The sequence below is a fragment of the Anabrus simplex genome, chromosome 1 (assembly GCF_040414725.1).
Source record: "Anabrus simplex isolate iqAnaSimp1 chromosome 1, ASM4041472v1, whole genome shotgun sequence".
Classification (NCBI taxonomy): Eukaryota; Metazoa; Arthropoda; class Insecta; order Orthoptera; family Tettigoniidae; genus Anabrus; species Anabrus simplex.
Genome location: NC_090265.1, coordinates 624,530,051 through 625,593,625, shown reverse-complemented (window position 1 = coordinate 625,593,625; position 1,063,575 = coordinate 624,530,051). Strand labels below are relative to the sequence as shown.

The 1,063,575-nt window shown below is 40.1% G+C and overlaps 3 protein-coding genes across 5 annotated transcripts; 1 reads left to right on the top strand and 2 right to left on the bottom strand.

Moving 5' to 3' along the window:
• Positions 1–90,938: 90,938 nt before the first annotated feature.
• On the bottom strand, positions 90,939–242,533 carry LOC136871180 (X-linked retinitis pigmentosa GTPase regulator). 2 transcript variants are annotated; one of them, XM_067144963.2, is made up of 16 exons: positions 242,503–242,533; positions 241,973–242,098; positions 216,413–216,505; positions 216,252–216,314; positions 197,568–197,723; positions 195,110–195,262; positions 194,874–195,026; positions 181,811–181,969; positions 181,420–181,544; positions 180,044–180,145; positions 175,417–175,626; positions 144,786–144,936; positions 143,774–143,875; positions 126,205–126,347; positions 108,150–108,184; positions 90,939–94,965 (listed from the first exon to the last, which is right to left on the bottom strand). In XM_067144963.2, the coding sequence occupies exons 1-15, from the start codon at positions 242,531–242,533 to the stop codon at positions 108,161–108,163; spliced, it is 1,791 nt and encodes a 596-aa protein (XP_067001064.1). In that variant the 3' UTR covers positions 90,939–94,965; positions 108,150–108,160. The 2 variants fall into 2 exon arrangements, with proteins under 2 accessions (XP_067001064.1, XP_067001065.1); XM_067144964.2 differs by having other exon boundaries at positions 126,205–126,326.
• Positions 242,534–242,836: 303 nt separating this feature from the next.
• barc (RRM1_TatSF1_like and RRM2_TatSF1_like domain-containing protein barc) lies at positions 242,837–639,422 on the top strand. Of its 2 annotated transcripts, none has more exons than XM_067135679.2 (9): positions 242,837–242,974; positions 249,990–250,498; positions 265,453–265,679; positions 292,512–292,656; positions 299,519–299,724; positions 554,243–554,412; positions 566,059–566,245; positions 582,183–582,319; positions 639,363–639,422. In XM_067135679.2, exons 2-9 carry the CDS (start codon positions 250,021–250,023, stop codon positions 639,391–639,393), a joined length of 1,581 nt encoding a protein of 526 aa, XP_066991780.2. In that variant the 5' UTR covers positions 242,837–242,974; positions 249,990–250,020; the 3' UTR covers positions 639,394–639,422. The 2 variants fall into 2 exon arrangements, with proteins under 2 accessions (XP_066991780.2, XP_066991779.2); XM_067135678.2 differs by lacking the exon at positions 639,363–639,422 and adding an exon at positions 603,883–604,745.
• Positions 334,987–430,489, bottom strand: LOC136857212 (snaclec botrocetin subunit beta). Its single transcript, XM_067135680.2, has 3 exons — positions 429,989–430,489; positions 351,445–351,648; positions 334,987–337,644 (listed from the first exon to the last, which is right to left on the bottom strand). The coding sequence occupies exons 1-3, from the start codon at positions 430,032–430,034 to the stop codon at positions 337,337–337,339; spliced, it is 558 nt and encodes a 185-aa protein (XP_066991781.2). The 5' UTR covers positions 430,035–430,489; the 3' UTR covers positions 334,987–337,336.
• Positions 639,423–1,063,575: the final 424,153 nt, after the last annotated feature.

The window sequence follows — 1,063,575 nt, the reverse complement described above, 5'->3', positions numbered from 1 at the left end:
TTGATTGGTAGTCTTATGAACTGAGGCTTTTGAAATGAACTTCCTGTATTTTACGTTGTAAATATTTATTTGGAGAGTGTGCAAATGGTGCACCAGTATCTTCAGTTTTTCCCTCTGATAGAACTCTGTTAAGAATATTAGTGTTTTGTTATCTTGTTCTTAGTGTATTAACAAGGAGCTTAACAGTTTCCTTCCTAGAACTGGAGCCCCTGGGAATTTCAGTGAAATTTTCTATACACCTCTCTACAAGACTAAATTTTTGTGTACAGTATGTATCGTATGTAAGAACTCTTTGTTCGAGCGTGAACTTTTCAGTTGGCATTACAATAGATTTGGATACTCACCACGCTAATTAACTGATAATTCACATATATGCTGAATTTTAAGACACTTGTGAAAGACTTGTACTGCCCGATGGAAGTGTATCGCCCAGAGAGACTAAATTTTAAGAATGTTATGCTGCACGATCAAGCAAATAACTGAAAGAGATATGTACGCAAGATTGCATCCTTCATGGGTGAGCTTCAATATGTTACAAAATACTTTGTTATTTAAGGTCAAATCAATATTTGTTTTACTCTTGATGAGTTACAGTTGGTCAGTACATGTTTCAGCTTGTATCACGCCATCATCTGTTGACAATTAATGGTAAAGAATAATCATTTATCTCTATTATACTAAAAGACATACATTAAAAAATTTACAATAGGAATTGTCATGTTAAAAACAATGCACATTAAAATAATTTACCCTTCTTAACAGTTCTTAAAATGAATCAACCCACCGTAGGTTGAGCCTCCTGGACGGACACAGATGGTCGAGGATGAGCGCGGCGCTCACCTATCTTACATGGCGAGGTTTTCTCAACTTGTGCAAACTATTTTTGGTTTATTGTTTATTGTTTTTTTATTTTTCAGTCACAGATCATTTTTCAGACTGTTATATGAGGCTCTTGTTGTCATGTGTGTTCCTTTGTGAGATCTAGGCCCAAGGTTTTGGGGAATTTTCTTCTGGAAAGCTTTCCTCCAGTGTTGTAATTCAGAAGGAGTTGTGACTTTATTTAACCAGTGTTAAGAAGAGAATTTTCTAAGAGCCCACTGAAATGAAATTCTTCCAACTGACTACTCAGACTTTGTGCCAGCGACGACATCTACTCCGTCTTTGATAAGGTTACAGAAGGTTAAAAAAAGGACTTTTTTGGGTCTCCAGAAGCTTCATCAGTCTTATCAGAATCACGCATAGTCGATAAAAGCATGATGTTCCGATATTTCTTAGGAGCTTAAGACACGTCTAGTGTTCACAGTTTCTAAAGGTACCCTTTTGTTTTTTTATCAAGTCACTACGGTTGTAAAATTCTTTTGAATAGCCAGTTCATTTGCATTGGGCATGGAGGAGAACCAATTGTCCACTGCCACATTCCGACCAGAGCCTTGAATTGTTGAAGTCATTCTCTTCACACTTGGTGTATTATCCAAATGAAAAGGTCCCTCTGGTTGATTTCCAAAATAAACTTCAGTACTTTGTGTATAAAATATTTTCGCATCTACTACAGCAAACATCTTCAAACCGTACTTTGCTGGTGTTTGTTTGGTGTTTTTTGGCATATATTACCAGAAAGAACACCTTCCTCGAAATAACTAATATTTCGTCATATGGTGGGTTATTTCTTCAAGAACGGACACTTAAGAAAAGAGATTCCATACTTCAGTACTTGTCTCGGAATTCCTGGCCTTCCTTGTCACTCCTGAAAAGTGAATTAGGATATTCCTTCTTGGGTTTTGCGCTAATTTGGTGTGTGAATTCTCCATTGCGTTGTCCTACTAGGGCGTGTGTAATGAGGCTCAAAACTAATGGCACCATTTTCATCTTTAGCCGCTTGTTCACTTTCGCTGTTGTGGTCACAATGTACAACCTCATCTACCTCAGAATCATTAGAAGAACTGTTACCGTCCTGAAATATATTCCCTGCATGGTCCCATTCCTCTTCAAGCCAATTAGCCTTTTCATTTTCAACATTCATAATGTAAACAATGTAAACAATAATTAAAACTGGGTAATTAATCGTAAGAATTCTATTTGGCAAACCAAACACAAAATATGAAAATCGAGAATTGAACAAAATCAGAAATATATATAGCCTGGATGCTCTAGGGTGAGCGCTCTGCTCACTGGTACGTAGTAGTGTACATTTCAGTAGCACTAAACTCGCTGAAGGTGACGCAGTTGCGTTCTGACTAATACCCCTTCCTCCTGATATTCCATTGAACAGTTACTCATAGTTGCACGCTACTATCTACAGTTTCCGGGCTTTCACAGCAAAATTATTTTTATAGTGAGCGCCGCGCTCACCCCTTGGGTGGACGTGTTTTGAAAGCAGATGAATGAAAGATGTAAAAGATCTGAGAATGAGAATAAATATAGATGCTAGAGAACTTTACTTTAAAATGTAGATTGGAAACTCTCTCAGAAGTTGGCCCACTGGATTACGAGCCACCCCTCGGGTTAAAAAGAGAATGTCTTGTTAAAAACACTACACATGAATTTGGTGTTGTGTGTGAATCATCTGTTTCATCATAAGCACTTGTTTCATTAATTACCACAAAGGGAGGTGTGCATTTTCTTGCGGTGTGATGTTAAAGAATGTGTTCAGTGTAGGGACTAAAACATCTTAAAACCACTGCACATCTTAGGAAATCTTTAAAAATTAGTGCCTCTTGATCAGGAGCACGTCCTATTTGAAAACACTGCTTTGGTGGATGTGAAAGGCATATTAACTTTTAAAAGAACATAGGCCTTAGCTTGATTAAATCTTTCAAACAGAAGTGAAAATGTAGTTTTAACCATAATGTGATCAACATGTTGTTTGACTTGACAAATTCTTGACTTGGATGATAATGTTCTTGGAAAACGAACTGGATACTTTCCTATCTTCTGATGTTCTGTCACTACTGTCCAAATTGTTTAATGGACATGTTTTGAAAGCAGATGAACGTCTGAAAAATGTAAAAGATCTGAGAATGAGAATAAATATAGATGCTAGAGAACTTTAAAATGTAGATTGGAAACTCGCTCAGAAGTTGGTCCCCGCTGGATTACGAGCCACTGCTCACAGCTTGTGAATGTGTGACAGTTTGAGTGCTATTTTTGTCAGGTTTTGAATTACCATTATTGGAAGGGGAGGGTGTAGAGGAAGGTGTCCAGTGGGTTGCATTAGGAATGGTTAATACTGCAACTCACCTGACAATTCAAATGAAATCAATGACACTACTAGTAACAATATTATCACTTCAATTTCTGATAATTATTTCAAGAAGAGTAGAATCGATATTTCACAAGTCAGCCCAAAGCGATCGGGTTGACCTTAAATAACAAAGTATTTTGTAACTGATAACTGTTAGTACAGATCACAATGAAGTTTGTAACATTTTGTAACAACCTTCAAAATGCTTCGTTGCCGCAGGTAACTCCAGCAGCTACTGCTTGACATATATGCTCTCTTCCAGCCCAAGGTGGTGTTGCAATTAAACAGGATAAATGGAACCTCAAACCATGGGAAGTCTCAGACTATGATACAGATGATACTTTTTCCTCTCCAGCATTTTATTATATTACAAACTTGGAAGGCATGTAGGCCTAGGTGCTGACCAGTGCTTTCAGTAAACTGGCTTCCTCTTCTTCATCATAGATATTGTTCTGAGCAGGGTTGTTAGGTACTAGCTTTAGCCATTTTTCAGAATTTGTCTAGGTTGTTAACCTACTTCAGAGGTTTGTATATGGAGGGCATGATTGATATACCACCTTGACTGCAGGCAGACATCACTGTGTATTAAATTGTGTGTTTATTGCCTGTTCCACCTTTGCTAATTCTTGGGTTCTAAAGACATTTCTCTTGTATGCTTAGATAACCCCTTAAAATTATAAATTTGTCTATTACACAAGTGAGATAATTGAGATATGATTATCAGTGCATAAAGACATTGAGAACTGGATCATAGTTATATTAAAGTGCTGATTAATAGTATGTTAAAATTTCAGGTAATACTTACTTGTATTACTTGTGAAGCTAACCTTTAAAACTTATTACACTCGGCTTTATCATGAATTTATACAAAAGCTTTCCTGAAAAGAATGAAATGTTTGAAAAAGGTGAAACTGTTTATGTGGTGACATCAATCTGCACCTATGTTACAGGAGCTGAATAATTGAATAATAATAGTGTAACCGCAGTCCGTAAAAAAAGAATAAAGATAACAAAAGAAAATCGTTCTTATATTCTTCAGGATAGTCGATAGCACTTTATGATGTGTGCACTATAAGGATGCTGTATAAGAGGACAGAGTAGGATAGGTAAACGTGATGATAGGCTTGTTTCCCTTAGTTGGTACTTAACTCTTCTGTGTTTGGTGTAGATTGATCTCTTGTTTCGTTGTCCCTGTCATATGGAAAGGGATATGAAATCTGAAGTAAAAATTGTTTAAGGAAATTATAAATCACGAACAACAATGTACAACACTTCTTTGGCTTTATGGTTGTTATGAGATAGTACAGTAAAATCTTGATATAACGATACCTTGCGGGTGCAAAAAAAATATTGTTGTAGAGGAGTTATGGTTATAAAGAGAATTTGGAGTAACACCTTCTCGTGTCAATTGGTGAACAGATTAAAACCTGGAAATTGAATTACATTAATTACCTACCACATGGTACCATTTAATTTAATTGCTACAAATACAGTGTATACAATTTGTGAGAACAGAAACACAGAAAGAAATATGAAATTACAGTACTGTATCTTACCTACATTCAGCAGAGTACAGTCATGTTGACAATGTGCAGTAATTACAAGCACCTGTTATTCACACTATGCAGCACTTCACTATTGTAAACTACTTCACTTAAAGAAATCTGAATTGGTAGTCTGTTTGACAGTTTTCTTTACAGAAAGTGAAACACAAAGACCTGATCGCATCGAGGTTCACTCAGTGACTTTCCGGAACATACGGAACACTCGATAGAAAATTCTGCAGGGCTTCACAAGATGCAATAGCTTGTGGAAGAGTAAGCAATGGTTCATTACATCGTTCTTCTCCTTCATGTACCGCCTGGATTCCCTGAATTTCCTCCACAATTGTTTCATCCGCGAGTTCGGAGAACACAAGGATTTCGTCATCAACCGAAAGGTATTCTTCCGCTGCTGGAACATTCTCATTCTCACCAAGCTGTTAGCCGTAGTAAGAAAGAACACTACCCAGTACTTTCACACTCGCGTCATACTCAAAATCGTCGCTGTCAATCTTGAAAATCCTACCTTTCTCCAACAATTCCTCACGGTCTCCGGTTTCACTCATTGCCAGCTTGCAGCTATCATGTCACATGCTTGTTTTATATTAACCTGTTGCGCATTTGACAGATTTATTTCTAAGTTTGTGATAATCCTCTCGACCAAGTTGGTTCTGTAGTACCCTTTAAGACACTTTATTATTCCCATATCTAAAGGTTGCAGGACCAGTAGTTGCTTGTGAGCTGCACAATTATCCACGATGAGTGCGATGTTCCTTTTCTTCTTCATTTCAGCATCCAGTTTCAGAAGCCACTCTGAGAACATAGTAGCGGTCATCCACGCCCTCTTGTTTGCATTGCAGTCAACTAAAATTTGAAATGAGAAAACTTGTATTCAGGTACACTGTACAGTACAGTACACATTTTTTTTAAAATTAGAAAATTTTACAGATGTAATTTTGCAAAGAGTGATTTTAAAATGACTTACCTGGCAAACTTTTAACATTTTTGAAGCATCTAGGCGTAAGACTTCTTCCTATTACGAATGGCCAGAGCTTGTGCATTCCTGTGTGGTTCACACACAGGAGAACAGTTAAACGTTGCTTGGATTTTTTTGCCTCCTGCATTTCTCTCCTTTCAAAGACATGGTTTTCTCAGGGAGAAGTTGATAAAAAATCCCAGTCTTGTCAGCGTTATAGGTATTTTCTGTGCTATTTCTTTCATTGAATTACTTTGCTAATAATCAGCGTCACCTGTTGCAGAAGACTCCTCTTCTCCTTGAATTGATTTAAAAGTTATACCATGACGATGTCTAAACCTAATAAGCCACCCATTGCTGGCTCTAAAGTCGTCTACACCCAGCAGGTTAGCAAACTTTCTAGCTTGGGCACAAAGTAGTTGTCCGTTAATTGGAATATTGAGGGCTCTTTTCTCATTGAACCACTTCAACATTGCAGCATCAACATCGCTGTACATCGCAGTTTTTATGTGCTTTCTTCCAGGATTTACAGCATTTGATTTTAACGTTTCCTCGATTTCTTTTCTTCCAAAATGTATCCACTGTTGAATGTGAAAGGCTACATCTGTTTGTTTCATTCCCCCATCTATTTTATTAATTATCGTTAATTTCTTCTGTAGACTTAGTTGTTTCCGGGAATGTGAAGCCATGCTGTAAAGAATGCATATAGTAATTTACGTACAATACAGAAAAGAGCACTTCAAAACACCTGCGCTACCTCTCCAGGGCGAAACACGACTGCGGCAATGACAACAGTCGCTGGAATGTACGACAATGTGTCAAAACAATATACAGTACAGTACACTAATGAGAGCGCTACGGTTTTTAACAGCTATTCTACAGCTACTGTATTATTGTTTAAATCCTAAAGGTATACATTCCTTCTAGACCTTCTTGGAATTCTATACCTGGTGAATTCCTAGAGTTGCACAATAAACCTACCCTCAGATAAGCAGCTACCGTACAGTATACAGTAATCATTTGCTTCCTTTGCTTATGCAGTTGAAAAGTTTGTTTTTCATTACGCAGTTTCATATGGTCCTGATAATTTTTGTGCTTAAATCATCGTAGTACAGAGGGGATGTTAGGGAACTGAAAAATGGATTGAAGTAGAGAGATTTTTCGTTATAGAGAGTATTGTTGCATCGAGAAAAAAAAACATTGTATCAATGAGTTTTATGCTGGGACCACAATATTTTATCGTTATAGAGGGGATAATTGTATCGATAATCATTCTTTGGAGATTTCACTGTATTTATTTGTGAGTGCTATTTTGGCAGATATACAAGTGTGCCATTGATAGAACGACACATGAATACTGATCAATCTTATGGTGTATTTTATCACATTGTGTACAGGTTTGTTTGGATGTACACTCAGTGTTACTGTGAACTCAGAAAATACACAGAAAAGCCATATAGCCACATAGTTGCGACTAGAAACTACGTGTACCTGCACTGTGCATGATCACTTACTTGTCAGGGATAGCACAAATCCTGTTGGTTTAGACCAACAGTGTAATGGATTGGTGGAGGTTCCTTTCTTTTTTGAGATCTGTGTTTTTTGAATTATAAAAAGGAAATGAGTCCAGGTTATGGGAGACTGATAAGTGAGGTAGTCTTCGAAACTTCTTTATTGTACCTTAATTACACTTGGGAAGTAAAGAGAGTGTTTTGTCAAGGAAAAGCTGCAATAAAACTGCATTTTGGTTTGTGATGTAACAAAAATGTTTTAAAATATTTCAAAATGATTTCATCAGTGGGAGTAGTACTGATTTAGAAAGTCAAAACACAATTTTTTTGTGAATCCATTCTACAAAGTATTTGTGTAAATTATCCATGTTTATTACATTTTCTTCAAATGCCTCTTGGTAAACTGCTCTTCCATGATTATATTCTCTTCAAGTATAGCAGTATTGTCTATATCCTGCTTTTTAATGATTATATTTTATTACCTCTGAATACCGTAAAGAAGGGTTCTTAGCAAAACTGAGGGTGATTAGTTAGAGGTGCATGTCTATATATAAATCTAGATGAAGGAAGGGGTAATGTTTTTTGAAGTATGCCAGTTTTTTCCCTAAGCTGATGTATGGTTACATAGTTACGTTCTTCATACTATTTTGTCGCTGTATTGCTGAGCGTGAAAATTTAATGTGCCAGAAGTGTTACAGTAAGAAAAAGTAATTGTTTGGTCAGATTAAGGAAATTTGTTCTGAATCTTGTTTTAATCCTTTTCCTTATTTCTTCCATTTACCATCTCAGAGTGTGAAGTGATAGGTTGATGTTGCACTACAGTATTTTATATTGATTGAAATGCTCATTTCTTTCAGCGGATATTTAAAGTACTGTGGAGAGATTAATCTCTTTGTACTTGCATTAGAGTTCTAATGTTTAAAATTTCTATATTAAATACTATGGAACATTGTCTGATTAGAAGAGGGAAAAGAAAAGGGCTGTAATAATAAATTTGTTGTAATGATATGTTTTTTAGTATTGAAACTTCATCGGTATGAGCAGATGAAGAACACTGCATAATATACATTGAGCCTTCCTTGCCCTTAAAAAATACTCGTACGATATTTAAACAGTTAGCTCAAAAAACACGTACATATTTCATCACAATAAATCTTGATTGTAATAAATGCAAATGTTCAACCAGTTTTTCTGCTCTTGTTTGTTTAATGGATGTTTCTGTTGGAGAACTGTAAATATATCCTTGCAGTATGATGTAACCATTTCATTAGATTAAATTCCAAACTATCTTCTTTTATCTGTGCTCTTTGAATATTTTCTTATAAATTTGAAAGGATCCATGTAGATTTCCAGGTTTTTAAATGTACATAAATATAATGGTCTCCTTTTCAATGTGCTTGCTGTATTTTTATTGTTCACTAAATGGCTAAATGGCAGTTCCCCTACTCCAATATTTATGCTCGTGTGGTATTTTTTGTGTGGACAGTACACTTCAAGGAGAGAAAATATACTGGCTTACTTCTAACAGTATCCTAGACAAGCAAAACGCTTACAATTGTGTGCTTTCAAGTATTGTTGTTTCTTTTTTTTTTTTTTTTTTTGTATGAGTGACAGTTTAGAAGCCTAATAAATGAAATTCTTTCCATTTTTCCCCACATTAGTAATGTTACCTCTTGTAAAGGCAGCTGTGAATGATGTGAAATAATGCAAGAGAGTAGATATCTAGATATCTAGCTTCACATCCAATGCTAAAGAGTGACAAAAGTCTGGGAATGTGTGTGTGAAAAATAGTTATTATAATACTGAATAATTCACTTATTTTAAAGAAATATATGTTTTTGAATTTGAATGTTTTTTTTAAAAAAAAATGGGATATTTAAACACAGATCTGAAGACAGATTAAAGTGAGATGGACTGGTGAATCAATTTAAATTGTTAAACAGGATCAAGATATGTGTATATTAAGTTTTGATGCCCTGTGTTATTATAATTATTATTTTTTAAATGAAAAATATCTTACTTTTATTTTCTCCCATTAAATTTGGTGTATACATTTTTTTTTTCTTTCTTTAAGAACCATCACATTCCAAAAATTGTATAATGGGACTAAATTTATTTTAGTATAACAAACTTAAGTTATTATTAAGATTACTATTATTTGGAATATAAAAAACAAATGTAAAAAATGTTTGTACTGATCTATTACTATAGAAATAATGATGTATTTGCATGTAAATATTGTATTTTGAATTCTTTTCTAGCAAATCATTTTTATGCCATTGAGTCTTAAGTCTGATTTTCTCAGCATATTTTTTAAAGATTTCCAGCAATTTTTCCTTCCCATATGAATGTAACTTGCATTAATTTTTGTAACTTGCTGTGAAATTGTGTGCTCTGGGAGAAAATATTGTTGGGGACACAGTTGAAGAACATTTTGGTAGATGGCTAATTTTGTGATCAACGAGTTGTAAAGCATCTTTCAGATGGTTTCATTAATAATAAGCTAATGGGATTCAGTCAATGAGCATGTGATTTCTTAATTGTTATATGTATATATATGCACCAGTTTTCTTTATTACCAGAATATATATGAGCACTGTTAATTTTTCTTCCTCTCCCACCACATACTCAATGAAAATGTTAACTTAAAATGCTGTTGGTAATGTCTTGTTTATGAACATTTCACTCATTTGGAAGCCAATAAACCGAAGTTGCTTTAAATTCAATTGTTTGAGTTCTACTTCTTTTCGCATAATGCCTTAGCAGTAAGTGTTCACAGCTGTGTTCTTGAAATCTTTTCAATACTCTCCCTAGAACCTTTTTAATGGGTTCAATGCCCTGCCGTTTTTACAGACCGCCCAGCTAGCAATCCAGATATATGCTAGTTCACAATATTAATACATATTTTAGTCATTAGATATTTCAAATTAAAATATAAATACTGTACAACTGTTCATTTAAATGATAAATCATTATTGTCAGCATAAATGCATCATTTACATTGGAGTTTAAATATTTAGCTTATCGTGTTAGTGTCGTGCGAGAGCAGTTTCTGGATTAGCATGGAATCGCATGTGAGCACTCGGTTCCGCCTGATGTCATAAACCTGTATGGCTACAGCATGGGAAGCCCTGGTGTAACAGGATTGTGATCGTTAATGAGCAGTAGAACACTATGTTCAAAATACTCTCTTATGTCTTATCATGATAAAACTAAAATAGTTCAATTTTGCAGTTAATGTTTAACTGTCTGATATTATTATTAATGACCTGAGGGGAATAAATTGAAATTTTATCATATCCACCTTTTATGTATTATTGCCCGCCCGGCTACTCATTCCTGCCACCCGGTTGACGAAAATTTCTTTGGAGAACACTGCTTTTATTAGTACTAGTATTGGGGGTGCATATAATATTATTAATAGTGTTATGCAGATATCTTTTGGAAAAATATGTACACAGGAAAGACCTGGTAATATTAATTTTAAAAACAGATTTAACCTGTTTTTCCACTTTTGCATAGATGCCCTAATTATATAATCTGAAACAAGAAGATATGATCTAATAAATACTGTTTGTAGTATTGAGACTGATTAACACTTACCAAAAATTTAATTTGTAGTGTTTTTGTTTAGCTGAAAAGGGAAGAAAAATAATGAAGAGGGAAATTTCATGAGGCATGGATATGATAAGACACTCATGAAATAGAACAGCTCTGATGGTGGTGGTTATTTTTGTTTTGAGAGGTATTACAACTAGGTAATTATCCTCTCTGAACAAATTAAGTGGAAAAAATTAAAATAAAACAAAACAATTAATTCAACAGAGCAATTTAAAAATAAATTTAAAATAAAACAAAAGTTACTGTATTAAGCTGAAAAGGTCACAAACACATTAAAAGGGATCTTTCTGAGTTACAGAACACTCAAAATTTACATACCCTTAATTAATTCATACTCTCACATAAAGCGAATGACAAGATAAGCAGTATTTGCGTCATCGGCTAGGATGAGTTTGAGTGTCTCCTGCAGGCCGAGGTTCCGTCTTAGGCAAGAGATCGGAGCACTCTTTTGAGGATGTGGGCCATGGTGAAGTTGGTACCACAAGAACACATAGTGGGGGTCTTCCCTCTTTAGGAGGTAAGAATGCATAGATCTTCTATGACCTATCCTCAGCCTACACAAAATTACAGCCTCCCTCTGTGAAGGCCGGAAAGGGGACTGCCATAAATGGTAGTTGTCTTCTTAATTGCTCTCAGTTTTTTGGGAGTACAGATAGCTAGCCACTCTGATTCCCAGGACACCAAGATGGTTTGTTGTAGCTAAGAACAAATATCCCTAGCAGGTTCATTCACAGGTCTAGGAGGAGGTGGTGGTGGTGATTATTGTTTTAAGTGAAAGTACAACTAGGCAACTATCCTCTATATAACACTAATCAGAGAGAGAAAATGGAAAGGACCCAACGCTTCGAAAAATGAAGGTATCGGGCAAAGGAAGACATGGGCCATGAAGGGCATGAAAATTAAAGACCCCTAAGCCTTGAGTACTCTAATACCTTCATGGTCGGAAAAGAACAAGTGTTGACCAAGGGAGGTCGGGTGGACAGGTCTAGGAGGTAAAAGTATCACTTCCTTTGCAGCTTCATCCATAAGTTCATTTCTAGTAATCCCAACGTGGCTTGGAAGCCACACAAAAGTGATTCTGGTGCCAGCATCACACAATCTGGCTAGGTCATAAATTTGTTGCATCAGTAGGTGTTGCTGGAAGCAGGTGTCAATAGACTGAGGAGAACTTAATGAGTCGGTAAACACGAGAAAGTGGTTTCTTTTGACACACAGTGCAAACTGCAGAGCTTCTAAGATAGTGAAAAGCTCAGCAGTATACACACATATATACATATATTATCGGATATTAAAGAGCATCCCACATTTTCTCCGATATTAGAACCGTCCGTGAAGATATGTCTCGCAGCTGGTTACTGGTGAATGAAGTCCTGGAAATACCTCCGATGAACAGAGTTGTCCGTGTCGACCTTAGGTCCATGGAGTAGATCTGGCCGTATATCTGATCGTTGAACTAACCACGGAGGTACCTCCCTAGAAGTCTACTCAAGACAACCACCGATAGCCACATCTAAGTGGCTAAGTGACACAAGCTAGCAATTCAAATCCCAATCAGCCGTGTGGCCTTTGGCCTGTTTTGGTATTGCGTGGAATTGGGTACTGAAGATACATTGATAACTAGGGTGTAGCGGCATTTCACAAATTTTAGCAGCGTATGTGAGGAGTATAACTGCTGCCTCCTTATTTGCAAAGGTGGAACTCTCACTTCAGCGATTAGGCTGCGAATGGGGCTAGTATGGAAAGCTCCCATTGCTAGCCTAACTCCAGTATGGTGAACACTGTCTGAAAGATTCAGCGTGGATCTTAGCGTACGCCCTCAGCGTGGGGAATGCAGTCGAAGAGTACACCCACAGTATCCCTTGTCTGTAGTAAGAGGCAACTAAAAGGGGTAACCTAGGGATGATGGAGTTAGAACCATAAGACTACTCATGATTAGTACCATCACCATGGGTTGATGTTACTTCCGATTAGTACCATCATGTGAGGAACACCCTGGGTCTACGTTACCTAGGAGCAGTATCATTTTGTGAGGAACACCACAGGTCTGGGCGTTGCCTGTGATTAGTACCATCATGTGCATTCCACTGAGGCGGGGAGCGGGTGCTCATCTGCAGAGACTAACGTCTAGCAGGAATAGGTGCCAAGCGCTGCACTCGAATGGGTTGGTTCCTCTGTGTTTAGAATGGCTCTGCGTTATCTACGAGTAGTACCACTATATGAGGAGCACCATGGATCTAGGTTACCTGTGATTATTACCACTATATGAAAAGCACCATGGGTCTTTTCTTCATATTTAATTTCAAACTTATGTATGATTCTGACACGATATAAATAAATAAAATAACCCTGGGTCCAGGTTACCTGTGATTGTTACAATTATATGAGGAGCACCATGGGTCCAGGTTACCTGTGATTATTACCACTACGTGAGGAACACCACGGGAATGTGCAAATATTCATTTATAGGAAGGGGAGTTAGGGATTGGAATAACTTACCAAGGGAGATGTTCAATAAATTTCCAATTTCTTTGAAATCATTTCGGAAAAGGCTAGGAAAGCAACAGATAGGGAATCTGCCACCTGGGCGACTGCCCTAAATGCAGATCAGTATTGATTGATTGACATGATTGACATTGCTGTGATTAGTACCACTGTGAGTAACACCATGGGTCTGCATTGCTTTTGAGTTATACTCTTATGTGAGGAACACCAAGGGTCTGTGTTACTTGTAATGGCATTATGCGTGATATACCATGGGTCTACGTTACCTGTAATGAGGAACACCATGAGTCTACTTTACCTGTGATTAATACCACTATAAGAGGAACTCTATGGTTCTGCCTTACCAGTGATTAGTACTATTAAAAGGGGCCGGTGTCCTGGATTTGGAATAAAAGCTTCCCAGAAAATAAGTCATTGTGAATTGGATCTGGAGATTGTTTTGGATTCATGGTCATTTTTCATCATCATTCTTTTTAGATTCTAGTCAGTGGATAGATTTTGAAATTTTAATTATCTTTTCATTGTGTTGCACTCCGGACCATTAATGGCTGATGACCTAGCTGTTAGGTCCCTTTAAACAGCAAACATCATCATAAGTCATCAGATCTTTATGCTAAACCATACGCCTGGTCTGTTTGGGAGAGGACTGTTGCCGTGTAAAAATGTAGCAACACCGCACGGTCAGCACCCCACAAGGTGCCGCTGAGAATCTTAAGCAAGTTCAGTCTCTTCGTGCAGGCAACCTTCAGCTGACGGATGTAGTGCTGCCATGTTAGTCTCTTATCAAAATGGAGATCCCGGAACCTGCAGATGTCCACCACTGGTAAGACATTATTCTGCAAGCGGAGCTCTGGTTCAGGATTCAGAAGCCGACGTTGACAGAAGTATACAACTGAGGTTTTTCACTGCTGAAAATTGAAAAATATGCTTCAGGGCCCATCTGTCAACTCGGTTAATAGCTTGTTGTAGCTGTCTCTCAGCAAACACCAACCTTTCAGTGATGTAATGTTGACCTAATCGTCTACATGCAGCGATGGAACAACTAAGGGCCAGCAGTGGCAACTATGTTGTTGAAATCAATTGCAAACAGTGTGACACTTAGCACAGATCCCTGTGGTACTCCATTTTTTTAAATGTAATATTGAGAAAATGCATTCCCTACTTGGATTTGAAGGAGGCAGAGGGATGGGAAGTTCTCAATAAACGTTGGCAAATTTCCCCCAAATCCCCACTGGTGTAGTGTGGAGATAATCCCGTATCGACATGTAGTGTCGTAAGCTTTCTCCAGTGAAAGGTCTCTTGAATGCCGCTCTCCAGTGTGACCAGATGGTGGGTGGCAGACCGATCAGAGCGAAAACCACACTGGTAGATAGTCAAGAGACCTCTCTCTTTCATGGCCCACACAAGTTGTTGGTTCACCATCTTTTCAGATAGCTAACACAGGCATTTTGGCTTATAATTATCTAAAAGTTTTGGATCTTTACCTGGCTTGGGAGTTGGTATTACAATTCCATCACACCAATTAGATGGAAACATTCCCTCACTCCATATTCTGTTGAATAGGGTGAGGATATCATCGAGACATCATTCACTCAAATGTTTAAGCCTTTGATTGTGGATTTGATCCGGTCCAGGAGACTTGTCCCTGCACAGCGCAAGTGCTCTCCGTAATTCCCATTCAGTGAAAGGCACGTTTATAGGAATGCGAAGCGTTAGAGGCAAAGGAGAGGTGGTGTGCCTCTGCTTCACGCTTAACAGGCAGAAATGTAGTCATATCTCCCAGAGCTGGACGTATCTGCAAACTGTGACGCAATGTGATCTGCAGTGGCTGAATATCAATCAGTCACTTCTGATCTGCATTTAGGGCAGTCGCCCAGGTGGCAGATTCCCTATCTGTTGTTTTCCTAGCCTTTTCTTAAATGAAGGAATTGTAACTATCTCCAATCATGGAGATTCTGGGGACTGATGGCAAGTTCTGCACTGTGACAATACGGGAGAGTTTTGTCCACACTAGTGATGATGGAGTATGTGCCATCATGGAATAGACATACTTTTCCCATGTAGCTTTCTTACTTTCTTGAATGAAAAAACTGGCTTTAGCATGCAGATGCTTAAATGCGATATGATGAGCCATCGCAGGATTCCGACGATAATGCTTAAAAGCCCATTGGCGATTATGTATAGCTGCTGCAATTTCATTTGTCCACCATGGGACCTGTTTCCAGTTAGGGATACTGGATGAGGAAATAATTGTTTCCTCTGCAGCAGCCAGAATTCCAGTTGTAATGGAAGAAACATGGTTACAGCTTATAAATCTCATGTTTATTCCGTATTGGCTCAACACAACTAAGGTTAAGTTAAGAGTAAGTTCCCACCTTCCAATACTTAACAATTTCTATATAATAGACTTATTAATTACATAATATAATCCATATAACCTCTAGTACATGTTTCGTTCCGATATGGAACATCTTCAGCTAAAATTGGTAAAATGGCAAGACAATTAAAATACATTGATGTTAAGATGATACATAAGCTAAAAGATATGATAAAATGGCTCGAAAATTAAAACATATGATAAAGATGATGAGATAAAGTTCATTCATGTTGGTTAAAAACACAACAAGTCAGTTTTCAAGTGGCGAATTAAAAACAGCGATAAGGTTCTTCATGTTGGAGGCGTGTACATTTTGTCGATCTTGAAAATAAATTGAAGAATACAGGATTTTCTTATATGTGATTTATCGGGGAAATCTTGATAAAATAACCGTAGTTGAAGTTGAGTTTGGTAGGATTATTAAAATGTGTCTGAAACGAGAAAAGGAGAAGTGAAATAGAAAATATTTTGAGGAGAAAACCTTGTTAAAAATGTATGTTCGCGAGAAAGAAGGATAATAGAGTTGATTACCTTAAAGACAATCTTGTCGTATTTAAGGTAATCAACTCTATTATCCTTCTTTCTCGCGAACATACATTTTTAACAAGGTTTTCTCCTCAAAATATTTTCTATTTCACTTCTCCTTTTCTCGTTTCAGACACATTTTAATAATCCTACCAAACTCAACTTCAACTACGGTTATTTTATCAAGATTTCCCCGATAAATCACATATAAGAAAATCCTGTATTCTTCAATTTATTTTCAAGATCGACAAAATGTACACGCCTCCAACATGAAGAACCTTATCGCTGTTTTTAATTCGCCACTTGAAAACTGACTTGTTGTGTTTTTAACCAACATGAATGAACTTTATCTCATCATCTTTATCATATGTTTTAATTTTCGAGCCATTTTATCATATCTTTTAGCTTATGTATCATCTTAACATCAATGTATTTTAATTGTCTTGCCATTTTACCAATTTTAGCTGAAGATGTTCCATATCGGAACGAAACATGTACTAGAGGTTATATGGATTATATTATGTAATTAATAAGTCTATTATATAGAAATTGTTAAGTATTGGAAGGTGGGAACTTACTCTTAACTTAACCTTAGAAACATGGTTGTCAACAGACTCCAGCATATCATTGGCCTTCACTGCACGTTTGGAAAATTCTGGCAAATTTGCCCGCCGAAGTAACCAACGCTTACATACTTTGGACTGTCTGTGATTCAAGAGCATTAAGTATTGGGAAGTGGTCAGTATCACAGAATGTTGTTGTGCAAGCTTTACCACATAGTAAAGGACTATCTTTTCACAAAGTTCATGGAGACACACTTACAAATGGAAAATTCTAAGTTCCATGGAGGGAATTAGATACTTTTCACCCATAGAGCATGTCAAAAACAGATCAGATGTAAGGCTTTTCAGGCGTTTGGCAGCCGCAGGTTTTTTGTTGGGTTCCAAGGAAGAAATAGTAGATGGCGAGACCAAAAGAATGGCCTTCCTCAGGTAGTGTTCTGTCACCTGTCCTCTTTAACCCTCTTAGTCGCTGTGGACTATTCTCAGAAACTTAATGAAACTTGCCAGCGTCACTCTGAGACGCTTCGTTTTGTTATTTTTTGATAAGCTTCAAGACCAAAAATGGCCGTCTAATCTTGGCATGACCATTAAAGAGAGTTCAAGCTACCATGTTCTGACAACATTCTTTTGTTTTCTATCACCGGGCGAGTTGGCCGTGCGGTTAGGGGCGCGCGGCTGTGAGCTTGCATCCGGGAGATAGTGGTTTCAAATCCCATTGTTGGCAGCCCTGAAGATGGTTTTCTGTGGTTTCCCATTTTCACACCAGGCAAATGATGGGGCTGTACCTTAATTAAGGCCACGGCCGCTTCCTTCCCACTCCTAGCCCTTTCCTGTCCAATCGTCGCCGTAAGACCTATCTGTGTCGGTGAGATGTAAAGCCACTAACAAAAAAAAAAAAAAAAATCTGTCGATAATCTCAAGCAATATTTATAATTCCTTGACTTGTTTACATGCGACTCGTAAAAGCATGGCGTCAAAGTGTGGGAAGAGAGGAGGAAATTAAAGAACCTATGAGTCCAGGAACTATTGTGGAGCCTATGCAGGATTGTCCACGTCAGTATTCCTTTCTTTAGTATCAACATCATCACTATCACTTGCTTGATTACATACAGTCACATCCTGTGCAGGTAAGTTCATTGTCCGAGGCGAAATCGGCACTTGAAGCATCACAAAGATCGGAATCAGTCCACGTAATCTGAGAGGTTACCACTTGACTCACAAAATCATTAGCTATATGGCTGTTTATTTTCACTGTCATCATTTAATTGTGTTTACTAGTGTAATTACAATTGTTGGTGTACTTTTTCAATATCCTAGATTTTAGAATTTTGGATTTTTGACACCTCTGCAGATATTTTTTGCCATCCTGTGGGTGAGGGACATAGACGAAGAATACATCCACGTATCCCCTGCCTGTCACAAGAGGCAACTAGAAGAGTTGACCATGGGATGATAGAATTAGAACCATGAAACTACTTGTGATTAGTACCATCACGGGGAGGAACACCATGGGTTGCATTTACTTGCAAGTAGAACCACTATGTTAGTTACATAATACTGTAGGTTTATGATTAGTAGCAGCAGAGTGTGGTTGACTGTGGGTTTACACTACCTGTGATTAGTACCACTATATGCGGAACACCACGGGCTTACGTTGCCTGTGATTAGTACCATTATGTGAGAAACACCACAGGTCTGGGCGTTGCCTGTGATTCTTCTTCTTCATCATCCATTCCCTTTTCCAGATTCTCTCTGGGTAGGGTAGTGTACCAAAGCCCTCCTCCTTACTCGTTCTTTTTACCATTCTTCTTCTAGTACTTTATTGCTATCGACTCCTCTGTTTGCAATACAGTCCACAACAGAGCTCCTCCATCTCACTCTAGGCTGTCCCCTAGGCCTCATTGCAGTCTCTGTATCCATGAATGTTCTCTCTGGTATTCTCTCTCCTGGCATTCTCATCATGTGTCCAGACCATTTTAGCTTTGCTATATCAATCTCTTCTTGAAGTTTACACACTCCCACACTTCTCCTTATTTCCTCATTTCATATTCTATTTCGTCTTTCCCTGAATGTTCCTCAAGAACCTCATTTCAGCTGCTTGTATCTTACTTTGGTTCCACTTAGTCAACGTCCAGGCTGCTGAAGCATAGGTCGGTATAGGTTTATAATAGGACGAACCTTCTGCACTTTATTGGCACATCTTTGTTCCATACAAAGTCTCTCACATACTAGTAGAAACTTGCAGATGCTGTATTCTTAAATTAATTTCTCCATCCAAATTTTCATCTTGTGACATCATGCTGCCCAAATATTTAAAATTTTCACTACTTCAAAAGGTTCATTTCCTATTTTTATCACTCCCCTGGATTTTCTGTTACCTCTCGTCGTGATCAAAGTCTTGCTTTTCGCAGTACTAATCTTCATTCCAAAATTTCTTATCTCCTCATTCCATAAATCAACTTGTGTTTGTACTTCCTCTTCATTATCTCCCCAAACTACTATGTCATCAGCAAAGAGCATAGACTTTACTTGCTCGCCCATCATCTTCTTCTTGATATCATGTAGAATTCTGTCTTGTGGTTAGTACCACTATTTGAGCGACACCGTGGGGTCTGCATTGCCTGTGATTAGTACGCACTATCTGTGGAACACCACGGGAATTCCGGCGCCTGTGATTTGTATATCTGTGGGGAACACCACGGGTTTGCATTGCGTATGATTGGCACCATTATATGAGAAACACCATAGGTCTTGAGTTACCTGTGCGACGTAAATACATGTGAGTAGTAACATAATGTGTGGAACACCGTGAGTCTATGCTACTTTTGATTAGTACCGCAACATGAGAAATACCATGGTTGTACTTTACTAGCGATAAATGCCATTATGAAGGGCAGTTGACCTGGATTATGGACACCTTTAGACAACAATCATCATCGATTCAGGATTGTGCTTTGGAAGCAGTCCCTTGGTCAGTAAAACTATTGTTTTAAGATAGTTTCTGGGTAGGTGAGGCATTGCGGGTTGGATCCACTGAGTGTTTTAAGTTCATAAACATTTGTCATCGTCTTTTTGAATTCTAGTCAGAGGATCGATTTTGGAATTATTTTTAACTTTCGGTATTGTGAGTTGGATCTGCTGATTATTTTAAATTCATATTCATCCATTCATTCTTCTTCATCACGTTTTGAATTCTGGTCAGTGGATGAATTTTTGACTTTTAAATTGTCATTGCATTTCTTCTCATTTCGTACCATTAGGGGCCGATGATGTTAGGCCCCTTCAAACAAATATCATCATCATTAGATGTTTTTTGAACAAACAAAATGCATTTCTTGGTTCTTGTATTTCGTATGTGTGCCCTCCAGTGTTCATTTTTACTCCATTTGTAAGTCTATGGTAAAACGAATAATCAAATTTTCCCACTTTTTTGGTGAATAAATTATTTTAATTAATAAATAACCTGAGGAATAAATTTCATAATGATCTGAAATATATCCTGAATTTAGGTGACTATGTTTTGCACTCCCTGATTTTCACTTTCATATCTTTAAAAACAGAGGAGTTACGTTCTTTTTTTTTTTTTTTCTGAAAGGCTATTTTTTCCATTTAAACAGCCTGGCACTTTGAGATCTTATCTTTACATTTTCCCATGGCACTAAAAGTGTTAACATATATACAAATGACCAGCCACGACTCCCTCTCACTGGGAGCTTCATTTATGCCGATGATCTGGCTTTGGTTGTCCAAGGTGACGAGTTCCAGACTGTTGAAGGGATAATGGTTTCCTCACTTGAAGAACTATCGACTTATTGTAAGAAAAACCGGTTAGTTAAAAACCCTGCTTAAGACCCAGGTGTGTGCATTTCATCTTAGGAATCTGGAAGCTGACAGGCATTTGATTGTGGAGTGGGAGGGGAGGTGATGTTTTTTTTTACCAAAGTACCTTGGAGTCGCCCTAACATGCATGAATACTGGACAGTATCCTTCGTAAACTTTGCTCAACCAAGTACGGTCCTCATCCAACATTACTGAGGGCATCTGCTTTGACTCTCAGTTTCTCTGTAGCAGAATACGCAAGCCCTGTTTGGTTTAATTCGGCTCATATAAAGCGGGTGGATGTAGCTTTGAATGAAATCTGCAGAGTAGTTACAGGATGATGGAAAGCAACCCCTACTGAGAAACTTTACTGTCTGGCTGGGATCCCCCCCCCCCCGATATTTGGGGGAAGTGGCGCAAGATATGGGAGGACAAAGGTGGAGAACAATAGGAGACTCATGCCATTTGGTCTTTGACAGCCTCCTAAAAGATTAAAATCAAGAAAGAGCTTCCTCTATGTCTCTGCCACTTTAAACAAATCACCAGCAACAGTGGGCCGAAACATGTAGCGAAGTAGGACACAGCATCTTTCGGAGTGGATGGTACCTCATGAATCTTCACCTCCTGGACATCAACTCAGCTGGGCTACTTGGAGGCTGCTTAATCGTTTGAAGAGTGATGTTGGAAGATCTAGGGACAACCTAAAGAGTTTAGAAAAAAACAGACAGAACTTTGTGATTGCAGGGAAATACAAACTACCCACACATGTATAACTATCAAATAAGCCCTGTCCAGTGTACGCTTCAAGACCTTGTTAAAGCGACGAAAGAGGGAAGTGCTGTTTCTGATTATTGGATGGGCTCAGTGTGACTGCACAAAATATATATCTGTTAAGGGCCATATGTTTTGTATAATTGTAACATGTAGTTTATGTATATTTGTATTGTGTCAGTGCTCTTGACTCAAAATAATAAGGAGAATAGGAGAGGAATTATCCACCTTTCAATACAAAATTAAATAGAATAACTAAAAATTACACCGTTTCATTTGTATCGTTGTCAAGGAGAAGCGGCGTGAAGGAAAGGAAATACTAGTGCGTGATATATCTGTCTATAAAAAGAACTAAGTTTCTTTTGTGGGTTCTGGGGAGTATTTCTGTCCTTATTTTGTGAGCTAAGTTGTGACAGTGTTATCTAGTGTATCTGTGGTCGTTTAATGGTGTTTTAGGACCATATTTATCTTTATTTTTGTGCCCTAAGTGTCATCCATCTTGTTTATTACTACAATCAATCCACAGATATTACTATTTAGAGGGTAACTCGTTTATATTTGATCATTAGCTTTGCCCTAACTGGCACCCATTTTGTTTCGTTTGTCGTCGTAGACACTGTCACTTAGAGAATTTTCAACATGCCAGAAATAGCTACACAGAGTGATCTAAAGGGTTTTTGCAGAACCTGCAAAAACAATTTTGATAGTGATTGCTATTCGGTGGAATGCTAAGGATGCAAAACTTGGCATCATAAGAAATGTGCTGGTTTAACGCAGGGGGAATTCAACACTTTAAAGCTAACTAACTGCAAATTGACATAGGTATGTGATGAATATAAAGCAAAGATGAAAAGCTTGGGAAATTATGAGAGCACTCTGTTCAGAATGATGAAAGATATGGAAGATATGAAGCAATATATGAAGTTGATATTCATAGAGAACAACTCCTCAAGAAACCACGGAAGGGAGGCAGATGTAGATATAGGGAAGAACATAAGTGAAAAGGAGACCAGGCCAGAGGACGAAGTAGCGCACCCCCCGCAAGATTGCAGAAACAGCGTGAATAATGAAAAATGATCATATATCTCCCCAGCTGAGCAGATAATTATAAACACGTCCGCTGTAGCTACTAAGATCAACACAAATGAAAAGAAAGGGAAGGGCGATCATGATAAGTCATGGAAAAGTGGAAATCAAGACGGAGCGCAGATGAAGGAGGAAGTTTACCAGGTGGTGGAAGAAGATAACAGTAGTTTTAAGCCTGACGCAAGCAAAGGTAGAAATAGGATTGTCTCTCAGATGACGAGACAACTTAGACCAACACCCAGACAAGATGCTAACAAAGTTCAGAAGGGAGTCATCAGATGATGGGCAAGGAAAGATACAGACGACTATACAGATGCAGTCCCGCATGAAGTTACCACTTTACAAAGGTGAATATCTTGTAATGAAGTTACCGTGCGAAGAGAGGGCGACACTACCCCCTGGAGAAGCGATGGGAGGGAACCTGCAAAAGCTGAAAATACCAGACTCAAAATGACACAAAGAACACAAAGAGGGACAGCTATAACATCCAAAGGCAACTTAAAACTAAAGGCAGCAGACAGGATGGCTTGGATTTATATAGGACGAGTACACCAGGACATAATCCAAATGATGTAATCGACTACTTGGTGGACAAGGGGATCAAAGATGGAGTTAAATATGAAGAACTCCGAACCAAAGGAGAAAATAAAGCCTTCAAGGTCGGAATTCCTCTAAAAGCAAAGATAAAGTGTACGAGCCAGCTTTCTGGCCAACGGACGTAATTTTTCGGCCCTTTCGTTTCAGCTCAAATAGGCAGTAAAACTTCATGGCAAATGAGTGACTCAGAAGTGAAGCTATTACTATGGAACGTTGAAGGCCTGTTAAATGTAGCCAACTTAGAGCCAGAGGATATTTTTGATCGCTATGATGCAGTGATAATGTTAGAAACCTTCCTGGCCTCAGAGTGGACAGCAAACAAGCATTACACAGTTAACGTACTAGCAAAACAAGGACTCACAGGAAGACCAAAAGGAGGAATCACATGCCTCCTCACGCTGAAATTCATGCCGCTTAAAGCTATACATAGAACTAATAATGTCTTAGTAGTAAAAACTAAACTGTGTATTTTCATTTGTGCGTACTTCCAACCGGACTTCAACTCTCTCCAAATGATAGATGAAATAGACATAGCCTTGAGTACAACAAACAGAAATGATGGCATCATCCTTGCGGTGACTTCAACTGCAGAGTAGATGTTCCTTCGCAAAAATCAAGAGAAGTCTTAGAATACTTGGAAGAGGGAGGATTATCCATGGTTAATAGAAGCGAAGACAAAACATATATGTCATAATGGCACCAGCACCATAGACCTGATCTTTACAAACCTGGTTAAACTAAAACAAATAGGACAGAACATTATCCTAAACCCAATAAGGAAACATCAGATGGTAGAAACCATGCTTCTGATTAAAGGTGATTATGATCGAGAGGAGATTGAAACCCGTAGGATATCGAGGAAATTCCTCCAGCACGAAGTATGTGAGACAGATAACCAGGCAATTGTGAAGATGGTGGTGGAAGGCAACCTGGAGGAAGCGGCCAACAAGCTAGAGGATTTACTACAAGGCACAGATATTTCAGAGCCTACATTTAAAAGGAAAGCAAAGCCTTGGTTTAAGAGAAATTGCTACATGGCAAGAGAGACTGCACTGAAAGTGCTGCACGCTGCCCTTAAAGCCCCAAGCACCAATCTACTGGAAGATTACACCAAGAGACGGACCTATAAGGCACTTATAAAGCAGGAGAAAAAGCTACTTCAGAAACAGGAAGAACAAAGATTGATAGAAAAAGCAGAGCAATGGCCGTATAAAGCTCTTAACCCAAGACGCCCAAAATATCCGCGAAATATTGCTATTGAGGTTTGGGAGAATCATGTGGGCCATGTATTAAGTACAAGAGACAGACGTCCTTGCAGTATTCTAGCTCAAACATCCACGGGAGAAGACGACCTAGACACTGAACGGTTTACATTCAAGGAAGTAGAAGATGCTATAAACAGCTCCAAGAATAATAAGGCTTGCAGTCCGGATAATATCTACAATGAACATATCAAAATTGCTTTCCCGACACTAAAAGAAGCAATAACATATGTCTTGAACGAATGCCTTAAGCAAGGAACGATTCCAAGCAGCTGGAGAAAGTCCACAGTCAAAATGATATATAAAGGAAAGAGAAGCACTGAAGATCCAATTGCTTATAGAGGCGTCGCTCTCGAATGTACGATGCTAAATATCCTAACAAAACTCTTATGTCAGCGCCTGACTAGAGAAGTCGATTCCAAACTACCAGAAGAACAATTTGGTTTTAGAAGAGGGAGGAACACGATTCAGGCCATCAAGTGTCTACTGGATATTGAAGCAGGTACAACTAGAGCGGGAGGCAAGCTGTACACCATTTTCGTCGACTTCTCCAAAGCCTTCGACTCTTATCAGCCAAAAAATCATAATGGAGAAACTAGACAGATTAATGAGAAGTAATACAAGTCTCAAACGCCTAATTCAGAACATACTGGCCTCAAACTGCATAGAAATTAGTGACGAAATAGTGAAGTCCAACCCAATTCAACAAACCACCGGTGTATTACAAGGGGATCCACTAAGCCCAATACTATTTATAAGCATATATATATATATATATGTATGCAGACGATATCGTGATTGCCTCGAGGTCCAGCGAGAAACTGCAAGAGTCACTTTATGCGTTGGTGAAGTGGACAGAAGAGAATAAACTTCAGTTAAATGAGGAAAAGACAGTATCAATGACATTTAGGAAAGGAGGTAAAGCATCAGAGTTTCATATACATGGGAGACCTCTAAAGAATATATCAAACTTAAAAGTATTTGGGAGTCACACTACAAACTAGAGGTAATGTTTTCTCTACCCACATCAATGGGAGGACAAATGCAGCAATCAGAGTCATCAACGACATACAGAGTTTGAATGAGTTGTCTATCAAAACAGCCCTGAAATTATTTGACCTCAAAGTGTCATCAGTGATCACCTATGGATTAGAAATTGTATGGCCGCATCTAAAAATGAAACAGTCCGAACAACTAGAAAAAGTGAAAGCTATGTTTCTGAAAAAGGCACTATGTGTCTCGAAGTATACGCCTTCAAGGTTTATATACGAGTTAACTCGCGAACCTTTCTACGTACCGGTAGAGGATCTCCGTTGTCACCTACCGCTACCAACTACACCAACATATCTACAGTCATAAAGAAATTAAGAGCAAAGAAGAGAGACATACGGAGCGAATTTTATTCGACGGACGCAATGATTTACAAAGACTGGCAAGGAGGAGGATATGAGCTCAGACACTTGATTACACGATTTGCAATACACGGATTTCATTGTAAGCTGTGTAAAACAAAGAAATTCCATCAACCAGACACGGACTGTGTATGTGAACGTTGTGGTAAGAGCTGTGAACGTTGTGCCCGTTCGCGTGTTTAAATGTGCCCATTCACACGTCCACGACAGATTACAAAATGGCGCCGACCTAAGGTATGGGCCTTGTAATCTAAAGCGAGCAAGGAATAGTCGCCTGCTACGATGTCTCAGAGGGCCATATACTTCATAGAATGATCGTGTATTCGGGTAAGACGGACAGTGGACGGTGCACAGTATTGTTTCCAAAAAAAAAAATAGAAAAACATCTTTATTGAAAATCTTCATCTTGAAATCTGCACGGCCTCGAGAGCGGACGATATCACCGTAATCGTAATATTTCATTTGGAGAAGCAAAGGATTGCGTATTAAGGAAAAGAAGGAATACAACTATTGAATGAGAATAAAGTATCAGTCTTCACCAAAATTCAAAAAAATCGGTTAAGACGAAAATATAAGTATTGAAGTCGTTACGCAGAAATTACGAATACGACGAAGAGCTACAAAGGAAATTATATTAAAAATTAAGGATAAACGTCGTCAAAGAAGAATAGAATAATGGCAGAATATCGTAATATTATTAGCTTCAATTTTGAATCTGTCAAGAAGATGATCAAGATGATGCACTGAACTCACATGATGGACCGACCTGGGAACAATTCATCTTGCCAGACGACCAGGAAATGACCAGGAGATGTCAAGGAAGGCGACGGGTAACCTGATAGAACTACCAGAGCATTGGAGCGGAGGACGTTCCAGATGACATACTCGTGATCAAACCGAAGACCCATCTACATCCAATGGGAATGGAACAGCTGGACCAGGGACAACTTAGAGCGAGCTAAGTCATTCATAACATTTTATTGCATAATTTTTGGTTTGCTTACACATGTACCTTAGGTATGTACTGATGGCAAATTGTAGACCGATAATTTGGCAATGCAAGTGTTGATTATCAACTAAGTGTGAGATAATTAAGTCTTAGTTACGAGTGAATAACATAGCAGAAGTTTTTGCTATATCGACGGAAATACTTGTAGGAAGCGTGAGGTTTGAAGAGAAATATGAAACAATTGATTGAATTGACATAATAAGAGATTATAGAGTTTTCATTGATGTAATGCAAAAAGTTCACGTCACGAATGGTTGTGCGCAGTGTTGTAAGATACATGGAATTACGCATTTGTTTGGTCCATAATTAGGGCAATGAACTCGTCTGTAGGTTAAGTTGATCTGCGACTTGTATATTTTATTAAGAAGCAGTGTGGTATTTTTAACGTAATCGTCAAGTTGGGAAACGCGATATATAATTATGGAGGCTACGGTGTTTATATCAGATTGATATTGTAATGAGAATATGAATATGAGATTGGAGGAAAGTTACGAGTTGTACATTGTGAATTGGGAAGGTTTGTACGCAATGCAGGACCATCGTGTATCTGCACGTTAAGTTTGTGCCACACTACAAGTGAATTTTATGTTTTATTTGCGTAAGAATGCCCACACCGCAGGAGCTGCACAAGCCAAGGTACGAACTGGATTTATTTGTATAGAAGTAAGCTCGTGACGTAATTACATTTCAGTGTAGATGTTTTATAATGTATATTAGAATTCTTCGACTTTTAACAGCTGTAGTTAACCAGAAACAGTACGACACCGATATATATATATATGAGATTATGCTTTTCCAAACCTCGCAGCAAAGCGCTTCCATGTTAATTGCAAGAGAGTAATGTAGCTTGCATTGGGGTTGAATGTTATTGAAATATAACTACTTAATAGGACATTGAACCGATAAGGGCATGTGTGGGACAGCCAAAGATTATGCTGAAGTTAGATAGATAGTTAGATCAGTTAATATTCTCCGTTTAAAAGTACATTTTTTTTAACGAATTTCAGCTAGGTAAAGGCTAGAGTAGGAGCCGTATTTAACAGGCACTAGGAAAGAATGCCTTAGTTCATAAGTAGTTTTCAAAGCACAACGAGATCCTTACAACAAAGTCATGACTTCGGATTTTATTAAAATTTAACTTGAAACATTCAGATTTATTTTCGAATACCGATAACTCAAATTAGATTTACTTAGACGAATTCCAATTTATTCACACTAGACTTATTGGTGTTTTTGTGATGCATTGCGGATGGATATTATATCCATGTGAGATTGCTTAAATAAGACTAAAGAAAGTGGACTTTCGAAATGAGTTTATTGTGTCGATGTGTTTACTTACATTTCAAATGCGAGGTGGAACTCGAATAGGACCAGTGATCTGTTGTAAATATGTAATTTTAGAATTTCAATTTCACAAAGGAACTGATCATTTATTAATTTAAATACTGAATTCTATTTTCTTGTTTATCATACGAGCCAGCGCTGACTCATCTTCTCAATCATATTACTAGTTAATTTAAATACTGCGTTACATAATGTGGAAATTGGTAATTTAGTATTTATTAATAAATATTTTGGTATTTTTCTACAATTGCTGGAGTCAAGAGTTCTTTAATTATTTCCTAGATTGTAAGTTAATGTATAGCGATGTAAGATATGGTGCAATTAAGTAATCATTTAACCATGGCAAATTTCTTGAGGTCGAAACTTAAAAAGGTAGTCGGCGATGATTATTATAATGTCGTGAGTAACGTTGGGTGACATCCGTGGGTCGGATTTCTCTTGGACTCACGTTAAGCGTACTCTACAGTAGGATTACATGTCCTACTAGCCATAATTAAACCCTGAGGTATCCGCTGAGCAACTCCATTGCGTCAATTTAGGCTGTCTATCGACAAGTTAGAAAATGGAGGTATCGGGCAAAGAATGTTTAACCCGTTGGTTGCATTTAATCGGTCGCCCTATGTGGTGCCACAACATCTGATAGAGGCAACAGCAAAGGTTCCACCTACCTGTGGGTTACATTTAATTGGCTGCCCAATCGTGGGGCCTAACTGAAGAGAAATACTTCGCGGCCACATTTAATTGATGCACAACCGTGAGGCTATTTAAGAGAAAAACACCGCGGGATAGCACATTAAGTTGTCGCACCAACGTGAGTAGTAGAGAAAGACACCGTGCGAGTATAATGCATTGAATTGGAGCACCAACGTTGACAAGAAGTGAAAGACACCGCGGGACCGGCGAGAAAGAGATTGAATATTAGAATAATTTAGCTAGCTCCTATACTGTGACCGTGAAGAGAAGTCGCCGTGGGAATGTATTGTCATGGAATACAATAAGTTCAGATAATATTGATCAACATAAATAATAATATGTAGAGGTATTGTATGGAAAGGATTTATTAGGTTTGTAATATTTGCAAGATATATGACGAGGATCTGTGAAGGAGAAGGAGGTATAATATATATGAGTATAAAGTTATATTAAGCGAAATGGTCAATGTTGAGGAGTGATTGAGGTTTGTTAAATATTTATTTTCTTCTGGTCATGTTAATAATATGAGTTAATTTTAAGTGTTTTTGTTTTAAATATATTGCATATGTTAAATACTATGTAGGCTTGTGAATACTGTAGGTTGGTTGGATGCCACATAGTAACAATTTGTTTTCTTCTTTGAGATCAGTTCCGGAGTGAATTCAAAATGATAAAATCCGAACTCATGGTCTAGTTGTTCATGGTCTACCTGGTAGGATGATGTTGTTTCCAGCAAGGTCCATCCATATCATATGTGATTGAAACCAAGAAACTTTAAGCTAGTGCACGATAGTGACATAAGAGACTATTTTAGTATAAGTAGTTTAAGGAGTTGTGAATTGTGTTATATATATGTATGTGTATTTATACCCTGTGAACTTGGAGTATTGCTAGGAAACTTAGAGTACCTTAGGAAAATTGAAAAATTTTTAGGAATTTAAAGAAAGCATAATAGCATAAATAGAATTACTTAACGGAATTATGGCGATGCAAGGAAGAGTACAGACCAGAAGGGGACAGGAAGAAGAGATGAGAGAAATACAGGAGAGACACGACGGAACCCCGATATGGTTCTTAGAGTATTTGAAAAAGCAGGAAGAAGAAAAACAGAAGGAGAAAAAGGAACGCGAAGAGAAGGAGAAAAAGCAGGAAGAAGAAAAACAGAGGGAGAAAAAAGAACGCGAAGAAGAAAAACAGAGAGAGAAACATGAACGTGAGAATGAGAAAATAAGACAGGAAGAGGAGAAGGAAAGAAGACGAGCAGAAAAGGAACGAAGATTAATAAAATGGCAACAAAAACAAGTTGAGGATAGAGGAAAGGAAATACAGGAATTATATAAGAAACAGGAAGAGTGGCAACTGAAGCAGAAGGAGATTATGGAGGAAATCGTTAGCAGAATAGAAAGCGAACATAAAGGGATGATTCAAGAATTAAAAGGGAAACAAGAAAAGATGACTGAAGAATTTTTTGGAGTTAGGAATGAAATACAAGGTTTGCGTGCCGAGTTGACCGAAACCATGGAAAATAAAAACCAAGAGATGCGAGAGGAGATAAACAGAATGAGGACAGAAGTGGCACAGAATCCGAATATCATCACAGCACTGGTGGATGAAGAAATTGCCAAACTGAATGACAAGCTAGAAGAAATCAAAGGCACTAATGAGAAGAAATGGGAAGAGGTAAACGAAATAAAGAAGAAGATAACAGAAGGACAGGAAACTATCAAGAGATTAGAAGATGAGAAGATAAGTGAAATAGCGAAAGGCATGGAAGGTCTAAGCCTGAAACAACAAGACTTAGTAGGAAAATTTAACCGAGCTTCAGATCAGGTGGCCGACAAAATAAATGAACTGAAGGAGAAAATGGAAACTGATAAGGCTGATTCAGAGCGGAAGATGGAGAAGACCGATGAGGAAATGAAACAAATAAGGAAAGAACTTCAGGAGATGAGGGTAGAAAACCAATCGGCGAAATCCGTGTTTTCGAACTCAAGTGAACGGCAAAGAGTTATGGAAACACAAGTACAGGAAAGAGAAAACACACCTTCAGTAATGATCGATTCGAACAGGCGAGACATAGAAATGATGAACGGAAGTAACCAGAGTGATAGCACTCCCATTATTAATATTATTAAAAATTATGATGATCGGCCCAAGCATTTCGACGGGTCAGCGAAGATCTCTCCCAAACAATTCCTTAGAGATATCGAGGAATACTTTAGGGAAGGGAGAATACAGGAGGATAAGAAATTACGAATAATTGAGAAACACCTAGATGGGAACCCGAATATATGGTTTCGAGCTTTTAAATACACTTTTCACACTTACGATGAATTTAAAGCTGCTTTCCTGAGAAAATTCTGGGACTCAGAAATACAACAGCAGTTGAGATTGGAGCTCTACTCTAGGAAATTTTCTAATGCAGGGCAAACACGTTATTCCGATTTCTTTTCCTACCAGTTTCACCGTTTCCAAGACTTAGATTGCGCACCAAGTGAGTTAGAGGCGATAATGACTATACAGAGACAACTACCGTTAGAGGTGCAGAGGTTGTTAGCTGCCACGGATATACAGACCGCTGTAGACATGGAGAAACGGCTGAGGCAGATTGACATGACATCATCATGCCTGGTAGAAAGAAATTCCAGAAATATTAGGCAAGTAGAAGCGATTAATACTATTAAGCATGAAAGCACGAGCGGAAGAGTGAGCGGATCTGAACAAGACAGGACGGAGAATCAGTTCAACACTCAAGATAACGCACGAAAAAGACATTGTTGTAGATGCAGCGGAGAACAACCTGCGAGATGGGAACCAAGAGAGCACAGAAGTAACCCACAATACAGGAACAACATTCGATATAATAGAAATAGGAGCCAACCCTATCCAAGAAATAGAAAATGGTATAATGAAAAACGACGGCCTAATGAGTATAATAGAAATGAAGAAAATAGAAGATATATACAAGAGCTTAGAGAGCAAAGGCAAAATAAGACCCGATGGGAGGATGCTATTAGAGACAAAGATATTAATGGAGACCTCGAAGGAGCCGAGAGTCTCGAGCTCCAAGAATTTAAGAGGAAAAGAGAAGAGGAGAGATATAGAGAAAACAATACCCAGAGAGGTACGCCTGATTCCGAACCATCGGTTAGAAAAAAAAAACGCCAATGGAACAATAACTCAGCTGGAAGATGTAAATGATCGGGAAAATAGGAACATTGTCAAAATTCGTAGTTGGATAATAACACAATTTGATCACTGGGACATCCGACCAGAAGACTTGGTTCGAGATGAGACATGCGACACAAAGGAACCTGTATTTAAATTGCCAGTAATATTAGTAAGGGTTGCAGATATCAAAATATACTGTTTGGTTGATTCCGGGGCCAGCATTAGTGTCATGTCTAACACGTTATTTCAAGAATTGACAAAGAGAATGGAAATACCGATAATACCCGTATCTGGAGTTAAGATCAGGGGTGTCATTCCAGATAAATCGGTAGAATGCAAGACTCAAGCATATTTAACAATAAGAATAGGTAGACACGAGTTCGAACACCCATTTCTGGTAATGAAGAAGATAAAATACAGTATAATTTTCGGAATAGACTTCATGATGGCTTCCCAAATGACGATAGATATGGAACGTTATGAAATCAGATTCCCTATTAGGGAGAATGATGGGAATAAAACTATTGAAACAATCCAACTTAAAGACATGTTACATCCTGAAGAATACTTGAAGATTGAGGGAAAGGAAGTCGACTTATTGAGTAAAGAGAATCCAGCTTTGGTAGAGAAAGATGAAGAGCTGCAAGAAGACATCGAAATGACAAAAAGAATCGAAGAAATCATAACCATGGAGGAAGAAAATAATGAAAAAACAGAGATATGGGAGGCACTTGCTCAAGCCAATGTACCATCTGAAGGAAAAAGAATCCTGTATGGAATTATCAATAAATACATTGACGTTTTCGATGATAAACCAGGGCAAATTCCGAACTTCAAGTATAAGATAATAGTGAATGACTGGACTCCGTACATGGGCAAAATATATGACGTGCCAGAGAAGTACTTCAGTGAAGTGAAGACGATTATCCAGCAAATGTTAGACGATGGAATAATCATAAAAACCACCACTCCCTACCTGAATCCAATTGTAATCGTAAGGAAAAGCAACGGGAAACTGAGGCTGTGTTTAGACGCGAGATGTATAAATGGGAAGCTGATTCCTGAGTATAATAGGGCTCCTAAGATCAAGGAGATAGTAAAGAAATTTCGTGGTCAGCGGTACTTTACGACCATGGATTGCACGGCTTCTTTCCATCACATTGTCCTCGAGGAAAGGTCACGGTTGTTAACTGGATTTATGTTCAACAACCAAACATATGCCTACTGTCGTCTTCCATTCGGATTGAAGAATAGTTCTGCCGTGTTGGTGAGAGCATTGGATAGAAGCCTTACTAGTGAGGTGAAAGAATTTGTTAATTGTTATATCGATGACATAGTTTTCGGAAGTTCCTCGTTTGAAGAGCATTGTATTAACCTGGAAAAGTTGCTCAAGAATCTGCAGAAAACTGGTTTCAAAATAAATATCTCGAAGTCGAGATTTTGTCAAAGCCAAATACTCTTTGTCGGACACTTAATCGATGGTGAAGGAATAAGACCTAATCCTGCCAAGATTAAAGCTATTTGCGAGTTTCCTCGGCCGTCAAAGGTCAAGCACGTCAGACAATTCCTAGGAATGACGGGATTTTTCTCAGACCACTGTGAGGGATATACTGAGACAGCCGCACCACTATATAATTTGTTAAGAGCTAATAACAAGTGGAAGTGGAATGACGAGGTTGAGCACGCCTTCAATAAGATGAAAGAATTGATGAAACAAAGCATAAAACTGGGATATCCAGACTATGAGAAAAGATTTATAATACAGGCAGATGCATCGAGTATCGGTGTAGGCGCATGCTTGTATCAAGAAAACGAAGAAGAACAGAAAAGAACTTATCTGGCATTCACCAGCCGGAAATTAAGGAAACATGAAATGCACTACACTACCACCGAACTTGAACTTCTAGCGATAATCCACGCGTTACAACAGTGGAGAAGGATCATTTTTGGATACCCAGTGACCATAAGAACTGACCATAAAGCATTAACTTTTGGATTAAAGGCAGTCATGATAAGCGAGAGGATAACGCGCTGGATGTTGTATACACAGCAATTTGATTTGAAGATAGAGCATTGCAGTGGTAAACAAAATATTTTAGCTGATGCTTTGAGTAGGAACCCTCCAGAACAAGATGAACATATTTTAGAAATTGAGTTAGACAATCGAGAGCAAGAACTACTGAGAAAGCTAGAAAACCTAAAGGAATACCAGGAGTCTGACAAAGAATTAAAATATATTATCAACAGGTTAACAGAGAAGGAACCGGATTCTGAATGGCAGAATAATTTTGAGATAGTAGATGGAATACTGATCAAAATTATGGATACAGTTGACCGAAAAAGAAGGATTATAATACCAAAAGTATTACAAAAAGAACTGATATGGCACACCCATAATATCACGGGACATGCAGGCATAGACAAAGTGATTAGTACGTTAAAGGAAAAATTCACTTGGAAGGGTCTACGAAAATCTGTCAGGAACCTAGTTAAAACTTGTGACATATGCCAGCGTGTTAAACACAACAACTATGTATGTGGACATAAACCAGTGCCAATCATTCCAACAAGGTCGCACGAGATATATGCGGTAGATATTTTTGGCAAGCTACCGACCGCACAAAGAGGAAAAAGATACATACTAGTGGTTGTTGACATATTTTCCAAGTACATTTCACTTCAAGCTATACAAAGAGCCAATGCTAAACAAGTCATACGAGCCCTAGTGGAAAAGGTTTTTCCCGAGATGGGTAAGCCGAAAAAAATACTCACAGATAGAGGTACACAGTTTACGTCTGAAATATTCCGTGAACGAATGAAAAATGAAGGCATCAAACATACGATGTGTTCAGTACGACACCCAGAAGCGAACCCTGTAGAAAGATACATGAGGGAAATCGCCAAGTTCGGCAGAATATACTGTAACCAACAGCATTGGAAATGGGTGGAGATATTGAGTATTATTGAAAGGAGCTTGAATAACACCATTAATCAATCTATCGGACAGATTCCCAGCGTAGCTCACAAGAATATACATCCTGAAAGGAGTTGGGACAGAATATTTAATATGCCATTGGAAAGGAAGCCAGATCCACAGCAAATAGAGACTATGATAAAGGAAAAACTACTGGAACAGTCACGAAAAAGATTAAAGAGGATGCAAAATAAGAAATTCCATGCACCTTATAAACGAGGTGATCTTGTATTAATTAAAACGGTACCAATATCGAATGCACCGAACAGAGTATGTGCGAAGTTCCTACCATTATACAACGGCCCATATAAAGTAGAGCATGTGCTAGGAAATAATGCATACGAATTAACGAGCATGAATGGAAAGTACAGAAATGTATACAATGCCTCTAACATCAAGCCTTATTACCAAGAGAATGAGACTAATGGAACCACAGAACTAGAAAAATAAAGGGACAAGAATGTAAAAGCTACATACCAATATCAAGTTATCGTCTACAAGTCATTAGAAATTACGATTTATTAAGCTTATTGTAGAAAAGAATCAGCTGATTACATAAGCACAGTCGAATGTAGCAAAGAACATCTCTAAATCAGGAGCGATAATAAACGGTCGATATATTAAAATCGATTTGCCAGTCGCAATAGGACAAGGAATATGTATAAGAAGCGAAGGCACATTTATGATTTGAGTTTAAGTAAGGAAAATATATTGTGACCAATATATTTTGTTCGTGACGGGGGATAATAAATGTGCCCGTTCGCGTGTTTAAATGTGCCCATTCACACGTCCACGACAGATTACAAAATGGCGCCGACCTAAGGTATGGGCCTTGTAATCTAAAGCGAGCAAGGAATAGTCGCCTGCTACGATGTCTCAGAGGGCCATATACTTCATAGAATGATCGTGTATTCGGGTAAGACGGACAGTGGACGGTGCACAGTATTGTTTCCAAAAAAAAAAATAGAAAAACATCTTTATTGAAAATCTTCATCTTGAAATCTGCACGGCCTCGAGAGCGGACGATATCACCGTAATCGTAATATTTCATTTGGAGAAGCAAAGGATTGCGTATTAAGGAAAAGAAGGAATACAACTATTGAATGAGAATAAAGTATCAGTCTTCACCAAAATTCAAAAAAATCGGTTAAGACGAAAATATAAGTATTGAAGTCGTTACGCAGAAATTACGAATACGACGAAGAGCTACAAAGGAAATTATATTAAAAATTAAGGATAAACGTCGTCAAAGAAGAATAGAATAATGGCAGAATATCGTAATATTATTAGCTTCAATTTTGAATCTGTCAAGAAGATGATCAAGATGATGCACTGAACTCACATGATGGACCGACCTGGGAACAATTCATCTTGCCAGACGACCAGGAAATGACCAGGAGATGTCAAGGAAGGCGACGGGTAACCTGATAGAACTACCAGAGCATTGGAGCGGAGGACGTTCCAGATGACATACTCGTGATCAAACCGAAGACCCATCTACATCCAATGGGAATGGAACAGCTGGACCAGGGACAACTTAGAGCGAGCTAAGTCATTCATAACATTTTATTGCATAATTTTTGGTTTGCTTACACATGTACCTTAGGTATGTACTGATGGCAAATTGTAGACCGATAATTTGGCAATGCAAGTGTTGATTATCAACTAAGTGTGAGATAATTAAGTCTTAGTTACGAGTGAATAACATAGCAGAAGTTTTTGCTATATCGACGGAAATACTTGTAGGAAGCGTGAGGTTTGAAGAGAAATATGAAACAATTGATTGAATTGACATAATAAGAGATTATAGAGTTTTCATTGATGTAATGCAAAAAGTTCACGTCACGAATGGTTGTGCGCAGTGTTGTAAGATACATGGAATTACGCATTTGTTTGGTCCATAATTAGGGCAATGAACTCGTCTGTAGGTTAAGTTGATCTGCGACTTGTATATTTTATTAAGAAGCAGTGTGGTATTTTTAACGTAATCGTCAAGTTGGGAAACGCGATATATAATTATGGAGGCTACGGTGTTTATATCAGATTGATATTGTAATGAGAATATGAATATGAGATTGGAGGAAAGTTACGAGTTGTACATTGTGAATTGGGAAGGTTTGTACGCAATGCAGGACCATCGTGTATCTGCACGTTAAGTTTGTGCCACACTACAAGTGAATTTTATGTTTTATTTGCGTAAGAATGCCCACACCGCAGGAGCTGCACAAGCCAAGGTACGAACTGGATTTATTTGTATAGAAGTAAGCTCGTGACGTAATTACATTTCAGTGTAGATGTTTTATAATGTATATTAGAATTCTTCGACTTTTAACAGCTGTAGTTAACCAGAAACAGTACGACACCGATATATATATATATGAGATTATGCTTTTCCAAACCTCGCAGCAAAGCGCTTCCATGTTAATTGCAAGAGAGTAATGTAGCTTGCATTGGGGTTGAATGTTATTGAAATATAACTACTTAATAGGACATTGAACCGATAAGGGCATGTGTGGGACAGCCAAAGATTATGCTGAAGTTAGATAGATAGTTAGATCAGTTAATATTCTCCGTTTAAAAGTACATTTTTTTTAACGAATTTCAGCTAGGTAAAGGCTAGAGTAGGAGCCGTATTTAACAGGCACTAGGAAAGAATGCCTTAGTTCATAAGTAGTTTTCAAAGCACAACGAGATCCTTACAACAAAGTCATGACTTCGGATTTTATTAAAATTTAACTTGAAACATTCAGATTTATTTTCGAATACCGATAACTCAAATTAGATTTACTTAGACGAATTCCAATTTATTCACACTAGACTTATTGGTGTTTTTGTGATGCATTGCGGATGGATATTATATCCATGTGAGATTGCTTAAATAAGACTAAAGAAAGTGGACTTTCGAAATGAGTTTATTGTGTCGATGTGTTTACTTACATTTCAAATGCGAGGTGGAACTCGAATAGGACCAGTGATCTGTTGTAAATATGTAATTTTAGAATTTCAATTTCACAAAGGAACTGATCATTTATTAATTTAAATACTGAATTCTATTTTCTTGTTTATCATACGAGCCAGCGCTGACTCATCTTCTCAATCATATTACTAGTTAATTTAAATACTGCGTTACATAATGTGGAAATTGGTAATTTAGTATTTATTAATAAATATTTTGGTATTTTTCTACAATTGCTGGAGTCAAGAGTTCTTTAATTATTTCCTAGATTGTAAGTTAATGTATAGCGATGTAAGATATGGTGCAATTAAGTAATCATTTAACCATGGCAAATTTCTTGAGGTCGAAACTTAAAAAGGTAGTCGGCGATGATTATTATAATGTCGTGAGTAACGTTGGGTGACATCCGTGGGTCGGATTTCTCTTGGACTCACGTTAAGCGTACTCTACAGTAGGATTACATGTCCTACTAGCCATAATTAAACCCTGAGGTATCCGCTGAGCAACTCCATTGCGTCAATTTAGGCTGTCTATCGACAAGTTAGAAAATGGAGGTATCGGGCAAAGAATGTTTAACCCGTTGGTTGCATTTAATCGGTCGCCCTATGTGGTGCCACAACATCTGATAGAGGCAACAGCAAAGGTTCCACCTACCTGTGGGTTACAACGTTATCATGCCATGATTTGTACTTGTCAGCACGAATCGATGATAGCCTTCTGCAGGGATGACTAATGCTGTGTATTAATGTAAATATCTTTTGGCCATTGGCTGCAATAAAATATTATTACTAATATTATTATATATATAATATATATATAATTCGCTGGGGCCATCAAGGACCACGTTAAGTCTTGTTGCATTTGACACTGAACTTGGCCTTCTTTAGAGCCCAAATTTCCCTCATTCTTTGTGAGTGGGCCTGCTTATGCTCCTCTGTCCAAGGGGCACCATGTCTTCTCTTCGGTTGCTCGTCTCGGTTTAGCCCGTTCGTCAATATTTTATTGGGGAACAGATTTCTGTTAAGGGCGTCTTCAGCTGAGATATGTAGCATTTGCAGGTCTTCTTTGGTATTTCTAAACCAGGGAATTGTGGTTTTGGGGTTTGAATCAAAAAAGTGAAAGATTTCTTTAGTTAACTTTCTTCCGTCCATTCTTTTCAGATGACCTTAAAATCGTGCCCGTCTTTTTCTGATTGTGTCGGTAATTTTCTCTATTTTGCTGTAGACTTCCTTGTTGGATCTCTTTTGATGGATTCCATTTCTGTACTTTGATCCCAAGATTCCTCTCACAATTTTGCGTTCTCTTTGTACCCCTGCGTAGGTTTACAAACATCCCCACAGGGGAAGGAATGAAGGAAAAAGCGCATGGGCCTGGGCCTGTTTCAAGCTAACATTCCTTTTAGCAAATAACCACATTTATTTTCAATACAAATCCCCTTAGTGGGTTTTCCTTTTAGCGTGTTAACACGTACAATACAGTTTAAATCTCAAGACAGCCTCAGGCTGTGAACTAAGTACATTCATACTGGGCATTGAGCCAGAACATTAAAAACAAAATTCAACCATTCAGACTGCCCTCCGTTCAAAAGCACTCAGTACATACAATAGCAGAGAATCTATTATCCTTAACCAATGACGATGGAGGTTGGCAGCTAATTTTCAAGGTGCCTGCCCGTATACAATAACATTAAAAGGCACTGGGTTACACTCATGTCGTAGGACTGAATATTTCGGAATCCCAATAGTGAGATCCTCCCTTCGTTCTACCCCGCGCTAGTACATCAGTTTTATCTAGTAGAAGAGCGTACCTCCATACCATGGACAAGACAGGGTTCGAAACCCAAACGGACTACCCGCCGCAACTCAAGGCACCGAGTACATCTGCCGCTGCTGGCTATCAGGTAAGTCCAGTCCCTCACCTCCGTCCGTAGCTCGACAAGCGAGCGGTGGACGGGAGGGAGGGGAGGAAGGCCAGCCCAATTGGCTGGAAAAGCGGGGAGGCACGTTGCCATAGTAGCGCGGCGGCAGGACGAAGGGAGAAAATCAACGTCGAAAGAAGGTGCTAGTTAGTGACACATTTATAAATCATAACCCGTAAAAGGCCGAACATAGCTAATAATAATAATAAATAAGGGGAATTGCCTAAAACACATGGCACAGATCTCCCCTCCCAAGACCTTTACCAGGGGGGGGGGGTTAGTTTGGGAATCCCTTCACAAGAAGGGGCATCTTTTTCTTTCTTTTTTTCTTTTGAAGCAACATACAAGAGTTTTACACAAATATACATCTTGATATACAATTTTTATCATTTGTTTTCGACGAGCTCTTCCTTGTGGAGATGAGAGATGAAATATGAAGAGATATGTCTTCCCGGGATGACACGATGGCAAATGACAGAGCTGATGAGTCCCAAAACACACAATTGGACCAGACTGGCCAGCATTGGCAACAACTCCGCAAGATGGTAAGGCCTAGGAGTAGGCGGCTCAGCACATCACCCAACAATGGTGAAGGTTGAGAAAGTTCGAACCCCGTAACTTAGGGCGAGGTGACACATGCTGCAGTTTGCAAGATTTTGCGGCTGACACACGGCCTCAGGAGAGTAAGATGCCCAGGGACCAGCTCCAGCGGGGGGCCCTCCCTCGAAGCATGGGGGCACAGGCGACGATCTTCCTGACACTGCAAACACAAAGCAGAAAGCCAGCAGCACGTCGAAGCAAGTAGATAGTCAGGTGATGAGGCGGAAAGTCAGTCGAGGCGCCGCGGCGGCACAACTAACGGTGTGGAGGTCAGGAAAAGGACGCGGGGGGAACTCCAGGAGGATTTACAAGCATGCTCAGATAAAACAACAATTAAGAAGGCAAAATTGCCAAGATAATTAAATTACCCATTAAGAATAGGAAAACCCACCGATGTGGAAGAAAATCAAAAGTAATAAACAAAGGAAACATGAAAAGCGCGAAGGCCAACTCTCAAGCGGGCTTAACCTGAGACAGGTGCACTCTCAAAACTCTCGGTCTCCGGGTCACTGACCAGCAAGGTGACGGGGGTGAGGAAATCGAGAATAGTACAGGGGCCTCTGAAACGTGGACCTAATTTCCCAGATGGCACAAAGTTTTTAATAAACACCTTGTCACCGACAACCAAATCGGTAGGTCGGCGGCCTTGATCGTAGCCGGCACGCTTCTGCTCGTACGACACCTTAAGGTTATGTTTCACTTTCTTCCAAATTTCCCTAATGTTAGGAGGATCAATCTTCTCGGGAAGCAACTCATTAATATTCCATAAGTTGGAAATAGGAGAATTTGGCACGAAAGAAAACATCAGGGAAATTGGAGAAAATTTGTGAGCTTCATGGACAGCTGAGTTAAAGGCGAAGGCGAGCCAAGGAAGGGAGGTATCCCATCTCGACACGTTCTGATGGTGGAAAGCAATGAGGGCTGAACGAAGGTTGCGATTGACCCTTTCAGCATACGAAGGCTTAGGGTAATATGGGAAAGTCGTGACATGAGAAATCGAAAGATTGAAACAAAATCTTCTAAACAAATTGGAAGTAAATGCCCTAGCATTGTCGGACACCAAAAATTGACACGGCCCAAAGGATGAAAAGATGGACTTAAGGCATTTAATAGTAGTTTCAGCACCGGGCGAGTTGGCCATGCGCGTAGAGGCGTGCGGCTGTGAGCTTGCATCCGGGAGATAGTAGGTTCGAATCCCACTATCGGCAGCCCTGAAAATGGTTTTCCGTGGTTTCCCATTTTCACAGCAGGCAAATGCTGGGGCTGTACCTTAATTAAGGCCACGGCCGATTCCTTCCAACTCCTAGGCCTTTCCTATCCCATCGTCGCCATAACCCTTTCAGACCTGAAAGAAAACTGGAGGTGTGAATTTTTGTTTGTACGTCAAGAACTGACTAAAATGCTCCTCAATACACATATTAATAGTTTATTTTACAAAATAAAAACTAACATCCGAAAAACAGGAACCACACAATTGTGCGTATCAAAATTCAAAACCTCGTTGTATCACGTACGATGGTGTAGCTTCAAAATTTACGTTCACTAACCAATGTACACACTTCATTGAATATATTCCGGTATTCAGTAAAGCTTCTAGATTAATATAAACGCAGTAAATAAATACTTACTTTCGGCACTACTGCTTCCTGCCATCTCGCCGATCAACTGTGCTTTTTAAACTCTTCTTCCTTCGCCCTGGCGGTCAAGCGCATACTAAAATCAATTGAAATACACGCCACGTATCCTGCACAATCACTGCAGTCCGGTGTAGCGCCGAAAAAACATCAAATACGGTCAGGGATAAATAAAATACGAACCCGCACAATTGTGCGTACTCGGTCTGAAAGGGATAAGACCTATCTGTGTTGGTACGACGTAAAGCCCCTAGCAAAAAAAGTAGTTTCAGCGGTAGCAAGTCTGGTCAAAAAAACAAGAAAAACGGGTAAACCCGTCCACACAAACCAAAATAAACCTATTCCCATCGCCCTTTGACCGGGGTCCCACGTAATCAATATACATCCGCTCCATGGGGCGAGTAGCTTGGTGGGACGACAAGAGACCCATTCTCGAATTCACCATAGGCTTGATAAGGCCACAGACCTTACAGGCCTTAACCATCTCGCGAACTTCCCCATCTAGGCCTTTCCAGATGAAGTTCTCCCTAGTCTTGAACACTCCTAGATGACCACCTAAAGGAGTTTCGTGATAATATTTAAAAATCACCGGAACCAAGACCGAGAGGATAACCACTTTCATTTTCTTATCGGCCCGGGAAGGACAGCACAAAACATTGTTTCTCAGAACGTAGGGGGCAATATTCTGCCCGGTTTTAAGATCCTGAATAATAGGGCACAACACCGGATCCTCACCCTGAATTTTAGCAATCTGGTGGAACAGCAAGGGGGTATCCAATAGGATACCACCGAAAAGAGGTAACGAGAGCACGGGTTCCGACCCTGTTGAATCAGAAGAACCAACGTAGTGGTCAGAGAACATTCGAATTAAGGAATCGGCGACGACATTTTCCGTCCCTCGGATATGGTGGACATCGAACTGGAAAGCGGAAATGCGAATAGCCCATCTGGCTCAGCGACCAGTCCTTCTAGGCTTACCAAGGACCCAGCTAAGCGCCTGATTATCGGTTTCGAGCAGAAACTTAACATGCTCCAAATACATCCTAAACTTCTCTAGGGCGAACAAAACCGCTAAACCCTCAAGCTCATAAACCGAATACTTCGACTCGAGCGGGGATAGCGTCCTAGAGGCGTACACGATGGGGCGTCTACCCAATTCCGAATCCTGTAACAAAACCGCCGCGACAGCGGACGAGGAGGCGTCGGTTTGAACTAGAAAGGTCTTGCTAAAATCTGGCATAGCCAGCACCGGGGCATTAGCTATAGCCATTTTCAAATCCTCAAAGGCTGCCTGCTGCGAAGACCCCCATTCAAACTTAACCCCCTTACGACGAAGCGAGTTAAGCGGGGCAGCACGATTAGCGAAGTTTGGGATGAAATTGCGAAAGAAATTTATCATCCCCACAAACTGAGCGACGCCTTTAACATCCGTCGGGGGCCGGAACTGGTGAATAGCCTGGGTGCGAGATTGGTCAACCGAGACCCCGCTAGGGGAAACGATATGACCAAGAAAGGACATCTGAGGCCTAGCAAAAGAGACCTTAGAGAGCTTAACCGTCAACCCGGCTTGACGCAAGCGTGTCAAGACTTCCTTGGGATGCTGAAAATGATCTTCAAAAGTTTCGGAGTACACGACTACGTCATCCAAATAATGGTACAAATAGCTGAATTTGATGTCCGAAAACAAGTGATCAAGGAGCCTAGTCAACACGGCAGCCCCCGTAGAAATCAAGGAGCCTAGTCAACACGGCAGCCCCCGTAGAAATACCAAAAGGTACCCGGCAAAATTCGTATAGGTTCCAGTCAGTCGCGAATGCAGTTAAGTGACGAGATTCTTCGGCCAAGGGAATTTGATAGTAAGCTTGGTTCAAATCCAAGACAGTAAAATACTTAGCCCGTTTGAACCACGAAAAACACGAGTGCAGATCTGGGAGAGGAACCGATTGCAATACGATCTTCTTATTTAACACCCTGTAGTCAAGAACCGGGCGAAAGCCACCTTGCGGTTTGGGAACAAGAAAAATGGGAGGGGAATATGAAGAAGTAGAAGGCCGTATGATCCCGTCATCCAGCATTTTGTTAATAATTTGCTTCAACGCCTGCATTTTGGGAGGCGAAAGGCGATAAGGAGGAATCCTCACAGGGACGGAATCAGTGACTTCGATTTTATACTCAAGTATGTTAGTAACTCCCAATTTTTCTGTAAAAACATCAGGAAATGCACTACATATCTCCCTAATGCACTGCGCCTTATCCTCCGACAAATGGGTAAGGTCGGAGACCATTTCGTTTTGAGGGGGCGCGACACATGAAGCTAAAGCAGAATTATGCAAAGACAAACGTAGTTTTTCCCGTTCAGCAAACTTAAACCAGCAATGGCTATTTTGCATGTCTAACACGAGTCCAGCATAAGCAAAAAAATTAGCCCCAAGAACCACAGGACACGCTAAATCCTTGGCCACATAAAAGCAATACTTCCACATAAAATTGGAGATGCGAATCTTACATTTGATTAAACCAATTACTTCAAGTTTAGACAGGTTAGCCGAAATAGACGAAAAGGATACAGGGTGAATATTAGCAATTTTACAAATGGCCTTGTGTGAAATAACCCAAGATTCACTCACAAGGGAAAGGACACTTCCCGAGTCCAAGAGTGCTTGAGCAGGTTCATATTTAACTCGATCGAAATAAAGGGAGCGAAACCCTTAACATCACCCGATATTTTCAAGCAGTCCGGTGGGCAATCAACCCCTGACTGAAAAGGAAGATGGGAATCACGTCTCTCAACAACAAGGGAAGAAGGGTTGGCTGGAATGGAAACCGACTCCTGGCCTAGTCAGAGCTCTGCGGAACGATTAGGGCACCGCCTCGCCATGTGTCCCCCTATTCCACATCGAAAGCAGACGACTCCCGATAACCCCGTGTTATTCCTCTCACTACCACCGGCACTAGGCGAGGAATTGGTGGAAGTACGAGAAGGACATCGATTACGCAAATGATCTATTGCCCCACAGGCGTAATACTTCCTAACAAGAGCAGGTTTCCCAGACGAGGGCGGCTGAGTACGTTGGTCTGACAAAGGTACATTCGACTCGCGGAGTGAGTCGGCGTGCCGAACTCCCTCGGCAGATACCACCACAGCCTCGAGTTCGCTAAATGTACGAGGGCGAGTAGCAAAACACACATAAGACCAATAATTAGGGGAGATGCCCTCCACAATCGTGGACACCATTTGCTCTTCAGAGTAACCAAGTGCGAACACCCAAGCATAAAATTTAATATCCGAAATAAAATCAGACAAGCTCTCCTCTAAACGCTGCACTCTAAAATAATGTTTCTGAATTAAGCAATTAAGCGCACATGCAGGAATAAAATAGGTCAACAAGTTCGCATGGAACTCGTGCAAGGAAGTTTGGGCCGCTATGGCATGAACGATTTTATCAGCTAACACACCAGTGGCATAGGGGTAAATAATTTGGAGGACCTGTACATTCGACATTCCAAAGACCAAGGCATGGTCCTGGAATTTGACCAAAAATCGAAGGAACGACACAACCTCACTCGCCGAACTGACCGAATAACAAGAAGCCTTTTTTAACACCAGACTCAAGGGGTGAGGAAGACTAGAAAACCCTGCGTTATAGAGCACCGAATTAGACTGCTGATCCTTACCTGAAAGGCCGTCACGATCTCTTAATGGAGGCATAGACAAAGGGGCCGACTGCGTGGTGGTGGTGGTGATTTTTGTTTTAAGAGGAAGTACAACGAGGTATCATCCTCTCTGAACAAATAAGTGGAAAAGAAATTTAAAATATAAAACAAAATTATTTATTCAACAAAGGAATTTGGAAACGCAGTACAAAATAAAACAAAAAATAATTATAAAACTAGGCCGAAAGGATTACTAATGTATCAAAAGGGAACGTACGTTCCCTGAGTAACAGTACACTTGTAATTTACATACCCTTGATAAGTCCACTGTCGCACATAAAGCGGATGACGAGATCAGTAGTAGTCGCGTCATCGGCTAGTATGCGTTCGAGTGTTTCCTGCAGGCCGAGGCTCCGTCTTAGGCCAGAGAGATCGGCGCACTCTGTGAGGATTTAAACCTAGGAATTTCATTTTTGTCCGTATTGAACTGAGAAAAGGATGATAGGAAAAGTTAAAATGGTCCACCTTTTCAATACAAAAATGTTATACTTTATTTATAACATGTATTTGTACTTGGAACTAGTTTCAACGCTGATTTGCGTCATCATCAGCCAAAATGTGGGAATAGGCAAGCATTTAGGCATTTAGGCATTACACAAGGCGTTACATTAAACAATACACATCTTACAAGGAGATAAAAACAGGGACAAGTATAGAAACAAATGAATCATTGAGAAAACAAAAGTTATACATATTAAAAAAATAACCTTAACCACACATCTTGCAGTGCGAAAGTGTTCTTCTTGAATGATTCCTGAATATAAAACACACGTGCACACATTTCTGAAGAGCCAGCAGGCAGGACAAAGTAAAGTGAAACCTTAAGAGTTCTCATTTTTCTATGTTCTGACTAACTAATGAAGTCTCCCTTGAGTTCCTGATAAACATACAAAACAGGAAATTCTCCTTCACTCTCAACAATAGCTATAAAGGCCAACGGTAAAATTTCATTTTAAATATTGTGCAGAGACGTGAAAGCATGATTTTGAACATGATATAACTCCTTCATATAACCCAGTTTTTTACACAAGGTGTTACATTAAATAATACACATCTTACGAGGAGATAAAAACAGGGACGAATGTAGAAACACATGCATCGTTGAGAAGGCAAAGTTATACATATTAAAAATAAGCTTAACCACACAACTTGCAGTGCGAAAATATTTGCCTTGAATGATTCCTGAATACAAAACGCACGCGCACACACTTCTAAAGAGCCAGCAGGCGGGGAAAAAATAAGGTGAAACCTTAAGAGTTCTTCTGAGAAGAGTTCATCATTCTTTCTATGATCTGACTAACTAATGAAGTCTCCCTTGAGTTCCTGATAAACATACACAACAGGAAATTAAACAATACACATCTTACAAGGAGATGAAAACAGGGAAAGTTATACATATTAAAAATAACCTTAACCACACATCTTGTAGTGCGAAAATATTCGTCTTGAATGATTCCTGAATACAAAACACACGCGCACACATTTCTGAAGAGCCAGCAGGCAGGACAAAGTAAAGTGAAACCTTAAGAGTTCTCATTTTTCTATGTTCTGACTAACTAATGAAGTCTCCCTTGAGTTCCTGATAAACATACAAAACAGGAAATTCTCCTTCACTCTCAACAATAGCTATAAAGACCAACGGTAAATTTCATTTTAAATATTGTGCAGAGACGTGAAAGCATGATTTTGAACATGATATAACTCCTTCATATAACCCAGTTTTTTACACAAGGTGTTACATTAAATAATACACATCTTACGAGGAGATAAAAACAGGGACGAATGTAGAAACACATGCATCGTTGAGAAGGCAAAGTTATACATATTAAAAATAAGCTTAACCACACAACTTGCAGTGCGAAAATATTTGCCTGGAATGATTCCTGAATACAAAACGCACGCGCACACACTTCTAAAGAGCCAGCAGGCGGGGAAAAAATAAGGTGAAACCTTAAGAGTTCTTCTGAGAAGAGTTCATCATTCTTTCTATGATCTGACTAACTAATGAAGTCTCCCTTGAGTTCCTGATAAACATACACAACAGGAAATTAAACAATACACATCTTACAAGGAGATGAAAACAGGGAAAGTTATACATATTAAAAATAACCTTAACCACACATCTTGTAGTGCGAAAATATTCGTCTTGAATGATTCCTGAATACAAAACACACGCGCATACATTTCTGAAGAGCACGCAGGCAGGAAAAAGTAAAGTGAAACCTTAAGAGTTCTTCTGAGAAGAGTTCATCATTTTTTCTATGTTCCGACTAACTAATAAAGTCTCCCTTGAGTTCCTGATAAACATACACAACAGGAAATTCTCCTTCACTCTCAACAATAGCTATAAAGACCAATGGTAAATTTCATTTTAAATACTGTGCAGAGACGTGAAAGCATGATCTTGAATATAATATAACTCCTTCATTTAACCCAATTTTTTTACATAAGGTGTTACATTAAACAATACACATCTTACGGGGAGATAAAAACAGGGACGAATGTAGAAACAAATGCATCGTTGAGAAAGCAAAAATTATACATATTAAAAATAAGCTTAACCACACAACTTGCAGTGCGAAAATATCTGCCTTGAGTGATTCCTGAATACAAGAGGCATGCGCACACATTTCTAAAGAGCCAGCAGGCAGGAAAAAGGTGAAACCTTGAAAGTTCTTCTGAGAAGAGTTCATCATTCTTTCTATGTTCCGACTAACTAGTGAAGTCTCCCTTGAGTTCCTGATAAACATACACAACAGGAAATTCTCCTTAACTCTCAACAATAGCTATAAAAGACCAACGGTAAATTGTATTTTAAATACTGTGCAGAGATGTGAAAGCTTGATCTTGAACATGATATAACTTCTTCATTTAACCACATTTGAAAGTCTCTCTCTATATTACATAGCTTCATTAACACACCATTCTGTAGATGCACAAAATAATCTTGTAATCTTCACAGGTCCGGTATTCAGCTCGACAAGAATATAAAATAGGTATTAAGGAATACGTTGTTGAGAGTTTGGAGGATGACTGTGCCAGTATTTGTGGTGTATTGTTGCAGCGTTACGTGTAGGGTGGGGGCAGGTTTCTATGATGTTTATTGCGGGACATGAGGCGGTAAAGCTATGGCGCGAGATGAAGAGGAACAGAGCGTGTTGGATAGTTTAGGTCTGGGGAGCGGCCGTTGTTGGATTAGGAGGGGAGAGGGGAGGAGCGGTAGGGGAGGAGGAGTGGAGGATGTGGGCCACGGTGAATTCGGCACCACAAGAACACACTGGGGGGTCTTCCCTCTTTAGGAGATAAGAGTGCATGGATCGTAAATGACCTATCCTCAGCCTGCACAGTACTATGGCCTCTCTCCGTGAAGGTCGGAAAGAGGACCGCCACACGGTAGTTGTCTTCTTAATTGCTCTCAGCTTGTTGGGAGTTCGGATATCTAGCCACTCCGATTCCCAGAACGCTAAGATGGTTCGACGTAGCTGAGAACAAATATCCTTAGCAGGTACATTGACGGGTTTTGGAGGTAAAAGTGCAGCTTCCTTTGCTGCTTCATCCGCAAGTTCGTTTCCCGCAATCCCAACGTGGCTTGGAAGCCACGCGAAAGTAATTCTGGTGCTAGCATCGCTTAACCTGGCTAGAAGGTCATGTATCTGCTGCACCAGTGGGTGTTGCGAGAAACAGGTTTCAATAGACTGCAGAGAGCTTAACGAATCGGTACACAACAGAAAGTGGCTTCTTTCGTCACGCAGTGCAAACTGCAGAGCCTCTAAGATGGCGTAAAGCTCTGCAGTATACACGCTACATACTTTAGGGAGCGAGATCTTTGTACTCATATCATCAATGACAAAAGAGCAACCAACATTATCTCCGATTTTAGAACCATCCGTGAAGATAAGTCTCGCGGCCAGATATTGGTGAACAAAGTCCTGGAAATACCTCCGATGAACGGAGGAATCCGTGTTCACCTTTCACCTTGGGTCCGCGGAGCAGATCTAGATGTATATCCGGTCGCGGAACCAACCACGGAGGTACCTCGCTAAGAGTTCGTTCAAGACAACCACCGATATCAATATTCAAATCATGACACAAGCTATCAATCCGAAACCCAACCGGCCGTGTGGCATTCGGCCGGTCTTGGCACCGCTGGTGGTATTGGGTGCGATAGATGCATTGATAGCTTGGATGTAGCGGCATTTCACGAATTTTGGCAGCGTACGTTAGGAGTAACTGCTGCCTCCTTATCCGTAAAGGTGGAACTCCCGCTTCAGCGAGCAGGCTGGGAATGGGGCTAGTACGGAAAGCACCCGTTGTCAGCCTTACTGCACTATGGTGAATACTGTCTAAAAGGCTCAGCGTAGATTTTGATGCTGAGCCATAAGCCGCACTTCCATAGTCAATTCGGGAGAGGACCGTCGCCGTGTAAAATCGTAGCAGTACCGCACGGTCAGCCCCCCACGAAGTGCCGCTGAGAAACTTAAGCATGTTAAGTCTCTTCATGCAGGCAACCTTTAACTGACGGATGTGGGGCTGCTACGTAAGTCTTTTATCAAAATGGAGACCCAGGAATTTGCAGGTGTCAACCACTGGTAAGACACTGTTTCGCAAGCAGAGCTCTGGTTCGGGATGCACAGGCCGACGTCGACAGAAGTGTACAACTGAGGTTTTCGCTGCTGAAAATCGAAAACCATGTTGCAGGGCCCATCTGTCGACTCGGTTAATAGCTTGCTGTAGCTGTCTCTCTGCAAACGCCACCCTTCCGGAGCTGTAATGTAGAGCTAAGTCGTCTACATACAGCGATGGAACGACTGGGGGCCCAGCAGCGGCAACTATGCCGTTGATGGCGATTGCGAACAGGTACTCCATTTTCCTGAACGACTGCCCATTTAACTCAACTCCGTCAACTGCCTTATTCGACTCGCAGTAACGGAAAGGCAAGTGTTCTTAGGTTTAGCTGACAACCTCATCAACCATGAATCAACCTTCTCTAATAATGTGGAGGTTTCCGATTGCAATACCTCAACCTGAACCTTAAGGTCATCTTTAAGTTCTAAGGAGAGCAAATCTTCGATCCTATGTAAATAGTGGCTCAGACGACCTTGAACCCTCTTTAACTGATGAACCGAAGCAATATCAGTTTCCAAAAAAACCATGACTGAGATGATCTCTGTTAAGTTTGCCCGGATCAAGGAAGTTGCCCCACCGACCTTGCTATCAGTATAAACAGGCACAGTAATAGGTTTATCAAGGTTCGACCTTAATAAATTCTCATCGCTTTTCACCGTTCCTTTTGACTCCAAATTCCTAATGAGCAGTTCATACAATAACTCTTCCTTTCGCAAGGCCCCCGGATAAGAGACATCTCGAGCCGCCATAATGCTCTAACACTGTTAGACCCACAGGTCGAAAGAATTCCAAGAGTACACTAAAAAATAAATGGAATAATACTCGAATTGAAACCAGGCCCATTCAACCACGCTCCGGGCTACCACTCTGTACCCCTGCGTAGGTTTACAAACATCCCCACAGGGGAAGGAATGAAGGAAAAAGCGCATGGGCCTGGGCCTGTTTCAAGCTAACATTCCTTTTAGCAAATAACCACATTTATTTTCAATACAAATCCCCTTAGTGGGTTTTCCTTTTAGCGTGTTAACACGTACAATACAGTTTAAATCTCAAGACAGCCTCAGGCTGTGAACTAAGTACATTCATACTGGGCATTGAGCCAGAACATTAAAAACAAAATTCAACCATTCAAACTGCCCTCCATTCAAAAGCACTCAGTACATACAATAGCAGAGAATCTATTATCCTTAACCAATGACGATGGAGGTGGCAGCTAATTTTCAAGGTGCCTGCCCGTATACAATAACATTAAAAGGCACTGGGTTACACTCATGTCGTAGGACTGAATATTTCGGAATCCCAATAGTGAGATCCTCCCTTCGTTCTACCCCGCGCTAGTACATCAGTTTTATCTAGTAGAAGAGCTTACCTCCACACCATGGACAAGACAGGGTTCGAAACCCAAACGGACTACCCGCCGCAACTCAAGGCACCAAGTACATCTGCCGCTGCTGGCTATCAGGCAAGTCCAGTCCCTCACCTCCGTTCGTAGCTCGACAAGCGAGCGGTGGACGGGAGGGAGGGGAGGAAGGCCAGCCCAATTGGCTGGAAAAGCGGGGAGGCACGTTGCCATAGTAGCGCGGCGGCAGGACGAAGGGAGGAAATCAACATCGAAAGAAGGTGCTAGTTAGTGACACATTTATAAATCATAACCCATAAAAGGCCGAACATAGCTAATAATAAATAAGGGGAATTGCCTAAAACACATGGCACACTCCTTTCTCCAGTTCTTCAAGGAGTCCTTTGTTGGCATTTAGAGACAGGGTTTCAGCTGCATATAGAACTACTGGCTTCAGAACTGTTTCATAGTGACGTATCTTGGTGTTTTGGGAAAGGCATTTTTTGTTGTAGATTGTGCGGGATGTTTGGTAGGCTATTTCCAGTTTGCGTACTCGCTCCTGAAGTGCTTCTTTGTCCAGTCCATTTTTCATGATGATCTCACCCAGGTATTTGAATTTGTCTACTCGGGTGATGTCCCCGTATTTTGTATGGAGTTTTGGTGGAGCCTCTTTGATGTTAGTCATTACTTCTGTTTTCTCAAACGATATCTGCAAACCAGTTTGTTCGGCAATTTCCATTAAAATTTCAACTTGAGCTCTAACGGTTTCTATGTCATTTGAGAGAACAGCAATATCATCGGCAAATCTCACCCGCCAGGTTCTAATGATCTTCTCAAGAACAAAGTTGAAGAGTATCGGGGATAGCCCATCAACTTGTCGGACTCCTGTTTTGATGTCAAAGGAATGCGAGAGACATCCGTGGAACTTCACCTTGGATTTTGTATCGGTCAGGGTGGCTCTAATTAATGCCGGCAGTTTCAAATCAACTCCAAATTCATTTAAGATGTTTAGCAGGACTTCCCGGTCAATGGAGTCGTACGCTTTCTTAAAGTCCACAAAGACAGACATATACTGCTTGGACCTTAGTGTACAATATCTGATGATCTTTTTGAGATTTTGGATCTGTTCAGCTGTTGAGCGACCTTTTCTGAACCCTCCTTGGTATTCACCTATTTGATGTTTGACTTGTGCTTCCAAACACTCCAGGATGGCAAGTGATAGAATTTTGCAAGTCACGGGTAGCAAAGATATTCCTCTGTAGTTGTTGATGTTCTTCATGCTGCCTTTTTTGTGTAATGGATGGATCAAGGCGATTTTCCAATCTTCGGGTAGGGTCTCCTTGTTAAAAATTAAATAATTGAAAAAGAGGTTCAACCTATTCAATACATAAGAGAAAGGAATGTAGTGATTACATTCTTATTTAATAGTAATTAGAGATGGGACTGGTTTCGACCCTAGTCCAGGTCATCGTCAGCCGTTCAAAAAATAAAAAAAACATGAAAAACAATGCATATGAAAAAGAAAAAGATTAAGTGAATTCTGGATCGGTATAAGATGAAATATAAATTGATGATGGGGGTAGAAATTGTGAGTCACTTAAAAGAAAAACAGTACGTAATATTATGAATGGTAGGAACCATTTGACCTTGCCGCGGTGGGGAGGCTTGCGTGTCCCAATGATGCAGATAGCCGAGCCGCAGGTGCAACCATATCGGATGGGTATCTGTTGAGAGACCAGACTAACGAAAGGTTCATCGAAAGGGGGGTAGCAGCCTTTCGGTAGTTGCAAGGGCGGCAGTCTAGATGATTGACTGATACGGCCTTGTAATAATACTCAACATGGCTTAGCTGTGTTGATACTGCTACACGGCTGAAAGCAACGGGAAACTACAGCCGTAACCACCTCCCGAGGACATGCAGCTCTCTCTGTATGAAAGATGTACTGATGATGGCTTCCTCCCGGGTAAAATATTCCGGAGGTAAACTAGTCCCCCATTCGGATCTCCGGGTGGGGACTACACGAGAGGGGGCGATCATCAGGAAGATGGATACTGACATTCTGCGAGTCGGAGCGTGGAATGTTAGGAGTTTGAATCGTTGTGGTAGGTTAGAGAATCTGAAAAGGGAGATGGATAGGCTAAAGTTAGATGTAGTTGGTATAAGTGAAGTACGTTGGCAGGAAGAACAGGATTTTTGGTCAGGCGACTACCGAATTATCAACACGAAATCAAACAGGGGTAATGCAGGAGTTGGTTTAATAATGAATAAGAAAATAGGGGAGCGGATAAGCTACTACGACCAGCATAGTGAAAGAATTATTGTCGCCAAGATAGACACCAAACCAACGCCCACCACAATAGTGCAGGTCTATATGCCTACTAGTACAGCGGATGATGAAGAAATTGAAAGAATATATGAGGAGATAGAAGATTTAATACAATATGTCAAAGGTGACGAGAATCTAATTGTGATAGGAGACTGGAACGCAGTGGTAGGCCAAGGAAGAGAAGGTAGCACAGTAGGAGAATTTGGATTGGGACAAAGGAACGAAAGAGGAAGTCGGCTGGTTGAATTCTGCACTGACCATAATTTAGTCCTCGCCAATACTTGGTTCAAACACCACAAACGACGGTTGTATACGTGGACGAGACCTGGAGACACTGGAAGGTATCAAATAGACTTCATTATGATTAGGCAGAGATTCAGAAACCAGGTGTTGGATTGCAAAACTTTCCCAGGAGCAGACGTGGACTCTGACCACAACTTGTTGGTCATGAAATGCCATCTGAAGTTGAAGAAATTGAAGAAAGGAAAGAATGCAAGAAGATGGGATCTAGAAAAGTTGAAAGAAAAGAGTGTGATGGATCGTTTCAAGGAACATGTTGCACAAGGACTAAATGAAAAGGCCGAAAGAAACACAGTAGAGGAAGAATGGAGAGTCATGAAAAATGAAGTCAGTAGGGCTGCTGAAGAAATGTTAGGAAGGAAGAAAAGATCAACTAAGAATCAGTGGATAACTCAGGAGATACTAGACCTGATTGATGAACGACGAAAATACAAGAATGCTAGAAATGAAGAGGGCAGAAAAGAATACAGGCGATTAAAGAATCAAGTGGATAGAAAGTGCAAGGTAGCTAAGGAAGAATGGCTGAAGGAGAAGTGCAAGGATGTCGAAGGCTGTATGGTCCTGGGAAAGGTAGATGCTGCATACAGGAAAATCAAGGAAACCTTTGGAGAAAGGAAATCTAGGTGCATGAATATTAAGAGCTCAGATGGAAAGCCACTTCTAGGGAAAGAAGACAAAGCAGAAAGATGGCAGGAGCATATCCAACAGTTGTATCAAGGTAACGATGTAGATAATTTCGTTCTGGAACATGAAGAGGCTGTTGATGCTGATGAAATGGGAGACCCAATTTTGAGGTCAGAGTTTGACAGAGCTGTGAGTGACCTAAATAGGAACAAGGCACCTGAAATTGACGATATTCCCTCTGAATTACTGACTGCCTTAGGAGAAACCAGCATGGTAAGGTTATTTCATTTAGTGTGCAAGATGTATGAGACAGGAGAAGTCCCATCCGATTTTCGGCAGAATGTTGTTATACCTATTCCCAAGAAAGCCGGTGCTGACAGGTGTGAAAACTACCGCATTATTAGTTTAGTATCTCATGCCTGCAAAATTTTAACACGTATTATTTACAGAAGAATGGAAAAACAAGTTGAAGCTGAGTTGGGGGAAGATCAGTTTGGCTTCAGAGGAAATGTAGGAACACGTGAAGCAATCCTGACTTTACGTCTGATCTTAGAGGATCGAATCAAGAAGGACAAGCCCACGTACATGGCATTCGTAGATCTAGAAAAGGCATTCGATAATGTTGATTGGACCAGGCTGTTTATGATTCTGAAGATGATAGGGATCAGATACCGAGAACGAAGAATTATCTACAACCTGTATAAAAATCAGTCTGCAGTGATAAGAATCGAGGGCTTTGAAAAAGAAGCAGCAATCCAGAAAGGAGTGAGGCAAGGCTGCAGTTTGTCCCCTCTCCTTTTCAATGTTTACCTAGAACAGGCAGTAAAGGAATCAAAGAGAAATTTGGAAAGGGAATCACAGTCCAAGGAGAGGAAATCAAAACCTTGAGATTTGCCGATGATATTGTTATTTATTCTGAGACTGCAGAAGATCTCGAGAAGTTGCTGAATGGTATGGATGAAGTCTTAGGTAAGGAGTACAAGATGAAAATAAATAAGTCCAAAACAAAAGTAATGGGGTGCAGTCGAACGAAGGCAGGTGATGTAGGAAATATTAGATTAGGAAACGAAGTCTTAAAGGAAGTAGATGAATATTGTTACTTGGGTAGTAAAATAACCAACGATGGCAGAAGTAAGGAGGACATAAAATGCAGACTAGCACAAGCAAGGAAGAGCTTTCTTAAGAAAAGAAATTTGCTCACTTCAAACATTGATATCGGAAGTAGAAAGATGTTTTTGAAGACTTTTGTGTGGAGCGTGGCATTGTATGGAAGTGAAACATGGACGATAACTAGCTCAGAAAGAAAGAGAATAGAAGCTTTTGAAATGTGGTGTTATAGAAGAATGCTGAAGGTGAGATGGATAGATCGAATCACGAATGAAGAGATACTGAATCGAATTGGTGAGAGGAGATCGATTTGGCTAAATTTGACGAGAAGAAGAGATAGAATGATAGGACACATCTTAAGACACCCAGGACTTGTTCGGTTGGTTTTTGAAGGAAGTGTAGGTGGCAAGAACGGTAAGGGTAGACCAAGGTATGAATATGACAAACAGATTAGAGCAGATGTAGGATGCAATAGTTACGTAGAAATGAAAAGGTTAGCACATGATAGGGTGGCATGGAGGGCTGCATCAAACCAGTCTATGGACTGATGACTCAAACAACAACAACAACAACAGTATGGCACACGCAATGATAGGTAAAGTCTCACAATGTTTATGAATAGTGGAGAACGGTCCAATGGGTCAGTTTTTACACTCTGTCAGGTACAAAGTCACAACACTATCGAACAACATATGAAGATCCATAAATATGTTGAAGTCGCAGACGAATAGATTTATAGAAGCAAACTGCCAGCTCCCGGTGATCAGCGCAGCACTTTCAAGGTCTTGCGCTGTGGTCTCGAATGCCAAAGTAGAATGGAGAATATCCTGAAGATCCAGTATTTGCCTCGGTTGTGGGAAGTTAAGTACGTTTATATAGAAATATACAATGCAATTCAGTATAATTAAATGAATTACTCATTTAATCTTTTTCTTTTTCATATGCATTGTTTTTCATGTTTTTTATTTTTTGAACGGCTGACGATGACCTGGACTAGAGTCGAAACCGGTCCCATCTCTAATTACTATTAAATAAGAATGTAATCACTACATTCCTTTCTCTTATGTATTGAATAGGTTGAACCTCTTTTTCAATTATTTAATTTTTAACATTAATACTTTCAATACGGAACAATGAAATTTTTATCTTTAAATATAGGGTCTCCTTGTTGCAAATTTCTTCTATTTGCTTTTGCAAGATATCAAGTGATTCCTCTGGGGCATATTTCCATAGTTCTGCTACTACTGAGTCTTCCCCCGGCGCTTTGTTGTTTTTGAGACGGGCAGTGTGGCGCTTGATTTCATCTCTGTCGGGTGGTCTGGAATCTGGGTACCTGAGTAAGGGTTCCTTGGTCTCAATGGCGCTTTGCGGTTTCAAGCAATTAAGTAAATTCTTGAAGTAATCTGCCAGAATGCTGCAATTTTCTTCATTTGACGTCGCCAGTGTGCCGTCCTTTCGCTCAAAGCATAGAGATGGTGGTTTATAGCCAGTGAGTTTGAATTTGAAGGCTCTGTAGTTCTCTCTGCTTTCATTCTTCCTTAAGTTTTGTTCTATCTTTTCAATGAGAGATTTTTCGTATTTACGTTTCTCAGTTCTGAACACCCTAGCTGCTTGGGCACGTTGGGTTTTGTAGGTTTCCCAATCATTTTCTGATTTCGTAGAGTAGTACTGTTTCCATGCATTGAGTCTTTCTTGGAGGACTGATTCGCAGGTACTATTCCACCAGGCATGCTTTTTGCGGCCTCAACAAGGAGACTTTTGGCGTTGTTAAAGTCACAGTCATTTGGTCTAGCCTTCTCCTGGAACTCCTCGACACTTTGCCGAAGTTTATCATTGTCGAAGCGTGTGATCTGTTTGGTTGTCTTCCTTGTGTTTGCGGGAATTGGTTTGAACTTGTTAAGAGACATATAATGATCTGAGGCCACATTGATGCCTTTCTTTACCTTGACATTCATAATCTCAGGGCTGTTTCTCCTGGAGATTGCAACATGATCAATTTGGAACTCTCCAAGAGCTTGGACGGGAGAATGCCAAGTAATTTGCTTTCTGGGTAGATGGCGAAAGTGGGTCGACATGACCTGCAGGTTGTGATTTTCGCAAATGGACACCAGTCTTTTGCCGTTGGGATTGGTTCTTTTGTGAGCAGGGTAATTTCCTATAACTTTCTTGTACTTCTGTTCACGACCTAGTTGGGCATTGAAGTCACCCAAAAGAAGCTTGACATGGTGTTTGGGGATTGTGTTTAATTTTTCATCCAGTAGGTCCCAGAAATTATCAACTTCGTCTGGATCAGACTTGTTCTTATCGTTTGTAGGAGCATGTGCTTTAACTAGGGCGTAGGTTTTGTTCGCGCATTTAATTGTGAGTATAGACAATCTGTCATTCACAGGTTCGAAATTTGCAACCGATTTAAAGATCTTGGTTCTAACAGCAAACGTGGTTCCAAGCATCACAGCTCCATTGAGGATTCCTCTTTGCACTTTGCTCTTGAAAAATCGGTAGCCTTTGGATTCAAAAATCTTTTCATCTGGGTACCTTGTTTCCTGTAGGGCCATTATGGATATCTGATTTTTGTGAAGAGCTTTGGTGAGGGTTTTCAGCTTGCCAGTTTGTGTAAGTGAATTTATATTGAAAGTTGCTAGAAAGGTTTTAGATTTTGGCCTGAGTTTTTGACTCTTCGGGGTAAACCAAGACGCTCCGACTCGTCTCTTGCATGATGTCGAGTCTCCCCCAGAATCCGAACAAGACTCGTGCGCCACGGCATTCACGACGAGGGATTTATCCGAAGATTTACCCCCTGGGGTATGTTTCTTGAAATGTTGTGCCATCATGGTTTTTGACTTGACTTTGCTTTGGATGGGTACCCATCCTTTTACAACTAGGGTTGTTAGCCCTAGAGGTTGCCTGCCTCAAGATGTTTTCTGGCTTCTGGTCAATTATTATTATTATTATTATTATTATTATTATTATTATTATTATTATTATTATAAAAAAGACTAGTATAGGAAAAACAAAATGGTTTAAAGTTGAAAATGGTCTCCGATAGGGAAGTGTACTATCCCCCATACTATTCATCATAGTCATGGATGAAATTCATAAGAACATTCAACAGAGATTGGGAAGACAGGCAACAAAAACCATGTTGTTTGCAGATGATATAGGATGAAATGGAAGTGCAAGAACAAATAGATGTATGGAATCAAGAGGTAGAAAAATTTGGGATGAAAGTAAGCACAGAAAAAAGTAAAACAATATGATGACAAGGGGAAGGAAGGAAGGAAGGAAGGAAGGAAGGAAGGAAGGAAGGAAGGAAGGAAGATGAAATATAAAAAAACTGAGTGGTAAAATTCTGGAAGTGGTTAAAAGTTTCAAGTACTTGGGAAGTGTGATCACAGAAGATGGAAAGATAACCAAGGAAAGTGGGAAAGGAATACAATAAGCAAACAGCTTCTACCAGAGTGTAAGGGGTATTTTGTGGAACCAAGATGTCCTGAAGAAATGTAAGAAAGTATTATATTCAACCTATTATGAACCCATACCTACTTATGCAGCTGGATCGTGGACTACAACAAAACGAGAGGAGAGTAGAACACAGGCAACGGAGATGAAATTCCTAAGAGGTATCGAGGGCAAGACCAGAAAGGATAGAATTAGAAATGAAGGTGATAAGGAAAAGGACAGGAATCTTGAAACTTCAAGACAGGATAGAAACAACAAAGCTAAAGTGGTATGGGCATACGATGAGAATGGGGGAAGAGAGAGTGCCAAAAAAAAAAAAGCTTATTCAGAGAAGTTAACAGGAAAGTGACCACGAGGAAGGCCCCAAAAGAGGTGGACAGGTTCAGTGTGGGAGTGCATAGAGAAGAGGAGGAAAACCAGAAGATGTACTTAAAAAAGAAGAAGAGTGGTGGAGAGACAGGCAGCGATGGAGGTCCTTGATTCACAACCTGACCCGGGAAGCTGGAAACGAGAAATGAAGATGATGATGACACAGTATTCAGGAGAATAGGAGGGGAATTATCCACCTTTCAATACATAATTAATATTAATAACATTAATTAATTAAAATTAACAATCATATACTTGACACCTTAACAGGGGACCTAGCGCATAGTTGAACAAGGTGACATCCAGGTGTCAGAATATGTCATGGGCACTATTGAAATGTGTTGGTTCCCCTGTATTAAGCATGCTAAGATTGAACCGGTTGATCAATGCTCGAGAATCCTCTCCCATCACAGAAAGACGGAGAACCCCAGAGGGTGTTACGAGCGTTCATGTCACCCAGTATGAGAAAAGTAAGAGGTAACTGAGCATTACCTGACTTGGGAGTTGGTATTACAATTCCATCACGCCATTGAGATAGAAACACTCCCTCACTCCATATTCATTTGCGTTTGAAGGTTGTAGTCTGGTGGAATGTAGATGTTGCACACCATTATCATTACTGGCAATGGAGCGTGAATTGCAACTGCATCTAGCTGAGTACAGAGCAGTATTTCGTTGCTGAAGAAATGTATAAACGACCCCAGTTTTCCCATCATCGACAGCTATTCTACCTTGAGTAAGTCGTGTCGTGTCCAGGTCTTAAAACAGACTATAAACAGACTATGGAGAGACAGATATCAGTTGAAACAATTCAGCTAGGTGGCGAGTGTAACTGTTGCAGTTCCACTGCAATAGTGCCATTGTGTGGATTGGTAGCGCAACAAAATTAGGATCATTTTTTGTCCTTTCGGTCCACTACATGCCAGTTTCCACTGTCCTTGTCAGTATTGTCATCACCATCCATAATAACGAATGGTACAATCTCCATGGTCCCCCCAGAAGAGGAAGGAACAGCGACAGAGCACTCCGCAAACAGTAATCTCCCAGAGCGGGAACAGTGACTCTAATGTGCTGTGTACCAGATCACTGTATCAATTGAGTAACGTGAACATAATCAAATGAATCAAATATACCATCACTAATCACTATGTAAAATCGGGCAATAATGCGCTGAACTTTAGGCTATAAATAGTTTTATTCACGCGGAGTAAAATGGTAGTTTAGGGGAAGGCTGAAGATTTAATTCTTAAAAATCTGTGTTATTAGTTGTCCTATTGATAAATGATTAGCCCATATCAATGCTGAGATGAGAAAATGACTGATCAGAATTTAATAAAAATCGATTTGTGAAGTCCGAGAATAAGACACAACAGTCTGGGCCTAAAATTTAATTCTCAAATATCAATATTGTTAGTGATCCTATCTGGTAAATACTACACAACAAAAGTTATAGAGACTGAAATTTCTGATCATTTATGCCTTGCACAATTTTATCGTACCAACTATGATAACAGAATTCATGAATTTATACTGTTTTGCCTAGTCTATATCAACGCTGTGTTAACTGGTGATTTTGTCATGATTGTCTTATGGTGAAAAACCGCATGGTCATCAGGCCATATCGGCAAGGGAAATTGTGAAGATGATTACTGAAATGAGAAACAAATCGTAAAGGAACGATTGTTTGAAGAATAAAACAGGAGTCATGAAAGGAGGTAGAAAGACTCACTGTACATTAAATGCCCTAATATCTCAGAGTTGGAAGAAAACTAAATGTGAAGGCCTTCAGTTTTGAATGCCCATAAAATTGATCAACAATAACATTACATTGACTAGTGTTTTGTTGTGATGGGCTTTTGTCTCTTCTGCTGCCACCCATCTCTGATAGATGGGATTACTGCTGCATCCTGAGTAGAACAGCCTGTCTGAATATTGGCAGGAAGTAGCTGGGGAGTTAGATAACTGCCCTTTTTTTTAGCATGCCACTCATATGGTTCATACATGTTCTGATAACTACTGGTATGTGATGTACTGCTTCATCATGGTATTTCAGTATTCAGTCCCTATGCTTATAGGAAGAGGAGTGTGCACACTTAGCAGAAAACGGCAGAGCAATGTTCCCCACTATCTGTGGCCATGTCATTCCAGCTCTGGAATTTGGCATTGTTAGAACACCAGCATAGTACTGTTCATGAAAAGTGAGAAACTGTGCCCTTTTTATTATTATTGTTTCATATGACAGCATTGCTTTTAACTGTGGCATTCCAGCTGGTTAATGTTGTAGTCTGTCAAGAATACTTACCTGTAACTGTGTCTGAGTTCAATTTAATATTTGTCTGTATCTATTACCCTGTCTAGAAAGCCAAGAATAACGGCCGAGAGGATTCGTCGTGCTGACCACACGACACCTCGTAATCTGCAGGCCTTAGGGCTCAGCAGCGGTCGCTTGGTAGTCCAAGGCCCTTCAAGGGCTGTAATGCCATGGGGTTTGGTTTGGTTTGGTTCTGTATCTATTACAGCATCATCAGAAAATGTATGGGTGAGTTTTACTGAAACTTGGTTTCAGTTTAGAATAAGGTGAGTAGGATCTTGGCTATAAGTTGTCCAAAACATTTCAGTAGAAGGGTGCTTCAGAAGGGGCCTAAAACTTGATGTATCACTCTCATGGTTGGTTTTGCATGAAAATAGCTCATGGAGAATTTTTTTTTTCATTTATTTTTCCAATATAGTGAAAAATAAGAGAATATCTATGGAAGTCATGTGAAAATTTGAAGTCTAAGATCCAGTAACTAGCTCTATAGACTGAGTTGCTATGGAGATTGATCTGGCAAAATTTTAAAGGCTTTGTACAGCTATCAGTATTTTTTTTAAATATTAAGCTGCTACTACGCCCTTTTATACCAGAAGGAAGAGATAGAATCAAGATCAGCAATAATGCAAAAAATGAAACTGTAAAGAGCCATTGAGAGCAAGGAAGTAGGTACGTCACAACAAGCTGCTGACAGGCAGAGGCATTCTCACTAATGTGCCTCACAATCTGGGGAACAATGTGAAGGATGGACAAAAATATCGTGACATGTTAAGTGATTGTCCTGTCAAAGACACGTACTTCCTTCTCAATGACCACATAGTAGATGTGCAGATTACACTGTAGCTCCAGGTTTTTCTTTTGTTACTGGCAGGAAGAACACTGCATCAGCAGTACCACAGTTCTTACAAAAGCCATACTGAGGATCAGGAGTACCATTTCAGCAAGTATTTCCAGCCGGTTGAACAGTACTCGCACATACTTTCCCAAGCACTCCGAACAAAGATATTCCATGAGGGCATTACAGTCAGATGCATCACCCTTTTTCTTGTAAATTGGGCATATAGTCAATTGGTAATGTCCCTTTCCTCATCTGACTTGCCTTGGTCAACTCTTGTTCTTTTCTGACCCCAACAGTATTAGGTGTTAACGAGGCCTAGGGAGTCGTTCATTTTCACACCCTTAGTGGCCCTTGTCTTACTTTGGCCGATACCTTCATTTTTTCAATGTGTCTGACCCCTTCAGTTTTTTCCTCTCTGATTAGTGTTAATAGAAGATGGTTGTCCAGTTGTACTTCCTCTTAAAACAATAATCACCACCACCACATATCCTGGAAAACTTGCCAAATGCTGATATGGGGTGCTTGGTCAACCTATTTCAGGATTTCTCCAGGTATACCATTTTCTCAGGGCATCTTCTTTGCTACAATTTGTGCTATTCCAGTCGTTATTTCCTGCATCGTTGGGGGACCATCCATACCATGGTCAACTTTGTGGTTAGGCAAAGTTTTGCAGTGTAGCTGAGATCTGCACTACTATCCATGTTAAGGAGGACTGAGGAGTGTTCTGCCCATCTACCAAGCATTTCTTCAGGTTCAGTCACCTGCAGTGTTCCATCTTGTGATGTAAGCGATACTGTTTTGAGCCACTGCGAGCCATAGATTTTTCGAGTTGCTTCATAGAATGGACCATTGTGATGCTGGTCTGCAGGAGTCTGGATCAGATTTGCCTTATGTAGCTATCATTGGTTTTTCAGGGTCCGGATCAGTATAGCAGCTCTGTGTTACTCCATAATAACCTGGCTCCTCAACTGTTGGGAAGTACGGTTTCACTCTCAAGACTTCCGAAGTCATAGATATTCAACTTACTGCAGGACATCATTGTTTCTGTCAAACTAGTCTTGATGCATCCGCTTGTCCTTTCAAAAAAATGGATTCTGCAGCAGAGGACATCACACTGGTAAATTTGGTCCAGTTTTCTTCTGGATCATTTCTGCAACATATTACTCCTAAAACAACCTTGGAAATCTGTTCTTAAGAGATTTTTGCCTTAATATTTGGGCAGGTAAGTTTTTGTAGATCCAGCCTATTAGGTTTCTTTAGAAGCATTTGCTTCTCTGTGTTTATCTGAATATTCATGTTAACTACAATCAGTTTGTGGACATAGTCTATGAGATGCCAGTGTTTTGAACATAGGTGCTGCTATGTTGTTTTGTATTTGTCAGCTTCCTAAACTAGGTGTTGGTGATACAGAGTCCAAACTGAGTACACATTGTGAGTTGTCTCAGTTCATTGTCATATTCACTGCCTACACCATGCCTTTCCAATCGCACTTGGCTAAGCTTCAATGTCTCTCCCAACTCCAGCATTGATGTGTCTCAAAACTAGGATTTGTCATTGCTAGGAACTCTGCTTAAGGTAGTATCCAGCTCATTATAGAAGCAGTCCCTTTCCTCATCTGTGTTGGTTACTGTGTGTACATAAATGCTAAGGAGAGTCATGAAGCTATTACCTCTCAACTTAAGGTGGAGGGTCATAATGCAGTCAAATATCTCTAATGGTATCAAAGTCAGTTTCTTGCAAGTACAGATTTAATTGCAAAGTCCACTCCACACTGTCAGTCTTCTGTGTGATAGGTGTAGCCCTATCCATCAGCAGTAAGCTTTAAAGTGAATGTCCACTATGTCCAATTCATATTGAGCTAATTCCCAGGCTAGGAGTGCAGTCTTTCTCTCTGGACTCTGAGATGCATATCGATCTTATAACGTTTCAACATTCCATGCTCCTATTTTAATTTTCTTAGAAAATATTCATTCCTTTAAGCTAAGTATTTTGGTGATGTGATGGCCAAGCACCTGTGATTACTACTACACTTAGTGAAGATTTTGAGGCAAACACCTTTTGTAGTTTCCTCCCTCACTGAGCTGCTATGCCACAAGGGGTGTGCTGAATCCGTACCATTGCTTCAGTTTAATACAATAGCAGCCACTCTCCCCCAACTGTCCACGTACAAACATTTTCCAGAGTACCAAATGTGCTTTCACAGACATAAGATAACACAATTCTTACATACATTAACAAAAAGCATATACATAAATACATAAATTGCCACATAGGTTTGGTTCGCCTGTCTATTTCTGTACTAATGTAGCCTGCAGGATATACAATGACACAAAAGTTTATTTTTCTTGCATATTTACATAGTAACATGGCTATGTTGTTATACCTGAATAACTAATCACATGCAATAAATTATTTTAAAAACACTACATTTGCAACACTTTGGAGCCTGTACACATACACAATATCATCATGCTTCTGCATTCTGGGAACCCTTCTATGATCGGATGCCAAAGGAAAGTGGAAGGTTTCTGAAATACGGGTATGAAGAAGTAGTGTGGTCATATCCTCCTTTCAAGCCTCAGTAATTGGGTAATGACTGTACTAGTCTCCTAATTCTGTGTCAGATCACTGAAGGTTTCTTTGGACTTACAAGTGGATCCTAATTCAAAACCTAGCCAGCAGACTTGCAGACAGTTCAAATTGGCCAATTTCCTGTTAAAAAACCTTCGTTCTAAAGCCTTAGTATTATAATAATACCAATATAGATGGTCCGTTGTTGGACATTATAGTAGTCGGACATTCCATTCTTTGTATTGTTATTACTTTAGATTGGGGTTTCTTGCATTTTACATTTGCTATAATTTGGATCCAATCTGCTGGTGAAAAAATTAGTTGTTTCTGCCTAGCTTGTTCAATGATACCAAATTCTGCATTGTTAGAGAGGAAGGAGTACTGTAGCTAAAAGTTTCAGATCAATGACATTGGCATTTATGTCAGGTTGTTGAGCAGTTCTTACATTTCATGATTTGTCACATAGACAATGAGTATCTTTCAAGGGGACACACACACAAGAATAATGAAACAATCTCATCAGAATGGTGGCAGTGATGGTGATTATCATTTTAAGGAGAAGTAAAATCAGGTAACACTTACTCACTCCGTACGCTTCTGAGAGACGTGAAGTTACCGTGCAGATCTCACAACCCTCTTTGAAATATGTTTTAAATGTACCTCTTTCCATACGTTAAGTTTTATGGTGCATTTGATTGTATATTGCATGTGATTGCATATTCAATGATTTTGGCATGTTTCTTGCATACATAACATGTTTTTAAAGCATAAAATATATAATACCTGGCATGAATTCATATTTGATGAATTTTGGCATTTATCATCCACATACTAAAAGTTTTAAAACATAATACTGTAATGTTATCAATTATTTTCAATTTCTATACAACATAGAGTTCTTCTTACTAGTGACTAGCGTAGTAATTTGTAATAGGCCACCTATTCTTTTGACCAAAGTTGCTTCTTGCAAGGTAGTTACGATGAATCCCGTGTGCATGTTGTAATGCTAAAATACAATGCTCTTTTAAGACAGTGAGTACAGGACTGTGGATCATTGGATTACACTATAGATGGCAAAGCTTTTTTTGTGTTTTCTTAAATATGCAACAAACAAATTATGTGTGAGAAAAAGTTTCGGTTTAGCCAACATTCAACTACGAATCAACATCCTGCATCTAAAAAGAAACAAAGCTCCTCAAAGCAAAGATTATTGACTCTTCATCCAATTTGAAAAATGATTTTTTCAGTGATCTATGCTATGCAATAATCACAGCAAATATACTGTGGAATTCACTTAGTAATCACTCATTCCTGAATTTCCTAGATAAATATTTTAATCATACCATTCCAGATGAATCAACCCCAAGAAAAAACTATCTGGAGGACTGTTACTGTACAATCTTTAAAGAAATAAAATAATGTGAAAAACTGTCACATGTAGAGTGTGATAGATGAAACTACAGACTCACGTAGCAAATTTTTTTGTTGGCAAACTCAGTGAAGACCAGCGAGTATAATAGCCAGGCTGTAATGAACAAAAATTTCAGATTCTAATTTCAAATGCTGCAGCCTATTTGACTGAGCTGCTGCATCTCAGAAAATATGAAGGGTGTTCAATACATAATGCAACACATTTATTTTTTCTGAAAGCAGGTTGGTTGTATTGAGGATTCAAATACACCATGTTATTCCCCAATCCTTTTGCTACAATACCCTATTTTTCAACATAATCTCCATTCAATGCTACGGCCTTACGCCACCGTAATGTGGCCTTTACGCCTGCATGGTACCACTCGACTGGTTGATGTCGGAGCCAATGTCATGCTGCATCGATAACTTCCCCATCATCCATGTAGTGCTTCCCGTGAAGTGCATCCTTCATTGGGCCAAACCGATGGAAGTCGGAAACCGCGAGATCTGGGCTGTAGAGTGGATGAGGAAGAACATTCCAAATCAGGTTTGCTCGACCTTGTTGTGATGATTAAACATGCCTCGCCCAACGACTCACTGTGCTTTTGTCCACTGCCAGGTCTCCGTAGACATTCTGCAAGCGCCTATGAATGTCTGTGATGCTCTGATTTTCCAGCAAAAGAAACTCAATAACTGCTCTCTGTTTGATACGCACCTCCGTACAGACGCCAGTTTGAAGGCTAGTTATAGCGCTGCCACCTATTGGAAATTAATGAAACTCTACGAGACACAGCAAAAATATTCAAAGATATTCCAAACAAAATTCCATTTAAAAAAAAACAAAATTGGCCGAGAAATAAAATGTGTTGCACTAAATATATAATGCCCCTCGTATTTTATCCCCATTTATTTCATGCTACTTGTATTGTGAATGGGATTCAAAGGGTAGCATAATTATTTCATATGGGGACAGTTTTCTGAAGTAAATACCTTAATTTCTATACCAAGAACGTGCTTGGTAAAGCCCCTGTTAGACTAGATGGATATAGGGAAAAACACACGGAACTTCCTTTACCCGCGGACCAATTCATACCCGCTGGGGTACATGGATAAATGCTGCTCTCTTTTATGCTGATAATTTCAATGAAGTTGTTTGCAGTCTAATTCTAAGTAATGCTTTATCAATTAATTACACTATCCAGCATGATTTTTGCAGCAAAGCATCTGATACGTGATTTTAACTAAATAAGGTCTCCTGATTTCAGAAATGTCGTTGGTTCTATTGTATCACATCTAGTTTTCATGTTATTTGCCATTTACTGTCTGAAAATGTGTCATTGCGGCACAGTGCTACTTTGTGATAACAGCGAATCGGCTGTTGTTAGAGTGGCCGTGGTTTGCTTTGTTAATGTTGCGTATGTTTGTCAATCCAAACCTCCTCCACCCACTATGTCCCCTCCATTGAATTAGTCAGATAACAAAGTCCATTTTTATCTCGTGGTAGCGGCAATGCGGTGAAGCCAGTCAGTTGCGTCATGAGTGTGGAGGAAGTCTGACATTTTTATACTGTGTTATGTTGCAAAAATGGTGTGTCAGGAATTAGAAGATCATGTGTGAATAAGCCACATTCATTCTGTTACGTGTGTGGGTGTTATATTATGAAGGGACAGAGTAGGCCAATAACTGCACCGGTGAAACATTTATATTATGCATTATTTTAAGGTAAAATTAGGAGACTTGGACACAGGACCATAAAAGGGACTGTTATCATGAGCACCGGCAGGATGTGTGTAGTGACTTGAAGGTGTGTGGTATTCTATTAGGACAACAAGCAGGCTACAATAAATTCCCTTGTTATTTATGTGAATGGGACAGCAGAGCTAGGGACAAACGGGATCTCCAGTGTATAGGTTTAACCCATTGCCTTACGGAAAAACAGGGCTGCAAAATTCAGATTCAACAAATTTGACCAATTTTTGGTCCCTTAGTTCATATTGACTAGTTTCATATAATATACAACGGGTGACTGTTTGGTCCGCCCTGTCAACATATTATCAATATCTAATTTTATACAATGTTTCACACGTAAATGTTTCGGGAGCCCCAACTCCGTTCATGAGCGATTTCTACATCCATATCAACATTCCCCATATCTCAAGATGTAACATCTTCCTTCTAACATCGTCTAACTGTCCATTTTTTGATAATGTTTGTTATAATGGAACACATTAAAACATAATAGAACACTTTAAAGAAGCAGGAAGGACTGTGGACCTCCTCAGAACCACCCATAAGGAAGCATATCCCAATTATAACGCTGTTTCAAATGGAAACTAAACAAACAAAGACAAGTGTATTGGAGGGAATCAAATACTTGAGGAAACTGGATCTCGAAATCTTGAAGAATAGTACGGGAGAAATAGAGAAGGCAAGGGACCTTATCAAAAAGGGAAAATTAGATGAGGCTTTAGAAATATCCACAAAAACAATGCAAACAGCCACCATGGAAAGGAAGACAAGGTGAGCGCAAAGATGGTTCGACCAGGAGTGCTACAGAAAGAGAAAGGAAACACTAAGAGCACTATTCAGAGCCAAAACATCTAAACAGCAAGCGGACCTAACATTCTACGCTGAGAGAAGAAGACCAGAAAAGAGCTGACCATATAGAGAGAGAAGCAAGGAAACAGGCAGAGGACGCAAGGGCTGACCCTTTCATAGCTCTAAGGAAGAGGAACCCACCCACTACAGGAGAAATACCAATAGAGAAATAGGAAAACCACTTCAGCAAAATTCTAAACCAGCAAGAGAAAGGTCACACATATGATCCAATAACGAAGGAGGAAGTAAGGCGGGCGATAAAGGAAGGAAAAAATAAAAAGGCAGCGGGACCAGACAATATCTACATCGAGCACCTGAAGGAATCTATGGATATTGTGCAAGATCTCTGGGTAGATCTAATGAACAAATACATTGAATTAGGACAGATACCCAAAAGCTGGAGAACAGCAACAATGAAGGTTCTCTATAAAGGGAAAGGAAGTACTACAAGCCTGGACTCATACAGGGGAGTGGTAATGGAAAGTTTTTTGCTAGTTGTTTTACGTCGCACCGACACAGATAGGTCTTACGGCGACGATGGGACAGGAAAGGACTAGGAGTGGGAAGGAAGCGGCTGTGGCCTTAATTAAGGTACAGTCCCAGCATTTGCCTGGTGTGAAAATAGGAAACCACGGAAAACTATTTTCAGGGCTGCCGACAGTGGGGTTCGAACCTACTATCTCCCGAATACTGGATACTGGCCGCACTTAAGCAACTGCAGCTATCGAGCTCGGTGGTATTGGAAAGTGCTACGTTCAAGATGTTCACGAAAGTTCTAAACAAAAGACTACTGGAAATTATCGACAATCAAATACCTGAATGTCAATTTGGATTCAGGAAAGGCAGGAGTACATTACAAGCAATTTCCTACCTATTAGAGCAAATAGAAGACTCCCTTAGACACCCTGGCGGGAAGTATTATGCTGTATTTGTAGACTACAGGAAAGCGTTCGACCTGGTAAACAGGAAGAAGCTTATCGAGAAACTTAAAGGAATGACTGGAAAGGACACCCAATTGCAAGGATAACAGAAGATCTCTTAAAGTATAACTACATATGTATAAATAACAACGTTGAAACATCGAAATGGATTATTCAAACAAATGGAGTATTACAGGGGGACCCTATCAGTCCTACACTATTTAACATCTATACAGCAGACATATTGAAAATCATTAAGGAGAACTCGAATACAACTATAATTCTATATGCAGATGACACGGTGATCAGATCTCCTATAAGGACAGAAGTACAAGAAGCAATTAACAAGCTGGAGAATTGGGCCAGGGAAAACGATATCACTATAAACCAAGAGAAAACTCTACAGCTGACTTTTAGGAAGGGTGGAAAAGCAGCAGGGACTGACAAAATTGTGTTTTCAGGCAATCCACTAGAGAGAGTTAACAAATTCAAATACCTAGGGGTTACACTGCAAATAACAGCATCATCATACAGTCTTCACATAGAAGAAAGGACAGCAGCAGCAATCAGGGCAATATACTACATAAAGAATATCAAGAACCTGTCTATCAGCACGGCGATGGCACTGTTTAGAAGTGCAATAGCCCCGATCATCACCTACAACATACAGATCATCTGGGAAAAGTTAAAATTAGGTGAATTAACCAAAATTGAAAAGGTGAAGGCGATGTACATGAAAAGAGCAATGGGAGTAGGGAAGACAGCCCCCTCACGACTTCTATACGAGATGATGGGAGAAACATACTTCATAGAGGACATCAGGATTCAACACCACCTATCATCAACAGGACTATATCAAGAGCTACTAAGGAACCAAAATAAGAAGAGAGAAGAAATACAGCTGGAATTCTACAGCTCGCCTGCTATGGTGGACAAGTCCTGGATCAGAGAAAACCAGAAGCAAAGACATGTGATAGCTAGACTTTCAGTACACGGCTTTCACTACAAGCTGTGTATTAACAAGCGATTTCACAAACCAGACGTAGATTGCGTGTGTGCTGTGCGGCAAAAATTGTGACACATACCACATATTAAAGTGCACGAAAAGAACGAAATCAATCACAGACTACAGTAAGGACTAAGATGCTCAATTGAGCGCACCTTCTTCTTATTATATCTGCAGTACAGAACTTCTTTGAGCATTTCCACGGAATCTCAAAGCATGACGATTATATCGCGTTCATTTGTGAGATTGGTGAAGTACACACGGCACCAAAACATATATATACGGGTTTGGAGGACATGGCACGGCATTCAAAAACGTATATATACGGGTTTGGCAGTGATTGGGTTAAAACACTTATAAAAAGTTTAACTGGTTTTTCTTATGTTGTCCAACACTTTAAAATGCATATTAAAACTTCAGATGGATTTCTTAGAAGAGTTGGCCAAAGATAAAATGTTTGTTGTTATTGTTTGTTCTGTTGTATTCCACTTAAGCGTAGGCGCATTAAAAAATCAACTATCATACTACCAGATTTAAAATCTTCGTCTTGTTATTGTTAAAACCCTTTCTAGGATAAACTGATTTATCATTAAATTATATAACACCTTAGGATTTAATTGTGTAATTGATTATATCAGGCCAGATGAAGTCGTGCTTTGCTGTTGTTGGACTGGATTTTAAACAGAGCGGATCAAACCTCCCGTCGTGTCCTTGGCTGGCGAGCGAGTAGGCTTCCTCCGCTTCAATAATTTATGTAAGGTCAATTGCTTTCATACTTAAATAATAGTTTCACACTTGTTTTAGTCCGTGTAACATAGTCTTTTCTTATTTTAGAATAAGAACAAATTCAAGGACATGACAGGAGGTTTGATCCGCTCTGGTTAAAATCCAGTCCAACAACAGCAAAGCACGACTTCATCTGGCCTGATATAATCAATTACACAATTAAATCCTAAGGTGTTATCTAATTTAATGATAAATCAGTTTATCCTAGAAAGGGTTTTAACAATAAGAAGAAGAAGATTTTAAATCTGGTAGTATGATAGTTGATTTTTTAATGGGTCTACGCTTATAGTTAGTGGAATACAACAGAACAAACAGTAAAAAGAAACATTTTATCTTTGGCTGACTTTTCTAAGAAATCCATCTGAAGTTTTAATACGTATTTTAAAGTGTTGTACAGCATAAGAAAAACCAGTTATAGTTTTTATAAGTGTTTTAAAGTGTTCCAGTATGTTTTAATGTGTTCCATTATAACATCAAGAAATGGACAGTGTGTGTATATGGGTTAAAGATAGTGTTATATATGACAATGTTTTATGTAAAACAGAATAATGTTAGATCTTGAGATTTGGGGAATGTTGATGTTGATGTAGAAATCGCTCATGAAGGGAGTTGGGGCTCCTGAAACAAGTACGTGTGAAACATTGTATAAAATTAGATATTGATAACATATTGACAGGGCGGACCAAACAATCACCCGTTGTGAGACATTCAGCTGATGAAACAGCATGTTGAAAACATGAGGATGGTATTTTTGTCGCCCAGTATGAGTCCATTCAGTGGTTGCTGAATTAATAAAGTGAGTTCCTGAAAATATTTTTTTCCAACTAATCACTGACTGCATAGTGTGATGTGGTTGTAATACATTATTTATTTAGTTTGTATTAAAATTACTGTAGCAATGCTTTTGACTATTTTAACCTCCAACTATTCTGTATGTCGTCATTGCCAGGAAGAAACCTATGTGTAAAACAACATTTTACAGGAGAAACAAAAATCTCTTTAGTATTTAAGAGATGTAGTTAAAAACCAAGATTACAACGTGCGTTCCATAAGTAATGCGACCAATATTTTTTTCTGACGCAACCGTACACCGCAGTGTGTTCTAACCTGCTGGGCTAGGTGGAGAGGGGTGTTAGCTTCAAATGCTCTTTGTCTCATTCGGCAGCGAGCTGCTGGAGAGTCAGGACGTGCATTTCCGTCAAGCCCGTTTTGAGTTCATGTAACACGGCACAATGGATCGTTATGTAGAGCAACGGTTCGCTATAAAATTTTGCATTAAACTTGGGAAGTCTGCCACCGAAACGTTTCCATTACTTCAGCAGGCCTTTGGGACTGATTGCTTGTCCAAATCACAAGTTTTCCGATGGCACAAGTTGTTCATGGAGGGCCGAGAGGAGATCACCGACGAACCTCGCAGTGATATAGATGTTGATTCCCATAGGGAATCTGAAATATTTGTCCTGAATGAGTAAATTTATAATACCAATATAAATGGTCCGTTATTGGACATTATAAATTTTCCAGCTAACTCATTCTTGGTTGCCAGCGTTTCGCCCTGATGTGCTAGGGTGGGCTCATCAGTTGGTACCTAGCACACCTACCAATATGCTGGCTAGTGCATACCGTGGAGGCCACTGCGTAGGCTAACTGGAGCCACCGGCAGTGCCAATGCACTAAGAGACTTTGTCTCATCACTAAAAATTGATGCCTGCTTGGCCATCAGATGATATAGATGTTGATTCCCATAGGGAATCTGAAATATTTGTCCTGAATGAGTAAATTTATAATACCAATATAAATGGTCCGTTATTGGACATTATAAATTTTCCAGCTAACTCATTCTTGGTTGCCAGCGTTTCGCCCTGATGTGCTAGGGTGGGCTCATCAGTTGGTACCTAGCACACCTACCAATACGCTGGCTAGTGCATACCGTGGAGGCCACTGCGTAGGCTAACTGGAGCCACCGGCAGTGCCAATGCACTAAGAGACTTTGTCTCATCACTAAAAATTGATGCCTGCTTGGCCATCAGATGATATAGATGTTGATTCCCATAGGGAATCTGAAATATTTGTCCTGAATGAGTAAATTTATAATACCAATATAAATGGTCCGTTATTGGACATTATAAATTTTCCAGCTAACTCATTCTTGGTTGCCAGCGTTTCGCCCTGATGTGCTAGGGTGGGCTCATCAGTTGGTACCTAGCACACCTACCAATACGCTGGCTAGTGCATACCGTGGAGGCCACTGCGTAGGCTAACTGGAGCCACCGGCAGTGCCAATGCACTAAGAGACTTTGTCTCATCACTAAAAATTGATGCCTGCTTGGCCATCAGATGATATAGATGTTGATTCCCATAGGGAATCTGAAATATTTGTCCTGAATGAGTAAATTTATAATACCAATATAAATGGTCCGTTATTGGACATTATAAATTTTCCAGCTAACTCATTCTTGGTTGCCAGCGTTTCGCCCTGATGTGCTAGGGTGGGCTCATCAGTTGGTACCTAGCACACCTACCAATACGCTGGCTAGTGCATACCGTGGAGGCCACTGCGTAGGCTAACTGGAGCCACCGGCAATGCCAATGCACTAAGAGACTTTGTCTCATCACTAAAAATTGATGCCTGCTTGGCCATCAGATGATATAGATGTTGATTCCCATAGGGAATCTGAAATATTTGTCCTGAATGAGTAAATTTATAATACCAATATAAATGGTCCGTTATTGGACATTATAAATTTTCCAGCTAACTCATTCTTGGTTGCCAGCGTTTCGCCCTGATGTGCTAGGGTGGGCTCATCAGTTGGTACCTAGCACACCTACCAATACGCTGGCTAGTGCATACCGTGGAGGCCACTGCGTAGGCTAACTGGAGCCACCGGCAGTGCCAATGCACTAAGAGACTTTGTCTCATCACTAAAAATTGATGCCTGCTTGGCCATCAGATGATATAGATGTTGATTCCCATAGGGAATCTGAAATATTTGTCCTGAATGAGTAAATTTATAATACCAATATAAATGGTCCGTTATTGGACATTATAAATTTTCCAGCTAACTCATTCTTGGTTGCCAGCGTTTCGCCCTGATGTGCTAGGGTGGACGGCCATCAACCTCACGAGTCGATGAAAATGTGACGCATGTGCGCGATTGAACTCTGACAGACGGCTGAATTGATAGCACAAACTCTAAACATGGGAAAAACAACCATTTTCCGCATTGTGACTGAAAAGGAGGGTCTCGCGCTGCCGAAGCGACATCAAGGACACGTGGAAAATTCATCACGACAACGTGCCGAGTCACAGCGCCTTCATTGTCAACAACTTCCTGGCCAGGACCAACACCCCATTGGTTCCCCAGCCTCCCTACAGTCCTGACCTGGCTCCCGCTGCCTTTTTTTTTTGTTTCCTCGGTTAAAAGGAGTCATGAAAGGAAAACATTGGGACACGATTGAAAGAATCCAGGCGCATGTTACATCGGCTCTAAAGGACATTCCGGAAAAGGCCTTCCAGGCATGGAAACACCGCCTCCAGAAGTGTATCAACGCAAGAGGGTGCTATTTTGAAGATTTTTTATTATTTGTACGAATATATTCAATAAATGATTTTTTATGAATTTGGTCGCATTATTTATGGAACGCACCTTGTATAAACAATTCTTATCATTACCCCTTAGCTTCTATTTGATGAAGGAGGTAGATTATATTTACAGAATAGCAGCTATAACTTTGAAATATCACATAGGATGTTTTGGTCAGAAAAGCCTGGGCTTTCCAGTAGTACCAAAATCTCAATTTCACATAGGAGGTTTTTTTCCCGGCCATGACGATGTGTTTTCAAAATATTTGTATTAATTATTTACAAGTTCTTAAAATGAAGGGGCTTATTAATGAATCTTCAAATAATAATGCACAACTCAATGTATTATTAGGCAAGTACAAATAAATTAAACTAGAAAATACTTTTATTTCTCTTTCCTCTATCCAAAGCTTTTATATTATACAGCTTTTATTTAAAAATGATAGGAAACATTTGCTAACTGCTGATATAAGGCTTACAAAAACTTTTTCTTTTGCTGTAACAACACAATATCAAACATGCAGGCCTATCTATACACTCTACAATTTAAAACTGTTATCAAACATCTAATATGTTACACAATATTAAACTAATTACTCTGCAAACATTAGATTCATAATATTTCCCATAGAATATATGCTATGAGGAGGCTAGAAGTCCACAAGTAATTTGTTGCATCCACAACAGCACCAGAGCAATAAAGAGGAAAGCTCTAAAATTCACTGTTTAATTTGTCAGTCAATTATATGGTCCCAAAATCAGAAACTTAGCACACCTGATTTTTCAAGCATTTTAAATTCTTTGTTCAATTTTAGCCTATATACAGCACCCAAAGAGAAGATAACAGACTGGTGAAATTAAAATGTAACTAATTTTATTTAACAAATTGGAATGGTATTTAAATATAAAAACTACACAACTAATACCATCATAATTCATTGGAAGGAAATAAGTCAATCTTTTAAGCAGCAAATATTAACATATTTTTAAAAATTTATTCTTCAGAGTGGATTAAATAAATATTCATAAAACATTAATAAAACAGTATATCAAAATTATGCTATTAGATGAAAACTACTCACATTTTCCTACCTAGGAGTACGACTGTTCTATCCAACTTCTATGTAAGTTCTTTTGATTTTATTAGCCACATAACTTTGATGAAAGATAGATCAGGTCAAGAATGACAAAATATTTCAGAAATACATTTTTATAAAGAGTGCTCATCAAATAGATTATAAATCATCAGTAAATATAATAAATGACTTACATGTAAATAAAGAGCAAAACCATGATTTTTATGTTTTTTTTACAATATGACGGAATGATTTTTAAATTAGGGTTTTGTTAAGCATTTTTGAACATTTTAACTTCTCTCATACAGGCTAGATATCAGGCTAAAATTTAAATAAGCATCAATCAAATCTGCTTCAGTATTCTATTCTAGTTATTAAAATATATAGGACTATCACAATAGAACATAAATCTCGTATAAATATATGGCCAAATATTAAGGTACATATATATACTTATTTCTTGCAAGTGTACTGTTCCACATAAGTCATGGCTGTTGGAATAAATAAAAATTATACAAGCTAATTTGTGTATGGTAATAGTAATTTATATCGCTTTGTTATTAATGGTATATAAAAAATTACATCAAGAATATAGATATGCGGATCATCTTCTAACAGCAAGCAGCAGATTCTAAATTTTTAATAATCACCCATTTTTCATTTAATATCTTTATATGAATTTATGGAAGAAGCAGACGTGGCCAACAGCTGGAAACTGCAGATGATTATGATGATATGAATTTATGGAAGAGAAGGTAATGCAGTAGGAGAATTCAGACTGGGACAAAGGAATGAAAGATGTAGTCAGCTGCTTGAATTCTGCACCGATCATAATTTAGCCCTTACCAATGATTGGTTCAAACACCTCAAACAATGACTGTATACATGGACAACACCTGGAGACACTGAAAGGTATCAAATAGACTTCATTATGATTGGGCAGGGATTCAGAAACCAGGTGTTGGATTGCAAGACCTTTGGTGTGGTCTCTGACCACAACTTGGTAGTCATGAAATGTCACCTAAAGTTTAAGAAATTGAAGGAAGAAAGGAATGCAAGAAGATGGGATCTAGGTAAGTTGAAAGAAAAGAGTGTGAGGGATAGTTTTGAGGAACATGTTGCACAAGGACTGAATGAAAAGGGTGAAAAACACAATAGGTGAAGAATGGGCAGTCATGAAGAATGTGTTTAGTAGGGCTGATGAAGAAAGATTAGGAAGAAAAGTGAGATCAAGTAAGAATCAGTAGATAACTTGGCAGATGTTAGACCTGACTGACAAACAATGAAAATACAAGAATGCAATAAAAATTTAAAAATGAGAGGGCAGGAAGGAATGCAGGCGATTAAGGAAAGAAAGAAGACAGAAGGTGCACGACAGCTGAGGAAGAATGGCCGAATGAGAAGTGCAAAGATGTTGAAGGTTGTATGGTTGTAGGAAAGGCAGATGCTGCATACTGGAAAATCAAGGAAATCTTTGGAGAAAGGAAAACCAGGTGTATGGATATAGAGCTCGTATGGAAGACCACTTCTAGGGAAAGAAGACAAGGCAGAAAGATGGTAGAAACATATCCAACAGTTGTATCAAGGAAAAGACGTAGATGATATGGTTCTGGAACAAGAACAGGCTGTTAATGCCGATGAAATGTGGGACCCAGTTTTGAGGTCAGAATTCAACAGAGCTTTGAGAGACTTCAATAGGAACAAGGCACCTGGAATTGATGACATACCCTCAGATTACTGACTGCATTAGGAGAAACCAGCATAGCGAGGTCATTCTATTTAGTGTGTAAGATGAATGATAGGAGAAGTGCCATCCAATTTTAGACAGAATATTGTTATACCTAGGTGCTGACAAATGTGAAAACTACCACACTGTAGGTTTAGTATCTTAGTATCTTGTAAAATTTTAACACACATTGTTTACAGAAAAATGGAAAGAAGGGTTGAGTTGGGAGAATAACGGTTTGATTTCATAAGAAATGTCAGAACAAGTGAAGCAATTCTGACTTTTAAGTCTGATCCTAGAGTATCGAATTGAACCACAAGGGGTCGCGTCAAAAGAGTTGCGTGTTGGATCACACATGGTTTTTAACTGAGGAGTATAAAATACCAGTTTTTGTAGCAAACCCTATTGTGTTTTTAAGTAAATACATGTCCATGAAATGAAATTTCAGTTTTTCTTTCAAAACACATTGTATTGTGTAAGAAAAGTACACCATGAAACAAAATTCCAGCTTTTATAGCAAAATAACCTGTGTTATTAAAGGAAAGCATATCCATGAAACAAAATACCAGTTGTTATGGCAAAACACATTGTATTATTGATGGAAAATATATCCATGAAACAAAATATAAATTTTCTTGCAAAATGCATTATATTGTTAAGTAAAAATATAACCCTGAAACAAAATACCAGTGTTTACTGCAATACACATTGTATTATTAAAGAAAATAATATCCGTGAAACAAAATAGTAGTTTTAGTAACAAAACTCATCGTATTATTAAATAAAAGCATATCCATGAAACCAAATACCAGATTTTTAGCAAAACACATTGTTATTGAAGAAAAATATATCCATGAAACTTACAAAACACTTCTATACCGACAACAAAGACCGCAGACAGCAAACATCAGGAATCACACATGGTGTAAAGGACTACATAATAAGGCAAAGCCAGAAGTTGCGCACGGTGGAAACGACCAGGCTTACAGAAAAAACTTTCCACTGACTGTCTGGTGATGAAAGGGGGAATAACGAACATAAATACATGTAGTGAACGAGTCCGTTGAAAGGTACAGAAAAGGAGGAAGCTTTATACTGTGAAACTATTCTGAAAGAATAAAATATGTATGCACCCGGTCTAAAAGACAGTGATGCGACCCCTCATGGGTTAAGAAGGACAAGCCCATGTACATGGCATTCCTAGATCTAGAAAAGGCATTTGATAATGTTGATTAGACGAAGCCGCTTCAGATTCTGAAAGTGATCGGGATCAGATACTGAGAAAGACGAATGATCTACAATCTGTACAAAAATCAGTCTACCAGGCGCGTTGGCCGTACGGTTAGGAGCATGCAGCTATGAGCTTGCGTCCGGGAGATAGTGGGTTCGAACCTCACTCTCAGCAGCCTTGAAAATGGTTTTCTGTGGTTTCCCATTTTTGCACCAGGCAAATGCTGGGGCTGTATCTTAATTAAGGTATCTGTATCGGTGCAACATAAAGCAAATTGTAAATTAAAAAATCACCTGCAGTAATAACGATCTATGGCTCTGAAAAAGAAGCAGCAATCCAGAAACGAGTGGGGAAAGGCTGTTATTTGTTCTCTCTCCCTTTCAATGTTTATATAGAATAATCAGTAAAGAACATCAAAGAGGAATTTGGAAAGGAAAGCACAATACAAGGAGAGGAAATCAAAATTCTGAAATTTGCCAATGATATTGTTCTTTAATCTGAGTCTGCAGAAGATCAATATCAATCAATACTGATCTGCATTTAGGGCAGTCGCCCAGGTGGCAGATTCCCTATCTGTTGCTTTCCTAGCCTTTTCCTAAATGATTTCAAAGAAACTGGAAATTTATGTTCAAAGTGAGCAAATTTCTTTTAAAAGGCCTTTCTTGCTTGTGCTAGCCTGCATTTTATGTCCTCCTTACTTCTATCATTATTAGTTATTCTACTACCCAAGTAACAATATTCATCTACTCCTTTAAGACTTGATTTCCTAATCTAATATTTTCTGCATCACCGACTTGGTTTGACTGTGCTCCATTACTTTTGTTTTGAATTTATTTATTTTCATCTTGTATTCCTTCTCCATGAAGAACTGCATGAGAGATCTGGAGTAATTGCTGAATGGTATGGGCTAGAGCAATTTTGTTACTTTCATTGATCTGTCTCTGTCTTATCCTTGGCTTTGGTAATATGAAAGTGACTGAGGTATGAGCGATGCTAGTAATGCCATTCCTTATGCAGCCAGTCCCTGCTATGAATGGTATGAAAATGTTGCTCATAGGGTCGGTTGGTGCATGTATTTCAGTGGGCTTGGCAGACTGATATGTAATAGCAACTTCTGGCTCGGTGAGGAAAGCAACGGGAAACTACCTCATTCCTCATTTCCCTAGTACGCCTCTTCAGTGATGCCTAGGCCATCTATGACAGCTGATGTCAGAGCTGTTGAGGATCCAACCAGCCTTAGGGCTGAAGACTGAACATACATACATGGACACAGTCTTGGAGAAGGAATACAAGATGAAAATAAATAAATTCAAAACAAAAGTAATGGAGCACAGTCAAACAAAGTCGGTGATGCAGAAAATATTAGATTAGGAAATCAAGTCTTAAAGGAGTAGATGAATATTGTTACTTGGGTAGTAGAATAACTAATAATGATAGAAGTAAGGAGGACATAAAATGCAGGCTAGCACAAGTAAGAAAGGCCTTTTAAAAGAAATTTGCTCACTTTGAACATTGATATATGAATTAGAAAGACATTTTTGAAGACTTTCATCTGGAGTGTGGCATTGCATGGAAGTGAAACATGGACGATAACCAGCCCAGAAAGAAAATGAGAGGAGAACGATTTGGCAAATTACACCAAAAGAAGAAAGAGAACAATAAGACACATCTTAAGACACCCAGAACTTATTCAGTTGATTTTTGAGGGAAATTTAGTCGGTAAGAACAGCAGGTGTAGACCAAGGTATGAATATGGCAAACCATTCAGAGGAGATGTAGGGTGTAGTACTTACATAGAAATGAAAAGGTCAACATAGGATAGGGTGGCATGAAGAACTGCATGAAAACCAGTCTATAGATTGATGACCTAAAAATCCTAAATCCTGATCTGGCTGGAGTTGAGAAAGTGTTATGATGAAATGTATTTATTTAAACTACTCTTACTTATAGATGATAGAGGGGATTCAAAATGAAGTGGTTTGGACAAAGGACCATGAAACACTACAGACATTTAGCAAACACTGCTTCTTTACGATTTTCAATTTCACATTTGCTATTGTTGAAGTAGAATTTGAAGAGCATTTTGGAAACCACTGTCTTGTTTTGTTTGTTTGTTTTACACCTAGACTTCTGTAATGCATATACTAACATGCCTTGCAGGACAGTGGAACTGAACTGATAATAGATAGCTGAATGTAGTTTTATTATAAAGATAATGTAATGCAAATTTTCTGTAGGCCTACTATTTTCAATTATAATTTTGTGTCAGAAGTAAAGAGCAGAATAAACTTGCTGAGTTATTTCATGATTTCATAAATAATTAATAACAAAAGCTCAACATAAATGATTGTTATCACACTGTTTAATTAAAAAAAAACAAGCTTGTATAATTTTCTTTATTGACAAAGTAATGGCCCAGGTGGGACAGTTCCCCTGTTAGACAACAGAGAAAACTGGTTTGTCCTATTACAATCATACATCTATTATATCAATACAGTGACATTCCAGCTTAATATAACGTAGGCCTATGGTGTGACAGGAATTTCAGAGCAACTTCATACAAATATGACATTAACTAATTAAAGATAAATAAATAAATAAATAAATAAAACAAGCTCATAGTTTTATGTGACTAGTATCATGACCATAAATACTGAAACCTCCGTTATATGTGGAATCCAAAACATGAGGACCGCAGCCATTAAATGAATGAAAAAAAAGAAGTCAAGTATATATTAACTAATAAATAATAATAAAAATATTTATTACAAACTAAATGTTTTGTTCAACAAAACTTTTTTGTGAAATTCCTCACAATTCTCAACATAGTTCAACTCAAACTATTATTTTTTTATACTAAATCTACACAACTTCTATTTCTCTCAATCCTCCATTTTATCCCCATTACTGAAAATTTCTTGTGTATGCATTAGGTGGAAATATGCTTTAAAATCTTTAGGATTAACAAATGTTCTTCAGTTTTATTGAGCCAATTAAATCTATAATTGTTTTATTGTGAAGAGGTACTTTTAGATTTTCACCATGCTCTTCAGAATATGTTGTCCTCTTAGATCAAAACTGCTCACTTTTTACCATTGGTACTGTGGTCTAAAGTATGATATTTAAAAAGGAAGAATTTGTTTTCTGAACAATGGAAACTTCAGTGTATATAGTATAAGCGGCAAATGACATGAAAACCATACATCTGGTAGTCCTGCTGGTGAGAAGCCACTGATGATTACAGTGTACATAAATACTTTAATTTATTAATAAGTAAGGGGCAGATTCTTATGACATGTCTTATTTTTTCTTTAAGCCATAATTTGTCCTATTTTTACTTTTTTGGTCATATTTATGCTTAAATCTGTGATAAAGTAATACTTTGGTCATATTTAGGGGATTTTTTTATAGCTATAATCATCAGTCAAGCTGAAATAACCAATGTACAAGTGCACAAATAATTGCTTACTCAAATAACGCTGGCCTGTGACAATTCTGCTGTTTTGGTGAAAATGAATTATTTACATGGAAAATAATGTGCTGATTTAAAAAATGTCAGCAGTTTTGTCCGAGTGCAAACAAATTTTACCTAATTTGATATTGCATTTATATATGTTTGCTGATTTAAAAAATGTCAGCAGTTTTGTCCCAGTGTGAACAGATTTTATCTAATTTGACATTGCATGAATTTTACTGGATACTATTCATAGCTCGTCGTTATTGTGGTAAAAGTGATAATTTTTTTATGCAAATGGGGCAGTAGAAGAAGGATGAACATTGGACACTGAACGAATTACCTCAGAGAAGAAGTTTAACCACAGGAGGAAAATAAGTAATTCATGCCAGTCTAGTTGATTGAACAGAAAAACTTAGGATCATGAAACAATTGGTGAAATCTCTAAAGGGTGGCTTGTGCTTCAAGTATTTAAGCTGTAAACTCCCAGTTTTAATCCAAAACTAAGACAAAAAGGAGAGTTCAATGGATCTCAAATTAGACAGCTTATGAAGGACACTGCATCCTTATATTGAGAACAAAGAACCAGAGAAACAAGGAAATGCCATTTGGTCCTTGTTTTAATGATGGTGAAATCCTGACATTCACCTCCCCGTGGTAGAGAGGGGGCAAAGACTACATATAAAAATAATATTTTATATGCAGGCGGCTAATGAATGAAGGGACTGATTATCTCCCGGTATAAGGAGATCTCCTATACCAAGTGCCAACAGTCTCTTTGAGAGTGGATGAGCGGGTATGGGTAAGGGCACTCTATTGTTCTGGGGACAAGAAATTGTTCCCAAAGGCGGAAGAACCAGTTTGGTCAACAGCATTAGGATGCAGAAGGCAACGGGAAACCACTGCGTTAAAGATCCTGAGAGATATTCCAATAAATCCACATGGCATGGCTGCAACGTCAAGATCGGAGCTGGCCGTGTGGATCGTCTGCCTCCGTTTGGAGATGATGTCTTAAGAAGAAGAAGATGTGCTTTCAGAGATGTGGTCTGTAAATTTCTTAGAAATGTAAAAGATGTGCAGGTATGAAGAAACTGTGAGAAATATGTTACGAAGACCGCAAGTACTTGGATGCATTACGAGTGTAAACTCCACTGTTTTTACTCTCATCTTCACCACTTTCCTGATGATTACAGAACCCAGAGTGATGAACAGGATGACAGGAGGGAAGGTACCAGTTAACACTTCATGGCCGATGACACATGTGCGTCATAACTCCACTTTCATGTTGTGCCGATGCCGACACATGTGCGTCACACTCCACACCAAATATTAAAGCTTGTATTTCCACTAGTACCTATGTAAACAAGTGGACCCCTTATCTGTGCATTGTTAAGCTATTGTTAAACATACGCTCCAACTGGGCATCAGGTTAATTGTAGTTACTGTCTCTGTAGACGTTACAATTGGGCATAATTTTCTGCAATGTCAACAGAAAATATTGAGGTTACAGGGCCTTCTCACTGGAAGAAACACTGCCTTGTAGGTTCCCAAAATCCATCATACCCCCCTACAGCAACACATTTTTGCCTTTTGCTAGTAAATGTGTGCCTAAGGAGAATGGGCGATCGTGGAAGCCGTGCAGACAGTGTAAGAAGGAGGCGGCGTGTAGGACTGCATGCTCTACTGCAGTGTGTGTCCGGGACAGCCAATCTTGTGTCTTGAGCAATATTTCTTGAAATTCCGCAAAAGACAGAAGTAACTGACTCCAAACAATGCCATATCTACCTGCGTTTATTGCAGCGTACTATTAATGGCTACTGCATTGACAAGGTCCATTGTACAGAGATTGTTCACACATCAATAACAGGGATTTTACCATGCAGCATTTTTGGCAGAAATGTTCAAAAACATGTTCATCTGTTGTAGGAAAGTTATTGAATACCTACGACCGAACAAAACATTCTTTCTCCGACTCCCCTTCATACCTATCATGACACTTACACTGTGTCAAACGACACTGCAGACGGAAAGCTCTCATCGGTAGTACCATGGCTCCCACACACAGAAATTTTATTGAAATAATTCAAATGATAATCTAAAATGGGCAGGGACACAGAAATAAACTCTGTTAAGCAAAACAAGTACTACAGTACCGAGGCAACGGTTACCCATATCCGAGCGGCCATGAACGTATTAATGTAGCAATGTTGGTGGACTATTGTTGGTGCTTGAAAAGAGAAAACTAACAAGGACATAAACGTAAATCAATGCAATCCTCCGTCGAGGTAAAGAAAAAATTCTTATCTTCAACAACTGATCTTTTATAAGGTATATAGTCTGTAGTCAGTTTTTAGTAGAAAAAGTGTCCGCCTCCGTAGCGTAACGGTTAGTATTATTAGCTGCCGTCCTCGGAGGCCCGGGTTCGATTCCCGGTACTGCCAGAAATTTAAGAATGGCAGGAGGGCTGGTGTATGGTTCAAATGGTACAAGCAGCTCACCTCCAATGGGGGTGTGCCTGAAAAGAGCTGCACCACCTCGGGATGAGGACATGAGTTTGGTCCGACTCGTTGGCTGAATGGTCAGCGTACTGGCCTTCGGTTCAGAGGGTCCCGGGTTCGATTCCCGGCCGGGTCGGGGATTTTAACCTTCATTGGTTAATTCCATAGGCTCGGGGGCTGGGCGTTTGTGCTGTCCCCAACATCCCTGCTACTCACACACCACACATAACACTATCCTCCACCACAATAACACGCAGTTACCTACAAATGGCAGATGCCGCCCACCCTCATCGGAGGGTCTGCCTTACAAGGGCTGCACCCGGCTAGAAATAGCCACACGAAACTATACTAGTAGAAAAAGTTCTGAATTTTGTATTCAATTTTTAATGTTCTTTATTAGAAAAAATCCACATTTTAGCATAATTTTTTTGGTTTGTAAGAAAACCTTACTGATTGAGAAAAATGGACTTCACAATTCAATTGAGTGGTCGAAATTAGATTTTATTTCGCAGCTTAGTGTAATTCCTTCAGTTGCCAGCTGCATAGCCTGTTATGCTGTGCTATGAAGGGTTTTCTTTGTAAACAGGTAGCTTTACTTCAGGTATAATAGGAAACAAGCTGGAATGTCTTAATCCCGTTTCCTACTAATCATCTTCTCAATGTCAAAATGGGAAGATGACTGATTCATCCTGTTTGCTGCTTTCTTGAAGACACCAAATACCAATCTAACCCCACCCTGCCTTCATTCTTAAAGTTTCATGGTCATTCAGTTGATACCTTATGTACAACATGTCTAAAACCAAGAGTGTAAAATTTTTAAAGATTGTTTGAGAGTTTGAGGAAAATGCTTTTAGTACTGATGGTATTGTTTTATATTATAAAATGTGTGAAATTAGAGTATCAGCTCAAAAGCATGTGACTCTGCTAAGAATAAGAAGTGATTAACAACACATAGAAAGCAGGTAGCATTTGATATTAGAGAGCTCTTCTTCAAGTGCAGCTCCAGCCGAAACCTCTTCAGAATTTTTTTTACGATCTCTGTAAAATTACGGTGACTTCAAACATTACCTAAAAAAATTAAATAGTGCCAGAATTGACATTTCTAACAGAAATATATCACTTATCAAATTCTATTGAATTGACTGTGAGGAAAAATTGTACGAGGGCCATCCGGAAAGCAGTACCCGTTAGTGCCGCATGAAGCGCTGACGACTCGGGTAGCCGCTGGGCAAGGTCATACCGTATCAGTGGCTTGTCTGCCTGCTCTGTGCGAGGTTGCATGATGCCAGCATTGCCTGTGTTCTGTCTGTGATTGTTTAAAAAGTTTAAACAAATTGAGAATCCCGCCAGTTGTGAAGTGAGGGCCGTGATTAAATTTCTTAATGCATGAAACGTTCGACTTTGTGATATTCATCGCCAATTAACGGAGGTGTATGGAGACAATGTGATGGACAAGTCGTCTGTTCGGCGCTGGTGTCGCAAATTCAACCTGGGGAGGGGGAATACACACGATGAGGAGCGTTCAGGGAGACCATCTGCCATTACAGACCAACTGCTGAACGCAGTAGACGAATGCGTGAGGAACGATCGGCACGTCACAATTGATGAACTCTGTGAACATTTTCCTAATGTGTCTCGAACAATTGTTCATGAAAGTGTCAAAGACCATCTGCGTTATTAAAAAATCTGTGCAAGGTGGGTCCCTCGCATGCTTACAGGGGAGCACAAAACCAAGTGTATGGCTGCAGCACTGACGTTTCTGGGACGTTATTCCGATGAAGGAGACTCTTTCCTGACTCGCATCATTACTGGGGACGAAACATGGATTTGTTATGCATCACCTGAGAGTAAACGACAGTCAATGGAGTGGCATCATGCTCATTCACAAACCAAACCAAACCAAAAAAATTTAAGATAGTTCTGTCCACCAGGAAACTCATAGCAACCGTTTTCTGGGATCGGCGAGGTGTACTGCTCATTAATTTAATGGCCCGTGGAGACACAATTAATGCTAATGCGTATTGTGAAACATTAAAGAAATTACGGCGGGCAATACAAAATCGACGGCGAGGTCTATTGTCTACAGGGGTCATTCTCCTTCATGACAATGCCAGGCCTTCTGCAGCTGCGATAACACCACAACTTTTGCAGCAATTCAAGTGAGAAACCTTCGACCATCCCCCGCATAGCCCAGACTTGGCCCCTTCGGATTTTCATCTCTTTATGAAGCTTAAAGACTTTCTGGCAGGAAAAAGATTTGACAGCGATGAAGAACTTAAACGAGCCATGACTACGTATCTCAATACGCTGGCAGAGGAGGACTATGACGCTGGAATAAAAAAACTTGTCCCACGTTATGACAAATGCCTAAATTTGCTTGGAGATTATGTGGAGAAGTAGTGTAAAGTATGCTCTTTCCAATAAAAATGTGTATATTTGTTAATATTTACTCCTGTGTCTTTATTGCGCAAACGGGTACCACTTTCCGGATGGCCTTCGTATTTCTATCTCCTATGAAGATGTGTTACAAAAGATAAGATGAAACAAGTGATGTAGATGGAAGATAGGTAGCACTCAATATAAAAGACTAAATTATAAGGGCATATTTAAACATGTTTTAGGCCATAAATACATGCAATTTGTAATATTTTTAGGTAATAGTAGGAATCTGCCCCTATTAAAAAGAGTAATGTGTGATTTTATGTTTATAATATTATATTTGTGAATGATCCAATTGAGGAGCCTATCATACGTATTTATCCTTTAGTTTTAAACCCATGCTCTGAAATGCAAAATGCTATATTTGCTCTGAAATGCACAATTACATCACTGAGTAAAATTCACTTAAATGTGGCTTATAACTGTATAATTTCATTTTTATTTCAGTGATTTTCAAGGTAGATGTCTGAGTTTGGAGAATTAATCGAGAGTTGAGCATTTGCATACATATAATTAGACTGCTGCAATATATCACCTGAAAATAATATAGCTATCGCTATCTAAGATTTATTTTCAGGGAAAAGTATGATAAATGCCCAGCGCAAGTGAGTACAAGAAGTAGGACTGTCAGAGCAGTAGCATAACACAATGAGCAGAGTATGAACCTTTTGTTCCTCAGTTCTTCGCAATCTCATTTTGCAATGTATAGCAGATTAGATATATATTTATGTGTTTATGAATGTTGAGTCCTAGTCTGTAGGCTCATTCAATCTCTAACAGATACACTATGACAGCGATGACCAGGGGAATTCACGACCTTCGAACTGTGACATGAAGCAGCCATCATGTAGCATGCCAAGTACATGTCAGTATTTCATTGTGTGTTTTGGTGTCAACAACACATACACTTTATTGTTAGATATCACCCAGATCCTTTTCAAGAACGGGACATAAATGAAAGTACTGAAATAAAGTCACGTCAGAATCTATCTTCTCTTGATATAACTATTGGTTATGGTCATTAAAAAATGAAGCAATACTTGTAGTCATCAAATGGTGCACCACTATAATTATAATTCTTTAAAATGCAACCATATTTATCGACAGTTTTCGACACTGACATTACAACCTCAGTTAATAATAATGCCGACTGAGTTGGCCGTGTAGTTATGGGTGCAGAACTGTGAGCTTGCATTCGGGAGATAGTGGGTTCGAACCCCACTGTTGGCAGCCCTGAAGTTGGTTTTCTGTAATTTCTCATATTCACACCAGGCAAATGCTATGACTGTACCTTAATTAAGGCCACAGCTGCTTTCTTTCTACTCCTAAGCCATTTCCTATCACATCGTCACCATAATACCTATCTGTGTTGGTGCAACATAAAGCAACTTGTAAAAAACAAAAAAAAAAAAAAAAAAACAAAAAAAAAAAAAAAAAAAAATTGTATAATCTCAGCTACCATGTGCAGGCATTTTGGCTTGTGCCATTTATGCTGACTTCATGTGTCTTTTGATATCCCACTTTGCTCTATCGCAGGGGTTTCCAAATTTTAGGGCTCGAGCGATACATTGGAAACCTTTGGCATGATTGTGGGCCGCACTTGATAACAGGCCAATTTTCATACAATTCTGCAAATAGAACAGAAGTACCATTATGAAATAATAAGCACAGTTGATTTCAATAAAAAAGGTTTAATAATTTTAATTGCTTAAAACCCTATTCTACAATTGCAACAAAGAGTGAAATTAAAAATAAACAAAAAATTTTACCTCGAAGAACTGAATTTTGAATAAGATCACTCAATAATGTCAGTTTATTTAAATTAATGTTTGACAAATGGGAAAAAAGGAAAGATAAAGACAATCTGAAATTAATAAAATACCAGTAGTCAAAACAAAACTTCAAAAAGGAGAATTTGGTGGTAGTACTGTGGTCAATCAACTGCATCTACCAATGAACAAATGTCTACCTCCAGCTCTGTTGTTGCTGATCTCATAAGGTGGAGCAAGGAAGAATCTGCAAGTCAACTTCAGTACTGTTTTTTTAATGAATTTTATAGCAAAAAAAAAAAAAAAATCCCACATGTGCGTGTTCCCAAACATTGAAGTCATTTAAATCTCAGCTGTCTTAAGTTCGGATATTTTTCACTGGATAACGGATTTAAAGAAATGTTCTTTTTCTTGTCTGGTCCAAATCCAAAGATCTTCCTTGTGGGGAGAATACTGATAGTTGCAAGTACCTAAAATCTCAGCAATGTACTTTTCTGAACATTTCTTTGAAAGTGCAGCACTGTGCACCAGCCAGTACTACCAACAAGAGAAGAATGAAGAACTGAAACTGCCTCTTACACCAAGGAAAATTAAATAATTTTTTGGTATTGCATACAATTTGAACAACCCATGAGGTATTTTTCATAAATTTTCTTCAAAATTCCTACCAGGCCTATCTCTGCCAGGTTTGAACCTGCGATTGTGGCTTATTTCCACTAAAATAACTTGTAGTTTCTTGTTCTATTGCACTTACTCTACTAATTGTGTTACACCATCACTTCTACAATCCAGTCACTTGCATTCATTTATGAAGTTATCATCCCTGAGATGCAGACTACAATATACATAGAGATAATACGCTATTGCACTCCGAAGTTCAACTCTGAGAGCTTCTCTAAATAAAACTCTTTCATACATGTGCCTCTTTTTAAATTTCTTTTGACAGATTCTCCAAAATATATTTCAGTTCCATACTTTTCATACAGGTTTGAAACCAAGAAAATCTTCCAAGTCTTATACATTCCTTTTTCCACTAAAATCAGATCAAGACAAATTCCTAGTAACCAACAAAACAGGGTATCAATCTCTCATACAATGAGGTGAAGTATATAGCATCTGCAATCAGAGAAGTTGAAAAGCATTTCATCTGCTGGAAAGGTGATGACATCAGTTTTTACGCCTTGAAAGGAATTCTCCTGATTTACTACTGTGAGAATGGGAAAACTATTACTGGCAAATATTATGTACCACTCCTATGTAAAATGAAGGCAACAGTAATGAAAAACTACTTGAAATGCCACCCCCCACTGGTGCTTTCAAACAATACTACAGCAAAAATTGGCTGAACTTGAGTCAGAAATTCTTTTGCATCCATCATATTCACCTGATCTCAAATTACCACTTTTTTTTTAACCTTAAAAGTTCTCTGGATGGACAAACAGTTTGGTCAAACAAAGAGGGAATACAGGGCATCAACTAGTAGTTTTTGGGATTCAAATAAACCCCACTTCCAGAAAGGAATTGGGAACCTCGAGAAACATAGGGAGAAGTGAATTGAACTTCAAGGGGGAATATGTCAAAAAATTACTTTGTAAAACAAAAATTGTCTCAACAGTCATACTGAGTACTCTTCAAACTACCCTCCTATCTTCTGCTCTAATTTATGCAATTCTATCACAATCTTGCCTTAGTAATTTGTTGTTATATTTTCAAGACTACTTCCTGCTATATATTTAAAAGTAATTAAAAATATATTTTGAGTCAATATCTTTGAGTCAGTCCACATAAGCCTTTCACCACAATAATATGTAATTTGTAACAATGAAAAGAACTATGTTCGCTAGTTGCTTTACGTCGCACCGACACAGATAGGTCTTATGGCGACAATGGGACAAGGAAGGGCTAGGAGTGGGAAGGAAGCGGCTGTGGCCTTAATGAAGGTACAACCCCAGCATTTGCCTGGTGTGAAAATGGGAAACCACGAAAAACCATTTTCAGGGCTGCCGACAGTGGGGTTCGAACCTACTATCTCCCGAATACTGGATACTGGCCACACTTAAGCGACTGCAGCTATCGAGCTCGATGAAGAACTATTTTAATTACAATATAATTTATCTTGGATTTACAGAATCAGGGACACTGAGAAAGAAGAATTATATTCTTAGCTACTGTAAGTGGAAACTTAAGAGAGTATCCATTCTAAATCTGTTCACATTCATAATTTTTGTTAAAATCTATGCACTACAGCAAAACATATGTTTATATTCTCAATGTAAGAATATAAATGAAATACAGAACTTAAGTATCTGATGAAAATATAATTTCATATAGTCACAGGTGCATACAAAAATGTTACAAAAAATATGTTTGAAAAATAAAAGAACTAATAGAGCTTAATGAATTCAATGTCTACAGAATATAGTAAGAACAAGGCAATAGCTGAAATTCTACTTAGAATAGAAAAATAACTGCTGTTGCTTCAAAATGAAGCATACTCAAGGCACAACAGGAAAGGCAATAACTAATCTATAAATAAAGTCTTTCTCAATAAATAAAATATTCTACAAAATTACAGTATATCACAAAGTTACATTTTTCTATAAATTGATAACTTTTTACTAATAATTCATCAATGTCAAAATTTCTAAAAATTTAAATGAGTTGCCAAACATGGCATATATTAGGAATATCCACATAGAATATCATATAAATAAACACAAAATAATACTTTTTATCCAACACACTGAGGTATTCTCTTCATTGTTAACAAAAATGTCAACAAGATATTAAATCTGACTATTGAAAGGTCATACTTACTAATTACAGAAATATAATAAAAAAAATTAGAACATGATACTGAACAGTAAAATACTGTACAATGATACTCAATATAAATATTGCACTGAAGACTAGAAAGTTACACTGTGTTCCAAATTTCAAAAATGGTTAGTTTAATAAATTATCACTAGGATGAAACTGTATTAACATTTCAACAGACATTATATTCACACAACTTTTCAAGGATGGAATTGACATACAATTTTTCATTTACTTATAAAACTATAAATTAGGTATATGCAAACACACACTCTAATATATTATTTGAATATTTCTTGCTGTCTATGAAAGAAAAGCTTTCAGGAATCTTGATTATATAATTTTGAAAGAAAACATGTACTTTCTTACATGCAATCTATTAAAATGCATCTGCATTTTTGGGTTCAAATATATATTTCAATATAAAATGTGCGCTATTTAACCACACAGTGATAATTTGATGATAAATACAGAAAATTAATGGCGTATTTGCCTCCCCTGAAAACTGGCCCTATGTAACAATATTCACTTTTAATTTTTCAAAAGAAGCTCATTACTGATAGCAATTATCACTCATTTATAAAAACTGATAATCAGAAGACATTCTCATATAATAAAAATATTTTAAAATGCAGCTCCAAAAATCATCAATACAAGAAGCAAATGAAAAGGACGACATATTTTTATAATCTGCCATCAGAAGTATCAAAAAATGGTCCCATGTCACACTATCAATATGGAAAGAAGTACAGATGACAAAGGAAACATAGGAACAGACAAGAGTGAAACAGATGCTTTTACTATGAGGCATATTCTAAAAATGTCTCTCCTTACCATTCAACTATTTAAAAAACACAGGAAAAGAATGTTGTACCAAATCAATGTTCCAAAAACATTGGCAGAATGGTCATGCCAATTACGTTCTATTAGATCATCATACTTTGCTATGCCTTTCTTTTCAGTTATAAGCCTGAGATAAATGTAACAGCAGTAAAATTATTTTATTGAGTTGATATAACAATCTGCAATCCAATTTACTTCTTGCGACAACAAAATACAGGAGGAAAACAAACACAAAGAGAGCAGGAGAGGAAAGGAGATGTCATTTTATAGCACCTGCTTACATGTGTGCATTATATTTTTCATCTACATTAAGATTTCTAGAATCTCATTTTACAACAGAGCCCTTTGCAAACAATACTGGTACTTTAATATCTAAAGGTTGTATAATTCATAGGATGCTCATATCATACTACATATTACCCTAATAAAAAGCAATAAATTACACTTTTGTAATTCCCATAAGCAATGAACAGATCTTCTTCCTCTCCTACTTCTTTTGCTACTCTAGCTGATATTTTTCATATCACAATTATGCTCTTTCAATATGACATGACAAATTAAGACTTTGTACTCAGCAGTGGACACAGACAAGTGTGGTACTAATATGTCTATTGAACTGTTATCAGATTCTGTATGGACACATTCTCCTGTCATCTGCCTCTCCTTTTTCCTTTCCTGATTTGCTTCTTGAATATTTTGTCTTCTTTCAGCATACTGCACTCAATCAGATAAGACTATTTTCTGTTGTAACTGAATAACACATAGTTTCAACCAAAATAAACTTAGAGAGGGAACTAGAAAACTCTTTCTCCATAAAACGTAAGAGGAAATGTTGGAGAGGCAAATCACATAGATATTGTAAAATCTTGAAATTATATATCCCCCTGAGCATTGAGGAATCTAACAACTCTACAAACTTTTCTTACTGGCTATTCACCAACAACTGAAGCTTTCCAAAGTGATACGACCAAGGTCTTCTGCAAATACAGTATATCATTCTTCAGACCATCTTGATGTAACATTGTATTTCCAATAGCTGCTATCATTGCACAGTGACAATTTAGAAATTTTCAGCCACCATTCTGTGCTATGAGATCTCTTCTAGGTTGCAAGAACCAATCCTGTATGCAGAACAACAAATTATCATCAGGAACTATTTCTCAACAAATGCTAATTAGTATACAGTCAAATTACACTAGTATGACCACGAGCTAATATCCATGAGTAACAGCTGTGTACAGCAAGGACAGCAGCTAGACGGGATGATAACTACAGTGCTGGTGCTGGTAAGTTGTCACAGGTATCTGTCTTGAGGTATGTTACCTGCAGTGCATCCCACAGCTGCTGGAGGTTGCATGATAGACAAACCACAGAGAGAACACAATGATCAAGGTGGCCCCACAGATTTTCAATTGGGTTCAAGTCTAGAGAATTAGGAGCCCAGAGAAGTACCATAATTCTCTGAAACCAAGACAACCTCCAGTTTTTCCTTTAAAATAATTTAAATCAGGCTTAAAAAGTGCTTTGTAAAATCATATGAATACCTTTCTTGTACAGTATATGCATTTTTAGACTATCTTTGTCTTCACGCCAATGCCGAACATCGGCTTTAGTTATGCTGTATTCTTTTGCAGCTGAAAATTACTCTTCATTTCCACAGGTTTAATAACCATTAAATTATAATTGGCATCATAATATTGAAGAGAACCAATTGAAAAAAAGCCGGCAATACCTGTTCCCCATGTTTCTACAATACGACGATCCATCAGGAAAAAATCCCTACTATCTGTAAAACTGTTACTTTTACTCGGTATCAGGTACAAATGGCTGCCGCTAGATGCACGTCTCGCTTGCCCAGCCTACTTCAGAGGCTATCAATGTATAATAAAGACAAAGATGTTAAAGGTCAACGAACGAGGTTATTGATATTGCACTGTCGAATGGCCATTTCACCCTTGTGTTTTTCGCGCACATACCTCACAATTTCATCTTCGACTTCTTTAAAGTGTCCTTGTTGCGGGCCACTGAATGCATTTTTTGTACAGTATGCATTTTTTAAGCAATCTCTGTCTTCACACTAACACCAAATACTGGCTTTAGTTAAGCCTATGCCATATTTTCTTGTGGCTGCAGAACTATTCTTCATTTCCACGTATTTAATAACCATTAGCTTAAAGTTGGCATCATAATATTGACAAGAACCCGTTGAAAATTTGCTGGCAATACCTATTCCATGTATTTTTACAATTTGATGATCCATCATGAAAATATTCCTGCTGTCTATAAAACTTAACTTTACCAAGCATCAGGTACAGTAGACGTGTTATAATTTGAGTAGCTGTGGCCTTTCTAAGAATTTGAAGGCTCGCATGTTTTGATGCCATTCTGCGGATTTGGGAAATGTTTTTGTAGAGGCTAATAGAATGTCATTCTATCTTCACTATTTCCCAAGCTCCAGTGACGTTACACAGACGCACTCTACAACTGGTTGTCGCAGCTAGTGATGTTAATCAAGATGCATACGTTGACTGTCAACGAGTTTTATGTGTGCACATGCGGTGATAAGAAGCAGCGTGGTTACCATGGTAGCTAACACTGGGGTTTCCCATTTTCACACCAGGCAAATGCTGGGGCTGTACCTTAATTAAGGCCATGGCCGCTTCCTTCCCAGTCCTAGCCCTTTCCTGTCCCATCGTCGCCATAAGACACATCTGTGTCAGTGCGACGTAAAGCCAATAGCAAAAAAAAAATAGCTAACAGTGGTGATCATTAACGTAAGGTTGTGAACGCAAGATGACCCTTGATTTTTCACGTGAGATTCTGAGGGGAAAAAAAAAAAAATTGTCTTGGATTCGGAAAAATACGGTACTTGGAAGTCTTGGTCATGCTCTTCCAACTACTGTTAGATACTTCTAGCTCTGTGACCTATCTCATTGTCTTGCTGGAAGAAATGACGTGCCCCAGGGAAGACTATCAGCATGTATGGGTGTACATGATCTGCAAGGATAAATTCATACCCAAATCCATTAAGAATGCCTTCCACAAAGATGAGTAATCCTGAAGAATGCCACAGCTTGTGTTCTATCAGCAATGGTTGCTGGGTGTTTGTTCTCCACCATTTCTTGCCCAAGACACCAATATCCATCCATTCAATAGAGCAGAAAGAAAGGAACTCATCAAAGAAGGCAACCCAAGGAGAAAAGGTCCAATTGTAACACTGCTGTGAAAACTGAAGCCTTTTCTGCCAATGCAACATCATTAGCATGGGTCCAGTGACCATCTGTTAGCTTTCGATCCCCAAGTGCAGCATGGTTTAAGTGAATAGTCATTTTAGACACATTTATTATTATTATTATTATTATTATTATTATTATTATTAATCATATAGTCGTATCAGCACATTAATTTTAATTCAAAACTGATTTTCAGACTCTAAGGTCCATCATCAGTGTTAAAATTTAAAAAATTTAATTTCACATGAGTGTGTCATCAAAATGGGTTAAAATAAGTTTTAAATTTTTTTTAAATGGAGCCCTGTTGAGATCAACTGTAAAATAAGAAACAGAAAAAAACAAGTGTAAAAGTATGCAAATAATACATACAGTATATACTTACAGTAACGCCAACCCTAGGTGGAGGGATGTATTCACTATTGTGTGTTTCCGTGGTGATTGGTAGAGTAAATGTGTGTATTAAGATTATCACAAACTGTGCTGCTTCAGAAATACAGCCACTTTTGACGTGAATGCTGTTATCATCCCTTTTTTGCTACCTGATAAATCGCCCCCTTTTACCTGTGGCAGCAACAAGTGATAAGTTTGCAAATAGCCTCTTGTACACCCTATGTACCCACCACGCCAGCTCAGAACATGTGAAGTATAGTACTTCATGGGCTATTCACTACTAATGTCGAATGTACAAGGTGATCATAATAATGAGACTAGACTGTGTATACAGAGTGTAACAATAAGGTATGGCTGAATTTTCATGAAACATTCCTCACATGTAGAAGAAAAATGAAATGTCATATGGCTTTAGAGTGTCCGCGGACAAGTTCGGCTCGCCAAATGCAGGTCTTTCAATTTGACGCCGTAGACGACCTGCCCATCATAATGAGGATGAAACGATGATGGAGATGGCACATACACCCAGCCCTCATGCCAGGAAAATTAACCAATAATGGTTAAAATTCCCAAACCTGCCAGGAATCGAACCCGGGTCCCCTGTGACCAACGGCCGGCATGCTAACCACTTAGCCATGGAGCCGGACATGTAGAAGTAGAAAATATATCATTATCTACAACTGTACATAGTACATTATTCATGGGAAACAACACAGGATCAGAAGACACCAGCATACAACATGAAACTCTTTCTTACCCGAAATGTTCAAAATGGCCTCTATTAGCGTTGATACATGTATTAACCCACCATCAGATCATCTGGGATTCAATGTGACGGCGGGCTGATGCATGTATCAATGCTAACGGATGGTGTGCTTTCAGGAACAAAACATGTCATTCTGTTATTAAATTTTTTCTGTTTTGCGTATTTTCTACCTTTATTAATCTTAAATTAATTTTGACAGACTGGAAAACCTGAAAGATGTTTATATTAACTAAGTTGAAACAGAAAAGAAAATGGCTTCAACTTTAATGAACTGAGATTGATGATGAAATAATAATAATAATAATAATAATAATAATAATAATAATAATAATAATAATAATAATAATAATAATAATAATAATAATGGTTCATGTTTGTGGGTTACTGTAGTCACGTCCTAGTTCATGAACCATGGGCAACGGCTGAGTGGCCTAGTAAGTGGTCCTGAGAGGAGGGATACCAGTTGCTATGGAATGGGAGTGGGCATCTCGGACATATTCTGAGTCCTGGCCCTCCTTGTGCTCAGGCGGCTAGGATTATACAATCCACCGGTGGTCCATAACCCGTTAGAGGAGAGATCCTCACTTGGACTATGTGCAAGTAGGGTAGCATCCTGCTTCATGAATCTACCGAGCTCAGAACATTTTAAGCAAGCCTCGGACCTATGGGAGTAACGGAGTCCCACTCCCATTTGACAGGCGAGGGACTCCTTGGAAACAACTTGGCGAACGAAATGGAATTCGATGGGGAGCTATCAATATTAATAGGACTTATGGAAGAAAGAAAGTAGAACTGGCTGAGTCAGCAAAGAGGATGCATCTGGATGTGCTAGAAGTAAGTGATATTCGGGTAAGGGGAGATTATGAGGAAGAGATAGGAGATTATAAAGTGTACTTGACGGGTGTTAGAAAGGGAAGGGCAGAGTCTGGGGTAGGGCTCTTTATCAGGAATACCATTGCATGCAACATAGTTTCTGTTAGGCACGTAAATGAGCAAATGATGTGGGTAGATTTGTCAGTTGGAGGAATTAGGATAAGAATTGTGTCCGTGTATTCACCATGTGAGGGTGCACATGAGGATGAAGTTGACAAGTTTTATGAAGCATTGAGTGACATCGTGATCAGGGTCAACAGCAAGGATAGAATAGTGCTAATGGGTGATTTCAATGCGAGAGTTGGGAATAGAACTGAAGGATACGAAAGGGTGATTGGTAAATGTGGGGAAAATATGGAAGCTAATGGGAATGGGAAGCGTTTGCTGGACTTCTGTGCTAGTATGGGTTTAGCTGTTACGAATACATTCTTCAAGCATAAAGCTATTCACCGCTACACATGGGAGGCTAGGGGTACCAGATCCATAATAGACTATATCTTAACAGACTTTGAATTCAGGAAATCTGTTAGGAATGTACGAGTTTTCCGGGGATTTTTCGATGATACAGACCACTATCTGATCTGTAGTGAACTAAGTATCTCTAGGCCTAGGGTAGAGAAAGTGAAATCTGTCTGCAAACGAATAAGGGTAGAAAATCTCCAGGACGAGGAAATTAGACAGAAGTACATGGATATGATTAGTGAGAAGTTTCGAACAGTAGACAGTAAGCAGGTTCAGGATATAGAAAGTGAATGGGTGGCATACAGGGATGCTGTATTAGAAACAGCAAGGGAATGCCTAGGAAAAAACTGTGTGTAAAGATGGGAAAAGGCGAACATCTTGGTGGAATGATGAAGTGAGAGCAGCTTGTAAACGTAAAAAGAAGGCTTATCAGAAATGGCTCCAAACAAGGGCCGAGGCAGACAGGGAGTTGTATGTAGATGAAAGAAACAGAGTGAAACAAATAATTGTTGAATCCAAAAAGAAGTCATGGGAAGATTTTGGTAACAACCTGGAAAGGCGAGGTCAAGCAGCAGGGAAACCTTTCTGGACAGTAATAAAGAATCTTAGGAAGGGAGGTAAAAAGGAAATGAACAGTGTTTTGAGTAATTCAGGTGGACTCATAATAGATCCCACGGAATCACTGGAGAGGTGCAGGGAATATTTTGAACATCTTCTCAATGTAAAAGGAAATCATCCTGGTGGTGTTGTGAACAGCCAAGCTCATGGGGAGGAGGAAAATGATGTTGGTGAAATTATGCTTGAGGAAGTGGAAAGGATGGTAAATAAACTCCATTGTCATAAGGCAGCAGGAATAGATGAAATTAGACCTGAAATGGTGAAGTATAGTGGGAAGGCAGGGATGAAATGGCTTCATAGAGTAGTAAAATTAGCGTGGAGTGTTGGTAAGGTACCTTCAGATTGGACAAAAGCAGTAATTGCACCTATCTATAAGCAAGGGAACAGGAAGGATTGCCACAACTATCGAGGTATCTCGTTGATTAGTATACCAGGCAAAGTATTCACTGGCATCTTGGAAGGGAGGGTGCGATCAGTCGTTGAGAGGAAGCTGGATGAAAACCAATGTGGTTTCAGACCACAGAGAGGCTGTCAGGATCAGATTTTCAGTATGCGCCAGGTAATTGAAAAATACTACGAGAGGAATAGGCAGTTGTGTTTATGTTTCGTAGATCTAGAGAAAGCATATGACAGGGTACCGAGGGAAAAGATGTTCGCCATACTGGGATACTATGGAATTAAAGGCAGATTATTAAAAGCAATCAAAGGCATTTATGTTGACAATTGGGCTTCAATGAGAATTGATGGTAGAATGAGTTCTTGGTTCAGGGTCCTTACAGGGGTTAGACAAGGCTGTAATCTTTCACCTTTGCTGTTCGTAGTGTACATGGATCATCTGCTGAAAGGTATAAAATTGGCAGGGAGGGATTCAGTTAGATGGAAATGTAGTAAGCAGTCTGGCCTATGCTGACGACTTGGTCTTAATGGCAGATTGTGCCGAAAGCCTACAGTCTAATATCTTGGAACTGGAAAATAGGTGCAATGAGTATGGTATGAAAATTAGCCTCTCAAAGACTAAATTGTTGTCAGTAGGTAAGAAATTCAACAGAATTGAATGTCAGATTGGTGATACAAAGCTAGAACAGGTCGATAATTTCAAGTATTTAGGTTGTGTGTTCTCCCAGGATGGTAACATAGTGAGATTTAAGCAAGGTGTCGTAAAGCTAATGCAGTGAGCTCGCAGCTGCGATCAACAGTATTCTGTAAGAAGGAAGTGAGCTCCCAGACGAAACTATCTTTACATCGGTCTGTTTTCAGACCAACTTTGCTTTACGGGAGCGAAAGGTGGGTGGACTCAAGATATCTTATTCATAAGTTAGAAGTAACAGACATGAAAGTAGCAAGAATGATTGCTGGTACAAACAGGTGGGAACAATGGCAGGAGGGTACTCGGAATGAGGAGATAAAGGCTAATCTAGGAATGAACTCGATGGATGAAGCTGTACGCATAAACCGGCTTCGGTGGTGGGGTCATGTGAGGCGAATGGAGGAGGATAGGTTACCTAGGAGAATAATGGACTCTGCTATGGAGGGTAAGAGAAGTAGAGGTAGACCAAGACGACGATGGTTAGACTCGGTTTCTAATGATTTAAAGATAAGAGGTATAGAACTAAATGAGGCCACAACACTAGTTGCAAATCGAGGATTGTGGCGACGTTTAGTAAATTCACAGAGGCTTGCAGACTGAACGCTGAAAGGCATAACAGTCTATAATGATAATGTATGTATGTATAATAATAATATTGTAGGTTTTTGCCCCATTCAATAAAGCATTGACCCACTCCAGTCTGGGCTGGCATTTTTAAAGATTAAAAAAAATATATATATCTCTGTACCTACAGAAGGTGCATAATTCTTTTTTCTATGTGCTTGTCTGAGCATCTAGTTTTTAAAAATGTTGTTTGTTTCATGTCAGCTATCAACTGCGATTTAAAAATTGTTTATTATATCATGTTTTGCAAGTGAAAAAAGTCTGATGGATTACTAAGTATACTTACCCTACTCTGAGCATTACAATTACAAAACAATGCTAATGAAAATTGTATAAAATAATAATTGTTTAAGAATAATAATAATAACAACAACAACAAAATAGGAGCTCTTATGAAATTACATATATATATATATGGGATGATAGTGACCGATGACCTTAGATGTTAGGCCCCTTTAAACAACAAGCATCATCATCATCATCATCATCATCATCATCATAGTGGCTCAGAAGGTGATGTTAGCAAAGATGCTCAAGAGTGAAGATGACATTGAAGGTATGTAATTATAATTTTATGCACAAATGGAAATATTATTGACATCCGAATTTGAATTCGATACATCTTGCAATTCATTATGATTGGAACTCGTTATACAGCCTACCACATGTTCACACATGTTTCATATTTGCATGTATACATAAGAATATCTACATACTAGTAAAGTTTTCTGTTTTTTTTTTTTTTCCTTCTAGATATGAGGGATTACGATTACATAAAGATTGAAAATATAACTTTCATCAAGTACCTGTTTGCCACGAGAAGGCATATTTAGAGCACATTCAGTGTCATCTACTAATGCACACTCATCGATAATATCATAAATTCTCTGACTTAGACAGATAATATTGCCATCTGTTGAAATACTCTCGTAACTAATACATGAAGAAAGACGATGTAACCACCAGAATACATGCATAGCTCGTTCTTGAATTTTAGTGAATTGTTGAACCTTACTATGGGCTATGCTTGCAGTGTGGCGTTAATGTAATTTTACACAAGGAAGAGTTAACTACTTATATGGTTTTTGGAGATGCTGAAGTGCCAGTATTTTGTAGAGCAGGAGTTTTAATACATGCTGGTAAATGTATTTCAGGACCTTCAAATTCCAATCTAATAGGACAGCAATGTGTGAAGACGTGAAGTTTGTCCTTGTTCACTTGTGCTTTTATGTTTAAATAATATGGCAGCTGCCATTTGAAATCTTAGTTAAACTTAAAATAGTCAAATCACGGTATAATGAAATGCTGGAATCCATGAAATTATTTTCGCTGTACTGAAATTTCGTTCAACTAAACATACCATTCTAGACATGAAATTACACAAGTACACAAGCATAAACAACAATAAATTATTCTAGATATGAAATTATACAAGAAGAAGTATACTTTATACTTAGGTCTACCTCATCAGAAATCTTGAATATTGATTGTATTGTAACTCCTGTTTCATTTGGAGAAAAAATCTCTGGCTCTAATTCTCTTTCATTGTGGACTAAAGGCATCAGATTCAACATTCTCCTCTATTTTACTTCGGTTCTTACTGAATGTTGAAAGTGTAAATGCACTGATGGAATATTTTTTTGCAACATTAGATTTCTTGTGATCTTTGTCTTCTTCTGATAAAATTCTTAATTTCTCCTTTAAAGAGAACTGTTTACATTTTTTCTTTCTCTGATGGGTTAGGTGACGTACTTGACCTAACGATACAAATTGTACTGTATGTACAGAACATACTCTCTGCACACTGAAATTAGCAATGAAGGGAATACAATTCAGATGTTCATGGTATACGAGCACTTCAATCCTTGTTAACTGTACATGTCAACAACCCAGTTTTACATTATACGATTGGTTATTGTATTGTTGTCCTTGAATATGTAACGACAAAACAATTTTGCTAATAATGCGAGATGAGAAATATCCCCGTCAGTAATAAAAGATTGACAGTATCGGAAATAAAAGGATATTTTGAAACTGGTGTAACTGCTGAGACTTTCGATCCTTAAGCAAGGCGAAGGATATTTCCACCTTCCTTTTAAGAATGCTGTAATGATGCTTTCAGACAATGGTTCTGTTTCACTATACACAGCAAGTGGAGATATGTGTACAAAATAAATTCATTCAACTGGTCATATGTTGATGAAGGGTCATTTATTTCTTTAAGTTCTAATGAAATCATAATACTGGCATTCGCTCAAATGAAGTTAATATACATCATGCCTCATCGAACCAAAGACATGGATTACAAATTTTTTTGTTCAACTGAAAAGTTCAACTGGTATTTGTTGTTTTAATTTTTCACTGAATCATGCAGAAAACACTTCAATTTATTTTTTAAAATTATTGTTATTATTATTATTATTATTATTATTATTATTATTATTATTATTATTATTATTATTATTTCTTACCCTTCTCAAACTAAGTTTGGGTTGGGTTGTGGATCAATGACTTCCATCACTTCTGTTCAAACATCTCTTGCACATCTCTCACTCTTCTTCCCAGATATGCCTTAACTTGCTCCAACCATATTCTTCTGGGTCTCCCCCTGGGTCTTGTGCCTTTTACTTTTAAATACTTACCTTGGTGCTCTCTTTTCCTCCATTCTCTCTCTGCAAGTATCCAAAACATCTCACAACATGAATGTTCTACTATTTCCCAGAGACTGTTTACTCTGAGCATCTCTCTTATTATTCTTGTTTTTCCCAGCATATTTCATAGGAACTTCATTTTGCTTGCCTGTATTTTGCTTTCCTGGACCTGGATGGACACCCTTGTTTCTGGCCCACATATCAGGATAGTACAAAGTAGCTTTTGTAAAGGGTTTCTTTGCATTCCAACGGCATATCATTTTTCCATAACAGTGTTCAGAACCCCCTCGCTAATTGCACTCTGTTAGTGATCTTGTGGCTTATCTTCCCATCAGGTACAGACTTTCTTCTTAAGGGAGCTCAAGTCCAGAGTGTGGTGACCCTGCCTACACAAGTTCCAGAGCACACTGTAGCATCTGAATTCCAGTTAAGGGTTACAAGTGAAGAACTTAAAGGCATCTGTGGTGGAGAAGGTGGGCTTTGGTCTGGCACAGATGTCTGTACTCCAGCAGAGTGGTTACACAGGTGTCTATTCCATGTGAGGAGTGGCCTTGATATCTACTGGCAGTAACAGTAGACCCCAATCAGAGTATGATTCTCACCAGGATAACTTGATTAGAGAATTGAAAAAAAAAAATACAAAGGAAAGTAGCATGATTTGTTCTAGGTGATTTCAGACAAATGAGTAGTGTTACAAAAATGGTTCAAACTTCCGGCTGGGAAGAAATCGGAATAAGGAGATGAACTGCTTGACTAAGTGGAATGTTCCAAAACTATTGGTGGAGAGAGAGCTTGGAATGACATTAGTAGACAAAGAAGTTTGCGTAGAGTCTTTAAATACCATAATAAGAAGATAAAGTTAAAATTCAAGAGAAGAAGTTGGGGAAAATACTCATTTATAGGAAGAGGAGGATAATTTACCAAGGGAGATGTTTGATAAATTTACAACTTATTTGATATAATTTAAGAAAAGGATAGGCAAACAAACGATAGGGAATCTGCCATGTGGGTGGCAGCCCTAAATGCAAATCAGTGGTGAATGACTGATTTATTGACATTGATTGATTGATTGATTGACTGATTGATTGATTGATTGATTGATTGATTGATTGATTGATTGATATACCTATTAGAGTAGTAACTTCATCAGTATTACTTTTTTTTTTGCTAGTTGCTTTACGTCGCACAGACACAGATAGGTCTTATGGCGACGATGGGACAGGGAAGGGCTAGGAGTGGGAAGGAAGCGGCCGTGGCCTTAATTAAGGTACAGCCCCAGCATTTGCCTGGTGTGAAAATGGGAAACCACGGAAAACCATTTCAGGGCTGCCGACAGTGGGGTTCGAACCTACTATCTCCCGAATACCGGATACTGGCCGCACTTAAGTGACTGCAGCCATCGAGCTCGGTCATCAGTATTACTAGCCTAAAATGAAGTCTAAATGTGCATAAAGATAAAACACTCCTTTCAATACCCAAATTAATAATTCCATAACTGTAGGTTTGAAATAATATCTTGATATTTTTGAATGGCTAACACATAAAATTTACTGCCAAGTAACAGTTTTGACAAACAATGGCATTTAGGTTTACTTATGCCTTCAACCTCTAACTGGCAGATCTGGGTAATACACAAGTGTCTTAAATTGTTGTTTGTTCTGAAAAAACATTTTGTGCACTACAAGTAACATTGTAATTTTTCACGACTGTTAAATCCGGGTTATCAAGCCACAGAACCTACAGTTTATATGTGAAATCCAAATCACAGGGATAAGACTTCTCATTTCAATTATCCTATTTGTGCTGGCTGGAATTTGAGGCCACCTTGATGAGAAGCCACTGACTACATCACTCAGCTATCAAGTCCCAAACATACATCTAAAAAGCATTCCACAAAACAGAACTTAATCCATAAGGCAGTTTGAGGAGGTATCTGACACCCAGCAACACAATGCTCATGTGAATGAAAAAAAAAGTTGAGATCAGGAAAATGAGCAGTCAATTTGGAGAAGTGATATCATTGCTTTCTCGGTAGTTGTCTATCAATGCAGTCTGGTGTGCATCTGTAAGCAGGAAACATGTACCCTGGGGTACTGTTCAAAGATGACTTCTGGGCACACTTGGCCTGTGTACACAGAACTACAACCAAACACAAGGAGGAATGTTTGTGAGCCCAACATGATCTAATCCAATAAAATATTCTGCTACCTACATAAGGGTTCCCTTCAATGACCTCTCTCTTTATTACCACATGCACAATTATTATGAAGAATGAACTAGGACTCATCTGTAAAATGTTCACTGTCTACTCCCACTTTGGTCTGGTAGATATTCTCTGCACCACATTGATCAGGAAGTTTTGCTGGCAGTGGTCAATATGATGCATCTCACAAGCATTTACAAACAATAAATCTCTGGCTACTCTCAATTCTCTAGTGAGGTTGTTTGCTATAGGCTACTACAACACGGAGAATCAAATGTACTTTTATCTGCCCTTGAAAAACCTCTGCCAGGTTTGAACCCACAATCTTCAGATCTGGAGACCAATACTCTACCACCTCACATAGTATAGTCAATACAGGTTCCATGAGCTATTGTGGTATACTGAACAGCAGTTTAATGTCAAGAATACACACATCAAATGGTTGTTTCTATTCTGGCTATGATGTGTTACCCACTATCTGCCTTTGCGATTTTGCAGTTCGTGGAGACTCTTCTTCAACTGACAACATGAGAACATAACATGGTGGTGGTTGTGGTGATTATTCCTTTAAGGGGAAGTACAACTGGACAACCATCCTCCCTTAACACTAATCAGAGAGAAAAGTTTCAATTCTTTGAAAAATGAAGGTATCAGCAAAAAAAATTTTAAAAAAATGAAAAGGCTACAAAGGGCATGGAAATGAAAGAATCCCTAAGGCTTTGCAAATCTAATACAATTGGGTTCAGAAAAGAACAAAAGTTGACCAAGGGAGGTCTGATAGGAAAGATAAGATGAACGTAAGGAGCCTAACATAAGTACTGTAAGTGGAAACAATGAGAGACTCAGTTAAGGGGACTGTGGTTGCGAACCCATGCTCCCAAGTAGAAAGCCCCTGGTCTCTCTTACAACAGGCAGAGGATACTGCAGATGTATTTTACCACCATCACCGAAAGGGGGGTGAACATAATATGATACTGTTTTAATCCTGGTACAAACAGCATAGACGGCCATTGCATAACATTTCACTATTGTCCTTAAATTTCACACCTTTGTAGACATATGATATTCTCTCTTCTTTGACAATGCAGCAAACAAATTAAAACAGTCTATGTTCCAAGTAAGCTTGTAGTTAACTGTGACTGCTGATATTTTGATCATAGCCAAAGGGCTTCCAGGTTTTTGTGAATTTCAAACCACAATGATGTCAATTTTTGTTTCAAAAATCCTACTTGTATAGGCTGGGATTTTGAAATGTTGCCATCTTTGTGAGAAGCCAGTGACAAGACCGCTTGGTTATCATGCCTTTTACACTTCTTTTCTACAAACATCTTATTAGAAGAAATTCATTACATACTCTGCTCATATACCAGTGATTATCTTTAAAAAAATTTAACTTACCTACTCTATCCTTAAAGAACTGTGCAAGCTCTAGACTGAAAAGAAAAAGGCAATATTATTTTAAGAAATCCTCAAAATTAAAGGAAAAATACAGTTTTTGGAAATGACACATGTGCATGAACATTCTCTCTCTTACTCTCTCAGCAGTACAACATAGTGCAACATATTACACACTCACCATGCATGAATGACTAGACAAAATATATATACACACACCTACAAAGAAAAGCCATGAACAGTTGTACGCAAGAAGGCGGGAAACTTGGTGAAAAAGTTGAATACTGGAGCTTATAGTTCAGAGATGTGCAGGCCTGTACCTAACAAAACTATTGATAATGAATATCCTAAAGTAAACAGCGTAGGCTCAGCAAAGCCATTTCTAGGCAAGAAAGACAAAAACAGGACATGTGGAGGAAAAGTAACATTTTTAACGAGTCAACAATAGAATCCCTTGTCTGAGCTATGTCTGCTATGATAACTTTCCAACAAAATTGCTCAAATTATCAATGTCCCACTCCAGTTGCCCAGGTGTGGTTAACAAGCCTCCTCCACTCCTTTCTGTCCTTCCAATTTTCCTGCTCCATTACTTCCACCACATCCAATCCAGCTTCTCTAATGTCCTTCCAAATCTGGTCCATCTACCTTCTCGGTCTTCCAACTGGTCTCTTTCCCTTAACTTCTCTTTCCAGTTCCCTTCTTGCTACCCATTCTTTTTACATGCCCGAACCATCTCAGTCTTGCTTTCTGTATCTTCTGTACTAACAGTTCTATATTTAGCACTCCTCTGATTGTAATATTTTGAATTCTATCTCTTCTTGTCTTTTAAACCAATGTTCTCAAAAAATTCATTTCTACTACTTGGAACTTACTATCTTGTCTCGTATTAGTTACCAGCATTTCTAGTCCATATGTAACAAATGGTATGAAATAGTTTCTTCTTCTTTTTCTTTTATGACCACATAGGATCACTTTAGTCAGTCCATCGTTCAGGTCTCTTTAAAGGGATTGTTCGGGCTTTGCGGTCCTCCCAGTACTTCTTTAGATGCTCCGATCTTCGTGCCCTTTCCTCAGTTGAAAATATGCGTGTTGTTGGTTTGTTTCATGTAAGGGGGAGGTTTGTATTCTTGAGTTTTGTATTCAATTTTATCTTATTTGTGGTGTCTTCTGCTGTAAGGCCTATTTCCTTCAGATCCTCTCTTATTCTCTGATCCATTTACATCCTGTTGTGATATTTTTTGAGACAATATTGTGTTGTACTAGTTGTTTCAGAAGTCTCGAATCCTGCATTCTCATGATATGTCCAAAGAATCCCAGTCTCCTCTTACGCATAGTATCTGTAATGGGATCTAGCTCTTTGTACACGACTTTGCTAGGTATTATCCGCCACTGTCCATCTTTCTGGTATTTTTTGTTGATGCAGGTTCTTCCAATCCTCCTTTCAATTTTCTGAAGTCTGTCAGTCTTTGATTGTTTATTCAGCTGAAAAAATGTTTCTGCTGCATATGTAGCTTCCGATTTTATAACTGTGTTGTAGTGTTTTATTTTTGCATTTATTGACAGATTTTTGTAGATATCCCATGTTAATTCTTGTGCTTTAGCTAATCTATCTGTTTTTGTTTGGATTGAGATTTTTTCATTTAGGTTATGTGTTATTACTTCTCCAAGATATTTAAATTGAGTTACCATATTATTTTGATTTTATTACCATTTATGGTAACTTCTTTTAGTTGTGTTGGTTTTTGGGGCATAATTTCTGTTTTTTCAAATGATATTTTGAGGCCAATTTTATTTGCAATGTTTTGAAGTTCTCATATCTGGGTTTTTGCTTCTTTTATGTCAACTGCTAGTAATGCTAAATCGTCAGCGAAACCCAGGCAATTTGTTTGGATTTTTCGGCCAATCTTTATTTTTGAGTGATATTTCCTAAACCATTCCCTCATTACCATTTCTAGAGCACAATTAAATAATAGTGGTGAGAGCTCATCTCCCTGCCGTAGTCCAGTTTTAATTTCAAATGTCTCTGATGTTTCAACCCTAAACTTCACTTTTGATTTGGTGTTAGTGAGAGTCAATTTTATCATGTTTATTAATTTGGGGTGTAGTTTAAGGTGTCTTAAAATTTTAAACAGAGATTCTCTATGGATGCAATCATAAGCTTTTTTGAAATCTATAAATGTCATCACCATATCTCTATTTCTTCTCCTGTTATAGTCCATTATCAACTTAAGACTCATGATCTGATCAGGACAGCTCCTCCAGGGTCTGAAACCTCCTTGATATTCTCCTACTTCTTTCTCAAGTTGTAAACTTATCCTATTAAGGATGATTATTGAAAATATTTTGTATGTTATGTCTAGGAGCGAGATTCTCCTGTAGTTATTAGGGTCGGTTTTGTCTCCTTTTTCGTGTACTGGGTGAATGAGGGCTGTTGTCCAGTGTTCTGGTAGTTCTTCTTAAATCCAGATAGAGGCAAGTTGTTGATGGAGGGAAACTTTTGCTGATCTTCCTGCATATTTCCAGATTTCCGCAAAGGTCTGATCTTCTTCTGGCGCTTTGTAGTTTTTAATTTTTTTTTTTTTTTTTGCAAGTTGCTTTACGTCGCACCGACACAGATAGGTCTTATGGCGACGATGGGTCAGGAAATGGCTAGGACTGGGAAGGAAGCGGCCGTGGCCTTAATTAAGGTACAGCCCCAGTATTTGCCTGGTATGAAAATGGGAAACCACGGAAAACCATTTTCAGGGCTGCCGACAGTGGGGTTCGAACCTACTATCTCCCGAATACTGGATACTGACTGCACTTAAGCGACTGCAGCTATCGAGCTCGGTTTTAAATTTATTCAGTGCTTGGTAGACTTCCTTTATTGTGGGGGGTTTGATGTTCTCTGGTGGTGTTTTTTGTCACCGGTTGGTGGGACGGAGAACTGAAACTACTGTGTGTTTGGAAATGTAAATTTTAATTTTTTTTATTTGTCTGAAGGATTTAATTTTTTTGCAACTCTGAACTCTACTGGAATTTTGTGTAACTGAAATATGTTTGTAAAATTTTTTTTAAATTATGGAAACATCAAGAAACATTGAACTGTATGAACATTTCAACATGCAAAAGTGTTTTGAAGTGATTTTTTTAAATGTAGTTTTTATGTAATCTGATGTAAAATTTGTAAGGTGATTTATTTTGGAGCATCCTGTACCTGTACCACACGTGCGGTTTCCTATGATGAAATTTTGGTGTTGTAATCGTAATGTTCCAGAACTTGTGCAATTGCTAACGATGTTAAAATTACCATATATGGTAACGAGATTTTCTATTGGCAAAAGGTCCAGGAATCTAGGGTAAGTTTGATCTTATTGGTTGATTGTAATCGGGCCATTTCCGGTCTTCTGGCCGGCTTCGAAAAATGATGCGTGAGCTCGGCGTCTTTTCCATCCGACCGCCCAAGCGAGCGTTTGCGCTCGAGGGCTGCTGCCCTCGGGAACTCCTGCCTTTCCGAAGTAAGTGTTATTTCAGTGTTTTTGCAATGTTATTCTCAATGCTTTCTGGTTTTCGTTTCATTTAGTTTAATTCCTTTGGTGATTCATTATTTCTTTGCTTAATGTCATTTCAAAAGTTTAATTTGATGAGTCCGAGTTTACCCTAGGTTCCAATTGCCGTACTTTCAATTCTTTCATCCATTAAACACTTTCGCTTTAAACTACCTTTAATGTAGCATCACCTTCATTGTTAAATCAAGTTTTATGTTAAGTTACTTAAGTATGTCTTGTTTCCGTGTCGTGGAACTGTATTTTGTAAAACTTTCTTGTCATTTTTAATATAGTTGAGCTAGAGGGTGTTTCTTATAAGTCTTTTCTCCCCCATAACGTCATACGTTTCCATGGACCTCAGTAGGGCTTCCCAGCACGTTCCACTTCCTGTCTTAGTTGTCATTTTTAGACCTGTAAGTGTTCCCTGTATTTGGTTTATATGAATTTTTCGCCACTGCGTCATATTTGTACCTCCTTATTCCGATTAATTATTATTATTATTATTATTTATGGTAACCGTAATTGTCCCGAACTGCGGTAACATTTGTTATTATTTTTATTTATGTACGCGCTCCAAGTCGCGCGGTTACATTTGATATCAGAGCGTGTGTTATGGAAAGGAGCGAAGGCTTACAATGATCATCCTCGGCTAACTTTTCTAAAATTAATTTTAAATTTTTTATGTTTGAATATAGGTTGTATGTGTTCCGTGTGTGTTCTTAATTCCCGCTTTTGTTTTCGTGATTCTTGCGCGAGTTCATCTCGCCACGTGTTTTCGTTCCGCGATGTGCAGTCTTGTGTTACGGTACTGTGTTTCTCTTGTAATTAACGGTTGGAGGAAATAGTGCGTCACTATTTGTAACAAGTTTTTGGTTTCGTTAGTTTCAATAAATTTTTCTGTGTGGCAAGATTTCACTTGACCACGTGTTTTTTTAGTAAAGTGATATCTTCACATTTCGTGTGCTGTGTTCGCTTTCCGAAAGTCTTCTTTGATAAATTTCAATATGTTTGATTATGTCAAGTTTTTTTTTTTTTTCCGATTCGTGTGTTTTCATCGTAACACCCGTGGGATTACTTGTGGCTTTAGGCTATGTCATTAAATTATGCTAAGTGCTGTACTTAAGTTATCTCCCAAACAGCTGAGTTGCGTATTGTGTTGAAAACAGATGATTGCTTGACTAACTTCCGAGATTATGAGCGCTCAATTCAATCTTATAAAAGTTTCTCGTGTCGTAATCATCATCTTTTTCTTCTTCCAAATACGTAAATTGTGGTGTGAATTGTCAGAGTGATCATTGTGTTCTGATTGAATTTTAGCACGGAGTTTCCTTAAGTTTTTCTGTAATTTCTCTTTTGGTAAATTTTCGGCAACAATTTTAAGGTTATGTTGTGAATTTTTGTCTATTTCTTCGAGTGTTTTCCTGTTTGTAAATCTCGTGTTTCGGCAAATTATTTTCAAAATTTTGTTTCTTGTCGCCTGGTATGTTATATTTGGCAGTATTCCACGTGTGTGATCTTTAAAGGTAATTTTTACGTCATGTTGTAGCTCTGTATGTACTTAAATTTCCGGTCATGTGTTGTTTTTGGTCTTTTGCTGGATCTGGGTTCGTTTCCAAGTAGGTATGGGACTATTTTGGTGACTGTTTCCCAACTAGCTGCTAAATTACGAAAGTTTCCTAGTTTGTCTTGTGCTTTTCCATTGTGTAAGTGTCGGTTTCCTTGTCACGTATATTTATTTACCCGTGTATTCCTATATTTGCTAGGGAGGGTTCTATGAGGACTTGGATAGGCTCATAGGGTGACACGTGTTCACCATATTTTTAGACCAGGTAATGCTGAGGCTCATTTTGGGCAAATTTGACAGGTTACGGATCTGCACTTGTGCTCGTGACATGTTGGAAATCTAGTGTATCTGGTATGAGATTCCTCGTAATCTTTTTTTTGGTATTAGGTGCCTAGATGGAAAATGATGTCCCTTGTTATTGTAGAATGAATACTAGGAAGATTTTCTGCAAATGTTCATTTTGGTGTCCTTACGCTGAGCTATAAATTAGTTAATTCTTAGTAGGTCTGCAGGTTGTCGAGATTTTATTTCTGTTATTTTAAATTTGTCACTAGCAAAATTTTGAAGGTATCGTGATTTAGCTAAGCCTTTTAGTTAATTTTCTGCTTGTTTTGTCTTGTTCGAGTTTATCGATAGTAAGAATGTCTTGCATTACGGGTTCGTGTCTTCCAAATTTATGTACTCAGTTTGTAGAAGTATGGGATTCTGTAAACTGAGTACGGTTCTAAATTTCTAGCTGTGCTGTATCTGTCCTACGATTGTTGTATATAATTGTGCTTTTGGTAGGTATATGTGTGTGTGTACTGAGAGTTAGGGTTAAGGTGCTGAGAGGCAGTTCCTCTTCTAGGAGTACAATATTGGCCCTAAGAGTCTCATTGTCGTGTGATTAAGTTCAAGGGTACTTGAGGTCATGTTCTGATGTTCTGTCCTTTTATTTTGTGGGTACTTCTTGATGTGTCATCGCACGGGTGTTTGTGTGTGTGTGTGTGTATATATGTATGTGTACTGTGTTTGTATGTCATGTGATGAGAGTCAGTATTGAGGTCGTCCGTGCCTTTTACCATTCGTTGGTTATGCTGATTCAGGGATCGTCGCACTTGTTTTGGTGGTTTGATGTCTGTGTGTATGTCGAAGGACAGATAAGCTTGGTAGTCTTGTGTGTCGTGCGGTTATCTGGTAATCTCTGGTATGAAGGTTGTACTTGTACCTTTTTTATTTCTTATATCAGTGAGTTGGATGTCTGCATGTGCACTCTTGCATCGACTTTGTTTTTCATTTGAGTTCCTGTTGTTAAAGTAATATGATTTTCATTTGATATTCCTGGCTTTTTTGCGCCTTCATTTGACTGGTGTGACACGTAATACGTAATGTGAGTTTATCTATGTAAAAATTTCATGAGTACATGACATGGTAAATAAATAGTGACTTACTATCCTCAATTCATTGAAGGTGGTTGCAAGCTAACGTAATTAATTATTTTTCGGTTTTGAGTTCCCTTGTAACATTCTAAATCTTCCGTTTATTTGTTTTGTTCTGTTCCTTAATGTTGGGTGATTAAGAATGCACACGGTAACTTAATTTGGTAGTTATAAGGAATTAGTTGTAAGCAAATTTTAATTGATTGGCGCGCACTATTTTTCGGGTTTTGTAGTTAATATAGTTAAGTCACTTTAGTTGTAATGGGAAGGGTTATTTATAATCATGTTAGATATAATTTTATGTAATGTCTGTTGGGGTAAGTTTAGAAGTTTATTGATGATTAGTTAGGGATTTTATAATGTTTTGGCACTAGGGTAAACTCTGGCAAATTTTCTTTTAGTTTTTTAATTTTCCTAAATTTTGAAATTCTGAAATAGTACTTGCCAGGAGGGCTGGGGTTTCCCAGAAACATGAGAGGGAATCTCCCTAAGGAGGCTTGTAATTGTTAATAAAAAAAAAAAAAAAAAAACCCACCCTCGAAACTCAAGGCTCCTCGTAACGTCATCAATAGTTCAGGCCAGTGGCCTAAGTTCTTCAGTTCCAAATTTCTGCTGCGTATGTTTATGTTCCAGTTACTGCGATGCCACTGACATTTCAACCTGGGATATCTATTTGGAGTCTGCAACGCACCTATTGGCCACTAATGTCTGATGGTGGAAGAGAAAGGTATTTAATGGTAGCAGTAGTCTGTGCTGTGCCAGCTACCTTCGCCAGTTATGGACCTGTTCACTAAGTTGGGAGGGCTGTGCTGAGGCTGTATGTGAGCAATGGTTGGACTGCAATAGGGATGGAGACGTTGGCAACGGCCGCGGTCAACGACTTCGTTTGACAGCGATACCAACGCTCTACTGGTTTTTGCCTGTATGGACGTTCCTGAAGAGAACGATGATAAGAAATTGTGGTGTGGTGCAATTTGTGGCGTTGTGAAAATATTCTGATCTCCATTAAGCCTCCCATTTTAAGTTCATTTAGATTTTGTTATTTTTGGTAAATTTTTTTTGTCGAGCAGAGCTCGACTTTGGGAGGAGGAGAATGTCACCGGTTGGTGGGACGGAGAACTGAAACTACTGTGTGTTTGGAAATGTAAATTTTAATTTTTTTTTATTTGTCTGAAGGATTTAATTTTTTTGCAACTCTGAACTCTACTGGAATTTTGTGTAACTGAAATATGTTTGTAAATTTTTTTTTAAATTATGGAAACATCAAGAAACATTGAACTGTATGAACATTTCAACATGCAAAAGTGTTTTGAAGTGATTTTTTTAAATGTAGTTTTTATGTAATCTGATGTAAAATTTGTAAGGTGATTTATTTTGGAGCATCCTGTACCTGTACCACACGTGCGGTTTCCTATGATGAAATTTTGGTGTTGTAATCGTAATGTTCCAGAACTTGTGCAATTGCTAACGATGTTAAAATTACCATATATGGTAACGAGATTTTCTATTGGCAAAAGGTCCAGGAATCTAGGGTAAGTTTGATCTTATTGGTTGATTGTAATCGGGCCATTTCCGGTCTTCTGGCCGGCTTCGAAAAATGATGCGTGAGCTCGGCGTCTTTTCCATCCGACCGCCCAAGCGAGCGTTTGCGCTCGAGGGCTGCTGCCCTCGGGAACTCCTGCCTTTCCGAAGTAAGTGTTATTTCAGTGTTTTTGCAATGTTATTCTCAATGCTTTCTGGTTTTCGTTTCATTTAGTTTAATTCCTTTGGTGTTTCATTATTTCTTTGCTTAATGTCATTTTAAAAGTTTAATTTGATGAGTCCGAGTTTACCCTAGGTTCCAATTGCCGTACTTTCAATTCTTTCATCCATTAAACACTTTCGCTTTAAACTATACCTTTAATGTAGCATCACCTTCATTGTTAAATCAAGTTTTATGTTAAGTTACTTAAGTATGTCTTGTTTCCGTGTCGTGGAACTGTATTTTGTAAAACTTTCTTGTCATTTTTAATATAGTTGAGCTAGAGGGTGTTTCTTATAAGTCTTTTCTCCCCCATAACGTCATACGTTTCCATGGACCTCAGTAGGGCTTCCCAGCACGTTCCACTTCCTGTCTTAGTTGTCATTTTTAGACCTGTAAGTGTTCCCTGTATTTGGTTTATATGAATTTTCCGCCACTGCGTCATATTTGTACCTCCTTATTCCGATTAATTATTATTATTATTATTATTATTTATGGTAACCGTAATTGTCCCGAACTGCGGTAACATTTGTTATTATTTTTATTTATGTACGCGCTCCAAGTCGCGCGGTTACATTTTTATTGGGGTGTTGGTGTCCAAATGAAGGCGTTCTGTAGGTTCCTCACAATTTAAAAGCTTGTTGAAATATTTAGCCAGAATTTCTGCAATGTCTTTATTGTTATGAGTCAGCTTACCATTTTCATCCTTCATCAGTAGGGTCGGAGGTTCATATTTTTGGAGCTATTTTCTGAAGGTTTTTGTAGTAGTCTTTTGATTGAGTTTTAATGAATTGTTCTTCAATTAACTGCAGCGTGTCCTTATGATGTCTTTTTATTCTTCTTAAGACTTGGGTAGTTTCTTTTCTCTGTTTTACTAGATTTTGATAGGATAATTCTGTTTTTAGGGACTGATGTAATAGCCATGCCTGCTGTTTTTTCTCCACTGTTTCATCACATTCTCTGTTCCACCACTGGTGTTATTTACGTGGTTTAATTGGAGCCAAGTCTTCTGCAATTTGTTTATGTATACTAAGTCTTCAAGTTTATCTGTGATTTTTATTTTTTCAGTTGCTTTCTGGTAATTTTTGTTGTTGATTAGCTGGGTAGGATCTATTTTTCTTTTAGTTTTAGGGGCTTGCTTTTGTTGTCTCCTCTTGGGAGTGAGTTTAATTTTAATTATGTAGTGATCTGAACCTGTGTCTATTCCTTGGAGGATGTTGATGTTATAGATCTCTTTGTGGTGGTATTTGTCCATGCAGATGTGATCCAGTGGCCATTCTCCTTTAGTGTAGTCAGGGTGTTTCCGTGTTTTGAGTTTTTGAGGTTTCCTCTTAAAACATGTAGATTTTGAGATTAAGTTATGGTTTCTACACAGATCAACTAGTCGCTCTCCATTTTTATTTGTCTTCTTCTGTGCTGGCCATTTTCCGATGATGTCATGGTATTTTCTTTCTCTGCCTAGTTGAGCGTTGAAGTCGCCTATTAATAATTTTACATGGTGTTTGAGGATGTTATCTATGGTCTGGTCAAAGAGGTCCCAAAATTCTTCTGTTTCCTCATGGTCTTTTGAGGATTGTTCTTAATCATTAGTGGGAGCATGGGCATTTATTATAGTACAGATTTTATTAGATGCCTTTAAGGTGAGCGCTGAGAGTCGTGGAGACTGTGATTTGAATTCTTGAACTGAGTTTATTATTTTTAAGGCTGACCAAAAATCCTGTTCCAAATCGGGACATTCTTCATCACTCTCTTCCTGGGTATACCTTTATAAAGTCTGTACCCTTCAGATTCCAAGGCATCCAGGTCAGTGTTTCTAATTTCCTGTAATCCCATGATAAGAATTTTGTGTTGTTCCACATTATGTCGGTGATCACTTTTAGTTAACTGGTTTGCATGAGTGAGTTTATATGTGTGTAGAGAAGTATATTATCTGCTTTGGTTTGATTCTTGATTTTGTCCCGTTCATGTATGTGGTACTGGAGAATTTCCGTGCCTCAGACTTCACGGTATCTTTTAGGTCGCAGCCCACCGTATCCAAATGCTGCCTTCTCTGAACTCTTGGTTCAGCCAGTGGAGTATTCCTTAAAAGACCTTCCATGGTTGACTGTCAAGGTGTCATCTGTGTGGGACTAGGTTTATATAATGTTTATATAATGTTAAATTCATTCTCTTAGGTACTTTGTCATCCCATAAAAGCTCTCTGACTTGATGATGAAATGTTGTACCTTTACTTAGTCTGTTATTAATTTCAGGGTTGATTTCATTACTTCCATTAATAATGCTACCCAGATAATTTACTGGTCGGTGTATTGTGCAGTATTCCACTGAGAAAGGCAATACAGTACATCATTCACATCAGAATAAAGCAAACACTGAATTTTCTTTGCAATTTTATTTCTCTCCAGTCACAATGAGGTAGATGCCTAGGACAAAATGTACTGGGGAATTGTAGATGAATAGGGCTGGGATATTTATCTAAAAATCGTCTAAATATGGAAGCAAATATTACCTTAAAAATTACAAAATATGACTTAAGGGTTTTTCAGTTTCCTGCCAGCCCAGTACTTCTTCATTCTGTTAGATCTTAACTTTCTTTCTTTCTTCATCTGAAATCATTTGTCCCATTGTCTGTCTGTTGATCTTGGTTTTTAGTTTGTTTGCAAGTTTCCTGATTTTGTCTGTTTTGTTTTTTAAATCTTCTATTGCAATTTGTAGTTCCCTCACATCTTCCTTGAGTTCTGTAATCTAGCTAATATTACTCTTACTGTTCCATAACTTTTCTATAATTCTCCTGATGATCCTGTTTTCTGGGGTCCTGAGTAGATGTCCAAAGAATGAGATTTATTTCTTCTTGATTGTGGTCATTACTGGTTCCATTTCTTTGTACACTGTTTCATTAGACGCTAGTCTCCAGAGTCCATATGCTTGGTAGTTTTTGTTATGCATGTTCTGATTCTTCTTCTTTCAATGTTGAGTATTCTATCTATTTCTGCAGTGTTAGTTATTTTGAAAATGGTTTCACTTGCTTATGTTATTTCTGGTTGTGTAACTGTTTAATAGTGCTTTAATTTTGTGGCTATTGAGAGGCCTTTTTTATTGTATTTGTTCTTGATGATATATTGTGCTCTGATCAGTTTATTTATTCTATTATGTAACGTCAGCTATTCATCAAGGTTATATGTTATTATTTCTAAATATTTAAATATGCCAACAACTGTGAATTCCTGTTGTTCTGTTGTGATTTTATTTAAGTGGTGGGTCAGTTAACAAGATTTCTGTCTTTTCGAAGAATATTCTAAAGCTAATTTTGTGTGCTATTTCTTGTAGTGATTTAACTTGTTGTCAGGCTTCCTTAATGTTGTTGGACAGGAGAGCAAAGTCATCAGTGAATGCCAGGGAATTTAAAATTGTCTTTGGATTTCTCAATTTCTTGTTTTGGTCCCTTAATTTTGCTATGCCACTGTATATGATGATATAGATATAGATTTCCTTAGGGAATCTCAATTATTTGTCCCAGGTGAGTAAATTTATAATACTAATATAATGGGTCCGTTATTGGACATTATAAATTTTCAGGCTAACACATTCCTGTTGCTAGCGTTTTGCCCCAGTGTGCTAATTTGGGGTCGTCAGTTGGTAAATAGCACACCTACCAAGACACATGGCTAGTGCATATCGCGGAGGCCACTGCGTAGGCTATTTGAAGCTACTGGCAGTGTCAATGCACTACAAGAGACTTTGTCTCTTTCGCCCAAATTAGCACAATGGGGCGAAATACTGGCAACAGGAATGAGTTAGCCTGAAAATTTATGTCCAATAACAGACCCATTATACTGGTATTATGCCACTGTATACTCATTAAATAATATATAGCCTAGTGCACATCCCCACTAACCATGAATTTAAGTACCAATGTTTGAGAAATTCTATTAAGCAGTTTTCCCATGATACTGACATAAACAAACAAACAAACATAGAAACTGAGCTGAGCCCATTTTCAACCTTTGTACACCAAATCTAATCAAAGATTCGAAGTATGAGGAAAAAATTTAAAGTGTACAGACTATTTAATTTATATACAGCAGAAGTCCGCTATAGCGAGTATGTCATATAACGATAACCCCGTTATACCGACAATGTTGTACTGTCCCTTCAAAATTCCTATATTAAACTGTGTGTTATCCTTTGGTTACAGCGAGAGCCCTATGACTGACATGCATCTGTTATTACAAGCGATTAAGCGCGCGCGATTTTTTCCGTTACCGATATTTATGCATCCCAGCGATTATGTTGCATTCGATCGATTATCTTCGGTATAGTTTCCTCACTGTCCACTAGCGAGTTCAGTCGTCGACACTGAAAGGCGATTTCGAGTCTATTAGTAATACCCGCCGACTCTGTTCCGTAAAGAAAATTCGAAATGAAAGAACATATTTTCGTAATAAATGCGTAAATAACATGTCCAATAACAGTTCTTAACTCGTTAACAAAAAAGGCTGACTAAACGATTGCTTAATTTTAATGCTGAATACTGCAATTAAGTAAAAATAGGATACACCTCTAGATATAGCAGAGTGCATAATTGATTTCACACATTAGTTTACATTTTCTCATGTCTGGTTAAATTACGGAAAGGTTATTATCATGTAAATTTATAGCGAGAAGGTTATCATTTCTCTACTGGCGCTTGAAGTATGTTTTCATCCTATGTATAGCACAGTTAAGTTAGGATAGGTGACACTGTTTAAATATGGAAACTGAAACGTTTGCCACAAAATGCAATTGATCATCTTTGATACGGTATAGTTTTCTCATTATGTGTCTTTGTGAGCTCTCTCGTCGACATTCGAAGGCGATGTTGGAGTCGATTAGTAATACCCAACAACTGCTGTTCTCTAAAGAAAATTCAAAATGAAAGAGGATAACAAGTTTTCGTAATAAATGTGTAAATAACATGGCCGATAGCAGTTGTTAACTCATTAAAAATAACGGCTGAAGTAAACGATCTCTTAATTTTAATGTTATAATGTATACTGAAATTAAGTAAGAATGTGATACGCCTCAAGATATGGTAGAGTACATCAGTGATTTCAGAGGATAGTTCATATTTTCTCGCGTCTAGTTAAATTTCGGAAAGGCTATTCACGTGTAATTTTTAGCAAGGATCACTCATTTCTCTACATGCGTTTCAAATATGTTTTCATGACACATACACGGTTAGGTTAGGTGACACCATTTGAAGAAGAAAACTCTGGAGTGATACTGTATTTCTCCGAATCCAAGACAACGTTTTTTTCCTCAGAATCTCATGCGAAAAATCAAGGGTCGTCTTGCATTCGCGGCCTAACAGTAATGAATACCACTGGCAACTCTTGCGGTAACCATGCTGCTTCTTTTTCACACACACACACACACACACACACACACACACACACACACACACAAAATATTCGTTGACAAATAAACAACCGTCTCTTTATTATACATCGCCAGCCGTGACAATTGATTGTACAGTGCCTGTGTGTAACATCACTGGATCTTGGGAAATAGTGAAGGGAGAATGACATTCTATTAGCCTCTACAAAAAAGTTTCTCAAATCTGCAGAATGGCATCAAAACATGCAAGCCTTTGAATTCTTAGAAAGGCCACGCCTACTCGGTGGCAGAGTTATAACGTGTCAACTGTACCTGTCTCTTAGTAAAATTAAGTTTTATACACAGCAGGAATATTTTTGTGATGGTTAGTCGTAAAGATACGTGGAACAGGTATTGCCAGCAAATTTTCAACAGGTTCTCGTCGATATTATGATGCCAATTTTAAGTTAATGGTTATTAAACACTCGGAAATGTAGAATAACTGTGCAGCCGCAAGAAAACATGGCATAGGCCTAACTAAAGCCAATATTTGGTGTCAGCGTGAAGACAAAGATAGCTAAAAAATGTGTACTCTACAAAAAATGCATTCAGTGGTCCGCAACAAGGACGCTTTAAAGAAGTCAAAAATAAAATTGTGAGGTATGTGCACGAAAAACACAAGGGCGCAATGGCCATACTGTGGCGCAATAAACTCGTTCGTTGACCTTCAATGTCCGCGATTAGGCCTATACATCGCTAGCCGCTGAAGTTGGCCGAACTCAGTAAGCGAGACGTGAGTGTAGCGGTAGCTGGTTATATCTGACGCTGAGTAAAAGTACCATAACAGTTTTATAGACAGCAAGAATATTTTCCTGATGGATCGCCGTATTGTAGAGACGCATGGAATACGTATTGCCAGCAAATTTTCAATGGGTTCTCTTCGGTATTATGAAGCCAATCTTAAGTTAATGGTCATTAAACCCGTGGAAATAAAGAATAATTGTGCAGCTGCAAAAAAATGCGAGATAACAAGAGCCAATGTTCGGCGTCTAAAAATACAGTAGTCTAAAATTGCATACTGTACAACAAAGGCATTCATATGATTTTACAAAGCACTTTTTGAGCCTGATTTAAATTTTTTGAAGGAAAAAGTGGGGTTTGTCTTGGATTCGGAGAAATACGGTACTGTAATTTTTCAGAATGAAATTAAACGTACACTTTTATGTAGTATCAGATTTAGAAAAATAACAAACAAGTAAGCCGTAGTGTGGATATCATCCGTGGAAACGCAAGTTTGGAACAAACTGATTGCCGTTTCATACCCATTTTAATGTATATGGGGGGTTTTCCTGACTTTTATACAACAAAATTGGATATAACGACAATCCGCTATAGCGAGTAAATTTTCCGCTGTTGTGAATTCTCGCTACAACAGACTTCTACTACTGTACAATTTTACAGTGTCTGTGCTATGTTTTGCATTTCCCAGCAAACAGTCTGTATAATATAGCAACTGTACATGTGAGTGATTTTTGAGACAGAACCTAGAATATACCGGGTGGCCCACCCACCCTTGCTATCCAGTTTTATACAGTTTTTTGCAATTTTGAAAAAACATTGGTTGCTCCAACTAAAACGGGGTAATATAATGAGATGTATGGTTAAGGGCTAGATGACAGCAGAAATTGTGAACACCACTATTAATTCATTGTGGGTACCGCAAATGAACCTGTAAAACGAGAATATGAAGAACACATACGTTACAATATAATGTGCACACACAGACCAGGAATGGGTATTGTATAGGCTGGGAAATTCCAGCTGCATGCAAAGCCTTGCAGTAGTTTACTTGGAAGGGGTGCAGTTGGAGTATGATAGTGGACAGGGCTTGAAGGTACAGAGGTTCAAATCCAATGCAAGTAATGTTTTATTTACTGCCAATTGCCTGGGATGTGGCAAGGTTGCATTACATAATAGTTTCTACAAACAGATTTGTTTTTGTGGCCCTAAAAGGGCCGTTGGTATTGTGGCATAGGGCATGGAGCTAGGCTGAATGAGACTAGGAAACATGCAACAGGATTTCAGTAACCTACGTGGTTTCACATAGCACTTGCTTGAAGTGGCCACTTTCGTGGTCAGTACAGAGCTGTGTGTGATGTTGTAAGGGCCGTCTGATATGCTGCAACATTTCTGGTGCGTACATACACAAGTTGTTTTACATGGTCCCACAGGAAAACATCCAAGGGTATACAATCAGGTGATATAGCACGCTGGGGAAGAGGAAGATGGTTCCGAATGACTACCGCCATGGGCGATGGAGCTCCGTCATGTTGAAACCACATCCTGCAGCAGTCGAGGAGTGGCATATGTTCCAACAACAGTGGGAGTTCTTTGTGGAGAAACTGCAGATAGTGTGCTCCCATCAGATTCCCCTGAAAGGAAATTGAACCAACCCACAAAGCCACATCATACGTTCATACCCCACTGTACCTGAGAAGATGCCTGTCGTACCCAATTGGGATTATCCATACTCCAGTAGTTTGTATTGTGGTGTTTAATAGTTGCATTGTTGTGAAATCAGGATTCGTTTGTAAATAAGATGATCACTAAAAAGGCAGCATCAGTGTTCACATGCTTTATGGTCCATTGATGGAACGTCACCCGGGCTTCGAAATCATAACCATGGAGCTCCTGCTGTAGATGCAGATCGTATGGGTGAAATAGATGGTTATGCAATATCTGCATAACAGACGTCCAACTGAAATTCGTCTCCTGTGCAATGGCCTGTGTCCAAGAGTGGGGGGATAGCATCCAACACATCATCTTCATTGTGAGCAGACGTCACGGGATGATCTTGAACAGGCCATGCCCTTCCCACGGATGCAGATGCGCACAGACATCTTGCCACACTCCAAAATGTCATGCCTGTCAGTTGTTGTCTTTCCAGATAGCATTCTTGATTCAGGCGTTGTGCCTGGTATGTATTCTGTCTAGCTCCTCCATAGATGAGAAACATATCCACATAATCATCAATGGAATACATCAAAAGGGAGTGAATAAGCTTTGTGTTGTGACCTGCCTCGAAGGAGGGGAGTTTGTGTAACTAAATATCTGCCACTGCATGTTGTTATCATTTCAATGATGCACACTTTTCCCCAATTATGTACTACGAAGCTTGGAACATATACAATGTAGCTAACTCGAATGTTGGTTGCCTGTGTCTTAGCCAGAGACCATCACTCCTCATCCTCATCCACCCAGCTCCACACCCTATGCCACGATACCAATGGCCCTTTTCAAGGCCACATAAACAAATCAGTGTGCGGAAACTATTAAGTTTGCAACCTTGCCACATGGCATGAGATTTGAACCTCCATATCACTGAGGACTGTCAACTATCATATCTGTGACCACACCCCTGCGAGGTTTTGCATGCAGTGGGCAGTTCCCAGCCCACATTACACAGTACTTATTCTGTATGTGCACCTCCAATTGTAACGTACGTGGTCTTCATATCTGTGCTCGTATTACAAATTTATTCACGGTACCCAAATCATCATCATCATCATCATCATCATCATCCAGCTGTAGCCGGGTAGGGGCAAATAGCGTTCCTCTCCACTTTCTTTGGTCTTTCCACCACTCCTTCTCCAACACTGTGTTCCAGTCCAGGTTTCTTTCTCTAATACTGTGTTGGACTGTGTCCTTCCATCTCAATCATAGTCTTCCACGGCCTCTTCTTCCTTGCATTTGCATTTTCATAACTTTTTTTGGCATTCTTTCATCACTCATTCGCTTTAAGTGCCCAAACCATCTTAATCGGCTCTTCTTTATTCTAGCATTCATTTTTCCACTCCAATTTCTTCCAGGATTTTCTCATTCCTTATTTTGCCTCTTCTGCTCTTCCCATAGTAGTTGTACTTCAGAGGAGCAGCTACAAAAGACATCTGTCTCCATGTTAGGGGCGGCCTAAGTTTGAACCTGGCAGTAAGTATAAAATGCCTTTGGGTGTGGCGAGCCCATCGTAACAATAGCCTATATGGATAAAGCAGATATGGTGCCTCGGAACACGGTACCCATAAAGATTTCATAATGGTGCTCATGATTCCTGCTGTCTTCTAGACAGTAACCATACATTTCTTTATATTACCCTGGACTAGGGAGGGGGACTGATGTATTTCAGAATTATAGTAAACGTGGCGGGTTGCATAAAAATAGATCGCAAGGGGCAGCAGGGCACCTACTGATACTAATGAGTCCTCCCGCACAGTAGTTTTCTTTCATCTGTGAAGTTCAACCAGAACTAGAATTCAGGGAAGGTGGGTTAGAAGTGTTGACCTGAAACTTCACAGAATATGGTAAATCTGGGAGGCTTAGTACAAATCATAAATACAACTAGTTCAAGACAATTCTGGATTCTATTCAATGATTAACGGTCACTATGTTCTCTAACCTTCTTTTGAGCCCCAGATAAACTCTTATTTGACTTTCCACTATTCCCTCTGGTGGCTCTTGTACATGCATCTCCACTGCCAATTTCATTTCGTAACTGAGCCTGTCCTATACTTGGAGATCCTGGAACACATCCACAACATTCTGTACACAGTAAATATCATCACTTATTCACACATTTTATCCATAGAAATATATTTATAAGTGTAAAGATTAAGAAATCTAAGAAGTAGAGCTGACAACCATCTAGCATGGAAGTACAGAATGCAATACACTGACATGCCAAAAGTCACAGAACAGCAGTACTTAAAGATAATTCTGGGTTCTATTCACTGATTAACAGTTATATGTTCTCTAACCTTCTTTTGGGTCCCAGATAAATTCTTGCTTGACTTTGCATTATTCCCACCACTGCACCGTGATGTCTTGAATGTGTCCAGATCTGTTTCAGGTGTGATCTGACATCTCGAGAGTGAGAGTAAAACCTGTCTTTGCTGGTCGCGGCAAGGCAACGAGAATTATTGTCTTTCGAACGGGGCACGATACCCAGGGCCAGTAGGATGGAACATTCCATTTTCAAAGTTGTGTGGACATTTAACATTCTCTGACTGACGATGTCACGTGTGTATTGGAAATACCTCATGGAAGACATTACCACCCACATTGAACAGCAAAGGCGCCAGCTACGGATGCTTAATGATTGCGATTAGCAGTGTCTGGAAACAGACAAGCCACACTGGCTGAAATCATCCACATTCAATGCAAGAGGTACCAGACTCACATCCATCAGGTTATTGCAGCGTTCTTTAATGTCAGTGGGATATGGGAACAGAAGACCTGTCAGCGTGTCCTTGTTAACACCAAGACCCTGAGCACAGTGTCTCACCTGGGTGCATGATGTTGCTAATTGGACCCTGGAGGACTGGCAACATGTAGTTTGGTTTGATGAATCACTGTTTTTTGAGTTGATGGTAGGGTTTGGAGATGGCACAGGCTCCAAAAAGCCACAGACCCCAGTTGTCAAAAGGCACCATACAGGCTGATGGGGCTTCATATTGGGGTTGGGTTATGTTTATGTGGTATGGGCTGGATCTGCTGATCCATCTAAACAGATCGTTGACCAGTGACTGCTACGCTGAACTGATTGGTGACCACTTGCAGCCCTTCATGAAATTCACATACCCCTACAACGATGATTCTAGCAGGGTAATGCACCTTGTTGTTGAGCCCAAGTTGTCTAGAATTGGTTTGAGGAGTGTTCTGAAGAGTTTCAATGACTGCTGTAGCCACCTTGTTCGCCAGATATGAACCCTGTTGAGCATTTATGGTACGTGGTTGTGAGGTCCATTCATACCCAAGACCTTCTACCTACAAATAGCAGGAAACTATCCAAAGATCACAGATCAGAATCTCTCCACAGGTGTTTCTTCGACTTATGGAATTGATGCTATAATGATTTGCTGCACTTGGCTGAGCTAGAGGAGGCCCCAGATGATACGCGACCCCTATCCCATGACTTTTAACATGTTAGTGTATGTGCCTACCTCTCTAAGTATGGCTTGATTTGCACTTGCTTGTTCCTTTCCATTATATATTTAATGCAACTGATTTTTTTAAGGTTCAAAATATGAAATAAAATATTCCTACATATATTTTGTACTCATTTCCTGAAAGTATTGAATTGATACTGAGATATTTAAATTACTGTGTTAACAACAATTATGCTTGGATTATTGATGAGAAATGTATTTACTACATCAGAAGCAGCCCTCATATTCCAAAATTCTTACAATTCAAATGCACACACTTAATTTATTCCTATGTTATGAAGCACGAGTTTAGAATGATCGCTGGGTGCTTCATACAGGTCTGTTTCAAACACTGGTAATCTGAGCTTTACACAACAAGTCACTTGCATACTTGCTAAGACAGTGCTCAATTAATACAGCACACAAAGTGAGTTGGCAATGTGGTTTGGTTCACATAGTTGTGAACTTTCACTCGGGAGATGGTGGGTTTGAACCCTACTGTCAGCAGCCCTGAAGATAGGTTTCCTTAGTTTCCCAATTTTACATCAGGCAAATGCTGGGGCTGTATCTTAATTAAGGCCACAAGCGTTTATTTCGTAGTCCTTCCCGTGTCACTGTGACGTTAAACACATAGAAAAGAAGTAAAATAAATTAATACGACATCTTTTAATTTTTAGCTAATTAATAATATAGAAGTACCTGGAATTAGAATAGTGCAGTTTTCAGTATCTACACTAACTGTTATCTGAGTACTGGAAGATACAAAACAACACCCTACAGAAACTGGGCAAGCCACAAAGTATTTTGTGGCCATACTACTTTCAGTTTCAGGAAGTCGAAGAACATATACAATAGACATGCGGTATCCCATAAAATATTGAACTGGTGGTGGTGGTAATTATTGTTTCAAGAGGAAGTATAACTGGACAACAATCCTCTCTTAACACTAATCAAGGGGGAAAATGAAGGCGTTCCAACCCTTCACAGAATGAAGATATCAGCCAAAGAAAGACAAGGGCCATGAAGGGCGTGAAAATGAAACACCTAACATCTTGCAAACCTAATACCCTCAGGGTTGGAAGAGAACAAAACTTGATCAAGGGAGGTTGGATAGGCAAGGTGAAAGTGAGGAGCCTAAGTGGAAGCAATGCTAGACTCAATAATGGGCTTCACAGTCGTCAATCCATGCTCCCAAGGTAGGAGCATCTGGGGATCCCCTTTTTAGTTGCCTCTTACATCAGGCAGGAGATACTATGGAGGTTTCTTACCACCTACACCTACAGGGATAAAAATGTTGAATTTTTACAAAATACACTGACTGACAGTGACAATGCAACACCAAGGAGGAGTGGTTCGAAAGGGATGAAAGTTGGGGAAAAAACAGAGACAGCACGGACGAATAATTGATGTTTATTTCTAACCGATATGCAGGTTACACAATGCGCACGGCATCGACTCAGTAGGATGTAGGATCACCGCGAGCGGCGATGCACGCAGAAACACGTCGAGGTACAGAGTCAATAAGAGTGCGGATGGTGTCCTGAGGGATGGTTCTCCATTCTCTGTCAACCATTTGCCACAGTTGGTCGTCCGTACGAGGCTGGGACAGAGTTTGCAAACGGCGTCCAATGAGATCCCACACGTGTTCAATTGGTGAGAGATCCGGAGAGTACGCTGGCCACAGAAGCATCTGTACACCTCGTAGAGCCTGTTGGGAGATGCGAGCAGTGTGTGGGCGGGCATTATCCTGCTGAAACAGAGCATTGGGCAGCCCCTGAAGGTACGGGAGTGCCACCGGCCGCAGCACATGCTGCATGTAGCGGTGGGCATTTAACCTGCCTTGAATACGCACTAGAGGTGACGTGGAATCATACGCAATAGCGCCCCAAACCATGATGCCGCGTTGTCTAGCGGTAGGGCGCTCCACAGTTACTGCCGGATTTGACCTTTCTCCACGCCGACGCCACACTCGTCTGCGGTGACTATCACTGACAGAACAGAAGCGTGACTCATCGGAGAACACGACGTTCCGCCATTCCCTCATCCAACTCGCTCTAGCCCGGCACCATGCCAGGCGTGCACGTCTATGCTGTGGAGTCAATGGTAGTCTTCTGAGCGGACGCCGGGAGTGCAGGCCTCCTTCAACCAATCGACGGGAAATTGTTCTGGTCGATATTGGAACAGCCAGGGTGTCTTGCACATGCTGAAGAATGGCGGTTGACGTGGCGTGCGGGGCTGCCATCGCTTGGTGGCGGATGCGCCGATCCTCGCGTACTGACGTCACTCAGGCTGCGCCTGGACCCCTCACACGTGCCACATGTCCCTGCGCCAACCATCTTCGCCACAGGCGCTGCACCGTGGACACATCCCTATGGGTATCGGCTGCGATTTGACGAAGCGACCAACCTGCCCTTCTCAGCCCGATCACCATACCCCTCGTAAAGTCGTCTGTCTGCTGGAAATGCCTCCGTTGACGGCGGCCTGGCATTCTTAGCTATACACGTGTCCTGTGGCACACGACAACACGTTCTACAATGACTGTCGGCTGAGAAATCACGGTACGAAGTGGGCCATTCGCCAACGCCGTGTCCCATTTATCGTTCGCATTTCACATCATGAGCATACCTCAGTGACGTCAGTCTACCCTGCAATTGGCATAAAGTTCTGACCACTCCTTCTTGGTGTTGCATTTGCTCTGTCAGTAAGTGTACGATGCTTGGGGCATAAGTCATTGCAACTATTTTTATTGGCATAGATGCAGGATCTAGCAGGAAATTGAAAATATACAGGTGTAGGATACAAAGCAACGATTTCAGCCATAAAAACATTGTGCTACATTATGTTCCTTCTCAGAGAGTACAGTAACATTTATGGTAAACACTCAAAGTATTCCCCTAGATTATCCACAACTCGTTTCCAATGATGTGGGAGACAATGGATAGCAGTCACCTCGCCACGTGTGAATGTTGCAATCTCATGTTTCACAGCATGATATTCACAATGATATTTACAATAAGATACAAAAGTTGAAAGCTGGAAAAGCGGCTGGAATTGATGAGATTTCTGGAGATATACTGGGGACAATGGGTTGGGATGTGATGCCGTATCTGAAGTACTTGTTTGATTACTGTTTGGTCGAAGGAGCTATAGCAAATGAATTGAGAGTTGCTATAGTGGCCCCTGTGTGTAAGGGAAGGGGTGATAGACATAAAGCTGAAAATTACAGGCCAGTATGTTTGATGTGCATTGTATGTAAGCTTTGGGAAGGCATTCTTTCTGATTACATTAGACATGTTTGCAAAATTAATAACTGGTTCGATAGACGGCAGTTCAGTTTTAGGAAATGTTATTCCACTGAAGCTCAACTTGTAGGATTCCAGCAAGATATAACAGATATTTTGGATTCTGGAGGTCAAATGGACTGTATCGCGATTCACCTGTCTAAAGCATTTGATAGGATGGATCATGGGAGACTACTGGCAAAAATGAGTGCAATTGGACTAGTGACTGAATGGGTTGCTATATTTCTAGAAAATAGATCTCAGAGAATTAGAGTAGGCGAAGCTTTATCTGACCCTGTAGTAATTAAGAGGGGAATTCCTCAAGGCCTTTATGTTTTCTTATATATATATAAATGATTTGAGTAAAGGAATGGAATCAAAGGTAAGGCTTTTTGCGGATGATGTTATTCTGTATAGAGTAATAAATAAGTTACAAGATTGTGAGCAACTGCAAAATTAATTAATTAATTAATTAATTAATTAATTAATTTATTTATGTCTTTCTGTACATGGTGGGGCTCAGGCTATGAAGCCTGCTATTATGCCAAACCATATAATTATGTACCTGCATAAACATAATATACTGAACGTTATACTACTTAAAATTAAAAATAAGTTTATTATAATTTAAAGTTAATGTGAAATGTAATTTGAATGAAATGTAAAGCATCATAAAAATCATTTTAACATTTTAAAATTAATTTATAATATTTACTATTATTAAAACTATATCTGGAAAAATATAAACTATAATGTTTCTAACCTTACATTGACATTTTATTCATTTAACAATAATCTAACATTTAAGGGTACTTGTAAGAGTAAATTCATCTGAGTGTAGGTAAAATTTCCAGCATATTCTTCCGAATAGCTTTAGGTTGCTTATGTCTCTAATTTCAGCCGGGAGACAATTCCAGGAACGTATGGTCCCCGGTACAAACGACTTGTTATACGTACTACTGTGATGAGTGGGGATGGACAGCAGGGACTGTACTGATGACCTTGAGGGTGTTCTACCTGAAGGAGAGAGGTAGTTGAAATCTATTCTCAGATAATGTGGTTTACCTGTTCACAGTATTTTGTGAAGAAGAGAAACAGCATGGTACTTACGTCTATCACATAATCTTAACCAGGACAAGCTGATGGAGGAATGGGCTGATGTGGGAATGGAGCGGAATTTTAGAATGAATCTAATGCAGGCATTATGCACCCGTTGAAGTTTAGAACCAAGTGAACAACTTATGTTATTATAGACTACATCACCATAATCAAATATTGGTAGTATTAGTCCTTGAACGAGCAGTTTCCTGGTTTTGACAGGTAGAAAATCCCTCAGTTTGTATAGTGAGTGTGATGAATTGAATACACGTTGACAAATTTTTGTTACGTGCTCTGACCAACTTAAATATTAAAAATTATTCCAAGGTTCTTAACGGAATCTTTCAATGCTATAGGTGTTTCATTGATCTTGACAACTGGTATGTTGATGCTTTCTAACTTGGCATGCACTTTTTTAGATCCTATTACGATGGCTTGCGATTTTAATGGGTTTACCTTCAGGCAGTGGCTACTAGTCCATTCGTTAATGTTAAATAAGTCTTCGTTTAATTGCATGGTTGCTTCTTGTATGTCATTCGGCTGGGTATGAATATACAATTGGATGTCGTCTGCGTATAAGTGATATTTACAGTTCATCAGTTGTTCTGATAGGTCATTCATGTACAGGGAGAACAGAAGTGGTGATAACACCCCACCCTGCGCTACCCCCATTTCAGTATTTTGCCACCTTGACATATTGTCTCCCAATGACACACACTGTTTACGTCCACTGAGATAGGAACGTACCCAGCATAATACATTATTAGAAAATTTCATAATTTCTAATTTGGCTAGTAAAATGTCTGTATCTACTCAATCAAATGCCTTTGTAAGGTCGAGAAGAATAAGAATTGTCATTTTTCCGTTATCCATTGCTAGCTGAATGTCGTTAGTTACTTTTACTAATGCTGTGTTGGTACTGTAGTTCAATCTAAACCCTGATTGATATCTGTCGAGTAAGTTATGATGTAAGAGATAGTCTGTCATTTGTTTGTGTACTAGTTTCTCCAGTACTTTTCCTAGTACAGGGAGGATACTAATAGGGCAGTAGTCGTCAAGGGTTGTAGGGGTACTGTTTTTCGGCAAGGGTCTGATGATGGCATTTTTCCAGTACTCAGGAAAGATTACCGTCATAAGAGAGGTGTTAATAATATGCGTTATTGTAGGAAGAATGATGTCTAGAATTCTTCTTAAAAGGGACAGGTTTATTCCATCGTGTCCAGTAGACTTTGATTTTATGTCATTGAGGGCACTCTTCACATCACCTGGAGTCACGTGAGAGAAGTAGAATGTTTCACCACCATGCTTTCCCTTTGAAGATATTCTGTCAATAGTGGCTCTCTTAGTATTTCCGTTTGCCAGGACGTTTCTTGAGCTACAATATTCAGATCATCCAAAGTTACATTACAGTTACTGTCCTTTGTCTTCGTTTTACTTAGACCCATATCGCGGAGAGTCTTCCATGCAACAGCAGAGTCATGTGTATTTAAAATTTCGTACGAGTAGCATATTTTAGCGTTTCTTATCATCTGCGTGGTTTTATTTTGGAGTCTTTTATAATTCTCAAAATTTTCCTGTGCTGGATGTTTCACATACCTAGTAACTATAGGCTGAGTCCCTGTCTTTCATTTGATCACGAATTTCTTGATTGAGCCAAGGGTCAGAGGGTCGCTTTACTTGAGCAGATTCACAATTAAGTATTTATTTTCCACCTAGTCGATACAATGATTGCTTAAGGCAATTTTTAATGGTCAAAAGTGCCTTAAGCAATCATTGTATCGACTAGGTGGAAAATAAATACTTAATTGTGAATCTATTGAAGTGCGATACGGACCATGAAGCTGATTTTATGTAATTACTTGAGCAGTACGTAATGGGGCATGTCTGTCGTATAAAGTTAAGAGAAGTTCGTTAAAATGACATACTTTGTCATCGATGTCCTTTATATACTGAATTGTGTGCCGTGGTGTGCTCAGAGCATCCTAAATAAGAGCTTCTTCGTTCAAATTTTTGAAATCCCTGTATTTGATTACCTTAGACCTGTATTTTGGACATTTTAAAATGTATGCAGCGTAAATCATATCATGGCGGGAAATGCCTGGCACAGGCATCTGTCCATGTGTCAATATACGGTCATTATTGTTTGCAATGATTAGGTTGAGGAGTGTGTGTGAGGTTGCAATATGGTGTGTGGGTTGTAAGGGCAGAATTGTCATATTAATGGATTCAAACATGCATGTTAGTTGCCTAGTCTCAGTGGTTTCATTTGTCAGGTCAGTGTTGAAGTCTCCCATTAAAATCATATGTTCATACGTGGATATTAAATCCTGTAGCGCTTCTTCTAGATCTGTGATGTTTCCAGTCTTCGGTGGGCGGTACACAACACTGAGTAAACACTTTGTACCACAAACTTCAATTTCTACGAACAAGAACTCCGGTCTGTGAGAGTATTCACTTGGTGATATAGATATTACCTTGTATTTCAAATCATCACGTACAAATATTCCGACTCCGTCTCCAGGCTTTCCCTCTCTGTTGTTCCTAATTAAACTGTATCCACTCATTTTAACCAGTGCTGAAGGGATAGACTGACGCAGCCATGACTCTGAAATCATTATAGCATGTAGATTACAGGTTGTCTGAGAAATGTGGGACAATGCTCTGTGTATTGGCATGTGCTATTTGTAGGGAAGTAGGGTACGGCGCAAGAGTGTCTTTGAGACGGTTAGCGGTATTCTGTGAGGGGGCTGGCACGACGGGGTAATGACCTGCCTGGGACAGTGGTGAAAGGAGGCTGAAATTGAGACATTTGTTTCCTGGTTGCTAAATGCTGCCAACTTGAAAGTTAATTGATGACAACTGATAGTAAGAAGTACCTACTACAACTATAAGATTAGCACCTAATCAAAACTACAACTATGTGGAAAATTGGTTATGCGGGTGTTTAGGGGTTGTAGCAAGGATGTAAAGGAGAGGGCTTATAAGTCTCTGGTAAGACCCCAACTAGAGTATGGTTCCAGTGTATGGGACCCTCACCAGGATTACTTGATTCAAGAACTGGAAAAAATCCTAAGAAAAGCAGTTAGATTTCTTCTGGGTGATTTCCGACAAAAGAGTAGCGTTACAAAAATGTTGCAAAGTTTGGGTTGTGAAGAACTGGGAGAAAGAAGACGAGATGCTCGACTGAGTGGTATGTTCTGAGCTGTCAGCGGGGAAATGGCATGGAATGACATTAGTAGACAAATAATTTTGAGTGGCGTCTTTAAAAGTAGGAAAGATCACAATATGAAGATAAAGTTGGAATACAAGAGGACAAATTGGGGCAAATATTCATTTATAGGAAGGGGAGTTAGGGATTGGAATAACTTACCAAGGGAGATGTTAAATAAATTTCCAATGTCATTGAAATCATTTAAGAAAAGGCTAGGAAAACAACAGATAGGGAATCTGCCACCTGGGCGACTGCCCTAAATGCAGATCAGTATTGATTGATTGAGCATTGTTAATGTCCTTTTGTGTCCCAAACTGTCTCCCACACAATGGTTCTTTCACTTTGGGGATGAGACCAAAATCGCACGCAGACAAGTCCGGTAAGCATGGCAGGTGTTCCAGTACTTCCCATGCTGTTCTTCCCCTCGTCACATCCATTCTGCACAGAGCCTGATTTACTACTGCTGTCCCATCGCCCTGTGCGTGGGACCTGTCCAATACACTACCATCTCGTGTTGTGTCCCTGTACTATGAGTGTGAGTGTCATGCTTTCCAGGACATATGACCATTGTATGCTATGACTTATGCCTCAAACCTCGTAGCTTTAGCACACTGACTACGTGATAGTTTGACCTAATGTCTATTTACACTGGAAGCAACAGTGCTGCTGCCATGTGGCATTGCACTGCACTGTTTAATACTTGGTGTTATGTACAGTACTCTGTTGGTTTGGATAAAGAGCAAAAATGCATTACAATTATATCAGTCCTTTCAAGTGTAAAAATGGAAGAACATAATAGGATAGCAACTTGAATGTTTAATGGTATTAGTTTAATAATCTGAAATATTTAGATAGAAATATAGCAGTAGGTTGATATTTTGATATTTGTTAAATTTTACTCACTTCACAGGTTACTTTAGCACAAGGAATGATTTTTCAACTACTTTTCAGTGCAGTTATGAAATGCACATACGTGGCACTGAAAATGAGCGTGCATATTCGGACTCTCTGACTGAAAGAGTTTTCATCTAAAATCAGAAACTGTTCCAACAGTTAGGCTGCTTTCCAATCATTTGAAAACACTGTATGAACAATAAATTAAAATTAGCATTTCTGATGATCAAGAACACAAAAATTTATGTGTGCATGTGTCTGATAGTTGACAACAACTACTGATTGTATGATGAACAAATCTTAACTATCATTGTTTAATTTTGTGTACAGCATATACAGGGTGAACTTTAATAAAACCGACAAACTGCAGAGACTTATTTCCGACTGGAAATGGAGGAAAAAATGTCCTATGAACATGTGTCGAGAAATGCATCGTTGCGACGGTAGTGGCACTGATGGAATGAAATTTTCTCTGACTACTTGCAGTGTGTTTCTTCTGCTGCAGATAGTGTGATTGAAGCAGCATACTGTCGGAAGCAGAATGGTCCAGTATTCATGTCGGGAACAAGCCGAGATGGTGTTTGTGTACGGCCAAGCCAATGGAAATGGTCGAGAGGCAGCACGGCTATACCAAAACAAATACCCTCACAGACACCAACCACATCACACAACGTTTCAAGCCCTTTTTGGGCATTTGTATGATCATGGGTTCTTTCAGACAAACGAACGTGCAGGGAGGCGGCAGCCTGTGCGTACACCAGATCTGGAGGAATAGGTTCTACAGGACATTGAGACGAACCCTAGTACAAGCTCCAGGCAAGTGGCCCGCCAACATGGTGTAAGCCAGACTACGATTAAGTGTATCCTGTGTCACAACCGCTATTATCCCTATCACTTGCAATGAGTGCAAGGATTATCAGCAGCGGATTTCCCTCTACGGGAAGGATTTTGTCGATGGTTTTTGCACCAGGCCATCACAGTTATGGGATTTCTGTCGTCAGTCCTCTTTACCGATGAAGCAAACTTTACCAGAAATGGCATTGTCAATCTGCATAATCTTCATCAGTGGGCTACAGAAAATCCCCGTGGAATGATTGAAGCGTCTCACCAGCATCGGTTCAGCACCAATGTTTGGGCAGGGATTCTTGGCGACCACATACTTGGACCAGTTATTATTCCACAACACCTCAACAGAGTCACGTACATGGACTTCCTGCAGAATATTCTGCCTGGATTGCTTGAGAATGTGCCTTTAGCAATAAGACAGGTTATGTGGTTTCTGCATGATGGAGCACCACCCCACTTCCGCATTACAGTCCACCAACACCTCAACAACATCTTCTCTAGGTGCTGGGTAGGACGTAGAGGCCCTGTTGCATGGCCTCCTAGATCACCAGACTTAAACCCCCTGGATTTTTATCTCTGGGGACATCTGAAAAGCGTTGTGTATGCTGAACCAGTTCCTGATGTGCAGACCCTTCAACAGCGTGTTCATGACGCGTGTGATGCTATTCGTCGAGAGGCCGGAACGTGTGAAAGAGTGAGGCAATCCATGATACGATGTCTGAACGCGTGCACTTTGAACATCTGCTGTGACGTTGATGCGATTCAGTTATGTACTGTGTTCCGGGACTATTTGTTGTCGTTGCACACACACCATCTATTTCCAGACACATGTTCATAGGACATTTTTTCATCCATTTCCAGTCAGGAATCAGTCTCTGCAGTTTGTCGGTTTTATTAAAGTTCACCCTGTATAATATGTTAGATACTTTTATACCAAATATATTTTTCAAAATCAGAAATCTTTGCTTAATTTATACCGTAGTTAACCACATAACTCCCCTTCCCTTACTTCGAATTAGAAATTTGGGGGAAAATAAAAATTTGCATAATTTTCCCACTGTGATTATGTAAAATTTTTCCATCATCATAGTGTTTTCTATTATTTTTCTTTGCAAAATATGTGGTCGTGAAAACATTAAGGTTACAGAAAGACAGGCACTTTTAGACGTAAAACGCATCCATTGAATAATGCAAGAAATATGCATACAGTACTGTGCAATGATATGTGCCTATATCCTTCAGAAATTATCATGCAATATTGAAGTATAAAGCCATCTGCAAGGTCAAAAGGATCGTGTCCCATAACATCCTATGTTCTATTTATTTTTTTGAAAAATGTGTGATCATGAAAGTTTCTATTGTTTCAAAGGCAAGTCTTCAACACAGCAATAATGGGATCGCTGGGCAAGCTATGCTATGCTCATATTGCTAGTACTGGGTATTTGCAGTAACTATACGAGAGATGTGCACATGATCTATAACATATTCTGGTCTCTGTGATAATTATTTTTATGTATGAAAATGAATAGTCATTAACGATGAGAAAGAAAGCCAGGTGTTTCAATGCATAGTTTACATAATAAACAGCAACTGCATTTACAAAAGATAATGGTGATAGTTCTGCAGCTTGTGAGTTTTTGTAGAGCCATTTCAAGTATGCTATTGGCATAAATAAAAAGAATGGTTGCATTGTGCTTATCACTTCTGGGATCAAAATCAGACCAGAATCCAGAAATAGAAAAGAACCCATTAAAATATGTTAAATGGGTTAAATAACGATGGTTATTCAGTTTCACACAAAATTAAGTTGCGGGTGCCAGAGATCACAAAGAAAAGAAATATACTGTAGGTATCTCACAGTTTATAGCAAGCAAGTGGCTGTATAGTGTATTTCAAGAAGTGGGACAACCTTTTTCTTCGAAGGAGGATATCTCTAAGCCAGCGTTTACTAAAGGACTATACTTAAAAAGCAGTCCAATTCCATTGGTATATCATATGAGAATGGTGCGAACACAACCATCTGCTTTTGCAAATTGGGAACACAGATCAAACATCGATTTTCTCTGATATACCGAGGAACACCACAATCAATAAGAAAGGTGCATCTAGTGTCATAACATGAACTACAGGTGTAAAGAAATTTTGCTGCACAGTTATATTAGCCGTCAGAGCAGACGGGTGAAAACTCCCCTCCGTTTGTGATATTTAAAAGGAAAACTATTCCAAAAGAGAAGTTACCTCCTGGGCGACATGGTTACGCACAAGAGAAAGGATGGATGGCATCTGATCTAATGAAAGATTAGATGTCTGTTGTATTGGGGAGATGTCCAGGACATCTGTTAAATCATAGCAAGGCTTTCCTGGTTTTGGACAGTTTCCATGGCCATCTTGTTAACAACGTTTGATAAGAAATGTTGAAGATGAAGTAAGAACTGGCCCTGGTAGTTTAACGTCGATACTGCAGCCACTTGATCTGAACATCATGTGTGGGAACATGTGCGGCAGATTTATGTGGAATGGACGGCTGCAGGATCTCATGTGCTGACACCAGTCAGAAATATCGAGAGGCCTTCATCAAATTGATCCGTGAATGGATTTTTCCAAGCATGGGAGCTCATTTCACAAGATCATTGTGAAGAGTTTCAAGAAAATAGCAATTGTGAACAAGATGGACGGCATGGAATACAACTGTATCTGGGATGAATCACCGCAAGCAACATCCAATGAAAGCAAAGAGTGATAAATTCTGTTTCTCCAAAATTAATAATCTGTTGATGGTCAGATCCTAATATGGATTTCATAGTTTACCAATTTTTTATATCCCCTTTCTGGTTTGTACTTTTCAACGGATTTGCACACCTGTTTAGTGAGCAGCACTCAGTGACGCTCCAGCCCATTTTATTTCTATGCTCCAGCCCAATTTGTTTTTAAGTTCTAGTTTTGAATTTTTATTTTAGATTCAAAATTATATTCACATAATTTTCCCTCCTTCCATTTTAGAAGCTAAAAAAATTATTTTTAAAAATCAGGAAAGTTATGTGAGTAAATACGTTATACCTGAATTTTACATTGTTTGCCATCGTTATAGAGTTAAAGCGTGTGTTTTATGCTTGTTAATACAGTACTTTGATTTCTATTGTACTGGGCTGTTGACAAAGCCACACCACATCCTTGTCATTCAAGATGTCCGCTATGTTTACAAGCAACAAGGTAAAATAGGGTCCACCTATTCAATACATTAACATTAATGCCACATACAACTGAATTTTATAAAAACATGTTATACTGCCATTAAAAGTTATTTTCATGGTACTAGTTTCAACCCTTTGGGTCATCCTCAACCAATATAATCAAATTGGTACACTAAAAGCCTTTTTAACTTGTTTCTTGTAACAACTGCCAATATGGACCATAATGAAGTTCATAACATATGAAGTTTACATGCTATGTTCTTTCAAGGACTTGCAGATTACTGTAAGATTTAAGAAAAGTTCCTTTCTGAGATGTAAACATTTTGTTTACATTTTGTAAAATTTTGAAGTTTTATATTCTCTATTCCATATAATCAACTCAAGTTTCGTTCTGGTAATCACCGTATTTTAAATAAGTTATTTAGGTCCCTTTGGCTTCTGTTATTTCTTGATGAATACAGTACTTTTGCATCCATCTCATGGCGCAAGCAAAAGCAAGATGTAGCTTCCACCGAAGTCCCAGCCTCATCCATGGCTGTGACAATATGGAAGCTGCTGGGGTATGGGTGGTGCTGAGTAATAACATTCAGAGCATGACTGTGTGTTATGAAAAATGTTGCTCATAGGGTTAGTTGTGCTGCAATAGCACTTTCTGGCCCATTGAGGAAAGCTATGGCAAACTACCTTACCCCTCATCTTGTCTAGTACGCCTCATTTTGGTGCTGCTATTGGTTTTTGTGGTTTTCCTATAGGATCCAACCAGTCTCTGGGCTGATAACCTAACAGACAGATTTAGGTCCATTTTTTTAAAGGCAATAATTACCTTTGTATTATCCTTACATATTCTAACTAACTTAGGTTGGGCATTGTCATTGTAATTATTTATCCTGTGCATTTTCTCATTTTAATAATACAGTAATAATATTACTTAAGTATGTGATGAGATCTTAAGAAATATAACTCATTATGGAGCATCGGCAAGAGAGAAGATACGGGAATGCCTGAGAAGAAGGAATGTGCCGGAGGGACTGGTGAGGAAAGTTCAGATGCTGTATCAGCACTGTACCAGCTGTGTGCGATTGGGTGACGGACATTCATCCTGATTCCAGACCAAAAGTGGAGTCCAGCAAGACAGTGCACTATCCCATTATTGCTAATCACCATCATGGGTAACATAATGAAGAACTAAATGCAATGGCTTTCACTGATAATGTGATGAGAAAATGAGGAACAAGTACAGTTGAAACTCAATGAATGAAAGGTTAAGTTCCAGGAATTCAATCTCAAGATATGCAAACTCAAAATAATAGCGATGGCACTAAACAGAGAGGAATGACCAGCGAAGATCATGCGAGGAAACCATCCACTAAAAAGTGTGGAAAATTTTACATACCTCGGCAGTGTAATATCTCGAGATACACTAGTCACAAAGGAGGTGGCAAACAGAGTACAGAAGAGCTCTCACTATTACCAGCAAGTACGAACACTCCTCTGAGATCCCAACATACCAGCAAAATCTATGCTGGTGATGTTCAATCAGTACTTCATACCAATCTTAACCAATGGTATCGAAACCTGTACCCTCACTAAGAAGGACTCATCAAAGTTGCAGGCATCTGAGATGAAGTTCCATAGGTCCACAATTCAGAACACAAAACTGGACAAGTTAAGGAATTATGTGGTTAGAAAGGAAGCTGGAATTGAGATATCACTGTTAGATCATGTCAGCATATCCAGACTGAGGTGGTTTGGGCATGTAATGAGGATGGAGCCAACAATGACAGCTTATGTTAACTTGGAGAGACATGTGGCAAGAAAATGGACGGTGGGAAGACCAAGAACCCATTGGATGGACATCGCAAAGACGGACACTGTAGATCAGGGAAGGACACTGGAGGACGTCATTTTTTATTTTATTTTTTTGCTAGTTCCTTTACGTCGCACAGATATGGATAGGTTTTATGGCGACGATCGGAAAGAAAAGGCCTAGGAGTGGGAAGGAAGCGGCCGTGGCCTTAATTATGGTAACACCCCAGCATTTGCCTAGTGTGAAAATGGGACACCACGGAAAACCATCTTCAGGGCTGCCGACAGTGGGGTTCGAACCCACTATCTCCCGGATGCAAGCTCACAGCTGTGCGCTCCTGACCGCACGGCCAACTCACCCGGTTAGGGGGTTCATTAACAACAGAAAGTATAGGCAAATTATCACAAAATAATTTATTCTAATGTACCACCTATTCAATACAAAACACGTGCTACGTGGGTGAAATTTACATAATACTATGTACACTTCTTAGGAACATGTTTCGCCCCTTGTTAAGGGCATCATCAGCCTGTAGGTAACCTTAAGGTCAAAAAGGGGTGAAACATGTTCCTAAGAAGTGCACATAATATTATGTAAATTTCACCCACGTAGCACATGTCTTGTATTGAATAGGTGGTACATTAGAATAAATTATTTTGTGATCATTTGCTTACAGTCAGCTTCAATACGGACCAACCATGAGAATTGTCTCTTGCAACAGAAGGTATCTCACTAAGACAGAATGGAAGAGGCTCGCCAACAGTCCCCAGAAAACTGGAACTGTAAAATGATGACAATGATGGCAGAGCATTTACCCACTGTTACATAAGCTTTGTCATTTGTTTGTGCTTGGCTTGCCTTGTGGAATGTAATTGTTACCTCCTGGCTTTGGAGCATCTCTTGTTAGTGTCTTTTGTGATATTATTTAATATCAACCTGGTATATTGGGGATAATTACGAGTGTTTAATGCTTTTCGTTGATCATTTATAAGTCTCTTCTGGATTTTCTTTTCCAACTGATACTATTGTGTGGCATTTTGTCATCAAGCGAGTAGTTTGGAAAGGTTCTCTGTTGGCGTTTTAAGTCAACTTCAGATTGTAATGTATATCTATCTGAAATTAGGTACTGATTAGCACTGATTCCTACAGAAAAAAATTAATTACCTTAAGATCTTATTACTTTCAGAAATGCTAGAAACATTGTATATATTCATGCTTTTGCCACTCAGATGAAGTCAACTTATGGCAACTCAACATGCTGATCACAAAATGACCAACAAATCATTTCTGATGGAGTATCTATCATCTTGACAGAAAACATTTTACTGCTTAGCAATATATTGTGAGTAGATTATGGTTATCCTCTAAACTTAAAATAATTTTCTTTAACCCACAAAGTCATAAAGTAAGACTTTATTTCTATCTGATTAACGTAATGTGATGTATGGAAAGTGGTTTCTCAGAGTCTTAGTTTCTAAAATTGTGAAGAGGTGCAAGCATCTAATTGAAATATTAATCCACTACAATATTTAACAATCATTTCAAAATCTCAAAAAATGAAAATGAACCCACATGTATTTTCCCTTCAAAAAATAACCACTGGTACCACCAAAGATTGAGTATGCCATTATCTATCTACATTCTATTCCCCAACCAATTTCTTCCAGTGAATGGTCTATAAATTCATTGATAGTAACTTACTTGTCAACTTACTTTGTTGTTGTTCTTCAGTTTTGCTATTTATACTTCCAGCAGACTGTGCAGAATTTGGTTTCTTTCGTCGGAATGTACTGAAGAATCGAGCTACCCGGCTTTCTGTTACAGGAGAAAAATACCATAATTAGATATGAATGATTTTATTTCATACAGGAACTTGGAAACTCATAATTCCACCACAGATACTACAAAAAACTTTCTAAATAGACTACAGATAGGCCTATGGATATCATGGCCACCCCAACAGCCTTTCCACTACAAGTTTATAATGGTATCGTGAATATGAAAGTGAGATCAATTCTTGGAATTGCAGAAGCGTGGATATGAACATGCAATGGGATAATTAGACAGGTCAGTATTGATAGAAGCTCCCTCTGTGAGTCATTGGTAGAGTGTCGGCCTTCAGATCCCAAGATAGCAGGTTCAAAGCTGGCAGAGGTAGTTGGATTTTTGAAGGGCAGAAAAAAGTCCTGACACTCAATGTCGTACGATGTTGGCATGTAAAAGATCTCTGGTAACACATTTGGCATTTACCTGACAAAATTCATTAAAACTCAGCCATAAATACCCAAGAGAGATTCGGTTTACTCTGCCATCTAGTAGGCCTATAGTAAAATGAATCATTGAAATTGTCGAGCAAGCAGCAAGGATCATTTCTACATCTTCAATACACTGCTGTCTTCAAACAAATAAGCTCTCCCCTCATGAATCTCAGTCCTTCTACATTCATTTCTTCTTGGTCCCCAACAAGATCGTTTCCGCTTCCCAGCTTCATCAGGAGGGTGGGCTTCAACACTGATTGAAAAGCTATTATGACAGATCTTCCTTTTTAACGTAGGAAGAGTTAGGATGAGAAGAAAGCCAGGTAATAACAGTGAAAGGAAGAGAAACAAAAGGATAAAGATGAATACAGATGGTAAAAAGCCAAGAACGCAGGACCTGTTAGTCTGACAGCTCATGCTGAAACAATATACAGTATATTATAATGCTATTAAAGAATCTGCAGTACCTTTCTTTTCCTCAGGTTCAACCGTAACATCATCATTATCTCCTTCTTCATCCACTAGAGAATCATCCTTTTCTATAACATCCTCCAAGTGTAAACTACTCTGTTGCTTTTCAGGAATATCTTCAATCTCCTTTGTAACAGCTGAGTCTCCCTGGAAGTACAGCATGTCACCATATTATGAAGAACAAGGCACAACATCCATTAAGAGAAACAACAGAAGAGATTTTCAGATACAAGTTTTCAACAATTTATACAAAAATAATATGTGCTCATAATAGAGGAAGGATTTTTATACAAAATGCATGTTCCTTTCCACAAATATGAGACACTAAAAAAAAAAAAATTTAAGAATTCGTTAGTGCATATTTCAGGGAAAATTACTCGACATACATATTTTTCTGTGTTTCAATCTATACATTATATATCAGAGATTTTTTTATTGGACTTTAAAATATGGATACAAACAAAATAATTGTTTGAATCGTTTATTTTATTACAATTATTGTTTACTAACGCATGAAATCTCAAAAAAAATATTTTCATGCTTTGAATCTGATGGTTCATATTTGTGAGTTACTGTAGTCACGTCCTAGTTCGTGAACCATGGGCAACGTCTGAGTGGCCTAGTAAGTGGTCCTGAGAGGCGGGATACCAGTTGCTATGGAATCTTGTTGTTAAAATTTACGTGAATAAGAGACTCACCTCTGGGAGCGTATATATTATGTGTTATTAGACGTTAGGGAAGACACTGAGAGCCGTAAGACACCGTGACCAATCCACCCGCATTGGAGGGGAAGAGAGGGGGGAAGCAGAACAAGGGAGGCACTGAGAAGGAGTAGGAGGGGCCCGGAGCCAATGGCAATGAAGGAAGGAGGGAAGAGGGAGGGGAATTATGCAGGGCAGTGCGGCGAGAGGGCGTAGCGTGAGAACGTTTTTTGTATGCTATGAAAAACTAATTTGCTATTGGAAGCTTTTCTAATTCTGAAAAACGCTATCAAAAAATTGAACAATACTCTTGGTTTCTCAGAAATATCATTAAGATTCAAACCAGCATTAAAGTATTGATCCAGGTGAATAAAACTGCTCTCAGTGATGTCAAGCAAAGTACCTTTATTAATAACCTGTAAAACTGTGAGATCCTGATCAATGCTAGTAAAATTATGTTGAAAATCTTTTATATGCTGCCCCATTGCTGCAAACCTATTGTACCTAACGGCATTAACGTGTTCCGCGTATCTAATTTTAAAGTTATGCCCTGTTTGTCCAAGATAAGAACTGCTGCAGTCATGGCAGCATAATCTGTATACTCCAGAACTGTGAAAAACATTATTTCTATTTAATGAAGTGGAGTTATGCAGGATGTCAATACTTCTATTATTAGTTCTGTAAGAAATCTTAGTGTTATGTTTTTTGAAGATGTTGGCGATGCTGTGTATTTTATTTGTAAAGGTAAAAGTCGAAAAATTATTAACTTTGGGTTTTTCTCTCAAAAGGGTGGTATTAGGATGGTACTTAAACTTGTTAACAATTCTATCAATGAAAGCATTCTTAAAACCATTGTTTCTAGCTATCGCTCGGATTAAATTTAATTCTTTATTCAGATTCTTTTTCGACATAGGAACTCTAAAGGCTCTGTCAACCAGACTATTATATGTGGCATTTTTATGGGCCTGAGGATGGAAAGAATTGTTCCTGATGATGATAGCAGTCTGAGTAGGCTTTCTTTACATATTATATGAAAAGGAAGAAAGTGAACGAGTAACCGTTAGGTCCACAAAATTTAAACAATTATTATTCTCGGATTCTAAGGTAAACTTTATATTCTGATCTAAACTGTTAAGACTGTCAAGAGTAGCTTTTGCATCTGTGGACCGCTCATCTAGAATTACGAAGGTATCGTCCACAAATCTGGCCCAGAAATAAATATTACTGAAGGTTAAATTTTTGCTTATAGCATTATTTTCTAAGTGGTCTAAGTAAATCTCTGCCAAAATCCCGGAGGCTGGTGACCCCATTGCCAGACCATTCTGCTTATAAATGGTATTATCAAAAGTAAAGTAATTATTATTAATTAGCAAGTTAAGAAGACTCATAAAAATTAAAACTTCCAGTTTACTTAGTTGACTATTGACAAGAAGATTCTTCTTGATGATAGGAAGAAGCTCCTTGGTACTTATACCGGGAAACATGTAAACTATATCGAAAGAATGCATAGTGTGATAAGGATGAAGAACAAAACTATCCAATTTATTAATTAATTCTGTGGTGTTCTTAATCGAGTTGTTCGAAGAAAACTTGTCATTTTTAGCAAGAAACGTTTGAATAAACTGCGCTAGCTTGTAAAGAGGACTGGGCCTGTAATTTATAATAGGTCGAATGGGGACACCGGCCTTGTGAATCATGGGAAGTGATCTTGCTGTCGGCAAACTCGGGTTCATGGTTATTAACTTTTGTTTTTCTTGTTCCATAAAAAGGAAGGAAGAATCCTTCAGGATTTGTTTCAGCTGTCTTTGAATGATTTGTGCAGGGTCCTTCTTTATAATTGAAAAAGAATCATTATTAAAAAAGGCTTTGGTTTTCTGTGTATACTCCGTTTTATCCATAACTATAGTAGTATTGCCCTTATCAGCCTTTGTGATGATAAGGTTATTAGCAGATACCTTCCTCTTTAGGTCCTGAATTTTCTTATTTACTTTATAAGGATCCGTATTATTATTATTATTATTATTATTATTATTATTATTATTATTATTATTATTATTATATAATTCGCTGGGGCCATCAAGGACCACGTTAAGTCTTGTTGCATTTGACACTGAACTTGGCCTTCTTTAGAGCCCAAATTTCCCTCATTCTTTGTGAGTGGGCCTGCTTACGCTCCTCTGTCCAAGGGGCACCGTGTCTTCTCTTCGGTTGCTCGTCTCGGTTTAGCCTGTTCGTCAATATTTTCTTGCGGAAGAGATCTCTGTTAAGGGCGTCTTCAGCTGAGATACGTAGCATTTGCAGGTCTTCTTTGGTATTTCTAAACCAGGTAATTGTGGTTTTAGGGTTTGAATCAAAAAAGTGAAAGATTTCTTTAGTTCTTTCTTCCGTCCATTCTTTTCAGTTGACCGTAAAATCGTGCCCGTCTTTCTGACTGTGTCGGTAATTTTCTCTATTTCGCTGTAGACTTCCTTGTTGGATCTCTTTTGATGGATTCCATTTCTGTACTTTGATCCCAAGATTCCTCTCACAATTTTGCGTTCTCTTTTCTCCAGTTCTTCAAGGAGTCCTTTGTTGGCATTTAGAGACAGGGTTTCGGCTGCATATAGAACTACTGGCTTCAGAACTGTTTCACAGTGACGTATCTTGGTGTTTTGGGAAAGGCATTTTTTGTTGTAGATTGTGCGGGATGTTTGGTAGGCTATTTCCAGTTTGCGTACTCGCTCCTGAAGTGCTTCTTTGTCCAGTCCATTTTTCATGATGATCTCACCCAGGTATTTGAATTTGTCTACTCGGGTGATGTCCCCGTATTTTGTATGGAGTTTTGGTGGAGCCTCTTTGATGTTAGTCATTACTTCTGTTTTCTCAAACGCTATCTGGAAACCAGTTTGTTCGGCAATTTCCTTTAAAATTTCAACTTCAGCTCTAGCGGTTTCTATGTCGTTTGAGAGAACAGCAATATCATCGGCAAATGCTAAGCAGTCTGTTGCGATCCCCTTGGAATTGGTTCCTATTCTCAATGGACTGTAGTTCGTTTCCTGTAATCTCACCCGCCAGGTTCTGATGATCTTCTCGGACTCCTGTTTTGATGTCAAAGGAATGCGAGAGACATCCGTGGAACTTCACCTTGGATTTTGTATCGGTCAGGGTGGCTCTAATTAATGCTAGCAGTTTCAAATCAACTCCAAATTCATTTAAGATGTTTAGCAGGACTTCCCGGTCAATGGAGTCGTATGGTTTCTTAAAGTCCACAAAGACAGACACATACTGCTTGGACCTTAGTGTACAATATTTGATGATCGTTTTGAGATATTGGATCTGTTCAGCTGTTGAGCGACCTTTTCTGAACCCTCCTTGGTATTCACCTATTTGATGTTTGACTTGTGCTTCCAAACGCTCCAGGATGGCAAGTGATAGAATTTTGTAAGTCATGGGTGGCAAAGATATTCCTCTGTAGTTGTTGATGTTCTTCATGCTGCCTTTTTTGTGTAATGGATGGATCAAAGCTATTTTTCAATCTTCGGGTAGGATCTCCTTGTTCCAAATTTCTTCTATTTGCTTTTGCAAGATATCAAGTGATTCCTCTGGGGCATATTTCCATAGTTCTGCTACTACTGAGTCTTCCCCTGGTACTTTGTTATTTTTGAGACGGGCAATGTGGCGCTTGATTTCATCTCTGTCGGGTGGTCTGGAATCTGGGTACCTGAGTAAGGGTTCCTTGGTCTCAATGGCGCTTTGCGGTTTAGAGCAATTAAGTAAATTCTTGAAGTAATCTGCAAGAATGCTGCAATTTTCTTCATTTGACGTCGCCAGTGTGCCATCCTTTCGCTCAAAGCATAGAGATGGTGGTTTATAGCCAGTGAGTTTGCGTTTGAAGGCTCTGTAGTACTCTCTGCTTTCATTCTTCCTAAGGTTTTGTTCTATCTTTTCAATGAGAGATTTTTCATATTTACGTTTCTCAGTTCTGAACACCCTAGCTGCTTGGGCATGTTGGGTTTTGTAGGTTTCTCAATCATTTTCTGATTTCGTAGAGTAGTACTGTTTCCACGCATTGAGTCTTTCTTGGAGGACTGATTTGCAGGTAACATTCCACCAGGCATGCTTTTTGCTTCTCTTGATTTCTGCAACGTCTTTGGCGGCCTCAACAACGAGACTTTTGGCGTTGTTAAAGTCACATTGGTTTGAACTTGTTAAGAGACATATAATGACCTGAGGCCACATTGATGCCTTTCTTTACCTTGACATTCATAATCTCAGGGCTGTTTCTCCTGGAGATTGCAACATGATCAATTTGGAACTCTCCAAGAGCTTGGACGGGAGAACGCCAAGTCATTTGCTTTCTGGGTAGATAGCGAAAGTGGGTCGACATGACCTGCAGGTTGTGATTTTCGCAAATGGACACCAGTCTTTTGCCGTTGGGATTGGTTCTTTTGTGAGCAGGGTAATTTCCTATAACTTCCTTGTACTTCTGTTCACGACCTAGTTGGGCATTGAAGTCACCCAAAAGAAGCTTGACGTGGTGTTTGGGGATTTTGTTTAATTTTTCATCCAGTAGGTCCCAGAAATTATCAACTTCGTCTGGATCAGATTTGTTCTTATCGTTTGTAGGAACATGTGCGTTAACTAGGGCGTAGGTTTTGTTCGCGCATTTAATTGTGAGTATAGACAATCTGTCATTCACAGGTTCGAAATTTGCAACTGATTTAAGGATCTTGGTTCTAACAGCAAACGCGGTTCCAAGCATCACAGCTCCATTGAGGATTCCTCTTTGCGCTTTGCTCTTGAAAAATCGGTAGCCTTCGGATTAAAAAATCTCTTCATCTGGGTACCTTGTTTCCTGTAGGGCCATTATGGATATCTGATTTTCGTGAAGAGCTTTGGTGAGGGTTGTCAGCTTGCCAGTTTGTGTAAGTGAATTTATGTTGAAAGTTGCTAGAAAAGTTTTAGATTTTGGCCTGAGTTTTTGACTCTTCGGGGTACACCGAGATGCTCCGACTCGTCTCTTGAATGATGTCGAGTCTCCCCCAGAATCCGAATGAGACTCGTGCACCATGGCATTCACTACGAGGGATTTATCCGAAGATTTACCCCCTGGGGTATGTTTCTTGAAATGCTGTGCCATCATGCTTTTTGACTTGACTTTGCTTTGGACGGGTACCCATCCTTTTACAACTAGGGTTGTTAGCCCTAGAGGTTTCCTCAAGATGTTTTCTGGCTTCTGGTCATTTACCAGTCTTCGCCGTAACCCTGGCAAGGGACCAGTTTTTTTTTCACTGTGGTATTTTATTTCCCTACTACCCTCTGACTCTGCTGATGGCAGAGCCAGCGAGCTTCCCCAATTCCAATGGGACACGCCCAATGGAGGTAACCGGTAAGTCCCCACACGGGGATTATTATTAACATCATCATCATCATCATCATCATCATCAACATTATTATTATTATTATTATTATTATTATTATTATTATTATTATTATTATTATTATTATTATTATTTGTTATTATTATTAGGGGCTAATGCACGTTTATCACAAAGAAAAGTTTTTTTTCAAGTTGCTTTTTAACATCAAATCTGACTTCCCCTTGGAGGTCATGTGGCATTTTACTAATAGCCATCTCTGACACAATGACAAGTTTTGTAACTGTATTGTCGGGATTTGGACATGGCCAGTTGTGCTTAGGACCTTTTTTGAGAATAGCCCTTTCATCCTCATCCAAGGTTATGTTGGAGAGATTGATCAAAGGAGGATGGAACTGAGCCAAAAGACCATTTTCAGGTTCTTGATTTCCAGTCTGTTTGACTGAATTAGCTTTGTCTAAAAGTACTTCAAGTTTTTTGTCCAGTGTGGACTGTTTTGTGGCTAGTATATCTGATAACTTAGCAAAGACTTGTTCTTGAAATAAGTTCCACTGGGCTTCAGTAAGTAAAACAGTAGCTCTGAGGTGAGACTCATATAAACGGTAATTGAGGAAAGATGTCTTCCGATACAAAAATTTTAGTTCATTTCTTAACCAAAGTTTATTAGTCCTAAAGTAAAGATTACGCCGATGAAAGGATAGAATAGTGCTAATGGGCGATTTCAATGCAATAGCTGGGAATAGAACTGTAGGATACGAAAGGGTGATTGGTAAATGTGGGAAAGATATGGAAGCTAATGGGAATGGCAAGCGTTTGCTGGACTTCTGTGGTAGTATGGGTTTAGCTGTTACGAATACATTCTTCAAGCATAAGGCTATTCACCGCTACACATGGGAGGCTAGGGGTACCAGATCCATAACAGACTATATCTTAACAGACTTTGAATTCAGGAAATCTGTTAGGAATGTACGAGTTTTTCGCTGATTTTTCGATGATACAGACCACTATCTCATCTGCAGTGAACTAAGTAACTCTAAGCCTAGGGTAGAGAAAGTGAAATCTGTCTGCCAACGAATAAGGGTAGAAAATCTCCAGGATGAGGAAATTAGACAGAAGTACATGGATATGATTAGTGAGAAGTTTCGAACAGTAGACAGTAAGCAGGTTCAGGATATAGAAAGTGAATGGGTGCCATGCTGGGATGCTGTAGTAGAAACAGCAAGGGAATGCCTAGGAACAACTATGTGTAAAGATGGGAAAAGGCGAACATCTTGGTGGAATGATGAAGTGAGAGCAGCCTGTAAACGTAAAAAGAAGGCTTATCAGAAGTGGCTCCCAACAAGGGCCGAAACAGACAGGGATTTGTACACAGATGAAAGAAACAGAGTGAAACAAATAGTTGTTGAATCCAAAAGGAAGCCATGGGAAGATTTTGGTAATAACCTGGAAAGGCTAGGTCAAGCAGCAGGGAAACCTTTCTGGACAGTAATAAAGAATCTTAGGAAGGGAGGGAAAAAGGAAATGAACAGTGTTTTGAGTAATTCTGGTGAACATATAATAGATCCCAGGGAATCACTCGAGAGGTGGAGGGAATATTTTGAACATCTTCTCAATGTAAAAGGAAATCATCCTGGTGGTGTTGCAAACAGCCAAGCCTCATGGGAAGGAGGAAAATGATGTTGGTGAAAATATGCTTGAGGAAGTGGAAAGGATGGTAAATAAACTCCATTGTCATAAGGCAGCAGGAATAGATGAAATTAGACCTGAAATGGTGAAGTATAGTGGGAAGGCAGGGATGAAATGGCTTCATAGAGTAGTAAAATTAGCGTGGAGTGTTGGTAAGGTACCTTCAGATTGGACAAAAGCAATAATTGCACCTATCTATAAGCAAGGGAACAGGAAGGATTGCAACAACTATCGAGGTATCTCGTTGATTAGTATACCAGGCAAAGTATTCACTGGAATCTTGGAAGGGAGGGTGCGATCAGTTGTTGAGAGGAAGTTGGATGAAAACCAGTGTGGTTTCAGACCACAGAGAGGCTGTCAGGATCAGATTTTCAGTATGCGCCAGGTAATTGAAAAATGCTACAAGAGGAATAGGCAGTTATGTTTATGTTTCGTAGATCTAGAGAAAGCATATGACAGGGTACCAAGGGAAAAGATGTTCACTATACTGGGGGACTATGGAATTACAGGTAGAAAATTGAAATCAATCAAAGGCATTTATGTTGACAATTGGGCTTCAGTGAGAATTGATGGTAGAATGAGTTCTTGGTTCAGGATACTTACAGGGGTTAGACAAGGCTGTAATCATTCACCTTTTCTGTTCATAGTTTACATGGATCATCTGCTGAAAGGTATAAAATGGCAGGGAGGGATTCAGTTAGGTAGAAATGTAGTAAGCAGTTTGGCCTATGCTGACGACTTGGTCTTAATGGCAGACTGTGCCGAAAGCCTGCAGTCTAATATCTTGGAACTTGAAGATAGGTGCAATGAGTATGGTATGAAAATTAGCCTCTCGAAGACTAAACTGATGTCAGTAGGTAAGAAATTCAACAGAAGTGAATGTCAGATTGGTGATACAAAGCTAGAACAGGTCGATAATTTCAAGTATTTAGGTTGTGTGTTCTCCCAGGATGGTAATATAGTAAGTGAGATTGAATCAAGGTGTAGTAAAGCTAATGCAGTGAGCTCGCAGTTGCGATCAGCAGTATTCTGTAAGAAGGAAGTCAGTTCCCAGACGAAACTATCTTTACATCGGTCTGTTTTCAGACCAACTTTGCTTTACGGGAGCGAAAGCTGGGTGGACTCAGGATATCTTATTCATAAGTTAGAAGTAACAGACATGAAAGTAGCGAGAATGATTGCTGGTACAAACAGATGGGAACAAAGGCAGGAGGGTACTCGGATTGAGGAGATAAAGGCTAATTTAGGAATGAACTCGATGGATGAAGCTGTACGCATAAACTGGCTTCGGTGGTGGGGTCATGTGAGGCGAATGGAGGAGGATAGGTTACCTAGGAGAATAATAGACTTTGCTATGGAGGGTAAGAGAAGTAGAGGGAGACTAAGACGACGATAGTTAGACTCGGTTTCTAACAATTTAAAGATAAGAGGTACAGAACTAAATGAAGCCACAACACTAGTTGCAACTCGAGGATTGTGGCGATGTTTAGTAAATTCACAGAGGCTTGCAGACTGAACGTTGAAAGGCATAACAGTCTCTAATGATAATGAATGAATGAATGTATGTATGTATGTATGTATGTACACTGACTGACAGAGCAAATACAACACCAAGAAGGAGTGGGCAGAACTTTATGCCAATTGCAGGGTAGACTGACGTCACTGAGGTATGCTCATGATGTGAAATGCGCCGCTGTGCTGCGCACGTAGCGAACGATAAATGGGACACGGCGTTGGCGAATGGCCCACTTCGTGCCGTGATTTCTCAGCCGACAGTCATTGTAGAACGTGTTGTCGTGTGCCACAGGACACGTCTATAGCTAAGAATGCCGGGCCGCCGTCAACGGAGGCATTTCCAGCAGACAGACGACTTTACGAGGGGTATGGTGATCGGGCTGAGAAGGGCAGGTTGGTCGCTTCGTCAAATCGCAGCCGATACCCATAGGGATGTGTCCACGGTGCAGCGCCTGTGGCGAAGCTGGTTGGCGCAGGGACATGTGGCACGTGCGAGGGGTCCAGGCGCAGCCTGAGTGACGTCAGCACGCGAGGATCGGCGCATCCGCCGCCAAGCGGTGGCAGCCCCGCACGCCACGTCAACCGCCATTCTTCAGCATGTGCAAGACACCCTGGCTGTTCCAATATCGACCAAAACAATTTCCCGTCGATTGGTTGAAGGAGGCCTGCACTTCCGGCGTCCGCTCAGAAGACTACCATTGACTCCACAGCATAGACGTGCACGCCTGGCATGGTGCCGGGCTAGAGCGACTTGGATGAGGGAATGGCGGAACGTCGTGTTCTCCGATGAGTCACGCTTCTGTTCTGTCAGTGATAGTCACCGCAGACGAGTGTGGCGTCGGCGTGGAGAAAGGTCAAATCCGGCAGTAACTGTGGAGCGCCCTACCGCTAGACAACGCGGCATCATGGTTTGGGGCGCTATTGCGTATGATTCCACGTCACCTCTAGTGCGTATTCAAGGCATGTTAAATGCCCACCGCTACGTGCAGCATGTGCTGCGGCCGGTGGCACTCCCGTACCTTCAGGGGCTGCCCAATGCTCTGTTTCAGCAGGATAATGCCCGCCCACACACTGCTCGCATCTCCAAACAGGCTCTACGAGGTGTACAGATGCTTCCGTGGCCAGCGTACTCTCCAGATCTCTCACCAATCGAACACGTGTGGGATCTCATTGGACGCCGTTTGCAAACTCTGCCCCAGCCTCGTACGGATGACCAACTGTGGCAAATGGTTGACAGAGAATGGAGAACCATCCCTCAGGACACCATCCGCACTCTTATTGACTCTGTACCTCGACGTGTTTCTGTGTGCATCGCCGCTCGCGGTGGTTGTACATCCTACTGAGTCAATGCCGTGCGCATTGTGTAACCTGCATATCGGTTTGAAACAAACATCAATTATTCGTCCGTGCCGTCTCTGTTTTTTCCCCAACTTTCATCCCTTTCGAACCACTCCTTCTTGGTGTTGCATTTGCTCTGTCAGTCAATGTATGTATGTATGTATGTATGTATGTATGTATGTATGTATGTATGTATGTATGTATGTATGTATGTATTTATGTATGTATGTATGAGTCTGATAAAATACAAACAGATAAATATGACATACACCCCTGACTCATTTGCTCAAGATTCCTTTTGATTGCCTATCTAGCTCAGTTGCAAAATTTGTGAAGTCACAGAGACCTGCATGGTTAGGATCTGTATGACAGTTAGGTAATGAACAGACCCAAAAGAAATATGAAAATCTGGAAGGAATGAGAATATGTAAAATGCCACGAAAAACATGGATCGAAAATGTGAGGGATGATCCGAGGACTTTGTGGGTCAGGTGACGGCAGGAATTAACCAAAAGAAGAGAAGGAATGTGGATATTATTCTGAGGGATGCCAAAGTCTATCCCACTATGGCATCGAGGAAGAGAAAGGGAACTGGAATTGATAAGATTTCTGGGGATGTATTAAAGGCTATGTGTTAGAATATTGTACCATATATGAAGTACATATTTGATTACTGTAGGATTCCAACAAGATATAGCAAACATTTTAGATTCAGGAGGTCAAATGGCCTGTATTGCTATTGACCTATCCAAGGCCTTTGACAAGGTAGATCATACAAGATTACTGATGAAAATGAGGGCTATTGGAATAGACAAAAAAACTGAATGAATGGGTGGCTAAATTTATAGAAACAGAACACAGAGAATTAGAGTAGGAGAAGCACTGTCTGATCCTGTAGTGATTAAGAGGGGGTTCCTGCAAGGCTGTGTTATTGGATTCTGTGTTTTCTTATATATATGTACTAGCAGTTACCCGTGGCTTTGCTCGCGTGGATTTCGTCATAAAAGTAATCGTTCCTCAGTACTGTACTAAGACATTATCTGAAAATCCCTAAAGTATAAAAACTCAGTGAAGAATTGCGTTTCATTTACCCTAGAAAGTCTTTTTAAACCACGTTTGTTCTATTGCCTTTTGGAGTTAAGATGCGACTTAGAACTGTAGGTGTGAGAAATAGTCTTCTCTCAAGTCGAAAAACAAAGTTTATTATTAAAGGAGATTCCAAATACCTATTTCCACGTCAGTAACATCTTCAGTTTTTGAGATATAAGTATCCCCATAAAAATCATTCAACCCTTATCAGTCCTACCTCCAAACCACCTAAGTCGATTTTACAAAAACTAAAAAAAATACATCTTTCTTTATTTTTAAAGGAGATTCCAAATACCAATTTTCACATTTATAACATCTTCTTCCTTGTAAAAAATAATTTAACTAATGTCTCAATTATTCCCTCCATGTGGATTTTCCGAAAGCAAAAGAATCCTGTTTCTTTATTTTTAAAGGAGATTCCAAATACCAATTTTCACGTCTGCAATAGCTTTAATTTTTGAAATAAAAGTATCCTCATACAAAGAATTCAACTAATTTTTCAATTCTTTCACCCCCTTAAGTGGATTTTCCGAAAAAAAATAATAATACATATTTCTTTAGTTTTAAAGGAGACTCCAAATACCAATTTTCATGCCTGTAAAAATCAATTTTTGAGATAACAGCATCCTAATAAAACGAATTCCACTCCCTTTTCAGTCCTTTTTACCCCCTCTCTTAAGTGTTTATTTCCAGAAACAAAAAATATGTGGTCCTTTGCTTTTTAAAATAGATTTAAAACACCAATTTTTCACGTCTGTAACATGTTAAATTTCTGAGTTGTGCTGTTGCTATGCTCATTTTAAAAATTCATACCCTTTTTCAGTTCCCCTTAAGCGGACTTTCTGAAAACAAATCACCTGTGTTTCTTTACTTTCACAGGACATTCCAAATACCAATTTTCACGTGTGTAAAATGTTACCTTTCTGAGAAATACTGTAGATATATATAGTCTTTTAAAAAACTCACCCCCTTTCTCAATGCCATTCACCCCCATTAAACTGGATTTTCCAAAAATAAAAAATGTGTTTATTTTTAAAGAAGATTCCAAATACCAATTTTCATGTCTGTAACATAAGTATCCTCGTAAAAAGTATTCAACCTCTTTTTAACCTCTTTTCACCGCATCCCCCTTAAAAGGAATTTCCGAAAACAAAAATATACGTGTTTCCTTATTTTTAAAGGAGATACCAAATACTAATATTCACGCCTTTAAACTGTTAAGTTTTTGAGATCTAGATACTCATTCTAAAAATTTGCTCCCCTGTTCACCCGCTTAGCCGCGGAATATCCAAAAATCCTTGTAACATAAATTTAACATCCAAAATTTCATTTCTTTATGTCCAGTAGTTTTGGCTCGGCGATGATGAATCAGTCAGTCAGTCAGTCATGACAGTCATTTTATATACTGTACGATCCCGCCGTATGTGTGTCATACCTTATAGTTTTCTTTCCCAAACAGTAAGTCATAATATGTTTACCATACCTATTGGGAACGAACTTTGACTTAAACGGCATTCAGAGTGTCGCAGTTCATCTCAGCTACCCCAAAGACTATTAATTTGTCACTAATATAGTCATTTTCGGATTTTTAAGTTTCACCCCCTTCCTTTAGGGGTGCTAGGGGTTTCTTGCCCCTACAGTAATTTTTCCAGATAGTAAGTTATATGAGTATCAAATTTGGTTGAGAGCTATGATGGAACATACACACATTCACCCATAATCTCTGTAATTTGTAACATTTTCTCACCTTCTCGCCCCCTGTGCTATGGGGACAGAACTTGGACTTTTCATTTTTATATAATTATATAGAAGATAAAAGCAAAAATAAGTTTTAAGAAACACGTCATAATCTTCACATACTGTTGGGTAGACAACCCGTTGATCAGACTTGTCTTGAGGTTTGCTTATCTTCCCCTATTTCCTTTTTCACCCCTTAGTGCTGAACTACCAATCAGATTTCATTCAAACCACTTCATAATCCCCCTCAGATGTAATAAGAACAAACTGTGAAAATTTCAGCAAAATTGGTCCATTAGTTTTTGAGTCTATTCACGTCAAATATACCAACATCCAATTTTATATATAAGAAGATAAATGACGTATGTAAGGAAGTGGAATCATAAATAAGGCTTTTTTCGGATAATGTTATACTGTATTGAGTAAAAAATGAGCTACAGGATTGTGAGCAACGGCAAAAGACATCGACAAAGTTGTGAGACGGACAGCAGACAATGGTATGATGGTAAATGGGATGAAAAGTCAGGCTCTAAGTTTCACAAAGAAGAGAAGTCCTCTCAGTTTTAATTACTGTGGTCATGGGATGACAGTAATTCATGGGGATAGTTGCCTCTATGGATCAGTGGTAGAGTGTTGGCCTCCGGGTCCCAAGGTAGCAGGTTCAAACCCGGCAGAGGTAGTCAGATCTTTGAAGGGCGGAAAAAAAGTTCATTCGACATTCCATGTCGTACGTTGTCGGCATGCAACAGATCTCTTGTGACACATTTGGTGTTTATCCAACAAAATTAATTAAAACTCAGCCATAGACGCCCAAGAGAGAATCAGTTTACTCTGTCTGTCTAGAATAAAACAGAACATCAAAATTGACTAACAGACAGCTAGAAGGCATCAGATTAAAATGTCTGCACATGGTAGCTGAGGCTATACGATTATTATTATTGTACCGGGCGGTACACCTCTACACCGTTTATTTAAAAGTTGCGCCAGTTGAAACTCCTCTTCTGGAGGAAGGTTGAACTTTATCTATTCTATTAATTCTCTACCTTCTCAGAAGATGTCACCACGTGGAAAATTTTGAGTTTTTGAACTGTGTCACTTTTGATGTGTTTTTGTTTCGCTTGAAGTAAGAAGTGTGAACTTTCTCTTCTAGAGGACACTACTGAAGATCAACAATAGCGCACCCTAGTGCGGAGTCAAAGAACTATTTTGTTGGAGAAATTTTTATTTCAAAAGTTTGTTTCTTGTTAAATTTCTTTCTGTTATTGTTTAAGTTGGCTGTATACCCCTCTTTTTCCCCTTGTTTTAGATTTATCCAATCCCGAATTTCTTTTAGTAATTTCTGACCAATCTGGTGTATCTTCCCCCAACTTGTATCTGTTGCGGGGTCCTATCCAATAAAAACATTGTGGGCGGGTGTTTTCATTCCCCTAACGCCTAGAAACTTCCGCGAGAGTATATAAACTGCTGATTTTGGGGTCTCCGGGCCACTTCTGTTCCATCGTTCAGTGTATTAAGTACATAGCAGGAGGCGGGAAGCGCCTCTTTCTTCTTCAGCCGTTCAACACCAGGTAATGGCCTATTAATGACTTCTTTTCTTGCTAGGTCGGCAGTTTAACACTCGCGGCGGGTTCGAAGCATTTCCATCATGTAACCTTTTCCTAAAATGTAATTACTCTTTTCATCTTTTTCTTGTAAAGCTACATATTGGGATAGAGAGTGCTAACCCTCTCGAGCTCCCACTCACATTTGTTTTGAGGTGAACTTATTTTCTCAAACTATTCTTCGTTTATGTAATGTAAAGTGTTCTTCTCTAAGTCACCTCTGTAGTATGGGATTAGCCCTTGCGTTAGCGGCCCAGAGCCAGATTAGGTTTTAAAAACAAAGTGTATTAGGAGTGCAAGATCGCCTCCTCTCAAATTGTTATTTTAGAGGTCATGTAATCAACCTTCTTTTCATGTAATAGACCTCCGTAGGTTGGGTATTTTACCCCTGTGAATACGTCCTTAGAGGACAGCTTGAAGGTAGAGTTTGGTGTGGCCTTGTGATAGGCTTACAATTTTGAGAGCGGATCGCTCTTTGAAATTTGTTTCTGTATGCCTCGTGCAGGCTTTATGTGTAATGTTTGGAGCCAGTGCTCCTGGGCATGAATGGGGTTTTCTGCCCCTTGGTTAAAATTTTTTTTTTGGAGTAAGGCGGGGCTGATTGCCCAAGAGTTATGAAGTAAGGGCACTGAGCCCGAATCCAGTAATATTGTACCTACTTTTTTGCTACTCTGTACCTGTTATGATTGTTATCTCTTGTTTTTGAAAAGAAAATATAACCTAGTTAAATTTTAAATTAATTTTACATTGCACGTTAATTTCGTAGCTTGAAACCCATTCACACCCGCACCTTCTTTCACCTCTACCTACCACGGATATCTCCGTAACAAGTGGTAGCAGAGCGTGGTTGAATGGGTCTCAATTTAGCCCCTTTTGACGGCTAAACATTGCTTTGATTCGAACTCTAACAATTTTCTCAGTTGCTGGAATTTTTTGAGTTTTTCAAAATTGTTCTGTCATCATGCCCGGCCCTCGCGATGTTCTCCTCCTTAACTACTTGCGCAAAGAGGAGTTGATATACTAGTTAACTATCAGAAATGTGCAATCTGGAGGCACGGTTGCAATCGACACCAACAAGCTTAGAGAGTCCCTTGATTTGCCCATTTCCATCCCCAATTTGGGAGAGAAAGAAATTGATGACTCTCTTTCCACGATCGTCGAGAATATTACTGGGCTAGCATCTGTAGTCAGCTTTTTTGATGAAAACGATCCGTCTCCTAATCAAATTAAGCGTGTGCAAGGCAGGCTGTATCACTTTGCAAATAGAGTTAATGATCTGTTGTCTCTAAAGGTGAATGACGTTCAGAGGAAGGACGCTAATACGCTCCTTGAAACTATTTCTGAATTGTCTAATAAGGTCACTCAATTGCTAACCGGCGAAGTTCCTCCCAAAACTGATCAACCCGCCACGGTGAATGTAGGTAACGAGGAAGAGCCTCCTCAGGGAGAAGTCAATAGGATAACCGTTGCTGCTCAAACTATCTCTGCCCCATCGAACAACGAATCTGAACGCCGTGCGTCATTGGGTAACATCCGCTCTGAATTAACTTCTTTGCCATTGAAACCTTTAACGACTATGTCACCTGGGTTCAGTAGCTTGCCTCATCCATTGGCAATGTTGCTTAGAGGTATCTCTAAGTTTTCCGTCAACACCACCAGTGATGTAATTTCATTTTTAAGATTTCTAGTGGAATTTCAGGATCATGCTCTTGTTTTTTCTCTTTCGCCATGTCAAATTTTGCAAATTATCTATCCGTATGCTATTGGTATTCTCTCTGATAAAATCATAAGAGCCATTGCCGAGCAATCATCTATTGAGGATTTCCATGCCCATTTGCTAGCTAACTTCATCCCGGCTAGGGCCAGGTCCTCCCTGATTCAGAAGTACTATTACCGTGTACAGCGCTTGGATGAAAACTTGGCTGATTTCATTCAAGATATCAAATTCTACACTAGGGTGTTTGCTCTGCACTTTCCTGAAGATCAGATTGTGCAGGCTATTGTAGAAGGTATTTCGCCATCCTACAGGTCATATTTGTGTTTCGCGGCGTGTCCGCAAACCTTCTCTGAACTTGAAGCATTGGCCGTCTCAGCGGAAGGAGTTAGATACGCCGATTCTTTGCGTGTCGCGAAAGAACCCCCGCCTTCCTTTAGTAACACTCGGCCTCCACCTCGCCGACCAGTCAATCCCCGTAAATGTTATGCTTGCGGGTCGCCTGACCATCTGCGGAATAAGTGTCCTCTGATCAAGTCAAGTGGGACAAGGAATGGAGCAGGGTCATCACAAGGCTGTTTTAAGTGTGGGGCCTTCTCACATATCGCCAAGAATTGCCCAAACTCAAATAGCACCCCCTCCTGCTCAACTTCTGGTGCAAATTCCAGCTATGCCAATAATAAAAAGTGACTAGTGGCGTCGGCTGAGCCGACTAATCCATCTTCCCGAGACTTAGCCCCTAGTAAACAGGTTGTAAATGCAGAGAACGACCAGCCTTCAAATTCATCTTTTGAATGCCCTAAAGAGTGTCTTAGGATTGCGGCGGATACCCCCGCACCTGTTCCTTTTCTTAAGATTGAGTTAAATAACGAGCCTATAACAGCTCTCTTAGATTCAGGCAGTGTTTGTTCCATTATTTCGGCTGATTGGTATTCTAAATTGAAATCTGTTTGTAAACTCCCTGACTATGACTCATCTCCTGTTAAATATGTTTCGGCTAATTCATCTCCATTAGAAATTCTAGGTTCCTTACATGTCAAAATTCGGGTTTTTAAATTTACATGGAAGATCAAATTGTTTGTGGCCAAGCGTTTGTCTTGCCCCATCATATTGGGAGCGGACTTCATTTCTCACACTGGTCTTGTGCTCGATCTCCAGAGTAGGTCGTGCACATTCAAATTTGCGTCCAATTGTAGAATTCCCTTGTTAAAGTGTAATTCTGTATCATGTTCATCTATTTCGCCTACCCAGGATGAGATGTTGTTAGACCTTAGACATCTACCTGAGGAGCAGGCTGATAGTATTCGGAAACTGTGTCAGTCGTTTCCCGAGGTGTTCTCTGATACTCTTGGTGTTACTGACCTTATTGAATACAAAATTGAGGTCACGGATTCGATTCCTGTCCGTTTTCCACCGTATAGGCTATCTCCACCTAAAATGAAGGCTCTGAAAGAAATCATCGATCAGATGTTGAAGGATGGTATTATTAGGCCCTCTAAGTCAGCGTATTCTTCGCCTATTTTTCTAGTCCCGAAACCCCAAGGAGGCTTCAGGCCTGTCATTGATTACAGGGCTCTCAATCGGAAGGTGGTGTTGCAATCTGTGCCCCTTCCCGACCTTCATTCTTGTTTTTCATGGTTTCGTAAGGCCAAGTTCTTCACGATCTTGGATTTGAACCAGGCCTACAACCAAATTCCCCTTGCCGAAGAGTCTAAACATCTTACAGCGTTTGCCACGGACTGGAATTTATATGAATACAACCGCGTGCCTTTCGGGCTCCCCACGGGGGCAGCTGTGCTCACTAGGCTACTAGATAGGGTCTTTTCCGACATCAAATTTGAGTACTTATATCACTACTTGGATGATGTCGTCGTATTTTCCGAAACCTTTGAAGAACATCTAGATCATCTGCGAGAAGTTCTCAATCGCCTTCGTAAGGCTGGGTTAACTGTTAAGTTGTCCAAGGTTGCCTTTGCTAAGCCCTCTATGTCATTCCTAGGGCATATTGTGTCACCTGATGGTGTAGCAGTCGATCATTCTAGAACACAGGCCATCCGTGATTTTAAACCTCCCAAGGACATTAAAGGTATCGCCAGGTTCATTGGCATGGTGAATTTCTTCAGGAAGTTCATTCCTAATTTTGCTAATAGAGCGGCGCCCTTAAATCTTCTCCGTAGGAAAGGCATCAAATTCGAGTGGGGACCGTCTCAACAAGCCGCTTTTGAAGACCTTAAATTAGCTCTCTGTAATGCCCCTGTACTTGCTATGCCTGATTTCTCGAAGAAATTCATCGTCCAAACCGACGCGTCGTCGTCGGCGGTAGCTGCAGTCCTTCTTCAAGAGACTGAACTAGGGAGGCGCCCCATCGCCTATGCATCTAGGACTCTCTCGGCTCAAGAAGCAAAGTACTCCATATATGAGCTTGAAGGTTTGGCAGTTTTATTTGCCCTAGAAAAGTTCCGTCTCTATCTGGAACATGTCAAATTCGACTTGGAGACAGATAATCAAGCCTTAAGCTGGGTCTTAGGTAGGCCGCGTCGTACTGGTCGTATAGCCCGTTGGGCCATCCGTATTTCTGCCTTCCAATTCGATGTACGACATATCAGAGGTACTGAAAATGTTGTTGCTGATGGACTCAGCCGTATGTTTTCTAACGACGTCGAGACCCATGAACCTGTCGACAGTTCATCACCTTCCGAGTCCATACTATCTGAGGTTAATGCCATCCTAACAGATGCTCCCATGCTCTTTAGGGATATCGAGAAATACCAACGTGAAGATCCGACGCTGGGTCCGATAATGGAAACCCTTTCTTCTGGGGAACAGGTCGTCCCTTATGTTCTGAGGAATGGTGTTTTATGTTGCCCATCGAGGCATGATAAGATGATGAAGGTTGTCGTGCCAGCGGTTCTTGTGCCTATGATCTTCAAGTATTATCATGAGACCCCATTAGGAGGGCATCTTGGAATCTTTAAAACCCGTGAAAAAATTCGTGAAATGTTCATTTGGAAAGGTATGGACCGTGAAATCCGTGAACTTGTAAAAGCTTGTAAATCTTGTTTGCTTAGTAAACCCACCATGTCCACCAAGGTAGGCCTTTTGTCTTCGCATCAAGCGTCGCGCCCCATGGAACGCCTGTATATCGATTATGTAGGACCCTTCCCCCAGTCAAAGGGTAATGCTAACAAGTTCATCTTTGTGTGCGTAGATGGCTTTACTAGATTTTCTTGGTTATTTCCGACTAAGCTGGCTACCGCTCAGTCCACCATTACTTGCCTAAATTCTATTTTTGCTTCTTTTGGTCCGTGCCAATACATTGTATCTGATAATGCTAAAGCTTTTACATCAAATCTGTTTCGTAAATTCTGTTTTGACTTGTCCATCTCGCATGTAACTACATCTGCTTATTACCCTCAACCATCTCTGGCTGAACGGGTTAACCGTAATCTCAGGTCCGCACTTATTGCCTATCATCATGAAGATCATTCTAGGTGGGACACGTCCCTGCATTGGTTAGCTTTTGCTTTGAATTCGGCGGTTCATGAATCACACAAATTTACTCCAGCTTCTTTGATGTTTAAGTTCGTTCCCAACACGCCGCTCTCTAACCTCTGGTCTCTGAATGACATTCTGCCCGAGACAATAGATCCGGACAACATTAAAGATCTTTGGAAGAAGGCTAAAGCCAATCTTAAAGTGTCTCATGAAAAGGTTAGGGAAAGGTATGATCGTGGACGGAGACCCACCACTTTGAAGGTAGGTGACCAGGTTATGGTCAAGAATTTTGTTCCCGCGGGCAAGCTTGCCCCCAGATTTCATGGGCCTTGTATCATTCTCGATTTTCTTACGCCGGTTACCTTATTGCTAAGTAATCCAGCCACCGAGAGGATATTTAGAGTTCACCTGTCCCAGGTGAAACCGGTGTAATTTCTGTGTTAACTTGCTTCATATTATTTTGAAAGGATATGAAGGTTATATTTTTTTTTTGAGTTTCACTTTTAAGGCATTCTGCCCCTTCTGTAATATTTTGGTTTTAGATGTAAGCCTTGTGTAAAACCTGCCCCGACCCGTTAAACTGCCATCCTGTTCTTGCCACGGCCATTACCACGCTCCCGTCTCCTGCTCCACCTTACACTGTGGCTTCATAATAGTAAATGCCATGGATATCTACACGCCGCTGGCCCCTCAACCTCTCCACAAGCCTGTACCCTCAAAGAAGATGATAGTCCAACACAATTCTGCCGCCTAGCTTTAATGTTTCAGCGCCCCCGCAGCCGCGCAGCGCCGTGCAGCGACTGGGGAGGGGGATGGGCCCCCTCCTCTCCAGCGAGGACGACATGTGCACGGCGAGCCGGAGCTCTCCTCCCGGCCAAGGCTGATGTGCGGCGCACGACCTGCTACATGCCCGCAGCCTGTATCTGTTCACCGCGGGCGCGGCGTACTTCAACACCTCTGCTCCCCTCATAGTGCGGGCGAGCGGTATCTCAGGGTACTTGAGGGGTCCGAGCGGCCTCCGTTGGACGCAAGCTGCAACGGCCGGTCTGGCCATCCGACTCAATCTACATCAACTACATGGACAGTCACCATAAGCAATAACTACACTTGGGAATTCAACAACAATATTTGGTGGACATTGCAAAATTTTTCTTCACCTTTAAGTATTAAAAGTTTATCTTCAGAAATTCAAATTCTACAAACATAAAGACTTTCATTCACCTGCAACAACAACATTTTGAAACTGAATTAAGAAATCTTGTAAATGCTTCTGCTATCTATCTTCGTATCAACATCATTACTTGGACTTTGTTTCAAACTGATTTCATGTGTCACCCCTGGAGGAACTTTTGGGGGGGGAGGTCTGTACCGGGCGGTACACCTCTACACCGTTTATTTAAAAGTTGCGCCAGTTGAAACTCCTCTTCTGGAGGAAGGTTGAACTTTATCTATTCTATTAATTCTCTACCTTCTCAGAAGACGTCACCACGTGGAAAATTTTGAGTTTTTGAACTGTGTCACTTTTGATGTGTTTTTGTTTCGCTTGAAGTAAGAAGTGTGAACTTTCTCTTCTAGAGGACACTACTGAAGATCAACAATAGCGCACCCTAGTGCGGAGTCAAAGAACTATTTTGTTGGAGAAATTTTTATTTCAAAAGTTTGTTTCTTGTTAAATTTCTTTCTGTTATTGTTTAAGTTGGCTGTATACCCCTCTTTTTCCCCTTGTTTTAGATTTATCCAATCCCGAATTTCTTTTAGTAATTTCTGACCAATCTGGTGTATCTTCCCCCAACTTGTATCTGTTGCGGGGTCCTATCCAATAAAAACATTGTGGGCGGGTGTTTTCATTCCCCTAACGCCTAGAAACTTCCGCGAGAGTATATAAACTGCTGATTTTGGGGTCTCCGGGCCACTTCTGTTCCATCGTTCAGTGTATTAAGTACATAGCAGGAGGCGGGAAGCGCCTCTTTCTTCTTCAGCCGTTCAACACCAGGTAATGGCCTATTAATGACTTCTTTTCTTGCTAGGTCGGCAGTTTAACACTCGCGGCGGGTTCGAAGCATTTCCATCATGTAACCTTTTCCTAAAATGTAATTACTCTTTTCATCTTTTTCTTGTAAAGCTACATATTGGGATAGAGAGTGCTAACCCTCTCGAGCTCCCACTCACATTTGTTTTGAGGTGAACTTATTTTCTCAAACTATTCTTCGTTTATGTAATGTAAAGTGTTCTTCTCTAAGTCACCTCTGTAGTATGGGATTAGCCCTTGCGTTAGCGGCCCAGAGCCAGATTAGGTTTTAAAAACAAAGTGTATTAGGAGTGCAAGATCGCCTCCTCTCAAATTGTTATTTTAGAGGTCATGTAATCAACCTTCTTTTCATGTAATAGACCTCCGTAGGTTGGGTATTTTACCCCTGTGAATACGTCCTTAGAGGACAGCTTGAAGGTAGAGTTTGGTGTGGCCTTGTGATAGGCTTACAATTTTGAGAGCGGATCGCTCTTTGAAATTTGTTTCTGTATGCCTCGTGCAGGCTTTATGTGTAATGTTTGGAGCCAGTGCTCCTGGGCATGAATGGGGTTTTCTGCCCCTTGGTTAAAATTTTTTTTTTGGAGTAAGGCGGGGCTGATTGCCCAAGAGTTATGAAGTAAGGGCACTGAGCCCGAATCCAGTAATATTGTACCTACTTTTTTGCTACTCTGTACCTGTTATGATTGTTATCTCTTGTTTTTGAAAAGAAAATATAACCTAGTTAAATTTTAAATTAATTTTACATTGCACGTTAATTTCGTAGCTTGAAACCCATTCACACCCGCACCTTCTTTCACCTCTACCTACCACGGATATCTCCGTAACAATTATTATTATTATTATTATTATTATTATTATTATTATTATTCATGGGGGTCAATGTAAGAACCTAGATATTAATATAAGAAAAGATCTTCATTGGGGTAATCACATAAACAGGAGTGTAAATAAAGGTTACAGATCTCTTCATATGGTTATGAGAGTATTTACGGGTTGTAGAAAGGATGTAAAGGTGAAGGTGTGTAAGGTGATGAAGACAAAAAATACTTGACAGTCATAAAACTATTATTTTTTGGCTCATACTCTATAAATTATCTCTCCATTTTGCATGATTTGTGCCTGCTTTCAGTAAAAATATTTTGTGTGAGTTCTTTTAGCAGAAGTTTGTGAGCCTCCGTGACTCAGGCGGGACCATGCTGGCCTCTCACTGCTGGGTTCCGTGGTTCAAATTCCAGTCACTCCATGTGTGATTTGTGCTGGACAAAGAGGAGGCGGGACAGATTTTCCTCTGGGTACTCCGGTTTTCTCTGTCATCTTTCATTCCAGCAACACTCTCCAATATTATATCATTTCATATGTCAGTCATTAATCATTGCCCCAGAGGAGTGCGTCAGGATACAAAGTACTTCTGGAATGTGGCATGTGCTAAATTCTTTCAATTTTGGAAGGGGCCTTCTGCCGAGGACCCCACTCTATTACTATTGTTATGTGCCAGCCCAGTGGTAGCTCTTTTCGGTACTTCCAGGAAGGGGCTGGTAACTCAGACAACCTGGAATTTCCCAGCCGGCCTGTGGGGTGGGGCTGGCCTTTCCGTGTATTGTTCTCGGCGGCTGGCTTACCTGTGAGTTCCTTGGAGAATGTACTGTGTGTAATTCTGTGGACTGAGGATCGCCGTGAGCCAGCGAGGAAGTGTGCTATCGCGAGTACGAGGATAAATGGACCTGGGTTAATGTTCGCTGTTGTACAATCCTGCTGTTGAATACCGTTGAGCTGTTTAATCGTTCTTTGCATGGGACCGTGTGAAGTACATCTGTGGAGCTGAACCAATGAACAGTCGTCGTGTGTTGTATAGCCAGTGGCACTGTGTTCAAATCCAGCTGTCTACGCACAGCAGCTGTATGAGTTGATTGACTGGACTTGGGGAAGTGAAAGTGAGGCTTAAGCGTCTGCAGGTAGACGAGCGGGCTGGACCTCCTACTGTGTGTACAGAAGAGAGATTTTTTTTTTGCTAGGGGCTTTACGTCGCTCCGACACAGATAGGTCTTATGGCGACGAAAGAGAGATTTGTAAAGAGACCTGTAATTAGTAAGTGTGGTCATTTACAGCTGGTTAGAATTGTGTGTGTTTAACACATTGAACATGATGCCAGAGCATTGCTCGAGCTCCGTCATTTACTGCCGTATACGGTGCCAGAGTGGCGGTCGGGCTTGGTTTCTTAACTAATAAATAATCGATTGCTAGAAATACGTCCATGTCTCTTCCCATAAACATGAATGACAACATTACAGTACCGCATACTGCTGCTAAATGGGAGCACTGACCTTCGCTGAGTAGAATACGAATGCTCGTTTTGAAGAGTAGCAAGAATGTATTCCGCACGCTTTGCTTTCCCGCTCATTGCTACAATGGCATCACGTTGTGTTGACTCGCTCAGCGATAGTGCTATAGAAACCCTAATAAACTGTAATTCAGGATCCGAACTGGATGACAGTGATGATGATTAAGGATCCATCAGTTATTCAGGTAAAGATACATACACAATTATAACGACAATATCAAAATATAAACAGAAATCCGCCAGTGGCATATATTCTGTTCATCAGCTAGCTTGTAACTGAATTCCGACTTACGGTTTTGATATATTTTGGTATACGGTACTTGTTATTTTTCAGGTAATGAATATAATGATTATGAGGTTCTGGATTTCGCTGAGCAGTTCGTCAGGCAATTTCAACCTTCAAGGCGACAGTCTGCATCTGCTTACAACTGGACAGAGGAAGATAGCAAACAATCTCTTCCCGATTTTCACGGACGTAATGGTGTGAACACTAATATAAATAGTGAGAATTCTGTGTTTGATTGGTTTTCTGTGTTTTTCGGTGCAGACATAATAAAATCTATAAAAACTGAAACTAACAGATATGCTGCTGTGAGTATTGCAGAAATGCGGCGAGCTGAAACACTGAAGCCGAGTTTTACCTGGAATAAGTGGACCACAGTGAAATTATTTGAACTGTATTATTTTATCGGCATAGTGCTTCATATGTGTATTGTGAAATTGCCAAAACTAAGTGATTACTGGAGTAATCATCCTGTAATTCAAACCTCTTTCTCTAGGAAGTTACTGAGCAGGGATCGATTCTTTCAAATTCTAAATATGCTGCACGTAAACAATAATGACACCTTTATACCCAGAAATAAGCCTGGTTATGATCCATTGTATAAAATACGCCCATTTTATGATATTTTAGTTGCAAAATGCCGAACTTAATTCTACCCAGAATGTATCTTGACAATTTATGAAGGCCTGTGTCCATTTCGAGGCAGAATTTAGCTTTGTGTGTATATGAAAAACAAACCGCATAAATACAGGATCAAATTTTACATGATTGCTGATGTCAAATCCGGCTATGTAGTAAACATGAAAATGTACTTGGGAAGCGCCGGAAACAAGGACAATTCCATGACAACATTGGTTCGTGAACTTTGCAGCAATCTATTAGGGCAACGTCATGTCATCTATATGGACAGATTTTACACAAGCCCGGCGTTATTTTATGAGCTATGGAAGGACGAAAACCCTTGCGGTGGGTACCGTAATGAAAAATAGAAGGGGCTTCCAAAAGATCTCATGAATTTCCAACTGAAGAAAGGAGAATTTTCATTCCGTAGAAGTGATCATTCATTTGTTTTGTTTGAAGTGGAGGGATACGCATGATGTGTATATGTTATCGATAGCACATAGTGTTTCGGCTTCGACAGTCAAGGTAAAATCTAGATTTGGTACAATGGAAAAAGTGAAACCAGACGTTGTCTTAGATTACAATGAAAACAATCCTGGTGTGGACCACAACGACCAGCTACTAGCTTACTATCCATTTGGTAGAAAAACTTTGAAGTGGTAGAAGAATGTATTTTTTCATCTCTTCACTATGGAACTGGTCAATTCCTTCATTCTGTACAAGAAATCGAGAGATAACAATAAGATTTGTCATCTGAATGACTACATGAAGGCTCTTTCAGCTGCATTTGCGGAGAAAGGAGGAGAGGAATTTCAGAATGATTCTGTACAAAAAATCGAGAGATAACAATAAGATTTGTCATCTGAATGACTACATGAAAGCTCTTTCAGCTGCATTTGCGGAGAAAGGAGAAGAGGAATTTCAGAATGATCTGCCGTCGCCACCATCATCTATCAACCGTCTCGAAGCTTGCTATTTACTAACGAAAATACCATCAACAGAACATAAGGCAAGACCTACAAGAGTGTGTGAAGTGTGCTCAGAAACATCACTAAAAGAGAATGGAAAACGATCTAGGAAAGAGACGTGATGGTATTGTGAAAGCTGCAATACGCCTCTCTGTTTACCTAAATGTTTTGAACTTTATCACACAAAGTCAAAATTTTGTTAACTGGGACTGTAAGAAAAGATTATATTGTCAAATAAACATCCTTTTTTCTCTCATTTAATGTACTAAAGTAAAAATAATAAATGTTAAATGTAAATATGAAAAAAATATTACAAACATGAACTGAAATTTAAAAAGAAAAAGTTAAAAAAACGTCAGAAATATTTTGGCCCCTTTTCATATTCCGGTGCAAAAAATTAAAAAATTAAATAAGATCAGTGCTGAGACAGATAATTATAGTTTCAAATACAACAAGAACAATTCATTTATCTCATTTATAAAGCCTCAAAGTATGGCTAAAATGCTCAGTATAAAGTAGTTAACAGGTTACAAATATACCAGTGTTCAATGTGTTAAGTATGTGTGTGTGCATTTATTGGGTCATACTGAAATAAATTAGAGTAAGGAAACAGATGGGATTTTATTTGTATAGTACAATTAGAGTATGGTTCTAGTGTATGGGACCCTCACCAGGAATACTTCATACAAAAACTCAAAAAGATTCAAAAGAAAGCAGCATGATTTTTTTCTGGGTGACTTCTGACAAAAGAGTAGTGTTAAAAAACTACTGCAAATTTTGGGCTGGGAAGACGTGGAAGTAAGGACATGAACAGCTCAACTAAGCGGAATGTTGATACATTTGACCATAATAGGTAGGCCTACTATGTACTGTCTTGTATAATGGAATATTTCAAGCTGTCAGCAGAGACATGGATAGGACTGATATTAGTTATATGATGTTATACTGTATGGAGTAATAAATGAGCTACGGGATTGTGAGCAACTGCAAAAGCACCTCAACAAAGTTGTGAGAAAGACAGCAGGCAACGGTATGATGGTAAATGGAGTGAAAAGTCAGATTATAAGCTTCAGTGAAGTTTTTAAAAGTAGGGAAGATCATAAAATGAAGTTGGAATTCAGAAGATCAAATTGGGGCAAATATGTGTTTATAGGAAGATGAATTAGGGATTGGAATAATTTATCAAAGGAGATGTTTGATACGTTTTCAAATACTTCAAAATCATTTAACTAAAGACTAGGAAAACAACTGTAGGGAATCTGCCACCTGGATGACAGCCCTAAATGCAGTTCAACAGTGTCTGACTGAAGAAGCAGAAGATGAAGATTACAGGTATCCCGAGACAAAAAATGAAGGGCTACTCCATATTTTCTTGTAGTGTACGTAGAATATGTGGAGAAAATCATATTCACGATAGTTTTAAAAAATTACTATGCAGTTGCAACTGCACTCTTGTTACGCTCAGAAATTTGGAAGAAATATCTCAAGTTTCAGTTTCATAATTAAGTCATCCCATTCACAATTTACAGCATAGCAGTTTTGTACAACTAAAAGAAAATGAAAAAAAAAAAAAAATTCCATAGCCTGCTTCCAGTCATTCGATCAGGTCAGAAATGGAATGAATGAAGCCCCATCTAGTGGCAAGGATAGGAATTGTGACGGCTGCCAAACCCTGATGCACTCCTCTGGGGCAATGATTAATGACTGACAGATGAAATGATATGATACTGGAGTGTGTTGCTGGAATGAAAGATGAAAGAGAAAGCCGGAGTACCCAGAGAAAAACCTGTCCTGCCTCCGCTTTGTCCAGCATACATCACACATGGAGTGACTGGAATTTGAACCATGGAACCCAGCAGGGGCTGGCGTGGTACCGCCTGAGTCACGAAGGCTCAAAAACTTCTGCTAAAAGAACTCACACAAAATATTTTTACTGAAAGCAGACACAAATCATGCAAAATGGAGAGATAATTTATAGAGTATGTGCCAAAAAGATAAAAGTTTTGTGATTGTCAAGTATTCTTTGTCTTCATCACCTTAAAATTTCATTGTGCCTACCTCCAATTGGAGGTTATTCTGATGCAAAGTACTTATGGAATGTGGCATGTGCTAAATTCTTTCAATTCTGGGAGGAGCCTTCCTGGTATTAATCTTTTCAGCAAAATTATGGTTGTAGACTGCTTTTTTGAACTGGAGTAGATCTTGAATAATTTCCTGTAGGATGCCAATTTCCTGAAGGTCTTTTTCTATTTCACTAAGCCAGTTGTACTTGACTTTCACTGAGGGAGTAAGTTTGAGAATCCTGCCATTGTTCATTCTGAGAATGTGGCCACAGAACTTTAATCGCCTTTTCCTGATGGTGTCTGTGACCTTTTCAGAATACTGATATTAAAGCTCCCAAGACTTCCGTTTCATCCAGATTCCATTATTATTATTATTATTATTATTATTATTATTATTAAACATAAACTTATACATGATTAATCTATTAATTAATCACCACTAAGGGATTTCAAAATCGTTCTCATATATACAATTTTCCAAGATGCACAAAACCACATTCCACTTGCAACAAAACCTGTTTACGTTAGTTACAAGCTACAGGTGAGATCTGGCTTAGTCCGAAAGAAGAAGGGGCATACAGAAGCCGTGACAATACTATGACAAGTTCAGTGAAAATTTTCGCATTTATTAAGGTGCCAAACACATATATTTTAACATTCAAATGGTGTCCTGCACTTGTTCATAATATCAGCCATTCAGTCAATAACCCAAGTTTATGCAATGTACACAGTTTTGTACATATACCTATAAAATACATGATATAAAAGTGATTGATAGAATCTAAGGCTGTTCTTATAGAATGAAATATGTCACACTGTTATTAATTGTTTTCTTTTTTTAGATATATTCTAGTGTATTCCTAAATTTTTAACTTGTGTTCAAAACATGGAAAAACTTAAATGTTATATTAACTAATACTGAAAAGAATGGCTTCCATTTTAATAAATTATTTTGAAAACCTTTTTAAAATAGCAATTATTCTGACAAATAAAGTACTAGTTATGGGAAATGTCTTTTCAACTCATCTAGCACTTTCAACGTCTCTCAACAGTGGTCTCTTCAATGAGGGTGGACGCTCACCCCTCTGATGAAATTGGAACATAAATGAAACTGTTGGGAACTGCACAGGAACAGATCTGGAAGAACTGGGATTAAGAGTCCATAACTGAAAATAGTGATTGATTATGTAAAGTTTGGTCTTGTGTTTGTACTTTTCTGTGTGTTCTAATCTCATTTCCTGTCTTTGACGTATATGTCTTTATCTAAATAAATGTGGTGAAGTCGTGTAACATAGACCAGTGTTAGACGAGGTCACCTATGAGCGCCAATCAGATTACGTGACCTGGTGGTTATGAAAATTTTAGTTGTCCCTGTCATATGACATGGCAGCACCTGTCAATCTGTACATAGCAGTTGACTGTCTGCAACTCAGTGCACTAGTTACAGTTAGCATCATCTATTCGACTTAATGTCTTTCAATCAACCTGTGAAGTGGTCACCTGATAATAGAGTTTGACAATGATACCCACGTTTATGAAATTCAATAGCATCCAACGATATGGGATGTTGCCTCAGATGATTAGTTACATAGGGAAAAGAAGAACTCATTTGGTTAATATATTTATCAATGAAGAAGAAGCATCAGGTGATGCACCATCAACTTTCATTGGCACTTGGCCTCATGACTTGGATGGTACGATTGGATAATTCCAGCAGAAGTATGAGCACCAAAGAGATAGCATGATGAAAAAATATGAAACTTTTGGGTCCATCAGTTTTTAAATGTGGACACACTGGATAAAATAAAATTGACACAATTTTTTGTGTTAGAATAGGATGTACCCAGAATTGCTAATTATTCCTTCTCTTCCTAACCAGAAACAGAAGGGAGTGTTTGTACTTCAACTGGACCCCTCTCCTATCTCGTGTCGCACCATCCAAGTGGTGAGGCCAAGTGGGTGGCACCTCCATGCAGCCCCATCCATCACCAGCTTAAGTATGTATCATTATCATCAGCACATAAGGGACAGAAAGCTAAGTGGTTTTCCACTTACTTAAAATACAGTGATGATTTGAAGAAAGATACATTACCGTATCATCCACATCCTCCTCACTCTCCTCATTTCCATTCATATCAACACTATCTATACTGTCCATCAGGTCTTCTTTGGAATGTACACTGTTGTGCTCCACTATAGTTGACATCCTGTCCTCATCTTCTGTTAGATTTGTGCTGTTGTTGTTGTTGAGGCTTGTAGGGGACACTATGGGAGGAAGTTGTGAATGACCAGCGAAGCCACTCTGTTGATTTAACACAACTAAATTAGATTAAAATAATGACAAAGTGAATCACCGTACTTGACTTAAAGTATGGAACATTCATTCAAAAAAGTGTTCTGAGAATTCTCAAACTATACATACTGTATATCAATATTTACATTTATAATCCTTTCTATTGACAACACATGGTTAATAAACTCTTTTACAAATGGTACAAAACTTTTGGAGGAATTACAAGACTGTACTCTACCATAAATTTTGAAACTCTTATATTCACGATTTTTTCCAACTGAGCTAATGAAGATAATGGTGGCAGCAGTGGTGGTGGCAGCAGCAATTATAATTATTATTTTCCAGAGGTTTAATGTCACATTAACTTATACAAATTTTTGACAACAGTAGGATGGAAAGGGCTAGAACCAGGAATGTAATGGCTGTGGTGTCAATTAAGATACAGCCCAAGCATTAGCCTGCTGTGAAAATGCTTAACCACAGAAAGCTATCTTTAGGGTTGCCCAAATGCATGGTTCAAACCAGCCATACCCATACGTGAAGTCAACTCAATATTATTAATATTATTTATTTCTTCTGGATTGTATCTACTAGGATGTACATGCAAGTTGTTGCCAAATAGATGTTTCTTTTTGTTTATGGTTAAGGTGGTGGCAGCACCAGTGGTGATTATTGTTTTCAAGGAAGGTATAAGATGAAATCATCCTCTACTACCTCTAATGAAAATGAAAAATTAAAAAAAAAAAGTAGCATTACATAATAATGTTATTTGCATTACATCCACAAATTACTTTTACGGTTTTCGGAGAGTAGCATTACATTTTCAAGAACGAAGGATTCAAGACAAGAAAGAAGGATGACTACAAAGTGCAGGAAAATCATTCTCTAGTCATTGCAAATCTAATACTGACAGGGTTGAATACAGTAGAAATCCGTTATAGCAAGAATTCATAACAGCAAAAAATTTACTCGCTATAACGGATTGTCGTTATATCCGATTTGTGTATAAAAGACGGAAAACCCTTCATGCACTTTAAAATTGGTATGAAACGGCAATCAGTTTGTTCAAAACTTGCGTTTTCGCAGATGATATCCACACTACGGCTTACTTGTTTGTTATTTTTCGTAATCCGATACTACGTGAAAGTGTATGTTTAATTTCATTCTGAAAAAAATATAGTTCCGTATTTCTCCGAATCCAAGATGAACCTCACTTTTTCCTTCAAAAAATTTAAATCTGGCTCAAAAGGAAGTTTGTAAAATCGTACAGGCCTACGCACTTTTAGACGCTGAACATTGACTTTCGTCACGCCGTATTTCATTCCTTTTTGCGGCTGCATAATTATTCTTTATTTCCGCGGGTTTAAGGGCCATTAACTTAACATTGGCATCATAATACCGAAGAGAACTCGTTGAAAATTTTCCGGCAATACCTATTCCATACGTCTCTACATTACAACGATCCATCAGGAAATTATTCTTGCTGTCTATAAAACTGTTACTTTTACGCAGCGTCAGCTACACGCACGTCTCGTTTGTCGGGTGCGGCCAAATTCAACGGCTAGCGATGTATAGGCCTAATCGCGAATGTTGAAAGTCAACGAACGAGTTTATTGCGCCACGGTATGGCCAACCGCCCTTGCGGGTTTGTGCACATACCTCACAATTTCATCATTGACTTCTTTAAAGTGTCCTTGTTGTGGACCACTGAATGCATTTTTTGTACAGTACGCATTTTTTTTAGCTCTTTGTCTTCACGCTAACGCCAAATATTGGCTTTAGTTAGGCCTATGCCGTATTTTCTTGCGGCTGCACAATTATTCTACATTTCCGAGTGTTTAATAAACATTAACTTAAAATTGGCATTATAATATCGACTGGAACCCGTTGAAAATTTGCCGGCAATACCTTTTCCACGTATCTTTACAATACGACTATCCATCACGAAAATATTCCTGCTGTCTTTAAACCTTAATTTTACTAAACGTCAAGTACAATAGACGCGTTATGACTCTGCCACTGAGTAGCCTTGGCTTTTCTAAGAATTCGAAGGGTCGCATGTTTTGATGCCATTCTGCAGATTTGAGAAACACACAGGCACTGTACACTGTACAACCGGTAGCGACGTGTAGTAAAGAAGCGGTCGTCAAAGAGTTCTGTGCGCGTGTGAAAAGAAGCAGCGTGGTTACCACAGTAGTTGCCAGTTGTATCCATTATCTTACTGTAAGGCCGCGAATGCAACAACTCTAGAGTTTTCGCATGAAATTCTGAGGGGAAAAAAAAAAGTCTTGGATTCGGAGAAATACGGCATCACTCCAGAGATTTCTGTGGCAAACACCTCAGCTTTCTTCTTCAAACAGCGTCACCTAACCTAACCGTATATGTAGCCTATCATGAAAACATATTTGAAACGCATGTAGAGAAATAACCTGCTCGCGAAAAATTTACATGTAAATAGCAGTAACTAGACGCGAGAAGATATGAAATATCCTCTGAAATCAGTGATGCACTCTGCCATATCTTGAGGTGTATGACATTCTTACGCAATTTCCGTATGTAACATTAAAATTAAGATATCGTTTATTCCGTCTTTATTTTTGCGAGTTAACAACTGCTATCGGCCACGTTATTTACGCATTTATTACGAAAACATGTTATCTTCCTTCATTTCGAATTTTCTTTAGAGAACAGCAGTCGATAGGTATTACTAATCAACTCCAATATCGCCTTTGAATGTCAACGAGAAAGCTCGCAAATGCACAAGTGAGAAAACTATACCGTACCGAAGATGATCGATCGCATTTTGTTGCAAACGTTTCAGTTTTCTTATTCAAACAGCGTCACGTATCCTATCTTAACCGTACTATACGTATGATGAAAACACACTTCAAGCGCCGGTAGATAAATTATACCTTTCTCGCTATAAATTTTCATAATAGCCTTTCCGTAATTTAACCAGACGCGACAAAATACAAACTAACCTATGAAATCAATTAAGCACTCTGCCATATCTCGAGGTGTATCCCATTCTTACTTAATTGCAGTATTTAGCCTCAAAATTAAGCGGTCGTTTAGTCAGCCTTAATTTTTAACGAGTTAACCGTTATTGGACATATTTACGCATTTATTACAAAAATATGTTCTCTTTCATTTCGAATTTTCTTTACGGAACAGCTGTCGACGGATATTACTAATCGACTCCGACATCGCCTTCGAATGTCGACGAGAGAAATCTCTAGTGCATGTAGCGAGGAAACGATGCCGAAGGTAATCGATCGCATGCAGTATCGCCGGGGTGCATAAATGTCGGTAGCGGGAAAAATCGCCGCGCTTAATCGCTCGTAATAACGGATGCGCCAGTGATATGGCTCTCGCTGTAACCGAAGGACGATACACAGGTTAATATAGGAATTTTGAAGGGACAGAAAAAAGTCGTCGCTATAACGGAGTTCTCGTTATAAGCCGTACTCGCTATACCGGACTTCTACTGTATTTATTAATTCGACCCTATCCCAAAAGAAGAACATCACTGTCAGCTGACACTGACCATGAAAGGCTACACCCATATACATCTAATTGGTTGATTAATTTTGTTGTATTATGAACAATAATCTAGATATTATAGTTCTTTTTATTTATTTATTTATTTATTTGTTTATTTACAAGTTGCTTTATGTCGTACTTACACAGATACGTCTTATGGCGATGATGGAATAGGAAAGGCCTAGGAGTGGGAAGGAAGCGGGCATGGCCTTAAGCAAGGTACAGCCCCAGCATTTGCCTGGTGTGAAAATGGAAAACCACAGAAAACCATCTTCAGGGCTGCAGACAGTGGGGTCCGAACCCATTATCTCCCGAATGCAAGCTCACAGTTGTACACCTTTAACCGCATGGCCAACTCGCCTGGTAAAAATAAATCACATAGAATGATATGTTATATATAAACATTAATTGTTTCACTTAGTCTTAAAAATCATAACTCCTGGAGGAGAAACCAAGTGCCTATAAAAGGCTAATGTACTGCTATTGTCATAAATGCATTTATACAACTAACTGTACATTAAAACCTTTTTTGTCCGCAAGACGTGTTGATAAGTTGTGTTGACATATTTAAATGTTGCGGAAAATAACGCTGATGGTCAGATGAGGTATTGCATTTGAATGTTAAGCTACTTAGATGGGGAGAACTCCTCTCAAATTAAGTGAAGAAAGTTCTTGAAGAAAAATCTAACTGGTAGAAAGGTGAGGAAAAACTTGGGGAAAATACATAATGTTGAATGGATTATTACATTAACAAGGAGGATTTCCCAGCTGGCAAGCAAGTGACTTCTAGTCCTTCATAAGCTTTTGCAATAGATAGGTTTTCTCCAAATAGTCCAAAAATCTCATGAAGGTTGATAACCTTAATACTTTCACAATGACTTACCACAGGATCTCCTTCGTATGCTAGGCTAACAGGCTCTAATTCTCCTTCATTTTCCATCATAAAATTAGCTAACACCATGGTATGACATCCACCACAGGCAACCTGAAACAGTTAATAAATATAATGTACAAAAACAACAATAAGTAACATCCAAAAACATTTTCAACAATATAAATAGTAATGAATACGAACACTACTTTTAAAGCCCGAGACAAATGCAGTCCAACAGATTAAGCATATAAGACATTAAAAAAATCATTTCACAAGCAAGAACATGTACACATTTGTTTCAACTCAGGCAGCAAACAAGGATGAAATCCTCCTCCGATATTGTACATTCTTTCTATTCAAATTAACAACAGTTAATACACTCTGATGACTTATCAATCCAACAGTATCCTGTTGAATAAGCAAATGCCTTAACTTTATAAATCTCACCCTAAAATATTCTAATATATCAAGCTGTTTTCCATTATAAGAGCGCAGACAAACAGACATTAAAAATAGTAATTCCAACTGAATGATAAGAACAAGGAAATGTTTCAAAATAACCTACATATAGAACCACATTCTTAATCACTGTAGATTACAAACATACAGTAATGTGCCATGGGAAAATCTATTTCTTTATGACGCAATGACGCAGGTAGCTCTTGTGGCAACAATGGGATAGGAAAGGGAAAGAAGCGATCATAGCCTTGGTTAGTTAAGATACAGCTTCAGCATTTGTATGGTATGAAAATTGGAAACCATCTTCAGGACTGTCAACAATGGGGTTTGAACCCATTAATTTCTGAACGCAAGCGGACAGCTACGTGACCCAAACAGCGTAGCTACTCGCTCAGTGGCAAAAATATTTCCCTGGTGTTCTCATTGTAAGTGGTGTGTCATGCATAGTTATAGAGGTAAGATATTTCTTCACTGGATGTTATTTTACTTCTCTTATTTTACAAAAAAGAAAATTTGGAATGATCTATTATCCCTAATGGACCTGAAGCGTAACAGTTACAGTGATAAGAAATAAACACATTTGCTACTTGTTTTCCTCCTGAAAAAGGATGAGATGTCAAACTTAACTGTAAATCTACAAATTCAACAATAAGATTATACGTCCATAAAATTCCTCCTTTAAGTCACATCTTTAGTTGCCTTCAACTTTAAAAATAAATATACCGGTATTAATAATCATTATAAATTGTATGAAAGCAGAAACAAGAGCAATTTTCCCAAAAATCATCCTCTCATATAACACTTGCAGGCACACACAAATGAAATACTCAGCAATGCTTACCAAAACAGGCAGAATACAGGCAGAAAATTATAACACAGAAGTGACGACACAAAACAACAATTATTTTGGTATAAATTGCTCTTACTCTCTTTACGATGAAATTTCTGAACTTTGGTACTTTGACTGGAAGGCTTTGTTTTGTAGCATCAATATCTTCATTGCACAGCTTCCCATATCTCCCTTCACCACACATGTACAGTTGGCCTTTATCTGTTAAATACAGTACACAAGACAGTTAGGGGAAAAAAGGAGAGCAAAGATCTTAAAATTCCTTTTAACATTATCTGGTTTAAGTTTTATTTTATTTACTAATTCAATTCATTTCATTATTTATATATGTTTTAAATTCTAAAATTAAGAGAGTTTACCAAGATGAAGACGGGAGGGAATGCTTAGGTATATAAAAGGAATGAAAGGAATATATAACACTTAATAATAAATAAATTTACTCCTCCAGACATATCTGGAAAATTTACCTGTTACGAAGGCTGAATGGTTCTCTCCACATATTACATCCATGATCACATGTCCAATAAGTTCAGTAACAACTGTAGGTAGAATGCTTTGTGGTATGTCTGCTCCAAGTCCCAACTGTCCACTGAAGTTATTACCAAATGCATACACTTTCCCACCCTCTGGAAAATCATACACTACTTAGTTACAGACACCGGATAGGACTGGGAATAAAAAGCACATGATGAAAAATTTCCCATTCACATCATATACCCAAAGAAGAATGCACAAAGATTTAACTGTGGTAGACCCTCTCATATCCAACCATTATTGATGTCACCAAAAAAGCACTTCATGATGAAGATAAGAACATCGGTAGATGCAGAGTAGGTCTCGGCTTGCAAGTGGCCATAGCTGGTCTGTGGTCCAACAGCTCTGTACTCTGACCGGCCAACCGAGCAGAGAAGGGGTGGCCACAGCTCTACCATGGCTCTACACCTCTGTATTTGGGAGATGGCAAAGGGCTGGATCTCATGCCTGGTCCCCACCATCGGGCGTCCTGAGAATGGTTTTCCATGGTTTTCCATTCTCCTGCAATGAGGTGAATGCCGGGACAGTTCCTAGTATAGACCACAGCTATCAACCCCCTCACCTTATCGAGCATCTCCTTCATTGTAACAAATCTCCCACCTGAGAGATAGCATTACCTTCTAAGAAGAGGCCCGCCTCTGTGAAAAAAGGAAGCATTCGAGGTCATGTAAAAATTCGCTGAACAACATCCAGCGGCAACATTTACGGACATGTTGTGGGTAAAGATATGGTCGCAAAATCAAGGATGTCTAATTTGAACAAAAGAAGTGAACTCACGTCTGCAAAGTAATTTTTATACAATAGGTACTGTACATTTTAATATTTTATCAGACATATTTTAAAGACCAATAGGTCTACAGCACTCCTTTTTCATGTTCATTACATTAAACATATGAAAATATTCTTTTAGCATGTATACTTGGGGACAAAACATGATGACCTTGCCTCATACCACTACATTACAGTGGCAGCCCTGTGTCTATTAGCGGCTTATAGGGTTTACTACGTTTAATGTAGCCAGAGTTGCCAAATCGTCTACTGCACTCGATATGAAGAAAGGGCAAAGACTGAAGAGAGTGTGGAAGAAAGTTGTTTGGCAACATCTCCACACCAAACAAGAATCACTTAGAACTCGTTAACTCAGCGTTAACTCAGCAGGGTGCAGGGTCTGATTGACTGCCAACTTCCAGCTTGCTTCCAAGAAGTGAGGCCGTCATGTTTTGTCTCCAAGTATAATTCTAATGTTATTAAGGTCGCAGAGTTATGAGTGGTGGATTGGAGAGGTTCTACGTACTATACAAATATAACAACAACTAGAATGAAAAATTGGGAACATTACCACAATGGTTCAACATGTAAAGCACTAGCTCCCCAACTACAAAACTATTTAATCTTTGATAATAATGAAGATTTAAGAGACAACTTTTAAGACAAGCTCTTAGTATACGCATCCGGCTATCCTAATAAATAAAAGGAATTACTCCATTAGTAGGTCTCTCTGAGGGTAAAAGGTAACCGATGAGCAGTGGTAATTAGTGTGGATTGATGATGTATAAATGAATTACACAACTTCCATTTGTAAAAAAAAAAAAAAAAAAAAAAAAAACTTTGCTTTTCATTTTCAGAACAAATAACAACTATGCTAATAATGCTGTGAACACAGGGACTCTGTTGGGCTATACAACTGACCGAGTCCTTTATTTTTCACCAATATATCTAAGTTTTATAATGCTCCCTTTCATCTTCCCTGACCAATTTCCATTTGTCAACTCTTGCTGTCTTCTGCCCTATAACTGTATAAGACTTATCAGGGAAAAAACAAGAAACAAAACACAAGTTGCTTTTGAAGGATGGAATGCTAAGTTGGAAAAGAGATGTACAATGAAGGATAGTTCCATATAGCCTCATGTGCACCATGAATGTGAAAACTAATACTTAAATTTCAGCATTTTTATATATAATTTCCAAAACAACAGTACACGATTTGTGAATGACAATAAGGTCCCTGAATTCTATATGGAAGCCTAATATAATTAGAATGGTACACACTATTATATAGAATAACATGAATCATATCATCATCATCATCATCGTCCGACTCGTTGACTGAATGGTCAGCATACTGGCCTTCGGTTCAGAGGGTCCCGGGTTCGATTCCCGGCCGGATCGGGGATTTTAACCTGAACTGGTTAATTCCAATGGCCCGGGAGCTGGGTATTTGTGCTGTCCCCAACATCCCTGCAACTCACACACCACACATAATACTATCCTCCACCACAATAACATGCAGTTACCTACAAATGGCAGATGCTGCCCACCCTCACCGGAGGGTCTACCTTATAAGGGCTGCACTCGGCTAGAAATAGCCACACGAAATTATCATCGTCATCATCATCATCATTTCCTAACGGCTACGCCTTGTTGCTGCAACCAATGATCTCTTCTCTCTGCAGTTTGATTCACATGCGTGTAACCTTGGCTCCCCATGATCTCTGCTACCTCTTCTAGGAACTTCTTGCATGGTTTTCCTCTGCCCTTCTTACCTAGTACTTTGCCTTCAAATATATTCTGCAGGAAATTGTTTGCTGGAGAAGTTGACCAAATACCAATGTTTTCCTCTTCTTTACTGTTACCGGGAAAAGCCTCAGAGTGTTTATTTCTTTAAACACTTCATCATTGGTTTTCGTATCAGCCCAGTTGATTCTTGTCATCTTTCTCCATAGCCACATTTCTGCCGTCCATAGCCGTTTCTCACCTTCCTTCAAGAAAGTCCAGCTTTCACAGCCGTAAAGTAGTACACTCCAAATTAATGTCTTCATGAACTTTTTCTTTCTTCAATGCTCACTGATTTATTCACTAAGAACTGTTTCCTGTCTTAGAAGGCCTTTTTACATAATACTACTCTTCTTTTAATTTCGGCTGTCACGACCGCATGCCATGACGCGCCCTTTTCACGTCTCAATGCCGAGCGAACGGACTCGAGCAAGTCTCGAATCCGCGACCTCCGAGAATGAAGAGATTGGGAGTAATGGTTTAGAACCAAAGCAAATGTATAACAACGACAATAAGTTACAGTGCTTTGAATATTTAAGAGTTATAATTTTATTTGAATGAAAATCTGAAATATTCAAAGCAAATAATTCAATGCAATTTAACATAAAGCGAAGTTTAGTGGAAGCAAGCCCAGTGTGTGTGTGTAACATTGTGAAATATCTGACAGAACGGCACCAATGTAGACACAGAAACGCAATAGGGAAACCCTAAGGATATTTTGAGAAGCCAGTGGAAAGAAATGTCACGTAGGCCGCACAGTGATTTTGACGCTTCAGAAAAATACCTTGTTCTAGTGTTCCATAACACTCCCAGTTAGTTAGTGGGAGGAACACGTGAGCCAGTCAGACTGAGAGATAACAGAACCTTGTGGGAGAAGGGGATGATATTCATGAAGGCACTGGAAAAGTTCGAGAAAGCGAATAAAAGATATAAGCTGAAGTTTGGGAGGCGGACAGGGAGAACCTGACCAGTGACTTTGAGTTATGTTGATAAACTTAACCATAATACATTAATATGGTTGTTTGATCCTGTACTGACTTGTCTAAATCTATTACAGAACTATTTAAAATAGTTTCACTTGAGTCCGCCTTGTCAATACACCTTATAATGATAGAAAGCTATGCCATAGTGCACAAACTCCCTAAAATCAAACTCAAGTCCCCAGCATGTCCAGTCCTCAGGATCACGACACTACAGTACGTCCGTTGTCATCCATTATAACTGACCCAAGGTAGCAGAACTTATGCACTTGCTGTATTGTGCTTCTTCGAATTTAGAGATGCGTTGTTGTCTTTTTTTTCTTTTGATTTCCTTACAACCAATAACATTCGTTTTTTCACATTAATATTCAGTTTAACAAGAGGCTTATCAGTTTATTCAGCATAATCAGCACATTCTTTTGCTTGTCAGCCAAAAGTGCAATATCATCAGCAAATCTAATACAATGTAATACAAAGTATAGTTGCTTCATTTATTCCAGGTGTTTGTGATTTAAAGATTTTAATGGCAGCTTCAATGTATAGATTAAACAGCCCTGCTGTTCTCCTTTCCTGATTTTTTTGACCTTGCAAATTGTTTCATTATTCTCAATATTTATCCTCCCATTAATATGGAGGTTTAGTCGTCAGGAAGGGCATCTGGTCATAAAAACCCACCACGACAGATTCATCTCACCTCATACCCGACCCAATAGGAAAATGGGACAAGGGTTGGGCAAACAAACAAACAATGAAGAGGTTTAGTATTGCTCTTCTGTCTTTCCAGTCCAAGTTGACAAGTTTCATATTTCCAAACAGTTGTTTACATTGAACATTGTCAAAAGCTTTTTCCAAGTCAACAAAAGCTATGTAGATATTTATGTTCAGCTCTAATCTCCTCTCCAAGATAGTTTTCTCTGTTCCTACACCTGTCCTGTATCCAAACTGGTCAGCCTCCAAGTTTTGCTCGAATTTCTTCTTGATTCTGTTGTTTATTATAAATGTAAATATTTTTGCAATGTGTGAAATAAAACTTAATATTCTATAATTAAAACATTCTATTGCGTCTCCTTGTGTGTGTGTGTGTGTGTGTGTGTGCGTGTGTGTGTAACAGCACTGCTTTTGTTTCTACAAAATCTTTTGGAAAGTTCCCAGTTTCATAGGACTGCTCTTTGATCCTGTACAGTTCATCCTTCAGTTTTATTCCCGAGATTTTCCATAGTTCAACTGGTATTTCCTTAGGTCCTGGTGCTTTTTTTCTACTCAGCTGTTTCAATGCTGCTTCAAATTCACTTCTCATGATAGGAGGACCTAACACATCTACTGGGACTAGTTCATGTTTTTCTTTGTACTCATCCACATTAGTAATCGCCATGCCTTTATACAGTTCCTTGAAGTATTCTTTCCATCTCTTAACTACCTCCTTTTCTTATATCTTCCAATAACAGATTTTCTTCTTTATGTTTTATCAGACTGGAATATGGTCTTTTGACTTAACTATAAACTCTTTCAGCATTCCCAATTTACATATTATTCTCTATGCTTTGGTGTACATCATTCATTTATTTTTCTTTTGCATCTCTACATTTCTGTGTGACTAGATTTTTTAGTTTTTCATAGTGTGTCCTTCTGGAGTATTTGTACTGTGCTGTTTATTTTTTTCCCTACATGAGTTTTAATATATCTTCTGTCATCCACTGTTTTCAGGGCACCAGCGTCTTCTTTCCGAGTGCTTTATCCACTGCTGCTGTAACAGAAGATTTAATGGTGTCCCAGTTTGATTGGTTGACACTGTAGAAAATTTTGTCTTCAAATGTTTGTTGTGTAGTTGGACTGTTTGACATTCCTAAATTCCACTTATTTTCTCTTGACTTTTTTAATCTCTTCAGCCTGATTCAATATTTTTATAAGACTGGAATGTGATCACTATCAATGTTCAAACCAGGGTAGCTATGACAAGATATCACCTGGTTCCAGTACCTTCTCCTTACAAGGATATATCTATTTGGTATCTGTTACTATCATCAAAATTCTTCCATATGTACATGTCTTCTATGAGGCATCTCAAATACGGAGTTCATTACTACCAAATCCTGTTTTCACAAAAGTCCATCAATTATATTTTCATTTTCAGAACAAATAACAGCTATGGTAATGCAGTAGAACCTTGATTATACGATCCCTGAAACTACGTTTTCCAGTATTATTCGTTCAAATTACGTGGTCCCGCAAGCATCCTAATTAAATCATGTTGTAAAAATCCCGCATTATCCGTTCCTCGAAGAAACTATTTCCTGGATCAACCGTCCAGAAATTTCAGTCCCATCAACGCTAAATCCTCGATCACATGTTTTTCAAGAAACTGTCTCTTACGAAAGGACGGCTGCGGCATACTTACGGATCATGATGTTAACATCCCGTCATTGCAGTAATTTGAGGAAGTAGCCTACTGTACTGGAAAAGCAATTGGCGGTGAAATTGCATAAGGGACCAGCTCACCATCGCATTCAGATGGTATTGTTTAGAGAATCCTCGGAAATCATAAAACAGAGAGTGTCCACAACAATTGGAAGGAGACAGAGGGCACTTTGACAGTTCTACTTGAAGACGGAACGAGTTTCTTCAAATATTCACACTTGCAAAACGTCTACTTATGCCCAGGGTTACTGTAGATGTTTATTTTTTTTTTTACTTTTTTCGAGTGTATCGCCAAACAGGTTTTTGGCACTTCCACAGGGCACTGTATAGTCACTGGGCTTTCAGGCAGGAATTGAAACTGCTCCTTCTTAAGCAACAAAAAATTTAGTATTTCAATATTATCGTACGGTATATGATTATGTTATTGAGACCAGAACAGATGTTGCACCTTACATAAAGCCATGGAAGGTTTTGGGATTGCCTATTGCTGGTTTGGTCCTAATATAAGACTGGGAATTTCACGTTTTTGTGTTAAAATGTCATGAAAACAGCACTTGTTTTATTTCCGCACGTTAAATTTTAAAAACTTTGTATCATTTTGCACTCGTACCGACTTGCACAGCGCGCGCGCTTTCCAGCAAGGTCGCAAATAACCGTATTTTCGGAAGTGTTAATGATATTTTTTCTCTTTCCAATTTGATTTGATTAGTGACAGGCAGAATTGAATATAATGCATTCAAGACCTTGAGAATCGATACTTACATTCGAAACCATATTCTCGAGTTTAACATAACCTTTAAAAGTCGATGTAGGCCTCATTTACGTGGTACAAGATTTTCATAAACTGACTTACGAACAGTATACCGATGATAAAATTACAATGGAAGATAAGTAAAAGGGGATTTCGCCATCATGTTGGGCGCTTTGGGATCTAATGTGCTTTATTTTTTCTGCCGATTAGAGAATTTAAAACTACTTGTGGTCGATTGTTGTTTGGCTTGGTGTTACGGGTATTAGATTTTTCGAAGAGTTTGGCTGATCAAAGTTGCTGAACTGAAAGAAGTTTTCAGAGGAAAATGACGAAGTTTCCCCGGTAAAACTGAATGTAAAGTTTCGAGATTTTTAAGTCGCATACCGGCCCAGCGGTCTAACTTGCCTGCCTCTCACCCGGAAGGCCTGGGTTCGATTCCCAGCCAGGTCAGACATTTTTACCTGGATATGAGGGCTGGTTCTAGGTTCACTCATTCTACGATTACCTTTAATTGAGGAGCTATTTAACGGTGAGATGGCGACCCCAGTCTTGAGAGCCAGGAATAACGGTCGAGAGGATTCGTTTCACTGACCATGCGTCACCTCATAATCTGCAGGCCTTCAGACCGAGCAGCAGTCGCTTGGTAGGCGGAAGGCCCATTGGAGCTGTAGTTTGGCTTGGTTTAGGGTTTTTGTAAGATTATAAGCATACATATTTCATTTTTGTGATGTTTAGCCAAATTGTTGATGGTTCATTCGTTCCCAGATTTTCCGTTTTCCCGTGTTGTACGTTTTTTTTTTCCGTGGTCCCTCCAAAAATGGAGAATCGAGGTTCCACTGTAATGCTGTGACTGCAATTTACAATATATTGAAAATTATACAGATAAGAATCTCTATGCATGGTAGAGATGGTGATGTAAAACGCTGACTGCATCTATGACATCCTCTAAGGTAGGGCGATGAATACACAACTCCTTCATGAGAATCCATGTATAGTTGTTTTCCTTGGCTCTGCAACCGAACAACAAGCCTATTACAGATCATCTATCAGGATGGATGTTATAGCGCTCACTGAGGTATGAGATGCACGATTTGTAGATACTCTTCTTCTCACTGTCGACCTGGATGGCTTGTTCAATGCCCACCTCAAAGTGAATAATTGGATCTACCACCATGGCTCGATGCGACTGATCATGAATTGCAACAATATCTGTTCTTCTTACAGATCCAGTAGAAGACAGTGAACTTCTTCATGGCCTTGCCAACCCGATTCCTGCACTACAGAGAGCAAAGCTGTGCTCACTCTGTGGTGGCGAACATTCCTTTCCAATTCTCCTTTATAATATATTCCAAGCACGGTTAGAGTTTTAATCTTACCACAGTATGATGACAGTGGGCTGCGCTTGGGCATCTGCTGGGGATCACTTGAACTGCAGAAACATCACAGTTCAATTACTCATGAGGATATATCGATCTGGGCCATATGAACTGGTTGATAATCGACTGGTTTTAATCAGGCTCCAATAGTGGTGAGCTGCATAGCTGAGTAATTTTTTACTGAGGCCTTTCATTATAACTGCCTCGTCGAAGACTATTTCATCAGTAAAATTAATGCCGAGGTATCTAATGCGCTCACCTTAGTTGCCAATGTCTGCATGGGAGAGCCACTTGCGGTGGCAACTTTGGTGAATACAAAGCATCCATTTCTCACAGATTAATATTCTCTTCTAAGAATCGATTCTGAGTTTGAGTGAAGTGAGGCCATCTTCTGCGGGGGGTAATACTGCTTACATTTCCCTCATCTTTTCCTATCAAAGCTAGGTTGTCAACAAACCCCAGGTAAGACAGTTTACGCAGTCCATCTATGACTGAATATCCACGTGCTTAGGTGACCTCATGATCAGAGAGCTGTTTTATTTTATCAATAATAGATTAAAGAGAGATGGTGACAAAAGGCTGCCTTGAGGGACATTTCCTTTTAGTTGAATGGTCCCTGTCTTGTTGATAACAGTCTTGATTTGGATATGATTGTCAACTAGAAGTTTCACATTCAGCTCTCTCAGATATCAAGGCAATTCACATGAAGCCAGAGTTTTGCAAATGTGCTCATAGCCAGTAAATCAACCACTTTGGTTACATCCAAAAAATGCAACACAACACTGCAACTTGTTTGATTTTGCAGTTTGGAGGCAACCATTAATCAATGTTGAATTAATATGCATTCCAGGTGATGAAACAAAGCCTCACTGATGGCAAAAGAAGATGAGATAGCTGTAAAGTGCAACTATGACTCGTTCAATTATATCTGTCTAATAATAGAGAAAACTGTTGTGGGCCAACAGTTCTTTACATATATGGGTCACCACCTTTTAAAATTAGAACTGTTCTTCCGTTTTCCAAATTCTGATGGCACAACACTAAATCTGATCATTGCAGTTCCCAGCAATATAATAAACTTTCCTATTTTCAGGTGATTCAAAATCTGTGCTGTAACTCAATCTGATCCAGGAACTGTGTCAAGATGGTGTTATGTGCCACCCCTGTGGTAGCCCCTTTCGATACTTCCTGGAAGGGGCTAGTGAGTCAGACGACCAAGGATGTCCCAGCCGGCCTGTAGGGCGGGGCCCGCCTTTCCATGCATTGTTCTCATTGGCTGGTTTACCTGTCAATTTCTGGGAGATGCAACGAGAATATTCTGTCTCTAGCCTAGTCGTGAATATTCTGTTACACATCACTCGAGCTGTAAAAAGGGAGGCTCCATGATGGAGTTAATGTTGGGCTCGGAGTCAGTGTTGGAGCTAGACTTGGAGTCGATGTTGGACATTCTATGGTGGAATTTTTACAAGTTTCGGCAAATCAGCATTGTATATAACAGTGAATTTTTTCAGTCTATCGAAACTAATGCAGGGTTAATAAAACTGGAAAATACCTGCAAAAAGAAAAAGTTTAATAACAGATTATACAAAAAAAGGATATCATTTAAGTCTTTGCAGGCGGAAACATATATACATGGTCGACTTCTCTTACGCTCCAGGCTGAAACACATATATCTATTCTGTTCGATAAACTGCGGGTTTATTAGCCGAGGAGGTATCCAAATATGCTCAGAGATGGCAGGAGCTGTTCTCTCAACTCTTCCGGTGAGGGAAATCCCCTCAGTATCTTGCTGAGTTTGTTCTCCTGTTTGTGGGAGTTACGTAATACATATGTTGCGTGACGCAGTTTTCTCGTGTGCATACTTCTTACGTATTTTCGCGGTTTTCCGGTAAAATGGCATTGCGAAAACGGATCAGTGATACAGACATAGTGTCAATATTGGATGATACGGTCGAGGAAGTGTCTGATTTTAGTGAATGTGAGTTTGAAGATGAAAATTCTTTCTCCAGCTCGTCTGAGTGAACAACGACACAAGTAATGCTGACACGGATAGCAACAGAGCGGACGACTGGATGGACGTAAGTAATAGCGACCTTGGGCCAACAAATATTATTCCCGTTCGTGATACTGATCAAGGGCCAATATAACCATCACACTTTGATACTGATATGCCCCCTGTAGAATAATAGAATATTTTCATCTATTGTTTTAGAACGAAACATTTGATGATATTCTCAGTGAAAATAAATTACATGGGGACAAAAGGAAAATACAGGCTACACCGACCACAAAAAAAAGCAGAATGAGTAATTGGCTGCACCCAACATTGCGTGACACTTATGGCATTTATTGGTGTCATCATCAACATGGGGCTCCGAAGACTATTCTTCAACTATTTTCTGACAGATTTTTTCACTTTTTGATGGACAAAGACAAAAAATTAAAACCAAAATATCATTGAAGTTTTTGTACATATATTTTCTTTTTCAGGTATTTTCCAATTTTATTGATCTCGCACTAGTTTCAACAAATTGATAAACTTGACAGTTACAGATTAACTACCATTAGTAGAAACTGAAAAGGAATGGCTTTCACTATATCAGCATTGTATTACATGAACACATTCTCTTAAGTTCTGCATAACATTTAAATGAAAATGCCATTCATGCATAACATATTTTTCATCTCAAGGTTGAGCTGTACGCATTGATATTCGATTCTTGCTCTCACGGCACAGCATGTGTCTTACCGCATGGCAAAATGGAACTAGCTCAAAAGGAAGATAGAAATCATACTACTGCACTAGTGGTAATGGTTTACAAAGAGAGAGACAAGAGGTGACATTTTATTACAGTAGGCCTACATGGTACATACAGTATGCTACATAATGCAGGAGTAAAAGTTTATTAATCTTCATGTCAATACAAATGATATATCAGTATGTCTACAGCAGCATTAGTATAGGAGTGGAGGAAAACCAGCAAAAATCAAAAGCAGATATTGTAACTGGTCTTGGAATCAGGTACATTATTAAAATACAGTAAAACCTCGTTAATTCAAAGTCGTTGGGACGCAAAAATCAGACTTCCAATTACGTGATTTTGAATTAACCGCCAATACGTACATCGGAAACGCCAACCCTTGCGGCGTCACAATATATTCTAAGACCCGTTACTGCATGCAATTAACCCTGATTCACAGTTTGAAACTCTCAAATGCCATGGAAAAAAACTATTTCCAAAATGTATCCAACAAGGTGCATTTACAGTATTCAAATGCACTTGGATAACTCACCGGCAAACATAACCTCATGCAATGAAATCAAAAGAAAGAAAACATGATTCAAAGACGAGGAGAAATCTATACTGGCTCCCCTGTGCAAGTGCTTTATCCATTGGATTTCTGTACTGTATGCATTTTAGATGCCTTGCGCTTGCACAGAAAGCACCCGATGCCCTTAAAACATCGTGACTTATCGAACTTTCCTATGACGAGGGAAGAAAGTCTCTCGTTTCCGTACACATTATTAATACAACAGTACAGTGACTATACTTGTACGATTTCCCACCATGGCACTTCTAAGACCCATTAATGCATGCGATCACCTCGATTCTCAGTTTAAACTTTTCAAATGCCATGGAAAACACTATTTCAGAAATTTATCCAACAAGGTGCATTTACATTATTCAAATAATGCACTTGTATAAAACAATGACAAACATAACCTCACGCAACGAAAGGAAGAAAAGCACGATTCAAAGATGAGGAAAATTTATGCTGGCTCCCCTGTGCAAATGCTTTATTTTTGGATACTGTACTGTCTCTGCATTTTTAGATGCCTTGTACTGGCATGGAAAGTGCCCGACGCCCTTAAAACATCGTGACTTTTCGAACTTTCCAATGACAGGGGAAGGAAGTCTCTCGCTTCCATGTGCACTGCACAGCAACACAGTACATTTCCCAGCTGGCAATTCTCTCCTTTAAAACGATAAGCCCGTTTGGCCTCATCATTTATAAGAATAAAACAAACAAAGAAACAATGCAGTTTCATTGGCATTAACAATATTGTTTAGTGCGTACAAATTGATTATCAGCTATAAACCACGCTTTTTCGCCAACTGTTGGCATCGCCACATTGCCAGTGTTCGCGGATTCTACCTCTCCGCACACTGCCTGCTACGTGATATTGTGGCGTTCCTTAAAGCGCTGAATACAAAATAATTACGATTCTGCTCAAACATAGCAGATATGAAGCACAATGTAGACATGCCGAAGTAGGTGAAAGTGCGCAAAGTTACCCCTTCATGCTCCGGAAGATGCATTCGTTCATGACGCCGAGAAATTTTGAATTTAAATTACTCTGTAAAATACTATTTTTTCAAAATGTAAAGGCAGTTTCGAATTAAAAGTCTGAATTTCGGTAACGGGACCGACATTGTTCTTCGAATTATGAATTATCCGTATTTCGAATTAAACGATTTAAATAACATGCAAAACCGTACCTCATGTTTCCAGGAATGAGAGCTGCTTCGAATTATGTGAGATTTTGAATTAACCGATTTCAAATTATCAAGGTTCTACTGTATTATCTGAGTGAAAAAATAAAGGTCAATTATAGTGTCAGAGTTATGAACATATATTTAAAATTTTAATTTCTGTAAAATTTTATTTTTCACTTTGAAGAATTAATAAAACCACACAAACTTAAGTAGTTTTGATTTATAAGTACCAGTAGTGCAAATATTTTCCCCCTTAAATTATGTAGAACCCTGTTTCTCCTGTAAAACTATACAGTATTACAGGATAGTATAGTGAGTTCTTACGACTACCTCCACAGAGAGTAATACAATAAATATTATAATGTATTTATAACACCTAATTTTCTCCATCAATCTAAAATGTAGAATATATTATTTCTTACCTGTAACTGCAAGAGTGTGATTTCCTCCACATGATACAGAAATCACTGGAGATTCCGTGATAACTCGTGTGGGTGATGTGCAGTTGGATACACTATTAGGTAGACCAAGTTTCCCACTCTCCCCTTCACCACAAACATAGAGGTCACCATCGACTGGAATATACAATTAATAATTAAACTACAGCTTGAGATTAAATCAATCCAGTTTAAGGATTTATACTAAATTATTTGGTTACCTGTGACAAACGCAGTATGATAATATCCGCAACTTATATGAATGATTGGTTTGTTGAAAGGTAGCTCCTTAGGAATTAGCACATTATCAGCGCCATCATTTAGTCCCAGCTGACCATCAGAATTTGCACCCCATACATATACGCAGCCATTTTCTGAAACAAAATTAAAGAAATCTGAGAATGGAATTATGTACTTCTATATTTTAAAAACATATATAAACAGATCAAAACAACACAATTGAATTTCTTTGTGTCAAAGAAAAGACGTAGAGCAAGTTCATATAAATTATAATGAGCAAGAAATGTATAATAGAATGGGATGTAGCTAGTGACGTATGATATATGGACATACTCCTATTGTTAAAGGTGAGATCAAAATATTACGGTTTTCAATTGATCTACCTTTTATATACAGTCTATTCTCACTAATGGCATCAAGAGTGGCCTGTATGAGTAATTCATCTGTACATTTGTATATAATGTAAATAGTTCCTTAACCCCTCATCTACGGGGAACATTTGACTGCCGCTTTACCCAGTGGATGGAGGTGATTCAGATGTGAGCACTGAGAGAATACAGCGATCTCTTTAAAAATTCACTGTTACAACAGTTTAGCTCAAATTATTTTCAAATGTTTACAGTAGAGGGTCAAAATAATGTAGTGTACATTCATTAACTTCATACTTACATTTGATAGTGTAGTAATGGAGAAGAGACCTTTCACGTTTTGTACGGAATGAAAGCTCTGTTCTTGTATTTGCCTGGGTTGATTCACAATGGAAAGAAAACTAGGGTAATCGTTGTCTCAGTAACTTTGAGTAGGAGAACCAGGAACAATAGTTCAAAGATTCATTTAGCACAAATCCCAAGTTAATGGGATGATTAGTTCATGAGAAAGAGGTCATATATTTTGGCGTGTTTTGTCGTCCACTTCTTGGCCGGGTGAAACATGCCCTTCCACCACTCTCGCTTTGCTCAGTTCAGTCTAGTGTAGTGCTGTTATCATCTGTTTTAATAACACTGAATTACTTCTCTTTCACTCCAACTGCACCATGCCATCCTTCTACGCCACGCAATATCGTATTTCAAAGTGACAAAGAGTCAAGTAATTACGAGTTGTAAGAGGTTTCAAGGCATTGAAAGAATTATAAGAATTCTCACCAGATTATGACAACATTCATATCAGTGAAGAGATGGCTATTTATACTATCAATCTACATAAGGAAACATCTTGTAATAAAATATACACCCGCTAGAATGAAGCAGAAATTTAAGTCTACATGCTCTCAATCGCAAAGAGGTCAGACTAAATCAAACAGTTTAGAAAGGAAAAAAGAAACACTGATTTTGGCTGATTCATACATACAAGGAAGGCAAAGAACTTCATCTTCAAAGATATACCATTTCCATTTCAAACTCTTTAAAAATTTTCAAGCTAGAGCAAAATGAAACTAGGCCTACAGGGTTCTATGCCATACATGGAGGTCAGCAGCGTGTGAAGAACAGTAGGGCTATATGATGTATTGAGGTTGGCGTCAAGGGGTTAATAGTATAACTGTGATATGTTTTCTTCTTCTTCTTCTTCCTTTTCTGCCATATACTAAATAATTAAATAATTTAAAAAAATGAATAAAATAAATCCTTATACAATACACTAGTTTAAAAGATATGATTGTAAATTCAGTTTAAAAAAAGTAATTAGTAGAACAAAAAGTAGAATAACTAATATGAAAGATGACAATTAAGAAGAGAAATATTTATGGAAGGATACTGTCCAATCTGTACGTTGTTGCCTTTAAATAATTTCAACAGAACAATCATGTAAAAGTTCAATGAATTGTAGGATTTAGCACCAAAAAAGTAGTATGCAAATGTGAAAGTGATCTCATGTCCTCATCCAGAGGTGGTGCAGCTCTTTCCAGACACACCCCCAATGGAGGTGAGCTGCATGAACCATTTCAACCACATACCAGCCCTCCTGCCATTTTCAAATTTCTGGCAGTACCAGGAATCAAACCCAAGCCTCCGAGAACGGCAGCTAATAAAACTAGCCATTATGCTAAGGAGGCGGACTGCAAATGTGACTTTAAAAATGTACATGTAATTACTACGCTTTCTACAAAATCTAAACATTATTTTGTGAATTGTAACGAATGTATGCTAAGCAAGCAAAAGTTTCTTTAAGTAGCATTAGTAGTTATTGAGCTAAAACAATCTGAAATTGAAAACATTTAAGCTAGTTAAAGATGTACCTCCTCCCTGAATGAATTTTGAGTTTGTCAAAATTCCAATACATAGTAAAATCATACAAGTTTGATTATGTAATTATGGTATTACTGGAATAAAGGACACAGATCAAATTTTATACTGAACTTTATGAATATGTTTTACTTTCTTTCTCTCAAAATACAAACATCTTTTACTGCAGATGGAAGTAATAAGTCACTGTGAATATTACCTGTTAGTGTGGCAGAATGGAGACAACCCGCTGAAAGCTGTCGAATATTACCTCCCTCATAATCCAGCACATGAGTAGGTAGAGCACGATCTTGCACGTCACCAACACCTAACTGCCCATCACTATTGCTTCCCCAAGTAAACAGCTTTCCAGACTCTGAAGGAATGATTAACATACATATTTTATTTCTCATGTACACAAAATATCCAAATATATGTCTCACTGTTAATAGATAGGTCTGACTACTTCTACAGAAAAAAACAAAAGAGAGGAAATATGTCTACTTATAACCCTTCACATATTAACGGATCTCTAGTTCTCGCATATTTGCTGCAACACCTTAAATCTCACTTCCTTGTAAGATTTTCTTAAGTTTTCTTAACATGCAGCAGATATGATGATGACAATGATGACAGTTGTTTTAAGGCAGTGGTTCCTAAACTGGGAAGAGGGGCATAAACGATTTATAAGAAGGGGGCACCGACAACTTACTGAGAAGAAAAAAAAAATTTGACCTGATAAATAGACATATTAAAAACAAACTAAGATTTATATGTAATAAAACAATGGCTGCCCCTACCTGGTGATTGGTGGTGATTATTGTTTTAAGAGAAAGTACAACTAGGCAACCATCCTCCCCTTACCTGGCTACAGCTGGATAAAGGGAAATGATGATGATGATGATGATGATGATGATGATGAAAACAATGGCTAAATATGTACATACATATGGGCTAAAAATGTTCAAAATATAGAGTAAAATATGGGCTAAAATTCCTCAAAATATGGAGTAAAATATGGACTACATACATGATAAACAACAATTTAAAGGAAAGTCACAAAACAAAAGATTAACCTTCTTACATAGTATATAATTGGGATTTTATTTTGAGCTGTTGCTACAATTAATTGGAGGGGAGGGAGGGGGCATATCTTAATCTTTTAATGAGAACTGCCTATTTGCAAAGCAGTGGGGTTAAAAACATTTTAAATATTCAAAAGTGTAACTGTATCTATTGTCTCTTAAAATTGCTTTGTACTCACTGAAACTCTGCTCAACATCACAAGAAATTATGGGGATCATTCTAAACCTTGCAACATCTTCAAGATATAAATTCATATCTAATTCCACACTTGATTTACCACTTAAAATTGCAATGATTTTACACATATCACTATATCCTGAATTCTTGGCTAGCACTTCACTTTTGCAACTTCTCCAACTTTTCCACTACAACAGTTGAGATGTTCAATTACTTGCTTTACAATGGTAAGGCTTTTGGGCAGAGTGGTTTTTTGCTTTTGGAGAACATTTAATGCTGTTGTGATGCATGGTAAGTTTGCTTAGATGTAAGCTATGCCATTTTAACGTTTTGTCACCAACAACTGACTTTGCAGATTCAATTGAAGCAGCACTATCAGAGTCCAAAACGCTTAACACGTTCTTGATGACTTCAATGTTAGCTGCATAGTATGCTACTGCCTCTAACTACGTTCCCCATCAAGTTATGATTGGTTTGGGTGGCAGTGGCATATAGGGTACATGTGTCTCATAACCTGAATCCTATTAGGAGCCTTCAAAAAAACTTTTTTTCATTGAATACATTAAGAGGTCCACTTTAGGGTAGCTAACTCAAATAAGTTCTGCACAACAATGAAGGGCATAGGCTGCACAAGTGGAAGTGAATCATCTTGGGATATATTACTTTCAATGCTTTACCAGCTTTGACCATATACAGAACTGCATCACTCAGAAACATTAGCACATTTTCATATCTAATACCATTCGGCCATAGAATTGCTGTGGCATCGTTGAACATTTTGGCTGTGCCTTGTCATAACATGTATGCAAGACCTTGCATGCCTTGCATGTTAATAGAACAGGTTTACAGGGTTCACCATTCAATAACCCGATGACAACATTCCCTGTCATTATCCCTGCACTGTCTTTCGTCTCATCAAGTGATATGCATACTGGGAGTGTCTTGCATAGATTTCCTTACTTCTAGTGTTTCTTCGTAGATCAACAACGCATAGTTCTTAATGCTGACTGGTCTGGTAAACTCCGCACCGCATATTTTTCCACAAACTTCTTGAAGCATGGGTTGTTTAACATGTAGAGTGGTATATCTGTGCCAATAAGGGCTCGACAAACGTCCTTACTAATTTCATTCTTCACATTCGGTTGCATATCTGATAGATATATCTGTTTTTGTATATATGTTCAGTCCGTCAGCGATGTCGCTGGTGGGATCCTCTACAGCTCTACCATCAGCTGCCATAGATGGCCTAGGCATCACTGAAGAGGCGTACTAGGGAAATGAGGAGTGAGGTAGTTTCCCGTTGCTTTCCTCACCAAGCCAGAGTTGCTATTACATATCAGTCTGCCAAGCCCACTGAAATGCATACACCAACTGACCCTATGAGCAACATTTTCATACCATTCATAGCAGGGACTGGCTGCATAAGGATTGGCATTACTAGCATTGCTCATACCTCAGTCACTTTCATATTGTCAAAGCCAAGGATAAGACAGAGACAGATCTATGAAAGTAACAAAATTGCTCTAACCTATACCGGAAGACATAGTGCACTGTAAACACTAGGTCCTGCCAGCAAAGGCATAATCCGTTGTTACCCGTTTTTAAACTTATTATTGGTTTTGTGTTTTTCCGTCAAAATGCGTTGCTGCATTAGACATCACTGAGTACTTGACACCATTTTCTGGCAGGCATTACAAAAAATTACTTTAGCATTTGTTGATAGTCCTTAATTTGGAAAATTACTTGCATATAATCTCAATTTTACAGATGAGGAATTAAGAACTAGTGGCATTTTAGCTATTTAATACACCAAATGAACAAGTATAATATTTGTGATTTATAATAAATTATATGATTATTATGATTATGATTATTATGATTTATAATAAATCACACTAAAGATGCACTCGAAGCTCATACATGGCTGTTGATGGTTCATGAAGTTCTGAATAGAACAAAGTTAATGTACTTGGCTAATTGGCACTAGTGTTCTGCTAATTGCCTGGGCTAGACCTGCTCAGGTCAGTTATAAGGAATTCTATTGTCATGGTGGTTGACTGTTCAAGCCAAAGCCGAGACCGAGCAATAAACAAATGAATGTGCACACCACAGAACTTGTTTTCAATATTCCATAGAAGTATAAGAATCCAGTTTTGAAACACAGATGCTAATACATTGTAAATGATTATCTGACAAGAATAAGTTTGAAACCATAAAATATGGAACATATTTAAAATAAAACATTCCACTATGTAAAGATCCATGTGTTTTTCTAAAATGTATGAAAATATGTGCTATATATGGACAAATATGGAAAATACAAATGTGTCTTAAAACACTTTGAATATCCCAATTTGTAACTAATGTAAAAACAAACACTTATTTAATAGAAATCCTAGTCCTGATCATCGTCGTCATCATCAAGCCAAGTATCAGAACATGTGGTCCGTTACAGTCTCAGTCTTTCATCGGATGTCTAATAGATATTTCTCCAATGAGCACATATGGTAGAGTTTGTTTCGGCATCCTCCTCCAGTCCATTCTCCCAGCATGTCTCTCCCAGTTTCGTGTCCGAGTGTCTATGTACTGAAGCACAGGTTCACTTCCTAAAGACAAATTGTTGTTTTTAAACATTTTCAGGGAAATTAATGTGAGTGGAATTAATTTGGTAAAATATTTATTTAAACTTCTATTCAGGAGAACACTTTAGATTTGAAACAGCAAACTGATACTGATACTTTGGTGATGTATGATTCGTCATCACCTTACCAGCATTATTCCTGCACAGTGGCAAGATCCACTTGGTGATGTATGATTACTTTATATATTTCTATTTTCATTCTTGTTTCAGCCACACCCTCACACCTTACTGTTTGTTAAAATAGTTATCATATTATTCTCAAATATAAGCGTTTCTGAGAAAAAATATTTGTAATAACAGTATGGTGGCAATGGATTTGCAGAGCTTACCAAAGAAGGCACCAGCTGGAAAATTTTTAGTACCACTATTTTAACAGGAAAAACAAAATCATAGGCCTCTTGCAACATTAACGGAAGAAGGAAGTATTCCAACCTCTCCTAGAATGAGATATTAGCTTCAGAAAAGAAAGGCTAATGAAAGATGGGAATATTATGCTCCCTGGGTCCTGTAACCAAATATCATGTGGGTTATAAGAGAACAAGAGTTGACCAAGGGAGATTGGACAGGAAAGATGAAAGTGAGAAATAAAGTAAAGCGAAACTTACACACAAACTTTTTGAGTTGTGAACTACTGGGGAGAGATTCTGAATATGCTGACATGCTGAAGAAATTATCCAAAATGTCTTGTATAGATGTGAGACCCAATGATGACTTCAGAATGCAATATTACAATAAAAGAGAAATACCATGCACTAAACTTATTTTTTGTATACAAGTGGTTAAAACCAATAATTCTGAAAAGAAAATGAATATCCTGGTTACTGCTTTGTTCATGTAATAGGCAGGAGCATTTACTGTCTCCAGGTTGTCTGTTAGGTCAACAGTCCAGAGGCTTGTTGGATCCTCAAATAGCACCACCAAAGGTTATGCGGTTATAAGGAAACCCCAAAAACCAATGGCAGCACCAAAACGAGGCGTACTAGGCAAGATGAGGAGTGAGGTAGTTTGCCATTGCTTTCCTCACTGGGTCAGAAAGTACTATTGCAGCATGACTGACCCTGCGAGCAGCACCTTTCATAACACTCAGATGCACTAGTCATGCTCTGAATGTCATTACTCAGCACTACCCATACCCCAGCAGCTTCCATATTGTCACAGCCATGGATGTTGACTGGGACTTCGGTGGAAGCTACACTTTACTCTGGCCTGTGCCAAGAGATGGATGCAAAAGTACTATATCCATCAAGAAATGACAGCAGGCAGGTCTCCAGGTTACGACTGTACAAATATTGATGATCGTGTGGACCAAGGTCTTCAGTCGCTATGGACCTCTGACAATTCTCAGATCACATCTTGGCAATAACATCAGATACTACAATGGGTGTAAAATATTGGACAACATCTATATATATAAAATAAGAGTTTTGTCTGTACATTTGCTCAGAATTTGAAAAGAATGGTATTTCTGTATCGGTCATGTCCACAGTAACAAGAAAATGCATTTTTAACTTTTCCGTAATTTCTGTCTGTCTGTATGTATGTATGTACACGCATCACGAGAAAACGGCTGAAGAGAATTTCATGAAAATCAGAATGTAAAGTCAGGTGATAAACTGCTACAATCTAGGCTATAAATTATTTTAATCACGCTGAGTGAAATGGTAGTTTAGGGGAAGGCTGAAATTTAATTCTCAAATATTTATGTTATTAGTGGTCGTATCTTAATGAAAATCGCTAGACAAAGATGGAAAATAAGTCGCTACAATATAGGCTATACACGCTCAGAAAAATGGTAGTTTAGGGGATGGCCTAAATTTTAATTGTCAAATATTCACGAAAATTGATATGCAAAGTCGGGAATTAGGTCGCTATAATCTAGGCTATCAATAATGTTATTTGCACTAAGTGAAATGGTAGTTTAGGGGAAGGCCTGAAATGTAATCTATATATCTATATAATTATATAAAATAAGAGTTTTGTCTGTACATTGCTCAGAATTTGAAAAGAATGGTATTTCTGTATCGGTCATGTCCACAGTAACAAGAAAATGCATTTTTTACTTTTCCGTAATGTCTGTCTGTCTGTATGTATGTATGTATGTATGTACACGCATCATGAGAAAACGGCTGAAGATAATTTTATGAAAAACGGAATGTAAAGTCGGGTGATGATCTGCTACAATCTAGGGTATAAATTATTTTAATCACGCTGAGTGAAATGGTAGTTTAGGGGAATGCCTGAAATTTAATTTTCAAATATTTATGTTATTAGTGGTCGTGTCTTAATGAAAATCGCTAGGCAAAGATGGAAAATAAGTCGCTACAATATAGGCTATACACGCTGAGAAAAATGGTAGTTTAGGGGAAGGCCTAAAATTTAATTGTGAAATCTTTATTTTATTAGTGGTCGTATCTTCACGAAAATTGGTATGCAAAGTCGGGGAATAGGTCGCTATAATATAGGCTATCAACAATGTTATTCGCACTGAGTGAAATGGTAGTTTAGGGGAAGGCCTGAAATGTAATCTATATATAAAATAAGTGTTTTGCCTGTACATTGCTCAGAATTTGAAATGAATGGTATTTCTGTATCTGTCATGTCCACAGTAACAAAGAAATGCATTTTTTACTTTTCCGTAATTTCTGTCTGTCTGTATGTATGTATGTATGTATGTATGATTGCACACGCATCAATAGAAAACAGCTGAAGAGAATTTAATGAAAATCTGTATGTAATGTTGGGTGATGAACCACTACAAGCTCGGCTATAAATTATTTTATTCACGCTGAGTGAAATGGTAGGTTAGGGGAAGGCCTGAAATGTAATTCTCAAACAAGTTATTTATGTTATTAGTGGTCATATCTATAAATCTATATATATATAAAATAAGAGTTTTGTCTGTACATTACTCAGAATTTGAAAAGAATGGTATTTCTGTGTCGGTTATGTTCACAGTGACAACGAAATGCATTTTTTACTTTTCCGTAATTTCTGTCTGTATGTATGTATGTATGTATGTACACGCGTCACGATAAAACGGCTGAAGAGAATTTAATGAAAATCGGTATGTAATGATGGGTGATGAACCACTGCAATCTAGGCTACAAATTATTTTATTTACGCTGAGTGAAATGGTAGTTTAGGGGAAGGTCTGAAATGTAATTCTCAAATAAGTTATTTATGTTATTAGTGGTCGTATCGACAAATACTACATAACTAACCTAACTTTAGTTATGTCGTAAGTTAGTAGTAGTTATGTAAGAAGTTATGAAATTTCCGATCACTTATGTCTTATACATTGTTACCGTACCACATATAATTGGAGATATTCTTGACTTTGGATTTTTGTTACTAAGTCCATATCAGCGCCGAGTCACGAGAAAATGGGTAAGCAGAATTTAGTGAAAATCGGTATGTAAAATCTGAGAATAAGGAACTACATTCTACGATATAAATAATTTTGTAAGACACCCTAATATCACAGAGTCGAAAGAAAACTAATGTGAAGGCCTGCAATATAGAAAGCTCATAAACTTTATCAACAATAACACTACATTGACCATTGTTTGTTGTGATGTGCTTTTTGTCTTCTCTTTCCTCTCATCCCCGATAGATAGGATTACTGCAGCGTACCGAGGTTTTTAAAAATTTGCTTGACGTCGCACCGACACAGGTAGGTCTTATGGCGACGATGGGATAGGAAATGAATAGTGGTGTGAAGGAAGCGGCCTTGGCCTTAAGGTACAGCCTGGTGTGACTGGTGTGAAAATGGGAAACCACATAATACCAATTTTTTTTTTTTTTGCTTAACGTCGCACCGACACAGATATGTCTTATGCGACGATGGGATAGGAAAGGTCTAGGAAGTGGAAGGAAGCGGCCGTGGCTTTAATTAAGGTACAGTCCCGGCATTTGCCTGGTGTGAAAATGGGAAACCACGGAGAACCATCATCAGGGATGCCGACAGTAGGGCTTGAACCCACCATCTCCCGAATACCACCTTCAGGGTTGCCGGCAGTGGGGTTCGAATCCACTATCTCCCGGATGCAATCTCACAGCTGCGCACCCCTAACCACACGGCCAACTCGCCTGGTCGTACCGTCTGTATATTGGTGGGAAGTAGCTGGGGTGTAAGATAACTTTCTTCTTTACCATGCCATTCCTCTGGTTCATACATTTTCTGATATATCTGGTATGTAACACACTGGTTCATCATAGTATTCGAGCTATTCAATCCCTACTCTGAGGCACTGATTGGAATGAGTAGTGTGCATATTTAACGGAATAATGACAGAGGAGTGTTCACGGTAGTCTGCGACCTGATTATTCCAGCTCTGGAACTTTGGACTCTTAGATCGGCACAGTAGTACTGTTCGTTAAAAGTGAGAAAGTGCGCGGTTTTTCATTTGATCGAGTATTATATATCTTAGAAGTGAAGCTTCCACGGTGTGAAGAATTATTTAATTTATTTTCCGGGTTGAACCGTGTTGTACTTGTACGCATATCACGTACAGTTTGCCGACGTTTCGAATACATTGCAGTATTCATTGTCAAGGCGACTGAAATACCCCTACTCGATCCGAGGTAATCAGTCTCCCAGGCAGAGTTATACTACTAGAGTGGCCTTGATCTTGGCCTTTTATATCCTGGCCTATCTGGCTGGCGTAAGCCCTGGCTGTCTCGCGAGGCTTCTGGAAAGTTTATGTCACAGCCAGGTAGTGGGGGCTTGCCCGCGCTGTTATGTAATGGGGTTGCGGCCCGTGTGTTTATGTTGTGGTCTGTATGTCTTGTCTTATGCCCATCATTCATAGCTTAAGACATACAGACCACAACATAAACACACGGGCCGCAACCCCATTACATAACAGCGCGGGCAAGCCCCCACTACCTGGCTGTGACATAAACTTTCCAGAAGCCTCGCGAGACAGCCAGGGCTTACGCCAGCCAGATAGGCCAGGATATAAAAGGCCAAGATCAAGGCCACTCTAGTAGTATAACTCTGCCTGGGAGACTGATTACCTCGGATCGAGTAGGGGTATTTCAGTCGCCTTGACAATGAATACTGCAATGTATTCGAAACGTCGGCAAACTGTACGTGATATGCGTACAAGTACAACACGGTTCAACCCGGAAAATAAATTAAATGAGTATTATATATGATAACATTGCTTTCAATCGCTACATTCCTACTGATGTTTTTGTAATGACCTATGTTGAATTCAATTAGGAAAACCACCAAGTCGGTCTTTCTGAGAATCCCGTAGCGAAGCACAGGTACATCAGCTAATCCATCTATAAAAACAAGGCAAAACCTGTTAAACTAAGGAATTATGTTGCTGAAGCAGATGTTGAGTAAGTAATCTAGTAATCAAGAAATGTTAAACATAGTATCACAGGCACTCTAGTTTTCTCAACACCAGTCAGTCAATTGCATCACGGGAGTATTCACTGGCTGAACTACTGAAAAAATAATTCTACACTAGACGATTATCCCTCAAGTACTATGGACAATATTTGTCATGTAACTACAATGGAGGGGTCTGTTAGACCTCTTGATTTTTTAAAATATAATACAATGGTTTATTGTACAAAATATCTTTTGTATTCCGAAAACTCTGTACGTTTTACACATTAGTATAATATGGAAATTTAAAATGTTCAAAATAAAATCAAGTGTTGAAAACAATGTGAAAATCAAATCAGCAAAAAAAAAAAAAAACCTACTTTGCCTTGGTTTTTTCTTGAAGATTCACTTATGATCATTATTAAATAAACAATATATTTTTATATTGAGGAAAGGGTGGGAATTCAAAATATAATGTCCATTACTTCATTTAAAATCGTTATTATGAATTTTCTGGTTTAAAAATTTAAGCAGAAAAACCAGAAAATCAATCTTACCAATATTTAGTTACTTTTGCCATAGACATGTGTTAATAAGTGAATCAATAAGAAAGCAATGAAAAATAATAACTAGATTCCCCTTATAACAACACAGGCAGTTAATTTACCATAATGCTGTTCCACTCACTATTCAGATATATACTTAATACACACTTTCTTCGAGCACTCCAAACAAAGTAGGACTCCACACTGATGATATTTTTATTTATTTATTTATTTATTTCTTGCTGAACATAACAGGCTTCTGCCCAATACATGTTCTTATTCACACCAGGTTATAAATTAAAATTAATTAAAATAAAATAAGTAAAATAAATTAAATTCTATATCTGTATGGGCCTTGAACAACTCCTTCTCGGAGGTCCAGTGGCCATGGCATTTCGGCAAACAGCATATGAACTAACAATGGCAATTGGCAAATTAAAATGGCATGATAGAATAAAATAGTTAACATAAAGTTAAGGCAGATGATAGTAAAGAGCAAGATATCGCAACCATGTGAACCTACTTCTATCTCTTACCCTGTCAGCATGTCTGATGGAATTATTACTACATGCTGACATTGTCTTAGCCTCTAAAGTACTGAGTGCCAATCTCTTAGGACCTATTTATGCTAGCTACTTCACTATTTACATTCCATGCCATTACATCATATACTACCTTGTATTTCACTGAGACATTTTTTTCTCACTGCGCATAAAAACTTATTCAAGTCACTGTCATTCCTCCACTAATTTGCTATCCATACAATAATATTTTGTTCTCTTTGTCTACACATTTTTTGCTGCTTAGCATTTAAGAATTTTGCCCTTAATTTCTCTGTTTCTATACAATCACAAAGAAAATGTAAATCATCATGTTCAGCCTCACATAGTATACACTGAGAGCTCTTCCCACTCCTATTTCACCCTTTATTTCTATGCAGCTCCATCAGCCACCATAGTAACCCACCCTTTAATCTTCTGTTCCCAAATCTTATACTTAATTTGGAGAACTGGTATACCTTGTAGAATAGGCTAAGTGAAGGCCTTTCCCTACATTCTTCGAAACATTTCTGGATCTGTATGTCCTTAATTCACATTGTTAGGGCCCGCTGCATTCTGCTATTGCACCCCTTCCATCCCTCTCGCCAAATATATCCCTTACCCAGTTCCTCAACATAACTTTTGAGTTTTGCTAGCCAACCCTCATCATACATTCCTTCCAGTTCATATCTATATATTTCCTGCAGTAGAATGCCGCCACTTCCTTGTCTTAGTCTAGTCCAATAATTTAATACCCTTCTGGCACAGTCCAACTCAATAAACTCTCCACATAAGATTAGCGCCCCCACATTAGCTGTACATTGCGGTAGCCTCATAACAGCCTTGCTGAACTTATATATTATTTGATTCAGGCTATCCCTTTTCTTTTCTAATCCCCACAATTCAACCCCGTATAGAGCTCTACTTGCGACCAGAGATTTTTGTAATAGCCTAAGTATTTTATAGCTTGCTCCTGGGTATTTGGCGACTAGAATTCTTATTGCTGCAAGGGCTGTAACCCCTCTCATCTTGCATATCTTTATGTGGTCGTCCCAACCACCTTTTCTATTCAGTATCATTCCTAAATATTCTAATCTATCCACTTCCTTTATTTTTGCCCCTTGTATCCACCATTCCCTTACTTTTTTTATCCTCCTTCTTCTACTAACAATCATCACCTTTGTTTTATTAGCATATAGTTAATTTTCAGCGACCACTTATTCGCATAATCTACTAATTTATTCAGACTTTTCTTCAGTCCACCCCTAGTCAGCGTCGTTAACAGAATATCATCAGCGAAGATTAGTCCTGGGATCTCTATATTACCCACTGCTGGTACAGTCCACCTAACCCCTCCATGCTCATCCAATATATCATTTATAAATAGTATAAATAATATGGGTGATAATTTACACCCTTGTTTGAGGCCCTGCTTGCACTCTATCAGTTTGCTTATTAAATTGTTCTCTAGTTTGACGCTACTATATACTCTTTGATACAGCACTTCAACCGCACGTATCATTTTCCTAGAGACTCCCAGCCTCCCTAGTTTGTCTATTAACTCCTTTCTGCTCACCGTGTCGAACGCTTTCTCAAAATCTACTGCTGCTAGAAATAAGCTTCCTTTTTCCCGCACAATGTATTTTTCCGCTGGCATTTTCACAATCATGATATTATCTATCGTTTGCCTCCCCCTCCTGAAATCTCCATGGTATTTAGAGATTATGCCGTTGTTTTCATCCCAGTCTCTTAGTCTGTTGGCTAAGACACCTGCCACACTGATGGAATGGATACCTCGTTTTCCTCTTCAAAAATGGAGGGCAGAAAGCACACTTTTGGTTGAGAATGTCTACTCCACCTTTAGTCAGGTTGTACAATTTATTTAATTCAGATTTTCCTGTTTACATTGTTACTTGCTGAGTGATGCATAGAAGATATTAATATTACAGCCCTGGATTTGTTTGGAACGGAGGATACCAGAATCATATTTTCAGTATATCCATGAATGATTGACTGCACTTCATGTGGTTTTTTTTAGCAAGAAACTTATATGGGACTAGCTGATGTACCCGTGCTTCGCTATGGAATTCTACATTGAATACAGAATTCTACGTTAGGTAGTGTACATATTGTGAGCAAGATTGTATTAAATTACATAGCACTTAACGTTACCCTAGAAACGCGACGGATCAGTCACCAAACATCTATTCTCATATGAAAACTGGGTTATGGAATTTTCATTGTAATGGTAGGCCCTCTTGCCTACCATCAGTCACAATCAGGTTGGGGAGTTTTCATTATAACGGCAGACATTCATTCTCCACCTGCCTTTTTACATCCTCAGAAAGACCGTCTTAGTAGTTTGCCAATTGAAATGAACATAGGTCATTACAATGACGTCAGTAGGAATGGCGCGATTAAAAGCAATGCTTTCATATGAAATACGCGATCAATTGAAAAACCACACATGTTCTCACTTTTAATGAACCGTACTACGCTGCCGATCTAACAGTCCAAAGTTCCAGAGCTGGAATGACCAGCCCAGACAGCCGTGATCAGTGAACACACTTCGTCTTATTGTGGCCGGGTGGGGGTGTCGAATAGTGGAGACTCCCAGGGCAAAAACTATACCCTTTTACTAATCTGTTTCCTAGGAGTACCCGATGAGTCGGAAAATCTCAGTTCACTACACTATGATGAACCAGTTTGTTACGTACCGGCAGTATCAGAAAATGTATGAACCAGAGGAATGGCATGCTAAAGAGGAAAGTTTTGCAACTTCCCAGCTATTTCCCGCCAATATTCAGTCAGGCTGTTATACTCGGTAAAAAGCAGTAATCCCATCTGAATTGAGCTGCAGCATAAGAGACAAAGAACAACACAACAAAGAATGGTCAATGTAATGTTATTGTTGATAACAATGTTATGCACTTTCAATATTGTAGGCCTGCATATTTAGTTTTCTTCCGACTCTGAAATACCACTCTTATCATCGTTGCTACGGTAGAACTGAATAAAAAACATAAATGGTAGGAAATTGTATTCTCTATAACTTTTGTTATGTAGTACTTTTCGATAGGACAAATAACATAGGTATTTAAAAATTAAATTTTAGCCGCCTTCCCCTAAAGTACAATTTCATCCAGGGTGAATAAAATTGTTTACAACTTAGACTGTATTTTCTTATTCTCCGACTCTATATACCGACTTTCATTAAATTCTGTTAACCCGTTTTCTCGTGGCTCGGCATTGATATGGACTTAGCAACAAAAATACAAATTCATGAATATCTATGTTATCAAAACCGGTACGGTAACGATGTATGACATAAATGATCAGAAATTGAATTCTATATAACTTTCGTTATGCAGTATTTATCGATAGGACCACTAATAATATAAATATTTGAGAATAAAATTTTAGGCCTTCCCCTAAACTACCATTTCACTCAGCGTGAATAAAATTATTTATAGCCTAGATTGTAGAGGCTCATCCCCCGACTTCACATACCGATTTTCATTAAATACTCTTCAGCCGGTTTCTCGTGATGCGTGTACATACATACATACATACAGACAGACAGAAATTACGGAAAAGTAAAAATTGCATTTCCTTGTTACTATGGACATGACCGATACAGAAATACCATTCTTTTCAAATTCTGAGCAATGTACAGACAAAACTCTTATTTTATATATATAGATTTCTTTCTTGTTGTGCTTCAATGTTCCAATATACAACAGATCTCTTTTTGAAAGCTTGGTCACTACTTTTATTGATGAATATCAGTTATCACTAGTAACATTCCTTTTATTGTTCTCAATGGGTAGATAGGTATGCAATGAATGTTACATCCTAATAGTTTAGTTGAGAGCTGCTACTTTTAAAATACAGTGAAACCTCATAACATGTTTCCTCAGGGAACAATCTTGTCTACTGGAAGTATTTTAATTTTGTCTTCATTAGTTAACGATATAACAATTTCTCTTCTACATCTCAACTTTCTTGTCAGAACAATGAATACACAAGCCCATAGGAACAAGGTGTTATAGTATTCACAAACTCGACGAGCTTCAAGGTCAAGCTACCTGCTTGTTATCTCGCAAACTTCGTCTGTCCTGTGGCTCAGACAAGAGATCAAGGGAGGTTCACATTCCACAAGGGATGGACAAAGAATGCTTTCAGGGCTGCGTAAAATGTTATCACACTAAGCAATAAAACGTATGAGGAAGGAACGAGGTTTCACTGTAATGAGAAGTAGCATATTGTTGTATTATGAAATCTTAAACATCAGCAATTTTGCGATATACAGTACCTTGACAAGAAATTATTCATATTCATTGCAGGCATGGGCCTACTAGTCCTCCAGACTACCCACAATGTAGTCACAAGGGTCCAACCTTCAAATGTCATAAATTGCGGATGATTGACATTCAGAAGTTTCATGGAAACTTTTATGAATGTAACAATAAGATTCAACAAGATACATTCATTTTAAAGCATCTGAGTATAGAGCAGCCCAAAAGGGAAAGAACTGTCAAGGAGGGAAGTTCAAGAAAAGGGGTCAGTGTTCAGTACTATATAAAACTTGCTAATACAGAACAATTTCACATTCAGGTCTGCCAAAGGACATTCTTGAATGTATTGCATGTCAGCAAAGATCGAGTTCAGAGGATTGCCAGAAATCACTTCATGACAGGGAAACTTCCAACAGAACAGAGGGGAGGAGCTAGGATCAAACCAGAGTACACTGAAAAGAGACACTCCGTGAAACGTTTCATTGAAAGATTGCAGTGTTGTGAAAGTCACATATCAGACAGTATCTACCCGGAAATTTAAGCATCGCTAAGCTTTATAAAATGTATAACAACAAACCGCCTGAAGAACTCAGGGTGAAGCGGTGGTTCTTCTGTGAAATTTTTACGCGTTGCTACAACATAGGATTCGGAACAGCAGTTACTGACGCTTGCTCAAAGTGCATAGAGCTCAAGGAGAAAATTAAACTTGAAAGTTTGAACGTAGCACTGAAGAATGATTTAATCTTGGAACTTAGAATACACAAACTAAGGGCTGCAGCTTTCTTCAAAAAGCTCCAAGAAGAAAGGGACAGCATGGCAATATTTTCATTTGACTGCCAAAAGAATCTTGTGAATCCAAAAGTTCCCGATCAAATTGCCTATTACAGTCGTCAATTGTACACCTATAATTTTACCATTGTGAGGGGTACGACTTTGTGCGGATGGCTGCGGAGGACAGAACCGCAATTCTACGATGATTGCAATGTGGTCATATTGTTTGACACACACAGCTCCGCCTAATATAGAAAGTGCTGAATTGGTCTTTCCTATGACAGGCCACTCATTTCTGCCCTCTGACAGGGTATTCGCTCTCAAGTCGAGAGAGAGATACGGAAATGCCCTATAATCTGTAATCCAGCAGAATATGAAGACATCTTTAGCAAACATGCTGAAGTCTTCAAGTTTGGCAGAGACTGCTCGGTGAACAATTGGAGAATGGTTGCTGAAGATATGATGAAAAAACCTGCATCTTGGCACTTTAAATTTTCTTCAGTGAAACGATTTGTTATTAGCAAAGACTCACTGGGAAATGTCACCCTTAGAGGAGAACCTCATTACAACTCAGACATCGGTTTAGAAAAATCGGTAATGAAAAAGGGAAAACGCCTGCGAGATATGCTAATGCCACCTGAATTATTGCCAGGAGTAAACTTGAATCCCGCCAACGTAAAGGACGTAAAAAGATTGCTTGAAAAGCATTTTGGAATGGATTGGGAAAGGAATGAGCTGCTTTCTTTTTATAAGAATCTGTTCACCTCAATTTCTGTAGACAAAAACAATCTTGTTGAAGAAACAGAAGTTCTTTGTGATGGATCTCAAGAGGAGGGAACAGATTTGAGAGTTTGATTAACAACAAAGTGATGTTTTATTGTTCAAGTTATTTCTATTGTGAGTACAGTGTAGCCTACAAGGGAAGAATTCTCTCCAAATACTATGGATAGGATGTAAATATGATAAATCACACTGCTGTGTTTAATTTATTAGTGAATATCATTATACTGGTAGCAAAAAAAAAAAAAGTGTATGTGTACTGGTGAGTTTTATTACAACATTATATTCCCAATTCTTTCATTGCTGGGTTGAGTGGCTCAGACGGTTAAGGTGCTGGCCTTCTAACCCCAACTTGGCAGGTTCGATCCTGACTCAGTCCGATGGTATTTGAAGGTGCTCAAATACGACAGCCCCGCGTCGGTAGATTTACTGGCACGTAAAAGAACTCCTGCGGGACTAAATTCTGGTACCTCGGCGTCTCCGAAGACCGTAAATGTAGTTAGTGTGATGTAAAGCAAATAGCATTATTATTTATTAATTCTTTCATTTTCCTTGTTTTAAAATAAATTGTACGAGGTAACATATTTTGATTTTTTTTGGATGCTCCAAAACTCGTCTTATCCAAAATACAAATGTAATTTATTGACATTCTGCTAATTCTATTTATAATTCTTCAGTAAAGCGACCCTATGACATTGGACTTGAACGTGTTGTAATACATTTAAACAAGTGAGACTTATATTACAAAAATTACAGGTTTTTCGCTTTTACTGAAAAATCACTTATGGTGGATAAGACGAGTTTTGGAACGGACCGCCTCATATATAAGTACAAGAACTGGAAAAAATCCAAAGAAAAGCAGCTCGATTTGTTCTGGGTGATTTCCGACAAAAGAGTAGAGTTACAAAAATGTTGCAAAGTTTGGGTTGGGAAGAATTGAGAGAAAGAAGAGCTGCTCGACTAAGTGGTATGTAGGATTCTAAAAGGTTTGTTTTGTCACCTATTCAATACATATAAATTTTACAATTTAGGAATTTATTATTGATTCCACTTGAGACATGTTTCGCCCTTCATTGAGGGCATCATCAGTCAAAATTAACTCCTCAAGGCAAAAATCAGGTACCTGGTTAGTAGTTGACATGCACAAATTAATACATATTATTAATACACATTACAAAAATTAAGTAAGAGAAACAGTTGTACAATAGTGATGGTTGAACATATAGGTTTATAGAATAAGAAGTCAGCACCAATGTGTAAAATTAAAATAGTAGAGTTCGGCAGTGGTGCTCTGGAGAACAGTTGATGCAATCATAGGAAAATATAAAGTTTTAAAAATATTTACATTATAACAATCAAGGGAGAAAGGGTGTGCTCGGCGTCAATGTTTGTAACCAAAATTAATGTCAATGGTTGGTAACTATACAGTATTTACATTGTCCAATTGAACAGTTGAGAATAGAGTTTTAAAAATATTTACATTATAACAATCAGGGGAGAAAGGGTGTAGTGCTCGGCGTCAATGTTTGTAACCAAAAATTAATGTCAATGGTTGGTAACTATACAGTATTTACATTGTCCAATTGAACAGTTGAGAATTTAACAATTTATATACATATTTACACAAGAGCAGCTTGGTGAGCAAGGATATAAAAAAATCTAGTACCAAGTGCGTCCTGTTGTTTTAAAGGTTGGAAGAAGAATGTAGCATTGACATTTCAGAAATTTGCAGAGTGGTTTATCTTAGTTAAAATCACCGGGGGTAGGGAAATATTCCATAGCCAAATGAGGTTTATAGGCATCAAGCTGAAAGTTGTCTGGTTGCAGCACCAAGATCGGTACGGAGACTGGTCAGTGTGGATGGAGACTCATGGGTATTCAGTGCGTTTGAATGGCAACAATGATGACAGTTATTTGTAGGTAATTGCTTATTAGGAATATGTTGCGGGTTGAAACTTTTGCTTATTCTTTTAGTTGACTTCTGTAGCTTCGAATGTTATGTGAAGACATCGGTGTGAGATGCCGGTGAGACTAAACTGGTATGTTCCGAGCTGTCAGTGGAGAGATGGCGTGGAATGACATTAGTAGACGAATAAGTTTGAGTGGCGTTTATAAAAGTAGGAAAGATCACAATATGAAGATAAAGTTGGAATTCAAGAGGACAAACTGGGGAAAATATTCATTTATAGGAAGGGGGATTAGGGATTGGAATAACTTACCAAGGGAGACGTTCAATAAATTTCCAATTTCTTTGAAATCATTTAGGAAAAGGCTAGGAAAGCAACAGATAGGGAATCTGCCACCTGGGCGACTGCCCTAAATGCAGATCAGTATTAACTGATTGATTGATTGATGTTTTGAGAATTCATTAAGATTCTCTTCTTCAACTTACAGATTAAAATCACATGCATGTAACAGACCTTATTTTAAAATATATGCTCTAACATAAAACTGTTTAAAAACAATACAATACATATTAAAACTTCAAACATGAATATTATTCCTATTATGTCCAGTCTTGTCCTGTAAAAATCGTGTGAGAGTTCATTTATGGTATTAATATTAAGCTGACTAACACTTATCAAATATTGTGGCGGTGGTGGTGGTATAAATGATTTTAAGAAGCTAAACATTAAGCTCGTATCCCTTAGAGGACAGCAAAAATCAGAGTTTAAATAATTAATTTTAAATACCCTATATAAAAGTGACTAATGTAAATTTACCTGTAGCAGCCAATGTATGAGCCTTTCCACAAGCTATATGTATGATTTTCTCTGGCTTCAGGGCTAAAAAGGAGAAAGAATAAAACAACAGTAAATCATCATTTTAAAAATATATTTGTCCACAAAATCATAATTTATGAAAAAAAAAAAGAAATACTTACTTTTAACACAACTAGGTCTTGTCATGATATTTCTATGACCCAATCCCAGCTGTCCATAGTCATTGTTCCCAAATACAAACACACGCCCTTTTTCTGAAAATAAACAAAGGAAATGTGGGTAATAAATATTATTCCATTTTAGAGCAATAAGTTATTTTGCAAGATTTGTTAAATGAATGAAAATTACAAATTTATTTTGAACTTTACCTATGTAGAAAACAAACTCTTAAATAAGTGACAATGCTGTGTGAAAAAACTGGAAATGTATCTCTCTCATCAGTAAATGTTGTAAATTTACCATGTATATACCACGTATATTCCTGAGAAGGCAGCTAAGAAACAGGATCTGCTTGATATAAGTCATTACAGTCCACCTCAAATGGAGTTCAGTGAGAAATTGATAAGCGAGTGAGTTCAGAAATGGAAGTGAATATATTTCCATTCTAGTTTGATTCATTAAAAAGTGTTTAGTGAATAGTAAGATGCCAAATTTCTTCTATTTTACATTTGTGTTTGTTTCTGTTTTTGTGCAATTAGTTCCTTGCTATATACAAAACAAAAAAGAAGAATAAAAAAATAAGTGACCACTAAAACCACAATGCCTAAATTCACTGTGTTAATTTAATGAACCTACTTGGATTTTGAACTTCTTTTAATATCAATCATGTTTTAATAAAATATTAATGAATAAAATTTTGAGAAGCTTCCTTTAGCTTGTTTGCTGTTATCAAGACTAACGTTGTAACTCATGCTCTGAAAGGTAGTTACGTTATTCCCACAGTAAATATCAGCTTTCATAATAGTGTTACTGATTTTACATTCCACTTACTGCTTTTATGTTTTTTGGAGATACTGAGGTGCCAGAAGTTTGTCCTGCAGAAGTTCTTTTACATGCTAGTAAATCTACTGACAAGAGGCTGGCATATTTCAGCACCTACAAATATCTCTGGGATCGGACCACCAACTTGAACTCAGAAGGCCAGCACTCAACCATCTGAGCTACTCAGCCTGACAATATCAGCTTTCAGTTCTAGTTTCTGAATTACCAACTTGATTACACAGAAAACTGCTTTGGTAAGTGTAAAATGGTAAAACTAACAGGTAAGTAAAGTATTATTAAATATGCATTGGACATTTATATTTTGTCTTCAGTAAAATTTTATTTTTGTTAGTTACAACATTATTCATGCTACTCATTCAAATGTTCTCAGACTATAAGAATTATAATATACCAATCATTAATAAATTTTCTAAATAACATATAATAGCTACTGAGAAAGAAATGTACATTGTGTACGGGTCTTAATGAAAGTTGTTGTTGTTGCTTCGTGTAATGGCTAAGAAAAATACAAGGATCTACACCTGGCAGAATGAGAGAGCTTAGGAATTTGACAATCTTCTGAATTCTGATAAAGAGCTGCAAAATCACGTTTGTAATGGTGACTGTTCAATTTCAGTAATAGTTACAAAATAAGCCTATAAGGAGTTCAGTTCTATATTCAGTTACTTTAAACATTTGTATGAGAAACCAATCCAGCCTTTCCCATCAAGGGACATTCCTCTCTGGACTCTACAATGTTTAATATCTTGTCATTATAAGTAACTTTATTATCTACCTCAATTGACTGAAGTAAATCTTTTGGGATTATAGGTCATGACAGGTGGTCACTACCATTCAGAAGTGTGTGTTTTCTCACAGTTACATCAAATATTAATGACAACATGGTGAGCAAGAGAATTTATTGATTCTTACAAATGGATCAATATGCATACACTAACATGCTGTTTCCATACACAGTAGGTGGGAACATTCCTACGTTCAGAGAAAGCCTCATTAAGAAAGAAACAATGCTGTGAGGGAATAGGAATCTACACAGTGATATTCTATGCCTTTTTTTAAAGGAATTTCTATTTTAAAAAGGGAAAATCATAAAGGTTATAAAAGTAACAACACAATGGAAGTCCACATATGTTACAGAAATCATGAAGAAGAATGTGGGAAACATTCTATATTTAGCTACCACTTAAATCATCAATATACAGGGTGATGGCCAAACTTTCAGGACACATTCCTTACATGTAGGCCTAGAAGAAAATATGATATATGGACATGGATCTGAAAATGTTTTATTGCCATGTTAGAACTCATTTTCTATCACCCTGCATAGTACATTAATCATGGGAAACACACAGGAATAGAACATACCAACATACCACATGAAATTATTTTTTAGATGAAATATTCAAAACGTTCCCTGTTAATATTGATATATGCATCAACCTGCTGTTGCACAGAGCACAGTGAAGAAAGAAAGTAGTGAAAATCTGGTTGATGTCATTGCTTCCATTATTGTCTGAAGAAGATGAAACAAGGGATTTTGTATTAGCATCCTTTCCTGGACAGAAATCAACAACATGTCACTTTGTATTGTTCTGGAAATCTTGGATAATCAAGAACTGAAGTGATGGGATTGAAAAAGTGTGAAGAAAATTACACTATTTTTGAGACAAATGAGAAAAACATAAGTGTAGGGAGCTAAAAAAAAATGGTAAGTGTATTACCAATGCCTTCTGTAAGAACTAGCAAAGCAGAAAACAGATTATACTTTCAGTACAATGGATGAGAAAGATATCAGTATAGGGAGTAAAAAACAAATTGCGAGTGTTACAATTGCCTTCTATAAGAGGTAGGAAGACAGGTCATAGATTATGCTATTAGTAAGACAAATGAGAAAGACAAGAGCTAACAAGGCAGGAGACAGATTACACTATCAGTAGGGCCGATGACCTTAGATGTTAGGCCCCTTTTAACAACAAGCAAACAATACTATCAGTAAGGCAGATGAGAAAGACATCAGTGTAGGGAACAAAACAAAAAAAGATATATGTAAATTTCTCTGGTACACGAAAAAACTTAGAATCATGAATATGTTATGGCACTTAGAAGATGAGAGAGCGAGTACAGATTCTTTGGTTGATTTCCTCTTAGTAGCCTCTTACGACATGCAGTGGGTACAGATAATGAATGCACCCTGTCACTCCACCCACAGGGGAGAAAAAGAATTCCGATAAATCAAAATAATAAATAATTTTCTCTCCCTTCTGCAGTGTTCAGAATTTTAATTATGTTTTCACATTAAACTTATTTGCTATTGCTTTGTTTACATCCTCTCTTTATAGGTCTATTACGTCCAACATCAACATCTTCCAAAAACATGCCTTTCCGCCTACCAAAAGGGCGTCATTCTTCCATCCATATGACGTACACTGGGTTTTTTACAGTATCTTTTTTTGTTGATGCTAAACTGCTTGTGCTAATTCCAGATAGACCCCCAGCCAAAAACACACAGGAATAGAACATACCAACAAACCACATGAAATTATTTTTTAGATGAAATGTTCAAAACGTTCCCTGTTAATATTGATATATGCATCAACCTGCTGTTGCACAGAGCACAGTGAAGAAAGAAAGTAGTGAAAATGTGGTTGATGTCATTGCTATCTGAAATAAATAAATAAATAAATAAATAAATAAATAAATAAATAAATAAATAAATAAATAAATAAATAAATAAATGAATAAATGAATGAATAAATAAATAAATAAATAAATAAATAAATAATAACTATTATTATTATTATTATTATTATTATTATTATTATTATTATTATTATTATTATTATGGGCTATAAACCTCCATCACTATGCTTTCAAATTTCAAACCAGTAAATGAGAGATTATCCATATTAACAATCAAATTCACCAAGACATACAGCCTAGTTAACATACATGCCCCACAAATGATAAGAACAGATCTGATACAGAGGAAGTGAAAAACTTCTGGGACCTACTGAATGAAAAGCTCAACAAAATTCCCAAACATCATGTGAAACTTCTTATGGGATATTTCAATGCCCAACTTGGCTGAGAACAAAAGTACAAGAAAATCATTGGAAACTCTCCTCCCCACAAAAGAACCAATCAAAACAGCAAGAGATTGGTCTCCATTTGTGAAAACCATAATTTGCATGTCAACCCACTTTCGCCATCTTCTCAGAAAGCAGACAACATGGCGATCTCCTATCCCAACCATCGCAGAGTTTCAAATAGATCATGTGGCAATCTCTCGATAAAACAGTCCTGAGATTATGAATGTAGGGGTTAAAAAAGGCGTAAACGTGGCCTCAGACTACTATATGTGTATAATTAAATTTAAATCAGTCCCTGCAAACTCCAACAAGACCTCCAAAAATATAATTCAGTTTGACAATAATAAACTCCGACAAAAAGTCACAGAGTTCCAGGAAAAGGCTCGACCGATCGACTGTGACTTTAACACCACCAAAAAACGCCTGACTGAGGCTGCAAAAGAAGTTGCTGAAAACAAAAGAAGCAAGAAACATGCCTGGTGGAATGATACCTGTGTTTCAGTTCTCAAGTAAAGGCTTCATGCATGGAAACAATATTATTCAACAAAATCGCAAACTGACTGGGAAACGTACAAAGCCCAATGGGTCCAGACAGCTAAAGTGATCCGAGCTGAGAAACGTAAATATGAAAAGTAACTTATTGAGAAGATTGACCAAGACTTTAAGAGAAATGAAACCAGAGAGTACTATAGCAGGAAACTTACGGGCTATGAGATAAGATGAAGTCTCTCATACTGCATTGGCACTGTAGGTGGCTCCAAGTAGCCTACGCAGTGGCCTTCATGGTATGCACTAGCCATGCGTCTTGGTGGGTGTGCTATTTACCAACTTTTTTTTGCAAGTTGCTTTGCGTCGCACCGACACAGATAGGTCTTATGGCGACGATGGGACAGGAAAGACCCGGGAGTGGAAAGGAAGCGGCCGTAGCCTTAATTAAGGTACAGCCTCAGCATTTGTCTGGTGTGAAAATGGGAAACCACGGAAAACCATCTTCAGGGCTGCCAACAGTGGGGTTCGAACCTACTATCTCCCGAATACTGGATACTGGCTGGAAAATTTATTTCCAATAACGGACAATTTATATTGGTATTATAAATTTACTCATTCGGGACAAATATTTCAGGTTCCCTATTGGAATCAACATCTATATCATCTGATGGCCAGGCAGGCATCAATTTCTGGTAATGAGATGAAGTCTCTCATAGTACATTGGCACTGCCGGTGGCTCCAAGTAGCCTACGCAATGGCCTACACGGTATGCACTAGCCGTGCGTCTTAGTGGGTGTGCTATTTACTAACTGATGAGCCTAACTTAGCAAACTGAGGCGAAACGCTGGCAACCAGGAATGAGTTAGCTCGAAAATTTATAATGTCCAATAACGGATCATTTATATTGGTATTACAGTATAAATTTACTCATTCGGGACAAATATTTCAGGTTCCCTATGGGAATCAACATCTATATCATCTGATGGCCAGGCAAGCATCAATTTCTGGTAATGAGATGAAGTCTCTCATAGTACATTGGCAGTGCCGGTGGCTCCAAGTAGCCTACGCAGTGGCCTCCATGGGCCATTAAACCCACAACCCCGCCGAATCTCCTGGCCAGAGAGAAGGCGTTACCTTCTACGTGGTTCACCCCTCCCCCTCAGGAAGGGGAATGAAAACTTTTCATGATGATGATGATGCCTCCACGGTATGCACTAGCTGTGCGTCTTGGTGGGTGTGCTATTTACCAACTGATGAGCCCAACTTAGCACACTGAGGCAAAATGCTGGCAACCAGGAATGGATTAGCTGGAAAATTTATTAATGTCCAATACTGGACCATTTATATTGGTATTATAAATTTACTCATTCGGGACAAATATTTCAGGTTCCCTATGGGAATCAACATCTATATAATTTGATGGCCAGGCAGGCATCTATTTCTGGGAATGAGATGAAGTCTCTCATAGTGCATTGGCACTGCCAGTGGCTCCAAGTAGCCTACATGGTGGCCTCCACAGTATGCACTAGCTGTGCGTCTTGGTGGGTGTGCTATTTACCAACTGATGAGCACAACTTAGCACACTTAGGCGAAACGCTGGCAACCAGGAATGAGTTAGCTGGAAAATTTATAATGTTCAATAACGGACCATTTATATTGGTACTATAAACCTCCGTCGCTATGTTTTCAGCAAAAGGAAGGTATGTTGGCAACCTCAAACGAAGAAAACTGTACCATCCTTGCCGACTACTTTAAGAACTCACTAAATTACGATCAAACCAAAAATCCCATCAAGACAGAAAAACCCATACTCAGATGTCCAGAATTGAGACCACCTGACAAAGATGAAATCAAGTGCCACAATGCCCAACTCAAAAACAACAAAGCGCCTGGGGAAGACTCTGTGATTGTAGAACTTTGGAAATATGCCCCTGAAGAAGCAGTTCAAATGTTGCAGAAACAAACAGAACAAATTTGGAAAGAAGAAATTCTGCCCAAAAACTTGAAAACGGCATTCATCCATCCGTTGCACAAAAAAGGCAGCACGAAAAAGTCAACAACTACAGAGGAATATCCCTGATACCGGTAACGTACAAAATTCTCTCACTTGCTATCCTGGAGCGTTTAGAAGCCCAAGTCAAGCGTCAAATAGTCGAATACCAAGGGGGCTTCAGGAAGGATCGTTCAACTGCTGAACAGATCCACAACCTCAAAACGATCATCAGGCATTGTAATCTCAGGTCCAAACAGTACGTGTCAGTCTTTGTGGACTTTAAGAAGGCCTACGATTTGATAGACCGCGAGGGTCTGCTGAACTTCTTCAACGAATTTGGTGTTGACCGGAAACTGCTGGCAATAATTAGAGCCACCCTGACTGACACAAAATCCAAAGTAAAGTTCCTAGGATGCCTATCAGATTCCTTTGAGGTCAAAACAGGAGTCAAACAAGATGATGGGCTCTCTCCGATGCTTTTCAACTGCGTGCTCGAAAAGATCATTAGGACCTGGTGAACAAAATTATGAGAAGCTGATTATAGTCTCCTGAGAATGGGAACAAAATCTAAGGGGATCATGATCGACTGTCTAGCATTTGCTGATGACCGCCATTCTGTCAAACGATGTAGAAACTGCTAGGATGCAAAGCGACCTTCTAAAAGAAATCGCTGAACAAACTGGCTTACAGATATCTTTTGAAAAAACTGAAGTAATGACCAACATCAAAGGTGCCCCAGCAAAACTCCAGACAAAATACGGGAAGATCAACTGAGTAGAAAAATTTAAGTATCTGGGTGAGATCATAATGAACAATGCACTGGACAAAGAAGCACTTAAGGAATGAGTACACAAGCTTGAAATAGCCTATCAAACATAGCGCTCAATATACAGCAAAACATGCCTGTCCAAAAATACTTAACTGCATCATTAAAATACTGATCTGAAGCCAGTAGTTATGTATGCAGCCGAAACCCTATCCGTAAATGCTAATAAAGGACTCCCCGAAGAACTGGAGAAAAAAAGAGCCCAAAATCATTATTAAAAGTTCAACAAAGGAGTGTACAGTAAAGTAGAGAAAATTACAGAAACAATCCATAAGAGATGGTAACGATATTACGGTCATCTCAAACGAATGGACGGAAACAGGCTGACTAAACAGATCTTTCACTTTTTTGATTCCAAACCCAAAACCACAATGCCCTGGTTTATGAACACCAAGGAAGACCTCCAAATGCTGCATATAAAACCCGAAGATGCCTTCAATACAGATCTCTTCAACAAAAAGACACTGATGAATGGGATAAACCGAGACAAGCAACCAAAAAGAAGACAAGGTGCCACCTGGACAGAGGAACGCAAGCTGGCCTACTCACAGAGAATGAGGGAATTCTGGGCTCAAAAGAAAGCGAAGCAAACTGCCAAATGTAACAAGACTTAACATGGTCCTAGATGGCCCCAACGAATAATAATAATAATAATAATAATAATAATAATAATAATAATAATAATAATAATAATAATAATCTCAAGGCAGACCAATCACTGCCACAATCAATCAATCAATCAATCAATCAATCAATCAATCAATCAATCAATCAATCAATCAATCAATCAATCAATCAATCAATCAATCAATCAATCAATCAATCAATCAATCAATCAATCAATCACCACTGATCTGCATTTAGGGCTGTTGTCCAGGTGGCAGAATACCTATCAGTAATTTACCTAGTCTTTGGTATAGCCTGAAGCCTTATATGCCACCAAGTGCTTGGCCCTCATTCACCAAGGTGAGATGGAGATCTAAATTAAAGAGGGGAAATTTCTACAAAATAGCCTTGGTCCACTTAAAAATTCTGAGAGTGAATATAATTTGAAGTCGAATACAGAGCAGCACTCTACATGTGAAGCTCTCTTTCTATGAGGAAAACAAAAGTCTCATTTTTTCCTTTCTATTTGCTTTACGTCACACCGACACAGATAGGTCTTATGGCGACGATGGGATACGAAAGGCCTAGGAGTGGGAAGGAAGCGACCATGGCCTTAATTAAGGTACAGCCCCAGCATTTGCCTGGTGTGAAAACGGGAAACCACGGAAAACCATCTTCAAGGCTGCCGACAGTGGGGTTCGAACCCACTATCTCCTGGATACAAGCTCACAGCTGCACGACCCTAACCGCAAGGCCAACTCGCCTGGTAGTCTCGTATATTACAGTCATCATATGAATGTCTAACACCAAAATAAAACATACAATTTTTAATCTCCTCATGAATTTTAAATCCATCACATCATTCGCAACAGCGGTAAAGGAGGATCTGACTGGCACTTCTGATGCACTGGTTTAAGAAGTAAGTTCAGGACCTGGTTATTTGAGACATGAAATAATTGTTCTGGAAAGAGTGAGGAAAAGAACTGGCGCAAAGTGGTCTGAAGAGTGAAGTGCATTCACCGCCAAGATGAAGGAGTAGTGGAAATACAGAAAGGCTAACTAGTGTTGAATGTTGTCCTAAGTGAATGAAATGATGTGTTTAAAAAAAGAACAATTCTTCAGTTGTGATACTGAGAAATAACGTAGTCAACCTAGTAACTTACTACAACTCTGATCTGCAATAGAGAAGAACAAGGACTAGAATGGAGACAAGCTGTTATTGTCCTTGAAATTCTAGTTACACAACTCATTTATAATAAATACAACAAGATGAAATAGCCAAGCAGAGTGGCAGAGATGGGACAGCATTGACCTTCCGAGCTCAAATTGACAGGCTGGATCCCAACTCAGTCCACTTGTATATGGAGGTCAACAAATACATCAGCCTAGTTTCAACACATAGAAATCCTGTGGGACAAAATTCTAGCTCTACTTCATCTCCAAATACTTAGTTAGGGGGATGTATTATTATTATTATTATTATTATTATTATTATTATTATTATTATTATTATTATTATTATTATTATTTACATTTTATGGCCTTCATTAGGCCACTTTAGTCAATTTTACAAAAAAGGTTCTTTCAACAGTTTCCCATCAGCCCAATACTTTGTCATTCTCTCGGACCATAGCTTTCTTTCTTCAACTGTCTTTTGATCTTGGTTTGTACTCTGGTTTCTTTGCCTATTAGTCTTTTGATTTTGTCTATTTTGCTTTCTAATCTTCTACTGTAATTTGCAGTTCTCTCATTCACTTTTCCTTTGCTTCTCTGGCTTTCTTCTCATCCTACACAGCCGATATGACGATTGAAGATCCGTCCAGATGACCCCCCGATGAGTGTTAAAGCTCTCCCTCCTGATGAAGCTGGAAAGCAGGAATGAGCTTGTTGGAGCTGAGAAGAAATGATTGTAGAACTGGAATTGATGAGAGAGACAATCTATTTGAAGATGTGGAGACTGTCCTTGTTCTTCTGAGTTTTCTTTCTATTTTGGCCTCTTCTCATATTGACCTGTCATTGTGTTTTTCCTATTATGTGTTCCTTTTGATGTTCTTATCTTTCTATATTTGACTTGGGGGACATGAGAGAAACCTCCCAGAAGGGTGTATTTACATGTGATATTGTCATACATCCGGGTGTCTCTTGGGCAACAGATAGGACTATTCCTAGACGGCTAATTCTCTTACTCCAGTAGCACTATTGCAACCTCAGTATGGTGAACAAATATTTCAAAGGGTCCTTTTCAGGACCAAAGCTAACAATCCTCTCAGTAAACACAGAGGGCATGACATTGAATAAAGAGGCTATATTATAGCAAATGTGCCACATACACACACGTGACGTTCTTTGTGTTCAGGAAACTCACAGAAGTAGTACACAAAACCAACCAAAAGTACCAGGAATGCGACTTGTCGCCGAGAAACCTCATGGAAAATATGGCAGTGCCATTTTTGCAAGCCCTGAACTCAATATACACTGACTGACAGAGCAAATGCAACACCAAGAAGGAGTGGTTCGAAAGGGATGAAAGTTGGGGAAAAAACAGAGACGGCACGGACGAATAATTGATGTTTATTTCAAACCGATATGCAGGTTACACAATGCACACGGCATCGACTCAGTAGGATGTAGGACCACCGCGAGCGGCGATGCACGCAGAAACACGTCGAGGTACAGAGTCAATAAGAGTGTGGATGGTGTCCTGAGGGATGGTTCTCCATTCTCTGTCAACCATTTGCCACAGTTGGTCGTCCGTACGAGGCTGGGGCAGAGTTTGCAAACGGCGTCCAATGAGATCCCACACGTGTTCGATTGGTGAGAGATCCGGAGAGTACGCTGGCCACGGAAGCATCTGTACACCTCGTAGAGCCTGTTGGGAGATGCGAGCAGTGTGTGGGCGGGCATTATCCTGCTGAAACAGAGCAATGGGCAACCCCTGAAGGTACGGGAGTGCCACCGGCCGCAGCACATGCTGCACGTAGCGGTGGGCATTTAACGTGCCTTGAATACGCACTAGAGGTGACGTGGAATCATACGCAATAGCGCCCCAAACCATGATGCCGCGTTGTCTAGCGGTAGGGCGCTCCACAGTTACTGCCGGATTTGACCTTTCTCCACGCCGATGCCACACTCGTCTGCGGTGACTATCACCGACAGAACAGAAGCGTGACTCATCGGAGAACACGACGTTCCGCCATTCCCTCATCCAAGTCGCTCTAGCCCGGCACCATGCCAGGCGTGCACGTCTATGCTGTGAAGTCAATGGTAGTCTTCTGAGCGGACGCTGGGAGTGCAAAGCCTCCTTCAACCAATCGACGGGAAATTGTTCTGGTCGATATTGGAACAGCCAGGGTGTCTTGCACATGCTGAAGAATGGCGGTTGACGTGGCGTGCGGGGTTGCCACCGCTTGGCGGCGGATGCGCCGATCCTCGCGTGCTGACGTCACTCGGGCTGCGCCTGGACCCCTCGCACGTGCCACATGTCCATGCGCCAACCATCTTCGCCACAGGCGCTGCACCGTGGACACATCCCTATGGGTATCGGCTGCGATTTGACGAAGCGACCAACCTGCCCTTCTCAGCCCGATCACCATACCCCTCGTAAAGTCGTCTGTCTGCTGGAAATGCCTCCGTTGATGGCGGCCTGGCATTCTTAGCTATACACGTGTCCTGTGGCACACGACAACACGTTCTACAATGACTGTCGGCTGAGAAATCACGGTACGAAGTGGGCCATTCGCCAACGCCGTGTCCCATTTATCGTTCGCTACGTGCGCAGCACAGCGGCGCATTTCACATCATGAGCATACCTCAGTGACGTCAGTCTACCCTGCAATTGGCATAAAGTTCTGACCACTCCTTCTTGGTGTTGCATTTGCTCTGTCAGTCAGTGTACTTTCAACCTCCATTTCTGACGATGATGATAAAGAACTGATATCAACAGAATTATCAAACTGTATGATAACGTCAATTTATAAACCACCAAATGTTCCATTTCACTTCTCCCAGTCTGTTAATCTTCAAGGAGGGGCCGACGACCTCAGATGTTAGGCCCCTTTAAACCACAATCATCATCATCATCAATCTTCAAAGAAGTAAGATCCATTTTGTTATGGGTGACTTCAATAGCCATAGCTACATTTGGGGATATAGAGATGACAATGAAGATGGACTAGCTGTTACAAATTGGGCTGAAATGAATCACTTGTCTTAAATTCATGACAGCAAGCTTCCACACTCCTTCAACTGGGGCAGATGGAGACGTGGATACAATCCTGATCTCATATTTGTTACTGATACCATATCCCATCAATGTGTAAAGGAAGTCTGTGAACCTATTCCTCATACTCAGCAGAGACCAATTAAGTGTCAGGTGTTCTCAGCGGTTCAACGTCAAATAATATCTTTTCGAAGAAGATACAATTTTCAGAAAGCTGACTGGGATAACTTCACCAAGAGTTTAGATGAAATGATCTTGAACATTGATCCAAGTCCAGAATCATACGATAAGTTCACTGATGCTATCAAGAAATGTTCACGCAAGTCAATCCCACGTGGTTGCAGAACACAGTACATACAAGGTTTAGATCGCTGTGTAGTAAAAGATCTTGAAATGTACATCTCACTTTTTGAAGTAGATCCTTTTAGTGAAGAAACAATACAGGCTGGCAATAAACTGATAGAAACTGTTGGTAAATTGAAAAGGGGACATTGGATTAATTTGATGGAAGAATTGGATATATAATGTATATAAGAAAATATTTATTATTTTGCACCTATTCAATACAATACAGAATGTTAACATATGAGTTAAAACATTGTTAAAATATAATGAGACATGTTTCGCCTCTTCTTATGAGGCATCTTCAGTCAATATCAAAACCTTAACTTTTTTTTTTTTACCAGGTACCTGGTTAAAGATTATTCTAAACTATGTTGGAAGATGATGTGTATGGGATAAAATTTACAGTCCATCATAAAAAATGTTTCTGAAATAATTAAAACTCTAATACAATGATAAATTGTACGTAAATCTTTTAAGGAAGTAGACGTCATTTGATTGTAAGTAACGTAATTGATGGCTTGAAGCTGTAGTCAATGCTTGATGTAGAAGGAAATTGACAAGCTAATACATAGTAGAAAGAATATAAAATAGGTTCAGTGTTGAATATAAAATGGGAAGGAAAAGCATTCCAATTACTGGGCCAATGTTGTTATTTGACGTTGGCGTGTATTTTCATTACTTGTAAGAATTGGATATGTCGCAGAGCAGCATCAAAGCCTGGAGACTACTAAAACATTTGGACAATGACCCCACCAAGGCATTTGTTCATTATAATGTATCCCCAAATGAAATAGCCCATCAGCTCTTGTTCAATGGCAAAGTTAAATGCAGAGCTAGACCATCAACATTTCTAAGGAACACTGAAGATGAAACCTTTGAAATATCCAAACAGAAAAGCACCTGGTCTAGATGACATTCTTATAGAGCAAAATAAACATTTTGGAAATAATGTTACCAAAGAATGGATACTCCAACTCTTCAATAACTGCTTGGAGCGCTGTCACATTCCAAAAATCTGGAGGAAGGCCAGAGTAGTTGCTATCCTTAAACCCAACAAGGACCCTAATGACCCAAAGAACTTTCGACCGATCTCCCTTTTGTGTCACCTCCTCATGATCTTTGAAAGAATGCTTCTTAACTGTCTTGCACCATCTGTGGAGCCTTTGTTAATCCCAGAGCAAGCTGGTTTTAGGCCAGGCATGAACTGTACTGCACAAGTAGTAAACCTAACACAGTATACAGAATATGGTTTTTAATCCCGAAAAATCACAAGAGTAGCGTTTGTAGACCTTTCTTGTGCCTATGACACCGTACAACATCAAATGATGTTACAAAAACTGTACAGCCTGACAAAGGATTTCAAGCTACCAGAATTGTTGCTGCCCTTTCACAGAATCGACGATTCTTTGTTGACTTTCAGGGTCAGCGAAGTCGATAGAGAACGCAAAAGAATGGTCTTCTCAAGGAAGTGTGCTAGCTCCCTTACTTTTCAATATATATACCAATGACCAGCCACATCCACCTCATACTAAAAGCTTCCTATATGCTGATGATCTGGCCTGGCTACTCAAAGTGAATGCTTTGAAAGAGTAGAAAACAATCTCACTTCAGCATTGGATATTTTGTCTCAGTACTATGAGACCAATAATCTCAAACCAAACCCATCAAAAACTTAAGTATGTGCTTTACATCTGAAGAACAAACAAGCCTCAAGGAAGCTGCAAGTGAAGTGGAAGGACAAACTTCTAGAACATAATTACACACCAAAATACTTGGGTGTCACTTTGGATTGTTCTCTAACTTACAGGGAGCACTGTTCAAACATCAAGGCCAAGTTCTCCTCTCAGAACTCCCTGCTCCGTAAAGTGACAGGTTCAAAGTGGGGTGCCCACCCTCATACAGTAAGGACAACAGCCTTAGCACTTTGTTACTCAGCAAGGGAGTATGCTAGTCCCATTTGGTATAAATCTACACATGCCAGAAAGGTCGATGTTGCCCTGAATGAAACATGCAACATATTACAGGATGTCTGAAAATAACAACAGACAAACTATTCCCTTGCAGGAATAGCCCCTTCTGAGATTAGACATGAAGTAGCTGCAAATGTGGAGAGGTTAAGGGCTCCTACCAGCTCACCCCTACATGGACACAAACTACCACCAACTCGATTGAAGTCCAGGAACAGTTTTATGCACCCCTCATTCCCTGCTACTGCAGATACAAGACCAGACTTCTACTCTGGAATCAGAAGATCCTTTTTTATCCAGAAAATCATCCCCCTGGTCATGAAGAAATCTGGACTACATGGAAGGCACTGAACAGACTAAGAGCAGGCCTTGGAAGATCAAAGGACAATCTGAAGAAATGGGGCCTCCTGAAGGGGGATCAGACGCTATGTGAATGCAGCGTGGTACAAATTACAAGACACCTTATTAATTGCCCTCTATGCCCTGTTAAATGCACAGAACTTGATCTGGCACAGGCCAGTATCAGTGCTGTTAACGTGGCCAAATTCTGGGCCAATATTTTGTAAATAACTGTTTAATGATTTGTAAATACTGTAATTTCATATACCATATAATCTCAAATACCAACCAGCACCAAATAAGACCCGTACCCTAAATTTGAGATGGCAAACTACGGAAAAAGAAATTCAAATAACTTACATACCTATTTCATTTTCTTCAAATATACCACAAATATAAATTCAAACAGCTTACAATTAATAAAATCATCACAAAAATTGTAAATAAAATTGGCCCAATTCTCACATCATTCACAATTCACCGTCATCTGAAGTTTCACCATAGGAACTTTTGTCGCTGGCATCTTTCCACAAATAGTCGTCCTCACTACAGCCCACTGAATCAGAAATTCCACATTTCTTAAAGCTTTTGGACACTAAATCTTTGGGAATGCGCGCCCATGTGGTCTTGATCTAGCTGTATATTAGTCCCACTTCAGGCCTCTTCACTCGTCCGGTTGGTGTTAACGAGTGATCACCTTCAGACATCTATTCAGTGTACAACTGTTTCATTGAAGTTTTGAAAGGCCGGTTCATGTACACATCCAATGGCTGTAGAATAGAAGTGAGTCCTCCGGGAATTATCACAAGATCAGTTTTTCCTTTCCTCATCATATCTTTTATGGCGTCATTTGTATGTCCTCGGTAACTGTCCAACACAAGCATGTTTCGTTTTTGTAACAAAGCTCCCGGGCGACGTTGCCAAACGCACTTCACCCAGTCCTTAACTAACGCACTGTCCATCCAGTCGAACTCATGTGTTCTAACATGAACACCGGACGGCAAGTTTCCTTTAGGAAGTATTTTCCTTTTCAGAATCACATATGGAGGGAGTTTGGTTCCATCCGCTAATACGCACGCCGTTACCATGCATCATTGCTTTTCGTTACCACCTGTTCTGATGGTTACACTTACTTACTTGTGCCAGGCTCCTCACTTTCATCTATCCTGTCCGACCTCTCTTGATCAACTCTTGTTCTTTTCCGACCCCGATGCTATTAGGTTTGCGAGGGCTAGGGAGTCTTTCATTTTCACGCCCTTCGTGGCCCTTGTCTTCCTTTAACCGATATCTTCATTTTTCGAAGTGTCGGTTCTCTTCCTCTTTTTTCCTCGAATTAGTGTTATACAAAGGATTGTTGCCCAATTGTATTTCCTCTAATAACAATAACCACCATCACCACCCTCTAATAAACGTTCCCCACCCCCTTTCTCTATTTATCATTTCTTTATCAATTACTACGGCAAGTTGTTTCGAGTTGAACCTCGTATTTCTTTCATTATTTCTTCCCATTTTTTAATAGATTTTTATTTGGCTTTATTCTTTTTTAACGTTTTTAATTATTTTAAAACCTATATATCCACTTTGATTTTGACGAAATTAAATCCTACACTGTTTTCCTAAGACTTCATTCACGTCATCTTTTACTCTTCGGCCGGAGAAACAAATGCCTACAAGACCTGCCTAGCAATGACTTTACATAAGTGCATACTTGATCTGCTTATGAACTTCAAATATATTTGTTTTCGGCGCAAGATAGTGATGTTCTGTTTACTCTCTTGACTGTGATTATTGTGTTTTGAACATTAACTGAATTGCTACGATATGATACAATGTTAATATTTTGCCTGTGTTCAATATATTAGTTGTTTTAAGATCTTCGCTAATTGGCTGATGATGACACTTGAAATGTGTTGAAACCGGTCCCAATAAACAGGTTGTAACTACTTTTTACTACGGAGTATTGAAAGGTGGATCCTTCCCTATAATATTGTACATCTTCTTATCACGTTTTTCTATCACAAATTTGTGGAGTCGTTCTGCAATTTCTGGAAACACTGCATTCTGCCTGCAGTACGCTCTGCGATCATCGTTACTTTTTAGAAGTTTTTCCTTCTTCTTCCGCCAATCACGAATACATGATTCATCGATATCGTAATTTCTGCCAGTGGCACGATTTCCGTATATTTCAGCTTTGCTTACAACTTTAAGTTTCTCACGCACAGTAAATGACCACAGACGTCGTTTTGAATCCATCGCTTACTACCGAGACAGCACTTTCACGGGACAGATATGGAACTCTTCTTCTTCCTGAGTGTGGTTGGACTCAGTGCATTATCGTCCAGTCACTAAACAGCTGATTGGAACCGACATGTGTACATCTATCACTCGCAAGAAGCACGGAGGGCGAATCAGTCATAATACTCCCCCCCCACAAAAAAAAAAAAAAAAACCCACACACACACAACAAGTCACCTTAGCACACAGAACAAAGGCGATTTACATATAACAAGGGTCAGATGACCTATATCCCACCAAAAATTATGAAATACGTTTTGCAATGGAAACTCTCACACAACAACAGTAGGGGTGTTTATAACACAATGTGAGGTTCATCAAGAAACCGAGTTAGGCTGTCGATAAGGACAGGAGTAAGGGAGGATAACAGACACGCTATACTGGTAAGCAAAGGGATAGCCAACCGAACTAAGGAAGATAAAAAATGATGTCGGGTACATCATAGGCCGGACATTGAAAGAAAAGGTGGTTACTATCACCGTCAGGCAAACCGCAGACACAGGGAGTGGGGGGAGAGAGGTGAACGGGTTTTGTATTCAGGTGTGAGAGCAAGATTAAAACGTAAGCGGATGATAGTTGTGATGTGTTGTTGGGAATACATGCCATAAAATTACCAAGGTTTATGAGGAATGATGGGTTGTAGCTGATAATAGAAGTTACCCTTAATACGTGACGAAACAATCCAGTCAGATTGCCATTGCTGATACGCTGTAAGCTGCACTTCAGCCAATAGTTCGGAAGGAGGGAACGCAATGGAGATAGGGGAAGAATGCTGGGAGGCGCGTTTGGTGGCAGAATCAGCTGTATCATTGCCCGTAATCCCAGCGTGGCCAGGAATCCAGACTAATGTAATATAAACACCGGATTGGTCTAGGGTATATAATAAATCTTTTACATTATATAAATACCAATTAGTAGAAGATAAAGGAGAGCATAAGGCGTGAAGCACATTTTGCGCATCAGTGTAAATAGTAGATTTGATATAAGACTGAGACTTAATAAGAAGATGAGCCTGCCGAATCGCAAATAATTCGGCTGTGAAGTCCGAACAAGCAGGGGGAAGGGGAAATTCGAGCAGTGTATAAGGTTGAGGGATAAAGATAGCAGCTCCAGTGCCATGAACAGATTTCGTCTGTATTGATAATGACCTCACGATTCAAGGGTGAGAGCCGTATACGTTTAAATATAGGAATGACTGGAGAATAAGTGGTAGATAGACAGGGAAAGGAAGCAGGCGAAGAAATAATGATGGAAGGCTGAAAACATAAACTTTTATAAGAGATAGAGTACATGGGCAGCTTAGGCAGATGGAGAAAGTTAACTTTCTGCGGAGAAAAAGACTTATAAACAGTGTACAAAGCAGGTTCGCGATTCCCACGAGGAGGACAGGTAGAGTAATATATATGTAAAAGACATAACTTAGGAATGAGAGGCGACGTTGAGACTGCAATAAGTACTTAGAGGCAAGGGACTGACGACAAAGCCATAAGGCATTAGTTGAGGTAGTTTTAAGAGCTCCTAGACATACTCGTAATGCATGATATTGAATAACATTTAAGTGAGCCAGGGTAGAAGCAGAGGCGATGTCAATAAAGAATGCACAGTAATCCAGGAGTGATCGTATAGTGGCACGATATAAAAGCAGAGCTGTAATGGCATCAGCTCCCCAACTACGATGTGTGATCATTCGTAAGATTTGAATAAAGCTGTCAGTTTTGTGTTCTAGCATCAAAACATGAGGAGTCCACATTAATTTATTATCTAAGATCACACCAAGATAAGTATGTGGAGCAACAAAGGCATGGAAAAGCTGTCAATGATTAAAGGAGATCTATCATGTTGGCGGGTATGAGTAAATAGCATAGCGGCACAATTAAAGGTAGATAGAGTGAAACCATGACCGTGCAACCAAATAACACCGTCCCTTACTACGTGCACCATTATCCTCCTACATTCATCCACATTTTTGTGGGAAACATGTACAGAATAATCATCAGCATAAGCTAATACCCGTGCTCGCATAGTGATAATACGTTCTAAGTCACGCATAAAAAGAGCAAATAGAACTCCCCTTAATATATTGCCCTGAGGAACACCTTGGGAACATTAGCGTTCCGGAATCTGTGAATGGGTGGATTTTATCATACAGGTACGGTAGGTATATAATTTTTATAGTAATGTTATAAAGAGCAGAGGAAAGCCAAGGGAATCAAGACATGTCCATAATAAGCTTAAAGGGACAGAATCGTAGGCACCTTTAATGTTGAAAAATAAACAACGTAATAGTGCTATGCTTTCGATGTCGCGGTAAGAGCAGATCAATTAATAGAATATTAAGAGGATCTTGCGTACTACGCCCTTTAAAAATGCATATTGGTTTTTTGGGAGAAGATTATGTTTCTCCAGGATTCACACCAATCTTTTAAGAGAATTTTCAGAAACATTTTTCGTATACAAGAACTTAAAACAATGCCACGATAGTTCATTGGAGAAGTTGGATCCTTTCCGGGTTTAAGTATAGGCACTAAATGAAAGATGTTTCACTGCGCCAGGACATTCGCAGTGAGTAAGATGGTATTGAAAAATGAAAGTAACACAAGATGCACGGAAGTGGGTAATAGATGGATCATCGTATAAGTAATACTATCTGGCCCAGGAGAAGAGCTATTGATGGATTCTAGGACGGACGTTAGCTCCGGAAGTTGGAGTGGCTGTAATGAATATTGAGAGAATATAGGCCGAAAGGAGTAAAAGGGACGAGGAACCATAAAATCTGGTGTTAAGGAGTGAAGAAATGAAATAAGAACGTCAGGCATAATAACTGAGAGGACAGGATGAGAAGTATTAGCACACGTGAGGATACGAATAGCATTCCAGAGTGGATGAAGATATAGGGGAGTTAAGGAGGAGATAAAAGATTTCCAATAATCACGTCTTTTAGTATGAAATACTCGTCTGATACAAGCATTATGCCGTTTCAGTGCTAAATAATTTGCCAATGTCATATCCTTGCAAAACTGTTTAAATAAAAAATTTCGCCGCATTATCAGGCTATGACATTCAGCATCCCACCAGTGTATTCGCTGGTAAGGACGGGGGCATAGAGGAGAGATTAATTTGTAGGGGTGAAAATTATGTACATACTCGGCGAGTATGCGGAGGAGATTAGAATAATCGAGTGTGGGTGGCGGGTACTTAAGGAGCTAGTAATGAATAAACATACAATACGCTTGCTTGTCAAAGTTACGGAATGACCTAATATTGCTGAGCTGGGAAGGTGTACGAGATGTCACGGAGATTTACATGTGCCATAGGTAACGAGAATGGGATAGTGATCACTGGAATGAATAACACCAAGAGTTTGCTAGACAATATTAGGAGTCATATGATATCGGCAGAGGAATAGGTCGAATACACTAGGTGGGGTACCAGGAGGGGAAAGGTGTGTCAGGGACCCGTCGTTTAAAATGATAAAGTGATGCGATTGGGACTCCTATAGCAAGTTGGTGCCCTTAGCAGTATCTTTATCACTACCCCATACGCTATGGTGGCAACTGACGTCACCAAGTATAAGAGCATAGTTCAACGAAGCAAATTGTGCAAAAAATTGAGAACATGGACAGGCTCTGATACACATATCAGGTGGGCAATAAAGGTTAATTAAATGTAGATTGCGAAAAACAATACCGAGAGCTAAGGTGTTAGGAATATGATACTGCAAAGGAAAAAGGTGATAAGGAATATGCATGTGAATAAAGAGTGCAGTTCCTTCACTACCATTTGTATCACGGCGTTCCGCATTAAAACCGGTTAAGTGAGAAGACATATCAGCTGAAAATCAGGTTTCTTGGATGGCAAGGATGTTAGCACGAGTTTCTTGTATGAGAAATTGTAATTCATATTTTTTATACAGGAGACTCCTAGCATTCCATTGCAAAACGTATCATCAAGCATAAGGATATGTGTGATTCTGCCCTGCAATTGATGAATCACTGGGGAGATGGGAGATTCCCCTCCCACATTCTGCAATAGCCAAAAAAGAATTTGTTGTATTTCATGCTGTAAGTGATTCAGTTGCATCTGAAGTTGCTGATCATGTTGAAGAGCCGGGTGACTAGGACCCGGAGTAATTATGGTATAGGTTTTGTTTGTTAATAAAGATCCAACAAACAAAATACAGCACAACTTAAAGAACCTTCTTAAAAATTCTACTTTCATTTTAAATGATCAAGATTATCATAAATTGACTATAATGAACCCAAAATTACCTACACTAAGATCATTACCCAAAATTCATAAAAAGGGGGTCCCCATTCGACCTATAATTAATAGTATGAATAGTCCTACCTATAAAACTTCCCAATTCCTACACAAATTTCTAAAAAAACACTTCAAATTAACCCCATAAACTTTGCAATTCCCTAAATAAATTCAGTCTGCAACTAAACCATGTTTTATGTTCTTTCAACATCACCAACTTGTATACAAATATCCCTATCAATAATACTATTAACATTATAAAGAACAAACTGTCGAAACATAGCAAATTAAGTAAGATCGAAATTGATGAATGGTTAAAATTACTTAGTTTCATTTTAAACAATTACTTCACCTTCAATAAGAAAATTTACAAGCAGTAAGGTTTGACAATGGGAGACCCGTTATCAGGAATATTAGCTGATATATACTTAGATTATCTTGAACACAGCAAGATTATCAATACCACCAACGGACTCTGTCTTTGGCATCGTTATGTCGATGATACCATAGCAATCATAGATAAACAAATCAACAACAGTGATAACATATTATCATTCCTTAACAATTTGGATAATAACATTAAATTCACTAAAGAAGATGAGATCAATAGCTCTTTAAATTTCCTAGACATCAAAATCACACGAGTATCAAATAAGTTCGACTTACAAATATACAGAAAATCCACCTTTTCTTCAACAACCATAAAAAATGATTCATTACATCCCAACTCACATAAAAAAGCCACTTATCACAGTCTAATATATAGGCCATCAAAAATCCCTATGTCCTCTAGTAATTTAAAGAAAGAATTACAATTCATTAAAGAAATAGCTAAATTCAACGGATTTAATACAGATATAATTGATAAAATCATCAACAAAACCAAATTAAAACTAGCTACAAATTTAACTCCATTGAAACCCGTCAACCAAAATACGCTAAATTCACGCTCACTAACCATAGTATTTATCCGATAACCAATTCATTAATGAAGCACGATGTAAAAATAGCCTAGACAACAAAGAACACTAATCGTAATTTATTCTTTAATCATAATGCTATTAACATCACAGACAATAGTTACTCTGGATCAGGGATATACAGATTAAAATGCTCTACATGTAATTTTTCTTATGTTGGCCAAACTGGCCACAGCTTCTCCACCAGATACGCCGAGCATTACAATGCACAAAGACACAATAAATTCTCCGCAATGGCCAACCACATCAGGGACACAGGACATAAATTCACTACAACAGAACAAGACCTTTATATCCTCAAGAGAGTCGAAAAAAGTAAACTCATGACAGAATACGAAAATTTATTCATTTTCCTCGACCAGTAGGTCAGTGTTGGAAAAGGGATCAACAGGAATAGGAGACAAGGACAAACATGAAAACATAAAACGCCAAGGACATCTCCACATCTTCAAATAGACAGGCTATCCCTTCATCAATCCCAGTACTTCTATATCCTTTTCAGCCCCTGATGGGCTCATTTATGCATCCCTGCCCCATCAGGAGGGCAGACATCAACGTTCATTGAGGGACCATCTTGGTGGAGAAGTTACAAACGTTATTAGCAAATGAAAAATGTGTAACAAATTCTTTGTCCTCGAGTGACTGTGAATGGCCAATATGAACCAGCCATACTTAGGTTGGAAGATAAATACCATGGGATTGTATGAACCTAGATTCTCACATAATAGCTTAACCTTCACTATGATTGGAAATCTAGACATAAGCAGTGCTCAGTAAGTATTCCTTATTTTGCTAGCTGTTTTTTTGTTTTTTACAAGTTGATTTTCGTCGCACCGAGGCAGAAAGGTCTTATGGTGACAATGGAACAGGAAAGGGCTAAGAGTGGAAAGCAAGTGGCCATGGCCTTAATTAAGGCCCCAGCATTTGTCTGGTCTGAAAATGGGAAACCATGGAAAACCATCTTCAGGGCTGCCAACAGTGGGGTTCGAACCCACTATCTCCCGAATACTGGATACTGGCCACACTTAAGCGACTCAGCTATCGAGCTCGGTTGCCAGCTGTTTAACATTGCACATATATAGCAAGGTTTTCCTTTTCTTTCAGGGCTAGGATAGGACTGAGACATGGTGGCAGAGGCTTTAATTAAGATGCAATCCTGGAATTTGCCTGGCATGAAAATGGGAAACCATAGAAACCATCTTCATGACTGTGATGGTGGGGTTCAAATCCACCCTCTTCCAAATACAAGTTTCCAAGTACAAGATGTGTTCCAAATAACCAACTCACTCAGTTCTCAATATGTAGTAAGTGTAAACACAACAATAATATTTAGGTGTAATCCAATGTTACAACATATCTCTTCATGAAAATATTTTAACTCTTAGAAGTGAGAATTTAATATATTAAATGGTCAGATATCCAATGTCACCAGCGGACGTAGTAATAAAAAATTCAACAGATGGCAGTAAATGACTCTTATAGGTCTGGCTGAGAGGGGAATCCTCAAACAGTGTTGCATTATCTTCCTGCTAGCTTTTTACAAGCTGTGAGAAGTTATTGTGTTCAGTCATGCGTGCGTCGTGAGTTTTGAGACTGGCTTTTTGCGGCTTATATAGCTATTTTGCGACATGGTTAGTAAGAAGAGAGTCAGTGAGCAATAGATTGCTTTAATTTTGGACTCTACAGATGTAGATGAAAGTGATTTTTCAATTGAAGAGTCCAAAGACGGAAATACAAGTACAGTAGTGCATCTTCTCAGTGCAAGAGCGACTCAAGTGCCCCAGAGAATGAAACAGCTGACAAAAGGACTGACATGAGTAACCTGGACCCAGGACATTTAAGTACTATTCTGATATATCAAGGACCAATTTTACATTCATATTTTGATGCTCATATTTGACATGCACATTTTGGTATGGAAAACATTGACAGAGGCACAGATTGGGAATGAAACAATGCAGATGGCAATAGCATTGTATCACAATTACCAAAGCTGTGTTATAACCAAAGTGGGTCAAACTAAATGGTTCAGAGTTGAGACAGGATAAGACAGTGAAGTGTATTGTCTCCCTTACTCTTCAGTATCATCATGGATAGAATTCTACATAATATCAAGGAGAAAATGATGGGCAAGCAAGTAAAGTCTATGCTCTTTGCTGATGAAATTGTAGTTTGGGGAGATAATGAAGAGGAAGTACAGACACAAGTTATGGAATGAAGATTAGTAGGGCCTACTGCAAAAAGTTAGACTTTGATCATGACAAAAGGTAACAGAAAATCCAGGGGAGTAATAAAAATAGGAAATGAACCTCTTGAAGTAGAGAAAATTATTAAATATTTGGGCAGTGTGATATCACAAGATGGAAATTTGGATGGAGAAATTGATTTGTTATGCATGAAACAACACAGGCATGAACTGACCTTTCTTTCTGTTAAATGGCAATGCAAGATATTTGGGTTGAAGACATTGTTAACTCGCAGTCTATTTGACAAGTTCTCCACATCTAGCTTATAAGGAGAAGAGGGAAGGAATGACAGAGAGATTGGTTCTAAGCAAGAAGGCAAAAGTATAAGGAATGCAGGCACCATGAGATTTTACAATGCTGGGTTGAATAGCCCAACTTGACAGGTTTGATCCTGACTCAGTTTGGTGGTATTTGAAGGTGCTCAGGTATGTCAGCCTTGTGTCAGTAGATTTATTGGCATGTTACAGAACTCCTGAGGGACAAAATTTCAGCACTTCAGTGTCTCAAAAAACCCGTAAAAGTGGTTACTGGGACGTAAAACCAGCCTGCCCCCCCCCCCCCCCCCCCCCCTGCCTCACTCTCCTCATAAACCTTCCTGGGCTCCAGGTCCAGTAAGGTCCTTTCCAATGACCTATCTTGGGTGTCTGCTCAATGTTGTAATGAATGCTAAGTACCGGTAATGCATGTTATCAAAAGTACTGTACAGAGATTAATTTGTGTGGAAAGTCTTAACTATTGGTTAGCTTTCAGTGTATATGTCAAACAAAACAAGATGTACAGAGATAGACTTCAATTAACTGCATGCATGTATCTTGATCACCACTGGCCTCTTTATGGTTAGGTTCTCATGAGTAACAGATTATTGGTCTGCTTAGGGCTTAGACTTTGTTCAGGTGTATGCGTACATTAAAATAGTATAACTGGTCGTAACCGGTTGCTTCTGGTGAACTGCAGAGCCACCCACCGTCCTAGAGTTTTACTTGATATAGTTAAGTTTTTGCAATGCTTATGATGTCAAACTATTATCATTATAATATTCTCAAAACAAACAGCAAGTTCACTCACCACAGACAAGGGCCGTATGTTCATCTCCACATGCTAATTCCACTATGGGGTCATTTCGAATAAAGAAATGGCTGGGCACATTTTCAGCAAAACGACTGCGACCAAATGTAAAAACGGCCCCTGTTCCTAAAAAGAAAAGAAAAATTAATAGATATATGCTATGACCATACCAAATGTCAAAACTTATGAATATTGCAAGACAATACGAAATGTAAAAATAGCTCATTCCTAATGAAATTTAACTACTCAAAAAGTTCAAATTCACTGCAAACTATTAGTCCAACGTTCTTTAGAGCAACAATTCATAAAAATAAAATAAAAAACTCCCGAGGGTACACATCGGTTAACATGTGCTTTCCAGCGTTTGACAGATGAACATAAGCATACTTTTAAAACAATACCTCTATAATATATGTGAATTTAACTTTTGAGAGATTTCATTTGTAAATAATTCATAACTGTAAGTGATGCAAAAATAAAGGAAAATGAACACACGTCATTAGCAATTTTGCATACATTAATATCCTTACCTGGAATGTCAATTTCTTCGTCACCCGCCATATTGTTTATTGTTGATTCTCACTGATTTGTTTTGGTTGTTGCAGACTGGGTTCACCATACTCTTGGCACTAAACTGTACAAAAGAACAAGTTCAATTCTCGAAGCCACACATACTTCCTCATGACCTAGTAGAATATAACATGCTTGCTTTGAAGATCTAAAAGTAAACTGCTATAAAGTTTGGTTCTGCAAACACCTCCTTGACTATTCCGTACACCTCCTTAGCACTGCAGAAATTATTCAAAGTTGGCGACCATGCATTTATAAACAAGAAGAGAAGACAGTTATGCGTTGATTTTACATTGATTGCGTGCAGCAGTATTTACTGACTGAAAAAATGCGTGAGTTTTGTTGACATTTGGTGCCGCTGCATCCTTTTTTAGTATAATTGTGCATATAACAGAATTCTATAACTTCACTGACATTTAAAGTTGATAGAAGGTAAAATATTACGATTATTTTGGGTGGTAATGAAGGAAGGTGTTTCTAATGTTTATAGACGTTTCAGGACAATTGTGTATAATCAAATTATTAAGATGCTCAGACCTGTATAATATCAGTAATGTCACCTCAAAAATAGCGCACGAATTCGTCTATTTTCAATAAAGTAAACAAGTTTTATCCCAAATTTGAATCATTAAATGTTAGGTTATGTTCCATTGCATAACTCTACTTAGCCCCAACATGTTGAGGAGTCATATTTATATAAATCGTTATTAGGTTGTATACTAAACCTATAAGAAATCGTCTTCCTCATTTTAAGTAAGTACCGGGAAATTTGCTTCAATTCTTGTATAGTTAAGTTTAAAATTGCTGTGGAATGTGACTGTGCACATGGATTATTTCTTTTTTAATGTTGTAATCAGGTGAGAGCATTAATTATATTAACAAACAGTGTACTTGCCCTGGCAGTGACTGTTAGTGTGTATATCTATAATATTGCTGTGTAGAATCTCCCTGAAAATTAGACCAGTGTTTGAAAATGCATATTTTTTCTTTGGAGGTGATAATACTCTTGGTTCCATGGTACTAGATATTACATATGTCTCATTATTGATTGTTATGCCTTTCAGCATTTCAAAGTCAAATCAAAATCTCTTTATTTGCAAATGAGGTGTCTACCTCGGTGGCAAATGGTAGACTAAAATACATTATTGTCAAGCACTAAATATTAAATTAACAAGAGAAGAAAATGTTCCTATAATACAATATTATACAATTTACGCTAACAAATTTTTCTATTGAACACACAGCTCATCCTGCAAGTCTTAGTGAATTAACTTCAGTGCCTCCACAACCCTTTTGTTTGCAACTAGCTCCATGGCCTTGGTTTTTCCCACACTTCTTATCTTTAAATTATTAGAAATTGAGTGTAACCATATTTGCATTGATCTCTGTCTGCTGCTCATACCCTCCATGGATGTGTCCATTATTCTCCCAGGTCGTCATCATCATCGGTGGCGTCTGAAACTCGTATCCGAGTAAACATATTTTTCAGCAGTTTACATTTTCACACTCACAATGCTTTGTGAATATGTTTCATCTGACTTAGTAGCTCAATCTTTGCATGAAACGTACGTTCACACATGTCACAGGGAATGGCTGGGGAAGGGCAGGGCTGAGCTTGACGGAGCCTCCGTGCTTGTCATTTATCCTCTTCATGTCATTGTCGTGTGGCGCCAAAGTTTAAGATTCTCAGCAAAAGTTTCCCAAGATTGATCTCAGGTAGGCGTAATATATCCTCCTCCATTCACTTCACATAACCCCACCACTTAACTGGTTTATAAGCACAGCTTCAGCCATTGAATTTATCGCTGTTGGTTGCCTGTAATAATCTTTTCAAAGTATCTTAGTACAGCTAACATCTTTTTCCTTGGTACTCGTGTTGTATCCCTTCTCTAGATCGAGGTGACATAATCATACCAGTAACTGTCTATTCAGTTGCTCTCCACTGATATCTATTTAGGACTGTTGCCCAGGGCCAGATTCCCGATTAGTTGTTTACCTATTATTTATCAAATATCTCCCTTGGTAAACTGTTCCAATTCTGAATTCCACTTCCTATATTGGACCAGTTAGTTCTCTTGAATTCCAACTTAATATTGTGATCATTCCTACTTCTAACACCTCCATTCAAGCTTATTAGTCACTTCACGCCAGAACATAACGCTTAGTCGAGCGACATTAAGGACATTGCTGCTTTCTACCCACTGCTAGCCTTGTCCTATCCCATTGTCACCATAAGACCTATCTGTGTCGGTGCGACGTAAAGTCAATTGTAAAAAAGTATCACACTTATTCATGTCCTAAATAAATTTGGCGTGGATAATAAAACGAGGGCAATCATCGAACGGCCCCTAGCTGACACATCCTCCAGAGTGAAGTTCAAAGTAGACATTTCAGGTGTTTCCAAGATAAAGACAGGAGTTAGGCAGGGAGCTGGGCCCTCACCCCTACTATTCAATTGCCTCCTTGAGAAAGTCATCCGTGAGTAGCGCAAAGAAATTAACAACGTTGGGCTCCAAAATGGTGTGAGATTGGGTTACAAGAACATGAATCTTTCAATTGATTGCCTAGCTTTTGCAGATGATCTAGCAATTTTCTCTGATTCCTTATACATGGCTACAAAGGAAATTAACCGCCTCAAGACACAGGCAGAAAAAGTAGGCCTCCAGAACTCTTTGGAGAAAATGCAATTCATAACTAACATCAAGGCAGCTAAAAGTAAACCAGGAGGCAATGAAACGGGCAGATACGTTTAAATATCTTGGTGAGTGGATAGAACCAAACCATTGTGAAATTCTACTTCAGTTTTAATAATGTTATTTACCAACATAATGGTTTGGCCATGGGATCGCCAACCTCGGAGATATTGGCATAAATTTAGATAATTTAGAATACACAAAAATCTTAAACAAACCCGTATTCAGTAATATCTGCTACTGGGTTCACTATGTGGATGATGACATATAAATTATGCACAGTAAGTTTTCCACCTATTCAATACTAAGATGTACTGTATTTACATTACATGGAACAGCTGCCTCTGTGGATCCGTGGTAGAGTGTCGGCCTCCGGATCCCAAGATAGCGGGTTCAAACCCGGCAGAGGTAGTCGGATTTTTGAAGGGCGGAAAAAGTCCAATCGACACTCCATGTCGTACGATGTCGGCATGTAAAAGATCTCTGGTGATACATTTGGTATTTACCCGACAAAATTAATTAAAATCTCAGCCATAGACGCCCAAGAGAGATCCGGTTTACTCTAGGTCCGCTAGATGGCAGACAGAGTAAACCGGAACGTCGAAATTGACGAGCAGACAGCCAGATGGCGTCAAATCGAAATGTCTGCAAACGGTAGCTGAGGCCATACGATTATTATTATTATTATTATTATTATTATTATTACTACATGGAACTAGTTTCAGCTCTCCTTGGGGTCATCATCAGCCATATTAAAACATACACAATATTAGGCAAAATCCTAAAACATGTTTTTCAACAGTAAGAATCTTATGAATATCTTATGAAGTTATTTTGAATTCTTGTTAAGAAGAAAGTGGACACTGCACGGACACTTAACATTCAGCACAACTCCAATAATCAACAATGCAGCCCATCAACACGGCTTGGTTACTTATTACTCCAACTGCCAAATTCTCCGCTTAAGCTGATACAGTCTAAAGTCGACTCTTCATCCAGAGAGTATCAAATACACATTTTGCTACTCAGACATTGTACATACTTGTGTATTTTTATATATGTGTCTTTTTAGACATTGTTCATTATTACCAGGATCTACTGAATTCCATGAGTGTATACATTTTTACAACACAGAGCACCTTATTTGTACTTTTATTCCAGACTTCTTAGTATGTATAATTTACTTGTATTTATTATTACTCACCTGCATCACACGTAACATCTCATTTTCATTTGCAACATTTCAATCACACTTCATATTTCATAAGATTCTTACTGTTAAAAAACATGTTTTAGGATTTCGCCTAATATTGTGTATGTTTTAATAGGGCTGATGATGACCCCAAAGAGGGTTAAAACTAGTCGCATATAATGTAAATATTGTAAATGCATCTTAGTATTGAATAGGTGGAAAACTTACTGTGCATAATTTATATGTTATTCTCAGTTCAATATGGACCAACAACATGAAATTCATAACCCTTGATGTGGATGATGTTCTGGCTATATTTAATCAAGACCTTGGAAACACTGGAATCTAAATCCCAACAGAATCTAAATTATTTATTTAAGTATTACTAGACACCCCAACCAGTTATCTTATTGTATCTTAAAAAAAAAAAAACAAAAAAAAAACACCTCAAACGTTTAGTAAAATCCAAAATGGTTCTCTTCATCCCCCGTCCCATAAAATAGTGGCATACTATAGTATAGTAAATAGAGCATTCACCATCCCTTAATCCAAAAGAGATCAAAATGAAGACGTCAAATTTCTACTTTAACCAGAGAATCAGTCGTTTGTCTGCCATGGCACAACACGACAGACTTAAAATAAAATTTTATATCAATTGACCAAGATTTAAGCATATTGAAAGTGGATAAGAAGGGTACCATGCTCAACATATTGGAGAACTGTTACATTCATTTAGAATAGTACTTTAACCCTAATATATATAATATTAATGAAATTGAAAAACCTAATATTCTATTTGATATAATCCTTCCTATATACGTAAAGTATAAACGTAAAAAAGACACATTTTGTCCACCAATCAGTTCATCCCTACCTACCTGCCCTCCACCCGCCCCTCCCCACACATCCCTTCTCAAACCCCTACCATCGTAAGCTATATTCCTTCCCCGCACTTTGTGGAGAAAACATTACATTTGTATTCCATTTTAGCTAGCTGAAACAAGGAATTATAGGAGTTATTAAAACAAACAATTTGTACAAGCCCTGGTGTCTCATCAGGTAATTATTTCCCTTATTTTCTCTAGTTATTAACGAAATTATTAGCGGAAATACGCAAAAAAAAAAGTTTGCGCGGCTAACCGATTTGTATAGCGCCACAGCAAGTAGTGGAGACTTTGCATGTGCTGTGAGGAAGTATAGCAGGGGTATATTTTTTGCCAAAGTCATGGACACTGAGGTATGATCCTGTGATGGTTCTATCCTCTTTGGGTATGATTCACCTGCTTGCTGCACGCATTCGTTACTCTGGCAGTCTCTTTAGTGTCTGTCAGTTTCTTTTAGTTTCTAAGTGTTTAGTCAAATACTAAATGTTTTTTAATTGTATAATCACGCCGTACTTCTATTTAATTTTAATACATGTGTAATTATTGTTCCTTTGGTGAAATTTTTATTGTATAGTATTGAATCAAAATCTCAAATATTATCACCACAGTTAAGTTGGTGGGCTGTCAACCTTTACCTCTCTGCCAAAATTCCATTTTGTAGCTATTTTTTTTTCTTTCTTTCAGTTTTTATGTATATACACCCCTTCCCCGCTATATCCCCAAAAACCTGGGTACTTTGTTGTGTTTACATTTTTTTGTCCCCCTACTTCTAATTCCCAATCACCGCTACTGCCTCTTGACAGTCAGTCTGGTGTTGGTGTCTCTGCCAAGTGCACCCAATTTACGAGGAACATAGGGAGCAAGTCTCATACAGTTGTATAGCCTATTAATCTTGATCTTCTAGCTCCCCTTCTTTTCTCAATAATTCACTTCAAATAATTTATTTTTCAGATATTCATTTCAGACCAAATTAAACGATAGATCACTACATCTGATGAAAAGGAACACTTATTCAAGTTGTGCATGTCCCCTTCAAGCTACATATAAACCATTACTCATGTTACTATTCAACAAGACATAATTTATAAATCAGGTGGGTCAGTTATACATATGATGTATACCAACTCCAAGATCAACTCAAGAACACTTGGTTACTATAAGGGCATTGACATAGTTCAACACCAACCACAACTTTTTTAACGTGTCATTTTAGTTTCAATTTTAAATGTGTAGTCTGACTTTATCAATGTTTTAGACTTAGATTTTAAATTAAGGGATAACAAATTGTATTCTTTGTTGTTGGTTGTATGTAAACATATGTTTCCTTTTAGATCATGGCTGAAGATGACCCATTGTATATGCAGGGTCGAAACTAGTCCCAATTATATAGGACACTATATTAAGCAAATGGTATTGAATAGGTGGACCTTTCCTACCCTTTGATAGTCAGTTTGCAAGGTGAAATTTCTACTGCCATCAGGGCATGTTAATAATATTTATATATCGGAGGATATCGCATCAATACACTGAGCCACTGTGTCTTCTGACAGCAGTATCATCTTCAGACTTTTGCCATACTTTTCTCTATGCAGGATTGTGGACATCTTTAGTGCTGCAGGAAGTATCGTCTTCAGACTTTTGCCGTATTTTTCTCCATGCATGCTTGTGCACATCTTTACTGCTGCAGGGGGAAGTAATTTCTCATCACTAGTTACGGTTTCATAGATTTTTCATCGAAGTAAGATGCCTCTAAGGATGCTCTTAGTGCTTTCTTAGGAACTGTAGCATGTTTTTCTAGGAATTTGACATTTCATTTGTTGCACGTGAGACTTTAAATTGTCATTAGGTTAACTCACACGCTCTGGATGTTTTGTCTGGAAATGTCTTGCAAGTTTTTCACGTTTCAAACTATCGTTGCTTAAAATATCCAAGCAAAGAACATGCTGTGGCTGTTCTTGGTTATTCACAACAATGTTAGTGAAACCCAGTGTTAGATAATTATCTTGATATTTGCATACGTTTGTGTCAAATAATTAACCTTACTGGCAAGAGCTGACGCAGATCCGCATCCTGTTCTTTATTCAGTATTTGTGGGAGAATAGGCACTCGACGAAACAATTTCACAGGGCCACTTTTTACCACTGTGAAACAGTTATTATTATTATTATTATTATTATTATTATTATTATTATTATTATTATTATTATTATTATTCTTTCGAATGGGCCACCAGAGGACCACGTGCCAATTTCAATTCCTTCTTCTTTGTTCTTTCCTTTTCTTCCAGTACGCTTTCATCTGTTCACTATGTTTCTTCTTTCTGTTTTCAGACCACTTTGAATCAGTCTTTTTTACTTTCCTACCTTAGAATCCTTCTATTTTCAATACTTTTTCCCGAAAGCCTTCTCTATTATTTATTTCTTCTGTTATATTGTTTTTTTCTAAATCCTTTCTTACTTCATTGACCCAGCTTGTCGTTGATTTCTTACCCCACAAATATCTGAAAATCTTACTGGTTAATCTACTATCTTGCATTCGATATAAATGTCCAAAAAACATAAGTCTCCTTTTCCTCATTACATCTGATATATTTTCTATTTTTTGATATATTTCAGCATTACTTCGTAATTTCCAACCTTCTGCTTTTTTTTTTATTGATGAGATTTTCTCATTTCCAGTTATGTGAGACTCATTGTCCCCAATGAGATTATGGCTGACGATTCATCAGAAAAAAGAGAAAATGAAGTAACTGCTGATTTGTCAGCAGTTGAAGTTGGTGTTTCAGCTAATGTGTGTAAAGGAAACAGCACTTCGGAATGTTCGCCCACAACAGAAAAGGGACCAGAAAAATCTTCATTATCGGATGATTCTTCGGCTAAACCAGTTTCATCTGAAAGTGATATAGACCAAGCCAATCTTCATTATGAAGGTGACGTATGTATTTATACTGATCCAGTTTCTAAATTCCAGTACAGATGGGACGGAACTAAGAATGAATGGATTCCAAAGGTAGAAAGTGTAAATAGTGAGGACACTAGTGACAGTGCAAAAAGTGAGGCAGATTCTAGTGTTGTTGAAAATGGAAGTAAGTCAGCTATTACCAAAGACTCGGGAAATAATTCTACGATATCGGAGAAAGATTATGTGTTTGATGGCGAATCATATATTTACAAGGATTCTAAAACAGGTTAGTCAAATTCACTTTTTGTTTTGGTATAACTTGTGATCACTTTATACAGCTGTTGTGTGTTTTGTCCACTGAAGCCAATATTCCTCTCCATGCAATTTCTACCCAGAAATTTATGTGAATGTTAAAAAGATCATCTACACAGTGCATATTCATTCCTTTGAGCTCACTGTAAGGTTTAAAGGCAAACCTAGAATATTTTAATGATTGCTTTGACCATATTAACTTTTTTGTAGGTGTAAAGTTAGTAGGTTTTTTGCCTGGTGGGATCGTACTTAGCAGTACAATGGTGAGTTTAATCTCCAAATTTTCCTGTGCTGCATGTGTCAGTTAAGGACTTCATAGACTTAAGTCTCCTTCACAATCAGCCTCTAGTTCTCTCAGTCTATTGCATCTCTCCTCCACTTTTCAATTTTCCTGAGCCATAAATTTCCAACACTGTCATCTATCTATCCATTCATTTAAGCTTTGGTTTACTCTTCCATTGTGTTGCATTCCTCCCAACATTTTTCTGTGTGCCCGGTCTTCTGCTATCTTTTTCATGTGACCTCAACCCTGTATTCTCTCAGTGTTCACAAATTGGACTTATATCCTGACCTTCAGAAAAATTGATTGAGTTCTATAGTACATCTTAGTATCATTTGTCACCTACCTGAAGGCTCGATAGATCTTCTTGATATGCTCCATTCAAAAGCATTTTTGGCAATCTTATCTGACAGCTTCAGGATCTAATTCTCTGATCCATATATGGTTACTGGTCAATCCAAGATTTAGTATATTTTGAATTCAGTTCCTGTGATTAGATTTGCGAATAGCTGCTTATTTGCAAAATATCATATTCGTCTACTTACGTGATTGTCATTACATACCAGTGCATCAGTCTCCTCTCACTGAGCGAGTTTGTTTTGTGGTTTGGGTAACATAGCTGTGTGCTTGCATTTGAGAGAGAGTGGGTTTGAATCCCACTATTGGCAGCAGAGGAGGTGGTTTTCCAGGGTTTCCCACTTTCAAAACAGGCAAATGCCAGGGCTGTACCTTAATTAAGGCCATGGACACTTCCTTCCATATTCTATTCCATCATCGCCATAAGACATACCTGAGTTGGTGCGACGTAAAACTGATAGGAAAAAAATCTCTTCTCCCCAAACTCGATTCTTAAGGTGCTCTTACTCCTTTAGTGGCTGATACAGACATATTCACATAATTATGTTTCATTGACAAGGAAGTCCTATTGTTAGTGCTTCAGTTTCCAACTGGCAATAAATTTCCTTTAGGGTGTTCAACAGTCATAGTGCTATTATTTGGTCTCTCCAGCTCATCTGAGGTCTTCCAGTACACCTCCATTTTGCTATTGTTTTCTCAAAATAATCTTACTTTCCTTCCCTCTTCAATCTTAGCTCGTATGACCGGAAAACGTGAGCCACACCTACGTTCACGGCAGCATCAGCTCAATTCACCTCATTCGGTGTGTTATTTTTCCTTGTCCTCTGGAGCATGGTGTGTATGAACTTCATTTCAAAATCTTGGAATTTTGCTGCTTTCTCGTTTGGAGAAAGTACCAGGGTTTCGAGTGCATATGTCAGTACGTGAACATTGCAACTTTTAAACAGAGTTATGTTTGCACTGTCTTGGTATTTTATCATCCCAAAGTAATGTTCTTGTGTTATAGGAAAAAAACTGCTGCACTGTTGTATTTATTAATAATTTTTCATTTACTGCTGTTATCTTTGCTCAATACACTGCCGAGATACTTAAATAGGTCCACATTTTATTTTTCAATTAAATGGTCGTATTGGAGTTGCCTGTGTTTATAACTACAAATTTTCTTTAGCTAATTTTGAGCCCATACTTCCTGAACAACTCATTCCAAGCATTCCGTTTTTCTTGCACCTCTATTTCTGTCTGTCCCCAAATCATGACATCATCAGTAAATACAAGAGTGGGGCGATTCCATGGTATATGACATAATGTTTGGAGAAAATTTTTCTCTTTCTTTCTTTCTTTCTGTTGGGAGCTTAATACTGTAAAATCCATCCAAAATTGAAATTGATACTTTCATAAAGAAAAAATGCAAGTAACAAATTATGTGTAATTTACAACAAATTTTTTTAAAATTTTTAATTTGAGTAACTCACCTAACATCTAAAGGACAAGAATGTATGGATGGTGAAGAATATGTGCAAATATTTTCTGAAGTTATAAATGTCTTGCATCCAGGAGATAGTAGGTTCGAATCCCGCTATCGGCAGCCCTGAAAATGGTTTTCCGTGGTTTCCCATTTTCACACCGGGCAAATGCTGGGGCTGTACCTTAATTAAGGCCACGGCTGCTTCCTTCCAACTCCTAGGCCTTTCCTATCCCATCATCGCCATAAGACCTATCTGTGTCGGTGCGACGTAAAGCCCATGGCAAAAAAATATCTCATAACAGCACAAATTTTTATTTTGACTTTATAGACTTGTAGGATAAGATATTTTTATAACAAATGACATTCACCCTTAGAGAAATTTTTTAACTGACATAACAGTTCTGAACCTGATAGTTATGATTCACTTGGTCATACAGTTGCAAAAGTGTAAACAAATCCCTTCAAAGAATACAGTCCTCTATTATTCACTGGGAAAGGTGGATTGAAGTGATCCAGGACTTGCTCTTAGTTGTACCAAATCTTATCCCACTTATACACTTATGCATTACATTCAATTTGACTTCCTTTGGTCCTTGCTCCATGATTGTTAATTTCTGTGATGATGCCTAGATATTTTTGTCCTTCGTATTGAACAAGTATGTAATTCCCCATACCAAACTAGCATCTTTGTTGTAGTTGTGGGTTCTTCATTGTGAAGATTTTTTTCTGCACTTGTGAATATGGTTGATGAGGGTCTGATGTTATTCATAAACGAGCTGATTGGACTAACAGCAACTGCCTGGTGATCAGATGCCTTAACATAATTTATCTCCTGGAGATTTGGAATGGGCTTTGGTTGTGCTGCATTTCATTTCTCTTGACAAGATTGTTCTGTATCACATGACATATCTTACTTAGGCAAGCATCTTTTGTACACTCATAAAACTCCTTAGCGTTATTGATGACTAGGGTTCGGAAGTGTAAGACCTAAAGAAGTACAAAATATGCAAGCAAATATGCCCTAAAAACTAGTTAAATATGACCTAAAAATGATAGAATATGACCAAAAAACTATAAAATATGACATGAATTTTTGGGATAGGTAGAGTATCACTAACATACAGTAAACGTCTTAAGTGCCAAAACGTGATCAGCGATAATACACCAAACACATTTAATCATACAAACTGACAAAGAGGTACAGTACATTAAAATTTTCAACATTCATTCAGTATCATAGCCTTGAGATGCAGTTCTTGCTCGGGTTTCCTAAAGGAAAACAAAAGAAAACCGAAGTAAGTTAGAAGACACTGCCTAACAGGAAGTTTATTTAGTTCATAATCATACATACCTCTTAATCTTCTTCTTTGCCAGCATTGCACATTACGACGATGTGCATTCTCAGGCTGTCAAAAAGAAATCTCCTTCGATGGTCGCTCAGTAATTTTTGTACTGGGAGAAGCTCTTTTCTATGTCACATGATGCCACAGGAGCGTATTTAAACATAGTTCTCTACTGCTTATCTGCAGGTCGTTTTCTCCTAAACCAGATCCAGTACCCTCTAAAATGGCACCAATTCTGCACATTGTTGCGTATCCTTCATTTGCACTTAGCACCTTACTAAGTTTGTTCTTCACTGCAACTCACACTGTACCTCTTGCTTGTTCTACTTTGGATACCATGTCCTTTACTGTTCCTAAACTCTCACATAATTCTAAACCAGCAGTTTCTAGGTGAGGTATAGTTTTCAATAGATCTCTCTAATTTGAAGAAATATATACTAATTGTCCTGACAAATCATTGGAAAACAGTTCCCGTGCAATTTTCATTGACGATGTCTCGCTACTGTCAAAAGTAGAAAAAATTTCTTGCACAGTTTTGTTGTGTTCACAGTAGTACTCTACTGCGTTAAGCCACGTTCCCCATCGGGTGAGCACTGGCTGAGGAGGAAGAGGAAGCGAAGGCGCGTGACCTTTGAATTTTGCCACCCTCAGTGGAACCTTCACAAATATTTCCTTGATGTTTGATATTAACTGGTCAACATTGGGAAAATTCTGCCGTATTTCTTCAGCAACTCTGTGCAATCCGTGAGCAAGACACGTTAAATGGATCATTTTTGGGTAAAGTACCTCATGTCCCCTTGCTGCTTTCACCATGTATGGTGCAGCATCAGTTAGTAACAGCAAGATTCGTTCTCGCTTAACTTCACCATCCCACAAAAGCTTCATGGCATTGTCAAAAAGTATTGCAATTGTAGAATGGTTAGTTGCATCTAGAACCTCCGAATGAAGTAAATATACATCGCCCGGACGATCCACGAGAAGCGTGCCAATCATAACATTCGCAACATACCTACCACAAACATCCGTAGTTTCATCAACGGATACCCAGATGTTATTGTTGCTTATACTAATTCTAATTTTTCGAAGTGCGTCTTCATAACAGGAGGGCAAATAACTTTTTCGCAATGTTGCCTCATCCGGGATCGACTGTGTTGTGCATTTAATTAAGAATTTTTGGAAGTGTTCGTTGTTCACTTTGTTAAGCGGAATATTGGTAGATACCAACATTTCGAACAGGTCTTTTGAGAAATCGGAAATTTTGGTTGACGAAGATTTTGCCGTATCAAACAAAAGAGCCTGCCTGCTCTTTTCAGAAGACTTTCGATTCGTGCAGCTTTTATGTTTAGCCGTAGAGCAGTGCTGTTGGACATTAAATCGCTTTATCTCCGCTACCTTAACTTCACATACTTTACAAGAAAGAATTGTTCCGTCAGTACTGAACGTCTCTTCACCGAACTCTTTCACATACTTTCTTAACTTTACAGATTCACTACACTTCACTTTCGGCATGATGGGGTTCACAAGTGTGACCAATCTGTTGAAATCCGTTGGTAGTAAAAGAGCAAGGGAGCTTTAATTCGACCCTGCAGGGAAGAACTGGGCGAGATATAACATAGCATTTCCTTGTTTGCTAATTGCTTCTGAGCTAAATATATCTACTGGAGTGACATCCTATTGAAAAAGAAGTAAGTATAAATAACTTTTATTTGTGCTTATTGTCATAATGTTTTTCTTTTCAGTTCTTTATTTATACAGCTGAAGAGGACCACTAAGTGGTCAAAACATGTCCTGTAAGTTTTAATTTTATTCAATTTTGCCTGAGGCATTAATAAAGTATCGATTAGGTGGTTATTTATACTTACTTCTTGATTAAACATCGATATGGTCATGAAATGGACAACTTGTAATCCTATTGAAAGGCGGAAACACACTATCGTCATGTTCCATGACCTCACATACAGTGTCGCAATCTAACTTGTCCAGAAAGTTGTGCTAAAAGACGTCTGTACAGGAGCGCCTTCTTGGAATCAGGTCTTCTAAACCTGCTACCTGCCTGTTCCGGAAAAAGAAAGAAAAATATATCTACTACACTATTCAGAAATCTTGTGTTTGAAACTCGACGCAGATAACGCGTCCTTGTTAACGATGCCTCCATTTAAACAAAAATGCTGAAATCATAACTAAATATGACTTTATATCACTAAAATGAGCAAAATATGACCAAAACAATAAAAATGGCCGAAATATGCATTTATAGGCAACATCAAATTGCTTTAAACGTGGTCAGGGACCTGTCATTCAAACTTATTTTTCAGATTTCGGGTAAAATGAGCTCAGGAAAAAATATGACTTTTCCTTATTGATGACTATGTTTCCTTGCAAAGTTCAACTCTATACTGATAGTTTTAACAGTCCCATGTGACCTTATCCAGGTACTGTCACAGAGAATCTCCAGTCCAAGTATGTCAAATCTTTGTGGAGTTTTTGAGGTGTTAAACACATTGAGACAATGTATGCCTCTTCTTGAATTGTCCACCAGCACCATCCGAGAAAACATTTAGCACATATATGACATTTCCATCACTACCAGCGTGATCTAATAAGGAAATTACTGAATACGTATCATGACAAAGCTCGTTGCTTATGAGAGCATAGGGAATAGTGGTTCTGTTTTGTGAAATAATAGCAGTGAATATTGTCACACATTTGGAAATCCAGTGTACCGACTTTATTCCATTTTGTTGATGAATAGCAACATTTTTGCTAAAATCTTTTTGGTAATACAACCTCATTTTTGGAACAAGGTTGCTTCAGGTGCCAGATTTTCCAGAATTGAGTGTTTGCTGTAAAACAGTGTTGACTTAGTTCTTTTTCTTTAAGAACTGTTGTCTTATTAACTTCTTTATGGTTTTTACCATTCCACTGATATGAGCAGATGTATGTGTCCTTCAGATTGTCAGTTTCACTGTCTGTATAATGCTTAATAGTTCAACTAATATCACTAGTATCATATTCACTATAGTAGCATATAATGTCTTCACTGCTAGTTACAGCGTAAACCAAGCCGTTCCATGCTTTTCAAATACCTCCAATTAGTAAATTATTATTTTCATGATATATACAACATTAGGCACTCACATCCTTGTCTGAAACTGGTATGATATGTTGAGGCCTCAATGCTGCAATTCAGATTTTTCAAGTTACGTCTTGCTTGAAGAATTTGTAAGCCTCCATGTCAGTCATAATAAGTATTTTCTTCTGAATTTTATGTTTGGTACCCAGATTCAAGGTGTTTTACTGATCACTTTCATAAAATGAAAACTGGGAGGTGGATTGCCATCTGTTAACTAGTCCTATGAATAGCCTTCCCAGGAGAAGTGGTGACAGGATCAGTGATCTGCTCTCACACAGCTTCCTTATCCTTTCCTTGGTGCTGTTCATTTTCAAAGCTTTTTGTTGGTCTGTCCACTATTTATGACATTTCTTCTGTTGTTATATATTCTTCTTCTTAACTTCAGCTTTCTTCTCTTCAGTCGTACGCTTCATTTAATCTTTCACCTTCTCAGCTGCTGATTTTGGAGGCATTATGGAGTCACTCTACAAGAACATAGTAAAATGATTAAATTCAGGGGATTGGGATTAGAATATGCCTCTCTATATTATACTTCTGGTTCCGTATAGGCCAGCTAAGGACCACGACATTCAACTATTGTGTTTTGGAATGGGCTTTGATGTTTGCCCAGTAGTTGCGCATCCTCAGGCTGTGTTGCTCCTTCCTCTCCTTTGTCCAAAGGGCGCCAGTCTTCTTTGTTGGTAGTCTGTCCTGGAACTTCTTATGTTTAAGCATCTTCCTGAGTGCTGTCCGATCCTTTAAGATTCCTTCTGTTATTCCCAGTTCCTGTAGATCTTTATCCACTTTGATCAACCATGGTGACTTGGTCTTCCTATTTTGCCAGTAGCTGAGAATCCGGTTGGTCAACCTGGTAGGATGCATCCTGTAGACGTGCCCATAGAATGCTAGGCGTCTCTTCCTTGCTACATTCTTTATTCTTTCACAGTACTTGTAGCGCTCTTGGTTAGGCTGTCTTTTATAACTGTCCCCTTCCTTGACTGGCCCCAGTATCTTCCTCATTATCTTTCTTTCCCGGATTTCAAGTTTTTCCATGAGTCCCTTCCTGTTGAATATTAATCATTCTGAAGCATATAAGGCTTCAGGATGGATGACTGTCTGGTAGTGCTTCACCTTAGTATTATGAGAGAGACACTTTTTATTATAGGTATTCTTGGTCAGTTGGTAGGCCATTTCAAGCCTGTTAACTCGAGTTGACAAAGCTGTTGTATTATATTATATTATAGTCACAGTTTTAGATTAATTTATACAAATTATACTGTATAAACCATTCTCCCAAGTACTTAAACCTGTTGGTTTTCCTGATCTCTCCCTGTTCCAGATGCAACGTACAAGGAGATTCACCGATGTTCGTGATGAATTGTGTTTTTTCGAGAGAGACATGTAGCCCAACCTTTGCTGCTTGTTGTCTGAGAACATTTGATTGTTTCACTGAAGTTTCTATTGAATTAGATATAAGGGCCAGGTCATCGGCATATGCCAGACAGTCAACATTGAGCTCATTGCGCTTATGGCCCAAATAAATGCCACTTGGAATGTCCATTCTAGCTAACTCCTTTCACCACTCTCTTATTACTTTTTCCAAGGCACAGTTAAAGAGGAGAGGGGACAGACCATCTCCCTGTCTCACTCCTGATTTAATTTCAAAACTTTCTGATATGGTTCCTCTGAACTTTACTCGTGACCTGGTGTTGCTTAAAGTCTGTTTGATTAGGTTATGGGTCTTCTCATCAAGTCCTAGTTCCTGCAAAATCTTCATAAGGGTAGGTCTGTCTACCGAGTCATACACCTTTGTAAAGTCGACGAAAATGACAACGTTTTTTTTTTACCGGCCATTTTTGCTTGATGTAATACTGATTGCAGATTGAGTATCTGTTCTGTACAAGAGCGTCCTTTTCTAAACTCTGCCTAATTGTGGGTCTATCTCTATATTATATTATATTATATTGTATTATATTATATTATAGTCACAGTTTTAGATTAATTTATACAAATAATACTGTATAAAGTTACAAGCACTGTCATCAAGCAAGTTAACCAGAAGTTGATGTTTTGTGATTTCCTTACATTACTAACTAAGCATGTGAAATTGAGCATTAAAAATCAATCATGTGCGCTTGCTGTCAGCCATATTTGATTTAAGCCTTTCCGTGCCAACAAGTGGCAGCACAAAATTTAAATTCATATTTTCATAAACTAGAATGTTCATTTGAAACATATCAGCATCCACCTGTTGTAATCCTTGTTATATGTTCTTTTTTTTTTTTCTCAACTTGTGTCCTGTTTTACATGGAATTTCCCAGCATTGGTGTCATTAGCATATGTTTCTCTTATGTGCTTTTGTGTGTCATCTTTTACAATGATGAAGGGTAATGGTAACAGGACACTGCCTTGCTGAACGTACTCTCTTTTTTCTAGTGAGCCAATAATTCTCTCCATTTTCTATTCAGACATACGATCTTGTATCCTTATAAAACATTTTAATTCTGTTGATTAATGATGTTGGTATATTTTGCCTCTCTAAACATTCCCATAATTTAGCTCATATGATACTGCTAGGCCTATAGGCTTTTTAATATCTAAAAATTAGAAAGGTGATAATTTTTAAAAGGTATTTCTTAATGAGAATCCTTGCTGCAAATACCAAATCAATAGTACTCCTTCCTGTTCTAAAACTATGCTTTTCTTCCTCTAATTTTGTCTCTACAAGCTTTTGCAGTCTTTACTCGTGACCTGGTGTTGCTTAAAGTCTGTTTGATTAGGTTATGGGTCTTCTCATCAAGTCCTAGTTCCTGCAAAATCTTCATAAGGGTAGGTCTGTCTACCGAGTCATACACCTTTGTAAAGTCGACGAAAATGACAACTTTTTTTTACCGGCTTATTACATCAAATATGAATCTCTAAGTGACATTAGTATTTCTGATAGTAGTGATAATGATTCTATTGATTCTTCAGATGATGACTTTCTTAGTATTTCTAGTGAAAGTGAAGTAGATATTACGTCAGAAGCTAAGGTCTTGGTAGGAGATGTTGAATATACATTCGTGTGGAAAAAATGTAAGGCTGGGGATAGTGTGCAACCTAAAACAATTCCATTCATGGGAAATCCTGGTGTGAGGAGAGTTTGTTTCTTTCCAAAACTGTGCCCGGGCATGAGGAGATTTATTTACAATTTCATCAATGCACTTTTACCATACACATTTTTTTCAGTCACTGTCAAATTGACACCTTGATCCATTAGAAACAGTTCAAAACAGTCAATCGCACTCACCTCTGGTAATAATCCAGTAAAATAGGCTATGGGAGAGATGTGTGATTATCCAGTTATTCTCACATATTTTTCCTGTTTCCTTTTTTGAGTAGACACATTATCACACCATTGAAATGAAATGGCGTATGGCTTTTAGTGCCGGGAGTGTCCGAGGACATGTTCGGCTCGCCAGATGCAGGTCTTTTGATTTGACACCCGTAGGTGACCTGCGCGTCGTGATGAGGATGAAATGATGATGAAGACGACACATACACCCAGGCCCTGTGCCAGCGAAATTAACCATTTAAGGTTAAAATTCCCGACCCTGTCGGGAATCGAACCCGGGACCCCTGTGACCAAAGGCCAGCACGCTAACCATTAGACCAGTCATATGGGATCGCACTGTCTTTCCATATGGCATTCAGTACTTTGTATAGCCATTGCATTCTATTCATCCCAGCAGCTTTTATCATGTCTGCATTCACTTCATCATATACATTGGATTTATTTTTTTGCCATACTGTTTAGGCCATCTTCTACCTTAGGCCTTGTTAGATATGATTCTGCTGACATCTTTCATTCTCTTCTGGAGTTTCAACAGTTCCTCCATTTAATAGTACAGTAGTTCAGAGTGTTGTTTAATTTCTTCCCTAAAGTTTTCTACTTGTCTTATAACAAAACTATTTCTATCTTCTAATGCTGTTATTGATCCCTGATGTCCAAATCCTGTTCAAGCTTAGCTAAAGGGTTGTTCCAAACTTTACTTTTCTCTTCATTAATTATACCTTTGATGCAAAGTTTATGTTTTCGATATTACTGAGCCAGTTCTCTAATTTTTCCTCATATCTCCTGTTATCAGTCACCTGTTTTTCCACATCAAGTATTCTTTTTACGTCATTCCTTTGCTGTACAGCCATCTTCACTTCATTATTCCACCAATCTGTTTCATTATTTTGGACCTTCCTGCTCATCATACCACATATTACTTTTGCTTCTCCACCGGGCGAGTTGGCCATGCGGTTAAGGGCGCGCGGCTGTGAGCTTGCATTCAGAAGATAGTGGGTTTGAACCCCACTGTCGGCAGCCCTGAATATGGCTTTCTGTCATTTCCCATTTTCACACCAGTGGTGGGTTCTGGCTGACCTATGCCAGAAAAGTGAGGGTTTTTCGGAGTAAATTATTGATATTTACAAAGCAAGGAATGAGTAACAATTATTAAGGGGAAATATTCATATGTTATTCAAGGTTAATAAAAACTTACTTTACACTCTATTTACACTTTTTTTTACAGTAGGTCTGTGATATGGTTTCATAAAATATTGGTGTTTTGAGAATACTGTCCTGTGAGCAATACATTTTATTTCAGGCTTTTGTATTATTCCCATCAACAACAGTAACACAATAAACTGTCAAATTTCATAAGAGTTTGTTTCTTTCCAAAACCGTGCCCTGGCATGAGGAGATTTATTTACAATTTCTTCAATGCACTTTTACCATACACATTTTTTTCAGTCACTGTCAAATTGACAACTTGATCCATTAGAAACGGTTCAAAACAGTCAATCGCACTCACCTCTGGTAATAATCCAACCCTCACACCAGGATTTCCCGTGAATGGAATTGTTTTAGGTTGCACACTATCCCCAGCCTTACATTTTTTCCACACGAATGTATATTCAACATCTCCTACCAAGACCTTAGCTTCTGACGTAATATCTACTTCACTTTCACTAGAAATACTAAGAAAGTCATCATCCGAAGAATCAATAGAATCATTATCACTACTATCAGAAATACTAATGTCACTTAGAGATTCATATTTGATGTAATTCCTTATTGCCTTCAAACAAACATCTCTTCCGTTTCGCGCGTATATATAAAGTAGAGAAGATAAGGCATGTTTTAGGCCAGAGACTTCACAAATACAGTTGGAAACCCTCCCACCATCTTTTGAGAATGCTGGAAAACATTTTCCAAAGAGATTACAGTACCCGAGAACTTATTGGACGATCATGTTGGTCGATCGTGAAATGAACACTGCAGCTAAACAAGAATTTCTCAGGCGGTGACGTTATGGGCAAGCGTGCGCCGCCCGAGAATTTCTCAGGTGTGCCACTGAAGAGGTTAATTAAGGCCATGGCCGCTTTCTTCTCACTCCTACGCCTTTCCTATCCCATCGTCACCATAAGACCTATCTGTGTCAGTGCGATATAAAGCTGATTGCAAAAAAACGCCAATAAACCAGCAACTTTTGCTTCTCCAACAACAGCATCTCAGAATTCCATCCGTTCTTCATTACCACTCCTGATTTCATTTTTAGGGACTCTCTTTTGAACTCGTCTTTGATATTATTCAAGCTTCTCAGGTTTTTTCCAGTTCACTTAGTTTGATCTTTGGTTTTTTCTCCCATCTTGTTATTGTGCAGCTTTGTACCTGTTATAGTGGCTACAACCTATCTATGGTCACTGTCCAGATTCTCACTAGGAATGACTTTGACATCAGGGATGTTATTAATATACTCAGTTATTATTATAAAGTCGATCATTGTTTTATATTTTTCATCCCAGCTGTAATGGATTAATTTATGGCTGTCTCTGTTTTTGAACCAAGTGTTTTGAATCTTAAGATAATTTTGACAACAGACGTCAAGGAGGTCTTCTCCTTCTGGATTCTTATTATCATACCCAAATGGGCCGATTACCCTCTTGACTCCCTTTTCTATTAGATTGTATCTCAATTTTAATTATTCTATCATTGATGAATATGACATCTGCAACACCTGCCTCTTTGCTATTCAATATTAGGCTAACTTTGTTACTTGACTCCTTTTGTTGTCCACTCCAGTATAGGATGTAACTATCTCTCCAGATACTTTACCCGGCCTTTTCCGCTTGGTTTCTCTTAGACCTAGCATGTCTAATTTTCTTCTCACCATCAGATCAACAAGTTCTCCACATTTTCCAGTTAAGGATGTTACATACAACATTCCTATTCACATCATAGGTGATTTACTTGTTCACTTTTTCTTTTTGTCATATTCTTGTATTGTTTATCTTCAAGCTGAAAGCCATCTTAACAGCAAGAGGTGTGGCCTGTATAATTTGGATATTAACATTATTTCTGAGGCTGATTTTACTTTTGAAGGCAGTCCCACATTACTCCTCCACTGCTTAGCTAGGCTGTGTTAGGGGACTTCTTTCAGAGTTTACTTACCCTTTCATAGTCTCTTACCAACCTACAAGGCAGCAGGTTGTCATCACATTTAACCCCATTCCAAAAGCCATCTTCTCCACCTTCAATGCCTTTGATGTCTTATGTGTGGATTTTAGTGACATTTCTTCCGCTGAAGATACACCACCGTCTGGCCGAAGCCATATGCTGACATTGTATGTTATAGTTTGCTGAATAAAATTAAAAACCCTACGATCTAGTGGGTTTTTGAACCCTCATGGTCAATTCTGATACCTTCTTTAAGATGATTCTCATTTATATAGGCTATAGAAGTTCTGCTTTGTCTATTGAAAGCAAAAGATCACTAATGAGATCATTTTATTTAGGTTATATAAATCCCTGCAATTCCGACTGTATAACATAGCTGATGAGGTATTTATCTTTCCTGTTCAAGGTTGCAGGATCAAATCTGATTTTGTCAGTTGACATTTAAGAGTGATTAAATTGTCAGTAGATTTACTGGCAAAATAAAAATAACATCTTCAGGGAAGAGTTCAAACACTCTGGTGTCACTTAAAATCTATGAAAAAATATTCATATGGCCTCAGCTACTGGGCTCTGGGTTTGAACTTACGATCTTGAGATCTGGATCCGCAGTGGTAACTATAGCAAAATATGGTGTTCATATGCCCTCAGCTACCGACTGCAGATGGTTTAATTTGATGCCGTTTAGACTGCCTGTATGCCAGTTTTTACATTCTATTTGACACCAGTTGGCAGAGAAACCAGAACTCTTTGAGGTCACTTGTTGAGACTTCCAAATGAAATTTAAAAATCTGACTACTTCTGCTGGATTTGAACCCACAATCTTGGGATCCGGAAGCCAGCAAACGTCTGATGTATAGTGGGAGCTATGATTTCATGGTGAACATCATGAGTGAAGCATAAGTTAAGGTTGTTGGATAATTTAACACATTTTTGAGCTATGATAACTTAATCTGCAACAGTACTGATACATCCTACAGTTTCTGTAGTAAATAGAGTTTACATCCAAAAACATAGGGCTTGTAGGTTCTGTTTGATGTGTTGATACCTCCCAACAATTTATAGGATTGTGATAGGAATGTTTCCTAATGAGAAGAACGGAGTTATTGCATAAACATGTCATATACTTAAACAAGGAGTCTGGAGCAAGTTATATCCACCAGTTATGTAAAATGAACTTGTAGGCTATGTCAGACGGGAAGCTATTTCCTTTGTTTATTATTTTTTTTATGAAGGAGAAATATTTTGACCTGGTACAAGTGATACTTAATGCAGTAAAATTTCCTGTGGAGCACAGCTTGTTACGTGGTCAGCATAGCGCAACAGCATAGCAACCGCTTGGTTAGACAATTCTAAATAGCCTCTCAAAGTCAAAAAGCTTTCTGTTCAACACAGACTACTATAATTCTTTCTCAGTTATGATATGCACATAAGTTACTGTATATGCCATAGGCCTATACCTTTTAAAACAGTTGGTGACAAATAAAATTTTGAATTAAAATATTATGATTGTCTTCCATTAAAAAAGATTATTATAATGTCCAAATTTCAAAATGTCATTGTTTAAGAAGCCTTTCTTGTGGACAGTCAGATTTTCTTCTGATGACGCAGAGCACAGTTCTCTGCGAAACGTAAAGAATTTCACCTTATTTTCTTGACATGGCATAAGCCCAAAAGCGTATACAGTATCATGTCTATAAGTACGGGCCGTGAAAGCATCAATGGCAAAGATTATTGTAGTTTGATGACCCCCAATTTATATTTTTTTATATGTTGTGTGATGAAATATTCTGTTTAATCTTTTTGTATGTTTGCATTTCACTCTGTGTTCATTATCCACATGTATTTTATATAAATATTATTAATGTTACTGGAATTTATTTTTAGGTGTTACATATAAATTTGATAATGCCAAAAACTCCTGGGTTGTAAAAACTGAGCTGAAGAAAGCAGTTAGTCAAAGTGACAGTGATGAAGAGGAAGAAGATAATGTTGTCAGACAAGACATGACTGCTGGCCATTACAGTTATGAGGGGGACACCCATCTTTACACAGATCCATCCGATGGCTCTGTGTACATCTGGGATAGGGAAAAGAATGCTTGGTTCCCAAAGGTAATTATCATCATCACTCATGTATTTTGAAGAATGTGTTTAGTGATTCAAGAGTTTTGTTTCCTAAAAACATGTGGTTTGTATCTTGGGGTAGACATACTGGAAGAGAGGTTGGTCTGTGTTGTTCATCTAGAAATTAATCCTTATTTTTCATGAAATATTAGGTTGTCCAGGAAGTTTCGAGCATTTTTGTATGTAGTTGTACTGTATTTGCAAGACAATATTTAGCTGCATTTCTGAGAAAACAGAAGAGTTCAATTGCAGTTAGTTGAAGATTTGTGTTCTTGTTTGGATGAAGATTAAGTAGAAGTTACTTCTTGACATGTGATATTCTTCTGTAAAAAGAGGGAAATCAATGTTTTGAAGTATATGGATGGAGATGACAAAATGACAAAGGACATTCTTATAGTAATGCCTGTACACTTAAACATTGGATAATCCTGGAAACTTTATCGTTAGTGCAAGAGTGGAAAATTATAAAACAAAAGGGATTGCATCCTATGTAAGAAACCAAGATAGCATACTAAAAGCTATTCAAATAGATTAAGGGAAAATGTTGCTGAGATAAAAATAATAATGTTAAGAAAACCTGTGGGGAGACAGAAGAGCATCTAATGAAATGCGTGAATTCTGTAAGGAAATTCAAACTGTCACACAGAAATTCAAAGCGAAGTGCCTATCAGTTGGGGGCAAACATGTAAATATAGTTTGGAAGATAGAGTCAGTGTGGAAAGAGTACTGTCTGAACTTTACAGTGAAGAGCACAGAGATATAAAACACAGAGACATAACTAGGAGGTGGCAGATGAGGTATGTGCCCCAGGTGCCAGTTTGTGCAGGGTGGGGGGGCACTATACTGGACAAGTATTTATTTTACTATTTATGTATGATTTAAAAAAATGAGAAACACATTAGTAAACTACAAAAACTAATCATCATCATCATCATTTCTCGGCTCCAGCAAGCTGGGTGCGGTTGTGTACAAGCCTCCTCCAGTTTGTCCTGTCCATCCACAGATGTTGATCATATATGAGACGCCAGTTTACATCTCTAATTTCAAGTCCTTGAAAATCTGCTTCTCCCAAACATCACGAGGTCTTCCTCTAGGTCTCTTCCCAGAAACACTGCAGTCAAAGTATGCCCAAGTAAGGGTAGGGTATTAAACTGTTCATGAATGTATTTTAGAGGACTAATGCTATAGTGCAGCAAGTCCATGTGTAGCCCCAGAAAATATACAAACTGAGGCCATTGAAAACATGAATTTTGTTTTCTCAGTGGACTTCAGTGTGAAACATTGGTGATGATGGAGTGGACATCATTCTTGACATTTGCTACAAAACTTGGCACACAGGCTCTTGACTGGATGACTAGACACAATCCGTTTTCATCCTGCTCCTCAAAAAGGGATCCACAGTGAAATGTCTGAACTATCGCACAATCTCGTTCACATCATATGCAAGCGAAGTTCTTCTACAGATGCTGCACCAGAGGCTGCAAAACTATCTACACTATCAGATACCAACTGAACTGGCAGAATTTGTAAAAGGCAGAAGGATAAAGAAACCAGATATTCAGTCTGTGACAACTTAAAGAGAATCCTCTAGAATTTTGTTGATTTATTGATATTTTAAAGAATTCATTCAGTTGTGTCCAGTGGAGTAAACTTTGGGAATGCTGATTGAGATAGGAGTCCCCAGGCTTCTTGTATACCTGGTGCAGAAACTTTGTATTTCACAAAGTGGAATTGTCCCGGTAGAAAAGAGAAAGTCAAAACCCTCAACAAGACTGAATTCTGTTGCTAAGATTGTTTAATATCTAACTTATAGCAAATTTGTCTGTACTGTTAATAAAAATGAGATCTTATTTGTTTGTTTGTTCATTCCGGATAGGCTCTACTGGACTCATAGAGCTGAAATTTGGTGAGGATATAGCTTGAAATCCAGAGTCATATAAGGATTACTTTTGATATTGATATATTTCACAGTCTTGAACTGGTGGAGTACTTTACAGGGGTATGTACCAAATTTGGGCCATTTTATACCCATATCTACTAAAATAACATGTAAGCGATTGGTCCTATCAAAAAATAAAGTGCACCTGCTGGCCTTTAAATTAAATTTTCTATAAGAAACATCACTTGCATTTTCTTCATAACTCTAATGGTTTTTGAGAAAATTCAGCTTTCTTGTGTTTTTGGTTGTGGCCCATGGCGAAATAACTAAAACCACGGGTAAACGGTTGACTTTTTCGAAAACTGAAGTGCACCATGTGGCTTTGAAATTAAATTTTCTACAAGAAACATTATCATCATCAGTGTCCCACTCCAGTCATCCGGGTGTGGTTAACAAACCTCCTTCACTCCTTTCTGTCTTTCCACTTTTCCTGCTCCATTACTTCCGCCACATCCAATCCAGCTTCTCTAATGTCCTTCCATATCTGATCCATCCACCTTCTTCTCGGTCTTCCAACTGGTCTCTTTCCCTTAACTTCTCTTTCTAATTCCCTTCTTGCTACCTGTTCCTTTCCCATTCTTTTTACATGTCCGAACCATCTCAGTCTTGCTTTCTGTATGTTCTTTACTGACGGTTCTCTTTTTAGCTCTTCTCTGATTTTAATATTTTGGATTCTATCTCTTCTTGTCATCCCATAAAAGCACTCTCGACTTGATGATAAAATGTTGTACCTTTACTTAGTCTGTTATTAATTTCAGGGTTGATTTCATTAATTCCATTAATAATGCTACCCAGATATGTAAACTGTTCTATATTCTCTAACCGTTCTCTGTGTATGTTCACTCGGCTTCTCTTTTTGTCTTTTCCACAGTGCATGACTACAGTTTTCTTTTTACTAATTACCATTCCAAACTCCTTCAGATTTTCTGCAAGAAACATTATCATCATCATCATCATCAGTGTCCCACTCCAGTCGCCCGGGTGTGGTTAACAAACCTCCTTCACTCCTTTCTGTCTTTCCACTTTTCCTGCTCCTGTCCAGTCTTCTTTGTACTTCCTTTTCTCCCTTTCCTCAAATCACCACATCATCTGCAAATACCAAAACATTCACTTCATCACTACTGATACTCTGTTTTACACGTTTTATGATTTTATCTATCAATATAATGAACAGTACTGACGACAGTGCACTTCCTTGCTCAAGACCTTTCTTTGTATAAAATGTTTCAGAGTCACCACTTCCCACTTGTACACTGCTTTTACTTTCATGATACAACATTTTTATCTTGTTAATTAAGGATTTTGGTACATTCCTTTTCTGTAGGCATTCCCATACATGTTTTCTCTTAACTGTATCATAAGCACATTCATTTTCTTCGTAACTCTAATGGTTTTCAGAAAAATTCAGCTTTCTTGTGTTTTTTGCTGTAGTCGCCTTCACTAATAAATAGACTACTCACTTCTCGCATAAGTAGGGGTGACGTAAAGCTATATTCTTCATCATTTATGTGAAGTCTTCATTAGTTTGGTAACAGGCCAGCTGAAGAATGAGCGTGCCATTCTGCAGAAAGCATTTGTAGGCTTCAGTTGTATTGTTAAGAGAGCTAAGCGTGCTTATCCATATTTGAAAACTGCTGTGGGCTGTTGTTTATTTATTAGCCATTCGCCAGTGAGTTTATAATTCACATTTCACTTTGCGTCATTAACCAATTTAATGCTTGCTTATAAATCCGTATGAAGATTATGTACTTCAGCTAGTTTATAATAGGATGAACTTTGGAAAATCTCAAAGGGGAGCTGTTAATAGGCGGTCAGAAGTTTAATAATCTGTGATAAAATGATGATACGACTATACTGACCAAGGATGTCATTGAACTTCGGTATATGCTCCAGCTGATTACTATTGAAATTGGTAATTTTGGAAGGAAATAATTTTTTTAAACAAAGATAGATGATTGGTGATAGGGCTAATACAATCCACTTGCCACCTCAAATTGAAGTAGTTCATGAAACCTTGGATCATTAGTTTCTAGCCAGGGCAGCTGTGAGGCAGGGACAAAATGGCATATCAGCTTTGTGAAGATACAGTCTGATAAATAGATTACAAAATCCACAAAGATACAGCTGATTGAATGTTGGTGTTCAGCATTGTTCTGTATGGTGTTGAATCATGGACAGTGAAAGCATTGGATATAAATCATATAGATGCCTTTGAAATGCGGTGCTAACAGTGAATACTATGTATTCCTTGGACAGCCGGAAGAGCTAAGGTCTCAATTTTAAATGAACTACAGTAAAAGCTTGATTAACCAAACTTCGCTAAACCAAAACCCAAAACTGTGATGAAAAAAAATGAATTATTGCAGGACTCTGATGCACTCTCTCTCTTTCTCTCTGCTTTTTTTTTTTTTTTTTTTTTTCCCAGTTTGATTTACGTCACACCAAAACAGATTGGTCTTATGGTGACGATGGGATAGAAAAGGTCTAGGAGTTGGAAGGGAGCGGCCGTGGCCTTATTTAAGGTACAGCCCCAGCATTTGCCTGGTGTGAAAATGGGAAACCACGGAAAACCATCTTCAGGGCTGCTGACGGTGGGGTTTGAACCCACTATCTCCCAGATGCAAGCTCACAGTTGCGTGCCCCTAACCGCATGGTCAACTCGCCCAGTGGACTGGTGCTCAAAGTCAAGCTTGCAATGTTGCTTGCAGCAAGTGACATAATTCTCTTACCCTCACTCCACATTCCAGTACCCTGTATACTGTTAACTTCCCCCTTCTGATGCACATTCCACTCATCATTTGCGGTCACAAGAAGTGTTACAGTACATGCTTCAGCGAAAAGGAAACATGTTATGATAACAATTGAACAGAAAATTGAAGCAGTTAGATGGATAATGGGAGGCTGTTACAAAACGTAGCAGCAGATTATGCTGTTGGTATCTCGACAGTACCCAACTGGGTAAGTGAAGTCAGAAATTCAGGAACAATTGTCGAAAATTTCAAAACACAAAACTATGAAGGAAAAAAAACTGAGCAACGTGCTAAAGAAATGGCATTATCTGGACCTATGCCTATGGTTTGTGGAACAAAGTAGCAAATCCACATCATCTGATACAATGTTCATCAAGTGGGGGAGTGATATAGCTGCTTGCATGCATTATGAGAAGAATGTTCAAAAGAAAATTCCTGATTTTATTAATTTTATAAAATAAAATGTGTCTAAATATTGCACTTTATATTTAAATAACATCTAGTTTGAATTTAAACAATATTGTACGCACATGAAAGCAGAATATATGTCTTTTTTGCTCTACGAATAGTTCCCATGCCCATGGTTTATCCCAAATAAATGTGTTATCTGAAATGGCTCTGCCCCCTTTAGTTTGGTTAAGTGGAATTTTACTGTAGGTATTCAGCTCAGGATATCCACAATTTGCCGATGCTGCATTTTACAGTACTTTAGGCACGTGATTTGCCATTATGGTACTAGTCTTGAGAAGTCAAGTTGGCCAAGGAAAGGTAGATGGAAAACAGACTAGAGGAAGAACAGCAGTTAGATGGTTGGACCTGATTAAATACTTCAACAGAAAATCTCTACAGATTTCTATCAGGGAAGCTGAAGATTGACTGAAATGGAGAGGCGTAGTCAGGAGATGCAGCTAGGATAATGAGTCAGAAGAGAGAGGATAGACAGTGCAGTTGGTAAATTAACAGTCCAGAGTTAATTTATGTAAGCAATAAATTTCATGTTTGGTTCAGTATTGATGGATATGACTTAATTTTTACAAAAACTTTATATTCGTCTAACAGGGGATCTTTCAAAACTTGGTATTTGGAGCATGTAAACGCTGTCAAACATAATAGATTCTCGGCTTTGGGATTACACATTCATGAGGCTAATGATCATTTCTCCACCATCCAATAAGATTTGGACATACTCTGTTTCAGTCAGAAAGGCCTCTTTCTTAATATCCTAGAAGTGTACTTTATATCTTTAGACCAGTTTTCTAATCCTACTTTTAATTTGAACGAAATTTCAAAAAAAAATTAATCTCCTATTTGAGTCAGTTATTCCCTTAGCATCCAAGTATTACACTAAAAAGTTAGATACAAGTCACAGTCATACGAATGATCCTCGTAACAGTTCCCATCCTTCTCCTCTTGTGCCTTCCTCATTCCAACTTTCCCCTCTCTCTTCCCTCCCTAACTCAGCTCTCCCTCCCCTTCTTTTTGCTTCCTCCTCTGCTATGTCACAACAAATTCAAAGCTGTACTCGACACTGACAGCTGTGCTGGGTGCACCACTGCAACCTCGAACCTTTTTCCCGTGATTTTCTTTTCAATTCGTCAAGTAATTTTCTTTCTTTTCTCTTTTAGATAACTTATTCCCCTATTGGACACCGGGACATTCTTCATATTATTGTAACAAAAGATTGTTCCTTCAATGATACGGCATTGACAGGGACATCAACAATTAATCTATTTTATTTCCATCAGTACTGTGATATTTTCTTGTAAGGCATATTTTACTATGATCCATGATGGGACTACTAATAGACAATTACTTCTTATGTCATTTTTTCATCGACACAAGTGCAGTTTTGAAATCATTTTAAGCGTCATTAATCTTGTGACCTGCTCTTTTAATTCAATTCCACTTGATAATTTATCAAATGTCTAATGTGTGAATTTTAATGTGTTCACTGATGTATTTTATGTGTTCGTATTTGTAGCCTTAACTTAGGGGGTTTAACCCCCACCTCATTACGTGACATCACTATGTCCTAATGCTTATTTTATGATTAATAGCTGAGGATGACCACTATGTACAGTTGAAACTAGTATTGTTTGAGAGTAAACTGTATTGATTAGGGGGATAATAAACTGAAGTTTTCGTAAAAAGTAAGTCAGAGTTGATTTGTCAACTGAGCAAGTACTTCATGCAGTACACGCCATGTAGCTGTAAACTTATTTGAACTAAAATGTCAGTAGCCCTGAAGATGGCATTCTATGGTGTCCTCTTTTTCACACTATATATGTTGGACTGTAGCTTAAGACCTCAGCTGCTACCTTTCTACTCCAAGTCCTTTCCTATCCTAGTGTCACTGAAAACCTTTGTAGTCATATATAGAAACATTGAAACGAACACAATTGGATACATACTATGACAAGTCTGTGCAAGAAAAGGTAGAAATATGAATTTAATACGAAAGGAGAAGGACAATCCCCAGATCTTCAAATAGATTTACTCTCTCCTTATCAATCCTTGTTCTTCTTCATGCATTTCTTCTCAGCCCATGGTGAGCTTGTTTCTGCTTGCCAGCTTCATCATGAGGGCAGGCTTCAATCTTCATTGAGGAGCCATTGTGACAGATCGTCAGTCCTAATGTGGGAAATGTAGGAGAAGAAGAAAGTCGGATAAAAACAGGAAAAGAGGAAAAAAGATAAATACAGGTGGTAAAAACTGGGGACACATGACAAATGCAAAAGGAGAAAAGGAACCCAATGAGAGCATAACAATATTCACTCCAAACCAGCCAGTTGTATCAAGCTTGACATGCAAGTGCAATGTAGAAAGGAAATGTGATTTTAAAATTCAAATTTAACTTTTTATTTTTATTTTTTATTTTTAATTTTTTGATTTTTATGTAGCACTGACACAGATAGGTCTTATGGCAAAGATGGGAAAGGAAAGGCCTGTGAGTGTGAAGGAAGCGGCCATGGCCTTAATTAAGGTACAGCCCCGGCATTTTCCTGGTGTGAAAATGGGAAACCACGGAAAACCATCTTCAGGACTGCTGACAGTGGGGTTCAAACCCACTATCTCGCGGATGCAAGCTCACGGCTGCGTGCCCCTAACTACACGGCCAACTCGCCCGGTCAATTTTAACTTAAAAAGGCACAGATCACTTAAGAAGTCTTGCAAGTGTAAGTTGTATTGTGCTTGAGTCATCACTACTTGGACTGGTTTGATGCAGATCTCTGTGCCACCCTATTATGTGCTAACCTTTTCATTTCTACATAACTGCTGCATCCTAACTCTACTCTAATCTGCTTATGATATTCATACCTTAGTCTACCCCTGTAGTTCTTATCACCTACACTTCCCTCAGAAACCAGCTACACAAGTCCTGGGTGTCTTAAGATGTGTCCTATCATTCTATCTCTTCTTCTGGTCAAATTTAGCCAAATCAATCTCCTCTCACCAATTCGATTCAGTATCTCCTCATTCGTGATTCGATCTATTCATCTCGCCTTTAGCATTCTTCTGTAACACCCCATTTCAAAAGCTTCTATCCTCTTTCTTTCTGAGCTAGTTATCGTCCATGTTTCATTTCCATACAATGCCACACTCCAGATGAAAGTCTTCAAAAACATCTCTCTGATTCCTAAGTCATTGTTCGAAGTGAGCAAATTTCTTCTCCTAAGGAGGGCCTTCCTTGCTTGTGCTAGTCTGCATTTTATTTCCTCCTTACTTCTGCCATTGCTAGTTATTTTACTACCCAAGTAAAAATACTCATCTACTTCCTTTAAGACTTCATTTCCTAATCTAAAGTTTCCTGCATCACCTGACTTTGTTCGACTGCACTCCGTTACTTTCATTTTGGACTTATTTATTTTCTTCTTGTACTCCTTACCCAAGACTCTGTCCATACCATTCAGCAATTTCTCCAGATCTTCTGTAGTTTCGGATAAAATAACAATATTATCACTAAATCTCAAGGTTTTGATTCCTCTCCTTGGATCGTGTTTCCCTTCCCGCATTCGTCTTAGATTTCCTTTACTGCCTGTTCTATATAAACATTGAAAAGGAGGTCGGACAAACTGCAACCTTGCCTCACTCCTTTCTGGATTGCTGCTTTCTTTTCAAAGCCCTTGAGTCTTATCACTGCAGACTGAGTTTTATACAGTTTGTCATAATTCTTTGTTCTGTGTATCTGATCCTGATCTCCTTCAGAATCTCAAATAGCTTGGTCCAATCAACATTATCAAATGCCTTTTCTAGATCTACAAACGCAATGTATGTGGGCTTGTCCTCCTTTATTTGATCCTCTAAGATCAGACGTAAAGTCAGGATTGCTTCACGTGTTCCTACATTTCTTCTGAATCCAAACTGATCTTCTCTTAGCTCAGTTTCAACTTGTCTTTCCATTCTTATGTAACTAATACATGTTAAAATTTTGCAGGCATGAGATAGTATGGTGCGGTAGTTTTCACACTTGTTAACACCGGCTTTCTTGGGAATAGGTATAATGACATTCTGCCGAAAATCGGATGGCACTTCTCCTGTCTCATAACATCTTACACACTAAATGGAATAACCTCGCCATGCTTGTTTCTCCCAAGGCAGTAGTAATTCAGAGGGATTGTTATCAATTCCAGGTGCCTCGTTCCGATTTATGTCTCTTAAAGCTCTGTTGAATTCTGACCTCAAAATTGGGTCTCCCATTTCATCAGCATCAACAGCCTCTTCTTGTTCCAGAGCCATATCATCTACGTCATTACCTTGATTCAACTGTTGGATATGTTCCTGCCATCTTTCTGCCTTGTCTTCTTTCCCTAGAAGTGGTTTCCCATCTTCGCTCTTAATATTCATACACCTAGATTTCCTTTCTCCAAAGGTTTCCTTGATTTTCCTGTATGTAGCATCTACCTTTCCTATGACCATACAACCTTCAACATCCTTGCACTTCTCCTTCAGCCATTCTACCTTAGCTGTTCTGCATTTTCTATTCACTTCATTCTTTAATCGCCTGTATTCTTTTCTGCTGTCTTCATTAAAAAAAATTTTTTTTTGCATTCTTGTACTTTTGTCGTTCATCAATCAGGTCCAGTATATCCTGAGTTATCCATTAATTCTTACTTAATCTTTCCTTTCTTCCTAGCATTTCTTCAGCACCCCCAGAGACCTTATTCTTCACGACTGTCCATTCTTCTTCTATTGTGTTTCCTTCAGCCTTTTTACTTAGTCCTTGTGCAACATGTTCCTTGAAACAGTCTCTTACACTCTTTTCTTTTAACTTGTCTAGATCCCATCTTCTTGCATTCCTTCCTTTCTTCAATTTCTTCAAGTTCAGATGGCATTTCATGACTAACAAGTTGTGGTCGGAGTCCACGTCCGCTCCTGGGAAAGTTTTGCAATCCAACACCTGGTTTCTGAATCTCGGCCTAATCTTACTGAAGTCTATTTGATACCTTCCAGTGTCTCCAGGTCTCATTCACATATACAGACGTTGTTTGTGGTGTTTGAACCAAGTATTAGCAAGGACTAAATTATGATCGGTGCAGAATTCAACCAGCCGACTTCCTCTTTCATTCCTTTGTCCCAATCTGAATTCTCCTACTGTATTACCTTCTCTTCCTTGGCCTACCACTGCATTCCAGTCTCCCATTACAATTAAATTCTCATCACTTTTTACATATTGTACTAATTCTTCTATCTCTTCATATATTCTTTGGATTTTTTCAGCTGCTGAACTAGTGGGCATATAGACCTGCACTACTGTGTAAGGTATATCTACATTTAAAAATAAAACCTTTTCACGGACATTAAGTTATGAGGTTTAGACCTCACTTAACCACTCACAGAAATTTGGGTTTAATGAATCAGAATTGTTTTCAAAATAACTTTTTTATTGTAGACAGCTCCTTTCGCTCTGCCCACATTGAAATCAGACTTGAATAGAAATCGGATTTGAACACAGTTTGTAATAACTTTGAACAGTCCAGTAATAACGTATCTCTGATCAATCTCTCTGTTCTGTTTTATCTGTCCTCGGTCTTAACACTGATCAGCATAAATAAGGCTGTAGCTGGGGAACATTACTTGTTCCAGAATATCCTTTTAACAGATTAGGCAGTGTATTCTCTTTTAAGGGTGCCAAACGTACAGATCTTTTAGCTTCCTCCACAATATCTTTCATTGCCCCCACCTTCTGCCTTAACATACTTTGTTGCAGAGTGTAGAAGTATAATTATTGTTAGACTTGCATGTCTAATGGATACAAGTAATGGTATTCGCACTAAACCATCTAGCTGTACTCTGCTGGACGTGGAAGAACTTCAAACTGCATTTTTAAAATGCTCCTTGAACATGTAAAGGCATAATTTTCTGGCATTTCCTTTAGAGATACGAAGAAAATAGATAAGAACTTTGTTATTGGAAATTTTATTCTAAATCCTGAAGCTCTTTTTTTTGATAAGTCTAATATTTTACCTGTCATTTAAGTTTTTCTATAACTGTTCGGTTCATTAGTTTGTCAAATCTAATTCAGGTTAAAATTTTTTAAATCAGACAAAACTGTATCACAGAAAAGAATTTTTCCTGGAAAACTTTTATTTAGGACTAGTAAGATACCTGTGCTTTGCCATGGTTTTAAACTGAAAATTATTAAGTTCATGCCTGAAATGGTTTAGGAAAAATGGATATTATGTTTTAGAGAGTCAACCACCATCTAAAATCCTTATGGGAGAAATATTTTGAAATATAGGATATTTTACACCTAGGATATAAAAGAAGAAACTTCCTGTAAAATTACAACTTTGTACGTCAAACAGTTTTGGAGGGATGAATAAATGTGTTCACGGAGCTAACCTCATTTAACACTTTAGGGGTGAAACATTTAAAAGTATTTCCTATTTCACACCTAGGATTTAAAACATATACCGCTATTTGTAATTTTGTCTTCGTACATTAGACCATTTCAGAGGAAGGAATGAATATACAGTATGTGTTTTCGGTGTTTTCAGATGTTAATCCCCATTTAACTATCTTAGGGGTTAAATATATTTCAAACCTTATGTTACTGAACACCTAGGATATCATATGAAATTTTAACTTCATAAATAAAACGGTTTCATATAAATGCATATTTTTGTCATCATTCCTCACCCCCCAGTCAAAACCCCTTAGGGTGTATTGTTATAAGTCCACTTCTTATTTGTATCCTCAAAAAAGAATTCAACTTCTTTTACACCCTCTCCCCCCCCTCTTAAGTTGATCTCCTCCCAAATACGTGTTTCCTTATTTTTTAAAGGGGATTCCAAATACCAGTTTTCACATCCAAAACTTCCTTGGGATATTAGTATCCTCATAAAAAGATTTTGACTCATTTTTCAATTCATTTACCCCTCCTGCCCCCCTTAATTGGATTTTCCAAAAACAAAAGAATACGTGTTTCTTTTTAAAGAAGATTCCAGATACCAGTTTTAACGTCTGTAACATCTTTTGTTTTTGAGATATCAGTATCCTAATAAAAATAATTCAAACCCTTTCAGTCCTTTTAACCCCCCTCCCCTCCTCAAACAAAAATATATGTGTTACTTTATTTTTAAAAGAGATTAAAAATAGCAATTTTGGACATCTGTAACATGTTAAGTTTTTGAGATATTCTGTAGATATGCTCAAGTTAAAAATTCACCCCGTTTATAGCTTCCCCTTAAAGTGGATTTTCAGAAAACAAATTATGTGTTTTCTTTTACATTTACAGGAGATTCCAAATGCCAATTCTCACATCTGTAACATGTTATGTTTCTGAGATATACTGTAGATATGCACATTTTAAAAAATCACTGTCTTTGTCACTCCTATTCACCCCCCCTTAAGTAGACTTTCCAAAAACAAAAAATATATGTTTCTTTATTTTTAAAGGAAATTCCAAATATCAATTTTCATGACTGTAACATCTTCAGTTTTTGAGTTAAAAGCATCCTCATAAAAGGTCTTCAATACCCTTTTCACATTTTTTGCCCCCCTTAAGAGGATTTTCCATAAATGAAAAAATACACGTATCTTTATTTTTAAAGGAGATTAAAATACCAATTTTCTTGTCTTTAAACGGTTAAGTTTTTGAGATATAGGTACACTCATTTTAAAAATTCATCCCTCTTTTCACCCCTTTAGCGACAGAATATCCAAATCCTCCCTTATTGAGCACCTACACTGTAATATAAATGTATCCCCAAAATTTCATTTCTTTATGTCGAGTAGTTTTGGCTTGGTGTTGATTACAGTCAATCAGAGTTAGCCTTTTACAGAGAGAGACGACACACACAAGAACTTTTGTGTTGTTGTAGGAAGTTGAATTCTAAGTACGCTCAGTGGGCTTCATTTTCTTGGGCAGTGTATTCATGTCTAAGGGTTCCTGACATACGAAGGTCGATGAAATATAAACGGGATTTTTGTTCCTGAACATCAGCAGTTGGTAGGACTGGCCCCGCACTTCTGCTATGCGTGGGCGGGATCATTAGAAATAGGGAGAGTGTGCTGTTAGATATTTCCCGCCGTTTCGTCTGTAATGCTCACGATTTCTTAGCAACAGGTGAACCCCTCCACTGCGCAATGCATAATTATAAAATTTCTTGCTCGCGAAGGAGTTAAAGCGGCGGAAATTTGCCAGGGATTGACTGCACAGTTCATTGATCAAATATTGTCAAGGACGTGTGTGTTTGCCTGGCATAAAAAGTTCAAGAAAGAACGAGAATGTGTGGAAAATCAGCTACACGATCGCCGTCCTCGGACCAGCATTACAGACAAAAACATTTGTGCGGTTAAAGACATTATTGACGACGATCGACGGGTGACAGTATCATAAACTACAGAACAAGTCGGAATCAGTTATGGGAGCTGTCAAGCAATCGTCACAATGCGACAATGCGCCTCCCCATACTGCAGCTCTAACTGTCTCCAGGCTACAGGAAATGCACTGGACTAAACTTGATTATCCTCCTTACAACCCGGACTTATCGCCCTGCGATTTCCATTTGTTCGGACTGGTTAGAGAAGTTCTAGGAGGGCAACGATTTGAAGATGACGAGAGTGTGGAAGACCTCCTGCACAATGGGTTGGTGGTACGACCCTGTTCTTTTTACGATGAGGACATCAAAAAGCTGTCCATAGGCTGGGATAAATGCATTTCCAAAGCAGGAAAAAATTGTGGCTACTCTTAAAAAAAAAATCTACCTGCTCTCCTGATAAGCTAGCATAATTACCGTATATACACTGAGTGACCAAATGTCATGGGAAGAGGTAGAGGTGTCCCGTTAGAAAATGTGCCGTGTTCGATCCCTGAGCATTGCCACTAGCTGTGGCATAGCTGAGCAGTCTGTCACAGACACCAGTGTCGTGAAGATGGCAACACATCACAAGTTAACTGACTTTGAACGTGGAATGGTCATCGGTGCATGGCGCATGAGTCATAGCATTGCGGGGATTACACGCGAATTCAGGTTTCCGAGGTCAACAGTGTCGAGAATGGATCTTCAAGATCGCAGAGAGAATGTTACCACCCGTGTAAACCACCGCATGGGAAGACCACAGATGTGTAATGAGCAGACATCACGTTGCCTCAATAGGCTACTGTGAGTCCGATCACCACCCAGTTGAATGCTGGGAGTCAGGAACCCATTTCTATCAGGACCATAAGGAGGCAACTACACCGCATAGGCTTCACCAGCCGACAACCAACTCGTGTCCATTTGCTGATGCCTATATATATCTATATCATAGAGCTCAACGACGTGCATGGGCCCACGAACATCGGCAATGGACCATGGATCAGTGACGGAATGTGGTATGATATGATGAAATCTGGTTCCAGCTATATTGAGCTGACGGGCGTGTGAGAGTGTGGCGTATGTCCCACGAAGCTATGGTTCTTGCGTGTTAACAAGGTTGTGTCCAGGTGGGAGGTGGCTCAGTTCTGGTCTAGGCGGCGTTCTCATGATTGCGATTAGGCCCCATTATCCGGCTGCAGGGAGCGCTGACAGGTGCACGTTATGTGGAGTTCTTTCAGACCATTACATTTCTCACCCTAGAGTACCCTGGAGATGCCGTGTTTCAACAGGACAGTGCGTCATGTCACTGCTCTGTTGTGGCACGCAGGTGGTTGGAGGAGCACTCCAGTGAAATTATGACTATGGATTGGCCCTCCAGATCCCCCTATCTTAATACAATTGAATATTTATGGGATGCTGTCGATGCTGGTGTACTTACCATGAACTCTGCACCAACTACACAAGACCAATTTTGGGTATCAGTGCAAGATACGTGGGTCCAGATTCCTCCAGAACAATTCCAACACCTTGTAGAATCATTGCCTTGCTATATTGCTGCCGTTTTGAGGGCTTGCAGAGGAGCAACTCATTATTAATATCACATTCAGTGTCTTCCCATGATGTTTGGCCATTCACTATATATGGCCTATAATAATCTGTAAGAAATAAACTGCTGGGCTGAGTGGCTCAGATGGTTGAGGAGGCACTGGCCTTCTGACCCCAACTTGGCAGGTTCAATCCTGGCTCAATCCAGTGGTATTTGAAGGTGCTCAAATACGTCAGTCTCATGTTGATAGATTTACTGGCATGTAAAATAACTCCTGCGAGACAAAATTCCAGCACCTCGGCATCTCCAAAATCTGTCAAAAAGTAGTTTGTGGGATGTAAAAGTTATATTATTATTATTAGTATTATTATTATTATTAAGAAATATACTTTCTAATGGTGAATGAATTACTAAAATTGGTTGAGTGGTTCTCGGGATTACCTTCCATGTATAACTCACAAACTTTGCACAACAGTTAAACAAATAGAAAGAAAAAAAAAAGTTGAAGCGAACCTTCAGATCTTTGTTTGACCTGTGTACAGATAAATTTTGTTTTTTACTGAAGGGAAAAAATGGCATATATCAATATTTTACTTTCTTTTGTATCATTCTTACTATCCATTTGTACCTGGTGAACTAAAAAATGCCAATATAAACACAATCTTCAAGAAAGGTGAGCTCATTGTTTGTGGTAACTGTACCGGGCGGTACACCTCCACTCCGCTAATTTAAAATGTGCGCCTGTGGAAACTCCTCTGCTGGAGGAAGTCTGAACTTTATTTACCCTATTAATTTCCTAGTTTCTCAGAAGATGTCACCACCTGGAAATTTTTGAGTTTGTGAACTGTGTCATTTTCGACGTACTTTTGTTTTGCTTGAAGTAAGAAGTGTGAACTTTCTCTTCTAGAGGACACCACTGAAAAACTACAATAGTGCACCCTAGTGGGAAGAAAAATAACTGTTCTTTGGAGAAAATTTTATTTCAAAAGTTTGTTCTTTGTTAAATTTCTTTCTGTTATTGTTTAAGTTGGCTGTATACCCCTCTCTTTCCCCTTGTTTTGTATTTGACCAATCCCGAATTTCTGTTATTAATTTCTGACCAATCATTGGTATCTTCCCCCAACTTGAATATGTTTCTATACCCTAGCCAATAAATAGTTTGTGGGAGGGTGTTTTCTTTCCCCTAACACCTAGAACCTTCCGCGAGAGGATATAAACTGCTGATTTTTGGGTCTCCGGGCCACTTCTGTTCCATCTTTCAGTGTATTAAGTACATAGCAGAAGGCGGGAAGCGCCTCTTTCTCCGGCAGCGGTCAACTATAAGGTAATGGCCGATTAATATATTCTTTCTTTGCTAGCTCAGCAGTTTAACTCTCGGGGCGGGTGCGAAGCGTTCCACCATGTAACCTTTTCCTAAAATGTAAATGTAACTAATCTTTTCATCTATTCTCTTGGAAAGCTACATTCTGGGATAGAGAGTGCTAACTCTCTCGAGCTCCCACTCATATTGTTTTGAGGTGAACTTATTTTTCTCAACCTATTCTTCGTTAATGTAAAACAAATTGTTCTCTTCTTAAGTCACCTCTTTAGTATGGGATTAGCCCTTGTATTAACGGCCTAGCGCCAAGTAGGTCTTAATCTAGTGTATTAGGAGTGCAAGTTCGCCTCCTCTCAAATTGTTATTTTAGAGGTCATTTAATTAACATTCTTTTCGTTTAATAGACCTCCGTAGATTGGGTATTTTACCCCTGTGTTTATGTCCGTTGAGGACAGCTTGAAGGTGGAGTTTGGTGTGGCCTGGGAGAGGCTTAAATTTGAGAGCGAGTGGCTCTTTTGAAAATTGTATGTTGTATGCCTCGAGGAGGCTTTTTCAGTGTAATTTGGAGCAAGGGCTCCTAGGTATGAATGGGGTTTTCTGCCCCTCTGTTAAAACTTGTGTTTGGGGTAAAACTGAGCTGATTGCCCAAGCATTGTGAAATCGGGGCGCGAAGCCCAAATTCTGTAAATATTGTAACTACCTTATTTTGACTTGCTATTCTGTACCTGCCATGCTTGTTTCTTATTTATTTTGAAAAGAAAATATAACCGTATTAAATTTTAAATTTACTTTACTGGCACTATAATTTCGTAGCTTGAGATCCATTCACACCCGCACCTTCTTTCACCTCTACCTACCGCTAAAACACGGTAACAAGTGGTAGCAGAGCGTGGTTGAATGGGTCTCAATTTAGCCCCTTTTGACGGCTAAACATTGTTTGTTCCGAACTCTAACTATTTTCCCAGTTGCTGGAATTTTTTGAGTTTTTCAAAATTGTTCTGTCACCATGCCCGGCCCTCGCGATGTTCTCCATCTTAACTATTTGCGCAAGGAGGAGTTGATCTATGAATTAACTATCAGAAATGTGCAATCTGGAGGCACGCTTGCAGTAGACACTAACAAGCTTAGAGAGTCCCTTGATTTGCCCATTTCCATCCCCAATTTGGGAGAGAAAGAAATTGATGACTCTCTTTCCACGATCGTCGAGAATATTACTGGGCTAGCTTCTGTAGTTAGTTTTTTTGATGAAAATGATCCGTCTCCTAATCAAATTAAGCGTGTGCAAGGCAGGCTATATCATTTTTCGAATAGGGTTAACGATCTGTTGTCTCTAAAACTGAATGACGTTCAGAGGAAGGAAGCTAGTACGCTCCTGGAAAATATTTCCGAATTATCTAGTAAGGTCACTCAATTGTTAACTGGGGAAGTTCCTCCCAAATCTGATCAACCCACCATAGTGAATGCAGGTAGTGAGGAAGCGCCTCCCAAGGGAGAAGTTAATAGGATAACCGTTGCTGCTCAAACTATCCCTGCCCCATTGGACAACGAATCTGAACGTCGTGCATCTTTGAGTAACATCCGTTCTGAATTAACTTCCTTGCCATTGAAACCTTTACCTACTATGTCACCCGGGTTTAGCAGCTTGCCTCATCCATTGGCAATGTTGCTCAGAGGTATCTCTAAGTTTTCCGTTAATACCACCAGTGATGTAATTTCTTTTTTAAGATTTCTAGTTGAATTTCAGGATCATGCCCTTGTGTTTTCTCTTTCTCCATGTCAAATTTTGCAAATTATCTATCCGTATGCTATTGGTATTCTCTCAGATAAAATCGTAAGAGCCATTGCCGAGCAATCATCTATTGAGGATTTCCATGCCCATTTGCTAGCTAACTTCATCCCGGCTAGGGCCAGGTCCTCCCTTATTCAGAAGTACTATTACCGTGTACAACGCTTGGATGAAAACTTGGCTGATTTCATACAGGACATTAAGTTTTATACTAGGGTGTTTGCTCTTCATTTCCCTGAGGATCAGATTGTACAAGCTATTGTGGAAGGGATTTCACCACCCTACAGGTCATATTTGTGTTTCGCGGCGTGCCCGCAAACTTTCTCTGAACTTGAAGCGTTGGCCGTCTCAGCGGAAGGAGTTAGATACGCCGATTCTTTGCGTGTCGCGAAAGAACCCCCGCCTTCCTTTAGTAATACTCGGCCTCCACCTCGCCGACCAGTCAATCCCCGTAAATGTTATGCTTGCGGGTCGCCTGACCATCTGCGCAACAAGTGTCCACTGATCAAGTCAAGTGGGACAAGGAATGGAGCCGGGTCATCACAAGGCTGTTTTAAGTGTGGGGCCTTCTCACATATCGCCAAGAATTGCCCAAACTCAAATAGCACCCCCTCCTGCTCAACTTCTGGTGCAAATTCCACCTATGCCAATACTAAAAAGTGACTAGTGGCTTCGGCTGAGTCAACTAATCCATCTTCCCGAGACTCAGCCCCTAGTAAACAGGTTGTAAATGCAGAGAACGATCAGCCTTCAAATTCATCTTTTGAATGCCCTAAAGAATGTCTTAGGATTGCGGCGGATACCCCCGCACCTGTTCCCTTTCTTAAGATTGAGTTAAATAACGAGCCTATAACAGCTCTCTTAGATTCAGGCAGTGTTTGTTCGATTATTTCGGCTGAATGGTATTCTAAATTGAAAACGGTTTGTAAACTTCCTGACTATGTCTCTTCTCCTGTTCAATACATATCGGCTAATTCATCTCCATTAGAAATTCTAGGTTCCTTACTGGTCAAAATTCGTATTTTTAAGTTTACATGGAAAGTTAAATTGTTTGTGGCCAAGCAATTGTCTTGCCCCATTATATTGGGAGCTGACTTTATTTCTCACACTGGTCTTGTGCTCGATCTCCAGTCTAGGTCGTGCACATTCAAATTTGCTTCTAATTGTAAAATCCCACTATTAAAGTGTAATTCTGTGTCATGTACTTCTATTTCGCCTACCCAGGATGAGATGTTGTTAGACCTTAGACATCTACCTGAGGAGCAGGCTGATAGTATTCGCAAACTGTGTCTGTCGTTTCCCGAGGTGTTCTCTGATACTCTTGGTGTTACTGACCTTATTGAATACAAAATTGAGGTCACGGATTCGATTCCTGTCCGTTTTCCACCTTATAGGCTATCTCCACCTAAAATGAAGGCTCTGAAAGAAATTATCGATCAGATGTTGAAGGATGGTATTATTAGGCCCTCTAAGTCGGCGTATTCATCGCCTATTTTTCTAGTCCCGAAACCCCAAGGAGGCTTCAGGCCTGTCATTGATTACAGGGCTCTCAATCGGAAGGTGGTGTTGCAATCTGTGCCCCTTCCTGACCTACATTCTTGTTTTTCATGGTTTCGTAAGGCCAAGTTCTTCACCATCTTGGACTTGAATCAGGCCTATAATCAAATTCCCCTTGCCGAAGAGTCTAAACACCTTACAGCGTTTGCCACGGACTGGAATTTATATGAATACAACCGCGTACCTTTCGGGCTCCCCACGGGGGCAGCTGTGCTCACTAGGCTACTAGATAGGGTCTTCTCCGACATCAAATTCGAGTACTTATATCACTACTTAGATGATGTCGTCGTATTTTCAGAGACTTTTGAAGAACATCTAGATCATCTGCGAGAAGTTCTCGATCGCCTTCGTAAGGCTGGGTTAACTGTTAAGTTGTCCAAGGTTGCCTTTGCTAAGCCCTCTATGTCATTCCTAGGGCATATTGTGTCACCCGATGGTGTAGCAGTCGATCATTCTAGAACACAGGCCATCCGTGATTTTAAACCTCCCAAGGACATTAAAGGTATCGCCAGGTTCATTGGTATGGTGAATTTCTTCAGGAAGTTTATTCCTAACTTCGCTAATAGAGCGGCGCCCTTAAACCTTCTTCGTAGGAAAGGCATCAAATTCGAGTGGGGACCTTCTCAACAAGCCGCTTTTAAAGACCTTAAATTAGCACTTTGTAATGCCCCTGTACTTGCTATGCCTGATTTCTCGAAGAAATTCATTGTCCAAACCGACGCATCGTCGTCGGCGGTAGCTGCAGTCCTTCTCCAAGAGACTGAACTAGGGAGGCGCCCCATCGCCTATGCATCTAGGACTCTCTCGGCTCAAGAAGCAAAGTACTCCATATATGAGCTTGAAGGTTTGGCAGTCTTATTCGCCTTAGAAAAGTTCCGTCTCTATCTGGAACACGTCAAATTCGACCTGGAGACAGATAATCAAGCCTTAAGCTGGGTCTTAGGTAGACCGCGTCGTACTGGTCGTATAGCCCGTTGGGCCATCCGTATTTCTGCCTTCCAATTTGATGTTAGACATATCAGAGGTATCGAAAATGTTGTTGCTGATGGACTCAGCCGTATGTTTTCTAACGACGTCGAGACCCACGAACCGGTCGACAGTTCATCACCTTCCGAGTCCATACTATCTGAGGTTAATGCCATCCTAACAGATGCTCCCATGCTTTTTAGGGATATCGAGAAATACCAACGTGAAGATCCGACGCTGGCTCCGATAATGGAAACCCTTTCTTCTGGGGAACATGTTGTCCCTTATGTTCTGAGGAATGGGGTTCTATGTTGCCCTTCGAGGCATGATAAGATGATGAAAGTTGTTGTTCCAGCTGTTCTTGTACCTATGATCTTCAAGTATTATCATGAGACCCCATTAGGAGGGCATCTTGGTATCTTTAAAACTCGTGAAAAAATTCGTGATATGTTCATCTGGAAAGGTATGGACGGTGAAATCCGTGAACTAGTAAAGGCTTGTAAATCCTGTTTGCTTAGTAAACCGACCATGTCCACCAAGGTAGGCCTCTTGTCTTCTCAGCAAGCGTCGCGCCCCATGGAACGCCTGTATATTGATTATGTAGGACCCTTCCCCCAGTCAAAGGGTAATGCCAACAAGTTCATCTTTGTGTGTGTAGATGGTTTTACCAGATTTTCTTGGTTATTTCCGACTAAGCTGGCTACCGCTCAGTCCACCATTACTTGCTTAAATTCTATTTTTGCTTCTTTTGGTCCGTGCCAATATATGGTATCTGATAATGCTAAGGCTTTTACATCTAATTTATTTCGTAAATTCTGTTTTGACTTGTCCATCTCTCATGTAACTACTTCGGCTTATTACCCTCAACCATCTCTGGCTGAACGGGTTAACCGTAATCTCAGGTCCGCACTTATTGCCTATCATCATGAAGATCCTTCCAGGTGGGACACGTCCCTGCATTGGATAGCTTTTGCTTTGAATTCGGCGGTTCATGAATCTCACAAGTTTACTCCAGCTTCTTTGATGTTCAAGTTTGTTCCTAACACGCCGCTCTCTAACCTCTGGTCTCTGAGTGACATTCTACCCGAGACAATAGATCCGGACAACATTAAAGATCTTTGGAAGAAGGCTAAAGCCAATCTTAAAGTGTCTCATGAAAAGGTTAGGGAAAGGTATGATCGTGGACGGAGACCCACCCCTTTGAAGGTAGGTGACCAGGTTATGGTCAAGAATTTTGTTCCCGCGGGCAAGCTTGCCCCCAGATTTTATGGGCCATGCATCATTCTCGATTTTCTTACTCCGGTTACATTGTTAGTAAGCAATCCAGCCACCGAGAGGATATCTAGGGTTCACCTGTCCCAGGTGAAACCGGTGTAAATTTGTTTCAACTTGCTTCATATAATTTGATAGGAATATGATGGTTATATTTTTTTTTTGAGTTCCACTCTTAAGGCATTCTGCTCCTTCTATTTTATTTTATATGTAAGCATTTCTTGTAAACCTCCCCCGATTGTTAAACTGCCATCCTGTCCTTGTCACGGCCATTACCACGCTCCCGTCTCCTGCTCCACTACACACAGTGGCTGGCTTAGATGAAATGCCATGGATATCTGCACGCCGCTGGCCCCTCAATCTCTCTACATGCCTGTGCCCTCAAAAGAAAAATGATGGTCCAACACAATTCTGCCGCCTAGCTTTAATGTTTCAGTGCCCCCGCAGCCGCGCGGCGCTGTGCCGCGGCTGGGTTCGAGGACGGGCCCCCTCGGCCCCAGCGAGGACGACATGTGCACGGCGAGCCGGAGCTCTCCTCCCGGCCAAGGCTGATGTGCGGCGCACGACCTGCTACTTGCCCGCAGCCTGTATATGTTCACCGCGGGTGCGGCGTGCTTCAACACCTCTGCTCCCCTCATAGTGCGGGCGAGCGGTATCTCAGGGTACTTGAGGGGTCCGAGCGGCTTCCTTTGGACGCAAGCTGTAACGGCCGGTCTGGCCATCCAACTTAGCCTACATCAACTACATAGACATTCCTGTTCAACCTTAATACCGTTTCATGGGAATTCAACAGCAATATTTGGTGGACATTGCAAAATTTTTCTTCACTTTTAAGTATTAAAAGTTTATCCTCAGAATTCAACTACTACAAACAGAAAGACTTTACTTCACTTGCAACAACAAAATTTTGAAACTGAAACAAACCAAATTAAGAAAATCTCATAAATGCTTCTGCAATCTATCTTCATATTCACATCATAACTTGGAACTTGTTTCAAACTGACTTCATGTGTCATCCCTCGAGGAACTTTTGGGGGGGGAGGTCTGTACCGGGCGGTACACCTCCACTCCGCTAATTTAAAATGTGCGCCTGTGGAAACTCCTCTGCTGGAGGAAGTCTGAACTTTATTTACCCTATTAATTTTCTAGTTTCTCAGAAGATGTCACCACCTGGAAATTTTTGAGTTTGTGAACTGTGTCATTTTCGACGTACTTTTGTTTTGCTTGAAGTAAGAAGTGTGAACTTTCTCTTCTAGAGGACACCACTGAAAAACTACAATAGTGCACCCTAGTGGGAAGAAAAATAACTGTTCTTTGGAGAAAATTTTATTTCAAAAGTTTGTTCTTTGTTAAATTTCTTTCTGTTATTGTTTAAGTTGGCTGTATACCCCTCTCTTTCCCCTTGTTTTGTATTTGACCAATCCCGAATTTCTGTTATTAATTTCTGACCAATCATTGGTATCTTCCCCCAACTTGAATATGTTTCTATACCCTAGCCAATAAATAGTTTGTGGGAGGGTGTTTTCTTTCCCCTAACACCTAGAACCTTCCGCGAGAGGATATAAACTGCTGATTTTTGGGTCTCCGGGCCACTTCTGTTCCATCTTTCAGTGTATTAAGTACATAGCAGGAGGCGGGAAGCGCCTCTTTCTCCGGCAGCGGTCAACTATAAGGTAATGGCCGATTAATATATTCTTTCTTTGCTAGCTCAGCAGTTTAACTCTCGGGGCGGGTGCGAAGCGTTCCACCATGTAACCTTTTCCTAAAATGTAAATGTAACTAATCTTTTCATCTATTCTCTTGGAAAGCTACATTCTGGGATAGAGAGTGCTAACCCTCTCGAGCTCCCACTCATATTGTTTTGAGGTGAACTTATTTTTCTCAACCTATTCTTCGTTAATGTAAAACAAATTGTTCTCTTCTTAAGTCACCTCTTTAGTATGGGATTAGCCCTTGTATTAACGGCCTAGCGCCAAGTAGGTCTTAATCTAGTGTATTAGGAGTGCAAGTTCGCCTCCTCTCAAATTGTTATTTTAGAGGTCATTTAATTAACATTCTTTTCGTTTAATAGACCTCCGTAGATTGGGTATTTTACCCCTGTGTTTATGTCCGTTGAGGACAGCTTGAAGGTGGAGTTTGGTGTGGCCTGGGAGAGGCTTAAATTTGAGAGCGAGTGGCTCTTTTGAAAATTGTATGTTGTATGCCTCGAGGAGGCTTTTTCAGTGTAATTTGGAGCAAGGGCTCCTAGGTATGAATGGGGTTTTCTGCCCCTCTGTTAAAACTTGTGTTTGGGGTAAAACTGAGCTGATTGCCCAAGCATTGTGAACTCGGGGCGCGAAGCCCAAATTCTGTAAATATTGTAACTACCTTATTTTGACTTGCTATTCTGTACCTGCCATGCTTGTTTCTTATTTATTTTGAAAAGAAAATATAACCGTATTAAATTTTAAATTTACTTTACTGGCACTATAATTTCGTAGCTTGAGATCCATTCACACCCGTACCTTCTTTCACCTCTACCTACCGCTAAAACACGGTAACAGTAACTATCGCGATATATCACCATTATCTATTGTAGGTAAAATTCTTGCAATAATTCTGCTCAACCGCCTCCAGGTTATCTCTGAGAGAGTCCTCCCAGAGTCCCAGTGTGGATTTCGAACTTCCAGAGGCACAACTGATCTGATTTTCTGTGCAGGGCAACTTCAGGAAAAATGCAGAGAGCAACAGAATCCTCTCTTCATAGTCTTTTATGAGCTGAAAAAGGCATTTGACTCTGTTCCAAGACCTGCTATGTGGGCGGTACTGAAACACTTCGGCTGTTCTCAGCAGTTTGTTGATATGATTCAGGCCCTCTATGACGGCATGACCAGACAGGTTTGCCATCAGAATAGGATCTCACATGAATTTCCTATTACTCATGGACTGAAACAGGGGTGTGTGCTTGCTCCAAAATTATTTACATTATATTTGGCTCCCATGCTACATGAATCTTCTACAAACCCAGATGTGGAGGTTAGGTATCGTTTCGATGGAGGGCTTTTCAATGCAGCAAGACTTTGCTCCTGGAAGCTCATCCAGGTTACAAAGGTAACCAAAATGCTGTATGCAGATGATGCTGCATCACCTATACTCACACCAGAGGAATTGCAACAGTCAGGTAACTGCTACAAGAGTGCATGTGATCATTTTGGTCTTACCATTAACGTTCAAAAGACCAAGGTCCTGGCACAACCTTCACCAGGCACACCCCTTCTGCATTTCAACATCTCCATCTCGGATACTCCACTGAAGCAGGTAGACCACTTTTCGTACTTGGGTAGTATCCTGTCTGTGTGCTGTAACTGTGAGCAAAATGTGGAGAAAAGTGTTGGTGCTGCCCATGCAGCATTTGGACGACTATCACCGGGTGTTCATGATCAAAGACCTTACCATGAAGAGAGGAATCTCATGATGTACCATGCTGTTGTCATCACAACATTGCTGTAGGGTTGTGAAACTTGGACCCTTTACCGACGTGGCTTTAAAAAGCTTGAGTGCTTCCACCGACGAAAACTTCGATCCATCCTTAGGATCAAAAGGGAAGACCATGTCACCATCATTGCTGTTCTTGAGAAAGCACATGCCAAAAGCATAGAATCGTTCATCATTGGTCATCAGCTTAGATGGATTGGGCATGTCTGTCGGATGAGTTATACCAGATTTCCACACCAAATCCTATACGGTGAACTTTGTTCCGGCCCCAGATTTCATGGAGCACCCATGAGGCCCTACAAGGACCAGCTTAAGTACACTGTGAAGATGACAGGTCTCAATCCACAAACCTGGGATATGCTTGCTCAAGACCGTACAATTTGGCACCGGACCATCCCTGCTGCTGTCAGTCTGTTTGAAGGGGAATGACGCAGATGTGAAGAGGCCAAGAGAGAAGCACGAAAAATCCGTGCAGCACAGCCATGCCCTCCTCCACCAATTCTGTGCACTCTGAGTGGACCCTTATTCCATGCTAGAATTGCTCTGTTCAACCATCAAAAGTACATTCACAGACAGAAGTGAATTTATTGGAATAAGTTAATTACTCGGGAAAGGAATCGCTAGGCGGGCATTAATTCCATTGTGGAGTTTTATCTCTCGTATACAGTTATCAGACTGTGCCTCTTAAATAGGCTTCTGATAAGTTCACCTGCATACACCCCAGCGTCACTGGGTAGGGTCTGACACATCCCACTCTGACGAGTCTAGTGTCAGACCTAAGACAAAACGCTGGTTAATAGAGCAAACGCCTGAAAAGCCATACATCTAATTTTTGATCTGATAAATGAATTAAAGCCACCACCGCTGACAACTGTCCATTTGTCCAGTATTGATAGCTCTAAGTCTTGTTCAGCTCGCCTGATGGATTACAGAGGAACCGTGTCTCCATGTATATTACTACCACAAAGACCGGGCGAGTTGGCCGTGCGCGTAGAGGCGCGTGGCTGTGAGCTTGCATCCGGGAGATAGTAGGTTCGAATCCCACTATCGGCAGCCCTGAAAATGGTTTTCCGTGGTTTCCCATTTTCACACCAGGCAAATGCTGGGGCTGTACCTTAATTAAGGCCACGGCCGCTTCCTTCCAACTCCTAGGCCTTTCCTATCCCATCGTCGCCATAAGACCTATCTGTGTCGGTGCGACGTAAAGCCCCTAGCAAAAAACTACCACAAAGTTTTTGTGATGTCCCCTTCTTTTCCAGTTGCTTTTGGACTATTTGTAGGAGTGATCTTTTCTTCCCAATGTACAGTAATCTAGTTGTGTTTTATTAAAACATTCTGATCCTTTTTTAACCCACTTTTTCAACTGTACAAATTATTTATATTGTTACACTTGCTTTCTTATTTACAGGTTGATGATGATTTCTTAGCTCATTACCAAATGAATTACGGATTTACTGATCCAAAGCCAACAACTCCAGAAGTTGAAGAAAAGAAAGAAGAGACAGCTGAAGAAACTCTTGCTTTAAAGAGGAAATTGCCACCAAAAGAACCAAGTAGGTTTATTGCGAAGAGTGTTAAGAGTGTTGAATGAAATTTTCTCTTCTTGTTCTAGGCTAATAAGAATAGGGTTAAAATAGTTCAATTTGCAGCTATGATTTATATTATGCCAAATTATCCCATCGGCTGGCTTCATATCAGATTGAAAATAATATGTAAACTTGTCTGCCTGAAGCTTTATATGAACAGAACTTAATAATTATTATTTCAGTTATTTCAGTTTCAGTCAAGTCAGATCTCTTCAGAACCTGCCTCTGTGGATTACGAGAATCTTAGAATTATCATACAACAATGACCTCTCTGTGTATTGTTGCCCTGTCGGTGAGGACAGTAGAATACATCCACGTTATACTTTGGGACAAAACATGATGGCCTCAGTTCCTGGAAGTAAGTTGGAAGCCAGCTGTCAATCACACCCTGTACTCTGCTGAGTTAACGAGTTCTAAGTGATCCTTGTTTGGTGTGGAGAGGTTGCAGAACCACTTTCTTCCACACTCTCTTCATGTCGAGTGCAGCTGACGATCTGGAAACTCCGACTACAGTAGATGTAGTAAATTCTGTAAGCCACTAATAGACACCGGTTGCCACTGAAGAGTAGTGGTGTGAAGCAAGGTCGTCATGTTTTTTCCCCAAGTATATCCCCTACCTGTTGTAAGAGGTGATTAAAAGGTGAACCAGGGGCTTTCAACTTGGGAGTGTAGATTGGTGGCAGCATTTCCTCTCACAGAGTTTGATATTGCTTCTGCTTACCAGTACTTATGCCAGGCACTTCATTTTTTTCTTTAATGTGTGACCACTCTTGGCCAAATCTTGGTTCTCTTCTGACCGCAATGGTGTTAGGTTTGCATGGCCCTTCCCTGTTATTGATACCTTCATTCTTTGAAGTGTTGGGTCTGTTCCAGTGTCCTTCTAATTAGTGTTTAGAGAGGATAGTTGCCCAGTTGTACTTCCTGTTAAAACAGTCACCACCATGCATGTGGTATGGACATAGCTTCATTCAGTTTGCTTAGAAGTGAAGCTTCCACGGTCTGTAGAATTATTTAGTACTTGATTATTGAAATTTCACGACCGCATTGTAATCTAAACCGACTTTCAACTTATTAGGTCATGTTACAAACATTTAGTACATGTTGAAGAGATGTTGAGTACAGAACAAAAATGGCCAACCGGACACTGATGCAAAATTATTTTGTTCTTTTCTGGGTTGAACCGTGTTGTTGTTGTTTTCTGTACATTCCATACAGTTCGCCGACATTTCGAATACATTGCAGTATTCTTTGTCAAGGCGACTGAAATACCCCTACTCGATCTGAGGTAATCAGTCTCCCAGGCAGCAATCACACTACGAGAGTGGTTCCTGACCTTGGCCTTACATATCCTACCCTTTCTGGCTGATGTAAGCCCCCTGGCTGTCTCGTGAGAATTCTGGAATGCATGCGTCACAGCCAGATAGTGGGACTTGCCCATGCTGTTATGTAATTAGAGGCTCATCCTGCATGTTTATAATAATGTTCAGTGGGTGATTGTTTAGTCCGCCCTGTCAGTATATTAACAATATTTGATTTTTTACAATGTTTTACGCATACATGTTTCAGGAGTCTTAACTTCCTTCATTAGCGCTTTCTACATCAATATCAATCTTCCCCGAAATCCCAAAATCTAACACCACTCTGTTTTACATTATACATTGCCATTTAAAATGTTAACTCTTACCCATATATATATATATATATACACTGTTCATTTCTTGTTAATGTCTGTTGTAATGTAACACATACACACATACTAGAACCCTTTAAAACACTCATGAAAAATTCAAATATTCCTCTTATATTATACAATTCTTACAAATATGTATCATAACGTTAGATGGATTTACTAGCCGAGTCGGCCACAGATAACTGCTTCTCATCACTATTTTAATTGTTGCGTTGCCATTTGAACATAAGCCCATTACAAATCAACTGTCTTTTCGTCAAATTTAAATCTTGTTGATGTTAAAATCCTGTCTAGGAAGCACTGATTTATTGTTAAATTATAAAACACATTAGGATTTAGTTGTGTTTTATTGCTATCAGGCCAGATGAAGTCGTGCTTTACTGTTGTTGGACTGAATTTTTTAAACAGAGAGGAACAAATCTCCCGTTATGTCCTTGAATTTGTTCTTCTAGTACTACAACATACGGACTAGAAACGCTGGTAACTAATAAGAGACAAGATAGTAAGATCCAAGCAGTAGAAATGAAATTTTTAAGAGCATCGGTTAAAAAGACAAGAAGAGAGAGAATTCAAAATATTAAAATCAGAGAAGAGTTGAATATAGAACCATTAGTACAGAAGATACAGAAAGCAAGACTGAGATGGTTTGGATATGTAAAAAGAATGGGTAGCAAGAAGGGAATTGGAAAGAGAAGTTAAGAGAAAGAGATCAATTGGAAGACCGAGAAGAAGGTGGATAGATCAGATTTGGAAGGACATTAGAGAAGCTGGATTGGATGTGGCGGAAGTAATGGAGCAGGAAAAGTGGAAGGAGAGAAAGGAGTGGAGGAGGCTTGTAAGCCACACCCAGGCGACTGGAGTGGGACATTGATGATGATGATGATGATGATGATGATGATGATTATGATGAGTACTACAAAAAGAAAAAGCTATGTTAACACAGATAAAACATATTCTAAAAATTTTGAATAAGTATATATTAATAGAACTTACTGAAATGTTGAAGCGCTAGATTGCGTGCCAAAAGCCTGGATTAAATTCCAAACCTCTCCACAGTGCTCATATGGAGTGAGGGCATATGGCACTGTTGATGGTGATTCGTCCGTCGGATGGGGACGTAAAGCCTTGAGCAGACCCCTTGTTGCTATTCGACAGGAGTAGGCTCTGTGCTGGCACCAGGTTTCACCCCTCCCTACTATCATAATATATCACGTCATTCATTTCATCTCATTAACTCCTCTGATGAGGTTGACGTCAGGAAGGGCATCCGGTCATTAAAAAAACTGCCACGATAGATTCATCTCACCTCATACCCGACCCCGTAGGGAAACAGGACAAGGGTTGGACAAACAACACTGAAATGTTGAAGCGGAGGAAGCCTACCCGCTCAGCAGCCAGACACTTACTAGTGTGTATACTGCTATTGTTACTTGCAACCGTGACTGCCTAAGAGGAGGGAAGGGGAAGGGCTTGGGCTGAACTGTTATAAATGATGTTATCTATTATCCTTTTTCTTTCTTTTCACATATTGTTTAGCTAATTTAAATAATGGATTTTTTTCGTTGATGTGTTCATTTAAATTATTGTCAATATTTTGTTTCTGTTGTAAGTAAATTTCTAATTTTTTTCAGGATATCCATGTATTTCCCTTTATTTGGCAAATGTATTAATTTCATGTCTTGTTCTATGCTGGTAAATGAATGATTATTTTCCTGCATATGTTCGCACATAGCCAGATATCTCACATACTTTTTGGCGTTTATATATTCTAGAACATACAAGCAACAATAACAGTATACACACTAGTAAGTGTCTGGCTGGCGAGCGGGTTTCTTCTGTATTTTGGCTTGAACACTGGAATATTTTACCAGTCTGTAGAGTTTGTTCTTAATGTGGTTGGGGGGTAATTGTTTTATTTTCAGTGTGTAGTCGGTCATTCTCACCATAGCGTTGCCTTTATCTGCGAGTAGGATTATTGTTTCCGTATCTTGATGTAGTGTTTTGAGGGCATGAATTTCTTCTTTGGTCAAATTGGATGGCAGCGGCTTTGCGGTTCTCAGTAGACATGATATGTCCTGTCTGATCTCTTCTGCAGATTCGGTAGAGAGATGTCGGATTGCAATTTCAACTTTGTTAATTATTTCTTCCACCGGTATCCTATTAGGAGCTACTGCGTAGTTGAGTCCTTTTTTCCAAGGCCAAAGTAGTAGGCTTATCTGTGAGATTAATTATTAACATTCTTCTGTAGTGAATCAGATAGTTTCGGTTTCTGTTTTAATAGGAGGCGGTCGAATTTTGTATTTTGTTCGGTAGTGGGTAGTTCCAGTGTACGCTGAGATTGTGTGTTGCTAATGCTGTCTAACTTGGTCCAGTCATTGAGAGACAAAGTGCTGGCAAGTTCCAAGTGAAGGTGAAATAATTTATTGATGAGGTGGTCCAGAGTCTGTCTGGTGTCACTAATCCATTCCCTGAGAAGTTTGATGCTGGTTTTGTGAAGAATGCGGTCTGTCCGTCGGTTCTTGGTGTGATATTCCAGTTTCACACATGCTGGAATAATGCTGTTGTCCCTGCAGAATTTCAGAAAGGTGAGTCGAGACAGGTAGTTACTCATCTTCTTTCGAAGGTTGTTGAACTGCCTAGTAGCTCGTACGGAATGTACAGAAAACAACAACACGGTTCAACCTGGAAAAAGAACTAAATCATTCAGTTTGCTTTTGTAGTATTAAGTTCATAGGTGACAAGTTTGTTTATATGTCCTTGTAGCAGTTTTAACTATCAGGATGTATGTAGGACATATTTAATTTTGTACCATTCATTATGCTTATTATACTCTCATGACCAATTAAATTATAGATACCTTACAAGATACCTGGCTAATAGCGTGTACCGCACCCTTTCGCCTTGATGATGACAGCAATCCATCATGGCATGGAGTCCACTTGACACCAGAATTGTTGGGAAGCCATACTGATGCATGATTGTTACACAGCCTCTCCTAATCCACGAAGATTGGTTGGAGTGTTCCATATGAATGTTTGCTATTATTGGAGAGAGTGGAGAACCCATCGCAGCCCTTCTGTCTGTTCGTAGAACTCTCAGTTACAATAGAAATAAGTGGTATTAAGGCATTGTTTAGCTAGTGCATATCCCCTTCGACAGAATCCCTGATGTGCTCAGTTAGATCAGGGCCCCTCGGGATCCAGGCAAACATCGTCACACCTGTGGAGTGCTCATTGAACCAGTCAGCCATAGTTTGGAAACGATGTTTCTGTAACGTTTGCCTGTGAAGGATGTTGTCAGATGTACCATTTCATCCCATGTGAACAGTCCCTATATGAGGATACCACCACCACTGGCCTGAACTGTACCCTGGTGGCAAGAGGAATCCAATGCCTCATGTGCTTGATGACACACTCATACCCAGCCATTGGCGCGTACCGACTGGTACCTTGATTCATTTGTACAGGCGACGTTTTCCCATGCTCTGAATGTTCAATAGCAGTGTTCCTTTTTTCCATGTCATTCGTTGAGTCTTGTGGCATGTGTTAAATAGAAGTACCCTCATGGGATGCTTACTTCTATACCCCATGGAGAGAAGATGATTCTGGGTGGTATGGATGCTTGCACATCATTGTTATCCAGCATTGATTTGATGAGTGATCTGCTACACTGTGGCCTGTCTATCTGCTCTTACAATCTGAACTAGCCAACGGCGACCCCTATCATCGTATCATGCACCACGTCACTTGACGTTGGCTGTAGTGTTTTTTTTCCAAATCCACATACTTACGTTAGTCTCTTGATACGGTGGCCCTTGGTGAGCCCAGTGCCTACACAACTTCAGAGATGGAGTGGCCCATAGATCTGGTGCTGATATCTGACTGCAATCAAATGTGCTGAAGTCTCATGTTTGACCCATCCTGTAGTCAACTGTTACTCATACAGCCTGTACGAGATCTTACATCCTCGCTGGTACTTGCCACGCCCTCCTATTACATTCACCAGGCCAAACACAGTATTATTTCCACATTACGGCAGCTATCCGTAATTCAATGGCTTATGAGTGCAGTTCTTTAAAGGTTGTTATAATATCATAACTGAAAATTATGGAAGGTGTTGGTTGAATGTTTCTTGATGTATATAAAAACTAAGCAGGAATGAGTCCAGAAAAGTATAATATATTTATTTTTTATGATTATAATTATGAATGCCTGTGAATTCACATGGTTCTACTGCTTGTCTTCAAAACTGTGCCTTTTTTACTGTTTACAATCACTGTAATGGCTTATGAGTGCAGTTCTTTAAAGGTTGTTATAATATCATAACTGAAAATTATGGAAGGTGTTGGTTGAATGTTTCTTGATGTATATAAAAACTAAGCAGGAATGAGTCCAGAAAAGTATAATATATTTATTTTTTATGATTATAATTATGAATGCCTGTGAACTCACGTGGTTCTACTGCTTGTCTTCAAAACTGTGCCTTTTTTACTGTTTACAATCACTGTGCATTACTTGTTTTATGCTACCTTCTGAAACTAACAAACTACCATAGTTGCAGTACTTCTAACAAATTGTACAAAATTGTGTTGATTATCCTACTAGTCAATACTCAATATTACATCCAATTAAGATGGAATTTTAGATTTTAATAATACAATTTGTATTATTTTAGAAATTTTCAGTTTTCAAATGGAACAGTGCCTATTGACAAACAACTATAGTAAATTAGAATGTCATTAGTGTTTTTTCTACAGGATTCTAGTATAAGTAGTTTACAAACTATTATAGTTTGAAAATTGTAAATACCAGCAGTTGTCTGCTCAAGTGCCAGCATTAACTTAAGAAAAAAGGGTGAAAAAACAGGTCATTCTTGTAAATGTCAGTTTGACCTTTTTGCCAGTTGTAGCATAACACAGACAGGATTATTGTCATTCTAAAATCAAAGTACCAAGAACCTGTCAGCCTTATGTGTTGTAGGCATATTATTTATCTTCTAGCTAAGAGAATAGTCATAGTAGGTACTTGTTTGCCCCTTTTTATTTTTTTCCGCTGCTGTTTTTAAGGAGTGCAGAACTTTGTTTAGGTCTATGGTTAGTCTAGTAATACAGTTTCAAGCCGATATCTCTGTTCAATGCAGGTTGGTTTGAGGTGGATGAAGTGCACAATACCAAGGTTTATGTGAACAATTTGCCTCTGGATATCACAGAGCAAGAGTTTGTGGACTTAATGCAGAAGTGTGGCTTGGTGATGCGAGATGTGGACACAGGAAGGATGAAAGTGAAGATCTATATGGACCCAGCTACAAATCAACCAAAGGGAGATGCACTTTGCTCTTACATCAAGGTAGGATTAGCATAATTTATTTTATTAGCTGTAGCAAAAGTACTATGGGTAGATGTGAGTAAGAAAATCTTTCATGGATACGGTGATTAGTAATGAATGAAATGGGAATGGCCTTGATTCAAGTATATAGATACAGTCCCCTTTGTCTTAAGAACTCGATCTTTTTCACCTTACTAGGCAGTAAATTAAAGGTCTTCCATTTGGGATGATTGCAACTTCTCAAATTCCAAACTTGAAAAATCTTCACTCCCTAAACCATCTCAGACTTCTGTACCCAACATGAATGATTGAGAATAATTTCCTTGCATAGCTACTGAATTGATCCATCAACTTTTATTGTTTCTTCATCTGTAGTTTCTGGTCTGGTATTATATATAAATTGTTAGCATAGTGATATTTGAATGACTGAATACCAAATTGGCTCGATTATAAGACAGTCCTCACATATAAGACGACCCTAAATTTTTGGATGGTATTTTCAAGAAAAATTAAATAATGAATTTAATTACAACATATTCAAGCTCTCCTATAACAAAGATAATATAATAAGCCAAAAAGTAAATCTAAGACCAAAAGTTTTTAAAATATAAAATATTGTGGACTTTCCTTGGTGTTTTGAAAAGTCATTACAGAATTCCACTGGTGTCCGGTTGGCGACCAAATTTATCAGTGTAATCTGTTGGTAGGCATTGTGCAGCATTGTAAATAGAGTCTTTTTAATCAAAATCGACTTTCAACCTTTAGGTCGTCTTACATACATGTAGTATGTGCTGAAGGGATGTTAAGTACAGAACAAAATTGGCCAACCGGATACCAGTGGGATTCGAACCCACAACCTCCGGATTTTGCAACCGACACCAACTACCCAATGTACTTTTAACATACTTTTGCTGTAGGGCCTTAGTGTAGACCGTTGTGCATTTTCAAAGAAATGAAGTGTTTTGAAAAGTCATTACAGAATTCCACTGGTGTCTGGTTGGCCATTTTTGTTCTGTACTTAACATCTCTTCAACACGTACTACATGTACTTAACACGACCTAATAGGTTGAAAATTGATTTTGATTACAATGCGATCATGACGATTCAATATTAATTTGCTGCATCATTTGTTTGCATCAGCCCAGGCTTGCCTTAAATTCAGTTAGGGTATGATTAGATGGGAATTTTTAAATGTAAAAATTTTTACGGAAATGAACGTAACATATTATTTCATTCACCTTGGCTAGAGCTTGTATTAAGTGACGCAGTTATATATACATTATCTGATACAGGTTTCAGAAAGCGCCAACTACCCAATGTACTTTTAACATACTTTTGCTGTAGGGCCTTGGTGCAGACCGTTGTGAATTTTCAAAGAAATTAAGTGTTTTGAAAAGTCATTACAGAATTAAGCCTAACATCAAACACAATTGCTATATTATTAGTTGTTGAACGATGTCATAAACAGCAGTGACAGAGAAGGTGGTGAATACATCCATTGATTGAACTGATCGCTCATAAATAATATTACTTGTACTTCTTGCTATATTAGTTGTGTGCTTTACCGGAAGATTATGGACTGCGATCCATTGTGATCTTGAAGGTGGCTTTGTATTTTAGTACTGTATGATAATTTCCATAGTCTTATTCCCCACCACTATAATGCATATTTCTTGCATTATTCAACGGAAAAATATTACATTACCATCAAGCTGTAGCCTTACTGGGACTTTTAACTTGCATGTCATCTCCGTTGCCTGTCTAATAACTTTTTCGTCTAATTGGATAACCCTGCTTTTCTTTCCTGAGTATGAATTCAATCCATTTCTTTAAAATGTAGCTGTTTTTAATCCTCTGAATGCTTCTCTTGATGTGCTGGCATTATTAAACGTTCGTCAATACATACGTTATACTCGGAAACACAGAAGTTCTTTTGCAGTTATTAGTTCTCTTTGCCTTGCGTAAAACCCTCAATTTGAGGTTCATGTCATAACTTCATCTTCTTTATTTAACAGAAGTGACAAATGCTTTTAAAGTCTTACGATGCGAAGAACAAATCTTGGTAGGTCCCTACAGGTCCTAAAACCAACCGTCCTCAAGATATTTCCACCACATTACACCGCTCTACAGTCAGAAGTGCTGGAAAGCACATGTTGACAGACTCATGAACAAGGTGATGAGAATGACAACTTCTGCTTGGGCAGATTGCATAAGAAAGATTGCAGGAAGAAAATATTATTCTGTGAGAGAAATTCGTGGTTTCACTGTCAGCTGTCTCATTTACAGTAATACAATCAGACGTGCTTCTGCGTTCTATCAGACTGCTTTATACTGTTCATTGAACTAATTTTTATTCGTCATACACATCTTATTTTCTTTCATATGTATCTCCTGTTTTTTATTCTTTATACTTTATTTTCCTTTTCTTTTCTCGAGATGTTGTGTTGGCTATTTATGTCATGGTTTAGTACAGGGTTTAGTCTGTTAATTAGGGCCAATCTACAGTATTACCACAATATTATTATATCGAGTGACTTTGCATATTGATGCATTTCTATATGGCTCTTTGGATCCGTAAGATCTCCGATTTTATAAGTTTGTTGTGTGGTTGAGTGAAATAGGTCGTATTTTGGTACACAATGAAGGAGAAAGATTTATTTCACCTTTAGTTTTTATTTTACTCTGTATGAATGTTTTATTTTACTCACCCGTCTTTACATCCCATTTATGTCTTGCTATAGTGCGACCTAGCGGTAACCTTATCCTTTACTTTTGGGCTCTTTTGGGGGTAGCCGTTTTATTTTTCTGCGCGAATCCTTGCGCTTTTTCCTTTCATTTAACACCCATCCACATGTGATGCAGTTTTGCCCTATTTTAGTTTCTTCTTTGCCCTAAGTCATAATTGAGGAGCTTTTTTTCTTCGAGGTCTATACCTTCTCTGTGGTGCATTATATATTATTTTGAAGTAAGTTATTAATTTCGAAATATATCATCTCCGAGGTAAACAGGATGTTATGCGAAGAGTTTTCTCCTGCTGAAAGAATGAGCGGGGGCCCTAGCCCTTCTGTGGTACTGAAGTACACAAATTGTATTATCTTATGAAGGTCACTAGGAAGGCGGTATGTTGACAATCTTCACATGCAATCATTTGTAAATACTCTCTAAAAGAATTTATGATCTGTGGTTTTTTCCTTGTTATGAATTTGTTTATCTTCCATTTGAACCTTTTTAATAAACTTGTGTTTAAGACTCTTTCTTTCCTTTGCCGTACTAAGGTTGGTTTAGTTGGATATATATATTACATAGGACAGAAGGAGTCCAACTTCGAACAGTTTTTTTGTTTGCTCCGATCGACGATTTACCGGACCTGAATACTTTTCCACCACATTTCCCCTCTCATACTAGATACTGCTGTCTTATAATTTATCGCCTTGTATTATTGCGTCTCTTCATTTGCGTTTTTCGCTGTGTTATCTCTGAAGTTTGATAATGTTGTGTTTGGAGTAACAAAAGGGGAGATATCACACACCGCAGCACGCATCAATGATTCCTCATTGAACAAAATTCCTACCAAGATGGTGAGATGTAAACTTATGGTGGGGATAGAGGATGTGGTCCACTATCCTGTGGAGTTCCTCCACACTTTAAATTCACCTCACAATCTCAGTCTAAAAGTTGGGGCACCTATAATGCTGCTACAGAATCTGATATCTCCTAAGCTTTGAATTACCGAGCTCGATAGCTGCAGTCGCTTAAGTGTGGCCAGTATCCAGTATTCGGGAGACAGTAGGTTCGAACCCCACTGTCGGCAGTCCTGAAGATGGTTTTTCCGTGGTTTCCCATTTTCACACCAGGCAAATGCTGGGGCTGTACCTTAAATAAGGCCACGGACGCTTCCTTCCCATTCCTAGGCCTTTCCTGTCCCATCGTCGCCATAAGACCTATCTGTGTCGGCGCGACGTAAAGCAACTAGCAAAAAAAAAAAACTTTGAATTGGCACTAGGTGAAGTGAAGTCTTTACATAGTTAACGTAGTCGAATCACAGGATGTAGTGCGGGAGAAACAGTTTTTATCCCCCACATTCCTTTGATTCTCTCCAAATACCACTTCCTATTCAAAAGACTGCAATTTTCCTGTAACGTATGCTTTGCAATGACAATAACCAAAGCTCACGGGCAGTCTTATAAAAATTACTAGTGTGGATTTAAGGAATAATTGTTTTTCTCATAGCCGATTATATGTAGCCTGTTCACATGTAAGCTCTCCTGGTGGTCTTGTGATTCTGCAGCCACAGGAATGAACGAAAAATGTAGTTAACAAGGAAGTTTTATAAAACAACCTGACTTTAACAATCACCCTGGAAAACATAATTTGAATGGCAGTAGAATTCAATTGTGACTGACTGTTGGCAAGGGAACCTCCCATTATAATGAAAACTCCCCAACTTGAATGTGACTGGAAGTAGGAAATGGTGCCTTTTATAATGAAAACTCCCAAAATCAATTGTGAATGGCAGTAGACATGGGGGCCTGCCATTATAATCTGAACTCCCAAACTCTACTGTGGCTGGCAGAAGGAAATGGAGCCTGCCATTATAATGAAAACTCTCCAACGCGGACTTTACATGAGAAACAAAGTATGGCGACCTCCCTGTGGTGTTGCTCGGCTAACACTAAGAGCCATGCAGTGTAATAAAATCTTACGTGTATAGTATTTTACTTAGAATTCTGTATATGATGTAGAACTTCGTAGCAAAACATGGGTTCATGAGCTAGTATATTCACAAAATAATCTTCATTTTTCATGTTTATTTTATAAACAAAACTTCATGCTTCAAAAAAACTTTCAAAACAATCAATATGACAACTATTTATAAAAAATAATTTAAAAATTCAAGTGTAAGTTTCATTTGAGATTTACATGTGTTACATGGTTTGAATCCAAGAACATAGGTGAAATCTATACTCACTTCCTAACAAAATGAGAGTAGTATATATTTTTTAAAATTAACTACTACTACTACTACTACTACTACTACTACTACTACTACTACTACTACTACTCCAAAAAGTTATATGACAAATCTGCGTTTATTTCTTTCCTTTCTGTATACCGTACTGGTATCATGTTCTTCTGTCTGTGATTTCATACCTGGTATTAAACATAATGTTATTGTACATCCTTTTCATAGTACTACGTACTAATTATTAAAACTGCGACAACAAACAAATTTCAACAATATACACTGTTAAATCTTCTTCTATAAAGGGTGAAAGGAAAAAAATAGTTACTGCCACCAGACCATCTCCATCTACATTTTGGAGCCACATATCTCTACATTCAAATTATTATTTAAAACTCCAAAATAACAATGTGTACAACTGTGTAGCATGCATCTGTAAGTTTCCTGACACTGTTGAAGAGAAAAACCGACACTGGATCATTTTGCTTACACTTCCCACCAGTGATGGACATCGTAATAAAAATACAAATTCATTAATTTCTCCATTATTAGATCCTGTATGGTGAAATATGTGGAATATAAATGATTAAAACTTAGATTTTTTTTAAAGATATTTTAATAATTATTGTTATATACACATTTTATATAGAAGTGATATTTATGGAGATATTCGGAAGTTTATGAACACCCGACATACTGAAATAGAATAACACTTCCTCTATGGTATTGGTGATAATGGTAGTGTTCCTGGTATCATGTCTCTATCACAATCACTTTTGAAATATGGTTCATCTGCTATTATATCATTTTCCTCTAAATAGGCCATCCCCTTTACAGTATGTATATGCGTGTATGGTTATCATTATTTTAGTGAAAAACGCAGGAAAGGTTTAAATATTGCTTGGGGAGAAAGGAGCGAACTAAGAGGCAGGCAGTTGGAAGGGCTTTTGAAAAACGCAGCACTGAACTATGAACCTACATCAGGAGGTAAAACAACTAATGTTGTCTGCAAGGAAATCTTTGACTTTGGAAAAATTATTGAGGTGAATAAATAATTCATATTCAAAAGGATTGCACAGTTAATCTCAAAATATAGTTTCTAATTTTATGGTTGAATTTCTTTTTGTTGCAAATTGTTACGTAAATACACTTATTGAGGGATACGTTTCAGATGTATTCCATTGCAGACTTTCTGTACAGAACTGCCAAACAGATTTTGATACAGTTTTCACTTCTATAAAGATTTATCGAGGAAGGTTTAGATATTTGAAATATTAATCGCTGCCATAAGGGAGCTGTGTGGTAATGATTTTAGTGAAGGAAATCAAAGAAAAGAAACAACCATCCGAGCACCTTTGTGGCTAACGTTGCCTAAATCATTAACGAAAGACCGTCAAGAATGTGTGGAAGAATTATTGTGCATAAGAAGCTATAAAGTATCCCTAGTCCCACTGGACAAAATCCATGTATATGGCAGTTCCTGAGAAGAAATACACTTCCGGAGTAATACGCCCACATTCAGATCTCTGGGTGGGCACTGTATCAGGAGAACCATGCGATGTGAAGATTGAGCTGAATGGGAAGAAGAAGACATCTGAACTGTTGAGGATTGGTACATGGAATGTTAGAACGATGTATGAGGAAGCTAAACTCAAGAATGTGAAGAGGGAAATGGAGAAATACGACATCAGTATTTTAGAATTATGTGAGTGCAATGGGAAGGAGAAGGAGAGCTTGTATCTGGAGATTACAAGATGGTTTATAAGGGAGGAGAACACAGGCAAGGAGGAGTAGGACTATTGTATAGAAAAGTTCTAGATAGTAGTATAACTAAGGTGATGCCTGTAAGTGATAGGGTACTGGCAATCAAGATACAGAGTGGCCCTGTTGATACGCTGATCATTCAAGTATATATGCCTACAACGGATGCAGACGAGGAAGAGGTAGACCAGATTTATGAGCAGATAGAGGAGGTGTTTGAGGAGAATGGAAAAGGTCCAGTAAGAACTGTGATGATGGGAGATTGGAATAGTGTAGTGGGAAGTGGAAGTCAGAAGATTACAGATTAGAGAGAAGAAATGAAAGAGGAGAAAAACTAATTGATATCTGCAAGAGCCTTGACCTTTGGATTGCTAACACCTGGTTTAAGAACCATAAACGGAGGCTGTATACATGGAATAGTCATGGTTATACAGCCATATATCGTATAGATTTTATTATACTCAAAAACAGCATCAAAATGGCTAAAACATTCCCTGGGGCAGATGCAAATACAGACCACAACTTGCTAGTGGCATATATAAGAACATGACAGAAACATATCAGAAATAAACACCCTGGAAGGAAGTGGGACGTAACAAAAATGAAGAATGAAAATGTCGAGTCTTATATAAGAAAGACTAAAGAAAAGTTGGAAAACTCGAGAAATGAGTACAGTATTGATGAATCACAGGAATGGCTTACCATCAGGACTGCAATAGTAAAACCTTAGACGAAGAAGTAGGTAAAGTCAGAAGGAAAAGAAATAATAAGGAATGGATAACGAAGGAGGTGTTAGATAAAATGTATGAACGCGGGAAATGGAAAAATAACTCCTCAGATGAAGGAAGAATACAATACAGAAAACTAAACAATGAGCTGAGATGGACAGCTGATAAGGCCAGTGAAGAATGGATGAAAAACCAATGTGAAGAAATAGAAAAGTTGGAAAAGGAGGGAAAAATAGAAGGGATGTATCGAACAGCAAGGAGATTGATGAGGAGAAATCCAAGGAAGATAAGCCAGTAAGGAATAATGAACAAACACGGAAAGATGACATCAAGTAAGGAGGTGTGGATGGAATATATAAAAGATGTATGTGATCATCAGGCTGATCGTGGAACAATGATACTGGAGGATGAGCGGGATTGTGACGAAGAATCCAGAGGACCAAGGATAGAAAAATGGGAAGTGGAGAAGGCAATCCAGGACCTAAAAGAAGGAAAGATGTGCTGTGACCAGATACCATCTGAAGCATTAAATGCTTTAGGGAATGGAGGAATAGACTGACCATCTAGTGAACACAATATACCATACAGACATTTGATCAGAAGATCTTCTTAGGACCATTATGGTTCCTTTACCAAAGAAATGTAATGCTAAACAATGTAAAGACTATAGAACGGGTTAGTTTTACATGTCATGTTATTAAGGCAGTGACCAAGATAGTGCTGAGAAGAATAGAAAAGAAAATAGAGGAGAATATGGGAGATGAACGGTTTGGTTTTAGAAAGGGAAGAGGAACCAGAGATGCAATTGGATGCCTAAGGATGATTGCAGAAAGGATGTTAGAAGTGAATGGGGAAATGTATATATGTTTCATTGATTGGGAAAAAGTGTTTGACAGAGTGAACTGGTGCGTTCTGATGAAGATTCTGAAAGATATTGGTGTAGACTGAAAAGACAGAAAACTGATTAGAGAGTTGTATAAGAATCAGAAGGTGATGATTAGAGTAGATGAATATGAAACAGAAGAAGTGGGTATCGGAAGAGGAGTGAGGCAGGGATTTTGCATGTCACCGGCTCTGTTCAATATATATGCCAAAAAACTGTCACAGAAGGCCCTGGAAAAAGCAAGAGCCATTGTAGTGAGAGGAGAACCAATAAAGACTATAAAATACACAGATGATGTGGTGGTATTAGCGGAATCAGAGAAAGATATGCAAGTCATGTTGGAAAATATTGAGAGAGTATGCAATGAGTTCAGAATGAAGATAAACATTGGGAAGACTAAGGTGATGAGAATAGGAAAGGAGGAGATTGTTGTTAATATAACATTTAGAGGGAAAGAAATTGGAACAAGTAAAGTCATTCAGATACTGGGGAAGTTTATTGACATGGAATGGAAGCTGTGTAGAAGAAATAAGAAGCAGAATGTCTGTCTGTTAGGTCATCAGCCCAGAGGCAGGTTGGATCCTCAAATAGCACCACCAAAGGTTATGCGGTTATAAGGAAACCGCAAAAACCAATGGCAGCACCAAAATGAGGCGTACTAGGCAAGACGAAGAGTGAGGTAGTTTGCCATTGCTTTCCTCACTGGGTCAGAAAGTGCTATTGCAGCAGGACTGACCCTATGAGCAACACCTTTCATAACACTCAGATGCACTAGTCGTGCTCTGAATGCCATTACTCAGCACCACCCATACTCCAGCAGCTTCCATATTGTCACAGCCATGGATGAGACTGGGACTTCGGTGAAAGCTACACTTTACTCTGGCCTGTGCCAAGAAGCAGAATATCTATGGGAAAAGAAACCTTCAGAAAGGTGAGAGGACTTTTGACACCTAAGGCAATCCCTATTGATTTAAGAAAGAGGTTCACAAAGTGTTTTGAGTGGAGTGTAGTGTCGTATGGAGCTGAAACATGGGCATAAAGAGAAAGAAAGTATTTGGAAAGTTTTGAAATATGGTTGTGGGGAAGAATGGAAAAAGTGAAGTGGACAGATAAAGTGAGGAATGATGAAGTGCTAAGAAAAGTAGAAGAGAATAGAGACTTGATGAAAATGATAAGGGAAAGGAAAATATCCTGGTTGGGTCACATACTATGTAGAAACTGTCTTCAACAGAGGGTGATGGAGGGAAAAATAGGTGGAAGAAAAGGAAGAGGAAGAAGAAGGTTTGGAATGTTAACAGATGTCAAACAAGGGACAAGCTATGAACAACTGACGCAAGATGCTCAGGACAGAATCATGGAGGCTGTCCAGTTGATACCTGTCTCAAGATACATTTGCAGAAGAAGAAGGAGAAGGAAGAAAGAAAGAAAGAAAGAAAGAAAGTCTACCATGTGGTGGCATTTTAATTTGATGCTATCTGTGTTGCCTGCATTTCAATTTTGACATTCCGTTTTATTTTACCAGAAGGCAGAGTAAACCGGATATCTCTTGGACAATCTGTGGCTGAGTTTCGAATGTAAATACAAAAGTGTCCCCAAAGATCTTTTACATGGTGACATCATATGACGTGGAGTGGCGAATGAACTTTCTTCCACCCTTCAAAAATCTGACTGCTGTACCTCTTGTGGGGTCTGAACCTGGGATATTGGGATCTGGAGGCCAACACTCTACCACTGATCCTCAGAAGAAGCTTATTATTGCTGGTGATTGTAAAGTTTGATTAGCAGATATTTCCAGAGTATTTTAGTCTGGAAATGTTTCCTTTTTCTCATACCAGTTTCTGCCTTGAAAATGTCCTCCTTTCTTTTCCTGTTGTAACAAAATTTATTATGACCATAGTAGTAATCCTGTCTCAGTTTTTCTTCCTGCTTCACTTGCTCTTGGTGAATGCTGAGATTGTACTAGTGCATCACAAGGTTATTAAGGAAGAAATTCCTATTTCATAAATAGACCTTCAACAGCAAGAGAGGGGTTGATAATCATATTAGTTTGCCCTTTAAAACACCAGCAGAAGGACAATAACAACAAATATCAATATTGTTCAATTTGCCATGCTTTGGGATAATTCTTTGAACGATATATACTGTGTTTTATGATGAAAGTATCTACAGCAAATAAGACTTTCCTACCTATGGAATATTTACTATTGCTCATTGACTGTACATGACCCAAATTAAACTAAATACTGCTTAGATCTTCCAGTGGAACCTTCCTTAGATGTACAAGTAGGGTTCTGATCAATTTGTTTCTTTATTTCCTCCTTGACTTCATAATGATGAAGTCCAGGAATATTCCACACATTTTACCATTTGCTTTCCTCTTGGGATTGATACTGCTTATACCTTAAATATTTGTCTTAACAATTAGAAATATCTGTTAGAAATCTTTGTAAAAGTCTATGTAATGTTCTTCATCCATAATGGCAAAGAACAGTGTTTGCTGTGCATATCTTCTAGTATGGGCTAGAACAAATGTTAATTTCATTGATCTTTCTTGGGTCAATATTTAGCTTTGACAGTATGAGGTGTGAGCAATGCTAGTAAGGGCAGCCACTAAATGAGATGTATGGCCATGAGGTGACACATGGTGACTCAAGGTAAGTTTCTGCGAACCACAGAGCTGACTAGACCCGCACATGTTAGGACGCAGGGTGATGGGACGCACTTGCTGCCCATGATGACCCTTCAGACTACAATCTCTATTCCACAGTTTCCTGGAAGGCTCACAGTGATTTTGGTTGTTCATACAGTGTTTTGTAGTTCAAAATGAAAAAAAAAAAAAACTAATTGAAGCTGTTCGTGTTTGCAAAGTCAATTTTGTTCTTCTTTGAACTGATCACAGTTTAATATAAAATAGTGTGTGTGAATTTTTCATAATCAAATTCTTTAGTTAAAGCAAATTACCCATGGCTTAGACCTTTTCTATTTCTTTTCTTTCTTTCTTCATGAATGCAGTTATTCCTGCTTTTTGTTTCATGAGAGCAATGTAGCATGCCCTTTTGAACACAAACTTGGTTTCAGAATCCAATTCTGAACTGAACATAGCAGAAGTATTTGCCATCTTTGCCATAGCTGAAGCTTTGCAGTAAACTGTATATTAGAACTGTGATCCAACTTGCAACGATTATTGCCATAGACTCTGCTGTGAAGAATTCGGTATGAATCACCCTGCATCATCCCATGGACTTGTGTCTCATTGTGTGGCCAGTGTAACACTCAATTATGGCTTGTAGAATCAGTTGGTGTATATTTTTAAATGGGCTTGGCAAATTGATATGTAATAGTGTTTTCTAGCTCAGTGAGGAAGAGTAGAAATCTAAATCACTCCTCATTTTGCCAGGATACCCAAGTTTTCTGTGACAGCTGATGGTGGAATTATTGGGGGTCAGATAAGCCTTTTTGACTGAGGCCTCAGTAATACATATAGATTTTTTTTTAAAGGAAACATGTTTTACTGAGAGAAATCAATTTTTTCAGGAAAGGAAAGACATAAAAGTACTTGGCATGTATGGAAAAGGGGATGAACATTCTGATATAATTTTCTTGTAATGTATTCACTTAAACAAGCAAAAGAAAGAAATGGTGTTATAGCCCTGGTAGGCCTTTTGTTCTCATGAAGGCTGAATGTGTACGCTAGCTCATTTATTTTTACAGTGTTTGATTATCTCATAGAATACTGAAGTTTTTAAATCACATGTTATTTTATGTGGTAGTAATTTTTGTTTATGCTGTGTGAAACAAATCAAACTCCCAGGATAACCTAATTTTGCTTCCTCAGAAGATATACTAAGGCCTTCACAAAACAAAAAAATTAATATTATTGTCTCATTTCACACATTGTAAAACCAGAGGATTACCGTGTCTTATATTTTGGGCCATGAAGATTTAAATCAAAGCATACTTTTATCATAATCATCACTTTTGGACGTTTGCAAAAGAGAACCATCTTCTTGTTAATATGCTGTTTGAATTATACAACTTCTGGGATACTCACCTGATGTAGTGATACCATATCCCATTGTACCTTGCCTATTCTAGCCAGATGCTACTAGTCATAATCATTAAGCACTCAACATTGGCCTTTACTCTATCCATGTATGTTTCTCCCTGTGTGCTCAACGCCTCTTCAGCAATTCTCAGTCTCAAAAAGATGCCGGTGTACAGGAAGTTTGTCGTGGATTTTATTTTAAAAAATTGTGCCAGTATATCTTAATGACATGAATTTCTTTCACTGAATCACTCTTAAATGCCAGCCAACTCTACCAAAATCTAATCCTCCAATTGTGAGCTTACTAGAGGGGTCTTACTTAGAGACTTCTGTACCGTCTATTCACATTTATGTGATTTCCCCAATGAAGATCTTTCCTTATATTAAACCTAGGTATTTACAGTGATCCCCATAAGGAACTTTCACCTCATCAACACAGTAATTAAAACTGAGAGGATTTTTCCTGTTAGTGAAACTCACAACCTGCCATTAACCCCATTTATCATCATACCTGTAAAGGCTTTCTGTCTATGGTGGGTGTTAAATAACTTTGAAGAGGTCTTTCTGGATCATACCTGTAAAGGCTTACTGTCTATGGTGGATTTTAAATAACTTGAAGAGGTATTTCTGGATCATACACCAGTGTGAAACTGAGGCTTAATGAATGTTGAATGTCTGTACAACTTCAGACATTTCATGTCCCATCATTTCAGCACCTATTTTGTTCCATTCAATTTGAATCATAAGTAAATCTTCATATCTGGCAGAAGTCCAAATATTCTTTTAATCATCATGGGGTTGGGGCGTAACTTAACAGTTTACACTGCTGTTTTATGACTTTAGGCACTGGATTATATTTCATTCTTTTAAGATCCTAGTGCAGTTAGATTATTGTTTCCTTTAGAAAGTACCTATTCTATTCATTCTGAAACAAGAGTACATTTCCATCCAACAAATGCAAAAGTTAGAGAACAGTGAACTTTGTACAGAAATTTTAATAAAGATTGCTTCTTACCTGAAACCATTTAGTTTTAATGATGATGATAATAATGGCGTGTGGCCTCCTAAGAGGCCTGGTACAGATCTTTTGAGTTGATGCCGTATAGGCGACCTGCGGGTCTATGAGGATGGAGCCCTACCTATAATGAATTCTAATGCTGAAGACATCACACGCACCCAGCTCCGGAGCCTTCATAATTAACCAATGAAGGTTAAAATTCCTGATCCGGCCGGGAGTCGAACCCGGGACCCTCTGGACCAAAGGCTAGTATGCTAACCATTTAGCATTGGAGCCAAAGAGTTTTAATGATGAAAACCTTTTTATGTTAATCTTTCTGTTAAAATGAAACTAACCAACAGCAACTACTCTTTAAGTTCTGTTTAATCTTATTAAAATCATTTTGTAGTAACTTATGCTTTGCTGAGAAATTGTGGGTGGGAGCGGTAGAATACATCCACAGTATCCCATGCCTGTCGTAAGAGACGACTAAAAGGGTACACGAGACACTCAAATTGCAAGTGTTGGCTAGCGACCACAGGGGACCAGGGGCTCTCAAATTACGAGTGTTGGCTAGCGACCACAATTCCCCTAGCTGAGTCTGACATTGCTTCCACTTACTTGTATCAGACTCCTCACTTTCGTCTTTCCTATCCAGCCTCTTATGATCAACTCCTGCTCTCTTCCAACCATGGGAGTTTTAAGTTTGCGAGATCTAGGGAGTCTTTCATTTTCACATCTTATGAGCCCCTTCATTCTTTTTGCCAGTAGTGGTACCTTCATTCTTTGAAGTGCTGGATCCTTCCATTTTCCTTCTCATTGGGGTTGAGAGGATGGTTGCCCAGTTGTACTTCTTAAAATAATCATCACCACCACCAACCATGCATAGGAATTGTGTTACATAAGAATAAGGAATCATCGCAGTCCATTACACACTATTTAAGGCATTATAGTCACATTTGCTATAAATAGCAAATCCCCCTGATGGTTTTAAAACTTGATTACATTTTGTTGTTGTTGTTGTTGGTATATCTTCTTCTTCTTCTTCTTCTTCTTCTTCTTCTTCTTCTTCTTCTTCTTTTTCTTCTTCTTCTTCTTCTTCTTCTTATTCTCCCTTCTTATTATTATTATTATATTAACATACTTGTTCCTAATGCTATGACGTATCCTAATGCTATGACGTAGTTCAGCACTGTTATTGTGTCAAGTTAATCAAATTGCTGTCAGAGAATTGAAATGATAGTATAACTTGTGCTTCATTGGAAGGACCCATTGTTGAAGCAGGAAATGAAGTCATGTTCCAAACCCATATGAGTAATCTCTCTGGATTTTTATGTCTCCTATTGTCTTACAGACAGCAATTTTCTTATTATAGTGTTATATTTTATTCTGATGAATGGCAGTATTGCTGTATGCTAAAACTGCATAAGCTATATGGATATTATTGAAGGTCAGGAATATAAGATACTAACTCACCTTACTGGTTCAGCAAGCACTGGCTAGATCAGTATCATTGAATAAATGGTTAGCACGCTAACCTTTGGCCCAGGGTTTCCCTGATTTGATTCCCAGTCTGGTCAGGGATTCTTAACCTTCATTGGTTAATTCCAGTGGCTCGGGGACTGTGTGTTTGTGCCTTCTTCAGTATTAGAATTCAGCATAGATAGTGCCCCATCCTTACAGACACACAAGTCGCCTATACGGCGTCAACTCAAAAGACCAGCGCCAGGTCTCTTCGGAAGTCGATATGCCATTATTATAATTAGCTAGATCAGTGGTTTGAATTTTGACCTCATATTTTATACAGGAAACTTTCTTCTTCATTTTTTCTTTTAGGCAAATGCTGAAAAGTAACCTTTTTGTAAGCTTTAGTCTCTTGATTGATTTGTGGTAAAAATAAACAGTTCTATTATATTCAGATTTACAGACACCACCTTAGATGTTCCACAAATAACGTATATTTCTCATAAAAATATCTGAGAAATAACGACGTGAGACTTAAACTGAAGACCTATACACACAAACAGTACAACATAACTGATGAAGAACAGGCAGCCAGGTCAGAGAGAATGAAACATTTCTGGGAACAAAAGAAGAAACATCAACCAAATTTGTAACCAATATTCATAAGACTTGACTGTATATAGATTGATTTCAGTGCTCTAATGTGGGCGTAAAATAAATTTAAAAAAATAAAACATAACTATAGTAGCACTGAAAATCAATGAATGAAGAAAGGAGAACAAGTAGAAAGAAAGGAAGGTTTAAACAATGGTTCATCATATTTATGATCGGACTCATTGAATTTGTTATACTGAATTCAAATCAATGAAAGGTGTGCCTCATTTCAAAATTTTCAAAAATCTCTCATACTTTGACTGGTATTAAATCATGGCCTCTTTGACGAGAAACTAGTGATGACATCGTGGCCTCTTCCCAGTTATTTTGGCTCAGCGCTATCGTGGATTTGGCCCAGTTTTTACGATTAGATGCTCTTGCTGGTGCCAACCCTATGTGGTGGGATGTATTCACTACTGGGTGTCTGCCAGGCTGAGTGGCTCAGATGGTTAAGGCATTGGCTTCCTGAGCCCAAGTTGGCAGCTTCGGTCCTGACTCAGTCTAGTGGTATTTGAAGGTTCTGAAATTTGTCAGCCCTGGATTGTTAGATTTACCAGCACATAAAAGAACTTCAGCAGGACAAAATTCCAGCACCTCGGCGTCTCCAAAAATTGTAAAAGTAATTAGTGGGATGTAAAACCAATATTATTATTATTATTATTTGTTTCTGTTGTGGTTAGTAGTATGATGTGTTGTGTGTACTGTGTATGAATAGGTATTTGTCAAGATAGACACAAAAACCTAGTCCCTGAGCATATGTAATATTAATCAAATGCAGCTAAAATCTCCAGCCCAACCAGCAATCGAACCTGGGACCCACTGAACTGAAGGCTGTTACACTAACCATTCCTTTAAGGAATCAGATGATTGCTCTTATTCATTAAGAGGAGCAAATTCATTTCTTTCTGCCATAACAATTGCAACTTTAATTTAGTATTAATACTGATGTTTTATAGAATAATATAATTTGTTCCTCATAGATCACATAATGTATCAAACAAATCTGTTTCGTGTAGCTGTTGGTTGATTATTTATTTTTAGAATAGACTCATGGGACATCAATGCAAACTTATAAAAAGTAGTGTGTTGACAATTAAAATGCTCCTAGGACTCAAATTTGACATTGTTGTTGAGGGTAGCTAATTATTTATTTATCATATGGCTTCTAGTGCTAGGAGTGTACGAGGACATGTTTGGCTCACCTGGTGCAGGTTTTTCTGTTTGACGCTCGTGGGTGACCTGTACATCTGTGTGTGAGGTGATGGTAATGAGGTAGAGAATAACACGAAAGGATCTGCTCAAGGCTTAACGTCCTCATCTGACAGATGAATCATTACCAGCAGCATCATATGCCCTCACTCCATATGAACACTGTGGAGAGATTTGGAGTTGAATTCAGGCTTGTGGCACGCAAACTAGTGATTAGAAATGGTATACCCCATCTCTCCTACCCTGCCGGCCAACATTCTGATGGTGCAAATTCTTTCCCAATGGGACTCAAACTGGCTAACCATGGGGCCTTGATTGGAATTCACATGATAGGTATGCTGGTGACAAGCTTTTAACAGTTTGTCATAGTTGTCACTCTTCAAAGAATTATAACATTCAACCCTTTTCCTATTCATTTATCAGTCTTCAAACTCTAATTAGTAGTAAATGAACCATCTGAGTAGTGCTGTCTTAGAAAGTATCTTCTTTATCACTTAAATTCTATATTCCTATTTTAATATTAGCTTTTAGACAGTTAATAATATATTTTAAAGACTAAACACCATAACTTATAATCCTTTCTGAAGTGGCCTTTAATTGCCTGTAAAAATGAATAATTATTTCTTGTAGCATTATCTGGTTACTTCAAGCGTAATGGAAGTGGCAGTCTCCACTTTACTTTTATTCCACCATATTCCATAGCAATAACAATACTGTACTTTCCTTTCTGCTAGTGTTTAAAGACTGCCCAATAAGCAGAGAAGTACTTTCAATGTTTTGTTGCTCATAAATTGGTTTAATTTCTAGTTTGTCATTGAAATGGTATTTTATCCTAATCCTGTCATAATTCAACATTATATGGACCCATTTCATACTGCATGTTCTATACAACTTTACCTGACCATCTTGTATGTTCCACTGAAGCTTTACAGTTCTGAAGTTTCTTAGCACACTCTTACTCCTTAAACTATGAATCTAATTTCTGTCTTCATTCTCTTTGCGTTGAGTCCCTGAATGGGAAATATTACCAGAGGGGATTCCATTTTCCTTGAGCAGATGTTACAAATATTTCCTCATCAGTTCAGGGCTTGCTTAGCATCCTTATGAACTCTGAAATTGTATGGGTGACTTTCATTCATTTATGTAAAGCTCCCTATCTGCAGGATTTCTTGTTTGGAATAATATTAAAATATATTTTGGAAGATAATATTATTAAAGAATATAGTGAATGGACAATAAGAAAATTATATTGGTGCAGTCTGTTATTGGTCCTCATATAGATGAAGTGAGTAAAATGTGACAAGTTAGGGATAAGCAAGGAAAGATCAAACATACTAAAGATATATATGTATTTATAAAATAAAATTTGATCTCTGGAGTCTACAGCAGTCAGCTTGACGGGGAGAATTTTTTTGGCTCGTAACAACATTTTAAATTTTTTTCATGTTACTTGCATTTTGCTTAATGAAATGACAAACGGTATTTGTCATAACATTGTCAAATATATAACATCTGAACTACTATATTTAAATCCTTTGGTATCATAGAAGCTTACGGCATTCACAGAAAGCAGTTGGAATTAACTGATCATAAATTTCTTAAGGTCCTACTGTAGGTCAAACTGATAAGAATGATAAATGTTCTTTGGGTTTTATGACAGCGAAATTAATCTTTGATCTCTCTTTTTAACTCCTTTCATGTTTGTAGTACGCCAAATATTTTGGGTAGCTCACATTCCAAATCTACTACTACTACTACTACTACTACTACTACTACTACTACTACTACTACTACTACTACTACTACTACTACTACTACTACTACTACTACTACTACTACTACTACTACTACTACTACTACTACTACTACTACTACTACTACTACTACTACTACTACTACTACTACTACTACTACTACTACTACTACTACTACTACTACTACTACTACTACTACTACTACTACTACTACTACTACTACTACTACTACTACTACTACTACTACTACTACTACTACTACTACTACTACTACTACTACTACTACTACTACTACTACTACTACTACTACTACTACTACTACTACTACTACTACTACTACTACTACTACTACTACTACTACTACTACTACTACTACTACTACTACTACTACTACTACTACTACTACTACTACTACTACTACTACTACTACTACTACTACTACTACTACTACTACTACTACTACTACTACTACTACTACTACTACTACTACTACTACTACTACTACTACTACTACTACTACTACTACTACTACTACTACTACTACTACTACTACTACTACTACTACTACTACTACTACTACTACTACTACTACTACTACTGAACAAATACTGATACTTTGCAACACAGCTTGGCTGTCTTTCAGTTATGAATCGTGCAGGATGCTTTCTATCCTTACGTTTACAACAACGAGGAATTATTACAATATTTCATTCCTTGAAGCCTTTTCTTTAATTTCAATTTAATTTTTATACCTTTTGAAGTTGAACAGTTGTAGTTAAAAGATTTTCACAGTAATGTGGTAGCAAATCTTCCTGTTGTTTCACCAACCATTCTGTTCTCTATACATGATCCAAGGTCAACTTTGCACTCATGGTAGAGGTACATATGTAAATTAGCCAGGAGATCTGAAGGATTGTCTGGCCATCAGAAAGTTATTGCTCGCTTGGCCCCAGCCAGGGAACACATGTAGGGTAGATATCCTAGGACATCACCACTGCCGTGCCGTACAACAACAACAACAACCACTGCTGTAACTAGTAGACTGTAATCATGAAACCTGCCTGGAAAAATGGCAGGACATCGGACAGACAATAATTTCAACCTATTCCAGACCTGGAAACAAGAATGAGTTGAAAAATCTCCATCCCAATACTATTACATAACATGCATTACACTAAAACCAATTGGTGTTGATCTGCTTCAGAGAATATGGTCTGCCATGAATGGGATCAGTTCAAATTGAAGTAGATGTACTGATTTCCTGTACAAGTAGGGACAGATTTCTTCCCCAGAGTTCAGTTGTGGTGCTTCCAAAAAGACTATTCACCATATAGTAGAAGAATGCCTCTAAGTTACTATAATGGAGAGAATTCAAATTGTAAATAGTAATGAAATGAAAATCCACAGCCTGTTTCCAGTTATTTTACTGGGTCAAGAATGGAAAGAATGAAGCCCCCATCAAGCGGCGAGGATAGGAATTGTGTCGGCTGCCAAAGCGTGTCGCACTCCTCTGGGGGAATGATTAATGAATGTAAATAGTTATAAAATTTTTATATAATCTCTTGCCAACTGTGATATGTAATTGCCAAACTTTTAATAAGTAAAGCTTTGCATTCAGCTTAAATGATAAAATATTTATTCATTCTATCATCATCTGTATTGCAGAGTCTGATATATAAAATTGAGAACCATGATTTCTGAGAAAGAAAGCTTATTTGAGATGAATTGTTTTAACAGGTCCATAATAATTACTCAGTATTGCTAGAATTATAAAATGTTTTTTCTGTTGGGGGAGGGGGTGGGGGTGAAGACTTGCGAGGGTTTTCTGTCAAACAAAATTGTATAAGGCAACCAGGAAGGTGAACTGATGGTTATCAGAATGGTTCCCTAAACTTCCCAGGGATACAGTAGATACAGTAGAGTATGTATCAGAACTCTTTAATGATGTGTTCATGAATAATTGCACCCCTATGAACACTAGTGGCCTGCAGTTGAAAGCAAGCATTGTTTGATTCATTTTATTTTTGGAACCGCTTACATTTTTCTATCCCTGTACTTAAGAAAATAGGTGCTGACAAGTATAAAACTACTGTACCATTAGTTTAGTAAATCTCATGCATGTAAAATTTTAACATAATTTACTTACAGAAGGGTGAATTGACAAGTTGAAGCTAAGTTAGGTGAAAATCAGTTTGGCTTGCAAAAAATGTTAGAAACCTGCAGAGCAATACTGACTCTGTGTCTGATGTTGGAGGATTGCATTAGGAAGGACAAGCCTACATATATATGACATTTGCATAACACTGATAACACTGATTGGTCCAAACCGTTTAACATTCCAAAGGTGCTCAGGAGCTAATATCGAGGGAAGAGGGTTATCTCAGTCTGTAAAAAATTAAACCTGTGAATAAGAGTCAGGAGATGTAGAAGGGAAGAAACTATCCAGAAAGGAGTAGACAGGGTTGCAATTTTTCTTTTGTCCTCTTTAATGTTTATATAAAACAAATGGTTAAGGAAATCAAGGAGGAATTTGGAAAAGGAGTCACAGTTCAAGGAGAGGAAATCAAAACTCTGAAATTTGCTAATGATATTATTTTATCTCAGTATGCAGAAAATCTGGAGAAACTGTTGAATAGTTTGGATGCAATTTTGGAGAAGAAATATATGATCAGAATGAATAAACTCGAAAGGACAAAATCAGAAATGAATTAAACAGGAAGGTAGCTGGCATTGAGGTACCTATTACCAGTGTAATAAAGAAGTGTAGACTTGTGGTATGGGGACATTATGAGAATGAAGAGCGAGAAACCTGCCAGACAATACTTCCACCTTACTGTCCAAGGAAAGAGACTAACGGTTAGGCCAAGGAAATGCTGGGTAGACACAGTGAAATCAGATATGGAGAAGAGAGGTCTCAAATGGGAAGATGTCCTGGAACAGAAGATGTATGCAGACAAGAAGAGGTGGCGATTGCTTGTTCACCACTCCCAGGAAACTGGAGTTAGATGATGATGATGATGATGATGATGATGATGATGATGAATGAATAAACTAAAGCAAAAGTAGTAGAATGAAGTCCAGTGAAATCAGGTGATGTTGGCAATATCTGAGTAGGAAGTGAAAATGTAGGTGAATATTGTTTCTTGGGTTATAGATTAATTAATCACTGATGGCAGAAACAAGGATTACATAAAATGTAGACTAGCCCAAGCAAAGAAAATCTTTTAGAAAAGAAATTTGCTCATATTAAACATATATATGCATATTAGAAAGAAATTTCTGAATACTTCTGTATGGAGCATGGCACTTTGTAAGGAGCATGGCTCTTTGTAAAAGAGAGATAGTAACATGCCCATAAAGAAAGACAATAGAAGCATCTGAAGTGTGGTGTTACAGAATAATGCTGAAAGTAAGATCGGTAGATTGAATCAAAGTGAATAGATGCAGAATCAAGTTGGTGAGAGGAGAATGGTGTGGGAAAATTTGACCTGAGAAGAGATCGATGGAACACATTTTGAGACACCCAAAAGTCGATGTTGGGGAACGTATAGAGGGATAAGAGTGTTAGAGAGAGGGGTCAAGATAGAAAGATATCAAACAGATTAGAGTAGATGTCGGATGTGATTATGTAAAATGAAGAGATTAGCACAGGATGGAGAGGGCATCAAACTAGCTAATTGACTGATGATGATGGAAGGAAAAAATAAAAAAAAGAAATACAACAGACAACAACTTATTCTATGAGTGTTGCCTTAGAATTCTGTATTAATAATAATAATAATAATAATTTACCAAACTCAATAGCTGCAGCCGCTTAAGTGTATTCCAGTATTCGGGAGATAGTGGGTTCAGATCTCATTGTCGGCAGCCCTGAAGATGGTTTTCTGTGGTTTCCCATTTTCTCACCAGGAAAATGCTGGGGTTGTACCTTAATTAAGGCCACGGCCACTTCCTTCCCACTCCTAGCCCCTTCCTGTCCCACCATCACCATAAAACCTATCATTGTCAGTGCGACGTAAAGCAACTTGTAAAAATATATGTATGTATATATCTTCACTTACTGTGTGCAGAGAATGCAAGGTCCCCATTGATAGAGGCTGACTCTCTTATCCCTGATTCACTGAGTAAAAAGTAAAGTTATGTCCTTGTATTCCTCATGGTGGTGCAGGTATTTACAGGCATACACCCAATGGAGGTGTACTGCATGTACCTTTTTAAAAATTTCTGGCAGTACCATGAATCGTTCCTGGCCCTCTGAGGACAACAGCTAATAGCACTAACCATTATATTACAGAAGTGGACGGTCCAGTGAGTACTGTTAATATTATGATAACAATGGAAATTACTTGTGGGATAAGCTTAGGAAAAGAGCCGTAGAAACTGTTAAATATGGTAACTTCCTTGTATTTAGCTGGACTGAGGATCAAAAAAGTTTGTTTGGAGAAGAAATTGGGGCATAATTTTGTATGCATTTGTGTGGGATGTGTCCATTTACAAAATGGTCTTTGTTTCACTCTTTCTGGTTAGTTCTGACTTTCAAGAGAGGGAACCAAGTGAGTGTAATGTTGGATGTGGGAGTCAATCCTTTCAGGTTTGAGTGGCCGTTGGATAGCTCCTCAATTGTTCTCACATGGCCTAACTGACCTCAAACCAGCCGCAAGATTCATATAAAAATCCCTGATCTGGCCGGGAATCAAAACCAGGACCTTTAGGTTGGAGACAGCTCATTATATCTAGACTGCAGGGTCTGCATCATCTTTGATCGGACTGAGATAAATTATATTTGATAGCTAATCAAGACCTTTCCTATAATCAGACCTTTGGAAAACATTAAACTACATCAAATTCATACACAATGGGTATAGGAAAATTGAAAATATCCAATGGAATTTCAAAACTTCAAACATATTTCTATAGTAGTATTTATTTGGCGGTTGAGGGGAGACACTTGGTAAATTCTCATTAAGAATGACTGTCATTTGTTATTGAGTATTTAAATCATAGCTCCTCAGTTTAATTTGCTGTTTTTATGCAGATAAGTTTTGTTAGTGGGGTTATGTAAGAGGAGCTGACTTTCTAGTTTGTTTGTCAGTGAAAATTATGCTCTGTACAAAGATTTGGAGTATAGGTTACCATCAGCTTTAGTGATAGGGTCATTTGAGATGAATGAAGGAGGATAGGCTACCTAGGAGAATGATGGACTGAGCTATAGAGGGTAAGAGAACCATAGGGAGACATTGATGATGATGATGGTTAGACTCAATTTTTAATATTTTTAAGATAGGAGGTGTGTAACTAAACGACTCCACAGAGCTAGTTGCAGATGGAGGGTTGTGGAAGTGCATATTTAATTTACTGAGGCTTGCAGACTGAACACTGAAGGGCATAACAATCTATAATGAAGATGATATATGTATGTCATGAAGCTAATAGAAATTGTTGATCATCTGGCCCTATATTTTATTGAAATATATGATTTAAGAGTGATTTGATTGAATCTTAAAGTAGTGATTAGTCACAAGCCTATTCTGTCATACTGCTCTCGTTATTCATTCTTTCCTGCTGAGCAGATGTGGTTGATTGATTTTCTTGGTACTATGATGTAACAGGAGTTCTCTAGAAGAAGTTGTTACATGATTACATGTTTGGGGAAGTTTAGTTTGGTATGGTTCCTGCTTATGTCAAGTTTCTATGAGAGTGAATCACACCTTCTCACTTGACATTGTAGAGCACAGCTTTCTCATTCACCAAGTATTGATAATTGTCAGAAGACATCCAGCTTAAATCCTTCTTTTCATCACTGTATTTATTTATTTATTTATTTATTTATTTATTTATTTATTTATTTATTTATTTATTTATTTATTTATTTATTTTTTTATTTATTTATAAACAAACTCATCAACTTTCCAGACATTCTGGATTGCCACAAGGGCAGAGTTCAACTACATGGAAAAAAAAAATTAATATTAAACTCATCTGATAAATTACTGATTTATGAATATGCTAATTACTTGCAGCTTCACTTTTTAAAATTCTGTTCACTTATCTGGAATTACTTGAAGCTCACATGTATTTAAGAACTCCATTTCTTATTACAAGTTATTACCAATAAAGTTAATACTTTTGTAGTTACAAATTATATTTATATGTATTTGTAGCCTGAGGCAGCAAATACTGCAGTTAATACTTTTGAGGCTACTATATAATTATATGAACTCAGGTACCTTTATTTAATACCATTGAGTTGCCTGCATGTCAGTTTTATTGTTCCATTTTACTCTACCGGTTGCCAGAGAAAGTAGACTCTTTTTAGCAGTCTATTTAATTAGTTTTGTCAGGTAAACGCCAAATATGTCGCCATGGTCGTTTACATCTCAACCTCCTATGACATGAATTGCCAAATGGACTAGTTTTCCACCCTTCAAAATTCTAACTACCTCTGCTGAGTTTGAACCTATAATCTAGGGGTGTGAAGACTGACACTGTGCCACTGATCCACAGAGGAAACTAATAATAAAATTAATAATAGCCTGGTGCAGTCCTTGTAAGGCAGACCCTCCGACAAGGGTGGGCGCCATCTGCCATGGATAGAAAACTCTGTGTTATTGTGGTGGAGTATAGTGTTGTGTCTGGTATGTGAGTTGCAGGGATGTTGGGGACAGTACAAACACTTAGTCCCTGAGCCAAGGGAATTAACCACGTAAGGTTAATATCTCAGACCCAGCTGGGAATCAAACCCGGGGCACTATGCTGGCCATTCGGCCAAGGAGCTAACATAATGATGATGATAATGATGATAATAATAATAAAAAATTGTGTTCCATTGAGGGTTGACGCTGGGTTGTGAAAATTGTTACAAAATTATGCTTTCATAATCATCATAAAATATTATAGTCATTGTATTAAAACAGTGCTGATGGTTGTATTATTGTTATTAAAATTAAACAGTGGTATCAGCACACAAATGGTTTTTGTTCAGAACCAGTTTTCAGCTGCTAGGGTCAATTGTCACTGATTTAAAATTATTTAAAGCATGCTAATCCAGATAAGTGTGTTGTCAAGATAAATGGAAACATTAAAGAGCTAGCCAGACATGTTGTTACAGCCCAAAAGCATTAACAACATGTCCAGCCAGCCCTTCTGTTTATTTTATCTCAGTTGAATTTTGTCTTAATCCAGATAAGTGTGTTGTCAATATAAATGGAAACATTAAAGAGCTGGCCAGACATGTTGTTACAGCCCAAAAGCATTAACAACATGTCCAGCCAGCCCTTCTGTTTATTTTATCTCAGCTGAATTTTGTCTTAACGACACATCTATGAGGATTAGCATGTTTTAAATAATTTGCACCCTAGTGTCTGAAAACTGGTTAAAGTAATATATACATTAAAATGCCTTTTATTTTCTACTTAATGGAAACAGTAATAATTTAAAAATATTACTGCCATACTGTCATTTTGAACTGGTTGAATAGAATCCTTAAACATTTGGAAAAGAAAATTTTAGGCATTTTGTTATTTATGATTTTTTTAAAATGTTGTTGATTTTGATCTCAATATTTTATGGTATTCTGAGAGTATGATTTATCAGCCTTTCAATATGGTTATTATTCACAGATGATTTTTAAGGGCCCATTAATCATATTATTTTTCCCTGAATGTGAGTGTAGTAGAGGATAGGTGTAACTATCTACTCATGTTTTCTTGAGTGCTGGGCTCCCTAGTCTTCGCATGAACTATGTACCTCAGGTGCTCCGAACTCCTGTAACTGCTCAGCGAAGGTAGAAAAATAATAGCCAACCATGGCACTAAGTGGGATAGGGTTGTTAGCTCTATGCCCGGTCACCTCTGCATTCAGGAATTAATTTAGTATTAATTTTTGGTGTAGGCTGAGTGAACTGCAGGACCATGTGCCTCTTCAAAGTAGAAATATTGTTTTTAAAATTTTCAATTTTCTTACAGGGAATCAAACTCATGACCTTGAGGGTGGACCTAGTCTAGCACGCCTTTTCTGTTTCAGCTAGGGAGTCCTTACCTGGGAAATTTGACAGTGGTTGAGCAATACTGTCATGTGTTAATTACTATTTGACTTATTTTCCAGTATTAACTACTTTTTTTTTTTTTTTTGCTAGGGGCTTTACGTCGCGCCGACACAGATAGGTCTTATGGCGACGATGGGATAGGAAAGGCCTAGGAGTTGGAAGGAAGCGGCCGTGGCCTTAATTAAGGTACAGCCCCAGCATTTGCCTGGTGTGAAAATGGGAAACCACGGAAAACCATTTTCAGGGCTGCCAATAGTGGGATTCGAACCAACTATCTCCCGGATGCAAGCCCACAGTCGTGCGCCTCTACGCGCACGGCCAACTCGCCTGGTCCAGTATTAACTAATAAAAGTGTTTTCAACATTTTAGATAGGTATGAAATAAATATTGTTATGACTGAGCCTGATTTATTACTTTTCCATATTTGCTTCACACTCATTATTTGTCAGTACTGTGAACATGAACACTGATGCAGGACTCTTCTCCCTCTGCTGCCCCTACTTTCCCCGTAAAGCCAGCATTCAACAAAGCTCGTGCTACAGTAGCCTATTTATTGTATGTGACAAGTGTGAAAGGAATGACATTAACATCCAGCCCCCAAACCATAGGAATGAATCATTTGCCGGGTTGGAATTTGAATCCAAGACCCTTGGAACAAAGAGTAATGCTTTACCATTCTGCCATTGAGCCGGACATCTCTGGTTTAAGATGTAGTTCTGTTAGGAAGAGATTGAAATTATGTTTATTTTTCTTCTAATGACTTCTAGTCTTATATATATTCGAAGTATTTAGAAACTTCATTATTTTATGATAAAAATCGAAGGCAGCTGTTATAATGCTGAGTGAAAGCAGGATGAATTTGTTCTGTATAATATTAGATTTCAGTATACTATGTCTATTTTAACATGTATTTTGCCGTGTATTTATTATGTGCATAATCTGAAGAGAATATTCAAGTCAAGCTGCTTGTTGTGTATTTTATAATCTGTTATTTATAATGGCAGCAATTTGTGTGAACTTTAGGAATTCCTGTTTGACATGCTACATGCTTGATTGAGATTGTTCATGAAACAAGATGACAGGATGAAGTTGGCACAGGGATCCTGAGATGTGTGTTTTGTCTTCCACTCTCAGCCATGATTTAAATTTAGGTAGCAGTTGGACTGGGAAAGCCATTACAATGGACAGCTTTATTTTTTGCTTTCACTAATTTATAACAGTTAAAAATACTACTCATGAAGATTCATGTAAGTGAATCCTGCAGGTTAACAAAGACAACAACAAATATAATCTTGTTCTTAAAATGGAATGTGATACTCTTGTTGATAATCTTAATATTTTGATTTCATATTTGTTTGCATATTGAATGGAATTATTATTATTATTATTATTATTATTATTATTATTATTATTATTATTATTATTATTATTATTATTATTATTATTATTATTATTATTATTGGTGAAGTTAGGACTCAGGTCCTCTCTTACACTTAACCGCTCTTCTTTTATTTAAATATTCAGGAATAATTGGCAAGTTTGTGATAACCTCTACAATTGAAGCCAGTGTGATTTACATCTCTGCACAAGATAAACTTGACTGAGCAAAAAAGCCAGACTTGTTAGCAAAGAATTAATATTTTATGATTTCTTATTAGGCTTCAAGTTCGTCATCATTATGTTCAACATATGAACATGCTTATGTTTCTTTTCGTATGGCGGTCCAATTAACATTCTTCATATTCGGTAGATTGTTATGATACTAGTCAGTGTTTTAAGTTTTTGAGCATGTCTGTGATTATTTTATTCATTGCTCTTATACCTGTGCATCCCTCACTTGGAAGTATTTAATACTAGATCTATGTATTATCTTCTGAATCAGATCCTACTTCTCACATTCTTCATAAACGTGACCTACATTAGCCTCAAACATATTCCTCTTGTTATTCATTTGTCCATTTCAAGCTGATTTTTTGTTTTTATTCGGCAAGTACCTGCAACTTAATACCCTGTAACTCCTATAAAGGAGGTATGGTTTGAAATTCCCAACTCATATGTTACGATGGTATATTCAATTTTGTTTGTTTGTTTGTTTGTTTGTTTGTTTGTTTGTTTGTTTGTTTGTTTGTTTGTTTGTTGACCTAGAGGCTGGTTGGATGCTCAAAAGATTGTATTGTTTTAGAAACCCCAAAATATTTCAGAATTGCTATAAATAGACATACTAAACAAGATGAAATAGTTTAGCATCACTTTTCTCACTCATACTGCATTCAGCATCACTGCCCTCATGAGATACACCTTTCATATTGTTTGCAAGCAGCAGCTTTACCCTAAATGCCATTCCTAAACACCACCCATATCTTAGTCCGGCTCGTTGACGGAATGGTCAGCATAGTGGACTTCGGTTCAGAGGGCACTGGGTTCGATTCCCAACTGGGTTAAGTATTTTAAACTCAAACGAATAATTCCCATGGCTTGGGGACTGGGTGTTTGTATTGTCCCCAACATTCTTGCAACTTATATACCACATTCAACACTATCCACCACAGTTAAGACACATTTTCCCATACACGGTAGATGCTGCCCTTTCTTGTCGGAGGGTCTGCCTCGCAAAAGCTGCATCCTGCTGTAATAGTCACACAGAATGATGAAGATGATGATTATTATTATTGCCCGGCTCCATGGCTAAATGGTTAGCGGGCTGGCCTTTGGTCCCGGGGTCCAGGGTTCGATTCCCAGCAGGGTCGGGAATTTTAACCATAATTGGTTAATTCCACTGGCACGGGGGCTGGGTGTATTTGTCATCTTCATCATCATTTCATCATCATTTCATCCTCATCATGACGCGCGGGTCGCCCACGGGTGTCAAATCAAAAGACCTGCATCTGGCAAACCGAACTTATCCTCGGACACTCCCGGCGCTAAAAGCCATACGCCATTTCATTTTCATTATTATTATTATTAAGTAGCTCAATAAAAGTGTGGGAGTTCCAGTTTCCTTTTATTTGATTTTAGAAGATATAATTTGTAGGCTCTACTGTTCAAATTTTATAATGAAAGATGATTTTATATATTGATTTATTTGTTGTTTGTCCATTGTATATTTGTACTATTGTTTGATGAATGGATAAGTAGTACTGATTGTAGTGATGGTTGATAACAATTTATGTATAGCAACTAATAATAGCTTTTTTTCATCCAGCTTGATGGGATGCAGAAATGAACTGTAATTGTGGGGCCACATATTGTATTGATATTGTTTCCACTTACTTGTCTTCATTTTCTCCCTCTGATTTCCTTTTATCAGTTCTTTCTAGCTTTGAAACCTGATGTGAAATTTCTTGAATGCTGAAGTGTTTTCTATTTTCATGGCTTTCATGCCCTTTCTTACAACTAAAACTGCAGTCACTATTTTTAAAGTTTATTCTTACAAAGTTGAAATTAATACACTTACTGAATACTGTAGTACACATACCAGTAAAGATACACAGCCATACAGGTTACAAACATTTTTCATATTTTTTAAGTACCAGCTTCTACTCTGGCAAGTAGATGAAGGGATGTTTTCAAGTCAGTGACATAATCATGACCAAGGAAAATAAATTGACAAAGAAACTAAATTATTTCAGCCTTTATTATTATTATCATCATCATCATCAGCAGCAGCAGCAGCAGTAGCAGCAACCTGACAGCACCTAATACCACATATGTCAATTATTGTATCCAAGACTGCTCAACTCAGTTGACATCACAAGACAGAATGAATGCTCTTCCAAGCCAATATGCCTAAGAAATATTCACTAACTTTGCCAAAATCACCGGGCTGAGTAGTTTATGTGGTAGAGTGCTGGCCTTTTGAGCTCAACTTGGCAGGTTTGATCTTGGCTCAGTCAGGTGCTATTTGAAGGGGCTCAAATACGTCAGCCTCATGTTGGTAGATTTACTGGCACATAAAAGAACTCTTGCAGGACAAAATTCTGGTACCTTGGCATTTCCAAAAATCACAAAATGTAGTTAGTTGGATTTGAAAACAAATACTATTGTTATTATATGCCAGAATCAAACTTCAGACCACCTTTAACTGTAAACAAAATCTCATAGATTACAGCCATGATCCAACGAGCAAGTACACTTCTTCTATTATGATTAAACAGCCAAATAATCAGTCAGATTGTACAACATGCAAAACTCACCTGTTAATACACTAAATCCTTGAGTGCAGCAGACTCATTTGTGATCTCCATCTGGAAAATGGATTGTCTTCCAAAACACACACTATATTGTTAACTGGATTGATAAGATTCTATCTCATACCATGTACATATTCCGTGCAGCACATTGCAATTATAGCTCACTACAATTAGTCTCTCAAGTACACCCAATCCAAAAAAGAAATCCCCTGGCACTACAGGTCCTGAGGACCTTTGGCCTACCAAGTGACTGCTGCTCAGCTCAAAGACCACAAACCAGACCTCAGTTCAAGGCAAAAATCCCTGGCCTGGCAATGAATTGAACCCAGGGCCTCTGAATAAAAGGCAGACATGCTTACCCCTACACTATGGTGCTGGTTTACGAACACGTACTGAACACAGAAAGTTCAATGGAACTGGCCAACAATTGACCTGAGAATAAGAAAGGAAAGTCATAGAAGGAGAGGGTGGCCTTTGCCTAGAGGATTTTACCAGGCTTACTGGAAAAGGAACAGTGGGTGGCTTGTGAATATTGTCTCTTCATTTCAGTTTTACAATTTTTCAAGGACAACATACTTGAGGAAATATAACGTCATGGTGGCCATAGCAATTAATTATTTGAAGTAATCATTGGAGATGCACTCATAGAGACTAAGTTGTCCCCTCCCATCCTCAGTCCAGGCAAATCCAGGTATAGAGAAAAAAAGAAAAAGAAAGCTTGGCTCCTCTACCCAAAAAGCCAAACATCAGTCTAACAGTGTGTTGAGAGTCATTGTAATCTTTTACAGAAAGAATGGGTATCTTTGAAATGGAAGATTGAAATTACATACTGGAGTTTTATTTTTATTTTTGTTTAGGGCCATTAAAGACCATGTTAAGTAACTGTTACACATTTCTGATTGTTGTATTTTTGCAGCCCAGAATCGCTGCATTCTTCCCTTGGCAGCCTGCTGCCTTTCCCGTTGTCCAACCACTGTTCTGCTTTTCTTCCCCTTGAAGTTGTTGATTTGTAACCAGTAAGTTGTGCTCGATCTGAGATGCCCTCTTGCCTTAGTCTACCCTTGTTAAAGTCCTTACCTACCTCCTGGAATCACTTGTCAGAAACTTTGGATCTGCTATCAAATAGCTTAAAAATTTGTTTTGTCAGTTGCTTCCCATCCATTTTGAAGAGGTGTCCATAAAATTTCAGTCTTATTTTCCTAATAGACTCCTTCATTCGTTCATTTTCCCGATACAGTTCTTCATGTCCCCTTAACCTATATTGTCCATTTACAACTTTTGGACTCATTATCTTGCAAAGCATTTTTCTCTCAACTTTCTCAACATCTCTTAGACCAGCCCTTGGAGGCACTTACTAGTATATAGACATTCTGTTATAATCACAGTGTTGTTCGCCTGTAATGAGATTGCTTTCTTCTTATAAAGGTTGTGAATTCTACAAAAAGCAGTGACTATCTTTTCTTGCCTGCTGTTGTTGCCTTCCTTTCACATGTTTTCATTTAGACAATCTCAGAGTTATCTGAAGCTGTCAACTCTCTAAATCCTACCAAACCTTGTCTTTAGGTGATGGGATGCAGTTTTAATGTATGCCATGAACTTTGTTTTTTTTCAAAGGAAATCTGGAGCCTGGTTTCCTGCTTGTTCCTTGAATAGATATATCTGTTCTATAGCTGTGTCTATGTGTCTGGACAAGATTGCTAGGTTATCAGCAAATGGTAGGCAGTTGATCTTGATACTGCTAATATGTCAAGTAGTACTCCCCAGTCAACTGAATCATATGCTTTTTATGAAATCTGCAAAGATTACTACTAGACCTTTGACATGTAACTTTCCACTATTTTCAGACTCCATATCTGTTCAACACATCATCTTCCATTCCTAAATTCCTGTTGGTATTCATCAAGTTGGTGATCTGTCTGCTTATTACTAGTAACTTAATTTTTAGATTTTAGAGGAGGGTGAAGAGGAACATGAAGTTATTGAGCGCAGTGTCTCAAAACCATGTAATGAATTAAAACAGCAGAGCATTCTCATTGGGTGGTGTGAATAAAAATGAGTCTAAGCGAGTGAGCGTGTGCTTGCTGAGTGCCTGAGTGTCTCCCTGCCGATGAGCTTCCACTCCGCATTTGCGGTGAATAAAAATATAGAGCGGAAGCACAGCATACACTCAAGTGTCTGGAGCAGCCACTCAGTGTCACTGATCAAGGTCGTGTACGTGCCATGTATATAACACCTTAGACTATGATAACACTTCGATGACTTCCAGGTAGTTTAATGCTTAACATGGCAGACGACAGTGTGGAATTCCAGTCCGCTTTTATCTCCATTTTAAAGGAACATACAATTATGTTTTCAAAGTCACAGTTGCCGGATAAGAAGCACAAGAAAACAAGTGCAATAAATGCACTTCAGTGTGAGCTACTCGCTAAATTTAACTTAAACATTTCCGTCCAACAACTGTCTGATTCGCTGAATGGTCAGCATTGAGGCGTTCGGTTCAGAGCGTCCCGGCTGGGTCAGGGATTTTAATCGCCTCTGATTCATTCTTCTGGTCCGGTGACTGGGTGTTTGTGTTTGTCCCAACACTTTCCTCTTCATATTCGCACAACACACTATGCTACCAACCATCACAGAAACACGCAATAGTAATTACATCCCTCCATCTAAGTTGGCGTCAGGAAGAACATCCGGCCGTAAAACTGGGCCAAATCCCCATGTGCAAAACATGAAAACAAGACTGAAATATAAAGTAGAATTAAAACGCACGGGAAACAAATGCATATCATTAAAATAATGGGAGAAGCGGGTGATGAATCTAATGCAGGGGGAGAATAACCCTACCATCGGTCGTCTGAAAGGTAGGAAATCATAGCCTGAATATTACAACATTAATAAATTGAGGACAATGGTAGGCCTATAACATAAATAACAAACATTATGATGAAAATAATATATTGACAATTGAATGAAATTTTTAAGGAGCCAGATCTACAGGACCGGATGAGTTGGCCGTGCGATGAAGGGCGCGCAGATGTGAGTTTGCACCTGGGAGATAGTGGGTTCGATCCCCACTGTCAGCAGCCTTGAAGATGGTTTTCCGTGGTTTTCCATTTTCTCACCAGGCAAATGCTGGGGTTGTATCTTAATAAAGGCTACGGCCGCTTCCTTCCTACTCCTACGCCATTCCTATCCCATCGTTGCCATATGACCTATCTGTGTCGGCGTGACATAAGCAAGTTGTAAGATCTGCAGAATTTGTCATCCCTTCGACTTCCTACAGAGGCGTCATAACTGCAAACATCGGAGTTTCTCCAAATTCGGGAGTCATAGACAGAGCCAGGCCGTGATACATCCACACTGGATGAATTCTTCCTTTCCATTGCAAGTGGCCTGTACATTAATGCTAGGGACACCTTTTCTCCAAATGTAATCATTCCCATGAACATGTGGCTTCTGAATTTGTACCTGAGTACAGTCTACAGTTCCGACAGCATAAGGTAAGCTCACACGTTCATGCCACTTAGCCCGTGCTTCCTGCATCTAAGCAACATTTGTTGGAATTTTATCTAATAATCTGCTTTCATTTCTGTTCATGTTAAAACCTGCGAAAAAAATGTTTTTGACACAGTTCTCCGAGATGTCTTCACCAACTCCACTCTGAAACCCAGGGTCATCAACATAACTCAAGAAGATTTACATTTTGTCTTCATTTGTTAGTACCCAAGGAAATGCTCCACTAACCATTCAGCATGCTCCTTGAAAATCCACAGCCTGTTTCCAGTCATCTGACCAGGTCAGGAATGGAATGAGTGAAGCGGTGAGGATAGGAATCGTGCCGGCTGCCGAAGCCTGTCGCACTCCTCTGGGGCAATGATTAATCACTGACAGATGAAATGTAATGATATTGGAGAGTGCTGCTGGAATGAAAAATGACAGGAAAAACTGGAGTACCCGGAGGAAAACCTGTCCCGTCTCTGCTTTGTCCAGCACAAATCCCACATGAAGTTGCCGAGATTTGAACCATGGAACCCAAAGGTGAAAGGCCGGCGCGCTGCCTTCTGACCCACGGAGGCTCTTCAGCATGCTCCTTACTGGACCTTTATAACACTCTGTAATCGAGTTGAGATGATTCTCTGCGAAGTTTATACAATTTTCTTTTCCGATTAACCACCACCAATACCTCTGCCATGCTATTGATCTTGACACTATCATTTGAAGTCACCTACTGAGTTAGCTCAAGGGAACATGAGTAGGCGCTTACCGGAAAGAGTGCCTGCTTTATCTTTATTCACCAGAAATCTGGAGCGCCCACTCTGCTACTCGAGCGACTGGAGTGTGTGGTCAAGGTCACAGGTCTGCTGTGAGTGATTGCTTCCGACAGGCGGTTTTTATTCACCTCATTGCGAGTGCCTGCTCTAAATTCGCGAGTAAAGAGTGTGTGCTCATTTTTATTCACACCACCCATTGTCTCTTCTTCAAGGTGCTTGTTCAAGATAAGTTTTTGGACTTTTTTTTGTGGGTAAGGAACTAATTTTTATATGATCAATTCAGGAGTGGGGGAGCAGGTCACATTCAAATATACGAAAAAGGTACATTCAGTTTAGGTATACTGTATTTTATTTTTTAAATGAATAAATTATTAACAAATCTAACTCCTATTTTTCATATGGAGAGGAAATATTTCTGCTAATTTTTATTTTATTTTTGCTGCTCTGTCTTGCTACCTGATCCATTTCATTCACAGTGTTTTCATCCTTTTATCTAGTTACAGTAATTCAGATATTTAATTAGTAAAGTGGTAAAAATAATTTATTTATTCTTTCATCAAACCTCCTTTCTTATTTAGTTATTCCATGTAAAGTGAATTTTAAGTTTAGTTGTATCATTTCCGTAACTCCTATAGCCTAGTGCTTATTTTCATAATTTGTACAATAATCTCTGAGAACATTAGATCCAGAGAGGTTTTGAAAACCATGAAATTATGTAGATTTTTAATTTCCAAGCAGTCTGCAAGTACCATTGTTTAAAGTTTGTTTTTGTTTTATATGTATTGGAATATCTACCTTTATCTGTAATCAATGGTAAAAGGAAATTTGTAAACAGTGAGATATTTTATTTTAAATTATTTATTAATATGGAGAAATTTGTAATTAGTAAGAGGCCCAAATTAAATTTGAAGAAATATAACTTGGCTTCATTTCTACTTGATTAAAAACCTAATATAAATCACATTGCTCCAAGGTGAGAGATTTGCACATTCAAAGATCTTGTATATGATGTAAAGTCACACTTTTGGCTAACCTAGTACATATGTATTTTAAACTATTTGTTTACATCATCATCTGCCTGTCAATTATTTTAGACGTCCATTTTCGCTCCCCTGTATTTTTAAAACAATAATGAAAGAATCTTCTACTATGAAAAGAACTGCCAACTTTCATATTTTTTGTGCATTAAATTCTTGGACAGGGTAACTTCACTACCTTTTTCTTTTCTCTCCTATTTATAACCCTGTTTGCTAATTTACAGTATATTATATTATGCATTCTTTATTCCATACATTTTGTGGATGATAATGGCTCAAGCAGCAAGAAGTTTTATTATAAAAGGAATTTAATAGTTGCTTACCAACATTTTCCATCCTACTACATAATTTACAGTAGAGTATATTTTAGATTTTCTCAGAATTTTTTCTTTCAAGTAAAAAAAAAAAAGATAAATGTTTTGTTTTTTTCAGTTTGTTGATATACTGAGTACTTGGATAATCTGATTGAATTGCAATGAAGCATTTGTTTAGCTGTATACAATTAGGGAATCTTTCCTCTCTGATATATCAAAAAAAAAAAGAATGACATAAGTTTTAAACAGCATTGCTTAAATAAGTACAATGTTGGGAAATAAGCAACATATAAGTTTAGATTCTTGTACATTTATTTGATACACTTTTTATATTTTTTTTATCCTATGTAGTTTCTCCTTTTCAGTACACCCAGGCTTTCTTTGAGAATTGAGAGCGTGACTGCTGGGGATCCAACAAGCCTTTGGGCTGAGGATTCAACAAACATACATATTTTTATTTTTCTATTCTATGATAGTTTCTGGTTTGAAACTTGACACTATTTACAAAGTACAGGTACACTACTATAATAAAGAAGAATGTTCATATATTTAGCACCAATATCTTGTTAATGAGATTTGATATTATTTTGTCAGAAATCTTATTTTGTAGATATTTTTGCAGCATTTGTAGTAATCCTATGCATGTAGATTCGTATTTTCAAATTAATATTGATCTGCACATTTTGCGCCGTTGTAAGGTGTTATGTGAATTTTTAATCTAATTTTGTTGCATATCACTCAGTACACATCTTTTTTTAAGATTATGAAAAACTTTTATAATTTCAGTTGATAGATTTAATAACGACATGTTGTGTTATTTTCCTGCTGACATGAATATTTAGACTAGTCTTTGAGAATTGTTGATTTTAATTTTTCTTTGGTAAATTGTTCTGTTACGTATGATGTGTATGCTCTTTCTATAGAGCCAATTCAGTAAGGCCTCAGTTTGTCCATAATGAGGGCCATCCATGTTATAATGCTAGTGGATCTATTTAAAGTTACATCTGTTTCATGAGCAGTGGTTTTATTGTTATTTTATTGTACTGTAGATATGGAAAAAGTGTCTTGCTAAAATCTACTCTCAGAAAATGGTGTTGTTTTGAATTTTAACTGGAATGAGGAAAAAAATGTGTCAGTGATTACCATTTTAAGAAAATAGTAGGTGCTTATAAAATAGGGAATTAATGCACGTATAAATAGTTTGATAGACTAATTTATTTTTTTTAGATAGAGAGGAAGAAACACTTAATTCTGACTGGATATTCACCAGAATATATTAGTGATAGTTACCACTGCAACTAAGCGTAATTTCTGAAGTAACTTAGATAGCATTTGTATTCTTGGGTGGACGTCGCCTTCTTGGTTTCTTGGGTTTGGTTGCATGTGGCCTTGGCGGTTTAAGCCTCTTCAAGGGTGTCTCACAAATAAAATGTTTGCTTTCTATGCAGTATCGATTGCTCCATTTGTAGTTCTTTACTGGATCCATGATAATGCATTCCCATCTATGATCATCACCTTTCTTTAGCATAGAAAACCCTTGATACTTAAGTGGGTTGCCACCATTTGCTCCCCATACCCATCGCTTGAGTTCCCAGTTGTAAATTCCTCCCAGCCACCTTTCCAAGCGAGCTATGTAACACAGAGAAATGTATTAGTATTATCCATGAACATTTAGATCAGTAAAACACATATACCAAAACATTATCATAATGAAAAGTATCACTTAACTAGTCTAGTTGAGTTGATTATAGTTGTAATGGAAAGGAATAAACAAGTGGCAAAGGAAGTTATATATAGAGTGATAGAAACATTATTTGGAGCAAATAATGGGATAAGCACAATGACAGCCCAGTTGTGATGGAGCGCAACAAAAAGAGGGGACGAAGACAAACAGGAAACAAACGCAAAAGGATGAGGACAATCTCCCGCTTCACACACTGACATGTCATTGTGTTCATGCTATTGTGTGTTCCTGTTGATGATCCTATCTTTCTATACATGACTTGGTTATAGTGGTAGGTTTGTTATCATAAAAAAATGCCACATGAGAATGATAATGTGCCATTGCACCTTATAAAGAGAAGCCAATTAACAGGGTATAAATTTTAGCAGTTGTAATCTCTCTAGGGGATTGATATAAGCAGACCAAGAAAGAGCTGTGCCCCCGTGAAATAAATAAATAAATATATAAATAAATAAAAATAATAAAGAAATAAGATAACATTCAGTTAATCATCATATCACTCACAAAGAAATGATAAGTTGCCTGATAATGTATTTTCACAATATTGGTGTACTTTGTCTTTGTATCAGCCTATTTATGAGGGAAATTTGTAATAATTAAGTAAATAAATGACTAGCCATTTCTATTAAAAGAATGATTGCAACTCTACAGAGGTTGAAAAGATTTGGGTTTCAATCCCATTTCAACTTATTCCTAGTGTTTGTCCCTCCTTGTGGTGGGGTCTCCTACATGGATTCGTTATCTCCATTTAGTTCTATCGTGGGCTATGTCAGGTTAGTGACTGGCATTCTTTAGATCTTTGTGAAGACTATCATCCTATTGCTGTTTAGGTAGTACCTTTGGTCTCCTACCGAAAACTTCTACTGTGTAACCCATCTTGACAGTAGTATCAGCCCCTGTCCTTAGTACATGTCCAAACCATCGTAGATGCCTCTTGTGCATTTTATCTTGAGTCAGTGCAACACCAAATAGATATCTGTAATTGTTTAGCTGTTGGAGAGATTCATTTATTGTTGTTGTTGTTGTTGTTGTTGTTGTTGTTGTTGATGTTGTTGTTGTTGTTGTTGTTGTTGTTGTTGTTGTTGTTGTTGTTGTTGTTAACAAATACTTTGTCAATGGGAGATATCATTTTGGCAGTGCTTACAGTAGCATAGCAATGAAATTAAATGGAAACATATAACAACATAAGATAAAGCACAAAGTTAGAAAGCACAATATGACAAGAAATGATATCAAAACAAGAAGTGGGCTAAGTGAAAACAAATAGGAAAGCAAGAAACAAGAAAACAAGAAAAAGAATACATACAAATTCACAAATACTTATTAGTAATGTTGTATAGTTTAATTACAATTCATATAGGAATTCATACAAATTTGACAAAGTATAGGTAAAAGTATTCCATTACAAATAGCATAACATAATAATTGTAATGAGGTTATGCAGGAATTCACACAAGATTTACAGAAGATAACTAAGAAGATTCCATTAAGATACAAATAGTGTAACATAATAATTATCAGGACTAGAATTTCTGTGTAAATATATTTTTAATCATAGGCTACAGTTAAAATTTTGTCTCTCTCTCTTTTAAAAATTTGGTAATGGTTTAACGTCGTACTAACGCATTGAAGGTTTTCGGCAATGCAAGAATGGGAAAGGGCTAAAATTGGGAAGGAAGCGGCCATGGTCTTAATTAAGGTACAGCCCCAGCATTTTCCTGGCGTGGAAATAGGAAATCACGGAATTCCATCTTCAGGGCTGCCTGCGGTAGGATTCGAACCCACCAGTTATATTTTTATGAATTAGGATATTTGGAGTGATTTAAAACATATTTCATTTTCGATATATCTGTCTAATATTTTACTTGTTTTTACACATTTAAGAGAAATCTCACATATATTTACAAAGTTTTACATTCTATTTTAAATGAGTTCCGTATTTTATGATTTTAAAATTATTCTTATCAGATAATAATAACAATAATAATAATAATAATAATAATAATAATAATAATAATAATAATTGTATGGCCGCAGCTACCACGTGCAGACGTTTTAATTTGACGCCATCTGGCTGTCTGCTCATCAATTTCGATGTTCCGTTTTACTCTAGGCCTACTAAATGGCAGAGTAAGTTGAATCTTTCTTGGGCGCCTGTGGCTGTTTTAAATAATTTTGACGGGTAAACACCAAATGTGTCACCAGAGATCTTTTACTTGCCGATATCGCTGACTTGGGGTGTCGATTAGATTTTTTTCATCCCCTTCAGAAATCCGACTACCTCTGCCAGGTTTGAACCTGCTTACTTGGGATCCGGAGGCCGACACTCTACTCCTGATCCATAGAGGCAGTTTAGAAAATAACTAAGAATGTATTTTACTAGCATCATTATTTCAAAGCTAGATTCTGGTATTTGTATTAAATCAGAAAGCAAGTTATGTTCTATGCACATTCTTTACTTTCTTGTTGGCTTTGGCCTTGTGACCCATATGAAAAAGTTAAGCTCTTTTTCTCTGGCTTTTTAAAAATTCTTATTTTGTGTAAATATTTACTCTATCATTCCATAGAAATTTATACAAAATTATCAGGATGTTGAAGTATTTTGTTGAAGGATCTAATATTTTTGAGAAAAGTTCTAAGACTGCTGAAGGCATGAATTCCAGATGTCAATTCTCTGGAAATGCTTAATGTTGTAGGTAACAAATTAGGTAGTTCATATCCTTGAAGTAGAAATATTTGAAAATCTGCAGGTAAGAAATACAAATTCAAATAAATTCTGCGTGTTCAATATGAGCCTAATTTTTGACACTGTTCAGATTTACATATTGTGATTTATATGTATGTCCTCTGAATGTTGTGATTTTCAGAGATCAAGGGAGAAAGTAGGTCTATTTCTTTCAATCAATCAATCAATCCTGATCTGCATTTAGGGCAGTCGCCCAGGTGGCAGATTCCCTATCTGTTGCTTTCCTAGCCTTTTCCTAAATGATTTCAAAGAAACTGGAAATTTATTGAACATCTCCCTTGGTAAGTTATTCCAATCCCTAACTCCCCTTCCTATAAATGAATATTTGCCCCAGTTTGTCCTCTTGAATTCCAACTTTATCTTCATATTGTGATCTTTCCTACTTTTATAAATGCCATTCAAACTTATTTGTCTACTAATGTCATTCCACGCCAACTCTCCGCTGACAGCTCGGAACATACCACTTAGTCGAGCAGCTCTTCTTCTTTCTCTCAATTCTTCCCAACCCAAACATTGCAACATTTTTGTAATGCTACTCTTTTGTCGGAAATCACCAAGAACAAATCGAGCTGCTTTTCTTTGGATTTTTTCCAGTTCTTGAATCAGGTAATCCTGGTGAGGGTCCCATACACTGGAACCATACTCTAGTTGGGGTCTTACCAGAGACTTATATGCCCTCTCCTTTACATCCTTACTACAACCCCTAAACACCCTCATAACCATGTGCAGAGATCTGTACCCTTTATTTACAATCATATTTATGTGATTACCCCAATGAAGATCTTTCCTTATATTAACACCTAGATACTTACAATGATCCCCAAAAGGAACTTTCTCCCCATCAACGCAGTAATTAAGACTGAGAGGACTTTTCCTATTTGTGAAACTCACAACCTGACTTTGTGAGTGATGTGATATCCTGCCACCAATTGATTCATTCTTTTCTTGTTTGCACTGTAGCATGGTTCCCTCTGGATCTGCTTATATCAAGATAGTACTAAAGTTTATTCTCTGTTGTTGGTTTCTCTGTGTGAGGTGACAAATGGCATACAGTAGATGTTATCCAGCTCCTGCCATGGATTGTAGAGCAGTATAATATGTTACGTCCTGTATAATGTAGTTTCACTTCTCTACCACCTATTGACTTTTCAAGCATTTCTTGAATGCCATCTTCTGTTAGAGGTTGACAGTCCACACTGCTATTCAGGTTTTTAAAATGATTGCACGGAAAGGCAGATCGGTTGATGTGATGTATTATATCAAGCATTAATTCCCCTGCCTTAATGTGCTTTAATAGCAGCTTCACACTGCATTTGTTTTCACTGATCAGTTGAATGAGATAATTTTCTTTGTTGTACTTGGATTGACCAAACTATTCCATTTTTCCATCTTATTGGACATTTTCTTATTTAGAGCCCATCCTCTTTGTCTTGAATTGCATCAGTGTTAGCTCATAACATTTTTAAGCATGCCTGTATGTCATTTGTAGGGCCGGCTATTCCTGTGTACTATCTGGACACATTCCTCTCATTCTTTCAACACCATTACTTGGCAGTGTATTTGCTCTTGTGATTTGCTGTGGTGGAATGTTTCTTCTTCCATTAATGCCTGTTGACTTGCTAACCTGAGCAGAGTTCAAGTGGGCAAGTAATTGATGAAATGGCTTCTGGTGGAGGAACAAAGAAATCATGGATGTTACTTCTACAGAGACTGTAGATCATTTGTAAAGGTCATGTACAAATAAAAAGAAGACAAAAACAAACGAACTAGAGTAATGTTTATATCTCAGATTGGGGCAAAGGCCAGCAACAATAATGATTATATTTTTAATGGCAGTGAGGCTATATTTAGAGTGACGTGACTTGTGCTTAACTTGACCTGAATTGGTACTTCTTATACTTCTGGTTACCTGCAAAATAGAAGTAACCTAGCCCCATTGGCCCATTGTGTAGTAGACGTATGTATGTCTGCCTCATCTGGAGGCTTAGGTTTAGGTTTTAATTCCGATTTGAAGGTTGGAATAGAGGTTCATTGAACTTCATTAGGTCAGTTAAGGAGCTGCCTGATAAGAAAAGTAGTGAAGCTGGTCATGATAGCCATCAATGAGGCTGAGGAACCTAGCACTGACTATGTGTCTCCAATATCTGCACGCCGAGTAGCAGTCACTTTGAAAACTCAAGCCCATAACTGACTATATGGCCACGGTTTTTGTTTTTGTATTGTTTTGCAAAACTATAGTTAGTAGTACCATTCACCCGAACATGGGAGTGAATCCTTTTTTTCATTTTCTTGATATATCATCCTTCTTGTCTCTACATTTTTACTTAAGTTATTGAACGAAAAATGAACAAAATATTTATGTAGTTATTTCTCTGAATGTTATACGTCGTTACTATACTTAAATAATAATAATAATAATAATAATAATAATAATAATAATAATAATAATAATGCCCTGAAGATGGTTTTCCATGGATTCCCATTTTCACACCAGGCCACGGCCGCTTCCTTCCCACTCCTAGCCCTTTCCTATCCTGTCGTCGCCGTAAGACCTATCTGTGTTGGTGCGACGTAAAGCAAATTGTAAAGAAAAAATTAATCACCACCACCATCACCGTATGGCCTTGGCTACTATGTGCAAACATTTTGATTTGATGCCCGCATGCCAGTTTTGACGTTCCGTCTCATGCTACCAGATAGCAGAGAAACTCTTTTTGGGCACACTGTTACTGATTTTTAATTAATTTTGTTGGGTAAACACCAAATGTTTCATCTTTTCATGCCAAAATCGTAGGACATGGTATTTCGAATTGACTTTTTTTTTCCCTGCTCTTAAAAAATCTGACTACCTCTGTCGGGTTGGAACATATAATCAAGGGCTAACAAGTGAAGACATTGCATTTTTTGTCGAATTGACTGCTGCTTATGATACGATGTAGGAAGAAGGACTCCTGTACATATTGATCAGTCTTCCCCTGTCGAACTGCTTGAGACTGATCAGTAACATCCTCTCAAAGAGGCACTTCCGAGTACCTCAGAGTAATCCCATTAGCAAACAAAGGAGACTGATAATTATGATATAATCAAAACGAATGCAAAAGAAACCGGATATGCCGACGAATTGGCCCTGGCATTTAAACACAAGAAGTTCAGAAATGTTGGAAATGCTGAAAATTGCTGAAAAATCACTGCAAACTACCTTAATATTTCACCAAGTGGAGACTCGAACAAAATCTTTCCAAAACCGAAGTCAGTAGTAGACTATGAACTGGAGGTCCGTTTGAACAACACAGTACTTCTTCACCAGAGTCACCCAAAATATTTCGGAGTGACTCCGGATAGGACACTGCTTTTCAAGAAACATCGTGAAATTACACCTAAAAAAATAAGCACATGAAATAATCTCATCCAGAAACTCTGCAACTGGGGAGCATCACCAGATACGCTTCGAACTTCCGTGCTCCATTTAGTGTCCTTTACAGCCGAATATTATGCTCTGGTGAAAGACAGTAGGCACTCAGCTCAATACAAGTTTGAGAACCATCTGGGTGCACAAGTACTATTCCACTGTACTTGCTCCCAGTACTCAGGAACATAGCCCCATCTGCGCTAAGAGGACAGGATACACTGGTGGAGGTGTACCGTATTCTAATATAATGAATAATCTCCTACTTCCTATCCATGACGACATTCCCTCTTTGACAATAAACCGGCTTCGTTCCAGAAATCCTCCCCTGCATCTAGCCCAACAGCTTGTTGATAGTAACTTCAGCATTTATGCCAATGGCATGTCGTTTGGACTAAGATGCTGAAGTACGTAACCTTATCGACCCTGTAGAAAAAAACCAAGGTCTATAAACTCCCACGACATGTGTGGAAGAGTCTCAATCGCATCCGACCAGGACACGGAGTATGTACATGCTACCTGTGCAAATGGGGTAAGCAGTGGGGCTTCGAACCAAACCATCAGACACATCGTTGTGGAGTGCAAACTGAGAGCCTACCTGGGTGATCTGGGCTACTTTTTCAGTGCTACACCATAGAGCTTTGATTGTTCTTTGGTTTGATTGGACTGGACGTTAGGTTATTGAGAATTTGTTTTTAAAAATCGATTGTTTGTGTTTTATGTTCTGTATTTATAACAAATTTAATTTCATGTGGGAAATCATACGCTAAATAAATGAATCATTGGGACCGAACTTTATGTAGGATCAGCAAAGTGCTCTGGCTTTGTTTAAGACTTGTCCGGGGTTTTAAACAGAGACATCTTTTCTTTTCACCTCGCATTGCTCCTATTGACCCCCTAAAGTTGCCAGGATTCAAACCTGGGACACGTGAGTTAGACCGCCTGCACCAGCATGATCCCTCCCCAGCGATCTTCCTTCAGCTTATCTCGTTATAACTGGGGTAGCTGGAGACACGTCACTCATTTTGGTTTTTCTTTTACGTCGCACCGACACAGACATGTTTTATGGTGACGATGGGATAGAACTGAGAAGGAAGCTACTGTGGCCTAGAGTAAGGTACAGCCCCACCATTTTGCTGGTGTGAAAGTGGGAAACCACGGAAAACTATCTGCGGGTTTCGAACACGCTATCTCTCAGTGCAAGTTGACAGCTATGTGACCCAAATGGCGTAGCCACTCGCTCGTTCATTTTGGGTTTTGACCAGGGTTTTAAGGCCACACCCCCTTACTGAAATCGCATAACATTTTAGGTGGAAATTTCAGCACAGGATCCATCAGTACTTGAATCTCGGTTGTGTGGGTGCAAAGCTATCAACTTAGCCACTGCACTAATCACACCCTCCTACACCAGTTTGTACAGCTAAACATTAGTCTGATTTCAGACAGACCTAACATTTGTATGGAGTGATTAAGGAGTAAGCCTTTAGGTAGCATGACTTGGTGCATGTACTGTGCACATGGATTTGTGTTCTAATTAGTAATACCCGTGCGCTTCGCTGCACGTACATCAATGACAGTGAATTTCAGGGAAAGTTTAACAATTAATGGTCATTACTGAAAGAATTTTGTTACATAATAATATTTTGCAGTTTTCAGGTTAAAGGGCCAAAATGCATTCATTAAGATAGATTGTTTCTTCCCTCTAGATGTATTTCACTTAATATGTCTTACTCTGTCAAGACACACATATTCTATTACTAAGATGGTTTCTGTGTACTTTACACCACGTACCTATGTTATTTTACTTAATCCAGACATTTATTGATCTGGATAGCAACGGCGCCGGATTAATCTGGAATGTTTTACTGTATATTCTATGTAGCAGGCACCCTCCCCTAGTGCCAAACAGTGGGATCACTTCAGGGAACTCTCTTTATTGATCACTTATCTATCATTAATTTCTTAATACCTCAAAAATGTTTCTCAGTACTCTCAGGGCTTGATCGTAAAATATCATGTGATCTTTCAGGAAACTTTTAAGCCCGCAAAAACTGGAGATCGTCGCTTTGGAGGAAAATTTTCCTATTGGGTGAAAAATTGCTTACTCTTGTGTACTTATACTGTTTTGCTTCTGAGCCTCAATTTCAGGGGTATCAAGTTCTCTGGCCCCAAGATTTTAAGTTTCTAGGGTGCCTGGAATCACATCATTAATCAGTGCCTATTTTTATACCTACCTTTATATATCGCTACACTTCGGCTTTCACCTAGCAGTATAGATTAAATAAAGTACTTGCATTTTCTGTTTCATTTTAGAGATTTCAGACATAGACAACGATGCCATGTTCTTAGTGACTTCTCTTAGATAACCCGTGTTATCACATTGTTTGATCTGGTGCATTTCTAATTATTTGCGACTATAATTTAGAATGAAATGGTTGTGGACTTGTTAGAGGCACTATACCAACAGTTTCCTGTTCAGCTCTGTACAAGATGCAACTATTTATGTTTGGTCACTCCTGCCACATTGGCAGATTTGACAGGAAGTTGCGAGCCTAGCCAAAATAAATTGTTGGGATCTTTTCCAGGTGAGTGTTAATGGAGCATAGTAGGACTCTTGTTATAAACTTGGATGGTGAGAGAAAAGAGAGAATTTAGTGAATAATTGTATTCATATAGTTACAAGAAGGGAAGGGTGAGTTTGAACTCAACCACCAACAGCCCTGAATATGGTTTTCTCTGGCTCCCAGACATATGCCTGGGCTGTATCTTAATTGAACCTATCACATTGTCGCTGAAAACCTATTTGTGACAGAATGACGTGAACACATTAAAAAAGAGGAAGAGAGAAAATTGAGGTGATTTAATGATTTCTTGAATTCAGTACATATACTACTGTACATCTGACAAATAGACTGAATTTTGGCTTTTGTAAATAGAATGCAGAAATGTACTATTGTTTATGGTGATTTTCAGAACTACTTATTCACTGAGGGACTGCCTGGCATGTGCGATAAAGGCGTACTCGGTTCACCCGGAAGGACGTAGGTTCGATTCTCCGTCAAGAAGTCGAAAAAATTAAGAAACGAGATTTCCACTCCCGGAGGCGCACATGGCCCTGAGGTTCACTCAGCATACACCAAAAATGACTGTAGTACTAGGTTAATTTCTGGGAGCAAAGGCGGCCGGGCGCAGAGCTAACCACTCTACCTCATCAAGTGCCGAAGTTGCGGATAGTGGAAGCCTTTACCTCCCACCCCTCCAAGGGCCTTCATGGCCTGTACAGAGATGACTTTGTTTTGATTTGCTTATTTATTCACTGATGGAAATATAGCCAAGTAAAACTAACTTCATTTTATTGGATGCCATAAACACTGTACGCTCTTCTTCTTCTTCTTCTTCTTCTTCTTCTTCTTGGTTCGATTTCGAATATCGCGACCTTCATGCAATTCCGTGAACAATACTCCGCCATGTTCCGCTGCCTTCTGCTTTGTGCATTATTCTTTCAAGTGGCAGATTCGTATTTTACCGTCAATGTACCGGTTCGGCGCACTCAGCCGTTTTCCATCAACTTTACTCCGGAAGATATGCTTCTTAATGCCTTTTCTCGCCGAAAAATTCCAGTATTTGCCTTTGGATGTTGGGGAGTAAGCGTGCATTAGAAGCAATCCTTAACTCCTTCTGAATTGATTCATTCGTTCTTCTTACTACCCATGATACTCGTACCATTCTTCGATAGCACGTCGTCTTGAAGGCTTCGAATCTCCTACGGCATGCAACACTTACTGGACTCGGCACCATTTCCATATTTTTGTTAGGCTAGACAGTCCATTTTTAGCCATATCTATTCTTCTGTTCAATTTAACGCACCCTGTCTGTCCCCACTACCATCAAATAACACTTGGTTCGATTTAATGTAAGTCCTGCTTCTTCACAGAAACCTCTCAGTGCATCGTAGAAGTTCTGCCAGCTCTTCCTCCGAAAGCCAGAAGCGTAGTATCGTCTGCATAGCGGAGATTGTAGATTGTTCTCTAGCCTCCTGTTTCAGCCCACATCTCCAGTCCTCTGTGGCTTTTCTGATGATCCATTCTCCATACACGTCCGACGCCTTTTCCGATCTTAAAGGACTCTGATAACTTCCCATCATTTCTAACGTATTCCGTGTTGTTCGTATATAATGAGTTCATCAGTCGTATACGATTGCTGCCGGTTTCATGGCTAAATGATTAGCATGCTGGCCTTTGGTCCATGGAGGCCCCGGTTCGATTCCCGACCGGGACTGGGATTTTAACCTTCATTGGTTAATTCCAATGGCTTGGAGCTGGGTGTGTGCGCCATCTTCAACATTAGAATTCATCATAGGTAGGGTCCCATCCTCAGTGACGCGCAGGTCGCCTATATGGCGTCAACTCGAAAGACGTGCGCCAGGCCTCTTCGGAGGCCACATGCCGTTATTATTAGTTGTATAAGATGACTTGGTACTGCCGTTCCCTCAAGCACTTGCCAAAGGTGGTTCCAATTAACATTATCGAAGGCTTTAGAGTAATCCATGAAACAGAATATCTGCGCGTTTATTATCTGTTCTCTCGCCCTGTTACAAAGCCTGCTTGCTCTGGGGGTATCTGAAGAATGAGAAAGTACTTCAAGCGTTCTTGTATAATATTTAATATAACCTTGCTGGCGTGGTTTATTAGCAATATGGTTCTGTAATTCGCACAATGTTGTGTTGATCCCTTTTTGTGTAATGACATGTATATGGATTCCTTCCACTCATTTGGCCAGTTGAAAGTGACCCATATTTTGTTGCAGATCTGTAGCAGTATGTCATTCGCGGGTTCCCCTGCTCCTTGTATCATTTCCGCTACTATTCCGTCTGACCCAGCCGATTTGTTATTAGCAAAGCTCCGTAAAGCCGCTTCTGCTTCACGTTTTTAAGACCACTGGTCTCTGTTGTTTGGCCCTCTCTGAACCTTCGGCTGCTTCCTTCAGTTTGGTTTTCATGGTCTTCCAGAGCTCCTTCGCGTTTGCATAATTTACAGAGTAAATGCTTAAGGTGAAAGTGAAATAGTGAAACATGCAGTTTAAGGATAATTACTTATTAAGTATAGGCTATAATAATTGCTATACATTAAACTGATTCCCTTACATATGAAGCTTAAGTTTGTTATAATTGTGTATGTACTGTTTGTTTGGGTTGAGTTTTAAACAATATATGTTTTCTAGCCACGGAAGATGAGAAAACAACCTTCCTTGAAACCCTACACTTCATATCCAGGACAATAAAATTGGATTTATTGTGTCTGTTTTACAAAAAGAAGGTACCGTATATTAGGCCTATTTAATTAGCGCATTAGTAGAAAGGTAAACAATGCACTATGGGCTGGGAACTAAATGTAGCTGGAGTAAGTTTTCTTAGTGTGTAGAGAACATTCTTAACCCCGTACAATTTGTCTGACGTTATCTCCGGCTCACTAATGCGTGTTTTTATGGCTTACAGTTGAACATGGCATCAGAAAACATCTTCGCAGTTATGATTGTGGCAGCTGCGTTCTAGTACAAACTCGCTAATTTGTTAGGTTCGTGTTAACATGGTGGAGAAGAAATCAGTAAGCTTTGGAAGTAGTTCAGTTCTAGTATTTCAGTCTTAACCTTCAACCGGTATCATATATTTTTGTAAAGTAACTGATATCGTGGGGGCTATGAGACCCCAGATATTTACTAGGATATTTAGCATTTTCTTAATTTTCTTGTTGTTTATTGAAATATATTTCTTTAAAAATATGTTTTCAGTTATGTCACAGCAAACTTAAAATAATTACATACCCAAAAGAGAATATTAAAATAAAGCTCTGAGAAAAGGAACTTCCCTATTTTTCTAAACATTAAAAAAAATATTAACATAATTTATTTGCTTTTATAAACAACCTTTAATCGGCAGAAGAAACAAAATAACTGGGGGTTTTAATTCTTGGGTTCCACATGTGATATAATCTTGATATTGACTACTTGAGAGCACTCTTGAAATACAGTACACGGAGAAACCTGATTTTGACCATTTCTGATTAATGAATGGCATTGTTTGTTGTCTATCGAATGAAATCACTACACATACATTAGCACACAGTCATTGCCACACCCTAGTGACTTCACTGTATCGTAAAACAGGTTCTTTGAATAGGCAGAGAGGTGACTTACTCATTCCTGGAATGTCATTTGAATGAGAAGTAAGTCGATTTAATTATGGGCGTGTGATTGCTGTGACATCATAGACTCCCGCTCCTCATCTCTCTCGCTCTCTCTCTTCATTTTTATAATGGGAAACATCTGTCAGATAGGGAATCACAGTTTTAATGACGTATGCATTTTTATTAATTGAAGCTGTCTTTCACTATTTGGCATTTTGTTTGTACTTAATACTTGAGTTTTTACTATCTATGATATTATATAAAGGTCAGTCGTATGTGTGGCTACTCATTCCTTGCAGTAATCTTTGGAACAGTTGTTTTGCACATGTTGTTTGTAGTTTACAGTAAAGCTGAGCTATACTACAAAGGTTTTCTCATTAACATCTCTGAGCAGTTCACTTTTAATTACGTAATTTTATTTCATTAACTATGCTGTATTGCAGATGGCAAAAAGACCTCGATATTCCTCAAGTAAAAAATTTTCTTGTATTTAATATTCCTGAAAGTCCTTGTCCCCGTGATAGTTGCTCAGAATCAGAATGAATACATAACATTTTATGTTCCGCGCATTTTTTTTTATTTTTTTTTTAATTTTTTTTTTTTTTTGCTAGTGGTTTTAACGTCTTCCGGATGCAGGTGGTGGGTTCAAATCCCACCGTGGGCAACCCTGAAAGTGGTTGTCCATACTTTCCCATTTTCACACCAGGCAAATGTTAGGGCTGTACTTTAATTAAGGCTACGGCCGCTACCTTCCCAATCCTAGCCCTTTCCCATCCTTCCGTCGCCGAAAACCTTCAAAAGAATCTCTCTCTCATTCATCGATTGATGCTAATTTTAAAATATATTGTTTTTGATTCTAAACATTCGGCTAATGTTCTGTACTGGAATAGCCACATATTTTACATGTAACATTAATGATCATCTTGTTAGCTGACATTTTTGTTAGAGATTTGCCTGTTTTGAAAATGGGAAGCCACGGGAAAACATCTTCTGGGCTGCGGACGGCGGGATTCGAACCCACCATCTTCCGAATGCAAGCTCACATGTGCGCAACCGTAACCGCGCGGCCAACTTGCTCGGTGTGTGCATAAATTCATTTTGTTTGTATATTTTTCTTTGTTTCAACTCTTCCATCCCTGTTGGAAAGATCACACAAGCGATCTGTCGATGCTGACTTCCAGTGAAGGATATGAGTTATACGGTTTTTCTTCCTAATCATTCGCTACGTTCGGACAATAGGGGCTGTACTGTAGCTCTGTTGACGAATGTGATACTGAACCGAAGAGTGGCGATTACAATTGAATATATTTTGCTTTTAATCATCTGTAACATAGAATCAGAGTAAACTTACCTAATTCAACTTTGTTGAGGTAGCTTCTCATATTTCGATCCTCCCAGCCTTTTTCCATCACTGCTAGCTCACTATTTCGGTCTTTGCATTGGAAATGCGCTTCAAACCAAGTTGCCATGTGTTTACTGAAGTAGTAACAGCTTCCTCCATAGCGTACGAACTCTGGTGGACAGAGATATTTCCGCCGTGGTGCACTGTTAACTCCTGTAAAATAACATTAAAAAAGAATGAATATATATGAGGAAACAAGTTTGAGACCATATTTTGTTTCTTAATGTACAGTAAACAACTCATCAAATTACCTTGTTATACCACTCTCACTTTAGCAAAAAAAAAAAAAAAAACCATTAAATACACTTTCACTATTGAAGGTTTAGTTGACATTTTCCCCCACCGGGCGAGTTGGCCGCGAGGTTAGGGGCGCGCAGCTGTGAGCTTGCATCCGGGAGATAGTGGGTTCGAGCCCCACTGTCGGCAGCCCTGACGATGTTTTTCGATGGTTTCCCATTTTCACACCATGCAAATGCTGTACCTTAATTAAGGCCACGGCCGATTCGTTCCCACTCCTAGGTCTTTCCTAGCGCATCGTCGCCATTAGACCTATCTGTGTCAGTGCGACGTAAAGCAAGTTGAAAAAAGTTTTCCCCCTGTCTCAGTAGTTAGCGTTATATGCTAGTTTTTCATTTATTTTTATGTTTGGGATATCATCCATGCCCCTGTATTAAAATAGTTACAAGTTGCTAAAAACGTGTGTAGTGTTTTAAGACGTACTTTAGTTGATCTCTGGCGTAGTATGTAGTCTAGAAGCCATTCTTGGTCGCTATAAGCATTTGACGTAGCATTTAATCCACCTGTTCAAAGAAGGCTGCGTTCAGCGCAAACTTCTCCCACGCATGGAGTGCGTTTATCTCATTGAGAAAGAGTCTTCTGTCTACGGGGGGAACTTCATGGCATACACCATTTTATCATTCTTTTCACCTCGGGTCACCACCATTCACACTGGTGGAGTTAAAGACTGATCTGTCGAGGGCATCGATGTCAGACAGTGATGTGGGTCGAATCTGTAAAACAGGATCATAGTACGAGGAAACGTTTGTTCACACTGGAGGTTATACTATTTTCCATAACATGGAGATAATGCCTTGAAGTTCTCTTCGGCTAAATGTTGATTATGAAAACAGTAATTGCAACGCTCATAACGATGTTAACCACAGCTTTGTCCATCTTCGCAGAAATGAGAAACCCATTACAACTCGAATTGATAACTTTTTAATTCTTAACGATAAACTCTTTAAGTTTTAAATCTTGTTTCGGACACTTAAGGCCATGGCATTAACATTTTATCACGTTCGGATGACGCATTTTGCTGCTACGTAGTTAAAGTCTAGGTTTGTCCGTAGGATGAAAAAAAATTCTTGTTTTTGTTCCGATTACAATAACTCCAGAAGCAAACACGGCAACCGAATTTGTATATCGCTGTTAAACCCAGAAAGATTGGATTTGTAATTTGGTGCATTTGAGTTTGAGATTGGTGCACCCATTCATTGTTTATAGAAGTTTAAACTCGAGTATCCGCACTTTTGAATCCGACTGTAGTGCTCACTCTAATAATATGGAGGAGGAGAAGAAGAAAGCAAGCTTCATATTTGACGTGACATTTATATGATCACAGCCCAAGACGCGTAGTTTTACGTAAAATCCGAACTAGACTGACTCGACTTTTCATTCGAAGAGCTTTTCGTACATTGGTAGGAATTTGTATCATAACCACCTTGGTGTAAAACCAGTGACTATGCTACTTGGCTGTCATGCTCCTGAAGAATAAGAAGAAGAAGAAGAAGAAGAAGAAGAAGAAGAAGCGTTATTAATTTGAATGATTACATGTAGGACTGGTCGCAAGTGGGATACAAGCTTCTGACCTCACTTAGAGTAGCATCAAACATGAATCACGGACGAGGAGGGAAGTGCTCCTTGATTAGTACTCGGGAGCGAGGTGAAGGTGAATGTGAATGTTAATAGATACTTCCAGTGGCAAGGAGCGGCCTTGCTTCATCACTGTCACAGAGGGAATAAATAATGAATTAATTATATGGTTCTGCTCAGTTTTTCGTATCCCACTGTCATGGCTTAGATGAAATAGAAAATGTAATTGTAGAGCTACTCACTTTGAAGTTGTATGTTGGGTATTCAGCCCGAAGGCTGGTTTGATCCTCTGCAGCTCCGCCAACAGCTGTCATAAATAGCCTAGGCGTCACTGAAGAGGCGTACTAGGGAAACGAGGAGTGAGGTAGTTTCCCGTTGCTTTCCTCACCGAGTCAGCCGTTACTGTTACATATCAGTCTGCCAAGCCCACTGAAATGCATGCACCAGCCGACCCTATGAGCGATATTTTCACACCATTCATAACAGGGACTCGCTGCATAAGCTATGGTATTACTAGCATCACTCATAGGGTATACCTCAGTCACTTTCATATTGTCAAAGCCAAGGATGAGACTGAGACAGACAGGTCAATCAAAGTAACATATTTGATATATCCCATACCAGAAGACATAGTGCACTGTAAACACTACATCTCGCCAGCAAAGGCACAACGAGATTCGAATCCTGACGCTGGTAGCGGCCGTTGTTACTCTGGTTTTCCTTACCTCATTCCTGGAGAGTAGTGGGATAGTATCCTCGCTTCCACGAACGCCATTAGGCCTACAGCTCAGATCAGGTTGGTTTCACACACAAGTGTACAGGTTGTCTAGAGTGACCTTAGCGATATATATGTACTATTGGCCTTACGTTGCACGGACACAAATAGGTCTTATGGCAACAAGGGGATAGAAAAGGGCCAGGAGTTGGAAGGAAGCGGCCGTGGTCTTAATTAAGGTGTAAAATTAAGGTACCTGGTGTAAAAATGGAAACTACGGAAAACTCTCTTCAGCGCCGCCTACGGTGGGGTTCGAACCCACTATCTCCCGAATGTAAGCTCAAGAGCTGCGCGCCGCTAACCAACTGACTCCGTAGAAGCAATGTAAAATTGTCTTCCTATGATAGATATCGTGACGGCGACAAATACATTCAGTATACGAGTAGGAAAGGTAACCGTTTGAGACGAAAGGAACCACTAATCACAGAGGGCAAGATAGAAGGGAAACATGGACGTCGACGGATAAGATTAACCTGGCGCGGAACTTCGAACAGTGAGTTGTTCGACACTCATGATAACGGCAGCCCTGATGTGGAGGCGCAGAATAGGAAAAACGGGTTGCCAGTCTTCTGTGAGGAGACGGCATGAGAAGAAGAAGAAGAAGAAGAAGAAGAAGAAGAAGAAGAAGAAGAAGATGATGATGATGATGATGATGATGATGATGATGATAAAGCCCCTTTGAATTCGACAATCTGTAGACCGTGATACATCATGTTATAAAAGTATAGTATACGTCACATTCTCTAAAGATATCGAGAAACTAGAAGCATTCTTCGTTGCATGTACGAGCCTATGACAAGTTATTGGAATTTTTGCAACTGTAGCGATATAGGAGGACAGATAACCTCTTTGTATTCGACTATCTATAGACCTTGATTCAGCAGGTTGTGTGTTGTGCACCACATCTTCCCAAAGATAAAGCAAGCAAGCCAAGCCCACCAGCTAGCCAGCTTGTAGTTTTACAGTATATGACTGTATGTGATCATAGTCACGAGACCTCCATTTTACGTGAAATCCGAACTACGAGGACGTAACTTTTTTTATTTTAAAAATCCCACGTGCATGTGCCGGGTTTCGGAATACATCTGCGTTTGTGATAAACCAGTTACATTGGCACTCCGCTATCACGGCCCTTAATTTTATGTCCTCAAGGATATCTATCGAGAAAATAAAATCACTCCTTGTTTTACGCACGAGTCTCCGATGTCACTGAAGATTTTCGTAAACGATACAGCGAGTATCACGGAACTAGATTATCTTAAGCAGACCCTACACGATCAATAAAACTGTCAGTACCGAAAAATATTGACAGTAATACTGATCGTGTGTGGACTGGAATGATGGAATGAAGGCCAGTACTGAAGCAGATCCGGATTTCCTGATCTGCGAGCGTCAGTACTGTAGAGTGGTGGGGATACTGACAGTTATACTGACCGTGTGAGTGCGCTTGTCATTATTTCTGTCAGTATCAACGGAGCAGCGGTGGACGACAAATGCGTTTCTCACCAAGGCCAAGTAGAGGTGCTTGTGGAACCGTCAAGTAGGCCTATTGCAAAAGTTTATCGAGGTATATGAAACGCTGCCAGAATAAACGTACTTAACAAAATACTTTTCCACAACTGCTGTATTGATGGAAACTGGTGACATTATAGCGGAAAACTTTAAATCTTCAAAATATATACCAGTGTTGTAAGATACCTCACTGTCACCGCTAATCTCTCTGCCACCGATAAACAGCACCGCATGTTTGTATTTTGCCTTATTATTTATTTTTTTTTGCTAGGGGCTTTACGTCGCACCGACACAGATAGGTCTTATGGCGACGATGGGATAGGAAAGGCCTAGGAGTTGGAAGGAAGCGGCCGTGGCCTTAATTAAGATACAGCCCCAGCATTTGCCTGGTGTGAAAATGGGCAACCACGGAAAACCATCTTCTTTTGCCTTATTACAAAAGGCTCTACCAATCTTCAAAATTTATACCAGTTGTAAGATACCTCACTGTCACCGCTAATCTCTCTGCCACCGATAAACAGCACCGCATGTTTGTATTTTGCCTTATTACAAAAGGCTCTACCATTCGTAGTAATTTCGCAAAAGTACCCTCACGCATTCGGAGATGGTTCTGATAATCTTCTGCTTCGGTATATTGTGTTTCCCTCAACACTTCATGTGAGAATACTCTTCTCTTTTCCTAACCCATCGTTTACGTTTAAAACTGCGTTTCGTGCAGTACTAATATGACAGCTGCAAACTGCCCGTCTTTTACGATCCATTTTGATAGAATACCGCAATTGCATGTTATAAATCGCATTCCGTAGTGACGGTTATTGACTTTATTTGTAAAGTGAGAATGCCGCAATGGTAAGCTAGTCACTGGTACTGACCAAAATATTGACAGTAATAATGATCGTGTAAGGTCGCTACAATATTGATGCGTACTGTCAGTATTATTGACTCAGTATTACTGATCAGTATTACTGACCGTGTAGGGTCTGCTTTACAGTGGAACGGAACTCGTAACTAAATCTTCAGAAAGGTAGTAAACTATTTGTATAAGGAACATTCCTTGAAAGTACTGTATTCTGCGCAACAATATGAAATTCTTCTTCCGATCGCTCGTATATTATTTTGAAAATGAATTTTAATGCATGCGTTGACATGCAGGAATCAACTGTAGTTGTGGAAAAAAAAATAGCATTTACTTAATAAAGGTTGCGATATTATCTTTATTTTTCAAACATGGTGGTTGGCAGGTTCGATCCTAGCTCAGTCCGGTGGTATTTGAAGGTGCTCAAATACGCCAGCCTCGTGTCGGTAGATTTACTGGCACGTAAAAGAACTCCTGCGGGACTAAATTCCGGCACCTCGGCGTCTCCGAAAGCCGTAAAAGAGTAGTTAGTGGGACGTAAAACAATTAACATTATTAACATTATTATTAAGATGGTGGTGATTATTGTTTTAAGAGGAAGTACAACTGGGCAACCATCCTGTATCAACACTAATCAGAGAGAAAAATGGAAGGGTTCCGACACTTCGAAAAATGAAGGTATCAGCCAAAGAAAGGCAAGGGCCACAAAGGGCATGAAAATCAAAGACTCGCTAGGCCTCAAGTGCTCTAATACCTTCGGGGTCGGAAAAGAACAAGAGTTGACCAAGGGAGGTTGGATACGATAGATGCAAGTGAGGAGCCTGGCACAAGTAAGTGGAGGCAATGCCAGGACTCAGCGAAGGGCCCCGTGGTCGGCACCCCAAAATATTCGATCTGATCTGTGGAATGGGTGTTAATCTATTCAGTAATAACAGTGTAAAGGGAAACAATGACGCCCATGGTTAATTAAACTACGGAAATGTTCATTTATTTCATGATTAATTTAATAAACTTCAAAACCGTAAGTCCCAATAGAGAAGACTCGTAGCTCCCCAACGAATAAGGACCTCCAGTGATGAACTTGGAGAGTCATTAAAAGAGAAGAGGGAGAGATCTTCGGAATGCAAACAACGATGAGTTGGGAAGAGAACAAACGGTGATAACGCAAGATTGGGCAGGAAATAAGATATAAGTCCGGGCCATGCACGAGGAAACAATAACGTATTTACAAATTTGAATGCTTTAACGTCCTTTTAAAATACGATACTAGAACTCCGTTGCTCCCAGATAGCAGTTCTTGAAATCGAGATGGTCCATTCAATGATGTGTTGTTTGACTCTGTTTCCCAGTGTTACTTTTATATTCAAGTTACATTGGCCACACGATTTTTAAATACTATTTTTTGTATACTAATTGATCTCAGTCGTCCAATCTTCAGTTAAAGAAGGTAATTGAAAAATTATCTCGCAATTGAAACAAGAAGAAAAGGACAGGTATAAATGAACTCATGCACATGAATTGTTATTCGAGTAAAGCCTATTTCGACTTTTGTAAGTACCATTTATGGAAGGCTCCAATCCTTTCCAATGCATCCATAAATCATAAGTTCTATTACCGTCCTTGATGTTGATGTGACTGCTGATCTGATGTCTCAGGATCCTTATATGACGTTCTTAACTCAGTTTTAGCAAAATCGCACGTAGGAGGAACTTCTATTCCTAGGTTCAGGTTCATTGTTGTGTCGTTCTGGTATCTCAGTTGTCGAGCTGGGCTGAGTGGCTCACACGGTAGAGCCTTCTGAGCCAAAGTTGGCAGGTTTGATCCCGGCTCAATCCAGTGGAATTTGAAGGTGCTTAAATACGCCAGCTTCATGTCGGGAGATTTAAAGAATTCCTGCAGGACAACACTCCGGCACTTCGGCGTCTGTGAAAATCGTAAAAGTAGTTAGTTACTTTATCACTCCATGGCGATATACCATTCGAAGGGCTTTGGCCTCCTTGACAACTTCTGCCCAGTCTTCTCTATTCCTTGCTTTATTTCTCCATCGTTTAACTCCCCATCCTCCTCTGGTCTTCTTCCACATTTCCCAGCCACCTAGTTCGTCGTTGTCCAGGTCTCTGAGAACCATCTATCACTACAGGTGTCACCACAGTTTAGGCTTCTGCTAATACTTCTTGCACCCCCTGTGGGTGAGGGACGCAGACGAAGAATTCACCCTCGGTATCCCCTGCCTGTCGTAAGGGGTGACTAAAAGGGTCGACCAAGGGATGATCAAATTAGAACCATGAAACTACTTGTGATTAGTACCACCACGCGGGGAATACCATGGGTCACTTTTACTTGCGTGTAGTACCACTATGTTGGGTACCAAATAGGTTTGTGATTAGTAGCAAACGAGAGCGCGACGGCTTTTACAGTACTTGTGATAAGTAGCACTATATGGCCGACACCATGGGATGAGAGAACTCATGGTTCTGGCTTGCCTATGATTAGTACCCACTATATGAGGAACACCGCGGTATAGTACGAGTCCCTGTGGTTAGTACACTTATGTGACGAACAGCCTAGGTTTGCGTTGCCTGTAAATGGCGCCGCAATGTGCGAAACACCGTAGGTCTGTAATACATGTGTGAAATACCGCGAGTCTACGCTACTCGTGAATAGTACCGCAACATGACAAATACCATGGTTCTACTTTCCTAGTGGTAAGTACCTTTGTAAGGGGCCGCTGACTTGGATTTTGGGACCCTTTCGACTACAAGTATCATCGTTTCAGTATTGTGCTATAGAAGCAGTCCCTTGGTCAGTAATACTATTGTTCTACGCCAGCTTATGTGCATGTGAGGCACTGTGGGTCGGTTCCACTTATCGTTTTAAATTCATGTCCGTCCATTCATTCTTCGTCCTCATGTTTTAAATTGTGGTCAGTGAATGTTTTTGGGCTTTTAATTTGTCATTTCATTTCGTCTCATTCCGCACCATTAGGGGCCGATGTCCTGGATGTTAGGCCCCCTTTAAACAACAAGCATCATCATCAGCATCACCAAGACTTCTTACTTTTAGTACTTTGCCCAGAGACCAACTACAGTACTTTTAGTAGTTAGTGGAACGTAAGACTATTATTATTATTATTATTATTATTATTATTATTATTATTATTATTATTATTATTATTATTATTATTATTATTTATTATTATTATTGCTGTTGTTGTTGTCGTCGTCGGAAGATTTTTCTAGAAGCGCAAGCCTGGGGCCTAAATACTGACTCAGATCTATAACATTTAAAGGGGCTGTTGAGTAACTATGGCGTGGAGAAACTTGAAATCTTAAATGATTTACTGTACACATTGAATTTGTGCATCTGAAAACAGTAGAATGTTGAATGAGAAATCAAATTAGTATTGGGGATTTTAAAATTATTTTTCTGATCCTCATATTACCATATAAGGAGCAGATAACAGCGCTCAGCTCATCTGGCCAATGAATCAGCCCGGCAGATAGGACACGCAGGCCAGAACGTGAGAGTGTTCGACTAAGGGTGTATTGTTAGAATGAGGAAGGGCAGTTATCTGATCTGTGCCTATTTCTGGTGCACATACGAAAATGAGAAGTATGGCTCATACTTTTCGTGCTCAGTACAATCACTCTGAGATCCGCGAATTTTCGTACTCTATGCAATCAATCACATTGAGATCCGTGTTGGTCGAATTTGAAGCAGGTCAGGTACTACTGCTAAAGTAAAAGAGATTGTTGCCAAAAAGGGCAGCTGGCAGATCTGTGTCATATTCTGCTGCACATACGAAAATTAGAATTATACACATACAGTCATACTATACCTTTACAATCACTGTGTTTTGCATTGGTTGAGTATGAAGTATGTCAGGTACTACCACTGAAGCCGCCAAATCGCATTCAGTGCTCTTAAAACTCAGTAATAATTGTGTATAATAAATAAATAAATAAATAAATACAAAATAAATAAACAAATAAATACACTTTCCTTGTTTTTAAAAATCCCAGATCCATAATTTATCTTTCGATGATCACTGCAGGGTCGATAAGAAAGGTCACGTGACATATCTTTGGCTACTGTCTATGTCAAAAGTAAATTTATTCGAGTGAACAGGAGGAGGGAAAGGTTAGCCGTCTGGCCACGCCTTGCCAACCTACTATCAGTTGGTCTGTTTTCGAAGAGGTTTCAAGACTTCGAAGGGCTCAAAATTGAACTTGTGTATCCAACCTTCCTCGTTTTCGGCTGATAATGTTCCCCTTTACTTCGAGTTTGAGCTGGTAGACTTGGAATGCAACACTCAGCCCAGGGACATATTTCTGCAGTTCTGAAATGTGCACGATTTTTATGAAATACTTCCCAAGTAGCAATATCCTTGACTGCACAGGCAAGCTGCCAAAGTTCTTTCAGTGCTCGGTTCCCCCTGCAGTATATGTGCGAGCCGTTTTTCTTTCTGTTATGAAACTGGTCAAGTCATGGCAATGTGCCGGTTTAGCGGTCTTAACCTGCACAACTCCGTGCTGTTGACTGTATTGAGAACACGTGTTTGCATAAAACGACGCGTTCCTAACGAAATGCGACTACCAGTGCACAATGCAACTGTTTGCATAACAGAATAACAGATCGCGGTGGTGATACTGATTTAAGAGGAAGTACAACTAGTCAACCATCCTGTATTAACACTAGTCAGAGGGGAAACAATGGAAGAGGTCGGACACTTCGAAAAATGAGGGTATTGCCAAAAGAAAGGCAAGGACCTCGAAAACCTAATGGCGTTGGGGTCGGTAAAGAACAAGAGGTCGGATAACAATGATGAAAATGAGGAGCCTTAACAAATAAGTGAAATCTATGCCAGACTCAGCTAGGTGAACCAAGATCGCAACCCACGTTTCCAAGTTGAGAGCACCTGGTCCCAATCAGAATAACATAAAACAATACAATGAAATACAGGAAACTGCCATTGTTATGTGAAGTGAAGGACACGACTGGCAAGTGAAGTTCGATGTGAAACACTTAACGGCGTGTCAGTGCAGGGGAAAGGTCCTTGGTTATCAGCCAGGAGATCGAGGATTCGAATAGTGGTATTGGCATTAAAAAAATACACGGGCCTCTATTACTCTGTTGTGCAACTGCTCCATTTGAACAGCATTTGCATTTCCACTCCGAATGCTCGCAATAGGTGCGTAGTTTATCATCACTGGTCCCTCGAAGGACTGTTATAGAGGTGTAAATATGCTGCGTGCCATGCACAGCGGGGAATAGCTTTTCATACGGATGCCAGTTAGTTCCAAAAAAGCGTATCCGCCTTTCAAGTTGAGAACTAGGTTTCGAGTTCTACTCTATGCATTATTTCTTTTTTAGGGTGTTGCGTTAACCAAATACGTGTGTATTTCTACTCATTGCGAAATCTGGCATTGTGCTTTTAATTGTTGTTAGTCCTGAAAAGGACTGATTTGGACATGACTAACCTCGTCCAGTATCCATCGGCTTGAACAACTTGTCGGAGCAGACGTGGCATTGATTCGACAAGCTTCCTAAAGTATTCCTCGCCGAAGGCGATCTACTCTCATGCGTCCAAAATAACGACCCACAAAGCATCATGCGAACGTGGGATAGGGTGAGGCCACGCATGTTCAATGGAGTTCAAATCTAGAGCTTGAGGGACCCATTTGAGCAGTTCAGTCGAGCCCTGGTCAGAAAACCAGCACTGAACACGACCGCTCCTGTGGATTGGGGAATTTTCTTGCATTGACTGTGTTACCTCATCTTGATAGCGCTCTCTCACATTCGGAACCATAATTTATTCAGAATGTCCAAATATTGGTCCGATGCGAGATGATCATCTATCCGATAATGTACTCCAGCCCCATCAGACGATATCCACCCCTAACACGACACAGATACGCAGCAACTGCGTGAACACTCGGCTATACATCTTTTGTCGTATCGGGCTCCCCGTGGTCTGTAAACATGAATCGGTCTGACTTCTGACGAACTGAAAGAAGTCTCGTCAGAGATCACATGATCCCAATTACGATTTAACTCAGTCTGGGCAAAGGCTCACCGATTGATCAATTGCTCATCGGAGAGAGAATCTTTGGTGGCAGCTTTTCCGCAGTGGGAGTCCGGCTTCTTGTAATCGATTACGAACCGGGGCATCCAGGAAGATTGGTCGCCTGCATGAGTTCCGCCGAGTTTAAGAACGGGTTCTCCTCTGAAGTTTCAACTAACCTGTTGTCTTCTTCCTTAGTAGAAACCCGCTTTAAACCAGTGCCCGGTAGACGTCCGATGTCCCCTGATATCCGCCACTGCTGTATCAATCTCTGAGTAGCCGTAGACGAAACGCCACACAGAATCGCTGCCTCACGAATGCTGACATTGTCGTCTTGGACGAGAGCCAGCAGTTGCTCTCTTGGCGCGTGTGAATAATGTGCCATGTTAGGCAAGAATTTTGTAGCATGCAGCTGACCCATTGGGCTGTTTGGAGCGTGCGATGTGCTTATAATTTCATAGTGCTGTATGCAAGTTAATTGCACGATAAAGTGAGAGAAGGAAGAGTGGAAGTGAGAGCGACTGACACAATGAGTGAAAACTACGGGCCGTGTTGCAAAACGCATCCAGATGAATGTACAAGGCCGAACATAACCGAAGTGGACTTTTGTTATATTTCACGTCTCCAGAGATGCGACATTTTTTTAATGTTCATCTGTACATTCCAGTACAGTAAATAAACGAACACACGTCTCATCTTAGGCCATAGTGTTCTTTGTTCTGCTGGAAAGGATGAGTACATGTACTTGTATGAACATTGTTGTTATTGTCAAATACATGTTTTTGTCATTATACCATTATTTTTTATTATGAAGGCCATGGACGCTGTGGTTGCTTCATCAGTCCGATTTCACTACAAACACACCTTCCACTTACCCCTGCCTTCCGAGACTAATTGCATGCATCTGCCTCTCTCACATACTTCCACCGAATATCGCGGCTGTGGGGAATAGCCGGTGCGCTCGCCAGACGTTGTCGCGCTCAATGAGGCGTTCAAGTCTTGGCCACCACTGCTCTAGGATATGCTTTCTGAATATGATACAGTGCTGAATATGATACAAGTGCTCAAAAAGTTTCGCCTATTACTGTCCTACATGGTGTTTGTCACGGAACCTCAAACCTGTTAAGACTATCCATGCTTGTTGTTTGTTTTTTTTTTTTTTTTTTTTTTTTTTTTGCTATTTGCTTTACGTCGCACCGACACAGATATGTCTTATGGCGACGATGGGATAGGAAATTCCTAGGAATTGGAAGGAAGCGGCCGTGGGTTTAATTAAGGTACAGCCCAGGCATCTGCCTGGTGTGAAAATGGGAAACCACGGAAAACCATCTTCAGGGCTGTCGACAGTGGGGCTCGAACCCACTTTCTCCCTATTACTGGATACTGGCTGCACTTAAGCGACTGCAGCTATCGAGCTCGGTGCTTGTTGTTTAAAGGGGCGTAACATTTAGGACATAGGCCCCTTAAGACTATTTATTGTAGGCCAAAGTCCGAGACACATTGTGACACGAATCCCATATCAGGATCGATATTTTTCCGATAGGAAGCATTTGTCATGTCGGTCAGTTTAACATCACTTGTAAGGTCGGTGGTGTATAGAAAACACGTGTAAAATTTAGGTAAACATGACAAAAGTACCCTTTTCTGCTACCGATCGGAATCGAATTATGGTATTGCTGCGAGAAGGATGGCGACAAATGGATGTCGCCATTCGTCTGGGAATGAGTCAGAGTGATATTTCCAGAGTTTGGAAAAAGTTTAGGGGGACAAAAGCCGTTGCTGATCGATAACGGATGGGACCCCGACGTAAAACAACTCGCAGGTAGCATTGATATTTGTTCCTTTCACTACGTCTTAGGCCCACTGCTACTACCACGTCATTCTGTCAGGATCTTTGGAGGCCACCGGACGAATGTATCAGATCAGATTGTGCAAAAACGGCTCCACGACGGAGGAATATCAAGGATGCTTGTGCTAAAAGCTTCTCATAAACCACATCATAGGGCATCTCGTGTGAAATGGACTACAAGTAGCCCAAGGCATCAGTAGTGGAAGCGTACGCGGTGTTCTGATGAGGTCACCATAAACTTGCACGTGTACAGTAGCAGCATAAGAGTCTGGAGATACCAAATGCAGCAAGATGTTTTTTATTTATTTTATGGATTTCATGTGTGGTCGACGTACTGTACGCCTTTAATTCGTATCCAGGGTAACGTGACTGGTGTAGTATACAGAGACATCATCATCCAATCTGTAGTTACAGGATTAGTTGCCTCTGTGGGTGAGCGCTTTACTCTAGTGGATGATAATGCTCGTGCCCATCGAGCCAGGGTGGTCAGTCAGATCCTTGAGACGCGTGGCGTACAGTGTGAATGATATGATCGGCATATTCTTCGGATATGAAATATGTTGAACTTGCATAGCGTGAATTGAAGAAAGCAATTTCCCACCGTCCCAATCCTCCTGCTACCATTCAGTAACTGACTGAAGCTGCCATACAAGAGTGGAATAATATGTCGCAGAACAAGTTGGATTATTTAGTGCTGATTGTGCCTTGTGTAGAAGCACGCCTCAGGACCCGAGAGGTGGCTATACACGGTATTGATATGCCACACACTAAACGATAATAATTTTATGTTCAAAATCCCGCATTACCAACTTTGTGCTTTTGTTACATTTTTGTTGCTTGTGTATAGCTGACTCCATGTTGTTTTTCTTGGTAATGTATAATGTACGTTCGTACACATAGCAAAACAAACAGTGCACTAAACCAGAATATGTAAAACCTGTTTTCAGCACTGTATATTATATTGTAATATGGACCGTGGAAGAAATTTATATGGAACGGGATCGAGTTTAGCAAATGGAGTAAGGAGTTCGTTTCATTTTGATATTAAGGACCTAGTGATGCTCATCCCCGTTCATGTTGTGTAAATTGTATGGAGATGTATTTTATGATGTCTGTAGAATAGTAGTTGTAACTGCTATTGTTTGAATTTAGGATAGGATTTGCTGTCCTGCTCTTTAGGTGCTAAGAATTACATTCAAGGTAGCTGCTGAAAATCGTAATTTGTGATCGTACCATTCAGCATTAGTTTTCAGGTTCTAAGCAGCTATACTGGTAGATAGGTTATGGAAATAAGAGTTTTTACATATGTTAATTTTGTCTCTGTTGCCCTTGTTTGAGCAGGGGATATTTTGTTACAGTTCTAACAAGTCATCGTGTTTTTTAGTCCCATTTAAGTCGTTTTAGCTTTTTTTATATGATCGTCCGTAGTATGTAAGAGGTTTTCGGTCATCTTATAAAATCCCTCAAGATGCAACTTTGATTAGAGAGGAATTCAGCTGTGAACTTGATTGAAGAAGTAGGAAGTATGCTCGTCTCCGTTAGGGTGACCTCGCTGGTATTGTGGTTTTTTTTACTACAAAATAGGTGCCAAATCGCACGCCTGCGAGTATGCTTGAAGTTGTGGACAGCGCCGAAGATGATCACCACCCAAGGAGAAGAGATGCAACACTTCGCTACGCTCCATTCCACGGCCTTGGCCCAGCAGTGAAGGTCACAAGCAGCTCTTCCAGTTCGATGCCGGGTTCTGTAGTTACGCTTCCCCTCCACATCTCAACACCAAGCAGCATGATGTGATACCAGTGAATGGCGCGATTGTATGTAAGCCGCACTGCCATCTGTTCAGATGCATCTTGCTGCTATCATCTTACAAGAAACCCTTCCCAATCGACACCCCAGATATTGATACGTGCCTCGGTGGATGAGAATTACAGTCTGTTCGAATGCTTCATGCGAAATGTCAGCTGCGTATAACGAGTGGTTTCGGAGCACCAAGAGGAAGGACAACTTGACTTTTGTTTTGCGACTCTTTGTGCGTATTGAATAAGTGTGGACTAGCAAAACGTCGACCTCATTTTGATAACAACAACATACAATGACCGAGCAAGTGACTGTGCGGTTTGGGTCACGCAGCTATCAGCTTGCATTCGGGAGATAGTGGGTTCGAACCTCACTGTTGGCAGCCCTGAATATGGTTTTCCGTGGTTTTCCATTTTCACACCAGGCAAATGCAAAGGCCACGGTAGTTTCCTCCCCTCTCTTAGCCCTTTCCCATCCCATCGTCGCCGTAAGACATTCCTGTGTCAGTGCGACGTAAAGCAAATTATTAAAAAAAAAAAGAAAATACTGTCCCATTTTCGCCGAAGTACAATTTCGCAACATCAGAAGTACGAATTAAAATGATTAGGTATGAAGATACCAGTCAACAAGGTACCATCCCAGGTAAACATTTTATTCAATCAGTATAGATATTGCATTTAGTAAAATAACAGTTTGGTGGTGAATTTAGCAAATGATCAAAACAAATTTGTCCTTCCTCGTGGTGTTCCGAAACCGTCGTCATACGCAGCTGAAATTTTGCATATGATTAAACCGTACTGAGGTGACGTTTAGGAAGTTTCCTGGTCGAATCCTAAAACCAAATATTATTTTGCCGATAACGGTAAAGTGAGGGGAAATTGTTCATGAACGTTCCTTCTTGCTTGCATTCTTTAGCAAGTTTGACGTCTTCTCCACTACTACAGGGCTTTTAATAGACCTTGGGATGCCGAATATTTTCTTCCTAGAAAGGGATTATCTTAAGTCCCAGTGATTCTCTCTGAAGTTGACCTTTTGTATTTAAGTGCTCTTAATCTGAGAAGCCAACCAGCTGCATTGGGATTTATCTCCCTATCGTGAACAGTGAAGGCTAACTCCTTCCGAACTGTGCTGGACAACATGTGAAGGATGTGTATGTATGTATGTATGTATGTATGTATGTATGTATGTATGTATGTATGTATGTATGAGGTGCATGTCCGACTCGTTGGCTGAACGGTCAGCGTACTGGCCTTCGGTTCAGAGGGTTCCGGGTTCGATTCCCGGCCGGGTCGGGGATTTTAATCTTAATTGGTTAATTCCAATGGCACGGGGGCTGGGTGTACTGTACGTGTTGTCTTCATCATCATTCATCCTCATCACGACGCGCAGGTCACCTTCGGGTGTCAAATAGAAAGACCTGCACCTGGCGAGCCGAACCCGTCCTGGGATATCCCGGCATTAAAAGCCATACGACATCATTATGAGGTGCATGGTAGCCGAATGGCATATTCACTATAATAGCGTCTCACGAAGGCCGCCGCTGTTCGAATCCTCACCAATCCATGTGGGATTTTTGAAATAAAATGAAAAGTCACGTCCAATGAGTTGGATTCCACTCTATAAATTGAAAATGATAAATAACCTCTTCTCAATTTTTGACCCTACATCTAGTATTATACATTTATCACTCAATTGATTAAGAACATTCCTTGGACTTGTAATACTTCCCCTCCTTTACTGATTAATCCCGTCACGTGTTACTGTTACTGCTTATAATCAAGTAAGAGATGGATTACAATAAACAAAATTTAAATGGATCTTGCATTGAAAATGGTGCATTTAAAGATGGATTTGAAAGTAATATTGTTATATTATGATAATATGATTTTAGCTCTAAAACATGGCTATGTTCACGATATTATTAGTCACATTAACTTGCTTGCTTCTTTTGTATGTACTACTGGTGCTTCTAGTTACATTATAGGTTCGTTAGTTTTCGTGCTCATTTTCTTTTGGCTTAATGTTTCGTATTTTTCGTAATTTGGTGAAATTGGCTTGCTTTTACTCTGCCTGTGAGAGGGTATGCAGTCAGTAGCAACATTTCGCCTGATCGTTTTTCAATCGAGAAAAGAATAAATCAAACGTGGAAGGCTGTGTCCCACAACGTTTCCCTGTACCTTGGCCTAGGAGAGCTTAGATATAATGTAAGAATCAAATTAGACAGCCTTTCAGTACATTAAGCCTTTTGCCTAATTTGAATAAGCCTATAAGCGGTCCACCTTGAACTTAAACCCTTTGTTGCCTGTAGATAGAGTGATAGTCATTAAGAGACATGGTGTACGCGGCAACATTATGGGCAGTACTTGAATCTAGCTGGGTGTTCCTCTTACCTCTCGTTGGACAAGTAAGAGAATACAGTCTACGAACGAACTTGCTGAAAGTGAATTGCGACAATTTGGTTATTTTACAAAGGGTACATAAGATCGAATTTATACATCCGTAAAGTTTAGATTACCGACCCTGCGGTCTAGCCGTAGTGAGCCTGCCTTTTGCTTGGAAGCCCTGGGTTCGATCCCCGGACTAGTGTGGGATTTTTACCTGAATCTCAGGGCTGGTTTGAAACCTTCCTCAACCTACTTGAGAACGCGGTGAGATAGTGCCTCTGATCTAGTAAGCCAAGAATAACGGCGTTGACTTATAATATACAGGCCTTCGAGTTGAGCAGCAGTCGTTTGGCTGGCTAAGGCACTATGAGATTTGTTTTGCTTGATCTGTTTGTAAACGTTTAGATTGGACGGTCGCATAAACAGGCTTTGTCAATAAGAACGTCCGCCTCAAATACCTTTTAACATTGTTTTCAAATTCTTTAAAAAATGTAGGCTATTTAGAGGCTCGCAAAATAAATAATAAATAAATAATATGCTCCCCTTTCCCGTGGAATTGTATTAAATGACGGAGATATTGATACTAACTTTTTGTGTGTATGTGAATGGTGCTATACTTTCAGGGTTCATCCACCAGTACAGCAGTGTTAAATTAGCCAAATTGAGAGCAAATCAGTATTCCAAATTATACTCTCTCAAACGTGGAGCGTATGTTGGATTTTACTCAGACTCGATACCTCTTTCAACCTGCCATGTATAGTTTACATACAGTTACTCGCAAAAGTATTCGTACACATGAGATATTAATCATCGTCCATTGTTAATAGCAGTATTATGGCCATCAGATATTTTAATATTGGTAAAATATGAATGCGAAATATACAGTCAATAATCCATGTTGGATACCTCGTGTATAGAAAACAGTTTTGTCCTGCAAAACGTGAAGTAATGTAACTGAAACAATAACGTCACGTCACAAAAGTATTCGTACGCACCACAAAAGTATTCATACATAGCTTTAAAACATCGGTTTGATTTTGTCCTAAATGGAAACGAAGCCCCGAGGATGCACTCAAGATATCAGTTGTGATACAGACACAGACCGCAACAAATACAAATAGTACAATGGCGCGTAAAAGTAAAAACACATCCTTTGAATTACGTCAGCTAGTAGTTAATCATTTCAAGAAAGGTAAAACATACCGACAGATTAAAGAAATAACGGGGAAATCTTTTTCGACAATCCAGTCAGTCATCAAGAAATTCAAGAAAGAAAACGGGCTTCAAGATGAACCAAAATCAGGAAGTCCTAGAATACTGACTTCAAGAGGTGAGCAATTTATTGTAAATAAAATGAAATAAAATCCAAAAAACGAGTGCTCCCGTGATTACTTCTAGCTGTGAAAACACCGGGCGAGTTGGCCGTGCGGTTAGGAGCGCGAAGTTGCGAGCTCGCATCCGGGAGATAGTGGGTTCGAACCCCACTGTCGGCAGCTCTGAAGATAGTTTTCCATGATTTCCCATTTTCACACCAGGCGAATGCTGGGGCTGTACCTTAATTAAGGTCACGGCCGCTTCCTTCCCATTCGTAGACCTTTCCTGTCCCATCGTCGTCATAAGACATATCTGTGTCGGTGCGACGTAAAGCAACTGACAAAGAAAAATAAAGCTCTGAAAACAATATCGGTGTAAGAGTAAGTGCAGAAAATATAAGGCGAGTGTTAAAGAGGAACAATTATAATGGGAGAGTAGCTAGGAAAAAAAAACCGTGTATCTGTCAAGTAAATCGAAAAAAAAAAAAAAAAAAAAAGAGATTGGCTTTTGCTGTGGAACATGCAGTGAAAAAAAAAGGACTTTTAGATGTACGTTATATTTACTGATGAAAGTGAATTTAACATTTTTGGATCAGATGGTAGGCAAATAGCTTGAAGAAAGCCAAATGATGAACTAATTATCGAAAATCTTAGTTCCACTGTTATGTACGGGGGTGGTTGAGTACTAGTATGGGGTTGCATATCTTACAGTGGTGTTGGAAATCTAACATTCATTGAAGGCACGATGGGGCAATACAAGTACGTAGACATACTGAAGAATAATATAAAAGAGAGTGCTGTAAAAATGGGCATAGAGAATAGTTTCAAATTTTACCCGAAGCACAAGTCATTACTTGCACGTTCTTCGTTGTTGTATAATTGCCCTAAAATACTGGAAACACCGACCCAATGGCCGGCTATTTCACCATCAATAACAGGCAAATTAGTAAAATCAATGCCTAAACGGCTACGAAGTGTAATAACAGAAAGGTTATCCTACCAAATACTAATTTGTAGAACATTCGTGTTGTATGCGTACTTTTGTGCTACGTACGAATACCTTTGTGATGCGCACGAATACTTTTGTGATAGGTACGAATACGTTTGTGATACTGTATTTTTATGATTTTGTGATATTCCTTACCATTGTCCTATGTAAAGGTCAGACATGATTTAAGTTCATGTGTACAATCTTTATTCCTGTTCATTTTCATAAATAATATCACAATTCAAACATTAAATCTCTTTCATTTATAAATACCTCTAGTGTACGAATACTTTTGTGAGTAACTATATTCTAGTTCTTCAGCAGGACTTGTCGAACGTTTTACAGTAAATGTTTGCGCGCTAGCTCGTATAGTTCTCTCCCGTTTTCAGTTAGTCGTCGTTAAATGAAAGTGTCCTGAATTTATTTATGAAGAATGGCATGGTGCATCTAACTGTAATCGTCTCCAATTGGATGGAACACACCACAAACTGCTTGTCGAACGTTGTGATTCACACCTACCGGGAACGGGGAATTGCATGAAAATTAGTAGGAAAGTTCAAGTGTGGTTACTGAAAATGGCTGTAGGGTTCTTTACCGTGTAAAATTATACAATTAATCAAACGAGTAACTTCGAATAGTTGAGGTCAGCAACAATATGCTATGTCGTTTGGTCGCAACGTTGAAAATGGTATGTACAGTTTTGTGGCTATTGTCAAAAGTACCTTAATGTGATCATTGTATGTCTAACACTTCAATGAAAATCCCAATCTTCATTTTAACATTGCCCGAAGCTTTACGGAGACAAGTCTCCTCCAAATGAGCATTTGAGTGTACACTAGGCAGGTATTCGTCTTTTATGTATTGCACTCTTCTTCTTCCTCTTTTTCTTCTTTCTGGCCTTACTCCCAGTTTATTCGGGTCGGCACTTTATAATATATTGGTCCAGTTTTCCTGATGCCAACGTTAATTGTAGGATGTATTCACTATTGTTTGTTTCTGTGGTGATTAGTAGTTTAGTATGTTGTGTGTGTGTGTACGAAGAAAACGCTCAGCCGGGAATCGAACCCAGGGCCCTCTGAACCGAAGACCATTCAGCCAAGCAACCGGACTACACTTCCATTGATAATACCCATAATTAATGTTTATAGGGTGCTTTCTCGTTATATTCAACTTTACGTCCAAACATTGTAGCATAATTTTCCCAACCGCAACTACTTGGAAGTTATTCGTTTGATCAGGTGCTAATATTACACAAAAAGGAGCCCTACAGTCGTTTTCAGCGACGATACTCGACCCTTCCTACCAACTCTCATGTAATTCGGAGCGTTCAAACACAAATACTCCCCTCGTGTGTAACGTCCAACATACGCGCCGCGTTTGAAAGAGCATGGTTTGGAATACTGATCTGCTCCAAAAGGAATAGCCGTGCGCTAAAAACAAGTACAGTACACCACTAAAGTTGCCTAATTTAACACTGCTGTAGTGGCGGTTAAAATCTCTATAGTTTCATTTACAAATACGAAGTTTGTATGGATATCTCCTGCATTAATTGTCCATGGGAAAAGGGAAGATTATTGTTTACGAGCCCCTTAGTATCACTTAAGAACATGAAAACAGAATGCTTATATTTTCAACGGATCTGTGATGAGCGTTCTTATTGACTCGCTTTGTATAGTTTGCGAAAAACGAGTGTAGGGAAACGTTCTCTTGGGTTGTGTGATGAGAAAATGATCTATGATTCTCAGCTGGAGTTGGGATAGGGAGAAGTCGTAGAGAACCATACATTAATCTCAATATATGCCTGGAAATGTATTCATTTATAATCGAAATCTATTAAGAAAGTGTATTTATGAACGTATTTAATTACTATTCATTCAGTCCCTGTTCGAGAGCTAATTACGAACAAGACATTCTACTGCGTTTCTAGTCGCGTTCTGAAATCAGTTATTTTAATTTTAGTTATCATCCTGCTAAGAAGTATACATTTCAACAATTAAGTAAAATGCATACCTTACGGATTTCATTTTAAGTTTACGATCAGATTATTCAAAGAAATATATTGGATAAAGAACTAAACCACGTCTGTACATTTAGAAAAGTAAAAACCAGTATTGATTTATTTGACACTGGACTAAAGGCCATAAAATAATAGAAATCTACGATCATAAGATTTCTGTTACCATATAAAAATGTCACATTTCATAGTGAAAAAGAAAACTACATCTTGCCTAAATGTATTGCCACAAGATGACTAGTAATCCAAAGTTAAGTCATTCGACTCAAGTCACATGTAATGTGATACCTCCCGAACATGTTTCTCACTCACTCGAGGCAATTGTTGAGACAGTTCGGGATCACATTTTCCATTTCTTACCCACATTAACTACTGTTCAGACTCAAATTAACGAGCGGCGCATAAATAAAAGAAACTATCACAGAGTCTACTGCTTCTTTATATTTCCAGACGTACTGTAGATTGGAACAAAGTGGAGAAAACTGTTCCCATTCCGAACATTTCTGTATGCCTACATTGAGGTTTAAATTTAGCCTGTTTATGTATATTAATGTTGACCGTGAACATTCGACAGCAGTAAGATATACGAGCAGATCCTTTCAAACCGGGCGAGTTGGCCGTGCGGTTAGGAGCGCGCAGCTGTGAGCTTGCATCCGGGAGATAGTGGTTTCGAATTCCACAGTCGGCAGCCCTGAAGATGGTTTTCCATGGTTTCCCATTTTCACACCAGGCAAATGCTGGGGCTGTACCTTAATTAAGGCCACGGCCGCTTCCTTCCCACTCCTAGCCCTTTCCTATCCCATCGTCGCCATAAGACCTGCCTCTGTCGGTGCCACGTAAAGCCACTAACAAGATCCTCTCAAATTGACATACGGCACCACCAACACTAAAGTAATATAGGTATGGACATATGATAGAAATGCCTTGTTAATTGATATATTTTAATAACACGATTTAGAAACCACCGCTAGCATTTAGTACAGCATGGGTTCGTCTGATAGTCTGCCGCCGTAGTCAAGCGCAGTCATTTTCCATATGGGTGGCCCGGCTACGATTCTTGGCTATGTCACGATTAGGTATGACCATTGAGTATATTCTCAACCATCCTGAGAAGGGGTCTCCGCGATTTTTCACTTCAACTTGAGGTGAAACGCAGGATATTATATAAAGTGGACTCCGTGGCTACCTTCTTTTCTGTCGCAGCATGATTAATTGCTGCACAGATACACACATCTGGTGATGCATACAGACAACTCCATGGAAAAGACACGAATCTGCAATAACTTTATGAAAGTGATTGATCAGAAAGTAGAAAGAATATATGTTTTTTAACTGTTTTGATTGAACCAATAATGACATGTAATTGGCTGATACAAATACATGAAATTGTTGTGGCCTCCTAGTAAGATCCGTAATTGTGATCATTTACATAATGCCATCGGCTTCATAACTGCATATAAATCAGGGATTCCCTAGCCGATGTGATATAAACATGCTCGGTTTACCTGGAAGTGCGTAAGTTCTATACCTGTTAGGAAATCGAAAATTTTAGGAATGCGATTTCTACTTTGCAACTGAGATTCCCTCAGCCTATACACCCACGTTGCTCTCACCGGTTAATATTAGCCTGTTAGCTTAATATTAATATATATTATATTAATTCTGTAAAACATAAATCTTTTGTTTCTCAGTTTTCTGTTCAAAATAGAATATTGAATGATGCACATACATTTTAGTCGGTAACTTTCGTAAATTGCATATACAGCATGGAGATTTTGAAACCTAAATATAGTCTTATTCAAATGCAGTATTTCTCATTGCCTCGATGTTGAACTGGTATTCATATCACCCTATCCTAAACGCATGAGCTTTCTAATATCTTAGCTTGAAGTGTAAAATTACCTGCCGAGTAAAAAAAAATCGATCTTGCATAATCCTGTTAAATGCTCTCCTTGTTGCCTGATTTTCAATATATAACACGTGCATACTATGAAATTCTTCCTCAGTTTATTAAACCATGCGTGTATGACCTTTTTTCTTTGCTTTTGATCCTCTGCTTTCTCTAAATCTACAAAACAAAAACGTTGATATAATAACTACTTAATGTGAATCAGTGATGGCATGATTGATCTAATTGGTCTAAGTGCAAGTTCATGCAGTGACCTTCCGTTTGTAACCAACCTAACCTATAAATAAGCGGTTGAAGGCAGCGAGGTTCCTAGAAGTAGGGGAAAGGGGGCTTTAAACGATGCATAGCTTCTGTTAGGAGGGATTCACTAGTACTGTTTTGGCACGAGGGATGTGCTCAAGTCTCCTTCCTCTGAGTGTTATTTGAGTGTGCATAATTAAACTACTGCAAGTGTTGGCGTGAACGAAGCTGTGTTCATAAATATTCATGCCGTGAAATATTAGCTTCACTACTGTGCATTGGGACAAGAAGCAACAACTGTAAACGCACAGCATATCTTGTGCTTTGATGAAATCTTTCAACTGTTCTTTCGTGAAATGAAGAACTTTTTTGTGTTACGGGAACTTTTCATTTTGTTTTCAGCTGGAAAGGGATAATTCACTTCTAATAAACGCAAGGAAAAGCAGTTCTGCGTTGTAAGTATTTAGTCAAGACTGTCTTTTTTCAACAGAGGAATAGATTGTGGGACATAGAGATGGCATTTAAATCTCGTCGTACGATTTTTGTTTTCTTAAGAGAAAGCAATAAAGCAGACACATCCACTCGTCAGTGCTATGAAAACTATCCTGCTTTTAACTTTGAGACAGGTTTCCATTGCTCAATCCTGAGATACATTGATGCATAAGAAGTTGCGTGGTTTATATCGAGATTCTTCTTAACATACTTTTCTGTTTACAGTTTATGTCTATTCTTAACGTGCCGTAGAGTAGTCGGTATTTTTGGACAAAACCATTTTGAGTCAGCCATTGGGCCTTCATTGCTAGATTTAAATAGCAAATGAACGGGTTAATAAAAATAACATTTTAAGATGAATGTTTTAACGACCGTTACGAATAAATTAAAAAGTATTAATTCGCCAGGTCGTTTTTCAGGCTTTGCCTGATGACTGTTAGAGCGGAGGAAAGGGGGAGTGGTGCAACATTCCTAGTTTGAGTTCATGTACCGTGAGAACTGCCTCACATAGAATGGTGGATTCTAACCCAGAGAGCCTTCGTCGAAAGATGGTTTTGAAGGAGACTTATTCTGGATGCTAAGCAGCTATAAGGAATCGCATCTTATGAAGTACATGTAGACCAGTTTTTCTTTTTTTCCTATAATGTCGCCGCTTTGAGAAGCTTGTGACTGTGTTTTTGTTTCTTCCTTTTTGTCTGACATTGTCTTCCTTTCTTCTGTCTTTTGTCATCTTGCTTCGAATGCGTAAAGCACGCATTGCCTTGCAGTATTCATACTGCACACTTTTATTCCTCCGAGGAATCTTCTCCCTTTCTTTAATAGTCTAGCCTATGGTTTAAATTTAAAGCATACGCCAGTGGTCATTGATTTTATGTCATAATATGTATTTCTCGGTCATTTGATGATATATGAGCTTATTGTATAAGCCAGTTCATGACTCAATACAAATGCACAGTCTAGTGGAACATCATGTGTCCTTTCAGAATCTCTTGCACAAATGTGTTCTGAGATGATTATAAGGCCTCCTATTGTTTATTTGTAACAGACGAATGAAAAAATTATCTTCCCTTCAAGGATGTGCTCATCCGAGGGATCATTGTTCATAACTCCGCCCATAGTAATGATAAACAAAATTGGAAATTACATAAATTACAATCCTCTCTTTGCATCTACTTCTATGGCCCCGTTTAGTTCCTTAACTCTAAACCATTAACAACTGAGTTTAACAACCTTGGTCTAACTCTGCTTCTCTTTCCATCATTAACTCGATGTAATTATTATATGATACTACCACCGAAGCCGGGTCATACACAGCTCATCCATCGAGTTTATTTCTAATTTAGCCTTTATCTTTTAATTACGAGTGCCCTCCTGCCATCTTACGCACCTGTTTGTACCAACAGTCCGGCTCCATGGCTATATGGTTAGCGTGCTGGCCTTTGGTCAGAGGGGTCCCGGGTTCGATTCCCGGTAGGGTCGGGAATTTTAACCATCATTGGTTAATTTCGCCGGCTCGAGGGCTGGGTGTATGTGTCGTCTTCATCATCATTTCATCCTCATCACGACGCGCAGGTCACCTACGGGTGTCAAATCAAAAGACCTGCACCTGGCGAGCCGAACATGTCCTTGGACACTCCCGGCACTAAAAGCCATACGCCATTTCATTTTGTACCAACAACCATTGTCGCAACTTTCATGACTGTTACTTTCAGCTTATAAATAATATGCACTGAATCCACCCAGCTTTCGCTCCCATATAGGAAAGTTTATCTGAAAACATAGATGTAAATATAATTTTTAAATAGTAATGTTATTGGCTTTACGTTCCACTAACTACGTTTACGGTTTTCGTAGAAAATATAATTTTGTCTGAGAGGTTACTATATCTGTTACAGAATAACATTGTTCACTACTGCAAGTTCACTGCATTAACTTTGCTTCATCTTGAGTCGATTTCACTTACTATATTGCTATCCTGGGAGAATACGCATCCTGATACTGTATTTAAAATAATCCACCTGTTCCAGTTTTGTATTCCCTACCTGACATTGAGTCCTCTTAGGTTTCTTCCCAACTGATATCATTTGTGGCCGTGGAAATGCTAATATTAATATCTTACTCGCTGGATTTCTTTTCAAGCTTTATGGTATTAGATTGTACGCTTTCAGTCTATCATTAAGACCAAGTAGTCAGCGTAGAGAAAACTGCTTACTGTATTTCTACCCTTCTGAATCCCTTTCTGCCGTATTATACCTTTCAAATTGTATGTGAGCTGTAAACAACAAGAGCGAATTATTACAGCCTTCTCTAACACCGGTAACTAGTTTGAACTAAGAACTAGTTCCGCCTGTTAGTTCCCACTACGTCTTGTTGTCAGCACACAGCATTTGATTGCCTGTAATAACCTATCACTGATCCCATAATCTTTCAGTATGGCATATGTATTTTCCCTGGGCTATGATAAATCCTGTCTAGATCTACAAGACATACGCATAGCTGTCTATTGCTCCTATATCCATTTTTAGTTACTGACATTACTTAATTAGTACTGAAAATCTGATCCCGACAGCCACCCTTTGGCCTGAAACCGCACTAGTTTTCGTCCAACGTACTTTCCACTATTGATCATTTCCTCTTTTCTAAAATACCTGTGAAAACCTTGCCCGATATACTGATCAAAAAATGCCTCGATAGTTGTTTCAGTTAGCCTATTCCCATTCCCTTCCCCATAGATAGGTATAGTTACTGCTTTTGTCCAATCAAAATGTACCTCACTCAAATTTTATGCTAATCTTGTATTACTGTGTGAAGCCATTTGTTCCCTGCTTTCCCAATACATTTCACCATTTCACGTATAATTTCATTGATTCCTACATTCCAATTTATTAATCATCCTTTCCACTTTCTCGTCCGGCTCCATGGCTAAATAGTTAGCGTGCTGGCCTTTGGTCACAAGGGTCCCGGGTTCGATTCCCGGCATGGTCGGGAATTTTAACCATGATTGGTTAATTTCGCTGACATGGGGGCTGGGTGTAGGTGTCGTCTTCGTCATCATTTCATTCTCATCATGACGCGCAGGTCGCCGACAGGCGTCAAATCAAAAGACCTGCAATCTGACAAGTCGAACTTGTCCTCGGACGCTCCCGGCACTAAAAGCCATACGCCATTTCATGTTCCACTTTCTCGATCATAATTTCAATGTCATCATTCCTCTTTCAGTGAACTTTATTGTTCTGACTTCAACAAAAAAAAATATAGTGTTTTAACAACTATAAAAATGGCTGTGGTATAACACTCTTAAATGCTGATCTATTGATGGTAATAACAACCTCATCCAAATCGTTTTAAACAGCAAGCGGGTGGCTACACCGCATGGCTCTGGAGGCAATAGGTTCGAAACCTACAGGCACCGGCAGCTGTGAAGATGATTTTCTGTAGTTCCCCATTTTCACATAAGACTACCGGGAATGTACCTAATTTAAAGCCACGGGCGTTATCTCCTTATCCCGGTGTCGCCGAAAAAACTGCGACATTTAAGAAACAATATTATTCGCTCCAAGATGGAACTATTTCCCTTTGATGCCGTTGTTTATATCCCTCGTATCAAACCACTCATTCCTTATATGCATATTCTTACCGAGGTTTAAACTGGCATTCTCATTTTTATGCATACTTTTATTATTATTATTATTATTATTATTATTATTATTATTATTATTATTATCGGCTGGCCTTTTTACCCAGTTATTTGGGGTCGGCACTAATGAGGATTAAGCCCACCTTTACGGTCGGATGCCAACCCTATGTGGAGTTCTGTATTCCCTATTGCGTGTTTCTGTGGCGGTTAGTAGAGTGATATGTTGTATGTATTATGTGTAAATGTATGTGTGTATTAAGACGATCAGAGACACTCAGCCCACGAGCTAGCGGAATTAACCAGACGTGGCTAAAATCCTCGGCCCGGCCGGGAATCGAACCCGAGGCCTTCTGAACCGAAGGATACTATGCTGACATTTCAGCCAAGAAGCCGGACAATTTTATGCATAAATATAGGTCCAGTGCGCATTATTGCGTGTTTTCATCTACTCTAGAAATTCATTGATGGAAAATAAACAATGGATGGTTGGAACAGAAGTACTTGAACACGACTACTCAGTGCGATTTAAAAGAATGTTGTATGTGACGTAACGTCGTACTAAGAGAGAAGTGGATTAAATATCCTCTGTCACGTCAAACTTCATATTTTCACTCTTTTGCTGCTTTCCCTCCAAAAGATCTGTCATTGATCACAAATAATATTTAAATCTCTCTTGATTTAAGTAGTTTATCTTCTTAACGTGCTGTGCATGTTCTCCCAGGCGTTGGTGCTTACAATGGCATACGCACTTCGATCTTATGCCGGTGGAACAGCTGTTGGGCATTGTGGATGGCTGCCCTTTCCTCGATGTCATTGAGCCTTCTGTGTCCGTCTCCACAACGAGCCCCGATTTTCCCTTGTAATGTCGGCTGTATAAAAGATGGTGATTGTTTCCTCGCTTAATGTGACCGCTATACCAGTGACATTTTATCAAATTTAATAACTCGCCCAGTTTTTGCTCGTCGTAATATTTAATTTGTTTGGCTCAGTGAGATACGGAGCATTCGTTTTTGGATCTACATTTCGCAAGTGTCAAGTCGTTTTATCAGTGGCGTGCGGTGAACACATTCGTTACCCAGCGGCAAAAATTATTTTTAAATATAAGCAATCGTAGCCACACTACACTCTCTAAAGTCAACATTACCACTTTATAAGGCTGCATTTTTCGGGGAAAGGTCTACCTCAGAAAGGTCTTTAAAGAATATTTTCAACCACAAACTCGCACATATTTCCAAATTGATATTCACGACAGTGACGACACCATCATAACTTAATCTGTAGCAGATTTTAAACAATGTACCTACAGCTTCACCCGGTGACACTTCGTGATAGTACAGTACAGTCATGGTTTTCACAAAAATACATTGGGACTATTTGTTTTTAACTTAAAAAGCCTAACCTAAACTGAATCAGCAAAATTTATCTGGTATTTTACTGTTGCCGAAGTTTTATAGTTTTACTCACTTACTGAGTGTACATGTATCAAAGACAAACGAGGGAAAATATTTGTCACGTCGTATAATACACGTTATATTCATGAAGAATGGCACGGAACTCGCGGAAACTTCATCTATAATCCAAGAGGAACACTGCAAAATTTCACTATATACCACCATCACAGACAACCAACTACAAAATCTTTTATTCGCGTTATTTCTGTGTTCATTCTGGGTAATCTAAATATTTTTCTGCGGCTATCGGAAAACATACTCTACACGTGCCATCAATGAAGTGCTCGAAATAACTTCATAAATGCCGAAATCCAAGAATAAAATATATTCTATATTACAGTTGATTTCATAAACTGGTTCTGTTTTTATTAACAAGACGATGTGCAAGTGGCTATACTGTTAACATGTTGATATTCATCTTGTAGTCTCCAGTGTGTGGCGCTGAACACTTCGAGTGTCAAGTATTAAAACTAATATACCTTTCCCAAGCTAGCTGGCCTGTCGCCGTAAATTGCTGCCGAGGGAGGAGCCACAGCCCCGCCCCGCTTCCAGGACAAGGAATCTTCAAGTGCATGCGTCATCCAGGCGACTTAAATTTCGCTAGGGTAGCTCTCTTTCGCGCCGGCAAGGAAACCCAGCTCGCTGGAGAGCCTGAGCTGTGGTAGTGCTTAGATGTTCGCGGTTTTTAAACTTTTTAAAAAGCGTTCTAAGGAATAATAAAACGTAAATACAGAGTTATTTACCCCAGCGCTGCTGGGGTAGAAGAGTACTGGCCAACTGTAACACCTAACCCTACTTTGATGTATCTTGAGTCTGAGCTCATCGTTGCAAAACAATGATTTCATCGTGTGAAAAGTTGTATTAGTTTTTGTTATATTGGTGTTTAGCCCCAGTTAATACAGACGAGATTGATCTTCTTTTGTAAGGTTTGAATATTATCGTTTTCGCTTACAAGTACCGTGTCATCTGCATGTCTAAACGAATTTATGTCCATTTTTACATCCAGTTCTGCATCCTAAATTTATAGTTTTCATTTTTTGTCCTCTGTCGTATTGTCTTGAGTTAATTTTTCAGTCGGAACATTGACTTACTTCAGTGGAGTAAAGGTTTTACTCGCATATGAATTAGTTCATCATCAGTCGAGAATAAACACAAAATTAGTAGTTGCTTAGAAAGTCAGCTTGGAGAAAACGTCATTAAATGTTGCCACAAACCCTCGCGTACAGTGCTACGCATACCACCGCAGTCACTTAGTAGCATTAACCAAGACACTCTGCTTTAATCAAAGTTACCAGTCTGTTGCGAAAACAGGTCATGACGCTTACTTGACTGTGACGGCGCTCCGATTTGATGAACCAGAGATCATGTCACATTGTAACATTATTAAAGAGTTTCGTCACAGCTTAGTTGATGCATGCGTTAGATGCATTTGCAACAACAAAGGTCAGTGCAGCAATATCCCGGAATTGGTTGGGAAGTAAGCCGACTCCGGCGCCTGTCTCTTTCAAACATGGTAAATTCAAGTCATTCGAGGCTTAGATTTTATTTGCTGATAATTATTAAAAGTTACGAACCTAATAAACGTCTTTTGACGATGGCATATAATAATAATAATAATAATAATAATAATAATAATAATAATAATAATAATAATAATAATACTTTCCTTTTCAGTTGCATCGTCGTCCCCCAACGTTAAAATCTCTGACGCCAGGTTTAGTAGCTTAGACGATAGAACGCTGCTGACATTCTCGGCACAAGTTGGCAGATTCGGCCCTGGCTTAGTCCAGTGTTATTTAAAGGTGTTAAAATATGCTATGCTCATGGAGGTAGATATACCGACACGTAAAAGAACTCTTGCTGACAAAATTCTGGCGCTTCGGTGTCTCCGAAAACCATAAAGGTAGTTAGCGTGATGTATAATAATAATAATAATAATAATAATAATAATAATAATAATAATAATAATAATATAGCCTATTTATTTTACATCCTTCAAGCTTTGGCCCTGTTTTAAGAGATAGAGCATTCTGGAATTAATAAAGCAAATACTGTAATGAAATCTTCTCATTCGTTTCACTCACGAAAAGAAAAAAAAAAAACGGAAAAGTAACGCAGTGTTATCCATTTCGTAATTAACAGGATCAGCGTTTGTTTCCGATCTACCGGGCGAGGTGGCCGCGCGGTTAGGAGCGCGCAGCTGTAAGCTTGCATCCGGGAGATAGTGGATTCGACTCCTACTGTCGGTAGCCCTGGATATGGTTTTCCGTGGTTTCCCATTTTCACACCAGGCTGTACCTTAATTAAGGCCACGGCCGCTTCCTTCCAACTCGTACCCCTTTCCTCTCCCATCGTCGCCATAAGACCTATGTGTCGGTGCGACGTAAAGCCAGTAGCAAAAAAAAAAAAAATTACGATCTAAAATAAAAGAGTGGAGTGAGGAAATGGGAGTATATGGAGAAATCTGTTGGATACGTTTATTTGCAACACCTTTGCTACCACAAATATTGAATGGTAGTAACATTGAAGAGCCGGCTCCGTGGTCTAGGGGTAACGTGCTTGTCCCTCACCTGGAGGCCCCGGGTTCTATTTCCGGCCAGGTCAGGGATTTTTACCTGCATCTTAAGGCTGGTTCGAGGTCCATTCGGTCTACGCAGTTATAATTGAGGAGTATCGTCTGGCGGTGAATTGGAGACCCCGGTCTAGAAAGCCAAGAATAACGGCCAAAAGATTTCGTCGCACTGACTATGTGTCACCTCGTAATCTGCAGGTCGTCAGGCTGAGCAACGGTCGCTTGGTAGGCCAAGGCCCATTAGGGCTGTAGTGCCATGGGATTTGCTTTTTAGTTATGTTGAAGCTGATCTGAGTTAGTTAATACTCCAGACATACACTCACCTGAGGTGATAATGATGATGAGGATTGATAGCATGAAGGATGTCACTTAAGATGATTTCCTACAAAATATTGTAGTTATTATATCAGATGTTTGGAATACCTGGGTGCCATGGCATTTTATGGAGAAATCCATTCAGCATCCTCAGTAAATTGAAGGGGTGGATGCTAAAAGGGGATAATCATCTTCGTGACGATAAATAAGTTTGCTACGTTTTATTTAACCTGGCATTATCTCTCCATCATTTTGTTGAACTGTCTCGGTAAAGGATAGCCTCTTTTCCAGGTAACAGAATGATATATAACAGGTGATTAGATGTTATTTCAAAATCCCAGACGGAAAAGGGGCAGACTAGCAGTTCTCTGAAACCTTAACTGATTGCCCAGCCGTTTCGGTAACTGACTAGTACGGGAGCAGCTTTCTGAGCAGACTAATAGTAGCAAATAACATGGCTGATGAAAAAACAAATATTGGCGAACCCTGAATAATGCAAGGACAGCAGAAAGAAGGCACATAATAGTGGGCAGGAATAGACGTCATCTTCTACTGCTCTTCCCACACCTGTCGGGCTCCGGGTGCGACCTGTGTCGTACAGATGGATTTAACCCTGTTTTATGGCGGTATGCCCTTTCTGACACCAACCCTATGTGGAGGGATGTAATCCCTATTGCATTTCTATGTGATGGTTGGTAGCGTGGTGTAAATAAGAAGAGGAGAATGTTGGTAGAAACACAGACAGCCAGTCCCAAAGCCAGAAGAATTAGTCAAACGCGATTATTAAAGTCCCCGACCCGGCCGGGAATCGAAGCCGGGACCCTCTGAACCGAAGGCCTCAGCACTGACCATTCAGCCAAGGAGTCGGACAAGCAGAAATATACGCATGATATGTTCCAGTTTGTATTTTCAAGTGAATATTATATACTGTGTATATATAAATGTCTCTCACAAAATTGCAAGAAGTTATTTCAGTGTAGGCCTATAACGAATAGCATGCCTCGAGATAAAAGTTAACTGATATAGAAACTTACAGAATTATACGAATTTTAATAAAATTTGAAATATCTCGGAATCATGTTTTTGTGGGATACTCCTTTATTCCATTACCCAATCAGTTGTTAGTTACCGTGTACTTAGCACAGATTTGACGCACTATCAATCCAGCTTCCCTCGTGATATTAATTTGATCACATTTAGTATGCATTAAATGCATGGAATCTGGCACTCATGAACCCGAGGTCAGCCACATCTCTGGACAAACGAGAATATCCTGTGCTGAGATTAACGTGAGGTCATCTGCTGACCCGTTCCTTTCTTCTCCACCACCCTGATTTGAGTCACGCGGTTACTCTCGCTTAATCGTTTTTGTTTTCAGCATGTAACACTGGAGACAATACGCCTGTCTGGTTGGTTCACGTTAATGCACATGGATCACGTTTTTTTTAAGTTCCACTTCACGATGTCGTGCTCTAGGAACGTTAGTTTCATATTCTCCCACGACTGACGAGAGGTGGTCAGTCAAAACTAGGGTTGCCAATTCTCAATACTATAATTATCATTTGATGTCCGTGGATCAACGCCATCCTCATAATTCTAACTGATATTTAAAAAAAATGCAAGTATATTATGCATTTAATTTTAAAATTTACTACGTAAAGTTTACTTATGAATGAGATTAATTTAGAAATAATGATAATACTTTATATTAATTCATTTTAATTATAATTTATAGATTTGTTCATTCTTTTGTTATTGCAAAAAAGATGGACCACGTCTTAGCTATGTTGATACATGTTCTGTAGTTATGTTTACCTTTAAGTGATTTTGTTTCTGAGCCCATAGATTGATCAGTGGTCGTCTTAGACAATTATGCATGGATTTAGTCCAGTTTTACGGCTGGATGCCTTCCTGTCGCCAACCCTTTGTGGAGGGATGTATTTACTATTGCGTGTTTTAATGATGGCTTGTTATCTGTTGTACATAAATGAGGATGTAGGCCTTTATCAAGACCACAAACACCGTGCCCCAAGCTAGAAGAATTAATCTGACGCTGTTAAAATCTCCGGTCCCGGCCCTCTGAACAGACCATTCAGCCAAGAACCTGGGCCATATATTGCTAAGTAAACCGAATGTATATTTCAGAATAGCAAATCTGCTGATTACTAATCTTAAATTGGCGAGTTTTGCTGTTATCGTGCTAGTTTCATCCACAACACTGTAGATGTTCTCCTTTAGGTCTACTGTCGGTTCAATTACTATATTCTTTACAATCTATACCTTCGTCGGTATTTCTGTTCCGATATTCTGTTAAAATTCCCGATCGCAGTAGGACTAGGGAGGATCACTTCGAAGGAAACCCACGAAAAATTCCTATCAGACTGGCGAGATATCGACTGATTGATAATATTGATAACATACTGCCAAACGCCATAGCAATTATCGACTTAATTCGATCAAGAACGTTTAAGGCCGAATCATTTAACAGTTTGATTAACTTGAATACATCTACATTTTTGTTTCTATTTGCAATCGCCGGACTGGGTGGTTCAGACGGTTGAGGCGCTGGCCTTCTGACCCCAACTTCGCAGGTTCGATCCTGGCTCAGTCCGGTGGTATTTGAGGGTGCTCAAATACGTCGGCCTCGTGTCGGTAGATTTACTGGCACGTAAAAGAACTCCTGCGGGACTAAATTCAGGCACCTTGGCGTCTCCGAAAACCGTAAAAGTAGTTAGTGGGACGTAAAGCAAAATAACATTATTATTATTATTATTATTATTATTATTATTATTATTATTATTATTATTATTATTATCATCCATTTGCAATCCACTGTTATACATTAAATTTCTCTGTGTCTCTCGTGATCTCTGAGGAGGCTATTGTTCACTTTTCTCCATCTCTTGAGGTCCTCGTCAAGACGTGCTGAATCAAAGAGGTTCAACCCATTTAACTTACATTCTTGATGTTCGACCATACTCGCCCTCGATTTCTCTTCCCGGGAACATTTCCAAGGTTTAACAGTTTTTCTGTGCTGTCAGTCCCTCGTCGCATAGTATGACCAAACAGTTGTAAAACTCTTTGTTTACATATTGATGATAATCTGATTCTAAGGCTGGACTGGTTAATAATGAAATAATTGGTGCGGGTCAGGGATCGAATAAATGAAGCCCCCATCTATCGCTGAGGATGAGAATTGTGCCGGCTGCCGAAGCTTGTCGTACTCCTCTGGGACAATGAAGTTCAATATACTCCTCAAAATATACTGTATATACAGACATGGCAAGATTGGATATCAAGAAAATGGACATTTGGAATCTCACGTAAGAAAGTGACAAACGATAACAACTACTAATAAATTACATACCGGGTGGCCGTAACTTAACTTGCAGCATTTTAAGGGCACATTTCTTGTTGAATAATCCAAATTCTAGTCCGCCTGGTGACCATGATCGTTAAGGCGTTGAGTGTCTATGGTCTAACAATGTTATTGGCTTTACGTCCCACTAACTACATTTTCGGTTTTCGGAGACGCCGAAATGCCGGACTTTTGTCCCGCAGGAGTTCTTTTATATACCACTAAATCTACCAACACGAGGCTGACGTATTTGAGCACCTTCAAATACCACCGGACTGAGCCAGGATCGAACCTGCCAAGTTGGGGTCAGAAGGCCAGCCCGTCAACCATCTGAGCCACTTAGCCCGGCGGCCTGTGGCCTGACACCGTGATTAACCATCAGTGTGTTGGGTCGGCGGGGTAGGAGAGATGGTGGTATACAATGTCTAATCACTAGATTGCGTGCTGAAAGCCTGGGTTCAGTTCCAAACCTCTCCGCAGTATTCATATGGAGTGAGGGTATTCGTTCGTCGGATGGAGGCGTTAAGCCTTGAGAAGACCTTTTGGTACTATTCAACAGTAAGCTATGTTTCGGCACGGGGTTTCACCCTCTCCCTTACTGATAGGCCCTATCATATATCACGTCGTTCATTTCATCTCCTTAACTCTTCTTATGAGGTTGACGTCAGAAAGGGCACCCAGTCGTAAAAACTCACTACAGAGATTCATCTCACTTCAAACTAAACTCCGTAGAGAAACGGTACATGGGTTGGACACACACCTTAGCACAAATTCTAATAGTTTATCGAATGGAATAATAATAATTTCGTGTGGTTATTTCTAACCGAGTGCAGCCCTTGTAAGGCAGACCCTCCGATGAGGGTGGGCGGCATCTGCCATGTGTAGAACTGCGTATTATTGTGGTGGAGGATAGTGTAATGTGTGATGTGTGAGTTGCAGGAATGTTGGGAACAGCACACCCAGCCCCTGGAGCATTGGAATTAACCAATGAAGGTTAAAATCCCCGACCCGGCCGGGAATCGAACCCGGGACCCTCTGCACCGAAGGCCAGTACGCTGACCATTCAGCCAACGAGTCGGACATCGAATGGAATAATAGTAATGCTATTGGTGCTACGTCCCTGTAACAACTTTTACCGGTTTTTGAAGACGCCAAGGTGCCGGGATTACGTCCCGCAAGCGTTCTTTTACGTGCTGGGAAACCTACCGATACGAGGTTGTCATATTTTAACGTCTTCAAATACCACCGGATAGAGCGGGGATCGTTCCCATCATCTTGGACTCTGAGAGCCAGCGCATCTACTGTCTGAGCTACTCAGCCCAGCTTTTGAGATAGACTAAGCCAAAATTAGCAAGGTCGCTGGCTTCTAACCGTAGTGGCTGCGGTTCGAATCCCAGGAAAAACGATAGGTCCCGTGATTAATAATCATAAGACTAACAGTCACGTAAAATTCCGTTTTACTTGCTGAAAGATGCTCATTGAAACCCCGACAGCTTTTTAAGGTTTATTTATTGAAATATAATTAGCGTTATTTCTTATTAGGCTATGATCTTTCCAATGGACTGACTCTGAGTTATGTATTTTAGCTTCTCTTCCCGTTACAATGTTATCGGTAAAATAAGTTCTCCAAGGAGTCCTCGATAACCTGCATTAAAAAAATAAGTTTATATTCCCCATGACTACATTAAGTGGCGTACGCAGAATTTCGCCAAACAGAAGCGTGTTTGTTCATTTTTAAGAATGCTTATTCAAATTAAATTTTCCTTCAGTTTAATTGTGTTTCCTCCTATCATCATCATCATCATCATCATCATCATCATCATCGCTAAGCTATTGTATTTCTGGTCGCAAGTGCTACTTTGTATGTTAGTAACTGACGAAGCGATTCAAATTAATAATATTTATTACAACACCTAGAGCTTACAAAAATGTGGGGAGACACACCTAAAAATCTATACTAACCACCGGAACAAAACAGTAGTGAATTCGGCATGTTTAGGAGTACATCAGTTGCTCATTTAGTTGTTGCAGATTTCAGGGAACCATGCCAAACATTTGACTAAGAAAAATTGCTACTAGAGTTGGGAATCGATATTTTCTATAGAAAAGGCAGTTCCCTTCTGAGAAAAAAAGGGGGGATAGGAGGGAGGCCGTCCAGACGCGTTCCTGTTACACTAATATCTTTTTTATTACGGTATTTATTGTTTTATGTTTCATAAAAAAATAGAAGTTGTTGTGCAAGGAGGGATTAAACCCCGTTACCCTTCCTCCCCATCTTGCGTACGTCACTGTCTACAGTATACATATTATATTGATCAGTCTTCGTCAGAAATTCGGCTTCTTTCTTCATCCATTGTCCCATATTACTAAAGTTTTGTAAAGCAAGACTGTGGATTTATAAATCACTTTGAAATTCTGTACACCTTGTAATCTGATCATTTAGTCGTGCGGAAAACCTTCATACGAATGCAATCTACTGAATGATTCATTTCGTAGTGAACAGAGCACTATGAAAGCAGCCCGGTCCCTTCATTTTCTTTTTGTGGCCAGTGTGCTTAGGTGGAATGCACAGAACCGTGAGTCATAAAAAGTCGCGCGCAAAATGCACGTTCCGGCTGGGAACCCTCTGGCGAACATTTACGGATACTATTAATTTTGTATTTTCGTCGACCATTCTTTGGGACTTTTTATTTTATGGTGATTAAGATGCTGTCACCTAAATGCAGTTGTCTCAAAAGTATTCCTCCACGTGCTCAATAATAATACAACGCGTAAATCGGACACTACATCACGGGTGTTACGCCATAAGGACCTATAGTTCAGAGTGCTTAATACTGAACATGATCGGGGAAATGGAGGAGCTAGATAAGAAAGAAAAAGAAAGGAAGAAAAAAAAGCGTTAAGGAAGATTCTCCAACCAAAGAAAAGAACAGATGTGCGTGAAGGAAGAGGAAAAATGAAGATCTTGACAAAAAGTGGTGAAGATTACAAATAATACAACACGCAAGAGGAGACAGAAATGTTATGGACACCTCTTCAGAATGAGGGAATTTACTGTACATTGAAAAAGGAAACCTTCAGTTATATCACCAAACTTAACGTGACTACAAATTGGGTTGAGAAAACAAAAAACAAAAAGATATGGAGGAAATTAGGGTCAAACAAAAAGAAATCTGGAATGAATGTGGACGCAATTAGGGGGTTCCGGGAAAAACAAAAGCACAAGGGCCTAGAACATTTTGTCAGAGGAAAGGAGGAGAAGTATTAGCGAAAGAACGAAGGAATTTTGGGAGAAAGAAGAAAACTAACCAGCAAACCAATTGTTTCTCGTCACTCGAATAATAATAATAATAATAATAATAATAATAATAATAATAATAATAATAATAATAATAATAATAATGTATGTATGTATGTTCGATATTCAGCCCGAAGGCTGGTTTGAACCTCTACAGCTCCACCAACAGCTGTCATATATAGACTAGGTGTCACTGAGGAGGCATACTAGGGAAATGAGGAGTGAGGTAGTTTCTCATTGCTTTCCTCACTGAGCCAGAAGATGCTATTACATATCAGTCTGCCAAGCCCACTGAAATGCATGCACCAATCGATCCTATGAGCGATATTTTCACACCATTCATAACAGGGACTGGCTGCATAAGGAACGGTATTACTAGAATAGCCCATACCTCGGTCACTTTCATATTGTCAAAGCCAAGGGTAAGACTGCGACAGATCAATGAAAGTAACAAATTTATTTTAGCCCATACCAGAAGACATAGTGCACAGTAAACACTACATCCTGCCAGCAAAGGCACAGTAATAATAATAATGAAAAAAAAAAACCTACAACCTGTTTTCCAGTCATTGACCGGATCAGGGATGGAATGAATGAAGCAGATATAGGCTATTAGTACGATGGGGTCGCCACTCCCAAAGTGATTTATTAATGACTGATAGATGCTACGAAATGAGAATGGAGGGTGTTGCTGGAATGAAAGGTGACAGGGAAAACCGGAGTACCCGGAGAAAAACCTGTCCCGCCTCCGCTTTGTCCAGCACAAATCTCACATGGAGTGACCGGGATTTCATCCACGGTATCCAGCGGTGAGAGGCCGACGCGCTGCCGTCTGAGCCACGGAGGCTCAATAATAATAATAATAATAATAATAATAATAATAATAATAATGGGCTGAGTATCTCAGATGGTAGACCGCTAACCTTCTGAGGTCAAGTTGATGTATTCGATTCCGGCTCTGTCCGGCGGTATTTGAAGGTCCTCATATACCGTACCTCATTCTCATGTCGGACGATTTACTGACACTCAATCTACAACAAAAATGCCTTTCCCAAAACTCAAGATACGTCACTATGAAACAGTTCTGAAGCCAGCAGTTCTATATGCAGCCGAAACCCTGTCTCTAAACGCCAACAAAGGACTCCTTGAAGAACTGGAGAAAAAAGAAAGCAAAATTGTGAGAGGAATCTTGGGATCAAAGTACAGGAATGGAATCCATCAAAAGAGATCCAACGAGTAAGTCTACAGCAAAATAGAGAAAATTACCGACACAATCAGAAAAAGAGGGGCACGATTTTACGGTCATCTGAAAAGAATGGACGGAAGAAAGTTAACTAAAGAAATCTTTCACTTTTTTTTATTCAAACCGCAAAACCACAATTCCCTGGTTTAGAAATACCATTTTAATTTGATGCCATCTGGGCGCTGCTTGTCAGTTTTTACAGTCCGTTTCTCTAGGCCTACCGGATGGCATAGTAGGCTAAACCCAATCTCTCTTGGGGGTCTATGCGTGAGTTTTAATTATTTTTGTCAGCTAAACATGAAATGTTTCAGCAGATATGTTTTACATGCCGACTTCGTACAGCATGGAGAATATCGAATTGACTTTTTTCCGCCCTTTAAAAATCCGAGTACCTCTGCCGGTTTTGAATCGATCTTTCTTGGGATCCGGAGGCTGGCAGTCTGCCATTGATCCACAGTGGTACCTGTTTTACCCCTTACAACAACAATAATCCTGCATCGTCACTGGCTTCTCACTAAGGTGACCGCGCTTCACTTCCCGGACATTGCATGTGGGATTTTTGAAATAAAAAATCGTATGGTTCGGATTACACGTAAAAATTTGCTTGTGGTTTGACGTCGCTCTAACAAATCAAAGCTTTTCGGTGATGAAATCATGGGAAAGGCCTAGGAATGGGAAGATAGCGGCCGTCGCCTTAATTAAGGTGGGATTGGAACCCACCATCTCCCGAGTGCAAGCTCACAGATAGGAGACCGTAACCGCACGGCCAACTCGCTCGTTTCCTCGTAAAACTAGAGGTCCCGTGAGCATGACCATGTCAAACTACAAACTTGCTTTCTTGCGGAAACGTAACAAGTGATCGAAATCATCAGGACGTTCCTTTTTTATTGTTTCAGTGTGATGAATACGGGCACCGACAGATTTCCTGTACATTCTTCTTGTGGCTGCTGTTCGACTTAGTGAATCAGATTATGTTGGAACATAAGAAAAGAGGGGAGCTGGTTCTTCGTCCTAGTCTCTACCCGGGGCATGGCTCTGCGATGTACTATATTTATATAATGCTCTTGTCTTTAATATACCACTCCTGGGGCAAGAATAGTTTTTTACGCCTTTTAGAAGTTTCCTTATTACTTCCTAATATTATTAAATATCTCACGCCGTTTTTTTAATGAATTGATGCAGCGTGTAGTTGGCGTTTTAGATACTGCACATTACATTCGATTATTGCCCGTGTTGTACGCATCGTTTCGTGCATCCACGCGTCTTTCTTTATCCCGAGAAATACGATATTTACTTTTTTTAAGATAGTTCCTTCTGTGCTATGTCTTATTAATTTACCATCATAGCAGGAACTGTAATGACAGTTTGCTTGAGGATATTCAGCTTTAGTTCTAGACCAGCGTTTTCAATTGGTGGTAGTTGGAGGTGCTGTCCGGTGGTACGCAGCGAGGTGGCTAGGTAAAATTGTACAGTCTTAAAAGTATGTTAGAAAAGGTTCTTTTTGGAATGAATAACTGTTGTATGGTCTCTAATATCTGATGGGAAATTCTTCAGTCTACCATCCATTGGCAAGTGAGCAAACAGAGATTTCTTTCCTCTGCTCCCGTCACGACTTCGTTGGAACGTTTACACTCCAAACCAAACCAAACCCCATGGCACTACAGCCCTTGAAGGGCCTTGTCCTACCAAGCGACCGCTGCTCAGCTCGAAGGCCTGCAGATCACGAGGTGTCGTGTGGTCAACACGACGAATCCTCTCGGCCGTTATTCTTGGCTTTCCAGACCGGGGCCGCTACCTCACCGTCAGATAGCTCCTCAGTTCTAATCACGCAGGCTGAGTGGACCTCGAATCAGCCCTGAGGTCCAGGTAAAAATCCCTGACCTGGCTGGGAATCGAACCCGGGGCCTCCGGGTAAGAGGCAGGCACGCTACCCCTACACCACGGGGGCCAGCCGTTTACACTCCTGCCGTGTTAAATACTTCTTGCTTCTCTGAAAACATAGACTCTCAAGATTGGATCGGGAATTCGTTATCTGATGAGGACGCTTTGCCAGCAGTTTTGACAGATCATTGAACTTGCATGTGATACTGCACAGAAAAATGCCTTTTCTGAAGATCTTCTTTCTCACCTTTGGATTAAGGAACAATGTGATTACCCAGAGCTCGCCAAGAGAGGCGAATGTATAATATAGGCTCACTAGACACGTGCCCGGTGTGGGGGGGGGGGGGTATTTTGGCTGATACCTTTTTTGTTCATGCCTACAATAATACTTTTGTACGCTTTAACTAATTGTAATTTAGAAAGTATTACTTTATTTTATTTTATCGCCAGTTATTCTTAGAATAACACCTGTGATATCCTAACTTGTCCAGCACCTAAGAGATATGCATGTAATAGACTACCTGTTATTCTCAACCTTTGCCATTATGCCAGTTTTGTTTCTCAAGACATACCTACTAGCTAACGATATATCGGTGTCCCCCTCTCTAAAGAGGAGCGGCTTGTCCGATTTATACTTTTTTTTTAAAAAATAAACGAGAACTATGAATATTTAATCGACGATGAAATTCTAAATGACTTGTACGGTGCACCATATTCAGTAGCTATTTCAAGTGCTTGCTTTTGTATCTACGGGGGTGCGGGGCAGGAACGCACTGCTATAATAATAATAATAATAATAATAATAATAATAATAATAATAATAATAATAATAATAATCGTATGGCCTCAGCTACCGTGTGCAGACATTTCAATTTGACGCTATCTGGCTGTCTGCTCGTCAATTTCGACGTTCCGTTTTACTCTAGGCCGACTAGATGGCAGACAGAGTAAACCGGACCTCTCTTGGGCGTCTGTGGCTGAGATTTTAATGAATTTTGTCAGGTAAACACCAAATGTGTCACCAGAGATCTTTTACATGCCGACATCGTACGACATGGAGTGTCGAATGGACTTTTTTTTTTCCGTCCTTCAAAAATCCGACTACCTCTGCCGGGTTTGAACCCGCTATCTTGGGATCCGGAGGCCGACACTCTACCTCTGATAGACTACGTGCAGACACTGATCTGAGACTAATACTGAGCAAAATTCAGCCTGATATAAAGTGGATTTAGTGATGCAAGCTCAAATATCGCATTAGTAGTATTTTTCTCATTTCTTTGATATAGCAGTACATTTTACATATTACTTACCTGGCCATTAACAAACAATATATTACTTTTCAGAATACCATTCAGGGTTTAAAACTCTGGTTTTGCTAATTAGAATTTAGATATTGGTGGTACTTAAAAAAAGTACAGGATAGGCAGTACTTCAGACAAAAGTTTTCGGAAACGCTGTTCCAGACCATTGTGCTCGTTATATTAGAAATAATTGGCCTAATTTCAGGAACCTTCCTCCTACATACAGATACAGTAAAACATGGGTTCCAGAATACATGATTCCTTAGTTATTAAGACTTGTTCTTATTCTAAACACGTATCCTACAGCTTTATTCACAACAGTTTGTTCTTATTCTAAACACGTATCCTACAGCTTTATTCACAACAGTTTAAAGATTAAGTGCTTAAAATGTCCACCTTCGGCCGGAATTTAGGCTTCAGTGCGTCGCCTCATTGATTCTGGAAGACGTGCTGAAACTCTCGGCATGTTGCGTATCGTCTCGCGATCGACCACAACACGTTGCCAGGGAATTTCGACATCTACTACCTCAGATAAATACACCGGTTAACTAAAGAGTCTCGTCAAGAAACCGCAGACATTGAAAGGAAGTAGGTGCAGAAATTGAATAAATTTTTAATTCATATAACAAGTTCCCAGATACTTGCATTGAAAAGTGTTGATACTGTATACAGCTAATAAGTATAATTTGTATAATATGTGTATCGAGTAACCCGCGAATTTCATGAGCAATTTTGACTTCTTGTGTTGTCAGGAAAGTACGAAAACCTTGCCACATAATAACGGAACTTCCTCAGCATCTTACTATAATTTAAATTTAGTAGTATATATCGAGCAGATGGTAACGTTAATAATTTGATTTTAGATTCATATATCTTGAGAATCGCACAGCTACAAATGGCTAATGAAAATAGGATGGCTTAAATAGCCTACAATCTCATTTCTGAGAGAATCACTGGATATTTTTAAGACCTATGTTATGTTTTGGTTATATGAATAACATTTTGGTCTCTGTTATTTGTCTATTGAAATGGATTGCATCTAATTTGCAGGGGCAATTTTTCCGCGTTGCTAGGCTTGCTGCGCAATGTTTTACTTGAGACAGGAATAATATGTATTTGTTAAATCACACATTATTTTTGTAATAATTCCATTTAGGCCTTTATTTTTCCCAGCAGAAGATGTCTGAGCGAACGCGGCAATACTAAATTTAGCATTATTTATATCGAAGGCCCATGCGCGCACGTAGCTATTCCCGCTTCCTCTACCTTGTCTTACGCTGCACCTTACACAGTTACACACAGTCGTGTTATTGACAGTTTAAGAAATCTCGTTTAATCAAGGAGTGTTCAGGAAAAAAGTGATTTTGTAAAGTACGCTCGGCCGTCCCCGTTTCTCAGATTTAGAAACTCATCACAAGAAAGAGTATCGAGTAACCCGCGTGTGTCAGTTCAAGAATTGATCGATAAAATTAAGTTGTTTTGATGGCTTTGTACTGCAGACTTGGTTTAACAACTTCCAACACCTTGAACACTCATTTTCGATGCTAAGGCACATAAATACGCATTGCAGGACAACTCAAGAGAAGAAAGATTATCATTGTTAACTCCCTTGTCTATGGAAAAAATGTTGCTTAAAACAAAGTTACAACTCAGGTTTTTACTTTATTAACTATTTCATTAAAAAGAACCATTGTGTAGAATGTGTACTGTATTCAAGTAGGTCAGCGTAGAATATCGTTTGTAAATTAAATGCTGTATTTATATGGGATGTCTGGCTCTATGGCTAAATGGTAGGCATGTTGGTCTTTGGTCCGAGGGGTCCCAGGTTCAGTTCCCAGTCCGGTCGGGGATTTTAACTTTAATTAGTTAATTCCTCTGGCTCGTATGCTGGGTGCTTGTTCCCTCTTCATTATCAGAATTCATCTTTAGATAGAGCTCCATCCTCACAGACGTGCAGGTCACCTATAGAGCGTCAGCTCGAAACACCTGTACCAGACCTCTCGGGAGGTCACACGACATTATTATTATTATTATTATTATTATTATTATTATTATTATTATTATTATTATTTCCGACTTGTTGGCTGAATGGTCAGCGTACTGGCCTTCGGTTCAGAGGATCCCGGGTTCGATTCCCGGCCGGGTCGGGGATTTTAACCCTCATTGGTTAATTCCAGTGGCTCGGGGGCTGGGTGTTTGTGCTGTCCCTAACATCCCTGAAACTCACAAACCACACGTAACACTACCCTCCACCACAATAACACGCAGTTACCTACATATGGCAGATGCCGCCCACCCTCATCGGAGGGTCTGCCATACAAGGGCTGCACTCGGCTAGAAATAGCCACACGAAATTATAATATTATTATTATTATTATTATTATTATTATTATTATTATTATTATTATTTAAATAAGATAAATGTACATAAACGTTTTAAATCAGCTTCTTCTTCGTCTACTTCTTCTTCTTGGTCATAATACCAATCAATTGGGGTCGGCACGTGATATGGATTTGGCCCAGTTTTACAGCCGGATATCCTTACTGACGCCAGCCATATGTGGAGGGGTGTATTCACTCTGACCGACCTCGATAGCTGCAGTCGCTTAAGTGCGGCCAGTATCCAGTATTCGGGAGATAGTAGGTTCGAATCCCACTGTCGGCAGCTCTGAAGGTGGTTTTCCGTGGTTTCCCATTTTCACGCCAGGTAAATGCTGGGGCTGTACCTTAATTAAGGCCACGGCCGCCTCCTTCCCACTCCTAGCCCTTTCCTGTCCCATCGTCGCCATAAGACCTATCTGTGTCAGTGCGATGTAAAGCAACTAGCAAAAAAAAAAAAAAGTATTCACTCTGCGGGTTTCTGTGGTTTCTGTGTAATGTTGTGTGTGCATATAAGATGAGTGTGTTAAAATGAACATAAATACGTCGACCCCGAACCTGAGAAATTAATATTACGCAGTTAAAATCCTCGATCCGGCCGGAAATCGAACCCAGGGCCCTTTGAATCGAAGACCAGTACGCTGACCATTCAGCCAAGGGGCCGGACACCAAAAATTCTAAATATATAGTTTTGAGTAACTGTCAATCATTATTACGCTATTCAGAATTGAATCGCGCATCTCATTCTCTCAATAACAACAAGAGCATTCCGACTTTCAAGATCAGCATTCGCCCCTGCTAATTTCAGTTGCCATAGTTTAGTGACGTATGTTTTAGCCCGTATCGCAACAGCCCTTGAATGCTATGTTAGCATCTCGGAAACAAGTGCATTCCTATTTCTAACGTAGCCTGCACGACCGGCGTAGGCCTATAAGTTGCTCATGACGAAACCTAATTGACGACAATGAAAGTAAATTAGTTCTTGTTTGACTGGCAGTCAGTTTAAGTGACTGGTTGTCTTATTGATTGTTGGGAAAATTGCCTTTTACCTATAAGAGGATAGTAAAAAAAAAAAAAAAAAAAAAAAAAAAAACTGCCGGCATAATTATGGGTTCAGGCTATATGGAGACCTTTAAAGCCAAGAGAAGATGATACAAGTGGACCGTTGCAAATCATGGAAGAATGTTGAAGTTATATCTTGAAAACATTTCGGTTTTAACGATTTCTCTATTCCTATGTTGAGGTATCCTGAAAATTTTACTCTCTTTCTTTCTAATACTGTGCCCACGTTTGTACCACGGTGAGAAATATATGCGAATCTATCGGATTAGGTAGACGCACTTCTCAAATATCCGAGCTTCGTATCCCAACACCGACGGCGACTACCCTGCTTGTGATCCTCTGATTTTCCACACTAGTCTGATTAGTGCCAAATCCCAGGGCCCTATAGATGGGGCTTCGAGATACTCTCATTCTTCGAAGGGTCGGATCTCTTCCATTTCTCCTCAGATTTCTGTTAAGAGAGGATGGTTCCCAGTTGCACTGCCTCTTAAAACAATAATCGCTACCCCCTTTGAGTAGATCTATGTTATTCTGTGCCTGTCATAAGAGGCGACTAAAAGAGTGATCCTGCTGGAGTTCTCAATTTGAGCCCAGTTATACTTCGTAAAACAATAATCTCCACCACCACCGCCCGACTCCGTGGCTAAATGGTTAGCGTGCTAGCCTTTGGTCTCAGGGGTCCCGGGTTCGATTCCCGGCAGGGTCGGGAATTTTAACCATCATTGGTTAATTTCGCTGGCACGGGAGCTGGGTGTATGTGTCGTCTTCATCATTTCATCCTCATCACGACGCGCAGGTCGCCTACGGGTGTCAAATCGAAAGACCTGCACCTGACGAGCCGAACATGTCCTCGGACACTCCCGGCACTAAAAGCCATACGCCATTTCATTTCATTTCCACCACCACCACCACCACTACCACCACCACCACCACCACCACCACCACCTTCAACTTGAGAGCATGAAGTGGCAACGAGAGGTCCCCTGCTTGAGTGTGACATTGCTTTCACTTATTTGTGGCCGCCTTCTCACTGTCATCTTTCCTACCCGCCCTTTCTTGGCCAACTGTTGTTTTGTTCCGATCCTGACGGTATTATGTTTGCGAAGCCTAGGGAGTCTTTCGTTTTGCGCTGTTCGTAGATATCCCTTTTCTTTTGTCGATACCTGCCTTCTTCGAAAAGTCGAACATATTTTTATCACAATTCAGAATATTTAGTTGTACTTCCCCTTAAAACAATAGCCACCACCACCACTACTTCTCCTGAGGATCTTCTCTCATTCGTAGTCCTAAAATAAGTTCTCCTGTGATGAATGTTAAAAGAGGATGGTTCTGGACCTCACAATAAAGTAAGGTATCTCTAACGCACGTGCACAAAGGGATGATGCCACATGTGTCCCTGTCACTTAAAAAAATCAATCGGCAACAAACATGCTGCATTTTTGCCTTATGGTTTGTAGAGTGAGATAAGTAGGCCTATCACCAGGTATCCGGTAATAATTCCTCGACCAAAATCGAAAACGAGCCAGGTGGCTTCAGCGACCCCAGAAATTCTTGGAACAAGCTGAAGAAAGTTAACGAGATAATAATCACATGCCTTACATTAATATCTAAACACACTGGAATATTTAAAGATGGCTTTGATGTGTACTTTATCTGAGGCGAAAGAGTGCTTCGGATGGGTGCCTTGAACATTTCACGTGATAATCACATTAAGCTCTTTGACGTTGAGTTGCTTGTATGTGAAGACATCTGCAGATCGTGGTCTGTATTACTTTAAATCCAGATGTAAATGTGCTAGCACACGTAAACACTATTGCTGTTTCAGAGTTCCAAAAGTATATTCGATTATTGACACGAGACAAAAATCACTATCATATGGAATAAGTTTTCGAAACATTTTGCGTGTCATGTGCATCTGTAGAATTTACTGGAAGCTCTCACGACTGTTCAAAATAGGGTCGCACATGTGGACTTGGCCGTGTTTTACGGCCGAGTGCCTTACTTGATGCTAACCCTACGGGAAGGTATATATTCACATATATTCACTATAGCATGTTTGCGTGCTACTATGGTGTTTGGTAGTATGTATATGAAGAGGTGAATATTGGAGACAGACAAAAATGCTCAGTATCCGAGTTAGAGGAATCAATCAGACGCGGTTAAAATCACCAACCCGGCCGGGAATCGAATCCGCAACCCCTGAACAGAAGTCGCGACGCTTACCATTCGGCAAAGGAGCTGGACATTCACCTCCTGCACCTATTCTCACTTCGAAACATCATCTATTATTAGCTTTTTTTTTTTTTTTTTTTTTTTTTTTTGCTAGTTGCTTTACGTCACACCGACACAGATAGGTCTTATGGCGACGATGGGACAGGAAAGGGCTAGGAGTGGGAAGGAAGCGGCCGTGGCCTTAATTAAGGTACAGCTCCAGCATTTGTCTGGTGTGAAAATGGGAAACCACAGAAAACCATTTTCAGGGCTGCCGACAGTGGGGTTCAAACCTACTATCTCCCGAATACTGGATACTGGCCGCACTTAAGCGACTACAGTTATCGAGCTCGGTAGCCTATTTGTTGATGTAGACTATATACGTAGGTCGAGTCATAAGTAATGGTAACTATTTTTTTTCTCGCGAACAGGAGACAACACGGAAAATCTAAGATATGCATTTGGAAACGTACGGTATGTACTTTTTTTTTTTTTTTTGCTAGGGGCTTTACGTCGCGCCGACACATATGTCTTATGGCGACGATGGATAGGAAAGGCCTAGGAGTTGGAAGGAAGCGGCCGTGGCCTTAATTAAGGTACAGCCCCAGCATTTGCCTGGTGTGAAAATGGGAATCCACGGATAACCATCTTCAGGGCTGCCGATAGTGGGATTCGAACCTACTATCTCCCGGATGCAAGCTCACAGCCGCGCGCCTCTACGCGCACGGCCAACTCGCCCGGTGCGGTATGTACTTGCGTACGATGCCACTAGATGGGGGTATGTAAACAACAGTGTGGGTCTAAGCATGCCCCCATTTTCAGTGTGTGAGTGAGAGCGTCACAAAATGGAAGTCAACAAGCAGGAGCAACGATCGTATATTAAAATAGGAGTTCTCCGCCGCAGAAATGCACGCCAATGCCATGCAAAGCTGCGGGAAGCATTAGGTGTGCATACCATGTCAAACGGGGTAGAGTATCAACTGCCGATTTGCCTCGCCCAGGCCGTCCAGTGTCCATGGACAAAGATGTATGGATAATGTTGATCGATCAGTGTTTACATGAGGACAGGCGTTAGACTCTAGCGGAATCGCGAGAACATACAGCAATAACAGCGGCAACAATTACGGCGCATTTTACACAAGGACCTACAGATGCATAAACTTTGTGCAAAGTGGGTGCCATGTCACTTAACTGAGGTACAGAAGTGGACTCGTTACGAAATATGTCGCATCAATTTGGAGAGGTTTCAGCAAGAAGTCCAAGCCATGTTGAATCGCATTATTGCAGTCGATGAAACATGGGCACGTGCTTATGAACCTGAACTGAAGAGACAGTCAAGTGAATGGCGTCGTCAGGGGTCACCACGGAGACGCAATGTTCGACAAAGTCAGTCGCCCAATAAGGTTATGGTAATTCTGGCATACGATGTTCAAGGTGTTATTGTGTGTCATCCAGTGCGTGAGGGGCATCAGTGTCGTTTATTACAATTCATTTTTGTTGTACCAGTTGCACCGTGCATTGCGAACCAAACGTCCAGATCTTTTGGACAACGTCATAATCCGACGCGACAGCTCACACAGCAGCCATCGTTCAGCGTCGCTTACAACGGTGGGGATGGGAGGTTCTTCCACACCCACCTTATTCGTCTGATCTGAGCCCATGTGATTATGATCTAATCCCCAAAGTCAGGAAGCCATTACGTGGACAACGGTTTGCTAACAAAAAAGATATCGTAACAGCATTTCGGGAAGAGGTGTCACACGTTAGTGATACACATGCAGCGAATGGTATTCTGCGCTTGCCCCACTGTTGGCATCGCACAGTGGAAGCCTTGGGTGATTATTTCGAAGGTCTGTAACCAGTGGAGACCTGTCCTTTGTACATAGTCTTGAGTATTTGCTGCCTATACCATAATAAAACAATGTTTTCCAATGGCCTGTGTTCTGTCACTTTCTTACGAGAATCAGAATTTGTCTTTAGGCACTATGCATTAGTACATGCCGTATATTTCCAAATGCATAACTTAGATTTTCCGTGTTGTCTCCTGTTCGCAAAAAAAAAAAAAAAAAAAAAAAAAAAAAAAAGTTGCCATGACTTATGACTCGACCCTCGTATGTATTTCTAGCATGGTGTGATCTTCGATCATTAACCTCGTAAATCTATGTGAAGAAAGTGTTGGATAATCTGTATAATTGTAGCATGAGATTGGGTCGACTACTAGCAGGCGAGCCGAACATGCCCTCGTACACTCCAAACACTACAGGCCATTCACTAAATAAATAAAAATAAATAAATAGTCGTCATCTCGGAACTGACAGGTCTCGCCAGCCGCCACGTTCCTATAAGCTTCCTTGACGCCAGTTTGGGCTCGAACCAAACTTGCACTTGACTCGAATCAGGTTAAGTATATTCCCTTTGGGATTGGAGGAAGTGCCCTAACATTAGAAGGACGATGGTACCACATTTTTTCGTTGAGTGAACAGGGAAAAAACCGAAGAAAATCACACTCAGGATTTCCCCTATCATCACGAAGATTCGATTATCAGGTCTCCGAACGTTGGAGCGGATTTTTTAAAATATTTGCTTTACGTCGCACCGTCACAAATAAGTCTTACGGCGACGATGGGATAGGAAAGGGCTAGGAGTGGGAAGGAAGCGGCCGTGGCGTTAATTAAGGTACGGCCCCAACATTTGCCTGGTGTGAAAATGGGAAACCACGGAAAACCATCTTCAGGGCTGCCGTCAGTGGGGTTCGAACGCACTATCTTCCGAATGCAAGCTCACAGCTGCGCGCCCCTAACCGCACGGCCAACTAGCCCGGTGGAGCGGACTTAATCGCTTATGTACAGATGTAGTTATTTCAAGATATGCCTGGTTACTTCAGGATTGCATATATGCATATAATCATTCCATTTTCAATTTTGAACTGAAATATTTTGCACTGCCTCTGTGAAATTCAGAAGCTTAAAATAAAAATAAAAAAATGGAAAAGTGGAATCTTGCTCTCTCATGGTAATTTGCCGATGTGTTACATTTAGATTTTCTTCCTGTAGGAATCTTCATGAAACCTGTTTGACTTTACAAATTGCACTAAGATTCCGTGGAACACTGGTTTAATAACTCTGCCTTGTAATCAGGTGTGCTTTGCATTTAAGTGCGATTTGTTCGAAAAATGAGTGATCCAAGATCCCTCGTCCATCATGTTCCACTTCACTTACTTAGCCTTAGCTTACTCGTTTTTTGTTGATGGGCCTCTTTCACGTTCGAAGTGCGCCGCTAATTTCCAGGATAACATTTTTTCTCTTTCGTCGCGCCCAACATTTCGGGGGTAATGGACCTGTCGCTATGTGACTCATTTCATACACTTGCTGTGGGTTAGATATAACGGATATACGACTAGTCAGTGAATGTTATCGGCAAGAACGCCTAGGCCTAAGACCCGCAGCAGTATTTATTTTGTATTGATTGGTTGATTGATGCTCTGGATTATTTTTCTCGCGGTGCGAATGCTGCTTATTGAATCAGTGAAAATCTATCACCTTTGCAGAGAATTGATAAAAAAGTTCATAGTAAAGTCCGTAATATACTCAACTCCGTGCCCCTTTCGTTACTCATTTTGTCAAAGGAAAGCTATGTAAAGATGCTTTCCTACCACGATTGCATGTATGATTTTAAAGGTTGATTGAGGATTTAGGGTTTATCACATTCCTCCGCTTTATTCTGATTGATTGGTCAGGGGTGATATACTATAGGAGAGATCTAAATTGAAGTCCGTAGAGTGGAATAGCAGATTATGTACTCGTCTTCTATGCCCAAAGCGGCGGGAATGAGTCCTAGCACAGGCGATCGGCATTTAAAGCCAAGAGAGCGGGCTCTGAAGATTTCTTGGCTCATCCATATAACCCTTCAGAACAGAAATTCCAACGCCTTCAGGTTTCTTACGCCTAATATTTATTTTTGATTGCTTCAAGCTCTGGATTATGTTTCTTGCCGTACAAATGCTGCTGATTGGACCTGGCTAAAGACTGCAAGCGTTCCTGGGATGGACAATCGCTAGACCTCGAAATCTGTTGTTTTGTAGGTCTGGAATATGAATCTTGGAACCAGTTATGAAATCCTGATTTCATTGTTCTATTTTTCTTGTATTCCATTCCACCCCTCCAGCAACATGTCACGATAGCACATTTTACAATGCTAGTCTCATGGTCTGTTCTTTAATTACCATAGTCCGGCTCCATGGCTAAATGGTTAGTGTGCTGTCCTTTCGTCACAGGGGTCCCGCGTTCGATTCCCGGCAGGGCCGGGAATTTTAACCATAATGGGTTAATTTCGCTGGCATGGGGGCTGGTTGTATGTGACGTCTTCATCATCATTTCATCCTCATAACGACGCGCAGGTCGCCTACGGCCGTCAGATCAAAAGACCTGCATCTTACGAGCCGAACTTGTCCTCGGACACTCCCGGCACTAAAAGCCATACGCCATTTCATAGCATTCGCTAGAAGAAACCTTTCTTTCGATGACCGAGAATGTGATTCACACCCACTTCTCTTCTCAGCTGACCTAAGAAGGCTGATTGAACCAAGTTCCGAAACCTCTGATAAGAATATAAATTCCTCTAAGATACAGTCGGGAATCTAAGCTAGCCCATGTGGGCACGATCGATCATTTCGTCACCTTGCGCTACCCTACAGTTGATAGGGTTTGATAACGTTTTCCAAATGTATACCAGATGTGATGAAAATTCCTCGGCATACACCCTCTAGGAGCACTTCCTTTCCTTCGTTGCGTTTGCTTTTAAAGCACATGTTCACTTCTCTATGGCAGTCCAATGACCATAATTGCTTATTTGCATCGATATTAGTTCCGGCATTGCTACCAAGGAAACCAGACCAGGTCAGCTGCCCGAGGGTGCATGAATTGCCATCTTGAAGCTCTTAAAAAGCGGAACGTTTCAATCGTGCTTGCTATGTTCATAAGGATATCCTCCAGATAAGTGGAAATGTTACCATCCGTTTCATGTAAAGCTATTTCTGATTGCAAGTGATGTTAAGTTTCTATGGCTTAAAAAAGCTCATACGTGTATGTTTTAGTTATACTTGTACACGTAATTTGCAAACATAAATTTACGCCCGTCGGCTTGACACTGTTTTGCATTGTGTCGGCTTCACTGCGCCGTAGGAATTCGGGCCATGGTCACTTATGTGTGTAAGCGAATTATTTATTGTTCAAATATTAAACCTCATAACATTCAGTTTGTCATATATCGTAACCTAATTCGAATAATAAACTTGTATCGCATAAATATAACTTGTGTGGGAACAGAATGTTTTTTTCTCTTATTTTATGAGACCGGCTGCGTAGATTAATTTATTAGGCTTTCAGCTCTTACACCTTTGGTTGCTGAATCGAATTCAGACACAGTCGGTTAACATTTAAGCATGCGAGAGACCCGTTTCGGTAAATATTTTAGCACATTAAAGGAACTCTTTTCAAGAGAAAATTCTAGTATTCTTGGATAGTAGCATAGCATTCTTATTGTTGATAATCATAGTTTACTTACAGGAGGGGTAGTCGGATTGTTGAATGGAAAGAAGTCTTATTCCATGCCGTACGATATCAGTATGTAAAAAATCTCTGGTCACACATTTGGTGTTTATCCAACGAAACAAATTAAAATTCAGCCATAGATCCCTCAAGAGGGTTCCAGTTTGTCTTCCATGTAGTAGAGTAAGAAACGGAATGTCTAAATTGACACTCAGGCAGCCTAAATGGTGTGAAATCAAAATGTCTACAACACGGTAGCTGAGGCCATACGATTATTATTATTATTATTATTATTATTATTATTATTATTATTATTATTATTAGTAGTAGTAGTAGTAGTAGTATTGTTATTATTGCAGTATCATTTAAGGATACAGTATGTGATGTCCGACTCGTTGGCTGAATGGTCAGCGTACTGGCCTTCGGTTCAGAGGGTCCCGGGTTCGATTCCCGGCCGGGTCGGGGATTTTAACCTTCATTGGTTAATTCCAATGGCCCGGGGGCTGGGTGTTTGTACTGTCCCCAACATCCCTGCAACTCACACACCACACATAATACTACCCTCCACCACAATAACACGCAGTTACCTACACATGGCAGATGCTGCCCACCCTCATTGGAGGGTCTGCCTTACAAGGGCTGCACTCGGCTAGAAATAGCCACACGAAATTACAGTATGTGATATCAAGGTGTACTTGTGACCATATAACGTACTATGTTCATTCCGTTTGTTTGTTTGTTTGTTTGTTTGTTTGTTTGTTTGTTTGTTTGTTTGTTTGTTTGACAACTGCGTGACATTTAATAAATTAAATATCCCTAGAATCATATGGAGAGATTAAAACCATACTAAACTACAGCCCAAGCTCAGAGGTTGTGAGTTCTAAGCAGAAATTAAAAACCTCCAGCACGATCTCCTTCCTTATCCGACTCCAACATTGTTAATTTTGCGAGAATAAGACAGGTGTTTTATATCCTGCTTTGTCATCGCCCTCTACCATATTAACCCACACTCTATTCTTTAAGGGATCTGACGCCGTCTTCCTTCGTCTATTATAATGAGGAGCTGATAATCTCATTTTCTTCAGAAATGCTATTTTAATACCTATGGAAGTTAGTCTAATAAAACGGACGTGGCGCATACAGCCCTTTAGGAATTTGTCTTGCCAAGAAGATTACTGCCCAATCCGATGACCTGTATATATTGGAGTAGAATGCGTTCAGCGTTACGACATCCTCCAGCCGTATTGCTTGGCTTTCGTGACCGGATCTGCTGTCTCTTACATTAACAGCTCTTTAATTGTCTCACGAGGGTGAGTGAATCCCGTTCCAGCCCTCAGTCCAAAACTAAAACCCACGGTCTGTCGGAGAATCACCCGGCAAGTTTGCTACGCGGTTTGAATCGCGTAGCTGGGAGCTTGCATTTGGATTCGAGCCCCATCATCGGCAGATCTGAATATGGTTTTCTCTAGTTTTCTAGTCGATAGTCGCTTCCTTTCCAGACCTAGTACTTTCCTATCCCCTTCAGCACCAAAAAAACCTGCCTGAGTGCGAGTTTAAAAAGACTAACAAACTGGCCGAGAATCGAACCCGAGGCCACCGTTTAATAGGCAGGCATCCCTACACCACGGGGGATAGATGTGCTGGGACTTGAAGTATGGTACTAGCTCAACAAATCTGCGGAAAATCCCTCTTCAGGATAGCAGCGCAATAGTTGTGCAAATAACACTGTTCTTTGAATTCTCAGTTTTGTCGTGGAACATGTTTAAGCGCGTTCCCCTACGAAGATGCGTAGGCCTATCTAGACGGAATAAACTGTGTAGCTTTTAAGGATGGTATTCTTAATCGCGGATACAACGCAGTGTAGATAATAATGTCGTCTGTTTTAACACTTTGTAGTGACATTGTACTAACTACACAAATATTTAAAATTATGTTGCACCGTGAGGGAAGTAGAAACTTACGAGGTTCAGCTCTGTTGACATAATTATACGCGTTTATATTTGATGAGAAGTGCATCCTCGTGATCCGATAAATGCGTTATGTCACTTCTGAAGAAACTAGTCTCTCTCCTGAGAAGGTTGCGCATGTGTGTCGTTTGAATTGCTGATCATGAGAAAGTGCGCAGTACATTGAAATGAAAAGGGTCAATGAGTACGTATACGGGTTAGAAGAAAATTAAAAAAAATATTAGACGGTTGTAAATTGTTGCTCATTTTATCTCTAACGTCTTTCTAGAGGCAATTAGGTTACCAACCCCTTAGGCCACGTTTACACAATCTGTCTGTCCTTCTATCCCTTGGACACGCATCTTACTTTTTGCATTCGCGCCAAAGGTCCATAAGTGTGTGACTTCTCCTTTCTCACTCGTCCGCCGAGATATTTAGTGGTTTAGCAAGTTGTTTTTCGAATTCCGTCCCTCAGTCCTGCAGTTTTCTTCCTAAATATCGATATTTCCTGTATATGTCTCTCTCTTCGACACCAACTTCTTCTCTTTCTACACCATCCTACCGGGCGAGTTGGCCGTGCAGTTAGGGGCGCACAGCTAGTCTAGTAACCGTGAACTATGCTGTGTGTGCTATTTATCTGTAAGAGGAGAAACTAGTGTGTGCCCATAGAAACTTCGCAAATTGCTGCTTTCCTGCCTAAGTGAAATTAGACCTCGAACATGTTGGTTTGATTTTTACGAATCTCATCAGATTCGATTCGAGGCCGGAAGTGTCTTTTTAGCTAGTAGGCGAACCAGCAGATGGAAGTATTGCGCATTATTATTATTATTATTATTATTATTATTATTATTATTATTATTATTATTATTATTATTATTATTATTATTATTATTATTATTTCTGACACTGTTGATACTTGGCTTCTTGTAAGATTGAATTGTTTTCTTATGATGTAGAAGTCCTGCGAATCAAATTGTTTTCTGGATGTTTAATTCAGAAGGCTGAGAGCGAGTTCTGACCGACGGGATATGATTGAACTATAATTGTGCCGTATAGTGAACATCAGGAGATTTGTTTTGTAAAATAGCCTATGCACTATTGTATTATTACTGATAAAAGTGAGCTCCGTAGTAGCCATGTAGGCTCTTCGAATAACAAAAGTAAAGGATTCGACTATTCGTAACCTCGGTACTAAGTGGGATAGAGATTTTCGCAGAAAACATGATGATGATGATGATGATGATGACGACTCAGTAAGGGCATTTTAGGTATGAGGCCCCAATTTATATAACTACTGCATAAAAAACTACAAATGGGAACAATTTAGATAAAATGTCTCATTTTCTTTCGTTCTGCACTCAGCGATTCATGAGGATCGTGTAATTTAACGCTTACGAACTTTCTCGCACTTACCCCGCCGGCTGATTACAATAGGTCTGGTTGTTGCAACCGACTGAGATAACGTTGGAAAAAAAAAAAAAAATACTGTGCAGTTGAGTTTTGCGTGGTGTAGCATGTTAACCGCGCTCTTTGTGATCCTCACCATGGGTTCTGTTCCTGACACACAATTATCTCTCTGCTGCGCCGGTGGTCCATGGTTCCGTATCCTGTTCTCATCTGGCATTCTTCAACTGGACGTGATCGCGACCGCTGTCCGACCCAAATCGTGTCGTGGATAGCATTGGTCATGAGACATTTCAATATAAATTTGCTGTCTCTTGTCACAATGCGGTATTCCCTTATTATTCATTTCTTCATGTACCCTTCGGCCACGGAGAGAATGTAAAATTCAGTATCTTGCACCAACGGCGAAAAAGAATGATCGACACTGGAGATTATTTGATTGGAGGCTTGTCTTGGTGCATTTTTGACTGTTCGTTCAGAATGAATTCCGGCCTAGAAAACCAAGAATAACGGCCGAGAGGATTTGTTGAACTGACCATGCGTCACCTCATAATCTGCAGCCCTTCGGGCTGAGCAGCGGTCGTGTGATAGGCCAAGATCCGTCAGGGCTTTAGTGCCATGGGGTTTGGTTTGTTTGGTTCAGAATCAGTTGCAAATTATTTTCTTGATGGCATTATGTTTCGTAGACCTAGATGGGGCAAATGACAGAGTACTAAGAGAAGAGTGTTAGCCGCACTGAGGGATTATGGGTCTCGGGTTAGATTATTACAAGGAAAGACATTATGTTGACAGTTTGCCCGCAGTGAGAATGGTAGAATGAGTTTTTGGTTTAAAATTGTAACAGGGGTTGGACATCTTTGTTGTTCATAGTTTGCATGGATCATTGCTGAAAAATGGAAGGAGGGGTTCATTTCGGTGGAAATGTTGTAAGCAATTTGGTCTATGCCGATGGTTTTATGTTCATGGCAGACTGTATTGAAAGTCTGCAGTCTAATATCTTGGAGAGTGACAAGAGGTGCAGTGAGTATGATATGAAAATTAGCATTCCAAGACTAAAATGGTGTTAGTAGGGTAAAAACCTAGGAGGATTCTCTGCCAGGCAGGGAATATAAATCTGGAACAGGTGGACCATTTCATGTACTTGGGATGTGAATTGAATTAAGGTGCAGCAAAGCTAATGCAGTAAACTCGCAGTTGCGGCGAACGGTATTCGATAAGAAAGAAATGAAGTCTTAGATGAAACAACGTTTATATAGGTCTGTTTTCAGACCAACTTGGCGGTACGGGAGTGAAAGCTGGGTACACTTAGGTTGTCTTATTCTTAAGTTGGAAGTAACGGACACGGAAGTAGCAAGAATGACTGCGGATATTAGCAGGTGTACAGTATTATTAAAGTATACAATATGTATGTATGTATGTATGTATGTATGTATGTATGTGTTCAGGATTCTTATTCAGTGTGACAAAATAATCGTGCTATTTAAAAGAAAAAGTGTGGAAGCTGTGTCAAACCCACGGCTGCAGGTCTTTTGGACGTAGAATATGACGCGTGGGTGTTACAAATAACTTAACGGGCAAAGTTTAGGTTTTTACATCTGGGTGTTTTCTTCGCGCTTATCTGTCTCCATAGTCTATACGGTAGCAGTCTATACTACTCTCATGTGGCTCGCGACGCTAGGGCGTTTCGGCTTTCTTACATTCTCTGTAGGCTCTCTTATACCCAGACTTGGACATCTTAGGCTTGCTGATTCCCTATGACTTGTTTGTGCTAGTTTTCATTCGCGGCAGGTTTGGGCCTTCTTTAAAGGCTGTAGCCGGGTAAGATGGTGAAAATTGCCCTTGAATCAGATCGCTGAAGTCATATAAGAGTCGTTAGCTGTTCATTAGGGAACTTTCGTACCAATTGGCAAACCACTAGATCGTACGAGGAGGTAGCAGCTTGTACCCGAGGTAGAAAATTCCGCAAAAAAAAAAAAAAAAAATATATATAAACTTTGTAAAGCTTAAAATCACCGGGCGAGTTGGCCGTGCGGTTACGGGCGAGCAGCTGTGAGCTTGCATCCGGGATATAGTGGGTTCGAATCCCACTGTCGGCAGCCCTGAAGATGGTTTTCCGTGGTTTCGCATTTTCCCACCAGGCAAATTCACGGCCGCTTCCGCTTTCTTCCCATTCCTAGGCCTTTCCTGTCCTATCGTCGCCATAAGACCTGTCTGTGTCGGTGCGACGTAAAGCCACTAGCAAAGAAAAAAGCTTAAAATTAATTAGAGCAGTTTTCATGACATTTTTATTGTTTAAAATGTGACCACTTAGGTTTATAAAATTAAATAGCCCGGGCGAGTTGGCCGTGCGGTTAGGAGCGCGCAGCTGTGAGCTCGCATCCGGGAGATAGTCGGTTCGAACTCCACTGTCGGCAGCCCTGAAAATGGTTTTCCGTGGTTTCCCATTTTCACACCAGGCAAATGCTGGGGCTGTACCTTAATTAAGGCCACGGCCGCTTCCTTCCCATTCGTAGACCTTTCCTGTCCCATCGTCGCCATAAGACCTATCTGTGTCGGTGCGACGTAAAGCAAATAGCGCGCAAAATTAAGTAAAAATATTCAAGTGACTAATGTCCTTTGTATCGGTAGGCACCTCATGAACCCTATTCGCCTACAGGATTTTCAGTGAAGGACACAACTGTCCAGTTTTCAGTGATGACAGCGATGAGGATTGAAAACATTGCCCTTTTTTCATTTGCTGTGTCTATTGATGATACGGTTTAGATAATTATAGCAGATATATACGAGTCACTCTACAAAAATGCAAATGTGTAGTTTGACGACTATGTACAAAGTAAAGGTCTTGTGCAGTTTAGAAATATTACATTATGTATACAGTACCTATCCCGCAAACGAACATAGTAGGCTATACGTCTTTACTGTAGGGTAGGCAGTCCATGCTGCAGGTAGGGTTTCTAATTATTGTTTTCGCTACAACGCAACCCCGGAGAGGATTTTTTTAAACCATATATACTAAAATCTATGTAGTACCTACCATATGCAAACTATGTGAATAACTTTGTTTGTTCTTGCCAAAATTGAATGAAAATCTACAACCTGTTTTCCAGCCAGTGACCGGATCAGGGATGGAGTGAATAAAGCCCCATCTTGCGGCGAGGATAGGAATTGTGCCGGCTGCTGAAGCCTATCGCACTCCACTGGGGCAATGATTAATGACTGACATGAAATGCTAGGATATTGGAGTGTGTTGCTGGAATGAAAGATGACAGGAAAACCGGAGTACCCGGAGAAAAACCTGTCCCGCCTCCGCTTTGTCCAGCACAAAATCACATGGAGTGACCGGGATTTGAACCATGGAACCCAGCTGTGAGAGGCCGACGCGCTGCCACCTGAGCCACGGGGGCTCTTTTGCCAAAATTATTACATTATAAACTAGTAGAAATGCTATGAAAATATCCTTATTTAATTGTAAACTTCGTAAACATTATACGATAAATGTAAGTTATTGATGTCCCACATAACTCTTATATTTTGTGGATTTTTTCTACCTTGGGTTTTGCAGAAATAATTACACTAAGACCCTCTGCGCACGTTCAAGCTCATATCATGTCTTAGAGCGGCTTGAAAATGGGCCCGAATATTTCGGCTAACTACTGGTATAGGCTTGTCCAATTTGACTCAAGGACACTTGTCATTACCTTACCCGATTACAGCCTTCGAAATTGTTCACAAAATTCTTCAATATTTCAAATTTTTCACGTTCCTTGTCACGTCTTATCTCAAATATTATTACATCAATAGACCTCGCGCAAATGAAACAGACGACACCTCGCGGAATGTGCTATCACGTTGCGGTTTTGAGTTATACTCATTTTACCGCACGCTCCGAGCTCCGATTTTACCACAAAATGACAGTTGCGGGCGTCGCACGCTGTTGCGCCATCTGACTTTGGAAGCTATTTGGGTAGACACTTTGGACCTTCCTCTTTTCAAGTCGGTTCCGTTATTATATTTTTGCTAACTTTTATAATTTTGGAAGTATTTAAGAAAATCTAAGGCACGCATTTATGGGTCACAGGGATTTTTTTTTTTTTTTTTACCCGAGGGACTTTGTATTGGAACGTCGACGTATTCTACGCCAAAAAAGAAATCGTCAATGTTGGTCAGTCAGCGTTAGGAGTTGGAAGGTCGCGCCCCAAACACATATACTGTAGAGTACATTTGTGCGATGATTATAAAGCCGTCGGTTTTGTAAAAATCAGAGACATACGTTTCGGGATTGTGGTAGTTTAGAATGTTTATGTAAGCATCTTCAATTGTTCGTAATTTTTTCTTTGCTCCTCCTCAGTAAATATCACTTTGATTATAACAGGTGCTTCCCACTGTAACTGAAAGTTGTAGCGATGAGTGTGATGATACAAAGCAGGTTAGAATTATATTTTTAGGTGTGTGTGTGTGTGTGAGAGAGAGAGAGAGAGAGAGAGAGAGAGAGAGAGAGAGAGAGAGAGAGAGAGAGAGGCGGGGGCGGGGTACAGGACTAGGGGATACTCTCCAAGTAAAATAAAAACTCTTACATGCATCTCATACTGCACAGTGTGATGAGCTATTTCTTTTATTCGCATACTAGCAAGATACCCGTGCTTCGCTACGGTATTATACTGAAATTTATAATTGAATGCTTATTGTTTTAGATATATAATCCGCCGAAATTCGCGATCTGACTCGTTTTCTGCGAGAATCCACCAAAATTCCCGATCTGACTCGTTTTCTATTAGATTCCGGCACGTTTCCTCCCATTTTTCAATCTTCCTTTCCAGCAATCGATTTCGTACTTCCCGGGCTAGGCTCAGGTATTCCTCCCGGTCAGTTGGGTCCGTAAATCTTTGCCATCTTTTCCTATAATCATTTTAATATGTATAAAATCCTTCAGGAGATCCGGCTTGGTGTCATATTGGGTGCTTTGGCGGCACTGAACCCGCAGCCGGACTGCATTCTTAGTCATTACCCATCCAGGAGCCGTTTCCAGCGCGGTCCGCACATTTGACGACGGTCCGGAACATTATTATTATTATTATTACTATTATGTGTTGCTGGAATGGCTGATGACAGGGAAAACCGGAGTATCGGGAGAAAAACCTGTCCCGCCTCCGTTTTTACCAGCACGAATGTCACATGGAGTGACGGGGATTTGAACCACGGAACCCAGCTGTGAGAGGCCGGCACGCTGCCGCCTGAGCAACGGAGGATACTTATAAGTACATTAAGAAGAGTAAAATCAATTGGTCTCACCTCCTTCTACACCCCACCGCCGTTAAGTTTATTTACCGCCATCCCCGCCCCCCCCCCCCCACAAAAAAAATTAAAAGAAGGCTCGATTCTTTAGGTTTAAAGGAGATTCCAAACACCAATGTTCACGTCTATTGCCTTCAGTTTTGAGATATAAGTATCCCCATAAAAATAATTTACTTTTTTCACTTCATTTCACACTACTCTCCCCCCCCCCCCTAAGTGAATTTTCCCGCAAAAAATACTTGTTTCTTTAATAGTAAAAGATCTTCTAAATACCAATTATCACGACTCTAACTTCTTCAGTTTTTGATTTATGTGTCCCCATGAAAGGAATTCAACTCCTTTACACTCCACCCTCCAAGATGGTTTCCCCACCAAAACGCGTTTTTCTTTGTTTTTAAAGGAGATCTAAATACGAATTTTCACGTCTGTAACAACTTTAGTTTTTATTAGATGTATGCATTCTCATACAATTAAGTCAATTAAATTTTCAATTCTTTCGCCCCCCCCCCCCCTTCATTGGATTTTCCGATAATACGTCTTTCTTTACTTTTAATGCAGATTGCAAATATCAAATTTCACGTCTGTAACATCTTCATTTTTGAGATATCAGTAGCCTAATTAAAAGAATAACACATCATTTTCAGTCACTTTTACCCACCCCCCACCACCCAAGTGGTATTTCCGAAAACTAAAAATACACGATTCGTTATGTTTAATAGAGATAAAAAAATACCATTTTTCACTTCTGTAACATGTTAAGTTTTTTAGATATACTGTAAAAATTCTCATTTTAAAATTTCACCCCTTTTGAGTTCCCCTTAAGTAGAGTTTCCAAAAACAAATCACCTATGTTCCTTTACATTTACAGGAGATTCCAAACACCCACTTTTTACGTCTGTAACATTTTACGTTTCCAAGATATTCTGTAGATATAGCCTTCCAAAAAATTCACCCCAATTTGTCGCTCCTGTTTAACCGCCATTAATTGGATTTTCCAAAAACTAAAAAATACATGTTTCTTTATTTTTAAAGGAGGTCCCATATACAAATTTTCAGTTCTGTAATATCTTCAGGTTCTGAAATATAAGTATCCTCATTAAAGGCATTCAACCCATTTTTCACCCTTTTACACCCCTTCTATTGGGATTTACAGGAAACAAAAAATTATGTGTTCCTTTATTTTTAGAGGAGATTCCAACTACCAATTTTTACATCTGTAAATTTTAAAGTTTTAAGATGTAGACACATTCATTTTAAAAAATTCACACCCCCCTTTTCACCCCCCAATATTTGAATTTTCCAAAAACGAAAAAATACGTGTGTTTCTTTACTTTTAAAGTAGATCCCAAATACCAATGTTCAGGTCTGTAATATCTTCAGGTTCTGAAATATAAGTAGCCTCATTAAAGGCATTCAACCCATTATTCACCCTTTTACACCCTTCCTATTGGGATTTTCCGAAAACAAATAATACGTGTTTCTTTATTTTTAAAGGAGATTCTAAATATCAATTTTTATATCCATACACTTTAAAAATTTTGAGATATAGATACACTCATTTTAAAAAATCACCCCTTTTCACCCCCCCATTAATTGGATTTTCCAAAAACAAAAAAATACGTGTTTCTTTATTTTTAAAAGAGATCAAAAGTACCAATTTTCAGGTCTGTAATGTCTTCAGTTTCTGAGATATAAGCACCGGTATCCTGATTAGGCATTCAACCCCTTTTTCACCCTTTTCCCCCCCTCCTATTGGGATTGTCTGAAAACAAAAAAATACGTGTTTCCTTATTTTTAAAGAAGATTCTAAATACCAATTTTCACATCTCTAAACTTTTAAAGTTTTGAGATATAAACACAGTCATTTTAAAATTTTACCCCCCTTTTCACCCCCTTAGCGACGGAATATCCTAAAATCCTCTCTTAGCGAGCACCTACATCTTAATATGAATATATCCCCAAAATTTCATTTCTTTATGTCCAGTAGTTTTGGCTCGGCGATGATGAATCAGTCAGTCAGTCAGGACAAGCTACTTTATATATATATAGATTATGAGTTGTCCGGCTCCTTGGCTGAATAATCAGCGTAGTGTCTACAAAGGACTCCGGGTTCGATTCCCGGCCGGGCTGGGGATTTTAACTGCATCTGGTTAATTCCTCTAGCTCTGTGGGTGATTATTATTGTTGTTCGTTTTTATATATACATCTTCATTTACGGTACAAACCACCAGAGATACACGCTTTAGGGAATGCATCTCTCCACATAGGGTTGGCGTCAGAGAAGGCCTTTCGGCCTTACTGGGCTACATCCGTACAAAGTGCCGACCCCAGGTAATGAGAGAAGACCAGGAAGATTCGCGTATTAGGAGGTAGCATATTAGTTTACTGCCCGGTTGATCGGAGTTCGATTAATGGCTCTGGTATGAATTTCAGAATGGTTTACTGGACTGGAAAGGGATCTATTCAGTCTGCAGTATCATAATTGGAAGACAAGTGGATTTTCATCGTACTCTCGAATATACCGAACCGAGCTCGATAGCTGTAGTCGCTGAAGTGCGGCCAGTATCCAGTATTCGGGAGATAGTGGGTTCGAATCCCACTGTCGGTAGCCCTGAAGATAGTTTTCTGTAGTTTCCCATTTTCTCACGAGGCAAATGCTGGGTTTTACCTTAAGGCCATGGTCTCTTCCTTCCCATTCCTGTTCCATCGTCGCCATAAGACCTACCTGTGTCGGCGAGGCGTAAAGCAAATTGAAAATTTAAAAAAAGAGATTATTCCGAAAATGGACCTCCGTGGTTTCTTCCCCTTTGAAACACAGGAGAGAGCACCGGAATAGGATCCCACATATAGGTCACGGTCGATCTTACCTCCGATTAATTTCAAGTGCTCACTAGAGTACAGACATCACACTGACACAGATTATCGGACAGACTTCACACATAGCGTTAAACGAAGCTGTTGATCAACATATCCGACGATGAACCCAAAACGTCAACATTTTCACTGTAGACTGTTGCGCCTTTCAGCATGTAGGTCTATAATGTAAAACAAGAGCTAAAAGGTTTCCACCTATTCAATACTCATTTACTGTAACCTAAAAAAAAAAAAAAAAAAAACAAAAAAACAAAAAAAAACAACAACATATATTTGAAACAAGTTTCGGTCTTGCCAGAGACCAACATCAGCCAGAGTCATATTTACATTATCTTGCTCTTCAACGTCTGATGTTAGAGGATCGAATAAAGAAAGACCAGCCCACGTACATGGCTTTCGTAGATCTAGAAAAGGCATTTTATAATGTTGATTGGAACAAGCTATTTGAGATTCTGAAGTTGATTTGGATCAGATACAGAGAACGAAGAATTATCTACAATCTGTATAAAAATCTGCCCGCAGTGATAAGAATCGAGGGCTTTGAAATAGAAGCAGCAATCCAGAAGGGAGTGGGGCAAGGTTGCAGTTTGTCTCTCTCCCCCCCCCCCCCCTCCTTTTCAGTGTTTATATAGAACAAGCAGTAAAGGAAATCAAAGACGAATGTGGAAAGGGAATCACGATCCAAGGAGAGGAAATCAAAACCCTGAGATTTGCTGATATTATTTTATCCGAGACTGCAGAAGATCTGGAGAAATTGCTGAATGGTATGGACAGAGTCTTCGGTAAGGAGTACAAGATGAAAATGAAGAAGTCCAGAACGAAAGTAATGGAATGCAGTCTAACAAAGCCAGGTGATGCAGGAAACATTAGGTTCGGAAATTAAAGGGAGTAGATGGGTATTGTTACTTGGGTAGTACAATAACTAGCGATGACAGAAGTAAGGAGGACATAAAATGCAGACTAGCACAAGCAAGGAAGGCCGTTCTTAAAAAAAGAAATTTGCTGGAGTTCGAACCCACTATCTTCCGGATGCAAGCTCACAGCTGCGCGCTCGTAAGCGCACGGCCAACTCGCCCGGTGCGGGATTTTGAGGGAAGTGTAGACGGTAAGAACGGTAGGGGTAGACCAAGGTATGAATATGACAGGCAGATTAGAACAGATGTAGGATACAGCAGTTATGTAGACATGAAAAGGTTAGCACAGGATAAGGTGGCATGGAGAGCTGCATCAAACCAGTCTAAGGATTGATGACTGAAACAACAACAATAATACGGAATCATATGAAAGTTATTACCTATGTAGGCCTATAGTCGCTCAAGAAAGAATAGGCGCATGGTAGGTAAACTTGTCTCAGAAACAATTGAACCTACAAAAATAATATAATGTTTGTTGTGGGTATCCACGGCGTTTTTATCTGCAAGGGAGGTGAATTATATTTTGATAACAATTGCCTGATAAAATTAGCGAGGAACTTACAATACTATTCATTCATATTAAAAAAATATATAGGCCTACAACTGGCACTAATTTAACCTGCTACTTTCACATAACCGAATAGGTAGAATGAAATAAGTTACCTTTGTAACTAGCCGAGGCGGTAAACGCGTGCTTGGTTCACGTGGGTTCGTTTCTCTGTCAGGAAGTAAAATAATAATAATAATAATAATAATAATAATAATAATAATAATAATAATAATAATAAACGAAATTTCTACTTTTGGAGAGACACTTGGTCCTGAGGTTCACTCAAAATACTTCAAAAATGAGTACCAGGTTAATTCCTGGGAGCAAGGGTGCCCGACCGCACAGCTAACAATTATTTTACTTAGTGCCGAGGTTGTGGATAGTGCATGTTTTTACCTTCCACTCCCCTTAGCGCCTTCATGGCCTGTACGGATATGCCTTTGCTTTTGTAACGTCTCATTAATTGCTGTCGATTTAAAATTTTTTGGAGGGGCAGGAATTTGGTCCCGTGCCGGAAGCCTAAGACACGGAGTTGTCACTATTTTAAACACACTCAGTTGCCACCGCTCTGACCTGGTATCGAACTCGCTTTCTTGGGAACTGAAGGTAAAGAATAACCGACCACACCACTGAGTTCGACTTATACTGAAGAGGTTATGAGCCCTACGTGCATACTATATTCTGTGAAATAAAAAAGCGTGATGTCCTCAGACGAAGTCTTTAACATTGTTGGATCAGGTTTACGAGTTGGAATGTCGCGCCGAGTGAGCGTGAACACGTGCCGTATACAATGCGGTCTATCTTGTGCCAAAACCAAAAGCGTCGGCGTCGGAAGAAAACAGAAGACCTGACTGGGAAGTTGGACAAGAAAGATGAAATATGCGAGTCTGCTACAGGTAAAGTAGTATCAGATTCAGTTTGGAGGTCATCATCTATGTTTGACATACTGGGAGCTAAATATTTTATAGGGTCATTATTTATTAGCTGACCGTGTGGGTCAGTAGATTAGGTGCTAACCTCCTGCATCAAGAATTAGTCGAATCGAATAGTAGCACAGTTGATTGGAATTTGAGGGTATTTAAATGCCAGTAGCTTTACTGAACGTGATAAAGGGCTTTTGTTGTTTGTTTGTTGTTTTAAGGGGCCTAACATCGAAGGTCATCGGCCGAAATGGCTTTTCAGAATTAATTTCCGGCATCCAAAGTCTCATTATGACCGTTACCAATTAGTGAGGAATTTAAACGCATTGCAGGTTATTTATTTATTTATTTATTTATTTATTTATTTATTTATTTATTTATTTATTTATTTATTTATTTATTTATTTATAACTAAGCCTTTTATTTTAAGAGATTTTGCTACTTTAGGAGCTTATTGTTAGAAAATTTCTTGTTATTTCAGTTTAGGTGAATGAGATATACTTGACTCCTCCTTGGATTAAAGGAATCTGGTTTAGAGGAACAGGAGGAATTTTAATGTCTTGCTGCAGGAGATTGTGTACGTCGACTGGACATTATTGCAATTGACAGAAAGAAAGGGATGTGCTGTTGTAATTGATCCGACAGTTAGGTGCGAGGACACCCCTGAGTAGCCACATAGAGGTATATGCGACCCCCCTCGGCGATTGGGGGGCAAGTGCCTCCCCCCCACACACACACTCTTTCTGGAGAAAAATATGTTTTTAGTGGGAACATCGAGCTTGTACGTAGAATTAATGATGGGTGGCCCGAGGAGCTACTCCGACATTTTTAATGGATATTTCTGATTGGATATAGTTATAACTACACTGATATTTTCAAAATCATTAATCCGAAATTACCTGTACCAGCATGAGCGAGGATTTACGATATCTAAATGTATACTTATAAATGATGTAAGTTGATAATCCTACTTTGTAAACTGGCGACCTCTGCGTGAGAGGTTGAATAAAATTCCATGCCCTTACCCTTTACTGTGTGTGCAAAAATGTGGAAGAGCGTGTTTTACTCTAGTCTGTTGTGTGTTTTTAATTGTTGGGGATACGATTGCAAAAGACGCAGGTGTCTGAGAAAAGAAACCATACAATATTTTTCCGGAATTTAAGTGGTAAAAAAAATCACGTAAAGAATAGTCCAGAGTGCGTGAGTGGGACTTAACATTTTCTCTGGAGGCCGTCGGTACTCTACTCTAACCTGCCTGAATACTGGATACTAGTGATGTGCTTGAGCCCGGCTCGAGCTGCTCGAACAGATGACGTCAGAGCTCGAGCCTGTTCGAGCTTTGCTCGAGCTTTTGCGCGCGCCGCAACCTAGCGCCTTGCTGTTACTAACACCCAGCAAACTTGAGAAGGATATGTAAGAGTATTTATGCTGGACAGTACCGGTTGGTCCTCTCTACTGTTACTTCCGTGTATTTTGTACATAATATAATTTCGACCCATATCTATATATTGGAGACAGTCAAAATTTGTGCTTGTGCGATGATTCGTTACACATGCCTCCATCCGAATAAACCAATTCTCTACTAAAATGTGTTGTTGGGGCCGTATAAAGACAGAAAAAGGAAACCATTCACGTGTCGTAAGTTACATATTTAAATGGTTACAAGACTAAAAATGTATATTTTACCTGAAGTTGTTGTTGACACGTTTCTCGCTCGGGTGCATGGCTCAATGGTAAGCGTGTTGGCCTTTGGTTACAGGGGTCCCGGGTTCGATACCCGGTAGGATCAGGATTTTTAAAACCATAAGATGATGTCTTGTTTTATTTGTTCCAGATGGGCTCGAAAACTACTGAACCGATTGACCTGAATTATTGTAAATGATACAGCTTGAAATCGCGAGTCACGTTTGAGTTTCATATAGCCTATATTTCACGCAATCAGACAGTAACATTGTTGCATCATAATATTTATACATGTATTTATGTTTACGATTGATGAGATGTCAATCCTTTCTTACTCAAGGCTTCTATACGAGCAACAAGGGTAATACTCTCCCAAGGAGTGGATTCAAACCCCCCCAACATTGAGGACAGAAGGAGAACCAAGCCTGAGGCGCTGCCAGCTGTCTTAGCCGCCCAAAGCATCGCATTGTAAGAATAATATTACCGTATTCATAATTTTGCACGGTCTAGAAAGCCAAGATTAACAGACGAGAGGATCTGTCGTGCTGACCACACGACACCTCGTAATCTGCAGACCTTCGGGCTGAGCAGCGGTCGCTTGGTAGGCCATGGTCCGTCGGGGCTGTTGCGCCATGGGGTCTGGTTTGGTTTTTTATTCATAATATTGCGCCCAACGTGCAGTTGTTACACGGCACACAAGTACTGCCATGGGAGGAAATAATTCTGTTAATGCGCGGGGAATAATACGGGTACATCCTTCGTCATTTTCATTGCATATTATCATAATCTAAGCCTTCCAATTTTATGGCCAACCTTTATTCCTCATAAGATATACCGGTACGTCAATGACTGAATGTAGTAATATGTGAAAGCACGCACCTCCGTTATAAATATTATACACACACATGTGTGAAAGGTGCTTCACTTCATATGCAGTTTGCTAATCTGCACGTTCTATCTGTAGCCCGAGACAGACACCGCCTTCGATCACGTGACTGCTCGAGCTTGCTTCGAACCTCGGCGCGTATCGGGTCGGCTCGATCCCGCTCTCTACGCGTGTGATGGGCAAACGATACCCGTGTTCAAGCGGGATCGAGCCGACCCGTTACGGGCCGAGGTTCGAAGCAAGCTCGAGCAGTCACGTGATCGAAGGCGGGTTCTGACTCGAGCTACAGCTAGTGATAAGCAAACGTTACCTGTGTTCTAGCGGGATCAAGCCGACCCGATACGCGCCGAGGTTCGAGCCTGTTCGAAGCAAGCTCAAGCAGTCACGTGACCGAAGGCGGGTTCTGACTCGGGCTACAGCTAGTGATGGACAAACAATACCTGTGTTCTAGCGGGATCGAGCCGACCCGATACGCGCCGATGTTCGAGCCTGTTCGAAGCAAGCTAGAGCAGTCACATGACCGAAGGCGGATTCTGACTCGGGCTACAGCTAGTGATGGACAAATGATACCTGTGTTCTAGCGGGATCGAGCCGACCCGATACGCGCCGAGGTTCGAGCCTGTTCGAAGCCAGCTCGAGCAGTCACATGACCGAAGGCGGATTCTGACTCGGGATACAGCTAGTGATGGACAAACGATACCTGTGTAAAAGCGGGATCGAGCCGACCCGATACGAGCCGAGATTCGAGCCTGTTCGAAGCAACCTCGAGCTGTTACAAGACCGAAGGCGGATTCTGACTCGGGCTACAACTAGTGATGGACAAACGATACCTGTGTACTAGCGAGATCGAGCCGACCCGATACGAGCCGAGGTTCGAGCCTGTTCGAAGCAAGCTCGAGCTGTCACAAGGCCGAAGGCGGATTCTGACTCGGGCTACAACTAGTGATGGACAAACGATACCTGTGTTCTAGCGGGATCGAGCCGACCCGATACGCGCCGAGGTTCGAGCCTGTTCGAAGCAAGCTCGAGCTGTCACATGACCGAAGGAGGATTCTGACTCAGCTACAGCTAGTGATGGACAAACAATACCTGTGTTCTAGCGGGATCGAGCCGACCCGATACGCGCCGAGGTTCGAGCCTGTTCGAAGCAAGCTAGAGCAGTCACATGACCGAAGGCGGATTCTGACTCGGGCTACAGCTAGTGATGGACAAATGATACCTGTGTTCTAGCGGGATCGAGCCGACCCCATACGCGCCGAGGTTCGAGCCTGTTCGAAGCAAGCTCGAGCAGTCACATGACCGAAGGCGGATTCTGTCTCGGTGTACAGCTAGTGATAGGCAAACGATACCCGTGTTGTAGCGGGATCGAGCCGACCCGATACGAGCCTGTTCGAAGCAAGCTCGAGCTGACACATGACCGAAGGGTGAGTCTGCCTCGGGCTACAGCTAGTGATAGGCAAACGATACCCGTGTTTTAGCGGGATCGAGCCGACCCGATACGAGCAGAGGTTCGAGCCTGTTCGAAGCAAGCTCAAGCTGTCACATGACCGAAGGGTGAGTCTGACTCGGGCTACAGCTAGTGATAGGCAAACGATACCTGTGTTCTAGGGGGATCGAGCCGACCCGATACGGGCCGAGGTTCGAGTCTGTTCGAAGCAAGCTCGAGCAGTCATCACGTGACCGAAGGCGCAGTTGCATCGTGCTACAGCTAGTGATGGGCAAACGATGCCCATTTTCGAGCAGGATCGAGCCGACCAGATACGCGCCGAGGTTCGAGTCTGTTCGAAGCAAGCCCGAGCAGTCATCACGTGACCGAAGGCGCAGTTGACTCGGGCTATAGCTAGTGATGGGCGAACGATACCCGTGTTCGAGCAGGATCGAGCCGACCCGATACGCGCCGAGGTTCGAGCAGTCACGTGACCGAATGCGCAGTTGACTCGGGCTACAGCTAGCGATGGGCGAACAATACCTGTGTTCTAGCGGGATCTAGCCGACCCGATACGCGCCGAGGTTCGAGCCTGTTCGAAGCAAGCTCGAGCTGTCACATGACTGAAGGTGGATTCTGACTCGGGCTACAGCTAGTGATAAGCAAACGATACCTGTGTTCTAGCGGGATCGAGCCGACCCGATACGCGCCGAGGTTCGAGCCTGTTCGAAGCAAGCTCGAGCAGTCACATGACCGAAGGCGGATTCTGACTCGGGCTACAGCTAGTGATGGACAAATGATACTTGTGTTCTAGCGGGATCGAGCCGACCCGATACGCGCCGAGGTTCGAGGCTGTTCGAAGCAAGCTAGAGCAGTCACATGACCGAAGGCGGATTCTGACTCGGGGTACAGCTAGTGATGGACAAACGATACCTGTGTAAAAGCGGGATCGAGCCGACCCGATACGAGCCGAGGTTCGAGCCTGTTCGAAGCAAGCTCGAGCTGTCACAAGACCGAAGGCGGATTCTGACTCGGGCTACAGCTAGTGATGGACAAACGATACCTGTGTTCTAGCGGGATCGAGCCGACCCGATACGAGCCGAGGTTCGAGCCTGTTCGAAGCAAGCTCGAGCTGTCACAAGACCGAAGGCGGATTCTGACTCGGGCTACAACTAGTGATGGACAAACGATACCTGTGTTCGAGCAGGATCGAGCCGACCCGATACGCGCCGAGGTTCAAGCCTGTTCGTAGCAAGTTCGAGCACATACGTGACCGAAGGCGGAGTCTAACTCGGGCTACAGCTAATGATGGGCAAACGATACCCGTGTTCGAACCGGATCGAGCCGACCCGATACGCGCCGAGGTTCGAGCTCAAATACGTCAACCTCTTGTCGGTAGATTTAATGGCACGCAAAGAACTCCTGCGGAACTAACTTCCGGCACCTTGGCGTGTCCGAAAACGGTAAAAGTTGTTAGTGGGACGTAAAGCCAATAAACTTATTATTCTTTCTTGGCCCTTATATTTTTCTAGCCCGATTTCCCCAGCGCTTTAAAACGAGGATGTAAGGGGTGTTTATTTCCTGTTTGGGGCCATAACCATTGAAGTAAAGAACTCCATTGTTCGTTATTGGCTTTACGACCCACTAGCTACTTTTTCGGTTTTCGGCATCGTTTTCTTTAATTGCCCATCTTCTTTGTCTTAATCTGCTTACCCTCCAGGGTCGGTTTTTCCCTCGGACTCAGCGAGGGATCCTACCTCCACCGCCTCAAGGGCAGTATCCTGGAGTTTCAGGCTCTGGGTCGGGGATACAACTGGGGAGGATGACCAGTACCTTGCCCACGCGGCCTTTCCTGTTATGCTGAACAGGGGCCCTGCGGGAGGATGGGAAGTTTGGAAGGGATAGACAAGGAAGAGGGAAGGAAGCGGCCCTGCCCGTAAGTTAGGTACCATCACGGCAATAGCCTGGAGGAGAAGTGGGCAACCACGGAAAACCACTTCGAGGATGACTGAGGTGGGAATCCAACCCACCTCTACTCAGTTGACATCCAGAGGCTGCGTGAACCCCGTTCCAGCCCTCGCACCACTTTTCAAATTTCATGGCAGAGCCGGGAATCGAACCCGGACATCCGGAGGTGGCAGCTAATCACACTAACCACTACACAACAGAGGCGGACTAATTGCCAATCAATTAATAAATTGATGGTTTCATAACGTAATGCTTACGCACGTAAAATCGGTATAAACTGTATACCTTAACAGTAAACTATGTAGACCCTGTCTGGGCGGACATTCTGAGCCTTTCGCCAGTCAAATGCGAGCGGCCGTCCACTGTGCTATTCATGAAAAACAAAACGGAACCTATTAAGAATATTTTACCTGCATATATCGACGTCGTTTATGTGGAGGTGTCTCCCTCTCATTTGGAATGGTGTCATTCGACGAAGGACGAATATTATGAATTTTTAAGTATCTTATCATCGTCGATGTATTTTTACTATCGTTTTAATATTTTATCACATCGAGTGCATTTTACTTGTTTGTCTGGAAGCTCTTCAAAGTAGTCCCAAGTCCATGACCTTTTTCTACCGGCCACTGTCTGCTCTGTCTGAAGTAATAACAAATTCGTCTATTATAATAATGTATTTTCTTTCTTTCTTAATCTGCATACCCTCCAGGGTTGGTTTTTCCCTCGAACTCAGCTAGGGATCCCACCTCTACTGCCTCAAGGGCAGTGTCCGGGAGCTTTAGACTCTGGGTCGGGGGATACAACTGGGGAGGATGAGCAGTACCTCGCCCAGGCGGCCTCACCTGCGTAGCCTTAAGTTACAGTAGGTACCATCCCGGCATTTACCTGGAGAAGAAGTGGGAAACCACGGAAAACCACTTCCAGGATGGCTGAGGTGGGAATGGAACCCACCTCTACTCAGTTGACCTCCCGAGACTGAGTGGACCCTGTTCCAGCCCTCGTGCCACTTTTCAAATTTCGTGGCAGAGCCTGGAATCGAACCCGGGCCTCCGGGGGTGGCAGCTAAACACACTAACCACTACACCACCGAGGCGGACATAATAATGTATTATTGGGAGATAGTGGGTTCGAGCCCCACCGTCGGCAGCCCTGAAGATGGTTTTCCATGGTTTCCCATTTTCACACCAGGCAAATGCTGGGGCTGTACCTTAATGCTACGGCAGCTTCCTTCCCAGTCCTAGCCCTTTCCTGTCCCATCGTCGCCATAAGACCTATCTGTGTCTGTGCGACGTAAAGCCAATAGCAAATAAAATAATAATGTATTACTAATTATTATTGAAAAAATAATAGCTCGTAGCATACGAAAAACATGTTAATTATCGGTACTTGAAAGTAATGATTAACAACATTAAGCCTGCAAAACACGACAAAGTTATACAGAAACGTATTTCTGAAGAGCGGACAAAATGTAAAATGCAAAGGTACATATTAACGAAATAAATATTACCAATCTGTTGTTCGTACTGCCAGAAAGACTTAAACAAATGCTCTTTCCGTTCACTGAGAACGTTGTGTTCACCACCCCCCGACACATAAATATACTGAGTGTACCTAGTAGTAATCTAATAGGACGAATTGTCCGTCCGCGCTCCGCTTAGTCGATGTGTGGTGTCGCCTGACAGTTCGAACAGGTTCGATACGGCATCGAGCCTACGTAGCGTATCGGGCCGACTCGAGCCTGCTCGAACCTCCGTATCATTCGCCCATCACTACTGGATACAGGGCGTGGCAGCCGAATGGTGTAGTTAGTGGCTTCTCATTAAAGTACCCACGATGTGAACCCCAACCAGTGCAATTCGAACTTCTGAAAAGAAAGATTTTACGTAAAACTGAAGGTGCAGTGGCTATAATCACGATATAGTGTCAATAATCAGGTAAAACTTCAAGCTTGATTGCTTATTCTGAATACCGTATTCAGTTGAATAGTGTAGTTACATACATTCACTGTGATTTTATGCGTCTAAGAGGAGAAAATTTCTCTCTTACCAGTGCTTTCTTTTTCAGCATAGAACGTCTTTCCACGAAAGAGGATATTTCTATCTCCCGCTGACACTAATACTAAAATGACTCTGTACTTCTACAGCACAGGGTTTTTGTTTCCTAAATCCATTACAGTTTAGTAACCTGTACTCTTCAGAGTACCTCAACCATTGCATCACACAAGACGGCTGTCATAGATTTAAAAGTGGGCGTGACCTATCATCAAGGCCATCGCAAACGCTGCGAGAAGGAGAGCATTCGTGTTTTAAAACATTTTAACCTGTGATTACATATGGACGAAATGCATTTGGAGACTCGTAGATGGGGAGCATGAACGGCCTTTCAAGGAAAATGTTCACTAGGTCTGTGTTTCCTTTGCTTAGAAATCAATACAAGGTAATGTAGTATTATGAAAAGCTTTGATGATGCAAAAGGCTAATTTCTATAACAGTCATTTGTAGTTGTACACAACTGAGTTATTAATTATTATAAGAGAACTTTGTAGCCAAACTTGAGTCGTTCGGATCTTGGCTGCAACGATTTTCGGAAATCTTGCCAACTATGATCCCCTCCCACAGTCGCTTTCTAGAAACTTTCTGGGCTAGTTACTTATTTCTTCAGTCCAGGGCATATTTTTCAACACGACCTAAATTATTACCATTTCACAGAAAACAACAGACAATAAATAATTAAATAAATAAATAAATACCTACACACATAAGTAAACATTAGTACACTAATTCTTTAGCCTTAAAATATTGTAAAAAAAACTTCATTTTCGCAGCGACTGAGCTGAAGTTATACAATATGTATGCTCCAATAACCTATGGTAGGAAAGCTCCGAACAATATAATAATGTCATTGTTTTAACGTCCCACTAACTACTTCTGAAGGTTTTCGAAGCCGCCGAGCTGCCAGAATTTTGTCCCACAGAAGGTATTTTAAGTGCCAGTAAATCTACAGGCACGAGGCTGGCGTAGTTGATCACCTTCAAGTACCACCGACTGAGCCAGAATCGAACCTAGTAGGTTGGGGTCGGAAAGCCAGCGCCTCAACCGTCTGAGCCACTCAGCCCGGCAAAAGCTCCAAACATTTTCCGTCCCTTGGTCTTCATCTGAAATTTCTCCACAAAACAAGGAAGTGTTTGTACGCCTCAATACCACCTACGGGGACACGTGGTCGTTGTTACCAGTTCAGAAGGAAATTGACTTATGAGGTAACAAAAGCTTTATATTTTCGTATCATCTGGAGGGATATATTCTTCGATATTTCTAGCTAAGAATAAAACGGAAGAATGAAGTGCATTTTTCTTGTTGTCACTTCCTTTCTAGGCCGGCGAAGCCGTACTTGACATTCTTGTGCATCTATTTGGGGTCAGTCCTACTGATAAAATGTAATGTCAGCAGTAGCGTGCTGGGCGGAGTGCCTTGGACGGTAGAAGCGCCAATCCTTCTCAACCCAAGTTGGAGAGTTCGATCCTGGCTCAATGAAGGAGCAATTTAAGATGCTCATATATGCCAGCCTCATGTCGGTAGACTCTGGCACGTAAAAGAATTCCAGCGCGACAACATTTCGTCGCTTCAGAAAACCATAAAAAGTAGTGGGTGTAAAACCAATAGCATTATTATCAACAGTAGAGTACTTGTAGGTTACAAGGATTCTGATCAGAAAAAGTTCTCTACGAGTCTTTAAAACCTATTCCATCGTTTTTCTCGAAGTTTTATTGTGTTAAACTCAGAAAATTATTTTCAATACGGCTGTCAGAGGAATCGAATCATTTAACTTCGGCTTTCACATCTCTCCATGAAATCTAAATTAATACTTACGGCTATGAAGCTAGGCGTAGAATGAATGGTCAGAAAAAGAGGGAACTTCAGGGAGAGAAAACTTCGTCAAAAATTTCCAAGAGTATTGCACAGTCTAGCTCGTGGAGTTCGTAATACTCGGTATAACTGAAGACAACGAAAAAAAAAAAAAAAAAAAAGGCCTACGTACCGTCAAGCATAAACCATCGGAAGATGTATGTATATTTTTGTAAAATGGAATGTGATAATGTCGTTACACGTGAACAGTTGTAAGTTTGAGCAAGTGTTAGTTAGTTACGCTTTGAACTGGTGATCGACCTGTCACATTAATAAGGTTGTGTCTGCGTTTCATTTCCTTAATTCCTTTGCGAGGGCAGTTGAACGCCAATGAATACTGGCTAGCCATGTGCTACATACCGCTACGATCGTGAATGAAGGATGGAGAGAGTATTGTAAGCACACTTACCGGTAGAGAAACAGCTGCCAACTATGAGCAGTATCCACAGCCACATGTCTGTTGCACACTCAACTTCTACACACTCTAAACAATGCTCTCTCTTTGGCTGTCTTGCATTCCACAACCACCTTTTTGTTTTGTTTTTCCTAACACCGCCACTGATACTCTACTGAGGCAAATTATCTTCTGTATATTTATTATTATTACAAACACGAGAAAAGTTTCCGGTTTCACTCACTCGTATGGCCAAAAACTGAGCTTTCACAGCTATGTCATTCATTTAAACCGGTGCGTCGTCTTCTTGCTTGTTTCTATGAAGCAATATTTACGTAACTTGTTTCTTACCAAGGTTATCGGAAAGAGGAATTAGGATGTGTTAACACTAATGATTAGAACTGCCTAGACTACTGCCTCACCACACCGCATAACCGTCAGCACGTTTCGTTCGTGTGTATAGCATTGAATAAGCTCCGTGTGCCGGCTCGGGTCGGGAGAGCGGGAGTTGCCTTCCTTGCTTTCCCTGCTGTAACTACGAGAGGAGAAAATGGTAGGGGAAGTGTATGTTTGTCGTGGTGGGGGAACGGGAGAAATTGGAAGAATGCCAAGATTGCCTCCAGACTGCCAGACTGCTATTTTCAGAGAAGTGAATCAGAGAAATGGTTCCGCATTGGAAGTGGCTCAGAGGAAAGAAAGCATAAAATACGAATGAAATAGAAGAAATGGAAGTAATAAATATATGCGTCTTGGAATCCACCCGCATGTCGCCGTAGTATATTTTTTGCGAACTCTTGGCTTGGCGGCTTGGCGGGAAGAGTCCAAGAGTATTGCACAGTCTAGCTCGTGGAGTTCGTAATACTCGGTATAACTGAAGACAACGAACAAAAATATAAAAAAATAAAAATAAAAATGAAAATGACTTCGAAATTCCAATTTCATGGTTACCAACTCGCGAACAGTATATGAATACTTACACTGAAAGGAAGCAGGACCAAATTGGCGAGTTCGATTCCAACTCAATCCAGTGATATATGAAGGTGCTCAGATTCGCCAGTCTCGTGTGTAGATTTACCGGCACGTAAGAGAATCCTGCGGGACATTCGGCACTTCGGCGTCTTCGAAAACCGCAAAAGTAGTCAGTGGGAAATGCACTTTTTAATTTTCCGTAATGTCTGTCTGTACGTACGTACGTATGTATGTATGTATGTATGTATACGCATCACGAGAAAACGGCTGAAGAGAATTTAATGAAAATCGGTATGCGAAGTCGGGGAATAAGCCTCTACAATCTAGGCCTTATAATTGTATTCGCGTTGAGTGAAATGGTAGTTTAGGCGAAGGCCTAAAATTTAATTATCAAATATTTATGTTATTAGTGGTCCCAACTTATGAAAATCGGTATGCAAAGGCGGAGATTAAGTTGCTATAATCTAGGCCATAAATAATTTAATTCCGGGCGAGTTGGCCGTACGTTTAGGTGCGCGCGACTGTGAGCTTGCATCCGGGAAATAGTGGGTTCGAATCCCACTGTTGGCAGCCCTGAAGATGGTTTTCCGTGGTTTCCCGTTTTCACACCAGGCAAATGCTAGGGCTGTACCTTAATTAAGGCCACGGCCGCTTCCTTCCCATTCCTAGGCCTTTCCTATCCCATCGTCGCCATAAGACCTATCTGTATCGTAAAGCAAATAGCAAAAAAAAAAAAAAAAAAAAAAAAAAAGGTAAAAGGGCATAGTTTTTGCCCTGGGACTCTCCCCTATTCGATGCCCCCCCTCCTCCTCCGCCGCCGATAAAAGACGAAGAAATTTCACGGATCATGGCTGTCTGCGGCTTACTCGTTGGCTGAATGGTCAGCGTACTGGCCTTCGGTTCAGAGGGTCCCGGGTTCGATTCCCGGCCGGGTCGGGGATTTTAATCGCTTCTGATTAATTCTTCTGGCTCGGGGACTGGGTGTATATGTCCGTCCCAACACTCTCCTCATCATATTCAGACAACATACTACACTACCACCCACCACAGAAACACGCAATAGTACTTACATCCCTCCATAGAGGGTTGGCGTCAGGAAGGGCATCCGGCCGTAAAACAGGGCCAAATCCACATGTGCGACGCAGTTCGCACCCGCGACCCCACAGGTGTGGGAAAAAGCGGCAGGAAAAGAAGAAGAAGAAGAAGAAGATGGCTGTCTGCGGCTTGGTCATTCCAGCTGTGGACTGTTAGATTGGCAGTGTAGTACTGTTCGCTGAAAGTGAGAAAATGTGTGGTTTTTCATTTGATCGAGTATTTCATATGAAAACATTGTTTTTAATCGCGCCATTCCTACTGGCGTCATTGTAATGACCTATGTTCATTTCAGTTGTGAAAGCCACTAAGAAAGTCTTTCTGAGGATGTAAAATGGCAGGTGGAGAGTGAGAGTCTACCATTATAATGAAAACTTCCCAATCTGATTGTGGCCGACGGTAGGCAATCGGGCCTACCATTACAATGAAAATTCTCTAACCCAGTCTTTATATGAGAAAAGACTTGGTGACTTCCCCGTCGCGTTTCTAGGGTAACGTTAAGAGCTATGCAATTTAATACAGTCTTGCTCACAACGTGCACGCTACCTAACCTAGAATTCTGTATACTACCCTATGTAGAATTCCGTAGCGGAACACGAGTACACCAGCTATTATTATTATTATTATTATTATTATTATTATTATTATTATTATTATTATTATTATTATTATTATTATTATTATTATTATTATTATTAACTTTATTGGCCACATTGGACTACTTGAGTCTTCCATGTACACTTTTTCTTTGAAGGTTGCACAGTTTGATTCTTCTTATCTGCCCAGGACCCCTTCATTCGTTCTGATCGCAGTGTTCATAATTCGTCTGAAATTTCTCCAAGCCTTCTGTGCATCATTTCAGTTGAAAATGTGTGATTCTTAAGAAGGGTGGTGATGTTATTCTTGTTCTCTGCATTTGTGATTTCGAGTCCAGCTGTTTTTAGATCCTCTTGAATTTCTTTGATCCAATGCCCTCCTGTCTTCTTTCCCAGATTTCTCATCACTAGTTGTCGTAAAATCCTTTTTTCTGGTAATCGTAAGATGTGAAAGAAATAAGAGATTCTTTTCTTCTTCATCGTGCTGGTAACTGAGTCAATCTCTCGATAGACAGTTTCATTGGGGAGGATTCTCCAGACTCCTTCAACCTGGTACTTTTTATTTATGTATGTTGTACAGTATATAATAAATTATTATTATTATTATTATTATTATTATTATTATTATTATTATTAAATGAGGAACGATGTTCAGACTTGAAATTATCAGGCCCAGTATTCACAACGCCCTCTCTCACTAATTGTAAGACAGGAACAAGTATCCCTAAATGTACCAGGTAAAATAAATTATATATCTATCTATCTACCTCACCTTTAAAGTTGGCAGGATATAAGAACTCGTGCACTTTGTGTCGTGTATTTTTTTCTTATGCATCCATGGTAGTTGCATGACTAGCGAGGCAGTGCATAGTGCTCGATGGTGCAGTTGCTGCTTTTTTATAATATGATGGTTTCAATTATTATTAATAGGTGACTGAATTTAAGGGACTGCATTTTGATTGTGAAGTCTCATGGTTATCACTCATACGTACGTGTCTGGTGATTTGGCTTTCATTGTTATTGTGGTGTCTGTCATTGTGTTGAGTACTCAGCCCGAAGGCTGGTTGAATCCTCAACAGCTCTGCCATCGGACGTCATAGATGGTCTAGGCGTACAAGGCTCAGAGTGTAATTATAATTTCATTATTATTGGAGACAGCCATGTACTAACGAGTGAGTATAGAAAGAATCCGGATAGGGACTACTCTGAAAATTATAGTCGAAGCTAAGTGTATCCTCTATTTGCTGGGATATCCGTTAAGAAGAGCTTAAGGTCCAGCAGCCAATTTCGTTGCTTACTTAGCACCACCCGGGAGACACGTGATAATGTGCCTCAGACCATCCAGCACGTTATTATGGAGTGCCCAAAAATAAGATTCAATGGATCCATTAAAGAATTACATAGTGCCTCTACAGAAGCAGTGGACTGGCTGAAAAGTCTGGACATTAAGTTTTGAATGCTGACTTGTAAATCACATACTTATTTAAGAAATATGTATTTATATGTACTTATAATGTATCCTTGTTTTGCCATACGAAATAATAATAATAATAATCATTGAAAATCGCCGATGACTCACAGCAGAGTAGTTTTTTGTTTGTTTGTTTGTTTGTTTGTTTGTTTGTTTGTTTGTTTGTTTGTTTGTTTGTTTGTTTGAACATCTACTGTACTGAAGGGGCTACCTAGCCAAGTTGACGAAGGCCAGCTCGGTTCAACCGAAAGGATGCAGATTCGATTCCCCGTCAGGAAGTCGAAAAATGTGGGAACGAGATTTCCAATATTGAAGTTCGCTCATTTTGCACCAAAAATATAATTTTTTATGTTATTGGTTTTACATATCACTAACTACTTATTACGGTTTTCGGAGGCGCCGGTGTCGGAATTTTGTTTCGCATGTGTTCTTCTACATGTCAGTAAATATATACAGACACGAGGATGACGTATTTGAACACCTTCAAATACTACCGAACTGAGCCAGTTTCGAATCTGCCATATTGGCATCAGAAGGTCAGCGCTCTATCTTCTTTCTCAGCTCGGCTACACCGAAAGTGAGAACCAGTTTAATTCCTGAGGACAACGACTATCCCATTTTTTTGCTAGTGGCTTTACGTCGCGCCGACACAGATAGGTCTTATGGCGACGATGGGATAGGAAAGGCCTAGGAGTCGGAAGGAAGCGACCGTGGCCTTAATTAAGGTACAGCCCCAGCATTTGCTTGGTGTGAAAATAGGGAAACCACGGAAAACCATTTTCAGGGCTGCCGACAGTGGGATTCGAACCCACTGTCTCCCGGATGCAAGCTCGCAGCCGCGCGCCTCTGTCCGCACGGCCAACTTGCCCGGTCATACAAAGGTTAAAAGGACAGGATGTTCTTATAAACAAGAAAAGAAGTGACGTCCGAAAAAACTGACCGCACGAGAAAAAAAAGGTTCATAGTAACCACAGTTAAAAAACAACCACACACTACATCTTCGGCAATAGCATCGCAGTTGGCAGAATATTTCCATCATGTAGTGTCAAACAAAACAGTAAGGAGGGTCCTTCATCGTGCTGGGTATCGATCTAGGGTCCCAAGAAAGAAACCACACAACGAAAGTGAATCGACGGAAGAGACTACAATTTGCAAAAGAATATGTGACGAAAGATAATGCGTTTTTGTCGACAGTGATGTTTACAGATGAGAGTAAATTTAATACTTTCCGAAGTGATGGACCCATTTTAGTGTGGAGACGCCCTAACACACAGCTCCATGAGCAGAACCTCATTGCCACTGTGAAGCACGGCGGGGATGGGGTTATGGTGTGGGGCTCAATCGCCGCTTCAGGTGTCTTGGTATTTATGGACAGATTTCATTATTTGAACATCCTGAAAGAAAACGTTCGCAAAAGCGCCGAAGAGCTTGGGATTGCTAATGAGTTTTACTTCCAACACGACAAAGACCCCAAATATACGGCGGAAATTGTTCGCTTGTGCGTACTCTACAACACGCCGCACACATTAAAAGCACCTCCCCAATCGCTGGATACAAACCACATCGAACATTGGAGTGAATTGAAGTCCAAACTAAGAAAACACCAATTAATATTGAATTTTCACGACCGCATTGTAATCGAAACAGACTTATTTATTTATTTCCAGTTTATTTTGTGCTTTCTAATGTACACTGCTGTACATGGTATGCGTTTGGGTTTGTAATTTTGATCTGTACTCCGTATTGGTCCAGCAATAAAGCATTTTGTTTTGGATGGGTTGGGGGTATGAATACTTTTGTCCATGTTTGTACCTCGCTTCGAACATTCATCAGTATCAGCACCTTTCAAAGGCTTATATTCTCTCTCATTCTGCACCAGTTAGACCCTGTTGTATACACGGTGCCATGCTTTATACAATCATCTTTCTTTGAGGTGGCGATTTTCTTTCCTTAAGAAATACCTCCTTTACTTGTACTAGGTCATATTTTGTGTGTTTGCTGGACTTAGACAGCTGAGCGAAGTTGGCGGGTTCGATACTGGCTCAATCCAATGTTTTTTTAAATTTTATTTTTTAAATTCTTCATATTCGAGAGCGTCGTGCCGGTACATTTATCGGCATGTAAAATTAATCCTGCTGGACATAATCCCCGCACCTTGGAGTCTCCAATCCCGCGAAGATAGGTAGTTAGCAATCGTAAAACCAATTAGGCCTACGCTTTATATCGTCCTTACGTGTGCCTTCATTGACAACTGTACTATCCAAATAGCAATATTCGCGTACGTCCGTTAAGACTTTTTTCCTAATTAATATTTCATGTATCACTTCGGTGAAGAAAGCAGCAAGAAACTTCCTCACATCCCATTTCCTCTTCAGTGGCGCATTCTATTAATTTGGTTTTTTGTCATGCTATCTTCTTCTCAGAGCCCAGATCCATTTCTGGTGGGATACTGTTTAATAATAATAATGTTATTGTTTTTACGTCCCACTAACTACTTTTTCGGTTTTCCGAGACGCCGAGGTGCCGGAATTTTATCCCGCAGGAGTTCTTTAACGTTTCAGTATATCTACCGAGACTGTCGTATTTGAGCACCTTCAAATACCACTGGACTGAGCCAGGATCGAACCTGCCATGTTGCGCTCTACGTCTGAGGACATCGGTGTTTACAGAGCATCATTGCCATCTGAACAAATTTATTACTTTCATTGATCGGCAGCCCGTGGTTTTCCATTTTCACACCAGACAAATGCTGGGGCTTTACCTTAACTAAGACCACGGCCGCTTCCTTCCCAATCCGAGCCCTTTCCAATCCTTGCGTCGCTGAAAACCTTCTATGTGTTAGTGTGGCGTTAAACCGCTAAATAAGTAAGTACATGAGTATACTAGTAATGCCATTCCTTATGCAGCCAAGTCTCTCTATTGAATGGTGTGAAAGTATCGCTCAATGATTCCGTTAGTGTGCGATTTTCAGTGGGCTTGGGTTGTAATAGCGCCCTTTGGCTCGGTGAAGAAAGCAGCAAGAAACTTCCTCATATTCCATTTCCTCTTCAGTGGCCTCTCTGTGGCAGCTGATAGCGGAGCTGTTGGAGATCCAACCAGCCTTCGGGCTGAAAATCAACTTACATGCTCATTCACCAGGACTGAAACCATATAATTCAGCAGTTTCTCCTGATCCCCTGCCAACGAAGGGATTAAATATTAATAGTAATATAGTAATATTACGTGTGGAAATAATAAAAATATTCGGCGCTCGAGCTCCGAGTAGCTCACGACTAATGGGACTTGGTTGTTCGCTACAAGGGCGTGTGTCTGTTATTGCTTCCATTTACTTTTACCAGTTTCCATTTTCATATTTTCTGTACTGCCTTTCCTAACCACCTCTTGTGCCCTTTGCAACCTTTGCACCTTCCGAAGCCTAAGGTTTCTTTCACTTTGACCATTGCATATCATGGCCGTTCTTCATGACTAAATGGTTAGTATGCTGGTCTGCGGTCCAAGGGATCCCGGGTCCGATTCCCTGCCGGGTCGGGGATTTTAACCTTCATTGGTTAATTCCGATGGCTTGGAGGCTGGGTGTGTTTGCCGCCTTCAGCATTAGAATTCATCGTAGGTAGGGCTCGATCCTCATAGACGCGCAGGTCGCCTGCATTAGGCCTCTGAGGAGGCCACACGCCATTGTTATATTATGTCCCTGCCTCTTGTGTATCCCTCCTTTGAGAGGTTCGGGCCGTTTGGTTATTCTTATTCTCCCTTGCGGTAGACAACCAGGTGCTCATGTCTCCTTAACCTCTTATAATCAGTCAGTGAAGTAGCTTCGTATCACCTACTGAACCAGACTAATACCTCTTTCGTTGAAAATTGAATTCTCTAACTACCTACCACGTGAGTGGAATAATCCGCTACCATATTAGTTAGCCTGCGGTTGTAGGCATAATAATAATAATAATAATAAGAAGAAGAAGAAGAAGGTTCATTGATGTTATGTCTTTCTGCGTTTGTTCTGCATGCCTCTGCAAAGGAAATAATCGCCTCCAAAACCTGTTGTTTACAACTAGAATTAAGATCTTTTCTGTTTAAACCTTTCTTACTGTGAAATAATAATTAGACGCCGAGTCTATCATTTCTTAGGTCTCACTGTTACTTACTCTTTATATTTTTCCAGATAACCTACTTTCCTCGGGTGCGGTTCGCGTCCCACTACCAGAGTCGATTTTTACGCAGTTCCTTTTCATTGATGGCCAGTCCTAACAAACCTTTTGGGTTTGAACCCGAACTCTACCGTCGGCAGCCCTGTTGGTGCTGTACCTTAATTAAGGCCATGGCCGCTTCCTTCTTAATCCCATCCCATCCCATCCCATCCCATCCCATCCCATCCCATCCTATCCTGTTGTCACCGAAAACGCTATATAAAAATAAAATAAAAACTCAGTTGACAGTTGTTATGTCTCCGAGTGCAAGCACAACCGAAAGGAAAGAGCTCATTATTATGGACGTTTCTTGCCTAGTTAATACACGGAGAATTTATCTACATTTTGCCAGTAAAAGGATGCACTTGTATGCTTTTATATCAAATGTTTATTTTTGTTTACCATGTAGCATTCGCTATAAATTTTCCTAAATGCTGCTTGTCACTTTCGTAAGATAATAGAACTACACACATTTGTTCGCGAAGTATTAATCGGACAAATGTGTATTAAAGAGTATGACAAGAAATATTTAATTACGAAAGACCATTGTACGAGACGAGGTATGCAATGGCTTGATGATGATTGTTCCATACCGTCCGGCCCGCCGAACTGTAAAAATAAGTTTGGTAATACATTACTTTTTGTATTCTATCCGCCTATTGCCATTTCTTGATGGATGCAATATTTTTGTATCCGTCTCTTGGCACAGGCCAGAGTAAAGGGTAGCTTTCACCGAAGTCCCAGTCTCATCCATGGCTGTGGCAATATGGAAGCTGCTGGGGTATGTGTGGTGCTGAGTAATGATATTTGGAGCACAACCAGTGTGTCTGAGTGTTATGAAAGGTGTTGCTCATAGGATCAGTCGTACTGCAGTGGCACCTTCTGGTCCAACGAGGAAAGCAATGGCAAACTACCTCACTCCTCATCCTGCCTAGTACGCTTCATTTAGGCTCTGCCATTGGTTTTTGTGGTTTTCCTATAACTGCACAGCCTTTGGTAGTGCTATTTGAGGATCCAATCAGCCTCTGGGCTGATGACCTAACAGACAGACATGTATTCTATATGGTGAGAAAGTTAATTACTGTGATGTGATATGAAAGGGCGAAAACTGTTAGGTTACGAACTTATTACCTAAATAAAATACACAGCACTGGAAAATAGTAAACTACTTTTGGCCTCAAAATTGATTTTTAGACATAATAGTTCCAGTTTCATTAAGGAAATTGTTAAAATACTTTTTTTGTGTCTTTTTGAAAATTGCAATTTTGAAACGTGTAAAGTAAGACGAATGTAGAGAAATTTTTAAAAACTTGTATTTGTATATTTGGTCTACGTCCAAGACAGTAGATGAGAAGTATGAAAATGAAGTTTTAAGAACAAGTCCCCATTCATCACATTGACAGGCCGTAAACGCCCGACTACGGGATCTTTACAGACACGCCCGACTTTGAATTTATCAGTAGCCCTTGTTCTCATGGCCATACTCTGACTGAAGTCGGTACTTTTGCACATTTTAACGGAAAATTCTTGATGCTGTGATGTCTACAGTATACCATTTCCACAAAGTAGCATTCATACCTCCACAATCAATAGCAATAGGTTGCGTGACTCAATTAAAAACCACCTTTACAAGTCCAGAGCATCTGCGAGTGTTGAAGGGCGACAAAGTCTTTACTAGCGTATCCCAACGAAATTCGAACGCCCCCAGTGCCAAATATATCTTCTTCTTCTTCTTCTTCTTCTTCTTCTGTCGCTTTTCCAAAACTATGGAGGGGTCGAGGTGCGAACAGTGTCGCACATGTGGACTTCAACGTGTTTTACGGCCCAGTGTCCTGACGTCAACGCTTTGTGGAGGAATGTAGGCCTATTCACCATTGTGTTTTTCTGTTGAGGTTGGTAGCGTATATGAGGAGATGTGTATTGAGACAAACACGAACACCCAGTCTCCGAGTCAGAGGAATTAATCAAACGCGGCTCTGTCTGGAATACATGGGCCAAGAAATGTGCAAACTACAAGGAACTGAAAAGAAAGGCCTAAAGAAGACTGCGACGCTAACCATTCAGTCAAAGATCCGAACCAAGAAATAATGAAAACAATGGTAACAGACCAGTAACTTGGCATAGTTGGTTAGACGGATGCCGACTCCTGTGCTTATGGTTGCGTAATTGAATCCGGGTATAGTTGGTTGACATTTAAGCGTCCTTAAATATGAGAGGTCCTTACCGAGCGCAATGGCCGCGCGTGTTAACGCACTACTGCTATGGAGTCGAACTTTGCATTCGAGAGACGTGTCGGTTCGAACCCTATCGTCGGCTGTGCTGAGAATGTGATTTTCCATTTTCACTTCCAGGCAAATGCCGGGACAGTTCCTATTCATAGGCCGCAGTCGATTCCTTACCCACTTTCATTCACCATATTAATTTAATCTTCATTAGCTCCTCAACTTAGATGCTGGAAGCTCGTCCGGCCGTAAAAACACGCCATATAAATTCACCTCACCTCATCCCCGACCCCGTATCAGGAAACAGGACTAAGGGGCAGACATACAAATAGGAGAGATTCGTGTCAGTACTCAGTAGTTTTTGTGAACAATTCTGAATAATTGCAAAATTGATTGGCATTTGAACACAAAGCAATAATAATAATAATAATAATAATAATAATAATAATAATAATAATAATAACAAGACCCGCTCCTCTAGTGTTCTCGCGTTGGCTGATTGGTCATCGAACCAGTCATCAGATCCAGATAAAATACCCTAATATGGCCGGGAATCGAGCCTCCGGTGAGGATGGTTGCCTTGTTGGACTTCATCTTAACATCTTAAAGTAATGATCACCACTACCGCGGCCTCATACTTGTATACTTCAGAAAGGCATATAACTCCATTGCCCGCGATTCATTGCTTCAAATTAATCATTGAAATTAAAACGGATGTTAGGCAGGGAAATGAACCCTCACCACTCTTCTTCAACTGCGTAATGGAGAAAGTAATACAGGAGTGGCTTCAGATGCTACAAGGTAGAAACTTGTTCAGACCTTTAATGATTCAGACAGCTTAGCTTTTGCGGATGATATAGCTGCAGTGACAGAAAATTTGAAACTGCGATAGAAGAAATGAATGTGCTGAAAGAGGTAGCAGAACTAACAGGCTTGCGGATTCTTCTTTTCCTACCGCTTTTTCCCACACCTGTGAGGTCGCGGTTGCGAACTGTGTCGCACATGTGGATTTGGCCCTGTTTTACGGCCGGATCCCCTTCCTGACGCTAACCCTATATGGAGGGATGTGATCACTATTGCGTGTTGCTGTAGTGGTTGGTAGTGTAGTGTGTTGTGTGAATATGAAGAGGAGAGTGTTGGGACGGACACAAACACCCAGTCCCCGGGTCAGAAGAATTAATCAGAAGCGGTTAAAATTCCCTACCCGGCCGGGAATCGAACCCGGGACCCCCTGAACCGAAGGCCAGTACGCTGATCATTCAGCCAACGAGTCGGATAACAAACAGGCTTGTTTACATTCTTTGAAAAGACGGAACCGTTTGCATAAGTTGAAATACCTTGGTGAGCGGATCTAATCAAACGGACTAGATACGGAGGCCTTAGCGGCAAGAAAAAAAAGAAGAAAAAAAGAGAAAAAAGGAAAGGAGGTTTCTTTCCAATCCACCCGGGACAAAAGGCGATTTTCCATAAATACCTAAATTCATCATTACAACACTGTCGTCAAGCCGGTATCTCTTTATGAGTCAGAATGCCTTATCCTCTTTCAGAAATGTGCGCTCGCTAAGTTAGAGCAAAACGAGAGAACGGTTCTTTACAACATACTTGGACCAAAGTACAAAAAACTGGATGTGCATAAGAAAATCCGGACCAGAAATTTAATCTTAATATAGAGAAGGTCACGGACACAATGCGCCAACGGAAGGGTCGCTTCTACGGTCACTTCCAACGCGACGGATGGACGAGTCTCGATGGACAAAACGCATTTTTAACAATTTCGACTCAAAACCAAAAACAACAATTCCCTGGTACGTTAACGTCAAGAAAGGCCTCGAAGAAACTGACCTACGACCAAACGATGTGCACAGAGGAGACCTCTAAAGAACAAGCATCGTGACTTACGGGACATTCAGATGACAAGTGGACAGCTGGCGCAAAGTGGTCGAGTGAACGCCGTGCTCGACACAGCGAGCTAATGAAAATCTACTGGATCAATCGAACATCGAATAAACGCGAGAATTTATAATGAAACTTATCGTGGTCCCTGGTTGGCCGATTAGCGTATAATAAATAAATAAATAAATAAATAAATAAGTAAATAAATAAATAAATAATGTTGTTGGGTTTACGTCCCACTAACTGCTTTTTTACGGTTTTCGGAGAATAAATAAATAAATCATTTAATAATAATAATAAATAAACTTCCTAGGTAAATATTTAGTCACTATATTGTTGTAACGAAAGTATACAGCTCGTCGCACCTTACACACCCACCAGCCGATGGTCGCACTGACAGGTGGCGTACAGCGGTACGAGTGAATGGAAATGCCGAACACCTGGCGTTGGTTACGTGTTCTCCTCCCACTGTCCAGGTCAGATTCCGATCTGTTTCGGGAACTGAATCATAAGCGGTGTAGACAATATCTGGTGTCAGTTCTGTCGTTGACGATATGGTGAAATTAATCAAGAAGCTGGACGCTAGTTTCTATTCCTCGTCATCATTGGCTTGGCTGCAATTTGTGAGCCTTGACCATCCTCTAAAAGTTTCTGCCAGTCTTTCCTATTCAGTGCCATGTCCCTCCAGTTCTTAATTCCCAGAGTTCTGACATACACTACCAATTTTCCAGGATCCTTCCGGCAACGAATTAAATATTCTCTTCATAATCCGATTATCATTGGTATATAGTCCATGTCCAGTCCACTCTAGCCTCTTGATGTTAATGATTTTAACAATATCAGATTCATTAAGTACTTCGATAAATCGAGAAATTCGTGTAACTGAATTTCGAGTAATAGAGAAATACAGTAAGTACACGTGAAGAATGGGACAAATGGCCGGGAAATTTAAGTTACTTCGAGATACTGGAAATTCGCGTAATGGAGGTTCGACTTTATTAGCATTTTCTTGAGTAAATGTCGTTGATGTCTTGTCGACATGACCTGTCCCATATTGCCATTTCAAAAAGCTGGGGACCATACTCATAGGGTCCATCATGCCGCAATAGCACTTTCTGGGCCAGTGAGGAAAGCAATAGTCATTTATCTTATGGCCTTATACGTCTCATTATGGTTCCGCCATCGGTTTTTGCCATTTCCTTGGCTGGTGCTATTTGAGGATCCCACCAGCCTCCGCGATGAAGACTTCATTGACAGTTGAATTACTGGCACAGATCCCTGGAATTTACGCTTCATTAAACAGTAACCGACTCTCTCGGGAGTTTATCGTGCTACCTTGAGGTTAGAAGTAACCTACTGCTCTGCCAACCGAAATTCCTTTAGCTATTAAGAGTCTGTTTCCTAACCTGGAATTATTTACTTCTGATTATTTTATTCAATCCCCCTGTGTGGATTAGTGGTAGTGTGTCGGCCTCCGGATCCCAAGATAGCAGGTTCAGACCCGACAGGGATAGCCGGATTTGTGAAGGGCAGAAAAAAATCATTTCGACGCTCCATGCCGTACAATGTCGCCATGTAAAATATATATCTGCGACACATTTGATGTTCACCCGACAAATTTAATTAGAAACTAACCCTTAGAGGCTCAAGAGAGATTTAATTTCTTCTGCCATCTAGTAGGCCTAAAGTAAAATGGAACTTCGAAATTGTCGAGCAGACAGACAGATGGAATAACATTAGCTGAGGCCGTGGTATTATTATTATTATTATTATTATTATTATTATTATTATTATTATTATTATTATTATTATTATACAATAACACACATTTCTGTTCGTTGAATTTCGCTCTAAAGGAATGGTTGGAAACGGATTTCGACAGGTGACAACTGTTACGGACTTAGCAGCTTCATGATTTCATTCTTCTAATTGTTTGTCATTACAGTCAGCTGTCTTTTTTCTCTCTCGGTGTTATCATCGAGTGAAATTATTGCTGATATGGCCTAATCGACGTAAAAAGGCGTAGAATTTCCATTAGTAGGTTTTGTTACAGACATTACACTGAATTACGTATTTTTCGATCTACGTAAGAGTAGAAAATTGCATACTTCTACCTTCTAATTGGTTTTTATTTCAGGGATAATACTGTCACAAATACATAACGCAGTGGATCATACGATGTGAGGAATGGTTTGGATCTGAATTTATGTTGAGTTTCTGGACACGGACTGAATATTCTGAGCTAAATAGGAAGAAATCGCTGTTCGCTTGTTGTGACTTGACATACTCGTACAATTATGACGTCAAATTGGGCGCGTGTCGTGCATATTGATATTGGCCTTTTTTGTCCCAAGAAATCCTTGGCCGAAATGGTGCCCCTCCTTAAGAATTGTTATGCGGCCAAGCCTGGGAAGAACTTGTTGAATGAGCTTATGTGACGGGGCGGAGAATCATTGGTACAGCATGGCCTTTAGGAATGTCTAACATCAGTCCACTATTGCATTTTTTTTTTTAAGGAATGGTTTTGTATAAAATAATCTCCTGTAGAATTTATTCTAATTGCAATAACCAATTAATGTACCAGGAGATGCCGCCCTTCTAGAATAGTGTGTGACGGGAATGTATACATTCCAAGATTATCATATTAGGAATCTCTGTCTTAGTATTACTGTATCGAAACAGCGTGACATTAATATTGTATCCCCAAACCCCCCGGCACTTAACGCGACCGCTGCTCAGCCCGAAGGCCTGCAGATTACGAGGGGCCGTGTGGTCAGCACGACGCACCCTCTCGGCCGTTATTCTGGGCTTTCGAGACCGGATTAATATTGTATAGATTACTGTAATATTCAGGGTATTAACTCAAAAATACACACTTCAGTTAGAAACACCAATCGCTGGAATAAACATGATGTATATAGAACACTGTATTTTGGGAAAGGAATGTAGCCAACCCATTGTTATTTTCAGAAAGAAAGCTGTCCATTGTAGGTTGTTCTTTCATGTGAAGAGAGAATAAATTTGAAGGCTTTTTATTGTTGTAATCTCTTCAAAAACAAGACATGATTTTTTTTTTGCTAGGGGCTTTACGTCGCACCGACACAGATAGGTCTTATGGCGACGATGGGATAGGAAAGGCCTAGGAGTTGGAAGGAAGCGGCCGTGGCCTTAATTAAGGTACAACCCCAGCATTTGCCTGGTGTGAAAATGGGAAACCACGGAAAACCATTTTCAGGGCTGCCGTTAGTGGGATTCGAACCTACTATCTCCCGGATGCAAGCTCCCAGCCGCGCGCCTCTACACGCACGGCCAACTCGCCCGGTAAGACATGATTCAAATCCAGATGTTTCCACATAGTACGCTAGGCGGAACAAAGGTCGAATTATGGATATTGTACTGTATTGGATTCGTGCAAAAAGTGGACTGGCGGTTTATGATGGATCTTGAAGCTTCATGACCTCCAGAAAGAGAAAAATTGGGTTTTACAGCTTAACCGTGGTGTAAGACGCCGAGGGAGCTCCTTTCGAAGCATTTCATAGGATGTTTGGTTCACAATCTCGTCTAAAACGACAATTGAATCTAGATGAAAATTGCGAGTTTTGGTTCCGGTATTAATTGTCCTGCTCCCCTTGATCACTGCCTGTGCTGATTGGATGGTATTTTTCATACTTTCTGTATACAGTGATATACCGTAGACTAGTACGTATATTCAAAAATGTTTCGTTTCACAGATGCATCCAGAGAGAGCACGAACTAAATAAATACAATAAAACACTGCTTCGAAAACAAAAATACTGTAGATGGCAACAGACGGAAAAAACTCATCTTATTCTCTAGAATGCGGGATACTGGATTAGGTCAGTGCTTCAAGGAAGATTTTGAGATAGTACACTGACTGACAGAGCAAATGCAACACCAAGAAGGAGTGGTCAGAACTTTTTGCCAATTGCAGGGTAGACTGACGTCACTGAGGTATGCTCATGATGTGAAATGCGTCGCTGTGCTGCGCACGTAGCGAACGATAAATGGGACACGGCGTTGGCGAATGGCCCACTTCGTACCGTGATTTCTCAGCCGACAGTCATTGTAGAACGTGTTGTCGTGTGCCACAGGACACGTGTATAGCTAAGAATGCCAGGCTGCCGTCAACGGAGGCATTTCCAGCAGACAGACGACTTTACGAGGGGTATGGTGATCGGGCTGAGAAGGGCAGGTTGGTCGCTTCGTCAAATCGCAGCCGATACCCATAGGGATGTGTCCACGGTGCAGCGCCTGTGGCGAAGATGGTTGGCGCAGGGACGTGTGGCACGTGCGAGGGGTCCAGGCGCAGCCCGAGTGACGTCAGCACGCGAGGATCGGCGCATCCGCCGCCAAGCGGTGGCAGCCCCGCACGCCACGTCAGCCGCCATTCTTCAGCATGTGCAAGACACCCTGGCTGTTCCAATATCGACCAGAACAATTTCCCGTCGATTGGTTGAAGGAGGCCTGCACTTCCGGCGCCCGCTCAGAAGACTACCATTGACTCCACAGCATAGACGTGCACGCCTGGCATGGTGCCGGGCTAGAGCGACTTGGATGAGGGAATGGCGGAACGTCGTGTTCTCCGATGAGTCACGCTTCTGTTCTGTCAGTGATAGTCACCACAGACGAGTGTGGCGTCGGCGTGGAGAAAAGTCAAATCCGGCAGTAACTGTGGAGCGCCCTACCGCTAGACAACGCGGCATCATGGTTTGGGGCGCTATTGCGTATGATTCCACGTCACCTCTAGTGCGTATTCAAGGCACGTTAAATGCCCACCGCTACGTGCAGCATGTGCTGCGGCCGGTGGCACTCCCGTACCCTCAGGGGCTGCCCAATGCTCTGTTTCAGCAGGATAATGCCCGCCCACACACTGCTCGCATCTCCCAACAGGCTCTACGAGGTGTACAGATGCTTCCGTGGCCAGCATACTTTCCGGATCTCTCACCAATCGAACACGTGTGGGATCTCATTTGACGCCGTTTGCAAACTCTGCCCCAGCCTCGTACGGACGACCAACTGTGGCAAATGGTTGATAGAGAATGGAGAACCATCCCTCAGGACACCATCCGCACTCTTATTGACTCTGTACCTCGACGTGTTTCTGCGTGCATCGCCGCTCGCGTTGGTCCTACATCCTACTGAGTCGATGCCGTGCGCATTGTGTAACCTGCATATCGGTTTGAAATAAACATCAATTATTCGTCCGTGCCGTCTCTGTTTCTTCCCCAACTTTCATCCCTTTCGAACCACTCCTTCTTGGTGTTGCATTTGCTCTGTCAGTCGGTGTATATACAAATTTTTGTGAGGAGAGGTTGGACGACAGAGTTTTGTTGCGAGATCATACATTGTAGGTAGCAGTGGTGTAATAATAATAATAATAATAATAATAATAATAATAATAATAATAATAATAATAATACAAACCCCATGACACTACAGCCCTTGGAGGGCCTTGGCCTACCAAGCGAACGCTGCTCAGCCCGAAGGCCTGCAGATTACGAGGTGTCGTGTGGTCAGCACAATGAATCCTCTCTGCCGTTATTCTTGGCTTTTTACACCGGGACTGCTATCTCATCGTCAGATAGCTCCTCAGTTCTAATCACGTAGGCTGAGTGGACCTCGAACCAGCCCTCGGGTCCAGGTAAAAATCCCTGACCTGGCCGGGAATCGAACCCGAGGCCTCCGGGTAAGAGGCAGGCACACTACCCCTACACCATGTGAATAATAATAATAATAATAATAATAATAATAATAATAATAATAATAATCGTATGGCTTCAGCTACCGTGTGCAGACATTTTAATTCGACGCCATCTGGCTGCCTGCTCGTCAGTTTCGACGTTCCGTTTTAAACTAAGCCTACTAGATGGCAGACAGAGTAAACTGAATCTCTCTTGGGCGTCTGTGGCTGAGATTTAATGAATTTTACCGAGTAAACACCAAATGTGTCACCAGAGACCTTTTACATGCCGACATCGTACGACATGGAGTGTCGAATGGACTTTTTCCGTCCTTCAAAAATACGACTACCTCTGCCGGGTTTGAATCCGCTATCTTGGGATGCGGAGGCCGACACTCTACCACTGATCCACAGAGGCAGCTAGCGCTGGTGTAGGAGATTATGGTAGGCGGAGAGCTTGAGGAGAGGAAGAATGTTGCATTGCCCGGCTGAGAGGTATCAAAGACTGAAGCGAAGGTCAAGCTGCAAATTATTACAAATTTAATGATCTGCAGTAGAGGTTTGTAGAAATAATGAAAGAGCTATTTTTAGTTTTACTCGCTCAGGGAAAGGAACGCTTTTAACTAACTTTAATCGAAATTCAGTGTAATTATTTTTCTTGTGTACATCTGTTCGATATAGCTAATGAATAATACAGGGGGACGTTAAAGCAGTTATTTCTCGCGCACTATCCTCGTTGATGAGCGGCGCATCAAAGCGATTCAAGCCCGCGTCTCGTACCGAATTGCCACTTTCCCGTAAATGCTCGTGTAATCATGCGGTTGTTTACCAGAAATCGAAATGGATACGAGATGGACAACAAGCAACAGTGTTGTGAACGCCGCTGTAAGCTCCTTAGTGATCGGGAAGTATTGCAACGGTCATTCAGCGTGCAACAAACACGCAAATGTCAGTATGCTGCAGCATCAGTGCTCACCGAGCTCGATAGCTGCAGTCGCTTAAGTGCGGCCAGTATCCAGTATTCGGGAGATAGTAGGTTCGAACCCCACTGTCGGCAGCCCTGAAAATGCTTTTCCGTGGTTTCCCACACACCAGGCAAATGCTGGGGCTGTACCTTAAGGCCACGGCCGCTTCCTTCCCACTCCTAGCCCTTCCTTGGCCCATCGTCGCCATAAGACCTATCTGTGTCGGTGCGACGTAAAGCAAAAAAAAAAAAAAAACCATCAGTGCTTTTGGAGAATGAGACAAGTGAACGCAGCTTATTGGTGGAATGAGGAGAAAGAGTTGGGGAGGCCTATGATACCATGAAATTATCCGTCCGATTGGCAAATCACCAAAAGAGAACATGGGGAGTTGGTCAGTCGAAGTTGTAACTATTTATTAAAACGTGGCAAGCTCAAACAAGTCTTTTACTTCAATAATCATTTCTTACATAACTAGGCCGACAGTGTGGACAGAGTCTAGATGCTATCCTCGTCCGCGACCACCAGTTCAAACGTGTTCTTAACATTATTTACAAAACGACACGCCCAGTCATTTAGCACCGGGGAACTTTGAGGAAACTATATAATGAGCTACTGTACCACATCACGGGGTTGTCGCATGTTTCATGATGATAGTAATAATTTCGTATAGCTAACCTGTAATAATTTCGTCTAGCCTGATGTAACCCTTGTAAAGCAAACTCTCCGGCGACAGTCGGCGGCGTCTGCAGTGTACAGGAAACTTCGTGTTATTGTGGCGGAGAATAGTGTAGTGTGTGGTGGTATGAGTTACGGCAATTTTGGGAACAGCACAAACACCCAGTCCCCGAGTCGAGGGAATTAACCGTTTACGATTAAAATTCCTCGACGCGATGGGGAATTGAACCGAGGAGCCGAAGGGTAAGACGCTGACATCTCATCCATGGGGTCGAACATGCATATGATGAACTGTTGTTTGAAGGGACCAAACAGTTGGAAGTTAAAATGGAACTAGAGTCTGTACTGTAAATATGGTTGAGTATTAGGGGGTTGAACAAACTTATCTTTTTTCCAATTTCTTGGGGTCGGCACTACATGTGCAATTGATTCAGTTTTGTGTTCAGATGCCCTTCGTGACGCCAACGTATTCAGGGACGTATTCACTACAGAGTGTCTCTGTGGTGATTAGTGGTAATAATAATAATAATAATAATAATAATGTTTTTATGTCCCACTAACTACTTTTGGCGGTTTTCGGAAACGCCGACGTGCCGGAATGTTGTCCCGGAGGAGTTCTTTTACGTGCCAGTAAATATACCGGCACGAGGCTGGCATATTTGAGCACCTTCAAATACCCCCGGGGTCAGAAGGCCAGTGTCTCAACCGTCTGAGCCACTCTTCCCGGCAATATGATGCAATGTGTACATATGTAGAGAAGACGAACAAAAACACCCAGTCTCAACCAGGGGAATTTATCAAAAGGCTAAATGCTAATATTGACGACACGACCGGAAATCGAACCCAGGGCACTTTCTCAGAATGCCGCTTCGCTTGACCATTCAGCCAAGGAGCTAGGCATTTCTCACCTACTCATTGTATTAAAATACCAAACCTGCCAAGAATGGGGACGATGATGTCGTCTAGACCAGGCTCAAGCAACCAGTACCAGTACAACGTTGTAAAATAACGTCCCCCTTGTTATCAACACTCGATGTCAAAATTATATAGCAGAGAGGCAGTAGGAGGGAGGAAATATATCCAGAAATGGGTAGTGCATTTGTACATATTGTATCTAGAACCTGTTTGAATTTAACACGGCGTTTTTGTTTTAATGACATGCACACGCACTGAAACTACTTTACTGTGTAAAGAAAACATACAAGTGAAGTACTCCTTACCTCAAGAGACGTCTACTGTTATTGCAGAAATTTTAGCTATCCACTCAGCCATTAGCTATGGAATTCATCACTTCCGCATAATGCTAATACTTCCTGACTCACAATGTGCCCTTCAAAAGCTACAAAATTCTCGTCGGGACCTGTCTACACATCAGTATATATTAGACATTTTGAACTTTATCCATACCGCACAGAAAGCAACTCAGGAAGTGCATATCCTATGGATTAAAGGCCACGCTGGTATAATGATGGACGAGATAGTAGACCAGCTAGCGAAAGAAGCTACAACTTGTGAACTCCGCCTTTACAAACAGTTACCGTATTCTGATTTCCTGCCCATAATCAAACAACAGGTCTATAGGGAATGATCTGAGTACTGGAAAATATCACAGCTTACAGGAGGAAAGCACTATGCTAAAATTCAGCCCGCCATACCAACGCAAATATGGTTCAAGAAATTGAAACTAACTCGCAGACACATTTCATCTTTAATTAGAATGCGTCTGGGGCATTGATGCTATCCAAGTCATCTTCACAGGATCAAGGTCTTCGACAATCCTCACTGCCCAGAAGACCCTGGAGAAATAGCCGACTTGAACCACATCATACTGTCCTGCAAGAAGTACTCCCAACAACAGAATTCTTCTTTGGTGAAGTTAAATACTCCACTGCAAACTTCAGTTGTCATCCTGTTATCAAACCTTACTCCACAATTATGCGCTGTAATTTGCCAATATTTATCAGACTGTAACATTACATACGAAATGCATGTACCATAAATGTATGCTCACTCTGTAAATGCTGGCCGATTGGTCTTCCGAGACCTAACGCCCATTATGAAAATCCACAGCCTGTTTCCAGTCATTCGACCGGGTCAGGAATGGAGGGTAGGAAATGTGCCGGCTGCCGAAGCCTGTCGCACTCCTCTGGGGCAATTATTAATGAATGATTAATGAAATGAAATGATATTAGAGAGTGTTGCTGGAACGAAAGATGACAGGGAAAACCGGAGTACGCGGAGAAAAACCTGCCCTGCCTCCGCCTTGTCCGGCACAAATCTCACATGGAGTGACTGGGATTTGAACCACGGTATCCAGCGGTGAGAGGCCGGCGCGCTGCCCCCTGAGACACGGACGCCCATTATGTCAAATAAAAATTTATAAAAACACGTGTAAATGCGCAACGGAATGTATTATTTCATTATTGATCTAAATATAACACGGGCATTATACAGTAAATGTCAGTTTTAACACATTTTACATTCTGTAAGTAAACGGAAAACAGAATAACAGTTCGCCCAATTAAGTACTGTAAATCTAGATATAAAGGAAGATACTCTACACTATACTCGTAAAACAGCGTATGCAGTAAACCATTAGTCTTGCGCTTCAGTGGCTGCTCGTGTTTGTTTTTCGAAGTCTTTCCTCCAGTTTTTCAATGCGTTGAGTCACGGTTTGAGAAACACTGAAGGACACTAAGTCTGACTTGTCTGTTTTGGTTTGCCCGTTTTCAAAATTGAGAATAGTTGCTCGCAGACATATTGAAGCAGCAGATAGTTAATCCCCTCCTCGCCCCCTTTTAGTCCGTTCTTCAACTGCTCTGTTGCTTGCACGTGTTTTGTTTCTCGAGAGCCGTAAAAGTCCTCTCTCAGTCTCGTATCACAAGTTAGGGAGTTGGTTGAGCCTGGTCTAGACTCTACTTCCTATTATTATTATTATTATTATTATTATTATTATTATTATTATTATTATTATTATTATTATTATTATTATTATTATTGTTGTTGTTGTTGTTGTACGCAGTACTGGTATGTGAAACATAGCACAGTAGATACTGTTTATGGTTGCGTAATTTTCTTGGCATAAATGTGGCAAAATATTGGGACAACCCTCATTAATAATAATTAATAATGGCCTTAGACTTGATATCTAATTACTCGAGTCTGGCACTGGTAATTTCTGAAGAAATGGCGAGCATAATGTGGTGGGAGGAGAGACTGCAGTAATTAGGAAAGTCTTGTTTGATCATCTAGTAGAAGTAGACGGATGGAAACCTGCTTGGTGTCAGGAGACTCGCGCCCGTAGGCGTCAGTTGTTTACCTGACGGATAGAGAGCCATGCCAAGATTAAGCAAAGAATACCGTTGAATTCTGAACGGAGAGGTTAGTTCTGAGACACATTACATTGTAACTACCTCTTTGGTTCTGTTCGAGAATGCTGCGAAAAGAACACGCACTTCCATTGAATGATTCGAATCAATGATTTAATTCCATCGTATAATATTACGTGCTAAGATATCTTGTGTTATATGTTTTACCGTGCTATGCAGATTTTTCTTCCAGGGAATCACAGTTTCCGTTTCGTTACGATTGACGTTTAAGAGAGGCCTATTACGAGAGTTGAATATCACTGATGGAGCGGTAAGCTTGCTGGTTCTGTGGGAGACAGTGGGTTCGAACTACACTTTCCGTAGCCCTGAAGATGATTTTCTGTATTCTCCTATTTTCACCGCAGGTAAATGTCGTGGCTGTACCTTAATACAGGTTACGCCCGCTACCTTTCCACTCCAAGACCTCTGTCAGCATCGCCACAAATGAATATAACAATAATAATAATAATAATAATAATAATAATAATAATAATAATAATAATAATAATAATTGTACCGGGAGGTACACCCCAAAGCCGCGCATTCAAATTCAGCGCCTAAACGAACCCCTCTATTGGTAAAACAGTGAAACTGAAACTACACCAATTTAGAACTTTACTCAGAAGATGTCACCACCGAAATGTCCGACTCGCTGGCTGAACGGTCAGCGTACTGGCCTTCTGTTCAGAGGGTTCCGGGTTCGATTCCCGGCCGGGTCGGGGATTTTAACCTTAATTGGTTAATTCCAATGGCACGGGGGCTGGGTGTATGTGTTGTCTTCATCATCATTTCATCCTCATCACGACGCGCAGGTCGCCTACGGGAGTCAAGTAGAAAGACCTGCACCTGGCAAACCGAACCCGTCCTGGGATATCCCGGCACTGAAAGCCATACGACATTTCATACCACCGAAATATGATGTAATTTTGTTATTGTGCAGTTGCCTAAACTGAGTGATTTTATCCTTGTTTTGTTTGCCATTCATCAAGAAGTTTAGACATTCTTCCAGAGATGACACTACTAAAAACTATGATCATGCACCCTGGTGCGAGGTGTAAGAAGTTATAATTTAAAGAAGTTTTGTATTTCTAGGTTTTTGTAATTGAATGATGTTCATTTGTTTCTGGGTTGACAATATTTCCTTTTTCTTTCCGCCAGTTTTGAATCTAGCCAATCCCTAATTTCTGTAATTAATTTTCCACTTATCACAGGCTTCTTGTTCGATTCTTAGTGTTACTTTTGAATTTAACCAATAAAATTGAGAGGGTGTGGCTGGTTTAGTCTTGAATGATCTCGAACCTTCCCTGAGGGTTTATAAACTGCGGCTTTTCACGTTTCTTGGCCAATTGATCGTCATCTTACTGAGTGCGTGTGTCAAAGCAGGCGGCGGGCGGCCTCTTTCATCGGTCAACAGAACATCTACAAGGTAATGGCTACATAACCTTATTCTATCTTGCTACCTCCGCAGTTTAACCCGAGAGAAAGGTCCGACACTTTAGTATGTAACAACCTTTTTTTTAAATGTAACTTCTTCCGGCTGATATAAAAATTTCATAAATCTTTAACTGTAAATCGGGGATAGAGAGTGATGCATCCTCTCGAGCTCCCCTTCATCTTGGTTTGAGGTGACTACGTTTTGTAACGGTTTTCTGCCTGTAATGTATTAAAGTAAATTCTATACGAGTCACCTCAGTAGTTTCGGAATTGCCCCTGTTTCGTCGGCCTAGAGCCCGTTACGATTTTAAGTTCTCATTATATTGGAGCGCTCTACGCCTCCTTTCAGTTTGTGTTTCGGGCCATTTATTTAACCTGTTCTTTCCGCAAAGGCCCTATAGGTGGGTACGAGATACCCCTGTTTCAAATTGTAAGGAAGGCCATATAGTGTAAGATTTTTGAGGTTGCTTCGAGGAGGCTGGAAAACGAAGAGCCGGTTAGCTCTTTCTCAAGTTTTGTTATTGTAAAGAGTGCCTCTAGAAGGCTAGAAATTGTATTTTGGGGAGCAAGTGCTTCGTGAATTAGGGGATTGTCATAAAAAAAATTGGTAAGTTTGAAGTTCTGAAAATATAACCTTCAGTTTAAGTAAATTAATTTTGATATTGTAGTTAGACCCATTCAAGCCCGCACCTTCGTTCACATCTTTCTGCTCCACGGGTATCCCCGTAATAATAATAATAATAATAATAATAATAATAATAATAATAATCATTCATGCATTCATGTCGTATAGGCCAACTCTTGATCTGTGCCCAGTACTTCCGCATGCGTTCTCGGTGTCGTTCTTTCCTCTCCTGTGTCCATGCCTTTCCTGTTTTTAATTTTGGTTTGTCTCGGAAACCCTGCATCGCTTGAAGTTTCGTCTTAAGTGGTTCACGCTCCTGGGTGTCATTGCGTGTGGTTCCCATTTCTTCAAGTTCTCTATCAACCTCAATGAACCAAGCCCCTTTGGTTTTCTTCTGTTGAAAGAAAGTAATGATGCGGTTGGTCAGTCTTGTTTCGTGCATTCGTGTCACATGCCCATAAAATATTCTTCTTCTTTCCCGGATGGTATGGGTAATCTTCTCTACGTGGGTGTATAGTTCACCGTTATGCCATCTTCGGTATTCCCCATTTTTGGTCATGAGATGGGGTGTCTCATAGTGCATTGGCACTGCTGGTGGCTCGAGATAGCCTACGCAGTGGCCTCCACGGTATGCACTAGCCATGCGTCTTGGTGGGTGTGGTACTTACCAACTGATGAGCCCGACTTAGCACACTGGGGCGAAACGCTGGCAAGCAGGAATGAGTAAGCTGGAAAATTTATAATGTCCAATAACGGACCATTTATATTGAGACCAAAGATCTTTCTCAAGATCTTTATTTTGCCTCCAGTTTCTCGATCAGGCCCTCTTTGTTCATTGCAAGTCTTTCTGAAGCGTATAAGACCTCTGGAGGGATGACACTGCAGTAATGCCTCGTCTTTGCTTTGAAAGATATGGTCCCTGGTTAAATGGTACGTCATTTCCATTTTGTTCATCCGTAATGTAAAGGCTTCTTTCTCTGACAAGTTTGGTGTTATCAATTCTCCCAGATAATAATAATAATAATAATAATCATCATCATCATCATCATCATCATCATCATAATCATGGTTCATGGTGTGGGTTACTGTACTCATGTCCTAATTCGTGAACAGTAGGCCACGACTGAGTGGCCTAGTAAGTTGTCCTGAGAGTTACTATGGAATAGGAATGAGCATCTTGGACATATTCTGAGTCATGGCCCTCCTTGTGTTCAGGCGGCTAGGACTGTACAATCCACCGATGGTCCCTAACCCGTTAGAGGAGAGATGCTGGGACTGTGTGTAAGTAAGGTAGCATCCTGCTTCACATAATTTTTACCGAGCATTCTCAGAACGTTTTAAGTAAGCCTCGGACCTATGGGAGTAACGGAGTCCCACTGCCATATGACCGGCGAAGGACTCCCTGGAAACAAATTAGCGAACGAAATGAAATTCGATGGGGAGCCGGGCTGAGTGGCTCCGATGGTAGAAAAGCTGGCCTTTTGAGCTCAAGTTGGCGGGATCGGCCCCAGCTCAGTCCAATGGTATTTGAAGGTGTTCAAATGCGCTAGCCTCATGTCGGTAGATTTACCGACAAGTAGAAGAAATTCTACGGGCATCTCGGCTCCTCTGAAAACCGTAATAGTGGTACATAAGGCCGTTATTATTATTATTATTATTATTATTATTATTATTATTATTATTATTATTATTTATACGCTTTTCTTAGTCCCAGTGAATTGCGTGAATGCACACTGCTGAAGACGCCGCAGTAATACTGGATGTCACATACAGAAAGAATGCAGTGCTAATAGTCTAATAGTTATAATTGCGTGTTTCGGGTATGACATTATACAGCATCTTCCATACTCTTTCTATGGTTACTATTTCTTTGGTCGTATGAGAAAAAATACTGTGAAAATGTCTGCAAATTTAGTTAAATAGCCCTGCAATACTCATCGGAATCAAGTTTGTTTGGAATCATGTAAGAATTTCTAGGTAATTGCGAGATGAAATTAAACTGTGGTATCGAGTACTAGGAATGTTAATGAGTATTTATACCTGCTTGGAACATTTCATGTTTTCCTCCCAAGCGCTTTTCATTCCAGTTGCAAATATTGTGATAAAATGTATTTTCTGATCGAAAAGGAAAGTTTTATCCATTTTAGTCTAATTATCCTGTGATATATTCTCTGGAAACCTGCACACTAACATCAAAAGATTGCAGTAGGATTCAAGCCTGTGAAATGAAATTTCTTAGAACTGCCCTCCAAAAGACACGACTTGATCACGTGAAAACTGATGAGATCCGATCTAACCTAGGTTTAAATGAATCGATGGAGGAAAGACTTAGGTCATCCAGCCTTAAATGGTTTGGGCATGTTAAGCGAATGAATAGCACAAGGTTATCATGTGCTTATTCGGAAAAGAGAATAACAGGTAGAAGACCAGCTGGAAGACCAAGAAGAAGGTGGATGGACCAACTGAGTAAAGACGACGTGAATAGAAGAGGATGGAATTTGGAATCTGTCATGGACAATAACATCTTTTTGAATAGGCAACTTTGGAAGACGCTCGTTTTCAAACACTTTACCCGGCTTGCTGGAAGGGCAAACCGATGATGATGATGATGATGATGATGATGATGATGATGATGATGATGATGATCTTGTGATACGGATCTCGGAATACATTTGCTGGCGAGACCTGGTGTTTACAGTGCACTGTGTCTTCTGGAGTAAATTTGTTACTTTTATTGACCTGTCTGTCTGAGGCTTACCCTTGGCTTTGGCAACGTGATAGTAATGCCATTCCGTAAGCTGCTAGTCCCTTTTATGAATGGTGTAAAATTGTCGTTCGTAGGGTCGTTTGGTGCATGCATTTCAGTGGGCTTGGCAGACTGATATATAGTAGCAATTTTCGGCTCGACGAGGAAAACAACGAAAAACTACCCCACTCCTCCATTTCCCTAATATGCCTCTTCAGTGACGCCTAGGCTGTTACACCTGGTGGTGAAGCTTTAGAGGATCAAACCAGCCTTCGGGCTTAATACTCGACAAATATAACAGATTTCGTGGGGGTTTTTTTACTGCTGACTTTTATGAAAGTGAAGTTATAAGAAACATGGTCACTGCCTGAGCAAGTTGTAGGCTCAACGCCCAACGCTCACCTTCATGTCTGCGCATTTAAGAAACTGAACGAGTAAAGATCTTGTTTCTGTTTAAAATGTGTTGTAGAACGAATGTTACTATTTGGTTGAATGTTAGTCAAGGACAAGGTCCGGTTAAGGGAAGGAAGTAAAGCCTAGACTGTTCGGGAACTCATAGAGCTTGACGTCATTCTTGACGATCTTATGCAAGTCTCCATATGTGGTACCGTGGACGTTGCAGATCATTATCATTCTTCTTCAGCTTTCTCTCTTCTTCCACCTTCTGTTCTCCATTTTTTTTGTTTTGCTTTGCTTTGATTGTTTCTCTGCTTCCAGTTTATGAGAGGAATAAGTTGATAAATTTAATGGAATAATCGAAGTAGAAATCGACCAATATTGTATACCTGAGTGGCTTGGTCACTGACTATTATCGAGTGATTAACATGACATACTTGTTGGAATATCATCTTACAGTTCTTCATGGTATCTCCTGCTGGTGAGGCCTTCGGGGCTCTTCCGTTTTCTCTGTTCGACTTAGGTGGTCTAAGTGATTTTTGTTTTAACAGAAAGTAAAGCACAGCTAAACAACCATTCGCTCTTTAACTAAACATCGACAAAAAAGTATACGAAAGACGTGAAAGTGAAAGACTCCCTATGCATCGCAAGCAAAATATCGTGGGGGTCGGAAGAGAACAAGAGTTGGCCAAGGGAGGTCGGTGAGGAAAGATGAAAGAGGAGGTTGGCATAAATAAGTGTAATCAATGCCATACTTAGGTAGGGAACTCAGGTAGAGAGCCCTTAGAAGTGACAGTCTCTTACGACAGTCAGGGGTTACCGTGGAATGATTTTCCCGATTCCATCTTAAGGAAGTTCTGGGACTGTACTTCTGTTACAGATAGTGACGGCATTCCTAATGTTTTCTAAATTGTAAGACATTATGAGAAATCCAGCCACAAATCTCTCGCTCCATATAAATTGAAAAAATCCATATCAAAATGTGATTTTATGAATTTCGATCAATTGGTTACCGAGCGAAGACTGATGAGTTGAGTTGTTGGCGCTCTGTTTTTTAAATCGCAACTATATTTACAGAAACTTATGAAGCTCTTCCGAAAACCCTTTGTGATATTTACTGTGCGCATAGTATTGGCGTAGATATTCTGCGACTAGAAATAACGTACAGGTAATATTCCATAAATATGTAGAGGTGAATCTGTCGAAAATCTCTGTCCTTCTACACTGTGATAGCCCTTGAAAATCGGCCAACATTAATCTTGGGTTCATTGGTGCTGCCGTAGCACGTGTCTTATCGTGTTTGGATATCCATGGATTTGAATACTAAGTCTGTAGAGGACCGTGCCAAATACGACTTGTGTTAAAGTAGTACAGTTAACACTAGAACGGCCGAACATTCCTCATACCTATAAAGGCCGCAGGCGGTCATTTTGACCGCTGCCGCTTACTGACATATACCTAGGATCCAGGATCTGAGAAACATGCGAATGTTCAATTATTTATTTTAAAACAACATAGTTAACCATTAGGATGTATTGTATACAGGTCAATCCTTTGTTAAATATTAATAATTGTTCATATTATCTCACTTCTGATAGGTAACAATGAAATATTTCGGCGGACTTGCTATTGAATGCCTTTGTGAAAAATTATGATAAAAATAACGGTCTCTATTTGTTTACAATCCTATTTAGGCACTTGACAAGCAATTCATGCAAGTTATTACCTTACACGAACATTTTTCACAGACTACTTTGTTGCACGAAGAACATGTGTCAGAGGTTTTGTTCTGTTTACAATTGGAGTTCACTTGACATTGTCGTCGCTTTCGACTGGCATATTGAACCTGAATCTGAGGCTCAGGCTGAAGTGTAGGGAGTTCAATCAACCGGGATCTTGTCTTCACAAAATCAGATCTTAGTTCTTGTATTACTTCAAGAATATAATCATGTCGAGAGATTCTCTGTCCCGTAACTTCCTTGCAGACTATCCATGAATTTATTGCTGCTAGATCAAGTACGTTGTAAAATACATGTACAGGCCACCTTCGGCATCCAGATCTAGTGGAGTATTTACGCGCCATTTGATCAACTACATCCACACCATACTTAGTTTCGTTATAAAATTCAGTAGTACTAGGGAGCTTCTTGTTATCTTCACTGACTTGAACACTTGGATGTAGAGTGCTTAGCAGAAGCACATTCTTGTTCACTTTTCCTTGATATACTGTGAGAGTGGTGTGATCTTCCTTCTGAAGTACGACAGTCTCGTACAGATTCATACGTAGTGCTTTGATTGACACCTGGATTTCCTTCCTCACTCGATTGATTGTTCCAACAATACTAGTTTTCTTCTCTTTCAGTCTCTCAGCCAATTTTACCGATGTAAAGAAGTTATCAGTGGTCACGTTACGTCCTTTCATGAGGTATGGGTCCATAAGTTTCATGACAACATTTTCAGGCAGTGACTCATTGGCGGGTCGCATTTCGTCTTTCCCAAGATAAGGAAACCCATTGCACACATACTTAGAATCAACGTCTACCAGTAGCCAGAATTTTATGCCAAATTTATCTGGCTTGTTGGCCATGTACTGCGTGAACCTGCACCGAGCTTTGCTGGGGAAGAGTTGTTCATCAGCTGTGACATTCGCTCCTGGTTTATAGCACGCATAACAATTCTCAATAAATCTATTCCAAATAGCCGAAGCCAAAGCAAATTTATCTGTCTGCAAACGAGTGGATCTAGTTTTACGGAGATCAAAGCGCAAATACCTTAGACTTTCTTTGAACCTGTTTCTTGCCATAGTGTTAGTGAAAACAGGGGGACCCCATAAAGAAGACCACATATGATCTACAGCTAAGCTAGTAAGTTTATAAGCTCCACGGGCGTATAACAAAGCAATGAAAGCATCTAATTCTTCCAAAGAAATAGACCAATTATTATCCGTTGTCTGTCTACGATCTTCGGTCTCTGTACACATCTTTATATGCTTCAACATGGATGCGTCAATGAATAAACGCCAGGCACTAACCTTGCTGTTAGTCTCTACGTTACGCTTAGCGTGAGAAGTAGGCCCTGCTGCCTCTTTCAGTACATTCTGAGCAGCCATCCTTCCAGGGGGGTTCCCACTACTGTCGACAACAGTCCAAATAGTTGTTCCATCATTACCACATAACTGATCCCCTGGTGCAAATGAAGAAGACTTTACCAGTTCATGACCTCTCCCACCTCGTTCCCTTCCTCTTCGAACAGGTTGCCTGCTGCTAAGAGATCGTCCTCTGCTGCAAGATTGATCACGGCTGGTTGAAGGAGTAACTGCGTCTATCGTAGGTGCGAAGTCCACTGTGTGCATATTTTCATCAGGCGAATCACCATCACTGTCCGACATATTATCACACTGTTGAGTTATAAAATCCTCATCGTCACTCATTGCGTCTATATCTGATAATGTATCTTCGTCACCTGATTCGTCTTCTCCTAGCTTTTCAAGTTCTGCTAATAATTGAACAGGAGTAAGTTTTTGCCGCCGAGCCATTATTACGTACTATACGACACAAAGGACAGGCACTAACTCGTCCACTCGCAACCACTGCTAGAGGCATACTATTTAGTTACATCATACGCCCCTATAGCGCCACTTGTAAATATATCACAGGAAGCAATCAGTGAGCAGAATAGAGCTTTCCGTATCAAGGAAGTGAAGCGGTCAAAATGACCGCTTATGGCCTTCCTAGGTATAAGGGACAATATCGGCGTTCCCTTATTATCTACGGATATAATTTTTGGCGTGAATGTACATAACCCTAAAATATTAAAAGTCACAAAAGAACAACCTCGTGCGTAAAAAATTACGAGCGTGGAAATACCATGAAATTCGCTAACGGTCAAAATGACCGCTCTGGCCGTTCTAGTGTTAACCGTGCAGTTATCTTGATATTTAACCATTTCCTCATTTTAAAGAATAGAGAAGTAGATCTATAGAATCAATATAAAAGACGATGTGTGTCAATTCCCTCGCGGATGTTTTCTTAACTTTCGAATGGAGCACCTATTTCTGTTAAATTTGTACTACCAAGCTCTGAATAAGGCGTATGATAGTTGTAGTTTTCAGTATTATCAATGCTACAGGATAAATTTAAATCACCAGTGACAATTTTAGAGAAAACTCCGTATCTCCCAAATCACCCTAAGGAATGATATACAGCTTGGCTTACGGTTTGCGGTGTAAGTTTAGTAAACGTATATAGCCACTTATAATATGCTTTTTTTTAAAACCAATAGTAAGGAACATTGAAGTGACCGAGGTATGAGCGATGCTAGTAATACAATTCCTTATGCAGCCAGTCCTTGTTATGAATGGTGTGAAATTATCGCTCATAGGGTCGGTCAGTGCATGCATTTCAGTGGGCTAGGCAGACTGATATGTAATAGCCACTTCTGGTCCAGTGAGGAAAGCAACAGGAAACTACCTCACTCCTCATTTCCTTAGTACGCCTCTTCAGTGACACCTAGACTATCTATGACAGCTGTTGGTGGAGCTGTGGAGGATCAAAAAGCCTTTGGGCTGAATACCCAACAACAACAACAACAACAACAACAATAACAACAAGCATTGAATAGATTTTCGTCAACTTAGCATAGGAAACGGCGACTTACATGGACCAGTTCCTAAACTCAAGTATTTGAAAAACATGTAAGTTAGCTCTCTACTAGACAGAGTATCATAGTTGCCAGTTACGCCAAACTTAAGTCAAAATTACATATTTACTTAAACCTTCAAAACAGATGTAGGCATACTTGTTAATGCTGGCGACTTATTAACTATATATGTTAGCATTAAGCATAAACATCGGGAAAATCTGTGTACTCACGCCTTATAAATTAATAAAAATTATGGCTAAAGTACAATACACAATATGGCATTGAACTGAAACAGAAGCAAATTGATTCTTCCCTTTTCTTGTAAATTCATAAAAGTATTACTAATTGTATACATATGTTTAGAGCACATTTAGCCATATCCTCAAATATATTACCCTTTCATACCTGAATTATTTCAACTGGTAGAAACATCTCTTATAATGAAATATGTTCTCCCATTAGGACACAGAATGAGCACCATCCTTCAAGAAAATATATATTTTTTTCATTTTGAATTATATATATGTCGCACCGACACAGATAGGTCTTATGACGACGATGGGATAGGAAAGGCCTAGGAATGGGAAGGAAGCGGCCGTGGCCTTAATTAAGGTACAGCCCCAGCATTTACCTGGTATGGAAATGGGAAACCACGGAAAACCATCTTCAGGGCTGCCGACAGTGGGGTTCGAACCCACAATCTCCCGGATGCAAGCCCACAGCTGCGCGCCCCTAACCGCACGGCCAAATCGCCCGGTGAATTTTATTTATATGTCTATGGTCATGTAAAAGATCCGGTAAAATATTTAAGTGCCAGTTTTTAACAGTTTATGAAGTAACACCAATATCGGTACAGGCCATGAATGCCAACACCGTATGCAGCAACCAACACGTGCTGTAGCTTCTCGATGTACCCCGCAGCGGTAAGATTACCACGGACGACGACAAGATCCGTACGGCCATCAGTACCGATGCCACACCACACATCACAGAACCTTGTCCGAATCGGTCGCCTTCCTGAACAACATTGGCATGTACTGCTCACCACGGCGTCTTCATACACGTTGACGTCCATCACGCTGTGTCAGGGGAAATCTGGACTCGTCTGTGAACTACGCAGGTCTCCATTGGCGAAGTTGCCAGTTGACGTGGGTACGGGCAAACAGAAGGTGAGATGCGCGATGTTGCTACGTTAAACGGGGCACTCGAGCAGGACGTCTGGGTCGTAAGGACACTTCTCTTAACCTGTTCCTTACTGTCTGGTCAGACACCGTGACTCCAGTGACCCTCCTGAGGTCTTGTTGCAGTTCTCTGGCAGTTGCTGAACGACGCGGCAACGCACAGATGGTCAGAAATCGGTCATCCTGTGGGGTTGTCATGCGTCCACGACCTTGTACAAACCTCCTTGTGAACTAGCCTGTCTCGTTGTAGCGATTCCACAAGCGGTGAATAACTGACGGAGAGACATTGAGATCCACACCAACACGACGAAAAGTCCATCCTTCCTGGATCAAAGTGACGGCCCTTGCGACTTGAACCTCGTTAAGATGTCTCATGGGTGTGCTGCTTTACGTACAACGTGCTCAGATGACCGCAGTAGCCTGTGTACCTCACAACGGCACATGGAGGTACCGCTATTCCCTTTGTTTTGAGGGGTCACCTGACAGTTTAATGCATGGCTGCGCCTACAGATGGAGAATAACTTCGATTTGGTATACCCTGAGTAGCTAAGTTCTCAAGGTATGCTGTACGACCATTGGAACCCCATCTGCCATATTAACGTTGACACACCAGACGTTACAAAACACGTTCCTCTAATTTTTTTGAACTGTGTACATAGTACTGTTGTGGGCTAAGGAAACACAGGTGCTTCTGTGGAAGGGGAAGTCTAAATTTCTCGACTTCCTGACAGGGAAGAAGGGGATGGTTGTACTTTCCCTTAAAACGAACAATCACCAGCATCAGCGTTCTTTTCGAGTAAGCCATGTTTGCCTCGGCTAACCAGAGTTTAGGTAAATGCCTATTACAAATACATTTTCAGAAGGATCAGCGCGACTGCAACACTTCTCAAAAATAAGAACAATGTTTAAGAAAAGAAAGTAGGCGTAGCCATTATCTAAGCGATCACTTCTCTTAGATTTGAAGGAATGCACTTCGTAACAAACAAGGCTTAGATTTGCTTACTAGTAGGTATGCACGTGACAAAATGTTTGTAGAGCAGATAAGGCACACCAGCCATTTTTTCCCCACATCATTGCATTTTTCACCTATGCTCATCTTACATCTTGAACTGAACTTTGGAATCTGTAATATGAAGAATTTAATTTTGCAAACGCATGCAGTACTGTTAGTGTGCTGACTCCTTTTTTTTTTCACGAGAAGCGAATATGGAATAAAATTGATCACCTTTCCAGTAGCATCTATCCATACTGTCAACAGTTTATAATACAGTATACATTTTACATCACCTATGCACAAGACAATTCATGACCTTTAACATGAAAGTGTACATGACATTTTACAACAACAACAACAACAACAACAACAACAATAATAATAATAATAATAATAATAATAATAATAATAATAATAATAATAATCTTCGTCATAAGCACTGCTGAATCGTTTAGAACAATAACTTGGCTGTCAAATTGAGTATTACCAATCAGAGTTTACAAGAGGAAGGTCTTGTGCATAACAGATTCTACATCTTAAATTAATAATCAGAAATCACTGCCTCAGAAACTTTTTTTTTTGCTACTTGCTTTACGTCGCACCGACACAGATAGGTCTTATGGCGACGATGGGACAGGGAAGGGCTAGGAGTGGAAAGGAAGCGGCCGTGGCCTTAGTTAAGGTACAGCCCCAGCATTTGCCTGGTGTGAAAATGGGAAACCACGGAAAACCATTTTCAGGGCTGCCGACAGTGGGGTTCGAACCTACAATCTCCCGAATACTGGACAGTGCCTTAGAAACAAAAGTCTGGTAATAACAGTTGTACACTTCAAGAAAGCACATGGCTCTGTTGGTACAGAAAGACGACCTTAGCATTAATAAAGCAGACATTAGTAAACACACAATCCAGTATAAAGTTTCTCGGGGAGATCTCAAAACCTTTTAAAATCAAAACTGGGATTAGACAAGGTTTTCTCCAGTATATTTCAACAGTGTTTTCGAGAAAGTGATCAGAGAATGGAAAACTAAGCTCCAACAACAAAACAAATAAATAAATAAATAAATACATAAATAAATACACAGAAAATTGAAATTGGATACAAAAACTCGTACATTATCCTTTGCAGATGATTTAGCTGTTATGTCAAACATTACGTAATTGCAACGGAATAAATCAACCTTTTGAAAGAAACAGCAGAAAAATCAGGGCTATACAAATCCTTTGATAAGATACACATTAAGGATGCTCCAACATATCTTAACACAAACTATTTTTAAAAAATTAGAAAGTAAACAAATTTCAGTATCTCGGAGAAATAATTCAGCCTTATGGTCTTGATAAAAAAAACGGACAAAAGGAGGTCACAAAGATGGAACTAGCTTATCAAATTAACTAAGGATATTTACAGCAAAAAAAAAAAATCAATGCCAGTAAAAGCGAAGGTTCATCATTACAACGCCGTCATAAAGCCGGAGTGCCTTTATGCAGGTGAATTTTTGGTCTTAAACAAAAACAGGACAAATTTATAAATTAGAGAAGAAAGAAAGGAAAATAATAAAAAATCTTGTGCCAAAGAAAAATGAAAAAGAATGAAGGAAAAGGAACAATAAAGATCTGTACCTTAATTAAGGCCACGGCCGCTTCCTTCCCACTCCTAGCTCTTCCCTGTCCCATCGTCGCCATAAGACCTATCTGTGTCGGTGCGACGTAAAGCAAAAAAGAAAAAAAAATTGAAAAATGAAAAGCTTTCGGGTAATATCAGAGAAAGAGGATTTCCTTTTCTGGTATCATTTCGATAGAAATCACAAAACACAAATCCGATAATTTCTCTTAGATGTCTGATAATTTCATGTTGATGGTCTTCCCTGGCGTGAAGTGGCAATGTAGACATTCCTTTATTAGCGTCCCCTTACAACCGGAGTTGGTAAACTCCTAGAAATTTTGTAACCTCATACAAAATGACTACCGTATGTAAACTTCTAGAAAGTTTTACTTGACAGTCGTAATGGGGTAATGTAAACTCTTAAGAGCTGATCTGCTTTTACCACAACATAGTCTCTGAGAAGTACTGTGAACTGCAGTACTACACTACTATATGAACTTTCACCGTAGTCTACCAGCGCAAGATTTTCCTTCCGAACTATATCATACTAAGAAGAGTCAGTGACATACACTAGATAAAATGGAAATTACAGCACTAAGGACCGGTGTGTGATAAACTCCCCAACTGTGTAATCTTCTAGTTTTTACAATCGCCTCACGGTTGGGCGTTAATTTGTACTTTGCTGATTCTAGTTGAAATAATAAAATAAATCAAAATATCCGTAAATGGGTGCCAGAGTTCACCAAAGTTGATCCCTCGAATGTAAATAAGTAATAGATCATGATGAATTCCTCTTCTCTCGTGGCGTGTACATGGTGCTGTGTTTTGGTAATCTGCTTTGGGCCTTACCTAACCCCGTCTGAAAGCAACTAGGAGGATAGGAATTGCACGTAGGTTAACTACGTGAAAAAACTTCTCCACACTGACTGTGAAATAACTAGATATATTCTGTAACAATTCACGCAAGCGCGTTTCATCATTACACGCATAAACTGGGCCCTAATACAAAACAAACTGGGACGTTCTCCTTAATATTAATACAAGAAATATAGCATAGGTATATTCAGTAACAATTCACGCAGAAGCGTTTCATCCATACACGCATAAACTGGGCCCTAATACAAAACAAACCGGGACGTTCGCCTTAATATTAATGCAGGAAATATAGCCTGAAATCAAGTGAATGAGAAAATAATTTGCTGATAAACTACAATTTATAGTTATCGTTTAGAACAACAGCTAACAATAAAATTACGACACCTTTAACTTTGTTTGTGTTGATACACAAAAATGCATCATCATTTATAAGTGATTTTGTTTTCACAGTACATTACCGTAGTACATTTTCACTGATTTCAACACTTGTTGAAAATATACCGTTCACTTTATTCAAACACACACAAAACTTTGAAACTAGGTCATAGACGAACAGTACACTAAAAGTTGTCAACTGTTAACAACTAGTGTACAGTAGTACCACAGCCAGCCAAATAGAGCAGACTGTCGTTCCAAACAGACACGCCGTCGTACCGACAACTGTTAAGAATTGTTTTCATAGTCAGATACACTGCTTTATTGACAACTGTCGTAAAAGAAAGAAAAAAATATTTCTCTAGCCAGCCTGAGCTCAGTGCATATAGCCTTTACTTCTTCTTAATCTCAGTCTTCATTTATCATCCCGAGCTCTTCCGAGATCTTCCGAATAATGGACACACCCAACTACAGTTATAGAAAATAGATAACTTCTCAGTTTCTACATCTAACTAATAAAATAATTAATATTGAATAACCGTTTTATGCGTGAGGCTGTGAGGCGATGGTAACACGTTCAGAAACCTCTGTTCGCAGATGTTGACTCAGATCTTTAGAAAAGGACACCTCCATGGCACACACGCGGGGACCAGGCACACATAGACTTCTCTAATCTAGAGCCAGTGGAAGTTGAAGCCGAAAAAGGGGTCGATATAACGTCGATTTCACGCGTAGTGTTTCCAGCGTTCCATTGCTACTTAACAAAAGCTAGTAGTTTTCGTACCACTGGCGATGTACATTTCTAGGAATGTAGATGAACTCTTTATTTCACAAGTTATCAACCTCCCACAATTTCTAAGAGTTTGCATACACCCTCTTACAACACGGTATACTGCAGTCCAGAAGTATTTTTGTATTATTTGATAATCGCCCTCAGGTATTTCGAAACTGTTGGAAGTTCATGTTTGATCAAGGTGCTGCAGTTCGAAGACGTCTGAAGCTTGAGTCACGATGGCAATAGTGGCCATGTTCATTGTAGCTTTCCAAGCGATTTTTTGTTCTCCCTCTGGGCACTAGCATTTATAGATTATTAAAATGGCTAAGGCGTACTTATATGCGAAATAGTATATTAATTAGTTAACTTGCATAATAATGCGTTTGTATAGATTCCGTTTATTTTTAGGTGAATTTCAGATACGTACTTTTACTTAAAACATTGCGTTGTAGAAGGAATTGAACTAATAGAACAACCAGTTTTCTATAAACATCGAATAGTCTACATTTCACACGTATGTTCCTACAGCAAGCATCGTTCATCAAACTAGACGCTATTTTTATCGGCCCTTTATACATCCGGTCTTCATTAGCACGGAGTGTTTTAGCCGTTATCGTTTTGCCTTAGTCTAGAAGAGAAGAACTTGAGATGATATTCGCTATCGAAGCCAAACTATGACATGTATTTTCAAAGAACCTCTCTCACAGTCATGCGGATTTAGGTTTCGCTGCTGCTTTGGACCTGTCTTACCATTCTTCACTAGTCTTTCTCATCAACACTACAAGTATTTCATGTACAGCATGATTTTCCTTTTTTCCTTGCCTTCCTTTGAGCACTCTAGGCACTTATTTCGCAAGAACACGTAAGAAGAGCAGCCGTGCGTGAAATAATGGTTTCTGCACTCTTGGCACCAGGGACTATTCTGCTTTCAGCCTCTCAGGATTTGTCCAGTTTTTCTGAAGGTAGCAACTAAATGTTTTAATGCTGATCTGGATGCTTTTCTTGTTATGTATGTATTATTTAACTAGGACCCGAGTTTACAAAGCGTCGTTTGTTTCCAGATGCGGCCGTCATCTATTCATCTGTGCTTGGATCATTCTCGTTATGATTGTGTTCATTTTACTTATTGTTACTCATATGTGCGTTTCCGATATTGGAATTTTTTGGATTTTTTTTTTTTGCTAGGGGCTTTACGTCGCGCCGACACAGATAGGTCTTATGGCGACGATGGGATAGGAAAGGCCTAGGAGTTGGAAGGAAGCGGCCGTGGCCTTAATTAAGGTACAGCCCCAGCATTTGCCTGGTGTGAAAATGGGAAACCATGGAAAACCATTTTCAGGGCTGCCGATAGTGGGATTCGAACCTACTATCTCCCGGATGCAAGCTCACAGCCGCGCGCCTCTACGCGCACGGCCAACTCGCCCGGTATTTTTTGGATTAAGACGGTTTTTAATGCTCGGGTTTAACTTGTGGTAATTACGAAATTTTGCACATAATACGAGCCAAATAGGAGGAACAAATAAAAGTTATCGAACTGTAGCTTTATCGTTTGACTTCAACACAAGTATTCCGACGTAGTTTTAGTTTTCATCTTCTAATCACAGGAAGCAGCATCTTCGTGCAAAATTATAACAACTTCTTAATGTAATAGACAATGGCGAAGTTATTTAAGGGATAAGATACATCATAGCTTCTAGGAGGGCTCTCGTGCAGGATACGATGGTCATTATCACGAAGCAAGGTACAGTACTAGCATGTCGTCATCAGTGCTGTGGGGTGTGTTATATGGCAAGCATTTTACATAATCATTCCGATATTATGTCATCCTATAGATCAGGGATGGCAAACTTTACTTTACATTCCCATAATTTCTCTTTTTCCTATAACTCCCATAACGATAATGTTGCGTGTTCGCTCGCGCGCGCGCGTGTGTGGGAGGGGGATTGTGGGTTCCCATTTTCACATTAGGCAAATGGTGGAGCTGTACCTTAATTAAGGCCACGGTCGCTTCCTTCCCACGCCTAGCCTTTTCCTATCGCATCGTCGCCATAAGACCCATCTGTGTCGATGCGATATAAAACATATTGTAATACAGTAATAATACTTCCTGTTACAGCCTGATAAAATGCCCTCACATTGCCCTATAACGTTGTGGCTTGAACTCGGAATATGACTGGGTGAACATGCAATAGTAGTTTTCTGCCCATTTGTCTCTGAATTTGACTGGTTTGAGTGTGGAACAGAATACATTCATTTTTTTTTGAAATCTCGGTCTGGGGTATCTTAGGCTTTTTTTTTTTTTTTTTTTTTTTGTGAGTTTCCGCTACACCATCAAGCGAATGCCTGGATTGCATGAAACAGAATAGACTACTCTTTCACAATCACTGATAACCGTTTACGGGAAAGAGCACTCATTTATCGCAATCGTTAAGTTACTAGTATTTGCAGTCAGTTATTTTATTTCGAACTAATAAAAATATTCCATACGAATGAAAGATGTTATAAAATATTATAATTTACCTGTGTATAAATCCTTCGAATCTTTCCTGGAAATATATTGTAAAAGTGTATCATGTTATAAAAATTAATTATAATGTACTTATATAGATCCCCTAAATATTTCTTGGGAGTATCTTTTCATAATGAAGTACACACAGACTTTATGAAGTATTTTCTAATTCAGCTAAGTTGTAGTCTAGAATACCTCCTACCGGGCGAGTTGGCCGTGTGGTTAGGAGCGCGCAGCTGTGAGCTCGCATCCGGGAGATAGTGGGTTCGAATCCCACTGTCGGCAGCCCTGAAAATGGTTTTCCGTGGTTTCCCATTTTCACACCAGGCGAATACTGGCTGGGGCTGTACCTTAATTAAGGCCACGGCCGCTGCTTCCTTCCCATTCCTAGGCCTTTCCTGTCCCATCGTCGCCATAGGACCTATCTGTGTCGGTGCGACGTAAAGCAAAAAAAAAAAGCAACAAAAATACCTCCTCGTATATATTCTCACATTCCTCTGGTGATTTTACATTTAGTCTAATTGTTCTGGACTCTGTTTACGAAAGTTTATTTGAAAAGTCGGACTTCTTCTCTGTTCCTCTGATTAGTGTTAAGAGAGGATGGTTGCCCAGATGTGCTTCAAAACAATAATCATCTCCACCGCGATGGGAAAACACCAAGCATGCAGGTCACAAGCCGATTCTTTCCCAACTCTTACCTAAACTACCGATACATACCTAATACACTTACCAGTAGAGGCAACACATTCACACAGGTTATCAAACAAATTTCATACCGCAACGTACAGGGAACTGCTGTCCACAGTGTTCCAGGTCCTTTAAATGTAACAATATTAACAAACATGTCTCTTCTGTAGTCTTTCAGTCAAGGGCGGTCCATATGCGAATATTACGTCATTGGCAGCCCAGTTTTGCGATATCACCCTGGAATATTCATGAAAATTTTGAAATAACCCAGACCCCATCAGCGCGAAAAAATAAGGTGGTAACAAAACATAGGTGCACCTTGTTGTGAAATATGACATCTTCAGTACTCCCCAGTTCGTTGACACTTGAGCCATAGATTTTTAGGAAATCTAAATCCGGTTATAGCTTTAGCTTAGTAGTCACTCCTTGTCATATTTATGGATTCTTATTTTAATTTATGTTATGCCCTTTTGATGTGTGGTCGGTGGCAGTTAATCTTTAAATACGTTTCTGACTGTAATTCATTCAGTGCATTAACAAGTACGAATGCGAGGGATAGGCCATATAAAATAAGTCTTTCAAATTCCGATAATATGACTCGTCTGCTTTTTTGTTGTGCGAGGAGAGTTTGTAGGAGACTCACGTACTGTTCGGGTGGGAATAAACAAATTACCTTTTTCAGTGTGAGTATTCTGTACGAAATCGGGAAACTCTGACACCGTGTCATGGCAGGAGCAAAAGTGAAGAGTTCGCGGAACGTATCTTCTATATCAGCCGTTGACAGTAACGGCAATCCTAAAAATATCTTCAACCACATCCTAGTTTCAGATTTATGATTGTCGTTTCAACCGAGTGAGGTGTGGATGATAATCAATTATCGCGTTTCATAACAGGGTGAGTACCATGTGTTGTTGCAGTTTTATTTTTTCGCGTTTATAATCTGCGTCATCTTCTCTTCCCAAATTTATTGGGGTCGGCACTTTAAGTGAATTTGTCCCAGTTTTACGAACAGATGATGTACTCACTATTACATTTTTCTATGATGTGGTGTGTTGATGGAGAGAAGTGTATTAAGACGAACACAGACTCCCAGTTCTGGAGCCAGAGGAATTAACCATACGCAGTAAAAATTCTTATTCCAGTCGGGAATAGAGCCCTAGGCCCGCTGAACCGGGGGCCAGTATGCTGACCATTCATCCAAGGAGCCGGACGGGCTCTTGTGTTTCTAAACTGATTTTACAAATCTTTTTTTTTATTAAGACTGTCCTAAGTGAAATTGACTACCTTTTATCACTGCACCTTAGAACATTTTCTGTACAGAAATATACATTGCTATCTATTGAAGAGTTACGTACCGTTGTTATCGAATAACCGCATAAAGTATGCTGTAAATCATTAAGCGTTCCTTCATTGCATTGTTTATGTTTGTGTTACTCTTTTAACTGGGCTGTTGCAAATGCAAAAACGTAATTGCTGCATTGTGGTTTTATGAATGTAAGTGTTCATGCTATGGAACCTGAGTCACCTGAGGAGGAAAAGAGTGCGTAACTACTCGTTACATTCCGTGACTGTACTCGAGAAGAATGCGCTCAACTTTCGGGGAACAGACATGAGAGAAGAGCAGTGCTGATGTGTGGCATTTTTAACCAGTACAAACGTCGGCTATTCTGAACAGTCTCTCTAGGGAGCACTTTCGCTAAGGAATGCGTACTTCAGCGAGAAATGAAACAGATTGGGTGTAATGTTTGTTTGTTTGTTCTCCAGTCATCAATTTGTGTATACTCAAGTCTTCTACTAATGGAAACTGTGGAAAGGATATTCTCTGTATTTCTTCTAATCATGTATCTCTTAATTTAGGCAGGTTTCAGGAGAAAGACACGTGCCAAAAGTTTCTTGTAAAATGAGTTTGATTTAGTGATAATAAAAGTACAGTGTACATCATCAACAGTGCTCTAGGGCACTTCTTTTAACGGCAATTGCTCTGGAGGGAAGTCAAAGTTTAATTTATATTTCACTGCACTGACATTCTAAATATCAACAGTAGTGCTTCTTACGTACTTTTGTTATATTAAATAGGCTGTAATGATCTGATTTATGTATATACGAATAATAATGTTATTAATTTTGCGTTATACAAACTAGTTGTATTGTTTTCGGAGATGCTGAGGTGCCGGAATTTTGTCCCACTGCATTTATTTCACGTGCCAGTAAATGTACCAACACGGGGCTGTCGTATTTTAGCACCTTCAAATCCACCGGATTGAGCCGGGTATGAACTTGAATCTCAGAAGACTAACATTTCTACCGTCTGATCCAGTCAGCCCAGATATCATTACTATTGTTCTTAAGCATAAGCTATCGTTCTGATTGAAAAGCATAATATATCTTACGCGCCTATTCTCCAAAGATCGTGTCTAACTGAACTTCAATTAAAAATACAAATACATTCATTATTAGACTACGAACAGTTGTAGATTATTCACTATTAAAATATAGAATCCTGTTCCTTTCTTATGAATGCGCTGAGCTTATTATTTTACCAGGTAAACGGTAATCAGTTCTTATTCATTACAAGTCGGAAGTGGGCTGGTTTTGCCACAGTGGAACTGCATGTGGTGTTTTCTTAAACAGTTTTTAATCCTTTACTCTGATCAGAAATACACATTGTAGCATTTATTATTGATTATTAAATTCGATTAATTTCTGTGGCTTTCATTTTCATAAAATGTTGAAGGCTTGGTCCGTTGGTCCATACATTTTACAGCTTGGTAAACCATAGAAATAGCCTCATACTTTTATGCAGATTTCAATGAGAGCTACCGAATATTTCGTATTACAGTTTTCTGTATCTATAAAATTCAAGCAGCGTATTCTCTATTAAAGGATCCGGGTCGCCAAATATTCCGACTTGCTCAACTTTTTAATCTTCCTGCTCACCTGATATTTAGCATGCTTTGGTGAGCAAAGCTTTCTAATAGTGAAAGAGTTACTGAAATCGGTTGCGTGGTTTGTGAGTTTAGCACCGACAAAGTAACATTCCCACGTTATCTTTACAGTGTATTTATGAGTATAGGCAATATTGTGGGAGCTGCCTAGCCGTGGCAGTAAAGGCGTGCTCGGTTCGTCTGGAAGGACTGGTTTCGATTCCCGTTAGGATGTTGGAAAATTTACCAACAGTGTGCGTGGGGGATGGGGGGGCGTACGATCGGGTATAGAGTTAATCACTCCATCTCACTTAGTGCCGAGGTTGCAACGAGTGGAAGCCGTTACCTTACACTCATCCAAGGGTCTTAAGAATCAGTATGGAGACAGCTTTGCCTTGCTAGAGGTAATTTTCCATTAGATCTTTCATTTTACTATTAATACATATGTAAAAGTAACCGAGTGGAATGTCCGCGTGTTTTAACGCGTTACGGCTATGGATCCAAGTTCTGCATTCGGTAGACAAGTGGGTTCGAAACCCACCGTCGGCTGAGTTTTTTTTTTTTTTTTTTTTTTTTTTTTGCGTCGCACCGACACAGATAGGTCTTATGGCGACGATGGGACAGGATAGGCCTAGAAATTGGAACGTAGCGGCCGTGGCCTTAATTAAGGTACAGCCCCGGCATTTGCCTGGTCTGAAAATGGGAAATCACGGAAAACCATCTTCAGGGCTGCCGACAGTGGGGCTCGAACCCACTATCTTCCGATTACTGGATACTGGCCGCACTTAAGCGACTGCAGCTATCGAGCTCGGTCGGCTGAGATTGTCCCGAGGTTGGTTTTCTGTGATTTCCCATGTTCACGTCCAGACCACAGCCAATTCCTTCCACCTCCTTACTCGATTTCATTCGCCTTTATTCATTTCATCTTCACTAGCTCCTCAAATGAAATTCGCGACAGGAAAGGCATCCGGCCCTAATTTCATCTCACCTCATCCCGACCCCGTATGAGGAAAGGGGACTAAGGGGTAAACATACATACACACGCACATGCATACATCTATCAAAGCAGAACTTTTTTTTTTTTTTGCTATTTGTTTTACGTCGCACCGACACAGTTAGGTCTTATGGCGACGATAGGACAGGAAAGGCCTAGGAATGGGAAGGAAGCGGCTATGGCCTTAATTAAGGTACAGCCCCAGCATTTGCCTGGTGTGAAAATGGGAAACCACGGAAAACCACTTTCAGGGCTGCCGACAGTGGGGTTCGAACCCACTATCTCCCGGATGCGAGCTCACAGCGCGCTCCTAACCGCACGGCCAACTCGCCCGGTAGAAGAATGTCTGAATGTCCGTTTATTCCTTATACAAATCCATACCGTTCCACGAATCGGAACCAAATTTTGTATACTTGCCTTTTAGGACACTGCGGGTAACCCCACCTACTACAAGAAATTTTAACATCCCTCTCCTTTCCCTATATTTAGGGCCTGTGGCACATTAACACACGCTAAAATAGGCGAAATATTCAATTTGTCGTACAGGACAAGACAAAGCTCGTTTCTAAGGCTCGTGACGCGTAGAACAAACTCGGTGAAGCCCTACGGGCCCCTAAAACCATATTTTAAAGGCCTAAAACTAACCGTTTTGGAGATATTGGCATCACACTATCCCGCTCTAGGAGTTATATCAAGAAAGGACCAGCAGTAACCATGATAACGTCAGCTCAAGGATTCTGCAGTAGAATACAGGCCTGGTGTTCGAAGTAGGCACGTGCGTAAATGTAGGCTAGGCCAAGGAGAGATTCTGCTACACATATGACCGTCTCGAAAAAGCACTGTGGGGTTAAGCTACCCCTAGGGGTTGTGGTCGGGAAGGGGCGGCATATATAAAAATAATCGAAAATATTGTCGAAACCGTAGGTTTCGGGGTCGCTGAGATGAACAGTCGTTTAAGTCCAGGTGCAGTCCCCTTCGGCAAAGGGGTGAGAAGGGGTGAAAAAAGTCCAAAAAGGTCCAGTTTATGGATTTATGTGTGTGCACCCCTCTGAGTGGGAGTGGAAAGGGTATAAAGTATAAAGGTAATAGAAAACGACCAATATTAAAGTAGAATCTATAGTTTTCGGCGTAGCTGAGATGAATATTGACACTCCAGATGTCGTATAAGCCGAAGTTCACCCGCATCGGCACGGGGGATGGCAAGGGGTGGAAAAGAAAACATCCAAAATAACTGAGATTATGGATGAATGTATGTTCCAGCATAGCTTTCAAACAAACAAACAAACAAACAAACAAACAAAAATGTCTGTGCGGACAGGACTGCCCTAACACCGTGACTCTTTGGATGCCGTTTAAGTCATAGTTCAGACCCAGTCGGAATGGAGGTTGAGAAGAGATGAAAAAAGAATGTCCAAAATGACCTTAAATAAAATTGGTGCACACATTATTTACTATACTATCTGGGAAAAATAGTGGGGTAACACACCTAGCACCCTTGGCGGAGGGGATGATATTTAAAAAAATGGAAACGACGAATATTACTGTCGAATCCATAGTTTTCGGGGTTTCTTAGATGAATGCTGACACTCCGGATGTCGTTTAAGTCCAAGTTCAGCACCCATCGACGTTGTGAATTAGAAGGGGTGAATAAAGAAAATGTCCAAATTCACCGAGATTAATGTTGTTTACAAAGTTTTCGGTGTCGCTTGGCTGATTGGTGACAGCCCCAGTGACAGCTGGAATCGTGTACGTCATATCTATATTGCGACGCGAAATACATTACGTTATAATTATTTTTATTATTGTTCGAAAGGATCATCTACTTCCACAGACAATCTGGGCTGCCACAAGGAAATACTTTAAAGCAAAACAAAATAAGTTCAAGCTAAAACGTAAAATTATACACATAACAATATTTCTAAATTTACAAATAAGTTCATAAGCAATCAAACAACGTCACAGTTAAGAAAACTTAAAAAAACTCACTTGAAACAGGTAATACAAATCCTAAAAAGTAAAAAGTGTGAAAGAGAAAATTACCAAAATTGTCGATGTACGTGTATACAGTATCTTCCAGAATAGCTCTCAACCATACTTCGTACAAATACGAATTACTATCTCGAAAATATACTGGAGGAGTAAAACACCTAGCAAACGTAGGGGAAGGAATGACGTACTAGAATTATTGAAAACGACCAATATTAGCGTCGAATCCATAGTTTCTGCTTTCGCCGAGTTGTATTGTGGCATTCTGGATGCCGTGTAAGTACCAGTTCAGCTGCGTAGGCATGGCGAAAATTGGTGAAGAAGAAAATGTTCAAACTTACCGAGATTAGTTTCATTAACGAGAAACAAAATAGTTCTTAATCAGTCAACGTCACAATAACGAAAACTACAAAAATTATCTTCACACATAATTAACAGATAATAAAATACCTAAAAGTAAACAACCAATAAAATGCCCGGGCAGCGCTGGGTAATATACACAGTTCAAAAGAAATAGGGGAACATGTTTTGTAACGTCTGGTACGTGAACGTTAATTTGGTAGATGGGGTTCCAATGGTCGTGCAGCATACCATGGGACCTTAGCTATTCAGGGTATGCAAATCGAAGTTATACTATATCTGTAGGCGAAGCCATGCGTTAAACTGTCAGGTGACCCCTAAAAAAGTGTATACGTGTGCGTCCGTGTGTCGTTGTGAGGTACACAGTCATTTGAGCACATTGTACGTAAACCAACACATCCCATGAGACATCTTAACGAGGTTCAAGTCGCAAGGGCCGTCACTTTGATCCAGGAAGGATGGACTTTTCGTCGTGTTGCTGTGGATCTCAATGTGTCTCCATCAGTTATTCACCGCTTGTGGAATCGCTACCGTGAGACAGGCCAGTTCACAAGGAGGGTTCGACAAGATCGTGGACGCAAGACAATCCCACAGGATGACCGATATCTGACCATCTGTGCGTTGCGGCGTCGTTCAGCAACCGTCAGAAAACTGCAACAAGACCTCAGGAGGGTCACAGGAGTCACGGTGTCTGACCAGACAGTAAGGAACAGGTTAAGAAAAGTGTCCTTACGACCCAGACGTCCTGTTCGAGTGCCCCGTTTAACGCAGCAACATCGTGCAGCTCACCTTCTGTTTGCCCGTACCCACGTCAAACTGGCAACTTCGCCAATGGAGACCTGTGTTGTTCACAGACGAGTCCAGATTTACTCTGACACAGCGTGATGGACGTCAACGTGTATGGAGATGCCGTAGTGAGCGGTACATGCCAATTGTTGTCCAGGAAGGCGACCAATTCGGACAAAGTTCTGTGATGTGTGGGGTGGCATCACTATTGATGGCCGTACGGATCTTGTCGTCGTCCGTGGTAATCTTACCGCTGCGGAGTACATCGAGTAGATACTGCTACAGCATATTTTGGTTGCTGCATACGTTGTTGGCCCTGAATTTTTTACTCATGCACGACAATGCCAGGGCTCATGTAGCGCGCATCACCAGAGCTGTCTTGCGAGAACTGGAGAGTCAAGTGTTGGAATGGCCAGCAGTGAGTCCCAACCTTAATCCCATCGAGCTTGTGTGGGATAGGCTTGACAGAAGTGTTCGTGCGTGTCCTGCTCCACCACAGACTCCAAGACCTCGAACAGGCTCTCATTGAAGATACCGCAACGTGACCTCCGTCGACTTATATGGAGCATGCCGCGTAGGTGCCAAGCTGTGATAAATGCTCGTGGAGGACATACACCATACTGAAGCTCTCCAGCTGTGATAAAAATCCACCCTGGAGGATTGTTATCACTTCGTTTTCGTCCCTATTTAGACATTTCCGTTTGTGTTCTGAAAATAAACTCGAATCCATCGATGTTCTTTTGTATACTTCAACGGTAAAGAATAAAGGTTTAGTTGGTAATATACCTGGATGTGAGGTATTGTTTTATGGAGCATGGCATACGTTCAAAAACATGTTCCCGTAATTTTTTTTTAACTATGTAGCTTGTACATGTATAAGAAACAATTGACATACGGTTGGGTGAGGAATATTGTTTTTGTTATATCCATTACGAAGATTATTGCCGATGAAGAAAAATTATGTTACTGTTACTACACCCCAGAACACAAAGACTACAGATTTTCAATGAGTAATGAACAGTGCACGCTGATAGTTGAAGCCTAACCTCTGATGTATGAATATCAAAATAAAATCGGTGAACGTATTGTTTACCGGGCATGTTGGCCGTGCGGCTAGGGGCGCGCAGGTGTGAGCTTGCATCCGGGAGATAGTAGGTTCGAACCCCACTGTCGGCAGCCCTGAAAATGGTTCTCCGTGGTTTCCCATTTTAACACCAGGCAAATGCTGGGGCTATACCTTAATTAAGGCCACGGCCGCTTCCTTCCCACTCCTAGGCCTTTCCTGTCCCATCGTCACCATAAGACCTATCTGTCTCGGTGCGTCGTAAAGCCAATTGTAAAAAAAATTATACATATAGTTTGATCTATGTTGGTTCACGTAAGGTAATCACCGCAGAAAGAAACAAGTACTGAGGTGTTCCCAGCCTTTCTCTGTTGATTAAAACGTAATACGAGAGTGCGTGCCAAAAGTCTGGATTAAATTCCAAAACCTCTCCGCACTGTTCATACGAGTGAGGGCATATGACGCTGCGGATGGCGATTCGTCCAACGGATGGAGACGTTAAGGCTTGAGCAGACCCTTTGGTGTTATACGACAGGAGTACGTTATGTGCCGACACCGGTTTCACCCTCTCCCTACCTCATCATCAACATTTTATACCCAGACGTGCAGGTCGCCGATGAGCGTCAAATAGACCAGACGGGCCAAGTACTCTATGTTCCGGGACACTCCCGGCACCAAAAGCCATGCGTTAAATAAATAAATAAATAAATAAATAAATAAATAAATAAATAAATTGTAGCCCGCCTGGTGGCCATAATCGATAAGGCGTCGAGTTTAGGCCTTATGTTCTGACACCGTGGTTCATCGGTTCGAGTCCTTTTGGTCGAAAAGAATTCGCCATCAGAATATTGGCCGGCAGGGTAGAAGAGGTGGTGGTATACAATTTCTAATCACTAGATTGCGTGCCAATGACCTGTATTCAATTCCAAACCTCTCCACCGTGTTAATATGGAGTGAAGGCATTTGTTCCTGTTAATGGTGATTCGTAAGTCGAATGGGGACGTAAACCCTTGAGTAGACCCCTTGGTGCTATTCGACAGGTATAGGCTGTGTGCCGGCACCAGGTGTCACCCTCTCCCTTCCTACTATCACATATCACGTCATTCATTTCATCTCATTAAGTCCTCTGATGACGTTGACATCAGGAAGGACATCCGATCGTAAAATCTCGCTACGAAGATTCATCTCATTTCATACCCGACACCGTAGAGAAAACGGTACAAGGGTTTGACATTATTATTTCTCTAGTTAGAGACAATGGTTTATGTTTCAAGCTGCTAGGTTTGAGATTATTTATTGATTTTATTTTCATTGAAAATAAAGTGGTGATGTGTACTTAGTGGGTGAGATTGAATGAGATAGTAAAAAGAATTTAAGTTTTGTAGAGCACGAGAATGCCAGTAATTACTGGGCTATAGAAAAAACAGAACAATAGGGTGCCCTGATTCTTTTCTCCGTCTCTCTGTTCGGATTGTTTTATGCATGGTATAGTAATTACACAGCCAGGTGGCATTTATAATCTTGTACATAATACCTCTTGTGGAGAAACTTAATTCTAGTATTTAGTTCGTTATTAATGGGAATGATGCGGTCCATTCCAGATTCTCGACTGGTTTTTTTTCTCCCAGGATATAGGTGGAGTGAGAGAAATAGGGTATACCATAGTTAATTCACCAAGTTCTGTTCCTGTAACTAGAATAACGGCACTAGTTCACGGATTAAGCTATCATTTAATTGTTCATTGTTCAGGCCAGTTCTAGGGTAACCGGGCGAGTTGGCCGTGCGCGTAGAGGCGCGCGGCTGTGAGCTTGCATCCGGGAGATAGTAGGTGCGAATCCCACTATCGGCAGCCCTGAAGATGGTTTTCCGTGGTTTCCCATTTTCACACCAGGCAAATGCTGGGGCTGTACCTTAATTAAGGCCACGGCCGCTTCCTTCCAACTCCTAGGCCTTTCCTATCCCATCGTCGCTATAAGACCTATCTGTGTCGGTGCGACGTAAAGCCCCTAGCAAAAAAAAAAAAAGTTCTAGGGTAGGTGATGGAAGCCAGATGGTTTCAGAGTTTTCCGGCTGGAAGTTACGAACATTAAGTTAGCCCTTATCCTTGGACGTACGGTCTGTGTGAACGTGGCGGGAAAATAACTGGTCCTTTTCCTTGCCTAATCAGATCTATTATCTTCCTGCCATTAATATCATTGTGGAAGTGATAATAAGCAGCTGCGTTTTGTAGCGGTTCGAGTAACAGCACGTCTGTGGTTTGTAACGAGAAACGGAGCACAGTATAGAGTTATTTAACAATTTGCTTTACGTCGCACCGACACAAATAGGCTTTATGGCGGCGATGGGTTAGGAAAGGACTATAAGTGGGAAGGAAGCGGCCGTGGCCTTAATTAAGGTACAGCCCCTGGTGTGAATATGGGAAATAAAGGCTCGCGCTGGCTGTGAAACTGGTTCTCGTTTGGGCACGCGTAACGCAACATTTTTCCGCATGGCGTACTCTTCTAAGATATAAAATTGTACAAGTAGAGTAGTAAGTATAATACTGTGAGAAGCGTGTCGAGAGGTATTCGTGTGGTTTACGAACTTTCAGGTGATAGTGAGGGTGATTACTAAGTTAGTGACTAAGATTAATGGCCGCAATTAGATCCTACGTATTGTGAAATTTTTTTACTGTTTTGTTCCGTTTAGCAAATCAGAGGCCACCAAAGATTGTCATATTCCATTTCATAATTTTCAGAAAGATGGTGAACTTAAAAATAAATGGAGTTTGGAAATTTCTGGTCAAGGTGACAGACTGGGGCGTCTATTGAACTTCAGGGGTAATTTTCCTAGTGACGTAACGTCGCAATAACCCAGATAGGTTTTCGCGATGATGGAATAGGGAAGAGAAGGAAGGAAGGACGGGAGGGAGAAAGAAAGAAAGGAAGGAAGGAAGGAAGGAAGGAAGGAAGGAAGGAAGGAAGGAGGTGACCGTGGCTTTAAGGTACCACCGCACCATTTGCTCGGTGGTGTGAAAATAGGAAATAAGACAGGGCTTCCGATGGTGAGGCTCGAACTCATCATAACACGAATAGAAATTTACATCTATGTTGCTCTTACCGCGCAGCCAACTCGCTCAGTAGCCTCGTGTATAGTCCACTGTTTGCAGCAGCCATTTTAAGGACTCGGGACTGTAGTGTCACCACAGCGACAACAACACTACTTCCAAATGCCATTCCATCTGTATTTGAATATTTTCCAAAGCACAAACCGGCATGTGTACATACTTGAAGACCATATAAATGGAAGCCCAAACCTGTAAGAGAACTGAACATCATGGAAAACCAACCACATTTTCACTCAATGAAGAAAATGACCCTTCACTTGTAATCAGTGATCCATCGTGTAAAACCAGAGTACCCAGTGCTTTATTGAACTCAAAAGACTATACAATACTAACAGTGGGCCTAAAACTGAAGAGACCGGGCGAGTTGCCGTACGGTTAGAGGCGCGCGGCTGTGAGCATGCATCCGGGAGGTAGTGGGTTCGAATCCCGCTGTCGGCAGTCCTGAAGATGGTTTTCCATGGTTTCCCAATGGGCACATGTAGCAGAAGAAGAAACTAGCTGCGAAAAGTTGTCTGCTGAAAATATCCTTACCTGCAACCGAGAGTCTTGCAGTGTATGTAATCCATTTTCGGGACAGGGGAGGATTAAAGTACCCTAATACTTTCTTCAGCTATTTTTTACGTCGCACCGACACAGATAGGTCTTATGGCGACAATAGGATAGGAAAGGGCTAGGAGTGACAAGAGAGCAGCCGTGACCTTAATTGAATCGATTATTTCAGAAACCAGTCAAGCGCCAAGTCTGTCATTTTTGGGAAAATGAAAAAAAAAACTGTCTAGCATCAAACAAAATGTTATGGTAGGGGTTTTAATATTTTAGCTTGAAAGTATTATATCTCTTATTACTTTCTATCTAAGGAAAAATAATTTGTGCATATTAACTTTGCTGTAAAAAATCCGAAAAATTCTCCACTTAACTGGTTTCTGAAATAAACGAGTGTTGCAAACATATGGGATAATTCTTGAATTTTGGAAGGATTTAATCATAAACCCCATATTTGTGGAAATAGAAAATATTTTAATAGTTTCAGACTGCATTGCTGATATAAAAGGATGAAATCAGCAATGCCTGCTCATCATGACAGGATGTAATCAATCCTCACATACAAACTCCACAGCACATTCTGTCTCTGTAGTAGGCCATTGTAAAATGCTGCCATAAAAGTGTTCATATTCCATCAGGTAAGGTTTTAAGGCATCTAGGTCACGTATCTTCTTAATATTGATGGGCACCTAAAACAAACAATAACAAATAATAATATAGAGCTCAGACCAGGTACTTCCTTATCTGAGTAAGAAATATAACTTCTCCTTTTACCCTTGCATTCCGAATAATATTACGCGTGTGAATTTGTTTGTCTACCACTCCTCGTTTCCTTTTGGATACAGGTTCGTCTTCTGAACTTTCAGACATATCACTACTATTATAAAAACACTGCACTAAATAAAAACACTTTTTGAATCAGTTGTTGACAAAACTACGAACATGCGATTCGAGAAACACAACAATGACAATGAAAACAGCAGGATTCCGGATTCAGTGCAGCAGGCAAGGTGCGGCACATCACAAAATGTACCAGCAGTTTACTACAGAAACCAGCCAACCGCTGTCACTTTACTGGTTTCTGAACTAAATACGAAATTCAACGTAATGCCTGACCATTATAGGAGGACGTTTGTTGACTGGTTTCAGCACCAAAATGTGCGTATACCCTCTTAGTAACATATTCTGCCATTAACTGATTTTTTCACTTTTTGGCACTTGACTGCTTTCTGAAATAATCGATTCAATTAAGGAAGAGTCCCAGCATTTTCCTGGTGTGAAATTGGGAAACCTCAGAAAACCATCTTCAGATCTGCCAACCGACAGTAGGATTCGCATCCGCTATCTCCGAATGCAAGTTCGCAGCTGCGCGCCCCTAACCACACGGCCAACTCGCTCGGTCTTCAGGGCTTTGATACAAATGTAAGTGGTGGTGGTGGTGGTGATGTATACTTTTGTAGAAAATCTACCACGACGAAACATCGCCACTGTTGTTGCCGAAGAAATGACTTAAGTGGGCCGATGACCTAGATGTTATGCCCCTATAATAAACAAGCAAGCATTAGATTACTAAAGCCTTTCGCCTTCCTATCCTTTTCCCAATTACGTGGGGTCGGTACGTTGAATGGATGTAGCCTAGTTTTCCGCCAATCCTGTATGGCGGGGGGCGGGGGCGTATTAACTATTGCGTGTTTCAGTGGTGGTTTGTCGTGCGGTGTGTTGTGTGTATTTGAAGATTAATACGAATACAAATAGTCAGGTCCCCAGCTAGAGGAATTCACTACACCCAGTTAAATTCCCCGGCCCGGCCTGGAATTAAATCTGGAGTCCCTTTTTTAAACTGAGCCGGTGCGCTGACCATTCAGTCAAAACACCGGAGAGAAATTACTAAAGCATTTGGTGGGCAGTATTACAAGAACTATGTCATCAAAGTGTGAAAATATTGCAAAAATAAACCGGAAACCTGTGGATAGAATAGTGTTAAAGCTAAGTTGAGAAAGATGATATTTATAGGATGACTTTAAACTGGAGACCCATTTCTTTATAGAGGCATTCTTCGACAGTATTAACGAATCATGTTTTACGTATGCGTAAGTCGACTACCTATTCTCATGATTGTGTATGTTCAGTCTTCAGCCCTAAGGCTGGATGGATCCTCAACAGCTCTGCCATCAGCTGTCATAGATTGCCTAGGTATCACTGATGAGGCGTACTAGGGAAATGAGGAGTGAGGTAGTTTCCCGTTGCTTTCCTCACCGAGCCAGAAGTTGCTATTGCATATCAGTCTGCCAAGCCCACTGAAATGCATCGCTCATACTTCAGTCACTTTCATATTGTCAAAGCCAAGGATAAGACAGAGACAGATCAATGAAAGTAACAAAATTGCTCTAGCCCATACCAGAAGACATAGTGCACTGTAAACACTAGGTCCTGCCAGCATGATTAATTTTCAAAATACCTTCGTATATACGTATGAAATCGAGTTGACACTGACTTATTCAGTCATAATTTTACTTATGTATATAAATTGACAGTAGGACATTTTAACATGATATTGAGAAATTATTTGCATTTCAACAAACAACGGAATATACGGGACATTTAGAAAAACGTGGTTTCTTCGTAGGTAGCATAATTAGCATTATATTAGCGAATATCCTCATGCACTTATTATAAACTCCATGTTAAACGTAGGAAGGCATTTAAAACTTGTGTGGCGCCTCCGAAAACTATAAACATGTAGTTAGTGGGACGTAAAACCAATATCATTATTTTAAAACTTGTGCCTTAGCTAAGCGATCCTATCGGGATAGCTGATAACTACAAACAGCGCCCCCATTTCTCTTCCCTCATTTCTCAACCTTGTGTAATAACGTAAGCGATGGAATCATACTGTTTTCAAAACGTATAAACATCCTATGCAATTTCTGTTCCCATCGTTATGATGATGATGACGATGATGATGATGATGATTCATACTAGAGGCTTGGAGGAGATCTTTTCTACTTAGCTCCGAGAATTGTGTTGTAGCCGCCGTTTCATTAACTATGATATTGGGAGGTGGGGGATATAATGTGCCACTCTAATTAGTTGAGCTTTTAATTACGATTAGTGCCATAATAATTGAAATAAGACACTTTACCGGCATGTGAAGTGATTGTGGAAAAATGAAAGCGAAGATACTGGTGATAACTATTATTCGAAATTCGGACCTCTGAACTTTACAGCTTCCCCGCCCATACATGAAGCGTGTAGTTATGCGCCCAGCTGTGAAGATGGATAAGTTTGATTCCTACAGAAAATTATTGTTTCTTTCCTAAATGTTTTAGAGCCGCGAGTGTTAAGCGCCCTGGACCCTGTCGAGCCCATTGTGCTCTAAGAATATCCAAGTTATCCTTGACCTCTAGGCGGTGTTGTGTGTTTGTCGGACAGACTTATGGCATAGGCGTGCAACCATCATGTTATGTCTGCAATAAATTAAATGAGTTGGGCATTTTTATCGTTACTTTTCCCTGACATATTGTATGTATCAATGAGAATGAAGGTAGCCTCTATGTTACATCTGGATACGAATTAGTAGCTAGCTTTTATAGACGTTAGGGCAGGGTAGCGATTTTTCTCAAAACCCATCTAGATGGTGCCTATGTTATCCTAAATCTGGATATATTTTGTCGAGAATGGTTATTTCAAATTGTGAGCATTTAATAATGTTATTTGCTTTACGTCCTACTAACTACTTTTACGGTTTTCGAAGATGCCGAGGTGCCTGAATTTTGTCCGGCGGGAGTTCTTTTTACGTGCTAGTAAATCTACCGACTCGAGGCTGACGTATTTGAGCACCTTCAAATACCATCGGACTGAACCAGGATCGAACCTGCCGCGTTGGGGTCAGAAGGCCACTCAGTCGGGCGTGAGCATTTTTATGACTAGTATTAAGATTATACTCATCTCTCTGTACCGTACTCCAGATATACATTATTTTATGAAATAGGGAAAGAATTGACCGAACGCGTAGGGAAGTACAAGAATTTCAAAACTTGCTATGTAGAAAATACTGTTTTAGACAAGGATCTTCTCAGTAATTCCCTAAGGTCACATAATTTCTTTTCTATTAATGATTAATTAGCCAGCAAGAAGGGACTCTTGTGTAGATATTTATTATCAGTAATGTAAACAAAAGTAATCTCTCGTATAGGGTTAGAGACCCTGTACTGTCTGATCGTAAAGGTCTCTGGTTTCAGCTTTCTTTTGAAAACTACTATAATTGGAACACTAAGCAAATAATACATGTTATAATGTACAAAGAGAATAATATTACACGTTTGAAACATAAACACAAAACTGTAATAGTACCTGAAGTAAACACGGTAGCAAATTGGTACACTCCTCATTTTGCAGCCATTAGAAACCTAAAGGTATTGTTTTACAAGGAAGCTGGGCAGAGTATTTCAGAAGACAAAGAAAGGACAATGCTATTAAAACTATACTGAAGAGAAATTAAAAAATTAAAAAAAAGCTGTAAATGACAAATGCGTTGAATATACTAGAATAAATTTTAGACAGCTTGTAGGAAGGTAACAAAGCAGCCAGTACCCATCGCATCAAGTATCTTGTGTGATTTCCTTATAAATATTGTTAAAAACATGTCTGAACTCTAAGATAATTGTCAGCTCTTTGAGGAGAATGAGAATAATTTGTTGATAAGCTGAGTAACTATCAAATACCAAGAACACATGAAATAAATTTTGCATGATATGAATTTACACCTGATGAAGTTTTCATAGTTTCAGTAACTCCGAGACAAAAGATTACTATGGACTCCTCTATCCTAAAGGAAATTACTGTATTCATATAATATAACTCAATCTGACTTAGATCTTTAAAGTGGGCATTTTTCCAGATTGTATGAAAATTATAGTTACTGTGAAAGGAATTGTCCAATTAGTTACCGGCCTGTATCGCTTGTATGCATTTTATACAAAGTGATGCTGTATGAAAATACAACTTTCGCTCTATTTAAATAACAAATCCCTCACTATTTGAATTCAGAGCACAATGCTCAACTACTAAAGGCGGCAGAATCTCTTGTCATGGAAATAATAGATATTTCGAGTCTCATAGGGTAACTAGAACCACACTTCTAAATCTCTGCGAGGCATTTGACACTACTTCTCATGAGATATTATTTACGAAATTAAAATACTGTTGAATTAAGGAACTTAATGATCATTTATTTAGTCATACGTAACACATAGGAGGTAGGTGGAAGTTCTTTAAAACCAAAGATCAGAATTACCGGGCGAGTTGGCCGTGCGGTTAGAGGCACGCAGCTGTGAACTTGCATCCGGGAGACAGTGGGTTCGAATCCCACTGTCGGCAGCCCTGAAGATGGTTTTCCGCCATAAGCCCTGTCTGTGTCGGTGCGTCGTAAAGCCACTAGCAAAAAAAAAAAAAAAATCAGAATTACTCAGTATCACCGTTGGTGTGGTCCAAAATTCAGTCGTCTGGCCATTTTTTTTACTAGTACCGTAATATTAATGATCTTTCGGGGAAAACTAATAATATATTGATTTCTTTTACGTCTTGACTGACTGAAAAACTAGAGGTACAGCACTGGAAAGTATGATTTATCAATCTTCGTGTTGTAGTGATTCAAACTAAATTTAAAAAATGCACAGTTTGCTAGATTCCTTGTTGTTCATCGTCTTACACGAATGTTTTGTTTATCAGGGCAGGTTAATGCGTTGTTACATGTGAAGTTACCAGGAGTAGTTCACTTTGTTATTCTGTGCATGTTTTCTTGTTTCCAATGACCGACGTTTTTACCCGTATGCGTTAGCCTGTGCATCAGTACAGATTCTCGCTCTTACACAATATGTATAGAACGCGAACCTTTTCTTGATACCCAGTTCCCATTCAGCACTAGGGAGCTCAGGTATGAAGAAAAGGTTCGCGTACTATAATTTATGTTGTGCGCGTGACAGAAGTGTACGCCAAGTGTAGAGCTCTTCGGGAAATCGTAACGACGAAGTCTCTTCTCATTCCTGAAAATGCTATATCAACGCCCAAACCAGTGCTAGTAAAGTAAAAACCATGGATATCTTATATTCAAAAATATCGTCTGTAGTACACAGATAAGCTACCCTATCGTCAGCCCGATGTTTACTTCTTCACCTCGTGAACAATGGACTCCACAGGAGTAGTTAGAACAAGAGAATACATATTGCATAAACTCGAGCACAGTTTGTTTGAAGCAGTGACGACACCAACATCTCTTTTACATCAGATGCACGCCTAAATATTAGCATTTGTAAACAAGAGCATTAGACTTGAGAACCAGAAATCACAGCCCATTATGCCTGAGTGGCTCACATGGTCGAACGCTGGCTTTCTGAGCCCAGGTTAGTGGGTTCGATCCCACCTCAGTCCGGTGATATTTGAAGGTGCTCAGGAACCCAGTTTCATGCCTGGTTACCGGCGCGTAAAAGAAGTTCTCCGGAACAAAATCCCGGCACCTCAGAGTCTCCGAAAGAACCGTAAATGTAGCTAATGGAACGTGAAACAAGTATCATTATCATCATCATCATTGCACTTCAGTAAGGTTCTTGACTGAATGGTCAACGTTGTGTTCGTTTGAGAGGGCCATGGGTTCGATTGGCGTCCGGGCTGGGAACGTTCCTCTAGTTCGGGGACTGGGTATTTGTGTTAGTTTTAATACACATCTTTGATTCCACACAACACTACCAACCACCTCAGAAACACGTAGTCTAATATTGAATAGGTTTGCTTCCTTCTACACAGAGTTGGAGCCAGGAAAGTCAGTGCGACCCCAAGTAATTGGTAAAAGGCCAAGAAGAAGAAGACAATTCATTATGGATTTGGGCTCCTGCGATACGGGAATGTAACGTGCTCCGCTACCTCCATTTCATGAAAGACGAGCAAAGTTCTTGGAACTTCCTTTTTTATGTGTTGTCCTGTTAAATGATGGTGGTGATACTTGTTTTAAGAGGAAGGACAACTGGTCAACTATCCTCTGTCCTGTTAAAGATCTCTGATTTTTAACTGTACGCACACGTGTCAAATTATCTCATCCTAAGAAACCATCCAGTAGTGTTCCGCTGAGGCAATAGATTTTCTCTCTCTCTCTCTCTCTCTCTCTCTCTCTCTCGTCAAGTAGATTTCTGACAACGACGGCATAGAAAAGGAGGTGGCGTGCCAGATGCGACCGTGCCGCATGCGACCCGTACCACTAGCGACCGCATAATCTGTAACCGTGCTGGATGCGACCGGAGTTGACAAGCAAATTGTCATTTGATAAGTTGTGTCATCACCTAAGATAGGGTAAGCTAAGGGAAGTGCAATGCCATTTCAATAAGTCCTATAAGCAGCTGCTGCCTCTACTTTACATAACACTTCTGGGGGAAACTCGTTTTACAACACGAAACATGGTGATACGTTTACGTCTTTTCCCACCGGGCGAGTTGGGCGTGTGGTTAGAGGCGCGCGGCCCTGAGCTTGCATCCGGGAGATAGTGGGTTCGAATCGCACCGTCGGCAGCACTGAAGATGGTTTTCCGTGGTTTCCCATTTTCATACCAGGCAAATGCTGGGGCTGTACTTTAATTAAGACCAGGGCCACTTCCTTCCCATTCCTAGCCCTTTCCTATCCCATCGTCGCCTTAAGACCTGTCTGTGTCGGTGCAACGCAATGCCACTAGCAAAAAAATAAAAAGATCCTAATTCTCTGAAATTATTTACGACTTCGGCCTACTTACTTATCGTGTCCTATTAGTACCAGGAGTGTCCGAGGACGTGTTCGGCTTGCCTGGTGCAGGTCTTTCTACCTGACACCCGTGGGCGGCCTGCGCGTCTGGGTGTGGGATTATGATAATGAAGTAGGGAGAAATGAAACCTGGTTTCGGCACGTAGCCTACTTCTCTCGAATAATACCAAGGGGTCTGCTCAATGCTTTACGTCGCCATCCGACGGCCGAATCACTATCAACAGCATCATATCCCCTCATTCCATTTGAACACTGCGAAAAGGTTTGGATTTGAATCCAGGCTTTTGGCATGCAATCTAGTGATTAGAAACTGTCTACCACCAACTTTCCTACCCTGCCGGCCAACATTCTGATGGTGATTTTTTTTATCCACGCTAAGTGGCTCAGACGGCTCAGACGGTTGAGATGCTGGTCTTCCGACTCCAACTTGGCAGGTTCGATCCCGGCTCAGTCCGGTGGTGTTTGAACGTGCTCAAATACGTCAGCTTTGTGTCGGTGGACTTACTGGCATGTAAAATAAGTCCTGCGGGACTAAATTCCGGCACCTCGGCATCTCCTTAAACCATAAAAGTAGTTACTGGGACGTAAAGCCAGCAACACTGTTATATTTTTCTTTCGACCAACGGCACTCGAACTTGCTAACCACGGTGTCAGACCTTTATTTTAGAAAAAACCAAGTTAGCTACTTATAAGCAATCTGCCACTTGGTGACAGCCCTTAATGCAGATCAATTGTAAGTGATTGATGGGTCGCATGCGGCACGATGCTTATCCACTCGGTCGCTATTGGCACGATAATGGCCGGGTCGCACCCGCACGGTCGCATCTGGCACGTAACCGAAAAGGACTAGGACTGAGAAGATGGTAACCGTGGCCTTACTTATGGTGTAACCTGATGTTAAAATCGGACTCGCCAGGAAACTATATCCAGAGCTGCCGACGATGTGGTTCGAACCCTGCTACGCATGTATGTACAGTGTAGTGTAAGAAATTATGATTAATATATATCTTACCTCCTCTACAACTTAGCAGGAAAATACTATTACTATTTTAAGGTTACCTACATGCTGAATTACCCCCTCTGGGTAGGGGACGCAGACGAAGAATACACCCACGGTATCCCCTGCCTGTCGTAAGAGGCGACTAAAAGGGTCGACCAAAGGATGATCAAATTAGAACCATGGTACTGCTTGTAATTAGTACCATCACGCAGGGCATGCAGGGAACACCATGGGTCGCTTTTACTTGCGCGTAGTTCCACTATGTTGGGTACGCAATAGGTTTGTGATTAGTAGCGACAGTGTGTGCTCAGGATGCACATCACAGTACCTGTGATTCGTACCACTATATGAGCGACACCATGGTTCTACCTTGCCTATGATTAGTCCCTGCTATGTGAGGAACACCACGGGATAGTGCGAGTCCCTGTGGTTAGTCCACTTATGTGAAGAACACCATAGGTTTGCATTGCCTGTATAGGTTCGCGTTGCCTGTAAATAGCAACACAATGTGCGAAACACCATAGGTATGTGTTACATGTGCGCATTACATTACCTGTGAGTAGTACCATAATTTGTGGAATACCGCGAGTCTACGCTATTTTTTATTTAGTACCGCAAAAGGACAAATACGATGGTTCTACTTTCCTCGCGGTAAGTACCATTGTGAGGGGCCGATGACCTGGACTCGTTTAGACTACAAGCATCATTGATTCAGTATTGTGCTTTAGAAGCGGTCCCTTGGTCAGTAATACTATTGTTCACCGCTAGTTTATGGGAATGTGGGGCATTGCGGGTCGGATCCACTGATTGTTTTAACTTCATATCCATCCATTCACCCTTCGTTCTCACGATTTGAATTCTAGTCAGTGGAGGATTGTCCTTACATTTTGTCTCATTTCGTGCAATTAGGCGCCGATGATCTAGAAGTTAGGCCCCTTTAAACAAGAAGCATCATCATAATTTTTCATCACCATTTATTTTAAACTCTTGTCAGTGGATATATTTTAAAATTTTAATTATCATATATCATGTCGTCCATCTCGTACCATTAGGGGCCAATGACGTTAGATGTTAGGCTCCTTTAAACAACAAGCATCATCATTATCATCATCATCAAGCAACATGTTGAATTACAGTAGTTAGGAATATTTAGTTTGACTACTTTCAGTGGAACCCCTGGTCATGTTCTTCAAAGGTACGACGAAGCAGATGCCTCATCTACTTAGCTAATGTCACTCAGCGTTGTTCTTATCTTCGTCCACGTGGGTAGAGCCTGGGCCCAGGCTCATAAACGTTGGATTACAAGGGCGTGATGAGCAACTCGCTGAGAATCTCATCGAGTTCTGTTTCAAGTGTGCTATGGCTGCATGATTCAGTCGTTCTGGTTTTTTCCCTCTTCCTTCCTCCCCCCAACCCTCCCCAACACACACACACACACACACACACACACACACACACACACACAGTGTTGTGCTCAATAGAGATACTGTAGGAATTCTAGGCTCGTATTGCATGGTATAATCAGGAAATCATATTTATTTTTATTGTATTTTCTTCACGTCTTCGTCATCATAGTTTGTTTTGAAATGATACAATACAGTAGATTGGAATGTGATACTTTCATTTTCTCTCTCTCTCTCTACCATCATGGGCTAATACACAACTTACCTACTTGTTCCATTTCGTGCCATGTGCATTACATTTTATCTTAAGTACCTCTCTCTGCTTGACACAACTGAAACCAAGCGATCATTTCAAGTACTTAGGATGTGCTTTCTCCCAGGATGGTAGATTAATCAGTGAAATTGAATCTACTGTAGATGTAGCAAAGAAAGAAATGAGCTCTTGGGTGAAATTATTTTTATATCGCCTTTTTTTAGACCGACTTTGCCGTGCGGTTAGGAGCGCGCAGCTGTGAGCTCGCATCCGGGAGATAGTGGGTTCGAACCCCACCGTCGGCGGCCCTGAAGATGGTTTTTTCGTGGTTTCCCATTTTCACACCAGGCAAATGCTGGGGCTGTACCTTACATAAGACCACGGCCGCTTCCTTCACATTCCTAGGCCTTTCCTTTCCCGTCATCGCCATAAGACTTATCTGTGTCGGTGCGATGTTAAGCAACTAGCAATAAATAAATAAATAAATAAATAAATAAATAAATAAATAAATAAATAAAAAATACCGACTTTGGTGTGCAGTGTGAAAGCTCCCTCCCTGCCTCAGGAAATATTGGAAATCTTATTCATAAGTTAGAAGAAATGGGCGTGAATTTAGCGAGTGATTTGCTGGCACAAACAGCTGGGAATAATGGGAGGAGAGTTTTCGAAATGAACTCAATGGATGAAGCTGTGTGTATGTTTCGGCTGTGGTGGTGGGATCATGTGAAGGGAATGGAGGAGGATAGGTGACATAGGAGAATAATGCGCTCATCCATGAAGGTAAAAGGATGCAGATACTTCCTCTTAAAACAATAATCACCACCACCACCACTAAAAGAAGCAGAGGGAGATCGGAGCGACGTAGGTTACCCAGTTTTTATTTATTTAAAGGCTAGAAGTGTGAAATTAAATTAGGCCCCAGATCTAATTACATATAGAGGATTGTGGAAGCGCATAGTTACTTCACGGAGGCTTGCACACTGAACGTTGAGAGACATATCTGTAATAAAGATATGAATAAAACACTGTATATTTCATCGATATATTCCTTCTAAAAACACACACAGTACCTGGTGACCACTTACTATGACCAACGGTAAAGCATTCTTAAATTCACGTCTGCATTATTGGAGAGGTCTTCCTCGTGAACAGTCGAGATTTTCTTTTGAAGACGCGGAGCGAAGTTCTTTGCTAAAAGTAAATAATTTCACATTATTTTCTTGACACGGCATAAGCCCAAAAGCCTATAGCGTATCATGTCTATAAGTACGGGCCGACCGGCCGAGTTGGGCGTGCAGCTGTGAGCTTACATCCGGGAGATAGTGGGTTCGAGCCCCACTGTCGGCAGCCCTGAAGATGGTTTTCCCGTGGTTTCCCATTTTCACACCAGGCAAATGCTGGGGCTGTACCTTAATTAAGTCCACGACTGCTTCCTTCCCACTCCTAGCCCTTACCTGCCCGTCGTCGCCATAAGGCCTATATGTGTTGGTGCGACGTAAATCACGTTGTCTTATCTTTATAGGATTATCTTTATAGGAAAGTTATTTTCCTTTTCAGATCATTTCTGTTTACGGACTACATGGTGTCACAACGACTACGACCTACAGCTCTTCTCACATTTTGTTTTGAAGGAAAACCGAGATTCCAAAACATTTTTCTTTTTGTTTGTTTGCTAGTTGCTTTACGTCGCACCGACACAGATAGGTCTTATGGCGACGATGGGACAGGTAAGGGCTAGGAGTGGGAGGGAAGCGGCCGTGGCCTTAATTAAGGTACAGCCCCGGCATTTGCCTGGTGTGAAAATGGGAAACCACGGAAAACCATCTTCAGGGCTGCCGACAGTGGGGTTCGAACCTACTATCTCCCGAATACTGGATACCGGCCGCAGTTAAGCGACTGCAACTATCGAGCTCGGTAATTCCAAAACAAAGAACTGGAATATTGTCATGTAAACATTACAAACAATATACTGTAAATTTGGAATACTATGAATACGTGGAAGTATGTGTAGTCTATATTTTAACAATAAACAGTTCGTGTTTTAGATCATGTTCTGTTAGTTATTAGGACATTATTTCAGAATTACGAGCTCATTTTATAGCGTCCGACTCGTTGGCTGAACGGTCAGCGTACTGGCCTTCGGTTCAGAAGGTCCCGCGTTCGATTCCCGGACGGGTCGGGGATTTTAACCTCAAATGGTTAATTCTTACGGCACGGGGGCTGGGTGTATGTGTTGTATTCATCATCATTTCATCCTCATCATGACGCGTAGGTCGTCTACGGGAGTCAAATAGAAAGACCTGCACCTGGCGAGCCGAACCCGTCCTGGGATATCCCGGCACTAAAAGCCATACGACATTTCATTTCATTTTAAAGCACTTTTATTGTAGGTCAACAAAATCTGGGTGCCGCTCATGAGAGTCATGTTACCACACCATAAAGTAAGACTGACCATTCCGAGCATGGTGGCCGCGCGTGTTAACACGCTTCGACTATGGAGCCAAGTTGTGCGTTTGGGAGGCGCGTGGGCTCGAAATGTCAGGTATCCTGAGAATGATTTTCTGTGATGTCCCATTTTTACTTCCTATTCATAGGCCACAGCCGATTCCTTCTACTTCCTACCCAAATCTTTACCGTTGAAGTATACAAAAGCATCGATGGATTCGCGTTTATTTTCAGAACACAAACGGAAATGTCCAAATAAGGGCGAATAAAAAGTGATAACAGTCCTCCAAGGTGGATTTTTATCACTGTTGGAGAGCTTCAATATAGTGTATGTCCTCTACGACCATTTATCAAAGCTTGGCACCTACGTGGCATGCTCCGGATAAGTCGACGAAGGTCACGTTGCGGTATCAGGTCCCATTCTTCAATGAGAACCTATTCGAGATCTTGAAGAGTCTGTGGTGGAACAGGACGCCCACGAACACTTCTGTGAAGCTTGTCCCATTCATGCTCGATGGGATTAAGGTCGGGACTCACTGCTGGCGAACTCTTGAATGTCCAGTTCTCGCAAGACAGCTCTGGTGATGCGCGCTACATGAGCCCTAGCATTGTCGTGCATGAGTACGAATTCAGGGCCAGCACTGTTGCAGTAACCAACACATACTGTAGCAGTTTCTGCTCAATGTACCCCGCTGCGGTAAAATTACCACGGACGACGACAAGATCCGTACGGCCATCAATACTGATGCCACCCTACACATCACAGAACCTTGTCCGAATCGGTCGCCTTCCTGGACAACATTTGGCATGTACTGCTCACCACGGCGTCTCCATACACGTTAACGTCCATCACGCTGCGTCAGGGGAAATCTGGACTCGCCTGTGAACAACACAGGTCTCCATTGGCGAAGTTGCCAGTTGACGTGGGTACCGGCAAACAGAAGGCGAGCTGCGCGTTGTTGCTGCGTTAAACGGGGCACTCGAACAGGACGTCTGGGTCGTAAGGACACTTCTCTTAACCTATTCCTTACTGTCTGGTCAGACACCGTGACTCCAGTGACCCTCCTGAGGTCTTGTTGCAGTTTTCTGGCAGTTGCTGGACGACGCCGCAACGCACAGATGGTCAAATATACAGTGACAGTCAGAATTTTTCGGACAGAATAATCTATACATGTAATACCCCTGTTATTAAAGAAAGAACAGGTAATAAATTCTAAATTTCTAAACTCTAAATTTAATGTACTTCGTGGGTACTGGAATTATCCAATTGTGATTTGTAGATGAGTTTACAAAGTAATAATATCTTTTATTTATTTGAGGTACGAACATTTTCTGGTCAATATTTTTCGGACAGGAGATGTTTAGCTGCTAAAGGTATGCTTTGCACTTGTTATGCGCTGTGCAGGCAGGTCCCAGTCAGTGCCTTCCTAATGCACAAATCAGAGGCAACGGTTCATGAGTGAAATGGGACGCAGAGGAAACAACAGTATATTTGATCAAAGGCAATTAGTAATATTCCATCATGAAAAAGGGAAAACATGTCGACAAATCTCAGATTTGCTGAACATGAAGAAAATTACTGTTAACGATATTATCTGCCGATACAAATTTCAAGACAGAATTGAAAATTTGCCACAGACAGGTCGCCCGAGGGTCGTTACTAGGAGAGAAGAGAAAAGTGAAAAGAAATCCACGTGTTACTACAATCACTATTGCTGCTGCAGCTGAGAACGAGTTTGGAAAGAAGATCAGTGCAAGTACGATCCCGAGGGTGTTATATAGAGGTGGTTATCACGGGCGAACTGCAAGAAGGAAGCCCTATATCAAGAAAATAAATAGGATCAAGCGACAACGATTTGCTAAGGAGCGTCTTACCAAAAACATGAATGTGTGGAAGACTGTCATTTTCTGCGATGAATCGAAATTCAACGTGTCTGGCTCAGATGGGCGCATCATACTTTGGAGATGGCCCAATAAAAAGTGTGGAGAAAGAAATATGAAGGCAACGGTAAAACTCGGAGGGGGACATGTTATGGTGTGGGCTGTATGTCGGCTCAAGGAGTAGGTGAGCTGGTTTTTATGGACGGAAACATGGACCATCACCAGTATCTTCAGATTTGAAAAAAACTACCTGAAGAAAAGTCCAGAAAATATGGGAGTTGGAGACTGTATTAAATTTTATCAGGACAGTGACCCGAAACATACGGTCTATAATGTACAGCTATAGTTGTTTCAAGACTGTCCTGAAGTTGTGAATCCTCCCCCCACAAAGCCCTGGCATTAACCCCATAGAGAATTTATGGGATATGCTGGAAAACAACGTCCGGAAACTTCCCATAAATTCCAAAGCTGATGTGAAGAGACGACTGCAAGAGGAGTGGGAAAAATTGTCCCATTCCACCACAAGAAAACTCGTGGAGAGCATGCCGAGACGCCTGACTGAAGTGCTTTGCAGGAAGTATTAATATTCCTAATTGGATTCCACCCTTCATATTTTTCTTGTAGTTGCATTTTTGTCCGAATATTTATGAACAGGCAATTTTTTGTATTATTATAATTACATTCATAAATATGAAATTTGTTGTGTATCATGAAATGAAGTAGGTATTTATTTTTGATATCTGTACGTGGAACTATTCATTCTGGAGTATGCAGAATTATACTATTTGTGTTTGTTATTAATCTTTTTTTGTGAAATATAAAGGAACTCTGCCTGTCCGGAAAATTATGACGGTCACTGTAGGTCATCCTGTGGGGTTGTCATCCATCCGTGACCTTGTCTAACCCTCCGTGTGAACTGGCCTGTCTTATTGTAGCGATTCCACAAGCGTTAACTGACGGTGGGACATTGAGATCTACAGCAACACGACGAAAAGTCCATCCTTCCTGGATCAAAGTGACGGCCCTTGCGACTTGAACCTCGTTAGGATGTCGCATGGGACGCGCTGGTTTACGTACAACGTGCTAAAATGACCGCATTAGTCTGTGACCTCACAAATTCACTTTGTTTTAGAGTGTCACCGGACAGTTTAATGCATGGTTACGCCTACAGATGGAGTCTAACTTCGATTTGACATACCCTGAGTAGCTAAGGTCTCAAGGTATGCTGTACGACCATTGGAACCCCATCTACCAAATTAACGTTTACATACCAGCCATTACAAAACATGTTCCCCTAATTTTTTTGAACTATGTATATAAAATGTTTTATTTCTTTCACGTCGGCGGGTCTTAGGTCTGGAAATGTAAGACAGCCTAGTAATGAAAAGACGCTAATCAAGTAGCATTATTATATCCCACTTCCCTTTCTCCCTTCATCCTACCCCGCAGTCGGAGGGATTGTCTGGCAGAGACGACCGTATATTAAAATGATGGTTTATTAACTCTGAACAATAGGTACCATTGAGATGTTTACACACACCTACTAAATAATATCCTTTCTACAGAAACTAATGGTCATATTCCATCAAGTACTTTTTATGGTGTATAATTACATTTTTAATTGTGTTGTAGTAAGATATACTCAAGAAGGGAGCAAAGGTATTATCATTTTGATGACGAAGACGCCGAACTCTAATGGAATGCTTATGTATACTAATGGTGTGCAGGCAAGCATTTGATTGGAAGCTGCTTGAGTTACAGTTCTCCGAAGTGGGAGTGCGCGTTGGCTAGGTCTGGAGTCACGCCCTATTCCTATTTGCAACCAACCTAAAACAGGAAGTAGTCCTCGCTGTCTACTACGTCTTGGAACTTGTATTCCACTTACTCACCTTTAATTGTTTAGTTTACATCTGGATTAGGATTTGCTATTGCGTTCAGTATGCAATCCCCTGTGAATTAATTAAGCGCCTCCACAATTCTGTCTACCTCTGTGGGTTTTTATTGTTTTGCTTTACGTCGCACCGACACAGATAGGTCTTATGGCGACACTGTGTGGTCTTGTACATCTCATATTATTAAATCATTTTAAACCAAAGCGAAACCATCGTCGTCTTCTTGCTCTCCCTCTGCTTCTCTTTCCCTCCATGGCCGAGTGCATTATTCTCCTAGGTAACGTATCTCCATCCTTCTCATATGATCCCTCTACCGAAGTTAGTTTTTGCGTTCAGCTTCATTCATCATTGCTAATTTAAACTCCTCATTCCGAGTACTCTCCTGCCATTGTTTCCATCTGTTGGTACCTGCAATCATTCTCGCTACTTTAATATCTGTTACTTCCAACTTATGGCCGGGCTGAGTGGCTCAGACGGTTGAGGCGCTGGCCTTCTGACCCCAACTTGGCAGGTTCGATCCTGGCTCAGTCCGGTGATATTTGAAGGTGCTCATATATGTCAGCCTCGTGTCGGTAGATTTACTGGCACGTAAAAGAACTCCTGCGGGACAAAATTCCGGCACCTCGGCGTCTCCGAAAACCGTAAAAGTTGTTAGTGGGACGTAAAGCAAGTAGCATTGTTATTATTACTTCCAACTTATTAGTAAGATATCCTGAATTCACCCAGCTTTTACTCACTAAATATGGTTTCCTTTTCCACGAAAATGATAATGAAATCTCAAAGAAGTTTCAGGCTTAGGTCAATAAAATGCACTGCTGAAGGTTGTATAATATTATACAGAATCCCCCCAAACGATCTCAGCGACGCTATGACGAGGAAAATACTGGGCACGGTTCGGAATGCGGCGATTTGCCATTACTTTCAACAAGCCAGATAATACTGGCCCTGCTAGTAACACCTTTCACAGCATTCAAAACATCCAAACCGAGCAAGGTAGCAACGCGGTGTCGTGTTGCTGTAAGCTTGCATTCGGGAGGTGGGTTCGAACCCCACCGTCGGCAGCCCTGATCTTCCGTGGTTTCCCATTTTCACATCAGGCGAATAACGCTCCTGTACCTTAATTAAGGTCAATGTTGCTTCCTTCTCAGTGCTAACCTCTTACATCTTGCCGTCGCCGAAAATCTGCGTATGTTAGAGCGACGTTAAAACCCTAGCAAAGAAAAGAATCCATGTGCCATTACTCTCCGCCAGCATTGCACAACAACTTTCATAATATCAAAGCCTTAAATGAGGCGGACATCAGAGAAACCTACATTTTATCTTGGCTACATCAGTGGGCAATTAAATGGCGTAGTTGCTGGCTTTCCGTCCGGACGGCTGAGGTTCAAATCTCGGTCGATCCTAGGTTGGCATTTTAGCCTGAAAAATCGCGTGACGTCTAGAAGGACATCCGATCTGTAACTCGTGGCCAAAACCAGAACGATCCAGGTTGGCTCCAGCGACCCAGAAATAAATTTAGTTTATCAGTGGTCAATTACAAATCCGCAGCGTTAATGAAGAACTGGCGGGATACATTGTTATATTGTTGAATCACTGAGTAGTATGGAGATTGAAAACAGATTACTTCCTGTATTGAAACATTCCGTTAAGCTTTCTAGAGTAAGAGCAGTTTCATTGCGGATCTGTGGATTTCATGGTTTTTAGCCACCATATTGTGTTGATTGAATAAAATGTGAACTATTACTGCAGGCTATGGAAGTGAGGGATGTAGCTGAATTTGAGGTTGTCGAGACATGAATCTATTTGAGGTCCGTGATATCCAGCCCCGGAGAATGTTCAGACGAAATCAGGAGGAGAACGGCTATGGCCAGAGAAGCCACAATAAAGCTGAACAGAATCTGGATGGGCCGATCTATAATTAAAATACTAAGTTCTACTTTGTCTACTGCCTCATCTTCCCCATTTCAACCTATGCATACGAGACGCGGACAGTCAAACAGGCAGATAGGATGAAAATTTGAGACGTAGGTGAACCGGTGCGTTCCCCGTATCTTTTGGACTGAACATCGAACAAATGTGTTGGTTGTGAAGAATTGGGCATCTGGGCAGAATTCTTCCAGCGGATCGGTAAGGCCTACCATTGATACGTCATACACTTCTCCAGAGAAACTGGTACCATGGAAAACTGTGTGGCACAGAGAACTCGAGGGAGACATCCAGTTCCATGGGTGGACCCGTTACGCCTCTCTCCTTGGGGCTTCCGACATGGCGCTAGATCACCAGACCTACGTAATAAAATTTGAAGTGTCGATACATAAGACGCCACTATGTTTTGTTAAGCGCTAAGGATTGAAGAGAAGGATGGGTCTGGATTTAACTGTGGCTAGGTTGAGATAAGTGTCTCGGAAATTGAAATAAGGTACCATCGTGGCATCACTTAGAGTGAGAATGAAATATTCCGAAAGAAGCTACATGGGAAATAGAAGCCAAACCTGGAAATAATTCTAAAAATAATTCCTTGCTTTAGTTTTAGTCTCTCTTTGCAAATGGCACGGATCGCGTGGCTATCAAACCAGGTTTACTGAAAACACAATGTACTTAAGTACGCAGAGAGTAAGACTGACAATCTCAATGTTTTGCCCTTCAAAACAACAGTCACCTCCACCATCAAAACACGCAGAGATTGATGTAAATCTTTCTTGTAATTGTAATGTAATACTTTTGTTGTAGACGCCAACGCTATGTGGAGAGTTTCATTTACTATGTCGAAAAGGATCGGCGGAGCACCTAGTGTAATCTTTTTTTTTTTTTTTCTGCTGGGGGTTTAAGACCGCATGTCTTTTATGTGGCTACTTATGGGTCCTAGTGAAAATCCCATCCGAAGTCTCCGGAATTTGTACCCGGCAACCTTGGATTTAGAGTCAAGTATCTCGATCACTGCACCAGCTCCCTCCTGTTTGATTAATGCTATCGATAATATGTGTTATTATACATAATTAAATTAAGATAATATTGGTTTTATTTCAGTTTTCATATTATACCGATTTTCTGACACGATTATGAACATCTTGAATGTCACACTAAGCAACTGAGTAACTTCCGTGGCGTTGATTTAGTGATCTAGCATGCGTGTTATTCCATAAAGGATGTGATGGATTTGTCACACTTATGTTCTTGGTCTTCGTAATTTTAGTCACTATGTTATTGACAGCTGCTTGTTGTAGATGCAGTATTTTTGCATCGGTCTCTTGACACAATCCAGTTCAAAATGTAGGTCATTTCGAAGTCTCAGTCTCATAATAATAATAATAATAATAATAATAATAATAATAATAATAATAATAATAATAATAATAATAATAATAATAATAATAATAATAAGAAGAAGAAGAAGAAGAAGAAGAATAGCTTTATGTCCCATTTAACTACGTTTACGGCTTTCGAAGACGCCGAGGTACCGGAAATTAGTCCCGCAGGAGTTCTTTTACGTGTTAGTAAATCTACCGACACGAGGCTGATGTATGTGAGCACCTTCAAATACCATCGGACTGAGCCAGGATCGAACCTGCCAAGTTGGGGTCAGAAGGCCAGCGGCCCGACTGTCTGAGCCACTCATCCTCACAGTCTCTTTTATGGCTGTGATAATAAGCTGCTAAGTGGTGAGTAATGGCATTCGAAGTACGACTGCTGCGTTTGGATGTTATGAAAGATGCCGGCAGTTGAGGAAAGCAATGGCTAACTACTATCTGCGCACTTTTTAGCGATAGATTTCTGTACGGGTTTGAGGAGTAAGAAGGGAGCGCTTCCGGTTCCGTAAGTACTGCCAGCTGAATAGAAATGAAATCTGGTATGAATCAATAATATGATCGATCGATATGAATTTTCTAAATCTTTGTTATTTTAAGCCAATAACTGTGTCACACACACATTATATAACAGTATATAACATTTCTCGATGCGAATCTTATTCCTAGAGTGAATTCTATAGTTTGGCTTTGCTGTGTAAATAACAACAGTACTAGTACGTAAAGTGTACGTCAGACGTCGCACAGCGATGCATAAGCGATTCATAGTTTGTGTTTCAAAGATTGCCAGTACGAATCTCCAAGATTGCCGAGGTCGACCGCTTCAGCTCTAGGGTATAAATCTATCGCTAAAAAGTGCGCAGATAGTACATTACTGCTCGTCATGCCTTGTTGCCTCATTGTGAGGCCGCCATCTGTTTTTGCGGTTTCCCTATAACCACATTGCTATTGGAGATGTTATCTGAGGATCCAACCAGCCACCAAACTGAAGACTTAACAGACATGTACATACATACAGACAGTTAAGGGCAAGTGGTTCATGGTTCGAGCGTATGTGATCGCAGTGTACCCTTGTAGCCACAGCAGACTGGAGATGTAAAATGTGTATACGTTAGGTAGTTCCATGCTTCGTTGGCACGGGGTGCAGTAGGCTTACAGTACGATGTTTTCAGCAAACCTTAGACCCGTATGTATAACGGAGTCTTGCATTAATTCTAAATTTCTTCAGGCTGTCGGTTCTATGACTGTTTATTTTCGTTTGAATGCTTGAAGTTTCTGTTGAAGTTCTAGAATACAACGTATGTTCTATACAGGTAATCTGGACCTACAAAAAATTGAAGGACATATGTTTGTAATTCATTCTGCATTGTATAAAACGAATTGTATGAGACGTTTCTTTAACAATGAACTAAAACCTAAACCTCTAAATAACTTGTCCGCCACTGCGCTTGAAGCATCAACACACGGGACCTCAACGCACTGGTTTACCCTTCGAATTCACACATTGGGAAGAACAAGCCTAACCCTTGCTTTGTTTACCTCGACCTGTCATCTGTGACGTTCTTGATGGGCAAGAGTTCTGGAGAGCATGTTAACGTCACGAAGGCAGATCACAGATACCCGTGCTAGGTGAGATCTGGCTATTATCCTTCTGGAAAATGGGGTTGTCGAGCTGCACGACGATAAGAAACATGCACGGTCGTAGAATATTCTGGACGTATCGCCGCGCCGTCAAGGTTTTTTCAGTCATCACCAGTGGGGAGCTGGAATCTTAAGAAATGGCACCCCTCTCCATGACACCTGTCATTGGGGCAGTATGCTGCTCAGTATTGAAGCGTGGTCAGGACGCATTCAGACTCTAATTCGGCGGCTATGTGTATCTAGATATATCCATGATTCGTCGCTGAACACTACACGTCGCCAACCCGCAAGTTACCATACAGCCCGTTCCTGGAAGTTCAGACGTGCTCGGCGATGTTCAGGTCGTAATGGTAGCTGTCGTAAGGAATGCCGCGATGGCAGATCCTGTTTTGTTAGTCGCCTTGATATGGAACTGGTGGACACATGCGTATCCCCAGCTGCCGTGACATGTCTGGGATGGCCGGGCTAAGTAGTTCAGACGACGGCGTTCTGAGCCCAGCTTGGCAGGTTCGATTCTGGATCAGTCTGGTGATAATTGACGGTGCTCAAATACGTCAGCCTCGTGTCGGTAGATTTATAGGCGCGTAAAAGAACTCCCGCGGGACCAAATTACGACACCTTTTCTCCGAAACCATAAACATGTCGTTAGTGAAACTTAAAACAGTTAACACTATTACTGTACCGTGAGGCTTGAATGGTGTGCAGCGACGTTTATGGAGGCCTTACTACTTTTCGCACGATGAATGATCCTTCCCGCCGGGATTGATCCGAGCCTTCTCGGACGCGTATGTGTATCTTCACGTTCCCACAGAGTCCAGCACCGACGCACGGTGTAGTCAGAACGGTTCAATTAGCAAACACACGGTCGGTAGATGCAGAGTGGGTCTACCGTGGCTCTACGCCTCTGCATTCGGAAGACGGGACAGGGCTGGACCTCACGGCTGGCCCCGACCATCGGCTTCCCTGAGAATGGTTTTCCGTGGTTTCCCCATTCTCCTACACTAAGGCGAATGCCGCGACAGTTCCTAGTATAGGCCACGGCCGCCAACCCCCTCACCTTCTCCGAGCATCCCCTTCACCGTCACGAATCTCCCGGCCTGAGAGACGGCGTCACCGTCTAAGAGGTCCACCTCCCCCTTCAGGGGAGGACGAAAACATTTTAGTAGTAGTAGTAGTAGTAGTAGTAGTAGTTGTTGTTGTTGTTGTTGTTTCAAACACATCTAGCTGGTCAAAGGCTTGTCGAATGTTCCGTCGGGGCATGTTGCGTGTTCACTCAACTTACGACGGGAACCCGCCAATTGTAACAACCCGATTTGCTAGAAACTTCGCTCAGTGAAAGAGGGGTCGAAATAAGTGAAATTTTTCGGCTAATCCGTAGACACTCGACCTTTTCCGAGAAAATGGCGGTCGAAAATTCCGGCGTGCTTTATGTGCCTATTAGCGCGTACGTTCAACCAACGCGGTGGATATCACGACTAGACGCGACGAAAGAAAAATCCACGCATTCACAATCAGTTGCAAGCGCCAGTTTTTGAAAAAATGAACGGTTGTGCAAACTTATTGCCAACATGTGAAATCTTTAGTAATGTTTACGACGTTTCTTTGCCGAGCGACATTCCCACCAAGAAATGTAACCGTGGCAAACCTGCCTTCGCATGTTGCTCGTGGTGTGCGAGATTTCTGTTTCGAATGTTTCTACGATCGGTTATTATCCAGGAGAATGCACCGTATCTTCGTGATATTGTTGAGTTTGAAGTGTTGCATTCTGCAAATTGCCAATAAAAGTTCATTTTATGTGAACACCGTAATCTCAAGTTCCCTTCCCCTGTAGATGGGGCGAGGGGTTAGAATACACCCGCAATGTCCCTCCGCGTGTCTTTAAGAGGCGACTGAAAGGGGAAACACCAGATGCATGGATTGGTGACCATGGATTCTCCTACCTGAGTCTGGCAGTGCTTCCACTTACTTGTGCCAGGCTCTTACTTTTATCTTTCACATCTTTCCTCCCATGGTTACTGCTGGTTCTCTTCCGACCGCAACGGTATTAGGTTTCCGAGGCCTAGAGAGCCTTTCATTGATATACCCTTGATGTCCCTTTCCTTTTCCTTTACTGGAATTCTTTGTTTTTTTTTTTCTGTGATTAGTGTTAAGAATAAAGCAGTAAACACCTCCACCTCTTCACAGTTGTAGATTTATTTAATATATAATTTCCTTCAATTTTTCACATTCGCTTATTTCTCATTTCTGAAAATAGGTAATGCGTTATGTATCTTTTTTGTTCTTTTTCAGCCACTTTTCGCATACCCTGGTAGAGTCCCAGATGCGAACTCTGTTGCACATATGAATTTGACCCAGTTTTATTGCAGGATGCTCTTCCTGAGGCTAACTTCTGTGGAGGGATTTAATCACTATTGCGTATTTCTGTGATGGTTGGTAGTGTGGCGCGTTACGTGGATATGGGAGGAGTGTATTGAGACATACACCCAATCCCCGAGTCAGAGGAATTAACCAGACGCGTTAAAAATGTCTGACCCAACCGCGAATCGAATTCGGGACCCTCTGAACCTAAGTCCCCACCGCTGTTGTGTTGTATAAATGGAAATGTGAATAACTTGAGAAAAAATTGTATGGAATACCAATTAGCAAAACATTTCCAGAAATCATTTTCGTGTTGTTTAGTGTGTTCTTTGCAGTATATTTGTGTTTCAGGTTCATTATCTTGAAGGCCGCTAAGTCACGTAGTTTTCGGTAGTCCATCACTCAAGTGAGACTTTCAGATGGAAGCTGTAAAATGTTTTATGCACATTCTTTGCTTGTGGTTCAAAGCAGTCGGCTCCCTTGTCGTTCCAAGCGAACAGCTGGGCTTGGACAACCGGCGATGTTTTCTATTCAGGAAGAAGACCACACGAGTAGTGTTCTTAAGACACACACTCCCGTTATTCTAATTGGAGAGCGATCATCATCTGAGGCTGCTGGTTGAACATGGTGGAGAGTATACTGTGACCTATTACGATGAATCATTCCATTGAAGATCAGTGCCGTCCGCTATAGTAAAACGGAAAGAAATGGAGATTCTATATTGTTGATGTTTGTAAAATAATAATAGTAAACGTCAGAATTGATCAGATGAAACAATTTTGTTATCTTGGCAATATAATGGCAGAGGACAATAGATTTTTGGTGGTAGTGAAAAGCTTGCTTTACGTCGCACCGACACAGATAGGTCTTATGGCCAGGGTAGTGAAAAGAAGGATAGCACTGATAAAACAGGCATTTATATATTTTTTGTGAAAACCCACGGCACTACAGCCCTGAAGGACGAGGTGACGCATGGTCAGTGTGACGAACCCTCTCTGCCGATATTCTTGGTTTACTTAACCGAAGCAGGCATGTATGACAAAGAAAAATATTTTAACCAGCAAACATTAATATAGAAGTCGAAAATCCTTTGCAGTTTGTAAGGAGTACATTGCTTTATGGAAGTGTAAGTTGTACTCTTTAGTAAACTGGAAAGGAATCGCCTTAAAGCTGCAGAAAAGTGGATACGTCGCAAAATTACAAGAAAACTGGATAGAAAGAAAAACCAACCTGGAAGTTTTAAGGGAAGTCCATGGAGAGAAGATTATTAAAGGAAATGGAAAAGAGAAAAACGCAATAATCAGGCATAACACTTTCTTGAAAGGAAAAGGACGTCCTAGCAAATACAGTAGAGACAATACGCGACACTCAGCGAGATATCGAGGGACAGCTATTAGACTCTCTCTGGCGGATTGACCTGAGAACTACTGATTCTGTCATAAGAGCACGTGTATTTGTGTGAGTTTTTGGTGTTATTTATGCATTTTCAGTGAGTTGACATAATCGAATAGTAACGTGTGTCATTCCTTGATGTCTCCTCTCAACATGAGGGGAAAGGTATGTGCTGTGTTTGGCTGCAGTAACTATGAAGTAGAGAAGAACGCGCGGTCTTTCTTCCGTTTCCGTTGTGACAAGAAAATGTAAGTAATATTGTGTTTGCATATATATTCTTCCAGTGACAAAGAGATTTTTATAGTACCTACTTCATAATCTTCTGACCTGCTCGACCCATATTTTAACTGGCTTAAAATATAATACGCATATTTTATTGTATAGTGCAGCAGTTAACGTTCAATACCGATGTGTTGTTGTAGGTGTGATCTGTGGGTTTGATTTAATTCAGGAAAATGCATATGCATATGAGTGTTGCTGGTTGTGTTCCAAGTTACCCCGTTTTGGAATGCCGTAATGCGTTGTCAAGCACTGAAGAAAATATGGGTGATTTAAGAAATGTACATATTTTGTTGAAACAATATGATGATGCAAATTTGCTTTACCCTTATGTAATGGCATTATGGCAAGTATTGCGTATGGGGAAAGTTTGAATGTTTTTGAGGCTAAATTTATAGATTTTCTTTCTGTTGGTAGGCTTGAAGTTAAAAGGAAAATTGTCCAGCTCGTAAATGTAAATTCATTGAATCATGTGTGTACCGAATATGCCGATATTTTTGTTGACCAAAGTGTTTTAATATGATGATACAATGCTTTTAAATGAGAGGAAAGACAAATCTAGCCGTGAACGTTCAGACAGTAATTCTAAAGCTAAAAAAGTAATGCATAAATGAAAGATCAAGCCCATTCACAGCAGTCCATTTCACATCTTGATTATATGTCTAATTTCGGTCTTTAAATAATAACCTGTTAAATAATTCTTCATTCATTTATCCAGAATTGCTTTAGCAACTTTGAAGTTAATATCTTTCTTTCTAGACGTAATTTATGTATCCATTTCCGTACATACATTTCCATTCATATTTGAATTTAGCGCGAATTTTCAGGTCAAGCCACTATGAGCGCCACTTGCGACTTGTCTCCTATTTTAACAAGGCTAAATCCGGAAGTGTCGCGTATTGTCTCTACTGTATTTGGTACTAGGAAGAAGTATTTCGAAGGCTGTGACAATTGCATGAAACTGAAATGTATAACAAAAGACAGAGGAGAGTGGTTGCCTTTAGGATATGAATAAAATGAATAATAATAATAATAATAATAATAATAATAATAATAATAATAATAATAATAATGGTATAACATCAACTAACGTATACAGGAATTTTAGTTTGACACCATTTAACCTGCCTCTTCGTCATTCGACGTTTCATTTTGCTCGACCAGATGACAGAGAAACGAATCTTTCTTGGGCGTTCTGTTGTTGAGTTTAATGAATTTTGTCGGGTAAACACCAATCTTTGGATCCGGAGGCCGTCACTCTGCAACTGATCCATAGAGGAAGGCTATCTTTGTAGAAAGAGCAGGTAACGGAAGGATATATTTAATAATAATAAAACAGAGACTTTACCACTACACGACAGGGGCAGCCACCATATAATACATAATATGTATATATATGTATATGTATATGTAAATATATTATATTTTCGCTCTAGACTGCCGTGTATTTCGATGTTCAATCTGTCCTCGTAATCTTCTATTCGCAGGTAGCACGGTTGCCTCATTTACTTCTACGCCTCTATCTTAGAAATTAATTGCCATGCCATCGCGTTTGTGGAAATGTAATCCACTGATTTTGGAACAAACATAACCTCTACTAGATACGATATTATATGCAATCCACCATCTGCAGTGGGATATTGACTTTTAGGACTGAAAGTAAATTTCCTTCTTTCTTAGAGGAAAATAAGGATTCAATATTTCTCATACTCATCTTAATTATGTAGTGTTTATTGTAAGTCTTAAATTTAATAATAATGTTATTGTTTTATACGTCCCACTAACTGTATATTGACGGTTTTCGGAGACGCCGAGTACTGGAACTCAGCAGGAATTCTACGTGCAGTAGATTTACCGACACGAGGCTGACGTATTTGAGCACCTTCAAATACCACCGAACTGAGCTAGGATCGAATCTGTGAAGTTTTGGTCAGAAGGCCAGTGCCTCAACCGTCTGAGCCATTCAGCCCGGCAGTCTTAAATTTAACTTACGTTATGACATCGTTTAATATTAATTTAGTTTATAATTTATTTAAATAATATATATATATATATATATATTTCTGATTCGTTCTACGGTTTGGTGGCCATGGCTCTACCGTGGCTCTACGCCTCTGAATTCGGGAGGCGGGACCTCACGGCTAGCCTGAGAGTGGTTTTCCGTGGTTTTCCATTCTCCTGCACTAAGGCGAATGTCGGGACAGTTCCTAGTACAGACTCACATTTGGCCATTGTTTGGTAGCACCGTGCAAATGTGAGGGGGGGGGGGGGGGGTGGATAATGTCATGGCCGTAGAAAACAAAACATGAAAGTCCAACAATACTGACTTCCCCCCCCCCCTTAATCATTAGGATCGGATAATATTTCACCTACTCTAATTCTCTTCCTGTTTTCTAGAAATATAGTCACATCTACGCTATCAAAAGCTTTGGATAACTCAATAACGATACAGTCCATTTGACCTCCAGAAACAAAAATTTCTGCTATATTTTGCTGGAATCATACAGGTAGAGCCTCTCTTGAATTACCTTTCCTAAACCCGAACTGCCTTCCTTGAAACTACTGCTTCTACTAAATTGTTTTCATTCCTCCCCTGAAGGGGGAGGCGGGCCTCTTAGACGGTGACGTCGTCTCTCAGGCCGGAAGATGAGTTACGATGAAGGAGATGCTCGGAGAAGGTGAGGGTGTTGGCGGCCTCTACCGTCTGAGCCATTCAGCCCGGGAGTCTTAAATTTAACTTACGTTATGTCATAGTTTAATATTACTTTAGTTTATAATGTATGTAAATTCATTTTAATGCTATTAGTTTTAACAATTTTTAATTATTTTTAAATTGTAATCAAAATGTGGTCAATTTTAAGAGAGGGCGTAGAGCCCTATTTTCACCACTGAATAAGGCACTAATAAGTAAATGTATTCCTTCAACAATGTAGGATGAGATTTTTTTTTTTTTGCTAGGGGCTTTACGTCGCACCGACACAGATAGGTCTTATGGCGACGATGGGATAGGAAAGGCCTAGGAGTTGGAAGGAAGCGGCCGTGGCCTTAATTAAGGTACAGCCCCAGCATTTGCCTGGTATGAAAATGGGAAACCACGGAAAACCATATTCAGGGCTGCCGATAGTGGGATTCTCTCTACGCGCACGGCCAACTCGCCCGGTGAGATTATTGTGTACGGATGGCTGATGTATCGCTTCAAGTGAGATAACATTGAAGAGCTCTGCTTTTACTCAACAAAACTGTGTACTATATCCGTCAACAGTTCCCTGTCATATCGCAACAAACTGAAGACTCCCGTGAGAACGAAAGTAGAATAGCGACTGAGGCCAGTGCTGTTGATGGAAACATATTTATTAAGAGGTACGATGTCTGTTGAGATTCCATCTCTTTCTATAATGTAGCGCGGTCGTAATGTTAACTGTTGTTATGAAAAGCCCCGTCTACGTCTACTTAAAGTCAGATAACCTATGTGACTGTGGCGTTTCCATAGGGGTGTTCGTGTAGATGCATCCCAGCATTCTTCTGGAGTTGAAGTTGGAAACTACACAAATCACTACTTCATTCCCTCGAACTAGTCTTAAATTCAAATCTGAACCAGAGCGACGCCTATCAGAACAAAGTGAAATTTCGATCAGATGGGTCCAAAAACAAGCCAGACACAAATAATTACGAAACCTCTACGATGGGCTCGTAACTTACGAGACGGGTTAGCATAGAAGAGACGATCACGGGACCCAAACTCAGTGTGACCTTGCTTCCTCGTACTTTCATCAGGATACTCTTTTCTTTCATGTCGATCTCTCTTTCTCAGCTGATCCCTATGACATTAGGTTTCGAGACGTGAGGGATTTTCCCGACATTTTTCGAAAGGGGTTACTATTCGATCATTACGATGAGCCTATAATATCTTTGATTTACACCTTAAAATGAAAATAATTTAAAATTGTAAATACTGGATTATCTGGAACCGAGAAGTAAGAAATATAACCAATATCTGTGTGTAGTGGCCGATGACCCAGATGTTAGGTTCCTTTAAATAACAAGCATATCTATGTGCACATAGGACTTTTCAAGGAACGTCGGTAGATGCAGAGTAGGTCTCGGTCCATAAGTGGCCACGGCTGGGCTGTGGTCCAACAGCTCTGAACTCTGACCGGCCAACCGATCAGAGGAGAGGTGGCCATGGCTCCACCGTGGCTCTACGCCTCTGAATTCGGGAGACGGGACAGGGCTGGACCTCACGGCTGGCCCCAACCGTCGGCTGCCCTCAGAATGGTTTTCCGTGGTTTTCCATTCTCCTGCACTAAGGCGAATGCCGGGGCAGTTCCTAGTACAGACCACGGCCGCTAACCCCCTCACCTTCTCCGAGCATCTCCTTCACCGTAACTCATCTCCCGGCCTGAGAGACGGCGTCACCGTCTAAGAGGCCCGCCTCCCCCTTCAGGGGAGGAATGAAATCAATTTAGTAGGGGCAGTAGTTTCAAGGAAGGCAGTTCGGGTTTAGGAAAGGTTATTCAAGTGAGGCTCTACTTGTATGATTCCAGCAAAATATAGCAGACATTTTTTATTCTGGAGGTTAAATGGACTGTATCGTTATTGAGTTATCCAAAGCTTTTGATAGCGTAGATGTGACTATATTTCTAGAAAACAGAACTCAGAGAATTAGAGTAGGGGGGGGGGAGGGCAAGTCAGTATTGTTGGACCTTCATGTTTTGTTATTTACGAGGGTTGGGGCGTAAGTCATGACCATGACATTACCTCCCCCCCCCCCCCCCTCACATTTGCACGGTGCTACCAAACAATGGCCAAATGTCCTGGAAAGCATGACACGCATAGTGCATGGACAAGGCATGGTGGTTCGTTGGACAGGTACCATGCACAGGGCTTCATCCTCAAGGTGAAGGAACCATTGCATAGGAGACAGTTTGAGGCATTCCCATCGCTGTAAAACACGCGACTGCGAAATTCACACATGGTGAGGCGATTGGTATACGACTTCTCCCAATCGTTGGCAACATACTCACTGGTATCAATAGAGTGCTAATGCATGGAATGCTTGATTACGTTCTGCTAGTGTTCGCGAGCACTTTTTTAAAATAACGACCACCAGGTTGAGAACACCTGTTCTATAGGAAGAGGGGGATTGAAATCATTTACCTAGGGTCATCTTCGATAAATTTCCAACCTCTTTGAAATAATTTAAGAAAAGACTGTTTGTCCAACCCTTGTCCCGTTTCCCTACGGGGTCGGGTATGAGGTGAGATGAATTTGTCGTGGCGGTTTTTTTTATGACCGGATGCCCTTCCTGACGTCAACCTCATCAGAGGAGTTAATGAGAGATGAAATGAATGACGTGATATATGATAGTAGGGAGAGGGTGAAACCCGGTGCCGGCACATAGCCTACTCCTGTCGAATAGCACCAAGGGGTCTGCTCAAGGCTTAACGTCCCCATCCGACGGACGAATCACCATCAACAGCGTCATATGCCCTCACTCCATATGAGCACTGCGGAGAGGTTTGGAATTTAATCCAGGCTTTTGGCACGCAATCTAGTGATTAGAAATTGTATACCACCACCTCCCCTACCCTGCCGGCCAACATTCTGATGGTGAAAATTTTTTCGACCAACGGGACTCGAACCGGCTAACCTCGGTGTTAGACCGTTTTTAGACTTCAGCGCCTTAACGATCATGGCCACCAGGCGGGCTAATTTAAGAAAAGACTAGTTGTACAAAAAGATCAGCAGTGATTGATTGATTGATTGATTGATTGATTGATTGATTGATTGATTGATTGATTGATTGATTGATTGATTGATTGATTGATTGATTGATTGATTGATTGATTGATTGATTGATTGATTGATTGATTGATTGATTGATTGATTGATTGAACGAACGACGATGACTCGACGAAGAGCATGACATTTCCTGTTACGTAAGATTATCTTCCTAAGTTCCAGAATACAAACCAAATAATTCACCATTTTAAAAAGCAGTTTGGCCTTAGGTCTTAATAGCAGACCGTGCTGAAAGCCTGTAATCGAATATCTTGAAACGTGAAAAGAGGGGCAGCGTGTAGTATGTATGAAATCATAGGGCATGTTTTACAGCGGGATGCCCTTCCTGACGCCGATCTCGGTTGAGGAAATAATGAAGGTGAATGCAGTTAGGTAAGGAGCTGGAAGGAATCGACTGTGGTCTATGAATAGGAACTGTCCGGGCATTTGCGTGGAAGTGGAAATGGGGAAATCACAGAACACCACCATTCTCGAACCCACTTATCTTCCGAAGATGGCTTCATAGCCATAGAGCATTAATACGCGCGGCCAACTCCACTCGGCAAAGAGGTACAGCATTTTCAAGACTAAAGTGATGTCAGTACGGAAGGAATCAAGAGGATAGAATGTCAGGTTGCGAATACAAAATTGAAACAAGTGGATCATTTCGAGTATTTGGGATGTATATTCTCACAGGAATAAGTTAAATTGAAACAATATGCAGCAAAGCTAATGTTGTGAGTTCGTACTTGCCATCAACGGTACTGTGTAAGAAAAAAAAAAAAAAAATCATCTCTCTTATGAAATTACTTTTATGTACGCAAGCGAAAGCTAGAAAGGCTTAGGATATCTTATTCATAAGTTGAAAGTAACTGGCGTGAAATTAGCAACAATGATTGTTGGTACAAACAGGTGGAAACAGTGGCAAGAACTGGGAATGAGCAGGTAAAGGCTAGGTCAGGGATGAGCTCAGTGAGTTAAGCTGTACGCATAAACCATCTTCGGTCGTGGGGTCACAGGGGGGGGGATAGACTACCTAGGAAAATAATAGACTCGACCTTGGCGGGCAGGAGAAGCGGAGGAAGATTAGGCGAAGATGGTTTGACTCGGTTTTTAATGAGTAAATGATGAGGTGTGGAACTAAACGAGTCCATAGAGCTAGTTGCTAAGTGGAGGCTCTTAATTCATTCACCGAGACTTGCAGACTGAGCGCTGAAAGGCATAACGTTGTATGTGAAATACGTTCGAAATTTACTCTCGTCAGCTAGTTTTACTGTTTCACCTCCTCGGAAATCTGAAACGAGAGCTCTCAGTTACTTATAAGGTACCCTATAGTTTACGATTTGCGTCAGCAAAGCAATCTGCAGCTGGGTGCCGAGGAAGCCATGTCTCGAATCATTAAATTAAGGAAATACAAATCCGAATGCAGGATTTTTTCAAACTGAAAGAGAACGAAGACGGGGAAGCGCACTGTCACCTGTTACTGTTTATAATTGTGATAGATTATAACCATGATAGGATTGGAAGTACAAGAAAAAATACACTGCTATTTGCTGATGATTCGTTGGTTTACAAGCAAAAGACATAGTCAAAAATCTTACTTTTGAGAAAAACATCTTTGAAACTTTCTAATCTTTCGTTGTTATTATCTGCACTCAGATTAAGAATATTTCTCTTTAAAATTATGCAGTGTGTTTGAATATGTACAATAGTGCTGTGTTGTTGAAATTGTATTGATATATTTTACCCGAATGAAATACCTCCTTTAAGATTTTTTAACGTTTGTCTTTACGTCGCACCGACACAGATAGGACTTATGGCGACGACGGGATAGGAAAGGCCTAGGAGTGGGAAGGAAGCGGCCGTGTCCTTAGTTAAAGTACGGCCCCAGCATTTCCCTTGTGTGAAAATGGGAAACCACGGAAAACCTTCTTCAGGGCGGCCGACAGTGGGGTTCGAACCCACTATCTTCCGGATGCAAGCTAACAGCTAATCGCACGGCCAGCTTTTCCGGTCTCTTAAATATTAGGGAAGAAAAAGAAAATCAGGAAATTCAGTAACTAAAATGACTTCGTGCGACTTATTGGATATCACCAGTGAAATGCTGCCGTGGCCTTCTCACTTCGGCACTTTATGGGTTGGGAATGGTGCAGTGTGAAAATGTCAAACTTAAGAATTGAATGTGTTTTGCTTGTAAACTCACGATATTGTTTTAGTCCAATAGCAGGCAGTAAATGGGAAGAGCGAGAAATGGTGAATGAAAATCACTATAGGAAAAAAGCAAGATAGTGGTGATAACAAGACAAAGGTAGGTAAGGGTTGCTCTGCCCGAAGGCAGGTCCGAACCTCCGCAGAAGTGTTCCTGAGCCGGAGTTTACGTGCGGTAGGGTGGCCAGTTCCTTTCCGCTCCTCCATTCCCTTACCCCCCACCAACAGCACGTGGGAACTCATCCAACTCCTGACCACGCCCAATGTTGCTTAACTTCGGAGATCTCACGGGATCCGGTGTTTCAACACGGCTACGGCCGTTGGCATAACAAGACAAAGGAGCAATACAAATTGGAGACGAAGATACTGAAGTTGTGGAGGTGAATTAGTGGAAAAATCTGGCCTTGATATAGAAATCAGCAGGAGAATACAACTTGAAAGTGTTTCTGTCATAGCATTCGTAATCTACTGTGGAACAAAGATACTCCCAGAAATGACGTACGAGGCTTTGACACCATGTATGGCTTCGAAGCGTGTACTTGTGAAATGTGTGCATACGGATTTTAAAGATTTCATTGACTGACTGTATCACTGATAAGGAGGTTCTTCGTAGGGTGAATTGTCAACCTCAGTTGAATATAGAGGTTATAAAGGGGAAGCCGGAATATCTCGGTCACATTAAGAAGAATGGACAAAAATATCGGCTCCTTCAAGTCATACTGCAAGGGAAACTAGATGGCAAAAGAATAACTTCCTGGTTGACCAGCCTGAGCGAATGGTTCAGTCTAAATTCTGCCTAACTCTTAACTGCAGTAATAATGTTGCCTACGTTATAATACAACGCCTGGAAATAGAGCCCGTAAAACGCTATCGAAGTGGTCACACTGAAGTTCAATGCAGGACCGCTAGGATCGCTTTCTTGCCCCCTGTCTACCAGGTTCGCGCCTTTAAACGTGTTTATTAACTGAGTTGGTTGTGAATGGATTATGTATTCGTCCGATGTTAAGCATTCGCAGTTCCAGTCATGGTTTATTCACGAGAAGTTAAAGGTAGTGGAATTTCGTTTCATAAGTTTCCAGTGAATGTTCAATGTTCGGAACATTATACAGAGGAAGTATTAGCTGATGAAATTAGGCCTCTGTTCCTAAGTTTTGATCCGAGTTACGTCATAAGAATCGGGCGATCCCAAAATTTGTCACTGGAGTTTTTTTTTTTTTTTTGTAAACAATGCTACCGTGACCGGCGAACATTTGAGAGGCCTCTTCAAACTCAGAAATCTTAAATTAGGAAACCCACCAGAAAAATAATTTGCCCAACAAATTTTGAGAAAATGAATGTAGCAAGTGCTAATAAATATTGTATTTTCCCCTGAAACAATCTCTGGTTTGAAAAGTATGGAGCTGATTTGTCCCGAAAGCATTAAATGCTGTTTAAAATAAACCATTTACTTTATGGAGCACTTTATGACATTGCGCAAGACGTCTGCAACACCAAACCAAACCCCACGGCACTTAACACCCTTAAAAGGGCTTTGCCTTGCCCAGCGACCGCTGCTCAGCCCGAAGGCCTGCAGATTACGAGGGGCCGTGTGGTCTGCACGACGCATCCTCTCGGTCGTTATTCTGGACTTTCGAGACCGGGGCCGCCATCTCACCGTCAGATAACTCCTCAATTCTAATCACGTAGGCTGAGTGGACCTCGTACCAGCCTTCAGGTCGAGAGAAAAATCCCTGACCTGATCGGGAATCGAACCCTTAGCCTCTGGGCGAGAGGCAGGAACGCTACCCCTACACCACGGGGCTGGCCTGCAACACCTCACATGGGACATATTCCAGAAATGAGAACAAAAGAGCATCTTTTAGTACTGAAGATGAACGCCTCAGTTGGTTAATTAATGATCTCTTGTCATATATTAAGAAAATTCAAATGCATTCAGAGAAAGTAAAAACAGATTCATGAGGGAAATATATCAGGCATAGATCTTGACTACCCAATCGACTGTGGCCTGCGTAAAATACCTCATAAGTTTGCATTTGCATTATGCGTTGACGAAGAACCTAACAAGCAATGACATCGAGCTCTTCTTCAGCTACCTAAGACGCCAAGCGGAATAAAATGACATGGTTCGTGTGGCAAAAGAACAGACAGACTGTAAAGGCTGTTTAGAACATCTCTCTTCTCCAGCTACTCAAAGTCCAACATAGTGTCTTATTCGTTTTCAAGATCGAGGAGACCTCAGGGACCAAAAACCATCGTCTGTGGCACTTCTGCAGTGAACGACGGAATCTGTCACCTCCGCTACGCAGTACTTGCCCCGAAGAGAGTTACTAAAAGGTGTACATTTTTTGAAAGACATGTTCAACAGTTAAATTAAGTGTAGAAAGTGTAAAGAAGACAAACCACCTCTTTTTCTACTATGAAAATTTCTGAGACCACTATTAGACAACATTGCTTCGAGCCACTCAAGTAGAAGAGAGAAAGTTTTAAATTTGATAAGAAGCCCCTCAAAAGGAAAGTTTTGAAACTTCGATGACATATCCAAGCCAATGAAGCACCGCTCTATAAATCAAGTACTGTCAATACTCGGAAAAACATTCAGCTCATTTTATTTAGGATATAATTTACTTATTGACATATACGGCAATGCGAATACAAGGGGGCAAGAACGCGATCCTAGCGGCTGAATGGTGAACTAGGATGCTACCCTTTTCCATGAGTGCATTTCAAGGCCTTGTATTATAGCGTAGGCAACGAGTAATAAACAAGCCAGTGGTAGCCATGAGGACTGCCAACATCCGTTCCGGATGTCAAGGATAGAGTCGGCTTCGCGGTCCAGGGATAGCGACGCTGCCTCTTACCCGAAGGCCCAGGTCAGATCAGGGATTGGGTAGGAGGGGGGCGGGGGCGGGGGCTGTTCAAGGACAAGGAAAAAGAGAATAACAAATGAAGACACGCTGAAAGAAATGAAAGTGTAAAAGTTAATAACATGGAAATAGACTGAGATGGTTTTGATCATATGAATCACGGAATCAAAAAATAAAAAAACAAAAAACGGAAAGAGATGTCACGGAATACCCAGGTTATGATAGACTCTCTTAAGAATAAGAATAATATTAGGCAAGGAGACCTGAACTGCATCTTGATAATGAAGAGAAGTGGTGGACATGGGAAGAGGATATGATATGATGATGATGATGATGAAAACAAGAACAACGCTGCAAATGGTATTGCAAGTTCGCCATTGCTTTCCTCACTGGGCCAGAAAGTGCTATTGCATAGATCCGGCCCTATGGGGAGTACCTTCCGTAACATCAAGATGCAGTAGTCGTGCTGTGAATGTCATTTCTCACTTTCTTCGTCTTCTAGTGCCTTATCGGTCATCAAACGTTGGCGATCATTTTGGCTATCTTGGTTTTGTTGATGGCTGCGCAGAATGATTAATTAGTTGTTTAATCGAACCACTGTCGCAGGTTCTCCAGCCAAGACGTGCGAGGTCTCCCAGGATCTCTTTTCCTCTCAATCTTCCCGTGTGCAATTATTGGAAGAGGGTGTAAGTTTTTGGGTGCCTCATGATATGGCCAAAGCAGGAGAGCTTCTTGATTTTAACAGCCTTGCACAGTTCTTTTTCTTTGCACTTCCTGGTCAATACCGCCTCATTCGTATTCTGACTACCCAGCTGATTCTAAGCATGTGACGGTAGATCCACATTTCAGATGCTCCTACTGTAATCTTCTCATGGTGTTTTGCGTCATATTCCAGGACACCACATTGGAGAACAGATAGCACCGTGCTATCTTAACCCGAAGCTGTAATAGTAGTTCTCTGTTACAGAGTACTTGACGGAGCCAGCCCTGAAGATGGTTTTCCGTGGTTTCCCATTTTCATACCAGGCTGTACCTTAATTAAGGCCACGGCCGCTTCCTTCCCACTTCTGGCCCTTTCCTGTCCCATTGTCGCAATAAGACCTATCTGTGTCGATGCGACGTAAGGCAACTTGCAGAAAAACAAAAAGGAAAAAAAGGAGGCTTGTAAATGCTGCCCAAACCTTCTCACTGTGACACTTTGTGTGTTGAGAATAGTACCAATGCTTGTTGACGACGCTGCCTAGGCTCATGTTTTTCTCGGTTACGTCTCAAAACTCACGAGTTTCAAAACTCACAGGCTAAAATTAGTTACAAATAGGGTTATGTCTCAAAACTCACGAGTCCCAAAACTCACGGGCTAAAATTAGTAACAAATAGTCTCAAAACTCACGAACACAAACTGGTCGCTAAAGTAAACATTCTAATGAGTCCCAAACCTCACGAATACAAACTGGTCACTAAAGTAAACATTCTAATGAGTCTCAAAATTCACGACTCCGGACAGCAGGTGCTTGGGATGACCGCAGGAGGGACGAGCTGTGCGATGAATCACGCTTCCCTTCAACCCATGTTTTTCCACCGACTTTTAGAATGGTATTTCCCATGTACTATTAACAGGAATTATCATCCTACCAAAGATCAAATTCCCCAAGTGTAACACTGATCTTTATTCAGTTATTTTGCTTGGTGCCATCAAACAGTGCACAACATGCAATTCATTTCTTCACAAAAGGGTAAAATAAATTTAGTATACAATGGTTATAGGTTTTACAAGCAACGAGAGAACAAGTCGGGTGAAACAGTACGGTTTTGCTATAAAAGACTGTCATCCGCGTGTGCCGGTAAAGTGATAACTGCAAGTGACAATAGTGTTTTTAGTGAAACAGTCCACCAGTGTGTACCTGATGAAGCAAGCCTCGATGTGTAAAAAGCAGTCAGCCAGGCCAAGAAACGAGTTCGCGAAGAGCATGGAACATCAGTTACACAGGTAAGTTAAACATTTTTTTTTACATGTTGGTTACGTCGCACCGACACAGATAGGTCTTATGGCGACGATAGAATAGGGAAGGACTAGGAGTGGGAAGGAAGCGGCTGTGGCCTTAATTAGGGTAAAGCCCCAGCATTTGCCTGGTCTGAAAATGGGAAACCACAGAAAACCATCTTCAGGGCTGCCGACAGAGGGGTTCGAACCCAGTTGCTTGCCCCTGAACTCGCGGCCAACTCACTCGTTTTTATTTTTGAAGAGTCCGCAGACGAAATTAAAGACCGTTAAAAATCGCGTGCGTGTCTGCTCGTGCATTGTAGGTAACAGCCTGTTATCTGTGTCGTTTCAATAGAAATTGAGCCGATGACCTAGGTGTTAGGCCCTTTCAAACAACAAGCATTAATAGAAATGGTTTATAAATTATATTTGTTCCGAGTAAGTGAGTACTAAGACATATTGGTACTATTGGTTATTACTATAAGTTAGGTACAAGAAGGTAAGGATAATATTCTTTGTTACAGGTCTACACAGAAGAATTTGAATCCTTGCAGCAAAGAGGATATGAATTTATCACCAGGGTACCTCAATTTTCCAGTGTAAAATCATCACTCTACAGGCACCGAAATAAAGCCCAGGGAGTCCAAAAAGAGCCAAAACATCGAAACGACATTAATTTAGGTGAAGACACTCTACGCATGACCGATGGCAGTACATTTCTTCTTGCAGACAACAGGGATGGAGAAAGAATATTAGTATTTTCAAGCGCAAAGGGAAGAGAATGTCTCAAAGCGCATAGGACATTTCTAATGGATGGTACTTTCAAAAGTTGCAGCAGCCAGTTTTCACAGCTATATACAATACATGCTGATCTTGGAAGCACCAGCGAGGAAACTAACAACACCTGTCATATTTGCTCTTCTCCCTAATAAGACCACGGGAACATAAGCTAGATTATTTAATATCATAAAACATGAGATCCCAGAATGGAACCCAAATGAAATAAACGTCGACTTTAAGGCAGCCGCTATCAAAGCAGTAAAAGAAGTATTTCCTTCTATCAAAGTGCAAGGATGCTTCTTCCATTTATGTCAAAGTCTCTGGCGAAAGGTTCAGTAAGTCGGCCTCACTGAAGCCTACAAAACGAATCAGGAAGTCCGACAAACAATTACAATGTGTGCGGCACTTGCCTTCCTGCCGCCTGAGGATGTAGACGAGGGGTGGATCTACATTCATAGTAACTCCCCCGAAGACCAAATGTTGACGATATTTTTTGACGATTTTGTCTATCATTGGCTACAAAATCCACTAGTTCCAGTGGAAACGTGGAACTGCTGTAACAGAAGACACAGAACAAACAGTTCTGTGGAGGGGTGGAATCACCAAATAAACAATGTTCTGGGAAGACCTCACCCTCGAATAAAAGACTTAATAAAAGGGCTTAAGCAAGAAGCTGAGAAATCAGATAAGAAGATTATGAGGATAGAGTTGAACCTTAAGGGTTTAAAAAGAAGAAAGAAATACTACCAACTTGATAAGAGGATCGAACGAAACACAAAAAAATATGAGGAGACAAGAGATGTAGGTGCATTTCTGAGAGTCACTTCCTTCATCTTTAAGATGGGTTAGACAGAAAGTAAATCTTTTCTTGTTAAATTAATCATGTAAATATGTAGATAAAAGTAATGGAAATAGTGAAAAAAAGACCAATTGAACCAAATTAAGTATACTAAACCAATTGACAAAAATATATAAATAGTAAAAAATATATAAAAATACATAAAAATAAAAAGCATTGAAAAAGACAAAGCTTTACAGCGGCTTATGGAACTAGGCCTTCATTTGAAAGGCCGAGTGCGGTTATCCGCGCGGGTCCATGGCATCCGTGGGTTTCTCAACCCCCTGTCGCGTATACTTTGTATGAGGCTACACGACAGGCCCACCTCTTGATGAGAGAAGTGCCAATTACAAGAGGGCACACAGTTCCGGCTGGCGCTAACAATGGACCTTGTCACACAATTCCGATTAAATTTTCAAATATCTACAGTCGTTATGTGGGTAGGTTGTAGTGATTGAAAAATCGAATACAAATTATTCGCTTATTCGATTATTTAATTTTATTCTATTAATCCATTTGGTTTATTCAATTACAGTATTTCTTCGATTCGATTATTTTTTCGATTATTCATTTGAAATTCCATTCGAATGACTGGGGCAAATAGACAGTGAACGCTTTCGAAATAATGGCACGAAAAGTAATCCTAACGTCATCAACTCATCAATCTCATCACAGGGAAATTAAAATCACCTATCTCCACCCCCTTACAGGAAGTGCACGGGTAGGACGAACGGTCTCTGATAAGCTTTCCGAGAATAAAGCGAACTCATGCTGCTCACGTATGAATGAGTCGTGCACTCAGATGCCATTACATAAAATGCAAAGATTAATATATTGCATCACGCGCCCACGCGGTTACGCGAAGTGCAATGCTATAGTATTGGCTACTTGGCTCACCAAATTTCTCAAGTCGTAAATTAAAATGCGTCAGAATTTTCTATAAAATATGGCGAAGTCGTTGGTCGCTATCTTTGAAATGATTTCGCTAAATGACTTCAAAGAGACTCCAGATCGATGATGATGGTGATATTTAGTGATTTTGGTTCTTTCCCACGCCAAGAAAAAGTGTAAATGGTCAATACAAATCAGTAAGGGTTGAAAACAATGAATGTTGGTGGTGGTACTGTAAAATGAAATGGTGTATGGCTTTTAGTGCCGGGAGTGTTCGGCTCGCCAGGTGCAGGTCTTTTGATTCAACGCCCGTAGGCGACCTGCGCGTCGTAATGAGGATGAACTAATGATGAATACAACACATACACCCAGTCCCCGTGCCAGCGGAATTAACCAATGATGGTTAAAATTCTTGACCCTTCCGGGAATCGAACCCGGGACCTCTGTGACCAAAGGCCAGCACGGTAACCATTTAGCCATGGAACCGGACTTGGTGGTGGTTATTACTGTTTTAACGGGAAACCTAATACCGTCGGGGTTCGGAAAAGAACAAGAGTTGACTAAGGATAGATGAAAGCAAGTAGACTGCCATAAGTGTGTGGAAGCAATGTCCGGATTCAGCAAAGGGTCCCGAGGTCGCCAACCCACGTTCTCTTGCTCAATCGGTCAATCAATCAACCAAGCAGTCACCCAGGTAGCAGATTGCCTATCAGTTGTTTATCTAGTCTTCTCTTAAATAATTTAAGAGCTCCTGGGGCCCCTTTTTAGTCGCCTTTTACGACAGACAGGGGGTACTGTGGATGTTATTCTGCCTCCCCAACCTACAGGCGTAAAATAATGGGTGATGAATGAAAGAGACAGAGGTGTATAATTATTATTTTAAAAAAAGATATTTTGCTGTTGTCTTAAAGCTAATATAATATATTTTTTCCCTTTCACATACATTTATAATAATGGCGTGTGGCCTCCGAGGAGGTCTGCTGCAGGTCTTTAGAGTTGACGTCGTACAGGCGATCTGCACGTCTGTGAGGATGAAGCCCTACCTTAGTCCCCGAGCCATAGGAATTTACTAATCAATGTTAAAATCTTCTACCCGACCAGAAACCGAACCCGGGACCCCCTGGACCCCTTGGACCAAAGGCCAGCATGCTAACTCTTCATGAATAAAGCCGGACGACATCAAATTAAAGTAGGTATATTGTCCGCTGTCAGTAAAAAGAAACTGTCAGTTGGTAGTACTGGGACTTAGATCCATTATGCGGCCAAGGCGGCATTTACTTCAATAAGGAATTATATTTAGAGATATACATCAAGACAGTTAATTCACTCATTTAGTTTCAACATTTGGAGATTCATTTGAAAAAAAAGGCGCGTTTCTATTTTTCGTAAGAGTTCATCTATTCGCTTATTTCAGTCGATTATCTATCCGACACACTTAAAGAGAAAATTTTATTCATGGCGCATATAACTGAATGATATTTGAAACTCATTACATTATTTGATTTGATTATTCATTCGATTATTTAAATAATCGGATAGAAGTTATTGGATTATTAAAAGTATTCCATTATCCCATCACTAATAGGGTGGACATTTATCCATTCAAAGAAGAACTGGCCCTGCTCGTGAGTTTTGAGACTGGCCCAGGTAGAGAAACCTGTTCTTACTAATCCTCTTCCTGGAATTCGTGAGTTTTGAGACTGGCCAAGGTAGAGAAACTTGCTCTTATAAATCCTTTTCCTGGAATTCGTGAGTTTTGGGACTCGTGAGTTTTGAAACTCGTGAGTTTTGGGACGACACGACAAATAGTATCAAAACTCACGACTACAAACTGGTAGCTAAAGTAAACATGCTAATGAGTCTCAAAATTCACGACTCCGGACAGCAGGTGCTTGTGATGACCGCAGGAGGGATGAGGTGCGCGGTGACTCACGCTTCACTTACGACAGGCAAGGGATACTTTGCACGTTATTCTGCCACCCCAACCCACAGGGGAAAAATAATGGCTGGTGAATGAAAGAGACCGAGATGTATTATTATTATTATTATTATTATTATTATTATTATTATTATTATTATTATTATTATTATTATTGAAATGGCGTATGGTCTTTAGTGCCAGGAGTGTCCGAGGACATGTTCGGCTCGCCAGGTGCAGGTCTTTCGATTTGACACCCTTAGGCGAGGATGAGGCCCCACCTAACATGAAGTCTAATGCTGAAGGCACCCAGTCCCCAAGCCATAGGAATTAACTAATGAAAGTCAAAATCTCCGACCCGACCGGAAATCGAAACCGGGACCCCCTGGACCCCTTGGACCAAAGGCCAGCATGCTAACAATTTACGCATGCAGCCGGACGACATAAAATTAAAGTAGGTATATTGCCCTCTGCTAGTTGAAAGAAACTGTCAGTTGGTGGTGCTGGGGCTTAGTTCCATTATGCGGCCAGAAGGCGGCATTCACTTGAATAAGGAATGTTATTTATTTTTTGCTAGTGGCTTTACGTCGCACTGACACAGATAGGTATTATGGCGACGATGGGATAGGAAAGGCTTAGGAGTTTGAAGGAAGCGGCCGTGTACTTAATTAAGGTACAGCCCCAGCATTAGCCTGGTGTGAAAATGGGAAACCATGGAAAACCATCTTCAGAGCTGCCTACAGTGGGATTCGAACCCACTATCTCCCGGATGCAAGCTCACAGCCGCGCGTCCCTAACTGCACGGCCAACTCGCCCGGTGAATTTTATTTAGAGATATTATAGATCAAGTCAGTTAATTCACTCATTTAGTTTCAACACTTGGGGATTCATTTGAAAAGAAGGCGTATTTCTATTTTTCGTAAGAGTTCATCTATTAGCTTAGTACAATAGATTGTCTACCCGACACACTTAAACGGAAAAATATATTCATGACACATCTGATTATTCTATGCGATATAACTAAATGATATAGAAACTCATTCGATTATTTAAATCGATTATTCATTCTATTATTTAAATAATCGGATGGAAGTTATTCGATTATTAAAAGAATTCCATTATCCCATCACTAAAAGGGTGGACATTTATCCATTCAAAGGAGAACTGGCCCTGGTCGTGAGTTTTGAGACTGGCCCAGGTAGAGAAACCTGTTCTTACTAATCCTCTTCCTGGAATTCGTGAGTTTTGAGACTCGTGAGTTTTGAGACGACACGGATTTTCTCCCCTCTGTATCGGAGCTATGTTGACCCACAGACCCCCGGCATCTACGACAGGACCCTTGCTCACAATCATGTACTTCGTCTTCTTTAAGTTCAGGTTTAGACCAAGGTTTTCGCATGTCTCCACCACTTTCTACAAGATCTGCTGCAGGTTATGCGCGTTGTTGGCCATGAGGGCAGTGTCGTCAGCATATCTAACATTGTTGATCATCACTCCATTCACTTTGGTCCCACTAACTATCACACAAAACCTCTCTGAAGCAAGTCTCTGAGTACAGGTTCAATACACCACACCCATACCCCAGTAGTTACCATACTGTCACAGCTATAAATGAGACTGAACTACGTTTTGCTCTAGCCTGTGCCAAGATACAGTTGCAAAAGTATTGCTTCCGCCAAGAAGTGGTAACAGGACAAAAACGAAATGTAAGGCAAAGTTTTTGAAGTGTACAGACAAAATTATCATATTATATATATCGATTGGTTGCCTACCATCATTAGAATAAATAGATGTGATGAGGTTTTGGGTGGTCCTAAATAATTTAAATGAACTTAGACTTGGCTCATCAGTATTAATTAAACCTTTGAAAAACAGTTGTGTTCTGCTTTAAATGATTAGTTGTATAGTCATATTGGGGTAGATTCATAGAAAGCTTGTTTTCTGGTTGAGTAAGGAATACAAGCAATGTGTGTCTGTTAGAGGTCATGCCTAGGAAAGACAGGAGGTGGTATAGTCAAATTTAAAGCATATGGATACAATGAGCTGCTTGTGTGATGGTGTAATGAATGGACTTTTTATGAACCATGGCATACACACACAAACATGCATGTAAAAGCACAAATGATCTTAATTACTCAGTCACACAAGGAATGTGTTGTTCCAATTTTATTGCATGTTTTAGTTTGTATTTTGTAGACCAGATGTGAGGACTTACGAAGAAATGTGGGTCATTCCAGGCTTTATTTATTTTTCTCTTTCTGGTCTGGTTTTAAGTGAGCTGGATAGCAAAAGAGAACCCTAATTTTGTGTTCTTTGAACTCTTCTAAAGCGTCTGTTTTTGTGAGCAAAGTCTTGAAGCACTGATGTCCAGTGTGATACGGGTTCTGGTGAGAACAGTATGTTTCTTATTAATTGGTCATGGCCGTTCTCTCTAATGGTGAATATGGTAATGAGTGTAAATTAAAATATGTGTCATCATTTGCATCTGAAATGCACGCTCTGTTTATCAGGTTATTAACAAGCAGCATGTCTAAAGGAGGGGAAACATTTCTCCTAATTGAGATGTCTTAGATAATGAGGCTCTTAAATATATTATAGAGCTGTTGATGGATAAAAGTTAAGGGTTATTGTTATTGCATTATTGCTGACTGAACATTGAGCGGCATAATGGTCTATAATGAAGATGTGTGTTATTATTATTATTATTATTATTATTATTATTATTATTATTATTATTATTATTATTATTATTATTTCACAGCGTTACACCCGTCTGTGGAGCGCGATAAAACTTATTTAGCTGATACTGATTTTTCTACCAAAATCTCTTCATCTGGGCACTGAACATTTTCTTCCGCTCTTGAGTCCATGATTTATTGGTCCTGGTATTCATTTTCTCATCAAAATGACGGTTGTTGACTGATTTTTTGAACTGGAGTCGATCCTGAATAATTTTCTATGGAATGTCAATTTTCTGAAGGTCTTTTTTTCTACTTCACTAAGCCAGTTCTTGACTTTCATTGAGAGAGCAAGGTTGAGAATCCCAGTGATGTGCGGTGAACACATTACCCCAGCTGAAAAAAAAAAAAAAAAGTTTTAAAATATAAACAGTCGTATCCCCACTGCACTCTCTAAAGCCAACATTACCATTTTATAAGGCTGCGTTTTTCGTGTTAAGGTCTACCTGAGAAAGATCTTTCAAGAATATTTTTAACCACACACTCGCACATGCTTCCAAATTGATATTCACGGCAGTGACGACACCATCATAACTTAATCTATAGCAGATTTTAAACAATGTACTTACAGTTTCATCCGGTGACGCTTCTTGATAGTAAAGTCATGGTTTTCACAAAAATACACTGGGACTCTGTTTTTTACTTAAAAAGCCTAATTAAACTGAATCAGCAAAATTTAACTGGTATTTTACCGTCGCTGAAGTTTTATAGTTTCACTCGCATACTGAGTGTACGTGCATCAACGACAAACAAGGGAAATCGTTCGTCACGACGTATAACACATGTTATATTCATGAAGAATGCCACAGAACTCGCTAAACCTTTACCTATAAAAATCCAAGAGGAACACTACAAAAATTCACTATATACCGCCATCACAGACAACCAAATACAAAATTATTTTACTTCGGGCTTAGTTCTGTGTTCATGCTGGACAACATTATTTTTCTGCGGCTGTCGGAATACATAATCTACACGTGCCATCAATGAATTGCTTGAAAATAAACTGTATACATGCCGAAATCCAAGACTAAAATATATTATTCTATATTACAATTGATTTCATAAACTGGCTCTATTTTTATTAGCAAGACGATGTATAAGTGGCTGTACTGTTAACGTTAACATGTTATTTTTCTTGCAGTCTCTAGTGTGTGGCGCTGAGCACTTCGAGTGTCAAGTATTAAAACTAACATTACCTTACCTAAGCTAGCTGGCCTGTCGCCGTAAAATGCTGTGGGGGGGGGGGGGGGGCACATCTCCGCCCCGCTCCCAGGACAAGGAAGCTTCAAGTGCATGCGTCAACCAAGCGACCTTAAATTTCGCTGGGGTAGCTCTCTTTCGCGCCGGCAAGGAAACCCAGCTCGCTGGAGAAGCTGAACTGAGGTAGTGCAAACGAATTGTCCAGACAGCTGTACATCGCTTGGCTTAGATGTTCGCAATTTTTTAAACATTACAAAAAGCGTTCTAAGGAATAATTAGAAAATGTTAATACAAAGTTCAGTGCACGCCACTGGAGAATCCTTTTGGTGACCCTGTCATTGTTCATTCTTTGAATGTGGCCATAGAACTTCAATCGCCTTTTCGTGATGGTGTCTGTGATCTTTTCAGAATGCTGATAAAGCTCCCGAGACTTCTGTTTCATCTAGATTCCCTCTGAGTAGACTGGACCAAAAGGTTTTCCTCAATATTTTCCTCTCCTGTGTCCCTGTGTCTTTAATAAGTGATCTGCCTCCAATGATCAAGGTTTCCAAGGCATATAGTGCTTCAGGTTTGATAACTGAGTTGTAATGTCTTAATTTTGAGTTCCTGAATATTGATTTTTTTGTTTTATCTGTTCCAGGTGAGTCTATAGGCCTTCTGTAATTTTGAGATCCTCTCCTTATTTGCTTCACGATTCAAGTCGTATGGCCGAATCACTTCTCCTAGCTACTTGAACTTATTCCAAACGAAACCAAACCAAACCAAACCCCATGGCACTATTCACTTGATTAATTTTGCCGAATTTGGTCTTTGGAGGTTTCCCGTCTAAATAACGAGCGGATCCCTCCATGTACTGAGTTTTTTCGTACGATATTTGGAGCCCACTCTTTGCTGCAGTTTCATGAAGTTTTTCAAGGGCCTGAATTGCTTCTTGTCTTTTGTTAGAAAGAATAGCTAGATCATCTGCGAAGGCTAAACACTGTAGATGAATTTTATTTTTGAGTAGTCGACCAATAGTTATACACTTTTTTGTCATTTTCCCATGTCGTGATAACTTTTTCAAGCACAATATTGAACAATAACGGGGATAAGCCATCTCCTTGTCGAAGTCCTTTGGTAATATCAAAAGGGTCAGAAAGTTCACCTTGAAACTTAACTTTTGAAGTTGTGCCAGTCAGTGTCTTACGAACTAAGTCTCTCGTTTTCTTGTCAACTTTGAATTCTTCTAGAACAAGCTATTCCAACTGAGGTGCTCCCACGGCCCCGGCCGGCCCCGGCCGGCCCCGGCAGCAGCCCCGGTGCTGTGCTGTAGCACCGTTGAGATGGTGGGGGAAGGAAGGGAAGTGGCTGCTGAATGCAGCGCTGGTGCGCCCCGGCACTGAGTGCTCAAGTTGGAAAGGCCTGTTCTAGAATATGGAATAGCTTGTGTCGGACTATTATTATTATTATTATTATTATTATTATTATTATTATTATTATTATTATTATTATGAGATGTATGACATCCATACGATTTGGAATAATATTGGATAAAATTATTAGTTACAAACATAGAAACAAAATACAGTAATTGTAAGTTAATGATGGAACTCTTTTAAATCTAACTGTAATTACAATGATAACTAAAACAAACAAACCCATGGCGCAGCTCATTACATGTCTTGGCCTCTCGGGACGACCAAATGGCCTGCAGATATTGGAGTGCCACGCGCTCAGTGTTATGACATCCTCAGCTGTATTACTTGACTTTCTTGACTGGATCCGCTGCCTCTCGTACCAGAAGCTCCTCAGTTGGTCTCACGAGGCTGCGTGAACACTGTTCCAGTCATCAGTTCAGAATTAAAAATTATTCAGTAATAATAATAATAATAATAATAATAATACAAAGTAATAATAATTGCTTGAAGTCCCACTAACTACTTTTACGGTTTTCGGAGTTTCAGAGACGCCGAGGGGCCGCAATTTAGTCCCGCAAGAGTTCTTTTACGTACCGACAGGAGACTGACGTAATACCACCGGAGTGAGCCAGGATCGAACCTGCCAATTTGGGGTCAGAAGGCCAGCGCCTCAACCGTCTGAGCCACCCAACCCGCTGTGGGCGAGGGACGCAGACGAATACACCCACGGTAACCCCTGACTGTCGTAAGAGGCGACTAAAAGGGGCGACCAAGGGATGATTAAATTAGAACCATGAAACTACTTGTGATTAGTATCATCACGCGGGGAAAGCCATGGGTCGCCTTTACTTGCGAGTAGTACCACTATGTTAGGTACACAATAGGTTTGTGATTAGTAGCATTAGAGAGCGGTTCGCTGTGGGTTTCCAGTCCCTGTGATTAGTACCCACTATATGTGGAACACCACGGGACAGTACGAGCCTATGATTTGTACACCTATGTGAGTTGCACCGTGGGTTTGCGTTGCCTACGAGTGGCGCCATTATGTGAGAAACACCATAGGTCTGCGTTAGTTGTACGACGTACAATACTTGTGAGTAGTACCATAATGTTTGGACCACCATGAGTTTACGCTACCTTTGATTAGTACCGCAACTGGAGAAATACCATGGTTCTACTTTACTAGCGATAAGTGCCATTATGAGGGACCGTTGACTGGATATTGAACCCATTTAGACAACAAGCATCATCGAATCAGGATTGTGCTTTGGAAGCACTCCCTTGGTCAGTAATATAGTTTCTGGAAAGGTGGGTCATTGTGGATCGGATCCACTGATTGGTTTAAATTCTTATTCATCCATTCACTTTTCATCATCACGTTTTGAATTCTGGTCAGTGGATGAATTTTGTACTTTCAAATTGTCATCTCATTTCGTCTCATTTCGTACCGTTAGGGGCCGATGACCTAGATGCATCATCATCATCTGAGCCACTCACTCAGAGTCTCTGAATAGGAGGCGGGCACGTTACTCCACCACAAACAGAGAATGTATAAACAGATAATAGACCAGTATAATAGCCAAGTGACATTGTTACCAAGGTTCAAATCCCAGGTATGCAGGGATTGTTGACATAAAGAGTAATGTCCGTGTGGTTCGGATTCCGTGTAAAACTAGAGAATATATGGCAATAATCATGTTATCAATAGTCACATCAAACTATAGCTCAGGGGCCGATGACCTTCGATGTTAGGCCCCTTAAAACAACAAGCAACAAGTAGCAGCAGCAGCAACAACAACAACAAAAAACTATAGCCCCCTCTTCATAAACAAATAGACAGAATGCATGTGTATAGATAAATGGTGAGAACTTATGGTAATCACAGTTGTATGTAGTTTTGATCCACTGTACAGCGTCTGAATAGTGTTCCGTTCCATTATTTTGTAGAACTGTTTCCAGATTATTTAAACAAACCAAACCCCGTGGCACTATAGTCCTGATGGGCCTTGGCCTACCAAGCGACCGCTGATCAGATCGAAGGCTTGCAGATTACGAGGTGACTCGTGGTAAACGCGACGAATCCTGACGGCCGTTATTCTTGGCTTTCTAGACCGGGGCCGCTATCTCACCGTCAATAGCTCATCAGTTGTAATCGCGTAGGTCACTCCGATCAGGGGCCTCTGCAGCCGAAGCAAGCAGCCAAGGCAATACTCACCTAATCATAGTAATTATTGCCCGGGGTCCGATTTTGAGCAATGCCTAACATGGGGTGACTGAGGCAATGAGCACCGGGGCTCCCTTCCTTGCACCATCCATAATAGCATGTAAACCCATAGCGTATACAGAGTAATAAGTGGGCGTATACATTTTTTTTAAAATGATAATAATATGCTCTTCTGGCATTCGGCTGTGCGGAGACCTCAGTTGTCAGGCAGATACTACTGCTGAATATATGGCGCTCCCACTCCACGGGCTGGGGATACCGCCCATCCCAAGCAGCACGCACATCAAATTTTGATTCGGTCTGCAACCAACCTTCAAAAGAAAATAGAGTACCGATGGCCACATGACCCTTTTAATCGCCTTCTACGACTGGCAGGGATTGCCTGTGAATATATTCAGACCCTCCCATCTACAGGGGGTTAAATTCATTGTTACCAATGCCGCAATCCATTTTCGCGCCGAGGTCGCTCCATTTAGTTGCCTGTTACCGTGGGTGTATTCTTCGTCTGCGTCCCCTCGGACAGAGAGTAATTAACAGCTTATTGTCCTTTATAGTTGAAGTTACCCCATGAATTTCGGAAACTCCCTATGTCCGCGAAATTATTTAATGTTTATTTCAAGTTCTGTTACCGATATGACTCACAAAATTTGTAAAAATACTGCTCTGTGATAGGTACATTAACCCACAGAGTTTAAATGTAATGCTAGATTATACAATGGTTTAGGTACATTGTTACCAAAGTCGCAATCCACTTCCGCGCCGAGGTCGCTTTTAGTAGCCTGTTACTGTGGGTGTATTCTCCCTCATGAAAAAAAAACACCACTTCATTGGGCATGAGGGATTTCTGCATTTCGTGTTTCAATTATGTTTCCCTTTTAAAAATTCTAGTTGTTATTCATTTTCTGGTTTTAAAGTAAATACGTATACAAATGCCTGAATTCATGATTAGGAAAAGACACTACTCTGTATCCCAGAGAACTTGAGACATGGTGAAGAGAGAGAGAGAGAGAGAGAGACTGATGAAGTGCATAGAGAGTCGGTTGCCACTGAAATAAATAAATAAATAAATAAATAAATAAATAAATAAATAAATAAATAAATAAATAAATAAATATATAAACACACACACACACAGAGTTAGTACTGAGTGCAAATATTGTATACAAATAATGATCATGCTATGTTTACTTAAACAAATTCATGTGCATAAATAAATGTGTTACTGTAACTGCAAAACTGCAGAAGACAGTGATGGTGTTAACAAGCTAAAAGCCCTTGTGCAAGTACAGTCCTACCTGCACAAAATTGTCTCATGAATGGTGTTTACAATAATAGATTTTTAAAAAACGAGCAAATTGGCCATGCAGATAGGGTCGTGCAGCTGTGAGCTTGCATTCGATAGATAGTGGGTTCGAGCCCCACTGTTGGCAGCCCTGAAGATGGTTTTCCGTGCTTTCCCATTTTCACACCAGCCAAATACTGGAGCTGTACCTTAATTAAGGCCACGACCACTTCCTTCCCACTCCCAGCCCTTTCCTATTCCATCGTCACCATAAGACTTGTCTGTGTCGGTGTGATGTAAAGCAAATTATAGAAAATGAAAAAGTAGATTGAAAACGTAAACAACCATTAAATGGTAACAAGTTGTTCAGCTGTTACTGATCTGTTTCTGTGCCTGTATGTTATTGAAGTCTCCTTGAAGCGAGGAAGAACTAGTGTTAAATAGTATATTTTTGTTAGGTTTACATTTTCAAAGTAATCTTGTGTAGTTTAATGTTGTGTGGTGTAGTGCAATGCAGTGCATTGCAGGTTGAGATAGGGAATGTTTTCACAAAAGTCAATAACACTAAATATATGTGGTTAGGCTATGCTTATATTGAGTCTCAAGCTCTCCATGACAGTAAACCATCATTTAATATTTAGTGATATCTCCTCTTAATTTTATTTAGAATGTATTCCTGTTGAAACCATGGCTCACAATAATACGTGACTATTTTATGTTAAAACATGTACAACTGTTTGTCAGTTTGCCTAGTAAGTGAAGTAAAGATACTGAAGGACCTGTAGATTGATATAAAAATATTGTGCAGTGGCCTGCCTGGCCAATATGGAAATTTTACTGTACTTTTTATTTTCTTTGTTATGTGTATATGCTGATTGGAATTAAACAGTATCTTCTCACAATTTTACTATGATTTTGTAATAATTTCGGCTGTAGAATCTCTGCTAATATTTGATGTACAAGTATTACGTTCAGTGCTGTATAAGGATTTTTGGGTGTTCTTCAAATTCCATTACAGTAGAAATTGACAATAAAAAACTTCACTACAGTTTTTGTAGTAAACAAATCATTAAATCTTGAGTGTTTTCTAGTAAAAATAATTCCTCAATATTGTAAATATTTACATATTATATTTCTTGAGGATGTTTTACTGATGCACATCATCTATATACTTTTTTCATATGAATATTACATTGCATGTTTTCCTTGTGACATAAATATTCCACTAATTAGAATACCAGTCTTAGCTTTGTAGTGAGTCACCTATTTGGAATTGCTCAGTTAATTCATTACTGGTAATTGATAATTATTCATTCAGGAACTAAGAGGTATATAATTTGTTAATTTGTGTAAATATGATAGTGCTCTACACACTAATCAATCATTGTATCTGTTAATTTTCTAACTGATAGTTAAAAGGCAAAGTATCTTCTAATTACTGTACCTCATTCCGTTTTATCATTCATGTTCTACATTTGATTTTGTGTTCAGCCTCCTGACTGAGTCATCCATCTAGGAGTGTTGTGTTTAGAGGAGCTTGTAGGCAGTCTGATATTATCAGGACAACATTCCTGTCACAATAATGGACTCAGGTAACTCATTCCCTGCAAGGAGGTCAAGATCAGCTGGTGAAAGTATTTTGAAGAAGAGTGGGTCAGTGGCTTTTGGGTGGGGAATCTCTGCTGATATTTAGTATACACGCACTACATTTAGTGGTGTTTTGCTGTTTTAAATTCCCAGACTCTGTAAAAAAAGATCTTACTGTTTTATTTGAAGCAATAGAGGCTGTATTCTTCTGAGCTTACTCTGTATTGGCATTTCTCATTTTAGTTTTGCCACTCTGAAAGTAGGTTCAAAGTAGATACAATCAACCTTTGTTGTCAAGTGAGAAGTATTCTAATTAGCAACCCACCAAACTGCCTTTCACCAAATTGTCTGCCAGTTCTTCTGGCAATACTACAGTATGTCATTGAGGTCATTGCCCTCATGAACGTATTTGGATCATTGATTTGTAATCTGAATGGAATTTCTAATATGTGGCTTTACTTTCTACTTCAACAGAGTTCTGTTAGAACATAAATCTGTCCCAATGTTCTATGTAACATGTGTCTGAAGATTTCCCTGATTTAGACTGTTAGTCATACATGTGAAGTATGAAGTTCTATTCTTTTGGAATCTGGAAAGACAGCGCTGCCCATCTCTCCTTGCGGTACCCTGCTACATAAGCAGTGAAATAAACAAGAATAATCCTGTCTAGTTCTGAAATGATATAGTAAGTATTCTGTTGTTGAAAACATCTGAAGGCTATTCTTATAGATTTAAGAGTTAGGCTGAAGAGTGATATTAATGAAGTGTCAAGTGGACAAACTCTTTCCAGTGCACTGGCAGCTGATGCACCACTGAGACACCGCTACAAGCCTCCTATGTAGGACAATGCAGTGACTGTGCACTAGGAGAGATATGCACCTTCACTTGTATAAATGCCTTGTATAAACTGATGAGCCCACTGCCATTCTGGGGCAAAGTGCTGGTAATTTCATGATTGGAAATGTCTAAAGGCCTTGTATACTTTAGTATTTGCAATATGTGAAATTATGGTTCCCTTCTGGAAACTTATTTCATTTTTTTGAAAGATTTATTTATGCTTTGTAGTTTTGTAGAACAGGTGCACAACAAAGAACCAGTGAAAAACAAGTTGGCTGTAAAATGGGATTATTGTATTGTATGAATCAAGGTCATGCTCATTGATCGTTATAGTGCAATGAGATGTAGTATTAGAATGAAGTCTTGTTTCAAAACATGTGCATTTTTCCAACATTTAAAAATTTTTCTAGCATAAAGCATGGTGTGCTATTTTTATTTATAATATTTATAAATGGATCATTTCTTGAAAGGTATAAATTGATAGGATGTATTCAGTTATCATATAAGCAGTTTATCTTGTGCGGGTAATATGGTTGAAATAGTAGAGTGGTAAGAACTATGAAATTCGGGAAAGTGTAAAACACTGTTAGGCCTCGCCAAACTTCACAGTGTTGATGTGTGGAAGAACTAAGCAATAACCAAGGAAGGTCAGACAGGAAGAATGAAATAAATAAGTGAAGCATTAAGCAGAAGACTTTACTTGAACACCACAGTCACTGCACATATCACATGTGATCCTCGCCCCTGTGGTGAATTTTAAGCATTCAAAAGCAAACCCTCATTTTTTTATAAAGGAAATAATGTTTATGTCTGGATTTTATAATGTTTTCCTCAAATTTGTTGTAATTTTTTCTGTTATTTTTATATTCTATTTTAGAATACAGTTTCCAAAATTACAGAATGTCAGTTTTTGTTTTTAAAAGTTTTTAATATTTTCCACAGTTTTCTTAAAACGTACACTTCCACGACCACTAAATGGCATTACAGTATTTTAGGGATATCATCTATATTAATAGATAAAACACAGTTAATAGTCAAGCAAGAAAGAATCATAGTACTTATACTGTCTATTAGAGATTGGCAGGAACTACCTACCATGAAGGTTTAGGGTTCCAGTCAGCTGTTGATGACCATTTGATGTATTGTGGAACCTTTGCTATTGCTTGCAACTGTTTACCTCCCCTATATTGAGTCCTTAAATATACTGTACTATACAAAATATTCTAGCAAGATATTGTAAAGTGAAGTTTTTTGATAATTCAGGTTTGCTGATTGTTTTGACAGGAATAGAAGAAAAAAACTGAAATTATTTCTGTACAGTTCTTCAAAACTTATGTTCATTATGTTGATGATGAATAATTCACAGAAAGGTTAATCGAGAGACCGTTAATTGAAGTCGTACTGTATCTTGTGTAATTCCAAAAATTGTGTGATGGCTTTAAAGTGACATTAAGAATCCACACTTCTAGCAGCAAAATATCAAGCTGATAAGAGTGATATGTTTATTAAATGAGTTATGACACTTGCCTTACATGATTGTGATAATGTTACCTGGATACCTTTACTAATTCTGCATGAATATTTTGCTCTCTCAGATAATTTCAGTGGGAAACTAAAATGAAAATAAAATGTACAGCATGTAGAAATATATGCTTTTAGTTTCATTTTAATGTGACTAGTGAATTTTAAAAATATGACCATGAATAATGTCCCATGAACAATGTCCCTTGAATTCCAGAATACTAAACCAAACCCTATGGCATTACAGCCCTTGAAGGGCTGCTCAGCCCGAAGGCCTGCAGATTACGAGGTGTCGTGTGGTCAGCACGACGAATCCTCTCAGCCGTTATTCTTGGCTTTCTAGACCGGGGCTGCTATCTCATCATCAGATAGCTCCTCAATTCTAATCATGTAGGCTGAGTGGACCTCGAACCAGCCCTCAGGTACAGGTAAAAATCCCTGACCTGGCCGGGAATCGAACCCGGGGCCTCCGGGTAAGAGGCAGGCACGCTACCCCTACACCACGGGACTGGCTTTCCAGAATACTAGTTGAAATAATTCTAATGTATTTATTGTCAAGAGTAATATTATCTTTGCATTGTTTATGTCATTTAAATTCGTTATCTTTTGGTTGTGTTCAAAGACAAATTCCTTGCTATCTCGTCATTCATGCTCGAACTGCCTTCCGTACTATGTTAGTGAACTTCATCATAGATGATAACCCACTCTCTGGAAAAGAAGTGACTCATGCTAATGAGTTGGTTGATGTTATGTAACAGTGAAATATAGCTCCTGTAGTAATAGTATCATGAGCAAACATAACACGTGACGACACAGGAAGAGCCCATGGTAAATGATTTCACTCCATTTGCTTTGCCAGCAGCATTCATCATACTGCTATCCTCCAGCTTCCTGCATGCTTTTTTGCCTTCTGTATTCAGATTGTTTTTGTCTGGTCAGAGATCATGCATGTAAAAAAAGAGGAGTGATGCTTTTAGAACTTATTTGGATGTTGTGAATCTGAAAAGAGAGAGAAAGAAGAGACAGAGAAGCAGCTTGATGAGGAGCACACGATTATTTGGAGTTGTTAACAAACCACATTAATGAATGTCATAAGACTTTTTTTTTTTTCTTTTTTTAACCTGGTACATATGATCTTCTGGTGTGTAATCTAGCTTGAAAGTTCAGAGTTCAGCTGTCATGGTGATTATCACTCTATGACAAATTGATGAGGGCTTTAGCCTAGGGTAGTCAATACCGATTTATTTCTGTTCACTATGACGTATGTAGTAATAATAAACATCTCTCAGATGATGATCTTTCATAAGGTCCAGTGCAAATTGTCCTTTGCATAAATGTCCAGTTTAACGGAATGTACCACATTCTAAAACACCAGTATAAAATGCTTGTGATTCATATCAATCTCCGTAGTGTAATGGTTAGAACTATTGGCTATTGTTTTTGGATGCTTGGATCCGATTCCCAGTACTGACAAAGATTTAAGATTGACAATAGGGTTAGAGTGTGGTTAAAATGGTACATGCAGCCCATTTCCTGTGATGGGGGGGGGGGGGGGGTGTCCATGAAATGAACTACACCATCTCAAGGAATACAAGGGCATGAGTTCACTTTTAATGTAAGATGGAGTGGGATAGTACAACCCAAAATTGTATTAGTTTAAATTCAAAAATTTATGTAAAGAGAAAGAACTGTGATAGGTTACTCCAGCTGTGGGACACATAAACATGGGGTTTCTTTAACAAAATAATGAATTTGGTGTAACTTCACTAACAGTGTAATGACAGGTTAATTTTAATTTCAGTATGGTTATCATTGTCATTATATGGGGTAATTGTATATTTAGACTAACACTTCCACACATTTGAACCCCCTATAGGTTCAGTGTGGGTAATTAAAAGAACTATAAAATAATTATTGGCACTTTCAACTGATGACAGTTTTCAGTTGATGTTGAAATTTGCAAAAGACACACTAAACAAAAATTATCCTACACTTGGTTCTTCTATCTGAATCCTCACAGATCTCTTGTACAGTACTTCTGGTCAGATGAATGTAGATGCTGCCTTTCTCATAAATTTAATCACTGAACAGACCTGTCCATTCTTCAAGATAGCCCTCCCAGTGTAATGTATGCAGGTCTTCTTCGTTGTAAATTTTACTAGTACCCACTTTCCTACATCTACAGTGGAAGAACAGAGTTCAGTATCCCTCCTTTCATCTTCATCTTCAGTGTGGGCTTCTGCTACTGGGAACATGAGATCACTTTCCTCCAAATCATAATCTAGTTGTTGTTTCTCTAGGGTTATTGGTTTTCTCTTCTGCTTTGACTTTGCCTTACATCTTGTTTCAATCAGGGTTTGACTTCGAAGAACAACCTCCACAGATGTTATAACTTCTGTACCAGTAGCAATACGTCTCCTCCTTTTCCCTGTCTCTTGTGTAATCTGCTTTACTGTTTGAAGAAGCTCCTTAAAAGAAGCGCCACTTTCCACACACAGTTTAGTTAGTTGACTGGAGAACAGATGTTCCACTTTCACTTGGGCTAGCACCTGTTTCTCTGTTGTTGGAAGCAGCTTCAGCTCCTTCACTTGCCTTCCTCTTGTTTTTCTCCCATTGTTGCCCTGTATTATACTTTTCCCTCGGCACTGTGTTTCTCTCAAAAGGATTAATTCCAGCTTTCCTGAAACCGCTGATGATAAGGTCAGGCTGAACATTTAACCAGGTTTCTCCTACAAGTTGCTAGAACTCACTTTTCGGAATTTTAACACCATGGTGATTACGTTGCCACTGAACAAGTTTTGCAACCCAAGTGTTCATCAAGGAATGAAAAAAACAACTATCTAGTGGCTGAAGATGAAGACTACCATGAGGTAGAAATTTTAAAATTATATTGGCTCCCACAAATCTGTTGTCATTGTGTATCAAAAGCACTGGCCTGTTTTCATCTTATTGGTCTCAAACGTATTTCCCCTTTCGTATAATAAGTGGAGCGGCTTTTCCTCCAGCAGCATTGCAGGTTACTAAGAAAGTAGTGTTGTTTTCAGATCCACTTGTTCTACTTGAAGGTGAATTCTTTTCTTTTCAACAACTTCAGTTTTGAATCGATCTGTACTGAGACTAGTTTTGTGCATATTACATATATTCTCTGGCTTAGAATGAAGCTTTAGCACATCCAAGCATGTTCACAACAAATTGAAGAATTCACTGATAAATGGATTGGTCATTTTCTTCTGGGAATATTTCACACTCTGCAGCTTCTTCACAGATAAATTATGGCACTTCTTAAACTACAGGAGCCAGTCCTCACCTGGAATCCCGTTCTTGGAAAGGGTTACGAGATCATTCTTTGCCACATAATCTGCCACAATATTAATAACCTATTTTCATTTTAAGCTACACCCTTACTTTTCCATTATTTTTATGTGTTAGGCAAGTCTTGTCTCATGCTCTTCAGAAATTGTTGTGCTGTGCCTCAGAGTTTAGTTATTAACATCTCTTACCTTTCAGATGGCTGTACAGAGTAATTTTTGAAATTTCATATTGCTTAGAAACCCTATACACTGTAAGAGATCCTCCTGTAATGTTGTCTAATGCTTTATCCAAGATCTCCTTGGAATAAGAATATCGTTATTGGTTATTCTCCTGTACTCCTCAACCATGATGTAAATAACCTGAAAATAAAGCAAACAACATCAGCTGGGGCAAACGTAATCTATAGTACACACTTCTCCCATCAACCGTGGGTCACATTTTCCTCACATAGTACTGGTTGACTGTGTATATACAGACTTTTCCAAAGCTTTGGATACTGTTGACAGTAGCCTTTTACTAAATAAACTTTCTACATATGGTATTCATGATCCTCTTCCATAGTTCCAGTTATATTTCCAAGGTCATACATTTAGAGTTAAGATACACAATCACCTTTCTAGCCCTTATAACACCATTAGCAGTGTCCCACAAGGTGCCCATCTTGCTCCATTGATATTTCTGCTACATATTAGTTATATTAAGGAGGTTTTTCTGAATTCCTAATGTTTGCAGACTATGTAAAATTATTTGCAAGAATTGATTCACATAGTGATTGCCTTAGATTACAAAAATACTTAAATCAACTTGAACTTTATTGTTCAAGTAATGGTTTAAAGCTCACTCACAAAAAGTGTAATATAATTTGTGTTTCTAAAAAGAAATGTAATATCTTCTTCGATTATAAATTAAATTCCAAAATTCCTGTGAGTACTGTTGAGCAAATAAATGATTTAGGTGTATTATTCACAAGTACCTTGAACTTCAGTGATCACATTGAACAGATATGTAAAAAAATCTTTGCAAAGACTTGGCTGCATAACAAGGTATTCCAGAATGTTTTCCAATTTGCTCACTTTTAAACACCTGTATACAACATTGGTATATCCATTATTAGAATATTGCACTCAGATATGGAATCCTAGACTATATCTATTGCATTCAGGTATGGAATCCTAACCATACTGTTCTAGGTTAGAGTCTATTTAAAGTTAAGAACTTCATATTTAGGTTCCGTATTGATGTGAGGTTAGAGTCTGTCCAACATCATTTTTTACCTATTTATTCTTACAGAATTGGTATCCCATACGACTGCATAGAATATAAAAAAAACAGAAAACTATCTGGAATTACAGTCTCTTCAGGAACTTTGATATTAGTTTCATTTATAAATTACCCACTCTTATGTAAATTGATCTGGATTATTGGAAAAAATGAACAGTTATGTTCCTTCTAGGCACACGAGATGAAATCAATCTTTTGTAACTAACTGGCTCAGAACAAACTATGCTTTCCATAGTCCATTGCAAAGAATGATGAGAAATGTGAATAAGTTGGTTATTCATACAGTATATTTGACTCTTCACACTCTCACCTTATGAAAATGGCTAGAAAATTAAATGTACTGAAACCATAATCATTAGGTAACCCAGCCTATTTGTCCTAGCTTATAATACTATATAATGGGATAATTTGATATTTACATTACCAACTTCTCCTTTATGGCTTATGTAAATATTTCTTAGTTACATATTAGCAACTCTGTAACGTGGTTTTATGCCATCAATAAAATTTTATTATGACTGGGGCAAATGTGCACCATAGCTAAGATTCCTAACTGTCATTATAAATATTCAAAATAATATACAGCATTAAATATCATTTAAAACTGACATGGTTACATATAAAATGCATTTAGTTTCCAAAAAATTTCTTACACAGTTAAGGTTCCAAGATTCCAAAACATTCTCTTCAGTTAAGACCTGTAGCAATCTTGTCACTTATTGTTTAATACCTTCTGAAAGGTTTGGAACTCAACTGCTATACTACTCTTATGTAACTTCATGCTATGTTGTAAAGGGCTAATCCATTCATCTACACCTATGAGACAAGGCTTGCCTCAAGCATAAAAATAATGGAAAAGTGGGAGTTTTGTTTAATCCGAAAAAAGGGTAATTTTTACAATAGATGGCAGCACTAGGTATTATGATGGAAAATACATATTAACATAGTTTACACTTCCCCCATTTGTGCACTTAACCCATTCCACCTTAATTCATATTGAGAAATGTAAATGTAAAGTGCTAAATAAGAATAATCTTGTATGATACATTATAGCTACTGCATGCTGTCATACTTTTTTATTTGTCACAATTTAAGCTGCCTGCATGTCAGTTTCAGTGTTCTGTTTGACTCAACCATGTGGCAGATGAACCAGAAAACTATTGACCTATTGCTAAGTTTTAATTATTTTTGTCAAGTGAACACCGAATGTATCACCAGATATCTTTTACATGTCGGGATTGTTCAATAAGGATTTCCTTGTGGAATATTTTATGCCATTAAAAAAATCTGCCTCCCTCAACTGGATTTGAACTTACAAAATTGGTATCTAGAGCCTGAGACTCTACCACTGACCCACAGAAGGAACACATTAACCTATGTCTGTCTGTCTGTCTATCAGTCGTCCGCGCCCCCCCCCCCCCCCAGGTTAAATTTTTTAATTTCATGTGGCTATTCCTAGCCGAGTGCAGCCCTTATAAGGCAGACCCTCCGATGAGGGTGGGCGGCATCTGCCATGTGTAGGTAACTGCGTGTTATTGTGGTGGAGGATAGTGTTATGTGTGGTGTGTGAGTTGCAGGGATGTTGGGGACAGCACAAACACCCAGCCCCCACGCCATTGGAATTAACCAATGAAGGTTAAAATCCCCGACCCGGCCGGGAATCGTACCTGGGACCCTCTGAACCGAAGGCCAGTACGCTGACCATTAGGCCAACGAGTCGGACCTCCCCCAGGTATTAACCTGGTATACATTTCTATTGTAGATTGAGTGAAACACAGTCCAGTACATAGCTGTTTTTTGAAATTAAAAGTCCTAGACTTGTTATTCATTTTCCATGTAAAACTGGTTGGTCCCATCATGAATGACCACAAAGTTATTGATAAAATAAAACTACATTTTTATATTGAACACAGGACCATATGCCTCTCCAGAAGTGGTAGGCTGTCTCTTATTTTTCATTTGCCCAATGGAGAATTTTGCCTTTGTCCGTCTGGATGAATCAAGCATACCTTTACTTCAAATGGACAGTCCCCCTGTCACTGTCAGATGGATAGTGAAATAGCCTTCTGTTGTGTGTACCACAGGATTTAAGCTACAATCGCATTTCTTGCATTTTGCCACTCAACATCTAAAAATGCAACAAATTTCCAATGCAAATGTGCAAACATGGGAGAGCCACATTAGAGCTGAAGAAAAAAAAATTGTAATTACATTTATTCTTTTGTTGACTCACCCTAATAATAGAGTACCTTGAAACACCCTTAATGCACAAATAAAAAAATCCTCAAGAGTTCTGTGGCATCAGTTAAGGCCAACAGTCCAACTCCTGCATTGTATTCTGTTGCTACTTTGGTAGTGTCTGGAGTCTTGACTTTCTAGACACAAATTCAGTTGTCAGCTCATTCCAAGAAAAGGAGAGGGGCAGCATTAGCATGTTACTACCATCCAAATCACTTATCACTGTAATAACTAGTTGTTGGTCAATATAGTATGAAGTGACACATATGTTTTAATCAGAAATAAAAGGGAACAAAGCTGTAATGCCAAAATGCAGAAAAAGGAAAGTTGAAGTAAAACTTAATTTGGTAATATCCAAATAGCTAATTAACAGAAGGTACAGAGTGAGTTGGCTCCGCTGTTTGAGGTATGAAGCTGTTAGCTGACATTCAAGAGATAGTGGATTTGAACCCTACTGTTGACAGCCCTGAAGATGTTTCTTCTGTGGTTTCCGATTTTAACATCAGGCAAATCCTAGGGTTGTACTTCAGTTAAGGCCACAGTCACTTCCTTCCCATCATAGCCTCATCCTATCACATCGTCAACGTAAGACCTCCCTATGTCTGAGCGTGCCCAAAAAATGAAAAACAACAACCTGAAAAATGGAAATATACTGAAGTTTAAGTACTACATTATTTGTGTGCACTGTGTTAAAAAAAACGAAATAATAAGAACAGGTTTTCATCATCATCATCATCATCATCATTAAGTAATAAAATTTTGAGAAACAAATTATGTAATTTTTGTTTCTACAAATCTAATGCATTTTATATTTCTATTAATGTTTTGATACCGAGCTCGATAGCTGCAGTCGGTTAAGTGCGGCCAGTATCCAGTATTCGGGAGATAGTAGGTTCGAACCCCACTGTCGGCAGCCCTGAAAATGGTTTTCCGTGGTTTCCCATTTTCACACCAGGCAAGTGCTGGGGCTGTACCTTAATTAAGGCCACGGCCGCTTCCTTCCCACTCCTAGCCCTTCCCTGTCCCATCATCGCCACAAGACCTACCTGTGTCGGTAAAGCAAGTAGCAATGTTTTGATATTCTGCACGAGGTTTTTTTAATTTGCAGAAATATAATTTTTCATTTGTGCATTTTTGCAAAATAAAAATAATTCAGTTTTCTAGTTTAAACCCTGGTGTACCATGTGTAATATGTAGGCCTAGCCAAGTTGGTACACTTTCACTGACAGTGCAGTAAGTTTTTTATTATGTTTGTTTGGAGGGTAGGTAGTGTTGTGAGAACAAAAGTAATTACTGGTGTTAATTTAAGATGTACTGTAGCTAATTGCACTTGTTCTCATTTCAAACATGAGTCACTAGTGAAGTAGGCTTGACCCCTTACCACTTGTATATTGTCTTCAAGGTCTAGACTTTACCCTGTAATGAAATGTAAGCTGTATTTTTACTCTGCAAATATATAGAGCAATGATATTAGCAAACAAGGAAGAGCATGTTTATTGTGTTAAATGGTGAGTTAATTATGATAAAGTTCAAGTGTATCTCACATGGTTGCTTTGGGTAGATGCCAAGGTCAATAGTTTTAATTGTATTGGTTGTAAAGTTGTGGGAAACTTGAACTTGCTCCTGCCACATGTCACCAACTGTCTCCAGTCTTGACAAGGAGAAGAAAGAATAAAAGAATGAATGCTTCTCTGTAAATGCAACAGTTTTTTTCCCCATTCAGATTCATGTTGGTGTGTATAATAGTTGTGAGAGAACAGCTTATGTCTTCCAGAGAATGCAGTTACTCATCCAATTGTCTGTCTACTCATCTATTTCTTCATTAATCTTCTGTAATCAGTCATAATATACTTTTTGTGGCTTCATCAATGTGAATGACTGGTAAGACTTTGAAGGGCCAGGCTGATCTCTAAAGATCCAGATGACAGCAGTTAGTCGTGAAACATAGGAAACACAATTTTAAAATTTTTCCCATATTTATTTAATAATTTTGTAAATATTATTGAACACATTTTAAACATTTCTGTGGAATTCTATTTTTAATTTCATTTATTGTCCATAGAACACAAATTTTCAGGCAACTTCATGTTATAAGTAACTAATCTCATATCTGTTCCGTATTGAAGATAACAATGGTAAAATTATTTCAAGAATAAAATTTACTGTGTCCACTTATTCAATACAATTATATTCTGTAGTGATTAAATCCTACATGAATTACGTATACTAATTAGGTACATGTTTTGCGCTAGTTTTGGACATCTTCAGCCTAATGATAATCTTAAGATCAAGTCCTTAAACCAATTAAACATTTGAACTTAAAACTAAATACAGCGGTCTTATGCTTAAAAGTTTTTTTACAGAAAGGTGTACATTAATTAAAACCCAGAATTTGTGACAAGGAAGCAATTAAAACTATCATACATTGACTAAAACTTGTCCAAGGTGCAAATTGGAACTTCACCAACTGCCATACTTACGACATAGGTGATAATAAGCACCTTTGGATGAAAACATTTGTATAAACTATCAACCTAATGATTCATCCATCACTGCTACCTTCCTTATTCTAACTCTTTCCCATCCTTGCATCACCAAAAACCTTTGATGTGGTGTTAGTGTGAAGTTAAACCACTAGCCAAAAAACAAAAGGTGGTGGAGGAAGAATTCACAATAAAATCAATATTTTAATAATTTCTAGATTGAGAAGAATTCTGTAGTGTGAGACTTGGTACCTATCTTAGAATTTGTTACTGTAAAGTCTTTGGTATAACTTCTGCATTGTTGTAATTATGTATAATTGGTTTCAAGAGGCAATTTGCCATGTAATGTAACAAACATGTAGATTTATTCTTTACCTTCTCATTATAATTTATGTCTGTTTCCTACACCTATGAAAAAATGTTATGGATATTTAACGATAATTTATTTCAGGGTAGGTGGTGTCATTGCTATTGGATTGCTTATCCTCCTCATTGTTACAAGGGAAAGCAATGGTAATGACAGCAGCTATTTAGAATGTTACTGACCAACGCTAGCATAGTACCTCAGTCCAAGTTTGAGATATCTTTTCCCAACCTGAGACCAAATAATTACAGTTGAACACACTACAATAACAAGCAACATTCATCATTTATCTCTTAATGCAAAGAAGCACACATATCCAAAGTTTCTTGTACATTTCTTTGTGGCTACCCCGGCACGCCTATTGAAACAGAACTAGTGAAGATAAATGTTTTGTTTGTGAGTGGTGCATTTTTTCAAACTTTAATAGGAGACATATATGCTTAAGACGGTATAGAACAATATCTATTAATTACAGAGATGGATATAAGAAAAATAGACCACTATATTTGATGCTGTAGCACATGAAGGAATGTTAATTTCAAAAAGAAATGCTGGGATTATTGTCATTAAACTCTTCTCATAGTAAGCTATTTGTAGGGCATTGTTAAGAGAGTCATTATATATTCTTTTGTTTCTTCCAGCTGCTATTCCTTCAAGTCTTGTTAAAATGAATGAAGCTTGAGACTAGTTTGTGTAACATAGACCCCTTGTTTGTATTGAAAATATGCCTTTATCTTCATCTAAAAATTATAATTATGCAGTGATTTACTCTATAAGTTAATGCTGTTGTATGTCCTTTTTGGTTGGCTTTACGATCTGTAAAAAATGAAACACATTGCATCCACTAAGGAAATATAGGTCAAAGGTTGTAATGTATGTAGATTATTATTGCTTGCCTTTGCATATGAAAGTATAGAGTTGGGAGATATCTTATGAATGGGGCATCTGTTGTGTGTGTCTTCATTTCCAAGGCTGAAGCATTACATCTTAGCCACTTATTGTATTGGAAGAACAAAGTCCTATTGAGGATTGACAGTACAAAACAGTTCAGCTGTTTTATTTTTAATGGAGGATTTTAAATAATAATTTTTCAGTTGAGACATAGCACTTATCCATGTGTTATATTGGCAGGTGGTTTCATAAGTATGATATATGCTTTGTTTCTTCCTGCTCTCTTTTGACAAGAGTAGCAAACTAGTCTCATTGGGGAGGAGTTTGGAAAGTCATTGTGAATAATTCTGGTGCCTTGACATTAATGCAGATTTAATCTCAACCTTCAAGCAAACGAAATGTTGCCCATTCTATTGTTAGCACCATTCTGTGTAAACATGTTGGTTCATCTTTCTTTCTTTCTTCCTTAAAGGTGCCAAATTGCTTCCCAATTAGATGTTTATGTGCAAGAAACACCTATGATTCTCCTTAACTATTGTCATTCAAGGTTTTATGTCTTATTTACTGCTAAATGAGGGGAGTTCTTTACAGTTTAACATGTAAAAGTTTCTCATTACTAACAAAAAATTGTTGGTCTTGTTCATGCTGTAATTTTATGTTGATGATTGCTATTTCGTTGCATAGAGAACATGCCATAGAGGTCTTCCGTACAGAGCTAGAATGGCATGACACTAACTGGGATTGAACCAGGGAATTCTGTGTGTTCAGAGATTGCTCACTGAGTTACCGTAGTAAACACATACACCAACAGAGCAAGAGTAGTAGTCATGGTAGCTTAGTAGTCAAAGCAATTTTCTCGAAAAACAAGTCTTTGATTTAATCCTAGGTTGTGCTCTGTTTCTAAAACATCTGTGTGGTCTGTGCTGAATATGTATCATACGACTTGATAACTGACAAGACAAACGTGGTTGTTCCTTTTCTGCTACATCTTGTGACTAAAATGAAATGAGTGTGGCCAGGAAAATACGGCATTCTCAGTACTGTATTCACTTGAAATGCTAAGTAGGAAAAGTTTGTGTTCTTTTGCATCCCCAAGATGCAGTGAAGAGTGCAAACGTTTGTTACAAATTTGTAGTTTACATGTAGTCATTCTTTGTTCCTTTGCTACCAGATCATGTCATGGTATTTCTTGATGAAATTGGTGCATCATAATTTACGAATATTACACACCAACATCATTTCCAGAAACTAAGTATCATTGTCGTCTTCATTATTATTATTATTATTATTATTATTATTATTATTATTATTATTATTATTATTATTCATTTAGCCTATCTTAGGACCACATGAAACGGTTTTTTCTTCTTGTCTTTCCAAAACTTCTTCATCTTTTCTTGGTGATGTATTCTTTCTTCTGTCTATTTACTGTCTGATTTCTTCTTGGCTTTCTCTGGAAATTTACTGTCAGATATTGCTTTCCTAAATTCTTCTCTATTTACAATTTTTTTAAATGTTGATTTAGTGGGGGCTGTACCTCAATTGAAGCCATGGCTTCTTTGAAAAATGTTGGTTTGTTTAATTATTATTATTATTATTATTATTATTATTATTATTATTATTATTATTATTATTATCATCATCATCATCATCATCATCATCATCATCATCATCTTGGTGGCACATAATTTTTGAGGTGAAAATTCATTCTTGGAATCCCCCATAACCTCCTGTATCTCTTGTTGCCATTGATACATTCCTTCAGGTCTCCCTGTCCACTATATTTATAGTTAAACATTATTCTAAATATTGCACTTTGGGTAAACAAAGAGAATTGTTCAAATATGTCTCAGGCCTTCAGGCTGAGCAGCGGTCGCTTGGTAGGCCAAGGCCCTTCAAGGGCTGTAGTGCCATGGGGTTTGATTTGGTTTGGTTTGGAATATTTATAGGATCCAAGTTTAAGCATGCCTTGTGTAATTTAAAAAAAAACTCTCATTACTATTTTTCTGTGTTTAACTCTTACCTTATTACTTGAAATGATACCCTTTTGTTCTTGACTTTCCCTCCTTTCGTTATCTCCTTACATTATTCCATATTTGTACATTGCCTACTTTCATACATTTTTCTTGAAATTGTGGAGTACCGGAGTACTATCTAAATAATTTTGACGTCATGCAGGCCTAAGTGCTGTAATAATATACCACCTAGATTATTTTTTCCCTCCTTTGGAAGGCATAATTACGGGGTAGAGATGTATGGCAAGGCATCTTTCTATATTATGTGAATATTTTTGAAATAACTGTGCATATTTCTAGAATATGTGGAATTTTTATACTTTATTTTCTTATCCTTCCCTTCCCCCCATTAACTTAATAATATTGCCATGTGGATTTGAATCCTGCCATTAGCCACCCTTAAGATGATTCACCATAAGTTCTTTAAATGCTACAGTGGAACCTTTTTTCAAGACCATGGCCTCAATAAATACAATGAAAGTCATCAAAACAAGCACCACAGTAATACAGATTATTAAAACAAAATTTACTCATGCAGTAAATACTCAAAACTGGTGAACATGATCTCCCAAAACCCTAGAAGTGAAATAAGAACCTTTTCTCTGCCTTTCCTTGACAATAGTTCTCTTTGTAATGCTGAGAAGGTTGATTACTAACCAAGTTGGTCATGCAGTTAGGAATCCGTAGCTGTGAGCTTGCATTCGTGAGATGGTGGGTTCGAATTCCACCATTGACAGACCTGAAGATGGTTTTCTGTGGTTTCCCATTTTCACACAGTGTAGACACTAGAGTCTGTATGTTAATTAGTGCCACGGTCGCTACCTTCCAATCCTAGCCCTTCTCCATTCTGTCTCGCCGAAAACCTTCACTGTGTTAGTGTGACATTAAACCACTAGCAAAAGAGAGATGATTGATTAAAAAAAGAATGATTTAATATTAAGAATAGAAAATTTCATTTGTATAGAAATTAAGAGTAAATCTTTGACTGAATATTACGTTGGTTAGCAAAACACAAAAGAGTCCTCTCTGCGGATCAGTGGTAGAGTGTTGGGCCTCTGAATCCCAAGATTGTGGGTTCAAACCTCCCCAAATTTAGCCGGATTTTTGAAGGGTGCAGAAAAAAACCCATCCCATGTCTTATGATGTTGGCTTGTAAAAGATGTCTTGGTGTCACATTTGGTGTTTAGGTGACAAAGTTAATTAAATCTGAGCCATAGATCACCCATTCTAGTTTCTTTGCTATGTGTTAGATTGAAATGATTGTCAAAATAGACATATAGGCAGCTTAAATGGTGTCAAATAAAAATGTTTTCAGTACAGTAGCTGAGGCTGTACCGTTATTATTTATTTATTCATATATCATTAAATAGTGCATAAGATATGACTTTCTTCAGCTTATCCCAGCTATTTCTGGGGTCACCAGAGACACCCAGGCCTGTTTTGGTTGGAGATTTAAGGCTGGATGCCCTTCCTGTCACAATATGATTTTTGAGATGAAAATCTCAACTCAGGTTCGGCTGAGATTCAAACATTAGTCTGCCTGGTAGCAAGCCAGCAGCTAAGCCACTGAGCTGACGAATTGACATATTTAGATGTTTGGACATGTATCAGTAGTCATTGTGTGTAATTGACTTAAAAAGCAATGTTGTTAAAGAATGCAGCTGTAGTGTACTGCAGAGAGTACTTGATCATACATTTCTTACTTCTTTGTTCTTGTTGTGTTTGTATGTATACGGATCTTAAAAGATAGTGTTTGTTCTGAATAAAATTGAGGTAGTATTAAGAAACGTAAAATTTGTTTTAGACTCTGTGCTGTACTTGTAAATAATGGGGGCAAAAAAGAGAAAGAAACTAAAACATTGATATAGATCTAGTAGCTTACAGTCCTCTGTTGTGAACTTCCCTATGAACGGTAAACCTGGTTATGCTTTAATGGTAGCTAATGTCATTTTTTCACCTGGAATACACTTTTCAAAATTTTATGAAAATAAATGTATTTTAGGTGGATCTTTCTGCTTATGGTTTGTTTATCATTATCATCTTAACCTTTTTCCAGTTTTTTGGGTTGGTCAGTATAGAAAAAGGCCTTCCATCTCAATTTTTCTATCCACAATTTTTCATGCATCACTTTGCACACATCATTTGATGTGTGTTCCTACAGTGTGATTTCATTGAGGAAATATTGTGTCATTTCAAATTATTATTTACTTCCTGGAATGTAACTTGGTGTTTATAGGAACATACTACCATGTTATTGCAGGTAGAAAGTGTAGAATTGGCACTGAAGCTTCTGGATGGTTACGACCTTCGTGGACATAAAATCAGTGTGGAGCGGGCAAAGTTCCAGATGAAAGGAGATTATAATCCTAACCTGAAACCCAAAAAACGCAGGAAGAAGGACAAGGAGAAGATCAAGAAAATGCAAGAGAAGTGAGTGATTAAAGCAAAATAATGCAGAATTCCATAGAAGTAATGTATGTATGTACCAGTATGTGTGTATGGCTTTATTTGAAAGGCTTCAGTCATCTTGATCATCACAAGGACACAGATTTTAAGGAGATATATGTAAATGCATGTTTTAAGGGTTCTAAACATGTCATCATATTTCAGTACATAAGTTTGGAATTAAGGACAGTTTCAAATAAACTCAAACAAATTAGGTTTTGCCATTGATTTGGCATACCTTGCTAGTAGGAAAAGCACGTTACCTTCATCTCTGAATAATGGTACTTTCCTTTTACCTCAGTTTGTTTGAAAGAGAGTGGGTATGGCTTTTCTGCATTCCTTTTATCATGTCATAGGATTAGTCGTGTGAGAAGTCTCTTGAATTAATGTGTTACTTCTTTCTTTAGTAGCATGCATCTTATAAACTCATTTGTACTGACAATAGACATAGTTTGTCTCCAGAAAACCCGGGACAAACTTTGAGTTATCAGTTGTGATACAACTTTCTGCAGTGTATGATACATGCAAATAGGTGAGAGAATAACATTACAGGGGGTTCATGATTTTAAGTGCATATTTGCTTAATTTTTAGTGCATAAATGAATGCCTTTGAAGCATTTTTAGTGCATGAAAATTCAGGCCCTAATCATCCCTCTCTTATATTTATGTACAATGAAGTTATATCTGAGAAACTATATTAGCATGTCAAAAATTAAGTGTCCTGAAGGGAACTTTAAGTTTTTAATTTCACCGATTGCAAATATTATAGAAGTACCTATTCAAGTTCTTTGGACTTTTCAATTGTGAAATTACTGGTGTTTCACCCCAGTGCAGCAGTGGGCTCCTAAGTTGGATTGCCACATTTCTCCAAGATGCAGACAGTCAGTCCACCATTGAGACACCACTACAAGCCAGCTTTGAAGCACATACAGTAACTGAGTATTTGGGCAGATATATACCTCCACTTGCTGAAATGCCTTACTTTGGTTTTCATATCAAAAATCAAGTTCTGAGAAGTGAACCTTAATTAAATTTCACAGATTGTGAATATTAAGAAAGTATTTAAGCTCTTTTGCACCAGCATCTTGAAGAGATATAAAACACTGGTAATTTCATGATTGAAAAAAGCCAAAAGAACTTGAATGCTTTTATTTTGATGTGGATTGCTGACTGGTGTGTAGGCCTGCTTTAACTGGGACTAAAATTGGTGGTGGTGGTGGTGGTGGTGGTGGTGTTTCTTGTTTTAAGAGGAAGTACAATTGGGCAACCATCCTCTGTTAACACTGATAAGAGGGAAAGATGTGGAAGAGATCTGACACTTCATAAAATGAAGGTATCAGCTAAAGAAAGACAAGTGTCTTGTAGGACATGAAAATGAATGACTTCCTAGGCCTTGAATGCTGTAATACTGTCAGGGTCAGAAAAATTCAAGATTTGACCAAGGGTGGTCGGATAGAGTAGATAAAAGTAAGTAGCCTGGCACAAGTAAGTGGAAACAATGCTAGTTCTCAGTCCCTGTGGTTGCCGACCCATGCTCCCAAGTTAAGAGCCCCTGGGGCCGCTTTCAGTCACCTCTTATGATGGGCAGGGAATACATGGATATATTCTACTGCCCCCACCTACAGGTGGTGGCTAAGATTGGGAAGAAAGCAACCATGGACTAGAGTCTAGATACCATCCTGACAATCACCTAGAGCTGTAGTGTGGAAAACAAAGAAAGCCACTTCTAGGATGTTCTAAGAATGAGGTTTTAACCCACTTCTCTGCTCAGTTATTTTACCTTAGGCTAGGTGCCTCAAGGCACCTAATCAGGTAGGTCCCTTAATTAACTGAGAATACTGATTAACTTATCAATATCTAGGGATAGAGTAAGGTTCTAATTCTTTCAACCAACCATGCAGCCAAATTGAAACGTTGAATTACAGGTGATCTCTCTAGGTTAAGAAGAATTGGATATGATCAGTATTTGAATAGGTGACAAACTAAGTGGCTGTATACTGTTTGCTAGGGGATGAAAGGAGGAGTGGATAGGAAGAAGCTACTGGTATCCTACCATAAGTTAACTCCAGTAGAAGAAAGCTTCCTAGGTGGAAAAACACCTATGTGTTCAGCATAACATTCTAAAAAGAACTACTTTTGACACTGAAAGAAATTCTCTTGTTTTGTCATTATCATCAATTTCCCTTTTCCAGCTCCAGCTGGGTTGGGATGTTAATGGCATCTTTCCCTCATCTGTATTCCAATCCTGGTTCCTTCTTATTAGGTATTCTGTTCTTGATAAGTCCAGTCACCTTAGTCTGGTCTATCTCTTGTTCTCCTTCCTTCAATCAGCCTCCATCATCTGCTTCGGTATCCTTCCCTCTTCCATCCTCTTAACATTTCCAAACCATCCTCGGTTTATTTCTCCCCATTCTGTCTGAAAGCTTTTCTACTCCAGTTTCCTTCCTAACATTCTCATGTCTTAGTCTATCCTTTCTTGTCTTTTTTTTAAAATAATACTTCTTAAAAATGTCATTCACTGCCCTAGATTTTATTTTCCTGCTTTTTTTTTTTTTTTTTTTTTTTTTTTGGTCATTTTCCAGGTCTTGCTGTATTTATCAGTATGGAGCACTAGGTACTGTATCTTATACATCACCTCTTTACACTTCCTTGGTACTTATTTCTTCCAAATCTAGTCCTTCAGTGGTAAAATGGTATCCTTTAATTGGTCTCCATATCCACTCCTCTATCCTTGAAGCTTTCCATAATTTCAAGTTTTTCTCCCCAATTTTTAGAGCACCTTTCCTTTCTCTGGCTATCTCTGCAGTCTAGGGGTAGCAAGCCTGCCTCTCAGGGACCAGGTTTGATTCCTGACCAGGTCAGGGAGTTTTATTTGGATCTGAGAACTGGTTCAAAGTCCACTTAGCCTACATGATTACAATTGAAGAGCTATCTGAAGGTGAGAGAGCGGCCCCGGTCTAGAAAGCTAAGAATAATGGCCGAGATAATTTTTCACACTGACTACGCATCACGTCCCCAACATCCCTGCAACTCACACGCCACACATAACACTATCCTCCACCACAATAACACGCAGTTACCTACACATGGCAGATGCCGCCCACCCTCATCGGAGGGTCTGTCTTACAAGGGCTGCACTCAGCTAGAAATAGCCACACAAACTTATATATTATACCTCCTAATATACAGGCCTTCGAGCTGAGTAGCAGTTGCTTGATAGGCCAAGGCCTTGCTTATCTCCATGCTTATTGTGTCCTTCACTCAGTATGCCAAGTTGACCTTGCACTTCATTTTCGTTTGCTCCCACACCACAATGTAATCTGCAAACAGTATTGCCTTCAGCTCCCCGTTGATTCATATAATCATACAGTATATTCATCAAATTATTGTCAATTGAAAATAAATTTATCTTCTTATGAAACATTTCAGGTTACTGCCCTGATCAAGTCCAGTCACCTTAGTCTGGTCTATCTCTTGTTCTCCTTCCTTCAATCTTGGCCTCCATCATCTGCTTCGGTATCCTTCCCTCTTCCATCCTCTTAACATTTCCAAACCATCCTTGGTTTCTTTCTCCCCATTTTGTCTGAAAGAATTTAGAGAGTATTTAGGGGTTGTAGTAAGGATGTAAAGGAGAGAGCATATTTGTCTCTGGTGAGACCCCAACTAGAGTATGGTTCCAGTGTATGGGACCCTTACCAGGATTACTTGATTCAGGAACTGGAAAAAAAAAATCCAAGGAAAAGCAGCTCGATTTGTTCTGGGCGATTTCCGACAAAAGAGTAGCGTTACAAAAATGTTGCAAAGTTTGGGCTGGGAAGACTTGGGAGAAAGGAGACGAGCTGCTCGACTAAGTGGTATGTTACATGTGATAAAATTCACTTTTGGGTCCGTATTGAAAATATTTTTATTAAATAACACTTGTATGTTTTAATATTCATCCACCCATTCAATACACTAATTTCATGTCAACAGTTTTAATAAGGACAATGTCCTAATTTTTTAAAAATTGTATTGAATGGGTCGATGAATATTAAAACATACAAGTGTTATTTAATAAGTGGTATGTTCCGAGCTGTCAGTGGAGAGATGGCATGGGAGAACATCAGTAGACAAATAAGTTTGGATGGTGTCTTTAAAAGTAGGAAAGATCACAATATAAAGATAAAGTTGGAATTCAAGAGGACAAATTGGGAAAAATATTCGTTTATAGGAAGGGGAGTTAGGGATTGGAATAACTTACCAAGGGAGATGTTCAATAAATTTCCAATTTCTTTGCAATCATTTAAGAAAAGGTCAGGAAAACAACAGATAGGGAATCTGCCACCTGGGCGACTGCCCTAAATGCAGATCTGATTGATTGATTGATTGATTGATTGATTGATTGATGATCGATCGATCGATCGATCGATCTAGGACTAGAACTTAAAATACTATAAGTCAACTCTGTGTAGGGTTTTGTGTGATTTCTCATTGGTATTGTTTGTGTGTTAGCACTTATCAGCAAGTCAGTGACCAGTGTAGTTGAAGTCGTCTACTGTGGCATGAACTGGAGATAGGAGATGTCTGATTCTTTTTATTCCTCTTGCACTTGCAATATCCTTGGAACATAAGAATGAACTAGGTACACTACTTCATACAATGTTCATGCTTATTATTGAAATCATTTCTTATATATATATCTTTTTTAAATCTTATCTAGTGCTCTTAGTTTTTAGAATTTCAGCAACTCTGTAACATTGTATGGTCCAAAGCCAGATCTAGAGTGTGCAGGCCCTTAGACTGAGGATGTGATGCTGGTCGCCCCATTCTAAAAGCGTTTTCTGTATGAAATATCCCATTATCATTTGTAATAAAATATGGCTTACAGTTTTTGACCATTAATCATCTTCAGTTTGTAACAAATAAAACATAATGCTTAAAAAATTGAAAGTGATTTGTTTGAAATGTGAGTGCCTAAAACTCTAAGAGATGAAGTGAACTGTTCATGAATATTTTAATCATATGTAATTTGTTTTATCAGTTTAGGTTCCTACAGTATTTGGTTTGTTTGCATACTTATTAGGCTTCCTTATTAGAATTCAGGATCCCTTTAGTCACTCACTGTTTGTGAGCTGATGTCATCTTGGAAATTTTATTAGTAATAATAATAAAGGACTCATGTAGCATCCTCAGGCACCACGCATATAGCCCATAAAAAAGAAAAAAACCCTTGTACTGGTACTCTTTGTCATTGCAGCAACTTGTTTTTTGTAAGCTAGAAGCAGTAATAAATAATGTTTATAATAATGATAGGGTAGTTATAATAATAATACTGTAATTCATTATTAGTACAGCCAGGAAAAGATTATTTATTACATGTGCTGTGGAGTGAAACAATGTGGTTACTTAAGATTGAACATTAAAAATTCGGTATTGACTTCAGATTTTGTACGGTATATCGTAATTTAGACAGACTTTTTTGCATTTCTTATCAAATATCTCGAAGGATACTGATTGGATACAGATATGAAATGAATTTTGTATGATGTAATTTTTTTAAAAGACAGAAATGAACTGAATCCAAACACAAACATGACTAAACTGTAGGTTCTAGGATTTAATGAAACAATAAATAGTTAAAATTCTTAGAAAATCAATTTTTAAAATGTAGAATTATTTTATCTTTATCCATTACATATATCTTAAAGTACAATTATTTTGAAGTGTTATTACAGTAAGAAGGCCTCCGTGGCTCAGACGGCAGCGCGTCGGCCTCTCACCGCTGGATACTGTGGTTCAAATCCTGGTCACTCCATGTGAGATTTGTGCTGGACAAAGCGGAGGCGGGACAGGTTTTTCTCCGGGTACTCCGGTTTTCCCTGTCATCTTTCATTCCATTTCATCATTTCATTGCATCCATCAGTCATTAATAATCACCTTGGGAGTGGCGACCCCATTGTAATACTAGCCTATATATGTTTCATTCATTACATCCCTGACCTGGTCTAAGACTGGAAAACAGGTTGTAGGTTTTCATTTTCATTACAGTAAGAAAAGGAAATGCACCAGATAAAGAATTTGTATATTCAGGATTATTATTTTGTGCATCTCCGTAGTGTAACGGTTAGTATTGTTAGCTGCCATCCTTGGGGGCCCAGGTTCGATTCCCAGTACTGCCAGAAATTTAAGAGTGGCAGGCGGGCTGGTATGTGGTTGAAGTGGTACATGTAGCTCACCTCCATTGGGGGGTGTGCCTGAAAAGAACTGCACAACCTCAGGATGAGGACACGAGTTTAATTTACTCTATACTATTAGTTTTGATATATATATATTACTGGCCCTTAGGCTCCAACCTAGTCAGCCTGCCTCCAGCAGTGAGAGAGAGAGAGAGAAGCATTCAGATAGTAGTAATAATAATAATAATAATAATAATAATAATAATAATAATAATAATAATCTATGGTCTCTGCTACCGTGTTCCAGACCCTTGGATTTGATGCCCTTTAGATCATCTGGAGTAAAACAGGACGTCGAAATTGACATACAGGCAGCCGAAATGGTGTCAAATCAAAATGCCTCCACAAAATAGCTGAGACCATACTAGTACTACTACCACTACCATTACACTCAACTCTCGATTTACTGTTGCGGCTTACTGCGATATCAAAAACACTAAAACTGCACTAGTGTTAGGAGGTACAGTATTACAGAATTGCAAAGGGTCGAGATAATATTGCCAGCATGATGCTCTCATCACCGAAAAACTTGTTTTGAGAAACTTGAGAAGCAAAATAAAGAAAATAATGTTTCTCTGTACAAAAGCAGAAATCCATGCCTAATTATTTTCAGAAACAGTAAAGTTAGGTAGTCTGAATATTTGTCTTTGCCTTATTAGTTTCAACAAAAAGTTATGTTTGTTTTTCCATTTATTAAGTGTGCTAAGTGCTACTTTTACTGCAACGAATTAGGTATGTTCAGTCTTCAGCCCTAAGGCTGGTTGGATCCTCAACACCTCTGCCATCAGCTGTCATAGATGGCCTAGGCATCACTGAAGAGGCGTACTAGGGAAATGAGGAGTGAGGTAGTTTCTCGTTGCTTTCCTCACCAAGCCAGAAGTTGCTATTACATATCATTCTGCCAAGCCCACTGAAATGTATGCACCAACCGACCCTATGAGCAACATTTTCACACCATTCATAGCAGGGACTAGCTGCATAAGGAATGGCATTACTAGCATCGCTTATACCTCAGTCACTTTCATATTGTCAAAGCCAAGGATAAGACAGAGACAGATCAATGAAAGTAACAAAGTTATTCTAGCCCATACCAGAAGACATAGTGCACTGTAAACACTAGGTCCTGCCAGCAAAGGCAAACGTATTAGGTAAGTTAATAAAAGACAATACAGTAGTATAATTTATTATCATTTTAACTGAACTTTCAGTAAGCCTGTTCTATTTTTAACTTTTTGTGGATTAACCGCGATTTTACTTATCCGGGGACCCTTAAGCCTACATTGTCCTGGTTAATCAAGAGTTGAGTGTATAAAATAATAATAATAATAATAATTATTATTATTATTATTATTATTATTATTATTATTATTATTATTATTATTATTATTATTTCAATCATTCATATCATTTTTGCCCTATGGACAGTGTTTTGAGCTCTTAATAACTCATGATGACACAATTTTCACTTCTTTCCCTTCTTTCTCTTCTCTTCCCAAAATCTCTTCATCCTTTGGCTGTGCTCCTGTTACCTTTGTTCTGTCCACAATGTTCCTGTCTTCTTCTTCTTCTCATTTACTATACATTTTGTATTCCTAATTTTGTTTCTGAATTCCTTTCTGTTTCCTATCATTTGCCTTTTGATCCCCATCTGCCTTAAGTCTTCCTCTATTTCATGATACCAATCTATTTTCTTGCTTAAACTGTTCACTACATCAAAGATTATCTTTGTAAGTCTGTTGTTGTCCATTCTCTGTATGTGCCCATAGAAAATTAGTCTTGTTTCCCGATCATGTCTGTGAGTCTGTCAGTGTGCTGATACAGCTCTTCGGTAGGGTTTCATCCATATGCCATCTCTGTGTATTGGTCCAGATATTTTTCTGAGAATTTTACGTTCTATTTTTTCTGTCTCTATGATTCCTGATGCTCCAATTGCGGTCGTTTCTGATGCATACAATGCTTCTGGTAATACGATTGTTTTGTAGTGTCTAAGTTTGGCCTGTCTTGATATGCTTTCCTTATTATAATGTGACCATGTGAGTTTGTATGCTTTCTGGAGTTTTTCCGTTTTTTCTATGTTAGATGCCTTGTTTGATCCTCCTACTTGTATGTATTCCCCTAAATATTTACATTTTTTGACTCTTTTTACGGATCCATATACAGTATGCAGGGTGTGCACATTGTTGTTCTGTCGTTCCATGTATTGGGTCTTCTCGTAAGATATCTGTAGACCTATTTTGGCAAGTGTTCCAGTTCTTCCTTTGCCTCCTGTGTACTATTGCTGAGTATGGCTATGTCATCTGCAAATGCCAGACATTTTATGATGGTTTTTGTTTCACATGTTCTTCCCAGCTGTATTCCTTTAACTTGTTCCTCCCACTGCTTGATAATTTTGTCTAACACCATGTTGAACAAGATTGGTGAGAGCCCGTCTCCTTGTCGGATACCTGTGTGTATCTGGAAGGGTTTCAAAATTTCTCTCATGAACTTGATCTTGGAGGTGGTGTCTGTAAGCATCTGTTGTATAAGTGCTCTGGTTTTTCTGTCAATGCCATATTCTTCCAGTACGTCAAAGAGCGCCTGTCTGTCTATGGAGTCGTATGCTTTTTTAAAGTCCACAAAGGTAACTACTGTGTTTCTTGTTTGTCTGACTTTCAAAAGTGTTCTCAAGTTCCAGATCTGTTCAATTCATGATCTCCCTTTTCTGAAGCCTGCCTGGTATTCCCCTATTTGCGGATCTGCATATGATTCTAGCCTGTTTAATAGCACCTTAGAGAAAATTTGTACGCAACTGGTACTAGCGAAATACCTATGCAATTATTTGGATTATTATTATCATCATCATCATCATCATCATCATCATTGTCATCATCATCATCTGTCTGCTGTCATTTCTTGATGGATGCAATACTTTTCCATCCATCTCTTGGCACAGGGCAGAGCAAAGTGTAGCTTCCACTGAAGTCCCAGTCTCATCCATGGCTGTGACAATATGGAAGCTGCTGGAGTATTAGTTGTACTGAGTAATGATATTCGGAGCACATCCAGGGTTGTGAAAGGTGTTGTTCATAGGGTTAGTCATGCTACAATACCACCATCTGGCCCAGTGAGGAAAGCAATGGCAAACTGCCTCACTCCTCGTCTTTCCGTACGCTTCATTTTGGTGGTGCTATTTGAGTATCCAACCAGCCTCTGGGCTGATGACCTAACAAACAAAACAGGATTATATCTATTATGTGTTCCTTCTCATGCTCCTATCTTTGAATATATGACTTAATTTGACACTTCTTTATTACTTCCCATTAGGTACTTATTATAGATCTAATATATTACAAAAATAACTACAAAGTTATATTTCTTATAATGATTTTTTATAGCTAGGAGTACAGAATGCCATTCAGTTATCACTTTCTGCTAATGGTCTGAAGTGAAGGAATATGAAGAAAATAGGAGAGAGAATGTGTGTGTGTAGTGCACCCATTCCCTCTGCTAACTGGTAAAGCCAAGAATGTAACATCTGGCTTTTGATAGGAGAGTGAGCTCATAAAGGAGATCTGTTGAGTGAGTGCACTTCCTTATTCATTATCCAGCAAGCCACAGATACTAAGAATTCAATTTGTTTCCCTGATTACTAGAAGTGATGAAATAGCATTGGCAGGAAGATAATTCAGCGGTTATATTGGCTTCAGATTTAGTTTGCTTCATGCAAGGGGCTTGGGTCATATTTGTCAATAGCCGTATGTACTTAGAAAGAGAGAATGTAATGTTTGTGCAGTCTATATAGGGTTGCCATAATTCTCTTCCACAAAACTGGGACAGAAGTACACATGACAAAAATCAGCAGATTATTGACAAAATAGCTTTATTTAAAGCACATCTAATAATTAAGACAATGGTAAAAAAAAAAAAAAAAAAAAAAAAAACTCTCTGACACTAAAAACATCAGTTAGTATGCTGTGGTACTTATATTTACAACAGTTATGGTTTCAGTCATATTTTTCAGTAAACTGATCTTTGTCAGAGTACTTTAATTTTTTTCACAATACATAAGTTTACAAGATACATGTGGCATGTTTTACTGAAGGCCAAGAATGGCCATCATGGATGACAGAGATAAGTTATTCTATAGAAATACAATTATGAGCTTTACTCACACATTGGAATCTACACACCAACATGTTCATCAAGTAAAGATGAAAGAGAATGGGAAGTGGTATTCTGAGCAGGTCCAGCTATGGTATTTCTGCCACCTGTTGTGCAACAGGAGAGTTATTACTCTGAGATGGGCTCACAAGTGACTGCTTGATGGTGGTAGTTTGAATATATGTCAGTAATATCAAAATACACACCTAATGGGTAAATGTAAAAAGTCTGGGACTTATACAGAAATTTTACTGAACTGGCCAGGACAATTTTTCTGCCCCTGAATCCAGTTTTCTGGGATGTATGGCAGGCCTAGATCTGCATGACTGTAGTGTCAGTATTAATATGTCCATGCTACCTGAGATTAAATGCACTCTAGTTCAGTCCCTCACACCTGACTTAAAATTGTGAGCGAGCTGGAAATTTAAGTTCAGCTAACTAGGAAAGAAACTGCTATATTAAACACTAGACTTTTGCAGTGGATTCATAATTCCACTCTCAGGCTTTCGTGGCTGGTGTCAACTGACAGAAGTAATAAACAATAATAAGTGAATAAATAACCTGTATTATCAATGTAACAAAACAACAGGCTGATTGTCTGATTTTTTCCATAGGTTTATGCCTCAAAGATGTTGGTGCATAAGTGATATCTGTTTCATTCCATGATGAAACAAACTTGTGCCAGGGAGTTCTGTAATTTCTTTTGTGACAAATATTGTGACCCATGCACATGAAAAGGCTGTGTGAGATGTATTTTCTATTGTAAACAAATTATGAGTTATATGTCAAGAACTTCTAATACTGTACACATTGCTCAATTTAATCCCAAAACATTCACATTGGAGGGACATAATAATGTCCCAATTCTAATAAAAGATAAAATAACACATTAGATGAATTTTGATTTTTTCTCTTTTTCAGTTCTCTTAAGAATTTTGATCAGTTTTGTTTTCATTGATTATAATTTTGTGTGGCTATTTCTAGCTGAGTGCAGCCCTTGTAAGGCAGACCCTCCGATGAGGGTGGGCGGCATCTGCCATGTGTAGGTAACTGTGTGTTATTGTGGTGGAGGACAGTGTTATGTGTGGTGTGTGAGTTTCAGGGATGTTGAGGACAGCACAAACACTCAGCCCCCAAGCCATTGGAATTAACCAATTAAGGTTAAAATCCCCGACCCGGCCGGGAATCGAACCCAGGACCCTCTGGACCGAAGGCCAGTACACTGACCATTCAGCCAACGAGTCGGACTTTCATTGATTAAATGTTTCATTTTCAGACTGTTTGACTGGCGACCAGACAAGCTCCGAGGTGAAAGATCAAAGCATGAACGTGTAGTGATAATAAAGAATTTATTTGATCCCAAGATCTTTGATAATGATGTGGCCCTGATTCTCGAATACCAGCAAGACCTGCGTGAAGAATGCTCCAAATGCGGAGATGTGCGCAAAGTTGTTATCTATGATGTGAGTATTTACTGGTCTCCTCAGTCAGTTTTATTGATTTGAATTATGCTTTAACTTGTGTCGTTTGTAAATTGAGAGATTTAAAATTCACAATTATTAAAATATGGTTTAAAAAGGTTTAATTTGTTTTAATTTGTTTTATATAATTTGAATATGTAACACAAAATTTTGAGAAAAGTGCAGTACTAACCCATAAGTATTATGCAACAACACAAAGGTCTCCATCTCAGGAATATTAGTAAAATATTAATTTTTTCAAGAAGTCCTTTATTTACCTAAAATAGTTACCTACTCGAAAAATATTATTGCATTTTTATTCTCTGGTAGATGGCACTGAATGTTCTTTTCCACCGATCATTCAATTAATACCAGTTTCAGGTGGGTGTTGTACTTGTATTCCCTGGAAGAAGAACCGAAAGCATCAAATATCTTCATAAAGATAAGGTGGCTATAAGTTCTTTAGTGAAAAAACATGTGAATGAACAAGTGGTTGTTAATTAGGATGAAAATAATTTTGTTTGTGATTACGTGATTGCATACAACTAACCTCACTTGCTTACTTCTTGGTGCACACCTAACAGAAACCTATTAATTGCTCCTGTTTGTTGTTTTTAGCAGTCAGAAGCACACACATGATTTTGGTACATTTGAAATACAGTAACAAAAGAACATCATCATCATTATCATCATCATCATCATCATCATCATCATCATCATCATTTCCCAACTCCAGTTTCCTGGATGTGATGTACAAGCGCTCGCCATCTCCTTCTGTCTTCATACATCTTCTGATCCAGTACATCCTCCGATTTGTATCCTCTCTCCTCCACATCTGATCTTACAGTCTCTATCCAACGTTTTCTTGGTCTTCCCTGTGGTCTTCTTCCTACGAGATTAAGGTTGAAATATTTTCTGGCAGGTCTTTCCCTATTCATTCTCATTATGTGCCCATACCACTGAAGTCTGCATTTCTTTATGACACTGATAATAGGAACCTCAATACCAGCTACTTTCCTATTCACTTCATTTATGATCTTGTCCTTTCTGGTTGTTTGGTTCATGGTTCTAATGAATCTAATTTCAGTTGCTTGGATTCTACTGAAGTCTTTGTTTAGTAGGGTACATGTCTCTAAACCGTGCATGGGATTGGTACGAAGTAAGTGTGGTACATGATTGTTTTTGCTTTCTGTGGTATTTTGCAGTCCCGGAGAGGATTACTGACTTGACTGTAGAAGTTCAATGCTTTCTGTGTCCTACTGAGTATTTCCTGCCTAACAGTGTTGTCTTTCGAGATTGTGCTTCCGAGGTACTTGAAGTGGGAAGCTGATTCGATTTTTGCTCCTACCAGAAATATATTTGAGCTTGTTCCTTCCCTGTTGATGGTCATTTCCACTGTTTTTGTTTTGCTCATCTTTAGTCCAAAATTTTTGAATGTGTTGTTCCATTCATTAAGTTTCTTCTGAACTTCAGCTTCTGTCTCTCCCCATAAAAGCACATCATCAGTAAATACCAGGGCGTTTGGTTCACTGTCCATTTTCTTGATAGATTTGATGACCTTGTCCATTACTATTATGAACAGGAGTGGTGACAGAGCACTTCCTTGTTGGACACCTCTCTTTGTTTCAAACCATTTTGATCATCCGTTGCCTATCTGGGCACAGCTTTAGCACTTCTGGTATAGCATCTTGACTTTGTCAATTAAGTACTTTGGCACCTTTAGGTCTTCCAGACATTCCCATATCTTGTTTCGAGGAACACTATCATATGCTTTTTCAATGTCCACAAAAGCAATCACAAGATTTCTTCTGTATTCCCATTACTTTTGTGTCAGCATCTTTACTGCAAAGATAAGATCCACAGTACTTCGACCTTTCTTGAACCCGTGTTGTTCTTCCTCAAGCAAAGGTTCCACTGTCTTCCTAAGTCTTCTTTCTATGGTCTTTTCCAGCAGTTTCAGTGAGTGTGACAACAGCGTGATGCCTCTGTAATTTGCACATTTCCGTCGGTTGCCCTTTTTGAACAGTGGGATGATGACTCCTTTACTACAAAAGAACATATTATTGGTAATTGGGTATTCTTTGTTTCTGTTCCTTTCCGTGGTTTCCCATTTTCACACCAGACAAATGCTGGGGCTGTACCTTAATTAAGGCTACAGTCGCTTCCTTCCCACTCCTAGCCCTTTCTTATCCCATCGTTGCCATCTGTCTCGGTGCGACGTAAAGCAAATTGCAAGTTTCTGTCCTATTCAATCTTTTTTATTTTTATTTAATGGTTCCTTGACTGCATATTCGCTACCTAACAGAAACCTAATTATTGTCCTGTTCATTATTTTTAGTGCTGGAGAGCATATCTATGATTTTAGACTTTCTTTTTTTCAAATATGTTCTATCCCTCAAATTAGACATCAAGTTAATAATTTCCACAATAGTGAAAGAAGTCCATTGGCTCAGAACACTATGTATGATGGAACTTCTATTGGACTATTCAGTGTAGAGTTATTAAATGAAATCATTATGCGCTGCCAAGCATGTCATTCCACCGGGGAAATGGTGAAAGGACTTTTTAATATATATTGCCACAGTTCTTTGGTTTATTTTCCACATTCTCATGTTGACTACATACTTTAACATATATGCTACATGAAAATGATTTCGTGAACCATATAAGACAGTATAATAGTATTAACTGTGCTAACTGTAGCCACATTTCAAGGTTAGGTCCTTACTGTTTTAAGATTCAGGGGCTTTCAGATTTATTGCCTTCTGAAAATTGCTGATCATTATATGATCTGCTTTATTTAATAGATTCAAGTCTTGCAAACAGAATTTGTAGTGAAAATTCTGTAAATTCCTCTCAACCCAGAGGCAATTGAAAGACCCTCCACCATTTTGCTAAATAACTCATATGCTACATCATATCATAATGCTGGCAAAGCAGTGAAACAAGACATAAGTAATCAGGCACATTCTGTCAATTTAAGATTTGTGGATAGCATATCCCTGGATCGGTAAAGATATAACAGGCCAACTGTAAATGAGATCACTGGGGTGTTCTTTTCGTAAAATGGTGAACCACAAGGTTATCGGTACATTACAGCATATGGTAGACAAGGAGACCCGAAGCTGCTTTCTACTTACAGCCCACAGTGTGACCTTTGATATATCCACTAACATTTCCATCTGGGGAACCTAGCTTGGACAAGGAACTTCCATCTAAGGGCAGTAGGCATCAAGCATGTAGGAAAAAATAACTATGTGTCAATTCATCTGCTTTGGGTTTGCAATCAGAGAAAATTTCTCCCATTTATATCAGGCTAAGCAACTATTCCATCAATATTTAGTTGATCATTATACACAAGTTGGGGCTCAAAGACTAGATTACTTAAGAAAGAATCAAAAATCCTTAAAGTTGGAACAGTGACAAGGGCTACAAGATTTTGTAGTTAATCAAGCTCAAGAAAATAACCTTTAATTTTTCCATTAACCTTTCAGGAGAGTCTGAAAAATGTCCAGCAGAGCTGCCAGGATGCTACACTAATAGTTAGAAAGTGTGGAAAACCGATGTTTTCCTCACCTTCACTTGCAATTTGTTTTTTCTTCTAGTTGCTTTACGTCGCATCGACACAGATAGGTCTCATGGCGACAATGGGACAGGAAAGGGCTAGGAGTGGGAAGGAAGTGGCTGTGGCCTTAATTAAGGTACAGTCCCAGCATTTGCCTGGTGTGAAAATGGGAAACCACGGAAAACCATCTTCAGGGCTGCCGACAGTGGGGTTCGAACCCACTATCTCCCGTGTACTGGATATTGGCCGCACTTGAGCGACTGCAGCTATTGAGCTCGGTACTTGCAATTCTAACTGGCCTGATATTAGATCTGCTTTGCAGTATGGTAGAACACCTGCTAATAGACGTGGCATCTCACATGTTTTCTCACTAAAACTGAAAGAGCTTAAAAATTATATAGTGAGGGACATGTCCTCAGCAAAGTCATTTCATATGTTTATGTTATAGAGTTTCAAAAAAAGAGGGCTAACACACTGTCGCATGTTATTGATACTCAAAGACTCTTGCCAATTTCATGAATTTGATATCAATAACTTTGTGCGTGCTGAATTACCTAAGAGAGAACAATTTCCTATGCTGTATGATAATGTTATATCCTACATGGTTCATGGTCGATGTGGCATGCATAATTCCACTGCATCATGCATAAAAGGTATGTAACAAAGGATATTAAAATAAGTTCCAGGATGAAACTGATCAGAATTGTGATTGCTATACCATTTATAGGAGGAGAAATACTACAAAAGGTAGCAGAAACAGTGTGGACATTGACAATAGGGACATTATGCCTTATAACAGGTATTTCATTTTGAAGTATAACACTCATATAAATGTAGAAATATGTTCCAGTGTGAAAAGCATTAAATATCTCTTGAATTATGTTTATAAGGGATATGATGCTGCAAGTGTAGCATTTTTAAAAATTAAAGACATTGTTCAAAAACTTGGTGGCAATTATTCGAGAAGGAAATGCACCTCATCAGCATATATATTGCAACCAAAGGTTAAACCTACAGGCCATTGATTCAACTCAAAATAAGCATACAATCCTTACAGTTTGGTTCAAATGCAATGGAACAGACCACGGCGCACACTCTTTTCCTTATCCTGAAATACCAAATCATTGTATCTTTACCAGCATATGAAGGAAAAGGAAGCAAGGTGGAAATCAAGTTATCGGCAGAATGTACACTGTTTCTCCTAATGATCCAGAATGTTATTTTATTTGCCTTTCATTACTGCTTGTTGGAGAGGCTGCTGCATTTGAAAACGTATGTTCGGAGAATGGTTCCATTTATCCAGGCTTCCAAGATGCTGCTGTAGCCAGGGTTTGTCACTGATGACAGAGTGTGGTACAACTGTTCGATGATTCCTACATTGGCAATAAATTGTATTGATCGCCTTCTGAAGTACGTTATGAGGTGTGAAAAGGAAATTGTCATATTTGGGGAAAATTCTTGCCAACTTCTTCCTGTGGTACCCAAAGAAGGAAGACCTCACACTATTGAGGCATGTGTACAGAATGCTGAAATATGGGTAAAAATTAAAGTATTGCACTTGAAAACAAACATGCATGCAATGATGACTGTAACAACATAAATGAAGATGTTTTCCACCTTAATCCGCAGAAGTCTGAAGGAATACAACGTTGTCAATACTCCGTTGTCAGATGATGATGACACGAATTTCGTTAGCAGCATGGATACCTTCACTCTATTATGACATCTGGAATGCCTCCACATGTAGTAAAATTGAAATTTGGGGCAGTTGCAATGCTTATAAGAAATATGCACATGGCTTTTGGTTTAGTAAATGGAGTGTGTATGATAAATGTATGATAATATTGTAAAATTAAGTCATTACAGGCACTTCCAATTTATGTACCTCGGGTTGATTTGGTGTCTACTGACAGTATTCAACGTTTCAAATATGAAAGGAGACAGTTCTCATTATGTCTTGCATTTGCAGTGACAGTTAACAATGCACAGGATCAAAGTTTCGACAGAAACTGCTTATCTGCTTATCTCACTGCATTTTCAGCCAAGTTATATATGGCATTCAGCAGAGTTAAAGCTGCAAACAATGTGAAAACTAAAGTTATAACTACACCGTATCAAGGTCAGTTCCCTAAAACCCAACGGTAGGCCTATTTGCCAAAATACACAGTTTACAATGAAATACTAAATAGTCAATGAACGGGATAGTCAGATGCAATTATTTAGCCTTCTTTATTAAAGTGATTAAAACATGACTGTTAAAGCATGCACAAGATGATCATGACTGGGCAATTGCCAAAGATCAAAACTTCCATGTGTATAGTAAAAACGGAAGTGTAAGTTTGAAGGCAAATAGTTGGCCTTCTCTACTTCAGTATTCTCACTTAATTTTCTCACATTTCCTTTATCATCAGTTTCATTCTGAGTCTTTGTTTGCAGCTATTGCTCTGACAGGCCATACTAATATATAAATACAGTAATTTCAACAGTTCTACACTACGTATTAGACTATATTGTCCTCATTATCCTCTCCCGATCTTTTATGTTTAAGGAGCACATTAATCCCATCTCCCTATTCCAGAATACTGTTGCTGTAATTGCCTTGTTGTGAGTTGTTAAAATATTGTACTGTCTTTCTCACTGCAAATATTTTCTTTATTTGAGCAGAGGAATTAATGCTTCAGAGTCTCCATCTGTCTACAATCTCATCTCTCCCCATCAACATAACCCTGCTTAACCATATTTCTGTCCAGTTCCATGGCTAACTGGTCAGTAAGATGGCCTTTGATCCAAGGGATCCCAGGTTTGATTCCCAGCTGGGTTGGGGATTTTACCCTTCATTGGTTATTTCCTATCGCTTGAAGACTGGTTGTTTATGCTGTCTTCAGCATTATATATCATCCTAGGTAGGGCTTCATCCTCATAAATAAGGTCACTCGTGAGCATCAACTCAAAAGACCTGTACCAAGGCCTTTCCGAAAGCCACATGCCGTTATTATTACCGTATTGCATGTAGGGGTGGAACCTTTTGTTCTTAGACATTTCACCACTTGGAAATACCAGTCAGATCATATATGGTCTAAAAGCAAGAACATCTCCAAAAGTCTAATCAGAGAATAGCAAAGTTTTCTTAAAACTACTCGTGTTAGTAATGCATTTCTTAAGAGTTACAATTGCTCTGCTAAGAAAGCTAGTAGGAGAAAAATAGGAATTATCTGGGTACTTCACAGAATGGTTCCAGTAGATAGTGTTAGTCTTGAGAAAAGCCTGAATTTTGACCCGATAAGAGAACATTTTTTCATATGTAAGTTTACAGCCACAGGTCTCTTGTATTTAAACAGCTAACCAGCCTCAGTGCAGACTTTGCCCAACTTTCTACATTGGCTTAACTCGCAATACACTGCAGTACCTGCAAAACCCCCAACATAGATCTTCCTGTCCGCATTCACACCAGGCACTATCAAACCACGTTCGATTACTGTTTCACTGCTAAAGTCCTCAAACATTTACCCCCTACTTCCTGCCTACTTCCTGCCCTCCTGCCTGTAGGGATTCCAAAGTGGTGCTCAGGTCCAGGAAAGCACCCGGCCTTAACATTAGATAAGCGCTCCTTTTTTCCTTGTCTTGTTTGTTTGCTCCCCGCCCGAAAATTTTGGACCCATATTTTTCTTTCATATGTACTCTATCCTTGCGGTCTTACATGGTAAGTTGCTGCTCTCTATCTGTTTCCTAGATGTATATGTTCGGTAAGAGTTAAATTTGGATTAGATGTGAAATTAATCTTTGCTGAATGAACTGGTTGTAATATCTTTCACTTCACTGCTCATTTCATTTGGTGGTAGAAAATCACCTCTTTATGGAGCTTGCTAGATAAGTTTTGAGATATGAGGACTTGTTGTGTGTTAGGAATTTATCCATTCTTGCATTTTTTTTTTGTCATGGTGAGAGGCATTAGACTGTTAAGGTCTGAAGTTAGCTAACATTATGAAGATTGAAGGTGAGCATTTTTGAGATAATTGTATATAATTTTGATGATGATGATGATGCTTGTTGTTTAAATGGGCCTAACTTCTAAGGTCATCAGCCCCTATATAATCTTAAACATGACTAATGAAGTACCGGTGCACTCGATTGAGCATCTGCCTCAGGCTTTTGAAGACCTTCCTTGTTTGTGTGCAACAACATTTAATTTGTGAAGCATTTTTAAGAAGAAATAACATTCTCTTAAAGATGAAGGGGTAATTGGCAGGCCAGCAACAGTAGTGACCGAAGAAGACATCTACTACAAAAATTCAAGAAAGGTGAATCAACTCATGTCTGACATTGTCACAGGATAAAACTTGAGTCTGTGAGTTTGTTTTTCTTTGTTTTTAATGATCATCTGGCAATCATTGATCCAAAAAATCCAAATATAGTTATTGCAAAATAGTATATTGATTTCTGCACTCCCACAGTGTTCGAGAAAATTTACGAAAGGTAGCCAAGGGTCATTTTGTTGCACCAGAACAAAAAACGCTCATGCTCACGCTGCCAACATAACACTGAACACTGGCATTTTTAAACAGCATAACTATTAACACACCCACCTAACAATACATTACAAACATTACAAACCTGGCATATCATGACCTCTTCCTTTTCTTGACTGTGAGAAACTGCCTCTGAGGTCAGCTCTAAGGAAGCAGTTTCTATGAGGAAGAAGAATTATCTGAGTGCTAGGAAGTGACTATTATGGGTGCTTCAAGAAATGGTTCCAGTTAGAAGCCTGAATTTTGACGCTATAGGAGAACCTTTTTCTTATGTGCCAGTAAATTTACTAATACATGTTTCTTGCATTTAAACAGTCACTATAGGTGAAAAATGTCATAATGGTCCATATTGAACTGGAATTACAGTAAAAATAGGTATATTTTGGTTTCACCCTTTTTTTTTTTTTTTTTTTTTTTTTTTTTCGTGTGGCTATTTCTAGCCGAGTGCAGCCCTTGTAAGGCAGACTCTCCGATGAGGGTGGGCAGCATCTGCCATTTGTAGGACACTGCGTGTTATTGTGGTGGAGGATAATGTTATGTGTGGTGTGTGATTTGCAGGGATGTTAGGGACAGCACGAACACCCAGCCCCCGGGCCATTGGAATTAACCAATGAAGGTTAAAATCCCCAACCCGGCCAGGAATCAAACCCGGGACCCTCTGAACCAAAGGCCAGCACGCTGACCATTGTTTTTGTCTGTGACACTGTTGAATACCACTATCGTCATAAAACAGAATTTTATTCATCACATAGATGATTAACTTCTCTCTCATAACAAGACATAAGCCTTAATATACACTGACTGACAGAGCAAATGCAGCACCAAGAAGGAGTGGTTCGAAAGGGATGAAAGTTGGGGAAAAAACAGAGACGGCACGGATGAATAATTGATGTTTATTTCAAACCGATATGCAGGTTACACAATGCGCACGGCATCGACTCAGTAGGATGTAGGACCACCGCGAGCGGCGATGCACGCAGAAACACGTCGAGGTACAGAGTCAATAAGAGTGCGGATGGTGTCCTGAGGGATGGTTCTCCATTCTCTGTCAACCATTTGCCACAGTTGGTCGTCCGTATGAGGCTGGGGCAGAGTTTGCAAACGGCGTCCAATGAGATCCCACACGTGTTCGATTGGTGAGAGATCCAGAGAGTACGCTGGCCACGGAAGCATCTGTACACCTCGTAGAGCCTGTTGGGAGATGCGAGCAGTGTGTGGGCGGGCATTATCCTGCTGAAACAGAGCATTGGGCAGCCCCTGAAGGTACGGGAGTGCCACTGGCCGCAGCACATGCTGCACGTAGCGGTGGGTATTTAACGTGCCTTGAATACGCACTAGAGGTGACGTGGAATCATACGCAATAGCGCCCCAAACCATGATGCCGCGTTGTCTAGCGGTAGGGCGCTCCACAGTTACTGCCGGATTTGACCTTTCTCCACGCCGACGCCACACTCGTCTGTGGTGATTATCACTGACAGAACAGAAGCATGACTCATCGGAGAACACGACGTTCCACCATTCCCTCATCCAAGTCGCTCTAGCCCGGCACCATGCCAGGCGTGCACGTCTATGCTGTGGAGTCAATGGTAGTCTTCTGAGCGGACGCCGGGAGTGCAGGCCTCCTTCAACCAATCGACGGGAAATTGTTCTGGTCGATATTGGAACAGCCAGGGTGTCTTGCACATGCTGAAGAATGGTGGTTGACGTGGCGTGCGGGGCTGCCACCGCTTGGCGGTGGATGCGCCAATCCTCGCATGCTGACGTCACTCGGGCTGCGCCTGGACCCCTAGCACGTGCCACATGTCCCTGCGCCAACCATCTTCGCCACAGGCGCTGCACCGTGGACACATCCCTATGGGTATCGGCTGTGATTTGACGAAGCGACCAACCTGCCCTTCTCAGCCCGATCACCATACCCCTCGTAAAGTCGTCTGTCTGCTGGAAATGCCTCCGTTGACGGCGGCCTGGCATTCTTAGCTATACACGTGTCCTGTGGCACACGACAACACGTTCTACAATGACTGTCGGCTGAGAAATCACGGTACGAAGTGGGCCATTCGCCAACGCCGTGTCCCATTTATCGTTCGCTACGTGCGCAGCACAGCGGCGCATTTCACATCATGAGCATACCTCAGTGACGTCAGTCTACCCTGCAATTGGCATAAAGTTCTGACCACTCTTTCTTGGTGTTGCATTTGCTTTGTCAGTCAGTGTATTTAAAGGATTAGATTCCTCAAGCTAATTTACCATAAACATGTGCATAGGACTTATCATCGTTGCTCTACACATCAAGATCAAAAAGACTTTTAACACAATGGTCTAATACACCTCACTCATATCTCAAGTTTTTGTGCCAAATTTTTATCACACTTATTTTAACTTAACATTAGCTATTTTACATTACTTTTTCATTTACTTTTTGTATCACTGGCTGATGACACAGACATGTTGTTGAAACTAATATCATCTATTTGTGAATGACTTGTGATGTAATTTGCATCAAAAACTATTTTGTATTGAAAAAGGTGGAACCAAAATATACCTATTTTTACTGTGATTTAAACAGTCTTCAAATACGAATTGGAGTTTGATCCTTTAACCTTCCATCTAGGAGGTAGGTGTCTTGCCAAGTATGCAACCCAGGTAGTTGGATGTTGAGAAGTTTTCCATTTAACTATTGTGTGCTTTCATATAAATGGACTCATGTACACTATCTTGGCATTATTTATAGAGATGAGCATTGAGAATCTTTGTATTAAAGCTGGTGGAATATAGCTTGTGCAGATAATTATTTTAAACTATAACTGTCTGTTACTTTTGACCAGTGATGTCGCACGCTTAAATTCTTTGGGTGGGCACACAGAGCAGACAGTAGATTTATAAAACTATGTATAAGTTGCCCCTCAGTCGGTTAACATGTTAACGGCAGCCCACTGAGTCCCCCCATCCACTTCAAGGAGTATATACTCCTATCCTACTGAGAGGTTGCCAACATAGTTGTAGGAATTGTAATTACTCTAATTAATTAATTAATTAATTAATATTTTCAACTAAACAAGCTGGAAGTACAAATCTATTTTGTTAGCAAGCAGCTAGCTAAAGGCCTCTTTCGTTCATTAAGCAATGATTATACTACATCTGCAACTGACAGTTAACCACTTGAAGAAGCCCTTATCATGTGCCTTACCCACTGCCACGTGTTAAGCGATACATGCTGCCATCTTTGGGATTTTTTAAAGAACTTCAGGAGAAGGCATTGGAAGCGGGCCAGCAGACCGTGATCACACAGGAAATTGTGCTCATATTTGCAATACCCACAGCATTGCCCCTTCAAGTTCTAGCTATGCAATATGCTCAACTTTGTAGTTCAAAAGGGGGTTGTAATCAGGTAGCGTGGCGCGTGATTCAAATGGAAATGGAATGTGAATGAATCGGCACTTAAAAATTCGTAAATACGTTTTGAATGTACAAAATGTTTGTTGCTAAAATGCAATATTATGCATATTGTAAATGTCTGGGATTACCAGGGTGTTCACGTGCTTGTGTGATCCTTAACATGAGACTCCCCTGCTTTTGATGAATATAGAAGATATTTTCTGATCTTGTATACTGTAGTCGATTTGTGTTAGTAGGTCCCAGCTTTTCACTGGAAACTGTGCCCAGCATTTTCAGATGGTCTCTCTCCAGAGGTCAGTAGTTGACTGAAGCTGTGACAGTGATCTTCCAATAAATATATACACTAGCGTCAGAAAGTTCAGACTCGCCCATGAATTTTCACTTACCATGAAAGATAGGGGCTATTTGTTGAAAATCAACATGGAAATACCTATGTTTTTAGAACTAACCATATTACACATTTCACTAGATTTCCCTTTACACTGATCATTCACAGGGAGCTAGAAACACAATCACAATATCTTAAGCAATCACACTACCTGTTCATCGATGTATTCACTCTTTGATTTGATTACTCCTTTACAGATGCGTGGCATTCTAGCTGTTAATTTTTGCAAAAATCTCAGTATTTATACATCTCCAGATTTATAACAGACATGTCCACAATCATCCACACTGCCTGGTGCCTTTTCTTTCACTTTCCTCTCAAGTTCTTCCCACAAAAGTTCAATAGGTGACAGATCGGGTGATTAAGGAGGCCAGACCATTAATTCCAATTTTCCTTCAGCTTGTTTCCTTTCCAGATACTACTTGCATAAATGAGAGGTGTGTTTAGGATCATTGTCCTGCTGTAGAACAAACCCTTCACCAATCTTTCATTCCAGATGGCACGGCATTGCGTGAAAGGATACGGTTTCTTTTCCATTATTCCCTCTACTTTCACCAAATGACCAACCTGATTATTTCCAAAACGTTCCCACACATCACATTTCCTCCTCCATGCTTCACAGACGGAATTATGCAGGATTCCATAACCCTTTCGCCAGGGCGGCGACGAACATATTGGTGGCGATTGGAGCCATATTTTTAAAATTTAGATTCATCCGTCCAAAGCACCCTTTTCCACTGTTCATCGGTCCAGTTAGCATGCATTTTGGCCCATTGTAGCCTTTCTGCTTGTGTACAGTTTTCAACAATGGTTTACGTGCTGCTACGCGACCAAACAATCCCGCCTCAAGGAGCCTATTTTTCACTGTTGTCACAGACACAGGTTGTTGAGCAAATATCTACCGCTGTACGCATTCTGTCATGCTTGCTGAGGATTAAAACATGGTTAACTTCAATTTTAGAAGTCTTCCTTGGACCTCCACTGCGTGGTCGATCCTCATGACTATCCGTTTCCTCTCTGCGTTTCACTGCTCTGCGAACGCTGCATTCTGAAATTTTCAATTTTTTGCAATTTTTTGGTTCGACCACCCAATTTCTTTTTAAGCACAAGATTTAGCTCTGTTTTCTTAGGTTATATTAGCCTTCTTCCCTGTATTCGATTGTTTGATGTGTGTTGTTACCGTAGTTATGCCCAGATAACAACAATGTAGAAAATAAACAATCTGGTACAGAGATGAACATACAACTACTCAGGATGACTTCTGTAGGCTAGCTGTCGACTTCCAAGACAGCAAGGAAACAAGAAGGACAAGTAATCACGTAAGAGAAGCATGTTTATTACCTGGGAAAGGGCCGGAAGTTATCCAGGTAGAAGCAGGCAGTAAGAGCTGGGGACCATAAATCTCTCAACTTCTTTGAAAAGATAAAGTATAATCTCGCAATATGCACTGAAATAGCTTGATGAAAGTTCTGAAAGCATCCATACATAAGTAACAGAACTAAAGTACCACTTATCATCACACAGGAAACAATTATTTAACAAAATTATTAATTTTCATAGGTGAGTCTAAACTTTCTGACGCTTGTGTATATACAGTATAACTGGCTCTGGCACACTGTTCTCTGTACAGTGTAGACTTTTCTTTTGCTGAGCTGATGGGGTCGGTGCCAGTTGGTTGACTGGTGGTGGTTGACGCCTGCTGGCTAGTTGTACCCTCCTGGCTCAGCAAGAAAGTCTACACTGCATAGAGAACCATGCACTACTGCCATATACATATTGGGAGTGCACTGCCACAGTTTCAATTCCCTTCTGACTTTCAGAGAGAGAGAGCAGACCCCTTGGAAATGCCGGGCACAGTTCCTGGTGAAACATTGCGAGCTACTAACCCAAACAGCTAGAAGCCCAGAAAATACTTTCTGTATTCACTGAGACATCGGCCTAGAAAGCCTAATGCTTCATATCTAAGTAAAAGTTTGTTGTCGTAAATGTCTGTATAAATATGCCTTTTGCTTGTTTTTTTACCATGAAGAGGTTGGTTAAAATGGGGGCATTCTAGTACCTTCAAGAAGTCCTGCCAATTTATTGAAATGATCGTGGATGGAAGCTGTGGCTTGTGAAGTTGGTTTGGTCTGTAGCAAGGAAAGTTTTTGAATCTCAGAAAAGCCCATGTAGTTCATGAGTGATCATTATAGAGTGAGATACCTTCATAAGAGATAGTATCCAAGAAATGATTTCTTAACTACTAGATCAGGACTGATCATGGTATTATATTGCAGATTAAGCAGTGAAGGATTTGTAAATTCTTTGACTGTTTGCTAAATGTTATAATGCATTTAATGGTTTTTATTTTGTAAGGAACAAAATGTAGATTATTTCTTTTCTGTTTCTTTGTCACAGTTGTAAGATATTTTGGTCGATTTCCTTCTGGCAGTTAATAGTCTGGTTAAATCAACAGCAAAGTATGAGGGTGGTGGCAAAAGTCATTGCAACTATTCTTTTACTTGCAGATATGTGAGCGGATTACAAACTGCTATTTGTTGCATGGAAGCTATGCAAACATAGTGGGTATTAACAACAGATGGCTCTGTGATTGCTAGTAGTAGCGCAGAGAGTGTTGTGAAATCAGTTGTGTGGCAAGTGTCATGCAAGATAGAAGTACCTGTGTTGAGCAGCACGCATACATTTAAAAATAGCCGTTCTCTGGGGGGAGAAATGTGGGAGAATGTCACAGTGAATTGGTGGAAGGCGTTGGGAATAATGCCCTCCCATACTGCACAGTAGCATGGTGGGTAGGAAAGTTTCAGCAAAGACGTGTGGCAACCATTGATCAGCAACGCTCAGGACAACCTGTCAGTGTGCGAACTGACGTGGCATGTGCCATCATCGAGCAGCTCCTGGAGGAAGACAGACGGTGGACATTACTGAAGTTAGAGAGGGCATGTGATATTGAGAAATGCACCATCCACAGGATATTGCAAATAGAGCTGCAACTGTGCAAAATCACATTGTGGTGGATACTGCATGCACTGACGGAAGTTCAACGGTGAATGCAGTATGCAATATGCTCCGACCACTTGGCATGCTGCCAACAGGATAGCGACCTCCTCCTGTCACAAAAAATCACCATCAATGAATTTTGGGCCAGTGCATATGAACCAGAACTCAAACATCAGTCTGGGGAGTGTTGACATGCCAGATCACCAAGGTGGCAGAAGTTCCGTCAGAATCTTCCCCCCACCGAACGAGTTGGCCATGCGCGTAGAGGCGCACAGCTGTGAGCTTGCATCCGGGAGATAGTAGGTTCAAATCCCACTATCGGCAGCCCTGAAGATGGTTTTCCGTGGTTTCCCATTTTCACACCAGGCAAATTCTGGGGCTGTACCTTAATTAAGGTCACGGCCGCTTCCTTCCCATTCCTGTCCCATCGTCGTCGTAAGACCTATCTGCGTCGGTGCGACGTAAAGCAAATAGCTTCCTTCCAACTCCTAGGCCTTTCCTATCCCATCGTCACAGTAAGCCCCTAGAAAAAAGAAGAAGAAGAATCTTCCTCCCGTGAAATTGATGGTGATGCGACAACAGATGATCCAATTCACACTTAATGTGGCAAATGGTATTCAGTGCCTCCCACATCGCTGGTAGCGTGTGGTGAACATTGCAGGGGACTATTGAGGGCCTTTAGACCCAGTTTTGTCATGTCAGCTGTATGTGTGCTGTGCTGTGCTGTGCTGTGCTGTGCTGTGCTGTACTGTGCTGTACTGTGCTGTGCTGTGCTAATGTAGGATGTGTGTTTGGCTGTAATTATTTTTTGGAGGTGCATTTGGCTGTAATTATTTTTTGCACCGTGAAACCAGTATTGTCCTGTACACTACCGTAATAAATATGAGGTACATTGTTCACGTGTTCTTCCATGTCCACACATGCAGTTGCCACCTCGTCCTTTCATCTGTAGGTGTCACATTTTGCAACAGGGCTGGTATCTGAAAGAAAGAAAATGGTTGCAATGACTTTTGCCCCAACCCTTGTATTTATGTTAAATACCATTAATTCCTTTCCTTGTTCATTTAGAGACATCAAGAAGGTGTGGCCCAGGTGACATTCCGAGAGGCAGAAGAAGCTGACACGTGTATTAAATTACTCAATGGGCGGTGGTTTTGTCAAAGGAAGATTACTGCTGAGACTTGGGATGGTAAAACAAAATACAAGTAAGTTCTTTCCTGTTGAAATCTGCAGAGTAATTTGATGTTTTAGTTGCTTTCATTGTCTGTAATGAATACAAATGATTCAAATAAGAAAGGTTTTTATGTGTAGATTTTACCTGTTTTCTTTATCATGCTGGGACATTAAAAATGCTTCTTATGATGGAGCATGTAAAATAATATAACAGAGTTTTCTGTCTTTGTTGAACTCTCTTCATGCTATGCTGTACAGTACATGGAGGCATTAATCATGGGTCATATTATAACTGTACTGGGTTTATACCCGGTAGCTTTTATGGGAAGAAGCGGTGGGCCAAGGGAATGGGGCGTAAAGGCTCGATAAGTTTGCCCGATAACCATTTATTATATAAATGGAAAGCTTTGCATTACTTCGGTACAGAATTTTAAACAACACCAGGGACATGTCCCAGTTTAAAGCACCATTCTAAAACAATATAAATACATGTGACCAGCACAATTTACTAATTAGTATAATATTCGTTAGAAACTGGCGCCTAGCCGTGAAAACACAATACATCGTTTACTTTACAAACACCCAACTTAGGGTCTCTTGATATCCCTGTCTCCTCAATAGTACCAAAAGGTTCTGGATCATGCCAGAATAATCTTTAACTTAGAAATACTATGCAAGAGCGTATACCAGGAAGTAAACACACATAATAGCAAGAAATTTAAACACATAATACTTGCTCTATTCATCGCAACCTTCTGGTACTTTCTCGTACTCAGTAATTACACTCATTTACTCAACTCGATTAAAGTTCTGAGAAGGAAATGCTTAACGCAAATACAGATTTACAGACAATGTTTAAAGGTAATCTGTCCCATACTCAAGGGCAACATTGCTAAAAGAAACACAGGTCTCAAGACCCTAAAATAAATCTGACATGCATACTATGTTTTAGAGTGAAATATGCCCGGGGCGAGAAACCTATTAAAACTTTACATAAACTAGAGCTTTAACATAAGATTCTGTAAGATTGCGATCCGCTTCCTCAACTTTTCATAACGCGCTACACAAGGAGGGGGGGGGGCAACACTCTAAGTCTTACCTCCACGTCTGGTGAGTCCTCGGTTCGAGGCTGCAGCGGGACCGGCTGCAAGTGTGCAGCGAACGAGCAAGTCAGTCAGAATCATCACAAGGTCCAGCGAGCACTCGCCTGCCCAGCGGGGAGAGGCGCGCGCACACCCAAAGGGGAGGGGAGTTTTCTCACCAGAACGTGGAGGCAAGAGGACAATAGCCAACATAAGATGGAAAATACCCCAGGACAGGAAGAAACTTCCCTTTATCCTGAGGCCATAAGGGAATGAGGACAGCACTTTATTTAAGGAAAAGGGCAAGCCAGAGAACACATAATACAATATAACATGTACAAATAAAACCTCAATTAAAACAGCTTGCAAGCACAATCACGCACAACTGAAATAAAACGAGAAGTGGAAAGAAAACGTTCTTCACGGTACAATAACTACCGGTCCCATGACTACTGTAAATGGTTAGTATGCTGTCCTTTAGTCTAAAGGGTCTTGGGTTTGATTCCTGGCTGAGTAAGGGATTTTAACTTTCATTAGTTAATTCCTAGGCTTGGGGGCTGGGTGTTTTTGTCGTCTTCAGCATTGGAATTCAATATAGGTTGGGCCTCATCCTCACAGATGCGCCGTTCACCTATACTGCATCAACTTGAAAGACCTGCACCAGACATCTCCAGAGGCCACAGCCATTAAAGTATAACTTTATTCTTCTGACCACAAGAGATCCTGATTCACACTTTTATTTCGTACGATGCATTTAGGATTAACACAATGGAGACTCTGCCTATAGAAATTACGGGTACGTTATTTCATTGCTGCTGACGGAGCTCAGAGAATCTACGGTTGTATGATTTCAGTGTAGCTAACAATAGTAGCCTCCATTTCAGCGAGTTGTGACTTCACCAAAATACTGTTGTATGCTTCTACAGGCATAAAATGTACTAGTTTTGTGCATAAGTTGAGAGGTCTTCTTTCAATGCACTGATAATACAGCCATGCTCCTACATAATGTGGCTGCGTCATTGTTCACTCTTAGCTGTAAAATTAGCAGGAAAATACATGCATGTGAACAGGAAGAGAGTGTGTTTGAGAGGCAGGCTTGTTTGTGTCATTCTTGTGAATATTTACCATGTCCAATTCAAGCATATGAAATTTGGACAGTGAATCTGTGCTGGATGTTCTTACAGAAGACTCAGGTTCTGAAATTGAGGATGAGAATAACAATTACACACCAAGTGAACATCATGATTCTGATGCTTCAGCCAGGTAAACTTAGATAATGAGCTAAATTAAAATTGGTGTGAAGAGGGCTCTGTAATGTAGTTTTATACCGCTGTCTAAAAATTTGGGTTGTATCTCATGTACTGATGACAATTTGTAGCAACTCGATGCGAGCCCTTCGTCAAGCGACAAACAGTGGGGAAGCAAATTAATGGTTGTAAACAAGAATACCCATGCCAATTGACCAATGAGGTTAGAATCTGTATTAGTATAGTTAGGAGATAGTGGTTTCGAACCCCACTGTCGGCAGCCCTGAAGATGGCTTTCCGTGATTTCCCATTTTCACACCAGGCAAATGCTGGGGCTGTACCTTAATTAAGGCCATGACTAGCCCTTTGCTATCCCATCATCGCCATAACACGTGTGTGTCAGTGCGACGTAAAGCAGATTCACAATTAAGTATTTATTTATTTTCCACCTAGTCGATACAATGATTGCTTAAGGCAATTTTTAATGGTCAAAAGTGGTACATGTTTCATATATTATCAACATCTTCAGCCACATAACACTGTTTAGATGAAAAATATATAAAATTGACAAAGTAATGCTTTAGAGGAAGTGACCTTAAAATTAACATAAGATTGACAAGATGAAAACAAACAAATAACTCAAGAGAAAATATATAAATTATTTCTACAATAGAAAGCAGTCGTCAAGGAAACACTTGTACAATATTCCATAGAGAAATTGTCCTAATAAATATTCTTTTCTTAATAATTCATGAAAAAAGATCAATTTATAAATTAAAAATTATACAATTTATAAGTAATTATCGAAATGAAGAAATCCTGATATCACAGTGCGGCTCTTATTATTAACATAGATGAAAGATTTGACAACTAGGAATTAGTAGTTATATTTTCATCTATGTTAATAATAAGAGCCGCACTGTGATATCAGGATTTCTTCATTTCGATAATTACTTATAAATTGTATAATTTTTAATTTATAAATTGATCTTTTTTCATGAATTATTAAGAAAAGAATATTTATTAGGACAATTTCTCTATGGAATATTGTACAAGTGTTTCCTTGACGACTGCTTTCTATTGTAGAAATAATTTATATATTTTCTCTTGAGTTATTTGTTTGTTTTCATCTTGTCAATCTTATGTTAATTTTAAGGTCACTTCCTCTAAAGCATTACTTTGTCAATTTTATATATTTTTCATCTAAACAGTGTTATGTGGCTGAAGATGTTGATAATATACGAAACATGTACCACTTTTGACCATTAAAAATTGCCTTAAGCAATCATTGTATCGACTAGGTGGAAAATAAATAAATACTTAATTGTGAATCTATTGAAGTGCGATACGGACCATGAAGCTGATTTTATGTAAAGCAGATTGTAAAAAAAAATATATATTTTGGTAGATGTGTCCCAATATTTGTTAAATTTTGAAATATTAACCTAACTGGCATCCATAACTGTGTTAATTTTTTGTTTTAGAACTTATTATCTTTATAAATGTATATTTAATAACTGCTACACTATTACGATAATTAAACCTCATTTATGTATAAAGGAAAGTGTGATCGATCTAAATATTCCAAAAGTTATTACAATAATTGCTTTCCCTAGCATTAAAAACTTTCAAACATGGCTGTCTCCAATGTGGTAAAATTATGTAGATTCTCTTCTTGCAGCCTTTCTCTTTGACAACTTCAGTTACTTCGTAAGTTGTTTATGATATTGGTTCTCATTATGTTTAGCTGAAATACATTGTTACAGCATACACATCAGCTTGAAAGAATAGCTCCAATTTGTTTTTAACCTTCTGTATTGAAATCTATCTCCTGTTGCATTTATATTTTGACAGTCTTGTAGTTATATAGCTGAATCACATTGAAGTATGGAGTGTTACATCAATGAAATAAATAAAGTCATTTTTATAAATATTTATGCAATATAAATACACTGGCAGAAAAGAATATCCAAACACCATGAAATAAGGAATGTAGAATACGGAAATTTTGGCAATATATTTCAATCAATACTGATCTGCATTTAGGGCAGTCGCCCAGGTGGCAGATTCCCTATCTGTTGCTTTCCGAGCCCTTTCCGAAATGATTTCAAAGAAATTGGAAATTTATTGAACATCTCCCTTGGTAAGTTATTCCAATCCCTAACTCCCCTTCCTATAAATGAATATTTGCCCCAGTTTGTCCTCTTGAATTCCAACTTTATCTTCATATCGTGATCTTTCCTACTTTTATAAACGCCATTCAAACCTATTCGTCTACTAATGTCATTCCACGCCATCTCTCCGCTGACAGCTCGGAACATACCACTTAGTCGAGCAGCTCTTCTTCTTTCTCTCAATTCTTCCCAACCCAAACATTGCAACATTTTTGTAACGCTACTCTTTTGTCGGAAATCACCCAGAACAAATCGAGCTGCTTTTCTTTGGATTTTTTCCAGTTCTTGAATCAGGTAATCCTGGTGAGGGTCCCATACACTGGAACCATACTCTAGTTGGGGTCTTACCAGAGACTTATATGCACTCTCCTTTACATCCTTACTACAACCCCTGAACACCCTCATAACCATGTGCAGAGATCGGTACCCTTTATTTACAATCCCATTTATGTGATTACCCCAGTGAAGATCTTTCCTTATATTAACACCTAGATACTTACAATGATCCCCAAAAGGAACTTTCACCCCATCAATGCAGTAATTAAAACTGAGAGGACTTTTCCTATTTGTGAAACTCACAACCTGACTTTTAGCCCCGTTTATCAACATACCATTGTCTGCTGTCCATCTCACAACATTTTCGAGGTCACGTTGCAGTTGCTCACAATCTTGTAACTTATTTATCACTCTATAGAGAATAACATCATCCGCAAAAAGCCTTACCTCTGATTCCACTCCTTTACTCATATCATTTATATATATAAGAAAACATAAAGGTCCGATAACACTGCCCTGAGGAACTCCCCTCTCAACTATTACAGGGTCAGACAAAGCTTCACCTACTCTAACTCTCTGAGATCTATTTTCTAGAAATATAGCAACCCATTCAGTCACTCTTTTGTCTAGTCCAATTGCACTCATTTTTGCCAGTAGTCTCCCATGATCCACCCTATCAAATGCTTTAGACATGTCAATCGCGATACAGTCCATTTGACCTCCAGAATCCAAGATATCTGCTATATCTTGCTGGAATCCTACAAGTTGAGCTTCAGTGGAATAACCTTTCCTAAAACCGAATTGCCTTCTATCGAACCAGTTATTAATTTCACAAACATGTCTAATATAATCAGAAAGAATGCCTTCCCAAAGCTTACATACAATGCATGTCAAACTTACTGGCCTGTAATTTTCAGCTTTATGTCTATCACCCTTTCCTTTATACACAGGGGCTACTATAGCAACTCTCCATTCATCTGGTATAGCTCCTTCGACCAAACAATAATCAAATAAGTACTTCAGATATGGTACTATATTCCAACTCATTGTCTTTAGTATATCCCCAGAAATCTGATCAATTCCAGCCGCTTTTCTAGTTTTCAACTTTTGTATCTTATTGTAAATGTCATTGTTATCATATGTAAATTTTATTACTTCTGTGGCCTTAGTCTCTTCCTCTATCTCGACATTATCCTTGTAACCAACAATCTTTAGATACTGCTGACTGAATACTTCCGCCTTTTGAAGATCCTCACATACACACTCCCCTTGTTCATTAATTATTCCTGGAATGTCCTTCTTGGAACCTGTTTCTGCCTTAAAATACCTATACATACCCTTCCATTTTTCACTAAAATTTGTATGACTGCCAATTATGCTTGCCATCATGTTATCCTTAGCTGCCTTCTTTGCTAGATTCAATTTTCTAGTAAGTTCCTTCAATTTCTCCTTACTTCCACAGCCATTTCTAACTCTATTTCTTTCCAGTCGAGGTAACATATTTAATTGATTAAAGGTACAAGACTACAGGTTAATATCCGCGCGAGGAAAGCCATCGCAAATGTGCCATGCTGGTCTGTTAATAACCGGTGTAATCGCCTGACTGTTGAATGCAGGCATGCAAATATGCATGCTTTGTGTCGTACAGGTGCCGGATGTCAGTTTGTGGGATGGAGTTCCATGCCTGTTGCACTTTGTCGGTCAATACAGGGATGTTTAATGCCGGTTGTGGATGACGCTGGAATTGTCGTCCAGTTATGTCCCATACGTGCTCAACTGGGGACAGATCGGGGGATTGAGCAAGCCACGGCAACATGTCGACACTCTGTAGAGCATGTTGGATTTCAACAACTTCATGGGGACGTGCATTATTCTGTTGGAAAACACCCCCAGGAATGCTGTTCATAAATGGCAGCACAGGTCGAATCACCAGATAGACGTACATATCTGCAGTCAGGGTGCATGGGATAACCACGAGAGTGCTCCTGCTGTCATAGGAAATTGCTTCCCAGACCAGAACTCCCAGTGTAGGTCAAGTGTGTCGACGCCGCAGACAGGTGGAATGCAGGCGCTCACCTGGCCTCCTAACCAACAAACAAGCAATCACTAGCACCAAGGCAGAACCGTCTTTCATCGGAAAACACAACAGACCTCCACTCCATCCTCCAATGAGCTCTCGCTTGACACTACTGAAGTTGCAGACGGCGGTGGTGTGGAGTAAGTGAAATGCACGCCGCAGGGTATCTGGCTCGGAGCTGTCCTTCAAGTAACCATTGCGTCAGTATGGTGCCAACTGCCGCTCAAATTGCTGCTGCAGGTGCAGTCCGCTGTGCCACAGCCATACGCCGAATATGGCAGTTCTCCCTCTCGGTGGTGCCACAGGGACATCCGGAGCCCGGTCTTCTTGTGAGCATACCTTTTTGTGACCACTGCTGCCAGCACGCATGCATAGTGGAGACATTCCTGCCAAGTCATTCTGGAATAGCGCAGAAGGAAAATCCACCTTCATGTAGCCCTATTATGCGGCCTCGTTCAACCACAGTGAGCTGTTGATAGTGGCCTCTTGATTGTCGTAAAGTCATTCTTGACCCACTGACAGTCACTCCGTCCATTCTCACAGGTAACTAACACTCTCGCACAGTACAGCCCGTATTAAAAGCAAACCTGATGTGCAACATCATGGGGCCACTACTAGCATCACGCTAATGCGATTTGCAAGAAATTTGAATCATAGTCATCTTTTAGATGTATAAACACGCCTACCAAGGTTCGTTAATCTAGCAAAAGCCCTTCTTGGTGTTTGGATATTTTTTTTCCCGCCGGTGTATAATGACAGGTTTTTGTGTTAAGAGGGGGCAAGAGAAAGAGGAGACATTGACGAACATGAAACAACAAAAGAACAATTTCCCCATCTTCATACATTGCCAACTGTACATACAGTACATGATCTCTCATATCATCTATCCCAGTTCTTATTCATCCATTTCTTCTCACCCTTGACAAGCTTATTTCTGCTTCTCAACTTTGTCAGGAGCTAGTGCCCTTGCCAGTTGCTTTTCCTCACTCTGAGGGTATTTAACAGTTTTCTCTTTTCTCTAGCTCTCTCCAAGACCTTTTCATTGCTTTCTACCCAAGTTATCCTCGCCTTGCCCTCTACAACAGCTCCTCGAACAATACCCTTCTTCTTCTTCCTCCTTTGTAAGTGTCAAGATCACAACTCCGTAGAGTGCTATGCTACAAAGCACATCACCAGTCCCATGTGGAAGCATCTTCTTCCTATGGAAGGTCTCTTTGGCTATGTTGAATACATTGCATGGGTATAAGAAATAAGTGAATACACAGTTTATTGTCTGCAGGCTCTCTTATGCTCAGTCCTGAACATTTCGAGCTTGTTTGATTCTCTTGTTTTCCTTTCCGATAGGGTTGGACCTTCTTTAAATCAAGATATTTCAGCGATTTTCAAAAAATTCTCAACTATTTTCTTACAAATATTATTACAGACACCAATAGAACTCGCATAGATGAAGCAAAAACACCTCACAGTATGTGGTGTCACATTGTTGATGTCTCTAGTTATATTAAATTTACCTTGTGCTGTCCATCTCCATAGCCTAACGCCTACCTGCCAACCCTTCTGATTTATCCGAAAACTTTCCGTTTTTTAACTCGCCTTCCGATTTTCCGATTTATTTTTAATTCTTCCTATTTTTTACCAATATAACCTCCAGTACAGTCAATACTCTTCCCCTAGGATAAAGGATAAATTCTTATGTGCTTGTGTAATTTGCCCAGCCTCATTTTCAAGCGTTTTTATTTGATGCTTTATTTTGCGAGTGTATTGTCCGTCGCCTTCGTGTATCGTGTTTCCTGCTCGCTACAGCAGCACGTGTGCTTTACGGCTGGGGATTCATGCACTATTAACGTCGTTTCTGTGCGTAATTTCATTGGAGCTGTATGCCACGTGTTTTTTCTAGCTGTTCTGTGCTTTTTCCCATGTCAAAGTCGTATGTTAATAATGTATGAAACATACTGTACCGATCTGTTTTGTATGTGGTAGTTTCACGTATTTCAGTACATTTTCGTTTATTCTTTCTTCATAACTTTTATGAGTTGAATGTATTTCAGGGAGTTATGTCGGTGACAGTTACTGGTATTTTCTCTCCACATTATGGCCAAAAAAACATAACAAAAGATATCTCCAAGTGTTCAGAGATACCTATAAAATTAAATTTTAGTTCATTTTCAGTCTAACAAAGGATACTATTATGCGAATCAGCTCGGGAGATAAATTTTATTTCGAGTTATCGAAATTTTGAGATATAGAAAATACCGTTTTTTAGCATGTATAGCACATAATTGAATCATATGTATCTACGGGCTTTTACTGAATACATTATGTTTAATGGTACTTAAAAATATACAAAGAAACTCTATTTTGCAGCATCACTTTAATTATAACACTTATTTGCCGATCACTAGAAGTTCAAATTTTTTGGTTCCCGTCATATTAGTTCCTAGCATCACTGTAAGAAGACAGGATGCAGTACATACAGTAGTGAAACAAGAAACATAGCTCCGTTAACACATTTGGAAAAAAAATCAGTCTCTTCTGTTTGTTGCAGTTAACCTTACCTTCCTTCACGTTGAAACTTCTCGTCAATACCACTCAGCCGAGTTTAGTAAATTTAACTTGTCATCTGCGACTTCTGGGCTTGCTTTTGTACGAGACTGGTAATTAATTGACACCCAAGAAACGGCGAGGATTTGCCGATCACTAGAAGTTCAAATTTTTTGGTTCCCGTCATATTAGTTCCTAGCATCACTGTAACCCTTTCTTTACTTGTTAACTGTTGCTCACAAACCACAAATGGCGTATTGCACAGTTAATGTTGCACAAAATTCGAGTTACAGAGTATTTTTTCCCTTTAAGGGAGTGAGGGAGGAAATGTTTGCTTCGTGAAATCGAGAAATTCGTATAACCGAATTTCGATAATAGAAAAATAAATAGGACAATTGGCCAGAAAATCTAAGGTAGTTCGAGATACTGAAAATTCGAGTGATGGAGGTTCGAGATATCAAGGTTAGACTATTATTTTTCATATGTATGTGTCATAAATGAGAGTGATTAGGTACATTTTCTTGTAACCATTTTAATGGATTTATTTTTTAGTTTAAGATTTAAAATTGAATGGCCAATTCACATTGTCACTGTAGATATGTATGCCTTTTATCCTGTCCTTTTTTCACTTAGACCGTAGTGCAATATGTGATGAAATCCAAGAAGAAAAAATCTTCCTATTTTTTTATTTCTAAAAGTTAGCAGCTGTGCTAACGGTTAGTGTTATTAGCTGCCGTCCTCGGAGGCCCGGGTTCGATTCCCGGTACTGCCAGAAATTTAAGAATGGCAGGAGGGCTGGTATGTGGTTGAAATGGTACATGCAGCTCACATCCATTGGGGATGTGCCTAGAAAGAGCTGCACCACCTCAGGATGAGGACACAAGTTTACTTTTACTTTACTTCGTGCCAAGCTCTGATTTTACCACAAAATGGAAGATATGCCATGTATCTGACCTTGAAAGCTATTTGGATAGACTCTTTGAACCTTCCTCTTCTCAATTCAGTTATCTGTATATAAAATTGTTAATTCTGTCTGACATTCACAGCAGTATTGAGAAAACGAGAAGGTTTCAACAGCTGAAATTGATACCAGGTATAGATTTGTTTGTCTTCTATACAAGAAAAATATAATGAAGCAGTCACAACCATGACTTTTGTACTTTAAAAAAAAAAGTTTCTATCAGCAAAGTTGTTGCATATTCGCTACGATGGCGTAGGTACACAGCTATATCAATCAGCATGATGTCAAACTGCGTACATCCTGACTTTGTTACCTTCCACAGATATACTTAATGGTACCAGATATGAGTAACATAAACAATGCAATGATGACCATCATACTTGAACTGTTTAGTGAAAAATACTGTACTTCAGCAAAATGAATGAATCATTTTTTTCTCCATTCTCATGTTTATCCTTATCAATAAGCACGTATTAGGCCTGCCTGCCTGGTGGTCGTGGTTGTTAACGTGTCAAATCTATATGGTAGGACACTGTAGCTAGACAGTTCGAGTCCCATGTGTTGAAAACATTTTTACCATCATCGGAATGTTGGCTGGCAGTGTAAGGGCGGTGATGATGTAAAATTTATAATCACTAGAATGTGTGCCAAAAGCCTGGCTTAAATTTTAAACCTCTCTGCAGTGCTCATATGGAGTGAGGGCATATGACGCTGTTGATGGTGATTCATCCGTCAGGTGGAGACGTGAAGAATTGAACAGACCCTTTGGCGCTATTCAACAGGAGTAGGCTATATGCCCAGCACCAGGTTTCACTTGCTCCCTTCATACTATCTTACATCATGTCATTCATTTCATCTGGTCGTAAAAACTCGCTACAAAGATTCATCTCACTTCATACCTGACCCCATAGAGAAACGGAACAAGGGTTGGGCATACAAACATGAGATAGAAAGCCTTCCACTGAGTTTGAGGAATGACGTCTTAATAAATAGTGATCTTGGGTGCTACATTGTAGCTGTTTCTATGGTAGAGATCTAATTCGATTGAGATGGAATTTCTTATGCTTGGTTCTTTCTCGACAAAATGCCTCTCATTCAACGAGGCGAGATTGTCATTTTGTTGCACATAACATTAATGCCATATATTGGCATAAGACTGAACCAAGTCCTGCTGCCTGCTTTGATGCCTTCACATTACAGATAGACATATTACAAATAACAATAATTCAATATAATTTTTATTCTGTGCATTTAAGTGTTTGGGTAGTGGACATCGTCCCCATTTGCTCACACTATAATGGCAGGTTTAATGAGTGAATGATAATCTGGTGATTATTTATTGGGAGATTATGTTAATTAACTTTTTATGATATTGTCTCCAGCTGGCAGATTGGTAACCATGGCTCCCCGTAATGCTCTTGCAGCAGTAGGTCAGCTACTTATGATTAACAACAGATCACCTTTTGCTAGAAAAGTGATCTTGCTTAATGCAGACTTCAGACAGTGCTTGGCAGTAATACCTCACGTTTATGGAACAGGTATTATCCAGTAAAGTTTTAAATATTCTACTTTATGGCCCAAAATTAAGATTTAACTTCACTGAACGCCTTCTAAATCTCTAAAACGGTGAACTAGGCCAAATGGCACTATTAATATTCAACAAAACGGTGTATCAGTAATATTCCCTGAGATTCACTTGGTTCTTTTCATCCAAGTCAGATTACGTTTTCCAAAGTAGCAATTTTTGCCCAAGAAACATACAAGTTAACATCATCAATCAATAAGTTTTGAGTAGTTTGATAGGTGACAAATAACGTACAATAGCATTGCCTCCATAATGTGCGATGATGTTATTGAAGTTAATAAAGCTGTTTTTTGCAATGGAATGAGATTGAATCTACGGAAGCTAAACAAAAAGTACTTATTTGATTATTGTTTGTATGTAGGAGCTATACCAAATGAATGGAGAGTTGCTTATAGTAGCCCCTGTGTATAAAGGTAAGGGTGATAGACATAAAGCTGAAAATTACAGGCCAGTAAGTTTCACATGCGTTGCAAGTAAGCTTTGGGAAAGCAGTCTTTCAGATTATATTAGACATGTTTGTGAAATTAATAACTGGATCGATAAAAGGCAGTTCGGGTTTAGGAAAGATTATTCCACTGAAGCTCAACTTGTGGGATTCCAGCAAGATATAGCAGATATCTTGGATCCAGGTCAAATGGACTGTATTGCGATTGACCTGTCTAAAGCATTTGATAGGGTGGATCATGGGAGACTACTGTCAAAAATGAGTGCAATTAGACTAGACAAAAGAGTGACTGAATGAGTTGCTATATTTCTAGAAAATAGATCTCAAAGAATTAGAATAGGCGAAGCTTTGTCTGACCCTGTAATAATTCAGAGGGGAATTCCTCAAGGCAGTATTATTGAACCTTTATGTTTTCTTATATATATCAATGATATAAGTAAAGAAGTGGAATCAGAGATAAAGCTTTTTGCAGATGATGTTATTCTGTATAGATTAATAAATAAGTTACAAGATTGTGAGCAACTACAAAATGACCTCGATAATGTTGTGAAATGGACAGCAGGCAACGGTTTGATGATAAACAGGGGTAAAAGTCGGGTTGTGAGTTTCACAAATAGGAGAAGTCCTCTCAGTTTTAATTACTGCATTGATGGGGTGAAAGTTCCTTATGGGGATCACTGTAAGTACCTAGGTCTTAATATAAGGAAAGATCTTCATTGGGGTAATCACATAAATGGGATTGTAAATAAAGGGTACAGATCTCTGCACATGGTTATGAGGGTGTTTAGGGGTTGTAGTAAGGATGTAAATGAAAGGGCATATAAGTCTCTGGTAAGACTCCAACTAGAGTATGGTTCCAGTGTATGGACCCTCACCAGGATTACTTGATTCAAGAACTGGAAAAAACCGAAAGAAAAGCAGCTCGATTTGTTCTAGGTGATTTTCTACAAAAGAGTAGCGTTACAAAAATGTTGCAAAGTTTGGGCTTGGAAGACTTGGGAGAAAGAAGACAAGCTGCTCGACTAAGTGGTATGTTAAGATTAAGAACTAGAGCTGTCAGCGGAGAGATGGCGTGGAATGACATTAGTAGACGAATAAGTTTGTGCGGTGTCTTTAAAAGTAGAAAAGATCACAATATGAAGATAAAGTTGGAATTCAAGAGGACAAATTGGGGCAAATATTTGTTTATAGGAAGGGGAGTTAGGGATTGGAATAACTTACCAAGGGAGATGTTCAATAAGTTTCCAATTTCTTTAAAATCATTTAAGAAAAGGCTAGGAAAACAACAGATAGGGAATCTGCCACCTGGGTGACTGCCCACCCTAAATGCAGATCAGTATCACTTGATTGATGGATTGGATAGATTGGATTGATTGATTGATTGATTGATTGATTGATTGATTGATTGATTGATTGATTGATTGATTGATTGATTGATTGATTGATTGATTGATATCGTTCATGCAGAAATTCAAGTGTGTTCAGCTTCAGGAAAAAAGTGTTTTACACCAAGAATATATTTAGAACCAGTGAATCCAGGTATACAATTCGTTCTTAAATGGAGGCAATTTCCTCTAAATTTAGCTATCTCTGTCACAATGAATAAGTAACCAGGATAAATGTTAAAGTTGGGATAAATCTCTGTCTCAAGAGTACGCAGATCCATAGACGTCAAAGTATAACTGCAAGCTAGAACTGCACTCAATATGGTTTTTAAGGAAATACTGCAATTAACTGTTTTGATTCCATTCGAATGCCATATAAAACCTGGGAAGTGTAACTTTTATTCATAAGATACATTAATAGTCCATTTCCAGTTACTTTATAGATAGTAATTTCGACTGTCGAAGACAGGCTTGTTTACTAGTTACTGTATATTTATAATAGTTTTTATAGTTTTGAAATTATTGAAGTAAGTCTGGTGTACGTCTTTTTGGGACACACAGATTTTTACATAGGGACTCAGTACTGAAATAAAACTATAGATGTATTCTGCATCATAAGTTTTATTGCATGCAGTCTGTCTCAACTGAAAGAGAAGGGGGGGGAAGTAAACTACTATAATAAAAGAAAAGATTGAGATATGATGGGCTACTTCTTGGAAGAATATCCCACGTGGGCAATGTTTCATTGTGAATGACTGTAACAGCCTCCCCTGAATGCATTAATACATATATGCTAATACTTGGCTATGAGTAGATATTATTTTGCAAAATCGATTTGCCCTATTGCTTTAATGGTGCTTTAGTTATTTTCTCAATATTAGCATGGTTTGTAAAATATTTATATGAACATAGATGCATATATAGCTACAGTATTGTTAATAATCATTCATTATCCTTTTATTGAAGTTCTAACTATGATTACATAATACAGTATATAATAATTATGATCACACCACAAATTCTTTATACTGTGTAAGATAACATAGTAAATGTTACAATGGATCTCTCTTCATTAGTTATTTCTGGTCACTGACAATCATAGCATGCTTTGCAATAATCTCCATGCATTGATAAATGAAATGGGAATCCAAATGGATTTTAACACAACATGTGCAAAGTTCAGATCAAAAATGGAGTAGAGCCAGTAGATAAATTTGGGATGGTGAATGTAATCCCAGGTGGCAGCTTTTGATCCCAAAACGTGGCCCGCCCTACTAATAATAATGTTATTAGCTTTACATCCCACAAAGTACTTTTTCAGTTTCCAGAGATGCCGAGGTGCTGGAATTTTGTCCCACAGGATTTCTTTTACATGCCAGTAAATCTAGTGAAACGAGGCTAACGTATTTGAGCATCTTCGAATACCACCGGACTGAGCCAGTATCAAACCTGCCAAGTTGGGGTCACAAGGCCAGTGCCTCAACCATTTGAGCCACTCAGCCTGGCACTTGCCCTAGTGATAATGAGGGTTGACAGTCAGTTTCTTTCCTCAGGACACAAGGGGTGTGTGTTGTTTAAAAGGCAAGTGAGCGCTGTCAAGAGTGTAACCGCTATTGAGTACATTCATATAGAAATTATAAAAGAAAGAAATTTAAACAAAACATGAAATAAATTTAAAATAGTTACAACACTGGAGAAATCAAAATTAAAACAAGGTTAAGATACACGACAACTCCAGACAGGACATAGACAGCAGAAGGAGCCGTACAAGGTAGTGGAACGTAGGCTTTCATGGCCAAAAATTTGGAGATGGTAATTTTCCTTGGAGTGCAATATTTATTCTAACCTGAGTGAGTTGGTCGTGCAGTTAGGGGTGACTTGCATTCGGGAGATAGCAGGTTCAAACTCCACTGTCGGCAGCCCTGAAGATGGTTTTCCATGGTTTTGAATTTTCACACCAGGCAAATGCTGGTGCTGTACTTTAATTAGAGCCACTTCCGCCTCCTTCCCACTCCTAGCCCTTTCCTATCCCATCATCGCCGTAAGACCTATGTGTGTCAGTGCGCAACATAAAGCCAATTCTAAAAAGGAAAAATAATTAAAGTAACATATTCAAAACTCAAAAGACAAAGCTAGACTCTAGTAACATGATTGGAAAGAAAACTAAATATTAGTTGATATACTTTGAGAACAAAACACGTGCACAGGATGCTAAATCAGATTATTTACAAGGGATCACATGTGCCTTGGCACCAAAGAAAAACAAGTCAAATCCTATTTTGACACTTTAAATCTCAGTTACAGAGGGCTAGTCCCATTCTAATTCATTCAAGATTAGCTAAAGGTTAATACAAACAAAAGTAGAAGAGTACAGGATTACTTCATCAACCGAAACATTACAGGAGAGGCAGGTTAAAATACTTCAAGTCAAGTAACACAGCACTACTGAGGACAAACCTTATGGAAAATATTAATTTAAGATAAATAAAAGGTTAAAAACAAGGTTTTCCTCTGACAAGATTGTAGATGCAAGTAGCTGCAAAGCTAAGTCATCGCTAAATCAAAAGGTCAGCAGTAAACGTAAGATCCAAGGGCAAACTCCTGTATGTTAAAAGAAAGTATTACATTTAAAATGTAAGTGAAATTACAACCAAATATAAGAAACAAGAGTGTTTACCCTTGGGAGAGGCAGACTCCCATGTGAAGGAGCTCAGAGTGAGCACGTCTAGCCACTAGAACGGTCAACCAGAAAAGATAACAGAACCTCACACGTTCCCACCGAGGAGCGGAGTTCAAGAAACAGGAAATGGTGTAAGCAGCGCCCATGGGTGCCAAGGTGACCCCAGTATCATTTTTTGGCACCCTCCAAACACAGATTTAGTTGTACCAACATTAACCGTAGCTGAAAGTTTAAGAATATCTTTAAACATGGGTTAAGTTTTTCCCTGACATTCCCACAATTCTGGATCACCTCTTTCTGTTCTTAGCTTTAGATGTACTCATTCCAAATACAATACGGTGTAATATTTCAGAATATTCTCTCAGGTGCTTGTCTTTTGAAGTACACCGCATATAGTGACAGCTCCATACATTATTATACCTGCTTTCTATAGAGTGCTAGGCATTGTAGAGAAAAACTGGGGGATGAAGTAAATATGTTCAAACTTGGTATTTCCCAGTTAGGGTACCATTCAGGGAATGATCGCTTTATGAATATTTCATAAATCCTTCCTTCTGAACATTCTTACAAAGCATCTGCTGTTCATGGCCATGGAACAGTTCCACAGGATCCTCAGTTAAATTTGGATTGTATTGTGACAAGAAGCAGTGTGTTATTTATCTGTAAGTTAATTTTATTTGCTCTTCTCTTTAGCTTAGATTTAAACTTTATATTTGAGGGGTGTAGATGCAAAACTCACACTCTCCAATTTTTTAAGGTATTGAGTTATGCATATCACCACGTTCGTCTTGTAAAGGCGCATCGAACTGTGATGGTAGTTTGAACCAAAACGCACATTATAAGACTGAAAAAAAATACTGAAAATGGAGTTTTGAAACATAAGTCACATTATCCAACAGATGTTTTGCAGCAAAATTCACACTCTCCATTCCAACCAATCAGAGAGCCTGTGGTGCGCCCAGGGCATCATGGGATTGTCTTCACTCTGTTGATGTTTTGTTTACCTCACTCTTAGCATTAACCTCTCAGTTTACGCAGCAAGTTTTTAATTAATTAATCTTACGGCTCATTGGTTCTAACTAGTTCATGAACTAATTTACTGCACAATGGAGGAAGTAGTTCAGCCATCAACTGGTCATACAAGGAAGAAGAAAAAGACTCCTGAGAAGTGGACACGAAAGAAATCCCAATTAGCAAGGTTAGTTTTGTAGCTGTAGCGAGGTTAGATTTGTGGCCTTGTATACCTTTTTAATAAACCAGAACCAAGAAAAACATTGTCAGGTTTTGAATATGAAAATGCTAATAATATTTTTCTTTTTTAGGCATTCAGCGAAAGGTTTGCCGGGATTCCCAACTTGTAACCACAATGGGGGAAAATTTAAGTGCACAACAGTTCCTTTACAAGACATTCGACGGTTTCATCAAAACTTCTACTCCCAAAAAGATAAAGTGTACCAAGATAACTTTATTCTGAAGTTTACCTCATCAGTGGAAGTTAAAAGAAGAAGACCAACTTCTGGACGCTACAAAAGACAACCCGTGAGGACCAAATACTTCATAGGCTCGAAAGACAAATCCATGGTTCCTGTATGTCTTAACACATTCATACGTGTTCTCAATGTTTCACGATTTCGAATAAATGGTGTTTTGAATCGTTTCCGAGAAACCGGGCAGCTTAGCAAAGAAAACAGAGGAGGTGACAGGGTTTCTACTAAAAATTTGCCGAAGAAAGAGAATGTAATGAATTTTATAAATAAATTCAAATGTTCAGAGCCTCACTACTGTGCCAAACACACGCGCAGGAAATATCTTTCTGCTGAGTTGAACATTAAGAAAATGTGGAAAATGTATAACCGTTCACTCACAGAAGGTCAGAGTGGTTTGAAAGTAACACCGTGGTACTTTAGATCTATTTTTAACAAAACATACAATCTTGGCTTTGGCTCACCAAGGGTGGACGTTTGCTCTACTTGCCTACAGTTAGATGAACGATTAAAACATGCAGGTCCAGGTGAGGAAAAGCAACAGATTATCACTGAAAAACGTGTGCATAAGTTACGTGCTAAGGCATTTTATACATCACTCAAATATACTGACCCAAAAATTGTGACTTTTAGTTATGATTGCCAAAAGAACTTACCCCTGCCAAAAGTACCTGATCAAGCCGCGTACTACAGTAGGCAAATTTACCTTCATAACTTCACCGTGGTTAAAGGAGATTCAAAAAGTAAACTGACTCCAGAAAATGTGACAGCCTACATTTGGACAGAAAACGAGTTTGGCAAAGGATCAAACGAAATTGCTTCTTTGGTTTTTGATACACTCATAGCAACAGAAATGGAAAGCCCTATTACTACTGTGCGATTAGTGTGTGACGGATGTGGAGGCCAAAACAAAAATTCTATTGTCCTGGCCATGGCTTGCCACTGGCTTTCCAAACTTGCGCCGAAAAATGTAAGAACAGTGGAACTTTATTTTCCTATAACAGGCCACAGTTTTCTGCCACCAGACCGAGTGTTTGGGGTAATAGAAAAGTCTATAAGGAAAAAAGAAGTGATTTACAAACCATCAGAGTACATTGATATTATTAGTGAACATGCTAAAGTAGTTAAAGTTGGCATTGACTGTCAAGTGTTTGACTGGAAAAAAGAAAAAAGAGACATTTATGAAGAAACCGGCGCAATTTCACTTTCAACTTGGGGCCTGCAGGAGGATTGTTCTGACAAGAACTAAAGCGAAGGACGTACGTGTTAGGGGAGAGTACACATACAAGTCAGATCTTGGAGTGTCCAAATCTCTAACCAAGCCAGGGAAACTGCTTTCTAACATGAGTCCTAATGTTATTCCTGCGTCAAACACAACAAAAGAAACCAAGAAGGTTGATGTCAACAACTTGTTGACGAAACATTACGGAGACCACTGGAGAGATAACGAGGAGTTACTATTTTACAAAAACATTATTGATGGAGCTGATGACACTGAAGAAGAGGAACCTGTTTGTGAGCCGACTGAAGAAGTCAGTGTCATTAATGTGTAAAACCTGTAGTCTACTAAAGTTTCTAACATTTTAGATATTAAAATTTGTTCATTTCTTAATGCTTTTTGTTTCTATTTTGCTAACACAACCTATAACAGCATACCAACCCACGATATTTTACTTGGTTCGTTTTCAATGTTAAACCGTTTTGCTTCATAACTAACATTATCCATAAAGGTTTGTTGCAAAACTCACAGTTGACCACAGTTTTGTTCAAAACTCACATTGTCTGAATTTTACTTTAAAATTACAAAAGAGCCCTCTTTAAACAAAGCTTTGCAGTGTGGGCAAACAGTTCATATTGAAACAAACATGTAACAAAAAAAAAATTAAAGTACAATACCATGGCCTTCAACATTAAACAGTTTTTTGCCTTTTTCCAAAAGTTTGGAAAAGTGGAGAATGTGAGTTTTGCATCTACACCCCTCATTTAGTGAAAAATTGAATTTCCACAACTTCAATTTTTTACTTATATTGATTGCAAAAAGTGTAATCGGTTATTAATTTGCATTATTCTTTTATATAGTGATTCTAATCATGATTAAATGGTTACGAACTTACAGTTTTAATACTGAATGTGAGGAGCAATACTATTCCATAACATCCAGCGAACATGCGATGCCAGATTTCACACTAAATATGTTAAATACGGTATGTTTAAAAATATTCAGTCAGTAATAGCCTACATGTTTCTATATTATTATTATAAAACGGTGCCCACACCTCTATAGACAAGAGTCACATGCACGCCAGTGCATGAAAAGGTTGGACAGCTCTGGTGTAAGCACAAAAGGAGACCAATAGAAAAGCAGAGTTAACCCTCAGGATTTTACATTAACCTATAGAAAACACTTTTATTCTGTCCAATGAAATTGCTCTTCTTTCTTGCTGACACTGTAACTGCACAAGTTCTGGAAAAGTCCAAGCATATGAAATAGGAAATAACGCTTCCAGAACTGTGTGTATCCTACAGTGTGTTTCAAAAGTCAAAAAGTTCAGACCAGTATTTACCATCTTTCACAATATCCAAAATTTAAATAACAATTTTATACAGCCAAATAAATAAGAGTGTCCGTTAGTTAATTCCAAATGCTGCCTTTCCACCAGTACAAAGAGCATGGTTAACATATTTTGCGTCGATTATTTAAATGTATTAGCATTTAATTTTTTCTCAAGACAAAATATAAATATGAAAACCTAATCACGAACCACAGCACAACTAATATCACAGAATATTTTGTTTTGTCCATAACCCGTGCTGTGGTCGCAGATGTTAGAAGGAAGAAAGAAAGATGGTGGGTTTGAACCTCACTGTCGGCAGCCCTGAAGATGGTTTTCCATGGTTTTCCATTTTCACACCAGGCAAATGCTGGGGCTGTACCTTAATTAAGGCCACTGCTGCTTCCTTCCCATTCCTAGGCCTTTCCTGTCCCATCGTCGCCGTAAGACCATGTCAGTGCAACATAACAACATAAAGCAACTAGCAAAAAAAAAAAAAAAAACATAATGATATGCTAGGGTGGGCAGAGGGATCCATAGAAAGGAGAGACAAGAACAAACCTAAAAGCACAAATATGTGAATAGGTCATGCTGCTAATATCATTGTCTCACTTTCAGTAAAGAAAGTAAAAGTAAAATCACGGACTAGGGACTGGGGTAATAATAGGCCTAATAATAATAATAATAATAATAATAATAATAATAATAATAATAATAATACTGAGCTCGATAGCTGCAATCGCTTAAGTGCGGCCAGTATCCAGTATTCGGGAGATAGTAGGTTCGAACCCCACTGTCGGCAGCCCTGAAAATGGTTTTCCGTGGTTTCCCATTTTCACACCAGGCAAATGCTGGGGCTGTACCTTAATTAAGGCCACGGCTTCTTCCTTCCCACTCCTAGCCCTTTCCTGTCCCATCGTCGCCGTAAGACCTATCTGTGTCGGTGCGACGTAAAACAACTAGCGAATAATAATAATAATAATAAACATTGGTGTAAATAACATTCAGGAAACTCAATCATCAAAAATTGCCAGTGTACTTGTTAGGGAATCAAGCGATTTTTTTTAAAATATGCATGCTGATAGAATTGTTTTCTTTTGTTACAGGGTCGTTGAAACTGAGGAAGAAGCCCAACTGAGATTGAAGAAGTGGAGTGCATATTTGGAAGCAGAAGAGTTAAAGAAGGGGAAGAAAATAGGAACTCCCAGTGGTGAATTAGAACTACGAACTACTGCACAGACTACTGCATCAAACACTGTGGATTGTGACAAGAAAAAAAGTGAAACACGGACAGAGGAGATTTCAAGTAGTATAAAAGATGGTAATAGTGAAGTACCCTTAGCTGCTGATAGTAATAAAAGTTTGAATAACGTACCAGAGGGGGTTGATAATTCTGCAACAAGTGAAGTAAAAGTTGAAGAAACAAAAATTATTGTTGATGAGGATAAGCATGAGTGAATAGCCATCAAAATTAAAATACAAATATTTATCGGAAAATATTGAGTAGCTTTACCATCTGTGTGGTGTACATGTATGGGGAGCACTGTTCATGCTAAAACTATTTGTTGGTATTTTGGTGTTGCTGTGACTGTTACAGAATGCTACATGGTTTGGCTTTAAGTAGGTACCAAACCTTGTCAGAATTTCTGTAAGTTCTGGAAAGGGAACTAACAAGCGTATAAATTATGTTGAAGATAGGAAATAAAGGAGGAGGATAGGACTGCACACAAAAGATAAGCATAATGATACCGGGCGAGTTGGCCGTGCAGTTAGGAGCGCGCCGCTGTGAGGTCGCATTCGGGAGATAGTGGGTTCAAACCCCACTGTCGGCAGCCCTGAAGATGGTTTTCCATGGTTTCCCATTTTCACACCAGGCAAATGATGGGGCTGTACATTAATTAAGGCCAGGACTGCTTCCTTCCCGTTCCTAGGCCTTTTCTGCCCCATCGTCGGCATAAGACCTATCTGTGTGGGTAAAGCAAAAAAAAAAAACAAAAAACATAATGATATGCTAGGGTGGGCAGAGGGATCAATAGTAAGGAGAGACAAGAGCAAACCTAAAAGCACAAATATGTGAATAGATCATGAAGTGTTCATTTTCTGCAATTGTACATGCTATGCTCAGTTTATAAATTGGTTTTAATGATGCTTCTCTGATCGCACATGTATGTAAAGATCTGGTAATGATATTAAGTCATTATACACAATGCAAATCTGAAAGTAAAAGTTTGATTTTCCGAAACTAACAAAAGGCAGAAAGATTGAAAGAAGTATATATTATACTGTCTGTTCTGAGATTCCTAAGTGGCTTGATATTGAATATTTAGTCATAAGTTTTCTATTGAGAGTGCAGATTTTATATCAGAAATCAAAATGACTAAGTCATCTTTATGAAGGAATGTGAAGATGAATCTAACCTTCATAAAGCTATAATTCTAAAATGTCTAAAGAATGCTTGAATATTAGACCTTTCCTGAAGTCTTCTTGCATTTATTGACATTAGGAATATAAATTAAGAAGAGATAAAGTTTTCTAGGAATCTTTCAAACCGGAAAAGTTGATAGATAATGTGACATAACTGACTTGGAGATATGATTAACTGACCAGGAGTGCAGTAATCACAGATGAGGATGAGTTTTATTGCTTCAGTAATTAGCAAATGACTTGACTTAATACATCTTCTGCAGTGAATTTGGATGGAAGATTAAAGGCTTAGAACTCTGGAAAATTCTTCTCCCAGTAAATGTGCATTGTCTTTAGTATACAAAAGGTGAGAAGAAGTCAGTCACTCCATGTGACCTACACAGCTCATGTTTAGGTTTCTTCCTCCTGTGTTCCTTTTGTCCTTGAAAGGCCATAGTGACTTCACAAGTTGGTAATTTTCTTTCAGAGACCTTTGTGATGCTTACAGGTTTTGTTTGATTGGTCCAACATTTTGGAGGACAACCCCTTCAAGAGAGCCTTACATGATCAACTTGCTCAATGAGTTAACTCTTTCCATCTGACCAAAATGTACCCTAATACTTTCTATTCTAGTAGTCAGTTGGTCTGAAATTGCAAACTCTTTCAGTGCAGCATCATTAATGCAGTGTACTGTCCATGTAATGCATAATTTTCTTGGAAGTGTCAAGTTTGTTTTGATTAGTCTTGTTTAATTACTATGTTTCTATAGCATATGCAGCAACTTAAAAGGCAAGAGAGTTCACAGGTTTCACTGATCTAGATATATGATATTTCTAGATTTATTTATTTTTCTTTTCAGTTTCACCTCTATTGTTCTTGTGACATCAGATCTTCTTTGAATTTCATTCTTGTGATTTTATTGTGCAACTTCATAACCATCAGATATATATATTGCAAGGGAAGAGTTGTTAGATTAATCTGTTATCATGAATTTAGCTATGGAGGTGTTTACTTCAAACCCAAATTCCTTACTAATTCTGCTTAGTTTCTCCATATTGGTCATTAATTTGTTTTCATTAATTGTCAGACTTGCTCTATTGACAGTTTATGTCAAATTGTTGATGACAATTCCTCCATTCCAGTTCTTAAAAACTTTACATATTATGTACTTGCTATGTGTGTTGATTAGGAGCTGCCTGGCCAAGATGGTAAAGTTGTGTTCAGTTCACACAGAAGGAGGTGGGTTTGATTCTCCATCAGAAAGTTGAAACATTTAGAAATAAAATTTGCACTTCTGGAGAGGCACATGGCCCTAAAGTTCTATTAGTCTACATCAAAAATCAGTACCAGGTTGATTCCTGAGGCCAAAGGCAGCCATGCATAGAACTGCCCACTCAGTTTCACTTTGTGCTGAGATTGTAGATAGAAGATACCTTTACCTTCCACTCTTCCAGTGGACAGTGTACTGTCCATGTAATGCATAGGTTTCTTGAAAGTCACCTCTTGGAAGTGTCCAATTTGTATTGATCAGTCTTGTTTATTTACCATGTTTCTGTAGCATATGTGGAAACTTAAAAGGCAAGAGAGTTCACAGGTTTCACTGATCTAGATATATGATATCTCCGTAGCACAACGGATAGCATTATTAGATGCTATCCGCAGAGGCCTGGATTTGATTCCCAGTAGCGCCAGAGATTTAAGAATGGAAGGATGGTTGGTATGTGTTTTAGAAGGAACATGCAACTCACCTCCATTGAGGGTGTGCCTGAAAAGAGCTGCACCACCTCAGGACAAGGACACAACACCAGCTGAGATGCTGAACTTTTTGAAGAGTATTTTTGGCTTTCTGCATTTCATTGAAATAGATTTGAGATTAGTTATGTTAGATGTAAAGGCCACAGTTTGTCCCATTTAATTCGCTTTAAGTAGTCAAAGGCTTTTTTTACAGTTGATGTAGCCCATGTGGTAAACCTTATTACACTGGATTCCCTGACTTTCTCAGTCAATTGTCAGAATTCAATATATGCTCTCCTTCACCTTTCCCAAGAATGAGTGGTATTTGCATTTCAGCTATTTGTGAATGGAGAAAGGCTTTAAACCTATTGGACGATATATAGTACAGTTTTCCTTGAATGGGGAATGCAGGCAATTTTTCTATAACTCATGTTCCATTAGAGTGCGTGAATGTGGATTCACACTAGCCCTTTCACCATGTTCCAGATTGCCATAATGTGTGGTGGGAACAATGTATTATTTCAACTCCAACAGAGTCTATGGTTTTTGTTACCTCAGCTGTAATATCATCCATACAGCAGCATTCCAGCTGCCCAACTTCGTTATAAATTTCTTCACATGAGATTAAAAAGGCAGGTTTATAGATTGTCTAGTACTATCCTATCATTAAATGTTAGAGTCTGAAGTGAGGAGATGAGTTTTGTATTTCCGATTAACTTTGTTATCACATGTTTCATTTTGTTTTGAATTAATGTGTGCTCACAGAACTATGTAATTATCCATTCATTAATTAATTCACTGGCAATTTCAGCTGATAAGAAAGAACTCTTCTTTCAAGTGAAACAAAAGCTGAAAAAGTAGGCATTTTGATATAACCATCCAGCTATTTCTTTGAGCTGTGAAGATCTATAGTTGTGTGTGTCATCATTATTATATTATACAGTATTCTGCCTAGTGGCAGATCCGTGTCTTGGTACGAAGAATTTCTGACGCCAGTGTTCCCTGTTTTCAGCTTCTTCCTGCAGTCTGCTGTATCTCCTTCTATCTTTCATGTCATCCAGATGTTGAATTCTTCTTCTTCTTCTTCTTCTTCTTCTTCTTCTTCTTCTTCTTCTTCTTCTTCTTCTTCTTCTTCTTCTTCTTCTTCTTCTTCTTCTTCTTCTTCTTCTTCCTCGTCCTGCAGTTCCTTTGATCTTCCCTTCAATGATGTCGTGTATGGCATATGAGGCATTCCTGATGAAACATTTGATACCATGTGGTAAAAGTAATCACAGCAGATCACCTCTCACCTGTCCGCCTCCATAGCACAACAGATAGCACTATTAGCTGCCATCCTCAGAGGCCTGGATTCTATTCCCGGTAGTGCCAGAGTTTTAAGAATGGAAGGATGGCTGGTATGTGATTGAGAAGGTACACGCAACTCACCTCCGTTGAGGGTGTGCCTGAAAAGAGCTGCAAGAGGACACAAGTTTACTTTATCTCTCACCCAGCTGGAGTTCTCTTTTTGTGGTAGGTGGCAACAAAAGTGCATTCTCTTACGGAGACCTGCACCTTGTAGTTGAGATAACAATAATAACAAAAATAATAATAACAAATTATTACAGAGTTGGAATTAAGGGAGTGGGAGAGCCTCAGAGCTGGACGAGGTAATTATGAGAAAAACCCAACTCTTCAGACTTTACCATGTATTTAGCAACCTTGGTTTGCCCTTTTTTCCCTCGAAATAATTAACAAATATATTATAACAATTTTTTCATATATCTGAAGCCATCTCTTTTCAGTTTCACTCAGTTAACTTATAAATGTTAGGTTCTTCAGGCTGCCAAAACTAAGTTTGAATAAAATTTATAAACTACCTGAAAAAAGAACATATCGTAACAGGATTTGTACCTTAAAAAGAAACAACATAATTAAAATGGAATGACGTGTTTCTTTCTTGAGTGTGATTTAATAGAATGTGATGATGTTCTTCCAAGAATGAAACTTGTCATTCTGTTTTAATTAAGTTGTTTATTTTTCAGGTGTAATGCTGTTACCATATGTTTTCTTTTTCAGGTAGTTTATAAATTTACTTATTCAAAGTTAGTTTTGACAGACTGGAAAACCTAAATTAATTAATTAATTAAAAGTTTAAATAAGATAAAAAAGTAAAATGAGTTCAAAGAAAAAGATAAATTCAATAAACTATACTAGAAAATCTATCAGTTAATAACAAAGTTTGAAAACTAGTCAACAAGATTCATGCTCACAGAGCACTGGAGATTTCTAAGGTGAATGTGTGCACATAAATTGAGGTTTACAGTCCAGTTTTACTAGTTTGAACTGGTACATTCAACAGTTACATAATACCTATCTCCTTCATCACCATAAGATCTGTCTGTGTCGGAGTGACGTAAAGCAACTTGTAGAAAGAAAAAAAAAAAGAAAAAAAACAACCAAACACTCCCTCAACCAGGAGAGGAGTTGCATCAGACATAGGAGTCTTCACATGTTAAAGTAAAATAAAAGGATATTTGAGTTTTAAACCTTTTGTGAATAACTACCAAACATCCTAATTGGGAATTCATCCTCCAAATAAGGAGCTAGGCTCTCTCTTTACATAAAAGGCCCTTAAAAAAAGCTCCAAACTAGAAAAAAATTAGTTTTTAAAAAGGTTAGGGATTCCAAAAATCATAACAATCCCAAAAGAATGACCTAAGAAAATTAATTAATGGGGCAGAGTGCCCAGTTTAACTTGGGGATAAGCCCAACCTTCACTGCAACTAGGAGGAGGAAAACCAATCTTGAAGGTTAAATTTAGAAAATAACTAGTTGCATTAAAAGAAAAAAGATGAGGATGCATGGGGTAAAGTATTAAATGGCACTAATATTTTCTTTGCAATTTAATTGAAAAGACCAAAAGTCCTACCCTAACAGTTACATAATACCTACTTAAGAGCCTATAAAATATCTCCTTCGTTGCCATAAGACCTATCTGTGTCAGTGTGACGTAAAGCAACCTGTAGGGGAGAAAAAAAAAAAAAAACCAACCACTCCCTCAACAAAGAGAGGACTTGCATCAAATGTAGGAGTCTTCACATGTTTAAGTTTGCCCTTTGTTTCACATGAAGAGAGCGCCAAGAATACGACCAGTGAGTCACTGGATCGCCTTGTTATATGCAGCAGGCTGGCACCTGATTGGGCACAGTTAGTGCCATCTTACCAACCCCAAAAACAAAATTTATCATGGCAATATAGGGTTCCATAAATTCCTGCGAGATAGCATGCAATATAATAAAAGAAGGGTAGGGTGTGCAAGTGGAACAATATGCCAAGCCTCAGTCATGGTTATACCAAGGTCTTGGGGGTTATTTGAAGATGACATGCAAGATAAAAGCAAGAAGGTTAGACTAAATATAGGGAAGACTGTATTTTCATCTAATAATAATAATGTATGTATGTATGTATGTATGTATGTTTAGTCCTCAGCCCGAAGGCTGGTTGGATCCTCAACAGCTCTGCCATCAGCTGTCATAGATGGCCTAGGCATCACTGAAGAGGCGTACTAGGGAAATGAGGAGTGAGGTAGTTTCCCGTTGCTTTCCTCACCGAGCCAGAAGTTGCTATTACATATCAGTCTGCCAAGCCCACTGAAATGCATGCACCAACCGACCCTATGAGCAATATTTTCACACCATTCATAGCAGGGACTGGCTGCAGAAGGAATGGCATTACCAGCATCACTCATACCTCAGTCACTTTCATTTTGTCAAAGCCAAGGATAAAGCTGAGACAGATCAATGAAAGTAACAAGATTGCTCTAGCCCATACCAGAAGACATAGTGCACTGTAAATACTAGGTCCCGCCAGCAAGGGCATATAATAATAATAATAATAATAATAATAATAATAATAATAATAATAATAATAATAATAATAATAATAATAATAATAATAATAATAATCATCATTATTATTGTTTACTGCTAATTACTTATCCTATTTGGTATAAACTTATTGTTATGAGATAGCATAGAACAGCATGTGTGTAACTTATGGTTTAAATTCCTTGACAGTGAAAAAATAAATATGTGAGTGTCTAATGAAGATCAAAATGTCAAAGTATTTTACCCTGGAGCCTTCTTCTATTCTGTTGTTACCACAATGTTCTTCCGTCAGTTTATCACATATTTGGTAAAGCAAGTAATATTTTCCTGTATCCTGGATTGTTATAGCAGAATGTATATGTATTTTCATTGTCATGTTATTATTGAACTGTGAAGTTAAGTAAATACATTAAACACATTCTAAATTACATTAAACATTGAAGAAATATTGTCCATATATCATTATTTCATGTTATTCCTCTTCTCTTTGTACTAGATATTGGTGAACACTAAAAAAACGCCTCACTGTTTCCTATCCACTCCTTGATAATGTTTAACCATTTCAAATCATGATGTTATAATCATTAGTTTTCCAATTTTATTGGAACGAGTCTTGCCTTACCAACAAGAGAACGTGAATTTCAGAGAAGAATTTGAGAGCCACAAATGCAAAAGCAATAGGTAAAATTCAGAATGGAATGCGTGCGTCGATTCTTCAGGGTCTAGCAATGCTAGAGCAAAAGGAACCACTGTATTACAAAGACTGACCGACAGACTAACTGAGGAGTCATAGATTTATCATGCTACTGTACCTGGTGACAGAGGCGGGTGACAGAGCACCGGGCGTGAACAGGCAGTAGTTTCTGGCATGGCGAAGTACAGACATATTTTGAACATGTAGTAACTGGTTGTTTTTCTTTAACCAAATATGAAACATTTTTTACTGAGATAGAAAAAGCTAAAAACAAATTTTTATTTTCAGTGTTGTACAAGGAATAAAAAAATACTTTTTGCTGTATATTGCCTGAGATTGTAACTTTTATTTTTTTTTGTTGGAAATCCACTGTTGTTATATTTTTTGTACTCTAGAAGATAAAATGGTAACTTACGTAAATTAATCTGTTAATTTTCAAGACAGCTCTGTATTACAAGAGTGTGATTTTCTTAATAATCTCTTGCAATTTCCAGTTTGAGGTATTAAACAAAACTGATAGTTACTAATTTTGAATTTACATAGCTTTTAAGTTATGGAAAAGAACAAACTAGTAACAAATCAAATCATACATAGAAAGATTGGAACTTGGATAGAAACATGTTAATAGGATAAACACAATGACATGTTGGCATCAGGAGAGGGAACAACTGGAAGAGGAGACAAACATGAAATCACAAAAGGACAAGAACAACCTTCATATTTTCATACACTGCTGTCTTAAAATAATTAAGACTCTCTTCTCACCAACCTCAGTTCTTTCACATCCATTTCTTCTCAGCCTCTACTGAGCTACTTTCTACTTCCTACATATCAACCCTCATTGAGACACATTAATTATTATTTAGCATATGCCCCATGCAATCAAGTTGAGTACAGAAATAAATTATATACATATTTACATACAAGAAAGCAATGAACAAGAAAAGACTCCTTACAACTGCATGTCAAGATCATTGATCCACTGTATTGCTTCTGGAGTTGCCATCAGAAAATCCTCTTTGCTGCCTGTGTACGCCTGCATTTCATACTCTGACAATATGGTGTATGGTTTGTCATGCAGCTCCGCAGTCACACGCAGGTGTCGGCAGATTGTTCCATTTAAACAACATGCCTCTGTATCTGCCATGGCCTGTTCTTATTCTGTTCAGAGCAGGCCATGTTGTACGTGGTAGCTGAAATCCATTTGGAAGTTTGGCATTCGAGAATATACTGTGCTCCGTTGTTGCTTCCCACTGTCTTTTCCACTCTGTAGTTGGGTTGTAGCCTCTAGCAACCCTGTCTAAGGCGTTACGTAAAGTTGGATGGCGTGAACGTAATCTGTTTTGGTTTATAGTTCGTAGATCTTCATGAACAGGTAGATTGGGGTTCCTTATTTTATTAAATTTTTCATGAGAGCGGTGGATCTGCGTAAATCAGTTGGCATTATTCCAGATAAAAGCGGGAGCCAATGAGTTGGCGTAGATCAAATCGTGCCAGTTATTATGCGCATAGTGGAATTCAATTCAGTATCAATAAGTCTTGTGTGATGACTGTTCATCCATACTGGAGCACAGTACTCAGCACTTGAATACACCAAGCCTAAAGCTGAAGACCGTAAAACGCTTGCCAAAGAACCCCAGGTAGTTCCACAAAGCTTATGAATGATGGTGTTATGTGTTTTCAGTTTCTGTGCTTAGTTCAGCAGATGTTGCTTGTAGGTTAGTGTTCGATCCAAGGTTACTCCAAGATATTTTGGGTTCCAGTTGTGGTGAAGTATACTGCCACAGAAACTCATGTTCAATATAGTATTTGCTAAGTGATTGTTTACGTGGAAACAAGACACCTCTGTTTTATTGGTGCTGGGCTTGAGTCTCCAGTTCCTGAAGTAAGTTTCCAAAATGAACAAATCCCTTGTTAACATCTCTTCAGTTTTCTCCAGTTCTTTGTGTTGCACAGCTAACGCTATATTATCAGCTTAGCAGAATTTCCGTGATGTAACTTCAGGAAGATCAGATATATATATATAAGCTGAACAGGAGTGGCGATAGGACTGACCCTTGAGGCAAACCATTTTTAAGCTTCCTCTCCTTGTTCACATTGTTCCCGATGATAACCTGAAGCCTCCTATCACTCAGCATATTGTTAATAAGTCTTGCTATCTTTCTGCATGGTATGACCCGGAGAAGTTTATAGACCATACCTTCCCTCCACACGGTATCAAATGCAGCAGTGAGATCGACAAAACCAACAGATGTTTACAATTTTCTTTGAAACTCCATTTCTATGAATGTTGTAACTGCCAAAACTTGATCACAACAGCATTGTTTACATTCAGTGTTTAACATTTACTGCATAACACAAAAACAAGAAACACTCAGTTTTGCACGTTATTGAGTGGCTGTGCATGAAATATCGTTCCGTATATAGTGAGGAGAATGACTCTTCCATTGTGGTATTATTTTGTTATATTGGTCTGAAGCCTACCTTGATCCATGGGAATGTGCTGTAAAATGACACTGCTTATTCTGTTAAATATGAGAGACATGGAGGTGTAGGATAAGAAGAAATAAACAGAGGAAAAGCAAAGAGACAAAGACAGGTTGAATACATATGGGAACTAATTAGGAACATGGATCAAACGCAGAAGGAGAAAACGAACCTAACAGGTCAATTTAACCCATATGTGCCCACTGTTGATATTTGTCGACATGAATATCTGAATAGTGTTGATCTTATTTTGGTAAACAGGAAGAATAATTTTGAGGTGCATTGTTTACAGTTCATTGTTTAACATTTACTGCATAACACAAAAACAAGAAACACTCAGTTTTGCACCTTATCGAGTGGCTGTGCATGAAATATTGTTCCGTATATAGTCAGGAGAATGACTCTTCCATTGTGGTATTATTTTGTTATATTGTTACTTTTATTAGTAAAATCAGACTCTTGTGTTAATTGTAATTATGAAACATGTGTTTAACAGATTTTAAATTCATTTATGGCATATTGATAGTAATTTTTTTTCTAGCAGAGCACGAAAGTTCCACTTATAGAGTATATATTTTTTAAAGGATTGTGATAACAATGGGATAGGAGTGGGAAGGAATCAACCTTGGCCTTAATTAAGGTACAGCCTCAGCATTTGCTTGGTGTGAAAAATGGGAAACCAAGGAAAACCATCTTCAGAGCTGCAGACAGTGGAGTTCAAACCCACTATCTTCCAAATGCAAGCTGATAGCTGTGTGACCCAAACCACGCGGTCTCTTGCTCGGTTCATTTATTCTTCTCATATTGACTCAAGCAGATTGTTAGTACAATCGAGAAATTAGAAGACATCCTAGATGCTAATACAGTCAAAACTCTCTTCTGTGGACACCGTCTGTTCCGTGGAAAAATGTCCGTTACAAGAGTTGTCCACTAAAACAAGGTTGTAAAAATTAATCAAACATTTTAACGGCAAAGAACATCCATCTTCAATATAAACATGCATCTTTATTTTGATTATTCTAACTAATTTCCAACTAAGTATTCGCCTAGGAGATATTACAAGTGATTTTTCAACCTTTACATTCATTACAGCTTCGGGTAGCAATAATTCAGCTGGGTGTACAAATTTAGCACATTATTCTTTACTGAGCAAATTCTTAATGGAAATAATAATGACCCAGCGTGATACACAAATTATTTTTTCAGTTAACCTCAACTTTCATGTTATTTGCAATTTCTCATGCTTTTTCTTGTAACATTGGTCCACTCACTTACAGTTTCTTTGCTCAAACACGTTTCAACCACTCATATACTGTCATGTTCACTTCTGCAAAAACTGACTTCCACTTTCCTTTTATTCCTCAATTCTTATTTTCATCTCACTTGCTTAAAATGTCATTTTTAGTCTTCACAATTGTGTTTTCCCACAATTTAATTTTTCAAGGAGTTTTTCTCACTAAAAGTCCTTTCGCACTATGTTTTTTCTTGTCTCGAGTTCTAAACATGCTCATCCCTCTTACTCATGTTTGCTGTAATATACAACGGGTGATTGGTCCGCCTTGTCAATGTATTATCAATATCTAATTTTATAATGTTTCACTCGTACATGTTTCGAGAGCCCCAACCCATCATGTTTTATGTAAAACAGAATAATCTTAGATCTTGAGATATGGGAAATGTCGATGTTGATGTAGAAATCGCTGATGAAGGGAGTTTGGGCTCCTGAAACATGTACGAGTGATTATAAAATTAGATATCTATATATAAGTATAAAATAAGAGTTTTGTCTGTACATTGCTCGGAATTTAAAAAGGATGGTATTTCTGTATCAGTCGAGTCCATAGTAGCAAGGAAATGCACTTTTTAATTTTCTGTAATTTCTGTCTGTCTGTCTGTCTGTCTGTCTGTCTGTCTGTCTGTCTGTCTGTCTGTCTGTACACGCATCACGAGAAAACGGCTGAAGAGAATTTAATGAAAATCAGTATGTAAAGTCCAGGTATAAGTCGCTACAATCTAGGCCATAAATAATCTTATTCACGCTCGGAGAAAGGGTAGTTTAGGGAAGGCTTAAAATTTAAATCTCTAATATTTGTGTTATTAGTGGTCCTATCGTAATGAAAATTGGTATGCAAAGTCGAGAAATAAGTCGCTACAATCTAGGCCATAAATACCCTTATTCACGCTGAAAGAAATGGTAGTTTAGGGGAATCCTAAACTTTAATTCTCAAATTTTTATGTTATTAGTGGTCCTATCTTAATGAAAATCGGTATACAAAGTTGGGAAATAAGTTGCTACAATCTAGACCATAAATAATTTTATTCACAGGGAGTAGAATGGTGTTTTAGGGGTAGGCCTAAAATTTAATTCTCAAATATTTGTGTTATTAGTGGTCCTATCGACAAATACTACATTACTAAAGTTATATAGTATTAAATTTCCGATCATTTATGTCTTATACATTTTTACCGTATCGGCTATAACAGAGATATTAATGGATTTGGATTTTTGTTGCTAAGTCCATATCAGCGCCAAGTCACAAGAAAATGGGTAAACAGAATTTAATGAAAATCAGTATGTAAAGTCGGGGCATAAGGAACTACAGTGTACACTATAAATAATTTTGTAAGACGCCCTAATATCACAGAGTCGAAAGAAAACTAAATATGAAGGCCTACATTACAGAAAGCTCATAACATTCAGCAACAATACCATTACATTGCTCATTGTTTTTTGTGATGTGCTTTGTGTCTTCTGCTGCCAGTCACGTCCGATAGATGGTATTACTGCTGTTTACCGAGTATTTTTTAAACTTGCTTTACGTCGCACCGACACAGATGGGATAGGAAAGGGCCAGGAGGGGAAAGGAAGTGGCCCTGGCGTTAATTACGGTACAGCCCCAGCATTTGCCTGGTGTGAAAATGGGAGACCACAGAAAACCATCTTCAGGGCTGTCGACAGTAGGTTTCAAACCCACTACCTCCCGGATGCACGGTCACAGCTGCACACTTCTAACCGGACGGCCAACTCGCCCGGTCGTACCGAGTATAACAGCTTGCCTGAATATTGGCGGGAAGTAGGTGGGGAGTTAGATAACTTTCTTCTTTAGCATGCCATTCCTGTGGCTTATAAATTTTCTGGTACTACTGGTACATAACGCACTGGTTCATCATAGCATTCGAGCTATTCAATCCCTACTCTGATGCACTCATTGGAATGAGCAGTGTGTATATTTAACAGAATAATGGCCAAGGAGTGCTCACGGCTGTCTGCGGCCTGGTCATTCCAGCACTGGAACTTTGGCCTGTTATATCAGCTTCTTCTTCTTCTTGAGGCGCCTTCTCCTAGCGGAGGTTGGCGGTCCACATAGCCAGCTCTGGACGTGATGTTGCAGCATGGAAAGCATCTTCTGAAGTGCAGTTGTGCCATCTTCGGATGTCCTTCAGCCATGAATTCTTCCTCCTGCCAACAGACCTTTTCCTTTGTATTTTACCTTCAATGATGAGTTGTAATAGCTGGTACTTCTCGCCTCTCATAATGTGCCCTAGATATTGGGTTTTTCTTTTTTTAACAGTAAGTAATAGTTCTTTTTGTTTCTTCATGCGATGAAGGACTTCGTCATTTGAAATTTTCAGCACCCATGGTATTCGGAGTAGGCGGCGATATAGATACATTTCAAAAGCATTAATTCTTTTTTCTAGATTTTGGTCAAGGGTCCAGCTTTCACATCCAAAGAGAAAAATGAAGAATACATAGCACCGAATCATTCACATTCTTAATTGCACGCTTAGGTCCGATTTGGTAAAGAGCTGTTTCATGCTAAAAAATTGCCTCCTGGCCTGTTCTATTCTAGATTTTATCTCTTTCTTGGAATCACATTCCTCATCTAGCACAGTACCCAAGTATTTGAAGGAGGATACTTGTTCAATCTTACTGCCGTTTATTGACAGGGTTGCTGGAATTTATCTTTTAGAGAAGACTACAACTTTGGTCTTGGAAGCGTTGACAAACAGGCCAAACTCTTCACTGCGCTAGACTAATTTGTCTATCATGCGTTGGAGCACAGGTAATTCATTTGCTATGACAACAGTATCATCTGCGTACCAGATATTGTTAATTGCCTGTCCATTTATAACTATCCCACTGTTTTCCTCCAACAACACTTCCTTAAATATTGCCTCAGAATAAATGTTGAATAAGAGAGGTGACAGCACAAAACCCTGACGAACACCTTTTCTGATTGTAGTCGCTTCTGATGTTCTTTGGTCGATTTTGACATCTGCGGTTTGTTTCCATTACAGTGCGCTGATAATGCGTAAATTGCATTGGTCAATACCAGTCAATCTTAATATCTCTATCATCTTTTCATGTTTCACAGAGTCGAAGGCTTTTTTATAGTCAATAAAACAAGTATATACATCGACATTCATGTCCCTGCACCTCTGTACTAGTACATTTAAGGAGAAGAGTGCTTCACGTGTGCCGACCCCATTTCGGAAGCTAAACTGGGTCTGATCCATATAAGATTCACATTTCTTGTAAATCCGGGTGTGTATGATTCGCAGAAATATTTTGAGGACATGGGACATCAAACTAATCATACAGTAATCATCACACTGGGAGGAGTTCTGCTTCTTCGGTATTGGTATGAAAGTTGATCTCAGCCAGTCAGAAGGTATCTTTCCTGATGTATAGATGATGTTGAACAACGATGTTAGTAGACTGAGGCCGGTTGAGTCCTGTTCAGCTATAACTTTAACAACTTCGGCGTAATTTCTGTCTGAACCAGTGGCTTTACCATTCTTCTGAAGTTTAATGGCATTCAATACTTCACTCTTTGTTATTTCAGGACTGGCTTCATTGATTCTTTGGTCAGGTGGTGGAGGATCATCTTTGTCATCATTGAAGGGATATTCGACGTATTCCTTCCATCTTTTAAGTTTTTCTTCAACTCCTAAAATAATCTCATTGTTTGTGTTCCTTAATATTTGTCCGTATCGCTTCTTTTGTAGACCACTCAGCTCTTTCACCTTTTTATATAGGTTAAAGTGATCATGCTTCTCCTGAAGTTCCTCGATTTCCTTGCATTTGTCAGACATCCAGGATTCCTTTGCTTCTCTGCATTTTCTACGTATCTCTTTGTGTAGATTTTTGTATTTAACGGGGTCTTTATCTTTATATTTCCTCCTTTCATTCATAAGCTCCAGGATTTCATCAGTCATCCAGTTTTGCTTTTTGCTGCTGTTGACGTATCCAATGTTATTTTCCTGGACTTGAGTTATCAGCTAGTGTCCGTTAAAAGTGAGAAAATGTGCAGTTTTTCATTTGACCGAGTATTTTCTATGATAACTTTGCTTTAATCTCTACATTCCTACTGACGTTTTTGTAATGGCCTAAGTTAACTGCAGTTAGGAAAACCACAAAGATAGTCTTTCTGAGAATCCCGCACCGAAGCACGGGTACATCAGCTAGTTGATAATATATTGACAGGGCAGACCAAACAATCATCAGCCAATACGGACCAACTAAGAGACCGAAAATGGTCAAATTTGTTAAATCATGTTTACTGGGCGATTGAAATGCTATGGTATTTCTGCCTCAACAGTCAGCACATGAAAGTCTCTCCCTTGTCAAGTTTAACTGAACTACCTGACCTCGACTTTTATCAGCAACAATCTGGTTTACGAATAGAATGATGTAAGATATGCTGTAAAACCCCTTGGTATCTTGTGAGTAATCAGTCACTGGTAGCATTCCCGGGCAAGTAGAATTCTCAGAATGTACACTAATTAGTACACAAGATGACCCTAATGAAAGGTTTGGAAGGAGCTCTATACAGAACAATTTTCACGACTGCTTCAGCATTCCTACATACGTTTCATCTCTCTTTTTCCTTAGACACGAAATAGTACAACATTCAAAAGAAATTCCCTTATGTCTGCAGAATGATATTAAGAGAAAGAATGACATAGCCTTGTGTAAAGAAAGTGTTCTGGAACACGTAAAGTGTCCGCTTAAGACAAGCGGACGAGACTAATGGCGATGTCCGCTGACCGGAATTTGAGGTGTCCACTTAAATGAGGCTTATTTAACACATGTCTTATGTAAAATAAAATTGGTTCCTTGGGAAAGATGTCTGTATAGAGAGGTGTCCACTGAACAAAGGTGTCCATTAGGGCAGGTTCGACTGTATATACATAGAACCACTTGAAAATGCTTTTTATAGTGACAGGGGTAGCAATGGTGAAGAGTTGTATGGGGATATATGAAGTCTCTCTGGCAATCAGGTTCGGGCTGGTTCTGAACTAGTTTGTACAAAACTGACTGAAAATCATACCTGCCAACTTTTAGAACCCAAAAATAGGAAGATTTTTTAATTCTTGGATTTCATCACGTATATTTCACCACAGTCTACGTGAAAATAGGTCAGGATAAAAGGCATACATACCTACAGTTACAATGCGAATTGATCATTAAATTTAAAATCTTAAACTACGAAAACATAAAAATGGTTACAAGAAAATGTACCTAATCACTCTCATTTATGACACTTACATACGAATAATAATATTTATGTCACACCGACACACACAACAAAATCCATAATACCATATTTTCTCGCGTAATTAATGCACTTTTTTGACGAAAAATACAGGCGAAAACTGCGGATGCGTAAATTATTCACGGAATTCAGATCTTTACAAATATAATATAAAGACAATTGGTTCAACTCATTTGCGATTATCGTCATACAGCGTAAAATTCCGGCGTGAGATTTTTTCTGAAAAGTCAAATATGGTACATCAGGTAAGTTAGACACGTGGGTTTCAAGTACCGACACTAGAAAATATTCTTCTCATTACGAGCTGAAAATACGACCTGAATGGCATACCGAAAAAAAAAGAAAACTATCCAACACGAGAAGGGCCGGGCATCGAAGAAGGGACCCTGCTACACTACCCCAAACCGTTCGTATCTAATCTTGTACGAGTGACGTGTCCATCCATCCTTTCTGTTGAATACGAACGTGGATCACTCGCGGAAATTTTGCTTTAGGGTTTAGGCATTGTTTTTCGTTTTAGAACAATGTAAGGTGTAACCTTTCTGCCATCAGCAAGCATTGCAGTACATCGTTGTTTTTGGCTTCCGATAGCGCGTACGATAACACTATATGTTCCTTTCTTATCGATTCTTCGACTTTGTGGCGTACGGAAACTGATTGGCGTCTGACGTGCGGTTCCTATAAAGGGAGATCAAATATTCCTTCATTTCACGCTTCTCAATCACAAAGCGATGACAATGGTTGAAATCATTCATCATTTTTTGGCATAATGTTGTTCTTCGTCGAAGAGAAAGTTCATTTCTCTTCAGAAAATTAATCAAGCCTCGGCTAACCTTCAAATCCGAGATACTGATTCCATGTGCCGCGGCTATTTCTCATTCTTTAAAATACAGCATTTCGTGAGAAACGGCTTATCCAACATTGCCCAACAAAATCATATATTTAAGCAGATAATCCTCTACTTGCAGAAACTTGCCGCTTTTTGGTCCGCGAAATGCTTTGGGAGACTTGTTGGCCGCTTGAAGTGCACTTCTGTTACCGCGGTAGCGTACGTTTCATTTGGACACTGAATACTTGCTGCCTGCTGCTCTATTCCCGTATGTTGCGACGTAAATGATCACCGCGAGTTTGTATGATGCAGTATTACTGGAATACTGCGTACTGACAAACAATTTTGAGATCACAGAAGGTCCCGTACCCGAAACACTCGCAAAACTAGTGCAGTGGGATTTCCTGACGGCTAATAACAGCAAGTTGCCCTGTGTGTGGAATGCCTGCTTCGCGATAGGAAGCCTGCTACTTGAGTAGTTGGCATCTTTATTTCGAAACGCATCCGGAGCTGAGTGATGGATGTTCGAAGTTGTGGGTGCGTCAAATAAGTGAACATTTCTTTTTCTCCACTTTGGACCCAAAATTATTGGGATGCGTAAATTATGCAAGGGCGTTAATTACGCGAAAAATACGGTAGTTTCCCTTAGACGGTAAAATGAACGGAAATTTATAGGTATCTCTGAACACTTGGAGATAACGTTTGTTATATTGTTTGGCCATAACGAGAAAAGAAAATGCCAGAAACTGTCATCGACAAGAACCCCCTTAAAAACATTAAATTCATTAAAATTATGCACTTAAATACGCGAAACTACCACATGCAAAACAATTCAATATGTCCCATACATTATTAACAAACGACTTTGACAGAGAGGGGAAAAAACACGTAGCCTACCACTCCGACGAAACTGCGCACGGAAAAGATGTCAACAGCGCGCGAACAGCACAATAAACTCGTTCTTTCGTCCCGATTAACTGAGTCGCTAGCGCGCGCTAGCCTCCTGCTTGCAGGACGATTGGCGCCCCGAATCCCCAGCTGCATAAAGCGCGCACGCTGTTGTGGTGTGCGGGAAACACGATACACGGAGGCGACGGACGAAACACTCACGAAATAAAGCAACAAATAAATACGCTTGAAAATAAGGTTTCGTAAATTACACAAGTACGAAAGAATTTATCCTTTATCGAAGGGGAAGAGTATTGGCGGTACTAGAGATTATATTAGTAAAAAATCGGAAGAAGTAAAAATAAATCGGAAGACGAGTTAAAAACCGGAAAGTTTCTGGGTAAATCGGAAGGGTTGGCAGGTATGGAAAATGGTGCAATCCACGTAGAGGATGGTGTGTTGAGTGAAAATGAAGTGAGTCGTGACTCATGTTAGTGATGAAGCAGCTAGTCCACTACCATGTACGTCTTCAAGTTATTCTGATGATAGGCAACACAAATGTAAGAAAACTTGAGTATGAAAGTATCCTCACTTATTACCAGAAGTGCATTTTAACGGGGTATCCCACTACCTCAAAACAAGGGAAAAACAAGCAAGGTGCACGCAATGTGGTAATTGCAGTCAGGAAACAGTGCAAGAAAATGTAATGTTGGCTGCCTTGTCCTTTACTTTGGCACATTTCACTCAGCTAAAATAGACTGTGTTATAAAAAAAGAGAGTGTAGCTTCAAAACACAGACTTAACTGTTCATAGTTTTGTGTTTTTCTTATTTGTAGTGACCATACTTGCTCAAAATTTGGTAATAACAAGTAATATAAACAAATTAAAACTGTTTAGAGAGATACTCATGCAGTGTTTGACTGACCTAAATCAGTGTTGAAATGAATTTGAATGTTTTGTGACTTGGTAAAACTAGTGGAGCAAAGTGAAATAAGGAGATTCATGGTGGTAGAACCCAAATGTTCTAAAGGTGTTCAAGTGAAAGAAAAAGGCTTTCAGATCTTAACAGGAGAGGGCAGCAGAAAGTCATGGGAACTGACTTACCTGGAAGAGAATAGCTGTCAGGCAGGTGAAAGATGGCATGAAGAACTTAACATACAGGCAAGAGAAAGAAAAGTAAGATTGCAAAAAGCGGGGGGGGGGGGGGGATGAAACAAGATCTTGGAATGATGGTTTGCATCACAGACAAAAATGACCACACATCCATCCGAGAGTTTGATATTATTGTAATGGAAGAAATATGCTGAGAGTTTAATGAATGAGCGAGGGAGGGAGATTCCTGGTAGAGGAGCATTATAATGCAATCGAGGGAGCTCGAACAGTCTCAGTCAGTCAGTTCACTGATCTTCCTGAGACAGAATAAATGATCCGAGATGAAGCTACCTTTGAATGACACTGAACTGTATGGAGACTGCAAAGAAGATACAAGACAAGAATACAATTAGACTGGGCCAAAATCCAAGAGGGGCTGATGACCTTAGATGTTAGGCCCCTTTAAACAACACGCATCATCATCAGCAAGCAAATCCAAGAAATGTCAAGAAGACTGACCAAAGATGTGAAAAATTGTTGAAGGGCAGAATGTATAAGCAAGAAAGTAGGCCATGGAGGATATATGAGGACAAGTTTTTTTTTGCTTGTTACTTTACGTCGCACCGACACAGATAGGTGTTATGGCGACGATGGGATAGGAAAGGCCTAGGGGTTGGAAGGAAGCGGCCTTGGTCTTAATTAAAGTACAGCCTGTTGTGAAAATGGGAAACCACGGAAATTCATCTTCAGGGCTGCCGACAGTGGGATTCGAACCCACTATCTCCCGGATGCAAGCTTACAACCGTGTGCCTCTGACCACATGGTCAACTTACCCATTATGAGGACAAATGCCAGGAAGTGAGAAGAAATGGTGATGCTTAGATAAGTAGTCCAATTGACACTGGCTGACCAGAAAACACATAAAGACTGCTAGAATTGAAAACCAAATCCAGGAAAGACCCCATGTAGGGATTAGAAATAAATATGTGAACTGGATTAAAGCCACTTGTATATATTTAGCAAAGCCAAGCTTTCTGCCAAATTGCATTGGCCTTTTTTTTTTTTTTTTTCTTCTTTACGTCGCACCAACACCCAACACAGATAGGTGTTATGGTGACGATGGGATAGGAAAGGCCTAGGAGTTGGAAGGAAGCAGCCTTGGTCTTAATTAAGGTACAGCCTGTTGTGAAAATGGGAATGAAGGGCATATGAAGGTTTGCCTCTTTGACAGTGAGCAAAGAAATTCTTCGAAGGAATGTAGAAGTCACGACCATACTACGCATGGCTCCCACTAACTGGACTCATGAATCGTCGCGCTGTACTGTGGTGGTTGAGAGGGAAGTTATTGATTCACCGCCCTCTCTCGATAGTTTCTTGACTGTGTCGCGCTCTGCCATGGTGGTGTTATGCATGTATTTCTGGAGTACAGGTCTCCATGAATTTGATAACTTGAAGTCGTCTTCCCTGTTGATGTTATTCGGGTGCAGCTCTATCTCTATGGCTTCCCTTACAAGTCGAGCATAGAAGTCTTTTACAGGCGCGATGACCTTCGCCTGGTCAGTTGTACTTATCCAAACCCCTCCGTGTTTGTTGAATTTGATTTTGCAGCAAATGTCTGCTGGCTTCTGCCAGAAACTTCTTTGCTCCAGTTGTTTTGCAGATGATGTTTAATCTTGATCCATGAAGGTATCATGTCACTGTCATCTTCATAAGTCCTCACACCACCACCCCTGCCAAAAAGCAGCTCTCCTTTGAACGTTATTTACTAGGGTGAATAACATTACAGATGCTGATAATCACTCAAGTGTATTAAGAGAACTGACAGCATCCAAGAAAAATGGCTATACATCAGGAGATATAGCCTGAGCTGTGAAGATCAGGGAGCCTAACAGGGATAGTACAAACCAGAACTACAGGAAAAAGAAAAAAAGTATTCCTTTCTTACATGGCAGGTATAACCGACAGAATTCTTAGGAAGTACAATATAATTCCAGTTTTCACCACAGACTGAAAGCTCAAATCCCTGTTTCGACCAGTCAAGGAAAAACCACCTCTTGAAACACCGGGCGTCTACGAAGTTCTATGTGGTTGTGGTCGTTCATATACTGTACTGGCATGACAAAAAGGCTTGTTAGCACCAGGGTGAAAGAACACATCAGGTCAGTCAAGAATGTCACTCCTTCATCCTCCATGGAGAATGCTATAAGGCAGTTTGCCAAAGCAGAACATTTCTACAGTACAGACCATTTCAGTTTAGTCCTGCTTTAGACATTATTCGGAAGTGGAATTTAAAATTTTCAAGAGAAGAAAAAGGACTTTCTGTTACAGAATTCTTAGAAAGGGTTGAAGATATTGCAGCATGTACATCTATGTCCCTAGATTTGTTTGTTCCCGTTATTCCTGGTATGTTAGAAGGATGTGCTAGTAAATGATTCTGGTTGAACAGATATAAAATTCAATGCTGGTCTGACTTCACGAGAGAACTCAAGGTTAGGTTTGGCCTACCTGATATGGATTTTATCCCCAAACAGAAAATACTTAGGAGAACGCAAGGTCCAGAAGAACCTATCAATGAGTATGCTACTGGTATTCCTATATTGTTTAATCGCCTAGATGTAAGCGTCCACGAGGTGGAAGTTTTCGATACCTTTTATCGCAACCTGGCCCCTAGGTATAAGCTCTTCATAAAAAGATCTGAAGTAAATTGTGTAGATGACATAGTCAACCTAGGTTGTGAATTCGAGTCGACTCTTCAATTAAACAATCTATACCAACCTCCTCCTCCTACGGATTGCTCTTCCTGATACCATTTGCCACTCCATTTCAAAATCTGTCTTTTTTCCGAAGTCGCTCACCTGTGCGTCATACGCCAATAGATCTGTTGACCACTTTGAACCATGCTCTGCTACCAAATAAACACCACCACCACCCAGCCCTAACGCATACAAAATACTTACCTTGTGGACAGGTCAGAACAGGCTAGAGACTACCAGGAACTGAATTCGTGCCTCTTAAACTTACGAAAGGAGGTAGAAAAGGCATATACCCACAATAAAAGATAGAGATCACAAGAATAAGAATAATACAGAGCAAAAGGTCCTCTCGTTTACAGACGTAAAGAATTGTATATGCTGTCATTATTTTTCTTTTTAACCGTAGAATTCTTCTTTGTAAACATCAACGAGGATGCAACAGAGACGTTACAAGAATGTGATAACAATTGTGATCAAAATAGATCTTTCTTCGAAAAATAAATTAACTCTTGACGCAAAACATTCCTTTCTCCAGAGTGAGAAGTTGGAGACACATGAAAGAAACAAAACATTACTTTAAAAAGCCGCACAATCAAAGCATTCGGTAATGCTAGACTTGAACTCCAATCATACATTCAAAGACGCGAGCACAACAATTATCTCCAAAGAGACAGCATTCCCAGATACCAAAACACCGATATGTAGGCCCGGCAAAGAAAACAAAACAAAACAAAACAAGGAGACTGAGAAGTTGCCATAGTTACCAGATCAATAAGCATATCTAATAATTAAACAGATAAAACAAAAAGAAAAAAATCTATTAAAATAAATAAGTAATTGGGCGTGTAATGCGAGAGCAAACATAATAAAAGGAATAATGATGGTGTAAAAAATAACACCTGTGAGAAGCGGAAAAATAACATAAATCTAACCAGCCAATCCACACAAACGCACACACAGCGTAGAGACGAGAATGTGCAAGACCAAATACGTGGTGGTTGTCAAGACACGTTACAAGACAATCTGTACAGCACAACAAGCAAAATCACAGACTCGTGAGCTTGATTCAAATACCCAGATCGTAACCCTGGATCGCCGCTGGCACCAGGCTTCACCCTCTCCCTTCTTCCTATAATAATATCATGTCATTCATTTCATCTCAACTCCTCTAATGTGGTTGACATCAGGAAGGGCATCCAGTTGTAAAAACTCACCCTGAATATTCGTCTCACTTAATACCGTCCCTGTAGAGAAACAGGATAAGGGTAGGACATACAGTACATTCAATAAATTTTATTGTTACATACACAATAATTCAATCTATATTTCTGTCAGAAAGACATATTCAGGGCCATAAACCTTACAGCCAAACCTCCGACACAGCTCGTCTGTTTTCTTTAATTTGTTTAAATTATGTTAGAAACAAATCAATTGTTTGATACTGTAGAGAATTTTGGGTATATTTTTTCTCGTTGGTGAAATCAACCTACAATGACAATAGCCCATAAGCATCATTCCTAACTACCGTATACAAATGGAACTTCGAGCAGTGTTATGGCAAATGTGTTTATGAAGGCTTTAGTAAGTATAAAATATTTTTAAAAGTTGGCAAAAAATTTGGGTATAGTCCATCTGGCAACTATCGTGAGGCCTGTCGCAGTAATTGATTTTGATATGTTACTTACCTTGAAAGAAATCAATGGTTGGCTTGTAGATGTGCTTTTTGGCGGCATCAACTTCTTCAGACTAGCTTTCTTGGGTCAAACTTTATTTTAGGATCAGTGATATATCCAAGAAGATAATCTTGCCTAAATGAGATGATGTCTGCTTGTCAATATTTGGGAGCCCGAGCTCCTTTTCACAATCCCTTCTCCTTAAAGGCACTGGCAGTGCAATCATCCATCTTTCATAAGATCTCAGAATCTGAGAACAAAACTAGAGTTTCAAACTCCTTGTGGCAATGAGGACAGAGGTTGTTGTCCTGTCTGAAACAGCTGATTAAACAATTGAAAATTTATTATTTTATTTATCGTATGGCTACACATTACAATTAGGCATGTAAAGTTAACAATACTTTCTTTATATTACAAATACTACACTAAAATACCTAAACTGGTGACATATTTTATGACATCATCAGTGCCGTCAGGAAGTCGGTGAAGTCCCTATTATAGGACCTGGTCTTGCAGTCCTGTATAACATGGTGGATGGTCTAAATGTCAGGTCCACAGTCACATTTTGGAGATTGTAATTTATCCCACTTACGGAGAGCATCTGTGCACCTGCCATGGTTGGCGAGACAACTTTCTGTCTGCCTTGAAGGCCATCAACTCAAGCACAACACCCACCCCAAGTACCTTGGGATTACTTTAGATAGAACACTCTCCTACAAGAGGCATCTGGAAAATACTGCAGCCAAACTAAGAACCAGAAACAATATCCTCCATAAGTTATGTGGCACTACATGGGGGTCCTCTGCCAACACACTGCGCATCTCTGCACTTGGATTGATCTATTCAGTGGCAGAATATTGTTCTCCAGTGTGGCTAAACAGAAACACACAAGAAACATTGACACTCAGCTAAACAACACAATGTGAATTATCAGTGGAACTATAAGAACATCACCCACTTTCTGGTTATCAATCCAGATCTTTTGTGGAAAAACGCTCTTTTTTTGGCTGTACAAGAAAATTTTAGACAATCCTCAACTTCAAATACATGACGACATGGAGGATTTACAAAGACACCAATTAGTTTTTAGGCATCCACCAATGATCACTGGTAGTGAATTATCTATAACAAACTTCAAACTTGTTAGTTCCTGGAAGCAAAGCTGGCAAGAAAATTGCTCTCCAAGCTGTCAAACTCTACCCTGCATCACAAGGAAACCTCCTGCATTTGAACATCCTTGCAGAATTTGGTCTGCCTTGAATACGTAGACTTTATACAATTAAATTATTTTAGAATTTGATCTTAAATAGAATTGAAAATTATTATCGGGGAACTGATTTATATGTACTAATAATTATTGAAATATGTACATATATATTTAGTTATTCTTATTGAAATATGGAATTATATATGGACTTAAAATTACACATATAACATTAATTTCTATTTAATATCAAAGTTCAAAGAAGCTAAACAAAGTAGATCTACATGCAACATAATGTTGCACTTCTCATTTTAATATATTTGAAGAACACACAATCTTTTATTCTCTGTTACCAAAACAATGGATTACAAAATGTTCTTTTAAGTGCTGGAAAGTGAATCTTCTCCTATTATCTCTAAGGACAGATTTATATTGACTGAAACTGCGTTCAACATCAGAAGAGGTAATGGGGGCATAATTCAACTTCACAATTTCTGCTGGGGTTAAATCCAATGTTAATTTTACACCTAAATCTCCACACAGCATTGCAGCAACCTTTGTCATTTCTTCATATCCAGGGTTCTTTGAAAGTACAGTGGCCATCTTCATGTTTGCTACATCTGTAACTTTACCTGTACCGCGATTTAGTTGTTCCACAGTTTTATTCACAATTTCACAACTTTCAGAAAGTGAGAGATGCGAGTTTTGGAGCTTTTTCAGTGTTTTTGTGATGCATGAAAAATTATGCTGAATGTAACATAAGTTATTTCTCACACTTGTATCGCAGACAATTGTTTTCACGGCTTCAATTGAGACCGTGGCATGCAGAACATTAATACATTCTATATATTCAACATTATCAACCGCTTGCAACCACATACCCCACCTAGTTAGAATCGGCTTAGCCGGCAATGGAATCTCTGGGTACATTTTTTTCAAAAGATGAACTCTTCTGTGGGCTTTGAGAAAAACTTTTTTCACTGAGTAAATCAATAAATCTACTTCGGGGTAACTGCCTCTTACCACTTCTGCCACACGATGAAAGGCATGTGCTACACATGTTAAATGAGTCATCTTAGGATATACAACACACAATGCTTCTCCGGCTTTTATCGTATAAGGTGCGGCATCACTAATAAAAAGTAACACTTTATTATACTTAACGCCCTGTGGCCAGAGGTTACCCATAGCCTCATTGAACAGTTTTGCTATAGTTTTGTTATCACACTTTTCTAGAACATCACAGTGTAAGAGAATCCGTTTACAATAATCTTCGCTCAACAAACCAATGATTACGTTGCCAATTAGCCTGCCTTCTTTGTTTGTTGTCTCATCAATGGAAACCAAAATTGGACCGTCTTTAATTTCATTGTATATGGCTGAACAGTACGTTTTTCTGAACGTTGACTCATCCGGGATGGATCGTTTAGTATATTTCTCGAGGAATTCCCTGAAGCACAGATTATTCAGTTTGAAGAGAGGTATGTCAGCAGAGATGAGAGCACGTCAGAGATCGGTGTTGAACTCGGACATTACACTGGAATTTGCTGATTGTGTCAGAAACAACTGTCTCTGCTTGGAATCTCGTTGTTTGTTAGCCTGGTGTTTACTGGTTGAAACATGCTGTTGCACAAGGAACCTTTGAGTAGATGTTACTGTACAATGACACATATTACAAAATAATATCTTACTCTCAGTTGATACTTCTTTAAATTCTGATACGTAACTTTTCACTTTTAAACTGATTCATTGAGCTACTTTAGGCACATTGTAACAATGTTAATGTCTTCAATGAATATCAATATACAACTGCACACACTGAACGTACAAGGACACTATGATCTGTCTCACTGCTAATTCAAACTGTGAATGACTGGTAGTGAACTAGATGGAGTTATGAAGCAATCAGGATGACAAGGATCTACACTCAGATAATTGTTGGTACCCTTTACTTTACAATACAGCAAATTAGTTAACTGTCTCTCTCCCAAAGTGATCATAAACTTGGTTTCTTTCTGATCCCCTAAACCTCCTTTACCAACTAAAAACAAAACTAAATCCTGCTTAAGATGTTAAAGTAATATTAAAACATTAACCCACAACAGAAGACTGTTGTGGCAGAAATGTATACTGGTTACTTGGAGGTACCAGACTCGACTACATAAGAAATAGAGAGATCTGGGCAAGATTTGATGTGGCTCTATATCGGGAAAAATGTGTGAAACCCAAGTTTGATGGTATGAGATGGTATTAACATTAAATGTATATTTTGTAAATTGTATGTATGGTCATGCACTTTGTAAAGCTAACAATTCCATCACAAAGACTGCCATGGACAAGAGAACAGCTAAAGAATTGGTGGATAGACATAATAAGACAGGTCACAATGTCTTCACCAGGCGAGTTGGCCGTGCGCGTAGAGGCGCGCGGCTGTGAGCTTGCATCCGGGAGATAGTGGGTTCGAATCCCACTGTCGGTAGCCCTGAAGATGGTTTTCCATGGTTTCCCATTTTCACACCAGGCAAATGCTGGGGCTGTGCTTTAATTAAGGCCACGGCCGCTTCCTTCCAACTTCTAGGCCTTTCCTGACCCACCGTCGCCATAAGACCTATCTGTGTCGGTGCGACGTAAAGCCCCGAGCAAAAAAAAAAAAAAATTTACTTGGAGGTACCAGACTCGACTACATAAGAAATAGAGAGATCTGGGCAAGATTTGATGTGGCTCTATATCAGAAAAAAATGTTTGAAACCCAAGTTTGATGGTATGGTCATGCACTTCGCAAAGCTAACAATTCCATCACAAAGACTGCCATGGACAAGAGAACAGCTAAAGAAGTGGTGGACAGGTCATAATGTCTTCACCGGGCGAGTTAGCCATGCGGTTAGGGGCGCGCTGCTGTGAGCTTGCATCTGGGAGATAGTGGGTTTGAGCCCCACTGTCAGCAGCCCTAAGATGGTTTTCCATGGTTTTCAATTTTCACACCAGGAAAATGCTGGGGCTGTACCTTAATTAAAGTCATGGCCACTTCCTTCTCACTCCTAGGCCTTTCCTATTCCATAGTTGCCATAAGACCTATCCCTGACGTGCAGCAATTCAGCAGATTGTTCCAATTGGTGCACTATGTGAAGAACAGTGGATCACTAAGATAAAGAAGGATTAAATTAAGATTGATGTAGCTGTTTGCTTAACTGTAGGACTTAGCCTATGAAGGCCTAAATGATTTGTTAACATAAATCTACTCTTTGTTACATCTTAAATTATTTATTCTCATTCCACTAATGTAATTTGAATGTTGTTTTAATTTCATTTTAATCAATGCACCACTATTTCAAAATCCTCATTCAGCCTTGCTGTTTCTTATTTGTTTATTTAAATTTCTTTCTTCCACTGTAGATTGCTATATGATAAACAATACCATTTTCAATAAAAAAAGAAGTTGTAATATAATTTATGTATTAAAGTGATTGATAAGTCTACATCTACTCCTAGTTATTAATAATTAACTATAGAAATAATTCTGCAGAATTTGTACTGAACTTTCCAGTACAAGAACAGCCACTTGTAGTCTTAATAGCTTAGAAATTGAAAATAACTTGCAGAAATTTAAAACTGTCCTTGGAATAGTTCCACGGTTGCCAATCGTGGAGCCAAAGACAGAGACTTTCCTCCAATGTGTATTTCTTTTTGAAATAGGCTGCTGTCCATTCATATATCTTTTTCTTCTTATGCTTCTTATGATCAACTTTTTGTGGCCATTCAGAGTCTGTTTCAAATTGTATGGTTAGATCGATGATGAAACCCGACTTGTTTTCCTTGTTGATTTCAATAATGTCCACTTTTCTTGTATTCTCATTGTCAGCAATGCAGTAGACTTCCCCAAAATCTTCATAATTCCTTTCTGAAAGAGAAGCTGCTCTCTTGCTCTTAATTCGATGGTGGCAAGTGTTACGCAAAAGTTCACTGTGCGGGTAAGAGTCTAGAGTCTGTCTTGCTACAGTATCTGCAGCGGGTTCCGTCCAGGCTTTGACCTTCTAAAACATTTTATATTCTGACATATTTGCATTGCTGTGTTTGGATATTTCAAGAGGATTGTGAACCTATTTTTCTTCCCATATGGTGATGTGTTCCATTTTGATGCAAATATTCTTCTTCTGGAAGTGCCATATTCCCAATGGACGTTGGCAGTCAGTCTGATCCAGGCCCCCTTCTAACAGCTGTTCTAAATAAGCCAGCTGATGATGAATTGGACCACTGGCAGAGGTTTCCCAACTAGGAAATGCGTCATCACCCAGGGCCTCTTCTTCCATTTACTTTTCCTCGAAGTATGAGTTGTTGGAGGTGGTATTTCTTGTTATGCTTAATGTGGCCAAAGTATGGCTGTCTTCCTTCCTTCGATGGTCTTGGTTACTTCTAATTGTTTTCTCATGTGCTGCAAAACCACATCATTCGTTATGTGATACAGCCAAGATATTCTGAGCATACGACGTTAATACCAGAGCTCAGAGGCATTTAACCGTTTAATTATTATGGTCAGGAGTGTCCAAACCTCTGCACCATTATACAAAGTGGAGAAGACATAAAATTTACAGACTTGGGTACTAGGATGAAGGTTTAAGTTCAGATTACATAATACTTTCTTCATCTGATTGAATGCCGCCTGTGCTTTCTCAATTCAGATTTTTATTTCCTGATATTGGCCCCATCTCCCATTTAGTGAACAGCCTAAATAATCTATCCTCTGTACTCTTAGTAGTTGTTACCACTGACAAAGATCAAATTATATTTGTCACAGCTCTTACTTATGACTAGAGCCTGGAAGTTAGGCATTTTTTTTTTTTTTTACTGGTTTGATGTATAGAAGAGTAAAATGAAATGGCGTATGGCTTTTAGTGCCAGGAGTGTCCGAGGACAAGTTCGGCTCGCCAGATGCAGGTCTTTTGATTTGACTCCCTTAGGCGACCTGCGTGTCATGATGAGGATGAAATGATGATGAAGACGACACATGCACCCAGGCCCCGTGCCAGCGGAATTAACCAATTAAGGTTAAAATTCCCGGCCCTGTCGGGAATCGAACCCGGGTCCCCTGTGACCAAAGGCCAGCACGCTAACCATTTAGCCTTGGAGCTGGACTATGGAAGAGTTAAGTATAGATAGACTTTTTTCGGCATATTGGGAATGGTAGGGACAATTTTTATTTTGCCTCTTTTGCCTATTTTAGCTGTCATTTCATATTTTAAGGTTCAATGTCTGTTCTTGTCTATTTGCGTTTTTACAGACTCTTTCTGCTATTATGTGCACATTTCAAATAAATAGCACAAACATTTTCAATACAGTACTGAGTATGAAAATAGAAATAAAAATGAGATGCATAAATTAAGTGACATATTCACAACGTGTAAATCTCTATTGAGAATATCATTCCCTGTAAATACATTTCTTTATTTGTTTCTATACTACTATCAAACAGGGAATGCAGCTGGGCGAGCGGTCAGGTCAACTCACAAACACGCAGCTTGTGCGCGCGGATCATTTCTCATAAATACATTTCTTTGCCTGTTTCTGTACTACTATCAAACAGGGAATGCGGCTGGGTGAGGGGTCAGGTTGACTCACAAACACGCAGCTTGCGTGCGTGCACGCGCACACGTACAAGCACAGGGGATTAGGATCGATCAGACTCTCAGATCAGATCAGACTGGACTTCAGTTGATCAAACCTTGATTTATTTTAATTTTAATATATATCAATTCTACACAACATGACAAGAAAAGTGATACCAAACAATCTATAATTTAGACATTTTAATACTATTTTGACCGGGCGAGTTGGCCGTGCGCGTAGAGGCGCGCGGCTGTGAGCTTGCATCCGGGAGATAGTAGGTTCGAATCCCACTATCGGCAGCCCTGAAGATGGTTTTCCGTGGTTTCCCATTTTCACACCAGGCAAATGCTGGGGCTGTACCTTAATTAAGGCCACGGCCGCTTCCTTCCAACTCCTAGGCCTTTCCCATCCCATCGTCGCCGTAAGACCTATCTGTGTCGGTGCGACATAAAGCCCCTAGCAAAAAAAAAGAAAAAATATACTATTTTGCAATTTTTAGAAATATGAATATTATAAATTTTGAGTTTCTTTTTACCTGAAATTTACTTGAAATTTTAGATTGTTCATTTTCCTTGTAATGGCATATGGAACTGATATACTGTATATTCACTATTTTAAGATAAAAGTATAAGAGGTTGTAAATTACTCTTCCTCATCCCATCCCAACTTTCATGTAAATTAACAAAGGTCTTTAAATGGCAAAGCCCTCATTACTGAAAAAATGCAAGGCTATTGGGGTTTAACCAGTGAAAGAGAAGGGTTGGGAGAAGTATGTCAAGGCATGTTTCCATTTATAGGTCCAATTATTGTTGTCCCTTGCACCCACATTCCTGCACCAGTATTCTAGTTTCTTCTTACACCACTCCTTTTGTCTAGGCCACCATACCTGAGCTGATAAGAGCACTCATTTTATGACAATGCAGAGTTAGATTTTCCCAATTTATGAAGGAAAGAAGGTATGATAGAGAAGGATAATCAGTTCTCTGTAACAGGTGGAATAAGCATTTAGTCTGCTGCTCAACTTGTTAAAAGTATTTTGGGTGTTAGTTTACACCTTAAAATTTTTATCACACTGAAAATGAGTAGGCCTACATCATTAAGTAGCAAACTACATGGATACATGTATTTGGTTCAGACACTGTTTCTGCTGGTGATTGTATTCTCTGCTGTAAAATATGTGAAAAATCTATTAATCATGAAAAAAAGGTACTTTATAATTCAACATTTTGCAACAGCCAAACATACATCTGGGATTTCTAAAATGGCTGGGGAGATGAAGATCTCTCTAATATCAACAGCGGTTGCCACATTCAGCAGACAATCTCTGTTTTCTCTGGATCTCTGCAGAGTTTTCTTAGACTTAGGAATTGGACAAGATGATGTTCTGATTTTCATCACAGAAGCAGCACCTTATATGGAAAGAGTTGCAGAAGCCTTGAAATTCCCCTTCCCGCAAGTGCTCCATCTCGTATCTCTAACCCACGGGCTGCACAAAATCGCCGAAGAAGTAAGAAGTTTGTATCCACACACTGACAAGCTGATTTCGAACACAAAGAAGAAAATCTTCTTAAAATCGCCCTCCTGAATCTGGATTTTTAAGGAAATAGCAGCAGAGCTCTCTTTACCTCCACAACCAGATTTGATGACGTAAGGAACCTGGATCTGTGCTGTTATATATTACACCAACAATTTTAGTAAGATACGTGAGGTACCGGTAATCGATGCTATACCAGAAGATTATAATAATAATAATAATAATAATAATAATAATAATAATAATAATAATAATAATAATAATAATAATAATAATAATAATAATAATAATAATATTATTGGCTTAATGTCCCACTAACTACTTTTATGGTTTTTGGAGATGCTGATGTGCCAGAATTTAGTCCCACAGGAGTTCTTTTACATGCCAGTAAATCTACCAACACGAGGCTGACATATTTGAGCACCTTCAAATACCACCGGCTGGAGCCAGGATTGAATCGGCCAAGTTGGGGTCAGAAGGCCAGCACCTCAACCGACTGAGCCACTCAGCCTGGCACCAGAAGATAAAGATGCTTCAGTTCGTAAGGTGAAAAAGTTGCTGTACCAGCAAGAACTTACCAATGATCTGGCATTTATAACAGCACATTATGGTGTGCTACCCAAAGCAATTACGAAGTTGGAGGAAGGACATGATACACTGGAGTCATGTATGGCTATCGTTGAAGATACAATCAACCAGCTGCTATGAGCACCAGGAGACAAAGGTTTGGCTGTTAGCGACAAGTGTAAATGTGTGATGAGAGCTAATAAAGACCTAGCAAAGCAAAGCAAAGCAAAGCAATGCAATGCAAAGCAAAGTCACCTCCGTACAGGCCATGAAGGCCCTTGGAGGAGTGGAAGGTAAAGGCTTCCACCATTGTTAACCTCGGCACGTGATGGGATAGAGTGGTTAGCTCTATGCCCGGCCGCCTTTGCCCCCAAGAATTTACCTGGTACTCATTTTGGGTGTAGGCTGAGTGAACCTCAGGGCCATATGCACCTCCGGAAGTGGAAATCTTGTTTCTTAAATTTTACGACTTCCTGACGGGCATTCGAACCCACGTCCTTCTGGGCGAACCGAGCACGCCTTTACTGCCTCGGCCAGGCAGCCCCTAATAAAAACCTAGAAAATCTTAAAAACATTTATGAAGTTCTAAAAGGTGAAAGTTCTCTTATTACTGATATAAGTCTATTTGAAATAACTTGTTTTAAGTATGCTCCAATTGCTTCACTTGAAGTCATTTTCTATGATGAAAAGCATTCTCTGTGACAGGCGGCTGTCTATGATAGTTGAAAACTTGAAAAAACATCTTGTTATGGCATGTAATCAAGAACAGAAAGAGTAAGTACTCAAATGTGATAGGTGTATTAAGTAGCCTATATTAAATTAGTATGTTAATAATTTGACTGCCTATTTTGATAAATTTCTGCCTATTTCCTGAATTTTAAGTGCCTGTTTGCCTGCCTATTTTAACCAAAATAAATGCCTGAACTTCCAGGCTCTACTTATGACCATCATTTTTGTTTTCAGTGTGTTAAGATGCATTCCATATCTTTCACTGACACTTACTACTCAATCAACTATTCTTTGCAGTCCTTCTGCACTATCAGCAAGTAGTACTGTGTCATCAGCATATCTGAAGTTGTTAATAATTACCCCATTTATAGAAATGCCATCTTCTACACTTTCCAGAGTCTCTCTGAACAACTCCTCAGTGTAGATATTAAACAATAATGGAGACAATATACATCATTGTCAAAGTCCTTTACAAATGTGAAATTACCAGGTGAGTTGGTTGTGCAGTTAGGGGCCCGAAGCTGTGAGCTTGCATCCAGGATATAGTGGATTCGTACCCCACCATTGGCAGCCTTGAAGATGGTTTTCCATGATTTCCCATTTTTACACCAGGCAAATGCTCAGGCTGTATCTTAATTAAGGCCAAGACCACTTCCTTCCCACTCCTAGGCCTTTCCTATCCCATCGTCGCTGTAAGACCTATCTGTGTCAGTGCAACGTAAAGCAAATTTCACAAATATGGAATTCTTCTGATGTTTGGTTCTCTATTTATACTTAGCTCTTTGATACTAGTAAAGATTAGCAATAATTATTATATTTTTGTCACATATGCCAGATACTTGTAGAATTTCCAGAAGCTTCCCATGTTGGACCTTATTGAAAGCTTTTTCAAAGTCTACAAAACAAGCAAACACATTCTGATTTATATCTTGCATCTTTCTACCAATACACAAAGCCTAAATAAAGCATCTCTTGTGCCAAAACCACTTCTGAAACCAAACTGTGTATCTTCAATTCGTTCTTCTGATGTTCTATATATAACGTTCATGGACCACTCTTAGGAAGATCTTTAACATGTGGCTCACGAAGCAAATGGTTCGGCATTCCTCACATTTTTTGCGTTATTTTTGTTCGGTATTGGTATAAACACTGACATTAACCAATCATCTGGCATATTTCCAGAATCATATATATTTATTAAATAGGTCCATCAAAACATCCACATGGTCTTCATTGAGTAGTTTAAGAATTTCACCTTATATTTTGTCTGGACCAACGGCTTTGTCATAGTTTATTTGCTTTATTGCCTTCCTTATTTCTTCCTTTGTAATTTAAGGACCCATTGAACCATTGACCACTCCTAACATCTCTCTTTGTTCATCTGCAATCAGATCTGCTATGTATTCTTTCCATCTGCATAATTTATCTTCTACATTGAGTATAGCATTGCCTTCATGGTCTGTAATCACACTCAAGGTTCTTCCTTTCCACAGGCCTGCAGCATTTTTAATTGTTTTAAGAAAAAAAAAAAAAAAAAAAAAAGCTATTTGTTTGGGGCATCAACCTATAGAGATCTTTTGCCCCTATTGTTTTAAGAAAGTAGAACATATCATGTTTCCTCCTTAGTTTCTCTATTCCATTGCATTGTTCTGATAACCATTTTTCTTCTGCCTCTTTAATTGTTCTCCTAATTATGCAATTGTAACGTATTTCATCATCATTCTTATATTTTCTCCTTGCTTCCATGAGATCCAGAATTTCATCTGATATCCACCTGTTGAATTTTCTACCAGAGTTTGATGTTAACTTCACTCTGGCTATGGATAACAGTGACTCTTTTATAGGTTCCCATTCTAACACATTACTTGTTTCTTTTCTTATTCTGACAAATTTGTTATTCAAGATATCCCTTATTTCCTGCTGAAGTGCTGTGTCATTAAATTTTTGTATATCAGTTCTTTTTGATTTCTAGGTTTTGTCAGTTCCTTGAGCCTAAGCTTTAGCATGGATAACAAGAGATTGTGACCCGATGAAATATCTGTTCCAGGATAGGTCTTGGCAGCCAATTTAGAATTATGAAATTGTTTGTTAATTAGGATATAATCAATTTGATTCCTCCATTGTTGTAATGGGAAGCAAGTCGAAGTGCTTGAGATCCCAATTTGATTTATATTGTAAGGTTCCCATGTTATTTTTGAGAACCAAAATGGTTTTTAATATATATTTTTAACAACCTTCATAGTGATAAGCAATATTTTGTAGTATTTGTTGTCTTACCATCCAAAAGAGTGCTTTGTATTATAGTTTGTTTACTAATAATCCCTGTTGCCTTCATGCCCAGTATGTGGATGCCATTTTTTTCTTTTCTTGTCCCTTAACATACATAACAGTAACATATTTTACATACTTTATGCTTCAGTATTACAAATCTGGTTTAGTTGTGTTCCATAAATGCATCTGAAGATATGTATCGTATTGTGGAAGTATTATTCGTGCAACTTTTAGTGATACAAAGTGATACGGGTTGAGGAATAAGGAGGGAGTTCTCACGGTTCCGGTAATACTGCCAACTGAATGGAAATTAAATCTGAATTGAATCAATAATATGATCGATCGATATGAGTTTTCTAAACCTTTATTATCTTAAGCCAACAACTGTGTCACACACACATTATATAACATTTCTCGATGCGAATCTTGTTCCTAGCATAAATTCTATACTTTGGCTTTGCTGTGTAAACAACAACAATACTAGTACGTAAAGTGTATGCCAGCTGTCTCAGGGCGATGCATAAGCAATTCATAGTTTGTGTTTCAAAGGTTGCCAATACGAAGCTCGAAGATAACCGAGGTCTACCGATTCAGCACTAGAGAGCCCAGGTATCACTAAAAGTTGCACGAGTAATATACTTGACCGTTTGAGGCAAATAGGTGTTGTACAGTAAATCGAGATAAACTGTTTCTGGCATGTCAATAAATCTGCACAAAGTAGATACAAGATTTACATCCAATATCATGGCGATTAATTTTAAATAGAGATAAAATTGTTATGTTAGTAAGTGTTTATAATATACTTTATAACGATATACATCCAACAACATGGCTGATGTTGACTTAGAGATAAATTTTTTGAAAAATACCGTATGGTCTCAGTGACGATGAAGGGAAAATTCCAATGTAGCAATGAGTTGTACAGCTGAACTGCAGGATCGAAAGGAGGCTGAGAAAAGCTTCCAACTTCATCTTTATGATGAAGCAGAGCACTTGGGGTGAGAAATTACCCCTAAAGGTAGAAGAACCAATATAATGGTCAACAGCATGGAAATGTGGAAGGCAACGGGAAACGACCACACATTTCCCCAGGATATCAATATGGTTCAGAATCAAAATATACATCGTGATCATGAATTCCTTCCAGCGAGCTGGGTAGGATGTTTAAGAACAATGTGACTCCATGTATTATGGTCCTGGTATGCTTCCTTTCTCTCTAGGGCATCCCATGTTTCTCCTCTCTTCTCTAGGCCTTCTCTTATCTGGTCTACCACCTTTTTCTAGGGCATTCAATTGGTCTGTCCTGGAACAATCTTTTCAAAATACTTCCTTGGTGTTAGAATCATCTGCATCTGCTTAATGTGTCCTAGCCACTTCAGCCTTGCAACACTCAGCCTTTCTTCCATGGTATCTTCGTATCTGATCATTTCTGATTCTGTCCTTCTTTGTTTTCCTTGTTTTCTGTACAGCTGATCCATGGAACTTCATTTCACAAGCTTGCAGTTGACTTACTTCTCTTTTATGTATGAAACAACTCTTCAGACTATATATTATAATGGACAGGATATAAGTCTTAAACATGGTCTGTTTAGTCCTCTGAGGAACTCCCTTGTCGCATGCTATGTTCTGTACTTGATGAAAGAAGTTGGATCCATTTTACACCCTGTTCAACACTTTGTTCTTGGCACTTCCGTCATTTGATATTGTACTCCCCAGACGCTTCTTGCACACAAACTTTCTGAACGGTTTAACATGCATGGGAGACTTCTAGCTCTAATTAATAGCTTTCTGAATGAAAGACTATAGCGCGTGGTCCTTGATGGATGCAGTTCTTCTCCAACCATCGTCCTCTCTGGTGTCCCGCAGGGCAGTGTCCTAGGTCCACTTCTTTTTGCCCTGTTTATTGATGACCTTATCGATACTGTTTCCCACCATTCATGTGAAATCCTTCTCTTTGCAGATGATTGTAAAATCTTCAAGCAGATCGATTCTCCTACAGATAAAATCCAATTGCAAAATGCACTTGATTCAATGTCAGGTTGGTGTACTACATGGCGTCTTAAACCTCATCCCTCCAAGTGTTCCACCATTTCATTCACACTTCGTAAATCCCCTCTTCTACAAGAATATCACCTACTGAACGAACTGATTGCTCTTGTTGACAGTCAAAAAGACTTAGGAGTGCAATTTGACAGTAAATTGTTGTTTGTCTCATACATAAACAGGGTTACCTCACGTGCTATGTCACTCCTTGGTTTACTTTACAGGTTTTCTGACATCACAGATGTAAACGCACTCAGAGCATTCTACGTTTCCTGTATCTTACCTATTGTTGAATACGCCTCTCCAGTTTGGTCCATTTCTGCTTCTTCAAACCTCAGCCACCTTGACCGTGTACAATCTCTTTTCTGTGCTATCATCAGAGCCAGGGTCCCTGCATGTCGCAACCTAAGCACTAATAATAATAATAATAATAATAATAATAATAATCGTACGGCCTCAGCTACCGTGTGCAGACATTTCAATTTGATGCCATCTGGCTGTCTGCTTGTCAATTTTAACGTTCTGTTTTACTCTAGGCCCCCACTAGATGGCAGACCGAGTAAACCGAAACTCTCTTGGGCGTCTATGGCTGAGATTTAATGAATTTTTTCGGATAAACACCAAATGTGTCACCAGAGATCTTTTACATGCCGACGTCATATGACATGGAGTGTTGAATGGACCTTTTTCCGCCCTTCAAAAATCCGACTACCTCTGCTGGGTTTTAACCCGCTATCTTAGGATCCGGAGGCGGACACTCTACCGCTGATCCACAGAGGCTTGGGAAACTAAAACTCAAGACTCTTTCTACTCGGAGGAAAGTAGCCGACCTAAAGCTGCTATACAAAGCAGCTAATGGTCTATTTAGGTCTCCAGATTTAGCTTCCTTATTCCCCCTCCATGTCCCATCCCGTAGTACCAGAATGAAGACCCTATTCCATATTCCTTACTCCCAGCTTTCTCTCATCCAAAGGTCCCTTTATGTACGTATTCCAGCAATGTTTAATACATTATCTATCAACAACAACCTAGACATCTTCGTAATGTTTCCTTCCTTCTGTCCTGATATTTCTCATATGACTTAATTTTCCTTCTTGTTCTTTCCTGTTCTGCTCTTGTATTTACTGTAAATGTATTTTTCTTCATTAATATCGTTGTTTATGTAAATATGTATTATATATTATTGTTGCTGATCTTGAATAAATAAATAAATAAATAAATAAATAAATAAATAAATAAATAAATAAATAAATAAATAAATAAATAAATAAATAAATAAATTTAAAGGTATTCATACATTCTATCTTTTTTCCCTCAAGGGTGAAGGTAAAAGGCGTATTTGTCCTGATAACTTTCATTACCACTGTTTTGTTCTTGCTCAGATTTAACTTATATTCTTCAAACTTTGTGTTCCGAAGATCCAATCTCCTCTGAAAATTTCTTTCAGTTTCTCCCCGAATGGCAACATCATCAGCAGAAACAAATTGCACTAAGATCTTCCTTATCTGATCTTTTGGGTTCCTTTATAATAGTAACCATGAGTGAAATGAAGAGCAATGGGGAAAGATAATTCCCTTGTTGGACACCTCTTCTCGTTTTAAACCACTGAGATCTTCCATCTCCTACTTGCACACTACTTTCACAACCATCATAAAACATCTGAACTTTTTAAATTAATGCTTCTGGGATGTTATGTTTTTCTAAACATTCCAATATTTTTCCTCACTCCACCCTGCCCTATGTTTTTCCAAATCTAACAACACTAAGTACTTCCCTTTTTACCAAACCTTTTCCATTAACTGCCTGAGTGATAAAATTAGGTCTGTGGTTCCTCTATTTCTTCTAAATTCATGTTGTTATTCTTCAAATTGGTCTTCTATTATTTCTCTCATTCTCGGAAATGTGACAAAGAGTGATACCTCTATAATTGGTGCACTTCTTCTACTTCCTTTTTTAAACAATGGTATTATAATTCCTTTATTTCCAGTCATCTGACAACTTGTTCTCTTTCCATGTAACTCCCAGTGTTCTATGTAGCCACTGTATTCCAGGGATTCCAGCTGCCTTAATCATGTCTGCTCCCACTAACATTCCACTTTTCATTTTCTTCAGGGCATTTTCTCTCTCTTTCCAAGTAATTGGAGGTTGCTCCTTCTATAATTCATTAGTGTCTTTGGTAACCTGTTCTTATTCACACTCCCCATTCAATAATTTTTCAAAATAACACTTCATCTCTTCTCTGATTCCTACCATGTCTCTGATAATGATCCCATCATCTGTTTCAATAGCTCTAATTTCTTCCCTATGTGATTTTTTATTTTTCATTAACCTGTCTAACATTTTCTAATTTCAAATAAAATAAAATCAAATCAAAATACTTTATTTGCAGATGAGGTCTCTACCTCGGTGGCAAATGATACACAGAAATACATTATTCTCAAAACTACATTTTAAATTGAAAAGAAAAGAAGACTTTTTCGTAAAGTACAGTATAATAAAATTTACATGAACATTTTTTCTATTGAACACACAACTCATCCTTAATAAATTTATATTATTTACAAAATTTTACTCACAACATCTTCTGTACTTACACACACTTCGTCACTTCATCACTTCAAAAAATACTATACAATATTGCTATAAGATTTAAATGTACAGTACATTGCTTTTTTTTAAAAAAAAACCCATTTTGTTACGTAACCTGCTGCATCTTAACCAGAGCCCCTTTTGCCACTGCTTTTCAGAGTTCCTGAAGGGCCTCAAAGTGCCCACTGTACTTCACCCCTACAGGCAGTCCCCTACTTCAGCTGTCCAGTCTCCATAGACAAGGGGATGGAATTAATTTCATCATCATCATCATTTCCCTTTATCCAGCTGTAGCCGGGTAGGGTCAAATATGGTTCCTCTCCACTTTCTTCGGTCTTTCCACCACTCCTCCTCCAACACTGTGTCCCAGTCCAGGTTTCTTTCTATAATGCTGCGTTGGATGGTATCCTTCCATCTCAATCGTGGTCGTCCACGGCCTCTCCTTCCTTAGATTTGCATTTCCATCACCTTTTTTGGCATTCTTTCGTCGCTCATCCGCTTTATGTGCCCAAACCATCTTAGTCAGCTCTTCTCTATTCTATCATTCATTTTTTCCACTCCAATTTCTTCCCAGATTTTCTCATTCCTTATTTTGTCTCTTCTACTCTTCTGTATCATACTCCTCAAGAACTTCATTTCGGCTGCCTGTATTCGACTCTCATGATTCTTTGTCATTGTGCAAGTTTCTGCTCCGTAAGTTGTTATGGGTACATAATACATTTTGTACATAGTATCCTTTGCTTCTGTTGGCACATCTTTGTCTCATAACATGTTTCTTACACTATGATAGAAACAACTTCCAGCTTGAATCCTTTTCCTAATCTCAGCATCCAGTCGAGCATTCTCCATTAATTCACTCCCCAGGTATTTAAACGTTTCCACTACTTCCAGGGGCTTGTCTGCAAGTCTAATCTGACCTTTCCCTTCTTTCTCCCCTCTAGTCATAACAAGAGTTTTACTCTTTTCTACACTTATTTTCAATCCACATTCTTCGATCTTCCCATTCACCACATTCAACTGTTCTTGAACCTTCCTGTCGTCTTCTCGTCAAATGCCCTCTAACATTTCTTTTCTCTGTTGCCATTTAATCTTTTGTTGAATATCTGTATAGATTTTGGAAAAGGATCAAACACTTCCCCAGGTAAACTGTCCCACTCCTTCACTACCTTCCCAATGAATGAAAATTTACCCCAATCATTTCTGCTAAAATCCCATCAAATTTTATACTTGTGATCAGCCCTGCTGATATAATTATTTTCCAACTGAAGCCTCTCCCTCTCTTGTATAGGTTCTATATAATCCTGTAAGTCTAGTTTTCTCCCTTCTCTCCCACTCAAGTTTCTGTAACATTTCTGATACACTTCTTTTTCTCCTGAAATCTCCCGTTACAAGTCTTGCTGCTTTCCTCTGCACACCATCTATTTCTTTTATTAGGTATTCCTTGTGAGAATCCCAAACACTGTTTGCATATTCCAATAATGTATGAACCATACTTAAGTAACTTTTCTCTTTTAATTCTTTGTTGTATCCTTTAAGTAGCCTCGTTATGACATGTAACGATCTGTATGCTTTCCCAGCAATGTCATCAACATGACCCTTCCAGTGCAAATTACTTTCAAATCTCACACCTAAATATTTGCACTTGCCTTTTCTTTAATATCTTCCTCAATTCTTTGAGTGAATAGTTACCAGCTCTTCTCTTTTCTTCTTTCACTACTCTTTTTACCCTGAGTTTTTTCCCTGTATTCCTGTTCCAGTCCTCAAATTTTTTCATCATCCTTTGGTACAGTTCCCTGAGCCTGATTATTATGCCACAAAATTAATGCTCTTGTAAATTAATAGTACTTTCCCTGTATCAGGTTGTCATTATTTAAGTGGTTGTCTAACTGGTGAACATTAGGTATTAACTTCTAAATGTGCATTCCTGATATCTTTGATCCTTTTATGATTTTCTATAGCTTCAATTTCCTAATTTGTGGTTTTGTTATATTTTATCGGGCCTGTGTTTGATACAATACTGTTTCTCTGATTCTGATAACTAACAATATCTGTTATACATTCAACTTCTCTGAGACATTCATTAAAGCACTGAAGACAGAAAACAGAGTCTTGTCTTATGTCCGTATCGACCTTTCATAAAAGTACAATCTTGATGACAATTGGAGTTCAATCATGATGTTGTTGTTTGAGTCATCAGTCCATAGACTGGTTTAACACGTTGAGTGCCGAGCCGATTGTAGCACGCTATTCCACTGGTGCCAGGCATGTTTTTGCATTGCATTCCGCTGGTGCCAAAGCAATTGTACGCATTGTAGACTGTTTATATAATCTTGGGAAGTATTTATATGATGTACTAAGTAAATTTTATCTCACCATACCATGATCATGCGTGACGCCATATGGTGTCACATCAATTTTTAGGAAAGATAAAATATAGCGTGACGCCATATGGTGTCACAGAATTTTTTGACATGGAATGTTCAATACGAATTTCCAATACAGGATATTTATTTCCTAATTCAAATTAACGCAATATTTATGAAAACCTAGTAAAATGCAAAACAAGTACTTATATTACATTACATATTGTTGTGAACAGTTTTCTGATAACTCTAAACAATGAAAATATACGTCTCGGCATGCCCGAGTTCTTGTTACTCGTAATTTTTCAAACCTTATTGGCATCGTTGTTCAAACATCGTCCTTGGTACACTTGTTTCATGTGCTGTTTTCATATTTACGTTTTGCACATCTGATCGGGAAGTTAAGGGGAACGCGCTAACTATACGCTACCTGGCTGCTGGCGCACCTCGATGCAGCCCGGTTGGCTCACGTCCGCTGCTTCGCTCCTTCCTACCTCTCCGCCACACCGCGATACTCCCGCGGCACATCTAATTTTATGACTATTTATTTGGTCAATTTTGGCGTTTAAACTTGCGCTGGGTACATGCAGTTTTCACCTTGGCATTCTACTGCCTCCCACGAATATTCCTACCAAATTTCAACCAAATCCGAGTGTAACACATGTATGTGTTCCCTCGTAAGATTATTACCAATATCTTCCATTTTTTAAAATATTTTTGCACAACTATATAATCTGAGTGATAATACGTACGTAAACGAGGAATAAACAAAGCCTGGCGCGCTTTCACCTGTGACAATGACCACTGGCCAGTCAGTGGCTTCGGAAGAATACTGTGGTGCCACATGGTGGCATACAGTAAAAATACATAGCTGGAATAGACCCTGAAGTTCGCCCTTCACGTAGTACCAATTTTACGCGCATAGATGTCACAGCTGATTATCTACGGCGCATCGCCTGAAACTCAACTGTGCCGCCATATGGCGTCACGCCAACTCTGATTTCAAGAACGGTGAGCCGCCATATGGCGTCACGCCATCTCAAATTTGAAGACCACCGTGAGGCCATATGGCGGCACGTGGCACCCAACGTGTTAATGAAGCTCTCCATGCCACCCTATCCTGTGCTAACCTTTTCATTTCTACATAACTACTGCATCCTACATCTGCTCTAATCTGCTTGTCATATTCATACCTTGGTCTACCCCTACCGTTCTTACTACCTACATCCTTCAAAAACCAATTGAACAAGTCCTGGGTATCTTAAGATGTGTCCTATCATTCTATCTCTTCTTCTCGTCAAATTTAGCCAGTCGATCTTTTCTCGCCAATTCGATTCAGTATCTTTTCATTTGTGATTCGATCTATCCATCTCACCTTCAGCATTCTTCTGTAACACCACATTTCAAAAGCTTCTACTTCTTTCTGAGCTAGTTATCGTCCATGTTTCACTTCCATACAATGCCATGCTCCACACAAAAGTCTTCAAAAACATCTTTCTAATTCCTATATCAGTGTTTGAAGTGAGCAAATTTATTTTCTTAAGAAAGCTCTTCCTTGCTTGTGCTAATCTGCATTTTATGTCCTTCTTACTTCTGCCATCATTAGTTATTTTACTACCCAAGTAACAATATTCATCTACTTCCTTTAAGACTTCATTTCCTAATTTAATATTTCCTGCATCACCTGCCTTCGTTCGACTGCACTCCATTACTTTTGTTTTGTACTTATTTATTTTCATTACCCAAGACTTCGTCCATACCATTCAGCAGCTTCTCGAAATCTTCTGCAGTCTCAGATAAAATAACAATATCATCGGCAAATCTCAAGGTTTTGATTTCCTCTCCTTGGATTGCGATTCCCTTTCCAAATTCGTCTTAGATTTCCATTACTGCCTGCTCTATGTAAACACTGAAAAGGAGGGGGGACAAACTGCAGCCTTCCTTTCTGGATTGCTGCTTCTTTTTCAAAGCCCTCGATTCTTATCACTGCAGACTGATTTTTATACAGATTGTAAATAATTCTTCATTCTCGGTATCTGATCCCAATCACCTTCAGAATCTTAAATAGCTTGGTCCAATCAACATTATCGAATGCCTTTTCTAGATCTACAAATGCCATGTACGTGGGCTTGTCCTTCTTGATTCGAACCTCTAAGATCAGACGTAAAGTCAGGATTGCTTCACGTGTTCCTATCTTTCTTCTGAAGCCAAATTGATCTTCTCCCAACTCAGCTTCAACTTGTTTTTCCATTCTTCTGTAAATAATACGTGTTAAAATTTTGCAGGCATGAGATACTAAACTAATGGTGCGATAGTTTTCACATCTGTCACCACCGGCTTTCTTGGGAATAGGTATAACAACATTCTGCCAAAAATCGGATGGGACTTCTCCTGTCTCATACATCTTACACACTAAATCGAATAACTTTGCCATGCTGGTTTCTCCTAAGGCAGTCAGTAATTCAGAGGGAATGTCATCAATTCCACGTGCCTTGTTCCTAATTAGGTCGCTCACAGCTCTGTCAAACTCTGATCTCAAAATTTGGTCTCCCATTTCATCAGCATCAATAGCCTCTTCTTGTTCCAGAACTAAATTATCTACATCTTCACCTTGATACAACTGCTGGACATGTTCCTGTCATCTTTCTGCTTTGTCTTCTTTCCCTAAAAGTGGCTTTTCATCTGAGCTCTTAATATTCATACAGCTAGATTTCCTTTCTCCAAAAGTTTTCTTTATTTTCCTGTATGCAGCATCTACCCTTCCTAGGACCATACAACCTTCGACATCCTTGCACTTCTCCTTCAGCCAGTCTTCCTTAGCTACCTTACACTTTCTATCCACTTCATTCTTTAATCGCCTGTATTCTTTTCTGCCCTCTTCATTTCTAGCATTCTTGTATTTTCGTTGTTCATCAATCAGGTCTAATATCTCCTGAATTATCCACTGATTCTTAGTTGATCTTTTCTTCCCTCCTAACATTTCTTCAGCAGCCCTGCTGACTTCATTTTTTATGACTATCCACTCTTCCTCTATTGTGTTTCCTCCAGCCTTTTCATTTAGTTCTTTTGAACATGTTCCTTGAAACAATCCCTCCCACTCTATTCTTTCAACTTGTCTAGTTTCCATCTTTTTGCATTCTTTCCTTTCTTCAATCTCTTCAACTTCAGATGGCATTTGACCAACAAGTTGTGGTCAGAGTCCACGTCTGCTCCTGGGAAAGTTTTGCAATCCAACACCTGATTTCTGAATCTCTGCCTAATCATAATGAAGTCTATTTGATACCTTCCAGTGTCTCCAGGTCTCGTCCACATATAAAGCCGTCGTTTGTGGTGTTTGAACCAAGTATTGGCACGGACTAAATTATGATCAGTGCAGTATTCAACCAGCCAACTTCCTCTTTCGCTCCTTTGTCCCAATCCGAATTCTCCTACTGTATTACCTTCTCTTCCTTGGCCTACCACTGCATTCCAGTCTCCCATCACAATTAGATTCTCATCACCTTTTACTTATTGTATTAAATCTTCTATCTCTTCATATGTTCTTTCGATTTCCTCATCATCAGATCAGGTGAACTTATCAGAAGCCTGTGCCTAATACACTCCAGCATCAGTGGGTAGGGTCTGACACATCCCACTCTGAAGAGTCTAGTGTCAGACCTAAGACGAAATGCTGGTTAATAGAGCAAATGCCTGAAAAGCCATACATCTTAATTTTTGATCTGATTTTGATATGCTCTATTGGTGGAAAAATATCTAATTCCCTCCATGGGAACTTAGAATTTCTATTTCTCATCATCCGCAGAGCTAGTAGGCATATAGACCTGCACTATTGTGGTGGGCATTGGTTTGGTGTCTATCTTGACGACAATAATTCTTTCACTATGCTGGTCGTAGTAGCTTACTCGGTGCCCTATTTTCTTATTCATTATTAAACCAACTCCTGCATTTCCCTTGTTTGATTCTGAGTTGATAATTCGGTAGTCGCCTGACCAAAAATCCTGTTCTTCCTGTCAATGTACTTCACTTACACCAACTACATCTAACTTTAGTCTATCCATCTCCATTTTCAGATTCTCTAATCTACCACAATGATTCAAACTTCTAACATTTCACGCTCCGACTCGCAGAATGTCAGTATGCATCTTCCTGATGATCACCCCCTCTCGTGTAGTCCCCACCCGGAGATCCGAATGGGGGACTAGTTTACCTCCGGAATATTTTACCCAGGAGGAAGCCATCATCAGTACATCATTCATACAGAGAGAGCTGCATGTTCTCGGGAGTTAGTTACTGCTGTAGTTTCCCGTTGCTTTCAGCCTCGTCAATCATCCAGACTGCCACCCTTGCAACTTCCGAAAGGCTGCTACTTCCCTTTCGATGAATAAATGTGATACTGCAATACAAGAATGAGTACTCCATTGGTAGGAATTTAGGGGAAAGTGTGTGGAGGAAAGGAACCAGGATAGAGTGTTATCCAGGAATTAGGTTAAGGCAGCTGTTGAGGAAACTAGAAGGGAAGGAGGAGGATAAGGAGAAGATGGTAGTTTTTCACATTAGTACCAATAATGTAAGGCAAGCAGGTATAGGTACTAACATAGTCAGGGATGTGTGGGATCTGGTTAATGCAGTGCAGAGAAGTTTAAGGGAGCAGAGATTGTTATCAGTGGGATACTGTGTAGGAGGGATATTGACTGCAAGGTGGCCAGGAATTTAAATGAGACTATGAAGTGGGTATATGAGAAAACGGAAGTGAGATTTGTAGATCCTAATGGGTGGATAACAGATAGGTATCTGCCCTCAGATGGCCTTCACTTGAATTACAGTGTTACATTTAAGTTAGGAAGTTCATTTAGAAGAGTTAACAGAGGTACATTCAGGGAAATGGGGTAGATTGGGGAGGGGTAGTAAGAGTACAGGGAGTTGGAAGACAAATAAGGGTGGCATAAAAATGTTATTGTTAATAGAAGAATAATCGTAAAAAAAAAAAAAAAAAAAAAAAAAAGGAATACAGTAGAATTAACTAATTTAGTAGATATATATTTACTGGATATTGTAATAGGAGTTAAATCATGGCTGAGAAGTGATATTATGGATGCAGAAGTTTTCTCATGGAACTGGAGTGTTTATCACAGAGACAGGACAGGAACCTTAGGAGAGAGAGTATTTATACCGGTGGCAGAAGTTTTCTCATGGAACTGGAGTGTTTATCACAGAGACAGGACAGGAACCTTAGGAGAGGGAGTATTTATACCAGTGAAAGAAGAATTTTTTCACTACAAAAAAGTTAAGCATGAAAAACATGAAATTCTAGGTATAAGGCCTGGAAAGGGTGGTGCTGACACTGATGCAGTATTATTTGATAAGATAATCAACTATGTGGGAAATGACACAGAAAGGAATTCAATTGTAGCAGGTGATCTCAATTTACCAAATGTCAATTAAGAAGGTACCGGTAATGGGAATGATAGGAAAAATAACCAACAAATGGTAAATACCGGTAAGTTAATCTGAGATGGACAGCTGAATCAGAAAGTGCCAGAACCAGCTAGAGGGGAGAATATTCTGTTCTTGGTGCTGGTAAAGCCAGATGAGCTCTGTATAGAAAGTGAAGTGGTAGGTGGTATAAGTCATCATTAAGTTGTTTTTGTGATAGTTAAAAATAAATGCTACTGAAAGAAAGCTTGCAAAACTAGGATTATAAAGCAGTATCATTTGGTTGATAAGATGGGCATGAGGGAGTTTTTGAAATAAATATGTTCAATGGAAAATGGTAAATATAATGTGGACAGCTTATGGGATGGGTTTAAAGCAACTGTGGAGGAATGTGGAAACAGGTATACACCTTTAAAGATGGTAAGAAATGGTCAAGATCTGCTATATTATGAGAGAGAAGTAAAGAGGCTAAGAAAGAGATGCAGGCTGGAAAGAATAATATTAATCATCAACAAAATTACAATTAAAATACTATTTTACTCCATTAATATAGGTAGCCATGATCATTAAGGCATTGAAGTCTAAAATGTCGGACACCGAGGTTAGCCAGTTCGAGTCCTGTTGGTCGAAAAACTTTTCAGCATCAGAATGTAGGCTGGCAGAGTAGGAGAGTGTATACAATTTCTGATCACTAGATTGCGTGCCAAAAGCCTGGATTACCTTGGTGCTTTTCGACAGGAGTAGGTTACGTGCTGGCACCGGGTTTCACCCTTTCCCTTCCTAATATCATATATCACATCATTCATTCATTAACTCCTCTAACGAGATGGAAGTGCATCCAGTCATAAAAATCCGCCACGACAGATTCATCTCACCTCATCTCACACCCTACCCCTTAGAGAAACGGGACAAGGGTTGGGGAAAAAAAAAAAAAAAAAAAAAAAAAAAATCCAACTCCTTTAATATAGGTAGTTTCTAGAGACTGTAAACAGTGCTTTCTTTTTTTTTTTTCAAATTGTGTAACTATGTACTGTATGTTGTGGTTAAGTGCAAGAGAGGGCTATGAGCCCTAACTTTGCCACATAAAAGGGCACAAAAGAAATAAATAAATAAATTAATTAAATAAATAAATAAATAAATAAATTTCTATTTTAGATAGTTAGATAGGCTGTACTGCATAGCATGGAGAATCAGCTGTGAATATCTGCCTGCAATTGTTTCACTCGTGCATCTGTATACAGCCGCTCATTCCAGGTGTCTGGGTCAAGGCTATGTAACACTCTCCCTGTCAGTATATGTAATAGCACTTCAATAGCCTCATTTAAACAGTCTTGACGAGATTCCCTCTTAAATACATGAACAGCTTGTATAAATATTAGTGTGAATTGGAGCGAGTATGATTTAGAGCTATTAGGTCAAATATTAACCATTGATACCATCTCTACAAAGCATTTTTCTTTTCAGATTCACTTCAAAGGCATGATAGTGTGATATTTGGACTTGTCTCCTGGAACACAAAAATTTTATTCTTAGCTGGAAATTTGATAGGCAAACTCTTCTTCTTCAGTGGACAAAAGCATATTTCGTTGTATAGTTTTAATACCTTTCAAACAAAAATAGAGTACTTGTTCACGTAAATAAGATATGAAGAACTGGAGCAATATGCTTGAAGTTTTCTGTGAGATTGCACAAAACTCTCTTTCCACTGATGACAGCAAGCTCACATGTTGAATCATCAGCGAAGTTTGTGTGTAGCGTCCACTGTGGAAAGAAAATGGATGCGTTTTATGACTGTTCTTAAAATAGTTGATGTAATTTTGCAGAACCTTGGTTGGAAATTTCTGGATAGGAGGTATAAATGGAGGCCTACAAATGAATGTAATAATAAGCGATTTAAAATTATCATATTTTCTCAGGAATTCTAGAAATTTAACTCTTTAAAATAGTCATTTAGAAGAAAAATATCTTATTTTGTATCCCTTTAAAAAGAATTAAAGAACAGTACCAGTTTATAAACAAAGCAATAGCCCTCCTGGTGGCCATGATCATTAAGGCATTGAAGTCTAAATGCCCGACACCGTGATTTTCCGGTTCGAGTCATGTTGGTCGAAAATATTTCACCATTGGCCGGCAGGGTAGGGGAGGAGGTGGAATACAATTTCTAATCCATAGATTGCGTGCCACAAGCCTGGATTAAATTCTAAACCTCTCTGCAGTGCTAATATCGAGTGAGGGTATATGACGGTGTTGATGGTGATTTGTCCATTGGATTGTGACGTTAAGCCTTGAGCAGACCCCTTGGTGCTCTTCGACAGGAGTAGGCTATATGCCGACACCAGGTTTCACCCTTTCCCTTGCTAGTATCAAGTATCACATCATTCATTTCATCTCATTAACTCCTCTGATGAGGTTGATATCAGGAAGGGCATCCAGTCATAAAAATCCACCACGACATATTCAGCTCACCTCACACCCATCCGCGTAGAGAAATGGGACAAAAGTTGGACAAACAGAAAAACGAAGCAGATGTTTAATTTATTTCTCAAAATAACAGAACATCCTCTTCTTATCTTTTCGTTTTTGTTTTGTTGTGGCACTGAACTTTGCAAGTAGCTCCTCATCCAGTGCCATCCAGAACCTATGTATTAAAAAAAAGTAAATCTCTTCTTTTCTGTTGGAATGTGGTGCCCAATAAAAATGTGTCTTTTGGTCTACAGGTACATGACAATGATGTGGATGTGGGATGATTTGTTGATCCTGTACTATGCTTTCGTCTTCATCAAGGCAATCCTTCACCTGTAACATTTAAAGAAAAATATGTATTTGTATTTTTTCCTATCTGTATTTTAGCACATCAAAAATAAATGGTTTACCACTCAGCTACTAACTAGAGATAGAATGATACTGCATGGTGATGTTCCCAATAAGAGTGTTTCTTTTAACATGTTTTTCATGTAATGGTCAATGTAGCAATGGCAAGACAGCATAGATACTTATTCTGTGAATGACAAAAAACTGATATCACATCATAATGCTGTGCATCAACAAGTAAATGGAGAGTTGCTGAAGTGACTCCTGTATATAAAGGAAAAGGTGATAAACCTAAAGCCAGCGTGACGTGTTGCATGTAAGCTGTGGCAAAGCTTGGTGAAACTCACAGCCTAACCTTTTGCTTCATTTACCCTCATACCATTGTCTGCTGGCCTTCTTGCAACATTGTCAAGTTTTGTTTTTTTTCTTCAGTTGCTCATAATCCTGTAATATTTATTACTCTCTACAGTATAACATCATCTACAAAAGGGGAGGGGTTCCTTTATGTTTCTTTATATGTACGGTACATTATATAAATGATAGTAGGAGTATACGACGGGAATCACTGAGGCTCATCTTCTAGGATTCCAGCAAGATTTAGCAGATATTTTAGATTCAGGAGATCAAATGTACTGTATTGCTATTGACCTATCCAAGGCTTTTGATGGGGTAGACCATGGGAGGGCTATTCAACTGGACAATAGAATCATTGTATGGATAACTATATTTCTAGAAAACAAAACTCGGAGAATTTGAGTAGGTGAAATATTACCAGATCCTGTAATGATTGAAAGGGGAGGGGTTCCTTTATGTTTCTTTATATGTATGATACATTATATAAATGATAGTCGGAATATACAACTGGAATCACAAATAAGGCTTTTTGTAGATGAAGTTATACTGTAGAGAGTTAATAAATGTTACAGGATTATGAGCAACTTAAAAAAAAAAAAAAAAAAAACACTTGAGAATGTTGCGAGAAGGCCAGCAGACAATGGTATGAGGGTAAACGAAGCAAAAGGTTAGGCTGTGAGTTTCACTAAGAGGAAAAGTCCTCTCAGTTTAAATTACTTTGTTGATGGGTTGAAAGTATTACCTCATGGGGATCATTGTAAGTACCTTGGTATTAATATAAGGAAAGATTTTCATTGGGGTAATCATATAAACAAGATAAACAGTATGTTCTCAGCTGTCGGTGAGAGATGGCATGGAATGACATAAGTAAATGAATAAGGTTGGCTAGTGTTTTTAAACAAGATTTCTTCATTTGCTTATGAAGGTTTTTATTGTTTGTAGTAAGGATATAAAGGAGAGGAGTCACTGGTAAGACTAGTATTAGAGCATGGTTCTGGTGTATGGGACCTTCATCAGGTTTAATTTGAGAACTGGAAAAAATCTAAAGAAAAGCAGCACAATTTCTTCTGGATGATTTCCAACAAAAGAGTACCGGTACCTAGTGTAACAAAAATGTGGTAATCTTTGGGCTGGGAAGACATGGGAGTAAGGAGATGTGCTACTTGACTATGCAGTATGTTCTGAGCTGTCAGTGGAGAGATCACATGGAATGACATTAGTAGATGAATAAAGTTGACTAGTGTTTTTAAAAGTAGAGAAGATAACAATATGAAGATAAAGTTGAAATTCAAGAGGACAAATTGGGTCAAGAGGAAGAGGAGTTAGGGATTAGAATAATTTACCAAGGCAGATTTTTGATAAATTTCCAGCTTCTTCAAAATTATTTAAGAAAAGACTAGGTAAACAACTGAAATGGAATCTGCCACCTGGGCAAAATACACATCAGTTGTGACAGATTGATTGTCAAAGTTTTTCTTGATTTTGTTTTCAGAAATATGGTAGCCCTAGTTATCATGAGTTATCATAGAGTACTTGATTACACTTTGCCCTCTGTTACCATCAGTTCATGTTATAACTGGATTTTGCATTTACTGTAATCTGACTGTTTTTTTCATGTCTTGATCTCCTCTACCATTCTTACCAACTTGCACCTCACTCTGGGTTTTTGCTACAAATTCTCTCTTACCCTGTTTAACCCTCTCATGCAGGCATTTTCATTTTGAAGTCAAAATTAATTTTTCCGCATTTCTGCTTATACTTCTTCTCAGTGTGTTCATTCCTTCCCTGAAGTGGGAAGGCGGACCACGTAGATGGTGACATCGTCTCTCAGGCCAGGAGATTTGTATTGAAGAATGAGATTTGTGGTGAAGGTCAAAGGGTTGGCGGCCCTGGCCTATACTAATAGCTCTTCCGGCATTCACCTTAGTGCACAAGAATGGGAAACCACGGATAGCCGGTGGTGGGGACCAGCTCCTTGCCATATCCCGATAGCAGAGGCACTGCGTCACAGTAGAACCTCGGCCACCATGCTCCTCTGCGCGGTTGGTCGTTCGGACCACGGACCAGCCGTTGCCACTAATAGGCCGACCTACTCTGCATCCACCAACCACTGACCATGAAGAGAACAGCGGCTGTCTCCAGCGAGAAGAACGGATAGGGTTCTGAGGGCATATAGCCTGTTCTTTCCAACAACTCGCTATGCGCACCTCACTTAAGTTTGTCGTTAACTCTTGTTTGGTGGTCAATATACAGTGCATGTCACTGGAAGAGTCAAGCCGATCCAGATGGCCTCAGCTTTCAGTGAGGAGATGGCGTTGAGTGATAGTAATGGACTTAGCCTCGTCCCGTTTCTCTATAGGGTCCGTTATGAAGTGAGATGAATCTGTCGTGGCGGGTTTTTATGATCGGATGCCCTTCCTGACGTCAACCTCATCAGAGGAATTAATGAGATGAAATGAATGACGTGATGTATGATAGTAGCAAGGTGAAACCCGGTGCTGGCACATAGCCTACTCCTGTCGAATAGCACTAAGGGATACAAGAGTTTAGCTCCTGAGGGAGCAATAGTTTTGTGTTTTGACGCATAGCGCTGTTAGAAAATAATCGGAGTACTTAGGAATGGTAAGGGAGCTTTAGTTTCAACCTGTGGCACGTCGTGTGGGGAGCACGCTGGAGCAGTGGATCTTGTGAATAGGGACATTTTCTACAAGATAAGTAAAGGCACATCATGCGCGGTCTTTTCACGTACTAAATTTACATAGCAGCAGCAGTTCAAATAGCGCCGCTAAATGTCAGGCTATCTCTCTATTCCTCAGCACTCAGCACGATTCATATCTGCATTAAGAAAATAACTTACGCACAAAAGCAAATTCTTTTCCATAATTTTTATATCATCATCATCATCATTACCACAATTTCATTAGATTCTTCGAAGATGCAGGCGACTCGGAATGACTGCATTGCTCTAGAGACTAAGTCTCGGACTCCCCATAATAGCACATTAGAAACCGTCGGCTGTGCTGACAATAGTTTTCCATTTTTCTGCACTAAAGCGAATGCCGGGACAGTTCCTAGTATAGGCCACGGCCGCCAACCCTCTCACCTTCTCCCTATAACTCTTTCAAAATCTCCTGGCCTGAAGACGTTACCGTGAAATGAAAACATTTTAGTGGTAGATACAAATGCGTTTTGAGTAGAAAGGTGATATTTCTATGATGTTTAATAAAGCATGAATGTATCACACAGTAATTCAAGAAGAGCTCATACAACTCAGATCGTTGCGACTGAAAAGTTCACGTCGCATTAGAAATGAAAATACTCTACAGTGTGTAGGCCTACATAAAGATTTACAGTAGACTTTAGGTCGCATCAACATAGATAGGTCTTATGGCGACGATGGGATAGGAAAGGGTTAGGAGTGAAAAGGAAGCGGCCGTGGCCGTAATTAAGGTACAGCCCCAACATTTGCCTGGTGTGAAAATGGGCAACCACGGAAAACAATCTTCAGGGCTATCGACGGTGGGGTTCAAACTCCCGAATGCAAGCTCACAGCTGCGCGTTCCTAATCGCATTGCTCTCTCTCTTTCTCTCTCTCTCTCTCAGAATTTATAGCCTCCGTCCAGCCACTGAACCCCTTTGATGTTTTCAATCCTTATATTAAGGACCATACTGATTATCTTGTTACGATATTTAAAGTATCTATCTATGAAAGTCGATTCCTGCTGATGGGATATGGCTAAATGGTTAGCGTGCTGGTCTTTGGTCATCGGAGTCCCAGGTTCGATTCCCGGCAGGGTCGGGAATTTTAACCACCATTGATTAATTTCGCTGGCACGGGGGCTGGGTGTGTGTGTCGTCTTCATCATCATTTCATTCTCTCATCACGATGCGCAGGTCGCCTACGGGTGTCAAATTAAAAGATCTGCACCTGGCGAGCCGAACTTGTTCTCGGACACTCCCGGCACTGAAAGCCATACGCCATTTCGTTTCATAGTAAAACAGTAGGATAAAAATACATAGGGCTACAGAGTACTATATCTTCTTGTCAGTGCGATTCATCACGGCATTCAACTACCATAAATACAAGAATGAATCACACATAGGACTAAATGAGGTCGTTAGTTATATTAGAGTTATACTCTTAGTTTGGTTTCCTGAAGGAAGTGAACCATTGACTCTGCCAGTTGAACTGTAGGATTATATAACAGGCAAGATACATTCAAGGGCAGCGGAAAAACGAATTTCATTAATTTCTAAGTAATTTTGTTCCGTTGATGATTTAATTTCTCACATTGAAAAACGATATGATTGGTTGTACCGACCAGTTTACCACATTCACAGATATCCGATTCGATCACCTTTACTACGGTATAAATAAATGTTCAGGAGTAGGCCTACAGGCAAGGGCGCCCATACCCGGGGGCAAGGTGGGGCCGCGGCCGCCCTCTAGCTCTCAGGGAAAGCAAAAATCTAGTGTAGTCAGGTGTTTTCCTTTCAAGAAAATGATTTAAATGTCAGTATTACATAGAAGCGGTAGTACCGTCCCCCACCAACAAGCAGGGGATACCGTGGGTTATTCTACCGCAGTCGCCATTTTTCTTCCAAAATATTAAAAATACTACGTACACCCTGGTCTGCCCCCCCCCCCCCCTACAAACTGGCATACGGACGCCCATGCCAACAGGCATGATTGAGTCTTAGGCTGATGACACACGGAGCGGTTTTCGCCGAGTCGGCCGCCGCGTCGGCGCACGTTTCTATTGTATCAGATGGGATGAAACAGACACAGCGGTGCTCGCCGACAGGCGGCAGATTTGCCGACTCGGCCTGTCGTGTAGCTGGCGGTGCAGCGAGCGTTTTGAAGACTTTGTGCGCGCTCTAGCGCCATAGATTTATTACATTCAGCTGAATCACGGCTGACTTGATGCTTCGCTCTAGTCGGGCGTGGCTGAATTTACGCGGCGATTGCATCATTGGTAGGTATTCTTGTATTAGATATCATGAAGTATCTTTGAAATTCAATAATATACACGTAAAAGGACACATAGAGTAAGTAGTCTTTTGGAATAAGAATAAGAACAATCCTTTATTTTTCGGTAATTTTAGCTAACTTCCTCACCTAACGTCACGCTCACTAATGTGTTTTGTCCACTGCCTGCTCGATACGCACCCGATGACTGGGTTACGTATCAAAACTCATGAGTTTCAAAACTCACGGGCTAAAATTAGTTACAGATGGTATCAAAACTCACGACTACAAACTGGTAGCTAAAGTAAACATTCTAATGAGTCTCAAAATTCACGACTCCGGACAGCAGGAGGGATGAGGAGCCCGGTGACTCACGCTTCCCTTACGACAGCCAGGGGATACTGTGGATGTTATCCTGCCACCCCAACCCACAGGGGAAAAACAATGGCTGGTGAATGAAAGAGACCGAGGTGTATTATTATTATTATTATTATTATTATTATTATTATTATTATTATTATTAAAATATTTTGCTGTTGTCTTAAAGCTAATATAATGCATTTTTTACTATTCACATTTATAATAATGGCGTGTGGCCTCCGGGAAGTTCTGATGCAGGTCTTTAGAGCTGACGCCGTATAGGTGACTTGCACGTGTGTACGGATGAGACCCTACTTAAGATAAAGTCTAATGCTGAAGACGGCACGAACACCCAGTCCCCGAGCCATAGGAATTAACTAATGAAAGTTAAAATCTCCGACCCGACCGGAAATCGAACCCGGGATCCTCTGGACCCCTTGGACCAAATGCCAGCATGCTAACAATATATGCATGTAGCCGGACGACATAAAATTAAAGTAGGTATATTGCCCGCTGCTAGTTAAAAGAAATTATCAATTGGTAGTACTGGGGCGCAGCCAGAAGGCGGCATTTACATGAATAAGGAATTTTATTTATAGTTGAGATTGTTCAGATCAAGAAAGTTAATTTACTCATTTAGTTTCAACACTTGCAGATTAATTTGAAAAGAAGCCGTATTTCTATTTTTCGTAAGAGTTCATCTATTCGCTTATTTCAATAGATTGTCTATCTGACACACTTAAACCGAAAAAAACACTCATGTCGCATCCGATTATTCTGTGCGATATAACAGAAACTCATTCAATTATTTGAATAATCGGATGGAAGTTATTCGATTATTTAAAGTATTCCATTATCCCATCAGTAAAAGGGTGGACATTTATCCATTCAAAGAAGAACTGGCCCTGCTCGTGAGTTTTGAGACTGACCCAGGTAAAGAAACCTGTTCTTACTAATCCTCTTCCTGGAATTCGTGAGTTTTGAGACTCGTGAGTTTTTGAGACGACACGGATGACTGCTTATAAGCAGTCATTTTAGATGCAGTTCGAGCAGGCAGTGGTTTCGTCACAGTCGGCAAAAACCGCTCTGTGTATCAATCACAGGCGGCGGCCGACGCGGCCAAGGCCCCACACCGCTGGCTGCGCAGAAGCGTGTGACTGGGGAAGACATGCCCATGCGCGAACCGCCATGTTGCGGGCGCTCCTCAGCTTGACGCGGAGATCGTATGGAATTCATGCTTTAACTTACATTTCGCACACATGAAAACATTCGCCTTATAAAATTAATGACAGCCTACACCGACTACCGAGTACACACGCAATAAATATACATAATATCAAGACTGTGTTAATATTAAAATATACTTCTGTATAAAAACTGAACAATCTACACAAATCCTTTGGATAGCCCATAGGTGGCGTACCAAAAAACAGAAACCTTTAGCAGACTGAATACGAAGACTGAAAAATACACTACTACAAAAATACACTAGCGGTACCTCGAAAATGATCATGTCGCTCACTTAATATAAGGGTCATGTTTGTAACTGATGTGTTTGAACATTGTACGTATGGCAAGAAGGCCAGACTCAAAGGACGAGGATCACGTGACAATCTGTCTCTTGAGAAACCTAGGATCAACAATTATTTAGCTTCATTGAAAATATGAAGACATGTTCAAAAAGCGGTCTACAACTTCAGTATGATTACATATCGTGAGAAAAAAATTACCTGTCTCTCAGCAGACTGGAGAACACATACATTAAATATTTACACACTCCTGTACCGATAACAATAATCTTCAATATCAACAAAAAAGGAAACCTGTGAAATAAAATCTTTCTATGAAAGGTATATAGCGTATGATTCCTCTCAGATAAGTCATTACAGCAAATTTTACTCAATTATCTGAAGACATTGTTTAAAAAGTACATGACTGCAAAAATCTTTCTAAAACAATCAGATACATGTTTTGTTCATTTTCTGAATACGAAATGCCTGCTTTGCGGTGTAGGGGTAGCGTGTCTACTTCTTACCCGTAGGCTCTTGGTTCAATCCCCGTCCAGGTCAGAGATTTGTATCTGGATCTGTGTGCTGGTTCGAGGTCCACTCAGCATACGTGATTAAAATTGCTGAGCTATCTGACGGTGACATAACGGCCGAGAGGATTCGCCGTGCTGACCACATGACACCTCGTAATCTGCAGGCCTTCAAGTTGAGCAGCGGTCGCTTGGTAGGCCATGGCCTTTCGGCCTGACTTGCTATGGGGTTTGGTTTGGTTTGGATATGAAATAACGTAATTGGATGAGTAGAAGTTAAATTATCATGTTTGTGTGATTTGGATTTAGGTAACTGCTGCCTGACATTCGTTACACTGGTGCTAGTCTTCTATTGTGTATTTCTTAAAATGAAATTAATGTCTAGGGTTAGTTTGAGTTTCTCTGCGTAGTTTAGGGTTAAGTTTTATTTTTTCAATTTGCTTTACGTCGCACCGGCACAGATAGGTCTTACGGCGACGATGGGATAGGAAAGGCCTAGGAATGGGAAGGAAGAGCCCGTGGCATTAATTAAAAGTACAGCCCCAGCATTTGCCTGGTATGAAAATGGGAAACCACGCAAAACCATCTTCAGGGCTGCCGACAGTGGGGTTCGAGCCCACTATATCCCGGATGCGAGCTCACAGCTGCGCGGTCCTAACCGCACGGTCAACTCGCCCGGTTAGACTTAAGTAAGAATGTTATAATTTAAGATGTAAAACCTTCCTCATAATATTATCTTCTTAAATATTACTGCTTTTACAAACTCATTCTGAATTAACATTATCTGAGCACATAAAAAATGAAAATGCGTTCTAATTTTTCTCTAATATGAGCACCATGATTTACACCAGAAAGAAAATAAAATGAAATTGAAAGTAAAGCACATGCAAACAAAAAATATTAAGATCATAGTGAAAAGTTGATTTGATTAGCGTTTTCTAATGCAGACTAGGATTGACAAGATTGTAATGAGCTTTGTTTAGACTTTATATTGTCAGATTTTTCTGAAATAGCGTATTAACAATTGTATTCTTTTATTACAAAGCAAGTGGGAAAAATTGGAGAAATTAAGACATAAGATACTAATAAATCATTTTTCAGTAATTGATAATTTGAAGCACTACCTTACCGTAATATCAGAAGGTTTGATCAAGTTGTATCAATCATATCTTACGGATGCTAGGCCCAGGTTTATCAAATTTGTAATACCGCTACACAGTTTGTATGAAAAATATGTTGTCGTTTTCAAAACAGCTTTTTAGTTCTAAACAATTGTCCCCGATGAATTGGCAAAAAGCAAACAAGAAAAATAAGCCTAAATATTCTAAATTTCATGTACATGCGTTCTCTGAATCAACCTCCCTATAACCTGTTTAGTTCTCGATTATGGTAAATGAAAGTTACTTTTTAACAGTTCAATTTCTACTCACATGTGAAAAGAAATACCAGGCCCTTCTGATAGCAGTCTGTACAAATGAAGGCTGCACACGAATCCACCCTCGTGAATATCTTTCCATTCCACAGGTAATGCCTAACTTTAGGCCTAATATTGCCGATCAATTTAACTAACGTAATGTATCAGCTCCCACATTCCTTGAAAATATTTGACAATATATTATCACTCCGACACATATAATACCAAACCAGATCCCCTAACAGGCATGATTCAAATCGAAAACATGCGAGAGTCTGTAAACATTACCACGTGCTAGCCATGCATTCGAAGCTGAAGCGCCCGCAACATGGCGATGCGCGAATGTGTTCAATATTCCGCTTAGCATCAGCGCGCTCTGTGAGTCTAGATAAGTAATTACTGCGTTTACATGCAGGATTCAGATCGATCTGAGTACACTTCCCGTATTGAAAACGCCATGTAAACGGGGACTCAGTTCGGATTGAGTCTCAAGGTCGATACGGTAAAATCTGGGATCGTATCGTACTCAGTTCGAATTGAGTTCCATGTAAACGCGGATCGTACTGAGATCGTATTGAAAACGACTGCGCACACACTCCATGTTTATTCGGTCGAAAATTATGTTCAAATCGATTCTGTGCCTTCGACTGACAATTGTTTTTTTAAAGGGCGCGATACTTGTTGTTGTTGTTGTTTGTTGTCAAAAGCAGAGGTTAGTGACCAACAGAGTTTCAGAGTTTCGTGAGCGCTAAAAGTAAAGAAAAAGTGAATTTTCATTTAAGTACTCGTTGTTATCATTATTCCCTTCTGACCTTTATTTAATAACATCGTTGAAAAATGTCCATCAGCCGAAATGTGTGGTCGACTGGAGAAGTCCAGGTTATGCTGGAAATTTTCAAGGAAAAGGAAATCCATAAACTCTTCGATGGTAAGAGGTTTAAGAACAGTGAGATATATAAGTTGGTGCAGCAAGAAATGGAAAGGAGAGGCTACACTACAAAAAATGCTGAACAGATAAAAAACAAGTGGAAAAGCTTGAAGTCAGCTTATAACAGCTGCTTGAAAGACAGAAGTAAAAGTGGTGCGGGCAGGACGGAATGTGAATTTTTTGACATTCTGGACGAAATTTTGGGGTGCCGTCCATGTGCTTCTCTGGAGGGGTTGGATACTGCAGATCATAGTTTAGGCCTCTTGCAAGAAGAGTGCCCCCAGCCTGTGGAGATTGAGGTACATCCATCTGTTAATCCAGACGAGTTGAATATATTAATTCACTCTCCCGAAAGCAGCATGTCATCAACACCATCACGTGAGATGTGTGAAGATAGGCCTCGCCGCCCTTTGAAAAGGAAGGCAAAGGACTCTGGAAGCTCTGGAAGTAACATTGATGAGTTCATAAAGAAGCAACATGAACTCATGAATGAATTCTTCAAGAAACAGGAAGAAAGAGAAGAAGCTGCTAGCAAAAGAAGAGCAGAAGAGCTCCAAACTCTTCTTTCTGCTTTCACCTCTGCAATAACTTCAATTGCATCTGTGCCACCACATTTTCCCTACCCCTACCCTCTCTTTTCACAACAGGCTGCCCCCTTCAGTTTCCCAGACCAACAACCTGGCCCCTCTACATCAAGAACATCTCATTTTCCAGACCATCATCCAGGCCCCTCCACATCACAAACTCATGATGACAAGGAAACAACAGACTGTGAGAACACAAAATCTGACAGTATATGAGAACATTTCATGTTTTCAGAAAATACAGTAAATGTACTGGTATTGGTTGAAAATAAATTTATTCAATGCTTTCTGTATTAATCCATTGTAATTTATCTAATGGCTTCATTAAATATTATAATTAGACCACACATTTTAATCTTCAATTTTTCTTCAGAAGTAAAGAATTAAACAAGTTAGTTACAGCATAAATTATACTACAGTAAGAGGTATATACACCAGTCTTTGTCACTGTACCAATAATTGACATTTTTTAGTATTTTGAGCTATAGTAAGCATAGTCTCCTTGGCCACATTGAATTCAAGGGAAATTTCAAGTTTCATTCTTTCTGAAGTCAGCTGCAATGATGTATGTATTCATTTCAATGTTTATAATGGAGGGAAAATTGTCATAGTAAAGGTACATCAAGAGCAGTATTCTGCATACCAGAACATCTAAAGGAAAAAGTTAAGGTAAGCACTTCTATTAAATAGCTTTACTGACAAAATCGCAATGAATCACTGAGAAGTTCAAAACTGTTAGTGCATCAGAAGGTTACAAGTAAAGAATACCATGATCAAAACTGAACATCTAAACCACTGTAAGCTTCTTAAGGGGGGTGTCAATTAATGGGTCATTCATGTTACTGTGTTCGTCTTTGACATGCCCCATCAGTCACTGGGACGTGACTTTTTAACAAAGATATAGACATAATAATGAACAGAAATGCCTTTTTATTGTATTTTATCTATATGTGAAAATACATTTCAGTGTTATTTCTCTCTAGTGTTAGACACCATGTCAATGATTGGCTCAAACTGCTGTCAATTATTAGTACCATTGCCACTGATGCTTCCACGGTCCATACTTATAGACTTGATACTGTATAGGCTTTCGAGCTTATGCCGTGTCAAGAAAATAAGGTGAAATTCTTTGTTTCGCAGAGAACTGTGCTCTGTCACCAGAAGAAAATCTCGACTGTCTGCAGCTGACTTCAGAAGCCTATCTCATGGACAGTCGAGATTTTCTTCTGATGACGCAGACCACAGTTCCCTGTGAAACATAAATAAATTCACATTATTTTCTTGACACGGCATAAGCCCAATAGCCTATACAGTATCATGTCTATTAGTACCATTGTTTGAAGTTACAGACATGGAGCCTGAACTTAATTTCTCAGTCAGTCTAATGGCACAGGCTGTTGAACAAGTGAAAGCAGGCTTGCCAGTAACAGCAGCAGCCAAACAATTCAATGTTTCTTGAACAACAGTTATCTATACAACATCTGGTAAGAGCCCAGAAGCATGCAGAATCGGATCAACCATCATTCTAACTGCTAAAGAAAAAGTAGTTATGGCGAAGGGTTGTTGTCAACTGCCAGATTACAGTATCTGGTCACGAAAGAGCAACTTCCAGGGCAGTATAGAACATCTGATTAAAGAACTGAAGAGATCTAACCTTTTTACCAATGGCAGGCCAGGCTGAAAGTGGTGTTCTTCCTTTCTCAAAACACACCCTGAACTAAGAGAACAAAAAATCTCACTGCTTCAAAGGGAAATGTCACATGTAAGGGTTTATTCAACTGAGAATAATCTCCTTCACATCACAAATGATCAGACATGTATATTTAATTCCGATGAGAGTGCTTTTCTTTTCTACAACCCAAAGGAGACAGAGTTATCACTCACTGTATTAGTTCTCATATTTTGTTTCACTGTTCATTTACAGGTAGGCCTACCTCATGATTTGTTTAAAATTGCTAGTTAGGCTATAAATAACATTTGATTATATCATAACATCTGATCTTATTTTATGCATTTTTGTTTATTTATTTGGTTGTAAATTAACCATTTTATGAATCATTAATTTTACTAACATTCAGAATTACCAACAGTTATGAACCATGTTATTCTTCTTGTATTTAACATATATTATACTAGTGCCAATTACTGGTGCAGCAGAAGTCAATTAAAGGAACACGTGAGAAGATGAACTGTCAATTACTGGTTCTTTGAGATAGGTTTTAAAACAGCATGTCATTACCTAATGTATATTAAAAAAAATATATGCATTGAAATACAGTATAACTTACCACACTTTTATAGCACATTGCTGTTTGTACGCAATAACCAACAAATACATTTTTTAAACTAAATTTAGCAAAACAGTGGCCTTCCAGAACAACCAAAGCTTCCTGTTACCAAACCAATTTGCTCTTCCTGAATTTGATTTAGGCCTTGATAATATTGATTTGATTAAAAATAAAGTTTAAAAACGTAAATTTAGCAAGCCCCCGCGTGAGATCTCCATTGGTTCTACTTTTGAATTGGTCTGGATTGGTTAGGGTAGGTTAGTGACAAAGCCATTGGTCTGGATCAAGAAAAGGGGGTCTGGAGGCGTAAGCCTAGGCCTCTAGTGTCCCGCGTGACACCTCCATTGGACTTGTGTTTTTATTATGCAGCTGTGTATTTCTTGTGCGCAGGTTGATAACGGAATTCATTTTACTTCATTGCTGAGAGTGACATATCCCATTGTGTCTCACCCAATGGAAATGCTGGTACATAGTTAGGTGATGGACTATGGCGCGTGATCAATTGTATTAGGTTATAAAAGCAAAATTATTTCTGGGAAGGGGTTGGGTTCTTGGCTGTTGCAGTGAAGACATCTCTCCTCTACAAGGTATTCCAGTTAAGATTTCTAACATATTGCATCCTTATCATGCTATAAAAGTGTGGTTAATCATACTGAATTTCTACCAAAAAATATTTCCTTTAAGTTTAAATAATAATGTTCACACTCCAAGGAATATGTTACATATATGCTAATGCTGTTTCTATTAGGCCTACCACACACAATAGAAAAAATTAAGTTCTAACAGTCAAAGACAGTACCTTATTATACTTAGACTGTACATTATAAATTAAACAGGTCGTTCAATGCAAAAAAATTACAATAATCTGGATCTTCTCTGTGGATACATTGACATATAATTTTTGAGAGCATCTCTAATTCGTGATCCATTCAAATCGTCATAGTCCCTGGCAACTATGCGACGGGGTTGAGGAAACTCCAATTCTGCTTGTTCCACTGTTTCAAGCCATTTGTGAATAAAACTGTCCTTTCTAGTTTCTATTATATTATGCAATATTAAACATGCCATAACAATATTAGGAACAAATTTATAATTAACATCTACTCGCTTCGATAAGCACCTGAAGCGTGCTTTCAGTCTGCCAAATGCATTTTCGACGACGACTCTACCACGACTTAAATAAACATTGAAGGATTCTTCTTCTGGGGTTGCATTGCTTCTGTATCCTTTCACTAACCAAGGCAACAATGGATATGCTGGGTCGCCTAATAGCATACAGGGTATTTCTGTTCCTTCAATCATAATACTACTTTGAGGTAAAAGTGTATCTGCATGCTTGTACAAATTCGAATCTTTCAATACAGACGCATCATGACTACTTCCTGCATGTTAGCAGGTAGCATACCTGAACCTGTAAAGTTAAAGAGAAGGTGCTGTTAGGTCAGTGCATATGAAACTATTTAAAATGTTTAAACATTAAAATGCAGGATTGTTTTGAGAGTGAAACATGCACATAAAGGCATTAAGCCTACAGTTAGCTTAATAACAAATACACTAAGCCAGTAAATATATTTACCTGTATAAATGATCAACAACTGCCATCATATTATAAGATGGCCAGCCCTTGCGATTAACAAAGTCACGATAACCTTCTGTTGGGGGTAAAACTGGAATATGCGTTCCATCTATGGCACCAATTACATTTGGAATACCACACATATTTTCAAAACCGAATGTTATCTCCTGGGCTTCCACTGCATTTGGTAAAGATAAGTAGTCGTCTTTGAATTCTAAGAATAATGCTTCACATACATCATACACACATTTGTGTACAACTGATTTGTGTGTCCCAAACTGATTTGCAACCACACGATATTCTGCACAAGATGCAAGTTTGTATAAGGCAATGGCAACTTTCTTTTCAACAGAAATGGGTTGCCTTACACAAAATTCACTGGGTTTAATGTATGGTTGAAGACGTTGACATATATATTTAAATGTTCCACAACTCATCCTAAAATTTTCCAGCCAGTCCTGTTCTGTGAAGTGGTACTTCACAACGCGTTCCCACCACTCATGACTCCTCTCTTTAACCCAACAGCGTTTCTTTCTTCGTGCTTTAGTTTTAAGAGTTGATTGCAAGTAAGCACAATTCTGAACTTGCAATTGCTGAAAGAAAAACATTGATTCTCTTTCCCGTGCCCTTCTCTCTTCTTCCCATTTTTCATGAAACTTGATTAAGATCACGAAGAAATGACAAATTGTCATCCACAGAAGTGCTTTTTTTACATCCATCCTTAATTGTTAACCTTGATTTTATACTTCACAACTTCAGTGAGCAGAAAAATATAAACATAACAATCGATCACGTCGCGATTAGTTATATCGATCGAAGAATGTAGGTGATATCGATTTTACTACAATTCTGCATCGTTCGTATACGTCGATGTTGCCTGGCGGATTCAATAGGATACTCAAACACTACATGTAAACGGGGATCGTATTCAATACGGTAAGTGTACTCAAATCGATCTCAATCCCCATGTAAACGTACTAAATATTAAAGTCTTTGGACGCGGCTGCCGACTCGGCGAAAACCGCTCCGTGTGTCATCAGCCTATCATGGTTATGTGTCGTGCTCGAAGAATTACATTTATCTTCCTAGACTGCGCTACGCGGTGGCAAACTCACCGAAGTTTTCCGAAGTTCTCCGATTACTTCCTTACCGCGGTATGCGGCGAAACACGAAACTATTGCTCCCTCAGGAGATAGACTCTTGTCTAAGGGATCTGTTCAAGGTTTAACGGCTCTATCTGACGGACCGAATCACCATCAACGCGTCATATGCCCTCACTCCATGTGAGCATTGCAGAGAGGTTTGGAATTTAATCCAGGCTTTTGGCACGCAATCTAGTGATTAGAAATTGTATACCGCCACCTCCCGTACCCTGCCGGCCAACATTCTGAGGGTGAAAACATTTTCGACCAACGGGACTCGAACCGGCAAACCACGGTGTCAGACCGTTTCAATCTCAACGCCTTAACGCGGACTAGTGATCAGAATAACACTGTTACATAAATTGTGAAAAGTTGAGTGTGATTGATGGTGATTGATATTGTTTGGGTCACAGAACCAGACAATGAATCTTACAGTTATTGATTGGCTCTGATTTTTGAGATAATGACATTCATTGTGTCCGCCTCTGTGGTATAGTGGTGAGTGTGATTACCTGCTACCCCCAGAGACCCGGGTTCGATTCCCGGCTCTGCCACGAAATTTGAAAAGTGGTACGAGGGCTGGAACGGGGTCCACTCAACCTCGGGAGGTCAGCTGAGTAGAGGGGGTTCGATTCCCTCCGCAGCCATCCTGGAAGTGGTTTTCCGTGGTTTCCCACTTCTCCTCCAGGCAAATGCCGGGATGGTGCCTAACTTAAGGTCACGGCCGCTTCCTTCCCTCTTCCTTGTCTATCCCTTCCAAACTTCCTATCCCGCCACAAGGCCCCTGTTCAGCATAGCAGGTGAGGCCGCCTGGGCGAGGTACTGGTCATCCTCCCCAGTTGTATCCCCGACCCAGAGGCGGTAGAGGTGGAATCCCTCGCTGAGTCCGAGGGAAAAACCGACTCTGGATGGTAAACAGATGGAGAAGAAGAACATATTTATTGTAATTTATGTACCTATCTTACAAGAATTACCTTAATAGCGTCTCTATTTAGCCTATCTTTGGTACTGTGTTGCTGGAGCGACCGATTTCACCATCCAGCAATTATCAGAATAACACTGTTACATAAATTGTGAAAAGTTGAGTGTGATTGATGGTGATTGATATTGTTTGGGTCACAGAACCAGACAATGAATCTTACAGTTATTGATTGGCTCTGATTTTTGAGATAATGACATTCATTGTGTCCGCCTCTGTGGTATAGTGGTGAGTGTGATTACCTGCTACCCCCAGAGACCCGGGTTCGATTCCCGGCTCTGCCACGAAATTTGAAAAGTGGTACGAGGGCTGGAACGGGGTCCACTCAACCTCGGGAGGTCAGCTGAGTGAAAGCGAACGCCATATTCGCCGCTCACATCACACTATTTGGCGAGAAGAAATTCAGGTGTGATTGCCAAAAGTGCATTTTTAGAAGACCCCTAACATATTACATTGCAACTGTTTTTTATGAGTCCATCAGCTCATCCACAAGTTCTTTAACATTTTCCGTTTTGAAGTTATCCAGAAAACCATTCGAAGCTTTCTTAAAGGATTGCCTTTCTGTTTTCTCCTTGTTCTTTAGTATTAATTCCAACCATGCTATGAGAATTACGACGTGCTCAGGTAGTGGTGGTGATTTTAGTTTTAAGAGGAAGTACAACGTGTTTACGCAATGCTGCCAACTGCTTATACATGGGGACCCGATATTTAATGAGAAGAGTGTAATTGTAGTTATGGCTGCAATTCGAAAACTGGAGCTAAGATGCGAATTTTAACATCACATTCCTATTCAGTGGCACCAATTTAGTAATGTTTGGCTCATTTCATCTCCATAACATTCTGTGTGTTGAACAGTGTAATTTACCAAGTGAGGGTGTTCGATAATATTCCAACTTCTTTGAAGTAATTTAAGAAAAGACTAGTTAAACAGCTGATACGGAATCTGTTAGAATCCGGGCGACATGTAGATCAGTGGTGATAGTAAATGTATCTTTTGGAACTTATCGTTGCATAACTAAGTCACTTCCTGAGGCCATTTATTCCATATCCAGCCATGGTTGCTGATCTTGTAACTTTACCATCATCCCCTACTCAGCCATCCTGTAAGTGGTTTTCCGTGGTTTCCCACTTCTCCTTCAGGCAAATGCCGGGATAGTACCTAACTTATGGCCACGGCCGCTTCCTTCTCTCTTCCTTGTCTATCCCTTCCAAACTTCCCATCCCCCGCAAGGCCCCTGTGGTGTAGTGACATCAATTGTTTCGTTAGAATAGAGCCTGTTTAATCAAAAATCGTTTCTAAAATATCAATTTTCGTCAGTTTTACCGCGCGCAGTGGATAGAAATAATTTGTCAGGTGTTTTGTTGAGCTATTTGGCCAAACACTCCACCCTGTCCAACGGACTGTAATTGCGCCGAGCACATTTTTTTCATGCTTTCCGTCTGACCTCATTTGATCAACCTTGGTTCCTTTCCGAATCCGATGACACTAGGTTAACGAGACGAGTTTTAATTTGAACGGACAATACAACACAGGTAGTTGTCTGGAAAATTAATAGTACTTCATGAATATTATGTTATCACTTCACACTTAACTGACAGTACACTGATACAGCAATAACCAACTCTTTCTCTCTGTGAGTTTATCCAGGTAATAGAGCGGAAAATATTGGCCAGCAGCCACGGAAGTGCTGCCAAAAGAGATTTCTGTACTCAGCTAGCCATATCCGCACTCGTCACTCGGTTTGAGATATGACATTTCTGACGTAAACAAAGTCCATCGTTTTAGATATGCTTTCCCCTGATAATAAAAAAATATGTCAACCGGACTCATAGACAAATTACTGGTGGTCTGCATTAATTGGCTAATGCAGTGTTTCCCAATATTTTCACACTTCTATAAACTATACCCCTTGTTTGTAAAATAGTAGGCCTAGTTGTTTTTTAAATATACTGATACTTTTAGTCAGTGTCTATCTTGCCCGACTGGTGGTCATTTATCCTTAACGCGTCTAGTCTTTTTTTAAGGTATGGCACTGTGATTAGCTGGTTCTAGTCCCGCTGGTGTCCATCAGACGGCAGTGTAGGAGCAGTGGCGGTGATTAGGAGAGGCGAAGGGGGGCAATCGCCCCCGCCCCCTGCCACTTTGTAGAGAAAACATTACGTTTTTATTCCATTTTAGCCGCCTGATACTAGGAATTATAGTAATTATTTTTTTTTAAAAAGAAGTACAAACCGTCCGCCTCTGTGGTGTAGTGGTTAGTGTGATTAGCTGTCACCCCCGGAGGCCCGGGTTCGATTCCCGGCTCTGCCACGAAATTTGAAAAGTGGTACGAGGGCTGCAACGGGGTCCACTCCGCCTCGGGAGGTCAACTGAGTAGAGGTGGGTTTGATTCCTACCTCAGCCATCCTGGAAGTGGTTTTCCGTGGTTTCCCACTTCTCCTTCAGGCAAATGCCGGGATAGTACCTAACTTATGGCCACGGCCGCTTCCTTCTCTCTTCCTTGTCTATCCCTTCCAAACTTCCCATCCCCCGCAAGGCCCTTGTTCAGCATAGCAGGTGAGGCCGCCTGGGACAGGTACTGGTCATCCTCCCCAGTTGTATCCCCGACCCAGGGTCTGAAGCTCCAAGACACAGGCGGTAGAGGTGGGATCCCTCGCTGAGTCCGAGGGAAGAACCGACCCTGGAGGGTAAACAGATAAAGAAGAAGAAGTACACACCATTTTGTTTTATCAGCTTTTTTCCCCCTTTTATTATTAAGAAAAATACTTGACGGAAAAACGCACAAAATGTCGTTCATAGCGGCTAACCGATGCGTACAGCGCCACAGCAAATAGTGGAGACTCGCGCAGTAACATGTAGCATGTGCTGTGTAGAAGGGATGCAGGGGTATATTTTTGCAATGGTCATGGACACAGAGGTATGATTCGCCCGCTTGCCGCGCATTCGTCAATCTGGGAGCCTTACTCATTCAATGTATCTGTGTAGTTATATCTAGTGTCTGTTACTTTGTTATTGTGTAGTCAAATTTAATTGTGTAATCACGCCGTACTTCTATTTAATTGTAATAAACCAAACCCCATGGCACTACAGCCCTTGAAGGGCCCTGGCCTACCAAGCGACCGCTGCTCAGCCCGAAGGCCTGCAGATTACGAGGTGTCGAGTGGTCAGCACGACGAATCCTCTCGGCCGTTATTCTTGGCTTTCTAGACCGGGATTTAATTGTAATACATGTGTAATTATTGTTCCTTCGGTGAAAGTTTTACTGTAAACTATAATATTGAATCAAAATCTCAAAAATCTATTATTACCGCACTGAAATGAAACGGCGTATGACTTTTAGTGCCGGGATGTAACCGATAACTTAGGTTCGCCAGGTGCTGGTCTTTTGATTTGACTCCCGTAGGCGACCTGCGCGTCGTGATGAGGATGAAATGATGATGAGGATGACACATACACTCACACCCCGTGCCAGCGGAATTAACCAATTATGGTTAAATTTCCGGACTCTGGCGGGAATCGAACCCGGACCCCTGTGACCAAAGACCAGCACGCTAACCATTTAGCCATGGAGCCGGACATTACCGCACTGAAGTGTTAGACTCTAAACCTTTATTTAGCTGTCGAAATTCGCTCAGAGAGCATAAATAACTTACCATTTTTTAGCTATTTTTTCAATGTTGATGTCCCCTCTCCCCCGCGGTCGCTAGATCCCTCAAACCGGGGCACGTTTTGTTGTCTGTAAATTTTTGTACCGTTTCACCCACACTTTTAATTCCTAATCGCCGCTAATGTGTAGAAGTGGTGGTGTACAATTTCTAGATTGCGTGTCAAACTCCTGGGTTCAATTGGGTTCAATTTTTTTTTTGCTATTTGCTTTACGTTGCACCGGCACAGATATGTCTTATGGCGACGATGGGATTGGAAAGGTCTAGGAATGGGAAGGAAGCGGCCGTGGCATTAATTAAGGTACAGCCCCAGCATTTGCCTGGTGCGAAAATGGGAAACCACGGAAAACCATCTTCAGGGCTGCCGACAGTGGGGTTCGAGCCCACTATCTCCCGATAACTGGATACTGGCCGCACTTAAGCGACTGTAACTATCGAGCTCGGTAGGGTTCAATTCTAAACCGTTCTGTAGTATTCATATGAAGTGAGGGCATAACCCTGTTGATACTGATTCATCCGTCGGAGGGTGAAGCTAAGCCTTGAGCAGATCCCTTGGTGTTATTCGACAGAGTATTCTATGAGCCCACACCGGGTTTCACACTTGCCCTACCCACACATATACTCTCTCTCTATCACGAATCCCAGGGAACAACAAGATGGGTAAAAAAAACTGAAGTTTTCAGGGAATTTTTTTTTGTTTTAAAATAATACGAAATGACCGATTTACCAAATGTTGTCAAACCATTCTGCGTAATATGAAACAGCTTTTTAAATAATGGTTTTGGTTGAATTTTGTTTAATTAAAAACATTAATGAAGTATCTGCTTTGGAACGTGAATGAATCTGACTTGTCCTATATTGAGCAGGCATTATTTTCTTACTTGAACCGGTAAAAACCAAAGCGTGATACAGTAGAACCCCGCTTAACCGAACTTCGCTTAACCGAAACCCGGCTTAACCGAAATGCTCTGGCAAAATTGTATTTTAATATTTCATTTTTTACCCTCTCGTTTTTAGCCGTCGATATTCGTAATTCTCTTGCTATATGTGCTGAGAGCTACTAGGCAAACCCTATTTTTATATTATACTTATGCCAGAATGCACTTGTAGCATAAAACAAAACAGTTTCTTACCCTCTAGTTCGTTCCATGATACATGTTTTCTTGAACAAGTAGGAATTATTATTACTGTATTATTATTAATTACTGTATTATTCATCATGAAGAATATGCAGACGACTCCGACCTTGACAATGGCAGTTTTGAGAATCGAGTTACAGCAGATGATGGATTTAATGCATTGGAGGTAAGATTGATTTCGAATTTTTATTAAAATACAGTACCACAGCTTAAATTACAGTACTGTAATAAAATTACTGTATACAGTATTTAGTTCAGTAGTAACAAACAAATTGTTTCATTATTTTAGTTTGCTTTGCGCTTTGTTGAACAAAGCGATGAATCTACACCAGCTGATGTATAAACGGTGGCGTGGCATAGCTGTACGACAGCGCTGCACTACGAAAAGTCAGAAGAAAATCACTGATTTTATACAATGAGTGGCATTATGTAAACATTTTTTGTTAATATACAGTATGCACCTTTGCTTAACAGAGTTTATGCATTTTTATTTCGACATTTAACTCCCGAAAATATTTACCATGTGTCATCCGAAAAAACACGTCAACTGTTTGCCTATTCCACACATGTTAAAAATAATCATGTACAAATTATTGGAAACCTATTTAGGCTAACCACTTGAAATTTTGGTTTTACCTTTGTTTGTACTAATAACAAAAAGAATGATGTGCAGGAACCAAATAATTCTTCCAATACGAAATTTTCTGAAAGACACTATTTCCTTACTCCAAAATCTGTGATATATAATATGTTGTATACTATTTACACCAAAAGCCCTTAATTATTCAGTAAGATTGTGCTCAATCACAGTAAGAATTCATTGACCTAGAATACCGAAATACAACAAAATATGTTACTGAGAAAAATGAAGCTTAAGTTCCGGTTTCTCAAAACCATTTCTTAGTAACGGTTATTTTCAGAACATTCCAGCCCCATTCCTTCTTGGCCCATGTTGGGTTCTTACTCATTCCTCTTGCTCTTTTGTTTATCTCTTCCACCATGAATTCTGCTTTTCTGTACAAATTTAACCTTCGTGCCTACGATAAGGCGACATTAACCTCTATCACACACGAAATATGATTGTTTCACCTAAATATTTACTTACACAAGGAAGAATTTCGTATGATGATTTTCTATACATTTCCGTTTCCCAACATGCTTCACAGGACCAATTGTGCAATAGGTGACCGCAAAATCACAGTAGTACAAGATTACGACTTTCAACGTCTGTTTATAAACCACCGCCTGCTCGATAGTTCGATATGCATTTGATGGCTGCTTATACAGCCTGCTCATTCCAAGACCGACTCCAATCCTCAGACCTTAATGCTACTCTCGATCGTTCAAAAATGGCGAATTGAGTAGCCGAAACTGTTGGAAATCTGGGTTTGTTTTGGTTTGTTGTTATCGTATGTAGTTTGTGTAATTTTATGAAAGTTGACGATAAATGTTAGTTTCTTCGTAGAATATAAGTGTGCGAGTGTATTTATATGAGTCAGTGGACACACAGGATCTGTAATTATACACAGTAATGTGAGAATGTGCTTGTTTTGATCGTGTTTTTACCGATTAAAGAACATGAGTGCACTAGGTGGACCAGGTTTTAGTCTAACTATGGCAATGCCTCTCATACAACTATTTTTAAGTTCCCTACGGAATATAACATTAAGATAGAAATGGATTAGGAATATACATTGCGATTATTTTGAAGTCCATGACAAAACTGTAGCGTGTATACATCATTTTGAGAATAAGTCTGAGGTTAAGTAAGCCTTTTTTCTACTTCCAAACGATTCGTGTTCCTCGAAAAATATTTAGAATACAAGTGATAATTGTGTTATTCCGTCAGTGTCTATGTGCTTCAAAGTGTCGAGTGATTTAGATGCAAGTGTATTTTACAATAATCTGGGCTTTGCCCGCGGAAATGTTTGGCTGGATCTTGGAGTATAATAAAACTTATGAGTGTGACAGTTGGAGCAATATGTATACTGTTACAAAGGAGAAATAGTGACTTAGAGGGATTAGCTGTGTTTGTAACGCAGGGTTTTACTCTACTAACACCTTCTGATTCATGCTGTGGTTATCTGTTATCAAGCAGACTGCGTCGAACTGAAGCTCGTCCACGTGGTTAAATGTCAATGTATAGTCAATAGAGTTTTTGCACTCATGTTCTTTAATGGGTAAAAACCTATTATATCTTTAGAGTCTGAACGTTTCATTACTAAGGTTACTATAATTGTGTGAAGTGCTGTTATGCCATATGTCAACATTATGTCAAAATTACCAGGGCCGTTCATTGGGTTAACATAATAATTTCGGGTGTACTTGGGCTGAGTGACACAGACGGTTAAGGCACTGTCCTTCTGACCCCAAGTTGGCAGATTCGATACTAGCTCAGTCCGGTGGTACTTGAAGGTGCTCAAATACGTCAGCCTGGTGTTGGTAGATTTACTGGCACATAAAAGAACTACTGCAGGACTAAGTTTCGACACTTCGACGTCTCCAAAAACCGTAACAAATGTAGTTAGTGGGACGTAAAGCCAATAACATTATTATTTTGGGTGTACTTCCCCTTCGTTGGGTGCTGAATTTAAGAAATTGTCCACCACTTGCAAACTAAGGCAACAAATTATGTTTCACAGTTCTCATGAGAGCGAATAAATCGAGGAATTTAGCACCTTAATTTGTTTTGAAACATCCAAAATGATGTTAGAAATATCATTTTTATAGTTTTATCATGTATTTTCATCTACCCAGCGAAGTGAAATCGTTATTTGACGAACTGAAATTTCTAAATAATCAGCTTGTTGGTCTCTTTTCTAGTAGAGTATATGTGATTCTAGTTGATTATATGTGGTGCGTACTTGTTGGCGAAGCATTTTCATACGTGTAAAAGTGATTTTCCCTCTGATGTTACATTTACCATGTTAAATTACCGCCGTTTATATAATATGTACGTGATATTTTCGTGTTAGCCAATACCAGCAATCCGGCTACTTCAGCCGCCATGTTTTTTTAAATATTACGGTCTGAGGATTGGAGTCGGTCTTGCTCATTCATTCTCAAACGTGTAACCATGGCGAATGGTGTAACATGACTTGCGAAGAATGTGCCGCTAGATGGCAGCATCAAACAGTCCTAGTTATCGCGAGAATATAGGTAGACAAGCATATAAGCGAAGTTGAAAATCTGAAAGTTAAGTAGAAAAAGGAAAGAATTGTCCATATAAAGTAGTGGTCTAGAGATTTATAGCTTCAGGACTTCTTGAGAAGAAGGTTTCGACGGACAAAAACCTGGAAACTTCGTCTATATGACACTTCCCTACAGAGGAGGTTTCACAATTGTGGCCATCACAGTTTCAGACGCAAGTTCCTGGTGATTATTGCTGCTAACACACATTAAATGACTTGAAAAGTTCTTGCAGTACGGTAGACCCGCATCAACAAATTCATATAGCTCCAGAATTAGGCAAATAAATCTCGGCTGGGGATACCGCAGGCTTCCTCTGTCCAAGTAACTGATCAAGTTAATCAGTGGGGATGCATTAACTGAGGTGTAAACATTATTCAAGTACGTACTGCTTTCAGTTTCTTCTTGGATTACACGCATCAAATAATCACACACAATAGTGCCTGCGAAGCTGTTACCAAAGTCGCACACACTGATTCAGAGGGGTCACGAATTTCTTCCATTAAATCAAATACATACTCAGGTAGCAACGCTGATTCTCTTTAGCCAAGTCTGGGAGAGCATATCGAGGCAAGAAATTGTGAATTTTCCTTGTGGATAACGCTAGCACCATCGGTGGACATTAACATACTGGATTTCAGAATTCTCTACATGGAATTCTGAGCACCCGTGAGTCAGTCATGTCATTACTCCCTTTTCCATTCTTATAGCACTAAACATGGCTTCAAATGGATCTCCTAAAAAGGCCTGTGTGAGCACATAAACATATCAATTCTCAAGAAGATTAACAGTGAACGTTGGTGAAGGAAGTAATTGGTTATCCTCAGATTACTCTCGCATCTGTGCCTTTACACCTTATTTCAGAATTTGATGGAGCCTCCGCGGCTCAGGCGGTAGACGCCGGCCTCTCACCGCTGCGTTCTGTGGTTCAAATCCCGGTCATTCCATGTGAGATTTGTGCTGGACAAAGCGAAGGCGGGACAGGTTTTTCTCCGGATACTCCGATTTTCCCTGTGATATTTAATTCCAGAAACACTCTCGAATATAATTTCATTTCATCTGTCATTCATTAATCATTGCCCCGGAGGGGTGCGACAGGCTTCGCCAACCGGCACAATTCCTATCCTCCCTGCTAGATGGGGGCTTCATTCATTCCATTCCTGGCCCGGTCGAATGACTGGAAAGAGGCTGCGGATTTTTTTCCAGAAGGTGATTAAAGCCGTGGAGGACAGTGGATTCCTTGCGATAAAAATTGTGACGGACAATCACTAAACGCCTTCATGTTTAGACATTTTTGACAACCTCAGATATCCAGACGATAATATTCCAATCAAACTAGAAACAGGAAATCAAATCAAATCCTACTAGGTTCGTGTTGTTGAAGAGAGGATGGAGTGTGACATTTGTGTCAGCTACATCTCACTGCCTAGAGCTTCGACACCTCTAAATGGAACTGATTATACATCAGGACAGAGGAGGAGTTCGATACCCAAAACCTAGTTTTGTTGCTCTGGTGAAGCATTTCCAGGAGTTCGTTTAAACTGATGTGCCCTATTGTCGAAGTCCTTCAAGCGTATGAGCGTAATACGAGGACTTGCGACGTCTTCCCTTTCAGAATACCGGGCGAGTTGGCCGTGCGGTTAGGAGCGCGCAGCTATGAGCTTGCATCCGGGAGATAGTGGGTTCGAACCCCACGGTCGGCAGCCCTGAAGTTGGTTTTCCTTGGTTTCCCATTTTAACACCAGGCAAATTCTGGGCTGTACCTTAATTAAGGCCACGGCTGCTTCCTTCCCATTCCTAGGCATTTACTATCCCATCATCGCCATAAGACCCATCTGTATCGGTGCGACGTAAAACAAATATTAAAAATCTTTCAGAATGTGTTTTGTTACAATGTGAGGTCAAAGAAAATCAGCAAAATGTTAGTGATATTATCCTAACCAAGTTCGTAAGACCTCTATTATTTGATATTGCGTTGGCAAGAACACAAAAAGTACGGTACCACTCCAAGCCTTCGTCCAGGAAAATCTTTAAATTGTGCATGAAGAGGCCAACTGCGCCTTCGTGCAGGTAATATTGCCGATATTTAATATTACTGATGTATTTTACGAGCTTCAGTGAACATATGATCATACTGCATAGTGTTTTGTAGGCTGTCGTCATTAGAATAAGTTTAGACCATTGTGCGTCTATGTCTGCCATCTAGCGGAGAAATTTTGTCGCAGCGTAGTCGCAAAAAGGCTCGCATAGAGCAGGCAGTATAGGAGGATCGAGACGGCGGTGTTTCATTTAGTTCTGTGTTAAAATGTGATGAGCAGGCAGTGTAAGCAGCCAATGGATGCATATCGAGAAGGCGATGTCATAAACATCAACATAAACGAACAACGTCGGTAGCAGCCATGGTTACCAACACAAAGCGTGCGCTTTACAGAGCAGAACAGCAATGCAGTCTTTCTAATAGTTTAGGAATGATGTACATAAATACGGTATAAAGTTTGGTAAAATGTGGGCGTGTCCTTTCAAGTTGCATCATATTGATTTAAATATAAAATGGTCATTTTTCGAATTTTATTGCTTGTTGCAAAGCATTTGATTTCCCTGCATCGTAACTATTTTGGTGGATTGTCAGGGCCCTAAAAACTAAAATTACTACTCAGAGAGGTAACGTGTTTTACTGTGGAATCAATTCATTAGACTGCTATTTACAAGTTCACTTGCGTTCGAGTTTCACACTGCACACGGTTTTTATTCACGAATGTAGTCGAGCACACAGCCCTCAGTCGCACTGAAGTTCTACCCCTCAACACGGCCTCTCATAGCGTGGTGTCGTTCCTAGAGCAATTTACTTCACAACACCGTGCACTTCAAGTAATCAAGATCGTCTTACTCACTACTCGCTGACGAACTCCCCATTGTCTAGTCACAGACTCGTGATCGTCTCGTAACCGCTTGCATTCATCGCGACTAATTCAAGACTAGGGTTACCAACTCTCACAGAAAAAATCCGGACACTACCAATGTGTCTTGAGTTTTGTCTCAGATGACGTAGGGAGTGGGGGATAAATTATTTCTTTGTAATATGTTACTGGACCGCACCGGAATCTCGAATCAGAAAACATTTTGTTTATCATTTTCTTTCCAGAGTTCTGAGATCTGTAACTCCTACAGTTGTTCATCGTTCACCACTGATCTGCATATAGGGTTGTCGCCCAGGTGGCATATTGCCTATCAGTCGTTTACCTATCCTGGTCTTACTTAACATCATGAAATGTCATTGACAACTCTTTAGGCCTCTTTAATCGTGAAATACCAGTGCTTCGCCCCAGTGTAGCAGTGGGCTCGTCAGTTGGACTGCCACACTTTTCCAATGCGCAGGCAGCTAGTGCGCCGTTGAGACCCTACTATTTCTTAAAGTTTTCGTTTCTTCCCATAAGGAGGAGGAGGGCCTTTTAAAAAGTTACGCCCTGTCTCAGGCCAGGAGTTGTGGCGCGGTGATTTGTGATTTGGAGGAGGGTAAAACGGGTGCGGCCTATACTAGGAACTATCTCGCCATTCGCCTTAGTGCAGGTGAACGAAAAACCACAGGAATTTATTCCCAGGACAGCTGACGGCGAGGACCAGTCCCTCTTCGTCTCCCGAATGCAGAGGAGCAGAGCCACGGTAGAGTCGTGGCCACCGGTCCTCTGCTCAGTTGGTCGGTCGGAATGCAGAGTTTTAGAGCCACAGACCAGCCGTGACCACCCCGTCTCTGTACTTGCCGACCTTGAGGTAGTATTACTACTACTACTACTACTACTACTACACACGTTTCCATTCGCCCCTGAAGGGGATGGCGGGCCTCCTAGACGGTATCGCCGTCTCTCATGTCACGGAGATTTGATTCGATGAAGGAGATGTTCTGAGACGGTGAGGGGGTTGGTGGCCATGGACTATACTAGGAACTGTCCCGGCATTCGCCGTAGTGCAGGAGAATGGGAAGCCACGAAAAACCATTCTCAGGACAGTCGACAGTGGGTATCAGCCCCTTCCCGTCTCCCGAATGCAAAGCTGTAGAGCCACGGTTGAGCCGGTTTGTTGGTAGGAATGCTTAGCTTAGGAAAGGTTTTAATTCCCCTCCCCAAGGGGGAGGGCCGAGCCACCTAGAAGGTAACGCTATGAATGCAGAGCTGTAGAGTCGTGGCCACAGGTACGGCCGATGCCGACTCTGCACCCGCCGACGCCTAGAGATACCATTGCAAGCCTCCTATGTTGAACATTGCAATCAGACAGACAGACAGACAGACAGACAGACAGACAGACAGACAGACAGACAGACAGACAGACAGACAGACAGACAGACAGACAGACAGACAGACAGACAGACAGACAGACAGACAGACAGACAGACAGACAGACAGACAGACAGACAGACAGACAGACAGACAGACAGACAGACCACGCTTCTCGATAGATTCGAGCGCAGGCCCTGAAAGTTATGATAGCTGTGAAGCAGCGACAAGCAGGAAGTTAAAGTTGCTCCCTAACCCTACCAGTTCTGCTACGGGGTCGGCTCAAATTTCCGACGTCGATGCGAGGTCTGCTGAGGCACCGAAGGAGTAGACAACTAGAAGTGCTCTTTTGGTTGTCCCCTTGGCTAGTGTGCTGTTACCCGCAGTGAAGCAACAGCGGGAGTGGCAATGGCGGGAAGGGTGACCGCTCCGAAGAAGAAGGTCCCGCTGCTCTGGAAGGCAGGCAGCTGGTTCCGGTAGATGAGTGGCGATGTGCGGGGCCCTTAGGGGCGGCTCTGATGACAGTGGGCTCTCTTTGAGCCGAGGTTGGTAGGTTATCGCTGTTAAGCAACAACGGGCGTGGTTGCAGGTGGAATGGGTGACTGCTCTGACGATTGATCACAAGATCCCGGTGAGGAGAGATAAAGAGAACAGGCTTTAGCTCTGCTGAGAGCGGGCACTATTTGATTTGATGCAGGCTGCTTATCACAGTTAAGCAACGACGGGCGTGGCCAGAGGTCGGAAGGTTGACCGTTTTAACAATTGGTTTCGTAGATCCCGGAGAGTAGTCTCGAAGCGAAGGTTGCTGGCTGGCTACTACTCCCAATGGTGGTGACTGAATAGTGCGAATTGTCGAATGATCAAAACAATGTAGTAGCACTGCAAGCCTTTTATATGGATCAATTTTCAGTGAGATGCTAAGTATACAGAAGTAGCTCTTCAATAAAATCTGATGTAACAGCAGTGAAGAAAGCACGCCTATGCACAAGAACATAAAGAAAACATAATATTTGTAATTAATGAAGGTAGGTTTTTGTGGCTCATAGTATTAAAGTAAATAAATAGATGAAAACTGGATTAAAGCCACTATATTTATTTAATGAAGCCGAGCTTTCAGCCAAATTGCATTGGCCTTCATCAGGGCATGTTAAGTTCTTCAACATACTAAAACGTGTATTTTGATAGAATGTAATTTAAAATTGTTTCATTTAAAACAGCTAATTCCGGAAAATGTAGAGTCCGAAAGAAGTTTCGATTTATTCCTTCAGATAGACTACATATACATTTCGAACGGTCTGTAAAATAATCCGGACAGCTGGCGACTCTCATCGGCTTCACTCTCTAAATGGGCCAGTGGAAGATTTTCGCCTTTTCCATTTCCAAATTAGTCCGTGTCCTTCTTCATAGTTACCCAGCTTCCAGCTTCTTCTAAGGAGCTTACTTATTGCGAAACTTTGCGAACCTCACCAATTTGCCCGAACTGGACTGAACATCGTATCGATATGTCCGTGCTGGAAGAACCAGGCATCCAGAATAGACATTTTGAGTAGATCAGTCAAGCTTACCGCCGGTACTTCGGAAGCATCACCAGAAGAACAGGCACCCTAGAGAAACTCATGTTGGAGGGAAATGGTAATGGCAGGCGACCCCGAGGAAGACGCCCTATCACAGTAGTGTACCAGGATCAAGCTATGGTTTTTATTCTAGTTACAAAATGATGGTAGAACACAATGAAGGTGCATGAACGACTTGTCATTACAAGGGCACTGATACAAGTAAATTACAGATCTGTTGGTTCTACAATTATATCTCTGAATGTTTATTTTGTTTATTGTTCGTTCCTGTATATTTTATTTTTGTAAAAATTCCGTGGAGGTGTGTTCTAACCCCCTACCCCCGGCTACGCCCCTGCCCTATCAGATGGGTATTCTCCTCTCTCCGGGACTGTAACCTTCATCCGGACCCCAACACCCTCAGTCTACAGTATATTGTAAGTGTATTAAAAATCTCTGAAAATCACGATTTCGATTATTTTTTAAGCCCAACAGGGTGTTTCTCACCTTAAATCCGGACTTGCATTAAGCTCTAATTATCGTGAATTTTACTTGTAGACCTAATCTTTTTCCGGTTTTGGTGATTATTTTCCACGTAGCCCTAAGAGTGTGTTTGGGTCATCAGTCCATTGGCTGGTTTGATGCAGCCCTCTTATCCTGTGCTAACCTTTTCATTTCTACATAATTGCTGCATCCTAACTCTGTTCTAATCTGCTTATCATATTCATACCTTGGTCTACCCCTACCGTTGTTATCCCCTACACGTCCCTCAAAAACCAACTGCACAAGTCCTGGGAGTCTAGATGCGTCCTATCATTCTATCTCTTCCTCTGGTCAAATTTAGCAAAATCGATCTCCTCTCACCAATTCGATTATCTCTTCATTCGTGATTCGATCTACCCATCTTACCTTCAGCATTCTTCTGTAACACGACATTTCAAAAGCATCTATTCTCTTTCTTTCTGAGCTAGTTTCACTTCCATACAATGCCACGCTCCACACGAAAGTCTTCAATTTTTTTAAAAAAATATCCTAAATCAGTGTTATAAGTGAGCAAATTTCTTTTCTTAAGAAAGGCCTTCTGTGCTTGTGCTAGTCTGCATTTGATGTCCTCCTTATTTCTGCTATCATTAGTCATTTTACTACCCAGATAACAATATTCTTCTACTTCTTTTAAGACTTCATTTCCTAATCTAATATTTCCCGCATCACCTGACATTGTTTTGGACTTATTTATTTTCATCTTGTACTCCTTACCCAAGACTTAGCCCATACCATTCAGTAATTTCTCCAGATTTTCTGCAGTCTCAGATAAACTATCAGTATCATCCCTAGAGGTACGCGCCGGGAAACAATGGGCGAAAGAGACATCTCAAAGTAATACTGAAACTTTTAAATCGGTCTGCAGTCAATTAACTTGGCTGCATCCGAGGCCTGTATTCGTAAATTCTTGTATTCCCAGGAGGTTTTCGGGCTCTTCTATCACTTGCTGACATGAACGACGGGGAACAAAAAATGTCGAACTACGATTCATTAAAAGTTAAAGTAGTACAGACTCAATTTCATTTTACTCAGAAAAACGAATTAAAAATGAACGACGAAAAGAAGAAATCTATATAAATAGGTTTTGAACCAAAGGAAATATAGGGAATGGTCTTAATTGGACTAATCATATTAACGGAGCTTTAAGAAAGGTTACAGATCTATCCACATGGTTATAAGAGTATTTAGGGACTGTAGAAAGGTCGTAAAGGAGAAGGTGTATAAGTCTCTGCTAAGGCCCCAATTAGAGCATGGTTCAATTGTATGGGACTCTCACCAGGACTACCTAATACGAGAACTGAAAAAAGATCCAAAGGAAAGCAGTGCGATTTGTTCTGGACTATTTCCGACAAAGGAGTAGTGTTACGAAAATGTTTAAAACTTTGGGCTGCGAAGACTTTGGAGTACGGAGATGAGATACTCGACTATGTGGTATGTTTCGAGCTGTTAGTGGAGATATGGCGTAGAATGATATTAGTAGATGAACAAGCCCGAGCAGATCTTTTAAAAGTAGAAAGATCATAATATGAAGATAAAGTTGGAATTCAAGAGGACAAATTGGGGTAAATATTAATTTATAGGACGAAGAGTAAGGGGTTGGAATACATTATCAAGGCAAATGTTCGAAAAATTTCCAAGTTCTTTGAAAACGTTTAAGAAAATGCTAGGTAAACAACTGATAGGGAATCTTCCACCTGGGCGTTATTCCTAAATGCAGATTATTGATGAATGATTGATTGAAAATGAAAGGAAGATTGTATTGTATTTTAATGATAATAAAATATTTTTCTAAAATATGGACGTAGTTTATGTCAAAAATGTCGCAACTCAAACCAAGTGTAGGGCGTGGATACGGTTTGCCGAACGCAGAAATAATTTTTTTGGCAGCGCTTCCATGGCTACAGGCCAATATTTTCTGCTCTATTACCTGCATAAATTCACAGAAAGAAAGAGTTGTTTATTACTGTATAAGCGTACTGTCAGTGAAGTGTGAAGTGATCACGAAATACTCACGTGGGGAAATTAATTTTCCACGAAACTGTCTCTATCGTCCGTGCATAAGTTTGAGTTAATTTTGTTTAAATATAACATAATGTACCTAGGAAATGTACCGTGCATCGCTATGGTATTCTACATTGTATACGGATATCTCCGTAAATTACAGTAAAGGCAGTAACATACTATTACATTGCATGTTTGTTAGCGATATCAGAGAGAGAAAGAAAACAGGGAGGACGCCATACGTTGTTTCCGATGTAAGGTAGGTAATGGGGAAGTTTTGTTGATAATGACACGCTACATTTCCTACTGCCAATCACAATCGGGTCCGGGAGTTTCTACTATAACGGCATTCTTACTTGGCAACTGCCATCCACAGTAGAGATGGAGAGTTTTCATTATAAAGAGAGGCCCCTTTTCTTCATGTCCGTCGCAATCGAGTTGGAGAGATTTGATTATACCGGAATTGAGAAATGCAGACCTACCTAACGTATCAATAATCGAGACACGACAACAAATCATAGGACCAAAGTTGTAGATCTCTTATAATTGAACGGTGATTGTGTTATCTGTTTTGTGATACGACTTATTGTTTAGCCACGAGTTATCCCGAAACGAAGGTCTGCAGCGTAATTAAAATTGAATCCATATTTCGATATATTCCGCGGTCAAAATTATACATCTGAACAGCCTGGAATTTTTCCTCAAATAAAAGAGTGTCCAGGTTTCAGGATTAGCACTCGCATACATACGGAGTAATTAAGGAAGAAAGTAATACAGATAAGGAAATTGAAATTAATAGAAAATAGGATTATAACTGAGGACAGCTGTACAGGACAAATATGAAAATACCAAGTGGATGTATTGGAAAATAAAATGCCCCTAAATAAATTGTGATGGTATTGGTTACGGATATAAGAAGGCGGTAACAGAGGAGAAATTAGGCTCAGGGATTCTTAGGTAAACAGATAAGAAGATGACTTCTGATTTTATTACTTATGCCTAAAAATGCAAGACAGAGGCAAGAAATTAAAGCGGAAAACAGAATTGGAATAGAAATTCAGTAAAATTTATAGCAAATGCCAGAAAACACCTTACGCTGTGAAATAATGGGCTACACTCCGCGGTATCGTTCAAATGTTAACAACGCTATTCGACGACATTGTAACCTCCAAGGGTATTTCGCCAATATCCTACAGAATGGCCAATTGACGTCTCTCTTGCGTTCTACGCAGGGAACAACCACGAGTTTACAGGAATGATGACGAAAATGGCAATACGTTACTTCCCTGCTGGTAAGCAGTCAGAGACGTTGCCATGGTAAACTATAGGTTCGTTGTCGGTCTGTCGGTCACTCAATGCAAAGCATGAGACCGGCAGAAAATAGTAATTTTCTCCGTCATTTCAAGAGTAAGCAAAATTATGTACATAACAAAAGTTGTTTATAATGAAGGGAAGTTTTATATAAAATCAATAGTATAAGAGAAAATGGAATAAAACTGTTCTGGTTTTCCTATAAAACCCCCGTCTATTCAAATATTTTAAAATCATATGCATATCAGAACCTTCCCCGGGATGAGTATACCGTACTCTAAATATGAAGTTTAGTTGAGATCTATCCAGCCGTTTCCCCGTGATGGTGGAACAAGCAGACAAACAGACACGAAAAATAAAAACCACTGATACGGTCTTGAGTTGACCTAAAACGGATACATATCTGAAAAATTTGCAAAAAAACAACAAAAAACGAAATTACAGCCAGCGGGCACCCTACAACTTTATTTATATACACTAGATGAGCATGGTCAAATTTATACGTTCAGGCCTTTATTTCGAGAGTTACTGCTCTGAAACTGTATGACATATCGACAAACGGATTTCACCACCAGACGCCTCCTTTATTCTACATGGTTGGTCCTATCACATTTTCTCGTACCTCCTATGTTTATGGGTTAGATTGAGTTAGAATCTTCGAATAGGATGAAATTTCGTACAGTTTTCACATAGTACTTTCCTTTTTTATACACGTGTGATAGCTGGAATCATAAAATTTAGCTAACATATGGCCACTGGTCGTGTCAATGTGCGAGCTGAGTGTGATGAATCTATTTTCCCTATAAGTGTGTCAAACGATAAAATATACGTGTAAAAAGTACTAAATGAACTTGAAATAGAGAAATACATCTCTATTTAACGTATAAGGGATAGAGATACGACAAAAGGTCATAGGACCATAGTTGTAGATATCTCCAAATTGAATGGCGATTGTGCTCCCTGTTTTGTGATACGACTTACCGTTTAGCCACCAATCATCCCGAAACGAAGGTTTGCACCGTAATTAAAATTGCATCCATTTTCGATATTTTCCGCGGCCAAAAGTTATACATCTGAACAGCTGGAAATTTTTCTCAAAGAGAAGAGTGTCCAGGTTTTGGGATTAGCACTCGCATATACCAGGTGGCTCAAGAACGCCGTACTTTCTACTTACACATGTCCCGCATGCACAAATGATGAATGGGATGTCTACCAACTGATTTTCACAGGCGCACTACTGCCAGCGGGTAGGTTACGTCGGAATATGAAGAGCATGTTACTCAGCGTTGCAGGTCTAATACACCCCTTGCAATAGTAAACATCGTTTTCCACCGCATATTTCTAGGCTTGTGTATGGTACAGCCGCACTGTATTTGCTGTCAGCATATCGGCAATGGATAGTGTGTTCAGCAGCGACAAATACACAGACATTATCCTAATCTGGACATCCTGGTCGGAATGCAGCCGAAGCTCCAAACAGACGTAGGCCAATGCCCCCTACACACGTATTTCACCGAACAGTATAAGTTTTTGTTTCATACAAGCAACTCTATTATCGAGTGGAATGTCTACACGTGTATAAATTAATATGTTATTAAATTTCCTTTTCTGCATCTTTGGCGTGTTTACAAACAGTAGCGGTGATTAGGGGGTGGGGCGAAGAGGAACAGTGGCTCCCTCCCCCTCCCACTTTTTGGAGTAAAAATTACATTTTTTTCCACTTTAGCCAGCTGGAACTAGGAATTATTTAAAGAAAGCTATTTGTACAAGCCTTGTTGTCTTATCTGCTAATTCTTTCCTTTATTTTTCAATTATTAACATAATTATTGTCGGAAATACGCACAAAATGCCGTTCGTCGCGGCTAACCGATTTGTATAGCGCTGCGGCTAGTAGTGGAGACTTTGCATGTGCTGTGAGGAAGGGTAGTAGGGGTACATATTTTTTTGACAAGGTCGTGGACACTGAGTTATAATTCACCCGCCTGCCGCGCGCATCCGTCAGTCTGGCAGTCTCGTTTAGTGTCTGTTAGTTTCCTAGTGTGTATTCAAATACTAAATTATTTTAATTGCATAATCATGCCATACTTCTATTTACTTGCACCGGGCGAGCAGGCCGTGTGGTTAGGGGCGCGCAGCTGTGAGCTTGCACGCGGGAGATAGTGGTTTCGAATCCTACTGTCAGCAGGCCTGAAGATGGTTTTCCGTGGTTTCCTATTTTCACACCAGGAAAGTGCTAGGGCTGTACCTTAATTAAGGCCACGGCCACTTCCTTTCCACGCGTAGCCATTTCCTGTCTCATCGTCGCCATGGGAGGGATGGGAAGTTTTGAAGGGTTAGACAACTAAGAGGGAAGGAAGCGGCCGTGGCCTTAAGTTAGGGACCATCCCGGCATTTGCCTGGAGGAGAAGTGGAAAACCAGCGAAAACCACTTCAAGGAGGGTTGAGGTGGCAATCGAACCCACCTCTACCCAGTCGACCTCCCGAGGCTGAGTAGACCCCGTTACAGCCCTCGTAGCACTTTTCAAATCGTGGCAGAGCCGGGAATCGAACCCGGGCCTCCGGGGGTGGCAGCTAATCACACTAACCACTACACCACAGAGGCGGACGTAAAGCCAATTGTAAAATAAATTCAATTGTAATTATAATTTCAACGGGAGATAATAACAACGTTCCTTTCACTGGGCTAAATTGTTTTGTGTTATATTATTTATTAAATCTATTTAACCTGTCCCGTGGTTTGTTTGTGAGACCTGGTGAAAATTTTAGTATAAATCATTTAATCACAATCTCAAAAAAAGTATTATTACAAATAAACCACGGGACAGGTTAATTACATTTACATAATAAATAACATAACACAAACGAAAGAATTTAGTCCGGTGAAAGTAAAGTTGGAATTATCTCCCTTTGAAATTACAATTACATATATTTTTACAATTGACTTTACGTCACAGCGACACAGATAGGACTTATGGCAACGATGAAACAGGAAAGGGATACGCGTGAAAAGGAAGAGGCCGTGGCCTTAATTAAGGTACAGCCCCAGCACTTGCCTGTTGTGGATATGGGAGACCACGGAAATCCATCTTCAGGGCTGCCGACAGTGGGATTCGAAACCACTATCTCTCGCGTGCAAGCTCACAGCTGCGCGACCCTAAGCACACGGCCAGCTCGCCCGGTACAATTAAATAGAAGTACGGCATGATTATGCAATTAAAAATCATTTAGTATTTGAATACACACTAAGAAATGAAATGAAATGGCGTACGGCTTTTACTGCCGGGAGTGTCCGAGGACATGTTCGGCTCGCCAGATGCAGGTCTTTTGATTTGACACCCGTAGGTGACCTGCGCGTCGTGATGAGGATGAAATGATGATGAAGACGACACATACACCCAGCCCCCGTGCCAGCGAAATTAACCAATTAAGGTTAAAATTCCCAACCCTGCCGGGAATCGAACCCGGGACCCCTGTGACCAAAGGCCAGCACGCTAACCATTTAGCCATGGAGCCGGACATACACGCTAAGAAGCTAATTGGCACTAAAAGAGAGTGCCAGACTGATGGATGCCCGCGGCAAGCGGGTGAATTATAACTCAGTGTCCACGACCTTGTCAAAAAAATATGTACCCCTACTACCCTTCCTCACAGCACATGCAAAGTCTTCACTACCTGCCGTAGCGCTATACAAATCGTTTAGCCGCGACGAACGGCATTTTGTGCGTATTTCCGACAATAATTATGTTAAAAATTGAGAAATAAAGGAAAGAATTAGCAGATAAGACAACAAGGCTTGTACAAATAGCTTTTTTAAAATAATTCCTAGTTCCAGCTGGCTAAGGTGGACAAAATGTAATGTTTACTCCAAAAAGTGGGGGGTGGGGAAGGGTGCCACTGTTCCTCTTCGCCCCACCCCTAATCACCGCTACTGTTTGTAAACACGCCAAAGATGCAGAAAAGGAAATTTAATAACATATTAACTTATACACGTGTAGACATTCCACTCGATAATAGAGTTGCTTGTATGAAACAAAAACTAATACTGTTCGGTGAAATACGTGTGTAGGGAGCATTGGCCTACGTCTGTTTGGAGCTTCGGCTGCATACCGACCAGGTTGTCCAGATTAAAATAATGTCTGTGTATTTGTCGCCGCTGAACACACTATCCATTGTCGATATGCTGACAGCAAATATAATGCGGCTGTACCATACACCAGCCTAAAATTATGCGGTGGAAAACGATGTTTACTATTGCAAGGGGTGCATTAGACCTGTAACGCTGAGTAACATGCTGCGAGCGACAGGCTGGTTCTTATCTCTTCATATTCTGACGTAACCTACCCGCTTAGGGCTCTCTAAAGACTAGGTATGCTCGCCCGCCATTATGGTTCATTCCTGCACTACGTTGGTAAGGCAGTTGACCGCCCCAGTCTTGTATATCGCTCTTTTTTTACTGTTCTCCACTTAGAAAATAATGCTAAACTGAAACACTGTAAAAATACTCATTCTCAGTACTACTCAAACGGTTACTCAACATAAATATTAGTATATTTCGTTAATTATTGTTTAATTTTTACTTGAGACGGTGATTGTAAAAGCAAGATCGTTGATAATTTGTCTTTTAATAAACAAACAAACTTGGCACGTACTCTCACTGGAGAAATATTATAAAAAAATAGCTTACTAATAAATCGGTTTATTATTATTATATTTATATTTTTGATAAGTTGAATAGGTTGTTCGTAAGCTATGAGCCGTGAAATGAGGGACACCGTGGTATTGATATAGGCTACTGTAATTCTTAAATCACCGAGCTCGATAGCTGCAGTCGCTTAATTGCGGCCAGTGTCCAGTATTCGGGAGATAGTAGGTTCGAACCCCACTATCGGCAGCTCTGAAAATGGTTTTCCGTGGTTTCCCATTTTCACACCAGGCAAATGCTGGGGCTGTACCTTAATTAAGGCCACGGCCGTTTCCTTCCCACTCCTAGCCATTTCCTGTCCCATCGTCGCCATAAGACCTATCTGAGTCGGTGCGACGTAAAGCAACTAGCAAAAAAAAAAAAAAAAAAAATTCTTAAATCGTGGATTTTGACGTGGTAATCGGTCAGTGTCGAAGATATATAAATTGTGATAGAAGATTTTGATACCATATGATCTCAGTCGGTATTTCATACTTGAAAAATAAACAATAAGAAAAATATTCTTGGAACAAAAATAACGCTGAAATGTGATGTACGAAGACGAACACACCCAAGTAACTAGGATTCTTTAAGTTTATTTCTTTCCTCTAAAATTTAGTCTCTTTTCTTATTTACCCGTATTAAAACAAACATTCTATGTGCAAAATAAACTTCTACAGCTGAAACTTCTCTCCCAACCTGATACTCAGTTACAAGTGACTTGTAAGGGGAGTAGCCCACGAGTTGTGGAGAATATTGAAAAATTTTGACTTCGGCAAAGTTAACAGTACTTTTTTTTAAACAGAAATTCTTCTGGTTTGAGGAGTAGTAGTATTATTTCTCAACACGACTCATCTTATTAAACTTCAAAAGGTTGCATCATTTGTTAACTTGCTCAGGCAGCACATTAAAAAAGGATATTTAAGTAATATTTTACAAATTTACTGTCTCCTTTTATTACAGTATTTACAAAACAATAACATTACATTCCTAGTTTATATTTTTCTCTTCTTTTCCGAAGTAGTCCCATACATTTTACCTCGTTTCCGTACATTCTTGTTAAAGTCCACAACAGCATAGGATCGAATTTTGAAGAAGTGTCTGCCAACTTTTTCTTTTAAATTACAACACGTTGGAGAACATGTACTTATACATTTATCATTCAAAGTTTTCTCCATTGCAAGATTTGCACCGTTTTGCATTATATAATGCTTATAGTTGCTATAGAAGACATCGCAGTTACAAATTGATTTCTTAACTTCACAATTTGGCTTCTTTAGACCACCCAATTAAAAAAAAAATTCGATGTTTCAAAGCTTGAGTCAGAGAGCTCATAGTTTAAAACCTGCCTGCATATAGGCCTACCACAGATCTTGGTTTTCAATAATGCATTTGTTATATTATCACCAACGTTACACAAATTATTTCTGTCATACGAGGTTAGTTTTGACAAATATTTTAACTGTGGTGTTTGGAAGTTGAACTCCTGTTGCCGGACTTTGGGGGCAGAACTGAATACTGAACGATTACTGTGACTGAATTAATGGGTGTAGTAATGTCAGTGGGAGCTGGATGCAGGTTTAAGTTAGCAGTTGAAGTAGAAGGTGTAGCAGAGGCAGTGGAGGCATAATGCAGGCCAGAAAGGAATGTAAACAACCTGTATCCCTCAGTATAGACATTACCGGTACTACAATTAGGTGCAGAACAACCCACCATTTTGCAATAAATATCCACACAAATATAGCACTATTCCGTCCATGCAAGCGGTGATTAAAGCAATACGTTCAATGTGACGAAGCGAGCGCTCATAGGAGAAAGTATTGTTTGATCACATGGCCATTGCGCATGTATGAACCAAAATGGCGGCTAAGCATACCCATCTTATAGAGCCTTATACCCGCTGGCAGTAGTGACCCTGTGAAAATCAGTTGGTAGACATCCCATTCATCATTTGTGCATGCGCGACATTTGTAAGTAGAAAGTACGGCATTCAGGAGCCACCTGGTATACGGAGTAAATAAGGAAGAAAGTAATACAGATAAGGAAGTTTAAATTAATAGAAAATAGGATTATAACTGAGGACAGCTGTATAAGACAAATATGTAAATACCAAGTGGATGTATTGGAAAATAAAATGCCCCTAAATAAATTGTGATGGTATGAGTAACGGATATAAGAAGATGGTAACAGAGGAGAAATTAGGCTCAGGGATTCTTAGGTAAACAGATAAGAAGATGACTTCTGATTTTATTACTTATACCTAAAAATGCAAGGCAGAGTCAAAAAATTAAAGCGCAAAACAGAATTAGAATAGAAACTCTGTAAAATTTATAGCAAATGCCAGAAAACACCTTACGGTGTGAAATAATGGGCTACACTCCGCGGTATTGTTCAAATATTAACAACGCTATTCGAGGACATTGTAACCTCCAAGGGTATTCCGCCAATATCCCACAGAATGGCCAATTGACGTCTCTCTTGCTTTCTACGCAGGGAAAAACCACGAGTTTACAGGAATGATGACAAAAATGGCAATACGTTACTTCCCTGCTGGCAAGCAGTCAGAGACGTTGCCATGGTAACCTATAGGTTCGTTGTCGGTCAGTCGGTCGCTCATTGCAAAGCATGAGACCGGCAGAAAATAGTAATTTCTTCCGTCATTTCAAGAGTAGCCTAAGCGAAATTATGTAAATTACATAACAAAAGTTGTTCATAATGAAGGGGTTTTTCACATATAGGCTAGTTCACGGATTTTATATAAAATAAATAGTATAAGAGAAAATGGAAGGAAACTGTTCTGGTTTTCTTATAAATCCCCATTTATTCAGAGATTTTAAAAACATATGCATATCAGAACCTTCCCCGGGATGAGTATACCGTACTCTAAATATGAAGTTTGGTCGAGATCTATCCAGCCGTTTCGCCGTGATGGTGGAACAAGCAGACAAAGAGACACGAAAAATAAAATCCACTGATACGGTCTTGAGTTGGCCTAAATCGGATAAATATCTAAAAAAAGTTTCAAACCAAACGAAATTACCTACAGCGGATCCCCTACAACTTTATTTATGTAATATAATATAATATAATATAATATAATATAATATAATATAATATAATATAATATAATATAATATAATATAATATAATATGTATTCAGTCACTGACGAGTATAACGATTGTCTTCCTAATGCATCAATGTTGTCGATCATGGGTTCTTAGATGGCTGCATAAACAATATAATAATGGCGTCTGGGCTCTGAAGAGGCCTGGTGCAGATGTTTCGAGATGACGCCGTATAGGAGACCTGCGCGTCTATGAGAATTGCGCCCTACCTCTGATCAATTCTAATTATGAAGACGGCACATACACCCAGCCCACGAGCCGTCGGAATTAACCATTTAACGTTAAAGTCCCCGACCCGGCCGGAAATCGAACCTGGGACCGCCTGGACCAAAGGCTAGCAAGCTAACCATTTAGTCGTAAAGTAGGCGAATTTTGCGGTAGGAAGTGAAGGGGTTTCCGGCAAGGATAAGGTGGGGAACTCAGTTTTAAGTTCAGAATTTGATACAACGTTGCGAGACCATTGGGAAAAAAAAAAAAAAAAAAAAAAACCACTGAAATGGGAACTAGCAGACCAACAATTAGATATCTTCCTAACAACGATTTGAAATTCTTGTTCTAAAAATGCAGACACATAGACCGATTATATTATAGATTAATTATTACAGAGATTGTTCCGTACTTGTTTCGAATTGTACAGTCGCTAAAAAAACCATGAGTGCACAGTATTGAATGTTTGTTGGAATTAATAGTTTATCAAACTTAATTTAATTATTATCTTAATATAATTTATCTCCCATGTAGATACAAACCCTGTGGATACCCACAACAAACTTTATACACAGTTCAAAAAAATTAGGGGAACATGTCTTGTCAGGTCTGGTATGTGTGTATGTATGTTCAGTCTTCAGCCCTAAGGCCGGTTGGATCCTCAACAGCTCTGTCATCAGCTGTCATAGATGGCATAGGCATCACTGAAAAGGCGTGCTAGGGAAATGAGGAGTGAGGTAGTTTTCCGGTGCTATCCTCACCGAGCCATAAGTTGCTATTACATATCAGTCTGTCAAGCCCACTGAAATGGATGCACCAACCGACCCTATGAACAACATTTTCACATCATTCATAGCAGGGACTGGCTGCAGAAGGAATGGCATTACTAGCATCGCTCATACCTCAGCCTTTCATATCGTCAAAGCCAAGGATAAGTAACAAAATTACTCTAGCCCATATCAGAAGACATAGTGCACTGTAAACACTAGGTCCTGCCAGCAAAGGCATTCACGTCTGGTATGTGAACGTTAATTTGGTAGATGGAATTCCAATGGTCGTACAGTATACCTTGAGACCTTAGCTACTCAAGGTACAGTGGCTCAAAAAGGTATTGGTCTGTTGAGATATGATACATATGAGGACGAGGAATCTAGAGGAATGATGATATAACTTGACATATACTAGAATCCTTGATTATTTATCATCTTGTGCAACATGTACATTGTAAGAAAATCATAATTCTTCCATGTCCATATAACTAAAAAGCCATAATTTAAAACGATCATTTTCACTTGCCACCAAAAAAGTATTGGTCTGAATTAACATAATGCAATTTCTTGATCCTTATTGAATGTTTCAATACTTGGTAAGTCCTCCTTTCCTCTTTATAATCTCAGCTAACCTATTTGGAATCGATCCTACCAAGGTTTCCGTAGTTTTCGTTGGTATGTTATTCCATTCGGTGAGTAAGGCTTCTTTCAGGTCAGCTTTGTTTGATTTTGGATGCTTTCTCAGGTTTTGCTTCAAATAGTGCCACAAATTCTCGATGGGGTTGATGTCGGAAGATTGTGGGAGAGTTTCCATCCAACGCGGTGTATTATATAACAGCCATAGCTTCCTATTCAAGGCTGTGTGTTTGGGGTCGTTATTTTGCGTAAACGTATACTTTGTTGAGAGTCCCATCTTTTGTACACTTGATGGAAGATGTGTCTTGAGGATGTTAATGTATGCTTTGTGATCGATAGTCCCTTCAATAAAGGCAAATTTACCTACACCATTCGCACTCATGAAACCCCACACCATCAGGGAATCACCTCCATGTCTCACAGTAGCGGTAGTCACTCGTCTGTCTGACCTGAAGAGGGTAAATTTACTCTCATCAGTAAAAACGACTGTCTTCCAATCCTCATAGCTGTCATTTCTGTGCTCTTTAGCATACGCAAGTCTCTTCTTTCTGTTAGCCCTACTGATGTACGGTTTTCTACGGGCTGTTCCGCCCGCACATCCTCTTTCGCGTAGCGCATTTCGGATAGTTTCAGATAACACTTGCACTCCTACATCTTGTAACGCAGCTGCTATCTTCGCCGCACTTACCTGCGAATTTTGGGCAAGTTTGCGCATAATTTGCCGCTTGTCTTGTACTGATAACTTTGAGGGACGGCCAGTTCGTTGTCTATTTTCTATTGTCTTCGTTCGTTTGTACCTTTACACAATATTTTTAACAGTTCTAACAGCTCTTCCAATAATTTCACTTATGCCCTTGAAAGATTTACCTTCCAAAATAGTCGCACTACAATCCTCCCTTCTTCCACGGTTGTTTCTTTCATTTTCCTTCCCATTGCTAGATGAACACGGAAACAGTGCTGAATATTACCTTCCGACGTGTCAGCACTGACACAATGAGCCAGATGCGGCAGACAGCACAAGGTCACGATGATATTGTGTACTAGACCAATACTTGTTTGGCGTGTAATGACGCAAGCCGTAGTATTACTGGTCCGTTTGCAAAGATCGTGAATCTTCTTGGCTCTACATTCAACCTACTGATGTACTTGACTGTTTTACATATCTGCATATGTATAATTCCATTATATGCACCGTTATTTGTACCACAGAGTTCCGTTCATACCACGGCTATGGGCAGACCATTATTTTTTGAGCCACTGTATGTCAGATCGAAGTTATACTCCATCTGTAGGCGTAGCCATGCATTAAACTGTCACGTGACCCCTCAAAACAAAGTGAATAGCGGTGCGTCCGTGTGTCGTTGTGAGGTACACAGACTACTGCGGTCATTTGAGCACGTTGTACTTAAGCTAAAACATCCCATGAGACATCTTAATGAGTTTCAAATCGCAAGGGCCGTCACTTTGAACCAGGAAGGATGGACTTTTCGTCGTGTTGCTGTGGATCTCAATGTCTCTCCGTCAGTTATTCAACGCTTGTAGAATTGCTACAGTGAGACAGGCGAGTTCACAAGGAGGGTTGGACAAGGTCGTGGACGCATGACAACCCCACAGTATGACAGATATCTGACCATCTGTGCGTTGCGGCGTCGTTCAGCAACTGCCAGAGAACTGCAACAAGACCTCAAGAGCGTCACTGGAGTAAAGAGCAGGTTGAGAGAAGTGTCCTTATGACCCAGACGTCCTGTTCGAGTGCCCCGTTTAACGCAGCAACATCGCCCAGCTCGCCTTCTGTTTGCCCGTACCCACGTCAACAAGCAACTTCGCCAATGGAGAACTGTGTTGTTCACAGACGAGTCCAGATTTCCCCTGACACAGCTTGATGGACGTCAACGTGTATGGAGATGCCGCGGTAATGAAATGAAATGAAATGACGCATGGCTTTTAGTGCCGGGAGTGTCCGAGGACATGTTCGGCTCGCCAGGTGCAGGTCTTTCGATTTGACTCCCTTAGGCGACCTGAGCGTCATAATGGGGATGAAATGATGATTAAGACGACACATACACCTAGCCCCCGTGACAGAGAAATTAACCAATGATAGTTAAAATTCCCGACCCTGCCGGGAATCGAACCCGGGACCCTTGCGACCAAAGGTCAGCACGCTAACCATTTAGCCATGGAGCCGGACGATGCCGCGGTGAGCAGTACTTACATGCCAAATGTTGTTCATGCTCGATGGGATTAAGGTCTGGACTCAATGCTGGCCATTCCATCTCTTGAATGTCCAGTCCTCGTAAGACAGCTCTGGTGATGCGTGCATGAGTACGAATTCAGGGCCAACACCGCGTGCAGCAACCAACATTTTTTTTTTTTTTGCATACTACCTTTCTCTTGCGGCTATCACTCTTTAGCGACCGTTTACTTCCTGTCTACCTCATAATTGCAATAATTCTGAGCACGGTGATTGATTTTTCTATCAAACGTGCTCCTAAAAATACGGGTGTAGACAGGTGAGGGACTATCCCGCTGGGTTTTCGTGACGTTTCCCGGCCCAAGTCTGACTTACAGAAGGTGAAATGAAAATAATACACATTCGATAGTCAATTCAATAAAATGTTATTTGCAAGTGACCGATGATAACTGTACCGGCTGGTACACCTCTACGCCGCACATTTAAATTTTCCGCCTTAAAGTACTCTTCTACAGTAGAAACTCTGAACTTTAACATCTGTATCAAGTCATAAGTTTTCTCAGAAGATGTTACTACCGTAAATTTTGTGATGACGAAGTTTTCAGTACTGTGTGGAGTTCAACTTGTTTTGTTTTCTATTGATCAAGAAGTGTGGACAGTCTCTGATAGATGTCTCTACAAAAAACTATGACCATGCACCCTGGTGCGAAGTGGAATAACTTTTTTTGAAGAAATTTTGTATTCATAAGTTTGTTCTTTACTAAAGTTCGTTCTTTCATTTGTGGGTTGGCAATATAAATCTTTTCTTTCCGCCAGTTTTGAACTTAGCCAATCCAGAATTTCTGTAATTAATTTTTTACCAATCGTGTTTTTCTTCTTCGATTTGGATGTGTAACTGTAAGCTACCCAATAAACGACTATGGGTGTGTCGTAATTATTCTTGAAAGGTCTCGAATCTTCCCCTAGAGTATAAAAACTGCTGATTTTCTTGGCTCTCCGCCACTCGAACAACATCTAGCCTAGTGTATGGAAGTGTAGCGGGGGGGCGGGTAGCGCCTCTTCCTTCGGGCAGCAGCTCTTCTCAAAGGTAATGGCTGTTTAACATCTTTATTTTCTTGCTAGCTCAGCAGTTTAACCCTCGAAACCTTTATTATGTAACCTATCCTCAAACATGTAAATTGCCGTCACTTTTGTAAAACTTCATATATCTTTAACTGTAAATCGGGGATAGAGAGTGCTTTACCCTCTCGAGCTCCCCTTCATTTTTGCCTTGAGGTGACTACGTTTTGGTAACTTTTTCTTCCTTAATGTATTAAATTTTCTTATACGAGTCACCTCCATAGTTCGGGAATAGCCCCTGGTTCATCGGCCTAGTGCCTCTTAGGTTTTAAAGATTTCATGTAGGAGTGCAAGTACTCGCCTCCATTATAATTGGTGTTACGGACCATCAACTTAACCTATTATTTTTCTACTAAGGCCCATTAGGTTGGGTACAAGATACCCCTGTTTCTTTGTAAGTGTGCCTTGAGGGCAGTTAATAGTAAAGTCAGTTGTGGCCTTTGATAGGCTTGGAAAATTGAGAGCGGGTCAGCTCTCTCTTGTATTTAGATATGTGCCTCTAGGAGGCCTGACAGTGCTAGGTGGGAGCAAGTGCTCCATGTAATGAGGGGATTTCTGCCCTTTGGTAATATGTGGTTGTGAGTTGAGTGCTCAGGAATTGTAAAAATTAGGGCTTGTGGCCCAGAGTGTTAAAATATCTCTAAATCTTGGCTTTCCTGGTATTGTACCTAATTTGACATGTTGTTACTTGTTAAAATCTGAAATTTTATGTGAAAATTGTTTTGCTATTTTTGAAAATTTAACCTTTAATGCAATTTTAATCAATATCTCAGCTTTGTAGTTAGACCCATTCCAGCCCGCACCTTCTTTCACCTCTGCATTCCACGGGTAGCCCCGTAACAATAACTAGACGAATGGCATCGTAGTGAGCAATTGGTACGACAATAAATAAATAAATAAATAAATAAATAAATAAATAAATAAATAAATAAATAAATAAATAAATAAATAAATAAATAAATAAATAAATAAATAAATAAATAAATAAATAAATAAATAAATAAATAAATAAATAAATAAATAAATAAATAAATAAATAAATAAATAAATAAATAAATAAATAAATAAATAAATAAATAAATAAATAAATAAATAAATAAATAAATAAATAAATAAATAAATAAATAACGACACGATGTACGTATTTGTTAGCAGAATATCTCTTCTGATAGTCAACATTCAAAATAAGGAACATACACTTTGGCTCTACAGTGTCGAAGAATAGTTACACAGTTACCATCGTAGAACTAATTAATTCCCATTCGAGAACTTCTAACAATTCTAAATTATTGGCAGAAATGATGATATCCAAGACATCTCAGAGAGGATGTATACCACCAGGCTATTAATATTGGAGAAATAATATTACATTTCTGGGGGAGCAATCAAAACTTTCTTTGTTTTTCTATTTTGTTACGTCTTAATGTCACATTAATTCAAACGGATTTTCTGTGATACTAAGATATGGAAAAGCTGGTGCTAGAAAGGTAGCGCTCTCGCACTTAATTAACAGCTCAGGCATTGTCCGGTATGAAAATGGGAGATCACTGATAGCATTATTCAGGATGTAACAGTTCAAATCCCGTTACAAGCATTAATCTGTATTATTACCATTATTTATTATTATTATTATTATTATTATTATTATTATTATTATTATTATTATTATTATTATTATTGTTGTTGTACCGGGAGGTACACCTCAACGCCGCGCATTCAAAATTAGCGCCGAAAGGAACTCCTCTATCAATCAAATGTGAAACTAATAACACAACAAGTAGGAACTTTAATCAGAAGATGTCTCCACTGAAATATTAAGTAATTTTGTTCTTGTGCACTTACTAAACCGACTGAATTTCTTTTTGTTTTGTTTTGATATACATCAAGAAGTTTGGACATTTTTCCATAGATGACACTACCAAAAAAAAAAAAAAAATGATCATGCACCCTGGTGCAAGGTGTAAGAACGTATAAAAGGTATGTATAAATGTTCGAAATCGCCCTTTTCCCCCAAAAAAATGCCATTTAATTTTTTCACTGGAAACGAAAGCTTGAAGTCTCTACTTCAAAATGAGATAGAATTCATACATATATTCCAACTGTAAGTATCCGAAAATAAGATTTATATAGCCTCGTGCGCGCGTGATAAGGGGCGTGGCCGCAGTGTCCTGCTTACATGTATACATCTCGTAAGGTTTTCTTATTGAAATTTACCTCTTTGATGTGACATGCCTCCTGAGTATATAGTTCATACTTCTGACCAACAGATGTCAATACTTGTATATTCCAAAGACTTTTATTCCATTGCTAGGGTGCCCAAGTAAGTGGGTTAAGTTCACAAATAAAAGAACTGCAACTAGAACTTGAAACTATGAAATCCAAATCTTGTGACGAGATTGATCAACTTAATCAATACTCACGACGTAATAACGTGGAAATTCATGGTATACCAGAACTACAAAGTGAAGATGTATATAAATTAGTCACGAATATTGGTTCAGCAGTTGGCTGTGTAATCAATAAAACAGACATTGACATTGTTCATAGAATTCCAACATCCAATAAATCTCTGCCTAGACCTATTGTGGTTAAATTCGTGAATAGATGGAAGAAGCATGAACTTATGGTTGCAAAGAAAAATGTTAGGCAACTTTCATCCACTGCACTTAATATTAATGCCACTAACCATACTATTTACATCAATGACCACCTAACAGCTAAATCTAAAGGTCTTCTTAAGAGAGCTAAAGACCTTAGAGCGAAAGGCTTCAAGTATGTGTGGTCAAGGGATGGGAGAATTTTTGTAAGGAGAAATGATACTTCCAGCATTATACATATCAAAAATATAGATGATGTCTTAGCTCTCTCTTCCCCTTAGGACTTAGGTAGGCTATTTACTTGTAGACACATGAAAAATCAACATTATTTTTTTATGGAAGGTTCTGAATTCCAACTAAGTGAACTACAGGAGCTTACTAACAGATAGAATTCTGTACATCAACTCCCAAAGTATTCGTAATAAGTGGAGTAATTTACTTTATACAATACAGGAAGCACAATATCCTGAGATCATTGTAATTGTTGAAACATGGGTTTCTCCTGAGGAAGAAAAATATTTTAATCTAAATGGATATGATGGTCTCTTTTGCTCTAGATCACATAATAGGGGTGGTGAAATTGCCATTCATATAAAGGAACCGTATAAGGCTAATGTATTATTATCTATTAACAGTAATGCCAGTTCATATAGTATATTATTAATCGAGATAAAGGGTTTTGTGAATGACATTCACTTAGTAGCAGTATATAACCCTCATACCAAATTTTCCAAAGATTTTCTAAAATGTTTAGAAGATATTTGGAATAAAAGTGGTAAAACATTTTGTATTACTGTTGGTGACTTTAATATAAATAAATTAGAAAATAGTCATATATCTACTGAGCTTCAGAATCTCTGTGGGTGTTATAATCAGAGTTCATGTAACACTGTCTTTCCTACTAGAATTTCATTGACAACTAGTACACTTATAGATCATTTTTACATAAACAGAGTCTGCAAATATAAAATATATAACATAATAAATGATCTGAGTGATCACAATTTATTAATCTTGGATATTAATATTACACCCAAAATGAATACACAAAGAAATTATGTAATGCAACCTACAAAATACCATGTCCCATCTATGGAAAAATACATGTCTCAAACGCCATTAACTATAAATGAAGAGGATAGCTCGGATATCATAACAAATAAATTAATGACATATTTTAAAGAAAGTACTGCTTTAGTTAAAACTGAAAGTCCTAATCTAAATAAGAAAGTTAGATCCTTTTGCCCATGGTTTACTTCAGAGCTGTTAAATTTAATCAAACAAAAAAAAATTATATTATAAAATTAAAAGACAACAGATGAGATTTAGTATGGGATGTGGCTATGTTTCACAGCAGTTAATACAAGACTATAAAGACATACGTAACAGGGTTACTAGAATGAAAAGAGATCTAGAATATAATTATTATATCAATAAGTTAAACAGCACAAATAATCAGTGGAAAGTTATTAATAATATTCTAACAACTAATAACAGTAACAATGAAGAAATACAACTGAAAGTAAATGATAAGTTGGTGACTGATTCTAGTCAAATTTCTACTATATTTAATGACTATTTCACTGATATGGGTCTGTCTTTAGCTAAGAAAATTCCTCAGTGTAAATACCCTCACCTTGAGCCTGGCCCATCTAATTCCTTATTTTTAACCCCTACTAATGAAAATGAAATTGAACAAATAATTAATAATCTTAAAAACAGTTGTAGTGTTGACTGTTTTGGTATTAGTAATATTCATGTAAAGAGACTCTCCAAATTTATTATACCTCACATCACAAAATTAGTTAACAAATCTCTATCAGAGGGTAAAGTACCAGCCAAACTTAAAATCGCCAGAGTTGTACCAATCTATAAAGGCATGGATAAATTTGATGTAAGTAATTACAGACCAATCTCGGTACTACCTCCTTTATCTAAGATTTTAGAACAAGTGGTTAAAAAAAGATTATTAGATTTTTTGTTAAATAATAAATATTTGTATCAATTTCAGTATGGTTTCTTACCTCACTCGAGTACCAGTAATGCTATTGAGGATATTATTATTAAACTACAACAAGCTTTAGACTCGGGTATCTTAGCAGCTGGCTTATTTATAGATCTTAAAAAGGCTTTTGACACAGTTGATCATAAAATTTTATTATATAAATTGGAAGTAGCAGGCATTAGAGGCATTGCATTGGATTGGTTTGTTGATTACCTCTCTAATAGGGAGCAGTTTGTTACATGTAATAATAATCAGAGTAATGTGAAGGTGATCTCAATTGGTGTCCCTCAGGGTTCTGTGCTTGGGCCTTTATTGTTTCTTATCTTCATTAATGATATTGGTCACCTTAAATTAAATGGAAGACTATCCATTTTTGCTGATGACACTAATATTTTTTATACAGGCTCTAGCAATCATGAACTTGAACAAAATATGCAGCAGGATATTCGATTACTTGAAACATGGCTTAATTCCAACCGATTAACTATCAATCTAACAAAAACAAACTACATAAACTTTCACAAACCTTTATATGTATTAAATTTGGATAAAAATCTGCTTTTCTTCAATCAAAGAGTAATGAAAGTGCACAGTACTAAATTCTTAGGACTGATTATAGATGAAAATCTGTCGTGGAGTAATCACGTGGAGACTATTTGTAATAAAATTATCCCTGTGATTGGTATCCTCAGTAGATTGCGATATAAGTTTTCTCGTGGGTTGTTGAAGGGTATTTACTATGCTCTTATTGAAAGCCACATCTCTTATATGATACATGTCTGGGCATGCTGTAATAAAGAATTATTTGGAAAGGTAGAGGTCCTTAGGAAGAGAGCACTAAAAATAATTTTCAAACTGCCCATTCTGACACCGACTAAAGATCTGTATAAATATTGTAATATATTATCACTTCCAAACCTCCGCATAAAGGCTTCTATAATTATGATCTATAAAATTCAAAACAAATTAGTCCGCTCAAACACATCAGTAATTACCAATTCACAGATTCATAATTATGAAACAAGAATTATTTATAATATTCACTACAATCAGATTCATTCCACTAGTTATGGTCAAAACTCTCTTTGGCATTTTTCTATAACTATGTATAACTCGCTTCCAAAAAATATAAAAATGTAACCAACTTTATCTATCTTCAAGAGTAATGTAACTAAATACCTGAAGTAGTATGGTAATTATGGTTAGGAAGCTTTGTCCTATCTTATCTCTTACACCATGTTAAATTATATACTTACTGTATTTTATTTTGTAATCAGATTGTGAATATAGCTGCCATTGTCATTTATTTGTATTGCACCAAGAAGAGCCTTGGCTCAGGTGCCTATATTGAAATGAAATGAAAATAGTCCTAAAACTTCAGTGCTGTTTTTCTTGAATGTAATTTTTTGCACACCTTCCCACATTTCAAATAAATTAACATTTCCTTAAAATTGAGATAGAAAACTCAATGATAGATTAAATTGAAGGTAATGAATGTGGGAATGTTGTAAACTAGTACTTTGTTAATATTGTGAAAATGATTATTGTTATTATTAATATTATAAGCATTTTAATAAGGATGATGAATTATTTTTAAAATTTTGACAAAAATGATGTCTAGCTCACTTTATGTTTTGATAATTAGAAGATCCTAGTTCACAACATTCTATGAATGAAATTCTTCAACTTGGTGTTACCAATTTCAAGATTATAACAGTTTTGAAAATTTTATGACATTTTGAAAATTGATGTTTTTATTAAACATTATTTTTGGGTGGAGATAAGGCAGAAAAGGTTGATTGCATTATACGAAATCGTTAGTCTAATATTTTGTGTTTAATGGTACGCAACTCAAAAAAATCGGTTAAGTATTTTGGATTTTCCTTCGAAACTTTAAAACAAACCTTTTAAAGAAGTTTTGTATTCCTAGGTTTTCAATAACTGATCTATGTTCATTTATGTTTGGGTTGCCAACCCTCATTTTTTCTTTCCACCAGTTTTGAATCTGGCCAATAAAACATTTCTGTAATTCATTTTCAACCTATCCCAGGCTTCTTGTTCGACTCTGTGTGTAACTTTGAGATTAACCAATTAAATTGAGAGGGTGTGGCTGGTTTAGTCTTGAATGATCTCGAACCTTCCCTGAGGTTTATAAACTGCGGATTTTCACGTTGCTTGGCCAATTGATCGTCGTCTATGTAAGTGTGTGTGTTTAAGCAGGAGGCGGGCGGCCTCTTTCGTCGGAAGCAGAACATCTATAAGGTAATGGCCACATACATTAAACATTTCTTGTTGTAGCTACCTCCGGAGCTTAACCCGAGCGGAGAGGTCCGAATCTTTAGTTATGTAACCTACTTTTCTAAAATGTAAATTTCTTCCGGCTAATGTAAAAATTTCATAAAGTCTTTAACCGTAAACCGGGGATAGAGAGTGATGTACCCTCTCGAGCTCCCCTTCATCTTGGTTTGAGGTGACTACGTTTTGTAACTGTTTTTCTTCCTTTCCGTAATGCATTAATTGAACCTTTATTCGTGTCACCTCAGTATCTCTGGGCCAAGAGCCCCGTTAGGATTTTATTCTTCGTTATCTAGGAGTGCAAGTGTACGCCTCCATTCATTTTGTGTTCGGGCCGTTTTTTTAACCTGTTCTTTTTCGTAAAGCCCCTCTAGGTTGGGTACTAGATACCCCTGTATTAAACCTTGTTATTTGTAATTCTGAGAGTGTAACTTTTGAGGTAATATTGACTTGAGCGGGCTGTAAGGAATGGAGAGCCGGTTTTCTCTTTTCACAATTTGTAATTGTGAAGGGTGCCTCTGGAAGGCTTGACATTTGTAACTGAGGGAGCAAGTGCTCTTGAATTAGGGGATTTCTGCCCTTAACTAAAGGATTTATTATTTTAATTGAAGTTCTGTGAACTGAATACGGTATCTCTGACATTGTAAAATAAGGGCTTGAATCCCAAAATTGTTAAAGTTCTGAATCTTGGATTTTCCTTGTCTTGTTTTAAGATTGCTTTGTACCTGATATGTTCACTCAGTGAAAAATATTGTTAAGTTTGTTTTCGGAAAAGAAATATAACCTTTTAAAGTTTTAACTCAATTTTGAGATTGTAGATAGACCCATTCACCCCGGCACCTTCTTTAACCTCTTTCTGCTCCACGGTATCCCCGGAACAATTGTTACTATTATTGTATCCATTATTAATGCTTGATCCAATTCTATAATCTGGTTTCGCTATGTATTAATTATCGCTTGCTTTATTGCATTTAATTTATTGTATATACACTAGCAAATGTACCCGTGCTTCGCTACGGTATTCTACATTGTATACGGATATCGAAGTAAATTACTGTACAGGAAGTGAATCAGAATTTTTAAATTGCACTGACAGTCACTATTGATCGTAAAGTATTAATTACAATATCAGACACACCCCTTCTAGATCGCTTCAAATCGACTTAAATTAATAAATGTAGATCGACATACGGAAGTATATGCATGTTCACCTGCATTTACAGAATAACTGCTGCTAAACGGTGCATCATATCGAAAAACGGTTTTTACGAAAAGACGCCTCTGGCCGCATTTAGCGATCTACATGGCGGCCCTATCATATTTCCTCGTATTTTATCTATTTAAAGGTAAGATAATTTTAGAAAGGTTGAATAGGGGTGAAATTTGTGTAAGGTTTTCACACAGTAAATTACCTTTCAGATACTTATGCGATAGGTTCAAACATAGCATTTGGCTCACATATGCCTTTGCTGGCGAGATGTAGTGTTTACAGTGCACTATGTCTTCTGGTACGGGCTATATCAAATTTGTTACTTTCATTGACCTGTCTCAGTCTCATCCTTGGCTTTGACAATATGAAAGTGACTGAGGTATGAGTGATGCTAGTAATACCATTCCTTATGCAGCCAGTCCCTGTTATGAATGGTGTGAAAATATCGCTCATAGGGTCGGTTGGTGCATGCATTTCAGTGGGCTTGGCAGACTGATATGTAATAGCAACGGCTGGCTCGGTGAGGAAAGCAACGGGAAACTACCTCACTTCTCATTTCCCTAGTACGCCTTTTCAGTGACGCCCAGGCTATTTATGACAGCTGTTGGCGGAGCTGCAGAGGATCAAACCAGCCTTCGGGCTGAATACCCAACATACATGGTTACTGGGTGGTCCAATATTCGTGTACAATTTGATGATCCCATCTTTCCTATAAGTGAATCAAACCAGCAAATGTACGTGTACAAAATGCACAGTTTAGGTAAATCCAGAAATAGAGCCAAATTTAACGTATAAGGAACAGAGATACGACAAAAAGTCATAGGACCAAAGTTGTAGATCACTCCAAATTGAACGATTGTGACATTCGTTTTGTGATACGATTTACCGTTTAGCCACGAAATACCTCGAAAGGTAGGTCTGCACCGACATTAAAATTGGCTCCATATTTCGATATTTTCCGGCGTAAAAATATAATTTTTAAACTTATCGCAAATTTTCCGTCGGTTACAGGCTGAAAGCTATAATTTTGCCAAATTTCAATTTTTCTAACTCGTCTGGGAAATTGTGGTGCCATCTTGATATGGGGAGGGGGTTAAAAATGAGGACTTTCAGGAAACTTTAAAGCCCATGAAACCTATAGGTTATCGTTCTGGATAAATATCACCGACTGTGTTCTTATGCAGCGTGTCCCCCTCAGAGAATTTTGAGAATATTTTTTTCTAGGGATCCTGAAGTCATCGGCTTGTCTGGTACCAAGTTTTAAGTTTGTAAGATGCCTAGAATGGTCTCATTAATTCACGCCTGTTTTCACCGCGCCAAACTGACTTCCATTTATTAATATGGATTATATTTCACCCACTTCCCTAGTGGTTCTAAGGGTGTCTTAATCCTACAGTATGTTTTCCAGGTAGTAAGTCATACTTGAAATTCATACTGGAACATACACACGTCCATTATCTCGGTCATTTTTGGCAATTTATTTTTTCACCCTTTTTCACCCCCTATGCCAAAAGGGGCTGAAGTTGGACTTTATAAATCCGGAATGTTACTATTCATCTCAGCGACTCGGAAAACTATGGATTCGGCAGTATATTCGATTATTATTACATCTCACTCCCCCTTCCCCCACCTCAAGGGGGCTAAACTTTGAGTTTTAAAAAATCGGGAGTGTTACTATTCATCTCAGCGACCCCGACAACTATGGATTCAACACTATTTTCGATTATTTTTATATATCACTCTCCCATCGCTCCCACCACGAAGGGGGCTGAACTTGGACTTTAAAAAATTCCGGAGTGTCACTATTCATCTCAGCGATCCCGAAAAGTATGGATTCGACACTACTTTCGATTATTTGTATATCTAAGCCCCCTGGCCCCCCGTCCCTAAGGGTTCCTGGGGTGTATTGTCCCCACGTGGTTTGTCTCCTGATACTGAAAATCCGGAGTGTCACTATTCATCCCAGCGACCCCGAAAACTATGTTTTCGACACTATTTTCTATTATTTCTATACATCACTTCCCCATCGCCCCCCCACCATGAAGGGGGCTAAACATGGACATTAAACAATTCCGGAGTGTTGCTATTCATTTCAGCGAGCCCGAAAAGTATGGATTCGACACTACTTTCGATGATATTTATATCTCACCCCTGGCCTCCCCCCCCGCCCCCAAGCGTTCCTGGGGTGCCCTACCTCCACGTGGTTTGTCTCCTGATACTAAAAATCCGAAGTGTACAATTCACCTCGGCGACCCCGAAAACTATGTATTCGACACTATGTTCCATTAATTTCATATATCACCCCCCTCACCCCCACCTCAAAGGGGGATAAACTTGGACTTGTAAAATATCCGCAGTCTCACTATTCATCTCAGCGATCCCGACAACTACGGATTAGGCACTATTTTCGATTATTTGTATATATCATTCTCCCATCACCCTCCCCCCCCCCACTATGAAGGGGGCTGAGCTTGGACTTAAGGAAATTCCGGAGTGTCACTATTCATCTCAGCGACCCCGAAAAGTATGGATTCGACACTACTTTCGATTATTTTTATATCTCATCCCGCTCGCCCCCCCTGCCCCTAAGGGTTCCTGGGGTGTATTACCCCCACGTGGTTTGTCTCCTGATACTAAAAATCCGGAGTGTCACTATTCATCTCAGCGACCCCGAAAACTATGGATTTGACACTATTTTCTAGTATTTTATATATTACTCCCCCATCGCCCCCCACCCTGAAGGGGGCTGAACTTGGACATTAAAAATTCCGGAGTGTCACTATTCATTTCAGCGAGCCCGAAAAGTATGGATTCGACACTACTTTCGATGATTTTAATATCTCACCCACCCTCGCCCCCCTACCGCCCCTACGGGTTCCTGGGCTGTCTTACCCCCACGTGGTTTGTCTCCTGATATTAAAAATCCGGAGTGTACAATTCACCTCGGCAACCCTGAAAACTATGTATTCGACACTTACCTTACCTATGGCGCGACGGCCCGTTTTCGGGTCATGGCCTCCCCAGTTGCTCTCCGCCAAACTTGTCGATCTCGTGCAGCTACTCTCCAATTCCGGATCTTGAGGGTATGTGCTGCGTCCTGATGTACACCATATTCCCATCTGTTACGTGGCCTTCCCACGGGCCTTCCTCCTCCAAAGTCTCCTAAGAATACCTTCTTTGGAATTCTGTGTTCTTCCATCCTAATTAGATGACCTGCCCATTTAAGTCTCTTCATTCGAATGGCATGCGACAGGGTTGCCTCCCCATACAGGGAATATAGTTCATTGTTATATCTATTTCTCCATTCCCCTTGTACGCATATGGGTCCATAGATTCTCCTCAGGATTTTCCTTTCGAAGGAATGTATCTTCTCCACGGCTTTCTTTGGGAGGGTCCACGTATCACTTCCATACATCACTATACTGCGAATGAGGGTTTTGTATAGCATAACTTTTAAGCTCAGGTTTATATCTCTACTTCTGAAAAGTGGTAGTACTGCAAAGTATGCTCTGTTGGCAGCTTGTATTCTTGCCTGTATTTCCACCATTTCCTCATTCTTGTTGCTCAGATGTACACCAAGATATTTAAATTCATCCACCACCTCCACTTTGGATCCTTCAGGGACAAGTTGGTCATTTGTATACTTCCTTCTCCGAGCCTGCACCATTACCTTCGTCTTTTGTTCATTGATCTTAAGTCCAATCTCTTTGCCTTCTCTACTCTGGTCTTCAAATGCTTCTTTAACTGTCCTTGTTGTTCTACCCATCAAATTTATGTCATCAGCATATCCAACTAGTTGAGCTGTTTTGTACAGAAGTGTTCCACTGGTGTCCACCCTTAACTTTCTAATCACTGACTCTAGTGCCAGGTTAAATAGAATTGGTGCTAAGCCATCTCCTTGCTTCAGTCCCTGATTCACTTCGAAGAAGCTGCCTACTTCAGTCTGAATTTTCACTCCCACCATCGTATTTCTCATAGTCAATTCCACCAGTCGCACCAGCTTTTCTGGTATCTTGAACTCTCTTAATATCTCCATTAATTTATCCCTGTCAATAGAGTCGTATGCTTGTTGAAAGTCGATAAACATCTGTACCACATCTATGCCCCGTTCCCAACACTTCTCCAACAATTGTTTCACAGTAAATATCTGATCAATAGTGGATCTTCCCTTCCGGAACCCTGCCTGGTATTCTCCTAGAATTTCTTCCATCAGGGGTTCTAGTCTCTTCTTCAGAATGGAGGTGAACAGCTTATATACTGTACACAGCAGTGTGATCTGCTACATACCAGCTTATCCCCTTTCTTGTATATTGGGCATATGATGCCTTTGCGCCAGTCTTCAGGCATTTCTTCTGTATTCTACACACTCACAATTAGATCATGTATAGCTTCTTGTAGTGTGGTTCCTCCGTTTTCGACAACTCTGCAGGGATTCCATCGATACCTGGTGCTTTATTGTTTTTCAGTTGCTGTATGGATTCTATCACTTCTTGCATAGATGGTGCTGTGACTTCTAATTCATTTGTCTCAGTATTATTCCTTGAGGTAGTTGATGTTTTCCCTTTCATTTCTACTGGGTTCAGGAGGTGTTGGAAATATTCCTTCCATCTATCTTGGATCCCTTCTTTATCTCCCAAAGCTGTCCATTTCAGTCCTTACACACGTTTGTTCTTGCCTTGAATCCTTCTTTCACTTCCTTAACTTCTCTGTAAGCCATGTAGCTATTATCTTCTTTAAATTCCTCCACTATTCTAGCCATTTTCTCATTTAATTTTCTTCTCTTCTTTCTTCGACATACATTCCTTACTTCTTTATTCTGGTTTTCAACTTGTTTCTTCACCCTTGTTGGTCTCTCTATGTATGCTTTATATGCTTTATCTCTTTCTTCTTCTATGGCTTTTTGGCATTCCTCATCAAACCATTCCTTTGTGTTCCTTTTGGGTACAATGTCTAGTGTGTCCTTTGCCACAGCCTTAACGCTTTCCTTCAGAGCAGTCCATTTGGTCTCGACCGTTGCTGTTTGGTCCTTATTATATTTCTCTACCAGCACTTCTGCCATTCTTTTCCCTATCTTTCTGATACTTCCTTATTCTTCAGTTCACAAGTATTGTACTTTTCTATCCTACTCATTCCTTCCTTTCTTGTTTTCATAATGCGGCACCTTAATATTGTCTTAACTAGAAAGTGGTCGGAGCCACAACTTGTTCCTCTGAATGATCTGACATCCATGATATTGGATGCCCATCTTTTCTCCATCATTACATGGTCTATTTGATTACAGGTCTTTCCATCCGGCGATATCCATGTTTGCTTGTGTACCTCTTTATGAGGGAAACAAGTTGACATCACTTTCATGTTTCTGCTGGTAGCAAGGTCAAGCAATCTCTGTCCATTATCATTAGTATTGTTGTGTAAAGTATGGATCCCTATTATTCCTTGATATATCTCCTCCTTCCCAATTTGTGCATTTAAGTCTCCTATTATCATCTTAGCATCGTTTGATGGGATTGAATCTAGCACTCGTTCCAGTTCAGCATAGAACTGATCCTTGACTATCTGTTCCTTGTCTTCCGTTGGTGCATATACATTTACGATTGTTAAGTTGTAGAATCGCATTTTAACACGCAATGTTGCCAATCGTTCATTTACTGCCAAAAACTGTAGTACATCATCTTTAGCTTGTTTTCGTACTATAAATGCTACTCCTCCTTCTTGTGCATTCCTTGACTTCCCACTACTGAATATTGTGTGGGTTTGGTGTCCCATATCTCATCCCTTCCTGACCATCTAGTTTCTTGTATGGCTGCTATGTCCACTTTGTTGACTTCTAGTTTCTGCATCAGTACTTTACGTGCACCGGCTCGTAGAAGTGTGCGTACATTCCATGTACCAATTGCGTAGTCCATTGCCTTTAGCTTAGCTCGTCGTCTATTAAATCCACTATTCCGAGGCATATTCTGGGGCTTCGCAACAGTTGGTTTTCCGGAGCGAGGTTGTTAGCCTTGCTCCAACCCCCAGCAATCCTGGAGGACCGATGTTTTCTGTTAGGGTTGTCTCCCTTAGCTGATTGATCCCCATTTAAACGTCGGGAACTCGCTTTCTGCCCTTACATGACTTAGCCGTGTACCTTAAAGAATGTACCCGTTGCCCAGAGGCCACGGCGTGGACGTGCATGTATCGGACTTGGTAGGAATAAATGGCATTTCCTGTGTTTTGCTAATACACTCCCATCAGCAAGAAGTGCACCCACAGGACCACATACTACCCCTTCGAACATACACACGTCCATTATCTCGGTCATTTTTGGCAATTTATTTTTTCACCCTTTCTCACCCCCTATGCCAAAAGGGGCTGGACTTTATAAATCCGGAATGTTACTATTCATCTCAGCGACTCGGAAAACTATGGATTCGGCAGTATATTCGATTATTATTACATCTCACTCCCCCCTCCCCCACCTCAAGGGGGCTAAACTTTGAGTTTTAAAAAATCGGGAGTGTTACTATTCATCTCAGCGACCCCGAAAACTATCGATTCGACACTATGTTCCATTAATTTCATATTTCACTCCCCCCTCACCCCCACCCCAAAGGGCTGAACTTGGACTTTAAAAATATCCGGAGTGTCACTATTCATCTCAGCGACCCCTAAAAGTATGGATTCGACACTATTTTCGTTAATTTGCATATCTGACTCCCCTCGCCCCCCGCCCCTAAGGGTTCCTGGGCTGTCTTACCCCCACGTGGTTTGTCTCCTGATACTAGAAATCCGGAGTGTACAATCCACCTCGGCGACCCCGGAAGCTATGTATTCGACACAATTTTCGTTTAATTTGATATATCACTCCCCCTCACCCCCACCCAAAAGGGGGCTGAATTTGGACTTTAAAAAATACGGAATGTCACTATTCATCTCAGCGACCCCGAAAAATATGGATTCGACACTATTTTCGTTTATTTGTATATCTGACCCTCTCGCCCCCGCCCCGCCCCTAAGGGTTCCTGGGCTGTCTTACCCCCACGTGGTTTGTCTCCTGATACTAAAAATCTGTAGTGTACTATTCATCTCGGCGACCCCGAAAACTATGTATTCGACACAATTTTCGTTTATTTGTATATTTGACCCCCTCGCCCCCGCCCCGCCCCTAAGGGTTCCTGGGCTGTCTTACCCCCCACGTGGTTTGTCTCCTGATATTAAAAATCTGTAGTGTACTATTCATCTCGGCGACCCCGAAAACTATGTATTCGACACTATTTTCGTTTCATTTTATATATCACTCCCCCTCGCCCCCCACCCGAAAGGGAGCTTAACTTTGACTTTTTAAAAATTGGGAGTGTCACTATTCATCTCAGCGCCCCCGAAAACTGTGGATTAAACACTTTTTCGATTATTTTTATACTTTCCCCCCATGATCCCCCACCCCTAATGAAGCTACGGATGGCTTACCCCCACAGTGCTCGTCTCCAGATAGTAAGTCATAAGTGTACCAAGTTTAGGTTGAAATTGCTCCAGTGGTTTAGGAGGAGAGGTGTCATTTACACACATACATCCATTTTTGTATATAGTAAGATATATATTTGTGTATGTGTGTGTGTTTCATTAAAATCGTGTAGAGTGAGACTAACTGCCTAATATCAGATATGGATATGTTTTGTTAAACCTTTTGACATTGCAACATATGGTGTAATACTGCTACCGTAACTGTCGAGTCATCGCTCTGTCATATGCATTTAGCAATGAGATTATGTTTAGGGAACTCCTAGTTCGCCTGAGGCAATTTCAACACAATATGTAACATTTGTAGCTGGGTGGGAGTGATATCATAGTTATTTTGAGAGTTGACGTGTGGGTGACAACTTATATCTATATATATGTGGGCTGTATCCTATAGCGCCAGTCAGTTGGATAGTTCATTTGGTTGGAAGCAATTGGTTGGAAGGAGATGAATGAAGAGACTTGCCATGAAGTCAATTGGAAGCAGACGAATGGGGAACAGTGATATGGATACGTAATCGTCAGTGACCAAATGGATTATATGTTCGGAGTGTGTTTCGTGCATCTGTTCGGTCGAGTTCTTGTGTCAGTTCGGTGACAGCCGAATACTGAGTCGTCGTAATGCAGACTAACAGTTATCAGTGAATTACTTGTAAAGTTGATTGTGAAGTGTGAATATAATTTCAAGCCATGCTATATGTCGTTTGTGAAACTAAAAGGATACATCACCAAATAAGGCTTGAGATACCTACAGCTGATACCAACTCAAAGGAATACGTCGTAATAACACTGGAAGTGTTCAAGGTACAATTAACTGAACCACTTTTAAATGTCCGGTCAAGAGGATTTCAAATTTAATGCCTACAGTTTCCTTCAGTTATAATGTCAGAGTTTTATATTATTATCTTCTGAATTATCGCAGTAAATCTCACTCGTTAAAATCAGCATTTAAATAATGTATTTTGTTTAGTATCAAATAAATTAAGTGTTTCATTTCTATAGTAGATCAGATAACCTCACATTTTAATTGGCAAATCGAACGCCAATCTCCCTTTCCCAGAACCTGATGTTATGCTGTCGAAGTAAGCTTATTACCCTACACCCTACTATTGTATGTGTAAGTAATAAAGTAAGTTCATAGTCCGACGATTATTTTATTTCATGAATATTTTAATATTAGATTTCATTTATATATCGTTACATTCATTTGAAGTCACAAGGACTACCGAAGACGGGGTTCTAAACTTCCATATCCGAATTTAATCTTACAAATACTTAACCTGTACAGTTTTGATCATTCGTTCGTTAATAATATTTTCTCTATCGATAATTTGTAGTGAAATGAATTCTAACGTCACCAACGACCAGGATAACTTACTGCGTAGTAGCACCGACCAAATGGAAATAAAACATCTTATGCAGAGCGAAAGAGGTATTGTAGGAATTATACGCAGTGATTACGTTGCTGTTTTCGGAAAATGGCGCTTAGGACTGGCGCGTAGGTCGAAGAAGCGGTTGAATGTCACCCAGCGCGGGGAACTAATTGCTATAGAAAGAGCAACCAGGTAGCCAGTTTAGTCGTGATAATGACACGAGACCTCCGTAGAGTCCTGATGCAGGTCATTCAAGACGACACAAACATCCAGCCCCCAATGGAAGTTAAAATTCCTGACGCGGCTGGGAATCGAGCTCGGGACTCCTTGATCAAAAGGCCAACATGCTAACCATTTAGCTATGGAGCCAGACAGCATGCACAGTAAAGTTGCATCACCACCGGTGAATCCATCGAATATTTTACTTCACTCATGTTTCATGTTTTAAATTAAATTCATTCTTTCTTTCTCGATTCGTGCATAGATATTTTCCGCTTTATCGTTAGCGTTGGATAAAATATTTTACTTTCGATTGTAGTTAATTTTTATTATTACTTTCGAATTAATATATTATATCACATCATGTGTCGTCTTTCTCAAGGAAATTCGAGGGGAGATATTTATTATTATCTTTTTAGTGACGCACTGTATTTCCTAGTATTCCATAAATCTGGTTTAGCATTGCTTTTCTGTGTTTTTTGTCCCTAAAATATAAGTTCCACTGTTAAAACTCGAAATCTGATTTTTAAAAAACGAAGAAAATAGCATAATTTATATCAGCGCCTGAAAGCTGCTTTTATCAGCTGATAACATGGTCGCGCTCATTAGCAATACACCATTGTAGTTCAGAATTTGGCCACATGACAATCATGTCACAACTTTCGAAACTAGAAGTAACTTATAATCGTACTAGCCGTGGAGAAAATGCGCCGAAAGTACAGGGGAACACAGATTTCGAAAATAAGATATTTAACATTCCGACTGACATCATAACGGGAATAAGTGGCAATCCTATCTGAGTAAAGGCCTGAAAAACCCTATGACGCAACAACACGGCCTACCTAGTGACTGTTACTCGGCCCGAAGGCCTGCAGATTAGAAAGTGTTGTGTCGTCGGCACGACGAATCCTCTCGGCCGTTATTCTTGGCTTTGCAAACTGAGGCCGCTGTCTCATAGTCAGATAGCTCCTCAAATGTAACCATGCAGGCTGAGTAGATCTCGAACCAGCCCTCAGATCCAGGTAAAATCCCCTGACCTGGCTGTGAATCGAACCCGAGGCCTTCGGGTAAGAGGCAGACACGCTACCCCTACACCGCGGAGCTGGCAAAGATCTAAATCATTAAGATTTAATTTTCTGACCCAATTGCAACGGTACAGTAATTATTTCGCTACATATTGTTGGTGCACGTAAATACAATCATGATCCAAAGGAGTGGACCGGGCAGGCCGCGGTCCAAGGTGCTGACTTGCGGGGGCGCCAAGATAATGAAAGTAATATACGTATTAAGTAGTTAGTGAAAAATTGATATTTTCTTTTGCCAACGATTATTTACAAAAGTTAATTCCCCTATTAGGTTATTTCACAGCAGGGAATTAAATACCATAATTAATATATTGAATGTGATACTTTCCTTAGCACTTCCTGTGCCTACCGCAGTGACAAGTGCACAGTGTGGTTTCATTAAATAAAAACTAATAAAAATATATCTCCGCTCTACAGTGAGCCAGGACGTTTGTCAGCTGTCGGACTGAGTACTTAAGGCTGGCCTTCTGAGGTCAAGTTGGCGGGCTAGACCCCAGCTCTGTCTGGTGGTATTTGAAGGTGCTTACACGCCGCTCGGTAGATTTATTGACACGTAAAACAGCTCCTGTGGGACAACATTCCGACAGCTCGATGATTCAAAAAACCGTAAACGTAGCTAGTGAGCCGCAAAACTATTATTATTATTATTATTATTATTATTATTATTATTATTATTATTACGTTTGTCAGCTTTAGCAAATATCTCAGTTGAGAATGAAAGTGTTAACAAATAGGATCTTTCTCAAATAATAAATATTCGCAGAAAGCATAGACAGGCGTGGAGCATTTATGTGAGGATACAGGGTAGTCCATCATTTTGTTGTAGGTTAAAGTGTATATTTACAACAACAGAAACAACAACAACAATAACAACAACGAAGTTTGAAATTTTAGGTGAATTAAAATTCTATGTGAAGTTTTGAAAATAACACCATATACTGTAAGAGTTCAAAACATTATTTCATATTTTAGATTGAACTGAACTAGACTGAGTTCATTAAGTCTTCAGGTATGATACGGTAAGTCACTTTACTTATTACTGTGTATAATGGATGGTTTAAGTTCCAGCGTTCAAAAGACTTCAAACCTTGAAAGATCCTATGTAAGAAATTCGTTGGGGCCGGGTTTGTATTCAGTAAGATGTAAAGAGAGAGCACTTGAAGCTGATTCTCCACCGGACCTGACAAGGCATGGGTGAACAACAATGGCTCGAAACCATTTTATACTTGGAACATTATCAACTCTATGAGTAAGTGATGAATATTCAAACAATGCTATGCAATAAATTCTTTCTGTGTTGAAGTGAACTGGGGGCAGCTGTTATAACTTCATAGAAAAACAGTCTACTGTATATTACCAAAGGTCGTGCTTGTTAATGAATAATAGGGATTATTTTTAGTCTAAAAACAACATATCTTAACGTAATGTTTCTATATACGTAGAATCTCTGCCAACTCATACAACAATTGTGATAAAATTTATACCATTCACCATATTTCACGTTTAACGTGCGACGTTTCAATACCAGGATGAAAAAGTCAATATTCGATAATATGTGGTGTTGTTTAAAACATTAAAAATCCCACCCACTTTATTATCTCGTAATTTTTCAAACTGCCGTCCTACAAAACCATGTATAAGAAAAAATGGTAAGGGATATATATTTCTGAGGAACATTTGTACACTGACACAGTTCGATTACAAAGTCAAACGTTTCGTCCTTTGCTTTATGATGACATATCACATGATATTCACACATAGCATTTGTTTTAGAAAAAATATATAATTGTGATACTTTTTATGGAAAACAACACCACCACCACCACCACCAACAACAACAACAACAAAATGAATGATTGTTACACCGAAAACACTTTTCAATCGACTTTAATTTGTTTCAGAAACCACCAGAAGTACTGGTACTCACGTGCTAAAGGAATGAACGAGCATTTGTTTAAATATACACAGGAGATCGAATATCGGTACAATGTCTGAAATATCTCTCTTCCTTTGATTCGACCCTGGGTTTTATTACCTCCAAGGGTGAAAATCTACCTCAAAAAGTTTGGAATGTGATATAGGAGGGAATAAAACTTAGATCAATTTCTAGCAGGACATAGTATTTACACTGCACTCTTTGCTTCTTCTTTTTCTCCTAGAATACCCCAAACTTTTTAGACCTTTTCCTGAACAAAGCTTTGCCTAATATCTCGTTTCTGGAAATTACTTCCAGAAGAGGATTTCTTTCCAGAATTTAGAGCAGGTCGAGGTGTAATGCTCGCCGTATCAGACGTGCAGATTGTGGAAAATTTCTCTGAAAGTTTTAATAAACACAACTCTGCTCGTTAGGTGTTAAGAAATGTCTTAAGTCTTGCATGATAACAGTGGTGCGGCACCACGTTCTCTGTGCGGTCCGTCCTTAATGTTATAACAGGTGGTAGCAACAACACCGTAATTTGAAGTGGGTATATAAAGTAGCTCCTCAGGGAAGTGCTTTTGAATGACTGGCCATCCACATGGGCGTTTGCAAGACTAACTTTTTATCAATAAATTCCCTCTTAACCGCACGCCAAAAGTTTCGTTCATTGGCTAGTTTCATTAACTTCTCCAAGCGCCTTGCAGGCGGCCGTACACCGGGGATGACAGTGGCGCTTGAGCGGCAGTGGTCTAACGCCGGGGATGTGTTGGTACGACCATGACAGGGTAACCAGTGCCAAAAGGAGATGTTGGAGTGTCTGATATGTTAGAGGAAGTCGAAATCGTCTTTCAACCTATTAGGTCATGTTATACGTGTTGAAGAGATGTTAAGTACAGAAGAAAAATAACCAGCCGGACACAAGTGGGATCCGAACCCACAACCTCCCGACGCGAAATAGGTTAAAAGCCGATTTCGATTACAATGCGGTCATGAAAATTCAATATTCATTGTTAGAGGAAGGTTTCCCATAACATCTTTTTTACGGAAGGGCTGTAAGTAGCTGGCAGAGACTAGCCTTTCCATCTCTGGTTATTCCTGTACAGTTGTACTGGGCTATGTTTCCTGCATTAGCACTCGCTTGTCGGTCATTCGTCAAACAGGTAGGTTACTACTGGTTGTAAGGCGGAGTTGGAGCCTCACGGCACAACAACACAAAACAAGAATACACAATAACACGGCACTATTCACACGTTATCACTTCATTTCATCTAAAACGAGGCAAATCTCGTCAGTTCTATTCTTCGAGTGTGACTGAGTGGGTCAAACCGTAGAGCGCCGGCCTTCTGAACCCAAGTAGGTGGGTTCGATCCCGGCTCAGTCCGGTGGTATTGACGGCCTCAAATGAGCCAGCCTCATCTTGGTAAATTTACCGGCCTACTTTTTGAATTTAATTTAAAAATAACAATTTATATACTTATGACAAAATTATCCGCCTCTGTATGTAGTGGTTAGTGTGATTAGCTGCCACCCCCAGAGGCCCGGGTTCGATTCCCGGCTCTGCCACGAAATTCGAAAAGTGGTACAAGGGCTGGAACGGGGTCCACTCAGCCTCGGGAGGTCAACTGAGTAGATGGGGTTCGATTCCCTCCTCAGCCATCCTGGAAGTGGTTTTCCGTGGTTTCCCACTTCTCCAGACAAATGCCGGGATGGTACCTAACTTAAGGCCGCGGCCGCTTCCTTCCCACTTCCTTGTCTATCCCTTCCAAACTTCCCATCTCCCAACAAGGCCCCTGTTCAGCATAGCAGGTGAGGCCGCCTGGGCGAGGTACTGGTCATCCTCCCCAGTTGTATCTCCCGACCCAGAGTCTGAAGCTCCAGGACACTGCCCTTGAGGCGGTAGAGGTGGAATCCCTCGCTGAGTCCGAGGGAAAAACCGACCCTGGAGGGTAAACAGATTACGAACGAACGATGACAAAATTATTAAAAATATGTGTTTACACAAAAACCCGTTCCCTAATTAGGCTATAACACAAAAAGCAAGGAAGCCCGTAACTACTGTCTGCGCCTGACGAGCAGTCACGGCAGCTTGTAGTTACGGCACGATTAGCAGATATATCTTACTACAGTAAGCTACAATCAATCAATCAATCAATCAATCAATCAATCAATCAATCAATCAATCAATCAATCAATCAATCAATCAATCAATCAATCAATCCTGATCTGCATTTAGGACAGTCGCCCAAGTGGCAGATTCCCTATTTGTTGTTTCCCTAGCCTTTTCTTAAATGATTTCAATGAGATTGGAAATTTATTGAACATCTCCCTTGGTGAGTTATTCCTATCCCTAACTTTCCTTCCTGTAAACGAATATTGCCCCAATTTGTCCTCTTGAATTCCTACTTTACCTTCATATTGTGATCTTTCCTACTTTTAAAGACGCCACTCAAATTCGTCTACTAATGTCATTCCACGCCATCTCTCCGCTGACAGCTCGAAACATACCACTTAGTCGAGCAGCTCGTCTTCTTTCTCCCAGTTCTTCCCAGCCCAAACTTTGCAACATTTTTGTAACGCTACTCTTTTGTCGGAAATCACCCAGAACAAATCGAACAAATCTAGTTGGCGTCTTACCGGAGACTTATGTGCCCTCTCCTTTACGTCCTTACTACAACCCCTAAACACCCTCATAACCATGTACTGTACCCGCTCAAAGCCTGAGTCCCAACCAGCATTTATCTCAGGGAGTGTTACGGTCCGAATCTATCGCAACTCATAAACAAAAAAAAAAATTTTGAGATATAAGATATAAGATCTCAAACTAAATGTAAGGGCGCCATCCAATCAGTACTACAGGGTTGAACGGGACACTCTAATCTTTATCTTTAAGGCTCATCATAAAACACACAAATTATATATATTCAGATCAAAGGGAAATTATGAAGGCTCCATCCTAGGGATGGGGACGGATATTTAAACGGTCACCAAGGGTTTACTATTCTACAAGAACAAGAACCTGGAACTGTTTCCTTGCAAATGCTAAAGGAGCATTTTATTTAAGTAAACAAATTAAATTTTACACACAATCAAAATCTGTTGACCCTTGATTTGCCGGTAATTTGGCAAATTATTCCTGAAAAATGATTACATAATATTTATCACTTTTGACCACCCTTCCATTTGGGTGGTAGAACCGTTGATATCTGAAGGTATCAGATTTACCTTCGTTAACACCATGACCCTATTTGATCATGGACAAATTACCTGTTGGCTAAGTAGGCGCGATCACATGGACCATGTTATCGCCTCCACTTTGATTTAGATGAGACCAACCCGGGAAACTACAAACTCTCCCCGGGTTCCTAACCAAGATATGCTAATCGTTAGTTGAAGGAATACGACAAAGGGACTCTAACCTAATGGTCCAGATGTAGGGATTTGCCTTCATTTTACACATATTAACTTAACTTATTATTTACAATCAATTGACATTTTACGTTAATTCGCCAGCTGACTTCCCTAGTATCATCCATCATCATCATCATCATCATCATCATCCGAAATAATAAGAAAAATAAATAAAATAAAAAATATTTTATTAAATAATAATAATATTATTATTATTATTATTATTATTATTATTATTATTATTATTATTATTATTATTATTATTATTATTATTATTTGTGGAGATCATGATTATCGTAACCCGTAATCATCCTCGGAATAATATTTCAACTTTTCGCGATTTTTATTTTCATCTGAAATAAATAAAAGTAGCTTCTTTGATTATTCTTCTTCTCCTTCTTCAAATATTCTCATTATTAAAAATCTCAAATTTTTCATTTCAACTCCAAACATCATTATTATGTCCAAAATATAAAAAAATAAATTCTTCTTATATATATATATATATATTATATATTTATTATTATTAATTAAAAAAATTAATTTCGCCTGTTACACGGTAGTCCACTCTTAATATGTTTAACGCATAACCCCTTTTACAATTCCGATTTATTTTGGCACTAATCAATCCAGATATGATTTACTTGGAATATTATTATTATTATTATTATTATTCTTTCGAGAATCTTTATTTTTATTCCCCATCTTTATAATTTAGTCACATACGTTCTCTCCCAAACAGAAATCACCAAGATCCGAATTCACATCGGTCGGGACATAATAGTGTTCGAACCCGCAACCTTATTTTCGTACTGTCGTTAATTCATGGAGACCATATGCTCCTAAGACTATTCTCAAATCCCATAACACCTCGCAGTTGGGCAAATACCTCCAATCTCTGCAAGTGTTAAATTATTCCTTCCTTTTCCATTTTGAAGTCCATTTATCCATCGGAACTCTTCAAAACATTTTCACTAATTAACCCTCGGTGTGTGGACTCTATTCTGCCACTCAATACACCGGTATAGAAATACAACCTCTATGTGGGCCTTAAGATCCATCTATTTCTTCATCAACATCAGTACAATTCACTTTCATTTCGGGCCGGATTTCTGTCCCACAAAACTCCAAATCTCCACCTTTGGCTCAAATCACTCTGGGCCTCAAACATAGCGTGACCATATTATAAAAGTACCTATCTCATTTCTACCAAATTATTTTATGATTATTATGGAGTCCAAAAACGTTAAATAAAAAAATTAGTGTTAAAACCGGATTCACTGCACAAATTATAATTATTCACGACACATGCGATCTCCGCATTTAAATTACTTTAATTTGCAATCATTCTAACCAACTAGGCCCGTGCCTTTATTCTCAAAGATTATTATTAAACACGCCTTTACACATTTCCAAATTTTAATGTACTACTTCGACACTTGTACAGATTATTATTATTTTGTCCACTGGCGAACTTCGCGATATTTACAAACAAATCAATGGACTTCATTCCGTCCCACAATAATTTAAATCACTTGGCAATCCTACCTCTGGATTATCTTAACAACATGCCTTAATATCTATAAAAGTTCCGATAACGGAAAAACACTTTGGAAGCACTTCTAAATGAATTTTAACATTATCTTTACGTGAAACGTGCTCCATATCATATCAAACAACTCAAGCACTTGAATGAACAACTCAACCCTACTATACTCTATTTAATAATCAAAATTATGATGAGTGCTCGATCTAATCATGCAAATATTAATTTGTCCCTTTGTCTATCTATCTTTAAATTTATACGAGCCGGAAACGGCTCGTTTCACAATCAAGTTACCATGATAAATTAATATGATTTCCTCCCCCTAACGGTAGCAATCTACTAATATTTTAAAAGGTTACTCAACTCTGCCATTGTAGTCTGCTAAAACCGGACGAGAAGCACAGGCCCCGTCCAGTCTTTAGCCCTGCATTCCACTGGTATTCATGCCAGCTTGAAGAATTAATCCTTGACCCTTTTCAACTTTACACATTTTGAATAAAAACAAATAAATTAACTGTTGCACTTTGGAATAATTTCCACCCTAAATTCTACTCACAAATTTTACACTCTCGGCCTTGTATCTAGCCCACTTAATGTAGATATACATTCTTCATTCCTTTCCCGGACACTAGGAACATGGGGTACCTCGGGATTCCCTTTACAACGGCCCGTGCGCGCACTTGAATTTCCCGTCTCACGTTCGTGTAGCTTACGAGGTATCAGTTTAGAATCGACTGTTTACTAGGTGACATAAACACTCGTGATCGTTCTCACGTAACGTACGTCCTAATCTGTTGGTAGAATCTCATACTCCGTAAGTTATGCTTTACTGAGTCTTGTCTATTTGAAACACTTCATACTAGTAGACTGCTCAAGACTGTAATATGAGCTACATCACGTCATGAATCACTGTACTATGTAACAATATAATACTTCGAACCCTACTCCACGAGTAAGTACACACTCGCCCCCTGGCGTAATCACGGCTCGAACAAATATCAGAAGTTGTCACGCACCCCTGGCGTGGTGACCGCTCGAACGCTTTGTCAAAAGTAGTTGTCAGTCCTTGTCCACGACCTCATATTTATACTTGTATCCCCTCTCTTCCGAGTTCAACGGAGTTCATCTTGGGACGCGCAGTCCCGATATCTTCATACGACACTTTGCGGTTTGGCCCGTGGCTTAAATATATGATCCAATGATGTAATTATGTTCTCAAAAGCTCTATACCAATTCTCAACTATTATCGTTCGCTGGTAATGGATATATTCGCGAATTTAGCTGCCGTATCCCGGCTCGGGATTTCGCGCTGTATTGTGGCGTCCTTTGCCTTCAGCCAATCAACGAATAGCGTCCATGAATTCTCAGAATTACACCATGCAATCTCCCGCAATTATTAACTTTTCATAAGTTTTATGATATAGTAAGGCTCCTAAATTCCACTTTATTCTGATTTGATAATTCACTTCCTTCTATCAGTTTAATCCACGGAGTTAGCCTCGCTAGTGCTTCTTACAATACGAAGTTGTCGCCTTGCTTTGGTCAAGTGAATTTTTCCATTGGTCCACCTAAACCACGTGACCGGGAAGGCTCATATTTTTTTCTTCCAATGCCAACCCCGCGTTCAACTCCCGCTAGTTACATGGAGATACCCCGCCATCATTTCTCAGAAATTTGCACCCGGCTCTCTGCGCTCTTGTCACTACCTATTCTGCTCGGGGCTATGAAAACCTTCCGCAACTAGCCAACAACTCGTGCCTTTCTCTTTCCCCCTCGTCACGATTTCTGAGAATTCTAATTCTGCTGTTCATTGTTTTTGTTAATCTCAATGGAGACAACAGTCTGTGGTATGGTGAAACCTGCCATCTCGGCCTGGCCTGTTCTTACTGTATGTACAGTACGATCTTCTTGCTTCTGAAAATGAAATATATATTCCTCCATAACTAATTATAATTGCATGACGCTTATCACACCCCCCACCAGGGCGCAGTACAGAGATCTGTACCCTTTACTTTGTGTGATTACCCCAATGAAGATCTTTCCTTATATTAACACCCAGATACTTGCGATGATCCCCAAAAGGAACTTTCACCCCATCAACGCAGTAATTAAAACTGAGAGGACTTTTCTTATTTGTGAAACTCACAACCTGACTTTTAACCCCGTTAATCATCACACCATTGACTACTGTATATCTCACAACATTAGTCATGTTGCAGTTGCTCACAATCTTGTAACTTATTTATTTCTCTATACAGAATAACATCATCCGCAGAAAGCCTTACCTTTGATTCCACTTCTTTACTCATATCATTTATATAGATAAGAAAACATAAAGGTCCAATAATACTACCTTGAGGAATTCCCCTCTTAATTATTAGAGGGTCAGATAAAGATACGCCTACTCTAATTCTCTGAGTTCTATTTTCTAGAAATATAGCAAACCTTTCAGTCACTCTTTTGTCAAGTCCAATTGCACTCATTTTTGCCAGTAGTCTCCCATGATCCACCCTATCAAATGCCTTAGACAGGTCATTCGCGATACATTAATCGTGACATACAGTGGGAGCTACCGTAAACAGATGGATTTTCATTATTAAACTTTTCATTATGCAGCCCTGCAGTAAATGTGTAACTACCATTGCACTACCATTTCGAAACTTCAAACCAGCGCATAAGTTCGCAAGAATCACCGCGGACAGAACAGAAGTTTATTGTCAGACCTTGTGACTTGAGATTGGCACATGCGCAGTATCCGAGCTTACTCCTCGCGGCCCTTATCCCGCATCTATGCGACTTCTCGTCAGTACGTACAATTTCAACGTATTTTACTTATAACTTACCTGTGTAACATTATTTTCATATTTTTTATGAATTTGGATTAGAGTCGTCAATGAGCGAGTCTGAGCTCATTACGTCTCCACTTCTTCCACCCAGCACGTTTGGCCAAAGAACTGACCTGCTGCTAGAGCGAACACAGACAGATTCATAATGAACGAATATGGACAGACTCGAACTAGACTCATTCCCGCTCAGTCAAAATGGGCGATATTTGAATAGTGAGCAGTGTGAGTCAACCTAAACTAGATCGGTATACCGGTTCACTCACTTCTTCAGTCGCTCATCATTGGAGGGTGATCAAACTGCCATGATTCTGCTTCACGCATGTGCGTTACGATTTTTACATGCAGTGGTTTTACAAGAACGATGTTCGGAGAACCAATGCATATGGCAACATTGTGCCAATGAGTGAACCACTTGAACTTCCTAATTCCGAAGCTCCTTGATTTGCCCAGACTCGTTTCTGCTCAATGTGATGAAAAAATATGGACAATTTGGTAGACTCATTTGTTCAGAGACGTTAAGCTCCTTTTCGAGACGCTCGCTGAACAGAGCCAGTCTAGACGTCGTTTTGCACAGCTCTGACGTGAATGTATTGGAAAATGTTCAAGTTATCATGGGTGGACCATGTCACCACGTCGTGCCGGGAAATCACGAGAAGTTTTAATCCCCGCAGAATGCAGGACACATCTTCCGAAATGAAAAAAAAAAAAAAATACGGCCTTATACAACTGATCACAGAGGGCAAGACAGAAAGATATAGACAGAGGAGATTATCATAGGCGTGGTACCTGTGATAGTAGTCGACATACCGGGCGAGTTAGCCGTGCGCGTAGAGGCGCGCGGCTGTGCGCTTGCATCCGGGAGATAGTAGGTTCGAATCCCACTATCGGCAGCCCTGAAAATGGTTTTCCGTGGTTTCCCATTTTCACACCAGGCAAATGCTGGGGCTGTACCTTAATTAAGGCCACGGCCGCTTCCTTCCAACTCCTAGGCCTTTCCTATCCATCGTCGCCATAAGACCTATCTGTGTCGGCGCGACGTAATGCCCCTAGCAAAAAAAAAAGTAGTCGACATAAGCGGGCCGAGTGGCTCAGACGGTTGGCAGGTTCGATCCTGGCTCAGTTCGGTGGTATTTGAAAGTGCTCAAATACGTCAGCCTCGTGTCGGTAGATTTACTGGCACGTAAAATAACTCCTGCGAGACAAACTTCCGGCACCTCGGTGTCTCCGAAAAACCGTCAAAAGTGGTTAATGGGACATTATTATTATTTCATTTCACCGTAGTCAGACTTGCGGAAACTTAGTGGAACAGTCCCTCCCGCATCTCCACCCATAACCTGTTTGTCGTCTCCCTATAACTGCATAACCTTCCGTGGTGCTATTTGAGGATCCAATCAGCCTCCAAGCCTCCGCTTTTACCAACGTGTTCTCCGTAATATCTTCAGCCCTCCCGGTGGCGTCTAGTCTATATGGTCTTACACCCTGGTCACCCAGTTCGAGTCCAGTTGTTGGAAGAAAAAATCACTATCAGAATAACAGGGCAGGAGAGGTGGAGGTATACGAGTACAATTTCTAATCACTAGACTGTGTGCCAAAAGCCTGGATTCAGTTCCAAAGCTCTCCGCGGTGTTTATATGGAGTGAGGGCATATGGCGCTGTTGATAGTGATTCGTCTGTCGGATGGTGACCTTGTGCCTTGAGCAGACTCCTTTGTGCTAATCGACTGGAATAGGCTATGGATCAGCATCGGGTTTCATCCTCTTCCTTCTTGCTATCATGCCGATGTTATAGTTCTAATACCACGTATCCGACAATACTCTTCGGTTCCTTAAGACTTGTCACGCCTCCCAGCCAAATATGGATATGCAGTCCATCAGAACATTTTTTGTTGTTTTCATTTCCCTATGCTAATGTGTAAAGGAAAATGAACCTTATCGTTCCGTTGTGTTTGCATGACGCATTTACGCATTCCTACAGTATAGTGTATTTAAGTTTTTACACGTAAGCATAGGAAAATCAACACAGCGAAAATTGTTCTGATGGACTGCATATCCATATGTGGTTGGGAGGCGTGACCAGTCTTTGAAGGAATATACTGGATTGTGAATTGCCAGATACGTGGTATTAGAACTGGGCCATCGATATAAAAACACGTCATTCATTTCATCTCATTATCTCCTCTGATGAGGTTGACGTCAGGAAGGGCATCCGGTCATAGGTCTAAAATATCCCTACGAAGATTCATTTCGCTTCATACCCGGGCTCGTAGAGATACGGGAGAAGGATTGGGCACATATTCTCCGTCATATTTTCTACAAAGTGACTTATTTTTCATTTCACTTCAGCAAAATAGAAACATCGACAAACTAATAGCGGGACTAATTTTCCCACGTGTATTGGAACTCTCATTGAATGGGAAAACTAGTTTACCTGTAAATACTCTCCCTGATAATCATTTTCCTTAGTAGCATCAACGACACTGTGACATTGTATAAAGAACTGCAACAGGATAACGTATGCAGTTCAAGGAACATGTACTTTCCTTTGTGTTTGGGTCAAGAGGCGCAACAAAGGTCATGCTCTATAATAGAATCTTCACAAGCGTGTCGCAATTCTACCTGGAAATGCAGTGTGATCAGTATTCCTTTCAGCAGCCTGTTTTGTATCTTAGCAGTGATAAACGCTTCTGTAGTTCCTTGACAAAGAACTGTATCCTGTTGTCTTTGGAACGAAGTGTTTGTAGGTAAGCGAGTAATAAATATTCATGCCTAACTTGCGGTTTGTTAGACTGTAATAAAGGAACTCGTGTAATAATACAGTAAATCTTTCTGAGACTCAAGTACTTTGTTATCTTTATAAAGCATTCTTTACTCTAGTCGTAGCCAGACGGGTGAGGGAATACTAGAATAAAGATGACCAAAATTTTACTATTACTAGCAAATATACCCGTGCTTCGCTACGGTATTCTACATTGTATACGGATATCGAAGTAAATTACTGTACATGAAGTGAATACGATATTTTCACATTGCATGTCTCTTGACGTTATCCGAGAAACAGCATAGGGAGGTCCGCAGACGTTTCGATTGTAAAGTGCGAGTTGCGGAGTTGTGATGATAACGACAGGTCCACTTGTATACCGCAATTCACTGTGCGTAACGTCAGTCACATTTTGATGGCTATTTTTTAGTAATCGGGGGCACCCTTGCAAGGGGGCACCTATTCATAATGATATAGAGAATCAGCTAAAAGAGTTTTGAAAAAGTGCACGCTCCCTTGCCGTCTGCTAGTCAAATCGAGAAGTGAATTATTCATTACAGTGGCACATAGGCGTTGGAGGAGGACCCCATTCCTACTGCCAGTTAAAGTCGATGTGGAGAGTACTGGTTACACTAGCAGACGCCCTCCAGCTGACAGTCACTATTGATTTGTAAAGTATTAATTACAATGTCAGACACACCCCCTTCTAGATTGTTACAAATCGACTTCAGTGAATAAACGTAGATCGACATACGGAAGTGTATGCATGTTCACCTTCATTTACAGAATAACTCCTGCTATACGGCGCACGATATCGAAAAGCGGATTGTACGGTAAGACGCCTCTGGCCTCATTTAGCGATCTAAATGGCTGGCCCTATGATATTTCCTCGTATCACATCTATTTAAAGGTAAGATTGTTTTAGAAACGTTGAATAGGGTGAAATTTGTGTAAGATTTTCACACAGTGAATTACTTTTCACATACTTATACAACAGCTTCAAACATAGAATTTGGCTCACATATGGCTAATGGGTGGGCCAATATTCATGTAGAATTTGATGATCCCATCTTTCCTATAAGTGAATCAAACCATCAATTATACGTGTACAAAGTGGAAAATTTAGCGGTAAATCCAGAAATACAGCCAAATTTAACGTACAAAAAAGCTATAATTTTGCCAAATTTCAATTTTCTAACTCGTCTTGGAGATTGTGCCGCCATCTTCAAATAGGGGAGGGGGTTAAAATTAGGACTTTCAGGAAACTTTTAAGCCCATGAAACCTATAAGTTATCGTTCTGGATAAATATCACCGACTGTGTTCTTATGCAGATTTGAAACTCCCAGCGTGTCCCCTTCAGAGAATTTTGAGAATTTTAGATTTTTCTAGGGATCCTGAAGTCATTAGCTTGTCTGGTACCAAGTTTTAAGTTTCTAAGATTCCTAGAATGGTCTCATTAATTCACGTCTGTTTTCAAACTGACTTTCATTCATTAATATGGAACATATTTCATCCGCTTCCCTAGTGGTTCTAGGGGCGTCTTACTCCCAAAGTATGTTTTCCAGGTAGTAAGTCATACTTGAAAGTCATACTGAAATTTACACACGTCCACTATGTCGGTCATTTTTGACAATTTATTTTCTCACCTATGCCAAAGGGGATGAAGTTGGACTTTAAAAATCCGGAATGTTACTATTCATCTCAGCGACCCGGAAAACTATAGATTCGGCAGTATATTCGATTATTTTTAAATCTCTCTCCCCCTTCCCCCACCCTAAATGGAGCTAAACTTTGATTCTTAAAAGAGCAGGAGTGTTAGTATTCATCTCAGCGACACCGATAACTATGGATTCGACACTATTTTCGATTATTTTTATGTCACTATCCCCCTCGCCCCCACCACAAAGGGGGATGAACTTGGACTTATAAAATATCCGGAGACTCACTAATCATCTCAGCGACCCCGACAACTCTGGATTCGACACTATTTTCGATTATTTTTATGTGTCACTCTCCCATCGCCCCCCATCACGAAGAGGGCTGAACTTTGAAAAATTCCGGTCACTATTCATCTCAGCTACCCCAAAACGTATGGATTTGACGCAAATTTCGATTATTTTTATATCTCAGCCCTCCCCCCGCGCCCTTAAGGGTTCCTGGGGGTGTATTACCTCCACGTGGTTTACCTCCTGATACTAAAAATCCGGAGTGTCACTATTCATCTCAGCGACCCCCAAAACTATGTATTCGATACTATTTTCTATTATTTCTATATATCACTCTCCCATCGCCCCCAACCAAGAAGGGGGCTGAACCTGGACTTTAAAAAATTCCTGAGTGTCACTATTCATCTCAGCGACCCCGAAAAGTATGGATTCGACACTACTTTTGATGATTTTTATATCTCAGCCCCCTCGTCCCCCTGACCCTAAGGGTTCCTGGGGGTGTATTACCCCCACGTGCTTTGTCTCCTGATACTAAAAATCTGTTGTGTCACTATTCATCTTACTGACCCCGAAAACTATGGATTCGACACTATTTTCTGTTATTTTTATGTATTACCCCCATCGCCCCCACGCCAAAGGGGGCTAAACTTGGACATTAAAAAATTCCGACACTACTTTCGATGATTTTAATATCTCACTCCCCTCGTTCCCCCGCTCCTAAGGGTTCCTGGGCCGTCTTACCCCCAGGTGGTTTGTCTCCTGATACTAAAAATCCGCAGTGTACAATTCACCTCGGCGACTCCGAAAAGTATTTATTCGACACTATTTTCTTTTAATTTTATATAGCCTATCAATCGCCCCCCTTCACCTGCACCCCAAACGGGGCTGAACTTGGACTTTTAAAAAATTCGGAGTGTCACTATCCATCTCAGCGACCCCCAAAAATATGTATTCGACATTATTTTCCTTTAATTTTATATATCACTCCGTCCTCGCCCCCCCCCCAAAGATGGCTGAACTTGGACTTTAAAAAATCCGGAGTGTCACTATTTATTTCAGCGACACCGAGAAGTATGGATTTGACACTATTTTCGTTAATTTTGTATATCTGAACCCCCTCGCCCCCCACCCCTAAGGGTTCCTGGGCTGTCTTACCCCCACGTGGTTTGTCTCCTGATACTAAAAATCCGGAGTGTACAATTCAACCTCGGCGACCCCGAAAACTATGTATTCGACACTATTTTCATTTAATTTTATATATCATCCTCCCCTCGCCCCCTATCCAAAAGGGAGCTGAACTTTGACTTTTTAAAAATCGGGAGTGTCACTATTCATCTCAGTGACACCGAAAACTTTGGATTCGACACTTTTTTCAATTATTTTTGTTTGCCCCCCATGACCCCCCACTCCTAAGGGAGCTACGGATGGCTTACCCCCACAGTGCTCGTTTCCTGATAGTAAGTCATAAGTGTACCAAGTTTGGTTGAAATTACTTCAGTGGTTTAGGAGATGTGTCATTTACACACATACATCCATTTTTATATATAGTAAGATAAGATAAGATTTCTTGTATCGTTGTTGTTATTGCTGCTGTTTGGGTCATCGGCCCACAGACTGGTTTGATGCAGCCTCTCTGCCTCCTTATTTTGTTCTAGACTTTTCATTTTTACATAACTGCTGCATCTTTGATCTACTTGTTGTCATATTCATGCCTTGGTCTACCCTACATTTCCCTCATTTGTCCGATCACTCTATCCCTTCTTCAGGTGAAATTCCACTAAATCGTTTTCCTCTCACTAAACTCGATTCAGTATGCCTTGTGATACGGTCTACACATTAGACCTTCATATTCTTCTGTAACATTACATTTCAAGAACTTCTATTCTCTTTCCTTCTACACTAGTTATTCACGTTGGCTGAGTAGCTCTGGCGGTAAAGTGTTGGCCTTCTGAGCCCAAGTTGGCTCTGTCCTGTGGTATTTGAAAGTGCTCAAATACGTCAGCCTCGTGTCGGTAGATTTACCAGCATGTATAACTTCTGCGGGACAAAACTCGGCGTCTCCGAACACCGTAAAAATAATTGATATACCTAAAACCAATAACCTTATTATTATTATTATTATTATTATTATTATTATTATTATTATTATTATTATTTTGCTAGTGGTTTATCGACGCACTAAATGCATTAAAGTTTTTCAGCGACGCAAGGGTCTGAACGGGCCAAGGAAGCAGCCGTGGCCTTAATTAAGGTACAGCCCTAGCATGTGCCTCGTGTGAGAATGGGAAACCACGAAAAACCACCTTCAGGGCTGCCGAAGGTGGAATTCGAACCGACCATCTCCCGAATAACAACAATAATAATAATGATAATCAGAGTTTCCAATCAAAGCCGAAGCTGTAAACTGGAAAGGCAAGGAAAAGAGCAAACCATCTACGAATGAAGAAATACTGGACCAACAATAAAGCTCAAAGGAAACAATTGTAATGAAGTTGTCCTTCATTGGCCGAAACGAAACAATAATAATAATAATAATAATAATAATAATAATAATAATAATAATAATAATAATAATAATAATAATAATAATAATAATAATAATAATAATAATAATAACAATAACAATAATAATAATAATAATAATAATAATAATAATAATAATAATAATAATAATAATAATAATAATAATAATAATAATAATAATAGATAGCAGTGACACAAAGGAACATTTCACAAATTGTCGCACAAGTTGTTCACAGTCTTCCCGTCAGAGTTCTCTACACTCCACTCCACTATGTATCCTAGTACGTAAGTATCGGCCGTATGGGCTCATACCATAGACTACAGTTACAAGTCGGAGTCATGTAAGTTTTTTTTTTGCTTTACGTTGCACCGACACAGATAGGTCTTTTGGCGACGATGGGACAGGAAAGGGCTAGGAGTGGGAAGGAAGCGGCCGTGGCCTTAATTAAGGTAGAGCCCCAGCATTTGCCTGGTGTGAAAATGGGAAACCACGGCTGCCGATAGTGGGGTTCGAACCTACTATCTCCCGAATACTGGATACTGCCCGCACTTAAGCGACTGCAGCTATCGAGCTCGGTTCATGTAAGTTTGGCAACGTCCAGTGGAGGCCAAGGCGAAAGCGCGGGATCTATCCGTGTATGTTGATGTCTAGTGAATTTCGTCTCGTGTTTCGTTTAATTTTTCACGGAGATAGGTTCGAGTATATATAACAAGATGACAGAATAAGCATACGTAGAGCCTATTATCGAAATAATGTGAAGGCTAAGTAGGGCTGAATGTCACTGTACTGTATATGTTAAGTTATCAGGTGTTGTTAAAAGAAATGACATGTTTAGCAGATGGTAATATATCAAAGTGGTCTCAACTAAATGCGTATTTATTAAATTATATAGGAACCACTTCTTGTAGTGTTAGTGTTCAATATGTACAAATAAATATATTAAAATGCTTCACAATCGCATAGAATATCGTGAGGTAAGCAGTGAAAGCACACTTTTTGTCTTGCCTCATATTTTTGACGGAACAATTCGAACTTTGCAGTAAAAGGGCCGGGCTGAGTGGCAGGTTCGATCCTGGTTCAGTCCGGTAGTATTAGAAGGTGCTAAAATACGCCAGCCTCATGTCGATAGATTTACTGGCACGTAATATATCGCCTGAGGGACTAAATTCTGGCACCTCGGCGTCTGCAATAACCATAAAAGTAGTTAGTTGGACGTAAAGCAAATAACATTATTATTATTATTATTATTATTATTATTATTATTATTATTATTATTATTATTATTATTATTATTATTATTATTTTTATTTGCACTAAAAGGAAAAAAGAGTTAGGCCCTACAAAATGTTTGGTTTGGAACTGTGAAAGCAAATTATTTACTGCCAAGAAAGTTTTTTGAAGAACTTCAGAGGTGGGTTAGTGGTGCCATCACATTGTGTTGTGTGTGTTTGCAGAACAATGGTGTACGAAGACTACCTGGTTTGTGAAAATTGTAAAGAATTTCTGTTCTCTCTATCCTGAGCTGCTTTAGGAAGAGATGACAATCAACAGTTCTGGTTTGAACACCGTCGCTGTCGGCGTGACAATAATGATGCGATAGATTGTTTATTGTCTACATTTTCCAATGTCGTGTTAAATAAGTGCTGAAAGCAGATGAAGAACACGAGTTATGTCAGCAGTGATGATAAAAACACTAAGCGGAGGAAGCTGTCATCGCTCTACAATAATTGAGACTACTACTACTACAACAAATGTTTTCATTCCCCTCCCCTTCAGGTAACACCTTCACTCTGGCCAGGAGTTTCGGCAGGTTGGAGAAGTGATGTTATGGGGAGGAGGGTAATTTGATGTATGGGATTAGGAGGTGTGTGCGGATAGTATTATAGGTATTGGGGATGTGTGCAAGGATTAAATATTCAGAGGGGAGTGCAAGGGTGGACGGGGAAAAGGTGAAGTGCAAAAATGGGAAAGATGAAGGTTAGAAGAGAGGTCTTGGGTGGAGATGCAAGGTGAGGAGATGGAGGGTGGCTGTGATATTAGACAGAGAAGTGATAAGAAAACGTAGAAGGTCGAATATCGGAAGGGGTGGGGGAATGAAACGAGGTGGGGGAGGGGTTGACAGACTTGTGGAAAAGGTGGAACAGGAGGAGTGGCTGGCCGGGGGCGACGATGTGAATTAGCTGAAGGGAAGCGAACAGGTTGGGGTGGAGAACGGGAGGGCTCCACTTTGTGGCGGTGGCCGTTAATACGAGCGCCGGTACGGATGAGATGTTGAACGTCTTCGGCACTGGGAAGCTGGAGGCGCACCATATAAGTAGGGCCGTTGGTGCTGTGGATGCGAATCGCGCGTCGGACGGGAACGCCGTCCGCGTGGAGTTCCTGGAGGACCGCCCGTTCGGAGATGTCAGGTGGAATCCCGCGTAGGACGCAACTAAACGTGGCATGGAAAGATGGCGGTTGCTGCTGCGACGATGGTGGCGGGTCTTCGGCTGCTGCGGAGGTGTCTTGTAGAGGCGGCGATGAAGAAGCAGCGATGGTCGAAGTCAACGGGGTGGAAGAGTGTGGCGGGGTTGTGGTAGTCGTGAATAGTGGGAGAGATGAGGACATTACTGGTGAAGGGTGACAAGTTGTGACAGTGGTGATGGGAAGTTGAGAACTGGTATATGCGGTCGTCATAGTGGTCGTGGGAGTAGGAGTTGTTGAGAAGAAGGGTGATGGTGGCTGAGGCTATGTCCGGGGAAGAGACGCGTTGAAGACTGGAACAATAGTTGGATCCAGAGAGAGTTGGTCTTGGATGGACGGCGGAGTTGGCACCACTGCGTAGGTCTTATGGCGAATGGTCGCTCCGGAGGCGAAGAGACGTTGCAGGGCGTCCTCTCCCGGGAGATGTATCAAAATCTGCGATGTTGGAGTGAAAGTTAGGTCATCCATCAATCGGTAGGCGTTATAAGCTGGGACACCGGCTGTACGAAGGTCGTGGTAGATGGCATCTTCAGAGATAGTGGATCTACTCCGGGGATTAGGCAGTAAGACGTGGTGGGTGGGGAAGGCCGACTGCTAACGAGGCGTCAGCCTATATGCTATTTGAGGTCGGCTGGGTAGCAAGTAAAGTTGAGGGCCACCCGGCCGAGCAAAAATCTTGGGGGTGCTGTGGCGAAGTTTCCCCTTGCACCAGGCGAGAAGCGTTGTGCTGTGATGTGATGTGTATAATTGAGATTGTGAGTACGGTTCTTAAAGTGTTTTGTTTTTATTCATGTAAAATGTGTATTTCTAACTTTAGCGAATGTATTTACTGATGTGTAGTGAATATGGGTGAAGTCATTCAAAATCGGACACGCCCCCTTTTCTCTCGGCCTCCGCTTGACACATAGATACAGCGTTGCCAAGCGTACCTTCCGGCTTTAACTATAGATGGCTCTGGCTCATACAGTGCGTCGACGCAGAGAGATGGGTACGCTAGCATACACTACTCTCTTACACATAGATGCGTTGGCAACGGATCCCGCTAAACTTACAGACATTTTCAAATTCATGGATAACTGTACATTTTTAAGGATGTAGTTTAAGTTTCCTATGTGTGCTGACTTCACAGAACTATTTGTCTCCAGTGGCAATTTCCTCATTGATTTAGAGGGGGCGCCTCAACGTTACATCTCTCCCAGTGGGTGGAGGCGGTAGAATAACATCCACGGTATCCTCTGCTTGTCATAAGAGGCGATTACAAGAGGCAGGGACTCTGAATTTGGGAGCGTGGGTTGGCGACCACGGGGCTCTTAACTGAGTTCTGGCATTGCTTCCACTTACTTGTGCCAGGCTACTAGTAGTATAATTGGATGGTTCGGCCGCCTCCTCCTCCTCCCGCCGCCTCCTCCGCCGCCTCCTCCGCCGCCGCCGCCCGCGGGAAATTTGAATTTTGGCGGGAGATTTGAATTTGTAAACAAAGCCACGTGCTTTTTGACAGCTGTCATCGACAACAACGCATCGCTAACCTCACTGCTGCCATCTTGACGGGCCTAAACCTCACTAGTACCAACTTAACCTAACTAGCGAGAGGTAAACAAACCCACGTGTTTTTTGACAGCCACGTGCTTTTTGACAGACAACAACGCATCGCTAACCTCAGTACTGCCATCTTGACGGGCCTAAACCTCAGTAGTGCCAACTTAACCTAACTAGCGCGAGGTAAACAAAGCCAAGTGCTTTTTGACAGCCACGTGCTTTTTGACAGATTTGTAAACAAAGCCACGTGCTTTTTGACAGACAACAACGCATCGCAAACCTCAGTACTACCATCTTGACGGGCCTAAACCTTAGTGGTACCAACTTAACCTAACTAGCATGAGGTAAACAAAGCCACGTGCTTTTTGACAGCTGTCATCGACAACAACGCATCGCTAACGTCAGTACTGCCATCTTGACGAGCCTAAACCTTAGTGGTACCAACTTAACCTAACTAGCATGAGGTAAACAAAGCCACGTGCTTTTTTGACAGCTGTCATCCGCCATCTTTAAACCACAGAGCACTGTGCTGCCCTCTTGCGTCACCTGTCATCGGCAATGCTGCCATCTTGACGGGCCTAAACCTTAGTGCTACCAACTTAACCTCACTAGCTCGAGATAAACAAATCCACGTGCTTTTTGACAGCCACGTGCTTTTTTGATAGCTGTCATCCGCCATCTTTAATCTATAGAGCACAGTGCTGCCCTCTTTAGCTACTTACCTTTGAAATGTGGTGGCGGATAATTTGAAAAATGCTTTTCGACAAGCAGCCATCTTTAATCCAGAGAGAACAGTGCTGCCCTCTATGTGGTGGCGGCAAATTGAAAAATTCCACGTGCTCTTGTTTGAAAACAAACTCACGTGCTTTTTTTGACAGCTGTCATCTGCCATCTTTAATCTATAGAGCACAGTGCTACCCTCTTTAGTTTGAAATGTGGTGGCGGTAAATTCCACGTGCTCTTGTTTGGAAACAAAGCCATGTGCAGCTGTCATCCGCCATCTTTAATCAACAGAGCACCGTGCTGCTATCATGCGGGCAATTTCATCACCTATCACCCGCCATCTTTAATCTACAGAACACCGTGCTGCCCTCTTTATGGCTACTACCTTAAGCATGTAGTAACGGGCAATTTGAAAAGTTCAGTTAGCTATCATCCACCATCTTTAATCAAGAGAGCACCGTGCTGCCATCTTTAGTTGAAATGTGGTGGCGGCAAATTCCACGTGCTCTTGTTTGGAAACAAAGCCATGTGCAGCTGTCATCCGCCATCTTTAATCAACAGAGCACCGTGCTGCTATCATGCGGGCAATTTCATCACCTATCACCCGCCATCTTTAATCTACAGAACACCGTGCTGCCCTCTTTATGGCTACTACCTTAAGCATGTAGTAGCGGGCAATTTGAAAAGTTCTGTTAGCTATCATCCACCATCTTTAATCAAGAGAGCACCGTGCTGCCATCTTTAGCTAGATACCTTTGAAATGTGGTGGCGGCAAATTGAAAAATTCCACGTGCTCTTGTTTGGAAACAAACTCACGTGCTTTTTTGACAGCTACCATCCGCCATCTTTAATCAACAGAGCATAGTGCTGCCCTCTTTAGTTTGAAATGTGGTGGCGGCAAATTCCACATGCTCTTGTTTGGTAAACATAGCCACGTGCTTTTTTGACAGCTATCATCCGCCATCTTTAATCCAGAGAGCACCGTGCTGCCCTCTTTATCGCAGTAGATGTAAATTCGTCACCTGTCATACGCAGTGCTGCTATCTTTAGCTAGATACCTTTGAAATGTGGTGGTGGATAATTTGAAAAGAAAAATTCTACAGCAGTCCTCTCTCGACGCTAATTGCATAAGATGGCGGCTATACATGACTCCTTAAGGGTGCTTACGCAAGATGGCTGCTATACATAGACGCCCTTGGGATGCTTGCGCAAGATGGTGGTTATACAAGGCTCCTTATGAGACGCCCTAGTGATGCTTGCGCAAGATGGCGGTTGCTCTTATGAGGCGGCTTAAGGGTCCTTGCACAAGATGGCTAGAGACGCCCTAAGGATGCTTGCGTAAGATGGCGGACACAAGATTTCGGCTATACACGTCTCCTTATGAGACGCCTTAAGGGTGCTTGCGCAAGATGGCTGCTGCTCTTAGCTTAGAGGCTACCACGTCGTGCTAGTTCGATTCATTAAATTTGGGGCTTAAATGCAAAATGTTAAATATCTCGAAAGCGATGCATCGTAGAGCAAAACGGACAAAAAATTTTCTGCCCAGTACCTCGGTTCGCAGTACGAGGAACAAGAAAAACATAGTCTAATGATGAGATCAACGGTTCGGTTCCTACTTAGGCCCTTTAGCATTCGCTCTGTTTTAGCTTGTATTGAAGCAAGTCTTCGTAACATGATCAGGTTTAGCTATGGTAGAGAGTATAACGTGCCGTGCAGGTTCGATTCATTAAATTTGGGGCTTAAATGCAAAATGTTAAATATCTCGAAAACGGACAAAATTTTTCTACCTGATACCTAGGTTTGCAGTATCAGGAACATGATAGCATAAGAAAAACATAGTCTAATGATGAGATCGACGGTTCGATTCCTACTTAGGCCCTTTGGCATTGGCAGCTATCTATTTCTACAAGATGGTGACTATACATAGCTTCTTATGAGACAGCTTAAGAGCGCTTGCGCAAGATGGCTACTGCTCTTATGAGACGCCCTAGGGGTGCTTGCGGGAGGTAGCAGCGACAAGACGATGACTATACACAGCTGCTTATGATACGGTCTAGAGGTGCTTACACAAGATGGTAGCTGCTCTGATGAAGAAAGCTAGCTATGCATCGTGCAGGTATCTTTACAGCACTAAACCTCATACCTTTGAAATGTGGTGGCGGGCAATTTGAAAAATTCGACGTGCTTTTTCTTCACAGCAGCTATCTTTAAACAATAGCGGCTATACATAAGCTGTTAAGGCCTCCTCTTATGTCAAGGCATAGCTCTATCGAACAAGTTTAAACCTGCATCGGGATAGCTAGAGTAAGCATGTGCTGCAGTGATGACGTCATTATGCATGTTTAGACTTGCAAATCACTAAAGAAACATAACAAGACTAGAATCGAACACCGCACTCTATGCCGTTAACTTTATCATGTGATCGGAACATTGATTGAAGTGTTTAGAACACTAAATAAGTGATCAAGACTATAATAGAATACTGTACTCGATACAACATGTGTTTAGAACATGTCAGGGGATACCTTTGTTCTAAGAAGATTAGATTACCGCACATTCCTTGTAGGGCTAATAGGCTAAAGGGCTAATGGGCTAAAGGGCTAAAGGGCTAAAGGGCTAAAGGGCTAATGGGCTAATGGGCTAAAGGGCTAGGGCGCCTCTCCTCTCTTTATCCGGGCTTGAGACCGGCTCTACAACTAGAGGCGGAGTTAACACCCTAAGGAAGGGAGAATGTTGGGAAATAATCTATACGAATATAGCTACTCGATCGACTATATACTACAGATGGATGACTTAGGTGAGGGTAAGCGCTTACTTAATAATACCTACACGACGTAATTCATACTCTATTTCAAAAATATCTTCTTTGTACTGTGTGTAACCAGCATCATGATAGGCTCTTAGCAGTTGTAAACGTTTTACGAGTACGTTGGGGTCTTTACAGTAGCTTATATCTACATAGGGTAACAGAGGCTTGTTGTGAACTTTGAGTCTATATGCAGACAGTTGATGTGCAGGGACTTGTTTTGATGTAATACGTGCTTCAGCAGTAGCGTTTCTAGGTACAAACATAACTTGTTTCGATAGCGATGAAGCGTTGAAATTTCCTTCTTCTTTACCTTGCATCTCTTCTTGAGATGTTTGCACTTCGACAGAACGTGTAGTAGGCTTAGGAAATGAAGTAAAATCATCAAGCTGTAATGGCAATGAATTTTCTTCTTCTACTTTCCCTTTACTACTGTTTTGATCAACATCATTATCCTTATTATCATAATCATGATCTTGCCTCTCTTTATCTTGAAGTTTGTGCTCAGTAACAGAACTTGCAGCAGGCCTAGACAGCAAGGGAGAATTAAAAATCTCTCGCAGAGGTGTACTTTTTAAACATAAATCAGTGTTCGCTGGAATATGGTCGAGCTCTTTGTATTTTGTTCCCGATGAAGCTACATTACACGCGGCTTCATGACGTTGAGCGTTGTATGCGTTCTTGAACTCTCTTCTACAATGTTTGCATTGAAAAATCGTCCTACATGATATCTCATGACGTCTCCTGTGATAGCTTCGGGAAAATGCTTTTCCACACTCTTCGCAAATATACCTAGAAATAGGTTTTTCCATGACGGACTTTTATCTTCTGCTAACAGATTCTTCTTTAAATCTACTCGACATTTGTTACTCTCTACTTCGATGATGCGAACAGCTTAGCGATTAATAGTAAACTAACACAAAAGCGTATAACCAAGGTAGCAACAGTAAGGTTTAAGCCCATCAAGATGGCAAGAGTGAGGTTAGCGACGTTCTGCTGTTGGATTTTAAATTCCGCGCTATAACATGCATAAGGTGGCAGCCTTGAGGTTTACTGCCGTAAAGATGGCAGCAGTGAGGTTAGCGACGCTCTATTGTCCTTCAAAGTGAGGTTAGGGTTCGTCAAGAAGACAGCTGTCAAAAAAGCACGTGGCTATGTTTACCAAACAAGAGCACGTGGTCGTGACGTCACGGTCACTTCATCAATCCTTAGCTCTACGTCGTTAAGAGCAGCATTAGGATTAGCTATGTTTAAAAAATCTTAGGAACAGAGCAGCAGTATGAATAGCTATGTTTTAAAGCGTGTAGACATCACCTATCGATTTTACATGCATCGACTCTCGTACTAAACTTCTTCCGCTAGATCGTGCGGCTATCTTAGCATAACCTATACGCATAACCTTAAAGTACAATGAATAGTCATGTTTCAAAGCGTGTACGCATCAACTATCGATTTTGCATGTATCGAATCTCGTACTGAACTTCTTCAGGTAGATTGTGCTGGTATCTCAGCATGGACTTAAAGTACAAAGAATAGCCATGTTTCAAAGCGTGTACACAACACCTATCGATTTCGCATTCATCGAGTCTCGTACTAAACTTCTTGCGCTAGATTGCGCTGCTATCTTAGCATAACCTATACCCATGAACTTAAAGTACAAAGAATAGGCATGTTTCAAAGCGTGTACATATTACTTATCGATTTTGCAAGCATCGACCACTCGTACTAAACTTCTTCCTCTAGATTGTGCTGCTATCTTAGCATAACCTATGTGCATGAACTTAAAGTACAAAGAATAATCATGTTTCAAAGCGTGTACAGATCACCCTGAACTTCTTCCGCTAGATTGTACTCCTATCTTAGCATAGCCTATACGCACGAACTTAAAGCACAAAAATAACGATGTTTAACAGCGTGTACACATCACCTATTGATTTTGCATGCATCGACTATTTTTTACCGCCAGAGTGTACAACGATCGCATATGTGTATTGTTAACGTATGTGTATAAAGTTAAAGCACAAAGAATAGCTATGCTCCAAAGCGTGTACACATCACCTATCAATTTTGCATGCATCGACTATCGTACTAAACTTCTACCGCTAGAGTGTACAACGTTCGCAATTGTGTGCTGCTACCTATGTGCGTGGACTTAAAGCACAAAGAATAGCGTGTACACAACACCAGTCAATTTTACACGCATTAACTCTTGTACTAAACTTCTGCCACAAAAGCGTGCGATCATCGCTTGTGTGTGCTGCAATCTTAACATAACCTATGTGCACGAAGTTAAAGCACAAAAATTACCCAAGTTCAAAGCGTGTACACATCACCTATCGATTTTGCATGCATCGTCCTTCTTACTAAACTTTTCCACTAGAGCGTGCAACAACCTTATAAGTATGCTGCTAACTTAGTATAACTTATACGCATGAACTTAAAGCATAAAGAATAGCGATGTATAAAAATCTTGTCAACATAGCAGCAGCAGTAAGAATAGCAATGTTTTAAAAGCGTGTACGCATTGCCTATCGTTTATACATGCATCAACTAGAATACTAAACTTCTCCCGCTAGAGTGTGCTGCTATCTTAGCATAACCTATGTGCACGGATTTAAAGCACGAAGAATAGTTAAGTTTCAAAGCGTGTACACAACACCTATCGATTTTGCATGCATCAACTATCGTACTAAACACATTCCGCTAGAATGTACAACGTTCGCATGTGTTTGCTCTGCTACTTTAGCATGACCTATGCGAACGAACTTAAAGCACAAAGAATAGATATCTTTGAAAATCTTGCGAACATAGTAGCAGTAAGAATAGCAAGGTTTAAAAGCGTGTACGTATCACCTTTTGATAATGCATGCATCTTCTACTAGAGCACGTGACCATCACTTGTACGTGTGCTGCTATCTTAACATAACCTATGTGCACGAACTTAAAGCATAAAAAATAGTTGTGAGTAAAAATTTTGTGAACATAGCAGAGTGTTTACTACGTAGGTGTAGACATTGAACATTGCATGCTGAAGCAGCATACTACGTGACCGTGACGTCACGACTACGTGCTCTTGTTTGGTAAACATAGCCACGTGCTTTTTTGACAGCTGTCTTCTTGACGAACCCTAACCTCACTTTGAAGGACAATAGAGCGTCGCTAACCTCACTGCTGCCATCTTTACGGCAGTAAACCTCAAGGCTGCCACCTTATGCATGTTATAGCGCGGAATTTAAAATCCAACAGCAGAACGTCGCTAACCTCACTCTTGCCATCTTGATGGGCTTAAACCTTACTGTTGCTACCTTGGTTATACGCTTTTGTGTTAGTTTACTATTAATCGCTAAGCTGTTCGCATCATCGAAGTAGAGAGTAACAAATGTCGAGTAGATTTAAAGAAGAATCTGTTAGCAGAAGATAAAAGTCCGTCATGGAAAAACCTATTTCTAGGTATATTTGCGAAGAGTGTGGAAAAGCATTTTCCCGAAGCTATCACAGGAGACGTCATGAGATATCATGTAGGACGATTTTTCAATGCAAACATTGTAGAAGAGAGTTCAAGAACGCATACAACGCTCAACGTCATGAAGCCGCGTGTAATGTAGCTTCATCGGGAACAAAATACAAAGAGCTCGACCATATTCCAGCGAACACTGATTTATGTTTAAAAAGTACACCTCTGCGAGAGATTTTTAATTCTCCCTTGCTGTCTAGGCCTGCTGCAAGTTCTGTTACTGAGCACAAACTTCAAGATAAAGAGAGGCAAGATCATGATTATGATAATAAGGATAATGATGTTGATCAAAACAGTAGTAAAGGGAAAGTAGAAGAAGAAAATTCATTGCCATTACAGCTTGATGATTTTACTTCATTTCCTAAGCCTACTACACGTTCTGTCGAAGTGCAAACATCTCAAGAAGAGATGCAAGGTAAAGAAGAAGGAAATTTCAACGCTTCATCGCTATCGAAACAAGTTATGTTTGTACCTAGAAACGCTACTGCTGAAGCACGTATTACATCAAAACAAGTCCCTGCACATCAACTGTCTGCATATAGACTCAAAGTTCACAACAAGCCTCTGTTACCCTATGTAGATATAAGCTACTGTAAAGACCCCAACGTACTCGTAAAACGTTTACAACTGCTAAGAGCCTATCATGATGCTGGTTACACACAGTACAAAGAAGATATTTTTGAAATAGAGTATGAATTACGTCGTGTAGGTATTATTAAGTAAGCGCTTACCCTCACCTAAGTCATCCATCTGTAGTATATAGTCGATCGAGTAGCTATATTCGTATAGATTATTTCCCAACATTCTCCCTTCCTTAGGGTGTTAACTCCGCCTCTAGTTGTAGAGCCGGTCTCAAGCCCGGATAAAGAGAGGAGAGGCGCCCTAGCCCTTTAGCCCATTAGCCCATTAGCCCTTTAGCCCTTTAGCCCTTTAGCCCTTTAGCCCATTAGCCCTTTAGCCTATTAGCCCTACAAGGAATGTGCGGTAATCTAATCTTCTTAGAACAAAGGTATCCCCTGACATGTTCTAAACACATGTTGTATCGAGTACAGTGTTCTATTATAGTCTTGATCACTTATTTAGTGTTCTAAACACTTCAATCAATGTTCCGATCACATGATAAAGTTAACGGCATAGAGTGCGGTGTTCGATTCTAGTCTTGTTATGTTTCTTTAGTGATTTGCAAGTCTAAACATGCATAATGACGTCATCACTGCAGCACATGCTTACTCTAGCTATCCCGATGCAGGTTTAAACTTGTTCGATAGAGCTATGCCTTGACATAAGAGGAGGCCTTAGCAGCTTATGTATAGCCGCTATTGTTTAAAGATAGCTGCTGTGAAGAAAAAGCACGTCGAATTTTTCAAATTGCCCGCCACCACATTTCAAAGGTATGAGGTTTAGTGCTGTAAAGATACCTGCACGATGCATAGCTAGCTTTCTTCATCAGAGCAGCTACCATCTTGTGTAAGCACCTCTAGACCGTATCATAAGCAGCTGTGTATAGTCATCGTCTTGTCGCTGCTACCTCCCGCAAGCACCCCTAGGGCGTCTCATAAGAGCAGCAGCCATCTTGCGCAAGCGCTCTTAAGCTGTCTCATAAGAAGCTATGTATAGTCACCATCTTGTAGAAATAGATAGCTGCCAATGCCAAAGGGCCTAAGTAGGAATCGAACCGTCGATCTCATCATTAGACTATGTTTTTCTTATGCTATCATGTTCCTGATACTGCAAACCTAGGTATCAGGTAGAAAAATTTTGTCCGTTTTCGAGATATTTAACATTTTGCATTTAAGCCCCAAATTTAATGAATCGAACCTGCACGGCACGTTATACTCTCTACCATAGCTAAACCTGATCATGTTACGAAGACTTGCTTCAATACAAGCTAAAACAGAGCGAATGCTAAAGGGCCTAAGTAGGAACCGAACCGTTGATCTCATCATTAGACTATGTTTTTCTTGTTCCTCGTACTGCGAACCGAGGTACTGGGCAGAAAATTTTTTGTCCGTTTTGCTCTACGATGCATCGCTTTCGAGATATTTAACATTTTGCATTTAAGCCCCAAATTTAATGAATCGAACTAGCACGACGTGTTAGCCTCTAAGCTAAGAGCAGCAGCCATCTTGCGCAAGCACCCTTAAGGCGTCTCATAAGGAGACGTGTATAGCCGAAATCTTGTGTCCGCCATCTTACGCAAGCATCCTTAGGGCGTCTCTAGCCATCTTGTGCAAGGACCCTTAAGCCGCCTCATAAGAGCAACCGCCATCTTGCGCAAGCATCACTAGGGCGTCTCATAAGGAGCCTTGTATAACCACCATCTTGCGCAAGCATCCCAAGGGCGTCTATGTATAGCAGCCATCTTGCGTAAGCACCCTTAAGGAGTCATGTATAGCCGCCATCTTATGCAATTAGCGTCGAGAGAGGACTGCTGTAGAATTTTTCTTTTCAAATTATCCACCACCACATTTCAAAGGTATCTAGCTAAAGATAGCAGCACTGCGTATGACAGGTGACGAATTTACATCTACTGCGATAAAGAGGGCAACACGGTGCTCTCTGGATTAAAGATGGCGGATGATAGCTGTCAAAAAAGCACGTGGCTATGTTTACCAAACAAGAGCATGTGGAATTTGCCGCCACCACATTTCAAACTAAAGAGGGCAGCACTATGCTCTGTTGATTAAAGATGGCGGATGGTAGCTGTCAAAAAAGCACGTGAGTTTGTTTCCAAACAAGAGCACGTGGAATTTTTCAATTTGCCGCCACCACATTTCAAAGGTATCTAGCTAAAGATGGCAGCACGGTGCTCTCTTGATTAAAGATGGTGGATGATAGCTAACAGAACTTTTCAAATTGCCCGCTACTACATGCTTAAGGTAGTAGCCATAAAGAGGGCAGCACGGTGTTCTGTAGATTAAAGATGGCGGGTGATAGGTGATGAAATTGCCCGCATGATAGCAGCACGGTGCTCTGTTGATTAAAGATGGCGGATGACAGCTGCACATGGCTTTGTTTCCAAACAAGAGCACGTGGAATTTGCCGCCACCACATTTCAACTAAAGATGGCAGCACGGTGCTCTCTTGATTAAAGATGGTGGATGATAGCTAACTGAACTTTTCAAATTGCCCGTTACTACATGCTTAAGGTAGTAGCCATAAAGAGGGCAGCACGGTGTTCTGTAGATTAAAGATGGCGGGTGATAGGTGATGAAATTGCCCGCATGATAGCAGCACGGTGCTCTGTTGATTAAAGATGGCGGATGACAGCTGCACATGGCTTTGTTTCCAAACAAGAGCACGTGGAATTTACCGCCACCACATTTCAAACTAAAGAGGGCAGCACTGTGCTCTATAGATTAAAGATGGCAGATGACAGCTGTCAAAAAAAGCACGTGAGTTTGTTTTCAAACAAGAGCACGTGGAATTTTTCAATTTGCCGCCACCACATAGAGGGCAGCACTGTTCTCTCTGGATTAAAGATGGCTGCTTGTCGAAAAGCATTTTTCAAATTATCCGCCACCACATTTCAAAGGTAAGTAGCTAAAGAGGGCAGCACTGTGCTCTATAGATTAAAGATGGCGGATGACAGCTAACAAAAAAGCACGTGGATTTGTTTATCTCGAGCTAGTGAGGTTAAGTTGGTAGCACTAAGGTTTAGGCCCGTCAAGATGGCAGCACTGCCGATGACAGGTGACGCAAGAGGGCAGCACAGTGCTCTGTGGTTTAAAGATGGCGGATGACAGCTGTCAAAAAAGCACGTGGCTTTGTTTACCTCATGCTAGTTAGGTTAAGTTGGTACCACTAAGGTTTAGGCTCGTCAAGATGGCAGTACTGACGTTAGCGATGCGTTGTTGTCGATGACAGCTGTCAAAAAGCACGTGGCTTTGTTTACCTCATGCTAGTTAGGTTAAGTTGGTACCACTAAGGTTTAGGCCCGTCAAGATGGTAGTACTGAGGTTTGCGATGCGTTGTTGTCTGTCAAAAAGCACGTGGCTTTGTTTACAAATCTGTCAAAAAGCACGTGGCTGTCAAAAAGCACTTGGCTTTGTTTACCTCGCGCTAGTTAGGTTAAGTTGGCACTACTGAGGTTTAGGCCCGTCAAGATGGCAGTACTGAGGTTAGCGATGCGTTGTTGTCTGTCAAAAAGCACGTGGCTGTCAAAAAACACGTGGGTTTGTTTACCTCTCGCTAGTTAGGTTAAGTTGGTACTAGTGAGGTTTAGGCCCGTCAAGATGACAGCAGTGAGGTTAGCGATGCGTTGTTGTCGATGACAGCTGTCAAAAAGCACGTGGCTTTGTTTACAAATTCAAATCTCCCGCCAAAATTCAAATTTCCCGCCAAAATTCAAATTTCCCGCGGGCGGCGGCGGCGGAGGAGGCGGCGGGAGGAGGAGGAGGCGGCCGAACCATCCAATTATACTACTGCTACTCACTTTCATCTATCCTATCCGACCTCCCTTGGTCAACTCTTGTTCTTTTCCGACCCCAACGGTATTAGATTCCCGAGGTCTATGAAATCTTTAATTTTCACGCCCTTTGTGGCCCTTGTCTTTCCTTGGCCGATACCTTCATTTTTCGAAGTGTCGGACCCCTTCCACTTTTACTGTCTAATGATAGTGTTATAATATAGATGATGGTTGCCTAATTGTACCTCCTCTTAAAACAATAATCACCACCACCAACGTTACATCAGAAATTTCGTCCAATTTTGCCTCGGTTAAAATTTTAGGCCATCCGCTCCTCGGAGTGTCATAAACTGATCCGGTTTCACGGAATTTAATTAAATCTCTCACTGTATCGCGATTAGGTCATACCAGTACTGAATATGGAAAACGTTCACGAAATTTAAGTTTTACATTTCTCGAAAACTTTAATGGGAGACTTACTCAGCTAAAGATACTCTCATTTCAATCGTTAGCATATTGCCTTCAGAAACACAACTGTCTTATTAAGTCGGAATGCTATTCAATTCAAGGATAGTGCCTGCTCCGTTGTCTCGTTGTTGTCAACATTAGTGCACCCGCCGTGCCTCTGAGTTCACTGCCCAGACAGTTTTGCCACATACAAAGTACTGTAGCGGCAGAATCCTTCACGTATTTAGACTGCACTTATCCTGTAGTTGCAGACAAGACTCTTTTCCATCAATAAAGGTGGGAGACACCAGAAAATACAGAACATATGAAAATGACGATGAAACGATTATTACATTTTCATCTTCAGAAACCCAAGGGTGTACCTTTATATGACCACCGATACTGTGATCATAATCACATTTCACTTTTCCATCCAATATTGTGCACCAATTAGTTGGAAAACACTGTACATCTATGTTCTTCCAGAAAGGATTCTACCTGTAAGAAAAAGGATGAGGAAAAGTTTTCGATCCTTTTACAAATAAAAAAAAGAAAGAAAAGAAGCCATTCAAGATTTTTTGCTAGTTGCTTTACGTCGCACCGACACAGATAGGTCTTATGGCGACGATGGTACAGGAAAGGCCTAGAAATAGGAAGGAAGCGGCCGTGGCCTTAATTAAGGCACAGCCCCAGCATTTGCATGGTGTGAAAATGGGAAACCACGAAAAACCATTTTCACATTTTCAAGGCTGCCGACAGTGGGGTTCGAACCCACTATCTCCCGGATGCGTGCTCACAGCTGCGCGCTCCTAACCGCACGACCAACTCGCCCGGTAGCTATTCAAGTGAACATGTGTAAACTGTAATACATTTATTATATTTGTCTTGCTTATACTATAATACTCTTACTTGTTTTTTTTGTTTTTTTGCTTTACGTCGCACCGATACAGATAGGTCTTATGGCGACGATGGGATAGAAAAGGCCTAGGATTTGGAAGGAAGCGGCCGTGGCCTTGATTAAGGTAAAGCCTCGGCATTTGCCTGGTGTGGAAATGGGAAACCACGGAAAACCATCTTCAGGGCTGCCGACAGTGGGGCTCGAACCCACTATCTCCCGATTACTGGATACTGGTCGCACTTAAGCGACTGCAGCTATCGAGCTCGTCTTGCTTGTTTTACGGTCTGGATTTAATTTAACGTATGATACGCAAATGTGTATTTTAAACCATTTATTATATTTTAATGTTTACATTGACACTTATTGTTAACTCATTACTATGGTAAACAATACTCGTTGCTATGCCATCTATAATTACCAACTTCACAAAACTAAAAGCTTTAAATAGTAAAGGAAATTATTAGTTTTAGTCTGTGGCCTTTAAAATATTAATTATTGCAGCAAATATACATAGCAAAACTTAATTTCTGCGAACATTTCGCAAACCACCGGCACTCAATAGATCATATTTGAAAACCAAAGTAGCGTTTCTACAGAAATATTTTACAAAATAATTTGTAAATAATTAATTATGACAACTAATGATACATTTGAAAGGACTCAATATAGACCTACTTTGAGCTAAGACGAATACAGTACATGTTTAAGTGATTAGCTTTGAAATCGAACCGAACTAGTACCATTTCCATGACCTGTGCTGAACTCTACCAACACTGGATATTTAACCTGGCTGTGTGTGTGTGTCCCATAAATTTCACTCGTAAGCGCTGAGTTACATCCAATCCTATAAAAAAAAAATGACAGAATGTAAATTGTGGTACGCATATACATCACGATCGCTCCACGGATAGGTAAGCCCAGTCCCTATATCCATTTGTTGCGAGCAAGTTAATAAACTGGGAAACAAAAATGATATGATTTAACACATCGTAAATCATTTTAAAAGGCAAGCAAACGTTCCCAAGAGCTGTTACTGATTTCACACCTGGGTTGATGTGTCAAGCGGAACCGCTGTTTAGTAAATAATCTCCCAGAAGCACGGATATTAATGTTTGTTTGTTAACACATGTCACAGACCACGACTTAACCCATCGTTTTCAGATGAGCATGTGATTTTTATAATTTAAAATTTTATTGTTACTAAACCGTACAATAATTGGAAGAGAAGGTCGTGACATGAGATAGTTTGAGCACTCAGGTACACATCAGCCTTGAAATACACCGTATCATTCCTCATTCTTTTCCCTATAAGTAGAGTATTTCCTATATTGTATACAGGAGAACAGGCTGCGTCAGACGTGGGTTTTACTAACACAATTTAGATAATCTATTGGTCGCTGTCAGTTTCAAAGCATGTAAGTGCGATGTGAAATTTTCCCCCCACAGATCAGAATTCCAGGGCAGTCAGTCAGATGAGCTGGTAATTGTGCAGCTCTTAGTTGAAGTATTAAAATGGGATATAGTGGAATAGCTCAGTGCTTGCCTTCTGAGTTCAACTTGGTCGGTTCGATCCCAACACAGTCCTGTGGTATTTGTAGGTGTTCAAATACTTGTGTCTGTAGAATTATTGAAATGTCAAATAATTCCTATAAGACAAAATTCCTGCACCTTGGTGCCTCCGAAAACCATGAAAGTAGTTACTGGACCGTAAATCCTATATCAGGGGGCATGGTTTAGCCACTATCTTCCCACCCGGACGGCTGAGGTTCGAAACCCTGCCTATTTTGGGTTGCGATTTTCTTAAAAATCACGTGACTTCAGGAAGGGAATCCGGTCTTAAATCCCAGGCCAAAGTCTGGGTGGCTCCAGAGACCCCAGAAATACGTGGGACAAGCTGAAGAAAGTTAAAGTAAAATGCCTATAATATTAGTTGCTAATGTGGTAGGCAAAACCGTTAGAGAAATAAGGACCAAACAAACATTTGACCGAGCATTGCGATCCCGAGAGTGAAATCTTATCCAGGATTGGGCAAGCCAAAAATCTGTTCAACAGTATGAGGGCGCTATTCGCCAGTAGATATCTCAAGCTTCAGCTCCGAGTTCGGATGTTGCGATGCTGTGTTTTCCTGTCCTTCTGTATGGTTTTGAAGGCTGGACGCTCAGTCCTTTGCTAAAGAGATGGATAGAAGCTCTCGAAATGTACTTGTACAGAAGAATGCTTCGAATATCCTGGCTAGAAAATAAGACCAATGAGGAAGTCCTCAACTTGTTAAATAAGAAAAAAAAGAGCTTCTTACATTCGTCAAGGAACGAAAGCTTAGCTACATCGGGCACATCATGAGAGGTGAAAGATATGAAATTCTCCAGCTCATCATCGAGGGGAAAATTGAAGGTAAACGATCTGTGGCGAGACGCAGAAATTCCTGGCTTAAAGACCTGCGCCGTTGGAACTTCCATCGAAATCTTTCCATCCGCTGTTTCGAGAGTTGCTATAATAAACTCTATCAGGAACCTTCGTAGGGAAACGGCAAGGAACGTTAAGGACGACACAAACACCCAGTCCCCAGGCCAGGGATATTAATCAATTACAATTAAAACCCCCTAACCCGGCCGGGAATCGAACCCGCGGCCGCCGGGTGACAGGCGGACGCGTTGCCCCCTACTAGAGGCGGTAAACTATCGATAGTAATCGCAATCGATATTTTCCGATATTATGAGCACTACTATCGATAGTAATAGATAGTTTTCAAAAAGCGGAAAGAATCATATCATTATGCCTGAAAATAGAACACTTATTGAACACAATCCACCAAAAATCAGTAAAGAGTAGTCTACAACTATTTCATGCTATGGTATTTCTGAAATTTAAATCGGAATCACTCATTAATCTCTTCAGTGGCACGTCCGAGACATTCTCGGGCTACACGCGCTTGCCCATAACGTGGCCGCCCGAGAAATTCTCGTTCAGCTGCAGTATACATTTTGCGATCGCCCGACATTTTCTCGGGTATTGTAATATCTTTGGAAAAATGTTTTACTGCATTCTCAACAGATGGCAGCAGAGTTTTCAGTTGCTTTCATGAAGTCTTTGACCTAAAATGTGCCTTATCTTCTCTCGCCTACATACAATCTCTGATAATTTGTAAATCTATTGTTTTGTCCCGTATTGGCATCAACTCAACTAAGGTTAGGTTGAATGGAGAATCCCACCTTCCAAAATGTCGGCACTGAGGTCGCAGGTACACAGAGATACTTAAATGCACACCTACCGGGCGAGTTGGCCGTGCGCGTAGAGGCGCGCGGCTGTGAGCTTGCATCCGGGAGATAGTAGGTTCGAATCCCACTATCGGCAGCCCCGAAGATGGTTTTCCGTGGTTTCCCATTTTCACACCAGGCAAATGCTGGGGCTGTACCTTAATTAAGGCCACGGCCGCTTCCTTCCAACTCGTAAGCCTTTCCTATCCCATCGTCGCCATAAGACCTATCTGTGTCGGTGCGACGTAAAGCCTCTAGCAAAATAAAATAAAATAAAATAAAATAAAATGCACACCTATGAATTGGAACAAACTCCTCACCAGTTAACCGCAAACAGCTGTACAATTTCTGTTAGCGCGAAAAATAAGCCAATGAGGGGAAAAAAAAACTCTCGTTGACTATCGATAATAGACAACTGACTATCGATGTCAGACGATAGTGGTCGCTATCGATAAATATCGATAGCACTATCGATAATTTTCCCCCTCTACCCACTACACCGCGGGGCCGGACAAATACTGCGTTTAATCTCGTGATTTTGCCTTTTTTGATATAGTTATTTTATTTTATCTGTTCTAAATAATAGCGATATGCTGTGTGTTATAATAAGCGTTTTCGACAGACTGAAGAAATTTAAAATTTAATTAAACATAATAATATTGTATAATTATTTTATGCAAACGGAATAAATGTACTTTGATCGCCCCTGCGAGTGTGGTGAACACGACACGATTATAAATACCATATTATTTACGAGAGAAGACATGAGAAGCTGATGCAAAGTATGGTTTCACAGTCTATGTCGAGAGCGAGCACATTCCTTCAAGGATCATTTTTAGCCGAATATCGCTTATGTCATCTGGCCCGCGTAGGGGGCGGAAATAGCGAGTGGGCTGCCATTTTGAATTTGGCTGTGGAGGTGTTGTGACATTTGACCGGGACTATTTATATAGACTAGTCATAGAAGTAATATTATCTGAGGCATAAAATGAATCAGTCCGCCTCAGTGTTGTAGTGGTTAGTGTGACTAGCTGCCAACCCCGGAGGCCTGGGTTCGATTCCCGGCTCTGCCACGAAATATGAAAAGTGGGATGGAACGGGGTCCACTCAACCTCGGGAGGTCAACTGAGGTTGACGTCAGGAAGGGCATCCTGTCGTAAAAGTGGAGTTGGTGGTGATTATTGTTTTAAGAGGAAGTACAACTAGGCAACCATCCTCTATATAACACTAACCAGAGAGAAAAAGTTGAAGGGATCCGACACTTCAAAAATGAAGGTATCGACCAAAGAAAGACAAGGGCCACGAAGGGCGTGAATACGAAAGACTCCCAAGGATTCGCAAACTTAATACCGTCGGGGTCGGAAAACAACAAGAGTTGACCGAGGGAGGTCGGATGGGATAGATGAAAGTGAGGAGGCTGGCACAAGTAAGTGGAAGCAATGCCAGGACTCAGCTGAGGGCCCCGTGGTCACCAACCCACGCTTCTAAGTTCAGAGCCTCTGGGGCCCCTTTTAGTCGCCTCTTACGATATACAGGGGACACCGTGGATGTTATTCTACCGCCTCCACCCACAGGGATCGCTGTCGTAAAAACTCGCTACGATGATTCATCTCACTTCATACACGACCCCGTAGAGACACGGGACAAGGGTTGGACATACATACATTAACTTATCCATTAACTTTATAGTGAAAGCCATGCTGGCAGTGGGTTTACAGGAGTGGAAACTATTCCACAGACCAATGAAGGAAATAGCTCCTTCATGTAACTTCTTGTTATATCTACCAGATCGCAGCACAGTTTCGCGCCAGCTTTGTCGCCTGATAATCATAACCCAACCTTTTGATATTGTGAAATGTGACCATTGTTTATCATTCTAAGTCATGTCTGACAGGAAGAAAGCCGTGCAGAAATTAAACTGAAAAGCCCATAAAGGGGAGTTTCGTTTAAAGATTGCTATAGTTCAGTAGTACTGCCATCAAGGCAGAATGTTCAGGTAAGTGCACCCAGCATTCATTCGTAGGCCTACGCGGTCGGTGTCATTTGATTAAAGTGCCCTCAGAGATGTATTCTAGTTAGAACATAATCAGTCTTTTAATGTCTGGTGTCAGTTCGTGTTCCTGAAACTGGAAAACGAGTTGGACATATTTCAACCAAGCTCCGTATTTGGAATCTATCCATTCAGGATTGTTCTATCAGGTGCATATAACGTCAAAGTCATCGTAGGGAGCAGGGATTTATACGAAGATCAAGGCGGTTATTCCATTTCTCCCCGATAATATTACGTCTATCGAAATTTGTAGAAAATACAATACCATACATATCGTGAGAGGGACAACAACGGAGATAATTACGAAAATTGAATCGAAGTCCCGTGGGACACTCTGTGTAAGTCACTTTAGGGTCACTTCAAAACAAGTTTATAGGAAGAACAAAACAGTCATTTTACTTTCTTCAATGGAGTAGATAATAAGGGAGTTATCAGCAGCAGTGTCTCTAGTGTGTCTTTCGTTGCAGCGCCACGCCAGAGGCCATAGGGACTACAGTAACTTTATGGAACTGAGAAGCCGAGACAATTTCGCACAACTTTGGACAAGGAACTGTACCATCATATACATTCGGAAATCTTCCACACCCTGGCTCGATTTTGTTCGGCATTAGCGTATTTCACATTAATGCCATATGCTATCGGAGACAAATATATTAGACTTGTATGCCGGGCTGGGTGGCACAGACGGTTGAGGCGCTGGCCTCCTGATCCCAACTTGGCAGGTTCAATCCTGGCTCAGTCCGGTGGTATTTGAAAGTGCTCAGATACGTCAGCCTCTTGTCAGTATGTTTACGGGCACGTAAAAGAACTCTTGCGGGACTGAATTCCGGCACATCAGAGTCTCCGAAAACAGTAAAAGTATTTAGTGGGACTTGAAAACAATAGCATTATTACGAATATTTATTTAAACTTGTGAATGTAGCCACGTAATTGTGCGTACATTCATGGAGAAAACATATCCCATCGCAAAATGCCGTTCGAAGAACAGGTACAATTTCTTTCTTTCTTTCTTTCTTTCTTTCTTTCTTTCTTTCTTTCTTTCTTTCTTTCTTTCTTTCTTAATCTGATTACCCTCCAGGGTTGGTTTTTCCCTCAGAGTCAGCGAGGGAATCCACCTCTACTACCCAAAGGGCAGTGTCCTGGAGCGTGAAACTTTGGGTCGGGGGATGAAACTAGGGAGGAGGACCAGTACCTCACCCAGACGGCCTCACTGCTAGGCTGAACTGGGGCCTTGCGGCGGGATGGGAATATTGGAAGGGATAAACAAGGGAGAGGGAAGGAAGCGGCTGTAGCTTTAAGTTAGATACCATCCCGGTATTTGCCTGGAGGAGAAGTGGGAAACCACGGAATACCACTTCGAGAATGGCTGAGGTGTGAATCGAACACCCGTCTACTCAGTTGACCTCCCGAAGCTGAGTAGACCCTGTTCCAGCCTTCGTACCACTTTTTCAAATTTCGTGACAGAGCTTGGAATTGAACCCGGGCTTCCAGGGGTGGCAGCTAATCACACTAACCACTACGCCACAGAGGCGGACAGGTACAAATTCTAATAGACAATATTTACATGGTTTACTAAATATATACAGTAAGTAAATAAAAATGTATATATAATATCTCACTGCTCGATTATTCTCTCGGTTAACCACCTGACTAAACAAGTCCAATCACCGAGTCATTCACTCATTCACGTCCTTACACACTTTTTGTTTGCTGGGAGGGGGGGGGGATCAGAAATTAGCGATACTAAATGTGTAACGTCAGGTTATGTAGCAACCGTGCAGGCTATGATGTGAAGTATTGTTTGATGGCCATGGCTGAGAGACATATTGAAGGCTCTTTTATCAAAGAGGCCTCATCTTAGTCTAGATAAATTATTTCATCTGTGGTAGTTTCACGGGCCTTCAGTCAGTTTCCCCCGTTTGGTGCACTGAATACTACACTTGTCGACTCCAAATTCCACACAGATGTCTCTCGAAAACGATTCATTAAATTCAAATAAATTAATAGTTATCAATGCGAGTTTCATTTTTTGAAAGATATTTATCATCATTTGATTCTCCCAAAGAGAAATTTGACACCATTTTTATAAATTTAGATAATGTTCACAGCTTGTGAATATTGTGCAGAACACTTGCATTTTTTCACTCTACTATTCTGTCATTCTGTTATTCTCTCATGCAGTCACATGTCAGGCATTCCATTGTAATGGGTGTTACAGTTGAACATTTAAAAAGACGAATTTGGAGAATGAAATAACAAGCGATCAAAATCTCGTCGATTGCAAAAGATAGCGCTTACTTTTGTGTGTACTGTGGGCTATTATTTTCTGAAATAAAACTTTTCCTAGTATTTTAAATGTATAAAAAACATACTGTAAAGTGTGTGACACGAATGCAACCCAACTGTTGAGGCAGATGTTGAAAATCAACAAACTCTGTGAGATGACAGCTAATAGAAACTTGCACGTTTTATTACATACCAAAAAACTCTAGAAAAACTAAACATATATATATAAAACAGGATAATCACCGTTTTTCTTGATATTGTACTATTTTAAATGTAACGGGTGTTACAGGAATTGTAACCGGTTTAACACACTTGACAGAAAACATAATACCTGACAAAATACTTATCAGATTAAAGGAGATAATAGTATACAACGATAAATCAAAGTAACATTGTTTGTTTAAATGAGTAAACTAAGCATTAGAGCTCATGAACAAATTTAACGTCTTCTTAGAAATTATTCTGAAACTTCTTGTATTTAATATTTATTATTAAATGTACATTAGAATCATATTTATAATTAGAGAGAAACTTAAGACAAATCTAGCATTAATATTGTTACAAATTCTACTTTTCTCTTTCATTTTGAAACCTCAAAATCTGCATCTAAACTTTAGTAATAATTTTAAATAATTTTAATAATTTTTAATCACTAGATATGGCCATTTATAACATGTACTGTTCATACAGTTAAACATGCAACTATTTTTTGATAGTTTACAAAAACGTGTCAAGGTTGCACTTTTCATGGAATCCATGATATACTGTAAATGCAGCAATTCTTTCAAATAATGGTTTTGTTACGTACGATTGAAATTTTGGATGATGCAAGTTCTTAGCCTTCCCTAACGGCTAGTTCTATAGCTGTAGAGAGGACGGTCTGGAAATAAGGCACGTTTTTTTTTTTTATGAGACTGGTTCAACTTTCATCAGTAATCCGAAGACGACATGAACTCAGAGAGTTGTTTTCGCGGTACGAGTAGTGTAACTGAAAGCTTGTATTGGGAGATAATGGGTTCGAATATTACCGCTGGCAGCTCTGAATGTTGTACTTCGTGGTTTCCCATTTGCTTCATCAAGCCGGAAGAAAACAAATTTGGTGACCTACAATGTTCCAAGCTCTTAAAAACTTATCAACAATATATTACAATGACAATTGTTAATTGAGGTGCGCTCTGTTAGAGATGGGCACTATCGACTGAAAACCGCTGTCGACTAGTCGGGCGATAGTCCCTTCGAACTATCGACTAAATAGTCGAATGTTTTCAGTTGAACAAAAGTATTCATTACTTCCTGTCGAGAAGACTGAACAGTCGAATGATTTCAGTCGAATGAAAGTATTCATATAACGCAAGTAGTCAGTCCATGAAAAACATTCGAATGTTTCCAGTCGAAACTCTCCGTATCAAAAGTGGAGAGTCGTACTTTTACGAATTCGACTCATTTTAACGCAGTTACCAATAATTAGAAATCACTTGTATAGACACCCATTAAAATCCGATTTACTCACTCGTTCGTACACGGGGCTAATAGATAGAGAGATGCCCTTAATACGAACCAACATCATACGAATGGCCTTTCTTGGTGCTAAATGGACAGTGAAACGTAGAAAGACGACAATGAGGCTCTATTCCCGAACGATTCTAACAATAATAATATGTGAAACGCGTTGCTGTAGTACACAATCAAGATATACTGTATATGAGAACAGCGAAACACAATACTACCGTATTTTCTAGATTATTATTATTATAGTTATTCAGATTATTATTATTATTACTATTATCATTATTATTATTATTATTATTATTATTATTATTATTATTAGTTTTATAGTTATGCCTTATGTATGAATAGGGCTTAACGTAATTAAACAAATATGCAACAAAATAAAGAGCATATCAACGACAAGAGAAAATCGCCATATATCGTAGGTACATATGAAGTTAACATAATTGTATATTACATAACCGAAGTGACCATAAACCGATAATTCCATTCGCTTCCATGTCGCTGTGACTTGAGTGCGACTGAATTCAGTCGACTTGTTTTGTGCTCACTGGACAGTGAAACGTGGAGAGATGCGTGACGGGAAAGCGACTGAATTCAGTTGACTTGTTTTTTAAAGTCGACTGTTACGATAGTTTAAACTATCGACTAGTTCGATAGTTATCAGTCGATAGTGCCCATCTCTACGCTCTGTCTCTTGTGGTTTAACTTGAAGCTACAACGCACTCAAAATGCTTGCCTTAGATAGGCTATGAATTTACGGTATGACGCTCGAGTTCCCCCTACTAAAAACAACTATTTTGACTACGACACGAAGACAGACGTTAACTACATTTTAACTATTCTTGCGTACCAGTTGCTTTCAGGAGACATTCCTGCTGATCTCTCCAGCAATTTTCGTCACCTTGGTTCTTTATATTTCCACAATAGTCGCTCAGTGTCACTTCTAGAAATACCTGTCCACCGAACAACCACATATCATCGATCATTCGCTGTCACCGCCTCAGGATGGTGGAATGCTCTCCCCAAAGACATCAAGGCTGCTGCATCAAAAAGTACATTTGAAACCTCTTACCAGCAGTTGCTCGTTAAATGCTTCCAGCAAGGCACCTGTATGAGTGGTACGAGTGATTGTGTTTGAAAATGATGTTAGGAATTTAATATACAGTTAGAGAAAATGTTAAGTTAATACGGTACCTCAAATTAAATCTAGTTCTCGGGCAGCAGTATATAAGTTGATACGGACTCAGCGAGGGATCCCACCTCTACCGCCTCAAGACCAGTGTCCTGTAGTGTGAGATATTTGGTTGAGGATATAATTGGAACGGAGGACTAGTACCTCGCCCAGGTGGCTGCATCTGACCAGGGGTCTTGTGGGGAATGGAAAGATTGGAAAGGCCCAGGTAAGGAAGAGGGAAGGAAGCGGCCGTGGCCTTAATTTAGGTACCATCCCGGCATTTGCCTGGAGAAGAAGTGGGAAACCACGGAAAACCAATTCGAGGATGGCTGAGGTGGGAATCGAACCCCTTCATCTCAGCTGACCCCCCCGAGGCTGAGTGGACCCCGTTCCAGTCCTCGTACCACTTTTCAAATTTCGTAGCAGAGCCGGGAATCGAACCCGAGCCCCCGGGGGTGGCAATTTTTCACACTAACCACTGCACTACAGAGGCGGACTTTAATAATTTTATTATTAGTATTTTTACTTTTGAGTTTCATTGAGTTATTGTAATGAAGTTGATATTTTTCAAATCTTTGTTATGTAGTTAGTTCCTTCTTTTGAATATATTCTCGACCGGGCGAGTTGGCCATGCGGTTAGGGGCGCGAAGCTGTGAGCTTGCATCCGGGAGATAGTGGGTTCGAATCCCACTGTCGGTAGCCCTGAAGATGTTTTTCCGTTGTTTCCCATTTTCACGCCAGGAAAATGCTTGGGCTGTACCTTAATTAAGGCCACGGTCGCTTCCTTCCAACTCCTAGGCCTTTCCTATCCCATCGTCCCCATAAGACCTATCTGTATCGGTGCGACGTAAAACAAATTCTAAAAATAAAATAAAAATATTTTCGGCTTAAACATTAAACATTAATGTTATTTTGTAGTTCTTTATAAAACCAACAATTAATAATATGTATGTGGATAAGTGTAAGAGCCCTTACTTCGCCACGGATAATGAAGGCTTTTATCTGTCTACTACAACTAGCTGTAGTAACCGGCTCAGCTCGAGCACTTTATTTGAATGTTTAATTTTATTTATATTTACTGTTTGAAGTGAAATTCCTTGTAGATTAATTTGTTGTGACGTTGATTAATAGTTTACGAACGCTTTTGTAAATTTACATAGATTTATGTGTTAAATTTTAAGTTTTAGTTTGAGATTATAATTTTGCGTTTGTCGTGATGGCACCGATGCCGGGAATCGAACCAGGTATATTAAGTCCCATAGCATATATTAAGTTAAGGAGATTAGAATTGAACTAGTGGATCCCCAGTACAGGAGACCACTAGGAATGTATAAACGAAAGGATAAAGAGTTTTCTTACAAGAAGAATTATGGTTATTAATTGTGTAAAATGTGCTACTTTATATTTGAAACATTAAGAATAGGATATGTGAAATTACTTGTTCTTCAAGTCCTGCTACGGAAGGCTTATGAGTAGCTTGTTATTGAGTTGTAATCTTATCTATGTAAACTGACCAAGGGTTGAGTAAATGAACAGTGGCTAGCTACAAGCACAAATCCAGCATTCAGAATAATTAGCATTGGGAGAGACAAGGAAAGAATACATGACTCATGGAAGGATGGAGCATCGGAAAATCTCCACTTCATGGCAAAACATTCCACTCAGTGAGAGATATGAGTTAGGCTGAGTGAGACAGAGAATAAGTGGTTCTGAGATTGACCACCATAGCACCACCTACTGGAGAGGGATCCCAGTTGGGGGTAGACTAGTACTAGGGTGGGAGTTCCCCCTCTCACTAGTTAGCAAGGGCCAGACCAGGATATATATACAAGCTGCAGAGGCTTAAGGGATATCTTTAGTCTTGGACAGGAGAACGCTCTACGTAGGTCAAGAACGTCGGTAATAAGACTGGAGGTGCTTACATTCAGAATGAGAGAGAGGAGTAGGACATAGCCGCGTTAGAAGTGATATTGGAAAGACTTAGTCTCTCAGACAGTAGTGGGAGATGCGGACTTAGGCTTAGAGACAAGCTAGAGGGCAACTCTCAGGTTTTCAACATAGACTCTACCCAGGTCGGAAGTCAGTATTCTAAAAGCTTCCGGAGCAGGCACATCACTGAAGTATGCTGTAAATAGACATTGTAAATATGTACGGTAGTTGGGAAGTCAGAGTTGAATTCAAATATATATCATATTAAATGGGACTCAGTACTTCATTTAATGGTTCAGGGCACCCAACCCACAGATTCTCCAAGCCGCTCGGGAGAACAAATCGTCCAGAACATCTCGGGACAAGGTGAGTCACGACAGACTTACGTTTTGGTGTCAGGTATGTGGGGTGCCCTTAGTTCGAACTCCGACGAACAGTAGAACCATATCAGTCCGATGTTCGCGCACTTCGAGAAGAAGATTGTCCGAAAACCGCGCATCGCAGAAGATTGAACCGCGCACCGAAGAAGATTGTTCGAAAACCGCGCATCGCAGAAGATCGAACCGCGCATCGTAGGAGCCACAATCCAGCCCAGCTGCAGGGAGCCAGCAGCCCAGCAGCCTATTAAGCAGCCTACACGGATCGCAGCCAACAAGCCCAGCAGCCTGTTAAGCAGCCTACACGGATCGCAGCCAACAAGCCCAGCAGCCTATTAAGCAGCCTACACGGATCGCAGCCAACAAGCCCAGCAGTACAGAAGACATCGTAGGGTGAGTCACTTTAATTCAGTATGGCAAGTCAGGAGGAGGATGTAGATTTAAATGCAGGAAGGCTAGAATTTCAGATAGCAGAGGCTGATGATGATGATGATGCACGTAGCTTAGAAGGACCGTATGTAACTGTAGTAGAGGGACACAGACTGATTGGTCGAGAATTTGACGGTAGTCAGCCAGACAGACTACGAGAGTTTCTTGCCAACGTAGATGCGGCTGTACGCATGATCAGGGAGAATGATCAGGCACTTTTCTTTAAATATATATTGACAAAAATTACAGGCAAGGCCCGAGAGAAGCTCTTGGTAAGAGCTGATATTACTAACTGGGAGAACGCTAAAGTAGCGCTAAATGAATATTATGGTAGGCAGGGCACGTTAGATCTATATATCTGCCAAATGTTCCAAAGCAGTCAGGAACCGCGAGAGAGTGTAGCATCCTGGGCGCATCGCGTAGACACGATGGCGTCAGCTTTCAGGGATGCTTTATTAGAGGGCGAATGCCTACAGGATAGGCAGGCACAGCTGAAGTGCGTGAGAAAGATAGGAGTGGCTAGTTTCACACAAGGGTTAAACAACCCAAGAATCCAATGTAGAGTGCAGGATAAGCAACCTTTAAAATTTGAAAGAGCCGTGGCAATAGCTAGGCAGGAAGAAGCAGTCATTATATCCAAACAGGCTAAGGACGGATTGCAAAGTAGGCGGAACACACTAGGGTTCACACGGAGAATTGAAACTAACAAGCCTAATGTAGCAAAACCAGAAGGAAGGTGGCATCCTAAGCCTAGAACAGCAATGGTTAGGGTGATTTGCTACAATTGCAATAAAGAGGGCCACCTAGCTAGGCAATGTACAAGTCCAAGAAAGGAAACACAGGGTCAACCTATCGGAGAGTCAGAATTAAAAAGACCACCGACAACGCTAACGTGTCGGTATTGTAAGAAACAAGGACACATAGAGAGAGATTGCCGAAAGAAGCAAAGGGACCAAGTAGGTGTAGAAACGCGAACGGTCCGCACAGTCAAGGCGGGCATGAGGGAGAGTACCAGGGGTACACGAACTTGCTACAATTGCCATAGGAAAGGGCATGAGCAAGATAATTGCAGGCTACCGATTAACAGACAACATACCGAAATAACGAGATGCTATTCGTGTGGTAGAGATGGTCACTTGGAAAGGGACTGTTGGAGAAATGTACTTGGTAAACAGTCCACTAAACAGTGCTATGCTTGTGGGAAAGCGGGGCACTTACAGAGGTACTGTCGCACGAAAACAATGGGTCAGCAGACAGGGAGAACGGACATGAAAGTCTTCCGAAGGTCTGGAGACGAGGGTGACAGGGGGTCGCAACAAACCGAGGAGGGCCCGTTTGGATCAGTGCGTAGCCAAGGACAGGCTATGAAAACCAGGTTAGCAACAAACTAAGCAGGGACCGAAGGCCGGAGACAACCTCGGAATCCCGTAGAAAGATAAGTCTCGAAAGTTCAGATGACGAAGGCACAATGTTACTTAGCATCGTCCAGAGAGGAAAACCACTTCGATTCTTGTTAGACACAGGGTCAGAAATTAGCCTGGTCAAAGAAGGAAGCGTACCAAAAGTATGCGCAATTATGAGGGGACATGTCATAGAACTGACCGGGGTCAGTGAAGGCAAGCTATATACCAAGGGTACGGTACGGTTTAAGATAAGTGGTTCCAGTCACACCTTCCATGTAGTGGGTAAAGACATTAACTTGACCCAAGATGGCATTATTGGGAAGGACCTCTTGTCAGATGGCGTAATAAATTACAAGGAAGGCTACGTCATAATAAAAGGGACCAGGTACTCAATGGGGGCTCGAGAGACAAAGCTGATCCGTCTCGAACCTAGGACCGAGAAGGTAGTGGCCATTGAGGTAAATAAGAATCTACCTGTTGGCGTAATAGAGCGAGCAGAAGTAGCACCAGGGGTGTATTTAGCCGAATGTTTAACCAGGTCCCAGAGAAATGAGGCTATTGTAAGCATTATTAACACCACCGAGAAAGAAGTAGAGATACAGAGCCCTGTGGTATGCATTCATGAGGTTGATTACACATGCCTGTCACAAGGGAAAAGGGTAAGGCTAACCAAGGAGACCGAAGACAATGGTTTAGGTTTCGGAAAGTTGCGCTCACAGAGAGTGACCGAACAGCTGCGGATAGACCATTTGAACATGGTAGATGCAGAGAAAATATTGGCCATCTGTACAGAGTATGATGATGTATTTCACTTAGAGGGGGACAAGTTGACCCATACGAAGGTAATACAGCATGAGATTCCAATATCTAGGGAACAACCTCCTATTAACGTACGGCCCTATAGGCTCCCAGAAGCACAGAAGGGAGAGATACGAAAACAAATAGATAAGCTGTTGGAGGATGACATAATCAGTCCCAGTGTGTCACCCTGGAATGCGCCGTTACTTTTAATCCCAAAGAAACTAGATGCCTCAGGCATACAGAAATGGAGGGTCGTTATAGACTATAGGAAATTAAATGAGGTTACAATAGGAGTTAGTTATCCCCTACCATTAATTTCCGAATTGTTAGATGCCCTTGGAAAGGCTAAATATTTCTCGACTCTAGATTTAGCGAGTGGCTACTACCAAGTGCTACTGAAGCCTGAAGATAGGCCCAAGACCGCCTTCTCAGCATTAGGGCAGAAGTATGAATACAAGAGAATGCCGATGGGTATCAGAGATGCCCCAGCCACATTCACAAGGCTGATGAACACTGTGCTAACAGGGTTAACTGGCATTAAATGTTTATGTTATCTGGATGACATAATTGTGTATGGTAGCTCAGTAGACGAGCACAGTGCCAAGTTACGAGTAATACTCCAGAGGCTGCGAGAGAATAATTTAAAACTCCAGCCTGATAAGTGCGAATTTTTAAGGGCCGAGGTGGCATTTTTAGGGCACGTAATCACGGAAGATGGAGTCCACCCAGATGCTAAAAAGGTCCAGGCAGTCAGGGATTTTCCCAGGCCGACCACTAGCCGCCAGATCAAGCAGTTCTGCGGGCTGAGTGGGTACTATAGGAAGTTCATCCCTAACTATAGTAAAATTGCAAAGCCACTTTATGAATTAGTAAAGAAAGACGTTCCCTTTGTGTGGGGAGACAAACAGGAGCAAGCGTTTGAAACACTGAAGCGAAGGCTAATAGAGGAGCCTGTACTGCAATATCCAGATTTTGAAAAACCCTTCGTTGTTACCACTGATGCAAGCAACGAGGCGGTTGGAGCAGTACTGTCACAAGGACCCATTGGGAAGGATCTTCCAGTTGCCTATGCAAGCCGGACGCTTAACAAGGCAGAAGTAAATTACAATGTAACCGAAAAGGAATTATTGGCAATAGTGTGGGCAGTGAAGTATTTCAGGCCGTACTTATTTGGGCGGCATTTCACTGTAGTGACGGACCACAAGCCATTGAAGTGGGTTTTCAATGTGGAGGACCCGTCTTCACGCCTGCTGAAGTTTAGGTTAAAGCTGGCAGAGTACGATTTTGTCATAGAATACAAGCAGGGTAAGCGGAACTGTAACGCCGATGCCCTGAGTCGTAATCCAATTGTAGAGAAGAGCCAAACTAGAGTGGTCAGTTCAGCTCGGAAAGGACCCCAGACGGAGGTCAGAAGAGACACTCAGTATCCTGGTGACGTTAAGGTTAGAGTAGCGAGTTCAAAACCCGAGGACGCCAAGGCAGAGGGAATCGAAGTCGGCTACACCACGGACGAGGGCTCCGAGGACGCTAAGGCAGAGGAATCCAAGCCCGAAGGTAGTTCACCGGAAGGAGAAATAGAAGGGCTAAGAGAGGAGGAGAAATTAGCCATAATGAAGGAGTGTCATAACTCATTAATAGGAGGCCATCAAGGGATTGCGAGGACATTCGCAAGACTGAGCGAGCGAATACAGTGGAAGGGTATGAAAAAGGACGTAGAAGAGTACATTCGCTCTTGTCCATCATGTCAGCGAAATAAGGGGACTCGGCCAGACATCAGAGCCCCCATAGTAATTACAGATACTCCAAGCACAGTCTTCGAGAAGATGTCGCTTGACGTAGTAGGCCCTATGCCTTTGACGGAAGCTGGTAACAGGTACATTCTCACCTGCCAGGACCAGCTGTCCAAGTATCTAGTGGCAAGTCCAATGCCAAATCAAGAAACAGATACGGTGACACGTACATTAATAAATAATGTCATCAGTATATACGGGATACCCAACCAGATATTGACTGATCAGGGTAGTAACTTCATGAGCGAGGTGTTCAAAACACTCTGTAAGGTGTTGAGGATACAGAAAACTCACACCACAGCGTTCAGGCCACAGTCAAATGGGAGCATTGAAAGATCCCATAAGGTATTAGTGGAGTACCTTAGGCACTATGTTTGTGCCAATGAACAGAACGATTGGGACCGGTATCTCCCAACGGCAGCTTTTGTCTACAACACGACCAAGAGCACAAGTACGGGGTTCACGCCTTACGAATTGATATTCGGTAAGAAGGCAAACATCCCAGGAGTATTGCAAAAACCACCTGAGTCAGGTTATAACGAGTATCAGACAGTGGTTGAGGAGCTAACCCAGCAATTAAGGAGAAACCACGAGGCAGCAAGACGAACCTTAATAGAGAGAAAAGAAAGAGAGAAGCAGGACTATGACAAGAAGCAAAACGAAGTAACCTTCCAAGTAGGAGATAAAGTTTTGTTACGTAATGACGCACTGCGACGAGGGAAATCCAGGAAATTGAGCCCACCTTTTGAAGGTCCATACATTATAGTAGGCGTATCAGGTGTAAATTGCACCTTACAAATGAACAAAAAGGGAAAGAGAACAAAGGTTCACAAAAATAGACTAAGGATGTTCCTGTGAGAGCTAAGTGGGATAGCAAAAGAGGTAGACAAATAAAGGAAATTAGCTAGGTTAATAATGCGGGAAGTAAACAGTCAGTTAAGTAATAGAAATTAAGTTTGGGAATAATATAATTGTTAGGTAACGAATTTCCTGTCGTACCTTACAGTTGACAGAAGACGATGGCGGAGATAACGAGTTGGTTCCACATCGTAGTAACCCTGTGGATGATGATGTCGTCTCATCTCGAGGCAGGTGGAGAGGTGACAGACGTCAGAGTGACGCCATATGAGAATACACCTGGTGTATATTTCGATGACCAGGGCGAAGTGCAGTTATATACTACAGAATGGACCCTAGTAACGTATGTAAATTTGAATCAGCTAACAGAAACATTTGCTCTAGCTCAGAGATATGTGAGACGAACGAGGTTGCTATGTTTGCAATTAGAAGTTACTTCAAATTTTACTTGCCAGCAGGACGTAAATATGCTGCAGACACATTTGGAAAGAATAAAGGGATCAAAAGATGTTATTAATAGGATCACAAAAGGCGTGGCAAGGGAAGAAGGGAATAGACGAAGGAGAGGATTAATTAATGCCGTAGGATCAATAGCGAAAACGTTATTTGGAACACTTAGCGAAGACGATGCAGAACGATACGAGGGAAAGATTTCTGAGCTAGAGAAGGAGCAGCTCTCTATTATGAAAATTGCTAAAGAGCAGATGATTGTTGTTAAGTCCACCCTACAAACCATGAACAGCACCATCTACGAGGTAAATGCAAATGAACTTAGAATCAGTAAGAATTTAGATGAAATTAGATTGTATTTACAGAATGAAACACTCCAAGTAGCCGGAGCGATTAGGCAAGCAGAATTGGAGATAGCTATTAATAGACACTTAATTGAACTTGAAGGTCTTCTAATGCAGTTGCATGATCATTATAGTATAGTATTGGAAGGTATTATGAATGCTCAGTCTGGGATAATACATCCTCAGATAATTACACCAGATGAGATCATTAAGGCCTATAGAAAAGCGCAGGGAGATTTTCCAAGAGGTATTTCCTTGCCATTTGAATTAAAGTCGACTTATGGCTACCTTATATACAGGGTAGCTTCAGCAGAAGTGTTTTTAAGTAAAAATTTCTTAGTGTATGTAATGAAAACACCCTTAACAGATAAGACAACCTATTTATTGTATAAAGTGATACCTTTTCCTACTCAAGTGATAAATAACCCTAATCATTACGTGTATGTGAACGAGGAAAAGGATTATATAATCATGGATAAGGAAAAACAAACATTCGCACAATTGAGTGAAGAACAATTAAACGAATGCAAACAGGTAACTTCCATGTGGAAATTATGCAAGGTAAGGATTCCAATTAATACGGTGCACACGCAAAATAATTGTGTTGTTAAATTAATTAGTGGAGTCAATCAAATGCCTGAAAATTGTGCCAAACGCGTGTTGCCCGTTAGAGACTTGATGTGGATTCTCATAGAGAATAATAAATATATATATGTGTCCCCTGAAGAGAAAAAGGTGACTTGCATGTGCAAAGATACTACTAGTGATATCATGCTTAAGGGTACAGGCACGATAGAAATAAGTCCTATGTGTACACTGTATGGCCCAAATAGTAAAATTCAGGGAGTAGGGAAGATAAATAGTACGCAAGACAAAAATTTAGTGCCAATGATAGCACTACAGTATGATTGCTGTGAGCAGATAGACAGTGAATTAAGGTTAGATCAGGTCCCTGAGTTAAATAAAGTAGCAACAACTAACTTGTTAAATCACATCGATGACTTACGTTGGGCTACCCATAAGACAGAGGAAGTAGAAAACATGGTCAGACAAAAAGAGGAAGAAATAAGGCAAAAAGCCATGTATCAACATGTAAATATATATAGATACATAGTCTGGACCATGGTGAGTATAGTGGGTTTATTCATATGGTGTTATTGTTGTAATTGTTGTTGTTGTAATTCCTGTAGAAAGGTAGGATACTCTTTCAGTAAATGTATGGACGATGCGAAGGAGCATTGTCCAAGTATCTGTATCAAACAAACTGTAATCAATAAGGAAGGTAAGGCGAAAACCTCGGAAGAGAATGTTAATGTGATATTTCAGCACCCCAGGCTTGTTGGGAGACGTCCTGACTCACCTGGACTGGAAAGTCCCAGGCTCACTGAGAGACGTCTCAGTTCACCTGTGGAATCCCGAGAAGTAGTAGTTATCGAGGCAAGTTCACACGAGATAAGAGAACGAGGCACGCCACCACCAATAGCCAGGAGACCGTTAAGGTCATCAGAAGCGAGACTGTGAGTTCCTCATAGTCGAAATGGACGCAAATGTGTTGCGCCCATTTCTTCCCGGGTAGGGGAGGTGTCGTGATGGCACCGATGCCGGGAATCGAACCAGGTATATTAAGTCCCATAGCATATATTAAGTTAAGGAGATTAGAATTGAACTAGTGGATCCCCAGTACAGGAGACCACTAGGAATGTATAAACGAAAGGATAAAGAGTTTTCTTACAAGAAGAATTATGGTTATTAATTGTGTAAAATGTGCTACTTTACAGTACCTGGCCACATTATTAGACTCAAGGACCTTTTCAGCAGTTATTTTCATTTGACACCCTAATTCTTGGATTTATGTGACGCAAATCCATTGTTGATACTTGCATTGTAAGACATGGTATAGTTGATAATAATGCGAGTTTTGGAACTTATTATCTTTACAAATTCCCGCCTTTTTTACTTTATTAACTTAGTACCTACCTTGCCATAAACATAGGAGGTTATAATTCCCGCGGTTTTTTGTGTCAAATGTGTGTTTGGTTTACTGATAATTAACTTTTACGGTTTGTCTTGCTGTATTTTAGATATTTACGCTAAATCTGTGTTGATAACAGGAACTTTATGAGGTAGCAGTGGTTTTAAATTTGTTACTTGGGAAATCAAACAATTTCTTGATAACAGAGTTATGGGGATGTCTCAGGACCTTTCTCCTTGCAAAACTGAGTTTGTGAAGGGACTTTTGCAGCATGGAAATCTGACACAACGAGAAATTGCTTCCCATTCAGGAATATCGCAGGCTTCTGTGCGTCGTATAAGCAATACAAATAAAACTGGGATAGATTACCCGAAGAACAGAAGAGGGAAATGTGGTAGGAAGAAAATTCTGACTCCAAGAGCAGAACGTTTGCTCGTCAAAATTGTGAAAGGAAACAGAAGGGCTTCTTATGCTACTATAACCCAAGAACTGAACAACAGTGGTATCAATGTTTCTGAGAGAACAGTGCGTCGACGTACTTGCAGCTTGGGGTACCGATGTCGTCGACCAGCTAAGAAAGTCAAACTTACTGAGCGAATGATGAAACGGAGGCTACAGTGGGCAAGAAAACACCAACATTTCACAGCAGAAGACTGGAAAAGGGTAAGATCCTTATATTCCTTAACAAATGATGTTTTAGCTAGGAAAATTCCAACGAGTATTTACAACTTTAAATTTCATACACATCATCTCAATTTCTAGGTTTGCTTCAGTGATGAATCAACTTTGGAGGTGTCAAGTGAGAAATCCCGGTTTCTAAGAAGATTGTCTAGTGAAAAGTATGAGAAGAATTGCGTCCAGCAAAGAGTAAAACATCCTACCAAGGTCATGATTTGGTCAGTGATAAGTTGAAAGGGAATGGGACGTCTTCAGATTGTGGAGGGTATAATGCGTCAGGATCAGTACAGACAAATACTTGAAAAGAGACTGATCCCGCAATTGAAGGACTGGTTTAGTGAAGGTGAAAACAAGATTTTCATGCAAGATGGGGCTCCATGCCACCCAGCAAAATCTATTAAAGCTTTTCTGAAAGAGAAAGAAATTCCTCTTTTGGATTGACCTGGTAATTCACCCGATTTGAACCCGATTGAGAATGTGTGGCAATGTCTGAAACGTGAAATTGGTAAAGAGTGTATCACTACCAAGCTTCAACTACTTGAAAAGATCATATTTCATTGGAACCATAATGAAAAGTTGTCAGCAGCAGCTTCATCTTGCATTGCAAGTATGCCTCGCAGGGTGCAAGTAGTCATAAAAGCTAAGGGTGGACTGACTAAATATTAGAATTTCAGTCTTAAAACTGGGTATGACATCGCAAATTAAACATACTGCAATGCTATCCATTAGTGAATGTGTAATATTCCATTAAAATTCTGTTAATGTAACATTTTGTTAGAAAAATGAAGATATTTATGTTGAGTCTAATAAAGTGGCCAGGTACTGTATATTTGAAACATTAAGAATAGGATATGTGAAATTACTTGTTCTTCAAGTCCTGCTACGGAAGGCTTATGAGTAACTTGTTATTGAGTTGTAATCTTATCTATGTAAACTGACCAAGGGTTGAGTAAATGAACAGTGGCTAGCTACAAGCACAAATCCAGCATTCAGAATAATTAGCATTGGGAGAGACAAGGAAAGAATACATGACTCATGGAAGGATGGAGCATCGGAAAATCTCCACTTCATGGCAAAACATTCCACTCAGTGAGAGATATGAGTTAGGCTGAGTGAGACAGAGAATAAGTGGTTCTGAGATTGACCACCATAGCACCACCTACTGGAGAGGGATCCCAGTTGGGGGTAGACTAGTACTAGGGTGGGAGTTCCCCCTCTCACTAGTTAGCAAGGGCCAGACCAGGATATATATACAAGCTGCAGAGGCTTAAGGGATATCTTTAGTCTTGGACAGGAGAACGCTCTACGTAGGTCAAGAACGTCGGTAATAAGACTGGAGGTGCTTACATTCAGAATGAGAGAGAGGAGTAGGACATAGCCGCGTTAGAAGTGATATTGGAAAGACTTAGTCTCTCAGACAGTAGTGGGAGATGCGGACTTAGGCTTAGAGACAAGCTAGAGGGCAACTCTCAGGTTTTCAACATAGACTCTACCCAGGTCGGAAGTCAGTATTCTAAAAGCTTCCGGAGCAGGCACATCACTGAAGTATGCTGTAAATAGACATTGTAAATATGTACGGTAGTTGGGAAGTCAGAGTTGAATTCAAATATATATCATATTAAATGGGACTCAGTACTTCATTTAATGGTTCAGGGCACCCAACCCACAGATTCTCCAAGCCGCTCGGGAGAACAAATCGTCCAGAACATCTCGGGACAAGGTGAGTCACGACACGTTAAACTATTTCGAGATTGTCAGGGAAGTAGCATATCCTTTCAGACAAATAATAAATGTAAGTGTTCAACTCCATGGCTAAATGGTTAGCATGCTGGCCTTTGGTCACAGGGGTCCCGGGTTCGATTCCCGGCAGGGTCGGGAATTTTAACCATAATTGGTTGATTCCGCTGGCACGGGGTTTGGGTGTAGCCTATTTGTCGTCTTCATCATAATTTCATCATCACGACGCGCAGGTCACCTACGGGAGTCAAAGCAAAGACCTGCATCTGGCGAACGGAACTTGTCCTCGGACTCTCCCGGTACTAAAAGCATACGCCATTTCATTTCATAAAAGTAAATTATAACTGCATGTATTTACGCCTCGCGCAATGGATATGATATACACGATTCCAACTGTTACTGGGACTGCCACCAACCATGCTAGGAACCCCGAAAACTGTGCACTGAACACAAATATTGGTCATTTTCGACATATTCTTCTCAACCCCCATACCGACGGAGGTTGAAATTGAATTTAAACGGCATCCAGAGTGTCACTGTTCATCTCAGTGACCCCGAAAACTGTGGATTCGACACTATTTTCGATTATTTTTATATGCCACCCCCTTCCCACTCCCATCTCTTGTAGTGCTAGGGGTGGCTTACCCACATAGTGTTCGTCTCCAGATAGTAAGTCATAAGTGTATCAAGTTTGGTTGAAACTGCTCCAGTGGTTTAGGAGGGGATGTGGAAAGGTACTTCATAAAACATGGCGGCGTGTTCCCGTCCTCTGATAGCCTATAGAACATTTCTTACCAGGTCTGTCATGATACAGACTAAGTCCATCAAGGTCGAACAAATCTTGGTGCGGCTTTGTGTTTGTTTGTCCAACCCTTGTCCCGTCTCTCTACTCAAATTACTCATCATAAAAGACTACGTATCGGATTTTGTTCAAACTACTTCCTAAACACCCACAGGAGTAATAAGAACAAATTGTGAAATTTTCAGCGAAATCCGTCCAGTGGTTTTTGAGTCCATTCGAGACGAACAAACAAATATTCATTTTTATATAATAGAAGAAGATCTGTCTCTCCATTACATGGTATTATTTGTTTCATTCATATACACTTAAGAAAATGGAAATTGCAACACCACGAAGGCATTGGTCGTTTGTGTTGATTTTCAAGATGGAACGATGCCATGTAGGTATGTAAACGATCAAAGTTTCAGACCCATTGGATTGTTGCTACAGGTCTCCCCACGTGATTGGTCGCGGAAGAATCAACTCCAGTATACGGACTCTGGTGTAGCGTCGTTGACTTGCAGTCTGTGCAGTGAAGTGTTCCCCGTCAAACATGCCTCGACGACAGAGAAGAGCACGCTATCAACAACTGTCGCCGTTTGAGAGGGCTCGGATAATTGGGCTGTGTGAAGCTGGATTATCGCTAAGGACTGTCGCTGCACGTGTTGGCCGGCAGGCATATACGGTACAACGTGTATGGCAGCAGTGGTCAAATGAAGGTACCCACACTCGTAGACCTGGCACAGGCCCAGCGCGACAGACAACTGTGAGAGAGGATAGCCGTATCATTCGGATGCTCCGGATGGAACCCCATGGAACAGCAGCGCAAATTCGAGCAGCTGTGGCACCCCACGTTACACAACAAACAGTTGGTAATCGCCTGCGTGCAGCTGGCTTATGAGCCCGTGTCCTTGCAGAAGGTGTTCCATTGACCCCACAACAGCGACATGTAAGGCTGGCCTGGTGTCGAGAAAGATCGACGTGGGTCGACGAATGGCATAGGGTCGTCTTTAGTGATGAATCGCGCTTCTGTCTTGCCCGCAGTGATCGCCGGAATCGTGTGCGCCGACGTACTGGGTAGAGGGGCCGGCCAGATCTTATTGTCGAGAGGCACACAAAGCCAACACCAAGCATTATGGTCTGGGGAGCTATTGGCTTTAATGTGAAATCACAAGTAGTGCTTATTGAGGACACTATGACTGCTCGACAGTACGTTGATAGGGTACTCAATCCAGTGGTTGTCCCTGTGATGGCGAACATTGCTAATGGGATGTTTCAGCAAGATAATGCCCGGGTTCACACTGTACGCATCTCTAGAGAAGCTCCCCACGACATCACAACCTTAGAATGGCCCGTCAGATGCTCGGACCTCAGTCCTATTGCGCATGTGTGGGACATGAGGGGTCGACAACTGGCCAACCGTCCTCAGCCACCCACAACTCTGGAACAACTGACCCGTACAGTGCAGCAAGCATGGGCCACAATTCCTCAGGAAGCGATCCAGGGCCTTATTACTCCATGCCTCGACGAATTCATCAATGTATTGCAGCTCATGGTGGGTACATCCTGTATTGATTGTTGTCCAAACTTGCAGTCAGAGGGACCTGAAAGTGTAATAATCGAATCACAACCGAACACTCGCCCTGCATATTCAATTGCAGCAATGTAGCACCACTCCTTCTGGGTGTTGCAATTTCCATTTCCTTCAGTGTAATTTCTTGGTGTAATTACTGTATCTGTGTAAGCCTAACTTATTCTGTCATTTAGTTTATTTGATGTACTATTATATGCCGTCATTGCTACCGGGATATCTCTCAATTTCAATATATTTGTTAATAATAATAATAATAATAATGATAATAATAATACTTGTTTAACGACTCTTCTACTGGTATATATTTTAGGAGACGCTAAGATGTCAGAATTTTTCCAGGAGAAGTTCTGTACCGTACCGGAACTCAACGACACGAAGTTGTAGCATTTAAACATCCAGAAGTATCCTAAGCTGGAAGCCAACCCATTATCTTGTGAACAGATGGACGAAGATTATCTGACTATGCCATTGAGGTCGGCTCACAAGGTGTACAATTGTTATATTTGATTATGATACAGTTGTAAAGTGAAGGTTATTGCTGTATGGATTTCTTCACCGAGTTCAATGTTTTCTGTCACATTACTTATTCCGAGTTAAATATTACTATCACGTTCAGCTTTTAGAGTTAACGTCAAATCAATTTATATTTGTGAACTCGATGATTTGTGGTGTTATATGAATTGTACTGAATACACAATGGAATTTATAGCTCGTTAGAGCTCTCATTGTATGCAACTTCTACATTGGATGTTATTAAGTCTATTTCTTGAAAAATAATACGTGATTTGTATTAAATGGAGGAGCATCACAATTAAATTCGATTTTGTTACTTTTTTTCTCAATACTTTTTATGTATAAATTCTTTAGTTCTTCCTTACTCTAATAGGACAGTTATTGAATACCATAGACGAAGGTAAAGATTTACAGTCGTGCTTGGAAGAGAACGTCCAACGTTTGAAGATTAAGATTTTTAAATGATCTACTCTATCTTCGTACGAGTGCATTATACCTTCTTATAAATAACATAGTTTTTGTACATTTCAGAATGTTGTCTCATTCTTCGTTGTTTGGGTCCCTAGTCCAGAGAATGGTTTGATGAAGCTCGCCATGCCACCCTATCTTGTGCTAACCTTTTAACTTCTTTGTAACTACTACATCCTACTTCTAATCTACTCTGCTTGTATTCATACTATGGTCCACCACTAGCATTCTTACCGTCTATACGTCCGTCAAAAACTAACTGAACAAGTCCTGGGCATCTTTAGATGTGTCCAATCATGCCATCTCTTTTTCTGGTCAAATGTGTTGAGTTCTGAGTTAAGTCGGGCGTGCAATGGAAAACGTTATTTCACCGGGCGAGTTGGCCGTGCGGTTAGGAGCGTGCAACAGTGAGCTCGCATCCGGGAGATAGTGGGTTCGAACCCCACTGTCGGCAGCACTGAAGATGGTTTTCCGTGGTTTCCCGTTTTCACACCAGGCAAATGTTGGGGCTGTACCTTAATTAAGGCCACGGCCGCTTCCTTCCCATTCCTAGGCCTTTCCTGTCCCATCGTCGCCATAAGACCTACCTGTGTCGGTGCGACGTAGGCTAAAGCATAAAAAACAAAACAAAAAACGTTAATTCAGGGATAGCCAGGCTGTGCACTAGAATATGCCATATATTATTTGATTAGTATACAATGGCATAGCAATACGATGGGAACCAAACCAGGACCAGCCAGCCTTTCCTATGTTTTTTAAAACTGCTATTTGTTCGGGGCGTCGTCCCATGTGGATCGTTTGCCCCTACTGGCACCATATTGTATGAACCTGCGTGTAATTGGAATGGCGGTAGTGTGGAATGTAGTGTGTGACGTCACAAACACCCAGTCCCAAGGCCAGGAATATTAATCATTACAATTAAAAAACCCTGACCCGGCCGGGAATCGAACCGCGGGGCCGCCGAGTGACAGGCGGACGCGTTGCCCGCTACACCGCGTTTCCTACGTTGATTTCAACAGGGCTCCATTTTAACTCATTTAAAAAATTATTTTGACGACACACTCATGTGGACTTAAATGTTGTAAATAGGTGTAACACTGATGATGGACCTTAGAGTCCGAAAACCGGTTATGCTATTTGCTTTACGTCGCACCGACACAGATAGGTCTTACGGTGACGATGGGACAGGAAAGGCCTAGGAATGGGAAGGAAGCGGCCTTGGCCTTAATTAAGGTACAGCCCCAGCATTGCCTGATGTGAAAATGGGAAACCACGGAAAACCATCTTCAGGGCTGCCGACAGTGGAATTCGAACCCACTATCTCCCGGATGCGAGCTCACAGCTGCGCGCCCCTAACTGTATGGCCACATAGCCCGGTAAAAACGGCTATGTAATAAAATAGTGTGCTGATACGATTGTTTCTGATTACTACCACGAATAATCTATATATATAAAATAAGAGTTTTGTCTGTACATTGCTCAGAATTTGAAAATAATGGTATTTCTGTATAGGTCATGTCCATAGTAACAAGAAAATGCACTTTTTACTTTTCCGTAATTTCTGTCTGTCTGTCTGTCTGTCTGTCTGTCTGTCTGTCTGTGTGTCTGTCTGTCTGTCTGTCTGTCTGTCTGTCTGTCTGTCTGTCTGTCTGTATGTATGTACACGCATCACGAGAAAACGATTGAAGAGAATTTAATGAAAATCGGTATGTGAAGTCGGGGGATGAGCCTCTACAATCTAGGCTATAAATCATTTTACTCACGCTGAGTGAAATGGTAGTTTAGGGGAAGGCCTAAAATTGAATTCTCAACTATTTATGTTATTGGTGGTCTAATGAAAATCGGTATGTGAAGTCGGGGGATGAGCTTCTACAATCTAGGCTATAAATCATTTTACTCACGCTGAGTGAAATGGTAGTTTAGGGGAAGGTCTAAAATTGAATTCTCAACTATTTATGTTATTAGTGGTTGTATTTTAAAGAAAATGGGTATGCAAAGTTGGAGAATAAATTGCTACAATCTAGGCTGTCAATAATTGTATTCACGCTGAGAAAAATGGTAGTTTAGGGGAAGGCATAAAATTTAATTCTCAAATATTGTTGTTATTATTAGTCCTATCTTGATGAAACTCGGTATGCAAAGTCAGGAAATAAGTAGGTATAGTCTAGGCTGTAAATTATTTTATTCACGCTGAGTGAAATGGTAGTTTAGGGAAGGCCTAAAATGTAATTCTCAAATATTTCTTATTAGAGGTGTAATCGATGAATGATACATAACTAAGGTTATATAGTATTAAATTTCCTATTATTCATGTCTTATACACTGTTACCGTACTGGCTATGATCACAAAGATATTCATGAATTTGGATTTTTGTTACTAAGTCCATATCAGCGCCGAGTAACGAGAAATTGGGTAAACAGTATTTAATGAAAACCGGTATGTAAAGTCGGAGAATAAGAAACTGCAGTTTACGGTATAAAATATTTTACAAATCACAGAGTCGAAAGAAAACTAAATGTGTAGGCCTACAATATAGAAAGCTCATAACATTGGTCAACAATAACATTACATTGACCATTGTTTGTCGTGATGTGCTTTGTGTCTTCTGTTACCCCTCATCTCCGGTAGATAGGATTACTGCTGCGTACATAGTATTTTTTATTTAATTTACGTCGCACCGACATAGATAGGTTTTATGGCGACGATGGGATAGGAAAGGGCTAGGAATGCCTTAGGCATTAATTAAGGCACAGGTCCAGCATTTGACTGGTGTGAAAGTGCGAAACCACGGAATACCATCTTCAGCGCTACCGACAATGGGTTTCGAATCCACTATCTCTCGGATGCAAGCTCACAGCTGCGCACCGCTAACCACACGGTCATCTCGCCCAGTCGTACAGAGTGTAATAGCCTGCCTGAATATTGATGGGAAGTAGCTGGGGAGTTAGATAACTTTCTTCTTTAGCATGTCATTCCCCTGGTTTATGAATTTTCTGATACTACTGGTACCGGTACGTAACACACTGGTCATCATAGCATTCGGGCTATTCAATCCCTACTCTGAGGCGCTGATTGGAATGAATAGTGTGCATATTTAGCGGAACAATGGCAGATGAGTGTTCATGGCCATCTGCGGCCTGGTCATCCCAGCTCTGGAACTTTGGACTATTAGATTGGCACCGCAATCTAACCGCAGCACTGTTCGTTAAATGTGATAAAACGTGCGGCTTTCCATTTGATCGAGTATTTTATGTGATAGCATTGCTTTTAATCGCTACATTCATACTTACGTTTTTGTAATAAGCTATGTTTATTTCAGTTAGGAAAACCACAAAGTCAGTCTTTCTGAGAATCCCGTAGCGAAGCACGGGTACATCAGCTAGTAATTAATAATAATATTAATAAAAATAAATACTTTCATTAACACGGTTTGTTAATATGGATTTGATATTTTATAATGATTATATTACTTTAATATCTGCTGGCCGTCTGGTATGGCAGTATTCATATTGCCAAGTCTAAAGATTCTTAATGCGCTGTATGAACCACGGATTTGGTTTGATTTGGTTTAGTAACAAGTTTATTTCATACAAAACTCACTCTAAGATAAAAATGTTCGGTGCAACTGTGCAGTTATACACATTATACACCAGAAGAGCTGTTGCAGGAACATAGTTCAACATACCGTACGGAATTCTCACACGCGGTAAATGCATTAGGATGGCGGTCGACAATCCCTTCATGAAGCAATAACACTTTATTGCTAGTTGGCTGATGGTAAGAGTCTACGCTTTGTATGCTAAGTTGCTCTCCGTTACCGAAAGTCACGAAAGTGTCTATAAAACATCCCCAACTATCCCGGAAGTGGCAGAAGCAACCATCCAAAAGGAAATATATTGTCTATATAGGGCTTGAAGTTGTAGTTACAAACGGCCTCCTTGGTGAGCTGCTTTCTTTTTAAACGAGATTTGCAGTTCAAGCAAATGTTGCTCGGAGATGCACTATCGCTTTACATAGCCTAAGCGTGACCTTGCATAGAACGCCATCTTTGGATTCTTCCGTTTGGGAAGCCTGGTTAATGTAAGCAATTTGCATCTTTCTCTAAGACAATTACATATCTTGCGAAAGGAAATGCATGTAAGAAGAAAGATAGAACGACCAAAAGAATGGAGCTATTATTCTTAATGTCCGGAAGATGAGGGGAAGAGCATGCTACACTAGCGCTAGTATGTTGGCCAGCGGCCAAAGTCGGCAAGAGTTATAGCAGCACGTGAAGGGCTGGAAATTGGATTGGAAGGGGGCCTTGACTTGAATTATGACGTCATCACCGCCAGAATGAAGGCTCATGTGTCTTTTTCTGAGACTTCTCCAGATTAGCCCTGTTCTTAGCTTCGTATAGATAAAATTTGGGTAGAAAGAGTGAGCAGTATTAAAAGGAGAAGAAAAAAGAATTTAAGAATGTGAGTATGAATCTGCTTTGGTATAAATATGGGAAGAATTAACGTTAAAAATTATCCACTTTAGGTTTGTTTCTGAGTTTGAAGTTTTAAACTGAGCACTTAATACTTCTTCCTAGGAAGCAAATGGCCCACAAGAAAGAAAGATTAGTTTGGAAATTCTTGTTCACAGCTCTGAATAAAATGTATGTAGGGTGAAAATAAGAAAACTTCTAACTCACCAACATTTTTGAAAAGAACTAAGAACTTTATCGAGAATATGGGATGGGAGTGAGTCTAGAAATAATCAAAGGGCACAGGTTCGGTATGCAGTATTCATTAAATCGAACCCCATGGCGTAACAGCCCTGAAAGGCCATGGCCTACCAAGCGACCACTGCTCAGCCCAATGACCTGCAGATTACGAGGTGTCGTATGGTTAGCATGATGAATCTTCTTGGCCGATGTTCTTGGCTGTCTAGACCGGCGTAGTTTTCGTTAGCAGAGTTTAATTTTAACTTCTTATTTGTGTTTTGTTTAGTATATTTGATGACAATATAGGAAGAGTTGGTTTATGTTGTGGATCTGCAGCTTGTGTAATTGTGAAAAGAAGGCGTCAGTTCAAGCGGAATGTGTGGGTTAAAGACTGGCCTAATCATTTGCGGATGAACGAAGAAACATATCTAGATCTGCTGTCCCGTGTTTCTCCGTTGATAAAGGACATTGGTAACGAAGATCTGGACATCATTGGTACCTCTTGATCCGTCAGGAGTAACAATATTGATCGAAGTACCATAGTTTAGGTACGTACCCGTCGTCTGCACTCATTCCACTAACCAAACTTGTCTGTTTTACACAGTTCTTTACGAAATACAGTTTTCAAACTGTTTATCTTCTTTGTCATTAGTGTTTTGTTGGCAAGAGGATCGATCTCTTTAACTTTTTCTACGAGCTTGTTATAAGCTGCCTCACGTTTCACTTTAGAGGTAAATAAATGTAAATAAAAACTACTTTAACAAAGCCTGGTGTACTTGAGAAACGGCTATCAATGTACTGACTACGCACACGGTAAAAAAATACGCGGGATACTTGCCAATCACTGATGCGCATGCACAGAACAGCAGATTTGAGGAACTGGACTGATGCTCCCACACACACACGATTAATTCGGCTTGCCGTCAAGCCGATGTGTCAAGCAAAAATGATGAATTTTCATCATGCCATCAGTTAAAATTTCTGGCTTGAGCTCACATCGTTTGAAAAAACTTTTGCATACACACGGTCAATTCGGCTTGTTCACATCGAACTGACAAGCCGAATTGAACGTGTGTAGCGGGCTTAAGTTTAGACAACGTCGAAGCAGTCATAAAATCAAATCATTAAATGATCACTCCCGTAATTGCAGGCGTAGGCTTACCCTAACCCGCAATACATTCTGTACTCTGCAGGTTGCTAAGCGACTGACACTTTCATTAATATTCTGATATTTGTGATTTTTACCCTTAGTAATGTGATTACATGCAGCCATGTTTGATAACTATCTGTCAAGTCAAGCCAAAGAGTATACACTTCCTCTGATCACGGAAGAATACTATTCCCTTCTAGATGCTCTTCGATTCTCTAACCTTTCCCAGCTTCCAAACATATTCAACAGATGGCAGAGCATTCCTAATAACTTACATGCTACTAAGAGAACAAGTCTATGTAAAAACAGACCTCATTATGACATACGCCTTAGATATTATCTGGGAACACCTATCGAAGGATAATCTAGCTACACCAGAAAGAGTGAAGGGCATGTATCTTTAAAAAGTTCTCTGGCTGGAAAAAGACGCTCCTTCGGGACTAACCTAGCTCACAAGACAACCGTTCTATACAGAAGAACTGCGATAAAAAAAATAGCATTGCCTTCGACGACACAATACCAAGCGTTACATCAAGAACTGCGGAATTTAGAAAAAAGCGAATAAATGGATCGATTTTTATCAAACAAACAGCATGATGAAGCCAGAATGGATGAATTCTGACTACCAACTGCAGCATACCACAACGCGCGTCTTATTGAATGTTCATAAAACCATTGAAAATGCCAGGCAAAACAATATGACTACGGCAGGCATATCAAGAAGAGTTATCTGACATATTTATAAGTTTATAACGAATTAATATTAATTTACTGATTTATGACAGTGTCCATACTAGAGATGATATACATTTTTTAGATAATGAGGGTAGATGGATTCTTATTAGAACGAAAGTGATAGAGACTCGTTGTTTCATGCTGTAGACTGACAGTCGTCTGTAGTGTGGAGAATTCTGACAGGTAGAACAGATTTCAGTCAGGAAATATGTTCAGTTATTATTAGAATTAATGTTGCGGCTCATTGGCTAAATGGTTAGGATGATTGCATTTGGTCCCATGGTTCGATTCCCGGCCAGGTCAGTGATTTTAACTTTTATTGGTTAATTCCTCTGTCTCCGGGCTGGGTATTTGTCCCGTCTTCTTCTCAGGTAGGGCCCCATCTTCACAGGCTCGCAGGTCGCTTATAGGGTATCAACTCGGAAGATCTGCACCAGGCCTCTACGGAGGCTACGCGTCATAATAATATAGTGACTTTTGGCAGTGGCTTTACTAGAGACGAAATTAATTATGTATTTTGTACGTAATAAGGTAGACAGAGTCTCACTAGTACAAAATTAGGACAAAAGTAATAGAGATTCCTGAAAAATCTGTAGTATTTCAGCACAATTTTAGCGAATTAACCTTCAGAACTCCCTGAAAAGGAATTTTTGTCCGAATCTTTACTTATGTTTCGAAGATATAAATAAATACATTTATTAATGTGCTTGTAATTTCAGGTGACCACAAGCATCCAGAATACTACAGCAAGTTTATACATTAATAGCCTACAGCGGTTATCTATGAAATGAAAATCCACAATCTGTGTCTAGTCATTCGACCGGGTCAGGGATGGAATGAATGAAGCCTCATCTAGCGGCGAAGATAGGAATTGTGTCGGCTGCGGAAGCCTGTCGCACTCCTCTGGGACAAAGATTAATGACTGACAGGTGAAATGAAACGATATTGGAAAGTGTTGCTGGAATGAAAGATGACAGAGAAACCTGGAGTGCCCAGAGAAAATCCTGAGCAGCCTCCGCTTTTTCCAGCACAAATTTCACATGGAGTGATCGGGATTTCAACCAAGGAATCCAGCGAAGAGCGGCTGGAGAGCTGCCGCCTGAGCCACGGAGGCTCTCACAGCGTTTATGAATGAAGGTGACAAAAATCATACAGAGATATAAATGATATATCCAAACCAAACCAAACCCCATGACACTACTACCCTTGAAGGGCCTTGGCCTACCAAGCGACCGTTGCTCAGCCCAAAGGGCTGCAGATTGCGAGGTGTCGTGTGTTCAGCACGACGATTCCTCTCGGCCGTTATTCTTGGCTTTCGAGACCGGGGCCGCTATCTCACCGTCAGATAGCTCTTCAATTCTAATAACGTAGGCTGAGTGGACCTCGAACCAGCCCTCAGGTCCCGGTAAATATCCCTGACCTGGCCGGGAATCGAACCCGGGGTCTGCGGGTAAGAGACAGGCACGCTACTCCTACACCACGGGGCCGACTTATGATATATCACCACAGGTAAATTTTGTAACACCAAGCTCGATAGCTACAGTCGCTTAAGTACGGCCAGTATCCATTATTCGGGAGATAGTGAGCTCGAATCCCAGTGTCGGCAGCCCTGAAAATGGTTTTCCGTGGTTTCCCATTTTCACACCAGGCAAATGCTGGGGTTATACCTTAATTAAGGCCACGGTCGCTTCCTTCCCAGACCGTCCAGAGTCGGTTTTTCCCTCGGACTCAGCGAGGGATCCCACCTGTACCGCCTCAAGGGCAGTGTCCTGCAGCGCGAGACTGTGGGTCGTGGGATAAAACTGGGGAGAAGGACCAGTACCTCGCCCAGGCAGCCTCACCTGCTATGCTGAACAGGGGCCTTGTGGGGGATGGGAAGATTGGAAAGGATAGACAAGGAAGAGGGAAGGAAGCGGCCGTGGCCTTAAGATAGGTACCACCCCGGCATTTGCCTGGAGGAGAAGTGAGAAACCACGGAAAACCATTTCAAGGATGGCTGAGGTGGAATCAAACCCACCTCTACTCGGTTCTCTCGAGGCTGATTGGACCCGTTCCAGCCCTCGTACCACTTTTCAAATTTCGTGTCAGAGCCGGGAATCGAACCCGGGCCTCTGGGGGTGGCAGCTATTCACACTAATCACTACAACACAGAGACGGAAAAAATGACGCTTTACCGTTCTATAATTACTTTCCGCGCTGTTTTATTGGTCATTGTCTCTCATTGGTCGAACTCCGCTTCACAGTAATGTTCACACGGGTAGTTGAATTTTCACCGGGCGAGTTGGCCGTGCGGTTAAGGGCACGCAGCTGTGACCTCGCATCCGGGAGATAGTGGGTTCGAATCCCACTGTCTACAGCCCTGAAGATGGTTTTCCGTGGTTTCCCATTTTTACAGCAGGCAAATGCTTGGGCTGTACCTTAAAGCCACGGCTGCTTCCTTCCACTACCAAAAAGAAATAATATGTCACTATCACCATGTTGATTAATGTATAGGTTAATCCACTTCCGACAGATAAATATATTATTATCACACTGGCATAAAGTTCGTATTACTTTCATTAATCCAGGACCAGATGACCATATTTACGACTCTGGTAGCTTAGTGGACAGTTCACGACTTTAAATAACATTAATGTTTACTGTATGTGTTATTATTAAATAACTCCATGCACAGACCTCTTGTATCTGTAATAGCAACACACACAACAAACAAAAACGTTACCGTTACGCCATGAGTCAAACATACCAACGACTTGCCTAGCGATCTATCAACATTATTTATAATTAAATATTTAATTTAAATTGAAATTTAATTTAAAATGGGACAATTTACCACAGGTCCGTCTCTGTGGTGTAGTGGTTAATGTGATTAGCTGCCACTCCCGGAGGCCCGGATTCGATTCCCGGCTCTGCCACGAAATTTGGAAAGTGGTACGAGGGCTGGAACGGGGTCCACTCAGCCTCGGGAGGTCTCTCGCTGGAGGGTAAGTGGATTAACAAGAAGAATGATAAGAAGTCGAAGAAGTAGTTCACCGTAGTATGCATAAAATATTGTACGCAACAGCCACTAGAGTGATAAGTTTACGTTACTCGTTTCGAAATTCACTCTCTGGTGCTGTTGCATAAATAACTAGCCTATTTCCAAGTAGTCAGCAGTATAAATGACATCCTGAATTTCTTGGAAAAATTAATTTTAACATAAAGAAAACCAATTTACGAGTGCGTCAACTATTTTATTTCAAACATTCAAATTCCCTATTCCATAAGAAATCACCATAGATTGGAATGTGTGGCACCTGTAACAAGAACTGTTTGAGACGAATTAGGTTAACTTCACGCTATTGTTAACCAGGAGAAATGTACGTTAGTAAAACCATAATAAAAATGATAGTATCAGTTATAACATTTGTATTAGTTACGATGTTAGTGCTGGTTATAATTATTTTATATAGTAGGTATTGTCCGCCTCTGTGGTGTAGTGGTTAGTGTGATTAGCTGCCACCCGCAGAGGCCCGGGTTCGATTCCCGGCTCTGCCACGAAATTTGAAAAGTGGTACGAGGGCTGGAACGGGGTCCACTCAGCCTCGGGAGGTCAACTGAGTAGAGGGGGGTTCGATTCCCACCTCAGCCATCCTGGAAGTGGTTTTCCGTCGTTTCCCACTTCTCCTCCAGGAAAATGCCGGTATGGTACCTAACTTAAGGCCACGGCCGCTTCCTTCCCTCTTCCTTGTCTATCACTTCCAATCCTCCCATACCCCGCAAGGCCCCTGTTCAGCATAGCAGGTGAGGCCGCCTGGGCGAGGTTCTGGTCATTCTCCCCAGTTGTATTCCCCGACCCAGAGCCTGAATCTCCAAGACACTGCACTTACTTGAGGCGGTAGAGGTGGGATCCCTCGCTGATTCCGAGGGAAAAACCGACCCTGTAGGGTAAACAGATTACGAGCGAGTGAGTAGGTATTATTTGTATCGATATTTTTCACTGATTAATCAATTAGGGATATAAAATTACGTTTAGGAGATTGAACCATTCCAGGTCAATTGGTCCAACAGAAAGATCACAAAAAAATTACCACAACTAAAATGTCCAATCAAATAAGGCCACGAGTAAAACTGTTCAAATTCAACATGACAAAATGTTAATAATAATGTTATTGATTTTAGCAAAAAAAGCAAAGTCATCTCCGTACAGACCATGGAGTCCATTGGAGGGGTGGAAGGTAAAGGCTTCCACCATTCGTAACCTCGGCACGTGATGGGGTAGAGTGGTTAGCTCTACGCCCCGCCGCCTTTGCCCCCAGGAAATAACCTGGTACTCATTTTTCGTGTAGGCTGAGTGAACCTCAGGGCCATATGCACCTCCGGAAGTGGAAATCTCTTAAATTTTACGACTTCCTGACGGGGATTCGAACCCACGTCGTTCCGGGCGAACCGAGCACGCCTTTACCGCCTAGGCCAGGCAGCCCCTTATTGATTTTATGTCCCACTAATTACTTTTACGTTTCCCTGAGACGCCAGTCAAAACGTAAAATGTACAAAAAGTCCACAAATCAATATAGGTGTACCATAAATAGAAAATGTCAAGGAATGGTTTAATGACATGCTGTCCAGCTCTATGGTTAAATGGTTAGCGTGCTAGCTTTTGATTCATGGGGTCCCGGATTTGATTCCCGGCTTGGTCGGGGATTTTAACCTAATTGTTTAACTCGTCTGGCTCGGCCGTCTTCTAGGAAAAGACCTGCACCAGGCCATTTGGGAGGCCACACGCGTTTATTATTATTATTATTATTATTATTATTATTATTATTATTATTATTATTATTACTATTATTTCGGGGTATCTGTGGAACGCAGAGGTGATGAAAGAAGGTGCGGGCCTGAATGGGTCTAACTACAGTCTCAAAATTAATTTAAAGCTTTAACAAAGGTTATATTTCTTTAGAATTTCAAAAATCAACAAATAACAACATAACAGGTAGGCCCTACAATTAGCGATTTCGTAACAAGTCAAGGAAAATACAATATTAGTGAATTCAACAGGTCCTGGGATTCAAGCCCCTCGCTTTACAATTCTTGAGCCCCCAGCTCAAATTTACAAAGCACACATTATTCAAGGGCAGAAATCCCCTAATTCAAGAGCACTTGCTCTCCAAAATACAATATCTAGCCTTCCAGAGGCACTCGTTACAATTGCAAAATTTGAAAAAGAGCTAACAGGCTCTCAGTTTCTTACTGCCTACTCAAGGCAACATTACATCAATCTCTGGTATCTCAAACCACCATTTACAAATTGAACTTACAGGAGTATTTAATACCCAACCTACCGGGCCTTCATGGAAAAGAACAGGTTAAATAACTGGCCCAAACACCAGGTGAATGGAAGCACACGGCGTTCCATAATAATGAACACTTAAAAACCTAAAGGGCTCTAGGCCAATGAAACAGGGGCTATTCCCAGACTACTGAGGTGACTCGTATAGGAATAACTTTAACACTTTACAGAAGAAAAGTTACAAAACGTAGTCACCTCAAACCAAGATGAAGGGGAGCTCGAGAGGGTACATCACTCTCTATCCCCGGTTTACAGTTACAGATTTTATGAAGGGTTTTACATTAGCCGGAAGAAAGTTACATTTTAGAAAAGCTTGTTACATAACTAAAGAGTCGGACCTTTCCCTCGGGTTAAACTGCGGAGGTACCAAGGAAGAAAGAAGTTATGTGGCCATTACCTTGTAGATGTTCTGTTGACCGATGAAAGAGTCCGCCCGCCTCCTGCTTTGACACACACACTCAGTAAGATGACGATCAATTGACCAAGAAACGAGAAAATCCGCAGTTTATAAACCCTCAGGGAAGGTTCGAGATCATTCAGGACTAAATTAGCCACATTCTCTCAGTTTTATTGGATGAATTTCCAAGTTACACTTAGAATCGAACAAGAAGCCAGTGATAGGTTGAAAATTAATTACAGTAATTAGGGATTGGCTAGATTCAAAAACTGGCGGAAAGAAAAGTAAATATTGCCAACCCAAAAATAAATGAACATCATTCAGTTATAAAAACCTAGAAATACAAAACTTCTTTAAATTATAAGTTTTTACACCTCGCACTAGGGTGCGTGATCATAGTCTTTTAGTAGTGTCATCTGTGGAAGAAGGTCCAAACTTCTTGATGATTGTCAAAAAGCTAGTAGAAATTCTGTCAGTTTAGGCAACTGCACAATAACAAAATTACATCATATTTCTGTGGTGACATCTTCTGAGTAAAGTTCTAAGTTGGTGTAGTTTCAGTTTCACTGTTCTACCAACAGAGGGGTTCGTTTAGACGCTGAATTTGAATGCTTGGCGTTGGGGTGTACCTCCCGGTACAATTATTATTATTATTATTATTATTATTATTATTATTATTATTATTATTATTATTATTATTATTGTACCGGGCGGTACACCTCCACGCAGCGAATTCAAATATTGCGCCAGTTGAAATCCCTCTACAGGAGGAAGCCTGAACTTTAACAATCTGTATTAAATCAAAAGTTTCTCGGAAGATGTCTCTACTGTGAATTTTGAAGTGTTCTGAACTATGTCTGTTTCGATTTGTATTTGTTTGCTCTGTAGTAAGAAGTGTGAACATTCTCTTCTAGATGGCACTACTTAAGAACTATAATTGTGCACCCTAGTGCAAAGGGAAGGAACTTTTTTGGAAGAAATTTGGTATTCATAAGTTTGTTCTTTGTTAAATTCCTTTCAGTCATTTTTTGGGTTGGCAGTATAACCCTTCTCTTTCCGCCAGTTTTGAATTTAACCAATCGGTAATTTCTGTAATTAATTTTCCTCCAATCATAGCTTTCTTCCTCAGGTTTCCATGTGTAATTCCTTGTCTACCAATAAAGTTGAAGGGGTGTGTCTTTTCATTCTTGAAAGGTCTCGAATTTTCCAGGAGGGTATAAAAACTGCTGATTTTTTAGGTCTCGGGGCCACTTCAGTAACATCTTTCGCAGTGTGTGAACATATATAGCAGGGGGCGGGAAGCGCCTCTTTCTCCAAGCAGCAGTTCAGCTACAAGGTAATGGCCTGTTAATATCTTATGTCTTGCTAGCTCAGCAGTTTTAACCCGCGGGGGAAGGTTCGAATCCTTTTAATGTAAACCTTACTATAACCATGTAAAGTAGCTGCAATTTGGGATAGAGAGTGCTTAACCCTCTCGAACTCCCCTTCATTTTGAATTTGAGGTGACTATGTTTTCGTAACCGTTTTTCTCTTCCGTCTTAAAGTCTTAAACTTATTTGCCAACTAGTCACCTCCCTAGTATGGGATTAGCCCCTGTATAACTTATCGAGTGCCATCTAGGTTTTAAGAAGTTTCATATAGGAGTGCAAGCTACGCTTCCAGTCAATTCGTTTTTTGGGCCATTTAATTAACCCAGTGTTTGTTTTCTTCATGTGAAGGCCCTGTAGGTTGGGTACAAGATACCCCTGTTTCACGGTATGTGCGCCTTAAGGGCAGTTAGGAATAAATGTGGTTGTAGCCTTTAACAGGCTGGTAAAATTGAGAGCGGGTCTGCTGTTTTCATCTTAACATTGTAATTAGGAGCAAGTGCTCCTTGTACTTAGGGGTTTTCTAGCCTGTAACTATTGTGGTGGTGAGCTGAGAGCTCATAAATTAATCTTGGGGCTCTGTAAATTCTTAAATTGTTAACTTGCTACGTGGTACCTGTTACATCTTTGTTATTTGTTGTCATTTGTTGATTTTGAAAAGAAAATATAACCTTTGTTAATGTTTTAAATTAACTTTAATTTCTAAAGTTGAGACCTATTCCTTTCCGCACCTTCTTTCACCTCTAACTACCACGGAAAACTCCGTAACAATTATTATTATTATTATTATTATTATTATTATTATTATTATTATTATTATTATTATTATTATTGTGACATGGAAATTTATGCAAAACATATTACAAGAGCAGAATGAGGCAGAGAATAGCATAATCCAAATTCAAAATGGTCACACGAACGTGAGGGAACAAGTAGGCCTATATTACAAGGAATTGTACGTCGGTGCAATGAATATAACGACAATGATAATGTGAAGATAAATGAAGAGGCATGTTGGCTCAGGAGAATATTATGAAATGAAATTAAATTGCACAATACTGTTTGTATAGTCGCTCAGAAAAACAAGAAGACAATGAGCACAGAATGTTGCTCGCATTTATATTTTTTTCAGACTTAATCATTATCAATGAAATGTCCGACACGTTGGCAGAACGGTCAGCGAACTAGCCTTCGGTTCAGAGGGTCCCGGGTTCGATTCCCGGCCGGGTCGGGGATTTTAACCTTAATTGGTTAATTCCAATGGCACGGAGGCTGGGTGTATGTGTTGTCTTCATCATCATTTCATCACGACGCGCATGTCGCCTACGGGGGTCAAATAGAAAGACCTGCACCTGGCGAACCGAACCCGTCCTGGGATATTCCGGCACTAAAAGCCATACGACATTTCATTTTTTCATTATCAATATATAATAGTGATGTAAATTCGCACTAACACACACGGGGTTTTCGGCAACGCAAGGACGGGAAGGAAGTGGCCATGACTTTAAATTTTTTTTTTTTTTTTGCTAGTTGCTTTACGTCGCGCCGACACAGATAGGTCTTATGGCGACGATGGGACAGGGAAGGGCTGGGAGTGGGAAGGAAGCGGCCGTGGCCTTAATTAAGGTACAGCCCCAGCATTTGCCTGGTGTGAAAATGGGAAACCACGGGAAACCATTTTCAGGGCTGCCGACAGTGGGGTTCGAACCTACTATCTCCCGAATACTGGATACTGGCCGCACTTAAGCGACTGCAGCTATCGAGCTCGGTATGACTTTAATTAAGGTACAGCCCGAGTACCTGGCGTAAATATGAGAAACCACAGAAAACCATCTTCAGGACTTCCCACGATGGGATTCGAACCTATCATCTTCCGAATGCAAGCTCATGGCTACGTGACCTAACCGCGGTGCCAACTTGATCGGGCACCTCCAACGTAGACATAAACTCTATGGATACCCACAACAAACATTATATCTATAAGTTCGGCTGTTTATGAGAAAAGTGTACCTGCGATCAACTTATACAATACGGGCGTTTTCCAAAATGGCAATTTCATGAGCGTGGAAACTGGACCTGAATGTTAGTGAACATTTCATTATGTGCTACCCGGCTGATAATCTGTTGAACGTTCGGTTGTTGAGCGTGAAATGTTTCAGTGCCTTTTCTTCTTCTTCTTAATCTGCTTACCCTCCAGGTTCGATTTTTCCCTCGGACTCAGTGAGGGATCTCACCTCTACCGCCTCAAGGGCAGTGTCCTGGAGCAGTGTCCTGGAGCTTCAGACTTTGAGTTGGGGGATACAACTGGAGAGGATGACCAGTACCTCGACCAGGAGGCCTCACCTGCTATGCTGGGGCCTTACGGAGAGATGGGGAGATTGGATGGGATAGACAAGGAAGAGGGAAGGAAGCGGCCGTGGCCGTAAGTTAGGTACCATTCCGGTAATTGCCTGGAGGAGAAGTGGGAAACCACGGAAAACCACTTCCAGGATGGCTGAGGTGGGAATCGAACCCACCTCTACTCAGTTGACCTCCCGAGGCTGTGTGGACCCCGTTCCAGCCCTCGTACCACTTTTCAAATTTCGTGGCAGAGCCGGGAATTGAACCCGGGCCTCTGGGGGTGGCAGCTAATCACACTAACCACTATACCACAGAGGCGGACAGAGATATATGACGATGTATTCTATAATTTATTGTTAAGTTTAATTTCACTTTTCTTCTGTGGTCTTATGGTAATTTTGTTGTCTTAATATTGTTAGGCAGTTGGTTTTACGTAGGGGCTGCTTGGCCGAGGCGGTAAAGGCGTGCTCGGTTCACGCGGAAGGACGTGGGTTCGATTCCCCGTCAGAAAGTCGTAAAATTTAAGAAACGGAATTTCCACTTGCGGAGGTGCACATGGCCCTGATGTTCACTCAGCCTACACCAAAAATGCGTACCAGGTTAATTCCTGGGGGGCAAAGGCGGCCGAGCGTAGATTCAACCACTCTACCCCACCAAGTGCCGAGGTTACGAATAGTGGAAGCCTTTACCTTCCCCCCCCCCCCCGCTCCTCCAGGGGCCCTCAGGAGATCTTTTACGTGCCAGTAAATATTTCTTTCCTTTATAAGGGGGCAATGACCTAGCTGTTAGGCTCCTTTAAACAACAAACATCATCATCATCATCATCATCGTCATCATCATCATCATCATCTTTCTTTTACAGCTGATTGAACTGTACTGCATTTAAGAACTAATCCATCAATTGTAATTGGTGTTAGTCTCTGTTATTGTTATCACAACTAAAATGTCCGACCTAATAAGGTCACAAGTAAAAATGTTCAGTTTCAAGAAGACAAAATGTTGATAGTAATATTATTGATTTATGTCCCACTAATTAATTTTACGTTTCCCTGAGAAGCCAGTAAAAATGTATAGAAATGTCCAGAAATCAATTAACGCCGTAAATAGAAATGTCAAAGAATGATTTCGAGGTATGGCGCCCAGCTCCATGGCTAAATGGTTAGCGTTTCTTTCGATAGTTTTTGTCTTTAACGAATAAAAGTGCGGAAGTGTGACTATATCTATGGAGTGTTAATGGTACACCACAGTATTATAAATAAATAAATAAATAAAATAAATTAAATAAATAAATAAATAAATAAATAAATAAATAAATAAATAAATAAATGCTCACATTCAGCTTTGGATTTGATTTTCGTATTGCTAGTCAACACTCAAAATACATTTTCCCGCCAGGAGCCGGTGGCCTGAAATGTGGATCCTGAAAAGAACAGCAACAAAACAAAAAACAACAACGAGAATAACAGCAAGAGCAATATAATAATAATAATAATAATAATAATAATAATAATAATAATAATACCGGGGGAACACCTTCCGCGGCCAGTTAAACTGCGCGCCTTCTCTAAGGCCATCTATGTAATCTAGAATTGGTGTACTTTGGTATTCAACTGTTAGATGTCTCTATCATCGTATTAATTGCTCCCTCTATCAGGACGAACTCTAATTATTATATAAATATTTTTTTTACAGTTGGCAAACCTTAGGGTTTGAGGATTGTTTTGTTTATGTATCAAATTTATCAACACTCCAGCTGGTTCCTTCTTCAACAGAAATTTGTAAATAGTTTATCTAGGCAATTAAAAATTGGAGGTATGTATAGGAATCCAACCAATCAGTAAAGAGTTCTGGAAGCTTCCCCTCAAAAATACTACAAAAGTTGGGCGTTTTAGGGCCGTGTTTTCTAAATTGCTTCAATGTGAGGAGGGTGTATTGACGTGAACCAGGAGGCAGGGGCGCGAATGGCGTTAGGAAGGCCCAGCAACTCAAGGTAATGGCAGCATTTTCATAGCTATATGATAGCTCCGGTGTATAGTTTGAAGGGAAGGTTTCACCTCTCTTATTCATGTAAATTTCTAAATTTGGTGATTTAAATGTAGAATTTTCTGCAAGTCTGAGGACTCTATACTATTCCCTACTGGGAAATATGTAATGCAAGGGAACAAAGAGGGATTAACCTCTGGGGGTTCCCATTCAAATTGGCATGGGGTGACTAAAAGTTTCTAACCTCTAAATTTCTTTAATCATACTTGCTTTAATATTTCTTAGTTAGTCACCCCGGTATAAAATAGGTTTAGCCTCAGTATCATTGGGCTATAAGCCCTCTTAGAGCTTTAACTATTCCTATATGGAGGGCAAGTGTTTCGCCTCCGCGCATTTTGTTTATGGCCAGCCATGTTCAACCTTTTCTTTGTACATTAAGGCCATTTAGTATGGGCAATTATGCCCCTGTTTATTCGCTAATTGTTTCTCGTGTGAAGTTCCCTTTAGGAACAGTAAGTTGAGCATCGGGGCTACTTGGTGTAAATACTTTAATTGAGGACAACCGATGGGTTGTCAGGTGTAACTTATGTGCGTCATAAGAAATTGATGCCTTTGCAAAGCTGGATCATGGTACCTTTTGGAACTTAGAATTCTGTGTCGTATAAATGATCGGAGAAAAACAGGCCCTTTGTAAAATATTGTTCCTGTCAAGAGCAATAAAGCTCTTTTCTATCAACCAAACTATTTTATTTTGCTAGGGGCTTTACGTCGCACCGACACAGATAGGTCTTATGGCGACGATGGGATATGAAAGGCCTAGGAGTTGGAAGGAAGTGGCCGTGGCCTTAATTAAGGTACAGCCCCAGCATTTGCCTGGTGTGAAAATGGGAAACCACGGAAAACCATCTTCAGGGCTGCCGATAGTGGGATTCGAACCTACTATCTTCCGGATGCAAGCTCACAGCCGCGCGCCTCTACGCGCACGGCCAACTCGCCCGGTAACCAAACTATTAACAATTGTAAATTGTGTACCTGATTTTCGGACTTTTAAGTCCTTGTTTTGTTAGAGCTGACGAGCTCATTAATATTGTTGTTATTCACTCCGATTTTCTATTTATCAATTTTTTTAAATAGAAAAGAGGGAAAGATATATCATTTCAAAATTTGTTGCTTTAAATTCTGCTCTAGTTAATTCCTTGTCCACCCATTCAACCCTACGCTTCTTATCCCTCTGCGATCCACGATATTACCTTAACAATAATAATAATGACCTTATCTACAATTGGTGCTAAGAGACGCCTGAGTGCCAGCATTTTGGTCTTAGATGGATTATTTAAATTTACTGACAAAAGTACCTTGCAATAAAATACTCTTAAATATCAAAAGGCCGTGTCGATGTTCCATCTTGCAACATTTTGCTCGGGAGGCGAGTGCCTAATCAGGTCCATTATTTAGCTCCAGTTGCAAGTAGCCTAATCTTCGAATAAAGCTGCTGGAATTGCGTTTTGGCTTATTCCGGTCTACTTCAACCCCACTATCTCTTGACAGTCCTTCATTCAAATGCTGGGATAGTATCAAATTCCATGTTAATGTGCTGAAGACGGACGGATCTTTAGTAGGAATATTATTATTTCTTCAAGATCGTGTCGTTACTATGCACAACATTTGTAAAGAATGCAGATAATGTAATAGACAAGGAATGCCAAGAAGAACTTTTAACCTCCAAAGAAGCAGGGTGGAACAAAGAAAGATTGACAGACTAACGGAGTTCTGAGGTTTCTTAACGCTCTCTGTGAGTGACGCTTGGCTTTAGGACTGTGTCGTAACATGGTTTAGGACTGACAAGATAAGAACATAAATAACTTTTTTGTTTAAATTTCGACCTTCGGTCTCACATCGCGCATAAAACACGCTGTAAGGTCTTTTTTCCTGCTCCATCGAGCCCTCCGCTGTGATATAGTGCTCATTGTCTAATACATTTCGATAGTTTTTGTCTTTAACAAATAAGAGAGCGGAAGTGTGGCTATATCTATGGAGTGTTAATGGTACACTACAGTGTTGCTGTTCACACATGTTCGGTTTCCTCTCGGTCTGCACAGACATTCGTCTTCCCCTCCATCAGTGTCATTGTAACAGCGTAACAAAAAATTGAAAGCCAGTGGCAACTAGGTGCACGTGAAACAACGAGCCAATTGGGACGCCGAAACCTCCTCCTACAACAACCACCCTTCCACAGTCCACACCAGTACCGTGATTAGTATTCTGTTCGAATACTTATAATGCAATCATATTTTGTGTGTAGACTTTCAATTGGTCCGAAAGTTCGTTTATTTTTCGTTTAATTTTATTTCGTTATCCATTTAAACTTACAGGGTTGATTTTTCTCTCGGAATCAGCGAAGGATCCCACCTCTACCACCTCAAGGACAGTGTCCTGGAGAGTGAGATATTTGGGTCGGGGATACAAGTGGATAGGAGGACCAGGCGGCCTCACCTGCTATGTTGAATAGGGGCCTTGCAGGGGGATTGGAATATTGGAAGGGATAGGCAAGGAAGGGAAGGAAGCGGCCGTGGCCTTAAGTTAAGTACCATCCCGGCATTTGTCTGGAGGAGAAGTGGGAAACCACGGAAAACCACTTCCAGGATGGCTGAGGGGGGAATCGAATCTACCTCTACTCAGTTGACCTCCCGAGGCTGAGTTGACCCCGTTCGAGCCCTCGTACCACTTTTCAAATTTCGTGGCAGAGCCGGGAATCGAACCCGGGCCTCCGGGGAATGGCAGCTAATCACACTTAGCACTACACTACAGAGGCGGACTCGTTCATTTTAATCCTTAGAAATTACAAATACTTCGGTACGTACTTTGGAGCAATGTCGGGCAGAAAAATTCTAGGCGGATAATTTCAAGTAGGCCCACAGTAAAACTTCGACTATCTATTGCTATTTGTTTTACGTCGCACATAGATAGGTCAATGGAATGGGACAGGGCAAGGCCCAGGAAGGAAGTGACCATAGCCTTAACTAAGGTAAAGCCCTGGTTTGTCTGGTGTGAAAGTCGAAACCATGGAAAACCAGCTTCAGAGCTGTGGACAGTGGGGTTCGAACCCACCATCTTCCGAATTCAAGACCACAACTACGTGATCCAACCGCTAGACATTTCTCTTTATAAGAAATTAATAATAATAATAATAACAAATAAACAACATTTTATTTTTATTCAGATTCAAGTAATATAAAACATAGATAAATTTAGATTAAGTAGATTGTAAATATCTAAATATAACAGAGGCGACACTAACTTTTTACCGTGCGTGTGTAGAGATTTTAAGTAATTTGTTTCGATTGTTTTAACTCCACTTCTTTGATTTCATATTAATTTAAACGCCACCATCACATATACGACCTTCATGTCCGACTTTCACTATGTGATGTGGGTTAGTTACGGGAGAACTGCAAATCATCCAAACATGGTTGTGGTCATTGCCAGCTATGGCTTAGTTTGACATGCCTTGACTAGAGGATGGATCCATGAAAGGAATATCTCTTTCTGCTATTGGTTTATTTTCGTCGCTTGGAATTTTAGTCAACAACTCCGTGTACTTAGTGCTTTTGAAATCTGGCAGATAATTTGTCTGACACTGGTAACTGTACTAACGTATGTTGTTGTTGTTATTGTTTGGGTAATCACTCCAGCTCACCATGCCACACTATTCTGTGCTAATCTTTCCATTGCTACATAACTACTTCACCCTACATCTACTCTAATCTGTTTGTCATATTCATTCTTTTGTCTACCCCTACTATCTAACCCCCTACAGTTCCCTCATAAACTAAATGATCAAGACCTGGGTGTCTTAAAAAGTGTCCTATCAATCTATCTCTTCTTCTGATCAAATTTAGCCAAATCATTCTTATCCTGTCACCAACTCCATTCAATACGTTTTTGTGATCCGATCCACCCTTCTGACCACCATTCTTCCGTAGTACCACATTTCATGTTATCTTTCTTTCTGCCATGGTTATTGTCCATGTTTCACTTCCATAGAATGTTTCATTCCACAAGAAAAGACTTCAAAAACACATTTCTGATATGATTATCTAATCTCACGCGTGCAAACCGAGGCGCATAGGTTCTGTGCACCGTGCATCGGCCCTACTCGGCTCTGTTGGGACAAGCATTTTGCCTCGGGACGACTCGGTTAAGCTCGGCTAAGCTCGGCTCAACTCTGCTCGGCTGGTGGAGCGCTGCAGAGCAAGTGAGGACGGAGCAGACAGGCGGAGCGAGAGAGACAGGCGTAGGGAAAGAGAGAGACAGCGCTATTCCTTAAAATTGAGGAATGGGGTGTGCACTCTCGTCAACCCAGCGAAGTCTTCTTTTGCACCTTGCGCCGCGCAATGCATCGGTGCATGCACCCTGAGAGGCGCTGCTCTAGAGTTTCATGTCCTATCCACCTCTGCCATCGCTAGTTATTCTGCAACTCATGTAGAACTAGTCTCATTTATGTTTAAGTTTATAATTATTATTAACAGAAATGCTATTCAGCTTCTCCTAGATACATGTTGCCCAGTAGACAATCATTTCAAACATCAGTTATAATATATCTTAAAATCAGATAGTAAATGCTATTTCCATAATTATGTCATTCATAACAGTTATACAAATTATTCCTCAAAATACTGTATCAACAGAACGCTTAACAGCTACCCAGGCCACCGTGTCAATAAGTCGATTGTATAGCCTAATTGTGGGTTCTTAGGCATCGCATTTCTCTTTATGAATACCCGCTGGTTGAATTTCAGAGGCTCCAGTTCTAATTGTAGGGTCAATTATGAAACCATGGGTCGAGCCAATGGCTATCATACCCATCCGCTTTCAGGATCTATTGAGCGCAAGTCCATGTATTTCCTCGTGTACTTTAACTTTATATTGATGCTCCCTTAAGGTATCAGTGATCAAGGCCCGAATACGGTGATGGCACGTATTTCTAAGGACTTCACCATGTTTGCAAGCACCCTAGACGTGTGCAAGAGTTTCTATCTGCACCGTTGCCACCTCGGGACCTCCCTGGTAATGGGATAAACGCTAGCTTTGATTTTCAGTAAAACTCTCAATTCATTGCTCGATAATCCCTCAGGATCTGTCACCCATCCGTTGGTTGCCATGTGTTCCTTGAACAGAAAAACTTCTTTGCCCTTATGAGGAAAGGAACGCCACCTTTCACATTATTTCACCCTCAGGTCTTGTCTCAGTAGACGGGCACATAATGTTTACTGTATTCGGGAGATAGTGGGTTCGAACTCCACTGTCGGCAATCCTGAAGATGGTTTTCCGTGGTTTCCCATATTCACACCAGGCAAATGCTGAGGCTGTAGTTTAATTAAGATCACGGTCACTTCCTTCCCACTCTAAGCCATTTCCTAACTGTGGCTGTGCGACGTAAAGAAATGTGCAAAAAACCCTGTTTATTGTTTTAAAAATGTTTTACGTTGCACCGACACAGATAGGTCTTATGGCGACGATGGGATAGGAAAGGCCTAGGAGTGGGAAGAAAGCGGCCGTGGCTTTAGTTAAGGTACAGCCCCAGCATTTGCCTGGTATGAAAATGGGAAACCACAAACCATTTTCAGGGCTGCCGTCAGTGGGGTTCGAACCCACTATCTCCCGGATGCAAGCTCACAGCTGCGCGCTCTTAATCGAACGGCAAACTCGCCCGGTGTTCTATTTTTTTGCTATGGAAATATGTACATAATTCTTAATTTCTTTTACTGTTTGTGTGTGTTCAAGTGTAACGAAAGGACCGCAAGTAATAGTCGTCTAACTATGTCCATTTTCTTTCTTTCAGCTGTTTTTAATCTAATATTTCCAGATCACATGACTTCGTTCGGATGCATTCCATTAATTCCATTAATTTTCTACCGTTTGTATTAGCTGCCATTAAACTGGAATTCTAGAATGGGTGATAGGGGAATTCGCACATACTTGCCTTTCAGTCGTCGTCAAGTGGGATGGAAATCCTGAAATCCTGAAATCATTTATGAGGAAACTGGGAATTGAACTCTGACCGTATTAATGTTAAAGCATTATTGTTGATCCTTTTCAGATACTTGTTGCCCTGAAATGCAAAACTATTTTTCAGCGCTGTTATATACATTTAATTACACCTATAATTCACGGTTGAATATGTTGCACACGTTTCTGCAATACTGCAGTAGTGTTTACCGACAAGCAGTGCTATCTTGAATCTCAGGAGAATAAATGATATAATGGTAAGATCATTTTAAAGCAATAGTTAAATGATAAAGTGCTGTAAAATCTTTGAGATGATCAGTGTTTTATAGGAGCAATGCGATTGTGTTCTTTGTCGTTTGTAAAATGGTCATTCTTGTATTTAATCACGAGACAAGATTTGAATTCGAATCCCTTGTAAGAGCACAATGAATGCTCAAATTACTTATTATAATAGTGGGCAATATTTTTTGTTGCAGGTCTCGTGTAATATAATAGCACAATTATAAGCCACATTGCGCCTCTCCCCTCCTCGTGCCATAGATCTGCAGCGACCCCTGAAACCAGGCAACCCCGAACAACATAATGGTTCCCTTCATGCGTTTGATGTGAAATATATTAGGTTTCCAGCTCCCTCCCCATCCCACTACCCCCCCCCCCCCCCCCTTTCCGCTCCGCGCGCTAGATATTGCTGTGTCACCCTGCTTGTGGGGAACCCCCGACAAGGGCAAATTGTGACGCTGACCCGGAACACACCTCTGCTCCAAGTGGCTTGCACGAGCATTATAATTCAGAAATAACATTTGAGTAAACTGACGCTGTATTTCTTGCAGGGAATTTTCTTCGAGTATTTATTTACAGATCCAGGTATACTACAAAATATAATGCTTTTGCCCATTTACTGAATACTTTTAAGTTTTTCTTGAAGGGTGTAGGTTCAGTATTACGGTAGGCAAATTGTCTTTTCGTTTTCTTTGTATTTAGAACGATTAACTTACGTGTTAGTCCCTAACAATACAGTACAGGCTTTCACGGTCCGCATCACGATAACGGTTGAACTTTTTCGGGCTCGCAGGCTGTGGTCCAGCAGGGTTTATAACTTTCAATGTTTCACCGGACACTGTGGCCGTTATATTAAAAACCGAATGTTGTTTTCACGTACCGCTAACTACTATTGACGGTTTTCGGAGCCGCCGAGGTGCCAGAATTTTGTCTCGCAGGAGTTCCTTTGCGTGCCAGTAAATCTACCGACACGAGGCTGACGTAATTGAAAACCTTCAAATAACACCGGACTGAGGCAGGGTCGAACCTGCCAAGTTGGGGTCAGAAGGCTAGCTCCTCAACCGTCTGAGCCACTCAGCCCGGCGTTATTCAAGGGCCTGCAGACCTAACAAGGAACATTCATGAAGTGCCTGACGGGTATTAATCTCATCTTTTATAAACAGGTATGAATGATCCACTAGATGTAACGCAAGTTTTAACAGCATATACTGACTCGTTTATTTTCACTCCATCAAAAAAAAAAAAAAAAAAAAAAAAATCTGGCTGGGTTGAGTGGTTCAGGCAGTTAAGGCGCTGGCTTTCTGAGCCCAAGTTGTCAGGTTCGATCCTAGCGCAGTCCAGTGGTATTTGAAGGTGCTCAAATACGCCAGCCCCGTGTTGGTAGATATACAGGCACGTAAAAGAATTCCCGAGGGAAAAAATGCGGCACCTCGGCGTCTCCGAAAACTGTGAAAAAGTAGCTAGTGGGACGTTAAAACAATAATATTATTATTAATAAAATCTGTTTGTAATTCTGGATAAGCACGTGCAGGTATAACAATCACTTCACCAGGTGCAATTTCCCTTGTTCAACCTCTGGAAGTAGGCCTATAATGTTTTCGTCAATGGAAGAAGTTTGCCAAAAATTTTTGTGAGCGGATTTATTTGAGAACACTGATGTTGTCCTCGAGAGTCGTAACGCTGTCATCAACCTTCATGCGCTTATCCCTAATCAGTTCAATAACATAATTAAATATGCCCGGAAGAAAGCTACATTTCCAGTTGAATGGGATGCCTTTGACGCTCCTGACAATGTTATCTGGAACACTGAAGATTCGAGTTGCTGAACTCCCAACTGTATCATTCCTCCAATGTGCCTATTATACGGTAGTTTACGTTCATGCTTAACGGATTTCTGCACCAAGATACACAAACATGTGTTTTTATTTTATATTTTTCAGTTTTACAATCTGCTTTTCGTCACACCGACACAGACAGGTCTAATAGTGACGATGGGATAGGAAAGGGCTGGAAGTGGGAAGGAAGCGATCGTGGCATTAATTAAGGTACAGCCCCAGAATTTGTCTCATGCGAAAATGGGAAAGCACGGAAAATCATCTTCAGGGCTGCGGACAGTGATGTTCGAACCCACTATCTCCCGAATGCAAGCTGATAGGCACGCGACCCAAACCGCACAGCCACTTGCTCGGCACAAAAATGTGGCCAGGGCTTTAATTAAGGTATAGCCCCGGCATTTGCCTGGTGTGAAAATGGGGAAACCACCTTCAGGCCTGTCGATAGTGGGGGTTCGAACAATCTCCCGAATGCAAGCTCACAGCTACGTGACCCAAACCGCGTGGCCACTTGCTCGGTAAATATTGATTGCTGCTGGACTTTCCATCGTATTTAATTTATACCCATTATCCGTCAGTCACTTTGCAAATTTTCCTTGTAAGAGAGGAAAATTACTTCTACTATCATTAATCCACAATTCTGGAAGCGTTCATAACGTGTGGAATGACATCAATGACCATTTTATCCAGAACTGAGTTTATTATTTGTTTCTCTTATTAGTGTTAAACCATCTCACTTCCATCTTAGCTTCCTCTGCGGAGCGGTGGTAGAAATTGGTCTCCTGATCTTAAGATTGTGTGACACATTTGGTGTTTATCCGTTAAAATTAATTAAAACTCGGTCATAGATCGTCCAACCACGTTTCTTTGTCATTTGCTAAAGTAAACGTCCTTCTAACCCTATAGGTGCTATCTTACCGAGGCGGTAAATGCATGCTCGGTTCACTTGAAAGGATGTGAGTTCGACTCCTCGTAAGGAAGGCGAAAAATTTAAGAAACGAAATTTCCACCTCCGGAGCTGAGGTTCACTCAGCCTACACCAGAAATGAATGCCAGATTTATTCCTGGGTGACAAAGGCGGCCGGGCGTACGGCTAACAATTCTATCTCACCAAGTGTCAAGGTTACGGTTAGTGGAAGCATTTACCTGCCACCTCTCCAAGGGCCTTCATGGCCTGGGCGGAGATGCCATTGCATTATTATTATTATTATTATTATTATTATTATTATTATTATTATTATTATTATTATTATTATTATTTATTGTTGTTGTTGTTGTTGTAGTGAAAACCTACAATCTGTTTTCCTGTCATTGACCGGGTCAGGGATGGAATGTATGAAGCCCCCATCTTGCGGCGAGGATAGGAATTGTGTCAGCTGCCGAAGCCTGTCGCACTCCTCAGGGGCAATGATTAATGACTGACAAATGAAATGAAATGGTATTGAAGAGTGTTGCTGGAATGAAAGATGACAGGGAAAACCTGAGTGCCCGGAGAAAAACCTGTCCCGTCTCCGCATTGTCCAGCACAAATCTCACATGGAGTGACCGGAATTTGAACCACGGAACCCAGCGGTGAGGGGCCGACGCGCTGCCGCCTGAGCCATGGAGGCAGTAGTGGTAGTACTATTGAAAATAAATGCCATTTCATGTTCCCCCTGACGCTGGATTTCACTGTGGTGTGACATACGGCACGCAGTTCCCAGCCTATACTCGTAGAATACCTGTTCCTGGTCTGTGTGTACACTTTCTGTTGTAAGGTACATGTTCTTCGTATCTGTGATAGTTTTACGGGTTCGTTCAGTGTACTCATAACGAATTAATAGTGGCGCTCACGATTCCTGCTGTTTTCTAGCCCGTAACCACACATCTCGTTGTATTACCCCGGTATAGAGGGAGGGTTGCATGAAACTAGATCGCAAGGGGCGGGTGAACCACCCAGTATAAAGAAAATTAGCAGAACGTACCTGTCGTTAACGGGCCGATACTTCTTTGACGTGTAATTTTTAAGCAGCAATCTTCACTCTGGTGTCCAATCTCAATTAGTAGGCCCGACCAAGAAGTAGCGATATACCAAGCCGAACAGCGCTCCGCCGGCGAGTACTCTGCAGCGAGTGCTGCAACACACAAAAACTTAATTTCCTGGAAAACTATCATCAGAGTTACAAAGAAAATGCATGTGTCCTTTTCTGTAGGAAACTTAATTTTAAGTCCACATGCTGGACTTTATTTGGTGATAGGATTAACTATTTGTCCATTATTTATGTTTTTAACGGATAGAACATGCGTAATTTCAGTAAATATGGCCGCCATTTAGAAAGGGATAATTATTGAAAACTTTGAATAGGATTTGAACTAAAAATCTTGGATATATACAAACCAAATTACAGCTCAATTACCTTTTTTTCTTTTTTTTGCTATTTGATTTATGTCGAACCGACACAGTCTTATGGCGACGATGGGACAGGAAAGGCCTAGGAATGGGAAGGAAGCGGCCATGGCCTTAATTAAGGTACAGCCCCAGCATTTGCCTGGTGTGAAAATGGGAAACTACGGAAAACGATCTTCAGGGCTGCCGACAGTGGGATTCGAACCCACTATCTCCCGGATGCGTGCTCACACCTGCGTGCCCCTAACCGTACGGCCAACTCGTCCAGTGCTCAATTAACTTGGTATAGAACTTTAAGCGTGATTGAGCGGGAAATGAAGAGACATGATCTCAATTACGCAATTTTTAAGATAATTTCGCAAAGATTATGTATTCAGGTCAATATTTCGAAACTACATTTAGCAGGATGTTCCGGTCGTTGCCTTGGTCTCCCTGTACTTCTCATACCCTCCAAGGCCCAGTCCACCATTCTCCTAGCCTTTATCTCGTCATTTGAATACCCTCCTGTTATTAGTTATTAATCATTTTGGCTATTTTCATGCCTGTTACGTCTAACTTATTGAATGATCCTGAGCCCACCAATATTTCATTCCCGTAAAGTAAAGTCAGTCTGAAAACTTACCGATAGAAAAATAGTTTCGTCCGGTAGTCCATGAGACAGTTGTTAGCTGTATGCTAGGCCTATATAAAACGATAAACCAAAATCTGTAAAGATTTTATGTAACATTCTTTGTAACGCTGTAAACCCTTGTGCTTAGTATCAGTATTTTCCCTATTTTAATGTAATATGTTTCTAATTTCTAATTTCTATTGCGTTTTAAAGTAATATAACGCAAGCCATACATTTTAAAGTAAATTCATTTCTCCCAAATGTTTGAGTAGCTTTGGAACTATTAACGCTCTTGAAGTAGTAATCTGAGGTCAAATGGGAAATATAATTTACTTTAGAAATATCTTTGATATAGGAAACCTCTGCACATACTTTCTTCTTCAACAACTCACGCTCTATGCTAGAGTGGAGAGAAAAGAAGACTTCATTGGTAAGTTCCAGATTTCAAGTTCCTAACTACCTATTTAAACAGAAATAAATGTTTATACATTTCTAAATATTTGAGCGTGATTTGATAGAATCTGATGATGTTGTTTCAAGAACGAAACATGTCATTCTATTTTAAACAAATTGTTTCTCTTTCCAGTACAATACTGTTACCATAATTAGATCTTTATTAGCAGGCAATGTAGGGGACCCCATACTAAGAAAAACGTAAAATTAAGCATTTCCCTCAATTGTGCCGAAAGTTGAAGGTTTCAAATTGTGAGTCTTGGATAGCTCTATCAAAATATTAAACAAATTTCGAAAAATAACTTCCGGTCTAAATGCAGTTCCTGAGAAAGCAGCTTAAAATCGCAGGGCAGAACGCAAATGTAGAAAGACTATTTTCATTGATCTCAGCACAATGGACTAATAATATGAACCGTTTCAAAGTAGAATGTGTGAAAATCCTCTTGTTGGTTCAATATAATCAAAAGGAATTTACATGTGTATCCTTTTATATGTTAGACACGCCAAAACTCCTGAAGGCAACTGAATCTTCAAAAAAATACCAGCAAGGCGTGACAATTAGTTTCATTGTTTACATTTTGTAAGAATTTACTGTGTAATATGTAAATGGATACATTTCGTTTATGAATGTGAAAATTAGAATATATGTCTATATTCAGACTATCAATGGATTACTTTTGTGCCCTCTTATTTCCGGCATTTTCCTCAGTTTTATGTTTGCTTCTGGTTACCCTGCTCCAGTCTTACGTTTGAACTCACTCAATTCAATAAATTACAAACAATGTTTTAATATAGCTAGCAGGTTTTAAAGTTGCTTGAGAAGTTAATGAACGATGAACGATTAAGAGAGGGTTGAGATTAAATATTATGGGACTCTTCGTCAAGGTTTCGTGTCGTGCTGGTATTTAGGTGTCCTTAGTGGAAATAATATTCGTCATGGCAAAGGGATTACACTAACCAACCCACACGATACTGTGGAGTGTATTTACCGACTTACGAACCACTATGTACTTCCGAGGTCAACACCTAATATTTGCCAAATTAATTCCATCAATTTGGCCGCATATTTCCGTGGGGTCCCTCCCCCTGTTCTCGACTATGATTCAGGATGTACAGGCGAGGGTGCAGTGATAATAACAAAAGGGGGTGTTGTGAAGTGATGCGTTTATGAAAACGAGGAGCGGCGAGCGGGAAGTAGGGATGACTTCAAGAGGGTGAGGGGTGAGTGCAATATTGTATTGACCCTCTACATATGTGTTTTTGAGTCAAGGGTGGTACTACTGTTCACGGGATATTACATCTCAAGAGGGCGACTCGATGTTTATTGGGCAGCAAAATAACGGAATGAATAGAGTAGAGGGAAGTGGGTGGTGGGGTTAGAAGGGATGTTTTGTTCGCGTCATTTGCTAAACTGTTATTGTTTTGTGCTGCTCTTCACAGAGTGCTCTACTCGAGCCAGATCAGCAGACAGATATGATGGCACACTGCTAAGCGTTTTGTGACCGACACGTGGCTCTGCTGATGATAGCCATCCGAATTATTCCTCTTTTGTAATGTCGGGCTAACATCACCTTGATCTTTGCTTAACATCCATTCATAAATGTCTATGTAGGTGGAGTCTCTTAGAATTTAATTAAATCGGTGAAATCATTTTAGTGTAACATTACTTTGACGCATTAAAAGCCATCAAAGGAAAGCCATCTTCGTGCAGGCCATGAAGGCTGGTGGAGGAGTGGAGGTAGGGTGACCAACTGGTGAAGGAAGGAATGCAGGGGGACGAGACAGTCAAAAAAGGGGAACATTTCACAATTTTGGGGGACAGCCACAATTTTAGCTGTAATTTTAAAACGACAAAAATATTAACGTTTTTAGATAGCATTGTGTTGCCAGTTTCCCTCTCTTTTGACCAAACGTACCCTTGTTCTTCGTCTTTGTTGTGTCTCGTCACGTCGTAAAATCCTCTATGAGAAATACTGAACGTCTTCTTGTAAAGTTTACAAAACGGCTTGTGGACATTACTTTGCATTATATGCACATACGCGTTCATTTTTCCCTTTTTCATTCTCGGGTTTAAATGATGGCTTTCTTTTTTGTGACGGAGTAGAAGCACAGCCTTCACTAACCGACGCCGAATCCATTTTAAAATGTTAAAGAAAAACACCATTTAATACAACACGTTTATGTTGATGCGCTTCATGCCACAAAATGGCCACACACGCCACGCCATGGACTAACGGTAACTCGGAAGTAGAAAGGTACATCCGGAACGCTTTTCCAAAGATGCTGTAACCTGTTTCTTTGCACTTTCAAAGATCATACTGTTGGCAACGGTTACGTTATGTTTAGTCAAATACAGCTGAGACAATACGCGACACTGAGCGAGATATCGAGGGACGTCTATTGGAGCTCTCTCTAGCGAGTAGACCTAACAACTACTGATTCTGTCATAAGAGCACGTGTATTTGTGTGTGAAGTTTTTGGTGTTATTTATGCGTTTTCAGTGAGTTGACATAATTAAATAGTAGCGTGTGTCATTCCTTGATATCTCCTCTCAACATGAGGGGAAAGGTATGTGCTGTATTTGGCTGCAGTAACTATGAAGTAGAGAAGAATGCGCGGTCATTCTTTCGCTTCGCTCGTGACAAGAAAATGTAAGTAAATTGTGTTTGCATATATATTATTCCAGTGACAAAGAGATTTTTATAGTACTTCATAATTTTCTGACCTGTTCGACCCATATTTTAATTGGCTTAAAATATAATACGCATATTTTATTGTATAGTACAGCAGTTAACCTTCAATACAGATGTGTTGTACGTGTGATCTATGGGTTTTGAAATGTCACAGAAGTGATTTGGATAAGGTGTACAAGAAAGAAGGGATGTTACGCTTATATAAGAATTATAATATCTGTTCAGATCATTTCCAGGCCAGCGACTTTAGAAATCCTCGACTATACAGCCAAGTGTATGTTACATTTTTACTCTAATTGTACATAAATATTCCTCAAAGCATCACTGTCGACAACATTTTCGTACTTTTCTTTTTTTATCCCTCTTGTCAGATTAAAGCCGGGATTTTATAGATTTTCTTTCTGTTAGTAGGCTTCATGTTAAGAGGAAAATTGTCCAGCTTTTAAATGTTAATTAATTGCATCATGTGTATAAGGAATGTGCCGATATTTTTATTGACAAGTGTCTTAATGTGATGATACCATGCTTTTTAAATGAGAAAAAAGACAAATCTAACCGTAAAAGTTCAGGCAGGAATGCTAAAGCAAAAAAAGTAATGCATATATGAAAGATCAAGCCATTTCACAGCAGTCTGTTTCACATCTTGTTTATATGTCTATTTTCAGTCTTTAAATAATAACCTTTTAAATAATTCTTCATTCATTTATCCAGAATTGCTTTAGCAACTTCGAAGTTAATATCTCAATAACACTTTCTTTCTAGACGTAATTTATTTATCCATTTTCGTCTATGCATTTCCATTGATATTTGAATTTAGCGCGATTTTTTCAGGTCAAGTCACTAGGAGCGCCACCGTCGAATTGTCTCCCATTTTAGCAAGGCTAAATCCGTAAGTGTCGCGTATTGTCTCTACTGTATTTGGTTTAGTCGAATCTAGATGGCAGGACATTTGTGTATTAAAATATTCGTACCGATAACAATTACACGAACATTCGTACATATAGGAAACGAAACAGTTGCGGGAGATTTACAAAACACCTTAAAATGCGGGGCAATTGATCACCGTAAGTGGAGGGTAGAGATTGCTACCATTCGTAACCTCGTCACTAACACGGAGAGTCTATACCAGAGGTGCTCGCGCTGGGTATTTCATCTCGCGGGCGCCCAGCACTGTATAAGCGAGCGGGCGGACAGGCGATGAGCGTATGCTATTCAACCACAGTGACGTGGTTGCGTCACAAGCCGTGAAGATTGGGCTACGTTCTCCCAGTCACTCCCGATCAGTGCTGAGATACGCGAGTTTGAAATTGAGGCAGAAAATAATGAAAGAGGGTAGAAATCCATGTCATTTTCAATTTACGTTTTAAGAAATAAGTTATTTATGTTCATGTATTTTGACCGGATACATTAAAAAGTTAGGCCTACAACCTCAAATATTTTTGTAATGTACGTAATGAAATACAATTTTTACTATTATATTTTAAGAGGTGCTTTAGAAGCATTTCTAATGTAACACCGAGTTAAGGTGGATAAGGTGTGGCTTGTGGTTGCTTGCGTTTAAATTATCACATAAACTCACCAACAATCCAATTATGCTTACCAGGAATAACAACAGTTAGGTTATTTATTTGGAGGCGTATCGTACATCTATTTTTTTCTTTTTTGTTTTCGCTAGTTGCTTTACGTCGCACCGACGCAGATAGGTCTTATGGCAACGATGGGACAGGGAAGGTCTAGGAGTGGGAAGGAAGCGGCCGTGGCCTTAATTAAGGTACAGCCCCAGCATTTGCCTGGTGTGAAAATGGGAAACCACGGAAAACCATCTTCAGGGCTGCCGACAGTCGGATTCGAACCTACTATCCCCCGAATACTGGATACTGGCCGCACTTAAGCGACTGCAGCTATCGAGCTCGGTCGTACATCTATTTGTTAGATACATTTACATTGCTGTTGTACTTTAATCTTGGATAGTAAATATCTATGTCCCCACTCGTGATGAAACTCCCTCTGGCCATTTAGAGGGTACCTATTATCATTGGACGCTTGATAAGTTTTAAATACTATTTTCAAATTCATTGAATAGGGAAATTCAAACAACACTAAAACACTGTGCAAAATCAAACAGTAAACTTGTTGAATTTTGTAAATATATTACCTTTTTTGCTGAATGAATAACAGAAATTTTACTTTTTAAGAAATGAAAATATTGTCATTCCCATCCAAGGAATTGTAAATCGTAGCTTGTGCTACCTCTATAAATGGTAACACAAAACTTATTTTCTTTGAATGTATAAATATAAGAAAACAAAACTGACTGTTTATATCGAGCGCAGTATAAATTAAATCGGAATATGTTGGAAAGGTCGGTTTTCTTGCGATTATAGAGTATCTTTTCATTTCACTGAGTAGTGGAGGAGAGCTTCGTAATGACAATCTAACGTCACTGTTCCCTTACAGCAAAGTGCGTTTACTCTCTCACTTCACTGTGACGTATGCTTGCTACGTAATCTGCCCGCATTTACGTCACGTCAGCCCGGCCGCACTGGGCTAGCCTCAACGAGCGCCCAGCTGAGCATCTCTGGTCTATACTGTGATGGATACTTTCGCGAAGTTAATCTCCATGGATAGAAAATCAATAAGCTTTTGGAAATTCTCGAAAGGGCGTTTCATTTATCAGACCCCGGTTATAAGCCATCATGTAAGTCAGCGTGGAGAGAGGCGTTTTCGTAGCATAGTGGTCAAGGTGCTGGATCCGTAATGTAGGGTGCGCGTCCTTCGAGTTTCATTGGATTTAATAGCACGTAAAAGAAAATGATCACTAGTATCAAACTCTGGAGGCTGTAAGCCTGAGGTAGCAAGGACGGCTATCGTAGGATTAACAAAGCACTGAAGAAATCACGGCATCACCAAACAGACAAAACTTCGGCTGCTCAATGCTCTCGTCTTTTCAATATTATTGTATGCATCAGAAACATGGACAGTAAAGGGAGTCGATTGTAAAAACTCGATGCTTTTGAAATTTTCGTCGCCACAAGACCTATCTGTGTCGGTGCGACGTAAAGCCAATAGCAAAAAAAAAAAAAAAAAAAGAATATATATATATTATCGCAGACTATTGAGTATCCCGTGGGCCAAAAAACGTACACATGCATCCATCATCAAGAAACTGGGAAGTAGCAAATGTGCGACATTATCAATGACAGAATCTGACGTTATTTTGGCCACGTAGTAAGAAGAAACAACTTGGAAATACTGATGGTAGAATACCAATGAAAGTGTAAGAGATCCAGAGGACAAGTTCGGTTCGCCAGATGCAGGCTTTTTGATTTGACGCCCGTAGTCGTGATGAGGATGAAATGATGATGAAGACGACACATACACCCAGCCCCCGTGCCAGAGAAATTAACCAATTATGGTTAAAATTCCCGACCCTGCCGGGAATCGAACCCAGGACCCCTGTGACCAAAGGCCACACAAATTAGCCATGGAGCCGGATGGACATACTGATGGTAGAATACCAATGAAAGTGTAAGAGACCCAGAGGTCAAATTCATGCACGCTGGTAAACACAGAATTAACGAGAAACAGGCAAAAGTTTTCAACCTGAAGTCCAGCAGAAAAAGTTCGTAAGAACTGGAGAAAAATTGTAACGCAGACAGTTACCACACTCCCGACAAGGATTACGGAATGAGAAAGAGAAAAGAACTCCTACAGGACAAAATTTTAGCACCCGAGTGTCCCCGTAAACCATAAAAGTAGTTAATATGACGTAAAGCCAATAATATTATTACTAATCTTTTATCCTTTTGATATAAATATGTCTTAGAGCTCGGGGTCATCTAAAAATTTGTGTAACGAAATATTATAGTGTCATGTAACAAAATGCTTGATGGAAGTGTAACCTAGCAACAGTGCAGGCTGTGATGTAAGAAACATAACCCACAGATGCAAAGCTCAGGCATTACAAGGTAACAGTGAGGAACGCAGTGCTGTACGCGGCCGAAACGTTGACACTAGGTAGGTATGGGGCAGCAACTGGAGAAAGAAGAAAGACAAATCTGAAAAAGATACTGGAACCAAAAAGAGGAGGTCAAAGATCGTAACGAAGATAAAAGGAGGAACTGTACCGAAACAAGAGGACGGTCTCCGAAGAAATAAGACTCAAAAGAGCAAGATTTGCTGAACATATAATCAGGATGGACATGGAGAGAATGACTAGAATAGTATGGGAGACAACGGGTAGGACGAGAGGAAAGACGGGAAGTAAGTGGGTTATCGAACTGCGGAAGGACTGGACTGAGATTGGGTTCGAGGTGGAAGCGACAGAGAACTGGAGAAATGAATACACACCAACCAATATGACAGAGCTCAATAAATGACGTATGGCTTTTGGTGTCGGGAGATGTTCGGCTCACCAGGTACACGTCTTTTGATTTGACTCCCGTAGGCGACCTGCGCGTCTTGATGAGGATGAAAATGATGATGAAGACGACACATACACTCAGCCCCTGTGGCAGCGAAATAACCAATGAGGTTAAAATTTCCGACCCTGCTGGGAATCGAACCCGGGATTCCTATGACCAAAGGCCAGCACGCTAACCATTTAGCCATGGTGCCGGACAGAGAACTCAATGACAGAGAACGATACAGGAATAGGATAGAGAAAGAAGCACCAGTGGGCGAGACAAGAGAAGAAAAAGCAAAGCAAAATCTTCTCCGTACAGGCTATGAAGGCCCTTGGAGGGGTGGAAGGTAAAGGCTTCCACTATACGTAGCCTCGGGCACTTGATGGGGTTGAGTGGTTAGCTCCACGCCCGTCCGCCTTTACCCCCAGGAATTAACCTGATACTCATTTTTGGTGTAGGCTGAGTGAACCTCAGGACCATGTGCACCTCCGGAAGTGGAAATCTCTTCTTAAATTTTACGGCTTCCTGACGGGGATTCGAACCCACGTTCTTCCGGGCGAACCGAGCACGCCTTTACCGCCTCGGCCAGGCAGCCCCTAGACAAGAGAAGAGGATACTGAAAATATCAGCTGAAGAATGGGAGAGTAGAGAGAGGATGAAGAGATTCCGCGAGTAGAAATAGAAAACCCAAACCATGTCAAAGCTGCCCTTGGTCCTACAGAGACCGTAACGAAAGAAGAAGAAGAAGAAGAAGAATAAGAAGAAGAAGAATGAGGAGAAGGAGGAGGAGAAGAAGAAGAAGGAGGCTGGCGAGACTATTTTACCTAGCAACCGTGCAGACTTTGTCTTGTGGCTGGCGGTCATCTAAAATTAACATCCGCTGATGGATGACCATGACCAAGAAGCATATAAGACATATTTGTGATCATTTGATCTCCTATAAAGAAGTTTGACACCATTTTTTTCTTAATCATATTCAGGGGTATCAGAACTATACTGACAAAAAGTCAGGGATGATCTTCGTGTTATGTTAAGAACGACGGTGCAATCGGATTGGCAGAGAAAATTTTCTTTTCGAGAAAATGATGTTACTGTGTTACTTCCGGGCGCGCGATCAAATTGACGAGCTCGCAGTATTTGCTATGCCAGAGCACAAGCCGCTGCCGTGATTCAGGGAAGAGAAGTGGAAAAAGGGGAAGTGGGGTGTTTGATGGAGACAGAGATAACGCTCCGCGCGTATGCACAAGTTTCCTCGTTCGACTCGCACAGGATAGTCCTTGTCTTTTACAGGCAATATCCACAGTCCATTTATTGAACAGCCGTAACTGCACAAACAGTACAAGATACAATGTAATTAAGACACAGGCAAGGAATGCACCAGGTCGTTTCTACTCTCGTCTGTTGCTCGGACTAACGTTCTTTCTTATTTAACATGCTCGAAGATGCCGCCCCACGATTGCGTATCCCTTTACTCACAACATTGTAAATAGAATGACATACTGAAGGAAGGAAACAATACGCCCAATGGTGTGATTATAATAACTAACTGATGTACCCGTGCTTCGCTACGGAATTCTACATTGTATACAGAATTGTAGGTTAAGTAGAGTACACGTTGTGAGCAAGACTGTATTAAATTGCGTAGCTCTTAACGTTATCCTGGAAACGCGACGGAGAAATCACCAAACGTCTTTTCTCATATACGAGTAAAGACTGCGTTAGGGAATTCTCATTGTAATGGTAGACCCTCTTGTCTACCATCAGTCACAACCAGGTTGGGGAATTGTATTATAATAGCAGACACTCACTCTCCACCTGCCTTTTTACATCCTCAGAATGACTGTCTAAGTGGTTTTTCCAACTGAAATGAACATAGGTCATTACATTGACGTCAGTAGGAATGGCACGAGTAAAAGCAATGATTTCACATGAAATACTCAATCAAATGAAAAACCACACATTTTCACACTTTTAACGAACGGTACTACGCTGCCGTTCTAACAGTCCAAAGTTCCAGAGCTAGAATGACCAGGCCGCAGACAGCCGTGATCCGTGAACACTCTAAGTTTCTTTTCGGAGTAGGGGGGGGGGGGCTGAATAGTGGAGAGGGCCAGGGAAAAGTTTGCCCTTTTACTAATCTGTTTCCTAAGAGTACCCGATGAGTCGAAAAATTTCAATTCACTACACTGGCGGCGGAAAAATCTGTCTGACTTGAAGGCAATTTTTTCCTCCAAGCCTGAGAAGAAACCCCCTCTTCAGTGCTAATTTTGAATAAAATGAATGTACAATTTAATGAAAGTGAAGAGGAAGAAGCTCTTTTTAAGAAACGGCTCTTTTCAGGGTTGAATTTTGAGTTATTTAGTGAATTGTGGTGCTTTAATTTCGAATATGCCTAAATTGTAAATATAGACAAGGTCATACTACTACTAAGTGAGCCTCTACCTTAGGCCTAAGTGTGCACACTGCTCACTCAAAACAGTGCGTCAGAGTAGGGATCGAATAGCTGGAATACTATGATGAACCAGTGAGTTACGTACCAGCAATACGGTATCAGAAAATGTATGAACCAGAGGAATGACATGCTAAAGAAGAAAGTTTTCTAACTCCCCACCTATTTCCCGCCAATATTCAGTCAGGCTGTTATACTCGGTACGCAGCAGTAATCCTATCTATCGGAGTTGAGCGGCAGCATAAGAGAAAAAGAACATCACCACAAACAATGGTCAATGCAATGTTATTGTTGATCAATGTTACGCGCTTTCAATATTGTATGCCTTCACATTTAGTTTTCTTCCGACTCTGAAATACCACTCTTATCATAGTCGGTACGGTAAAATTGAATAAAACATAAGTGGTCGGAAATTGTATTCTCTATAACTTTTATTATGTAGTACTTTTCGATAGGACCAATATCATAGGTATTTAAAAATTAAATTTTAGGCGCCTTCCCCTTCAATTTCATGCAGGGAGAATAAAATTATTTTTAACTTTGACTATAGTTTCTTATTTCCCGACTCTATGTACCGACTTTCATTAAATTCTGTTAACCCATTTTCTCGTGGCTCGGCGTTGATATGGACTTAGCAACAAAAATACAAATTCATGAATATCTGTGTTATCAAAGCCGGTACGGTAACAATATATGACATAAATGATCGGAAATTTAATTATATGTCACTTTAGTTATGTAATATTTATCGATAGGATCACTAATAATATAAATATTTGAGAATTCAATTTTAGGCCTTCGCCTAAACTACCATTTCACTCAGCGTAAGACAGACAGACAGACAGACAGACAGACAGACAGACAGACAGACAGACAGACAGACAGACAGACAGACAGACAGACAGACAGACAGACAGACAGACAAAAATTACGGAAAATTAAAAAGTGCATTTCCTTGTTACTATGGGCATGACCGAAACAGAAATACCATTCTTTTCAAATTCTGAGCAATGTACAGACAAAACTCTTTTTTATATATAGATGTTCAATATGCACTCTGTTCAGGATGTGTAGTGTGTCGCGAACGACCTGGAAAGCTGCCTGTATTCTTGGCACAAGTTCATCTTCTTTCTACGGGGTTCGCATAGCAGTCAATTTGTGCAGAACGAACTGTACACTGCCTAATGGGGCTGGGAAGCGTCAATGCGAACTGAATGAAAGAAAAGTTGTGTATTCGCACCGAGCATTACCTCTGTCTCCCACTTCCCCTTCGTTTCCTTCCCTCCTCTGACGCGTAGCAAAAGGCAACGACTGGCTTTCTGGCATAACAAATACGTCAGTTTCGTCAATTTGAATCACGCGCTCGGAAGTAACAAAGTAGCATCATTTTCTCGAAAAGAAAAGTTTTCTCCGCCAATCCGATTGTACCATCGTTATTAACATAACACGAAGCGCATCCCTGATTTTCTTTCTGTCGGTATAGTTCTTATACACTCCGTATAGTATATAGTCTAGATCATTCACTGAAAGGTATAAAATGGCGAGATGGGTTTGGTACGGTAAAGTAACCGTGATCTTTGACAGTCATAATGGCCATTATTAATTCAGTATTTCCAAGACTAAAATGATTCGGTTGAGCAGAAACGAACGCCAGGTACGGAGTAAAAAATTGGAGCTGGTGAACCAAGTTCTTATAGACCAAATGTGCCACAGGACAATTTCCAGTCCTTAGAGTGAGAGAAACTGAATCAAGGTTTAGTAAAGCTAATGCAGTATTTACCCAATTCCGATCAACGGTGTTCTGTGAGAAGGAGGTGAGTTCTCAGACGGAATCGTTTGTTGTGGGGGTCAGCAGCCCCGTGTTCAAAACTGTCTGCGTGCAGCTGTTGTGTGTGAAGGGATAGAGCATGCGAGCGAAAGTGAAAAGTGGATCCTGCCAATAAGTATTATCTCCCGTTCAGATAAATATTGCACAGCTGGACAGTGGCGTAGATACGACTTTTCCCTGGGGGATAATAATAATAATAATAATAATAATAATAATAATAATAATAAGAAGAAGAAGAAGAAGAAGAAGAAGAAGAAGAAGAATACATTTTAAATGCGCAGAATTCTATTTAAATACAACTTACGGGGTGGGGGATGAATAATGAAAATGGTAATCAACAGCCTGTTTCCAATTTCAAACGGGTCGGGAATGGAATGAATGAAGCCCCATCTAGTGGCGAGGATAGGAATTGTGCCGGCTGTCGAAGCCAGTCGTACTCCTTTGGGGCATTGATTAATGACCGACAGATGAAATGAAATGATATTCGAGAGTGTTGCTAAAATGAAAGACGACAGGGAAAACCGGAATACCCGGAGAAAAACCTATCTGGCCTTTGTTTTGTCCAACACAGATCTGACATAGAGTGACCTGAATTTGAACCACGGAACGCAGCGGTGAGAGGCCGGTGCACTGCCGCCTGAGTCAGGGAGACTCTTGCGGAGGGGATATGAATAGTAACAATAAAGTAAATCCGGTACAGATGACGCTCCGGTACAGATTCATTCATTCCATCCCTGAACCGGTCATTGAGTGGAAAACAGCTTGTAGGATTTCTCCTTCTTCTTTATATAACGAGGGAAGAATCCATTGCACATGCACATTCATAGTAAATCGAAAGTAAAATATGCATTTAATGTTGTAAATTATGAGTTAGATTCTTTTACCATTGATTAATTAAATTATATACATATAATTGTCTTGTAGTATGTTTTAATGTTCATTTATATTCAAGCTGAAAGAATTACCTTAAATTTAATTTTGTTATTAATTATTTTTTTACTTGCATCACCTCTCCCGAGCAAAGTCGGCCTTTATACCGGGTTTCAGGGAGAGACTCCGCTGATGCAACAATTCTTCTGTTCTCTTCTTTTTCCCATTTATTTACAATTACCAGTGTTTTGCTGCATTCTGACACCCATCCTATTTAATATCTACACTGAGCACATCATGAGAAAAGTGTTCGAGGACTGGGGGGAAGAGATATTTGTATCGGGAGTCGGAAGATCAGCAAATGTACATATTTTCAAATTATTCTCTATCATTTTGCAACCATTTTTAAAGTTAAAACAACCGAGATATGACAAAATAGATAAAAAAAAAGTGCGGCAAATCTACTGAAATGACCTTAATACAAATAATAAAAATCATTTTAAAAGGATTTTTATTATTTTATTATGTTTTAGTTCTATTTATAATAAGGAGTGCAAGCGCCTAATGGGGGGGGGGTGTCCCTTTATCCCCCCCCTTACATAGACCGCTGCAGCTGGAGTCCTGCTGCGAGAGATTTGCTGCAGCAATTAGTGGAGTGTGGTCATAGAATGGAATAGAATTGTACCAAGACAAGGCTGCATACTCTCACCCATCCTATTCAATATCTACACTGAGCACATCACGAGAAAAAAGTGCTCGAGAACTGGGAAAGAGGTTCTTTCTGTCAGGGGCGGGAAAATCAGCAACCCTAGGTACTCTGATGACACGCTGATTCTCATAGCTAGTACACAGGAACTACAGGTCTTCGTTGAGAAGCTGATGTCGATTAGTAGAGAATTAACAGACGAGGGAAGAGGAAGGTTGTCCACAGACAAAAACCCAACCAACCAAATGGTGAGGGAGATAACTCGTTTCGAGGTCGTCCAGAAATTTGTCTCTTTGGGCTCCACGATTTCCAGTACAGGAGAGTGTTCCGATGAAATGGAAAGAAGAACGGCCATGGCGAGGGCAGCTGCCATAAAGCTGAGTAGGATATGGAAGGACCGTACACGGTCTCTCATAAGACCGTCGAAGTGGCGCTTTTACTCTCCGATCCGTAAGCTGCAGTATGGGAGGCGCGCGCATACTTCTTGACCTTGCAAGCAGCCTGCACGTGTTCGACCTGGCAAGCATGAGTCGCCTGTCTGAATCTCAGCTGTTAACATGGTGAGACAGTTATCGTTACAATACCGTAATAACTCTCACTATTGGTGTGCAGAAAATCCTAATGGTATTTATGAAGACCCTCATCATAATAAGGAGATTGGTGTTCGGTGTGCTGTTAGTGCAAGACGACTTATTGCTAATTGGGCCTATTTTTATCGAGACGATAGTGAATGCAGAGAGGTACGAAGATGATGTTTTGACCCCGTTCTTCCATCAGTTAACGGAAGAACAAAAATCGCGTGGCTGGTTTCAACAAGACTCAACCGCTGCTCATACAGCAGAAGATTTCCTTCTTATAATTTCGGAAGTGTTTGCAGACATAGTGATCAATGCCGGTCTATTTCCCCCTCGTTCTTCAGATCTAACAGTGTGTGATTTTTATATGTGGGGTAAACAAAGAAAAAATGTATCGAACAAATCCTCACACACTAGGGGAACTGAAAGAAAACATTACGAATGAAATCAGAAACCTGACAGTAGTAGAATCCACTCCTGTCAGCCAGAACGTGGTTACCAGATACAATGCCGGTATGATCCGGGAAGGACGAAACTTCCAGCATCTTTTGTAAGGTAAAATTTCATATAAGATTGTATAGGCTACACCCTTAAAGCAGGGTGACCGCGAGCGACATACGTTCGGCTGAGGCAGCTGCCGTAGCACAGAGTGCAAACATCGTGCGTTCGGTCTTAATTTATATGAGATACCCTGTACGGTTACAAAGAACACAAAACTGCAACTAGCTCACTCCATCATATTTCCCATTGCCATCTATGCCGCTGAGACTTGGACAATCAAACAAACAGATAAAAGTAAAATGGAGATCTTCGAGTTATGGGTTTACCAACGAATTCTCCGAATTTCTTGGACTGAACACCGAACTAATGCATTCGTGCTGGAAGGACTAGGTATCCAGAGTAGGCTTCTCAAGCGGATCAGCGAGGCTTAGCTCCGGTACTTCGGACACATCACTAGGAGAACAGGCACTCTGAAGAAACTTGTGGCGGAGGGAACGATTAGTGGCAAGAGACGACGAGGAAGGCATCCACTCAGATGGGTGGACCAGCTGTAGCCTCTGGTGGGGAAATCTTTCCACGAGGCAACCCATATGGCGACAAACCGACAGACTTGAAGAAGGAAAATCTAGATAGTAAAGTCATGAACGCCGCAATGCCCTGTCACGGGTAGAGGTTTGAGGAATAGGATAATTGTGTGTGTATGCGTGTGTGTGCTTATTGGGTCATCTTAGAATTAAATTAGAGCGATGAAAAAGACTGTGTTTTATTCGTAACAATATTAATATATCACTAGTCGCCAGCGTCTTGGAAAGGTGTAGCAGTTCAGCTGATGAGCCCACTGCTACACTGGGGCGAAACGCTGGTAATTTCACGGTTGAAAACGCCTAAAGAGCCTAAATGTTTTTAGTATTAATATAGTTTTAAGCTTTTGGCACCACCTGTTGCCATTTTTTAATGAATACAGCAATTTTGTACCTGTCCCTAAGCACATGCCAGAGGAAAATGCAGCTTCCACCGAAATCTCAGATTTATGGGTGTAGCAGTATGAAAGCTGCTGAGGTTTACTTGGTGCTAAGCAATAGCTTTAAGAACACGACTATGCATCTGGTTTTTATGAAAGGTGTTACTCATAAGGGTAGTCGTGCTGCAATAGCAATTTCCAGCTCAGTAAGGAAGACAAACGGCAACCTACAGTAATTTTTAAATTTATTTGTCACATGTCTGTACAGAGTTCTCCTCCACATTCAACAGACACTATGCATATGGCTACCTGAATACATGAATTATTTAATGAATGATTCCATGATTGAATTGTCATGCATGCATGAATGAATCAACACTTCTCTCCCAGTCACGGATAACCACCAACTGAGGAGAGAGCATTCCATGAGTCGAGTGATAAATTCATGGGTGCATTTATAAACGAATGCATGAATAACCCTATAATCTACCTTAATCTGTGACTCCTTACACGGGCCGAAAACCATTCCACATGCAACGGCCACGCCTACTACTGCCCGGTCGTATTTCAGCAAGGCACATGTAAGCGGAAATCCTGCTCCCCATGTGCCCCCCCCCCCGCCTTCCTTTCTTCTATTGCCTGGTGCATTTGCTGACACACTACCCCATTCGTTTGGGATAGGCCCGTCCTATCTCGTCCTCCCTCGGTTATGTCCTTAGGATTTTATGTGGCTACATGAATGCATGGATGAGTTAATTAATGAGTGATACCATAACTGAATTGTGGATAAAGGCAACCTACAGTGCATACCCCACTCCTAACTATACCTTGTATGCCTCAATTATAAGTTAGCACCACCATCGATTTTTACTGTTTTCCTAGGACTGCATAACCATCGGTAGTGCAAGGGAGAATTGATACGTTTTTTAACAAATCGTGTGGCTATTTCTAGTCGAGTGCAGCCCTTGTAAGGCAGACCCTCCGATGAGGATGGGCAGCATCTGTCATGTGTAGGTAACTGCGTGTTAATGTGGTGGAGGATAGTGTTATGTGTGAGTTGCAGGGATGTTGGGGACAGCACAAACACTATAATCCTGGGCCATTGGAATTACCCAATGAAAGTTAAAATCCCCGAACCAGCCTCGAATCGAAACCGGTACCCTCTGAACCGAAGGCCAGTACGCAGACCATTCAGCCAACGAGTCGGACATGTGATACGGTGAAGGAGATGTTCGGAGAAGGTGAGAGGGTTGGCGGCCGTGGCCTATACTAGGAGCTGTCCCGGCAGGAGAATAGAAAACCACGGTAAACCATTCTCAGGACAACCGACCAGCTCCTCCCCGTCTTCCGGATACAGAAGCGTACAGCCACGGTAGAGCCGTGGCTACCCCTCCTCTGCTCGGTTAGCCGGTCGGAGAGCAGAGCTGTCGGACCACGGAACAGCCGTGGACATTTGTGGGCTGAGACCCACTCTGCATCCGCCGACGATGTAATTACATACGATTAATAATAATAATAATAATAATAATAATAATAATAATAATAATAATAATAATAATAATAATAATAATAATAATGGCTTTACGTCCCACTGACTACTTTTACGATATTTGAGTACCTTCAAATATCACCGAACTGAGCCAGGATCGAACCTTCCAAGCTGGGATCATAAAGCCAGCGCCTCAACCGTCTGAGCCACTCTGCCCGGCAAGACATGAGTCTTCTAGTAACCGTGGAACTGCCAGGAAATGCGAAAACCCGGAATCTATGGTACAATGTCCTCTGTCTGAAAAATCTAGTGTAATATGTCCGTCCACCTATCTCTCTCTCTCTATCTCTCTCTCTGGTCGTCCTCAACGCGGTCGGGTATCTCCAGGCTTCGCGTCTCCAGTGTTCGCGGCTACGAAAAGGCTGGAGGGGATGAGAGAGGTTTTAAGGTTCGTTAGCGGTGCTGACACCTGGTGACAAGTATCGCAACTAGTCCTTTCAAGTCTACCGCTTTGACAGTCACAAACCATCAGTTTAAAAACTTTTAGGATCATTTATAGTTCGTGATGTGTAGGACAAGATTGAAAAAAGAGAACAAGTAAATGTTGGACTCCCTCGAGTTTGGTGGAAAAGGGTACCGGTGCATGAGGCAAGAAATAATGGGTTATTAACTGGGGGGAAAACAAGCAAGTGCTTTTTATTGGTCGTTGTTTTTTTCTTTTGTCAGGAACGGCGATAAATTGTGTAATGATGGAGAATGTCTGATAAGTATCATGAAACCGATTCGGAACATTTTTGACTTCTTGTTATCTCGTGATTATCTTAGCGATTAAGATAAAACCATCATCAATTAAATGAAGATAAGTGGATGCAGAATAGAATACAAACGGAGTGGAATAATAAATAAATCAGTAGGAATAATGTGCGTACTTAAACTACCAAGTGGGATTATAAAGTAGTAGCAAGTTAACGGGCGGCAAGCTCGTAAAAGTGCTACTAGTACCCTTGCTAATCAGGACCGTTTGTTATGGATCAAGGTTATCCATGACACTACAGATCGTAACCAACGCGGTACGGTTATATAATCCTTTGTAATAAGAAGACAAGAACGAAGAAAAGAAAAGAAAAATCAAATCAAATCAAATCAAATCAAATCAAATCAAATCAAATCAAATCAAATCAAATCAAATCAAATCAAATCAAATCAAATCAAATCAAATCAAATCAAATCAAATCAAATCAAATCAAATCAAATCAAATCAAATCTCTTCTGCACAGGGAAAACAGACAATCTATATAAATAAAGTTGTAGGGGGTCCACTGTCTGTAATTTCTTTTGTTTTGCCAATTTTTCTGATATTTATCCGTTTTAGGTCAACTCAAGACCGAATCGGTGATTTTTACTTTTCGTGTCTGTCTGTTTGCCTGTTCCACCATGACGTCGAAACGGCTGGATAGATCTCAACCAAACTTCATATTTAGGATATACTCATGCCGGGGAAGGTTTCGATATGCATATCATTTTAATATCTATGAATAGACGGGGGGTTTATATGAAAACCGTTCTGGTTTTCCTCCATTTTCTCTTATACTGTTGATTTTCTGTAAACTCCGTGGACCGTGCGTGAAATGTCTCTTCATTATAAACAACTTTCGTTATGTTCATAATTTACCTTACTCTTCACCTGACGGAGAAATTTACTATTTTCTTCGGGTATCATACTCTGCATTGAGTGACCGACAGACCGACAACGAGCCTACAGGTTACTATGGCAACGAATCTGACTGCCAGCAGGGAAGTAACGTATTGCCGTTTACCTCATCATGCTTTAAAATTCGGGGTTGTTCCTTGAATAGAAGACAAGAGAGGCGTCAATCAGCCTATCTGCGGGATATTGGCGGAATATCGTTGGAGGTTATAACCGCCCTCGAACAGATTAAGTAATAACACCATTAGTCATCTTCTTATCTGTTTGCCTAAGAATCACTGCGCCTAAATTTCTCCGCTGTTACCGCTTTATTATATCCATAACTCACACCAGCACAATTTATTGAGGGGCATTTGATTTTCCAATACATTCACTTGGAATTTACACATTTGTCGTTATCCAGCTGTCCTCAGTTATAATCCATTTTCTATTAATTTCTACTTTCTTAATTACTCCGTATGTACGCGAGTGCTAGAATCTACTAGATATATTTCCACCAAACTTCATATTTAGAATCCACCTGTCCTTGGGTAGGTTTTAGGGCAAATATTGTTTCTAAATCGCTGAACTGACTGGGGGTTTATACGAAACCGAAACCGTGATTTTGCACGCCCACAAAATATACACAACCAAACTTAATGGAAATCTACCTGCCTTAATAGAAATTAATTTCTAAACTTTTTTTCTCATGTGGATCATTTCGATACGAGGATTAATAAGGGAGATATTTTAACGGACCATTTTTCGGTACAAGTCCCATCGGACTTAAGAGCGGGTTCGTGTAAAGAGTATTTCTTATAACTTGAAAACTACTGAAGATATTCGAACCAAACTTTATATTTAGCGTCCACCTATCCAAAGGTAGGTTTTAAAGGTCAATAACATTTCATGTTCCCGGAATGGACTGGTGGTTGATGGGGAACCGAAGTGGTGATTTTACTCTTCCACAATATATACAGTACAAGGCCAACCTGACTGGAAATCAACCAAACGTGGTGCAATTCCATCTCTAAAACTTTTTTTCATGCGCATTTCTTCGTCAGGAGGATTAATAAGGGAGATATCATGAATGAACAGTTTTGCAGGTGAAGTCCAGCGGACATAGCCCAAAATGTGTTGTACGTGGAGCAGATTCCTTATCCGTTTAAGGGGTAATAATGACCATCTGCATATTTTTTTGGTTTAGTTTCCTGAAAGTCCTAATTTTTACCCTCCTCGCCCAAAATTCAGATTGCGGCATAATCTGCCAGACGAAAAAGAAAATTATACATTTTAGCCTATAACGAACGGAAAACTTCCAAGATCTTTAAATTTTTCAATTTTTATTCCCGAAGAATATCGAAATATGGAGGCAATGATGGTGCAGACCTTCGGGAAGTCCTATCACATAACGGATTGCACAATCTCCGTTCAATTTGGAATGACCCACAACCTTGGTCTTGTGACTTTTTGTCGTATCTGTATCCTTTTTACGTTTGATTTTTCTCTATTAATCGATGTTAAGTAAATTTGGACTCTTCACATGCATAATTAATACTTTCAATCACTTATAGGATATATAGAATCATCAAACTCTTTACGAAAATTGGCCCACCCAGTAGCCATATGTGAGCCAAATGCTATGTATGCAGGCAGCCGTCACATAATTATCCGAAAAGTAATGCAATGTGAGATAATCTTACAAAAACTTTACCCTGTTCAACGTTCCTAACTCAATCTGACCCAAGAATAGATGAGATATTATAGGACCAGCCATTTAGGCCGCTAAATCCGCCTTCTTATGGTACAATCCTTTGTCGATATGACGTACGTTTAGCAGCAGTTAATCTGTAAATGAAGGTCTGCAATATTGTAAACACGCATATACTTTCGTATGTCGATCTATATATATTCACTGATGTCGATTTGTAGCGATCGAGAAAGGGTGTGCCTGCTATTGTAATCAGTACTCCCCACACCGACTTTGACTGGCAGTAGGAATGGGGTCTTTCTCCATCTCCTGTGTAACCGGGAGTAGTAAGGAGGGCCTACCATTGTAATGAATAGTTCACTTCTGGGTTTGACTTGCAGAAGGCAAGGGAGCATGCAGTTTTGTTTTAAACTCCCCTACCCGATTGTGTTTGGCAGTAGGCAAGGGTGCCCGCCATTATAAACAAATGTCCTCATCTAAAATGTGACTGGCATTAGGCATAGTGGCCTGCTATTTCGACGGGAACTCACCAACTTGGTGTGACTGGCAGTAGGAAAAGGGGCCTGACGTTATAATGATAACTGCACAACTCAAGTTCGACTGATAGTAGGGTAGTTGCCTGTCATGATAATAAAAAATCCTCAACTGGTATCTGTCTGGAAGTAGGAAAGGGGGCTGCCATTGTAACGAAAACTTCCCAGATCGATTGTGACCGCGCAGTAGGCAATGGGGCCTGCAATTATAATGTAAACTTCCCAACTCGATTGTGAATGGCAGTAGGCAAGTGAGCCTGCCGTTATATCACAAATCCGTAACAAACACTTTACATTGGAAAGAGCGTGTGGGGACCTCCCCATGCTGTTTCTCGGATAACGCTAAGAGACATGCAATTTCAAAACAATCTTCTTTACTGCATGTACAGTATTTACTTCGATATTCGAATACAATGTAGCGAAGCACGGGTACATTTGATAGTCTTCCATAAAAGGCAATATATGACAAGGGAACAATTTGTCTTCAAAGGTTAATAATTGCAGAATTAATTTCAGACTGATCAGATCTGGAAAAGGGTTACGTTGACGAGTAGGCCTATCTGATTCGATAAGTGTTGGTCTTTGACAAGTTAACTGATTATATCGGTAGTTGGATCCATAGTGTTTAGAAGTCAACTTTCTTTGTCATCGAGGAGTTTAGTTTTGATCTCATATCCTTCTAATGACACCAGTTCCCATTGGTGAATACAATTCTAATGCATTAACACCCAAAAATGAATTTAATTACATAATTAGGCCTATAATATATACGAGAAATGAAATATATCTCTCCATCACATTACCTCTAATAATAGTGATCTGTGAATGACGTAACACACTGAATTTATAATTTGAGACCAGGCGAGTTGGCCGTGCGGTTAGGGGTTCGAGCTCCACTGTCGGCAGCCCTGAAGATGGTTTTCCGCGGCTTCCCATTTTTACACCAGGAAAATGCTGGGGATGTACCTTAATTAAGGTCACGGCCGATTCCTTCCCACTCCTAGCCCTTTCTTATCCCATCCTCGGAGGCGCCACGAAATTTGAAAAGTGTTACGCGGACTGGAAAGGGGTCCACTCAGCCGCGAGAGGTCAACTGATTGGAGGAGGTTCGACTGCTGCCTCAGCCACCCTCGAAGTGGTTTTCCGTGGTTTCTCACTACTTCTACAGGCAAATGCCGGGATAGTACCAAACTTAAGTAAATCCTTTGCACATATACATTTAAACGTTAATCGCCGGAAAACGCAGAAAACTTGCAAATTTCGATCACATCTTCCGGAATGAAAAATACAGCCTGATACAAGATAGAAGGCAAATATGAACGTCGGTGGAGGAGATAGTCTTGGGCGCGCAACCTCTGGCAGTGGTTGAACATCTACGGTACAGTAACTCTGATATGCAAAACACACAACAGGAAAGTTTATTCTATGATGGTTGCTAACCATGATGTCAGTTAGGAGATGGCACAAGAAGAAGAAGAACGGAAGAACTCACCGACAAAAGAAACACGAACGAGTCGAAACAACTTGAAAGAAAAAATCAACAGATTAGAACCTCTAATACAAGAACTTACGTACGGTAGTTCCTTTTCATTACAAAAAATCGTAAAAATCGTGAAAAAGGAATGAATAGGGATATGTAAAAAGGATGAGTTGTACTGTATGGTGTACAGAAGTTGATCGGCTTCACAAACTCAGTTCATTGCATTAGCTTTCCCACACTCTGATTAAATGAATAACTTTTACAGTTAACTTTCGATAATTAATTGGATGGAAATATACGTCTTTATCATATAGACTGTATAATCCCCCCATGGCACTACAGCCCTTGAAGGGCCTTGGCCTACCAACCGGCCGCTGCTTATCCCGAAGGCCTGCAGATTACGAGGTGTCGTGTGGTCAGCATAACGAATCCTCTCGGCCGTTATTCTTGGTTTTCTAGGCCGGGACAGCTATTTCACCGTCAGATAGCTAAATCTAATCACGTAGGCTTAGTGAACCTCGAACCAGCCCTTAGATAGAGGTAAAAATCTGGCCGGGAATGGAACCCGGGGCCTCCGGGTAAGAGGCAGGCGCGCTACCCCTACACCACGAGGCCGGCATAGACTGCAGATATTAGCCTTTTATTTATGTTTCAAAAGTGGCGTGAAATTTTCTCATATGTAACTTATTTTACGATGGCAACACGAAACAGTAGTTGACTTCCCACATGATTCTTTTTCTATCTGCCGAAAAGGCCATGTCTTATGCAAATTCTCCCAGAACTTGACACTACAGATGGTAGCTCAGCTATGCCAGGAATGTGTACAGATAAAATAGTTACCTCACATTCAGATCTTATTGAAACCACTCACCGACAAAAGAAACACGAACAAGCCGAAACAACTTGAAAGAAAAAAATCAACAGATTAGAACCTCCAATACAAGAACTTTCGTGGTTTCTTTTCCTACAAAAAAGTAAAAAAAAAGAGGTCCAGATGAAAAAGAAACGAATAGGGATATGGAAAAAGAATGAGTTGTACTGTATGGTGTACAGAAGTTGAGCCGTTACAATAGTAGAAAACTTATTTTAAAGAAGAATCAGTCTAAGATGTCGGATATTGTCAACATGTTCTTCTTCTATCAATGTCAGAGATGGGTTTTAAAAAAGGAACAAAGAAAAGTGTTTTGTATGAATAAAATATCTGTTCGGGCTGCTTGGAACATCCAGACGTTCCGTTTCACTTAGATTGTCTGGTCAATTTGGCGAATGGCTGCCATTGATTTGTCGATAGCTCGCTCGTTAAGGTTGGCTCTCTCAACAGTCGGCTGCTAAATCACTGTGTACTTCTCTGCCTGACCTTCTACAGACGAGATTAAGTACTGACCATACAATATAGTTGATGTCGTGCTGGCCTCTTTGTTAGTGAATACATCGTTTTATTGTGTGAAACAGCTACAAATCTAACAGCTCTCGTGTAAAGATATCTGCCCTATTCCCTGCCAGATAAATACTTTACCACTATCAACTATCATTATCACTATCAACAAATCATTCAAGGGATTCTACTGGGCGTTAGAAAAATGCCACTCCAATAACCTCTGTCGATGGTGAAGGGGGATTAGAACAATTAGTATGAGGATAGAAACCAAACCTATAATTCGCAGTTTTTCTCCAGGAACAGCCGAGAGAAAGTAAAGTATGTCTTGCAACCATGAAACCAGGCAAATGCTGGGGCTGTACCTTAATTAAGGCCACGGCCGCTTCCTTCCAACTCCTAGGCCTTTCCTATCCCATCGTCGCCATAAGACCTATCTGTGTCGGAGCGACGTAAAGCCCCTAGCAACCATGAAATGAAATGTCGTATGGCTGTTCGTGCCGGGATATCCCAGGACGGGTTCGGCTTGCCAGGTGCAGGTCTTTCTATTTGACACCCGTAGGCGACCGGCGCGTCGTGATGAGGATGAAATGATGATGAAGACAACACATACACCAAGCCTCCGTGCCAATACAAGAACTTTCGTGGTTTCTTTTCCTACAAAAAAGTAAAAAATCAATTAACCAATTAAGGTTAAAATCCCCGACCCGGCCGGGAATCGAACCCGGGACCCTCTGAACCGAAGGCCAGGACGCTGACCGTTCAGCCAACGAGTCGGACTCCTGTAACCATAATTTATCAAGTGAGAGTCTCCGCATTCGTTCTTGGTCTGAGTTCTATTTTTAACATAGATATGTTTTGGGCTGGGGGTCTATCTGGAATTAGCGTAATGCCCGTTGCTCACGGTAAAATGTTTCGTAAAATTCGTTGTAAAACGAATTTTAAAAATATATGTCGAAAACAAGTCGTGTTATTTGCGGTAAAATTATTTTTATACAACCCGTGGAAGCATCAGGATGACCATCTATGAACTCAAGTTTGAACCAAGACATGTATGTGTTGCGAAGAATTGAGTTCGAAGCCTGTTTATCTTCGCCTTCACATCAGCCTACCGAGCTCGATAGCTGCAGTCGCTCAAGTGCGGCCAGTATCCAGTATTCGGGAGATAGTAGGTTCGAACCCCACTGTCGGCAGCCCTGAATATGGTTTTCCGTGGTTTCCCATTTTCACACCAGGCAAATGCTGGGGCTGTACCTTAATTAAGGCCATGGCCGATTCCTTCCCAGTCCTAGCCCTTTCCTGTCCCATCGTCGCCATAAGACATATCTGTGTCGGTGCGACGTAAAGCCAATAGCAACAACAACACATCAGCCTGGCTTGTATTCGGTCGAACTTGTGACACAAATTCGGCGATTGACTTTTCTGCCTCCCTTCTTGCATTTCTGTTGTGATCCATTGGCGTTTTAACCTCGTACAAACACTAACAGCTTCCTTAGTCCACTCAGATCCTGCCGTTTTAGAAGTGTTTGTTTATGTTTACAAACGAGCTTCACAATCTTCTCACGTCGCAGCGCCAGCATCATCGTCATGTCAGCTTCGCTAATTGGTTCGTTTCCCAAAATTAATTTTACGGAATAGAACATGTCGTATTTTACGAAAAGTTCTATAAAACTTGAATTTGATCGTGAGCAACAGAAATTTTGTCAAATTAAATTAAAGTCAAAGTCATTTCCGTACAGGCCCTGGAGGAGTGGAAGGTAAAGGTTTCCACCATCCGTAACCTCGACACTTGGTGGGGTAGAGTGGTTGGCTCTACGCCCGGCCGCCTTAGCCCCCAGGAATTTACCTGGTACTCATTTTTGGTGTAGGCTGAGTGAACCTCAGGGCCATGTGCATCTCCGGAAGTGGAAATCTCGTTTCTTAAATTTCACGACTTCCTGACGGGGAATCGATCCCACGTCTTTCCGGATGAACCGAGCACGCCTTTACGGCCTCGGCCAGGCAGCCCCTCAAATTAAATTATAGTGTAATAAATTTGAAGGAAAATTTTACCGCGAGCAACAGGCATAATCAATTTCGCGATACTACTGTAACCATGGCAACCACTGTTCGTCATTTATGTGTAGGTCCCGGATTGAACAGGCAAGGACTGCATTCAAGAGAATGAGCAAACTTTTCTGTAACAGGGATTTTAAGATAAATCTCCGTCTCCATTTACTTCGGTGTTGTGTTTCTGTCTTATTTTATGGTGCCGAAATTTGGACTCTAACAGAGAACATCAACAAGAAAGTTCGGTCCTTTGAGATGTGGCGCTACCGGCGCCTGCTCAGAACAAAGAGCTAGAGGTCATGCACAACATAAAAAAAGAAGAAACGTGAATACTTTGGCCATATCATTCGAAATGACAAATATAGACCCCTTCAGCTTATCCTATAAGGTCCAACTGAGGGAGGGAGAAGTAGGGGAAGAAGAAGAAAATCTTGGCTACGGAATCTGCGAGAACGGTATGGGCTCAGTAACCCCACTCTTTTCCGAGTTGCTGAGAACAAGAGCGATATTGCCCTGATGACACAGCTGACATCCAATGAGGATATGGTACAAGAAGAAGTAGAAAAAGGCCAGTAGCGCCATCTATGCGTGGCTATAAGAACGCAAGCTCTTTGTTACATGTTGTTTATACGTTGATATCAAATCGCAAGCTCGTAGCTCGATTCCAGACGATAACGAATTTCTACACGACTTGCTTCTCGCTAGGCAACACACACTAACGTGGACGGAGGAAAAGTATTTAGATCTCGCACCGGGCATGGCACAGAAACCGATCAGCTTGATGTATGACGAACACGCAGAAGAGCTTTCGTTCCCAAGTATCTACCTCAGTATAATAATTTCGTGTGGCTATTTCTAGCCGAGTGCAGCCCTTTGTAAGGCAGACCCTCCGATGAGGGTGGGCGGCATCTGCCATGTGTAGGTAACTGCGTGTTATTGTGGTGGAGGATACTGTTATGTGTGGTGTGTGAGTTGCTGGGATGTTGGGGACAGCACAAACACCCAGCCCCCGGGCCAATGGAATTAATTAATGTAGGTTAAAATCCCCGACCCGGCCGGGAATCGAACCCGGGACCCTCTGAACTGAAGGCCAGTACGCTGACCATTCAGCCAACGAGTCGGACATCTACCTCAGTGAACCGCGTAGGCTACATTCAAGATCGAGCACGTCACTCCGTTTATGATGGCTACGAGTGAAATTCGTAAACGAGACATACGCGGAGTGAAGCCCGAGCATGTCCTTTACATGGCGATGAAGATTAGGCCTATGCGTGTCCGTTTGACCGAAGGTTCAGCAAACATTACTTGTGTCGACGTTGGAAACAAAAACGTTTATGGAGGGTTGTATCGGGCGGAATCTCTCGTTCCCCAAATCGATTCCCAATCCGACACAGTACTGGATGCAGTGGAAGTATGAAGTGTTTGCGATGATCCGTCAGCTAGGTCAACCCACTGTATTTTTAACTTTCAGCATAGAATTGTGGACGTGAACTTACTCTCTCGTTTTCTAAGCCCAAAATCATTTGCAGGATTCTATGTTTTTCTGTGAAGCGGAGAGAATGTATGAGTGCGATTTTTTTTAAACTTTCCAACGTTGATTTGAGTGAAAGGTATATTATTAGTTTTAGGTCCTAGAGAGCGTGATTATCACAGTAGCTTAACTGCTGACTTTCCCTCCGGACGGACGAGGTTTGAATCCCGGTCGATTCTGCAATGGAATTTTCACCTAAAAGTCACCTGGCATCAGGAAGGGCATCCGTCCTTAAAACCCTGATGAAATCAAAATGAGTCTGGCTTCAGCGACCTCAGAAATGTTTTGAACAACCCGAAGAAAATTTATTGGTTTTACGTCCCACTAACGACATTTTTATGGTTTTCAGAGATGCCCCATAGGAGTCAAGAGTTCGGAATGAAGGTCAACATTGACAGGACTAAGGTGATGAGAATAGGAAAGGAAGAAACTGCTGTTAACATAATACTAGACGGAAAGAAATTGGAACAAGTAAAGGCATTCAGATATTTGCGGAGTTTACGAACATGGAATGGAAGCTGTACAGAAAATGTAAGGAGCTGAATATCTATGGAAAAAGATGCTTTCGGGAAGGTGAGAGGGCTTTTGACGTCTAAGGTAATATCTGTTAATTCAAGAAAGAGGTTCACAAAGTGTTTTGTGTTGAGTGCGGTGCCGTACGGAGCCGAAACATGGGCATTAAGAAAGAAAGATACAAAGTATTTGGAAAGTTTTGAAATACGGTAGTGGAGAAGAAAGGAAAATTTGAAGTGGACAGATAAAGGTGAGAAATGATGAATGCTAAGAAGAGTAGGAGAGAATAGACACCTGGTGAAAACGATAAGGAAGAGGAAAATATCCTGGTTGGGTCACATACTACGTAGAAATTACCGTCAACAGAGGGTGATGGAGGGAAAAATAGAAGAAGAAGAGGAAGAAGAAGGTTTGGAATCTTAACAGATGTTAAGCAAGGTAGAGGCTATGAACATGTGAAACAAGATGCTCAGGACATTTTACATGTCAGTGCTTCTACCGATACGAGACTAACGTATGAGATATTAGAATCATTCCGTATTGACGGTTTTCACTTTACAAAGGTGAAAAATGAGAGTATCCTCCTAATTGAATACAATAAATATTCCGTCATTAGACGGAGTAAACAAATTCAAAGATGTTTCGGCTCGTTTGAGCCATCTTCAGTGAAAAATGAGGGGAGTTTGAAATAATTTACATAATATAAGTTGAAAAAATGCTAAAAACATAATGAAGGAGCAAATGAAAAAACAAACAAAAGAGAGCCTAGACGGAAACAAAAACAACACAAATATACACTATTTACATCAATATGCGGAGCAAAAAACAACTCACTGCGACAAAATTCAGTGAAAAGGTGTTAATTCAAAATAATAATTGAAACTAAAAACTGTGTTAACCTAAGAAAACAAAGGAACGAAAAAACAAATGATGCAAAAGGAAATGAACAATAGTAGCACATGGTGAGGTTGTAGACCTCACAGTTTACAAAATATTGTTTAGTAACAATAAAAAACAGGTTGAAATCGCTGTCGAAAATCATCCTTGTAGAAACCCATCACATTAAATTGGTCAGGAGGGGAACGGGAGCAAACATTTTTGAGAAACCAAGCCTGATATAACGTGCAGGCGAAAAGCCTGTGACAAGGAAAAAACACGGTGCGACGTAAAAGCAAAATTGTACAAAAAATCTTAGAAGTGCTATAGATCGCTATTTTCTTTGTATGTCTATTTTCTTCCTTGTCTTTACTTTCCTTGTGCCGGGCCGAGTGGCTCAGACGATTGAGGCGCGGGCCTTCTGATTCCAACTTGGCAGGTACGATCCTGGCTCAGTACGGTGGTATTTGAAGGTGCTTAAATACGCCAGCCTCGTGTCGGTAGATTTACTGGCACTTAAAATAACTCCCACGGGACTAAATTGGGGCACCTCGGCGTCTTCGAAAATCTTAAAAAGTAGTTACTTGGAGGTAAAGCAAATAACATTATTAGGCCCTATTTTATTATTATTTTCTTTGTTTATTTTTGTATTTATTTTTACTTGGACATATATTGTAAGTATCGATGTGCTAAGAAGGCACTGTGAGCAAGTGGCTATGCAGTTTGGGTCACGTAGTTGTCAGATTGTATTTGGGGTTCGAATCCCACTGTCGGCAGCCCTGAAGATGATTTCCCGTGTTTTCCAATTTTACACCAGGTAAATGCTGAGACTGTAACTTAATTAAGGCCATTGTCGCTTCCTTCTCACTCATATCTGTTTCCTGTCCCATCGTCACCATAAGACCTGCCTGTGCCGGTGCGACATAAAGCAAATTGTAAAAAAAAAAAAAAAAAAAAAGAAGTACTGTATTAGGTATACCGCTCGTGTACCATGAAATAAATAAATAAATAAATAAATAAATAAATAAATAAATAAATAAATAAATAAATAAATAAATAAATAAATAAATAAATAAATAATATTATTTGCTTTAAGTCCCACCAACTACTTTTTATAGTTTTCGAAGACGCAGAGAGGCCGACATTTAGCCCCGCAGGAGTTATTTTACGTGCCGGTGAATCAACCGACATGAGGATGGCGTAATTCAGCACCTTCAAATGCCATCGGAATGAGTTGGGATCGAACCCGGTAATTTGTGCTCTGAAGGCCAGCGCTTTCACCATGATCTAGAAGGAAACAAACGTATTACGGCATTTTTTTTAACCGCATCAAAGATGGGTTGCAGTGAGACTCAAATAATGGTGGTCGGTGATTCTCCTGAATGTTTGCCAGTTTTTCTACCAACAATCACTTAAAATATAACATTTATGATAATCGTATCCAATTAAGTAGAAACTGCTTTGAAATGCTCTCTCACCAAGTATGTAGTTTTTATTGTGAATTGACGTGGTAATGAAATGTTTGACAAAATGAAATACACTTTCCCATTGTTTTGTTTAAGGAAGGAAGAATAGGAAATCGGCCTGTGAATTGGAAAGTGACGGTTTGATTTACGGGACAATTGACTTAAAAAGTCATTAACTCTAAATATAGCGACAGTTACGTTGATGGAAGTTGACAGTAGCTTGATGTAAACACAATAGCCTTACTGTGGAGTTACATTCCTAGGGTATTTCTCTTACGTGGGCATTTTTTATTATTTCTCATGGACATGCATAGAACGTTCCCAAGCAGATAGGTGCTACTTGTCCAAGCTAACGCAGTATTCTAATGTCCCTGTTTCTATATATGCAAATTAGTTACAGCTGCTGTATTTTGTCAGTGTGTAAATATGAATAAATATGTGTGATGTTAATAGTACTTTTTGAATAAAACCTTGTTAGAAGTGTTTTGGTTTTATTATTCTTGTGCACGCTGTACAATTTCAATGTTGAAATATATATTTTTAAATGTTATAACCAACTGTCCCATTCGCCACTGACAAATTCTTCTTCTTCTTTATCTGTTTACCCTCCAGGGTCGGTTTTTCCCTCGGACTCAGCGAGGGATCCTACCTCTACCGCCTCAAGGGCAGTGTCCTAGAGCTTCAGACTTTGCGTCGAGGGGTACAACTGGGGAGGATGACCAGTACCTCGCTCAGGCGGCCTCACCTGCTATGCTGAACAGGGGACTTGCTGGGGGATGGGAAGATTGGAAGGAATTGACAAGGCAGAAAAAAGGAAGCGACCGTGGCCTTAAGTTTTTTTTGTTTTGCTAGGGGCTTTACGTCGCACCGACACAGATAGGTCTTATGGCGACGAGGCCTTAAGTTAGGTACCATCCCGGCATTTGCCTGGAGGAGAAGTGAGAAACCACGGAAAACAACTTCTAGGATGGCTGAGGTGGGAATCGAATCCACCTCTACTCAGTTGACCTCCCGAGGCTGAGTGGACCCCGTTCCAGCCCTCGTACCACTTTTCAAATTTTGTGGCAGAGCCGGGAATCGAACGCGGGCCTCCGGGGGTGGCAGCTAATCACACTAACCACTACATCACGGAGGCGGACGACACATTATTGACAACCTAAAAATCATAGAATCTCTGGAATAGAACAAACTTTTGGGTGGTTAGGCCGTGTGCGTTTGCAGAGTTTCGTCCAGACGTACCATTTGGCCTCAATCAATCAATCAATCAATCAATCAATCAATGTTTTCATGTGTGGTCCCACCCTGTTAGCAAATAGGGATTGCTAACCTACTAAAGAAGAGTGAATTCTCCGTTAAAAAAAATATTTACTCCCCATGGAGATACAACTCCAAAAGTGGCTTTTACGGCCGGAGATCTTAAAATATCGGGAACAGAACCAAATGTGTATGGTTAGGCCGTGTGCGTTTGCAGAGTTTCGCCCAGACGTGCCATTTGAGCCCATCAGTTGAATCGGGACGCCCCTCCAAGACTGCTTAGCAGTGGCAGTGGCAACCAATCATAGGTTAGAAAGAAAAAGCCATCTCCGTTACAGGTCATGAAGGCCTTTGGAGGAATGGAAGGTAAAGGCTTCCACTTTTCGTAATATCGGCGTTAAAGTGAGATAGGGTGGTTAGCCTAGTTAGTCTTTACTCCCAGGAATTTATCAGGTATTCATTTTTGGTGCAGGCTGAATTAACCTAAGGCCTATGTGTCACTCCAGAAGAAGAAATCTCGTTTCTTACATTTTTCAACCGAGTTCGATAGTGCAGTAGCTTAAGTGCGGTCAGTATTCAGTATTCGTGAGATAGTGGGTTCGAACCCCACTGTCGGCAGCTGCTGTGGTTTCCCATTATCACACCAGTCATATACTAATAATAATAATAATAATAATAATAATAATAATAATAATAATAATAATAATAATGTCATTTGCTTTACGTCCCACTAACTACTTTTTAAGGTCTTCGGAGACGCCGAGGTGCCGGAATTTAGTCCCGCAGGAGTTCTTTTACGTGCCAGTAAATCTACCGACACGGGGCTGTCGTATTTGAGCACCTGAGCCAGGATCGAACCTGCCAAGTTGGGGTTAGAAGGCCAGCGCCTTAACCGTCTGAGCCACTCAGCCCGGCCAGGCATATACTGGGGGTGTACCTTAATTAAGGTCACGGCCGCTTCCTTCCCACTCTTAGCCCTTTCCTGCCCGCCGTCGCCATAAAACCTATCTGTGTCGGTGCGACGTAAAGCAACTTGTAAAAAAAAAAAAGAAAAAAGAAAATCGACGTCCTGATAGGGAATCGAACCCAAGTCCTTAGAGTGAACCGAGCACTTATAACCACGGCTGGACTGCCCCTATAGGGTTTGTCTGTCTGTTAGGTTATCAGCCCAAAGGCTGCACAACCGAAGGGTGTGTGGTTATAGGGAAGCCGCAAAATCCAGTAGCAGCGCCAAAATGAGGCGTACTAGGGAATATGTAGAGTGAGGTAGTTTGTCATTGCTTTCCTCACTGGGCCAGAAAGTGCTATTGCAGCACGATTGGCCCTATAAGTAACACATTTAATAACACTCAGACACACTCCAAATGTCATGTACTACCCATACCCCAGCAGCTTCCATATTGTCACAGCCATGGATGAGAATGAGACTTCGGTGGAAGCTACATTTTGTTCAGGCCTGTACCAAGAGACGAATGCTTACGTACTGCATCCATCAAGAAATGGCAACAGGCAGAATAGGGTTTGTAGGATAAGCTAATTAGATACAACTAGTGTACCCTGATCAGTAGGGGGTGATGACCACGATGACCGTATAAATACAATCACTACAACAAACACCATCATCGCCAGTTAACTCGTTACCATGATGATTTAATAATATATTGATCGTGACCGAGTATGTGGTGCGTAGTTTGGGTTAGGTAGCTGTCAGCTTGCATTCGGGAGATATTAGGTTCGAGCCCAGCTGTCAGCAGCCCTGAAGATGTTTTTCCGGGCTTTCCATTTTAACTGCAGACTGAACCTTAGTTAAAGCGACGGTCGCTTCCTTCCTACTCCTAGCCCTTTTCTATCCCATCGTCGCTATAAGACCTGTCTGTGTCGTTATATCGCAAAAAGAAAGGAAAAATGACAAAAAGGAAGTTGATCGTTGATGGAGCTAGAAATAAAATTCTTAATTCGTGAATAAGTCGATTTATCTTACCACGTCCAGTAAAATGAATCAGATGCCTTGGATTGGTGTTAATGCTGCATGGCTGGAAATGCATCAAGTCACCTAAGTGCTGTGTGATAAGAAAGTACCTAACCATCTGAAATGGGAAGTTTACTAGTCCATGATTCGTCCACGGTCTGTATGGGCTCGCTACCCCTAGCCCGTGGGGCTGGCACAGGAAACTTTTAAGCCCACGAAAACTTTTTTTTTGCTATTTGCTTTACGTCGCACCGACACGATGGGGCAGGAAAGGGCTAGGAGTGGGAAGGAAGCGGCCGTGGCCTTAATTAAGGTACAGCCCCAACATTTGGCCTGCTGTTAAAATGGGAAACCACGGAAAACCATTTTCAGGGCTGCCGACAGTGGGGTTCGAACCTACTATCTCCCGAATACTGGATACTGGCCGCACTTAAGCAACGGCAGCTATCGAGCTCGGTACGAAAACTATAGGTCAAGGTGGTAAGGAGCAGACTCGCCGACTTCGGGTAATTATTGGGGGTGATTATCATGAATACAGGGATGTGAAATGAGGAATAATAATAATAATAATAATAATAATAATAATAATAATAATAATAATAATAATAATAATAATAATAATAATAATAATATTCACAAACAAACAGAACAACATTAGAGCTTGTTTCTCAAATGCATTTTTGAACGAGTCTTGTGTACGGAGTTTTCAATAATATTCACAAGTAAACAGAAATATAGAACTTTGATCGATAGATACAGTAAATATTCTGAAGAAATGTTTTATTCACGAAGCTATAAAAATCACAAGTAAAAAAAAAAAAAAAAAAAAAAAAAGAACTTGGTTCATAAATACGAGAGTCGAGCATAAGTCATGGCAACAATTTTTTTCTTTCTCGCGAACAGGTGACATCACGGAAAATCTAAGATGTGCATTTGGAAATATACGGCACGTACTTATGCATAGTGCCTGAAGACAAATTCTGACTTCAGGAGATTCTCATAGGAAAGTGACAGAACATTGTTTGATTATGGTATAGACAGCAAATACACAAGACTACGTTCAAAGGACAGACTCCACTGGTTGCAGACCTTCGAAATAATCACCCAAGTTTTCCATTTTGCGTTGCCAGGCGCTGAATACCATGCCTGGGCGAGGCAAATAGGCAGTTGATACTCTACCCCGTTTGAACGTCTCTACCCACCTCGCCACTGTTCTGTAGGGCATGGCATGCACACCTAATGCTTCCCGCAGCTCTGCATGGCATTGGCGTGCATTTCTGCCGCGGAGAACTGCTATTTTTATATACGATCGTTGCTGCTGCTTATTGACTTCCATTTTGTGACGCTCTCACTCACACACTGAATTTGGGGCATGCTTAGACCCACACTGTTATTTACATACACCATCTAGTGGCATCATACGAAAGTACATACCGTACGTTTCCAAATGCATATCTTAGATTTTCCGTGTTGTCTCCTGTTCGCAAGAAAAAATAATAATTGCCATGACTTATGACTCAACGTACGTACATTTTCTTAAAAATATCCTATTACCGTGCTGTATATTATGCATTTCATAATACGAAATGTGAAAAGCTCTATCACCAAATGTACCGTCTGAGCAGTCTCCATTGGAAAATGCAGTTCTCTGAAGGAATGCTCTCTTTCACATCTCATTTCTTGATAGAAAACCATCTACCACCTTCTCCAGATTTAACGCCTTAGCAACCTCCGAAGACTACCAAACTGCACGTTTAAGGAGACAACATCTAAGAGGAGAATTGGGTGGGGGGCGGGGGCGGGAAATGACACTCTGACCCCCAAAGATCATTTGGAGGGGGGGGGGGGCAGAAAACGCCTCGCCACCCCCCCCCCCCCCCCACAAAGTCGGCGCCACTGGTAACAAGGATTCTGCTAGATGAAAACAAGCTTACCTATTACCTACGCTTGCGTGTTAGTGGACTTTTCACTTCCTATTTTGAAACCCCTCCCCTCCAGCTCGGATCCTTCCTGGAGTTTTGATAATTATAATTTTTTAGGGATTTTTGGAGTATCTGTTCTAACTTTTTGAGGTGCATGGAAGTGCCTCATTAATTCATGTTTATTTTCATTTCTATACCTACCTTTATGCATCGCTACACTTTCATATTTTAATATCGAAGATATTAAAACTACCTAATCGATTCGGAAAACTTGGCATTTCCTTGTAAAATTACTAGGCATTCTCTATCGCTTCACAGAAATTTCTGACCCCGTTGCTCTTCGTCACTTCTTCCTCACGATCGTTCAGCCTCTCTTAAACTATTGCTCTCCGATTTGGACAACAGCCTTCCCCTCCAATACCAAGCAGTTAGACAGAGCAGTGTCCTTCTTTGCTGCAATTGTAAGGAACAGAAACCCCAAGCTCAGAAATCTGTCTACGCAGCAGATATTAATGGCAATTAATGTGTCACCGCTGCACATCAGGCGACAGGTAGCTGACCTGAGTTTCCTCCACGAGATCTTAAATGGACATTACCGCTCGGAACATCTTGTTTCTCTCTTCTCTCTCCGCGTTCCTTCCCGCTCCACCAGAACCAAAGACCTTCTCCACATTCCCCACACTCAGCACTCAATATTATCTGCGCACTTTTTAGTGATAGATTTACACCCTAATGCTGACGCGGTCGACTTTGGTTATCTTCGAGATTCGTATTGGCAACCTTTGAAACACAAACTAAGAATCGCTTATCATCGCTGTGCGCCATCTGGCGTACACTTTAAGTACTCGTACTGTTGTTGTTTACACAGCAAAGCTAAACTATAGAATTCGTGCTAGGAACACTTTTTGCAACGGGAAATGTTATATAGTATTAAATATTGTGTGTGTGACACAGTTGTTTGCTTAAAATGATAAAGGTTTATAAAATTCATATCGATCGATCATATTATCGATTCAATTCAGATTTCATTTCCATTCAGTTGGCAGTATTAACGGAACCCTTCTTACTTCTCCAACGAGTACAAAAATCTATCACTAAAAAGTGCGCGGATAATACTTCAACGATCTTTCCTAATCCGCCTCCCAACACTCTTTAACAATATTAATAGGAGACAAGAGCTTGATATATCGTCAAATAAAAGTGTATTCAAGAGGTGTGTAAATAGTATCTTAAAGATAAGTTGATGTGAAGGGATTATACCGCCATCTTGACCCACGACGACTTGGCTATGAACATGGACATTCTCATGGTTTTCGATTTGGACAGTTAATAGTAGGATGTGTACCTGATCTTGTTATATTTTGTTATGTTTGTTATATTTTATTATGAAAGTTTAAGTTTGTTAAATAGTCTGTTGACAGTGCAACTGAAATTTGCTCAGTGTAGCTGTATCTTGTGCTTCGTAAATAAATAAATAAATAAATAAATAAATAAATAAATAAATAAATAAATAAATAAATACATAAATAAATAAATAAATAAATAAATAAATAAATAAATAAATAAATAAATAAATAAATAAATAAATACATAAATACATAAATAAATAAATAAATAAATAAATAAATAAATAATATCCGAACGATTCTTCTTATTCTTATTATTTACTTAATCGAAATATAATACAATAATAGTGATCCAAGTGCACTGTGAAGCTTCTGTTGGTGTAAATAACGCTTTACAGGTACGCTGACTATGACGACACTCATAGCTTGGTGGAATCTTTAGCTGTCAGATGCATAGAGCTCTCCTGTCCGCATTATAGAGTCAACTTGCGTCAGTGTAATGTTTCTTCGTTCCCAGCAGTGCGGTGATAATATATCTTCTCCATTGTTCGTTTGAATCAGTGTTTCGTTCGGGATTATTAAGTGATCTTTTTGAAATTCTGTGTACCGTGATGTATATTTCTTGTGATAGTATCCTACGAAGATACCCAAAGGCATGGAAAACTTAAAGAAGAACAGGTAAGCAAGTAGTCGAAATGAATTTAAAAATAATCCCTAACATTGTCCCTAGAATGCTGTTGATGAAACGGCTCATCTTCATTGACAAAAATGTTTAGCTATAGTTGGTTGAGGCAATATTATCAAGATTTCGTGAGTTGAACTGAGCATTAAAATTCCATGTTATTTTAAGGCTCCCATTTTCCCCACAATGTTCAGACATTCACAGTTTGTGCTCAGTGCTCATTTCAACTCACTACATCTTGCACAGTTAATATATAGTATCTTCTTAATACAACACTAGAAATATGGGTTGATGCCTGCATACATGTTCCTGAATTTTTTTTTTAAAAATCTGATGAAACATCTGTTTATAATGTATTATGGTTTTTATAGATTTTTCTCAGAAACTACTGTATCTGTAGATATAATATTTGTTGTAGGTATTCGTAGGGTTTATGTTAGTAAAGTAAACTAGATTCCTCGTCCTGTGCTAAACCCCCAGTGGATGTGAGCTGTATGTACAGTTTTAGCTTTATACCAGCCCTCCTGCCATTCTTACATTTCTGGTAGTGGCTGGAATCGAACCCGGGCAACCAAGGATGGCAGCTAATAGTGCTAACCGTTACACTGTGGAGATGGACTGTCTACATAGTAGGAGAACTAAACTAAAATTAAGTCTGATAAAATATTAAAAAACGAGCGAGTGGCTACGCCGTTTGAGTCACGTAGCTGTCAGCTTGCATTCGGGAAATAGTGGGTTACAACCCCACTGTCGGTAGCCCGGAAGATGGTTTTCCGTGGTTTCCCATTTCAATACCAGGCTGTATCTTAACCAAGGACATGGTCGCTTCATTCCCACTCCTAGTCCTTTTGTATCCTATAGTCGCAGGAAAGCGAAATTGTAAAATATATATATATATGGAAAAATTGGGCGTATTACAAAAAATGCTATATGAAAAATAATCGCCTTTGAATGATCAAACAGTACAGGAGTTCATAAAACCTCAAACCTAGGTGTGCATAAATTGAAGTATAATTTATACATTATATCACGTGTGTAAAGTTTAGTAAGTATCTGCGTGCTACTCGTAGTTAAAAGAAATGCTTGCCATGAAATCATAACACCTAAAAAAATTTATCTGAAATTTTTCAGGAGCATAGATGGCAAGTATAATGACATATTTTCGGATTTAAATTAAGAGGATTCTATTTGATGTGTGAACTAAGTTTCACTATTTTATGTTGAATGTTGTGGGAGAATGGTAACCTCAAGCTAACATGTACTTTTGGGTTCAGTTCAAAGCACGATTACGATTATGTATAGAGAATATTTTACACTACTACACGCTTGAAAATAATCGAAAGATTAGAGAATGATTGTACAAAGATAAAATAAATAATTACACATATGAGCCTAAGAAAACTTCGTGTATAATGTAGTTCAAGGATCGATGGGTTCATTTGACCCAGTGCCATGATTATTTAGGTACCCTGTTATAGAAATACTATAGTTCAGCACATACTGTGAATGTCTGCTCGTCTGAAAATTCTTAGCACTTAAAAAGTTTTTTTTACAAGTTGTTTAACGTCTCACCGACACAGGTAGGTCTTATGGCGACGGTGGGATAGGAAAGAGAAAGAAGCGACCGTGTCCTTAATGATGATACAGCCCCAGCATTTGCCTGATGTGAAAATGGTAAACCACGGAAAACCATCTTCAGGGCTGCCGACAGTAGAGTTCGAAATCTCAAATAACTCGCGAGCGGTTAAAGATATTGATATTCTTTCAGTAAGTTAGTGGTATCAAGGGGCTTATAATCGAACTTACAGTACTTTTTTATGGCGTCATTATCTTCTGAGATAATGGTAATACTAATAACTTTGTTTTCTTAAACGGAACTACATTGTTTCCTACACACAGCCTTAAACTTATAAGCATTACAAATTCAGCACAGCTATTATTTTGAAAATCGGACAAGTACTTTTCTACAAAATGTAACGAATTTAAACGTGCTTCGTTTGCCAGCTGGGGACTGCTTTGTTCGATTCGCGCTATGTACGAAACATGAGCTACGTAGCTGTTGACTTACAGAGTTTCTTCACCTTCTTCTGACAGCTAGATATTCTCTCTGCTGTACTCATAAATACGCTATGATAAAAATGTATGATTTGACATCTTTAATATCATCATAGGTGACAAATAAATGAAAAACGGATATGCGACGGGTTCTATGGGACTACATTATTATCCTGATGTGAAATTAAACCACACAGGACCGAATGAGCTAGCTGTGCGGTTTGGGCCGCTTAGCTGTTTGCTTGCTTTCTGGTAATGGTAGGTTCGAACCCCCACTGTCAGCAGTCCTGAAGATTGGTCTCCGTGGTTTGCCATTTTCACACCGTTTTCACTTTAATTAAGACCATGACCGTAACTTACTGGTCCAGGTCCTTTCCTAACCCATCGCCACCGAAAACCCAACTGAGTTAGTGCTAACACTAGGAAAAAAAGAAAACTATACATGATTGACGTCAGGAAGGACAACTGCCCATAAAACTGGGCCAAAATCGACATGTGCAACACGGATCGCAGCACATACTCACCGAGTTGCGGAAAATGTAGTAGAGAACCAAAGAGAAACACGTATAAACAAAAAAGGAAGACATGCCTAGTTTTAATGTTTTAAATTATTGCTGGTAGTGGAAGTGAGATTTGTTCAACTAGTACAGCTTGGCAATCACCCTATAAAGAAGTGGTTCGATTCTTCGAAGAATGAGCAAAAGAAAGAAGGTGGTGAAAATGAGAGTCCCTAGGTTTATAGTTCATTATTTTCATGTCCGTATTGATAAAGTTCACGATTGTAAAATGGGTATAATTCCACCTAATAAATACTGCTTATTAAAAGTACAATGTATTTATGCTTAAAAGTACACTATTTGAAGTACTGGTTACTTACAGTAGTTTAACCAAGTAATGTCCAATGATTTTTACATGTTGTTTTATCTCACGTTCTTAACGCAGCTGAGTTTGATCGATAGAGATCGAAACCGAACAAGGGTTGGCTAATAAGGGAAGTAGGATAGGATAGGACAGGATAGGAAATCCGTCGCATATCTGCATCAGAAGAAGGTGAAGCAACTCTGTGTGAGTTAAGGCGCTGGCCTTCTAACCCCAACTTGGCAGGTTCGATCCTGGCTCAGTCCAGTGGTATTTGAAGGTGCTCAAATACGACAGCCCCGTGTCGGTAGATTTACTGGCACGTAAAAGAACTCCTGCGGGACTAAATTCCGCCACCTCGGCGTCTCCGAAGACCTTAAAAAGTAGTTAGTGGGACGTAAAACAAATAACATTATTATTACAACTCTGTGTGTCAACGGCTAGCTCATTTTTCATACGTAGTGCGAATCGAACAGGGCAGTCCCCAGCTGGCTAATGAAGCACGCTTGAATACATCACATTTTCTAGAGAAGTACTTGTCTGATTTTGAAAATAATCGCGGTACTGAATTTGTAATGTTTGTAGGTTTAAGGCTTATGTGTATAAAACAGTGCCGTTCCATTTAAAAAAGTACCATTATCTCAGACGATATTGACACCATGAAAAAGTACTGGAAGTCCGATTATGAGTCCCTTGGTACCATTACTGAAAGTGAAAACAGAATGTGGACATCTTGAATGGTTCACGAGTTATTTGAGGTGGTCAATTTAGCTGAATAACCCTGTAGTAATAATATAATGTAAAGTGAACTGGCATTAGTTTGCTTACCTGTCGTGGTTACCTACTTTTATCACCCGCTTCTAGATAACCTACTGTAGCTGTATTTCAGATTCTCTCAATGGCAAGTACTGGAGTTACTTGTCACTATTTTTTTTTTTTTTGCTAGGGGCTTTACGTCGCACCGACACAGATAGGTCTTATGGCGACGACGGGATAGGAAAGGCCTAGGAGTTGGAAGGAAGCGGCCGTGGCCTTAATTAAGGTACAGCCCCAGCATTTGCCTGGTGTGAAAATGGGAAACCACGGAAAACCATCTTCAGGGCTGCCGATAGTGGGATTCGAACCTACTATCTCCCGGATGCAAGCTCACAGCCGCTCGCCTCTACGCGCACGGCCAACTCGCCCGGTGTCACTAATTTTAGTTAACGTGTACGTTCCTAGCATATCAGTAAGAATTGCGGTGTTATCGTGAGTGATATCTAAATCTTTAAATTTTTGAAACTCGTTCATGATGAAAAATAACTAAATACATTACGGTACGTATTGTAATGTTCATTGATGCATACTCGTTGACCCTGAAAATGAACAGATTAATGTACGGAAAAATTAGCGTCAAACATTTTATACCTCATCCTGTGCCTTGGTCATGATCCTGGGTGGCCCCAGAGACGCCAGAAATACAGTAGTTGGGCTAAGCTGAAGAGTGGCCACACGTGTTACGCGTAACAGCTTCGGAGCTAAGTTCTGCATTCGGGAGACGCATGGGTTCGAATCCCATCGTCGGCTGTCCTGAGAATGATTTTCCGTGGTTTCCTATTTTCACTTCCAGGAAGATGTCACGCCAGTTCCTGTTCATACGCCACAGCCGATTTCCTTCCCTCTCGTTACCCAATTTATTTCACGATCATTCATTTCATCTGCATTACCTCTTCAATTGACGTTGTTGACAGGGTTAAAAGTCAGGTTGTGAGGTTTACAAATAGGAAAAGTCCTCTCAGTTTTAATTAAGGCGTTGATGTGGTGAAAGTTCCTTTTGGGGATCATTGTAAGTATCTGGGTGTTAATAATAAGGAACGATCTTCATTGGGGTAATCAGATAAATGGGATTGTAAATAAAGGGTAGAGATTTTTGCACATGGTTATGAGGGTGTTTAGGGGTTGTAGTAAGGATAAAGCAGAGGGCATATAACTCTGGTAACACCCCAGTGTATGGGACCCTCACCAGGTTAACTTAATTCAAGAACTGGAAAAAAATCCAAAGAAAACCAGCTCGATTTGTTCTGGGCGATTTCCGATAAAAGAGTAGCGTTACAAAAATGTTGCAAAGTTTAGGCTGGGAAGACTTGGGAGAAAGGAGAAGAGCTGCTCGACTAACAAGTAAGTGGTATATTCTGAGCTGTCAGCGGAGAGATGGCGTGGAATGACATTAGTAGACGAATACGTTTGAGTAGTGTCTTTAAAAGTAGGAAAGATCACAATATGAAGATAAAGTTGGAATTCAAGAGGACAAATTGGGGAAAATATTCGTTTATAGGAAGGGGAGTTAGGGATTGGAATAATTTGCCAAGGGAGATGTTCGATAATTTTCCAATTTCTTTGAAATCATTTAAGAAAAGGCTAAAAAATCAACAGGTATGGAATCGGCCACCTGGGCGACTGTCCTACATGCAGATCAGTACTGATTGATTGACTGGCTGATTGATTAATTGATTGATTGATTGATTGATTGATTGATTGATTAATTACTCTTTTGTACAAATTTTTTCAATACACACGTTGCCAGTAACGTTGTTCTAATATGATAGAAAAGTGGCAAATTTCATTTAGGACTTTTTGTAGTCACTTGCTAAATAGTCAAACCCCTTCTGGAAACGTACAAGTGCACCTTTTTATTGACAAGGTGTAGATAGATAATAATTTCTATGACTACTCAGCTCATGGCTCCAGTGACTAATCTAGTATAAGGATATCAGGAACTTCAACCAATCAACAGCTGTACAGGGTGGTCAGAAACAACGTGAACCGTATATATGAGCGTTAGAGGATTGGTCATACTGACAAATAATTTGAAATGAAAATCCGATATCTGACGCCATTGTCATTTTAACGGCTGCTGAAGTTAACCAATCAGATCGTTTCGGGGGCGAATTAAATGAGATTTTCGAGGCGGTGTTGCTAAATCTGCACGTGGCTAAGGCTGTCTTGAGAGTCACTCCGAGAAATCAGCATCAAACAGAATCTCACCGTGGGTCTCGGAGGGTGTCAACGTGGCGTAGGCCTATTTAAAATGGCGCGATCCTGTCAACTTGGAGGACCGTGTTCAAACCCCTCCCCTGGCGAAGTTATTTTTTTCGACAGACGCTCTCAAGCTGGTCTTAAGCCACGTGTAGATTTAACACCGCCACGCAAACCCCTTCTAATTGGCTAACTTCAGCAGCTGATAAAATGACAACGACCGAGCGAGTTGGCCGTGCGGTTAGGGGCGCGCAGCTGTGAACTTGCATCCGGGTGATAATGGGTTCGAACCCTACTGTCGGCAGCCCTGGTTTTCCGTGGTTTCCCATTTTCATACCAGGCCAATGCTGGGGCTGTACCTTAATTAAGACCACGGTCGCTTCCTTCCCACTGCTAGGCGTTTCCTATCCTATCGTCGCCATAAGACCTATCTGTGTCGGTCCGACGTCAAACAAATAGATAGATAGATAGCTCTTTTGAATTATTGCGGAAAGGTTATTTTGATAATCTGTAAGGGAGGACTGTTGGAGTCTGGCAGAGATAACATCCTTTGTCTCACGTTCATTCACATCTGTGGAACACCTGGTGAAGAGGAGGTGGGAATTGTCCACAAACTGCACGAGTTGAATACTCGACACGAGGCTGTGAGGTTTAATTTTTGTGTACATGTATCTAATAAAAATTTTTCGTTAAGTTGCTTCAAGACGAGTGCAGAATCAGTGTGTTGATAAGGTAGTATTTAAGCAAAGAACGCTTCCCACCATTATGAGGGGCTAAGTTCGGAGATGAGTGGCTTGCAAGATGAAGCCACGATAACGCCACGCCAAGCGGCGCAATTACAGGTCTGTCTAATTTAAATATGTTTTTAGTTAGAGATGTAAATGCTTGTCCCTTTAAATTAATTAATTAATTAATTAATTAATAAATCATAACATCACGTTGTATGTGGCGTGTAGAATTAAGAAGGTTGTGATGATGATGTGTCTTGTCGTTATTCTACTGTAGAGGCTAATTGTCTGTTATTTATGTCAGCGCGCGAGACGTTAAACTGTGTTTAACTTTCTTTAAAGAAAAGTAAAGTTTAATATTACAATGAAAATTAATGAAATAATAATAATAATAATAATAATAATAATAATAATAATAATAATAATAATAATAATAATAATATTCACGTTAGGATTACTCTCTCTGCTATTTGTTTTACTTCGCAACGACGCAGATAGGTCTTATGGCGACGATAGGACAGGAAAGGCCTAGGAATGTGAAGGAAACGGCCGTGGCCTTAATTAAGGTACAGCCCCAACATCTGCCTGGTATGAAAATGGGAAACCACGGAAAACCATTTTCAGGGCTGCCGACAGTGGGGTTCGAACCCACTATCTCCCGGATGCGAGCTCACAGCTGCGCGCTCCTAACCGCACGGCCAACTCATCCGGTTGTCAGGATTAAATTGAGATGATAATAATAATAATAATAATAATAATAATAATAATAATAATAATGCGTTCAGCAGTTAGGCAAGCGAGATTTGCAGTTTATATCGAAATCCAGTGAAGAATGATAAAGTTTGGCATTTTGGGAAATAAAAAAATTAATGACACCGTGTAGCCTATTTGTGATATAGAAAATTACGACATGCTATTTTGCACATGAGCTCCGGAAAATGTTCGAAAATTTAATTTTTGATATCATTGTGAAGTTGTTTGCTAGTTGCATTACGTCCCACCCACACAGATAGGTCTTATGGCGACGATGGGACAGGAAAGGCCTAGGAGTTGGAAGGAAGCGGCCGTGGCCTTAAGGTACAGCCCCAGCGTTTGCCTGATGTGAAAATGGGAAAACCATGGAAAACCATCTTCAGGACTGCCAACAGTGGGATGCAAGCTCATAGCCGCCTGCCCCTGACGGCACGGCCAACTTGCCTCCTTAAAGTTGTTTGGTTATGGGATCGATTGTATTTAAAAGTTTCGAGCAAGAAGAAAATGGATTGTAATGGAAATGAAATATTACGAGAATAATTGGGAAGAAGTTAAAGGCAGAGTTAGCCTGTATTTTATGAGTGGTGTAGAATAAGCAGGACGCCGACGATTAGAGACTCTGTAGTTCGATGGAGAGGAATTTTTGTGACATGGTGTGTAAGTTGATGTGTACTATTTCTGAGACAGGCTGTACAAGAGGAGCGATGTCCTGTAGCGATCCAGAACGATTGAAGAATGTAAGGGCTGTCAAATCCAAGGGAGTGCATTGTAACGCCTGTTTTAAGTACAAGTTGATGTTCTCCCACGATTATTATTTTATGTAAGACCGTAGGTAGCGGCTGTTAAGTCTAGGTGACTATTCTATTTGATACCAGCGAAGTGCATTTTGTGATAGCCGACCTCATGAACAAAATGCATTCTGACACATGGTCAAGATAATACTTAATTATTGTAAATTGAATTCTATTCTGTATCTTTACGAGACGAAAACATCGCGGACTGGAAACATTACGGGTGAGATAATGAATTTTATTAGATTCAGAGTTCAGTCTGCATGTGTTGAAGAGAAGTTACTTCACTGGACAATTCACGATGAGTGTTAACATGGCAGGTCAGTTGGAGCCTCACACTCGTGTTATGCCGTGAATATCATGATGGTTGTGATTATTGTTTTCAGTGATATAACGTAATATCAAACGAGATTTGAGTTAATTTTTATTTAGCTAACTTCACCGCATGTGTTTACGTCGTATTGAGGAATAGATTAAACTATTCTAACCTGTTGTTTAGTTTCGATTTCACGCTTTATCGCAGAAAATAGACACAGTAATATTTCCAGATTCGAGTTCATTTATGTAACGAATTTCGCTTCATGTGTTAGTTTCGACGAGGATCAGATTTAAATATACGGATATTGTGTTAAAGTTTCGATTTCATCTGGCAGTATGAGTGATGTGTAGATACCATAACGTTGGCTCAACGATATATTTAGGATGCCGCGTACAGGATTAGGTTAGGCATTTTTGCGAATCAACTTGATCGATGTTAGTGTCTGCAGTAGTGGATACGAATGTGGAAGATATCAGCAGGTGCTATTTAGGTCATGTTTCGGTATAATCCTTACTAACCGGAAGGTGCTCCCGTAATAGCGTTGCATGAGTAGCGGCATGAATGTACGGGTTGTCCCATGTGGAAACCTGGCTAATGGAGACTGATCCCTACCACCCATCCCATCTACCGATCACTTGTAGGTTGGTTTAAGGGGACAAGTGTAGATAGACAAATTTGTAATTATAGTCGTAGTTATAGAGAATGGGAAAGATTTCATATGGTTTGTTTTATATTGTGGACTTGTATTTTAACGAATTTAAGAACGCAACTGCTTCATAACCTGAAAGTTGGTTTAGTAAGAACATTTTCAAGTGATTTATTACTCTTCTTTAACTTCAGTGTTTGGCGTTTCTTCTAAACGCATAAAGAATTAGTGTTTCCCTGCACTTCGCAGCTTTGTTCCTTCAGAATCATGTAATGTAAGATCCCAACGTATCAAGTGTTGTTGGTTCCTTCTGAACATCTGTTTGGGGTGATGCATGTTTCAGCATCGGGATTCGTCTGTAACTTACGGGTGTCACGAGATTACAATACATGGAGGAATTTTATTTTTGATTGTGACAATTGCTGCTCACTTGTAATGAACACCATGCTTTCAAGTAATATTTCGCAACCTATCCAGAGCAACTGATAGTCGATTTGGTTCGATTAAGAATCCATTCGGGGGTATGCTCCAATATCCGAGAGGATAATCGACTGGTGGATAACCTTAATTAAATGTAAATCTCGAGTTCTACTTGTTGAAGAACAGATTTTCCACGGATCGTGTGGGTTAATTCTCAGTTATTGTTTGGATCAATGTTACCCAATTTTCAAGTTCTCAATTTTTTCCCCTGGTTTTTGCTGTCCACGAATCTGACATTGCGTTTTCATTCTTTAGAAGACAATATAAACAATTTAAAAATATTTTTACCACTCACGTTATGCATTGTGACTGCGTTAGAACATGTGACAAATTTAACTGATTTTCTTGCCTATTTGGTAAAACTAATTATCGTGATTACATTGAATAACATTTTTAGTAAGCACATTTTTGCTCCTCATTTGAAGTAGTTATGCTCTCCGCTGAACCCTATCGATTGATCAATGAAGTGACCGAAAAAAACTACCGGGCGAGTTGGACGTGCGGTTAGAGTCGCGCAGCTGTAAGCTTGTATCCGGGAGATAGTGGGTTCGAATCCCACTGTCGGCAGCCCAGAAGATGGTTTTCCGTGGTTTCCCATTTTCACACCAGGCAAATGCTGGGGCTGTACCTTAATTAAGGCCACGGCCGCTTTCTTCCCATTCCTAGGCCTTGCCTATTCCATCGTCGCCATAAAACCTATCTGTGTCGGTGCGACGTAAAGCAAGTAGCAAGACAGGACAAACTCGTAACTACCCCAAGGACCGAAAGATGACATTGCTCTTCTGAAGTAGCCGAGGCAGACGACCAACGATGGAATGGTAAGTTCAAGTGTTCAATACCATAGGTTTACATTACCTGTGATTAGAACCACCATGTGAGAAACACCATGAGTCTACGTTACGTGTGATTAGTACCATTGTGAGGGGCCGGTGACCTTTATTATTTACCCCTTTCGATAACAAGCATCATCTCAGTAATTAAGACATTGTGAATTGGATCCACCGATTGTTTTTCTTTCACGATCCTTTTCTCCTCACCATTCGTTTTAGATTCTAGTCAGTGGATACATTTTGAAGTTTTTATTTCATTTCGTTGCACCTCGTACCATTAGACGCCGATGACCTAACTGTTAGGGGCAAAAGATCTTTCTAGGCCCCTTTAAACAACTAAACCAAACCAAACCCCATGGCACTACAGCCTTGAAGGGCCTTGGCATACCAAGCGACCGATACACAGCCCGAAGGCCTGCAGATTACGTGGTGTCGTGTGGTCGGCCGTTATTCTTGGCTTTCTAGACCGGGGCTGCTATCTTACCGTCAGATAGCAACTCAATTCTAATCACGTAGGCTGAGTGGACCTCGAACCAGCCCTCAGATCCAGGTAAAAATCCCTGACCTGGCCTGGAATCGAACCCGGGGCGTCCAGGTAGGAGGCAGGCATGCTGTCTCTACACCACGGGGTCGGCTTTAAACAACAAACATAATTATTATCACACGTCATCACGCAGTTGCTCTAGGGAGCCGGTGTTACTTGCTGCGCTCGGGATGGCAGTTTGTCACGTGACAAGAGAGCAGCGGACAGGCGGGTTGCATACCGTGGCCATACTGTACTTGCCGCTCGGAAATAGTATCATATGAACAACAGCTATAATAGTCTAATAATAATAATAATAATAATAATAATAATAATAATAATAATAATAATAATAATAATAATAATAATAATAATAATTTGGTTCATGAATTATGTGAGACGAACAGGACACAGATTACAGAGTATAACAGGACAAGAAAACTATTCATTGACAAAGGAAATATACAGCACTGTGCAATATTTCCTAAATAAATACATTTTCACGATTAATTGAAGCTTTGGGTCACGTACATTTGCCGAAAGAAAATACAATTTATGTGATTTGTACACATTCTTTGCACTCTCATTAACACACATTTCAATATTTGTATGGCATTTATGACTAGGATAACTAATTAAACACGCGAACTGAAATATATCACTGATGTACTCCTCCTTCACGGGACCTTTGGGCTCGTTTAAATAGTATTGTATCAATCTTTGGTACTATTGTTTGTGTATTGGCAAATCGCGAAACACATTTCAAGCTATCATCGGTGAGCGTACTTCTGTGTCTAGATTTACAAAACTTCATTAATGAAAGCATCTCTTCATATAAATAAGTTGATCCGAATATGCTTACAATATGAGCATTAAATGTGTACAATCCAGGAAATCTCTCCTGTGGGAAACGAACATACAGTAAAATTCAGTCAAACTATTTGTGTTGGTAAATCTATCTTTCATTTGAGTATCGCACTGTAAGTCAAGTTCTGGTCTAACAGTTTGCACATCCACTGAGAAGGGCGTAGCGAACACATGTCGATCCTTTTCTAATGCCTGAATATCGTGAAAACCTACTCTCAAAATCGTCATGTGACCTTAAAAGCTCTTTATATTGTTCTAATGTTTTTAATGTGATTCAATATTTTATTACATATTAAACATTTTGCTGCGTTATTTTCTTGAACTATTAAATACTCTGCTTTCCAGGAAGGTTTGAAACTTGTTGGCGTCGATGGCCTACGCTGTGCTGAACTCTTTCCTAGTAAATGCAACATTTACCGACTAGATCTGAACGTCGTGTGGTGTGAGGATAAAGGCGGAATCGCACTACTGTCACCTCACATGAGTTCAGGCGTATCGTGTCGCAATGGAACCTGTGCAGAAAGATGTGCTATCTTTGCGCCACTGGCCTTCAGTACATACTACGTCATGCACTTCCCCTACTTCTTCCCCTACTTGCTCGCTAAGCTGCTCTCATTCCTCGAGAGCGGGGAGCAAACTGGCTCCGAACGAAGGCATTGTGCTCTCGACTTACGATGCCTGATCATTATCACAAGTAGAGGATTGTTGCGGCGTTTAGTGACTTCGGAGGCTTGTAGACTGAAACTGGAAGGCATAACTGTATGTAATGGAAGTGTATGAATGTATACGGGTAAGGAATTCGTTGGTTTACTTACGAACTTCTTAGTCCAGGATAACGATGGAGGAAGGGGGGAGGGGTACCGAGCTCGATAGCTGCAGTCGCTTATGTGCGGCCAGTATCCAGTATTCGGGAGATAATGGGTTCGAACCCCGTTGTTGGCAGCTCTGAAGCTGGTTTTCCGTGGTTTGCCATTTTCACACCAGGCGAATGCTGTGGCTGTACCTTAAACATGGCCACGGCCGCTTCCTTCCAACTTATAGCCTTTACATGTCCCATCGTCGCCATAAACCTATCTGTGTCGGTGCGACGTAAAGCAACTTGTAAAAAAAAAAAAAAAAACCTTGGAGTCACGAAGAATGCAAAGATCTCCGAAGACATAAACCAAATATATTATTCTGGATATACCTAATGAAAGTTGTAGATATCTTCAATATTCTGACAGTAACGTTCACTTTATAAGCTTAACCAAATGTTTTTTTTTCTATTTTGTGCATATCATTTTAGTGTGTAATGAACTATTACGTAGAATATTACACTTCTAGTTTCAAGAAAATTGGTGTTAACCAATGAATATAAGTGCATAACGTGATACGTTGAATGAACATGTTCAAGAAAATATTACTCAAGTATTAAATCTGAATACTATAGGTGCATACATGAGTGAGTTAATCAATATCCTATTTGGTTTTTGCTAAAAAGGATCGCCATTGAAAATGTATTTTCCAGAATGAAATGCTGTTATCTAAAACTGTTTAGAAAGAAACCAAAACATTCTTAGAGAATAGAATCAAACATATACTTCCATAATGTTTCATTCTACAATATGTAATGTAAAATAAATCAATTACTAGGCTGAACTCGTTGAAATTCAATGGAGTACTAAATCTCTGGTTCGGTAAAGTATATTTATCTGGCACTGAGCGACAGCATTTGCTACATGTAGTTTGCAGAAGCTAAATACAGACTGCAGCAATTAACTTATAGACTGAAGCGTGTAGTACCGTACCTATTTGCAGAGAAATATAAGTCGAATGTATCTGAAGTGTAGTGCTGTTAGAGCACCTCCTTAAACACTCAAGACTTTGCTACGTACAGCTGGCCATGGCTAAATACAGGCTGGGGTAAATACAGTATACACCAACACGGTCTAAAGTGTGTCCTTGAACTTTGTTAATCGTCATACTGAATGCAAGGCGAATAGGAAACTGGCTTCTAAAATGAAATGGAAGAGTAGTGTCGATGGTGTTAATAGGAATAAAAACTCTTTGTCCAACACTTAACCCCGTAATGATTTTGAAATCCAAACAACTGTCATGTAGCCTATTTTTCGTACAATGAATCCTGTTTCGTTTAGAAGCCCCTGTGAAGCATTTGAGTTTCATAATAATTGCTCCAGATTTTAATTTAAGGAGATGAGGAGGCATGCCACTTAATTCTCGGTTGTTGAGAAACTCTAAGAGAAATCGGAGAGTTTCATTTTCATCTTCACTTGAGTTACTTACACTGATGTTCTGGCCATTCCAGGTAAAATGTCTGTAACTTAAGAATTGATTTGATGGCAGTGCTCGTTTATATGGGCAAGAATGGCAATTTTGGAGAAACGTATAACATCTTTTGGTGACTCAAATTAATTCCCGTAAATTTCAGAAAGGATGTCTTGCTTGGCGATGGTAGAGGGTGGTTAATAAGAGATTTCTCTGGCGATTCATGATTCACTGAAGGATAATCCCCATTACCAATATTCAGCTAAAAATTATCGAAATCTGATTCTTCTGGTCTAGCTCGCATATTTTTAAACAGATGAAATATTTTAAATTTTGACCAAAGAGGAGAAAATTTAATACAGTTCTGAATAACAGCTTGTGGATAGTTTGTAACAGCTTGTTAGGAAGCATGCGGTACAACAAGCAAAACCCGTCTAAAATCTCCACTTAGAACAACAATAAGTTTCCCTCCCAAAGAGACGGAGTTACCCATGATGTCTTTCAAAAGTCTGCTAACGCACATCAGGGCATGCACATGAAATGTGTAAACACAACTACATTTAAGTTCTCTTCAGAAACAAAATAGTTCTTTTTTCCTTCTAAAATCCGAGGTCTAGTGGATCACACCGCGATTTCGTGCCATGCTTCTGGATCACGCGTGTGCGTTACGAGGTTGTACAAGAAAGAAGTTCCGAGAACTAATGTATGTGGCAAGAGTGTGCCAATGAGTGAGTCACTTAAACTCCCCAGTTTCCGAGCTGCTCGATCTATTGAGATTAGTTTCTGCTTATTCTGATCAGACAACATGGACAACTTGGTAGACATTTGCTAAGTGCAGCTGAGCGCCTTTTCGGGTTTGGTCCTTCCAAATACTCGTTGAACAGTGCTCGAAAAGGAAGTTCTGTACGAGTCTAGACTGAGCGGGATCCATTTCTTGTAAATGAGTGTGAGCAAGTCATTTTGCACAGCTCTATCGCCTCCCTGCCGTAAGAGGTGACTGAAAGGGGACTCCACGAGCTTTCAACTGTAGGAGTGGGTTGGTGACCGTGGGGCTTTGGTATGAATCTGACATTGCTTCCACTTCGTTGTGCCACTCACCTCTTCATTGATATCTGACCTCTCTTGTACATCTCTTGTTATTTTCTGACCGTCACGTCGCTATCAGCTTGCATTCGGGAGATAGTGGGTCCGAACCCTATTGTCACCAGCCCTGAAAGTGGTTTTCCATTGTTTCCCCATTTTCACACCAGGCAAATGCTGGGACTGTACCTTAATTAAGGCCACAGCTGCTTCCTTTTCACTCTCAGCACTTGCCTATCCCATCGTCGCCATAAGACCTTTCTGTGGGGCCTCTCAGGTTGCATGCACCGGTGCATTTCACGGCGCAAGGTGCAAAAGACGACTTCACTAGGTTGAGCAGAGTGCAGACCCCCACTCCTCGATTTTAAGCAATAGCGCTGTCTCTCACTTTCCCTACGCCTGTCTCGCTCGCTCCGCATTTCTCCCCCTTCCTCACTTGCTCTGCAGCGCTCCACCATCCGACCAGAGTTGAGCCGAGCTTAGCCGAGCTTAACCGAGTCACCCCGAGTCAAAATGCTGGTCCGAGCCGAGCCTAGTCGGGCTGATGCACGGTGCACGGAACGTCTGCGCCTCGGTTTGCATGGGTGAGATTTTGAGCGTTTGAGAGGCCCTGCCTTTCTGTGTCGGTGAGACGTAAACCCGATAATAGAAAAAACTTTTCCAACCCCGTTGGTGATAGATTTGAGAGCTCTTCCAATTTTTCGCTCTTGGTGGCCCTTCTCTTCCTTTTACCGGTACATTCTTTCTTCCTAGGATTAGACCTTGTTTCTCTCCTGTTACGGAAGAATGGTTGCCCAGTTTCACTTCATCTTTAAACAATAATAACCACCGCAAAGACCACCTTGCTTGCTTGCTTGCTTTCTGTGATAAGGGACCTCGGTATCTTGTTGTTCAGCAACTTGTGACAACAATCATCTACGCCCGGTATTCGTTCAACGTAAGGAATCGTGTGTTCCAGTAGCGTAGCCAGGATCGACCGATTGTGAGGGGGATTACAGTTTGAAAATTATGATAGAACATAATGAAGATGCTTGTGCGTGTGTGGTGCGCGCATGCATTGTTAGGACACTGATACAAGTGAATTATGTTGATATTCAGATTGCAGTACAATACACAAATCTTACATTAAAATTCAGAACAAGAACAATACGATCAAGATCAAAAGTTTTTTTGTTTGTTTTACAATTTGCTTTACGTCGCACAGACACAGATAGGTCTTATGGGGACGATGGGAGAGGAAAGGGCTAGGAGTTGGAAGGAAGCGGCCGTGGCCTTAATTAAGGTACAGCCCCCGGCATTTGCCTGGTGTCAAAATGGGAAACCACGGAAAACCATCTTCAGGGCTGCCGACAGTGGGGTTCGAACCCACTATCTTCCGGATACAAGCTCACAGCTGCGCGCCCCTGAAGGCTCGGCCAACTCGCCCGGTGTCGAAAGTTTACATTCTAAAAATAAATAAATAAATAAATAAATAAATAAATAAATAAATAAATAAATAAATAAATAAATAAATAAATAAATAAATAAATAAATAAATTTTCGAGGCTTCTTAGAAAATAGATTCAGCAGAGCTGTTGGTTGCACCACTGTCTCTCTGAATGTTTATTTACTTTATTTTTGTAAAAGTTCCATAGGGGCGTTCTAATCCCCAGCACACCCCCTCCTGGTTACGCCCCTCGTGTGTTCTAATTTCAACGTTCTACCACACTCTAGAGATAGCCTACTCATCACTACTTCTTTAGATTTCTGGTAGAAGTCTATGGTTACAGGGTGGGTGTATTCAAATGTAACCATATATCAAAAACAAACACAGAACCGGTTTTTCCACACACACACTCACTCACCTCTGAGAGCGGTACTATAAAGCCCTTGAACATATCTGTTGTTCTCAATAGGTAGCTATGTCACCGCTTTCAACTCTGGCTGCTGTTCTTTTTCTTTCCATTTCTTCTTCTTTTATTTTATCGAGGACACTTCTGTGTACACCGCTTTTTGAAGAAACTAAAAGGACCGAGCGAGATAGTCTTGAGAGGAAGAGCAAGTGAGAGGGAAGAGAGGCAAATAAAAGAAACAAATCTGTCTGGGAAGAGTTGAGTCTCATTCCTGTCTAGGGAATACCGCGGCTTGCCCTTTGAAAAACACTCAGATCAACGAAAACTTCGTTAATGTAACTTTCAGTGGAACTGTACCGTGCCATTAGTAAAATGATTCTGTGAAGTGCTTAATTGTAAGAAAGGAATTATAAACAGGTTTCATGAAAATAAAATGCGTAGAAAACATCATTTGTATAAATGAAGCTTTATTTTTACAGGTCGCTTTACGTGGCATACACATACAGGTCTTATAGCAACGATGTGATAGGAAAGGGCTAGGGATGGGAAGGAAGCGCCCGTTGCCTTAATTAAGGTAGAGCCCCAGGATTTGCCTGGCGAAAATGGGAAACCACGGAAAACCGTCTTCAGGGCTGCCGACAGCCGGGTTCGAACCCAAAAGAATATTTAAATGAAAAATTGTATTTATTTTATGATTTTATGAGTTAGGAATAACATCGAAGGATATAGCTTTGCAGTAGGCTATATAAATCGGCTTTAGTGGTGGGATCGTTTAAGTTAAATAGAGGAGAATATGGTTACCTATGAGAATAATCGGCTCGACCAAGAAAGGTAAGAGGAGAAGAAGAAGACGACCAGTTTTTAACAATTTAATGATAAGAAGTGTGGAACTAAACGAGGCCACAGAGCTAGTTGCAAGTAAAGCATTGTGGAGGCGTTTTGTTCATTTACAGAAGCTTGCAGACTGAACGCTGAAAGGCATAACAGTCTATAATGGAAATATGTGTACAGAGAGAACCAAAAGTATTCAGACCCGCAAGCTTCTTAGGCCGTTTAGGCCCACTCATGAAAAATCCCCAGCCTGTTTCCAGTCATTCGACCGTGTCAGGAATGGAATGAATGAAAGCCCCATCTAGCGGCGAGGATAGCAAGATCAGCCTCTACATTAGCTCTGTTTCTGTATTTCCGTTTTCAGTTATGTGAGAACAGGGAAAGTACACTCACACAGTTATGTTGTCATGAAAGACATTAAGAGCAGTGTTGTGGCGTACCCTCTTGGCCCACAGATGTATGACAAAATTATAACGTGGCGGGTCACTTTAATACTAAAATAAATAAATGACATGTCATTGTTTCTCCATAAACAGTATCCCAAGGGCGCCAGTCTTCAAGCTTATGGCTTGAAAACGAAAGTAGATAATTAATAATAATAATAATAATAATAATAATAATAATAATAATAATAATAATAATAATACGTAATGAGACTCAAAAAACTCCCAGGGGTGGGGTGAACGGAACACAAATCATTAAGTACACTAACTCGTAATTTGAGGATCATTAATAATCATTTCATAAAATACAAATTAAAACAGCTATTTATTAAGAGGAAAAACGTGACGTAACGGCGTTTTAACGAAATCTGAACTTACGGAAGCAAAAGAAAAATTGAATGAAATTAATTTTAAAAATGAACTGTTGCGCGAAGACTTGCAGTAACTTATGCCTTTAATTCACCAATTGTAGACTCTGTTGTCTTGAAGCTGATGATATGAGGATCTCTCGTGCCGGCTGCTTCATCTGTTGTTGGATTCCAGTCCTACTTCCTGTCTTTAACACATCCTACTGTACTCCTTACATAAAGTCGTAATGAGTCCTAATTTTAAATGCAAAACCACCATGAGTTATGTTCATGGAGAGAATACACTCGTATTCTTCCGTATTACGGTACAGTAGCGTAGCTAAATTCATAATAAAAACTCTCCTCCCCTAACTAGTCAAAACCGGTCTCCCGTTGACTACCTCTCGTCATTGAGATAACAAGTCCCAATGAGAGTAACTTATGAGTAGAATATACTCAGATGCGAAGTGAACTAAGTTAAAATCTTCTCCGATGTGCAGACGTAGAATCGTAGTAAGAGTGTCTTCCAAGACTGAGAATCAGAATGTCCAATAAGAATGTGAATGTGAATCTGAATGTGAATACGAATGCTAATGTCCTCTCCAGCTCTTGTCGGTGGTATATATCGGTTCAAAAGTCTCGTTCCATCAGCCATATCACATGGTCCAGTAAGATTAGAGGTCTCATCCCTTCTCCGATGTATTGCTGTGAAACCATCACGTTGCTTCATTACGTTCATTCACATAGGCTGAACTTTCCCGCTGAAATAAAGCGTCCCGAAGCGGAGTTTGAAAAGTGGGTGTTAATAATGTATCAACTGTCTCTTCATGAGGTACAGAGGGTAAGGTCTCTCGTAACCTAGATGACGTACTTTTCCTGGAATTGGGCTGAAATTAGCCTGCTGACTCTGGTCACCTCACAACGGCTATTGGAAAATTTACTGCAAGTTATAAATATGCAAGATGTTGAAATACTTTACCCAATAATTTGTTCGTTCAGAATACGTTATAGCCGCGATACAAAGAAATGAAATGATGATTGAAATGGATGATAAAACCCTATATATATATACATATTAATTTAAAAATGACCTATCAGTGATTAAATATATACATCTTATTAAATATATAGTTCAATAATTGAAAATATTCAGTGATGTCCCAAACATCACAGTGTTTCTTTTCGAGAAATTGTAGGGCATGGGGGATGTCATGGACCCAAAGTCTTTCAGAGACGTGGAGTTGTGATAAAAGGTCTTCACAAGATACTGCCATCTAGTACCATTTATCGACCAAGAATTCCTTATACTGTATGTTATATACCATTGAAGAAATAATTCCTAAATTTTGAAATAATGATCTATGAGTTGTATGTGTACAATAAAACATTGCTCTTTAAATACCTACAACTTGCATTATTATTGCGGACCCCTTGGATTGTCGTCGCGGCCCCCCAGGGTTCCACGGACCACAGTTTCGTAACGGATTCTCTAGAGAACTGATTATTTCATTCGTGGTAGTTTCAGAGGATCTGAGTCAGTTTTCCTCAGTGGTGGTGGTGATTATTGTTTTAAGAGGAAGTACAACTTGGCAACCATCCTCTATATAACACTAATCAGACGGAAAATTGGAAGGGATCCGACACTTCGAAAAATGAAGATATCGGCCAAAGAAAGACAAGGGCCACGAAGGGCGTGAAAATGAAAGACTCCCTAGCCCTCGCAAACCTAATAGCGTCGGGGTCGGAAAAGAACAAGAGTTGACCAAGAGAGGTCGGATAGGATAGATGAAAGTGAGGAGCCAGGCACAAGTAAGTGGAAGCAATGCTGGGACTCAGCTAAGGGCCCCGTGGTCGCCAACCCACGCTCCAAAGTTCAGAGCCCCTGGGGCATCAGTTTTCCTCACTCGATGCACTGAATCCCACACTTGTCAACTCCAGATTCCACACAGACGTCTCCCTAAAACGATTCCTTAGATGCAAGAGAATTAATCGTAATCAATTTGAGTTTCATATATAGAAAGAAATATTTATGATAATTTGATTTTCCCAAAGGGAAATCTGACAACCCTTTTTACGAGGGATGTAAAGAAAGTAGTCCAGACATTCACAGGAGATTGGGCATGCGCAAATAGGATATGGGAGCGGTCAGGTGGCGTGTGTGCATTTGATGGGCATCCATTTGAGAGTGCTGTTGCTGTGTGGCGTTGAAGTGAAGAGTGTCGATTTCATCGCTCTAAAGGATGTTTTCAAAAGGTGATCAGGGTCCGTGATAACAAATGCACCAGAATGTTATGGAGGATTACGTGAACCCTACAGCGAGAATGTATTATCGTATAGGACGGTTGCACAATGGGTCAAGGCACGTTGTAATAACACAAACAATGTCAAGCTGTTATTGCAACAGTGGCATTGGGAGGTTTGGAACACCCTCCGTACTCACCAGACGCAAGTCCATGTGACTTCAACCTGTTTCCGAAGTTCAAGGACCCCCTCCCACCGCCGAGGTCGTCGATTTTCTGACTTGGCATCTGTACTCCACGAAGTAGGGCGCTCCGTCGCTGTTATCAACAGAGAACGCCTTGCCAACGATCCCTACGGCTTCCCGACATTTGGCAGTGACTATACTGAAGGAATGTAATGCAATTGCGCTTGTTAGTTTATTAATACGCGAGACGTCGCGCCCGTTTTAGAACGCGAGAGGTCGCGCGAAGGCAAATTGTTCACACTTAATATTTTAATGAGCTGCTATTTTCCTTTTGCAGTGAATGCTCTGATAAAGATATAAATATGTACCCTGTTTAACTGCCTTTCGACCAGTACTAACATAATTACCCAGTAAAAATATTTTCTCAATATAATTAATGAAATTTTTGCAAAATCTGGTAAAATTACGTGAGGTTTTAAAGAGCGCGGGAGGTCGCGCATTAGCAAATTGTCTCAACGTTTGCATTTGTACATTTCAATGAATGATTTGGTCACAATTCAAGATAAAACTACAGCACGAAACTTCACTGAAGGCCACCATAAAGATCATGAACTTTACTTAAGAAACTTTCTTGGAAATACAGCCATGTAAGAGTGCACTACGCGAGGGGTCGCACGAAGGCAATTTGCAGCGCCAGATGCGAGAGTGAAATAAAAGTTAAACTACTCCGGAACGCAGCAGGCAATACACTGATGATAATCAACGTCAGGCGGGAGAGAGGGAGGGGAGGGATGAAATGAGCACCCTAAGCCCTACAGCGGCTAGCAACGAAATTAACAAATATTTAAAAGGTGCGGCAAACTGCCGCGGGCGGGACCTCTCGCGTGTTAAATACTGCGTTCTATCAATATTGTCACTACTTTATTTACAGCCCTCGTATTAATATACTGAAATTACAGGTAACCGCAAGGATTCAGAATACTATAACAAATTAAAGGTAATAGCCAACAGCAGCTTGAACAAAGGAAATGAAACGGGAATACAAAAAAAAAAAAAGAAATAAAAGAAACAGTGATTTTCACCGCATTGAGTTATTTAACATGAGGATGAATATAACGGAGGTCTCTATAGCCAGCCTGATGGATCTGTTCAGTATCGCGAAGACAACGGCACGGACATCTTTACTGATTCCGTGTCCGTTGGGAAGTCGACAAAGGTAAACTTAATCGTGCCTGTAATTCTGACCATAAATCACACCACTTCAAGGTTCGTTAGGTGATATTTCGTAAGATAGGGGATACACAGGTTGAATCTACACTTGTTGTCTTGTTGGCTTACGCTGGCTGTGTCGCTTTCGTCTTGTATTTGACTATTTGACAGTCCAATCGATTATAGAGTCACTTTTTGTTTTACATTGCAATAATTTTAGCTTTGATGCTTACTGTTGTATATTAAAGGATTATTCTTTGTATTAACGGAGAGATATAGACCTACGATGGTATTTCGTTTACTTAAATTTATTAATTGTCTTTTGGCCTAATGCCCGTATAGTCAGACATGTTACATACAGGACAGACAAATCACGCACTATAGCTCATTCCATGTTAAGAAAAGAGTATTGCTCTTATGACAACAGGGTTGCCGTATTGAACGGCTCTCCTCAACACCATCACGGGAAAACGGTGGCACATATGTGTGAAATTCAATATTTAAGTTCAAGACAAACGCGGAAGAAACTAAGTTACAAATTATTTTTTTGAACTAAAGGGGACGAGGGGTTTACAGGGGCTGTTTTTGGTTTGTACACAATGAGATGTAAACTACGGCGCATAAAAAACCTCAGCATTGAAGTGTAAGGCAAACTGGAGGGAGGAAATAGACAAATAATTTGTATGGGCTCGAGGGGTGAGGGATGCATTTAACTGCATTTAATAAATTTCTCCAGGCAATAGAGGCTAGAAAACCGACGCATCAAATTGTAGATATCTCTACAGAAGATCCCGGTATTAATGTTAAAGAAAGAAATCACACACGTAGGCTTATTGCATAACTCTCACTCAACACAAGATAATCACGCACTGATTTAAAGCCTAAAAACACACACGCAACAAATAAATACTGCCGACGACTTCTCCACAGAAGTGAGCTGCCGGCGGTTCACAGAGTGAGGGACTACACGAGGATTGTACCAAAGCAACACAGAAGAAGGAAAATGAAGGAAGGCAACGAAGCGATGGCTGTTCCCGCCATTGTGCTTCCCCCCTACAAATGTATTTATGAAAAGGAATATGTTATGTAGTTATTTTAATAACTCACGGGCAAAATTGCCTCATCCTTTTTATATATATTTCCTAATACATTACAAAGTACAGTATAATATCCCTTAATTACGAGGAATTATATGCATCTCAGAGGGGGTGTGTTCACTCCTTGTAGGTCCATAAGAGCAGTACTGTTTTCTTAACGTGGAATGAGCGTCTTATTACACAGATTCAAAATGCTTTAGTTTTAGCCTTTTCCCTGGGATCTATTACGAGTTCACCTGATTTCCCCAAAACACTATTAATTTCCTTTTCATCCCTTTCTAAGATTCTCTATTACTGTCTATTTTCCTGAAAAATTTGGGTTACTAAATCGAAAAATAAACTAGTGTTAAGGCTCGTTCACAACGAAAATCAAACTAACTTTTAACATAAAACTTACCCACAAAATTATCGCGTGACTGAAGCATTCACGTTCGAAAACTTACGTAATCACCAATCACAAATGAACAACTGATTTAAAATTACTTGTGAAATCGAAATCCACATATTTCGGTCGGTAGATGCAGAGTGGGTCTCGGCCCATGAGTGGCTACGGCTGGTCCGTGGTCTAACAAATCTGCACTCTGACCGGCCAACCGAGCAGAGTAGGGGTGGCCACGATTCTACCGTGGCTCTACGCCTCTGCATTCGGGAGTCGGGACAGGGCTGGACCTCATGGCCGGCCCCAACCGTCGGTTGTTCTGAGAATGGTTTTCCATTCTCCTGCACTAAGACGAATGTCGGGACAGTTCCTAGTATACGCCACGGCCGTGAACCCCCTTACCTCCGAGCATCTCCTTCACCGTAACAAATCTCCCGGCCTGAGAGACGGCGTCATCGTCTAAGAGACCCGCCTCCCCCTTCAGGGGAGGAATTAAAACATTTTAGTAGTAGTAGTCCATGCATTTCATTGCTGCATTCCTTTTATCATTCACATGGGGATATGCCTGACATAGCATTGCAAATTTATCACCAAACCACACCATTTTAAAAACATTGAGGAATGCTGCATTCAGACTGGTTTTTCCGCTATTTTCACACACACATTAGACACGGGAGCTTGGAGCTTGAAAGTTTCCATGTTTATGTCTTTGTGAATACTCCATTTATTAAACAGGCTGTAAGGTTCTGTGTGTGTTATATTTACGTTTAGTTTTCATTACGAATTTATCTCTTCACCTTGGTATGGCAATGGGCTCGTCGGCTGGAATACTACACATCTCCAAGATGCTAGCCGACAAGTACTATGTTGACACCATACACTAAAGACTTTTATTCCCTACTCTGAAAGGTTGGAGCGGGGCACCTAGGATGTGACATCCTCTCTCTGACCAGGATTAACACCACTATGATAACACAATGTAGTGACGACGCACGAGGGGAGATAAGTCTCTCCACTTGCCCTCCTTGGATTTTGATATTCTCAATCGGTGAAAAGAAATTACATTTTTCTAACGGGAATTTTTTTGATCATTCTGTTGTTTCCCAGTCAGAGTTGCTAGATGTTTCGGAACTGCGCATTTGTGCTAAATGACGCGCGTCCCATGCGGTTCCTTTTCGGGACGGCAATATTTTAAACCTCGTAAGAAATACTCAGTATGTCTGCAATGTTTTATACCATTTATAGACAACAGTTTTCTTCTTCTTCTTGTTTAAGCATGCCTGCCTCAAATGCTTTTGTCGAGAGGATGTTTTCGAACATGAACGTGAAATGCTAAGAGGTGACAAAGACATGTTTTATTAAGCCTGAGCAGTTCATTTCTGCAATTTGTCTTCAGAGTCATGCAAAGATTTTTATGAAATCTCGGAGAATGACAAAACTGTTAGCAACTGTTCAGAAGAATAAAAATATATGGAAATTGACCTGCCTTGGTCTAACCCTTCTGTTTTTTTATCGCCTACACTTTCCTCAAAAGCAATTGAGCATGTCTTGTATATCATATCATTCTATCTCTTCTTCTGATCGAATTTCGCCAAATCGTCCTCCTGTGAGCTGACATGAACAATGGCATAAAATGTCAGTTTCAATATTTGTATAAGTGTTAAGGCATTTCTTAATGAATTGCACTATGATGTCATTATGATAATACATTTACCGCTCTGAAATGAAGTTTGAAACTTGTGGAACACGAGCTCCGTTGATGTGTTCCTTATTTTTGTTTCAGTTCTCTGGCATCTCTGCTCACCAGGGACACCGATCCCAGGAAGTGCTACGGCTCGAGCACCCCCACAAACAGGGAGAAGAAATATAAAAAGATATCATAACAGAAGAAAAGGAAAGAAAAGGAAGAAAGAAAAGGGGAATCTTAAATTTTCATCGTAGTTCTTAACCCTAGCAATACAAAAATATTTTGTTCCCTGCATTACTAACGGTGAGGGAAGGAGCTGAAGAGCCCACTAAGAAATTTGTATGAACTTTATTCTCAATCACAAGAGACGTATATGGATATTTTATTTTATTAATTAGATCTGATGCGTGGAAAACTTCATAAAGGTTAATTGATTTCAGAGATAGTTAAGTTGCTAAAGATCGCTTTTATAAGACTACTCGTTTTTACTTCAATTAGAATTATCTAGTTGTAATTTCTCTTAAAATAAAAATCGCCACCACTACCACCACCCTGAGAAGATCAAAGACTTATGTGTGCAGTGTCACGAGGCAAGGAAAATTGAACGTCAACGCAATCATGCATGTCCATAATCAAGAAACAAAAAAATGCATTGCACCTCGAAACTGTAGTGAATATTTTCATCAAACGATATACTGTTCTTGGAAACCCTCATATGAGCGAGAATTAGAAATTCAGCAAATATTTTAAATTTTGTACTAAAAAATACTTTCAGTTTCTCTTTTATTATTACACTTGGGTGGCAGAAACTGAGAATGATAATAAAGAACTAGGAATATCAGATTTTCAAGATAGACGGTCTGTACAACATACGCTGAAAGAAGTCCGTGGATTTCAGGAAAAACACCGGAAGAAAGGTACCCCCTGGACAGATGAAAGAAAGGAGTTACAACGGCAGAAAATGCTCCAATACTGGGCAAAGATCAAAGCCCAACAGCTGAACAAGCGTGATCCAAAGTAGACCCATTCGAACCAAGAAAAAGGAGAAGCGCCAAATTTGAGGCAATAAACTTTTTTAAACACAGTTTGGTATCATTTTAGGAGAATAATAGACTATTATGCTTTTTACCTTAAAATTTTATTGGCACAATTTGTATTTCGTTGACTTACATCCTAATTCACACATATTTAGAATGTAAAATTTCTTACATTTTCATGATTAAAACACACCATTTCCTTTTATGTAGACTTTATGTCGACTGTATGTAGATATATATATATTCGATTTGCTTAACGTCGCACCAACACAGATCTTATGGCGACGATGGGATAGGAAAGGCCGAAGAATGGGAAGAAAGTGGTCGTGGCCTTAATTAAGGTACAGTCCCAGCATTTGCCTGGTTTGAAAATGGGAAACCACGGAAAACCATCTTCAGGGCTGCCGACAGTGGGGTTCGAACCGACTATCCCCCAGATGCAAGATCATAGCTGCGCGCCGCTAACCGCCCAGCCAAATGTGCATTTCTGTGGACTTTTGTTTGTACTCATTCCCTATTATTAAAACAGAGCCCATAAAACGATGGATTTTCCACCAAGTATTGCTCATTCAAAAACACCGAAAACTGCATTTTCATTAGAGTTAAATTTCGATATTTTTCCCGGCTGCTCTCAATACCTACATTAGCTGCCTATTTAAAAGAATGTCAACGGACGTCAAGCCTATTCTGAATAGAATTTCCACAGAAAAAAGTATCGATCCAGAGAGGATTATTATGATAGTAACTCTGTTGATCATGGAATCAGTGCAGTGCCGGATGCCAAGCAGTGGGGGAGCGAATGTGTACATTATGATGAGCTGTGAATGTTATGCGCGTAGAAATGTTCGCCTGGCGGCTTGTCTAAACATGGAAATATATCGGGGGGAGTGTGTGCGGATTGTGGGAGGATGCTACATCAACAGCACATAAATAATTCCAATAAGCAATAATGGATGACGAGGACAATTAGTGTGTATTGGTGGCGATCTTGCTACCCCCTTGTGTATGTATCATATGCCTGGCATTCCAGCGTTCCTCGCTCTCTGTCTCCCTTGATATGTGTATCTGGCATTCCTCGGATAGCTGGTCCATTTAACTGGCAGACAGGTTAGCCGTAATTTAGTGGCCACGAGAGCCAATATTGCACCGCCAGAGCGCTCTGCTGTCACCCGGCTAGCTCGCATTAAATCAAGAGTAGCAGCAACAGAAACCAATAGACCGGGGTTCGGATGTCAGAACAATACGACTGTATTTTTAAGCGATAATAAAAGAACTGATGTCATTAAAAGTTGTATAACACTACTCTGAAAGATTTCTGTAACTGATAATTAAAGAGTCATTTATACCAGGACCAGCTGTTCTGTACCCGTAGTTGACGGGTTGGATTTTGTAATTTGAAGCAGTAATGCCATCTAGCTGAGATTTGTGGCATCAGAAGAGACAGAGCACTTCAACTGATAACAGTCAGTCAGTGATAAATTTTAGGGGCTTGGGACAGTGTAGGTCTTAACCATTGCTGCCAACTCATTTTTCACTATGTCCCAACAGAGCAATCAAAATGTACCTACCTTCACTCTTGAACTCTCTACTCAACTATTTATTTATTTATTTATTTATTTATTTATTTATTTATTTTTATTTAGTTATTCATTTATTTATATAATTTACAATTAGGTTTACGTCGCACCGACACAGGTAAGTCTTTTGGCAACGATGGGATAGGAAAGGGCTAGGAGTGGAAAAGAAGTGACCATGGCATTGATTAAGGCACAACCCAAACATTTTGCTTGATGTGAAAATGTGAAACCACGGAAAATCATCTACAGGGCTGCCGACAGTGGGATTCGAACTCGCTATCTTCAGAATGCAAGCTGACAGCCACGTGACCCAAACCGTGGGCCCTCTCCCTCTGTTACTCAAATAAAATAAGTGTGTATAAGTAAATACAACTATTATTATTATTATTATTATTATTATTATTATTATTATTATTATTATTATTATTATTATTATTATTATTATTATTATTATTTGAGAGCCATGCATAAAAGACATTTAAGTTAACACTCTTTAATTTTTTTGGCACGCTCTCTTATCTTCCTGGCTTTACCTTCAAGATGAATTCATTTCAACTCCTTATTTTCTTCCCAGTTTCGGTGTTGAAACTTTAATGAAAATACACTAACGCATCGGGATTACATTAAAAAAAATTCACGTTAAAAGATAAACTACGAGACCTGCTCATCACACGAGGTAACTTCACGGCTAAGTGAATGATCTGCTTGGCTGACACATGCAAGAGACTTCTAGTAGGAAAAAAATGAGAGGATTCACCTAACTCACACACCTTCTCAAATGATGGGAGCTCATTCTCACAAACATATTCACCCAAACAGTGAAGCGTATTTTGTTTTTATTTCAGTTTTCAGTCTTATTATTTGGCCAAAATTTACTTATGTTTTCATGTCGATTCAGAAATCGGCCCGTACATCTCACTACAGACAAAATAGACAAAAATCCACACGGGTAGGAACATGCCCCTAAGGTTGGCAACACTGACCCTTACATTTTTCTCACTGCTTGGCGTTATTATAATATTCGAGGGCTAGGCATTGAAAGCACCTGCCCTCTTCATGTCCCTCTGTGGGTGGGGTGGTATAATAACACCCACGGTACCCCTGCCTGTCATAAGAGGCGACTAAAAGAGGGCCCAGGGGATCTTAACTTGGGAGCGTGGGTTGGCGACCATGGAGCATTTTGTTGAGTCCTGGTATTGCTTCCAGTAATTTGTGCCAGGCTTCTTACTTTCATCTTTCCTCTCTTGGTCAACTCTTGTTCTTTCCGACCCCGACGGTATTAGGTTTGCGAATCCTAGCGAGTCTTTCATTTTCACGCCCTTCGTGGCCCTTGTCTTTCTTTGGCAGATACCTTCATTCTTCAAAGTCTCGGATCCCTTCCATCCCCCCCCCCCGATTATTGTTAATAGAGATGGTTGCCTAGTTGTACTTCCTTTTAAAACAATAATCACCACCACTCCACTTTTTATTCCTTTTCTTCCCTCATTCTTCAAGTGGTCTTTCTTGCAAAATTCTATTCTCATTTCGAAAGTCTTCATTATCTTCATGATCAATGACCACGATTTTTTTTGGAATACTAAAGTAATCACCGCTGCTGCTGCCGCCGCCACCACCACTTTGTTTGTCACCATGACAACTGAACAATATTTCCACGTCAGCGATGCTTGTCGTTGATGGAAATAATAACAGAAATCTAAATTCGTAAATATTTCTATTGTTGTAGTTATCGTGGTCAAAATGCATAAGATATAAACGACTGATTTTTTTTTTTTTTTTTTTTACGCATTTTAGGTATAAGTAATATTTCCGGAGATATTTGTAAATATGTGAAAAAATTAACAATCACGACCGTCTCTATTATGATGCCTCGAACGGAAAAATAGCATGAAACATAAAATATTAGAAATTATGTTTTACACAACTGTTTTAGATCCAGCTAATATTAGCATAGAAATTTGATATTTTGTATTAGGTCTATAGTTCCATTAATATCACTACACCACTGTATATTAATAAATTAAAATATAGCCTACTGCACAACCCGGCTATCTCAGAACTTAAATACAGAGTTTCGAAAAAAAATTTAGCTTATTTTCTTTGGTGTAACAAACAAACAAATAAAAAAAACAAAAACAAACAAACAAACTTACAAACAAACAAACAAACTTTCAAACCATCAAACTTTCAAACCAACACACTTTTAAACCATCAAACTTACAAACAAACAAACAAACAAACAAACAAACAAACAAACAAACAAACAAACAAACAAGAACCTGATTTCATCTCTTGTATACCTAATTCGATATAACAACGAATTATGAGGTGAACATTGCACGAGTACAGACAAAATATTAATCTTATTTACATAGATGGTGGTGATTGCTGTTCTAAGTGATATAATAATATACGCCTATTTTTAGAGGATCGAATTAAGAAGGACAAGCCAACTTACGTGGTGTTCTTAGATCTGAGAAAGGCATACGACAATGTTGACTGGACCAAGGTATTTGAGATTCTGAAGGTGTTCCGGATCAGATACCGAGAACGAAGAATTATTTTCAATCTGTATAAAAATCAGTTTAAAGAAGATCTAGAGAAACTGCTGAATGGTATAGACAGAGATAAAAATAAATAAGTCTAAAACAGAAGTAATGGAGCGTAGTCAGGTGGTGCAGGAAATATTAAATTAGGAAATGAAGTCTCAAAGGAAGTAGATGAATATTGTTACTTGGGTAGTAAATTAAGTAACGGTGGCAAAAGTAAGGAGGACATAAAATGCAGACTAGTGCAAGCAAGGAAGGTCTTTCTTAAGAAACATTGATATAGCAATTAGAAAGATGTTTTTGAAGACTTTCGTGTGGAGTGTGACATTGTTTAGAAGTGAAACCTGGACGATAACTAGCTCAGAAAGAAAGGGGATAGACGCTTTTGAAATGTGGTGTTGCAGAAGAATGCTGAAGGTGAGATGGATAGATCGAATCACGAATGAAGAGATACTGAATCGAATTGGTGAGAGGAGATCGATTTGGTTTAATTTGACGAGAAGGAGATAGAATGCTAGGACACATCTTAAAACACCCAGGACATGTTTAGTTTGTTTTTGAGGGGAGTGTAGTCGGTAAGAATGGTAGGGGTAGACCAAGGTATGAATATGAAAAACAGATCAGAGCAGATGTCGGATGCAGCAGTTACTTAGTAATGAAAATATTAGCACAGGATAGGGTGGCATGGAGAGCATGGTGACTCAACAACAGAAATGAGTTTCTTATGTCCTGCAAATTTCGACTACACGAGGAGGAATAGCTCTTAACTCAATGCGACGGTGGGTTGATACACGTATCAATGCTGAGTGCATTCTGAACATTTCATGTAGGAATGAGTTTTATGTGGTATGCTGGTACCTTTGGTTCTTGTGTGTTTTCCATGATTAATGTAATCGAGTTGTAGAATATGAGTTCTAACGTGGATATAAAGCGTTTCCGGACCCATAAACATTTTCTTCTACGTGTGGGGAATGTGTCCTGAAAGTATGGTCCAGAGAGAAGGCGTCACCTTCTGAGTGGCCCGCCCCTCTCCCTCCCCCCATTGAGGAGGGGACTGAAAACCTCTCAACTGGACTGAAGGTATGACCGTACCTTATTATCGCACTTATAATAATAGTAGCTTGCGCTTCGAAAATGACGTCAGACACCTCAACATTTAGCTGTTTTCCAAAATATTTTCCAAACAAATCACCTTACCCCTTGTCCCATGGGGGACACAATTTCTCCGTCTTCAACTGCTAGGATTAGTGTTCGTTTCGTTTCTCCTACAAAATCAGTCTAGCGGTAAAAAGATCTTGATGCTTTCTTCGAATTCTCAACAGCCATCAGTAAACTCTTCAGACGTTCTTTTTTCTTGCCGAGCTGAACGGCTCAGACGGTTGAGGCGCTGGCCTTTTGACTCAACTTGGCAGGTTCAATCCTGGTTCAGTCCGGTGGTATTTGAAGGTGCTCAAATACGCCAGTCTGCTTTTGGTAGATTTTTTGGCACGTAAAAGAACTCCCACGCGACAAAATCACACAGCTCGGTGTCTTCGTAAACCGTTAAAGTAGTGAATGGGACATAAAATAAATATTTCTTTGCTAGTGGCTTTACGTCGCATCGACACAGATATGTCTTATGGCGACTGTGGGATATGAAAGGCCTAGGAGCTGGAAGGAAGCGGCCGTGGCCTTTATTAAGGCACAGCCCCAGCACTTGCCTGCTGCGAAAATGGGAAACCACGGAAAACTATCTTCAGGGTTGGGATTCGAACCCACTATCTCTCGGATGCAAGCTCACAGCCGCGCGTCTCTAACCGCTCGGCCAACTCGCCCGGCAAAATAATAATATTAATATTAATAATAATAATAATAATAATAAATACATACATACATACATACATACATACATACATACATACATATACATAAATTGTCAAAATTATTAGTGGACGATTTGCATTAGTCCTCTGTACCTGGTGGATGGTTCATGCCAATAAACTTCCTTACTATATAGCAAGTGGGCAGGATTGCTGCCATTTGTAATTCTCTGTAAGTGAAAGGATGGAGATTAAGAACTTCAATGCTCCTGTGTAGTGTCTTTGGTATAATACCATTACATCCAATCACTACTGGAATTATTATTATTATTATTATTATTATTATTATTATTATTATTATTATTATTACGGTGTTACCCGTGGAGCAGAAGAAGGTGCCGGGGTGAATGGGTCTATCTACAATATCAAAATTGAATTAAAACTTTAAAAGGTTATTTTTCTTTTTCCAAAAACGAACTTAACAACATATCAGGTACCAAAGCAATCTTGAGACAAGATTAGGAAAGTCCAAGATTAGTGATTTTTACAAATTCTGGGCTTCAAGCCCCTAGTTTTAAAATTTTACAAAGGAAAAGGTATTATTTAGTGAGGGGCAGAAATCCCCTAATTCAAGAGCACTTGCTCCCAAAATTACAATATCAAGCCTTCCAGAGGCAGCCTTCACTATTACAAAACTTAGAAAAAGGGCTAACAGGCTCTCATTTTCTAAGCCTACTCAAGGCAACATCAACTTGCAATCACTGGCCTCTCAAGGCACAACTTACAATTTGAAAATGATTTATACAGGGGTATTTAATACCCAACCTATGAAAAAAGAACAGGTTAAATAACTGGCCCAAACACAAAATGAATGGAGGCGTACACTGCGCACCAAGATAATGAAAATTTAAAAACTTACAGGACTCTAGGCCGATGAAACTGGGGCTATTCCCAAACTACTGAAGTGACTGGCATAGACATTATTTTAACACATTACAGAAGGAAAAACTGTTACAAAACGTAGTCGCCTCAAATCAAGATGAAGGGGAGCTCGAGAGGGTAACTAACTCTCTATCCCCGATTTACAGTTAAAGCTTTATGAAGTTTTACGTTAACCAAAAGAAAATTTACATTTTAGAAAAGTAGGTTACATAGTTAAAGATTCGGACCTTTCCCCTCGGATTAAGCTGCGGAGGTAGCTACAGCAAGAAAGATGTAATTTATGTGGCCATTACCTTATAGATGTTCTGCTGCCGGCGAAAGAGGCCGCCCGCCTCCTGCTTAAACACACTCAGATAAACGACGATCAGTTGGCCAAGAAACGTGAAAAGCCGCAGTTTATAAACCCTCAGGGAAGGTTCGAGATCATTCAAGACTAAACCAGCCACACCCTCTCAATTTAATTGGTTAATCTCAAAGTTACACTCAGAATCGAACAAGAAGCCTGTGATAGGTTGAAAATTAATTACATAAATTTTTGATTGGCCAGATTCAAAACCGGCGGAAAGAAAGGAGGGTTGCCAACCAAAAACTAAATGAACATAGATCAATTATTGAAAACCTAGGAATACAAAACTTCTTTAAGTTATAAGTTCTTACACCTTGCACCAGGGTGCATGATCATAGTTTTTTGGTAGTGTCATCTGTGGAAAAATGTACAAACTTCTTGATGTACTGTATATCAAAACAAAACAAAGAGAAGTTCAGTCAGTTTAGGAAACTGCACAATAACAAAATTACTTAATATTTCAGTGGAGATATCTTCTGATTAAAGTTCCAACTTGTTGTGTTATTAGTTTCACTTTTGATTGATAGAGGAGTTCCTTTAGGCGCTAATTTTGAATGCGCGGCGTTGAGATGTACCTCCCGGTACAATTATTATTATTATTATTATTATTATTATTATTATTATTATTATTATTATTTATTATTTATTATTATTATGTGCGGTCCGTCTTCCATCCACGCGAGTTATCTTTGCCTCTTCCGAGGGGTGCTTGATCCGTTCCGGTCTCAATTTCTCTATATTTTTCACCGACATGCAGCATTCCTCGTCAACCCAAACCCATGGTTGTTTTTTCGTCGTGTTGCAGGTGCACTCTCTATTATTGCACTCCTTAGTGAAGGCGACATGTCGAGAATAAGCACACTTAGATATCAAATCAGGCGGACTGGAAGCCTTAGGTGGCAGCCATACCACTGGGCTCAAGTTCAACAAGCTAAATACCCTGCTGGCGTTACATTTTACCCGTAAAAGAAAAAGACAAGCGGAAATACAGGACTTATCGGAAGGAAGGATGTATTTTATAAAATTCAATTTTACACTTGTGCTTTTACCGAGCTCGATAGCTGCAGTCGCTTAAGTGCGGCCAGTATCAAGTATTCGAGAGTTAGTGGGTTCGAACCTCACTGTCGGCAGCCCTGAAGATGATTGTCCGTGGTTTTCCATTTTCCCACCAGGCAAATACTGGGGTTGTACCTTAAATAAGACCACGGCCACTTCCTTGCTACTTCTAGCCCTTTCCTCTCCCATCGTCGCCATAAGATCTATCTGTGTCGGTGCGACGTAAAGCAAATTGAAAAAAAAAAACAAAAAAAAAACAACAGTTGTGTTTTACTTCGACACGACCATTCTAAAAGAATGCTTCTTGCCTTTTGCTGTCCACAGGAGATGAATTTATTCTAAGTAAATCCCTTCGAAAACGGACGTGAAGATTAACAATAATCTTATTCTTCTGCCACCGCTTTTCCCACACGGGTGTGGTTGCGGGTGCAAACTGTGTCGCACATGTGATTTAGCCCTGTTTTACGGCCGGATGCCCTTCCTGACGCCATTTCTATGTGGAAGGATGTAATTACTATTGCGTGTTCCTGTGGTGGTTGGTAGTGTGGTGTGCTGTCTGAATTTGAAGAGGAAAGTGTTGGGACAAACACAACCAACTAGTCCCCTAGTCAGAAGAATTAATCAGATGCGATTAAAATCCTCGACCCGACCGGGAATCCAACCCGAGACCCCTGTGACCAAAGGCCAGCACGCTAACCATTTTGCCATGGAGCCGCACAAGATTAACAGTAATGTTATTGGTTTTATGGTCTGCGGAAACGCTAAGTTGCCAGGAAATGCACCGATACAAGAGTAGATTTTTTTGAGTACTTTCCAGGTACTAATGGACTGAGCCGAGATCGAACCCAGACACGCGGCCTCAGAAGACCAGCGTTTCTACTATTTTAGCCATTCAGCCTTGCACTGACACAAAAGAGAACAGAGGTCTTTAATTCCCCTCCACCTTCCCCCACCCCCGCTCTCTCTCTCTCTCTCTCTCTCTCTCTCTAGGAGACTAGTTGTCCAGTTATACTTAAACAATAATCTACACACATCATCTCTCTCTTCAGTTATGAACCCGCACGCATTTCCATTGGAGGCTTGGTGAGGTCCAAGCCACTCTTAATTTTCTCGACTTCTGACAGGAACTCGACTACACGTTCTTCCGGGAGGAGGACGGGGGACAAGCATATTTTTTTCCTGTCTTGGCTGGGCATTTGCTCCGTTGAAAGGCATATCAATAATTGCTAATTATATCAAGATAATTCCGAGAGATAAAAGTGGTCTCGCGAAGAAATCCGCTCAGATATTCGATTTCTGTGGGCAAAACATGTCTCAGCGGGTGAAATTCGCCTCTTCTGAGTCTAAATCAAAGCTTGACTTCGTGCGACTGACCCTAAACAAATCCAGCGTGGAGGCTCAGTTTAACTGATGATAATGACGGCGATAGGGCCTGGCAGAACAATGCTGTTAGGGAATTCCTAACCATAACTTGTGTTGTACTGCACGACAGCATAATTACTTTACATCACATCTCACTGCTTCCAATTTAATTCCGGACACTTCCCCACGTCTTCCAGAAACATTATCCATCAGACCTCGGTATAACTCTCTCCTCCATGTTTCCATCATTCTGGCATCCTCCCTCCCGGAATTATATTTCAACTCATCACCATCATGAAATGTAAGCTTAACCTTTGCTCAGAGAGTGGGATATTTTAATGGGTGTGTGTTATGGTTAAAAGCACTTTTTCGAACAGTTAATTTTGGGGAAGTGTCGTTCGGAATATTCTGGGTCCGACCCCTTGTTTGCCACGGATTTAAGACCTGTGTTGCCAACCGGTTGAGTAAAATCCCGGCTGAACGGGCTGAATTTCCCGGAAAAACTATTTTCAGGCCTTCTATTTTCAAAACTGCTAAAAGGAATCCCTCCAGTACATTCATACCCTCAAAGTAAAATATTAATGTTACTATTGATGATTTTATGTTCCACTAAGTACAGTACTTTCATGGTTTCTAGAGACGCCACGGTGCCGAAAGTTTTGCTCTCAAGAGTTCTTTCTGTCCGACTCGTTGGCTGAATGGTCAGCGCACTGGTCTTCGGTTCAGAGGGTCCCGGGTTCGATTCCTGGCCGGGTCGGGGATTTTAACCTTCATTGGTTAATTCCAATGGCTCGGGGGCTGGGTGTTTGTGCTGTCCTCAACATCCCTGCAACTCACACACCACAATAACACGCAGTTACCTACACATGGCAGATGCCGCCCACCCTCATCGGAGGGTCTGCCTTACAAGGGTTTACTCGACTAGAAATAGCCACACGAAATTATTATAGGAGTTCTTTCTTGTCCCGGTAAATATACCGTCAGGAGGCTGGCGTACTTGAGCACTTTAACTCCTAAAAACCCATCATTCATAACTATGCACATTGTATTTTTTATTTACAATTGGCTTTACGTCGCACCGACACAGATAGGTCTTACGGCGACGATGGGATAGAAAATGGCTAGGAGTGGGAAGGAATCGGCCCTGGCCTTAATTAAGGTACAGTCCCAGCATTTGCCTGGCGTGAAAATGGGAAACTACGGAAAACCATGTTCAGGGCTGCCGACAGTGGGGTTCGAACCTGCTATCTCCCGAATACTGGATAGTGGCCGCACTTAAGCGACTGCAGCTATCGAGCTCGGTGCACATTGTCTTGTATTTGGCAGAACAACTCGTTTAGACACATCCAGACGTATTGTACACAATCCTGCATATGAAAGAGACTAAGCTGAGGCACTGATTCAGAAATTTAGTCTGTATAACACAGAACTACAAGAAGCTGAAAATATAAAGCCATGGCTGGCCACCATTCAGCTTGTCGAGTCAAGGATACAAATTTTGTTTATTTTACAACATATAAAACCGTGTAGTTTGAAGTTTCTGCTACTTACTGTGTAAAAACTTTGTAGTTACACATATGTATAGTTGTTATATTAAAAGTTACCATGTGATTCAAAATTGAACCTATTAAAATAATATTCGTAATAATTATGCACTTAGAAATTCTGGACCTTCCATGTCATTATTTCAAAGTTTTTTAGCATTCGATATAACTTTATGAACATAAAAGTGTATAGAAATAATATTTTGTACAGTACACAAAAATTCCTGTCTGAAAGGGTTAAATTGTCGTGGACTGAGGGGTGGGGATTGAACCCGCAAACTTGGATTCAAAAGGCCATCGCTCTAAATTGTGAGTCCCCCAGCCATGCCACAAGTAAAAGAAGAAATGATGGGAAAGAGAGAATATTGCATTTTTGCACTAACTCTGTAAGTGAAATAAATCGTAGCAGATACATGATACAATTACGTACTACACACGTATTGAATTCTTTCTTCTTCTACCGGGCGAGTTGGCCGTGCGCGTAGAGGCGCGCGGCTGTTAGCTTGCATCCGGGAGATAGTAGGTTCGAATCCCACTATCGGCAGCCCTGAAGATGGTTTTCCGTGGTTTCCCATTTTCACACCAGGCAAATGCTGGGGCTGTACCTTAATTAAGGCCACGGCCGCTTCCTTCCAACTCCTAGGCCTTTCCTATCCAATCGTCGCCATAAGACCTATCTGTGTCGGTGCGACGTAAAGCCCCTAGCAAAAAAAAAAAAAACTTTCTTCTTCTTCTTTGTCCTCACCTTCATATTCTGCACCTGTAGATAAATTGTGTCTTAGCCTGTATATTATTATTTCTATACTTCTTGTCGTTGTAGGAAGTCTTTTTAATGTAGCGCTAAAAGTTTTAGCTATCTCTGTACAGATCAGGAAGGTCCTTGAAGAAATGAAAGTTAAAGGCGTTCGTTATTCATAACCTTGCCACTAAGTGGGGTGGAGTGGTCAGCTCTCTGCTCGGCCGCCTTTACTCTCAGAAGTTGACCTGTTACTCATTTTTGGTGTAGGCTGAGTGAACCTCAGCGCCATCTACCAATCAAGAAGTGGAAATCATGTTTCTAAATTTTCGGCTTCCTGATCCTTAACTGAACTCATGTCCTTCCAGGTGAACTGAGCATGAATATACTGCCTCGACTGGGTAGACCTACTACACCGCTAGAAAATTCGAAGTCGGTGCAACATTTTTCTACCAGTATGAATAGTAAGGTCCGCCTCCGTGGTGTAGTGGTTAACGTGATTAGCTGCCGGGGCCGGAGGCCCGGGTTCTATACCGGGCTGTGACACGTAATTTGGAAAGTGGTACGAGGGCTGGAACGGGGTCCACTCAGCTTCGGGAGGTCATCTGAGTAGAGTGGGGTTCGACTCCCACCTCCGCCATCCTCGACGTGGTTTTCCGTGGTTTCCCACTTCTCTTCCAGGCAAATGCCGGGATAGTACCACACTTAAGGCCGCGGCCGCTTCCTTCTTTCTTCCTTGTCTATCCCTTCCAATTCTCCCATCCCTCCACAAGGACCCTGCTCAGCATAGCAGATGAGGCTGCCTGGGCGAGATACGTGTCCTGCTCCTCAGTTGTATCAGATGTGGGATCCCCCGCTGAGTCCGAGGGGAAAAAACCAACCCTGGAGGGTGAACAGATTAAGAAAGGAAGAAACATGAATAGTGAGGAGAGAATTTGCCATGCCACTTTTTATTCTCTTGGTATGCATTACATTCACAAGGTTTAATTGACTACTTATCCTGTCTGCTTCTCCATTTGATTAAGGCAAGGGAAATAGCCATTGTATTCATTTACTTCGGACTACAAATATATGCCATTATCCGTTTCTTCCATTCTGCGATGTCAGCTTACTGATTTTCAATTTTGACATTTAATTTCAGTTAAAAAATTAATATATTTTGCTAGAGGAACAGTTGATTCTTAGGAAAAGAATGACATATAACTTAAGTAAGCCTCTGTTGTACACGACAGTCAAGAGTAGCAGTATTCATCTCTTCCTTGTAGATCAGTGAAATCCTCTCCGTGACACTACTAGGAGGCTGCCGCGTTCATCTTCAACAAAGCTGGCCGGATAATGTAGAAGTGTGAAAGGAAATTTCACTGCTATCATCAGAATTTTTTTAGAAGGCCCATCTGCAAGAACAACTTATTAAACCCCTCTCCAAGTACCTCTAAAATCAATGAAATATATAGTATTACAAAGTACTATATTTTATTGATTATATTTTTAACAGCTAAATTAAAAGAATGCACTCTCAAAATTCCCCTGATTCCTCACTTACAGCTCTTTCAAAAGAAAAGAATACGCGACATTGGAAACAGAGTATGAAGCAGGCCTGATTGTCTCAAGTGATTGAATGTTGGACTTCTGAGTCCAATTTGATAGGTTCGAACCCATTTCTCCATAGCCTGTTACAATTTCTTGATGGATACATTACTTTAGAATCCGTCTCTTGGCACAGGTCAGAGTAAATTGTAGCTTCCACCGAAGTCCCATTCCCATCCATGGCTGCGACAAAATGGAAGCTGTTGGGGTATGGGTGGTGCTTTCTAATGACATTCGGAGCACATCTAATGCGTTAGGCTATTATGAAAGGTACTGCTTACAGGGTTAGTCGTGCTACAATAGCACTTTCTGGCCTAGTGAGGAGAGCAATGGTGAATTACCTCACTGCTCATTTTGCCTAGTACGTCTCATTTTGGTGCTGCCATTGTTTTTTTGCGTTTTCCCTACAACAGCATAATCTTTGGTGATGCTATTTGAGGATCCAGCCAGCCTCTGGGCTGATGAACTAACAGACACACCTAGTTTTCAAGTCTCGGGAGAAAAGACAATTGCATAGAACATATCGTTGTTGCGCCATCGATGACCAGCATGTTGCAGTCTTGTGAAGGATATACTGACCCGCAGCACATATAGTTTGCAGGCGATAATTATTTTGCCATACTTGTACAATATTATGTTTTGATAATAATAATAATAATAATAATAATAATAATAATAATAATAATAATAATAATAATAATAATAATAATAATAATAATTGTACCGGAGGTACGCCCGCCCCGCGCATTTAAATTAAGCGCCTTGGATAAGCACATCTGCAATATAAACTTTGAAACTACTAGTACTAGAAGGTTGGACATTTCTCAACAGATGTCCCTACTATAAACTTATGTCGCGCCCTCTAGCGTGAAGATGAACTATTAAAATTCAAGATACCGGGTGAGTTGGCCATGCGGTTAGGGTCGCACAGCTGTGAGCTTGCATCCGGGAGACAGTGGGTTCGAACCCCACTGTCGGCAGCCTTGAAGATTGTTTTCTGTGGTTTCCCATTTTCACCCCAGGCAAATGCTGGGGCTGTACCTTAATTAAGCCACGGCCGCTTCCTTCCCACTCTAGACCTTTCCTGTCTCATCGTCGCCATAAGACCTATCTGTGTCGGTGCGACGTAAACCAAATAGAAAAAATATTCAAGATAAATTTTGTGTGTTACGGTTTCCTAAACTGGAATGTTTAGCGTTTGTTTTTGTTGTTCAGAAGTTACCAACACTTCTATCTCTTCCCGCCAACTTGGCCAATGAAAATTTTTTGTGCATTTGTTTATTCACCAATGATAAAATTTTGATGTTTATTTGATTATCCAAAGAAAATTGGGGGTGTGTCAGGGCCTTGGCCCAGAGTTTTCTGGAACTTTCCCCTCGGCTATAAAAGGTGGCGAATTTCACGCCAGGTTGTCTTAGTGATCGCTCCAGTCTAGAGTGTGTTCGTAACGGAGGCGGCGGCCGCCTCATCTATCTTCGGGAGGTCAACTAGCTCAAGGTAATGGCAGGTCCTGTTTAACATGTGATAGTCTTTCAAAGCTAGCTCGAGGGGAACGTTTCAAATCTTTAGTAATGTAGCTTTATTTTCTAAAATGTAAATTTCTAACTTTAAATGTAAATATCAAACAAGTGGAAAGAACTTAACGGAAATCGGGAAAAGAGAGAGTGAGCTACCCTCTTGTATTCCCCCTCAACTTAATTTTGAGGTGACTATGATTTTGTAACCTTTAAAATCGATCTTGTATATATATTTTCCTCCGTCTATTCACCTCTGTAGTATAGGCTTAGCCTCTGTAACGTCGGGCCATAAGCTCAAACAGGGTTTTTTAAGAATTTCTGGTAAATTTCAAGGAAAGCAAGTGTTCGCCTTCTTACCATTTTGGTTTTTGGCCAGTAACTTTAACCTTTCGTTTTTTGGGTACTTGTTACCCCTGTTAAACGCTATTTCATTCACTTCATGTTAAAGGTATCCGACTGTTGAGCTTATAAGACAGTGAATACTGTTTAATTTTGTTAAATGTAGGTTGCGCCTGGAAAGTGTAATTTCATAGAGCAATGATGTTCTTCCTGTTGATGTAAAAGAAATGGGGAGACCCGTCTCCTTGACTGTTGATTGAAAGGAGCAGTAGTGCTTAGGTAAAATTGTTATTAGGGAGCTTCAAGCTCAAGGTCGATAATTTATTTGTTGATTGTTATGATTTTCTAAAATTGTTACACTAGCTTATGAGCTAACTTTTTGTACCTGAATTGTAAAAGTCTAACTTTTGAAAATAAATCCAAAAAGGAGAAAGAAATATAGCTGTTTTATATCCACCCATTCATGCCCGAACCTTCTTTCATCTCTAGGTTCCACAGAATCCCCGGAATAATAATAATAATAATAATAATAATAATAATAATAATAATAATAATAATAATAATAATAAACTAGCTGCGTTACACAGTCACTTAACATGAAACTGTTAAAGGATAAGACTACGTAGAGTATCATGTGGGGATGAGTAGTTCAGGCTATAGAGCTTCTGAGATTAAGCTCGCGGGTTCGATCCTGGCTCAGTTCGGTGTTATTTGAAGGTGGTCAAATACGACAGCTTGGCACGTAAGAGAACTCCTATGGGACAACATTCTTGGCGTTTCCAAAAACGATAAAGATAGTTTGTTGGAGGTGAAACTAGTAATATTATTTTTAACTACGAATCGTGCTTGTGAAATAAGATGCTTTCAAACAGATTCTCAGAGAAGTAAGTTTCCTTCTATCCTTACGCTAGAAAGTTTCTGTTTCCAACTCTAACGAGTTGTAGTGTGTTTTTGAACGAGTGAAAGAGATTGAAGGTAAGGAGGAGACAATATATGGTACCACTATATTAAATTAAGTGGGATAACATGCTGAAGAAGGGTGCTCTTATAGGCCTTCTACTCCAGTCATTAAGTCACACCGTATTACAAGATCTTCGCATTCCAGTATACTCGCACATATCTACATCAACCCTCTAAATGGTTAACGCTGGCTATTATGTACGTATGCAAACGTTGGTATAGCCCTGCTGAATGAGATTGGCAGGAAGATTCAGTACGGCTTCAGTGGTCGCAGTGATAATCTCTTTAGCCGACCAAATCGTTCCTAATATAGCTTAACGTTCAAGATATTTCATGGTGCAAGATCAGGTAACTATGGAAGATGAGGCAAAATTGTGACAATTTACGTTGCATGTTTTTCTTCAGTAATCACATAGCTATGTGCGTAGACCTCTTATGTTTAAAAAACAAAACAAAAAACCCAGTTATTTCTGCACCAAAGCTTAGGACGTAGGGCGTTGGTCTAGACGTTAGGCCACTTTAAACAACAAGCATCACCACCACCATCATTATAATCATAATCAAGCTTAGGATGATTAAAAATAATTGAATATCGTAGAAAGGATCATCCTGGAGCTGTTCTTGTTTACAGTTGCCTTTTTAGGAATGAACTCCATGGAAGTAATATCTGGTGAGCAAAACGTAGTTCACCAGACGAGTTGGCCGTGCGGTCAGGCTATCCGGGAAATAGTGGGTTCGAATCCCACTGTCGGCAGCCCTAAAGATGGTTTTCCGTGGTTTCCCATTTTCACACCAGGCTGTACCTTAATTAAGGCCACGACCACTTCCTTCCAACTCCTAGGCCTTTCCCATCCTATCGTCGCCATAAGACCTATCTGTGTCAGTGCGACGTACAACCACTAGCAAAAAAACAAAAACAAAAAAACCATAGTTCAAGCGTCTTCTTACTTTTTGACCAATCCCATCGCACGTTTTTATCTTCGTGGTGATGATGATGTATTCCAGGTGGCTAATTGCCTCTCAAATTATATATTTTCCTGGCGAGTTGGCCGTGCGGCTACGAGCGCACAGCTGTGAGCTTGCATCCAGGAGATAGTGGGTTCGAACACCACTGTCGGCAGCCACGAATATGGTTTTCCGTGGTTTCCCATTTTCACACCCGGCAAATGCTGGGGATGTACCTTAATTAAGGCTACGAATAATTCCTTGCCACTTCTAGCCCTTTTCTATCCCATCGTCGCCAGAAGACCTATCTGTGTCGGTGCGACGTAAAGCAAAATTGTAAAAAATAATAAATAAATATATATTTAACAGAGAATATCATGTTCCATCTCCCGTCATCCTCAATACTACTGATCAACACAGCGTAAATTGTCGTGTGACCGTCACGTCGATCTTACGTTAGAATCCTTGGAATTCTGTGTTTGGTAACAGGTGAAGTTTTCGAGATCATCATACACGTACTTATGACTGGCAACTTTGATAATTCCTACTGATGATGTGAGATCATCTATCGATTGGAAGTGATCGACACAAATCAATGTCGGAACTAAGAGTACTTCGATCTTGGGTACAGTTCGGACCATTCTTTTCTTGGCCATCAGTGCGCTAATGATCCTCCAAACTGTCTCTTCTCTATGCAGTTCGTTAGTGGCACTTACTACAGTACTGTTGCCCAGGGCTGATTTGCCATACTCTTGTCTGATTATTTGAAACATTTCCTGGTGGATTTGCGTAATGTTTGTCCAGTATGATTCCCACCCGTTGCTCAAACTGCATTATTTTCGAGTTCCGCCACATTCAACTATCCTTCACAACCGAGAGACCGCAGTTTTGCTTACACTGTATGCACGTGTTTACATCTCGCTGGGATTAGACTAGAACTGACACTATACATCCTATCCATTGTAGTGCACCACATCGAACGGTACGTCCAGTCCACGAACTTAATGGCTGTACCACGTAGAGTATATCGTAATGAGGATATATGTGTTCGTTTATGTGGACTGGTATGCTCTCTACCTAGTGCATTTCATTCTATACTTGTCTGAATGGAAAAAATGATGCATGTTATTGTCATTATTGTTACAACTTTCAACCCACATGCAGTCCGCATATAGGGGCGGACACTGGAATTCGTTAGAGACTGATCTATAAAATCTGATGAACTGAATATTTCTGTTGGATGGTAACTGTATAAAACGTGTTATTATCTTTTAAACGCGTGGGAGAAATATAAAGTAAATATTACACCCTTATGATACCGATTTGATAACTGAATCGTGTGTTAATGTTTTCAATAACGCTGTACTACAGCTATTAGTATAATATGTACCGGTGAGTCGATTATGTTACAGTGTTCTCTCTAGGACTTTTTTAACGGGCGTATCGCCCTCCCGTTTTTATAGACCTCCCAGCTAACATAACCTAGATATGTACTAGTTATATAATATTAATACGTATTTGAGTCATTGGGTGTTCCAAATTAAAATGTAAATACTGTAAAACAGCTTATTTAAATGATAAGTCATTATTGTCAGCATAATTGCATCAGTTACATCAGAATTCAAATGTTTAGGTTGACTACCACGTAGAGTAGGGGCTGCCTGGCCGAGGCGGTAAAGGCGTGCTCGGTTCGCCCGGAAGGACGTGGGTTCGAATCCCCGCCAGGAAGTCGTAAAATTTAAGAAACGAGATTTCCACTTCCGGAGGTGTACATGGCCCTGAGGTTCACTCAGCCTACACCGAAATGAGTACCAGGTTAATTCCTGGGGGCAAAGGCGGCCGGGCTAACCACTCTACCCCATCAAGTGCCGAGGTTACGGGTAGTGGAAGCCTTTACTTTCCACCCCTCCAAGGGCCTTCATGGCCTGTACGGAGATGACTCTGCTTTGCTTTGCTTATCACGTAGAGGTGTCTGGGGAATCGCATGCGAGCACTTGTTTCCGCATAACGTCATAAACCCATATGGCACTCCGCAGCAATCGAGTGCTAAGCCCCAGTGTTACATGATTTTGAACGAGCAGTAGAACACTAAAAGTTCAAAAATCGGGCGAGTTGGTCGTGCTGTTAGGGCCGCGTAGCTGTGAGCTTGCATGCGGGAGATAGTGGGTTCGAACCCTATTGTCGGCAGCCCTGAAGATGGTTTTCCGTGGTTTCCCATTTTCACACCAGGCAAATGCTGGGGCCATGGCCACTTCCTTCCCATTCCTAGGCCTTTCCTGTCCCATCGTCACCATAAGACCTATCTGTGTAGGTGCGATGTAAAGCAAAATAGCAAAAGAAGTTCAAAATTCTCTATGTCCTGTTCGTGATAACACAAAAATAGCTCCATTTTGCCGTTAATATTTACCGCTCTGATATTATTTTTAATGCCCTGAGGGCAATAAATTGATGTTTTTCATATTCGTTTCTTACGTAGTACTCCCCGCTCAAGTACTCATTCCTGTCACCCGAATGACGATAATTTCTGGAAAGAACACTGTGTTGTCACGAGGGAATAGAAACTAATTAAATCGTCTTGATTGGGGTTGTGCACTATAGTCCTGTTGGACGGTTTGCATAACGACTGCACTTTATGCAATGATAGCGTACACTAACGGGTTTAAAATCTCTCCTCTGACTTTCGATCACGTACACTAATGGGTATAAAATATTTCCTCCGATCGTATGCTATTTGCTTTATGTCACACCGACATAGATCTTATGGCGACGATGATGCAGGAAGAGGCTAGGAGTGGGAAGGAAGTGGACGTGGCCTTAATTAAGGTACAGCCACAACATTTACCTGGTGTAAAAATGGGAAACGGCGAAAAACCATCTTCAGGGCTGCCGACAGTGGGGTTCGAACTCACGATCTCCCGAATACTGGATACCGGTCGCACATAAGCGACTGCAGCTATCGAGCTCGGTCCAGGTACTTTTAATCATCAAAGTTAATTTCGACTTTAAATGAACAGAATTTGTTATATTGATCTCCTCAACATCATCATCATAATCATCATCATGTCTGACTCCATGTGTAAATGGTTAGAGTGCTGGGCTTTCGTCCAGAGGCTCCCAGGTTCTATTCCCGGCCGGGTCGGGGATTTTAACCTTCATTGGTTAATTCCAATGGCTCGGAAACTGACTGTATGCGCCACCTTCAGCATTAGAATTCATCATAGGTAGGGCTCCATCTTCACAAACGCGCAGGTCGCCTATAAGGCGTCAGCTCGAAAGACCTGCACTAGGTCCCTCCGGAAATCACACGCAATTTTATCATTATAATCATGATAATCATCATTATCATTATCATAGCTTTTGCCATTGTATGTATGTATGTATGTATGTATGTATGTATGTATGTATGTATGTATGTATGTATGTATGTATGTATGTATGTATGTATGTTCAGTCTTCAGCCCTAAGGCTGGTTGGATCCTCAACAGCTCTGCCATCAGATGCCATAGGTGGCCTAGGCATCACTGAAGAGGCGTATTAGGGAAATGAGGAGTGAGGTAGTTTCCCGTTGCTTTCCTCACCGAGCCAGAAGTTGCTATTACATATCAGTCTGCCAAGCCCACTGAAATGCATGCACCAACCGACCCTATGAGCAACATTTTCACACCATTCATAGCAGGGACTGGCTGCACAAGGAATGGCATTACTAGCATCGCTCATACCTCAGTCACTTTCATTTTGTCTAAGCCAAGGATAAGACAGAGACAGATCAATGAAAGTAACAAAATTGCTCTAGCCCATACCAGAAGACATAGTGCACTGTAAACACTAGATCCTGCCAGCAAAGACATTTTGCCATTAATGCAGTTGAATGCTATTCTCATGTCCCTTTAATGAATAAGAGACCATTCTACCAGCTCCTTTTTACTTAAAATAATTTAATTCAACTGTCACTTGCTGGGCGGGTGGTTTCGCAGAGTGGCCTAACCGAGTAAGAATGCCCAACGACTTTGGGTGGGATTTTTAATAGTTCCAAGTATATGGTGATAGGAAGAGCATCCGAACTTAATCCTCTTGCCAAGTCCTAAAGCAGGCGTGAATGCTCCGCGACGCCTGCCAAACTGGAGTTCGTGATGCTGAATAACATAACTACGGTTGCTTAATTTAATTAACATACTTCATTCTACTGTTACATTACTTTTTAAATTTGTTTAATTTGACTTCAATTTAATTAATATGCTCTAATGACATTTTCATTAAGTATCATATTCTAATTCCAGATCCGCCACCCGTTATTTAACATAGTTAAATTTTATCAGTTTATGTTCGTTTGGTTTGCCTGCATTCTAAGTTATCAGCTCGAGAGCTGGTTGGACCTTCAAGAAACACATTGTAGGTTATGTGCTCGCAGGGAAACCAAGGGCACCTAATCACTGGTAAAGAAGCGTATTAAAACATGGCACCAATACTTCCTCTGATTCACGACGACGTACACTAATAGATATAACACATCTCCTCTGACTGGATGAGACACACTATCCGACATGGAGTACAACAGCTGAATAACATCATCACTGGCTCCTCATGAAGCATGGTATTATCCACCATGCCAAATGGGAATTTCTCTTTGGCTAAAACATTCATTCCCTCTCCGTTGCATATAGTACTGGTCAATGAAATACAAACCAGTATGGGATGTATACGACATATGATCCTGTTCACATAATATGTAATGTAAGGAGAGATAGAAGCATGAGGTACTACTAGAGTTTCCAAAACTTTGTTTATAAAGAGATGAAATGTTAACGCCTAATTTCCACCATTCCCCACGGCACTTAACGCCCGTGAAAGGGCCTTGGACTGCCCAGCGACGGCTGCTCAGCCCGAAGGCCTGCAGGTTACGAGGGGTCGTGTGGTCAGCACGACGCATTCTCTCGGCCGTTATTCTGGGATTTCGAAACCGGGGCCCTCATCTCACCGTCAGATAGCTCCTCAATTCTAATCACGTAGACTGAGTAGACCTCGAATCAGCCCTCAGGTCGAGATAAAAATCCCTGGCCTAGCCGGGAATCGAACCCGGGGCCTCCGGGTGAGAGGCAGGCACGCTACCCCTACACCGCTGAATTTCCACCATCACCTACAGAAAAGTCATCCTGGGTTTGAATAAAGCTATTTTAGCGTTTTTTCCATATTTGTGACCACTCGCGGAATGATACCGTTGGAATGGTGGTAATGTCTTTTGTCATGATGTCCCTCATAATGACACACACACACACATACACACACACACACACACACACAGAGAGAGAGAGAGAGAGAGAGAGAGAGAGAGAGAGAGAGAGTGCGCGCGCGCGCGCATTGTCATGATGCAGCAATAATCCTCGTTGTTTCACATGTTCAGGCCGTTTGCACCTCGTAACTCCGCTCAGTTGTCTCAAAACACCTCCACACCCCCTGTGGTTGGGGGACGCCGACGAAGAATACACCCAAGGTATCCCCTGCCTGTCCCAAGAGGCGACTGAAAGGGGCGACAAAGGGATGGTGAAATTATCACTATGAGACTACTTGTGATTAGTACCATTATGTGAGGAACACAATGTGTCTACTTTACGAGTGTTTAGTACCACTATGAGAGACCCCTTTGGACAACAAGCACCATCTCAGAAAATAAAGTATTTCGAATTGGATCCACTGATTGTTTTGGATTCATGGTCATTTTTCATCATTATTTGTTTTTGATTCTAGCCAATGTATACATTTTAATTATCGTTATCGTTTCATTTTATTGCACCTGGTACGATTAGGGACCGATGAGCTAGCTGTTTGGTCCCTTTAAACAAAATCATCATCATTATCATCATCGGAATCATGATGATGGTCGACCGGAACGTTTGTCATCCTCCACAGATTCCCAGACTTCTTTGAAACGCTTAAACCACTCAAATGTTCTTGCTTGCCTTAAAATGTGGTCACCGAAAGCCTACGTTAGCATTCAATAGGTTTCAACCACAGTTTTTAATTGAGTATGCAGCAAAATTTAATGCAGATGTCCACTCCTTAACATCAGCCATTTCGAAATTTACAGAAGTATAAGAGCACGGTGTAAGGAAAAGCCTCGAAACTCGGAAACACGAGCACGCACGAAAACGCCAGTTAGCAGACTGATAGGTGAACCTAGGGTTGTGCACGGTTGAAGTCCGGAATCTACAACGTCGAATCTTCCTACTCTGAATATTGTAGTCGGTCCGCACGAAGCGTCGCCACTCGAAGCTAACTTCACGCACATACAGGGCTGTGCACATGGTTAGGCGTGGAACTATAACAGGAAATAATACGATACGTGTATATACCCATTTCATCTGTAGAATTTAAAGTGTGTTGTATAACCAAATGTCGTTAATGAAGACTACGAACGTAACACTATAATTTAAAAATAACATTGTACCCTTGGGATATGGGTGCAACATGTCAAGTCAGAAATAAATTGTCATAAATCACCATTGACATTTAAATTCACATCTTTATTTGTTGGGGTAATGGAAAACGATAAGTAGGTATGAATGGTAACTTATGTATCTAACATGGAATAAAATCATTTTATTTATTTATTTATTTATTTATTTATTTATTTATTTATTTATTTATTTATTTATTTATTTATTCATTTATTTATTTATTTATCGTATGATGATTCAAAGTTATTTGCATATGTACAAATGTGCAGTCACAATTCTAGGACTAGTTCTCTGACCCATTCTATTGTTTCAACTGATGTATGATGGATGCCTGTTATCATTCCTCTGAAAGCACGAAGAGAACCATCACCGACAATGTGGTGGAGAGTCTGCAACGAGGCGCCACAGTCACAATGTGCAGAGGTAGCCCATCCCCATTTGTGTAGTGGATATCCACATCTGCTTTGTCCGGTTTGGATCCGGTTAATGATCCTCCATTTGCGACCGGGAAGGTCGAATCTATTTCATTAGAAGGGTATTAAAATAGATGTATATTGATTACTGAATACTGATTCCACTGGATTTTCCATGATATGGTAACTTTGAAGGTAGGATCTTTCAAGGCTAACTGCTGTGCGCTAGGGAGGTAGATTGCAAGTGTTGATGTTTTGTTTGTGCAATATCTCCGTGAATGAGTAGCTATAGATTCTGTTGAATGTTTTTCCATACCTTTAGAAGTGCTTCTGTTCTTCTTAGAGATGGAGATGGAATATTGCTGAGTACAGGTAGTCATAGAGTGTTCGTACTCCGAATACATCCCGTGGTTATTCGCATACCTTGATTGAGTTGTACATCTATTTTGTTAGTGTGAGCACTATTGATCCAGGTTGGACAGCAGTATTCAGCAATAGAGTATGATAGGGCTAAGGCTGTGGATCGTAGGATGTTAATATTAACTCCCCATGATGTACCAGAAAGTTTTTGTAGAATATTATTGATAACTTAGTTTTGATTTTAGCAGCCGCATTCGAGGGATGTTGCTTGAAGGTCAGACTTCTATCTAGCGTTATTCCCAAGTATTTTGGTGTACTACAATGCGGAAATACTTGATTAAGTCTTCATCAAATTATCTGGACTGGTGTCGACTCCGATACATGTTAGTGGCCGTGCAGTGTCCAATGAATTAAACCGCGACCATGAACACCATACATTTGGTTTCATAACTGAAGTTACATGAATGAGCGATGCGAATGATGACCGATGTACGAACTCGCACGAGTTCCTTGTGGGATAGTAAGGCATTTCCAAGTTATGAACTATACGAGCAATAAATAGGCATTAATCAAGAATGAGCTGCCGACTTATACGAGTATTTTTCCATGCTAATGCCTAACTGTAGAACGTACTCGACACAAAGGAGCATTCTCAAAATACCCGAGTCTGAAAATGTATGAATATGAAACTGACAGAAAACAGTAAAGAAATATCCGCAAGAAATACGTAGCCGGAATAAATAAGTTAATGAGTCTCAAAATATCCGATAACTGTACTTAGCTGCATAAGTCCCAGGGGGATTTAAAAACAAACCTTTTTTTTTTTTTGTTGCTAGTTGCTTTACGTCGCACCGACACAGATAGGTCTTATGGCGACGATGGGACAGGGAGGGGCTAGGAGTGGGAAGGAAGCGGCCGTGGCCTTAATTAAGGTACAGCCCCAGCATTTGCCTGGTGTGAAAATGGGAAACCACGGAAAACCATCTTCAGGGCTGCCGACAGTGGGGTTCGAACCCACTATCTCCCGAATACTGGATACTGGCCGCACTTCAGCGACTGCAGCTATCGAGCTCGGTAACAAACCATTTAAGTTTACTAACTGGGTGCCCGTACTTTGCTACGGTGAGGTGAATTTTAATGTTTATTCATTTTATTTTGAAGATGTTTTTCCATTTCTTCCTCGACCAAAGACTGGACTGTCCACAAATGCCATTTGAGCTGTGGAATTGTCATGGAAAATGACACCGAATGCCGTTGAACGATGACAAGGGGCGTGATAGTCGAGCGGTGTCGTTACTTGCCTCCCACTAGTGGTTCGAATCTCAGTCAATACATGTGGGACTTTTGAAATTAAGAGTCACGTCCTTGTGGTTCGGTCACCGCGTAAAACTGGAGGTCCTGTGATATCAACAATCACGTGAAACTACAAACTTGCTTGCTTGCTTGCTTCCTTTGATTTCTGATACTAATCTCCTTGTATTTTTACTACCAATTATCAAGGGAGGGGAATGGAGTTATAAATTCACGCATTCAAGAAAACATAGGAGAAAGTGTATGAGTGCATTAACAAAGTTGACATCGGGGTCGAGAGCATTGGTTCTCGAAGCAGTAGTGTCCACTTCTCGCGATTCCGTAGCACACCAACTTCTAGTTGAAATATACACGACGAGGCACCTAGCGCCCGAACTTGGTACTGCTACTTCTTCGGTAGATGCAGAGCGGTTCTCGGCCCGCAAGTGGCCACAGCTGGTCCGTGGTCCGACAGCTCTGCACCCTGACTGGCCAACCGAGCAGAGGAGGGGTGGTCACGACTTTACCGTGGCTGTACGCCTCTATATTCGGGAGACGTGAAAGTGCTGGACCTTACGGCTGGTCCCCACTGTCGGCTGTCCTGAGAATGGTTTTCCGTGGATTTCCACTCTCCTGCATTATGATGAATGCCAGGAGAGTTCCTAGTATAGGTCACGGCCACCGACCCCCTCACCTTCTCCGAGCATCTCCTTCACCCTAACAAATCTCTCGGCCGGAGAGACGGCGTCACCGTCTAAGATACCCGCCTACCCGTTCAGAGGAGGAATGAAAACCTTTTAGTAGGAGTAGTAGTACCGCTATTTATTCACGGGGGGTATTCGAATTTTCGGAAATCCTGGGTAGCACTTCGTATTTAATAATAATGTTATTTGTTTTACGTCCCACTAACTACTTTTTAAGGTCTTCGGAGACGCCGAGGTGCCGGAATTTAGTCCCGCAGGAGTTCTTTTACGTGCCAGTAAATCTACCGACACGGGGCTGTCGTATTTCAGCACCTTCAAATACCACCGGACTGAGCCAGGATCGAACCTGCCAAGTTGGGGTTAGAAGGCCAGCGCCTTAACCGTCTGAGCCACTCAGCCCGGCGCACTTCGTATTACCCAGCATGCCAATAATTGGAAACACTTCTCTTTAGCTAAACTAGTTTAATCTTTTGCAGTAGACGCGGGTACAGACACGGGCAAAGCCTAATGTAATATATAAAATAGGCTCATTTTCATATTCGGAGTTATCCTTAAAAATGCTTTATGGTAACTATGACTCACGGCAAAGTACAGGTATGCACTATACAGCTTTTGATCACACAGGCCTTATATATTGCTTCTGATTAAGTAGTTTTTCAGAAGAAATGTATTCTGTTAATATAGGTGTAAATAATATAATGTAAAAATTGTACCTTAAAAGTCACTATAAAGTAAACGAACTAAATATTTTATCCCGTAACTGGCGATTTAATAACTTGTTTATTGCGTCTTGCCTATTACACGGGGATAAAATATGGAAGACTAGTTCTTACGAAGGTTTCTGTAAAATGATTTAAAATACTTGTTACTTCATCATATGGTGGTGTACTGTAGGCTACATACTGTCGTGATTTATCACCTTTCCAACAGTACCAGTACGAGTTAGTTAACCATTTACAGTTAAATAAAATCCCTGTGAGGTATGGCAATAAAGTTTCCATATTATTTTGAGCGATATTACGCCTCCGTCTGACACCTGTCCGTTATTACTAATATTTATACCCGTATTCGCTACCGAGCTGGTACCGTACTCACCAGAGGAAAAGGTAACACTTCTCTTATATTACACAGTCATCTCTGTCAGGTTACATACTTGTGTATATATTTTATATTACTTAAGTCGGCTGATAGATTACATGCCTAGGTAGAAGAGCTTGTGTAGCGAATGAGGTCCGTAATTCGAATTTGATTTGATCGCCAGACTATGCAGTTGCGTGGCTGTCTTAAACTGAAGTTGTATTCAGGTCATCTTTTTTCTCAGTTCAGGAAACATTTTAAATGCTCCCCTAGGTGAAGTTCTTCAGTATATTTTATATCTAGTTCTACCAATATAAGACTACCCTCACATTTTAAGAGTATCCAAAGTGATAGAGACAGCTCATCCTCGAGTTGGCCGTGCGGTTAGGAGCGCGCAGCTGTGAGGTTGCATTCGTGAGATAGGGGATTCGCACTGTCGGCAGCCCTGAAGATGGTTTTCCGTGGTTTCCCATTCTTACACCAGGCAAATGCTGGGGCTGTACCTTAATTAAGGCCACAGCCGCTTCCTTCCCACTCCTAGGCCTTCCCTATCCCATCGTCGCCATCTCTACAAGTTAAGTTATGCAATGTCTACAACAATGCAGTTCAGAAAAATAATTCTTTAGAGTTTTGTGTACGTCTAGACCTGTTTCTACAACATTTCACCATCACTGTGAAAACTCTGTAAATAACGTGTAATGCTGATTTGAACTACAAAATGTACTTCAAACCTTCTACATTAATCCCTATCCCATAAATAGAATCATAAGTGTAAGAAATAGAGGAAAATAATAGTTTAGATGTGAAATTACGTTTTATATTTCTATTTTACTCTTTCTTGCAAAGAAAGAAATATTGTTTCTTTCTCATTGTAAATATTTTTAGTTTAGATATTAGGTTATTAGACTGGTTTAAAACATTGAAAAATAAATACATGTAAACAATTACCGCTGTAATTGGGATTAGAAATTCTGTAGTGTGCAATAAAAATGCATAAATAAATAAATAAATAAATAAGACCTACCTGTGCCGGTGCGACGTAAAGCCAAATGTAACAATCAAAACAAAAACAGCTTATTCTTCCTGAGAATAGACATGAGCATTTTTTTTGGGGGCCGATTGATATAGTCGCTGGCTTTTTACCAAGGAGGTTGCAGTTCTATTCCAGTACGAAATAACTGAAATAAAAATTCACGTCCTCATGGTTTGGATTCCAACGTAAAACTGGGGTATTGTGGCTATGCTCACAATACCAGCAGCCAAATTTTGCTTCTTTGAAAATACTTTTTGCTTCTTTCATTGTTTTATGACTTAAGTGAAACAATATAGCCTACAATCGAAGCCGTTTATTGCGACATCGCTTTTAACGACGTATTGGATATAACGGTGAAATATAACGGTCCCGTCCAAATCCTGTATAAACACTGCATTTAAAAAATTCGCTTAGTACGACATATTGTATTAAATGGCGTATTTATCATCACATTTTCGGCGAAATGTATCGGCTCTAACTTCCAATGTTGACTTTTGTTTGTTACCCGTTTGGGAATTGCTGACAACAATATAAAGTTTATTTAAAAACTTTTGTTTTCGGATGGTTGTAGATTTCAGATCAATCTGTCTGTTAATTAGTCAAGACAAGCATCACTGTGAATATGTCGCAGATGGAAAGGAAACTGTTTATTATTAAAGAAAAGTATTATATAATATGAGGATTACAATCGTCAGTGTCATTCAACGATTTCTACAATTTGGAAGGACATGGAGAAGCCGAGACTGTGTGCAAAATTATTGATCCGTTTTTAATTGTGGTTAATTTTTTCTCACTTATTTTATATTCTTCTTAGGTATTATTGCTGTACGAGGCACGTACTGCGTAAACCTTAGAAGAAAACTTCCTTTCAGTCCCCCTCCACAAATACAGTAATTATTTCATTTTTTAAAAGTTTTAACTTTATTCTATGTAAGTGTGCAGCCTAAAACTTACAGATAAGATATTTTTATCAACAACAACAAGAATAACAAAAATGACCGGCTTGTGTGACTATCACCTATAACGACCGTTAATTGTCAGTCCCTTCGGAATCGTTATGATCGGTTTTAAATCGTAGTTAACCGAAATCAAGAGGGGAGCTTTACACTATTTCGGATAGTGGGTAAATTATTATGTTGGCGTCAATAGGTAGATATATTTATTTATATTGTTAACTTTCAGATTATGTATGTCAAATATGAACCCAAATTGTTATCTTCAAGCACAGTAAAACTGTAGTGAGGATTTTTACGAAAGAAATACTTATATTCTTTTCGGAACCATTTTTACAGCGTTTGATTGCGGCAATATCTCGCCGTCGTTCTGTTATGAGGACATCTGATGGTCTAGCTTCAATACCTCGTTCAACACAGCGTAAAGCTGAGAATAAAAAACTCATTTATTAGAAAGTTCTAATATAATTTTGGTATATGCTGCAGTACTTCACCGTCATTGTCTTTGCTTTATTCTATTCTTCCGAAAAGGAAAAATAAAATTTTCTTCTGAAAGGTGAACAAATATTATACTTATAAAACAGAAGCTGGTTATTTCGGTTAAACGGTATTTCGGTTACCGAGCGAGTGGCTGCGAGGTTTGGCAGCTCCGAAGACGGTTTTCATGGCCACGATCGCTTCTTTTACACTCCTAATCCTTTCCTATTCCATCTTTAAAGGAAAATTGTAACAAGAAAGTTTAAAAGAAGTATTTCGGTTGATGTTGTTTTTTCTGTAAATAATGGAATTAAATTTTATTTTAAATGTGGATACTCCGGGACTCGAATTTGAATCCACTCGGTTCACAAAATGGAATGATATTTTATCAGAAAGGCCGTCTCCAGAAAAAAAATCTTTGTACTTCATGATGGGACGATTTGAATCTTACGGCTATAGACGCATTTTATAACTTTCCTTTTTAAATATCGTCCGGTTCCATGGCTAAATGGCTAGCATGATGGCCATTGACCCAAGAGATCCTCGGTTCGATTCCCGTCTGGGTCGGCGATTTTAACCTTCATTGGTTAATTCCGATGGCTCGGGGGCTGGGTGTGTGTTCCGTCTTCCGCATTAGAATTCATTATGGTTAACGCCACATTCTCAGACGTGAAGGTCGCTTAGCAGGCGTCAACTCGAAAGACCTGCACCAGGCTGTCATTATTATTATTATTATTATTATTATTATTATTATTATTATTATTATTATCTTTTGGAAAACATGTATGGGTTGTAAACAAACAGATCTTTACGTTTCGTTTAGGCCTTAATATTACACAAGCATAAAAAGGTTTCCAGTTAAAGGGTTGGAATTGTCATTAATGCGTTCTTATTTGCTGCATGTGTTACCTGAACATTTCAGAATCATATTTCAAATCTTATTATGTTATTGCATTCTTAACATTGATATATGTATATTCATTTTAAGTTCCTATTGTATTTATAATCATATCGTTCAAACTACATAGTTTAGCCTATTGTTATGTATACATTTTTCTTTCTATTCAATTTATACTTTATCATTTAACGCGTCATAAAATTATTTCGCGTGAACTGTGAATACTTCGTTCGGCGAATAGTCCTTTACGGTATTATGTTATGTTCATTACTGGTATAATAATAATAATAATAATAATAATAATAATAATAATAATAATAATAATAATAATAATACGGATAATGGTTGTAGGCTTGCATTAAATATAATACATTTATAAATGATCTTCTCACACAAGTTTGTAGTGACCGTTGATACCGTGATCATAGCCACTGGACTTCTAGTTTTACATGAAATCCGAACCATGGGAAAATGGCTCTTCAGTTTAGAACATCCCGCATGATTTGGCCGGGATTCGAGCCGTGGATGGTGTGGCTTCAAGCTAGTGATGATGTTACTCGGCTGTCACGTGCCCCAAATAATTTTCTTAAAAATCAACTACACTTTTAAGATAGAACTTCATACGATACGAATATTAAATTTGGGCAATAAATAAATAAATAAATAAATTGGGCAATAAAATAGTATTATTTACAGTCGTTAAATTAAAACGGCCTTACTTTATGCTCTTCTATCTTTTCCCCAGTAACCTTAAGAAGTTTTAAGATATAGCAATCATATTTCATATGAATCTATATTTCATGGATAATAAGATTCGGTGAAATTTTAGCTTTGCGTGTAATAGTATAGTTAGGAATGAAAATCTAATTAAAAATACGAACCACGTGAGTACGTGTCCCATGATCTATTCTAATGACCAATACATGAAGGCAGGAATGGCATCTGACTTCAAAATTCCCACTCATTGTCAAAATGAGTCTTAGTGTTCCACTCTTCTCATATGAAATTCGGAAGGAGACGTAGAAGTAAAAGGTAATTACGTAAATTAATTGTAATTCAAACCTACAGTAATATAAAAAGGCACATTACAAAGGAATAATTTATTATTTTTGTACTAATAGTACATTTTGAAGAAATCATCTGTATGGTTTTCGCTAAAAATAAAAATGCTACAGCGAAACAAGACGTACAATTGATGTACAATTTCTACAGACTGGAAGTGAGATGAAACAGGCAACACTAAAATATTTAAATATCGATATTTAATCAATTTTTGACAATGGTAACAAAACAAAAATATCATTGTGATTTTTAACTTATCTACTTTCATTTTCGTATTGTTAATAATCTTTGTTCCATTAAAAAACAAACTCGGTGCTAGACAATCACTTTCTGTTCGTTATAGGATACTCTTTATGGGCCACATTAGTAATGACTTGTCTGCACTTCAGTTTCGTATAAACAGCACATCAATCGGGCATCTAAAATTTGATTTTTTCTTTCTTTCTTTCTTTCTTTCTTTCTTATGCCTGATTTAAAGAGCGCATTTGAACGGCTTCTCCTTATTATTATTCTCCCAAAATCTCTTCTTGAATTCGCTGTGGTGTTTTACTACGTTCTTTTTATTTTCTTCCACGAATCTGTGATTTGCAGACAGAATTCAACAGACTTTACGGTTTCTTATACCGAGCTCGATAGCTGCAGTCGCTTAAGTGCGGCCAGTATCCAGTATTCGGGCACCCACTGTCGGCAGCCCTGAAGATGGTTTTCCGTGGTTTCCCATTTTCACACCAGGCAAATGCTGGGGCTGTACCTTAATTAAGGCCACGGCCGCTTCCTTCCCACTCCTAACCCTTTCCTGTCCCATCGTCGCCATAAGACCCATCTGTGTCAGTGCGACGTAAAGCTAATAGCAACGATTTCTTACGGTATCGTCTGTAGCGTTTATTTCCTGTAAATCCTGCTTAATTTCTTCGAACGATTCAGTGATTTTATTGTATGTGTTCTTTTCATTTCCATGCACGTTAGCCAAGCCAAATAAGAGCTGCGTGGCTGATAAAAAATATATATTTCCTCAACATCAGAGCGTTCAACAGAGTAATCGCCCCTTAAGAAATCGTGAAATAAAACTTACAATGTTCTCGTGTATTTTATTAATCTTTTAACTAACAACCCATTGCTTTACTATTAAATTATAATGAGTATACTGTGTTTTTGTATTCTGACATTCGGGTGTTTTCGAAGTCGAGGACTCGTATACTTCGATTTACAACATAATGAGATGTTTGGATTTGGGTTATTCTATTGTCTACTGATGAGTTAAAACAATACAAGAAATACAACAACAGATGAACTTACGCAGAGATGAAAGCTCGTTTGAATGAAGAAAGACGTCGTGACGAAAGGAATTCCAACGTCGCGGCGCGTCGCCCACCCGCGTTGGTCCGACCTTCCGGGCCCCGTGTTGTGGGCCAGCATGCCGTTGCTCCCGGCCAAGCGAAACACTGAGCGCCCCAAGCCAAATAGCGCGGCAGCCGGCCGGCGCTCTTCACCCGACGTGACAGGCGTACGTCCCTCGCTCTGTTTATACAAGCGGCTCGTGGCTCAACCCAACTGGTAAACATTGACGTGCAAATGAAGATGTGGCTTCTTAAATGCTGTTTAAAACTCGACACTAAATACTTTTAGAGCCCAGTCAAGTTCCTGTTTTGAAAGGGAATATCTTCACAATTTGTTTGCCAAACAAATTCTGCGCCAGCAAAAGTATTGCGGAACTAGTGACAGTGCACCTTCACTGTTTTATAACCTTCCATTGATGTCAAGTGTGAACAGGGTGGGATTAAACACGATCTGTATAGTGTATTTATCTGTACTGTATAATATCAAATTGCAATCTCGGCAGTTAAGGGATCTGTCGCGATTTTACGAAATATCTTATATGCTACATAACAATGTGTTATTGTCCTTAATTTCTTCTACTATTTTACTCTTTCATCAGCAATTGTATAACCATATTTTGTGCCTTTGTCATGCTTTGTCCCTGTAGTAGCCTTGATAATTTTCAGGAAGCCAATAACATACGATGCTAATATTATTCTGCGACATGGGGATACATGTAAAAGATCAGAAAGCTCGAAGTTTTCCGCATAAAGTGGCATAAGTAAAGAAATACATTAAAAATATATAAATACAAAAGTCGACCAGAGCTGAAAGGCAATAATTAAAATTTCGTAACTTATCACGACAAAATGTTGACCTATATCTTAAAATATGGAGCGTGAATATTTTATGTGTATATCTTATACCTTTATTACTTAGCATTTAAATAAATAAATAATAGGCAAATTGAATGCCTCATATTTTAATGAATTATAGCATTTTGAACTTAGTCTAGCTATTTCCTGGAGCCACTTTGTCTCGTTTATGGTTTCTTGGCCATGGGTTGTGCAGAACTGAAATTTTGAAAATTAAGAAAAAGTTGGAAATCATTGTCTCTTTTGATTGCCACTTCCCTCATCCTAGGAGATGACGAGCAGTCAGCATAACTCGTCATCCATTTTATGAGGGATAGTGGCCTTTTTTATCGTGTGTAAAAGTACATTTTCTATTAGTGTACTTTTGTTAACTAGGCTTTTATCCCATTGACTCCATTTTAGTTCGCGTTTGTGTATTTTAATGTATTATTTTGACTTCTAACTTGAATGATTTTGTACATCAATGTAATTCAAGGCAATACCTTATGCCATTGTAATCCATATTCTCTATAATTTTATCAGAAAGAAAGGCATTGCGAATTAGATCCACTGATTATTTTAAATTCGTAATCATTTTTCATCATCATTTGTTTTAAAGTCAGTGGTATAAAATTTTAATGATCATGTCTTTTCGTTCCATCTCGTACCATTAGGGGCCGATGACCTACAGTAGCTGTTACGCCCCTTTAAACAACAAACATAATTATCACTGTATCTTCCGGTGTAACCGAATCTTTCGTAGTGGGATAAATAGAATAATTATATATTTTGATGATACAAAGATAATATTATGTGTTCTGAAAGCAAGAATATTTGGAATTTGTGACGTGAAAAACAAAACAAAGGGAGATTCCATTTTGTTGGTGAAAATCTGACCTAGTGTTTAAAAGATTACTTTATGTGATATTAGGGTATATAAATATCCACAAGTCTAAAATGACTCTTGAAAGGGATGAATTATATTCCAGAGCTGATGCCATTTATCAGTTAAATACTAAAAGCATCATTCTTCTATATCCGAATCTAGGATAGTTTCACCGAGCGAGTTGGCCGTGTGGTTAGGGTCGCGTAGCTGTGAACTTGCATTTCGGAGATGGTGGGTTCGAATCCCGCCGTTAGCAGCCCTGAAGACGCCCTTTCTCATCTTTGCGTAGCAGGAAACCTTATATGTGTTTGTATGACTTAAAATAACTAGCAAAAAGAAAAGCAAAAAAAAAAAAAAAAGAAAAGTTGGTTCCCGTCCCGCATTTTAACGTGGTTCTTTCTCTGTCTAATATTAAGACAGATCATTTCGTAATTATAAAAACATACTTTCAGAAGGGAATCATATCTTAATTTCTCCGATTAAGAGACGTTTCATTTATTACATTACCAAATATATTCCATATTTTTATATATTACATTTCGTAATTATATCTTCTGGTATGGGCAAGAACTAAATTATTCCTACTTTAAACGACCTCCCCAGTCTCATCCTTGGCTTTGAAACTATGGAAAAAAAACTGAGGTATGAGCGATGCTGTATGGTAATGCCATTCTTTACGCAGCCAGTCGCTGTATGAATATGGAGAAATGTCTCTCTTGGGGTTAGTTCGTGCATTTACTTCAGTGGGCTTGGCAGGCTAATATGTAATAGCAACTTCTGGTTCAGTGAGGAGGGCAACTAGAAATTATCTCACTCATTTAGCCAGCATATTTATTTAATTTATTTACTTAATTTATTTTTGCCAATAGAGTGAGTAATACTGAAATTACAAATATGATGATGTTGATGATATAGCATCAGCTACCATATGAAGAAGGTATTTTAATTTGACACCATTAAGGCTGCGAATGTGCCAATTTTGACGTTCCATCTCACTCACCAGATGGCAGAGTAAATCGGGCCTGTCTTGAGCGCTGTATGGCTAAGTTTCAATTAATTTTATCGGGTAAAAATAAAATGTGTTACGAGAGATCTTTTACATGCCGACATCGTACAACATGGAGTGTCGAATGAACGTTCTTCTGATCTTAAAGTCCGGCTATATCTACTGCGTTTGAACCCGCGAGGTCCATACTCTACAAATGATCACCAGAGGGAGCTTATATTTAGCTTTTATTTTTACAATATCTACATTTCGGTAATAATATCCGAACACTACTATGGTAGGTAATACAATTCACTCAAAACCACCAGCTTATTAATACATTCGTTATATAAAAGTTCACATGATATAAGAAGCAGCGGCATAGGGAGAAGTCAATAAAATCTTAGGCATTTCTATCACAGTCACACATCTGACAGTGACCCTCACTTACCCTTGCCTATCGTGAAAGGACACTAATCCCAATTTTATCTCCATCGTTAATCAGCCGACCTCTTGGTGGAACACAGATTTAATTTACAAATAAATGTTAGGCAGACATTTTAGCTGTCGTAAACGTTTGAATTAGTAATGAATAAATGGTACCAGATGATTGTCAGGTGATAAGAACAAAGGTAGTAACGAGAAACGACGAGCCTCGTGGTAATGGTCTAATAGCTGGGCGCGGTTATCGGAAGATTGCGGCCTCGCATTCTTGGTTGACCTTCTAAGTAAAGTTTCCCCTATATGTTCCAAGCCACTGCCTTCCCCACATGCATCGTTAGAATTGATTTGTTTCTCATAAAATATGAAACCTACAAAACAGGTGCCGCACTTTGAGGGGAGATGAGCTGATAACAGAGAGTTTAGAAAATTGTACTCTGAATTTCCTTCTGATTGAACATTGTAAAACGTACAAGTACATTTTCCACAAAATATTGTGTGGCTTCACCAAGAAGACTGTGAGATTAAACAGATTATCAAACAATACTTTATGGGTTCAAACACGGCAGAGATGGTCGGATTTTTGAAGGGCGGAAAAAAAAAAATCATTCTGTGGTTTAGTGGTTAGTGCGATTAGCTACAACCTCCGGAGGCCCAGGTTCGATTCCCGGCTCTGCCACGAAATTTGAAAAGTGGTACGAGGGCTGGAACGGGGTCCATTCACCCTCGGGAGGTCAAGTAAATAGAAGGGAGAGGGGTTCGATTCCCACCTTAGGCATCCTCGAAGTGGGTTTCCGTGGTTTCACCCCTTCTCCTCCAGCCAAATGCCGGGATGATACCTAACTTAAGGCCATGGCCGCTTCCTTCCCTCTTCCTTCAAATCGAATCGAATCGATTCGAATCCAATCCGATCCGATCAAATCAAAATACTTTATTTGCAAATGAGGTTTCTACCTTGGCGGCAAATGATACACAAAATACATTGTTCTCAACAACTAAATTTTAAATTAAAAAGAAAAGACGACATTTTCCTGAAATACAGCATTATACAGTGTACGTTAACAATTTTTCTATTAAACACATAGTTCATCCTTAGTAAATTTATATTATTAAAAAATTCTACTCATAATATCTTCTGTACTTACACACATAATCAACTCATATACAATATGTGGAATCACTTCAAAAATACTATACAATTTGCTATAAGTTTTAAATGTAGATTGCCGGGCTGAGTGGCTCAGACGGTTGAGGCGCTGGCCTTCTGACCCCAACGTGGCAGGTTCGATCCTGGCTCAGTCCGGTGGTATTTGAAGGTGCTCAAATACGTCAGCCTCGTGTCGGTAGATTTACTGGCACGGAAAAGAACTCCTGCGGGACTAAATTCCGGCACCTCGGCGTCTCCGAAGACCGTAAAAGTAGTTAGTGGGACGTAAAGCAAATAACATTATTATTGAATGTAGATTGCTTTTTTAAAAACCCATTGTGGTACCTAATGTGTATAACGACCTGCTACGTCTTAACCAGAGCCCCCTTTGCCACTGCTTTTCAGAGTTCTTTCCAATCTTCCCATCCCCCACAAGGTCCCTGTTTAGGAGGTGAGGCCGCCTGAGCGACGTACTGCTCCTCCACCCCAGTTGTATCCGCCTGACCCAAAGTCTCACGCTCCAGGACACTGCCCTTGAGGCGGTAGTGGTGGGATCCCTCGCTGAGTCCGAGGGAAAAACCAACCCTGAAGGGTAAACGGATTAAGAAAGGAGAAAAGAAAAAAGTCGTACGGCACTCCATGTCACATGATGTCGGCTTGTGAAAGATCTCTAGTGACATATTTGGTGTTTTCCTGTCAAGTTAACTAAAACTCAACCATAGGTCACCCAACAGAGATCTCTAGTTTAGGCAGAGTAAAACAGAATGTTTAAATTTACATGCAAGCAGCCTGAATAACATCAAATTAGAAAGCTTGAACATGATAGTTGAGGCATTTATTTATTTATTTATTTATTTATTTTTTATTTATTTATTTATTTATTTATTTATTTATTTATTTCCCCCTTCCTTCTCCAATTTCTGCTGCTGTGTCCGAGTCCGCCACACAACAACTAAGCTGAAGATTCGAATTCCAACGCTAACAGTATGAATTATTCCGTCACATCAAACTGATTTCATGCTGGGATTGTAATTTATTTCTAAAGCATAATTGTTCAAATCTTGACCGACTGCGTAGCGTTGCTGGTTAGGCAATTGTCTTCAATGCTCACCGTTGAAGGATTGAACTCTGGACATACGTTTGTCATTTAAGAGTGCTTGAATACGTGAGAACTGTACCCTATATTCACAAGAATATTAAAGAACCTGGTTACAGGGCAAAATTATGACATTGTGGCGTTCTTAAAATCCATAGCAATCAATTATTTATTTATCGATGGCGAAGACCGAAAGGGTTACAGCTCAAAAATATGTATTTTTGAGAATTTACTATTAATGTACAGTATAGCTTATTTTGACCTCTACAACCTGCGAAAGTGTTACAGCAAAAAATCGAATATATTCATGCCAGGAAGTACTTCTAATGGTTTTCAATGTTCTGACATTAGTCGCTTTGTTTAATTCGAAAGGGTCATTTTGAGTTGTAACTCCTTTCCATATCATAATAAATAATGTAAGAACTATGCACACACCAATTTTCATTTCGTTAAAAAAATGTGTAACAAGTGTGTTTTTGAGAGGCAATGATGTAGACTCTAAAACTTTAAACTCTTAACATGAAAAGTCGTGGATTTTGAATTGTAACCCTTTCGTTCTCGGCCATCGATATATATATATATATATATTTTGTTTTCCTATGGCCATTAAATGTCCAGGGTATGGGTGGGATTGCCATTAGTTTTACTATTAGGGCGGTTACTACTGTTATTTTAAAATTCATTTGTGTTTATCAGTCGTTGACTATTTCTACATGATAATATACGAAACCAGAAATTCATGAATTTGAAAGACCGTTGTATTTTAGTTAGACTGTAACGTTCCAGACGTTACAGTGTAATTATGTTAATTTTATTATGTGTAATTAATTCAGGAATTTAACGTCATGATATTTATTTTGGTATGTAATTGTATTATAATTCATGTTTAATCATTTGCTCACTATCATTTCATTACTTTGTAACTACGACTTGTAAACGAGGGCTGAATATCCTAATATTCACTTAGATTTAAAATTAACTTGCAGTAGATTTCCTCTATCTTGCCACATCACCGAGGAAAAAGGAAGGACAAATTTAGACACCAAGTTCTGGGAAAAGCGAGCACGTGTTCAAGCGTTCTAACGTAAGCTACCGTATTTCGACCACAATTATTCAAAATGATCACCGCCTATATTTTCAAAGGAGCGTCATGTTGCCATGGATACTGAGTGAAAGGACTAATAGAAGAACAGTTGATATCAGGGTTAAGACCCATCAACTCTAATATCTGGAGTGGGGAGAGACGTGTCATCTGATTGGACCACGTGTAGCGACCTGTAATTAGCGCCAGAGAAGGTTATAAAAGGGCGTGTTGGAGCTCTTGGCTTCATCTCTTCTACGTGATTCTGATCGATATTATTCTACAATCTTCTACGGATCTTCTACGAATCTTCTACGGATCTTCTACGAGACTTCTACGTGATTCTTTTCGATATTATTCTACATTATTCTACTTGATCCTCTACTTGATTCTTCGTCTCGATACTTATAAATTCTGAATGAGGGGTGTATAGCCACTCTCATCAGGAAGTACGTACAGCTCGGCTACAAGACCGGTTTGAACCAGTCTAAGTCAATAGGTAGTATTAATCTAGATAGAAATGAAACTTCAGAGAACATTTTCAGTAAAGTTGGAAGGATTCTTAATTGAGTATCCTCTCCATATTACCCAAGGTGGTTCTTCTAACTATGACTTAGGGCTTATCTCCAATATATGGGATAGAGCATAATAGGGAGTGTTAGTTTGGAAGCCATTTTCCAATTAGTGGAAGGTGCAATTTGCAAGGCAGGAATGGTACTTAGCTGCAGATGAAGAGATCTCAAAGACGACCGGTGATGTTCCCGCTACAAGGATGGAAGCTTTCCAAGGACCAGCAGAACAAGACAACATGGTGAGCAAGCGAGTTAAAGATATTGCAAGTTTTCGCGAAGTAGAGTCATTCAATTTTTTGTTAAATTCATTTTCTATTTTAAATTCAGTTCTCGTTAAACCGTCGTCATTTATATTCAATATAATAAATAGTATTTTTCTAGTTCAATTTAATCAATCTGCCTTAATTAGCCTTTTGATTTCTAATTCTCCTGCTTAATGATTAGTGTACTATCACCCCACCCCTGTGATAAGAGTCCGTCCAAGCTTGATTATAAATTTTTATCTTTAAGTCCTCAACTTAAAGATTGGCGCCCTTAGCTTGAATGGTTGCATTTCTCGTTCGATGATTGTTCTCCGAGAGGGGAAGTCACATAAAAACCCGCCTGGTGGTGATCATGATCGTTACGGCGTCAAGTCTATGATGGTCTGACACCGTGGTTAGACGGTTCGATTCCCGTTCGTCGAAAATATTTTCAGCATCATAATGTTGGCCGGCAGGGTAGGAGAGATGGAGGTATACAATTTGTAATTACTTGATTGCGTGCCAAAAGCCTGGATTCAGTCCCAATTCTCTCCGCAGTGTTCATATTGAATGAGGGCATATGGCGCTGTAAATGGAGATTCGTCCGTCGGATGGGGACGTAAAGCTTTGAGCAGACTCCTTGGTGTTATTCAGCAGGAGTAGGCTTCGTGCCGATACAGGGCTTTACCATCTCCCTACCTCATCATAATCATCATCATCATCATCCCCACATTGAGATGCGTAGGTCGGCATGGGCGTCAAAGAGAAGGACCTGAGCCAGGCGAGCCGAACATATCCTCGGATACTCCCGGCAATAAAACCCATACGATAACTAAGTTGGTTAGACAAAATTATCGCTGTACTTCGTATAGTTTGTCTGAAGTCTCATGAACAACTAGAAGGAACAACGCTCACAGGGATATTGTACCTGGCGTAAACCCCAAATTATGATTTGTTTTCCAAATCTAATACACGAAGAATACACCCACGGTATCCCCTGCCTGTCATACGAGGTGACTAAAAGGGACGACCAAGGGATGATTGCATTAAAACCATGAAACTACTTGTGATTAGTACCACCACGCGGGGAACATCATGGGTCTCTTTTACTTGCGCGTAGTACCACTGTGTTAGGTATAAAATAGGTTTGTGATTAGTAGCAACAGAGTGCGTTGCCGGCTTTTACAGTACCTGGGATTAGAACCACTTTAGGAGCGACACCATGGGTGAGCAACACCATGGTTCTGACTTGCCTATGAGGAACACCACGGGATAGCGCGAGTCCCTGTGGTTAGTATACTTATGTGATGAACACCATAGTTTTGCATTGCCTGTAAATGGCGCCATAATGTGCGAAACACCATAGGTTTGTATTGCATGTGCGAATTTCATTACCTGTGAGTAGTACCATACTGTGTGGAATACAGCGAGAGTACGTTACTTTTGATTAGTACCGCACCATGACAAATACCTTTCCTAGCGATAAGTACCATTATGAGGGGCCGATGAGTTGGATTTTGGACCCCTTTAGACTAAAATCATCAGCGATTCAGTATTATGCTATAGACGCAGTCCCTTGGTCAGTAATACCATAATTTCAGGTCAGTTTCTGTGAATGCGAGACATAGCGGATAGGATCCACCGGAATTCTGGTCAGTGGAGGATTTTGGACGTTTCATTTGTCATTCCATTTCGTCTCATTTCGTACCATTAGGGGCCGATGACCTAGATGTTAGGCCCCTTTAAACTACAAGGATCATCATCAACCAAATCTAATACGACTTACATCCATAAAGTTCATAAACAATCATGCTTTAAGAAGCGAGCTTGAAACTGGACAACATTTTCGTACCAGGAGGAAATACTAGTTCTGCCCCCTGTGGTTGAAAGCACTCGACTATTACCTTTTATACCCAAGCGTTCCCGTTATTCAAAACTGATCGCAGAATAAACCAGGAAACTTGTGGAAAATACCCTATCTTAGTGTTGACGAGTCCAGCTGTTTACAGGTTTATCACTCGATTACTGAGCGTGGACATGGCAGGTGCTACGTTATTGTGATCCAGTTAACGTAGTTGTATATTTAATATGGCAACGTGTAAATATCCCGACCCTTTTTCACACAGTTTACATATAACTTGCACCTAGAGGACGACGGAAGAAATTAACTAACTGATGAACACGTTCACACAAATGCAAATACTTCTTGCTCTTTGAAGTAAATCATAATTACTTACAGAAATGCCTCCTTCCGAATTTCAAATCAAAAGACACGTGAATGTCAGTTCTTCGCAAAACTCTAATTTGATCGTGTTAGGAATGTTACGTTGCAGTGCTGTCTAAAAAATGTTATTAAATACATAGCCTATCTTCATCCTTCTAGCTCCGTACAATATTTTGAAGTAAGCCATATTATCTTTGAAGATAAATGTGTGTGTGTGTGTGTTTGTGTGTGTGTGTGTGTGTGTGTTTCGTTTACTTCCAACATAAACCATTTCAATATAAATATGTAAAAATCAAATCAAAGGATCTTATACCAGGGGGACAATAAAGTACGAAATACTTTGGAAATCAAAAACAAATTAACATGACCAATATTAGCAGATTAAAAATATTATTAAAATGAACACACAAAATTTCATTCATTCGTTCATACATGTCAGTTTTATACACAACCATTTATGAATTATTTAAAATGTTCACATTCATTCAATGACTTAAAATTAGAAAACACAAGGTGAGTCATTTAATCCCAAAACGCTCATTTTACCGTGTTAGCTTTTGCTCAGAACTGTCATAAATTGACTTCTCCGACGAATTTGAACCTTTTTCTGTTTCTACCAAGGTACTTACTATTTTTATGGAAGATGCAAAATATATCATACATGTTTACATATCCGTTATTTCCTACAGATAGTAAGCACAGCTGATTATTTTATACAGTATAAGAATATAAGTGATAAACGGAGAGACAAAATAAAAATCCTGTTGGTGTTCTGAGTAGGTCAGGCGGTATCAAGGCACCATGCCATCACAATCTTCCCTCCACCGAACTCTGAGAGATCACCCGTTTTTCCCATTCTGACGCAAGTGACCACCACCACCTGCATTTGATTGCATATATTTGACTGGATTTCACTGAGTTGACCAGGTATTATAGGATTTATTTATTTATTTATTTATTTATTTATTTATTTATTTATTTATTTATATACAGGCGGTCAAGTTCAGTCTCTTGGCCATCTTTCACACTTAACTACATTCTTTGTTGTAGGTTAGATTGTCCATTCTTACAAATGAATATGATGATTATGACAATGATGATGATGTGATAGGGAATATTATGCCATATTGACTAAATTGTGAAAGTAACTAAATGACAGTGGGTAATAACGATGAACATTAATTTAGAAATAAACGAGTAAGTTAATACGTAGTATGCAGCATTGTTTCTAGAGTTCCGTAGGAAACGTATGATTTACGTAACTTCCTGCATCGTAGTAAAAGTATGCATTAATTTAAATACTGAAATAAAACTTCGTTCATTCTCGCATTCAGGCATGCATATTAGAAAATATTTACAAAATATTGCAACTCTTAAAGAAGTAAAGCACCGAGCTCGATAGCTGCAGTCGTTTAAATGCGGCTAGTATCCAGTACTCGGGAGATAGTGCGTTCGAACCCCACTGTTGGCAGTCCTGAAAATGGTTTTCCATTTTAACACTAGGCAAATGCTGGGTCTTTACCTTAGTAAGGTCACGGCCACTTCCTGCCCACTCCCGTCCCATCGTCGCCGTAAGACCTATCTGTGTCGGTGCGACGTAAAACAAATTGAAAAAAAAAAGAAGTAAAGCATTTTGTGCTGCAAGTCGTTTCAAGTATTGCCATCAAATGTTTTTCGTAAGATGTGGAATTATATTAGCTTCTCTGAGATAGAATAATTAAATAAAATGCTGTCCCGATTCCTCTTTCTGCTTCTGTGTATTTCAAAACTTAGCTAAAATAGCCTACTTTCCCTCGTATTTCCCACATTATCTATGCAGTAACTAGTGAAATGTCTGAATCTGGTTCTTTCCCGTGAGCAGTTCTAATTTTAGTCTGAAGATGAGACAATAAGATAATAATTTCTAGAATTAGATATAGCGTCGAGGTTAACAGAGAATGATAGCAAAAAAGTCATAAGTAGGTTTTATGTACAGTACTTCAGGTGAAACGGCTGCATCAAAGTAAAGTGCTAAATCATTATAGGGACCAAGAAGTGCATCAGCCTCTGTGGATCAGTGGTAGAGTGTCAGCCTTCGGATCCAAAGATCGCGGAATGAAACTCAGCAAAAGTAATCTAACTTTTTAAGAATGAGGGGAAAAAGTGTATTCAGCACTCCCATGTCGTACGATGTCGGTATGTCAAAGATCTCTGGTGTCACATTTGGTGTTTACCCGGCTAAATGAATTATAACTCAGCCAGAGATCTCCCAACATATCTGCCATCTGGTAGGGTAAAAACGGAACGTCGAAATTGACGCCCAGGCAGCTTAAACGGCATCAAATAAATGCCGGCACACACTGGCTGAAGCCATAAGATTATTATTAGTATTATTGTTGTTGTACCGGGGGTACACCTTCCCCGGCCAATTAAACTGCGTGCCTTCTATAAAGCCGTTTATGTAATCTAACTTGAACAGGTGTTCTACAAGATACTTCGCTCTTGAACTGTTAGATGTCTCTATCATCGGTTTCATTGCTCCCTCTAGTGGGATGAACTCTAGTTACTCTATAAAGAAATTTGTATTTTCGCATTTGGCAAACCTTAGGTTTTGAGGATTTTTTTGTTTATGTATCAAAGTTGTCAACACTTCAGCTGGTTCCTTCTTCAATAGTAATCAACCTATCAGAAACTTGCAAATATCTTCTCTAGCCAATCAATTTTGGGTGTGTGTACAGGAGTCCAGCCTATCAGTAAAGAGTTCTGGAAGTTTCCCCTCAAAAATCCTATAACATCTGGGCGCTTTAGGGCCGTATTGTGTGAATTTCTCCAGTGTGAGGAGGATGTATCGACGTGAACCAGGAGGCAGGGACGCGGATGGCGTTAGGAAGGCCCAGCAATTCAAGGTAATGGCAGAATTTTCATAGCTATGTGATACCTCCGGCGCATAGTTAGAGGGAAGGTTTGAACCTCTTTTATTTATGTAAGTTTCAAAATTTGGTGGTTTAAATGTAGGACTTTCGGCAAGTCTGAGGACTCTATCCTATTCCCTGCTGAGAAATATGTAATGTAGAGGAACAAAGAGTGATTACCCTCTGTCGCTTCCCATTCAACTTAGCTTGGGGAGACTACAGTTTTTAAAACCTCTAAATTTCTTTAATTATATTTGGCTTTAATATTTCTTACATAGTCACGCGGGTATAGAATAGATTTAGCCTTTGTATCATTGCCCCATAAGCCCACTTAGGGTTTTAACTATTTCTATAAGAAGAGCAAGTGTTTCTCCTCCTAGCGTTTTGTTTATGGGTAGTCCTGTTCAACCTTTTCTTTTTACATTAAGGCCATTTAGTATGGGCACTCATGCCCCCTGTTTACTCGGTAATTGTTTATGGTGTTAGTTCCCTTTAGGAACAGTGTGTTACAAACTGTTGAGCATTATATAAGCCCACATCGAGGCAACTGTATGTAAATACTGTAATGGAAGACAGCCGATAGGTTGTCAGGTGGAACTTATGTGCACCCTAAGGAATTAATGCCTCTGCGAGGCTGGAGTATATTTGGAGCGCAAACTCTCCTGTAGTGTTAATGATAGGAGCAAATCGTGCTCTTGTAAATTTTGTACCTGCTAAAAGCAATTCAGCTCTTTTCTGTGTAATTTAACATTTGTAATTCTCTAAAGTTTTGTACCTGATATTCGGACTTCTAAGTCCACTATATTGTTAGAGCTGACGAGCTCATTATATGGTTGTCATTCATTCAGATTTTCTATTTATCAACTTTTAAACCTGGAACAAAAAGGAAAGGAATAAAATTTCAAAATGTGTTGTGTTAAGTTCTTCTCTAGTTAAATCCTTGTCCACCCATTCTCCCAGGCGATTCTTATCCCTCTGTAATCGACGGAAACCACGTAACTATTATTATTATTATTATTATTATTATTATTATTATTATTATTTTCGGCTCCATGGCTAAATGGTAAGCGTGCTGGTCTTTCCCGCTGGGGTCCCGCGTTCGATTCCCAGCCGGATCGGGGATTTTAACCTTCATTAATTCCGATGTCTCGTGGGCAGGGTTTGTGTGCCGTCTTCAGCATTAGGATTAATCCTATACGACGTCACCTCGAAAGACCTGCACCAGGCCTCTTCCGAGGTCACTCGCCATTATTATTATTATTATTATTATTATTATTATTATTATTATTATTATTATAGAGATATAACATAACATTAACGAGTGATTAAGTGTTGTGTAGGAGCACAATAACAAAGTTTAACACTTAACAACAAGGCACGCAAAGGCGTCCAAGAGCTACAACTCCGTGCCAGGATTGAACAATTACGGTGATTTCTTAACTAGATCGTCAGCTAAATTTATTTATTTATTTATTTATTTATTTTATTTATTTATTTATCACATGTGAGCCAGCTTGGTGGCCATAATCGTTAAAGTGTCACGTCTATCTGACACCGTGGTTAGCCGTGGTTGGCCGAAAAATGTTTCACCATCAGAATGTTGGCAGGCAGGGTAGGAGAGTTATACAATAACTAATCACTACATTCCATGCAAAAAGTCTGGATTCAATTCAAAACCTCTCCACAGTGCTCATATGGTAATTGATGGTAATTCGTCCATCGGACGGAAACGTTAAACCTTGAGCAGACCCTTTGGTGCTATTCGACAGGAGTAGGCTATGTGCAGGAACCGAATTTCACCCTCTCCCTTCCTGCTATCACATAGCACGCCATTTATTTCATCTCATTAATTCATATGATGAGTCTGACGTCAGGAAGGGCATTCGGTCTTAAAATCTCACTACGAAGATTCATCATACTTCATACCAGACCTCATGAAGTGAAATGGCGTATGGCTTTTAGTGCCGGGATATCCCAGGACGGGTTCGGCTCGCCAGGTGCAGGTCATTCTATTTGACGCCCGTAGGCAACCCGCGCGTCGTGATGATGATGAAATGATGATGAAGACAACACATACACCCAGCCCCCGTGCCATTGGAATTAACCAATTAAGGTTAAAATCCCCGACCCGGCCGGGAATCGAACCCGAAAACCTCTGAACCGAAGGCCAGTACGCTGACCGTTCAGCCAACGAGTCAGGCACCTGACCCCATAGAGAAACGGGACAACGGTTGGACATACATACAATTTATTTATAGAAACATCGGTGGAAAATTTTGGTATGTAGCCTATAGGCCTAGAGAGAAATTGTATTATTTTGTATGGTTGTCTTAAAATTCTGACCTCCCTCTGTGGGTGAGGGCGGTAGAACACATCCACGTATCCCCTGCCTAATTGGGGGCCCAGGTGCTCTCAACTTGGGTGGGTGGTTTGGCGACCACGGTTCCCATAGCTGAGTCTGGCATTGCTTCCAATTACCAGTGCTAAGCTCCTAACTATCATCTACCCTATCTGGTAACCCTTGGGGAATTCTTGTACTCTTTCGACCACAACGGTGTTAGATTCACGAAGCCTATAGAGTCTTCCATTTTCACGCCCATTCTTTTTTTCGATACCTGTATTCTTCGAAGGTTCCGACTTCTTACATTTTCCTTCCAATTATTAGTGTTAATGGAGGATGGTTGCGCTGTTGAATGTCCTCTTAAAACTATGCTCACCACCACAAACTTCTGACCGGCATGGTACGAAGTAAACAAAATAAAACTTTTTTTGCGACATTATTGCCGGATGTCACGGCTATGCATAATCGATTCATAATCGATTCGTTTTTGCTGTTAGGTGTTGTCATCCATGTTACGAAGATGAGAATTCTACCGCTTCATCGCTAAGAAGCCGAAATATCACTTAGTTTCGCAGATAGTATGGGGTATAATTTATGTCTATGTACGATTGTTCGAATATAACGTAAAAGTGCATTGTTTCATTAGACTCTGGATATGCTGTAATTTTACAGTTGTGTTAGCTTAGCTTAGAAATGAGTAAGGGTCCTGAGAGGGGGGCGTAAGTGGTTTGTTGATGATTATATGAAAACGTTTAGTTTTGTTTAGTAATGTTCGAAACAAAGCTTGCTTTAAATTTGATGCAAACACTTTTATACCATGATGTATTTTTTTTCATAGAGCCCACTCCCTGCCCTCTATCAATGGTGGTTCGCTGACATGGAAGTATTGGAGATGGTGATGGTTGTAATCATCATTATATTATTGTAAGGGGAATAATTAGGAAGATAATGAAGATAACTATCGAAATTAAAGTAAACACGTGGAGGTAGACACAAGCACTTGAAGAACAAATGGAAAAGAAAGAAAGAAAGAAAGAAAGAAAGAAAGAAAGAAAGAAAGTGAGAGGGAGGGGGTACTTCCCAAGGATGCTGTAGTATTACCGAGCCCAATGAACAAAATACGACACCTTACAATATCTCGTCAACAATTACAATGACTTTTGACATTAATATGTTTTATGGCTGGGAGTCATCTGAAGTGATTATGTGTGACGCTGTGTTACCTAGCAACCGTGCAGGCTGTGATGTAAAGTATTGATGGGTGGCCATGACTAGAGGGACGTTAGTGTACAGGTGGTCCACGTGATCTTGCAGGATGTTATTTGAAGTGTTGATGGATGGCGATGATTGGGGGACATATAGAATTCTCTTTTATGGAAGAGGCCGATTCTCATCATAGTCTAGAGAACTGATTATACCGAGCTCGATAGCTGCAGTCGCTTAAGTGCGGCCAGTATCCAGTATTCGGGAGATAGTAGGTTCGAACCCCACTGTCGGCAGCCCTGAAGATGGTTTTCCGTGGTTTCCCATTTTCACACCAGGCAAATGCTGGGGCTGTACCTTAATTAAGGCCACGGCCGCTTCCTTCCCACTCCTAGACCTTTCCTGTCCCATCATCGCCATACGACCTATCTGTGTCGGTGCGACGTAAAGCAACTAGCAAAAAAAAAAAAAATAATATATATATTATTTCATTGGTGGTAGTTTCATAGGCCCTGAGTCATTTTCCCCTTTTGATGCACTGAATTTTACACTAACAAAGAAATAAAGTTTCCGGACCATTTCCTTGTTCTACGTGTGAGGAATGATTCTTGAAAGTTTGGCCTACCTTTAATGGGTTATGCATCCCTCGAGTTCGTTTCTGTTTGATTCTTATATTTCAATGAAACTAACGTACGGACGTTCATGGCAATTGAACGCCTCTATGTGAAGGGTTGATTTGCCACTGCACTAGGAGTTCAGGCGAAATTTCCAAAAACGTTGTTGTCTTATAACTTATTAGCTGTTGTGTCTGAAAGTTCGACCGTACCTTACCTGTATTCTTAGATTTTACTCTGGTGGAAAGCCCTCTCAAACTTGAAAGGCTGTCTGCCTGGCCGAGTACTGTCTGCGCACTTTTTAGCGATAGATTTACACCGTAGTGCTGAAACGGTCGACCTCGGCAATCTTCGAGATTCGTACTGGCAAACTTTGAAACACAAACTATGAATCGCTTATGCATCGCTGTGTGACGTCTGGCGTACACTTTACGTACTAATACTGTTGTTATTTACACAGCAAAGCCAAACTGTAGAATTCACTCTAGGAATAAGATTCGCATCGAGAAATGTTATATAATGTTATATAATGTGTGTGTGACACAGTTTTTGGCTTAAAATAACAAAAGATTTAGAAAATTCATATCGATCGATCATATTATCGATTCATTCCAGATTTCAGTTCCATTCAGTTGGCAGTACTAACGGAACCGGAAGTGCTCCCTCCTTACTCCTCAGACCCGTACACAAATCTATCGCTAAAAAGTGCGCAGATAGTAGATATCCTTGTGGTCGCTGACAATAGTTGTACGGTAGGTACCATAATAGCAGTATCGCCAACACCAGCATTAGCGAGAGTTGGCCGTTACCTTCCCAATCCTAGCCCTTTCCCATCCTTCCATAGCCGAAAATCTTCGATGTGATAGTGTGACGTTAAACAAGTAAGGAAAAAAAAAAAGCTTTCTCCCAGAAAATGTGTCTGCATACCGCCAATGCCCTTGCACGCGTATTGAGACAACATTTCGTGAGGAAGAATATCTTATTTTCTGTATTTCTCAGTTTCTAAAGTACTCACCATGTGTCACCATTTATTATATGAGTTACGTCAGTTTGAGTATTTATCAAGAAAGTGGCAAAATTGTCGTTCTGTACTGTCGAGAAAATCTTACTCCTATTATTTAATCCTCCAGAAATCAACTTTCTTTGCGGTACTAATACAGTCTCTCTATCCAAAGTAAGTTAACGGTAGAGAATCTGATATTGAACTGAATTGTATGAACTTGTGCTTTATGAATTACAAACCAGCAGTTGATTTGAATGGAACGTTCCCTCTCTTGCTGTGGGAACAGGGAACTTCCTTCGTAATTTGCTCGCTGCAGCTGATAGACCAACCGGAAACAAGCAGTATGTTGTCTCCGGTTTCTTAGAGTGAATATGAACTCGGTTAATTAAGTAGTGTTGTGGCTCCAGAAGTTTGTGTTGACATCGTCTTTTACAAACATTACACGATACAAGTTTATTTTACAAATAGAGACACGCACTGCGAGCAAGTGGATGAGCCAGCCAAAAAGGTTTGGTTTTCAGTTAAATTAGGAAAGTTTATTTGCAAGGGATGGATATGTAAGGAAAACTTACCAGAGTTGGAACATTAACTTAAGCTGGTGGAGAGCAGCGCAGAAAGGAGGATTCTATTTTCCATTCCTTCATATTATTATGTCAAAATAAGTAGGTCGTGCCTTCCTAGACCAGTGGTATTCAGGTTTTTTGGTTGGCGTACTCCTAGAATCCAATTTTTTTCCTTCGTACCCCCAAGTACGACTACATTGCGATTATAGTGGTGGTGGTGGTGGTGGTGATTATTGTTTCAAGAGGAAGTACAACTAGGCAACCAGCCTCTACTGTATATAACACTAACCAGAGGGAAATATGGAAGGGATCTGACACTTCGATATCGGCCAAAGGAAGACAAAGGCCAGGACGGGCGTGAAAATGAGACACTCCCTAGGCCTCGGAAAACCAATACCGTCGGGGTCCAAAAGAACAAGAGTTCGTCCGGCTCAGTGGCTAAATAGTTAGCGTGCTGGCCTTTGGTCACAGGACTCCCGCGTTCGATTCCCGGTAGGATTGGGAATTTTAATTTCTCTGCCACGGGGGCTGGGTGTGTATGTCGTCATCATCATTTCATTCTCATTACGATGCGCAGGTCGCATACGGGCGCCAAATCAAAAGCCCTGCACCTGGTAAGCCGAACATGTCCTCGGACACTCCCGGCATTAAAAGCCATACGCCATTTCATTTCAGAACAAGAGTTGACCAGAGGAGGTCAGGTGGGATATATGAAAGTGAGGAGCCTGGCACAAAGAAGTGGAATCAATGCCAGGACTCAGATCAGGGCCCCGTGGTCGCCAACTCACGCTCCCAAGCTCAGAGCCCCTGGGGCCCCTATTAGTCTCCTCTTACGACAGGCAGAGGATACCGTAGGTGGTATTCTACCGCCCCCACCACAGGGGAATATTGCGATTATACCAGAAATAACAAATGATATTAACCACCACCATCATCATAATCATCATCATCATCATCATCTGCAATTATCCCGCTTGCTCAGGGTTCCTGCACGCACTGAGGCATGAAAGTGTTGTGGCGAGGGATTTAAGGTCGCATGCCCTTCCTGACATCACGGGATTTTCAGTTGAAAATCCTACCGCAGCGACACCAGGAATGAAACCGCGGTCGCAGGGATGACAAGCAAGCAGCTAAGGCGCTACACCACCCTGTTCGTCAATAATAATATACTGTATATAGCCTAATCGCCGCTGGGCAGAGGAAAACTCGTAACTCCTTCGGAGTAAAGTTTACAGGAGTAGAAAACTGATCGATCAGCGATGGCCGAAGAACTGTTCGTAAGCCCAATTTTTCGACCACTGGAGTCTTCTCAGGCAACGCGGCAAGTCTTCAAACGACAGATGGAAACACGTGTTTCTCGTAATTGGAATTGCGAGGTTTCCATTGCCCAGCAGTGATATATATATGAGAATTATTAATGCAACAATTACTGCCGTACTATATACAGTGGCCACAGAAAGTATTCGTACACCTATGGAATGTGATGACAGATCATTACGGCATACGAGCTGAATTTAGATTTATAAACGGCATAACGACAGACATCAGATATACACCCTGAACATACAGATCGTTTAAAAATGTAACATGATCGGCACGATACTGTACACAGACTGCAGATCGTACCGCCAAGACAGTATTCGTGCAGTGCGGATGTACTGTCTTTGTGATTGGTTAAACCAGTTGTCGCACAGGTTTACGCCGCTGTGCCTGCAGGAGGGGTTGTTATCTCTTCAGTCATCACTGTGCTGTCGTTGCCGCAAGGTTATTTAGTATGGGGCGAAACAAGAGAGAACTTTAAGTGAGTCGAAGGGAGAATATAGTGTTTCTGTATAAACAAGGTAAAAGTTATCGTCAAATTGGAAAACAGCTGGACATTAGCTATACTGCTGTGAGTTCAATAGTTAATAAATACAAGCACAGTGGACAAACGGAAAACAAACCAAGATCTGGTCGTCCAGAAGTGGTGATAATACGGGAGCGACGCATTATTGTGCATTCGGCACGAAAGGAACCGTTCCGGAGTGCTGCATCCATTGCTACAGAACTCGCTTCAAGGTCCAATAAAACGGTGAGTGTGCAAAAGGAATGTGCTGCACAGTGTGAACCAGCAGCGTAGTAGATGTCCACGAAAGAAGCCACTTATAAGTGAAAGAAATAGGCAGAAGCGCCTACAGTTCGCGAAAGAGTATTGTGAAAAGACAATGGACTTTTGGAACACCGTTATTTTTTCTGATGAAGCGAAGTTAACACAGTTTGGAACTGGTAGGAGCAGCAAGGTATGGCAGAAGCCAAACACCGAACTTGAACCTCAACATGTAATCTCCACGGTAAAACACGGAGGACCGAGTGTGATGGTTTTGGGCTGCATGGCTGCGAATGGAGTGGGAAACCTGGCATTTATTGATGGTATTATGGATGCCAGGAAGTACATAGATGTGTTGCGCCATAATTTAAGCAGCAGTGCACACAAGCTTCATCTGGAAGGACTCTTCCACTTCCAACAGGACAATGACCCTAAGCATTGTGCCATGATAACCCGTAAATGGCTGTTGTACGATGCCCAAGAAGACTTCTCAATTCCATAGAGAACCTGTGGGATCATCTAGGCAAAGAAGTGCAAAAACGCCATCCTACTAGTAAAGAACATCTTAAAGATATACTCTCAGATGCATGGTCCGACATATCTGCAGAGTACACCAAACGTTTAGTTAACTCAATGCCAAGACGTCTGGAACAGGTCATCAAAGCTAAAGGCATGCATACAAATTATTAAGACTGTGTTTGAACAAAGACTTCGGCAAGTGTTTGAATTATCTAGTAGTGTACGAATCCTTTTTGTTGTGTTAAAAGACGAGTTTATTTGTTTATTATGTTGAGCGCTGTAAATCTCATAGCAAATGTATAGCTAGGTGTCCTTTCTTTATGCGTATGTCTCACTGGATGTGTTTATATTACTTCGTGGTGCTTAATATACAAGGTATACATTTAAAATGTTCGTGTACGAATACTTTCTGTGGCTACTGTACACTGCTACTGAAACAAATGAAGTGGAGTGAATTTTAAAACAAGAGCAATGCAGCATATGTAATCATTTTTACATACATAGTGCAAGTTACAAACTGACACATACTTTAGAATGAATAGTTGATTGATTGATTGATTGATTGATTGATTGATTGATTGATGTTTGTTGTTTAAAGGGGCCTAACATCTAGGTCATCAGCCCCTAATTGTACGAAATGAGAAGAAATGAAATGACAACTTTAAAAGTCCAAAATCCTCCACTGACCAGAATTCAAAGCATGGGGACGAAGAATGAATGGATGGATGGATGGACGGATATGAATTTTGAAACAATCAGTGGATCCGACCCATAGTGCCTCACATGCACAGAAGCTGGCGAAACAATAGTATTACTGACCAAGGGACTGCTTCTATAGTACGATGATGAATCGATTATGCTTATAGTCCAAACGGGTCCAAAATCCAGGTCATCAGCCCCTCATAATGGTATTTATCGCTAGGAAAGTAGAACCATGCTATGTGTAATGTTGTGGTACTAATCAAACGTAGTGGAGACTCGCGGTATTCCACACATTATGGTACTATTCACAGAAGTGTAATGCGCACATGCAACATAGACCTATGGTGTTTCGCACATTGCAGCGCTATTTGTAGGCAATGCAAACCTATAAAGGCAACGCAAAACCTATGTCGTTCCTCACATAAGTGGACTAACCACAGGGACTCGTATTATCCCGTGGAATTCCTCACATAGTGGGAACTGAGCATAGGTAACGTAGAACTATGGTGTCGCTAATCCCATGGTGTCGCTCATATAGGGGTACGAATCACAGGTACTGTAGGACGCACCTCCTGATTCACACACTGTCGCTACTAATCACAAACCAATTTTGTACCTAACACAGTGGTACTACGCACAAGTAAAAGTGACCCATGGTGTTCCCTGCGTGATGGTACTAATTATAAGTAGTTTCATGGTTCTAATTGGATCATCCCTTGATCGCCGCTTTTTAGTCGCCTCCTACGACAGGCAGGGGCTACCGTGGGTGAATTCTTCGTCTGCGTCCCCCACCCAGAGGCGGGGGGTGTGTGTTTGGTCCGTGAGAAGTATTTTATTTCCCTCAAGTCCGCCAGCAAACCGGTTAGGACCCCGCTACCCGTCCTCTGGGACCCGCCACGTGGGAGTGTCACCTCTCCCCCTGCTACGCCAGCATAGCAGGTTCGTGGAATGAATAGTTGGGTAAGGGGACTCTGTGTAGCGGTAGACAAAAACACAAATAAAACAAGCTTTTTATTGAAAATGAGCAGGCTCGGCTCTTTTCTCACTGAAAACAGAAGCTACGACAAATTTGCGTACTGCTTGAGATGACGTCACTTATCCCTAGTGGTACGCGTACCGCAATTTGAATACCTCTGTCCTGGACTATAAATTCTTCAGTTCCAAATGAGCGACCAGCTGGACACACATATATAGAGCGTTAAATGTAAGAAATCCACTGTCAAACTCTCAGAGCCTTGCTGTCCAGTATACTCTGATGTAACTTTTACTCTTTGAACATTTATTGGTGGATTTTACGCTTCTGATATTGGCTGTACGTATTCGATTATCATAATGTCCGTAGTTGAAATGATTTCCTAGCCAAATTATGTGACAGACGGTGGGTTCGAAGTATATAAGTAATAAAATAAATCAAACCAAACCCAAACCCCATGGCACTACAGCCCTTGGAGGGCCTTGGCCTACCAAGCGACCGCTGCTCAGCCCGAAGACCTGTAGATTACGAGGTGTCGTGTGGTCAGCACGACGAATCCTCTCGGCCGTTATTCTTGGCTTTCTAGACCGGGGCCGCTACCTCACCGTCAGATAGCTCCTCAGTTCTAATCACGTAGGCTGAGTGGACCTCGAACCAGCTCTCAGGTCCAGGTAAGAATCCCTGACCTGGGCGGGAATCGAACCCGGGGCCTCCGGTTGAGGGGCAGGCACTCTACTCCTACACTACGGGGCCGGCAATAATGGAATACATTTTAAAAATAAAGTGTTTATCCACAGTTCTTCAATGAAGGCACTATATTACGGTACTGAAACCGGAGTGTCCATACGCGAGCGAATTCCTAGCATTCCTAGATAAGCTTGAAATGAGCTTCCGTGGCTCAGGCCACCGGCCTCTCACCACTGGGTTCCGTGGTTCAAATCTCGGTCACTGCATGTGAGATTTGTGCTGGATAAAGCGCAGGCGGGACAGGTATTTCTCCGGGTACTCCGATTTTCCGTGTCGTCCTTCATTCCAGGAACACTCTCCAGTATCATTTTATTTCATCTGTCAGTCATTAATCATTGTCCCAGAGGAGTGTGACAGGCTTCGGCAGCCGGTACAGTTCCTATCCTCGCCGCAAAGTGGGGGCTACATTCATTCCATTCCTGACCGGGTCGAATGACTAGGAACATGCTGAGGATGTTCATTTTCATATTCAAGCAGGCCTACCATTGGGAGAAAAGTCAACAACAACCTACATTCAAGAAGTCAAGAGAGAATGGGAACGAAATAATGTAAGAGAAGAAGAAATCAAAGAAAAGGACATTTTTTATAAAGTGTTAATATAGAAAGCTTACAAGGGAAAGGAGGAAAAAGAAAACTGGTGCAAGGTGGTCTGAGAAGAGAAAGGAGAAACACAGCCACAGGATGGAGTACTGGAGAGAAGGAAAGGAAGGAGAAACATCAGAGGCTGAGGAACTGAAATTGGCAGGTGGTCCTTAGCAGTCCATAACGCGAAGAGAAGAAATAAATATATTTTGCTATTTTTTTCTTTATGTCGCACCAACACAGACAGGTCGTATGGCAGCGATGGGGTAGAAAAGGGCTAGGACTGGGAAGGAAATGACTGTGGCCGTATTAAGGAACAGCCCCAGATTTTTCCTGATGTGAAAATAGGAATCAACGGAAAACCATCTCCATTACTGCCGAACCCCCACCTCCCACGATGCAAGCTGACAGCTACATTATCCAAACATCATACCCAACTCACTCGGTATTAAATTACATTTAAATAAATAAATAAATAAATAAATAAATAAATAAATAATCGTGTGGCCTCAGCTGCTGTGCTCAGGCAATTTGATTTAACGCCATTTAGGCTGCCCGCGTTTCGTTTTGCTATAGCGGATGGCAGAGAAACCTGAAGTATGTTGGTTACCTATGGCTCAGTTTTATTTAATTTTTTCGCGTAAACACCAAACGTGTCACCAGACATCTTTTACATGTCGACATCGTACGTCATGGAGTGCTGAAAGGACTATTTCATGCCATTCAAAATTCCGACTACCTCTGCCAGTTTGATCCCACGATCTTGGGTTGCGGTGACTGACATTCTGCCTCTGATCTAAAGTGGGACTTCTTTACAGTTGTTCTATCATAATATGAAAGATAAACTGTTTTGCTGCTCAGAACTGAACAGTCTTTCCACCAACGGGACAACAGTATTGTATAAATTACCAGTCACCACTGATCTGCTGTCGCCCAGGAGTCAGAATCCCTGTCAGCAGTTTACCTATTATTTTCTGGCCGGGAAAGTTGGCCGTGCGGCTAGGGGCGCGCAGCTGTGAGCTTGCATGTAGGAGGTAGTGGGTACGAACTCCAGTGACAGCAGCTCTGACGATGGTTTTCCATAGTTTCCCATTTTCACACCAGGCAAATGCTCGTGCTATACCTTAATTAAGGCCACCGTCACTTCCTTCCCACTCCTATCCTATTCCATCGTCGCTATGAGACTTATTTCTGTGGGTGCGACGTAAAGCTAATTGTAAAAAGTTATCTTTCTGAAATAATTTCAAAGACGTTGGAAATTTATCGAACATCTCCCTTGGTAAATCATTCCAAATCATATTATCTCTTCCTATAAATGCATATTTACCTCAATTTCCCCTCTTGAATTCCTACTTTATCTTCTTATATTTCTTAATTTTGTTCAAAAATATCAATTCAGACTTACTCGTCTACTAAATATTATTCCAGCCCATCTCTCCAGTGACAGCTTGGACATGCCGCTTAGTCGAGCTGCTTTTCTCCTTTCTTCCAAATCTTCCCAGCACACAGTTTGCGACATGTTCTTGACACTACTCTTTTATCGGGAGTAACCCTCTCCCCCCCCCCCACCGCCCCCAAAAAATATCGTTCTGTTTTTTAATTGTCCTCCAGTTCTCGAATCAAGTAATCTTGGTGTAGGTCCCATACAGTGAAACCATACTCTAATTTTGGCCTTACCAGTGAATTATGTGACTTCTCCCTTACGTTCTTACTACAACACTTAAACACCCTCATAACTAGGGCTCGGATGTTTAGGAAAAGTCATATTATTTCTCTGTCTCTATTTTCTTGCCTGATTGGATTTTGGTGCAAATCAGGTGATTATCATCACAATTAAGTGATTTTCATTTGTCATATAAATGCATATTTTGGCTTTTTTGTCATAAGGTCATATTTTGAACTATTTTCATAGAAACATCATAATTTTGTCATTTCGGCGGTCTGACGACAGCTGTAGCTGTGCAAAATTGTCTTCAACTTATCAAATGCAAACTAGTGTTGAGAAAACTGCTTCTCGGTATCACCTCTGCAGTTAATACAAGCGGAATCCCGTTTGTATAGAGTGAAGGACATGGACTTCACTACACCTTTTACATGAATTAAATATGCACCAATAGCCTTGTGACATAGAAAGAAGCTTCTCTTCTTACAAGAATGTGTTGAGTGACAATCGGAGGCCTTTCGCGCCTAATGATATGAAGATGAATCTTGTCATATACTTCAATTCCACCCGTGGAGAAGAAGGGAAAAGGTATGTCAGTTTGCACTATAGGCCCAGCCGCCCTACCATAATGTATTGAAAGACATCTACCTGATTCGTTTCGTGGTGCTCAATTCAAACTTTAACGCATTTAATAATATTAATACAATCTTGGCTTGAATGTTCCAAAATACACTGACTGACAGAGCAAATGCAACACCAAGAAGGGGTGGTCAGAACTTTATGCCAATTGCAGGGTAGACTGACGTCACTGAGGTATACTCATGATGTGAAATGCGCCGCTGTGCTGCGCACGTAGCGAACGATAAATGGGACACGGCGTTGGCGAATGGCCCACTTCGTACCGTGATTTCTCAGCCGACAGTCATTGTAGAACGTGTTGTCGTGTGCCACAGGACACGTGTATAGCTAAGAATGCCAGGCCGCCGTCAACGGAGGCATTTCCAGCAGACAGACGACTTTACGAGGGGTATGGTGATCGGGCTGAGTAGGGCAGGTTGGTCGCTTCGTCAAATCGCAGCCGATACCCATAGGGATGTGTCCACGGTGCAGCGCCTGTGGCGAAGATGGTTGGCGCAGGGACATGTGGCACGTGCGAGGGGTCCAGGCGCAGCCCGAGTGACGTCAGCACGCGAGGATCGGCGCATCCGCCGCCAAGCGGTGGCAGCCCCGCACGCCACGTCAACCGCCATTCTTCAGCATGTGCAAGATACCCTGGCTGTTCCAATATCGACCAGAACAATTTCCCGTCGATTGGTTGAAGGAGGCCTGCACTCCCGGCGTCCGCTCAGAAGACTACCATTGACTCCACAGCATAGACGTGCACGCCTGGCATGGTGCCGGGCTAGAGCGACTTGGATGAGGGAATGGCGGAACGTCGAGTTCTCTGATGAGTTACGTTTCTGTTCTGTCAGTGATAGTCACCGCAGACGAGTGTGGCGTCGGCGTGGAGAAAGGTCAAATCCGGCAGTAACTGTGGAGCGCCCTACCGCTAGACAATGCGGCATCATGGTTTGGGGCGCTATTGCGTATGATTCCACGTCACCTCTAGTGCGTATTTAAGGCACGTTAAATGCCCACCGCTACGTGCAGCATGTGCTGCGGCCGGTGGCACTCCCGTACCTTCAGGGGCTGCCCAATGCTCTGTTTCAGCAGGATAATGCCCGCCCACACACTGCTCGCATCTCCCAACAGGCTCTACGAGGTGTACAGATGCTTCCGTGGCCAGCGTACTCTCCGGATCTCTCACCAATCGAACACGTGTTGGATCTCATTGGACGCCGTTTGCAAACTCTGCCCCAGCCTCGTACGGACGACCAACTGTGGCAAATGGTTGACAGAGAATGCAGAACCATCCCTCAGGACACCATCCGCACTCTTATTGACTCTGTACCTCGACGTGTTTCTGCGTGCATCGCCGCTCGCGGTGGTCCTACATCCTACTGAGTCGATGCCGTGCGCATTGTGTAACCTGCATATCGGTTTGAAATAAACATCAATTATTCGTCCGTGCCGTCTCTGTTTTTCCCCAACTTTCATCCCTTTCGAACCACTCCTTCTTGGTGTTGCATTTGCTCTGTCAGTCAGTGTATTTAAAAAATACTGATTTCTAGTTTTCAAATATTTCCGACCATCACTACAGGGTGCAAACATGTTTTGACTTTTAAAATGTTGTGTGATCTGATAATCTTATCGAACATAGTGCCGGTACCTTATAGCTACGTATTCACAAATGTTCGGTAAGTGGAACAAGTACAATAGACTGAATAACTGCTAAGCTTGTATATTCAGAGAATTAATATGAAAGTAAGAATAAAGAATTTACTTAACAAATATGTATCAAAGTCATTGCCCTTTCGGTTTATAATTTACTAAAAAAGTCCATATTTAGATGAGTCATTTTCGGGTCATATTTTGTAAGTTTTACGTCATATTTCTCCACTTTTGAGGTCATATTTAGTTACATTTGAGGTCATATTTCCTTTTTATTTAGGCTATTTTAGGTCCTAAACATCCCTAGTCATAACCACATGAAAAAATCTGTAACCTTTATTTACTACCCGGTGTATGAGTATACATGGCATGTGAATAATACTGGCATGTGGGGAATAGCACGGATCTAGCCGGCGACCATGATTCGTCCTACATTGTGAGGAACACCATGGGTCTACGTTGTTTGTGAGTGATACCAATACGTGAGGAACACCATGGTTCAGTATTACCTGTGAGCAGTGCCATTGTGTGTCACATTACCTGTGACTAGTACCACCATGCGAGAAACACCATGAGTCTACGTTATCTGTGATGAGTACCACTATACCTAGAGGTAGGAGGAGCATCATGATTCTGCCTTACCCTTTGTACAACAAGCATCATCTCAGAAAATAAGGTATTGTGAACTGGATCCACTAATTGTTTTGGATTAATCATCATTCGTTTTAGATTTTAGTCAGTGTATACATGTTGAAGTTTTAATTATCGTTTCATTTCATTACACTTCGTACTATTAGGGGCCGATGACTAGCTCTTAGGCCCCTTTAAACAACACACACCATCATCATCATCATCATCCCCTAATACCACCCGGTTTGTGTGATTACCCCACTGAAGATCTTTCCTTATATAAACACCTAGGGCCGGGCTGAGTGGCTCAGACGGTTGAGGCGCTGGCCTTCTGACCCCAACTTGGCAGGTTCGATCCTGGCTCAGTCCGGTGGTATTTGAAGGTGCTCAAATACGTCAGCCTCGTGTCGGTAGATTTACTGGCACGTAAAAGAACTCCCGCGGGACTAAATTCCGGCACCTCGGCGTCTCCGAAGACCTTAAAATAGTAGTTAGTGGGACGTAAAGCAAATAACATTATTATTATTATTATAAACACCTAGGTAGACTACTTCCAGTGATCCCCATCAACACAGTAATTGAAACTGAGAGGACTTTTTCTCCTAGTGAAACTCATAAGCTGAATTTGTACTGACTTGGATAGAATTTGGCCTATCTATCACTGTTTTTCACAGTGATACCTTAATGGTGCAGGGTCCGATTCTTAGCTCCTTGAATGCCACTTGAGTCGATCAGTCGTATGTTCAGGCCGCTGGTTAGTCATCCATTCAATTACGGAGTTTATGCGTTCCAGCCACTGTTTCTTTTGGATCACACAAGTATCAGATAATTTGCAGTGATTTGCTATCATAAGAACATATAATTTATTATCAGCTTCCTCTGTCGACTAGTAGTGGTAATCGGCCTTCGGACCCCAAGATCGCGCGTTCAAACGTGGAAGGGATAGCCTGATTTTTGAAGGGTGGAAGGAACTCCTTTCGTCACTCAATGCCGTTTGATGTGTGTACTGTATGTCGAACACTTGACCCGTTGCTCTACGGGGTCAAGTATGAAGTATGAATCTGCGTAGGGAGTTTTTACGACTGGATGCCCTTCGTGACAACTTTTTTTTGTACAGTTGGCTTTACGTCGCACCTATACAGATAGCTCTTATGGCGGTGATCGGATAGGAAAGTGCTAGGAGTGGGAAGGAAGTGGCTGTGGCCTTAATTGAATAGCCCCAGCATTTCCCTGGCGTGAAAATGGGAAACCACGGATAACCATCTTCAGGACTGTCTACAGTGGGGTTCAACCCACTCCCAAATGCAAGCTCACAGGTGCGCGCCCCTAGCCGCACAGACAACTCACTCGGTGTTCGTGACGTCACTCTCTGAGATGAGGTGAACGATGTAATATATGATATTAGGAAGGGAGAGGGTGAAACCTGATGCCGGCATATAGCCTACACCAAGGGGTCTGCTCACGACTTAATGTCTCCATCCGACGGACGAATCACCATCAACAGCGTCATGTGCCCTCACTCCATATGAACGCTGCGGAGATGTTTGGAATTTAGTCCAGGCTTTTGGCAAGCAATCTAGTGATTATAAATTCTATAACTTTCTACCACCTCTACTACCCTGCAGGTCAACATTCTGTGGTGAAAATATTTTCGACCAACACAACTCCAACCGGCTAACCACGGCGTCAGACCATATAGACTTAACGATCATGGCCACCTGCCGGGCTAATTCAGTGTCGTATGATGCTGGCATGGATAAATCCTGGAGATACATTTGGTGTTTACGCCACAAAATTAATTTTTTTTAAATTTGCTTTACGTCGCACTGACACAGATAAGTCTTATGGCGACGAAACTCATTGTCAGCAAACCTGAAGATCGTTTTCCGTGGTTTCCCATTTTCACACCAGGCAAATGTTGGAGCTGTACCTTAAACGAGGGCACAGACGCTTCTTTCCTGCTCCTAGCCCTTTTCAATCCTTCCTTCAGCTAAAACCTTCGATGTGTTAGTAAAGAAAAAGAGAGTGAGGTTATAGGAAGAAAACTGGCCACTCTGTTGGAACTCGGTAGGTGAAGTGGGTCTGGATCGCTTGATGAGCAGCTCTTTAACGAGGATATTGCGCGATAAATAAATAAATAAATAAATAAATAAATAAATAAATAAATAAATAAATAAATAAATAAATAAATAAATAAATAAATAAATAAATAAATAAATAAATATTTGTGTTTCTGTGGTGTGTTGTGCGTATTAGTTTGAACGTTTCCAGAATCAGACGAGTCAACTTGGTCAGGTGGAATTCCCTTCACAATGTATCGACAAGTGAGCGAGCACCTGACCAAGTTATAGCCTTTAACGTGGACCTTCCCCTTCTAAAGCAACCAGACGACAATTTAGTTTATTAGAAATGTGTTCACTTTATTGCCAGTTTTATTGAGTCGATCGTCAATAAAGCTGCCGTGAATTACATCACGGCTCTAAAAGGTAGCGGCAAAACACAGGTGGCCCGTCAGAACATCAAATTTGATGCCTCAAGAATATTCTTATTTTACTGGGATGTGTCGACGACAACTACTCGTTATCCCGATAAATTATGCTCAGTTGATAGCCGGCCAGGTGAATGTTTTGTGCTGTTTAAGGATTCAGTTTCAGGTAGAACAGTTGAAGAGAGAAGTGGGTTTCCAGCTTTCTGAGCACAAAAAGGCGGGTTTCATCCCGATTTAGTCCGGTGGAAGTTGACGGTACTTCAGTACGCCAGCCTTGTGTCGGTAGGTTTACCATCACATACAAAACTCCTGTGGGACAAAATTCCGGCACTTTGACATCTCGAAAAACCGTTAACGCGACACTGCGGAGATAAAAAGATATTTCTACCTAATGCATGGATTTTCACGAAACTTTGTGGGAATGTCAGCTAGATAAAAGTAGAGATATCACGAACATCTCTTTGTTATTGTTATTACAACTTCCCCATGCGGAGGCTGCCACAAGGACAAAGTATGTCGACTACACGGTATTTTGTTTTCTAAGTTACTGTTGACTTTGCTAGTGTGCCAGGTAGAAAAATCCCCACAAGACTCAGGAATAAGTTTGCAATATGGTTCTTCAAATGTTATATAGATGATTGCGGAGTATGGTCACTGAACCTCGTATTGCGGCGATAGCGATGTCGTGAAGTCGTGTCCGGCTGAGGCCGAGAGAATCCCATAGCTGTACAAGAAATTTAGGGATTGTGCCTCGAGCTCCTATCATGAGTCCATGGACGGAAATATTGTCTATGTGATATTTATCTTTATAGTAGTTTACAGTTGGCTGGTAAACTGACTTCTTTTCGGCGTCCACCTCTTCGGCCTGGCCAACGTGCGACTCGAAACGTATTGTGGTATCTAAGATTAGTCCTTGCTTGCTAGCTGGTTGAAAGGCTATCATGTCAATACGCCTGTTACTCCCATCGGTAGCTAGGCCAGAGACCTCTTCGTGCACCGTGAAACCGTGATCCCTCAGCGATGTCGCAATCATGTGTCGTATTGTATGATGGCGGGAATTTCTCAATACCTCCCCGTGAGGGCAGGCTCCCGGGACATGGGCAAGAGTTTCGTGCTCTCTGTGGCAACGCCGATAGAGGGTGTTGCCCTGGGACCTTCCCGATACGGAGCGAACAGCACACACATCTTGATGGCCTCTCTCCATTCCGCACAGGATAAGCCTCGGTGATCTCTTATCCATTTGTTCCCTGGCGTGAATTCCTGGAAGAGTCCAACGCCCTTTCCTTTGTGCGGCAACTTCGTCCATGATTGAACTTCTCTCTCTCGTAGTATCTGTTGGACCCTCCTTACATTGCGAAGATGGCTATTTTTGGACATAACTCGATCATTCGTTTCTATGCCTAGATCTTGCAAACAAATAGTACGTTCTTGTTCCAAGTTCCTAGTTGCATTAATGTAGCCGTTATTTGCAAGCGATAATTTATTACAGATGTTAATATGCTGTAGTTTGGCTTCCCAAGTGGCGCGAAACAAACCGAGGCCTTATACTTCTTTTCGGTGTATACCATGTGATCCGGAACGTCTGCTGTTAGTTGTAATAATTCTTTAGTTCCACTCTTTAATATTTTATCCGCATCTGATAGAAAAGTTTGAGGTATCTTGTTTGGGAGTGGGTAAATAAGAGTAGGTGATATTGAACTATTTCAAATTGAAAATTTCTGGTCAGATTGCAGCAATGGTGAGCTAACAAGGGTATCAATCTTGTTTCGCGTCTTTTCAAGTACGGCTTGTGGGTCCAGTTTAAGTTCATTGATGAAATTCACACCTAAGTAACGAATCCGACTTCCGATGCACTGTGATTTAATTTCACAGTCGTCATTAATGATGATATTCTCCTCCGTTAGGTGACCTTTCTTGATAGAAAGACAAGCTGATGTCCAGGCCGAGTTCCTTAAATCTTTCTATGGCGATCCTGGCTAGTTCGGCAGTAGATTCAATGTTTTTTCCCAAATATTACCGTATCGTCGGCGAAACACGTTATAGTGAGGTTAGGCTCCTCGTTTGCAATCGAGTAACCGTAATTCCTTGCTAAAGAATCTTCATATAGTTCTTCCACAATATGATTGGTAGCGATGTTAAATAATGCCGGTGACAAAGGGGAGCCTTGAAGCACACTGCGATTAATTTTGATGGGTTTTGTTCCCTGTTTTCGTGTCTGTACCTGTGTTACGTTTCCCTCTTGTAGAGCAATTACCAGTCTCGTCAGTTTTTCGGGCACTCCTACCAACTCCCGTGTGCTCTGGAGGTGCGCATGTCCGACGTTATCAAAAGCTTTGCGAACGTCGAGAAATATAATGCATGCATCGTTCTTTTCTTGCCTCGTGTGCTGTAAAGCGCCTTCCAAAATAGAGGTATTTATGTAAGTACCGGGTGTATTGGTCCCTTTGCTTGTCATGAAACACAATGTAGTTCCGAAGCTGTTTATCAAGAACTTTCTCGATGACTCGTCTAATAACTGAGCATATAGGCCTAGTAATTGGACGCCAGTTACTGGGATCATTTACGTCACCTCCTTTATGAACCAGAATTGTACGGGCTTTCTTGAAAGTCGATGGTACTAACCCTGTTGTTAGCATTCTAGTGGCGATAATTTCGATTATCTCTGAAATCGTGCTGTTTCAATAGCTCGGACGATTACGTGGTCAGGACCGCTTGCGGAGTCTATCTTGATTTTCTGTGTTGCCTGAATAATGTCTTCTTTAGATATGACCGGATTGTATAGGTCGTTAGTCTCCATGAGCTCACTTTCAGTGCCTTTTTGAGGGTATTCTGGTCTTTTGTGGTTGTTCGGCCTAGAAAATATGTCCGAAAAGAATGTGTGCAGTACATCTTCTCTCAGGCTGCAAATTGGTTGTTCGTTTGTAAACACATTGCGTATGGCTTTTCGCCGCTGATAGTTTTTCCAAAATACTTTGTTTTGGAAATTCTTAATTCAATTTTTTCAAGAAATTTTATTAACATGTTAATGTAAATTCGTAATTAGGTGGACAATACTTCTTTTAAAAGCACTACGTATCAATTTTTCTGTACATAATTTATATAAGGAGATATATCGTACTAAAGTTTGTGTGATTTTTACGTTCTAAAATTTTGGAATTAAAAATCCCTACTACTTGAAAAAAATCTGCAATAAATTGTTACATTTGGCAGAATATTATCGGAGAAAAATGGGATTTAAATGTAAAATTACAATTGGCAAACAAAGCATTATTACGGTGATAAATTGTTTGAATTCAGTGGAATCCTTTCAATTTCAGTCATAAAAAAATCCAAAATGACAAAAATATCGATTTTTATCTCTGGAGTGTCGCCTTAAGATTGTTAATTGGACGTAGGAACAAATTCATTTTTCTTTCTTCGCCCCTGATTGGGTCACGGGTGATGTGTGTCAGTTTTACAACCGGGTACCCTATCTGGCGCCAACCGTATGTGGAAGGATGTGTGCACTATTGCATTTTACTATGTGATGGTGGTGGTGGTGGTTAGTGTGATATATTGTGTTGATATTAGGACGAACACAAACACCCAGTCACCGAACAAAAGGGCATTAGCCAGATGTGACATTTGTGTAGTGGGTTTCTGATACGTTATAGAACTCCTCCCTGACAATATTTCATTAACCCAGAGTCCCATGAAGATGTGTAGCAAATGAGCAGATGACACACAAATTATGATGATATAATTTGTATAGCAATTGAGCAGATGATAAACAAATGATGAGGATATTGAACAGATGGTGATAAAGAAATTGATATTACAATTTGTATAGCAATTAAACAGATGGTGATAAAGAAATTGATATTACAATTTGTACAGCAATTGAACAGATGATAAACAAGTTAATATTACAATTCGTATAGCAATTGAACAGATGGTGATAAAGAAATTGATATTACAATTTGTATAGCAATTGAACAGATGATAAACAAGTTAATATTACAATTCGTATAGCAATTGAACAGATGGTGATAAAGAAATTGATATTACAATTTGTATAGCAACTGAACAGATGGTGATAAAGAAATTGATATTACAATTTGTATAGCAATTGAACAGATGGTGATAAAGAAATTGATATTACAATTTGTATAGCAATTGAACAGATGGTGATAAAGAAATTGATATTACAATTTGTATAGCAATTGAACAGATGGTGATAAAGAAATTGATATTACAATTTGTATAGCAATTGAACAGATGATATACAAGTTAATATTACAATTCGTACGGCAATTGAACAGATGGTGATAAAGAAATTAATATTACAATTTGTATAGCAATTAAACAGATGATAAACAAGTTAATATTACAATTCGTATAGCAATTGAACAGATGGTGGTAAAGAAATTGATATTACAATTTGTATAGCAATTGAAAAGATGATAAACGAGTGATGGTAATATTATTTCATTCTAATATAGGCCACAATAATTATGTAGAGATGTAATGGTAAAGAAAATAAGGTTGCAGTTTTATCTGACTGTTAATTTGATAATAGTAATGAGACTTCCAGATTGTATTTCAAAAATCCCACGTGCTTTGTCCGATATTTGAACCCAGGCCACTCTAGAGAGGTCACTGACTCAGTCACCTGTCACCCTCAGAGATTAGATGAATCCCTCATTATGTGGTGGTACAATGTGCTCTGTCAATCTAATCCACAGACTGATTACCTAAATATTGAATATCCGGAAAACACTGTCCTTTGAGTGTTAAAGGCACCATCAACGATTATGAGGTTGTTAGCTGCCTGAAGAGAATTGTAGAACCATCATCTCTGCAGCTCCTTGTTGTTGTAGAATCCGGTGGTTATTTCTTCACTAATTTGCTGGTTCTTTTCTACGATCTCTCGTCGCTGATTTTCAAAATGTTGTGGACACTCACAGACAATACGTCGCCACATCTGTCGATCAGACGCTACATCCTCCCAGTTACCGATGCCAATTTGGCATTTATTAGTAATAACAATGTCGCACTGATTACTTTTTCAGGTCTCCGAGACGCCGAGGTGCCGGAATTTTGTCCCATAAGAGTCCTTTTACGTGCCAGTAAATCTATCGTCACTAGGCTGACGTATTTTAGCACCTTCAAATTCCACCGGACTGAGCCAGGATCAAGTCCGCCAAGTTGGGGTCAGAAGGCCAGTGCCTCAACCGTCTGAGCCACTCAGCCCGGCGCATTCATTCGTACAAGATCATAAGAGCTATCTAGCCGAGACAATACAAGCGTGCTCGGTTCTCTGGGAAGGACGTGGGTTCGACTCCCTGTCAAGTACCCAACAAATTGAGAACGAAGATTTCCTCTAAGTTTCTTACTAAGTTAATTCTTGGGGGTTAAGGTGGCCAGGCATAGTTTTTAGTACTCTATTACATTCAAGGTGGAGTTTATGGATAACGAAAACTCCTCCAAGGACCTGCATTTCCTGTACGGAGATTGCTTTGCTTCATTTTAGACTTTAGAACGCCCTTATAGAGATTTTACCATCGTCCCTGATTATTTCTTTTCGTTCTTAAATTTGAATTCATTACTTGCTCTGGAAGGCATATGTTCCGCATGCGGGTGACATGATCAGCCCCTCGAAGTTGATGTTTGACAAATAACGCCTCAATGCTCATAATTCTTCCAGGATACTGATGTTCATTCCACTTCATTCGTTTTAAAGAAAGTAGATACGCCACTGGAGTGCTGTGGTCACCTGGTTGTTTACAAACCACTTGGTTTAACTCGAATTTCAGCACCCAGCCCTGTTGATCTCTTCTAGAGTCATACTGTTCCAGCGCAATTATTTCTCTACAAGAGACCATTGTATAACTCGTCACCTGTTGTTTTGCTGTGTCAGTATTAATCACATTTCGAGCGTTATAATGCTGCCTAGTTCTTTTTTTTTCTTTCTGTGCCGGGTCCGGGTCCCTCCTCTAGAGATGTAGTACACTACTTCTTCATTTACTGTGTAATAAATCATGTGTCTCGGATAATGATGTCAACATATGCGTAGCAGGCAGAACGGAAGAGCGCGCGCTTTGCATAACGTGTCTGTCACGAGATGCCCCTACCTCCTACCCAGAGACGTAACATCACCCAGCATTAAACTACTCGCCATGTAAGCGCATACACTAAGGGAACAACCTTAATCTTTTCCCGTATTAAAACAGTAGGTAGTGATTTATAGTTATTTTCTAGCTGTTGGCTTCGATTCTATTCATCTTGCATGCTCCCAGTAGCGGCGATTAGCGGGGGCGCGAGGGGGGTGGTGAGTCACCCCTCCCCCCACTTTGTCGAGAAAAAAATAAAGTTATTTTATAAAGGTATTATATAAAAACAATTAGTACAAACCCTGTTGTCTTTTCAGCTAATTCTTTCCTTTAAGTCCTTCAGTTATCAAGAAAAATACTTAACGGAAATAAAAGCGGGGTGCTTTTTTTCTATAAATGTGTGTACCCCCCACGCCCCTGTTACTGCATGTTGCCATGCTTCCTTTATTTTTTTTCGTGACGTGCGAGATTTTATGCACTGTCACTGCCGTGTTGTGAAAATCGCTACTGTTACATTTGCGAGAATAAAGCAAATTTTCTTTTTTTGTAGGATTTTAAATCTATTTGGATAATACCACATAACCAGAATTGTGGCATGGCATTCATTTAATAACGTTGTTAGTGTGAAATGATGAACGTGGCATTTTATTAACGTGGTCTTACTTCGTCCAATTCTTATGTATAGAATTCAGTTAGAATGTCTAAGAAGCAAGAAAAATCTACAAGAACTTCTCCGAAAAGGAAAGCGACGTTACCTCTTCTATTATACGTAAGTTTCTGCATACTGAGAACAACATATAATAGGAATTAACTGAGGGATCTTCCACCATTCAACACAATATACATAGCATTTATTGAGTGAAAACCGGTTTCGATTCCCTTGGAATCACATCAGGACTTTCTTTAAATAGTAATGTGTTTTATGTCTTATAACCCATGTCAACAATTTTAAATGCATTTAAAGGCAGTTTTCATGTTGACTGATATTAAGATCCTTTGATTTATTTATTTATTTATTTATTGTGAATTGATGATGATTCCATGGGAATCGAAACCGGTTTTTACTCAATAAATGCTATGTCTATACTAATATTATAAAGAGGAAAAATTTGTTTGTTTGTAACGAACAGACTCAAAAACTACTGAACCGATTTTAAAAATTACTTCACCTACAGAAAGCTACATTGCCAGTCAGTAACATAGGCTGTATTTTATTTTCAAAACAATTCGAGGTGGGGGACACGGGGGGGGGGGAGATATAAAAATAATAGGCTAATTTAGGCAAAATATCGAATTTGTCGTATAAGGACGAGACAAATCTCAATTTAATCCTCTTGACGCAAAGAACAAAACTCGGTAAGCCCTAGGGGGCCGAAAACCATGTTTTAAGGCCCTAAAACCAACCGTTACGGAGATATTGGCACCACACTACCCCTGCTCTAGAATCGGATAAAGTAATGAACTGCCGTAACCATGGCAACGTCAGATCCAGGATTCTACAGCAGCGAAATTATCTACAATAAATCACAAAAACCTAACATATTACAAACATGAAAATTGATATTTGGAATCCCCCTTAAAAATAAAAGAACACAAATATTCGTTTTCAGAAAATCCACTAAAGGGGGGGGGGGGTGAAAAGAAGTGAGAAAGGAGTTGAATTATTTATATGAGGATACATATATCTCAAAAAATGAAGATGTTACAGACATTAAAATTGGTACTTGGAACCTCCTTTAAAAATGAACACACTCTTTTTTGGAAAATCCACTTAAGGGGGTGAAAAGAACAAAAAAGCGGGTGAATTTTTAAAATGAGTATCTTCTTCTTATATCGCTTTACCCACACCTGTGGGGTTGCGGCTGCCAACTGTGTCGCACATGTGAACTTGACCCTGTTTTACGGCTGGATGTCCTTACTGACGGCAAGTATTCTATACTTCTATACTAATATTATGAGGAAAAATGTGTATATTTGTTTGTAACAGATAGACTCAAAAACTACTGAACCGATTTTAAAAATTACTTCACCTATAGAAAGCTGCATTGCCAGCGAGTAACATGGGCTGTATTTTATTTTCAAAACAATTCGAGGGGAGGGGCGACGGGGGGAGATATAAAAATATTAAAATAATAGACTAATATAGGCGAAATCGAATTTGTCGTACAAGGTCGAGACAAAGCTCAATTTAAGCCCTTGATGCAAAGAACAAAACTCGGTAAACCCTTCGGACCCGAAAACCATGTTTTAAGGCCTTAAACCAACCGTTGTGGAGATATTGGAAGCACACTACCCCTGCTCTAGGAATCGGATAAAGAAACGAACGGCCGTAACCATGGCAACTTCAGCTCCAGGATTCTACAGCAGCGAGATTATGCATGTACCTTTGGGCATAGCTGCCAACCAAAATTGATACAGATATGACTTACTATCTGGAAAAAATAAAGTGCTGTGTAAGACGCTCATAGCACTCCTTTGGGCGGGGATGGAAAGGGAGTGGAGTATAAAAATAATAGCCCCGGAGATCTCCGTAGTACAGCGACCAGCGGTTGCCGATGGGCATCCGTTTTTACGTAGTGGGTTAGGCTTAGCATTTTGCGGAGTCTGTTACCTATAGTTTAAGCTATTTTGTATCAAATCATGGAGTAGTAGGATCACTGAAGTTATTAGTGCCGATATTTTGGTCCACTTTTACGATCATTGTAACCATGAAAACAACCTATACACTGTACACAATCGTCAAGATGGTGCGCCCATGACTTGGAAACATTTCTCAACATTTATACTCAGATTCATCATATGATGTGCGACATGAGTGACAAACCCTGAGAATTATAATTTTCGATAATTATAGTAGTTTCTTTCATGCATCGCGTATTTCCTTGATCATTTGTAATAGTTACGAAATGTCGGATCAAACAAATTCATTCAATATATTTATATTTGTGGTACTATCTAGTGGAAGTATAGGCTACTTACACTAAACCTGCAGCTTTGTGAAGGGAGCAGGTATATCTAGGTGGGAATGAAGTAAAAACATGGTAGCAAAAGATCTTAGAGGTCGACCCTAATTAGGAACTAATATTTAGAGTCCCCCATGAAGAAAAGAAGAAGATACACTATAATTCCAAACATGACAAATATTTTCTACGTACCGTACTTAAGTAAATACACCAGTGATATAAATATGTAATGAAGTCAGTCACACCGATAGTATGAGTAACTATAGCCAGTTTCTGATAACCCGTACGAAAGGACGGGTACTTCTGCTAGTATTATATATTCTGTTGAATGGTGGAATATCCCTCAATTAATTCCTATTATATACTATAAGTCATACGTCAACACGGAAATGAAAATCATAAGTTATGATACTGGGAATCAGTTGAAATGGAAGGGAATTTAGTTATCAGCGTAACCTAACCTAACCTAACCTAGACTAACCTTTTCTCGACTTTGGTACGGTTTGCAGACCTAGCCTTTGTGTATTCTCAGTGACTTACGGCATATGTGTATGTAATATATATTGCTTGTATGTATTATTACTGCGTGGTTTCACTTCAGTCCGACAAGCAAAAGTAAATTCCAAGAACGGAGATGAATTATTTACACCACACAAACACTGAAGAATTCGGTTATAGTAATGGGTATATTAAAACAAAAGCAGAAATGTATAACATAAACTCGAGTGAGGATGAGAATGTGTTTATTTCATTAATACCTCAACGAGCCTGAAAACCGACTTAATTATCTTACTTTATCATTTACTTGGGCAAAGAAAATAATATACAGACAACAAATAAAACAGTACCCAGGTTTGTGGGGTATAGCGGCCGGAGGGAGGGGGGGGGGGGAATTGATATACATCAAAACTGAAAATAAAAATCTACAAAAGGTAAAGGTCAGTTTACCAATTTAAGTGCGGTAATAACAGGTTTTTGAGATTTTGATTCAGTACTATACAATAAAACTTTCACCAAAGGAAAAAAAAATATTACACATTTATTACAGTTAAAAGACGCACGGTGTGATTATAGAATTAAAATAATTTAGTATTTGACTACACAGTGAGAAACTAACAGGCACTAAAAAGATTGCCATACTGACGAATACGCGCAGCAAGCGGGTGAACCATATTTATTGTCCATGATTTTGGCAAATATATATATACATATATACACAAGAACGTCGTTTATCCGAATTAAGTGGGACCGGAACTGATCCGGATAATCCGAAAAACTAAAAAAAATCAAATACAGTACATGTTATATAATATATTAGGATAAGTTGTACAGTAATACCTAGCATCAATTGTACAAAAAAATTTAAGATCACTTTTCTTACATTTACGAAGCTGTTTTATGCACTAAAATAATCTGTGAGTTTTTTTTTCTACTTTACATTTGTATAGCGTTTGCGCGCAGCACGATCATGAAGACATTTTACTAACATGAGTTCTGACGGTGTGATTTCAGTCTGGGATTCTAAATAGGCCATCAGTTTGTCCAGCGACATTGTTGCATCTCCATGAGTCATAGTTTCTTTTGATAGAGTACCGGTTTCATCTTCCAATTCACCATCACTCTCGTTATTACCTGTCGAGGAACAAGAGCCAATTATTTATTCATCCGTCATTATGCTGTAGCCTGAATTACAGTCGTTTTTCAACCAGTCATTTATGTTGTTCACATCTACGTTCGAGCATCCTGGAATGCGTGCAAATGTGTCAAGGAATTCAGAACAGTCCGCGGTTTCCCATTCTCAATTCCAGGCGAATGCCGGGACAGTACCTTTGATAGACCGCGGCCGAGTTACTTCCAATTCCTGTCCTTAACTATCCTTGGCCGAAATACATTAAAGAAGAATCGACCTTGTAAAAGAAATACTGTACAAGTAAAAATAAATTTTATTATCTTCGATCCGGATAAACTGGAGATCCGGATTAATGAGGGCCGGATAAACGAGGTTATTGTATATATATATAGGGGGACACGAGAGAAACCTCCCAGTAGGGTGTATTTGCTTGTGATATTGTTATACATCCGGATGTCTCCTGGGCAACGGACTAGGACTCTTCTTAGACGGCAGATTCTCTCACACCAGAAGCAGAACTAATCAATCTTAAAATGTATATATGTATATAATACACCCCACTGCTACCCTTCCTCACAGCACGTACAAAGTCTTCACTACTTGCTGTGGCGCTATACAAATCGGTTAGCGGGGACAAATGATATTCTGAGCGTATTTCCGCTAATAGTTTTATTAATAATTAAATGAAAGGGAAGAATTAGCTGATACGACAACAGGGTTTGTACAAATTGCATTTTGTTATAATTCCTAGTTTTAGCCGGCCAAAATTAAATAAAAATGTAATATTTTCTCAAGAAAGTGGGGGGGGGGGGTTGACTGCAACCCCCCCCCCCCCCCGTCGTCCCACCTAATCACCGCTACTGGGTAAGGGAACCTCCATTATTGAGGTTATAGTTTGTTATGGTTATGTCTGGTGATTTTTATATGTAAGTAGTCAAGTTGGCAGCAGTGATGTGCCATCAAATAAAGGAGAATAGGATGGCGATAAATGCTTTTTAGTGTATAGCCTTAAGTTCCGAACACTATAGATTGTATAGATACCCCACATAAGTATAGACTTACGGCTATTATTACACTTAATATCATCTCGTTATCAGTCAAAGTCTGATGTGTTAAACGTGTAGCAAACATTGTTTCTACCTGCAAGGCCATTAGAAACCGTGACACATCAGCGTCTAGTCAGTTTGCCAGTAGAAGTTGGAGTGGTGGTGATTTAGGTGGTGATTATTGTTTTAAGGAGAAGTACACCTAGAAAACAATCTCCTCAACTTTAATCAAAGGAAAAAAGTTCCGATGCTTAGAAGATTGAATGTACCGGGGGAAAAACATTGAAAGACCATGAAGGACATGAAGATGAAAGATTCCCTGGGCTTCCCGAACCTCTTATACTCGACATAGCAAGAGAACAAGAGTTGACCAGGGAAGATCAGATGGGAAAGCTAAAAATGAGAAACCGGGCACAAGAGTTTGGCAGCAGTGGTAAGGGCTCGAGGTCGCCAACCCATGCTTTCCGATTGAGAGCCTCTTTCATTCACCTCTTAGGACAGGCAGAGGGTGACGTGGATGCATTCTATGCCCCTTCCCACAGGGAGGACTGGCCCCGCGGTGTATGGGTAGCGTGCCTGCTTCTTACCCAGAGGCCCCACGTTCGATTCCCGGCCAGGTCAGAGATAGAGGCCTACTCAACCTGCGTGATTACAATTGAGGAGCTATCTGACAGTGAGATAGTGGCCTTGGTTTAGAAACCAAGAATAATGGCCGCGAGGATTCGTCGTACTGACCACACGACACTTTATAATCTACAAGTCTTTGGTAGGCTATGGCCCTTTGGGACTGTTGCGCAACGGGATTTGGTTTGGTTCCCACAGGAGAATCTTCCTCCGTGTTATTTGACTTTCTCATCTGGGTCAGCTGCTGTCATATCAGAATGACTTTCAGTTGAACTCGAAAGCTTAGTGTAACCCCTTTCAGCACTCTGTTCAGGATTAAAAATTCCTGGACTGGTCAGGAATCGAATGCAGAGCCTCCTAATATATTGAGCTGGTTTCCTATTTTCACACTGCGCACATGCCAACCATAACTAAGACCACAATCGCTACCTTACTAATCCTAGTTTCAAGCTAGGATAATAATAGTCCCGTGGTGTTTCAGTAGAATGTCTCCCTCTTACACGGAGACCGCGGGTTTGATTCCCAGCCTGCCCAAGGACTAGAGGGGTTCACTCAACATCTTGAGACGAAGACCTGGCCGTGAAATCCCAACTAGAATATTGTTCCAGGATTACTTGATTCGAGAACTGGAAAAATAAATCCAAAGAAAAGCAGGTCAATTTGTTCTGGGTGATTTCCGACAAAAAAAGCGTTTAAAATGTTGCAGAGTTTGGGCTGGGAAGACTTGGGAGAAAGGAGACGAGCTGCTCGACTAAGTGGCATGTTCCGAGCTAAATAAGTGGAATCAGAGATAAGGCTTCTTTCAGATGATGTTATTCTGTACAGAGTAATAAATGAGTCACAAGATTGTGAGCAACTGCAAAATTACCTCGATAATGTTGTGAGATGGACAGTAGGCAATGGTATGATGATAAAGGGGGTTAAAAGTCAGGTTGTGTGTTTCACAAATAGGAAAAGTCCTCTCAGTTTTAATTACTGCGTTGATGGGTTGAAAGTTCCCTTTGAGATCATTGTAAGTACCTAGATCTTAATATAAGGATAGATCTTCATTGGGGTAATCACATAAATATGATTGTAAATAAAGGGTACAGGTCACTGCATATGATTATGAGGGTATTTAGGGGCATATAAATCTCTGGTAAGACCCCCAACTAGAGTATGGTTCCAGGGTATGGGACCCTCACCAGGATTACTCGTGCCAAGAACTAAAAAAAATCCAAAGGAAAGCAGCTCGATTTGCTCTGGGTGATTTGCGAAAAAAGAGTAGCGTTACAAAAATGTTACAAAGTTTGGACTGAGAAGACTTGGGAGAAAGGAGACGAGCTGCTCGACTAAGTGGTATGTTCCGAGCTGTCAGTTGAGCGATGGCGTGGAATGACATCAGTAGACGAATACGTTTGAGTGGTGTCTTTAAAAGTAGGAAATATCGCGATATGAAGATAAAGTTGGAGTTCAAGAGGACAAATTGGGGCAAATATTCGTATATGGGAAGGGGAATTAGGGATTGGAATAACTTACCAAGGGAGATGTTCAATAAATTTCCAATTTCTCTGTAATCGATTAAGAAAAGGCTTAGGAAAACAACAGATAGGGAATCTGCCCCCTTGGCGACTGCTCTAAATGCAGATCAGTAGTGATTGATTGATATCAGTGGAGAGATGGCGTGGAATGACATTGGTAGACGAATAATTTCGAGTGGTGTCTTTAAAACTAGGAAAGATCACAATATGAAGATAATGTTGGAGTTCAAGAGGACAAATTGGGGCAAATATTCGTATATGGGAAGGGGAGTTAGGGATTGGAATAACTTACCAAGGGAGAACTTCTATAAATTTCCAATTTGAAACCATTTAAGAAAAGGCTAAGAAAACAACAGATAGGGAATCTGCCACCTGGGCGACTACCCTAAATGCAGATCAGTAGTGATTGATTGATTGATTGATTGATTGATTGATTGATTGATTGATTGATTGATTGATTGATTGATTGATTGATTGATGACATCCTATCTAAAATTACCAAGAAAAACACATTCATTCCTGGCCGCAGCCCCTACCTTGGCAAAGATAGGATACATCTGAATATTTTTGGGAACTACATTGACATCTTCGGCCGTCTCCTCGAACTCCAATCTTGGTGAGTTCCAAAATGATCACGCTGCTATAGTGTAACAGGAGATCCTGAAGGTAAAATGGTAAACTTGACTTGGTCATTAACCTCTTCCAACAGACACCAAAAAGGAGCAAACAAAGAGCATTAATAGGTGCGATACGGAAAAACTAAGAACTAACCGAGAATTCAATCAGAAGCTAGAATCTCTAGATCCAAAGAACTGGGAACAACTGAAATAGGCCATGGTTGAAACTTTCGTTAATCCACTTGCTGAACTTTAGAAGGCTCACCTAACGAAATCGAGGAAGCATATGTAGTGAACCCATGTACGAAAAAATGAAATGGCGCATGGCTTTAAGTACTGGGTGTATCAGAGGACATGTTTGGCTCACCAGATGCAGGTCTTTTGATTGGGCGTCCGTGGGCGACCTGAGCGTCGTGATTAGGATGAAATAATGTTGAAGACGAATCAATTAATCAATGATGGATAAAATTCCTGACCCTGCCGGGAATCGAACGCAGGACCCTGTGATCTACGGCCAGCACGCTAACCAATTAGCCATGGAACTGGAGAACCCGTGTTGAGATGAAGCAATAAAGCAAAGGCAGCTTACCTGGCATAGATGGATCATGTAGAAGAAACAATATAATCCGAAGGAATAACTGAAGGCGAGAAAACACACAGCCAAAATCATCCGCGGAGTGAAACCTGCTTTCCACATATAGCAGCTAGTACAGATTGATTAGAATTTCAAGAAACATAACACCAGAGATTTATACGAAACCTTTAATAGTAAAGGAATGCACTCGACCAAGCCTGTATTTCAAAAACCCTGATGACGAAGTTCCTTACAATGACAAGGAAAATTATGAGACCCTTTCTAAGTACTTTCAGGCTCCAAAATCATAACTCACCTCCGAAGGAAACACACCCACCAATCCTGATTCATTTTCACCCACCAGAGAAGAAATCTAACAGATCACCCAGTCATTTATGAACAAAGCATCTTGATAGGATTCTGTATTTGTTGAACGCTGGAAATATGCAGGTGACAAGGCTGAGATAATCTGAGAAATTGAGAAACAAGGGAACTTTTTAACTGCTAGACTTGAACCCTGATACATCCTATTCATAAAATACATGATAAAACAGACGTGGATAACAACCGAAGTAACTCGCTTCTTTCGATTACGAACAAGATTCCCCATATCAGAGCAGAGAAGCAAGTGGATCTGCAGTTGGGAGACTATCCTGGAGGGTCTAAGAAAGGACGCTCGTGTATTGAAGAGATCACGAACCTTAAATCCATTATTTCATATCTGAAATTTAGGAATAAGAAATTAATTGAGAACTTCTTCGATTTTAATAAAGCCTTCGACTCGATTAAATGAATCACCTTAATCACAGTTCTCAAAATTGAGCTTAGACAACAGAAACAAATTTAAATTTTGAAGAGAAATTTCCGACGTGTTTGAAATTAAAACTGGAGTTAGGCAGGGATGTGAGTTCTTTCCTCTTCAACTGTGTACTTGAGAAAGTTACCTACGAGTGGCGTAAAAAAGTAAGTTAAGAAGAATTGAAAGCGGGTTTTGATAGTGTTTTTAATGGTCAGAAAGCGATAACGGACTGTCTAGCATTCGCAAATGATCCTGCTATGTTTTCAGATTCCTGTAGCACAGGTGCAAAACATTCCAACCAACTCAAGGCAGAAGTGCAACGGCTGGTCTCCAGATCTTCTTTGAGAAAACGGAGTTCATAAAGGACATTAATCCGGCGCCCAGCGAGTTAGCTGCGGAACACGGGAGAAGAAAACATTCCGAGAAGATCAAATACCTAAGCGAGCGGATAGGAAAAGAAGCCTTCTTGTCAAGGATGAACAAGATGTAAATGTCATACCAACTAACCACAGACATCTTTAATAAAGGATCAGTGTCTCTCAACGCCAAGCTCGATCATTATTGTACAGTCATTCGACCAGGGGATCTGTAGCCATAGAATGTCTCGCGGTGAGTAAGAAAGGTTTGGTAGAGAAAATATTGTGGGATCCATTAGAGGAAGATTCTGAGGAAAGTCTTTAGGCTCAATTGAAGAAAATAGCGAATACAGAAAAAGGCACTACAATGAGCTGTATTCACACGTGAAAAAGAGAACGTACACCATTAGAAAACGAAATCTGAATCGAACGTATTCAGACAGAGTGTCCAATCGGATCTTTGCGTACTTTCTGGATAAGAAGACAGAAGGAGCCTGGTTCACCGAGGTCGAAAAGGACTTACGAGAAGTGGGGATAATATGTGATGTCATCCTGAAACGTGATCATCAATCATTCAATCAATCAATACTGATCTGCATTTAGGGCAGTCGCCCAGGTGGCAGATTCCCTATCTGTTGTTTTCCTAGCTTTCTCAGAAATGATTTCAAAGAAATTGGAAATTTATTGAACATCTCCCTCGGTAAGTTATTCCAATCCCTAACTCCCCTTCATCTGCGGAAGACCCTTGGAGGGAAAGCTCACACACAAAACAGGCAAGAAGTGGAGTGAAGAGAGAAAGGAAGCACACCAAAGATGAAAGCGTGAATACTGGGTAATGGTTCAACACCATATGAAAAACAGTTGAAAAGACATGAACCATAGCTAGCCGAATCTAAAAAAAGGAAAAAATTGCGCCGAGCTACTTCGTGCAAGCATTTTAGTTTGATGTCATTAATGTTTCCTGCGTTCTGTTTCATTCTACCAGGTGGCAGAGAAGTAGAAACTCGGGTTGAGTTATAATGAATTTTGTCGGATAAACATCTAGGATTTTAGTGTCTTACCGGAGATATTTTAGCTTATATGCAGACATCATGTGACATAGAGCACCGAAAGGATCCTTCAAAATCTGACTGCCTCTGCCGGGTTTGAACCCATGCTTTTTAATCCTCACCATCATTGAAATGGCGTATGGCTTTTAGTGCCGGGAGTGTCCGAGGACATGTTCGGCTCGCCATGTGCAGGTATTTTGATTTGACGCCTTTAGGTGATCTGCGCGTCGTGATGAGGGTGAAATGATGATGAAGACTACACGTACACCCAGCCCCAGTGTCAGCGGAATTAACCGATGAAGGTTAAAATTTCCGACCCTCCCGGAAATAGAACCTGGGACCCCTGTGACCAAAGGTCTATTTAGCCATGGGGCCGGACAGCACTATCACTGATGAACATAGAGAGCTCAAATAAGAGAGAGCCTTATTTGTAGTAGAGTTTCTGAGGAACTCTTTGAATAAAGTTTAATACTCTGACAATTTTTAATATATACATATTCCTGTATATCTGTAACGTGAAAATGGACATGCTGATAAAAAATTTGAAAGTAATTCGATATCTCGCACAGTTGCTGAAGTTAGCCAATCAGATCGTTTCGCGGGCGATTTCAAATGGGCTTTGCGAGTCTGTGTTGCTAAATCTGTACGTGGATTAAAATCGACATGAGAAGAATGAACGCCAGGGAAGGGGTTTGAATACAGACCTCCGAGCTGACAGGATCGCGCCAAAACAAGTGCGCTACGGCGACTTCTTCCTTTCTTTCTTAATTTGTTTAACCTCGAGGGTTGTTTTTTCCCTCTGACTCAGCGAGGGATCTCACCTCTACCGCCTCAAGGGCAGTATCCAGGAGCAGGAGACTTGGGTCAGGGGATACAACTGGGGAGGAGGGCCAGTACCTCGCCCAGGCGGCCTCACCTGCTATGCTGAACAGAGGCCTTGCGGTGGGATGGGAAGATTGGAAGGGATACACAAGGAAGAGGGAAGGAAGCGGCCGTGGCCTTAAGTTAGGTACCATCCCGGCATTTGCCTGGAGGAGAAGTGGAAAACAACGGAAAATCTCTTCGAGGATGGCTGAGGTGGGAATCGAACCCACCTATACTCAGTTGACTCCCGAGGTTGAGTGATCCCCGTTCCAGCCCTCGTACCAATTTTCAAATTTCGTGGCAGAGCCGGGAATCAGACCCGGGCCTCCGGGGGTGGCAGCTAATCACGCTAACCACCACACCACAGAGGCGGACAATAATAATAATAATAATAATAATAATAATAATAATAATAATAATAATAATGAAAACCCTGCTAGTTAGAAGTATTTTTCAAATTCAATGTTGCAGTTTGCAGCATCTGATAATGACGGAAATGAAGAGAATTACTGAATATTAAGTAGTATCAACCAAGTTAATCCTCTGTTCGTCACTGCCCATTGCTGAAGTTGGTAGACCATGGCCAACCGCCAGGGCACTCGGGCTTGATGCGTGCGCATATGAGGTCATTGATTGCGGGGAGATGTGACCGGGTGAAGGCACTGCATGCTTGCCTTACATTTGACCGAAACACGAGCTCCACGTTTATCAGCCGCTGCACCATGCACCTTTTAGAAGCATAGGTTATCATTTATAAATATTAATATTAGTTTTGCTAGGGCCAACCTGGGTGACTCAGTCCATAGAGAGATGGCCTTCTGAGCTCAGTCCGATGATATTTGAAGGTACTCAGATACTTGTTCGCCTCCTTGGCTGAATTGTCAACGTAGTGGGCTTCAGTTCAGATGGCCCTGGGTTCGGTTTCCGGCCGGGTCAGGGATTTTCACCTTAAATGATTAATGTCCTTGGCTTAAGACCGTAAGACGGCCAAATCCCCCTCTGCTGCACAGATCGCACCCGCGACCACACAGATGTGGGAAAACGAAGAAGAAAAAGAAGAAGAAGAAGACAGACCGACTGATGAGCAATCACAGATTTAACGCGCTACTCTTACTGGCGACAGTACCGGACGACAGAACACCGGACGTAAACAAGCAGTAGTTCCTGGCATAGTTCAATTTTGTTTCGAAGACGTAATAGTGGGATCTGCCTGCTGTCATTTCTTGATGGATACAGTACTTTTGCATCCATCTCTTGGCACAGTCCAGTGTAAAGTGTAGCTTCCACTGAAGTCCCAGTCTCATCCATGGCTGTGACAATATGGAAGCTGCTGGGGTATGGGTAGTGCTCAGTAATGACATTCAGAGCACGACTAGTGCATCTGAGTGTTATGAAAGGTGCTGCTCACAGGGTCAGTCGTGCTGCAGTAGTACTGTCTGACCCAGTGAGGAAAGCAATGACAAGCTACCTCACTCCTCATCTTGCCTAGTACGCCTCATTTTGGTGCTGCCATTGGTGTTTGGGGTTTCCTTATAACCGCATAACCTTTGGTGGTGCTATTTGAGGATCCAACCAGCCTCTGGGCTGTTGACCTAACAGACAATAGTGGGATGAAAAAAAAAAAGGCAAACGTACAGGAAGGTAGCAATAAGGGTTAAGGAACATCGCAGGAACTTAAATTACGTCTTTGCCAGCCGGAGAAGTCTGCTGTGACTATCAAATAATTTTGATGCAATATCTGTCATTTGTAAAGAGAAACGATTCACACCTAGAATCATTCTTGAGGAGACAGGAATTGCTAAACACCAGAATAATTTTAACAAAGTGGATGGCTATTTATTGAGTAGATCGTGATTATCCTCCATAGTTAACTCTTGAATATACTTCTCCTTGACGCTGGAGGCCATGGAATAAACTATATTCCTAACAGGGTCTTTTCTATCTTAATTCTAGTAACTATGGAGTGACAATTGCCACTTAATTTTCATTCATCTTTGTTATACTCTGAAAGCGATCGCAGTTGCAGGTTTCAAAGGCATCAGCGTGCAATAATTATTATTACACGATCAAACGTCCCCAAAATATAATAAAATAATTCATTTAATGGTCGTGAAAGTCTACGTTTTAAGAAAGTAAACTTGATATTTCCTACACCGGAGACGCAGTACTCTATGAACACTACATTTCACCAGAGATGAATTTGTCCTTGTAAAATCTGGCATAAAATATTGCCCGTACTTCTAAGCTCTGTCCACAAAGCATCGCTTAACACCAGGCTTCTTTTCTTAAAGGAAGTGCAGGTTATTTGGCTTAATAACTAAAAATGCTATGATTTTACGCCCCACGAACTACTTTTTACGATTTTCGGAAACGCCAAGGTGTCGGATTTCTTTTTACAAGTTGCTTTACGTCGCACCAACATAGATAGGTCTTATACCGACGATGGAGCAGGAAAGGGATAGGAGTGGAAAGGAAGCGGCCGTGGCCTTACTTAAGGTGTGAAAATGGGAAACCACGGAAAACTATATTCAGGACTGCCGACAGTGTGGTTCAAACCGACTATCTCCCGAATACTGGATACTGGCCGCCTTAAGCGACTGCAGGTATCGAGCTCGGTCGGAATTTTTGTCCCGCTGGAGTACTTTTACGCGGCAGTAAGTGTACCAACAGGGAGCAGCTGTATTTGAGCCCCTTCAGATAACAATGGACTGATCCTGGAGTGAATTTGCTAAGTTGGGCTCAGAGCGCCAGCGTTTTTGCCATCTGAGCCACTTAGTCCAGCTTAGCCTAGGAACTTGCTAGTTTCCTACATTTTTTTGTTTGCAGGGTGGATGAGGCCCACAAGTCGTCAGTTTGGTCGCAGTGCCTTACATGGACAACTGCCGAGTATCGTAATATCGGATTGTGCTGATAGTTGTAGCGATAAATGTATGGTTATAAATAAATCAAGGACAGTCCTCTACTTCACTTTATACGTCAACCAACAAATTAAAGAATAGTTTCTGCATTTAAATTCATAGCATACCAGTGGCATCTAACCTTGAGGAATTTCTGCCGTACTTAAATTGATATATTGAACAGGTCTACTCAAAAGATACGTATGAAAGTACTAATTATAACTCTCTGAGGATTACTAGTTGTTGAGATTAATACATGACTTATGCAACTTACATTTGAATGTTAATGACTGTGGCCTTCATCTTTTGCTTTTAATAGAATTTGAATATCTGAACGTCAAGGGCGTTAGCCAATGTAAGGAGGTGATGTCTAGGACTTAATTGGTGATTATTGGTGAATGAACTATCCGAGAAGGTAAAGGTGTAATTTTATTTATGAATACCAAATAAAATATCTGAATAAAAAAATATATATACATAAATAACATTTCTCAAAAACGTAATAAAATTAATAAACCGAAATGTCCGTAGTATGGGCGCCAGAGTTCACCAGAATGGATCCCTCGAATTTAGATAGAGCATGATAATTCTTTATCTCCCAGGGCGTGTACATAATGCTGCGTACTGGTACATCTGCTACAGGCCTTACCTAACCTTCTGAAAACGACTAAATAGGTAGGAACTGCACCTAGGTTCATCAATAACACCACTGGTCTAAAATATCTAACTATATTCTCAATAAAATCCGTGTATCAGCACCTCATCAACACACCAAAATACACTTATAATACACTAACAAAATATTGCTGGAAGACTCCATATTTACAACAACAACAACAACATCATCATCATCATCATCATCAACAACAACAACAACAACAACAACAACAACAACAACAAAGAAAACAGTGGGGAAACGAAAGCGAGAACTAAGCCACCATTTGTAGTTAGTTCGTTGACCAATGTACATATATGTACACTGACTGACAGAGCAAATGCAACACCAAGAAGGAGTGGTCAGAACTTTATGCCAATTGCAGGGTAGGCTGACGTCACTGAGGTATGCTCATGATGTGAAATGCGCCGCTGTGCTGCGCACGTAGCGAACGATAAATGGGACACGGCGTTAGCGAATGGCCCACTTCGTACCGTGATTTCTCAGCCGACAGTCATTGTAGAACGTGTTGTCGTGTGCCACAGGACACGTGTATAGCTAAGAATGCCAGGCCGCCGTCAACGGAGGCATTTCCAGCAGACAGACGACTTTACGAGGGGTATGGTGATCGGGCTGAGAAGGGCAGGTTGGTCGCTTCGTCAAATCGCAGCCGATACCCATAGGGATGTGTCCACGGTGCAGCGCCTGTGGCGAAGATGGTTGGCGCAGGGACATGTGGCACGTGCCAGGGGTCCAGGCGCAGCCCGAGTGACGTCAGCACGCGAGGATCGGCGCATCCGCCGCCAAGCGTTGGCAGCCCCGCACGCCACGTCAACCGCCATTCTTCAGCATGTGCAAGACACCCTGGCTGTTCCAATATCGACCAGAACAATTTCCCGTCGATTGGTTGAAGGAGGCCTGCACTCCCGGCGTCCGCTCAGAAGACTACCATTGACTCCACAGCGTAGACGTGCACGCCTGGCATGGTGCCGGGCTAGAGCGACTTGGATGAGGGAATGGCGGAAGGTCGTGTTCTCCGATGAGTCACGCTTCTGTTCTGTCAGTGATAGTCACCGCAGACGAGTGTGGCGTCGGCGTGGAGAAAGGTCAAATTCGGCAGTAACTGTGGAGCGCCCTACCGCTAGACAACGCGGCATCATGGTTTGGGGCGCTATTGCGTATGATTCCACGTCACCTCTAGTGCGTATTCAAGGCACGTTAAATGCCAACCGCTACGTGCAGCATGTGCTGCGGCCGGTGGCACTCCCGTACCTTCAGGGGCTGCCCAATGCTCTGTTTCAGCAGGATAATGCCCACCCACACACTGCTCGCATCTCCCAACAGGCTCTACGAGGTGTACAGATGCTTTCGTGGCCAGCGTACTCTCCGGATCTCTCACCAATCGAACACGTGTGGGATCTCATTGGACGCCGTTTGGAAACTCTGCCCCAGCCTCGTACGGACGATCAACTGTGGCAAATGGTTGACAGAGAATGGAGAACCATCCCTCAGGACACCATCCGCACTCTTATTGACTCTGTACCTCGACGTGTTTCTGCGTGCATCGCCGCTCGCGGTGGTCCTACAGCCTACTGAGTCGATGCCGTGCGCATTGTGTAACCTGCATATCGGTTTGAAATAAACATCAATTATTCGTCCGTGCCGTCTCTGTTTTTTCCCCAACTTTCATCCCTTTCGAACCACTCCTTCTTGGTGTTGCATTTGCTCAGTCAGTCAGTATATATAAGAACCCTTCACTGTCTTTGTATCAATACGACTTGCCGATTCTCATAATCGGCAGTTATAACATCACACAGATACTGTACCTCGTAATACTGTGTTCACAGACTTTAACACTTGTTGTAAAGATATATACATTTGAGCAGCACACGCTTGTCGATCCTGAACATAAATTATGGAAAGTCTGAGATAGCTTTCACCAACATATAATGCCAGGCCGCCACAAGTGCTACAATAATGCGTAAGCACTCAACAATTTATCGATCAGCCACTTTCCACGAACGTTTGAAGTCCAGTCCAGTATAGCGCAGCAGTCTCACTCCAGTACCGTGTATCAGTCCTACTTCATTCCCGTACCGTGTTAGCACTACTTAATTCTGGCACAGCGTCAGTTGTGGTTCTCTTCCGCTGTGATGCCAAATTATATAAAGACCTCAGGTCTCACATGATACGCCGAGATTGATCCTGGTCAGCCAATCATGGTAGATCCTCTTGTCAAGACCATGCCCTGAACTTCTCCTTGGTCCCAAGACATAAACAAACGCTGAGGTGTTTCACAGTCATAGAACTTTCCTAGTACGACATCAACAAACTTATATGATTCTGGGCTATTCACATGATTAATCGAACTTACCGACAACAACAAGTACATCTCATAAGACACTGGGATGCCCGCATGAGTCATACAAATTACCAGAGTCCAATATAGCAATGTTTTTCCATTCGTTGTTCAAAACAAATTACTCATACTACATAAATGGAAATCTCCCAGGTTACAAATAGTAATGAAAAAATATACAACTAAAATACAGATAATAATAATAATAATAATAATAATAATCATAAATCGAATACTGACAATAACATCTTTCACTTCTACATATAGTGCGAGAGTGTGATATATGTACTATCACAAAGGTAGTCACCACAAATATCCATATTCCAACAGTCTACAAGTATGTAAAATTTCTTCTTATACTTTCGGTGCAGTTTCCCCACATATTTTTGGTGACCATCATTGAGGAATATTTCCTATTTTGTGATTCCCATATCAGAATTGTCGCATCATGGATGTCGAACTCTGTCGCACCCAGGATATCTTTCTCTGCTCATGTCCACACTTCCCTGCAATTTTGCCTTCTGTTGTCATTTGTATCAGGCTGTATTTGTCATTTGAGAAGACGTGACAAAGAGGCTGTTTTCTTACATTTTGCGGAGATTGAGACTTCACGTGATTTACGGACACCATGGAGTAGGCCTACCTCCTCGTAGGTGATGTGGACTACCCTTGGGAACTTGAGCATCTATATTTGCTCTCGAAGCCGTTAGTATGCATCCTTCCTCAACGTAAATCAGCATCGATAACAAGTACCACTTCACGACATGCCTACGAGTTTCGAATCAGAGCCCATGGCTGCAAACAAAAGGCCAAAGCCATATTCGTACAGGCAAGGACGGCCCTTTCAGCAGTGGAAGGTAAAGACCGCCATTATTCGTAACCTCGGCACTGTATGGAATAGAATGGTTAGCTCTTTGTCCTAGCAATTAATATAGTGATGAATTTTTATATAGGCTGAGTGAATCTCATGGCCATGTCCCGCTCCAGAAGTGGAATTTTCATTTCTTAATTTTTTCGACTTCCTGGCTAGGAATCGAACCAACATCCTTTCTGGTGAACCGATTACGGCTTTACCATCTCTGTTAGGCAGTCCTTATGGCTGCACACAATTTTTTTTTAAATTCACAAACACACTTTTATACAATACCGATCCTGGTTTTGATTTCCGCATCCGAATCTGAATGGTGTTTCCTCCCAGGGTGATAAGTGTTTGGGTAGGCTTCAACAGTTATTAAATGGGATTTGATTACTGTCGATGTATAAATTGCTACAATTTCACTGTAATAACCAGAACAGGACTATTGTAGGTTCTGGGTGTTTGTGTTCGTATAACCCTTTCCTCTTCATATTCAGACAACACACTACACTACCAACCTCCACAGAAACATGCAATAGTGATTACATCCGTCCATATGGGGTTGCGTCAGGAAGGGCATCCGACCGTGAAACGGCGAAATCCACCTGTGCTAGACAGATCGCACCCAGGACCCCACAGATGTGGGAAAACGATTAAGAAGAAGAAGGAGAAGAAAATATTTCATTTATAGGATGAGTAATGCATTGGAATACATTATCAAAAGAAATGTTCATTCAGTTTCCAGCTTCTTTGAAAATGTTTAAGGAAAGCTAGTTGAGCAACTGATAGGAAATCTGCCACCTGGGAGATAGCCCTAAATGCAGTTGATTGATTGATTGATTGATTGATTGATTGACTGATTGAACATTACTGGATATTATACAACGTCCCATGAACGTCGTAGCGTAAACCGACTAGTCAGACAGCCTCTATCAAAACTCTGACTAAAGATCAAATTACACACATTCCTTTCATTGTAGGTGGGCTTTGGCCAGGTTGAATCATGACACAAATGACTGCAAGACATGTGGGGGCTGGAGCAAACGCATGCTTGTGGCTAGAGAAAGTTGCAAAGCTTATTCTTGATCATCTTACAAGTAGTTTTGTATTGGAATTCTCCACTTCAGTTTCTGACGAATGCTGTGATAGTTCTATGATTTAGTATAACAACAGACGTACAAGGCTGAGCTAGATCCGTGGTGCTGGGGATAGTTTCGACTCCCCGACTAATCGAAATATTTTAATACTGGACTGCGGACTAGAACAGGGTCTTCTCAACCTCGACAGACCAAGTGAGGAGCTCTCTGATATACGAGACAGCGGACCCCGGACACAGTTAAGTAAATTTCGCCAGCACTTCCAAGTCCGTACACCATTTGACTGGGCAGTGGTTGACTTGGCAGGTATAGACTATGACACAAGGTTTGGTTTTCATTTCATTTCCCGAGTTTCACCTTACAAAACAAACTGATTAAAACGAACGGAAGATGACTGCATGAGCGGTGCTGGTTAGATTTTCTCTTTGTATTTTCAAATTTGCGAGCTCGATCCTGGATGCAGTTGGTTTCACCTAATAATGTTAAAATACTGGTGATCCGTAACAGTACATTATAACAATGTGAATAAATGTTTGAACTTTCCTCAATTAATTACTGTATTATTCTGTTAATATGACCCATATGCTCTAGAAACATGCAACCTTTTTAAGAGACGTGTCTGTAGAGTTAAAAACCGATTATTTCGACGGATGGATCTTCGTATATAATAAGCAGGGAATTAGCAGATAGACAGACTGCGCACTGGTCTTTGAGCCCTACAACGTTTAGGGATAGTGCTCCAACAACATTATTATTATTATTATTATTATTATTATTATTATTATTAGTATTATGGAAGGAGAGAAAACTATATTTACATGCACAAAAAGTAGCACCGTATTTGGATGAATGTTCTGGAAGAAAAAGAAGTGGATCCTTAGTGTGTATGTCTTCAGGTAATTTGCCAAATCATAAAGTTATTCTCCACTGAGATTTGCTTTATAGGGAGAAATAGGTCATACTGTTTTGCAATTAATTTTAGATTTTATGAGCATAGCGGTTACTAGGTGCTTGTCTTAAGTTAATTAACTGTTGTCACTGCTTTACTTAAGGTATATAACCGCATCTTTACTCATTAATTTGCAGTTCAAGATAACATTGGGAAGCGCTCTGTTTCAGAGACCCTATGCTTGAATTTCAGAGCTGACGGCAGTTATTTCAGTACATGATTGTATATCTACCACTTGGTCCGTTTCCTGATAGGGGATTAGGAATGAGGTGTGAAGAAATTATATAGCATATTTTTACGATCGGATGCCCTTTTTTAGGAGCTAATGAAGATGAAATTAATGGTGATAAATTAAATTTTGTAAGGAGGTGGAAGGAATCGAGTGTGGCCTATGAACAGGAACTCTCCTGGTATTTCCCTGGAAGTGAAGATGGGATCACAGAAGACCGTTATCTGGACAGCCGATGGTAGGGTGCAAACCCACTCTGCGCTATAGCCGTAGCGCGTTAACACACGCGGCCGCTACACTCGGTTTATGTCTTCTTATGCTTCTTCGTCTTTTTCTTCTTCAAGTGCCATATCCGGTCCCCCAGACGTTGGTAATAACGCTGGAGAAAGTACCCTGTTCTGTAACCAACTTCGAAGAGTTTTTCGGTGTTGTAGATGCAAGTCCAGTCTTTGATGTTATGCAGCCATGTAATCGGTGATTATTTCCCAGAATGTCCCTCATCAATTACTCCAAAAAATTCCAACTGGGCAGTGTCGGGGTCATGGCCGCGAGTTTGAACATAAAATACAGCCGTGTATTACCATGAGATCTCGCGAGATGGCCTGATAGCCTACACTTTTGGCTACTTATCACCACTAAGGGATAACGTCTGGGATAACCTACTTTAAGGTTCAAACTACGGATGTGAAGCAACTTTGACCCAGCTCTGCACTTTAATTATAAATATTAACTGATTATAAATATGTTGCCACAGCAAATGAACATATCTAATACAAGAGCTTTTTAAAATAATAAGTACTGTGTATTACATGATTAAGTGTAAGAAAGGGCTGCGAGCCCAAACTCCACCATTGATAAATAAATAAATAAATAAATAAATAAATAAATAAATAAATAAATAAATAAATAAATAAATAAATAAATAAATAAATAAATAAATAAATATTCGATATTTTTGTTGAAACTTTATTTCTTATTTCTAAACAGATTTATATATCTTCAAGATAATGAGTTCAAAATCATTTTACTAGGGCAGTGAATTTGCAGCTCGGCTGCGGCTTCATAAGCGTAGAACTCGCCTCACGACTCTTGGCCACCTTAATTTTGATTCTCTCCCTACAAGCCACGTGACTCTCGATATTGGTGATTTTGGACATTTTAGAATTCTCAAAAGCCACTCCTATTCTCTCAAATTCGTTATATTGTCCGTATTGGTCGTGACATTTTGTCAAAGAAAGAAAAAGAAACAAAGAATTTGTACGCACTTCTTCACACTACATTTATTTTTTCAAATGTTTGCTCTTTGTTTTGATTTTACCGTATACTTTTAAAACACACTGAGACGCATCAAACACCATCTCCCGCGCTACCACGTCGGAGTCCAGAACGACATTAGCTACACCGTACGGCGATTTTAGTACCTCAAGATGGCAGCACTATTGCAATCCCCGATGACGTTATACCGAAGTCGGGCTCTTGTTGCTAGGTAGCCTACATTGGCCCTGCCCCTTTAAAATGAGACATTGAACACCATCGCCAGACATGTTTCTAAACATTATTTCGATTTTAAATATTTCATGTTTTCGTAACCCTCCTCGGATCAAGTACGGTTCTAGAACTTTTACGTCATTAAATGTTAGGACTGATCCTTATGTCAACTATTAGAGCCTGAAATTTTAGGCAGTAATAGGTTAGAATGCAAATTTATTGAAGCCAGTAACAAGCATACTCTAGCCTGCACAGCGGTTATGCTAGGAGATTTGCATAACCAGTAGGTGTACGTCCCATCAAAACCCCCTAGAATTTGTTACTTTTACTACAGTACAGAAGGGAGAGCCAGACAGTACTTCCTATATTAGTTTGCGGCATTCTGACCCACGATTGCCTGAAAATTCAAAGGTCTATCAACTATTAAAGATAGCGTACATATTGCAGTCTTAAACGTAAGCAATCACAGTTAAATGTTATCATAGAAATTTCATAATGCGGATGTTTTTATACCTTATAAACACACAGCGTGCAAGGGACAAGCATCAAAGATTTTTTTCTCCGAAAATCTAGGAAGGCGCACAATAAAACTGACACTGACAATATTTTTCCTACAACGAGTGTGGAAATTTTCTCGCGCTAATTTTCCTCACGCTTCCTAATAAATTCACCATTAGTACTACCGTAACCACAACAAACCTAAATCACCACCTTCTGGAGAAATGATTATCGAATAGGTCTATACACCTTACCAAGTGTTAGTGTCCCAAATAAAATGTGAAGACTCTGTATAGAATATTTTTGATCTCTTAAGTTAATGCTTTTTCGTAGAAAAAAGTGACACACACGAACTTCCAAACTCATTTTTCAATAGAGCCTTTGTCCGCACTTACATTACAATATTCTATTTAGGCATAATGAATTCATGAACAACAAAGTTGGGAAATTTCAATTTAAAATAAAATTCCTGTGAGTTAAAATTAATATCGACAATGTTAATAAGTTGCGTATTCCTCACAAAATTTCACCTTAACGGAAGTAGTGTTTATCTCTATTGTTCTTATTCTAGGAATATTTGATTCAAAATTTTCATCATATACCTTTCAACATAATGTATGTTGATATGTTTTCTCTTTGCTTTACATCAATCATTGTACGTAAAATAATTGCTTTGAAACTCAAAGTAGAAAGTTTCTACAGTACCATTTAATGTTAATTACACTAGTTCCGTGTATTGTATTACACATTTCACAGAGAAAGTAAGTCTGGTCTACGTCGCCTCATTATACGTAAGTCCCTTGTCACGCTTTAGCTTTGATATCAAGCTATTGATAAAGTGAAAAACTGGCAATGGGTAAATAAAGAGACTTACCGCTTTATTATAGCCATCTATATACGTCGTCCTCTTCTTCCTCAATTCCTTTCTTCCTTTTCATTGGAGTGTCGAAACTCCTCGCTTAAAAAATAACTTCCTTGAGGAGATCTCATAAATGATTTAATAGGAACTGGCTCGCGGCCGACATTGGTGCTCCCTGGCGATACTTTCTCACAACACTGAAAAATCATTCAAAAGCCCTGGGTAAGGTTACAAGGTAGCAAAAGCAATAAATAAAACAAAAAGAGGCAGAGAGAAAGAGAGAATCAGTCGAGGAGAATGCGGGGGGGGGGGGGAAGAATGAACATATAAGAAAATAAATAAAAAGAAAGAGAAAATAATTCTTGACTCACAAGGGGCGTTACTCTGTCAACCAATGAGCGGTGGTTTGCTAACAGCAAGGGAGCGACCCTATAAAACTCAAGGATATGGTTTCCAAGGTAACGTGCAGTCCCCCTCCTCCTTCCTCCTACTCAATCTGTCCCCTCCAGACCATGAAATCTGTTTCTCTCTTGTCCCCAGCTCCCCAGGCCCTCGTGATCACCACTTGATTTAGAGAATTTGATTGGTTAAGGTAGTTGAGAAGGTTTACAAGTAAGTAAATATTGAAGGCTTTAGAAGTACAGGTACTGCCATAAAGCTGACAACGGTTCTACACTCCTATTGTTACCATGAGATATATGGACTGCTACTGTCTCCTAACTTACTGACTTCGCAATTTATTTCTCAACTATCCGAACGAGAAGAAACTTTCAATATTATTTCGAAACTTTGGAGTTCAGTTCCCTAGCTCAAGCTTACACTGGGCTACGAGAAATCTGTGTTAATAGGAGAACAATGTTGGAATCCTGGCTCAAATTTGAAATATATACTGTTCTAATACTATCTGTCTGTTAGGTAATCAGCCCAGAGGATGGTTGGATCCTCAAATAGCACCACCAAAGGCAATGCAGTTATAGGAAAACCACAAAAACCAATGGCAGCACTAAAATGTGGCGAACTAGGAAAGATGGGGAGTGATGTAGTTTGCCATTGCTTTCCTCACTGGGTCTGACGGTGTTATTATTCTAATATTATAAAAAGAGAAAGTTTGCGAGTTTGTAAATGTAGGGTAGTCTCAGGAACTACTCAGCGGATTTGAATCAATCAATCAATCAATCAATCAATCAATCAATCTTGACCTGCATTCAGAGCAGTCACCCAGATGACAGATTCCCGATCTTTTATTTACTAGTCTTTTCTTAATTAATTTCCCTTCGTAGATTATTCCATTCAGACGATGAGGTGGGGAAATGAACATATACAAAAATAAACAAAAAGAACTAGACAGCTAATTTGTTCCAAATTTTATAGACAATATATAATTATGCTAGATTATCAGCGGAGAAGGTAGTTCAAGAGAAGATTTGAGCAATTAGAAAAAAATAAATCGTCCAGGACTCTAAGAAATGAATTCGCAGCCTGAACTGTTAGTCCTATGCAAATGGACTCCTCCAAGTCTACTTAAAATACAATTTTCTACAAAATGCATATCTTCATTGTGTCTGCAAACACCACTATGTGAAATATTTAGAACTTTGGCCGGTAAGGTTCTGCCATCTAATATTCAATATTGTGTGAATATTGTCAAGGAATATTCTTGCTCTTCATAATATACGTGCTGCGGGTCAGTATTTCTTGAAAAGTATAATTACAGAGCAGTTTTAGCAGGGACAGCGACGATATGTATTTTCCTCATAACTTCAGCAGTTATCCAGGAAAAAAAATACGTTCCTGTGTTTTGGCACCTACTTAATCCGATAAAAGCCACAATAACGGGTAAACTGTAAGTCGCTTCATTAAAGGAACATGCGTGTAGAATTTGTAATTACAGTGGTATCTCAATAGTCGAATCACCTCGGGAGCTAAATTTTATTTCGAGTTATCGAAATTTAGAAATATAAAGAATGCCGTTTTGAGCATGTATAGCAGATAACTGAATCATGTGTATCTACGGGCTTGTACTGAATCGTGAACACATTATTTTTAACAATATTTAAAAAATATAAAAACAAACAATATTTTACGGCGTCGCTTTAATTGAAGCTCTTAATATAGTAAGTTTTAGAAGACAGGATACAGTACATACAGTAGTGAAACACGAAACGTACCTCCGTTAACAGATTTGTAAAACTTCCGTTAGTCTCTTCTGTTTTTTATTGTTAACCTTTCCTCCCTTCACGTTCAAACTTCTTGTCTATACCATGCAGCCGAGATTCGTAAATGGAGCTGGTCATCTGCGACTTCGGGGGTTGCTTTCGTACATGACCGGTAATTAATTCACACCCGAGAAACTGCGAGGCTTCACCGATTTTCCGATCACTAGAAATTTTCGATTTTAGGTTTCCGTTATATTAGCTCCCAACATCACTGTCTTTACTTGTTAACTGTTCCTAACAAACCACAAATGCTGTATTCCACATTTAATGTTGCACACAATTCGAGTTACATAGTATTTGTTACTTCAAGGGAGAAAATTTTTGCCTCGAGAAATCGAGAAATTCGTCAAACCGAATTTCGAGTAATCTATATAAATAAAATTGTTTCTGTTTGTCTGTCTGTTTGTCTGTTCCACCATCACGTCGAAACGGCTGGATAGATCTCAACCAAACTTCATATTTAGAGTATACTGACCCCGGGGAAGGTTTCGATATGCATATCATTTTAAAATCTTTGAAAAGACGGGGGTTTTATAGGAAAAACGGTTTTCCTCCATTTTCTCTTATACTATTATAGGCAAAATATCGAATTTGTCGTATAAGGACGAGACAAAGCTCAATTTAATCCTCTTGACGCAAAGAACAAAACTCGGTAAGCCCTACGGGCCCGAAAACCATGTTTTAAGGCCCTAAAACCAACCGTTACGGAGATATTGGCACCACACTACCCCTGCTCTAGGAATCGGATAAAGAAATGAACTGCCGTAACCATGGCAACGTCAGCTCCAGGATTCTAGAGCAGTGAGATTATGCATGTACGTTTGGGCATAGCTGTCAACCAAAATAGGTACAAATAAGACTTAATATCTGGGAAAAAAATATACTGTTGTGTAAGGCACTCATAGGACTCCTTTGGGCGGGGATGGAAAGGGGGTGAAGAACGAGTGTAAAAATCTATATAAATAAAATTGTTTCTGTTTGTCTGTCTGTTTGTCTGTTCCACCATCACGTCGAAACGGCTGGATAGATCTCAACCAAACTTCATATTTAGGGTATACTCATCCCGGAGAAGGTTTTGATATGCATATCATTTTAAAATCCTTGAATAGACAGGGGGTTTATAGGAAAACCAGAATGGTTTTTCCACCATCACGTCGAAACGGCTGGATAGATCTCAACCAAACTTCATATTTAGAGGATACTCATCGCGGGGAAGTTTTCCATATGCATATCATTTTAAAATATTTGAATATATGGGGGGTTTATAGGAAAATCAGAATGGTTTTTCCACCATCACGTCGAAACGGCTGGATGGATCTCAACCAAACATTGTATTTAGAGTATACTAATCCCGGGGAAGGTTTAGATATGCATATCATTTTAAAATCCTTGAATAGACGGGGGGTTTATAGGAAAACCAGAGTGGTTTTCCCACCATCACGTCGAAACGGCTGGATAGATCTCAGCCAAACTTCATATTTAGAGTATACTCATCCCAGGAAAGGTTCCGATATGCATATAATTTTAAAATCTTTGAATAGACGGGGTGTTTATAGGAAAACCACAGTGGTTTTCCTCTATTTTCTCTTATACTATTGATTTTCTGTAAACTTCGTTTACCGTACGTGAAACGTCTCTTCATTATAAACAACTTTCGTTATGTTCATAATTTACCTTACTCTTCACATGACGGAGAAATTTACAATTTTCTGCTGGTATCATGCTCTGCATTTAGTGACCGACAGACCGACAACGAACCTACAGGTTACCATGGCAACGTCTCTGACTGCATGCCAGTAGGGAAGTAACGTATTGCCATTTTCCTCATCATGCTTTTAAATTCGTGGTTGTTCCTTGGGTAGATGGCAAGAGAGGCATCAATCGGCTCATCTGCGGGATATTGGCGGAATATCGTTGGAGGTTATAACCGCCCTCGAATAGATTAAGTAATAACACCATTAGTCATCTTCATATTTGTTTACCTAAGAATCACTGAACCTAAATTTCTCCTCTGTTAGCGCTTTATTATATCCATAACTCACGGCATTTATTTATTTGTCGTTATCCGGCTGTCCTCAGTTATAATCCATTTTCTATTAGTTTCAACATTCTTAACTGTATTATTTTCTTCCTTAATTACGCCGTATGTACGTGAATGCTAGAAACTACTGGATGCATTTCCACCAAGATTCGTATTTAGAATACACCTGTCCTTGATAGGTTTCAGGGCAAATATTGTTTCTAAATCCCTGAACTAACTGGGGGTTTATACGAAACCGAAACAGTGATTTTGCACTTCCAAAAAATATACACAACAAAAGTTTATGGAAGTCTACCTACCTTGGTAGAAATTAATGTCTAAACCTTTTTTTCTCATGTGCATCATTTCGATACGAGGATCAATAAGGGAGATATCATTAAAGGACCGTTTTTCTGTACAAGTCCCATCGGACTTAACTCACGAGCGGGTGCGTGTAAAGCGTATTCCTTACAACTTGAAAACTACTGAAGACATTCGAAACAAAATTTATATTTAGCATCCACCTGTCCAAAGGTAGGTTTTAAACGTAAATAACATTTCATGTTCCGGAATGGACTGGCGGTTTATAAGGAACCGAAATGGTGATTTTACTCTTCCACAATATATACAGAACAAGACCAACCTGACTGGAAATCGACCAAACCTGATGGAATTCCACCTCTAAACCTTTTTTTTCATGTGCATTTTTTCGTCAGGAGGATTAATAAGGGAGATATCATGAATGGTCACTTTTGCAGGTTAAGTCCAGCGGACATAGCCCAAAAGGTGTTTTACATGGAGCAGATTCCTTATCTATATAAATCAAATCGTAACGACTGTGTACCTCTACACTGACTATTTTGGCGAAATTTTCGTACAGCTTTCCGTTTAAGGGGTAATAATAACAATCTCCATAATTTTTGATTTCCTGAAAGTCCTAATTTTTACCCGCCTCGCCCAAAATCCACATTGTGGCATAATCTGCCAGAAGAATAAGAAGATAATTGAAATTTGACAAAATTATACGTTTTAGCCTGTAACGAATGAAAAATCCTATATCATTAAATTTTTCATTTTTTGTCCCCGAAGAATATCGAAATATGCAGGCAATTTTAATGATGGTGCAGACCTTCGGAAATTCCTATCACGTAACGGATTGCACAATCTCCGTTCAATTTGGAATGATCTACAACCTTGGTCTTATGACTTTATGCCGTATCTGTATCCCTTTTACGTTTGATTTTTCTCTATTAATCGATGTTAAGTCAATTTGGAATTTTCACATGGATTATTCATACTTTCAATTACTTATATGAAATACAGAATCATCAAACTCTTCACGAAAATTGGCCCACTCAGTAGCCATATGTGAGCCAAATGCTACGTATGTAGCTGTCACATTATTATCCGAAAAGTAATGTAATGTGAGATGATCTTACAAAACCTTTACCCTGTTCCACGTTTCTAAATCTGACCCAAGAATAGATGACATATCATTGGACCAGCCATTTAGGCCACTAAATCCGGCGTGTCTTATGGTATAATCCTTTGTCGATATGACGTACGTTTAGTAGCAGTTAATCTGTAAATGAAGGTCTTCAATATTTTAAACACGCATATACTTTCGTATGTCGATCTATATATATTCACTGATGTCGATTTAGCGATCGAGAAAGGGTCGGTCTGCTATTGTAATCAGTACTCCCCACACCGACTTTGACTGGCAGTAGGAAAGGGTTCCTTCTCCAACTCCTGTGTAACTGTCATTAGTAAGGAAGGCCTACAATTGTAATGAATAGTTCCCTTCTCGATTTGACTTGCAGAAGGTAAGTGAGCATGCAGTTTTGTTTAAAACTCCCCTACCCGATTGTGTTTGGCAGTAGGCAAGGGTGCCCGCCATTATAAAGAAATGTACTCATCTAAAATGTGACTGGCATTAGGCATAGTGGCCTGCTATTTTGATGGAAACTCACCAACTTGGTGTGACTGGCAGTACGCTGGCTGGCAGTAGGAAAAGGGGCCTGTCATTATAATGATAACTGCACAACTCAATTTCGAGTGATAGTAGGGTAATTGCCTGCCATTATAATAAAAACTGTAATCTGTCTGGAGGTAGGAAAGGGGGGCTGCCATTTTAACGAAAACTCCCCAAATCGATTCTGTCCGCATAGTAGGCAATGGGGCCTGCAATTATAATGTAAACTTCCCAACCTGATTGTGAATGCCAGTAGGCAAGTGAGCCTGCCGTTATATCACAAATCCGTAACAAACACTTTACATTGGAAACGTACGGGGACCTCCCCATGCTCTTTCTCGGATAACGCTAAGAGACATGCAATTTTAAAACTATCTTATTTACTGCATGTACACTATTTACTTCGATATTCGAATACAATGTAGAATACCGTACCATGGCAACGTCAGCTCCAGGATTCTACAGCAGCGAAATTATCTATATAAATAAAATTGTAGGGGGTCCGCTGTCTGTAATTTCTTTTGTTTTGCCAATTTTTCAGATATTTATCCGTTTTAGGTCAACTCAAGACCGAATCGGTGGTTTTTACGTTTCGTGTCTGTTTGTTTGTTTGTCTGTTTGTCTGTTTGTCTGTCTGTTTGTCTGTTCAACCAAACTTCATATTTACAGTATACTTATCCCGGGGAAGGTTTCGATATGCATATCATTTTAAAATCTTTCAATACACGGGGTGTTTATACGAAAGCCATCACGTCGAAACGGCTAAATAGATCTCAACCAAACTTCATATTTAGAGTATGCTCATCCCGGGGAAGGTTTCTATGTGCATATCATTTTAAAATATTACAATAGATGGGGGGTTTATAGGAAAACCAGAATGGTTTTCCTCCTTTTTCTCTTATACTATTGATTTTCTGTAAACTTCGTTTACCGTACGTGAAACGTCTCTTCATTATAAACAACTTTCGTTATGTTCATAATTTACCTTACTCTTCACATGACGGAGAAATTTACAATTTTCTGCTGGTACCATGCTCTGCATTGAGTGACCGACAGACCGACAACGTCCCCCTGTGGGTGGGGGCGGTAGAATAACAAGAGAGGTGTCAATCGGCCATTCTGCGGGATAATGGCGGAATATCGTTGGAGGTTAGGCCTATAACCGTTCTCGAACAGCTTCAGTAATAACACCATTAGTCATCTTATATGTTTACCTAAGAATCCCTGCGCCTAATTTGCTCCTCTGTTACGGCTTTCTTATATCCATAACTCACACCAGCATAATTTATTGAGGGGCATAAGTAAGAGCAATACATTCACTTGGTATTTATATATTTGTCGTCATCCGGCTCTCCTCAGTTATTATAATCTATTTTCCATTAATGTCAGATTTCTTAACTATTATTTTCTTCCTTAATTACTCCGTATGTATGTTGATTGATTGATTGATTGATTGAATCCCAGCAGAAAGGCGTAATTGTTCAATACAATCCTCCACATTCGGTTGGCCTCAGGAACGGCATACGATCTTAAAATTGGGCCAACTCCCGAGATCTCTCAAACATAAGAACACAAGTCGGATGAGAGAAGAGAGTGGTGATGGTGCTGATTTTTGTTTCAAGAGGAACTACAACGGGGCAACCATCCTATATTAACAGTAATCAGTGACAAAAATGGAGGAATCCGACTCTTCCGAAATTAAGTTATCCGCGAAGGGCGTGGAAATGAGGCCTCGAATGTTCTTATGCCGTCGGAGTCTGCAAAGAACAAGAATAGACCACGGAAGTTCGGATAATATAGCTAAAGTGAGGAGCGTGGCATAAGTAAGTGCACCTAAAAGAAGTTGTGACACTTGCACGGAGTGACACTTGCACGGAGATGGAATGTGTTGACACTTGCACGGAAAGCCAAAAATTCCCGGAAATTACTAAGCATGGCTATTTCAAACAGTGACACTTGCACGGAGGCCCAAGGAGGGTTGGAAAACCAGGAACAGGGGAGGGGAAGGCCCACCCGGTAATTGGAATTCATTGCTACAGTTGATACCTGTGTGACAACTAGTGTTCCGTGTTGAACTGGTGATAATTGCTCTGCAGCTATGGACTTCACTGAGACCGCCTTTGTTGATTTACGACGAACATCAGTATATTGTGGACTATACCAATAAAGATCAAATGACTTATTGGCGGTGCGTATATTTCAAGAAAAGTAAATGTAAAGGAAGAATAACAACGAAAGATAGTACAGTTTTAGGCGAGACAAGTCATGTTTGCATTCTGGACGACGCGGCGAATGAAGTTAAAAAAAAGTGTAGTAAATGAAAAAAAAAAAAGTGCAAGGGAAACAGACAGTATGGTTTCAACAGTTTACACCGAAGAAGTATACCAGCTCTTGTGACATCGCTGCCATCACATAGAAGTGCCAAACAATCATTACATCGTATCCGATGGAAAAGAATGGGACCTACAAAAGACCCGATGGATTCTTGAGGTGTAATAATACAGGAAAGACACATAGCAATGAACGACGGTGGAAAATTCATACTTGAAGACGACAATAGAGGGCTTAGTCAGGATATTAGTGTTTGCCAGCGAGAAAGGAAAATCTGCTTTATCAAGTTGCTCTTCCTTCTTTGTCGACGGGACCTTTAAAAGTTCAAGCAAGCAGTTTGGGCAGTTACTTAACATCCACGCCGATCTTGGAAGTTCTTGGGAAGAAACCAACACGATACCAGCTGTCTACGCGCTGTTACCAAACAAGAAACGGGAAACCTTATGCTCGTTTCTTCGAAGCTGTTAAAAACAACGTATTAGGATGGAACCCTGTGACACGTATTATGGACTTCGAAATCGCCGTCGTCCAATCAGCTAAAACGCTGTTTCCTCAAGCTGAGATTTTTGGTTGCAACTATCATTTTAATCAATGTCTATGGAGGAAAGGACAAGAGTGTGGCCTTGTTACTGCGTACAGGGAAAATGAAGGAATTAGACTTCATATTCGAATGTGTGTAGCACTAGCGCTCATTTCCCTAGAAATGATTGATAATGGTTGGCTATGTATTCAGGAGAGCTCGCCTGAAAATCAGAATCTACAGGTGTTTTACGACTATGTCGTTGGTCAATGGCTGGATAACGAGCACATGCCAAGGAATATGTGGAACAGTTGTGGGAGGCGGCATCCGACCAATAACGTTTCTGAAGGCTGGAACCAAAGAATAAACAGTTTAATTTCGAGAACGCACCCGAATGTATAATCGCTGATCAAGACTCTTCGAGATGACGCAGAGTACTACGGTCACCAATTTGTCAGGATAGTTTTGAATATCGATCGGAAGAGAAGGAAGAAATCAGCAGTGAAGAGCGATGAGAGTACCTATTTCAAAGGTCTTAAAAATACTTGAAGTTGATGGCAAACTAAGATCATTCCTAGTTTGTGTTGCTTACGCTCAGAAACTGCAGTGAAACTACCCTGGAATATTACAGGATTTGTAAATCATGCAAATATTGTAAATATAGAAATATTCTGAATCATAATTAATAAAGAGAAAACGTAACAATGAAATATCACTGCATAACCATGCAAATATCTTGAATCAGCACTTAAAAATTAAAAAACTTGACGAACTTGCATAAAGTGAAAAAAATATATGTATGAGGAACGCAAAGAGACTACCTCCCCGTGGTGTTCCCTGGAAACGGCGCTAAGTCAGCCAAATGTCTCTTACAGTGTATAAAATTAACCAGAAAAACAAACTCCATGGTGCAACAGCTCTTGAAGGGCCTTGGTCTACCAAGTGACCGATGCTCAGCGCGAAGGCCTGCAGATTACGAGGTGAGGTGTGGTCAGCAGGACGAATCCTCACGGTATTTATTCTTGGCTCTCTACACCAGCGCCACTATCTCGCCATCAGATAGCTCCTCAATTCTAATCTAATCACCTCGAACCAGCCCTCAGATTCAGGTAAAAATTCCTGACCTGGCCGGGAATCGAATCCGGGGCTTCCGGGTACGAGGCTGGCACGCTACTCCTACACCATGGGGCCGGCATTTATAAAATTAATGGTTACTTATAAATTGCATCTAAATTCACTACGGTGATTACCAGAGCTAGGATTTTTGGTGACATGTCATTTTTTAATTGGTTCTAAATAGACATTGCTAACTTGTATGGAAATCCTTATCATAGTTCCCACATTGTAGAAAGGCTAATTACCGATAAAGTGGCCGTGCGGTTAGAGTCGCGCAGCTGTGACCTTGCATTCGGGAGATAGTGGGTTCGAACCCCACTGTCGGCAGCCCTGAAGATGGTTTTCCGTTGTTTCCCATTTTCACACTAGGCAAATGCTGGGGCTGTACCTTAATGAAGGCCACGGCGGCTAACTTCGCAATCTCCCACCCTTCTGTCGCCGAAAACCTTCGATGTCTTAGTGCGACCTTAAACAAATAGCAAAAAAATACTAATTTATTAGGTCATTTTTGTCATTTTTTGGCATTTTGTATTAAGTTATGTCATTTTATAAAGTTTTCATTATGCGGTCATTTTATAGAATTTATTGTCCGGCTCCATGGCTAAATGGTTAGCGTACTGGCCTCTAGTCACAGGGGTCCACGTTTGATTCCCGGCAGGGTCGGGAAGTTTAACCGTAAGGGGTTCTGGGTTCGTTCCGCTGGCACGAGCGCTGGGTGTACCACCCGCAGGTCGCCTACGGGTGTCAAACCAAAACGACCTGCACCTGGCGAGCCGAAGACTATTTTATACGTTTTGAGTCATTTTCTTACATGTTGAAGCATTTACGCGTGTGGTATTGGATTTCAAAGAGAGGCCAGTATTTATGTGCATTTTCGTCAAAGTACCTATCAAATTAGATTAGGTATCCAAAATTTATGTTCTACTTCTGAATCATGAGGTAGAGTGAAAGCTCCGTGCAAGTGTCACTCCGTGCAAGTGTCACCATCCTACTTCTGACTCATCAAGTAGAGTGAAAGCTCCGTGCAAGTGTCACTCCGTGCAAGTGTCACCATCCTAATTCTGACTCATCAAGTAGAGTGAAAGGCTCCGTGCAAATGTCACTCCGTGCAAGTGTCACTCCGTGCAAGTGTTCCAACCCCCACCTAAAAGGGTCCGTGGTCGCGAGCCCACCCTGCCAAGTTAAGGACCCCTGGGGCGATTTCAGTCACCTGTTACGACAGGCAGGGAATAACCCGGATGTATTCCTCCCCCCCCCCTCCCACCTTCACCACGCAACAGGCGGTTCACAGAAACGAACTACGATGCACACGCTACGCAAAATACAGTAGGTCACTATATACACCAACAGCAATATAAGGAAAGAAATTACGTACAGATGTTACATGGAAATCTTTCCTTTATAAGAGAGACAGCTATAAACAAAGAAATAAGATACACGTGCGGTTGTGTGCTACACAGTCACGGTGCTCCTGTGGGGAAAACCAACATCTACTGTCGTTCTCTATATGCGATTTTCTATTTTACGCAATAAAAATATCACACGAGAACACTTTTACGTATTCTAAAAGCAACTTTATTATCGCTACGAACTTATCCTGTCAGATAGAAGAAAACATTCAGTGCCTCTCTCGGAATACAAAAAAAGAAAACAATCGCTCTCTAAAACAATCTACATAGAATTTATACATGTTTTACATCAGAGATCTAATGGTGCTGTTCCTTGACGCCATATTGGAAATCTGTGTGCCGTACGTCCGCACGTTATACGTCCATGGACACGAAACATAAATATAATAACATAATAATTTCGGCTCATCATAAACCTTCAAAATACCAGTATTGAAGGTTTTATCCTAATTAGGATACCTGTCCTACGACACTACTGCGCAACCAATCTGGGCCACCCGTGAGTCACAGGCAACAGCTACTTCGGTCAGCTTCAGCAGTCTATATCATCCATGTCGATAAGCGTAACCGAAATCAATATTGCTCTGAGCAAAAGGAACTTGACTGCTTAATGGTATTCACACTGGTGGCGCTTAGTTCTTCTCTGTATTACATTGTTACTTTCTAACTGAGATTGTTAACATATCTATGTGAGTGTTCATGTCAGTTATTGCGTTTAAAAATATCTGAAATATTGTTTCCTGTTTCAGAAGTGTTGCGACGGTACGTTAATTTATTTCCACTTTAGAAATTTTCGGATACTCTAATTTCATTGGGAACCACTGCATCTGAAATTCTTTTCTGGGCGGGGTTTGTGGTTGTTATTTGGAAGCATTTTGCGGCCTTTCCCTTTCTTTTGCCGATATCTTCATTCTTCGAAGTATCGGATCTCTTTCAATTTCGTTCTGATTAGTGATAAGGCAGGATTGTTGAGGAGTTGTCCTTCCTTTTGAAACAATCACCAATACGGCCATTTCAATTCTGTTGCTGATTGCGATTTTTAACCCCTTTGTGGACTTTATCTTCCTTTTCCGATATCTTCATTCTTCGAAGTATCGCATCTCTTCATATTTCGTTCTGATTAGTGTTAACAGAAGATTGTTGCGCATTTGTACTACCTCTCGAAACAATAATCACAACTACCTCTATTTTGTTGACTATTACCCCTTAGTACTTCCTGCCTTCCCAGTTTCTGCTCTGGGAGGGGTTTCTGTTTTTGATATTTTCGAGCTCATTGCGGCCCTTCCCTTTATTTTGCCGATAACTTCATTCTTCGAAGTATCGGATCTCTTTCAGTTTTCTTCTGATTAGTGTTAATAGAGGATAATTGCCCCGTTGTACGTCCTGTTAAAACAATAATCACCAACACCACCGTCACCAACAGAAAATAATCACCACCACATGCACTTTGCTGCCCATTACAGAGTTACTGATTGGGTTTCGACACTTTTGTGACTGTTCCTTTGACCATGCCTGCTAGGAAGCGAATTAACATTGGACGGTCCATATCAAAAGCTAAAAAAGTTAAGATATTGAGGGCTTCCGAGACTGCTTCAGACCGCGAGGCCAGACTCAATGCAGACAGACTGAGGAAGAGCACTCACCGTGATTCGGAGAGTGCTTCTGAGCGCGAGGCCAGGCTTAGCTCACAGAGAGCACGCCAGTCCACATCTAGGGCGTCTGAGACTGCTTCAGACCGCGAGGCCAGACTCAGTGCAGACAGACTGAGGAAGAGCACTCACCGTGATTCGGAGAGTGCTTCTGAGCGCGAGGCCAGACTCAATGCAGACAGACTGAGGAAGATCACTCACCGTGATTCGGAGACTGCTTCTGAGCGCGAGGCCAGGCTTAGCTCACAGAGAACACGCCAGTCCACATCTAGGGCGTCTGAGAGTGCTTCAGACCGCGAGGCCAGACTCAGTGCAGACAGACTGAGGAAGAGCACTCACCGTGATTCGGAGAGTGCTTCTGAGCGCGAGGCCAGGCTTAGCTCACAGAGAACACGCCAGTCCACATCTAGGGCGTCTGAGAGTGCTTCAGACCGCGAGGCCAGACTCAGTGCAGACAGACTGAGGAAGTGCACTCACCGTGATTCGGAGAGTGCTTCTGAGCGCGAGGCCAGGCTTAGCTCACAGAGAACACGTCAATCCACATCTAGGGCGTCTGAGACTGCTTCAGACCGCGAAGCCAGACTCAATGCAGACAGACTGAGGAAGAGCACTGACCGTGATTCGGAGACTGCTTCTGAGCGCGAGGCCAGGCTTCGCTCACAGAGAGCACGCCAGTCCACATCTAGGGCTTCTGAGACTGCTTCAGACCGCGAGGCAATACTCAGATCGCAAAGATTTAGACAGATGCGTTTAAGAGAAACAGAATCAGAGGATCAGCGGATGGCTCGAATGGAGCATGACAGAGAGCACCATTCCCTCACACGCGAAAACCTAGCTGCGGAGGAATATTCTCAGGCGTTAACACAACGACGAAGTACCTACGCATCGTTAAACGAAATGCAAAATGTCCAGCAGGAAGAGAAAAGACAACGTGCAGCAGAAAGACGTTCATCAGAGACCACTGATGAATATCTCAGACGGTTAGATGAAGATAGAGTGAGACATGCCAATGTTAGAGAATTACATTCAACGTCAATTGAATCTAGGTGTCCTAATATGATTCCATGGCATGAAAAGCAGCGAAGTGCATTTGCTTATAACCCTCTTATCGACTACCATCCAAGAGCCCATATAGGGTCTTTGAGTAAAGTGTGCCCTTTCTGTAGGGCTCTCAAATGGAAGCAAGAGCCAGAGGGAATGTACTGCTCTTCCGGAAAAATTAAATTAAATCATCTAACTCCTCTACCGGAACTTCTTATTTCTCTGTTAAATGGGACGCATACTGACTCTCGCCATTTTCTTCAATTTGTGCGAGCCTACAACAGCGCATTCCAAATGACAAGCTTCGGAGCTACTAAAGTAGTGGAAGGAAATTTTATGCCAACATTCAAAATTCAAGGACAAGTATACCACTTAATAGGTTCACTTCTCCCTGCAAACAATGAAAATTCTAAATATCTTCAAATATATTTCATTGCAGACCACAAAGCACAGGTAGATCAAAGAACAGCAATAATACCAAATTTAAAAACCCATTTAGTTAATGATTTGCAGGGCATGTTACATGATGTGAACCCATATGTCAAGGAACTGAAGACAACTCTAGAGACAATGCCGGACGGTGACACCCACAAGATTGTGATCCACGCCGACCGAGTTCCTGCTGGTGAGCACAGAGGCTGTTATAATCAGCCGACAACAAACGAGATAGCTGTCATATTGGTTGGACACGAATGTGATAAGCGAGACATCGTGCTTCGGACAAGAGACCAGGGCCTGAGACGAATATCTGAAACCCACCGATCATACGACGCTCTTCAATATCCCCTGATGTTCCCTCGTGGAGATGATGGCTACCACTTCCTACTGTACCACGTAGACCCACGAACCGGAGAACTAAAGACCCCTCTCAAGAAAACATCTTCTCTTCAGTTTTATTCTTATCGTATAATGATAAGACAAGGCGAGGTAAACTACTTACATTGTTACCGTCAACTGTCCAATCAGTTCTGGGTAGACATGTATGCTAAAATAGAGACTGAAAGGTTAGTCTATATCAGAACACACCAAAGGGAATTAAGGGCTGAGAGCTACATTCACCTTAAAGACGCCCTGAGGAAGGACGAGGGTAACATGGCAGATTTGGGACGGTTAGTCATTTTACCGTCCACTTTCACTGGAGGACCCCGATATATGCACGAGCGATCTCAAGATGCACTCTGTTATGTGCGAAAATACTCATGTCCAGATCTTTTTATTACAGCTACAACTAATCCAAAATGGGAAGAAATTGGTAATGCCGTATATAATGGTCAGTCAGCGAATGATCGTCACGACATTATTACACGTGTATTTCACATGAAATTAAAATCTCTCATGGACTTACTAACCAGAGAACAAATATTTGGGCCAACTCTTTGTTTTATGTACTCTGTTGAATGGCAAAAGCGTGGCTTGCCTCACGCCCACATATTATTATGGCTTGAGGACAAGATACGACCCGTCGATATTGATAAGGTTATTAGTGCTGAATTTCCAGATCCTGATAAAGATCCACAGCTTTTTAACATAGTTAAATGTCACATGGTCCATGGACCATGCGGATCTTTCAACGTAGGCTCACCATGTATGAAAGGTGGACGATGCTCAAAACGATACCCACGAGCATTCGTCAATGAAACTGTCACAGGGAACGATGGGTACCCATCCTACAAGCGCAGGATTCCTTCTATGGGTGGCTTCACTGCACGCCTTATGATAAATGGACAGGATATGGAAGTGGATAATAGATGGATAGTGCCATACTGTCCTGTTTTGTCTAGGGTATTCAAAACACACATCAATGTTGAATACTGTAGCAGTGTTAAGTCCATCAAATACATCTGTAAGTACATCAACAAAGGAAGCGATCAGGCAGTCTTAGGTTTGCAAGACAAAAATGATGAAGTGTGCCAGTATCAGAGCGGAAGGTACATATCCAGCTCAGAAGCAGTTTGGCGAATTCTTTCATTTCCTATCCATGAAAGGTATCCTCCAGTAATGCATTTAGATGTTCATCTACAAAATTTTCAAAGAATTGTCTTTACTGCAGAAACGGCTCATGACATAGTAGAAAATCCACGTAACACCACCTTAATGGCATTCTTTAACTTATGTCAGACAGATGATTTTGCTAAGACACTGTTGTATGAAGACGTTCCCTCTTACTATACGTATAACAAACAGCAAGGTACATTTGTAAGAAGAAAGAAAGGAGTACCTGTGGTAGCATTTTCGGGCGTTAGAAAGCAGCACGTAATTAGCCGAGTGTATGCAGTCCATCCTAATAATTCCGAGTGCTTCTATTTACGCATGCTTCTGTTCACTGTCAGGGGACCAACATCCTTCACTGACCTTCGCACCGTCAATGGCATACTTCACCCTACATATCGGAGTGCATGCAAAGCCCATGGATTACTCCTGGATGACTCTCAATGGGAAGAGACACTGAAGGAGGCGATAGTTTCACAAAGCCCAGCAAAACTTCGCCGGCTTTTTGGCATATTGTTAGTCTTTTGCAGTCTCTCTGATCCGTTGGATCTGTGGAACAAATATAAGGAGAGCCTAGCAGAAGATTTCTTACGACAACTTTCCCCCTGTAACGACGGTACTGCTCATGAAATGATCGCCCATGTGGAAGACAGATGTCTTCAAGACCTCGAAGAATACGTTCTATCGATTGGCGGTCAGCCTTTGAACATTTACGGCCTTCCTTCCCCTCAGATCTTACAAACGTTAAATGCTGACTATCTCAGGGAAACAAATTACAATAAAGAAGCGTTAAGGTCTTTTGTTTTATTAAATGAACCAAAACTTACAGATGAACAGACTGTAGTATATCGGGAAATATTAAACTGTGTTAGAAATAAGGAAAGTAGAATGTTTTTCTTAGACGCTCCGGGCGGAACTGGAAAAACATTCCTGATTAACTTACTGTTGTCTAAGATCAGACAGGATAGTAAGATTGCTGTAGCAGTAGCCTCTTCGGGGATCGCAGCCACTCTTTTACCCGGTGGCAAAACTGCTCACTCGATGTTTAAAGTGCCTATAGATCTTGACTGCACAGAGTCACCAATATGTAACATCACAAAACAAAGTAACATATCCAAGGTTCTGCAAGACTGCAGTCTTATAATTTGGGATGAATGCACTATGGCTCACAGAAAGGCGATTGAAGCAGTTGACCGAACGCTGCGGGACATCCGAAACAGTGATAACTTCTTTGGAGGTGTCCCTATCCTCTTTTCTGGTGATTTTCGTCAAACGTTACCGGTTGTTCCAAGAGGGAGCAGAGCAGATGAAGTGAACGCTTCATTAAGGAGATCATCACTTTGGCCAAATATCAAAAAACTGTCTCTGACACAGAATATGAGGGTACATCTAGGTGGTGATGAAAACATACATACATTCACTGAAATATTGTTGTCGATTGGGAACGGCTCACTGGGAGACAGTAACGGGATCATTACTCTTTCTGATGAATTTTGTTTGTCGCTTTCTAACCTTGAAGCTCTCATTTCATCGGTGTACCCGGACGTAGAAAATATTAGGAGCAAACCCATCTCATGGCTCTGCTGCAGAGCGATCTTAACTCCAACTAATGAACAAGCGGCGTACATTAATTCGACTATCCTCACAATGTTCCACGGCGAGGAGACAGTTTATACGTCTGTCAATGAAGTAATCAACTCTGACGACGCAGTTCACTATCCTCCTGAGTTCCTGAATTCTATAACGGCTCCGGGGCTTCCATCGCACAAAATTACCTTAAAGATCGGCGCACCAATCATACTCATGCGCAATCTCAGCCCACCTAATTTGTGCAATGGGACAAGACTTCAGGTAAACGCCCTCCACAAACATGTGATAGAGGCAACTATCATGACTGGATGCGGTGAAGGAGAGTCAGTTCTTATCCCGCGGATACCACTAATCCCAACCAACTACCCGTTTGAGTTCAAGCGTCTGCAGTTTCCAGTCAGCCTCTGCTTTGCGATGACTATTAATAAATCCCAGGGCCAGACGTTGAGTATTGCTGGACTTGACCTCAGATCACCCTGCTTTTCCCACGGGCAACTGTACGTCGCATGTTCCCGAGTCAGCAGCAGCAAGTCCCTGTTTATATGTGCACCAGAAAATAAAACACGAAACATTGTTTATCAAGAGGTTCTTCAATGACTCTGTTCTTCCTTCGCTTCAGTACGTGTACTGGTGACAAATTAAATGAAATTGATCCCATAAACGAATAGACTCCTAATTATGGGAAGATCATCAGTGTTACTTAATTTTTCCAAGCACACTGTTGATTATCTGGAAGTAGAAATGGGGGCATGCCAACATAATGAAAACTGGCCAAATCGACACTGACTGGGAATAGGGAAGAAGACCTACGTTAAAATGGGAATTCTCCGAATTGACTGCGATTGGCCCTAGGTAAGGGGGTCTGCCCTTAAAATGAAAACTCTCGAGCTTGATTGACACTGGTGGTAGGCAAGGGGGAGTACTATTATAATTAAAACTCCTCAACTCGATTGTGAATTGCAGTAGGTAAGGGGCTTGCTATTATAAAAATCCTTCCCAATTCGACTATGACTGGAAATAGGAAAGGAGATCGGCCGTTATAATAGCAACTTCAAACTCGACTGTGACTAGCACTGGTAAACTCTACCAGCATTGATGATGAAAACTCCCCATTTTGAATGTGACTGGTAGTAGGCAAGGGGAACTGCTACTATAATTAAAACTCCTCAACTCGATTCTGACTCGCAGTAGGCAAGCGGGACTACCATTATAACCAAACCTCGCAAATTACACTATGACTGAATATAGGAAAGAGGGCTGTGGCTATCGATAGGCAAGTGGGCCGGCCATTATAATGAAACCTGCGCAAGTCCATTGTGACAGGCAATAAGAGAAAGTATGCCTGACATCATAACTAAAGGGTGTATTCTGCCCGAAGGCAGGTCCGAACCTCCGTAGAGGTGTGCCTGAGCCGGAGTTTACGTACGGTAGGGTGGCCAGTCCCTTTCCGCTCCTCCATTCCCTTAACCCCACCCAACAGCGCGTGGCAACCCATCCAAATCTTGACCACGTCCAGTGTTGCTTAACTTCGGAGATCTCACAGGATCCGGTGCTTCAACACGGCTACGGCCGTTGGCTGTCATCATAACCAAAGCTGCTCAAATCTACTGTCTGTAGCGGTAGGGAACCTTCCACCTCGACTGTGACTGGCAATAGGCAAGAGGATCTGCCACTGTAATGAAAATACCCCACGTCGGTTGTGACTGGCAGAAGGTAAGGGGGCCTGCCAATATAATTTTAACTCCTCAACTCAATGTTTTTCGCAGTAGACAAACTGGAATAATATTACAATGAAAACTGTCCAACTTCGTTGTGACTGCCAATACGCAAGGGGGCCTGGCAATATAATCAAAACACGATAACCGGAAATAGGAAAGAAGATCTGCCGTTATCATGGGAACCCCCAAATTGACTGGGTTTGGCAGTAGCAAGGGGACCTACTTTTATAACCCACACGCCCGAACACATTTTTGATTGGTAATAGGCAAGAAGGCTTGACATTGTCATGAAAAGTCGCCAACTTGATACTAACTGGCCATAGGCAAGCGGAAATGCCATTTCAATGAAAACTTCGCAAATCAACAGTGACTGGGGATAGCAAAGACGACCTATAATGATAATGGGAACCTTGAAATTCGATTGTGACCGCCTGCCCACCAGTGGGCCTGCCATTATATTGAAGAACCCTAAATACATTTCGCTAACAGTAGACAAATGGGCCTTCTTTTCTAACCGAAACTTTCCAACTCATCTGACTGGGAATAGCAAAAATGATCTACCGTAATAACGGAAACCCTCCACCTCGACTGTGACCGGCACTAAGTAAGCAACCGAGCTCGATAGCTGCAGTCGCTTAGGTGCGGCCAGTATCCAGTAATCGGGGGATAGTGGGTTCGAGCCTCACTGTCGGCAGCCCTGAAGATGGTTTTCCGTGGTTTCCCATTTTCACACCAGGCAAAAGCCGGGGCTGTACCTTAATTAAGGCCACGGCCGCTTCCTTTCACTTCCTAGGCCTTTCCTATCCCTTCATCGCCATAAGACATATCTGTGTCGGTGCGACCTAAAGCAAATAGCAAAAAAATAAGTAAGCAGAACTGTCATTATAATTAAAACTCCCAACTCGACTCTGACTTCTACTCGAACTCCCCAATTGGACTAATACTGTCGGTAGACAAGTCCGCTTGCCATTATAGTTAAAACTCCCCAACTGATTATCATTGGAAAAAGGAAACAAGATATCCCATTGTAATGGGAACTCTCCAACTCGACAGCGACTGGAAGTACACACGGTGGCCTGGCATTAAAACGGAAAAACTCCATCACGTTTTTGATTGCTAACACCCAAGGCCACCTGCGATTTCATGATACTTCCCCAACTACACTATGACTGGAAATAGGGAAGGTATTTTCATTATAATGGCACGTTCCCTTTACTACTGTCAGTCGCAGTCGAATTCGAGTGCTATCATGATGCCGTGTCATAAGAGGCGACTACAAGCAACCTCAGGGGCTGTTAAGTAGGGAGTATGGGTTGGCGATCGCGGGGCCTTAGCTGAGTCCTGACATTGCTTCTGTTTCCTTGTGCTAGGCTTCTCACTTTCATCTATCCTTTTCGACCTCCCTTGGTCAACTTTCGTTCTATTTCAACTCGCACAGTATTACGTGTGGAGGCCTTTCATTTTCACGCCCTTTGTGGCGAGGGGGGGAGTGATATATACAAATAATCGAAAATAGTGTCGAACCCATAGATTTCGGGGTCGCTGACATGAATACTGACACTTCGGATTTTTTAAAGTTCAACTTCAGCCCCCTTTGCGGTGGGGGCGTACAAATATAACCTACTATGTGGAAAAAGTACTGTGGGAGCAAGACGCCCCTAGAACCCCTCGGTAGGGGGGTGAAATATAATATATATATTAATAAATTGAAGTCGCTTTGGAGACTCACCTAAGGGTCCGTGGTCGCGAGCCCACCCTGCCAAGTTACGGGCCTACTCACTGCCTTTACAGTAATTTACGGAGGAATCCGTATACAATGTAGAGTACCGTAGCGAAGCACGGGTACATTTGCTAGTAGAGAAATAAATACATGTGAAAAATAGAACAGACGTCTGGGAAATATAATTCGAGCTACTGAAAAGTCGAGTAATGGAGGTTCAAGATATAGAGGTTCGACTGTATTTATAAAAAAAAACCGTGCCTATTATCTTCTTAATTATAAGAGTTTGCCAGATAGTTTCAAATAATTTCGAAGCCTCAGAAGGCTCGCTGTAGTGGTATTTTCAACAATCGTTATACTTTTTCTTCACTCGGTGAGAGGAAATGTGTTAAATTCTAAGATGGGGAACAGTGACGGGGAATGTGCAGCAGGCTTTGAACCCGTGGAAGAATATACACTGCATAATCTATTAAAAGTAATATTTCCTGGCTACAAGAACAGACACGATAATATTATTCATATAGAGATAGAGGAGAGAAATGGAACGTGACGTAGAGGTTGTTCAGAGATTGTTACCAACAGTGCTTACAGCAAAATCCGATTTGTAATTCTGTCTTCACTGCAGGCAAAGCCTTGGAAATTACATTTTATTATTTTACTTTTCATTAACTTCTTTACTGATTCATTTTTAGCCTATCATCAATAGCGTGAAAAAATTAAAGTAAAACCACTTACTCAAAAACTGATCGTATAGATCAAACGTTAGGGCTCAAATCCCTCTTACACATAAATAGTCTGAAATATTGGTAATATACTTATACCGTAATTACAAATAATAATAATAATAATAATAATAATAATAATAATAATAATAATAATAATAATAATTGTACCGGGCGGTACACCTCCACGCCGCTAGTTCAAATATTGTGCCAGTTGAAACTCCTCTACAGGAGAAAGCCTGAACTATAAAAAACTGTATTAACTCAAGAGTTTCTCCGAAGATGGCTCTGTGTGAATTTTGATGTGTTTTTGTTTGTAATTGATCAAGAAGTGTAGACGTTCTCTACCAGATGTCTCTACCAAAAACTATGATTACGCACTCTGGGGCGAAGGAATGAACTTTCTTGAAGAAATTTTGTATTCTTAAGTTTTGTCTTTACTACATTTTGTTCTTTTATTTTTTGGGTTGGCAATATTAATCTTTCTGTCCGCCAGTTCTGAACTCAGCCAATCCCGAATTTATTTAATTAATTTTTGACCAATAGTGTATGCCTTCTTCGATATGGATATGTAGCTCTAAGCTATCCAATAAAGTCGAGGGGGTGTGTCTATTCATTCTTGAAAGGTCTCGAATTTTCCACGAGGGTATAAAAACTGCTGATTTTCTTGTCTCGGGGCCACTTCAGTAACATCTAACTTAGTGTGTGGATATGTAGCAGGGGGCGGGAAGCGCCTCTTTCTTCAAGCAGCAGCTCTTCAACAACGTAATGGCCTGTTAACATCTTTATTTCTCGCTAGCTCAGCAGTTTAACTCTCGGGGAGGGTTCGAAACCTTTTAGTATGTAACCTACCTTTCAAATGTAAATTCCTTTCAGTCTATGTAAAAACTACAAATATCTTTTACTGTAAAGCGGGGATAGAGAGTGCTTTACCCTCTCGAATTCCCCTTCATTTTGAAACTGAGGTGACTACGTTTTTATAACCGTTTCTTCTCTTCCTTAAAATATTAAAGTTTTCTCACACGGGTCGCCTCCTTAGCTTGGGATTAGCCCTTGTGTTTCGGCCTAGAGCCACTTAGGTTTTAAAGGTGTATTTTGGAGTGCAAGTTTATGCCTCCAGTTCCTTCTGTACTTTGGGCCAGTAACTCATCCTGATGTTTTGTTTTCTTCATGCAAAGGCCCTGTAGGTTGGGTATTAGATACCCCTGTTTCACTGTATGTGTGCCTTGAGGGCAGTTAGGAGTAAGGGTTGTTGTGGCATTTGATAAGGCTTGTAAAATTGAGAGCAGGTCCGTTCTTTCTGGTATTTTGAAAAGTGCCTCTAGGAGGCTTAACATTGTAGTTAGGAGCAAGTGCTCCTTGGCATGATGGGGTTTTCTGCCCCTTTGTTTAATTCTGTACTTTGGTAAAATTGGGCTAATAGCTCAAGGATTGTAATTGTGGGGCTCGAAGTCCAGATCTTGTAATTATCCCCTAACTCTTGTAAATTTCTTTGTACTTGATTTTGGCTTGTTGTTTACTTGTTAAGTTTTCAAATTCTATGTCACCACTGTTAAGTTTTGAAAATATAACCTTTGTTGAAATTTTAATTCATTTTTCGAACTTGTAGTTAGACCCATTCAAGCCCGCACCTTCTTTCACCTCTGCTGATCCACCAAAACTCCGTAATAATAATAATAATAATAATAATAATAATAATAATAATAATAATAATAATAATAATAATAATAATAATATATGAAAATGAATGAAAACGTACAACCTGTTTTCCAGTCATTGACCGGGTCAGGGATGTGATGAATGAAACATATATAGGCTGTTATTACAATGGGATAGCCACTCCCAAGGTGATGTATTAATGAGTGATAAATGCTATGAAATGAGAATGGAGAGTGTTGCTGGAATGAAAGATGACATGGAAAACCGGAGTACCCGGAGAAAAACCTGTCCCGCCTCCGCTTTGTCCAGCAGAAATCTCACATGGAGTGACCGGGATTTGAACCACGGTATCCAGCGGTGAGAGGCCGACGCGCTGCCGCCTGAGCCACGGAGGCTCCAATAATATATATATATAGACGTGTGTGTCCGTATATTTTATCTTGCAGCCAAAACTATCCACAGCAGAGCACTGGTGTTTGTGTGCGGTGGTAGTCTGGAGCCTCCCATCGTGCACTGTAGTGGTGGAGTGTATGTAGCCGTAGTGGTGTGGCAGATATGGGGGTTGAAATTGGCCGACTATATATAATAATAGACGTGTGGTTTGGTATATTTCACGTTGCAGCCACAACTACCCGTCTCAGGCCACTCGTGTTTGTGTGTGGTAGTGGCCTCAAGTCTCTCGTCGTGCACTATGGTGATTACGTGCCAGTAGTTGTGGTAGTGTAGGAGAGATTGGGATTGAAAGTGACCTAATATATATAAAATAGACGCGTGTGTCCCTATATTTCACCTTGAAGGCACAAATACCCACCGCAGACCACTGCTTTTTGTGTGCGGTAGTAGAATGGAGTCTCCCATTGAGCACTGTAGTGATTCTGTGTCGGTAGCTGTGGTGGTGTGGTAATGTGGGGGGTGAAAGTAGCCTACTATATATAATAATAGACGTGTGGTTTGGTATATTTCACGTTGCAGCCACAACTACCCATCGCAGACCACTGGTGTTTGTGTGTGGTTGTAGCCTCGAGACTCCCGTCGTACAGTATAGGGGTTGCATGTCTGTAGTTGTGGTGGTGTGGGAGATGCGGGGCTTGAAAGTGGCTGACTTCGTCATTGAATGTATTAAAATGAGTGTTAATGTACTGGAAGAATAGGAGTGAGAATATACTCCAAAAGGCTGTGATTTGTACTCCTTAGTTTTATGTATCATCTTTGATTCACCTTGCAGGTGCATTTTGATCTCAGAACTATAACAGTTTGCTGCTTGAGTACATTTGTGAGTATTTTCTGTAATTATTGAATATAAAGCAGATACTGAAACAGCTCCTTAACAATATAATTGAGGCAGTAATCCTAACCAGCAAAGAAAAAGGAAAATCAGTTTTCATGCAAAGAATTCCATTGATCCCAAATGATTTGTCATTTTGTTTGAAATGATTGCAATTTCCAGTTAGATTAGCTTAGAGCAATGAAGTAAGACTATCAATAAGGCTCAGGGTCAAATATTCCACAACATTATGGAATTAATTTGAAGGATTTCTATATCACACACGGTCAGCTTGACGTTGCTTTCTCCCATGTAGGATAAGCAGAAGAAGAGTGGTCTTTTAATCCTCGTCTTCTGTATTATATAGAGAATACCGCAAGGATGTACAAAAAACCCAAGTGAAGCGGGTTTTCTTCAGCTGGTAACAATCATAAAAACATTAATTTTAACACGGTAAATAATGTACTCTTAAATGAAGTAACTAAAATGTGTTCGCTGATCAGATACGCTTTATTCCGGCGTGTGGTGCTTTTACCATGGGCAAGCGTGCATACGTTTGCCGCAAGAAGTCGGTGGTCAGTAGCGGAAAGGCAAATCATAGAACAGTAACACTAACAATTTTAAGAGGTTCATTAATTACTAAGTGTTGAATTATAGTGTTTAACGTAGTAGTAGCCAAACTAAATAAGGGAAATCAGGCACGTATCAAGAAATCAGTATAGATTACATTAATTACATTAATTGATCCCTCTCTCCCCAGTTGCAGGCGAACCGGAACTAGGGGATGGGAGTATCATTTTGTACCAAATTTTGATAGGAGGTGTTGAAACTGTCCGCCCTCATTCTTCACCATTTTTAGCACTTCGGTTCATGTTTCAGTTCATGTTCATGTTCAGGAATCACGGTAATTTCCTGTCCGGCTCCATGGCTAAATGGTTAGCGTGCTGGCCTTTGGTCACAGGCAGGGCCGGGAATTTTAACCATAATTGGTTAATTTCGCTGACACGGGGGCTGTGTGTGTGTGTGTGTCGTCTTCATCATCATTTCATCCTCATCACGACGCGCAGGTCATCTACGGGTGTCAAACCAAAAGACCTGCACCTGGCGAGCCGAACATGTCCTCGGACACTCCCGGCACTATAAGCCATACGCAATTTCATTTTTACGGTAATTTTCTGACGAATATAATATTTTAGTTCTTGTATGGTGCAGGGGCTCGTCTTGTGTACGGTATTTTTTCACTTACCTTAGAGATAATAATCGCAGGCGGATAAATCGGTGGGGGGCGAGGGGTTCATAAATTCCTACTAATAACTCTGTTGTATGGGAACACTTTGTGAATTTCTCTCCTGGAATTATTCGCAGGATTTTTTTTTTACCATTTGCTTTACTTCGTACCGACACAGGTAGGTCTTACGGTGATGATGGGAGAGGAAAGGGCTAGGAGTGCGAAGGAAGCGATCGTGGCCCCAGCATTTGCCTGTTGTGAAAATGGGGAAACCGCGGAAAACCATCTTCAGGATTGCCGACAGTGAACTTCGAACCCACTAACTCCAGAATGTAAGCTTTTAGCTATGTGAACCAAACCGCGCAGCCACTTGATCGGTAGCCTTTGAGGATATCAAGTGATAACTCATATGTAGGCTATTTCACTAAACGAAACTGAAATTCATAATGATTAATTTATTTGCATCTAACGAATCGTTTTACAGACATCTGTGTGAAGTTTGGAATAGACAAGCGTAGGATTTAGTGCTTCGAAGTGGGGACCCTGGCTGGGCCTATGAAATAATTTCTCTAGAGTGTGATGAGATGAAGCCTGTTTGATGGAAGATCTTTTTATATGTCTGTCGTTTATGGCCATCCACCAATGCTTCACATCACAGCCTGAAAGATCTCATCGACCATCTGTATCTAACGCATCTCTTTGATAATGTCTCTGGCATGGCCATCCGTTAATAATTCACATCACAGCCTGCATGGTTACTAGGTAACATCATGTCACATTTTGTATCTCAGTGACACAAATTTTCAGATGACACCCAGGCATAAGACATATTTATGTCAAAATGCAAAATCACGCTTCCTGTCGGTTAGTTTTCTGAAAGAAGTGAGTTAGTGTAGTATTCCGATACGTAAAAGAACCAGCCGTATTCTGAAACAAAGTGGTCCTGTGATTCTTTCACCACTGATGACACACCATACACCATTTTTTCGTCATGGAAGGCTCTTCATTTGTGAAATCACGTTTAGCAGCACTCCAGTAACGCTTCTTTTGTGTTTGTCTAAAAACTGTTAGGTTCTCCAGTGTGTCGAAACTAATTTTGAGTAATCAATTTATAAACTACCTGAAAGAGAAACTATATGGTAACAATATTATACCTGAAACAGTGCCGAAACTTTAAGTAATGAACTACTTGAAAAGAAACAACTTTTTCAGGTATAATACTATTACCATATATTTTCTTTTTGATGATAATTTCTAAATTTATGACTCAAATTTAGTTTCGGTAGCCTGAAGAATCTAACAGGTAAAACTTAACCGAGTCGAAATTGAAGAGAGATGGCTTCATATATGACAACAACAACAACAACAACAACAATAACAACAAAATATTGTCTTGTATACACACATCACATAATCATGAAGGTAGAACCAGCCTCGTCCGAGAAGAATATTAAATATGGGTTTATTTGTCCATTTTCTATAGCCGAGCGAGTGGATGCGCGGTTTGGGTCAGGTAGCTGTCAGTTTTCATTCGGGAAATATTAGGTTCGAAACCCTCTGTCAATAGCCATGAAGGTGGTTTTCTCTGGTTCCCCATTTTCACTCCAGGGAAATGCTGGGGCTGTACGTTAATTCAGGCCACAGTCGCTTCCTTTCCACTTCTGGTCCTTTCCTATCCCATCGTTGCCATAACGACTACTTGTGTTGATGTGACGTAAAGTAAATTGTATTAAAAACAATGAAAAACGGACATTTTCCAGACTCCACTTACAAAATGTGCGGCTTCGTACGGGGTCGCCTGATTGAAGCGTGTGTCGCAGTTATATTATACGGGTTTAGGTGTAATGTGGCCGGCACCGTGGTGTAAGGGTAGCGTGCCGGCCTATTACATGGAGACCCCGGGTTCGATTCCCGCTCATGTCAAAAAGTCTTAACTGGATCTGAGGACTCGTTCGAGGTCCACTCAGCATACGAGATTACAATTGAGGAGCTTTCTGACGGTCAGATGCCGGCTCCGGTCTAGAAAGCTAAGAAGAACGGCCGAGATGATTCCTTGTGCTGACCATACGACTCCTCGTAATCTGCAGCTGGGCACCGGTCACTTGACAGGCCATGGCCCTTCCGGTCTGTTGCGTCATGGGGTTTGGTTCGGTTTAGGTGTAATAATTTAGCCTTTTACACCGATCCGTATGAAATTCCCATTGTTGAGCAAGACGACGAAACGATCGTTCAGGAGCATTTTTCAAACGATTACCGATGCCATCCAGATTTCCTTTGGTGAGTACCATAAGCTGCCTGTTTTGTGTGTGTGTGTTTTGATTTCTTACGCTAGATACTTTCAGTTTCCTGACATTTGTTACAAAGCTTATGGACTGTTTTATGATTTGTTAAATCTACTCAGCTATTCATTCTCCTGTCTTTTGCTGTGGTCTGCAGTAAAATATGTACTACCTTGTTCTTTAATTACAAATTTTTGCAATACTCATTTTGATGATAAACTTGTGTAGCTCCATTACGTTAGAAGAGTGACAAGCAGCGTTTAGGAAAATTAATCGAGAATGTTATCATTTAAAGTTGTTATAAAAGTATAGGCGTGCATGTTTGCTTTGACAGAGCGTTGATAAACCTTCATTATTAACCAGCCAAGAAATCTCTATGACTATTCATCTCATGGCTCCAATGACCATTCCGATGTAAGAAAGGCAGAAATAAATCCAACCAACAGCTGTCTGTCGCCACAGTGTATCCGTTTTCGCATTATCCCACCTATATGCTCTTGTTTTTGTACAACTTCAATGAGAAAAACTTCTTTGTTGTAATATCGACGGTACGCGAGCAAAACCTCGTATCCTAAAATTTCCTTCTGATCCATTATCCTCTTTAAGACTTGTCACGCCTCCCAGCCACACATGGATATGCAATCCATCAGAACAAGAATTGTTGTGTTCATTTTTCTGTAGCCAACAGCCGACATTTCTGGAGACTGGAGCCCTAAGAATTTAAATTTAAAAGCCCACAAGAAAGATTACAGACTCTTTTTCCGTACTGCAAGTTTTTCTCTATCGCTGCTTAAGAAACATTATCGCCTATCTGACAATGTTCCTCCTATCCATTGTTTCCATTAAGACTGGTTACGCCTCCCAGCCCTATAGAGATATCCAGTCAATCAGAAGAATTTTCGTTGTGTTCATTTTCGTATGCTTGTGTAGGCTATGAAGGAAAATGAAACCACGTTCACCCAGTACCTTTTTCTGTCAGGAAGTGTATCGTGCATATGCTCATTTAATTTACGTACAGTACATTACCAAACGAGATGACTCCATGATACGGATTAAGTAGCTGTAAACTTGCACGCGAGAGATGATGAGTTCGAACCCGCCACCGGAAGCTTTAAAAATTGTTTCTCAGTGGTCTTCTATTCTTATACTCGGTAAATCCCGGGGGTGAAACTGAAATACAGCCAAGCCTAATCATTTTCCCATCCTCTGAGTGGCTCAGACGGTTAAGGTGCTGGCCTTCTGGCCCCAACTTGGAAGATTCGATCCTGACTCAGTCCGGTGGTATTTGAAGGTGCTCAAGTTCGTCAGTTTCGTGTCGGTAGATATACTGGCACGTAAAAGAACTCCTGCGGGACTAAATTTCGGCAACTCGCCGTCTCCGAAAACCGTAAAAGAGTAGTTAGTGGGACGTAAAGCAAATAACATTATTATTATTATTATTATTATTATTATTATTATTATTATTATTATTATTATTATTTTCCCCTCCTAACTCTTTCCCATACAAGCGTTGTCGTAAACCAGAACGTTTACAGCGATGGCTAATCATACAGCCTGAGCATATGTTTCAATATATTGTGCAATTTTCACAATTAAGTACTCTAATCAGTATCAATCAATCAATACTGATCTGCATTTAGGGCAGTCGCCCAGGTGGCAGATTCCCTATCTGTTGTTTCCCTAGCCTTTTATTAAATGATTGCAAAGAAATTGGAAATGTATTGAACATCTCCCTTGGTAAGTATTCCAATCTCTAACTCCCCTTCCTATAAACGAATATTTGCCCCAATTTTCCTCTTGAATTCCAACTTTATCTTCATATTGTGATCTTTCCTACTTTTAAAGACACATCTCAAACTTATTCGTCTACTGATGTCCTCCCACGCCATCTCTCCACTGACAGCTGGGAACATACCACTTAGTCGAGCAGCTCGTCTCCTTTCTGGCAACTCTTCCCAGCCCAAACTTTGCAGCATTTTTATAACGCTACTCTTTTGTCGGAAATCACCCAGAAAAGATCGAGCTGCTTTTCTTTTTTTTTCTTTCTGTTCTTGAATCAAGTAATCCAGTGAGGGTCCCATACACTGGAACCATACTCTAGTTGGGGTATTACCAGAGACTTATATGCCCTCTCCTTTACATCCTTACTACAACCCCTAAATACCCTCATAACAATGTGCAGAGATCTGTACCCTATATTTACAATCATATTTATGTGATTACTCCAATGAAGATCTTTCCTTATATTAAGACCTAGGTATTTACAATGATCCCCAAAGGGAACTTTCACCCCATCAACTCAGTAATTCAAACTCAGAGGACTTTTCCTATTTGTGAAACTCACAACCTGACTTTTAACTCCGTTTTTCATCATACCATTGCCTACTGTCCATCTCACAACATTATGGTCATTTTGCAGTTGCTCACAATCTTGTGACTTATTTATTACTCTGTACAGAATAACATCATCTGCAAAAAGCCTTATCTCTGATTCCACTTCTTTACTCATATCATTGATATATATATATATATAAGAAAACATAAAGGTCCAATATTACTGCCTTGAGGAATTCCCTTCTTAATTATTGCAGGGACAGATAAAGTTTGGCCTACTCTAATTCTCTGCGTTCTATTTTGTATAAACATAGCCACCCATCTACGTAACTACTGCCCTATTCCTGAAGTCCATCGCAATAGTATCGTTATACCGGACGTAAGATTCTCTATTCAGTGATTCGGAGTGATAATGCAGAATTTACATTCAGAAGGCTATACGAAGAAAAAATAAAGAATGGTAAATCAGTAGGAGGTGATGACATTCCATCTGAGCTGTGGAAGATTCTGTATATTGAAGGAATTGATTGGCTTACTACGATGTTTAATGAAATCCTCGCTGGTGCACTCGTGCCGGAGCAATTTCTCCAAAGCTACCTTGTGCCTATCTTCAAGCAGAAGGGAGATATTAGAGAATGCGGGAGCTACAGAGGCATTAAACGCATCTCGCACACACTAAAAGTTTAGGAACCTGTCATTGCTAATCGCATTAAGAAAATTATAAATATCCATAGGAACCAGTGCGGCTTTACAAGTATCCATAGTCTCAAACTAGTGATGGGATATTCGATTCATTTTACTGAATCGATTCATTTAATTCCGTTCACGTTTCTGAATCGATCCAGTGAGCCGATTCACGGCTCATTAGACTCACCGACCCTATTGCATCTACTGTATGTAGTGTGTACTGATAAGACAGCAGCAACAACATTCAATGCTTTCTGCTGCCATCTGATTTTTATTCTATGAACTGCTTTCCTATGCGTTATGTAGCTTTCGGATTCTCGATTCTCCTGCAACCACTTCTTCGCATCAAGTTTTGATGTTACAAAGCCTTCCCCCGACAGTGACAACTCCATTAAATAAGTATATAGAGCTAGATGAAAAATATTTGTACACACAGTCATCAATGATCTGCATTTAGAGCTGTCGCGCAGGTGGGAGATTTCCTAGAATTGTTTGCTTAGTATTTTCTTAAATGATTTTATGTACCTATATTTAATTCCACATTGATTTGTATAGATTTTATTAAAACTCTTCACTAGCTTGCACATTAGTTGCCATTATTTAGAAACTCTATTAAGAACAATGACAAAGAATAATAACTACAATAAATAAACTTGATATTTCCACCTATTCAATACAATTTTAATGCTGTTATTCAGTTACAACATATTAAATTTCACAGGACTAGTTTCGACGCGGACTTGCGTCATCTTCAGCTTTTTCACCTCATAGGCCTAAGACATAGAAGATTTTATGCAGAAAATTCCATATGACCAACCTTCACGTTTTTCGAGATGGGTCAGCAGTATACAAGTTGTAGTGAAATGGAACACAATATTTTATCTATCGCTCAACAAATTTAAGGACTCCATAACTGCTTGATCATAAGAATATCATTTAACCAATGAACTTTTATCATACGACTGACTTGCAAGTCTTTTACTTGTCATATTAGTTTTTAATGAGTTAAGGTTTTAATTATAGATTTAATTGGATTTCATGCCAAACATTTTAAGACATGTCATGAATTTTAAGGTTGCCTATTTTCCGAAAAAGCTGAAGATGACGCAAGTCCGCGTCGAAACTAGTCCTGTGAAATTTAATATGTTGTAATTGAACAACAGCGTTAAAATTGTATTGAATAGGTGGAAATATCAAGTTTATTTATTGTAATTCTTGGTTCAATACGTAAAAATGAAATTTCTTACGTTAACTAAAAGAATAATAAATCAAAGATTATATAAAGTGGTGAGTAAGACTGTCTAATAATAATTATAATATTTTAGTTCACCAGGGACTCCACCACAATTTCAAAGAACTTGGAAATTTCATTACATTCTCGGTGAGTACATAATACAAAATAAATAAAAAATTGAAATACAGGAAAATATAGGTACTTATGCAATACTATACACACTTATTATAACACAAAACTTACGCAGTTAATAACACAAAACTTAACTCAAATTTTATACACTACCTTACGGTTTTCCACAGTTCTCTGAAAGTCACAACTCTGTTATGTATAAGAATTAGATGTAAAAAATGCCTGTGTCCACAATAAGTAGCCTACATAATAAATATAAATCAAATAAGTTGCTTTACGTTGCACCGACACAGATAGGTTTTATGGCAACGATGAGATAGGAAAGGGCTAGAAGTGGAAAGGAAGTGGCCGTGGCCTTAAGTTACAGCACCAACATTCCCCTGCTGTGAAAATGGGAAAACACGGAAAACCATCTTAAGGGGAGTTAGCCGCCCAAAATTGGGCCAAAAATTCAAAATCTAGTTATTGGTCAATTTTGCATCTTTGATATCTTATTAATATTGTGCCGAAAGAAAGAAAGAAAGAAAGCACAAACTCAGTTTGAATGTGACATTTTGTAGCCACGCCCCCTTATATACTGTCAGCAACTCGATGAAACTTACGGGAAATATACTTGACCTATTTTGACTATCTTTCTGACAGCACCCAATACTTGAAGGAAAATGTTTCGTCCATACTATTGGTAGCATTTGGAGACAATTGTAAGGCATGTGGTGTCTGTAGCCTAAAGCGAGAAAGTTTGTTTACTTTCTGCGTGTTTTGTTGTGCTGAAGTATTGTGCTTTTGCCAGTTGTACTGCATTCTGAGAAGGTAGGTAGACTGTTATAGTGTTTACAATAATCACTTGTGAATGTTATTTAGCAAGTATGGTTCGCATAAATAAAGTCTGGTAAGCGCAAATTTTCTGGAAACTACCGGACTGGTTTCTCAAGTAAGGAAGGCGTCGGTGAAGTTATGGTTATAGAGGCTGAATCCACACCATTCGCATAAATAAAGTAGGCAGAATAGTGGAAGAAATTGAGAAGTGTTCGAGAAGGAAGAGAAGGGACAAGAAAAGGTACAGAGAGGATGAGGAGAATTAAGAGTATGGAGCAGGACAGTTTTAAATTGAGATTTCTGTTGCAAAACTTTGAAGACATTTATCTCAGTTCGTAATTTTTCTAATTCTTGGTACAGATTTCTCCTACACTATTAATGCTACAGGGATGAGATTTCTACAGCTTGTTCTTACATTATAGAGCTACAAAAAAGAAGTCAATTTTATATAAAATGTATACTTTTCAAAATATTGGTAATTTAAAGTTTTGGAAAAAATATGACTTCAGGGAAAAATCATATCATGGAAACTAATAAATATTTTCAAAAACTGATTCTTATTCTTATCAAGGAATGTTCAAGCTAAAATTGGTAGGAGTTTCAAGTTAATATCTTTGCTAAATTTTAAGAAAATGGTACCTGAAAATTGGAAAATTAACATGGACGAGATAGAGCAGGCGTACTCCCTTTAAAGGCTGACGACGATAGGATTCGAATCCACCATCTCCCGAATGCAAGATCACAGCTACGCGACCCGAAACGTATGGCCAACTAGCTCGGTTGTCTTTGAAAATGTCTTTTCCTATCAGCAGAGTATTTTTAAATCGTCATATTTTGTATAGGCTACCCGAGATGTATAGTAGCCCACTGGTTTTCTGATGAGACATATTTTTATTTAAGCTATTGAATCAGTCGGCTCACTTACTCACCGTCCACGTACACCGGTGATCTTGTGATTCGATTACTGAAGTATTGTGCAATGATGCGACATACGAACTGAGAGAAAACAGAGTGGTTGTTCCCAATATGAAACAGACAATTTCGAGCGGCCATGAGCATGACTCATAGTCATAGAGTAGGTTAGATAATAATGTTATTGGCTTTACGTCCCACTAACTACTTTTACGGTTTTCGGAGACGCCGAGGTACCGGAATTTAGTCCCGCAGGAGTTCTTTTACGTGTTAGTAAATCTACTGACACGAGGCTGTCGTATTTGAGCACATTAAATTACCATTGGACTGAGCCGGGATCGAACCTGCCAAGTAGGGATCAGAAGGCCAGGTCTCAACCATCTGAGCCACTTAGCCAGGCGTAGAGAGGTACAGAGAGGATGCGACATAAGAACTGAGAGAAAACAGAGTGGTTCTTCCCAATATAAAACAGACAATTTCGAGTACTCCCTTTAAAGGCTGACGACGATAGTATTCGAATCCACCATCTCCTGAATGCAAGATCATAGCTACGCGACCCGAAACGCATGGCCAACTAGTTTAATTGTCGAATGTCAACTAGTTATAAAAATACTGATTGATTGAACTCACACGGTAAATAGAATAACCTAATAGCCTATCTACCTGCTTACAAGCTAGGTACTTTGGAATTATGTTTTGACTATCTTTTTAAAACTGCAAATAAATCCGTCTATTATTTAGTGGGTATTATTTTCAAATGAGCTGAGCGCGAGAGTCCATTATAGCGAACGATTCTTTCAGTATGCCATGGCTCTGTATGTTTCGCTGCAGCGGAAGTTCGGCTCCCCGCTAATGTCCAGTGTCCCGTTAGCAAGCCGTGTGTGTATTGTGTCTCACTTATTCGTGAGTGCGCACTGTCTGCGGCGAGTCAGTTGAATCGTGTGCCGTGAGCTCGCCGTTCCTTTGAATCGATTCACTCAGACACATGAATGAATCAATGAAATGAAATTGCGTATGGCTTTTAGTACCGGAAGTGTTCGAGGACATGTTCGGCTCGCCAGCTGCAGGTCTTTTGATTTAAAGACCATAGGCGGCCTGTGCGTCGTGATGAGGATGAAGTGATGGTGAAGACAACACATACACCCAGCACCTGTGCCAATGAAATTAACCAATGATGGTTAAAATTCCAGACTCTACCGGGAATCGAACCCGGGGCCCCTGTGACCAAAGGCCAGCACGCTAACCACTTAGCCGTGGAGCCGGACAATGAGTCGATACACTGCTTCGAATCACACACTCAGCAACCAAACACTAATCTCAACTAGTGATGATAACTCTCCGAACATTGATGGAGAAACATTGTGCCCTTCACAAGGATCTCCACATGGTTTTCATTCATTCAGAGAAAGCGTTTAACTGCGTTCCTAGGGAAATCGCTTGGATTGCACTGAGCCACCAAAATGTTCCGGAGGAATATGCGAGGCTTATCGAGGACATGTACGTTCGTCCCTCTACAGAGGTGAAGTCTTCATTTTTTTGCTAGTAGCTTTACATCACACCGATGCAGATAGGTCTTATGGTGACGATGGGATAGGAAAGGCCTAGGAGTTGGAAGGAAGCGGCCGTGGCCTTAATTAAGGTGCAGCCCCAGCATTTTCCTGGTGTGAAATGGGAAACCACGGAAAACCATCCTCAGGGCTGCCGACAGTGGGATTCGAACCCACTGTCTCAAAGATGCAAGGTCACAGCCACGCGGCCCTAACCGCACAGCCAACTCGCCCGGTAGTCTAGTTCTGGTATCTCTGGGAGTTTCCCTGTTGAGGCTGGTGTTCATCAAGGTTCAGCTTTGAACCCATTCGTATTGAATATAGTTATTAACTATCTCACAGAACAACTGATGACACAACTACCATGGGCCCCTCTGTACGCAGACGACATCGTCCTTGTTGGTGAAACACGTGAAGAGGTGGAGGCAGTCTTAGAACGTTCGAGAAAAGCTTTGTAGACGAATGGTCTCAGAAAAGCCGTAAGAAGACGGAGTATATGTTCTGCAACTTCGCCAAGCCGGAAGTTCAAGGCCCACTCAACACAATTTTCTTAGCGGGTGAACCGCTGGCAATGACGAATAAAGTCAAGTACCAAGGCTCAGTTATTACCACCGATACGACGATTGATGATGACGTGAAGCATCACATCAACGATGAATGGACCAAATGGCGTTTGCTGACAGGCGTCTTATCTGACAGAAGGATGTCTATAAAACTCAAAAGGAAGATATACAAAACTGTTGTTAGGCCTGCCCTCACTTACGGCTCTAATTAATGGACAAGGAAAAAGAAGCATGATCAGCGGAAATGCGGATGCTGCGATGGTCAGCGGCTGTCACTCTCTTGGACCGAGTGCGCAATGAGTATATAACGAGGATCATTTAATACAGTCCGTATATGTGAGAAATTGGAGGAGCAGCAGTTGCGCTGGTGCGAACACGTACAATGTCGAGATGAAGATCATCCCGTTAAGAAAGCTCTTACAATCAAGGAACCAAGGAGAGGCCGCGGACGTCCGTGAACAACATGGTGGTGGACAGCCGAAAAGGCCTTGATTAGAAACGGCACGGAGTACTATCTACGGATCAGAAGAGCTGACCCTGAGTAGCAGAATGAGCTATGGTGGTACTGGTTATGACGTGTCATATTGGCAGCTGTCAAAAGCATGTGGATTTTAAATTCCGCGCCCCTACTTCGTTAAGATAGCAGCAGTGAAGTTAGGCCCTGTTAAGATGGTAGCAGTGAGGTTAACGACGTTCACTTGTTCAAAAATCCGCGCCCACGTGGTTAGAACCTGTCATCTTGGCAGCTGCCAAAGCACGTGGATTTTAAATTCCACGCCCTCCACGTGGCTAAGATGTCTACAGTGAGATTAGGCACTGTTAAGAGGGCAGCAGTAAAGTTAGCGACGTTCTCTTGTCCAAATAGTAAAGTACTGGCTGTCATCTTGACAGGTGTCAATTGCATGTGGCTAAGCAGTGTGACTTCACGGTCACGTGGTCACGACGTCATGGGGTCAATGACCTTCGGTGCTGACTCAGCAGAAAAATGCTGACGAGGTGGCTCAGTACCACCATAGCTCATACTACTCTGAGTGATACTAGGGAGCGTCCATTGTGGGCAGGAAAGGAGGAGGAGAAGAAGAAGTTTATACGAATCGAATTGGGAAATTATCACATTTTGTAACCCGTATAACTTTGCCTATTAGGATCGTAGGTCAACCATTATGGTATAATCATGTTGGTTACAGAGACAGCTTTCTAGCTTTTCCCCACATGGGGGTCGGAATTGATATTTCGAAGGTGAAATCACTGATTTGGCTTTTTACTTTATTTATTTATTTATTTATTTATTTATTTATTTATTTATTTATTTATTTATTTATTTATTTGGATTTGGGCTCCAAGGAGCCATGCAGCCCGCAGTCCACAATCATATATAATCACATGACAGCTGCTACAACAAAACTGAAAAACACCGAAGAACACTGAAAAACACACAAAAGAAAGCAATACATTTGGAAAAAAACAATCATTTATGATCTCATGGCCAAATTAACGTCGTCTGTTAAAAATAATCCTTGCAACGTTCTGACAACATTAAATAATAAGTAAACATTTCTCACAAAGTTGATTTACAAATGTAAAATAAACCACATAAAATTACTCACTTAAACAGAACAATGTTGAACAAAATTGAGTTTACAAGTGTAAATTCGACTTCCTTAGAAAAAAGATTGACATTATAAACCTGAGGGTTTTGGTGGAAAATAAACACTAAATGTTAACTGGGAATTGGAATCTCAACTGGAATCTCAACACACACAAACTGTTAAAAAGTACTACCGCCGTTGTCCTTGATAGAGATCACACGCAAACAAAATTTATTTCCCACGAACCTACTACGTTGGCGTAGCAGGCGGAGAGGTCATACTCCCACGTAGCGTGACCCAGGTGGCGGATAGTGGGGTCCTAACCGGCTTCCCGGCGGACTTGAGGGAAATAAAATACCTCTCGCGCACCAAACACACTACCCCCTGCGGGTGGGGGACACACATGTAGAACACACACGCGGTATCTCCTTCCTGTCGTATAAGGCGTCTAAAAGGGACGACCTAGGCGCGGACATGGATTGCTGTTTGGTATAATGTGTTGGACCTCTTGTGGATGGGAGGGGTTGAATACATTCACAGGTAATCCCTGCCTGTCGTAGAAGGCGACTAAAAGGGTCATGTGGCGGGGGTCCCCTATTTATTTTTAATGTGTTTTTGAAGGTAAGTTATAGACCATTCCAAATTTTTGATGTGCGTGCTGCTCGAGATGGGCCTTTTACGTGTACGTTTACGCCCAAAAGCCCGCAATTGACCACCCAGGAATCTTGCGAGTGGGAACGCTAATTACCGGGGCAGTAGTACCGCCTGACAACACAGGTCCCCGCACAGCTGAATGCCAGAAGGACATATTATTAATTATTTTTTATTTTTTCTCTATATTTAGTGCTCTGTATACGCTATGGGGTACAAGCTTTTGCGGGTGACTGGAGGAAGGGAGTCCTAGTGTTCCTTGCCTCAGTCATCCCGTATTAGGCAACGTCCAACATCGGACCCCGGGCATTACCTGCTATGACCAGGTGGGTATTGCCTTGGCAGCTTGGTTCGGCTACAGAGACCCCTGCTCGGAGTGGGTGGCATTCGGGGAGGATAGTTTCGGGCATGGCTTCGAAACGGTCACCCATCCAAAAGTGGTCCCGCACCGAAATCTTTAACTTTTGCTTCCCTGAGAGGTTCAATTCCCAGGGAACATGCGCAGCGTGAAGGAATCGGATCCAACTTCCCTAGGTTTCTGGTTGCTACCAGAACCGATGGACATGATTTTAAGCTGGTGAAATCGATCCTTCTTAGTAGACACATTGAAGGTGTCTACGGCGAACTTAAAGATATTAAGAAAATGTGCAATGGTAGTTTACTTTTGAAGACTCGCACAGCACTGCAAGCCGATCAGTTGCTTAAGTGCGACCACTTTGGCGAAATCCCCGTCAAAGTGGAGGAGCACACATCCTTGAATCTGGTTCGCGGAGTCATCTTTCACCACGACCTTATTTTGAACACTGACGACGAGTTGATGGACAACATGAAGAACCGTGGCGTGACACACGTCCGGTGCATTACGCGCAAGGTCAACGGTTAAGATGTTACCACTGGTGCCTTCATTGTCTCCTTCAAGTTGTCACTGTTACCAGAGAAAGTCAAGGTAACAATTTACCTTTGCGATGTGAGGCCGTACATCCCGCCTCCTATGCGATGCTATCAATGCCAGCGATTCGGACACATGGTATCTCGTTGTTCGAATCCGTCTATATGTGGTACATATGGACGAGTAGCTCACGGCGCGGAGGAGTGCACAACTCCGTACAAGTGCACTAACTGCTCTGGTCTTCATTCTCCTCGGGATCGTAACTGTCCGACGTATCTGAGCGAGAAGAATATCCAGGATATCAAGACCCTGGATGGTCTTTCCCACCAGGAAGCGCGCCGTAACTTTAATTCCACGAATACACCTACCCGTACACTCGACTATAGCATGATAGCTCAGAGTCTCCCAGGTTCGTCTTTCACGACATCGTTACCCGTGACGATCGCTGCGCCCAAGGCGACTGTTGCTCCTCAGAGCAACGTCGCAAAGAGTAAAAGCTCGAAGGGGGGATCACCCCACCTTCGACCAACCAGAAGTCTTTGTCGGCGTAGAACTGCCAGCCGGCACACCAAGAGGGGAAGGCTAAGTCTCCCCCTCCCTAAGAGGTCGGCGAAAGCCGTGCCCCAGCCGGAGGAGGCGGCAACGTCGATCAGGGCTGGGAAACAAACTCCCAGCCCGTCTAAACCAGAAAAGAAGGCGGCGAAGAAGAGCGTCCTTGCCGGGCGCTCTCGTACTTCCCCTGCAAAAGAGAAATCATGCCCTCCATCTAGAGGGTATGAGTCTGAGCCAGCAGGTACTTCTGCTCCAAAACCTGCGCGCTCTCCTCGTAGGGGAACTTCCCGCCCCCGGAAAGCGTCGAAGTTCTGGGCGTCATCCGCACCGTCTGTCAATGACGGGATGGACGTCGCGCTGTCATCTATATCTAAGCTGTAGATGTGATAGTGTTTAGGCCTGCGAGCATCTTGTCGCTTAAAACCTAACACTCCTTCTATAGTCCACACTATGGCACTGTTACAGTGGAATTGTAACGGTTATGACAGGCATCTTGCTGAGTTACGTCAGCTCTTTAGTGAGTACGGAGCGAGTCTAGTCTGTATTCAGAAGACAAACTTTAGACCTGGACATCATACGGTCTTGAGAAATTTCAGACTATACTCGACAGAACGATATTATGCCCACGAGGCGTCTGGTGGCGTGGGCATTTTTGTCGGTTCTGATACTTAAAGCGAAGAGGTTCCTCTAAGGACCCCACTGGTAGCAATTGCGGTGCGGATACCTCTGCCTGTCATAGCAACAGTGTGTAACGTTTATTTTCCCCCAGGCCAGCATCGTAACATAAATGATGTCACGGATTTTATAGACCAGCTTCCACATCCCTTCATCTTGTTGGGGGATTTTAAGGCCCATCACCCCTTATGGGGCTCTGACACGCCTTCCCCCAGGGGACGGGAGCTGGAAATATTAGTAACAGAGCTGGATTTATGTACACAGGGGAACCAACTCACTTTAGTGTACGTTACGGCACATATTCTCGCATAGACGTAAGTTGAAACATAAATCCGTCGAGGCTTCCCCTCGATGGATTCTTAAACATGCTGATTGGCCAAAGTACACATCATTAGTGCCTTTAACGATGATATCAGTCGGACCGTCGGCGAGGAAATAACTTACATCACCCATGTTATTCTTGCTGTTGCTGACGAGTCCATTCCGTCCTTCTCCGGGCCTCCTCGTCGAAAACTCGTTCCTTGGTGGAACGAAGCAATAGCAGCAGCTATGAAAGAACGCCGTCGAGCTCATAGACGTTACCGTAGACAGCCTAGTGTGGCCAACTTGGTTACATTTAAACAACTCCGCGCGAAGCCGCGAGTCCTTATTCGCCAAAGTAAGAAAGCTTCGTGGGAGAGATATGTGTCGTCTATGATGTCACAAACCCCCTCATCTCAAGTGTGGACTAAACTTGGACGTATTTCGTGTACCCAAGGATCATCTTCTGTACCGGGAATTTCCACTGCAGGTAATATCGTCACTGAATCACTCTCGATTGCTAACCATGTAGCTAGCTAGCCATTTCGCGGATGTGTCTGGCTACGGGAATTCCCATCGTGATTTCCTCGCTCTGAAACGGGAGGCAGAACGCCATCACCTCAGTTTTGCCACTCACGCTTCAGAGGACTATTACGTGCCAATTACGGAGTGGGAAATCCGCAGCGCATTGGCGCTTTGCAAGGACACGTGTACTGGACCAGACAACGCCCATAACCAGATCTTGAAACACCTTAGTGAGAACAGTCTTCTATATCTCCTTCGTGTGTTCAACCAAATCTGGATGGAGGGTGATTTTCCGTCTCAGTGGTGAGAGGGCATAGTAATTCCTGTCCTCAAGCCTGACAAAGATCCTAAGTATGCAGGAAGTTACAGACCTATTTCTCTTACAAACTGCCTGTGTAAGCTATTTGAGAGGATGGTAAATCGCCGACTTGTGTGGTGTCTGGAGAAACAAGGACTCTTGTCCGAGTACCAGTGTGGTTTTCGAGCCGCTCGATCGACCACTGACCACTTGGTACGCCTGGAGAGCTCTATCCAGGATCCGTTTCTCCGCAGACAGCATTTGGTAGCTGTTTTCTTTGACTTAGAGAAGGCCTACGACACCACATGGCGATATGGTATCCTTTCAGTCCTGCATCAAAGGAGATTCCGCGGTAACTTGCCGGTATTTATTGCGAATTTTTTGTCCCTTCGTCTATTCCGTGTCCGAGGAGGGAGGACACGTTCAAGAAAATGGAGTCCCACAGGGATCGGTTCTTAGTGTCACTCTGTTCGCGATTGCCATAAACGGTATTGTCACTGCTGTTGGTTCAGCAGTAATACTGTCGCTATATGTGGACGATTAGGCTCTGCACTATAGCTCGCGTAGTATGGCAATCGCAGAGCGACAATTACAGCAAGCTATTAGGAGAGTGGAACAGTGGACCTTAGAACATGGCTTTCGGTTTTCTATCGCAAAGTCCTCCGTTGTCCACAGTTGTCGTCAACGTACTCTTCACCCACATCCTGAACTTTATCTAGGAAAATGTCACTCTTCCCATAGTTGACACCGATTTCTTGGGCTCCTTTTCAATAGCAAATTATCGTGGGAGCCACACGTGCGACAGTTGAAAGTGCAAAGCACTAAGAAGCTGAATATCATGAAGTTTCTTAGCAGCACTAATTGGGGTGCTGACCGTAGGATGCTCCTGCGATTCTATAGGGCATATATTTTATCCCGGCTCACTACGGCAGTGCAGCATATGGCTCAGCAAGACCAAGCGTTCTTGCGAAGCTGAACAGCATCCACCATGGCGGGGTAAGGTTGGCGGCGGGATCTTTTCGCACAAGCCCATTTGCCAGCCTGCTCGCTGAGTCTGGTGTGCCCCCTTTACACCTAAGGCGTCAGCAGCTCCTATGTTCGTATGCTGCAAATTTGCGACAGATGCCACTTCATCCAACCTATTTCTTGCGTGTTCAACAATGGCAACCGTCTGCTGTACGCTGCTTGTCCTCGAGCAGTGCGGCTGGTTGGAATACGCTTGGATAGCAGTTACGAATTGTTTGACGTACCTTCGGTTCCTTGCCTTGTCGGACAACCAAGTGAGGTACTTCCGTGAGTAGTACGACGACCTGAAATAATCCTGGATCTGCACACTGGCCCGAAGGGAAACACGGACCCTTCGATTTATCGGAGGCTCTTCCTGTCCGTTGTTGGCCGATATCCAGGTTCAGTCGTCGTCTACACGGATGGTTCGAGGACAGAAACGAAGGTGGGCTTGCGTTCGTGTTCGACAATGATAGGTTTCTTTTTACTCTCCCGGAATCTTGTAGTGTGTACACTGCAGAGCTCTATGCTATCTGTGAAGCTCTGCGGTACGCACTGTCCTATGAGCTCCGACATTTTCTTCTGTGTACTGACTCCTTGAGCTCGCTATAGTCTATTGATACCTGTTTCCTCCGACAACCTCTGGTGCAGCGGGTCCAGGACCTGCTGGCCGGGTGTTCGGATGCCGGCACCAGAATCACGTTTATGCGGCTCCCAAGCCACATGGGTGTAGAGGGAAATGAATTAGCAGATAAGGCTGCCAAGGAGGCAGTTACACTGCCCCCGTTGCCTTTCAAGGTTCCAGCAAGTGATATTCGCACTCAGCTGAGACATCTGGTTATGTCCCATTGGGAGATGAAGTGGCAGGCCATTCCACTTCCAAATAAGCTGAGAGCGATCAAAGGAACAACGAAGGTATGGTGGAATTCCCTTCAGGCTTCGCGGAGGGAAGCAATGGTATTATGTCGTCCTCGGATCGGCCACGGTATCCTGACTCACTCCCATCTATTGAAAGGAGAACCCCCTCCGGTGTGTACTTGCGGCGACTATCTTACCGTGGTACACATCCTTACTGAGTGTATGGACCTGGTCGATCTGCGCTGTAGTCACAACCTCCCGAGTACAATCTTTCGAGATGACGAGCAGTCAGCAGACCTCGTCATCCGCTTTATGAGTGATAGTGGTCTGTTTTACCGTGTGTAATGTTGTCCTAGTGTATTTCTGTCAATTGCGCTTTTATCCCATTGATTTCATTTTAGTTTGTGTTGCGTATTTTAATGTGTTATTTTAACGTCTAACATAAATCAATTATATATATATATATATACTGTATATCTTTACTACCAGGCAATGCCTTATTCCCTTTTTGCCTGTATTTTCTCTTATTTTATTAGAAAATAAGGCATTGCGAATTAGATCCACTAATTGTTTTAATCTCATACTTATTTTTATCACTTTTTTAACTCTAGTCATTGGATAATTTTAAAATTTTAACTATCATAGATCATGTTGTCCATCTCGTTCCATTAGGGGCCGATGACCTTCAATGTTAGGCCCCTTGAAACAACAAGCATCATCAAAATTTGATTCAACGAAGAAAGAAACAAGCGATTTTAGGCTTTTTTTTGGAAGTGCATTCAGGCCGGAAGCGATTTTCGAAATAATTTGGTAACTTTTCAGGCCCTTTAGCCCTTCAACTTTCGACGCAATTGAGGGATTTTCTTAATTTTACGTTCTTCGCAGTACTACCCCTACTTTGTCTGTTAAGAAATGTTTCCGATATTGAAAATTTAGGGGAGAAGAGGACCTCGCAGAAGTCGTGGCTCTACAGTTTGAAGAAATGGGTTGGTAACTTTATGCCTACCTCGAACTTCTTCCAAATCGCTCACGACAATAAAAGATAGGTATGCTGGTAGTCAAAATCCGTACTGGTTAATAAGGAGGAGGAGGAGGAGCAGGGTGCGGATTATGATGATGATGATGATAATAATAATAATAATAATAATAATAATAATAATAATAATAATAATAATAATAATAATATTTGAAGATTGGAACAACTTGGTCTGAAGAAAGGAAGAAAGCACCCAGTGAGAGGATGAAAGAAGTGTGGCGCCTTAAGAAATCTCACATCATGTAGACGTTTTGTGTGGTCCATTAGTGGCCTATACGAATGTAATAATAATAATAATAATAATAATAATAATAATAATAATAATAAGAGGAAGAAGAAGAACGAATGAGTTGGCCGTCCGGTTAGGGGCGCGCAGCTGTGAGCTTGCATTCGGGAGAGAGTGGGTTTGATCCCCACTGTCGGCAGCCCTGAGGATGGTTTTCGATGGTTTCCAATTTTTGTTTTGTTATTTGCTTTACGTCGCACCGACACGGATAGGTCTTATGGCGACCATGAGGGAGGAAGGGGCTAGGAGTGGGAAGGAAGCGGCCGTGGCCTTAATTAAGGTACAGTCCCAGCATTTGCCTGGTGTGAAAATGGGAAACCACGGAAAATCATCTTCAGGGCTGTCGATAGTGGGGTTCGAACCCACGATCTCCCGAATACTGGATACTGGCCGCACTTAAGCGACTGCAGCTATCGAGCTCGGTGGTTTCCAATTTTTACACCAGGCAAATGTTTGGGCTGTACTTCATTTTATCTACGGTTGCTTCCTTCCTACTCGTAAGCCTTTCCTATCCCATCATCGCCATAGGGCCAATCTGTGTCGGTGCGACGAAAAGCAACTTGTAAAAATTGTCTTCCACACCATCAGTTTCTATTTCGCCAGTACGTAACTTCAGCTGTTCATTATAGTATGGAATGGCCTAGTTATCAAATACATCAAGTATAGCTGACACATTATAAAATGCTTTTGTCACACTGTACAAATTGTTATGACAAGCATCGTTACTATCAGATAAAGCATTCGCCAGTTAAACAAATTACGCCCGTTATAATGTCATTTATCGCAGCCTATAGCGGCAATGAACGTCAGTATCCAGTAGTATATTGTAATGATATAAGTGACATTCAAATATTGCTATTAAAATGAAAGCATATGTGATGACAGGTGATAGTTGAATTCCTACATTAATTTGAATAGTGGACCGTTAAAATACTAAGAATAAATTAGATGTAATAATTTCCACGGCAGAACTCCGGAGATGGCTCCCGTGAAAGGGAACGAGCTGGACTGAGTTCCATATAATTAAAAAATACAAGACAGTCTCCAGTATGAACCAGGTAATTTTGAGTTTAACTTACCCTGCTTAATAAAAGTAGCTTCAACCAGATAAATCTACTTGTGTGTAGTGACATTTTATCCCGGTAGGATGCGTTAAATTAAAAATAATAGTCGATCATAAACTTATGGCGAAACTGTATGTGAAAAAAAAACTTATGGCAAAACTGTATGTGAAAAACAAAACTTATAAAGAAAAGGCTCGTCACAGTACATGCAATATGACATGTCTTTAACAAACATTTTTAAATATCATTTTTTCTTGTGTGATCATTACCATTTGGGTGGGACTATATGGACTATAAAAAGAAGGTTTTTGGGAAGCTGAAGATAAGGTTTATGATATTCTTGATGGCAATAGCAAATGGAAGTGGGATATTAATTTCTGAACGGGTTGTGCAGTAAACGAGCTGCTAGTATTCCTGTCACGGGCCCTTTAAGAGGGGGACACAAGCCGCACGCACTGAATGTTAGCGGCGTGATCTGCTTACCAACGGGAGCCTTGTTAGCATACACCCTAAATTAACTCTTTAGCCATCGTTCCCAACTGCTAAATGGATCTGAAACCAAGTGCTGGAATTCCTTTTCTTTTTCATGGAGTGTGTTTATTATCACTGAATAATTACTGTTCTTTGGAAGAGGAATTTTTGGACAAACGATAACAAACTATTATTATTATTATTATTATTATTATTATTATTATTATTATTATTATTATTATTATTATTATTCTTTTATTAACAAATACATTACAATCGGGAGATACCACTATGGTTCTGCCTGCTGCCCGTGATAAATTGAATAGTAAATTTGAAAAGAAGGAAGCCGTTCTTTTCTGCGTTACCCCCTGTGGGTGGGGGACGCAGACGAAGAATAAACCCACGGTACCCCCTGCCTGTCTTAAGAGGCAACTGAAAGGGGGCGACCAAGGGATGATCAATTTAGAACCATGAGACTACTTGTAATTAATACCATCACGCAGGGAGCATCATGGGTCGCTTTTACGTGAGCGTAGTACAACTATGTTAGGTACAAAATAGGTGTGTGATTAGTAGCGATAGTGTGTGGCTCAGGATGCTTTTTACACTACCTGTGATTCGTACCCCTATGCGAGCAATACCATGGGATGAGCGACGCCATGGTTCTGCCATGCTTATGCTTCGTACCCACTATGTGAAGAACACCACGGCCACGGGATAGTGCGGGTCCCTGTGGTTAGTCCACTTATGTGAAGAACGCTATAAGTTTGCGTTGCCTGTAAATAGCGCCGAAGTGTGAGAAACACCATAGGTCTATGTTACATGTGCGAATTTCATTACCTTTGATTAGTACCATAATGTGTGGAATACCGCGAGTCTTCGCTACTTTTGATTAGTACCGCAATATGACAAATAGCATGGTTCTATTTTCCTAGCGATACGTACCATTATGCTGGGCCGATGACCGGGATTTTGGACCCGTTTCGACTACAAGCATCATCGATTCAATATCGTGCTATAGAAGCTGTTCCTTGGTCAGTAATACTATTGTTTAACGCTAGTTTCTTGGAATGTGGGGCATTGTGGGTCGGAACCACTGATTGTTTTAACTTCATATCCATCCATTCATTCTTCGTCCTCACGGTTTCGAATTCTGGTCAGTGGAGGGTTATGGATTTTTAAATTGTCATAACATTTCGTCTCATGTCGTACCATTAGGAGCCGATGACCTATATGTTAGGCCCCTTTAAACAACAATCATCATCATCATCATCATCATCATCATCATCATCATCATCATCATCATCATAATTATCATCTTTTCTGCGTCGACCCATGTAATATCAACTTTAAGTTTTCAATCTGTCGAAGTGGAAGTAAAATTGGTTTGTTTCCGAAATATTATGAAGAAATGACCTGCCTTGTTATTGTAGAAGGTTGAAAAGCACCGAACTTAGCAGGTTAGCGAAGGAATAAAAACGGAAAAATTAACATTTAGGGGTATATTACATAGACCAACTATAATAATTTCGTGTGGCTATTTCTAGCTAGGTGCAGACCTTGTAAGGCAGACCATTACAGAAATAACTATGACCCTGAAATCAACTCATCGGTTGAAAAAATAAATGTCCTTTAGTTCACTATATTTATTGTAAATAATCACAAACGAAGGCATATTGAATATCAGCAACACTACAGTCAGTAAACTCACAAGACCAGAGATTCCTTACCGAATTCAAGAAAAAATACATTTATTATTACTCTTATTTTTCTCCGGTTGATTGTCATCCACGTTTAGATTGGCCATTCAACCATCAACAAATCCTTTCCTCCTCCTCTTCATTAGATAAACTTTCGTCAGAAAAATTGTAGACTTTCTTTGTGCTTGTTTTCTTTTCTTTTCTCCATCCTCTCTTAATTACATTTTTAATAGCCTGAAGTTGTTCATCTGTCCAAGAAGCCTTGGCAGGTGTTCTAATATAATTCCTCGGCAACTAATGAGTACATAAATGATCAGACAGTATGCTTGAAAATAATCAAATCCTATAATATTATTTATATTTTACCACGTTGAACCCCATCCCTCTGAAGCAAATAGAGAAGTTAAGCAGTGAAAGGCTACGTGAGCAGGAAACTAAATATCGATAAACTAGAATCTGAAGATTTTTAGTTGTGCTTTAAGGCATTACCACGTTACTTCTAGATAAATCTGCTGTTTCTCACTTACTTCAAATATAATGAAGTCTCACAACGGTACGAAAATTCTAGGTAAAATGTAATACACAATACCAACAAGCGCTTCATCACCACAACGACAATAGACGACAGGGGTGAAGTTACCGATATCGCTGCTAAACTAAGACAGCAAACGAAGTCATAGTATACTGCAAACTTCTGAAATGTTGCTACGTACTATGAGGGCTCTAACCCTCCTGTGGGTGGGGGCGGTAGAATAACACCCACGGTATCCCCTGCCTGTCGTAAGAAGCGACTGAAAGGGGCACCAAGGGCTCTGAAGTTTGTAGCTTGGGTTGGCGACTACGTGGCCCTTAGCTGAGTCCTGACATTGCTTACATTTACTTGTGTCAGGCTCCTTACTTTCATCTATGCTATCCGAACTCTGTCGGTCAACTCTTGTTCTTTTACGACCCCGACGGTATTATGTATGGAGGGCTAGGGAGTCTTTCATTTTCATGCTCTTCGTGGCCCTTGTCTTCCTTTGGCCGACACCTTCATTTTTCGAAGTGTCGGACCCCTTCCATTTTTTTCTCTCTGATTAGTGTTATATAGAGGATGGTTGCCTAGTCGTACTTCGTCTTAAAACAATAATCACCACCACCACCGCAACCACATGAAGGCTGTTAAGTTAGTGGCAACGTAGTGCAGGCGCTCGCAGGGGATCATGTATGCACAAATATGATATTGGAGCAGTAGGCGGCACTGTTTTCGATATGTAGTGTTCATTTGACGGGCATCCAGTTGGGAGTGTTGTTGTTGTGTGGCGTTGAAGTGAAGAGGGTCGATTTCACCTCTCTAAAGCATGTTTACAAAAGGTGATCAGGGTTCGTGAATTAAAATCGAGGTTTCCCTTGGAAAAAAAGCATCAGAATGTTATCGAGAATTACGAATTACGTGAAGCCAGCGAGAACGCATTTCCGTATAGGACGGTTGCACGATGGGTCAAGGTGTTGCTTGTGGGCGGAATGAGACTACGAACTTGCACGGCACAGGTCAGCTGTCCATTCCTCAAGATCAGATTGACATCGTGAGTCGTCTCGTTTCCACAGGCCATCAATTGACTGTCTGGGGATTATCCGTAGAGGCTGGTCTCAGTCATCAAACGGTGTGGCGCATACTGTAGAAATGTTTTAATAGGAGGAAAATTGCGTGACCTCACTGACGTACAGTAATGTCACTGGCTGGCATCCATCTGGACAGATACTACAACGAAGGAGACGGATTTATGCAGCGTATTGTCGCCGGTGATAAGACTTGGGTACGAGCGTGCGAGCCTGAATTAAAGCATCATACGAATGAATGGCATCACCCAGATTCACCACGTCCACAAGAATTTTGACAGGAACCCAGTCGGATGAAGCTTATGCTGATTTTGCCATATGACTACGAGGATGTTATTCTTTCGCATGCTGTGCCTGAGGGACAAGCTCTCAACAGTGGCTACTATTGCCGATTTCTGGAGCGACATCTGCAGCCGCATTCGTCCACTATCGCCCTTTGTAATGTTGCAAACAATGTCGAGCTCTTATTGCAAGGGTGGCATTGGGAGGTCTTGGAACACCCTCCATGCTCACCAGACACGAGTATTTGTGATTTCGACCTGTTTTCGAAGTAGAAGAAACCCCTCCGAGGCCACCGATTTCCTGACGTTGCATTTCTACTCCGTGCAGTAGGGCGCTCCGTCGCTGTCATCAACAGAGAACGCCTTGCCAACGGTCCCCAAGGCTTTCCCGACATTTGGCAAAAGGTAATAGATTTTGCGGGTGATTACATTGAAGGAATGTAATGCAATTGTACTTGTTAGTTGTCCGACAAGTTGGCTGAACGGTCAGCGTACTGGCCTTCGGTTCAGAGGGCCCCGGGTTCTATTGCCGGCCGGGTCGGGGATTTTAACCTTAATTGGTTAATTCCAATTGCACGGGAGCTGGGTGTATGTGTTGTCTTCATCATCATTTCATCCTCATCACGACGCGCAGGTCGCCTACGGGTGTCAAATAGAAAGACCTGCACCTGGCGAGCCGAACCCGTCCTGGGATATCCCGGCACTAAAAGCCATACGGCATTTCATTTGTTAGTTTAATATACTGTATAGGCCTATTGCGTTCTGTCGATATTGCCACTACTTTATATCCAGCCCTCGTATTACGCGCTGCGTACGGAAACCCCTACTGGCTGCCGCTGTTCGCACTTGGCCGTCCCGACTTTCTGACGTCGTCTATAGACTCTCTTACTTTTAGCCTCGAATGTTATGAAATTGTTGGTTTGCTTTCGGCTCATTAATTCTACTGTCTTCGTTCGTGACGGGCTTGGACCTTCTTTAGATAAAGACACTGAGACAGTTTGGAAAATTCACAAAATTCTTAAATATCTCATGATTTTTCACGCACCTAATCAAATTTCCTTCTGCTGGAGGGCGTCGAAACTTGGACATTAACTGACATCTTGTGCAAGAAACTGGAGGCATTTGAAATGTGGACAAACTGAAGGATATTCAAAATACCTTGGACAACCTACATTACCAATAGGCCTATAGTGGAGAAGTTTTGAATAGTATGAACAAACCACTTTACATTCTCAATACCATCACGAGAAGAATGTTTTCATTTCGGAGGCTAGTGGGTTAGAACTCCACTATAGGCGCCCTGAAGATGGTTTTCATTGGTTTCCCATTTTCACACAAGTCAAACGCTGAGGTTGTACTTTAATTAAGGCCATGGCCACTTCCTTCTCATTCCCAGCCTTTTCCATCCCATTGTCGCCATAAGACCTATCTGTGTCGGTGCGATGTAAAACAGATTATAGGAAAAAAGAAGAAAATTGGAATACTTTTGACATATTGTTACGAATAAAACACTATCTGTTTTATTCTCATTTATTTCAGAATTATTCAATAAATGCGCGCACGCGCACACACATAATTCTATTCAACCCTGAACGACCACACTCACTCATTGCTGGCTATTTACAAGTCTCTGTTCTTTACACATAGTATTTGGTCTGGCTCGTTGGTATTACCTGACAGGGCTATAATACTACTGACAGGCTCATCTTACTTTCACTTCTCGAAGTCCAGTCCCCCCACACAGCAGGTTCGTGCACATAGCTAGGTATGAACACAGGGCCACTGGCCACAATGACTGTTTCTTGGTTCGACTCCAGGTACAGGTACAGTTAAACGCGGTGAACGACGAAAGAGTAACACCTCCAAGACAATATTCCTCACAACAACGACCAATAACACTGTTCCAATTACACTCACGGTAGCTGCTCCATTCGCTGACTCTACGACGGTCCTCAGTCCACGGAGTTGAAAAGAAAACACAGTACTCTAAGGCAGTACAGTCTTCAGTTCCGTACGCTACGATATTCTGACTCCAGTAGGACAATAACGGCAGCCAACAGCCGTCTTCAGTCCAGCTATTCACTCGGCACTCCGGCGCAACAACTCCTCCTTTCAGACTCCGGTGGGACACTAGCGACAAGCCCAGTCACCAAACGCCAACACCCAGAGTCCAACTCCGACCAACACCAATTTACTGCTCGTGGCTAGCCTCAATTATAAAGCTCGGGTGAGGTGTACCGGAATATTCGCGATGTGGCTAGAGACGGAACATACTCGTTGCACCTCGCTGAAACGCCCGGAGACAAAGGGAACAATACACAGAAATGCCAGCCATGTTCTCCAGATCGTCTGGGAACTCCTCCACTAGTCCCTTCCAGGAAATACCGAAAGGGACTACCACAGGGCTGGTACGTAACTATATGATACGAAACATTAAGTGCCATATACTATTTGTTACGATGTTTTGTGGATTTGCAGAGGTGAAAGAAGGTCCTGGGTGGAATAGGTCTCAACTTACGAAATTAAAGTTAATTTAAAACTTTAACAAAGGTTATATTTTCTTTTCAAAATCAACAGATAACAACAACAGAGTAACGTGTACCAAGTAGCAGGAAAATAATTTAAGAAATTACAATAGTTACAAGATTTGGGCTTCGAGCCCCAAGATTAATTTCTGAGCTCTCAGCTCACCACCACAATAGCTAAAGGGCAGAAAACCCCTAAGTACAAGGAGCACTTGCTCCTAATTACAACGTGAAGAGGGAAAGAGCAGACCCGCTCTCAATTTTACAAGCCTATCCAAGGCTACAACAAACTTCATTTCTGTCTGCCCTTAAGGCACATCAAGAAACAGGGGTATTTGATACCCAACCTACAGGGCCTTTACATGAGGAAAATAAAACATCAGGTTAAGTTACTGGCCCATAATACAAAATAGATTGGAGGCGAAGCTTGCACTCCTAATACACTTTTAAAAACCTACTTGGCACTAGGCCGCTTACGCAAGGGCTAATCCCATACTAAGGAGGTGACACGATAAGAAAACTTTATTGCATTGCGAAGAGAAGAAAAACGGTTATGAAAACGTAGTCACCTCAAAACAATATGAGTGGGAGCTCGAGAGGGTTAGGCACTCTCTATCCCAATTTGTAGTTAAAGAGACGGAATTTTTACCAAATGTCTATTACATTTTAAAGATAGGTTACATGAGAAAAGCTTCGAACCTGCCCCGAGGGTTAAACTGCTGAGCTAGCAAGAAATAAAGTTATTAAACGGCCATTACCTTGTGGATGAACTGCTGCCCGAAGAAGGAGGCGCTTCCCGCCCCCTGCTACATAATCACACACTAAGCAAGATGTCGATGAAGTGGCACCGAGACAAGAAAATCAGCAGTTTAAATACCCTCGTGGAACATTCGAGACCTTTCAAGAATGAGTACCCACACCCCCCTCAACTTTATTGGATAGCTTAAAGCAACATCTCCATATCGGAGAAGACATACGTTATTGGTCAAAAATTAATTAGAGAAATTCGGGATTGGCTAAATTCAAAACAAGCGGAAAGAGAAGGGTTATACTGCCACCCCAAAAAATGACTGAAAGAAATTTAACAAAGAACAAACTTATGAATACCAAATTTCTTCAATAAAACAGTTCCTTCACTTCGCACTAGGGTGCACAATTATAGTTCTTAAGTAGTGCCATCTAGAAGAGAATGTCCACACTTCTTGATGCGGGATAAACAAACACATATCAAAATAGACACAGTTCAGAACACTACAAGATTACCAAATTTACAGTAGTGACATCTTTTAAGAAATAGTAGAATTAGTTCAGTTTTCAAGGTTCCAAACTTCTCCTGTAGAGGAGTTTAAACTGGCGCAATATTTGAATTCGCGGCGTGGAGGTGTACCGCCCGGTACACTATTAATGGAAGATGAGGTCCTGGGCGGCGAAGAATATCATGGCCCAATAATTTAAACCAATGGTTTGAACAAAATATGGTTTCATTGTTTAAAACAGGTACGGGTTAAGAATTAGTTCATGCTAGTGATCGCCAACGTTATGGGAGGACAAGGCACATGAAGATGATGATTCCCTCGCAAATGTTATAAGCTACTAATTTTACTGCGGGCACCGAGCTCTGATTTCACTATAATCTGAACGTTAAAGCTATTTGAACTCCATTTATAGAATCTGTGACGTAGCAGCGAGAAAACAAGCTTTCTGCGCAGGTGCCATAGTCGGCTGGTCCATTGAGTAACCAGAGCGAAAGGAATATGGGAGGAGAATAAGTATCACGTTGATGCTGACTCTCTGGGTGAGAAAAAAGGAACCATGCGCGGTTAAGCTTCGCCCTCTTCTGAACGACGTCATGCGCAACCTTACTCCGCAAATTCCGTGAACAGAGTATAGTGGTGGTGATATTTACTGTTCTAAGAGGAAGTACAATTGGGCAACCATCCTCTGATAGCTATTTGGATGGACTCCTTGGACCTTATTCTATTCAACTCAAGAGTGATATTGTTTCTTGTATGTTATAGTTTTGAAATGATTGAAGGACGTCTGGTGTAAATTTTTTGGGGCTCAATACTGGAACGAAATGACAGTAGTTATCTACGTCAATAGTAATTAATTTAGTATAATTATGTTGAATTCGCTGTCCTCTGTACACTACAGTTTGCATATGCTTTGACTGCATACTTGGAAGATCTGACACACGAGTGAAAAAACAAGTCAGAGGATCACAGTCTCTAGATAAAGACAATGCATCTTTGCTGGCATCATCTCTCCGAACTGTTCAAGATGCTTAGGCAGAGAGTGGTGGAGTACGGAATGCAGAAAGAGATGCCATGCGACTGTAAGCTGTGTGATTGTCGTAGTAGGGCTCGTTGCCAAAATATTTCACAATTAGCAGTCTCAAAATACTGAACATACAATGCATTATATGACAGATTTAACATTACAGAGTGGATTATATTATGCACAGTACCCACAAATTTCATCTTTCGTAGTTAGAAAGAGAACATGGTAAGAATGGCAGAATGAAGCGCGGCATGTTTTCAGATATTGGGGGTAATAATCCTGACTCTATGCCTACTATACTTATAGTTGTGAGTCTCAATAATGTTTCAGTGATCTAGGAGTTGGTATTGTAAATTCTCGTTCGATTGTCTAAGATTCGGTTCCCAACTCTGCCATAAATTCAGATCTTTAGAGTTTTGGAATTTGATTCAGTCAGTCCTATGAAGAACAATCAGTTAATTCATACATAAGCATTCACTACCTGGCTTCTTAACGATTCATAAGGCTGAGTGATGCCCGTTTCAACCCTCAATCCGGATTATAATCGTTGGTCGATTCAGAAATGGAATACAAGGCCTTCTCGTATGAAGCAGACGAACTATCCTCCTCCTCCTCCTCCTCCTCCTCCTCCTACTACTACTACTACTCATTTGGCGGATTCGATTGTATTTTAAAAAAAGTCATCTGCGTACAGGCCATGAAGGTTCCTGAAGGGGTGGAAGTTACAGGCTTCCACTATCCGTAACCTCGGCTCTTGAGGGGGGGTAGAGTGGTTAGCTGTACGCCCGGCCGCCTTTGCCCTCAGGAATTAATCTGGTATTCATTTCTGGTATAGGCTGAGCGAACCTCAGGACCATATGCACTTCCAGAAGAGGAAATTGTGTTTCTTATTTTTTTCGGCTTCTTGACGGGGAATCGAATCCACGTCCTCCCGCGTGAACGAGCACGCCTTTACCGCCTCAGCCAGGTAGCCCGTGATTTTATATGAGTGTGCTCAAATACGCCGGTCTCTTCTCTGTAGATTTACCGCCTCATAAACGAACATCTGCAGGACGAAATTGCTATACCTCGGCATCTCGGAGAACCGAAAAAGTGGTTAGTGAGACGTAAAATCAATGCAATTATTATAAGAGGAAGTTTTTTGAGTCGCACCGACACAGTTATGTATTATGGTCACGATGGGATAGGAAAGGGCTAGGAATGGGAAGGAAGAGGCCGTGGTCTTTAGGTATAGCCCCAGCATTTGCCTGGTGTGAAAATTGGAAAACACGGAATATCATCTTCAGGGCTGCCGACAGTGGGGTTCGGATCCACAATCTCATGAATGCAAGCTCACAGCTGCGCGCCCCTAATCTCATGGCCAACTCTCTTAGTTTATTATTATTATTATTATTATTATTATTATTATTATTATTATTATTATGTGCAACAGTCATTGTTTTAAAGGGACGCACTTCGTTTACTGTAATGAGAAGTAGAAAGGAAAAAGTTCCGATCCTTCGAATCTTGAAGGTATCGGATAAAGAAATGGAAGATCGTGCAAGGACATGCAAATTCAAGGCTATCAAGGCCTGGTAAACCTAATACCTTCGGGGTTCAAAGAGAACAAAAGTTGACCCTGGGATGTGGGATAGGAAGAATGAAAGTAAGGAACCTGTTACAGGTGAGTAAAAGTAAGGGTTTCGAGGTCGGAAACCATATTCTGAAGTTCAGAGCCCCCGGTGAGTAGACCCTTTCAGTCCTCTCTTATAACAGGCAAGGCCATGGAAGTCCGCACTCACGGTTGTTAAAAATAAAAATCTTGTATTTGTTTAACAAAACCATTATCTGTCACAAGGAAAATGACATCGATTTCTTAACCTTTCCATTGTTCTTTTATTATTTAAAAGTGCTCCTTATAGTAGGGGCTGCCTGGCCGAGGCGGTAAAGGCGTACTCGGTTCGCCCGGAAGGACGTGGGTTCGAATCCCCGTCAGGAAGTCGTAAGATTTAAGAAACGAGATTTCCACTTCCGGAGGTGCATATAGCCCTGAGGTTCACTCAGTCTACACCAAAAATGAGTACCAGGTTAATTCCTAGGGGCAAAGGCGGCCGGACGTAGGGCTAACCACTCTACCCCATTACGTGCCGAGGTTAACAATGTGGAAGCCTTTACCTTCCACTCCTCCAAGGGCCTTCATGGTCTGTACGAAGGTGATTTTGCTTTGCTTTGCTCCTTATAGTCACTTCGGCCATATTCAAGGAGAAGGCCATTTAGATCTGGCGCAAGGACTGCTTGTTTAGAGCTAATTCTTTGAGGAACTTGTAACAGAGAAGAGGATGATTCCTCTAGCTGCTATCAGTAGTCCTTCGATAGTTATTTTAGAGTGCTGGTGCTCTCATTTTCATATAGAACTGTAAGAGAGTAGGATCTCGAAGTCGGCTTCAGTTCGGTATGGTTCTCGAAATGCATGGTAAGGTCGATGGATAATCGGTGCAGTCTTGGTTTTTGGTGCCATTGCATTCCTGTCGATACGGCGGTTGTTCCCAGTAACTGGTATACCATGAACTTCTTCGTATTCAGTTAGACCTTTCTGTCGAAGCGGAGAAGCAGTGAAAATTGTGTGGCTTGTATCATTGCAATTTGCTTTACGTCGCACCGACACGGATAGGTCTTATGGTGACGGTGGGATAGGAAAGGCCTAGGAGTGGGAAGGAAGCGGGCGTGGCCTTAATTGAGGTAGCCTACAGCCCCAGCACTTGCCTGGTGTGAAAATGGGAAACCACGGAAAACCATCTTCAGGGTTGCCGACTGTGGAAGCAAGCTCCCAGCTGAGAGGCCTTAACCGCACGGCCAACTCGCCGGGTGTGGCTTGTATCACACAGGATTTTGCCATGTGGGCAGGATCAAAATAATAACAAAACTCGTATTATAAAAGCATAGCAAAGCAAAGCAAAGTCATCTCCGAACATGAAGGCCCTGGGAGGGGTGGAAGGTAAAGGCTTCCACTATCTGTAACCTTGGCACTTGATGGGGTAGAGTGATTACCTCTACGCCCCGCCACCTTTGCACCAAGGAATTCACCTGGTATTTATTTTTGATGTATGCTGAGTGAACCTCAGGGCCATATGCACCTCCGAAAGTGGAAATCTCGTTTCTTAAAATTTTCGACTTCCTGACGGGGATTCGAACCCATGTCCTTCCGGGTGAACCGAACATCCCTTTATCGCGTCGGCCAGGTAGCCCATAAAACTGTTATTGTAGCTGTGACGAATCATATTTGCTCTCAGATGGAAGCGAGTAAATGTAGGTCATGGTGACATAGGTCAAGGTAAAATCAAAGTCTCCAAGCTTCTTCAGTAAGTTACGTGTGTCCATCACAATCTAGTGGACAGGATATGATAAAAGTGATGTTGAGTGTACCATAATTATGATGTCTAGGATAGCTGCAGCATTGCTGCAAACAAATGGTGCCTGTCGTTACAAATAAAACACTTGAAACCTTAAAGTCTGAGTTCAGGCATCGCCTGCCAAAATGCCATACATTTTCGAGGGCATTGGATTCTTTGGCTGGAATCCCATTGCAACATGGGATTGCATAGTGAACGCTGCTACGTACTCACCACACATGAGATTAAGTTCGTTTTAAATGCTTGTCTACATGGAACACTCCGCTTCCTGCTGAAGCCCTTTAAAATACGACTGTGTTTTGCTAACTTGGAGCCAAATTCCTATAACAGTAACGACCAAACAGATGTTATAAGCTCTTCAGCGCCGTGACGCTTGAGAAACTACTTCACACACAGTGGCGGAGAATTCTGAGAATAATAGTGTTACGTGTTTAAGTGCCTATTACTGTCAACGTTGTTTGAAGATGTGAGATTCTGAAGTTAATCGGGATCAAATACCGAGAAAGAAAGGTTATCTACAATCTGCGAGTTTTTAAAAGCCAGTCTTCAGTATTGTGTTGTAAAGTAGCTTCTATCCAGGAAGGAGTGATATACGTTTGCAGTTTGAACCCGCTCCATTTCAATGTTTATATAGAACGAGATGTGACTATTGCTACTGACGAGTTATTATTATTATTATTATTATTATTATTATTATTATTATTATTATTATTATTATTATTAATATTATTATCATTATTATTAGCTTCTTCTGAGTCTCCGTGGCTCAATCGGCAGCGCGGCGGTCTCTCACCGCTGGGTTCCATGGTTCAAATCCCGGTTACTGTTGCTGTACCTTCCGTGACTAACTGACCCCGAACTGCCTCCGAACCCCGCTTATATACACTTACCGGGTTCGCGTGTATGTGGAAGCAGCACGGGCGTTAGCCGCGGGAGGCCAGCATGGGGGTCCTCCGGGGAGGAACCGCCTCCATGCTTTTATTCTTATAATTTCAAAATACATGATGTGTAAAGACATAATATATAAGACAAAGTACAAAATATACAAATTTCTGGACAGGGTCCAGAAGCTATTCTTAGCAAACGAAGTTACATACAAAAGGTAGACTCTAAAGATCAGTTCATGATGACTGACCGATCCCGGAAAACTAGGCACTACACTGCACAACACAATTTAGTTCACCATATCAGACAAACCCGTAAGAGAACGGGCGAGAGGAGTTAACACTATTTGCTTCGGGAGGCGTCGCGGCGAGCTGTGGCGCTGTCCTGAAGGCCAAAGTTGCATTATGTCTTTTCCTGCTGTTTTCGCCCCGCCCCGCGAATTCCGCGCCCTCGCCCTCGCCGGGAGGTGGTGGCTGCGCGGGTGACCGCGGGCTGGCGTGGCGTCGGTCTGTACTGGAAGCCCTCCGGGACGGCCCGATCCACCTGGACTGCTACATCCCAGGCTTGGGCCATGGATAAGTAAAGGAGATTGGCCCGATTGAAAAAGTATTTTTTTCTGAGCATGGTCCAGGTGGAGCCAGGCACTTAGCCCCCAAAGGGTGGTGGTGCGTCGTGATGGTCGCGGCCTGCTGGGGTTACAGCGAGAAAGTTCTTCAATGCCAGGGCGATCTGATGTACCTTTGCGTCGTTGGGCAACGACAATCCGTTGGGTGTCTGAAGTGTTCGCCAGTTGATGTGGCCCTCCTGTGGCGTGTCCGTCCCGCCGTCGTCGTCAGTCTGGTCCTCTTCTAAAAGAGAATCGACCTTGGCTTCGACATTCTGGAACCGGGCAGTGAGGTCCTTGATCGCTTGGGTGAGGATTTCCAAGTTTCCTTGTGACATGCCGTCGTCGGATTGCAGTTCGTCGAGAAGAGACAGGATAGTGTCAGTGGTCTCTATGTACTCCTACGGGAGTGATGGAGTGATGGAGGTGGCCTTATGATGATGCTGTTTGCGCTGAGGAGTTGAAGAACAAGTTTTCTAAGTTTGACGGTATGCTGATCGAATCGTGTCCGTGGCATACTCCGGTGAACCCGGTGGTGATTGTGGAGACTACTACCAAGATGACAATCACTCTCGTGGCCTTAGTTGCTGTACCTCCCGTGACTAACTAACTGAAATTTGTGCTGGAGGCGGGACAGGTTTTTCTTCGGGAACACCAATTTTCCCTGTCATTTTTCATTTTAACAACACTCTCTCCTGTCATTTTAATTTCTTCTGTCAGTCATTATTCTTTTTCCCGTAGGGGTGCGACAGGCTTCGGCAGCCGGCAGAGTTCCAATCCTCGCCGTTAGATGGGAGTTTCATCCATTCCATTCCCGACCCGGTTAAAACTGGAAACAGGCTGTGGATTTTAATTTTCATTCAGTCCTTCTGTGAATCAATATAATAGCAGTATATCAACTTGTTTAATTTGTTTCTCAAAGCATAATGTGCCGTTATTTCCATTTCTTACAAGGAATTTCGAAAAGGTCCTTAGTCCTTGCCGGTTGATTTACGTTAGTTACGTTAGTTTCATTACGATTATTATTTTATTGCCACAAAGATGCTTAACACATGGCTCAGCATGAAGAGGGTGGTGGTGGTGATAATTATTTTCTTAACACTAAGAAAAAGGGAAATGAAATGGCGTATGGCTTTTAGTGCCGGGAGTGTCCAAGAACATGTTCGGCTCGCCAGGTGCAGGTCTTTCGATTTGACTCCCGTAGGAGATCTGTGCGTCGTGATGAGGATGAAATGATGATGAAGACGACACATAGCCTACACCCAGACCCCGCGCCAGAGAAATTAACCAATGATGGTTAAAATTCCCAACCCTGCCGGGAATCGAATCCGGGACTCCTGTGACCAAAGGCCAACAGACTAACCATTTAGCCATGAAACCGGACAATAAGAAGGGAAAAATGAGGGGATACGACCCTCCGAAGAATGTGGATAATGGAAAAAATACCCACACACAACAGGATTTTCATAAAGTTGGCAATGCAAAGCATTCCTTTAAACTTCCTTACACAGCTAATAGTGCTATCTTTATCACAAGTTTCTCAATCCATTCAGATCAGTGTTGGACATTTATACGTGTTTTCACTGTTCATATCAAGAAAATGAGAGTAAACATACCATGTCGGCTTGTTGTGAAGCATGTTACTTCTTTACAGAGGTAGGTATTGATAACGTCGACCACTGATGGTAGACAACTATAGCTTAACAGGCCACCAGTCACTTGCGATACTGCATACTGACCCGCAATACATTCCACTCGCTTTTGAGCATTATTCTGTTTTACGAGTCGTTCTTGGCTGCGGGTCAGTATTTAACGCATTGCGGGCTGACGATATCACTGTCATTTTTCTGATGAAATATTTCAAGTATTAATTCGCTCATTCCAGGGAATAACAAGAAAGTCAAGGGGAAACATTTTTTGTTTTTGTTTTCAGACAATGTGATATCACCGATTCACTAAATGTTGTCAAACCACTCTGCGTTTATATGAAACAGCTTTCAAAACAATGATTTTGGTTGGATTTTGTTTAATTCAAAAATGAATAAGTATCTGATTTGGATCGTGAATGGGACTGACTTGTCCTATAATGACCAGGAATTATTTTCTGATGTGGGCCAGTAGAAACCAAGGTGTGTAGGTCGCATTTGTGTATTGTTAGCTGGTAAGATTAAACATTTCTCTTTAACAGAATCAGCTGTGTAAATTCACTGCTAGAAATTCATTTACAAGATATTGTCCACGTCCACAATAACCACAGAAAATGTATAACACATAAGACAAACTGACTTATCTGGTTGAAGCCATTTTATTAATAACTAATGAATGTACCCGCGCTTCGCTACGGTATTCTACATTGTATTCGAATATCGAAGTAAATAGTGTACATGCAGTAAATAAGATTGTTTTAAAATTGCATGTCTCTTAGCGTTATCCGAGAAAGAGCCTGGGGAGGTCCCCGTACGTTGTTTCCAATGTAAAGTGTTTGTTACGGATTTGTGATATAACGGCAGGCTCACTTTCCTACTGCCATTCACAATCGAGTTGGGAAGTTTATAATTGCAGGTCCCATTGCCTACTACGTGGACAGAATCGATTTGGGGAGTTTTCGTTAAAATGGCAGCCCCCTTTCCTCCTTCTAGACAGATTACAGTTGAGGAGTTTTTATTATAATGGCAGGCAATTATCCTACTATCACTCGAAATTGAGTTGTGCAGTTATCATTATTGTACCGGGCGGTACACCTCCACGCCGCTAATTTAAAATGTGCGCCAATTGAAACTCCTCTGCTGGAGGAAGTCTGAACTTTATTGACGGTATTAATGTTCAAGTTTCTCAGAAGATGTCACTACGTGGAAAGTTTGGAGTTTTTGAACTGTGCCACTTTTGATGTATTTTTGTTTTACCGGTAGTAAGAAGTGTGAACTTTCTCTTCTAGAGGACACTACTGAAAAACTACAATGGTGCACCCTAGTGCGATGTGAAAGAACTGTTTTTTTTTTGAGAAATTTTTATTTCAAAAGTTTGTTTCTTGTTAAATTTCTTTCTGTTATTGTTTAAGTTGGCTGTATACCCCTCTCTTTCCCCTTGTTTTGTATTTAGCCAATCCCGAATTTCTTCAATTAATTTCTGACCAATCTGATGTATCTTCCCCCAACTTGAATATGCTGCTTATCCCTAACCAATAAAGTGATTGTGGGCGGGTGTTTTCTTCCCTAAAACGCCTCGAACTTTCCGCGAGAGTATATAAACTGCTGATTTTTGGGTCTCTGCGCCACTTCTGTTCCATCTTTCAGTGTGTAAAGTACATAGCAGGGGGCGGGAAGCGCCTCTTTCTTCGGCAGCGGTCAACAACAAGGTAATGGCCGATTAATAACTTCTTTCTTTGCTAGCTCAGCAGTTTAACTCTCGGGGCGGGTCCGAACTTTTTCCATAATGTAACCTTCCTTAAAATGTAAAGACCCTTGGTATCTATTCTATCTTTTAAACTACATATTGGGATAGAGAGTGCTTAACCCTCTCGAGCTCCCACTCGTATTGTTCTGAGGTGAACTTATTTTTCTCAACCGATTCTTCCGTAACTGTAATGTAAATTGTTTCTTTCTTAAGTCACCTCTTTAGTATGGGATTAGCCCTTGTATTAACGGCCTAGTGCCAAGTAGGTTTTAAACAAAGTGTATTAGGAGCGCAAGTTCGCCTCCTCTCAAATTGTTATTTTAGAGGTCATGTAAGTAATCTTTTTCTCACTTATTAGACCTCAGTAGGTTGGGTATTTTACCCCTGTGTTTATGTCCTGAGAGGACAACTTGAAGGTGGAGTTTGGTGTGGCCTTTGAGAGGCTTAAAGTTTGAGAGCGAGTGGCTCTTTCTTGAAAATTGAGTGTTGTGTGCCTCGAGGAGGCTTTTCTGTATAATTTGGAGCATGTGCTCCTGAGCATGAATGGGGTTTTCTGCCCCTCTGTTAAAACTTATTTTGGAGTAAGGTTGGGCTGATTGCCCAAGAATTGTGAAGTCGGGGCGCGAAGCCCAAATCCGTTAAATATTGTAACTACATTTTGTTGCCTTGCTACTCTGTACCTGCCATGCTTGTTATTTCTTTATTTTGAAAAGAAAATATAACCTTGTTAATTTTACATGCACTCTAATTTCGTAGCTTGAGACCTGTTCACACCCGCACCTTCTTTCACCTCTAACTACCGCAAAAACACGGTAACAATTATAATGCCAGGCCCATTTTCCTACTGCCAGCGAGCTTACTGCCAGCCACGCCAAGTTGGTGAGTTTCCATCAAAATAGGAGGCCACTATGCCTAATGCCAGTCACATTTTAGATGAGGACATTTATTTATAATGGCGGGCACCCTTGCCTACTGCCAAACACAATCGGGTAGGGGAGTTTTACACAAAACTGCATGCTCACTTGCCTGATAAAAGTCAAATCGAGAAGTGAACTATTCATTACAATTTTAGGCCTTCCTTACTAATGACAGTTACACAGGAGTTGGAGAAGGAACCCTTTCCTACTGCCAGTCAAAGTCGGTGTGGGGAGTACTGATTACAATAGCAGACCCACCCTTTCTCGATCGCTACAAATCGACATCAGTGAATATATATAGATCGACATACGAAAGTATATGCGTGTTTAGAATATTGAAGACCTTCATTTACAGATTAACTGCTACTAAACGTATGATATATCGTCTATTCTTGGGTGAGATTGAGTTAGAAACGTGGAACAGGGTAAAGTTTTTGTAAGATTATCTCACAATACATTACTTTTCGGATAATTATGTGACAGCTACGTACATAGCATTTGGCTCATATATGGCTACTGGGTGGGCTAATTTTCGTGAAGAGTTTGATGATTCTGTATTTCATATAAGTAATTGAAAGTATGAATTATGCATGTGAAAATTCCAAATTGACTTAACATCGATTAATAGAGAAAAATCAAACGTAAAAGGGATACAGATACGGCAAAAAGTCATAAGACCAAGGTTGTAGATCATTCCAAATTGAACGGAGATTGTGCAATCCGTTATGTGATAGGAATTTCCGAAGGTGTGCAGCATCATTAAAATTGCCTGCATATTTCGATATTCTTCGGGGATAAAAAGTGAAAAATTTAATGATTTTGGTAGTTTTCCGTTCATTACAGGCTAAAACGTATAATTTTGTCAAATTTCAATTATCTTCTTTTTCTTCTGGCAGATTATGCCGCAATCTGGATTTTGGGCGAGGCGGGTAAAAATTAGGACTTTCAGGAAACTAAACCAAAAAATTATGCAGATGGTCATTATTACCCCTTTAAACGGAAAGCTGTACGAAAATTTCGCCAAAATAGTCAGTGTAGAGGCACACAGTGGTTACGATTTGATTTATATAGATAAGGAATCTGCTCCATGGAAAACACCTTTTGGGCTATGTCCGCTGGACTTAACCTGTAAAAGTGACCATTCATGATATCTCCCTTATTAATCCTCCTGACGAAAAAATGCACATGAAAAAAAGGTTTAGAGGTGGAATTCCATCACGTTTGTTCGATTTCCAGTCAGGTTGGCCTTGTTCTGTATATATTGTGGAAGAGTAAAATCACCATTTCGGTTCCCTATAAACCGCCAGTCCATTCCGGAACATGATGTGTTATTTACGTTTAAAACCTACCTTTGGACAGGTGGATGCTAAATATAAATTTTGGTTTGAATGTCTCCAGTAGTTTTCAAGTTGTAAGGAATACGCTTTACACGCACCCGCTCGTGAGTTAAGTCCGATGGAACTTGTACAGAAAAACGGTCCGTTATTGATATCTCCCTTATTAATCCTCGTATCGAAATGATGCACATGAGAAAAAAGGTTTAGAAATTAATTTCTACCAAGGTAGGTAGATTTCCATTAAGTTTGGTTGTGTATATTTTGTGGAAGTGCAAAATCACTGTTTCGGTTTCGTATAAACCCCCAGTCAGTTCAGGGATTTAGAAACAATATTTGCCCTAAAACCTATCAAGGACAGGTGTATTCTAAATACGAATCTTGGTGAAAATACATCCAGTAGTTTCTAGCACTCGTGTATGTACGGCGTAATTAAAGAAGAAAATAATACAGTTAAGAAAGTTGAAACTAATAGAAAAATGGATTATAACTGAGGACAGCCGGATAACGACAAATATGTAAATGCCAAGTGAATGTATTAGAAAATCAAATGCTCCTCAATAAATTATGCTAGTGTGAGTTATGGATATAATAAAGCGGTAACAGAGGAGAAATTTAGGTCCAGTGATTCTTAGGTAAACAAATAATAAGAAGATGACTAATGGTGTTATTACTTAATCTATTCGAGGGCGGTTAAAACCTCCAACGATATTCCGCCAATATCCCGCAGATGGGCCGATTGACGCCTCTCTTGCCATCTACCCAAGGAACAACCACGAATTTAAAAGCATGATGAGGAAAATGGCAATACGTTACTTCCCCACTGGCATGCAGTCAGAGACGTTGCCATGGTAACCTGTAGGTTCGTTGTCGGTCTGTCGATCACTAAATGCAGAGCATGATACCAGCAGAAAATTGTAAATTTCTCCGTCATGTGAAGAGTAAGGTAAATTATGAACATAAAGAAAGTTGTTTATAATGAAGAGACACTTTACGTACGGTAAACGAAGTTTACAGAAAATCAATAGTATAAGAGAAAATGGAGAAAAACCATTTTGGTTTTAATATAAACACCCCGTCTATTCAAAGATTTTAAAATGATATGCATATCGAAACCTTCCCCGGGATGAGTATACTCTAAATATGAAGCTTGGTTGAGATCTATTCAGCCGTTTCGACGTGTTGGTGGAAAAACCATTCTGGTTTTCCTATAAACCACCCGTGTATTCAAAGATTTTAAAATGATATGCATATCGAAACCTTCCCCGGGATGAGTATACCCTAAATATGAAGTTTGGTTGAGATCTATCCGGGCGTTTCGACGTGATGGTGGAACAGACAAACAGATAAACAGACAGACAAACAGACACGAAACGTAAAAACCACAGATTCGGCCTTGAGTTGACCTAAAACGGATAAATATCTGAAAAATTGGCAAAACAAAAGAAATTACAGACAGCGGAACCCCTACAATTTTATTTATATAGATATCCAGTTTGTGTTGCATACTTGAATAATATGGGAGTAAAATTTGGCTATTTCTTCAATATTATGACGAAATGAGTGACGTTGTTCGAGTCAAAGGATAGAGAGCATTGACCTTAGCAGGTCACTGCAAAAATTTAAAAAATCCGAAAAAAATGACTGCTCTGCTTTTTTTTGTCGGGATGAGTGAATTACATTTACCTTTCAACAAATGGATTTAGTGCGCACAGCTTGAGGTGTGTTTGGAAGCTAAAACAGGCCATCAAACACGGTTATTCTTATTCTACTACGGGGATAGACAATGTGAAGTATTACCCATGCTTTCTTTTAAAGCCGGACGGGTTGGCACCCGTTTTCGGTTTAATCCAGTTTTCTTGCTGGATGCCCTTCCTGATGGTAACGCTATGTGGAGGTATGTATTTAATACTGTCTATTTCTGTGGAGGTTGGTAATGTAGTTTGTTGTCTGTATATAAAGTGTATTACGACAAACACAATCCCTCTGTCCTAGAGACAGAGGAATTAACCATACGCAATTTAAATCTCCGACCCGGTCAGGAATCGAACCTGGGAATCCACGAACCGAAAGCCAGTACACTGACCATTCAGTAAGGGAGCCGAACATTTCACGAATTATGTAGAATATTTAATAATTAGAACTGGAATTAAACGGTATACGCGTAATGGGTTACATTCATGTAAAGTTAACAGCATGAATATGAATTGCAAACCAATATAAATCAGACCAATTTTAATACAACAAATTCATTTAAAGATGATGGCCATAAACGAAACAGAATAGAAAGGCAAACAAAAGTTATATTACTACACTTTACGCCTACAAAATTTTAACACGTAGGCCTATTTTTTACAGGAGAATGCAAAGACGAGTTGAAACTGGGTTGGGATAAGATCATTTTGGCTTCAGAAGAAGTTTAGGAACACGTGAAGCAATCCTGACTTTACGTCACGTCTTAGAGGATCAAATTAAGGAGGACAAGCCCACGTACATGGCGTTCGTAGTCATTTGATAATATTGATTGGACCAAGCTCTTTGATGTTCTGAAGGTAATCGGGATCAGATACCCAGAAATAAGAATTACCTACAATCTGTACAAAAATCAGTCTGCAGTGATGAGAATTGAGGGCTTTTCAGTGTTTATTTAGAACAGACACTAAAGGAAATGAGCCTCCGTGGCTCAGACGGCAGCGCGTCGGCCTCTCACCGCTGGATACCGTGGTTCAAATCCCGGTGACTCCATGTGAGATTTGTGCTGGACAAAGCGGAGGCGGGACAGATTTTTCTCCGGGTACTCCGGTTTTCCCTGTCATATTTCATTCCAGCAACACTATCCATTATCATTTCATAGCATTTATCACTCATTATTAAATCACCTTGGGAGTGGCAACCCCATTGTAATAACTTTTTTTTTCTAGTTGCTTTACGTCGCGCCGACACAGATAGGTCTTATGGCGACGATGGGACGGAAAAGGGCTAGGAGTTGGACGGAAGCGGCCGTGGCCTTAATTAAGGTACAGCCCCAGCATTCGCCTGGTGTGAAAATGGGAAACCACGGAAAACCATTTTCAGGGCTGCCGACAGTGGGGTTCGAACCTACGATCTCCCGAATACTGGATACTGGCCGCACGTAAGCGTCTGCAGCTATCGAGCTCGGTCATTGTAATAACAGCCTATATAGGCTATGTTTCATTCATTACATCCCTGACCCGGTCAATGACTGGAAAACATGTTGTAGGAAAAAAAAAAGAACTAAAGGAAATCAAAAGGAATATGGAAAGGGAATCACGATCCAAGGAGTGGAAATCAAATCTCTGAGATTTGTTAATGATATTGTTATTTTATCTGAGACTTCAGAAGATCTGGGGAATTGCTGAGTGATATGGACAGAATGTTAGGTAAGGAGTATAAGATGAAAATAAACTCCAAAACAAAAGTGATGGAGGGCAGTCGTACGAAGTCAGGTGATGCAGGTAATATTACATTAGGAAATGAGGTCTTAAAGGAAGTAGATGAATAATGTTACTTGGATAGCAAAATAACTAACGATGGTAGAAGTAAGGAGGACATAAAATGCAGGCTAGCACAAGCAAGGAAGGTCTAACTTAAGAAAAGAAATTTGCTCACTTAGAACATTGAAATAGGAATTAGGAAGATGTTTCGTAAGACTTTTATCTGAAGCGTGGCATTGTATAGAAGTGAAACATGGGCGATAACTAGCTCAGAAAGAGACAGAATAGAAGCTTTTGTAATGTGGTGTTACAGAAGAACGCTGAAGGTGAAATGAAGAGATGCTGGATCGAAATGGTGAGTGGAGGTCAATTTGGCTAAATTTGACGAGAAGAGAAAGAATGATAGGGTACATCTGAAGACAGCTAGGACTTGTTCAGTTGGGTTTGAGGGAAGTGTAGGGGGTAAGAACGGTAGAAGTAGACCAAGGTATGAATATGACAGGCAGATCAGAGCAGATGTAGGATGCAGCAGTTATGTAGAAATGGAAAGGTTAGCACAGGATAGGGCAGCATGGAGGGCTGCATCAAACCAGTCTATGGACTGGTGACTCAAACACAACACATTTTATATAGGCCCCGGGTTCGATTCCCTGTTAGGACATGGATTTTTACCTGGATCTGAGGGCTGGTTCGAGGTTCACTCAGCCTATCTGACGCTGAGATGGCGAACGCCGCCTAGAAGGCCAAGAAAACGGCCGAAAGGATTCGTCGTGCCGACCACAAGCCACTTCGTAATCTGCAGGCCTTGGGGCTGAACAGCGGACTAGGGCCCTTCGGGGCTGTTGAGACATGGGGTTTCTTTTCACACCACCAGAGGCTTATAGTCTAAGCTGGAACATGACTTCACGCTGCAACACTTGTTAGTAGGATAAAGGAGTGTGTTCAGAGGACTTTCTCTATTGTCTTTATATTTATTGTTTCTTTTCTGCTCGATCTTAGTAATCGTAGTAATTGAGTACTTTCCCAACAAGTGCGCGCTTAGTATGTATCGGCTAGAGCGCTGTCGTTTAGTCACTTGCCATACAGGAAAGAAGAAAGAGAATTCACTAAGTATAAGATATAATTATAATATTTATTTACTCATAAAGTAGGAAAGATTGGTATTGCCTTTGTGCAACCTGGAAGGCCGTACAACTTGCATTCGGGGGCTGGTGGGTTCGAAACCCACTATCGGCAATCCTGAAGATAGTTTCCTGTGGTTGCGGAGTAAAAGCAACTTGGCTGATACGGAGCTAGGTTACTGGAGTATCATGTGACAGTAAAAAGGCAGTTACAATTTTCACACACGTCAAACGTTGGAGCCGTACCTTAATAAAAGCCACGCCACTTGACTATTCCTTCTATCCCATCGGTGCCAAAAAATCCTACTTGAATTGGTGCGAATTTAAATCGATAGCAAATTTTTAAAATGTATATTCAACCCTGGTTGCAAAGCTTTATTAATTTATTCTGTTACTTTCATCAATTCCTGACAAATGGCGCATTGCTGCTAAACGCGAAAATACATAGGTAATATTTCGAAAGCTGTAAACCAAAAAGTAGAATTGAAAAAGGAATAGAAAAGGAATAAAGTGGGAAATGAGTCTAAATGTGCGGAGAGACTGGGAACTGAGTATGCCTAAAGAAAAACTGAGAATGATTTAATGCTGTTGATGCATGCTTGGCCTTTCTTCTACTTGTTTTAACCAGTCCCTGCTCACATCGCGGATTAGTAAACGTGTTGTTCAATTTAATTCAAAACAGTAAATCTCTCTCACTTTTTAGTGTTCAGCTCATAGATAATAAACTCCAAACGGAACGTATTCTACCGACATCCCTCTGAAATTTCTAATAGCTTGTATTGGGAATTGGTTTCAGTTTTTATTACTTACTGGAAGTCCAGCTTAAACCCACCTTAAACAAGGCCTGGTGAAGTAACCAGGGTACACGTTACAATATTTTCATAAAGCGAAAATACTCAGGTATCTATTATATCGTGTACGGATACTCGGGTACCTGTTTACGCCCTAACACATAGGATCAGTGGTACCCGATAATGAGTTGGTTTATGAGTGTTCTTGGCGATGTGTTCGATATTTTTGACCCTGCGAGATTGCTTCCCTGCTCCACCACCTTCAGCTAGCCAAAAAATGTAGCTCCCTCTAAACATAGAACTTCGATATATAACTTACTTACAATATAGAAACCCGGATCTCCAAAAAAGGACTGAAATGATGGTGCATGTTTTTCTTGCTATTGGCTTTACGTCACACCGGCACATAGGCCTATAGGTCTTATGGCGACGACGGAACAGGAAAGGGCTAGGACTGAGAAGGAAGCGGCCGTGGCCTTGATTAAGGGACAGCCCCAGCATTTGCCTGGTGTGAAAATGGGAAACTACGAAAAAACCATTTTCAGGGCTGCCGACAGTGGGATTCGAACCAACTATCTCCTGAATACTGGATACTGGCCGCATTTAAGCGACTGCAGCTATAGAGCTCGGTGTGCATGTTTTATTGAGAAATATAATCTCTATGTACAGTACACAACTGGGTAAGATTTTTGAATGAAGAACTAAGGAATATTATCTTATGTTCTGACTGCAATATACAACGTTCAGATTATAATTTGTTTTCTTATTCTCCATTAAGTTAATGCTTTTTGCCTCCAAATTCTCTTGGAACGTCATATTAGACTTCATTCTTCGTTTCTGGTTAGTAACGGGCATAATTTATGATATAATATTTACAAACACAAAACGTATTTAAAAAATTACTGAGCGAGTTGGCCGTGAGGTTAGGGGCGAGCAGCTGTGAGCTTGCATTCGGGAGAGAGTGGATTCGACCCGTACTGTTGGCAGCCCTGAAAATGGTTTTCCATGGTTTCCCATTTTCACACCAGGCAAATGCTGGAGCTGTACCTTAGTTAAGGTCATGGCCGCTTCCTTCCCACTCCTGGCCCTTTCCTATGCCATGGTCGGTATAAGACGTATCTGTGTCGGTAAAGCAAATGGGGAAAAATAAATACTTGTTTACATTTCGATAGTGGCGGCCGCACGTAGTCATTTTCTTTCCGTGCGTCAGTATGAAAAATTTAAAGTTAAAATTCAGATTGAAACGAAAACTTAGTTTTAGTAAACCGAGATAATAAATTCTGTGGTGAATACAGAAGCGACCGTTATCCGAGATAATGATATTATCCGAGCTTTGGAAATCTAAGATAACAGTAAAAGTAAATGATTTTGGCGAATACGGACTTTAGAGGCTATTAAACCTGTGTTTAAGACACTTCAAGCATTAAGTATCGAAATACGCATCCTTATTTTTTTTGCTATTGGCTTTATGTCGCACCGATACAGATAGGTCTTATGGTGACGATGGGATAGGAAAGGGCTAGAAGTTGGAAGGAAGCGGCCGTGGTCTTAATTAAGGTACAGCCCCAACATTTGCCTGGTGTGAAAATGGGAAACAGCGGAAAACTATATTCAGGGCTGCCGATAGTGGGATTCGAACCCACTATCTCCCGGATGCAAATTCACAGCTGCGCACCTAACCGCACGGCCAACTTGCCCGGTTAAAATATTTTAACAAGTTCGAGTTACAGAAATAACTTTAAATAAAAAATAATCCATATGCCCTCCACTATATTGGCTTTGTGTTAGTGTGATCATTGTTTGATCTCGGGATCTAGGTTAGTGTTTCTCAAGGAGCACAGTATCAGCTCTAACGTGCAACTCCGTATATCATTTGAGACACGGAGACCACACATCATGCTGTCTCGAATCTCTGCCAAACTTTATATTCCGTATACCTGACTGCTCTGAACAGGTGCCAGGGCGATTTGGCGTTTAGTAAAAGGAAGTAATTCTTGAAATTCTTACACTATTGACAGGTTGTTAGCTACTCAGCACAACAACAAATTTATAGTAGAACTGAAATTCGACAGCTGTGCCAGTAATTTGTCTCCTAGTTTTTGTGCAGAACTCACAAGCATTCTTTGTATTTTTTTCTCTGTGTCTTCAGAGTCATTTTAAACTCACCGTACCGATTTCTAAAGCGCAATACTTCTGTCAATATCACAGGCACCTTATTTTCAAAGACGTATTTCTTTTCTTGTATAGTAAACGTATTTAGCCGGGAAATATGAGCATGCGCGGGAGATCAGTGACGTAGCAATCATATAACGGCCGGACAAGTCTGGGCTTGTGTCAGTAGCGCAGCAGCAGTGTCTCGACATGGTGGCTCGTATTATTTCTCCCGCCGCCTGCGAGGTTCGATCTGTGATAACGCTTCTGCAGAAATTGCGATGGGCCATTCAAAACAAGAGGCGTGGCGTGCTCAGTTCAGATGTGCTGATCCATGGCAAAGCTCGCCCACATACGGGTCAGAGCTTAGCAACTGTTCTGCAGATGTTCGGCTGGGAGGTATTTGATCATCCACCGCACCGTCGTGACCCTGCTCCTGGCGATCTTCACTTTTCTTGCTCCTCAAGTAATTCCTATCCTCATCTCAGCATTTTCACACGGAGGAAGGGATGAAGACGAATATCACCCGTTGGTTTCATTTCCAGGCTGCAGACGTCTACGACACCGGCTTACAAAAGTTGACCCCCAAATATATGCGTCTCACTTCTGGTAGTGATAATCGTTGCCAATGTTTTTCATGTAACTATGCTGTCTTTATTTTTTTAATAGGGAAATAATTTCTGGATGACCCTCGTTCATAGGTGAAATCTAAAGAACACAAAAGCTGTATCCTCTGTTATCCGGTGGCGAATTAACCGGTTTGCGGAATTATTGCTTTCCTCACTGTGTCAGAAAGTGCTCGTGCAGCACGGCTAACCTAACGAGAAACACTTAGACGCGCTAGGTCGTACTCTGAAGGTCATTACTCATCATTGCCCATACCTCAAAATCTTCCTTACTATCACAAACATCGATGATATTGGGACCTCATTGGAAGCTACATTTCCGCCTGGCCTGAGCCAAGATACAGACGAAAAAGTACTGAGTCCACCAAGACACATAATGGCAGCGGGCGGAACGCCACCACGTACATTCTTGATATTGGTATTATCAGTGGCGTCTCGTCTTGAGGTTCTCACGAGTTTGTGAACACGCTGGTAATTCCAACCAATGGAAATGTACAGATATTGTGTGATGAGAATAAGATGCTTGTACTAAGTTGTAAGTGCCTATTCACTTACCGTTTTCATTTGAATCACTACAAATTTAACGTATTGCATAACTGAAGCTTGAGGAGTCAATACTGTGGATATAGCGAATATGAGTACAATTCCTGTGCGATCACGGTCCGCTGCCCGCTTCCATTGTCTTCTCCCGAATTTCTTTTCAAATCCCAAATATGGCGGCGTGTATCGCGTTGTCCATAGCAGTGGATAAGGCACAGGGCTGCAACCACAGACTGGTTAATTGACCAACCGCATGGCACTGTTCTTGTCAGTCGCAGGTGTAGCATAACATTTCTTAATGAAGCAAAGAGGCTTTTAGGTAACTACGTACTTACAAAATAGATTTGATTTCAGCTTGTGTAGTGAAAATATTAATTATAAACGGGTGATCAAAAAGTTTCCGTTCGAGGCCGTACAGTCCTGAATCAGGATGCCAATCAGGCGAAATCGCCGTGAGCATTGAGACACTCGTTGCACTGGCGCACCAGGTTAAAGATCACCAGGTCCTGCTGCGTGAAGAAGTCCATAACTGCCGGCTGCACATCCTCGTCCGACAGGAAGCGTCGGCCATTCAAGCCCTTTTGAGAGGACTGAAGGCGTGATAATCATAATCATCATCATCCAATTCTATCAGTACATGATGTGCCCTCTTTTAGTCGTGTAGTCAGGTAAGCCTTTAGCAGAACTCTCCAGGTGGAACGGTCTTGAGCAGTTCTCTGCTATGTAGCACCAGTTATTCTCTTGATGTCTTTGTCCCATCTGTCTGGCGGTCTTCCTTTAGGCCTTTCATGATCTCTTGGACACCATTCTAACACTAGCTTCGTCCATCTGTCATCTTCCCTTCGAGCAATATGTCCAGCCCATTGCCATTTTAAGATGGCTATTCTCTCAAGAATGTCATTAACTTTAGTGAATTATCTGATGTAATCTGGTCTCTTCTTATCTTTCCTTGTAAAACGCAGTATTGCCCCTCTGCGTTGTCATAAGTTTCCCTTTCATAAATTCGTTCAGTGTCCAGGTCTCACAGCCATAAGTCAGCACAGGTAGAATGCACTGATCATAAACTATTTTCTTCAGATTTACTGGCATATTTCATCTGAAGACAGTTTAGTTTCTTCCATACGCTTGCCAACCTAGCTTAATGCGTCGAAGAATTTCTGGTCTTCTATCACCTTTCATTTTCATCAATTGGCCCAGATAGATATATTCATTGGACTTCTCTAACGGCGTGTTGTTGATGTTCACATTTCCTGCTGTGACCCACTTTTGGACATGACCTTTGTTTTTGGAAAGGTTCATCTTCAAGCCGACTGACTCGCATTCCTTGACAAGATCAGTAACTAATGTCTGGAGTTCATCATTGTCGTTTGTGAGTAATGCAATGTCATCAGCAAATGTCAAGTTGTTAAGCCTTTTGCCATTGATATTTATACCCTTTCCTTCCCAATTTAAATTCGACATTGCCGTATCCAAAACAGCTGAGAACAGCTTTGGAGAGATTGGATCACATTGCTTGTCACCTCTTTCGACAGGGAATTCTGAAGTTGCTTCAACAACATTAACAAAGTCTGAAGAGGTCTTGTAGATGTTATTGAGAACTCTGATATAAGCCACTTCAACACCCTGCTCATCTAAGGCTTGTAAGATAGCTGAATGGCTGATTGAATCAAATGCCTTTTCAAAATCGAAAGGCATGGGGAGAAATCAGGATTATAGGTTCCTTGAAATCAATCATTAATGGGCTCCGCTAATTTAAGAATCGGGTGAACATCACCTTTCCCGCTGACGATTAGCTCTTGAACTTGTTGGGACGAGGGGATGATGCGTGACACCACAACACAGAATTTGGTGCACCATTCCACAACGGTGGTTTTCGACAGACATGCTGCCCCCATACACAGTCTTCATTCTCTGATGGATGTTCATCGGTGTTTGTCTTTCGACAGCCAAGAACATAATAACAACACGTTGGTCCTGTTAGGACGCATTTGGTAATAACGTCGCCATAGTACACGTGGCCACATTTAACGCACGCACCTCGGAACGACACGACTGCCACACTAATTCCTTTGCTTTTTTTTTTTCGGGGGGGTCCCCGAAGCCCGCTCCCCCCGCGTGACCAACGACTCAATCTACATGGCCTCCGACATGCTATTATTTCTAAGAAGAAGAAAGAGATAGCAGGGAGGAGTGGGAAGTGATGCAAGGAGTATCTGCCGGTTTCCGAGTCAGACTCGCTACCACGGCAAGAGTTTGTGTTAGGTATATGGTGTTGAATTATGGTATTGAAGGGTCAGGGAAAAACCACATAGGCAGCAAGAAGAAAGAGTCTACATGTAAAACCTGACATCTTTTGATAGCACATGCAAGGATGTGGGCTGGAAAAAGACCAGAGGTTGTGTTAGTTCGGAACAGGTAACATGCACAAAACATAAACCAATTCCTTGCCATTCCATCGCCTGGGGATCAGTCCGTCTGGGCACTGCTGTGACTAGCACGGTCCTTGCCGGCTGCGGAGCCATGCGTCGAGTACCACTAGGGCCTGTCGCACGGCTCCACCTCCTTGGGGTACCTTGTACCCAGTCTCCGATCCCGGAAAATGAGGCCAAGCCCGCCGAGGCGGGGGCCTCCTGGAAGGGGGTGGGTCATGGCGACGGGCCTCCCTCCTCTCTGCCCGCGCCATGGCCCTGTAGACTGGGCAACTGCGGTGGGAGGCCGGGTGGCCTCCCGCGCAGTTAGCGCACACCGGCGCCTCCTTAAGTGTTGCGCAGGCCGTGTAGTGGTGATCGCCACCACAGCGGTTGCACTTCACTTGGAGTCCACAGCTATCTTGACGGTGGCCCCACGTCAGACAGCGGAAACACTGCAAGAGCTGCTGAGGGGGACGTTTTACTCTCACCTGACTGCCGCTACCCGCTGAGGTCCTCTCATGATTGGCTCCTCGGTTTACTGCTGTCCTGGGAGCAGTCTTGGGTTGCGGCTGGGCGGCCCTCTCCAGGTGGGCCGGCGTCGCCTTCTGCTTCGTGGTCCGGCGTCTTCTTCTTCTTCTTCTTCTTCTTCTTCTTCTTCCCGGGCGTGTCTTCTCGGCAGGGGAAGAGGCCTCGTCCTGGTGACGCTCCTCCCCGCCTGGTGACCCCAGGGTAGCTGATGGCTCCGCTGCGTCGCCGTCTTCTTCGGTGCTAACGCTTGACTGCGTTCCCTGTCTTGTGGGGCGCACATCGAGGTCTGCAGCTCGATAGACGTGCTGGTAGGCTGGCCCAGGACAGCAGCCTCAGAACGCCAGGGGGCGTCCTCCTCCACTGAAGTCGCACAGGCGCGGCGTCAGAGGGCGTCATGCCCCACCTCCGCGGTGGCGTCGCTGATCGCCGGCTGGGTGGCCAGGACTAGGTCGGTGTTAACCGCCCTATTCCTTAGTCTCCTCGGCGTCTCCCTGGTCTCCGTCGCGGCCCTGACTGCGCCGGTGTTCATCCCTGGCACTCCGTCCCTCCCTGGTAGACGGATGACCTGGAACAGAGAAGAAAGCTCCCTCTCTGCGTCGCGCATCCGCTCCTGGTCGTGATGCCGGATGATGAGGCCTCCTGGTAGGAAGCTCTCGACGGCCATGGTTGTCGAGATGATCCTGCCTCCTCGGCGAGGGCGCCGCATTCTGTCCAGGACGAGGCCCCGTTCAGAAGTTACAGGGCGCCCCGGCCTGTAGTACACGAGCAGCGCTTCGTGCGCCGGGTCGGTGTAGCCTTCGGAGAAGAAGAAGCCGTTAGGGGGCTCATACCCGTCCCTGTACGGCTCCGGCTCGATCTCTGGCTCCTCCTGCGGCAGCTCCGGCTCGGGTGCCGGTGTCTCCGGCACAGGTTCCAGCGTCTGCGGCTCCGTGTTGCTCTCCGGTGTCGGTGTCATGCCGGTGAAGAGATCTCGGAGCAAGTGCCCGATCGCCACCGCCCGTTCTTGGGTTGCTACGTATCCGCCTGGTTGTCCATCCTGGTCCTCCTGTAATAAACTCTGAAAGAGAAATAGCGAGCACTGAGAAGTGCTCAGTTCAGACAAATGCTCTTCCGAAGTCGTACTAATAAGTACAGCTGCCTGGTTAGCACTTGAGAAGTACTGAGCGCCTGGCAAGGAGAGAGAGAGCGCAGCGAGAGGCACGTACGTCCTTTCACTTCGGCAGTCAGCTCGTCCTTGGTCAATTTCTTTGCCTACATGTCCGTGCTTATATACTCGCATCGGAGTCTCGATACGTTGCATGTCCGCTGCAGCAGCGCTCGCAAACGGAAACTTTCTGACCACGCCTTATACAATTCCTACAAGTACGCTGGCAGCCCTTCAGTGGGGAAGGAGTATAATATTCCTTGAAGTGGAGGGGAGGGGTTGTTTTAAAGTAATATTACTGGTATGTAAGTTATTTTTTAAACTTGTATTCATGCCAGTTTATTCTCTAGTATTTCTGACAGCACAATATAGATTAACTATGCTCCCGTTAACGTATTGACCGACTGTCTGCTCTGTGTGCACACAGAAAGATTTTAATCACGCGACGCCAGTACCTATTATGGTCCTCTCTGGAGAGAATAACGTGTATTTACAACTAATTATATGGATTTCAAATGAAATACATGTTTTTCTGTTAAATACTTGAACACAATTGAAATCATTTTCTAGATATTAAGACATATCCTGTCAACTGATAAACTGTGAATCCACTGCAGCAATGTAACTTTTCTTATATGACTCGATGTCATTGCATGTTATGCGCTTTTTTATCACGAAAATAATACTCTATTACTTATTCTGCAGATCAAACCCTCGTTTGGTAATCAGAAGACTTGGATTCATACCGAGGAAGCTGTCAATTTAGTTCCAGATCAAAATATAACAGATTACCATTGTTAAAATAGCAGCCAAATTATCAACATACCTGAAGAATCATGAATCAATGTACGACCATTGATTGGATCTCTTAATCCGTATATGGGATAGTACTGCGAATGGGACTTTTTATAACGTGTTGTATTGATAGATGTAATTTTAACATTCACAATCACGCGCATAACTTGTTTATAGGCAATTCATCCACATTACATATTTCCAAATGTGTGAACAGAAATTTTAATTTTAATTCTTGGAATAATACCTGTTGTGCTCAGTGTATTTACTTTACAAAATACCGCCCTATGAAAGAAATGTTCCAGAACACCTTTTTTAAAGAAATGGGTTGAGCTTTTGTTAGACTTAGCATGATCTTCTAGAAAATAGTTTGCTTCTTGGTTGATACATTGTTTTTTTATAGTGGCTTTACGTCGCACCGACACAGACAGGTCTTATGGCGACGATGGGATAGGAAAGGGATAGGAGTGGGAAGGAAGCGTCCGTGGCCTTAATTAAGGTACAGCCCCAGCATTTGCCTGGTGTGAGAATGGGAAACCGCGGAAAACCATCTTCAGGGCTGCCGACAGTGGGTGATACATTGTTACCAACGGCACTTCTAACATTGGAATGAGTCGTGAAAAGCTATTTCCGACAATGAGCGTACAGTAATTCATCAGTAAATTACAAACGCGCTACTGTTACAAACTATGACCTTTGAATGGAGATACAAATACGACGTCTTAGGGGCCATAGGGGCTGCCCAGCTGAGAGGGTGAAGACGTTCGTTCAGAAGGACGCGAGCTCGCTTCCCGTCAGGAAGTAGAATAATTTCGAAACGAGATTTTGACTTCAGTTTTACTCAGTTTCCATCAGAAATGAGTATCAGTAAGCCCTTACCTTCCACCCCTTCAAGAACTTCAATGCCTGTATGGAGAGATGGCTTGGTGTTAGGCGCTATGTTGGGAGAGCACGGTGGATACAGAACGATAATCGCCTTGGTAGTTGTGGAAAACTCGCAAACCAGCAGCAATTCATGCGCCGGTGCTTTATCTTGTTGATGGAATGAAGAGTTTTCTCAATATTCAGAACCATTTACTTCCATATTTTCTCGGAGAAGTCACAACACACACAGGTAGTGCCATCGATAACAGGTCTTTGCGCCACAAATTCCTGTTACGTAACCTCCTGATTCTCGAAAGAAAAAAAGAGTAAGCATGATTTTCATATTTGACTATATTTGACTGCCGTGCGGTTATGGGCGAGCAGCTGTGAGCTTGTATCCGGGAGATAGTGGGTTCGAGCCCCACTGTCGGCAGTTGTGAAGATGGTTTTCCTTGGTTTCCCATTTTCACACCAGAAAAATGCTGGGGCTGTGACTTAATTAAGGCCACGGCCGCTTCCTTCCCATTGCTAGGCCCTTCCTATCCCATCGTCGCCATAAGATCTATCTATGTCGGTGCGACGTAAAGCCAATTCTAAAAAAAGGGAAGGCATCTAGCTGTAAAACAAGGCCAAATCCATACAAATTGCCGACCCCAGAAAATTGGGAAAAGGCTACGAAGAAGAATAAAAAATAGACACACCGGGCGAGTTGGCCGTGCGGTTAGGGGCGCGCGGCTGTGAGCTTGCATCCGGGAGATAGTGGGCTCGAATCCCATTGTTGGCAGCCCTGAAGATGGTTTTCCGTGGTTTCTCATTTTCACATCAGGCAAATGCTGGGGCTGTACCTTAATTAAGGCCACAGTCGCTTCCTTCCCACTCCCAGGCCTTTCCTATCCCATCGTCGCCATAAGACCTATCTGTGTCAGTGCGACGTAAAGCCACTAGCAAAAAGAAAGAGACATTATTTGGCAAAATAAATTTGTGTAGTATAGTGATGAGTCAGCTTTCAGGATAATTCGTTACGAATGTTGTAATTTAAATTCATCCTAAATGCGTAATGTGATCTTTCCCTTCTGTCGTGGTTGTACTCGGGGCGTGAGAAAATTCCCCCCAATCTCAATTATTTTAAGTCACGTGGTATACTTTCCATTAAAACAAACAATTTCCAATATTTCTTTTGGTCTTAAATAGAACGACGTTCAAGACTAAAATAGTGTCAGGGTTTGAAAATAGTATTAAGTAGGTCAACAGTGGGAGAATTTTCTATTATACAATGCGCCAAATTCAGCGGAACTATGTAAGATAAATTAATCTCTGTCAGCTGGAAGGTAATTATTATGTTTACACGTGCATTCTTCAAGTGTGAGATGTTTAGGAACCTCTTCGAAGCAGGATGTACTAAAATGCGGGAATGTTAACTGAACGTACGCACGTCACGAAATCACTTATCTTTATCAAGGTAAATTATGTTGGACATAAGAATAATTGAGTAAAGGCAACTTTACTTCAGCTATACCTCATTAAATCATGATTAACAAATAACTGTTCACTCCCAACTGTACATCTATCGCCCTCACTTACTTTGACAATACTGAGTAGGACAAAGGATCTTGAACACCTCTTCGAGATTTAACCAAGCTTGCCAAAGTTTATATTCAGCATCTTACGGTCATGGGGAATTACCTGTATCTATGTGATCTGCTTAGGAAAGGTAATGATTCATGGTGGTAGCGTTAATGATGCAGTAATGTTGATAAATAAACAACCCGGGCACACACTGATCAGTGTTAATTAAATTGAGACAACCCTTCCATCTCTCCCCTCTTCATTACGCCATGCCAGTTCTCAGAAAAACGTTCTTAATTAGATGAAGAGAGAGACAGAGAGAGAGAGAATAAGTTGCTTGTTGAAATATGTTTCGCCAGACTCCATGTCACTGCCGTTTCGCACCTGCTGCGGGAATTTCATAAACACATCCATGAAAGCTAAGTTATAAATGCTCAGAGAATATTGTTCTATATCCCTCATTTCACTTTTTAATCTACCGTGAAATAAAAATATTACCTTAATACTGTACATCTCTAGTTAGTGGCTTATTTCTGTCTACGAATTATTAATAATTTGTAGCGGATTCATCTTCATTGGATTCAGTAAAAACACAAAGATACAGTGTTCAGTCGGGCTGAATGGCTCAGACGGTTGAGACGCTGGCAGGTTCGATCCTGGCTCAGTCCGGTGGTATTTGAAGGTGCTCAAATACGTCAGCCTCGTGTCGATAGATCTACTGGCACGTAAAAGAAATCCTGTGGGACTAAATTCCGGCACCTCGGCGTCTCCGAAAACCCTCTATATGAGGCAATCAGAAGATTAATTTAAACATTTAAAATCAAAGCTGTATTTCTGCTGTTTGTTTTTCAGATGCTGAATTTTAACAAAACAAGTCGCTCAGCGACAGAACAAAATTTTAGGTACAGAACTAGCTCGTTAGCTTAGGTACAAAGTCAGAAAAATCTACAACAATTGCCAATTAACAGTCTGAGCTCAAGGCTCCCAATTTTACAAATGTTACTTGAACACTATTGCTCCATCCACTCAACAGTCAAAGAGACAGATCTCCCAATTTCATTTACAAAGTATTCACAATGTACAATCTTCCAAGTGTACCTTTTGCTCCACAAAATTATCTATATAACCACAACGTTACCGCATTCCAAAAGGCACCATTCAATGTTCACATTGACGTCTCTACATGAATAGAAAGAGCATCTATGCTCTATAAATGTATCTAGAAGACTGCGCTCCAAACCTTATACCCTTGCAACCTTCAACTTTTACATTTATAACCAGAGCATCTTTGCTCAACAAATTTTACACTTTCCAGGCCTCTCTAGGCACAACCTACATTTAACAAGACCGTATCAACAGTCTGCCTATTTACAGAAAAGAAATGATACAGGCACAGGGGTATCGAGTACCCATTCTACCGGGCCTTTGTAGATAAACTACAGGTTAAAGTTACTGGCCCAAAAATCAAAATGAGACGGAGATGAACACTTGCACTACTTGAAATGTGCAATTAATGATTAAAACCCTATTTGGGCTTTAGGCCCGAAGTTACAGAGGCTAAGCATATACTACTGAGGTGACTAGATGGAGAAAATGTAAGCTACAAAAGCTAGACATAAAATTGTTACAAAAACATAGTCACCTCGAATTCAAGTTCATAGGAAACGCGAGACGGTGTCACACTCTATTCCCGAATTTCGGCTAAGTTTCTTAGGCTTGTTTGAAAGTTACATTATAAGATGCCTATTAACTTTAATTTTATTTTATTTCGAAATATCACCTGGGATAACCCATTTTTGACCCTGGGATTAATAGCCGGAGCACAACCTATTGGCTGGAAAGGTAGAATATGGATCCATAAACGCTTTATTACCATGTTAGAGCTCATTTTCTACAAGTTCAATGCCTCCCAATGCGATCGTTGTAATACCAGTTTGACATTGTTTGCGACATGATAAAGAACATTGTTATGCAACACGACATCGTGATCGTTTCGCAGTAAGCTTTAACACTTCGCCGGATAGCCGGACACAGACATCGCTCCAGAAATCGGCAATAGTGGTCACTGTAGACGGTTTGTCCCTCGGGCACAGCATGCGTTAAGTATAATGTCTTCGTAGTCGTGTTCCACAATTAGCATAAACTTCACCCAGATGGGTTCCTGTCGAAATTTCTGGGAAACACAAAGGAGGAGAACGTACCAGCATACCACATGAAACTCTTTCTTACATGAAATGTTCAAAATGCATGCATAGATAGATGCAGGGATAAATCAGCGCATCCGGGGTTCAATCCGCAAAGTTTCTGTCTCTGTCTCTGTCACTGTGAATATCTGTGTTTTGTTTGATTTTCTGTTTAAGAGTCTGCATTTTCACTTGAGAGTTTTGATCCTAGAATTTTCGTTATGAAGTTGTCTTCTCTTTTTCAGTGTTTCCGAAGTCTGGGTTCCTTGTCAAAATTATTCTGATCAATAGAGACAGTTTGGTTTAATGATCGTATCATAATCCTTAATTTTATGTGTGTGGAAATGCAGTTTTTGTTGCACAAATTGTCGGTAAAAATGAAATGAAATGGTGTATGGCTTTTAGTGCCGGGAGTGTCCGAGGACAAGTTCGGCTCGCCAGATGCAGGTCTTTTGATTTGACTCCTATAGCCGACCTGCGCGTCGTGATGAGGATGAAATGATGATGAAGGCGACACGTACACCCAGGCCCGTGCCAGCGGAATTAACCAATTATGGTTAAAATTCCCGACCCTGCCGAGAAACGAACCCGGGACCCCTATGGCCAAAGGCCAGCACGCTAACCATTTAGCCATGGACCCGGACAAAAATTGTCAGTCAGTTGGTAAGATGTTTCTATATTTTGGCGTCTAATTGAATTTGATTTTGTTTGTTAAAGCCAGTTCCTTTTACTGCCCTTTGTTGCAACTTTCTGTGGTTTACTGTTGACGTGGGTTGAGCCCATTTTTATGGCCTGATGCCTTTCCTGATGCCAAACCTGTGTGGAGTGAATATAAGAAAAGTGAAGGGTTCACTATTGCGAGTTTCTGTGCTGAACATTTGTCTGGTATGTTGTATACCGGGTGGTTCACCAGGCCTGTATCTTTTTCGATGGTAGGTAACCCAACTAACGCATATATCACCGTCATTCGAAAATAGCAAGTGAATTACCTGTCCTCCAACGCATGATAGACAAATTAGTCCAGCGCACTGAAGAGTTTGGCCTGTTTGTCAACGCTTCCAAGACCAAAGTTGCAGTCTTCTCTAAAAGAAAAATTCCAGCAACCCTGTCAATAAACGGCAGTAAGATTGAACAAGTATCCTCCTTCAAATACTTGGGTACTGTGCTAGATGAGGAATGTGATTCCAAGAGAGAGATAAAATCTAGAATACAACAGGCCAGTAGACAATTTTTTAGCATGAAACAGCTCTTTACAAAATTGGACCTAAGTGTGCAATTAAGAATGCGAATGATTCGGTGCTATCCATTTTTCTCTTTGGATGTGAAAGCTGGACCTTTGACCAAAATCTAGAAAAAAGAATTGATGCTTTTGAAATGCATCTATATCGCCGCCTACTCCGAATACCATGGGTGCTGAAAATTTCAAATGACGAAGTCCTTCATCGCATGAAGAAACAAAAAGAACTATTACTTACTGTTAAAAAAAGAAAAACCCAATATCTAGGGCACATTATGAGAGGCGAGAAGTACCAGCTATTACAACTCATCATTGAAGGTAAAATACAAGGGAAAAGGTCTGTTGGCAGGAGGAAGAATTCAAGGCTGAAGGACATCCGAAGATGGCACAACTGCACTTCAGAAGATGCTTTCCATGCTGCAACATCACGTCCAGAGTTGGCTATGTGGACCGCCAACCTCCGCTAGGAGAAGGCGCCTCAAGAAGAAGATTCGAAAAACATTAGTACCTGCTTGTTTATGGCCTTAGTACAATCACACCGCTTGTATAATGCTCGCGAATATGGTGGAAATCATTAATGGCAGTGTTATTTCTATTACTTAAACTATCATGAATGTGGAAAACGATCACAGCTTACGTTTGGACAGGAAGTGTCTGTAAGGACTGCAACGCTTTAGCAACGAACCGAGCCTCGCGGTAGCTAAGCTGGGTAAGCCACGCATCACTGCTGTTGCATCAGCCAAGCTGTGCGGTAGTAGGTTAGAATGATAGGCTGGTACGCTTTTTTTTTTCGATTAACGCCGTTTACATTGACTGTAATATGGCCGCATATCATCCTCTTCCAAAGAGTGAATTTTTATTTGGTCTTGAAAAGCACTCTTTTTATCAGATCTTACGTAACCAGGTTGGACTACGACGTGATGGTCTTTAGGTAGGAAGTAGGGTACCGTCCATAGTCAGAGTAACAAGTGTTCGAAATGTTGACCACTTTACAGTGTTTATTTAACTTTTTACCATTACGAAGCACGTGTCATAAATTTTAATTCGAGCCTACTTTCTCCATCAATTAACAACAATTTAACGTCCTCTTCGTAGGAATACATCATGAGAAAATAATTATTTCTGTGCGTTGTATTCGATAGGTTGTGGATTCGAATCCCACGCTGGCCGTCCTGATAACGGTTTTCCTCGGTTTCCAGTTTTCACCACTACGTGAATTCCGGGATTATATGTACCTTACTAAAAGACCAAGGCCGATTTCTTTCCCAATCCTTCCTTCACTCATCTTTAGGGGAAAGACGACAAATCAGAAGGCACCCCAAAAAACCGTTAGCAAAAAATTATTGATTATTATTGTATCCCCGCTAAAGTGGAGCACCTCTGTCGTTCAAAAAGTTGCCTTATGCTGCATTCGAACCACTACGCTGCCGATACTCACCCATCTTCTGTTCCAGCCCTTAATAGATCCAGCCACGAAGTCAACATACATGATGTGTGCTAGAGATTTGGTACTTAAAAACGGCCGTTCCACCTCGAAAGTTAAAATACGTGTCAAAGTCTTCAGTGAAGTTTTTCAGTGTTCACTTAACTTCCTTCCGTTACAGAGCACGTGGCATAACCTATTAATTCGATCGTATTATGAGTATCTGAGTTGTTTCAAGGAGCGATGAATCGCATGTTTGCAGATTGGTCCTTAGTATTTCGCACAGAATTGTGCGTAGTAGTTTTTCCTTTGCTTGGTCCTTGGATCAATTTACAGTGATGACACACAGATAGGGGAGAGCCTTATTTCAAGTTATTTGGTGTTCATAAAACTAAATTATACGAATCTTTAGGTTATACGCGTTATCTCCGAAAAAATTAGGGGCTGGTGAACCACCCGGTATATGTATTAGGAGATTACAAACGTCCAGTCGCCGAGCCAGAGAAATAAAATATACGCGGTTAAAATGCTCGGCCCGAAAGAAATCCGGCTGGGGCCCTCTGAAACGAAAGTGAGTACGCTGGCTATTCAGTCTATCCCAATCCCACTGTAACTGAATCCGTCATTGGCAGCTGGTATTCAGCCTTTTTTTCTCTATCATTCATTTTAAAATTGAATCAAAATTTTAATAAGGTTTTATTTTTATGATAAATTTATTGTTTCCATTAATGCATATTACTGAATTTTCAGTGCATAGGTATAAAACAATGGGGATCTAGTAATAAAAATCAGTGACATTTCTTTTTAAACACTGAACGTTAAATTCAGCTGCCGGTTTTACTTTCACTATCGTAAAAAATTGACTTATTGCCATCTAACAGGATACGAGTTTCTTCTTCTTCTTCTTCTTCTTCTTCTTATTATTATTATTATTATTGCCGGGGTAAGTGGCTCTTGCTTTCTGACCCCAACTGGGGAGGTTCGATCCTGGCTAAATCCGATGGTATTTGAATGTGATCAAATACGTCAGCTTTGTGTCAGTAGCCTAGATTTACTGGCACTTAAAAGAACTCCTGCGGAACTAAATTCTGGCACCTCGGCGTCTCCGAAAACCGTAAAAGTAGTTAGTGGGACGTATAGCCAATAACATTATTATTATTATTATTATTATTATTATTATTATTATTATTATTATTATTATTATTAGTAGTAGTAGTAGTAGTAGTAGTAGTAGTAGTACCACCTTTAACACTATAATTCAGTGCAGTACTGTCGGTGAGGACTGTATAATTACAGACAGTGCATTGCTGCCGCATTATGGTCATTCAAAGCTCTCTTGAGATGTTTGAAAAATGCTGAGCATTATGTAATACAATAGAGAGCTGTTGGCATTCTTCCATACTGTGCCGCTCTGTTTTCAGCGCGACCTAAACAAAGACCCACTTTTAAATGTGAAAAAGTCGTCCATTTATCTGCAGATGCGCCGCTGCACTTTGCTCGAAGTAAATCTCCTCGGGCTGCTTAATGGCTGCGAGGAATCTTGCACAAAGCTTACCACATACTCGCTCGAAATGTCGCCTCAGGTTTACAGGACAGTCTGCAAATACCTCGCATTATGACTCTGTTTTAATGATGTACTGATACGCTTTAAGTCAGCCCTTTGTTTCAAAAGCAGGTGTATGCAGTTCAGGTAGCTGTTGACTGTCAAACATCTTTATAAAGGCGATGAAAACACCGGGGCAAATTGTGATGATACTAAGTGGTTACAGACTCATTCTTATAGCGATCTGTATCTTACATATTGTGTAAGATTTGGTTGTTGAGTTCATAAATACACATACACTATAGTGCTGAGTGGCTCAGACGGTAGAGCGCTGGTCCTTTCAGCCCAAGTTGGCGGGTTCGATCCCGGCTTAGTCCGGTGGTATTTCAAGATGTTCAAGCACAGATTTACCTGCACGTAAAAGAAATGCAACGAGACTAAATTCCCACATTTCGGCATATCGTAACACTAACTATTGGACCGAGCAAGTGGGCACGAGGCTTGGGTCACGTAGTTATCAGCTTCCACTGTCGGCAGCCCTGAAAATGATGTTCCGTGGTTTCCAATTTTCACGCCAGGCAAATACTGAGATTTACCTTCATTAAGACCACGGTCACTTCCTTCTAACTCCTAGCCCTTTCGTATCACAACGTCACCCTAAGACCTATCTGTATCGGAGCGACGTAAAGCAAGTTGTAAAATAGTTACTTGGGCGGTAAACTAGTACTGTTTTAGTTACTATTGTTATTGCTGGCCATGTGGCGTACTGTAGCGTGCCTGCCTCATACTCCGAGGCCCAGGATTCGATTCCTGGCCACTCCAGGAATTTTCATTTTGGACTGAGGGCTTCAATGGTGTTCACTCTGCCCCAGAAAACGAGCTGAGAAGCTGTCTGATATGAGGGGCAGTGGGTCCGGTCACGAAATCCAAGCAATACGGCTGAAGATGACGTCGCCGAACCGAACGGCTCAGACGGTAGAAGCGTTCGCTTTCTAAGCGGAAGTTGGTGGGTTCAATCCCTGCTAAGCCTCGTGGTATTTGAAGGGTTCAAATAAGTCTAACTCCTCGCAGTAGTTCTACCAGCACGTAAAGAACTCCTGGACAATAAAGTTCCAGGACCTTTGTATTTCTGAAAACTGTGGAGCATAAAACTGTTATTATTATTATTATTATTATTATTATTATTATTATTATTATTATTATTATTATTATTATTGTACCGCGACGGTACACTCACCCCGTTTATTTGAATCAAGCGTCTTGTGAAATGACATCTTACACTTAAAACTAGAAACAACTAGAGCAAGAAGTTTGGAAACAGATGTTGCTATTAAAGTAATAAAGTGATTTTGTATTCCTGGGTTTACTACACTGAGTTGATTGTCTTTTGTTTTTGATATGTTAAAGTTGTCAACACTTCGACCTCCTTCCGCCAACTTCAAAAGTGGCCAATAGAAACTTTCCTGTATTTAATTTTCAACCGATCAGCGTTTTCTTCTCCATATTTAATTAGCCAATAAAAATCTGGGGGTGTGTCGGGCCTTAGTCCAGATCTCTCTCGAACCTTCCTCTCGGGTATAAAAGCGGGCAATTTTTTGAGCTACCTTGTCTTCTTGATCGTCCAGTGTACTGAGTGTGTGCTAATAGTGGAAGCGGAGGCGTTTCGCCCTTCATCGAGCAGTCCAGCACTATAAGGTAATGGCAGACATTTTCTAACTAGGACCTAGCCTCTGAAAGCTAACCCGAGCGGAAGGTTTCCAGTCTTTAAGAATGTAACTTTAATTTCCAATCTTCAATAATATAAACTTATTCTTCAAATGTAAATGTCGAACTAGCCTAGAAACTTGGTCGAAATTCGGGAATAGAGAGTGTGACACCCTCTCGACTTCCCTATCAACTTGTATTTGAGGTGACAATGTTTTTGTAACCGTTTCCTATCTGTACCCTTGTAACTTAAATTTTCTCCGTCTAGTCACCTCAGTAGAATAGGATTAGCCTCTGTAACTTCGGGCCAGAAGCCTAAATAGGGTTTCAATCTTGTGTGCACATTTCAAGGAGAGCAAATATCCGAATCATTTTGATTTTTGGGCCAGTAACTTTAACCTGTGTTCTTTTTCTTCCCACCAAGGCTCGGTAGAATGAGTATTTCTGTTAAGTGGTTAAACTGTTGAGTGTTGTAGACAGTGAAATCTGTTAGAACTATTAAATGTAGGTTGTGCCTCGAGAGACCTAGAAACTGAATTTTCAGTGAGAAAAGATGCTCGGGTTGTAATGGTATTAGGTTCGGAGCACAGTCTCCTTAACAATTCATAGATCATAGATGCTCTCCCTATTCTGGTGGATATACTCTGTAAATGAAATGGGGAGACCTGACTCCTTAACTTTTGGGTGTATGTAGGAGTAATAGTGCTCAAATAACACTTGTAAAATTGGAGCTTCAAGCTCAGATGATTAATTGACCTATTTTGTTGATTTTATGACTTCTCCTGCCTTGTATTTAAATTACTGTACCTGAACTCTTGTTCCGTGTCTGAGCGACTTGTCTGTTGATATTTTTGCAGTGGAAAAAAAGAGGAGAAAAGAAATATAATTTTAATTTTAAAGCTTTTAATTAATCTTTTTATTGTAGTAGATAGACCCATTTATGCCCGCACCTTCTTTCCCCTCTATCCACCAAGAAAAAACACCGTAACTATTATTATTATTATTATTATTATTATTATTATTATTATTATTATTATTATTATTATTATTATTATTTTGCTAGGGGCTTTACGTCGCACCGACACAGATAGGTCTTATGGCGACGATGGGATAGGAAAGGCCTAGGAGTTGGAAGGAAGCGGCCGTGGCCTTAATTAAGGTACAACCCCAGCATTTGCCTGGTGTGAAAATGGGAAACCACGGAAAACCATCTTCAGGGCTGCCGATGGTGGGATTCGAACCTACTATCTCCCGGATGCAAGCTCACAGCCGCGCGCCTCTACGCGCACGGCCAACTCGCCCGGTATTATTATTATTATTATTATTATTATTATTATTATTATTATTATTATTATTATTATTATTATTATTATTATTATTATTATTTGACATATTATTCTCCCTGCGATAACCTCAAGGTTCATTCCCCTAGATGTTTAACTTTGTAGTCAGATCGATGGTGGAATCAAATGTTGTGTGATGTGGAGTTTTCGTGTTGCATCTCCTGGTGGAACATGAAACTTTTAACTGTACCGCCATAAGTTATTCAATGTTCAAAGTTTATTTATATGAGGGCTTTCTTAACACAAGATACATCAAGTTAATCCGGAAATTCTAGAATATGTTGTGGGTTAAAATAGGATAATTTTAAAGGTTTCTTTTTTCTGTTTCTGAACTTCTCATGAATTCAGTACGTTTTGCCACTAATTAAAGTGACCTCCTTGGATGTCGTTTTATTACTTGTATGATAAATTTGACATTTCATTTAATTTGTTAAAACATCTCTTTATTTCGATGCTTTGGTTAATACCGTATATTAGTTTACGTATATTTTGCTTACTTCCACAAGTCTATTAAGCGTGTATAACAGTGCCCTATAGGTCCAATAGTAACCTCTTTTCTCTTTCTTGCAGATACTGTTGGTTAGCGAGCAAGCCCTTAATATGAGAGCCTCTTCCTTAATCCTCGGTTCGTAAACCGTGAACGGTGAGTTTAACTAATGTGTCCCTATTGTACCAGTAGCTGATTGAAATAACATTTATGTATAAAATATTTTTTAAATGTTCTACTAGGTAAAATGCAAACGTTCGTGGATTTGATGTACAGTTGCTTACCGTAAATACTTTAAAACTGTGTATATACACAATCACCTTCAAAGGACGACTGTACATTTTTACCAGTATTGTCAAGCTTTCGGATGCTCTGCTGGGAGTTATTTTTTTAATCTTCCGCAAGGCCTCCGTTTTCCTGATGGTGATTTTACTTTATTTGTTGATGCAAAACGACGTCCTGCAGATATTCTTTTTTCATTCTTCTAAACTGCAAAATTCGTTGGGGTCTTATTCGGGTGAATAGTAGGATATTGAGGCATAGAACTTCATGTTTGGTGGGAAACTCTGGGAGCAGTAGATGCTCGTTGTAAAGAGAAGATACCACTTTGCTATTGAACCCATTGTCATTAATCGCTGGAAACTACGCATTACGGAATTAGAGTGTCCATTGACGGTACAACATTCTGAACGCCCTGTTCCATCATACCGGCAAACGATCGATGATTTGCTTGGTCACTTTCGTTTACTATCCGGGAGGTGAGAGAAATGTGATTCGGTAGATGCAGAGTGGTTCTTGTTCCACAAGTGACCATGGCTGGTCCGTGGTCCAACAGCTCTGCACTCTGGCCGGCAAACCGAGCAGAGGACGGGTGTCCACGGCTCTACCGTGGTTCTACTCCTCTGCATTCGGGAGATGGGACAGAGCTGTACCTCACGGCTGTCCTGAGAATGATTTTCCGTCAGTTTACGTGGTTTCCCATTCCGGTGCACTAAGGCAAATGCCGGGACAGTTCCTAGTACAGGCCACGGCCGCCAACCCTCCTCACCTCCGTGCATCTCCTTCACTGTAACAAATCTCCCGACGTGTGAGACGGCGTCACCGTCTAAGAGACCCGCCTCCTCCTTCAGGGGAGGAATGAACACATTTTAGTAGTCGTAGTCGTAGTAGTAGTAGTAGTAGTAGTAGTAGTAGTAGTGATTCTACAATCTCCTTCGGCGGAGAAGTTACTCCAATTTCACCAACCTCTTGAGTATGGGAGTCAACCTATGTTTTTCATGCATCGACTTTATTCGGGAACTTTTTCTATAAAGAATATTGACAACTGGACACAAGGACTAATTAGCATATTGCTAGGACAATAACATAGAGGACATTTCCAGTAGTCCGCCTGTGTGGTGTAGTAGTTAGCGTGATTAGCTCCGCCACGAAATTTGAGAAATGGTATGAGGGCTGGAACGGGGTCCACTGAGCCTCGGGAGTTCAGCTGAGTACAGATGGGTTCTATTCCCACCCGAGCCACCCTCGAAGTGGTTTTCTGTTGTTTCCCACTTCTCCTCCAGGGAAATGCCGTGATGGTACCAATTTACGGCTACGGCCGCTTCCTTCCCTCTTCCTTGTCCATCCCTTCCAATCTTCCCATCCCCTCCCCACAAGGCCCCGTTCAGCACAGCACGTGAGTCTGCCTGGGCGAGGTACCGGTCCTCCTTCCCAGTTTTATCCCCGATCGAACGTCTCCCTCTCCAGGACACTGCCCTTGAGGTGGTAGAGGTGGGATCCCTCGCTGAGTTCGAGGGAAAAACCAACCCTGGAGGGTAAATAGATTAAGAAAGAACGAAAGAAAGAAAGAAAGACATTTCCAGTATGATAGTTCACGTGAATTGCAAGTTTGCCGGAAGTTTCTTTGAAGACGTATAATTGTCCAAGTTGATTGACCTCTATTACGCCAGTCAAAGTGGGGGGGGGGGGAAATTTAATCCCAGTGGCGCTTTGGAAATCAGGACCTTTTACAGTGTCATGAAAATTACATGATCATGAAAAACGTAATGGCTGGAAAATTTAGGAGATTGCTAACCTGAAGTTCAGTTAAAAACCCAACATATGGAGAAAATATTAATTGTGGTGAAATTATTAAATCAGTTTTTCGGGGCAACGAGGATTACTGTAGTATAAAAAGGACGCCGAAAATATAACTTTATTCATTCTTCGCGCAGTAGTGAACTAGAAACTGCGTCGCTCTGGTTTGTAGTGCGTTTGAAATATAGTAGATTTTACTAACCTGGCTTGTGGAACTCTAAAATATTTCGGTAGAAAGACTCTAGGGACTTATCCCAAAATTCGGGTTAAGACTCAATGCTTGTAAAAGTTTCGAGTGAGGATTGACTAATTAATTTTTAACAGGAGCCTTCAAAGATCTTAGTTGAAATTTCATATCGAAATTGCCAACATATAATATTCATCATTGACATGAAAGTTTATACTTACAAAATTTCCTGATAAAGTGTCACGAACTTGGTTGAATTAATTCTACTGTTGAGAATATTATCGTCTCAAATTTCTAATTTTGTCCAGATAAAAGGAGATTCCCGGTGAATCGTACCTCCCGTCAAGAAGCAGAATATTTTTTTTTCTTTGACAGACTGTAAACAAGTATTTGGCTTTAGGTCAGTGTCATACCAAACTACCGTCTGTATATTACATAATGCTGGAAACTTTGCAAATCATTACAATTCCTTACAATTCGTTGACATAGATTCCATTATACATTTCATTGTTTCATTGTTCTGAGAGCAATTACGCGGAGTCGAACTGCATGCGATTACCGCTAATGAAATTAAATAGTACGCATATGACGTTAAAACATTAAGGAAATATGGAATTGCACGGAACAGTTACTATCAGAATACTAGTGGCCGTGGGCGAGACAAAGACATGGTCAAATTGTTAACGCCAACACTTAGAAAAATGAAATCGAATTGAATGCACATTGAAAGAAAAAGCGCACGCAAGTTAGCTGCAAGAAGAGCGATTCGGGAGGAAATACATCAAGGTTATAATATCAACTAAAGAAGAAAGAGATATTATATGCTTATACGTGTAAAATAAGTATAATTTTAATATTAACATTAAAATAATTTCATCGAATACGAAAAACATGGCAAGACTCACCTAGCCAAATCATAAAAAGAGGGCATCGAACAGGCCTTGGCTTATAAGAAGAAATATTCGACTAGAATACACAATTTTGGCTAAACAAATACAACTAGCAATTACAATTGAGATAAATACGTAAAGCTAAAGCAGACATATTGGTAGTCTGCATAGAATTATAAAAACGTAAATATCTATCTAAGCCGATACTTAAGACCATTATCATACAAGAGGGTTTTGTTTTTGTCAATATATTTTCACTAATCTCTTTTATGATTTCGTATTTCCCTATTGCGCAAGACACCTTCGTCATGGACCTATAAATAAGAATAATATGGGGGAGCTGTCCGGAGGAAACCCAGCCGATTTGACGGGCAAAGGAGAGCTCGATTCACGAGGAAATCCCGGTGACTGACAGCGGAACGACGACACTGACCAATGCAACTGATTTAACGCAATCCCGGCGGGTGGAGAATAAAACAAGTTTCAAAATAATATCAACTGAATTCCATAGTTTTCATGCATTGTAGATTGTTTGCATTTTCATTATCATGTGATATATCGTTTATATCTTCGAGACATATCAATCTAAGCTATTTTCTCGCGAGTGACCCAATAGTGTGTCGTTTTAAGGAAGGAATTAAGCAGTGTTCTTAAGAAAATAAAATCATATCCAATTAGTGAATAGACTATATTATATGATAGTGTGATTTCTACGATATCAATCAGTTATAGTATATCATGCCATAACATGTGTGAAATATTTTAAGAATAGAATGCCCGTAGGAAGTTAGGGGAAATGTAGGATATCGTATTTAACAAATATAGGTTAACTGTTGCCATAAATGAGTGAGATATTTAGATATGAACATACAGATAGACGGAAGACATGTTGATATTAAAAATATAAATATTGATCCGGAGATTTAATTTTAAATATGGAAATAGTTTTTGTGTCAATTTGGGTTATATAACATGAATATTGAAATGTGTTGCGTTAGATTGGAAGTGATATATGAGATTATGTTATATGAAAATATTTATTTATTTATTTATTTATTAATACATCCATAACAGGGTATATCCCCAATTACATTGGATGGTACAAAATACATTCAATATATAAATGGTACCTATATGTACAAAATAATATATAACAATAAAAAAACCAAGATTGCCATGACTAAATTAAGAATAATTTAAACATATTTTCAATAAAACATACAAACATATCAAATATCAAATTTAGAGAAGATAAAAGAAATTAGCAGAGAAAGAAGGAAAATATTCACAAGAATAGCAAATACACAAACACATATATATTGGAAAAATAATAGT

Bases quoted from the DNA above. Each gene is read 5' to 3' on its own strand.
- LOC136871180 (XM_067144963.2), bottom strand. From the start codon at position 242,533: ATGGCGGGTGACGAAGAAATTGACATTCCAG. The intron at 197,724-216,251 runs GTAAATTTACAT...TCATTCCTTCAG, and splicing joins TCATACATTGGCTGCTACAG to AGTCTGGAAAGCTGTTTACT. The intron at 180,146-181,419 runs GTAAGAGCAATT...TAACTGTTTCAG, and splicing joins GAAATTTCATCGTAAAGAGA to GTTGCCTGTGGTGGATGTCA.
- barc (XM_067135678.2), top strand. From the start codon at position 250,021: ATGGCTGACGATTCATCAGAAAAAAGAGAAAATGAAGTAACTGCTGAT. The intron at 265,680-292,511 runs GTAATTATCATC...TCTTATTTACAG, and splicing joins AGAATGCTTGGTTCCCAAAG to GTTGATGATGATTTCTTAGC. The intron at 292,657-299,518 runs GTAGGTTTATTG...TGTTCAATGCAG, and splicing joins ATTGCCACCAAAAGAACCAA to GTTGGTTTGAGGTGGATGAA.
- LOC136857212 (XM_067135680.2), bottom strand. From the start codon at position 430,034: ATGTGGCTGTGGATACTGCTCATAGTTGGCAGCTGTTTCTCTACCG. The intron at 351,649-429,988 runs GTAAGTGTGCTT...GTTATTTTACAG, and splicing joins TGGCAGCTGTTTCTCTACCG to GAGTTAACAGTGCACCACGG. The intron at 337,645-351,444 runs GTAAGTTTACTC...TGTGTTACATAG, and splicing joins CCTCAACAAAGTTGAATTAG to CTCGCTTGGAAAGGTGGCTG.